The sequence below is a fragment of the Podarcis melisellensis genome, assembly GCF_964234715.1.
Source record: "Podarcis melisellensis genome assembly, chromosome: 5".
Taxonomy (NCBI): domain Eukaryota; kingdom Metazoa; phylum Chordata; class Lepidosauria; order Squamata; family Lacertidae; genus Podarcis; species Podarcis melisellensis.
The window spans coordinates 84,082,182-85,009,092 of NC_138537.1; the positions used below are offsets into that span (position 1 = coordinate 84,082,182).

At 43.5% G+C, this 926,911-nt stretch overlaps 12 protein-coding genes and 6 long non-coding RNA genes across 48 annotated transcripts; 10 read left to right on the forward strand and 8 right to left on the reverse strand.

Moving 5' to 3' along the window:
* Positions 1–276,685: 276,685 nt before the first annotated feature.
* On the reverse strand, positions 276,686–322,914 carry SAMD8 (sterile alpha motif domain containing 8). 4 transcript variants are annotated; one of them, XM_081913751.1, is made up of 7 exons: positions 322,774–322,914; positions 310,085–310,233; positions 289,660–290,246; positions 285,477–285,572; positions 284,592–284,709; positions 282,464–282,614; positions 276,686–280,082 (listed from the first exon to the last, which is right to left on the reverse strand). In XM_081913751.1, exons 3-7 carry the CDS (start codon positions 290,235–290,237, stop codon positions 279,778–279,780), a joined length of 1,248 nt encoding a protein of 415 aa, XP_081769877.1. In that variant the 5' UTR covers positions 290,238–290,246; positions 310,085–310,233; positions 322,774–322,914; the 3' UTR covers positions 276,686–279,777. The 4 variants fall into 4 exon arrangements, with proteins under 4 accessions (XP_081769877.1, XP_081769876.1, XP_081769875.1 ...); XM_081913750.1 differs by lacking the exon at positions 322,774–322,914 and adding an exon at positions 313,481–313,623; XM_081913749.1 differs by lacking the exons at positions 310,085–310,233; positions 322,774–322,914 and adding an exon at positions 298,390–298,519 and having other exon boundaries at positions 289,660–290,242.
* Positions 300,755–306,458, forward strand: LOC309371163 (dual specificity protein phosphatase 13A-like). The gene is made up of 3 exons (XM_081913840.1): positions 300,755–301,339; positions 303,128–303,345; positions 305,472–306,458. Exons 1-3 carry the CDS (start codon positions 301,179–301,181, stop codon positions 305,693–305,695), a joined length of 603 nt encoding a protein of 200 aa, XP_081769966.1. The 5' UTR covers positions 300,755–301,178; the 3' UTR covers positions 305,696–306,458.
* Positions 308,644–313,800, forward strand: LOC309371166 (dual specificity protein phosphatase 13A-like). Of its 2 annotated transcripts, XM_081913846.1 has the most exons (4): positions 308,918–309,053; positions 311,061–311,158; positions 311,380–311,597; positions 313,574–313,800. In XM_081913846.1, exons 2-4 carry the CDS (start codon positions 311,103–311,105, stop codon positions 313,759–313,761), a joined length of 462 nt encoding a protein of 153 aa, XP_081769972.1. In that variant the 5' UTR covers positions 308,918–309,053; positions 311,061–311,102; the 3' UTR covers positions 313,762–313,800. The 2 variants fall into 2 exon arrangements, with proteins under 2 accessions (XP_081769971.1, XP_081769972.1); XM_081913845.1 differs by lacking the exon at positions 311,061–311,158 and having other exon boundaries at positions 308,644–309,053.
* On the forward strand, positions 315,120–323,125 carry LOC309371162 (dual specificity protein phosphatase 13A-like; the record flags this gene model as incomplete). The annotated part of the gene is made up of 3 exons (XM_081913839.1): positions 315,120–315,298; positions 321,730–321,947; positions 322,712–323,125. 3 exons carry the CDS (start codon positions 315,120–315,122, stop codon positions 322,921–322,923), a joined length of 609 nt encoding a protein of 202 aa, XP_081769965.1. The 3' UTR covers positions 322,924–323,125.
* A 1,093-nt stretch (positions 323,126–324,218) lies between these two features.
* On the reverse strand, positions 324,219–348,584 carry LOC309371239. Its single transcript, XR_014168955.1, has 3 exons — positions 348,441–348,584; positions 346,969–347,095; positions 324,219–325,390 (listed from the first exon to the last, which is right to left on the reverse strand). It is a non-coding gene; the product is annotated as an uncharacterized lncRNA (long non-coding RNA).
* LOC309371164 (dual specificity protein phosphatase 13B-like) lies at positions 338,992–348,855 on the forward strand. 3 transcript variants are annotated; one of them, XM_081913842.1, is made up of 6 exons: positions 338,992–339,405; positions 340,988–341,248; positions 342,954–343,111; positions 343,229–343,434; positions 345,733–345,953; positions 348,565–348,855. In XM_081913842.1, the coding sequence occupies exons 4-6, from the start codon at positions 343,274–343,276 to the stop codon at positions 348,774–348,776; spliced, it is 594 nt and encodes a 197-aa protein (XP_081769968.1). In that variant the 5' UTR covers positions 338,992–339,405; positions 340,988–341,248; positions 342,954–343,111; positions 343,229–343,273; the 3' UTR covers positions 348,777–348,855. The 3 variants fall into 3 exon arrangements, with proteins under 3 accessions (XP_081769968.1, XP_081769969.1, XP_081769967.1); XM_081913843.1 differs by lacking the exons at positions 340,988–341,248; positions 342,954–343,111 and adding an exon at positions 340,800–340,955; XM_081913841.1 differs by lacking the exon at positions 342,954–343,111 and having other exon boundaries at positions 339,002–339,405.
* Positions 348,856–348,900: 45 nt separating this feature from the next.
* Positions 348,901–422,103, reverse strand: LOC309371197. Of its 8 annotated transcripts, XR_014168889.1 has the most exons (5): positions 421,963–422,103; positions 421,124–421,309; positions 407,658–407,770; positions 352,595–352,732; positions 348,901–350,861 (listed from the first exon to the last, which is right to left on the reverse strand). It is a non-coding gene; the product is annotated as an uncharacterized lncRNA (long non-coding RNA). The 8 variants fall into 8 exon arrangements; XR_014168893.1 differs by lacking the exons at positions 407,658–407,770; positions 421,124–421,309; positions 421,963–422,103 and adding exons at positions 354,640–354,716; positions 367,160–367,564; XR_014168894.1 differs by lacking the exons at positions 407,658–407,770; positions 421,124–421,309; positions 421,963–422,103 and adding exons at positions 365,359–365,498; positions 367,160–367,564.
* On the forward strand, positions 352,973–377,951 carry DUSP13B (dual specificity phosphatase 13B). 6 transcript variants are annotated; one of them, XM_081913808.1, is made up of 4 exons: positions 352,973–353,184; positions 372,441–372,632; positions 375,630–375,850; positions 377,535–377,951. In XM_081913808.1, exons 1-4 carry the CDS (start codon positions 352,988–352,990, stop codon positions 377,756–377,758), a joined length of 834 nt encoding a protein of 277 aa, XP_081769934.1. In that variant the 5' UTR covers positions 352,973–352,987; the 3' UTR covers positions 377,759–377,951. The 6 variants fall into 6 exon arrangements, with proteins under 6 accessions (XP_081769934.1, XP_081769936.1, XP_081769935.1 ...); XM_081913810.1 differs by lacking the exon at positions 352,973–353,184 and adding an exon at positions 367,652–367,680; XM_081913809.1 differs by lacking the exon at positions 352,973–353,184 and adding an exon at positions 368,396–368,460.
* LOC309371153 (dual specificity phosphatase 29) lies at positions 412,256–428,620 on the forward strand. 2 transcript variants are annotated; one of them, XM_081913825.1, is made up of 5 exons: positions 412,256–412,397; positions 416,225–416,341; positions 421,982–422,190; positions 425,788–426,008; positions 428,311–428,620. In XM_081913825.1, the coding sequence occupies exons 2-5, from the start codon at positions 416,306–416,308 to the stop codon at positions 428,559–428,561; spliced, it is 717 nt and encodes a 238-aa protein (XP_081769951.1). In that variant the 5' UTR covers positions 412,256–412,397; positions 416,225–416,305; the 3' UTR covers positions 428,562–428,620. The 2 variants fall into 2 exon arrangements, with proteins under 2 accessions (XP_081769951.1, XP_081769950.1); XM_081913824.1 differs by lacking the exons at positions 412,256–412,397; positions 416,225–416,341 and adding an exon at positions 420,888–421,012.
* A 1,394-nt stretch (positions 428,621–430,014) lies between these two features.
* Positions 430,015–435,519, forward strand: LOC309371310. Its single transcript, XR_014169037.1, has 2 exons — positions 430,015–430,609; positions 435,127–435,519. It is a non-coding gene; the product is annotated as an uncharacterized lncRNA (long non-coding RNA).
* LOC309371302 lies at positions 433,363–434,124 on the reverse strand. The gene is made up of 2 exons (XR_014169029.1): positions 433,568–434,124; positions 433,363–433,449 (listed from the first exon to the last, which is right to left on the reverse strand). It is a non-coding gene; the product is annotated as an uncharacterized lncRNA (long non-coding RNA).
* Positions 435,300–522,187, reverse strand: KAT6B (lysine acetyltransferase 6B). Of its 8 annotated transcripts, none has more exons than XM_081913440.1 (17): positions 522,066–522,187; positions 512,659–513,571; positions 491,961–492,069; positions 486,199–486,314; positions 485,908–485,989; positions 484,474–484,606; positions 480,366–480,421; positions 478,425–478,546; positions 477,867–477,982; positions 472,452–472,593; positions 471,234–471,395; positions 469,517–469,610; positions 449,163–449,394; positions 447,848–448,007; positions 445,660–445,965; positions 443,866–444,166; positions 435,300–439,192 (listed from the first exon to the last, which is right to left on the reverse strand). In XM_081913440.1, exons 2-17 carry the CDS (start codon positions 513,274–513,276, stop codon positions 436,710–436,712), a joined length of 5,232 nt encoding a protein of 1,743 aa, XP_081769566.1. In that variant the 5' UTR covers positions 513,277–513,571; positions 522,066–522,187; the 3' UTR covers positions 435,300–436,709. The 8 variants fall into 8 exon arrangements, with proteins under 8 accessions (XP_081769566.1, XP_081769564.1, XP_081769559.1 ...); XM_081913438.1 differs by having other exon boundaries at positions 480,033–480,421; XM_081913433.1 differs by having other exon boundaries at positions 479,490–480,421.
* Positions 456,125–506,989, forward strand: LOC309371311. The gene is made up of 3 exons (XR_014169038.1): positions 456,125–456,258; positions 504,595–504,695; positions 506,705–506,989. It is a non-coding gene; the product is annotated as an uncharacterized lncRNA (long non-coding RNA).
* A 23,261-nt stretch (positions 522,188–545,448) lies between the features above and the next one.
* On the reverse strand, positions 545,449–745,208 carry ADK (adenosine kinase). 2 transcript variants are annotated; one of them, XM_081913767.1, is made up of 11 exons: positions 745,050–745,208; positions 729,832–729,906; positions 714,555–714,608; positions 678,498–678,576; positions 657,199–657,371; positions 656,092–656,200; positions 615,842–616,012; positions 589,386–589,421; positions 584,047–584,161; positions 563,254–563,340; positions 545,449–546,524 (listed from the first exon to the last, which is right to left on the reverse strand). In XM_081913767.1, the coding sequence occupies exons 1-11, from the start codon at positions 745,109–745,111 to the stop codon at positions 546,400–546,402; spliced, it is 1,086 nt and encodes a 361-aa protein (XP_081769893.1). In that variant the 5' UTR covers positions 745,112–745,208; the 3' UTR covers positions 545,449–546,399. The 2 variants fall into 2 exon arrangements, with proteins under 2 accessions (XP_081769893.1, XP_081769894.1); XM_081913768.1 differs by lacking the exon at positions 745,050–745,208 and adding an exon at positions 734,999–735,173.
* LOC309371295 lies at positions 739,961–743,033 on the forward strand. Its single transcript, XR_014169023.1, has 2 exons — positions 739,961–740,364; positions 742,870–743,033. It is a non-coding gene; the product is annotated as an uncharacterized lncRNA (long non-coding RNA).
* A 400-nt stretch (positions 745,209–745,608) lies between the features above and the next one.
* On the forward strand, positions 745,609–761,222 carry AP3M1 (adaptor related protein complex 3 subunit mu 1). Its single transcript, XM_081913748.1, has 9 exons — positions 745,609–745,748; positions 749,392–749,667; positions 750,955–751,126; positions 752,012–752,149; positions 752,906–752,991; positions 754,460–754,593; positions 756,784–756,991; positions 758,448–758,592; positions 760,320–761,222. The coding sequence occupies exons 2-9, from the start codon at positions 749,395–749,397 to the stop codon at positions 760,418–760,420; spliced, it is 1,257 nt and encodes a 418-aa protein (XP_081769874.1). The 5' UTR covers positions 745,609–745,748; positions 749,392–749,394; the 3' UTR covers positions 760,421–761,222.
* A 559-nt stretch (positions 761,223–761,781) lies between these two features.
* On the reverse strand, positions 761,782–845,928 carry VCL (vinculin). Of its 4 annotated transcripts, none has more exons than XM_081913495.1 (22): positions 845,381–845,928; positions 818,140–818,210; positions 811,851–812,001; positions 809,614–809,722; positions 804,827–804,949; positions 802,417–802,577; positions 794,260–794,353; positions 791,984–792,131; positions 789,191–789,344; positions 787,785–787,960; positions 786,274–786,464; positions 784,834–785,033; positions 783,087–783,215; positions 781,642–781,791; positions 779,020–779,128; positions 777,851–778,153; positions 777,635–777,759; positions 775,952–776,137; positions 770,880–771,107; positions 767,439–767,642; positions 765,701–765,805; positions 761,782–764,068 (listed from the first exon to the last, which is right to left on the reverse strand). In XM_081913495.1, exons 1-22 carry the CDS (start codon positions 845,546–845,548, stop codon positions 763,922–763,924), a joined length of 3,432 nt encoding a protein of 1,143 aa, XP_081769621.1. In that variant the 5' UTR covers positions 845,549–845,928; the 3' UTR covers positions 761,782–763,921. The 4 variants fall into 4 exon arrangements, with proteins under 4 accessions (XP_081769621.1, XP_081769622.1, XP_081769623.1 ...); XM_081913496.1 differs by having other exon boundaries at positions 794,260–794,350; positions 845,381–845,926; XM_081913497.1 differs by lacking the exon at positions 770,880–771,107 and having other exon boundaries at positions 845,381–845,921.
* A 55,767-nt stretch (positions 845,929–901,695) lies between these two features.
* On the reverse strand, positions 901,696–918,612 carry PLAU (plasminogen activator, urokinase). The gene is made up of 11 exons (XM_081912896.1): positions 918,487–918,612; positions 913,891–914,014; positions 913,030–913,087; positions 912,163–912,267; positions 910,691–910,865; positions 909,628–909,719; positions 908,707–908,899; positions 906,746–906,891; positions 905,274–905,411; positions 904,629–904,771; positions 901,696–903,733 (listed from the first exon to the last, which is right to left on the reverse strand). Exons 2-11 carry the CDS (start codon positions 913,948–913,950, stop codon positions 903,545–903,547), a joined length of 1,299 nt encoding a protein of 432 aa, XP_081769022.1. The 5' UTR covers positions 913,951–914,014; positions 918,487–918,612; the 3' UTR covers positions 901,696–903,544.
* Between the last annotated feature and the right edge of the window lie 8,299 nt (positions 918,613–926,911).

The following is a 926,911-nucleotide window of genomic DNA, read 5'->3' on the forward strand; positions in this document are numbered from 1 at the left end:
ATTCCCAAAAGTCAGATTTTTGATGAAATTGTGACCCCGGGGCTTAGGGATTTTTTCAAAAAAATTGTTTCAGCCAGTGAAGTTGTTGGGGCCTGATTTCTTCTCCTATGATAAAAAGCCTTCTGTTTCGAAGGTCAAACCTTTCAGGGGAACATTTGCAACCGTCTGGACCATTTTTGAGTGAATTCCCAAAAGTCCCATTTTTGATGAAATTGTGACCCCGGGGCTTAGGGATTTTTTCAAAAAAATTTGTTTCAGCCAGTGAAGTTGTTGGGGGCTGATTTCTTCTCCTATGATAAAAACCCTTCTGTTTCGACCGCCAAATATCTCAGGGGAGCATTTGCAACCGTCTGGACCATTTTTGAGTGAATTCCCAAAAGTCCCATTTTTGATGAAATTGTGACCTCGGGCCTTAGGGATTTTTTTTAAAAAAAAAATTCTGCCGGTGAAGTTATCAGGGGCTGATTTCTTGTCCTGTGATAAAAAGCCTTCTATTTCGACCGCCAAACCTCTCAGGGGAGCATTTGCAACCGTCTGGCACCATTTTTGAGTGAATTCCCAAAAGTCCCATTTTTGATGAAATTGTGACCCCGGGCCTTAGGGATTTTTTTAAAAAAAACTTTTTCAGCCGGTGAAGTTGTTGGGGGCTTATTTCTTGTCCTGTGATAAAAAGCCTTCTGTTTCGACCGCCAAACCTCTCAGGGGAGCTTTTGCAACCGTCTGGACCATTTTTGAGTGAATTCCCCAAAGTCCCATTTTTGATGAAATTGTGACCCCGGGGCTTAGGGATTTTTTCAAAAATATTTGTTTCAGCCGTTGAAGTTGTCGGGGGCTGATTTCTTGTCCTGTGATAAAAAGCCTTCTGTTTCGACCGCCAAACCTCTCAGGGGAGCATTTGCAACCGTCTGACAGCATTTTTGAGTGAATTCCCAAAAGTGAGATTATTGATGAAATTGTGACCCCGGGGCTTAGGGATTTTTTCAAAAATATTTGTTTCAGCCGGTGAAGTTGTCGGGGGCTGATTTCATGTTCTGTGATAAAAAGCCTTCTGTTTCGAAGGCCAAACCTCTCAGGGGAGCATTTGCAACCGTCTGGCACCACTTTTGAGTGAATTCCCAAAAGTCAGATTTTTGATGAAATTGTGACCCCGGGGCTTAGGGATTTTTTCAAAAAAAGAATTTTCTGCCGGTGAAGTTGTCGGGGGCTGATTTCTTGTCCTGTGATAAAAAGCCTTCTGTTTCGACCGCGAAACCTCTCAGGGGAGCATTTGCAACCGTCTGGCACCATTTTTGAGTGAATTCCCAAAAGTCAGATTTTTGATGAAATTGTGACCCCGGGGCTTAGGGATTTTTTCAAAAAAATTTGTTTCAGCCAGTGAAGTTGTTGGGGGCTGATTTCTTCTCCTATGATAAAAAGCCTTCTGTTTCGAAGGTCAAACCTTTCAGGGGAGCATTTGCCACCGTCTGGACCATTTTTGAGTGAATTCCCAAAAGTCCCATTTTTGATGAAATTGTGACCCCGGGACTTAGGGATTTAAAAAAAAAAAAATTCTGCCGGTGAAGTTATCAGGGGCTGATTTCTTGTCCTGTGATAAAAAGCCTTCTGTTTCGACCGCCAAACCTCTCAGGGGAGCATTTGCAACCGTCTGGACCATTTTTGAGTGAATTCCCCAAAGTCCCATTTTTGATGAAATTGTGACCCCGGGGCTGAGGGATTTTTTCAAAAATATTTGTTTCAGCCGGTGAAGTTGTCGGGGGCTAATTTCTTGTCCTGTGATAAAAAGCCTTCTGTTTCGACCGCCAAACCTCTCAGGGGAGCATTTGCAACCGTCTGGCACCATTTTTGTGTGAATTCCCAAAAGTGAGATTTTTGATGAAATTGTGACCCCGGGGCTTAGGGATTTTTTCAAAAAAATCATTTTCTGCCGGTGAAGTTGTCGAGGGCTGATTTCTTGTCCTGTGATAAAAAGCCTTCTGTTTCGACCGCCACACCTCTCAGGGCAGCATTTGAAACCGTCTGGCACCATTTTTGAGTGAATTCCCAAAAGTCCCATTTTTGATGAAATTGTGACCCCGGGGCTTAGGGATTTTTTTAAAAAAAAAAATTTCTGCCGGTGAAGTTGTCGAGGTCTGATTTCCTGTCCTGTGATAAAAAGCCTTCTGTTTCAAAGGTCAAACGTTTCAGGGGAGCATTTGCAACCGTCTGGCACCATTTTTGAGTAAATTCCCAAAAGTCATATTTTTGATGAAATTGTGACCCCGGGGCTTAGGGATTTTTTTTTTAAAAAAAAATTCTGCCGGTGAAGTTGTCGGGGGCTGATTTCTTGTCCTGTGATAAAAAGCCTTCTGTTTCGACCGCCAAACCTCTCAGGGGAGCATTTGCAACCGTCTGGCACCATTTTTGAGTGAATTCCCAAAAGTCAGATTTTTGATGAAATTGTGACCCCGGGGCTTAGGGATTTTTTCAAAAAAATTTGTTTCAGCCAGTGAAGTTGTTGGGGGCTGATTTCTTCTCCTATGATAAAAAGCCTTCTGTTTCGAAGGTCAAAACTTTCAGGGGAGCATTTGCAACCGTCTGGACCATTTTTGAGTGAATTCCCAAAAGTCCCATTTTTGATGAAATTGTGACCCCGGGGCTTAGGGATTTTTTCAAAAAAAACTTTTTCAGCCGGTGAAGTTGTTGGGGGCTGATTTCTTGTCCTGTGATAAAAAGCCTTCTGTTTCGACCGCCAAACCTCTCAGGGGAGCATTTGCAACCGTGTGGCACCATTTTTGTGTGAATTCCCAAAAGTCAGATTTTTGATGAAATTGTGACCCCGGGGCTTAGGGATTTTTTCAAAAAAATCATTTTCTGTCGGTGAAGTTGTCGAGGGCTCATTTCTTGTCCTGTGATAAAAAGCCTTCTGTTTCGACCGCCACACCTCTCAGGGCAGCATTTGAAACCGTCTGGCACCATTTTTGAGTGAATTCCCAAAAGTCCCATTTTTGATGAAATTGTGACCCCGGGGCTTAGGGATTTTTTCAAAAAAAACTTTTTCAGCCGGTGAATTTGTTGGGGGCTGATTTCTTGTCCTGTGATAAAAAGCCTTCTGTTTCGACCGCCAAACCTCTCAGGGGAGCATTTGCAACCGTCTGGCACCATTATTGAGTGAATTCCCAAAAGTCAGATTTTTGATGAAATTGTGACCCCGGGGCTTAGGGATTTTTTCAAAAATATTTGTTTCAGCCGGTGAAGTTGTCGGGGGCTGATTTCACGTCCTGTGATAAAAAGCCTTCTGTTTCGACCGCCAAACCTCTCAGGGGAGCATTTGCAACCGTCTGACACCATTTTTGAGTGAATTCCCAAAAGTCCCATTTTTGATGAAATTGTGACCCCGGGGCTTAGGGATTTTTTTTAAAAAAAAATGTTCTGCCGGTGAAGTTGTCGAGGTCTGATTTCTTGTCCTGTGATAAAAAGCCTTCTGTTTCGAAGGTCAAACCTTTCAGGGGAGCATTTGCAACCGTCTGGCACCATTTTTGAGTAAATTCCCAAAAGTCAGATTTTTGATGAAATTGTGACGCCGGGGCTTAGGGATTTTTTCAAAAAAAAAATTTCTGCCGGTGAAGTTGTCGGGGGCTGATTTCTTGTCCTGTGATAAAAAACCTTCTGTTTCGACCGCCAAACCTCTCAGGGGAGCATTTGCAACCGTCTGGCACCACTTTTGAGTGAATTCCCAAAAGTCCCATTTTTGATGAAATTGTGACCCCGGGGCTTAGGGATTTTTTCAAAAAAAACTTTTTCAGCCGGTGAATTTGTGGGGGGCTGATTTCTTGTCCTGTGATAAAAAGCCTTCTGTTTCGACCGCCAAACCTCTCAGGGGAGCATTTGCAACCGTCTGGCACCATTATTGAGTGAATTCCCAAAAGTCAGATTTTTGATGAAATTGTGACCCCGGGGCTTAGGGATTTTTTCAAAAATATTTGTTTCAGCCGGTGAAGTTGTCGGGGGCTGATTTCACGTCCTGTGATAAAAATCCTTCTGTTTCGACCGCCAAACCTCTCAGGGGAGCATTTGCAACCGTCTGACACCATTTTTGAGTGAATTCCCAAAAGTCCCATTTTTGATGAAATTGTGACCCCGGGGCTTAGGGATTTTTTTTTTTAAAAAAATTTCTGCCGGTGAAGTTGTCGAGGTCTGATTTCTTGTCCTGTGATAAAAAGCCTTCTGTTTCGAAGGTCAAACCTTTCAGGGGAGCATTTGCAACCGTCTGGCACCATTTTTGAGTAAATTCCCAAAAGTCAGATTTTTGATGAAATTGTGACGCCGGGGCTTAGGGATTTTTTCAAAAAAAAAATTTCTGCCGGTGAAGTTGTCGGGGGCTGATTTCTTGTCCTGTGATAAAAAACCTTCTGTTTCGACCGCCAAACCTCTCAGGGGAGCATTTGCAACCGTCTGGCACCACTTTTGAGTGAATTCCCAAAAGTCCCATTTTTGATGAAATTGTGACCCCGGGGCTTAGGGATTTTTTCAAAAAAAACTTTTTCAGCCGGTGAATTTGTGGGGGGCTGATTTCTTGTCCTGTGATAAAAAGCCTTCTGTTTCGACCGCCAAACCTCTCAGGGGAGCATTTGCAACCGTCTGGCACCATTATTGAGTGAATTCCCAAAAGTCAGATTTTTGATGAAATTGTGACCCCGGGGCTTAGGGATTTTTTCAAAAATATTTGTTTCAGCCGGTGAAGTTGTCGGGGGCTGATTTCACGTCCTGTGATAAAAATCCTTCTGTTTCGACCGCCAAACCTCTCAGGGGAGCATTTGCAACCGTCTGACACCATTTTTGAGTGAATTCCCAAAAGTCCCATTTTTGATGAAATTGTGACCCCGGGGCTTAGGGATTTTTTTTTTAAAAAAAATTTCTGCCGGTGAAGTTGTCGAGGTCTGATTTCTTGTCCTGTGATAAAAAGCCTTCTGTTTCGAAGGTCAAACCTTTCAGGGGAGCATTTGCAACCGTCTGGCACCATTTTTGAGTAAATTCCCAAAAGTCAGATTTTTGATGAAATTGTGACGCCGGGGCTTAGGGATTTTTTCAAAAAAAAAATTTCTGCCGGTGAAGTTGTCGGGGGCTGATTTCTTGTCCTGTGATAAAAAACCTTCTGTTTCGACCGCCAAACCTCTCAGGGGAGCATTTGCAACCGTCTGGCACCACTTTTGAGTGAATTCCCAAAAGTCAGATTTTTGATGAAATTGTGACCCCGGGCCTTAGGGATTTTTTCAAAAAAAATTGTTTCAGCCAGTGAAGTTGTTGGGGGCTGATTTCTTCTCCTATGATAAAAAGCCTTCTGTTTCGAAGGTCAAAACTTTCAGGGGAGCATTTGCAACCGTCTGGACCATTTTTGAGTGAATTCCCAAAAGTCCCATTTTTGATGAAATTGTGACCCCGGGGCTTAGGGATTTTTTCAAAAAAATTTGTTTCAGTCAGTGAAGTTGTCGGGGGCTGATTTCTTGTCCTGTGATAAAAAGCCTTCTGTTTCAACCGCCAAACCTCTCAGGGGAGCATTTGCAACTGTCTGGACAATTTTTGAGTGAATTCCCAAAAGTCCCATTTTTGATGAAATTGTGACCCCGGGGCTTAGGGATTTTTTCAAAAAAAATTGTTTCAGCCAGTGAAGTTGTTGGGGGCTGATTTCTTCTCCTATGATAAAAAGCCTTCTGTTTCGACCGCCAAACCTCTCAGGAGAGCATTTGCAACCGTCTGGACCATTTTTGAGTGAATTCCCAAAAGTCCCATTTTTGATGAAATTGTGACCCCGGGCCTTAGGGATTTTTTCAAAAAAAAAAATAATTCTGCCGGTGAAGTTGTCGGGGGCTGATTTCTTGTCCTGTGATAAAAAGCCTTCTGTTTCGACCGCCAAACCTCTCAGGGGAGCATTTGCAACCGTCTGACACAATTTTGTGTGAATTCCCAAAAGTCAGATTTTTGATGAAATTGTGACCCCGTGGCTTAGGGATTTTTTCAAAAAAAGAATTTTCTGCCGGTGAAGTTGTCGGGGGCTGATTTCTTGTCCTGTGATAAAAAGCCTTCTGTTTCGACCGCGAAACCTCTCAGGGGAGCATTTGCAACCGTCTGGACCATTTTTGAGTGAATTCCCAAAAGTCCCATTTTTGATGAAATTGTGACCCAGGGCCTTGAGGATTTTTTCAAAAAAAGAATTTTCTGCCGGTGAAGTTGTCGGGGGCTGATTTCTTGTCCTGTGAGAAAAAGCCTTCTGTTTCGACTGCGAAACCTCTCAGGGGAGCATTTGCAACCGTCTGGCACCATTTTTGAGTGAATTCCCAAAAGTCAGATTTTTGATGAAATTGTGACCCAGGGGCTTAGGGATTTTTTCAAAAAAATTTGTTTCAGCCAGTGAAGTTGTTGGGGGCTGATTTCTTCTCCTATGATAAAAAGCCTTCTGTTTCGAAGGTCAAACCTTTCAGGGGAGCATTTGCAACCGTCTGGACCATTTTTGAGTGAATTCCCAAAAGTCCCATTTTTGATGAAATTGTGACCCCAGGGCTTAGGGATTTTTTCAAAAAAAATTGTTTCAGCCAGTGAAGTTGTCGGGGGCTGATTTCTTGTCCTGTGATAAAAAGCCTTCTGTTTCGACCGCCAAACCTCTCAGGGGAGCATTTGCAACCGTCTGGAAAATTTTTGAGTGAATTCCCAAAAGTGAGATTTTTGATGAAATTGTGACCCCGGGGCTTAGGGATTTTTTCAAAAAAATCATTTTCTGCCGGATAAGTTGTCGAGGGCTGATTTCTTGTCCTGTGATAAAAAGCCTTCTGCTTCGACCACCACACCTCTCAGGGCAGCATTTGAAACCGTCTGGCACCATTTTTGAGTGAATTCCCAAAAGTCCCATTTTAGATGAAATTGTGACCCCGGGGCTTAGGGATTTTTTCAAAAAAAACTTTTTCAGCCGGTGAAGTTGTTGGGGGCTGATTTCTTGTCCTGTGATAAAAAGCCTTCTGTTTCGACCGCCAAACCTCTCAGGGGAGCATTTATAACCGTATGGCACCATTTTTGAGTGAATTCCCAAAAGTCCCATTTTTGATGAAATTGTGACCCCGGGGCTTAGGGATTTTTTCAAAAAAATCTTTTTCTGCCGGTGAAGTTGTCGAGGTCTGATTTCTTGTCCTGTGATAAAAAGCCTTGTTTCGAGAGCCAAACCTCTCAGGGGAGCATTTGCAACCGTCTGGCACCACTTTTCAGTGAATTCCCAAAAGTCCCATTTTTGATGAAATTGTGACCCCGGGCCTTAGGGATTTTTTTTCAAAAAAAAAATTTCTGCCGGTGAAGTTGTCGGGGGCTGATTTCTTGTCCTGTGATAAAAAGCCTTCTGTTTCGACCGCCAAACCTCTCAGGGGAGCATTTGCAACCGTCTGACACCATTTTTGAGTGAATTCCCAAAAGTGAGATTTTTGATGAAATTGTGACCCCGGGGCTTAGGAATTTTTTCAAAAAAATCATTTTCTGCCGGGGGAGTTGTCGAGGGCTGATTTCTTGTCCTGTAATAAAAAGCCTTCTGTTTCGACCGCCAAACCTCTCAGGGCAGCATTTGCAACCGTCTGGCACCATTTTTGAGTGAATTCCCAAAAGTCCCATTTTAGATGAAATTGTGACCCCGGGGCTTAGGGATTTTTTCAAAAAAAACTTTTTCAGCCGGTGAAGTTGTCGGGGGCTGATTTCTTGTCCTGTGATAAAAAGCCTTCTGTTTCGACCGCCACACCTCTCAGGGCAGCATTTGAAACCGTATGGCACCATTTTTGAGTGAATTCCCAAAAGTCCCATTTTTGATGAAATTGTGACCCCGGGGCTTAGGGATTTTTTCAAAAAAAACTTTTTCAGCCGGTGAAGTTGTCGGGGGCTGATTTCTTGTCCAGTGATAAAAAGCCTTCTGTTTCGACCGCCAAACCTCTCAGGGGAGCATTTGCAACCGTCTGGACCATTTTTGAGTGAATTCCCAAAAGTCCCATTTTTGATGAAATTGTGACCCCGGGGCTTGGGGATTTTTTCAAAAAAATCTTTTTCTGCCGGTGAAGTTGTCGAGGTCTGATTTCTTGTCCTGTGATAAAAAGCCTTCTGTTTCGAGAGCCAAACCTCTCAGGGGAGCATTTGCAACCGTCTGGCACCACTTTTGATTGAATTCCCAAAAGTCCCATTTTTGATGAAATTGTGACCCCGGGCCTTAGGGATTTTTTTTTTTTAAAAAAAATTCTGCCGGTGAAGTTGTCGGGGGCTGATTTCTTGTCCTGTGATAAAAAGCCTTCTGTTTCGACCGCCAAACCTCTCAGGGGAGCATTTGCAACCGTCTGACACCATTTTTGAGTGAATCCCCAAAAGTGAGATTTTTGATGAAATTGTGACCCCAGGGCTTAGGGATTTTTTCAAAAAAATCATTTTCTGCCGGGGGAGTTGTCGAGGGCTGATTTCTTGTCCTGTGATAAAAAGCTTTCTGTTTCGACCGCCAAACCTCTCAGGGCAGCATTTGCAACCGTCTGGCACCACTTTTGAGTGAATTCCCAAAAGTCCCATTTTTGATGAAATTGTGACCCCGGGGCTTAGGGATTTTTTCAAAAAAATCTTTTTCTTCCGGTGAAGTTGTTGGGGGCCGATTTCTTGTCTTGTAATAAAAAGCCTTCTGTTTCGACCGCCAAACCTCTCAGGGGAGCATTTGCAACGGTCTGGCAACATTTTTGAGTGAATTCCCAAAAGTCCCATTTTTGATGAAATTGTGACCCCGGGGCTTAGGGATTTTTTCAAAAAAATTTGTTTCAGCCGGTGAAGTTGTCGGGGGCTGATTTCTTGTCCTGTGATAAAAAGCCTTCTGTTTCGACCGCCAAACCTCTCAGGAGAGCATTTGCAACCGTCTGGCACCATTTTTGTGTCAATTCCCAAAAGTGAGATTTTTGATGAAATTGTGACCCCGGGGCTTAGGGATTTTTTCAAAAAAATCATTTTCTGCCGGTCAAGTTGTCGAGGGCTGATTTCTTGTCCTGTGATAAAAAGCCTTCTGTTTCGACCGCCAAACCTTTCAGGGGAGCATTTGCAACCGTCTAGCACCACTTTTGAGTAAATTCCCAAAAATCCCATTTTTGATGAAATTGTGACCCCGGGTTAGGGATTTTTTCAAAAAAATCATTTTCTGCCGCTGAAGTTTTCGAAGGCTTATTTCTTGTCCTGTGATAAAAAGCCTTCTGTTTCGACCGCCAAACCTCTCAGGGCAGCATTTGCAACCGTCTGGCACCATTTTTGAGTGAATTCCCAAAAGTCCCATTTTTGATGAAATTGTGACCCCGGGGCTTAGGGATTTTTTCAAAAAAATCTTTTTCTGCCGGTGAAGTTGTTGGGGGCTGATTTCTTGTCCTGTGATAAAAAGCCTTCTGTTTCGACCGCCAAACCTCTCAGGGGAGCATTTGCAACGGTCTGCCAACATTTTTGAGTGAATTCCCAAAAGTCCCATTTTTGATGAAATTGTGACCCCGGGGCTTAGGGATTTTTTCAAAAATATTTGTTTCAGCCGGTGAAGTTGTCGGGGGCTGATTTCTTGTCCTGTGATAAAAAGCCTTCTGTTTCGACCGCCAAACCTCTCAGGGGAGCATTTGCAACGGTCTGGCACCATTTTTGAGTGAATACCCAAAAGTCCCATTTTTGATGAAATTGTGACCCCGGGGCTTAGGGATTTTTTCAAAAATATTTCTTTCAGCCGGTGAAGTTGTCGGGGGCTGATTTCTTGTCCTGTGATAAAAAGCCTTCTGTTTCGACCGCCAAACCTCTCAGGGGAGCATTTGCAACCGTCTGGACAATTTTTGAGTGAATTCCCAAAAGTGAGATTTTTGATGAAATTGTGACCCCGGGGCTTAGGGATTTTTTCAAAAAAATCATTTTCTGCCGGTGAAGTTGTCGAGGGCTGATTTCTTGTCCTGTGATAAAAAGCCTTCTGTTTCGACCGCCACACCTCTCAGGGCAGCATTTGAAACCGTCTGGCACCATTTTTGAGTGAATTCCCAAAAGTCCCATTTTTGATGAAATTGTGACCCCGGGGCTTAGGGATTTTTTCAAAAAAATCTTTTTCTGCCGGTGAAGTTGTTGGGGGCTGATTTCTTGTCCTGTGATAAAAAGCCTTCTGTTTCGACCGCCAAAACTCTCAGGGGAGTATTTGCAACCGTCTGACACCATTATTGAGTGAATTCCCAAAAGTCAGATTTTTAATGAAATTGTGACCCCGGGGCTTAGGGATTTTTTCAAAAAAATCATTTTCTGCCGGTGAAGTTGTCGAGGGTTTATTTCTTGTCCTGTGATAAAAAGCCTTCTGTTTCGACCGCCAAACCTCTCAGGGCAGCATTTGCAACCGTCTGGCACCATTTTTGAGTGAATTCCCAAAAGTCCCAATTTTGATGAAATTGTGACCCCGGGGCTTAGGGATTTTTTCAAAAAATAACTTTTTCAGCCGGTGAAGTTGTTGGGGGCTGATTTCTTCTCCTGTGATAAAAAGCCTTCTGTTTCGACCGCCAAACCTCTCAGGGGAGCATTTGCAACCGTCTGGCACCACTTTTGAGTGAATTCCCAAAAGTCCCATTTTTGATGAAATTGTGACCCCGGGGCTTAGGGATTTTTTCAAAAAAATCTTTTTCTGCCGGTGAAGTTGTCGAGGTCTGATTTCTTGTCCTGTGATAAAAAGCCTTCTGTTTTGACTGCCAAACCTCTCAGGGGAGCATTTGCAACCGTCTGGCACCATTTTTGAGTGAATTCCCAAAAGTCCCATTTTTGATTAAACTGTTAAACCGGGGCTTAGGGATTTTTTCAAAAAAATCTTTTTCTGCCGGTGAAGTTGTTGGGGGCTGATTTCTTGTCCTGTGATAAAAAGCCTTCTGTTTCGACCGCCAAACCTCTCAGGGGAGCATTTGCAACCGTCTGGCACCATTTTTGTGTGAATTCCCAAAAGTGAGATTTTTGATGAAATTGTGACCCCGGGGCTTAGGGATTTTTTCAAAAAAATCATTTTCTGCCGGTGAAGTTGTCGAGGGCTGATTTCTTGTCCTGTGATAAAAAGCCTTCTGTTTCGACCTCCACACCTCTCAGGGCAGCATTTGAAACCGTCTGGCACCATTTTTGAGTGAATTCCCAAAAGTCCTATTTTTGATGAAATTGTGACCCCGGGGCTTAGGGATTTTTTCAAAAAAAACTTTTTCAGCCGGTGAAGTTGTTGGGGGCTGATTTCTTGTCCTGTGATAAAAAGCCTTCTGTTTCGACCGCCTAACCTCTCAGGGGAGCATTTGCAACCGTCTGGCACCATTATTGAGTGAATTCCCAAAAGTCAGATTTTTGATGAAATTGTGACCCCGGGGCTTAGGGATTTTTTCAAAAATATTTGTTTCAGCCGGTGAAGTTGTCGGGGGCTGATTTCTTGTCCTGTGATAAAAAGCCTTCTGTTTTGACCGCCAAACCTCTCAGGGGAGCATTTGCAACCGTCTGACACCATTTTTGAGTGAATTCCCAAAAGTGAGATTTTTGATGATATTGTGACCCCGGGCCTTAGGGATTTTTTCAAAAAAATCATTTTCTGCCGGTGAAGTTGTCGAGGGCTGATTTCTTGTCCTGTGATAAAAAGCCTTCTGTTTCGACCGCCAAACCACTCAGGGCAGCATTTGCAGCCGTCTGGCACCATTTTTGAGTGAATTCCCAAAAGTCCCATTTTTGATGAAATTGTGACCCCGGGGCTTAGGGATTTTTTCAAAAAAATCTTTTTCTGCCGGTGAAGTTGTTGGGGGCTGATTTCTTGTCCTGTGATAAAAAGCCTTCTGTTTCGACCGCCAAACCTCTCAGGGAAGCATTTGAAACCGTCTGGCACCATTTTTGAGTGAATACCCAAAAGTCCCATTTTTGATGAAATTGTGACCCCGGGCTTGGGGATTTTTTCAAAAATATTTCTTTCAGCCGGTGAAGTTGTTGGGGGCTGATTTCTTGTCCTGTGATAAAAAGCCTTCTGTTTCGACCGCCAAAACTCTCAGGGGAGTATTTGCAACCGTCTGACACCATTATTGAGTGAATTCCCAAAAGTCCCATTTTTGATGAAATTGTGACCCCGGGGCTTAGGGATTTTTTCAAAAAAATCATTTTCTGCCGGTGAAGTTGTCGAGGGTTTATTTCTTGTCCTGTGATAAAAAGCCTTCTGTTTCGACCGCCAAACCTCTCAGGGCAGCATTTGCAACCGTCTGGCACCATTTTTGAGTGAATTCCCAAAAGTCCCAATTTTGATGAAATTGTGACCCCGGGGCTTAGGGATTTTTTCAAAAAATAACTTTTTCAGCCGGTGAAGTTGTTGGGGGCTGATTTCTTCTCCTGTGATAAAAAGCCTTCTGTTTCGACCGCCAAACCTCTCAGGGGAGCATTTATAACCGTCTGGCACTATTTTTGAGTGAATTCCCAAAAGTCCCATTTTTGATGAAATTGTGACCACGGGGCTTAGGGATTATTTCAAAAAAAAAATTTCTGCCAGTGAAGTTGTTGAGGGCTGATTTCTTGTCCTGTAATAAAAAGCCTTCTGTTTCGACCGCCAAACCTCTCAGGGGAGCATTTGCAACCGTCTGGCACCACTTTTGAGTGAATTCCCAAAAGTCCCATTTTTGATGAAATTGTGACCCCGGGGCTTGGGGATTTTTTCAAAAAAATCTTTTTCTGCCGGTGAAGTTGTCGAGGTCTGATTTCTTGTCCTGTGATAAAAAGCCTTCTGTTTTGACTGCCAAACCTCTCAGGGGAGCATTTGCAACCGTCTGGCACCATTTTTGAGTGAATTCCCAAAAGTCCCATTTTTGATTAAACTGTTAAACCGGGGCTTAGGGATTTTTTCAAAAAAATCTTTTTCTGCCGGTGAAGTTGTTGGGGGCTGATTTCTTGTCCTGTGATAAAAAGCCTTCTGTTTCGACCGCCAAACCTCTCAGGGGAGCATTTGCAACCGTCTGGCACCATTTTTGTGTGAATTCCCAAAAGTGAGATTTTTGATGAAATTGTGACCCCGGGGCTTAGGGATTTTTTCAAAAAAATCATTTTCTGCCGGTGAAGTTGTCGAGGGCTGATTTCTTGTCCTGTGATAAAAAGCCTTCTGTTTCGACCTCCACACCTCTCAGGGCAGCATTTGAAACCGTCTGGCACCATTTTTGAGTGAATTCCCAAAAGTCCTATTTTTGATGAAATTGTGACCCCGGGGCTTAGGGATTTTTTCAAAAAAAACTTTTTCAGCCGGTGAAGTTGTTGGGGGCTGATTTCTTGTCCTGTGATAAAAAGCCTTCTGTTTCGACCGCCTAACCTCTCAGGGGAGCATTTGCAACCGTCTGGCACCATTATTGAGTGAATTCCCAAAAGTCAGATTTTTGATGAAATTGTGACCCCGGGGCTTAGGGATTTTTTCAAAAATATTTGTTTCAGCCGGTGAAGTTGTCGGGGGCTGATTTCTTGTCCTGTGATAAAAAGCCTTCTGTTTTGACCGCCAAACCTCTCAGGGGAGCATTTGCAACCGTCTGACACCATTTTTGAGTGAATTCCCAAAAGTGAGATTTTTGATGATATTGTGACCCCGGGCCTTAGGGATTTTTTCAAAAAAATCATTTTCTGCCGGTGAAGTTGTCGAGGGCTGATTTCTTGTCCTGTGATAAAAAGCCTTCTGTTTCGACCGCCAAACCACTCAGGGCAGCATTTGCAGCCGTCTGGCACCATTTTTGAGTGAATTCCCAAAAGTCCCATTTTTGATGAAATTGTGACCCCGGGGCTTAGGGATTTTTTCAAAAAAATCTTTTTCTGCCGGTGAAGTTGTTGGGGGCTGATTTCTTGTCCTGTGATAAAAAGCCTTCTGTTTCGACCGCCAAACCTCTCAGGGGAGCATTTGAAACCGTCTGGCACCATTTTTGAGTGAATACCCAAAAGTCCCATTTTTGATGAAATTGTGACCCCGGGCTTGGGGATTTTTTCAAAAATATTTCTTTCAGCCGGTGAAGTTGTTGGGGGCTGAGTTCTTGTCCTCTGATAAAAAGCCTTCTGTCTCGACCGCCTAACCTCTCAGGGGAGCATTTGCAACCGTCTGGCACCACTTTTGAGTGAATTCCCAAAAGTCAGATTTTTGATGAAATTGTGACCCTGGGGCTTAGGGATTTTTTCAAAAAAAAAAAATTTCTGCCGGTGAAGTTGTCGGGGGCTGATTTCTTGTCCTGTGATAAAAAGCCTTCTGTTTCGACCGCCAAACCTCTCAGGGCAGCATGTGCAACCGTCTGGCACCATTTTTGAGTGAATTCCCAAAAGTCCCATTTTTGATGAAATTGTGACCCCGGGGCTTAGGGATTTTTTCAAAAAAAACTTTTTCAGCCGGTGAAGTTGTCGGGGGCTGATTTCTTGTCCTGTGATAAAAAGCCTTCTCTTTCGACCGCCAAACCTCTCAGGGGAGCATTTATAACCGTCTGGCACCATTTTTGAGTGAATTCCCAAAAGTCCAATTTTTGATGAAATTGTGACCCCGGGGCTTAGGGATTTTTTCAAAAAAATCATTTTCTGCCGGTGAAGTTGTCGAGGGCTGATTTCTTGTCCTGTGATAAAAAGCCTTCTGTTTCGACCGCCAAAACTCTCAGGGGAGTATTTGCAACCGTCTGACACCATTATTGAGTGAATTCCCAAAAGTCCCATTTTTGATGAAATTGTGACCCCGGGGCTTAGGGATTTTTTCCAAAAAATCATTTTCTGCCGGTGAAGTTGTCGAGGGTTTATTTCTTGTCCTGTGATAAAAAGCCTTCTGTTTCGACCGCCAAACCTCTCAGGGCAGCATTTGCAACCGTCTGGCACCATTTTTGAGTGAATTCCCAAAAGTCAGTTTTTTGATGAAATTGTGACCCCGGGGCTTAGGGATTTTTTCAAAAAAATCATTTTCTGCCGGTGAAGTTGTCGAGGGCTGATTTCTTGTCCTGTGATAAAAAGCCTTCTCTTTCGACCGCCAAACCTCTCAGGGGAGCATTTATAACCGTCTGGCACCATTTTCGAGTGAATTCCCAAAAGTCCCATTTTTGATGAAATTGTGACCCCGGGGCTTAGGGATTTTTTCAAAAAAAAAATTTCTGCCGGTGAAGTTGTTGAGGGCTGATTTCTTGTCCTGTAATAAAAAGCCTTCTGTTTCGACCGCCAAACCTCTCAGGGGAGCATTTGCAACCGTCTGGCACCATTTTTGTGTGAATTCCCAAAAGTGAGATTTTTGATGAAATTGTGACCCCGGGGCTTAGGGATTTTTTCAAAAATATTTGTTTCAGCCGGTGAAGTTGTTGGGGGCTGATTTCTTGTCCTGTGATAAAAAGCCTTCTGTTTCGACCGCCAAACCTCTCAGGGGAGCATTTATAACCGTCTGGCACCATTTTTGAGTGAATTCCCAAAAGTGAGATTTTTGATGAAATTGTGACCCCGGGGCTTAGGGATTTTTTTAAAAAAAACTTTTTCAGCCGGTGAAGTTGTCGGGGGCTGATTTCTTGTCCTGTGATAAAAAGCCTTCTCTTTCGACCGCCAAACCTCTCAGGGGAGCATTTATAACCGTCTGGCACCATTTTTGAGTGAACTCCCAAAAGTCCCATTTTTGATGAAATTGTGACCCCGGGGCTTAGGGATTTTTTCAAAAAAATCTTTTTCTGCCGCTGAAGTTGTTGGGGGCTGATTTCTTGTCCTGTGATAAAAAGCCTTCTGTTTCGACCGCCAAACCTCTCAGGGGAGCATTTGCAACGGTCTGGCAACATTTTTGAGTGAATTCCCAAAAGTCCCATTTTTGATGAAATTGTGACCCCGGGGCTTAGGGATTTTTTCAAAAATATTTGTTTCAGCCGGTGAAGTTGTCGGGGGCTGATTTCTTGTCCTGTGATAAAAAGCCTTCCGTTTCGACCGCCAAACCTCTCAGGGGAGCATTTGCAACCGTCTGGCACCATTTTTGTGTGAATTCCCAAAAGTGAGATTTTTGATGAAATTGTGACCCCGGGGCTTAGGGATTTTTTCAAAAAAATCATTTTCTGCCGGTGAAGTTGTCGAGGGCTGATTTCTTGTCCTGTGATAAAAAGCCTTCTGTTTCGACCGCCACACCTCTCAGGGCAGCATTTGAAACCGTCTGGCACCATTTTTGAGTGAATTCCCAAAAGTCCTATTTTTGATGAAATTGTGACCCCGGGGCTTAGGGATTTTTTCAAAAAAACCTTTTTCAGCCGGTGAAGTTGTTGGGGGCTGATTTCTTGTCCTGTGATAAAAAGCCTTCTGTTTCGACCGCCAAGCCTCTCAGTGGAGCATTTGCAACCGTCTGGCACCATTATTGAGTGAATTCCCAAAAGTCAGATTTTTGATGAAATTGTGACCCCGGGGCTTAGGGATTTTTTCAAAAATATTTGTTTCAGCCGGTGAAGTTGTCGGCTGCTGATTTCTTGTCCTGTGATAAAAAGCCTTCTGTTTCGACCGCCAAACCTCTAAGGGGAGCATTTGCAACCGTCTGACACCATTTTTGAGTGAATTCCCAAAAGTGAGATTTTTGATGAAATTGTGACCCCGGGCCTTAGGGATTTTTTCAAAAAAATCATTTTCTGCCGGTGAAGTTGTCGAGGGCTGATTTCTTGTCCTGTGATAAAAAGCCTTCTGTTTCGACCGCCAAACCTCTCAGGGCAGCATTTGCAACCGTCTGGCACCATTTTTGAGTGAATTCCCAAAAGTCCCATTTTTGATGAAATTGTGACCCCGGGGCTTAGGGATTTTTTCAAAAAAATCTTTTTCTGCCGGTGAAGTTGTTGGGGGCTGATTTCTTGTCCTGTGATAAAAAGCCTTCTGTTTCGACCGCCAAACCTCTCAGGGGAGCATTTGCAACGGTCTGGCACCATTTTTGAGTGAATACCCAAAAGTCCCATTTTTGATGAAATTGTGACCCCGGGGCTTAGGGATTTTTTCAAAAATATTTCTTTCAGCCGGTGAAGTTGTCGGGGGCTGATTTCTTGTCCTGTGATAAAAAGCCTTCTGTTTCGACCGCCAAACCTCTCAGGGGAGCATTTGCAACCGTCTGGACCATTTTTGAGTGAATTCCCAAAAGTCCCATTTTTGATGAAATTGTGACCCCGGGGCTTGGGGATTTTTTCAAAAAAATCTTTTTTGCCGGTGAAGTTGTCGAGGGCTGATTTCTTGTCCTGTGATAAAAAGCCTTCTGTTTCGACCGCCAAACCTCTCAGGGGAGCATTTGCAACCGTCTGACACCATTTTTGAGTGAATTCCCAAAAGTCCCATTTTTGATGAAATTGTGACCCCGGGGCTTGGGGATTTTTTCAAAAAAATCTTTTTCTGCTGGTGAAGTTGTCGAGGTCTGATTTCTAGTCCTGTGATAAAAAGCCTTCTGTTTCGAAGGCCAAACCTCTCAGGGGAGCATTTGCAACCGTCTGGCACCACTTTTGAGTGAATTCCCAAAAGTCAGATTTTTGATGAAATTGTGACCCCGGGGCTTAGGGATTTTTTTTAAAAAAAAATTTCTGCCGGTGAAGTTGTCGGGGGCTGATTTCTTGTCCTGTGATAAAAAGCCTTCTGTTTCGACCGCCAAACCTCTCAGGGGAGCATTTGCAACCGTCTGACACCATTTTTGAGTGAATTCCCAAAAGTGAGATTTTTGATGAAATTGTGACCCCGGGGCTTAGGGATTTTTTCAAAAAAATCATTTTCTGCCGGTGAAGTTGTTGAGGGCTGATTTCTTGTCCTGTGATAAAAAGCCTTCTGTTTCGACCGCCACACCTCTCAGGGCAGCATTTGAAACCGTCAGGCACCATTTTTGAGTGAATTCCCAAAAGTCCTATTTTTGATGAAATTGTGACCCCGGGGCTTAGGGATTTTTTCAAAAAAACCTTTTTCAGCCGGTGAAGTTGTTGGGGGCTGATTTCTTGTCCTGTGATAAAAAGCCTTCTGTTTCGACCGCCAAGCCTCTCAGTGGAGCATTTGCAACCGTCTGGCACCATTATTGAGTGAATTCCCAAAAGTCAGATTTTTGATGAAATTGTGACCCCGGGGCTTAGGGATTTTTTCAAAAATATTTGTTTCAGCCGGTGAAGTTGTCGGCTGCTGATTTCTTGTCCTGTGATAAAAAGCCTTCTGTTTCGACCGCCAAACCTCTAAGGGGAGCATTTGCAACCGTCTGACACCATTTTTGAGTGAATTCCCAAAAGTGAGATTTTTGATGAAATTGTGACCCCGGGCCTTAGGGATTTTTTCAAAAAAATCATTTTCTGCCGGTGAAGTTGTCGAGGGCTGATTTCTTGTCCTGTGATAAAAAGCCTTCTGTTTCGACCGCCAAACCTCTCAGGGCAGCATTTGCAACCGTCTGGCACCATTTTTGAGTGAATTCCCAAAAGTCCCATTTTTGATGAAATTGTGACCCCGGGGCTTAGGGATTTTTTCAAAAAAATCTTTTTCTGCCGGTGAAGTTGTTGGGGGCTGATTTCTTGTCCTGTGATAAAAAGCCTTCTGTTTCGACCGCCAAACCTCTCAGGGGAGCATTTGCAACGGTCTGGCACCATTTTTGAGTGAATACCCAAAAGTCCCATTTTTGATGAAATTGTGACCCCGGGGCTTAGGGATTTTTTCAAAAATATTTCTTTCAGCCGGTGAAGTTGTCGGGGGCTGATTTCTTGTCCTGTGATAAAAAGCCTTCTGTTTCGACCGCCAAACCTCTCAGGGGAGCATTTGCAACCGTCTGGACCATTTTTGAGTGAATTCCCAAAAGTCCCATTTTTGATGAAATTGTGACCCCGGGGCTTGGGGATTTTTTCAAAAAAATCTTTTTCTGCCGGTGAAGTTGTTGGGGGCTGATTTCTTGTCCTGTGATAAAAAGCCTTCTGTTTCGACCGCCAAACCTCTCAGGGGAGCATTTGCAACGGTCTGGCACCATTTTTGAGTGAATACCCAAAAGTCCCATTTTTGATGAAATTGTGACCCCGGGGCTTAGGGATTTTTTCAAAAATATTTCTTTCAGCCGGTGAAGTTGTCGGGGGCTGATTTCTTGTCCTGTGATAAAAAGCCTTCTGTTTCGACCGCCAAACCTCTCAGGGGAGCATTTGCAACCGTCTGGACCATTTTTGAGTGAATTCCCAAAAGTCCCATTTTTGATGAAATTGTGACCCCGGGGCTTGGGGATTTTTTCAAAAAAATCTTTTTCTGCCGGTGAAGTTGTTGAGGTCTGATTTCTTGTCCTGTGATAAAAAGCCTTCTGTTTCGAAGGCCAAACCTCTCAGGGGAGCATTTGCAACCGTCTGGCACCACTTTTGAGTGAATTCCCAAAAGTCAGATTTTTGATGAAATTGTGACCCCGGGCCTTAGGGATTTTTTTTTAAAAAAAATTTCTGCCGGTGAAGTTGTCGGGGGCTGATTTCTTGTCCTGTGATAAAAAGCCTTCTGTTTCGACCGCCAAACCTCTCAGGGGAGCATTTGCAACCGTCTGACACCATTTTTGAGTGAATTCCCAAAAGTGAGATTTTTGATGAAATTGTGACCCCGGGGCTTAGGGATTTTTTCAAAAAAATCATTTTCTGCCGGTGAAGTTGTTGAGGGCTGATTTCTTGTCCTGTGATAAAAAGCCTTCTGTTTCGACCGCCAAACCTCTCAGGGCAGCATGTGCAACCGTCTGGCACCACTTTTGAGTGAATTCCCAAAAGTCCCATTTTTGATGAAATTGTGACCCCGGGGCTTAGGGATTTTTTCAAAAAAATCATTTTCTGCCGGTGAAGTTGTCGAGGGCTGATTTCTTGTCCTGTGATAAAAAGCCTTCTGTTTCGACCGCCAAACCTCTCAGGGGAGCATTTGCAACCGTCTGACACCATTTTTGAGTGAATTCCCAAAAGTCCCATTTTTGATGAAATTGTGACCCCGGGGCTTGGGGATTTTTTCAAAAAAATCTTTTTCTGCCGGTGAAGTTGTCGAGGTCTGATTTCTTGTCCTGTGATAAAAAGCCTTCTGTTTCGAAGGCCAAACCTCTCAGGGGAGCATTTGCAACCGTCTGGCACCACTTTTGAGTGAATTCCCAAAAGTCAGATTTTTGATGAAATTGTGACCCCGGGGCTTAGGGATTTTTTTTAAAAAAAAATTTCTGCCGGTGAAGTTGTCGGGGGCTGATTTCTTGTCCTGTGATAAAAAGCCTTCTGTTTCGACCGCCAAACCTCTCAGGGGAGCATTTGCAACCGTCTGACACCATTTTTGAGTGAATTCCCAAAAGTGAGATTTTTGATGAAATTGTGACCCCGGGGCTTAGGGATTTTTTCAAAAAAATCATTTTCTGCCGGTGAAGTTGTCGAGGGCTGATTTCTTGTCCTGTGATAAAAAGCCTTCTGTTTCGACCGCCAAAACTCTCAGGGGAGTATTTGCAACCGTCTGACACCATTATTGAGTGAATTCCCAAAAGTCCCATTTTTGATGAAATTGTGACCCCGGGGCTTAGGGATTTTTTCCAAAAAATCATTTTCTGCCGGTGAAGTTGTCGAGGGTTTATTTCTTGTCCTGTGATAAAAAGCCTTCTGTTTCGACCGCCAAACCTCTCAGGGCAGCATTTGCAACCGTCTGGCACCATTTTTGAGTGAATTCCCAAAAGTCAGTTTTTTGATGAAATTGTGACCCCGGGGCTTAGGGATTTTTTCAAAAAAAACTTTTTCAGCCGGTGAAGTTGTCGGGGGCTGATTTCTTGTCCTGTGATAAAAAGCCTTCTCTTTCGACCGCCAAACCTCTCAGGGGAGCATTTATAACCGTCTGGCACCATTTTTGAGTGAATTCCCAAAAGTCCCATTTTTGATGAAATTGTGACCCCGGGGCTTAGGGATTTTTTCAAAAAAAAAATTTCTGCCGGTGAAGTTGTTGAGGGCTGATTTCTTGTCCTGTAATAAAAAGCCTTCTGTTTCGACCGCCAAACCTCTCAGGGGAGCATTTGCAACCGTCTGGCACCATTTTTGTGTGAATTCCCAAAAGTGAGATTTTTGATGAAATTGTGACCCCGGGGCTTGGGGATTTTTTCAAAAAAATCATTTTCTGCCGGTGAAGTTGTCGAGGGCTGATTTCTTGTCCTGTGATAAAAAGCCTTCTGTTTCGACCTCCACACCTCTCAGGGCAGCATTTGAAACCGTCTGGCACCATTTTCGAGTGAATTCCCAAAAGTCCTATTTTTGATGAAATTGTGACCCCCCGCGGGGCTTAGGGATTTTTTTCAAAAAAAACTTTTTCAGCCGGTGAAGTTGTTGGGGGCTGATTTATTGTCCTGTGATAAAAAGCCTTCTGTTTCGACCGCCTAACCTCTCAGGGGAGCATTTGCAACCGTCTGGCACCATTATTGAGTGAATTCCCAAAAGTCAGTTTTTTGATGAAATTGTGACCCCGGGGCTTAGGGATTTTTTCAAAAATATTTGTTTCAGCCGGTGAAGTTGTTGGGGGCTGATTTCTTGTCCTGTGATAAAAAGCCTTCTGTTTCGACCGCCAAACCTCTCAGGGGAGCATTTATAACCGTCTGGCACCATTTTTGAGTGAATTCCCAAAAGTGAGATTTTTGATGAAATTGTGACCACGGGGCTTAGGGATTTTTTTAAAAAAAACTTTTTCAGCCGGTGAAGTTGTCGGGGGCTGATTTCTTGTCCTGTGATAAAAAGCCTTCTCTTTCGACCGCCAAACCTATCAGGGGAGCATTTATAACCGTCTGGCACCATTTTTGAGTGAACTCCCAAAAGTCCCATTTTTGATGAAATTGTGACCCCGGGGCTTAGGGATTTTTTCAAAAAAATCTTTTTCTGCCGCTGAAGTTGTTGGGGGCTGATTTCTTGTCCTGTGATAAAAAGCCTTCTGTTTCGACCGCCAAACCTCTCAGGGGAGCATTTGCAACGGTCTGGCAACATTTTTGAGTGAATTCCCAAAAGTCCCATTTTTGATGAAATTGTGACCCCGGGGCTTAGGGATTTTTTCAAAAATATTTGTTTCAGCCGGTGAAGTTGTCGGGGGCTGATTTCTTGTCCTGTGATAAAAAGCCTTCCGTTTCGACCGCCAAACCTCTCAGGGGAGCATTTGCAACCGTCTGGCACCATTTTTGTGTGAATTCCCAAAAGTGAGATTTTTGATGAAATTGTGACCCCGGGGCTTAGGGATTTTTTCAAAAAAATCATTTTCTGCCGGTGAAGTTGTCGAGGGCTGATTTCTTGTCCTGTGATAAAAAGCCTTCTGTTTCGACCGCCACACCTCTCAGGGCAGCATTTGAAACCGTCTGGCACCATTTTTGAGTGAATTCCCAAAAGTCCTATTTTTGATGAAATTGTGACCCCGGGGCTTAGGGATTTTTTCAAAAAAACCTTTTTCAGCCGGTGAAGTTGTTGGGGGCTGATTTCTTGTCCTGTGATAAAAAGCCTTCTGTTTCGACCGCCAAGCCTCTCAGTGGAGCATTTGCAACCGTCTGGCACCATTATTGAGTGAATTCCCAAAAGTCAGATTTTTGATGAAATTGTGACCCCGGGGCTTAGGGATTTTTTCAAAAATATTTGTTTCAGCCGGTGAAGTTGTCGGCTGCTGATTTCTTGTCCTGTGATAAAAAGCCTTCTGTTTCGACCGCCAAACCTCTAAGGGGAGCATTTGCAACCGTCTGACACCATTTTTGAGTGAATTCCCAAAAGTGAGATTTTTGATGAAATTGTGACCCCGGGCCTTAGGGATTTTTTCAAAAAAATCATTTTCTGCCGGTGAAGTTGTCGAGGGCTGATTTCTTGTCCTGTGATAAAAAGCCTTCTGTTTCGACCGCCAAACCTCTCAGGGCAGCATTTGCAACCGTCTGGCACCATTTTTGAGTGAATTCCCAAAAGTCCCATTTTTGATGAAATTGTGACCCCGGGGCTTAGGGATTTTTTCAAAAAAATCTTTTTCTGCCGGTGAAGTTGTTGGGGGCTGATTTCTTGTCCTGTGATAAAAAGCCTTCTGTTTCGACCGCCAAACCTCTCAGGGGAGCATTTGCAACGGTCTGGCACCATTTTTGAGTGAATACCCAAAAGTCCCATTTTTGATGAAATTGTGACCCCGGGGCTTAGGGATTTTTTCAAAAATATTTCTTTCAGCCGGTGAAGTTGTCGGGGGCTGATTTCTTGTCCTGTGATAAAAAGCCTTCTGTTTCGACCGCCAAACCTCTCAGGGGAGCATTTGCAACCGTCTGGACCATTTTTGAGTGAATTCCCAAAAGTCCCATTTTTGATGAAATTGTGACCCCGGGGCTTGGGGATTTTTTCAAAAAAATCTTTTTCTGCCGGTGAAGTTGTTGGGGGCTGATTTCTTGTCCTGTGATAAAAAGCCTTCTGTTTCGACCGCCAAACCTCTCAGGGGAGCATTTGCAACCGTCTGGCACCATTTTTGAGTGAATACCCAAAAGTCCCATTTTTGATGAAATTGTGACCCCGGGGCTTAGGGATTTTTTCAAAAATATTTCTTTCAGCCGGTGAAGTTGTCGGGGGCTGATTTCTTGTCCTGTGATAAAAAGCCTTCTGTTTCGACCGCCAAACCTCTCAGGGGAGCATTTGCAACCGTCTGGACCATTTTTGAGTGAATTCCCAAAAGTCCCATTTTTGATGAAATTGTGACCCCGGGGCTTGGGGATTTTTTCAAAAAAATCTTTTTCTGCCGGTGAAGTTGTTGAGGTCTGATTTCTTGTCCTGTGATAAAAAGCCTTCTGTTTCGAAGGCCAAACCTCTCAGGGGAGCATTTGCAACCGTCTGGCACCACTTTTGAGTGAATTCCCAAAAGTCAGATTTTTGATGAAATTGTGACCCCGGGCCTTAGGGATTTTTTTTTAAAAAAAATTTCTGCCGGTGAAGTTGTCGGGGGCTGATTTCTTGTCCTGTGATAAAAAGCCTTCTGTTTCGACCGCCAAACCTCTCAGGGGAGCATTTGCAACCGTCTGACACCATTTTTGAGTGAATTCCCAAAAGTGAGATTTTTGATGAAATTGTGACCCCGGGGCTTAGGGATTTTTTCAAAAAAATCATTTTCTGCCGGTGAAGTTGTTGAGGGCTGATTTCTTGTCCTGTGATAAAAAGCCTTCTGTTTCGACCGCCAAACCTCTCAGGGCAGCATGTGCAACCGTCTGGCACCACTTTTGAGTGAATTCCCAAAAGTCCCATTTTTGATGAAATTGTGACCCCGGGGCTTAGGGATTTTTTCAAAAAAATCATTTTCTGCCGGTGAAGTTGTCGAGGGCTGATTTCTTGTCCTGTGATAAAAAGCCTTCTGTTTCGACCGCCAAACCTCTCAGGGGAGCATTTGCAACCGTCTGACACCATTTTTGAGTGAATTCCCAAAAGTCCCATTTTTGATGAAATTGTGACCCCGGGGCTTGGGGATTTTTTCAAAAAAATCTTTTTCTGCCGGTGAAGTTGTCGAGGTCTGATTTCTTGTCCTGTGATAAAAAGCCTTCTGTTTCGAAGGCCAAACCTCTCAGGGGAGCATTTGCAACCGTCTGGCACCACTTTTGAGTGAATTCCCAAAAGTCAGATTTTTGATGAAATTGTGACCCCGGGGCTTAGGGATTTTTTTAAAAAAAAAATTTCTGCCGGTGAAGTTGTCGGGGGCTGATTTCTTGTCCTGTGATAAAAAGCCTTCTGTTTCGACCGCCAAACCTCTCAGGGGAGCATTTGCAACCGTCTGACACCATTTTTGAGTGAATTCCCAAAAGTGAGATTTTTGATGAAATTGTGACCCCGGGGCTTAGGGATTTTTTCAAAAAAATCATTTTCTGCCGGTGAAGTTGTTGAGGGCTGATTTCTTGTCCTGTGATAAAAAGCCTTCTGTTTCGACCGCCAAACCTCTCAGGGCAGCATGTGCAACCGTCTGGCACCATTTTTGAGTGAATTCCCAAAAGTGAGATTTTTGATGAAATTGTGACCCCGGGGCTTAGGGATTTTTTCAAAAAAATCATTTTCTGCCGGTGAAGTTGTTGAGGGCTGATTTCTTGTCCTGTGATAAAAAGCCTTCTGTTTCGACCGCCAAACCTCTCAGGGCAGCATGTGCAACCGTCTGGCACCATTTTTGAGTGAATTCCCAAAAGTCCCATTTTTGATGAAATTGTGACCCCGGGGCTTAGGGATTTTTTCAAAAAAAACTTTTTCAGCCGGTGAAGTTGTTGGGGGCTGATTTCTTGTCCTGTGATAAAAAGCCTTCTGTTTCGACCGCCAAACCTCTCAGGGGAGCATTTATAACCGTCTGGCACCATTTTTGAGTGAATTCCCAAAAGTCCCATTTTTGATGAAATTGTGACCCCGGGGCTTAGGGGTTTTTTCAAAAAAATCATTTTCTGCCGGTGAAGTTGTCGAGGGCTGATTTCTTGTCCTGTGATAAAAAGCCTTCTGTTTCGACCGCCACACCTCTCAGGGGAGCATTTGAAACCGTCTGGCACCATTTTTGAGTGAATTCCCAAAAGTCCTATTTTTGATGAAATTGTGACCCCGGGGCTTAGGGATTTTTTCAAAAAAAACTTTTTCAGCCGGTGAAGTTGTTGGGGGCTGATTTCTTGTCCTGTGATAAAAAGCCTTCTGTTTCGACCGCCAAACCTCTCAGGGGAGCATTTGCAACCGTCTGGCACCATTATTGAGTGAATTCCCAAAAGTCAGATTTTTGATGAAATTGTGACCCCGGGGCTTAGGGATTTTTTCAGAAATATTTGTTTCAGCCGGTGAAGTTGTCGGGGGCTGATTTCTTGTCCTGTGATAAAAAGCCTTCTGTTTCGACCGCCAAACCTCTCAGGGGAGCATTTGCAACCGTCTGGCACCATTATTGAGTGAATTCCCAAAAGTCAGATTTTTGATGAAATTGTGACCCCGGGGCTTAGGGATTTTTTCAGAAATATTTGTTTCAGCCGGTGAAGTTGTCGAGGGCTGATTTCTTGTCCTGTGATAAAAAGCCTTCTGTTTCGACCGCCAAACCTCTCAGGGCAGCATTTGCAACCATCTGGCACGATTTTTGAGTGAATTCCCAAAAGTCCCATTTTTGATGAAACTGTGACCCCGGGGCTTAGGGATTTTTTCAAAAAAATCTTTTTCTGCCGGTGAAGTTGTTGGGGGCTGATTTCTTGTCCTGTGATAAAAAGCCTTCTGTTTCGACCGCCAAACCTCTCAGGGGAGCATTTGCAACGGTCTGGCACCATTTTTGAGTGAATACCCAAAAGTCCCATTTTTGATGAAATTGTGACCCCGGGGCTTAGGGATTTTTTCAAAAATATTTCTTTCTGCCGGTGAAGTTGTCGGGGGCTGATTTCTTGTCCTGTGATAAAAAGCCTTCTGTTTCGACCGCCACACCTCTCAGGGCAGCATTTGAAACCGTCTGGCACCATTTTTGAGTGAATTCCCAAAAGTCCCATTTTTGATGAAATTGTGACCCCGGGGCTTAGGGATTTTTTCAAAAAAATCCATTTCTGCCAGTAAAGTTGTTGAGGGCTGATTTCTTGTCCTGTGATAAAAAGCCTTCTGTTTCGACCGCCAAACCTCTCAGGGGAGCATTTGCAACCGTCTGGACCATTTTTCAGTGAATTCCCAAAAGTCCCATTTTTGATGAAATTGTGACCCCGGGGCTTGGGGATTTTTTCAAAAAAATCCATTTCTGCCAGTAAAGTTGTTGAGGGCTGATTTCTTGTCCTGTGATAAAAAGCCTTCTGTTTCGAAGGCCAAACCTCTCAGGGGAGCATTTATAACCGTCTGGCACCATTTTTGAGTCAATTCCAAAAAGTCCCATTTTTGATGAAATTGTGACCCCGGGGCTTAGGGATTTTTTCAAAAATATTTCTTTCAGCCGGTGAAGTTGTCGGGGGCTGATTTCTTGTCCTGTGATAAAAAGCCTTCTGTTTCGACCGCCAAACCTCTCAGGGGAGCATTTGCAACCGTCTGGACCATTTTTGAGTGAATACCCAAAAGTCCCATTTTTGATGAAATTGTGACCCCGGGGCTTAGGGATTTTTTCAAAAATATTTCTTTCAGCCGGTGAAGTTGTCGGGGGCTGATTTCTTGTCCTGTGATAAAAAGCCTTCTGTTTCGAAGGCCAAACCTCTCAGGGGAGCATTTGCAACCGTCTGGCACCACTTTTGAGTGAATTCCCAAATGTCAGATTTTTGATGAAATTGTGACCCCGGGCCTTAGGGATTTTTTTTAAAAAAAATTTTCTGCCGGTGAAGTTGTCGGGGGCTGATTTCTTGTCCTGTGATAAAAAGCCTTCTGTTTCGACCGCCAAACCTCTCAGGGGAGCATTTGCAACCGGCTGGCACCATTTTTGAGTGAATTCCCAAAAGTCCCATTTTTGATGAAATTGTGACCCCGGGGCTTAGGGATTTTTTCAAAAAAAACTTTTTCAGCCGGTGAAGTTGTTGGGGGCTGATTTCTTGTCCTGTGATAAAAAGCCTTCTGTTTCGACCGCCAAACCTCTCAGGGGAGCATTTATAACCGTCTGGCACCATTTTTGAGTGAATTCCAAAAAGTCCCATTTTTGATGAAATTGTGACCCCGGGGCTTAGGGGTTTTTTCAAAAAAATCATTTTCTGCCGGTGAAGTTGTCGAGGGCTGATTTCTTGTCCTGTGATAAAAAGCCTTCTGTTTCGACCGCCACACCTCTCAGGGCAGCATTTTAAACCGTCTGGCACCATTTTTGAGTGAATTCCCAAAAGTCCTATTTTTCATGAAATTGTGACCCCGGGCCTTAGGGATTTTTTCAAAAAAATCATTTTCTGCCGGTGAAGTTGTCGAGGGCTGATTTCTTGTCCTGTGATAAAAAGCCTTCTATTTCGAAGGTCAAACCTTTCAGGGGAGCATTTGCAACCGTCTGGACCATTTTTGAGTGAATACCCAAAAGTCCCATTTTTGATGAAATTGTGACCCCGGGGCTTAGGGATTTTTTCAAAAATATTTCTTTCAGCCGGTGAAGTTGTCGGGGGCTGATTTCTTGTCCTGTGATAAAAAGCCTTCTGTTTCGAAGGCCAAACCTCTCAGGGGAGCATTTGCAACCGTCTGGCACCACTTTTGAGTGAATTCCCAAATGTCAGATTTTTGATGAAATTGTGACCCCGGGCCTTAGGGATTTTTTTTAAAAAAAATTTTCTGCCGGTGAAGTTGTCGGGGGCTGATTTCTTGTCCTGTGATAAAAAGCCTTCTGTTTCGACCGCCAAACCTCTCAGGGGAGCATTTGCAACCGTCTGGCAGCACTTTTGAGTGAATTCCCAAAAGTCAGATTTTTGATGAAATTGTGACCCCGGGGCTTAGGGGTTTTTTCAAAAAAATCATTTTCTGCCGGTGAAGTTGTCGAGGGCTGATTTCTTGTCCTGTGATAAAAAGCCTTCTGTTTCGACCGCCACACCTCTCAGGGCAGCATTTGAAACCGTCTGGCACCATTTTTGAGTGAATTCCCAAAAGTCCTATTTTTGATGAAATTGTGACCCCGGGCCTTAGGGATTTTTTCAAAAAAATCATTTTCTGCCGGTGAAGTTGTCGAGGGCTGATTTCTTGTCCTGTGATAAAAAGCCTTCTGTTTCGACCGCCAAACCTCTCAGGGCAGCATTTGAAACCATCTGGCACGATTTTTGAGTGAATTCCCAAAAGTCCCATTTTTGATGAAATTGTGACCCCGGGGCTTAGGGATTTTTTCAAAAAAAACTTTTTCTGCCGGTGAAGTTGTCAAGGGTTGATTTCTTGTCCTGTGATAAAAAGCCTTCTGTTTCGAAGGCCAAACCTCTCAGGGGAGCATTTGCAACCGTCTGGCACCACTTTCGAGTGAATTCCCAAAAGTCAGATTTTTGATGAAATTGTGACCCCGGGGCTTAGGGATTTTTTCAAAAATATTTCTTTCAGCCGGTGAAGTTGTCGGGGGCTGATTTCCTGTCCTGTGATAAAAAGCCTTCTGTTTCGACCACCAAACCTCTCAGGGGAGCATTTGCAACCGTCTGACACCATTTTTGAGTGAATTCCCAAAAGTGAGATTTTTGATGAAATTGTGACCCCGGGGCTTAGGGATTTTTTCAAAAAAATCATTTTCTGCCGGTGAAGTTGTTGAGGGCTGATTTCTTGTCCTGTGATAAAAAGCCTTCTGTTTCGACCGCAAAACCTCTCAGGGCAGCATGTGCAACCGTCTGGCACCATTTTTGAGTGAATTCCCAAAAGTCCCATTTTTGATGAAATTGTGACCCCGGGGCTTAGGGATTTTTTCAAAAAAATCATTTTCTGCCGGTGAAGTTGTCGAGGGCTGATTTCTTGTCCTGTGATAAAAAGCCTTCTGTTTCGACCACCACACCTCTCAGGGCAGCATTTGAAACCGTCTGGCACCATTTTTGAGTGAATTCCCAAAAGTCCCATTTTTGATGAAATTGTGACCCCGGGGCTTGGGGATTTTTTCAAAAAAATCCATTTCTGCCAGTGAAGTTGTTGAGGGCTGATTTCTTGTCCTGTGATAAAAAGCCTTCTGTTTCGAAGGCCAAACCTCTCAGGGGAGCATTTGCAACCGTCTGACACCATTTTTGAGTGAATTCCCAAAAGTGAGATTTTTGATGAAATTGTGACCCCGGGGCTTAGGGATTTTTTCAAAAAAATCATTTTCTGCCGGTGAAGTTGTTGAGGGCTGATTTCTTGTCCTGTGATAAAAAGCCTTCTGTTTCGACCGCCAAACCTCTCAGGGCAGCATGTGCAACCGTCTGGCACCATTTTTGAGTGAATTCCCAAAAGTCCCATTTTTGATGAAATTGTGACCCCGGGGCTTAAAGGTTTTTTTCAAAAAAAACTTTTTCAGCCGGTGAAGTTGTTGGGGGCTGATGTCTTGTCCTGTGATCAAAAGCCTTCTGTTTCGACCGCCAAACCTCTCAGGGGAGCATTTGCAACCGTCTGGCACCATTATTTAGTGAATTCCCAAAAGTCAGATTTTTGATGAAATTGTGACCCCGGGGCTTAGGGATTTTTTCAAAAATATTTGTTTCAGCCGGTGAAGTTGTCAGGGGCTGATTTCTTGTCCTGTGATAAAAAGCCTTCTGTTTCGACCGCCAAACCTCTCAGGGGAGCATTTGCAACCGTCTGACACCATTTTTGAGTGAATTCCCAAAAGTGAGATTTTTGATGAAATTGTGACCCCGGGCCTTAGGGATTTTTTCAAAAAAATCATTTTCTGCCGGTGAAGTTGTTGAGGGCGGATTTCTTGTCCTGTGATAAAAAGCCTTCTGTTTCGACCGCCAAACCTCTCAGGGCAGCATTTGCAACCATCTGGCACGATTTTTGAGTGAATTCCCAAAAGTCCCATTTTTGATGAAATTGTGACCCCGGGGCTTAGGGATTTTTTCAAAAAAAACTTTTTCAGCCGGTGAAGTTGTTGGGGGCTGATTTCTTGTCCTGTGATAAAAAGCCTTCTGTTTCGACCGCCAAACCTCTCAGGGGAGCATTTATAACCGTCTGGCACCATTTTTGAGTGAATACCCAAAAGTCCCATTTTTGATGAAATTGTGACCCCGGGGCTTAGGGGTTTTTTCAAAAAAATCATTTTCTGCCGGTGAAGTTGTCGAGGGCTGATTTCTTGTCCTGTGATAAAAAGCCTTCTGTTTCGACCGCCAAACCTCTCAGGGCAGCATTTGCAACCATCTGGCACCATTTTTGAGTGAATTCCCAAAAGTACCATTTTTGATGAAATTGTGACCCCGGGGCTTAGGGATTTTTTCAAAAAAATCTTTTTCTACCGGTGAAGTTGTTGGGGGCTGATTTCTTGTCCTGTGATAAAAAGCCTTCTGTTTCGACCGCCAAACCTCTCAGGGGAGCATTTGCAACGGTTCGGCACCATTTTTGAGTGAATACCCAAAAGACCCATTTTTGATGAAATTGTGACCCCGGGGCTTAGGGATTTTTTCAAAAATATTTCTTTCAGCCGGTGAAGTTGTCGGGGGCTGATTTCTTGTCCTGTGATAAAAAGCCTTCTGTTTCGACCGCCAAACCTCTCAGGGGATCATTTGCAACCGTCTGGACCATTTTTGAGTGAATTCCCAAAAGTCCCATTTTTGATGAAATTGTGACCCCGGGGCTTGGGGATTTTTTCAAAAAAATCTTTTTCTGCTGGTGAAGTTGTCGAGGTCTGATTTCTTGTCCTGTGATAAAAAGCCTTCTGTTTCGAAGGCCAAACCTCTCAGGGGAGCATTTGCAACCGTCTGGCACCACTTTTGAGTGAATTCCCAAAAGTCAGATTTTTGATGAAATTGTGACCCCGGGCCTTAGGGATTTTTTTTTTTAAAAAAATTTCTGCCGGTGAAGTTGTCGGGGGCTGATTTCTTGTCCTGTGATAAAAAGCCTTCTGTTTCGACCGCCAAACCTCTCAGGGGAGCATTTGCAACCGTCTGACACCATTTTTGAGTGAATTCCCAAAAGTGAGATTTTTGATGAAATTGTGACCCCGGGGCTTAGGGATTTTTTCAAAAAAATCATTTTCTGCCGGTGAAGTTGTTGAGGGCTGATTTCTTGTCCTGTGATAAAAAGCCTTCTGTTTCGACCGCCAAACCTCTCAGGGCAGCATGTGCAACCGTCTGGCACCATTTTTGAGTGAATTCCCAAAAGTCCCATTTTTGATGAAATTGTGACCCCGGGGCTTAGGGATTTTTTCAAAAAAATCATTTTCTGCCGGTGAAGTTGTCGAGGGCTGATTTCTTGTCCTGTGATAAAAAGCCTTCTGTTTCGACCGCCAAACCTCTCAGGGCAGCATTTGCAACCATCTGGCACCATTTTTGAGTGAATTCCCAAAAGTACCATTTTTGATGAAATTGTGACCCCGGGGCTTAGGGATTTTTTCAAAAAAATCTTTTTCTACCGGTGAAGTTGTTGGGGGCTGATTTCTTGTCCTGTGATAAAAAGCCTTCTGTTTCGACCGCCAAACCTCTCAGGGGAGCATTTGCAACGGTCCGGCACCATTTTTGAGCGAATACCCAAAAGACCCATTTTTGATGAAATTGTGACCCCGGGGCTTAGGGATTTTTTCAAAAATATTTCTTTCAGCCGGTGAAGTTGTCGGGGGCTGATTTCTTGTCCTGTGATAAAAAGCCTTCTGTTTCGACCGCCAAACCTCTCAGGGGAGCATTTGCAACCGTCTGGACCATTTTTGAGTGAATTCCCAAAAGTCCCATTTTTGATGAAATTGTGACCCCGGGGCTTGGGGATTTTTTCAAAAAAATCTTTTTCTGCTGGTGAAGTTGTCGAGGTCTGATTTCTTGTCCTGTGATAAAAAGCCTTCTGTTTCGAAGGCCAAACCTCTCAGGGGAGCATTTGCAACCGTCTGGCACCACTTTTGAGTGAATTCCCAAAAGTCAGATTTTTGATGAAATTGTGACCCCGGGCCTTAGGGATTTTTTTTAAAAAAAAAATTTCTGCCGGTGAAGTTGTCGGGGGCTGATTTCTTGTCCTGTGATAAAAAGCCTTCTGTTTCGACCGCCAAACCTCTCAGGGGAGCATTTGCAACCGTCTGACACCATTTTTGAGTGAATTCCCAAAAGTGAGATTTTTGATGAAATTGTGACCCCGGGGCTTAGGGATTTTTTCAAAAAAATCATTTTCTGCCGGTGAAGTTGTTGAGGGCTGATTTCTTGTCCTGTGATAAAAAGCCTTCTGTTTCGACCGCCAAACCTCTCAGGGCAGCATGTGCAACCGTCTGGCACCATTTTTGAGTGAATTCCCAAAAGTCCCATTTTTGATGAAATTGTGACCCCGGGGCTTAGGGATTTTTTCAAAAAAATCATTTTCTGCCGGTGAAGTTGTCGAGGGCTGATTTCTTGTCCTGTGATAAAAAGCCTTCTGTTTCGACCGCCAAACCTCTCAGGGCAGCATTTGCAACCATCTGGCACCATTTTTGAGTGAATTCCCAAAAGTACCATTTTTGATGAAATTGTGACCCCGGGGCTTAGGGATTTTTTCAAAAAAATCTTTTTCTACCGGTGAAGTTGTTGGGGGCTGATTTCTTGTCCTGTGATAAAAAGCCTTCTGTTTCGACCGCCAAACCTCTCAGGGGAGCATTTGCAACGGTCCGGCACCATTTTTGAGCGAATACCCAAAAGACCCATTTTTGATGAAATTGTGACCCCGGGGCTTAGGGATTTTTTCAAAAATATTTCTTTCAGCCGGTGAAGTTGTCGGGGGCTGATTTCTTGTCCTGTGATAAAAAGCCTTCTGTTTCGACCGCCAAACCTCTCAGGGGAGCATTTGCAACCGTCTGGACCATTTTTGAGTGAATTCCCAAAAGTCCCATTTTTGATGAAATTGTGACCCCGGGGCTTGGGGATTTTTTCAAAAAAATCTTTTTCTGCTGGTGAAGTTGTCGAGGTCTGATTTCTTGTCCTGTGATAAAAAGCCTTCTGTTTCGAAGGCCAAACCTCTCAGGGGAGCATTTGCAACCGTCTGGCACCACTTTTGAGTGAATTCCCAAAAGTCAGATTTTTGATGAAATTGTGACCCCGGGCCTTAGGGATTTTTTTTTTAAAAAAAATTTCTGCCGGTGAAGTTGTCGGGGGCTGATTTCTTGTCCTGTGATAAAAAGCCTTCTGTTTCGACCGCCAAACCTCTCAGGGGAGCATTTGCAACCGTCTGACACCATTTTTGAGTGAATTCCCAAAAGTGAGATTTTTGATGAAATTGTGACCCCGGGGCTTAGGGATTTTTTCAAAAAAATCATTTTCTGCCGGTGAAGTTGTTGAGGGCTGATTTCTTGTCCTGTGATAAAAAGCCTTCTGTTTCGACCGCCAAACCTCTCAGGGCAGCATGTGCAACCGTCTGGCACCATTTTTGAGTGAATTCCCAAAAGTCCCATTTTTGATGAAATTGTGACCCCGGGGCTTAGGGATTTTTTCAAAAAAATCATTTTCTGCCGGTGAAGTTGTCGAGGGCTGATTTCTTGTCCTGTGATAAAAAGCCTTCTGTTTCGACCGCCACACCTCTCAGGGCAGCATTTGAAACCGTCTGGCACCATTTTTGAGTGAATTCCCAAAAGTCCCATTTTTGATGAAATTGTGACCCCGGGGCTTAGGGATTTTTTCAAAAAAAACTTTTTCAGCCGGTGAAGTTGTTGGGGGCTGATTTCTTGTCCTGTGATAAAAAGCCTTCTGTTTCGACCGCCAAACCTCTCAGGGGAGCATTTGCAACCGTCTGGCACCATTTTTGTGTGAATTCCCAAAAGTGAGATTTTTGATGAAATTGTGACCCCGGGGCTTAGGGATTTTTTCAAAAAAATCTTTTTCTGCCGGTGAAGTTGTCGAGGGCTGATTTCTTGTCCTGTGATAAAAAGCCTTCTGTTTCGAAGGCCAAACCTCTCAGGGGAGCATTTGCAACCGTCTGGACCATTTTTCAGTGAATTCCCAAAAGTCCCATTTTTGATGAAATTGTGACCCCGGGGCTTAGGGATTTTTTCAAAAAAAACTTTTTCAGCCGGTGAAGTTGTCGGGGGCTGATTTCTTGTCCTGTGATAAAAAGCCTTCTCTTTCGACCGCCAAACCTCTCAGGGGAGCATTTATAACCGTCTGGCACCATTTTTGTGTGAATTCCCAAAAGTGAGATTTTTGATGAAATTGTGACCCCGGGGCTTAGGGATTTTTTCAAAAAAATCATTTTCTGCCGGTGAAGTTGTCGAGGGCTGATTTCTTGTCCTGTGATAAAAAGCCTTCTGTTTCGACCGCCAAACCTCTCAGGGGAGCATTTGCAACCGTCTGGACCATTTTTCAGTGAATTCCCAAAAGTCCCATTTTTGATGAAATTGTGACCCCGGGGCTTAGGGATTTTTTCAAAAATATTTGTTTCAGCCGGTGAAGTTTTCGGGGGCTGATTTCTTGTCCTGTGATAAAAACCCTTCTGTTTCGAACGCCAAACCTCTCAGGGGAGCATTTGCAACCGTCTGGACAATTTTTGAGTGAATTCCCAAAAGTGAGATTTTTGATGAAATTGTGACCCCGGGGCTTAGGGATTTTTTCAAAAATATTTGTTTCAGCCGGTGAAGTTGTCGGGGGCTGATTTCTTGTCCTGTGATAAAAAGCCTTCTGTTTCGACCGCCAAACCTCTCAGGGGAGCATTTGCAACCGTCTGACACCATTTTTGAGTGAATTCCCAAAAGTGAGATTTTTGATGAAATTGTGACCCCGGGCCTTAGGGATTTTTTCAAAAAAATCATTTTCTGCCGGTGAAGTTGTCGAGGGCTGATTTCTTGTCCTGTGATAAAAAGCCTTCTGTTTCGACCGCCAAACCTCTCAGGGCAGCATTTGCAACCATCTGGCACCATTTTTGAGTGAATTCCCAAAAGTGAGATTTTTGATGAAATTGTGACCCCGGGCCTTAGGGATTTTTTCAAAAAAATCATTTTCTGCCGGTGAAGTTGTTGAGGGCGGATTTCTTGTCCTGTGATAAAAAGCCTTCTGTTTCGACCGCCAAACCTCTCAGGGCAGCATTTGCAACCATCTGGCACGATTTTTGAGTGAATTCCCAAAAGTCCCATTTTTGATGAAATTGTGACCCCGGGGCTTAGGGATTTTTTCAAAAAAAACTTTTTCAGCCGGTGAAGTTGTTGGGGGCTGATTTCTTGTCCTGTGATAAAAAGCCTTCTGTTTCGACCGCCAAACCTCTCAGGGGAGCATTTATAACCGTCTGGCACCATTTTTGAGTGAATACCCAAAAGTCCCATTTTTGATGAAATTGTGACCCCGGGGCTTAGGGGTTTTTTCAAAAAAATCATTTTCTGCCGGTGAAGTTGTCGAGGGCTGATTTCTTGTCCTGTGATAAAAAGCCTTCTGTTTCGACCGCCAAACCTCTCAGGGCAGCATTTGCAACCATCTGGCACCATTTTTGAGTGAATTCCCAAAAGTACCATTTTTGATGAAATTGTGACCCCGGGGCTTAGGGATTTTTTCAAAAAAATCTTTTTCTACCGGTGAAGTTGTTGGGGGCTGATTTCTTGTCCTGTGATAAAAAGCCTTCTGTTTCGACCGCCAAACCTCTCAGGGGAGCATTTGCAACGGTCCGGCACCATTTTTGAGTGAATACCCAAAAGACCCATTTTTGATGAAATTGTGACCCCGGGGCTTAGGGATTTTTTCAAAAATATTTCTTTCAGCCGGTGAAGTTGTCGGGGGCTGATTTCTTGTCCTGTGATAAAAAGCCTTCTGTTTCGACCGCCAAACCTCTCAGGGGAGCATTTGCAACCGTCTGGACCATTTTTGAGTGAATTCCCAAAAGTCCCATTTTTGATGAAATTGTGACCCCGGGGCTTGGGGATTTTTTCAAAAAAATCTTTTTCTGCTGGTGAAGTTGTCGAGGTCTGATTTCTTGTCCTGTGATAAAAAGCCTTCTGTTTCGAAGGCCAAACCTCTCAGGGGAGCATTTGCAACCGTCTGGCACCACTTTTGAGTGAATTCCCAAAAGTCAGATTTTTGATGAAATTGTGACCCCGGGCCTTAGGGATTTTTTTTTTAAAAAAAATTTCTGCCGGTGAAGTTGTCGGGGGCTGATTTCTTGTCCTGTGATAAAAAGCCTTCTGTTTCGACCGCCAAACCTCTCAGGGGAGCATTTGCAACCGTCTGACACCATTTTTGAGTGAATTCCCAAAAGTGAGATTTTTGATGAAATTGTGACCCCGGGGCTTAGGGATTTTTTCAAAAAAATCATTTTCTGCCGGTGAAGTTGTTGAGGGCTGATTTCTTGTCCTGTGATAAAAAGCCTTCTGTTTCGACCGCCAAACCTCTCAGGGCAGCATGTGCAACCGTCTGGCACCATTTTTGAGTGAATTCCCAAAAGTCCCATTTTTGATGAAATTGTGACCCCGGGGCTTAGGGATTTTTTCAAAAAAATCATTTTCTGCCGGTGAAGTTGTCGAGGGCTGATTTCTTGTCCTGTGATAAAAAGCCTTCTGTTTCGACCGCCAAACCTCTCAGGGCAGCATTTGCAACCATCTGGCACCATTTTTGAGTGAATTCCCAAAAGTACCATTTTTGATGAAATTGTGACCCCGGGGCTTAGGGATTTTTTCAAAAAAATCTTTTTCTACCGGTGAAGTTGTTGGGGGCTGATTTCTTGTCCTGTGATAAAAAGCCTTCTGTTTCGACCGCCAAACCTCTCAGGGGAGCATTTGCAACGGTCCGGCACCATTTTTGAGTGAATACCCAAAAGACCCATTTTTGATGAAATTGTGACCCCGGGGCTTAGGGATTTTTTCAAAAATATTTCTTTCAGCCGGTGAAGTTGTCGGGGGCTGATTTCTTGTCCTGTGATAAAAAGCCTTCTGTTTCGACCGCCAAACCTCTCAGGGGAGCATTTGCAACCGTCTGGACCATTTTTGAGTGAATTCCCAAAAGTCCCATTTTTGATGAAATTGTGACCCCGGGGCTTGGGGATTTTTTCAAAAAAATCTTTTTCTGCTGGTGAAGTTGTCGAGGTCTGATTTCTTGTCCTGTGATAAAAAGCCTTCTGTTTCGAAGGCCAAACCTCTCAGGGGAGCATTTGCAACCGTCTGGCACCACTTTTGAGTGAATTCCCAAAAGTCAGATTTTTGATGAAATTGTGACCCCGGGCCTTAGGGATTTTTTTTTTAAAAAAAATTTCTGCCGGTGAAGTTGTCGGGGGCTGATTTCTTGTCCTGTGATAAAAAGCCTTCTGTTTCGACCGCCAAACCTCTCAGGGGAGCATTTGCAACCGTCTGACACCATTTTTGAGTGAATTCCCAAAAGTGAGATTTTTGATGAAATTGTGACCCCGGGGCTTAGGGATTTTTTCAAAAAAATCATTTTCTGCCGGTGAAGTTGTTGAGGGCTGATTTCTTGTCCTGTGATAAAAAGCCTTCTGTTTCGACCGCCAAACCTCTCAGGGCAGCATGTGCAACCGTCTGGCACCATTTTTGAGTGAATTCCCAAAAGTCCCATTTTTGATGAAATTGTGACCCCGGGGCTTAGGGATTTTTTCAAAAAAATCATTTTCTGCCGGTGAAGTTGTCGAGGGCTGATTTCTTGTCCTGTGATAAAAAGCCTTCTGTTTCGACCGCCACACCTCTCAGGGCAGCATTTGAAACCGTCTGGCACCATTTTTGAGTGAATTCCCAAAAGTCCCATTTTTGATGAAATTGTGACCCCGGGGCTTAGGGATTTTTTCAAAAAAAACTTTTTCAGCCGGTGAAGTTGTTGGGGGCTGATTTCTTGTCCTGTGATAAAAAGCCTTCTGTTTCGACCGCCAAACCTCTCAGGGGAGCATTTGCAACCGTCTGGCACCATTTTTGTGTGAATTCCCAAAAGTGAGATTTTTGATGAAATTGTGACCCCGGGGCTTAGGGATTTTTTCAAAAAAATAATTTTCTGCCGGTGAAGTTGTCGAGGGCTGATTTCTTGTCCTGTGATAAAAAGCCTTCTGTTTCGAAGGCCAAACCTCTCAGGGGAGCATTTGCAACCGTCTGGACCATTTTTCAGTGAATTCCCAAAAGTCCCATTTTTGATGAAATTGTGACCCCGGGGCTTAGGGATTTTTTCAAAAAAAACTTTTTCAGCCGGTGAAGTTGTCGGGGGCTGATTTCTTGTCCTGTGATAAAAAGCCTTCTCTTTCGACCGCCAAACCTCTCAGGGGAGCATTTATAACCGTCTGGCACCATTTTTGTGTGAATTCCCAAAAGTGAGATTTTTGATGAAATTGTGACCCCGGGGCTTAGGGATTTTTTCAAAAAAATCATTTTCTGCCGGTGAAGTTGTCGAGGGCTGATTTCTTGTCCTGTGATAAAAAGCCTTCTGTTTCGACCGCCAAACCTCTCAGGGGAGCATTTGCAACCGTCTGGACCATTTTTCAGTGAATTCCCAAAAGTCCCATTTTTGATGAAATTGTGACCCCGGGGCTTAGGGATTTTTTCAAAAATATTTGTTTCAGCCGGTGAAGTTTTCGGGGGCTGATTTCTTGTCCTGTGATAAAAACCCTTCTGTTTCGACCGCCAAACCTCTCAGGGGAGCATTTGCAACCGTCTGGACAATTTTTGAGTGAATTCCCAAAAGTGAGATTTTTGATGAAATTGTGACCCCGGGGCTTAGGGATTTTTTCAAAAATATTTGTTTCAGCCGGTGAAGTTGTCGGGGGCTGATTTCTTGTCCTGTGATAAAAAGCCTTCTGTTTCGACCGCCAAACCTCTCAGGGGAGCATTTGCAACCGTCTGACACCATTTTTGAGTGAATTCCCAAAAGTGAGATTTTTGATGAAATTGTGACCCCGGGCCTTAGGGATTTTTTCAAAAAAATCATTTTCTGCCGGTGAAGTTGTCGAGGGCTGATTTCTTGTCCTGTGATAAAAAGCCTTCTGTTTCGACCGCCAAACCTCTCAGGGCAGCATTTGCAACCATCTGGCACCATTTTTGAGTGAATTCCCAAAAGTCCCATTTTTGATGAAATTGTGACCCCGGGGCTTAGGGATTTTTTCAAAAAAATCTTTTTCTGCCGGTGAAGTTGTTGGGGGCTGATTTCTTGTCCTGTGATAAAAAGCCTTCTGTTTCGACCGCCAAACCTCTCAGGGGAGCATTTGCAACGGTCTGGCACCATTTTTGAGTGAATAGCCAAAAGTCCCATTTTTGATGAAATTGTGACCCCGGGGCTTAGGGATTTTTTCAAAAATATTTCTTTCAGCCGGTGAAGTTGTCGGGGGCTGATTTCTTGTCCTGTGATAAAAAGCCTTCTGTTTCGACCGCCAAACCTCTCAGGGGAGCATTTGCAACCGTCTGGACCATTTTTGAGTGAATTCCCAAAAGTCCCATTTTTGATGAAATTGTGACCCCGGGGCTTGGGGATTTTTTCAAAAAAATCTTTTTCTGCCGGTGAAGTTGTCGAGGTCTGATTTCTTGTCCTGTGATAAAAAGCCTTCTGTTTCGACCGCCAAACCTCTCAGGGCAGCATTTGCAATCGTCTGACACCATTTTTGTGTGAATTCCCAAAACTCAGATTTTTGATGAAATTGTGACCCCGGGCCTTAGGGATTTTTTTTTTAAAAAAATTTCTGCCGGTGAAGTTGTCGGGGGCTGATTTCTTGTCCTGTGATAAAAAGCCTTCTGTTTCGACCGCCAAACCTCTCAGGGGAGCATTTGCAACCGTCTGACACCATTTTTGAGTGAATTCCCAAAAGTGAGATTTTTGATGAAATTGTGACCCCGGGGCTTAGGGATTTTTTCAAAAAAATCATTTTCTGCCGGTGAAGTTGTTGAGGGCGGATTTCTTGTCCTGTGATAAAAAGCCTTCTGTTTCGACCGCCAAACCTCTCAGGGCAGCATGTGCAACCGTCTGGCACCATTTTTGAGTGAATTCCCAAAAGACCCATTTTTGATGAAATTGTGACCCCGGGGCTTAGGGATTTTTTCAAAAAAATCATTTTCTGCCGGTGAAGTTGTCGAGGGCTGATTTCTTGTCCTGTGATAAAAAGCCTTCTGTTTCGACCGCCAAACCTCTCAGGGGAGCATTTGCAACCGTCTGGACCATTTTTCAGTGAATTCCCAAAAGTCCCATTTTTGATGAAATTGTGACCCAGGGGCTTGGGGATTTTTTCAAAAAAATCTTTTTCTGCCGGTGAAGTTGTTGGGGGCTAATTTCTTGTCCTGTGATAAAAAGCCTTCTGTTTCGAAGGCCAAACCTCTCAGGGGAGCATTTGCAACCGTCTGACACCATTTTTTAGTGAATTCCCAAAAGTGAGATTTTTTATGAAATTGTGACCCCGGGGCTTAGGGATTTTTTCAAAAAAATCATTTTCTGCCGGTGAAGTTGTTGGGGGCTGATTTCTTGTCCTGTGATAAAAAGCCTTCTGTTTCGACCGCCAAACCTCTCAGGGGAGCATTTGCAACGGTCTGGCAACATTTTTGAGTGAATTCCCAAAAGTCCCATTTTTGATGAAATTGTGACCCCAGGGCTTAGGGATTTTTTCAAAAATATTTGTTTCAGCCGGTGAAGTTGTCGGGGGCTGATTTCTTGTCCTGTGATAAAAAGCCTTCTGTTTCGACCGCCAAACCTCTCAGGGCAGCATTTGCAACCGTCTGGCACCATTATTGAGTGAATTCCCAAAAGTCAGATTTTTGATGAAATTGTGACCCCGGGGCTTAGGGATTTTTTCAAAAAAATCATTTTCTGCCGGTGAAGTTGTCGAGGGCTGATTTCTTGTCCTGTGATAAAAAGCCTTCTGTTTCGACCGCCAAACCTCTCAGGGGAGCATTTATAACCGTCTGGCAACATTTTTGAGTGAATTCCCAAAAGTGAGATTTTTGATGAAATTGTGACCCCGGGGCTTAGGGATTTTTTCAAAAAAAACTTTTTCAGCCGGTGAAGTTGTTGGGGGCTAATTTCTTGTCCTGTGATAAAAAGCCTTCTGTTTCGACCGCCAAACCTCTCAGGGGAGCATTTATAACCGTCTGGACCATTTTTGAGTGAATTCCCAAAAGTCCCATTTTTGATGAAATTGTGACCCCGGGGCTTAGGGATTTTTTCAAAAAAATCTTTTTCTGCCGGTGAAGTTGTTGGGGGCTAATTTCTTGTCCTGTGATAAAAAGCCTTCTGTTTCGACCGCCAAACCTCTCAGGGGAGCATTTTCAACGGTCTGGCAACATTTTTGAGTGAATTCCAAAAAATTCCCATTTTTGATGAAATTGTGACCCCGGGGCTTAGGGATTTTTTCAAAAATATTTGTTTCAGCCGGTGAAGTTGTCGGGGGCTGATTTCTTGTCCTGTGATAAAAAGCCTTCTGTTTCGACCGCCAAACCTCTCAGGGGAGCATTTGCAACCGTCTGGCACCATTTTTGTGTGAATTCCCAAAAGTGAGATTTTTGATGAAATTGTGACCCCGGGGCTTAGGGATTTTTTCAAAAAAATCATTTTCTGCCGGTGAAGTTGTCGAGGGCTGATTTCTTGTCCTGTGATAAAAAGCCTTCTGTTTCGACCGCCAAACCTCTCAGGGGAGCATTTGCAACCGTCTGGACCATTTTTGAGTGAATTCCCAAAAGTCCCATTTTTGATGAAATTGTGACCCCGGGGCTTAGGGATTTTTTCAAAAAAAACATTTTCAGCCGGTGAAGTTGTCGGGGGCTGATTTCTTGTCCTGTGATAAAAAGCCTTCTGTTTCGACCGCCAAACCTCTCAGGGGAGCATTTATAACCGTCTGGCACCATTTTTGAGTGAATTCCCAAAAGTCAGATTTTTGATGAAATTGTGACCCCGGGGCTTAGGGATTTTTTCAAAAATATTTGTTTCAGCCGGTGAAGTTGTCGGGGGCTGATTTCTTGTCCTGTGATAAAAAGCCTTCTGTTTCGACCGCCACACCTCTCAGGGCAGCATTTGAAACCGTCTGGCACCATTTTTGAGTGAATTCCCAAAAGTCCCATTTTTGATGAAATTGTGACCCCGGGGCTTAGGGATTTTTTCAAAAAAAACTTTTTCAGCCGGTGAAGTTGTTGGGGGCTGATTTCTTGTCCTGTGATAAAAAGCCTTCTGTTTCGACCGCCAAGCCTCTCAGGGGAGCATTTGCAACCGTCTGGCACCATTATTGAGTGAATTCCCAAAAGTCAGATTTTTGATGAAATTGTGACCCCGGGGCTTAGGGATTTTTTCAAAAAAATCATTTTCTGCCAGTGAAGTTGTCGGGGGCTGATTTCTTGTCCTGTGATAAAAAGCCTTCTGTTTCGACCGCCAAACCTCTAAGGGGAGCATTTGCAACCGTCTGGCACCATTTTTGAGTGAATTCCCAAAAGTCCCATTTTTGATGAAATTGTGACCCCGGGGCTTAGGGATTTTTTCAAAAAAATCTTTTTCTGCCGGTGAAGTTGTCGGGGGCTGATTTCTTGTCCTGTGATAAAAAGCCTTCTGTTTCGACCGACAAACCTCTCAGGGGAGCATTTGCAACCGTCTGGCACCATTTTTGAGTGAATACCCAAAAGTCCCATTTTTGATGAAATTGTGACCCCGGGGCTTAGGGATTTTTTCAAAAATATTTCTTTCAGCCGGTGAAGTTGTCGGGGGCTGATTTCTTGTCCTGTGATAAAAAGCCTTCTGTTTCGACCGCCAAACCTCTCAGGGGAGCATTTGCAACCGTCTGGACCATTTTTGAGTGAATTCCCAAAAGTCAGATTTTTGATGAAATTGTGACCCCGGGGCTTAGGGATTTTTTCAAAAAAAACTTTTTCAGCCGGTGAAGTTGTTGAGGGCTGATTTCTTGTCCTGTGATAAAAAGCCTTCAGTTTCGACCGCCAACCCTCTCAGGGCTGCATGTGCAACCGTCTGGCACCATTTTTGAGTGAATACCCAAAAGTCCCATTTTTGATGAAGTTGTGACCCCGGGGCTTAGGGATTTTTTCAAAAATATTTCTTTCAGCCGGTGAAGTTGTCGGGGGCTGATGTATTGTCCTGTGATAAAAAGCCTTCTGTTTCGACCGCCAAACCTCTCAGGGCAGCATTTGAAACCGTCTGGCACCATTTTTGAGTGAATTCCCAAAAGTCCCATTTTTGATGAAATTGTGACCCCGGGGCTTAGGGATTTTTTCAAAAAAAACTTTTTCAGCCGGTGAAGTTGTTGGGGGCTGATTTCTTGTCCTGTGATAAAAAGCCTTCTGTTTCGACCGCCAAGCCTCTCAGGGGAGCATTTGCAACCGTCTGGCACCATTATTGAGTGAATTCCCAAAAGTCAGATTTTTGATGAAATTGTGACCCCGGGGCTTAGGGATTTTTTCAAAAAAATCATTTTCTGCCGGTGAAGTTGTCGGGGGCTGATTTCTTGTCCTGTGATAAAAAGCCTTCTGTTTCGACCGCCAAACCTCTAAGGGGAGCATTTGCAACCGTCTGGCACCATTTTTGAGTGAATTCCCAAAAGTCCCATTTTTGATGAAATTGTGACCCCGGGGCTTAGGGATTTTTTCAAAAAAATCTTTTTCTGCCGGTGAAGTTGTCGGGGGCTGATTTCTTGTCCTGTGATAAAAAGCCTTCTGTTTCTACCGCCAAACCTCTCAGGGGAGCATTTGCAACCGTCTGACACCATTTTTGAGTGAATTCCCAAAAGTGAGATTTTTGATGAAATTGTGACCCCGGGGCTTAGGGATTTTTTCAAAAAAATCATTTTCTGCCGGTGAAGTTGTTGAGGGCTGATTTCTTGTCCTGTGATAAAAAGCCTTCAGTTTCGACCGCCAACCCTCTCAGGGCTGCATGTGCAACCGTCTGGCACCATTTTTGAGTGAATACCCAAAAGTCCCATTTTTGATGAAGTTGTGACCCCGGGGCTTAGGGATTTTTTCAAAAATATTTCTTTCAGCCGGTGAAGTTGTCGGGGGCTGATTTATTGTCCTGTGATAAAAAGCCTTCTGTTTCGACCGCCAAACCTCTCAGGGCAGCATTTGAAACCGTCTGGCACCATTTTTGAGTGAATTCCCAAAAGTCCCATTTTTGATGAAATTGTGACCCCGGGGCTTAGGGATTTTTTCAAAAAAAACTTTTTCAGCCGGTGAAGTTGTTGGGGGCTGATTTCTTGTCCTGTGATAAAAAGCCTTCTGTTTCGACCGCCAAGCCTCTCAGGGGAGCATTTGCAACCGTCTGGCACCATTATTGAGTGAATTCCCAAAAGTCAGATTTTTGATGAAATTGTGACCCCGGGGCTTAGGGATTTTTTCAAAAAAATCATTTTCTGCCGGTGAAGTTGTCGGGGGCTGATTTCTTGTCCTGTGATAAAAAGCCTTCTGTTTCGACCGCCAAACCTCTAAGGGGAGCATTTGCAACCGTCTGGCACCATTTTTGAGTGAATTCCCAAAAGTCCCATTTTTGATGAAATTGTGACCCCGGGGCTTAGGGATTTTTTCAAAAAAATCTTTTTCTGCCGGTGAAGTTGTCGGGGGCTGATTTCTTGTCCTGTGATAAAAAGCCTTCTGTTTCGACCGCCAAACCTCTCAGGGGAGCATTTGCAACCGTCTGGCACCATTTTTGAGTGAATACCCAAAAGTCCCATTTTTGATGAAATTGTGACCCCGGGGCTTAGGGATTTTTTCAAAAATATTTCTTTCAGCCGGTGAAGTTGTCGGGGGCTGATTTCTTGTCCTGTGATAAAAAGCCTTCTGTTTCGACCGCCAAACCTCTCAGGGGAGCATTTGCAACCGTCTGGACCATTTTTGAGTGAATTCCCAAAAGTCAGATTTTTGATGAAATTGTGACCCCGGGCCTTAGGGATTTTTTCAAAAAAAACTTTTTCAGCCGGTGAAGTTGTTGGGGGCTGATTTCTTGTCCTGTGATAAAAAGCCTTCAGTTTCGACCGCCAAACCTCTCAGGGCAGCATGTGCAACCGTCTGGCACCATTTTTGAGTGAATTCCAAAAAGTCCCATTTTTGATGAAATTGTGACCCCGGGCCTTAGGGATTTTTTCAAAAAAATCATTTTCTGCCGGTGAAGTTGTTGAGGGCTGATTTCTTGTCCTGTGATAAAAAGCCTTCAGTTTCGACCGCCAAACCTCTCAGGGCTGCATGTGCAACCGTCTGGCACCATTTTTGAGTGAATACCCAAAAGTCCCATTTTTGATGAAATTGTGACCCCGGGGCTTAGGGATTTTTTCAAAAATATTTCTTTCAGCCGGTGAAGTTGTCGGGGGCTGATTTCTTGTCCTGTGATAAAAAGCCTTCTGTTTCGACCGCCAAACCTCTAAGGGGAGCATTTGCAACCGTCTGGCACCATTTTTGAGTGAATTCCCAAAAGTCAGATTTTTGATGAAATTGTGACCCCGGGGCTTAGGGATTTTTTCAAAAAAATCTTTTTCTGCCGGTGAAGTTGTTGGGGGCTGATTTCTTGTCCTGTGATAAAAAGCCTTCTGTTTCGACCGCCAAACCTCTCAGGGGAGCATTTGCAACGGTCTGGCACCATTTTTGAGTGAATACCCAAAAGTTCCATTTTTGATGAAATTGTGACCCCGGGGCTTAGGGATTTTTTCAAAAATATTTCTTTCAGCCGGTGAAGTTGTCGGGGGCTGATTTATTGTCCTGTGATAAAAAGCCTTCTGTTTCGACCGCCAAACCTCTCAGGGGAGCATTTGCAACCGTCTGGACCATTTTTGAGTGAATTCCCAAAAGTCCCATTTTTGATGAAATTGTGACCCCGGGGCTTAGGGATTTTTTCAAAAAAATCTTTTTCTGCCGGTGAAGTTGTTGGGGGCTAATTTCTTGTCCTGTGATAAAAAGCCTTCTGTTTCGACCGCCAAACCTCTCAGGGGAGCATTTGCAACGGTCTGGCAACATTTTTGAGTGAATTCCCAAAAGTCCCATTTTTGATGAAATTGTGACCCCGGGGCTTAGGGATTTTTTCAAAAATATTTGTTTCAGCCGGTGAAGTTGTCAGGGGCTGATTTCTTGTCCTGTGATAAAAAGCCTTCTGTTTCGACCGCCAAACCTCTCAGGGGAGCATTTGCAACCGTCTGGCACCATTTTTGTGTGAATTCCCAAAAGTGAGATTTTTGATGAAATTGTGACCCCGGGGCTTAGGGATTTTTTCAAAAAAAACATTTTCAGCCGGTGAAGTTGTCGGGGGCTGATTTCTTGTCCTGTGATAAAAAGCCTTCTGTTTCGACCGCCAAACCTCTCAGGGGAGCATTTATAACCGTCTGGCACCATTTTTGAGTGAATTCCCAAAAGTCCCATTTTTGATGAAATTGTGACCCCGGGGCTTAGGGATTTTTTCAAAAATATTTCTTTCAGCCGGTGAAGTTGTCGAGGGCTGATTTCTTGTCCTGTGATAAAAAGCCTTCTGTTTCGACCGCCACACCTCTCAGGGCAGCATTTGAAACCGTCTGGCACCATTTTTGAGTGAATTCCCAAAAGTCCTATTTTTGATGAAATTGTGACCCCGGGGCTTAGGGATTTTTTCAAAAAAAACTTTTTCAGCCGGTGAAGTTGTCGGGGGCTGATTTCTTGTCCTGTGATAAAAAGCCTTCTGTTTCGACCGCCAAACCTCTCAGGGCAGCATTTGCAACCATCTGGCACCATTTTTGAGTGAATTCCCAAAAGTCCCATTTTTGATGGAATTGTGACCCCGGGGCTTAGGGATTTTTTCAAAAATATTTGTTTCAGCCGGTGAAGTTGTCAGGGGCTGATTTATTGTCCTGTGATAAAAAGCCTTCTGTTTCGACCGCCAAACCTCTCAGGGGAGCATTTGCAACCGTCTGGCGCCATTTTTGTGTGAATTCCCAAAAGTGAGATTTTTGATGAAATTGTGACCCCGGGGCTTAGGGATTTTTTCAAAAAAATCATTTTCTGCCGGTGAAGTTGTCGAGGGCTGATTTCTTGTCCTGTGATAAAAAGCCTTCTGTTTCGACCGCCACACCTCTCAGGGCAGCATTTGAAACCGTCTGGCACCATTTTTGAGTGAATTCCCAAAAGTCCTATTTTTGATGAAATTGTGACCCCGGGGCTTAGGGATTTTTTCAAAAAAAACTTTTTCAGCCGGTGAAGTTGTTGGGGGCTGATTTCTTTTCCTGTGATAAAAAGCCTTCTGTTTCGACCGCCAAGCCTCTCAGGGGAGCATTTGCAACCGTCTGGCACCATTATTGAGTGAATTCCCAAAAGTCAGATTTTTGATGAAATTGTGACCCCGGGGCTTAGGGATTTTTTCAAAAATATTTGTTTCAGCCGATGAAGTTGTCGGGGGCTGATTTCTTGTCCTGTGATAAAAAGCCTTCTGTTTCGACCGCCAAACCTCTAAGGGGAGCATTTGCAACCGTCTGACACCATTTTTGAGTGAATTCCCAAAAGTCAGATTTTTGATGAAATTGTGACCCCGGGGCTTAGGGATTTTTTCAAAAAAATCATTTTCTGCCAGTGAAGTTGTTGAGGGCTGATTTCTTGTCCTGTGATAAAAAGCCTTCTGTTTCGACCGCCAAACCTCTCAGGGCAGCATTTGCAACCGTCTGGCACCATTTTTGAGTGAATTCCCAAAAGTCCCATTTTTGATGGAATTGTGACCCCGGGGCTTAGGGATTTTTTCAAAAAAATCTTTTTCTGCCGGTGAAGTTGTTGGGGGCTGATTTCTTGTCCTGTGATAAAAAGCCTTCTGTTTCGACCGCCAAACCTCTCAGGGGAGCATTTGCAACGGTCTGGCACCATTTTTGAGTGAATACCCAAAAGTCCCATTTTTGATGAAATTGTGACCCCGGGGCTTAGGGATTTTTTCAAAAATATTTCTTTCAGCCGGTGAAGTTGTCGGGGGCTGATTTCTTGTCCTGTGATAAAAAGACTTCTGTTTCGACCGCCAAACCTCTCAGGGGAGCATTTGCAACCGTCTGGACCATTTTTGAGTGAATTCCCAAAAGTCCCATTTTTGATGAAATTGTCACCCCGGGGCTTGGGGATTTTTTCAAAAAAATCTTTTTCTGCCGGTGAAGTTGTCGAGGTCTGATTTCTTGTCCTGTGATAAAAAGCCTTCTGTTTCGAAGGCCAAACCTCTCAGGGGAGCATTTGCAACCGTCTGGCACCACTTTTGAGTGAATTCCCAAAAGTCAGATTTTTGATGAAATTGTGACCCCGGGCCTTAGGGATTTTTTTTTAAAAAAAATTTCTGCCGGTGAAGTTCTTGGGGGCTGATTTCTTGTCCTGTGATAAAAAGCCTTCTGTTTCGACCGCCAAACCTCTCAGGGGAGCATTTGCAACCGTCTGACACCATTTTTGAGTGAATTCCCAAAAGTGAGATTTTTGATGAAATTGTGACCCCGGGGCTTAGGGATTTTTTCAAAAAAATCATTTTCTGCCGGTGAAGTTGTTGAGGGCTGATTTCTTGTCCTGTGATAAAAAGCCTTCTGTTTCGACCGCCAAACCTCTCAGGGCAGCATGTGCAACCGTCTGGCACCATTTTTGAGTGAATTCCCAAAAGTCCCATTTTTGATGAAATTGTGACCCCGGTGCTTAGGGATTTTTTCAAACAAATCTTTTTCTGCCGGTGAAGTTGTTGGGGGCTGATTTCTTGTCCTGTGATAAAAAGCCTTCTGTTTCGACCGCCAAACCTCTCAGGGGAGCATTTATAACCGTCTGGCACCATTTTTGTGTGAATTCCCAAAAGTGAGATTTTTGATGAAATTGTGACCCCGGGGCTTAGGGATTTTTTCAAAAAAAAATATTTTTCTGCCGGTGAAGTTGTCGAGGGCTGATTTCTTGTCCTGTGATAAAAAGCCTTCTGTTTCGACCGCCACACCTCTCAGGGGAGCATTTATAACCGTCTGGCACCATTTTTGTGTGAATTCCCAAAAGTGAGATTTTTGATGAAATTGTGACCCCGGGGCTTAGGGATTTTTTTTTAAAAAAAATATTTTTCTGCCGGTGAAGTTGTCGAGGGCTGATTTCTTGTCCTGTGATAAAAAGCCTTCTGTTTCGACCGCCAAACCTCTCAGGGGAGCATTTATAACCGTCTGGCACCATTTTTGTGTGAATTCCCAAAAGTGAGATTTTTGATGAAATTGTGACCCCGGGGCTTAGGGATTTTTTCAAAAAAATCTTTTTCTGCCGGTGAAGTTGTCGAGGTCTGATTTCTTGTCCTGTGATAAAAAGCCTTCTGTTTCGAAGGCCAAACCTCTCAGGGGAGCATTTGCAACCGTCTGGCACCACTTTTGAGTGAATTCCCAAAAGTCAGATTTTTGATGAAATTGTGACCCCGGGGCTTAGGGATTTTTTCAAAAAAAACTTTTTCAGCCGGTGAAGTTGTTGGGGGCTGATTTCTTGTCCTGTGATAAAAAGCCTTCTGTTTCGACCGCCAAAGCTCTCAGGGGAGCATTTATAACCGTCTGGCACCATTTTTGAGTGAATTCCCAAAAGTGAGATTTTTGATGAAATTGTGACCCCGGGGCTTAGGGATTTTTTCAAAAAAATCTTTTTCTGCCGGTGAAGTTGTTGGGGGCTGATTTCTTGTCCTGTGATAAAAAGCCTTCTGTTTCGACCGCCACACCTCTCAGGGCAGCATTTGAAACCGTCTGGACCATTTTTGAGTGAATTCCCAAAAGTCCCATTTTTGATGAAATTGTGACCCCGGGGCTTGGGGATTTTTTCAAAAAAATCTTTTTCTGCCAGTGAAGTTGTTGGGGGCTGATTTCTTGTCCTGTGATAAAAAGCCTTCTGTTTCGAAGGCCAAACCTCTCAGGGGAGCATTTGCAACCGTCTGGCACCATTTTTGAGTGAATTCCCAAAAGTCCCATTTTTGATGAAATTGTGACCCCGGGGCTTAGGGATTTTTTCAAAAATATTTGTTTCAGCCGGTGAAGTTGTTGGGGGCTGATTTCTTGTCCTGTGATAAAAAGCCTTCTGTTTCGACCGCCAAACCTCTCAGGGGAGCACTTGCAAACGTCTGGCACCATTTTTGAGTGAATTCCCAAAAGTCAGATTTTTGATGAAATTGTGACCCCGGGGCTTAGGGATTTTTTCAAAAAAAGAATTTTCTGCCGGTGAAGTTGTCGGGGGCTGATTTCTTGTCCTGTGATAAAAAGCCTTCTGTTTCGACCGCGAAACCTCTCAGGGGAGCATTTGCAACTGTCCGGCACCACTTTTGAGTGAATTCCCAAAAGTCCCATTTTTGATGAAATTGTGACCCCGGGGCTTAGGGATTTTTTCAAAAAAATCTTTTTCTGCCGGTGAAGTTGTTGGGGGCTGATTTCTTGTCCTGTGATAAAAAGCCTTCTGTTTCGACCGCCCAACCTCTCAGGGGAGCATTTGCAACGGTCTGGCACCATTTTTCAGTGAATTCCCAAAAGTCCCATTTTTGATGAAATTATGACCCCGGGGCTTAGGGATTTTTTCAAATATATTTGTTTCAGCTGGTGAAGTTGTTGGGAGCTGATTTCTTGTCCTGTGATAAAAAGCCTTCTGTTTCAACCGCCAAACCTCTAAGGGGAGCATTTGCAACCGTCTGACACCATTTTTGAGTGAATTCCCAAAAGTGAGATTATTGATGAAATTGTGACCCCGGGCCTAAGGGATTTTTTCAAAAAAATCATTTTCTGCCGGTGAAGTTGTCGAGGGCTGATTTCTTGTCCTGTCATAAAAAGCCTTCTGTTTCGACCGCCAAACCTCTCAGGGCAGCATTTGCAACCGTCTGGCACCATTTTTGAGTGAATTCCCAAAAGTCCCATTTTTGATGAAATTGTGACCCCGGGGCTTAGGGATTTTTTCAAAAAAATCATTTTCTGCCGGTGAAGTTGTCGAGGGCTGATTTCTTGTCCTGTGATAAAAAGCCTTCTGTTTCGACCGCCAAACCTCTCAGGGGAGCATTTGCAACGGTCTGGCACCATTTTTGAGTGAATACCCAAAAGTCCCATTTTTGATGAAATTGTGACCCCGGGGCTTAGGGATTTTTTCAAAAATATTTCTTTCAGCCGGTGAAGTTGTCGGGGGCTGATTTCTTGTCCTGTGATAAAAAGCCTTCTGTTTCGACCGCCAAACCTCTCAGGGGAGCATTTGCAACCGTCTGGACCATTTTTGAGTGAATTCCCAAAAGTCCCATTTTTGATGAAATTGTGACCCCGGGGCTTAGGGATTTTTTCAAAAAAAGAATTTTCTGCCGGTGAAGTTGTCGGGGGCTGATTTCTTGTCCTGTGATAAAAAGCCTTCTGTTTCGACCGCGAAACCTCTCAGGGGAGCATGTGCAACTGTCCGGCACCACTTTTGAGTGAATTCCCAAAAGTCCCATTTTTGATGAAATTGTGACCCCGGGGCTTAGGGATTTTTTCAAAAAAATCTTTTTCTGCCGGTGAAGTTGTTGGGGGCTGATTTCTTGTCCTGTGATAAAAAGCCTTCTGTTTCGACCGCCAAACCTCTCAGGGGAGCATTTGCAACGGTCTGGCACCATTTTTCAGTGAATTCCCAAAAGTCCCATTTTTGATGAAATTATGACCCCGGGGCTTAGGGATTTTTTCAAATATATTTGTTTCAGCTGGTGAAGTTGTTGGGAGCTGATTTCTTGTCCTGTGATAAAAAGCCTTCTGTTTCAACCGCCAAACCTCTGAGGGGAGCATTTGCAACCGTCTGACACCATTTTTGAGTGAATTCCCAAAAGTGAGATTATTGATGAAATTGTGACCCCGGGCCTTAGGGATTTTTTCAAAAAAATCATTTTCTGCCGGTGAAGTTGTCGAGGGCTGATTTCTTGTCCTGTCATAAAAAGCCTTCTGTTTCGACCGCCAAACCTCTCAGGGCAGCATTTGCAACCGTCTGGCACCATTTTTGAGTGAATTCCCAAAAGTCCCATTTTTGATGAAATTGTGACCCCGGGGCTTAGGGATTTTTTCAAAAAAATCTTTTTCTGCCGGTGAAGTTGTCGAGGGCTGATTTCTTGTCCTGTGATAAAAAGCCTTCTGTTTCGACCGCCAAACCTCTCAGGGGAGCATTTGCAACGGTCTGGCACCATTTTTGAGTGAATACCCAAAAGTCCCATTTTTGATGAAATTGTGACCCCGGGGCTTAGGGATTTTTTCAAAAATATTTCTTTCAGCCGGTGAAGTTGTCGGGGGCTGATTTCTTGTCCTGTGATAAAAAGCCTTCTGTTTCGACCGCCAAACCTCTCAGGGGAGCATTTGCAACCGTCTGGACCATTTTTGAGTGAATTCCCAAAAGTCCCATTTTTGATGAAATTGTGACCCCGGGGCTTGGGGATTTTTTCAAAAAAATCTTTTTCTGCCGGTGAAGTTGTCGAGGTCTGATTTCTTGTCCTGTGATAAAAAGCCTTCTGTTTCGAAGGCCAAACCTCTCAGGGGAGCATTTGCAACCGCCTGGCACCACTTTTGAGTGAATTCCCAAAAGTCAGATTTTTGATGAAATTGTGACCCCGGGGCTTGGGGATTTTTTCAAAAATATTTGTTTCTGCCGGTGAAGTTGTCGAGGGCTGATTTCTTGTCCTGTGATAAAAAGCCTTCTGTTTCGACCGCCAAACCTCTCAGGGCAGCATGTGCAACCCTTTGGCACCATTTTTGAGTGAATTCCCAAAAGTGAGATTTTTGATGAAATTGTGACCCCGGGGCTTAGGGATTTTTTCAAAAAAATCATTTTCTGCCGGTGAAGTTGTCGAGGGCTGATTTCTTGTCCTGTGATAAAAAGCCTTCTGTTTCGACCGCCACACCACTCAGGGCAGCATTTGAAACCGTCTGGCACCATTTTTGAGTGAATTCCCAAAAGTCCCATTTTTGATGAAATTGTGACCCCGGGGCATAGGGATTTTTTCAAAAAAATCTTTTTCTGCCGGTGAAGTTTTCGGGGGCTGATTTCTTGTCCTGTGATAAAAAGCCTTCTGTTTCGACCGCGAAAGCTCTCAGGGGAGCATTTGCAACCATCTGACACCATTTTTGAGTGAATTCCCAAAAGTCCCATTTTTGATGAAATTGTGACCCCGGGGCTTAGGGATTTTTTCAAAAAAAGAATTTTCTGCCGGTGAAGTTGTCTGGGGCTGATTTCTTGTCCTGTGATAAAAAGCCTTCTGTTTCGACCGCCAAACCTCTCAGGGGAGCATTTGCAACCGTCTGGCACCATTTTTGAGTGAATTCCCAAAAGTCCCATTTTTGATGAAATTATGACCCCGGGGCTTAGGGATTTTTTCAAATATATGTGTTTCAGCTGGTGAAGTTGTCGGGGGCTGATTTCTTGTCCTGTGATAAAAAGCCTTCTGTTTCAACCGCCAAACCTCTAAGGGGAGCATTTGGAACCGTCTGACACCACTTTTGAGTGAATTCCCAAAAGTCAGATTTTTGATGAAATTGTGACCCCGGGCCTTAGGGATTTTAAAAAAAAAAAAATTCTGCCGGTGAAGTTGTTGGGGGCTGATTTCTTGTCCTGTGATAAAAAGCCTTCTGTTTCGAGCGCCAAACCTCTCAGGGGAGCATTTGCAACGGTTTGGCACCATTTTTGAGTCAATTCCCAAAAGTCCCATTTTTGATGAAATTATGACCCCGGGGCTTAGGGATTTTTTCAAAAAAATCTTTTTCTGCCGGTGAAGTTGTCGAGGGCTGATTTCTTGTCCTGTGATAAAAAGCCTTCTGTTTCGACCGCCAAACCTCTCAGGGCAGCATTTGCAACCGTCTGGCACCATTTTTGAGTGAATTCCCCAAAGTCCCATTTTTGATTAAACTGTTAAACCGGGGCTTAGGGATTTTTTCAAAAAAATCTTTTTCTGCCGGTGAAGTTGTCGAGGGCTGATTTCTTGTCCTGTGATAAAAAGCCTTCTGTTTCGACCCCCAAACCTCTCAGGGGAGCATTTATAACCGTCTGACACCATTTTTGAGTGAATTCCCAAAAGTCCCATTTTTGATGAAATTGTGACCCCGGGGCTTAGGGATTTTTTCAAAAAAATTTGTTTCAGCCAGTGAAGTTGTTGGGGGCTGATTTCTTGTCCTGTGATAAAAAGCCTTCTGTTTCGACCGCCAAACCTCTCAGGGGAGCACTTGCAAACGTCTGGCACCATTTTTGAGTGAATTCCCAAAAGTCAGATTTTTGATGAAATTGTGACCCCGGGGCTTAGGGATTTTTTCAAAAAAAGAATTTTCTGCCGGTGAAGTTGTCGGGGGCTGATTTCTTGTCCTGTGATAAAAAGCCTTCTGTTTCGACCGCGAAACCTCTCAGGGGAGCATTTGCAACCGTCCGGCACCATTTTTGAGTGAATTCCCAAAAGTCCCATTTTTGATGAAATTGTGACCCCGGGGCTTAGGGATTTTTTCAAAAAAATCTTTTTCTGCGGGTGAAGTTGTTGGGGGCTGATTTCTTGTCCTGTGATAAAAAGCCTTCTGTTTCGACCGCCAAACCTCTCAGGGGAGCATTTGCAACGGTCTGGCACCATTTTTGAGTGAATTCCCAAAAGTCCCATTTTTGATGAAATTATGACCCCGGGGCTTAGGGATTTTTTCAAAAATATTTCTTTCAGCCGGTGAAGTTGTCGGGGGCTGATTTCTTGTCCTGTGATAAAAAGCCTTCTGTTTCGACCGCCAAACCTCTCAGGGGAGCATTTGCAACCGTCTGGACCATTTTTGAGTGAATTCCCAAAAGTCCCATTTTTGATGAAATTGTGACCCCGGGGCTTAGGGATTTTTTCAAAAAAAGAATTTTCTGCCGGTGAAGTTGTCGGGGGCTGATTTCTTGTCCTGTGATAAAAAGCCTTCTGTTTCGACCGCGAAACCTCTCAGGGGAGCATGTGCAACTGTCCGGCACCACTTTTGAGTGAATTCCCAAAAGTCCCATTTTTGATGAAATTGTGACCCCGGGGCTTAGGGATTTTTTCAAAAAAATCTTTTTCTGCCGGTGAAGTTGTTGGGGGCTGATTTCTTGTCCTGTGATAAAAAGCCTTCTGTTTCGACCGCCAAACCTCTCAGGGGAGCATTTGCAACGGTCTGGCACCATTTTTCAGTGAATTCCCAAAAGTCCCATTTTTGATGAAATTATGACCCCGGGGCTTAGGGATTTTTTCAAATATATTTGTTTCAGCTGGTGAAGTTGTTGGGAGCTGATTTCTTGTCCTGTGATAAAAAGCCTTCTGTTTCAACCGCCAAACCTCTGAGGGGAGCATTTGCAACCGTCTGACACCATTTTTGAGTGAATTCCCAAAAGTGAGATTATTGATGAAATTGTGACCCCGGGCCTTAGGGATTTTTTCAAAAAAATCATTTTCTGCCGGTGAAGTTGTCGAGGGCTGATTTCTTGTCCTGTCATAAAAAGCCTTCTGTTTCGACCGCCAAACCTCTCAGGGCAGCATTTGCAACCGTCTGGCACCATTTTTGAGTGAATTCCCAAAAGTCCCATTTTTGATGAAATTGTGACCCCGGGGCTTAGGGATTTTTTCAAAAAAATCTTTTTCTGCCGGTGAAGTTGTCGAGGGCTGATTTCTTGTCCTGTGATAAAAAGCCTTCTGTTTCGACCGCCAAACCTCTCAGGGGAGCATTTGCAACGGTCTGGCACCATTTTTGAGTGAATACCCAAAAGTCCCATTTTTGATGAAATTGTGACCCCGGGGCTTAGGGATTTTTTCAAAAATATTTCTTTCAGCCGGTGAAGTTGTCGGGGGCTGATTTCTTGTCCTGTGATAAAAAGCCTTCTGTTTCGACCGCCAAACCTCTCAGGGGAGCATTTGCAACCGTCTGGACCATTTTTGAGTGAATTCCCAAAAGTCCCATTTTTGATGAAATTGTGACCCCGGGGCTTGGGGATTTTTTCAAAAAAATCTTTTTCTGCCGGTGAAGTTGTCGAGGTCTGATTTCTTGTCCTGTGATAAAAAGCCTTCTGTTTCGAAGGCCAAACCTCTCAGGGGAGCATTTGCAACCGCCTGGCACCACTTTTGAGTGAATTCCCAAAAGTCAGATTTTTGATGAAATTGTGACCCCGGGGCTTGGGGATTTTTTCAAAAATATTTGTTTCTGCCGGTGAAGTTGTCGAGGGCTGATTTCTTGTCCTGTGATAAAAAGCCTTCTGTTTCGACCGCCAAACCTCTCAGGGCAGCATGTGCAACCCTTTGGCACCATTTTTGAGTGAATTCCCAAAAGTGAGATTTTTGATGAAATTGTGACCCCGGGGCTTAGGGATTTTTTCAAAAAAATCATTTTCTGCCGGTGAAGTTGTCGAGGGCTGATTTCTTGTCCTGTGATAAAAAGCCTTCTGTTTCGACCGCCACACCACTCAGGGCAGCATTTGAAACCGTCTGGCACCATTTTTGAGTGAATTCCCAAAAGTCCCATTTTTGATGAAATTGTGACCCCGGGGCATAGGGATTTTTTCAAAAAAATCTTTTTCTGCCGGTGAAGTTTTCGGGGGCTGATTTCTTGTCCTGTGATAAAAAGCCTTCTGTTTCGACCGCGAAAGCTCTCAGGGGAGCATTTGCAACCATCTGACACCATTTTTGAGTGAATTCCCAAAAGTCCCATTTTTGATGAAATTGTGACCCCGGGGCTTAGGGATTTTTTCAAAAAAATCTTTTTCTGCCGGTGAAGTTGTCGGGGGCTGATTTCTTGTCCTGTGATAAAAAGCCTTCTGTTTCGACCGCCAAACCTCTCAGGGGAGCATTTGCAACCGTCTGGCACCATTTTTGAGTGAATTCCCAAAAGTCCCATTTTTGATGAAATTGTGACCCCGGGGCTTAGGGATTTTTTCAAAAAAAGAATTTTCTGCCGGTGAAGTTGTCTGGGGCTGATTTCTTGTCCTGTGATAAAAAGCCTTCTGTTTCGACCGCCAAACCTCTCAGGGGAGCATTTGCAACGGTCTGGCACCATTTTTGAGTGAATTCCCAAAAGTCCCATTTTTGATGAAATTATGACCCCGGGGCTTAGGGATTTTTTCAAATATATGTGTTTCAGCTGGTGAAGTTGTCGGGGGCTGATTTCTTGTCCTGTGATAAAAAGCCTTCTGTTTCAACCGCCAAACCTCTAAGGGGAGCATTTGGAACCGTCTGACACCACTTTTGAGTGAATTCCCAAAAGTCAGATTTTTGATGAAATTGTGACCCCGGGCCTTAGGGATTTTAAAAAAAAAAAAATTCTGCCGGTGAAGTTGTTGGGGGCTGATTTCTTGTCCTGTGATAAAAAGCCTTCTGTTTCGAGCGCCAAACCTCTCAGGGGAGCATTTGCAACGGTTTGGCACCATTTTTGAGTCAATTCCCAAAAGTCCCATTTTTGATGAAATTATGACCCCGGGGCTTAGGGATTTTTTCAAAAAAATCTTTTTCTGCCGGTGAAGTTGTCGAGGGCTGATTTCTTGTCCTGTGATAAAAAGCCTTCTGTTTCGACCGCCAAACCTCTCAGGGCAGCATTTGCAACCGTCTGGCACCATTTTTGAGTGAATTCCCCAAAGTCCCATTTTTGATTAAACTGTTAAACCGGGGCTTAGGGATTTTTTCAAAAAAATCTTTTTCTGCCGGTGAAGTTGTCGAGGGCTGATTTCTTGTCCTGTGATAAAAAGCCTTCTGTTTCGACCCCCAAACCTCTCAGGGGAGCATTTATAACCGTCTGACACCATTTTTGAGTGAATTCCCAAAAGTCCCATTTTTGATGAAATTGTGACCCCGGGGCTTAGGGATTTTTTCAAAAAAATTTGTTTCAGCCAGTGAAGTTGTTGGGGGCTGATTTCTTGTCCTGTGATAAAAAGCCTTCTGTTTCGACCGCCAAACCTCTCAGGGGAGCACTTGCAAACGTCTGGCACCATTTTTGAGTGAATTCCCAAAAGTCAGATTTTTGATGAAATTGTGACCCCGGGGCTTAGGGATTTTTTCAAAAAAAGAATTTTCTGCCGGTGAAGTTGTCGGGGGCTGATTTCTTGTCCTGTGATAAAAAGCCTTCTGTTTCGACCGCGAAACCTCTCAGGGGAGCATTTGCAACCGTCCGGCACCATTTTTGAGTGAATTCCCAAAAGTCCCATTTTTGATGAAATTGTGACCCCGGGGCTTAGGGATTTTTTCAAAAAAATCTTTTTCTGCGGGTGAAGTTGTTGGGGGCTGATTTCTTGTCCTGTGATAAAAAGCCTTCTGTTTCGACCGCCAAACCTCTCAGGGGAGCATTTGCAACGGTCTGGCACCATTTTTGAGTGAATTCCCAAAAGTCCCATTTTTGATGAAATTATGACCCCGGGTCTTAGGGATTTTTTCAAATATATTTGTTTCAGCTGGTGAAGTTGTCGAGGGCTGATTTCTTGTCCTGTGATAAAAAGCCTTCTGTTTCGACCGCCAAACCTCTAAGGGGAGCATTTGCAACCGTCTGACACCATTTTTGAGTGAATTCCCAAAAGTGAGATTTTTGATGAAATGGTGACCCCGGGCCTTAGGGATTTTTTCAAAAAAATCATTTTCTGCCGGTGAAGTTGTCGAGGGCTGATTTCTTGTCCTGTGATAAAAAGCCTTCTTTTTCGACCGCCAAATCTCTCAGGGCAGCATTTGCAACCGTCTGGCACCATTTTTGAGTGAATTCCCAAAAGTCCCATTTTTGATGAAATTGTGACCCCGGGGCTTAGGGATTTTTTCAAAAAAATCTTTTTCTGCCGGTGAAGTTGTTGGGGGCTGATTTCTTGTCCTGTGATAAAAAGCCTTCTGTTTCGACCGCCAAACCTCTCAGGGGAGCATTTGCAACGGTCTGGCACCATTTTTGAGTGAATACCCAAAAGTCCCATTTTTGATGAAATTGTGACCCCGGGGCTTAGGGATTTTTTCAAAAATATTTCTTTCAGCCGGTGAAGTTGTCGGGGGCTGATTTCCTGTCCTGTGATAAAAAGCCTTCTGTTTCGACCGCCAAACCTCTCAGGGGAGCATTTGCAACCGTCTGGACCATTTTTGAGTGAATTCCCAAAAGTCCCATTTTTGATGAAATTGTGACCCCGGGGCTTGGGGATTTTTTCAAAAAAATCTTTTTCTGCCGGTGAAGTTGTCGAGGTCTGATTTCTGGTCCTGTGACAAAAAGCCTTCTGTTTCGAAGGCGAAATCTCTCAGGGGAGCATTTGCAACCGTCTGGCACCACTTTTGAGTGAATTCCCAAAAGTCAGATTTTTGATGAAATTGTGACCCCGGGCCTTAGGGATTTTTTTTTTAAAAAAAATTCTACCGGTGAAGTTGTCGGGGGCTGATTTCTTGTCCTGTGATAAAAAGCCTTCTGTTTCGAGCGCCAAACCTCTCAGGGGAGCATTTGCAACCGTCTGGACAATTTTTGAGTGAATTCCCAAAAGTGAGATTTTTGATGAAATTGTGACCCCGGGGCTTAGGGATTTTTTCAAAAAAATCTTTTTCTGCCGGTGAAGTTGTTGAGGGCTGATTTCTTGTCCTGTGATAAAAAGCCTTCTTTTTCGACCGCCAAACCTCTCAGGGCAGCATTTGCAACCGTCTGGCACCATTTTTGAGTGAATTCCCAAAAGTCCCATTTTTGATGAAATTGTGACCCCGGGGCTTAGGGATTTTTTCAAAAAAATCTTTTTCTGCCGGTGAAGTTGTTGGGGGCTGATTTCTTGTCCTGTGATAAAAAGCCTTCTGTTTCGACCGCCAAACCTCTCAGGGGAGCATTTGCAACGGTCTGGCACCATTTTTGAGTGAATTCCCAAAAGTCCCATTTTTGATGAAATTGTGACCCCGGGGCTTAGGGATTTTTTCAAAAATATTTCTTTCAGCCGGTGAAGTTGTCGGGGGCTGATTTCCTGTCCTGTGATAAAAAGCCTTCTGTTTCGACCGCCAAACCTCTCAGGGGAGCATTTGCAACCGTCTGGACCATTTTTGAGTGAATTCCCAAAAGTCCCATTTTTGATGAAATTGTGACCCCGGGGCTTGGGGATTTTTTCAAAAAAATCTTTTTCTGCCGGTGAAGTTGTCGAGGTCTGATTTCTGGTCCTGTGACAAAAAGCCTTCTGTTTCGAAGGCGAAATCTCTCAGGGGAGCATTTGCAACCGTCTGGCACCACTTTTGAGTGAATTCCCAAAAGTCAGATTTTTGATGAAATTGTGACCCCGGGCCTTAGGGATTTTTTTTTTAAAAAAAATTCTACCGGTGAAGTTGTCGGGGGCTGATTTCTGGTCCTGTGATAAAAAGCCTTCTGTTTCGAGCGCCAAACCTCTCAGGGGAGCATTTGCAACCGTCTGGACAATTTTTGAGTGAATTCCCAAAAGTGAGATTTTTGATGAAATTGTGACCCCGGGGCTTAGGGATTTTTTCAAAAAAATCTTTTTCTGCCGGTGAAGTTGTTGAGGGCTGATTTCTTGTCCTGTGATAAAAAGCCTTCTGTTTCGACCGCCACACCTCTCAGGGCAGCATTTGAAACCGTCTGGCACCATTTTTGAGTGAATTCCCAAAAGTCCCATTTTTGATGAAATTGTGACCCCGGGGCTTAGGGATTTTTTCAAAAAAAACTTTTTCAGCCGGTGAAGTTGTCGAGGGCTGATTTCTTGTCCTGTGATAAAAAGCCTTCTGTTTCGGCCGCCAAACCTCTCAGGGGAGCATTTATAACCGTCTGGCACCATTTTTGAGTGAATTCCAAAAAGTCCCATTTTTGATGAAATTGTGACCCCGGGGCTTAGGGATTTTTTCAAAAAAATCTTTTTCTGCCGGTGAAGTTGTTGGGGGCTGATTTCTTGTCCTGTGATAAAAAGCCTTCTGTTTCGAGCGCCAAACCTCTCAGGGGAGCATTTGCAACGGTTTGGCACCATTTTTGAGTCAATTCCCAAAAGTCCCATTTTTGATGAAATTATGACCCCGGGGCTTAGGGATTTTTTCAAAAAAATCTTTTTCTGCCGGTGAAGTTGTCGAGGGCTGATTTCTTGTCCTGTGATAAAAAGCCTTCTGTTTCGACCGCCAAACCTCTCAGGGCAGCATTTGCAACCGTCTGACACCATTTTTGAGTGAATTCCGAAAAGTCCCATTTTTGATGAAATTGTGACCCCGGGGCTTAGAGATTTTTTCAAAAAAAGAATTTTCTGCCGGTGAAGTTGTTGGGGGCTGATTTCTTGTCCTGTGATAAAAAGCCTTCTGTTTCGACCGCCAAACCTCTCAGGGGAGCATTTGCAACCGTCTGGCACCATTTTTGAGTGAATTCCCAAAAGTCCCATTTTTGATGAAATTGTGACCCCGGGGCTTAGGGATTTTTTCAAAAAAATTTGTTTCAGCCAGTGAAGTTGTTGGGGGCTGATTTCTTGTCCTGTGATAAAAAGCCTTCTGTTTCGACCGCCAAACCTCTCAGGGGAGCACTTGCAAACGTCTGGCACCATTTTTGAGTGAATTCCCAAAAGTCAGATTTTTGATGAAATTGTGACCCCGGGGCTTAGGGATTTTTTCAAAAAAAGAATTTTCTGCCGGTGAAGTTGTCGGGGGCTGATTTCTTGTCCTGTGATAAAAAGCCTTCTGTTTCGACCGCGAAACCTCTCAGGGGAGCATTTGCAACCGTCCGGCACCATTTTTGAGTGAATTCCCAAAAGTCCCATTTTTGATGAAATTGTGACCCCGGGGCTTAGGGATTTTTTCAAAAAAATCTTTTTCTGCGGGTGAAGTTGTTGGGGGCTGATTTCTTGTCCTGTGATAAAAAGCCTTCTGTTTCGACCGCCAAACCTCTCAGGGGAGCATTTGCAACGGTCTGGCACCATTTTTGAGTGAATTCCCAAAAGTCCCATTTTTGATGAAATTATGACCCCGGGGCTTAGGGATTTTTTCAAATATATTTGTTTCAGCTGGTGAAGTTGTCGGGGGCTGATTTCTTGTCCTGTGATAAAAAGCCTTCTGTTTCGACCGCCAAACCTCTAAGGGGAGCATTTGCAACCGTCTGACACCATTTTTGAGTGAATTCCCAAAAGTGAGATTTTTGATGAAATGGTGACCCTGGGCCTTAGGGATTTTTTCAAAAAAATCATTTTCTGCCGGTGAAGTTGTCGAGGGCTGATTTCTTGTCCTGTGATAAAAAGCCTTCTTTTTCGACCGCCAAACCTCTCAGGGCAGCATTTGCAACCGTCTGGCACCATTTTTGAGTGAATTCCCAAAAGTCCCATTTTTGATGAAATTGTGACCCCGGGGCTTAGGGATTTTTTCAAAAAAATCTTTTTCTGCCGGTGAAGTTGTTGGGGGCTGATTTCTTGTCCTGTGATAAAAAGCCTTCTGTTTCGACCGCCAAACCTCTCAGGGGAGCATTTGCAACGGTCTGGCACCATTTTTGAGTGAATACCCAAAAGTCCCATTTTTGATGAAATTGTGACCCCGGGGCTTAGGGATTTTTTCAAAAATATTTCTTTCAGCCGGTGAAGTTGTCGGGGGCTGATTTCCTGTCCTGTGATAAAAAGCCTTCTGTTTCGACCGCCAAACCTCTCAGGGGAGCATTTGCAACCGTCTGGACCATTTTTGAGTGAATTCCCAAAAGTCCCATTTTTGATGAAATTGTGACCCCGGGGCTTGGGGATTTTTTCAAAAAAATCTTTTTCTGCCGGTGAAGTTGTCGAGGTCTGATTTCTGGTCCTGTGACAAAAAGCCTTCTGTTTCGAAGGCGAAACCTCTCAGGGGAGCATTTGCAACCGTCTGGCACCACTTTTGAGTGAATTCCCAAAAGTCAGATTTTTGATGAAATTGTGACCCCGGGCCTTAGGGATTTTTTTTTTTAAAAAAATTCTACCGGTGAAGTTGTCGGGGGCTGATTTCTTGTCCTGTGATAAAAAGCCTTCTGTTTCGAGCGCCAAACCTCTCAGGGGAGCATTTGCAACCGTCTGGACAATTTTTGAGTGAATTCCCAAAAGTGAGATTTTTGATGAAATTGTGACCCCGGGGCTTAGGGATTTTTTCAAAAAAATCTTTTTCTGCCGGTGAAGTTGTTGAGGGCTGATTTCTTGTCCTGTGATAAAAAGCCTTCTGTTTCGACCGCCACACCTCTCAGGGCAGCATTTGAAACCGTCTGGCACCATTTTTGAGTGAATTCCCAAAAGTCCCATTTTTGATGAAATTGTGACCCCGGGGCTTAGGGATTTTTTCAAAAAAAACTTTTTCAGCCGGTGAAGTTGTCGAGGGCTGATTTCTTGTCCTGTGATAAAAAGCCTTCTGTTTCGACCGCCAAACCTCTCAGGGGAGCATTTGCAACCGTCTGGCACCATTTTTGAGTGAATTCCCAAAAGTCAGATTTTTGATGAAATTGTGACCCCGGGGCTTCGGGATTTTTTCAAAAAAAGAATTTTCTGCCGGTGAAGTTGTAGGGGCCTCATTTCTTGTCCTGTGATAAAAAGCCTTCTGTTTCGACCGCCAAACCTCTCAGGGGAGCATTTGCAACCGTCTGGCACCATTTTTGAGTGAATTCCCAAAAGTCCCATTTTTGATGAAATTGTGACCCCGGGGCTTAGGGATTTTTTCAAAAAAATCTTTTTCTGCCGGTGAAGTTGTTGGGGGCTGATTTCTTGTCCTGTGATAAAAAACCTTCTGTTTCGACCGCCAAACCTCTCAGGGGAGCATTTGCAACAGTCTGGCACTATTTTTGAGTGAATTCCCAAAAGTCCCATTTTTGATGAAATTGTGACCCCGGGGCTTAGGGATTTTTTCAAAAAAAGAATTTTCTGCCGGTGAAGTTGTCGGGGGCTGATTTCTTGTCCTGTGATAAAAAGCCTTCTGTTTCGACCGCGAAACCTCTCAGGGGAGCATTTGCAACCGTCCGTGACCATTTTTGAGTGAATTCCCAAAAGTCCCATTTTTGATGAAATTGTGACCCCGGGGCTTAGGGATTTTTACAAAAAAAATTGTTTCAGCCAGTGAAGTTGTTGGGGGCTGATTTCTTGTCCTATGATAAAAAGCCTTCTGTTTCGACTGCCAAACCATCCAGGGGAGCATTTGCAACCGTCTGGACCATTTTTGAGTGAATTCCCAAAAGTCCCATTTTTGATGAAATTGTGACCCCGGGGCTTAGGGATTTTTTCAAAAAAAACTTTTTCAGCCGGTGAAGTTGTTGGGGGCTGATTTCTTGTCCTGTGATAAAAAGCCTTCTGTTTCGACCGCCAAACCTCTCAGGGGAGCATTTATAGCCGTCTGACACCATTTTTGAGTGAATTCCCAAAAGTCCCATTTTTGATGAAATTGTGACCCCGGGCCTTAGGGATTTTTTTTTAAAAAAAAATTCTGCCGGTGAAGTTGTCGGGGGCTGACTTCTTGTCCTGTGATAAAAAGCCTTCTGTTTCGACCGCCAAACCTCTCAGGGGAGCATGTGCAACCGAATGGACAATTTTTGAGTGAATTCCCAAAAGTCCCATTTTTGATGAAATTGTGACCCCGGGGCTTAGGGATTTTTCAAAAAAAGAATTTTCTGCTGGTGAAGTTGTCGGGGGCTGATTTCTTGTCCTGTGATAAAAAGCCTTCTGTTTCGACCGCCAAACCTCTAAGGGGAGCATTTGCAACCGTCTGACACCATTTTTGAGTGAATTCCCAAAAGTGAGATTTTTGATGAAATGGTGACCCCGGGCCTTAGGGATTTTTTCAAAAAAATCATTTTCTGCCGGTGAAGTTGTCGAGGGCTGATTTCTTGTCCTGTGATAAAAAGCCTTCTGTTTCGACCGCCAAACCTCTCAGGGCAGCATTTGCAACCGTCTGGCACCATTTTTGAGTGAATTCCCAAAAGTCCCATTTTTGATGAAATTGTGACCCCGGGGCTTAGGGATTTTTTCAAAAAAAAAAATTTCTGCCGGTGAATTTGTCGGGGGCTGATTTCTTGTCCTGTGATAAAAAGCCTTCTGTTTCGACCGCCAAACCTCTCAGGGGAGCATTTGCAACCGTCTGGCACCATTTTTGAGTGAATTCCCAAAAGTCCCATTTTTGATGAAATTGTGACCCCGGGGCTTAGGGATTTTTCAAAAAAAGAATTTTCTGCCGGTGAAGTTGTCGGGGGCTGATTTCTTGTCCTGTGATAAAAAGCCTTCTGTTTCGACCGCCAAACCTCTCAGGGGAGCATTTGCAACCGTCTGGACCATTTTTGAGTGAATTCCCAAAAGTCCCATTTTTGATGAAATTGTGACCCCGGGGCTTGGGGATTTTTTCAAAAAAATCTTTTTCTGCCGGTGAAGTTGTCGTGGTCTGATTTCTTGTCCTGTGATAAAAAGCCTTCTGTTTCGAAGGCCAAACCTCTCAGGGGAGCATTTGCAACCGTCTGGCACCACTTTTGAGTGAATTCCCAAAAGTCAGATTTTTGATGAAATTGTGACCCCGGGCCTTAAGGATTTTTTTTTTTTAAAAAAATTCTGCCGGTGAAGTTGTCGGGGGCTGATTTGTTGTCCTGTGATAAAAAGCCTTCTGTTTCGACCGCCAAACCTCTCAGGGGAGCATTTGCAACCGTCTGACACCATTTTTGAGCGAATTCCCAAAAGTGAGATTTTTGATGAAATTGTGACCCCAGGGCTTAGGGATTTTTTCAAAAAAATCATTTTCTGCCGGTGAAGTTGTTGAGGGCTGATTTCTTGTCCTGTGATAAAAAGCCTGCTGTTTCGACCGCCAAACCTCTCAGGGCAGCATGTGCAACCGTCTGGCACCATTTTTGAGTGAATTCTCAAAAGTCCCATTTTTGATGAAATTGTGACCCCGGGGCTTAGGGATTTTTTCAAAAAAAACTTTTTCTGCCGGTGAAGTTGTCGGGGGCTGATTTCTTGTCCTGTGATAAAAAGCCTTCTGTTTCGACCGCCAAACCTCTCAGGGCAGCATGTGCAACCGTCTGGCACCACTTTTGAGTGAATTCCCAAAAGTCAGATTTTTGATGAAATTGTGACCCCGGGCCTTAAGGATTTTTTTTTTTTTAAAAAAATTCTGCCGGTGAAGTTGTCGGGGGCTGATTTGTTGTCCTGTGATAAAAAGCCTTCTGTTTCGACCGCCAAACCTCTCAGGGGAGCATTTGCAACCGTCTGACACCATTTTTGAGCGAATTCCCAAAAGTGAGATTTTTGATGAAATTGTGACCCCAGGGCTTAGGGATTTTTTCAAAAAAATCATTTTCTGCCGGTGAAGTTGTTGAGGGCTGATTTCTTGTCCTGTGATAAAAAGCCTGCTGTTTCGACCGCCAAACCTCTCAGGGCAGCATGTGCAACCGTCTGGCACCATTTTTGAGTGAATTCTCAAAAGTCCCATTTTTGATGAAATTGTGACCCCGGGGCTTAGGGATTTTTTCAAAAAAAACTTTTTCTGCCGGTGAAGTTGTCGGGGGCTGATTTCTTGTCCTGTGATAAAAAGCCTTCTGTTTCGACCGCCAAACCTCTCAGGGGAGCATTTGCAACCGTCTGGACAATTTTTGAGTGAATTCCCAAAAGTGAGATTTTTGATGAAATTGTGACCCCGGGGCTTGGGGATTTTTTCAAAAAAATCTTTTTCTGCCGGTGAAGTTGTCGAGGTCTGATTTCTTGTCCTGTGATAAAAAGCCTTCTGTTTCGAAGGCCAAACCTCTCAGGGGAGCATTTGCAACCGTCTGGCACCACTTTTGAGTGAATACCCAAAAGTCCCATTTTTGATGAAATTGTGACCCCGGGGCTTAGGGATTTTTTAAAAAAAAAAAAATTCTGCCGGTGAATTTGTCGGGGGCTGATTTCTTGTCCTGTGATAAAAAGCCTTCTGTTTCGACCGCCAAACCTCTCAGGGGAGCATTTGCAACCGTCTGGACCATTTTTGAGTGAATTCCCAAAAGTCCCATTTTTGATGAAATTGTGACCCCGGGGCTTGGGGATTTTTTCAAAAAAATCTTTTTCTGCCGGTGAAGTTGTCGAGGTCTGATTTCTTGTCCTGTGATAAAAAGCCTTCTGTTTCGAAGGCCAAACCTCTCAGGGGAGCATTTGCAACCGTCTGGAACCACTTTTGAGTGAATTCCCAAAAGTCAGATCTTTGATGAAATTTTGACCCCGGGTCCTAGGGATTTAAAAAAAAAAAAAAATTCTGCCGGTGAAGTTGTCGGGGGCTGATTTCTTGTCCTGTGATAAAAAGCCTTCTGTTTCGACCGCCAAACCTCTCAGGGGAGCATTTGCAACCGTCTGGCACCATTTTTGAGTGAATTCCCAAAAGTCCCATTTTTGATGAAATTGTGACCCCGGGGATTAGGGATTTTTCAAAAAAAGAATTTTCTGCCGGTGAAGTTGTCGGGGGCTGATTTGTTGTCCTGTGATAAAAAGCCTTCTGTTTCGAAGGCCAAACCTCTCAGGGGAGCATTTGCAACCGTCTGGCACCACTTTTGAGTGAATTCCCAAAAGTCAGATTTTTGATGAAATTGTGACCCCGGGCCTTAGGGATTTTTTTTTTTAAAAAAAATTCTGCCGGTGAAGTTGTCGGGGGCTGATTTGTTGTCCTGTGATAAAAAGCCTTCTGTTTCGACCGCCAAACCTCTCAGGGGAGCATTTGCAACCGTCTGACACAATTTTTGAGCGAATTCCCAAAAGTGAGATTTTTGATGAAATTGTGACCCCGGGGCATAGGGATTTTTTCAAAAAAAATCTTTTTCTGCCGGTGAAGTTGTCGGGGGCTGATTTCTTGTCCTGTGATAAAAAGCCTTCTGTTTCGACCGCGAAACCTCTCAGGGGAGCATTTGCAACCGTCTGACACCATTTTTGAGTGAATTCCCAAAAGTCCCATTTTTGATGAAATTGTGACCCCGGGCCTTAGGGATTTTTTCAAAAAAAAAAAATTCTGCCGGTGAAGCTGTCGGGGGCTGATTTCTTGTCCTGTGATAAAAAGCCTTCTGTTTCGACCGCCAAACCTCTCAGGGGAGCATTTGCAACCGTCTGGACCATTTTTGAGTGAATTCCCAAAAGTCCCATTTTTGATGAAATTGTGACCCCGGGGCATAGGGATTTTTTCAAAAAAATCTTTTTCTGCCGGTGAAGTTGTCGAGGTCTGATTTCTTGTCCTGTGATAAAAAGCCTTCTGTTTCGAAGGCCAAACCTCTCAGGGGAGCATTTGCAACCGTCTGGAACCACTTTTGAGTGAATTCCCAAAAGTCAGATTTTTGATGAAATTTTGACCCCGGGCCCTAGGGATTTAAAAAAAAAAAAATTTCTGCCGGTGAAGTTGTCGGGGGCTGATTTCTTGTCCTGTGATAAAAAGCCTTCTGTTTCGACCGCCAAACCTCTCAGGGGAGCATTTGCAACCGTCTGGCACCATTTTTGAGTGAATTCCCAAAAGTCCCATTTTTGATGAAATTGTGACCCCGGGGATTAGGGATTTTTCAAAAAAAGAATTTTCTGCCGGTGAAGTTGTCGGGGGCTGATTTGTTGTCCTGTGATAAAAAGCCTTCTGTTTCGACCGCCAAACCTCTCAGGGGAGCATTTGCAACCGTCTGACACCATTTTTGAGCGAATTCCCAAAAGTGAGATTTTTGATGAAATTGTGACCCCGGGGCATAGGGATTTTTTCAAAAAAATCTTTTTCTGCCGGTGAAGTTGTCGGGGGCTGATTTCTTGTCCTGTGATAAAAAGCCTTCTGTTTCGACCGCGAAACCTCTCAGGGGAGCATTTGCAACCGTCTGACACCATTTTTGAGTGAATTCCCAAAAGTCCCATTTTTGATGAAATTGTGACCCCGGGGCTTAAGGATTTTTTCAAAAAAATCTTTTTCTGCCGGTGAAGTTGTCGGGGGCTGATTTCTTGTCCTGTGATAAAAAGCCTTCTGTTTCGACCGCCAAACCTCTCAGGGGAGCATTTGCAACCGTCTGGCACCATTTTTGAGTGAATTCCCAAAAGTCCCATTTTTGATGAAATTGTGACCCCGGGGCTTAGGGATTTTTTCAAAAAAAAAATTTTCTGCCGGTGAAGTTGTCGGGGGCTGATTTCTTGTCCTGTGATAAAAAGCCTTCTGTTTCGACCGCCAAACCTCTCAGGGTAGCATTTGCAACGGTCTGGCACCATTTTTGAGTGAATTCCCAAAAGTCCCATTTTTGATGAAATTATGACCCCGGGGCTTAGGGATTTTTTCAAATATATGTGTTTCAGCTGGTGAAGTTGTCGGGGGCTGATTTCTTGTCCTGTGATAAAAAGCCCTCTGTTTCAACCGCCAAACCTCTAAGGGGAGCATTTGCAACCGTCTGACACCATTTTTGAGTGAATTCCCAAAAGTGAGATTTTTGATGAAATTGTGACCCCGGGCCTTAGGGATTTTTTCAAAAAAATCATTTTCTGCCGGTGAAGTTGTCGAGGGCTGATTTCTTGTCCTATTAAAAAGCCTTCTGTTTCGACCGCCAAACCTCTCAGGGCAGCATTTGCAACCGTCTGGACCATTTTTGAGTGAATTCCCAAAAGTCCCATTTTTGATGAAATTCTGACCCCGGGGCTTGGGGATTTTTTCAAAAAAATCTTTTTCTGCCGGTGAAGTTGTCGAGGTCTGATTTCTTGTCCTGTGATAAAAAGCCTTCTGTTTCGAAGGCCAAACCTCTCAGGGGAGCATTTGCAACCGTCTGGCACCACTTTTGAGTGAATTCCCAAAAGTCAGATTTTTGATGAAATTGTGACCCCGGGGCTTGGGGATTTTTTCAAAAATATTTGTTTCTGCCGGTGAAGTTGTCGAGGGCTGATTTCTTGTCCTGTGATAAAAAGCCTTCTGTTTCGATCGCCAAACCTCTCAGGGGAGCATTTGCAACCGTCTGACACCATTTTTGAGTGAATTCCCAAAAGTCAGATTTTTGATGAAATTGTGACCCCGGGGCTTAGGGATTTTTTCAAAAAAATCATTTTCTGCCGGTGAAGTTGTTGAGGGCTGATTTCTTGTCCTGTGATAAAAAGCCTTCTGGTTCGACCGCCAAACCTCTCAGGGCAGCATGTGCAACCATCTGGCACCATTTTGAGTGAATTCCCAAAAGTGAGATTTTTGATGAAATTGTGACCCCGGGGCTTAGGGATTTTTTTAAAAAAAACTTTTTCAGCCGGTGAAGTTGTTGGGGGCTGATTTCTTGTCCTGTGATAAAAAGCCTTCTGTTTCGACCGCCAAACCTCTCAGGGGAGCATTTGCAACCGTCTGGACCATTTTTGAGTGAATTCCCAAAAGTCCCATTTTTGATGAAATTGTGACCCCGGGGCTTAGAGATTTTTTCAAAAAAATCTTTTTCTCCCGGTGAAGTTGTCGGGCGCTGATTTCTTGTCCTGTGATAAAAAGCCTTCTGTTTCGACCGCCAAACCTCTCAGGGGAGCATTTGCAACTGTCTGGACCATTTTTGAGTGAATTCCCAAAAGTCCCATTTTTGATGAAATTGTGACCCCGGGGCTTGGGGATTTTTTCAAAAAAATCTTTTTCTGCCGGTGAAGTTGTCGAGGTCTGATTTCTTGTCCTGTGATAAAAAGCCTTCTGTTTCGAAGGCCAAACCTCTCAGGGGAGCATTTGCAACCGTCTGGCACCACTTTTGAGTGAATTCCCAAAAGTCAGATTTTTGATGAAATTGTGACCCCGGGACTTAGGGATTTAAAAAAAAAAAAATTCTGCCGGTGAAGTTGTCGGGGGCTGATTTCTTGTCCTGTGATAAAAAGCCTTCTGTTTCGACCGCCAAACCTCTCAGGGGAGCATTTGCAACGGTCTGGCACCATTTTTGAGTGAATTCCCAAAAGTCCCATTTTTGATGAAATTATGACCCCGGGGCTTAGGGATTTTTTCAAATATATGTGTTTCAGCTGGTGAAGTTGTCGGGGGCTGATTTCTTGTCCTGTAATACAAAGCCCTCTGTTTCAACCGCCAAACCTCTAAGGGGAGCATTTGCAACCGTCTGACACCATTTTTGAGTGAATTCCCAAAAGTGAGATTTTTGATGAAATTGTGACCCCGGGCCTTAGGGATTTTTTCAAAAAAATCATTTTCTGCCGGTGAAGTTGTCGAGGGCTGATTTCTTGTCCTATTAAAAAGCCTTCTGTTTCGACCGCCAAACCTCTCAGGGCAGCATTTGCAACCGTCTGGACCATTTTTGAGTGAATTCCCAAAAGTCCCATTTTTGATGAAATTCTGACCCCGGGGCTTGGGGATTTTTTCAAAAAAATCTTTTTCTGCCGGTGAAGTTGTCGAGGTCTGATTTCTTGTCCTGTGATAAAAAGCCTTCTGTTTCGAAGGCCAAACCTCTCAGGGGAGCATTTGCAACCGTCTGACACCATTTTTGAGTGAATTCCCAAAAGTCAGATTTTTGATGAAATTGTGACCCCGGGGCTTAGGGATTTTTTCAAAAAAATCATTTTCTGCCGGTGAAGTTGTTGAGGGCTGATTTCTTGTCCTGTGATAAAAAGCCTTCTGTTTCGACCGCCAAACCTATCAGGGGAGCATGTGCAACCGTCTGGCACCATTTTGAGTGAATTCCCAAAAGTGAGATTTTTGATGAAATTGCGACCCCGGGGCTTAGGGATTTTTTTTAAAAAAACTTTTTCAGCCGGTGAAGTTGTTGGGGGCTGATTTCTTGTCCTGTGATAAAAAGCCTTCTGTTTCGACCGCCAAACCTCTCAGGGGAGCATTTGCAACGGTCTGGCACCATTTTTGAGTGAATACCCAAAAGTCCCATTTTTGATGAAATTGTGACCCCGGGGCTTAGGGATTTTTTCAAAAATATTTCTTTCAGCCGGTGAAGTTGTCGGGGGCTGATTTCCTGTCCTGTGATAAAAAGCCTTCTGTTTCGACCGCCAAACCTCTCAGGGGAGCATTTGCAACCGTCTGGACCATTTTTGAGTGAATTCCCAAAAGTCCCATTTTTGATGAAATTGTGACCCCGGGGCTTGGGGATTTTTTCAAAAAAATCTTTTTCTGCCGGTGAAGTTGTCGAGGTCTGATTTCTGGTCCTGTGACAAAAAGCCTTCTGTTTCGAAGGCGAAACCTCTCAGGGGAGCATTTGCAACCGTCTGGCACCACTTTTGAGTGAATTCCCAAAAGTCAGATTTTTGATGAAATTGTGACCCCGGGCCTTAGGGATTTTTTCAAAAAAATCTTTTTCTGCCGGTGAAGTTGTTGAGGGCTGATTTCTTGTCCTGTGATAAAAAGCCTTCTGTTTCGACCGCCACACCTCTCAGGGCAGCATTTGAAACCGTCTGGCACCATTTTTGAGTGAATTCCCAAAAGTCCCATTTTTGATGAAATTGTGACCCCGGGGCTTGGGGATTTTTTCAAAAAAATCTTTTTCTGCCGGTGAAGTTGTCGAGGTCTGATTTCTGGTCCTGTGACAAAAAGCCTTCTGTTTCGAAGGCGAAACCTCTCAGGGGAGCATTTGCAACCGTCTGGCACCACTTTTGAGTGAATTCCCAAAAGTCAGATTTTTGATGAAATTGTGACCCCGGGCCTTAGGGATTTTTTCAAAAAAAACTTTTTCAGCCGGTGAAGTTGTCGAGGGCTGATTTCTTGTCCTGTGATAAAAAGCCTTCTGTTTCGACCGCCAAACCTCTCAGGGGAGCATTTGCAACCGTCTGGCACCATTTTTGAGTGAATTCCCAAAAGTCAGATTTTTTATGAAATTGTGACCCCGGGGCTTCGGGATTTTTTCAAAAAAAGAATTTTCTGCCGGTGAAGTTGTCGGGGGCTCATTTCTTGTCCTGTGATAAAAAGCCTTCTGTTTCGACCGCCAAACCTCTCAGGGGAGCATTTGCAACCGTCTGGCACCATTTTTGAGTGAATTCCCAAAAGTCCCATTTTTGATGAAATTGTGACCCCGGGGCTTAGGGATTTTTTCAAAAAAAGAATTTTCTGCCGGTGAAGTTGTCGGGGGCTGATTTCTTGTCCTGTGATAAAAAGCCTTCTGTTTCGACCGCGAAACCTCTCAGGGGAGCATTTGCAACCGTCCGTGACCATTTTTGAGTGAATTCCCAAAAGTCCCATTTTTGATGAAATTGTGACCCCGGGGCTTAGGGATTTTTTCAAAAAAATTTGTTTCAGCCAGTGAAGTTGTTGGGGGCTGATTTCTTGTCCTATGATAAAAAGCCTTCTGTTTCGACTGCCAAACCATCCAGGGGAGCATTTGCAACCGTCTGGACCATTTTTGAGTGAATTCCCAAAAGTCCCATTTTTGATGAAATTGTGACCCCGGGGCTTAGGGATTTTTTCAAAAAAAACTTTTTCAGCCGGTGAAGTTGTTGGGGGCTGATTTCTTGTCCTGTGATAAAAAGCCTTCTGTTTCGACCGCCAAACCTCTCAGGGGAGCATTTATAGCCGTCTGACACCATTTTTGAGTGAATTCCCAAAAGTCCCATTTTTGATGAAATTGTGACCCCGTGGCTTAGAGATTTTTTCAAAAAAATCTTTTTCTGCCGGTGAAGTTGTTGGGAGCTGATTTCTTGTCCTGTGATAAAAAGCCTTCTGTTTCGACCGCCAAACCTCTCAGGGGAGCATTTGCAACCGTCTGGCACCATTTTTGAGTGAATTCCCAAAAGTCCCATTTTTGATGAAATTGTGACCCCGGGGCTTAGGGATTTTTTCAAAAAAAATTGTTTCAGCCAGTGAAGTTGTTGGGGGCTGATTTCTTGTCCTATGATAAAAAGCCTTCTGTTTCGACCGCCAAACCTCTCAGGGGAGCATTTGCAACCGTCTGGACCATTTTTGAGTGAATTCCCAAAAGTCCCATTTTTGATGAAATTGTGACCCCGGGCCTTAGGGATTTTTTCAAAAAAAAAATTTCTGCCGGTGAAGTTGTCGGGGGCTGATTTCTTGTCCTGTGATAAAAAGCCTTCTGTTTCGACCGCCAAACCTCTCAGGGGAGCATTTGCAACCGTCTGGACCATTTTTGAGTGAATTCCCAAAAGTCCCATTTTTGATGAAATTGTGACCCCGGGGCTTGGGGATTTTTTCAAAAAAATCTTTTTCTGCCGGTGAAGTTGTCGAGGTCTGATTTCTTGTCCTGTGATAAAAAGCCTTCTGTTTCGAAGGCCAAACCTCTCAGGGGAGCATTTGCAACCGTCTGGAACCACTTTTGAGTGAATTCCCAAAAGTCAGATTTTTGATGAAATTTTGACCCCGGGCCCTAGGGATTTAAAAAAAAAAAAATTTCTGCCGGTGAAGTTGTCGGGGGCTGATTTCTTGTCCTGTGATAAAAAGCCTTCTGTTTCGACCGCCAAACCTCTCAGGGGAGCATTTGCAACCGTCTGGCACCATTTTTGAGTGAATTCCCAAAAGTCCCATTTTTGATGAAATTGTGACCCCGGGGCTTAGGGATTTTTCAAAAAAAGAATTTTCTGCTGGTGAAGTTGTCGGGGGCTGATTTCTTGTCCTGTGATAAAAAGCCTTCTGTTTCGACCGCCAAACCTCTCAGGGGAGCATTTGCAACCGTCTGGACCATTTTTGAGTGAATTCCCAAAAGTCCCATTTTTGATGAAATTGTGACCCCGGGGCTTGGGGATTTTTTCAAAAAAATCTTTTTCTGCCGGTGAAGTTGTCGTGGTCTGATTTCTTGTCCTGTGATAAAAAGCCTTCTGTTTCGAAGGCCAAACCTCTCAGGGGAGCATTTGCAACCGTCTGGCACCACTTTTGAGTGAATTCCCAAAAGTCAGATTTTTGATGAAATTGTGACCCCGGGCCTTAGGGATTTTTTTTTTTAAAAAAAAATTCTGCCGGTGAAGTTGTCGGGGGCTGATTTGTTGTCCTGTGATAAAAAGCCTTCTGTTTCGACCGCCAAACCTCTCAGGGGAGCATTTGCAACCGTCTGACACCATTTTTGAGCGAATTCCCAAAAGTGAGATTTTTGATGAAATTGTGACCCCGGGGCTTAGGGATTTTTTCAAAAAAATCATTTTCTGCCGGTGAAGTTGTTGAGGGCTGATTTCTTGTCCTGTGATAAAAAGACTTCTGTTTCGACCGCCAAACCTCTCAGGGCAGCATGTGCAACCGTCTGGCACCATTTTTGAGTGAATTCTCAAAAGTCCCATTTTTGATGAAATTGTGACCCCGGGGCTTAGGGATTTTTTCAAAAAAATCTTTTTCTGCCGGTGAAGTTGTCGGGGGCTGATTTCTTGTCCTGTGATAAAAAGCCTTCTGTTTCGACCGCCAAACCTCTCAGGGGAGCATTTGCAACCGTCTGGACAATTTTTGAGTGAATTCCCAAAAGTGAGATTTTTGATGAAATTGTGACCCCGGGGCTTGGGGATTTTTTCAAAAAAATATTTTTCTGCCGGTGAAGTTGTCGAGGTCTGATTTCTTGTACTGTGATAAAAAGCCTTCTGTTTCGAAGGCCAAACCTCTCAGGGGAGCATTTGCAACCGTCTGGCACCACTTTTGAGTGAATTCCCAAAAGTCCCATTTTTGATGAAATTGTGACCCCGGGGCTTAGGGATTTTTTCAAAAAAAAAAATTCTGCCGGTGAATTTGTCGGGGGCTGATTTCTTGTCCTGTGATAAAAAGCCTTCTGTTTCGACCGCGAAACCTCTCAGGGGAGCATTTGCAACCGTCCGTGACCATTTTTGAGTGAATTCCCAAAAGTCCCATTTTTGATGAAATTGTGACCCCGGGGCTTAGGGATTTCTTCAAAAAAATTTGTTTCAGCCAGTGAAGTTGTTGGGGGCTGATTTCTTGTCCTATGATAAAAAGCCTTCTGTTTCGACTGCCAAACCATCCAGGGGAGCATTTGCAACCGTCTGGACCATTTTTGAGTGAATTCCCAAAAGTCCCATTTTTGATGAAATTGTGACCCCGGGGCTTAGGGATTTTTTCAAAAAAAACTTTTTCAGCCGGTGAAGTTGTTGGGGGCTGATTTCTTGTCCTGTGATAAAAAGCCTTCTGTTTCGACCGCCAAACCTCTCAGGGGAGCATTTATAGCCGTCTGACACCATTTTTGAGTGAATTCCCAAAAGTCCCATTTTTGATGAAATTGTGACCCCGTGGCTTAGAGATTTTTTCAAAAAAATCTTTTTCTGCCGGTGAAGTTGTTGGGAGCTGATTTCTTGTCCTGTGATAAAAAGCCTTCTGTTTCGACCGCCAAACCTCTCAGGGGAGCATTTGCAACCGTCTGGCACCATTTTTGAGTGAATTCCCAAAAGTCCCATTTTTGATGAAATTGTGACCCCGGGGCTTAGGGATTTTTTCAAAAAAAATTGTTTCAGCCAGTGAAGTTGTTGGGGGCTGATTTCTTGTCCTATGATAAAAAGCCTTCTGTTTCGACCGCCAAACCTCTCAGGGGAGCATTTGCAACCGTCTGGACCATTTTTGAGTGAATTCCCAAAAGTCCCATTTTTGATGAAATTGTGACCCCGGGCCTTAGGGATTTTTTCAAAAAAAAAATTTCTGCCGGTGAAGTTGTCGGGGGCTGATTTCTTGTCCTGTGATAAAAAGCCTTCTGTTTCGACCGCCAAACCTCTCAGGGGAGCATTTGCAACCGTCTGGACCATTTTTGAGTGAATTCCCAAAAGTCCCATTTTTGATGAAATTGTGACCCCGGGGCTTGGGGATTTTTTCAAAAAAATCTTTTTCTGCCGGTGAAGTTGTCGAGGTCTGATTTCTTGTCCTGTGATAAAAAGCCTTCTGTTTCGAAGGCCAAACCTCTCAGGGGAGCATTTGCAACCGTCTGGAACCACTTTTGAGTGAATTCCCAAAAGTCAGATTTTTGATGAAATTTTGACCCCGGGCCCTAGGGATTTAAAAAAAAAAAAATTTCTGCCGGTGAAGTTGTCGGGGGCTGATTTCTTGTCCTGTGATAAAAAGCCTTCTGTTTCGACCGCCAAACCTCTCAGGGGAGCATTTGCAACCGTCTGGCACCATTTTTGAGTGAATTCCCAAAAGTCCCATTTTTGATGAAATTGTGACCCCGGGGCTTAGGGATTTTTCAAAAAAAGAATTTTCTGCTGGTGAAGTTGTCGGGGGCTGATTTCTTGTCCTGTGATAAAAAGCCTTCTGTTTCGACCGCCAAACCTCTCAGGGGAGCATTTGCAACCGTCTGGACCATTTTTGAGTGAATTCCCAAAAGTCCCATTTTTGATGAAATTGTGACCCCGGGGCTTGGGGATTTTTTCAAAAAAATCTTTTTCTGCCGGTGAAGTTGTCGGGGGCTGATTTCTTGTCCTGTGATAAAAAGCCTTCTGTTTCGACCGCCAAACCTCTCAGGGGAGCATTTGCAACCGTCTGGACAATTTTTGAGTGAATTCCCAAAAGTGAGATTTTTGATGAAATTGTGACCCCGGGGCTTGGGGATTTTTTCAAAAAAATATTTTTCTGCCGGTGAAGTTGTCGAGGTCTGATTTCTTGTACTGTGATAAAAAGCCTTCTGTTTCGAAGGCCAAACCTCTCAGGGGAGCATTTGCAACCGTCTGGCACCACTTTTGAGTGAATTCCCAAAAGTCCCATTTTTGATGAAATTGTGACCCCGGGGCTTAGGGATTTTTTCAAAAAAAAAAATTCTGCCGGTGAATTTGTCGGGGGCTGATTTCTTGTCCTGTGATAAAAAGCCTTCTGTTTCGACCGCCAAACCTCTCAGGGGAGCATTTGCAACCGTCTGGACCATTTTTGAGTGAATTCCCAAAAGTCCCATTTTTGATGAAATTGTGACCCCGGGGCTTGGGGATTTTTTCAAAAAAATCTTTTTCTGCCGGTGAAGTTGTCGAGGTCTGATTTCTTGTCCTGTGATAAAAAGCCTTCTGTTTCGAAGGCCAAACCTCTCAGGGGAGCATTTGCAACCGTCTGGCACCACTTTTGAGTGAATTCCCAAAAGTCAGATTTTTGATGAAATTGTGACCCCGGGCCTTAGGGATTTAAAAAAAAAAAAAATTCTGCCGGTGAAGTTGTCGGGGGCTGATTTCTTGTCCTGTGATAAAAAGCCTTCTGTTTCGACCGCCAAACCTCTCAGGGGAGCATTTGCAACCGTCTGACACCATTTTTGAGTGAATTCCCAAAAGTGAGATTTTTGATGAAATTGTGACCCCGGGGCTTAGGGATTTTTTCAAAAAAAACTTTTTCAGCCGGTGAAGTTGTTGGGGGCTGATTTCTTGTCCTGTGATAAAAAGCCTTCTGTTTCGACCGCCAAACCTCTCAGGGGAGCATTTATAACCGTCTGGCACCATTTTTGAGTGAATTCCAAAAAGTCCCATTTTTGATGAAATTGTGACCCCGGGGCTTAGGGATTTTTTCAAAAAAATCTTTTTCTTCCGGTGAAGTTGTTGGGGGCTGATTTCTTGTCCTGTGATAAAAAGCCTTCTGTTTCGACCGCCAAACCTCTCAGGGGAGCATTTGCAACCTTCTGGACAATTTTTGAGTGAATTCCCAAAAGTGAGATTTTTGATGAAATTGTGACCCCGGGGCTTAGGGATTTTTTCTAAAAAATCTTTTTCTGCCGGAGAAGTTGTCGAGGGCTGATTTCTTGTCCTGTGATAAAAAGCCTTCTGTTTCGACCGCCACACCTCTCAGGGCAGCATTTGAAACTGTCTGGCACCATTTTTGAGTGAATTCCCAAAAGTCCCATTTTTGATGAAATTGTGACCCCGGGGCTTAGGGATTTTTTCAAAAAAAAACTTTTTCAGCCGATGAAGTTGTCGGGGGCTGATTTCTTGTCCTGTGATAAAAAGCCTTCTGTTTCGACCGCCAAACCTCCCAGGGGAGCATTTGCAACCGTCTGGCACCATTTTTGAGTGAATTCCCAAAAGTCCCATTTTTGATCAAATTGTGACCCCGGGCCTTGGGGATTTTTTCAAAAAAATCTTTTTCTGCCGGTGAAGTTGTCGAGGTCTGATTTCTTGTCCTGTGATAAAAAGCCTTCTGTTTCGAAGGCCAAACCTCTCAGGGGAGCATTTGCAACCGTCTGGAACCACTTTTGAGTGAATTCCCAAAAGTCAGATTTTTGATGAAATTTTGACCCCGGGCCCTAGGGATTTAAAAAAAAAAAAATTTCTGCCGGTGAAGTTGTCGGGGGCTGATTTCTTGTCCTGTGATAAAAAGCCTTCTGTTTCGACCGCCAAACCTCTCAGGGGAGCATTTGCAACCGTCTGGCACCATTTTTGAGTGAATTCCCAAAAGTCCCATTTTTGATGAAATTGTGACCCCGGGGCTTAGGGATTTTTCAAAAAAAGAATTTTCTGCTGGTGAAGTTGTCGGGGGCTGATTTCTTGTCCTGTGATAAAAAGCCTTCTGTTTCGACCGCCAAACCTCTCAGGGGAGCATTTGCAACCGTCTGGACCATTTTTGAGTGAATTCCCAAAAGTCCCATTTTTGATGAAATTGTGACCCCGGGGCTTGGGGATTTTTTCAAAAAAATCTTTTTCTGCCGGTGAAGTTGTCGTGGTCTGATTTCTTGTCCTGTGATAAAAAGCCTTCTGTTTCGAAGGCCAAACCTCTCAGGGGAGCATTTGCAACCGTCTGGCACCACTTTTGAGTGAATTCCCAAAAGTCAGATTTTTGATGAAATTGTGACCCCGGGCCTTAGGGATTTTTTTTTTAAAAAAAAAATTCTGCCGGTGAAGTTGTCGGGGGCTGATTTGTTGTCCTGTGATAAAAAGCCTTCTGTTTCGACCGCCAAACCTCTCAGGGGAGCATTTGCAACCGTCTGACACCATTTTTGAGCGAATTCCCAAAAGTGAGATTTTTGATGAAATTGTGACCCCGGGGCTTAGGGATTTTTTCAAAAAAATCATTTTCTGCCGGTGAAGTTGTTGAGGGCTGATTTCTTGTCCTGTGATAAAAAGACTTCTGTTTCGACCGCCAAACCTCTCAGGGCAGCATGTGCAACCGTCTGGCACCATTTTTGAGTGAATTCTCAAAAGTCCCATTTTTGATGAAATTGTGACCCCGGGGCTTAGGGATTTTTTCAAAAAAATCTTTTTCTGCCGGTGAAGTTGTCGGGGGCTGATTTCTTGTCCTGTGATAAAAAGCCTTCTGTTTCGACCGCCAAACCTCTCAGGGGAGCATTTGCAACCGTCTGGACAATTTTTGAGTGAATTCCCAAAAGTGAGATTTTTGATGAAATTGTGACCCCGGGGCTTGGGGATTTTTTCAAAAAAATATTTTTCTGCCGGTGAAGTTGTCGAGGTCTGATTTCTTGTACTGTGATAAAAAGCCTTCTGTTTCGAAGGCCAAACCTCTCAGGGGAGCATTTGCAACCGTCTGGCACCACTTTTGAGTGAATTCCCAAAAGTCCCAATTTTAATGAAATTGTGACCCCGGGGCTTAGGGATTTTTTCAAAAAAAAAAATTCTGCCGGTGAATTTGTCGGGGGCTGATTTCTTGTCCTGTGATAAAAAGCCTTCTGTTTCGACCGCCAAACCTCTCAGGGGAGCATTTGCAACCGTCTGGACCATTTTTGAGTGAATTCCCAAAAGTCCCATTTTTGATGAAATTGTGACCCCAGGGCTTGGGGATTTTTTCAAAAAAATCTTTTTCTGCCGGTGAAGTTGTCGAGGTCTGATTTCTTGTCCTGTGATAAAAAGCCTTCTGTTTCGAAGGCCAAACCTCTCAGGGGAGCATTTGCAACCGTCTGGCACCACTTTTGAGTGAATTCCCAAAAGTCAGATTTTTGATGAAATTGTGACCCCGGGCCTTAGGGATTTAAAAAAAAAAAAAATTCTGCCGGTGAAGTTGTCGGGGGCTGATTTCTTGTCCTGTGATAAAAAGCCTTCTGTTTCGACCGCCAAACCTCTCAGGGGAGCATTTGCAACCGTCTGACACCATTTTTGAGTGAATTCCCAAAAGTGAGATTTTTGATGAAATTGTGACCCCGGGGCTTAGGGATTTTTTCAAAAAAAACTTTTTCAGCCGGTGAAGTTGTTGGGGGCTGATTTCTTGTCCTGTGATAAAAAGCCTTCTGTTTCGACCGCCAAACCTCTCAGGGGAGCATTTATAACCGTCTGGCACCATTTTTGAGTGAATTCCAAAAAGTCCCATTTTTGATGAAATTGTGACCCCGGGGCTTAGGGATTTTTTCAAAAAAATCTTTTTCTTCCGGTGAAGTTGTTGGGGGCTGATTTCTTGTCCTGTGATAAAAAGCCTTCTGTTTCGACCGCCAAACCTCTCAGGGGAGCATTTGCAACCGTCTGGACAATTTTTGAGTGAATTCCCAAAAGTGAGATTTTTGATGAAATTGTGACCCCGGGGCTTAGGGATTTTTTCTAAAAAATCTTTTTCTGCCGGAGAAGTTGTCGAGGGCTGATTTCTTGTCCTGTGATAAAAAGCCTTCTGTTTCGACCGCCACACCTCTCAGGGCAGCATTTGAAACTGTCTGGCACCATTTTTGAGTGAATTCCCAAAAGTCCCATTTTTGATGAAATTGTGACCCCGGGGCTTAGGGATTTTTTCAAAAAAAAACTTTTTCAGCCGATGAAGTTGTCGGGGGCTGATTTCTTGTCCTGTGATAAAAAGCCTTCTGTTTCGACCGCCAAACCTCCCAGGGGAGCATTTGCAACCGTCTGGCACCATTTTTGAGTGAATTCCCAAAAGTCAGATTTTTGATGAAATTGTGACCCCGGGGCTTAGGGATTTTTTCAAAAAAAGAATTTTCTGCCGGTGAAGTTGTCGGGGGCTGATTTCTTGTCATGTGATAAAAAGCCTTCTGTTTCGACCGCCAAACCTCTCAGGGGAGCATTTGCAACCGTCTGGCACCATTTTTGAGTGAATTCCCAAAAGTCCCATTTTTGATGAAATTGTGACCCCGGGGCTTAGGGATTTTTTCAAAAATATTTGTTTCAGCCGGTGAAGTTGTCGGGGGCTGATTTCTTGTCCTGTGATAAAAAGCCTTCTGTTTCGACCGCCAAACCTCTCAGGGGCGCATTTGCAACCGTCTAGCACCACTTTTGAGTAAATTCCCAAAAGTCCCATTTTTGATGAAATTGTGACCCCGGGGCTTAGGGATTTTTTCAAAAAAATCTTTTTCTGCCGGTGAAGTTGTTGGGGGCTGATTTCTTGTCCTGTGATAAAAAGCCTTCTGTTTCGAACGCCAAACCTCTCAGGGGAGCATTTGCAACGGTCTGGCAGCATTTTTGAGTGAATTCCCAAAAGTCCCATTTTTGATGAAATTGTGACCCCGGGGCTTAGGGATTTTTTCAAATATATTTGTTTCAGCTGGTGAAGTTGTCGGGGGCTGATTTCTTGTCCTGTGATAAAAAGCCTTCTATTTCGACCGCCAAACCTCTCAGGGGAGCATTTGCAACCGTCTGGCACCATTTTTGAGTGAATTCTCAAAAGTCAGATTTTTGATGAAATTGTGACCCCGGGGCTTAGGGATTTTTTCAAAAAAATTTGTTTCAGCCAGTGAAGTTGTTGGGGGCTGATTTCTTGTCCTATGATAAAAAGCCTTCTGTTTCGACCGCCAAACCTCTCAGGGGAGCATTTGCAACCGTCTGGACCATTTTTGAGTGAATTCCCAAAAGTCCCATTTTTGATGAAATTGTGACCCCGGGGCTTAGGGTTTTTTTTAAAAAAAAAATTCTGCCGGTGAAGTTGTCGAGGTCTGATTTCTTGTCCTGTGATAAAAAGCCTTCTGTTTCGAAGGTCAAACCTTTCAGGGGAGCATTTGCAACCGTCTGGCAACATTTTTGAGTGAATTCCCAAAAGTCAGATTTTTGATGAAATTGTGACCCCGGGGCTTAGGGATATTTTCAAAAAAAAAATTTCTGCCGGTGAAGTTGTCGGGGGCTGACTTCTTGTCCTGTGATAAAAAGCCTTCTGTTTCGACCGCCAAACCTCTGAGGGGAGCATTTGCAACCGTCTGGCACCATTTTTGAGTGGAATGCCAAAAGTCAGATTTTTGATGAAATTGTGACCCTGGGGCTTAGGGATTTTGTGAAAAAAAAAAATTTCAGCCGGTGAAGTTGTCGGGGGCTGATTTCTTGTCCTGTGATAAAAAGCCTTCTGTTTGGACCGTCAAACTTCTCAGGGGAGCATTTGCAACCGGCTGGCACCACTTTTGAGTGAATTTCCAAAAGTCAGATTTTTGATGAAATTGTGACCCCAGGGCTTAGGGATATTTTCAAACAAATCTTTTTCTGCCAGTGAAGATGTCGAGGGCTGATTTCCTGTCCTGTGATAAAAAGCCTTCTGTTTTGACCGCCAAACCTCTCAGGGGAGCATTTGCAACCGTCTGACACCATTTTTGAGTGAATTCCCAAAAGTCCCATTTTTGATGATATTGTGACCCCGGGCCTTGGGGATATTTTCAAAAAAATCTTTTTCTGCCGGTGAAGTTGTCGAGGTCTGATTTCTTCTCCTGTGATAAAAAGCCTTCTGTTTCGACTGCCAAACCTCTCAGGGGAGCATTTGGAACCGTCTGGCACCATTTTTGAGTGAATTCCCAAAAGTCCCATTTTTGATTAAACTGTTAAACCGGGGCTTAGGGGTTTTTTCAAAAAAATCTTTTTCTGCCGGTGAAGTTGTCGAGGGCTGATTTCTTGTCCTGTGATAAAAAGCCTTCTGTTTCGACCGCCAAACCTCTCAGGGGAGCATTTGCAACCATCTGGCACCACTTTTGAGTGAATTCCCAAAAGTCAGATTTTTGATGAAATTGTGACCCCGGGGCTTAGGGATTTTTTCAAAAAAATCTTTTTCTGCCGGTGAAGTTGTCGAGGGCTGATTTCTTGTCCTGTGATAAAAAGCCTTCTGTTTCGACCGCCAAACCTCTCAGGGTAGCATTTGCAACCGTCTAGCACCACTTTTGAGTAAATTCCCAAAAGTCCCATTTTTGATGAAATTGTGACCCCGGGGCTTAGGGATTTTTTCAAAAAAATCTTTTTCTGCCGGTGAAGTTGTCGAGGGCTGATTTCTTGTCCTGTGATAAAAAGCCTTCTGTTTCGACCGCCAAACCTCTCAGGGGAGCATTTGCAACCGTCTGGCACCACTTTTGAGTGAATTCCCAAAAGTCAGATTTTTGATGAAATTGTGACCCCGGGGCTTAGGGATTATTTCAAAAAAATCTTTATCTGCCGGTGAAGTTGTCGAGGTCTTATTTCTTGTCCTGTGATAAAAAGCCTTCTGTTTCGACTGCCAAACCTCTCAGGGGAGCATTTGCAACCGTCTGGCACCATTTTTGAGTGAATTCCCAAAAGTCCCATTTTTGATTAAACTGTTAAACCGGGGCTTAGGGATTTTTTCAAAAAAATCTTTTTCTGCCGGTGAAGTTGTCGAGGGCTGATTTCTTGTACTGTGATAAAAAGCCTTCTGTTTCGACCGCCAAACCTCTCAGGGGAGCATTTGCAACCGTCTGGCACCACTTTTGAGTAAATTACCAAAAGTCCCATTTTTGATGAAATTGTGACCCCGGGGCTTAGGGATTTTTTCAAAAAAAAATTTTCTGCCGGTGAAGTTGTTGAGGGCTGATTTCTTGTCCTGTAATAAAAAGCCTTCTGTTTCGACCGCCAAACCTCTCAGGGGAGCATTTGCAACCGTCTGGCACCATTTTTGAGTGAATTCCCAAAAGTCCCATTTTTGATGAAATTGTGACCCCGGGGCTTAGGGATTTTTTCAAAAAAAATCTTTTTCTGCCGGTGAAGTTGTCGAGGTCTGATTTCTTGTCCTGTGATAAAAAGCCTTCTGTTTCGAAGGTCAAACCTTTCAGGGGAGCATTTGCAACCGTCTGGCACCACTTTTGAGTGAATTCCCAAAAGTCCCATTTTTGATGATATTGTGACCCCGGGCCTTGGGGATATTTCCAAAGAAATCTTTTTCTGCCGGTGAAGTTGTCGAGGTCTGATTTCTTGTCCTGTCATAAAAAGCCTTCTGTTTCGACTGCCAAACCTCTCAGGGGAGCATTTGCAACCGTCTGGCACCACTTTTGAGTGAATTCCCAAAAGTCCCATTTTTGATTAAACTGTTAAACCGGGGCTTAGGGATTTTTTCAAAAAAATCTTTTTCTGCCGGTGAAGTTGTCGAGGGCTGATTTCTTGTCCTGTGATAAAAAGCCTTCTGTTTCGACCGCCAAACCTCTCAGGGGAGCATTTGCAACCGTCTGGCACCACTTTTGAGTGAATTCCCAAAAGTCAGATTTTTGATGAAATTGTGACCCCGGGGCTTAGGGATTTTTTCAAAAAAATCTTTTTCTGCCGGTGAAGTTGTCGAGGGCTGATTTCTTGTCCTGTGATAAAAAGCCTTCTGTTTCGACCGCCAAACCTCTCAGGGGAGCATTTGCAACCGTCTAGCACCACTTTTGAGTAAATTCCCAAAAATCCCATTTTTGATGACATTGTGACCCCGGCGCTGAGGGATTTTTTCAAAAAAATCTTTTTCTGCCGGTGAAGTTGTCGAGGGCTGATTTCTTGTCCTGTGATAAAAAGCCTTCTGTTTCGACCGCCAAACCTCTCAGGGGAGCATTTGCAACCGTCTGGCACCACTTTTGAGTGAATTCCCAAAAGTCCCATTTTTGATGAAATTGTGACCCCGGGGCTTAGGGATTTTTTCAAAAAAATCTTTTTCTGCCGGTGAAGTTGTCGAGGGCTGATTTCTTGTCCTGTGATAAAAAGCCTTCTGTTTCGACCGCCAAACCTCTCAGGGTAGCATTTGCAACCGTCTAGCACCACTTTTGAGTAAATTCCCAAAAGTCCCATTTTTGATGAAATTGTGACCCCGGGGCTTAGGGATTTTTTCAAAAAAATCTTTTTCTGCCGGTGAAGTTGTCGAGGGCTGATTTCTTGTCCTGTGATAAAAAGCCTTCTGTTTCGACCGCCAAACCTCTCAGGGGAGCATTTGCAACCGTCTGGCACCACTTTTGAGTGAATTCCCAAAAGTCAGATTTTTGATGAAATTGTGACCCCGGGGCTTAGGGATTATTTCAAAAAAATCTTTATCTGCCGGTGAAGTTGTCGAGGTCTTATTTCTTGTCCTGTGATAAAAAGCCTTCTGTTTCGACTGCCAAACCTCTCAGGGGAGCATTTGCAACCGTCTGGCACCATTTTTGAGTGAATTCCCAAAAGTCCCATTTTTGATTAAACTGTTAAACCGGGGCTTAGGGATTTTTTCAAAAAAATCTTTTTCTGCCGGTGAAGTTGTCGAGGGCTGATTTCTTGTACTGTGATAAAAAGCCTTCTGTTTCGACCGCCAAACCTCTCAGGGGAGCATTTGCAACCGTCTGGCACCACTTTTGAGTAAATTACCAAAAGTCCCATTTTTGATGAAATTGTGACCCCGGGGCTTAGGGATTTTTTCAAAAAAAAATTTTCTGCCGGTGAAGTTGTTGAGGGCTGATTTCTTGTCCTGTAATAAAAAGCCTTCTGTTTCGACCGCCAAACCTCTCAGGGGAGCATTTGCAACCGTCTGGCACCATTTTTGAGTGAATTCCCAAAAGTCCCATTTTTGATGAAATTGTGACCCCGGGGCTTAGGGATTTTTTCAAAAAAAATCTTTTTCTGCCGGTGAAGTTGTCGAGGTCTGATTTCTTGTCCTGTGATAAAAAGCCTTCTGTTTCGAAGGTCAAACCTTTCAGGGGAGCATTTGCAACCGTCTGGCACCACTTTTGAGTGAATTCCCAAAAGTCCCATTTTTGATGATATTGTGACCCCGGGCCTTGGGGATATTTCCAAAGAAATCTTTTTCTGCCGGTGAAGTTGTCGAGGTCTGATTTCTTGTCCTGTCATAAAAAGCCTTCTGTTTCGACTGCCAAACCTCTCAGGGGAGCATTTGCAACCGTCTGGCACCACTTTTGAGTGAATTCCCAAAAGTCCCATTTTTGATTAAACTGTTAAACCGGGGCTTAGGGATTTTTTCAAAAAAATCTTTTTCTGCCGGTGAAGTTGTCGAGGGCTGATTTCTTGTCCTGTGATAAAAAGCCTTCTGTTTCGACCGCCAAACCTCTCAGGGGAGCATTTGCAACCGTCTGGCACCACTTTTGAGTGAATTCCCAAAAGTCAGATTTTTGATGAAATTGTGACCCCGGGGCTTAGGGATTTTTTCAAAAAAATCTTTTTCTGCCGGTGAAGTTGTCGAGGGCTGATTTCTTGTCCTGTGATAAAAAGCCTTCTGTTTCGACCGCCAAACCTCTCAGGGGAGCATTTGCAACCGTCTAGCACCACTTTTGAGTAAATTCCCAAAAATCCCATTTTTGATGACATTGTGACCCCGGCGCTTAGGGATTTTTTCAAAAAAATCTTTTTCTGCCGGTGAAGTTGTCGAGGGCTGATTTCTTGTCCTGTGATAAAAAGCCTTCTGTTTCGACCGCCAAACCTCTCAGGGGAGCATTTGCAACCGTCTGGCACCACTTTTGAGTGAATTCCCAAAAGTCCCATTTTTGATGAAATTGTGACCCCGGGGCTTAGGGATTTTTTCAAAAAAATCTTTTTCTGCCGGTGAAGTTGTTGAGGGCTGATTTCTTGTCCTGTAATATAAAGCCTTCTGTTTCGACCGCCAAACCTCTCAGGGGAGCATTTGCAACCGTCTGGCACCATTTTTGAGTGAATTCCCAAAAGTCCCATTTTTGATTAAACTGTTAAACCTTGGCTTAGGGATTTTTTCAAAAAAATCTTTTTCTGCCGGTGAAGTTGTCGAGGGCTGATTTCTTGTCCTGTGATAAAAAGCCTTCTGTTTCGACCGCCAAACCTCTCAGGGGAGCATTTGCAACCGTCTGGCACCACTTTTGAGTGAATTCCCAAAAGTCAGATTTTTGATGAAATTGTGACCCCGGGGCTTAGGGATTTTTTCAAAAAAATCTTTTTCTGCCGGTGAAGTTGTCGAGGGCTGATTTCTTGTCCTGTGATAAAAAGCCTTCTGTTTCGACCGCCAAACCTCTCAGGGGAGCATTTGCAACCGTCTAGCACCACTTTTGAGTAAATTCCCAAAAATCCCATTTTTGATGACATTGTGACCCCGGGGCTTAGGGATTTTTTCAAAAAAATCTTTTTCTGCCGGTGAAGTTGTCGAGGGCTGATTTCTTGTCCTGTGATAAAAAGCCTTCTGTTTCGACCGCCAAACCTCTCAGGGGAGCATTTGCAACCGTCTGGCACCACTTTTGAGTGAATTCCCAAAAGTCCCATTTTTGATGAAATTGTGACCCCGGGGCTTAGGGATTTTTTCAAAAAAATCTTTTTCTGCCGGTGAAGTTGTTGAGGGCTGATTTCTTGTCCTGTAATATAAAGCCTTCTGTTTCGACCGCCAAACCTCTCAGGGGAGCATTTGCAACCGTCTGGCACCATTTTTGAGTGAATTCCCAAAAGTCCCATTTTTGATTAAACTGTTAAACCGGGGCTTAGGGATTTTTTCAAAAAAATCTTTTTCTGCCGGTGAAGTTGTCGAGGGCTGATTTCTTGTCCTGTGATAAAAAGCCTTCTGTTTCGACCGCCAAACCTCTCAGGGGAGCATTTGCAACCGTCTGGCACCACTTTTGAGTGAATTCCCAAAAGTCAGATTTTTGATGAAATTGTGACCCCGGGGCTTAGGGATTTTTTCAAAAAAATCTTTTTCTGCCGGTGAAGTTGTCGAGGGCTGATTTCTTGTCCTGTGATAAAAAGCCTTCTGTTTCGACCGCCAAACCTCTCAGGGGAGCATTTGCAACCGTCTAGCACCACTTTTGAGTAAATTCCCAAAAATCCCATTTTTGATGACATTGTGACCCCGGGGCTTAGGGATTTTTTCAAAAAAATCTTTTTTTGCCGGTGAAGTTGTCGAGGGCTGATTTCTTGTCCTGTGATAAAAAGCCTTCTGTTTCGACCGCCAAACCTCTCAGGGGAGCATTTGCAACCGTCTGGCACCACTTTTGAGTGAATTCCCAAAAGTCCCATTTTTGATGAAATTGTGACCCCGGGGCTTAGGGATTTTTTCAAAAAAATCTTTTTCTGCCGGTGAAGTTGTTGAGGGCTGATTTCTTGTCCTGTAATATAAAGCCTTCTGTTTCGACCGCCAAACCTCTCAGGGGAGCATTTGCAACCGTCTGGCACCATTTTTGAGTGAATTCCCAAAAGTCCCATTTTTGATGAAATTGTGACCCCGGGGCTTAGGGATTTTTTCAAAAAAATCTTTTTCTGCCGGTGAAGTTGTCGAGGGCTGATTTCTTGTCCTGTGATAAAAAGCCTTCTGTTTCGACCGCCAAACCTATCAGGGGAGCATTTGCAACCGTCTGGCACCACTTTTGAGTGAATTCCCAAAAGTCAGATTTTTGATGAAATTGTGACCCCGGGGCTTAGGGATTTTTTCAAAAAAAAATGTTTCAGCCGGTGAAGTTGTTGGGGCCTGATTTCTTGTCCTGTGATAAAAAGCCTTCTGTTTCAACCGCCGAACCTCTCAGGGGAGCATTTGCAACCGTCTGGCACCACTTTTGAGTGAATTCCCAAAAGTCCCATTTTTGATGAAATTGTGACCCCGGGGCTTAGGGATTTTTTCAAAAAAATCTTTTTCTGCCGGTGAAGTTGTTGAGGGCTGATTTCTTGTCCTGTGATAAAAAGCCTTCTGTTTTGACCGCCAAACCTCTCAGGGGAGCATTTGCAACCGTCTGGCACCATTTTTGAGTGAATTCCCAAAAGTCCCATTTTTGATGAAATTGTGACCCCGGGCCTTGGGAATTTTTACAAAAAAATCTTTTTCTGCCGGTGAAGTTGTCGAGGGCTGATTTCTTGTCCTGTGATAAAAAGCCTTCTGTTTTGACCGCCAAACCTCTCAGGGGAGCATTTGCAACCGTCTGACACCATTTTTGAGTGAATTCCCAAAAGTCCCATTTTTGATGATATTGTGACCCCGGGCCTTGGGGATATTTTCAAAAAAATCTTTTTCTGCCGGTGAAGTTGTCGAGGTCTGATTTCTTCTCCTGTGATAAAAAGCCTTCTGTTTCGACTGCCAAACCTCTCAGGGGAGCATTTGCAACCGTCTGGCACCATTTTTGAGTGAATTCCCAAAAGTCCCATTTTTGATTAAACTGTTAAACCGGGGCTTAGGGATTTTTTCAAAAAAATCTTTTTCTGCCGGTGAAGTTGTCGAGGGCTGATTTCTTGTCCTGTGATAAAAAGCCTTCTGTTTCGACCGCCAAACCTATCAGGGGAGCATTTGCAACCGTCTGGCACCACTTTTGAGTGAATTCCCAAAAGTCAGATTTTTGATGAAATTGTGACCCCGGGGCTTAGGGATTTTTTCAAAAAAATCTTTTTCTGCCGGTGAAGTTGTCGAGGGCTGATTTCTTGTCCTGTGATAAAAAGCCTTCTGTTTCGACCGCCAAACCTCTCAGGGCAGCATTTGCAACCGTCTAGCACCACTTTTGAGTAAATTCCCAAAAATCCCAATTTTGATGAAATTGTGACCCCGGGGCTTAGGGATTTTTTCAAAAAAATCTTTTTCTGCCGGTGAAGTTGTTGAGGGCTGATTTCTTGTCCTGTGATAAAAAGCCTTCTGTTTCGACCGCCAAACCTCTCAGGGGAGCATTTGCAACCGTCTGGCACCATTTTTGAGTGAATTCCCAAAAGTCCCATTTTTGATGAAATTGTGACCCCGGGGCTTAGGGATTTTTTCAAAAAAATCTTTTTCTGCCGGTGAAGTTGTCGAGGGCTGATTTCTTGTCCTGTGATAAAAAGCCTTCTGTTTCGACCGCCAAACCTCTCAGGGGAGCATTTGCAACCGTCTGGCACCACTTTTGAGTGAATTCCCAAAAGTCCCATTTTTGATGAAATTGTGACCCCGGGGCTTAGGGATTTTTTCAAAAAAAATTGTTTCAGCCGGTGAAGTTGTTGGGGCCTGATTTCTTGTCCTGTGATAAAAAGCCTTCTGTTTCAACCGCCAAACCTCTCAGGGGAGCATTTGCAACCGTCTGGCACCACTTTTGAGTGAATTCCCAAAAGTCAGATTTTTGATGAAATTGTGACCCCGGGGCTTAGGGATTTTTTCAAAAAAATCTTTTTCTGCCGGTGAAGTTGTCAGGGGCTGATTTCTTGTCCTGTGATAAAAAGCCTTCTGTTTCGACCGCCAAACCTCTCAGGGGAGCATTTGCAACCGTCTGGCACCACTTTTGAGTGAATTCCCAAAAGTCAGATTTTTGTTGAAATTGTGACCCCGGGGCTTAGGGATTTTTTCAAAAAAAATTGTTTCAGCCGGTGAAGTTGTTGGGGCCTGAGTTCTTGTCCTGTGATAAAAAGCCTTCTGTTTCGACCGCCAAACCTCTCAGCGGAGCATTTGCAACCGTCTGGCACCACTTTTGAGTGAATTCCCAAAAGTCCCATTTTTGATGAAATTGTCACCCCGGGGCTTAGGGATTTTTTCAAAAAAATCTTTTTCTGCCGGTGTAGTTGTCGAGGTCTGATTTCTTGTCCTGTGATAAAAAGCCTTCTGTTTTGACCGCCAAACCTCTCAGGGGAGCATTTGCAACCGTCTGGCACCATTTTTGAGTGAATTCCCAAAAGTCCCATTTTTGATGAAATTGTGACCCCGGGCCTTGGGGATTTTTTCAAAAAAATCTTTTTCTGCCGGTGAAGTTGTCGAGGGCTGATTTCTTGTCCTGTGATAAAAAGCCTTCTGTTTCGACCGCCAAACCTCTCAGGGGAACATTTGCAACCGTCTGGCACCACTTTTGAGTGAATTCCCAAAAGTCAGATTTTTGATGAAATTGTTAAACCGGGGCTTAGGGATTTTTTCAAAAAAATCTTTTTCTGCCGGTGAAGTTGTCGAGGGCTGATTTCTTGTCCTGTGATAAAAAGCCTTCTGTTTCGACCGCCAAACCTCTCAGGGGAGCATTTGCAACCGTCTGGCACCACTTTTGAGTGAATTCCCAAAAGTCAGATTTTTGATGAAATTGTGACCCCGGGGCTTAGGGATTTTTTCAAAAAAAAAATTTCTGCCGGTGAAGTTGCTGAGGGCTGATTTCTTGTCCTGTAATAAAAAGCCTTCTGTTTCGACCGCCAAACCTCTCAGGGGAGCATTTGCAACCGTCTGGCACCATTTTTGAGTGAATTCCCAAAAGTCCCATTTTTGATGAAATTGTGACCCCGGGGCTTAGGGATTTTTTCAAAAAAATCTTTTTCTGCCGGTGAAGTTGTCGAGGGCTGATTTCTTGTCCTGTGATAAAAAGCCTTCTGTTTCGACCGCCAAACCTCTCAGGGGAGCATTTGCAACCGTCTGGCACCACTTTTGAGTGAATTCCCAAAAGTCCCATTTTTGATGATATTGTGACCCCGGGCCTTGGGGATATTTCAAAAGAAATCTTTTTCTGCCGGTGAAGTTGTCGAGGTCTGATTTCTTGTCCTGTCATAAAAAGCCTTCTGTTTCGACTGCCAAACCTCTCAGGGGAGCATTTGCAACCGTCTGGCACCATTTTTGAGTGAATTCCCAAAAGTCCCATTTTTGATTAAACTGTTAAACCGGGGCTTAGGGATTTTTTCAAAAAAATCTTTTTCTGCCGGTGAAGTTGTCGAGGGCTGATTTCTTGTCCTGTGATAAAAAGCCTTCTGTTTCGACCGCCAAACCTCTCAGGGGAGCATTTGCAACCGTCTGGCACCACTTTTGAGTGAATTCCCAAAAGTCAGATTTTTGATGAAATTGTGACCCCGGGGCTTAGGGATTTTTTCAAAAAAATCTTTTTCTGCCGGTGAAGTTGTCGAGGGCTGATTTCTTGTCCTGTGATAAAAAGCCTTCTGTTTCGACCGCCAAACCTCTCAGGGAAGCATTTGCAACCGTCTGACACCATTTTTGAGTGAATTCCCAAAAGTCCCATTTTTGATGATATTGAGACCCCGGGCCTTGGGGATTTTTTCAAAAAAAATCTTTTTCTGCCGGTGAAGTTTTCGAGGTCTGATTTCTTGTCCTGTGATAAAAAGCCTTCTGTTTCGACTGCCAAACCTCTCAGGGGAGCATTTGCAACCGTCTGGCACCATTTTTGAGTGAATTCCCAAAAGTCCCATTTTTGATTAAACTGTTAAACCGGGGTTTAGGGATTTTTTCAAAAAAATCTTTTTCTGCCGGTGAAGTTGTCGAGGGCTGATTTCTTGTCCTGTGATAAAAAGCCTTCTGTTTCGACCGCCAAACCTCTCAGGGGAGCATTTGCAACCGTCTGGCACCATTTTTGAGTGAATTCCCAAAAGTCAGATTTTTGATGAAATTGTGACCCCGGGGCTTAGGGATTATTTCAAAAAAATCTTTATCTGCCGGTGAAGTTGTCGAGGGCTGATTTCTTGTCCTGTGATAAAAAGCCTTCTGTTTCGACCGCCAAACCTCTCAGGGGAGCATTTGCAACCGTCTGGCACCACTTTTGAGTGAATTCCCAAAAGTCCCATTTTTGATGATATTGTGACCCCGGGCCTTGGGGATATTTCCAAAGAAATCTTTTTCTGCCGGTGAAGTTGTCGAGGTCTGATTTCTTGTCCTGTCATAAAAAGCCTTCTGTTTCGACTGCCAAACCTCTCAGGGGAGCATTTGCAACCGTCTGGCACCATTTTTGAGTGAATTCCCAAAAGTCCCATTTTTGATTAAACTGTTAAACCGGGGCTTAGGGATTTTTTCAAAAAAATCTTTTTCTGCCGGTGAAGTTGTCGAGGGCTGATTTCTTGTCCTGTGATAAAAAGCCTTCTGTTTCGACCGCCAAACCTCTCAGGGGAGCATTTGCAACCGTCTGGCACCACTTTTGAGTGAATTCCCAAAAGTCAGATTTTTGATGACATTGTGACCCCGGGGCTTAGGGATTTTTTCAAAAAAATCTTTTTCTGCCGGTGAAGTTGTCGAGGGCTGATTTCTTGTCCTGTGATAAAAAGCCTTCTGTTTCGACCGCCAAACCTATCAGGGGAGCATTTGCAACCGTCTGGCACCACTTTTGAGTGAATTCCCAAAAGTCAGATTTTTGATGAAATTGTGACCCCGGGGCTTAGGGATTTTTTCAAAAAAAATTGTTTCAGCCGGTGAAGTTGTTGGGGCCTGATTTCTTGTCCTGTGATAAAAAGCCTTCTGTTTCGACCGCCAAACCTCTCAGGGGAGCATTTGCAACCGTCTAGCACCACTTTTGAGTAAATTCCCAAAAGTCCCATTTTTGATGAAATTGTGACCCCGGGGCTTAGGGATTTTTTCAAAAAAAAAATTTCTGCCGGTGAAGTTGTTGAGGGCTGATTTCTTGTCCTGTAATAAAAAGCCTTCTGTTTCGACCGCCAAACCTCTCAGGGGAGCATTTGCAACCGTCTGGCACCATTTTTGAGTGAATTCCCAAAAGTCCCATTTTTGATGAAATTGTGACCCCGGGGCTTAGGGATTTTTTCAAAAAAATCTTTATCTGCCGGTGAAGTTGTCGAGGGCTGATTTCTTGTCCTGTGATAAAAAGCCTTCTGTTTCGACCGCCAAACCTCTCAGGGGAGCATTTGCAACCGTCTGGCACCACTTTTGAGTGAATTCCCAAAAGTCCCATTTTTGATTAAACTGTTAAACCGGGGCTTAGGGATTTTTTCAAAAAAATCTTTTTCTGCCGGTGAAGTTGTCGAGGGCTGATTTCTTGTCCTGTGATAAAAAGCCTTCTGTTTCGACCGCCAAACCTCTCAGGGGAGCATTTGCAACCGTCTGGCACCACTTTTGAGTGAATTCCCAAAAGTCAGATTTTTGATGAAATTGTGACCCCGGGCCTTGGGGATTTTTTCAAAAAAATCTTTTTCTGCCGGTGAAGTTGTCGAGGGCTGATTTCTTGTCCTGTGATAAAAAGCCTTCTGTTTCGACCGCCAAACCTCTCAGGGGAGCATTTGCAACTGTCTGGCACCATTTTTGAGTGAATTCCCAAAAGTCCCATTTTTGATGAAATTGTGACCCCGGGCCTTGGGGATTTTTTCAAAAAAATCTTTTTCTGCCGGTGTAGTTGTCGAGGTCTGATTTCTTGTCCTGTGATAAAAAGCCTTCTGTTTCGACCGCCAAACCTCTCAGGGGAGCATTTGCAACCGTCTGGCACCACTTTTGAGTGAATTCCCAAAAGTCCCATTTTTGATGAAATTGTCACCCCGGGGCTTAGGGATTTTTTTAAAAAAATCTTTTTCTGCCGGTGAAGTTGTTGAGGGCTGATTTCTTGTCCTGTAATAAAAAGCCTTCTGTTTCGACCGCCAAACGTCACAGGGGAGCATTTGCAACCTTCTGGCACCATTTTTGAGTGAATTCCCAAAAGTCCCATTTTTGATGAAATTGTGACCCTGGGCCTTGGGGATTTTTTCAAAAAAAACTTTTTCTGCCGGTGAAGTTGTCAAGGGCTGATTTCTTGTCCTGTGATAAAAAGCCTTCTGTTTCGACCGCCAAACATCTCAGGGGAGCATTTGCAACCGTCTGACACCATTTTTGAGTGAATTTCCAAAAGTCAGATTTTTGATGAAATTGTGACCCCAGGGCTTAGGGATATTTTCAAAAAAAATCTTTTTCTGCCAGTGAAGATGTCGAGGGCAGATTTCCTGTCCTGTGATAAAAAGCCTTCTGTTTCGACTGCCAAACCTCTCAGGGGAGCATTTGCAACCGTCTGGCACCATTTTTGAGTGAAATCCCAAAAGTCCCATTTTTGATGAAATTGTGACCCCGGGGCTTAGGGATTTTTTCAAAAAAATCTTTTTCTGCCGGTGAAGTTGTCGAGGGCTGATTTCTTGTCCTGTGATAAAAAGCCTTCTGTTTCGACCAACAAACCTCTCAGGGGAGCATTTGCAACCGTCTGGCACCACTTTTGAGTGAATTCCCAAAAGTCAGATTTTTGTTGAAATTGTGACCCCGGGGCTTAGGGATTTTTTCAAAAAAATCTTTTTCTGCCGGTGAAGTTGTTGAGGGCTGATTTCTTGTCCTGTGATAAAAAGCCTTCTGTTTTGACCGCCAAACCTATCAGGGGAGCATTTGCAACCGTCTGGCACCATTTTTGAGTGAATTCCGAAAAGTCCCATTTTTGATGAAATTGTGACCCCGGGCCTTGGGGATTTTTTCAAAAAAATCTTTTTCTGCCGGTGAAGTTGTCGAGGTCTGATTTCTTGTCCTGTGATAAAAAGCCTTCTGTCTCGACTGCCAAACCTCTCAGGGGAGCATTTGCAACCGTCTGGCATCATTTTTGAGTGAATTCCCAAAAGTCCCATTTTTGATTAAACTGTTAAACCGGGCCTTGGGGATTTTTTCAAAAAAATCTTTTTCTGCCGGTGATGTTGTTGAGGGCTGATTTCTTGTCCTGTGATAAAAAGCCTTCTGTTTTGACCGCCAAACCTATCAGGGGAGCATTTGCAACCGCCTGGCACCATTTTTGAGTGAATTCCGAAAAGTCCCATTTTTGATGAAATTGTGACCCCGGGCCTTGGGGATTTTTTCAAAAAAATCTTTTTCTGCCGGTGAAGTTGTCGAGGTCTGATTTCTTGTCCTGTGATAAAAAGCCTTCTGTTTCGACTGCCAAACCTCTCAGGGGAGCATTTGCAACCGTCTGGCATCATTTTTGAGTGAATTCCCAAAAGTCCCATTTTTGATTAAACTGTTAAACCGGGGCTTAGGGATTTTTTCAAAAAAATCTTTTTCTGCCGGTGAAGTTGTCGAGGGCTGATTTCTTGTCCTGTGATAAAAAGCATTCTGTTTCGACCGCCAAACCTCTCAGGGGAGCATTTGCAACCGTCTGGCACCACTTTTGAGTGAATTCCCAAAAGTCCCATTTTTGATGATATTGTGACCCCGGGCCTTGGGGATTTTTTCAAAAAAATCTTTTTCTGCCGGTGAAGTTGTTGAGGGCTGATTTCTTGTCCTGTAATAAAAAGCCTTCTGTTTCGACCGCCAAACCTCTCAGGGGAGCATTTGCAACCGTCTGGCACCATTTTTGAGTGAATTCCCAAAAGTCCCATTTTTGATGAAATGTGACCCCGGGGCTTAGGGATTTTTTCAAAAAAATCTTTTTCTGCCGGTGAAGTTGTCGAGGGCTGATTTCTTGTCCTGTGATAAAAAGCCTTCTGTTTCGACCGCCAAACCTCTCAGGGGAGCATTTGCAACCGTCTGGCACCACTTTTGAGTGAATTCCCAAAAGTCAGATTTTTGATGAAATTGTGACCCCGGGGCTTAGGGATTTTTTCAAAAAAATCTTTTTCTGCCGGTGAAGTTGTCGAGGGCTGATTTCTTGTCCTGTGATAAAAATCCTTCTGTTTCGACTGCCAAACCTCTCAGGGGAGCATTTGCAACCGTCTAGCACCACTTTTGAGTAAATTCCCAAAAGTCCCATTTTTGATGAAATTGTGACCCCGGGGCTTAGGGATTTTTTCACAAAAATCTTTTTCTGCCGGTGAAGTTGTCGAGGGCTGATTTCTTCTCCTGTGATAAAAAGCCTTCTGTTTCGACCGCCAAACCTCTCAGGGGAGCATTTGCAACCGTCTGGCACCACTTTTGAGTGAATTCCCAAAAGTCCCATTTTTGATGAAATTGTGACCCCGGGGCTTAGGGATTTTTTCAAAAAAATCTTTTTCTGCCGGTGAAGTTGTCGAGGGCTGATTTCTTGTCCTGTGATAAAAAGCCTTCTGTTTCAACCGCCAAACCTCTCAGGGGAGCATTTGCAACCGTCTGGCACCACTTTTGAGTGAATTCCCAAAAGTCAGATTTTTGATGAAATTGTGACCCCGGGGCTTAGGGATTTTTTTCAAAAAAATCTTTTTCTGCCGGTGAAGTTGTTGAGGGCTGATTTCTTGTCCTGTGATAAAAAGCCTTCTGTTTTGACCGCCAAACCTCTCAGGGGAGCATTTGCAACCGTCTGGCACCATTTTTGAGTGAATTCCCAAAAGTCCCATTTTTGATCAAATTGTGACCCCGGGCCTTGGGGATTTTTTCAAAAAAATCTTTTTCTGCCGGTGAAGTTGTCGAGGGCTGATTTCTTGTCCTGTGATAAAAAGCCTTCTGTTTCGACTGCCAAACCTCTCAGGGGAGCATTTGCAACCGTCTGGCATCATTTTTGAGTGAATTCCCAAAAGTCCCATTTTTGATTAAACTGTTAAACCGGGGCTTAGGGATTTTTTCAAAAAAATCTTTTTCTGCCGGTGAAGTTGTCGAGGGCTGATTTCTTGTCCTGTGATAAAAAGCATTCTGTTTCGACCGCCAAACCTCTCAGGGGAGCATTTGCAACCGTCTGGCACCACTTTTGAGTGAATTCCCAAAAGTCAGATTTTTGATGAAATTGTGACCCCGGGGCTTAGGGATTTTTTTCAAAAAAATCTTTTTCTGCCGGTGAAGTTGTTGAGGGCTGATTTCTTGTCCTGTGATAAAAAGCCTTCTGTTTTGACCGCCAAACCTCTCAGGGGAGCATTTGCAACCGTCTGGCACCATTTTTGAGTGAATTCCCAAAAGTCCCATTTTTGATTAAATTGTGACCCCGGGCCTTGGGGATTTTTTCAAAAAAATCTTTTTCTGCCGGTGAAGTTGTCGAGGGCTGATTTCTTGTCCTGTGATAAAAAGCCTTCTGTTTTGACCGCCAAACCTCTCAGGGGAGCATTTGCAACCGTCTGACACCATTTTTGAGTGAATTCCCAAAAGTCCCATTTTTGATGATATTGTGACCCCGGGCCTTGGGGATTTTTTCAAAAAAATCTTTTTCTGCCGGTGAAGTTATCGAGGTCTGATTTCTTGTCCTGTGATAAAAAGCCTTCTGTTTCGACTGCCAAACCTCTCAGGGGAGCATTTGCAACCGTCTGGCATCATTTTTGAGTGAATTCCCAAAAGTCCCATTTTTGATTAAACTGTTAAACCGGGGCTTAGGGATTTTTTCAAAAAAATCTTTTTCTGCCGGTGAAGTTGTCGAGGGCTGATTTCTTGTCCTGTGATAAAAAGCATTCTGTTTCGACCGCCAAACCTCTCAGGGGAGCATTTGCAACCGTCTGGCACCACTTTTGAGTGAATTCCCAAAAGTCCCATTTTTGATGAAATTGTGACCCCGGGGCTTAGGGATTTTTTCAAAAAAATCTTTTTCTGCCGGTGAAGTTGTTGAGGGCTGATTTCTTGTCCTGTGATAAAAAGCCTTCTGTTTCGACTGCCAAACCTCTCAGGGGAGCATTTGCAACCGTCTAGCACCACTTTTGAGTAAATTCCCAAAAGTCCCATTTTTGATGAAATTGTGACCCCGGGGCTTAGGGATTTTTTCAAAAAAATCTTTTTCTGCCGGTGAAGTTGTCGAGGGCTGATTTCTTGTCCTGTGATAAAAAGCCTTCTGTTTCGACCGCCAAACCTCTCAGGGGAGCATTTGCAACCGTCTGGCACCACTTTTGAGTGAATTCCCAAAAGTCCCATTTTTGATGAAATTGTGACCCCGGGGCTTAGGGATTTTTTCAAAAAAATCTTTTTCTGCCGGTGAAGTTGTTGAGGGCTGATTTCTTGTCCTGTAATAAAAAGCCTTCTGTTTCGACCGCCAAACCTCTCAGGGGAGCATTTGCAACCGTCTGGCACCATTTTTGAGTGAATTCCCAAAAGTCCCATTTTTGATGAAATGTGACCCCGGGGCTTAGGGATTTTTTCAAAAAAATCTTTTTCTGCCGGTGAAGTTGTCGAGGGCTGATTTCTTGTCCTGTGATAAAAAGCCTTCTGTTTCGACCGCCAAACCTCTCAGGGGAGCATTTGCAACCGTCTGGCACCACTTTTGAGTGAATTCCCAAAAGTCAGATTTTTGATGAAATTGTGACCCCGGGGCTTAGGGATTTTTTCAAAAAAATCTTTTTCTGCCGGTGAAGTTGTCGAGGGCTGATTTCTTGTCCTGTGATAAAAATCCTTCTGTTTCGACTGCCAAACCTCTCAGGGGAGCATTTGCAACCGTCTAGCACCACTTTTGAGTAAATTCCCAAAAGTCCCATTTTTGATGAAATTGTGACCCCGGGGCTTAGGGATTTTTTCACAAAAATCTTTTTCTGCCGGTGAAGTTGTCGAGGGCTGATTTCTTCTCCTGTGATAAAAAGCCTTCTGTTTCGACCGCCAAACCTCTCAGGGGAGCATTTGCAACCGTCTGGCACCACTTTTGAGTGAATTCCCAAAAGTCCCATTTTTGATGAAATTGTGACCCCGGGCCTTGGGGATTTTTTCAAAAAAATCTTTTTCTGCCGGTGAAGTTGTCGAGGGCTGATTTCTTGTCCTGTGATAAAAAGCCTTCTGTTTCGACCGCCAAACCTCTCAGGGGAGCATTTGCAACCGTCTGGCACCATTTTTGAGTGAATTCCCAAAAGTCAGATTTTTGATGAAATTGTGACCCCGGGGCTTAGGGATTTTTTCAAAAAAATCTTTATCTGCCGGTGAAGTTGTCGAGGGCTGATTTCTTGTCCTGTGATAAAAAGCCTTCTGTTTCGACCGCCAAACCTCTCAGGGGAGCATTTGCAACCGTCTGGCACCACTTTTGAGTGAATTCCCAAAAGTCCCATTTTTGATGATATTGTGACCCCGGGCCTTGGGGATATTTCCAAAGAAATCTTTTTCTGCCGGTGAAGTTGTCGAGGTCTGATTTCTTGTCCTGTCATAAAAAGCCTTCTGTTTCGACTGCCAAACCTCTCAGGGGAGCATTTGCAACCGTCTGGCACCATTTTTGAGTGAATTCCCAAAAGTCCCATTTTTGATTAAACTGTTAAACCGGGGCTTAGGGATTTTTTCAAAAAAATCTTTTTCTGCCGGTGAAGTTGTCGAGGGCTGATTTCTTGTCCTGTGATAAAAAGCCTTCTGTTTCGACCGCCAAACCTCTCAGGGGAGCATTTGCAACCGTCTGGCACCACTTTTGAGTGAATTCCCAAAAGTCAGATTTTTGATGAAATTGTGACCCCGGGGCTTAGGGATTTTTTCACAAAAATCTTTTTCTGCCGGTGAAGTTGTCGAGGGCTGATTTCTTGTCCTGTGATAAAAAGCCTTCTGTTTCGACCGCCAAACCTCTCAGGGGAGCATTTGCAACCGTCTAGCACCACTTTTGAGTAAATTCCCAAAAATCCCATTTTTGATGACATTGTGACCCCGGGGCTTAGGGATTTTTTCAAAAAAATCTTTTTCTGCCGGTGAAGTTGTCGAGGGCTGATTTCTTGTCCTGTAATAAAAAGCCTTCTGTTTCGACCGCCAAACCTCTCAGGGGAGCATTTGCAACCGTCTGGCACCATTTTTGAGTGAATTCCCAAAAGTCCCATTTTTGATGAAATTGTGACCCCGGGGCTTAGGGATTTTTTCAAAAAAATCTTTTTCTGCCGGTGAAGTTGTCGAGGGCTGATTTCTTGTCCTGTGATAAAAAGCCTTCTGTTTCGACCGCCAAACCTCTCAGGGGAGCATTTGCAACCGTCTGGCACCACTTTTGAGTGAATTCCCAAAAGTCCCATTTTTGATGATATTGTGACCCCGGGCCTTGGGGATATTTCCAAAGAAATCTTTTTCTGCCGGTGAAGTTGTCGAGGTCTGATTTCTTGTCCTGTCATAAAAAGCCTTCTGTTTCGACTGCCAAACCTCTCAGGGGAGCATTTGCAACCGTCTGGCACCATTTTTGAGTGAATTCCCAAAAGTCCCATTTTTGATTAAACTGTTAAACCGGGGCTTAGGGATTTTTTCAAAAAAATCTTTTTCTGCCGGTGAAGTTGTCGAGGGCTGATTTCTTGTCCTGTGATAAAAAGCCTTCTGTTTCGACCGCCAAACCTCTCAGGGGAGCATTTGCAACCGTCTGGCACCACTTTTGAGTGAATTCCCAAAAGTCCCATTTTTGATGAAATTGTGACCCCGGGGCTTAGGGATTTTTTCAAAAAAATCTTTTTCTGCCGGTGAAGTTGTCGAGGGCTGATTTCTTGTCCTGTGATAAAAAGCCTTCTGTTTCGACCGCCAAACCTCTCAGGGGAGCATTTGCAACCGTCTAGCACCACTTTTGAGTAAATTCCCAAAAATCCCATTTTTGATGACATTGTGACCCCGGGGCTTAGGGATTTTTTCAAAAAAATCTTTTTCTGCCGGTGAAGTTGTCGAGGGCTGATTTCTTGTCCTGTGATAAAAAGGCTTCTGTTTCGACCGCCAAACCTCTCAGGGGAGCATTTGCAACCGTCTGGCACCACTTTTGAGTGAATTCCCAAAAGTCCCATTTTTGATTAAACTGTTAAACCGGGGCTTAGGGATTTTTTCAAAAAAATCATTTTCTGCCGGTGAAGTTGTCGAGGGCTGATTTCTTGTCCTGTGATAAAAAGCCTTCTGTTTCGACCGCCAAACCTATCAGGGGAGCATTTGCAACCGTCTGGCACCACTTTTGAGTGAATTCCCAAAAGTCAGATTTTTGATGAAATTGTGACCCCGGGGCTTAGGGATTTTTTCAAAAAAAATTGTTTCAGCCGGTGAAGTTGTTGGGGCCTGATTTCTTGTCCTGTGATAAAAAGCCTTCTGTTTCAACCGCCGAACCTCTCAGGGGAGCATTTGCAACCGTCTGGCACCACTTTTGAGTGAATTCCCAAAAGTCCCATTTTTGATGAAATTGTGACCCCGGGGCTTAGGGATTTTTTCAAAAAAATCTTTTTCTGCCGGTGAAGTTGTCGAGGGCTGATTTCTTGTCCTGTGATAAAAAGCCTTCTGTTTCGACCGCCAAACCTCTCAGGGGAGCATTTGCAACCGTCTGGCACCACTTTTGAGTGAATTCCCAAAAGTCCCATTTTTGATGATATTGTGACCCCGGGCCTTCGGGATATTTCCAAAGAAATCTTTTTCTGCCGGTGAAGTTGTCGAGGTCTGATTTCTTGTCCTGTCATAAAAAGCCTTCTGTTTCGAATGCCAAACCTCTCAGGGGAGCATTTGCAACCGTCTGGCACCATTTTTGAGTGAATTCCCAAAAGTCCCATTTTTGATTAAACTGTTAAACCGGGGCTTAGGGATTTTTTCAAAAAAATCTTTTTCTGCCGGTGAAGTTGTCGAGGGCTGATTTCTTGTCCTGTGATAAAAAGCCTTCTGTTTCGACCGCCAAACCTCTCAGGGGAGCATTTGCAACCGTCTGGCACCACTTTTGAGTGAATTCCCAAAAGTCCCATTTTTGATGAAATTGTGACCCCGGGGCTTAGGGATTTTTTCAAAAAAAATTGTTTCAGCCGGTGAAGTTGTTGGGGCCTGATTTCTTGTCCTGTGATAAAAAGCCTTCTGTTTCAACCGCCGAACCTCTCAGGGGAGCATTTGCAACCGTCTGGCACCATTTTTGAGTGAATTCCCAAAAGTCCCATTTTTGATGAAATTGTGACCCCGGGGCTTAAGGATTTTTTCAAAAAAATCTTTTTCTGCCGGTGAAGTTGTCGAGGGCTGATTTCTTGTCCTGTAATAAAAAGCCTTCTGTTTCGACTGCCAAACCTCTCAGGGGAGCATTTGCAACCGTCTGGCACCATTTTTGAGTGAATTCCCAAAAGTCCCATTTTTGATTAAACTGTTAAACCGGGGCTTAGGGATTTTTTCAAAAAAATCTTTTTCTGCCGGTGAAGTTGTCGAGGGCTGATTTCTTGTCCTGTGATAAAAAGCCTTCTGTTTCGACCGCCAAACCTCTCAGGGGAGCATTTGCAACCGTCTGGCACCACTTTTGAGTGAATTCCCAAAAGTCAGATTTTTGATGAAATTGTGACCCCGGGGCTTAGGGATTTTTTCACAAAAATCTTTTTCTGCCGGTGAAGTTGTCGAGGGCTGATTTCTTGTCCTGTGATAAAAAGCCTTCTGTTTCGACCGCCAAACCTCTCAGGGGAGCATTTGCAACCGTCTAGCACCACTTTTGAGTAAATTCCCAAAAATCCCATTTTTGATGACATTGTGACCCCGGGGCTTAGGGATTTTTTCAAAAAAATCTTTTTCTGCCGGTGAAGTTGTCGAGGGCTGATTTCTTGTCCTGTAATAAAAAGCCTTCTGTTTCGACCGCCAAACCTCTCAGGGGAGCATTTGCAACCGTCTGGCACCATTTTTGAGTGAATTCCCAAAAGTCCCATTTTTGATGAAATTGTGACCCCGGGGCTTAGGGATTTTTTCAAAAAAATCTTTTTCTGCCGGTGAAGTTGTCGAGGGCTGATTTCTTGTCCTGTGATAAAAAGCCTTCTGTTTCGACCGCCAAACCTCTCAGGGGAGCATTTGCAACCGTCTGGCACCACTTTTGAGTGAATTCCCAAAAGTCCCATTTTTGATGATATTGTGACCCCGGGCCTTGGGGATATTTCCAAAGAAATCTTTTTCTGCCGGTGAAGTTGTCGAGGTCTGATTTCTTGTCCTGTCATAAAAAGCCTTCTGTTTCGACTGCCAAACCTCTCAGGGGAGCATTTGCAACCGTCTGGCACCATTTTTGAGTGAATTCCCAAAAGTCCCATTTTTGATTAAACTGTTAAACCGGGGCTTAGGGATTTTTTCAAAAAAATCTTTTTCTGCCGGTGAAGTTGTCGAGGGCTGATTTCTTGTCCTGTGATAAAAAGCCTTCTGTTTCGACCGCCAAACCTCTCAGGGGAGCATTTGCAACCGTCTGGCACCACTTTTGAGTGAATTCCCAAAAGTCCCATTTTTGATGAAATTGTGACCCCGGGGCTTAGGGATTTTTTCAAAAAAATCTTTTTCTGCCGGTGAAGTTGTCGAGGGCTGATTTCTTGTCCTGTGATAAAAAGCCTTCTGTTTCGACCGCCAAACCTCTCAGGGGAGCATTTGCAACCGTCTAGCACCACTTTTGAGTAAATTCCCAAAAATCCCATTTTTGATGACATTGTGACCCCGGGGCTTAGGGATTTTTTCAAAAAAATCTTTTTCTGCCGGTGAAGTTGTCGAGGGCTGATTTCTTGTCCTGTGATAAAAAGGCTTCTGTTTCGACCGCCAAACCTCTCAGGGGAGCATTTGCAACCGTCTGGCACCACTTTTGAGTGAATTCCCAAAAGTCCCATTTTTGATGAAATTGTGACCCCGGGGCTTAGGGATTTTTTCAAAAAAATCTTTTTCTGCCGGTGAAGTTGTCGAGGGCTGATTTCTTGTCCTGTGATAAAAAGCCTTCTGTTTCGACCGCCAAACCTATCAGGGGAGCATTTGCAACCGTCTGGCACCACTTTTGAGTGAATTCCCAAAAGTCAGATTTTTGATGAAATTGTGACCCCGGGGCTTAGGGATTTTTTCAAAAAAAATTGTTTCAGCCGGTGAAGTTGTTGGGGCCTGATTTCTTGTCCTGTGATAAAAAGCCTTCTGTTTCAACCGCCGAACCTCTCAGGGGAGCATTTGCAACCGTCTGGCACCACTTTTGAGTGAATTCCCAAAAGTCCCATTTTTGATGAAATTGTGACCCCGGGGCTTAGGGATTTTTTCAAAAAAATCTTTTTCTGCCGGTGAAGTTGTCGAGGGCTGATTTCTTGTCCTGTGATAAAAAGCCTTCTGTTTCGACCGCCAAACCTCTCAGGGGAGCATTTGCAACCGTCTGGCACCACTTTTGAGTGAATTCCCAAAAGTCCCATTTTTGATGATATTGTGACCCCGGGCCTTCGGGATATTTCCAAAGAAATCTTTTTCTGCCGGTGAAATTGTCGAGGTCTGATTTCTTCTCCTGTCATAAAAAGCCTTCTGTTTCGAATGCCAAACCTCTCAGGGGAGCATTTGCAACCGTCTGGCACCATTTTTGAGTGAATTCCCAAAAGTCCCATTTTTGATTAAACTGTTAAACCGGGGCTTAGGGATTTTTTCAAAAAAATCTTTTTCTGCCGGTGAAGTTGTCGAGGGCTGATTTCTTGTCCTGTGATAAAAAGCCTTCTGTTTCGACCGCCAAACCTCTCAGGGGAGCATTTGCAACCGTCTGGCACCACTTTTGAGTGAATTCCCAAAAGTCCCATTTTTGATGAAATTGTGACCCCGGGGCTTAGGGATTTTTTCAAAAAAAATTGTTTCAGCCGGTGAAGTTGTTGGGGCCTGATTTCTTGTCCTGTGATAAAAAGCCTTCTGTTTCAACCGCCGAACCTCTCAGGGGAGCATTTGCAACCGTCTGGCACCATTTTTGAGTGAATTCCCAAAAGTCCCATTTTTGATGAAATTGTGACCCCGGGGCTTAAGGATTTTTTCAAAAAAATCTTTTTCTGCCGGTGAAGTTGTCGAGGGCTGATTTCTTGTCCTGTAATAAAAAGCCTTCTGTTTCGACCGCCAAACCTCTCAGGGGAGCATTTGCAACCGTCTGGCACCATTTTTGAGTGAATTCCCAAAAGTCCCATTTTTGATGAAATTGTGACCCCGGGGCTTAGGGATTTTTTCAAAAAAAATTGTTTCAGCCGGTGAAGTTGTTGGGGCCTGATTTCTTGTCCTGTGATAAAAAGCCTTCTGTTTCAACCGCCAAACCTCTCAGGGGAGCATTTGCAACCGTCTGGCACCATTTTTGAGTGAATTCCCAAAAGTCCCATTTTTGATGAAATTGTGACCCCGGGGCTTAGGGATTTTTTCAAAAAAATCTTTTTCTGCCGGTGAAGTTGTCGAGGTCTGATTTCTTGTCCTGTGATAAAAAGCCTTCTGTTTCGACCGCCAAACCTATCAGGGGAGCATTTGCAACCGTCTGGCACCACTTTTGAGTGAATTCCCAAAAGTCAGATTTTTGATGAAATTGTGACCCCGGGGCTTAGGGATTTTTTCAAAAAAAATTGTTTCAGCCGGTGAAGTTGTCGAGGTCTGATTTCTTGTCCTGTGATAAAAAGCCTTCTGTTTCGACCGCCAAACCTCTCAGGGGAGCATTTGCAACCGTCTAGCACCACTTTTGAGTAAATTCCCAAAAGTCCCATTTTTGATGAAATTGTGACCCCGGGGCTTAGGGATTTTTTCAAAAAAAAAATTTCTGCCGGTGAAGTTGTCGAGGGCTGATTTCTTGTCCTGTAATAAAAAGCCTTCTGTTTCGACCGCCAAACCTCTCAGGGGAGCATTTGCAACCGTCTGGCACCACTTTTGAGTGAATTCCCAAAAGTCCCATTTTTGATGAAATTGTGACCCCGGGGCTTAGTGATTTTTTCAAAAAAATCTTTTTCTGCCGGTGAAGTTGTCGAGGGCTGATTTCTTGTCCTGTGATAAAAAGCCTTCTGTTTCGACCGCCAAACCTCTCAGGGGAGCATTTGCAACCGTCTGGCACCACTTTTGAGTGAATTCCCAAAAGTCCCATTTTTGATGAAATTGTGACCCCGGGGCTTAGGGATTTTTTCAAAAAAATCTTTTTCTGCCGGTGAAGTTGTCGAGGGCTGATTTCTTGTCCTGTGATAAAAAGCCTTCTGTTTCGACCGCCAAACCTATCAGGGGAGCATTTGCAACCGTCTGGCACCACTTTTGAGTGAATTCCCAAAAGTCAGATTTTTGATGAAATTGTGACCCCGGGGCTTAGGGATTTTTTCAAAAAAAATTGTTTCAGCCGGTGAAGTTGTTGGGGCCTGATTTCTTGTCCTGTGATAAAAAGCCTTCTGTTTCAACCGCCGAACCTCTCAGGGGAGCATTTGCAACCGTCTGGCACCATTTTTGAGTGAATTCCCAAAAGTCCCATTTTTGATGAAATTGTGACCCCGGGGCTTAAGGATTTTTTCAAAAAAATCTTTTTCTGCCGGTGAAGTTGTCGAGGGCTGATTTCTTGTCCTGTAATAAAAAGCCTTCTGTTTCGACCGCCAAACCTCTCAGGGGAGCATTTGCAACCGTCTGGCACCATTTTTGAGTGAATTCCCAAAAGTCCCATTTTTGATGAAATTGTGACCCCGGGGCTTAGGGATTTTTTCAAAAAAAATTGTTTCAGCCGGTGAAGTTGTTGGGGCCTGATTTCTTGTCCTGTGATAAAAAGCCTTCTGTTTCAACCGCCAAACCTCTCAGGGGAGCATTTGCAACCGTCTGGCACCATTTTTGAGTGAATTCCCAAAAGTCCCATTTTTGATGAAATTGTGACCCCGGGGCTTAGGGATTTTTTCAAAAAAATCTTTTTCTGCCGGTGAAGTTGTCGAGGTCTGATTTCTTGTCCTGTGATAAAAAGCCTTCTGTTTCGACCGCCAAACCTATCAGGGGAGCATTTGCAACCGTCTGGCACCACTTTTGAGTGAATTCCCAAAAGTCAGATTTTTGATGAAATTGTGACCCCGGGGCTTAGGGATTTTTTCAAAAAAAATTGTTTCAGCCGGTGAAGTTGTCGAGGTCTGATTTCTTGTCCTGTGATAAAAAGCCTTCTGTTTCGACCGCCAAACCTCTCAGGGGAGCATTTGCAACCGTCTAGCACCACTTTTGAGTAAATTCCCAAAAGTCCCATTTTTGATGAAATTGTGACCCCGGGGCTTAGGGATTTTTTCAAAAAAAAAATTTCTGCCGGTGAAGTTGTCGAGGGCTGATTTCTTGTCCTGTAATAAAAAGCCTTCTGTTTCGACCGCCAAACCTCTCAGGGGAGCATTTGCAACCGTCTGGCACCACTTTTGAGTGAATTCCCAAAAGTCCCATTTTTGATGAAATTGTGACCCCGGGGCTTAGTGATTTTTTCAAAAAAATCTTTTTCTGCCGGTGAAGTTGTCGAGGGCTGATTTCTTGTCCTGTGATAAAAAGCCTTCTGTTTCGACCGCCAAACCTCTCAGGGGAGCATTTGCAACCGTCTGGCACCACTTTTGAGTGAATTCCCAAAAGTCCCATTTTTGATGAAATTGTGACCCCGGGGCTTAGGGATTTTTTCAAAAAAATCTTTTTCTGCCGGTGAAGTTGTCGAGGGCTGATTTCTTGTCCTGTGATAAAAAGCCTTCTGTTTCGACCGCCAAACCTATCAGGGGAGCATTTGCAACCGTCTGGCACCACTTTTGAGTGAATTCCCAAAAGTCAGATTTTTGATGAAATTGTGACCCCGGGGCTTAGGGATTTTTTCAAAAAAAATTGTTTCAGCCGGTGAAGTTGTTGGGGCCTGATTTCTTGTCCTGTGATAAAAAGCCTTCTGTTTCAACCGCCGAACCTCTCAGGGGAGCATTTGCAACCGTCTGGCACCACTTTTGAGTGAATTCCCAAAAGTCCCATTTTTGATGAAATTGTGACCCCGGGGCTTAGGGATTTTTTCAAAAAAATCTTTTTCTGCCGGTGAAGTTGTCGAGGGCTGATTTCTTGTCCTGTGATAAAAAGCCTTCTGTTTCGACCGCCAAACCTCTCAGGGGAGCATTTGCAACCGTCTGGCACCACTTTTGAGTGAATTCCCAAAAGTCCCATTTTTGATGATATTGTGACCCCGGGCCTTCGGGATATTTCCAAAGAAATCTTTTTCTGCCGGTGAAGTTGTCGAGGTCTGATTTCTTGTCCTGTCATAAAAAGCCTTCTGTTTCGAATGCCAAACCTCTCAGGGGAGCATTTGCAACCGTCTGGCACCATTTTTGAGTGAATTCCCAAAAGTCCCATTTTTGATTAAACTGTTAAACCGGGGCTTAGGGATTTTTTCAAAAAAATCTTTTTCTGCCGGTGAAGTTGTCGAGGGCTGATTTCTTGTCCTGTGATAAAAAGCCTTCTGTTTCGACCGCCAAACCTCTCAGGGGAGCATTTGCAACCGTCTGGCACCATTTTTGAGTGAATTCCCAAAAGTCCCATTTTTGATGAAATTGTGACCCCGGGGCTTAGGGATTTTTTCAAAAAAAATTGTTTCAGCCGGTGAAGTTGTTGGGGCCTGATTTCTTGTCCTGTGATAAAAAGCCTTCTGTTTCAACCGCCAAACCTCTCAGGGGAGCATTTACAACCGTCTGGCACCACTTTTGAGTGAATTCCCAAAAGTCAGATTTTTGATGAAATTGTGACCCCGGGGCTTAGGGATTTTTTCAAAAAAATCTTTTTCTGCCGGTGAAGTTGTTGAGGGCTGATTTCTTGTCCTGTGATAAAAAGCCTTCTGTTTTGACCGCCAAACCTCTCAGGGGAGCATTTGCAACCGTCTGGCACCACTTTTGAGTGAATTCCCAAAAGTCAGATTTTTGATGAAATTGTGACCCCGGGGCTTAGGGATTTTTTCAAAAAAATCTTTTTCTGCCGGTGAAGTTGTTGAGGGCTGATTTCTTGTCCTGTGATAAAAAGCCTTCTGTTTTGACCGCCAAACCTCTCAGGGGAGCATTTGCAACCGTCTGGCACCATTTTTGAGTGAATTCCCAAAAGTCCCATTTTTGATGAAATTGTGACCCCGGGCCTTGGGGATTTTTTCAAAAAAATCTTTTTCTGCCGGTGAAGTTGTCGAGGGCTGATTTCTTGTCCTGTGATAAAAAGCCTTCTGTTTCGACCGCCAAACCTCTCAGGGGAGCATTTGCAACTGTCTGGCACCATTTTTGAGTGAATTCCCAAAAGTCCCATTTTTGATTAAACTGTTAAACCGGGGCTTAGGGATTTTTTCAAAAAAATCTTTTTCTGCCGGTGAAGTTGTCGAGGGCTGATTTCTTGTCCTGTGATAAAAAGCCTTCTGTTTCGACCGCCAAACCTCTCAGGGGAGCATTTGCAACCGTCTGGCACCACTTTTGAGTGAATTCCCAAAAGTCCCATTTTTGATGAAATTGTGACCCCGGGGCTTAGGGATTTTTTCAAAAAAATCTTTTTCTGCCGGTGAAGTTGTCGAGGGCTGATTTCTTGTCCTGTGATAAAAAGCCTTCTGTTTCGACCGCCAAACGTCTCAGGGGAGCATTTGCAACCGTCTAGCACCACTTTTGAGTAAATTCCCAAAAATCCCATTTTTGATGACATTGTGACCCCGGGGCTTAGGGATTTTTTCAAAAAAATCTTTTTCTGCCGGTGAAGTTGTCGAGGGCTGATTTCTTGTCCTGTGATAAAAAGGCTTCTGTTTCGACCGCCAAACCTCTCAGGGGAGCATTTGCAACCGTCTGGCACCACTTTTGAGTGAATTCCCAAAAGTCCCATTTTTGATGAAATTGTGACCCCGGGGCTTAGGGATTTTTTCAAAAAAATCTTTTTCTGCCGGTGAAGTTGTCGAGGGCTGATTTCTTGTCCTGTGATAAAAAGCCTTCTGTTTCGACCGCCAAACCTATCAGGGGAGCATTTGCAACCGTCTGGCACCACTTTTGAGTGAATTCCCAAAAGTCAGATTTTTGATGAAATTGTGACCCCGGGGCTTAGGGATTTTTTCAAAAAAAATTGTTTCAGCCGGTGAAGTTGTTGGGGCCTGATTTCTTGTCCTGTGATAAAAAGCCTTCTGTTTCAACCGCCGAACCTCTCAGGGGAGCATTTGCAACCGTCTGGCACCACTTTTGAGTGAATTCCCAAAAGTCCCATTTTTGATGAAATTGTGACCCCGGGGCTTAGGGATTTTTTCAAAAAAATCTTTTTCTGCCGGTGAAGTTGTCGAGGGCTGATTTCTTGTCCTGTGATAAAAAGCCTTCTGTTTCGACCGCCAAACCTCTCAGGGGAGCATTTGCAACCGTCTGGCACCACTTTTGAGTGAATTCCCAAAAGTCCCATTTTTGATGATATTGTGACCCCGGGCCTTCGGGATATTTCCAAAGAAATCTTTTTCTGCCGGTGAAGTTGTCGAGGTCTGATTTCTTGTCCTGTCATAAAAAGCCTTCTGTTTCGAATGCCAAACCTCTCAGGGGAGCATTTGCAACCGTCTGGCACCATTTTTGAGTGAATTCCCAAAAGTCCCATTTTTGATTAAACTGTTAAACCGGGGCTTAGGGAATTTTTCAAAAAAATCTTTTTCTGCCGGTGAAGTTGTCGAGGGCTGATTTCTTGTCCTGTGATAAAAAGCCTTCTGTTTCGACCGCCAAACCTCTCAGGGGAGCATTTGCAACCGTCTGGCACCACTTTTGAGTGAATTCCCAAAAGTCCCATTTTTGATGAAATTGTGACCCCGGGGCTTAGGGATTTTTTCAAAAAAAATTGTTTCAGCCGGTGAAGTTGTTGGGGCCTGATTTCTTGTCCTGTGATAAAAAGCCTTCTGTTTCAACCGCCGAACCTCTCAGGGGAGCATTTGCAACCGTCTGGCACCATTTTTGAGTGAATTCCCAAAAGTCCCATTTTTGATGAAATTGTGACCCCGGGGCTTAGGGATTTTTTCAAAAAAATCTTTTTCTGCCGGTGAAGTTGTCGAGGGCTGATTTCTTGTCCTGTAATAAAAAGCCTTCTGTTTCGACCGCCAAACCTCTCAGGGGAGCATTTGCAACCGTCTGGCACCATTTTTGAGTGAATTCCCAAAAGTCCCAATTTTGATGAAATTGTGACCCCGGGGCTTAGGGATTTTTTCAAAAAAATCTTTTTCTGCCGGTGAAGTTGTTGAGGGCTGATTTCTTGTCCTGTAATAAAAAGCCTTCTGTTTCGACCGCCAAACCTCTCAGGGGAGCATTTGCAACCGTCTGGCACCATTTTTGAGTGAATTCCCAAAAGTCCCATTTTTGATGAAATTGTGACCCCGGGGCTTAGGGATTTTTTCAAAAAAAATTGTTTCAGCCGGTGAAGTTGTTGGGGCCTGATTTCTTGTCCTGTGATAAAAAGCCTTCTGTTTCAACCGCCAAACCTCTCAGGGGAACATTTACAACCGTCTGGCACCACTTTTGAGTGAATTCCCAAAAGTCAGATTTTTGATAAAATTGTGACCCCGGGGCTTAGGGATTTTTTCAAAAAAATCTTTTTCTGCCGGTGAAGTTGTTGAGGGCTGATTTCTTGTCCTGTGATAAAAAGCCTTCTGTTTTGACCGCCAAACCTCTCAGGGGAGCATTTGCAACCGTCTGGCACCATTTTTGAGTGAATTCCCAAAAGTCCCATTTTTGATGAAATTGTGACCCCGGGCCTTGGGGATTTTTTCAAAAAAATCTTTTTCTGCCGGTGAAGTTGTCGAGGGCTGATTTCTTGTCCTGTGATAAAAAGCCTTCTGTTTCGACCGCCAAACCTCTCAGGGGAGCATTTGCAACTGTCTGGCACCATTTTTGAGTGAATTCCCAAAAGTCCCATTTTTGATGAAATTGTGACCCCGGGCCTTGGGGATTTTTTCAAAAAAATCTTTTTCTGCCGGTGTAGTTGTCGAGGTCTGATTTCTTGTCCTGTGATAAAAAGCCTTCTGTTTCGACCGCCAAACCTCTCAGGGGAGCATTTGCAACCGTCTGGCACCACTTTTGAGTGAATTCCCAAAAGTCCCATTTTTGATGAAATTGTCACTCCGGGGCTTAGGGATTTTTTTAAAAAAATCTTTTTCTGCCGGTGAAGTTGTTGAGGGCTGATTTCTTGTCCTGTAATAAAAAGCCTTCTGTTTCGACCGCCAAACCTCTCAGGGGAGCATTTGCAACCGTCTGGCACCATTTTTGAGTGAATTCCCAAAAGTCCCATTTTTGATGAAATTGTGACCCTGGGCCTTGGGGATTTTTTCAAAAAAAACTTTTTCTGCCGGTGAAGTTGTCAAGGGCTGATTTCTTGTCCTGTGATAAAAAGCCTTCTGTTTCGACCGCCAAACATCTCAGGGGAGCATTTGCAACCGTCTGACACCATTTTTGAGTGAATTTCCAAAAGTCAGATTTTTGATGAAATTGTGACCCCAGGGCTTAGGGATATTTTCAAAAAAAATCTTTTTCTGCCAGTGAAGATGTCGAGGGCAGATTTCCTGTCCTGTGATAAAAAGCCTTCTGTTTCGACTGCCAAACCTCTCAGGGGAGCATTTGCAACCGTCTGGCACCATTTTTGAGTGAATTCCCAAAAGTCCCATTTTTGATGAAATTGTGACCCCGGGGCTTAGGGATTTTTTCAAAAAAATCTTTTTCTGCCGGTGAAGTTGTCGAGGGCTGATTTCTTGTCCTGTGATAAAAAGCCTTCTGTTTCGACCAACAAACCTCTCAGGGGAGCATTTGCAACCGTCTGGCACCACTTTTGAGTGAATTCCCAAAAGTCAGATTTTTGATGAAATTGTGACCCCGGGGCTTAGGGATTTTTTCAAAAAAATCTTTTTCTGCCGGTGAAGTTGTCGAGGGCTGATTTATTGTCCTGTGATAAAAATCCTTCTGTTTCGACTGCCAAACCTCTCAGGGGAGCATTTGCAACCGTCTAGCACCACTTTTGAGTAAATTCCCAAAAGTCCCATTTTTGATGAAATTGTGACCCCGGGGCTTAGGGATTTTTTCACAAAAATCTTTTTCTGCCGGTGAAGTTGTCGAGGGCTGATTTCTTCTCCTGTGATAAAAAGCCTTCTGTTTCGACCGCCAAACCTCTCAGGGGAGCATTTGCAACCGTCTGGCACCACTTTTGAGTGAATTCCCAAAAGTCCCATTTTTGATGAAATTGTGACCCCGGGGCTTAGGGATTTTTTCAAAAAAATCTTTTTCTGCCGGTGAAGTTGTCGAGGGCTGATTTCTTGTCCTGTGATAAAAAGCCTTCTGTTTCAACCGCCAAACCTCTCAGCGGAGCATTTGCAACCGTCTGGCACCACTTTTGAGTGAATTCCCAAAAGTCAGATTTTTGATGAAATTGTGACCCCGGGGCTTAGGGATTTTTTCAAAAAAATCTTTTTCTGCCGGTGAAGTTGTTGAGGGCTGATTTCTTGTCCTGTGATAAAAAGCCTTCTGTTTTGACCGCCAAACCTCTCAGGGGAGCATTTGCAACCGTCTGGCACCATTTTTGAGTGAATTCCCAAAAGTCCCATTTTTGATCAAATTGTGACCCCGGGCCTTGGGGATTTTTTCAAAAAAATCTTTTTCTGCCGGTGAAGTTGTCGAGGGCTGATTTCTTGTCCTGTGATAAAAAGCCTTCTGTTTTGACCGCCAAACCTCTCAGGGGAGCATTTGCAACCGTCTGGCACCATTTTTGAGTGAATTCCCAAAAGTCCCATTTTTGATGATATTGTGACCCCGGGCCTTGGGGATTTTTTCAAAAAAATCTTTTTCTGCCGGTGAAGTTGTCGAGGTCTGATTTCTTGTCCTGTGATAAAAAGCCTTCTGTTTCGACTGCCAAACCTCTCAGGGGAGCATTTGCAACCGTCTGGCATCATTTTTGAGTGAATTCCCAAAAGTCCCATTTTTGATTAAACTGTTAAACCGGGGCTTAGGGATTTTTTCAAAAAAATCTTTTTCTGCCGGTGAAGTTGTCGAGGGCTGATTTCTTGTCCTGTGATAAAAAGCATTCTGTTTCGACCGCCAAACCTCTCAGGGGAGCATTTGCAACCGTCTGGCACCACTTTTGAGTGAATTCCCAAAAGTCCCATTTTTGATGAAATTGTGACCCCGGGGCTTAGGGATGTTTTCAAAAAAATCTTTTTCTGCCGGTGAAGTTGTTGAGGGCTGATTTCTTGTCCTGTGATAAAAAGCCTTCTGTTTCGACCGCCAAACCTCTCAGGGGAGCATTTGCAACCGTCTGGCACCACTTTTGAGTGAATTCCCAAAAGTCCCATTTTTGATGAAATTGTGACCCCGGGGCTTAGGGATTTTTTCAAAAAAATCTTTTTCTGCCGGTGAAGTTGTCGAGGGCTGATTTCTTGTCCTGTGATAAAAAGCCTTCTGTTTCGACCGCCAAACCTCTCAGGGGAGCATTTGCAACCGTCTAGCACCACTTTTGAGTAAATTCCCAAAAATCCCATTTTTGATGACATTGTGACCCCGGGGCTTAGGGATTTTTTCAAAAAAATCTTTTTCTGCTGGTGAAGTTGTCGAGGGCTGATTTCTTGTCCTGTGATAAAAAGCCTTCTGTTTCGACCGCCAAACCTCTCAGGGGAGCATTTGCAACCGTCTGGCACCACTTTTGAGTGAATTCCCAAAAGTCCCATTTTTGATGAAATTGTGACCCCGGGGCTTAGGGATTTTTTCAAAAAAATCTTTTTCTGCCGGTGAAGTTGTTGAGGGCTGATTTCTTGTCCTGTAATATAAAGCCTTCTGTTTCGACCGCCAAACCTCTCAGGGGAGCATTTGCAACCGTCTGGCACCATTTTTGAGTGAATTCCCAAAAGTCCCATTTTTGATGAAATTGTGACCCCGGGGCTTAGGGATTTTTTCAAAAAAATCTTTTTCTGCCGGTGAAGTTGTCGAGGGCTGATTTCTTGTCCTGTGATAAAAAGCCTTCTGTTTCGACCGCCAAACCTATCAGGGGAGCATTTGCAACCGTCTGGCACCACTTTTGAGTGAATTCCCAAAAGTCAGATTTTTGATGAAATTGTGACCCCGGGGCTTAGGGATTTTTTCAAAAAAATCTTTTTCTGCCGGTGAAGTTGTCGAGGGCTGATTTCTTGTCCTGTGATAAAAAGCCTTCTGTTTCGACCGCCAAACCTCTCAGGGGAGCATTTGCAACCGTCTGGCACCACTTTTGAGTGAATTCCCAAAAGTCCCATTTTTGATGATATTGTGACCCCGGGCCTTGGGGATATTTCCAAAGAAATCTTTTTCTGCCGGTGAAGTTGTCGAGGTCTGATTTCTTGTCCTGTCATAAAAAGCCTTCTGTTTCGACTGCCAAACCTCTCAGGGGAGCATTTGCAACCGTCTGGCACCATTTTTGAGTGAATTCCCAAAAGTCCCATTTTTGATTAAACTGTTAAACCGGGGCTTAGGGATTTTTTCAAAAAAATCTTTTTCTGCCGGTGAAGTTGTCGAGGGCTGATTTCTTGTCCTGTGATAAAAAGCCTTCTGTTTCGACCGCCAAACCTCTCAGGGGAGCATTTGCAACCGTCTGGCACCACTTTTGAGTGAATTCCCAAAAGTCAGATTTTTGATGAAATTGTGACCCCGGGGCTTAGGGATTTTTTCAAAAAAATCTTTTTCTGCCGGTGAAGTTGTCGAGGGCTGATTTCTTGTCCTGTGATAAAAAGCCTTCTGTTTCGACCGCCAAACCTCTCAGGGGAGCATTTGCAACCGTCTAGCACCACTTTTGAGTAAATTCCCAAAAATCCCATTTTTGATGACATTGTGACCCCGGGGCTTAGGCATTTTTTCAAAAAAATCTTTTTCTGCCAGTGAAGTTGTCGAGGGCTGATTTCTTGTCCTGTGATAAAAAGCCTTCTGTTTCGACCGCCAAACCTCTCAGGGGAGCATTTGCAACCGTCTGGCACCACTTTTGAGTGAATTCCCAAAAGTCCCATTTTTGATGAAATTGTGACCCCGGGGCTTAGGGATTTTTTCAAAAAAATCTTTTTCTGCCGGTGAAGTTGTCGAGGGCTGATTTCTTGTCCTGTGATAAAAAGCCTTCTGTTTCGACCGCCAAACCTATCAGGGGAGCATTTGCAACCGTCTGGCACCACTTTTGAGTGAATTCCCAAAAGTCAGATTTTTGATGAAATTGTGACCCCGGGGCTTAGGGATTTTTTCAAAAAAAATTGTTTCAGCCGGTGAAGTTGTTGGGGCCTGATTTCTTGTCCTGTGATAAAAAGCCTTCTGTTTCAACCGCCGAACCTCTCAGGGGAGCATTTGCAACCGTCTGGCACCATTTTTGAGTGAATTCCCAAAAGTCCCATTTTTGATGAAATTGTGACCCCGGGGCTTAGGGATTTTTTCAAAAAAATCTTTTTCTGCCGGTGAAGTTGTCGAGGGCTGATTTCTTGTCCTGTGATAAAAAGCCTTCTGTTTCGACCGCCAAACCTCTCAGGGGAGCATTTGCAACCGTCTGGCACCACTTTTGAGTGAATTCCCAAAAGTCCCATTTTTGATGATATTGTGACCCCGGGCCTTCGGGATATTTCCAAAGAAATCTTTTTCTGCCGGTGAAGTTGTCGAGGTCTGATTTCTTGTCCTGTCATAAAAAGCCTTCTGTTTCGAATGCCAAACCTCTCAGGGGAGCATTTGCAACCGTCTGGCACCATTTTTGAGTGAATTCCCAAAAGTCCCATTTTTGATTAAACTGTTAAACCGGGGCTTAGGGATTTTTTCAAAAAAATCTTTTTCTGCCGGTGAAGTTGTCGAGGGCTGATTTCTTGTCCTGTGATAAAAAGCCTTCTGTTTCGACCGCCAAACCTCTCAGGGGAGCATTTGCAACCGTCTGGCACCACTTTTGAGTGAATTCCCAAAAGTCCCATTTTTGATGAAATTGTGACCCCGGGGCTTAGGGATTTTTTCAAAAAAAATTGTTTCAGCCGGTGAAGTTGTTGGGGCCTGATTTCTTGTCCTGTGATAAAAAGCCTTCTGTTTCAACCGCCGAACCTCTCAGGGGAGCATTTGCAACCGTCTGGCACCATTTTTGAGTGAATTCCCAAAAGTCCCATTTTTGATGAAATTGTGACCCCGGGGCTTAGGGATTTTTTCAAAAAAATCTTTTTCTGCCGGTGAAGTTGTCGAGGGCTGATTTCTTGTCCTGTAATAAAAAGCCTTCTGTTTCGACCGCCAAACCTCTCAGGGGAGCATTTGCAACCGTCTGGCACCATTTTTGAGTGAATTCCCAAAAGTCCCATTTTTGATGAAATTGTGACCCCGGGGCTTAGGGATTTTTTCAAAAAAATCTTTTTCTGCCGGTGAAGTTGTTGAGGGCTGATTTCTTGTCCTGTAATAAAAAGCCTTCTGTTTCGACCGCCAAACCTCTCAGGGGAGCATTTGCAACCGTCTGGCACCATTTTTGAGTGAATTCCCAAAAGTCCCATTTTTGATGAAATTGTGACCCCGGGGCTTAGGGATTTTTTCAAAAAAAATTGTTTCAGCCGGTGAAGTTGTTGGGGCCTGATTTCTTGTCCTGTGATAAAAAGCCTTCTGTTTCAACCGCCAAACCTCTCAGGGGAGCATTTACAACCGTCTGGCACCACTTTTGAGTGAATTCCCAAAAGTCAGATTTTTGATGAAATTGTGACCCCGGGGCTTAGGGATTTTTTCAAAAAAATCTTTTTCTGCCGGTGAAGTTGTTGAGGGCTGATTTCTTGTCCTGTGATAAAAAGCCTTCTGTTTTGACCGCCAAACCTCTCAGGGGAGCATTTGCAACCGTCTGGCACCATTTTTGAGTGAATTCCCAAAAGTCCCATTTTTGATGAAATTGTGACCCCGGGCCTTGGGGATTTTTTCAAAAAAATCTTTTTCTGCCGGTGAAGTTGTTGAGGGCTGATTTCTTGTCCTGTGATAAAAAGCCTTCTGTTTCGACCGCCAAACCTCTCAGGGGAGCATTTGCAACTGTCTGGCACCATTTTTGAGTGAATTCCCAAAAGTCCCATTTTTGATGAAATTGTGACCCCGGGCCTTGGGGATTTTTTCAAAAAAATCTTTTTCTGCCGGTGTAGTTGTCGAGGTCTGATTTCTTGTCCTGTGATAAAAAGCCTTCTGTTTCGACCGCCAAACCTCTCAGGGGAGCATTTGCAACCGTCTGGCACCACTTTTGAGTGAATTCCCAAAAGTCCCATTTTTGATGAAATTGTCACTCCGGGGCTTAGGGATTTTTTTAAAAAAATCTTTTTCTGCCGGTGAAGTTGTTGAGGGCTGATTTCTTGTCCTGTAATAAAAAGCCTTCTGTTTCGACCGCCAAACCTCTCAGGGGAGCATTTGCAACCGTCTGGCACCATTTTTGAGTGAATTCCCAAAAGTCCCATTTTTGATGAAATTGTGACCCTGGGCCTTGGGGATTTTTTCAAAAAAAACTTTTTCTGCCGGTGAAGTTGTCAAGGGCTGATTTCTTGTCCTGTGATAAAAAGCCTTCTGTTTCGACCGCCAAACATCTCAGGGGAGCATTTGCAACCGTCTGACACCATTTTTGAGTGAATTTCCAAAAGTCAGATTTTTGATGAAATTGTGACCCCAGGGCTTAGGGATATTTTCAAAAAAAATCTTTTTCTGCCAGTGAAGATGTCGAGGGCAGATTTCCTGTCCTGTGATAAAAAGCCTTCTGTTTCGACTGCCAAACCTCTCAGGGGAGCATTTGCAACCGTCTGGCACCATTTTTGAGTGAATTCCCAAAAGTCCCATTTTTGATGAAATTGTGACCCCGGGGCTTAGGGATTTTTTCAAAAAAATCTTTTTCTGCCGGTGAAGTTGTTGAGGGCTGATTTCTTGTCCTGTGATAAAAAGCCTTCTGTTTCGACCAACAAACCTCTCAGGGGAGCATTTGCAACCGTCTGGCACCACTTTTGAGTGAATTCCCAAAAGTCAGATTTTTGTTGAAATTGTGACCCCGGGGCTTATGGATTTTTTCAAAAAAATCTTTTTCTGCCGGTGAAGTTGTTGAGGGCTGATTTCTTGTCCTGTGATAAAAAGCCTTCTGTTTTGACCGCCAAACCTATCAGGGGAGCATTTGCAACCGTCTGGCACCATTTTTGAGTGAATTCCGAAAAGTCCCATTTTTGATGAAATTGTGACCCCGGGCCTTGGGGATTTTTTCAAAAAAATCTTTTTCTGCCGGTGAAGTTGTCGAGGTCTGATTTCTTGTCCTGTGATAAAAAGCCTTCTGTCTCGACTGCCAAACCTCTCAGGGGAGCATTTGCAACCGTCTGGCATCATTTTTGAGTGAATTCCCAAAAGTCCCATTTTTGATTAAACTGTTAAACCGGGCCTTGGGGATTTTTTCAAAAAAATCTTTTTCTGCCGGTGATGTTGTTGAGGGCTGATTTCTTGTCCTGTGATAAAAAGCCTTCTGTTTTGACCGCCAAACCTATGAGGGGAGCATTTGCAACCGTCTGGCACCATTTTTGAGTGAATTCCGAAAAGTCCCATTTTTGATGAAATTGTGACCCCGGGCCTTGGGGATTTTTTCAAAAAAATCTTTTTCTGCCGGTGAAGTTGTCGAGGTCTGATTTCTTGTCCTGTGATAAAAAGCCTTCTGTTTCGACTGCCAAACCTCTCAGGGGAGCATTTGCAACCGTCTGGCATCATTTTTGAGTGAATTCCCAAAAGTCCCATTTTTGATTAAACTGTTAAACCGGGGCTTAGGGATTTTTTCAAAAAAATCTTTTTCTGCCGGTGAAGTTGTCGAGGGCTGATTTCTTGTCCTGTGATAAAAAGCATTCTGTTTCGACCGCCAAACCTCTCAGGGGAGCATTTGCAACCGTCTGGCACCACTTTTGAGTGAATTCCCAAAAGTGCCATTTTTGATGAAATTGTGACCCCGGGGCTTAGGGATTTTTTCAAAAAAATCTTTTTCTGCCGGTGAAGTTGTTGAGGGCTGATTTCTTGTCCTGTGATAAAAAGCCTTCTGTTTCGACTGCCAAACCTCTCAGGGGAGCATTTGCAACCGTCTAGCACCACTTTTGAGTAAATTCCCAAAAGTCCCATTTTTGATGAAATTGTGACCCCGGGGCTTAGGGATTTTTTCAAAAAAATCTTTTTCTGCCGGTGAAGTTGTCGAGGGCTGATTTCTTGTCCTGTGATAAAAAGCCTTCTGTTTCGACCGCCAAACCTCTCAGGGGAGCATTTGCAACCGTCTGGCACCACTTTTGAGTGAATTCCCAAAAGTCCCATTTTTGATGAAATTGTGACCCCGGGGCTTAGGGATTTTTTCAAAAAAATCTTTTTCTGGCGGTGAAGTTGTTGAGGGCTGATTTCTTGTCCTGTAATAAAAAGCCTTCTGTTTCGACCGCCAAACCTCTCAGGGGAGCATTTGCAACCGTCTGGCACCATTTTTGAGTGAATTCCCAAAAGTCCCATTTTTGATGAAATGTGACCCCGGGGCTTAGGGATTTTTTCAAAAAAATCTTTTTCTGCCGGTGAAGTTGTCGAGGGCTGATTTCTTGTCCTGTGATAAAAAGCCTTCTGTTTCGACCGCCAAACCTCTCAGGGGAGCATTTGCAACCGTCTGGCACCACTTTTGAGTGAATTCCCAAAAGTCAGATTTTTGATGAAATTGTGACCCCGGGGCTTAGGGATTTTTTCAAAAAAATCTTTTTCTGCCGGTGAAGTTGTCGGGGGCTGATTTCTTGTCCTGTCATAAAAAGCCTTCTGTTTCGACCGCCAAACCTCTCAGGGGAGCATTTGCAACCGTCTGACACCATTTTTGAGTGAATTCCCAAAAGTCAGATTTTTGATGAAATTGTGACCCCGGGGGTTTGGGATTTTTTGAAAGAAAAAAAAACTCAGGCGGTGAAGTTATCGGGGGCTGATTTCTTGTCCTGCGATAAAAAGCCTTCTGTTTCGAACGTCAAACCTCTCAGGGGAGCATTTGCAACCGTCTGGCACCACTTTTGAGTGAATTCCCAAAAGTCAGATTTTTGATGAAATTGTGACCCCGGGGGTTTGGGATTTTTTGAAAGAAAAAAAAACTCAGGCGGTGAAGTTATCGGGGGCTGATTTCTTGTCCTGGGATAAAAAGCCTTCTGTTTCGAACGTCAAACCTCTCAGGGGAGCATTTGCAACCGTCTGGCACCACTTTTGAGTGAATTCCCAAAAGTCCCATTTTTGATGAAATTGTGACACCGGGGCTTAGGGATTTTTTCAAAAAAATCTTTTCCTCCGGTGAAGTTGTCGGGGGCTGATTTCTTGTCCTGTGATAAAAAGCCTTCTGTTTCGACCGCCAAACCTCTCAGGGGAGCATTTGTAAACGTCTGGCACCATTTTTCAGTGCATTCCCAAAAGTCAGATTTTTGATGAAATTGTGACCCCGGGGCTTAGGGATTTTTTCAAAAAAATCTTTTTCTGCCGGTGAAGTTGTCGGGAGCTGATTTCTTCTCCTGTGATAAAAAGCCTTCTGTTTCGACCGCCAAACCTCTCAGGGGAGCATTTACAAGCGTCTGGCACCATTTTTGAGTGAATTACCAAAAGTCCCATTTTTGATGAAATTGTGACCCCGGGGCTTAGGGATTTTTGGGGGGTGGAAAATTAAGGCGGTGAAGTTATCAGGGGCTGATTTCTTGTCCTGTGATAAAAAGCCTTCTGTTTCGACCGCCAAACCTCTCAGGGGAGCATTTGCAACCGTCTGACACCATTTTTGAGTGAATTCCCAAAAGTCCCATTTTTGATGAAATTGTGACCCCGGGCTTGGGGATTTTTTCAAAAAAATCTTTTTCTGCCGGTGAAGTTGTCCGGGGCTGATTTCTTGTCGTGTGATTAAAAGCCTTATGTTTCGACCGCCAAACCTCTCAGGGGAGCATTTGCAACCGTCTGGCACCATTTTTAAGTGAATTCCCAAAAGTCCCATTTTTTATGAAATTGTGACCCGGGGCTTAGGGATTTTTTGAAAAAAATCTTTTTCTGCCGGTGAAGTTGTCGGGAGCTGATTTCTTGTCCTGTGATAAAAAGCCTTCTGTTTCGACCGCCAAACCTCTCAGGGGAGCATTTACAAGCGTCTGGCACCATTTTTGAGTGAATTCCGAAAAGTCCCATTTTTGATGAAATTGTGACCCCGGGCCTTAGGGATTTTTTCAAAAAAATCTTTTTCTGCCGGTGAAGTTGTTGAGGGCTGATTTCTTGTCCTGTGATAAAAAGCCTTCTGTTTTGACTGCCAAACCTCTCAGGGGAGCATTTGCAACCGTCTAGCACCACTTTTGAGTAAATTCCCAAAAGTCCCATTTTTGATGAAATTGTGACCCCGGGGCTTAGGGATTTTTTCACAAAAATCTTTTTCTGCCGGTGAAGTTGTCGAGGGCTGATTTCTTCTCCTGTGATAAAAAGCCTTCTGTTTCGACCGCCAAACCTCTCAGGGGAGCATTTGCAACCGTCTGGCACCACTTTTGAGTGAATTCCCAAAAGTCCCATTTTTGATGAAATTGTGACCCCGGGGCTTAGGGATTTTTTCAAAAAAATGTTTTTCTGCCGGTGAAGTTGTCGAGGGCTGATTTCTTGTCCTGTGATAAAAAGCCTTCTGTTTCAACCGCCAAACCTCTCAGGGGAGCATTTGCAACCGTCTGGCACCACTTTTGAGTGAATTCCCAAAAGTCAGATTTTTGATGAAATTGTGACCCCGGGGCTTAGGGATTTTTTCAAAAAAATCTTTTTCTGCCGGTGAAGTTGTTGAGGGCTGATTTCTTGTCCTGTGATAAAAAGCCTTCTGTTTTGACCGCCAAACCTCTCAGGGGAGCATTTGCAACCGTCTGGCACCATTTTTGAGTGAATTCCCAAAAGTCCCATTTTTGATCAAATTGTGACCCCGGGCCTTGGGGATTTTTTCAAAAAAATCTTTTTCTGCCGGTGAAGTTGTCGAGGTCTGATTTCTTGTCCTGTGATAAAAAGCCTTTTGTTTCGACCGCCAAACCTCTCAGGGGAGCATTTGCAACTGTCTGACACCATTTTTGAGTGAATTCCCAAAAGTCAGATTTTTGATGAAATTGTGACCCCGGGCCTTGGGGATTTTTTCAAAAAAATCTTTTTCTGCCGGTGTAGTTGTCGAGGTCTGATTTCTTGTCCTGTGATAAAAAGCCTTCTGTTTCGACCGCCAAACCTCTCAGGGGAGCATTTGCAACCGTCTGGCACCACTTTTGAGTGAATTCCCAAAAGTCCCATTTTTGTTGAAATTGTGACCCCGGGCCTTGGGGATTTTTTCAAAAAAATCTTTTTCTGCCGGTGAAGTTGTCGAGGGCTGATTTCTTGTCCTGTGATAAAAAGCCTTCTGTTTCGACCGCCAAACCTCTCAGGGGAGCATTTGCAACCGTCTGGCACCACTTTTGAGTAAATTCCCAAAAGTCCCATTTTTGATGAAATTGTGACCCCGGGGCTTAGGGATTTTTTCAAAAAAATCTTTTTCTGCCGGTGAAGTTGTTGAGGGCTGATTTCTTGTCCTGTAATAAAAAGCCTTCTGTTTCGACCGCCAAACCTCTCAGGGGAGCATTTGCAACCGTCTGGCACCATTTTTGAGTGAATTCCCAAAAGTCCCATTTTTGATGAAATGTGACCCCGGGGCTTAGGGATTTTTTCAAAAAAATCTTTTTCTGCCGGTGAAGTTGTCGAGGGCTGATTTCTTGTCCTGTGATAAAAAGCCTTCTGTTTCGACCGCCAAACCTCTCAGGGGAGCATTTGCAACCGTCTGGCACCACTTTTGAGTGAATTCCCAAAAGTCAGATTTTTGATGAAATTGTGACCCCGGGGCTTAGGGATTTTTTCAAAAAAATCTTTTTCTGCCGGTGAAGTTGTCGAGGGCTGATTTCTTGTCCTGTGATAAAAAGCCTTCTGTTTCGACTGCCAAACCTCTCAGGGGAGCATTTGCAACCGTCTAGCACCACTTTTGAGTAAATTCCCAAAAGTCCCATTTTTGATGAAATTGTGACCCCGGGGCTTAGGGATTTTTTCACAAAAATCTTTTTCTGCCGGTGAAGTTGTCGAGGGCTGATTTCTTGTCCTGTGATAAAAAGCCTTCTGTTTCGACCGCCAAACCTCTCAGGGGAGCATTTACAAGCGTCTGGCACCATTTTTGAGTGAATTACCAAAAGTCCCAATTTTGATGAAATTGTGACCCCGGGGCTTAGGGATTTTTTTTGGGGGGGGGAAATTCAGGCGGTGAAGTTATCAGGGGCTGATTTCTTGTCCTGCGATAAAAAACCTTCTCTTTCGAACGCCAAACCTCTCAGGGGAGCATTTGCAACCGTCTGGCACCACTTTTGAGTGAATTCCCAAAAGTCCCATTTTTGATGAAATTGTGACCCCGGGCTTGGGGATTTTTTCAAAAAAATCTTTTTCTGCCGGTGAAGTTATCGGGGGCTGATTTCTTGTCCTGTGATAAAAAGCCTTCTGTTTCGACCGCCAAACCTCTCAGGGGAGCATTTGCAACCGTCTGGCACCATTTTTAAGTGAATTCCCAAAAGTCCCATTTTTGATGAAATTGTGACCCCGGGGCTTAGGGATTTTTTCAAAAAAATCTTTTTCTGCCCGTGAAGTTGTCGGGAGCTGATTTCTTGTCCTGTGATAAAAAGCCTTCTGTTTCGACCGCCAAACCTCTCAGGGGAGCATTTACAAGCGTCTGGCACCATTTTTGAGTGAATTACCAAAAGACCCATTTTTGATGAAATTGTGACCCCGGGGCTTAGGGATTTTTTGGGGGGTGGAAAATTCAGGCGGTGAAGATATCAGGGGCTGATTTCTTGTCCTGTGATAAAAAGCCTTTTGTTTCGACCGCCAAACCTCTCAGGGGAGCATTTGCAACTGTCTGACACCATTTTTGAGTGAATTCCCAAAAGTCAGATTTTTGATGAAATTGTGACCCCGGGCCTTGGGGATTTTTTCAAAAAAATCTTTTTCTGCCGGTGTAGTTGTCGAGATCTGATTTCTTGTCCTGTGATAAAAAGCCTTCTGTTTCGACCGCCAAACCTCTCAGGGCAGCATTTGCAACCGTCTGGCACCACTTTTGAGTCAATTCCCAAAAGTCCCATTTTTGATGAAATTGTGACCCCGGGGCTTAGGGATTTTTCCAAGAAAAAAAAATTTCTGCCGGTGAAGTTGTCGGGGACTGATTTCTTGTCCTGTGATAAAAAGCCTTCTGTTTTGACCGCCAAACCTCTCAGGGGAGCATAGGCAACCGTCTGGCACCATTTTTGAGTGAATTCCCAAAAGTCAGATTTTTGATGAAATTGTGACCCCGGGGCTTAGGGATTTTTTGAAAGAAAAAAAAATTCAGGCGGTGAAGTTATCGGGGTTGATTTCTTGTCCTGCGATAAAAAGCCTTCTGTTTCGACCGCCAAACCTCTCAGGGGAACATTTGCAACCGTCTGGCACCACTTTTGAGTGAATTCCCAAAAGTCCCATTTTTTATGAAATTGTGACCCCTGGGCTTAGGGATTTTTTCAAAAAAATCTTTTTCTGCCGGTGAAGTTGTTGAGGTCTGATTTCTTGTCCTGTCATAAAAAGCCTTCTGTTTCGACCGCCAAACCTCTCAGGGGAGCATTTGCAACCGTCTGACACCATTTTTGAGTGAATTCCCAAAAGTCAGATTTTTGATAAAATTGTGACCCCGGGGCTTAGGGATTTTTTTACAAAAATCTTTTTCTGCCGGTGAAGTTGTCGAGGGCTGATTTCTTGTCCTGTGATAAAAAGCCTTCTGTTTCGACCGCCAAACCTCTCAGGGGAGCATTTGCAACCGTCTGGCACCACTTTTGAGTGAATTCCCAAAAGTCCCATTTTTGATGAAATTGTGACCCCGGGGCTTAGGGATTTTTTCAAAAAAATCTTTTTCTGCCGGTGAAGTTGTTGAGGGCTGATTTCTTGTCCTGTAATAAAAAGCCTTCTGTTTCAACTGCCAAACCTCTCAGGGGAGCATTTGCAACCGTCTGGCACCACTTTTGAGTGAATTCCCAAAAGTCAGATTTTTGATGAAATTGTGACCCCGGGGCTTAGGGAATTTTTTCAAAAAAATCTTTTTCTGCCGGTGAAGTTGTTGAGGGCTGATTTCTTGTCCTGTGATAAAAAGCCTTCTGTTTTGACCGCCAAACCTCTCAGGGGAGCATTTGCAACCGTCTGGCACCATTTTTGAGTGAATTCCCAAAAGTCCCATTTTTGATCAAATTGTGACCCCGGGCCTTGGGGATTTTTTCAAAAAAATCTTTTTCTGCCGGTGAAGTTGTCGAGGGCTGATTTCTTGTCCTGTGATAAAAAGCCTTCTGTTTCGAAGGCCAAACCTCTCAGGGGAGCATTTGCAACCGTCTGGCACCACTTTTGAGTGAATTCCCAAAAGTCAGATTTTTGATGAAATTGTGACCCCGGGGCTTAGGGATTTTTTCAAAAAAAATTGTTTCAGCCGGTGAAGTTGTTGGGGCCTGATTTCTTGTCCTGTGATAAAAAGCCTTCTGTTTCGACTGCCAAACCTCTCAGGGGAGCATTTGCAACCGTCTAGCACCACTTTTGAGTAAATTCCCAAAAGTCCCATTTTTGATGAAATTGTGACCCCGGGCCTTGGGGATTTCTTCAAAAAAATCTTTTTCTGCCGGTGAAGTTGTTGAGGTCTGATTTCTTGTCCTGTGATAAAAAGCCTTCTGTTTCGACTGCCAAACCTCTCAGGGGAGCATTTGCAACCGTCTGGCATCATTTTTGAGTGAATTCCCAAAAGTCCCATTTTTGATTAAACTGTTAAACCGGGGCTTAGGGATTTTTTCAAAAAAATCTTTTTCTGCCGGTGAAGTTGTCGAGGGCTGATTTCTTGTCCTGTGATAAAAAGCGTTCTGTTTCGACCGCCAAACCTCTCAGGGGAGCATTTGCAACCGTCTGGCACCACTTTTGAGTGAATTCCCAAAAGTCAGATTTTTGATGAAATTGTGACCCCGGGGCTTAGGGATTTTTTCAAAAAAATCTTTTTCTGCCGGTGAAGTTGTCGAGGGCTGATTTCTTGTCCTGTGATAAAAAGCCTTCTGTTTCGACCGCCAAACCTCTCAGGGGAGCATTTGCAACCGTCTAGCACCACTTTTGAGTAAATTCCCAAAAGTCCCATTTTTGATGAAATTGTGACCCCGGGGCTTAGGGATTTTTTCACAAAAATCTTTTTCTGCCGGTGAAGTTGTCGAGGGCTGATTTCTTGTCCTGTGATAAAAAGCCTTCTGTTTCGACCGCCAAACCTCTCAGGGGAGCATTTGCAACCGTCTGGCACCACTTTTGAGTGAATTCCCAAAAGTCCCATTTTTGATGAAATTGTGACCCCTGGGCTTAGGGATTTTTTCAAAAAAATCTTTTTCTGCCGGTGAAGTTGTCGAGGGCTGATTTCTTGTCCTGTGATAAAAAGCCTTCTGTTTCGACTGCCAAACCTCTCAGGGGAGCATTTGCAACCGTCTAGCACCACTTTTGAGTAAATTCCCAAAAGTCCCATTTTTGATGAAATTGTGACCCCGGGGCTTAGGGATTTTTTCACAAAAATCTTTTTCTGCCGGTGAAGTTGTCGAGGGCTGATTTCTTGTCCTGTGATAAAAAGCCTTCTGTTTCGACCGCCAAACCTCTCAGGGGAGCATTTGCAACCGTCTGGCACCACTTTTGATTGAATTCCCAAAAGTCCCATTTTTGATGAAATTGTGACCCCGGGGCTTAGGGATTTTTTCAAAAAAATCTTTTTCTGCCGGTGAAGTTGTTGAGGGCTGATTTCTTGTCCTGTAATAAAAAGCCTTCTGTTTCGACCGCCAAACCTCTCAGGGGAGCATTTGCAACCGTCTGGCACCACTTTTGAGTGAATTCCCAAAAGTCAGATTTTTGATGAAATTGTGACCCCGGGGCTTAGGGATTTTTTCACAAAAATCTTTTTCTGCCGGTGAAGTTGTCGAGGGCTGATTTCTTGTCCTGTGATAAAAAGCCTTCTGTTTCGACCGCCAAACCTCTCAGGGGAGCATTTGCAACCGTCTGGCACCACTTTTGATTGAATTCCCAAAAGTCCAATTTTTGATGAAATTGTGACCCCGGGGCTTAGGGATTTTTTCAAAAAAATCTTTTTCTGCCGGTGAAGTTGTTGAGGGCTGATTTCTTGTCCTGTAATAAAAAGCCTTCTGTTTCGACCGCCAAACCTCTCAGGGGAGCATTTGCAACCGTCTGGCACCACTTTTGAGTGAATTCCCAAAAGTCAGATTTTTGATGAAATTGTGACCCCGGGGCTTAGGGATTTTTTCAAAAAAATCTTTTTCTGCCGGTGAAGTTGTCGAGGGCTGATTTCTTGTCCTGTGATAAAAAGCCTTCTGTTTCGACTGCCAAACCTCTCAGGGGAGCATTTGCAACCGTCTAGCACCACTTTTGAGTAAATTCCCAAAAGTCCCATTTTTGATGAAATTGTGACCCCGGGGCTTAGGGATTTTTTCACAAAAATCTTTTTCTGCCGGTGAAGTTGTCGAGGGCTGATTTCTTGTCCTGTGATAAAAAGCCTTCTGTTTCGACCGCCAAACCTCTCAGGGGAGCATTTGCAACCGTCTGGCACCACTTTTGATTGAATTCCCAAAAGTCCCATTTTTGATGAAATTGTGACCCCGGGGCTTAGGGATTTTTTCAAAAAAATCTTTTTCTGCCGGTGAAGTTGTTGAGGGCTGATTTCTTGTCCTGTAATAAAAAGCCTTCTGTTTCGACCGCCAAACCTCTCAGGGGAGCATTTGCAACCGTCTGGCACCACTTTTGAGTGAATTCCCAAAAGTCAGATTTTTGATGAAATTGTGACCCCGGGGCTTAGGGATTTTTTCACAAAAATCTTTTTCTGCCGGTGAAGTTGTCGAGGGCTGATTTCTTGTCCTGTGATAAAAAGCCTTCTGTTTCGACCGCCAAACCTCTCAGGGGAGCATTTGCAACCGTCTGGCACCACTTTTGATTGAATTCCCAAAAGTCCAATTTTTGATGAAATTGTGACCCCGGGGCTTAGGGATTTTTTCAAAAAAATCTTTTTCTGCCGGTGAAGTTGTTGAGGGCTGATTTCTTGTCCTGTAATAAAAAGCCTTCTGTTTCGACCGCCAAACCTCTCAGGGGAGCATTTGCAACCGTCTGGCACCACTTTTGAGTGAATTCCCAAAAGTCAGATTTTTGATGAAATTGTGACCCCGGGGCTTAGGGATTTTTTCAAAAAAATCTTTTTCTGCCGGTGAAGTTGTCGAGGGCTGATTTCTTGTCCTGTGATAAAAAGCCTTCTGTTTCGACTGCCAAACCTCTCAGGGGAGCATTTGCAACCGTCTAGCACCACTTTTGAGTAAATTCCCAAAAGTCCCATTTTTGATGAAATTGTGACCCCGGGGCTTAGGGATTTTTTCACAAAAATCTTTTTCTGCCGGTGAAGTTGTCGAGGGCTGATTTCTTGTCCTGTGATAAAAAGCCTTCTGTTTCGACCGCCAAACCTCTCAGGGGAGCATTTGCAACCGTCTGGCACCACTTTTGAGTGAATTCCCAAAAGTCCCATTTTTGATGAAATTGTGACCCCGGGGCTTAGGGATTTTTTCAAAAAAATCTTTTTCTGCCGGTGAAGTTGTTGAGGGCTGATTTCTTCTCCTGTAATAAAAAGCCTTCTGTTTCGACCGCCAAACCTCTCAGGGGAGCATTTGCAACCGTCTGGCACCATTTTTGAGTGAATTCCCAAAAGTCCCATTTTTGATGAAATTGTGACCTCGGGCCTTGGGGATTTTTTCAAAAAAATCTTTTTCTGCCGGTGAAGTTGTCGAGGTCTGATTTCTTGTCCTGTGATAAAAAGCCTTCTGTTTCGACTGCCAAACCTCTCAGGGGAGCATTTGCAACCGTCTGGCATCATTTTTGAGTGAATTCCCAAAAGTCCCATTTTTGATTAAACTGTTAAACCGGGGCTTAGGGATTTTTTCAAAAAAATCTTTTTCTGCCGGTGAAGTTGTCGAGGGCTGATTTCTTGTCCTGTGATAAAAAGCGTTCTGTTTCGACCGCCAAACCTCTCAGGGGAGCATTTGCAACCGTCTGGCACCACTTTTGAGTGAATTCCCAAAAGTCAGATTTTTGATGAAATTGTGACCCCGGGGCTTAGGGATTTTTTCAAAAAAATCTTTTTCTGCCGGTGAAGTTGTCGAGGGCTGATTTCTTGTCCTGTGATAAAAAGCCTTCTGTTTCGACTGCCAAACCTCTCAGGGGAGCATTTGCAACCGTCTAGCACCACTTTTGAGTAAATTCCCAAAAGTCCCATTTTTGATGAAATTGTGACCCCGGGGCTTAGGGATTTTTTCACAAAAATCTTTTTCTGCCGGTGAAGTTGTCGAGGGCTGATTTCTTGTCCTGTGATAAAAAGCCTTCTGTTTCGACCGCCAAACCTCTCAGGGGAGCATTTGCAACCGTCTGGCACCACTTTTGAGTGAATTCCCAAAAGTCAGATTTTTGATGAAATTGTGACCCCGGGGCTTAGGGATTTTTTCAAAAAAATCTTTTTCTGCCGGTGAAGTTGTCGAGGGCTGATTTCTTGTCCTGTGATAAAAAGCCTTCTGTTTCGACCGCCAAACCTCTCAGGGGAGCATTTGCAACCGTCTGGCACCATTTTTGAGTGAATTCCCAAAAGTCCCATTTTTGATGAAATTGTGACCCCGGGCCTTGGGAATTTTTCCAAAAAAATCTTTTTCTGCCGGTGAAGTTGTCGAGGTCTGATTTCTTGTCCTGTGATAAAAAGCCTTCTGTTTCGACTGCCAAACCTCTCAGGGGAGCATTTGCAACCGTCTGGCACCACTTTTGAGTGAATTCCCAAAAGTCCCATTTTTGATGAAATTGTGACCCCGGGGCTTAGGGATTTTTTCAAAAAAATCTTTTTCTGCCGGTGAAGTTGTTGAGGGCTGATTTCTTGTCCTGTAATAAAAAGCCTTCTGTTTCGACCGCCAAACCTCTCAGGGGAGCATTTGCAACCGTCTGGCACCACTTTTGAGTGAATTCCCAAAAGTCAGATTTTTGATGAAATTGTGACCCCGGGGCTTAGGGATTTTTTCACAAAAATCTTTTTCTGCCGGTGAAGTTGTCGAGGGCTGATTTCTTGTCCTGTGATAAAAAGCCTTCTGTTTCGACCGCCAAACCTCTCAGGGGAGCATTTGCAACCGTCTGGCACCACTTTTGATTGAATTCCCAAAAGTCCAATTTTTGATGAAATTGTGACCCCGGGGCTTAGGGATTTTTTCAAAAAAATCTTTTTCTGCCGGTGAAGTTGTTGAGGGCTGATTTCTTGTCCTGTAATAAAAAGCCTTCTGTTTCGACCGCCAAACCTCTCAGGGGAGCATTTGCAACCGTCTGGCACCACTTTTGAGTGAATTCCCAAAAGTCAGATTTTTGATGAAATTGTGACCCCGGGGCTTAGGGATTTTTTCAAAAAAATCTTTTTCTGCCGGTGAAGTTGTCGAGGGCTGATTTCTTGTCCTGTGATAAAAAGCCTTCTGTTTCGACTGCCAAACCTCTCAGGGGAGCATTTGCAACCGTCTAGCACCACTTTTGAGTAAATTCCCAAAAGTCCCATTTTTGATGAAATTGTGACCCCGGGGCTTAGGGATTTTTTCACAAAAATCTTTTTCTGCCGGTGAAGTTGTCGAGGGCTGATTTCTTGTCCTGTGATAAAAAGCCTTCTGTTTCGACCGCCAAACCTCTCAGGGGAGCATTTGCAACCGTCTGGCACCACTTTTGAGTGAATTCCCAAAAGTCCCATTTTTGATGAAATTGTGACCCCGGGGCTTAGGGATTTTTTCAAAAAAATCTTTTTCTGCCGGTGAAGTTGTTGAGGGCTGATTTCTTCTCCTGTAATAAAAAGCCTTCTGTTTCGACCGCCAAACCTCTCAGGGGAGCATTTGCAACCGTCTGGCACCATTTTTGAGTGAATTCCCAAAAGTCCCATTTTTGATGAAATTGTGACCTCGGGCCTTGGGGATTTTTTCAAAAAAATCTTTTTCTGCCGGTGAAGTTGTCGAGGTCTGATTTCTTGTCCTGTGATAAAAAGCCTTCTGTTTCGACTGCCAAACCTCTCAGGGGAGCATTTGCAACCGTCTGGCATCATTTTTGAGTGAATTCCCAAAAGTCCCATTTTTGATTAAACTGTTAAACCGGGGCTTAGGGATTTTTTCAAAAAAATCTTTTTCTGCCGGTGAAGTTGTCGAGGGCTGATTTCTTGTCCTGTGATAAAAAGCGTTCTGTTTCGACCGCCAAACCTCTCAGGGGAGCATTTGCAACCGTCTGGCACCACTTTTGAGTGAATTCCCAAAAGTCAGATTTTTGATGAAATTGTGACCCCGGGGCTTAGGGATTTTTTCAAAAAAATCTTTTTCTGCCGGTGAAGTTGTCGAGGGCTGATTTCTTGTCCTGTGATAAAAAGCCTTCTGTTTCGACTGCCAAACCTCTCAGGGGAGCATTTGCAACCGTCTAGCACCACTTTTGAGTAAATTCCCAAAAGTCCCATTTTTGATGAAATTGTGACCCCGGGGCTTAGGGATTTTTTCACAAAAATCTTTTTCTGCCGGTGAAGTTGTCGAGGGCTGATTTCTTGTCCTGTGATAAAAAGCCTTCTGTTTCGACCGCCAAACCTCTCAGGGGAGCATTTGCAACCGTCTGGCACCACTTTTGAGTGAATTCCCAAAAGTCAGATTTTTGATGAAATTGTGACCCCGGGGCTTAGGGATTTTTTCAAAAAAATCTTTTTCTGCCGGTGAAGTTGTCGAGGGCTGATTTCTTGTCCTGTGATAAAAAGCCTTCTGTTTCGACCGCCAAACCTCTCAGGGGAGCATTTGCAACCGTCTGGCACCATTTTTGAGTGAATTCCCAAAAGTCCCATTTTTGATGAAATTGTGACCCCGGGCCTTGGGAATTTTTCCAAAAAAATCTTTTTCTGCCGGTGAAGTTGTCGAGGTCTGATTTCTTGTCCTGTGATAAAAAGCCTTCTGTTTCGACTGCCAAACCTCTCAGGGGAGCATTTGCAACCGTCTGGCATCATTTTTGAGTGAATTCCCAAAAGTCCCATTTTTGATTAAACTGTTAAACCGGGGCTTAGGGATTTTTTCAAAAAAATCTTTTTCTGCCGGTGAAGTTGTCGAGGGCTGATTTCTTGTCCTGTGATAAAAAGCGTTCTGTTTCGACCGCCAAACCTCTCAGGGGAGCATTTGCAACCGTCTGGCACCACTTTTGAGTGAATTCCCAAAAGTCCCATTTTTGATGAAATTGTGACCCCGGGGCTTAGGGATTTTTTCAAAAAAATCTTTTTCTGCCGGTGAAGTTGTCGAGGGCTGATTTCTTGTCCTGTGATAAAAAGCCTTCTGTTTCGACTGCCAAACCTCTCAGGGGAGCATTTGCAACCGTCTAGCACCACTTTTGAGTAAATTCCCAAAAGTCCCATTTTTGATGAAATTGTGACCCCGGGGCTTAGGGATTTTTTCACAAAAATCTTTTTCTGCCGGTGAAGTTGTCGAGGGCTGATTTCTTGTCCTGTGATAAAAAGCCTTCTGTTTCGACCGCCAAACCTCTCAGGGGAGCATTTGCAACCGTCTGGCACCACTTTTGAGTGAATTCCCAAAAGTCCCATTTTTGATGAAATTGTGACCCCGGGGCTTAGGGATTTTTTCAAAAAAATCTTTTTCTGCCGGTGAAGTTGTTGAGGGCTGATTTCTTCTCCTGTAATAAAAAGCCTTCTGTTTCGACCGCCAAACCTCTCAGGGGAGCATTTGCAACCGTCTGGCACCATTTTTGAGTGAATTCCCAAAAGTCCCATTTTTGATGAAATTGTGACCTCGGGCCTTGGGGATTTTTTCAAAAAAATCTTTTTCTGCCGGTGAAGTTGTCGAGGTCTGATTTCTTGTCCTGTGATAAAAAGCCTTCTGTTTCGACTGCCAAACCTCTCAGGGGAGCATTTGCAACCGTCTGGCACCATTTTTGAGTGAATTCCCAAAAGTCCCATTTTTGATGAAATTGTGACCCCGGGCCTTGGGGATTTTTTCAAAAAAATCTTTTTCTGCCGGTGAAGTTGTCGAGGTCTGATTTCTTGTCCTGTGATAAAAAGCCTTCTGTTTCGACTGCCAAACCTCTCAGGGGAGCATTTGCAACCGTCTGGCATCATTTTTGAGTGAATTCCCAAAAGTCCCATTTTTGATTAAACTGTTAAACCGGGGCTTAGGGATTTTTTCAAAAAAATCTTTTTCTGCCGGTGAAGTTGTCGAGGGCTGATTTCTTGTCCTGTGATAAAAAGCGTTCTGTTTCGACCGCCAAACCTCTCAGGGGAGCATTTGCAACCGTCTGGCACCACTTTTGAGTGAATTCCCAAAAGTCCCATTTTTGATGAAATTGTGACCCCGGGGCTTAGGGATTTTTTCAAAAAAATCTTTTTCTGCCGGTGAAGTTGTCGAGGGCTGATTTCTTGTCCTGTGATAAAAAGCCTTCTGTTTCGACTGCCAAACCTCTCAGGGGAGCATTTGCAACCGTCTAGCACCACTTTTGAGTAAATTCCCAAAAGTCCCATTTTTGATGAAATTGTGACCCCGGGGCTTAGGGATTTTTTCACAAAAATCTTTTTCTGCCGGTGAAGTTGTCGAGGGCTGATTTCTTGTCCTGTGATAAAAAGCCTTCTGTTTCGACCGCCAAACCTCTCAGGGGAGCATTTGCAACCGTCTGGCACCACTTTTGAGTGAATTCCCAAAAGTCCCATTTTTGATGAAATTGTGACCCCGGGGCTTAGGGATTTTTTCAAAAAAATCTTTTTCTGCCGGTGAAGTTGTCGAGGGCTGATTTCTTGTCCTGTGATAAAAAGCCTTCTGTTTCGACTGCCAAACCTCTCAGGGGAGCATTTGCAACCGTCTAGCACCACTTTTGAGTAAATTCCCAAAAGTCCCATTTTTGATGAAATTGTGACCCCGGGGCTTACGGATTTTTTCACAAAAATCTTTTTCTGCCGGTGAAGTTGTCGAGGGCTGATTTCTTGTCCTGTGATAAAAAGCCTTCTGTTTCGACCGCCAAACCTCTCAGGGGAGCATTTGCAACCGTCTGGCACCACTTTTGAGTGAATTCCCAAAAGTCAGATTTTTGATGAAATTGTGACCCCGGGGCTTAGGGATTTTTTCAAAAAAATCTTTTTCTGCCGGTGAAGTTGTCGAGGGCTGATTTCTTGTCCTGTGATAAAAAGCCTTCTGTTTCGACTGCCAAACCTCTCAGGGGAGCATTTGCAACCGTCTGGCACCACTTTTGAGTGAATTCCCAAAAGTCCCATTTTTGATGAAATTGTGACCCCGGGGCTTAGGGATTTTTTCAAAAAAATCTTTTTCTGCCGGTGAAGTTGTTGAGGGCTGATTTCTTCTCCTGTAATAAAAAGCCTTCTGTTTCGACTGCCAAACCTCTCAGGGGAGCATTTGCAACCGTCTGGCACCATTTTTGAGTGAATTCCCAAAAGTCCCATTTTTGATGAAATTGTGACCCCGGGCCTTGGGGATTTTTTCAAAAAAATCTTTTTCTGCCGGTGAAGTTGTCGAGGTCTGATTTCTTGTCCTGTGATAAAAAGCCTTCTGTTTCGACTGCCAAACCTCTCAGGGGAGCATTTGCAACCGTCTGGCATCATTTTTGAGTGAATTCCCAAAAGTCCCATTTTTGATTAAACTGTTAAACCGGGGCTTAGGGATTTTTTCAAAAAAATCTTTTTCTGCCGGTGAAGTTGTCGAGGGCTGATTTCTTGTCCTGTGATAAAAAGCGTTCTGTTTCGACCGCCAAACCTCTCAGGGGAGCATTTGCAACCGTCTGGCACCACTTTTGAGTGAATTCCCAAAAGTCCCATTTTTGATGAAATTGTGACCCCGGGGCTTAGGGATTTTTTCAAAAAAATCTTTTTCTGCCGGTGAAGTTGTCGAGGGCTGATTTCTTGTCCTGTGATAAAAAGCCTTCTGTTTCGACTGCCAAACCTCTCAGGGGAGCATTTGCAACCGTCTAGCACCACTTTTGAGTAAATTCCCAAAAGTCCCATTTTTGATGAAATTGTGACCCCGGGGCTTAGGGATTTTTTCACAAAAATCTTTTTCTGCCGGTGAAGTTGTCGAGGGCTGATTTCTTGTCCTGTGATAAAAAGCCTTCTGTTTCGACCGCCAAACCTCTCAGGGGAGCATTTGCAACCGTCTGGCACCACTTTTGAGTAAATTCCCAAAAGTCCCATTTTTGATGAAATTGTGACCCCGGGGCTTAGGGATTTTTTCAAAAAAATCTTTTTCTGCCGGTGAAGTTGTCGAGGGCTGATTTCTTGTCCTGTGATAAAAAGCCTTCTGTTTCGACTGCCAAACCTCTCAGGGGAGCATTTGCAACCGTCTAGCACCACTTTTGAGTAAATTCCCAAAAGTCCCATTTTTGATGAAATTGTGACCCCGGGGCTTAGGGATTTTTTCACAAAAATCTTTTTCTGCCGGTGAAGTTGTCGAGGGCTGATTTCTTGTCCTGTGATAAAAAGCCTTCTGTTTCGACCGCCAAACCTCTCAGGGGAGCATTTGCAACCGTCTGGCACCACTTTTGAGTGAATTCCCAAAAGTCCCATTTTTGATGAAATTGTGACCCCGGGGCTTAGGGATTTTTTCAAAAAAATCTTTTTCTGCCGGTGAAGTTGTTGAGGGCTGATTTCTTCTCCTGTAATAAAAAGCCTTCTGTTTCGACCGCCAAACCTCTCAGGGGAGCATTTGCAACCGTCTGGCACCATTTTTGAGTGAATTCCCAAAAGTCCCATTTTTGATGAAATTGTGACCTCGGGCCTTGGGGATTTTTTCAAAAAAATCTTTTTCTGCCGGTGAAGTTGTCGAGGTCTGATTTCTTGTCCTGTGATAAAAAGCCTTCTGTTTCGACTGCCAAACCTCTCAGGGGAGCATTTGCAACCGTCTGGCACCATTTTTGAGTGAATTCCCAAAAGTCCCATTTTTGATGAAATTGTGACCCCGGGCCTTGGGGATTTTTTCAAAAAAATCTTTTTCTGCCGGTGAAGTTGTCGAGGTCTGATTTCTTGTCCTGTGATAAAAAGCCTTCTGTTTCGACTGCCAAACCTCTCAGGGGAGCATTTGCAACCGTCTGGCATCATTTTTGAGTGAATTCCCAAAAGTCCCATTTTTGATTAAACTGTTAAACCGGGGCTTAGGGATTTTTTCAAAAAAATCTTTTTCTGCCGGTGAAGTTGTCGAGGGCTGATTTCTTGTCCTGTGATAAAAAGCGTTCTGTTTCGACCGCCAAACCTCTCAGGGGAGCATTTGCAACCGTCTGGCACCACTTTTGAGTGAATTCCCAAAAGTCCCATTTTTGATGAAATTGTGACCCCGGGGCTTAGGGATTTTTTCAAAAAAATCTTTTTCTGCCGGTGAAGTTGTCGAGGGCTGATTTCTTGTCCTGTGATAAAAAGCCTTCTGTTTCGACTGCCAAACCTCTCAGGGGAGCATTTGCAACCGTCTAGCACCACTTTTGAGTAAATTCCCAAAAGTCCCATTTTTGATGAAATTGTGACCCCGGGGCTTAGGGATTTTTTCACAAAAATCTTTTTCTGCCGGTGAAGTTGTCGAGGGCTGATTTCTTGTCCTGTGATAAAAAGCCTTCTGTTTCGACCGCCAAACCTCTCAGGGGAGCATTTGCAACCGTCTGGCACCACTTTTGAGTGAATTCCCAAAAGTCCCATTTTTGATGAAATTGTGACCCCGGGGCTTAGGGATTTTTTCAAAAAAATCTTTTTCTGCCGGTGAAGTTGTCGAGGGCTGATTTCTTGTCCTGTGATAAAAAGCCTTCTGTTTCGACTGCCAAACCTCTCAGGGGAGCATTTGCAACCGTCTAGCACCACTTTTGAGTAAATTCCCAAAAGTCCCATTTTTGATGAAATTGTGACCCCGGGGCTTAGGGATTTTTTCAAAAAAATCTTTTTCTGCCGGTGAAGTTGTCGAGGGCTGATTTCTTGTCCTGTGATAAAAAGCCTTCTGTTTCGACCGCCAAACCTCTCAGGGGAGCATTTGCAACCGTCTGGCACCACTTTTGAGTGAATTCCCAAAAGTCCCATTTTTGATGAAATTGTGACCCCGGGGCTTAGGGATTTTTTCAAAAAAATCTTTTTCTGCCGGTGAAGTTGTTGAGGGCTGATTTCTTCTCCTGTAATAAAAAGCCTTCTGTTTCGACCGCCAAACCTCTCAGGGGAGCATTTGCAACCGTCTGGCACCATTTTTGAGTGAATTCCCAAAAGTCCCATTTTTGATGAAATTGTGACCTCGGGCCTTGGGGATTTTTTCAAAAAAATCTTTTTCTGCCGGTGAAGTTGTCGAGGTCTGATTTCTTGTCCTGTGATAAAAAGCCTTCTGTTTCGACTGCCAAACCTCTCAGGGGAGCATTTGCAACCGTCTGGCACCATTTTTGAGTGAATTCCCAAAAGTCCCATTTTTGATGAAATTGTGACCCCGGGCCTTGGGGATTTTTTCAAAAAAATCTTTTTCTGCCGGTGAAGTTGTCGAGGTCTGATTTCTTGTCCTGTGATAAAAAGCCTTCTGTTTCGACTGCCAAACCTCTCAGGGGAGCATTTGCAACCGTCTAGCACCACTTTTGAGTAAATTCCCAAAAGTCCCATTTTTGATGAAATTGTGACCCCGGGGCTTAGGGATTTTTTCACAAAAATCTTTTTCTGCCGGTGAAGTTGTCGAGGGCTGATTTCTTGTCCTGTGATAAAAAGCCTTCTGTTTCGACCGCCAAACCTCTCAGGGGAGCATTTGCAACCGTCTGGCACCACTTTTGAGTGAATTCCCAAAAGTCCCATTTTTGATGAAATTGTGACCCCGGGGCTTAGGGATTTTTTCAAAAAAATCTTTTTCTGCCGGTGAAGTTGTCGAGGGCTGATTTCTTGTCCTGTGATAAAAAGCCTTCTGTTTCGACTGCCAAACCTCTCAGGGGAGCATTTGCAACCGTCTAGCACCACTTTTGAGTAAATTCCCAAAAGTCCCATTTTTGATGAAATTGTGACCCCGGGGCTTAGGGATTTTTTCACAAAAATCTTTTTCTGCCGGTGAAGTTGTCGAGGGCTGATTTCTTGTCCTGTGATAAAAAGCCTTCTGTTTCGACCGCCAAACCTCTCAGGGGAGCATTTGCAACCGTCTGGCACCACTTTTGAGTGAATTCCCAAAAGTCAGATTTTTGATGAAATTGTGACCCCGGGGCTTAGGGATTTTTTCACAAAAATCTTTTTCTGCCGGTGAAGTTGTCGAGGGCTGATTTCTTGTCCTGTGATAAAAAGCCTTCTGTTTCGACCGCCAAACCTCTCAGGGGAGCATTTGCAACCGTCTGGCACCACTTTTGAGTGAATTCCCAAAAGTCCCATTTTTGATGAAATTGTGACCCCGGGGCTTAGGGATTTTTTCAAAAAAATCTTTTTCTGCCGGTGAAGTTGTTGAGGGCTGATTTCTTCTCCTGTAATAAAAAGCCTTCTGTTTCGACTGCCAAACCTCTCAGGGGAGCATTTGCAACCGTCTGGCACCATTTTTGAGTGAATTCCCAAAAGTCCCATTTTTGATGAAATTGTGACCCCGGGCCTTGGGGATTTTTTCAAAAAAATCTTTTTCTGCCGGTGAAGTTGTCGAGGTCTGATTTCTTGTCCTGTGATAAAAAGCCTTCTGTTTCGACTGCCAAACCTCTCAGGGGAGCATTTGCAACCGTCTGGCATCATTTTTGAGTGAATTCCCAAAAGTCCCATTTTTGATTAAACTGTTAAACCGGGGCTTAGGGATTTTTTCAAAAAAATCTTTTTCTGCCGGTGAAGTTGTCGAGGGCTGATTTCTTGTCCTGTGATAAAAAGCGTTCTGTTTCGACCGCCAAACCTCTCAGGGGAGCATTTGCAACCGTCTGGCACCACTTTTGAGTGAATTCCCAAAAGTCCCATTTTTGATGAAATTGTGACCCCGGGGCTTAGGGATTTTTTCAAAAAAATCTTTTTCTGCCGGTGAAGTTGTCGAGGGCTGATTTCTTGTCCTGTGATAAAAAGCCTTCTGTTTCGACTGCCAAACCTCTCAGGGGAGCATTTGCAACCGTCTAGCACCACTTTTGAGTAAATTCCCAAAAGTCCCATTTTTGATGAAATTGTGACCCCGGGGCTTAGGGATTTTTTCACAAAAATCTTTTTCTGCCGGTGAAGTTGTCGAGGGCTGATTTCTTGTCCTGTGATAAAAAGCCTTCTGTTTCGACTGCCAAACCTCTCAGGGGAGCATTTGCAACCGTCTGGCACCACTTTTGAGTGAATTCCCAAAAGTCCCATTTTTGATGAAATTGTGACCCCGGGGCTTAGGGATTTTTTCAAAAAAATCTTTTTCTGCCGGTGAAGTTGTCGAGGGCTGATTTCTTGTCCTGTGATAAAAAGCCTTCTGTTTCGACTGCCAAACCTCTCAGGGGAGCATTTGCAACCGTCTAGCACCACTTTTGAGTAAATTCCCAAAAGTCCCATTTTTGATGAAATTGTGACCCCGGGGCTTAGGGATTTTTTCACAAAAATCTTTTTCTGCCGGTGAAGTTGTCGAGGGCTGATTTCTTGTCCTGTGATAAAAAGCCTTCTGTTTCGACCGCCAAACCTCTCAGGGGAGCATTTGCAACCGTCTGGCACCACTTTTGAGTGAATTCCCAAAAGTCCCATTTTTGATGAAATTGTGACCCCGGGGCTTAGGGATTTTTTCAAAAAAATCTTTTTCTGCCGGTGAAGTTGTTGAGGGCTGATTTCTTCTCCTGTAATAAAAAGCCTTCTGTTTCGACCGCCAAACCTCTCAGGGGAGCATTTGCAACCGTCTGGCACCATTTTTGAGTGAATTCCCAAAAGTCCCATTTTTGATGAAATTGTGACCTCGGGCCTTGGGGATTTTTTCAAAAAAATCTTTTTCTGCCGGTGAAGTTGTCGAGGTCTGATTTCTTGTCCTGTGATAAAAAGCCTTCTGTTTCGACTGCCAAACCTCTCAGGGGAGCATTTGCAACCGTCTGGCACCATTTTTGAGTGAATTCCCAAAAGTCCCATTTTTGATGAAATTGTGACCCCGGGCCTTGGGGATTTTTTCAAAAAAATCTTTTTCTGCCGGTGAAGTTGTCGAGGTCTGATTTCTTGTCCTGTGATAAAAAGCCTTCTGTTTCGACTGCCAAACCTCTCAGGGGAGCATTTGCAACCGTCTGGCATCATTTTTGAGTGAATTCCCAAAAGTCCCATTTTTGATTAAACTGTTAAACCGGGGCTTAGGGATTTTTTCAAAAAAATCTTTTTCTGCCGGTGAAGTTGTCGAGGGCTGATTTCTTGTCCTGTGATAAAAAGCGTTCTGTTTCGACCGCCAAACCTCTCAGGGGAGCATTTGCAACCGTCTGGCACCACTTTTGAGTGAATTCCCAAAAGTCCCATTTTTGATGAAATTGTGACCCCGGGGCTTAGGGATTTTTTCACAAAAATCTTTTTCTGCCGGTGAAGTTGTCGAGGGCTGATTTCTTGTCCTGTGATAAAAAGCCTTCTGTTTCGACTGCCAAACCTCTCAGGGGAGCATTTGCAACCGTCTAGCACCACTTTTGAGTAAATTCCCAAAAGTCCCATTTTTGATGAAATTGTGACCCCGGGGCTTAGGGATTTTTTCACAAAAATCTTTTTCTGCCGGTGAAGTTGTCGAGGGCTGATTTCTTGTCCTGTGATAAAAAGCCTTCTGTTTCGACCGCCAAACCTCTCAGGGGAGCATTTGCAACCGTCTGGCACCACTTTTGAGTGAATTCCCAAAAGTCCCATTTTTGATGAAATTGTGACCCCGGGGCTTAGGGATTTTTTCAAAAAAATCTTTTTCTGCCGGTGAAGTTGTCGAGGGCTGATTTCTTGTCCTGTGATAAAAAGCCTTCTGTTTCGACTGCCAAACCTCTCAGGGGAGCATTTGCAACCGTCTAGCACCACTTTTGAGTAAATTCCCAAAAGTCCCATTTTTGATGAAATTGTGACCCCGGGGCTTAGGGATTTTTTCACAAAAATCTTTTTCTGCCGGTGAAGTTGTCGAGGGCTGATTTCTTGTCCTGTGATAAAAAGCCTTCTGTTTCGACCGCCAAACCTCTCAGGGGAGCATTTGCAACCGTCTGGCACCACTTTTGAGTGAATTCCCAAAAGTCAGATTTTTGATGAAATTGTGACCCCGGGGCTTAGGGATTTTTTCAAAAAAATCTTTTTCTGCCGGTGAAGTTGTCGAGGGCTGATTTCTTGTCCTGTGATAAAAAGCCTTCTGTTTCGACTGCCAAACCTCTCAGGGGAGCATTTGCAACCGTCTGGCACCACTTTTGAGTGAATTCCCAAAAGTCCCATTTTTGATGAAATTGTGACCCCGGGGCTTAGGGATTTTTTCAAAAAAATCTTTTTCTGCCGGTGAAGTTGTTGAGGGCTGATTTCTTCTCCTGTAATAAAAAGCCTTCTGTTTCGACTGCCAAACCTCTCAGGGGAGCATTTGCAACCGTCTGGCACCATTTTTGAGTGAATTCCCAAAAGTCCCATTTTTGATGAAATTGTGACCCCGGGCCTTGGGGATTTTTTCAAAAAAATCTTTTTCTGCCGGTGAAGTTGTCGAGGTCTGATTTCTTGTCCTGTGATAAAAAGCCTTCTGTTTCAACCGCCAAACCTCTCAGGGGAGCATTTGCAACCGTCTGGCACCACTTTTGAGTGAATTCCCAAAAGTCAGATTTTTGATGAAATTGTGACCCCGGGGCTTAGGGATTTTTTCAAAAAAATCTTTTTCTGCCGGTGAAGTTGTTGAGGGCTGATTTCTTGTCCTGTGATAAAAAGCCTTCTGTTTTGACCGCCAAACCTCTCAGGGGAGCATTTGCAACCGTCTGGCAGCACTTTTGAGTGAATTCCCAAAAGTCCCATTTTTGATCAAATTGTGACCCCGGGCCTTGGGGATTTTTTCAAAAAAATCTTTTTCTGCCGGTGAAGTTGTCGAGGGCTGATTTCTTGTCCTGTGATAAAAAGCCTTCTGTTTTGACCGCCAAACCTCTCAGGGGAGCATTTGCAACCGTCTGACACCATTTTTGAGTGAATTCCCAAAAGTCCCATTTTTGATGATATTGTGACCCCGGGCCTTGGGGATTTTTTCAAAAAAATCTTTTTCTGCCGGTGAAGTTGTCGAGGGCTGATTTCTTCTCCTGTGATAAAAAGCCTTCTGTTTCGACCGCCAAACCTCTCAGGGGAGCATTTGCAACTGTCTGGCACCATTTTTGAGTGAATTCCCAAAAGTCCCATTTTTGATGAAATTGTGACCCCGGGCCTTGGGGATTTTTTCAAAAAAATCTTTTTCTGCCGGTGAAGTTGTCGAGGTCTGATTTCTTGTCCTGTGATAAAAAGCCTTTTGTTTCGACCGCCAAACCTCTCAGGGGAGCATTTGCAACTGTCTGACAACATTTTTGAGTGAATTCCCAAAAGTCAGATTTTTGATGAAATTGTGACCCCGGGCCTTGGGGATTTTTTCAAAAAAATCTTTTTCTGCCGGTGTAGTTGTCGAGGTCTGATTTCTTGTCCTGTGATAAAAAGCCTTCTGTTTCGACCGCCAAACCTCTCAGGGGAGCATTTGCAACCGTCTGGCACCACTTTTGAGTGAATTCCCAAAAGTCCCATTTTTGATGAAATTGTTACCCCGGGCCTTGGGGATTTTTTCAAAAAACTCTTTTTCTGCCGGTGAAGTTGTCAAGGGCTGATTTCTTGTCCTGTGATAAAAAGCCTTCTGTTTCGACCGCCAAACCTCTCAGGGGAGCATTTGCAAGCGTCTGGCACCACTTTTGAGTGAATTCCCAAAAGTCAGATTTTTGATGAAATTGTGACCCCGGGGCTTAGGGATTTTTTCAAAAAAATCTTTTTCTGCCGGTGAAGTTGTCGAGGGCTGATTTCTTGTCCTGTGATAAAAAGCCTTCTGTTTCGACCGCCAAACCTCTCAGGGGAGCATTTGCAACCGTCTGGCACCATTTTTGAGTGAATTCCCAAAAGTCCCATTTTTGATGAAATTGTGACCCCGGGCCTTGGGGATTTTTTCAAAAAAATCTTTTTCTGCCGGTGAAGTTGTCGAGGTCTGATTTCTTGTCCTGTGATAAAAAGCCTTCTGTTTCGACTGCCAAACCTCTCAGGGGAGCATTTGCAACCGTCTGGCATCATTTTTGAGTGAATTCCCAAAAGTCCCATTTTTGATTAAACTGTTAAACCGGGGCTTAGGGATTTTTTCAAAAAAATCTTTTTCTGCCGGTGAAGTTGTCGAGGGCTGATTTCTTGTCCTGTGATAAAAAGCGTTCTGTTTCGACCGCCAAACCTCTCAGGGGAGCATTTGCAACCGTCTGGCACCACTTTTGAGTGAATTCCCAAAAGTCCCATTTTTGATGAAATTGTGACCCCGGGGCTTAGGGATTTTTTCAAAAAAATCTTTTTCTGCCGGTGAAGTTGTCGAGGGCTGATTTCTTGTCCTGTGATAAAAAGCCTTCTGTTTCGACTGCCAAACCTCTCAGGGGAGCATTTGCAACCGTCTAGCACCACTTTTGAGTAAATTCCCAAAAGTCCCATTTTTGATGAAATTGTGACCCCGGGGCTTAGGGATTTTTTCACAAAAATCTTTTTCTGCCGGTGAAGTTGTCGAGGGCTGATTTCTTGTCCTGTGATAAAAAGCCTTCTGTTTCGACCGCCAAACCTCTCAGGGGAGCATTTGCAACCGTCTGGCACCACTTTTGAGTGAATTCCCAAAAGTCCCATTTTTGATGAAATTGTGACCCCGGGGCTTAGGGATTTTTTCAAAAAAATCTTTTTCTGCCGGTGAAGTTGTCGAGGGCTGATTTCTTGTCCTGTGATAAAAAGCCTTCTGTTTCGACTGCCAAACCTCTCAGGGGAGCATTTGCAACCGTCTAGCACCACTTTTGAGTAAATTCCCAAAAGTCCCATTTTTGATGAAATTGTGACCCCGGGGCTTAGGGATTTTTTCACAAAAATCTTTTTCTGCCGGTGAAGTTGTCGAGGGCTGATTTCTTGTCCTGTGATAAAAAGCCTTCTGTTTCGACCGCCAAACCTCTCAGGGGAGCATTTGCAACCGTCTGGCACCACTTTTGAGTGAATTCCCAAAAGTCAGATTTTTGATGAAATTGTGACCCCGGGGCTTAGGGATTTTTTCAAAAAAATCTTTTTCTGCCGGTGAAGTTGTCGAGGGCTGATTTCTTGTCCTGTGATAAAAAGCCTTCTGTTTCGACTGCCAAACCTCTCAGGGGAGCATTTGCAACCGTCTGGCACCACTTTTGAGTGAATTCCCAAAAGTCCCATTTTTGATGAAATTGTGACCCCGGGGCTTAGGGATTTTTTCAAAAAAATCTTTTTCTGCCGGTGAAGTTGTTGAGGGCTGATTTCTTCTCCTGTAATAAAAAGCCTTCTGTTTCGACTGCCAAACCTCTCAGGGGAGCATTTGCAACCGTCTGGCACCATTTTTGAGTGAATTCCCAAAAGTCCCATTTTTGATGAAATTGTGACCCCGGGCCTTGGGGATTTTTTCAAAAAAATCTTTTTCTGCCGGTGAAGTTGTCGAGGTCTGATTTCTTGTCCTGTGATAAAAAGCCTTCTGTTTCAACCGCCAAACCTCTCAGGGGAGCATTTGCAACCGTCTGGCACCACTTTTGAGTGAATTCCCAAAAGTCAGATTTTTGATGAAATTGTGACCCCGGGGCTTAGGGATTTTTTCAAAAAAATCTTTTTCTGCCGGTGAAGTTGTTGAGGGCTGATTTCTTGTCCTGTGATAAAAAGCCTTCTGTTTTGACCGCCAAACCTCTCAGGGGAGCATTTGCAACCGTCTGGCAGCACTTTTGAGTGAATTCCCAAAAGTCCCATTTTTGATCAAATTGTGACCCCGGGCCTTGGGGATTTTTTCAAAAAAATCTTTTTCTGCCGGTGAAGTTGTCGAGGGCTGATTTCTTGTCCTGTGATAAAAAGCCTTCTGTTTTGACCGCCAAACCTCTCAGGGGAGCATTTGCAACCGTCTGACACCATTTTTGAGTGAATTCCCAAAAGTCCCATTTTTGATGATATTGTGACCCCGGGCCTTGGGGATTTTTTCAAAAAAATCTTTTTCTGCCGGTGAAGTTGTCGAGGGCTGATTTCTTCTCCTGTGATAAAAAGCCTTCTGTTTCGACCGCCAAACCTCTCAGGGGAGCATTTGCAACTGTCTGGAACCATTTTTGAGTGAATTCCCAAAAGTCCCATTTTTGATGAAATTGTGACCCCGGGCCTTGGGGATTTTTTCAAAAAAATCTTTTTCTGCCGGTGAAGTTGTCGAGGTCTGATTTCTTGTCCTGTGATAAAAAGCCTTTTGTTTCGACCGCCAAACCTCTCAGGGGAGCATTTGCAACTGTCTGACAACATTTTTGAGTGAATTCCCAAAAGTCAGATTTTTGATGAAATTGTGACCCCGGGCCTTGGGGATTTTTTCAAAAAAATCTTTTTCTGCCGGTGTAGTTGTCGAGGTCTGATTTCTTGTCCTGTGATAAAAAGCCTTCTGTTTCGACCGCGAAACCTCTCAGGGGAGCATTTGCAACCGTCTGGCACCACTTTTGAGTGAATTCCCAAAAGTCCCATTTTTGATGAAATTGTTACCCCGGGCCTTGGGGATTTTTTCAAAAAACTCTTTTTCTGCCGGTGAAGTTGTCAAGGGCTGATTTCTTGTCCTGTGATAAAAAGCCTTCTGTTTCGACCGCCAAACCTCTCAGGGGAGCATTTGCAAGCGTCTGGCACCACTTTTGAGTGAATTCCCAAAAGTCAGATTTTTGATGAAATTGTGACCCCGGGGCTTAGGGATTTTTTCAAAAAAATCTTTTTCTGCCGGTGAAGTTGTCGAGGGCTGATTTCTTGTCCTGTGATAAAAAGCCTTCTGTTTCGACCGCCAAACCTCTCAGGGGAGCATTTGCAACCGTCTGGCACCATTTTTGAGTGAATTCCCAAAAGTCCCATTTTTGATGAAATTGTGACCCCGGGCCTTGGGGATTTTTTCAAAAAAATCTTTTTCTGCCGGTGAAGTTGTCGAGGTCTGATTTCTTGTCCTGTGATAAAAAGCCTTCTGTTTCGACTGCCAAACCTCTCAGGGGAGCATTTGCAACCGTCTGGCACCACTTTTGAGTGAATTCCCAAAAGTCAGATTTTTGATGAAATTGTGACCCCGGGGCTTAGGGATTTTTTCAAAAAAATCTTTTTCTGCCGGTGAAGTTGTCGAGGGCTGATTTCTTGTCCTGTGATAAAAAGCGTTCTGTTTCGACCGCCAAACCTCTCAGGGGAGCATTTGCAACCGTCTGGCACCACTTTTGAGTGAATTCCCAAAAGTCCCATTTTTGATGAAATTGTGACCCCGGGGCTTAGGGATTTTTTCAAAAAAATCTTTTTCTGCCGGTGAAGTTGTCGAGGGCTGATTTCTTGTCCTGTGATAAAAAGCCTTCTGTTTCGACTGCCAAACCTCTCAGGGGAGCATTTGCAACCGTCTAGCACCACTTTTGAGTAAATTCCCAAAAGTCCCATTTTTGATGAAATTGTGACCCCGGGGCTTAGGGATTTTTTCACAAAAATCTTTTTCTGCCGGTGAAGTTGTCGAGGGCTGATTTCTTGTCCTGTGATAAAAAGCCTTCTGTTTCGACCGCCAAACCTCTCAGGGGAGCATTTGCAACCGTCTGGCACCACTTTTGAGTGAATTCCCAAAAGTCCCATTTTTGATGAAATTGTGACCCCGGGGCTTAGGGATTTTTTCAAAAAAATCTTTTTCTGCCGGTGAAGTTGTTGAGGGCTGATTTCTTGTCCTGTAATAAAAAGCCTTCTGTTTCGACCGCCAAACCTCTCAGGGGAGCATTTGCAACCGTCTGGCACCATTTTTGAGTGAATTCCCAAAAGTCCCATTTTTGATGAAATTGTGACCCCGGGCCTTGGGGATTTTTTCAAAAAAATCTTTTTCTGCCGGTGAAGTTGTCGAGGTCTGATTTCTTGTCCTGTGATAAAAAGCCTTCTGTTTCGACTGCCAAACCTCTCAGGGGAGCATTTGCAACCGTCTGGCATCATTTTTGAGTGAATTCCCAAAAGTCCCATTTTTGATTAAACTGTTAAACCGGGGCTTAGGGATTTTTTCAAAAAAATCTTTTTCTGCCGGTGAAGTTGTCGAGGGCTGATTTCTTGTCCTGTGATAAAAAGCGTTCTGTTTCGACCGCCAAACCTCTCAGGGGAGCATTTGCAACCGTCTGGCACCACTTTTGAGTGAATTCCCAAAAGTCAGATTTTTGATGAAATTGTGACCCCGGGGCTTAGGGATTTTTTCACAAAAATCTTTTTCTGCCGGTGAAGTTGTCGAGGGCTGATTTCTTGTCCTGTGATAAAAAGCCTTCTGTTTCGACCGCCAAACCTCTCAGGGGAGCATTTGCAACCGTCTGGCACCACTTTTGAGTGAATTCCCAAAAGTCCCATTTTTGATGAAATTGTGACCCCGGGGCTTAGGGATTTTTTCAAAAAAATCTTTTTCTGCCGGTGAAGTTCTTGAGGGCTGATTTCTTGTCCTGTAATAAAAAGCCTTCTGTTTCGACCGCCAAACCTCTCAGGGGAGCATTTGCAACCGTCTGGCACCATTTTTGAGTGAATTCCCAAAAGTCCCATTTTTGATGAAATGTGACCCCGGGGCTTAGGGATTTTTTCAAAAAAAATCTTTTTCTGCCGGTGAAGTTGTCGAGGGCTGATTTCTTGTCCTGTGATAAAAAGCCTTCTGTTTCGACCGCCAAACCTCTCAGGGGAGCATTTGCAACCGTCTGGCACCACTTTTGAGTGAATTCCCAAAAGTCAGATTTTTGATGAAATTGTGACCCCGGGGCTTAGGGATTTTTTCAAAAAAATCTTTTTCTGCCGGTGAAGTTGTCGAGGGCTGATTTCTTGTCCTGTGATAAAAAGCCTTCTGTTTCGACTGCCAAACCTCTCAGGGGAGCATTTGCAACCGTCTAGCACCACTTTTGAGTAAATTCCCCAAAGTCCCATTTTTGATGAAATTGTGACCCCGGGGCTTAGGGATTTTTTTACAAAAATCTTTTTCTGCCGGTGAAGTTGTCGAGGGCTGATTTCTTGTCCTGTAATAAAAAGCCTTCTGTTTCAACCGCCAAACCTCTCAGGGGAGCATTTGCAACCGTCTGGCACCACTTTTGAGTGAATTCCCAAAAGTCAGATTTTTGATGAAATTGTGACCCCGGGGCTTAGGGATTTTTTCAAAAAAATCTTTTTCTGCCGGTGAAGTTGTTGAGGGCTGATTTCTTGTCCTGTGATAAAAAGCCTTCTGTTTCGAAGGCCAAACCTCTCAGGGGAGCATTTGCAACCCTCTGGCACCACTTTTGAGTGAATTCCCAAAAGTCAGATTTTTGATGAAATTGTGACCCCGGGGCTAAGGGATTTTTTCAAAAAAAATTGTTTCAGCCGGTGAAGTTGTTGGGGCCTGATTTCTTGTCCTGTGATAAAAAGCCTTCTGTTTCAACCGCCAAACCTCTCAGGGGAGCATTTGCAACCGTCTGGCACCACTTTTGAGTGAATTCCCAAAAGTCAGATTTTTGATGAAATTGTGACCCCGGGGCTTAGGGATTTTTTCAAAAAAATCTTTTTCTGCCGGTGAAGTTGTTGAGGGCTGATTTCTTATCCTGTGATAAAAAGCCTTCTGTTTTGACCGCCAAACCTCTCAGGGGAGCATTTGCAACCGTCTGGCAGCACTTTTGAGTGAATTCCCAAAAGTCCCATTTTTGATCAAATTGTGACCCCGGGCCTTGGGGATTTTTTCAAAAAAATCTTTTTCTGCCGGTGAAGTTGTCGAGGGCTGATTTCTTGTCCTGTGATAAAAAGCCTTCTGTTTTGACCGCCAAACCTCTCAGGGGAGCATTTGCAACCGTCTGACAACATTTTTGAGTGAATTCCCAAAAGTCCCATTTTTGATGATATTGTGACCCCGGGCCTTGGGGATTTTTTCAAAAAAATCTTTTTCTGCCGGTGAAGTTGTCGAGGGCTGATTTCTTCTCCTGTGATAAAAAGCCTTCTGTTTCGACCGCCAAACCTCTCAGGGGAGCATTTGCAACCGTCTGGCACCACTTTTGAGTGAATTCCCAAAAGTCCCATTTTTGATGAAATTGTGACCCCGGGCCTTGGGGATTTTTTCAAAAAAATCTTTTTCTGCCGGTGAAGTTGTCAAGGGCTGATTTCTTGTCCTGTGATAAAAAGCCTTCTGTTTCGACCGCCAAACCTCTCAGGGGAGCATTTGCAAGCGTCTGGCACCACTTTTGAGTGAATTCCCAAAAGTCAGATTTTTGATGAAATTGTGACCCCGGGGCTTAGGGATTTTTTCAAAAAAATCTTTTTCTGCCGGTGAAGTTGTCGAGGGCTGATTTCTTGTCCTGTGATAAAAAGCCTTCTGTTTCGACTGCCAAACCTCTCAGGGGAGCATTTGCAACCGTCTAGCACCACTTTTGAGTAAATTCCCAAAAGTCCCATTTTTGATGAAATTGTGACCCCGGGGCTTAGGGATTTTTTCACAAAAATCTTTTTCTGCCGGTGAAGTTGTCGAGGGCTGATTTCTTGTCCTGTGATAAAAAGCCTTCTGTTTCGACCGCCAAACCTCTCAGGGGAGCATTTGCAACCGTCTGGCACCACTTTTGAGTGAATTCCCAAAAGTCAGATTTTTGATGAAATTGTGACCCCGGGGCTTAGGGATTTTTTCAAAAAAATCTTTTTCTGCCGGTGAAGTTGTTGAGGGCTGATTTCTTCTCCTGTAATAAAAAGCCTTCTGTTTCGACCGCCAAACCTCTCAGGGGAGCATTTGCAACCGTCTGGCACCATTTTTGAGTGAATTCCCAAAAGTCCCATTTTTGATGAAATTGTGACCCCGGGCCTTGGGGATTTTTTCAAAAAAATCTTTTTCTGCCGGTGAAGTTGTCGAGGTCTGATTTCTTGTCCTGTGATAAAAAGCCTTCTGTTTCGACTGCCAAACCTCTCAGGGGAGCATTTGCAACCGTCTGGCATCATTTTTGAGTGAATTCCCAAAAGTCCCATTTTTGATTAAACTGTTAAACCGGGGCTTAGGGATTTTTTCAAAAAAATCTTTTTCTGCCGGTGAAGTTGTCGAGGGCTGATTTCTTGTCCTGTGATAAAAAGCGTTCTGTTTCGACCGCCAAACCTCTCAGGGGAGCATTTGCAATCGTCTGGCACCACTTTTGAGTGAATTCCCAAAAGTCCCATTTTTGATGAAATTGTGACCCCGGGGCTTAGGGATTTTTTCAAAAAAATCTTTTTCTGCCGGTGAAGTTGTCGAGGGCTGATTTCTTGTCCTGTGATAAAAAGCCTTCTGTTTCGACTGCCAAACCTCTCAGGGGAGCATTTGCAACCGTCTAGCACCACTTTTGAGTAAATTCCCAAAAGTCCCATTTTTGATGAAATTGTGACCCCGGGGCTTAGGGATTTTTTCACAAAAATCTTTTTCTGCCGGTGAAGTTGTCGAGGGCTGATTTCTTGTCCTGTAATAAAAAGCCTTCTGTTTCGACCGCCAAACCTCTCAGGGGAGCATTTGCAACCGTCTGGCACCATTTTTGAGTGAATTCCCAAAAGTCCCATTTTTGATGAAATTGTGACCCCGGGCCTTGGGGATTTTTTCAAAAAAATCTTTTTCTGCCGGTGAAGTTGTCGAGGTCTGATTTCTTGTCCTGTGATAAAAAGCCTTCTGTTTCGACTGCCAAACCTCTCAGGGGAGCATTTGCAACCGTCTGGCATCATTTTTGAGTGAATTCCCAAAAGTCCCATTTTTGATTAAACTGTTAAACCGGGGCTTAGGGATTTTTTCAAAAAAATCTTTTTCTGCCGGTGAAGTTGTCGAGGGCTGATTTCTTGTCCTGTGATAAAAAGCGTTCTGTTTCGACCGCCAAACCTCTCAGGGGAGCATTTGCAACCGTCTGGCACCACTTTTGAGTGAATTCCCAAAAGTCAGATTTTTGATGAAATTGTGACCCCGGGGCTTAGGGATTTTTTCACAAAAATCTTTTTCTGCCGGTGAAGTTGTCGAGGGCTGATTTCTTGTCCTGTGATAAAAAGCCTTCTGTTTCGACCGCCAAACATCTCAGGGGAGCATTTGCAACCGTCTGGCACCACTTTTGAGTGAATTCCCAAAAGTCCCATTTTTGATGAAATTGTGACCCCGGGGCTTAGGGATTTTTTCAAAAAAATCTTTTTCTGCCGGTGAAGTTCTTGAGGGCTGATTTCTTGTCCTGTAATAAAAAGCCTTCTGTTTCGACCGCCAAACCTCTCAGGGGAGCATTTGCAACCGTCTGGCACCATTTTTGAGTGAATTCCCAAAAGTCCCATTTTTGATGAAATGTGACCCCGGGGCTTAGGGATTTTTTCAAAAAAAATCTTTTTCTGCCGGTGAAGTTGTCGAGGGCTGATTTCTTGTCCTGTGATAAAAAGCCTTCTGTTTCGACCGCCAAACCTCTCAGGGGAGCATTTGCAACCGTCTGGCACCACTTTTGAGTGAATTCCCAAAAGTCAGATTTTTGATGAAATTGTGACCCCGGGGCTTAGGGATTTTTTCAAAAACATCTTTTTCTGCCGGTGAAGTTGTCGAGGGCTGATTTCTTGTCCTGTGATAAAAAGCCTTCTGTTTCGACTGCCAAACCTCTCAGGGGAGCATTTGCAACCGTCTAGCACCACTTTTGAGTAAATTCCCAAAAGTCCCATTTTTGATGAAATTGTGACCCCGGGGCTTAGGGATTTTTTTACAAAAATCTTTTTCTGCCGGTGAAGTTGTCGAGGGCTGATTTCTTGTCCTGTGATAAAAAGCCTTCTGTTTCGACCGCCAAACCTCTCAGGGGAGCATTTGCAACCGTCTGGCACCACTTTTGAGTGAATTCCCAAAAGTCCCATTTTTGATGAAATTGTGACCCCGGGGCTTAGGGATTTTTTCAAAAAAATCTTTTTCTGCCGGTGAAGTTGTTGAGGGCTGATTTCTTGTCCTGTAATAAAAAGCCTTCTGTTTCAACCGCCAAACCTCTCAGGGGAGCATTTGCAACCGTCTGGCACCACTTTTGAGTGAATTCCCAAAAGTCAGATTTTTGATGAAATTGTGACCCCGGGGCTTAGGGATTTTTTCAAAAAAATCTTTTTCTGCCGGTGAAGTTGTTGAGGGCTGATTTCTTGTCCTGTGATAAAAAGCCTTCTGTTTTGACCGCCAAACCTCTCAGGGGAGCATTTGCAACCGTCTGGCACCATTTTTGAGTGAATTCCGAAAAGTCCCATTTTTGATCAAATTGTGACCCCGGGCCTTGGGGATTTTTTCAAAAAAATCTTTTTCTGCCGGTGAAGTTGTCGAGGGCTGATTTCTTGTCCTGTGATAAAAAGCCTTCTGTTTCGAAGGCCAAACCTCTCAGGGGAGCATTTGCAACCGTCTGGCACCACTTTTGAGTGAATTCCCAAAAGTCAGATTTTTGATGAAATTGTGACCCCGGGGCTTAGGGATTTTTTCAAAAAAAATTGTTTCAGCCGGTGAAGTTGTTGGGGCCTGATTTCTTGTCCTGTGATAAAAAGCCTTCTGTTTCAACCGCCAAACCTCTCAGGGGAGCATTTGCAACCGTCTGGCACCACTTTTGAGTGAATTCCCAAAAGTCAGATTTTTGATGAAATTGTGACCCCGGGGCTTAGGGATTTTTTCAAAAAAATCTTTTTCTGCCGGTGAAGTTGTTGAGGGCTGATTTCTTGTCCTGTGATAAAAAGCCTTCTGTTTTGACCGCCAAACCTCTCAGGGGAGCATTTGCAACCGTCTGGCAGCACTTTTGAGTGAATTCCCAAAAGTCCCATTTTTGATCAAATTGTGACCCCGGGCCTTGGGGATTTTTTCAAAAAAATCTTTTTCTGCCGGTGAAGTTGTCGAGGGCTGATTTCTTGTCCTGTGATAAAAAGCCTTCTGTTTTGACCGCCAAACCTCTCAGGGGAGCATTTGCAACCGTCTGACACCATTTTTGAGTGAATTCCCAAAAGTCCCATTTTTGATGATATTGTGACCCCGGGCCTTGGGGATTTTTTCAAAAAAATCTTTTTCTGCCGGTGAAGTTGTCGAGGGCTGATTTCTTCTCCTGTGATAAAAAGCCTTCTGTTTCGACCGCCAAACCTCTCAGGGGAGCATTGGCAACTGTCTGGCACCATTTTTGAGTGAATTCCCAAAAGTCCCATTTTTGATGAAATTGTGACCCCGGGCCTTGGGGATTTTTTCAAAAAAATCTTTTTCTGCCGGTGAAGTTGTCGAGGTCTGATTTCTTGTCCTGTGATAAAAAGCCTTTTGTTTCGACCGCCAAACCTCTCAGGGGAGCATTTGCAACTGTCTGACAACATTTTTGAGTGAATTCCCAAAAGTCAGATTTTTGATGAAATTGTGACCCCGGGCCTTGGGGATTTTTTCAAAAAAATCTTTTTCTGCCGGTGTAGTTGTCGAGGTCTGATTTCTTGTCCTGTGATAAAAAGCCTTCTGTTTCGACCGCCAAACCTCTCAGGGGAGCATTTGCAACCGTCTGGCACCACTTTTGAGTGAATTCCCAAAAGTCCCATTTTTGATGAAATTGTTACCCCGGGCCTTGGGGATTTTTTCAAAAAACTCTTTTTCTGCCGGTGAAGTTGTCAAGGGCTGATTTCTTGTCCTGTGATAAAAAGCCTTCTGTTTCGACCGCCAAACCTCTCAGGGGAGCATTTGCAAGCGTCTGGCACCACTTTTGAGTGAATTCCCAAAAGTCAGATTTTTGATGAAATTGTGACCCCGGGGCTTAGGGATTTTTTCAAAAAAATCTTTTTCTGCCGGTGAAGTTGTCGAGGGCTGATTTCTTGTCCTGTGATAAAAAGCCTTCTGTTTCGACCGCCAAACCTCTCAGGGGAGCATTTGCAACCGTCTGGCACCACTTTTGAGTGAATTCCCAAAAGTCCCATTTTTGATGAAATTGTGACCCCGGGGCTTAGGGATTTTTTCAAAAAAATCTTTTTCTGCCGGTGAAGTTGTTGAGGGCTGATTTCTTGTCCTGTAATAAAAAGCCTTCTGTTTTGACCGCCAAACCTCTCAGGGGAGCATTTGCAACCGTCTGGCACCATTTTTGAGTGAATTCCCAAAAGTCCCATTTTTGATGAAATTGTGACCCCGGGCCTTGGGGATTTTTTCAAAAAAATCTTTTTCTGCCGGTGAAGTTGTCGAGGGCTGATTTCTTGTCCTGTGATAAAAAGCCTTCTGTTTCGAACGCCAAACCTCTCAGGGGAGCATTTGCAACCGTCTGGCACCACTTTTGAGTGAATTCCCAAAAGTCAGATTTTTGATGAAATTGTGACCCCGGGGCTTAGGGATTTTTTCAAAAAAATCTTTTTCTGCCGGTGAAGTTGTCGAGGGCTGATTTCTTGTCCTGTGATAAAAAGCCTTCTGTTTCGACCGCCAAACCTCTCAGGGGAGCATTTGCAACTGTCTGGCACCATTTTTGAGTGAATTCCCAAAAGTCCCATTTTTGATGAAATTGTGACCCCGGGGCTTAGGGATTTTTTCAAAAAAATCTTTTTCTGCCGGTGAAGTTGTTGAGGGTTGATTTCTTGTCCTGTGATAAAAAGCCTTCTGTTTTGACCGCCAAACCTCTCAGGGGAGCATTTGCAACCGTCTGGCACCATTTTTGAGTGAATTCCCAAAAGTCCCATTTTTGATGAAATTGTGACCCCGGGGCTTAGGGATTTTTTCAAAAAAAATTGTTTCAGCCGGTGAAGTTGTTGGGGCCTGATTTCTTGTCCTGTGATAAAAAGCCTTCTGTTTCGACCGCCAAACCTCTCAGGGGAGCATTTGCAACCGTCTGGCACCACTTTTGAGTGAATTCCCAAAAGTCCCATTTTTGATGAAATGTGACCCCGGGGCTTAGGGATTTTTTCAAAAAAATCTTTTTCTGCCGGTGAAGTTGTCGAGGGCTGATTTCTTGTCCTGTGATAAAAAGCCTTCTGTTTCGACCGCCAAACCTCTCAGGGGAGCATTTGCAACCGTCTGGCACCACTTTTGAGTGAATTCCCAAAAGTCAGATTTTTGATGAAATTGTGACCCCGGGGCTTAGGGATTTTTTCAAAAAAATCTTTTTCTGCCGGTGAAGTTGTCGAGGGCTGATTTCTTGTCCTGTGATAAAAAGCCTTCTGTTTCGACTGCCAAACCTCTCAGGGGAGCATTTGCAACCGTCTAGCACCACTTTTGAGTAAATTCCCAAAAGTCCCATTTTTGATGAAATTGTGACCCCGGGGCTTAGGGATTTTTTTACAAAAATCTTTTTCTGCCGGTGAAGTTGTCGAGGGCTGATTTCTTGTCCTGTGATAAAAAGCCTTCTGTTTCGACTGCCAAACCTCTCAGGGGAGCATTTGCAACCGTCTGGCACCACTTTTGAGTGAATTCCCAAAAGTCCCATTTTTGATGAAATTGTGACCCCGGGGCTTAGGGATTTTTTCAAAAAAATCTTTTTCTGCCGGTGAAGTTGTTGAGGGCTGATTTCTTGTCCTGTAATAAAAAGCCTTCTGTTTCGACCGCCAAACCTCTCAGGGGAGCATTTGCAACCGTCTGGCACCATTTTTGAGTGAATTCCCAAAAGTCCCATTTTTGATCAAATTGTGACCCCGGGCCTTGGGGATTTTTTCAAAAAAATCTTTTTCTGCCGGTGAAGTTGTCGAGGGCTGATTTCTTGTCCTGTGATAAAAAACCTTCTGTTTCGACCGCCAAACCTCTCAGGGGAGCATTTGCAACCGTCTGGCACCACTTTTGAGTGAATTCCCAAAAGTCAGATTTTTGATGAAATTGTGACCCCGGGGCTTAGGGATTTTTTCAAAAAAAATTGTTTCAGCCGGTGAAGTTGTTGGGGCCTGATTTCTTGTCCTGTGATAAAAAGCCTTCTGTTTCAACCGCCAAACCTCTCAGGGGAGCATTTGCAACCGTCTGGCACCACTTTTGAGTGAATTCCCAAAAGTCAGATTTTTGATGAAATTGTGACCCCGGGGCTTAGGGATTTTTTCAAAAAAATCTTTTTCTGCCGGTGAAGTTGTTGAGGGCTGATTTCTTGTCCTGTGATAAAAAGCCTTCTGTTTTGACCGCCAAACCTCTCAGGGGAGCATTTGCAACCGTCTGGCAGCACTTTTGAGTGAATTCCCAAAAGTCCCATTTTTGATCAAATTGTGACCCCGGGCCTTGGGGATTTTTTCAAAAAAATCTTTTTCTGCCGGTGAAGTTGTCGAGGGCTGATTTCTTGTCCTGTGATAAAAAGCCTTCTGTTTTGACCGCCAAACCTCTCAGGGGAGCATTTGCAACCGTCTGACACCATTTTTGAGTGAATTCCCAAAAGTCCCATTTTTGATGATATTGTGACGCCGGGCCTTGGGGATTTTTTCAAAAAAATCTTTTTCTGCCGGTGAAGTTGTCGAGGGCTGATTTCTTCTCCTGTGATAAAAAGCCTTCTGTTTCGACCGCCAAACCTCTCAGGGGAGCATTTGCAACTGTCTGGCACCATTTTTGAGTGAATTCCCAAAAGTCCCATTTTTGATGAAATTGTGACCCCGGGCCTTGGGGATTTTTTCAAAAAAATCTTTTTCTGCCGGTGATGTTGTCGAGGTCTGATTTCTTGTCCTGTCATAAAAAGCCTTTTGTTTCGACCGCCAAACCTCTCAGGGGAGCATTTGCAACTGTCTGACACCATTTTTGAGTGAATTCCCAAAAGTCAGATTTTTGATGAAATTGTGACCCCGGGCCTTGGGGATTTTTTCAAAAAAATCTTTTTCTGCCGGTGTAGTTGTCGAGGTCTGATTTATTGTCCTGTGATAAAAAGCCTTCTGTTTCGACCGCCAAACCTCTCAGGGGAGCATTTGCAACCGTCTGGCACCACTTTTGAGTGAATTCCCAAAAGCCCCATTTTTGATGAAATTGTTACCCCGGGCCTTGGGGATTTTTTCAAAAAAATCTTTTTCTGCCGGTGAAGTTGTCAAGGGCTGATTTCTTGTCCTGTGATAAAAAGCCTTCTGTTTCGACCGCCAAACCTCTCAGGGGAGCATTTGCAAGCGTCTGGCACCACTTTTGAGTGAATTCCCAAAAGTCAGATTTTTGATGAAATTGTGACCCCGGGGCTTAGGGATTTTTTCAAAAAAATCTTTTTCTGCCGGTGAAGTTGTTGAGGGCTGATTTCTTGTCCTGTAATAAAAAGCCTTCTGTTTCGACCGCCAAACCTCTCAGGGGAGCATTTACAACCGTCTGGCACCATTTTTGAGTGAATTCCCAAAAGTCCCATTTTTGATGAAATTGTGACCCCGGGGCTTAGGGATTTTTTCAAAAAAATCTTTTTTGCCGGTGAAGTTGTCGAGGGCTGATTTCTTGTCCTGTGATAAAAAGCCTTCTGTTTCGAACGCCAAACCTCTCAGGGGAGCATTTGCAACCGTCTGGCACCACTTTTGAGTGAATTCCCAAAAGTCAGATTTTTGATGAAATTGTGACCCCGGGGCTTAGGGATTTTTTCAAAAAAATCTTTTTCTGCCGGTGAAGTTGTCGAGGGCTGATTTCTTCTCCTGTGATAAAAAGCCTTCTGTTTTGACCGCCAAACCTCTCAGGGGAGCATTTGCAACCGTCTGGCACCATTTTTGAGTGAATTCCCAAAAGTCCCATTTTTGATGAAATTGTGACCCCGGGCCTTGGGGATTTTTTCAAAAAAATCTTTTTCTGCCGGTGAAGTTGTTGAGGGCTGATTTCTTGTCCTGTGATAAAAAGCCTTCTGTTTTGACCGCCAAACCTCTCAGGGGAGCATTTGCAACCGTCTGGCAGCACTTTTGAGTGAATTCCCAAAAGTCCCATTTTTGATCAAATTGTGACCCCGGGCCTTGGGGATTTTTTCAAAAAAATCTTTTTCTGCCGGTGAAGTTGTCGAGGGCTGATTTCTTGTCCTGTGATAAAAAGCCTTCTGTTTTGACCGCCAAACCTCTCAGGGGAGCATTTGCAACCGTCTGACACCATTTTTGAGTGAATTCCCAAAAGTCCCATTTTTGATGATATTGTGACGCCGGGCCTTGGGGATTTTTTCAAAAAAATCTTTTTCTGCCGGTGAAGTTGTCGAGGGCTGATTTCTTCTCCTGTGATAAAAAGCCTTCTGTTTCGACCGCCAAACCTCTCAGGGGAGCATTTGCAACTGTCTGGCACCATTTTTGAGTGAATTCCCAAAAGTCCCATTTTTGATGAAATTGTGACCCCGGGCCTTGGGGATTTTTTCAAAAAAATCTTTTTCTGCCGGTGAAGTTGTCGAGGTCTGATTTCTTGTCCTGTCATAAAAAGCCTTTTGTTTCGACCGCCAAACCTCTCAGGGGAGCATTTGCAACTGTCTGACACCATTTTTGAGTGAATTCCCAAAAGTCAGATTTTTGATGAAATTGTGACCCCGGGCCTTGGGGATTTTTTCAAAAAAATCTTTTTCTGCCGGTGTAGTTGTCGAGGTCTGATTTCTTGTCCTGTGATAAAAAGCCTTCTGTTTCGACCGCCAAACCTCTCAGGGGAGCATTTGCAACCGTCTGGCACCACTTTTGAGTGAATTCCCAAAAGCCCCATTTTTGATGAAATTGTTACCCCGGGCCTTGGGGATTTTTTCAAAAAAATCTTTTTCTGCCGGTGAAGTTGTCAAGGGCTGATTTCTTGTCCTGTGATAAAAAGCCTTCTGTTTCGACCGCCAAACCTCTCAGGGGAGCATTTGCAAGCGTCTGGCACCACTTTTGAGTGAATTCCCAAAAGTCAGATTTTTGATGAAATTTTGTCCCCGGGGCTTAGGGATTTTTTCAAAAAAATCTTTTTCTGCCGGTGAAGTTGTTGAGGGCTGATTTCTTGTCCTGTAATAAAAAGCCTTCTGTTTCGACCGCCAAACCTCTCAGGGGAGCATTTACAACCGTCTGGCACCATTTTTGAGTGAATTCCCAAAAGTCCCATTTTTGATGAAATTGTGACCCCGGGGCTTAGGGATTTTTTCAAAAAAATCTTTTTTGCCGGTGAAGTTGTCGAGGGCTGATTTCTTGTCCTGTGATAAAAAGCCTTCTGTTTCGAACGCCAAACCTCTCAGGGGAGCATTTGCAACCGTCTGGCACCACTTTTGAGTGAATTCCCAAAAGTCAGATTTTTGATGAAATTGTGACCCCGGGGCTTAGGGATTTTTTCAAAAAAATCTTTTTCTGCCGGTGAAGTTGTCGAGGGCTGATTTCTTCTCCTGTGATAAAAAGCCTTCTGTTTTGACCGCCAAACCTCTCAGGGGAGCATTTGCAACCGTCTGGCACCATTTTTGAGTGAATTCCCAAAAGTCCCATTTTTGATGAAATTGTGACCCCGGGCCTTGGGGATTTTTTCAAAAAAATCTTTTTCTGCCGGTGAAGTTGTCGAGGGCTGATTTCTTGTCCTGTGATAAAAAGCCTTCTGTTTCGAACGCCAAACCTCTCAGGGGAGCATTTGCAACCGTCTGGCACCACTTTTGAGTGAATTCCCAAAAGTCAGATTTTTGATGAAATTGTGACCCCGGGGCTTAGGGATTTTTTCAAAAAAATCTTTTTCTGCCGGTGAAGTTGTCGAGGGCTGATTTCTTCTCCTGTGATAAAAAGCCTTCTGTTTCGACCGCCAAACCTCTCAGGGGAGCATTTGCAACTGTCTGGCACCATTTTTGAGTGAATTCCCAAAAGTCCCATTTTTGATGAAATTGTGACCCCGGGGCTTAGGGATTTTTTCAAAAAAATCTTTTTCTGCCGGTGAAGTTGTTGAGGGCTGATTTCTTGTCCTGTAATAAAAAGCCTTCTGTTTCGACCGCCAAACCTCTCAGGGGAGCATTTACAACCGTCTGGCACCATTTTTGAGTGAATTCCCAAAAGTCCCATTTTTGATGAAATTGTGACCCCGGGGCTTAGGGATTTTTTCAAAAAAATCTTTTTTGCCGGTGAAGTTGTCGAGGGCTGATTTCTTGTCCTGTGATAAAAAGCCTTCTGTTTCGAACGCCAAACCTCTCAGGGGAGCATTTGCAACCGTCTGGCACCACTTTTGAGTGAATTCCCAAAAGTCAGATTTTTGATGAAATTGTGACCCCGGGGCTTAGGGATTTTTTCAAAAAAATCTTTTTCTGCCGGTGAAGTTGTCGAGGGCTGATTTCTTCTCCTGTGATAAAAAGCCTTCTGTTTCGACCGCCAAACCTCTCAGGGGAGCATTTGCAACTGTCTGGCACCATTTTTGAGTGAATTCCCAAAAGTCCCATTTTTGATGAAATTGTGACCCCGGGCCTTGGGGATTTTTTCAAAAAAATCTTTTTCTGCCGGTGAAGTTGTCGAGGGCTGATTTCTTGTCCTGTGATAAAAAGCCTTCTGTTTCGAACGCCAAACCTCTCAGGGGAGCATTTGCAACCGTCTGGCACCACTTTTGAGTGAATTCCCAAAAGTCAGATTTTTGATGAAATTGTGACCCCGGGGCTTAGGGATTTTTTCAAAAAAATCTTTTTCTGCCGGTGAAGTTGTCGAGGGCTGATTTCTTCTCCTGTGATAAAAAGCCTTCTGTTTCGACCGCCAAACCTCTCAGGGGAGCATTTGCAACTGTCTGGCACCATTTTTGAGTGAATTCCCAAAAGTCCCATTTTTGATGAAATTGTGACCCCGGGCCTTGGGGATTTTTTCAAAAAAATCTTTTTTTGCCGGTGAAGTTGTTGAGGGCTGATTTCTTGTCCTGTGATAAAAAGCCTTCTGTTTTGACCGCCAAACCTCTCAGGGGAGCATTTGCAACCGTCTGGCACCATTTTTGAGTGAATTCCCAAAAGTCCCATTTTTGATGAAATTGTGACCCCGGGCCTTGGGGATTTTTTCAAAAAAATCTTTTTCTACCGGTGAAGTTGTCGAGGGCTGATTTCTTGTCCTGTGATAAAAAGCCTTCTGTTTCGAACGCCAAACCTCTCAGGGGAGCATTTGCAACCGTCTGGCACCACTTTTGAGTGAATTCCCAAAAGTCAGATTTTTGATGAAATTGTGACCCCGGGGCTTAGGGATTTTTTCAAAAAAATCTTTTTCTGCCGGTGAAGTTGTCGAGGGCTGATTTCTTCTCCTGTGATAAAAAGCCTTCTGTTTCGACCGCCAAACCTCTCAGGGGAGCATTTGCAACTGTCTGGCACCATTTTTGAGTGAATTCCCAAAAGTCCCATTTTTGATGAAATTGTGACCCCGGGGCTTAGGGATTTTTTCAAAAAAATCTTTTTCTGCCGGTGAAGTTGTTGAGGGCTGATTTCTTGTCCTGTAATAAAAAGCCTTCTGTTTCGACCGCCAAACCTCTCAGGGGAGCATTTACAACCGTCTGGCACCATTTTTGAGTGAATTCCCAAAAGTCCCATTTTTGATGAAATTGTGACCCCGGGGCTTAGGGATTTTTTCAAAAAAATCTTTTTTGCCGGTGAAGTTGTCGAGGGCTGATTTCTTGTCCTGTGATAAAAAGCCTTCTGTTTCGAACGCCAAACCTCTCAGGGGAGCATTTGCAACCGTCTGGCACCACTTTTGAGTGAATTCCCAAAAGTCAGATTTTTGATGAAATTGTGACCCCGGGGCTTAGGGATTTTTTCAAAAAAATCTTTTTCTGCCGGTGAAGTTGTCGAGGGCTGATTTCTTCTCCTGTGATAAAAAGCCTTCTGTTTCGACCGCCAAACCTCTCAGGGGAGCATTTGCAACCGTCTAGCACCACTTTTGAGTAAATTCCCAAAAGTCCCATTTTTGATGAAATTGTGACCCCGGGGCTTAGGGATTTTTTCAAAAAAATCTTTTTCTGCCGGTGAAGTTGTCGAGGGCTGATTTCTTGTCCTGTGATAAAAAGCCTTCTGTTTCGAACGCCAAACCTCTCAGGGGAGCATTTGCAACTGTCTGGCACCATTTTTGAGTGAATTCCCAAAAGTCCCATTTTTGATGAAATTGTGACCCCGGGCCTTGGGGATTTTTTCAAAAAAATCTTTTTCTGCCGGTGAAGTTGTCGAGGGCTGATTTCTTGTCCTGTGATAAAAAGCCTTCTGTTTCGAACGCCAAACCTCTCAGGGGAGCATTTGCAACCGTCTGGCACCACTTTTGAGTGAATTCCCAAAAGTCAGATTTTTGATGAAATTGTGACCCCGGGGCTTAGGGATTTTTTCAAAAAAATCTTTTTCTGCCGGTGAAGTTGTCGAGGGCTGATTTCTTCTCCTGTGATAAAAAGCCTTCTGTTTCGACCGCCAAACCTCTCAGGGGAGCATTTGCAACTGTCTGGCACCATTTTTGAGTGAATTCCCAAAAGTCCCATTTTTGATGAAATTGTGACCCCGGGGCTTAGGGATTTTTTCAAAAAAATCTTTTTTTGCCGGTGAAGTTGTTGAGGGCTGATTTCTTGTCCTGTGATAAAAAGCCTTCTGTTTTGACCGCCAAACCTCTCGGGAGCATTTGCAACCGTCTGGCACCATTTTTGAGTGAATTCCCAAAAGTCCCATTTTTGATGAAATTGTGACCCCGGGCCTTGGGGATTTTTTCAAAAAAATCTTTTTCTGCCGGTGAAGTTGTCGAGGGCTGATTTCTTGTCCTGTGATAAAAAGCCTTCTGTTTCGAACGCCAAACCTCTCAGGGGAGCATTTGCAACCGTCTGGCACCACTTTTGAGTGAATTCCCAAAAGTCAGATTTTTGATGAAATTGTGACCCCGGGGCTTAGGGATTTTTTCAAAAAAATCTTTTTCTGCCGGTGAAGTTGTCGAGGGCTGATTTCTTCTCCTGTGATAAAAAGCCTTCTGTTTCGACCGCCAAACCTCTCAGGGGAGCATTTGCAACCGTCTAGCACCACTTTTGAGTAAATTCCCAAAAGTCCCATTTTTGATGAAATTGTGACCCCGGGGCTTAGGGATTTTTTCAAAAAAATCTTTTTCTGCCGGTGAAGTTGTCGAGGGCTGATTTCTTGTCCTGTGATAAAAAGCCTTCTGTTTCGAACGCCAAACCTCTCAGGGGAGCATTTGCAACCGTCTGGCACCACTTTTGAGTGAATTCCCAAAAGTCAGATTTTTGATGAAATTGTGACCCCGGGGCTTAGGGATTTTTTCAAAAAAATCTTTTTCTGCCGGTGAAGTTGTCGAGGGCTGATTTCTTCTCCTGTGATAAAAAGCCTTCTGTTTCGACCGCCAAACCTCTCAGGGGAGCATTTGCAACTGTCTGGCACCATTTTTGAGTGAATTCCCAAAAGTCCCATTTTTGATGAAATTGTGACCCCGGGCCTTGGGGATTTTTTCAAAAAAATCTTTTTCTGCCGGTGAAGTTGTCGAGGGCTGATTTCTTGTCCTGTGATAAAAAGCCTTCTGTTTCGAACGCCAAACCTCTCAGGGGAGCATTTGCAACCGTCTGGCACCACTTTTGAGTGAATTCCCAAAAGTCAGATTTTTGATTAAATTGTGACCCCGGGGCTTAGGGATTTTTTCAAAAAAATCTTTTTCTGCCGGTGAAGTTGTCGAGGGCTGATTTCTTCTCCTGTGATAAAAAGCCTTCTGTTTCGACCGCCAAACCTCTCAGGGGAGCATTTGCAACTGTCTGGCACCATTTTTGAGTGAATTCCCAAAAGTCCCATTTTTGATGAAATTGTGACCCCGGGGCTTAGGGATTTTTTCAAAAAAATCTTTTTTTGCCGGTGAAGTTGTTGAGGGCTGATTTCTTGTCCTGTGATAAAAAGCCTTCTGTTTTGACCGCCAAACCTCTCAGGGGAGCATTTGCAACCGTCTGGCACCATTTTTGAGTGAATTCCCAAAAGTCCCATTTTTGATGAAATTGTGACCCCGGGCCTTGGGGATTTTTTCAAAAAAATCTTTTTCTGCCGGTGAAGTTGTCGAGGGCTGATTTCTTGTCCTGTGATAAAAAGCCTTCTGTTTTGACCGCCAAACCTCTCAGGGGAGCATTTGCAACCGTCTGACACCATTTTTGAGTGAATTCCCAAAAGTCCCATTTTTGATGATATTGTGACCCCGGGCCTTGGGGATTTTTTCAAAAAAATCTTTTTCTGCCGGTGAAGTTGTCGAGGGCTGATTTCTTCTCCTGTGATAAAAAGCCTTCTGTTTCGACCGCCAAACCTCTCAGGGGAGCATTTGCAACTGTCTGGCACCATTTTTGAGTGAATTCCCAAAAGTCCCATTTTTGATGAAATTGTGACCCTGGGCCTTGGGTATTTTTTCAAAAAAATCTTTTTCTGCCGGTGAAGTTGTCGAGGTCTGATTTCTTGTCCTGTGATAAAAAGCCTTTTGTTTCGACCGCCAAACCTCTCAGGGTAGCATTTGCAACTGTCTGACACCATTTTTGAGTGAATTCCCAAAAGTCAGATTTTTGATGAAATTGTGACCCCGGGCCTTGGGGATTTTTTCAAAAAAATCTTTTTCTGCCGGTGTAGTTGTCGAGGTCTGATTTCTTGTCCTGTGATAAAAAGCCTTCTGTTTCGACCGCCAAACCTCTCAGGGGAGCATTTGCAACCGTCTGGCACCACTTTTGAGTGAATTCCCAAAAGTCCCATTCTTGATGAAATTGTTACCCCGGGCCTTGGGGATTTTTTCAAAAAAATCTTTTTCTGCCGGTGAAGTTGTCAAGGGCTGATTTCTTGTCCTGTGATAAAAAGCCTTCTGTTTCAACCGCCAAACCTCTCAGGGGAGCATTTGCAACCGTCTGGCACCACTTTTGAGTGAATTCCCAAAAGTCAGATTTTTGATGAAATTGTGACCCCGGGGCTTAGGGATTTTTTCAAAAAAATCTTTTTCTGCCGGTGAAGTTGTCGAGGGCTGATTTCTTGTCCTGTGATAAAAAGCCTTCTGTTTCGACCGCCAAACCTCTCAGGGGAGCATTTGCAACCGTCTGACACCATTTTTGAGTGAATTCCCAAAAGTCCCATTTTTGATGAAATTGTGACCCCGGGGCTTAGGGATTTTCTCAAAAAAATCTTTTTCTGCCGGTGAAGTTGTCGGGGGCTGATTTCTTGTCCTGTCATAAAAAGCCTTCTGTTTTGACTGCCAAACCTCTCAGGGGAGCATTTGCAACCGTCTGACACCATTTTTGAGTGAATTCCCAAAAGTCCCATTTTTGATGATATTGTGACCCCGGGCCTTGGGGATTTTTTCAAAAAAATCTTTTTCTGCCGGTGAAGTTGTCGAGGGCTGATTTCTTCTCCTGTGATAAAAAGCCTTCTGTTTCGACCGCCAAACCTCTCAGGGGAGCATTTGCAACTGTCTGGCACCATTTTTGAGTGAATTCCCAAAAGTCCCATTTTTGATGAAATTGTGACCCTGGGCCTTGGGTATTTTTTCAAAAAAATCTTTTTCTGCCGGTGAAGTTGTCGAGGTCTGATTTCTTGTCCTGTGATAAAAAGCCTTTTGTTTCGACCGCCAAACCTCTCAGGGGAGCATTTGCAACTGTCTGACACCATTTTTGAGTGAATTCCCAAAAGTCAGATTTTTGATGAAATTGTGACCCCGGGCCTTGGGGATTTTTTCAAAAAAATCTTTTTCTGCCGGTGTAGTTGTCGAGGTCTGATTTCTTGTCCTGTGATAAAAAGCCTTCTGTTTCGACCGCCAAAACTCTCAGGGGAGCATTTGCAACCGTCTGGCACCACTTTTGAGTGAATTCCCAAAAGTCCCATTTTTGATGATATTGTGACGCCGGGCCTTGGGGATTTTTTCAAAAAAATCTTTTTCTGCCGGTGAAGTTGTCAAGGGCTGATTTCTTGTCCTGTGATAAAAAGCCTTCTGTTTCGACCGCCAAACCTCTCAGGGGAGCATTTGCAACCGTCTGGCACCACTTTTGAGTGAATTCCCAAAAGTCAGATTTTTGATGAAATTGTGACCCCGGGGCTTAGGGATTTTCTCAAAAAAATCTTTTTCTGCCGGTGAAGTTGTCGGGGGCTGATTTCTTGTCCTGTCATAAAAAGCCTTCTGTTTTGACTGCCAAACCTCTCAGGGGAGCATTTGCAACCGTCTGACACCATTTTTGAGTGAATTCCCAAAAGTCCCATTTTTGATGATATTGTGACCCCGGGCCTTGGGGATTTTTTCAAAAAAATCTTTTTCTGCCGGTGAAGTTGTCGAGGGCTGATTTCTTCTCCTGTGATAAAAAGCCTTCTGTTTCGACCGCCAAACCTCTCAGGGGAGCATTTGCAACTGTCTGGCACCATTTTTGAGTGAATTCCCAAAAGTCCCATTTTTGATGAAATTGTGACCCTGGGCCTTGGGTATTTTTTCAAAAAAATCTTTTTCTGCCGGTGAAGTTGTCGAGGTCTGATTTCTTGTCCTGTGATAAAAAGCCTTTTGTTTCGACCGCCAAACCTCTCAGGGGAGCATTTGCAACTGTCTGACACCATTTTTGAGTGAATTCCCAAAAGTCAGATTTTTGATGAAATTGTGACCCCGGGCCTTGGGGATTTTTTCAAAAAAATCTTTTTCTGCCGGTGTAGTTGTCGAGGTCTGATTTCTTGTCCTGTGATAAAAAGCCTTCTGTTTCGACCGCCAAAACTCTCAGGGGAGCATTTGCAACCGTCTGGCACCACTTTTGAGTGAATTCCCAAAAGTCCCATTTTTGATGATATTGTGACGCCGGGCCTTGGGGATTTTTTCAAAAAAATCTTTTTCTGCCGGTGAAGTTGTCAAGGGCTGATTTCTTGTCCTGTGATAAAAAGCCTTCTGTTTCGACCGCCAAACCTCTCAGGGGAGCATTTGCAACCGTCTGGCACCACTTTTGAGTGAATTCCCAAAAGTCAGATTTTTGATGAAATTGTGACCCCGGGGCTTAGGGATTTTTTCAAAAAAATCTTTTTCTGCCGGTGAAGTTGTTGAGGGCTGATTTCTTGTCTTGTGATAAAAAGCCTTCTGTTTCGACCGCCAAACCTCTCAGGGGAGCATTTGCAACCGTCTGGCACCACTTTTGAGTGAATTCCCAAAAGTCCCATTTTTGATGAAATTGTGACCCCGGGGCTTAGGGATTTTTTCAAAAAAATCTTTTTCTGCCGGTGAAGTTGTTGAGGGCTGATTTCTTGTCCTGTAATAAAAAGCCTTCTGTTTCGACCGCCAAACCTCTCAGGGGAGCATTTACAACCGTCTGGCACCATTTTTGAGTGAATTCCCAAAAGTCCCATTTTTGATGAAATTGTGACCCCGGGGCTTAGGGATTTTTTCAAAAAAATCTTTTTTGCCGGTGAAGTTGTCGAGGGCTGATTTCTTGTCCTGTGATAAAAAGCCTTCTGTTTCGAACGCCAAACCTCTCAGGGGAGCATTTGCAACCGTCTGGCACCACTTTTGAGTGAATTCCCAAAAGTCAGATTTTTGATGAAATTGTGACCCCGGGGCTTAGGGATTTTTTCAAAAAAATCTTTTTCTGCCGGTGAAGTTGTCGAGGGCTGATTTCTTCTCCTGTGATAAAAAGCCTTCTGTTTCGACCGCCAAACCTCTCAGGGGAGCATTTGCAACTGTCTGGCACCATTTTTGAGTGAATTCCCAAAAGTCCCATTTTTGATGAAATTGTGACCCCGGGGCTTAGGGATTTTTTCAAAAAAATCTTTTTCTGCCGGTGAAGTTGTTGAGGGTTGATTTCTTGTCCTGTGATAAAAAGCCTTCTGTTTTGACCGCCAAACCTCTCAGGGGAGCATTTGCAACCGTCTGGCACCATTTTTGAGTGAATTCCCTAAAGTCCCATTTTTGATGAAATTGTGACCCCGGGGCTTAGGGATTTTTTCAAAAAAAATTGTTTCAGCCGGTGAAGTTGTTGGGGCCTGATTTCTTGTCCTGTGATAAAAAGCCTTCTGTTTCGACCGCCAAACCTCTCAGGGGAGCATTTGCAACCGTCTGGCACCACTTTTGAGTGAATTCCCAAAAGTCCCATTTTTGATGAAATTGTGACCCCCGGGGCTTAGGGATTTTTTCAAAAAAATCTTTTTCTGCCGGTGAAGTTGTCGAGGGCTGATTTCTTGTCCTGTGATAAAAAGCCTTCTGTTTTGACCGCCAAACCTCTCAGGGGAGCATTTGCAACCGTCTGACACCATTTTTGAGTGAATTCCCAAAAGTCCCATTTTTGATGATATTGTGACCCCGGGCCTTGGGGATTTTTTCAAAAAAATCTTTTTCTGCCGGTGAAGTTGTCGAGGGCTGATTTCTTCTCCTGTGATAAAAAGCCTTCTGTTTCGACCGCCAAACCTCTCAGGGGAGCATTTGCAACTGTCTGGCACCATTTTTGAGTGAATTCCCAAAAGTCCCATTTTTGATGAAATTGTGACCCTGGGCCTTGGGTATTTTTTCAAAAAAATCTTTTTCTGCCGGTGAAGTTGTCGAGGTCTGATTTCTTGTCCTGTGATAAAAAGCCTTTTGTTTCGACCGCCAAACCTCTCAGGGGAGCATTTGCAACTGTCTGACACCATTTTTGAGTGAATTCCCAAAAGTCAGATTTTTGATGAAATTGTGACCCCGGGCCTTGGGGATTTTTTCAAAAAAATCTTTTTCTGCCGGTGTAGTTGTCGAGGTCTGATTTCTTGTCCTGTGATAAAAAGCCTTCTGTTTCGACCGCCAAACCTCTCAGGGGAGCATTTGCAACCGTCTGGCACCACTTTTGAGTGAATTCCCAAAAGTCCCATTCTTGATGAAATTGTTACCCCGGGCCTTGGGGATTTTTTCAAAAAAATCTTTTTCTGCCGGTGAAGTTGTCAAGGGCTGATTTCTTGTCCTGTGATAAAAAGCCTTCTGTTTCAACCGCCAAACCTCTCAGGGGAGCATTTGCAACCGTCTGGCACCACTTTTGAGTGAATTCCCAAAAGTCAGATTTTTGATGAAATTGTGACCCCGGGGCTTAGGGATTTTTTCAAAAAAAATTGTTTCAGCCGGTGAAGTTGTTGGGGCCTGATTTCTTGTCCTGTGATAAAAAGCCTTCTGTTTCGACCGCCAAACCTCTCAGGGGAGCATTTGCAACCGTCTGGCACCACTTTTGAGTGAATTCCCAAAAGTCCCATTTTTGATGAAATTGTGACCCCCGGGGCTTAGGGATTTTTTCAAAAAAATCTTTTTCTGCCGGTGAAGTTGTCGAGGGCTGATTTCTTGTCCTGTGATAAAAAGCCTTCTGTTTTGACCGCCAAACCTCTCAGGGGAGCATTTGCAACCGTCTGACACCATTTTTGAGTGAATTCCCAAAAGTCCCATTTTTGATGATATTGTGACCCCGGGCCTTGGGGATTTTTTCAAAAAAATCTTTTTCTGCCGGTGAAGTTGTCGAGGGCTGGTTTCTTCTCCTGTGATAAAAAGCCTTCTGTTTCGACCGCCAAACCTCTCAGGGGAGCATTTGCAACTGTCTGGCACCATTTTTGAGTGAATTCCCAAAAGTCCCATTTTTGATGAAATTGTGACCCTGGGCCTTGGGTATTTTTTCAAAAAAATCTTTTTCTGCCGGTGAAGTTGTCGAGGTCTGATTTCTTGTCCTGTGATAAAAAGCCTTTTGTTTCGACCGCCAAACCTCTCAGGGGAGCATTTGCAACTGTCTGACACCATTTTTGAGTGAATTCCCAAAAGTCAGATTTTTGATGAAATTGTGACCCCGGGCCTTGGGGATTTTTTCAAAAAAATCTTTTTCTGCCGGTGTAGTTGTCGAGGTCTGATTTCTTGTCCTGTGATAAAAAGCCTTCTGTTTCGACCGCCAAACCTCTCAGGGGAGCATTTGCAACCGTCTGGCACCACTTTTGAGTGAATTCCCAAAAGTCCCATTCTTGATGAAATTGTTACCCCGGGCCTTGGGGATTTTTTCAAAAAAATCTTTTTCTGCCGGTGAAGTTGTCAAGGGCTGATTTCTTGTCCTGTGATAAAAAGCCTTCTGTTTCAACCGCCAAACCTCTCAGGGGAGCATTTGCAACCGTCTGGCACCACTTTTGAGTGAATTCCCAAAAGTCAGATTTTTGATGAAATTGTGACCCCGGGGCTTAGGGATTTTTTCAAAAAAATCTTTTTCTGCCGGTGAAGTTGTCGAGGGCTGATTTCTTGTCCTGTGATAAAAAGCCTTTTGTTTCGACCGCCAAACCTCTCAGGGGAGCATTTGCAACTGTCTGACACCATTTTTGAGTGAATTCCCAAAAGTCAGATTTTTGATGAAATTGTGACCCCGGGCCTTGGGGATTTTTTCAAAAAAATCTTTTTCTGCCGGTGTAGTTGTCGAGGTCTGATTTCTTGTCCTGTGATAAAAAGCCTTCTGTTTCGACCGCCAAACCTCTCAGGGGAGCATTTGCAACCGTCTGGCACCACTTTTGAGTGAATTCCCAAAAGTCCCATTCTTGATGAAATTGTTACCCCGGGCCTTGGGGATTTTTTCAAAAAAATCTTTTTCTGCCGGTGAAGTTGTCAAGGGCTGATTTCTTGTCCTGTGATAAAAAGCCTTCTGTTTCGACCGCCAAACCTCTCAGGGGAGCATTTGCAACCGTCTGGCACCACTTTTGAGTGAATTCCCAAAAGTCAGATTTTTGATGAAATTGTGACCCCGGGGCTTAGGGATTTTTTCAAAAAAATCTTTTTCTGCCGGTGAAGTTGTTGAGGGCTGATTTCTTGTCCTGTGATAAAAAGCCTTCTGTTTCGACCGCCAAACCTCTCAGGGGAGCATTTGCAACCGTCTGGCACCACTTTTGAGTGAATTCCCAAAAGTCCCATTTTTGATGAAATTGTGACCCCGGGGCTTAGGGATTTTTTCAAAAAAATCTTTTTCTGCCGGTGAAGTTGTTGAGGGCTGATTTCTTGTCCTGTAATAAAAAGCCTTCTGTTTCGACCGCCAAACCTCTCAGGGGAGCATTTACAACCGTCTGGCACCATTTTTGAGTGAATTCCCAAAAGTCCCATTTTTGATGAAATTGTGACCCCGGGGCTTAGGGATTTTTTCAAAAAAATCTTTTTTGCCGGTGAAGTTGTCGAGGGCTGATTTCTTGTCCTGTGATAAAAAGCCTTCTGTTTCGAACGCCAAACCTCTCAGGGGAGCATTTGCAACCGTCTGGCACCACTTTTGAGTGAATTCCCAAAAGTCAGATTTTTGATGAAATTGTGACCCCGGGGCTTAGGGATTTTTTCAAAAAAATCTTTTTCTGCCGGTGAAGTTGTCGAGGGCTGATTTCTTCTCCTGTGATAAAAAGCCTTCTGTTTCGACCGCCAAACCTCTCAGGGGAGCATTTGCAACCGTCTGGCACCATTTTTGAGTGAATTCCCAAAAGTCCCATTTTTGATGAAATTGTGACCCCGGGGCTTAGGGATTTTTTCAAAAAAATCTTTTTCTGCCGGTGAAGTTGTTGAGGGCTGATTTCTTGTCCTGTGATAAATAGCCTTCTGTTTTGACCGCCAAACCTCTCAGGGGAGCATTTGCAACCGTCTGGCACCATTTTTGAGTGAATTCCCAAAAGTCCCATTTTTGATGAAATTGTGACCCCGGGCCTTGGGGATTTTTTCAAAAAAATCTTTTTCTGCCGGTGAAGTTGTTGAGGGCTGATTTCTTGTCCTGTGATAAAAAGCCTTTTGTTTCGAACGCCAAACCTCTCAGGGGAGCATTTGCAACCGTCTGGCACCACTTTTGAGTGAATTCCCAAAAGTCCCACTTTTGATGAAATTGTGATCCTGGGCCTTGGGGATTTTTTCAAAAAAATCTTTTTCTGCCGGTGGAGTTGTCAAGGGCTGATTTCTTCTCCTGTGATAAAAAGCCTTCTGTTTCGACCGCCAAACCTCTCAGGGGAGCATTTGCAACCGTCTGACACCATTTTTGAGTGAATTTCCAAAAGTCAGATTTTTGATGAAATTGTGACCCCAGGGCTTATGGATTTTTTCAAAAAAATCTTTTTCTGCCGGTGAAGTTGTCAAGGTCTGATTTCCTGTCCTGTGATAAAAAGCCTTCTGTTTCGACCGCCAAACCTCTCAGGGGAGCATTTGCAACTGTCTGACACCATTTTTGAGTGAATTCCCAAAAGTCAGATTTTTGATGAAATTGTGACCCCGGGGCTTAGGGATTTTTTCAAAAAAAATTGTTTCAGCCGGTGAAGTTGTTGGGGCCTGATTTCTTGTCCTGTGATAAAAAGCCTTCTGTTTCGACCGCCAAACCTCTCAGGGGAGCATTTGCAACCGTCTGGCACCATTTTTGAGTGAATTCCCAAAAGTCCCATTTTTTATTAAACTGTTAAACCGGGGCTTAGGGATTTTTTCAAAAAAGTCTTTTTCTGCCGGTGAAGTTGTCGGGGGCTGATTTCTTGTCCTGTGATAAAAAGCCTTCTGTTTCGACTGCCAAACCTCTCAGGGGAGCATTTGCAACCGTCTGGCACCACTTTTGAGTGAATTCCCAAAAGTCAGATTTTTTATGAAATTGTGACCCCGGGGCTTAGGGATTTTTTCAAAAAAATCTTTTTCTGCCGGTGAAGTTGTCAAGGGCTGATTTCTTGTCCTGTGATAAAAAGCCTTCTGTTTCGACCGCCAAACCTCTCAGGGGAGCATTTGCAACCGTCTGGCACCACTTTTGAGTGAATTCCCAAAAGTCAGATTTTTGATGAAATTGTGACCCCGGGGCTTAGGGATTTTTTCAAAAAAATCTTTTTCTGCCGGTGAAGTTGTTGAGGGCTGATTTCTTGTCCTGTGATAAAAAGCCTTCTGTTTCGACCGCCAAACCTCTCAGGGGAGCATTTGCAACCGTCTGGCACCACTTTTGAGTGAATTCCCAAAAGTCCCATTTTTGATGAAATTGTGACCCCGGGGCTTAGGGATTTTTTCAAAAAAATCTTTTTCTGCCGGTGAAGTTGTTGAGGGCTGATTTCTTGTCCTGTAATAAAAAGCCTTCTGTTTCGACCGCCAAACCTCTCAGGGGAGCATTTACAACCGTCTGGCACCATTTTTGAGTGAATTCCCAAAAGTCCCATTTTTGATGAAATTGTGACCCCGGGGCTTAGGGATTTTTTCAAAAAAATCTTTTTTGCCGGTGAAGTTGTCGAGGGCTGATTTCTTGTCCTGTGATAAAAAGCCTTCTGTTTTGAACGCCAAACCTCTCAGGGGAGCATTTGCAACCGTCTGGCACCACTTTTGAGTGAATTCCCAAAAGTCAGATTTTTGATGAAATTGTGACCCCGGGGCTTAGGGATTTTTTCAAAAAAATCTTTTTCTGCCGGTGAAGTTGTTGAGGGCTGATTTCTTGTCCTGTGATAAAAAGCCTTTTGTTTCGAACGCCAAACCTCTCAGGGGAGCATTTGCAACCGTCTGGCACCACTTTTGAGTGAATTCCCAAAAGTCCCACTTTTGATGAAATTGTGATCCTGGGCCTTGGGGATTTTTTCAAAAAAATCTTTTTCTGCCGGTGGAGTTGTCAAGGGCTGATTTCTTCTCCTGTGATAAAAAGCCTTCTGTTTCGACCGCCAAACCTCTCAGGGGAGCATTTGCAACCGTCTGACACCATTTTTGAGTGAATTTCCAAAAGTCAGATTTTTGATGAAATTGTGACCCCAGGGCTTATGGATTTTTTCAAAAAAATCTTTTTCTGCCGGTGAAGTTGTCAAGGTCTGATTTCCTGTCCTGTGATAAAAAGCCTTCTGTTTCGACCGCCAAACCTCTCAGGGGAGCATTTGCAACTGTCTGACACCATTTTTGAGTGAATTCCCAAAAGTCAGATTTTTGATGAAATTGTGACCCCGGGGCTTAGGGATTTTTTCAAAAAAAATTGTTTCAGCCAGTGAAGTTGTTGGGGCCTGATTTCTTGTCCTGTGATAAAAAGCCTTCTGTTTCGACTGCCAAACCTCTCAGGGGAGCATTTGCAACCGTCTGGCACCATTTTTGAGTGAATTCCCAAAAGTCCCATTTTTTATTAAACTGTTAAACCGGGGCTTAGGGATTTTTTTAAAAAAAGTCTTTTTCTGCCGGTGAAGTTGTCGAGGGCTGATTTCTTGTCCTGTGATAAAAAGCCTTCTGTTTCGACCGCCAAACCTCTCAGGGGAGCATTTGCAACCGTCTGGCACCACTTTTGAGTGAATTCCCAAAAGTCCCATTTTTGATGAAATTGTGACCCCGGGGCATAGGGATTTTTTCAAAAAAATCTTTTTCTGCCGGTGAAGTTGTTGAGGGCTGATTTCTTGTCCTGTAATAAAAAGCCTTCTGTTTCGACCGCCAAACCTCTCAGGGGAGCATTTGCAACCGTCTGGCACCATTTTTGAGTGAATTCCCAAAAGTCAGATTTTTGATGAAATTGTGACCCCGGGGCTTAGGGATTTTTTCAAAAAAATCTTTTTCTGCCGGTGAAGTTGTTGAGGGCTGATTTCTTGTCCTGTGATAAAAAGCCTTCTGTTTCGACCGCCAAACCTCTCACGGGAGCATTTGCAACCGTCTGGCACCACTTTTGAGTGAATTCCCAAAAGTCAGATTTTTGATGAAATTGTGACCCCGGGGCTTAGGGATTTTTTCAAAAAAATCTTTTTCTGCCGGTGAAGTTGTTGAGGGCTGATTTCTTGTCCTGTGATAAAAAGCCTTCTGTTTTGACCGCCAAACCTCTCAGGGGAGCATTTGCAACCGTCTGGCACCATTTTTGAGTGAATTCCCAAAAGTCCCATTTTTGATGAAATTGTGACCCCGGGCCTTGGGGATTTTTTCAAAAAAATCTTTTTCTGCCGGTGAAGTTGTCGAGGACTGATTTCTTGTCCTGTGATAAAAAGCCTTCTGTTTTGACCGCCAAACCTCTCAGGGGAGCATTTGCAACCGTCTGACACCATTTTTGAGTGAATTCCCAAAAGTCCCATTTTTGATGATATTGTGACCCCGGGCCTTGGGGATTTTTTCAAAAAAATCTTTTTCTACCGGTGAAGTTGTCGAGGTCTGATTTCCTGTCCTGTGATAAAAAGCCTTCTGTTTCGACTGCCAAACCTCTCAGGGGAGCATTTGCAACCGTCTGGCACCATTTTTGAGTGAATTCCCAAAAGTCCCATTTTTTATTAAACTGTTAAACCGGGGCTTAGGGATTTTTTCAAAAAAGTCTTTTTCTGCCGGTGAAGTTGTCGGGGGCTGATTTCTTGTCCTGTGATAAAAAGCCTTCTGTTTCGACTGCCAAACCTCTCAGGGGAGCATTTGCAACCGTCTGGCACCACTTTTGAGTGAATTCCCAAAAGTCAGATTTTTTATGAAATTGTGACCCCGGGGCTTAGGGATTTTTTCAAAAAAATCTTTTTCTGCCGGTGAAGTTGTCGAGGGCTGATTTCTTGTCCTGTGATAAAAAGCCTTCTGTTTCGACCGCCAAACCTCTCAGGGGAGCATTTGCAACCGTCTGGCACCACTTTTGAGTGAATTCCCAAAAGTCCCATTTTTGATGAAATTGTGACCCCGGGGCTTAGGGATTTTTTCAAAAAAATCTTTTTCTGCTGGTGAAGTTGTCGAGGGCTGATTTCTTGTCCTGTGATAAAAAGCCTTTTGTTTCGAACGCCAAACCTCTCAGGGGAGCATTTGCAACCGTCTGGCACCACTTTTGAGTGAATTCCCAAAAGTCCCACTTTTGATGAAATTGTGATCCTGGGCCTTGGGGATTTTTTCAAAAAAATCTTTTTCTGCCGGTGGAGTTGTCAAGGGCTGATTTCTTCTCCTGTGATAAAAAGCCTTCTGTTTCGACCGCCAAACCTCTCAGGGGAGCATTTGCAACCGTCTGACACCATTTTTGAGTGAATTTCCAAAAGTCAGATTTTTGATGAAATTGTGACCCCAGGGCTTATGGATTTTTTCAAAAAAATCTTTTTCTGCCGGTGAAGTTGTCAAGGTCTGATTTCCTGTCCTGTGATAAAAAGCCTTCTGTTTCGACCGCCAAACCTCTCAGGGGAGCATTTGCAACTGTCTGACACCATTTTTGAGTGAATTCCCAAAAGTCAGATTTTTGATGAAATTGTGACCCCGGGGCTTAGGGATTTTTTCAAAAAAAATTGTTTCAGCCAGTGAAGTTGTTGGGGCCTGATTTCTTGTCCTGTGATAAAAAGCCTTCTGTTTCGACTGCCAAACCTCTCAGGGGAGCATTTGCAACCGTCTGGCACCATTTTTGAGTGAATTCCCAAAAGTCCCATTTTTTATTAAACTGTTAAACCGGGGCTTAGGGATTTTTTCAAAAAAGTCTTTTTCTGCCGGTGAAGTTGTCGGGGGCTGATTTCTTGTCCTGTGATAAAAAGCCTTCTGTTTCGACTGCCAAACCTCTCAGGGGAGCATTTGCAACCGTCTGGCACCACTTTTGAGTGAATTCCCAAAAGTCAGATTTTTTATGAAATTGTGACCCCGGGGCTTAGGGATTTTTTCAAAAAAATCTTTTTCTGCCGGTGAAGTTGTCGAGGGGTGATTTCTTGTCCTGTGATAAAAAGCCTTCTGTTTCGACCGCCAAACCTCTCAGGGGAGCATTTGCAACCGTCTGGCACCACTTTTGAGTGAATTCCCAAAAGTCCCATTTTTGATGAAATTGTGACCCCGGGGCTTAGGGATTTTTTCAAAAAAATCTTTTTCTGCTGGTGAAGTTGTCGAGGGCTGATTTCTTGTCCTGTGATAAAAAGCCTTCTGTTTTGACCGCCAAACCTCTCAGGGGAGCATTTGCAACCGTCTGGCACCATTTTTGAGTGAATTCCAAAAAGTCCCATTTTTGATGAAATTGTGACCCCGGGCCTTGGGGATTTTTTCAAAAAAATCTTTTTCTGCCGGTGAAGTTGTCGAGGTCTGATTTCTTGTCCTGTGATAAAAAGCCTTCTGTTTCGACTGCCAAACCTCTCAGGGGAGCATTTGCAACCGTCTGGCACCATTTTTGAGTGAATTCCCAAAAGTCCCATTTTTGATTAAACTGTTAAACCGGGGCTTAGGGATTTTTTCAAAAAAATCTTTTTCTGCCGGTGAAGTTGTCGAGGGCTGATTTCTTGTCCTGTGATAAAAAGCGTTCTGTTTCGACCGCCAAACCTCTCAGGGGAGCATTTGCAACCGTCTGGCACCACTTTTGAGTGAATTCCCAAAAGTCAGATTTTTGATGAAATTGTGACCCCGGGGCTTAGGGATTTTTTCAAAAAAATCTTTTTCTGCCGGTGAAGTTGTCGAGGGCTGATTTCTTGTCCTGTGATAAAAAGCCTTCTGTTTCGACCGCCAAACCTCTCAGGGGAGCATTTGCAACCGTCTAGCACCACTTTTGAGTAAATTCCCAAAAGTCCCATTTTTGATGAAATTGTGACCCCGGGGCTTAGGGATTTTTTTAAAAAAAGTCTTTTTCTGCCGGTGAAGTTGTCGAGGGCTGATTTCTTGTCCTGTGATAAAAAGCCTTCTGTTTCGACCGCCAAACCTCTCAGGGGAGCATTTGCAACCGTCTGGCACCACTTTTGAGTGAATTCCCAAAAGTCCCATTTTTGATGAAATTGTGACCCCGGGGCATAGGGATTTTTTCAAAAAAATCTTTTTCTGCCGGTGAAGTTGTTGAGGGCTGATTTCTTGTCCTGTAATAAAAAGCCTTCTGTTTCGACCGCCAAACCTCTCAGGGGAGCATTTGCAACCGTCTGGCACCATTTTTGAGTGAATTCCCAAAAGTCAGATTTTTGATGAAATTGTGACCCCGGGGCTTAGGGATTTTTTCAAAAAAATCTTTTTCTGCCGGTGAAGTTGTTGAGGGCTGATTTCTTGTCCTGTGATAAAAAGCCTTCTGTTTCGACCGCCAAACCTCTCAGGGGAGCATTTGCAACCGTCTGGCACCACTTTTGAGTGAATTCCCAAAAGTCAGATTTTTGATGAAATTGTGACCCCGGGGCTTAGGGATTTTTTCAAAAAAATCTTTTTCTGCCGGTGAAGTTGTTGAGGGCTGATTTCTTGTCCTGTGATAAAAAGCCTTCTGTTTTGACCGCCAAACCTCTCAGGGGAGCATTTGCAACCGTCTGGCACCATTTTTGAGTGAATTCCCAAAAGTCCCATTTTTGATGAAATTGTGACCCCGGGCCTTGGGGATTTTTTCAAAAAAATCTTTTTCTGCCGGTGAAGTTGTCGAGGGCTGATTTCTTGTCCTGTGATAAAAAGCCTTCTGTTTTGACCGCCAAACCTCTCAGGGGAGCATTTGCAACCGTCTGACACCATTTTTGAGTGAATTCCCAAAAGTCCCATTTTTGATGATATTGTGACCCCGGGCCTTGGGGATTTTTTCAAAAAAATCTTTTTCTACCGGTGAAGTTGTCGAGGTCTGATTTCCTGTCCTGTGATAAAAAGCCTTCTGTTTCGACCGCCAAACCTCTCAGGGGAGCATTTGCAACTGTCTGGCACCATTTTTGAGTGAATTCCCAAAAGTCCCATTTTTGATGAAATTGTGACCCCGGGCCTTGGGGATTTTTTCAAAAAAATCTTTTTCTGCCGGTGAAGTTGTCGAGGTCTGATTTCTTGTCCTGTGATAAAAAGCCTTCTGTTTCGACCGCCAAACCTCTCAGGGGAGCATTTGCAACCGTCTGGCACCACTTTTGAGTGAATTCCCAAAAGTCCCATTTTTGATGAAATTGTGACCCCGGGGCTTAGGGATTTTTTCAAAAAAATCTTTTTCTGCCGGTGAAGTTCTTGAGGGCTGATTTCTTGTCCTGTAATAAAAAGCCTTCTGTTTCGACCGCCAAACCTCTCAGGGGAGCATTTGCAACCGTCTGGCACCATTTTTGAGTGAATTCCCAAAAGTCCCATTTTTGATGAAATTGTTACCCCGGGCCTTGGGGATATTTTCAAAAAAATCTTTTTCTGCCGGTGAAGTTGTCAAGGGCTGATTTCTTGTCCTGTGATAAAAAGCCTTCTGTTTCGACCACCAAACCTCTCAGGGGAGCATTTGCAACCGTCTGACACCATTTTTGAGTGAATTTCCAAAAGTCAGATTTTCGATGAAATTGTGACCCCAGGGCTTAGGGATATTTTCAAAAAAAATCTTTTTCTGCCAGTGAAGATGTCGAGGGCAGATTTCCTGTCCTGTGATAAAAAGCCTTCTGTTTCGACCGCCAAACCTCTCAGGGGAGCATTTGCAACCGTCTGGCACCATTTTTGAGTGAATTCCCAAAAGTCCCATTTTTGATTAAATTGTGACCCCGGGCATAGGGATTTTTTCAAAAAAATCTTTTTCTGCCGGTGAAGTTGTCGAGGTCTGATTTCCTGTCCTGTCATGTGATAAAAAGCCTGCTGTTTCGACCGCCAAACCTCTCAGAGGAGCATTTGCAACTGTCTGACACCATTTTTGAGTGAATTCCCAAAAGTCAGATTTTTGATGAAATTGTGACCCCGGGGCTTAGGGATTTTTTCAAAAAAAATTGTTTCAGCCGGTGAAATTGTTGGGGCCTGATTTCTTGTCCTGTGATAAAAAGCCTTCTGTTTCGACTGCCAAACCTCTCAGGGGAGCATTTGCAACCGTCTGGCACCATTTTTGAGTGAATTCCCAAAAGTCCCATTTTTGATTAAACTGTTAAACCAGGGCTTAGGGATTTTTTCAAAAAAATCTTTTTCTGCCGGTGAAGTTGTCGAGGGCTGATTTCTTGTCCTGTGATAAAAAGCCTTCTGTTTCGACCGCCAAACCTCTCAGGGGAGCATTTGCAACCGTCTGGCACCACTTTTGAGTGAATTCCCAAAAGTCAGATTTTTGATGAAATTGTGACCCCGGGGTTTAGGGATTTTTTCAAAAAAATCTTTTTCTGCCGGTGAAGTTGTCGAGGGCTGATTTCTTGTCCTGTGATAAAAAGCCTTCTGTTTCGACCGCCAAACCTCTCAGGGGAGCATTTGCAACCGTCTAGCACCACTTTTGAGTAAATTCCCAAAAGTCCCATTTTTGATGAAATTGTGACCCCGGGGCTTAGGGATTTTTTCAAAAAAATCTTTTTCTGCCGGTGAAGTTGTCGAGGGCTGATTTCTTGTCCTGTGATAAAAAGCCTTCTGTTTCGAACGCCAAACCTCTCAGGGGAGCATTTGCAACCGTCTGGCGCCACTTTTGAGTGAATTCCCAAAAGTCCCATTTTTGATGAAATTGTGACACCGGGCCATGGGGATATTTTCAAAAAAATCTTTTTCTGCCGGTGAAGTTGTCAAGGGCTGATTTCTTGTCCTGTGATAAAAAGCCTTCTGTTTCGACCACCAAACCTCTCAGGGGAGCATTTGCAACCGTCTGGCACCATTTTTGAGTGAATTCCCAAAAGTCCCATTTTTGATGAAATTGTGACCCCGGGGCTTAGGGATTTTTTCAAAAAAATCTTTTTCTGCCGGTGAAGTTGTCGAGGGCTGATTTCTTGTCCTGTGATAAAAAGCCTTCTGTTTCGACCGCCAAACCTCTCAGGGGAGCATTTGCAACCGTCTGGCACCACTTTTGAGTGAATTCCCAAAAGTCAGATTTTTGATGAAATTGTGACCCCAGGGCTTAGGGATTTTTTCAAAATAATCTTTTTCTGCCGGTGAAGTTGTCGAGGTCTGATTTCTTGTCCTGTGATAAAAAGCCTTTTGTTTCGACCGCCAAACCTCTCAGGGGAGCATTTGCAACTGTCTGACACCATTTTTGAGTGAATTCCCAAAAGTCAGATTTTTGATGAAATTGTGACCCCGGGCCTTGGGGATTTTTTCAAAAAAATCTTTTTCTGCCGGTGTAGTTGTCGAGGTCTGATTTCTTGTCCTGTGATAAAAAGCCTTCTGTTTCGACCGCCAAACCTCTCAGGGCAGCATTTGCAACCGTCTGGCACCACTTTTGAGTCAATTCCCAAAAGTCCCATTTTTGATGAAATTGTGACCCCGGGGCTTAGGGATTTTTCCAAGAAAAAAAAATTTCTGCCGGTGAAGTTGTCGGGGGCTGATTTCTTGTCCTGTGATAAAAAGCCTTCTGTTTTGACCGCCAAACCTCTCAGGGGAGCATAGGCAACCGTCTGGCACCATTTTTGAGTGAATTCCCAAAAGTCAGATTTTTGATGAAATTGTGACCCCGGGGCTTAGGGATTTTTTGAAAGAAAAAAAAATTCAGGCGGTGAAGTTATCGGGGGCTGATTTCTTGTCCTGCGATAAAAAGCCTTCTGTTTCGAACGTCAAACCTCTCAGGGGAACATTTGCAACCGTCTGGCACCACTTTTGAGTGAATTCCCAAAAGTCCCATTTTTGATGAAATTGTGACCCCTGGGCTTAGGGATTATTTCAAAAAAATCTTTTTCTGCCGGTGAAGTTGTCGGGGGCTGATTTCTTGTCCTGTGATAAAAAGCCTTCTGTTTCGACCGCCAAACCACTCAGGGGAGCATTTGCAACCGTCTGACACCATTTTTGAGTGAATTCCCAAAAGTCCCATTTTTGATGAAATTGTGACCCCGGGGCTTAGGGATTTTCTCAAAAAAATCTTTTTCTGACGGTAAAGTTGTCGGGGGCTGATTTCTTGTCCTGTCATAAAAAGCCTTCTGTTTCGACCGCCAAACCTCTCAGGGGAGCATTTGCAACCGTCTGACACCATTTTTGAGTGAATTCCCAAAAGTCAGATTTTTGATAAAATTGTGACCCCGGGGCTTAGGGATTTTTTGAAAGAAAAAAAAACTCAGGCGGTGAAGTTATCGGGGGCTGATTTCTTGTCCTGCGATAAAAAGCCTTCTGTTTCGAACGTCAAACCTCTCAGGGGAGCATTTGCAACCGTCTGGCACCACTTTTGAGTGAATTCCCAAAAGTCCCATTTTTTAAGAAATTGTGACCCCGGGGCTTAGGGATTTTTTCAAAAAAATCTTTTCCTCCGGTGAAGTTGTCGGGGGCTGATTTCTTGTCCTGTGATAAAAAGCCTTCTGTTTCGACCGCCAAACCTCTCAGGGGAGCATTTGTAAACGTCTGGCACCATTTTTCAGTGCATTCCCAAAAGTCAGATTTTTGATGAAATTGTGACCCCGGGGCTTAGGGATTTTTTCAAAAAAATCTTTTTCTGCCGGTGAAGTTGTCGGGAGCTGATTTCTTCTCCTGTGATAAAAAGCCTTCTGTTTCAACCGCCAAACCTCTCAGGGGAGCATTTACAAGCGTCTGGCACCATTTTTGAGTGAATTACCAAAAGTCCCATTTTTGATGAAATTGTGACCCCGGGGCTTAGGGATTTTTGGGGGGTGGAAAATTAAGGCGGTGAAGTTATCAGGGGCTGATTTCTTGTCCTGTGATAAAAAGCCTTCTGTTTCGACCGCCAAACCTCTCAGGGGAGCATTTGCAACCGTCTGGCACCATTTTTGAGTGGATTCCCAAAAGTCCCATTTTTTATGAAATTGTGACCCCGGGCTTGGGGATTTTTTCAAAAAAATCTTTTTCTGCCGGTGAAGTTATCAGGGGCTGATTTCTTGTCCTGTGATAAAAAGCCTTCTGTTTCGACCGCCAACCCTCTCAGGGGAGCATTTACAAGCGTCTGGCACCATTTTTGAGTGAATTCCCAAAAGTCCCATTTTTGATGAAATTGTGACCCCGGGCTTGGGGATTTTTTTCAAAAAAATCTTTTTCTGCCGGTGAAGTTATCGGGGGCTGATTTCTTGTCCTGTGATAAAAAGCCTTCTGTTTCGACCGCCAAACCTCTCAGGGGAGCATTTGCAACCGTCTGGCACCATTTTTAAGTGAATTCCCAAAAGTCCCATTTTTGATGAAATTGTGACCCCGGGGCTTAGGGATATTTTCAAAAAATCTTTCTCTGCCGGTGAAGTTGTCGAGGGCTGATTTCTTGTCCTGTGATAAAAAGTCTTCTGTTTCGACCGCCAAACCTCTCAGGGGAGCATTTGCAACCGTCTGACACCATTTTTGAGTGAATTCCCAAAAGTCCCATTTTTGATGAAATTGTGACCCCGGGCTTGGGGATTTTTTCAAAAAAATCTTTTTCTGCCGGTGAAGTTGTCCGGGGCTGATTTCTTGTCGTGTGATTAAAAGCCTTATGTTTCGACCGCCAAACCTCTCAGGGGAGCATTTGCAACCGTCTGGCACCATTTTTAAGTGAATTCCCAAAAGTCCCATTTTTTATGAAATTGTGACCCGGGGCTTAGGGATTTTTTGAAAAAAATCTTTTTCTGCCGGTGAAGTTGTCGGGAGCTGATTTCTTCTCCTGTGATAAAAAGCCTTCTGTTTCGACCGCCAAACCTCTCAGGGGAGCATTTACAAGCGTCTGGCACCATTTTTGAGTGAATTCCGAAAAGTCCCATTTTTGATGAAATTGTGACCCCGGGCCTTGGGGATTTTTTCAAAAAAATCTTTTTCTGCCGGTGAAGTTGTCGAGGTCTGATTTCTTGTCCTGTGATAAAAAGCCTTCTGTTTCGACTGCCAAACCTCTCAGGGGAGCATTTGCAACCGTCTGGCATCATTTTTGAGTGAATTCCCAAAAGTCCCATTTTTGATTAAACTGTTAAACCGGGGCTTAGGGATTTTTTCAAAAAAATCTTTTTCTGCCGGTGAAGTTGTCGAGGGCTGATTTCTTGTCCTGTGATAAAAAGCATTCTGTTTCGACCGCCAAACCTCTCAGGGGAGCATTTGCAACCGTCTGGCACCACTTTTGAGTGAATTCCCAAAAGTCCCATTTTGGATGAAATTGTGACCCCGGGGCTTAGGGATTTTTTCAAAAAAATCTTTTTCTGCCGGTGAAGTTGTTGAGGGCTGATTTCTTGTCCTGTGATAAAAAGCCTTCTGTTTCGACTGCCAAACCTCTCAGGGGAGCATTTGCAACCGTCTAGCACCACTTTTGAGTAAATTCCCAAAAGTCCCATTTTTGATGAAATTGTGACCCCGGGGCTTAGGGATTTTTTCAAAAAAATCTTTTTCTGCCGGTGAAGTTGTCGAGGGCTGATTTCTTGTCCTGTGATAAAAAGCCTTCTGTTTCGACCGCCAAACCTCTCAGGGGAGCATTTGCAACCGTCTGGCACCACTTTTGAGTGAATTCCCAAAAGTCCCATTTTTGATGAAATTGTGACCCCGGGGCTTAGGGATTTTTTCAAAAAAATCTTTTTCTGCCGGTGAAGTTGTTGAGGGCTGATTTCTTGTCCTGTAATAAAAAGCCTTCTGTTTCGACCGCCAAACCTCTCAGGGGAGCATTTGCAACCGTCTGGCACCATTTTTGAGTGAATTCCCAAAAGTCCCATTTTTGATGAAATGTGACCCCGGGGCTTAGGGATTTTTTCAAAAAAATCTTTTTCTGCCGGTGAAGTTGTCGAGGGCTGATTTCTTGTCCTGTGATAAAAAGCCTTCTGTTTCGACCGCCAAACCTCTCAGGGGAGCATTTGCAACCGTCTGGCACCACTTTTGAGTGAATTCCCAAAAGTCAGATTTTTGATGAAATTGTGACCCCGGGGCTTAGGGATTTTTTCAAAAAAATCTTTTTCTGCCGGTGAAGTTGTCGAGGGCTGATTTCTTGTCCTGTGATAAAAATCCTTCTGTTTCGACTGCCAAACCTCTCAGGGGAGCATTTGCAACCGTCTAGCACCACTTTTGAGTAAATTCCCAAAAGTCCCATTTTTGATGAAATTGTGACCCCGGGGCTTAGGGATTTTTTCACAAAAATCTTTTTCTGCCGGTGAAGTTGTCGAGGGCTGATTTCTTCTCCTGTGATAAAAAGCCTTCTGTTTCGACTGCCAAACCTCTCAGGGGAGCATTTGCAACCGTCTGGCACCACTTTTGAGTGAATTCCCAAAAGTCCCATTTTTGATGAAATTGTGACCCCAGGGCTTAGGGATTTTTTCAAAAAAATCTTTTTCTGCCGGTGAAGTTGTCGAGGGCTGATTTCTTGTCCTGTGATAAAAAGCCTTCTGTTTCAACCGCCAAACCTCTCAGGGGAGCATTTGCAACCGTCTGGCACCACTTTTGAGTGAATTCCCAAAAGTCAGATTTTTGATGAAATTGTGACCCCGGGGCTTAGGGATTTTTTCAAAAAAATCTTTTTCTGCCGGTGAAGTTGTTGAGGGCTGATTTCTTGTCCTGTGATAAAAAGCCTTCTGTTTTGACCGCCAAACCTCTCAGGGGAGCATTTGCAACCGTCTGGCACCATTTTTGAGTGAATTCCCAAAAGTCCCATTTTTGATCAAATTGTGACCCCGGGCCTTGGGGATTTTTTCAAAAAAATCTTTTTCTGCCGGTGAAGTTGTCGAGGGCTGATTTCTTGTCCTGTGATAAAAAGCCTTCTGTTTTGACCGCCAAACCTCTCAGGGGAGCATTTGCAACCGTCTGGCACCATTTTTGAGTGAATTCCCAAAAGTCCCATTTTTGATCAAATTGTGACCCCGGGCCTTGGGGATTTTTTCAAAAAAATCTTTTTCTGCCGGTGAAGTTGTCGAGGGCTGATTTCTTGTCCTGTGATAAAAAGCCTTCTGTTTCGACCGCCAAACCTCTCAGGGGAGCATTTGCAACCGTCTGGCACCACTTTTGAGTGAATTCCCAAAAGTCCCATTTTTGATGAAATTGTGACCCCGGGGCTTAGGGATTTTTTCAAAAAAATCTTTTTCTGCCGGTGAAGTTGTTGAGGGCTGATTTCTTGTCCTGTAATAAAAAGCCTTCTGTTTCGACCGCCAAACCTCTCAGGGGAGCATTTGCAACCGTCTGGCACCATTTTTGAGTGAATTCCCAAAAGTCCCATTTTTGATGAAATGTGACCCCGGGGCTTAGGGATTTTTTCAAAAAAATCTTTTTCTGCCGGTGAAGTTGTCGAGGGCTGATTTCTTGTCCTGTGATAAAAAGCCTTCTGTTTCGACCGCCAAACCTCTCAGGGGAGCATTTGCAACCGTCTGGCACCACTTTTGAGTGAATTCCCAAAAGTCAGATTTTTGATGAAATTGTGACCCCGGGGCTTAGGGATTTTTTCAAAAAAATCTTTTTCTGCCGGTGAAGTTGTCGAGGGCTGATTTCTTGTCCTGTGATAAAAATCCTTCTGTTTCGACTGCCAAACCTCTCAGGGGAGCATTTGCAACCGTCTAGCACCACTTTTGAGTAAATTCCCAAAAGTCCCATTTTTGATGAAATTGTGACCCCGGGGCTTAGGGATTTTTTCACAAAAATCTTTTTCTGCCGGTGAAGTTGTCGAGGGCTGATTTCTTCTCCTGTGATAAAAAGCCTTCTGTTTCGACCGCCAAACCTCTCAGGGGAGCATTTGCAACCGTCTGGCACCACTTTTGAGTGAATTCCCAAAAGTCCCATTTTTGATGAAATTGTGACCCCGGGGCTTAGGGATTTTTTCAAAAAAATCTTTTTCTGCCGGTGAAGTTGTCGAGGGCTGATTTCTTGTCCTGTGATAAAAAGCCTTCTGTTTCAACCGCCAAACCTCTCAGGGGAGCATTTGTAAACGTCTGGCACCATTTTTCAGTGCATTCCCAAAAGTCAGATTTTTGATGAAATTGTGACCCCGGGGCTTAGGGATTTTTTCAAAAAAATCTTTTTCTGCCGGTGAAGTTGTCGGGAGCTGATTTCTTCTCCTGTGATAAAAAGCCTTCTGTTTCAACCGCCAAACCTCTCAGGGGAGCATTTACAAGCGTCTGGCACCATTTTTGAGTGAATTACCAAAAGTCCCATTTTTGATGAAATTGTGACCCCGGGGCTTAGGGATTTTTGGGGGGTGGAAAATTAAGGCGGTGAAGTTATCAGGGGCTGATTTCTTGTCCTGTGATAAAAAGCCTTCTGTTTCGACCGCCAAACCTCTCAGGGGAGCATTTGCAACCGTCTGGCACCATTTTTGAGTGGATTCCCAAAAGTCCCATTTTTTATGAAATTGTGACCCCGGGCTTGGGGATTTTTTCAAAAAAATCTTTTTCTGCCGGTGAAGTTATCAGGGGCTGATTTCTTGTCCTGTGATAAAAAGCCTTCTGTTTCGACCGCCAACCCTCTCAGGGGAGCATTTACAAGCGTCTGGCACCATTTTTGAGTGAATTCCCAAAAGTCCCATTTTTGATGAAATTGTGACCCCGGGCTTGGGGATTTTTTTCAAAAAAATCTTTTTCTGCCGGTGAAGTTATCGGGGGCTGATTTCTTGTCCTGTGATAAAAAGCCTTCTGTTTCGACCGCCAAACCTCTCAGGGGAGCATTTGCAACCGTCTGGCACCATTTTTAAGTGAATTCCCAAAAGTCCCATTTTTGATGAAATTGTGACCCCGGGGCTTAGGGATATTTTCAAAAAATCTTTCTCTGCCGGTGAAGTTGTCGAGGGCTGATTTCTTGTCCTGTGATAAAAAGCCTTCTGTTTCGACCGCCAAACCTCTCAGGGGAGCATTTGCAACCGTCTGGCACCACTTTTGAGTGAATTCCCAAAAGTCCCATTTTTGATGAAATTGTGACCCCGGGGCTTAGGGATTTTTTCAAAAAAATCTTTTTCTGCCGGTGAAGTTGTTGAGGGCTGATTTCTTGTCCTGTAATAAAAAGCCTTCTGTTTCGACCGCCAAACCTCTCAGGGGAGCATTTGCAACCGTCTGGCACCATTTTTGAGTGAATTCCCAAAAGTCCCATTTTTGATGAAATGTGACCCCGGGGCTTAGGGATTTTTTCAAAAAAATCTTTTTCTGCCGGTGAAGTTGTCGAGGGCTGATTTCTTGTCCTGTGATAAAAAGCCTTCTGTTTCGACCGCCAAACCTCTCAGGGGAGCATTTGCAACCGTCTGGCACCACTTTTGAGTGAATTCCCAAAAGTCAGATTTTTGATGAAATTGTGACCCCGGGGCTTAGGGATTTTTTCAAAAAAATCTTTTTCTGCCGGTGAAGTTGTCGAGGGCTGATTTCTTGTCCTGTGATAAAAATCCTTCTGTTTCGACTGCCAAACCTCTCAGGGGAGCATTTGCAACCGTCTAGCACCACTTTTGAGTAAATTCCCAAAAGTCCCATTTTTGATGAAATTGTGACCCCGGGGCTTAGGGATTTTTTCACAAAAATCTTTTTCTGCCGGTGAAGTTGTCGAGGGCTGATTTCTTCTCCTGTGATAAAAAGCCTTCTGTTTCGACCGCCAAACCTCTCAGGGGAGCATTTGCAACCGTCTGGCACCACTTTTGAGTGAATTCCCAAAAGTCCCATTTTTGATGAAATTGTGACCCCGGGGCTTAGGGATTTTTTCAAAAAAATCTTTTTCTGCCGGTGAAGTTGTCGAGGGCTGATTTCTTGTCCTGTGATAAAAAGCCTTCTGTTTCAACCGCCAAACCTCTCAGGGGAGCATTTGTAAACGTCTGGCACCATTTTTCAGTGCATTCCCAAAAGTCAGATTTTTGATGAAATTGTGACCCCGGGGCTTAGGGATTTTTTCAAAAAAATCTTTTTCTGCCGGTGAAGTTGTCGGGAGCTGATTTCTTCTCCTGTGATAAAAAGCCTTCTGTTTCAACCGCCAAACCTCTCAGGGGAGCATTTACAAGCGTCTGGCACCATTTTTGAGTGAATTACCAAAAGTCCCATTTTTGATGAAATTGTGACCCCGGGGCTTAGGGATTTTTGGGGGGTGGAAAATTAAGGCGGTGAAGTTATCAGGGGCTGATTTCTTGTCCTGTGATAAAAAGCCTTCTGTTTCGACCGCCAAACCTCTCAGGGGAGCATTTGCAACCGTCTGGCACCATTTTTGAGTGGATTCCCAAAAGTCCCATTTTTTATGAAATTGTGACCCCGGGCTTGGGGATTTTTTCAAAAAAATCTTTTTCTGCCGGTGAAGTTATCAGGGGCTGATTTCTTGTCCTGTGATAAAAAGCCTTCTGTTTCGACCGCCAACCCTCTCAGGGGAGCATTTACAAGCGTCTGGCACCATTTTTGAGTGAATTCCCAAAAGTCCCATTTTTGATGAAATTGTGACCCCGGGCTTGGGGATTTTTTTCAAAAAAATCTTTTTCTGCCGGTGAAGTTATCGGGGGCTGATTTCTTGTCCTGTGATAAAAAGCCTTCTGTTTCGACCGCCAAACCTCTCAGGGGAGCATTTGCAACCGTCTGGCACCATTTTTAAGTGAATTCCCAAAAGTCCCATTTTTGATGAAATTGTGACCCCGGGGCTTAGGGATATTTTCAAAAAATCTTTCTCTGCCGGTGAAGTTGTCGAGGGCTGATTTCTTGTCCTGTGATAAAAAGTCTTCTGTTTCGACCGCCAAACCTCTCAGGGGAGCATTTGCAACCGTCTGACACCATTTTTGAGTGAATTCCCAAAAGTCCCATTTTTGATGAAATTGTGACCCCGGGGCTTAGGGATATTTTCAAAAAATCTTTCTCTGCCGGTGAAGTTGTCGGGAGCTGATTTCTTCTCCTGTGATAAAAAGCCTTCTGTTTCGACCGCCAAACCTCTCAGGGGAGCATTTACAAGCGTCTGGCACCATTTTTGAGTGAATTCCGAAAAGTCCCATTTTTGATGAAATTGTGACCCCGGGCCTTGGGGATTTTTTCAAAAAAATCTTTTTCTGCCGGTGAAGTTGTCGAGGTCTGATTTCTTGTCCTGTGATAAAAAGCCTTCTGTTTCGACTGCCAAACCTCTCAGGGGAGCATTTGCAACCGTCTGGCATCATTTTTGAGTGAATTCCCAAAAGTCCCATTTTTGATTAAACTGTTAAACCGGGGCTTAGGGATTTTTTCAAAAAAATCTTTTTCTGCCGGTGAAGTTGTCGAGGGCTGATTTCTTGTCCTGTGATAAAAAGCATTCTGTTTCGACCGCCAAACCTCTCAGGGGAGCATTTGCAACCGTCTGGCACCACTTTTGAGTGAATTCCCAAAAGTCCCATTTTGGATGAAATTGTGACCCCGGGGCTTAGGGATTTTTTCAAAAAAATCTTTTTCTGCCGGTGAAGTTGTTGAGGGCTGATTTCTTGTCCTGTAATAAAAAGCCTTCTGTTTCGACCGCCAAACCTCTCAGGGGAGCATTTGCAACCATCTGGCACCATTTTTGAGTGAATTCCCAAAAGTCCCATTTTTGATGAAATGTGACCCCGGGGCTTAGGGATTTTTTCAAAAAAATCTTTTTCTGCCGGTGAAGTTGTCGAGGGCTGATTTCTTGTCCTGTGATAAAAAGCCTTCTGTTTCGACCGCCAAACCTCTCAGGGGAGCATTTGCAACCGTCTGGCACCACTTTTGAGTGAATTCCCAAAAGTCAGATTTTTGATGAAATTGTGACCCCGGGGCTTAGGGATTTTTTCAAAAAAATCTTTTTCTGCCGGTGAAGTTGTCGAGGGCTGATTTCTTGTCCTGTGATAAAAATCCTTCTGTTTCGACTGCCAAACCTCTCAGGGGAGCATTTGCAACCGTCTAGCACCACTTTTGAGTAAATTCCCAAAAGTCCCATTTTTGATGAAATTGTGACCCCGGGGCTTAGGGATTTTTTCACAAAAATCTTTTTCTGCCGGTGAAGTTGTCGAGGGCTGATTTCTTCTCCTGTGATAAAAAGCCTTCTGTTTCGACCGCCAAACCTCTCAGGGGAGCATTTGCAACCGTCTGGCACCACTTTTGAGTGAATTCCCAAAAGTCCCATTTTTGATGAAATTGTGACCCCGGGGCTTAGGGATTTTTTCAAAAAAATCTTTTTCTGCCGGTGAAGTTGTCGAGGGCTGATTTCTTGTCCTGTGATAAAAAGCCTTCTGTTTCAACCGCCAAACCTCTCAGGGGAGCATTTGCAACCGTCTTGGCACCACTTTTGAGTGAATTCCCAAAAGTCAGATTTTTGATGAAATTGTGACCCCGGGGCTTAGGGATTTTTTCAAAAAAATCTTTTTCTGCCGGTGAAGTTGTTGAGGGCTGATTTCTTGTCCTGTGATAAAAAGCCTTCTGTTTTGACCGCCAAACCTCTCAGGGGAGCATTTGCAACCGTCTGGCACCATTTTTGAGTGAATTCCCAAAAGTCCCATTTTTGATCAAATTGTGACCCCGGGCCTTGGGGATTTTTTCAAAAAAATCTTTTTCTGCCGGTGAAGTTGTCGAGGGCTGATTTCTTGTCCTGTGATAAAAAGCCTTCTGTTTTGACCGCCAAACCTCTCAGGGGAGCATTTGCAACCGTCTGGCACCATTTTTGAGTGAATTCCCAAAAGTCCCATTTTTGATGAAATTGTGACCCCGGGCTTGGGGATTTTTTCAAAAAAATCTTTTTCTGCCGGTGAAGTTGTCCGGGGCTGATTTCTTGTCCTGTGATAAAAAGCCTTCTGTTTCGACCGCCAAACCTCTCAGGGGAGCATTTGCAACCGTCTGGCACCACTTTTGAGTGAATTCCCAAAAGTCCCATTTTTGATGAAATTGTGACCCCGGGGCTTAGGGATTTTTTCAAAAAAATCTTTTTCTGCCGGTGAAGTTGTTGAGGGCTGATTTCTTGTCCTGTAATAAAAAGCCTTCTGTTTCGACCGCCAAACCTCTCAGGGGAGCATTTGCAACCGTCTGGCACCATTTTTGAGTGAATTCCCAAAAGTCCCATTTTTGATGAAATGTGACCCCGGGGCTTAGGGATTTTTTCAAAAAAATCTTTTTCTGCCGGTGAAGTTGTCGAGGGCTGATTTCTTGTCCTGTGATAAAAAGCCTTCTGTTTCGACCGCCAAACCTCTCAGGGGAGCATTTGCAACCGTCTGGCACCACTTTTGAGTGAATTCCCAAAAGTCAGATTTTTGATGAAATTGTGACCCCGGGGCTTAGGGATTTTTTCAAAAAAATCTTTTTCTGCCGGTGAAGTTGTCGAGGGCTGATTTCTTGTCCTGTGATAAAAATCCTTCTGTTTCGACTGCCAAACCTCTCAGGGGAGCATTTGCAACCGTCTAGCACCACTTTTGAGTAAATTCCCAAAAGTCCCATTTTTGATGAAATTGTGACCCCGGGGCTTAGGGATTTTTTCACAAAAATCTTTTTCTGCCGGTGAAGTTGTCGAGGGCTGATTTCTTCTCCTGTGATAAAAAGCCTTCTGTTTCGACCGCCAAACCTCTCAGGGGAGCATTTGCAACCGTCTGGCACCACTTTTGAGTGAATTCCCAAAAGTCCCATTTTTGATGAAATTGTGACCCCGGGGCTTAGGGATTTTTTCAAAAAAATCTTTTTCTGCCGGTGAAGTTGTCGAGGGCTGATTTCTTGTCCTGTGATAAAAAGCCTTCTGTTTCAACCGCCAAACCTCTCAGGGGAGCATTTGCAACCGTGTGGCACCACTTTTGAGTAAATTCCCAAAAGTCCCATTTTTGATGAAATTGTGACCCCGGGGCTTAGGGATTTTTTCAAAAAAATCTTTTTCTGCCGGTGAAGTTGTTGAGGGCTGATTTCTTGTCCTGTGATAAAAAGCCTTCTGTTTTGACCGCCAAACCTCTCAGGGGAGCATTTGCAACCGTCTGGCACCATTTTTGAGTGAATTCCCAAAAGTCCCATTTTTGATCAAATTGTGACCCCGGGCCTTGGGGATTTTTTCAAAAAAATCTTTTTCTGCCGGTGAAGTTGTCGAGGGCTGATTTCTTGTCCTGTGATAAAAAGCCTTCTGTTTTGACCGCCAAACCTCTCAGGGGAGCATTTGCAACCGTCTGACACCATTTTTGAGTGAATTCCCAAAAGTCCCATTTTTGATGATATTGTGACCCCGGGCCTTGGGGATTTTTTCAAAAAAATCTTTCTCTGCCAGTGAAGTTGTCGAGGTCTGATTTCTTGTCCTGTGATAAAAAGCCTTCTGTTTCGACTGCCAAACCTCTCAGGGGAGCATTTGCAACCGTCTGGCATCATTTTTGAGTGAATTCCCAAAAGTCCCATTTTTGATTAAACTGTTAAACCGGGGCTTAGGGATTTTTTCAAAAAAATCTTTTTCTGCCGGTGAAGTTGTCGAGGGCTGATTTCTTGTCCTGTGATAAAAAGCATTCTGTTTCGACCGCCAAACCTCTCAGGGGAGCATTTGCAACCGTCTGGCACCACTTTTGAGTGAATTCCCAAAAGTCCCATTTTTGATGAAATTGTGACCCCGGGGCTTAGGGATTTTTTCAAAAAAATCTTTTTCTGCCGGTGAAGTTGTTGAGGGCTGATTTCTTGTCCTGTGATAAAAAGCCTTCTGTTTCGACTGCCAAACCTCTCAGGGGAGCATTTGCAACCGTCTAGCACCACTTTTGAGTAAATTCCCAAGAGTCCCATTTTTGATGAAATTGTGACCCCGGGGCTTAGGGATTTTTTCAAAAAAATCTTTTTCTGCCGGTGAAGTTGTCGAGGGCTGATTTCTTGTCCTGTGATAAAAAGCCTTCTGTTTCGACCGCCAAACCTCTCAGGGGAGCATTTGCAACCGTCTGGCACCACTTTTGAGTGAATTCCCAAAAGTCCCATTTTTGATGAAATTGTGACCCCGGGGCTTAGGGATTTTTTCAAAAAAATCTTTTTCTGCCGGTGAAGTTGTTGAGGGCTGATTTCTTGTCCTGTAATAAAAAGCCTTCTGTTTCGACCGCCAAACCTCTCAGGGGAGCATTTGCAACCGTCTGGCACCATTTTTGAGTGAATTCCCAAAAGTCCCATTTTTGATGAAATGTGACCCCGGGGCTTAGGGATTTTTTCAAAAAAATCTTTTTCTGCCGGTGAAGTTGTCGAGGGCTGATTTCTTGTCCTGTGATAAAAAGCCTTCTGTTTCGACCGCCAAACCTCTCAGGGGAGCATTTGCAACCGTCTGGCACCACTTTTGAGTGAATTCCCAAAAGTCAGATTTTTGATGAAATTGTGACCCCGGGGCTTAGGGATTTTTTCAAAAAAATCTTTTTCTGCCGGTGAAGTTGTCGAGGGCTGATTTCTTGTCCTGTGATAAAAATCCTTCTGTTTCGACTGCCAAACCTCTCAGGGGAGCATTTGCAACCGTCTAGCACCACTTTTGAGTAAATTCCCAAAAGTCCCATTTTTGATGAAATTGTGACCCCGGGGCTTACGGATTTTTTCACAAAAATCTTTTTCTGCCGGTGAAGTTGTCGAGGGCTGATTTCTTCTCCTGTGATAAAAAGCCTTCTGTTTCGACCGCCAAACCTCTCAGGGGAGCATTTGCAACCGTCTGGCACCACTTTTGAGTGAATTCCCAAAAGTCCCATTTTTGATGAAATTGTGACCCCGGGGCTTAGGGATTTTTTCAAAAAAATGTTTTTCTGCCGGTGAAGTTGTCGAGGTCTGATTTCTTGTCCTGTGATAAAAAGCCTTTTGTTTCGACCGCCAAACCTCTCAGGGGAGCATTTGCAACTGTCTGACACCATTTTTGAGTGAATTCCCAAAAGTCAGATTTTTGATGAAATTGTGACCCCGGGCCTTGGGGATTTTTTCAAAAAAATCTTTTTCTGCCGGTGTAGTTGTCGAGGTCTGATTTCTTGTCCTGTGATAAAAAGCCTTCTGTTTCGACCGCCAAACCTCTCAGGGGAGCATTTGCAACCGTCTGGCACCACTTTTGAGTGAATTCCCAAAAGTCCCATTTTTGTTGAAATTGTGACCCCGGGCCTTGGGGATTTTTTCAAAAAAATCTTTTTCTGCCGGTGAAGTTGTCGAGGGCTGATTTCTTGTCCTGTGATAAAAAGCCTTCTGTTTCGACCGCCAAACCTCTCAGGGGAGCATTTGCAACCGTCTGGCACCACTTTTGAGTAAATTCCCAAAAGTCCCATTTTTGATGAAATTGTGACCCCGGGGCTTAGGGATTTTTTCAAAAAAATCTTTTTCTGCCGGTGAAGTTGTTGAGGGCTGATTTCTTGTCCTGTAATAAAAAGCCTTCTGTTTCGACCGCCAAACCTCTCAGGGGAGCATTTGCAACCGTCTGGCACCATTTTTGAGTGAATTCCCAAAAGTCCCATTTTTGATGAAATGTGACCCCGGGGCTTAGGGATTTTTTCAAAAAAATCTTTTTCTGCCGGTGAAGTTGTCGAGGGCTGATTTCTTGTCCTGTGATAAAAAGCCTTCTGTTTCGACCGCCAAACCTCTCAGGGGAGCATTTGCAACCGTCTGGCACCACTTTTGAGTGAATTCCCAAAAGTCAGATTTTTGATGAAATTGTGACCCCGGGGCTTAGGGATTTTTTCAAAAAAATCTTTTTCTGCCGGTGAAGTTGTCGAGGGCTGATTTCTTGTCCTGTGATAAAAAGCCTTCTGTTTCGACCGCCAAACCTCTCAGGGGAGCATTTGCAACCGTCTAGCACCACTTTTGAGTAAATTCCCAAAAGTCCCATTTTTGATGAAATTGTGACCCCGGGGCTTAGGGATTTTTTGACAAAAATCTTTTTCTGCCGGTGAAGTTGTCGAGGGCTGATTTCTTGTCCTGTGATAAAAAGCCTTCTGTTTCGACCGCCAAACCTCTCAGGGGAGCATTTGCAACCGTCTGGCACCACTTTTGAGTGAATTCCCAAAAGTCCCATTTTTGATGAAATTGTGACCCCGGGGCTTAGGGATTTTTTCAAAAAAATCTTTTTCTGCCGGTGAAGTTGTTGAGGTCTGATTTCTTGTCCTGTGATAAAAAGCCTTCTGTTTCGACCGCCAAACCTCTCAGGGGAGCATTTGCAACCGTCTGGCACCATTTTTGAGTGAATTCCCAAAAGTCCCATTTTTGATGAAATTGTGACCCCGGGCCTTGGGGATTTCTTCAAAAAAATCTTTTTCTGCCGGTGAAGTTGTTGAGGTCTGATTTCTTGTCCTGTGATAAAAAGCCTTCTGTTTCGACTGCCAAACCTCTCAGGGGAGCATTTGCAACCGTCTGGCATCATTTTTGAGTGAATTCCCAAAAGTCCCATTTTTGATTAAACTGTTAAACCGGGGCTTAGGGATTTTTTCAAAAAAATCTTTTTCTGCCGGTGAAGTTGTCGAGGGCTGATTTCTTGTCCTGTGATAAAAAGCGTTCTGTTTCGACCGCCAAACCTCTCAGGGGAGCATTTGCAACCGTCTGGCACCACTTTTGAGTGAATTCCCAAAAGTCAGATTTTTGATGAAATTGTGACCCCGGGGCTTAGGGATTTTTTCAAAAAAATCTTTTTCTGCCGGTGAAGTTGTCGAGGGCTGATTTCTTGTCCTGTGATAAAAAGCCTTCTGTTTCGACCGCCAAACCTCTCAGGGGAGCATTTGCAACCGTCTAGCACCACTTTTGAGTAAATTCCCAAAAGTCCCATTTTTGATGAAATTGTGACCCCGGGGCTTAGGGATTTTTTCACAAAAATCTTTTTCTGCCGGTGAAGTTGTCGAGGGCTGATTTCTTGTCCTGTGATAAAAAGCCTTCTGTTTCGACCGCCAAACCTCTCAGGGGAGCATTTGCAACCGTCTGGCACCACTTTTGAGTGAATTCCCAAAAGTCCCATTTTTGATGAAATTGTGACCCCGGGCCTTGGGGATTTTTTCAAAAAAATCTTTTTCTGCCGGTGAAGTTGTCGAGGGCTGATTTCTTGTCCTGTGATAAAAAGCCTTCTGTTTTGACCGCCAAACCTCTCAGGGGAGCATTTGCAACCGTCTGACACCATTTTTGAGTGAATTCCCAAAAGTCCCATTTTTGATGATATTGTGACCCCGGGCCTTGGGGATTTTTTCAAAAAAATCTTTCTCTGCCAGTGAAGTTGTCGAGGTCTGATTTCTTGTCCTGTGATAAAAAGCCTTCTGTTTCGACTGCCAAACCTCTCAGGGGAGCATTTGCAACCGTCTGGCATCATTTTTGAGTGAATTCCCAAAAGTCCCATTTTTGATTAAACTGTTAAACCGGGGCTTAGGGATTTTTTCAAAAAAATCTTTTTCTGCCGGTGAAGTTGTCGAGGGCTGATTTCTTGTCCTGTGATAAAAAGCATTCTGTTTCGACCGCCAAACCTCTCAGGGGAGCATTTGCAACCGTCTGGCACCACTTTTGAGTGAATTCCCAAAAGTCCCATTTTTGATGAAATTGTGACCCCGGGGCTTAGGGATTTTTTCAAAAAAATCTTTTTCTGCCGGTGAAGTTGTTGAGGGCTGATTTCTTGTCCTGTGATAAAAAGCCTTCTGTTTCGACTGCCAAACCTCTCAGGGGAGCATTTGCAACCGTCTAGCACCACTTTTGAGTAAATTCCCAAAAGTCCCATTTTTGATGAAATTGTGACCCCGGGGCTTAGGGATTTTTTCAAAAAAATCTTTTTCTGCCGGTGAAGTTGTCGAGGGCTGATTTCTTGTCCTGTGATAAAAAGCCTTCTGTTTCGACCGCCAAACCTCTCAGGGGAGCATTTGCAACCGTCTGGCACCACTTTTGAGTGAATTCCCAAAAGTCCCATTTTTGATGAAATTGTGACCCCGGGACTTAGGGATTTTTTCAAAAAAATCTTTTTCTGCCGGTGAAGTTGTTGAGGGCTGATTTCTTGTCCTGTAATAAAAAGCCTTCTGTTTCGACCGCCAAACCTCTCAGGGGAGCATTTGCAACCGTCTGGCACCATTTTTGAGTGAATTCCCAAAAGTCCCATTTTTGATGAAATGTGACCCCGGGGCTTAGGGATTTTTTCAAAAAAATCTTTTTCTGCCGGTGAAGTTGTCGAGGGCTGATTTCTTGTCCTGTGATAAAAAGCCTTCTGTTTCGACCGCCAAACCTCTCAGGGGAGCATTTGCAACCGTCTGGCACCACTTTTGAGTGAATTCCCAAAAGTCAGATTTTTGATGAAATTGTGACCCCGGGGCTTAGGGATTTTTTCAAAAAAATCTTTTTCTGCCGGTGAAGTTGTCGAGGGCTGATTTCTTGTCCTGTGATAAAAATCCTTCTGTTTCGACTGCCAAACCTCTCAGGGGAGCATTTGCAACCGTCTAGCACCACTTTTGAGTAAATTCCCAAAAGTCCCATTTTTGATGAAATTGTGACCCCGGGGCTTAGGGATTTTTTCACAAAAATCTTTTTCTGCCGGTGAAGTTGTCGAGGGCTGATTTCTTCTCCTGTGATAAAAAGCCTTCTGTTTCGACCGCCAAACCTCTCAGGGGAGCATTTGCAACCGTCTGGCACCACTTTTGAGTGAATTCCCAAAAGTCCCATTTTTGATGAAATTGTGACCCCGGGGCTTAGGGATTTTTTCAAAAAAATGTTTTTCTGCCGGTGAAGTTGTCGAGGGCTGATTTCTTGTCCTGTGATAAAAAGCCTTCTGTTTCAACCGCCAAACCTCTCAGGGGAGCATTTGCAACCGTCTGGCACCACTTTTGAGTGAATTCCCAAAAGTCAGATTTTTGATGAAATTGTGACCCCGGGGCTTAGGGATTTTTTCAAAAAAATCTTTTTCTGCCGGTGAAGTTGTCGAGGTCTGATTTCTTGTCCTGTGATAAAAAGCCTTTTGTTTCGACCGCCAAACCTCTCAGGGGAGCATTTGCAACTGTCTGACACCATTTTTGAGTGAATTCCCAAAAGTCAGATTTTTGAAGAAATTGTGACCCCGGGCCTTGGGGATTTTTTCAAAAAAATCTTTTTCTGCCGGTGTAGTTGTCGAGGTCTGATTTCTTGTCCTGTGATAAAAAGCCTTCTGTTTCGACCGCCAAACCTCTCAGGGGAGCATTTGCAACCGTCTGGCACCACTTTTGAGTGAATTCCCAAAAGTCCCATTTTTGTTGAAATTGTGACCCCGGGCCTTGGGGATTTTTTCAAAAAAATCTTTTTCTGCCGGTGAAGTTGTCGAGGGCTGATTTCTTGTCCTGTGATAAAAAGCCTTCTGTTTCGACCGCCAAACCTCTCAGGGGAGCATTTGCAACCGTGTGGCACCACTTTTGAGTAAATTCCCAAAAGTCCCATTTTTGATGAAATTGTGACCCCGGGGCTTAGGGATTTTTTCAAAAAAATCTTTTTCTGCCGGTGAAGTTGTCGAGGGCTGATTTCTTGTCCTGTGATAAAAAGCCTTCTGTTTTGACCGCCAAACCTCTCAGGGGAGCATTTGCAACCGTCTGACACCATTTTTGAGTGAATTCCCAAAAGTCCCATTTTTGATGATATTGTGACCCCGGGCCTTGGGGATTTTTTCAAAAAAATCTTTCTCTGCCAGTGAAGTTGTCGAGGTCTGATTTCTTGTCCTGTGATAAAAAGCCTTCTGTTTCGACTGCCAAACCTCTCAGGGGAGCATTTGCAACCGTCTGGCATCATTTTTGAGTGAATTCCCAAAAGTCCCATTTTTGATTAAACTGTTAAACCGGGGCTTAGGGATTTTTTCAAAAAAATCTTTTTCTGCCGGTGAAGTTGTCGAGGGCTGATTTCTTGTCCTGTGATAAAAAGCATTCTGTTTCGACCGCCAAACCTCTCAGGGGAGCATTTGCAACCGTCTGGCACCACTTTTGAGTGAATTCCCAAAAGTCCCATTTTTGATGAAATTGTGACCCCGGGGCTTAGGGATTTTTTCAAAAAAATCTTTTTCTGCCGGTGAAGTTGTTGAGGGCTGATTTCTTGTCCTGTGATAAAAAGCCTTCTGTTTCGACTGCCAAACCTCTCAGGGGAGCATTTGCAACCGTCTAGCACCACTTTTGAGTAAATTCCCAAAAGTCCCATTTTTGATGAAATTGTGACCCCGGGGCTTAGGGATTTTTTCAAAAAAATCTTTTTCTGCCGGTGAAGTTGTCGAGGGCTGATTTCTTGTCCTGTGATAAAAAGCCTTCTGTTTCGACCGCCAAACCTCTCAGGGGAGCATTTGCAACCGTCTGGCACCACTTTTGAGTGAATTCCCAAAAGTCCCATTTTTGATGAAATTGTGACCCCGGGACTTAGGGATTTTTTCAAAAAAATCTTTTTCTGCCGGTGAAGTTGTTGAGGGCTGATTTCTTGTCCTGTAATAAAAAGCCTTCTGTTTCGACCGCCAAACCTCTCAGGGGAGCATTTGCAACCGTCTGGCACCATTTTTGAGTGAATTCCCAAAAGTCCCATTTTTGATGAAATGTGACCCCGGGGCTTAGGGATTTTTTCAAAAAAATCTTTTTCTGCCGGTGAAGTTGTCGAGGGCTGATTTCTTGTCCTGTGATAAAAAGCCTTCTGTTTCGACCGCCAAACCTCTCAGGGGAGCATTTGCAACCGTCTGGCACCACTTTTGAGTGAATTCCCAAAAGTCAGATTTTTGATGAAATTGTGACCCCGGGGCTTAGGGATTTTTTCAAAAAAATCTTTTTCTGCCGGTGAAGTTGTCGAGGGCTGATTTCTTGTCCTGTGATAAAAATCCTTCTGTTTCGACTGCCAAACCTCTCAGGGGAGCATTTGCAACCGTCTAGCACCACTTTTGAGTAAATTCCCAAAAGTCCCATTTTTGATGAAATTGTGACCCCGGGGCTTAGGGATTTTTTCACAAAAATCTTTTTCTGCCGGTGAAGTTGTCGAGGGCTGATTTCTTCTCCTGTGATAAAAAGCCTTCTGTTTCGACCGCCAAACCTCTCAGGGGAGCATTTGCAACCGTCTGGCACCACTTTTGAGTGAATTCCCAAAAGTCCCATTTTTGATGAAATTGTGACCCCGGGGCTTAGGGATTTTTTCAAAAAAATGTTTTTCTGCCGGTGAAGTTGTCGAGGGCTGATTTCTTGTCCTGTGATAAAAAGCCTTCTGTTTCAACCGCCAAACCTCTCAGGGGAGCATTTGCAACTGTCTGGCACCACTTTTGAGTGAATTCCCAAAAGTCAGATTTTTGATGAAATTGTGACCCCGGGGCTTAGGGATTTTTTCAAAAAAATCTTTTTCTGCCGGTGAAGTTGTCGAGGTCTGATTTCTTGTCCTGTGATAAAAAGCCTTTTGTTTCGACCGCCAAACCTCTCAGGGGAGCATTTGCAACTGTCTGACACCATTTTTGAGTGAATTCCCAAAAGTCAGATTTTTGAAGAAATTGTGACCCCGGGCCTTGGGGATTTTTTCAAAAAAATCTTTTTCTCCGGTGTAGTTGTCGAGGTCTGATTTCTTGTCCTGTGATAAAAAGCCTTCTGTTTCGACCGCCAAACCTCTCAGGGGAGCATTTGCAACCGTCTGGCACCACTTTTGAGTGAATTCCCAAAAGTCCCATTTTTGTTGAAATTGTGACCCCGGGCCTTGGGGATTTTTTCAAAAAAATCTTTTTCTGCCGGTGAAGTTGTCGAGGGCTGATTTCTTGTCCTGTGATAAAAAGCCTTCTGTTTCGACCGCCAAACCTCTCAGGGGAGCATTTGCAACCGTGTGGCACCACTTTTGAGTAAATTCCCAAAAGTCCCATTTTTGATGAAATTGTGACCCCGGGGCTTAGGGATTTTTTCAAAAAAATCTTTTTCTGCCGGTGAAGTTGTTGAGGGCTGATTTCTTGTCCTGTAATAAAAAGCCTTCTGTTTCGACCGCCAAACCTCTCAGGGGAGCATTTGCAACCGTCTGGCACCATTTTTGAGTGAATTCCCAAAAGTCCCATTTTTGATGAAATGTGACCCCGGGGCTTAGGGATTTTTTCAAAAAAATCTTTTTCTGCCGGTGAAGTTGTCGAGGGCTGATTTCTTGTCCTGTGATAAAAAGCCTTCTGTTTCGACCGCCAAACCTCTCAGGGGAGCATTTGCAACCGTCTGGCACCACTTTTGAGTGAATTCCCAAAAGTCAGATTTTTGATGAAATTGTGACCCCGGGGCTTAGGGATTTTTTCAAAAAAATCTTTTTCTGCCGGTGAAGTTGTCGAGGGCTGATTTCTTGTCCTGTGATAAAAAGCCTTCTGTTTCGACCGCCAAACCTCTCAGGGGAGCATTTGCAACCGTCTAGCACCACTTTTGAGTAAATTCCCAAAAGTCCCATTTTTGATGAAATTGTGACCCCGGGGCTTAGGGATTTTTTCACAAAAATCTTTTTCTGCCGGTGAAGTTGTCGAGGGCTGATTTCTTGTCCTGTGATAAAAAGCCTTCTGTTTCGACCGCCAAACCTCTCAGGGGAGCATTTGCAACCGTCTGGCACCACTTTTGAGTGAATTCCCAAAAGTCCCATTTTTGATGAAATTGTGACCCCGGGGCTTAGGGATTTTTTCAAAAAAATCTTTTTCTGCCGGTGAAGTTGTTGAGGTCTGATTTCTTGTCCTGTGATAAAAAGCCTTCTGTTTCGACCGCCAAACCTCTCAGGGGAGCATTTGCAACCGTCTGGCACCATTTTTGAGTGAATTCCCAAAAGTCCCATTTTTGATGAAATTGTGACCCCGGGCCTTGGGGATTTCTTCAAAAAAATCTTTTTCTGCCGGTGAAGTTGTTGAGGTCTGATTTCTTGTCCTGTGATAAAAAGCCTTCTGTTTCGACTGCCAAACCTCTCAGGGGAGCATTTGCAACCGTCTGGCATCATTTTTGAGTGAATTCCCAAAAGTCCCATTTTTGATTAAACTGTTAAACCGGGGCTTAGGGATTTTTTCAAAAAAATCTTTTTCTGCCGGTGAAGTTGTCGAGGGCTGATTTCTTGTCCTGTGATAAAAAGCGTTCTGTTTCGACCGCCAAACCTCTCAGGGGAGCATTTGCAACCGTCTGGCACCACTTTTGAGTGAATTCCCAAAAGTCAGATTTTTGATGAAATTGTGACCCCGGGGCTTAGGGATTTTTTCAAAAAAATCTTTTTCTGCCGGTGAAGTTGTCGAGGGCTGATTTCTTGTCCTGTGATAAAAAGCCTTCTGTTTCGACCGCCAAACCTCTCAGGGGAGCATTTGCAACCGTCTAGCACCACTTTTGAGTAAATTCCCAAAAGTCCCATTTTTGATGAAATTGTGACCCCGGGGCTTAGGGATTTTTTCAAAAAAATCTTTTTCTGCCGGTGAAGTTGTCGAGGGCTGATTTCTTGTCCTGTGATAAAAAGCCTTCTGTTTCGACCGCCAAACCTCTCAGGGGAGCATTTGCAACCGTCTGGCACCACTTTTGAGTGAATTCCCAAAAGTCCCATTTTTGATGAAATTGTGACCCCTGGGCTTAGGGATTTTTTCAAAAAAATCTTTTTCTGCCGGTGAAGTTGTCGAGGGCTGATTTCTTGTCCTGTGATAAAAAGCCTTCTGTTTCGACTGCCAAACCTCTCAGGGGAGCATTTGCAACCGTCTAGCACCACTTTTGAGTAAATTCCCAAAAGTCCCATTTTTGATGAAATTGTGACCCCGGGGCTTAGGGATTTTTTCACAAAAATCTTTTTCTGCCGGTGAAGTTGTCGAGGGCTGATTTCTTGTCCTGTGATAAAAAGCCTTCTGTTTCGACCGCCAAACCTCTCAGGGGAGCATTTGCAACCGTCTGGCACCACTTTTGATTGAATTCCCAAAAGTCCCATTTTTGATGAAATTGTGACCCCGGGGCTTAGGGATTTTTTCAAAAAAATCTTTTTCTGCCGGTGAAGTTGTTGAGGGCTGATTTCTTGTCCTGTAATAAAAAGCCTTCTGTTTCGACCGCCAAACCTCTCAGGGGAGCATTTGCAACCGTCTGGCACCACTTTTGAGTAAATTCCCAAAAGTCAGATTTTTGATGAAATTGTGACCCCGGGGCTTAGGGATTTTTTCAAAAAAATCTTTTTCTGCCGGTGAAGTTGTCGAGGGCTGATTTCTTGTCCTGTGATAAAAAGCCTTCTGTTTCGACTGCCAAACCTCTCAGGGGAGCATTTGCAACCGTCTAGCACCACTTTTGAGTAAATTCCCAAAAGTCCCATTTTTGATGAAATTGTGACCCCGGGGCTTAGGGATTTTTTCACAAAAATCTTTTTCTGCCGGTGAAGTTGTCGAGGGCTGATTTCTTGTCCTGTGATAAAAAGCCTTCTGTTTCGACCGCCAAACCTCTCAGGGGAGCATTTGCAACCGTCTGGCACCACTTTTGAGTGAATTCCCAAAAGTCCCATTTTTGATGAAATTGTGACCCCTGGGCTTAGGGATTTTTTCAAAAAAATCTTTTTCTGCCGGTGAAGTTGTCGAGGGCTGATTTCTTGTCCTGTGATAAAAAGCCTTCTGTTTTGACCGCCAAACCTCTCAGGGGAGCATTTGCAACCGTCTAGCACCACTTTTGAGTAAATTCCCAAAAGTCCCATTTTTGATGAAATTGTGACCCCGGGGCTTAGGGATTTTTTCAAAAAAATCTTTTTCTGCCGGTGAAGTTGTTGAGGGCTGATTTCTTCTCCTGTAATAAAAAGCCTTCTGTTTCGACCGCCAAACCTCTCAGGGGAGCATTTGCAACCGTCTGGCACCATTTTTGAGTGAATTCCCAAAAGTCCCATTTTTGATGAAATTGTGACCTCGGGCCTTGGGGATTTTTTCAAAAAAATCTTTTTCTGCCGGTGAAGTTGTCGAGGTCTGATTTCTTGTCCTGTGATAAAAAGCCTTCTGTTTCGACTGCCAAACCTCTCAGGGGAGCATTTGCAACCGTCTGGCATCATTTTTGAGTGAATTCCCAAAAGTCCCATTTTTGATTAAACTGTTAAACCGGGGCTTAGGGATTTTTTCAAAAAAATCTTTTTCTGCCGGTGAAGTTGTCGAGGGCTGATTTCTTGTCCTGTGATAAAAAGCGTTCTGTTTCGACCGCCAAACCTCTCAGGGGAGCATTTGCAACCGTCTGGCACCACTTTTGAGTGAATTCCCAAAAGTCAGATTTTTGATGAAATTGTGACCCCGGGGCTTAGGGATTTTTTCAAAAAAATCTTTTTCTGCCGGTGAAGTTGTCGAGGGCTAATTTCTTGTCCTGTGATAAAAAGCCTTCTGTTTCGACTGCCAAACCTCTCAGGGGAGCATTTGCAACCGTCTAGCACCACTTTTGAGTAAATTCCCAAAAGTCCCATTTTTGATGAAATTGTGACCCCGGGGCTTAGGGATTTTTTCACAAAAATCTTTTTCTGCCGGTGAAGTTGTCGAGGGCTGATTTCTTGTCCTGTGATAAAAAGCCTTCTGTTTCGACCGCCAAACCTCTCAGGGGAGCATTTGCAACCGTCTGGCACCACTTTTGAGTGAATTCCCAAAAGTCAGATTTTTGATGAAATTGTGACCCCGGGGCTTAGGGATTTTTTCAAAAAAATCTTTTTCTGCCGGTGAAGTTGTCGAGGGCTAATTTCTTGTCCTGTGATAAAAAGCCTTCTGTTTCGACTGCCAAACCTCTCAGGGGAGCATTTGCAACCGTCTGGCACCACTTTTGAGTGAATTCCCAAAAGTCCCATTTTTGATGAAATTGTGACCCCGGGGCTTAGGGATTTTTTCAAAAAAATCTTTTTCTGCCGGTGAAGTTGTTGAGGGCTGATTTCTTCTCCTGTAATAAAAAGCCTTCTGTTTCGACCGCCAAACCTCTCAGGGGAGCATTTGCAACCGTCTGGCACCACTTTTGAGTGAATTCCCAAAAGTCCCATTTTTGATGAAATTGTGACCCCGGGGCTTAGGGATTTTTTCAAAAAAATCTTTTTCTGCCGGTGAAGTTGTCGAGGGCTGATTTCTTGTCCTGTGATAAAAAGCCTTCTGTTTCGACTGCCAAACCTCTCAGGGGAGCATTTGCAACCGTCTAGCACCACTTTTGAGTAAATTCCCAAAAGTCCCATTTTTGATGAAATTGTGACCCCGGGGCTTAGGGATTTTTTCACAAAAATCTTTTTCTGCCGGTGAAGTTGTCGAGGGCTGATTTCTTGTCCTGTGATAAAAAGCCTTCTGTTTCGACCGCCAAACCTCTCAGGGGAGCATTTGCAACCGTCTGGCACCACTTTTGAGTGAATTCCCAAAAGTCCCATTTTTGATGAAATTGTGACCCCGGGGCTTAGGGATTTTTTCAAAAAAATCTTTTTCTGCCGGTGAAGTTGTTGAGGGCTGATTTCTTGTCCTGTAATAAAAAGCCTTCTGTTTCGACCGCCAAACCTCTCAGGGGAGCATTTGCAACCGTCTGGCACGATTTTTGAGTAAATTCCCAAAAGTCCCTTTTTTGATGAAATTGTGACCCCGGGCCTTGGGGATTTTTTCAAAAAAATCTTTTTCTGCCGGTGAAGTTGTCGAGGTCTGATTTCTTGTCCTGTGATAAAAAGCCTTCTGTTTCGACTGCCAAACCTCTCAGGGGAGCATTTGCAACCGTCTGGCATCATTTTTGAGTGAATTCCCAAAAGTCCCATTTTTGATTAAACTGTTAAACCGGGGCTTAGGGATTTTTTCAAAAAAATCTTTTTCTGCCGGTGAAGTTGTCGAGGGCTGATTTCTTGTCCTGTGATAAAAAGCGTTCTGTTTCGACCGCCAAACCTCTCAGGGGAGCATTTGCAACCGTCTGGCACCACTTTTGAGTGAATTCCCAAAAGTCAGATTTTTGATGAAATTGTGACCCCGGGGCTTAGGGATTTTTTCACAAAAATCTTTTTCTGCCGGTGAAGTTGTCGAGGGCTGATTTCTTGTCCTGTGATAAAAAGCCTTCTGTTTCGACCGCCAAACCTCTCAGGGGAGCATTTGCAACCGTCTGGCACCACTTTTGAGTGAATTCCCAAAAGTCCCATTTTTGATGAAATTGTGACCCCGGGGCTTAGGGATTTTTTCAAAAAAATCTTTTTCTGCCGGTGAAGTTCTTGAGGGCTGATTTCTTGTCCTGTAATAAAAAGCCTTCTGTTTCGACCGCCAAACCTCTCAGGGGAGCATTTGCAACCGTCTGGCACCATTTTTGAGTGAATTCCCAAAAGTCCCATTTTTGATGAAATGTGACCCCGGGGCTTAGGGATTTTTTCAAAAAAAATCTTTTTCTGCCGGTGAAGTTGTCGAGGGCTGATTTCTTGTCCTGTGATAAAAAGCCTTCTGTTTCGACCGCCAAACCTCTCAGGGGAGCATTTGCAACCGTCTGGCACCACTTTTGAGTGAATTCCCAAAAGTCAGATTTTTGATGAAATTGTGACCCCGGGGCTTAGGGATTTTTTCAAAAAAATCTTTTTCTGCCGGTGAAGTTGTCGAGGGCTGATTTCTTGTCCTGTGATAAAAAGCCTTCTGTTTCGACTGCCAAACCTCTCAGGGGAGCATTTGCAACCGTCTAGCACCACTTTTGAGTAAATTCCCAAAAGTCCCATTTTTGATGAAATTGTGACCCCGGGGCTTAGGGATTTTTTTACAAAAATCTTTTTCTGCCGGTGAAGTTGTCGAGGGCTGATTTCTTGTCCTGTGATAAAAAGCCTTCTGTTTCGACCGCCAAACCTCTCAGGGGAGCATTTGCAACCGTCTGGCACCACTTTTGAGTGAATTCCCAAAAGTCCCATTTTTGATGAAATTGTGACCCCGGGGCTTAGGGATTTTTTCAAAAAAATCTTTTTCTGCCGGTGAAGTTGTTGAGGGCTGATTTCTTGTCCTGTAATAAAAAGCCTTCTGTTTCAACCGCCAAACCTCTCAGGGGAGCATTTGCAACCGTCTGGCACCACTTTTGAGTGAATTCCCAAAAGTCAGATTTTTGATGAAATTGTGACCCCGGGGCTTAGGGATTTTTTCAAAAAAATCTTTTTGTGCCGGTGAAGTTGTTGAGGGCTGATTTCTTGTCCTGTGATAAAAAGCCTTCTGTTTTGACCGCCAAACCTCTCAGGGGAGCATTTGCAACCGTCTGGCACCATTTTTGAGTGAATTCCCAAAAGTCCCATTTTTGATCAAATTGTGACCCCGGGCCTTGGGGATTTTTTCAAAAAAATCTTTTTCTGCCGGTGAAGTTGTCGAGGGCTGATTTCTTGTCCTGTGATAAAAAGCCTTCTGTTTCGAAGGCCAAACCTCTCAGGGGAGCATTTGCAACCGTCTGGCACCACTTTTGAGTGAATTCCCAAAAGTCAGATTTTTGATGAAATTGTGACCCCGGGGCTTAGGGATTTTTTCAAAAAAAATCTTTTTCTGCCGGTGAAGTTGTCGAGGGCTGATTTCTTGTCCTGTGATAAAAAGCCTTCTGTTTCGACCGCCAAACCTCTCAGGGGAGCATTTGCAACCGTCTGGCACCACTTTTGAGTGAATTCCCAAAAGTCAGATTTTTGATGAAATTGTGACCCCGGGGCTTAGGGATTTTTTCAAAAAAAATCTTTTTCTGCCGGTGAAGTTGTCGAGGGCTGATTTCTTCTCCTGTGATAAAAAGCCTTCTGTTTCGACCGCCAAACCTCTCAGGGGAGCATTTGCAACTGTCTGGCACCATTTTTGAGTGAATTCCCAAAAGTCCCATTTTTGATGAAATTGTGACCCCAGGCCTTGGGGATTTTTTCAAAAAAATCTTTTTCTGCCGGTGAAGTTGTCGAGGTCTGATTTCTTGTCCTGTGATAAAAAGCATTTTGTTTCGACCGCCAAACCTCTCAGGGGAGCATTTGCAACTGTCTGACAACATTTTTGAGTGAATTCCCAAAAGTCAGATTTTTGATGAAATTGTGACCCCGGGCCTTGGGGATTTTTTCAAAAAAATCTTTTTCTGCCGGTGTAGTTGTCGAGGTCTGATTTCTTGTCCTGTGATAAAAAGCCTTCTGTTTCGACCGCCAAACCTCTCAGGGGAGCATTTGCAACCGTCTGGCACCACTTTTGAGTGAATTCCCAAAAGTCCCATTTTTGATGAAATTGTTACCCCGGGCCTTGGGGATTTTTTCAAAAAACTCTTTTTCTGCCGGTGAAGTTGTCAAGGGCTGATTTCTTGTCCTGTGATAAAAAGCCTTCTGTTTCGACCGCCAAACCTCTCAGGGGAGCATTTGCAAGCGTCTGGCACCACTTTTGAGTGAATTCCCAAAAGTCAGATTTTTGATGAAATTGTGACCCCGGGGCTTAGGGATTTTTTCAAAAAAATCTTTTTCTGCCGGTGAAGTTGTCGAGGGCTGATTTCTTGTCCTGTGATAAAAAGCCTTCTGTTTCGACCGCCAAACCTCTCAGGGGAGCATTTGCAACCGTCTGGCACCACTTTTGAGTGAATTCCCAAAAGTCCCATTTTTGTTGAAATTGTGACCCCGGGGCTTAGGGATTTTTTCAAAAAAATCTTTTTCTGCCGGTGAAGTTGTTGAGGGCTGATTTCTTGTCCTGTAATAAAAAGCCTTCTGTTTTGACCGCCAAACCTCTCAGGGGAGCATTTGCAACCGTCTGGCACCATTTTTGAGTGAATTCCCAAAAGTCCCATTTTCGATTAAATTGTGACCCCGGGCCTTGGGGATTTTTTCAAAAAAATCTTTTTCTGCCGGTGAAGTTGTCGAGGGCTGATTTCTTGTCCTGTGATAAAAAGCCTTCTGTTTCGACCGCCAAACCTCTCAGGGGAGCATTTGCAACCGTCTGGCACCACTTTTGAGTGAATTCCCAAAAGTCAGATTTTTGATGAAATTGTGACCCCGGGGCTTAGGGATTTTTTCAAAAAAATCTTTTTCTGCCGGTGAAGTTGTCGAGGGCTGATTTCTTCTCCTGTGATAAAAAGCCTTCTGTTTCGACCGCCAAACCTCTCAGGGGAGCATTTGCAACTGTCTGGCACCATTTTTGAGTGAATTCCCAAAAGTCCCATTTTTGATGAAATTGTGACCCCGGGGCTTAGGGATTTTTTCAAAAAAATCTTTTTCTGCCGGTGAAGTTGTTGAGGGTTGATTTCTTGTCCTGTGATAAAAAGCCTTCTGTTTTGACCGCCAAACCTCTCAGGGGAGCATTTGCAACCGTCTGGCACCATTTTTGAGTGAATTCCCAAAAGTCCCATTTTTGATGAAATTGTGACCCCGGGGCTTAGGGATTTTTTCAAAAAAAATTGTTTCAGCCGGTGAAGTTGTTGGGGCCTGATTTCTTGTCCTGTGATAAAAAGCCTTCTGTTTCGACCGCCAAACCTCTCAGGGGAGCATTTGCAACCGTCTGGCACCACTTTTGAGTGAATTCCCAAAAGTCCCATTTTTGATGAAATGTGACCCCGGGGCTTAGGGATTTTTTCAAAAAAATCTTTTTCTGCCGGTGAAGTTGTCGAGGGCTGATTTCTTCTCCTGTGATAAAAAGCCTTCTGTTTCGACCGCCAAACCTCTCAGGGGAGCATTTGCAACCGTCTGGCACCACTTTTGAGTGAATTCCCAAAAGTCAGATTTTTGATGAAATTGTGACCCCGGGGCTTAGGGATTTTTTCAAAAAAATCTTTTTCTGCCGGTGAAGTTGTCGAGGGCTGATTTCTTGTCCTGTGATAAAAAGCCTTCTGTTTCGACTGCCAAACCTCTCAGGGGAGCATTTGCAACCGTCTAGCACCACTTTTGAGTAAATTCCCAAAAGTCCCATTTTTGATGAAATTGTGACCCCGGGGCTTAGGGATTTTTTTACAAAAATCTTTTTCTGCCGGTGAAGTTGTCGAGGGCTGATTTCTTGTCCTGTGATAAAAAGCCTTCTGTTTCGACTGCCAAACCTCTCAGGGGAGCATTTGCAACCGTCTGGCACCACTTTTGAGTGAATTCCCAAAAGTCCCATTTTTGATGAAATTGTGACCCCGGGGCTTAGGGATTTTTTCAAAAAAATCTTTTTCTGCCGGTGAAGTTGTTGAGGGCTGATTTCTTGTCCTGTAATAAAAAGCCTTCTGTTTCGACCGCCAAACCTCTCAGGGGAGCATTTGCAACCGTCTGGCACCATTTTTGAGTGAATTCCCAAAAGTCCCATTTTTGATCAAATTGTGACCCCGGGCCTTGGGGATTTTTTCAAAAAAATCTTTTTCTGCCGGTGAAGTTGTCGAGGGCTGATTTCTTGTCCTGTGATAAAAAAACTTCTGTTTCGACCGCCAAACCTCTCAGGGGAGCATTTGCAACCGTCTGGCACCACTTTTGAGTGAATTCCCAAAAGTCAGATTTTTGATGAAATTGTGACCCCGGGGCTTAGGGATTTTTTCAAAAAAAATTGTTTCAGCCGGTGAAGTTGTTGGGGCCTGATTTCTTGTCCTGTGATAAAAAGCTTTCTGTTTCAACCGCCAAACCTCTCAGGGGAGCATTTGCAACCGTCTGGCACCACTTTTGAGTGAATTCCCAAAAGTCAGATTTTTGATGAAATTGTGACCCCGGGGCTTAGGGATTTTTTCAAAAAAATCTTTTTCTGCCGGTGAAGTTGTTGAGGGCTGATTTCTTGTCCTGTGATAAAAAGCCTTCTGTTTTGACCGCCAAACCTCTCAGGGGAGCATTTGCAACCGTCTGGCAGCACTTTTGAGTGAATTCCCAAAAGTCCCATTTTTGATCAAATTGTGACCCCGGGCCTTGGGGATTTTTTCAAAAAAATCTTTTTCTGCCGGTGAAGTTGTCGAGGGCTGATTTCTTGTCCTGTGATAAAAAGCCTTCTGTTTTGACCGCCAAACCTCTCAGGGGAGCATTTGCAACCGTCTGACAACATTTTTGAGTGAATTCCCAAAAGTCCCATTTTTGATGATATTGTGACGCCGGGCCTTGGGGATTTTTTCAAAAAAATCTTTTTCTGCCGGTGAAGTTGTCGAGGGCTGATTTCTTCTCCTGTGATAAAAAGCCTTCTGTTTCGACCGCCAAACCTCTCAGGGGAGCATTTGCAACTGTCTGGCACCATTTTTGAGTGAATTCCCAAAAGTCCCATTTTTGATGAAATTGTGACCCCGGGCCTTGGGGATTTTTTCAAAAAAATCTTTTTCTGCCGGTGAAGTTGTCGAGGTCTGATTTCTTGTCCTGTGATAAAAAGCCTTTTGTTTCGACCGCCAAACCTCTCAGGGGAGCATTTGCAACTGTCTGACACCATTTTTGAGTGAATTCCCAAAAGTCAGATTTTTGATGAAATTGTGACCCCGGGCCTTGGGGATTTTTTCAAAAAAATCTTTTTCTGCCGGTGTAGTTGTCGAGGTCTGATTTCTTGTCCTGTGATAAAAAGCCTTCTGTTTCGACCGCCAAACCTCTCAGGGGAGCATTTGCAACCGTCTGGCACCACTTTTGAGTGAATTCCCAAAAGCCCCATTTTTGATGAAATTGTTACCCCGGGCCTTGGGGATTTTTTCAAAAAAATCTTTTTCTGCCGGTGAAGTTGTCAAGGGCTGATTTCTTGTCCTGTGATAAAAAGCCTTCTGTTTCGACCGCCAAACCTCTCAGGGGAGCATTTGCAAGCGTCTGGCACCACTTTTGAGTGAATTCCCAAAAGTCAGATTTTTGATGAAATTGTGACCCCGGGGCTTAGGGATTTTTTCAAAAAAATCTTTTTCTGCCGGTGAAGTTGTCGAGGGCTGATTTCTTGTCCTGTGATAAAAAGCCTTCTGTTTCGACCGCCAAACCTCTCAGGGGAGCATTTGCAACCGTCTGGCACCACTTTTGAGTGAATTCCCAAAAGTCCCATTTTTGTTGAAATTGTGACCCCGGGGCTTAGGGATTTTTTCAAAAAAATCTTTTTCTGCCGGTGAAGTTGTTGAGGGCTGATTTCTTGTCCTGTAATAAAAAGCCTTCTGTTTCGACCGCCAAACCTCTCAGGGGAGCATTTACAACCGTCTGGCACAATTTTTGAGTGAATTCCCAAAAGTCCCATTTTTGATGAAATTGTGACCCCGGGGCTTAGGGATTTTTTCAAAAAAATCTTTTTCTGCCGGTGAAGTTCTTGAGGGCTGATTTCTTGTCCTGTAATAAAAAGCCTTCTGTTTCGACCGCCAAACCTCTCAGGGGAGCATTTGCAACCGTCTGGCACCATTTTTGAGTGAATTCCCAAAAGTCCCATTTTTGATGAAATGTGACCCCGGGGCTTAGGGATTTTTTCAAAAAAAATCTTTTTCTGCCGGTGAAGTTGTCGAGGGCTGATTTCTTGTCCTGTGATAAAAAGCCTTCTGTTTCGACCGCCAAACCTCTCAGGGGAGCATTTGCAACCGTCTGGCACCACTTTTGAGTGAATTCCCAAAAGTCAGATTTTTGATGAAATTGTGACCCCGGGGCTTAGGGATTTTTTCAAAAAAATCTTTTTCTGCCGGTGAAGTTGTCGAGGGCTGATTTCTTGTCCTGTGATAAAAAGCCTTCTGTTTCGACTGCCAAACCTCTCAGGGGAGCATTTGCAACCGTCTAGCACCACTTTTGAGTAAATTCCCAAAAGTCCCATTTTTGATGAAATTGTGACCCCGGGGCTTAGGGATTTTTTTACAAAAATCTTTTTCTGCCGGTGAAGTTGTCGAGGGCTGATTTCTTGTCCTGTGATAAAAAGCCTTCTGTTTCGACCGCCAAACCTCTCAGGGGAGCATTTGCAACCGTCTGGCACCACTTTTGAGTGAATTCCCAAAAGTCCCATTTTTGATGAAATTGTGACCCCGGGGCTTAGGGATTTTTTCAAAAAAATCTTTTTCTGCCGGTGAAGTTGTTGAGGGCTGATTTCTTGTCCTGTAATAAAAAGCCTTCTGTTTCAACCGCCAAACCTCTCAGGGGAGCATTTGCAACCGTCTGGCACCACTTTTGAGTGAATTCCCAAAAGTCAGATTTTTGATGAAATTGTGACCCCGGGGCTTAGGGATTTTTTCAAAAAAATCTTTTTGTGCCGGTGAAGTTGTTGAGGGCTGATTTCTTGTCCTGTGATAAAAAGCCTTCTGTTTTGACCGCCAAACCTCTCAGGGGAGCATTTGCAACCGTCTGGCACCATTTTTGAGTGAATTCCCAAAAGTCCCATTTTTGATCAAATTGTGACCCCGGGCCTTGGGGATTTTTTCAAAAAAATCTTTTTCTGCCGGTGAAGTTGTCGAGGGCTGATTTCTTGTCCTGTGATAAAAAGCCTTCTGTTTCGAAGGCCAAACCTCTCAGGGGAGCATTTGCAACCGTCTGGCACCACTTTTGAGTGAATTCCCAAAAGTCAGATTTTTGATGAAATTGTGACCCCGGGGCTTAGGGATTTTTTCAAAAAAAATTGTTTCAGCCGGTGAAGTTGTTGGGGCCTGATTTCTTGTCCTGTGATAAAAAGCCTTCTGTTTCAACCGCCAAACCTCTCAGGGGAGCATTTGCAACCGTCTGGCACCACTTTTGAGTGAATTCCCAAAAGTCAGATTTTTGATGAAATTGTGACCCCGGGGCTTATGGATTTTTTCAAAAAAATCTTTTTCTGCCGGTGAAGTTGTTGAGGGCTGATTTCTTGTCCTGTGATAAAAAGCCTTCTGTTTTGACCGCCAAACCTCTCAGGGGAGCATTTGCAACCGTCTGGCAGCACTTTTGAGTGAATTCCCAAAAGTCCCATTTTTGATCAAATTGTGACCCCGGGCCTTGGGGATTTTTTCAAAAAAATCTTTTTCTGCCGGTGAAGTTGTCGAGGGCTGATTTCTTGTCCTGTGATAAAAAGCCTTCTGTTTTGACCGCCAAACCTCTCAGGGGAGCATTTGCAACCGTCTGACACCATTTTTGAGTGAATTCCCAAAAGTCCCATTTTTGATGATATTGTGACCCCGGGCCTTGGGGATTTTTTCAAAAAAATCTTTTTCTGCCGGTGAAGTTGTCGAGGGCTGATTTCTTCTCCTGTGATAAAAAGCCTTCTGTTTTGACCGCCAAACCTCTCAGGGGAGCATTTGCAACTGTCTGGCACCATTTTTGAGTGAATTCCCAAAAGTCCCATTTTTGATGAAATTGTGACCCCAGGCCTTGGGGATTTTTTCAAAAAAATCTTTTTCTGCCGGTGAAGTTGTCGAGGTCTGATTTCTTGTCCTGTGATAAAAAGCCTTTTGTTTCGACCGCCAAACCTCTCAGGGGAGCATTTGCAACTGTCTGACAACATTTTTGAGTGAATTCCCAAAAGTCAGATTTTTGATGAAATTGTGACCCCGGGCCTTGGGGATTTTTTCAAAAAAATCTTTTTCTGCCGGTGTAGTTGTCGAGGTCTGATTTCTTGTCCTGTGATAAAAAGCCTTCTGTTTCGACCGCCAAACCTCTCAGGGGAGCATTTGCAACCGTCTGGCACCACTTTTGAGTGAATTCCCAAAAGTCCCATTTTTGATGAAATTGTTACCCCGGGCCTTGGGGATTTTTTCAAAAAACTCTTTTTCTGCCGGTGAAGTTGTCAAGGGCTGATTTCTTGTCCTGTGATAAAAAGCCTTCTGTTTCGACCGCCAAACCTCTCAGGGGAGCATTTGCAAGCGTCTGGCACCACTTTTGAGTGAATTCCCAAAAGTCAGATTTTTGATGAAATTGTGACCCCGGGGCTTAGGGATTTTTTCAAAAAAATCTTTTTCTGCCGGTGAAGTTGTCGAGGGCTGATTTCTTGTCCTGTGATAAAAAGCCTTCTGTTTCGACCGCCAAACCTCTCAGGGGAGCATTTGCAACCGTCTGGCACCACTTTTGAGTGAATTCCCAAAAGTCCCATTTTTGTTGAAATTGTGACCCCGGGGCTTAGGGATTTTTTCAAAAAAATCTTTTTCTGCCGGTGAAGTTGTTGAGGGCTGATTTCTTGTCCTGTAATAAAAAGCCTTCTGTTTTGACCGCCAAACCTCTCAGGGGAGCATTTGCAACCGTCTGGCACCATTTTTGAGTGAATTCCCAAAAGTCCCATTTTCGATTAAATTGTGACCCCGGGCCTTGGGGATTTTTTCAAAAAAATCTTTTTCTGCCGGTGAAGTTGTCGAGGGCTGATTTCTTGTCCTGTGATAAAAAGCCTTCTGTTTCGACCGCCAAACCTCTCAGGGGAGCATTTGCAACCGTCTGGCACCACTTTTGAGTGAATTCCCAAAAGTCAGATTTTTGATGAAATTGTGACCCCGGGGCTTAGGGATTTTTTCAAAAAAATCTTTTTCTGCCGGTGAAGTTGTCGAGGGCTGATTTCTTCTCCTGTGATAAAAAGCCTTCTGTTTCGACCGCCAAACCTCTCAGGGGAGCATTTGCAACTGTCTGGCACCATTTTTGAGTGAATTCCCAAAAGTCCCATTTTTGATGAAATTGTGACCCCGGGGCTTAGGGATTTTTTCAAAAAAATCTTTTTCTGCCGGTGAAGTTGTTGAGGGTTGATTTCTTGTCCTGTGATAAAAAGCCTTCTGTTTTGACCGCCAAACCTCTCAGGGGAGCATTTGCAACCGTCTGGCACCATTTTTGAGTGAATTCCCAAAAGTCCCATTTTTGATGAAATTGTGACCCCGGGGCTTAGGGATTTTTTCAAAAAAAATTGTTTCAGCCGGTGAAGTTGTTGGGGCCTGATTTCTTGTCCTGTGATAAAAAGCCTTCTGTTTCGACCGCCAAACCTCTCAGGGGAGCATTTGCAACCGTCTGGCACCACTTTTGAGTGAATTCCCAAAAGTCCCATTTTTGATGAAATGTGACCCCGGGGCTTAGGGATTTTTTCAAAAAAATCTTTTTCTGCCGGTGAAGTTGTCGAGGGCTGATTTCTTCTCCTGTGATAAAAAGCCTTCTGTTTCGACCGCCAAACCTCTCAGGGGAGCATTTGCAACCGTCTGGCACCACTTTTGAGTGAATTCCCAAAAGTCAGATTTTTGATGAAATTGTGACCCCGGGGCTTAGGGATTTTTTCAAAAAAATCTTTTTCTGCCGGTGAAGTTGTCGAGGGCTGATTTCTTGTCCTGTGATAAAAAGCCTTCTGTTTCGACTGCCAAACCTCTCAGGGGAGCATTTGCAACCGTCTAGCACCACTTTTGAGTAAATTCCCAAAAGTCCCATTTTTGATGAAATTGTGACCCCGGGGCTTAGGGATTTTTTTACAAAAATCTTTTTCTGCCGGTGAAGTTGTCGAGGGCTGATTTCTTGTCCTGTGATAAAAAGCCTTCTGTTTCGACTGCCAAACCTCTCAGGGGAGCATTTGCAACCGTCTGGCACCACTTTTGAGTGAATTCCCAAAAGTCCCATTTTTGATGAAATTGTGACCCCGGGGCTTAGGGATTTTTTCAAAAAAATCTTTTTCTGCCGGTGAAGTTGTTGAGGGCTGATTTCTTGTCCTGTAATAAAAAGCCTTCTGTTTCGACCGCCAAACCTCTCAGGGGAGCATTTGCAACCGTCTGGCACCATTTTTGAGTGAATTCCCAAAAGTCCCATTTTTGATCAAATTGTGACCCCGGGCCTTGGGGATTTTTTCAAAAAAATCTTTTTCTGCCGGTGAAGTTGTCGAGGGCTGATTTCTTGTCCTGTGATAAAAAAACTTCTGTTTCGACCGCCAAACCTCTCAGGGGAGCATTTGCAACCGTCTGGCACCACTTTTGAGTGAATTCCCAAAAGTCAGATTTTTGATGAAATTGTGACCCCGGGGCTTAGGGATTTTTTCAAAAAAAATTGTTTCAGCCGGTGAAGTTGTTGGGGCCTGATTTCTTGTCCTGTGATAAAAAGCTTTCTGTTTCAACCGCCAAACCTCTCAGGGGAGCATTTGCAACCGTCTGGCACCACTTTTGAGTGAATTCCCAAAAGTCAGATTTTTGATGAAATTGTGACCCCGGGGCTTAGGGATTTTTTCAAAAAAATCTTTTTCTGCCGGTGAAGTTGTTGAGGGCTGATTTCTTGTCCTGTGATAAAAAGCCTTCTGTTTTGACCGCCAAACCTCTCAGGGGAGCATTTGCAACCGTCTGGCAGCACTTTTGAGTGAATTCCCAAAAGTCCCATTTTTGATCAAATTGTGACCCCGGGCCTTGGGGATTTTTTCAAAAAAATCTTTTTCTGCCGGTGAAGTTGTCGAGGGCTGATTTCTTGTCCTGTGATAAAAAGCCTTCTGTTTTGACCGCCAAACCTCTCAGGGGAGCATTTGCAACCGTCTGACAACATTTTTGAGTGAATTCCCAAAAGTCCCATTTTTGATGATATTGTGACGCCGGGCCTTGGGGATTTTTTCAAAAAAATCTTTTTCTGCCGGTGAAGTTGTCGAGGGCTGATTTCTTCTCCTGTGATAAAAAGCCTTCTGTTTCGACCGCCAAACCTCTCAGGGGAGCATTTGCAACTGTCTGGCACCATTTTTGAGTGAATTCCCAAAAGTCCCATTTTTGATGAAATTGTGACCCCGGGCCTTGGGGATTTTTTCAAAAAAATCTTTTTCTGCCGGTGAAGTTGTCGAGGTCTGATTTCTTGTCCTGTGATAAAAAGCCTTTTGTTTCGACCGCCAAACCTCTCAGGGGAGCATTTGCAACTGTCTGACACCATTTTTGAGTGAATTCCCAAAAGTCAGATTTTTGATGAAATTGTGACCCCGGGCCTTGGGGATTTTTTCAAAAAAATCTTTTTCTGCCGGTGTAGTTGTCGAGGTCTGATTTCTTGTCCTGTGATAAAAAGCCTTCTGTTTCGACCGCCAAACCTCTCAGGGGAGCATTTGCAACCGTCTGGCACCACTTTTGAGTGAATTCCCAAAAGCCCCATTTTTGATGAAATTGTTACCCCGGGCCTTGGGGATTTTTTCAAAAAAATCTTTTTCTGCCGGTGAAGTTGTCAAGGGCTGATTTCTTGTCCTGTGATAAAAAGCCTTCTGTTTCGACCGCCAAACCTCTCAGGGGAGCATTTGCAAGCGTCTGGCACCACTTTTGAGTGAATTCCCAAAAGTCAGATTTTTGATGAAATTGTGACCCCGGGGCTTAGGGATTTTTTCAAAAAAATCTTTTTCTGCCGGTGAAGTTGTCGAGGGCTGATTTCTTGTCCTGTGATAAAAAGCCTTCTGTTTCGACCGCCAAACCTCTCAGGGGAGCATTTGCAACCGTCTGGCACCACTTTTGAGTGAATTCCCAAAAGTCCCATTTTTGTTGAAATTGTGACCCCGGGGCTTAGGGATTTTTTCAAAAAAATCTTTTTCTGCCGGTGAAGTTGTTGAGGGCTGATTTCTTGTCCTGTAATAAAAAGCCTTCTGTTTCGACCGCCAAACCTCTCAGGGGAGCATTTACAACCGTCTGGCACAATTTTTGAGTGAATTCCCAAAAGTCCCATTTTTGATGAAATTGTGACCCCGGGGCTTAGGGATTTTTTCAAAAAAATCTTTTTTGCCGGTGAAGTTGTCGAGGGCTGATTTCTTGTCCTGTGATAAAAAGCCTTCTGTTTCGAACGCCAAACCTCTCAGGGGAGCATTTGCAACCGTCTGGCACCACTTTTGAGTGAATTCCCAAAAGTCAGATTTTTGATGAAATTGTGACCCCGGGGCTTAGGGATTTTTTCAAAAAAATCTTTTTCTGCCGGTGAAGTTGTCGAGGGCTGATTTCTTGTCCTGTGATAAAAAGCCTTCTGTTTCGAACGCCAAACCTCTCAGGGGAGCATTTGCAACCGTCTGGCACCACTTTTGAGTGAATTCCCAAAAGTCAGATTTTTGATGAAATTGTGACCCCGGGGCTTAGGGATTTTTTCAAAAAAATCTTTTTCTGCCGGTGAAGTTGTCAAGGGCTGATTTCTTCTCCTGTGATAAAAAGCCTTCTGTTTCGACCGCCAAACCTCTCAGGGGAGCATTTGCAACTGTCTGGCACCATTTTTGAGTGAATTCCCAAAAGTCCCATTTTTGATGAAATTGTGACCCCGGGGCTTAGGGATTTTTTCAAAAAAATCTTTTTCTGCCGGTGAAGTTGTTGAGGGCTGATTTCTTGTCCTGTAATAAAAAGCCTTCTGTTTCGACCGCCAAACCTCTCAGGGGAGCATTTACAACCGTCTGGCACCATTTTTGAGTGAATTCCCAAAAGTCCCATTTTTGATGAAATTGTGACCCCGGGGCTTAGGGATTTTTTCAAAAAAATCTTTTTTGCCGGTGAAGTTGTCGAGGGCTGATTTCTTGTCCTGTGATAAAAAGCCTTCTGTTTCGAACGCCAAACCTCTCAGGGGAGCATTTGCAACCGTCTGGCACCACTTTTGAGTGAATTCCCAAAAGTCAGATTTTTGATGAAATTGTGACCCCGGGGCTTAGGGATTTTTTCAAAAAAATCTTTTTCTGCCGGTGAAGTTGTCGAGGGCTGATTTCTTCTCCTGTGATAAAAAGCCTTCTGTTTCGACCGCCAAACCTCTCAGGGGAGCATTTGCAACTGTCTGGCACCATTTTTGAGTGAATTCCCAAAAGTCCCATTTTTGATGAAATTGTGACCCCGGGCCTTGGGGATTTTTTCAAAAAAATCTTTTTCTGCCGGTGAAGTTGTCGAGGGCTGATTTCTTGTCCTGTGATAAAAAGCCTTCTGTTTCGAACGCCAAACCTCTCAGGGGAGCATTTGCAACCGTCTGGCACCACTTTTGAGTGAATTCCCAAAAGTCAGATTTTTGATGAAATTGTGACCCCGGGGCTTAGGGATTTTTTCAAAAAAATCTTTTTCTGCCGGTGAAGTTGTCGAGGGCTGATTTCTTCTCCTGTGATAAAAAGCCTTCTGTTTCGACCGCCAAACCTCTCAGGGGAGCATTTGCAACTGTCTGGCACCATTTTTGAGTGAATTCCCAAAAGTCCCATTTTTGATGAAATTGTGACCCCGGGGCTTAGGGATTTTTTCAAAAAAATCTTTTTTTGCCGGTGAAGTTGTTGAGGGCTGATTTCTTGTCCTGTGATAAAAAGCCTTCTGTTTTGACCGCCAAACCTCTCAGGGGAGCATTTGCAACCGTCTGGCACCATTTTTGAGTGAATTCCCAAAAGTCCCATTTTTGATGAAATTGTTACCCCGGGCCTTGGGGATTTTTTCAAAAAACTCTTTTTCTGCCGGTGAAGTTGTCAAGGGCTGATTTCTTGTCCTGTGATAAAAAGCCTTCTGTTTCGACCGCCAAACCTCTCAGGGGAGCATTTGCAAGCGTCTGGCACCACTTTTGAGTGAATTCCCAAAAGTCAGATTTTTGATGAAATTGTGACCCCGGGGCTTAGGGATTTTTTCAAAAAAATCTTTTTCTGCCGGTGAAGTTGTCGAGGGCTGATTTCTTGTCCTGTGATAAAAAGCCTTCTGTTTCGACCGCCAAACCTCTCAGGGGAGCATTTGCAACCGTCTGGCACCACTTTTGAGTGAATTCCCAAAAGTCCCATTTTTGTTGAAATTGTGACCCCGGGGCTTAGGGATTTTTTCAAAAAAATCTTTTTCTGCCGGTGAAGTTGTTGAGGGCTGATTTCTTGTCCTGTAATAAAAAGCCTTCTGTTTTGACCGCCAAACCTCTCAGGGGAGCATTTGCAACCGTCTGGCACCATTTTTGAGTGAATTCCCAAAAGTCCCATTTTCGATTAAATTGTGACCCCGGGCCTTGGGGATTTTTTCAAAAAAATCTTTTTCTGCCGGTGAAGTTGTCGAGGGCTGATTTCTTGTCCTGTGATAAAAAGCCTTCTGTTTCGACCGCCAAACCTCTCAGGGGAGCATTTGCAACCGTCTGGCACCACTTTTGAGTGAATTCCCAAAAGTCAGATTTTTGATGAAATTGTGACCCCGGGGCTTAGGGATTTTTTCAAAAAAATCTTTTTCTGCCGGTGAAGTTGTCGAGGGCTGATTTCTTCTCCTGTGATAAAAAGCCTTCTGTTTCGACCGCCAAACCTCTCAGGGGAGCATTTGCAACTGTCTGGCACCATTTTTGAGTGAATTCCCAAAAGTCCCATTTTTGATGAAATTGTGACCCCGGGGCTTAGGGATTTTTTCAAAAAAATCTTTTTCTGCCGGTGAAGTTGTTGAGGGTTGATTTCTTGTCCTGTGATAAAAAGCCTTCTGTTTTGACCGCCAAACCTCTCAGGGGAGCATTTGCAACCGTCTGGCACCATTTTTGAGTGAATTCCCAAAAGTCCCATTTTTGATGAAATTGTGACCCCGGGGCTTAGGGATTTTTTCAAAAAAAATTGTTTCAGCCGGTGAAGTTGTTGGGGCCTGATTTCTTGTCCTGTGATAAAAAGCCTTCTGTTTCGACCGCCAAACCTCTCAGGGGAGCATTTGCAACCGTCTGGCACCACTTTTGAGTGAATTCCCAAAAGTCCCATTTTTGATGAAATGTGACCCCGGGGCTTAGGGATTTTTTCAAAAAAATCTTTTTCTGCCGGTGAAGTTGTCGAGGGCTGATTTCTTGTCCTGTGATAAAAAGCCTTCTGTTTCGACCGCCAAACCTCTCAGGGGAGCATTTGCAACCGTCTGGCACCACTTTTGAGTGAATTCCCAAAAGTCAGATTTTTGATGAAATTGTGACCCCGGGGCTTAGGGATTTTTTCAAAAAAATCTTTTTCTGCCGGTGAAGTTGTCGAGGGCTGATTTCTTGTCCTGTGATAAAAAGCCTTCTGTTTCGACTGCCAAACCTCTCAGGGGAGCATTTGCAACCGTCTAGCACCACTTTTGAGTAAATTCCCAAAAGTCCCATTTTTGATGAAATTGTGACCCCGGGGCTTAGGGATTTTTTTACAAAAATCTTTTTCTGCCGGTGAAGTTGTCGAGGGCTGATTTCTTGTCCTGTGATAAAAAGCCTTCTGTTTCGACTGCCAAACCTCTCAGGGGAGCATTTGCAACCGTCTGGCACCACTTTTGAGTGAATTCCCAAAAGTCCCATTTTTGATGAAATTGTGACCCCGGGGCTTAGGGATTTTTTCAAAAAAATCTTTTTCTGCCGGTGAAGTTGTTGAGGGCTGATTTCTTGTCCTGTAATAAAAAGCCTTCTGTTTCGACCGCCAAACCTCTCAGGGGAGCATTTGCAACCGTCTGGCACCATTTTTGAGTGAATTCCCAAAAGTCCCATTTTTGATCAAATTGTGACCCCGGGCCTTGGGGATTTTTTCAAAAAAATCTTTTTCTGCCGGTGAAGTTGTCGAGGGCTGATTTCTTGTCCTGTGATAAAAAACCTTCTGTTTCGACCGCCAAACCTCTCAGGGGAGCATTTGCAACCGTCTGGCACCACTTTTGAGTGAATTCCCAAAAGTCAGATTTTTGATGAAATTGTGACCCCGGGGCTTAGGGATTTTTTCAAAAAAAATTGTTTCAGCCGGTGAAGTTGTTGGGGCCTGATTTCTTGTCCTGTGATAAAAAGCCTTCTGTTTCAACCGCCAAACCTCTCAGGGGAGCATTTGCAACCGTCTGGCACCACTTTTGAGTGAATTCCCAAAAGTCAGATTTTTGATGAAATTGTGACCCCGGGGCTTAGGGATTTTTTCAAAAAAATCTTTTTCTGCCGGTGAAGTTGTTGAGGGCTGATTTCTTGTCCTGTGATAAAAAGCCTTCTGTTTTGACCGCCAAACCTCTCAGGGGAGCATTTGCAACCGTCTGGCAGCACTTTTGAGTGAATTCCCAAAAGTCCCATTTTTGATCAAATTGTGACCCCGGGCCTTGGGGATTTTTTCAAAAAAATCTTTTTCTGCCGGTGAAGTTGTCGAGGGCTGATTTCTTGTCCTGTGATAAAAAGCCTTCTGTTTTGACCGCCAAACCTCTCAGGGGAGCATTTGCAACCGTCTGACAACATTTTTGAGTGAATTCCCAAAAGTCCCATTTTTGATGATATTGTGACGCCGGGCCTTGGGGATTTTTTCAAAAAAATCTTTTTCTGCCGGTGAAGTTGTCGAGGGCTGATTTCTTCTCCTGTGATAAAAAGCCTTCTGTTTCGACCGCCAAACCTCTCAGGGGAGCATTTGCAACTGTCTGGCACCATTTTTGAGTGAATTCCCAAAAGTCCCATTTTTGATGAAATTGTGACCCCGGGCCTTGGGGATTTTTTCAAAAAAATCTTTTTCTGCCGGTGAAGTTGTCGAGGTCTGATTTCTTGTCCTGTGATAAAAAGCCTTTTGTTTCGACCGCCAAACCTCTCAGGGGAGCATTTGCAACTGTCTGACACCATTTTTGAGTGAATTCCCAAAAGTCAGATTTTTGATGAAATTGTGACCCCGGGCCTTGGGGATTTTTTCAAAAAAATCTTTTTCTGCCGGTGTAGTTGTCGAGGTCTGATTTCTTGTCCTGTGATAAAAAGCCTTCTGTTTCGACCGCCAAACCTCTCAGGGGAGCATTTGCAACCGTCTGGCACCACTTTTGAGTGAATTCCCAAAAGCCCCATTTTTGATGAAATTGTTACCCCGGGCCTTGGGGATTTTTTCAAAAAAATCTTTTTCTGCCGGTGAAGTTGTCGAGGGCTGATTTCTTGTCCTGTGATAAAAAGCCTTCTGTTTCGACCGCCAAACCTCTCAGGGGAGCATTTGCAACCGTCTGGCACCACTTTTGAGTGAATTCCCAAAAGTCCCATTTTTGTTGAAATTGTGACCCCGGGGCTTAGGGATTTTTTCAAAAAAATCTTTTTCTGCCGGTGAAGTTGTTGAGGGCTGATTTCTTGTCCTGTAATAAAAAGCCTTCTGTTTCGACCGCCAAACCTCTCAGGGGAGCATTTACAACCGTCTGGCACAATTTTTGAGTGAATTCCCAAAAGTCCCATTTTTGATGAAATTGTGACCCCGGGGCTTAGGGATTTTTTCAAAAAAATCTTTTTTGCCGGTGAAGTTGTCGAGGGCTGATTTCTTGTCCTGTGATAAAAAGCCTTCTGTTTCGAACGCCAAACCTCTCAGGGGAGCATTTGCAACCGTCTGGCACCACTTTTGAGTGAATTCCCAAAAGTCAGATTTTTGATGAAATTGTGACCCCGGGGCTTAGGGATTTTTTCAAAAAAATCTTTTTCTGCCGGTGAAGTTGTCGAGGGCTGATTTCTTCTCCTGTGATAAAAAGCCTTCTGTTTTGACCGCCAAACCTCTCAGGGGAGCATTTGCAACCGTCTGGCACCATTTTTGAGTGAATTCCCAAAAGTCCCATTTTTGATGAAATTGTGACCCCGGGCCTTGGGGATTTTTTCAAAAAAATCTTTTTCTGCCGGTGAAGTTGTCGAGGGCTGATTTCTTGTCCTGTGATAAAAAGCCTTCTGTTTCGAACGCCAAACCTCTCAGGGGAGCATTTGCAACCGTCTGGCACCACTTTTGAGTGAATTCCCAAAAGTCAGATTTTTGATGAAATTGTGACCCCGGGGCTTAGGGATTTTTTCAAAAAAATCTTTTTCTGCCGGTGAAGTTGTCGAGGGCTGATTTCTTCTCCTGTGATAAAAAGCCTTCTGTTTCGACCGCCAAACCTCTCAGGGGAGCATTTGCAACTGTCTGGCACCATTTTTGAGTGAATTCCCAAAAGTCCCATTTTTGATGAAATTGTGACCCCGGGGCTTAGGGATTTTTTCAAAAAAATCTTTTTCTGCCGGTGAAGTTGTTGAGGGCTGATTTCTTGTCCTGTAATAAAAAGCCTTCTGTTTCGACCGCCAAACCTCTCAGGGGAGCATTTACAACCGTCTGGCACCATTTTTGAGTGAATTCCCAAAAGTCCCATTTTTGATGAAATTGTGACCCCGGGGCTTAGGGATTTTTTCAAAAAAATCTTTTTTGCCGGTGAAGTTGTCGAGGGCTGATTTCTTGTCCTGTGATAAAAAGCCTTCTGTTTCGAACGCCAAACCTCTCAGGGGAGCATTTGCAACCGTCTGGCACCACTTTTGAGTGAATTCCCAAAAGTCAGATTTTTGATGAAATTGTGACCCCGGGGCTTAGGGATTTTTTCAAAAAAATCTTTTTCTGCCGGTGAAGTTGTCGAGGGCTGATTTCTTCTCCTGTGATAAAAAGCCTTCTGTTTCGACCGCCAAACCTCTCAGGGGAGCATTTGCAACTGTCTGGCACCATTTTTGAGTGAATTCCCAAAAGTCCCATTTTTGATGAAATTGTGACCCCGGGCCTTGGGGATTTTTTCAAAAAAATCTTTTTCTGCCGGTGAAGTTGTCGAGGGCTGATTTCTTGTCCTGTGATAAAAAGCCTTCTGTTTCGAACGCCAAACCTCTCAGGGGAGCATTTGCAACCGTCTGGCACCACTTTTGAGTGAATTCCCAAAAGTCAGATTTTTGATGAAATTGTGACCCCGGGGCTTAGGGATTTTTTCAAAAAAATCTTTTTCTGCCGGTGAAGTTGTCGAGGGCTGATTTCTTCTCCTGTGATAAAAAGCCTTCTGTTTCGACCGCCAAACCTCTCAGGGGAGCATTTGCAACTGTCTGGCACCATTTTTGAGTGAATTCCCAAAAGTCCCATTTTTGATGAAATTGTGACCCCGGGGCTTAGGGATTTTTTCAAAAAAATCTTTTTTTGCCGGTGAAGTTGTTGAGGGCTGATTTCTTGTCCTGTGATAAAAAGCCTTCTGTTTTGACCGCCAAACCTCTCAGGGGAGCATTTGCAACCGTCTGGCACCATTTTTGAGTGAATTCCCAAAAGTCCCATTTTTGATGAAATTGTGACCCCGGGGCTTAGGGATTTTTTCAAAAAAAATTGTTTCAGCCGGTGAAGTTGTTGGGGCCTGATTTCTTGTTCTGTGATAAAAAGCCTTCTGTTTCGACCGCCAAACCTCTCAGGGGAGCATTTGCAACCGTCTGGCATCACTTTTGAGTGAATTCCCAAAAGTCCCATTTTTGATGAAATTGTGACCCCCGGGGCTTAGGGATTTTTTCAAAAAAATCTTTTTCTGCCGGTGAAGTTGTTGAGGGCTGATTTCTTGTCCTGTGATAAAAAGCCTTCTGTTTTGACCGCCAAACCTCTCAGGGGAGCATTTGCAACCGTCTGACACCATTTTTGAGTGAATTCCCAAAAGTCCCATTTTTGATGAAATTGTGACCCCGGGGCTTAGGGATTTTCTCAAAAAAATCTTTTTCTGCCGGTGAAGTTGTCGAGGGCTGATTTCTTGTCCTGTCATAAAAAGCCTTCTGTTTCGACCGCCAAACCTCTCAGGGGAGCATTTGCAACCGTCTGGCACCACTTTTGAGTGAATTCCCAAAAGTCAGATTTTTGATGAAATTGTGACCCCGGGGCTTAGGGATTTTTTCACAAAAATCTTTTTCTGCCGGTGAAGTTGTCGAGGGCTGATTTCTTGTCCTGTGATAAAAAGCCTTCTGTTTCGACCGCCAAACCTCTCAGGGGAGCATTTGCAACCGTCTGGCACCACTTTTGAGTGAATTCCCAAAAGTCCCATTTTTGATGAAATTGTGACCCCGGGGCTTAGGGATTTTTTCAAAAAAATCTTTTTCTGCCGGTGAAGTTCTTGAGGGCTGATTTCTTGTCCTGTAATAAAAAGCCTACTGTTTCGACCGCCAAACCTCTCAGGGGAGCATTTGCAACCGTCTGGCACCATTTTTGAGTGAATTCCCAAAAGTCCCATTTTTGATGAAATGTGACCCCGGGGCTTAGGGATTTTTTCAAAAAAAATCTTTTTCTGCCGGTGAAGTTGTCGAGGGCTGATTTCTTGTCCTGTGATAAAAAGCCTTCTGTTTCGACCGCCAAACCTCTCAGGGGAGCATTTGCAACCGTCTGGCACCACTTTTGAGTGAATTCCCAAAAGTCAGATTTTTGATGAAATTGTGACCCCGGGGCTTAGGGATTTTTTCAAAAAAATCTTTTTCTGCCGGTGAAGTTGTCGAGGGCTGATTTCTTGTCCTGTGATAAAAAGCCTTCTGTTTCGACTGCCAAACCTCTCAGGGGAGCATTTGCAACCGTCTAGCACCACTTTTGAGTAAATTCCCAAAAGTCCCATTTTTGATGAAATTGTGACCCCGGGGCTTAGGGATTTTTTTACAAAAATCTTTTTCTGCCGGTGAAGTTGTCGAGGGCTGATTTCTTGTCCTGTGATAAAAAGCCTTCTGTTTCGACCGCCAAACCTCTCAGGGGAGCATTTGCAACCGTCTGGCACCACTTTTGAGTGAATTCCCAAAAGTCCCATTTTTGATGAAATTGTGACCCCGGGGCTTAGGGATTTTTTCAAAAAAATCTTTTTCTGCCGGTGAAGTTGTTGAGGGCTGATTTCTTGTCCTGTGATAAAAAGCCTTCTGTTTCGACCGCCAAACCTCTCAGGGGAGCATTTGCAACCGTCTGGCACCACTTTTGAGTGAATTCCCAAAAGTCCCATTTTTGTTGAAATTGTGACCCCGGGGCTTAGGGATTTTTTCAAAAAAATCTTTTTCTGCCGGTGAAGTTGTTGAGGGCTGATTTCTTGTCCTGTAATAAAAAGCCTTCTGTTTTGACCGCCAAACCTCTCAGGGGAGCATTTGCAACCGTCTGGCACCATTTTTGAGTGAATTCCCAAAAGTCCCATTTTCGATTAAATTGTGACCCCGGGCCTTGGGGATTTTTTCAAAAAAATCTTTTTCTGCCGGTGAAGTTGTCGAGGGCTGATTTCTTGTCCTGTGATAAAAAGCCTTCTGTTTCGACCGCCAAACCTCTCAGGGGAGCATTTGCAACCGTCTGGCACCACTTTTGAGTGAATTCCCAAAAGTCAGATTTTTGATGAAATTGTGACCCCGGGGCTTAGGGATTTTTTCAAAAAAATCTTTTTCTGCCGGTGAAGTTGTCGAGGGCTGATTTCTTCTCCTGTGATAAAAAGCCTTCTGTTTCGACCGCCAAACCTCTCAGGGGAGCATTTGCAACTGTCTGGCACCATTTTTGAGTGAATTCCCAAAAGTCCCATTTTTGATGAAATTGTGACCCCGGGGCTTAGGGATTTTTTCAAAAAAATCTTTTTCTGCCGGTGAAGTTGTTGAGGGTTGATTTCTTGTCCTGTGATAAAAAGCCTTCTGTTTTGACCGCCAAACCTCTCAGGGGAGCATTTGCAACCGTCTGGCACCATTTTTGAGTGAATTCCCAAAAGTCCCATTTTTTATGAAATTGTGACCCCGGGGCTTAGGGATTTTTTCAAAAAAAATTGTTTCAGCCGGTGAAGTTGTTGGGGCCTGATTTCTTGTCCTGTGATAAAAAGCCTTCTGTTTCGACCGCCAAACCTCTCAGGGGAGCATTTGCAACCGTCTGGCACCACTTTTGAGTGAATTCCCAAAAGTCCCATTTTTGATGAAATGTGACCCCGGGGCTTAGGGATTTTTTCAAAAAAATCTTTTTCTGCCGGTGAAGTTGTCGAGGGCTGATTTCTTGTCCTGTGATAAAAAGCCTTCTGTTTCGACCGCCAAACCTCTCAGGGGAGCATTTGCAACCGTCTGGCACCACTTTTGAGTGAATTCCCAAAAGTCAGATTTTTGATGAAATTGTGACCCCGGGGCTTAGGGATTTTTTCAAAAAAATCTTTTTCTGCCGGTGAAGTTGTCGAGGGCTGATTTCTTGTCCTGTGATAAAAAGCCTTCTGTTTCGACTGCCAAACCTCTCAGGGGAGCATTTGCAACCGTCTAGCACCACTTATGAGTAAATTCCCAAAAGTCCCATTTTTGATGAAATTGTGACCCCGGGGCTTAGGGATTTTTTTACAAAAATCTTTTTCTGCCGGTGAAGTTGTCGAGGGCTGATTTCTTGTCCTGTGATAAAAAGCCTTCTGTTTCGACTGCCAAACCTCTCAGGGGAGCATTTGCAACCGTCTGGCACCACTTTTGAGTGAATTCCCAAAAGTCCCATTTTTGATGAAATTGTGACCCCGGGGCTTAGGGATTTTTTCAAAAAAATCTTTTTCTGCCGGTGAAGTTGTTGAGGGCTGATTTCTTGTCCTGTAATAAAAAGCCTTCTGTTTCGACCGCCAAACCTCTCAGGGGAGCATTTGCAACCGTCTGGCACCATTTTTGAGTGAATTCCCAAAAGTCCCATTTTTGATCAAATTGTGACCCCGGGCCTTGGGGATTTTTTCAAAAAAATCTTTTTCTGCCGGTGAAGTTGTCGAGGGCTGATTTCTTGTCCTGTGATAAAAAACCTTCTGTTTCGACCGCCAAACCTCTCAGGGGAGCATTTGCAACCGTCTGGCACCACTTTTGAGTGAATTCCCAAAAGTCAGATTTTTGATGAAATTGTGACCCCGGGGCTTAGGGATTTTTTCAAAAAAAATTGTTTCAGCCGGTGAAGTTGTTGGGGCCTGATTTCTTGTCCTGTGATAAAAAGCCTTCTGTTTCAACCGCCAAACCTCTCAGGGGAGCATTTGCAACCGTCTGGCACCACTTTTGAGTGAATTCCCAAAAGTCAGATTTTTGATGAAATTGTGACCCCGGGGCTTAGGGATTTTTTCAAAAAAATCTTTTTCTGCCGGTGAAGTTGTTGAGGGCTGATTTCTTGTCCTGTGATAAAAAGCCTTCTGTTTTGACCGCCAAACCTCTCAGGGGAGCATTTGCAACCGTCTGGCAGCACTTTTGAGTGAATTCCCAAAAGTCCCATTTTTGATCAAATTGTGACCCCGGGCCTTGGGGATTTTTTCAAAAAAATCTTTTTCTGCCGGTGAAGTTGTCGAGGGCTGATTTCTTGTCCTGTGATAAAAAGCCTTCTGTTTTGACCGCCAAACCTCTCAGGGGAGCATTTGCAACCGTCTGACAACATTTTTGAGTGAATTCCCAAAAGTCCCATTTTTGATGATATTGTGACGCCGGGCCTTGGGGATTTTTTCAAAAAAATCTTTTTCTGCCGGTGAAGTTGTCGAGGGCTGATTTCTTCTCCTGTGATAAAAAGCCTTCTGTTTCGACCGCCAAACCTCTCAGGGGAGCATTTGCAACTGTCTGGCACCATTTTTGAGTGAATTCCCAAAAGTCCCATTTTTGATGAAATTGTGACCCCGGGGCTTAGGGATTTTTTCAAAAAAATCTTTTTTTGCCGGTGAAGTTGTTGAGGGCTGATTTCTTGTCCTGTGATAAAAAGCCTTCTGTTTTGACCGCCAAACCTCTCAGGGGAGCATTTGCAACCGTCTGGCACCATTTTTGAGTGAATTCCCAAAAGTCCCATTTTTGATGAAATTGTGACCCCAGGGCTTAGGGATTTTTTCAAAAAAAATTGTTTCAGCCGGTGAAGTTGTTGGGGCCTGATTTCTTGTCCTGTGATAAAAAGCCTTCTGTTTCGACCGCCAAACCTCTCAGGGGAGCATTTGCAACCGTCTGGCATCACTTTTGAGTGAATTCCCAAAAGTCCCATTTTTGATGAAATTGTGACCCCCGGGGCTTAGGGATTTTTTCAAAAAAATCTTTTTCTGCCGGTGAAGTTGTCGAGGGCTGATTTCTTGTCCTGTGATAAAAAGCCTTCTGTTTTGACCGCCAAACCTCTCAGGGGAGCATTTGCAACCGTCTGACACCATTTTTGAGTGAATTCCCAAAAGTCCCATTTTTGATGATATTGTGACCCCGGGCCTTGGGGATTTTTTCAAAAAAATCTTTTTCTGCCGGTGAAGTTGTCGAGGGCTGATTTCTTCTCCTGTGATAAAAAGCCTTCTGTTTCGACCGCCAAACCTCTCAGGGGAGCATTTGCAACTGTCTGGCACCATTTTTGAGTGAATTCCCAAAAGTCCCATTTTTGATGAAATTGTGACCCTGGGCCTTGGGTATTTTTTCAAAAAAATCTTTTTCTGCCGGTGAAGTTGTCGAGGTCTGATTTCTTGTCCTGTGATAAAAAGCCTTTTGTTTCGACCGCCAAACCTCTCAGGGGAGCATTTGCAACTGTCTGACACCATTTTTGAGTGAATTCCCAAAAGTCAGATTTTTGATGAAATTGTGACCCCGGGCCTTGGGGATTTTTTCAAAAAAATCTTTTTCTGCCGGTGTAGTTGTCGAGGTCTGATTTCTTGTCCTGTGATAAAAAGCCTTCTGTTTCGACCGCCAAACCTCTCAGGGGAGCATTTGCAACCGTCTGGCACCACTTTTGAGTGAATTCCCAAAAGTCCCATTCTTGATGAAATTGTTACCCCGGGCCTTGGGGATTTTTTCAAAAAAATCTTTTTCTGCCGGTGAAGTTGTCAAGGGCTGATTTCTTGTCCTGTGATAAAAAGCCTTCTGTTTCAACCGCCAAACCTCTCAGGGGAGCATTTGCAACCGTCTGGCACCACTTTTGAGTGAATTCCCAAAAGTCAGATTTTTGATGAAATTGTGACCCCGGGGCTTAGGGATTTTTTCAAAAAAATCTTTTTCTGCCGGTGAAGTTGTCGAGGGCTGATTTCTTGTCCTGTGATAAAAAGCCTTCTGTTTCGACCGCCAAACCTCTCAGGGGAGCATTTGCAACCGTCTGACACCATTTTTGAGTGAATTCCCAAAAGTCCCATTTTTGATGAAATTGTGACCCCGGGGCTTAGGGATTTTCTCAAAAAAATCTTTTTCTGCCGGTGAAGTTGTCGAGGGCTGATTTCTTGTCCTGTCATAAAAAGCCTTCTGTTTCGACCGCCAAACCTCTCAGGGGAGCATTTGCAACCGTCTGGCACCACTTTTGAGTGAATTCCCAAAAGTCAGATTTTTGATGAAATTGTGACCCCGGGGCTTAGGGATTTTTTCACAAAAATCTTTTTCTGCCGGTGAAGTTGTCGAGGGCTGATTTCTTGTCCTGTGATAAAAAGCCTTCTGTTTCGACCGCCAAACCTCTCAGGGGAGCATTTGCAACCGTCTGGCACCACTTTTGAGTGAATTCCCAAAAGTCCCATTTTTGATGAAATTGTGACCCCGGGGCTTAGGGATTTTTTCAAAAAAATCTTTTTCTGCCGGTGAAGTTCTTGAGGGCTGATTTCTTGTCCTGTAATAAAAAGCCTACTGTTTCGACCGCCAAACCTCTCAGGGGAGCATTTGCAACCGTCTGGCACCATTTTTGAGTGAATTCCCAAAAGTCCCATTTTTGATGAAATGTGACCCCGGGGCTTAGGGATTTTTTCAAAAAAAATCTTTTTCTGCCGGTGAAGTTGTCGAGGGCTGATTTCTTGTCCTGTGATAAAAAGCCTTCTGTTTCGACCGCCAAACCTCTCAGGGGAGCATTTGCAACCGTCTGGCACCACTTTTGAGTGAATTCCCAAAAGTCAGATTTTTGATGAAATTGTGACCCCGGGGCTTAGGGATTTTTTCAAAAAAATCTTTTTCTGCCGGTGAAGTTGTCGAGGGCTGATTTCTTGTCCTGTGATAAAAAGCCTTCTGTTTCGACTGCCAAACCTCTCAGGGGAGCATTTGCAACCGTCTAGCACCACTTTTGAGTAAATTCCCAAAAGTCCCATTTTTGATGAAATTGTGACCCCGGGGCTTAGGGATTTTTTTACAAAAATCTTTTTCTGCCGGTGAAGTTGTCGAGGGCTGATTTCTTGTCCTGTGATAAAAAGCCTTCTGTTTCGACCGCCAAACCTCTCAGGGGAGCATTTGCAACCGTCTGGCACCACTTTTGAGTGAATTCCCAAAAGTCCCATTTTTGATGAAATTGTGACCCCGGGGCTTAGGGATTTTTTCAAAAAAATCTTTTTCTGCCGGTGAAGTTGTTGAGGGCTGATTTCTTGTCCTGTAATAAAAAGCCTTCTGTTTCAACCGCCAAACCTCTCAGGGGAGCATTTGCAACCGTCTGGCACCACTTTTGAGTGAATTCCCAAAAGTCAGATTTTTGATGAAATTGTGACCCCGGGGCTTAGGGATTTTTTCAAAATAATCTTTTTCTGCCGGTGAAGTTGTTGAGGGCTGATTTCTTGTCCTGTGATAAAAAGCCTTCTGTTTTGACCGCCAAACCTCTCAGGGGAGCATTTGCAACCGTCTGGCACCATTTTTGAGTGAATTCCCAAAAGTCCCATTTTTGATCAAATTGTGACCCCGGGCCTTGGGGATTTTTTCAAAAAAATCTTTTTCTGCCGGTGAAGTTGTCGAGGGCTGATTTCTTGTCCTGTGATAAAAAGCCTTCTGTTTCGAAGGCCAAACCTCTCAGGGGAGCATTTGCAACCGTCTGGCACCACTTTTGAGTGAATTCCCAAAAGTCAGATTTTTGATGAAATTGTGACCCCGGGGCTTAGGGATTTTTTCAAAAAAAATTGTTTCAGCCGGTGAAGTTGTTGGGGCCTGATTTCTTGTCCTGTGATAAAAAGCCTTCTGTTTCAACCGCCAAACCTCTCAGGGGAGCATTTGCAACCGTCTGGCACCACTTTTGAGTGAATTCCCAAAAGTCAGATTTTTGATGAAATTGTGACCCCGGGGCTTAGGGATTTTTTCAAAAAAATCTTTTTCTGCCGGTGAAGTTGTTGAGGGCTGATTTCTTGTCCTGTGATAAAAAGCCTTCTGTTTTGACCGCCAAACCTCTCAGGGGAGCATTTGCAACCGTCTGGCAGCACTTTTGAGTGAATTCTCAAAAGTCCCATTTTTGATCAAATTGTGACCCCGGGCCTTGGGGATTTTTTCAAAAAAATCTTTTTCTGCCGGTGAAGTTGTCGAGGGCTGATTTCTTGTCCTGTGATAAAAAGCCTTCTGTTTTGACCGCCAAACCTCTCAGGGGAGCATTTGCAACCGTCTGACACCATTTTTGAGTGAATTCCCAAAAGTCCCATTTTTGATGATATTGTGACCCCGGGCCTTGGGGATTTTTTCAAAAAAATCTTTTTCTGCCGGTGAAGTTGTCGAGGGCTGATTTCTTCTCCTGTGATAAAAAGCCTTCTGTTTCGACCGCCAAACCTCTCAGGGGAGCATTTGCAACTGTCTGGCACCATTTTTGAGTGAATTCCCAAAAGTCCCATTTTTGATGAAATTGTGACCCCGGGCCTTCGGGATTTTTTCAAAAAAATCTTTTTCTGCCGGTGAAGTTGTCGAGGTCTGATTTCTTGTCCTGTGATAAAAAGCCTTTTGTTTCGACCGCCAAACCTCTCAGGGGAGCATTTGCAACTGTCTGACAACATTTTTGAGTGAATTCCCAAAAGTCAGATTTTTGATGAAATTGTGACCCCGGGCCTTGGGGATTTTTTCAAAAAAATCTTTTTCTGCCGGTGTAGTTGTCGAGGTCTGATTTCTTGTCCTGTGATAAAAAGCCTTCTGTTTCGACCGCCAAACCTCTCAGGGGAGCATTTGCAACCGTCTGGCACCACTTTTGAGTGAATTCCCAAAAGTCCCATTTTTGATGAAATTGTTACCCCGGGCCTTGGGGATTTTTTCAAAAAACTCTTTTTCTGCCGGTGAAGTTGTCAAGGGCTGATTTCTTGTCCTGTGATAAAAAGCCTTCTGTTTCGACCGCCAAACCTCTCAGGGGAGCATTTGCAAGCGTCTGGCACCACTTTTGAGTGAATTCCCAAAAGTCAGATTTTTGATGAAATTGTGACCCCGGGGCTTAGGGATTTTTTCAAAAAAATCTTTTTCTGCCGGTGAAGTTGTCGAGGGCTGATTTCTTGTCCTGTGATAAAAAGCCTTCTGTTTCGACCGCCAAACCTCTCAGGGGAGCATTTGCAACCGTCTGGCACCACTTTTGAGTGAATTCCCAAAAGTCCCATTTTTGTTGAAATTGTGACCCCGGGGCTTAGGGATTTTTTCAAAAAAATCTTTTTCTGCCGGTGAAGTTGTTGAGGGCTGATTTCTTGTCCTGTAATAAAAAGCCTTCTGTTTTGACCGCCAAACCTCTCAGGGGAGCATTTGCAACCGTCTGGCACCATTTTTGAGTGAATTCCCAAAAGTCCCATTTTTGATGAAATTGTGACCCCGGGCCTTGGGGATTTTTTCAAAAAAATCTTTTTCTGCCGGTGAAGTTGTCGAGGGCTGATTTCTTGTCCTGTGATAAAAAGCCTTCTGTTTCGAACGCCAAACCTCTCAGGGGAGCATTTGCAACCGTCTGGCACCACTTTTGAGTGAATTCCCAAAAGTCAGATTTTTGATGAAATTGTGACCCCGGGGCTTAGGGATTTTTTCAAAAAAATCTTTTTCTGCCGGTGAAGTTGTCGAGGGCTGATTTCTTCTCCTGTGATAAAAAGCCTTCTGTTTCGACCGCCAAACCTCTCAGGGGAGCATTTGCAACTGTCTGGCACCATTTTTGAGTGAATTCCCAAAAGTCCCATTTTTGATGAAATTGTGACCCCGGGGCTTAGGGATTTTTTCAAAAAAAATTGTTTCAGCCGGTGAAGTTGTTGGGGCCTGATTTCTTGTCCTGTGATAAAAAGCCTTCTGTTTCGACCGCCAAACCTCTCAGGGGAGCATTTGCAACCGTCTGGCACCACTTTTGAGTGAATTCCCAAAAGTCCCATTTTTGATGAAATGTGACCCCGGGGCTTAGGGATTTTTTCAAAAAAATCTTTTTCTGCCGGTGAAGTTGTCGAGGGCTGATTTCTTGTCCTGTGATAAAAAGCCTTCTGTTTCGACCGCCAAACCTCTCAGGGGAGCATTTGCAACCGTCTGGCACCACTTTTGAGTGAATTCCCAAAAGTCAGATTTTTGATGAAATTGTGACCCCGGGGCTTAGGGATTTTTTCAAAAAAATCTTTTTCTGCCGGTGAAGTTGTCGAGGGCTGATTTCTTGTCCTGTGATAAAAAGCCTTCTGTTTCGACTGCCAAACCTCTCAGGGGAGCATTTGCAACCGTCTAGCACCACTTTTGAGTAAATTCCCAAAAGTCCCATTTTTGATGAAATTGTGACCCCGGGGCTTAGGGATTTTTTTACAAAAATCTTTTTCTGCCGGTGAAGTTGTCGAGGGCTGATTTCTTGTCCTGTGATAAAAAGCCTTCTGTTTCGACTGCCAAACCTCTCAGGGGAGCATTTGCAACCGTCTGGCACCACTTTTGAGTGAATTCCCAAAAGTCCCATTTTTGATGAAATTGTGACCGCGGGGCTTAGGGATTTTTTCAAAAAAATCTTTTTCTGCCGGTGAAGTTGTTGAGGGCTGATTTCTTGTCCTGTAATAAAAAGCCTTCTGTTTCGACCGCCAAACCTCTCAGTGGAGCATTTGCAACTGTCTGGCACCATTTTTGAGTGAATTCCCAAAAGTCCCATTTTTGATCAAATTGTGACCCCGGGCCTTGGGGATTTTTTCAAAAAAATCTTTTTCTGCCGGTGAAGTTGTCGAGGGCTGATTTCTTGTCCTGTGATAAAAAAACCTTCTGTTTCGACCGCCAAACCTCTCAGGGGAGCATTTGCAACCGTCTGGCACCACTTTTGAGTGAATTCCCAAAAGTCAGATTTTTGATGAAATTGTGACCCCGGGGCTTAGGGATTTTTTCAAAAAAAATTGTTTCAGCCGGTGAAGTTGTTGGGGCCTGATTTCTTGTCCTGTGATAAAAAGCCTTCTGTTTCAACCGCCAAACCTCTCAGGGGAGCATTTGCAACCGTCTGGCACCACTTTTGAGTGAATTCCCAAAAGTCAGATTTTTGATGAAATTGTGACCCCGGGGCTTAGGGATTTTTTCAAAAAAATCTTTTTCTGCCGGTGAAGTTGTTGAGGGCTGATTTCTTGTCCTGTGATAAAAAGCCTTCTGTTTTGACCGCCAAACCTCTCAGGGAAGCATTTGCAACCGTCTGGCAGCACTTTTGAGTGAATTCCCAAAAGTCCCATTTTTGATCAAATTGTGACCCCGGGCCTTGGGGATTTTTTCAAAAAAATCTTTTTCTGCCGGTGAAGTTGTCGAGGGCTGATTTCTTGTCCTGTGATAAAAAGCCTTCTGTTTTGACCGCCAAACCTCTCAGGGGAGCATTTGCAACCGTCTGACACCATTTTTGAGTGAATTCCCAAAAGTCCCATTTTTGATGATATTGTGACGCCGGGCCTTGGGGATTTTTTCAAAAAAATCTTTTTCTGCCGGTGAAGTTGTCGAGGGCTGATTTCTTCTCCTGTGATAAAAAGCCTTCTGTTTCGACCGCCAAACCTCTCAGGGGAGCATTTGCAACTGTCTGGCACCATTTTTGAGTGAATTCCCAAAAGTCCCATTTTTGATGAAATTGTGACCCCGGGCCTTGGGGATTTTTTCAAAAAAATCTTTTTCTGCCGGTGAAGTTGTCGAGGTCTGATTTCTTGTCCTGTGATAAAAAGCCTTTTGTTTCGACCGCCAAACCTCTCAGGGGAGCATTTGCAACTGTCTAACACCATTTTTGAGTGAATTCCCAAAAGTCAGATTTTTGATGAAATTGTGACCCCGGGCCTTGGGGATTTTTTCAAAAAAATCTTTTTCTGCCGGTGTAGTTGTCGAGGTCTGATTTCTTGTCCTGTGATAAAAAGCCTTCTGTTTCGACCGCCAAACCTCTCAGGGGAGCATTTGCAACCGTCTGGCACCACTTTTGAGTGAATTCCCAAAAGCCCCATTTTTGATGAAATTGTTACCCCGGGCCTTGGGGATTTTTTCAAAAAAATCTTTTTCTGCCGGTGAAGTTGTCAAGGGCTGATTTCTTGTCCTGTGATAAAAAGCCTTCTGTTTCGACCGCCAAACCTCTCAGGGGAGCATTTGCAAGCGTCTGGCACCACTTTTGAGTGAATTCCCAAAAGTCAGATTTTTGATGAAATTGTGACCCCGGGGCTTAGGGATTTTTTCAAAAAAATCTTTTTCTGCCGGTGAAGTTGTCGAGGGCTGATTTCTTGTCCTGTGATAAAAAGCCTTCTGTTTCGACCGCCAAACCTCTCAGGGGAGCATTTGCAACCGTCTGGCACCACTTTTGAGTGAATTCCCAAAAGTCCCATTTTTGTTGAAATTGTGACCCCGGGGCTTAGGGATTTTTTCAAAAAAATCTTTTTCTGCCGGTGAAGTTGTTGAGGGCTGATTTCTTGTCCTGTAATAAAAAGCCTTCTGTTTCGACCGCCAAACCTCTCAGGGGAGCATTTACAACCGTCTGGCACCATTTTTGAGTGAATTCCCAAAAGTCCCATTTTTGATGAAATTGTGACCCCGGGGCTTAGGGATTTTTTCAAAAAAATCTTTTTTGCCGGTGAAGTTGTCGAGGGCTGATTTCTTGTCCTGTGATAAAAAGCCTTCTGTTTCGAACGCCAAACCTCTCAGGGGAGCATTTGCAACCGTCTGGCACCACTTTTGAGTGAATTCCCAAAAGTCAGATTTTTGATGAAATTGTGACCCCGGGGCTTAGGGATTTTTTCAAAAAAATCTTTTTCTGCCGGTGAAGTTGTCGAGGGCTGATTTCTTCTCCTGTGATAAAAAGCCTTCTGTTTTGACCGCCAAACCTCTCAGGGGAGCATTTGCAACCGTCTGGCACCATTTTTGAGTGAATTCCCAAAAGTCCCATTTTTGATGAAATTGTGACCCCGGGCCTTGGGGATTTTTTCAAAAAAATCTTTTTCTGCTGGTGAAGTTGTCGAGGGCTGATTTCTTGTCCTGTGATAAAAAGCCTTCTGTTTCGAACGCCAAACCTCTCAGGGGAGCATTTGCAACCGTCTGGCACCACTTTTGAGTGAATTCCCAAAAGTCAGATTTTTGATGAAATTGTGACCCCGGGGCTTAGGGATTTTTTCAAAAAAATCTTTTTCTGCCGGTGAAGTTGTCGAGGGCTGATTTCTTCTCCTGTGATAAAAAGCCTTCTGTTTCGACCGCCAAACCTCTCAGGGGAGCATTTGCAACTGTCTGGCACCATTTTTGAGTGAATTCCCAAAAGTCCCATTTTTGATGAAATTGTGACCCCGGGGCTTAGGGATTTTTTCAAAAAAATCTTTTTCTGCCGGTGAAGTTGTTGAGGGCTGATTTCTTGTCCTGTGATAAAAAGCCTTCTGTTTTGACCGCCAAACCTCTCAGGGGAGCATTTACAACCGTCTGGCACCATTTTTGAGTGAATTCCCAAAAGTCCCATTTTTGATGAAATTGTGACCCCGGGGCTTAGGGATTTTTTCAAAAAAATCTTTTTTGCCGGTGAAGTTGTCGAGGGCTGATTTCTTGTCCTGTGATAAAAAGCCTTCTGTTTCGAACGCCAAACCTCTCAGGGGAGCATTTGCAACCGTCTGGCACCACTTTTGAGTGAATTCCCAAAAGTCAGATTTTTGATGAAATTGTGACCCCGGGGCTTAGGGATTTTTTCAAAAAAATCTTTTTCTGCCGGTGAAGTTGTCGAGGGCTGATTTCTTCTCCTGTGATAAAAAGCCTTCTGTTTCGACCGCCAAACCTCTCAGGGGAGCATTTGCAACTGTCTGGCACCATTTTTGAGTGAATTCCCAAAAGTCCCATTTTTGATGAAATTGTGACCCCGGGCCTTGGGGATTTTTTCAAAAAAATCTTTTTCTGCCGGTGAAGTTGTCGAGGGCTGATTTCTTGTCCTGTGATAAAAAGCCTTCTGTTTCGAACGCCAAACCTCTCAGGGGAGCATTTGCAACCGTCTGGCACCACTTTTGAGTGAATTCCCAAAAGTCAGATTTTTGATGAAATTGTGACCCCGGGGCTTAGGGATTTTTTCAAAAAAATCTTTTTCTGCCGGTGAAGTTGTCGAGGGCTGATTTCTTCTCCTGTGATAAAAAGCCTTCTGTTTCGACCGCCAAACCTCTCAGGGGAGCATTTGCAACTGTCTGGCACCATTTTTGAGTGAATTCCCAAAAGTCCCATTTTTGATGAAATTGTGACCCCGGGGCTTAGGGATTTTTTCAAAAAAATCTTTTTTTGCCGGTGAAGTTGTTGAGGGCTGATTTCTTGTCCTGTGATAAAAAGCCTTCTGTTTTGACCGCCAAACCTCTCAGGGGAGCATTTGCAACCGTCTGGCACCATTTTTGAGTGAATTCCCAAAAGTCCCATTTTTGATGAAATTGTGACCCCGGGCCTTGGGGATTTTTTCAAAAAAATCTTTTTCTGCCGGTGAAGTTGTCGAGGGCTGATTTCTTGTCCTGTGATAAAAAGCCTTCTGTTTCGAACGCCAAACCTCTCAGGGGAGCATTTGCAACCGTCTGGCACCACTTTTGAGTGAATTCCCAAAAGTCAGATTTTTGATGAAATTGTGACCCCGGGGCTTAGGGATTTTTTCAAAAAAATCTTTTTCTGCCGGTGAAGTTGTCGAGGGCTGATTTCTTCTCCTGTGATAAAAAGCCTTCTGTTTCGACCGCCAAACCTCTCAGGGGAGCATTTGCAACTGTCTGGCACCATTTTTGAGTGAATTCCCAAAAGTCCCATTTTTGATGAAATTGTGACCCCGGGGCTTAGGGATTTTTTCAAAAAAAATTGTTAAAGCCGGTGAAGTTGTTGGGGCCTGATTTCTTGTCCTGTGATAAAAAGCCTTCTGTTTCGACCGCCAAACCTCTCAGGGGAGCATTTGCAACCGTCTGGCACCACTTTTGAGTGAATTCCCAAAAGTCCCATTTTTGATGAAATGTGACCCCGGGGCTTAGGGATTTTTTCAAAAAAATCTTTTTCTGCCGGTGAAGTTGTCGAGGGCTGATTTCTTGTCCTGTGATAAAAAGCCTTCTGTTTCGACCGCCAAACCTCTCAGGGGAGCATTTGCAACCGTCTGGCACCACTTTTGAGTGAATTCCCAAAAGTCAGATTTTTGATGAAATTGTGACCCCGGGGCTTAGGGATTTTTTCAAAAAAATCTTTTTCTGCCGGTGAAGTTGTCGAGGGCTGATTTCTTGTCCTGTGATAAAAAGCCTTCTGTTTCGACTGCCAAACCTCTCAGGGGAGCATTTGCAACCGTCTAGCACCACTTTTGAGTAAATTCCCAAAAGTCCCATTTTTGATGAAATTGTGACCCCGGGGCTTAGGGATTTTTTTACAAAAATCTTTTTCTGCCGGTGAAGTTGTCGAGGGCTGATTTCTTGTCCTGTGATAAAAAGCCTTCTGTTTCGACTGCCAAACCTCTCAGGGGAGCATTTGCAACCGTCTGGCACCACTTTTGAGTGAATTCCCAAAAGTCCCATTTTTGATGAAATTGTGACCGCGGGGCTTAGGGATTTTTTCAAAAAAATCTTTTTCTGCCGGTGAAGTTGTTGAGGGCTGATTTCTTGTCCTGTAATAAAAAGCCTTCTGTTTCGACCGCCAAACCTCTCAGTGGAGCATTTGCAACTGTCTGGCACCATTTTTGAGTGAATTCCCAAAAGTCCCATTTTTGATCAAATTGTGACCCCGGGCCTTGGGGATTTTTTCAAAAAAATCTTTTTCTGCCGGTGAAGTTGTCGAGGGCTGATTTCTTGTCCTGTGATAAAAAAACCTTCTGTTTCGACCGCCAAACCTCTCAGGGGAGCATTTGCAACCGTCTGGCACCACTTTTGAGTGAATTCCCAAAAGTCAGATTTTTGATGAAATTGTGACCCCGGGGCTTAGGGATTTTTTCAAAAAAAATTGTTTCAGCCGGTGAAGTTGTTGGGGCCTGATTTCTTGTCCTGTGATAAAAAGCCTTCTGTTTCAACCGCCAAACCTCTCAGGGGAGCATTTGCAACCGTCTGGCACCACTTTTGAGTGAATTCCCAAAAGTCAGATTTTTGATGAAATTGTGACCCCGGGGCTTAGGGATTTTTTCAAAAAAATCTTTTTCTGCCGGTGAAGTTGTTGAGGGCTGATTTCTTGTCCTGTGATAAAAAGCCTTCTGTTTTGACCGCCAAACCTCTCAGGGAAGCATTTGCAACCGTCTGGCAGCACTTTTGAGTGAATTCCCAAAAGTCCCATTTTTGATCAAATTGTGACCCCGGGCCTTGGGGATTTTTTCAAAAAAATCTTTTTCTGCCGGTGAAGTTGTCGAGGGCTGATTTCTTGTCCTGTGATAAAAAGCCTTCTGTTTTGACCGCCAAACCTCTCAGGGGAGCATTTGCAACCGTCTGACACCATTTTTGAGTGAATTCCCAAAAGTCCCATTTTTGATGATATTGTGACGCCGGGCCTTGGGGATTTTTTCAAAAAAATCTTTTTCTGCCGGTGAAGTTGTCGAGGGCTGATTTCTTCTCCTGTGATAAAAAGCCTTCTGTTTCGACCGCCAAACCTCTCAGGGGAGCATTTGCAACTGTCTGGCACCATTTTTGAGTGAATTCCCAAAAGTCCCATTTTTGATGAAATTGTGACCCCGGGCCTTGGGGATTTTTTCAAAAAAATCTTTTTCTGCCGGTGAAGTTGTCGAGGTCTGATTTCTTGTCCTGTGATAAAAAGCCTTTTGTTTCGACCGCCAAACCTCTCAGGGGAGCATTTGCAACTGTCTAACACCATTTTTGAGTGAATTCCCAAAAGTCAGATTTTTGATGAAATTGTGACCCCGGGCCTTGGGGATTTTTTCAAAAAAATCTTTTTCTGCCGGTGTAGTTGTCGAGGTCTGATTTCTTGTCCTGTGATAAAAAGCCTTCTGTTTCGACCGCCAAACCTCTCAGGGGAGCATTTGCAACCGTCTGGCACCACTTTTGAGTGAATTCCCAAAAGCCCCATTTTTGATGAAATTGTTACCCCGGGCCTTGGGGATTTTTTCAAAAAAATCTTTTTCTGCCGGTGAAGTTGTCAAGGGCTGATTTCTTGTCCTGTGATAAAAAGCCTTCTGTTTCGACCGCCAAACCTCTCAGGGGAGCATTTGCAAGCGTCTGGCACCACTTTTGAGTGAATTCCCAAAAGTCAGATTTTTGATGAAATTGTGACCCCGGGGCTTAGGGATTTTTTCAAAAAAATCTTTTTCTGCCGGTGAAGTTGTCGAGGGCTGATTTCTTGTCCTGTGATAAAAAGCCTTCTGTTTCGACCGCCAAACCTCTCAGGGGAGCATTTGCAACCGTCTGGCACCACTTTTGAGTGAATTCCCAAAAGTCCCATTTTTGTTGAAATTGTGACCCCGGGGCTTAGGGATTTTTTCAAAAAAATCTTTTTCTGCCGGTGAAGTTGTTGAGGGCTGATTTCTTGTCCTGTAATAAAAAGCCTTCTGTTTCGACCGCCAAACCTCTCAGGGGAGCATTTACAACCGTCTGGCACCATTTTTGAGTGAATTCCCAAAAGTCCCATTTTTGATGAAATTGTGACCCCGGGGCTTAGGGATTTTTTCAAAAAAATCTTTTTTGCCGGTGAAGTTGTCGAGGGCTGATTTCTTGTCCTGTGATAAAAAGCCTTCTGTTTCGAACGCCAAACCTCTCAGGGGAGCATTTGCAACCGTCTGGCACCACTTTTGAGTGAATTCCCAAAAGTCAGATTTTTGATGAAATTGTGACCCCGGGGCTTAGGGATTTTTTCAAAAAAATCTTTTTCTGCCGGTGAAGTTGTCGAGGGCTGATTTCTTCTCCTGTGATAAAAAGCCTTCTGTTTTGACCGCCAAACCTCTCAGGGGAGCATTTGCAACCGTCTGGCACCATTTTTGAGTGAATTCCCAAAAGTCCCATTTTTGATGAAATTGTGACCCCGGGCCTTGGGGATTTTTTCAAAAAAATCTTTTTCTGCCGGTGAAGTTGTCGAGGGCTGATTTCTTGTCCTGTGATAAAAAGCCTTCTGTTTCGAACGCCAAACCTCTCAGGGGAGCATTTGCAACCGTCTGGCACCACTTTTGAGTGAATTCCCAAAAGTCAGATTTTTGATGAAATTGTGACCCCGGGGCTTAGGGATTTTTTCAAAAAAATCTTTTTCTGCCGGTGAAGTTGTCGAGGGCTGATTTCTTCTCCTGTGATAAAAAGCCTTCTGTTTCGACCGCCAAACCTCTCAGGGGAGCATTTGCAACTGTCTGGCACCATTTTTGAGTGAATTCCCAAAAGTCCCATTTTTGATGAAATTGTGACCCCGGGGCTTAGGGATTTTTTCAAAAAAATCTTTTTCTGCCGGTGAAGTTGTTGAGGGCTGATTTCTTGTCCTGTGATAAAAAGCCTTCTGTTTTGACCGCCAAACCTCTCAGGGGAGCATTTACAACCGTCTGGCACCATTTTTGAGTGAATTCCCAAAAGTCCCATTTTTGATGAAATTGTGACCCCGGGGCTTAGGGATTTTTTCAAAAAAATCTTTTTTGCCGGTGAAGTTGTCGAGGGCTGATTTCTTGTCCTGTGATAAAAAGCCTTCTGTTTCGAACGCCAAACCTCTCAGGGGAGCATTTGCAACCGTCTGGCACCACTTTTGAGTGAATTCCCAAAAGTCAGATTTTTGATGAAATTGTGACCCCGGGGCTTAGGGATTTTTTCAAAAAAATCTTTTTCTGCCGGTGAAGTTGTCGAGGGCTGATTTCTTCTCCTGTGATAAAAAGCCTTCTGTTTCGACCGCCAAACCTCTCAGGGGAGCATTTGCAACTGTCTGGCACCATTTTTGAGTGAATTCCCAAAAGTCCCATTTTTGATGAAATTGTGACCCCGGGCCTTGGGGATTTTTTCAAAAAAATCTTTTTCTGCCGGTGAAGTTGTCGAGGGCTGATTTCTTGTCCTGTGATAAAAAGCCTTCTGTTTCGAACGCCAAACCTCTCAGGGGAGCATTTGCAACCGTCTGGCACCACTTTTGAGTGAATTCCCAAAAGTCAGATTTTTGATGAAATTGTGACCCCGGGGCTTAGGGATTTTTTCAAAAAAATCTTTTTCTGCCGGTGAAGTTGTCGAGGGCTGATTTCTTCTCCTGTGATAAAAAGCCTTCTGTTTCGACCGCCAAACCTCTCAGGGGAGCATTTGCAACTGTCTGGCACCATTTTTGAGTGAATTCCCAAAAGTCCCATTTTTGATGAAATTGTGACCCCGGGGCTTAGGGATTTTTTCAAAAAAATCTTTTTTTGCCGGTGAAGTTGTTGAGGGCTGATTTCTTGTCCTGTGATAAAAAGCCTTCTGTTTTGACCGCCAAACCTCTCAGGGGAGCATTTGCAACCGTCTGGCACCATTTTTGAGTGAATTCCCAAAAGTCCCATTTTTGATGAAATTGTGACCCCGGGCCTTGGGGATTTTTTCAAAAAAATCTTTTTCTGCCGGTGAAGTTGTCGAGGGCTGATTTCTTGTCCTGTGATAAAAAGCCTTCTGTTTCGAACGCCAAACCTCTCAGGGGAGCATTTGCAACCGTCTGGCACCACTTTTGAGTGAATTCCCAAAAGTCAGATTTTTGATGAAATTGTGACCCCGGGGCTTAGGGATTTTTTCAAAAAAATCTTTTTCTGCCGGTGAAGTTGTCGAGGGCTGATTTCTTCTCCTGTGATAAAAAGCCTTCTGTTTCGACCGCCAAACCTCTCAGGGGAGCATTTGCAACTGTCTGGCACCATTTTTGAGTGAATTCCCAAAAGTCCCATTTTTGATGAAATTGTGACCCCGGGCCTTAGGGATTTTTTCAAAAAAATCTTTTTCTGCCGGTGAAGTTGTTGAGGGTTGATTTCTTGTCCTGTGATAAAAAGCCTTCTGTTTCGACCGCCAAACCTCTCAGGGGAGCATTTGCAACCGTCTGGCACCACTTTTGAGTGAATTCCCAAAAGTCCCATTCTTGATGAAATTGTTACCCCGGGCCTTGGGGATTTTTTCAAAAAAATCTTTTTCTGCCGGTGAAGTTGTCAAGGGCTGATTTCTTGTCCTGTGATAAAAAGCCTTCTGTTTCGACCGCCAAACCTCTCAGGGGAGCATTTGCAACCGTCTGACACCATTTTTGAGTGAATTCCCAAAAGTCCCATTTTTGATGAAATTGTGACCCCGGGGCTTAGGGATTTTCTCAAAAAAATCTTTTTCTGCCGGTGAAGTTGTCGGGGGCTGATTTCTTGTCCTGTCATAAAAAGCCTTCTGTTTCGACCGCCAAACCTCTCAGGGGAGCATTTGCAACCGTCTGGCACCACTTTTGAGTGAATTCCCAAAAGTCAGATTTTTGATGAAATTGTGACCCCGGGGCTTAGGGATTTTTTCAAAAAAATCTTTTTCTGCCGGTGAAGTTGTTGAGGGCTGATTTCTTGTCCTGTGATAAAAAGCCTTCTGTTTTGACCGCCAAACCTCTCAGGGGAGCATTTGCAACCGTCTGGCACCATTTTTGAGTGAATTCCCAAAAGTCCCATTTTTGATCAAATTGTGACCCCGGGCCTTGGGGATTTTTTCAAAAAAATCTTTTTCTGCCGGTGAAGTTGTCGAGGGCTGATTTCTTGTCCTGTGATAAAAAGCCTTCTGTTTTGACTGCCAAACCTCTCAGGGGAGCATTTGCAACCGTCTGACACCATTTTTGAGTGAATTCCCAAAAGTCCCATTTTTGATGATATTGTGACCCCGGGCCTTGGGGATTTTTTCAAAAAAATCTTTTTCTGCCGGTGAAGTTGTTGAGGGCTGATTTCTTGTCCTGTAATAAAAAGCCTTCTGTTTCGACCGCCAAACCTCTCAGGGAAGCATTTACAACCGTCTGGCACCATTTTTGAGTGAATTCCCAAAAGTCCCATTTTTGATGAAATTGTGACCCCGGGGCTTAGGGATTTTTTCAAAAAAATCTTTTTTGCCGGTGAAGTTGTCGAGGGCTGATTTCTTGTCCTGTGATAAAAAGCCTTCTGTTTCGAACGCCAAACCTCTCAGGGGAGCATTTGCAACCGTCTGGCACCACTTTTGAGTGAATTCCCAAAAGTCAGATTTTTGATGAAATTGTGACCCCGGGGCTTAGGGATTTTTTCAAAAAAATCTTTTTCTGCCGGTGAAGTTGTCGAGGGCTGATTTCTTCTCCTGTGATAAAAAGCCTTCTGTTTCGACCGCGAAACCTCTCAGGGGAGCATTTGCAACTGTCTGGCACCATTTTTGAGTGAATTCCCAAAAGTCCCATTTTTGATGAAATTGTGACCCCGGGGCTTAGGGATTTTTTCAAAAAAATCTTTTTCTGCCGGTGAAGTTGTTGAGGGTTGATTTCTTGTCCTGTGATAAAAAGCCTTCTGTTTTGACCGCCAAACCTCTCAGGGGAGCATTTGCAACCGTCTGGCACCATTTTTGAGTGAATTCCCTAAAGTCCCATTTTTGATGAAATTGTGACCCCGGGGCTTAGGGATTTTTTCAAAAAAAATTGTTTCAGCCGGTGAAGTTGTTGGGGCCTGATTTCTTGTCCTGTGATAAAAAGCCTTCTGTTTCGACCGCCAAACCTCTCAGGGGAGCATTTGCAACCGTCTGGCACCACTTTTGAGTGAATTCCCAAAAGTCCCATTTTTGATGAAATTGTGACCCCCGGGGCTTAGGGATTTTTTCAAAAAAATCTTTTTCTGCCGGTGAAGTTGTCGAGGGCTGATTTCTTGTCCTGTGATAAAAAGCCTTCTGTTTTGACCGCCAAACCTCTCAGGGGAGCATTTGCAACCGTCTGACACCATTTTTGAGTGAATTCCCAAAAGTCCCATTTTTGATGATATTGTGACCCCGGGCCTTGGGGATTTTTTCAAAAAAATCTTTTTCTGCCGGTGAAGTTGTCGAGGGCTGATTTCTTCTCCTGTGATAAAAAGCCTTCTGTTTCGACCGCCAAACCTCTCAGGGGAGCATTTGCAACTGTCTGGCACCATTTTTGAGTGAATTCCCAAAAGTCCCATTTTTGATGAAATTGTGACCCTGGGCCTTGGGTATTTTTTCAAAAAAATCTTTTTCTGCCGGTGAAGTTGTCGAGGTCTGATTTCTTGTCCTGTGATAAAAAGCCTTTTGTTTCGACCGCCAAACCTCTCAGGGGAGCATTTGCAACTGTCTGACACCATTTTTGAGTGAATTCCCAAAAGTCAGATTTTTGATGAAATTGTGACCCCGGGCCTTGGGGATTTTTTCAAAAAAATCTTTTTCTGCCGGTGTAGTTGTCGAGGTCTGATTTCTTGTCCTGTGATAAAAAGCCTTCTGTTTCGACCGCCAAACCTCTCAGGGGAGCATTTGCAACCGTCTGGCACCACTTTTGAGTGAATTCCCAAAAGTCGCATTCTTGATGAAATTGTTACCCCGGGCCTTGGGGATTTTTTCAAAAAAATCTTTTTCTGCCGGTGAAGTTGTCAAGGGCTGATTTCTTGTCCTGTGATAAAAAGCCTTCTGTTTCAACCGCCAAACCTCTCAGGGGAGCATTTGCAACCGTCTGGCACCACTTTTGAGTGAATTCCCAAAAGTCAGATTTTTGATGAAATTGTGACCCCGGGGCTTAGGGATTTTTTCAAAAAAATCTTTTTCTGCCGGTGAAGTTGTCGAGGGCTGATTTCTTGTCCTGTGATAAAAAGCCTTCTGTTTCGACCGCCAAACCTCTCAGGGGAGCATTTGCAACCGTCTGACACCATTTTTGAGTGAATTCCCAAAAGTCCCATTTTTGATGAAATTGTGACCCCGGGGCTTAGGGATTTTCTCAAAAAAATCTTTTTCTGCCGGTGAAGTTGTCGGGGGCTGATTTCTTGTCCTGTCATAAAAAGCCTTCTGTTTCGACCGCCAAACCTCTCAGGGGAGCATTTGCAACCGTCTGGCACCACTTTTGAGTGAATTCCCAAAAGTCAGATTTTTGATGAAATTGTGACCCCGGGGCTTAGGGATTTTTTCAAAAAAATCTTTTTCTGCCGGTGAAGTTGTTGAGGGCTGATTTCTTGTCCTGTGATAAAAAGCCTTCTGTTTTGACCGCCAAACCTCTCAGGGGAGCATTTGCAACCGTCTGGCACCATTTTTGAGTGAATTCCCAAAAGTCCCATTTTTGATGAAATTGTGACCCCGGGGCTTAGGGATTTTTTCAAAAAAATCTTTTTCTGCCGGTGAAGTTGTTGAGGGTTGATTTCTTGTCCTGTGATAAAAAGCCTTCTGTTTTGACCGCCAAACCTCTCAGGGGAGCATTTGCAACCGTCTGGCACCATTTTTGAGTGAATTCCCTAAAGTCCCATTTTTGATGAAATTGTGACCCCGGGGCTTAGGGATTTTTTCAAAAAAAATTGTTTCAGCCGGTGAAGTTGTTGGGGCCTGATTTCTTGTCCTGTGATAAAAAGCCTTCTGTTTCGACCGCCAAACCTCTCAGGGGAGCATTTGCAACCGTCTGGCACCACTTTTGAGTGAATTCCCAAAAGTCCCATTTTTGATGAAATTGTGACCCCCGGGGCTTAGGGATTTTTTCAAAAAAATCTTTTTCTGCCGGTGAAGTTGTCGAGGGCTGATTTCTTGTCCTGTGATAAAAAGCCTTCTGTTTTGACCGCCAAACCTCTCAGGGGAGCATTTGCAACCGTCTGACACCATTTTTGAGTGAATTCCCAAAAGTCCCATTTTTGATGATATTGTGACCCCGGGCCTTGGGGATTTTTTCAAAAAAATCTTTTTCTGCCGGTGAAGTTGTCGAGGGCTGATTTCTTCTCCTGTGATAAAAAGCCTTCTGTTTCGACCGCCAAACCTCTCAGGGGAGCATTTGCAACTGTCTGGCACCATTTTTGAGTGAATTCCCAAAAGTCCCATTTTTGATGAAATTGTGACCCTGGGCCTTGGGTATTTTTTCAAAAAAATCTTTTTCTGCCGGTGAAGTTGTCGAGGTCTGATTTCTTGTCCTGTGATAAAAAGCCTTTTGTTTCGACCGCCAAACCTCTCAGGGGAGCATTTGCAACTGTCTGACACCATTTTTGAGTGAATTCCCAAAAGTCAGATTTTTGATGAAATTGTGACCCCGGGCCTTGGGGATTTTTTCAAAAAAATCTTTTTCTGCCGGTGTAGTTGTCGAGGTCTGATTTCTTGTCCTGTGATAAAAAGCCTTCTGTTTCGACCGCCAAACCTCTCAGGGGAGCATTTGCAACCGTATGGCACCACTTTTGAGTGAATTCCCAAAAGTCCCATTCTTGATGAAATTGTTACCCCGGGCCTTGGGGATTTTTTCAAAAAAATCTTTTTCTGCCGGTGAAGTTGTCAAGGGCTGATTTCTTGTCCTGTGATAAAAAGCCTTCTGTTTCGACCGCCAAACCTCTCAGGGGAGCATTTGCAACCGTCTGGCACCACTTTTGAGTGAATTCCCAAAAGTCAGATTTTTGATGAAATTGTGACCCCGGGGCTTAGGGATTTTTTCAAAAAAATCTTTTTCTGCCGGTGAAGTTGTTGAGGGCTGATTTCTTGTCCTGTGATAAAAAGCCTTCTGTTTCGACCGCCAAACCTCTCAGGGGAGCATTTGCAACCGTCTGGCACCACTTTTGAGTGAATTCCCAAAAGTCCCATTTTTGATGAAATTGTGACCCCGGGGCTTAGGGATTTTTTCAAAAAAATCTTTTTCTGCCGGTGAAGTTGTTGAGGGCTGATTTCTTGTCCTGTAATAAAAAGCCTTCTGTTTCGACCGCCAAACCTCTCAGGGGAGCATTTGCAACCGTCTGGCACCACTTTTGAGTGAATTCCCAAAAGTCCCATTTTTGATGAAATTGTGACCCCCGGGGCTTAGGGATTTTTTCAAAAAAATCTTTTTCTGCCGGTGAAGTTGTCGAGGGCTGATTTCTTGTCCTGTGATAAAAAGCCTTCTGTTTTGACCGCCAAACCTCTCAGGGGAGCATTTGCAACCGTCTGACACCATTTTTGAGTGAATTCCCAAAAGTCCCATTTTTGATGATATTGTGACCCCGGGCCTTGGGGATTTTTTCAAAAAAATCTTTTTCTGCCGGTGAAGTTGTCGAGGGCTGATTTCTTCTCCTGTGATAAAAAGCCTTCTGTTTCGACCGCCAAACCTCTCAGGGGAGCATTTGCAACTGTCTGGCACCATTTTTGAGTGAATTCCCAAAAGTCCCATTTTTGATGAAATTGTGACCCTGGGCCTTGGGTATTTTTTCAAAAAAATCTTTTTCTGCCGGTGAAGTTGTCGAGGTCTGATTTCTTGTCCTGCGATAAAAAGCCTTTTGTTTCGACCGCCAAACCTCTCAGGGGAGCATTTGCAACTGTCTGACACCATTTTTGAGTGAATTCCCAAAAGTCAGATTTTTGATGAAATTGTGACGCCGGGCCTTGGGGATTTTTTCAAAAAAATCTTTTTCTGCCGGTGTAGTTGTCGAGGTCTGATTTCTTGTCCTGTGATAAAAAGCCTTCTGTTTCGACCGCCAAACCTCTCAGGGGAGCATTTGCAACCGTCTGGCACCACTTTTGAGTGAATTCCCAAAAGTCGCATTCTTGATGAAATTGTTACCCCGGGCCTTGGGGATTTTTTCAAAAAAATCTTTTTCTGCCGGTGAAGTTGTCAAGGGCTGATTTCTTGTCCTGTGATAAAAAGCCTTCTGTTTCAACCGCCAAACCTCTCAGGGGAGCATTTGCAACCGTCTGGCACCACTTTTGAGTGAATTCCCAAAAGTCAGATTTTTGATGAAATTGTGACCCCGGGGCTTAGGGATTTTTTCAAAAAAATCTTTTTCTGCCGGTGAAGTTGTCGAGGGCTGATTTCTTGTCCTGTGATAAAAAGCCTTCTGTTTCGACCGCCAAACCTCTCAGGGGAGCATTTGCAACCGTCTGACACCATTTTTGAGTGAATTCCCAAAAGTCCCATTTTTGATGAAATTGTGACCCCGGGGCTTAGGGATTTTCTCAAAAAAATCTTTTTCTGCCGGTGAAGTTGTCGAGGGCTGATTTCTTGTCCTGTCATAAAAAGCCTTCTGTTTCGACCGCCAAACCTCTCAGGGGAGCATTTGCAACCGTCTGGCACCACTTTTGAGTGAATTCCCAAAAGTCAGATTTTTGATGAAATTGTGACCCCGGGGCTTAGGGATTTTTTCAAAAAAATCTTTTTCTGCCGGTGAAGTTGTTGAGGGCTGATTTCTTGTCCTGTGATAAAAAGCCTTCTGTTTTGACCGCCAAACCTCTCAGGGGAGCATTTGCAACCGTCTGGCACCATTTTTGAGTGAATTCCCAAAAGTCCCATTTTTGATCAAATTGTGACCCCGGGCCTTGGGGATTTTTTCAAAAAAATCTTTTTCTGCCGGTGAAGTTGTCGAGGGCTGATTTCTTGTCCTGTGATAAAAAGCCTTCTGTTTTGACCGCCAAACCTCTCAGGGGAGCATTTGCAACCGTCTGACACCATTTTTGAGTGAATTCCCAAAAGTCCCATTTTTGATGATATTGTGACCCCGGGCCTTGGGGATTTTTTCAAAAAAATCTTTTTCTGCCGGTGAAGTTGTCGAGGGCTGATTTCTTCTCCTGTGATAAAAAGCCTTCTGTTTCGACCGCCAAACCTCTCAGGGGAGCATTTGCAACCGTCTGGCACCATTTTTGAGTGAATTCCCAAAAGTCCCATTTTTTATTAAACTGTTAAACCGGGGCTTAGGGATTTTTTCAAAAAAGTCTTTTTCTGCCGGTGAAGTTGTCGGGGGCTGATTTCTTGTCCTGTGATAAAAAGCCTTCTGTTTCGACTGCCAAACCTCTCAGGGGAGCATTTGCAACCGTATGGCACCACTTTTGAGTGAATTCCCAAAAGTCCCATTCTTGATGAAATTGTGACCCCGGGCCTTGGGGATTTTTTCAAAAAAATCTTTTTCTGCCGGTGAAGTTGTCAAGGGCTGATTTCTTGTCCTGTGATAAAAAGCCTTCTGTTTCGACCGCCAAACCTCTCAGGGGAGCATTTGCAACCGTCTGGCACCACTTTTGAGTGAATTCCCAAAAGTCAGATTTTTGATGAAATTGTGACCCCGGGGCTTAGGGATTTTTTCAAAAAAATCTTTTTCTGCCGGTGAAGTTGTCGAGGGCTGATTTCTTGTCCTGTGATAAAAAGCCTTCTGTTTCGACCGCCAAACCTCTCAGGGGAGCATTTGCAACCGTCTGGCACCACTTTTGAGTGAATTCCCAAAAGTCAGATTTTTTATGAAATTGTGACCCCGGGGCTTAGGGATTTTTTCAAAAAAATCTTTTTCTGCCGGTGAAGTTGTCGAGGGCTGATTTCTTGTCCTGTGATAAAAAGCCTTCTGTTTCGACCGCCAAACCTCTCAGGGGAGCATTTGCAACCGTCTGGCACCACTTTTGAGTGAATTCCCAAAAGTCAGATTTTTGTTGAAATTGTGACCCCGGGGCTTAGGGATTTTTTCAAAAAAAATTGTTTCAGCCGGTGAAGTTGTTGGGGCCTGATTTCTTGTCCTGTGATAAAAAGCCTTCTGTTTCGACCGCCAAACCTCTCAGGGGAGCATTTGCAACCGTCTGGCACCACTTTTGAGTGAATTCCCAAAAGTCCCATTTTTGATGAAATTGTGACCCCGGGGCTTAGGGATTTTTTCAAAAAAATCTTTTTCTGCTGGTGAAGTTGTCGAGGGCTGATTTCTTGTCCTGTGATAAAAAGCCTTCTGTTTTGACCGCCAAACCTCTCAGGGGAGCATTTGCAACCGTCTGGCACCATTTTTGAGTGAATTCCAAAAAGTCCCATTTTTGATGAAATTGTGACCCCGGGCCTTGGGGATTTTTTCAAAAAAATCTTTTTCTGCCGGTGAAGTTGTCGAGGTCTGATTTCTTGTCCTGTGATAAAAAGCCTTCTGTTTCGACTGCCAAACCTCTCAGGGGAGCATTTGCAACCGTCTGGCACCACTTTTGAGTGAATTCCCAAAAGTCAGATTTTTGATGAAATTGTGACCCCGGGGCTTAGGGATTTTTTCAAAAAAATCTTTTTCTGCCGGTGAAGTTGTCGAGGGCTGATTTCTTGTCCTGTGATAAAAAGCCTTCTGTTTCGACCGCCAAACCTCTCAGGGGAGCATTTGCAACCGTCTAGCACCACTTTTGAGTAAATTCCCAAAAGTCCCATTTTTGATGAAATTGTGACCCCGGGGCTTAGGGATTTTTTTTAAAAAAGTCTTTTTCTGCCGGTGAAGTTGTCGAGGGCTGATTTCTTGTCCTGTGATAAAAAGCCTTCTGTTTCGACCGCCAAACCTCTCAGGGGAGCATTTGCAACCGTCTGGCACCACTTTTGAGTGAATTCCCAAAAGTCCCATTTTTGATGAAATTGTGACCCCGGGGCATAGGGATTTTTTCAAAAAAATCTTTTTCTGCCGGTGAAGTTGTTGAGGGCTGATTTCTTGTCCTGTGATAAAAAGCCTTCTGTTTCGACCGCCAAACCTCTCAGGGGAGCATTTGCAACCGTCTGGCACCACTTTTGAGTGAATTCCCAAAAGTCAGATTTTTGATGAAATTGTGACCCCGGGGCTTAGGGATTTTTTCAAAAAAATCTTTTTCTGCCGGTGAAGTTGTTGAGGGCTGATTTCTTGTCCTGTGATAAAAAGCCTTCTGTTTTGACCGCCAAACCTCTCAGGGGAGCATTTGCAACCGTCTGGCACCATTTTTGAGTGAATTCCCAAAAGTCCCATTTTTGATGAAATTGTGACCCCGGGCCTTGGGGATTTTTTCAAAAAAATCTTTTTCTGCCGGTGAAGTTGTCGAGGGCTGATTTCTTGTCCTGTGATAAAAAGCCTTCTGTTTTGACCGCCAAACCTCTCAGGGGAGCATTTGCAACCGTCTGACACCATTTTTGAGTGAATTCCCAAAAGTCCCATTTTTGATGATATTGTGACCCCGGGCCTTGGGGATTTTTTCAAAAAAATCTTTTTCTACCGGTGAAGTTGTCGAGGTCTGATTTCCTGTCCTGTGATAAAAACCCTTCTGTTTCGACCGCCAAACCTCTCAGGGGAGCATTTGCAACTGTCTGGCACCATTTTTGAGTGAATTCCCAAAAGTCCCATTTTTGATGAAATTGTGACCCCGGGCCTTGGGGATTTTTTCAAAAAAATCTTTTTCTGCCGGTGAAGTTGTCGAGGTCTGATTTCTTGTCCTGTGATAAAAAGCCTTCTGTTTCGACCGCCAAACCTCTCAGGGGAGCATTTGCAACCGTCTGGCACCACTTTTGAGTGAATTCCCAAAAGTCCCATTTTTGATGAAATTGTGACCCCGGGGCTTAGGGATTTTTTCAAAAAAATCTTTTTCTGCCGATGAAGTTCTTGAGGGCTGATTTCTTGTCCTGTAATAAAAAGCCTTCTGTTTCGACCGCCAAACCTCTCAGGGGAGCATTTGCAACCGTCTGGCACCATTTTTGAGTGAATTCCCAAAAGTCCCATTTTTGATGAAATTGTTACCCCGGGCCTTGGGGATATTTTCAAAAAAATCTTTTTCTGCCGGTGAAGTTGTCAAGGGCTGATTTCTTGTCCTGTGATAAAAAGCCTTCTGTTTCGACCACCAAACCTCTCAGGGGAGCATTTGCAACCGTCTGACACCATTTTTGAGTGAATTTCCAAAAGTCAGATTTTCGATGAAATTGTGACCCCAGGGCTTAGGGATATTTTCAAAAAAAATCTTTTTCTGCCAGTGAAGATGTCGAGGGCAGATTTCCTGTCCTGTGATAAAAAGCCTTCTGTTTCGACCGCCAAACCTCTCAGGGGAGCATTTGCAACCGTCTGGCACCATTTTTGAGTGAATTCCCAAAAGTCCCATTTTTGATTAAATTGTGACCCCGGGCATAGGGATTTTTTCAAAAAAATCTTTTTCTGCCGGTGAAGTTGTCGAGGTCTGATTTCCTGTCCTGTCCTGTGATAAAAAGCCTTCTGTTTCGAACGCCAAACCTCTCAGGGGAGCATTTGCAACTGTCTGACACCATTTTTGAGTGAATTCCCAAAAGTCAGATTTTTGATGAAATTGTGACCCCGGGGCTTAGGGATTTTTTCAAAAAAAATTGTTTCAGCCGGTGAAATTGTTGGGGCCTGATTTCTTGTCCTGTGATAAAAAGCCTTCTGTTTCGACTGCCAAACCTCTCAGGGGAGCATTTGCAACCGTCTGGCACCATTTTTGAGTGAATTCCCAAAAGTCCCATTTTTGATTAAACTGTTAAACCAGGGCTTAGGGATTTTTTCAAAAAAATCTTTTTCTGCCGGTGAAGTTGTCGAGGGCTGATTTCTTGTCCTGTGATAAAAAGCCTTCTGTTTCGACCGCCAAACCTCTCAGGGGAGCATTTGCAACCGTCTGGCACCACTTTTGAGTGAATTCCCAAAAGTCAGATTTTTGATGAAATTGTGACCCCGGGGTTTAGGGATTTTTTCAAAAAAATCTTTTTCTGCCGGTGAAGTTGTCGAGGGCTGATTTCTTGTCCTGTGATAAAAAGCCTTCTGTTTCGACCACCAAACCTCTCAGGGGAGCATTTGCAAGCGTCTAGCACCACTTTTGAGTAAATTCCCAAAAGTCCCATTTTTGATGAAATTGTGACCCCGGGGCTTAGGGATTTTTTCAAAAAAATCTTTTTCTGCCGGTGAAGTTGTCGAGGGCTGATTTCTTGTCCTGTGATAAAAAGCCTTCTGTTTCGAACGCCAAACCTCTCAGGGGAGCATTTGCAACCGTCTGGCGCCACTTTTGAGTGAATTCCCAAAAGTCCCATTTTTGATGAAATTGTGACCCCGGGCCATGGGGATATTTTCAAAAAAATCTTTTTCTGCCGGTGAAGTTGTCAAGGGCTGATTTCTTGTCCTGTGATAAAAAGCCTTCTGTTTCGACCACCAAACCTCTCAGGGGAGCATTTGCAACCGTCTGGCACCATTTTTGAGTGAATTCCCAAAAGTCCCATTTTTGATGAAATTGTGACCCCGGGGCTTAGGGATTTTTTCAAAAAAATCTTTTTCTGCCGGTGAAGTTGTCGAGGGCTGATTTCTTGTCCTGTGATAAAAAGCCTTCTGTTTCGACCGCCAAACCTCTCAGGGGAGCATTTGCAACCGTCTGGCACCACTTTTGAGTGAATTCCCAAAAGTCAGATTTTTGATGAAATTGTGACCCCAGGGCTTAGGGATTTTTTCAAAATAATCTTTTTCTGCCGGTGAAGTTGTCGAGGTCTGATTTCTTGTCCTGTGATAAAAAGCCTTTTGTTTCGACCGCCAAACCTCTCAGGGGAGCATTTGCAACTGTCTGACACCATTTTTGAGTGAATTCCCAAAAGTCAGATTTTTGATGAAATTGTGACCCCGGGCCTTGGGGATTTTTTCAAAAAAATCTTTTTCTGCCGGTGTAGTTGTCGAGGTCTGATTTCTTGTCCTGTGATAAAAAGCCTTCTGTTTCGACCGCCAAACCTCTCAGGGCAGCATTTGCAACCGTCTGGCACCACTTTTGAGTCAATTCCCAAAAGTCCCATTTTTGATGAAATTGTGACCCCGGGGCTTAGGGATTTTTCCAAGAAAAAAAAATTTCTGCCGGTGAAGTTGTCGGGGGCTGATTTCTTGTCCTGTGATAAAAAGCCTTCTGTTTTGACCGCCAAACCTCTCAGGGGAGCATAGGCAACCGTCTGGCACCATTTTTGAGTGAATTCCCAAAAGTCAGATTTTTGATGAAATTGTGACCCCGGGGCTTAGGGATTTTTTGAAAGAAAAAAAAATTCAGGCGGTGAAGTTATCGGGGGCTGATTTCTTGTCCTGCGATAAAAAGCCTTCTGTTTCGAACGTCAAACCTCTCAGGGGAACATTTGCAACCGTCTGGCACCACTTTTGAGTGAATTCCCAAAAGTCCCATTTTTGATGAAATTGTGACCCCTGGGCTTAGGGATTATTTCAAAAAAATCTTTTTCTGCCGGTGAAGTTGTCGGGGGCTGATTTCTTGTCCTGTGATAAAAAGCCTTCTGTTTCGACCGCCAAACCTCTCAGGGGAGCATTTGCAACCGTCTGACACCATTTTTGAGTGAATTCCCAAAAGTCCCATTTTTGATGAAATTGTGACCCCGGGGCTTAGGGATTTTCTCAAAAAAATCTTTTTCTGACGGTAAAGTTGTCGGGGGCTGATTTCTTGTCCTGTCATAAAAAGCCTTCTGTTTCGACCGCCAAACCTCTCAGGGGAGCATTTGCAACCGTCTGACACCATTTTTGAGTGAATTCCCAAAAGTCAGATTTTTGATAAAATTGTGACCCCGGGGCTTAGGGATTTTTTGAAAGAAAAAAAAACTCAGGCGGTGAAGTTATCGGGGGCTGATTTCTTGTCCTGCGATAAAAAGCCTTCTGTTTCGAACGTCAAACCTCTCAGGGGAGCATTTGCAACCGTCTGGCACCACTTTTGAGTGAATTCCCAAAAGTCCCATTTTTTATGAAATTGTGACCCCGGGGCTTAGGGATTTTTTCAAAAAAATCTTTTCCTCCGGTGAAGTTGTCGGGGGCTGATTTCTTGTCCTGTGATAAAAAGCCTTCTGTTTCGACCGCCAAACCTCTCAGGGGAGCATTTGCAACTGTCTGACACCATTTTTGAGTGAATTCCCAAAAGTCAGATTTTTGATGAAATTGTGACCCCTGGGCTTAGGGATTATTTCAAAAAAATCTTTTTCTGCCGGTGAAGTTGTCGAGGGCTGATTTCTTGTCCTGTGATAAAAAGCCTTCTGTTTCGAACGCCAAACCTCTCAGTTCAGCATTTGCAACCGTCTGGCACCACATTTGAGTGAATTCCCAAAAGTCCCATTTTTGATGAAATTGTGACCCCGGGGCTTAGGGATTTTCTCAAAAAAATCTTTTTCTGCCGGTGAAGTTGTCGGGGGCTGATTTCTTGTCCTGTCATAAAAAGCCTTCTGTTTCGACCGCCAAACCTCTCAGGGGAGCATTTGCAACCGTCTGACACCATTTTTGAGTGAATTCCCAAAAGTCAGATTTTTGATGAAATTGTGACCCCGGGGGTTTGGGATTTTTTGAAAGAAAAAAAAACTCAGGCGGTGAAGTTATCGGGGGCTGATTTCTTGTCCTGCGATAAAAAGCCTTCTGTTTCGAACGTCAAACCTCTCAGGGGAGCATTTGCAACCGTCTGGCACCACTTTTGAGTGAATTCCCAAAAGTCCCATTTTTGATGAAATTGTGACACCGGGGCTTAGGGATTTTTTCAAAAAAATCTTTTCCTCCGGTGAAGTTGTCGGGGGCTGATTTCTTGTCCTGTGATAAAAAGCCTTCTGTTTCGACCGCCAAACCTCTCAGGGGAGCATTTGTAAACGTCTGGCACCATTTTTCAGTGCATTCCCAAAAGTCAGATTTTTGATGAAATTGTGACCCCGGGGCTTAGGGATTTTTTCAAAAAAATCTTTTTCTGCCGGTGAAGTTGTCGGGAGCTGATTTCTTCTCCTGTGATAAAAAGCCTTCTGTTTCGACCGCCAAACCTCTCAGGGGAGCATTTACAAGCGTCTGGCACCATTTTTGAGTGAATTACCAAATGTCCCATTTTTGATGAAATTGTGACCCCGGGGCTTAGGGATTTTTGGGGGGTGGAAAATTAAGGCGGTGAAGTTATCAGGGGCTGATTTCTTGTCCTGTGATAAAAAGCCTTCTGTTTCGACCGCCAAACCTCTCAGGGGAGCATTTGCAACCGTCTGGCACCATTTTTGAGTGGATTCCCAAAAGTCCCATTTTTTATGAAATTGTGACCCCGGGCTTGGGGATTTTTTCAAAAAAATCTTTTTCTGCCGGTGAAGTTATCAGGGGCTGATTTCTTGTCCTGTGATAAAAAGCCTTCTGTTTCGACCGCCAACCCTCTCAGGGGAGCATTTACAAGCGTCTGGCACCATTTTTGAGTGAATTCCCAAAAGTCCCATTTTTGATGAAATTGTGACCCCGGGCTTGGGGATTTTTTTCAAAAAAATCTTTTTCTGCCGGTGAAGTTATCGGGGGCTGATTTCTTGTCCTGTGATAAAAAGCCTTCTGTTTCGACCGCCAAACCTCTCAGGGGAGCATTTACAAGCGTCTGGCACCATTTTTGAGTGAATTACCAAAAGACCCATTTTTGATGAAATTGTGACCCCGGGGCTTGGGGATTTTTTGGGGGGTGGAAAATTCAGGCGGTGAAGATATCAGGGGCTGATTTCTTGTCCTGTGATAAAAAGCCTTTTGTTTCGACCGCCAAACCTCTCAGGGGAGCATTTGCAACTGTCTGACACCATTTTTGAGTGAATTCCCAAAAGTCAGATTTTTGATGAAATTGTGACCCCGGGCCTTGGGGATTTTTTCAAAAAAATCTTTTTCTGCCGGTGTAGTTGTCGAGGTCTGATTTCTTGTCCTGTGATAAAAAGCCTTCTGTTTCGACCGCCAAACCTCTCAGGGCAGCATTTGCAACCGTCTGGCACCACTTTTGAGTCAATTCCCAAAAGTCCCATTTTTGATGAAATTGTGACCCCGGGGCTTAGGGATTTTTCCAAGAAAAAAAAATTTCTGCCGGTGAAGTTGTCGGGGACTGATTTCTTGTCCTGTGATAAAAAGCCTTCTGTTTTGACCGCCAAACCTCTCAGGGGAGCATAGGCAACCGTCTGGCACCATTTTTGAGTGAATTCCCAAAAGTCAGATTTTTGATGAAATTGTGACCCCGGGGCTTAGGGATTTTTTGAAAGAAAAAAAAATTCAGGCGGTGAAGTTATCGGGGGCTGATTTCTTGTCCTGCGATAAAAAGCCTTCTGTTTCGAACGTCAAACCTCTCAGGGGAACATTTGCAACCGTCTGGCACCACTTTTGAGTGAATTCCCCAAAGTCCCATTTTTTATGAAATTGTGACCCCTGGGCTTAGGGATTATTTCAAAAAAATCTTTTTCTGCCGGTGAAGTTGTCGGGGGCTGATTTCTTGTCCTGTGATAAAAAGCCTTCTGTTTCGACCGCCAAACCTCTCAGGGGAGCATTTGCAACCGTCTGACACCATTTTTGAGTGAATTCCCAAAAGTCCCATTTTTGATGAAATTGTGACCCCGGGGCTTAGGGATTTTCTCAAAAAAATCTTTTTCTGCCCGTGAAGTTGTCGGGGGCTGATTTCTTGTCCTGTCATAAAAAGCCTTCTGTTTCGACCGCCAAACCTCTCAGGGGAGCATTTGCAACCGTCTGACACCATTTTTGAGTGAATTCCCAAAAGTCAGATTTTTGATAAAATTGTGACCCCGGGGCTTAGGGATTTTTTGAAAGAAAAAAAAACTCAGGCGGTGAAGTTATCGGGGGCTGATTTCTTGTCCTGCGATAAAAAACCTTCTGTTTCGAACGTCAAACCTCTCAGGGGAGCATTTGCAACCGTCTGGCACCACTTTTGAGTGAATTCCCAAAAGTCCCATTTTTTATGAAATTGTGACCCCGGGGCTTAGGGATTTTTTCAAAAAAATCTTTTCCTCCGGTGAAGTTGTCGGGGGCTGATTTCTTGTCCTGTGATAAAAAGCCTTCTGTTTCGACCGCCAAACCTCTCAGGGGAGCATTTGCAACTGTCTGACACCATTTTTGAGTGAATTCCCAAAAGTCAGATTTTTGATGAAATTGTGACCCCTGGGCTTAGGGATTATTTCAAAAAAATCTTTTTCTGCCGGTGAAGTTGTCGAGGGCTGATTTCTTGTCCTGTGATAAAAAGCCTTCTGTTTCGAACGCCAAACCTCTCAGTTCAGCATTTGCAACCGTCTGGCACCACATTTGAGTGAATTCCCAAAAGTCCCATTTTTGATGAAATTGTGACCCCGGGGCTTAGGGATTTTCTCAAAAAAATCTTTTTCTGCCGGTGAAGTTGTCGGGGGCTGATTTCTTGTCCTGTCATAAAAAGCCTTCTGTTTCGACCGCCAAACCTCTCAGGGGAGCATTTGCAACCGTCTGACACCATTTTTGAGTGAATTCCCAAAAGTCAGATTTTTGATGAAATTGTGACCCCGGGGGTTTGGGATTTTTTGAAAGAAAAAAAAACTCAGGCGGTGAAGTTATCGGGGGCTGATTTCTTGTCCTGCGATAAAAAGCCTTCTGTTTCGAACGTCAAACCTCTCAGGGGAGCATTTGCAACCGTCTGGCACCACTTTTGAGTGAATTCCCAAAAGTCCCATTTTTGATGAAATTGTGACACCGGGGCTTAGGGATTTTTTCAAAAAAATCTTTTCCTCCGGTGAAGTTGTCGGGGGCTGATTTCTTGTCCTGTGATAAAAAGCCTTCTGTTTCGACCGCCAAACCTCTCAGGGGAGCATTTGTAAACGTCTGGCACCATTTTTCAGTGCACTCCCAAAAGTCAGATTTTTGATGAAATTGTGACCCCGGGGCTTAGGGATTTTTTCAAAAAAATCTTTTTCTGCCGGTGAAGTTGTCGGGAGCTGATTTCTTCTCCTGTGATAAAAAGCCTTCTGTTTCGACCGCCAAACCTCTCAGGGGAGCATTTACAAGCGTCTGGCACCATTTTTGAGTGAATTACCAAAAGTCCCATTTTTGATGAAATTGTGACCCCGGGGCTTAGGGATTTTTGGGGGGTGGAAAGTTAAGGCGGTGAAGTTATCAGGGGCTGATTTCTTGTCCTGCGATAAAAAACCTTCTCTTTCGAACGCCAAACCTCTCAGGGGAGCATTTACAACCGTCTGGCACCACTTTTGAGTGAATTCCCAAAAGTCCCATTTTTGATGAAATTGTGACCCCGGGCTTGGGGATTTTTTCAAAAAAATCTTTTTCTGCCGGTGAAGTTATCGGGGGCTGATTTCTTGTCCTGTGATAAAAAGCCTTCTGTTTCGACCGCCAAACCTCTCAGGGGAGCATTTGCAACCGTCTGGCACCATTTTTAAGTGAATTCCCAAAAGTCCCATTTTTGATGAAATTGTGACCCCGGGGCTTAGGGATTTTTTCAAAAAAATCTTTTTCTGCCGGTGAAGTTGTCGGGAGCTGATTTCTTGTCCTGTGATAAAAAGCCTTCTGTTTCGACCGCCAAACCTCTCAGGGGAGCATTTTCAAGCGTCTGGCACCATTTTTGAGTGAATTACCAAAAGACCCATTTTTGATGAAATTGTGACCCCGGGGCTTAGGGATTTTTTGGGGGTGGAAAATTCAGGCGGTGAAGATATCAGGGGCTGATTTCTTGTCCTGCGATAAAAAGCCTCCTGTTTCGAACGCCAAACCTCTCAGGGGAGCATTTGCAACCGTCTGGCACCACTTTTGAGTGAATTCCCAAAAGTCCCATTTTTGATGAAATTGTGACCCCGGGCTTGGGGATTTTTTCAAAAAATCTTTTTCTGCCGGTGAAGTTGTTGAGGGCTGATTTCTTGTCCTGTGATAAAAAGCCTTCTGTTTCGACCGCCAAACCTCTCAGGGGAGCATTTGCAACTGTCTGACACCATTTTTGAGTGAATTCCCAAAAGTCCCATTTTTTATGAAATTGTGACCCCGGGGCTTAGGGATTTTTTCAAAAAAATCTTTTTCTGCCGGTGAAGTTGTCGGGGGCTGATTTCTTGTCCTGTGATAAAAAACCTTCTGTTTCGACCGCCAACCCTCTCAGGGGAGCATTTACAAGCGTCTGGCACCATTTTTGAGTGAATTACCAAAAGTCCCATTTTTGATGAAATTGTGACCCCGGGGCTTAGGGATTTTTTTGGGGGGGGAAATTCAGGCGGTGAAGATATCAGGGGCTGATTTCTTGTCCTGCGATAAAAAGCCTTCTGTTTCGAACGCCAAACCTGTCAGGGGAGCATTTGCAACCGTCTGGCACCACTTTTGAGTGAATTCCCAAAAGTCCCATTTTTGATGAAATTGTGACCCCGGGCTTGGGGATTTTTTTAAAAAAATCTTTTTCTGCCAGTGAAGTTGTCAGGGGCTGATTTCTTGTCCTGTGATAAAAAGCCTTCAGTTTCGACCGCCAAATCTCTCAGGGGAGCATTTGCAACCGTCTGGCACCATTTTTGAGTGGATTCCCAAAAGTCAGATTTTTGATGAAATTGTGACCCCGGGGCCTAGGGATTTTTTCAAAAAATCTTTTTCTGCCGGTGAAGTTGTTGAGGGCTGATTTCTTGTCCTGTGATAAAAAGCCTTCTGTTTCGACCGCCAAACCTCTCAGGGGAGCATTTGCAACTGTCTGACACCATTTTTGAGTGAATTCCCAAAAGTCCCATTTTTTATGAAATTGTGACCCCGGGGCTTAGGGATTTTTTTGGGGGAAAAAATTCAGGCGGTGAAGTTATCAGGGGCTGATTTCTTGTCCTGTGATAAAAAGCCTTCTGTTTCGAACGCCAAACCTCTCAGGCGAGCATTTGCAACCGTCTGGCACCATTTTTAAGTGAATTCCCAAAAGTCCCATTTTTGATGAAATTGTGACCCCGGGGCTTAGGGATTTTTTCAAAAAAATCTTTTTCTGCCGGTGAAGTTGTCGGGGGCTGATTTCTTGTCCTGTGATAAAAAGCCTTCTGTTTCAACCGCCAAACCTCTCAGGGGAGCATTTGCAACCGTCTGGCACCATTTTTAAGTGAATTCCCAAAAGTCCCATTTTTGATGAAATTGTGACCCCGGGGCTTAGGGATTTTTTCAAAAAAATCTTTTTCTGCCGGTGAAGTTGTCGAGGGCTTATTTCTTGTTCTGTCATAAAAAGCCTTCTGTTTCGACCGCCAACCCTCTCAGGGGAGCATTTACAAGCGTCTGGCACCATTTTTGAGTGAATTCCCAAAAGTCCCATTTTTGATGAAATTGCGCCCCCGGGGCTTAGGGATTTTTTTTGGGGGGGGGGAATTCAGGCGGTGAAGTTATCAGGGGCTGATTTCTTGTCCTGCGATAAAAAGCCTTCTGTTTCGAACGCCAAAACTCTCAGGGGAGCATTTGCAACCGTCTGGCACCACTTTTGAGTGAATTCCCAAAAGTCCCATTTTTGATGAAATTGTGACCCCGGGCTTGGGGATTTTTTCAAAAAAATCTTTTTCTGCCGGTGAAGTTGTCGGGGGCTGATTTCTTGTCCTGTGATAAAAAGCCTTCTGTTTCGACCGCCAAACCTCTCAGGGGAGCATTTGCAACCGTCTGGCACCATTTTTGAGTGAATTCCCAAAAGTCAGATTTTTGATGAAATTGTGACCCCGGGGCTTAGGGATTTTTTCAAAAAAATCTTTTTCTGCCGGTGAAGTTGTCGGGGGCTGATTTCTTGTCCTGTGATAAAAAGCCTTCTGTTTCGAACGCCAAACTTCTGAGGGGAGCATTTGCAACCGTTTGGCACATTTTCTGAGTGAATTGGAGAAAGTCATATTTTTGATGAAATTGTGACCCCGGGGCTTAGGGATTTTTTCAAAAAAATCTTTTTCTGCCGGTGAAGTTGTCGAGGGCTCATTTCTTGTCCTGTGATAAAAAGCCTTCTGAGAACGTCAGATTTTTGCTGAAGTCTGGTTCAAACCAGTCTGAACCAGTTCCAACCACTCTAGACTGCTTCCAACCAGTGTAGACCGATTCAAAGCGGCTTCAACCAGTTCAAACCCTTCTGGATCGGTTCCAACCGGTGCAGACCGATTCAAATTGGCTTCAGTCAGTTCAAACCAGTCTGGATCGGTTCCAACCAGTTTGGACCGGTTCTAACCGGACTAGACTGGTTCCAACCAGTCAAAACTGGTACAACCAGTCAAAACTGGTACAAACCGGCTTCAACCGATTCAAACTGGCCTCAACCCGTCGCAACTGGTCTGAACCAGTTCCAACAGGTCTATACTGATTCTAACCAGCTTGGACCGGTTCCAAACGGACTAGATCGATTCCAACTAGCTTGGACTGGTTCCAACCGGTCTAGATGCGTTCCAACAAGGTTGGAACGGTTCCAACCAGTCTAGACCGGTTCCAACCAGCTTGGACTGCTTCAAACCAGCTTCAACTGGTTCCAACCGGTCTGAACCAGTTCCAACTGGTCTAGACCGTTTCCAACCAGCTTGGACCTGTTCCAACCGGTCTAGACCGGTTCCAAGCAGCTTGGACCGGTTCTAACCAGTCTAGACTGGTTCTAACAAGCTTGGACCGGTTCCAAACTGTCAAAACCAGTACAAACCAGCTTCAACTGGTTCAAACCGGTCTAGACTGGTTCCAAACAGTGTAGACTGATTCAAACCGGCTTCAACCGGTTCAAACCTGTCTGGATCAGTTCCAACCAGCTTGGACCGGTTCCAACCGGTCTAGACCGGTTCCAACCAGGTTGACCGGTTCTAGTCGGTGAAGACTGGTCCCAACAAGCTTGGACCAATTCAAGCCATTCTGAACCAGTTCCAACCAATCTAGACCGGTTCCAACCCGCTTGGACCGGTTCCAACCCGTCTAAACTAGTACAAACCAGCTACAACTGTTTCATACCGAACTAGATTGGTTCCATCCGGTCTAGACTGGTTACAACCAGCTTGGACTGCTTCAAACCAGCTTCAACTGGTTCCAACTGGTCTAGACTGTTCCCAACAAGCTTGTACCGGTTCAAACCGTCTTTGACCGGTTCAAACCGGTCTGAACCAGTTCCAACCTGTCTAGACCGGTTCCAACCAGCTTGGACCGGTTCCAACCGGCCTAGACTGGTTCCTACCAGCTTTGACCGGTTCTAACCGGTCTAGACTGGTCCCAAAAAGCTTGGACCAGTGCTGACCGGATTCGACCGGTTCAAACCTGTCTGAACCAGTTCCAACCAGTCTAGACCAGTTCCAACAAGCTTGGACAAGTTCCAACCGGTCAAAACCGGTACAAACCGGCTTCAACCGGTCGCAACTGGTCTGAACCAGTTCCAACCGGTCTAGACCGGTTCCAAACAGCTTGGACCTGTTCCAACCCGTCTAGACTTGTATAAACGAACCGGTCAGAACCGGTACAAACAGACTTCAACCAATTCAAACCGGCTTCAACCGGTCGCAACTGGTCTGAACCAGTACCAACCAGTCTAGACCAATTCCAACCAGCTTGGAATGGTTCCAACTGGTCTAGACCAGTTCCAACCAGCTTGGACCGGTTCTAACCGGACTAGACTGGTTCCAACCGGTCTAGACCAGTTCCAACCAGCTTGGACCGGTTCAAACAGGCTTTGACCGGTTCAAACCGGTCTGAACCAGTTCCAACAAGTCTAGACCAGTTCCAACCAGCTTGGACCGCTTCAAATCGGCTTTAACCGGTTCAAACCGGACTAGACTGGTTCCAACCAGTCTAGACCGGTTACATCCAGCTTGGACCACTTCAAACCGGCTTTAACTGGTTCCAACTGGTCAGAACCAGTTCCAACTGGTCTAGACTGATTCAAACCGGCTTCAACCAGTTCAAACCGGTCTAGACCAGTACTGACCAACATGGTCCTTTTTCTAGTAGTCTCAACCTGTTCCAACTGGCTTCGACCGGTTCCAACCAGCTTGGACCGGTTCCAACTAGTCTAGACCAGTTCCAACTAATTTAGACTGGTTCCAACCTGCTTGGACCGTTTCAAACCAGCATCAAGCAGTTCCAATCGGTCTAGACTGGTTCCAACCAACTCGGACAGGTTCCAACCAGCTTGAACCAGTTCCAACCAGTCTAGACGGCTTCCAAACAGCTTGGACCGGTCTAAACTGGTTCAGTTTAGCAGGCCTTCTGATACTGTGCCTGCTGATTGCAGCATCTGGGCTTGATGAGGCAGGTGACCCTCACCTGCATTAAGCTTCCCCAGCCGAAGAATCCCTTGCCTCCTTCCCCACCTGGCCAGCTAGTGAATTGGGCTGCAGGCCCCGGCCTGATTCTACTTCCTGGAGTGCCCAGCCTGCTGTTCCCTACATCTCAGGACCCTCCGTGTTCGTGGGGACGGGGCCTCTCTGGCTCTGGCGAGGGGTTGCTCCGCTCGACTTCCTCTGCACTGGCACCTGTCCCTTCATCAACCTCTGTCACCCCGTGAGTACTGCCTACCCCAACCCCACTTTCCCCATCCCCATCTTGCCCCCGTGTGTCACATTCGGGAGTTCCCCTCTCCCTTCTTTTACCTCACCGACAAGTGCAGTTGATTTAGTGTCTCTTTCTTCCAATTTCATGTTACAAGCACACACAGGCAACTCCTTGCAAGGATGGCAGTTGCTCACTCATGACTCCTCCAGCTTCTCCTTTGTTCTCTCACATGCTCTTACATTGGAGTTGGGGGGAGGGAGTGTGCTGGTCCTGGGGGGGTTACCGTGCGGTGTGGTCTAAGTCCAGTCCTAGGTTGAGGGTAAGGAGGCTGTCCATCAGGGGCGAAGCGAGGTCCAAAGCGAGGAGTCAGGCATGGACAGGAACTCAGGAGAGCAGGTCTGGGTGCTGGCAGAAACAGGTTTCCAATGTCGTTGCTCCTGCAACCTGGGACTGGGCTGGCTGGCCTTTATCTCCTCTGAGGCCTAGGGCGGTCCCGGCACCCAGGTGACTCGCCTCTCCTGGGCTTAAGGCGAGCACTCCTCCTGAGAGAACGTAGTTCCCTCTGTTGGAAATTCAAGCCCTTCTCACGAGAAGCTGGCAGCAGTCCAGGCACCCGGCTTGATTCCCTGTTGACCTCCCTGGCTGCATTCCCCAGCAGACGCAGGCAAGGTCTCGATCGGCGATTCTTCTCAAACGTGAGAAGAACACACCCCTCTTTCCTGCCTCCCCCAGGCAGGGGAAAGAGATAGACAGAAACGTATTTACATGCTTTTATTTCTGTCTTTGCAGCATTACAAAAAACATGACTGCTCTCTTCAAATTCCAGCAGTGTCGTGACTAAAACTTCCTGTACATCCTGTACAGTTCATATTATACTGTGAGGTAATTCCGGTGCTGCACACTGTGAAATGACTGCCCCTCTGTTCCCACAGCAGTCCCAACATTCGCATCATGTTTACACTTCAAGCTAGGACTTTGCAGCTGCATTGCTTCATTATCGTAACACCCTCCACCTCTCTGCCCTGAGACTCTGTAGCTCAGAAGAGGCTAGAGGGTTACTGGACCCAGGTTAACCTCACCTTTCCCTGACAGGGCTGGGAGAGGAGCACCTGCAGGCAATGGGTCCTCAATCACCCCTGGAGCCAGAGTGGATTCATCTGGTGTCTGCTCCTGAGGATCCGGAACAGGTGAGGGCCCTTCAGATTCAAGCCCCTGCCCCGGCCCAGCCGGCCCTGTGCAGGCTGGGATTCCTCAGGTTCAGCCTCTGAATCAGATTCCCAGGCCATCACAGGGAGGGAGTTCCCTCCATTCTCAATTGATGTACAGTGGTACCTTGGTTCTCAAACTTAATCCGTTCCAGAGGTCTGTTCCAAAACCAGTTTTCCAAAACCAAGGCGCGCTTTCCCATAGAAAGTAATGCAAAATGGATTAATCTGTTTTGATACATGGTCCGTTTTGATACATGGTCGTTGCAGAGCCCCAATGAGCTCCAGTTACCTTTCGACATTGGACAGGGAGAAGCAGGTGGGCATCTTGAGGGATGTCCCCTTTTCGTCCCCCCTGTGGTTAAAACGGTGGATCATCAGAGGTGCTGATGGAAGTCGAAGAAGATTGTATAAGAGATAAGTTTTGTGGTACGTTTTATAATTTATATGTTAAAATTAATAAAAAATATTATATAAAAAAGAAGAAATGCTTTCTTTTTCTTTTTCTTATAATCTAAAATTATAAATAACAATAAGGAATATTCACCATAGACACAAGGGGAGGAGAGAGCAATATAGAGCAATGAGCCTAGGAAAAGTGAGAGGGGATGTGGTAGCAAGAAGGCACAACTGCAGCCTTAGATTGTTAGATTTCCCGTGTATAAGACGCCCCCTATTTTGGGGGATTCAAATTTAAGAAAATGGGGGGAGGTGGATCAGAGTTGTTGAGCTTCATGAGGGGGCTGCACAGCATTGTTGAGCCTTTTTTAGGGGGTATTGCTTCATGAGGGAGCTGCACAGCATTGTTGAGCCTTTTTTAGGGGGTATTGCCAAAAATCGCTCACCAGCACGCGGCACAAAACCCGCATCTCGTCTGTCCCCTCGCCGGCAGAAGCTGCCAATCGCTGGCCTCAGCCTTAGCCAATCCACACCAGCCCTTGACGCGGCAACCAATAAGACGCCCAATAGCTGCCGACAGCTGCGGAAGCAACCAATCGAACGTCCACCCTATGCACTACCCATGTATAAGACGACCCCTCCCACTTTTTAGCATAATTTTTAAAGAAGAAAAAACTAGTTTTATACACAGAAAAGTACAGTAATTGCATAAAAAGGGATCAGGAGCAAGTCCCAACAGTTCAATGAGACTTGCTTCCAGGAACGGTTATGTATGGGACTGTAGACTAAGCAGCAGCCCTTACTGTAATAGTGGAGAACCAGGAGTCGAATCCAGAGCCCAGACCATACATGTATGTTAACGCTATGTTTGAGGAAACAACAATTTAGCATTGATAAGCGCATGAGCAGACAATGGGAAACCAAGTCAGGGTTATAATAACCCGATTTGAGTTTCCATGACGAGGAAATGAATTCTGGCATGCTTCATGTAAAAACCCCGGAACATCTGGAATATGTGTTGCAGTTTATATCCGCTGCAAAAATACAAATCGGCTTTCAAATTTCATCACAACTGAGCTTTAAAATAATCAAATAGATGCACTTCACATGCTTCACCCAAATGTCCATCTGCAGTCGTCCGTTGAGAATCTCAATCTAATGAGCAGTATTGATTTCGACTCCTTAAGCCAACATTGTAATTAGGCTTAGACAAAATGCTCTTAGTAGGGGTTTTTCTTCTTATTATTGTGCACTTATAAGATTGGCAATTTATAAAGAGTGACATATCCGTTAAGATCTATATAGCTTGGCAAGTATATTAGCCAGTTAACAAGTTCAAAACTGCCACTAAAGGAACATGCAGAAATGGCGAAACTTAGCAGAAGAATAAGAAATCAAGATGGCAATTTTTGTTATAAAAGAATGGAAACAGTTTGTTGAATATTTACAGATGAATTATAAACAGATGAAAACATTGGAAGGATTATTGTAATAACCTGTGGTTTTATATTTAAAGATGAGGAGTAAATGAGCAAATTAAGTTAATTTGGGTATGCAGAAGATATTAAAAACTAATTTAAGGAAAGAAAGAGGGAGTCAAGTTCTGAAATGTGAAAATGATTGTAAAATTAGTGAAATGTATGTATAAATAATTTTTTCTAGTAGGGCTGTTTCCCATACTATTTGGTACCATTGGTCCATGCTTAATCCTGACAGGTCTCTCCAGTGTCTGGTTATGATGTTTATGGCTGCTGAAAGTAGGTGGGTTATGAGTTCTTTGTGGTATAAATGGGCATTGTTGTCTCGGAAGATGTTTAGTAGGGCCAATTCTGGGGTGATGTCTAATACTTGCTTAGTTATTTTACATATTTCTCGTATGGCTGTTGTTCAGAATAGTTGGATTTTGGGACACTCCCACCACATGTGGAGGTATGTGCCTGTGGAGGTGCACCCTCTCCAGCATTTTGGTGAGGTTAAACTGAAACTGACACAGAGACAAACAGAAGAAGATGCCTTTACCCCAGTATGGCTCCCCTTTATCACATACACAGCCCAACAAGACAATGACAATAATCCACCAACAGCATACAAAACAATATGGCTAACCTGATACAAAACACCCGCCCACCCCACTCACACACGAAAACAAAGATCACCACAGCCAATCACAAACAAACAACCACACCCTAGGCCAACCCCAACTTCTCTCACCACCAAAGGAACACAAGTGAACAGCACAAGCAACGCTGACACCAAACCCTACATACATTAAGCATAATAGAAACATCGCCACCCGTCTCCACCCCCACCCATCTTCCTTCCCTCCACCCTTTTTTCTTTTCTTTTTCTTCTCCCCCTAATGTCTCAACAAATGAAACGGATTTGTAAAAATGTTACATGGAAAAAATATGAGGCTTTACACTTACTTCTGTAAAACAAGAAAATCTTTAATAAAAAAATTAAAAAGTATAAATAAATAAATTCAAACAGCAAAAAAAGCTCAAAACTGCCAGCCATAGGCAGTTCTGATATTTAAGATTCTACCAGGGTTCAAGTGGAAGTGCAAGCTAAAGACAACTTTTAAACAGAGGGCTTCTTTTCAGCAGAGACCTGTTTTTAATGTTACAAACCGTGAAATGCAAATTCAGGGCGTCTCGGCAGTCCTAGTTCATCATCTTACTGTAAGATCCAGTCATTAGTAGCAACACAAATTTTTGGACATTCCTGCGTGTACCTGCTTTGTCTCTTCATTAGAAATCACCAAATGACTGCTGTAGACATGCAGAATTAACCCAACCCCATTGAAAAAGGTGGGGCAGCCTGCTCTGTATAAGAGTACTGTTGGCTCACAGGAGACACTCCTTTGTGGCATGTAGTTTATGAATGACCAGTCTAGATCCTGAAAATTTTACAATGTAAAAGCTGGACTCCAGGGTACTGGTCTGTAGCAAGCTTGGTCTGCAGTAGATGACTTCAGTTAAAAGCTGTCTCTGGCATATTGTGTTTAAAAATAACTTCTACAGTGGTGCCTCGCAAGACGAAATTAATTCGTTCCGCAAGTCTCTTCGTCTTGCGAGTTTTTCGTCTTGCGATGCACGGTTTTCCATAGGAATGCATTGAAAATCAATTAATGCGTTCCTATGGAAAACGCCTTCCCCCGACCTCTTCTGGCGGGCGGCATTTTAAAATCACCCGGGACAGCGGAGGACTTCTCCGCTGTCCGGGGCGATTTAAAAGCCCCTGGGAAGGCAGGCAGGGGGGACAAAGGCTTTCTTGCCCGGCCGCCCGGCTTCGGGACATCGTTCCGATGCCGGGCGGCTGGGGGAGGCGTTCCTGCCCCACCGCCCGGCATCGGGACGATGCCCCGAAGCCGGGCGGCGAGGGGAGGCTTTCCCGCCCCGTCGCCCGGCATCGGGACATGGTTCCGATGCCAGGCGGCGGGGGGAGGCTTTCTCGCCCCGTCGCCCGGCATCGGGACGATGCCCCGAAGCCGGGCGGCGAGGGGAGGCTTTCCCGCCCCGTCGCCCGGCATCGGGACATGGTTCCGATGCCGGGCGGCGGGGGGAGGCTTTCTCGCCCCGTCGCCCGGCATCGGGACGATGCCCCGAAGCCGGGCGGCGGGGGGAGGAGTTCCTGCCCGGCCGCCCTGCATCGGGACGATGCCCCGATGCCGGGCGGCGGGGGGAGGCTTCAAAAGCCGTCCGGGGGCTTTTAAATCGCCCCGGACAGTCCCGGGGCGATTTAAAAGCCCCCGGTTAGGCAGGCAGGGGGGGCAAAGACTTTTGCCCCCCGCCCGCCTTGGGAAGAGGTCCAGGACCTCTTCCCAAGGCGGGCGGGGGGGCAAAAGTCTTTGCCCCCCCTGCCTGCCTTCAAAAGCCGCCCGGGATAGCGGGAAGCGCTTCCCTGCTATCCCGGACCGCTTTTAAAATGCTGGCGGTGGGGAGCAAAGCCTTTCGCCCCCGCCGGCCTTCCTGGACCTCTTCTGAAGTCCGGAGGGGGGAAAAAGGCTTTGCTCCCCACCGCCAGCATTTAAAAAAAGGTCCCCGAGATTTCCCTATGGGCTTTCGTCTTGCGATGCAAGCCCATAGGGAAAATCGTCTAGCGAAGCGTCGCAAAACCCGAAAAACCCTTTCGTCTTGCGGGTTTTTCGTCTTGCGAGGCATTCGTCTTGCGGGGCACCACTGTATATTTAATGCTTAAATTGTCCTATTAAACCTACATATAAAGGGGAGGGGGGAGTTAAAATATGTGTAACACACAGGACCCAGTCATTTAAACGTTTTAACTCATCTTAGATTTTATTTAATGTTTCAATAGCTTAATACAACAAATACAAAATATAAATTAAATCAGGTTTCAAATTTGAGCAAAATCCGCCTTTATTTACACACCTGTGCTTCAAACATTTCTGTAGTAGGAATATTCAAGCCTTCAAATAACACTATGTTTTCTTGGGGCAAGAAAGAGATCCAAAGGAATGAGTCTGTGCCAAGCACCAAGTCAAGAACGTTCAACCAGCCTTTGTTCTCCTCGTTCCCTGGTTACACTGTGCATTTACTGTATGACAGAAATAGGACTGTAGAACTAAACCCTTTTTAAACGGAATCTCAAGCCATGTCGGGTCTCTTGGAAGACAAGCAGAGGCCTCCACTACAATGGAAATGAATTCCTTGATATTAGGTCATCTTGGTATACCCAGAAAGGCTTAAAGATGTCTAGGGACATCTCCAGACTGTGCTCTGCAATCTACTCTGAAGTTCAGATTTGCCAGTTTAGGACTTCACCAACAAAACAAAACCATGCAAAGATGTCCCCAGTCCCTAAACAAAAAAATGCATTATTATTATTATTATTTTACACATCCCAATTTCATCACAGTGTCTTTAGGCACGACACTGTTATATAAGTCAACACTTATTCCTCTGATTCCTTTGCATTAATACTTTGTGCTTTCCTTTCCTGTACACTGAGTTATTCCCAGTAAGTGATTTGAAGGATAGCTGGGTATATAAATATACTGATTTCTGCAAATAAAAATTTAAAATTAGCACACTACAGATTGAGTAATGAATTCTATACTGGGGGTGGGAAAGTTTGAGTATAGTACTGGTTTATCCATTTCACAGTTAAGTATCAGGGAAATAAACCAAAATTTATTTGAGGGGGGGGACCCTTCATCAAGTTACAATTTATAGTGTTAAGGATAACTCTTATCAACCGCCTGTATCAAGTCACAGCATTTCAAGATGGGCATCATTTGGTACCAAAGGCAGGTAGACGTATCTCACTTGGTATAGACCACAAAACTACAAACCAAAAAGTGGGCAAAGCAAGTTATTGCTTGGAATCTTTCAGATGCCTTGCTCTGAATTTTGTCTCCTTTACCACCACCATTCCATACACTAATACACTAAACAAAAAAACCCCACCCCAGTGCCACTTTGTAGTCTGACATAAATGACAAGTGCAAAATGCTTTTCAAGAGGTTTTGTTTTTTTAAAAAAAAGAAAAAGAAAAAGCACATTCAAAACAGAAATGATAAGAATTCCATACCTTATAACTCTCCATAATGGGAACATTTTGGGAGGGTTGATGTGACGCATCTCCCCATGGAAAATACATGTGGAATTAAACCAAGGAAGGTATACCAGGTATTATATCACTATTTTAAGTACAATAACCCCTAGGATGGCTAGTTTGGAAGTGCAAATGTAGTCCACAAAACGACTTCTAGGAAGATTTATTTTGAGGGGAAGGAATGTATTTCATACTAAATACTATTCAAGTAAATGGGTTACTTACTACATCAAGAGCCAAGGTGTTCTGGTTAATATTCTGCTCACCTCTTATCTGAATCATCGTGTGAAGTACATCTATCTAATCTGCGTCACAACTGACTGCAATTCTACGCATATTTCCAAGTAAGTCCCACTGAACCCAGGCCTTGCTCTAAGGGAGGTTGTAAACTAGCAGGACAGGGAAAAGGGTTCTAATAGCCTCCCCTTCCTGACGTTCTGGTTGTCTGTGTGGGTTTAAAAATAAAAAAACGGGGCAATCTTTCAGTCAGCCTTAGGTGTCATGGCCCAAGTGCACCACCTCTGTTAGAATGAAGAACATTGATCCAAGTAAACAGGCGTAGAATGACGCTGCGTGTCAAGTCCTACAGGAAGCAGCGGCTCTTAACAATAACCGGATGGAAACCATTGTTTTCCCTTGAACAGACAGTTTAATATTGTACAACCTGCAATGTAATGTAGACCTGAACTGTAAACTTTTCAAACACACTGTTGCGGATGTGCCCTTTTCCTTTCCAAAAGGAATCTGTAAACCTAGGGAGAGGCTGTCTCTGTCGTGAGTTCCCAGTTGCATTTTGAGAGCTGCTTTAAGCAACCAACCGTACGTGCTTTCAAAGGATGCTACAATTCCCCTTTCCCCATGCAGCAAAGACTGGGGGCGTGGTGGGAAGAACGGGACGGTTTGCCACTGCAGTTGGTAGAAGCACCTCAGAGTCTGCCTCTATATTGGTGACAAAAAGATGACCATAGTGCATTTATTATGTATACTTCTGGACTACCTGCTGCCCAGATCTTCAGACACCTGTCAGTGCATACTAGCAATTCTGAACATATCCTGTGCACCTTAAAAGCCAAAGCAAAAAGGAACGTTTCTGCAAAATGCATTCAGCTGAATTACTGACTCTGCAATAATGTGCAGTTTGTGAATAATAAGGCATGCTCCGAGATAACAATGGTTTTTTTTCCCTTTTCAAGTGGCACGTAAAGATACTGGAGTGGTCATTTAAGTGTATAAATATTGTAATACTGTGACGAGATCAAGTAAAGCCAGAAGCTGTACAACAGCAGTTCTATAATTGCAGCTACTTCTAATTTGCAGATTTGCAAATTTAACTACACTTATTTCTAATTCATCACATTGGCCCATGCATTTCTGCATATAAGTATTAATCCATGTGCAGCAGTGTTTTACAGAGAACCAGAAAGGAATGTTTACACCATCTATTATCGCGCTCTTAAACAAAGGCAATAAACCTGACAGCTTTTACTTCTCTCTTTAGAGCTAACCTAGTAGTAGCTCTCGGCTAGAAGAGCAATATATACTTTGTAGGTCTGGTTCACTTGAGTTACCAGGAAGAGGCACTGGGGAAAGGACATAACTGGCTGCCAGTGACAACACTGCATCATATAACTTCTACCTGAAAATTCAGTGTAATTATTCAAAAGATTTCCAGCAAACAAGATAGCTGCTGATCTTCTGTGTTGTAGACACTTAAGTGTATTGAATGGAAATGTTCCAATGAATTCCTGCGATAGTCTGGAAAAGCTTACATGGCCATTTGAAAAAGCAATGTCAGCATCAACACAAACTACCTACTCTGAAATTATGTATTTCAAACTCATTCTTGAATCCATGTGCTAAATCACAATTACCGTTTTAAACTAAGGTGGCCTTTTTTGAGCATTTACAAAAGATGGCTTAGGTGGTTAAATGCAAACCTGAGCAACTTATCCAAGTTATATTTCACAGAAAAATGTTGTGTGTTCATGACTGCCAAGTGCTACACTTTCAGGACTCCTAATACTTTAAGCTCCAGCTCTCTTCACGACCATAAGAACACTCTCTGAAGAAAGTGATATCTACCACAAAGGTTAAGCTGATTAAGGTAGTTTAACTTGCAAGAACTAAGAATACGAAGAAAACATTCAATGAATACACTATCCAACATTTCTCAGCTAACCAATGAAATTTCAACATCTGCCAACGCTACATGGAGCCTTATGATCACTGTGGTAATGGGCAAAGAAAAATGATTTGTATGTACTTTCTCAGAGCCACTGTTCAAAACCTTGTCATTTGCCCAAACAAAATACAAACACCACCACACTTTTCAATTGTCTCATGGGACACCGTCTGCTACTTGCCCAATTTTATGGTATTCTTCTTCTAAGAGCAGTGTTTTAAAAGCATGCAGAGATTTTTGTTAGTGTTTAATACTGTGTTCAGAAGAAAGAGTTGTGGCACTAAAGCTAAGTCAACCTCATTTCAAAAAAGATAAGGTGTTTATTTCTCACCGATTTACTGAAATGTAAACAAGGAAAACCTCGGGATGGTACAATAGCATGAAGTCATGTGCTCCAAGTCAATGAAGCTCTGTTCACGGTTGTCGTTTGGGTACCAAGACAGAAACTTTGTGTCACACGGCACAATTTCTTTTACTAAAGGCCTTGGGGCCTTTTTTCGTCAGGGTGTGTTTCCCTCTCATGATTTCCCCTCCCAAAATGCACCCTATTCTCATTAGGCAAACAATTATTTTAAAGGTATGACACGTGTTAGTTTTTGTTTGAGACAGCTAAATAGGTTGCACTTGATATTATATAGATCCATTGTCTTTCCTTCATCCAAAGACAGCTCAAAATTCTCCAGACGTTAAAGAATGCCGAAGAACAAGTAGTGACTTAACTCTGCTGCGTTTCGACCGGTGCCTTGTAACCTTGCTGCACGTGAATAACATACCCTTTTTGTGCAGCTGTTCCTGTAGAAAGTTAATCGAAAAGACTTCACACAGATGTGAATTCAAACCAGTCCTCTTTAGCCAATTAACCTTTTCAATATTGATGGCTTTGCGAAGGGCCAGCAATACTCATTTGGAACGGTGCCATTTACGTTGCATTCAAAAAAAGAGAACATAGGAAACCAGATCCTGGCCCTCCTACTCTGTTGATAGGCTCTTGTATTCGCCAGCGTGTGGTAGTACAAAAATAGTCTCGTGGTGATGTAGAAGGCAATGAAGACATCTATGGAGTAATGTTCATGGGCTGCCAAAATGAAGAAAATCCCAAAGAGATTCAGCACCCAGGACAGTGTGTGCAAGAAATTCCAGCTTCTTGGCGTATCTAGGGAAGAGAGAAGAGCATTCAGCCAATCACAATTTATCAGGTTTTGTTATCAAATGACAAAGGGGTGCCCTGGACTGACCGCCAACTAGGAGCAATCAGGAAGGTTAGCTATCGTCTTCTGCTACTGTCAGCTTCCACATGGCTGCAGAGGGTAAGGGAAGAATGCCAGACACCAGCCAGAGGACCAAGGACTGCTTCAAGGTTCTTCCTATTTCCTTCCATAAAGGGAACGACAGCATGGCCCTTGCTAGGGCTGGGCATTATCTGGTTTTCAACATTGTGATACATCCCCAGCGAAACATCACGATATACTGATGTATCACAATGTCTGAAATAAGGATGGAGCTATGCAGAGGAGTTGGCTGGCTTCCCGGTGTCCCCCACACTGGGATTTTTGCATAGCAAACACACACACACACACGATTCACAATATATAGACAGGTCAAAAATTATGAAACCAATATCACAATATGGATTTCAAACCGGTTTTGGACAATTTATTGCCCAGCCCTAGCCTTCACTGAGCTGAAAAGGCCATTTAATAACTTGCCTTCTTGTTACTTTGTTACTTTGCATTCTTTAAGACAGTGTTTCCCAACCTTTTTTGGGCAAAGGCACACTTGTTTCATGAAAAAAATCTCGAGGCACACCACCATTAGAAAATGTTTAAAAAATTAACTCTGTGCCTATATTGACTATATATAAAGTAACTCTCTTTAATAGGAATCAAATAAACACAAAGAAAGTATTTTATAATTACTTTATTATGAAATAGTAAGTAAACAGAAATATGAAAAATTATAAAATACTTTATTCAGTGCGCAACCTGGGCCACAGCCCCCCCTTCCTCCCGACCCAAAAATTGTCTCTGTCGGGAAGCACTTTAAAATGACTGGCTGATTCCAAAAAGCCTCCCCCCTTCCCGCCAACAGCAAGCAGATGGGAAATTCCTGGGCCCCCGAAAGCAAGATCGTCCTTCAAACTACACCCCGCCCCGCAATCACCTTGGGTGCAACTTCCGTAATGCTTGTGCAAACCTCCTTTTCCTGGCCGTTTTGCCCATCTAAACGGCGCGCCTCTCCCCCTCCCGCGTCAGTGACACCAGTGACAAAACGGCAGCCCCTGGAAGCTGGCAGTCATCACACACGCACGCACGGCGGAGGGAGGCAGGCGGGCGGGCGGCTGCCCCCTTTGGCTCCGAGGCGGCTAAGCGCCACCGTCCATCCCCCCACCCCGTCCGTTCCCGTGATCGGAGCCCAAGCGTGCGCACGGGGGGGAAGGAGGGCGCGGGGTGGGTGGAGGCGCTTCCCTGCTTCTCTCTCTCTCTCTCGCTCGCTCTGCTGCTCCCGCCGCCCGGGAAGGAATAGGTAACCTTCTGCCCATGAATTATGCACCGCGCGCAGAGATTCCTGCGGGTGGGCGCCGCGATCCACAGACACTCCCCCGCCCAGCTTAAGAACGAGCATGTCCCCCCCCATATTCTTTTTTTGTTTTCTAAGCGTCCGTGCAGATTGCGTTCTCCTCCTCCTCCTCCTCGCGCGGATCCAGAGGGCTCCTCCGCTTCCCAGCCCAGCCTCTTCTCTCCTTTGCAGTTCGACGGGGGGGGGGGGGAGATGGCGCCGTGTCCTACTTCGGAGTGAGTGTGCGTGGCCAGCGCCAGCGAGGAGACCCAAGTTAGGCAGAGGCTTTCCGCGGGGCGGAGGCAGAGAGAGAGAGACACCGAGGAGTGCGCTCTTCCGACGGAGCTCCCGACCCACAAGCAAGGCGGCTCCGGCGTCCCCACGAGCGCACACACAAAACACGCCCGCGGCCAGAGACGTGTCTGCCCGCACAAGCCTTAGTGACTCCCACGGCACACCAGGCAACGTCTCGCGGCACACTAGTGTGCCGCGGAACACCGGTTGGGAAACACTGCTTTAAGACATCTGCCCCGCAACACTTTCTTCCTCCACTCCTCTTTCCTGGTGTCTTTTAGATTCTAATATGGCCTTGTGTCTTTTCTTTGACTAGCTTACTTATTTGCTAGACGCCAACTAAGCACTGAACGCAGAAAGTAAAAAATCTCCATCATCCTTTGTAACGATAAAACATTATTTTAATGCAACATCAGTACACGGATCATGAAGTCTGGTGAAACTGAAATTTGCTTTGCTTTCACTTTCTAAACAGGAATGACAGATCTCTGAGCATTCATAGCCACAATAACCCAGTCAATCACAAAGCCCACTGCCAGTTAGGCAGCTTTTGTCCCCCACAAATGCCTGTCTTCCCTTCACTGAAGCCTTCACCTGCTATGTTGGAAAATATTTCACAACATCAAGATGCAAAAAAAGGAGTGACATACTAGATTCATGATGCCATTTCAACGCTGTACTTACATTCAGTGACAAAGAAGTTGAGCATGGTTAGGACAACCGTATGGCCGCTGAACATGTAGTCTCCACAGGTATGTACTCCTGTTAGCGTCATGCCAAACCCACTCCAGATTGCAAAGGCTCGCTGAAGTTTTGCCCACACGTTGCCATACAACTAGAAACAGGAGCGTGCAAAACAAATAAATGAATAAGGAACACATCAAGAATACTTGAAACGATCTACCAACTTTAGAACAGCACTGAATTTGCCCCTAGTTCACATAGAATGGCTTCCATAGGTAACTGAAACACAGTTCATTTTGTTTGTTTGTACATTTGGTCTATTTACATCTACACTTAAAAATACACACCAAACATCAAGTCTCCAGGATTTTCCCTACTTCCCACAAGGAAAGCACCAGGTTTTGACCTCCTTAGAGATATTCAGCCTAAAAATACATGTTCACATTTTGCCCCTGAATGCATCATGCTCTAAACACACACTTATATAATATATCTTCAGAGTAACATATACTCAGGTTAGAAAGGATGTACTTTCAAAGACCTTGCTCTTTCAAACACTCTGTTCTATTTTCAAAATGAATACAGCTTTATCAATATTGAACGACTTAGCATTTACCTAAGCATTTTAAAGTGCTCCATATACATTCTCTCAGTATTCTGTGCAACACCCTGTAGGGTAGGTTAGTATTATCTCTCACCCTCTCCTTAGCTTGCTAAGAGCACTGAGTGAGCTTGTGGCTGAGAAGAGATTTATGATTGTGTGAGACCTTTGCAGAATACCACAAAACAGAATTGATTCAAGGCTGGAGTAGATAGCGTGGGATCAGTTCATTTCTCTACTTCCGTTAGTCCAGGAGGCAGGATGAGCTATCTAGCTTACTCTGTGTCTTTATGATGTAGTCATCCCACTCAACTTATGCTACACAGTATTTCAGACTTCCCAAACCTGGTGTCTTCAAGACTGCAACTCCCATAAACCCCTGCTAGGATGGCCCATTGACAAGAATGACAGGAGTTGCAGTCCAACACTATGTGGATGGTACCAGGCCGAGGCTACACTAGAATTTGTTGCCTTAACATGTAAATATTGAGAGTATTCCAGAGAACTCGTGTTGCCTAAATTGGCTAAAGAGAAAGGCACATTCTGGTACTTTATCAGGCTACTGCAGCAAGTTCAACAACCTGCTTTCAACATGTTGTTGTTGTTTAGTCATTTAGTCGTGTCCAACTCTTCGTGACCCCACGAACCAGAGCACGCCACGCACTTCTGTCTTCCACTGCCTCCCACAGTTTGGTCAAACTCATGCTAGTAGCTTCGAGAACACTATCCAACCATCTTGTCCTCTGTCGTCCCCTTCTCCTTGTGCCCTCCATCTTTCCCAACATCAGGGTCTTTTCCAGGGAGTCTTCTCTTCTCATGAGGTGGCCAAAGTAATGGAGCCTCAGCTTCACGATCTGTCCTTCCAGTGAGCACTCAGGGTTGATTTCCTTCAGTATGGAGAGGTTTGATCTTCTTGCAGTCCATGGGACTCTCAAGAGTCTCCTCCAGCACCATAATTCAAAAGCATCAATTCTTCGGTGATCAGCCTTCTTTATGGTCCAGTTCTCACTTCCATACATCACTACTGGGAAAACCATAGCTTTAACTATACGGACCTTTGTTGCCAAGGTGATGTCTCTACTTTTTAAGGTGCTGTCTAGGTTTGTCATTGCTTTTCTCCCAAGAAATAGGTGTCTTTTAATTTCGTAGCTGCTGTCACCATCTACAGTGATCATGGAGCCCAAGTAAGTAAAATCTCTCACTGCCTCCATTTCTTCCCCTTCTATTTCAACATAGCAGGGCTGAATTTTGGGGAGGGACCCTAGTTTAGTGGTAGAGCACATGTCTTGCCTGCACGAGACCCCACATTCAATCCATGCCAGCTCAATTAAAGGCATCACGTAGCAGCCAATGTGAAAGACCTTTGCTCAAGACCCTCTGCCTGTCAGTGGACAATATCAGGTTAGATGGACAAGTAGCTACCATTTGGCATTTCTAATTTGTTTGTCCTAAGTTTACTTCTGTCTCAATGCTGTGGCCAATGCAGAAATAAACCTCAGAATTTGGGATGGGCAAGTGGTTGCTTACCTTTCCAGAACACTGCAGATGTTGGCCTGGCACAGATAATGAGGTCACAAACATTGTAATGCAACGCAACAAGAACACTGTCCCCATAAGACTGCATAACCGTCGCAGAAGGATCGACCTAGAAAAAAGCAGAAAAAGACTGAGTTGTTTAATGGAGGGCTTGGATGCAAAGATGCTAACTTAAGGAAGTTCTGGGATGGAAAGTTTTCAGGTCCTTCCTCTGTCTCAGCAGCCCACCCAAAACATGCTCAGGAATCCCCTCCCCTGCAATGACCCTCTAGAGAGATTTTTCAGAGATACAAATGGCTGCAATGAGGAGGATAAAACAGTAACCTTTACTTCAGGAAGCTTCCTTAGCTTTTCTTAGGATTCAAGCTTTTGTATTGACATGGCTCACATGTTACATTAAACCATGGCTTTAAAACATAAAATTTAATTGAAATGTGCTGGTTCATGCTACTGAAAAGTTCTCACCCCACTTAAAAACAAGCTGTGATTTAATGTGAGTGAGCAGTGTGCTAGCAAACACAGTTTTTTTTGGGGGGGGGGGTCTCGCTCTGCCATCTCTCTGCACAGCAATGCTAAGCACTACCAAAATAGTGGGAATAAGCAACGTGCTACACCATTTTCTCATACCACCAAACCACTTGCTCAAGTGATGGAACCACCATCCCCATTGTTGCACATCAACCTCTTAACATGTGGAGTAGCAGCCATGGATTCAACCTGCTACTTGTTTGCATGGTGTGGACTTTAGTATTCCCTCTTAATGAGGAATCAAGTCTCTTTCTATTTTTCTCCGGAACTGCAGCACACGACAGATACACACAAGATCTTCAAACAAGGTTGTCTGCAATTTCCAAAATAAAGGCAACTGAACTATACCTGTGTCTGTGAAGTAGAAGAACGAGCAGCCAGATGTAGCAGAGAACCACACCACATACTTCAGTCATGGCAAAAGCCCACGGTATCCTAGGAACACTAAAAATGGAGGAAAGAAAAATCAAGATGCTATGTGCCACTTTGACATGTGCAATTTCTGGGCAAAATAAATGCAGATGACCTTACCCCAAAAAAACCCCACCAAACCCATTTGATTTAAAACTGAAACTATTGTTTATGTACCTAAACACTCAGCATAATTTCTAGCTGATTGGTTTCAAACCAACTTGGCATTTGCCGGAAAGCTCACGTTTTTCTGCAGTTTAGTATCTTACCCTTCTTAAGCTTTGCTTTACTGCTCTAAAACTGGGGAAAGTGAAGCAGCAAGAAGCAAAACAGCAGAACCATTTACTGAAACTTCTGCAGCCTTAAAATCAATGGGTTAAATTTGCTCTGTTGAAACAAACAATTTTTTGGAATTTGATCACAAGACAAAGCAGAGGCTTGTTCTAGTAATCTTAAAAGTGCAAAGGCACCCTTGTTCTATCCTACCCAAGAGGGGGCCCCGCCTTGGGAGACAGCCGGCCTCCGCAGCGCTGGGGAAGGGGAAGAAAGGGAGGGAGAAACCTCGCCTGACACCATAAATTCACACCACGTATCTACAAAAAGAGAAAGTCTGCAAGTAATATCTGACAGTTCCAATTTCCATGTCTGCATCCTAAGCATAATCACTCTCTTCAACAGGAGAGGAACAGTAAATGCCAGGTAATTCGATTCAATGCTCTTTTGCCAAATTACAAAATCAAAATTTCCATACATTTTAATGGAGCAGCTACCTAAGCTTGCCTGCTCCTCAAAGCTATGTTTTCCGCAGTTATATCTGAACACTGTTTACTAGGGCTAAAGATGCTTTATCACACAATCAAATCAGCTGTCTTTTCTGAACTTCAGTGCTTTCCTGCAAGATCTTTTCTTCTCTAAGCTGAGTATACATTTTCCTTTTACTATTATGGCCCATTTCGTCTGCACATTTACTTCTCTACATGCTCCCTTCTTGTCCTTCACATTTTGTCCACCATTTAATGAATGTATTTCATGCCTGTTACTTCATTTAACAGCAGTTCAACGCTTTACCATCACCAGCTCATTCTACCACTCAATCATCCTCTTATTTTACAAATTGATAACCTTCCCTTTCAATGCACATACTTGCAGGGAGGCTAAGAATGCATACAACTAATAAGAAAATCAAGAGGACAAGTACCTAAAAAGAGCTGAATAGTAATGTGGATTTTCCAAGGAGGATGAATATTATGCTGATGTGAACAAGGTAATTTACATTGGAAAATGTTCCATTCACACCAGAATTTTTTTGATGCCCTAGAAAGTGATCCAATCCAACATACAGTATTTTACTTCCATTCAGAAAAAAAGCCAAGCTTTGAAACAGCTAAGCTTGTTCAATATTGTATTTGTCATTGACATTCATTCATTTTTATGAATATATTTATGAAATGGAACATCACTGGGTCCAACTAACAGGACCACTAAGAACAGAAAGTCACTGGCAGCACAAAACTAGAATCAAGTTCTGAACTCTGAGAAATCAAGGAAGTATTTGCCTGGTATCAGAAGGCGATAAATAGCACCAGGCAAAGCTCCCGGAGAGAACACTCCACAAGCGGGGTGCCAAAACTGAGGAGGCTCTGCCCTCAGATACCACCTCCTTACCACCCACGGCTAGGGCATCCAGACAAGAGCAGCCAAACTTGACATCTGCATGGGCAGACACACACAGAAACAAGTAACCCTTCAAATATCCGGATCCCAAGCCATGTCAAAGATAAGCACGAGCACTCTGAATTGTGTGCAGAAACAGAACAGGAGCCAGTGAAGCACCATTGTTCCACTTTAAGCAGCCAATTCCAATTGGCAGTTTCCAATCAGCCTTCAAAGGAAGCCCCGCATGTAATGTGTTATGGCAGCTTACTCTGGAGGTCACCAGAGCATGGATAACTTTGGCCAGGCTCTGGAGAAGTGTGCGTGACACAAAGTGGGGAGGGGGCTCACTCAACCTTTTCGGCAGTGCGGTGCTCCCCCCACTTCTCCCAGTTCCTTCCTCTCAAGCTTTCTGCCTTCTGCTAGCAGGATGAAATCAAATAAAGAGTGCAGCTTATTGTCCTTCAGCCACATAGGACTTAGGAAGAGCAGGTACAACTACTTACCTAGATAAAATCTTCAGCCTTTCAATACTGGTAAATTGACAACAAAAAGGTTTTTTTAAGACAACACCCAGATAGGGACTGTGCATTCTAGAAAAGCTTTAAGATAAAACCCAAGCAATGTGGTGACTGTGGGCTGTAAAAGAACACTTAATTTTTCAAACACTGCCGGTAAACAGCCGTAAGCATTTCAAAATGCTCTTTCCGTAAAGATTGTTTTTAAAAAGCACAGAATGGAACAGATACCAATGTATCACTCAAAACATCCTCTAATCACAAAAAGGAACATTGCAAAGGAATGAGAGCCAAGAGATAAGTTTAACAGCTAAAATCAGAGCTACTGATGACCTAATCTGCAATAATAGCTCCTCTTCTATTCAGCCACTTGCCCTCTTGTTATCCCATCTACTATTCAGCAAATGGTAATCATGGGAAAGTTTAGGCTTTTTTGCTGGCCCATGAAGTCTATGTATTAACCTTCTATTTTTTTTTTTATAAAAATTTTTATTAAGATTTTTTACAGATACATATTTAACAAACAGAATAGGTTTCATAACATCCTTTCATTCTATTGTGGACTCCCTCACGTCTCCCGCTTCCACTTTCATCATTAAAAACGAATTTTTCCAAGCAAATTATCATCTTGTTTATTAACCTTCTAGCCTTGTTTTCAAGTGCTTTTGGAATCACTGCCCACAACCCATACTTCTTGGAGGCAGAATATGTGCACTCTAACACCACAACAATATGCAATTGCTTCAGTCGAAGCTATTCTGCAGTCACATGCCTTTGCTGCTAAAAGGGTAATACAAAGGCCAGTCACTGAGATGACTATTGTAATCTTCTGACCTTGTTTTCCTGATTACTGTCTCTACTCTGAATCCTTCCTTGGTGCCCTGATGACAGTAATTCTATTCTAAAACAATATCTAGCATTCAATAGTTTCTCTTTTTGCTCCCTGCAGGGATTTTTTTTAAAAGCAGTTCTTAAAACAAATAATGCCTGCATTTAGTATCAAATTTTGTAAATGTTACATTTCTTGACCGAAAGTCAATAATAATGCGCTGTGTATATAGAAAGGACAATTTCACCCCAGCCACCAGTTAAGAGGACCAAGGGCTCTTGCTGACAGATTACATTCTTCCCTCCCAGCAGGAAAATGCATAAGATTTCCCAGCAGCTCTTGAGATCACTGCTGTAGGGCAGCTCAGTGTTTTGGAGGCATTTATAAAATGGTTTTGGAAAACTCCACTTTCTTCTTCTTGCGGTGTAATCTTAAAATGGACGGTGGTTTATTTGTTTCAGACAAGCCACGCATGATAAGACAGAAATAAAGCAAGGGCAAACTTTGGTTTATTTGTTGCTTACCTTTCATGGCTTCTCTGAAACAAGCCAACAAACCATGCTATGGGTTCAGGTGAAACAATAAACCATTAACAGCTTCAGTGACTGGGTCTGAGTCTGGAGGGTGTTGTGGGTGCATTTAATTAAACCATTCTTTTAAGACGAACTGTGGCTTATCATGACGTGCAAATCAGGCCACAGACAGTTACGTCATGCATCATGGCTAGCCAAAGAACTGGGGACAAGTGCACTATGAGCCTCTGAATCCAGGGAGAGGAAAAGCAGTGCAGATGTTGTGATCTAGCCATTTCCCATATTTCATGGATTTGCGTAGACCTTGAGGTATTTTCACAAAAAAGTGGGAAAGAGCTGGTCAATGAATTCCCCAAAGGTAGTGGGGGTTGCCGGTAAAGTTGCTTACAGCACATACTTTCATGAAAAAGGGGGGGAAAGTAGGGGAATAATTTTATAAATTCTTATTTTGTGAAATAAAAATATATTTTTAAAAAAATTAAGAATGGGAGAAGCAACGCCAAATTCTGCAAAACACCTAGTTTGGCCTCAAGAGTTTAGCAATTCTGATTTTTAGCACTTTTTCCTAAGCAGATTAAAGCACTTACCTGTCTAGGAATATGTCTGGTAGTGGTGGGTACGTCTGCATGTCAGGAACTCTCTCGTGCACGATAACCATGACAAATGATGTGAAGCCAAACACAATAAAAACATATATACAACTCAAAGCTGTCTTCCAATACTCTGGGTTCAGTCTTCGCGTAGGATGTTTGTTTTTTCCATTTGCATACTGATCAGCGTTCAAATCGGCAACAGGCTCACAGTCATCACAATCCCGTTGAACCTCGCCATTACAAAACCAGTCTGTTCCTTGAAGGGAGCCAATCACAGGCGACAGGGAACCAATGGGGCTATCACTGTTATAACCAAGCTCTTCCAAAACTTCAATGTGGTGCTTCTGCAACTTGCGAATTGACAACATGAGCCGTTTGATATCACCTAGAACCTTGATTTCCAGAGGAGGAGACCTCAAGTCGTATTCAGTCAGCGTCAGTAATGTAATTCCATCTAATCTGTGCTTGTCACACAAAATGTCCACATACTCACAGAAGCCTTCTTCCTTCAGCCATTTGGCTACATGCCTGGTAGACCAACGCTGAATGCAAAGCTGGCTGTTGCCTTCCATCTTCTCTACCTGCCAAAAATCAGATGTTTTAAAGACCGAGAAGACAGTGCCCACATCATTATAGCACCAAGTTCTCAATGTTCTGGGATATAGCTTTAAAATGTACTTCCGACAGACTTTCCTATGAAGTAACAAAATTACATTGTATTCAGCTGCTCCTGAATACCCTTTTCAGATTTAATTTTTACAGCCCAGAGCCCAACTGGTGACCAGACTGTCTGCTTGGGAAGGACAAACTGTATTCCAAATCAATTTACTCGCCTACAAAAGCATTTTTTCTGGCCTGTCCAGCCACCCACACCTTTCTTAAACAATGGGTGGCATACTGATGACGTGGAAGAACTGTACTCCCCTGACCCCCACTTGAAAGGAACTTTCCCGGCCAATTAGTCACAGGACAATTGTTACTCATCTTGAGCAAGTAGTTATTTCTGAACCAGATATATTACGTAAAAGTGTCAAACCCAACTCATTCTGATCCCTGACTTCACTGAGGAAGTTGACCATGTGAGGCAATGCAGGCCATTAAAAAGAGATGTGCCCTTTCCTCACTATGGAGGAACGGCACATCTCCAACTAGGAGGTCCTCTGCTGTGCCGTGTTTTGCCTTTCCAGACAGCATCTCCTCCTTTCTTTTCTACCCACCCCATCTCTAATAGTTCTGCAGTATTACTATTGCTATTATTAGTAATTAGAAAATTTGTATACCACGCTTCATCTGAAGATCACAGGATGGGTCACAACAGAAAAATAGAAAATGAGAACACAAAATACATAAGAAAAAAGAAAAGTCAAGAAAAAGCGTCAAAAGAATTGGAAAGCCATGGTGGTAGGACAGAAAACTAAGCGCATTTCTGAGATAGCATAAGCCTGTGTATACCCCGATTCTGGTTTCAGTGTCTGTTAACTTTTAGAAAAATACATGCCATTTTTACAATAATGTCTCCAAGTCAGTGTTAGAAATTTAGATATGAAAGCTAGGAGCTAAATGGCACCTTGAACCTAGATTATGGGAGCAACAACGGAATGTGCAGGCGCACTTTTTTTAATAACAAGAATAAAATGAAAAAGCTGAAAATGAATGAACTGCATCAAAAATATTATGTTCATTTTTCACAAGGTCTAGTCCTACCCCTGCCCACCCCCCTAATATTCTTAAGAGGTTCTCTTCTCCAGTCTTCAGAAAGTAGCTGGAAGTGGGGAGGCAGAAAAAAGGGTCCTCCTTTCCTTCCACTCTGCAGTTTTAATCTGAAATCATTGGCGCAGTACTGTGCCCAGAGCTCAGAAACTGCTCACTCTAATGAAATTCACTGTTGCAAAATGCACCTAGGACAATGGGTGTTTTGAACACTGCTCTAAGTTCAAGAGAATGAACTTTCATGGGCAGCACCAGAGTAAGGTCTTTCTTTTTTAGTGTGGATGATCTGCATGTGGAAACTAACTGCCATGAAACTGCCATGAAAACTTAGATGGTGCTAAGGGCAGGACAGAAATCTGTAGATTCTTACTTAAGAAACTTACTTACTTACTTAAAATAACAATTACAACAAAACAAAAACTCCACAATCTCAAGCCTTCAGAAGATCACTTGCACATTCATGTAAAGGTAAAAAAAAGTCAAAGGACCCCTGGACAGTTAAGTCCAGTCAAAGGTGACTATGGGTTTGCAGCGCTCATCTTGCTTCAGGCCGAGGTAGCTGGCGTTTGTCCGCAGACAGCTTTCCGGGTCATGTGGCCAGCATGACTAAACTGCTTCTGGCGCAACAGGACACCGTGACGAGTGCCAGAGCTCACGGAAACACTGTTTACCTTCCCACCGCAGCTGTACCTATTTATCTACTCGCGCTGGTATGCTTTCGAAATACTAGGTTGGCAGGAGCTGGGACATAGCAACAGGAGCTCACTCCATCCAGCGGATTCGATACATTCATGTTTCACTTAACCAAGAATCTATTTGTCATTTTCTGCTGACATTGCAAACTGAGTTTCAACATTTTCTTGCCTGAACACAGAAAAAACTGATTGTAAAAATACAGTGGTACCTCAGGTTACAAACACTTTGGGTTACAAACTCGGCTAACCCGGAAGTAGTACCTTAGGTTACGAACTTTTCCCCGGGATGAGAACAGAAATTGCGTGGCGGCGGCAGCAGGAAGCCCCGTTAGTGAAAGTACACTTCAGGTTAAGAATGGTTTCAGGTTAAGAACACACCTCCAGAACCAATTACGTTTGTAACCCGAGGTACCACTGTATCCTAATCCTTAAGTCAACCAAAGCAGACAAACGTTTGAAGAAAAATAAAATACAGACTCACCAGATGATTATTCTCAAGATTTTTCAGAAAAAATCAGAAGACAGATACCTAAAGGGTTGACCAAACAAATGCTCTTGATGCACAAATGCTTGAATTAGGACTCCTTTAGAAGAGATGTCAGACAACAGATTCTTTGCTTGGCAAAGCAGGAAAAGGAGCACCATCCTTCAATTTTCACACAGTAAGAGTCACTCACAATGCTGATCAAGCATACATATGCTCATACATCAAAGGTCACATGTGATAAGTCTTGTACTTGGGAGTAAGTCCACAGTGAATTCCAAACATTGGAAAGGTGGGAGGGTCAAATGACTGAAGAAATCATGCTCTCTCAATGGACTTCCCAGATAATTTTTTTATCAGTAGCTCTATACCAGGGCTTTGCTGTTTAATTTATACCCTACATTTCTACAAGAACATGCACTCAAAGCATATTACAAATCTTGTTTAAGGAACGGTTAACAAATATTTCCTACTGTTCCAGAGGAAACAAACACAACAGTAAAAAAATAGTTGATGTCAATCTGTACTGTAAACCAGAGACATTACAATAAACGAGGGAAACTCCTGCTCTTAGGCCCATGAGCAGTTGCAGTGTTAGAAACTGAGATATGAAAGCTAGGAGCTAAATGGCACCTTAAATCTAGGTTATGGGCGCAGAAATAGAATGTCTAGGCATGCTTTTTTAATAAGAATACAAAGCTGAAAATGAATGAACAGCAGCTAAAATATTATGTTCATTTTTCACATGGTCTAGTCCTTCCCCTGCCCACCCCCCTAATATTCTTAAGAGGGTCTCTTCTCCAGTCTTCAGAGTGTAGCTGGAAGTGGGGAGGCAGAAAAAAGTACTCCTTTCCTTCCACTCTGCAGTTTTAATTAGAAATCATAGGCGCAGTACTGCGCCCAGAGTTCAGAAACTGCTCACGCTAGTGAAATTCCCCGTCACAAAATGCACCAAAACAAGGGGAGCTTTGAACACTGGTTGCAAACCAGAGAAACATGGGAAATACATGTGACCAAGCCTACACCATAGCCTGCTCTACTGACTGCAACAGAATGCTTCTTCTAAGCCTAATTTCAGTGAGGGAAAAGGACTCTGTGGATGCCAGGGAAGCACTCTGCAGGTAGGTGTGGACCTGGTGAAACCATGTTGGTGACACCTGCAAACAAGTTTTACCTGCTGGGTTCTACAAAGGGTTAAGCCAGTACCTCAAAGTAGAACCAACTACATCTAGACAGACATCAGAAGATACACTGTGGTATTCATGTTGGCTACTTGGGTAAATACCACGGCTTGCTCTTTCAAATAAATTTTCTGGGGAGTAGGCATCCTGCCCTGCTATTTCAAGCAATACATGGCCCACCTTTCCCAAGATGATATTCATAACTACACTTGAAACAAAGACACAGGAGCAAAGAGACAAATCAAAAGAAAAAAAGCCAAAGGAGGACAGGCACAAATGTTTTCTACTTATCATGTATTGTGAGTTTTAGCTCCCATAAAGGTTTGTGATCCCCCAGCTCTCAGATAGAAGAAACTGCAAACAGTTCCAAAGAATTTCTATCTAGTTTTGGTTTCTAATAATTAAAACTGGATTACAGTATCAGAGACGGTATCTATCAAGCTTAGTCATCATTTGGGACTAGTCACATCTAGCAGTAAGGCTACCAATTATAATCATTTCAAATATACAGTAGACATGTAACAGCTACAACCTGGGAAAGGTTCCGAATTTTATTTTATGGCAGCCAAAACATCCAGATTTTGAATTTATTTGAATTCCTATGAGATCTGTGGAGGGTTTAGGCTAAACATCCTCTATTTAGGGATTTTCTTTGATGGAGATTCCATATGCCCAACTATTTTATTTTAAAACTATTTCTAGGCTGCCATTCTGAGCAGAGCAATAGTAAGAATTCAAGATATTAGCAATATTAAAATATTAAAGCCATCAAATCCACCTCACCTCCCTCCAATAAAAAATTAGAGACCTACATGGATATTTCCTTCCAAAATGCTGTAATAACTGCACTGATATATGTCGGTGGCAACCTATGGCTTTTAACCTTATTCAGCAGGGTCCAGGCCATTTGCAATGGGTACATGACTGCTGCTTTGGGTGTTTTGCTTGTCTACTTATTTAAATTGCTTTTATTAACAGTGATGTTACAAGGCAAGCTAATAAAATAGATATAAATGACACAAGTTATACCTGAATTTTCAGGTCAGTTAAAAGGTACATTCTGTGCTATAAAACTGGATTGTGTGTCTTCACTGGTTGGTTACACTGATCATTCTTTTATATTTAGTTACCAAGATATCCAATCTGACATGGCTTTCAAGAGAAAGAAGATATTGAGCTTCCTGCAGAGGGAGAGCTTGCCAATATACTGTAGAAAGAGAGCACGTTCACACCCGAAGCTATCTAAGTTTCAAAACTTTTCACATCCAGCTGATAAAAAAGGGGGAATGCTGCACAATACACAGAAATCCTTGGCAGGGAAACAAAGCTCGATCCCTCCAATTTCTCAAAGTTAATGATACCATTTGATTTCTCACACCTGTTTGAAGCAATAATATGCCAACTCTAGATAGCTGAATTACTCCCATGACCTTATATTAACAGAGGACCACCATTTAACAAGCAAAATAACAGCAAGCAAGTTGAAGGATTAAGAAACATTAAGGGACAGGTCAAACAAAAGACACAACAAGTTAATGTCCACAACAAATGTCTACTTGGGTATACAGTATATGAAAAGCCACTTGTCCAAATGTACATAAATGTTTGTGCGTTTCATAGAGTATGTCATTTTTATGCAGTTCACTAACCAATGCTACTCCAAGGGCTAAGTATGTGGAAGCTTCCACACTTCTTTGCCTTCCTGGTCCTCATGACAAGTGCCAATGTGTTTACTTACTCCAGGAAGAAACACTAGCGTAGGCACACATATTTCAATGAAAATTGATCTTAGGACTGCTGACTGTTGTAATGACAATCTAAGTTTACATTCTAAATGTTAAATGCTTTACGAGTGTGAATGAGTGGCATAATGCAATCAATACATTACCAAAGAATTTGATACTGATAAGCAGCAACATCAATACATTCCCCTACTCTACAAAGGGGAAAAAACAAAAAACCAACTTTTATGTAATAGCTGTGCTTTAATCATCAGCATCCTACAGGTCTACTGAATAATATATGGCAATGATTCGCAGGCTGAATCAGCTCAACAGCAAGGCAGATATACACTAGACTAGAGCAAGCAGAACTGCATGGTCTTTCCTCATTTCACACAACAGGAAAAAGCTGAGAATGCCTCCTCGATTCTCTGCTAAGAAAGCTGCCAGACGTTTTCCTTACATTGGCACCACGCTTGCAGGAAATCTGAAGAGAGGAATAAAGCTTAACTCGGCAAACCTGAAGAACAAACAACGACAACAGTTCCAAGTAATGCAAAAGGCATCTAAAGGAAATTTATAGTAACCCAAAGCTTCTGTCAGGGACGCAGGTGGCGCTGTGGGTTAAACCACAGAGCCTAGAAGGTCGGCAGTTCGAATCCTGTGACGGGGTGAGCTCCTGTTGCTCGGTCCCTGCTCCTGCCAACCTAGCAGTTTGAAAGCACGTCAAAGTGCAAGTAGATAAATAGGTACCACTCTGGCAGGAAGGTAAACGGCGTTTCCGTGCGCTGCTCTGGTTCACCAGAAGCGGCTTAGTCATGCTGGCCACATGACCCGGAAGCTGTACGCCGGCTCCCTCGGCCAATAAAGCGAGATGAGTGCTGCAACCCCAGAGTCGGCCACGACTGGACCTAATGGTCAGGGGTCCCTTTACCTTTAAAGCTTCTGTCACCTGTTTGGTAGACACACAACAACGTTACTTGGAAAAATACATGCTTACTTTTCAAGTAATTCTAGAGTGTTCCCCAGCACATAAAAGTATACAAACACAGAAAGCTAACAAAGTTATTGGAAAGGCATTTACTAGTATTGCTACTAAAACAATTACTAGGCATCAATAAAAACAAAAAAGCAGATGTGACAACAACTAAAGCAGTATGGATATGATCTTGCAATTTGATCTCTCCTGCAGGAATAAGATATGAAGAATGAGGGGGAAATGGTTTCCCCCTGTTTTTTCAATGGGGAAAAATAGAAACACTTTTACACAATACTTTATCTCTCTTAAAGAAAATTGGAATATTTGCAAGATCAACTTGTGCAGTGAAGTATAATGCACATATTGTTCATAAACCCTCACGTTAGTTAGGAGTTGTCCCAGGACACAGCAAGACTTGCTTACAGAGAAGATTGCAGGACTCACCTGCAGCCCTGTTATTCTAATTATTTTAAAGCCCTTTCACCACCTCCCTTTACAGCAGCCTGAGAACACAGAACAAAAGCTTTTACAGCTTATGAAAATACTCCAGTAAGATACAATATTGATTGCTGGCACTACTAGCAGCTCTCCTCCCATGCCAAATAGTAGCTGGAAGGCAATTTTCCTCTAGAGCCTGGTTTAAAGCAAAAGGGTAAAACCCCTTCATATTCTCTGCCACCCCAATTCTGAATGCCTCTGCAACTGCAAACAGCAGTTTAAAAGATTCCTGCAACACTTGTTTAACAGCTTCATGCAACATGAAGTTTGTCCCAAACCTACTGAACTTCCAATGCCAATACAGTACAGGCTGTTGTAGAGTACAAAATGCAACAGTCAGAGCACATGTTGTGAAACAGCATGTTGAACATTTAAGTTTGGGTAGAAGATCACATCATCCTTGCAGCCCTGGAAAGGCTGCTTCCCAGAGAAGACGGTGCTCTTCAGCGAGCAATTTAAAGCTACGCATTCTGCAAAAAAATATATATATGTATGAAAAACAACCCTGCTGGATTAGACTTTTAAAGCTTGGGATGGTGTGTTTTTTTTGGGGGGGGGTGTTATTGGGTTATTGTTGTTTTTCTTCTGATTATGCATTTTGTGGTTTTATATTCTGATTTTATTGTGTGAGCCGCCCCAAGACCTCAGAGTATAGGGCGGTATATAAATTCAACAAATGAAAATAAATAAATAAAAATAATAAAGTGTCATCCAGCCTACCTGTCTAAGCTCAGAAGCAAGGCAGAGATAACCACCCCCACCAAGTGCTGGAGCAGGGCTGTTTTGCACCCCTACATTAGCCTTTTTTGCAGCCTTAGACCAGGCTGTTTTGCACCCTTAGACAATGTTATTTTGATTGATTCTACTTCAAGGCCACTTTTTATTCAAATCAACCCCAAAGCGGCTTACAAACAAAAGATAAAAATAAACTAATGGAACTTTACGAATACTGTACAGCATAAATGGTATAGAATACTTAACAAATCATCGGTAAAACAACCCCAAACCCCAAAGAAAACAATTACCATCCATGTTAACAATATTAACAAAACAACTAAAAAAGTAAGCTAGCAGGCTACTTTGCACCCTTAAGCAAGGCTACCTATTTGTACTCCCCCAATAAATAAATTTCTAACTTCATTTTTCAAAATCAGAAATCTTGCAGGAACGACAGCAACCTTCAAAATATAAAATCCTTCGAAACGGGAAAGCCCGCGCCCCGATCGCTAGAACCCGCCACCCCTTTTCTTCGGCTCCCTCTGGAGAAGCAGCAGCTGAGCCTGCGAAGGGTAGACTGCTCCCGGCTGTGGAAGCTCCCTTCGGCTCCACACAGCAGCCGTGGCTAAAGGCAGAGCGAACGAAACCCGCCTCCGCCGCCTCCCCTTCACACACCCCTCAGAAGCCGAAACTCCCCTCGCAAGCGCCTTGGCGCCGGCGAGGCCGAGCCAGCCGGAACCTACCAACTCCCTCCTCGCCGGGCGACGCGGCCCCGCTACGTGTCGGCAGGCAGAGGCCGAGGGCTTCGCTGCTGCTGCTTCTTCTGCCGCCGCCGGTGCGCCTTCGCCATCGCACGGAGGGGTCGCCGCTGGGACTGAGGCGGCTGGGAGGCTGCGGCGGCAGCGACGGCGGAGCAGCTCGACCCTGCCAGGCAACCGGCCCACCCACTCACCAACCGGGCGCGGCCACGTAGCGGAAAAGGCGGGGCCAGGCACTGACGCAGCTTCCGCAAGAAAAAAACAAACAAACAAGGGGACGAGACGGCAAGGGGGAGTGGGCGGGGCCGGCGGGAGCCACGCCCACGTCACCAACCCGCGGAGGATTCGCGTGCAGCCTGTAATTATACAGTATTAAATATGCTTGGCTTAAAGCAAATAAACAGCAGTCTGGTGCAATACATCTATTTTGGTATTTGTTTTCCTTATTGACAAAGTAATAATTATAAATACATAAGAATAAAAATGTGACCATTCCATTGTAACTATCCAACCTCCCAAAATTTCAACACCTCGCGATGGTTTTACCTGCTTTCCGTTTTAACAGTACAAATTCGACAAACACCCTCCATATCTCCTCCATATCATTTCTCCTGCATATTCCCCGTCTTACCTTAAGGGCACATGTATTATTATTATTTTTAATTCCTTTTCCCAGCACCATCTACCACCCCTCGCCCCACCTTTGTGTTAGACTTCCAATCTACTCAATTGCAATTTCTTTCCACTTCTATTACTTTCTCTCACACACCTTTAACCTAATTTCATGCTTCTTTTTCTATTACACATTGTTATCCATCTTATTTAGTATTTCAGTATTTAAAACGGAACTTGTTTATTCTAATAGAAGTTCTGATTTTTCAATATGGTTTTGCAAGTATCCTTTAAACACCTTCCAGTCCCTGTCTATCTTTTCTTTCAAGATCCTTCCAGTTTATCCCATTATTTTGGATATATTGTGGTACTCCAATAATTTGGCAAGCCACTCTATTTTTGTCAGTATACTACCACTTTTCCAATTTTTCGCAATCAATAGCCTTGAGGCTACTGTTGCATACAAATATAATGTCTTGTCTTCTTCCTTCAGACTTTCTGGTATTATTCCCAATAGAAAACCTTCTGGTGTTTTCCTAAAATAATATCTAAACATTTTTTTCATTTCGTTATATATTGTTTCCCAAAATTGCTGGATGTTTAAACAATTCCACCATATATATATATCATAGTACCTTTTCCAGTGCTGCATGTCAATTTATCATTAATAGCTGTATCCCACACCTCTTTATAGAATTTTTCCATTTTATATTCTGCTTGCCCCTTTTTTATTTGTTTTCTTTTTATTATTATTTTATTTTGACAAAGTAATAATCATAAAAAATTGAGAATAAAAATGTGCCCCCCGCCCCCGAGACCATTCTGTTGTAACCATCCAGCCTCCCAAAATTTCAACACCTCTTGTGGTGGTTTTACCCCCTTTCCGTTTTAACAGTACAAATTCTACAAACACCTTCCAGATCTCCTCAAAATCATTTCTCCTGCATATTCCCCAGCTTACCTTAATGACACGTGTTAATTTATCATTAATAGCTACTGTATGTCCTGCACCTCTTTATCCCATTCTTCCATTTTATATTCTGCTTGCTCCTTCCACTCCCCAGCTGTCATAATTCGTGTGATGCAATGCATATTTTTGAAGATCTTAGCATTAAATCTCAGCAAGGGATACCCAAGGCATGATGGAGAACAGCAACGACCAGGAAAAGGTAGAGATGACATTTTACAAGGACAGGAAGAAACACCTGGGACACAATTAATTGCCCCACACAGGAAGAACGAGGATATAGTTTGAATGCCTCGCTTGTAGTTCTATAAATCATTTAATGTGTCAAGACAAACGGAAGTTATTACTATTGCAGTTTAAGGGTATTATGATGATGACCAGAATGTAATGGAAATTAGTAAGATTTTGGAATGCAGAAAATAAAATCAACCATCAATTCTCGCATGTGGGTGGCCACCTAAGTGATATAATTTAGTATTTGAATGATTGGTTTTATTATAAGTTGGTATTGTTATAATGAGGCTATTAGTGGAATATAATTGAAAACTAATAAAAATTATTATCAAAAAAATAATCTCAGGACAGGGTGTTGGATTAGATGGGCCCCTGGCTTATTCCAGCAAGCTCTTCTTAGGTTCTGAATATTCCTTCCTTCTCCTCCTCCTCCTCTTCTTCTGGATATCGCCCTTTGCAAAAAAAAAAAAAGCTCCATCTTATCCTAAGCCCACCTAAGACTTGCAACATCTTTTCTCACGCTGCTGCTCAACTTGGCAGCCAGGGGTCCAGAGAAAAAACCCTAAAAATAAAAATGCCTGTCCAGTATATGGCAATAATGTCTGAATGAAGAGTGCTTGCTTGAGAGGGAATTAGTAGCTCCTGTGCAAGAGAACGCATGAGACTGGAGAGATCATCTCTGGCAGAAATCATGCTCCTGTGTATTTCCTCTTCTGTTCAGCAAACTTTGCCTTTCAGTTACAATGACCATTGCTGAATGCCTGTTTCCCTTCAGGGTGTGCAAAAATGGCACCTCCTATCCAAGCTTTGATTTAACATGTTGCATGCTTTGCTACTGCCCAGCACCTGTCCAATAAATTTAAAATGACAAGCAAGCAGCCTGAGAGAGCGCATTAAACAAGCAAGCCTGGACCACTTTCTCAGGTTTCAGAGGGAACAGTTGCTACTTTAATAAGGATGGCTGAAGAGTGTGTCTCACTGCCCAAAGACCCTGAGTGTTCTGGAACATCCACAGCTGAGACCCCCACTCTTAAAGATCTAGAACAGCTCCTGAATACTGGGAGGTCTTCCTGCAACCATGTTGATGAAGTATGGCCTAACCTTTTCTTAGGAGACCAGTAAGTATATCTCTGTGGAACAGCTCAGCATTTTTTTGGCAGTGCTTAAGAGCTCCTCCAATGCAACTACTGCAGCCAAGTCAATGCTCCTTCCAAGGAATGCATCGTTCTGTGATCTGGTTGGGTCCGGAACCTTGTTATGCATGACTGTACCTCATTTAAACCAATGGGGCATTCTGACACATAACCGGTGGTAGGATTGCACATAATCGTGGCTTCTTTGAGAAGATAGTCTTGCAATTAATTGTTACGTAGCCGTAAGCAATTTATGTATTTTATTTCATGTGCATTCAGAATGCCACACAGAATCTGGAACAAAATGTTGGATTCTTCAGTGCATCACCTTTCTTCCCACCACCTATTCCTTTTTTTTTTTTAAAGAAATTTCTAGCCCTCACAGTTGCGGTGACACATGGCTGAAGGCCATGCAGTTGGTATATGAAAAAGGCGAAAGAGTTCAGCCAGTGTGGCTTCCATCCCCTTCAGAGTGACCTAGTCGTCCCTCGTGACTTCTCATTACCTTTGCCTGACTGTTTCGGTTGCTTTAATTGTCTAGCTCTGATTCCAGTGTAAACACACATCTAGACTTGTTTATTCATTCCCAGTAACCAATTATCGGTCTCATTTCCAGTGAGGCTGAGCCCAAGATCACCCATTGGGTTTAATGCTGAGTGGAGATTTGAACCATGGTCTCCCAGGTCTTAGCCGGGAACCATAACCATGACACCACAGTTGCTCCGAATCCATGGATGTGCTGAACTGATTCAGTGCCTAACGTAGGATTGGAATATCACTTGTAGTTTAATGGTGAATTTTGGACACAATGGAGAGGTAAACAAACTTGGACTATCATAAAAGATGCAGGAGGAATGATTAATAACAGGATCCACAAAGCAGAGGACAGAGGTCCAAGAGATTCCTTGGAATCTTGTTTTTATGTTGTATGTGGGACTGTACAATTTTAATCTGGAAAAAAAAAGATGCAGTTCCTAACACCACAACATGGGGGTTTCCAACAAAGCTAAATGTTCAAATATCGAGGACAGGCAAAATAAAGCCCTTCGCCACACAGTACAAAGTTAAATTTTGGAATCTGCGCTAATAGAGGCAATGACGGCATCCAACTCGAATGGCTTAAGAAGATGATCAGACAAATTCATGGAGGAGAAGGCTATCAATGGCTACTGTGTTGTGCCATCAGTCTGAGAAAGCATGATTCTGAACACCAATTGCTGGAAACCACAGGAGGGGAGAATGAAGTTGAGCTCAGATCCTGCTTCATGCTTCCCATAGACATCTAAGAGGCCATTGTGAGAACAGCATGTTGGACTAGATGGGCCAAAGGCTTATTCCAGCAGGCTCTTCTTATGTTCTGAATATTCATTCATTAAATCTTACTGAAATCTTTGTTCCTCAACGTGGGCTATTTTCTTCATAGAATGTGAGAGGACCCAGACCACAAGTTAGAGGGGAAAGGAGGAGGAGTTTGGATTTGATATCCCGCTTTATCACTACCCGAAGGAGTCTCAAAGCGGCTATCATTCTCCTTTCCCTTCCTCCCCCATAACAAACACTCTGTGAGGTGAGTGGGGCTGAGAGACTTCAGAGAAGTGTGACTAGCCCAAGGTCACCCAGCAGCTGCATGTGGAGGAGTGGGGAATCAAACCCGGTTCACCAGATTACGAGTCTACCACTCTTAACCACTACACCACACTGGCTCTCTGAAAGGAAAACAGGACTCTTCTTGTATCTGTCTGCCTCTCACTTTCTGTTTTGTCTTTTCTTCAGTGTTACAGCGCACAGCAGATTTGGTTTATGGAAAATGGGCATTAGCCATGTTTTAAATGCTGCACATGGCAAAATATTTTGCCACGAACCCCATGATTTTTACGGCACAACGATTGAATACTATGGTGTACCGGCCGATGACCTTCCTGATTTTGATATGACTCCATATTTTTATCCCGCGGCAGAATTTATACACAAAGCCTTGACCACACCAGGAGGTAGGGAAGCAACATTCATCACAAATGTTAATATTATGTTGTGTTATGTTGGCAATTTGGTACTTCTCTGATATTTCTTTCTGGAGAGCTGGAAGTTAGGGGAGGATTGGCAGCTCTGGTGTTGCTGTTGGGTTTGTACTTTATAGTCTCATGGACTTAAATAGCAGATATATAAGGTCATATTTAACTCTCCCAGAGCAATAAATAGAATACAATAATAATAATAACAATAATAATATTTATATCCTGCCCATCTGGTTGGGTTTCCCCAGCCACTCTGGGTGGCTTCCAACAAAATATTAAAAATACTGTACAATAAAACATCAGACATTAAAAACATCCCTAAAGAGGGCTGCCTTCAGATGTCTTCCAATAGTCAGATAGTTGTTTATTTCCTTGACATCTGATGGGAGGGCATTCCACAGGGCAGTCACCACTACTGAGAAGGCCCTCTGCCTGGTTCCCCATAACTTCGCTTCTCGCAGTGAGGGAACTGCCAGAAGGCCCTCGGAGCTGGACCTCATTGTCTGGGCTGAACAATGGGGGTGGAGATACTCCTTCAGGTAAACTGGACCAAGGCCATTTAGGGCTTTAAAGGTCAGCAGCAACACTTTGAATTGTGCTCGGAAACATACTGGGAGCCAATGTAGGTCTTTCAGGACCAGTGTTATGTGGTCTCAACGGCCACTCCCAGTCACCAGTCTAGCTGCCACATTCTGGATTAGTTGTAGTTTCTGAGTCACCTTCAAAGGTAGTCCCACATAGAGCACATTGCAGTAGTCCAAGCGGGAGATAACCAGAGCATGCACCACTCTGGCGAGACAGTCCACAGGCAGGCAGGGTCTCAGTTTGCATACCAGATGGAGCTGGTAGACAGCTGCCCTGGTCACAGAATTGACCTGCACCTCCATGGACAGCTGTAAGTCCAAAATGACTCCCAAGCTGTGCACCTGGTCCTTCAGGGGCACAGTTACCCCATTCAAGACCAAGGAGTCCCCCATACCCACCCGTCTCCCCAAAACAGTACTTCTGTCTTGACAGGATTCAAACTCAATGTATTTGTGCCTGACTTTGGCAGTTCTTACTAAGCTGCAACAGATAGCATCCCTCTCCTGTTTCTTCATTTCATCAATTGCAATATCCAACTAGGACTCCCAAATGAGATTATGGCTACAGTGCTGGGAGGAGGCAGCCTGGGCTCCAATCCTAACCAATTTTACCCAGTAGTAACTAAGTGAATTCAATTCTGGTTATGCCCAGGAAAGTGGGGTAATGATTGGAACCTTTACCCCATGCCAGTTTTGGGGTTTTTTAATAAAAAAATATTGAACAAGAAAAACAAACAATACACACAGAGAAAACAAACAAACAGTAACAGGCTAATAAAAGTTTGACACAAGGAGCTTTTGATAATAAAGTCAAAAGAAACATAACAAATCAGGGAGCGAATGAAATGGGTACAATGATAAAATTATAAATGGGGTATAAAACACAGTTTGCATTGTGCAATAAAAGAGAGAAAAAAGAAGGAGGTTTTGCCTATTTATAGACACCACCAAACAAAACCATATTTTGAAGGAATTCACCCGTGTTTTACCTTGTGTGTTTGTTTTGCGAGTGTAGATTAAGCCCAAGCAGATCTCAATTAACCAAAACTTCACACAAGCTGTGTAGAGTAGAGCCCCACAATTTAGGTATAAATGAGAATAAGCTCCCCATTTGGAGACTAAACTTATTCAGTATTACCATAGCTGTTGGGATTAGAGGCAACAATTGTTAAAAGTACTTACAGTGGTACCTCAGGTTACATACACTTCAGGTTACATATGCTTCAGGTTACAGACTCTGCTAACCAGAAATAGTGCTTCAGGTTAAGAACTTTGCTTCAGGATGAGAACAGAAATCGTGCTCCAGCGGCGTGGTGGCAGCGGGAGGCCTCATTAGCTAAAGTGGTGCTTCAGGTTAAGAACAGTTTCAGGTTAAGAACGGACCTCCAGAACGAATTATGTACTTAACCTGAGGTACCACTGTATTTAGGAAACATTTGAATTCTCTTCCTTTGGTAGTTTAAAATGCCACCTTTAAAGATGCTTTAAAAAACAACAACACGCTTTCTTCATTTGCAGCTAAAATCTTCGTGCACTGCGCAGTGGGGATAAGCAGGTCGTCTTCGTTGGTGCTGGCATACCTCATGATTTACCATCGCTTCTCTTTGGTTAAAGCCATTCAGGCAGTGAAAGAACATCGGTGGATTTTCCCCAATCAAGGGTTTCTGAAGCAACTGAGAAATTTGGACCTTCAGCTAAACAAAAAAAGCACTAAGCAAGAAAGCAAGGAAACAAATGCCTGATGATCAGGAAAGCAGGTTATTTTTAAGCCTCAGTGTCATGGAATGTTTTCATTAAAGTGTGTTCTTCATTGTCTTTTTCTATCATCATCGAAATATCAGTCTGTGCTCTCTCCTTTCGGCTTCGTTCTTAGTTTTTTTAAAAAAATATCAGATTTTCTATGGTATGATGAAATAAAAATATGCGCAGAGAGAGGGAGGGGTAAAGGACCTCTGGACAGTTATGTCCAGTCAAAGGCGACTATGGGGTTGCTGGGAGACAATGTAGGTCTTTCAGGACTGGTATTAAATGGTCTCGGCATCCGCTCCCAGTTACCAGTCTACCTGCCGCATTCTGGATTAATTGTAGTTTCTGGGTCACCTTCAAAGGTAGCCCCATGTAGAGTGCATTGCAGTAGTCCAATCAGCTGACTGGTGCTGGGAGCTTACCTTCAAATGCACCTATCAGTGGTTCTAAGTCAGCATCCTGTTTTGAACAGTGGTCAGCCTAATGCTTCTGGGAAGTACAGAACTGGCCCTGAAGGGAACAGCCTTCTCCCACTTGCGGAATCCAACAACTAGTCTTCAGAAGTAAACTTTACCTGTGGGGATTCCACTAAGCTATCGCGGCTTAGAGGTATTGATAGACCTGTGCGAGCTGTCGCATATTTAGGCAGCATGGGAATGGGTTATTACCCCTTTTATTTCAGAGTATGTGACATTACATCCTTGGTTCTGCAACTTGATCAGCCATCGTGCTGAAGCCACAAGTTCATCAGTTTAAAAATGATGACCGCTCCCCGCATAAAACGGGGGGCGACCTTTGTGTGGATGCGTGCAGCCCCAAGATCTGGAGCGGCTCCATCAGCATAGGCTTGGCTTCACCTTCCCTCAAGTGGGATACCTGGAGGTCTCCGCCTACCCCAGTCAGCTGTCCAATCCCACCTGGGGGAAGCGTTGCCAAGGAGATCAGGCCAGGTAGGGGAGGGATTACCTGCCCACACAATAGAGGGAGGATCTTACCTGGGGAATCCTCACTTGGCTCCAGAGCTTCTCCCACCCTACCCACCCTCAGTTAATGCATTATTTTGCAGGTTAACTTTTCTTCTTAGGTTTTGCAGGTTAACTTTTCTTCACAGGTATGCGGGCGCTGCAACGTTAAGGTCGCTGTCAAAGGGCCGGAAAGGAATTTCCCTGCATTGGCAGGTTTCGCCTTTCCCGTAGCAAAAGTCACAACTTTGGCGGTATCAGGCCTTGGGCAGAATCCTTTTGTCCATCTTCCTCTTCGCAGCGGCGATACCAGGGTTCCCCGTTAAAGGGGTTTCTGAAGGGAGGCTTTGACCATACGCCGAAAGATCGTCATTGCTTTCCCCTGCGGTGGCAGCGTAACGGGGGCAGCTATCTCTGCTTGGACATATGTTCTCCAGAGCCGGCCCATCCCCCACACAAACACTGGATAACCCTGATGCTCCCTAGGTCCCCGGCTGGGGACTGGGGAGGGAGAACGCCCAATGCCTGAGCCAAGGTCTACCCACATTTGAAATTTAATAAAGTTGTGGCCAATTTAATCCCATAGCACGTTGTCTTGAGTCGTTATTCTACATGACGGGGGGACCGCTCGGGATCTGGGGACTCCGCCTGTCCACGCAAAGAAATATACAGTATCTGAGGGAGACATTTGTATTGAAAGTGTTGCTGTACTGAGCTATTTGGTTTTTTAAAAAAAACAACAACAGCAAATGCTCTTAAAACATTTTGCTTTTCTGCAACTTAACCTTGAATGTTTCCAAGTGTCAACCACACATTTGGACCTTGTTGAAATCTTGCTCTCTTTTGAAATCAAATTCCCCCAACCTGCTCTAAAATATGAAATAGTGCATCAGCGTTTTAAATTGTCGGCTCAGGTGGATTCACTGTTGAGCAATATAATATCGGCAAGCACAGCAGGCGTGTAGAACCTTTAATAAATAACAGTTTTGCTGCTTGTGTTGCTCAAAATCCATAAGCCGGCTAGGAGAAGAAGTGATCTTCGGAAGCATCATAATCCACTTACTGTTCTGCCTCGCCATGTCTTTCAGAATCTCCTGGTCCATATGTCAAGACTTAGCTCTCCAATCTGGAATCAGACTTTACTTTTTGGGATTAACAGGTTTGTCTTTGTGCATAAGACATATAAAACTCATTGCACCCTGGGCGTTCTTCCTAATCCACGATCCTTGCGTTGCTCAGCTTGGCAGCCAAGGGGCCAGAGAAAAAACCCCCTCAAAAAAATGCCTGTCCAGTCCATGGCAATAATGTCTGAATGAAGAGTGCTTGATTGAGAGGCAGTTAAGAGTTCCTGTGCAAGAGAATGCATGAGACTGGAGATACCATCTCTCATATATATATATATATATATATATATATATATATATATATATATATATATATATATATTCTGTTTTATAGTTTAAAATACTCATTTTACATCCTTAAGATATCAGTGACTTCCCTTCTTCTCTTTCATTTTACATATCATAAATCCCTGCATACAGTGGTACCTTGGACCACGACAGATTGACTCCACCCACTCGGAGAGGGGTGAGCCCAAAGGGGGTTTATTCACCAGAAGGTGGAGCCTGTTGATGCTAATACAACTATAAGCTCCCCCCCCCCGATATCACCGAGGGTCGTGCCATGCCAGATTCCTTTAACGGAATACCCAAATTTGAAGGGGTAGGCGATGGCCACACCTAGCCCTTCCACACACCATCAACACATTCCAATGCCTAACCACCACCCGAGCCCGATGAGAAGACGGAAAATGAGGCAGAATGGCTGGCACAGCAGTAGGTTAAACTGCAAACCACGCCCCCTCCAAGCCGCCTGGTTGGGCGCTTACCTGTGGACGTGGTGCGCCAGCCAGATGCGTGATGCAGAAATCGCGTCCCGCCCACAACACCTCCCCTCTTGGATGAGGAGAGGCTATATCATCTCTGGCAGAAATCATGCTCCTGTGTGTGCGACAGTGGCCGTTGCTAAATGGCTGTTTGCCTTCAGGGTGTGCAAAAATGGCACCTCCTTTCCAAGCTTTGATTTAACATGTTGCATGCTTTGCTGCGGCCCAGCACCTGTCCAATAAATTCAAAATGACAAGCACACAGCCTGAGAGAGCGCATTAAACAAGCAAGCCTGGACCACTTTCTCAGGTTTCAGAGGAAACAGTTGCTAGTTTAATAAGGATGGCTGAAGAGTGTGTCTCACTGCCCAAAGACCCTGAGTGTTCTGGAACATCCACAGCTGAGACCCCCACTCTTAAAGATCTAGAACAGCTCCTGAATACTGGGAGGCCTTCCTGCAACCATGTTGATGAAGTATGGCCTAACCTTTTCTTAGGAGATCTGTAAGTATACGTCCGTGGAACGGCTCAGCATTTTTTGGGCAGCCCTCAAGAGCTCCCCCAACGTAACTACTGCAGCCAAGTCAATGCTCCTTCCAAGGAATGCGTCATTCTGTGATCTGGTTGGGTCCAGTACCTTGCTATGCATGACTGTACCTCATTTAAAGCAATGGGGCTTTCTGACACATGACTGGAGGAAATTGCACCTTAACACGTTATCTGATTTTTGCAATACTGTCTTGAAATTAATTGTTAAGGAGCCTGAAGCAGTTTTTATTTTTTATTTTGTGCATTCAGAATGCCACACAGAATCTGGAACAAAATGTTGGATTCTTGGATATATCATCTTATTTTTTATCCCAAAAAGCCATTTCTAGCCCCCACAAGTTGTGAAGACACATGGCTGAAGGCTAAAGAGATTAAAGAGTTCCATCAGCGTGGTTACCATACCCTTTAGAGCAGCGCTTTTTTCTGGGGGGATGCAGGGGGACGTAAACCCCTAAACATTTTGTGAATCTAAGTTTGGCCTCTTTGAGGGGCAGTATTTCAATATGAGTAGGAAAATGAGAGTACCCCTAAATATATTTTTTTTAGAAAAAATAAAGCACTGCTTCAGAGAGACCTAGTCCTCCCTTGTAGCTTCTCATTGCCTTTCTCTGGCTCTTTGGGTCATTTCAATTGCCTCGCTCTGGTGGCGCTGTGGGTTAAACCACAGAGCCTAGGACTTGCCGATCAGAAGGTCGGCAGTTCGAATCCCTGCAACGGGGTGAGCTCCCGTTGCTCAGTCCCTGCTCCTGCCAACCTAGCAGTTTGAAAGCACGTCAAGTGCAAGTAGATAAATAGGTACCGCTCTGGCGGGAAGGTAAATGGCGTTTCTGTGCGCTGCTCTGGTTCGCCAGAAGCGGCTTAGTCATGCTGGCCACATGACCCGGAAGCTGTACGCTGGCTCCCTCGGCCAGTAACACGAGATGAGCACCACAACCCCAGAGTCGGTCACAACTGGACCTAATGGTCAGGGGTCCCTTTATCTTTACCTTTAACTCCAGCGTAAAGCCATGTCTTTATAGATCTGTCCAGTTCTGGTGAGGCTGAGCCCACAGATGTTTTGGCCAGTGAGCATTCCCATGCTGATGGTATCCAGGCAGGGATGACAGTGTTTCTGTCAAAGGTCAGGAACCATGAACTGGCAAACAAGGGCAAAAGACATGGAGAGATCACTGGGAGCAAACCAGGTATTCCAATGGATTCCTTGGTCCTTTTTTAATCCATGGACCTGCCTACATCCCCCTGGCTCCACCCGCTTCCCAAGGACCATAGCAGTTTAAAGGGACTGTCCTTCAGCCTGGAATCTAGCATGCCGCCATCTCGCTTCTATTTTCTGGCTCGGTGCATTGTCCGTTGTTGTGATCGGGTATTGGAGAGTAGGAGGCCCTTGGTGGTGGTGGCAGTGGTGCCCTGAGGGTTATTTGGGCTACCATCTCAAGGGAAAGTGGCTCAGGGGATTCTGTACTAGGGTCTTATATAAATATTTCATTTATACCTTTCTTCTCTTCCAAGGGGCTCAAGATGGCCTACACGATTCTTCCCACTCCCCATTTTATCCTCCCAATAACCCAGTGGGGCATGTTAAGGTTGAGAATTGGTGAATGGCCAAAGTCACCCAGTGGGCTACATGGCTAAGTGGGGATTTGAACCCTGGTCTCCCAGGTCCTAGCCTGGCCCCCTAACCACTAGACCACACTGGCTCCCAAGTCCATTGATGTGCTTAACAGATTTAGTGCCTAACCCCAAAATTCAGGGACATTCAAGGATGCCAGATGATGGAAGATTCAGGACAAAGTACTTCTTCACATAATAAGACATTAAATTATGGGATCTGCTCCCACAAATAGCAGTGATAGCCACACCCTTGGATAGCTTTAACAGAGAATTGGGCAAATTCATGGAGGACAAGGCTATCAATGGCTGCTAACCCTAATGGCTATGTTCTGCCATCCCTGTCTGAGGCAGTATAATTCTGAATACCAGTTGCTGGAAACCACAGAGGGGAGAATGAAGTTGAGCTCAGATCCTGCTTCGTGCTTCCCAGAGACATGTAAGTGGCCAATGTGAGAACAGCATGTTGGACCAGATGGACCATTGGCTTATTCCAGAATGTTCATTCATTACATCATAACTGAATTTTCTGTTCCTTAACGTGGGAGATTTTCTCCATACCATAAGTGGATCTGAGCCACAAATGAGAGGGAGAAGCCTGAAAGCAAAACAGGATTCTTCTCCTACCTGTTAAGTTTGTCTCTCACTTTCTGTTTCATTTTTCTCTCTCCAGTGTTATGGCCCACAACAGATTTGGTTTGTGGAAAATGGGCATCAGCCATGTTTTAAATGCTGCACATGGCAAAATATTTTGCCAAGGATCCCATGAGTTTTATGGCACAACGATTGAATACTATGGTGTACCAGCCTTTGACCTTCCTGATTTTGATATGACTCCATATTTTTACCCCGCGGCAGAATTCATACACAAAGCCTTGAACACACCAGGAGGTAGGGAAGCAACGTGCGTCACAAATGTTCATATTATGTTGTGCTGTGCTGGCAATTTGGCACTTCACTGCCATTTCTTTTGGAGAGCTGCAGATTAGGGGAAGATTTTCAGCTCTCATTGCTTTTGGGTTTACTTGATGGCTGCCCTGTGGGGATTGCTGAGCAGCTTTTGCCCTTTGCCTCTTCCCCGACCTTCTCTTTGTTTCCAGGCAGAGATTCTTGGCTTCTTAAATTCTCTGCCTACCTCCTGCTTCCATTTCTCTACTCATATGTACAGTGGTACCTCGGGTTACATACGCTTCAGGTTACAGACTCCGTTAACCCAGAAATAGTGCTTCAGGTTAAGAACAGAAATTGTGCTCCGGCAGCGCGGCAGCAGCAGGAGGCCCCATTAGCTAAAGTGGTGCTTCAGGTTAAGAACAGTTTCAGGTTAAGTACGGACCTCTGGAATGAATTAAGTAATTAACCCAAGGTACCACAGTATGCTCATCTAGTTCCCATTTCCTTATTATTTGTACATAGCTATAACATATTGAGGTTCCAGGTGTCTCCAATGCCCGTGTCTCATTATCTACCCTCCTCTCACATTATATATCAACACTGGAGTTCCTGATCACCTTGATGTCACTTTGCCATGACACATTGGAAACCATGTTTAAATCTTCTGTCCTTTGTCACATTTCTTTTTCTGGACATGGGTGGCATTGTGGTCTAAACCACAGAGCCTCCTGGACTCACCAATCAGAAGATTGGCAGTTCTAATCTGCGGCGACAGGGTGAGCTCCCATTGCTCTGTCCCAGCTCCTGCCAATCTAGCAGTTCGAAAACACACCAGTGCAAGTAGATAAATAGGTACTGCTGCAGCAGGAAGGTAAATGGTGTTTCTGTATGCTCTGGTTTCCATCATGGTGTCCTGTTGTGCCAGAAGTGGTTTAGCCTTGCTGGCCACACAACCTGGAAATCTGTCTGTGGACAAACGCTAGCTCCCTCGGCCTGAAAGCAAGATGAGTGCCGCAACCCCATAGTTGCCTTTGACTGGACTTAACCATCCAGGGGTCCTTTACCATTTACTGTTCTTTTATGCCCAGGTGGCAAAAGAGCTGCGAGTTTTTATCACTGCTTGAGAAAAAACAATATAAGAATCCCTGTTGCCAAAAACAACTAGATTCACTGTTCTTTCGATCTTGTCCTAAGTACATTTTGAAACTGCAGTTTATCCCAGCACTGAAAATTCATCAGAATCCAACAAAGAAAACTGTTAAATGTGCGCACACACAAATACATACATACATTGCTTTTTTCAGGGGGGGGGAATGCAGGGGTAAACATACCCCTAAATATTTTGTGAATCTAACGGGAGAAGAAACTAAAAATTTAAAAAAATTGGGTTGCTTCTCTAGCATGGTGAATCGTCAGTTCTGTTGCTACCCTTGATGGCGGCTAAATTTGCTTTCCCGGTGTTTCCTGAGTCTCAGATGGAAGCAAGCATTTAATGTGTGGAATGTAGATGTGTGGTGTTTTACTGATGAAAGTTTGGCCTCATTGAGGGGCAGAATTTCAACATGAGCAATGCATGTTCTTTGTACTTTTGTCCATTTACTGTATATTTATTTTTCCCAATTTGAACTATAAAATGGTGATCTTCTTGAGTCAAAAGAAAAAGATCACTACACACACACATATATACTGAAAATCTGAACAATTATTAATTTCTGCCAAACATTGATTTTAGCTAAACTGTGAAGTAAGCCCAAGAAGATTTCCATTAACATTACACAAACGATGTACTGTAGGGCCCCACATTTAGGCATAAATGAAGATAATATCAGAATTGGGGACTAAATTTATCCAGTATTAATGTAACTGCAGAAAGTTAAACGTACCTGTTTCAGAAATGGTTGAATTCTGTCTTCTCTGTAGTTTAAAAATGCCATCTTTTAAGATGATAAAAAAAATGTGGTTTACTTCATTTTCAGGCAAAATCTTAGTGCACTGCGCAGTGGGGATAAGCCGGTCGTCTTCGTTGGTGCTGGCATATCTCATGATCTACCATCGCTTCTCTTTGGTTAAAGCCATTCAGGCAGTGAAAGAACGTCGGTGGATTTTCCCCAACCGAGGGTTTCTGAAGCAACTGAGAAATTTGGACCTTCAGCTCAGCAAATAAAGCACTAAGCAAGCACCCCGGAACGCAAGTTATTTTCAAGCCTCCCCGCCCTGGAATGTTTTCATTAAAATGTGTTCATGGTAGTATTTTTCTAATAGTAGCCATGCTCTCAGAAACAATGGGTATTTTGAGGGGTGTTAGCAGGGTCCACCCATGAGGTAAGCTGAGCCCCCAACACCCACCAAAAGCAACTTCTACAGCGACCTCTCGGCAAACCAATGAACCCCTCTCCTCCATTAGGAAGGACTTTCTTACAAATAAGCAGTTCAATAGTGGGGAAGCTTGTCTTGGAAAGAAATGGACTCCCCTTCTTTAGAGGTTTTTAAACAGAGTCTGGATTGCCACTTATCAGGAATGCTGCAGCAATGGGTTTCCTACATTAGCATGGGATTGAACTACAGTGGTACCTTGGTTCTCAAACGCCTTCGTACTCAAACGCCTTGGTTCTCAAATGCTGGAAATCTGGAAGCAAGAGTTCCAGTTTTTGAACGTTTTTCGGAAGCCAAACGTCCGATGCGGCTGTCATCTATTGTTTCCAGGGCACCTGCACCAATCAGAAGCTACGCCATGGTTTTCAAACACTTTGGAAGTCAAACGGACTTCCGGAATGGATTAAGTTTGGGCTTTTGTTTTTGCTATTTATTTTGCGTTTTTGTGGCTTTTTTTGGTTGATTTGTTTTTGTGACTATGTGGAACCCAGTTCAGCTACTGACTGATTGTGTGACTGCAGAAATGAATAATAACCTCCCATCCAAACAATGACTATCATCAGTGCAGATAAGGGAAAAAATGTAATTTTAATTTTTATCATCTACAATACTGTCTTATTTATTTTATAGTACAGTACATTGAGTATTGCTTTCATTTTATGTATGGATCAATGGTCTCGCTAGGTAGTGAAATCCATGTTAAATTGCTGTTTTAGGAGTTTTTAAAAGTCTGGAACGGATTAATTCGTTTTGCATGACTTTCTATGGAAAAGCACGCCTTGGTTTTGGAACGCTTTGGTTTTGGAACGGACTTCTGTAACTGAGTAAGTTTGAGAACCAAGGTACCACTTTTGATCACTTTCCAGCACCCTTCAAACTTCTACGATCTTCCATAACGATCTTCAGAGGAGTACATAATAATATAATTCAACTCAAAACAACTATTTTTTCCCTTTTAGAGGAAAAATAGGATGTTGATCTCCACTCATGCTTATTGCATTTTGGGCTGCCGTGTCAGCAAAGGCTGTTCCCACATTAGGCATGGGGGTGGGCAGGGGACGAAAAGGGGACATCTCTCAAGAGGCGCACCTGCTTCTCCCTGTCAAACGTCGAGAGGTAACTGGAGCTCATTGGGGCTCTGCAACGACCATGTATCATTGCATGACAGTGGATGATCCATTTCCAAAGACGACCGCCTCCTTCTGCAAAATGAACAGCCGCAGATCCGCCTCACCCTCCGTCCAAGAGTTGGAGCATGTGATGGACAGCTGCAGGATGGAATTAAATGAGATAGATGAAGTGTGGCCCAATCTTTATATAGGCAACATGTAAGTGTGACCCGGAATGAAGCCGCGGCTTGAGCGTGGGGTAAAAGGAAGGTACTGTACAGCAGTGTAATGTTATAACCAATGAATTCACATTGCTAACGGAGGAAAGATCTGTGTACGCTGAAGTTAAAGTCTGAAAAGAGTTTCCCTTGTTTTTCTCTGACGTTCAACAGGGGTGGGGATTCCTGGACAACCTTCCTAACAGAAAGCACATTACTAAAATCTGTATATTACTGGGGCAGGAACAGCACAGATAGTACTATCACAGAGACAAGATTATATTATGTGCTAAAACTAAAAATCTAAATTCTAGCAAAGGAACCCACTTTCTTTGCCCAGAATACCTGTCCTATCTACACCCTCTGCATTTGGGGTGCCCAGTATGTCCTGTGTTAGATACAGATTTTTTAAAAAAATAATTTACAGTTGGGTGAGAACAAGGTGTGATATCCAGACAAGTGGAGAAAGATGCAAGGAATGTAGACAAGGTATTCAAACTGAGAAATCTGCGGACGAGTGAGGTAGCCTAGCAGAGTACAGAAATTCCAGTGGCTACTGAAACCTTATACTGGCAAATTTAAAATGCACGTCTTCAAGAAACATGAGCGGTGATGGACTTTCTAAATTGAAGGTTGAGTTTCTCAGGAACCCTAGCTGTGGGCCTGGTTAGATTGTATGTCTGAATATTCTATTGATTAGTTATGTGTTTACGCACCGAGAATTCACTGCTCTATGCATATGCCATTTACAAATACAACCCATATTGTTTTATCCTGCTCTGTATTTTGAAGGTATAATCCTCTGGAGTGATTATCTGCATTTTACATTGGCAAATATACGGTGGATTAATTATACAGTTAGCATGCGCTTGTCAACCTCTGATGCATAAAAAGATCTGAACCCTGAGGTAGGAAATGGCATAGAGTATAATGTGCTCACCTGATCCCAACCCCTGCTCTTGAAAGGGATACGCAACCACTAGACTGAGCCTCTGTTTTCAAGGAAAGATGCTAGAGAGTTAAATATTTAGGTATCTGCAAGAAGTCACATGGTTGAAGGCAAAAGTTCTGAGAAGCAAACACACTAGAGTCCGGTCCCGTCATGGCAACTGGCCCATGTCATAATGTATCATCCTAAATTCCGGTGCAGATGGATTTCTCACTGATATTTCAGTTGACCTGAAGCCTACAGAAACTAAAGGGTAACTAAAAAAATAACATTCCGTGTTCTTGCAAATTGGATACGGTGTCATGTGACCGTAAGTTCTCCAAGTTACATTATCCCCTACCAAATTGTCTGGGTTGAGCAATCCTATACACGCCGTTATCACAGAAATGCCACTGTTGCATGCCCGTCTTCTCTGACGCCCACTCAACCCAGGATGGGAAGCCAGAGTCACCAGTCAGGGGCAGAGGCAGCCACATGGTGAGCCAAAATGCAAGCAGCAAATGACTTTGGGATGATCAGAGCACTTCCCCAACAGCCCCGTCCAACACTGCAAAACATAGGACGCACCCGACCATAGGACGCACCTTGTTTTAGAGGGGGAGAACAAGAATTTTTTCCCCTCCACTTCTCTGCTCGGCGCCCCTTCAGCGAAGCGGCAGGAGAAATGGAGCCCCTTCCATTTCTCCTCCCGCTTGGCTGAAGGGGCGCTGCGCAGCTCTCCCTCTCTGCTGAGGCCAGGAGAGTCTTGCTCTCCTGGCTTCAGCAAAAGGAACCCCAAGCTATTCCTGAAGCCTTCGGAGCACAGCGCAAGTTCCCACTGTGCTCCAGAGGCTTCAGGTTCCTTTCGCTGAAGCCTGGAAAGTCTTGCTCTCCCGGCTTTCAGCGAAAGCAACGCGAAGCTCCGGAGTGCGGAGGGAGCGCTCCCTCTGCGCTTCAGAGACTTTGTGTTGCTATCGCTGAGGCCAAGGAACCTGCATTCACTCCATAAGACGCACACACATTTCCCTTTGATTTTTGGAGGGGGAAAAGTGTGTCCTATAGAGCGAAAAATACGGTACTCAATGATACTACCAAGCCCCCACTCCATCAGCTAGTATAGTACTCGACGGGACATAGAGCTGGGAAGCTAGAGACAATATTTCAAGCTCTAACAGTGGAAGGAAGAACTGTTAGGGCCCAAAACGGGGGAACACCTGGCACTCAAACCTCTGCTGCAGATGCCACAGAGGAGCTCCCTTATCACTCAACCGCAGCAACAAACACATATGGCCATGGCGCATTAGTTCCCTATGCCCCAGTCCCATAGAATCGCAAACGTTGGAAGTTGGAAGGCACCCGAGGGTCATCTAGTCCAACCCGCAGGAATCCTGCCCACATCATTTGGCTCCATTGTCGGTCACTTCCTGTAACTAGCTGCTAACAGCATATTTTGTATAAAGCTGTGCTATTTAAGATGTCAATGCAGCGCCTGCCATTGGTCAAAATGTCTCATGAGTGAGCAGCAATAATTCATTAGGATCACATGTTCCAAGCTTGCTAAATAAATCATCCAGGTTCCTCCGATATTTGCCGCCTCAGCCTCTTATCGGAAAGAAGAGTTATACCCTGTCACCGAACCTTTCCCTCTGCAAGCTCCTAGACTATTTAATTCATCTGACCATTTAAAAGCTAGTGTTGGCCAGCATTCAGACAAATCCACTGTTAATAGAATTAAGTAGATCTGACCACACTGAAGTCTACCCTATGGAATAGAAAATATTACATTATAAAAAGTTTTTTTAAAAAAGAAGTTTCCAGCAAGAAGCTACTGAGATAGACTCCATTAGTCTAGCAACTAAAGGAACTCAGACTTGGTAGAGATCTGGAGTAATTGTCCCATTTTCGGGAGTTTATACTATTTTTGCTATACTCGTTTACAATCAGGTGCGGCCAGTTGCAGAAGAATCACACCCATTCTCTTTGGATCTCGTATTCATATGTATTTTGCATCTGCTACTATCTGTATCTTTCCTTGGCCTTTTGTCATTGTAAAGGGTTTTTCTTGCTGCATTTTCTTGTTGTATATCTTAATCTAATTTGTGTAACTTCCGTTTGCCTCACTGCTTCCCTGTAGTTTACAACTGACTTGGACCAAACACAGACCCTCCAAGTGTCCCTATTTTCCAGGGACAGTCATGGATTTACAGAATCTGTCCCAGTTTCTGATTTATAGAAATGTAGACTATAGAAATACTTTATTGTCACTGTACCACTTGTTTACAGTGAGATTAAATGAGCCCCCCCCCCAATCTCTCAGTCCTTGTTACACTCTGTATGCTGTCATATGACCACCAACTCCAAACATCAGCTGCAATGTTGCTGTCTTCCATTCAGCAGCCTCACGGCCCACAGGTAGAAACTGTTCTTTAACCTGTTGGTGTGGCTTATCATGCGTCTATATCTCCTGCCCGAGGGCAGGAGATTAAAAAGGTGCTGGCCAGGGCGTGAATCATCCCTGAGAATGTTCCTCGCTCTCCTGTGATAACAACTAGCGGACTCAGGGGACAGCCCATGATATCGTGTGCTGTCTTCACCACCCTCTGTAGGGACTTTCTGTCAAACGAGTGTACCACACCATAATACAGTATGAGAGAACACTTTCTATTGTGGACCAATAGAAGGAAATCATCAGTTGATTTGATCCCGGAATGTCCTGCTTTTCCTTAGGACCTCCCTATTTTCATCAGAGAAATGCTGGAGGGTATGTAAACAGCAATTGTGTTTTCCGTGAAATTCTGTTCGTTCCAATTCAGCAGTAAAAAGTGTGTTTTCCAGGAGAAATCAGCAGAACAATTGCAAAACTGCTCAGCCCACATCTAGAAAGGATGGGACAAAGGGGAAACTGTTATCTAAGACCAACCATTTTCAGCATCTGAAAAAAGAACCTCTAACTACAAATGCTTCTGTCTCAATAAATCTTATTATCAATAGGACGGAAAGAGATGCTGTAAGCACAACCCTTTCGGATCAGTGGCAATCATTTTGAAATAAGTATCGGATGAGATCCTGCCAGGGGAAGCTTACGCAATCCACTGGATTGTCGTAACATCAGGACCGTACCCTGTCCATATGTTCAAGGAGCCACAAATGAAAGGAAGCCTTCCCTGTTATGGAAATAAAATAACAAATCCAAACAGCGATTCTGTTAGTGCAGCCTGTCTTCATTCTGAAGACGTAAACCTAGTATAAAATCGGCACATTTCACATGCAACATCTGTTTCAAAAGGAAGGATGGTGACTTTCTGTGTGTGTGCCCTTCCTGTCCAGATGAAATTATGATTACATCTATATGAAAACATTATCCACAGCCCTCGGCTCAGAAAACCGTTCATCTGTGCCAAGTGCAGCTCGGCAGCAGTTCACGGCAGGACACAGAGAATGCCCTGTGCTAATGATGCCACATGGTGATATCTGTGCCCTTCGAATGTGATTGTCCATACTGGAGGAGGTTTATCCAGATAAGCGGTTCAAAGTGTGCCCTCTTTTGCATCAGCCTTTACAGGAAAATCCTGCAAATCTCGATTAAGAGACCATTGTGCTATATACAAAAGATCAGTCACAGGCTTCCAAAGAAGTTGAAGCCCAGATATCTTAACATGGTTTTCTTGCCCTTTATGATTTCAGAGGGGGAAAGTCCAGTCACAGTTTCTCAGCCTAACCTACCTCACAGGGTTGTTGTGAGGAGTCAAAGGCGACTATGGGGTGCGGCGCTCATCTCGCTTCAGGCTGAGGGAGCCGGTGTTTGTCCAAAGACAGCTTTCCGGCTCATGTGGCCAGCATGACTAAACCACTTCTGGTGCAACGGGACACTATGATGGAAACCAGAGTGCACGGAAATGCCGTTTACCTTTCTGCCACAGTGGTACCTATTTATCTACTCGCACTAGTGTGCTTGCAAGCCCAAGAGGCTCAGTGGTTTAGACCACAGCACCACCCACGTCCCATGTGAGGATAACATGTATGGAAGAACCACATACGCCACACTTAGAATGTGGGACCAAAACATCAGGAGAAGCACTTAGAAAAAATGTTGGTTGGGGGCAAGGAATTCATGTTTCAGAGGCGTATCTAAATAGCAGTTTTCTAAACAGGTATCTGAAAGTAGGCAGGGATGATTCTTACCAAGCCTCTGCTGGCAGGCAGTTCCACAGGACAGGGCCTGCCACAGGAAAGACTTAGCCCACCAGACCTCAGAAAAAATGAAGATGTAGCTTTGGGTCTGGGAGCTGTGGCAATAATGATAATGATAATGATATTTTTCTAGGAATTTGAAGTGGGATTAGCAGCTGCGTTGCCTGCAGAAAGAAATGCATATGCACTCACTATGCTCTTCTTACATATTTGTTTAAATAAATAAATCAATAATCAATATCCAACACTTCCTCATTCATCGGAAACTAAGCCCTGTATCACTGTTTGCACCATGATAAGATGAGCCAGTGTGGCAAAATGGACAGAGTGTTTTTGGTTTTATAATTTTTGTTAAATTCCTGCTTTACATTTTAGAATATTCACTTAAACAACCTTAAAATATCAATGACTTCCCTTCCTCTCTTTCCATGGTTCATTTTGCACCACATAAATGCTTGCAAATTTTACATAAACCATTCAGTATTCCATTATTGCATCCACCAAAACTTATTTACACTGTTGAATTTATCTTAAAGCTGCCAGAGTTTTCAAATAGACACAATTTCCCCCCATATATTCAATAAACATTCCCCAATCTTCTCTAAACGTATGTTCTTCTTGCTCTCTTATTCTATATGTTAGATCTGCAAGCTGTGCATATTCCATCAGTTTAAGTTGCCTTCTTCTTGTAATGGTGAGAGTGTTGGACCTGGGAGATGAGGGTTCAAATCCCCACTCAGCCATGTAGCCCACTGGGCGACCTTGGGCCAGTCACCATCTCTTAGCTTAACCTCACAGGGTTGTTGTGAGGGTGAATCGGGGGGGACGAGAACCCTGTAAGTCACCTTGAGATGCTTGGACGATAAAGATGGTATAAAGGTAAAGGGACCCCTGACCATTCGGCCCAGTCATGACCCACTCTGGGGTTGCGGCGTTCATCTCGCTTTATTGGCCGAGGGAGCCAGTGTACAGCTTCCGGGTCATGTGGCAAGCATGACTGAGCCGCTTCTGGCGAACCAGAGCAGCGCACGGAAACACCATTTACCTTCCCGCCGGACTGGTACCTATTTATCTACTTGCACGTTGACGTGCTTTCGAACTGCTAGGTTGGCAGGGGCAGGGACCGAGCAACGGGAGCTCATCCAGTCACAGGGATTCAAACCACCGACCTTCTGATCAGCAAGTCCCAGGCTCTGTGGTTTAACCCACAGTGCCACCCGCGTCCCAAAGATGGTATATAAATGTAATAAATAAATAAGGACACAGGATTCATTTCTGCTCACCTGCCCACTTTCATATCTGTTTCCCGGCAGCACGGCGGCACACAACAAGGAAGAGCTAAGGAAACGGGGTATCACTCACATACTGAATGCGGCACACACTGCCTGGGGAAGCAAAGGAAACCAAACGTTCTACGGACCAGAGTTCCATTACTATGGAATAGCAGCAGAAGATTCCCCAGACTTTGACCTCAGCGTACATTTCCGCCCTGCCTCCGAATTCATCACCAAAGCCCTAAGTGTACCAAATGGTGAGTGCCTTGGGATGGAGCAATAGAGAAGTTTCTGAAACAACAATAGGATATTAGCTCTGCCCAAGGCATGATGGAGAACAGCAACAACTAGGAAAAGGTAGACAGAACATTTTACAAGGACAGGAAGAAACACCATGGTCAGAATAATTGCCACACACAGGAAGAACAAGGATATAGCTTGAGCGCCTCCCTTGTAGTTTTATAAATCATTTAATGTGTCAACACAAATAGAAGTTATTAATATTGCCGTTGTTGTATAAGGGATTATTATTTTGACCAGAATGTAATTGAAATTAATAAGACTTTGGAACGCAGAAGTAATCATCAAACCACCCATTCTAGCATGCGGGGGGCCACCTAAATTATATAATTTGGTATTTGAACGATTGGTATTCATAATTGTATTATAAATTGGCATTGTTATAATTAAGCTATTATTGGACTGTAATTGAAAACTAATAAAAATATTATTATCAAACGGTGAGTGCCTGCCCTAGTGGAACTGCTGCACTGATGTTTTAGGTATTAGCAGCAGCATAGCATGGGATGCTGGTGTCCGGGGCAGACAAGCAACCATTTTGAGATAGGTCAGACTGAGAGACAGAGTGAATGAGTGGCCCAAAGTCAATCAGTGAGCTTCAGAGCCACTTGACAATTTGGATTGCTTTAATACAAATTAGGAACCCCAAAAATCCCCTACTGGAGGAGCTCAAAGGAGTTCCCAGTTGCTCTCTTCTTAAACCATTTCATCTCCGTTCCAGGAAAGATCTTGGTCCACTGCATTCTAGGCAGAAGCAGATCAGCAGCCCTGGTTCTGGCTTACCTCATGATCTGTCAGAATTTCTCCCTGGCTGACGCCGTCGGAAAGGTCCTGCAGAATCGAGCCATCTCCCCAAACCGAGGGTTCCTGAAACAGCTGCAAGACTTAGATCTGGAGCTACGGTACAAGATCAGGCTATGTCAGCTTGTGTAATGTGAAGAAGAAAGCAAAACGACAAAGTGACAACATCTGACAGAGAACTTGGTTTCCGCTGCCGATCTCAGTAATTAAGCCTGAGGCTGTGTTATTTATCTTGACAGGAATTTTGAATGCTTAGTTTGGAGCGGACCTTGACATGTAGAACATCTAGATGCTGGTTAGGCGCTTGAATCTTCTTTAAGGGAGATTGAATTTGAAGCTTATAAGATTGAGAAGGGCCCATAGAGCATCTCACATGCCGCTTTCAGATTTTTCAGAGTGCTCACATATAGCATCTCACTAATCCCGGCTTATAAGGGACGCGGGTGGCGCTGTGGGTAAAACCTCAGCGCCTAGGACTTGCCGATCGCATGGTCAGCGATTCGAATCCCCTCGGCAGGGTGAGCTCCCGTCTTTCGGTCCCAGCTCCTGCCCACCTAGCAGTTCGAAAGCACCCTTAAGTGCAAGTAGATAAATAGGGACCGCTTTCTAGCGGGAAGGTAAGCGGCGTTTCCGTGTGCTGCTCTGGTGCCGGCTCGCCAGAGCAGCTTCGTCACGCTGGCCACGTGACCTGGAAGTGTCTCCAGACGACGCTGGCTCCCGGCCTCTTAAGTGAGATGAGCGCACAACCCTAGAGTCGGACACGACTGGCCTGTACGGGCAGGGGTACCTTTACCTTTACCTAATCCCGGCTTAGAACAACTTTGCAAAGATAAGTCATTATATTTAGATAGAAATGTATAAGATTCAGGTGGTGGTCGTGTTGGTCTGAAGCAGTCGAAACACACACACACACACACACACACACACATATATATATATATATGCAGGTTTTGGTGTCCTCGGGTGTCTTCCCGTGTAAAAGTTGGGGTGTCTAGGCGACGTTTCGACGAGGTCTCACTCGTCATCTTCAGGCTGGTGCTTTCGGCTTCTTGTTACTGGAACAGAGCAGGATCTCAGTGTTTGAGTTCCTATAAATACTGTTGAGGGGGTGTGGTGTATAGCCTCCAATGTTCTGGGCAGAGAGGAAGTTCCCAGGCTCTGCCCAGAACATTGGAGGCTATACACCACACCCCCTCAACAGTATTTATAGGAACTCAAACACTGAGATCCTGCTCTGTTCCAGTAACAAGAAGCCGAAAGCACCAGCCTGAAGATGACGAGTGAGACCTCGTCGAAACGTCGCCTAGACACCCCAACTTTTACACGGGAAGACACCCGAGGACACCAAAACCTGCATTCCTGTACCCGTGAAAATCTACGAAAGCAAATATATATATATATATATATATATATATATATATATATATATATATATATATAATTGTCCAGTAGCACCTTAGAGACCAACTAAGTTTGTTCTTGGTATAAGCTTTCATGTTGCTACTGGACAATTTTTTTTATGTATAAGATTGTAAGGAGCTTTCTGAACCCTAACCATACTACTGGAAACCCCTTTGAGCTGAATTAATAGTTATCTTAAAAACGGGAATGCATCTAGATCTCAAATTGTAATGTGTTACTGGGGATGGATTTTTTTTTTTAATGCACAACATTATAATCATAAATAAATAACAGTAAAAATGTGCACCCCACCACCGAGACCATTCCATTGTAACTATCCAACCTCCCAAAATTTCAACACCTCTTGCGGTGGTTTTACCGCCTTTCAGTTTTAACAGTACAAATTCTACAAACACCTTCCATACCTCCTCAAAATCATTTGAGGATTCCCCATCTTAGCTTAATGGCACATGTTAATTTATCATTAATAGCAATATCCCACACCTCTTTATACCATTCTTCCATTTTATATTTTCCTTGCCCCTTCCACTTTCTAGCTAAAGCAATTCGTGCAGCGGTCAATAAATCTGTGAGCAAGTTCTTCACCTTCCACCCCATCGTAAATTGATAAGAATGCTACCTCTGGACTTTCGCCCAGCTTTCACCCAGTGATTTCTGTTATCTCCTTAAACACTTTTTGCAAAAAATAAAATAAAAAATGTACATATTCACACCCCCACCACACGTGAACATAATTCCTGGTTTCCTGGCATCCCCTCCAACATAACACCGAATATTCCTTGTTTATATGATTTAATCTGACTGGTGTTAAATACCGGAGAAATACAGGACTGGCCTTTCCATGAGGTAGTGAGGTGGCCACCTCAGGTGGCATCACTAAGATGACAGAGCTGTGGGGGTTGGGCAGCCTGCGTTGTGCCACCAAAGGCTAGGCACACATTCGTGGCTTAAAAGGCAGCGAGTTCATTTCCCCCTACTGCATATCAAGTTGCATTTGCCCTTGCTGCAAACACACAAAAGAGCGGACAGGAAAGTCTTCATCCAAGGCACATTACCTGCCTGGTTTCGCTGTGCCTGGCACTGTCCCCTGTCCCAGTTGCTCCAGGAACATATCTCCTGGGAAGAAATGGCTGCTTTGGATGCCGTCCTTTTCTGGCGCATCGAAAGGGAACTCCTTCTGGATCAAGATAAGGGAATGTCAGGGACCGTGCTGAGGAGGGCTGCACTGAGGAGGAATGATGGGAACCTCCCCCTGCTCCTGGCTCCTGGATTTTCCCAGGAGCAAAAGGACAGTATAGCTTTGGAACAGTGGTTTGCAGAGGGGCATAGTTCAGAAGGCAGAAGCTGGGAAATACTGGATGGGGAACAGCTAGGAGAAGAAACACTGGGAAAGAGAGGGTTAACAGATTCACTGTCTCCGTACAGCATTCCTTCGCTCTCCCCAAGGTCAAGAAGAGCTGAGAAAGTGGCAGGACAGAAAGCACAGAAAGCACAGAGGGTACAAGCTCAGATTTCAACATGTAAAAGTGACATGGATTAATAGGGACTTAAGGGGGTGTGATCCTTAACTGGGAGCACCGCCACACTAGGAGATGGGTTCTTTGTTCTCTCGCTGTGATTATTAAAGTTTCTAACTGGTAAGAAGACTCCTTTTCCTTTGTTCTGCTTATCTACTGCCACGGGGGGGAGGAAGCTGATTCCCTGAAGCCTGACAGGGAATATGTGATGGCAAATTTTGGATAGGGATTTCTGGTTTGCAGGAGAAAGGAGCCTAAAGCGCGGTGGCAGAAAGTTCTTCGCCCTATTGATCAAACACAGCTCCAATTCATTCCAGTAGGCTTTGCTCCAGAGAACTTCCCACTGGATTTGGCCGTAAATCTTTGGATTTTTTTGAATTATCAGTAGGCATATAGGTGCCCTGCACCCATTGCACAGTGCAGTCAGATGCACAGCACAACTGATGGTTGGCATTGTAAATATCTCTGCTCTGTATCACTGTGGCCCAGAGCAGCTAGAACATTTCAAAACCACTACAGAATTAGTAGTACCCTGGCATCCTCCTTTTACTACTGGCGCGAATAGCCATTGCCTAGGGAGAAGTTATCCTTTTTACTTTCAAGGCTAAAGGATCGTTTAACATTCATCAAAACCCCAGACGCTATTGTGAGATGCTTCGTCTTGTCTGTCAGAGACTTTTCCCTGCCTGGATTTTTTCAGGCTGGGAAACTTTATTAACAACTTTAATATTTAGTAAGCAGCGTTTATATGGCACCCAGAAACAGTGTTCTCCAGCTGGCTAACACTGATGAAACATTAAGATATTGTATAATAATAATCGCAGAACAATAAAAGCAATAAACAAGTCCCATCATGAGCAAAACAACAAATAGACATATACTGTATTTTTCCATCTATAAAACACCCTCATGTATAAGATGCCCCCTACTTGGGGGGACTCAGATTTAAGGAAATGGCCTCGGCACTACCCGTGTATAAGGCGCTCCCTAATTTGACATAATCTAGTAGGAAAAAACCTAGTCTTAGACACGGAAAAATATGGTATATTTGAGTCTTTTGTTGTTCTTATGAATTGGACTTTTCCAGCTTTGGGAGACTTTATAATCCAAAAAGGATTTTGACAATGTCTGCCAGATCACCCCTGCCCTACAACCTAGCTGGCACTACTCAAAGAACTCTGTAAAAAGCAACAACAACGCCCTGTTTATTGTTCATTTACAAGCACTAGAGAACTCTTAAAAGATTTGCAAGAAGATAAGGGCAAATGACTTTGCTGCAGTGACATTTCTTGCCTGCTCTTTTGAAAATACTTGTATTAAAAAAACTCACAACGTTAAAGACCTGCTTTCTTAATAAGGTTTGTACAGAGGCCCCGGTCGTCTCATGGACTACAGTGGTACCTCGGGTTAAGTACTTAATTCGTTCCAGAGGTCAGTACTTAACCTGAAACTGTTAACCTGAAGCACCACTTTAGCTAATGGGGCCTCCTGCTGCTGCCGCGCCGCCAGAGCACGATCTCTGTTCTCATCCTGAAGCAAACTTCTTAACCTGAAGCACTATTTCTGGGTTAGCGGAGTCTGTAACCTGAAGCGTATGTAACCTGAAGCGTATGTAACCCGAGGTACCACTGTATTGACCACTAATCTGCTACCACCAACCAGGTCTTCCCCGGTAAATCACTTAGTCTCAGTCAGGTTCTCACATTAACAAAGAAGAGTGTACAGTGGTACCTCGGGTTGCATATGCTTCAGGTTAAGAACTTTGCTTCAGGATGAGAACAAAAATCGTGCTCCGGCGGTGCAGCAGCAGCAAGAGGCCCCATTAGCTAAAGTGGTGCCTCAGGTTAAGAACAGTTTCAGGTTAAGTACGGACCTCCGGAACGAATTAATGACTTAACCTGAGGTACAACTGTAGTTTATTTCAGACACAAATTAACTTTAACTGCTTTCCAAACATTGTTACTCTTTACCTTCTTAGTCTTAGTCTTTCTCTATCTCTTCTACCTCCCCTCACACAAGAACCCACTGCCCTAACTGTCTCTCTATTTCCAAGTGCCTGCCAACGGCATTTCCAACAGCCTTTCCCAACCAACCAACCCAGTAAAACCAACAACTCTAACAAACCTCAAGCTAAGCTCTTTTATAAACAAGTAGGCTCCGCCTTCGGCTTGAAATTTGTCTACATTTTTAACCCTTTCTCTCTCCCCTGTTCAAACATTTTCACATGAACGGGCAAACGCCACAGCCTTCTTGTGGCATCTGAATATAGACTGCATTTTTAATCAAGACTTATATTGGCTTATATCTTGATCAGGTTCCTAAATTAAATGGGCTTAGATTTTCAAAATGTTTCATGCCAGGCAGAAAAAACCTTGGCAAGAGGTTTTCTCCTAAGACAAGAGGGCCCCATTGATTTATGGTAGAAAAAACAATTCTCAAAGTCATAAAAAGGGAGAATTACATATGCTGCCCCAAGGCTGAAAAAACACTATTAAGAATGGGTAAATAAGTAAAATGATACCAATGGGCCTCACGTTAAACCTTGAGCTGAATTCTCTAAGGCCAGAAGCAAATGGGAAAAACATTTAGCTGACAGAAAAAAGAGAACATTTTTAGGAAATCTTCTAAAGCTGTTTCTTTCTCAAACTGAGAGAGTTAAAAAGGGCAATAAAATGTTGGGGAAAGGCAACTGGCTTGGCTGGAGAAGAAGCTTCTTTCTACTTTATTTTTAGGCTGGAAAGGGGGGTGAAAGGAGGAGTGTAAACTAAAGAGGCTTCTTTTAAAAGCTGTTTTTTACTGAGTTCCTTCCTTTTTACTTTGAGAAGCTTTATTCTTTTAAGAGGCTACCTATGATAATGTATGAAATATATTAGCTTAAATATATTGGCTTAAATGTAATTATGCAAAGGATTTAAGGAATGCTAGATTCTTATTTCATATGGTTGTAAGAGTTGTATTTATCCTGAAATTAAGTCAGCCACCAGCCTAGCCCCCCTGCCAGACAGAAGACGCCATCCAAGCACTCTTGATATATAGTTGTCAGGCATTTGTTTAGAAACCTTAAATGAAGGAAATCTTTCAATGTTGATGTGAACTCAAGATCCTTGACATCTGTTGAACATAAAAATGTAAGATTAAACATTTGTTTTAGAAGGCAATAGGGCAAGAGGTGAGCTGGTAATTAAGATTCCATGTAAGATATATTATTACTTATATGTCATATATATAGCTCTTTGTCTCCCTTATAAGGGCAAGGAAATGGGTGTATCTTTTGTGGGTGTATCTTTTGTGATTGGTTCTACCAAACAGCCAATAGGAATTCCAACCAGGCTGATTGGACAGAGGCAGCCACAGGAGGAGCAAAGGGGGCTGGATTAAGGGAATATAAGTGCTGGCCAGAATGGCAGGAGGCCAGGCCAGAGCTTGGTAACCATATACCACTGTGCCTCTCATTTATTTGTCTGACAAATAAATTAATATTTTAATTTCTCTATTGCTGCGTTGAATATTTCATTCCAGCTAAGCGTTAACCACAAGCAGAGGTGCTACATTTTATGGTGCCCTGTGACTCGGATAAGTGGTCTGCTGGAACGCAGCCCCTTCGCCCTACTGGGCAGGGTACAAGAGAGAGGACAACTGCTTACCCAAAGCGCGCACTGGTAAATTTTTCCAGGGGGAACGCAGAAGACTCGTCTGTCTGATACCCTGCTCACTGGCGGCGACGGAACCGGGGGAAACAGGGAACCAACCAAGGGTAAGTGCACAAAGGGATTTTTGGCCCTCCAATTAATTAGGAGGAAGAGAAGTCTTGATCAAACTTCTGCGTCTCAGTAAGGGGAAACTGAGTACGCTAGGTGGTTGGGTACATCAGATGGTGGTCTGGTGGAGGAAAAGGGAAAATTGGGAGGTAGAGTGTGGTGAAGTATCCAGCGCATTGTATGTGTGAGAAAGTACAGAGCAATCTGTAGCTGACCTGAGTGTGGAGTGGGCAGTACTTCGGTTCCTAGTAAGGCGACTTCACTAGGCAAGGAAACCCACAAAGCGTGTCTGTGAGTGACTGAGTGGATACTTCACAGGGCCATACAATGGGAGTTGGGGGTTCAAAGGGGGAAAATACACCTCTTGAGTGTATGTTAAATAATTTTAAGAAAGCCTTCTCAGGGGCATATGGAGTCAAAATGACGCCAGAGCGCTTGAGAACGTTATGTGAACTAGAATGGCCAAAACAAAATACTGAATGGCCATCCCAGGGAACCTTTGATATAAATTTAGTAAGCAAACTTTGGTCTGATATCGCCAAAGAAACTGGAGGGTGCCCAGAACAATTTCCATATATAGATTCCTGGCTGAGCACATTAAATAAAAATCCTCCATGGATAAGGGAATGCAAAGTCCAACGATGCAAATTATTGGCTGTAAAAGCTGAAGCTAGGAAAGGAATCTTGCCAAATAAACTTAAACCCATTTTTGAGGGACCAGAGGAAGAGGTGCTTCCACCTCCCCCCTATGCTCCACATCGAAGGGAGCCTAATCCAAACACTCCACCAGTTGTAACCCCGAGGCAAGAAAGTGGAATGAATAATGGGGGTGGAGTCACAGAGCTTGATTCCTTGATAGATTATGATAAATATCTTCAGGAGGCATTGGAGTCCTATAATAAAGCCCAAGCAGAAGTGGTTATTCCACCTGTGACTCCTAATAGACCTGCATCTAAAGTCTCCTTTAGTGGAACAACTGATTGCCCACCCCAAACCCCTGTACATCCAAGTCCCAGAGAAATATTACAGAAGTTACAGGGAGACCTTAATCGGTCAGCAAGCAATACAGCCAGGCGTATAAAGCTGCTAAAAGAACGCCTTGGAACAGATACCATCCCTTATGATTTGAGGCCCCTAGAGCAAAGTGAAGAGAAAGGTCACGTAGTAGCCCCTCTTAGAAGAGTATTTGATGCACTTGAGGAGCCTGCGCTGGTTAACGGGCAACCCGGACCACGGCCACCTCGAACTTCGACCCTGCAGTACATTCCATTCACAACTACAGATCTGATGAATTGGAAAACACACACCCCATCTTTTGCAGAAAAACCTCAGGCTATGATGGACTTGGTGACTTCAATAGTAAATACTCATAGCCCTACTTGGACAGATTGTCGCCAGCTCCTAAATACTCTTTTCACCACTGAGGAAAGGAGAGACATAATTGAAAAGGCACAGATATATTTGCGTGAGCAGGCCAGAGTGGGAAATATTTTTAATATTGACCGTCATCTCCAAGACAACTTTCCCTTGGAAGATCCTAATTGGGATCCAAACAATGCAATTCACCTGGCCAGACTTACCACCTACCGCCAGACGCTTGTGCAAGGTATCCGCAGGGCATGCCAGAAGCCCACTAATATGTCTAAAGTTTCAGAAGTAGAACAGAAACCAAATGAGAGTCCGGGAGACTTTTTAGAGAGGCTGCAGGAAGCCTATCGTATATGGACACCTTTTGACCCTGAAGCCCCTGAAAACAGTAGAATGATTACTGCTACATTTGTGGCCCAGTGCGCTTCTGATATTCGTAAGAAAATTCAGAAATCAGAAGGATGGGAAGGGATGCTGATGAGCCAAATTATGGCCATTGCACGCCGAGTTTATCGGAATAGGGATGAGGCTGAGAAACAAGAGAAGAAGAAGTGGCAGAAGGAAAAGATGGTGATGCTAGCCACAGCAGTGAAGCAAGACCACCGCCCCTTAAATGGAGGGAGAGGGCGAGGAAGGAATCCACCATTGGGAAGGAATCAATGTGCAAATTGCAAGAAGGAGGGTCACTGGAAGCGGGAGTGTCCTGAACCCTTGAGGTTGGAAGAAGTACGCCCAGGCCCAGGCCCAGGCCCAGGCTCCGGCCCAAGAAACCAGGGACGGGGACGGGGAATGATCCGAGATGGAAGATATCAGAGACCAGGACAGGGACGGAGTAGAGACAATTTCATTGGACTGGCAGAAGAGGATTTTACCCAAGACTAGGAACGACCGGACTCCATAAAGTTAGGCTTCCAGGAGCCCACGGTCACGATTCAATTAGGGAGCCATTTAATAGACTTTATGATTGATACTGGGGCTGAATACTCAGTACTCCCAGAACTATTGCAGAAAAAGGCATCCAAAAGTGTAGTCATTAAAAGTGCCACTGGACAGTCAGCTAAGAGGTCTTTCCTCCAACCTTTGGAATGCCAGATTGGGGGACATCGTTTAACCCATCAGTTTTTGTATATACCTGAGTGTCCAATACCTCTCTTAGGCAGAGATATGCTGTCCAAATTGCAGGCCCAAATCACCTTCACTCCTCGAGGTCCAGAAATGAAACTGCCATCAAAAGCAGCAGGAATAATTACCCTCTCAGTACCTAAGGAACAATCATGGCGCCTAATGTCAGCCTTGCAAGTCCAACCCACATTGGATACAGAATTAAACAAGCTCCTCCGAACTCTACAGGTGCCACCAGGAGTATGGGCCGAAAATAGCCCACCAGGAATGGCTAAGAATATAGCTCCAATTGTAGTAACCCTAAAACCTATGGCTACCCCTGTATCTGTAAAGCAATATCCCTTACCCCGGCGAGCAGCAGAGGGCATCCAGAAACATTTGGACCGCCTATTAAAATATGGTCTGCTTAAGCCTTGCCAATCAGAATGGAACACACCCCTTTTGCCTGTTCGAAAACCTGGGACAGATGAATACAGGCCAGTGCAGGACTTGAGGCTCGTAAACCAGGCTATCGAGACCTTGCACCCAAATGTACCAAACCCATATACCTTGCTGAGTTTGATCCCACCAGAAGCAACATTTTTTACTGTATTGGACTTGAAAGATGCATTCTTCTGTTGCCGGCTGGCACCACAGAGCCAACCTATATTTGCCTTCCAGTGGGAAGACCCTTTAACAGGAACAAAAGGCCAGCTAACCTGGACAAGATTGCCCCAAGGATTCAAAAATTCCCCAACTTTATTTGGCACTGCCTTGGCGAGGGATCTAACAAGTTACCCCTCAATACCGGGAGAAAAGGTGGTTCTGCAATATGTAGATGACCTTATATTAGCGGCAAAGGATTTTGATACCTGTAAAGAAGGGACAGAGGAACTGCTCCACTTGCTCTGGGAAGCTGGCTACCGAGTTTCCCAGAAAAAGGCACAGTTATGTTTAGAAAAGGTCAAATATTTGGGCTTTGACATCTCACACCAACAACGAGCATTGAGACCAGAGAGGAAAGAAGCTATTTGCCTTATCAAGGAACCTACCACAAGAAAACAACTTAGAGGATTCCTGGGAACAGCAGGGTTTTGTAGACTATGGATACCTGATTTCAGCAGTCTGGCCAAGCCCTTACATGAAAGCACTCGAGGTGCAGAAAAGGACCCATTCGTATGGGGACCTGAGCAGAAACAAGCCTTTTTAGTTATCAAACAACGACTTATGGAGGCACCAGCCCTTGGATTGCCTAATTCGGAAAAACCCTTTCAGCTGTATGTACATGAACAGAATGGGATTGCAGCGGCAGTCCTGACCCAGAGACTAGGAAGTTGGAACCGTCCAGTAGCTTATTTGTCTAAACAATTGGACTCAGTAGCAAAAGGATGGCCTCCATGCCTAAGGGCAGTAGCGGCCACTGCAAGCCTTGTCAAAGAAGCTGATAAATTTACCTTTGGCCAGACGATGTATGTGAATGTACCTCATGCTGTTCTGACACTCATGGAATATAAGGGTAGTTATTGGCTAACGAACCCAAGGATGGCTAGATACCAAGGCCTATTGTGTGAAAATCCCAGGATTCATCTACGAGTAGTGAATATGCTCAATCCAGCGACTCTGCTGCCCCTACCAGAGGTAGATGATGAAGAATCACATGATTGTCTCCAAATAATGGATGAAGTTTATTCCAGTAGACCTGATCTGAAAGATGAGCCATTGAAAAATCCAGATGTTGTATATTATACGGATGGTAGCAGTTACCTGCATGAAGGTGCCAGACGAGCAGGATATGCTGTGGTCACCAATGAGGAAGTTGTGGAAGCTGAAGCTTTGCCTGCTGGCACCTCAGCACAAAAAGCTGAACTTATAGGCTTAACTAGAGCTCTGCAGTTGGCAGCTGGATGTAAGGCAAACATCTATACTGATTCTAAATATGCCTTCTTAACCCTGCATGCACATGGAGCTCTATGGAAAGAAAGAGGTCTAATAGGAGCCCACGGGAAGGCCTTGAAATATGGACCTGAAGTAGAAATCCTGTTAGAAGCAGTATGGGCTCCAGAACAGATTGCTGTAATGCACTGCAAAGGTCATGGACGAGGAAGGGATCCAATAACCAGAGGAAATCATGCTGCTGACAAAGCAGCCCGAGAGGCAGCCCAAAAGCCTGTGGGAGGATTTATAGCAGCCCTCATACCAGAGGTAGTTCCAGAAGAAGTTAAACCTCACTATACCCCAGAAGAGAGGAAGTGGGCTGAACAGGAAGGAGCGGTTGTGAAGGACGGTTGGATGATCCTGCCGGACAATAGGATTTATGTACCTCATCATCTAGCAGGCACAATTGTAAGAAATTATCATGAATCTACTCACCTTGGCGGTACTGCAACCAGAGAGAGTCTCAGTCGGAAGTTGTATATTATTAATCTATCACAATTAGCAACTTGCATTTCACAGAAATGTGTTCTTTGTGCTAAAAACAATCCCAGGCAGGGACCGGTACAACCTCCTGGAATTCAGCATGTGGGATACGTCCCCATGGAAAGCCTAATTGTGGACTTCACAGAGCTGGTCCCTTCTAAGGGATTCAAGTATCTCCTTGTGTTTGTAGATACTCTTACCGGATGGGTTGAAGCTTTTCCCACCCGAACTGAAAAAGCACGAGAGGTAACTAAGAGACTCCTCACTGAATTGATCCCAAGGTTTGGATTACCTAGATGCATTGGAAGTGATAATGGGCCAGCGTTCATTGATCAAGTAGTACAAGAAGTATGTCGAGTCCTACAAGTAAAATGGAGACTGCATGCAGCATATAGGCCTCAGAGTTCAGGGAAAACTGAAAGAATGAATCGGACTCTGAAAACCCAATTGGCAAAATTAACCCAGGAAACGGGATTGGGATGGGTAGATGTGTTACCCATAACACTGTTTCGTGTTCGGTGTGCACCCACAAAAAGACTTAAGTTGTCACCTTTTGAGCTCCTGTATGGGAGACCGCCCTCCTTTGTTCAGGATATTCCAGCTGACCTTAAACAAATAGGAGACCATGTGACACAGGGACAAGTGCAATCTCTCTCCCGTGTTTTTGTTTCTCTTAACAGGTGGGCCCTCGAACGCACGCCGTGCAGCATTGCCGAGCCGATTCATCAGTTCCAGGCTGGCGATAGCGTATGGGTGAAAGAGTGGAAACGCGATCCACTTGCACCTAAATGGCGTGGACCTTACACCGTCTTGCTCTCTACTCCAACAGCGGTGAAGGTAGCTGAGGTGACCCCCTGGATTCATCACTCTCGTTTGAAGAAGTCTGAAGGCAGTTGGACATGCAAAGGTGACCCCTCTAATCCTTTAAAACTGACTCTCTCCAAAACCCCCTGTATCTAGCCCTACCGGGAACGGGCTAGGTCACGGGCAACATTTGACGACCGGCCTGCTGCAGCCACTACCTGGAAGCTGGCTGACCTGCGCACGCCTGAAGCTTGAGGAGCGTCTGAACCAGCGACTGTGAACGGGAAGATTCTCTTATACAATCGATTGACTGCCCCCTTGTGGAACAATTATAAGTGATATTACTCATTGGGGATCCTCGGGATATATGTTTTGGTCTTGGTGGTACCCCATTTCTGTCACTGGGGGAATTATATTGGGGCTAATAATTATTTGCTATCACAATAAGGTAATCTTTTGTGGAAGGAATGCATATGCTAGACATCAACATGATTTCATTATTAATCCTGATCCCTTGGGAAGGGGAAGGGTCCATGAATCTGACCAAATTTGCTAAATATGGATTCCGCCATGACCACAATATGTGGGTAGGCTTAGCTGAGATGGTAGCCAATGTTGCAAATAGGACTAATTGCCTTGTTTGCTCTCTTGGGCCAGATGATTCAGAGGGAGGTATGCCCTTATTACCAATACCATTAAGTGCCATTGGTATGGTAAGCGAAATGCCACACCAAACAGAAGTACAGAATTTCCCCGGATGGAACTCAACTAAACCAATACGAGTTATACCTGTGCAAGGGGAAATCTGTGTGCATAAATCATCAGATGCAGCTGATCCTACCATGATAGGCTCTTCTCATTGTCACTATACTTGGGATTATATTAAGAATAGTCAAACCTGGGCAAACGGTACTACGTATCGAACTCGGAATACCTTGCCCTGTGCACCTCCTTTTATTCATGCATGGAAAGTGGTGTGGAACATAACTGTGACAGAAAAAGGCAATCTAACATACTGCACTGTGAACTCTCTACCCCTTTTGATATTTCGCCTTATGCACTCCACGTACCAAAAACCTCAGACCCGATGGTTGTGGTGGATATGTGGAGAATGGGCATACAAGAAACTCCCTTCCAAATGGAGTGGGACTTGTTTCTTGGGTTGGGTATTACCACCAATGTGGATTATGCCCACTAGTTCGGCCAAGCGTACACGAAGAAACGCTGATATTTCTCATATAGCAGGAGGAAGTACCCAAAGTTGGAGCGGTACTGATGATTGGCCGCCAGAGCGCATTATAGCCTATTATGATCCTGCCTCCTGGAATCCTGGTGAGCTCATACAAGGGGCACGGGATCCTATTTATAATCTAAATAGAATAATTCGATTGCAAGCAGTAGTGGAACTTGTAACCAATGCAACGGCCCAGAGTTTGAGACTTATTGCACAACAGTTGGATGAAAGTAGAGCCGCCATTTTGCAGCTGAAAATGGGAATGGATTATGTACTTGCCAGGCAGGGAGGCTTATGTGGAGTCTTGAACTTGACAGGGAATGCCTGTTGCTTTAACATTTCAGATAATGGTGAGGCAATCCGTGTGTTGGCTACAAAGATGGAGAATATAGCACATGTCCCAGTACAAACATGGGAAGGATGGGATATGGGATGGCTCACCAATTGGTTACCTAATGTCACAGGACTTAAAGGGATACTATTGTCTTGCTTGTTTTTCTTGACAGTAGTGGTAATGGTTTTATGTATGATGCCATGTATCATTTCATGTTTTAGAAGTACAATTAGCAAGATGGTTTCAAATGAAACTCTACCTCATATCATGGCCCTATACAGAGCTTTACCTCAGGAATATGATGAAGGTCAAGCTATCAAGGACACTTGGGATGAAGGTCCTTGAGCTTGAAAGGGGGGAATGTGGCATCTGAATATAGACTGCATTTTTAATCAAGACTTATATTGGCTTATATCTTGATCAGGTTCCTAAATTAAATGGGCTTAGATTTTCAAAATGTTTCATGCCAGGCAGAAAAAACCTTGGCAAGAGGTTTTCTCCTAAGACAAGAGGGCCCCATTGATTTATGGTAGAAAAAACAATTCTCAAAGTCATAAAAAGGGAGAATTACATATGCTGCCCCAAGGCTGAAAAAACACTATTAAGAATGGGTAAATAAGTAAAATGATACCAATGGGCCTCACGTTAAACCTTGAGCTGAATTCTCTAAGGCCAGAAGCAAATGGGAAAAACATTTAGCTGACAGAAAAAAGAGAACATTTTTAGGAAATCTTCTAAAGCTGTTTCTTTCTCAAACTGAGAGAGTTAAAAAGGGCAATAAAATGTTGGGGAAAGGCAACTGGCTTGGCTGGAGAAGAAGCTTCTTTCTACTTTATTTTTAGGCTGGAAAGGGGGGTGAAAGGAGGAGTGTAAACTAAAGAGGCTTCTTTTAAAAGCTGTTTTTTACTGAGTTCCTTCCTTTTTACTTTGAGAAGCTTTATTCTTTTAAGAGGCTACCTATGATAATGTATGAAATATATTAGCTTAAATATATTGGCTTAAATGTAATTATGCAAAGGATTTAAGGAATGCTAGATTCTTATTTCATATGGTTGTAAGAGTTGTATTTATCCTGAAATTAAGTCAGCCACCAGCCTAGCCCCCCTGCCAGACAGAAGACGCCATCCAAGCACTCTTGATATATAGTTGTCAGGCATTTGTTTAGAAACCTTAAATGAAGGAAATCTTTCAATGTTGATGTGAACTCAAGATCCTTGACATCTGTTGAACATAAAAATGTAAGATTAAACATTTGTTTTAGAAGGCAATAGGGCAAGAGGTGAGCTGGTAATTAAGATTCCATGTAAGATATATTATTACTTATATGTCATATATATAGCTCTTTGTCTCCCTTATAAGGGCAAGGAAATGGGTGTATCTTTTGTGGGTGTATCTTTTGTGATTGGTTCTACCAAACAGCCAATAGGAATTCCAACCAGGCTGATTGGACAGAGGCAGCCACAGGAGGAGCAAAGGGGGCTGGATTAAGGGAATATAAGTGCTGGCCAGAATGGCAGGAGGCCAGGCCAGAGCTTGGTAACCATATACCACTGTGCCTCTCATTTATTTGTCTGACAAATAAATTAATATTTTAATTTCTCTATTGCTGCGTTGAATATTTCATTCCAGCTAAGCATTAACCACAAGCAGAGGTGCTACATTCTCACTGATTAAAAAGTTTTAAAATCAAGCCATTTGCTCAAAATAGCATTGCACTAAAAAAGAGAGAAAAGCGAATGAACAAAGAGTATGATGAGAACCCATGGCTTTTAAAGCTGCCTGCCAATTCTGTTTCTGAGTCATGCTTTCTCTGCCCATGAACTGTTCCCTGTTTCCCTGCCACACCACCCAAGCCATGCTCTCCCTCCACCACACCCATGTATTTGCCAGCTCAGTGGTGGCCTCCAAGCAAACACGATACGCCAGTTTCCAGTTCGGCCATCTGAGTCATTTGCAGTGCCTGCCATTAGTCACCTTTAGATAGACATGGGTGGGGATGCAGTCATTCAGCACACATAGGGCGCAGCAAAAGAAAGAGTAAAGTCTAGGAAATAGCAGGGGGGTTAGGGTGGATCTGGCACCCATCTTAACACCCTAAATTCATGACATGACAGTGTTAAGGATAGGAAACACACAGAGAGAGATACAGAAAAATAAACTGAAGACATATTTCTTTTAGTCCATACGGTTAAACAGTAAATGCAGTTTTATAGTGGTCCAATTAAATCTACGAATCCACAGAATGGGCTTCACAGCAAATGAAAGTTCAAGAATGACCAGGACCCACAGAATTCTATCTTACGTCGGGTACTGTAATTCTAATTTTCAGAACTCTGTTGATCTTACCTACATATTAACAATGAACAGGGACACCCAACAAGGAAGGCCATGCTATCAGTGTTGAAATTGGGGAATTATTGTTGTATGCGAGAGCAGCCATTTCGGTTATTGCTTCCTCTCATTTCTTATGCGGTTGCAGAGCAACATCTAGTGGCCAAAATGCAATCTCTAGCATCTGTTCTCCACGGCTGCCTTGTAAAGCGAAATATTTTTAGGCAATGACAAGGCACTGGCAAAGACTTATGGGATGGGGGGAGGGGGCAGAGAGAAGAGGCCGTCAAATTTGAGATGGTCTCGAAGAGCTCAGCGCATGACGCAGTAAGTCTGTCTCCTTTAAGAGTGTGGACTGGGGAAACCTGGTTTAAATCTCTAGTCAATTAGGCAATATTTAGGGAAAGCCACTCTCTCCCTGCCTCAGCCCCTCTTCGGCAGCATGGGGATATTCGTATTGGCCTAATTTACCATTCTGATAAGTACCCTTACCATATGCTTTTGATAAGTCCAGGCCAAGTAGTTCGACTTCACGGTGCTCAACCATAAGTGACTTGCCAGGAGAACATGGGTCGAGATGGCCGCATGCAGGAGGAAAAATTTATCACTGAAGACCAGGGGTTGGCTTGTTAAGGATTCACACTCTTCAGACATTGGGTGATGCTTAGGAAGACTAGACTGGCAAGCTGCTTCCTTGAAGCTCACTCGAGTGACAACTTTCCTCAAGGGACGCGGGTGGCGCTGTGGGTTAAACCACAGAGCCTAGGACTTGCTGATCAGAAGGTTGGCGGTTCAAATCCCCGCGACGGGGTGAGCTCCTGTTGCTCAGTCCCTGCTCCTGCCAACCTAGCAGTTCAAAAGCACGTCAAAGTGCAAGTAGATAAATAGGTATCGCTCCGGCAGGAAGGTAAACGGCATTTCCATGCGCTGCTCTGGTTTGCTGGAAGCAGCTTAGTCATGCTGGCCACATGAACCGGAAGCTGTACACCGGGTCCCTCGGCCAATAAAGCGGGATGAGCGCTGCAACCCCAGAGTCAGTCACGACTGTACCTAATGGTCAGGGGTCCCTTTACCTTTACTTTTACTAGTTAAGTTTTTTTTATAAAAAAGGTAAAGGACCCCCTGGATGGTTAAGTCCAGTCCAAGGCGACTATGGGGTGAGGCGTTCATCTCGCTTTCAGGCCAAGGGAGCCGGCGTTTGTCCACAGACAGCTTTCCGGGACATGTGGCCAGCATGACTAAATTGCTTCTGACACAACGGGACACCGTGACGGACAGCAGAGTGCACAGAAATGCTGTTTACTTTCCTGCCTCAACAGTACCTATTTATCTACTTGCACTGGCATGCTTTCAAACTGCTAGGTTGGCAGGAGCTGGGACAGAACAACGGGAGCTCACCCCGTTGCAGGGATTCGAACCGCCAACCTTCCAATCGGCAAGCCCAAGAGGCTCAGTGGTTTAGACCACAGCGCCACCAGCATCCTACATGTTATGGGTGGATCACAACATTTGGTAGATACGCGCGCTTGAGACAAGACACGCAAACGCATGCATAAAAACCATACTGCAAAAGGTAATCTGGCGTCAGCGATCCACTTTTTCTGTTAATAGCCTTTGTATTTTAGTAGCAGTGCAGAAGGCCATTTTGCAAGGAGCTCTCTTTTAACCTTCTGCAATGCCACGAAATACTTGCTGAAATTATTTTGTTAACTCAACGATAGGATGCTGAGAGGCTGGCCCAATCCTGCTCTGTCTACGGATAGGAAGCCCTGGGGAGCACCTCTGCCACAAGGCTCATCCCGGCTTGAATTTTCATAATCTTCAGTCGCCTGCAGCTGGTGTAATCTCACCCTGAAACTCCTGCAGTTACCCAGAAGGTATTCTTTCCCTCTTTCTCCTCCAATTACAGGATGCAAAGCGGCCCACGCTGCTTGAAGCGAGGCTTAAAACTGCAAGCACTTAAAATAACAGAGTATCAGCAACTTAATCCACAAGCTCGCAGAGAAGGCGCGCTGTTTATCCCCGTGTTGGACGTCGGCGACTAAGAAAAGAAACAGAGCGAGGAGGAGGAGGAAGGCCGGGAACACATCACTCACAGTGAACACAAGGAAGCCCAGAAGAGAGTCCAAGGAACTTGCAGAAAGAAGACAGAATAAGTCGTCACAAAGAGGTACAACGGTAACAAGAAGGGAGTTATGCCCACCACCTTGAAAGAGGCAGTGGTATACTCCCTCTCAAAGAGGTCCTCTCTGGACCCAGAGGTTTTGGGAAACTAATGTCCAGTCTCTAATATTGCTTTCATGGTTGTAGAAAATCAGCTGCAGGTATGCTTGGAGAGAATTAGGTCTCTTCCAGTCTGGTATCAGGCCCAGTAATGGCCTTGGTCTCCCGGATTGATAATCTCTATAGGGAGAGAGACAGGGGTGTGTGTGATCTTGTTGATTCTTCTTGCCCTCTCAAGAAGACACCCCATTGACCATGGTGTTCCACTGGAGCGACTGGAGGAATTGGTAGTCATTGGCGCTTATTAAAACGGTTCTGCTCCTACCTGCATCGTCACTCTCAGGGGGTCATTGCTTGGCTCACGGCTTTTGGGCTGTGGGGTCCCACAAAGGTCCACTCTGTTTCCTATGCTCTTTAATGTCTGTATCAAAGTGTTGGGAGCTGCCATCTGGGGATTTGAAGCATGGTGTCATCAGCATGCTGTCGATACGCAGGTCTATCTCTCCATTCCACTGGAAACAGAAGAGGCCGTGAAGCTGTTGCACAGGTGCCTTGGGCAGTGATGGAATGAACGGAGGGTTCAATAAACGGAGGCTGAACCCAGATAGGGCAGAAGTGCTGTGAGTGGGTGGTTCATGTGTCTGAGAATTTAGGTGCACATCCAGAAATGACTGGCAGAATCCGAGACCAGGGAGAAGAGTCGGCGGAAGAAGACTGGAAGAAATTTAAAGACTATTTACAGAAATATTGCAAAATTAATGAATGTTAGAATGATGTTGGATAGAAATTAAGTGGTTTCCAGCTGTAATGCTTTAATAGAATATGGGGAAAAAGGTTTAAAAAGGTTAAAAAAAAGGTTAGAAACAGGTTAAAATTTATTGATAAGGATTTGCTGAACTAACAATTTGAACTGGAATACAAAAAAGGGAGGTATGAGGAGGTCTGGGAAATAAGTTAATGAAAATAAACATTGGAAACCTTATGTGTTTTTAAAATATTTTTATTTTTGTATTTTTGTTATTTTGTATTTTTATTTTTTATTTTTATTGTATTATTATTGTAAACTTTAATAAATATTCTTTTTTAAAAAAAGAGAATTTAGGTGCACATCCTACTCTGAGAGAGGTTATGCTCCCCTCGAAGAATCCAGTTCATAATCTGGGAGCACACCTGGATTCAAACTTTTCACTTTTCTGTAATAGGAGTGCTTCATGGCCAACTTACGCCAGTTGCGTTCCTGTTGAGGATATTCAGCAAGCCAGCAGTGAAATGGGATTGAGGATTGGAGTGATCATTCTGTGATAATTATGGCAGTGGACAAAGCTGTATTGTAACTTTTGAATATATTATTATTATTATTATTATTATTATTATTATTATTATTATTACAGTGGTCCCTCGGGTTACATACGCTTCAGGTTACATACACTTCAGGTTACATACTCCGCTAACCCAGAAATATTACCTCAGGTTAAGAACTTTGCTTCAGGATGAGAACAGAAATTGGGCTTTGGCGGCGCAGCAGCAGCAGGAGGCTCCATTAGCTAAAGTGGTGCTTCAGGTTAAGAACAGTTTCAGGCTAAGAACGGACCTCCGGAACAAATTAAGTACTTAACCCGAGGTACCACTGTATTATTATTATTAAAAAATAGGCTAGTTGACCAACCACAGCCATTTCTGAACCAGGTTGCCTGACCTCAGATGTCCATGCTCTTTTCCTGCTTGGACTACTGGAATACACTCTACCGGGGACTGCCCTTGAAGACAGGCTCCTATGCACGTGGAGGAAGCCTAAAAGGCCATTAACTTGGTATAAACAAGCTTCCAAATTGCCCCCCTTAAAAATAAACGCACGCGCACACACCCCGTGGGAACCTTGGTTTTAAACAAAGTTTTTAACCCCCCGTCTCTCTCTCATTTCCCAAAGGCCATTTTAGTTACATCTGAAGCTCATGAAAGCACAAAAGCAGGTATGAGCCATGCTGGAAACGGCTCCTCCAAGAATCAAAACTCGGAAAGTCGAAGCCGTTATGAGACCCCAGCACTTTCTGAATTGCAGAGGCTAGTTTGGAGCAGAGGAGGATCCGACAACCATGTGGATCAAGTGTGGCCAAACCTCTACCTTGGAGACGCGTAAGGAAACGGAAGGATTGCATCTTGTTACTTACCAGTCATAAGGAGAGCAGAAGATTAAAAATCCTATAAAATAGCAGCAAACAAATTGGGATCTCAACATCCAAATCCCACAAAATAGACTAGTATAAACTGGTTCTGTAAACCAACTTTCTATCAGAAATATGGACAAATTAAAACCGATATAACCTTTAAATGCTCATTTGAAAAGGGAAAAACACAGATGATGATAATAATAATAATAATAATAATAATAATAATAATAATAATAATAATAATAATAATAATTTATTATTTGTACCCCGCCCATCTGGTTGGGTTTCCCCAGCCACTCTGGGCGGCTTCCAACAAAGATAAAAGATACACTGAAATGTCACATATTAAAAACTTCCCTGAACAGGGCTGCCTTCAGATGTCTTCTGAATGTCAGGTAGATGTTTATCGCTTTGACATCTGATGGGAGGGCGTTCCACAGGGCGGGCGCCACTACCGAGAAGGCCCTCTGCCTGGTTCCCTGTAACTTGGCCTCTCGCAGTGAGGGAACCGCCAGAAGGCCCTCGGAGCTGGACCTCAGTGTCCGGGCAGAACAATGGGGGAGGAGACGCTCCTTCAGCCTAAGTACAACTAAAATATAATATTACAATCAAATACAATTAAAATATACAGTGGTGCCTCTGGTTATGAACTTAATCCGTTCCGGAGGTCCGTTCTTAACCTGAAACGGTTCTTAACCTGAGGTACCACTTTAGCTAATGGGGCCTCCCGCTGCCACTGCACGATTTCTGTTCTCATCCTGAGGTAAAGTTCTTAACTCAAGGTCCTACTTCCAGGTTAGCGGAGTCTGTAACCCAAAGTGTTTGTAACCCAAGGTGTTTGCAACCCGAGGTACCACTGTAAAATTACTTTACATAAAACTATTACATTTTGTGGAATTTAAATGTTCAGATCCCAATTTGTTTGCACACACATACATAGTCCCTCCACTGCCAAGGAAAACCTCTCTGTCGCAGACACATACATGTCCTTTGGGAAGCAAGTGAGAGGACTCTAGGACCCTGTCTGAACCCTCATGCCTCCTTCCCCAAATCCAGCAAACTCAGTGCCTGAGCACCCTTTGTGCACCCCTAAAACTGCCCCTGTTGGCCTCAAATATTTTACTATATTAGGGGGGCTGTAGGGACCTGGGCGCCTCAGAGTTGGCGCCTATGCCTTGCCTCATGGGTGGGGTGGCCCTGGGTGAAAAGGGAAAGTAGCCCTCCCAAGTGTCCCTATTTTCCAGGGACAGTCCCGGATTTACAGAAGCCACCCCGGTTTCTGATTTGACCCTGGAATGTTTCACTTTTCCTTAGGACGTCCCTATTTTCAATGGATAAATGTTGGAGCGTATGAGGCGAGTAAGGGCAATGTAATAGTAATAGTAACAGTAGTAGTAATAATAATATATTTATACCCCACTCAGTTTCCCCAGTCAATCTGGCCCAATTTTACCAATTGGGCCAAGGGCTACATTGTATAGAAACCATCAATTTCAGATGTGCAAAGACTTTATTAAATACTTGGGTATAATGATTTCATCAGATATAGACCAAATTGTAAAATTAAATTTGAATCAAATTATAAATGAGATTTCTTTTGCTATTGAAAGGTGGGGACCTCTAAACCTTTCCCTTTTGGGGAAAGGTTAATGTCCTCAAAATGAATATTGTTCCAAAGCTTTTATACATTCTTAGAGGATTACCAATACATATTCCCAAATCTTACTTCTAAAAAATAAATCAACTATTTAGATCGTGCCTATGGGCCACCAAAAATATCACTACATAAAATGCAACTTCCAACTAAGGAAGGTGGCTTTGGTCTCCCAAATCTGGAATTATACTTCTTGCAGTGAGGGAACTGCCAGAAGGCCCTCAGAGCTGGACCTCAGTGTCTGGCCTGAACGATAGGGGTGGAGACGCTCCTTCAGGTATACTGGGCCAAGACCATTTAGGGCTTTAAAGTTCAGCACCAACACTTTGAATTGTGAACGTAACACAGAGAGACCTGTAGTCCAAAAGAAAGAGGGAGAACAGAAATTATTGGCAAGGGAGGGAAGCCCTAAAACTGATTCTGCCTGACGGAGCAGGTTGTAAGGAGCCATGGTCCGGTAAACAGAGACTGTGCTATGAATTAGAGATGAGACGCAGGTGCTCATTGCTTCTTGCTTCCTTGAGGCTCAAGAGGCCTCTTAAATAAACCCATGTCAACACGGAACAGGAGCAGCCACAGCCGCAGCAACCCTTTATCATCTTTTGACAGATGGGCAGCTCGAAGCAAAGCCATTCTGCAGAGCCTCGGCATCACCCACATCCTCAACGCAGCAGATGGGCCATACAACATCAACACAGGCGCTCGATATTACAGAGACCTGCCAATCGAGTACTACGGGGTGCAGGCGTTTGACGACACCTCGTTTGATATCAGCGTCTTCTTCCAGGATGCTGCGAATTTCATCCACAATGCCTTGAAGGCTACAGGAGGTAAGAGGGAGAAGGAGGGAGGAGAAACGGCCTTCGAGATGCGAGAGGCACTCGGTTGCCAGCTGCGTGGGTCCAAAGCTGCTGCTGTTCCCTTTAATCTTGCCGCATTTAGCAAAGGGCTTAAAGCTACTTAAGGATGCTTTGCTTAATTGGTCTTTCTTGCTCAGGCTTCCCCATACTAGATCTCCAGGAAAGGAGGAGGAGTGGCACATGTGGGGTTGTCACTCTTTGAGGAACCTCTTCCTATGTGTTTGATGGCAGCTTAGCACTGGAGCAGGTGAAACTTTTCCTAGGGTAGTGATAGTGGCATGGAAAGCGTTGCTTGATTAATTTCTCCATGTCTGGCTGAAGTTGAAGATGCAGAAGCAGGGCTAGTTTGGAAAAAAGCAGGAAGTTATTCCCATCTCCCAAATCCTATATAAAAAGTTATTGGGCTATATCAATCAGTCTGATAATTTTTAAAGTTGATTAACCACCTATCTTCTCATTGGCCAAAGTTGTACATAAACATGCATAACTCAAGCATCTCATTGTAGGGATGCAGGTGGCGCTGTGGTCTAAACCACTGAGCCTCTTGGGCTTGCCGATCAGAAGGTTAGCAGTTCAAATCCACAGGATAGGGTGAGCTCCCATTGCTCTGTCCCAGCAGTTCGAAAGCACGCCAGTGCAAGTAGATAAATACGCACCGCTGTGGCGAGAAGGTAAACAGCGTTTCCATGCGCTCTGGTTTCCGTCACAGTGTTCCGTTGCACCAGAAGCAGTTTAGTCATGCTGGCCACATGACCGAGAAAACTAACTGTTGACAAATGCCGGCTCCCTCGGCCTGAAGCAAGATGAGCACCGCAACCCATAGTCACCTTTGACTGGACTTTGACTGGACTTAACCGTCCAGGCATCCTTTACCTTGATCTTTACCTTCTCATTGGCCAATGCTGACTTTACATAAACATGTGTAACTCGTGTCTCATTGTAGATGTCTTTTTATGATAACCCCATGCAGGGCTTTTAAGCTCACCACCAGTACACAGAATTAGCAGAAGGAACTGCATCTCATCATTGGCCCTGGGTGTTGTATAGAGTCTCATTCTGCCTCCGCCATGGACTCTTCAATGGTTTTCCAGGGTATCTTCAGACGGGTGTACCTTCAGGGAGAGAAATCCTCCCCACAGTTACTATTGCATGTCAAGGCCTTGAGGCCTCCCCCTTTATGTTGAATAATTGCATGTGGACACCATATTCTGTATTAGGTTAATGGGCAAAATTTAGACCACAACTTTATTGGTTACAGAATGTGAGTGGTATTGGCTTAGGCATCGGAATTGAACCGACTATATCTGCCCACCATGCAGGAAGTCTCACAAGGGTTAAACCACAAGTAGGGGGAGCCCTGTTGATGCACACCAACTTGGAGCTCCCCCAGGGTCACTGGAAGGTCATGCCATGGCCCTAGCCTCCACCCGGGCTTTGGACAGGAACCACGACCCCCGGATTCCTTTAACGGAATACTCTTTAAAATGGAGGGGCAGGTGATGGGCACATCTCCCCTCCCCCAAACCAGGCTTTACCAATGCCTAACCACCAAACCTTACAAAAGTTGTGACGATTGCTATGAGGTAGGCGAAAACCAAATGGCCCGTGCCAATTTGCCAAGTGGAAAAATTCCTACCAGGCCCCTTAACGGCGACCAACCGAAATCCATAGCAAGGCCAATGTGATGAACACATGAAAAGAGGGCGAACCAGAATGGAGATCCCCCGTGTGAGAGTAAGGCTGTGCCTGTGCTGAGGCACACCTCGCACCCGGCATGCCACAGCGTGCCAAGGAGCCTTGCACCCATGCTCCACAAACTTGTGGCCTCTTGGCTAGCAAATAGGGTTTTCCCCCTGACCATTTGTCCTCTCACAGATTTGGTTACTAGACATAACGCTTGGCTGGAGCATGACCAGGGACACAGATGAAATCAAGTACTGGGGAACATTTTAGGGAAACACCTGCTAACACGTCTATTTGATAACGCTGGAAATGTGCTTAGATGGAACTACGTCATGTTCAGAGTGGTTTCACTGCTGTTTCTAATTGTTGAGTTCTGTTAATAAAAGGAGCCTCTGCACAGCTAGGCGGCAGCATGCTTGGAGCATGCTTGCCAGCTTGCTCTTGCACCGCTCACCTGCAGCCAACCTCCTGTCATCCTCTGTTATTCCTACACCCTGGCTGCACAGCTGCTTAAAAAGGGGTAAGCCACACACCCCAGCTGACCGGATTGGCCGGCCGGGGGTCGTGATGCGGCCGGGGCCTCCCTGATGAGACAGGGGCCTGGCCCAACCTCTGCTGTGTGTGGAGGCCATGTGGCCTGTCCGCAGTATTGGACCAAATTTTGGGAGCCATGAAGCTTGAATGTCTTAAACAATGCTATTTTTCTAGAAAAAGAGGTGCTAGAACTCACAATGAACACCTTCCTTGTTCTCTTATAATGGCAATGGCACTCACCTGAGAGGAGCCGGAACTGAGTTGCAATGAGTTCCGGCTGGGGTGGGGTGGGGAGGGAAGCGCTGGTCTTAACCTTCTATGTTCCACATCAGTTAAATGCTGCTCTTTTGTTATTTCTCTGCAGGCAAGGTATTTGTCCATTGTGCCATGGGGTTAAGCCGCTCAGCCACTTTAGTGCTGGCTTATTTGATGATCCATGAAAACATGACACTCGTGGAGGCCTTAAAATCGGTGGATTCAAACCGAGGGATCTGCCCAAACACAGGGTTCCTCATCCAGCTACGAGCCCTGGACATCAGATTAAATAATGAGAAGAGAGGTGCCTTGGCACTCTGAGGAAAACATAGTGATAAAGACAGGCAATGCTGCAGCGCCAGTGCTCAATTTGGAATAATTTGGAAGCTTTTACTTCAATCCCACACAACACGCTAGATGGCCAGTGTCCTCCACTTCTAGTGAGGGAGCAGGTGCATTCTACAATGTCCCTTCAAAAAATACAAAAACAAGGACATGGTCCTTTCCTGCATCATGCAAAATTCACACAGTATGTCTCTGTTTTGCACTTGGCTGTCTATTACTGCATATGCAACACAAAAAGTAGTCTGTTCCCACCCCACCCCTGGACATTTTGGTAAACTCAAAAAATCCATCCGAAGAGAAATTTTACCTCTGAAAAGGAAGACGTCCTGAAAAAAAAGGACGTACGGCAACCCTAATTTGTATACCACCCTTCATCCGAAGATCACTGGGTGGTTCACAACAGAAAAATACAAAATGAGATCATAAGCTACATAATCCAAGCAAAAGCAAACCAATAACTGTCCCCGTTCCGCACACCTTTAAAAGGCCATAGAATGGTTATGCCATCATCATTGTCTTTTTGATAGAGGGAGAAGCAGAAAAAGAGGGAGAAAGGCAATAAAAACAGGTCATGTGTTGCAGTTAAATATAGGCTGCAGAATGGAGAACTCCAGGATTTGTTACATAAATATCTTAGGCTTCTTCAGGGGAGCACAAGGTGATTTTGCTGTTCTGTTTTTGCAACTACTCTGGGGGGTTGGTGATGACCCACCGAGCCTTGTGGCTGAAAAAGGAATTTTAACCTAGGTCTACCCAGACCGTTTCCAGCATATTTGCTCCCTGAATGAGGCTAATTCCTTAGCCTCCATCCAAACATGTGGTCAAATATGCACAGGTATTGATGTGCTGCAGGTCCTGCCCACATTTTGTCTCCCACCAAATTTGCAAGTTGATGCTGCATCCTGCAAGCATGATACAACTTTGCCCACAATTGTGGTCACCTGTGCTGTGGCTTCATTGCCCTGGCATCTACCCATGTCCAACTTGGTGCCAATATTCTGCATGACCTGCAGCTAAGGATCTCAGCTATGTGCTGTGTGAAGCACTCCTGCACATCTGTCCTGACTCTCCTGGCATTCGGCATCATTGGATAAGCACCGACCCCAGTATTATCACAGATAAATCTAGCATCGCCTGGGCTCTGTGAGTGCAGCTTTCTCTCGACTGAAGTGCAGAGGACATTCGCAGGGAAACCAAAATGTTTGTTTACAAAGCTATTCTACTACCAACCTTACTGTATGCTTGTGAAATGTGGACCAGTTATAAATGCCATCTCCTCGAAAGATTCCATCAATGGTTTCTCTGAAAATTTTTACACATCACTTAGGAAGACAGGCGAACTAATGCCAGTGTACTGGAAGAAGCAAAGATCACCAGTGTTGAAGCAATGATTCTTCAACATCAACTTCGTTGGACCGATCATGTTGTACGGATGCCTGATTATCGTCTTCCAAAGCAACTGCTCTATTGCAAACTTAAAAATGGAAAGCGTAATGCTGGTGGTCAACAAAGGAGGTTTACAGACTCTCAAGGGAAATCTTTAAAAATTAGTATAAACACTGACAACTGGGAAACGCTGGCCTGTGAGCGCTCCAATGGGAGAACAGCCTTTACCAAAGGTGTCATGGACTTTGAAGAAGCTTGAACTCAGCACAAAAGGGAGAAATGTGCTAAGAGGAAGGCATGCTTGGCACACCCTCACTGTGATCAACTCCCACCTGGAAACCTATGTCCCCACTGTGGAAGGACGTGTGGATCCAGAACTGGCCTCGACAGTCACTTACGGACTCACTGTTAAAACCGTGTTCCTGGAAGACAAACTTACTTTGCTACGTGTGATCGTCAAAGAAGATTATCAGAGAGGGAGAAGAAACTTTTTCGACAGAAGCACACAAGGAGCATCTCCCAAGGCCCAAACTCCAGCTTGACAAGCCCTGGAGCTCCCCGGCTCTGCTTTCCTCCTCCTCCTCACTGTTTACTGCTTGTTTACCTGCTCTCTCCAAGCAAAAGCAGCAGTTGTTGCAGATGAAGAGCTTCCTCTCTTCCCCAGATCTTATCACCCTGGACAGGGATACAGATGAAGGGGCTCAGATTGTGTTTTGCAAACTGGTCAAGCAAAGGTCCAGATCCAACTCATTCAACAGATTCACATGCTAGATATCTGGTTTTCATCCATGCTCATTTTGTTTGAAAAATGTTCAAGTAGGGGAGGGTACTTTTATTTCAATAAAAATAGAAAGCTGGACAGATAGGAAATTTTCTGTTTGTTTTTGATATGCAGTTTGTAAAGGGATCACAAACTATTCTATCCTCTAAAGAAGTTTCCTGTAATGGAGAAGTGGCCATTAAGAAAACACACCATTTAACCATTAAAACAAAATCAAATGAGCCAAAGCCAGGCAAGTGAAGGCATATTATGGATGAGATGAGAATGGAATTTGCTTTTAAAGGGTTTTTGTACATGCTTTTGTATAAAACAATGTTTGTGTAGTGCTTCATGAACACTGTATAGTAATTTCTACAACCACTTAGAGGTCTTAAGTTTGAGCAAGCAGTATTTAAAATGCAAAATAATATATAAACAAATAAATGTAAAAATAAACAAGTCCTTTCCTGCAAACTCATCTTTTAATGCTGCAGTTGCAAATGTTGCTAGACTACAGATTCCATCATCCCAATTGGCCATGCAGGCTGAGACTGATGGGTATTGGAGTCCAACAACATTTGGACGGCTACACATACCCCATTCTTGATCTAATAACTTAATCCAGGCTTCCTCAAACTCGGTCTCCAGATGTTTTGAGACTGCAATCCCCATCATCCTTGACCACTGGTCCTGCTACCTAGGGATCATGGGAGTTGTAGGCCAAAAACATCTGGAGGGCTTGACTTAATCTGTTTTACAGTGTCATGTTTTTAGATAAATTATTCCCACCCTGAACCTATGACAGAGAGGATTGGTAATAAGAAATATATATATAATACAGTGAGAGTTTAGTTTAGTGCAATTTGAAATTAATCCACAATCCTAAATGAGATTTTGGCATGCGCTTAGATTCTCACACAAGAAATAAGGTAGCTTTAAAAGTATAGATACCTTCTCTTGATCCTGAAGTGCTTTCACCCCAGAAATTAGGGTCTGATTCTGAACAATCACTTGTTTAGAGTGCCACTTTGTTAGGCTGGAAATAATCCAGCTAAAATCCATTAGGGATAAACAATCATTTGGTGGATAGGGTGGGAAAACAGAAGTGTTATGGTTCTCTGTACCAGCAGATGTCAGTATAAATCCAGCGATTTATAAAAATGAAAGCCCATAGATGACCTATAAAAGATCTCATTAATTATATTAACAGCTGTAGGCATTATTTACTTATTTCAAGGTGATCCCTCACTGGTTGGGCTGGCAACAGTTATGATTTTCATTGTGACATGAGCGAGCTACTCCAAATGACCCCCTTACCCCCAAAAATTATTTAATGGCCATTTCAGCTTTGATGGTCACTGCACCGGCGCCCTTCTCTGACATAGTATGACACACATTTCCCATCTGCATCTGACTTCATAAAGGATTTGTGAGGTCATATCCTTGGCATAAAACATGGCGTAGCAAGGAGCCCACAGTAATCTCACAGTTACGGAGCTGTCTCCTCTTTCGAAGCATTCGTGGCTTTGTTCTTAAGCAAATATACGACAGCAGACAGAGCATCTCTCTTTACCATCCCAGTTTCTGCTGGCATAAAAAATATGCAAGCCTTGCTATCTGTTCAATTGCTTTCCCCACATCCTCTCACCTGGGTAGCAAGAGCGGAACCCTCAAATAGCCTAGGATGCCCTGATGACGCTAATTGATAGCTGAGAATCTGTTCAGATCTGGGCTGCTCTCCATCGCTGCCCCAGCTGCTTGATACTCCGAAATGTTTGGGAGTCCGCTGGAAGAACACAGATCATGGTTTATAATTAACACAATTAAAAATAGCATTTGAATAAACTGAATGCAGCAGGACAAGGGGAGCTGTTGTGTAACCAGCAGCCTGGGAGGAAACACCAGAAGAGTTGTCATCATCTAAAACAGTCAAGTGCAGTCAGCGGACCTGAACACCCCCCCCCAAAAAAAGGCAAGTACTTTTAAGCTTGTTGACAAACAGCTACTCGCAAATTCAGTGCATGCATTGCGGGGTAACACAATGCTTTCAGCACAGGAGCAATCGGACAACCGCAGCTGTGCGCCATGCCGTGTTGTTTGTTGTGAAGGGCATTCAGATAGAGAGTTGGTTGTGGAGTTGCCACTTCTTCGCAATTTGGACCGCGCAACATGCTTCGGTGCAAATATGTGGCAACCTGTCTGTGCAGAAGGGGAAACCCAGTGCAGGCTGTTTCAAGGGTATCTTTTAAATTCATATATGAAGAGAGACAAGCTTTAGCCAGGCTGATTTTTGCCCCCCCCCCCCCCAAGGCATGACCTTCTAGATACGTATCTGGAATCAGTGTTAGAAACCGAGATATGAGAGCTAGGACCTAAATGGCACCTTAAAACCTAGGCTATGGGTGCAACAACAGAATGTCTAGATGCACTTTTTACATATATAACAAGAATACAAAGCTGAAAATGAATGAACTACAGCTAAAATATTATGTTCATTTTTCACATGGTCTAGTTCTGCCCACCCCCACCCCCCAATATTCTTAAGAGGGTCTCTTCTCCAGTCTTCAGAGAGTAGCTGGAAGTGGGGAGGCAGAAAAAGGTCCCCCTTTCCTTCCACTCTGCAGTTTTAATCTGAAATCTTAGGAGCAGTACTGCGCCCAGAGCTCAGAAACTGCTCACGCTAATGAAATTCCCCATCGCAAAATGCGCCTGGAATAATGGGAGTTTTGAACGCCCATTATTCCGAGTGAAAAATCTGAGTGAAACATGTGCCTCCTTCCAAACTTCAAACCCCTAATTTCAGCAGTGAGGGCACCTGGCAAATTGCTGCATACCTCGTTTATAGTTTCGTAACAGCAAGAGGGTTTCAAAACACTGTGCGAGAGCAGAGCGGGAACAGATTTTGTGGGACTTCTAATGGCGCCTTTGGCAGTGACCGGCTGAGCTGCTCTAAAGTCAAAGAGGGGCAGGGCAGGCAGTCATTGGCTGAGCAGCTCAGATCCCAAAGATGGGCGGAGAAGGAATAAAAGTCTATGGAAAGGGGCGCATAGGAGGCTAGGAAAAGTGGAGACAGGGGATATATATAACCAGCAGGACGTGATAAGTTGGGAGGTTACTGAGAAAAGAAAGTTGCAGTAGGTGATGGTCTGGAAGAATAAGGACAGAGGCGAAAGCTTGAGTGAAGAGTTTGAGAAAGGAAGGAAATCTGGGGTGGGGTGGTAGTGAAGAAATAAGAGAAATCCATGATGTTGCAGAGATACAGGGAGCTGGAGTTCACATGTTGATCTGAAACAAGACCCATATTGGGCTTGTATTCCTTGAGTAGGATGCAAATTTCAGACGCAACCGTTTTGTCTTTTAAATGCACTGTTTGTGTTTGAGCATATTCCTAAATCTGGCAATTCACTTGGAATTTTAAAATATCACATGTTGACATCCTGTTTTTCCATCTTAACTCTGAGATGTTTAGCAACAGATTGCTTGCCTGAAAAGCTGACATTTAAGAGCCGGAAAGATCCTTCCCCAACAAATTTGCTTTAACTCACGGGGATTTTGTGTATTTGTGTTTGAGAGGGTGAGAATATCTGATGGGCAGTGTCATATAGTGAATGTTCTCAAGCAAAATGGGATTTGCAGCATTCAGTGATTTGCAACTTAGAAGGAAGCCCCACTTATGAATTCAATTAGACTTACTCGCAGGTGTTATTTGATTGCATTTGTTTGCATCTTTACAAACGTTCTCCTAGTGAGGAAATGGGCTATCCGTAAGTCTATTTAAACAGGAAAGATGTTAAGATATGGTATGTAAACTAAGCAAGATCATGAAACTCAAACTAATTTCTAGTAATTGTCAGCATGATGTTCACGCTTATGCAAGCATTTCACATTCTTTGCTCAAGCTATCAAAGGGTTTATTTTTAGCAAGACATATTGGGGGTTGCATGCTCACTCTGTACTTGACGTTCCCTGCCTCCTAAAAAGACGGCTTTGCACTTCCCACTTCTTCAAATTGCTGAAAGTTTTAAGGGCCAGCTTTTACAGGATTCTGTGGATGACTTATGTTGCCATTTCTAATACAGTGGTACTTCAGGTTACATATGCTTCAGGTTACATACGCTTCAGGTTACAGACTCCGCTCACCCAGAAACAGTAACTCGGGTTAAGAACTTTGCTTCAGAATGAGAACAGAAATTGTGCTCCGGCGGCATGGCAGCAGCAGGAGGACCCATTAGCTACAGTGGTGCTTCAGGTTAAGAACAGTTTCAGGTTAAGAACAGACCTCCGGAACAAATTAAGTACGTAACCAGAGGTACCACTGTACCCTATTTCTTTACAAAGATACACTGGCCAGGAGTTAGCAGGCAGACTCCGAGAGTGATCGTACTCATCTTTAAAACAGCTGCTGTTGTCCCCCAATAATAAAACACAGAGCTCCTGTGGCTACTTTCCCCCCCAGGTAGCTGCATGGAACCCAATATTGTTTGTTTGCCTATTTAAGGTATAGTCTTACTACAAAATTATTTCGCTTGGCTCCTGCCGAAGCAGAGAGGAGCCCTGTTCATGGATTGGAGCTCAATGATAAGAACACATGGTGTCTCCAGGTAAGGACTGAGAAAAAAGCCAAACAGACAACATATGAATGGAGTACACTAGTATGTTTACCTGGACTGTGCTTTTGTCCTGCCTCTGAGGTCAAACCTCCTTCCTCAAGCAGCTACAGGTTGTCTGCAGTTGCCTGAAGAGAAACCCCAGTTCAGACGCATGTGTACAGCCTCCACACAATTAGGATGCCTGCAGATAAAAAGGTAAAGGACCCCTGGACGGTTAAGTCCAGTCAAAGGCGACTATGGGGTTGTGGCGCTCATCTCGCTTTCAGGCCAAGGGAGCCAGCGATTGTCCACAGACAGCTTTCCGGGTTATGTGGCCAGCATGACTGAACTGTTTCTGGCACAATGGAACACCGTAATGGAAACCAGAGTGCACAGAAATGCCGTTGACCTTCCTGCCACAGCAGTACCTATTTATCTACTTGTACTGGTGTGTTTTCGAACTGCTAGGTTGCTGCTACATGGGGCTGCCCTTGAAGTTGTCCCAGAAACTCCAGTGGGTGCAGAATGCCGCGGTGAGGCTCCTTACGGGGTCCTCGCCGCAGGACCACATTCACCCAGTGCTTTTCCAGCTGCACTGCCTCTGGTGGAGTACAGGGTCTGGTTTAAGGTGCTGGGTTTGACCTTTAAAGCCCTTTGCAGCCTAGGACCCTCGTACCTACGGGACCGCCTCTCCTGGTATGTCCCGCAGAGGACATTAAATAGCAAAAATAGCAACACTCTAGAGGTCCTGGGCCCTAAGGAAGTCAGATTAGCCTCAGCCAGGGCCAGGGCCATTTCAACACTGGCCCCAGCCTGGTGGAACGCTCTGTCTCATGAGACCAGGGCCCTGCAGGATTTGATTTCTTTCCACAGGGCCTGTAAGACAGAGTTGTTCCTCCTGCCTTTGGCTTCGAATCAGCCTGATCCCCTCCCCATCTTTCCTTTTCCTTCTGTGATGGAACCCCTATTTGGGGACTTCCCTGGCTTTTTTCTGGCCCATGTAGGACCAGTCTGGATAGTTGGCCTTAGTGACGATTTGACGTTTTCTCCCCTTAAACAGTTTTTGATCTGGGCTTCCACTGAAATGAGGCTGCATTTTAAGTTGTACTTTAATCCTGTTTTTAAGTTGTTTTTATACCTGATGTTAGCCACCCTGAGCCCAGTCTTAGCTGAGGAGGGCGGGGTATAAATAAAATTTATTATTATTATTATTATTATTATTATTATTATTATTATTAGGTTGGCAGGAGCTGGGACAGAGCAATGGGAGCTCACCCCATCCTGTGGATTTGAACTGCCGACCTTCTGATCGGCAAGCCCAAGAGGCTCAGTGGTTTAGACCACAGCGCCATCCGCATTCTACATCTGCACAACTGTGTGTCCCAATCACACAGAGCTTGTGCATTGGAGTTTTTCTTCAAATAACTGCAGGCAACTTGTTGTTCTTTGAAACAGGAGATCTAACATCAGGGTGGGTTTAAAAGTGCACTCCACTACAAGCAAACACAGTAATGCCCAACGTGTGAGAACTGGGCTTGTGTGTCTCAAAGGCAGCAGTTCGACATTACCCAGCATCCCCGCATACAAAGACTACTAAATTAGCATGGTTATATAGGAAACTTGTTTTAAAAACAACAGCAGCAACTCTTAGGCAAAGGTAATTTTGCAAATTGCCTGTGAAAAAAAAGCATGAATTGCAAATAAGCAGACCTTCCAAGTGTCCCTATTATCCAGGGACCATCTTGAATTTACAGAAGCTGTCTCGGTTTCTGATTTGATCCCAGAATGTCCTGCTTTCCCTTAAAAAGTTACCTTTACTTTTTAGTAACCCCTGACCATTAGGTCCAGTCGTGGCCGACTCTGGGGTTGCAGCGCTCATCTCGCTTTATTGACCGAGGGATCCAGCGTACAGATTCTGGGTCATGTGGCCAGCATGACTAAGCCTCTTCTGGCGAACCAGAGCAGTGCACTGAAACACCGTTTACCTTCCCGCCGGAGCGGTACCTATTTATCTACTTGCACTTTGACATGCTTTCGAACTGCTAGGTTGGCAGGAGCATGGACTGAGCAACGGGAGCTCACCCCGTTATGGGGATTCGAACCACCGACCTTCTGATCGGCAAGTCCTAGGCTCTGTGGTTTAACCCACAGCGCCACCCGCATCCCCGCTTTTCCTTAGGAGGTCCCTATTTTCATCAGAGAAATGTTGGAGGGTATGGAGTTATGTCACTCCCCAATACAGGAGATAAGTAATTATACAACCTTTAGAAGACATCTGAAGGCAGCCCTGTATAGGGAAGTTTTTAATGTTTAATGTTTTGTTATGTTTTTATATATTTTGGAAGCTGCCCAGAGTTGTTGGGGCAACCCAAGCAGATAGGTGGGGTATTTATTATTATTATTATTATTATTATTATTATTATTATTATTATTATTGAATAGGACATCCCTATTTTCAGCCAAGAAACATTGGAGGGTATGAAATAAGGCTGAGCCAAAAAGGCACGGTTCTTTTGCAACCCATATTTGGTAGCTTCAAAAAGCACTGCCCCATTCAGTGTTATTTGGGAACTTGACATGAAAGGGTGGGCAGAAGCATTTGCCCATTTGGTGATTTCAGAGTGAGGGCGGTTAGCTGCTGTGGCCCAAACCTCAAGCTTGGAGGTGGAGGAGGAGCTGGCTGAGTCTGGGGCTGCTGTACCACTTGCTGAGGTATCTGAAGAAGTGTGCATGCACACGAAAGCTCATACCAAGAACTAACTTAGTTGGTCTTTAAGGTGCTACTGGAAGAAAAAAAAAATTGTTTTGACTATGGCAGACCAACACGGCTACCTATCTGTAACTTGCTGAGGAGCCAGACTGGGTTCCTGATACTGGGAACCTGGTGGTCAGGAACATGCAGCTCCCAAGCCAGGGCCTCCAAGAGATCCTGAGCCCTGAGCCCAAACTCTCTGAGGAGCAAAGTACTTTCCACTCCACCTTGCTTGCCCACAGGAAAGAGAAGTGCTTTCCTTCTGGTTAGATAGGGGCTAGCCCTTTAAGGATGTACACTCTTCAGGCAGAGGGGTGGAGCTTAGGAGAGGGACTAGTGAGACATCAATTCACCTCTGGACTTTCTTGGAGTTAGTTGCTCCTTTGGAGCTCTCCGTGGTGCTGCGACCATCAGCTTGCCTTTCAGAGAGAGACCTGCTGTAGGCAGAGAGGACATCTGTGCCTTGCTTGGCTAGGATTGCCCATGTTGCCGCATAAGCCAGATGTGATTGGCTACATAGTATCATTATGTCATCACATTCGCTATAGGATCCCCGAGCGGTCGGGATCACATAGCAAAGGAGAAAGAAGGCTGGCTAAGAGGAGGAAAGCTTGTCAAAGTAGCAGGAGCCTGAAAGCAGATACTAAATCAGTGTTTCCCAAACTTGGGCCTCCAGCTGTTTTTGGACTACAATTCCCATCATCCTCAATCACTGGTCCTGCTATCTGGGGATGATGGGAGTTGTAGTCCAAAAGCGGCTGGAGACCTAAGTTTGGGAAACCCCGTCCTAAATGAAGGCAAACTTTTACATTATTCGAGACATGTTGGGTTGCAAAATGTAGACACTGCACACGCTGTAGAAATTAACCTTAAATAATAACAATGCCCAGTGTTCGTGTGGCATATTTAAAATGCCAACAGCACTTCACATTTTCTCAGTACTCCTTACAAGAATCCCAAAAGGTAGGGTAGTGTTATTATCCCGCCCCCATTGCAGATGGGAAGTTGAGACACTTAGCAAAGATCACCTAGCGAGTTCAAGTGAGATTCCAGGGACTTCTGGGCTCCCACCCATAGCCTCTACACCTGCCAGAGTCCTGAATTGCACATTGGCAAACCACCTTGAGCATTTATCACAGCTCTAGCCAAGACAAAAGGTAAAGCTCTTCTTTATGATGGATTTGCAGGGTTTTATGTTGTCCCTTCAGCTAGCTGCAGAAGCCTCCTCCCTCTATCCTTAGCGATCCTCTGTTGCCTTTTGATATCTCCCGTCAGCTCTGCCACTTGCGTTTCAGTACTTACCACCAACTCTGCCTTGCTTCTGCTTTTTGTTACATCTTTACCCTGCTGTTTCACTGTCTGTGTGATGCAGGAAGCAGAAGTCGCAAGTCTCAGAGCTGCCTTTTGAGATGCAGGTAATTATTATGTGCATCTGTTATTATGATCTTGGCTTCGCTAGGTGGAAAGCATGTTGCTGCCGCTGTGATAAATTTGCAGCCCTGCTTTCCTGAATTCCCTTTCCCTTGATACCGAGCGCAGACTGCTTCTAATTCCATCTTCTTTTTTAAAAATCACACACAGTCTTAATTGCTGCCACACAAGGCCTCCTACTAAATATATTTCACAGGATTGAAATATAAAGGATTGGAGCGATTATTCAGAGAAAGCAAATTGCAAGTGGGGAGGAAGAAATCAAATGGCACTTCTGTTTCCTCCCACATTCCCTGTGAGTCTAAAGAGACAGACTGCTCAGGTTTTTTAGATTTACAGCAGAGAATTGCTTAACCCCAACGATGGAAACCAAACCAAGAATATTTATAATCTAGCACAGTCTCTCTGTACTACTCCCATAATTCAAGTATTCACAAGTCCAGGAGGTATTACACACCCTCCATCATTTCTCCAATCAAAATAGGGACGTCCTATTCCATAATCATCATCATCATCATCATCATCATCATCCTCCACCCATCTGACTGGATTACTCCAGCCACTCTGGGCAGCTTCCAACATATATAAAAACATAATAAAACTATACAGGGCTGCCTTCAGATGTCTTCTAAAGGTTATATACTCACTCATGTGACACACACCCCAGAGCCAAAGAGATAAAGAGATAACATATTTCCTTCCAAAAATTCTCGTTTTCTAATTATATTGTATCAAATATTCAGAGAATATTCCATTACCAGTAATTTGGATAAATGTTGGCGAGTATGGAGTTATGTGAACCCGAGCCAAGGAGATAACTCCATACCCTCCAACGTTTCTCCAAATTACTGGTACTGGAATATTCTCTGAATATTTGATACTTAACAATATAATTAGAAAATGAGAATTTTTGGAAACAAATGCATTTTGGTTCTAGAATCTATTTGACCCCTCCATAGTTTCCATCTCTAAGATGCCTCTGTCCACATCCATATAGTTTTGCGGCGTTTCAGGATAACCAGGAACTTTCAATTTCTGCCATACAAACTGGCCCCTTCCGCTCTTCCCCCTTCCCTTGCAAGAGCCTCAGATATTCCTTTTCCCTGCCACATTGCTTGGACTAAACTCTCTTGCGGCCACATTTTCTTCCTTGCATCTCAGGGCTTGGTAATGAATTATGTCTCTGGGAAGAGGCAGGTGGAGATTCCATCTATTTCACCGCATCGTTTAGCTTGCACTGCAAGGATGAACTAGCTGATCCCCGGTCCCTCTGGGCTGGCTTGACCTTTGTGCTAATTTGATTTATTATTTTTAGTGCATTATGCTACACTCAGCCTTCTCGACTGTAGCAGGGGCTGTATGCTAATGATTTATGGGAGACATCTGGGATTCCACGGGCTAGCATACAGATTGTGTCACTGCTATCCGAGAAGCTTCCATTGATCCATCCCAAAAACCCAGCAAAGCAACAGAGTGTCAAATTCCAATCAGCTTCAGTTCACAAACCCTAATTGAACAGGTGGCTACGACTGTTCTGGAGCTGACCGTATCCCATCTTTTAAGAATAAAATCAGAAACAGACGAAATGCTTTCGTCCTCATTTCCCACCAAAAGATGATCTCCATATTCTCTGCCTAACTAACAGCAGCAGGGAGGAAAGTAATCTTTGCCACCTGCTCCAAAGAGGTGGAGAAGTCTGAGTGCCTTGATTTGGAGATAAGATGCTTGCCATAAAATATTTGTCCAGGGGTGGGTCTAAACACAGGGGGAAACCGCTAGAAATAAGTCAGATATTAGATCATTTTAACAGAAGGAAAAAAATCTCTATGGAAAAATCACGCTTGGAAATTTCCTGCTCTCTGGTGCCATCTGGTGTTGCATGTATATAGCACATTCAAATCAATGTTTCTTTACTAATGTTAGCTGAGTCCCAGGCCCCATGTGGCTGACATAAGTTAGTGCTGCCACAGTCAATCAAAATTTTCATATTTGATTGCCTCCCCCCCACCTTGTTTGGCTAGGATGGTCCATGTGAAGAGTCCAGGAAGCCCCACCCTCCCTCTCAGCTGGAGTTTCATGTTGCCACATAAGCCAGATGTGATTGGCTACACAGTATCATGTTGTCATCACATTCGCTATAGGATCCCTGAGTGTTTGGGATCACACAGCAAAGGAGAAAGAAGGCCGGCTAAGGGGGGGAAAGCTTGCCAAAGTAGCAGGAGCACAGCCTGAAATGAGATACTAAATCAGTGTTTCCCAAACTTGGATCTCCGACAGTTTTGGGGCTACAATTCCTATCATCCCTGACCACTGGTCCTGGTAGCTAGGGATGATGGGAGTTGTAGTCCAACAACAGCTGGGGACCCAAGTTTGAGAAACACTTGAGTCTAGTCCTTACTACTTCCTCCATCAACACATTGGAAAGACTGTTGCTCGCTGTCCGGACACAGAAATAGGTTACGGCTGAGAGAGATACTGGGTAGTCTTGCATCAACCAGTGAGCTTCATAACTGAGTTTGAACCCAGGTTCCACTGGCCTGAGTCTAACACACTTCCACATTGCCACATTGTCCTCCCCAGACCTTTTTGATACACCCCATTGTGACCTTTGCAAAGAGACCATTGTTCTCCTGTCGAGGCTTGTTGTCGTTTAGTCGTTTAGTCGTGTCCGACTCTTCGTGACCCCACGGACCAGAGCATGCCAGGCACTTCTGTCTTCCACTGCCTCCCGCAGCTTGGTCAAACTCATGCTGGTAGCTTCGAGAACACTGTCCAACCATCTCGTCCTCTGTGGTCCCCTTCTCCTTGTGCCCTCCATCTTTCCCAACATCAGGGTCTTTTCCAGGGAGTCTTCTCTTCTCATGAGGTGGCCAAAGTATTGGAGCCTCAGCTTCACAATCTGTCCTTCCAGTGAGCACTCAGGGCTGATTTCCTTCAGTATGGATAGGTTTGATCTTCTTGCAGTCCATGGGACTCTCAAGAGGCTTAGCCTTTTTCAATTGCATCCAAAGGAATGGCAGCAGCTCAACTCAATCTGCCCCAGGCTGCCCTCCAAAGGCACATGAACCGAGAAAGGCATTTATACGTTGTTCTCACTGTTAGCCTCTGTAATTTCATTTGACCTGAACTTGCTGTCAGATCAGCTAGCAGGCACTGTGGTAAGTTGGGCAATAAAATAAATAAATAGCATGCTGGGGGATAGGGCAGTAAAAAGATTACTCAGTGTAGGGACAAATGAGGTCAACAGAAATGAGGTTGTCGTGGATATATATGCAACAGGAGTTGGCTTTAACCTTGATAGAATAGTCAGAAAGTCTCTTAAAAGACCATATTTCCTAGGGCAGCAGTAGAGAATCATTGGGACTCCAAATCCCATCAGTCCCGGCCAGCATAGCCAATAGTCAAGGATGATGGGAATGGTAGCTCAGCAACACTGAGAGTGGCTGCAAGTTCCCCACTGCTGCCCTGGGGACTCATAAACAACTACAGTGGTACCTTGGTACCTTCTCAAACTTAATCCGTTCCAAAAGTCCGTTCCAAAACCAAAGCGTTCCAAAACCAAGGCGTGCTTTCCCATAGAAAATAATGCAAAATGGATTGATCCCTTCCAGACTTTTAAAAACAACCCCTAAGACAGCAATGTAACATGAATTTTACCATCTAATGAGACCATTGATCCATAAAATGAAAGCAATAAACAATGTACTGCAGTCACACAACCAGTCAGTCAGTCAGTCAGTCAATCAATCAATCAATCAGTAGCTGAACTGGGTTCCACACAGTCACAAAAACAAAACAAAAAAGCCGCAAAAACAAAAACCCAAAATAAATAGCAAAAACAGACAGAATTCAGCTTAACACTCAAAACAGAAGCATGGCACTCAAAATGGAGCACGTTTGGCTTCCAAAAAATGTTCACAAACTGGAACACTAACTTCTGGGTTTGCAGTGTTTGGGTTCCAAGCTGTTTGAGTACCAAGGCGTTTGAGAACCAAGGTACCACTGTAGACCCCAAGACTGATGCCTCATTTAAGAGGGTGGTTTTGCTGGAAAATCTATTTCATTGTCCCAAGTATAGACAGAAAGAATCCCCCCGTGTCTTGCAAGAAACACAAATTGTTGACACGGTATTTTACAAGCATATTCAGAATCCTCGTGGGGAACAGAGTAGCCATAATACCTTGCTCCACACTGGAAGGGATGGGACAAGATGGAGAGAGAAAAATTACTCGTTGCTAATAATATGCAATGGATAATTTAAAGCTGCGGTGCAGATAGATATGCCCTCAGAACGGCCAACTCTAGTTGGAAATGTGACCTTAAAGCAAACAGATGTAATTTCTCGAGCGTTCCTGCTTACTTTGGCCCTTGGGTTCACTATAAAACTTGGATCCAAATTATGTCTGAGCATACTGCAGCAGGCATCTAGCCAAAAATATCTTGTTTGACTGGAAGTCAGTTAGAAACAGAGGCATTTTCACAAATTGTATTGAAGCTAGTCCAAATACTTTTGCAAGCCTTTGCCCAACTTTCCTGGAACCCTGCTTCAACCAGTTTTGAACCACAATGGTTGTAGGAGCATAAGTCTGAGAGATCAAGAGACAAAGAATAAGTTAAAAGTTGGCCTAAAATACCAGGCATATTAGAAGAAGTGTGCGTATACATTTTTGGGCAGACCTCATTAACAAACTGGTACAGCAGACCAATTTAAAAGACGAGAATAAGAAGAAACTAAGAGAACCCAAAATTGGCAGATTCATCCAGAGAATTTATGATCAGCTCATATTTGGAAGAATCGCCTCAATCCAGGGACCATTTCTTCAAGAGAAAACCTACAGCTCCCTCTTCAAGTGCTTCGCTAAGGAAAATGAAAAGTCCTAGTGAGATATTTACCACTTTCTGCACCCAACCAATCACACCCCACTCAGCTACTTAGTTATACAGCAGTCAAAAGTCAAGTTCATACTCTAGGTGGCTGAATGTACTGTTCCAAGCACACTGCCAACATCCTCTGACTGCAATAAACTAATCTAGGCTGAAGCAACCAGAAGGGTCTAAGATATTATATCATTGTTCTCCATCCAATATAGCAATAATAATAATAATAATAATAATAATAATAATAATAATAATAATAATAATAATTTATTTATACCCCACCCATCTGGCTGGGTTTCCCCAGTCACTCTGAGCGGCTCCCAACAGAATATGAAAAACACGATAAAACATCCAACATTAAAAATGTCCCTAAACAGGGCTGCCTTCAGATGTCTTCTAAAAGTCAGATAGTTGTTTATTTCCTTGACATCTTATGGGAGGGCGTTCCACAGGGCATGTGCCACCACTGAGAAGGCCCTCAGCCTGGTTCCCTGTAACCGCACTTCTTGCAGTGAGGGAACCGCCAGAAGGCCCTCAGAGCTGGACCTCCATGTCCAGGCTGAACGATGGGGGTGGAGATGCTCCTTCAGGTGTACTGGGCTGAGGCCATTTAGGGCTTTAAAGGTCAGCAGCACCAACACTTTGAATTGTGCTCAGAAACGTACTGGGATCCAAGTCGGAATGGACGCATGGAAGTGATTTTCTCCTCAAAGTGCTTTGCAAATATGTTTCAGCATAGTCCTGAGAGTTCAGGTAAATTACCTTGCAGGAGGCCATAAGGAGGAGACAAGTTGAAAGAGTTCTGCTGGTTGCCACTCTGAAGATGCAGTGGTGGCAGAGAAGGAACCTGAATTTGCTGCCATCCCTATCGCAGATTGCACCAGTCAGGAAGCACAGGCAAGCTGAGGAGGTGAAATACAGATGGGAATGACATAATTGCCATCAGTGTGTTTTGCTGTATGTGGAAATAGATTTCTTTCCTCTACTTTCCATGGCAGTAGTGTAACTACGGTGGAAAAATAGGGACACCCATCCTGGAAGCTACCTGGGCAGGTATTCAACCTGGGCAACAACCTATTCTGATAGTTCATATAATGCACTGAAAGTTATTAAAATAAGTTTACATCATGTTCCCATTTCAATATAGAATAATCAGACATGTTTTTCACAAAGGCAGGTGACGGCTTGGTCAGAGGGTTAGGGAGTGTTGACGAAATAAAACAAACCCATCCACTGAATATTGCTGGCAATGAAGGAACAAACTTGGAATTTCTTGATCATCACCATCATAATTACCAACATAACAAAAGTCATAAACAATAAATAAAACACATCTGAAAGTACACAACCAAATGGAAAACAGTTTCCACATAACTCATAAAATCTACGTGAGATCTCCAGGCTGATAGTAGACTAAGACTGATGGACATTTGTTGGGGATTGAAACCGGGAAAGGGGAGGGGTGGGGTTTGGGAATCCAAAGGGTGTATAATTATAATATGTTTTTTCTTTTTTCTTTTTGTCATGTTATTAGTATGAAAATTGGGGAATTCGTGGAAGGGAATTTGGGTCGACTTTAGAAAAAAGCTTTAAGATTGAGAATTGAGATTTGATAAGATTTAAGATTGAGAATTGAGAATTGATGTATAAATATTGATGCTTATAAGGTAAAATTGGCTTTTTAAAATGAACTAAATATAAAAAGGTCAAAAATTGGGGATAAGAACTTGTTGAATTAACAAATTTGAAATGGAATATAAGAAGGGGAGGTGTGGGGAAGTCAGGGAAATATGTTATAGGAAAATAAGGATTGTAAATTCTATGTGTTTTTTAAATTTTTCTTTTTTTGTTTTTTGTCTTTCTTTTTTGATTTTTTAATGTTAAAGTGGAAAATTTCAATAAATATTTTTTTTAAAAAAAACCTCATAAAATCTAAAACTAAGAACACAGCATTAATATCAATCACAATTTAAAATGACATAGATAAAAAATAAAAACAATTTTTAAAACAAAACAAAAACAAAAACAGCACTCCTGTATGGAGCCTGTCAGGCCCTGCCCCAAGCCAGGTGGAGAGAAGCCGGGCAGGCCCCTTCAGGCTCCCAGCAGGTCAGTCCTGATAAGTTCACACACTTGCTCCAGATTTTACCCAGCACTCCCTGCAAAGGTCCCTCCAGGGGTCACTCCTTTTCCTTTTAGACTGCCTGCACTCTTGTATCCATTTACCCAAGAGCAAATTCCGTTTAACTCAATGAAACTCATTTCCAAGCAAACTTGCATAAGATTGCACAGCCTACATCTTTCCACCTATTACATATAATCCTTTGAAATTGTGTTGTGCCTTGTTGGGAGGGGGGGCAGAGAAGTGTGTGCAGTCGGGAACTTGCCCAAAGCGTAGGAATGACAAGTTTTGGGACTATTCGATGCTCACTCTAATCCTGTAATTCCAGGGTGCCTCGGGAATAGCTCCTCCTCCTAGAGGCTTATGTGACAGGGGAGCACTGCCATGGTTGCAATCATTTCCCTTCCATTCAGACTGAGTGACAGGGACTGTCATTCCTACTATTGTGTTGCTGAGACAGGATTATGGCCGCGTGCCCTGCTCAGAGCTGCTACCCACAGGGACAATTTGGGAGCTCAAGTTGATACGCAGCATCAGCTGCCTCCTCTGATTCAGGCTGGGTTGCTAAGGGCACATCTCACCAGTATCAGACACTGGTTCGAAGCTCTCTTTTCATCGGCCCCAACCAATGACTTTTGTGTGTGTGTTGTGATCTCACAAACCATGTCCTATGTAGTGACATCACAATAAAGGCAGCGTACTGCGTGATGCGATAGTAACTCACCATGACAGCAGCCTCTCCAGAGAAAAGAAACGAGCAGTAAAAAAAAAACACACACAAATGTCCACACCAAAATACACATAAAACAAGCAGCAAAAATAGCCATTTGGTTTACAGATTGCCAGGGATGTGGGAAGGCTCCCTGAGAACGTTCACATCTTATCCGAGTTGTGTATTGTTGCTGTTTTTAAGCTCCCCTGAAAGCTCCCAGATGCTTCACTTGAAAAATGAATCTTGCAATGTGGGTTGAGTTTCATTTTAACATGCACTTGAGACGCTTGCTCCTTGTTTTACATGAGGCTGCCCTTTTCAGATCTGAGTTCAACGGACACAGGGACTATCACATTTAGTTTGTCTCACAATCTCAGTTCTCGAGACTCCAGATGCTGGTTTGTTCATCGTTTTGTGCATTTATGCCCCACCTTTTCCCAGGGAGATAAAGATGGGGCACATGCCTCCTGCCCCCAAAAAACCCCATAATATCCTCACATCAACCCTGTGAGGTATGGCTAGGGCTAAGAGACAATGTCTGGCCCAAGATTGCCCAGTGAACTTCACAGCTGAGCAGGACTTTGAGCCCTAGTCTCCTGGGTCCCAGTTAGACTGGCTAACCACGACACTACACTGGCTCTTAGCTGTAGCTGGAAAGTGATTCGATAGAAGTTTCTATTTAAATATAACAACCCCCGAAACTTTCCTAAAATTAGGGCTTACCTAAACTTTCAGCAGTAATTCAACAGCACTTTCTAAATGGATGGAAGCCAAAATAACGTTCAGCAGACAGTTTTGCAGCCGCTTTAGTTACAGGGTCCCATCTTGCAGTCGTTGCCCTGCCAAATATTTCACCCTCTTCAAAGGAAATACGGGCTGGAGGAGGAGAATGGATTGCAATGCCTGGCCGCCAGTCGTTTCTTTGCCTCTCCTGCCAAAAAACCAAAAGCAGGCTGTGGGGATCTCTCTTTCTCCAGATGATGACTTCAGCAACACCTAGAGCTAGGCAAGGACACAATTCCCAGAGCAGGTTTGAAATGTTTGTGTTTCCTCGCAAATGCCGGTGACATCATCGGCACCAGAGGACTTGAACTTCACTTTTGGCACGGGAAAGCCCTCCGGGTGATTTTTACACCAGGCGTTCCTGCTCTTGATGGATATTGATGTAACAACGCCTGTAATTAAAGGATTGTATATATAAAGGATTGTAGATATAACACATGCAGATGTAGTTAAATGCATCTGTGTTAAAAGAGCACAGAACATTTTTAACTGGGCAAGGAAATGTGCAACCAGCGACACAATGTTTCAGAGCTTTCAGCAACACAAAAGCAAGGGAAATTAGGCGCTTGTCCCTGGATTTGTCAGAGTGCAAGCTCAAAACAACATTAGCATGGGATTTGCTGGGGTACTCTATGCCGTCACATGGGCATTGCATCTCTATATCTTCTTCTTCTTTGGCGATCACTTGTAGCCTAGTAAGATTGTCTTCCATGAACACGGTCTTAACAGTGAGTCCGTAAGTGACTGTGGAGGCCAATTCTGGATCCACACGTCCTTCCACTGTGGGGACACAGGTTTCCAGGCAGGAGTTGATCACAGCGAGTGTTTGTCAAGCATGCCTTCCTCTTAGCACGTTTCTCCCTTTCATCTTGAGTTTGAGCATCTTCAAAGTTCATGACACCTTTGGTAAAGGCTGTTCTCCAACTGGAGTGCTCACAGGCCAGCGTTTCCCAGTTATCACTGTTTATATTACATTTTTAAAGATTTGCCTTGAGAGAGTCTTTAAACCTCTTTTGTTGACCACCAGCATTACGCTTTCCATTTTAAAGTTCGGAATAGAGTAGTTGCTTTGGAAGACGATAATCAGGCATCCGCACAACACGACCAGTCTGACGAAGTTGATGTTGAAGAATTGTTGCTTCGACACTGGTGATCTTTGCTTCTTCCAGTACACTGGCATTAGTTCACCTGTCTTCCCAAGTGATGTGTAAAAATTGATGGAATCTTTCGAGGAGCTGGAGGTGGCATTTATAAGTGGTCCATGTTTCCATTGCTTCTTTATATACAGCACACTGGCTCAGTGAGGCAAAGTATGGAGAGTGAATTGAACTACCCTGAGTATCCTTTGGGTGGCAAAGCTGCATGGAAATGGGGAAAGGGTGGGGGGATATTTATTTTTTGTTCCTTTAAAAAGAGCAACAGAACTCTGGCACCAGCCACCTACATTTCACTGCAATAGGTTCAGGGGTAACAAAAGCAAATATTTATTCCCACTATGCAATTAAGCTACGGAATTGGCTACTACAGATAGCTGGGTTTGGTGTGTTTTTTTAAGGGGAGACAAATTTCTGGAGGATAGGCCTGCTCATCTGTGTACAAAGAGGATGGAGACAAAGAGCAGGGTGAGGCCATCAACGATGTGCTTCCATAGGGATCTTCTGGCTAAGCTAAAGTTGGGAGCAGAATGCCAGACATCACCGTCTGAATCAGCAAGACCACTTTAATGTAGGCGCAAGTACTGGCTAAATGGAGCAAAGTGTGAGCAGTGGTAGGGAGACCAGCAATGAGAAGTTGGAGTTTTATAGACCATTCCACAACACGATCAATAAAATTAGCTTGATGTGCAGCTGATGGCCAACTTTCTGTCCACTGTGGGAAATTCATCAGACCTTGGTCTCCGTTGTGCAGAATTTTAACCCTGTTAGCCAATGGGCTTTGAAATGGCAGGCGTAAGCCCAATGGTCTCGCAAGGTCACCCTGAGAAAAAGTGGGAACAAGGAACCTCTCCGTGGAGAGTGTTCAGGACCCTCAACAAATTACAGTCCCCCAAGGTTCTTTGCATGAAGCTGTGAGAGTTCAGCTCTCATAAAACCGATATGTTTGAAAGATCAGACATGCTCCACAGGGAATATTTCTCTGCACAGACACTACAGACACATAGCCACCGAATACCAGGGGACCCAAATTAATTCTGGCTCTGCACCCCATTGCATCTGGTCACCTTATACCAATCGTGTAAGTGGAATGAAAGCTGCTTTTCGAAGAGCCCTCTCCTAAATCGGGAGACGCTATTTGGATTCCAGCTGCTGGGGAGATTCTCTTACAAACAGTTGGCTGCTCAAATACTTCTGCATCCCAAGAAACCACCGGTGGCTCGGCTTTCAAAGCCAGCCAGCCCTACTCCAGTCATCGCTGTGGGCTGAGTCATTTTGCTTACATCTCCGCAGCACTCCCAACAAGCAATAAATTATGGCTGCAGGGAGGCAGTCGGGTTAAGCAGTCAGTGACTAGCCCCAATAATGGCCACAAGATGTGAAGTTTGTGGAAAGGAGCCATAATGGAAAGAGAGAGCTTTTCTTGGAATGGATAGTGTCAGTCTGGGCCTCGGGGGCAGGGGGGGTGGAATCTCCCTGAAGCCTATTTCCTGCAAAAGGCCTAGTTCTTCTGAGGCATTAAACTTTAGGATGTGTCCCTTAATAGGGGCTCCCACAACTGACTATTCCTCCATACCAAAGTTTCCACTGTACAAAGAAACTAAATACTGCGGCAAATATCCTGGCTTTTAAACCATAACCTTTCATTTTCCTATGTGTAGGGAATTGTTTTATAATTAAATTCCTACCCTGTGGGAAAATGGGGTTTAAATGTTTTAAAGAACAATAAACTCGGAAACATTGCTAATCAGTGAAGCTAGCAAGGAGTTGGCATGATGTGGTTTGCTTTGCTGGTTCCAGATAGTAATCCAAGTTTCTAGACGATTTACAGGTCAGGCTCAAACAAGAGAGCGTTGCAATAATCTAACCTGGAGCTGACCACAGTGGAAGCAGAAATGGAATCAGCAGCAACCCCAAACTGCAAGCCTATTGGTCTAGGGGATTGAGAAGAAAGTTAAATATTTAGGAGTATGGATAACAGTTAAGAATACAGTATAAATATTTTTAAGGACACCTATACAAGAACTTGGAGAGAAAGAAAGAAAAACTTAGAGGTGTTGGGAAGGAGGAATTCATTGCTATTGGGAAGGATACTAGTAATTAAAATGAATGCATTGCCAAAATTTTAATTTTTATTTCAATCAATACTTTTGATCAGCAATGTGGGATACTTCAAAGAATGACAAAAACATATTACTAGATTTATCTGGCAGGGGAAGAAGCCAAGAATAAAATATAAATTGTTGGCAGATTCTAAAGACAGAGGTGGATTCTCTCTACCGGATTCTAGATTATATTATGAGGCATCCTGTCTATGCTGGCTAAGGGAATGGATATTATTTTTTAAAATCGATGTTTTAGAGCTTGAAGGTCATGATAACAGGAATGGTTGGCATGCATATTTGTGGTATGAGAAGGTTAAAGTACATAGAGCTTTCTTAAATCATGTCATAAGAAAATTTGTGTACAAGGTATGCGAAAAAATATAAAAATTTACTTGAATCCATTTCTAAAAGACCTCCAACCATGGGGTCAAAACTGCTACCGCCTCCCTGACACTAGATGGCAGAAATGAGATTCTGTCTAATCAGAATCCCCAAATATGGCCTGGATTTGAATGCTCCCCCTATCCCCAATTCATAGAATTGGAAGGGACACCAAGGGTCATCTAATCTAATCCCCTGCAATCCAGGAATCTCAACTAAAGCATCCATGACAGATGGCCATCCAGCTTCTGCTTAAAAACCTCCAAGGCAGGAGATGTTTGTAGCAACTCCTACTCTTAAGTACAATCTTTAATTTGTATGTAACTGCTTTGAAGCACTGGTTAAAAGTGGGAACAACAAGAACAGTAAGACATAGAAGATACCCAACAGTATACCATGATTTCTTTGACTGTAGGAACTTCAGGGTGGTGGACATGATTGGGCTGACAGGGAAAGACTGGTCCATGGTTATTCCATGAGATTTACGGCTAAGTAAGGATTTGGATCCAAGGTCTGCCCAGTCTAACTCTCAGGCCACAGGCTACCATAAGGTCAAATGAGGAAAGTCTCTCTTCCTTGTCTTTCAGAATGTCTTGGAATTCACTAAATGGGGATGACTTGCGGCGCCCCAATATACGAAGAACTTCGAGCCTCACTTCCAGTAGCCAGGGGAGCTATGAAACACCAGAAATGGGGGAACTCCAACGTATGTTGTGGACGCCCATTCCCTGCCGCGGCAACGTCAACGAAGTCTGGCCTAACCTCTACATTGGAGATTTGTAAGTAAACGGGCTTAAAGGGATGCCATAGAACAACAGAAATTGTGCTCCAGCGGCGCAGCGGCAGTGGGAGGCCCCATTAGCTAAAGTGGTGCTTCAGGTTAGAAACAGTTTCAGGTTAAGTACGGACCTCCGGAACAAATTAAGCACTTAACCCGAGGTACCACTGTAACCAAATCCATCCATTTCAATAGGTCTGCTCCAAAGATGGATTCACTGGCTATCGCCCAATATTTTTTTTTAATGCTTTTGTGCTTCTGGTGTTTTCACAACTTCATTATATTCCAATGCGAGAACATTTGGTTGAGAAGCAAATTGGAGCCTTCCAATAAATAAATTAAATGCCAGCATCACTGTTGGGGAAATCCCAGACATCCAGGCACCATACTGAGTGGTTGCTTAAAAGCTTGGTTCCTGCTACTAGGATGGGGGTTTGTTTTGGTTTTTTGCAATTAAAAATGGGACAATGGCATCTCAGCTATTTGAAAGCATTTCCCAACACTGAAGAGTAACATCTCTCTTCCCAACTCTGCTTTTCCACTCCAATACATAAAACCATGCAGCAAAAACCATATGAATAAGTTAAAAACAGACATCAATTAACCGTGATGGAAATATGTATTCTTAATTGCCTGCATAGGCCCGGAGGAACAAAAAAGTTTTCAGGAGGCATTTAAAAACTGAAACAGAAGGTGCTTGCTGAATGTTGGCAGAATATGAGTCGATAACACAATAACTTGTTGTTATGAAGTGAGCCTCACCAGCTTGAGGAACAATGCTCCCGTAGATGATTAAGGTGGGATATAAGGGTTCAGGAGATCCCCTGGACCTAAGTTGTTCAGGGCTTTGTAAATTAATGCAAGGAATTTGAACCTGGCTTGACCTTGCACAAGACATGTGGTTTAGTCAGACAAAAGGCCTCATTGCACACCAGACTTCTGGTCAAACAGGTTTGTTGTTGTTGTTTAGTCGTTTATTCATGTCCGACTCTTCGTGACCCCATGGACCAGAGCACGCCAGGCACTTCTGTCCTCCACTGCCTCCCACAGTTTGGTCAGACTCATGCTAGTAGCTTCGAGAACACTATCCAACCATCTCGTCCTCTTTCGTCCCCTTCTCCTTGTGCCCTCCATCTTTCCCAACATCAGGGAGTCTTTTCTTCTCATGAGGTGGCCAAAGTATTGGAGCCTCAGCTTCACAATCTGTCCTTCCAGTGAGCACTCAGGGCTGATTTCCTTCAGAATGGAGAGGTTTGATCTTCTTGCAGTCCATGGGACTCTCAAGAGTCTCCTCCAGCACCATAATTCAAAAGCATCAATTCTTCGGCGATCAGCCTTCTGGTCTAGCTCTCACTTCCATACATCACTACTGGGAAAACCATAGCTTTTACTATACGGACCTTTGTTGGCCAGGCGATGTCTCTACTTTTTAAGATGCTGTCTAGGTTTAGTAGATTCTAAATCTAAAAGCACAACTCTGAAACCTACCAAACCTATGTGTGGTGGGTTGTTGCGCATGCTCAGCATGGGAAACAAGACTGTTGATGCTTCACATTCGACAATCTTCCAAAAAAACTCCAAATACATACCAAGGCTGCATGGACTTGGTATGTTTACGCTTCCCTTAATGGTTAATTTCCATATTGTATTTGAGCTTTCACACCATGTAAAAGCCACTTCCAGAACTATCGTGAATACAGTGCAACTATAGTGCAAATTAAAGAAACTTTTAAGGAGGGTGAAAGAGGAGAGTGCAAAATATGGTCTGAAGCTCAACATCAACAAAACTAAGATCATGGCCACTGGGCCCATCACCTCCTGGCAAATAGAAAGGGAAGAAATGGAGGCAGTGAGAGATTTTACTTTCTTGGGCTCCATGATCACTGCAGATGGTGACAGCAGTGACGAAATTAAAAGACGCCTGCTACTTGGGAGAAAAGCGATGACAAACCTAGACAGCATCTTTAAAATCAGAGACATCACCTTGCCAACAAAGGCCCGTATAGCTAAAGCTATGGTTTTCCCAGTAGTGATGTATGGAAGTGAGAGCTGGACTATAAAGAAGGCTAATCGCCAAAGAATTTATGCTTTTGAATTATGGTGCTGGAGGAGTCCCATGGACCTCAAGAAGATCAAATCTATCCATTCTGAAGGAAATCAGCCCTGAGTGCTCACTGGAAGGACAGATCGTGAAGCTGAGGCTCCAATACTTTGGCCACCTCATGAGAAGAGAGGACTCCCTGGAAAAGACCCTGATGTTGGGAAAGATGGAGGACACAAGGAGAAGGGGACGACAGAGGACGAGATGGTTGGACAGTGTTCTCGAAGCTACCGGTATGAGTTTGACCAAACTGTGGGAGGCAGTGGAAGACAGGAGTGCCTGGCATGCTCTAGTCCATGGGGGTCATGAAGAGTAGGACATGACTAAACGACTAAACAAACAAACAAACAGCACTCCTCCCCATATTATTTGCAAAGGGGTTTTCCCCCCCTGGAAGCAAGAAACATGGAAATTAGCACTAAAGCTTTACCTTGTTCTGCTATACTTGCAGAAGAGGTATCTGCATGGTGCAAAAGCTCAATACAATGTGGAAGTTAATAGTTAGGGGAAAGTCATGAAAATGGAATAAAGCACCATGTGGATGCAGGCTGCCTGGTTTTCTACAGTGGCGTTTCCTAAACTTGGGTCTCCAGCTGCTTGTGGACTACAATTCCCATCATCCCTGACCACTGGTCTTGCTAGCTAGGGATGATGGGAGTTGTGGTCCACAAGCAGCTGGAGACCTGAGTTTGGGAGCTATGGGTCCCCAAACCAGCAAGAATATTAAATCTAGCATGGTCTAGAAAGTTAGCAGTTAATACGCTAGTTCATAGACACCATATTAGCGCTGGATGTGGGGAACCTGCCTGGCTAGAGATTCGTTGTGTGGTCCTTTAAGGGCGAGGAAGGATGGATGTGACTAGCTCAAATCTAAGCCAAATACTCTTTCCCCCACAGATATATAGCCCGTGACATAGAACAGCTTCGCCGAATGGGTATCACCCACATAGTAAATGCCGCTGCTGGAAGGTTCCATATTGACACGGGGGCCAAATTCTACAAAGACCTGTCCGTGGATTACTACGGAGTTGAAGCAGACGATGATCCAAAGTTTGATCTCAGCATTTACTTCCACCCGGCTGCTAAGTATATAAGAGCAGCACTGAGCTCTCCCAGAGGTAAATATAACAGGCAGGGCATTCTATGTCATCTCTGGGGTCCTGGCAGCCTTACTGCATTCAAAGCGCAGGTACGAAGCGAGTGGCTAAAGGACTGGCCCCGGTCCAGGAAGACCTGGGTTCAAATCACTTCTTAGCCATGGAGTTCGCTGGGATGCCTTGGGCAAATCCTTATCCCACAGCATCCCTAGTGAGGTGAGATGATAAAAGGTCTGGAAGCCAAACCTTATGAGGAATAAATAGCTGAGGGAATTGTGTATGTTTTAGCCAGGTATAGCAGAGTCTGAGATGAGATATAATAGCCATCTTCAAATATCTAAAGGGCTGTCCCTTGGAGGGTGGAGCAAACTTGATTTCTCCTGCTCCCGGAGGCTAGGACTGAAACCAGTGCATTCAAGCTACAAGGAAGGAGGTTCCAGTAAACTTCAGGAAGAACATTCTGACAGCAAAAGCCTCCCCACAAGAGGTGGGGAACTCTACTTCCTTGGAGGGCTTTAAGCAGAGGTTCGATGGCCACCTGTCATGTATGATCTAGTGGAGATTCCTGCATCGCTGGGGGTTGGACTTGTTGATCCTCAGGGTTCTTTCCGGCTCTAAAATTCTAAAATTGGAGGTCTTTAAGCAGAGGCTTGATAACCATATGTCAGGAGTGCTCTGATGGTGTTTCCTGCTTGGCAGGGGGTTGGACTCGATGGCCCTTGTGGTCTCTTCCAACTCTATGATTCTATACTCAAATGGTCCAAGTGTCCATGAGAAATGCAACAATCATTTCCTCATTTAATCCTGATTTACCTCTTTCAATGGAAAATCCATTCAAAATAACAACTCCTCTGTGAAAATGGTAAATCTGAATGAATTTGGGTGAGGAATTTGGGACAGAATTCTGATGAGGACAATATTGTGCGGACACTATCTTTGCTATGCTCTATGCTGTATAGCGGCATTCAAACGAAAACCGAAGGTTTCCAATCTATATTTTTTGTGCTTTCCTTGTTTGAAGCTCACATTGCAACAGAGAAGCACACAAACCTAGATTCTTCAACATGCCAAGTCAACGTTTGACATTTCAAAATCACAGAGAGACGCCGAATCGTTTTGAAATCTAAAACACCAAATTCAGATAATTGAACCCTCAGAAGGAATACCCAGCTAGACGTCTCTATTTGTCCCTTCTTATACAGCTATATTAGGGATGGGACTCTGGTTTCTTCTCATGTCACTGAAGGGAAATAGCCCCAGGAGAATTAATCCTCCTTTGACATAGCTAACTAGGAACTCTCCCTTTAATTGGTGTGGCAGGAAATAGTAGCTGCATTGCAAAAGAAATAGGACAGAATTGGGGCTGAGCTCCTCTGCATTTTACCATCCGTACAATAAGACCCACTTTTCATGAGGCAGCTGGATGAACTGGTAGGTCTTAAGATTTTAACAGGACAAGGGGAAATGACGGAAAGTTCTGATATTTACTGGTAAGAGTCAGAAAAGGCATTGAATCAACATCCATATATCATAATTTGCTGTGAAGGGCCCACACCAGGATTATGACACAAAGATTTCTGACATTCCCCACTGAGTTTCACAAGTCTTGACCTACTGGCAAGTCTCAATATATACCATACCAAGAAACCTGGGGTTTTCGTACCCTGACATATATGCAATGCTCTTGTCTTCTCTTCTCTTGCAGGCAAAGTACTAGTTCACTGTGCCATGGGTATAAGCCGCTCTGCCACCCTTGTGCTTGCCTTCTTGATGATCTGCGAAAACAAGACCCTCGTGGATGCCCTAAAGTCTGTGCGAGAACACAGAGGGGTCTGCCCAAACTCTGGTTTCCTCAGCCAGCTCCGAGATCTTGACATCCGGTTAAACAGCGAAAGGGGAAGGTCAAGAGGTGATGCCTTGAAACTTTAGCTGAAGGGTGCCCTGCGCTGTGGCTCAAGACGAAGCGGAAAGTCAGGGACACAAAAGGAGGCAGGCCTCAGAAATACCTGAACTCTGAGTCTGTGCTAGAAGAGGTGTCTGGGCAGTGAAATGAAAATAGTGAAGTATTTCTTTGATGTTAGAAACTAAGTCGAGATTAAAGGCACGCCAGACATTTGGCATACATGTTTTTGATTGATGCATGGACAGGTGAGGACACTGGTGAAAGGGGCCAGAACTGCAACAGAAGAATTAAATATACAAAGGGAAAGAAGGCAAGGCTAGGTTGTGGCAGAGTCAAAACAGGAGAGGTTTCTAGAGGAGAGCAAAGTGATCATAAATCAATAGTGTTATTCGGTGAAACAAAAGGCTTGAGCAAAGTTATTCTGTTGTTTCCAAATCTGGCAAGAACATTGCCAGTTGAGCATTTCACATTTCAGTAAGCTGGACACAGCCAGCGGGAGAAATTCAAAGGAATCCATGCACAGAAAAGCATGAAATAAGTACATTTATTTAATCTGGAGCACACTGGTGGGCTGGGACCCACAACTGAGAGGTGCCCCAACCTAAGGTGGGGTTGAATTACTGGCACCACTGAATTTGTCTTACTCTAAGAATTGTTCTACAGCAAGGGTAGCCATTGTTGGACTACAGCTCCCATCATCCATAGTGGACATGGCCAATGGTTAGGGATGATGGGAGTTAATTTTGTTTTGTTTTCTTTATTAAATTTCTACACTGCCCTTCATCTGAGCATTACAGGGCAGTTGACGATAAGAGAGACACTAAAATACGTACCATAGTAACCAACAAAAACAGCTCCTCCATACACTGTTTAAAAGACCATTGATAGTCTAATTAGCCAAAGGCCTGGGAGAAGAGGCATATTTTTTGCCTGGCACCTAAAGGTATGTAGCGAAGGTGCCAGGCGAGACTCCATGGGGAGAGCATTCCATAAGTGAGGAAACACCGCAGAAAAAGTCTGCTCTCATGTTGCCACCCACCGGACCTCTCGCAGAGGAGGCGCACAAGTTGTCAACTAACAACATGTGGAGGGCTCCACATTGACAGCAGTGACAGCTGTCTTTTTAAATCCCCCATGGAGCTAAAAGCAGCAAGGAGGTGGCAATATTCATTCTTGCCCTTTCCACGAGGAGCCCATGTTCTCCCTTGCTATTTTCAGATTAATCTTGTAAAGATCAGGCTGGGTGTGGGTGGGTGTTGTGACAATCTCAGTGGCAAGAGGGAATCGAAACATACGCCTAGAATATCAACATCCAAACAGGAAGGGCGCATTAAGAAAGAGATGGTAAAAGGTAAAGGACCCCTGGATGGTTAAGTCCAGTCCAAGGCGACTATGGGGTTGTGGCACTCATCTCGCTTTCAGGCCAAGGCAGCTGGCCTTTGTCCACGAACAGGTTTCCGGGTCATGTGGCCAGCATGATTAAACCGCTTCTGGTGCAACGGAACACCGTGACGGAAACCAGAGCTCATGGAAATGCTGTTTCCTTCCCACCACAGTGGTACCTATTTATCTACTTGCACTGGCGTGCTTTCAAACTGCTAGGTTGGCAGAAGCTGGGACAGAGCAATGGGAGCTCACCCCATCACATGGATTCAAACTGCCGATCAGCAAGCCCAAGAGCAGGGGTCCCCAAACTAAGGCCCGCCAGCCGGATAAGGCCAGAAGGACTCTTTTATCCAGCCTGCGGCGACCACTGCCGCCCGCTGCCGCCGCCCACTCTCACTGGTGCTGCACGGCTGCCCACTTCCACGGCGGAGGAGCACTGGAAATAGCTTGTGCGCATGCACGTTATTTGAGCATGCACAAGCGTTATTTCCGGTGCACATTGGGGTCAGAGGAGGCCCGTGCACATCACACAAGCTATTTCTGGTGCTCCTCCGACCCGGAAGTGCACCAGAAATAGCATGTCTGCATGTGTATGGGCACGCGCTCCCCCGCCCTCCGGCCCGCCATGTGATCAGCGCTGGAGACACCGGCCCGAGGCACGGTAAGTTGTCTGACCCCTGCCCAAGAGGCTCAGTGTTTAGACCACAGCACCACCTGCTGACCCTCTTCCGGGGTGTGACCTAACTCACTCAGGGGGCTGCTATTCACTAAAACAAAGACCATGGAAGAGAAACACCCCCCTTCTGTTTGGCCCTTGGCCAACTGGGCCTTTCAGCACCAACCACAGGAGCAATTGGAGACCACTTTGGCTATTAGTTCTACCCACCCGCAAACCCCCACTACTGAAAGCCCTAACCCTGCCCCAGGACCAGCATTTCCAAATCAAAAGTTGGCAGCCACCGCGAGTGTCTTGCTCCTTCCTGCTCCCTCCTTCCTTCCTGGCTCGACTCTTTCCTCTCCATCTGGGTTTAGTGAGTTAAGTAACTTATTTGGCTCTGCTTTCTCCCTCCTTGGCTCTTCAGTTGACTGATTTATTACCTCACTTTCCTTCTGCAAATAAAGCCCCGTGTGCAAAAGCCAGGAGGATAAATAATACAGCACAGACCTTTAAAACACCACAGATTCTAAACAAAAAACAGGAGACCTGCTTCATCTTAAGGTCATAAACTCCCACTGCAATTTTCATCTTACGGGAACCCTTCTCCCAACGCACACACATGAAGAAGAGGAAAAAGCAAGAAAAGTCTTTCCCCTTCCAGAGAGCTCAGCCTTATTTTAGCTCACGGGTTGCAAATTCTTATTTTGATTTGATCTCTAGATTCTGCCAAGGAAGGTTATTGCAAAGTGACTGCCTGGAAGGACAATCTAAACAATTCTCATCTGCACAATGTTAGCTAATTTAAATGTTTGCAGTTTTTTTTTTTTAAAAAAATGCCAATTGCCCAAACACTGGTGCCACCCTGTATGGAAAACACAACCCAAGACTTGGCAAAAAGAAATAAAACTCATTAGTTTCATACTGACCTGAAGGTGATTTTGTTGACTGACAGCCTATCACTCTCCCTTAGTTCTGCCCTCTCACAACAGGCAACTTTTAACACCTGGACAGCACTAGTATCAGCCTATATTGAATCACTGTTAACTTTGGATTCTGGATATAAGGAAGTCCCCAGAGCTGAGGAAGAGTCATAGCTTAGTGCTAGAGCATCTGTTTTGCATGCAGAAGATCCCTGGCAGGTAGGGTTGGGATGGAACACTGTCTGCAGTCCCGGAGCTCTCCATGGTGCTGTGACAACCAACCTACTTTGTTCCCCCCTATGTGTTCCTCAGAAACAAAACAGGAAACAAACCACAGCAACATTGCCCCGGCTCTTACCAAACCAGAGAGCAGTGGAAGATGGGAAAGGGTGGGGAAATCAGAGGAGCCAGGATTAGGGAGGCACACCGCCAATAAAGTACCCTTTTGGTTGTCACAGAACCACCTCCGTACCTTCAGTGTCAAACCTTCATGTCTTCTGGGAGAGGAAAAACACTCTTTAACATCAGCTACAGCTGTCTAAGTAGCATTGGCAACGGGTTGGGATTGGCTTGGGGCACATAAGGAATTTCCAGTTCCTGTGAGACAATCTACCACATATATCAGGCAGGGCATGCGGCACACAAATGCACTTTCCTGAGTGCGGGGCGGGGGGGTACAAACATGGCCAAGGGTTGTGTCTGCATCACACTTGTATGTACAATCAAGATCTATGCCAAGAAAAGGTGGGTTCTGCAACTAGAAATGCATTCTACAAACTGCACAAATTTGCATGACATCTCATACGGTGCATTTTTAAAACTCTCTTGGGTAAAGTATTTGGGCTACTGCTGATCTTGGAGAAGAAAGGCACCGAAACCCCTCAAATTCTGGGGGTTCGGAGGTTTCAGCAGTTATGAACCACATACTTCCAAAAGTATCAAAATAAGGACCAGAAACATATATAATCTGAATCTGAGAGTTTCAGAAATGAGAATTCTTCATCTGGTTATGCATTCGACACGTTTTCTGCATTCCTGAAATACTCCATCAAAGGGGAGTTTGCTAAAGAACAGGTATTTATTTATTTGTTTGCTTTTATATGCAAATAATTTCTCGCCTGCTGTTCATGATATAATCCCATGGTGGGGTTACAGTACCACACAACAATAAAATGTCATTACAGTGAAGCCAACGCAAGACGGCTTATAAAAACAATGACGTGGAATGAGAAGTGGTCGTGGAACAAATCATTCAGAAATCAAATCTTAGGATACTGGGCTAGGCAGTGTGTTTGACAGACCTGCCACATGTCATAGGTGTCATGACCAAGATACCCATTGAATGTGGTACAGTCATTGCTCTGAGGGATGAGAGTAGCAAACGCTACAAAATCATTTCCCAACACTCTGAAAACTATCAAACCCCCCTAGTTTGTGAAAACCTACTGACAAGGGTGTTTTTCTCCCATTTTGTGTCTCACTGAGAAATCATCCCAGAACTTAACAGACAAATCTTCTATCCCTATATAGAGAAAATGTAAAGGCAAAAATATAACTTCAATCCCATTCCCGTGCAACCTCCAATGATACGACTCGTTGGTAAAGGTAAAGGACCCTTGGATGGTTAAGTCCAGTCCAAGGCGACTATAAGGTTGTGGCGCTCGGCCGTGGACATGGAGACTCGGCTGGCACCGTTAGCGCCATCCCGGCTCGTGAAGAGCCTTTTTAAAGGCTACGGATCGGGCGCCGGGGAGAAGCGTGGTGCTTTGAGTTCTCTGCTATCCCTGCCGAGCGCAGCCGCAAGCCATCCGGCGGAGAGCGCTGGCTTCTTCTATTGAAAATCTGGACCTAAAAGAACCCGTGAGTAATTGGACTATGGATTAAAAAAAAGAGGGATAAATTTTTAAAAATCTGGAGCGAACGGGGGAGGTGGAAAAAAGGAAGTCAGCCTACCCCTCAATTGTAGAAGAGCTAAAACAAAGGATTTAACGACTAAGATCGAGCGTATCTTTATCTTCAGGAATTGGCAACTTTGCGAGGGAAAATTATAAGACTGTGCTGGAGGAGAAAAGTGGAATTTGTATCAAAAAAAACAACCCCCCCCCCCGAATCCCTGGAGCGATCCGTGAAACTACCTGGGAAAGAGCATCGGGAGTTTTGACAGCTGTCAAAGGCTGTCAAAATGGAAGAATAAAGCAGAGACTTCGTTTTGAGGACTTTGCCGGTTAAATTGTATATAAATTGTTTCAAATAAGGATTTATAAACTAGTTGGACTAATGGATTTGATTTGGAAGGGAACTCAGTTACTGCGATCCACCTAGAGGAGCTGAGCGACACTGCATGTGTTTTTTTCAGGAAACCTGAACAGTTGTAACTTTTAATCTCCTGGGAACTGCAGAAATGGAACATTGTTTTGTCTACAGAGGGCTACAAACTACAGGAAACAATGGACTTTTCAGTTGGAAAACGAAAGGGACATGACGCTTTGCTTCTGAACAACAAGCCTCTGCAGAAAATAAGAAGGTCATGGAAAAAGAACATTTTTGCGGGAAAATAGGGAAATAGAAGGAAGAGAGAGAATGACAAGAATATGGAAACATCATGAACTGGACAGAGTTGGGAACATTTGGGACATCCAGATTTGACAAGCTTATGGAAATTAAATGGGAGTTTTTTACTCCTGGATAGAAAAATCTGGAGAGAAAAAATGGGCCCCTTTTTGAGACAGACTCCTTCCAAGATTGGACATTTGTAATTAAATATGACTGGCAAACTAATAGAGGGATATGGATGAAGCGGGTAGGCACCTCAGGAAGACACTAGGAGGAAGGGATAGAAGGAACACAACAGGGAAAGGGGGGAGGGAAATTTGGAATCCAAAGGTTGTAAAATTATTTTCTATCTTTATATCTTTTTTTCTTTCTTTATAAAATTTTGAAAGGGGGAACTCGTGGAAGGGAAAAAATCGATCTTAGGGGATGGGAATTTGGAAAAATTGGGTTATTGATGCTAAGTGAGTTATGGGATAAAAACTTGTTGAACTTAATTGCTTATTCGGAAGATTTGGAACACAACTGGGGGCGGGAAGGGGAAGTCCTGGCTTTGGTTTTGGAAGAAAGTGTATGAATTGGATCTAATTTGTTTTTAATTTGGAAAACCTTAATAAAAATTATATTAAAAAAAATAATATATAAGGTTGTGGCGCTCATCTCGCTCTCAGGCCGAGGGAGCCGGTGTTTGTCCACAAACAACTTTCCAGGTCATGTGGCCAGCAAGACTAAACCGCTTCTGGCACAACAGAGACCCATGATGGAAACCAGAGTGCATCGAAATGCCATTTACCCCCCCCCCTGCCGCAGAGGTACTTATTTATCTACTTGCACTGGCATGCTTTCGAACTGCTAGGTTGGCAGGAGCTGGGACAGAGCAAAGGGAGCTCACACCATCGCGGGAATTCGAACCGCCGACCTTCTGATCGGCAAGCCCAAGAGGCTCAGCCCATATACCTTATGAGTCACAGGTACACTTATCTCTTTCCTATTCATATTTATGTTACGTGGCCATGATGCTCTTGACATTCCTAGTGGTCCTTCACTTCCACCTTCCCCACATTTTCCACCCATGTACAATCACCTGCCCCCCGAAGGACTGCAGAGCATATCAAAGCCCCCTTGTCCACCGGTGCTAATGTGCTCCTGTTGTTGCTTTTCATTCCATGTGTTCCAGGGATAGCTCTGCTTTTGAGGCACGTCCAGCAGCACCATGCCTTGCTATTAAGAGGAGCTCATGTGCAGAATAGCTTTATGCTTTACAACATCACTTGCGATGTCCTACAGCCGAGGAATGTACAGGCATTATTGGGAAGCGTGTCAGCCAAAGGTCTTGGATCCCAAAAGTTTGGTCAAGTAAAAAAAAAATTAAAAATGCCCAGTGCATTTACAAAACACAATGCTGAGTAACAGAAACTGGGTTTGGGGCACTGAAGTCATCAAGCCATCCTGGGTCCCCTATAGACTGACGGTATTTGCGGGTGTATTCTGCAACATGTTACTGATGCAATAATAGTGCATTAATGGTGGATTCATATGGGAGCATCCACGCATTATTCTACTTTAATAGTTATTTAGCAATGCTTCACTAATGCTTCCACATTTCTGCATTCTGGAGGTAAGGTAAAGGTAAAGGACCCCTAGACGGTTAAGTCCAGTCCAAGGCGACTCTGGGGTTGTGGCGCTCATCTCGCTTTCAGGCTGAGGGAGCCGGCGTTTGTCCACAGACAGTTTTCTGGGTCATGTGGCCAGCATGACTAAGCCACTACTGGCGCACAGAGGGCTGTGACAAGTGCCAGAGCACAGAAACACAATTTACCTTCCTGCCACAGCAGTACCGATTTATCTATTTGCACTGGTGTGCTTTCGAACTGCTAGGTTGGCAGGAGCAACGGGAGCTCACCCCATCATGGGGATTCAAACCGCCGACCTTCCGATCGGCAAGCCCAAGAGGCTCAGTGGTTTAGACCACAGCGCCACCTGTGTCCCTATTCTGGAGGGGCACTCATGCACAACAGCATAACAAAAATGGGACAAAAAGTTACAGGATGTCAGCAGGAAGTTACAGGTCATGCAACCAATGGAAATGGAGCAGTCTGTCCATTCTGAACACTATTAAAAACAGGGCTGTAAATAAGCACCCTAATGCCATCATAACCAGAAATCTGTGGCAATTATACTTTGTAAAGTATAATTGCCACAGATTTGTGGTTACCCCGAGCCCCTTGACGCTTTTTAATAGTTCTCTTCCCCCACCGCCCTAGAAGAACCAGACAACACTTGCATTTTAAAGTTCCAAAACAGAATATTACTTTTACTTGTGGTACTTTATCCTGTCAGATTGAATGTACAAGTGAGGTAGGTAATATTTACTGTATGTCACTGAAACGTATTGTACATGAATTTGTATCTGAGACTGACTGGTATTTTCTGACTGGCTCTGAGGAAAGCAGCAGCATAAAACAACACACTTGCTGCTCTCACTGTTAAAAGTCAAACAACAGTTGATAACTGACTAATTGGGGGGTGGGGAACTACCTCAGTATATATAGCATCACAATATTCTATGCTACAGAATTAACCCTTCCATACATCACTACTGGGAAAACCATAGGTTTAACGATACGCACCATTCCCACATAACCATTGCGAATGCACAAATTAACAAGGGTGTCTGCAGAAGCCCTTTGTTGCCACAAAATCTGTCTCCTTCGAATCAAGGCTCAGCGTGTTTCTAATGATCATCTAGATCGAGGAAACAGATCAAGGAAACCACACGGTTTCATGGGTTTTCGAACCTTCCCAGGCATCGCACAAAGCGTGCTCACGCCGGTGTCCTCTCATAGCTAAGAGCGAGCTGGAAATTTCCTGGTTGGTATCGCCTGAGTCATAAATTCAGCAGGCAGCCTTAAGCCAGCCACTCTCTGTACACATTGCAAAGCAGCCACATGTAAGCCACATGGAGGGCTGAGAATTCCGAAGGCTTCCCTCAAAGACAGACAGAGGCAGCTGGAGAAGAAGCAGAATCGCTGGTCAGCTTTCTCCATCCCCCATTACTTACCTCTGCTTGTCTCTTTAGCATGCTGTGCTCCTCCCACCCCATCCCCGAGGGAAAACGGGTCATGAAATGAGGGATAAGGCAAGCAGCAGGCAAGAAAAAATGTGGCCAAGGGCTATACGATCCAGCAGCCTCAGATTTCTTTACCTGCCTGGCTCTGCACAGAGAATTTTTAAAAAATGCTATAAATAAGTCATAAATTAGATTGTTATCTCAAACGAAAAGAAAAACCCTACGTAAAATTGCACAAAGTTTTTTGCTCTACAGTGCCCTCTGGTGTCTCATCATTGTTGTTGTTTAGTCTTGTCCGACTCTTCGTGACCCCATGGACCAGAGCACGCCAGGCACTCCTCTCTTCCACTGCCTCCCGCAGTTTGGTCAAACTCATGCTGGTAGCTTCGAGAACACTGTCCAACCATCTCGTCCGCTGTCGTCCCCTTCTCCTTGTGCCCTCCATCTTTCCCAACATCAGGGTCTTTTCCAGAGAGTCTTCTCTTCTCATGAGGTGGCCAAAGTAATGGAGCCTCAGCTTCACGATCTGTCCTTCCAGTGAGCAATCAATCGTGGCTAGGAGCTAGGTGGAGTCATAAATCTTTTTAAAAGTTTAGAGTCGTGACATAGACTATGAGATTAACCCCACTCAATGGACCAGAATGTGGTCTAAACCCCCCTTTATATCCATATCAACGAAAAGAAAAGAACTCACTCTGAAACTCACCTACAGGTGGTACCTAACACCAAGAAAACTAGTGCTAATATGCCCAGGAACCTCACCAAAATACTGGAGAAGGTGCACCTCCACAGGCACATACCTCCACATGTGGTGGGAGTGCCTCAAAATCCAACTATTCTTGACAACAGCCAGCTGAGAAATATGTAAAATAACTAAGCAAGTATTAGACATCACCCCAGAATTGGCCCTACTAAACATCTTCCAAGACAACAATGCCCATTTACACCACAAAGAACTCATAACCCACCTACTTTCAGCATCCAGAAACACCATAACCAGACACTGGCGAGACCTGTCAGGAGTAAGCATGGACCAATGGTACCCAATAGTATGGGAAACAGCTCTACTAGAAAAATTAACCAATAAACTGAAATTGACACAGGGACAAACAGAAGAAGACACCTTCACCCGGTATGGCTCCCCTTTATCACGTACACAGCCCAACAAGACAATGACAATAATCCATCAACAGCATACAAATCAATATGGCTAACCAGATCCAAAACACCCACCCACCCCACTCACACACGAAAACAAAGATCACCACAGCCAATCACAAACAAACAACCACACCCTAGGCCAACCCCAACCTCTCTCACCAGCAAAGGAACACAAATGAACAGCACGAGCAATTCTTACTGTTGTCTGCACACAGATGCAAAATTACCTGTGTGCCCACACAGACTGGGAAAGGGTAGTGGAAAGGGAGGAAAAGGCCGGAAACACACAGCCCTGCCAAGTTCTGCTCACCAGCAGGGATGGCAGACAAAAGAGGAGCAATTGCTGAAGTAGCAGGAATGTCAAGAAGCTAACTTTCCAAACACGCACTGAGAAAAATCGGAATGACCCCTGTGATATAAGGCTCCAGTCTGAAGGCGTCAGTTCTTTTGCATCAGTTGCATCTGTTATGATGAAAGGAGACAGCTTTTGGCATTCTGCCTCCTGGCTTTGCGAAGATATACATTCGTAGCACTGGGTGCAGCACTAATAAAAGTGCCTCTTATCACGGTTTCAGATGCATCCCACCTTATTAGCCATAATGCGCCCCCCACGATCTACTGAGGAGGGGGGCAGCCTTTGACTTCTGATGACTGGCTGTTATCATCACGTTCTGAAATCCACACTGAAATCTCTCCGGCTTTCCTTGCCGTCTCTGACCTATCTGCAATTGACACTGTTCCCAGATTTTGGATGAGCTGACCGATAGATTAGACACTACCATTTGTATAACACCGTCAATATGCAGGCCACCTTATCAGCAAAACAAACAAACAAACAAACAAACCCAGAGCCCTGCTCCCAAGGAGCTTAGAATCTAAAATTCAGCAGTAGAGAAAAGGACATGAGAGACAAACAACAAGGCAGGTCATTGGGAAACTGGAGCAACAGAAGAAAATCAGCCCTCAAATACATGCTGTGTGTAATAAAATTAATAATAATAATAATAATAATAATAATAATAATAATAATAATAGTTTATTTGTACTCCATCTGGCTGGGCTTCCCCAGCCATTCTGGGCGGCTCCCAATAGAATATTTAAAACACGATAAGACATCAAACATTAAAAACTTCCCTATACAGGGTTGTCTTCAGATGTCTTCTGAAAATTGCATAGTTCTTTTATCTCCTTGACATCTGACAGGAGGGCGTTCCACAGGGTGGGCGCCACTACTGAGAAGGCCCTCCCCCTTCACATCTCACAGTGAAGGAACCACCAGAAAGCCCTCGGAGCTGGACCTCAATGTGTGGGCTGAAAGATGGGGGTGGAGACGCTTCTTCAGGTATACTAGGCTGAGGCCTTTTAGGGCTTTAAATGTCAGCACCAACACTTTGAATTGTGCTCAGAAACGTACTGGGAGCCAATGTAGGTCTTTCATGACCGGTGTTATGTGGTCTCGGCGGCCGCCCCCAGTCACCAGTCTAGCTGCCGCATTTTGGATTAGTTGTAGTTTCCGGGTCACCTTCAAAGGGAGTCCCACATAGAGCGCATTGCAGTAGTCCAAGCGGGAGATAACCAGAGCATGCACCACTCTGGCGAGACAGTCCACAGGCAGGTAGGGTCTCCACCTGCATACCAGATGGAGCTGGTAGACACCTGCCCTGGACACAGAATTGACCTGTGCCTCCATGGACAGCTGCGAGTCCAAAATAACTCAGGGGCACAGTTACCCCATTCAGGACCAGGGAGTCTTCCACACCTGCCCACCCCGTCCCCCCAAAACAGTACTTCTGTCTTGTCAGGATTCCACCTCAATCTGTTAGCTGCCATCCATCCTCTAACTGCCTCCAGGCACTGAACAGCACTGAACAATTTTCATTTCCCACCAATTGTTCTTGCATGCCCTATTCCAAACTTGTGGAGACCTACATGTGAGCTCAGGTGCAGGACCCAATATCTGCATATGAAGACTATTTAATAAAAAGGGCTGCTTCCAGAAGCCTGTCCTCTTGTTTTCTACCAGTTTTGCTTGACCTCAGCTTGTAATCGAGAATCCAATTTAAAACCCCAAACTGGAAAGGTTTTGTCTCGTTCAAGATCCATTAGAATGTTAAAGAAGTTCTCAAGAACCATTGTGGTTTAAATTGAGTATACAGTGGCACCTCGGGTTAAGTACTTAATTCGTTCTGGAGGTCTGTTCTTAACCTGAAGCACCACTTTAGCTAATGGGGCCTCCTGCTGCTGCCGCGCCGCCGGAGTCCGATTTCTGTTCTTATCCTGAGAACAGTTCTTAACCTGAAGCACTATTTCTGGGTTAGCAGAGTCTGTAACCTGAAGCGTATGTAACCTGAAGCGCATGTAACCCAAGGTACCACTGTATAACGTATGCATTGTAAAACGAGCCTTCCTTTTGTATTACGTTTAGCTGCGGTGACTTCATTGTTGTTACAGATTTTTTTCTGAGGGGGGGACCCCTCCCCCTAAAACCTAGAAATTAATAAATGGTAGGATTTTGATTATTTGGGATGTGAAGGGAGAAATGCAAGCTTCAGAGGAATTCTTGGGCTAGCCTATGCAAAACTCTCTGGCCAAGCTAGGGCCATTAAGAAATAAGACAGGCTCATTGAAAGCCATTGGCAATGCAAGAGAACTGTACTTCCCCCTTGCCCTGAGGTGTGAACAGAGCCTGAGGATTTGGACAGTTGTCCGAGTGGCTGGGTGTGAGGTGACAGCAAAAGAGTTTTGCACAAGGGTTGCTGGGAAGAAAAAGAAGGAAGTTTGGAATCCATGTTGGGCAGGCTGGCTGAAGGTTGGCTGGAAGAGATGCCTTGGTACTTTGGGCAATAGATATTGGTCATAATATAGACATGGCAGCAGGGGGAAGATTGTGGGATATGCATATAAAATTTACAGCATCTTATGATCTAAGAGAAAATTATATGAAAATGATATATCGATGGTATCTAACACTGAGTAAATTGGCAAAAATGTATAAATCTAAATCAAATAAGTTTTGGAAATGTAAAAAGAAAGAAGGTTGTTTTATCATATGTTGTGGTCTTGTAGTAAGCTTAAAGCTTACTGGGAAATGATATATAATGAATTGAAAAGGATGCTTAAAATAACGTTTGTAAAAAAAAAAAAAAAAACACCCAGAAGCTCTTCTTTTGGGAATTATAGGGACAGAACTACCAAAACTATATAGAAATGTATTCATGTACGCTACTACAGTGGCAAAAATGTTACTTGCCCCAAAATGGAAAGGAGCAGAAGTCCCAGCAAAGGAAGAATGGATGCAAAAACTTATGGAATATGCAGAAATGGCAAAGCTTACTGGAAGAATAAGAAATCAAGATAACAAACTTTTTATAAAAGAATGGAAATGGTTTATGGAATATTTACAGATAAATTGTAAACAGATAAGAACATTGGCAGGATTCATAAGACTTTTGTGCAGTTTCATAAGAGTATATATTTAAAGCAAATGAATAAATGAGCAGATTAAGTTAATTTGGATATGCAGAAAATATTAAAACTAAATTTAAGGAACCACAAAAAGAGGGGGGAGGAATTCAAGTTTTGAAATGTTAAAATGATTGTAAAATTAATGAAAAGTACTACTGTGGGCAAGAATCCCGTAAAAGAAATGGAGTGGCCCTCATAGTCAACAAAAGAGTGGTGAAAGCTGTACTAGGATGCAATCTCAAAAATGAGAGAATGATCTTTATACGAATCCAAGGCAGACCTTTTAACATCACAGTAATCCAAGTTTATACACCAACCACTGGTGCTGAAGAAACTGAAATTGACCAGTTCTATTAAGACTTACAACACCTTCTAGAAATGACACCAAAGAAGGATGTTCTTCTCATTATAGGGGATTGGAATGCTAAAGTGGGGAGTCAAGAGATAAAAGGAACTGCTGGCAAGTTTGGTCTTGGAGTTCAAAATGAAGCAGGGCAAAGGCTAATAGAGTTCTGTCAAGAGAACAAGCTGGTCATCACAAACACTCTTTTCCAACAACACGAGAGACCACTCTACACATAGACATCACCAGAGGGGCAGCATTGAAATCAGATTGATTATATTCTCTGCAGCCAAAGATGGAGAAGCTCCATACAGTCAGCAAAAACAAGACCTGAAGCTGACTGTGGCTCAGATCACCAGCTTCTTATAGCAAAATTCCAGCTTAGACTGAAGGCTGATCGCCGAAGAATTGATGCTTTTGAATTCTGGTGCTGGAGGAGACTCTTGAGAGTCCCATGGACTGCAAGAAGATCAACCCTCTCCATTCTGAAGTAAATCAGCCCTGATTGCTCACTGGAAGGGCAGATCATGAAGCTGAGGCTCCAATACTTTGGCCACCTCATGAGAAGAGAAGACTCCCTGGAAAAGACCCTGATGTTGGGAAAGATTGAGGGTGCAAGGAGAATTAAAGAACCAGCCCAATTGTCAGATCCTGTTTCCCACCCCAAGCACACACTGGCTAGCATAGTAAACCTTTCAGACATCTTTGTAGCCCCTCTTCTGTGCAAATACTTATATGGTAATATAAATACTTGGCCAAAAAAAAAAAATTCTTCTTCAAAACTGACAACTTTTAATGATTTTCAAAATGGGCTTCTTTCCAGCGGGGAAAAAGCTCTTTTCATTTAACATGATCCGACCATCCTTAGCTAGGAATTACTTGTTCAGGCAACTGGCTGTTACTTGATAATTCTGACAGAGTTTTCCAGGCAACATCTGTTTCCACTTGGACTCTTTCAGCTTTCAGATGTGAACAACAAAAGTGCATTTTCATTCCATGTTCCGCAACTGGCATCTGCATGCAACGGCAAAGTTATTGTTATGCTGGACATTCCGGTCATCACTTAATACTTTTGAATCATAGCTATTTTTAGAGCCTTATTAACCATTCTTGGACCACCCCTTATCAATCCTTGAGGCATCTGCAGCACAGCTAAACAGTTCCTTCTGGAGCCAACATCAGAAGAAGAAAAGAAGTAAACCACATCCCTCCACTTAACAGAGTAAGAATATTACTTGTGCATCTTTTTTGTTTCTCCATCTGCTCTTTGTTGGAACCATCTCTATGCTCCACCCAAGTTTTGTTGTTCCATCAAGTACTTTCTAGTTTGCTTGCAAGATTTGGATTCTCACTCCATCCAGAACAATTATTAGGACTACGAATGTCATTCCCATTAACACCAATGTTACTTCTCAACGACGCAGGATTTCTCAGCACTCACCCTTCTGTATCTCAATTAGCCCATGCCTTGCAGCTGCTATAAGAGATTTCCACTTTTACCTTCTCCTGCAGCTTTGCTCTCTGCTTTCAAGCAGAGAAGGACTCCAACACTCCATTCAACTTAGCAGTGTTCACAGTGGATTCTAAAACACAGCCATCATGCTTCAAATAAAATGGAGTCTCACCATCACTAGATGCCTCCCATGTGACCAATGTTAGCCAATCACATGAGATCCACTAGAGAACTCTCTAGAATCCAGTTACCAACCAATCATATTTAAACACATAGTAACACATACAAGCAATTACAATTTCGGTGAATTAAATTACTATACTTAACATGAACCAGGGGCAATTGCAGTGTTGCTCTTAACGGAATAATCTGAGGTTTGATGACACTGTTCGTTTCACACATGGATTGGTTAGTGAAATATACTCAGAGTCGCAAAGTGATTTCATGCTCTTCATTCAGCTCATAGTGGTGAGGAGGAATGAATGAATGTCCCCTCAAAGTATCTCCTTTATATACATTATTTACACAATGGGCTGCCCGTGATTGGCTAATTCCGGAATTCTACTGTAAGCCAATCAGGTTATGGATTCACTTCTATCTGGAGCATGATTGGGTGGTTCCTGCCAACCAATCATACTGCTGCATTCTGAATCCTATTGGACCAATCAGACTGCTGCATTTTGGATCCTATTGTTCGAGGACCAATCAGACTGCTGCAGTTTGGATCCTATTCAACTCAGTACATAACAGTTAGGGGAGCCACAAGTTACAAAAGGTGTTGCACAAAACTAATATGAGGTATTAGATTACGGAGGATGCTGCCTAATGACAAAGCCAGAGTATCATGCTCCTCAAAGGGTTTATGTTCAGATTAGCCATGCTAATCTGTTGCAGCTGAAAACAACAGAGTTTTGTGTCACTTTAAAGACTAGCTGGTACATTTTAGCAGGAGCTTTTTTCCAGAGACAGGAGTGTTAGAGACCATGGTTTCACATTCCATTACAGGTGTCTGTTAACACAGCAAAACTGGGATTCTTACATTATATTCAATTACTTCTTTTGTGAACCATCATTTTGCTTATCGTAAGGTTCACACAGAATTGTCAGGGACCTCGGTTTCCATTTCATTGCCATTTGATCCAATTCTTTTCTGACCCTGTGACAATTCATCTAATGAAGTAGACTTAAGTCCACTGAAGCTTATGTACAATACGTTTGTTACATTTTACGGTACCACAAGGCTCTTCATAGATTTGATTACATCTCCTGTCCCAATAGTGGGCATAAACTGAAACATTTTTTTTGTTACAATTTCTCCTTTACTCAGTGTTACTTAAATTTCTCGGTATTTTCCTAGCCATTCCCAAACATTTCTTACTCTGTACATAATTGTCTCCCCCTTGTTATCAATTAAACAATTTTAGGATAAAGGCCGTGGGGCCATAAGACTTCAGGGTAAGTCTCATTGAACTGAGTGGGATTTTTATTTTCCTGAGTAAAAGTGCAAATGGTTCAGGCTTCAAGGTACAGACGTCCAATATATGGTCCAGCAAGATAATGCTTTGGAGATTTCAGTTCATCATGAGAAAAGCTCTCCATTTCATTTGGATCCTAACCAAGTACCCTCTTCTGAGATTAAAAAGAAAACCGCTCTACAACCCGGCTTCCGTTCTGATTTGATTTCCCCAAAACCAAAAGGCAAGTGCAATTTTGCTCAAGGTTTTTCCAGAAAGATTTGCAATAATCACTTGCAGACAGAGTAGATATTCAATTGTTCGCCCCTTCTGTACAGAGAGAAACGTACTTCACTTGCTCGTCCTCAATTTTACCCTCATATTTTTTGCTTCTAATCTCTTTAAGCAAATGACGAGCTGGGACCTTTGATGTGTGTGCCAGCCAAAGTAACTCATTCCTTGCTCGCTGGTGGAGCTGTGAGCATCTCCCATCTTTATGCGTGTGGATGATAATTACTACTTCAAAGCCCCCGCAGCGATGTTGAGCTCTTTGAAATTCCCGTGCTGAGCATGTGCTCTGTGGGCCAACTCTGCTAAGATGTATTAACAGCTGCATTTGAATGCTATCTCTTCTCACAGTTTTGCTGTCTTTCACAATAAAACCATTTCTTTCGCACTTCCAGGATTTATTATATTCAACAGCAACCCAAGATAAGGAGGGGGATAACCCATTGCCCACCCCCAGATGCCATAAAACCACCAGACCTGTGGTCTGCTTTTAAATGTTTTTAGATGTTTGAAATGTGCTTAGATGGTCTTTTAATTGTTTTGAAACACTTCTGGTTGGTTTTTAAATGTTTTAAATATGTGCCATTCCCCCCCCCATCTGTAATGTTTTAACTTTCTGATGTTTGCTGTCCGGGGCTCCTTTGGGGACAGGGGGACAGCACAGAAATCTAACTTTAAAAAAATTACAATAGGGATTTCATCAGAATTTGAATATAAATGGCACAGACGTGAACTTATCCAACTTATGTGTCTGCCTGTATTCCAAGGTGAGCTTGTTACCCCAGAAATGTTCTTCTGCCTGAAATTTAAGTTGAGAATATTGTGAATGCATGCTCCGATTCGGTTTCGGTGCAGAATGCATTCCTAAGGGACACACTGCATGGAATGTTGACTTTGTAGTTGGGCCTTGAGAGCCAACTTACCAAAATATTTTCCAGAATTGGAGCTCCCAATTCTGATCAGGAGCATGGCATAGGGGATGGGATGGCTTTAACCCTTTGCTCCCTGCTATGTTCCCAGTTAGATAGCACACACCCCACCACACACCCCTGCAATCTGCGCAGTCAAAATTGTTCAGTATAGTAATTTAATTCACTGAAATTGTAAATGCTTGAATGCATTCCTATGTATTTAAAATTGATTTGTTGGTGACTGAATTCTAAAGAGTTCTCTAGCAATTCTCATGTGACTGGCTAGTACTGATGACATGAGAGGTATCTAGTGAAGGAGAGACTCCATTTATGTGAAGCAAGATGACTGTGTTTTAGAGTCCACTGTGAACACTGCTAAGTTGAATAGAGTGTTGGAGTGCTTTTTCTCTGCTTGAAATAAAAAGAGCAAAGCTGCAGGAAAAGGCAAAAGTGGAAATCTCTCCTAGCAGCTGCGAGGCATGGCCTAACTGAGATACAGAAGGCTGAATGCTGAGCTCTGGAAAGAGAGGAAAATACAGCTGTCTGAAAGTTAGAAGAAGAGACTGCAAGCCCATGTTTAGATATGCATGTGACTGTAAATACTATGTTTTAATTCATCTATACAAGTAAAGTTTTTGAATGTTGAAGTGCGAACATTGGTTTAAATTCCAAAGAAGGGTATCAGTCATATGTATGATTTGAGCTTCTTAGCTGTAATTTTGCTACTCTTACTTCAACAAAAATGCAGCCAGTGACTTAGAGACCCTAGAATAAATATTTCATCTTATACCATGCTAGTAGCTGCAACAAGGGGGGAAAGATGGGATCAGTCCAGATCAAGACTATGGTGTGGAAGGGGAGAGTTAATTTCCCCCTCAGCACTGAGCTCCAACCCAAACTGCCTTTCCTCAAGGCTTCTTTTATTGTGTGTGTGTGTGTGTGTGTGTTATTATATTTTCTGTTTTACAAATTAAAATACTTATTTTATATCCTTAAGATATCAATGACTTCCCTTCTTCTCTTTTCATGGTTCATTTTACATATCATAAATCCCTGCATATTTTACAGAAACCAAACCATTCAGTATTCCATGATTGCATCCAACAAAACTTATTTACACTGTTGAATTTATCATAATGCTGCCAGTGTTTTCAGCTGTGTACAGTTTATCTCCCATATAGTCAATAAACGTTTTCCAGTCTTCTCTAAATGTATGTTCTTCTCATTCTCTTATTCTATATGTTAAGTCTGCAAGTTGTGCATATCCTGTCAACTTAAGTTGCCATTCTTCTTTAGTTGGGACCTCGCTTGTTTTCCATTTTTGGGCCAACAAAACACGGGCCGCAGTAGTAGCATACATAAATAACCTTTTTTGACACCTGGGAATTTCAGTCTGAATCATCCCCAACAGAAAGGACTCTGTGGTTTTTGGGGGGGAAAGTACTTTAAAACATTTTTTTTCCCAGTTCATTATGGATTATTTCCCAATACTCTTTTACAAGTCCACCACACACAATTATTCCCCATATAGTCAACCTCAAGTCTTCTTTTATTTAACAAAGAAAAAATTGTCAGGATATCTGGTCACAGCTCACCAATACTATTTCTGAGTGACTCATTCAGAATCATAGGGCGCAGTTCATCCGAGAGTGATCCAGAACACACCCTTTTAGATGCAAGAGTGAAGTGTGCCTTCAATTTTATTTGAGACACACACAAAAACAGCCTCACAGCTCTCAGATGCGAGGATAACATTGCTTTGGACGATGCAATTAAATTCTAGAATCCTCGGTTCACTAAGGCAGAACTTCAAGGGGGATGTTACTGGGTGTGGAGAGCAATGAACATCTTCCAGATGGAAAGCTGTGAGTAACTTGTAAAATGGGGCTCTTTGAAAACCAATACTCTTGCTCTTGGGTTCATCTGCAATAATCCAGGAAAGTTATAGCAGTGCTAGAGTAACATGACGAGTCTGAAGCCAGCATGTCTGCGCTGGAAATGCATATGGATTTACTTTACGTTTAACCTGACCGTCGTTCAGCAGAAGATAAGGAAGTTCATGTATATATATGCTTTTCAGGCTAATGGCTTTGGCATGCTATCTGCACTGCCATGCCACTATAAACATCCATTAAGATAAGCTTATGTGATTCTAGTTGTAAAACTTCCTATACAGTTGTGCAGGGGGGTGGTTCCCCCACAAATAACAGCATATTTTGCAATAAAAAAAGGGAAATCTGCCAGCTAGAGAAAAATAATCTTTACAATCAGAACTTCACTCGGAGGCCTTGGGTGCATCCAGATGTTCATTGCAGAGGTTCATTCGCCACATTTTGTTTTGATTCATTAAATGTTCTCTCCAGAGTCTGGTGCATGGAAAACCAGTTCTGCCAGTTTGAGGCATTAGCCAGGCTGTGCCAAGTGCCAATTGGCTGGTACTCGTTTCATTCGCAGGGAAACCAAAATGCTTGTTTACAAAGCTATTGTACTACCAAGCTTACTGTATGCTTGTGGAACACGGACCACTTATAAATGCCATCTCCAACTCCTCAAAAGATTCCATCAATGGTGTCTCAAAAAAATTTTTACACATCACTTGGGAAGACAGGCGAACTAATGCCAGTGTATTGGAAGAAGCAAAGATCACCAGTGTCAAAGCAATTTCTTCAACATCAACTTCGTTGGACTGGTCATGTTCTTCAGATGCCTGATTATTGTCTTCTAACGCAACTGCTCTATTCCAAACTTAAAAATGGAAAGAGTAGTGCTGGTGGTCAATAAAAGAGGTTTAAAGACTCTCTGAAGGCAAATATAAAAAATGTAGTATAAATACTGACAACTGGGAAACACTGGCCTGCGAGCGCCCAAATTGGAGAACAGCCTTTACCAAAGGTGTCATGGGCTTTGAAGATGCTCAAACTCAGGAAGAAAGGGAGAAACATGCTAAGAGTAAGGCGCGCTTGGCAAACCCCCACCATGATCAACTCCTGCCCAGAAACCTATGTCCCTACTGTGGGACACACTGTTAAAGCCGTGTTTATGGAAGACAATCAGCTACAAGTGATCGCCAAAAAAGAATAAGAAAAAGAAGAACTTGTTACATCAAAGGTCCACCTGCCCCCTCCTCAGTTTGCGAGAGCAGCTTGTTGTGGTTATTTATTTATTTATTTTAAATGGGGGTGGGGTGGGGTGGGGGGTGCATGTGTAGGAATGGAGAGAAATCTAAGTGGGTTATCACTGAAAGGTGAACTAACCTAGTCTGCACCTAGTCTAAAACAATGCAACATCAGAAACACAGGCATCTTTTCCAAAGCTCACTCTTTTCTGAATTTTGTAATGCAGTTCTCCAGTCAACGTGTACAAAAATCCACATGGTGGGGTAAGTTGTGCGTAAAAATGCATACGATAGTGAAGGCGACAAATTCATTATATTAGGGGGAATTGCTTGAGAATATTTACATACATATCAGGAGAAATTTGTGCTACAATACCGGTTCGTTTCTATGAGATGGGTCAATGTTCTGATCCCATACAAGACAGCTTCCGCTATCCCACACTACAAAAATGGGGTCCGTCATTCAGTGGGAAAGCATATACCTCTGTGCTGAATGTCATAAGTTATCTCCAGTTCAAAGGTTGCTACTGTTGGGATACTGCCAGGGAGACAAAGGCATCAGGCAGCCTACACGTCGTCTCCAGACGATCTCCGATCTCCCGTGGAAACAGCATCTGTCAATTAGTGACACGAGCCTCAGACGCATTCCAAGACTCATGAACCCCCTTTTCGCAGAGTTTCCACAACAGAAGATGCACCCACAAGAGCATATTTACAGCTTTATTCTACGTTGGTCAGAACAAAGTTTAAACATGACTGCTTGCTTCCATGTCGAGGGAACAGCCAGAAACAAAAGCTATATACAAAACGGAATCTCCCTGTGAGCAGGAAGTACACAGGCATGTGACACACAACACCTGTTCCCTTTTAAGGAGGAATGGAAATATCCTAACAGCCACATGTTTGAGACATTGGAGAGCCTCTGCCAGTCAAAAAAGACAATCCTGAGGCAGACAGACCAATAGCCTGGCTCTGCATAAAACATCTACAGATGCTCGGGACGATGGCTATGAACTATTCCTGGGATGCTACTCAATTTCCAAAGTTTGACATCTATTTTATATACACAACTTTGTTTTCCAAAGTGTTCTGTCGCTGTAGCTGACTTAGGCTTTTGTCCTGAGTCTAGGACAACCCTGGAAAGTAGAGCAGGCTCAGGGCTTGCCCAAAACATTTTGCCATTGACTGACACACTTCCCCACACTTGACAGCAGCAAGCTACCTTAAAGAGACACAGGACGGGCCTGTGCATGCCTTCCAAAACCCGCTGTGCTGGTCCCGGGGAGTTACCGTGCGGCATGGTCTGAGTCCAGTCCGAGGTCGAGGATGTGGTATGGAGGCTGTCCGTCAAGGCTGAAGCGGGGTCCAAGGCAAGGAGTCAGGTGAGGTCAGGAACTCTGGCAGAAGAGCAGGTTACCAACAATGTTGCTCCCACAACCTGGGACTGGGCTGGCTGGCTTTTATCTGCCCCAAAGCATAGGGTGGCCCCGGTCTCTCCTGGTGACTCGCCTCTCCTGGCCTGGAGGCAAGCACTCCTCCTGCGAGAACTTAGTTCCCTCTGCCCTGAGCCTCTGCAGCTCAGGAGAGGCTGGAGGGTTACTGGACCCAGAGGCAACCTCACCTTCCCCTGACGGGTCTGAGAGTAGAGCACCTGCAGGCAATGGGTCCTCAATCACCTCCAGAGCCAGAGCAGATTCAGCTGGTGTCTGCTCCTAAGGATCCGGCACAGGTGAGGGCCCTTCAGGTTCAAGCCCCGGCCCCGGCTCAGCCGGTCCTGGAGGCAGCAACTCCTGTGCAGGCTGGGATTCCTCAGGTTCAGCCTCTGAATACGATTCCCAGGCCATCACACCCGCTCTCTGCATTATTCTGATAGCAATATTGACGGCGAACAGTTCTGGTTTGGCCTCACGGCTGAAGGAAACCATCATCCACCACAGGGTAGGCCTAAAGATGTTCAAATGAGAATCATGCGACTATGGGCAAGCTGCCATCTCAACCTCAGTCAACCAGGGCTTAGAGACGAATAAATGTGAAGGAACTGCCAAATTAGTCACTATGTCCTTCTTCTTTTTTTAATTGAATTATGCTGCATACATAAACAAAATTACAGTCGTCCAACAGATTAAGTAAATAAAAAAGAATCAAAAGTTAATAAGGAAAAGTAAAATTATAGAAGAAGAAGAAAAGAAGTATGAAAGAGAAGAAAAGGAGAAAAAAAGAAAACGAAAATATATATACAGTGGTACCTTGGGTTACATACGCTTCAGGTTACAGACTCCGCTAACCCAGAAATAGTACCTCAGGTTAAGAACTTTGCTTCAGCATGAGAACAGAAATCGTGCTCCGGCGGCGCAGTAGCAGCAGCAGGAGGCCCCATTAGCTAAAGTGGTGCTTCAGGTTAAGAACAGTTTCAGGTTAAGAACTGACCTCCGGAATGAATTAAGTACTTAATACCAGGTACCACTGTATATGTGTACACACAGACACACACACACACACACACAATATAAATATTGTATATACTCGAGCATAAGCAGACCTTTTCAGCACATTTTTAATACTGAAAAAGCCCCCCTTGGCTTATACTCGAGTGAGGTGGGCGGCAGCAGCGGCAGAGGAATGAGTGGCCCAAAAGAAACCCTTTCTCACCACTGGTCCCGCAGCCGCCGCCCGCCTCTTGCAAGGGCAGGCACAGGAACCGCGGTTGGGAGAGACGCTGCGCTGTGCCTCTCCCAACTGCGCCTCCTATGCCTGCTCTTGTGAGTGGCAGAGGCAGCACTGGAGGGATGAGCGGCCCAAAAGGAGCCTTTTTGGGCTGCTCCTTCCTCCTCCACCTTTGCTGCTGTTGGCGGTGGCAGAACAAGCAGCCTGAAAGCAGCCCTTTTGGGCTGCTTGTTCTTCCTCCACCGCTGCCGCCACCACCAGGTTTGTGGTGTGGTGAACCAGCTTATACTTGAGTCAATAAGTTTCCCCAGTTTTTTGTGCTAAAATTAGGTCCCTTGGCTTATATTCGGGTTGGCTTATACTTGAGTGAGTGAGTGTGTGTGTGTGTGTGTGTGTATACACATATATACATACATACACACATCTGTGGGACACAGGTGGCACTGTGGTCTAAACCACTGAGCCTTGGGCTTCCAGATCAAAAGGTCGGCAGTTCAAATCCCCACGACAAGGTGAGCTCCCATTGCTCGGCCCCAGCTCCTGCCAACCTAGCAGTTCGAAAGCACCCCCCAAAAAAGTGCAAGTAGATTAATAGGTAACGCTCCGGCGGGAAGGTAAATGGCGTTTCCATGCACTGCTCTGGTTTCGGTGTTCCGTTGCACCAGAAGTGGCTTAGTCATGGTGGCCACATGACCTGGAAAAACTGTCTGAGGAGCGGACAAACGCCGGCTTCCTTGGCCTGTAAAGCGAGATGAGCGCCGCAACCCCAGAGTCATTCACGACTGGACTTAACTGTCAGGGGTCCCTTTACCTTTACCTTTATATACAACTAGGAAAACAGTAAATCATTCATTGTTAGACTAATATTTTACAGATTCTTAAATTTAAACACAGAGAACTACATACAAAGCTACCTACAAAACAACATATAAAGACTTCCGCCAATACCACAACAGTTCATTATTCTTAATAAAGATACTTACCTGTATTTCAATTGGTTCCTCATCTTGGTATCAGGACACTATTGCTTTTGCAGTGTTATTCTAGGCACAACCAGATCTTAGGTGCTGAACCTTGATTCATCAAGTAGTTGTTTAAATGATCCCAATCGTTCTTAACTATTGTATCAGAGTTGTGTCTTAATTCATCTGTTAGCTTCGCAAGTTTCAAGTCGGTCAGCTTGCATAACCATTCTTCTTTGGTGGGTATATGATTTTCTTTCCAATATTTAGCCACCAAGACCCTTGCCACCGATGTCACATAAAGAAATAATCTTATTTTATCTTTAGGGATATTAATTGTCATGATACCCAAAAGGAATGATTCCGATTTTTTGCTGAATGTGATTTTCAGTAACTTTTTTATTTCCTCGTAAGTCACGTCCCAGAATTTTTTTATCTCTGGGCACGACCACCACATGTGATAAAAAGTTCCCATTTGGTTTTTACCTCTCCAACAATTATTGTTGTGAGATTTATTTATTTAGTTTAGCCAACTTAACAGGGGTTAGATACCGCCTATATTTCATTTTCATGAAATTTTCCCTTATTAAGTAGCAGGCCGTAAAATTTAAGTGTTTTTGTCCAGAGCTCTTTCCATTTGTCCAATTCAATCGTATAACCTAGGCCTTGCTCCCATTTTCTCATAACCTCTTTAATTTCCTCATTCCTCAACTTCCAGTTTATCAACAGCTTATAAACTTTGGAAAGAGTCTTTTGGTTATTATACAGAATGTCCTCCTCCAAATTTGTTATTTTATTGTCAAAACCCTTCATTCTTTTGTCTTTCTCAAAAACGGCATTTAATTGATGAATTTCTAGCCAATTTAATCCCATGTTTTCTTCAAAATTCCTTTGGATAGTTACTTATCTCTTCTACCAACTCCCTATAGGTTAACCAATCAGTATTCATATTTTTCCTGTGAATTGCTGTTGATTCAATGGGAGAAGGCCACCAAGGAGTTCTTGATAGCATTATCGGTTTATTACTCTCCCAAGCATCATATAAAGCCTTCCCCACAATGTGGTCAAGAAATCCTTTATGTGCTTCTACTTTGTCGTGATCTAGATACCCGTGCCATCCAAACACATTGTTCCAGCCTTCTAGATCCAGCACTTCAGTATTTTTTTGTTATCTAGTCTTTGATCCAGGTCAAAATTGCCACTTCATAATATGATTGGAGGCCTGGGACTGCGAACCTAGTCACTGTTCTAATTAAGACACTCGGGCCTGCTTCTTGGTGGAGGTAGAAAATCTTTGCCTAAGGCTTATCCCGTCAAACTGAACTTTCCTTTAAACAAAGTATAATCTTTCTTGTAGTGATTACAAATATGAATACTTTATGCACGATGACTGAAATAATCGAACATCTGGATTATTCCACTAGCTTTAGCAATACTCTGTTGCCTCAAAAACTGGTAAACTCCGAGTACATTGGCCAACAATTGACTAAGAGTAAATCACTGTAAAACAATTACCGTATTTTTCGCTCTATAACACTCACCACACCATAACAGGCACGTAGTTTTTAGAGGAGGAAAACAAGAAGAAGAAAAATATTCTAAATGAAATAGTGGATATATGATTTTTGTGATTCATGCTGTGGCCACAGACATGTGATCTGACAGTGAGTTTGGAGTAGCCCAATGCAAAAATCCTGAGGATCCATGTGGATCCATGCTTTGTAACCACGGAGGAGGGAAGGATGGGGAACCATGGATCCTCTGCTCACGTCTGCAGCAGATCCCCCCCGCCATCCGCAGGCATTCGCTCCATAACACACACAGACATTTCCCCTTACTTTCTAGGAGGAAAAAAGTGAGTGTTATGGTGCAAAAAAATACGGTAAACTTCTTTCATGGAATGTAACAGGGTGGCCGAACAAGACCCAAGACAGTGATTTCTGTTCCTATCTACAAACATCTTTCTTCAAGAAACCTGGGCAAAAGAGGGCACCATGGTTGAATTACAGGGTTTTACAAGTTACACTCAACCAGCTCTTAACACTGTAAAGTATGGAAGGCCTAGCGGGGGGCTGGCGGTGCTGGTGTCAACCACTCTTATCAATTCAACAGTGTCCCTCGCTGACCACCCCAGCCTGGTTTGCAAAAGTCAGCCCAGGAATTCCTTGTCTGGCACAGTTGTGCAGCTTCTCCTTTCATGGATATCCCAATTAATCAAAATTCTACTGTTTATGAATTTCTGGAGGGTTTTTTGAGGGGGAGTCTCTTGCAAATGTTTAACAGTATTTTTCCTGCACTGATTTTAATGCCTCTATTGTTGTGAACTGATGCATGATTTTAAAGCTAGTAAAGCTTATTTTTAAAGTTCCCCATATATATATATATATATATATGCAGGTTTTGGTGTCCTCGGGTGTCTTCCCGTGTAAAAGTTGGGGTGTCTAGGCGACGTTTCGACGAGGTCTCACTCGTCATCTTCAGGCTGGTGCTTTCGGCTTCTTGTTACTGGAACAGAGCAGGATCTCAGTGTTTGAGTTCCTATAAATACTGTTGAGGGGGTGTGGTGTATAGCCTCCAATGTTCTGGGCAGAGAGGAAGTTCCCAGGCTAGTGTGCCTTTTCTTCTTTTGTTCCTTAATTACTTGAGGGATATCTTGAGTGATTTCTTGAGTGATATCCTGAGTACCACTTAGGTGGGTCATTAGGTGTGGATTAGTTGCTAAAGTCTTTGTGTCTTGACCTCTTGAACTTTGTGAAGAGTTTTTCTGAGAAGATGGCTGTACTGCACTTAGTTGTGCTCTGGCTTGGCTTCGTGTATAGGGGCGAGCTGTGGTTTTGTGGCCTGTATATAATCTTTCTTGTCAACCACATATCTCTTCTTCCTATTTATTTATTGAATTCATATACTGCCCTATACCCGGAGGTCTCAGGGCGGTTCACAGAACAAAATCAAAACATAAAACCACAAAATACATAATCAAAATAAAAACAAAAGCAACCTCCCCCCAACACATTTTAAAAGGGTATTGGATGTCAGTCAGCCCAAGATCTTGTTAAAGATGAAGTTTTTGCCTGGCACCTAAAGGTGTATAATGAAGGCGCCAGACGAACTTCCCTGGGGAGAGCATTCCACAAACGGGGTGCAGTACTGAATTGGTGGCGCATGCCCTTCTGGCTTGCAATCTTTATAAAGACTTGAGGAATGAGATTATCACGCCAAGGGCTACATTGTATAGAAACCATCAATTTTGGGTGTGGAAAGACTTTATTAAATACTTGGGTATAATGATTTCATCAGATATAGACCAAATTGTAAAATTAAATTTGAATCAAATTATAACTGAGATTTCTTTTGATATTGAAAGGCGAGGACCTCTAAACCTTTCCCTTTCAGGAAAGGTTAATGTCCTCAAAATGAATGTTGTTCCAAAGGTTTTATACATTCTTAGAGGATTACCAATACATATTCCCAAATTTTACTTCCAAAAAATAAATCAACTCTTTAGATCGTGCCTGTGGGGTACAAAGCCACCAAAAATATCACTACATAAAATACAACTTCCAGCTAAGGAAGGTGGCTTTGGTCTCCCAAATCTGGAATTATATCACCAGGCCTACCTGCTGAGTAAGACTAATGATTGGAGAGTTGGCAGGAATCCCAATGGGGCTACTCTCGAATATAGTTTCTTGAACCTCTTGTAGGGTAGACTAAACTCGGCTCCAATTTTATGAAATATCCTATTATCCTGGAGACTATTAAAGCACACCTATAAAAATTTGGATGAATAAAAATAAAAATAATAAGGATGACCCCTATCCGCGTGAGAAATTAACAATATGGGCCAACCCAAAATTAAAAATTGGAAATCAAGTAATAATCTAGCAAAATTGGATGCAAAAGGGTATTTTGACACTGAATCAATTAATTGATGAAAATTACAATTTGTGGAATATAAGACTTTGCAAGTAAAGTATGGAATAACCAATGAAACACAATGTCAACACATCCAATTGAAACATAAGGCAGTTTGGAAAGGCAGTTTGGCCCTGACGCTATAGCAGCATCGGAAACACCCCTGCTGCTACAAGATTTAATCTCTGCAACAAAAACAAAAAACTCTACACTTGCCCTATATAAAACCCTACTCAACAGGAAGAAATATGATTTAGAATATGATAGTACATATGATGATTAACTGCCCAATGATAAGATCATTTTGGTGTGAGGTGAGGATAGTTATAGCAAGAGTAATAAAAAGAAATTGTTATTTAGGGGAATTGAATTGAATTCTAAATTATATTCCGGAAATGTGGGAGATTACAAGGGGTCAAAAGAAATGGATGTACCGTGCCATATTAGAAGTAAAAAAACTAGTTTTGATGAATTGGAAAAGCCGCAAAAAGATTCAATTGAGCACATGGATTGACAATATGGACAGACTAGCTACAAACGAACAAATTGCATGTTGACGCAAATTAAGAATGGATAAATATGAAGAAATCTGGAAGGTATATTTAAGCGATAAGGCGGACAGTGGTGGGAAGTAGAGGGAGGAGAGGTGGGGAAATATTGTTAAAAAGGTGTAGTCATAGGTATATCAGTATTCAAATTTGAATTGTCAAATTGTGTTAGCAGTGTTATTATGGTTTTTGTTGTATGTGTCTTTTGCGGTTGTTGTTTGTATTGAAAAAATGACTATTATTTTTTTTTAAAGGAAAGAGATTATTACCCCTTTTTTATTGCCCATTCTGGGTTGCCCAACCACTGCCACAGCGTCCTTTCTATTGGAAGATGAGCAGGTGATAGCAAAGGTTGCAAGGTTTTTAGCTGGGGCAAATAGAATAAGATCCACTATTTGACTATTGATTCAAAGCCCTAAAATGAATTTTATATACAGTGGACGCTCAGGTTGTGAACGTGATCCGTGAAGGAAACACATTTGCAACCTGCAGCGTCCGCAACCCGTCTGTGCATGCGCGGGTTGCGATTCAGTGCCTCTGCGCATGCGCAAAGTGTGATTTAGCACTTTGCGCATGCGCAAGTGCCAAAACCCGGAAGTAACCCATTCTGGTACTTCTGGGTTCAGCGCAGTGCACAACCCGAAATTGCGCTACCTGCAGCATCTGTAACCCAAGGTATGATTGTAATTGACTTTTTATTTCTATTCTTTGTATATTATATTGTTGTTTTATTGCTATGGCTGATGGCTGACGCAAATAAAAAATCATTCATTCAATGGGGAGCCACTCCAGAGAAGGCCTGTTCTTGTTTTGCTACCCTCTGAACCTCTTGAGGAGGAGGCACATGAAGGAAGGCCTCAGAAGATGTTCTCAGGGTCCGGGTAGGTTCATATGGAAAGAGGCGGTCCTTGAGGTATTGCGGTCCTGAGCCGTTCTTGTAAACCACTTAAGAGGTTTACAAGCAGTATAAAAATTAAAATAATAAAACAACAAAACAATAAAGTCTACTGCCTTTCTTAGTATTTATGTAATTATAGATGGGTACTCAGTCATGTGCATCCTGACCTGGAGTCTGAAGAGGAACAATCAAGGCTCATCTTTGGCACCTCGGGTAGCTAGGCCAGAATGCCTCAGTTGCTGGCGTCCAACTTCAGAAAGTGTAGATCTGAGAGCATTTCCTGACAAAGCAGGAGAAAATGGGAGACACATGGTATAACATAGTCGCTTGACCAGCTTGGCTTCTAAATTGTTCATATTTTCAAGGCAGCAACAGGAGAGGTGGAGAGAGAAAGAGTTCACTGTAATAAACAGTATTGTCTCCGAAGCAGAATGCTTATCCCTAGGAGCCAAGACTGACTCGGAAACATTTGCTTTAATTCTAGAGAGGCAAAAGGAGCATGCATTGTTTTGACAGCAAGGGATAAACAAGAGTATCCATTTCAGTTTAATATTCCAGACACTCAAGAAGGTATCAGTAACAAAAAGCCACAATCTAGTCATGCTCATACAATCCAACTGGCTTCCAAAAGCAAGATTTATACTGCAATTCTGAAAATGGGAACATGTCATCGTTCACATAAATAAAACCACAGGGCCACAGGTACCTAAAGAACATCAAGTCTGACTCTCAGATTAAGAGGCCTGATTCTGAATATACTAAGTGGCAAAGAGTTAGGATGTTAGCTGAATTTTGCTTTGGTCACCCTGTTGGAATAACCAGCGCTCGACTTTAATATATATATTACAGAGAGCAGCAGCAGCAGCTTTGAAAAAGTAGCAAAGTTAGTAAAAATATTTAAGCTAAATGTGGTTGCTACGTTAAGACAATGATTTAACAACAGCAACAATTTGAAAACAAGGACAAACCCTTCTGTAATTGATGCCAATCATTAATAAAAATAGACCATACTTTATATTTTGTTTGTTTGAAGCATTTCTGCACTGCTCTTCAGTCTCCCACATCTATTCTAATTCTTCCATTGCAAAATTTGCCTTTTCGGTGATTTTCCTACACCAGTTTTGCAACTTGCTAGACTACACCACTTGCTGGTTACTAAAATCTGGGCAACTCTTCAAAATGTTTTTATCTTAATTCGAATTGTGGTTTACTTAATATGTCATTTAAATGTCATAACAAAGGGCTGTCGATAGAGAGGGAAATACAGCGAATTTCATAAACACTCAACTTATGAACGCATTAAGGTGCCTTACACCAACTGAGACTCAGTTGGTTCATTTAGCCCAGGGGTCAGCAAACTTTTTCACTGTCCCTCAGACCTTGTGAGGAGCTGGACTATATTTTGAAAAAGAAAGAACGAACGAATTCCTATGCCCCACAAATAACCCAGAGATGCATTTTAAATAAAAGGACACATTCTATTCATGTAAAAACATGCCGATTCCTGGACCGTTCGCTGGCCGGATTTAGAAGGTGATTGGGCCGGATCCAGCCCCCAGGCCTTAGTTTGCCTACCCATGATTTAGCCTGTATTAGCTGCTCTATTTGCCAGGGCCTTCCAAATCTGGGTTTCTCTTTATACAGAGCACGTCCTCTTCCACTGAGCTATAGACCCTCCTATGTTTTGGCAGTCATGTCGTTTGTGGAGGACATCAGCTTTGTAATAGCCACCATTTTTTGCTTGCATTTTTTTTGTAGTAAAGAAGGTAAAAGGTAAAGGACCCCTGGACAGTTAAGTCCAGTCAAAGGCGACTATGGGGTTGCAGCGCTCATCTCACTTTCAGGCTGAGGCATTCAGCATTTGCCCACAGACAGCTTTCCTGGTCATGTGGCCAGCAGGACTAAACCGCTTCTGACGCAACGGGACACCATGACAGAAACCAGAGCGCAGGAAACACCATATACCTTCCCACCGCAGTGGTACCTATTTATCTCCTTGTACTGGTGTGCTTTCAAACTGCTAGGCTGGCAGGAGCTGGGACACAGCAACAGGAGCTCACTCCATTGTGGGGATTCAAACTGTTGACTTTCTGATCAGCAAGCCCAAGAAGCTCAGTGGTTTACTGCGTGCAGAGTTAAATGAATGCTGCTTTCAAATTTCAGGTTGCCTTGAAGTAATAATAGCTGACCAGAGTCTTGGGCTTAACAAAAGAAGACTAATAGCTTGGGCTGTTCTTGTGATGTGTATCTGCTGGGAGTCAGAGAGCAGTTCTGAACAGACACACACAGTTAATGCTGAATTTGGGCTTTGCCAGCATTTTTGGGATGCTGGCTGCCTTGGATGTGGGAAACACTGGACTTTGGAGTGTTAAGGTGTCCCTCCACCTATGCTCAGCCTATATATTTGTACATAAATTCAAAAGCCTCCAGTGACCAGTAAAAAAAAAAAAAGGAACTCAGGTAAGCACTGAAACTTCTCACTGGTTGAGCCAGTTTACTTGACATTAGCCTTGGCGTATTCGGCACTGGCTTCTGAACGAAGATCGGCTAATAAACCAACCATAAGTTACCCAAGAACATCTAATCAAACTTTAAAATTCCACCCTGGACCTGGCTGTGCTTTTTGAAAAGCCACAGTTCAAAACCACATTCAGCAATGTTTATTTCCTGGAGGGGAAAGAGGCTACAAGGATGGAGCAGAACGGAGAGGAAAATAGTACATTTTTTGTGGGTGCGTTTGTTCAATCATATTTGATCTGAAATAAACAACTATCTGACTTTTAGAAGACATGTGAAGGCATGTTTGAAGGTGTGAAGATTTTTATGTTTGATGTTTTATCCTATTTTTAATATTCTGTTGGGAGCCGCCCAGAGTGGCTGGGGAAACCAGTCAGATGGGTGGGGTATGTATGTATATTATTATTATTATTATTATTATTATTATTGTCAAAACACCAGGTCTAAATTCTAGAGTGGGGATTGCTAACCCTTTTAGGACCACGGACACATATTTTTTGAGTGCCACCCCTCTTTTGCTCCTCTCTTCCCTCTCCCAAATCAGAACACCCCCTCTCCAAAAGACAGAAAGAGAGGATGTACACACTTCAGTTTTCCAAAGAAGCGGAACAACAGATTCCTTGTCAAGGAGAGGCAGGGAAAGTAATTCCCCTGGAGAAGAGTGTGGAAGATCTCGGAGGTTTTCCAGACAGTAGGGGAAGGCCCCAAGAGCACCATCACACCTACAATCAATATATTGGGCAAGCCTTTGAACCTGTGTTCACTCCAGTTCCCCCCCCCCCCCACCATTTAAAAAGGATCAAGCTCCATTGGCCCAGAGATGGAAAGAAGACAAAGTCCCTACCAGAGAAGAATGGCAGATTAAGCTGATGGATTATGCTGAAATGGCAAAAATGACCAGAAGAATCAGAAATCAGGAAAACCAAAATTTTAATAAGGAATGGGGAAAATTTATAATTTACCTTGAAAACCATTGTAAACACTTAAAATTGTTAGTAGGATTGGAATAACACTTGTAGTTTAATGGTGAATTTTGGATATACAGTGGTACCTCTGGATGCGAACAGGATCCATTCCGGAGCCCCATTCACATCCAGAAGCGAACGCAACCCATATCCGCGCATGCGTGGATTGCAATTCGCTGCTTCTGTGCATGCGTGTGACATCATTTTGACCGTCTGCGCATGCAGAAGTGGCAAAACCCAGAAGTAACGCACTCCGTTACTTCCGGGTCGCCGCAGCGCGCAACCCAAAAATACTTACAGTGATGCCTCGCAAGACGAAATTAATTCGTTCCGCAAGTTTTTTCTTCTTGCGAGTTTTTCGTCTTGCGAAGAACGGTTTCCCATAGGAATGCATTAAAAATCAATTAATGCGTTCCTATGGAGATTGCGGGGCTGGCAATGGGGAGAAGCGATCTTCTCCCCGCCGCCCCTTGCTTCAAAAGAAGTCCGGGGACAGCGGGGAAGACGCGCTGCGCTTCCCCGCTATCCCCGGAGCTTGCGGGGCAAGCTTCGTTTTGCGAAGCAAGCCCATAGGGAAATGTGTCTTGTGAAGCGGCTAAGAAAACAAAAAACTCCTTCGTCTAGCGAGTTTTTCGTCTTCCGAGGCATTTGTCTTGCGGGGTACCACTGTATCCCGAAGCTACTTCAACCCGAGGTATGACTGTAATGGAGATGTAAAAGATTTGGATTGTCATAAAAGATGCAGGAGGAAATGATTAACAATAAGACCCAGAAAGAGGAGGAGGGAAGACCAGGAGATTCTTTGGAATCTTGTTTTTATGTTGTACGCGTGATTGTAAAACTTTAATCTGAAAAACCAAATAAATATAAAAAAATTAAAAAGAATCAAGCTCTGGGGTTGGGTAGGACCGCTGGCGAGAAACCCTGGATAACTGCTGCAGTTTTAGTAGACAATACTGGGCCAGCTGGTATAAGGACTCTTACAACAGATAAATAATAAAGACTTATAGCGTTAGGAGGCACAGAGCAGCCCTGGCAGCTCCGATGAGTTACATACTGTTGGTACTGTGAAAGGGATAGCTGGTATGGCCTCTGACCTGAGGCTACCATGGGTCCAAATATGCCTTTTTGCACACGACTGGAGCCTGCACGACACGCACACGAGCCTCTCTGACTTGAACCCTGATCTGCTCCAGCAGCCTGGAGTTGCTGAACGGCCGAGGCCACCGGTTTCAGGTCACATTAGGGAGTAGTTTTAGTAGCAGATGTAAAGATTCTCTCCTTTGAGTGGGTATCACACAAGGTCAGTCAGCAAATCCTGCTCTAAAAATAGATGCCAGTTTCAAAGTTGGCAAAGATTTCCTTTGCCGTCCCTGTCACACTCCGAAGACCCACGCTACCTACAGCTCCTGGATAAAGTCACAGGTAAGGCAAGATGAGAGAATGCTGAACTCTCTTTTCTCCCTTTCCCTTAAAAAATTCTGGGAGAGGACAACCAGGCAAGGGGGGAAACTGAATGTTTAGCTGTATTTTCAAAGGAGCTGTGGGCTTCTTAAAACCATTTCAGGGCAGAGGCATTAGAGATTCATTCATTTGGGGATACAGTGAGGTCATTCAGCATTCCAAAATATTATACAATGAGCTGCACTTTTTTCTTTCCTATTGGACGAACCTTTTTATCGTTTATGCTAAACTGAGATCTGTTTTGGGAGATTTTAAAATCTACTCTGGGAATCTTTTAGATGCTCTCCCCTCCCTTCTTCTCTGCTCCGCGGCTCTTTATTTTCTTTCAATTCCCCTTCCCTTCCATCGAATTCTGTTGCCCTGCTTCTACTATAGATGGCTTGTGTCTGTCATTCAGGAAATTTTAATGCCTTATGTCAGCCAACCCAGCTGAACTGGCTTCATGTTAACCACATGTGTTGGCAGTGAAGACCAAGTGCGAAAACGATTTTAAAAAAGAAATTGCTGGCCTGGAGAATATACGAGTGAGTAGAGAAGAGATGCAGACAGAGGGTAAAGGAATAGTGGCATAAAAGAGATTATACTCAAACTCGTTTTAAACTACAACTGCACGAGACACACACAGAAAAACCTCTTCACAATTTCCCCTCCCCCTAAAGAAACAACCACCAAAAACAATATCTGAGAAATTCCAATGATAAGGATTAAATTAACTTTTTGTTTTGTTTTGTTTTAAGAAAGTTAGAGGGGATTCTTTTCAAAGAAGCTATTGCCATTAAATCAACCCAAAATCAATTCGGCAGGATTCTTAGCAGCATATTTTCAGACATCAATCTTCCATTCATTTTTAGTTGCTGTTGTTTTAGTGGGAGATCTGAAGTAAAGTCATCCCTGCGCCATGAAAACTACATTGTTTGCAAATATTGCATCTTTGATCAGATAAGCATATTGAAATCCAGGGCCTGCCTTCTCTCCTAATAAGTGACAGGTACATAGTGAGCCACGAGGCTCCTTTGGGTGGTTGCTAGGATTTGCAAAATATCATGTAACCAGAGTAGCACTTTAAGGTCTCCACAGCAGGAGTGCCATTTTGAGAGGGCAGTGGGGTTGTTGCACCTGCTCCTATTTCTCCTGCCATGCCTCTGGTTCCGCTTTGATACAGAAATTGGGTAACTGATCTGGGTTGGCAAAATGTTGCTATAGTTATTATGAGCTAGAAACAAAAAGTAAATAAATACTCCGAAAATGCATTGCTTCAGCATTATCCATTTAAAACTCAAATATATCCAAGAGATGGCCCTTGAACCTTAACTGAGAATCTTGCTCTCCCACCCCATTCATCATGCCTTGCAAGCGTCCCAGAAAAAAACGGGACAGGACATCCAGTTTTCTCATGCAAGAGCATGGTGGCCATTGGGGGTACTGTGATCTCAAAAGATTTCGTGTTGAAATCTCACCCCCAAAAATGCACTTTTTGGGGGGAGATGCAATTATGCAACCCTGTGCAGTGCTCCAAAATGCACAAGCACGTCCCCCCCAAAAAGCACGTCTTTTGGACTCCATCATCTCATACAGATCACAGACGCACATCCTGGTTTGGGGACCCAAGAGGTTGCAGAATATACATTCAAACACACAGTCTCTCTCCATAGCCTACCAATATCTGATCTGCTGTGCTACGCATGGGCAGCTTGATCCACAGAATTCTTTTGGCACAGACAGATCCTATGGCGGTGCTCAGTCCTGCCTCAACAGAAGGGTCAGCAGCTAACATGCATTCTGATCTGTACTTGGGGCACGGAAGCAGACACAACAGACCCCTGTGTTGGCTCCTGCCTTCTACCTTGCGCTAGTAGTGTAGGACTAGTGCAAAGAGCTAGACTTTTATGAGTCAATGCTGCTGAAGAAAAAGAGGTGTGAAGTCAGCTTTACAGGTACTTAGGGAATCAAAGAATTGCAGAGTTGGAAGGGACCCAGAGTCCAGCCCCCTACAATGCAGGAATATGCAGCTGTCCCAGACAGGGATTGAACCTGCAACTTTGGCATCATCACACTCTACCCAACAGAGCTATCCAAGCTGATTATCTTGTGGAGCAAGTTCAGAGTAAACCATCCCTCCTGGTGCTTTACACCAGCCTCCCCAAGCCTGGTGACTTCCAGTTGTTGTTGGACTAAACTCCTTCTTCCTAACCATGGACCATGCTAGCTGGAGACGGGTGGTAGCTGGAAACCTAACAACTCCTGGAAGATACCAGGCTGGAGAAGGTTGCTTTTACAAAATCCATCCTGCCAATGCATTTTGTAACAGTAGCCATCTTTCTGCCTGGAAAGTCAAGGGTGCGATGAAACAGGAGGTTTGGCATAAGAGAGCAGGTGGCATAAGATTCGGTCTGAACCCGACTAAACGTGGCCATTGTGGCATCGCTCTGGCTCCCTTAGAAGCCTGCTGTGACAACTCTGCAAGGCACTTTAGGGACAAAATCGCTCAACGCCACAGCTAGAGCAAGTGCAGTGGTGGTGTTTAGAGCATGGTTTGTTCAATCTATACTGGATCAGTTTAGATTATTGCAACCTGGGGGTGGGGAGGGCAAGCTGCTTGAAGTATAGCTGGCCACCTGGCTCCTTGACCCTTGTCCATTTTTTGCTTCTTAGAGCCAGCCATAGGGGGCTGACTGGATGGGTCTAGGAAGTGATTAAGGCTTCATTGGAGAAGGGGGAGATACAATCTGCCTTGATGAAGGTGGTTGAACAACTACCAAGAGTCAAATATCCCCTTTGGGGGGCAAAGTGGTGGTGGTTCAACTTCAGGCATGCTTGGAAGAAGCTGATGACCTGGATCCATTTCAGTCTGGCTTCATGCCTGGTCATGGCACTGAAAATGCACCCATCACCTTGGTTGATTGCTTTGACCAGGAGAGAGATGGAGCAACATGGCACAGTTTGTTCTCCTCACTCTTTCAGCTGCTTTCGATATTGCTAACTACAATATCCTTCTAGAGCGGCACAGGGAGGTGGTTGTTGGGAGCACTGTGCTTCAGTGGTGGATGTGAGAGAGGGAGGGAGGGAATCAAATTGGCTCCAAGCCAAAGGCCAGGTGGAACAACTCTGTCTTACAGGCCCTGCGGAAAGAAATCAGATCCTGCAGGGCCCTGGTCTCATGAGGCAGAGCGTTCCACCAGCCTGGAGCCAGAGTTGAAAAGGCCCTGGCTCTGGTTGAAGCCAATCTAACTTCCTTAAGGCCTGGGACCACTAGGGTGTTGTTATTTATGGACCTTGAGGCTCTCCGTGGGGCATACCGGGAGAGGCGGTCCCGTAGGTATGAGGGTCCTAGGCCGTGAAGGGCTTTAAAGGTCAAAAGCAGCACCTTAAATCTGACCCTGTACTCCACCGGGAGCCAGTGTAGCTTGAAAAGCACTGGGTGAATATGCTCCCATGGCAGAGACCCCGTGAGGAGCCTCGCTGCAGCATTCTGTACCCGCTGGAGTTTCTGGGACAGCTTCAAGGGCAGCCCTGCGTAGAGCGAATTACAGTAGTCATGGGACCTCTGTCTTTGACTGGACCGAGGCCATTGAGGTGTTAGACCATTGTTTGGAGGTGATGGGCTGGGCATGGGCCAGTAAGCTGAATCCTGAAAGACCACCTTCATCCCTACAGACCCTCTCAAGTGCTGAAATCAGCAGAGCGGGCCTTCTTGTTTATTCCACTATGCTCAGAAGATCGTGGGGTGGTGGCCTGGGAGAGGACATTTTCTGTGGCATCCCCTAAGTTGTGGCTCTCCGTCCCCACAGGGGTGTACCTGGCCTCTTCATTAGACAGCTTTCGGGGAATGTTGAAGACACACCTCTTTTCCCAGGCCCTTGACCCCTGAGATGTGCATTTTTAGGACCCACCTTATTTCTGTGATTGTAAGTTGTTTTGAACTGTTTTTCATACTGTGTTTTAATTGTTCTAACCCACCCTGGTATCTTAGGGTGAAGGGTGGGTAATTAATACAACAGCAACTTCCTAGCAAACAGATCAGGATGAATGCCCAATTAACAGGCTGCCTGGAAGCAATGTATCTGTAAATAAGTTTATAGGAAGCATGATGACTTCTAAAAACAGACAGCAAATCCCCAGAAAATAGCACCCTCCCCAACAGAATACCCCCAGTTTCAACTATCTCTGGAAATAAACCCTCGGCTCTCACTCTTTCTAAAACTGCTGGGTTTTGTCTCCTGATGGGTCTCTAATAACTTGAGAAATTATGGGCCACCAGGAGACCATCACTGGTCAATAGCTTGTATTGGGGCTCATCCACACGTCTGCTTGTACCATTGCTTTTCCCCGGACAAACCTGGTCTCTACTGCTGAATCAGAGCAAATATCAGCAGGGTTTTCTGCGGATTGATGCTTGTTATGATTAAGCAGTAAAGAGCAGCTTTTCCCAGGGAAAGTGGCAGGGAAAATGCTAGAAAGTGCCTTGAAAGCACAGAACAAGTGGAAAACTGCTCAGACCCATGCTTTCTAGGTGTAGGACAAGCAAAGTGTGGACGAGTCCTTGATGAAGCATCAACCACCGTCCTGGAAAACAAAGCTATCAATCCACAAATGATCAGACAGTACCTACACACCAATGCACTCCACATTTAATGCAAATTGGCTGGTGAGTGATCTGGGCTTTGTGCATTTGGATTATGGTGGTGGAAAGTGGTCAGGCTTCTTTTGCCCTGAGCCAGAGAAGGAAACAGATCATCTTCCCATGTCCTCTGAATTGACTCAAGACCACCAAGCACTGAAAGCAGACAGCAACAGGGAAGAAGGAGTACCATAACTGTGCACCTGGTGAACAGCTAACCTTAGATCATGGCCCTCCTAGTTAAAATCCGAGGTGGAAGCCGTAGTCCTGCAACAGCTGGAGAGATGCTTGTTCCCCAACCCAGCTCTAGATAGTAAAAGTTACATGGAAATGAAATCTGTTCTAATAGTTACCTTGCAAAGACATTCAATATTCCCATGCAATTTCTGCAAACCAGCCAGCCACTGGATAACCAAGTATCATGGAATTGAGTTTCCAAGGTATGAAAAACCTACCCCCGGAGACCACCAGCCAAACCATGTATTTATTTAACTTTAATTTGTCCATTAAATTTGTTTAAAACGTCATCCTTTATCACACCTCTGTTTGACAGTTATTTTTGTGAACTCCTGAAAAGCAATGGCTTAGGTGCTGGCCTCTCCCAAATATCTTCCGCAGTGAAGATTGAGACAGATTTTTTTGCATGTATTCAGTTTCCGCATCTTCCTTTAGTATTTCTTTCATACCTTATTCTTCAAAAAGTCCAACTCTCTTAACTGTGGCATTCTTACGGAGCCCCCAGTCATCTCACGGGCTATTGACCCGTACACCACTAATTTGCTACCACCAACCAGGTCCTCCCCAGTAAATCACTTAGTCTCAGTCAGGTTCTCACGTTAACAAAGAAGAGTGTAGTTTACTGCAGACACAAACAAACTTTAACTGCATTCCAAACATTGTTACTCTTTACCTTCTTAGTCTTATTTTATCCTGTCTCTATCTCTTCTACCTCCCCTCACACAAGAACCCACTGCACTGTCTCTCTATTTCCAACTGCCTGCCAACTGCATTTCCAACCAACCAACTCACTAAAACTAACCAACTAACCACACCCAAACCTCGGGCTAAGCCCTTTTATAAACAGGTAGGCTCCGCCTCTGGCTTTCCTATTGGTCTGCATTTTAACCCTTTCTCTCCCCCTGTACAGACATTTTCAAACGAATGGGGAAACGCCACAGCTGGTTTCCTGTCTTTTTAATGTACAGTACCACCTCTGGTTACATACCGTATTTTTCGCTCTATAACGCGCACCCGACCATAACACGCATGTTGTTTTTAGAGGAGGAAAATCCGTAGGCATGCCACCTGTAGGCATTCCCTCCATAACACGCACAGACATTTCCCCTTACTTTTTAGGAGGAAAAAAGTGAGTGTTATGGTGCAAAAAATACGGTACTTAATTCGTTCCGGAGGTCCGTTCTTAACCTGAAACTGTTCTTAACCTGAAGCACCACTTTAACTAATGGGGCCTTCTGCTGCTGCCATGCCACCACCACGCGATTTCTATTCTGATCCTGAAGCAAAGTTCTTAACCCGAGGTACTATTTCTGGGTTAGCGGAGTCTGTAACCTGAAGCGTATGTAACCTGAGGTATCACTGTATTTAAATATATGCTTTGCCAGAGTCGCCTTGAACACTACGCTAAATATAGCACCTGTGACTTAGCTCTCTCCCCCCCCCAAATAATATTTATTATTTTCAGTAGATAAACATAATAAAAAAGAAGAGATTAACAATAATAAAGACAAACAAAAAATAGGAGAAAAAGAGAAAAGAGAAAAAAGATACATACAACATATTACCACTTAATTAATTAAAATTAAGTATCATCCATCTTCATAAACATAGTATTTGACTTAGCTCTCTTTTGACTAGATCCAGATTTGATTCCAGATCTGAAAAAAAAATCCTCTTCTGAAATTAACTGAGTGTATGAAATTTTCTGAACAATTTCCTATCCACATACCTTTTAAATCTGGGAGCATTCAAGTCATTGTTCCCAAGTGATTTGAGGTCTTTCACGAGATCCTAGGCATTGCTCACACAAATGTGTCTCTTGACCACAAACTAAATTTGCATTTATGCAATCAATTTGATGAGTGTGGAAGTCATTCTCGTAAGATCTCCTTTAGCTGCTTCTCTGATTTTTTTTTATGTCTGTAAATCACCATCAGAACTTGGTTTAGGGGAGTATTACTATTTTCCTGTTTCGGCCTGATTCTTCTACACATAATGATTCTACAGCTAAATCTGTTTCTTGTACAAGTTCTGATTTATGGCCCTCTGTGCTTTCTTTGACATATATATCAATGCAACTCCCAACCCAATACAACTTTACTCTGCCCTTTTCATTGATTTTAAATCTAGAGATAAGCATCTTTTTGTTCTGCTAGTGTTCTCTGATAAGCCCAGAGAAGCCTTATTTTTTCCTGTAAGCAAATGTCAGACACTCTGCTTCCCCCAACTTGGCTCAATCTTCTAGCATTAGCACAGAAACACATACATCATGTGATCCTTCTTGAAATGTTTTCATTGTGCGTCATTTTCCCAGTGACACTGCAGCCTATTTTATTGTCAGCCATTAGTTTCCATGTGCTCACTGTCAACTTCTATCCTCTCTTCATTGATTTATTGCCTGTCTGTAAATATACCACTTTCCTGCCAAGGCACTCAAAGCAATTAGGGCCCTAATGGCAGCTCAGAATGTTTTAGATCATCTTCCCCCAGCGGATGAGTCATCTTGAATGGGATGCCATTCGGCTTTTCTCTGGAAGTCAGCTGAAAAGCTGCTCCATTATTGTAATACGATTATAATTATCATATTATCATCACACCAGAAATCTGGTTCCATTACAGGAGTCAAGGGCACAACATTACCAGGAAGTTGCCCTATTCCATCCCCGCCAAAATTAATGGAAGCTCAACAAGACAGCGAGGGGAGAGACAATGGACAAGCCTGGCTTTCACCAGCCAACAGGCTTTCTTACTTGTTGTTTAGTCGTTTAGTCGTGTCCGACTCTTCGTGACCCCATGGACCAGAGCACACCAGGCACTCCTGTCTTCCACTGCCTCTCACAGTTTGGTCAAACTCATGCTGGTAGCTTTGAGAACACTGTCCAACCATCTGGTCCTCTGTCGTCCCCTTCTCCTTGTGCCCTCCATCTTTCCCAACATCAGGGTCTTTTCCAGGGAGTCTTCTCTTCTCATGAGGTGGCCAAAGTATTGGAGCCTCAGCTTCACGATCTGTCCTTCCAGTGAGCACTCAGGGCTGATTTCCTTAAGAATGGATAGGTTTGATCTTCTTGCAGTCCATGGGACTCTCAAGAGTCTCATCCAGCACCATAATTCAAAAGCATCAATTCTTACAAAGCCCTTAAAATCCAGCCATTGCTTCTAAATTGGAGTTCTGAAACCTCAACACAACACTCTGCCTGCCCCTGCCTGCCTGAGGGGAAACCCTATTTGTTCAGTCCTACCTATTGGCAGACACAGCCAAAATTCCATGTTTGTAGATGCGCATTATTGTGAGGGGAGAAGGTTCGCCATACAAGTCCAGCCACCGAGAGCTTGTCTGACATTGTTTGGGTCCATAAAGAAAGGTAAGCTGGCGTCTTAGCTTTACCTCATCAGCAGCCTTGCTGTAGGTCATATTATTCTGTTTGCTGTGGAAATGACCAGTTTAACTGCCTCACGATGAGCATTCTAAGCCCTAAGCCATTAGGCTCTCTTGGAGGAAGCCATATTTTACATATGGAGATTGACTAACTTCTGGCCCAGGAGGTTACTTCAGAAACAGGTACAATCCTAGACAGCTCTTGAAATGAGTGCTTTCTCCTCTCCCCCACCCTAATTAAAATGTCACCCTAGACAGGGCCGAGTGCAAATAATGGGGCTGGGATCAGATTTCTTTTTAAGTACTTTGTCAAGATTGGCAAATACAACCCCCGATTACTCCACGGTATGTGTGGTGCTGTTTTTTATAAAAAAAGGTTTCGAATACAGCCAGGTACCTCAAACCTTCAGAAACACAAAAACGTTTTGGATGTTAGGTCCTCAGTATTTGACTAACCTTTCTCACAATACCACTGCTTCGGCTTTTTCATTCCAGAGACGAGAGGTTGAGTTGGCCAATATTTTAAATTTTTCATTATAAGCTCCTCCAGAGTCAAAGCAGAAACATATGTTCTGCCTGAGGGCAGAGTGAAGCTGAGATGCCTCTCATCCATAATCTCCAGTTTAAATTACCCCCTCTGTGCTGCAAAAAAAAAAGAAAAAGAAAAAAAGTGCCACCCAGAGAGGTGCTTTTCATCAGTCATAAATTGTCATATAAATAGCCTTAGCCCCCCCTTTAAAAAAACAGTCCTAATAGGCCTGTTGTAAGGTACAACAGGTGGGACGTGGCTGGCGCTGTGGGTTAAACCACAGAGCCTAGGACTTGCCGATCAGAAGGTCGGCAGTTCGAATCCCCGCGGCGGGGTGAGCTCCTGTTGCTCAGTCCCTGCTCCTGCCAACCTAGCAGTTCGAAAGCACGTCAAAGTGCAAGTAGATAAATAGGTACCACTCTGGCGGGAAGGTAAACGGTGTTTCCGTGTGCTGCTCTGGTTCGCCAGAAGCGGTTTAGTCAAGCTGTACGCCGGCTCCCTTGGCCAATAAAGCGAGATGAACGCCACAACCCCATATTCAGTCACGACTGGACCTAATGGTCAGGGGTCCCTTTACCTTTACCTAAGGTACAATGCCAATATAATCTCTAGGGAAGCCCCCCAGAGTGGCTGGGGAGACCCAGCCAGATGGACGGGGTACAAATAATAAATAATTATTATTATTATTATTATTATTATTATTATTATTATTATTATTATTATTGGGAGAACTGTGTTCACTTGGGTCTCTTAACAGCAACCTCACCTTCTGCTTGGTGTTGCAGGTTTTTGGATTTTGTTTCCTCCGTCATCCATCAAGCTCTTCAATGGCCCTGAAATCTGGCAAGATCAGTGCTTACGCAGCCGTTAAAGTAGACCCCAATGGGGACTACTGCACCCCTGGAGCGTTTGACCTAGAGAGGCTCTTCTGGAAAGGCAGCCCAAAGTACACCCACGTCAACGAAGTCTGGCCCAACCTCTACATAGGAGATGAGTAAGTTATGCCAAGGAACATGGCCTCCAGTAGTCATGGAGAGCATTATGCCTGTAATGACTGGATCACAGTGGAAATGTGGCTGTGACATCCTCTCTGGGCTATGCTGTGCACCTGCAAGTGTAGATTCTGTGTAGGATAACTGAAAGGTATTGCTAGGGCAGGAGGTAAATAAAGGGGTTTAGAGGTTTGGGAAAAAGGTAAAGGTAAAGGTACCCCTGCCCATACGGGCCAGTCTAGACAGACTCTAGGGTTGTGCGCTCATCTCACTCTATAGGCCGGGAGCCAGCGCTGTCCGCAGACACTTCTGGGTCACACGGCCAGTGTGACAAGCTGCATCTGGCGAGCCAGCGCAGCACACAGAACGTCGTTTACCTTCCTGCTTGTAAGCGGTCCCTATTTATCTACTTGCACCCGGGGGTGCTTTCGAACTGCTAGGTTGGCAGGCGCTGGGACCGAACGACGGGAGCGCACCCTGCCGCGGGGATTCGAACCGCCGACCATGCGATCGGCAAGTCCTAGGCGCTGAGGTTTTACCCACAGCGCCACCCTAGAGGTTTGGTAGGTGGCCTTAAAATGACCCATCAGAGAATTTAATAATAATAATAATAATAATTAATAATAATTAATAATAATAATAATTAATAATAATAATAATAATAATTTTATTTATACCCCGCCCTTCCCAGTTCAAAAGCCGGGCTCAGGGTGGCTAACAACAAATTTAAAACACTTAATTATAAAAGCAGCATAAAACACCGTATAAAAGCATGACTAACAATAAAATTCAAAAATCAATTAGATAATCCCCAGGGCTAGCTGGCTCAAATTGGTCCTACTTGGGCCAGCGAGGAGGCCAGGGGAGAATTAGCTGTGGGGTCTCAGAGCGAATGATCTTCATAAAAGGGGAGGGGGAGGGAAGGGAAATAAAAGATCAGGCTGAATTCAAATTAAAAACCAGGCGGAATAGATCTGTCTTACAGGCCTGACAGAAGGAGGTTCAATCCTGAAGGGCCCTAGTCTCATGGGACAGAGCATTCCACCAGGTTGGAGCCATCACTGAAAAGGCTCTGGCCCTGGCCCTGGTGGAGGATAGTTTGACTTCCTTAGGGCCTGGGACTCTAAACTATGGTTATTCATGGACCTTAAGGTCCTCTGCGGGGCATACCAGGGGAGGCGGTCCCATAAATACGAGGGCCCTAATTTGTCCCTTCTTCACAATTCTAACCACTCCCTGCCTGTTTTATGTCAGCATTTGTTTGAAATTTCTACACATACTGATCCCCTGAAGAGCTGTGTATGGAGAAAATCAGCTTGGGCGAGAGATGATTTTGAGTGAGAGAGCATTGGTGGGAAAGACACCCCCAAGTCTTCCCTCCCCACAGCCGCAATGCTGTGTCTCTGCTCCAAATCAAAGCCTCCCCAAAGCTGCTTTACATTAAAAAGAGAAGAAGAAACCCACCAAAAACTTGCATGCATTTTGGTGCAACATCTAATTTGCCCTTCATTCCTTTTGTAATAGAATGCTGTTGTAGACACTGCCCAGAAGGAATGAAACTTTTACAAGCTCTTTCAGACATGTAATAAACAAAGCTTCGAGTTTCATGGGATGCTACCCTTTCCAAAGTCTTTTACTGGGGAGCTACAAGAATGTAATGCCAGGAATTGGACACTTTTGTGAAAAAGCAGATATTGAAAAATAGGTGGTGCAGGGCTCCTTCTTTTCGGAACCAATACTCATATTGAACTTGTACAGAAATGTTTGAAAACTGTTTTATATTTAAAAGTGGGTGTCCTATCATGCAAAACTTTTTTTAAAATGTATTTTTAAAAGAACACATGGATTTCACTGTGTGGCACCTTAATTAAAGGCCAGAGCCAGAAAGCATCAATTCAGACACAATATATGTATCAAACATCTTTTTGGGGGGTGGGGTGGGGCAGAGATAGTTCTATGAGGAACCCCTAACAACAAGGAAGTCCAAAAATGGGATTACCAGGAGGCTATTGTGACTGTTACCTAATTTAGTGGTTTTCATGGGAAAGTACTTTTGCAGCTACAGTTGATACAAAAGGGACTTCTCTCCCTGGCACTGCCTTTTATACAGCGAGAGTGTGCGAACAGAAAGTCTGCTATTGCAGACCCTCCAAGTGTCCCTATTTTCCAGGGACAGTCCTAGATTTACAGAAGCCATCCCAGTTTCTGATTTGATCCCAGAATGTCCCAGTTTTCCTTAATTTTAAGTTAAGTTTAATCACCTTCCTATGCCCTTATTAATCTGTTTTAGTTAATAAATGTTTGCCCCCCTGCCTAACTCACTGTGATGCTTTGTCAGCTGGGGCAGGGGCACTTGGCCCGACGGGGCTCCCTCTAACTTGTGGAGTGAGTGCCCTTGCTAGCTAGTCAGGCGTTCCTGAACGGGCAATTTCACGGTCCAGCCACTTGACGGGAACAGTTTCCACTGAAAAGTGTAAGTCATCCCATCCAATACAAAAAGGATGTACACACTGTTGGAATGTTCAGGGATGCAGGAGAGGATATATTGTGAGATTATATCCTTATCCAACTTGTGCTAACAAGTTCCCAAAATATCAGCAGAGTTAAAGACATTCCCCTTTTAAGTTCGCAACGGAAGTTTACCTGCTGGCTGGACAGACATCCCTCCCCATGTCTTAACATGTACACTCTAGGAATGTTGTAATTGACTGCTCCCGTATTTTACATCCCCCACACACGTTACATTCAATGTGTGTGCCATCCAGGTACCTGCCTACGCCATAGCTGAGCTGTGAAAAGCATCGAGTGGGCACTCTTTCACACAAACAGTTGTAGAAATAGATCATGGTTGCGCTCAGCGTACCATTGAGGTGGGGAAGAGAGAAAGTGATGAATCATAGAATCAAGAGAGCTCTGGTGTTGTTCCAGCGACAGCCGCCCTTCGGCTCAGCCTTAGAAAGGAGCAGCACAGAATAACAGAATCAAAGAGCTGTAGAGTTCACGCAGCTACCAGCATGAGTTTGACCAAACTGTAGGCATTGGAAGAGAGGAGTGCCTGGCGTGCTCTGATCCATGGGGTCACGAAGAGTTGGACACGACTAAACAACTAAACAACAACCAGAGTTGGAAAGCACCACGAGGGTCATCTAGTGCAACCCCCTGCAATGCTGGAATCTTTTGCCCAACGTCGGTCTCAAAGCCATGAAGGAGTGTCTCCACCCCTATCGTTCAGCCCAGACACTGAGGTCCAGCTCCGAGGGCCTTCTGGCGGTTCCCTCACTGCGAGAAGTGAGGTTACAGGGAACCAGGCAGAGGGCCTTCTCGGTAGTGGCACCCACTCACTATCTTTTAGTAAACATCTGAAGGCAACCCTGTTTAGAGAAGTTTTTAATGTTTGATGTTTTATTGAGTTTTTAATATTATGTCGGGAGCCACCCAGAGTGGCTGGGGAAACCCAGCCAGATGGGCAGGGTGTAAATAAATCATATTATTATTAATATATTATTATTATACTACTTTGAGATTCTCATGCCATGCCAACTGAACTATGCCGTAACCGCAGTGCCCTTGCCTAACAGCCTCTGATTGCTTTGACCCAGGAAAACAGCCCTTGATCGCTACAGCCTTGAGAAAGCCGGCTTCACCCACATTCTCAACGCAGCCCATGGCCGGTGGAACGTCGATACGGGACCAGAATACTACAGGGACATGGACATTGAGTACCACGGGGTGGAGGCAGATGATCTGCCCACCTTCAATCTTAGCCAGTTCTTTTACTCTGCTGCTGAATTCATTGATAGAGCACTCCGGAATGAAACAAGTAAGGAAAATGGGCTTCCGTCCGGGCGTTATCTGCAATGGCCTAACTGGCATGGTGTGTGAGCCTGCCGAACCTAAGACTATGACCAGGCATGGGTGTTTTCTCTAACCCTGTGATCCTGTGTGCGTATGGGTGGGAGGAGGTAATCTCTTGCAGCTACGACAGATGCTGCATCCCCATCTGCCCCCATTTAAATCACACCCATTCAGCACCGTTCCTTCCCATGTGCGGCTATGCTTTTAAAAAAAAAGACACATAAATTAGAACAAGCAATCAAAGAACCTCTGAGTATATGCAGAAGGCAGAGCATAAACTGCCTGCTCCCAAACACTGAGAGTTCCTTCTGAAGCAGGCAACAAATTGAGCACCTCTTTTTAAAAAGCTAACTATTTGAGTCAGCTGCCTTAATGCAGGACCTGAAAATAGCATAAGCTCATGGCAAGCGCTCCAATCCTGCCAGAACGCTTTGCCCACTCCCTTTCATGGGCAGAGGTGGAAGCGACAGTGGTCAAGGGACAGAACTGTTTCACCTACTGGAGCTCCGCACCACATGTAGACATGGCGAACTGGATACACGCATTTGTCACATGTTACAGTGCGCCCCTTTAAGAGATTCTAGTTCTCCCAAAAATGAATGGAGTCTGGGACAGTCTCCATAAGACTAGATCCACTTTGAAACCTTGCAAGCACCAGTTGCTCACTAGGAGCTGTCTGTGGTGCTACAACAGCCAACCTGCCTTTCTCCGAGGGCTCCTCCACAGGACCAGAATAAGACAAGAGTACTTTGAAATTCTTGGGACGTGGGTGGTGCTGTGGGTTAAACCACAGAGCCTAGGACTTGCCGATCAGAAGGTCAGTGGTTGGAATCCCCATGACGGGGTGAGCTCCCGTTGCTCGGCCCCTGCTCCTGCCCTCCTAGCAGTTCAAAAGCAGGTCAAAGTGCAAGTAGATAAGTAGGTACCGCTCCGGCAGGAAGGTAAAAAGCGTTTCCGTGCGTTGCTCTGGTTCGCCAGAAGCAGCTTAGTCATGCTGGCCACATGGCCCAGATGTATGCCGGCTCCCTTGGCCAGTAAAGCAAGATGAGCGCCGCAACCCCAGAGTCGGTCACGACTAGACCTAATGACCAGGGGTCCCTTTACCTTTACTCCTTTACTTTGAAATCCATGTACCTGAGCTGCTTATCTAGGACAGTTCTTGACTCTGCATGGGCTTTTCAAAATCAATCATCCCTACCACACATTCACGATCCGGGGGGGGGGGAGGTGCCCTCCTTTCCTCCTTTAGTTGCAGTGCTTATGAGCCTGGCAGAGTGCTTAAAGGGTTAAGAATGGGGGTTAAGGTCTGGAGACCAGATCCTCTCTAGTCAAACTGCAAGATAAAGAGAACAGTGGCATACCAGAATAATTCATGTCATAAAGCATAAGCCAATCTAAATACGAGAAATAACTCGGATATTTCTGACCCAATCCAAATTGTTCGTCCTTCCCTTCCACCCACCTCCAATCTCCCAAACCCCCTCTTCCTTGTTAAACCATTAACCCCCATGTCCCAGACCAAGCAAAGGCCTGATCTAGCTTTTTTCTCTCCCCCTCTTCCAAGAACCCAAGTGGCAGTAAAAGGGGGGGGGGAATTAAGTAGGTGTGTTGCTGAGTTGGGTGGCCCAAACAGCCTGATGAGGACGCAAACTGCCCCTCCTCAGCCATCATTTGATAAGTGGGGAAGGGGGTGATAACATTATCCTCTGACGATTTGCATGGATCACCTGGGGGCCCTTGTGCACGTGTGTTGTGCCTGCATACAAGACTGTGGGGTATCCACACCCACCACTCACATATGACCGTGTGTAAATATAAAAGTAAAGGTAAAGGACCCCTGGACGGTTAAGCCCGGTCAAAGGCGACTATGGGGTTGCAGTGCTCATCTTGCTTTCAGGCCAAGGGAGCCGGCGTTTGTCCACAAGACAGCTTTCCAAGTCATGTGGCCAGCATGACTAAACCGCTTCTGGCACAATGGAACACCAGAGCGCACGGAAATGCCGTTTACCTTCCCGCCACAACAGTACCTATTTATCTACTTGCACAGGTGTGCTTTCAAACTGCTAGGTTGGCAGGAGCTGGGACAAAGCAACTGGAGCTCACTCTGTTGCGCGGATTCGAACCGCCGGCCATCCGATCAGCAAGCCCATGAGGCTCAGTGGTTTAGACCACCCGCTCCCCTGGATTTGCCCAACACCAATGGCAAATGGAGAAGTGCCAGTGGCAAAGAATCTGAATGGACTCTCTCTTTTTCTTCACTTCCACAGGCAAGATTTTGGTCCACTGTGCCATGGGTCGGAGCCGCTCAGCTGCCTTGGTCTTGGCGTATCTGATGATTTACAAGAACATGACTGTGGTTGATGCCATTGATCAAGTGCTCAAGCACCGGTGCATTCTCCCAAACCGTGGCTTCCTGAAACAGCTCAGAGAACTGGACATAAAGCTGGCCCTGGAGAGGAGCAAAGCCACAAACGGGATGGAGTGTAACCAAGAGGCCAGCACAGAGACGGAGATCTAACATTCCCTGTTTTCTAGAAAAGAATTGGTTTTAAAAAGAAATGGGAAACTTGAAAACAATTAGGCAAAGGGAGTCATTTGTTACCAAGTAAAGCTGGGGAAGTAGGGGCGGGGAAGAGACTCAGTAGCACTTCAAATGCCTTAAGCATATTTTCAGCTTGAAAATGCACTAACATGGTAGGAGGTCTTCATAGAAACTTGAAATACACAGAGAAGGCTTCCTTCATGCTGTTTTTCAGAGCTTTCTTTTACAGAGGGGGCTTGGGAAGAAACCTGATAACCCAGTCACCCAAAGAGTCAATCAACAGTGCATAAGAAGAAAGGACCCAACGGGATTTACAAAGAGTCACTGCTGGAAACTGACTGTCACTTGTTTTAACTTTGTGGGTCAGGAGGCCTGCAATTGCTCTAGCGTATGGTCAGAAAAGGGCATCTCTGTATTTCACACACACACACAATATTGTTAGGGTTGGTAGATAGACCTTGTTGGGTCATCTGTCTCCTGGATGGACTTCTTTCAAATCTCACCCTCAAAAACAGTATAAGAGTCTATTTTCTTATTTGCATAAACTCCAATGAGCATGTGTAAATGGTCAGCGACCACCTTTTCCATTGTGGGAAAAGGCAGCGACTCTTAAAAGCCTATTGGCAAATCGCTTAGCATTCATCTTATCATCAAGCCAGGAACATAGTGGGCTGTGTTGTCTGCCATCATCTGTATGGAAAGACAATGGGAATGAAATGTTCAGAGACTATGCCTATCCTGGTCAGGGTAAAGCTACGTTGCAGGGGCCAATAAGGTCATTAGCAGAGGGACCGAAGTCACTGGATAAAGCCCAGCACAAATTTGACAGCAGCTGTCCACACACATCTTTACCCTAACTGGTCCTCCACCCCAACAGGGATACAGGAAGGTGCAAACTCTCATTTCAGGTACTAGGAGCACAATAATGATGTCTCCACAATGCCCTCTTTGGAGGACAAGTTTAGAGCCCATTGCAAAAGTTGTACATCCATTGTGTTTCCTTCCCAGTACCAGTTTTGATAGGTGCATAGTTGTAGAAACCTAGGCAGCCTAAATCTAGGGACGCGGGTGGCGCTGTGGGTTAAAGCCTCAGGGCCTAGGGCTTGCCGATCGAAAGGTCGGCGGTTCGAATCCCCGCGGCGGGGTGCGCTCCCGTTGTTCGGTCCCAGCGCCTGCCAACCTAGCAGTTCGAAAGCACCCCTAAGTGCAAGTAGATAAATAGGGGCCACTTTCTAGCGGGAAGGTAAACGGCGTTTCCGTGTGCAGCTCTGGCTCGCCAGAGCAGCGATGTAACGCTGGCCACGTGACCCGGAAGTGTCTTCGGACAGCGCTGGCCCCTGGCCTCTTGAGTGAGATGGGCGCACAACCCCAGAGTCTGGCAAGACTGGCCCGTACGGGCAGGGGTACCTTTACCTTTACCTTTAGGCAGCCTAAATATGTGTGTTGGACTCACATCCACAACTGTTGGAGTGACTTCAACCCTGCACATGGCTGCTGGTAACACTAACAGAACCTTTTATCTTCCAGTCCTGAAGCACACATTCCACAATGGAACACAATATATGCCCAAGCATAGTTTACAATTCCAACCACTTCTCCTGGCTTCAGCCTTCAACGAAGCTACAACATATCTGGATTGGGGCACCTAATGTAGTGTCCTCCAGATGATGGTAGATGTTAATCAATCAGCCCCAGCCAACATGACCACTGGTCAGGGATGATGAGAGTTGCAGTCAAACAATATCCAGAGAATACCATGTTGACCAGCTCAGATTTAAACAAACCTATCTGAGCAACCACTACTCCAGAGGTCTTCTCTAACCAGCTGTCCAGCATCTGCAAGGCTGGTAGCTTCAAATTAAATCCAGAACATCTCCCAGAAAACAGCTTCTTATAAAACCAAGCTTAACATCCTCTGAAGGGTTTGCAAGATCTACGGTAAAACTCAAGTCTCCTTCACTTTTATTCCACATCTTCATGAAGAGTTCTCCACGTTACACCACGGCCCTCTCTCCATACAAAAGGTATTGCCTTCTGTCTACTATGACCTTCACTTAGTCACTGATCCTCCTACCATTCTAATTTAGTGTAACTTCCTTTAAAATATGATTTATATGCACCATGTATTCTGGCCTGACAATGCTCAAAGGGTAGGAACATGGCTACTGATACCATGCATCACTTTTGACTGGTACTATCAGAGAGACAGAGAGATCAGTAATTGCTGCTGATGTTTGAAGCATTGTTAGGTCCTAACAGTGAATTTCATAATCCTGAAGGATGGGGAAGGCAGCCGAGCTGGTCACAGAGAGGTCCTCTAGGAGCCACACTTAAAAAAAACCACCAAAAAAACAAGTTACGTAGCAAAAAGTATGGTATATGTGAACCTAGTCTCTGTTTCTTCCAATGTGTGTATAACTCTCCCTGCACACCAAGCAATTAAGGCTCTCTTTAACAGCTGTTTATGTCATTTACAGGTCTTTTGGTTCTTATATATCAGTTAATCAAAAAAGAACTACAGTGCTAAAGTGTTATTCACCTGTTAGCAGGCAGGGCGATTTGTTTCAAGTACTAAGTGCTCTGTGAAGGAGGTCTCTCCCCCCCCACCCCAGCAAAGGTAGAGAAATGAGGGACCTTGGCAGGGAAAGCTCTATAACTCTTATCAGCATGAGAGCTGAAATACTAAAAGCTGTGATGAACACAGCCAGCACCTCCATCCATGATGTTCCATGCTTCCCAGTGACCTTTCATTCTGGGAAAGAACAATTGCACTTTAGTGTAAGTTAAGTCCAGCCAATGATTAAGGACCAATCTGTGCCATATAACGGTCTGATGCTTCTAGCAATGTGAACAACACAAGGTACTAGGGAGGCTCACGTCTAGGTCATGGGGTAGAGCCAATAAAATGGGATAATAATAATAATAATAATCCAAGTTTCTAGATCCCCCTTATTGAAATGCATCTCTTAGTGACCAGGGTCCAAGAATGATGAAACGAGAATCTAAAACTTTTGCCAAGCATTGTTAATACAGGCAAGGTCTTTACATTTCAGCATTAATTACACATACATTTCTCCCCCACCTATTTTCCCTATTAACAAGAGCTCTTTGAACTTTATGCCTCGGTTTTCTCTAGCAATTTTCCTGCAACAAAAACTTTCACCTGCTCATTTTGCCTCTGACGGCTGATGTAACTTTGCAAAAGAGGCTGACTTCAAGTAATGATTCAGCAGAATCTTGCAAGGCATTCATCAACTATGAGGCGATAACCAAAGGATCCTTTCATACATTAAAGTATATTTTTACAGCTGTGAAGTGTAAATGCACCAAAAGCATGCGCTTGGAAATATTATCTTACAGGTACCCTGATAGAGGAGCTATGACTGGCCATGTTGCAGGTAGACTTAAACATTGGGTTGCCTCTGTATGATGTGATACCACAGGAGTGTGAAATGGCCAGGGGGCGTTTCTGCAGTGGAATTTCCTGAACCCAAAGTCAGGCTGCAACACTCAAGCTGATCTTTGATTCCTGTGTTCAGAACCGCAAACCTTTACCAAAGAAATCTTGGTTGAAAGATGAGATAATTGCTAAGACCCTTTGAACAAATAAATACTGACCACAGTTTAGCAGAGAGCTAGAAAAATGTCTCCTAAACGGTAGAGGAATTTTCCATTCATAATAGGGTTCAAGACAAAGTATCTGGTATTTTAAGTCCCCCCCCCCCACACACCTTAAGAGAAAAAGGCATTTTTCTTTCAGCTGCAAAGAATGATTTCTATTCAACACTGTAAACTATATTCCTGCTCGGCTCCCATTCATTTATAGAACTCATGCAAGAGTTTGCCACCAAAGTGTACCCAGAGCTTCAAATAACACACATCTATTGTAGAAACACAAGAGAATCCAAAATTGCAGTGTTTGTTTGTTTTTTAAAAAAACCAGCCTAATTTTGATTTATTAGGAATATGTTTCTTGGGCTCTGCTTGCTGCGCAAGACAATGGCAGACCACATTGACGCTTTGTCTGGGACTTGTAGCACTTCAACACAGAATATCAGGATCCAACACTCAAAATAGATATGCATGTTTTCTTGCTGCTGCATAAATTTGCTTGATGTGTACTGCTAAGCAATAGTACATATTTTCCCCACATCTAGCAGTCCCATCAGTCACAGCTGCTTCAAAAGGAAAATACGGTACTCCATTTTATATTTGCATTCGGAGACTGCAGGCATGCAAAAACACACTCTACGTAGGGCCATTCTGAAAGCAAAGAGTGTTTGTGTACGGCTTCAACACAAGATTGGGAGAAGGGGGAATCCCTAACTTTACAACAAGCGACACCCACCAAAATCAGCTTTATTACATTTTGCAATAAACATTTAAGCATATCAATAATCCATTCCATTGCCTGTAGGCTTTTCTCTTCTTTTTAAAGTCAAAACCAAGTTGCAAAGTGTCAGAGCAAGTGCTATAAAAAAGAAATCTTTCTGATATTTTATTACAAATACATCTCTGCAAGAATTTGAAGTAGCATTTCCAATTAATTACATTCCCCCCCCCAACAGCAAAATTGTTAAACCCAACATAAGTGCCAACCCAACTATTCCCCTTCCCTCAGCCACAGCACTCATTTGGAATTTGGAAAAAATCAACAGTGGTTAAAGTTCCCTAACTTAAGAGCTGCCTATCAAAATGTGTATTGCCGTGAGCTATGTACCTACAACTTCTTCCTGTTGCCACCATCAGTCCAGCCCAGAACTTCCTTCCCTGGTGATTTTTATTTGTATACTCCCATTGATTTTCCCATTCTTTTATTCTCAAATCCCTAATTAGTCTTCTGGCTGCATTTAATTCTCAGTTCCTAGGGTTTGCCCCTTCCCCCACTGGTTACATTAATGTTCAGTTGCCCTCCCCGCCCCGCCCCTCTTCCAAAACTCTCAGGTTTAGCAAATGGTTGGAACAAGGGAGACGGGGAGAACAAAGGCGCTGCTATCTTGAGACAATTCTCTGGAAGCTGCATAAACCAGCTGTGGCCTACTTGCTCTGTGTATCCTGCAGTTACCACAACTAGACACAGGTCCCACGAAACTGCTGAGCCACAAAGGAAAGGAAGACAAAACCATTTCACTTACTTGACACGGCTGCCAGTTCTGTTGGGCTTTTCAAGTCATGTTTAAAATCTTTGTAAGCATCGATTCAATTTTTAACAATCAGGAGACACAACACCACTCAAGGCTAGTGTGATGGCCTGGGAATTGGATTCAGAGGCTGAACCTGAGGAATCCCAGCCTGCACAGGAGTCCCCACCTCCAGGACTGGCTGAGCTGGGGCCGGGGCTTGAACCTGAAGGGCCCTCACCTGTGCCAGATCCTCAGGAGCAGACACCAGCTGAATCTGCTCTGGCTCTGGAGGTGATTGAGGACCCATTGCCTGCAGGTGCTCTACTCTCAGACCCGTCAGGGGAAGGTGAGGTTGCCTCTGGGACCAGTAACCCTCCATCCTCTCCTGAGATGCAGAGTTCTCGAAGGGGGGATGCTGCCCTATGCCTCAGGGCAGACAAAAGCCAGCCAGCCCAGTCCCAGGTTGCGGGAGCAACATTGTTGGTAACCTGTTCCTGCCGGCATCCTGTCCTGCTCTTCTGCCAGAGTTCCTGACCTCACCTGACTCCTTGCCTTGGACCCCACTTCAGCCTTGACTGATAGCCTCCATACCACACCCTCGCCCTCGGAGTGGACTCGGACCACACCGCACGGTAACCCCCTGGGACCAGCACAGCTAGCTTGCATTCTGTCATAGCATTGGCTACAAACGAAGTGGACAGGGCATGGTTGAAAGCAGTGTGGAGGTACCAACACCAGGGTTGAGAAGCAGAGAAGAAGCAGAGGAGGGCAGGCCTGGGTTCCATTATCAGCAGAGATACTGTCAGGTCCACAGAGGAACAATACACTTCACCATTAGAAGGGCACACATAACCTTAACCTGTTGGGATTGCAGTCAATCCGGTGGACTAAGTAACCATCCATGTAAACCATCTGGGAAAAGTTCATAGCTGTTATGGAGCAATCTATGATGACGGATGCACTGGGATTTTGACATGTGAGGCTGGTTCCCCATGGATCTGCAGATCAGACTTCGGCCTGCTAGGGTACCGTGTTCCAGACTCCTTACCGGACATTGTCAGATACACTTAAGAAAGGTGCATTATTTTTTAAATCACTCTTTCTCTTGTAAGGCAATATGCCTGCAAAAGCAGATGAGTATTTCTAGCCGAATGAGGGAATGCATAAATGGAAAGATGCATGCACATTTCCCAACTGATCCAGGAGTAGAATTTACAATTGAACCAATTATATGTGGGAGGTTTTTTTGGGGGGGGAGAAGAGGAGGGGGAGACTGAATCCTCCACTTCTCCTTCCCCTCCACTAACACATGATCAGCACAACTGTTGACAATCACTCAAGCTTTCTACTGCAATCTATGATGTTTAATAAAATATTTTGGTCAATTCAGATTTTAAAACTCTCAACTTTCCTTGCAGTGGGCCACATTAGGCATTGAGAGATATACCGACAAAGCAACAGAAGGCTCCCAAAAACAAGGATGCTTGAAGGATTCCCCTGTCTTGTGAGCCGCACCCTGCAACCAAGAAGAATTGACAATGTGGCTCATCAGTCTCTCTGCACGTCAGATAAGAGCACAAGAGGCTAAAAATGGCTCATCATAATTTATTTTATGTTAAAATGTACAGCTTGTCTTTGCTTTATTTAAGTGACTGGCTAAAAAGGTAACATAAATAGTGTCACTGGGTCTAGTTTTATACATGAATCAAGCCACTTTTTGGCCCTTACAGTCACTCTGTACAGGTACAAAGGCTACAAAAAAAGGAAGCCATATAAACAGACACAAATACCTTCTGGTGTTTTTTTTTTTTATACATGCGCTCTTGAAGCTTCATTTGTTCTATTCACACGCTACTGCTCTATTTACTTTTCTTAAAAAATAACTCCAATATTTTATAAAGATAGAAAAATCTACAGATGGAATGAAAATGTAAAGTTAGAGGCATTTCCATAAAATAGCAACTTTACACCAAATTCACTTTTTTTTTAATCCTGCCAAGTATCTGGACATATATGAAAATGTTTCAAAAACTTGATAAACACTGATATGCTTTAATCAATAAGGTTTGTATTAAAAAAAACAAAACAGTAAGCTGCCTTTTCCCCCTACTCCAGAGGGGATCCGCCACCAGAACAAAAACAGGGCTCACTTTTACATCAAATATTTACCAATCAAGGATGCAATCCATCAGGGCACTCTCTCCTGTGCCAGACCCATAGAAATTAACCATATTTGTGCAAGAGCACAGCTGACACGCGAGAATTTCCCAGTGAGTTGCACTTAAAATGTTTGACTCAATACTGGAATAACTTTCACAGCTTTTTTAAAACAAGATTTAAAAAATATAATTAACAAAAATATAATTTTTTAAACCCCTTAAACTGGGGTAACCTAATCAAGGGGGGGGGGAGATCACAAATTAAGAAATGGCTTACTGTTAAGCACAACACTTGTACAGTACTACGAAACGCACTGTCACTAACAAAGACATTAGCGGCATGCGAAAGTGTCACCTTGAGGAACAAAATAGTCCATGAATGCAATGCAAAAAGGCATTTACATGGTGGACGAGATGGGGAGGGGAAGGACAGAACAGGAGGAAAGCTCACAGGCCAGCACGACATCAGATATACTCCAAAACTATGATCCACATTTCAAATGGGAGCAGGCACATAAAACATGGCTGTGAACCATCAGCTTGTTTCGCGTGTTTGCAGTACAATGACGAAGTTCTTCATCATCACAGAACTTCAGTTACGCAAAAAAAAAAAAAAGAGCAAACAAAGCAAAATTACAAAACAAATAAAACGAGAACACATTTATATAAGGCCTTTCGCTGCATACAGTTTTTTTTTTATGGTGCCTACAAATGTTTTTGCATTCACACCAATTGCTGGTTTTGAAATCGTATTCTCCAAAAGGACATCTTTTTGTGCCGGTCAAATCCTAGCGTGCCAGTTTGGTACACCAACCGTCTCCCCTCCCCGCTCCCCCCAGATCCTACCTACGCATGTAAGAGCTATTCAGAGACTGTTTAGACATGCCGCTATTCATGTAACCATGATGTGCTGGCGGGGTATACATCATGTTGCTGTGGGGGTTAGTCTGCATTGACTGCTGGGCATATGGCTGGCTTCCCATCATTCCCATTTGCATCTGCATTGGGTACTGGGCTGTTTGATTCATATAACCATGGTTTGCATGATAGGCTCCATTCATCATCGGTTGGGACATACTAAACCCATTCATAGCGTTAAGGGGGTTCATGTTCATGTTTACGGAACTGACATTGTAAGCCGGAGCTGGCATCAAGTTCACACTCATGTTCATGCCACGCTGCATGGTTAAGGTGCGTGCAGGCCCTTGCATGGTCACTGTCTGCGAGGTTCGCCCATAAATCTGCGGCTGGTGAGCTGCTGCCGCTGCAGCCGACGGCAAAGCGGCCGACTTAGTCCTAACCGAAACATGGCCCTTGCCAGGCATCTGCGTTTGCAGTCTTTGGGCATGGGACAGGCCAATATTGGATGTGGCCATGTTGCGCTGCAAGAGGGGTGGCGGCAAATTCATGGGAGGCGGAGTGAGGTTGGGGGGCGGAGTCATCGTGGTCTGGACCTGGCCTCCCCCTGGAACTGGATGAGGAGACTGAGAAAGCTGAACGAGTCCTGTGCTACTGAGAGAAGTAGACAAAGAGGCACTATTTGCATAGGAAGTGACAGCAGCTGAGTGGCTGTAAGGCAACGAATGGTCCATAAGTGTGTTGGTTAACTGTTGCAATTTGGCAAGGCTGAAGGTGGCCGACGGTTGTGGGTAATGCCCTGCTGCAAACTCACTCTGGCCCATTCTTTCATACAAGCCAAGGTTGGCATTGCCAGTCTCTGCGATTTCATTTAACTGCATAGGTGGGCTGAAGTTAGCAGCCATGCTGCACTGCGGAAGCTGCTGGTTGCTGCTCGGGGGCCTTTCAACAACGCAGCCTTGAGGCGACTTCACATTGCAAGGAGGGGGAGAGTTGATGCTAGCGTTCTGCATCATGCTACAGCTTCCATTCACGTTAGACATCTGTTGGGTCACCGCACAACTACTCTGAGTCATGTTGCTAGACGTGAGGTTGCTGTACGAACAGCTGTTTTGCGAGTTGTTGTTTCCACAGATGCTGTTGCCCATTGTAGAGTCATAGCTGCTTGGGTTTTCATAGTTTTCGGTTGTGCTCTCAATGCTACCCAGGTCGCTAAATCCACTATCGACGACTTGTTGCGAATGGTCGGAAACAGAAGGAACGTCCATCATGGGACTGGTTTCCATGTTCTGCAAAGAGGGCACAGAGATCGCACTTTGATCGGGGCTGATTTGAGCATAACTGGTTTCTAATGGAGGCACATTTGGACTATTAACAGAACGAACTGACTGGCTGGGATGGGACTGGACGGATGAGACAGGGCTGCTGTGATCAGACTGCTGGCAGTCCTCCAGTGTGGTCATCTGTGGGCTTTGGTCAGTATTGGCGTAAGTCTGTAGGCTTCGACATGCCTCTTGAGTCTCTACACAATCCTGGAATGCATCTTCCTGTTCAGTTGTTTCCTGTGTTAGAGACTTCACTGCCTCCACTGTCTCAGAGTCTATCTCCATGGTTTCAGCGTTTGTGTCCTTGAATGCAGAATTCAGTTCATTACGGTCAGTTTGGTTTTTATTTTCTGTATTTTCATTACCTGACTCAGGCACAGGCTCTGGAATAGCAGGAAGTTCTTTGTGCTCGCTGTCACATTCGGCTACAAGGTCAACGCCACAGTCCATTAAGTCTTCCTGGTTCGATTTACCACTCTGTTCACTTGGCTCTAAAAAAGGCTCCTGATTCCCAAGTACATCTTTGAGAGCTTCTGCTGGTACTTCCTCCTGAGTTTCCACTTCCGTTGGACCCATGTGACTCTCATCCTCATCATCAGCATCATGATCCTCATTGCGAGATTGTTCCTCCTCCTCCTCTTCCTCCTCCTCCTCCTCCTGCTCTTCTAAATGCTCAGGCTCATCTTTATCCATTTCCGTTTCCTCTTGCAGGTCTTTATCTTGATTATCCACACTTTCCATTTCTTCTACTATGTTGTTGTTTTCTTCTACTTCTGCTAAATCGTTTTCTGCTTGTTCTGTCTTGGGTAGCTCCAGATACTCAGATACCGCATCTCTCACTTCGTCCTCTTGTGGAAGAATGGTTTCAGTGTTCTTAACCTCCTCCGTAACAGCAGATGCCTGGCATGCGTTGTTTTCAGCTATCTCTTTCAATTCCTCTCCCAAGGCCTGATAGTCAGGCTCCATAGGAGTCTCAGGTGGAGTGTACAAATTAAGTTTAAAACCTGGTTTTCTCTCTTTGTTTTGTCTCCATTTGGATGGACATTGCTTCACGCCTTTAGGCCATCCTTGTTTACACAGCACAGGTTCAGGATTGTCTTTATCATCATCTTCCAGGACGGCTACATCCTCTTCTGCATTAGCTGTGGGATAGGGAGAAATGGGGACGGGGTGTGGGGGGGGGGGAGAGAGAAGACAGTAAGTTTATCACGTTATTAACTGCTTTACAAAACCCTAGTCAAAGAAAATATATACCACTAACCATCTTATTCTATCTCTGACAGCAACATGTTTGCACACCACCCACTTTTGGTTATTATTTAAACAGAAAAGCAGGGCACGAACATTACTATTAGGTTAAAAAAAAAGGTAAATGTTTACCTTTATTACTATTAACTAAGCATGGAAATATATGTTGCTTTTATTGATGCATGCACACACAGGGATAGCTAAGGAACATTTATCCCATTCTAGACTCTTGCACTACAGTCAGTTGATGTAAGTGCACGTTGCTGGTGAAGGGCATATAATTCATTTGCTACTTGTACAAATGCACATTTGATCCACCTCTATCCAATTTTGGTTTTCTTGGTTTTAGAAATTTTACACTGAAACAGATGAAATTTTTTAAAAGGGAAGCTACAATGGAAGAGAGGTTCAGATTACAAAAACAGAGGAGGTATTTTTTAATGTAGGCTTAGTGGTCTCATTTATGCAAAGTCACATTTGTTATCCTGTATAGTGATCAAATCCAGCCAAATAATTTTATATTGCAAGGAAGATCACATGAAGATTGCTTTGTGCTGTTTCTTACAGATGTAATAAACTAGGACTATTTTATTTGGCAAGTGTCTGTTTTTCATCACTGAATGCACATTCTTAAGACATTTAAAACATGAATATCATTTATACTTGTAATTGGTCAGATGTATTTCTGACCTACATATCTGGCCAACCAACTCCTTTGAAGTTTATGAAGTACATGTCTGCCCTAATCCTAGTCAAGTTTGAATATTCCTAAACTGCAAGGATAATGAACACCCTCCTTGACATTTGTCTTAAGAAAGCAGTCAGAAATGAAAACGTGAGAAGCAGACCTGAATTGCCATCTTCAAATATAGTGAAAAACTGCTGTAAAATATCTCTAAGCAGGTAGCTCAATGTATGTATGTATGTATGTATGTATGCATGCATGCATGCATGTCACGCCAGCTCAGCAGAGGAGGAAGAGCACAGATCTGAGTGTGGCGCTGGTGGCCAGCTCCTTCTCCTTCTTCCGCAAGGGGGAAGGAGGGGGGAAGGAGCATCCTGCTGGTGGCAGAAACAGGAGGAGGCAGAGGAGGAGACGCTGGCCATTGAAGCTGCGTGGTCACCACATTCGGCTCCGCCCCAGCTCCTCCTGACATCAGGACATTGTGCCATGCACGACACTGTCCCCCCAATCACCCTCACAAGATGGCACCTCTTTGTGACATAGAGTCACATTCTACTTTTGAGCACAGAATACATGTTGGAAAATGGAAGATAAAGAAACATCATCATTGGAAGAATTCCTTGTTTAGAAGCCTGTACCATCCATTGAATGTAATTTATATAAATAAGTTAACTGTTTCTTGAAAGATTTCTACCTCCTGACACATATTTTGCTTCACCAAGTTTGTTCTGTAAAATGAAATCATTTTCTCTGCTTTCCCTCCTAAATATCTTAAGTACCAGAGTTTAACCAAAAATTGAGAAGTAGTTACCTTATTGGCCCGAATATAAGCTGCACCTTTAAAATTCGGTAGCTTGGGGGAGGCTTAGGAGTGGCGGGCAGGCTGGGGGCAGCTTTCCTGGGGGGGGGGGGAGCCACGCCTCTTGGCTGGCAGCGTAACGTCGCGAATATAAGCCACACTTTTCACGGTTTGAATTTGGGGGGGAAGTGCGGCTTATATTCGGAACAATACGGTAGTTAAGGGGGGGTTCCACCACACTCAGCTGAAGTGCTTTCTAAATGCCAGCAAATTGTAACAACCATGCAATATAGAACAAACCCCAGCGTCTTCTTATTAGATCCAACATTCAGAGGACAAACTAAACTAGGAATTAAACTGTACAACACCTCAGTTTAAACCTTTCACTTTAATCTATGCTAGCAGTAGACATATCTGCATGCACTTGACAAACACAAGGAAGGAGAATGGATCATTTTGCAAAAATTCACAAAGCTGCCTGGTTTTAGGAAAAAAACATGTATTTGTTTCTTAGAAACATCTTTTTTTAAAAGATACATCTAAATCACTTGACATTTTATCATCCAAAGCTAAGCAATGTTATTCAGCTGAAGTTGACCTATGAGCTTTGAACAGGAACCCTTCAACAAATTTGAGTGCAGAAACCAAGGGCTATAGAACTAAATATTGGCACATCCATCACCAAGTCATAGAACCCAAAGGTTTCTTCATGTGTGACATTTTTCTTTTTTAAATACAATTTCCCTATGGGGAAAATAATGAACAGCACTGCATTATTAAGTGAGGTGTGGAAGTTTGCTTTGCCATGAGTACACAGATCAGGCATCAGAGCATGGGATGCCTGTCCGTCATACACGCCCTTGCTTGTTTCTACGCATAGTTTATCTCAATGGGGAAAACATCCAATATGTTGTAGCCCTGGTAAGTTGGAGCAGCCTTCTCTGACTTGGCATCCTCCAGTTGTTCTGGGTGGAAGCTCCCATTGGCCCCAGCCAATGTAAACTTAAGCTGCTGGAAGGTATCAGGCATTTGTGCTTATACCGTACAGTGAACAAAACTTTGCCACATTGTAAAAATGTTCTTTATTTTGATTACCTAAACACTGCAATTGAGAGGCAGCACCCCAACATTTGGTACTGCAGTTCAACAAGTATTTCTTAAGCAGTTTCCCAATGCTTGGTAAGCTGTTCCTGCTAGCATATATATTATTTATATAACATTGTCTTATTGTTTCCCATCTGGAGTATTTAATCGAGCTAATTTGGAGCATAATGCAATTCTTTTACCAGTAATTACATTGACTTCTCTAAATATTCTGTCTCAAAATATATGTGCTGCTGGAAAAGTCCACAACATATGAATGTAAGAACAGAATCTTTGGGAACTTGTTCTTGTTATATGTTGCTTTTTGAGGGTTAGTATTCCATCTATGTACTATCAATAGCATTCTGCCTCATATATGCTAAAATAGACTTCAAGAAAAAGGACAGCTCTCAAATCTGTAGCTGAAGGCAGAGAGGATAAGCCTGAGCTTGAAGTAGAAATAATGTGTTGCTATGGGTAGCCTCCCCCCACAAACTACAGACCGCAGGCTGAAATGGGCTCCTGAAAGGAGAGGCTCATATCCATGATGATCTGCTGGGAACTGAAAAGCTTAATCTATGGCAAGATGATGCTACCTGATTCACCAATCAAGGCATTCACATGTGCAGAGAGAGACAAACATGTAGAATAAAAGTGAGCCTCTGAATGTTGCTGGACTCCAACTCCCATCAGCCCCAGCCAGTATGGCCTGTAGTCAGGGACGATGGGAGTCCAGTAGACCGGGTTCCCCACTCCAGTTGTAGAAGCACATGAGGTCCTCCCTGGCGGGACTACAGGAGCTACTGTAAAGGTCTGGAGTGGAATAGGGGCCCAGGGAACGCACTCTATTACACAACCATTTAACTTAACAATATCCTAGGGACATCTATGCATTGAGAGATCTCTGTGCCTGCATTGCAACCTGCATGATCTTTGGCTGCCTGTACTTGGGGAAGGAGCAGCTTCTCTAGGTGACTCCAACTGCCTATGACTATAAGGAACTGGGAAGACACTCTACTGGCTAGGAAACTGCAGTACCAGAGGGTCAAGTCATTTGAGCACACTCGAGACACCCTAGAATCAAGAGGAAGACTGCCAGTTACCGACTTGTGGGGGCCCTCTACAGGAAGTCCTTCAGAATGGCTGCACCGCATTCCTCCGACTCAACGTAGCCCTCTGTTGATGTTTCTGGCCCATTTAATTCTATGTGAGCCAATTTGCATGCTTGCTGCATCCCGATTTCCCAGTCCTTTTACCTGATTCAGAGCAAATTGCTGGCATGTGGCTGCTTCTCTCTGTGCTAGCTTTGTAGCTTCTGCTCCCCTGCACATTGGTCTCCCTCCTTCCCTGCCAACTAATAGGTCTGGGGAAAATAAGGAACGGGAAGGCCAAAAAGAGAGCCGAAGAAAGCAGCCCACTCCACTGTTGTGCTGAAGAGAGGATTGGAGCAAGAACACAAGAGACAAGCCCTCCTAGTGAACATTGGGATAACTGGAAGATGATATAAATTATGGTCGGCCAGCCCTACCCAGTGGAGGAGAGAATATTCCAACCTCTCATCCACTGAAGGAAAACTGTTTTATTCTACAGTGGCAGGACCAAGCATTCTTCAATTTGAAAGAAATTTCAAAGGCTTGGTTACAGAATATGAAAAGGAACCTTACAGATTAAAATGGCTAAATTGCAGTTTAAGGAAAGCGGAGAAAGAAAATTTAAGAAGCTATCCATCATTTCAATAAAAGCAAGACACAGGACCAAGTGTCACTTGTCAAAAGGGCTTCACAGTTTAAATAAGAAGCTGCAAAGTATATGTTAACAAATGGTACCAAAGCTATCGCAAGTCTGATTCCTTTGAACTGATGTGAAAACAGCCTGCGAAAGACAATTGGAAGACTCAATCCTATGCATGTTTATTCAGAAGCAAGTCCCACTGAATTCATTGGGGTTTGCTTCCAGTTCTATGTATACAGAACTGCAGACAAAATCTATTTTACACTCACCTCTGCATGGAGTATCATTTTGGTAACAGTGATTGTCTTTCTCCTGCTCCTCCTCTTCCAGCTCATTTTCTTCCTTCTCCTCAGACTGACACTGGAACGCTTCTTGAATCCCAGGTTTAGATTCATCGTCTTCCCCATCTATCTCACAAGTGGGCTCCAGCTGTGTCATGGGCTGCTCTTCTTCCAAGTTATCAAAGGGCTCATCCAAAACTTCTGTGGTTTCAGAAATTGTCTCCGTTGTAACACTGCTATTAATCTTTCTGCGTTTACGACCCCTTTTCTTTTTCAAGATGAAAGGTCTCTAAAAATAATGTTAAAAATGTGAAAGTTGGGCAAAGAACCAACATCCTTTCTGCTAAACCAAACAAGTTTTGTGATGTATACTCACGGCAGTCCAGCCTACATGACAGTTCAAACGTCACTGGCTCTGTTCCAGCTAAGTCTTCTACATACATTCCTCTTCACCACATTTAAATCTCAATCTCTGTTATTCACTCAAAAACAGCTCTAATGTGCTTGGGAGCTGCTGTGAAATGCTAACATCTCCACCAAACACTTTACTGAATAAGAACAGCAATACCAGCATATACCACAGTGAAGAACAATGTGGACTAAGGCAACACCACCTACTGGTGCCAAAACAATACCAGTTGCTTCAATGCTTATTTATAATCTATTTAACTCTAGCTGCACATACAATTTAGATTACACGGAAATGTAACCTGAATATTCACAGTGAAGTTTCTCTAAATACTGTAAATATTGAAAGCCAACTAAAGCTATGCTAAAGACAGTTATTTTGCTATTTCAAAGTTTATAGTTTAGTGGATACTGAATTAATTTAGGATTATAAACTATTACTGTGTGAGAGCAAGAGACCAAAGGGTAGTTATATTTGTGTTAATGCCCAATGCAAAAGGTGTGACTATGCACGTCGATGTTTTAGCTAGCAAGAAAAAGAGGGAACATGGCCAAGACTAGAAGGTACTTCTTCAGACAGGGCTGAGACACATAAGAAGCATCCTAATGCTAATACCTAACCTTGTATTTTTGTGCTCCTGAATTCTACTATGCCGTAGAATAGCAAACTGAACCTTGAAAAAAACAAATATACGGTATTTGAATGGCAATAATTACAATTAACACTGCAGGCAACCAGCAGAGGGCAATATTTTTATACAGCTCTTGATTTTATTGGTAAAAGTCGAAGTGGAAATTATTAAGACAACATACAGGAAAGGCAGGCATGTAAGACAGATAGGGAAATGTAAATGCTTCCACCCCCAAAATTAGATCTGAAAGACCTCAGGTGGAGCTCAATGTTACACTATTATGATTGCTTAATTAGTGCAAGCACGTCTGCTTGTCAGATGGAACGATCTCCTCTCCTCCAGCCCTCGTAAGTGGATTTAGGGGGTGCTCAGGCTGCATGCAGGAGGGAAGCCCCATTGTGCTAACAGGACTCCTTGAACCGGCCCCTCTAGTAGAGAAAGGAATTTAGGGCTGATTTGGAGAAATTAATCAGCTCGGCTTCTGTGAAATGGGTATTCAGAATCAGATTACAGAATAAAAATGTTGGATCAAAAGAATGGTCAGACTACATTTCTGTTTTGTCCTCAACTCAAGCTGTTGGGTGTGCTTTGTCTTCTGTGAAATAGATTATTGCAAAGAGATTTAGTTACTTGTTTAAAACATATGCATCCCTATGAAGTCCATACCGTGCAAAGTCTTGTTAAGAGTTTTTGGACTGTCATTGTAACAGTGGAGTCTACCCCAATTTAAAAAACAACTGACCTTTCTCTTCACAGCAAGCATCTGAGGCTTTGCCAGCCTTGGAGGAGAATTTTGACGATGCTCATCCACATCCTCCTCTTCTTCCTCCTCCTCCTCTTCTTCCTCCTCCTCCTCTTCCTCCCCACTGCTTTCTTTTGGTAGATCAGTGGACTGCCCTCGCTCTGCTAATACTGTTATATTCTCTGGAGGTCGCAGATACTTGTTTTTAGATTGCACTTTTGCAGGCAATTGCCTATTAGCTCTCGTGGAGAACAGCTCTTGCTCTTCCTTTTCCCAGCAGCTTGCCTGTTCCATCAGTCGCTCAGCCTGAGGGGCAGAGAGGTTAAAATAATGGGTCACCAAAACAGTGCTTAGCTGTTATTCTTTTCGTTCAGCTTTTTAAAAAAAGTTACAATAAGTCAACCCTGATTAGTGCTGAAAGCTACCCAAGCAACAGCATCTAGGCCAATGCATCCTAGTGGTTTTTCTAAAACTGGATAATAAATCCCCAAAGACTGCATTTCATGGGATATTTAGCACTATTAATGAAGCAACAAATTGATTTTAGTTCTTCTAGCACTACATTACAAGCCCTCTGACATGGATCACGTTGAACAACTTCATAAACATAAAATAATTGATTGACACAATAAGCCTTTGAGCACTGTACCCAACTGGCTCCAGTCCATGAATGTAACAACACTTTAGAAGGGGGTAGGGGGCAGAATAAAAACTATTCCACATTGATCTTTCAGGTTTTTCAGGCTTTATACCCACATTCCAAATTCCAAGGTTTACAAAGTCTCTCTCTCAAGCATTTTCCCCCAAACAAATAGATAGTACTGGAGTCCACTAGCTTATACTATTTTACTTCTTGAAATGTGCTATTTTTATAGTTCAGCACCATTTGTGAAACAAGGAACAGAGTACTGAGTTTAATTTTGATTATTCCCCTTCCTTTGCTGCTCATATCATGTGTGTCAGAGCCATTCCCCTTCACACCAGATAATATAGTAATGAAAATTCAACACACTTTTCCTCTGTCCTATTGGCTATAATTCTGGGATATACCTTGGCCACTTCATGCCTTGACTACAGCACCCTCCCTCCTCCTGGCCCTTCCTTATCGCATTCCAAACAGCTCACCGTTATCCACAACTCTTCTGATAAATCTTTCGCCACTCTCTTATTATTCAGACTATTAAGACAAGCTTCCCATTCTTTCCCACACCCAGCACTAAATCCTCATCCTTCTCTTCCTGACCCTTAGTTTTCTCTCTTAAAACAAAACTGCCAATTCTTTGTCCTGCTCCTTCCTGCCTAGAACTCTTTCTTAGAAGATTCACAATGCTAATTCTACATGGTATCGTTCCTCTATCACTCTTTACTCAAGACCCATCTCAAAACTCCCTCCCTCCATGAGGTTTTTGGCTTAACCCTTAAGGCCTCCTTCCCAATTGAAATAAAGCCTCATAATGTGCAATGGCATTTGCTCGTATTCATCTCCACAGTTCATTTCCACTGTCTCTGCCTCACTTCCTCACCGTTGTCTAAATTTAGATCTTAAGCTCCTTGGAGTAAAAACTTGTCATTTCCTTATGCTACTATGTAGCACTATCTAGATCAATGGAGCTATATACCGTATTTTTCGTCCCATAGGGCGCACCGGCCCATAGGACGCACATAGTTTTTTTGGGGTGAAATAAAGGGGGGGAAATTTTCCTTTATTTCCCCCCCAAAAAACAGGTTGGGGAATCCAAACCAGGTCGGGGAACAGTGGGATGGCGGCGCTCCACCTCCCCGCTGTCCCCCAAGCTTGTGGGCTGCAGGCTGCTGCCCGCAAGCCTTGCGAGCCCGGCAGGAGTTCCCATCGGGCTCCCAAGGCTTGTGGATAGTTTCCTGAAGCCTGAAGAGCGAGAGGGGTCGGTGTGCACCGACCCCTCTCGCTCTCCAGGCTTCAGCGAAAGCTTTCATTCACCCCATAGGACGCACACACATTTCCCCTTCATTTCTGGAGGGGAAAAAGTGTGTTCTATAGGGCGAAAAATACGGTAAATAAACCCAAGAGCATGCTGTGCCATTGCCCAGCTTGCCGTATGACCAGCTACGACATCTCCTATCACTTAATATGCTACACTAGTTGTCTTAGACATATCCACTTAAACGTTTAGGATGTACATTAGAAGACTTAGTGTGTGTCCCCTATTACCTCTTTTTCAGCTTCTCTCTCTTCCTCTGAAACTGCTGCATTAGGAACCAAAAGAGGAGTCCACCTCAAGCTTTCTGGATCTACTTCATTCATGCGCGGGTTGGTTTTCAGTTTCTCCATGTGGTTTGAAATCAGTTTCTCCCTTCTAATTACTATAAATCTACAATTGAAACACATCAGATATTCAGAAATATAAAAATGTACACAAAGCAGATGGAAGCATATGTTTAGTTGTTAACAAGTTTCGATTTGGGAGCTTGCTTATTAATTAAATGCACATCCACCTTTCCATGAGAGTGTGCTCAAGGCAGCTTATGGAAAAGAAGCCATTTATGCCAGTCTATTACTCCCATTAATATAACAGCCTGATGTCCACAGACAATTAAGATAGCCACAGAATCAAGCATCATAGCATAACTATGCTAGGAAGACAGAATAGGTCAAAACAGGTTACAACAGGTTACTTAGTACAAACAAGCATGAGGTTTGATGAAACACCAATAGAAAAATGAGAAGATGGGGGGTGGGAGGATAGATGAATTGGCAAGATCAGTTCATTCTTTATATATCCACACTGAAAATGGTGGGAAGGAGAAGGAAGGAAGGAAGGAAGGAAGGAAGGAAGGAAGGAAGGAAGGAAGGACAGATAGTTGAACTTTCCAGTAAATCTTGTTTCTTTATCTAGAAAACAAGTCTCTCCTTGGGAATGAGGGGCATGTGTGTGCGTGCTGGGAGACAGGGAAACAACTCGTGGATGTCCTACTTTGTTCTGGATTGAAAGATTCTGCATACCTCTTCTCTCAAAGGTGGTTTCCAATGAAGGTCTACTTTGTAATACCTGCTCCATGTAAGGAGGCATGTCCAGATTGGTGCCTGACATATATACAGCTGGGAGGTAAAGACTCTTTCCCAGAAGACGGTGGCAAGCGCTATCCTCTCACTACGTGGGATTGTTATAGGGCACAGATTCCCAAGAAAGAACAGGCTGTGGAAATATATTCCTGCAGTCACCTGACTGCACTGACACTTTTTCGTTTTTGAAAGTCACAATGGCTGAAAGAAACACTATGCTTATGAACAGGCTTTATCTTACTGATGCTGTACTCTCTGTCTATGCAGTTCCAATGAAGGAGCCTCTCTGAATCCAGAATGCCCTCCACAGGCACAATTGTGACTGTAAACCCTCATCATAGGGGCTTCTCATATGCAAAAGGGAGATCAAAAGCTAGCAAAATGTATAATACGGAAGAAGGCAACATGGTTGGCAAATGCAATTCAGAAGGTAGCTATTCAAGCAACAATAATGTTTACTGACTTTTCTTCTTTTCTGTCTATCATGCTGTGGTGCTGCAGGGTGGTGGCAATGTCATGGGGACACATTCCCGTTGCTCGGCTCATGCCCTTGATGCTGATCTGTTTCTCATGATGGCAATAGAGATACTCCAAGACGACACTTTTCCAATAGGCTAAGTAGGAGACACGGCCTAGATCAGAGAGTGGCTTTTCAGGAGATCCTGCTTGTCCCTCTCTTCTAGAAAGTAAGTAACCTAGCAGAAGAGGTGGAGGCAAACATCACAAATATGTCACCAATGCAATCAGCCACAAGTGTTTAGAACCCATCCTTTAAAAAAATAGTCATTCAAAGCAACAGTAAAATGAGTATTCCACAGCAAACACCAACATAAAATACCATTGGAGAATATTTTTCTCAAGTTTCTCATACCAAAGTACAGTGGAACCTCGGTTTTCGAACGTAATCCATTCCGCAAGACTGTTTGGCTTCCAAAACATTTGAAAACTGAGGATCAATGGCTGGCTGCAAAGTCAATGGGGGGGGGGGAGGAATGAAAAACGCACCTCGAAAGGTGTTCGATTTCCAAGGCACATTCAAAAACGTAAGCAATTACTTCCAGGTTTTGACATTCGGGTTCCGAATTGTTCAGCTTCTGAGATGCTTGAAAGCCGAGGTTCCACTGTACTGACGAGCGAACTCTTCTTGGCTTGCCTCAAAACTCATTTTTCCCTCAAGCTTTTTTTAAAAAAGCTTATTTAAGAAATGGATGAAGCTCACACATACCCCTTCCTCTGCTACTCCCCATACATGTTCTCAAGCAAAACAGAAGAACACAACCCCTTCACTTTGAGAAAAGGAGTGTAACTGGTCACTGGGACAACTCGCTGAAGATTACACACTGGTCTATTTCTAAACGAACGCTATTGCTTTCAAGCATGCTCAGAAATATTGTTTCCTGCCAGGGAGAATGGGATTTGGTCAGTGGCAGTAAGCTTCTGAATACCAGTTGATGGAATCTGCAGGAAGGGTGAATTCTCTTGTACTCAGCTTCTGCTTGTAAGTTTCCCACAGGTATCTGGTTGGTCACTGTGAAAACAGGGCTGTGGACTAGATGGGTCATTTGTCTAATCCAGTAGGATCATCTTAAATTCTCTTCCTTCCAAATTGAATTGGGAAAGCAGAGGAAACTGCAAATCCCACGCTCCCTTCCAAAACATGCCTAGGAAGCCCACATCACCAACAGGCACTCATCTCTCTTTTCAGAGCTAAGTTTTTCCTTGGAAAGTAACAGTTGAACTGGTAGAGAAGGCTGGCTTAGCAGTAGAGTGGAACCTCACTTCAAGCCAGATTAAAATTCAATGGGACCTGGACCAAGATAAAAACGGGATGAGACTTTCTGAATTGGAGGAATTTGTATTTTGAACTCTCCCAACTGGAAATTAGCATCATCATTACACAAAATAGACACATAGGAGGATGTGCTGAACATTCACATCTGAATTTTTATTTTTGACCAGACGGAAAAATAATTTTAGGGAGGGAATTCAACACACACAAAAAAACCTTTTTGGTTTACTTCACATGAACCCTGAAGCTTGCAAGCAGGGCGTCAACAGGGAATCCAAGATAATCCTATTGATCTCTCTGTCCTACATGCTCTTTCTAATGAAATGTAACAAGCAACTCAGAGGTATTAAAATGTATCCATAGCTACAACTATAAAAAACCTGTTTGTTTGTTTACAAAAACATACCTTTACCATCATTTAGTTTCTAAAATCCAAATAAATGATTTATCAAAACAAGGAAGCAGTAATCACAAGTATTTCTCTGAATGTTAATGTCAATATACCTGTTAAAATCTTCAGAATATGAAGAAGCTTAAGGATAAAAACAGAGCAAAGATAATGACATACACACAACACTAACAGTATATTTCTCAAATGAACTCTGCTATTAGCACTAACACCAGGCAAGTGTTTTTTTTCTATGCAACCATGTTGGAGTATCCAATGAAAGAGCTAATAAATAATTACAGCTTCCTAGTATTTTAAAGTCTTCATCATGGTGTAGATTAAATCTCTGTACAATTTAGGCATCAAGGTTCTCTTCCTTGTCAACTTCTAATATTGTCACTTGACTTTTTGAACTAGGAACTCTTTCTGTAGGCACAACGAACATATGTATATACGCAAGGTAAAGCTCAGTTTGTGAACCCATATAGACAGACCCCTTCTCCTGACAAACAGATTTTATTTCAATTTATCAAACAAATCTGATGTTTGAACATGAGTTTGACATCTCTCAGAATGCTGGCTTGTAACACTCAACATTTACATAGCACTTCACATGAATGATTGTGCTGTAATTCTTATAAGCCTGTAAGATAAATCAGCATTATTTCCCCCATATTACAGATGTTGGAATGAGGCAGAGATAGTGGGTTGACTAGGGCAACCAAATGAGACTCAAATAAAAGATTCCCAAATCAGAGATTCCCTCCATCACTTTAGCCACCAAGCTACACTAACTTTCAGCAACATGAAAATATCTACTACTGGAGATACAGCATCATACAGACAACTGATGTGTTCTATATATTTATGGGCTCAAGTGCCTGACTTCTATACAACAAAAATTCAAAGAGCTAATACTTTCAAGACCTATTATAGTTTTCTAACATGAGCAACAGCTTGCTAACAGGAGCGTTTATTAAAAATGACACACCGAATGGCAAACTGTTCAAGCTGTTTTCTGGGGAGTCCTGGGGTTCCTTGGAACTTTTGGGGTTCTTCAAAGAAACATTATTTTCAGTAAGAAAGCAAGATATGCCCCCTGCTCCCAATCTTCCCTTCTAGTGCACAGCTCCAGGAAAGCTGGGAGAGTTTGAGGGCACACCCAATTCAGATGAGCCAAACGGTGAGGCCCAAGAGGCTTGGTCAGCGCCCTATAATAATAATAATTTATTATTTGTACCCCGCCCATCTGGCTGGGTTTCCCCAGCCACTCTGGGCGGCTTCCACAGAGACAAAAAATACACTAAAATATCACACATTAAAAACTTCCCTGAACAGGGCTGGCTTAAGATGTCTTCTGAATGTCAGGTAGTTGTTTATCGCTTTAACATCTCTCGGAATCCTCTGCAATGTACAAGGGGTGTGTTGCAGAAAAGCCAATGTAGAAATTGTTCCCTGAAGGTGTAAAGTTTGAACTTTACTGCTTAAAGGATATATAACCTGCTTCAAAACTCTGAAATTCTGTAGACTATAAACTGCTACCCAAATTTGCACTCTGGCCTGTAGGATTGTTTTGAACAAAATTCACCACCTTCCTACTTTGGGGCTTGGAGAATTACTATGGACCTATAAAGGAAGGTAGGAGTAGTCTTTCTGAAGCTCACAGTGCAACAAAGTACCACAACACTTTGTGACTTTCTGCTCTTACAGAGGAAGGCAGCTTCTTCTCTGGCACTTGCGACTTCACAAATGTCAACCTAAGTACGCGGAAAGCAACAACACATTAACTACAAGGCTCAATTTACTTACAGCATACATTAGTTAATTGGTTGTGTGATTTAAGGTACATCCATTAAGTTAAACTTACCAAAAAGATTCCAAATAATTGATCTAAGTTGCAGGTAAATAAAAAACATTGATCTTGGATGCTCGTGTATTTATCCTGAAGTATCTGAAATAAGTACAACATGTCCCTGTTAAATAGATCACTCCAATGCTGCAATATCCATCTTGTCTAAGCAGTGGATATCCTTAATCCTATAGGATTCCTTGAGAATCTATAGCCTAATTGGAGAATAGCCAAGCCGGCTGTGTTTTAATGAGCACAGTATTATGTCTGCAGCAGACAACTGTTAGATACCAATTGCTTGTTACAAGACAAAATGAAGCTGGTGCCTTCTCTTCAAAGGAATATATGGCATTAGACCAAGACTGCCAGGTCTATGTATTTTTAAAGTCTGTAATCAAGCTGTTAGCCAGAGGAACAAACATTTAGCAATCTAGCCCGATCACCTATCTTAATTAGAAAGCTCAATCCAGATCGCCATGGAATTCCTAGTTTTGTCATACTAATCTAGCATATGTAAAGGAATTTAATCAAACCAATAGATCAATTAAGCTCTGTACTATCAAAGCTGACAGACCGGGGTGGAGAAGGGAGCTGTGGATCTCAATTTCAGCCCTCCGGGATCTCAGACAAAGGCTTCAACCTGTTCTGTCATCCAGAATGTTTCAATAGTGCAAGAATAAGATCTAGGGCTTCCATGCTCACAAAGCATGCAGTGAACTCCATACCCTCCCATATACTGCATTTCATTTCATTCATCATGTGGATTAGTCAATTAGAAAAGCAGCACTATGGCTAGAATGGAACAAAATTGAAGAAAACTCATTAATGCAACTATTGTGGACAGCTCAATTTACTATCATTAACTTTTTAATCTGCGATAAAATCCTTCTACCTAAGCAGATAAACAATGCAGACTTTCTGCAAAATACTAACTTCAAAATGATATATGACATCCAGTTTATTACACTTCAAAACTAGCTAGATATACCCTGCTCTGGCCCATTTCTATTCCCAGGGCTAAAACTATCAAAATATTTGCATACAGCTGTTAAAATTCCCCACATTTCACACAAAAAACCCTGTATGGAAAAATCAAGTCTCTGGGGGAAATTGCCTAACAGCCCCCATCAGCAGAAGCCCTGGACACAGACATCTGTTTGCACAATGGATCATCTACCCCCCCCCCAAAAAAAAATTTGGTTCAGGGGGGGGAGCTAGGAGAACCCCTCAGAATAACACAGGGATGGGAAAGGGAGGGGGAATCATCCTCTCTGGCAAGCTGCAATGTTTGTGGGCCATTAGCACCCATTCAATGGGAAAAGCCTCCCTTTATCCAGCATCTGACACATAAACACAACATAACTCTTGATTTCAGTAAGAAACTATTTCCCAGGATCAACCACTAAGATCCTCATTTCTGTTTCCTGTCTTGGAGTAGGGCCAGGAAAGCGGTAGAAGCACAGATAGGCATGTAGGGAAAATGGCTGCATATTTTTAACCGTAAAACACAAAAATAGTAGGCCGGTCATTACCTTAAGATTTATAATTGGTGGCAGACAACAGCAATTCCAAAAGCATGGCTTCTTTCTTCTCACGTGACAGCCCAACCAGAATAGATAGAAACCTTTGTTGGTTCTGTAACTGCCGACTATCCGGATGAACCAATTAGCCATGTATCTTTAAGAATGACATTCACAGCCCAGTTGGTTCATCAAGGCAATTGTACACTATTCACAAATATCAGCCACCCATGACTGGAAAGTGATTGGCTGCCCTAATGAAACAACTGGATTCAATGTTGTCTTTAAAAAGCAACAAGTTCTTTAAGACCTACATGACAAGGGGTGCCACTGGATCTAAATGTGTTTTGACAACTGCAAAGTTTTATATAAAAACTGAAAAAGTTCTTTAGAAGGGGTGTATATGAATGTTCAGTGTTCATATTGGCTTTTGCAGTACTTTACAAGAAATTGAGACGCCTATTCATCAAGCGTAAGAAAGTATGTCTCCTATTATATTAGGACAATATTTATGATATACATTTTGTAATAAAACAACACATACAACACTCAAGTACAGATCCATGGAAGTGATTTTATTTCTGTGATTAATGAGCTAAGCCATAGTCTGAACATGGACAAATGAGTTGTAAGCCTTGGTTACAGCTCGTGTTTTGTCTGGAAAGAGCTAAAGGGGATCAAACAAATAGAGTAGTGTATTGATTCTGAATGAAACTTGCATGTTCTTGAGCTTTATTTATATCTATAAACTGCCAACTCCTAAGAAAAGTATTGTGGTGGAGTTACCAAGGACAATAAAATCATAAAATACAGCACCAAATGACAAACAATGAACTGAATCAATTCTCTAAAAATGCTTGATGAAAGCAAAAATGTTTTTAACAGATGACAAAAGATCAGAATTGCTAGTGCTCATCTAATCTCAATAGGAAGAAGCGGTCCAAAATACTGCTGAAAGACTTGACTCAAGCACAAGATAAACGAACATGTGGCTCCCACAGGATGGTCAAGAGGGCTTCTTTAGATGCCCACAGTGGTCTGGTATAAGGGGCAAGATAGTCGCTGAGTGAGTCCTGAAAGACCTCCTGTGGCGTTCGTACAGAGCTCCAGTTGTCTCACGGACTACTGACCTGTCCACCACTAATCCGCTGCCACCAACCAGGTCTTCCCAGGTAAATCACTTAGTCTCAGTTAGGTTCTTAAGTTAACAAAGAAGAGTGTAGTTTATTGCAAACACAAATAAACTTGAACTGCATTCAAAATGTTGTTACTCTTTACCTTCTAAGTCTTATTTTATTCTGTCCCTACCTCTTCTACCTAACCTTGAAGGGACAGGTTACACAAACCTGCAGGGCCCCAAACTTCCCAAATTCTTTCTTTGAAGACCCATTAGCTAAAAATGCATTAGCTTGAGCTGTATGACACAAACCTGCTGAATAAACAAAGCCTTCTCCTTTATCAGTCCATGAAGGCGTAATAAATGGCCCTGTCAGTCCCGAGTAGAGATGGGATGGCGCATCCAACTTATGTTACCAGTTGTAACTATCCTGACCGCGCTGACGCACAGACCCCAGGAATGGCACCAGGAGTGCCAAGAGTACAGAAACAGTTTCTACTCGTGCATGCTCAAGGATGCAAACTTACATGCACTAACTCATGAGGCTGGGTTCCTGGGGGAGAGGGGACTTGAAGGGAATATAGGTTGTATGTTTCTGCTCTTTAGCGTGCTTGCTGTGAACTGATCACACAGTGCCTTTCTGCTGCTCTGGAAAGCAGAAATAAAAAACTCTTCTCTGAACCAACCTCAGTGTCTGTTTGGCTCCTCCCGGGAGCAATGCAGACCCAACCAATGGGAAAGGTCTGAAAGGCTACACCCTCATACAAGAACCAACTGCACTAACTGTCTCTCTAGTTCCATCGGTCTGCCAACTGCTTTCCCAACTGCCTTTCCCAACCAACCAACCAACTAAAACCAACCTACTCAAACCTCAGGCTAAGCCCTTTTATGAGCAGGTAGGCTCCGCCTCTGGCTTTTCTGTTGGTCTACATGTTAACCCTTTCTCTCCCCCTGTACAGACATTTTCAAACGAATGGGCAAACGCCACACCGCCTTTGCAGGCCTTTCCCAATCCAGCCTGGGATAGTGGGCCCTTGACTGACTCCAGCAACAAACACTGAGGCAGCTCAACAGAATCTTGGGTTGGGGCATAGTTTGGGTTTTGTCGCTGTATTTTTTTTTTTAATGGTATCTTTATTTTTAGATCTTGCTATGATTTGGCTGTGTACTATTTATGGGTTTGATTTATTATTTGTGACAATTTTTGTTTTATCTGTAACTATGTACAGTGGTACCTCGCAAGGCGAAATTAATTCGTTCTGCGAGTTTTTTCGTCTTGCAAATTTTTCGTCTTGTGAAGCACCGATTCCCATAGGAATGAAAAAGGAAAACAAAAGGAAACAAACTTGCAAGACGTTTTCGTCTTGCGAAGCAAGCCCACAGGGAAATTCTTCTTGTGAAGCAACTCAAAAAACGAAAAACTTTTTCGTCTTGCGAGTTTTTCGTCTTACGAGGCATTCGTCTTGCGAGGTACCACTGTAATTTTGTCCATGTTGTAAGCTGTCTTGAGCCTGGTTTTAACTATGGGGAGGCGGTATACAAATAAAATGATGTATGTGGAGGCAGCCTGTTCTTCATACACTATTCATGCATTTCATACACAGGGCTTCATACACTAAGAGCAATTTATCTTGAACTTAGCTCAGTAATATACGGGCAGCCAGTGCAGAGCTTTCAGAACCAATGTGTGATGGCTTGTGAACGCTCTCCGCAAGAAATGCCTCTGCTCACTCAGAGATACATGTATACAGTCTTTATTTTACATATGTACAAGCAGTACGTTACAATCATGCATCCGAATCCTCCGGCTCAGATTCTTGGAGTGCCTTATGCCCGCCCCTTCTCCAACAGAAAAGACGTGGAATTTTCATGTGATGTCTCTGTCCCCTCCTCTTTAACACTCTCCTTTCCTTGGCAGACGGAACAGGCATTGTTTCACTGTCTGTGCCAGAACTTCCTGTGCGGTGTTGAGGCTCTGGTCCAACATCTGTGAGCCACCCCTCCTCCTGGCTTTCCCTTCTTTCCTCCACCGCCACTTCCTGCCCCCTTCCTCTGTCTGTCTCTCCTTCTCTCCTTCATTCTCCATCAATACCATGACACAGTGTAATATGCTTTCCCCCCCCCAATATTTTTTATTAATTTTCCAAATTTATAACAAATATAACATACTAAAAAGAAAAAAGAGAAGAGGATTAAAAAATCCTTCTAAGATCCAATTTAGTTTTCATTGTTAACTGACTTCCTCAAATCCCACCTAACTGAATTTCATTGTATCCCCTTGTAACAGTTTTCCAATATTTTCTTTCTAAGAAAATTAACTCCTTCCAATTACTATCTTTACTTCTTTTCATACTTTTTAGGTCCATAATGTTTTACAGTTTAATCATACTCTATTCCTAACCCTAATTGGTACTTTCAAGTAGCTTCTACTTGTCTTATATTACAATATTTAGCTAAATATCTTTAAATTTCTTCCATTGTTCTTGGTGTTCCTCTTCTTTCTGATCGCGGATTCTCCCAGTCAGGTCTGCCAGCTCCAAAAAGTCCAACACCTTCATCTGCCATTCTTCTATTGTTGGTATTTCTTGCGTTTTCCAATTTTTGGCTAATAAAATTCTTGCTGCAGTTGTGGCATAGAAAAACAATCTAACATCCTTTTTGGGCAATTCCAGTCCTATTACTCCAAGTAGAAAGGCTTCTGGTTTTTTTAATAAATGTATATTTCGACATTTTTTTCAATTCATCATAAAGTCTTTCACCTTAGGACATGTCCACCACATATGATAAAGGGTACCTTCTTTTTCTGTACATTTCCAACATAAACTATCACTCGTATGATAAATCTTTGCTAATTTTACTGGGGTTAAGTACCATCTGTACATCATTTTCATAATATTTTCCTTTAATACAGTGTAGGCAGTAAACTTAACCCCTTTCTTCCACAACCTTTCCCAATCTTCCATCATTATATTGTGTCCAAAATCTCTTGCCCAATCTATCACCACAGATTTCACTTGTTCATCCTTTGTATGCCAATCCAACAATAAGTTATACATCTTAGATAGATTTTTAACATTGGTATCTAGCAACTCCGTTTCCAATTTGGTTTTTTCCATTGCAAAACCATTTTTCTTATCAAGCTTATATCATTGATCTGATAATATTGTAGTCAATCCAATTTATCTTTAACATGATCAAATGATCTTAATTTAAATCCTTCATTATCCTCCAACAATAAATCAGAATATCTCAGCCATTTACTCTCCATACTTAACATTTTCTGGGCCTTTGCTTCTATTGGTGAAAGCCATCTGGGTGTTTTTCTTTCTAGGAGATCTTTATATCTTATCCAAACATTATATACTGATTTTCTAATTACATGGTTTTTGAAACATTTATGGGCCTTTATCTTATCATACCATAAATATGCATGCCAACCAAATACATTATCAAATCCCTCTAAATCTAAGACATCAACATTGTCTAGTTGAATCCACTCCTTAATCCAACAAAAAGCTGCTGCTTCAAAGTATATCTTCAGGTCTGGCAGGGAAAATCCCCCTCTTTCTTTTGAATCTGTAAGTAATTTATATTTAATTCTGGATTTTTTTCCCCTGCCAGATAAATTTTAACAATGCTTTCTGCCATTCTTTAAAACATTTAACATTATCAATAACTGGTAAGACTTGAAATAAAAACATCTTTGGCATTACATTCACCTTAACCACCGATATTCGGCCCATTAATGACAATTTTAAATTTGACCAAATCTCCAGATCTCTCTTAATTTATTTCCATAATTTCTCATAATTATCTCTATATAAAATTTTCACCGATAAATTAACCCCCAAGTACTTCACTTTTTTTTACAAAAACTAGGCCAGTCTTTTCTTGAAGGATATTTCTCTCCTCAATATCTATTCCCCCCCCCCCATTACTTTGGTTTTGCTCTTGTTTAACTTAAATCCTGCTACTTGCCCGAACTCTTGCTTTTACTGCACTGGAGTCTGGATCTTGTAATGTTAGCACTAAATTGTCCACAAAGGCTTTTAACTTATATTGTTTAGATCCTACTGTTATACATTTAACTTCTTCCTCCTTCTTTAGCATACTTAGTAAAACCTCCAGCACCGTTATAAAAAGCAGAGGGGGAAGTGGGCATCCTTGCCTGGTTCCTTTTTCAATTCTAATTTCTTCTGAAACCACATTATTAACTATAATTTTTGCTTTTTATTCAAAATTGTTTAGTTGTGTCCAACTCTTCGTGACCCCATGGACCAGAGCACGCCAGGCACTCCTGTCCTCCACTGCCTCTCGCAGCCCAGTCAGACTCATGTTTGTAGCTTCGAGAACACTGTCCAACCATCTTGTCCTCTGTCGTCCCCTTCTCCTTATTCAAAATAGATTGCATTAATACCATTTATAAAGTCTTGTCCAACCCCAATACTTTCTAAATTCTTTTTCATGAAACTCCAGGACACATTATCGAAGGCCTTCTCTGCATCAATGAACATTAACATCGCTTTACAGTTTTTGTTAACTTCCAATCCTTCCAGTACATCAATTATATTCCTAATATTATCTTTCATATGCCTTCCAGGCAGGAATCCTGCCTGGTCCTTATGGATGTAATCTGTTAATACCTTCTTCAACCTGTTGGCCAAAATATTAGCAAAAATTTTGTAATCCGCATTAAGTAATGAGATTGGTCTATAGTTTTTTTACACTTGATCTATCTTGATCTTGTTTTGGTATCAGAGTTATGAAAGCTTCCTTCCAGGTTTCAGGCAGCACCAGTATATGCTGATGTGGAGTTGTTCAAGTCAAAGGTTGGGTTGCAGCATTTACCACTTTCATCAAGGACAGCTCTATGTAGAGTTCATTGCGTTAGTTCATTCTAAAGGTTAACAAGGCCTGCACCACTGGGGCAAGCTATTCTTGTACAGGAACTGCTGTAGCTGGTGTACCAGCCCAAACTTGGAGAAAACACTCCTGGCCACTGTGGTCAATCTAGGAGTACTCCCAAGCTACATACCTGCTCCTTCAGGGAAAGTGCAACCCCATCAAGGACAGACAACTGGCCTATTTCCTGAACTTGGGAAGAACCGCTCATCCACAGGGCTTCCATCTTGCCTGGATTCAGCTTCAGTTTAATGGCCCTCATCCAGCCCATCACTGACTCCAGACACTGATCCAGGAGCGCCCGGCCTCACCTGATTCGGGTGTTAGAGAAATAGAGCTGAGTCATCGGCATACTTGCTCCAAATCTCCTAATGACGGCTCCCAAGTAGATGTTAAAAAGCATCACAGAAGATAGCACTCTTATGTGCTTCCATAGTGAAAATGCCAGGTGAGCAACGCCGGTCACCCAATGCCACTCTCTGTAAACAGGCCTGTAGACAGGAATGCAGCCACTGAAGTACTGTGTCCATACCACAAAGCTGGTCCAGGAAGATACCATGGCTGATGGAATCAAAAACTGCTGAGAGATTAAGTAAGAGTAACAAGGTCATACACCCCCTTGTCCCTCCCCTGATAAAAGGTAATCCAAGACTGATTTGTTTCTGAAACTAGACCTGTAAGCAGCCTGAAATGGATCAAGACAGTGATCTGACTAGTCACAGGTGGGAGTTCTGATCCGGCAAATCACTCCACATGTTCCCATCTGTTCTGATACAGAGCATGCCCCATCACTAAGACAGACCTGAAGCAATTATGACCTAAGCACAAAACTGATGACACTGGTTGGAGACACTCAGACTCTCAAATCGAGTTGGAGACTCTATTGTTACAGGTGGAATCCTACTGTATCAACTTCACCAGTGACTATATTTGACAAACTAGAGGCTGTATCTAAATTTGAAACGTGTGAGCAATGTTTGCCCCCTGTACAAATATGCAGTTAAATACCAATCGCTCAACAGGATATCTGTATCCCTCTTTCATTAGTGCTTCTGCTGTTGGAACGTTAAAAAATTAGTGATAAAGTGGGTGCTGGGAAGGTGGGGAAGGGTTTTTAGCAGCCAGCTGTATTCCATTAGGTAACAAATGCAGAACAAACTTTTGAAAAACTAGAGTATGTTGTAATTAGTAAAGTGCTTCCCATCATCCTTCAAAAGATTTTAGCCTCTCATTAACGTATTTGATCGCAAAGTGTTCAAGGTGCTGCATCACACACTTTTACCATTCTGAAGAGATGCATTGGTATGAAATACTTTATTTCAATAGTGTCTGCACTCTAACCTGGGGTATTCCACTTCTGTGCATTGGTATGTCCACTCTAATTCTGGATTGTGCTAGTTAATTTTGAGAGATGCGCTTTTCATGGTGAAATAGAAGTTCACAAATAAAAGACAGATCTGGAAACATGACACATAGTGGAAAGGCTTGAGATAAATCCCAATGAATGCAAGTGATTATCCCCAGAAGGGGTCCTTTCTCCATGTTGAAAAGCAATGAAATAAATAATGATGGCTTCTTGTCTACAACTTAGAGGTAGCTGCTCCTACTCCCTCCCAAGCACTGAAGAAATCAACTTTTAAAATATTTATCATCCCAAAACAAACAAAATGAATTTCAACAGGGACAAACGTAAGGTCTACATTTAGCTGCACAAATGTAAGATGGAGGACACCTGGATTGCCAATAGTACATGTGAAAAGGATCTAGGGGTCTTAGTAGACCACAAGTTAATCACTTCCCTGGCTCAGACAGTTGTCCCCTCCCTGCTAGCTTTTAATCAGCCATGAGGGGCAAGGCTCCACAGCACAAGAAGTCACACTGACGGATTCAAGCACCTTGTCCTGCATCCTTGAGCCTTACCAACTGAAACTCATCCAACACAACAGGACTAGACTGTGTTCTGGATGCCCCTAGTGATTCATCTGCTGTAACAGCGTAGTCAAGATCCCTGTGGATGCAATTTTAACCTCAAAACAAATCACAGCAAGCTGCCGTTCATCCTGCCACCTCTTTTGGGCCAGACTGCAACAGGCTCAGCACTACCCAGAAAAGCTGTGCTGGGTGGCACAATGAGGATGAAGGGGGGCAGCAAAGGAAGCCTTCTTTTCAGCCTTCACTGCCACTAGGTAGGCTTGATAATGAGCCCTCACCAGGATTTTCCTTTGCTTATGTTTGAGTCATCTCCCAGCTTGTTTCCTTGCCCTAAGTTCTAGGTGTATCAGGGAACCAAACGGGCTTTACAAAGCGGGAGAGGGCGCTCAGGGGCTATATTGTCACAGCCCAAGCCATTCAATGTTCCAGTTGTTGGCCAGGGCTTCAACAGGAGCACCAGTAATATCAGCCTGGAAATCCTCCAGAGCTGTCTGGAAACCCACCTAGGGTGGATCATTCTACCTTGGAGGTTTTTTAAGCAGAGATTGGATGGCTACCTGTCAGGAATGCTTTAGCTGAGATTTCTGCACTGCAGGGGGTTGGACTAGATGACCCTCTGTGTCCCTTCCAACTCTGCAATTCTGTGATTCTATCATTTGTTTGTACGTAGCTGCTTCTAATGAATAGTTATTGTTAACTCCTCCTTTCATTCACTGAAACGCCACAAGGTACTTTTACCAATTTGATCCAGGTTTCAAGCCTCCTCCTTTCCCCATCCCTTCCAAATTTCTATGCTACTATAAAGAGCATGTTCAGAAAGTATTGTCTGAGTATTTATTGCTTTCCTTGGAACATTTCCATTTATATATTCACAAGATGGACACAAGAGTGCCATGTTAACCACAGTATATTTGATTTCTATGGTTTTGCCCCAGTAAATTCATTTTGATGTTCTAACATTATGCTTTTTATTCTGAATCCAAAGTCTAATATCACACTATAATAAGGCAATGTATCATATATATTTTTACAATTGGCAACTTGCTTCTCTCCGTTTGTGCTTTACCGACTCACTGCATGGCACACAGCACCAGCAGAATGAACACTGGTATATCACAATCACGTCACAAAAAATGGGTAGTGTCCCAAGTTAATGTCATTGGGAGTTTTAATGAACATGGTGTCAGCCATAGATACGGCATATAAGACATCTACATTCTGAGAGAACAATCCATTAAAAAATGGTTTTTCTGCCAGTCATCCAAACTGTTGTGTAGATTCCTGTTCATATTCTTTTAAAAGAAGACAGATGTCACAGAATGAGAAAGTGTATTTGAAGGTTGCTTCAACATAATGAGCAGGAGTAAGAAAGATGATTAGTCATCAGGCATCAGTCTGCTTGGGTCTGACTCGGAGCAGTTGTGGGAAAGTATGACATGCCATGGTTTTGTTTTCAAAATCTAGTAACTATTTTTACATTTCCTGTGCTTTTATCAAAACCAATAAAATCTAAGCATGAAGAGTAACAAAGCAGAAAACAAATATACTTTCAGAGCCTTCAACAACAACAATAAGAAGCAGCAGCAGCACCGGGCAAATGATTGTACAAAGAAAGTTGACTCATTATGTGCACTGAGCATCTCAATGCCCAGTTTGCATTCAGAATCGAAAGAATCATATGTACTGAGTGGAAGGTCCTATCCGCACCATCTAAAGCTCAAATCTCAAAAAAATACAACAAATTGTACCTTTGCATGAAGGAACAGCCAGCTGCTTTTGATTCATTGTTGTTTTCCTTTGTCTACTATACAACAATACAAATGGCATTTTGAGCAAGTAGGACCAAACCAAGCAGGTTGCAAAGGCACGAGTGAGCTAAAAAAACCCAGAGGCAATCACCTCCTGCTTTATGCTGCCCCCTAAAAGTAACCATTCATTCTTTTCATCATCTTAGAGACTGCACATTTCTTCTCCCTACCTTTGGTGGGATGCTAAGGATGGTCCCAATCTTTGGCAGCTCATCATTCTATTTGGGAACTGTGTTTATTAGCTCAAGCTAGAGCCACTTAGTTTTTCTCCTAGATAGCATGCCCCGGCACAAGACAGAACCTGACTTGTAGGTCTGACTTGCTTTTATAGGGTAGGAAAGCCTATTCAATCTTCTGCTTGCACTTCAGTACAAAAGTCATTTTTAATACTTCAATATCTCTAAATAAGAGGGAAAGTTAAAATGGCCCTCTTTGGCAAAATATTTGTGGCTCAATGCCCAGTGCATCAAGCTTTAAGCCATGATTTAGCCAGTGTGAGGAGAAAGGAGCTTGACTGCAGTGCATAAAACCTTACCCCAAAACTAATAAATAAATGAAGTCGGATACATTTCCTGCCCCTACAGAAAGATATGGAGCAAAGCAGGAACATGGGACATTAGGAAGAGGATTGCTTTGCTGCTCAGACCAGAAAACTAGTCTGTCCTGGAAGCTTCAACGGGGTCAGGGATGGTCACAGGGATTGCCTACTGTAGTTGAAGAGGCTCTTAGCTGGCATGGCTCATTATCCTGTAAAGGTAAAGGTACCCCTGACCGTTAGGTCCAGTCCCGGATGACTCTGGGGTTGTGACGCTCATCTCTCTTTACTGGCCGAGGGAGGCAGCGTACAGCTTCCAGGTCATGTGGCCAGCATGACTAAGTGAATGCTTCTGGTGAATCAGAGCAGCACCCGGAAACGCCGTTTACCTTCCCGCCAGAGCGGTACCTATTTATCTACTTGCACTTTAACATGCTTTCAAACTGCAAGGTGGGCAGGAGCTGGGACCAAACAATGGGAGCTCACCCCGTCGCAGGGATTCGAACCGCCAACCTTCTGATTGACAAGCCCTAGGCTCTGTGGGTTAACCCACAGCGCCAGCCAAATCCCTATAGTTTCCTATTTAAGCCTGAACTTGATCATGGAGCACAACCAAATCTTTACCAGATGCTCATTAAACCACAATTTCAGGATAGGCTGTGGGCTTTTAAGGAAATGACAACAACAACAATTTACTATTTATACCCTGCCCTTTTAGCTGGGTTTCCCCAGCCACTCGGGGCAGCTTCCAGCAAAATATTAAAAATATTAAAAACATCAGATATTAAAAACTTCCCTAAACAGGGCTGCCTTCAGATGTCTTCTAAAAGTCAGATTGGTTTTTTATTTCCTTGACATCTGATGGGAGGGCGTTCCACAGGGCGGGCCCCACTACCGAGAAGGCTCTCTGCCTGGTTCTCTGTAGCCTCACTTCTCACATTGAGGGAACCACCAAAAGGCCCTCGGAGCTGGACCTCAGTGTCTGGGGCTGAATGAGGGGGGTGGAGATACTCCTTCATTTACTTGGATAATATATTTAAATCAGAAAAGGAAAGCAAAATTGTTGAGTTTAATTTTTTTAAATATTTTTATTAAAAAATGAAGTTTAACATGCTGTTCTTGCTAGCTTGCAAATGACTTTTTTAAAATAGTTGCCTTTGGGTATTTCCAACTTACAACAGTATCTTAAGGTGCATTCATCGTTTACTTATTTGTCTTCCTCTAAAGTATCAGTCAATGGCCACCGTTCTAGACCCAGGACTTTTCTCAATTGTCCATACATACTGAAAGCTGTTTGCATACCTTGATTAGGCAGAATTTCATTCCAGCTGATCACATGTCCAGGACTGTGAAGAGTAACATATGGAGCTCAATTTGGTAGTCAATTAATGAGCATAGTTAGAAATTGAGCTATTAGTGCAACATATGCAAACCACGATGAGGACTGCCATGCTGGTTTTCTTCGCTTCATTATACAACCTAATGACATGCATTGATGTCCTACAGCGTTCAGTCGGTGTGCCACTAAAGTTGAAAGTCCACAAAATGGAAAGTGGAAGCTGCAGTCTCATGTTTCTGAGATGTGGAGCAAGAACAGCCATTAGAAAACACAAGTAGGCAGGATAATTGTGAGGGGAAATGGAACCAAATCAAGGGGGGGGGGGACTGATTACTGAAAATGATTACTGACTTACGAAAATGCCTGTTCTTACATTATTTGGCCACCCAAATTCTGGCTGTGGCAACATGAACAGTGGGCGCGTCAGGTTCTCAGGTTTGATTCCTGCTGCAGTCCTCGTTGGTAGAAGTTAAGAGTGGAAGATCTCATATGTATCTCCCTAACCCAGAAACAACTGCTAGAGCAACAGGGATATCTGTAAGCCTGGTGTATGTGGCCAATCTCATCTTCAGGGCCAAAGGATCATCTGAACTGCCTACAGTATGAAATAATTCACACAACACTCGCACGTATGAACATAATTTTCTGTTATTTGAATAGATTGCTGCACATGTCATCAGAATATCGTTAATTCCTGTATCTAAAGAGACTGAAGGACTATAAGTATCAACACACCAACCAGAACGTCTACCCTTCACACAGCACTGCATTACCGAAGCCAAAGAAACATAGTGAAGTGCTACAGTAGCTTTTTATTAACCATTTACTGTATCTATATTTTGCATTTCTGCTAGGGCCATCCAGGAAGTTTACAGTTGCAAGTACAGTGGTACCTCGGGTACAGTTGCAAGTACAGTGGTACCTTGTACTACAATTTGATGAAATCAGTCAGTATTGCCACACAGCACACCAGAGGCCTCCATGGATATTCTGCAAAGCCTAAAAAGTGCAACATAGATGCTCACTATTAAAGCCTTGCAGCATAACCCAGAGAAGCCTCCACTACATTACAATTTTGATGATTTTACTGATGCCACCCCTCATTAGAAGCCTCTGCTCATGAAGAACAAAGCCCACCATAGCTTATACCCATAGATTTGGAACCCTCCCCCGCCCCCCCCAAAATATGCAAAAAGTCATGTTGTTCCACTAAACCATGGGTAGGCAAACTAAGGCCCAGGGGCTGGATCCGGCCCAATCGCCTTCTAAATCTGGCCCACAGACGGTCCGGGAATCAGCATGTTTTTACATGAGTAGAATTTGTCCCTTTATTTAAAATGCCTCTTTGGGTTATTTGTGGGGCCTACTTGGTGTTTTTACATGAGTAAAATGTGTGCTTTTATTTCAAATGCATCTCTGGGTTATTTGTGGGGCATAGGAATTCGTTCACCCCCCCCCCCATATAGTCTGGCCCCCCACAAGGTCTGAGGGACCGTGGACCGGCCCCCTGCTGGAAAAAGGTGGGGCAAATTAAAAAAAAAAAAACAGCATAAAACTTTGATTAGAACTCAAGATGTGCTTAAATATCCCCCTACCTCAATTACATTCTCAATTCATTCTTCACAATAGAAATTTTAAAGTAATTTTTCAGGTGGAGCAAGTAAATTTAAACAAATTTCATCTAAGCCTTTTCAATATGATGCAGATTACTGCTTTTCTTCTTTTATCTTTCTGGCCTTATCCCCCCCTACCACAATTCAATGGCTGAAACCAACGGGGGGGGGGAGAGCAACCATCATCCCACGACAAGGATGTCACTATGAACAACATTTTGTCATAATGCATTGTCCCCATTGTGTTCTGTCACAGGAATGCAATGCTGCACAGCAGGGAGCCAATGTCTTAGCAAAGCTCTTTGGGAGAAGTTTGGGAAACCCTTTGCTGTTTCGTATTTGAAACAAGTATGATACAATGCATTTAAATTCACCTGCACCCCATATTAATATAACTGTGGCCTTTTAACCCCAAGCCTCCTTCAGCTTCATTTTAAAAAAACAAAACAAAAAAAACCCAGCTGAAAATCACAAAATGCTGAGCTACCTTTCGAGTTTCGCAGAACTCTCTCTCAGGTTGGATGTAAAAGAAGAAGTGGGAGGAGAGAAAGGAAAATTATGTTGTTGGTAAAAGGTTGGAAACCCTGCCTGCAATATATAGTAGGTCCTAGTGAGTCTGGAACCTTCTTCCCTTCCCAAACGTAGCTTGTGCCTTGGGCTGCACCAAAGCAAGCTGGGGCAAAATATGTAGTTGTTCAGATCTCTGTGAATATCCCTTGTGAGAGAGAAGGGGGGGGGGAATGCTGAAGTCTTTATACCAATATGGCTGAAAACAACCCCAGGGAGTTCTAGGAAGGCAACATTATGGGAATCCTTCACATTCTGGGTGAAGAATTCACTGGACATCTAGATTTAAATAGATGCAGACACCTTGTCCTTCCAGTCAAGTGAAGCCAGAAAGATGCAAATTTCAGGAACCAGAAAAGCCTTGGAGAAGCTTGTCCTTCCGTGTCCCTTAAATGGGGGATCAGCGGGTGAGTTTGCTGAGGACACACATCTCCCCGAAAATGGATGCCTGCTGTGACAACAATCTGCCAATACTTGCTGTGGCAGAAGATGCAGAGTGCTTGAAGGGATGGGACAACCTGCTTCTATCACAAGCAGGAAGCATAACACATTAAGTATGAAGCATCACCAGCAATAATTCATGATGGGCAACTGCCAAGTAAGAAACCCTGTTGGCTGCTACCACCCATCTTAAGATTTATATTTGATCTGCATCTTAATCACCTTGTATGTTCCTCCACCGAAGAAGCTTTAAAAATAATTGGGTACACTAACACATGGCTTCAAAAACCTGGCTTTCATAGCCTTTCTCCAAACTATAATTCAAAGTTCAGTTCAAAAAGTCAATGAAATCATTGAGCTGTGGCGCTTGCCTATTGAATTTTACTATTTGTTTTATCAAATTGTTTTTTACTGATACTGAAATATTATGAATAGCTCCAACATTTTTAAAATTATGTCAGATGGGCAACTGTATGATGAAGAATACAAGATATAAACCCTGAATACCAATTTATACATTGTGCAGCAAATAGTAGCTTTTACTTCAGAAGTGAGTTAATGACATTCTTTTAAAAAAGGAATAATAAATTGAAACATTACGCGCTCTCATCATAAGCATTGTTCAGCTAAAATGTACTCCATGTTAATAGACTGGGAAACTAGAGAATGCCTTGGACTAACACCTTCCTTTGCTTTAATCACAAATAATTGCTTCTCTTTGTACTAATGAGTAGCACAAAATGAATGCAATTTAGACAATTCATTCAGCGTAATAGCTCTGAGAGTTAATATTACTGCAGAGAGACACATTCTCAATTTCCTGCAGTACAACAGAGGCACTGGATTTTTCACTTGAGGGAGCTTTTCTGCCACTACGCAAATAGAAATAGAAAGCCCATTATCTAGTGATAAAAAGACGAACAACAAAACAGGTTAAATAAAGTTTTTATGTAGCTGTATCCTCATAACCACCATCAGCTCTCAGGGTTATGACTGTAAACAAAGCCGTTCACTTACTGAAATCAATGAGAAATCTTCCAAATCCTTGCCTTTGGTACTGGGGCATGATCATTATGCAGGAGACATTGTACTTCTGCTGGCAGAGCTTTTCCTGGGGGAAGGAGAAACAGATCAAGTATGTCAAAACACTGCTGAAGTGGGCAATTCCATGCACCTGCCTCTGCCTTTGTAAAATAGCCCAGTAAGGTAAACAGGCAGCAGGTCAATACGAAAATAGAGTAAGCCCCTAGAAAGTAATGTCGCTGGTGAAGTATAACAGCAAATCAAATGTATCTTCCAAAAAGATTTATTTTACGAGATGGCACCTCAGAAATTAACAACAGAAAAATCCAAAAAGGAACTGCACGAGTGAATTTCAAATCCAGGGAGTGGAAAGAAGGTATTTTTTCTCATGCAGCCCTGACTTTTGTGTCAGGAATGTACAAAAGGGAGAATGATACCTACACGTTTGCTGAAGACAGCAGTTTGGATCATAAGTAATGGCCACATTAAGATAACTTACTGCTTTTCGCCAGCATTTCATCTGTCTCTCAGCAAATACCTCTAACTGACAGAACTGTTTATCTAAAGTAATATTTGAAGCACATGCAGCTTTCACACAGTCAGGTGCATCCACCTTTGAATACCAAGTAAATTTCCATCAGAATATGGCACAGACCAGAAAGAAATATAATTTGATGTCTACAAAAACAGCAGAAGGAAAAATTAAACCGGCTGCTGAAAACAAAGGCAAACCCAGTAAGATGCTAGTGTAGTGGGATCTTCAGGGCAGTTATGTCTATCATGCAGGGTGCCTGGAGGGGTGCAGGAAGGTAAGAAGGAGGAGTCACGCTGGCAAAGACACCCCAGAACTCTCCTTGAAATCCAGACCGCATGTATGGGGAGACTAACAGGGATAACTCAAAATCTCAGGGCCTCTGCGCCAATAACCACTATGCCTCAACGGCTGCCAAAAGCCAAGACAGCTGCTTCTTTACAGGGAAATCCTCAAGATAAACTCCAGTGTAACTTAACTAAACCTCCTAGACTGTCTCACTTATTCAAGCTGTCTTTATATGCACCTTCTATCTTGTCTCCTCCTTTGCCATTCCTACACTAGGCAGGGCTGTGGCACTGGGACCACTTGAAACTGGCCCAAGGCTCAGTGACAGGTCCATTCCACAGTTTGAGAAACATTTAGAATAAACAACCAGATACAAGACAGACTGGAATTAAAAATTGGGCGGGGGGGCACTTGCTGTCAAAACTACAAACTATTATTCAAAGATGAACATAGAGCAAATTATATATACATGACAATGTAGACACCGAGTATACAGGGGGTGGAATCTCAAGAGAAAATCTTCAGACTAAAGACCTTAAATTTTCACTAAACAACAATAAGAGAAAAATTGTCATAAAAGGCATGATGAGATGCTATGCTACCTGAGTAACAAAACAAATAATAACTACAACTACAAAACTGGAAGTGCCACACGAAACAGGAGATTTGTCACACCCGATGGAAACATTCTAAAGTGAAAAAATATAGCAGAATGATAAATAAAGCCCAAAAGAGAATACTTGAAATCTTTAAAATGATACTGGCATTGTATTTGTTTGTAATCAGAAAACAGTGTTTTCTTCCGGTTGATATTATGCATTCCAAATCAGCAGTGTTACTGCTTTGGCACAAAAGCAAGATATTCTCATGATGTTAAGATCAAACTTTTACCTTGGAGAAGTACCCAACTAAGTGGCATCCTTTCTCATCATTCTTTGTGAGAACATAGAAAAGGAATGGCTCAACATCGTAATATAAGGTTTTGTGGTCCAGAAAGAGCTTTGCTAACAAGCAAAGATTTTGGCAATAAATTTTGCTCACATTCCCATCAACCTATGGAGGAGAAAATTTCCCATATTAATATTTAAGTATGGAAGTGGATCACTGCACATAATATTTAAAGTGAACAAAAGCAGATTTTTCTCAGAATCTCACTATTATATTAAATATTAGACCATCAATATATATTTTTACAAGTAACTTGTAAAACTTGTAAAATATAATTTTGATTTATGGCATTTCAAAAGTTTATTTCCCTCTAATTAAAGATACAAAGTTGTGAACATATCATTAAAGATATGCTAAGCTGCAGGTTTTTGAAGGCGTTGTACCAGATGGAGGATAAAGCAAGTAACATTATTCTAAGTTTCTGAAGTGTTAGGTCTGCAAAGAGGAAGTTACTTTGGCATTATATACATACAGAAGTTGTTAGATACAAAAACAAATAATATTTTCAGTGAAAAAAATGTTTCCAAGATCAGTTGAAAATAGTGTCACTTTCAGATTAAATCTTCACAAGTTACATTTCTTTGATCCTAAATGCATGGACAGAAAGATCAAAGGATGTAAAATAGCTGCTGCTCTTTACTTTGTGGAGGGAAGGTCGATACTTCCTTGTGTTCTTTCATAAGCATGCTTCTACATTCAATGAATATCCTTCTTCCTCAATTTATCTTACTTGCTTTCCATCATTTACTTTGTATCTTACCATATAGTCTGATCCGTACAGCAATAGATTACACAATACAGAATTTCTTTTTACACCACAATTCTTCTAAACTATAGAATTTCTGTTGGGGTTAAAACAGATTTCGAATAACAGTGGTCTTCCAGTGTTCTAACATAGTGGGACAGGTTTACTTGGGAAAACAGGAATCTTTTAGGAGAAGATGGAAAATCACACTAAAATCAAAAGTGTTCCTCCTTGAGCAACAAATAACTCATGGGAAATGGGCATCCTCTGGGGCCAAGCACAATGTGTGGGTGGGTGGGTGGGATCAGGAGCACCCACATTACAGATAGCTGTGGGTGGGGAGATTAATACATTTACTACATTCGTATTCTTCAACTAGCCTGCAGTACTACTAACGCAAATAAAATGCTTCCTACCTCAAACACTGAAAGGTCCTTCCTCCTGTAGATTTCATTGGCTGGAGGATGAAACCAGCCACACTTCTTTGCGTGCCTTAGCAAAATATTTTTACTTTTCATATATTTAAGACAGAATTCACACAGGAAAAGCTTTGATAGTCTGTCAAGTTTAAAAATCAGAGCAGTTAGTATACAATTCTTTTTATTTTAAAATGCCAACATTCTTAGTCAACCAGGGCACTATATGTATTAAACAAGCAAATAAAAAAAAAACAAGCTTAAAGCATATCATACTTCATAACAAGCTGTTTATTAAGAGGCTGGAGTCATAACAATTCTGTTGAAGTATTTCCAATACTTTGGGAGCAAATTTAATAATAATAATAATAATAATAATAATAATAATAATAATAATAATAATAATACCAGCTGTGAAGTCAAATCCCATCATAATATTGGAACATTATTATATGCATTGTGTAAACACATCAATGTGTTCTGAATGAAGTTATCTACAGTATTCATAATTCAGCCTTTATCTAAATTAAGAAACACCTGAATTGTTTTAAAAAATAAAACCTGCAATTAATACCCCCCACATTCCAACTTTTTAAATGACTTTTTAATAAGGTTTTCCATAATACAGTTGCATTTACAAAAGATACCAAAAAAGAAGGTAAACAGAAAAAAAGAAAGAAGGGGACAACTAAGATAAAGAGAAGTCAGAAAAAGAGAGAAATAAAATAAGCAAAGCAACATCTGCCAGTCACATAAAAGAGAATATGATTATTTAAAAACTTTGGTCAATGCAAACATCTACCACTTTCTGTTAAACAATATTTCCTACCAGTTAAGGTGTCTCAGAATCATTTATTTCCTTTTCTCACAGAAAGTCCAAGACTAATTGTCATTCTTAATAACCATATTTTTCCCTTTAATTTAACTTCTATTAATTCTCACCACCACTACTCCTTATTGAATAATATCATTCTTCCTGTCCATGTCCATATTAAAGTCTCTCCATTGTGCTCACACACTGAGCCAATATTCCATTTTTTCCTTGTTGTATATCCACTTGTTCATGTCCAATTCCATATGCTCAGTTCCCTTTCTTGTTATAGCCCATTTCCTGTTGTATTATTCCATTTTTGTTTCTCATTAGTTTGTGTCCAGTTCCATGTACAGTGGTACCTCGGGTTAAGTACTTAATTCGTTCTGGAGGTCTGTTCTTAACCTGAAGCTGTTCTTAACCTGAAGCACCACTTTAGCTAGCCGCGCTACTGGAGCACGATTTCTGTTCTCATCATGAAGCCAAGTTCTTAACCCGAGGTACTATTTCTGGGTTAGCGGAGTCTGTAACCTGAAGCGTATGTAACCTGAAGCGTATGTAACCTGAGGTACCACTGTATTCAGTTCCATTTCCTGCTGTATTCTATTTCCTGTTGTGTTTACAATGGTATTCCGATCTCCTCTAGGACCTTCCATTTTTTGTTTTTTTCTAGTCTTTTTCCAGAGGCAATACCATAACTTTAATATCACCATTCTTTGAATTCATGCCAAATCTGCTAAAACTAAAGAAAGGCCAGGAGTGAAATCCCAAAGCTTTTTTTGCCTCTCAGCTCCATGAACACTATGTCCAGATATTTCTCTAAATCACCATTTGTAATCTTATCTTCTACTTGTCCAAATTCTTGTATGGAGGTCATCTCCATTTTCATACAATGATGATTCCTTCAGTATGATTTCTTGATCCAGTCCTGCCAACTTTTCATCAGTTTAATCTGGAGCCTCTGCATATTCCCCTACCTTATATTCCTCTGGCTCACTTATTCCATTATTGTCTGACTTACTTTCTTGTTCTTCAACATTCATCTGATCATTCTTAATTGTTCAACCATCAACTACTGAACAATACCAACAGTCACTGGTTGGTGGCGGTTCCAAGAAGGCGACGGCTTAGCAAGCTGGCTTCGGAGCTCCGCAGATAACAGGAATGTAATTAGTGTCAATTGCTACCCAGGGAAGTAAATTTTCCTCTTTTTTAAATTTTCTACTTTTAAACTTACCAACCTACTGAGATTCTATCATCTTCTTATCTATGTTATGAGAAACGCCTTGGGCAAGTTCTGTGAAGTATCCTGGGCAGGCCGCCAGCTGCTAGCTATTAACCGCCAGCTCCCTTTTATACTTTGTTCCTGGAAGTCACCACACAGAGAAACTCTTAAATTGAACAAACTGAGCACTTTCTATTTTTTCTCTTTTCTTTGGTTAAGGAAACCTCTCCTAGTTTACTCCCCACTGCAATACTATGCCTGCTAGTAAACGCAACAGGGACCCAGAAGAGGCAGTTCTCTCACCGGCTCCCAAGCAATCTAAAATGGAGGACTTATTAAAACAAATCTGCTTTAACAGTTCCAACAAAAAACCAGTTTTCCTCCCCTTAAAGATGATTGTGAAAATGAGGAGGATACTCAAGGTGAGAGTGCAGAACTGGATTCAACACTGGGGCAAGTTGACCCTGTGCCTCTAAGAGAGGAGGAATAACAAGTAGGGAGAGCACCCAATTAACTCTAATTGCAAGAACGGTTGAGCATATCGTCCAACAAATTAGAGGTATTGCCTCTCAAATAACCCAGTTATCCAAAGAGGTCCACAGTTTATCAGTTAATAGCAAGCAGGCACTAACAGAACACCAAAGCACCAAAGTGAAATGGCACAAGAGCAGACCCCTAAGCTTGACATAGAATGCGCAGAGGCTCTTAAAACAAACTCTTCTTATTTAAGAGTCTTCCAACCAAAAAAGATCTGCATGACAATTTGTGGAAGACCAGATCAAACTCCTAACTGGAAAGGTGTCCAGCGTTCCAAATAACATTTATCAGACTTACTTGGTATTGGACTTGCAGAGACTTAGTTGGGACTGAACCCTTGAATACCAAAAATCAAATCCAAAAATTATGTTAACTTTTTCCTCTACTAGACTGCCCTCACTGATTCACAAGCTGAAATTGTCAAGCAGAGGAGTTTTTCCAACCTGGGTATTTCACAATTCTATTGTTGCACCCTTATGTAAGATGAAGACTGGTGCTACAGAGGGGCCCACAAACTAAGGCCTGGATCCCCAATGGAAGTAATGACATCGCAAAAAAAACTCGACAGGAGGGGAGGAAACAGACATGCCCAAGTTGAATTCGCAGAATCATGCCCAACATCAAAATAACCAGGTGAGCCAAAAGGAACAGCCAATTCCCCTAGACAATCATCTTCAGGAATCTGAGCACTCTGTAAATCCTTTGGAAGAGGATTTTCTCAGCTCATATAGGAACCTCCTTCAGGAAGAGCAACAAACAGTCATCAAGAGGCTTGATCTTATGAGCCAGACACTGAAAAAGATTAAAGAATCGGAGGTAGAGACTGACAATAGACCCAATGGCCACAACAGAACGATAACTATAGAACCACCAGAGTACTGGACAAAGATGAGATACTTAGATGAGGAGTCAGGAACTACGCCCAAGGAATCCCCGCTGATGAGCAATTTGCAAATAAAAGGCCCAGTGAACACAAATGTGAGTACTTTATGTACAACGACTGAAATAATCAAACATCTGGATCATTCCACTAGCATCCATGTTGCCTCAAAAACTGGTAAACTCCAAATGTACATTGGCCAGCAATTGACTAAGAGTAAATCACTGTAAAACAATTAAACTTCTCTCATGGAATGTAACAGGGTGGCCGAACAAGACCCAAGGCAGTGATTTCTGTTCCTATCTACAAACACATGATATCATCTTTCTTCAAGAAACTTGGGCAAAAGAGGGCACTATGGTTGAATTACAGGGTTTTACAAGTTACACTCAACCAGCTCTTAAAACTGTAAAGTATGGAAGGCCTAGCAGGGGTCTGGCAGTGCTGGTGTCAACATCTCTTAATGTATCAATTCAACAGTGTCCCTTGCTGACCACCCCTAATTTTTTTAGTGTTGTCCCTTTCTGATAGTTTCCGGAGAAATACTTACTGTATCTGCATGTACATACCTCCAGTAAAGTCTTGTGGGGAACTGAGCTCATATTGGGGAAAACTTGACCAACTACTCGAAAGTATAGACTCTCTGTCTCCTAACCCTCGGCTTGTCTTGGGAGGCGACTTCAATGCCGGATCAGCCTTGTTTCCCCACAAAATACAATATTATCTGGACTAAACTGGGAGGACGAACCCCAAATCTGTCAGAGGGCAGCAATGGAGACCACCTCTAACCGCGCAGGGGAAATATCTCTGTGAACATATAATTAAGCATAACCTTTTGTTATGCAATGGGCACGGTCAAGGGGATCAAGAGGGTTATTTTACTTTTATCTCCCCCAGAGGATTTGCTAGCACCATAGATTATATCCTAACATCCAATAATGTGCCAATTAACCAAGACACCTTTAGGGTAATTCCCAGAGCTGAAAGTGACCACTTTCCACTTGAGTTATCTCTGACGTCATTCGTTTCTCCTGCATTCCCTAAATTATTGGATGAAACGGAATATCTGATACTTGGAAATAGAAGGTTAAAATGGAATGCACAAGTCCAAGAAAAAATGCTAGGCTGTAAGAGCACCACTGTGAGAAAGGTTTTTTTAAAAGAAAAGGAGGTGGTGGTAGAAGTCTGCCGATTTTCAGGTAAATCTCTTCGCCCCTCCAATTTTGTTTAACTTTTTCTCTTGACCCCTTCAAAAATGGATGAAAATATAGACCATTCTTTGAACACTGAGGAACTGGGGCCCAATTACAGGCAAAAGTAGAGCATACACGATGGTGAGCACATTGATGGCAAGTGCTTGAGCCATCCCTTGACACAATATTGTGAAACAGGAAGCTAGTTATTATCAACATTACTGTTTGCAGGGCTTGTCATATTCTATCCATGGCAAAATAGTCTCAAAATGTTGAAGTATGAAGATTAAAATTTTGGCACCAAGAAAAATAACAAATTACATTTTACTAATATGTGGATTTTCTAACTGCGGACACTTTGAACACTGCTGAACTCTTAATTATTTATGATTATTTTTGATGTTTTAAGAGAACTATCTCAAGCTCCATGTAGAAAGGAAGGGACATGCATGAAGTAATTTGGGGGCTAGCCTTTTTTTCCTTAGCCACAAAAGGGTGTGTATGAGGCATTCTGTAGCTAAACAGGCTTATCTGCAGCCAATATATATATTTAATCTTTGATTTTTTTGGCAGTGCCAAGCTGATTTTACAGCAACGTTCAATGATAATATGCAAGCTAGGAAAGAAAGAGAAGGGAAGTTATAAAGTTGTGGTTTCACTGCATGTCTGAATTTGAGAAGCTTTGCAAATAAGTTGTAAAAGTAATCTTTTTTTTGGAGCTATGAGATGGTGTTTGTCATAAAACAGTTTAGAGGTTCATTCTCCTTACCTTGCATATTCTTGTGGGTAAGGCGAGGAGTACCATGTTTGGATCTCATATTTCCCAAATTCTATCACTGAAGGGTAGCGTCCATTTGTTTCTCCACCATTTTTACAACCAATTTTCTATTAATCACAATTAAAGAACAAAAGTTTTGAAAGCGCAATAGAATCCTCCCCCCCATCACATTTCACTAGTAAGGCTATTTTGGGGGTATTACACTATTTTAGGTGTTAGGTGGAGAGACATCTGTTTACAGAGGAATGAAAAGTAGCACAAACTATCCACATCCTTAAAAATAAGGACTTCTATCAAGTCACCCAAGTGCTGTGAAACATATTCACTCTGCACCATGCCTGAAGCTATATAGAGAACTTCCCATTCAAGTTTACTTTTACCCTAATGAGATACTTGGGTTCCAGATTAGATGTATACCTTTATATACAAACTAGCCTTAATAAAAGGGGCATTAAGCAGAACTAAGCAGTCAGCACAATTTTCTCCTCATATCAAGCAACAAATTACCGTATCAGTACTGTTCACCTAGCTGGCACCTGTAAACCTTACCTCCATTGCAAGTTCCTGGGCCTGCTTAAACATTTCCAAATCTTCTTCTGTAATAATATCCTTGCTTCCCACCAGAAACAGATCTGAGTTTTCTTGTTTGATGCTTATTTTGATTTCTGTACCTGTTGTTTAAAACCAGCAGAGAGTTTATTCACCACCATGATGCAACAAACACCTTTTGCAATCAAAATGTAGCTCCCAGTCCATTTTCTGAGTGACTAATGCTTTAAAATCCTGCTTCCCACTGATCTTTCCAGTTGACGTAGCAAATCTTTATTATTATAGTATCTACTAAAACATTTGCAGATTTATTTTAAATAAACACGGCCAGGACAAACAGCAGCATTTCCTTTCATGCCCTAACTCAGAATTTACACTCTACTCCTACCCAATTAAAAAAAAAGACATTTTGAATACAAAACTATATCAAACAACTGAGACAGCGGCATAGATTTCGCATATCCTAACCATATATCTGAGCCTCTAAGAAAAAGAAAACAAGCTTTCAACACTAAAACAATCTTAGGCAAAACTATTTGAAACAGATTAGAAGAAACTAAGGCAAGGAATACAGACTTGTTTCTTCAAGAAAAAAAAGGAAAGATTTATTTAAAAACCGGGAAGAGTAAATTTCACAGCAGTACAAATCCAGTGTTGTGTAGCAGATGGAATGTGTCATGGAAAAGCGATGGAGGAGAGGGAAATGAAGAGTTGAAATGGTCATCCTAATAAATGCCATCAGCACTATGGCCAGAGAAAGGGCAAGGGACAGCATGGAGTGGCTACCAATACGCTACTACAAAAGGCATAAAAGCAACATTATGAAGACATTGGGGTGGGGGTGTGCTAGTGCCACTACATATGCAAAAACTGACAAACAAGGCGGTACAGCATTAGTTGGAAAAACAATTTGGAGATTTAGTCAGCATTAGTTACAAGGTCAAAGTTCATTGCTTTTGTATGAGAGTGAAGTCAGAAGAGAAGTAGCTGAGACCTGTGTGACAAAATAAGAATTTGGATTTGGACGGGACGCAGGTTTGGTTGGCGCTTTGACCTGTTGCTTACCATCATCCTGATCAGGTTTAATCCTTCCGTCTGCCAAGTTCCCCTTCCCTGGTGAGGGGGTCCCCATCTGAGGGGTCACTTTATACTTTAATCTGCCTAGAATCCTGCGCTTTTTAAGGAAGGTGGTTTGCTTGAAGTGACCAATTGCTTTAAAAGCACGTCCTCTAGACATAACCCATCCAGAGGCGGAGGCGTGAGAAATAAACCTACTTCTAATCTCTTTCTTTCCATAGAAAGCAGTTTTAGACTTGGATGTGGAAGAAAATGCTGCTTTACGACGCAAACGCTTGGGCGGTGCATAACTCGGGTGCCCCTTTTTTCGAGAGTGTCCCTGAGTGGAATAAATATGAGAAAGTCCATCAAAGAGTCCCTTTAGCTGACTGTTATTAGGAAGGCTGCTAAAGGAGGGTGCGCTTGACTGACTGGAGGAGCTTTGGGGAGAGTTAGAAGAGATGGAAGTGCTGGATTTTTGTGAACTGGGGCTCTGACCAGAGATGGGGGTTGGGGGTGGAAGTGAAGAAGGTTTTAGCTTTTGTGTGGTACCTGTAGCCAACACATGAGAAGTACATGATTGTTTCTGAGAGGCCATTTTCCTTGGACGATAATGCTTTGAAAAGTCTATTATTTCACCTCGTGATCTGCGACCATCGGGTGACGGTGTAAAAAACTTAGTAAGGCCATCAATAAGCCCTTTGGTTTTCTTGTTAACGTTAAGTGTAGAGGCAGGTATGTAGGTGGAGGTGGTGGTGGTGATTTTGGTGGCGGTGGCACCAGGCCGGGTGGGGTCTGTAACAGCCAATCTGCTGCTTGAATCCTTCACAGATGCAGCATGACCAGATGAAGGTGTGGTACAGACTTTAGTCTTTTGACCCCTACCAGGTGACCCCCTTCCTCTGAATGCATTCATGGATCCTTCATCGCTGGTTACAGACCTAGCAAAAAATATGGAAAATTTTAAGAAGCAGTCAGCATTAACAAACCATAAAAATAAACGATAGCAACACTGCTTATGAATTACTCGTGCTACTCTGCTTAAAATCTAAGCAACATCCTAACAGCTAAATACTGCTGGTGAAGCCTCATCAAATATAGATAGATATACATATTAGTTCAAAACCATCAGAATTATATGACAGTGGCAAGACTAAATGATGGTCGTCAGAGTGGTCTGGGGGTTAAAAGCTTTAACTAAGGCTTGTATTCAAACCAACTAAGCCATCAACTTACTGGATGTTTTGGGGCAAGCCACATTCTCAATATTTGTCATAAAACAGTAAATATAATCAGCAGCTCCACAGAGTTATTCTGAGGACAAGAAGCACAAAGACTGTAAAGGACTCTGTCTATTAAATAAGAACTATAATAAGTGCAATTAACCAGTGCAGTTGCAACAACTGTGCTCAAACAGAAATACACATCTCCCCCGCATCTCCTCTCCTTCTTTAACTACAGTTAAAGAGACTGGTCAGCCTTAGGATTAAGAACTGTAAAGGCAGACTGTTAAGGTCACTCATCACAGCCCTCTCTCACATGAGTTCAGTTGCTGGAAACATTCTAAAGCTCCAGCCAAGGAAACTGGTGTTGCTCCACTAATCTTATATGGAACAACTAGGAGCTGCCACCACAACTTTTACTTGCTCCATTCGCTAACCACCCACCATTTTGCCACTCATCAACCACCTGACCAAACACCTCCCCCACAGCTTGCCCCAAAGCTCACCCCAAAACCCCATCCCCTTCTCCCGGAGCTCATCCAAACAGCTCTAGTCTCACAGCTTATTAAATGTTTAATGGAGGAGGGTCCAAACTACTCTCTGAAGCACCTCTTTTAAATGTCACTCCTTCAGCAGCTCACCTGGGCTCCATCATTTAATGGAGAATGGGGATGTTTCAGACAAATGACTCCCCGAAGCATCCCCACCCTCCTTAAAAGTCATTGGAGGATGGTGGAAAGTGCTTCAGAGAACAGTTTGGCAAATTGCTCTCTGAGGCTCCCTCGTCCCATTCAATGTTGCTTCTTCCTCAGCAGCTTGCCTGGGCTGCTCACCATTTGCAACACTTGCTTCCTTGCCTGCCCGCCATACTCTTGTCACGCTGCAGTTGATGTGGCTATTTATTGTCAGCTATGTGAACTACAGTGGGACCTTTACAGAAGTATTCACATAAAGCTCTAAAAGAGGAAAAGCGGGGAGGTACAACAGCAATGGCTGAACCTTGCAGAAAACAAAAACTCCAGAGAGAGAAAGCTCCCTGAAATACTGCCCGTGCTTTTTTTTCCTTTCAAAAAAATGTTTAGGTGTACTCTCATTTTCCTACTCATATTGAAATACTTAAATTCACAAAATGTTTAAGGGCATGCGTACCCCCTGAAAAAAGCACTGGATACTGCATTTGGTATCGGTTATTCATCCCTCCCTTCAAGGCATTTGCAGATAGCCAAAATCTTCTGTGAGCAAAAGTGAATGAGTTCCTAGATTAAATATTCCTGAATATTTTTGCACAGATTGTAGAACCGATATGTGACACTGCACAGATGACCATGCAGTAGAACATTTCCAAAATGCAGCTGTCCTGTTAAGACAGGGTCTAAATGGGTCAAAGTGTGTTTCAGGTTTTGGTCAAAGAAATCCCTACAGAAAGGGAATATGCATTCCTTAGGCTCAATATACAATTAATGGACTTTAGCCTCACTAATTTCAATGGTCTCCTTGACTATATGCTGCACTGCATCGCAACAGTAAAGCTTCTGCCTTTTGAAGGCTGTTACAACTATAACATGATCCCAGGAGATCCAAGCCTTATGCTACAAAAGCTTCAAGATACTTGACTGCTTCAAAGCCAGCAACTGTAAAAATGACATTCCAATAATGCGGAGGAAGATAACACCCTAAATCCGGTATAATAGGCTTTTGTGGGCATGCTTCATTACAAAAGGGCTACATTCATATTAATTAAAAAATACACTTAAAGTAATGGAATTCTTAAAGAAAGATGCATTTCTGCGCAGCATTAACGACAACCTACACAAGCACTAACGTGTTATTTTAGTTAAGAAAAAAAGCGTAAGTCCAACTAAGAACCATGCAGAAGGTATAAATAAAACATGATAAAAGGAAAGCAAGAACTGGGAAAGGCTTGACATGAAAGATACCGAGAAGCAGTACTGAGTTTTACTGGGAAAGTGCATCTAGCTTGATTAAGGAAGTGCTGATTTAGCTAAAGGCTAATGCAGAAACGTAAAGAGATGCTGAGGAACAGTCAAGAGATGCCAAACCAAATCTCCTATATTTGTGATAAATGCAAGCAACCAGGAAAGTTTATCAAACTAAAACCCACACAATGCTGCATAATTATTTCACATCAATTGTATTTTCTTCTCATTTCCGTCATCTTATTGTTAAGCATTATATATTTTGTTTCAATAGTGGTGAAACTGAAGTAATGAATATAAACAGATTTGAGAGGGAGCAGCCTGGGGCAACCATCTGGTTTGCTGATCTTCAATAGCCAACCAACCCTCCATTTGGCCCCGAATGCATTCCCCACTCCAACCCATTACTGAGAATGGCTAGCAGTTAACAGTCACAATCCAGTTAAAATCTTCTAAGCCTTGCCCACATGTTGTTTGAATATTTCAATGCCAGAAGTTCAGCTCTGTTACCATAAAGCCTATCACTTGGTGCCATATATGCTAATAACCATCTGCCTACAGAGGTTAACAAGCTCCTGGTGCTATATGATTTCACATTGCTGTTCAATGCCACAATAAAGGTCCATTAAGCAGTGCCACTGCACTGACAACTCTTTTATGATGAAGCACATAATGATTCAGCAATGTACAATATTTGTGTCATTTAGTTAGGTACATTTCATTAAGCAAAATGACATACACCTTTAAACACCCACTCACACCTCCCACAGCAGAATTTATTCTGGAATGGATTCAACAAGCTATGAATTGACACTCTAGAGGTTCAATATTAATTTCAATCTCTATTTCTATGTTAAATATACGCACCATCATACTGGTACCACGTCATCTTCCCAATGTTTTACAGTTTCATAAAAGATGAAGGGTAACAGATCTACTCTTATTTCTAAAGAAGACAGCAGTAAGTTATTTCTGTAACTCTGCATCACCAACTACGGCAAGCGCTGACCTTCACTGTTCCAACAATTCAAATAGCATAATTCAGTGGTCTCATAACATGATGACCGAATGTTCAACACAAAAACTGACAAACCACTAGGTAATTTTGCACGTGTCTGCTCATCTGCTGCCATCAAGTGATCAATCAAATAACAAACATTCTCATGCAATAGGGGCACACACAGGTTCCACAACTTTTGCTACTAGATGGCAGCCAGTGGCAAGGGCCAGAGCAGAGGCCACAGCAGCTGCCACTGCCACCTGACTGGTTATTTATATGGCTCTGTCAAATAATATGAGAACTCTGTTGCCTTAACTCCATCATCCAGAAGTGCTTTAATGCACTTAAAAAAGAAGCATGAACTGAAACATCTGTATCTTTCTATTTAGGTTAAAACCAGGTACTTACTTACTTACTTACTAAATAAATAAGTAAATAAATAAATAAAATGTTATTGTTATTATACTCTGCCCATCTGGTTCAGCCAATCTAGGCAGCTCCCAACAGAATATTAAACAGAATAAAACATCAAACATTAAAAACTTCCCTAAACAGGGCTGCCTTCAGATGTCTTCTAAAAGCCAGACAGTTGTTTATTTCCTTGACATCTGAGAGGGCGTTCCACAGAGCAGGTGCCACCACCAAGAAGGCCCTCTGCCTGGTTCCCTGTAACCTCACTTCTTGAAGTGAGGGAACTGCCAGAGGTTTAGTAGCAGGAAGATGTACTAACTTGGAACAACCCAGCAGTGAAACCATTGCTCATCATAAGAATCTGCCTGTTAAGTGCAACACCACCCAAATGTAGAAGACAAGCCAAACCCAAAAACACTTACAACATTCGTTGCTTTAGTTTATTTTTTGGTCGCCCAATAGGTTTTGTGTATCGCCGCCTTATCTGTGATGCTCTCTCTTGAAGTAACTTCCTTCCTTTTTTCTTTGGTCTGCAGACCTGGCAAATCCACATCCCTACATTAATGATTAAAAAAAGATTTTGTTCAGGTGAAAGTGCATGAGCATCAGGTCCTAGCCATTAATTCTAGAAATTTCCCAATGAACAACAGAGTGATGATGGAACATCCAACGATAGGAAGGAGGTTTGTAGACTCTTGGGTCTGTTACCAGAAACACGAAGTCACGAGACAGCAGCAGATAAAGCAATCTCACCTACTGAAGAATTTCAACACCTTAATTGTCAATTTTTATTGTATTTTAAATATATTGTAAGCCATGCCAAGAACTCTTGTTAGTAGGTAGGGTACAAATATTCCAATAGCACAGTGCAGTTGTAGAACCCATCTGTATGACTGTTCATGGGCCACAAAAAAAGATTTTGCAACTGTGACTCAGGTCCTGGCAACATCTAGTCTAGGCACAACTGATGTCCTATGACTTTTAGGAATGGCTATTATTTCTAAGGTTGAGAGGGACTGCTGGCTTACAAAACAGCAAGACTGCAACTTGTCTATTTTGCTAGCATGCTGAAGTGGAGAAGGCAAGCTGGTATTTTAAGGCTACTTTTAACTTTTAAAAGCTTTAAATTAAATATTCTAAGTATTAGAATAGAATACAGATGACTTTGAGGATACAAAAGATCATTTCCTTGCAGTAACAATAAACTGATTGCCTGAATCAGAATGCTGTAACCAGCATTATCAGTACCAAAAGGTTTTAGTGGCTTGAACTATAAACGACAATAATAAGAACCACATTTTGATCAGCCGACAATATTGACAGGTTACTATCACCTTCCATTTTAACATTACAGGTAACAATGTGAGCACATTTTCTTGCATTCATGTGATAAAGAAGGTGAGCTATATTTACGGACTTCTTAAAAACTGCAAAAAGGAATGCCAAGTCCTATTATTTGAAAGGTAATTTGGTAGAAAATTAAACTTAGATGAGGGAAATCTGAGCTGATGGTCCATGCTCTGCCACAAATTTATACTGTGACAAATCCTTAGCTCTCCAGCTACAGAAGCTGCTACAAAAAGACACGAACAACAAAAAAGAACCTGAACAGCCCTCTTACAATTCAAATGTACTATATTATGGAAGCTATAAAGAACACATAGAAAAAAGAGGGGCTATTTCAGAATGCTCCATCACAAACACATCAATGTATCCAAGAATGAATAGCTTATACATAAATAATTCACTGAATCAATTCATAATATTGAACTGAAAATCAAGATCTACATGGAATGTACAAAAACATACATACATACAATCAAGCCATATACACTGAAAGCATTTTCAGAGATCACCTTTTGGCATTCGGGAAAGAGGTGGGTCACAGCACTCCATGTGGAAACCTCTATCGCAAGAATCACAGAAAAGCATATTATCCTGAAATTGAAATGGAGAGAGGGAAAACAAAAGTAATCTTACAAAAATATATTTTCATGGAGAAACTAGCAAAAGACAAAAACAAACAAACCATCATCCTTTGGCATCATTTTCACCCCATTCCTTCTAGGCTGTAAATTTGGTTCAACTAGACCTAAATAATTAGACCAAACATTATATATTATTTGTAATAAGGGATTAAAACTTACTGCATTTTTGCCTTGGATTCTACAGGCACTGCACGTCTTGCATTCAATACACTGCCATCTTAAGGCTTTTACATTTGTCGTCAACTCCAGACAAAATTTCAAACAGGATGGATGTCCTACAAAAAGGCAGTATTCATACATGAGGATTATTTATGTTCCAGATCACCTAAAACTCTATGACATCTTCTCCAAGTACTATTTCATCAGTACTGGCTACTTTCAGAATTCATGTCTTCTCTCTCATGGACAGAAAGAGGCGCAGCTGCTATTACAAGACTGCCCAGAAAACCTCAATTATTTGGTGTCTAACAAACGTTAACAAATAAAATAACAAATAAAAAAGTTATATCCCTTACTTGTACTACTCAGAGTAGACCTGTTTAAATGAATGGACCCAAGTCAGTCATGTCCATTCATTTCAATGGGTCTTCTCTGTGTAGAAGCAGTGTTAGAAACTGGGGGGAAATAGCTAGGAGCCAAATGGCTCCCAGGACCTGGGGTCGGCAACACTTTAGTTGCAATTCACGTAAGAGACACATTGCTGAATCCACATTTTTATCAGAAATTGTTAATACATGTTTAATTTGGTGTTGACAATAAAAATATTGGTACCATACTTCTGTTTTCAAAACACCCTACTCGTTATTGTTAAACTCCTTAACATATTGTATATCCTTAATGTATACTATGAGGCTTCAAAGCACATACATTTCAGTAATCCTTGCGTGTTCAACTACTACTATGGTGAGCTTAAAAAAATGTATCTTATGTGCATTTTCATTGTATTTCTATTCTTTTCTCTACTATATAGAGAGAAATACTTGCCAGTTAGTATTACGTAGGACTTTTTATTTGTGGCTATGCACATATATGTCTGGATGTAGTAATTCAAAATTATTCCTGCTTCCAGTTATTTTTATTTTCTAGCTCTAATTTACAGCCACACACAAGCACCAGACATGCCTTAAGTGTCTTTTTTACAAGGTGCCCATTCAGCTTCAAGTATGTTTGGAAGAAGCCAATTATCTAGAACTATTTCAAACTAGCTTCAGGCTTGGTTTTGGCACTGAAACAGCTTTGGTCACTTTTATTGAGGACGTGCATCAAAAAAGAGACAGAAGGCGTATGACCCTGTTTGTTCCCTTTGTTCTCTCTGTGGCTTTTGAAGCCATTGAGCAAGTTATCTGTTGGGTTTGCTCCCTTTGGGACTTATTTTCTGGGTTCCGGGGTGCTGGACAATGAGCATGATGAAGGATTTAAGGCAGAGCTTTCCAAACTTTTCATGTTGGTGACACACTTTTTAGACATGCATCATTTTGGGACATGGTGACACAATTTTACTAGCAGACCAGAGGCTAAACTAACCCCTTTCCAGCCCTGGGAGGAGTGTGGGGTGTATTCGTGCAACACACCTACACACTATAGCCAACACATTAGCGTGTTACAACACAAGAGTTTGGAAAGCTCTGATTTAAGGGGTCATTCTTATTACCATCATAGAAGCTTTTGAGATACACATAGTGATGGGCCTTTTATCTTCCTTTGAAGATGGGCATCTTCACAATATTACGTATTATGGGTATCTGACTGCTAGTCAAGAGAATCCTGGTTGCTCCTTGAATTAATTAAAAACAAGAAAAAAGGATAGGCTTTGCATCTTGGAAGCTGTCCTGTCTGGGCTGGAACATCACATAATTTTTGGTTAACTGGAATGAGGCTTTGAGAAGCAAACAAAATTGGGCTAAGAAAATAGTAAACTGCAGGTTAATTCTTTGTTTTCAATTTGATTCACACTTCTAGGTGTGAATGGGTCTTTGTAGCAGCTTAAATTGCCTTTGCGATGAATGACAGGTCTCCATCTGAGAAATGAGGTGAGCTTTGGTTTTTAAGTATCTCTTTGATTCTGGAACATTGCGCTCACTGGGTGCCTTTCATCTGAGGTAGTGAGTTTTTCCACAGATGGCACTACATATGGTGGCAAAGTCCCTTATGAAGATTTAATGAGAAGGAAATTATTTAGGGGATGAAACTGGAGGAGAACCAGTGTCTGGCTGGAGATTAAAAATAAGAAGGATTTCGTATTAGAGAAACACACAAAGAAAGTTGGTTCCCCCCAAATCCTACTGTAACAATTTTTAGTGTACATCGTTTTCTCTCCATGAATCATTCTGTCCCACTCCTACCATCTTTCTGGGATACTGAAAGCACGGTGGCTTGGTTTTCTTGATAGATAGACAGGAGGCCTTGCTTTTGGCTTCGCCTTAAGTCATTTTGGGAATATTTTTTTTTCTGCTGTTACCAAGAGGAAACTTGTATTCTTAGCCCAACAGAGATTATTTTTTCTAGATGCTCTTTCTTTTATTTTTTTGTTTTCCTTAATCTCTATGGACTATTAATTATTTTTTTCAGGAATCTTCTAACTGGAAAAAGTAAATTGCTTCACAACAAACTTGGTAGATACAAGCTTTTTGCCTATCTTATAATTTAGGCAGTTATTAACTAGTTTTGGCTCCAGTGATTGCCTATTTCATCAATGAGTTCCAGTGTTCTTAGCGATTTGCTCCTCTGCAATCAACAGTCACTTAGTTTCCGCTCTGTGTGAGAACTAAAGGGCTCCCCTTTCTCAGCAAGCTGCAAGGAAGCTCCACCCACATTAGTCATATGCCCCAGCTCTGACCACTTTCCCTGAGCGAATTAAGCCTCCTCCCTCATGCCCTATGACTGCTTTAACCATGTGTTTTAAGACAAGGTTTTAGTCACAGAAATATATAGCATTATTATGCTTATGCCTAATACTCTGCAACATTAAATAAAGGTCATGTATATATACATATATAATATATTAAAAAATACAAAAAATACTCTACTACAAGACACATTTCTGCACCTAAACAGTGCTTCCATCTTCAAAAGAGGCAATAAACACCTTCATGTTGTTATGAACTGCTGCTTGCCTCTGATCTAATTTGGGTCTGCTGTCCTTCTGACCTGGCCCCTCTCTTGTGTTCAACATATTCATCTCTCCCCTCAAACAACTGTGACACAGGCACCCTTATGCATGTCTACTCAAAAGTAAGTCCAGTCCAGTCCAGTATGATTATAGTCTAAGACAGTGGTTCCCAATTGGCAAGCCTGTGAACCCCAGGGGGTCTGTGTAACAGCATACCTAAGCCCAAAGTCATTTTTATGAAAAACCTCTGAACAGCATGAAGATTGGTTTAAAAAAAAAATGATGTCACCTGCAGTTAAGGTTTAGCCATCTGGCAATTTGACTGCCAATCTCAATGTCTCATATTGTATAGCTAAATAATGGTAAGTAACTAATTAAACATAATTTACCTTTAATGAGGCAAAGAGAATGCATCAGTGTTAATTCAAACTGAAGCTGAACCATGAAAGTTGGGCGCTTCCAATTCTGCTGTTCCTTAGAACTGTCAGTGAATTGTTATAATGCAAAAAAGCTGATTACATTATGCACTGATTAATGAAATGTTGTATTTGCAGACAGTCAGAGCATAATGAAAAGCCATATTTGCAGACAGCCAGAGTGTAATAACCAATCTCCAAAGAGCACCTTATACACATTTAATAGATACCAAATTAAATTGTATTTTCATAAGTGAATTGTGAAGCCAATAGATTTTTTTTTCAGACATATGCAAGAACAAAAAACTACATCATTTGGGGGGGGGGGGCTCTTGGCAAATGTATTCCTCATCTATAAAATAGTATCATATCATCTTAAAATGACATTTATTTATGGTGGCATCCAGATGCAAAGCTAAGCTATAAACTGCAGTTAAGCACATTAGTCTGTACACAAGCAGCCTGCTCATAGACACAACTTGAATTCTCCTACTTTTCTCCTTTCCTCCAGCAGGGATCCTCCAGCAGGGAAATGCTCAGCTTGTCACTCTGTGGTTTGATTCCCCACTGGAGAAAGGGAGAAGAAAAGTGCGTGTGCTTAAGCTGTGTGCACTAGCTCATGTACAGACTAATTTGCTCAACCGTGGTTTATGTTATACTGTTGCATTACACACACACCCCACCCTGCTAAATTCTTAAGTCTTAAGCTGTAAGGCTTGCAAACGCAATTCAATCCCAACGTTTAGGGCCACTATACAAGACCAGCGTTTACTTATGTGATACACGAAGCACATGTAGGCACTGGGTTATAGTCAATTCAATTTGACTCAGAAGACCCACTGAAATTAATACGCCCAAGTTAGTCATAGTCATTCATTTCAATGAGTCTAGTTTGAGTAAAAGTTACAGCCCATAAAATTTAAATACACATGAAGGGGGGAAAGTAACCCTTAAAAGTTATTCTACAAAACGGACAGGTTTTGACAACTCAGTTCTTTAAAACTTGAAATGAAGACAACCATCTCCGCTGCTAAGACAGCAACCAGGAGAAGTATGTATTTTACAACTAAAGAACAAGCCAGCAAACCAACCCCATGATATGGATATATCGCATAGTAAACTATAAAGTCAAAATGGTTTTCTCTTCTCCATGAGATAAAGGCCTTTTTGGCGACCAAAATATCACATTCTTCAGTTGTATCTCACTGACTTGTATGCCATTTTTGCATATATCATGGCAGAACTTCTATCATAATGTCTTTCAATTCTTTCAGAAGTATGGCACTAAACTATTGTGAAACGTAAGGACTACAGCATTGAACCTTCTGTACCTGAATTAGATGCTCAGAAAACAAAATTCTGACCTCCTTCCAGGGTTAGAACGTGTCACTTTCCATTTAGCTTTGAAAGCTGGTTACTGTACCCACCCACATCAGCAAAAGTCAGGCAAGAATAGATAGATATTTCAGGACCAAAGCAGGAGATCCACAAGTTTAAAATGATAAAAGAAAAAAGAAAAGCAAGCAAGGGTTGATTTGAAAAGGAATGCTTTCAAGTTCACATAGGAGGAATTTACTTTATTCATAGGCATAACAGACTATCCTAACATCTCTTGATGCTTTTCATAAAACAAAATAAGTGTAAGTGCTAGGAAGGAAAAGGTGACAGTAGTAATAATTAAGGAACACATTTTTAGAGTTCACTTTTGGTCTCATCCAAAATACATAAGCTAAAAAGAAAGTTAACAAAGAAAGTCAGAGAACTATACAAGAATCTTATCAAGCGCAAAAGCGCAGGAATGGCAATAAACATTTCATTTTTATATACCATTTTAATGGCTGGGGATGGAAAATGCACATTTTGAACCTCATAGGGGAGAAATGTGACTTCAATGGGGGGATACAACAGGTCTAACTAAGCACACCAAATTTCTCTGTCCCAAAGATACTTTTCTTGTTATGTGTCTTTGTGAGTAACTGGCAGTTATTCGGACAGTTTCCAAAAGCTCGCAGAGTGAAACTGATTAGAAGTCACATAGTTGTTGACTTAACATATATTTGTGGTGCTGAATGATGTATAAACATTAAAATCTCAATTTCTTCCAGCAGATATGGCTATAAAGCACGTTAAATTATTTTGAATATATATATTTTTTTAAAGTTAACTAGAACTCTGAACACAACAAAAGCATAATTGGGGGGGGGGGGCTTTAGCTAACATTTTCACTTTGTGAATGGAAGGTGCATCTGTTCCCCAAAAAAGAAAGCTGCACTCATAGAGGGAACACTTCAGCTCACAGAAATGATGTGCCACACCCTCAAAGAACCACTGGCTTGCAAAAACACTTGTAAAAGACCGCAAAAAGCTCTGTCTAATTTGGTCAGTGAAAGACTTACCACTACTGCCACAGTCAGCACACGAAAGGAGTTCTTCTGGCTTTTTCTCACGATTTGATTCTTTTGTCCCCAAACAGAAGCTACATATTGGAATGGGATCTGCTCGTGGCTAGGGAAAGAAAGTGTTGAATCAATTATTGGTTCTCTTGCATACAGAATCTTGTTTCCTGTTTTTGTGACCTCAAAATGTTATTCTCTTTTATTAAAACATGATAGGCTTTTGTTTGGCAATGCAGAATTAAAATATCCTTAATTTAGCCTCAGTTTACCAATACTAGATATTAATACCAGTTTGGTGCTTTTTCTTAGAATACTGAAAAAACTTCAATGTAAAAATCATCTGTCAACATTTGGTTCTTCTTTAATAAACACACAGTTTTGAATACCAAGAAATAGCTGTGGAGACTGAAATTAAGAAACAAGTTCATGAACAGAAAAAGCTGCTTATAATAACTCTTTCCTTACATGAAAACCAGACGATATTCCCCTCATCCAGAAAGAGATCAGTATCTGTCATTCTTAAATTACACATGAAATATTTTCACATGTATGGGTTCATTAATTATGTAACTGTGGAACCACCACAGAGTAGCTCCCTTCCTTCTATCTGGTAGAGCCCCCTGTGCCACAGCCCACCCAGTTTAGCAGAGTCCCACAACCCTCAAAAGAGGTCTTTTCAGGGGGGCCACTGGGTGAGAGGAGAGAGCGGCAAAGTCATATTCTGCTGAACTACAGATTTCTCTAGATCCAACCCAGTATCAAGAGAAAAATTAAAAAAGAGAGAGAAAAGCCATTTTTAATAATTCCTTAAAACGAGGAAGCTGACTATTTAAGGGGAGAAGTAAATAGATAAGGAGTCATGAGCACACAAGCATGGAGATTGGTGTGGTGCTTTAATAAAATTGGTGTTTGAGAAGAGGCAAAACCAACGAAGAACAGATAGCATGCAATGAAATGAGTACAAAACCATGAAAAGAAATGCTATAATAGTAGAGGAAGACATGGAAGGAAAACAGGTATACTATGATTTTTCTGTGAACAAGCAGAAGAATCGTGATCAGACTGTACATTTTAACTCAGAGACAGGAAGACCTATCAACAAATCAAAGATTTATTGCAGTAAAAAAAGTATAAAAAAACCCCACTTAAGCCAGAATTTCAAATATTAAATCAATGTTTTCCAAATCATAATCCCATTGTATTTAGAAAACTTTTATTAAAAAGTCCCTCAATCTATTAATTGCAGAAATAAAAGATCCAATTGAGTCAAATATTTCCTTAACTCCAACAACGATTTCAATGAGAGATCTTCATAAAACAGACAATATATTAAAGCATGTGTAACAGAAATTACCTACCATCAGCTAAAGGGCACTGGCTGCCTATATGCTACCAGGACAAGGTTAAGGTCTTACTTTTATAAACACCTTAGGGCCAAGTTATCTTCAAGATCGCCTCACCTCTATGCCCTGGACCAATCTGTGTGTTCAGCACATGGGTGCCTGCTTGAAAACACATCTGGTTACAACACCTAGTGATTTTTTTCAGTAGATTTTTGAGGTGTATTCAAATTCTGAGAAAGCACAGCACTCTTCTGAAGAACCAATTCAACTTATCTTCACACAGCCAGTCAGTCACCTATGTGACTATAGTTACCTTATTTTGGAAAATACATCTCATGCATGACAGAGTAAATCTCTGGATACAAAAGATGCTGTCCTGAAATAGAAACCCCTTAGGCAGAAGGAATTGTGCTGGTGTACCAGATGTCAGAGCATTTCAAATTACTTCACTGACCAGATAAAATCTGAACTATGACAACTAGGATACAACTATAAAGCAAGTTTAATACAACATCAATAAATGATTGGTTAAAACTCAAACGGCAATACAGAAGCTAAGCCAACTAATCCAGTATCCACAATTTATGAACTAATGTCAATATAATTCAAATTACATTAGTTTGAACATACTGAAGGCTGTGTTCCAAAGACCAGTAAGAAAAACAGTTTTAACAAGAAAGCCTAAAGTAACTAGATCCAGGCTGAAAGCCTTAGTCTGCTGCTGAGCACATAAAAAGTATGACCCAATTATTCAGCACACAAAAACACATTTTATGATAACCTAATTAATCATAAACACAAAGTTTCAGACATTACATAATTTTACAGACTTGTTTTCCATCCTCTGCCAAACATAGCAATTTATAAGAGACATAAATCTATACCTGAAAAGTAATATCAACAAAGTATAGGAGAGGGGAGAGACTACTACTATTATTTTTAAAAGTACCAAACGAACTTTTACTATGCAGGGCATTTTATAAGGATTTCAAATGTTGAGGTTGATGTTATAACCAGGGGTGGATTTCCCATCATCCTGACCATTGACCACACTGATGGGGGCTCAAAGGTGTTGGGAACAACCGCTGAAGGGACCATAGTTTAGCCACTTCAGCCTATTAAAAAGGGGGGCAGGGACACCAGTATTTCAAAATTCACCAGCCACAAGCACACTTGTCATCCACCTGACATTATATTTCATGCAATAGTATCTTTTGGGATAGTTTCTCAGCTACCATACAGAAACTATAGTCTAGCAACTGATCCATCACAGGACAGAGGTTAATCAACACCTGCTTAATATCAGATACAAAACCTTAGAGACAAATCCCTGAGAATATCAGTTGTAACGTGTGAATGAAGTTTGCAACCCTGGAAAAAAGAGCTGGAATAATCTAACAGTAAAAGTTGTGTTAAGTAATAAGCCAAGGAATGTGAACACAGAAACATCAAGGTCTCTCTTCATCACTGCTGCCTCATCTGGCTGCGGTCTGGGCATTTACTATGGCCCTGTGATTGTGTTAAGAAATTAGCCAGGCATGTTTTGCAACTGGCACAGGTCCAATTGGGACCACACAGAGATCTTTGGATGCCAGGCTGGCGAGTGACACCTCTATCTGGCTGGCCCCTCTAGCTTTCTTAAGCGGGTAAGCAGAAGAGCTTATTGCATTTATATCCCATCCTTTTCTCCAAGTACCGTATTTTTCGCTCTATAAGACGCACCAGACCATAAGACGCACCTAGTTTTTGGAGGAGGAAAACAAGAAAAAAAATATTCTGAATCTCAGAAGCCAGAACAGCAAGAGGGATCGCTGCGCAGTGAAAGCAGCAATCCCTCTTGCTGTTCTGGCTTCTGTGATAGCTGTGCAGCCTGCATTCGCTCCATAAGACGCACACACATTTTCCCTTACTTTTGAGGAGGGAAAAGGTGAGTCTTATAGAGCAAAAAATACGGTATATGTTTCACCCCCTCCTCAGTTAATCCCCACAACGATGACCCTGTGAGGTAGGTTAAGAGGCTGTGACTTGCCGAAGGTCACCCAGTGAGTTCTACCAAAGTCACTGCTAGGCCATCATTTAGTTTAGCAAATTATTAATTTTAAAAATGGCCAAATTTTTTAAAGGAGTGAGGAAATTAGTATGTAAAATATAGAATGATTCAGAATCATTATAGATACATATTCCGGGTGACCAATTTGGACTAGATTTACTATGCAAGCTCTTAAAGGGTTGTGACTCCCACTGTTCAAAGACATAATATATACTTCTCTAAATTTTCATACAGCTGAGTTTAAAGGATAGATCAATGTGTTTTCACTTGACCAAGCAGCCCAATCAATAGTAACAAGGACATTCTGCTGTCAAATGCAAGATACTGTTGATACCATCAGCTCACACAGCAGCTCCCCACAGGGGTTTTGTGTCACAGAACCATATTAGCTAGATCCTACCCATCCATGCTCTGAATAACACTTAAGATTAGTTTATTCGATTTCTTCTATGTCTTTTTCTTAAAAAGACCCAAGGCATCTTACAACAATAGACAGAGGCCACAATAAAGAATATTCCCATCAGGCTACATCATGCTAATTGTCTAAATTCTGGTAGAGGGAGACCATTCGTTTAATCAGCGTTTACAGATGTTATCTGTATTGCCTACCACAGCAGGAAAAATACATCGAGTAATGTTTTAACACATTTCACATGTGTTCGTAAGCAAGCACCCAGTTGGGATTTCTTCTCACAACAGCTGGAACCATTAGAAGCAAATTCCAAAGTCATGATTGATCAATAATCAGCATAAAAGACACTTATAAAAATTAAATTTGAGCTAATGAAGATTGCATCTTACTTCAATAGGTTTTACTCAGATATATTTTAAACATGCTGTTTCAAGTAACTGTTTTAAGTAAACTTGGGTATTTCACTGTAAGCCACTTTAGCTGAAAGGAGAAGCAATACCCAGATGTGTAATACTACTCACCAAAGTAGTGAGACTGTAGGAGTGATAAAACAGCGAAATATTAGGAAATGCAAGTCAAAGAATGCCAAAATACAGATGTCTTACATCTGGGTCAACAAATTCACACTGAAGGAAACTATAATATGGAGCCAACAGTTCTACCAAGCTCTAGAGAACCGCAGAAGCAAAGCACACCTGGCATTTCTACATTGTACACTTTTCAATCCCCTTTACAACTGTGCCAAGTAATTTTATTTCAACAGGTTTGATATAAACAGAGAGGGTTTAAGATACAGAAACAACTGGAACTATTCAATTGATTTTAAAAGGCCAGCCGAAAGTAGAGAGATTCTAGAAAAAGCTTAACTACTCATTTAACCTGGAGAAGTAACCACACAGAAGGATTAAATTATACTTAATGCCAACAAACCTTTTCCCTTAAATGGCAGAAAACTACCTTGAGAAAGAGAGCTCAGACACAACCTGACATAGCTAATGATGGACAAACTTCCCTTTGGCTCATTTCAGTCATTTCCCTCAAAACATTTCTGGAAAATGCAAAAAGAAAAAGCCAAAACCTTTAGGTTTTTCATGAAAAATCAGAATGCAGATGAGTGGAGCATCATTTCCAATTAAGGAGAGGATAGCAAAGCATCTTCTGTTTCCAGTAAGCGTTCCCACTCCCAAGTCTTCCTTCCCCTTCAGAAATATGATGGGGATTTGGTTTAGGACAGTGAAACAGGCAGGGAAGGGTTCCTAAGAGCAGCAGGGGCAAGGCCTCAGAATAGCAGTGCAGATAAAGGAGAGAACAAAACAAAAACTATGGAACACGTTCCAACAATATTAGAAACAAAATATGAAAAAATACAAGTGGAAAGGCTTCCTACAGAAATATAGCTTAAATCCTCAAGTACCGTATTTTTCGCACCATAGGGCGCACCGGACCATAGGGCGCACCCAGTTTTTTGGGGGGGAAATAAAGGGGGAAAAATTATTTCCCCCCCAGGTGCGGGGCTGGGGCGGGGGAAGCTAGAGCTTCCCCCGACCCCAGCCCTCAAACAGGCAGTTCTCCGCAAGCAGCGGGAGCACTCCCGCTGCTTGCGGAGAGGTCCGCGAAGCCTGGACGCGCTGAGCTCAGCGCGCCCAGGCTTCGGCATGCAGGCACCTCTCCGCAAGCAGCGGGAACGCTCCCGCTGCTTGCGGAGAGGTCCGCGAAGCCTGGACGCGCTGAGCTCAGCGCGCCCAGGCTTCGGCATGCAGGCACCTCTCCGCAAGCAGCGGGAACGCTCCCGCTGCTTGCGGAGAGGTCCGCGAAGCCTGGACGCGCTGAGCTCAGCGCGCCCAGGCTTTGGCATGCAGGCACCTCTCCGCAAGCAGCGGGAACGCTCCTGCTGCTTGCGGAGAGGTCCGCGAAGCCTGGACGCGCTGAGCTCAGCGCGCCCAGGCTTCGGCATGCAGGCACCTCTCCACAAGCAGCAGGAGCCCAGCGCTGGGCTCCTGCTGCTTGCGGAGAGGTGTGCGAAGCCTGGAGAGCATGAGGGGTTGGTGCGCACCGACCCCTCTCACTCTCCAGGCTTCAGCGAAAGCCTGCATTCGCACCATAGGACGCACACACATTTCCCCTTCATTTTTGGAGGGGAAAAAGTGCGTCCTATGGTGCGAAAAATACGGTACTTCTAACGGAAGAGCTGAGAAGCAAAAAGAATGATCACAGCCAATGCTGTATGTATGTTGCCTCCTGAGGAAAGGAGGAATGAGAATCATGTTCCTGGCTAAAGCTCTAGAATGTTCCTGAAACTGGCTCTGTGTAGGCATCAATTCCATGTGTGTAACTCAGGAATGAGGAAACTGTGGCCCAACCGGTGTTGTTGTATCACGACTCTCTCCCATTGGAGGTTTTCAAGTAGAGGTTGAATGTCCATCTGCCATGGATGCTCCAGTTGAGATTCCTGCACTGCAAAGGGTTGGACTAGATGACCCTCAGGGTCCCTTCCAACTCTACAATTCTATGAAGTGTCACTAGCTCCAACTATCATGGTGAACGGCACGGAAGACAGATGCTGCAGTAAAATAACATCTGGAGGTCCGCAAGCTCTCCATTTCTGGTGTTAGTTGCCGCGAGATCAAGAACTTAACTTTGGAGCCACTTTATCACTCTACAACTCTTCCATTAAATAAATAGATAGATAGATAGATAGATAGATAGATAGATAGATAGATAGATAGATAGATAGAAAGAAAGAATACTACCTTTCAGATGATAAACTTTAAAAAGAGGCATGCAGCAAATTGTTCCTTTCAAAGGCAAGCAAATCCTGCCAAAGAACAGTTCTCATTACCCATGATACTTCCACAAAGAAGTATCAGGCTTATTAAATTACAACTATTTGAACAAGGTCAAGTACTCAGCATTTAATTTGAAGAATTTCCAGGTATAACACTGTCAGGTCAGCTTAAACAAGCCAACAGAGGCCTAGAGCCTAATTAAATATTAAAACAGAATCATTCACATCTGTTTTTATCTGAGAGTGAAGTTACTGTACATCACTTGGAAGTAGTGCTCATTAATATACTCTACACATATCTCTCAAAGGTTACAGGAATACCAATGTTTTCAGAGGGATCTGTCATGAAACCTGCACAACATAACTAGAGGAGAGGACACTGTTTCTTTCCGCAATATATCAATAGTTCTTTAATAACAAAAGAGACAATCAAACTTGGCTATATTTTAAGTTAAAAGGGATAGAATCTCCAGTGAAAATAAACCAGTTACTTTTCATAGGAACCCTTTTATCACTCATCTTATTTCCTTAGGTAAATCACTTGATAACAAGCATTCAGGAAGATGGTTTTGATCCAGGAGTAATTAAAATGAACAGCTGTCATGTTCAATTAAAGATCCATCACGCTTTTTGTTTTCATCTGCAAGGCAGTTTTTAATTGGTCTTAGGACCATATATTTAAAACACCAGGCATTTTAAATGAAGTTCCATGCCACAACAATGGAAAGACTAAAAGTAATCTGAATTCGGTATGCACTGCCTTAAAAGTCATGTTTTTATTTGCATAGTGTTTCCGTCCCTAAGTGGCTTGTAATCTAAACTGGGGTAGGGACAGAGAGATAACAGCCCTTCCCAACCTGGTGCCCTCAAGATATTTTGGATTGCAACTCCCATTTCAAGCAGTACCAGAGGGCAGCTGGAAATACAGAGGACCACCATACTTTTAAAAAAAGGGGGGGGAGAAAAAAAACAGCCTCATCCACCTCTTAAGGTTAAGGTAAGGGAAGACAGAAAATCTCTTTAAAAATCTGGGAAACTGCCTACCCTGCCCCCAGTCTTTTGAACAAACTTCTTTTTCTTTTTGGCACTACCCCTCCCCCCCCCCGCACACACAAATTGCCTGGCACTGGAAGCAGTCGAGCAGTAGGTTATATCTGTGGGTTCTGTGGGAAATTTGAGGTATAATACTGAAGTACTTTTTTCTTGAAGCTGCTTCCTCCCGCCACCCAGTAGTTCAGAATCCATACGTTGCTATACCCACAAGTGCTATGGACGGCAGAAGGGAGGGCATTCAAAATGGTCACCTTGTCCAGAATATTGACAACATCTCCTTGGTTTATGATTTTACAGCAACCATTCATGACTCAAATTAACCATAATGGTATGCTCTAAGGGTGGTATACAACACTCCCGGTTCCACTAGCGCAGGAGTCTTGTGCTGGAAGAATGAAATTTCCTCCTGCAGCCCTGCAAGCTCTCAAAATCCACTGCAAGGGGTTGAGGGATCCTCCAGAAAAGATTGGGAGAAGAGAAGCATTGGAAATGTCACTGCACCGGTGGAATGTTGCACTACATTTGAATCAATATTAACAGTTGTAAAGATGCTAAATGCAAAACACTGGGTGGAAATCCATGCTTTTACAGCCTCAACTGTGGCCTTCATCAAACTTTGGCAAGAAAAACCATGTGAGCATGAACCCCTGTAAGACAAAAATATCAGTGAATATGAGGTGTTTGTTTGATGTGTGTCCTTTGGAAATCTATTACTAAAGCAAAGATTTGAGTGTTCATGGGATCCATAGAAGTAAAGAGAATGCTCCACCAGAGGTGTATTCATTCTTTAGATGGCTTGTTTGTGGTGGGGTGGAAAGCATGTTATCGGAAAGAAATGAAGTAAGCAGCCATGAGCATATCACAACTGCATATTGCCATGATGTTCAAGCATGAAATTACCAAAAAATCTGCAGTCTACATGTGTCCTGCTGCAGCAGGTAGCTGTAGGATTGTCACTTCACCAAACTACAAGGAAAAGGAAGGCTGTTGAGCTACCCCATGGGTACCATCTAATATAAATGTCTTCATCAATATGAAACACAAATAGTTGAGGCCCATTATGTGTGGCACTACCAACGACCAAGGTATATATGTGCCTACAAATGTTGTAAAGGAGAGCTATCTCTTACTTGCAATTGGCAAGGTGGGTTTTATGGAGGACTTACAAAATCAAAAATTAAAAAGCATAATCATTACTCAGTGAAGGATTGTCTAAATAAAAATAAGTGAGAAACAAGTGTTGGTCCATGGTATGTATTAGAAGGAAATGTGACCAAATACAGCTGTATGAGATAAAGTGGTCTGTCAAATAACCAGGTCCTAAGTTGTTTAGGGCTTTATATATTAACAATAAAACCTTGAACCTTTGCCCAGTAGCAAATTGGCAGTCAGTGCAGATCCTTTATTGCAAATTTTCCTGCACAATTATGCTAGGTATTACTTAATTGCCCAGAGCCAATATCAGATTAGTCCAAGTACTAGAATTTCCTCAGCCCGTCCAAGCACAACCCACATTTTTGCATGAATAGCTGTTACATGACCTTGCAAGAGGAATCCTTGCTCCCTGTACTAGCTTAAAGCAACAAGCTTCAGCTTCATGATGATCAGAGAAGCGAAGCTTACATTCAAGATCTTTGAGGCACAGACCATAATGAAACATTTTAGTTCACTCCACAGGCAAACACAAAACTAATACATTAATTGGCAAAATAGTCCTTGGTACTTTGAAACTGTTAGTTAAAGTATGCCTTGTATATTTTGTTTCAAAATTTGCTTTTCAAAATGGTAATTGTTTCATGATAGTATATGAACTCTCTCAATGTCCTTTACAACAGTTATGCTTGGCATAGATTCTGATTATGTTAATATTGTTACTGTAACAAAGTTAGGACTTGAAAGAAAGAGGCAGGTGCTGATTAGAAATGTCTTGTTGGGGGAACATAAAAAGGCAAGTTGCTGATATTAATTTCAGAGTTTTAATGTTGAAAACTCTTTCATTGTGTGATATAGGTCTAGTAAGACGCAACTATTTTATAACCCTTGCTGTTAAAAATATCTGTTATGGTGATGTATATTTTTTTATTAACCTCATATTTAAGTTTTTATTCTGCAATAAATGGACACCAGGAGGTGATACTGCACATGGTGTTTCGTTAGTTTGAAAATTTTATACATGGAAAACATACAATTCAGATTCTTTCACATGATGCAGAAATTTGGAGAAGGTGGTATTTGAGAGCTGCATAGCTATAGAAATTGCAATTACAGTCGTACCTTGGAAGTTGAACGGATTCCGTTCCGGAAGTCCATTCGACTTCCATAATGTTTGAAAACCAAAGTGCAGCTTCTGATTGGCTGTAGGAAGCTCCTGCAGCCAATCAGAAGCTGTGGAAGTCCCATCAGACGTTTGGGTTCCAAAAGAACATTTGCAAACCAGAACAATCACTTCTGGATTTGCGGCGTTCGGGAGTCAAAATGTCCGAGTGTTTGGGATCCAAGGTACGACTGTACTCAATATAGTAATTGGGTTACCCAGATACTACAAACTGAAAACAATATTTTAAAACATTGCCTTAAATCATTTTAATTCTCCTAAAAGAGGAAGTGTTTCATAAAAGGTTCTCTCACTTTCCACTGGAAAAAGGGGAAAATTCTGGAGGGAGGTTGAAACACCTACATAAACCCCCATTGTTCCTCTCAAGGACCTTGGCCTTCACTTTCTTCCAAGTATAGAAAATTAGTTTCACAAAATCTTTGCAAAGAATTCCTGTGACATCAGAGAGTAATGAAATACACTCCCATTTTCTTATGAGAGAATGTTATTGCCTTTCAAAGCAATCTATTTCGTTTCATTATTCTTTAAAATACAGTATACCAAGTGCTCTAGAATCACAGTAATCACTCTTAAAACAATCTACATAATGTACACCAGTGAGTCTAAGTGAGTCCTGACAAGGCTCAAAATGCTTTGCCCTGCAGCCAACATAAACTTGATTTCAAAAGCACTGTACAGTAATTGGATTTAAGCAACAGAATTACTTAGAGAAACACATTGAGTGGTACAGTTTTTACAGTAAAAGATTAGGCTAAAGAGCAGCATGAGATTCATTTACCTTCAAGTACCATAGATTAATATATTTAGCCCCTGTGATTGTAGTCTATACGAACACACTTATCAATCTTGCAGGTCTACGAGTGACAAGTAATTGCTGAAACCAACTTATACAGGGTTTTAAAAGTTTTTTATTTTATTTTAAAGTTGTTAGACATGTTAACCTATAAGAAAGGTTTCAATATCTTTATCAGGACAATACATTTAGGCAAAACATAATGTCACAAAATAGTAAAGATGCTGTTAAGTTTTCCAGACGTTTCCCATCAGACTAGATAGGAAAAAATGCAGAAGAGCCAAGGAGAAAAACAACAACAACAACACAAACATGAGGCTGTGTTGCACTCTCTCTGAATGAGCAGATGCATTGTATGGAAGTTCTTGTGGATGTCACTGGAGGTTTAAGTGTTTTCAGTTGCTAGGAGTACCGTTTACCAGCTTGGGCTACTAAGACAGCTATCACCATTCCTGGATCAGGAACGTTTAACAGCAGTTGTCCATGCACTTATAACCTCAACCTTACTGCAATGTGCTCTGTTTGAGGTTACTGTTGAATTTGGTTAACAGAATGCAGCAGCTTCACTGCTTGTGGGGTCAAACAACCACCAGCATCTAACTCCTTCCTTGCGGGATTTGAACTGGCTGCCAATCTGCTACCAGGCCAAATTCAGGGTTTTGATATAAGGCCCTGTACAACTCAGGACCAGGTTACTTGAAATACCTTCTTATCCTTCATATAAGTCAGTAGGTCACTGCAGTCTGCAGAAGAGCGTCTACTTCACATTTCAAAGATATAAGAAACCTACTCTATGGTAACTCAGAGCTTTCAGTATGACTGCCCTTGTTCTATGGAACAGTATTCCCGTCAATTTACGACAGGCGCCCAATATCTGCACTTTCTGGAAACAACTGAATATATTTCCTCCCCACAAGCTTTCTCAACTGGATGAATAGGTCTCTGCCATGGGTGTGTATTTTGAATTGTTTTTAAATCCACCTTGTTATTTTTGTGGTGTTTTTAACTAGTTTTAATTTTTATTATATTGCACACACCGCCCTTGAGATATATATGCATGGAAGGTGAATGATAATAAACAATAAATAGATAACCTATCTTGGGTTTTATACACAGAAATCTGTATCCTTGGATAGAGAACAGAAGGGCAGTCATTAGCTAAAAGTGTTTTGCCAAGAGCAACAATATCCCTGCCAACTAGGATGAAAAGTACATCAATCCACACCACTGTACTGTTAAAGATTATGGCATTCACTTTACTAGTTAACTTAAGAAATAGGAAGAAATCCCCTTCCAGCACTTCCTAAAGATGAAAAGGATTTTTTTAAAAGCTGCTTTGATAATTGTTAAAAGGCAGGAAGAGTTCATAGGTGGAAGTGTTCATATGAAGATATTAAACTGCCTTCTCCATTGTTTCAGATAGACAGTCCTGTGCTAGACTTGCTATCTTCTCTGAAAGTGACTCTCTGGGGCCTCAGATATTTTTCCTAGCTCTGCTACCTTTCATTGGAAATGCCAAGAGCTGAATCAGGGATCTTGTTCATGCAAAACATGCACTCCACCACTGAGCTGAAGTCCCTACAGACACTGATATCCAAATCAATCAAATTTGCTACTTTCCATGAAATTTCCTTTCTGCAAATTACTTGCATTCCAAGTATCTCTATGAGAAGGAAGTGTTCCTATCAGGGTGGATAAAAAAAAATGGGTTGTTTTTTTTAAAAAAAGTAAAGGTATATGCATATTTCAGTTATAAATACCTTCTCATAAAACTAACAGGGTTTCAAAAGAATTCTGAATATATTAATTTACTAAAACTGAAATTGTTTCCTTATTTTAAAAAAGCTGCATTTCTTTATATAGAAAAAGCTGTGGGGAAAGCATGCGTGGTACAGCAGTTGATGTCCCCACTTTAGAGCTTAATGCTGGGGCCAGCGGCGAACAAACTATGACAGTATATCCAGGTAATGTCCTGCATCTCACAAGGATCATCCACTGAGCCCATGTGAATGATTTTTTTACTCCTAGTTTATTGCCAAACTACCTGCAATTGACGAAAGATAGCACACAGTGACTTTCATCTCATGAAGAAGGTTTAAGGTTTATTAAATTTGTATATTATTTTCCACTTAAAAGTCCCAAAGCTATTTTGGAGCAAGTAAAAAAATAAAATAAAATTTAACAAATGTTATTTATGGACAGTGTGTGACACCTTTTGGAGCCCAACCTTATGCAAATTTCCTCAGCAGTAACTTCCACTTTATTCAGTGGGGCTTGTTTCTAATCACCTGAGGCCTTTCTTTGTGTGCCTCCTCCAGGAGAGGTCTGTAGGGTGGCAACACAAGAACGGGTCTCCCCAAGGAAATTAATTAAAGGTGCACATGGAATGGAATCTTAAGACTTTAAGCAGTAAGCAGTCTTGGTATCCTGCATGTATGCATGCCTTGTTTATGAGCAAGACATGATTCTACAGTACAAAAGGCATGAGAGCTGCAAGATTAAAGGTTCTGAAATATACATTTCGGTTAGAAATCAATGGGCTGGATCCAGACACACATATAGGTCCAGTTAACCCATTCATCTGAACAAGTCTGAGTATGACTAAGTCTGGATCCAACCCAATATGTTTTAATTTGAATGCATGCTTGCTCAGGAAAATTGGAAAACTGAGTTATACTGCCTTGTTTTAAATCAACCCACCCTGATTCCTGCAAAATGTTTGCACCACAAAACACTAATATCAGTGTACATAATGCTTCAGTGTACATTACTGACGGCAAAGTCCAAACATATATCTTTTTTAAAAGCACATAAAGAACAATTTGTCAGAGCTGAGAGGGAATACTTAGATCTTCTAATTTCCAGGATATGTTTAATCTGATCTCCAACATTGTTACCTGTATGGCACCTGTATGGCAGGGCAGGGGTGGAGCACCTTTGGTCCTCCAGATGTTGCTCCCAACAGCTCCAGCAATCATGGCTAATGGCCAGAGATTATGAGAGTTTCAGTTCAGCAATATCTGGAGGGCCAAAGATTCCCCACCTCTGCTATATGGCACAGAGAGTCAGAATACAACAAAGTGCCAGTTCATCCTGTTTGCAAAGACTCCACAGAATTTGCAACCAGCACAGGCAAGCACATGCAAGCTCTCATGACTGCCAATAAGTCCCAACTGCAATGTGTTGGCCCAAGCTTCTGCAAAGTCCTGCAGAGCAGACACTATTATTCTCTGATCTGGGGAGGGGGAGGCTTGGCAAACAATTAAAGGAGCTTTTAAGACACTGTGTTCTCACTCTCACATACATTTCTGGCACAGCCAACTCTCCAGTATTTGGCGGGCCGGGGGGGGGGGAGAGGAGCAAATGCTTATTGCATGCCCAGACTTGATTCAGCCAGTCCTGGCATCTTTTTGCCTAGCTTAAGACATCTGCTCCACCATTCCTCGAAGTATTGATGGCTCACGCCAACAGCTTTGTGGACAGCTGGCAAAAGTACCAGGGGAGTGGGACTGGCAACTAAAATTGCTGACAAGCTCTGTCTGCCCTTGATTATTCCGCTTCAAGGTACTTGGGTGGGGGGGAGGTTAAAATAATAATTTTAAAAGGTAAAGGTCCAGAAGTCTGCTTAGGTTGCAATCCGTCACACCCTTAGCCCTAGTAGGCTCCAAAAGACGAGGGCATACCTTGAGTAAATGCACTAATGTGTAATGGATGGGCAATCAGTACTTCGATGTGGCTATGAAGCATCTTTACCTAGTCCTTATTTTATAAAAACTTAAGTGTGTGATAAAAGACACATTTGCTCAGTTTCACTTGAAAGGAAAGAAGCAGCAAGTCACCAAATAAATCTTAGTCAATCTGAAAGTTGATGGGGATTTTAGGAAGCACATCCATTTGTAAGCTCCTGCACCCCACACTGGCCCAGGTTTATGTTTTTACACCATCTGAATAACTATGAAGGCTTTCTTTTCAGGCATGCCAGCTTTATTACAAAACCTGACAGCTTGATTTCCTCAAGTCCGGGATATACAGGCTTCATAAAGAATACAGAAGTTGGAAATGCTACTTTATTGTTCAGCACTCATAAGACTAAAGTGTGGTTCTTCCAGACCTCAAGAATGCATACCATGCAACAATACATAACACACTAGTATTGAATTCTTCATTTTCATCTGATATGTACTGCACTCTTTTGCAGAGTTAGTTCTAAATAGTAGCACTGGTTCTGTTCAATATGAGGAGTCAAATATATACAGAAAAACAGACAGTCCAGCTGGAACCAATAAATTGCAAAATCAGAGAACTTCAGCAGCATAAAGCCACATAAATAAGGGAAAGGTCAGCCTTCCATCTTTCTATTAAAAAACATTTACTTTGGATAAAGACATTCAGTATACTTGGCTTGCAAATTCTTTTGAGGAAGAGCTATCTATCATTCAGCCAAATATAGGACCCTGCAAATCATTTTTACTAATCATACACAGTAGTGTTAAAAGGAGTTTTATTTTGTGAACGGCTGAATACCTGGCACCAGCCTGGACACTCTTTAGCATAATCATTGCATACAAAGGGGGGAGGATGTTGGGTGAGAGACCCTAGAGCAGCTGTTCGGTGCCTGAGCTGAGGACCTCGATGAATGACAAAAGGTTACCTTAATTCAATGAGATAATCAGCACACATCCACCCACTATGAAGAGAGTTTCTACCATCTGCAAAGCGACAGGCCTAACTGCTTCTAAAACAATTGGAAGCATGCTGACATGCCCTCATGTCAGCATACATTTGTCTCTTAGCAACAGCTTTTTTAAAAGGCTGAACTCTGCAGAAATTTTAAGAAGCATCCTTAGCCAATGACTTGGTAAGCGGCTTTGATTACTCCCGTTTGCTGAACAGATGCCCAGTCTCACTGCTAAAAACTACACAGAGCAAACTTTTATACTTAAAGAGAGACAAGGGAAACACTATAGCTGTGCCATCTACCCTTTGTACACAATGACCTTATCAACATAAGAATTTCCAAGGCAAAATTCTCTTTAAAAATTAGTAATGAATAAAATGATTTATTTAAGTCTTGTAAGTCAGCTTAACATAATAAGCTTCACATTAAACATAAGAAGCTCCCACCTCTACCATTTTTCTTTAATTTTATTATCTGAAACATTTCAAAAACCTTTCAAAAATGTTTCCTCCTCCAGTACTTTTTAAGTAAAAATAATCGGGTTAAGTCTATCTTTGTATTATTACCTCTAAAAATGCTCTTGCTATTCAAAAATGATGGAAGTAAGACAGTCAGAATTCCAGTATGTACTCTAAACAAATTCCAACTTACCACAGGTTAAATATAAATATCATCTAATCATAACAACCATGAACGAAAAGTTAAATAAGGTTAGACACCCGTATTTCATTGTCTACGGTCCAAATTACCTGTGCTTATAGTTTATAAAAGCTGCTGCACCAGAGATCAGAATTTGGATCACGGTGTTGAGAGAGGATGGTAAAGCTGTGGACAAGATTCCCCCCCCCCCCAAAAAAATCTGCTGTTTGGCACAGAATGAATAACTTGCAGGATTTAAGTTTTTAAAACTTGTTTGAAGTCTTCACCTTCATGGCTAATAACTACTGGTGCTGGGATTTGTTTCAGGGATGCTACAAAAGCCCTGATCAACTCCAGCTACAGCTACTTTCATAAAAATAAATTTGAAAGCTGCAACTCAACATGCAGTAGAAGAAGAAGCAGAAGAAGAAGAAGAAGAAGAGGAGGAGGAGGAGGAGGAGGAGGAGTTTGGATTTGATATCCCACCTTTCATTCCCTTTAAGGAGTCTCAAAGCGACTAACACTCTCCTTTCCCTTCCTCCCCCACAACAAACACTCTGTGAGGTGAGTGGGGCTGAGAGACTTCAGAGAAGTGTGACTGGCCCAAGGTCACCCAGCAGCTGCAAGTGGAGGAGCGGAGACGCGAACCCGGTTCCCCAGATTAGGAGACTACCGCTCTTAACCACTACACCACAGTATGGCCCTAAATGATAGCTTTACTTCTTTTTAAAAAGCCACGAAGTTATATCTATTGGGCTTATATCTATTTGGTCGCAGGTCATGCCAGACAAAACTCATTTATATTTTTGATAAGAGTTACAAACTTGGTGGGTCAGGGGAATGCTGTGGATGTAGTATATCTTTTGATGAAGTCCCCCATGATATTCTTACGGAGAAGCTGGTAAAATGTGGATCGGGTGAGAAAACTGTTAGGTGGATTTGTAGTTAGTTGACTGACAGAACCTAAATAGTGTTCACTAAGAGTTCCTTGTCATCCTGGAAGAAAGTAACAAGTGGGTTGCCACAAGGTTCTGTCCTGGGCCCATTGTGGTTCAACATCTTTATAAATGATGGATGAAGGAATTTAGGGGATGCTCATCAAATCTGCAGATGACGCCAAACTGGGAGGGGTAGCCAATGCCACTGAAAACAGAATTGGGATTCAATATGACCTTAATAGATTGGAGAACTGGGGCAAAACTAATTTCAATAGGGACAAAGAAAGTTCTACATTTAGGAAGAACCAGCTGCACAAATGTAAGATAGGGGTCACCTAGCTTGCTAGTAGTACATGTGAAAAAGATCTAGGAGTCTTAGTAGACCACAAGCTTAATAAAGTGGTACCTCGGGTTAAGAACGTAATTCATTCTGGAGGTCTGTTCTTAACCTGAAACTGTTCTTAACCTAAAGCACTTTAGCTAATGGGGCCTCCTGCTGCCGCTGCTGCACGATTTCTGTTCTCATCCTGAAGCAAAGTTCTTAACCCGAGGTAATATTTCTGGCTTAGCGAAGTCTGTAACCTGAAGGTACCACTGTATGAGTCAACAGTGTGATGCAGCAAAAAAACCTAATACTATTTTAGGCTGTATCAACAGAAGTATAGTGTCTAGATCACAGACCACACCTGAAGTACTGTGTCCAGTTCTGGGCACAATTTAAGAAGGAGATTGACAAGCTGGGACGTGTGCAAATGATAAAGGGTCTGGAAACCAAGCTGCATGAGGAACAGTTGAGGGAACTGGGTATGTTTGGCATGGTAAAGAGCAGACTGAGAGGAGATAGAATAGCCAACACCAAATAGGGCTGTTACATGAAGGATGGAGCAAATTTGTTTTCTCCTGCTCTGGAGGCTAGAACCTGAAGTAATGAAGTTACAAAAAAGGAGATTCCGACCAAACATCAGTTAGAATTTTCTGACAGTAAGAGCTGTTCAACAGCGGAACAGACTTACATAAGAGGTAGTGGGCTTTCCTCCCTTGATGGTTTTAAAGCAAGGAGTTAGATGGTCATCTGTCATGTATGATCTAGCTGGGATTCCTACATTGGCAGGGTCCCTACCGCAGTTGGACTAGAGGACCCTCAGGATCCCTTCCAATTCTACAATTCTGTGATTCTATGAAATCTAGAAAGAAGAATGATCATTTACTGTAAGGTAAAAAAGGTTCATGGATTTATGAAGTGCTTTTGAGTTAACATGGAAAAAATACACAATAAAATTGGAATGTGTGCAAAGCGATATTCACTTAAGTCCATACCATCCATTAATATATAAAATTATATGCTGTGCTTTGGCAGCTGCAAAAGTTGGCTTTAAGCCAAGTTCCTGTATAACACATGTGTATAACATGTAAGTGCAAGCTGTATAAATATGCCAAACCACACTATTTCATCTGCTAGCTAAATTCTACATGCTCTTAAAGCAGTATAGCTAAGGTGCAAAAAGAAAGTAGGTATGGGATATTTCATTTCTTCCTTGGGACTTCAAGAATGTCCACATACATTTTACATTCTGACATGGGAGTCAGTGTCATAACTGCTCAAGGGAACATAGCACTTCCCATTATTGTTGCAGCCACTTCCTCTGTAGGATTTTGAACTGTACCCTCTCTGAACAATATTTACATGTGGACACCCTGAGCATAATATTGCTTTGTTAAAAAAGAAAAGAAACTGACATGTGTGTGTATACACACACACACATATACACAAACATGGGGAGAAGGTGAACTAATGGAAGTGCAAAACTACAATACACAGACTATGATTAAAATACACCATATGCAAATTTGTATTTTTAAAACTCCTGAATCCAACATTCTTTGCAAAAATCCCAGCAATCAGCAGGAATCACACGGTCCAACCAAAATTGCAAGTGGTCCTCCATTTATCCACTATTGTATTAAATGAACCGGCAAGAATAAAACTTAACAGTTAAAGTAAGAAGCCTCATAGTACTACAAGACACATATTGTGGATTTTCAGTAAAAATGTGTTTCCTTGCCAAGTATAACAATACATAGAAAGTGTGTGAAATGATCGTGTTTTTACCATATTGGGCTTCATAATTAAACAGTGAAATTTGTTTTTATAATAGCTTTTCTAACTTGGCTTTATAAAAGATGGGCTTGAATTTAAGCTCATACCACATTCCACCTTATCATAGATTGTTTTGTAAAGCAAAGGGAACTTCAAGGTACCATCTGTGGTAGAGGGAGCTTTTGGTCAATAGGTTCAAAGCCTGCCTGGGTATAAACTAGTTATGCTATTCTTTGGTTCCTGGCTATGGTCCACCAAGGATCCCTGCCAAACTCGTAGAGCACAATCAACTAGTGAGGCAGAGGTAATCCTAGGGAAGGGGTGGGGAACTGGATCCGGCCGGCCAGATCCTTAACCCCCCCCCCAACTTGGCTGATGGCACCTGTCAATCACCTGATGTCATTATTACATTAGCTAATTGACACTGACAGTAAGTCCTGCTTGCAAAGGAACCATCACAAGTTCACCCTAAGGTCCCAATTGTTCCTTAACCAGTCACCCGCCCCACACCTGATGTTATATATGATTAGGCCAGCAACAACTGTCAACTCCTGGTAGGGAGGTATCTTAACCCTTCTGCCACAGCTCCAACCCAGACATTGCCATTCTGGAGTTTCGATTCCCAGCAGACAGGAAAACATATAGGCATAAGAACTGTGCATGTTTCCCCTTCCAATGCCAAAAGATGAAATAATTCTAAGGTTCCTTTGCTTCCACTACAGCAAGGGGAAGGGAACCCAATTAGGGCCTGCCCTAACCTAACCATGCCTGCCAAGCCTCTGCATGTGCTTATAAGGCTGCTTTGGCTAAGTCATGCCCACAGGCCCTACACCTAAGCATATATGACATCAGGTGTGAAGCAGGTAGATAGGTAAAAGGTAAAGGACCCCTGGACGGTTAAGTCCAGTCAAATATCACAGAGAGAAACCATCAGCATTAAAGGATTCAGTATTCTATTAGATTCCTCAGCTGGAATGAAGTGTAACATAACAAACAGAAATGGATGCTCTAGAACAGACAGAAAATGAGAATATAGGAAGAATCTTCAAGGTGTCAAAAGCTAAAAAGGGTTATTTCCTCTTACACTTAAGATACACACACAAATTCCAAAATCCTTGCCCATCACGCCACATCCCGCAGTGCAAGTAGCAATGACATCACATAAGTAGCAGCAATTTCTGCACAATTAAGAATTAAATTTCAATCACTGAAGAGCCCATAGTTTATCTACAAAGCTACACATTTTTAATGTGGGGTGATTACACATGTAGAAGACTATGGTTCTTCAGATTTCCAAACTTTATACATTTGCTTCAATTGGCACAAATCTTGAAGAGCAGCAGAGCCTAATAGCTCTCCAAGACACTTATTTTCTCAAATAGAACTACTGCCCACCTAAAAATACTAATTAAAAAATCTTAAAACATTAAGGAAAACCTCTCTAAATGAGGCAATAAAGCTTACTAATAATAGAAAAGTGAAACTTCCTCAAATATAAGCAACACATATTAATAGTTTCCTGTGAAACCCCCCAAATGAACATGCCTGCATTGATATAATCTTTTCACACTTACCTGGTCTTTTTCATGAGGCAAAAGACTGACAGGTGGGAGAGACATTGGAAAAGAACTGTACTTAGATGTTCCTTTGCCTTCCAGGCTACCATAGTTCACCCTATACTGAGGTCCTTCTTTCAATAATCTCCCATTATTTACAGCGCGTTTGGCCCCCAATCGTAATCTCCGTTGAAACACAGGGTTGTTGAAAATACCTGCAAGATCATGTTGACTTCTCAGGTATTTTTCTATGTTTCTGAGTGATGAGCCATTTGGTTCCTGGAGCCCTTCAATTCCTCTGCGCAGAAGTTTATTCCAATCCACATTCCGAAGCTCATTACAAGCTCCCCTAGATCCTTTAGCAGGCTTAGAAAGCTCACCCAGTTTAACAGATGAGAAACGCCCAGGGTTATCTGGGTCCTTGTAGGAAGCAAGGCCTTTGTTGGTAACTTTGAGAATAGAACCATCTTGGACACTTAGCTCCAGCTGTTCTGAAACAGTCTTCTTATCTAATCCATGGGATGCGCACACAGCATGACAAATTCTCTCTTCAGATGGTCTCTGTTTTTGCCTTTTAACTTTTTGTATAGCTTCAAGAATCCACTCTGTGTAAAGTGGGTTGGCAAGTTTTACCATGGTTGACCAGTAATTTCTCGAGAGCAAGTGTTACCCATAGAGTTCCTCTCTAATCCTATTAGTGAGCATTCCAATAAGTATTCAACACAGGAAGACCTCTTCATGCACTGTAACACCAACTCAAGAATCCATCCTTAGGATATCATAAAAAAGAGGTGATGCAAATGTTTCTTTAAAATCCTTAACCAACATGAAAAGTTGGAATTGTTCTGCTATACCAGATGGAATACATCTCTGCAATTTGATGGACTTTTCTTTCTTGGCAATTCAAGTATCTCCGAGTCTTCACAAAAGCCTAAAGTGATTTTAAAAAGATGCATGTAGTTAGTCTCTTTAAAACAAAAGTCCAACGCTCAACAAGAATGCAGATGTATACAATTTTATTTTTAAAATTCCACCTCTACAGGTCATGCATACGTTGAAGCTACTAAAATTTGTGAAGGCATGCTGCACGGGAACAGGCATGCTGCCCAGGCATGCTACACATTCCTCCCTTAAATTTACACTCCAGACCTGGTATCAAGAAGCAGTTGAAAATCCATTAGAAGATAGATCTTCTAACTTACCTAGCTAAAATAGTGTGTACTTGTCTGCAAAGAGTATCTACTTTCCCAAGAAACCAGTCAGAATCATGTTTTCTCAAAAGGAAATCCCACTAGGTTTTATACACACTTACTCTCAGGTCCCATTAGATTTGCAGCCTTCATGCAATTTGTAAATCCTAGGCTGCATACTTATGCATACTGACTCACATTGCCGGCACCAACACTGATCTTGGATTCTACAAAAACTCCAGAGGCAAAGCCTACCACTCTGATCCAGCTTGTAAACAACAAGGCATTACTGCAAAGCACTCTTCCTTATCTCATCAGAACATGGACCATAATTTCTACAGTAACATTTTCAACATCAACACTAATGATGCTGAATGTAAACTTCTCTTCCATTCTCCAGGTTGAAATCTATTCATGCCCATCAACCTAGCATGGCAATTTTCAAGATTTATACCTTCTGAGAACCTTTTCCACATCAATTTACCTTTGGAGTAACCCCTGAGTCTTGCTGAGGAGTCTGGGGAATGTTCTAAGATTTCATACTCAATTTACGCGGGGCACAGAAAGGCCCAGGAGACCTGGCAATTGTTCACAACTCTTCACTATACAGACCTATTGACAAAACAGTGGTTGTTAAACAAGCTGTCTTTCAGGGAATCTTGTCCGCCATTACTGAACTTCTAATTGCGAAACCTTTCAATGAACCCTGAGTTATCCTAAACATATGTAGAAAACCTCAGCTACGGTCCACAATGCTGTCAGTCGAAGGTAAAGGACCCCTGGACAGTTAAGTCAAAGGCGACCATGGGGTGCAGCGCTCATCTCACTTCAGGCCGAGGGAGCCGCCGTTTGTCTGCAAACAGCTTTCCGGGTCATGTGGCCACCATGACTAAACCACTTCTGGCACAACGGGACACATGCCGGTCTACATGTACCCACACTTGAAATCCTCAACCAAATGGACTAGGAACTATGAAAAGAAGCCAAGAACTCTACTGGTAACTAGATCTCTGAATTCAGCAAGGATAGACATTTCACCTTCCTCTGCAATACAGCTAACAGAATATGCAAATTCTACCCAAGACAAGTTCAGTTTTAATTATAGAACCTTGCTGCTCTAGTCAATTAGAGAATCAATTTTATAAATAAGTTTCAGTTTTGAGGCAATTTAAACTCTGTGAGAAGTCTGAGCAATAAAAAAAAATGCCCTCCATAACTCCCGCAGTGCAATCTAAACACAATTACTCAGAAGTAAGTTATATTGAGTTCAATCAGACTTACTCCATAATAAGTGTACTTAAGAGTAAACTGCTAATCAAAAACAGCAAGTCTGATAGTATTACAGCTGGGGCAAGAGAGATAAAAAAGTTATCCATCCACTGAAGGCAACCATAGCTGTAAAGTCATTTGTAAGTTTATATTACTGCACTATTTTCACATAAACAGCGTCACTGTTGCCAATAAATTCCTCAATACATATAGCAGGGTCTTTGCAGTCCAGTCAGAGTACTGATTCAGGTTACAACACACAGTGATGGACTCTATGAAGTCAATAAATTTGTGTTGATCCATCATCATTGCACATTGGGGTCAATGGACCACATGATATGAGATCTACTGAAGCAGTGTGGGGTTTTTTGGAGGGGGCTGGATGAATAGCACCATGTTGTTCTCCATTGGCACCACTGCAATTGCTCCCTTTTGTAAGAACCTGACAATAAGCAAGCATGCTTGTTACAAATTATTATAAGGCAGTAAGAATTCTCACTCTCAACATCAGGGAGACTTTTCAGAGGTAAAAGCATCTACAGATTAAATCCAGGTTAAGTCACACATTATAGGTACAGCAGTTGATGGCAGGCACCTAAAGGTGTAGAGTAGGTCATTCTACATAGCTTTTATTTTGCAATTCATAAACTCACACTCAAAAAACATATAAAAATAATTTTCTAAGGCTAATTAGTTATTATAATAATAATAATAATAATAATAATAATAATAATAATAATAATAATAATTTATTATTTATACCCCGCCCATCTGGCTGGGTTTCCCCAGGCACTCTGGGCAGCTTCCAACAAAATATTAAAATACAATAGTCTATTAATCATTAAAAGCTTCCCTAAACAGTGCTGCCTTCAGTTACACACCAGTCGCTCATGGGACTCATCTTTTCTAACTTTTGAAAATCAAAATTGAAGTGGTTAAAGGTGATAGTAAACAGCTGCAAAATTGAGTGGTGGCTTTCATATATGAATGAACCACTACAAAGACTCCCATCCAAGCAACTCAAAGACAAGGCTTTTCAATGGAGTTAGTTCACATCAAGGTTCAGTTTAGTACCTCTGGCTGGGAGGTGGGTAAACACACAGCAGGAGAGCAAATAGGAACACACATCAGTCAACCAGAGAGGGAGTTTTGATGTGCATGGACTCCAATTCTCAAAAATCCTTTCCTCCTGAAAGTGGAACATAGGGAGGATATCATGCTTCCATGTGCAACGCTCACAGGACACAGTGAGAGTATTGGGAAAACCTCTACTGTATGTTGGAGACCTCTAACGAGAAGAGTGATCAGTTGGTTAGAAACTGTAGCTGCCTTTATTCTTTACTTACATGAAGGGGCATCAAATGATTTTTAAGGAGGCTGTGGGGCCCCACGCCCCCACCCCTTGACAACACTTGCAATTCTCTGGGTCCTACTGCTCCCACCAAAGCATTAGCATGGATACCTGAGGCAGGGAAACCGACAGGCATTCATCCGTGCATTAGCAGGCAGGTTCAGGGGAGCCTATACACCCCTTTAATCACACAGTGCCCTTTCACATAAGTAGCCTGTGAAAAGGAGTCATGGCTGAAACATCGGGTGATTCATTTCACATGTGGGTGAGCTAAAACAGAATTCCCATGCCACTTCACATGTTCCAACCAAGGAAAGATTTGCTCTGCAGGAATTCTCTCTCACAGTCACACACAAACTGTTATTAGCTTTACAGGGAAAAGCTCCCATCCTGCCAATGGAAGCTTTTTTTTCTAGGACTGACAGGAAGATCTTTGTCAGAACTGAGGCTGGAGAAGGAAAGGGTTAAACTCTTCCCTCTCCTGTGCCGCAATCCTAACAAAAACCACCCCAGAACCTATTATACATATATCCTATCACAAGGCACTTCCAGACTCCAACTATTTTCGGGTGGGAATCAGTAAGATATCAGCTACTTCAGGTTGCACAATTAACACAGATCTGATGCTCTCGTGCTACAAGCATGCTTCCCCACTCAAAGGACTTTTAGCGATAAGGAAAGTGACAAGATAAATCCAGTGAGAAGTGTGGGATAGCAACTGCTTGGCATGCCATCTACCTTCCCCATAAATAAATCATGCTCGATAAACAGACAACATTGTCTAACCTCTCCACAAACTTTCTGCAAACAGATCGGGATAACACCAACACCCAATGGTTTAGTAACAGTGTTAACACCAAAGTTATCTTTACTTTCAACCTTCATTTTTAATGATTTTAAAACCCAGTGTTAATTGGATAAGCAACTATATATAATAATATATACGGAAGCTTTAAGTAACTGACACTGCAAAACACTTAATGAAATTCTTCAAATGGGTCCAATGGCGTAATGTTTCAATAAAGAAACAATATAGATGAAAATACTGTATAAGAAGGAATAACATGGCAAGTGTAGTAAGAACTTTTGAGGGTATCATTAAAAGAAAGGCTTGAATAGGTTTTTAATCCATGATCTATGTCTTATTGGATAACCTGTGAATTCACAACTTGGCACAGGTTTTCAGGGGGGAGGGGGGAGTTGATAAAATAATTGGTAGAAAAATCTCTGAATGAGAGCTGAGGGGAAAATTATATCAAGAACCAAAATTATCTCTATGTGTACACATAAGAGAAAACCATTATAAATTATTCTATCAATGGTACATGATTCCACAGACCAAATACCATGCAGTGTAGAGTGCTTGGAGGCATGGAGCCTCAAAGGCAGATGTGAAGCATTTGGGTGGAGTTGCCAATCAATTAAAATGTGAGGTTTGGGGGGGTTGTATCAGTCATGACATCTCATAGTCCTAATAATATCATTAGGGATCTGTCTGTATAAACAGGTCAAGCACTAGGACTTAATAAAGTATTTAATAGCTGTGACTCTTCTGGTTTTGCAAAAATGGAAAAACAGGTCACCGCCAACAGTGAAAGAATGGCTGGTAAACTAACAAACAAAAATGGAGGGCAGAAGTACTGTATAAACTTACGAAATTATCAATATTGAATTATACCAAACAATACAGATTTTTTATAATAAATAAATGGAATTCTCTAATTGAATTCATGGAGATTATTTACAATATAAATATTGAGGAGTTTTTTGTATGTGGTAAATCTGCATTTTCTAATTTTTGGATAATGTTTACAATACTGATATTTACAGTCGGGCTTAGAAAATAGATAGACACACACACACACACACACATATGGCATATTTTTGTTACATCATTGCAATCATCATAGGTTCTAAATTAAGTTATGAATAATAATGACCATACACCTGCTATGTTTTGACGGGAGCCAATGAGGGAAGACAGCAGGGCTTGCCATGTAATCTCAGACAAGTCCCCTTAGGGATGCTTCAAGCCCTCTTGCTGAACTTTCAGCTTTCATTTTTCTAAAATTAAAACCCCCAGAGCCCTCCTTCTCCACCTCCCAATTCCTGCCCTCCTCCTCCAAGCGCCATTTACGGGGCTACCGACTGACAAACTGACTTCACTCATATACCACTTTCCATGCCAAAGTGGCTTGCGAACGAAACGTCCAGCACCTCACAATCCTACACAAGTGAAAAACGCAAAATAGCAAAATGCGGAGCACATCAGTCAACGTAAACAACAAACAAAGGCCAAGTATGACAATATTTGGAGCGCATTTACACAACTATGGCGGGTTAAAAATAAACCTTTAACAGCAAACCTTAGGTAATAGATAATATGCCGTATTTACTCGAACCTAATGTGCCATTGAACCTAATGCGTATCTCCGTTTTTGGAATCTTGAAACATCCCTCCAAAAAAAGGTATTTATGCCAGCGAACGTGCCACCAAATCAACCATCATTTGGCCCCAAAAGGTGAGCATCAGAGTAAATATGGCAAATACGTTAATTTGTATATGCAGAAGACATTTAAAATATATTTAAGGAACTGCAGAAAGAGGGGGAAGGAAGTGAAGTTTGGAAATTTAAAGATGATTGTAAAATTAGTGAAAAGTATAAATCTGAAAAGTATAAATATTTTTTAAAATAAATAAATAAAGCAAATACGGTATATACAGAATCGGGATCGTCGACCCTAATAATGATATACTGTATACCTTTCTCTTTTGACATCCTTGTTCAATTAAACTCTTCTTTTTTAAAAAAAAGAAAGGGGGGAGCACAAGGATTGAGTCCAATATTACCACAAAACCCCCACACGAATCAAGACAAAGTATGTCTAGTGAGCTGAAGAAAAACGCATTTTAATAATAATGATGATGATGATGATGGTGATAATAATAATATGTTTGATATTCACTTTATATCCAGCCCAATTAGTTAACTTCAGACTCTTACAATGATATATACCTTTCCCATTTGATGTCCTTGTTCAATTAAACTCTTATTTATTTTAAAAAGGGAGGGGGAAGCACAAGGTAAGCAATTCCATACTGAGTCCAATATCACCGCAAAAACAAAAAACAACCCACACGAGTCAAGGCAAAGTATGGCTGGCAAGCCGAAGAAAAACGCACTTTAATTAATTAAAATAAATAATAACAACAACAATAATAAGGTGGTTGACATTCACTTCATAGGCAGCCCAGTGAGTTAACTTTCAGACGCCTCCCCTGCTTGTTTCCTCCTTTGGGTCCCCCGCCCGCCTTCTCTCCCTCGGGCGCCCCGGCGGATCCTCCCCTCAGCCCCGCGGGGCGAAGGCCGGCCGCCTCACTCCCGCCACTCACCTCACCGGCGGCGGGCAGCCCTCGCGACCCGCCCCCGCGGCTTGGGAAGCGGCCCACGAGGGAGGAGCCACGGCCGGGAGCTGCCGCAGCTGCGCCCCCTGCTGCCGGCGCCCTCGACAACAGCGAGCTTCCCTCCGCGCCGCCGCTCTCGCCTTTTCAAGCCGCCGCCATTTTGTCTCGCAATCAACGCGGCGCATCCCTACCTTGCCGTCCCCCGCCTCCTCGAGAAGGCTGGGGTAAAGCCCCGCCTCACCAGGGGTAAGCAGCCGCCTTCATTGGCGACGCAGCCCTGTCCATCATCTCCGCCTTACTCCCCCCCCTCTCACATCTTTCTCCGACGCGTCCGCAGCGATTGGAGGGCGCGAGACGTCAATCACGCCTCTTAAGGGAGAGGGTGGGGAACGCACTTCTGTGGCAAAGGCTCCTCGGAACGCGGAGCGCCGCCTTGTCCTCGGTTCTCATTGGAGAACGGTTACGAATGGGAAGGTGGAAGAGGAAACGAGACGGCACAGATAGGCTTCTTATAGGCCGCGGCGGCTGTCCATCAAGCCACTTCTCCTCCACACACACACACACACACCCCGCTGAAGTTTAAAGCGGCAGAGGCGCCTTATCGCGGGAAGGGAGGGCGAGAAGAACGCTTAAGCGTGCCTGGAGCGGACGGGCGCGCGACACACACTAATAAGCGCCCGCTTAAGTCTTTGAGTTTCACGCCACGTGCCGCCGGAGCCTTTTGCCATCCACCCGGTCGGGCGAGACTTAAAAAACAAACATGTCCTCATCGCGATTCGGAAACCCGCCTCCCCTTAAGGTGCCTGGCACCGGCGGCATCAGCAGCAACCCTTCGCACGACCGCGGCGTAGCGGACAATTGATTCCCAGCTACACGACCATATGCAAGTCCACCGCCACCGATATACATGCATGCATGCATGCATGCACACGCAAACCTCCCAGCTATATTGCAATGCACCCGGGACTCCCCCGAACCCGCCCATTTTCTGCAGAAAACAATCGCTGCCTAGAAAGACACACGGGGGGGGGATGCAACACGCACGCACACACCAGATTGCTTTCGGCAACCGCCCCGCCGCTCTCCCAGCCCAGCCTGCTGCTGCTGCCGCCGCCGCGACTTGTCCACCCCCCCCCGCCCCCTCCGCCCTCGAAATGCAAAGGGCCACTACAATACAATCGCGCGGAGCCGGCAGAAGTGCCTGTAAACACGTGCACGGGCCTCTCCGGCTCGTAGAAAGCTTTGCAAAAGTCCCCGCACGGATCGTCAACAAACCCCTTCCCGCGGAGCTCGGAAAAGCAGAAAGGGGAGCAGGGGGGGGGACAAATAGACATTGTTGCAGGACGTTGCAACCTTGCCATGCAGCTCCCGAACGCGATCCAACACCCATAATATATACATATAAGCGCTCCTGCACCTCTATAACCTCATTGCTGCAGGCTCTCTGCCCCCCGTCCCTCCCCAACCTTTGCAGCTTGCAAATCGACCTTTTTCCTTTTCTCTCTGCTCGGGGATGTTTCTGCAGAAGCGGTTCGGGCGGAATGCTGCCTCTGCTGCTGCCGCTGCTCCTCCAGAAAAGGCGATCGCGGCGGCGGCAGCTCCTCGCTGCCTTTTCCCTCCGAGCCAGGAGCACAACCACCCTCGCGAGCCCTTTCCCCCTCTCCGCCACCCCCTTTTTTCCCCAAATAAACGGAGAAGCCAGAAGGAAATTGGGAAAGGGGTGGGGTGCGGGGGGCGAGAGAGAGACAGAGAGTGCGGGAGGAATCCCGATGTAGCGGATTTGGGATGTTTCCCCCCATAATTTTTATTTATTTATTTTTTTGCAATCAAAGCTTTCCCTCTTTTCTTTTTTGCGCCCCACCAAATCGCACGCAACGACATTACGAGGAAAAATTAATACCTTTTTGTCCCCTCCTCCTCCTCCTCTCGCCTTTGCGAAGCCTCTCTTCTTATTCTCCCCACCCCCCCCAAAAGGGAGGGGAAATCACAGAGACGTGCGGAAACATAGATATATAGAAATATATTCCCCCCCCCCCCCAAAAAAAAAGGTTGCAAGCAAACAATCAGGTCGTGGATTGGGATTTGGGGAGTGAGGTTTCAGTACATATTCAAACACAGGGACGCGGAATTAGGATTGTTCATGCCCTCCCCGTTCCCGCAGCTCTGCCTCCCCCCTTAAAAAAAATTTAATAAAAAAAAATCCTCAAACCTTTCTTGATGCTAAATGGCCGCAGATCGCAAGGACTGGTTCTAAAACACAGGACTTGATAACAGCTAATTGAAAGGTTAATCTACATAGGCTCTGACAGACGAGGTCCCTCCCCGTTTCTGTTTTTTTTTTTAATCTGCTACTGGCAAGTGGGAAATTGAGCTTCTTAGGAACAGGGGGGGTTGATGGAGGGTTTGTTTCTGAGCCCCAGCACCACGCCAGCCGGGTTCACACGTTAGGTGGCTAGATGAACCTGGAATTGTTGTTTTGATTGAGGCGACGTTTTAAATGTCCCCAGCCTAGTCTTAATGCACAGTTTACTCAGAAGTGAGCCCCTCTGATTTTATGGAGGCTTGCAGCATAGCCTACTCAGAAGTAAATCCCCAGTGTGTTCAGCTTCCTCATAGGTAAACATTTGTAGGATCGCATCCTTTCTTCCAAAGGTGCATAGAACTGCGACTGCTCGATTAAATAAAAAGGCAGCGAGTACATAATGAGGCAGAATCAACACCCTGTTTAAAGTTTCCCGTTATTAATCTTATTGAAGGAATTAGGACTTAATATGAACCAGTCAGCAGAGCAGGTGACGTGAGATGACATTGATCTGAATGCCTTTTACAGTGGTACCTCGGTTTAAGAACAGTCCTGTTTACAAACAATTCGGTTTACGAACTCCGCAAAACCGGAAGTAGCGTCTCGGTTTGCAAACTTTACCTTGGTCTAAGAACGGAATCTGAACGGTGGAAGGGCACTGGCGGCGGGAGGCCACATTAAAGAAAGTGTGCCTCGGTTTAAGAACGGACTTCCAGAATGGATTAGGTTCGTAAATCGAGGTACCACTGTACTGAGTCAGGCCCTATTGGGCTCTTCAACTTGGAACTATGCACTCCAGTACTCACCAATCTGTGTTTCGACTACAACTCCCATCATGCTGTGCTGGCTGAAATTGATGGGAGTTGTAGTCCAAAAACACAGGGTCTCAGCAAAGGCTGATATCCTCCGGCTGTCAGTGGTTCTCTTGGGGCCTCAAGCAGCAGCTGTTTAGATCCCTTTTAATGTGAAATACCAGGGGTTGCACCTGGAGCCCTTAGATGCAAATAAGGTCCTCTATAAAAATGTGGATATTTTTGTTTCTCTTAGTAGAGCAATCTTTTATCCATGTATAGACACATTTTCCAGACATTCACCCTACACAGGTGTTTGACGCATTCGTTCCCACCAGGGGAAGATTTTGCCATCGAGTTTGTGGAGCCAGGTTCATTTTCACAGTGAGAAGAATCTGACGGAACAGATTTGCTGCTTAACGAGTGTATTTTGAGACACTGCAATTTTCCTGGGGTGAGGATGGAGCCAGTGTCACTCAGGCAATAAGTGGACTCCAGCAGGCCCTTCTGCAGTTGGCCACCACACAGCTGAAACCTCATGTAGCATTTGCTACACCTTTGAAGCGTATTTTGCCCCCTCAAAGAATTCTGGGCCCTGTACTTTACCCCTCACAGAATTTGAAAGCAGAATGGACATGTTGGTTCAAGGGGAAAAAATATAGCTTTAAAATTAGAATTCCTGGATGCCAAGATCCAGGTTTGGGGCAAGTACTCTGGTGAAAGAACCCCAGCACAGCTTTAAAATCACAAAATATACAGCAAAGCAAAGTGTGAAAATATGGGCTGTTAGACCTTTAAAATACCCCCTTGTGAGTTCCAAAACTTCCGTCTTCCCCCAGCAAAGGAAAAGACCACAGGTTTAGTAAGTTAAAAATTGGTTTACTTACATTTCCTCCCCCCAAAGGTCAGGTTCATGTGGTTTTCCATACACCAGTCAGAAAAGACACACAGGCAGTAAAACTTGGCTTAGTTCCAAAGTGGTGACAATTCCTAAATTATTGGTCTAGGAACACAACAATGGCTTGTGAAAGCCATGCGTTCTGAGCTGCAGCAACTAGCTCAGACCTCCTCACATGCTGAGCTTCTCCGGTAGACTGGAAAGGAACAAAGTTTTGATTATGTAGTCCTTCCCAAGGTGAGCTAAGCCTGGCAAGGACAGCTTTCTCTATGGCCTTAAAACCTTCATGCATTCATTAGACTTAAGCATGTTGGTTATATGAGGCTTTTTAACCCACAGGATTCTGTGATAGAAAGGATATATAATTAGGGGGGCAGCATCCTGGAGGGAACAGAATGACACATGTAGGGGTTAGATGAGGACAAGAGGGTAGTCAATTCATCAAGTGAAACAGGGTGGGTGAAAGAGGACCGCTAAGGAAAGCTCAGGAGGAGAGAAAGCTGGAAGTGGGAAGGGGAGAATGTGAGAGAGGAAGAGAGACCAGAGTAGGCGGGTGAAATGGAGGAAACACAGTATTGAGCAGAGCCCTGAGATCGACAGCTGAAGGGTGGTATACAATTATTACAGTGGTACCTTGGCTCTCGAACTTAATCCGTTCTGGAAGTCCGTTCCAAAACCAAAGTGCGCTTTCCCATAGAAAGTAATGCAAAATGGATTAATCTGTTCCAGGCTTTTAAAAACAACCCCTAAAACAGCAATTTAATGTGAATTTTACTATCTAACGAGACCACTGATCCATAAAACGAAAGCAATAAACAATGTACTGCAGTCACACAACCAATCTATGGGTAGCTGAACTGGGTTCCACACAGTCACACCAAAAAGAGCCACAAAACCGCAAAATAAATAGCAAAAGCAGACAGACCTCAGTGTAATACTCAAAACGGAAGTGTGGAACTCAAACTGGAAGCATAACACTCAAAGTGGAGTACCTTTGACTTCTGAAAAAAAGTCTGCAAACCAGAACACTTGCTTCTGAGTTTGCAGTGTTTGGGTTCCAAGTTGTCTGAGTACCAAGGCGTTTGAGAACCAAGGTACCACATTATTATTATTATTATTATTATTATTATTATTATTATTATTACTATTATTATTACTTTGTTGCCCAAAACAAGAGACAAAGTGGCGGCGGCGGCACCAGCACCACAGCCACCAATTCCATGTACAGAATTCAACCCAATTGGCAGCTGAATCTTACTTCAACATAGATGAAGGGATGGTTTTCCCTGCTGCATTTGAGGAAAACAGACTACCTAAACAAATTAGGAAAGGCTGGAAGGCATGTTCAGCTCTGTCCTCTAATATTTCACCACTGCTCAGCTCCTGCCTAAGGCAGCCACCCCGCTCTGTCTAATGGTAGGGCCGCTCCTGAAAAGTGGAGAAGAATCCTTGGAGATTCCTAGAATTCGTGTCAATCAGACAGGTGTCATTGTTTGGCCACATAGATTGGGTTAAAGGGAGGGTGGGTGAAATTAGTCGGCTTGTTTATTTCTTTCCGATGTGGTGAGCGACAGGAGAACATGCACAGAGATATCAAATGGAAGGAAGGACCTGGGGCTAGTCGGGTGAGAGGGGCAAATTGTTGTTTAGGAGAGTGGGGTGGACATATCAAAGAGCTGAGGACAGGAATAAGTCACAGAGAATTCAATGCAGAGTCTAAAAAGCAGGCGGGCGCAAATTAAATGCTTCCCCGAAAGCCACTGGGTCGAGTGACTGCAGGTTCTGGGAGGAAAACAAGCATGGAGGGAGATGTGATCAAGAAGAGAGAATCGCAAAGCAGAGAGAAGAGGGACAGAGCAGTTCTTGGCGAAGACGAGATCGAGAGATTGCCCAAGCAGTGTGGGGGGAGTAACTCCAAGCCAGAAATTGAAGGAGACTATTGGGGATAGAATGAGTTAAACCACAAAGCCTAGGACTTGCCGATCAGAAGGTCGGCAGTTCGAATCCGCGTGACGGGGTGAGCTCCCGTTGCTGGGTCCCTGCTCCTGCCAACCTAGCAGTTCGAAAGCACGTCAAAGTGCAAGTAAATAAATAGGTACCGCTCTGGCGGGAAGGTAAACGGCGTTTCCATGCGCTGCTCTGGTTCGCCAGAAGCGGCTTGGCCATGCTGGCCACATGACCCGGAAGCTGTACGCCGGCTCCCTCGGCCAATAAAGCGAGATGAGCGCCGCAACCCCAGAGTCGTCCGTGACTGGACCTAATGGTCAGGGGTCCATTTACCTTTACTTATTGGGGATAGAAGATAGGAGGCAGAGGAACTGAGATCACCAAATAGCAAAATTGGCGGGGTATGTGTATGCCGTTGTCAGAGGAAGAAGACGAGGCAGGCACCACCATCTGAAATGCAAGTGTGTGGAGGGGGGTGGGAGCCAGCCAGGGGTGCAGAGGCCAGGGAAAGCGCCCCCAAAATGGACTTTAAAAAGTGGGTTTGGAAGACAGCCAGTAGCACCCCCGAGAGCAACATAGTTCCGCCCTGAACAATTATACGTACGTTGAATAAACCTACCTGCCAAAGGCACAGATCCCTTTGGATTTCATATATTAAATGGGGGTGTCCTGTACTGGTTAAAATGGCTACAGTTATTATGAAGTATAACACACAACTAATATTATAATATTTAGGTGGTATAGCATTTTTATTCCACTTCATTGTTACATGATCAATTCAAGCACCGCCTCCTCTTGACTTGAATCATAATTGGGTCACAAATTGCAAGCATTATTCTTGAGCACTCAGGGTTTCCTATACTGCTATTTGCATAAAGCTCATCGGTCTCCTGCACACACACCTCCTTCGAGTGAACAGGGGATGCCAAAGAGCACAGGTTACCATGAAGATACAGCAGCAAACAAGAGCCAGCCTAATAAAAATAGAAGGTCAAATGAGACAATCCCATGCAGCCGACGTTATGTCCAAATGTGAGCTTTCTGCTTCTTTATTAATTTTGTTTCTTCCGTTTCTTTCTTCACTTTTTCACCAAATGTTGCTCAAAACAGCAATAGCATGTGAAGCAATTCAAGAGATGGCGATTTCCAGCGGAGAAGGGGCAGGGGAAAGTTTTAAGTACCATATTTTTTTGCTCTATAAGACTCACTTTTTCCCTCCTAAAAAGTAAGGGGAAATGTGTGTGCGTCTTATGGAGCAAATGCAGGCTGCGCAGCTATCCCAGAAGCCAGAACAGCAAGAGGGATTGCTGCTTTCACTGCGCAGCGATCCCTCTCGCTGTTCTGGCTTCTGAGATTCAGAATATTTTTTTCTTGTTTTCCTCCTCCAAAAACTAGGTGCGTCTTGTGGTCTGGTGCGTCTTATAGAGCGAAAAATACGGTGCCTCCGTCCCGCTGCTTCTCTGTTGAAAATCACTTCCTCTGGAAGCTGGTCCTCCAGCAAAGAAGCAGCCATTGGGGTTGACATAAATGCATTTGCATCTAACACTGGTGGTGGCTGGTACCCACTGAATTTGGCTGGGGACAAACTGAGGTGAGTGGGGCAGAGTCCCATTTGCCCCCGAGGACCAACCTCCACCATTAACACAAAGTTTGGTGCAAAGCATCCAGAAACAATACACCACACTTGCACATGTCTATTCAGCTCTACTGACTTCAGCCAGACTTACTCTCGGGTAAGTAGGTACAGTGGTACCTCTGGTTACATACTTAATTCGTTCCAGAGGTCCGTACTTAACCTGAAACTGTTCTTAACCTGAAGCACCACTTTAGCTAATGTGGCCTCCCGCTGCCGCCTGGAGCACAATTTCTGTTCTCATTCTGAAGCAAAGTTCTTAACCTGAAGCACTATTTCTGGGTTAGCAGAGTGTGTAACCTGAAGCGTGTGTAACCTGAAGCGTATGTAACTTGAGGTACCACTGTACAGCTCAATCATACGGCGGACGGAACAATCTTAAATGGGTCTGGGGATCAGCAGATCAGAGTGGAGTGGCGGAGTCATAACCACACCCAAAACCTTGCCACTCACATTTGCCAAAGAAGGTGGTGGGTGGTGGTGGGGTCCAGGGATGGAGCAGAGGGGCTCAAGTCAAGCCACTTTCAGGGGAGTGGAACAGCTTTGGATCCAGTGGATCCATGGTTCAGTGGTGTAGCATGGGTTGCCAACTCCCGGGGCCACGCAGTGAATCCATGGTTCAGTGGTGTAGCGTGGGTTGCCAGAGCCCAGGGCCTAACAGAGCACGGGGAGCCACAGAGATAAGAAAAGAACTTGTCCTGTTGTCGTTTGTGTGGAGAAGCTGTTTTCAAAAGAGCCGAGAAATGCAAGCGCGCAGCACTGGGTGTTGAAATTTTGCACCCCTCATAATTTTGCACTCGGGGCAACCACCCCTGCGCCCCCCACACTACATTGTCTCTGCTCATGTAGCACTCTATTTCAGGCTCCTGTGCTGGTTACAACCAGCGGGAACATTGGTGGCTGTAGTTGCTCAGCCAGCCACAGTTTTTGGGAAGCAGAGCAGTGGGACACCTTTGCCAAATCCTACCTTCTCAAGCATTGCTTACCATGGGGTTAGGATTGTGTTGTTAAAAAGCCCATAAATGGGGTTGCTGAACTCTTTCCCTGCTTGCTAACCTTCTGCCGCAGCTCCCCCGCCCCTCCACACTCAAAGCAGTCTTCCTACAGTGTAAAATTGTGTGGGCTACTTACATAAATATATTGGGAATCAAATACCTCCTAAATGCAGATTCTTCCTCCACCCCCCACACGTGTTTCATCTCTGCAAAAGCAATAAAAACTATGAGCATGCAGGGTATTGTATCAAAATCTTGGAGGATTGCAGCAACACTCATTCACATTATTTGCCGGAGTAGCATTATAATTTATTGAAAATCAGTACATTGAAGCTTGACATGAGTCACAACACAGCTTGGGAGAGTCAGTAATTGCTATTTTCTGTCCCAGAGAGAATAAACACATTTCTCCCAACATAATAATTCAATGCCTCTGACCTTTTCTCTCTCTATATGTTACAGAGAATGTTTTGATATTTGACTATCCGAGATGAATTCTGCAAACGGACAAAAAGCTCAGCGATCGCCCCAGTGATTGGGGTAGCCAACGTTCAGATGCTGTTGTCCTAAAGCTGCCGTGTGGTCAAGGGTGATGGGCGGCTGAGTCCAACAATATCCAGAGAGCATGAGATCATCCACCCTTGATAGTTGCCTCAATATGGTTGTCAGTATTCCCTGATGTACACCTGGGAGCAGGGGACAGATATATAGATATATTGGGTCATTCACAAAGTTTGTCAGGGTTCTGTCCTCTCCCCCATGCTTTTTAACATCTATATGAAGTCGCTGGGAGAGATCATCGGGGGTTTGGGCTGGGTGTTCATCCGTATGCAGATGACACCCAGCTCTACCTCTCTTTCAAATCAAAACCAGTGAAGGCGGTGAACATCCTGTGTGAGCGCCTGGAGACGGTTGGAGAATGGATGGCGGCTAATGGGTTGGAGTTGAATCCTGACAAGTTTTGAGGGGACAGGGGGCGAGCAGGTATAGGGAACTCCCTGGTCTTCAAAGGGGTAACTGTGCCCCTGAAGGACCAGGTGTGCAGCCTGGGAGTCATTTTGGACTCACAGCTGTCCATGGAGGTGCAGGTCAATTCTGTGTCCAGGGCAGTCGTCTACCAGCTCCACCTGGTACGCAGGCTGAGACCCTACCTGCCCTCAGGCTGTCTCACCAGAGTGGTGCATGCTCTGGTTATCTCCCGCTTGGACTACTGCAATGCGCTCTATGTGGGACTACCTTTGAAGGTGACCAGGAAACTGCAACTAATCCAGATTGTGGCAGCTAGACTGGTGACTGGGAGTGGCCTCCGAGAGCACATAACACCGGTCCTGAAAGACCTACATTGGCTCCCAGTACGTTTCCGAGCACAATTCAAAGTGTTGGTGCTGACCTTTAAAGCCCTAAATGGCCTTGGCTCTGTATACCTGAAGGAGAGTCTCCACCCCCATCATTCAGCCCAGACACTGATATCCAGTGCCGAGGGCCTTCTGGCAGTTCCCTCACTGAGAAGTGAAGCTACAGGGAACCAGGCAGTGGGCCTTCTCGGTAGTGGCACCTGTCTTGTGGAACGCGCTTCCATCAGATGTCAAGGAAATAAACAACTATCTGACTTTTAGAAGACATCTGAAGGCAGACCTGTTTAGGGAAGTTTTTTAATGTTTAAAGTTTTATTCTGTTTAATATTCTTGTGGGAGGCTTCCGGTTGATCACAGAGCTGAAACAAGCACGATTCAGCCCTTGGGGGGGGGCATTTGCATAGGCGCTGCAAGCCCCCCAAAACCTCATTAGGGCATAGATTCAAATCTCTGTTCAGCCAAAGTACACTTAGGATCGGCTCCAGATTTAGTCATGCTTATAGAGTACAACAGACCTGCTCTAAGCATGACTAAGTCTGGATCCAACTCGTTGAGTTAGCGTGGGCAAGTTAAGAAAAAGATTAATCTGCATTTTCGTGACAGGGCCAATCAATTTCTATTTTCATCAGACTAGTGCAAGTTGCACACATTGTCTTTGTATACTTGGAATGCGAGGAGGAGCACTTTGTCCTAAACCCATGAGAAGAAAGAAAGAAAGAAAGAAAGAAAGAAAGAAAGAAAGAAAGAGTTAAAATAGATACAAAATGAAATTAAACAGGCAAGAAAGCCAATGCATTTTGAGCTACAGTAAGTGCTTCTGATTGCTGAAGAATTGATGCTTTTGAATTATGGTGCTGGAGGAGACTCTTGAGAGTCCCATGGACTGCAAGAAGATCAAACCTCTCCATTCTGAAGGAAATCAGCCCTGAGTGCTCACTGGAAGGACAGATCCTGAAGCTGAGGCTCCAATACTTTGGCCACCTCATGAGAAGAGAAGACTCCCTGGAAAAGACCCTGATGTTGGGAAAGATGGAGGGCACAAGGAGAAAGGGACGACAGAGGACGAGATGGTTGGATAGTGTTCTCAAAGCTATGAACAAACTGCGGGAGGCAGTGGAAGACAGGAGTGCCTGGCATGCTCTGGTCCATGGGGTCACAAAGAGTCGGACACGACTAAACGACTAAACAACAACAACAAGTACTTCTACAGGAGGAAAGCTCATTTTAAAAACAATAATGATTACAAGATTTATGCAAACATAGGGCACTATTCTGCATGTGGCTTATTGTCTCTTATTGAACCCGGAAAGCTCAGTTGGTTAGTGTGGTGCTGAAAGTGCCAAGGTTGCAGGTTTGATCCCCGTATGGGACAGCTGCATATTCCTCATAGCAGGGGGTTGAACTAGATGACCCTCGTGGTCTCTCCCAACTCTACAATTCTATGAAACTGATGGGCTTCAAAGTGTTTAACTCTGGCCAGTTGGCTCCCATATACTTGGTGGGGCTTCACGCATGACCCAGAAGGTGCACACCCTCTTTTGGAGATGTGCAGCAAGAGATCTCGCCTGCTGCTCCCATGGGAAGATCACATTAAGGAAAATACTCTAACCTAATTAAGATAGGAAAAGGGGGCATTTATAAACCCCCAAGCTTCTGTCACCTTCTAACAGAACTAAGTAAAACTAACAATATTAAACATGGGGTTTTTTTGCAGCCGAACTGGTGGATTTACATAACCATAAGGACACTTAATATGACCCTGAATACACAGGGGGGTCTAGATGTTTGAGGCTGGAATTTTCCTTGCTCCCAAGAGGGTCTTCCAGCAGTACCTTTCAAGATCAAAAGCATACATTTATTACGCCTATAGAAAGAAGTTGTAGGGTCCAATTCGCCCTACCCTGTGAATTGTCTTGTTTCCCCTGCATTGTGTCTCTTCTTAAGAAACTCTCCTCCAACCACTAAAGGCAAGGACAATTAGGTGAAAACAGTTTCCCACTTCCCAAAGAAGCAGACGTTGTGCTCACAGAGGACAAGGCACCCATCAAATGCCAATTTCAGCTCTAGGACCGGAAAACTAACTGGATTTGAAAGAGTGGCCCAAAACATCAATTAGGAAAGGAAGCAAACATGTTGCAGGGATGGGTGCTGGGCTGCATGAAGAATGTAAGGGAACGTCGTCACATGGCAGCAGCAGAAACCTGAACTAGAAATCCCCAAACGCAGCAGGAAAATACTGAACTGACCTCACCCTACTTGGCTACAAGGATGCCTGCAGGAGCGTCACTGTTCAATCAATGTCTTCAAAACATGCTGTGGTTTGGTCTTCAGTGATGTGCTGGTGGGCTTTTTCACAAACGCAAGCTCCATCATTCTGTTCCTTCTTTGCCACTGCTTCACATCGCTGGCTAGCAGGGCTGGTGAATTACACACTGTTTGTGGCAGCAGCCCCTTAACTCTTCCGGGTCAGGGGTCTGAAAATGGGTTTGTAGTTACCATTGGGGTGTGTGGAGATGAATGAAGTTGCCTTTTCTGATAGCCTACGACCCCAGTAAGATAGCCATATTAGCAATGGGACATTAGTAGCTTTCACAGATAAATGCCTTAATCATATTTGTACATTATAACCCAATAGCTTTTGCTCTGTTGGCGTCCTAATTGTTCAGAAAAGGTCTATAAAGTATTGGAATAATTTTGCAAGCATCAATGAAAAAGTGCACACACAAGCTGTAAACAATGCCCGGAAATAGGGGACAGGGGAATCTTAATTTTTCAGATTTCACTTTTGGGTAAACTTGTTTGCAGTTGTGGCCAAGTTGTGGTCTTTCTCCTGCCTATTAGACATCAAAATTCTTCTAATTTAACCCATCTGACCCTGATCATTTTCTTTACTGAGATAACATTCCTAGTGAATAACACCACTCTGGCTTTTTGTTTGGTGATGTAGGATTAATCCAGATACTAGTTGTTTTATATAGCCCATAATCCTAGTAAAATTATTAGTTGTGATGGCTGCCAGTAATGAGTACCTTTCGCTGGATAAAAGGAAAAGAGACCTTAATTGTGTAAAAAAAAAAGTAATACAAAAATAAGAGCAACAAAATGACAATGCAATTTGACAAATGCAACATATTCTGTGTGAAATAAAAGTTAGAGGAAGACGTAAATAAAATAGATACCATGACACTCCTTTATAGTATGCCGCTCGCTGCATTGCTACCTTAGCTTCACATTTCTCACTGGAAGCTGCTCCTGTTGGAAGAAACAGGAACATACAGAAGGGAAGATCTAGGAAATGCCTCACATTCTTTCCTGCTGGTTGCTGAAGAATAGTGATTAAGTGACTAAGCAGCACCTCAGTATTTGCCTAATAAGCCTTGGACCATGGCCTCCATGTTTTCCTTTCTAACTTCCTTTATAAATACCCAATTCACTCGCTTTTTTTTAAATGAAAGCTAAATGAATGCACTCCTGCCAACCTAGCAGTTCGAAAGCACGTCAAAATGCAAGTAGTTAAATAGGTACCGCTCCAGCGGGAAAGTAAACAGCGTTTCCGTGCGCTGCTCTGGTTCGCCAGAAGCGGCTTAGTCATGCTAGCCACATGACCCGGAAGCTGTATGCTGGCTCCCTCGGCCAATAAAGTGAAATGAGCGCTGCAACTCCAGAGTCAGTCATGACTGGACCTAATGGTCAGGGGCCCCTTTACCTTTTAAATGAAATCATCCAAAGTCTGAACCCAAAATGAAATTAGTTCATCCTAGTTCACCTGGCAATTATAGGAACTAGCTCCAGGTGTTGTTCAGATATTTTTGAACCAGTTTCATGATCCCCATTCAACTGAGTGAAGCCCTGATGAAAAGGACACCCTGAATTGTGTCTCAAAGAAGCCAGTGCAGGCAGGGAGATGCGCCAAGTGACCCCACTCTGTCAGGAATCACGTTCACATTGTCTAGAAGCTCCAGGGGATACAAGCATCAAGAGCAAGCGCACTGCAGCAGGTAATGTAGTTTACATTTCCCATAAATATTTTGTTTCTCTCTTTTTTTAAAAAAAATTCTAATAAATCAATGTCTGCCTTTGGGAAAACGTTGTTGTAGTTGTTGTTGTTGTTGTTAAGTAATGGGTCTTGGCAAACCATTGCCAAGCACATTGCAATCTCTTTATTTCCAACTTAAAGAACAGAAAGCAACATGAACCGTCGAGAACAAAAGCACCTTGCTTGTAAAATATACACTTCAAAACCCTTGCCAGCCTGCTAGTTTTGTAGCAATAAGGCCCTTTCAAGTCAAAGGAAGTTACTCACCTAGGCCAAGCAGGAGATGAGAGCTGCTCTGGGGCTCCAAAGGTGTTTGAATTCTGGGAAACAAAGCAGGAGAAATCAAATAAAGGTTTTCTGCTCCTCAGGTGCCTTCCTTATCTGTGGCACCTCAAAGGCCTCTGTGCAAAGCATAAGCAAATCAGTTTTGCCAAACAAAAAGACAACGTCGTTCGCCTTGAGCTTTTCCCATTGATTCTTGGTTTCTTTGTACTAAGTACTCAGATTGCTTGAGACATTTCCCCTCGAGTGCCTGAAAAACATTAGAAATATATCTGGCTTGCAGACAACATACTCTTTTTTGTAGAAGGGGAAACCAAGGGACCCTCCATGACATAGAGGTATGCAGCATGAAGCCAGGACCTCACTATATGTGGGAAAACCTCATGTTGTGACTCCCACCCGGAATCCCCCCTTCTAGAAACTGATGTAATGCTCGCATGGGGAGAAAGAACCACAGCACCACTTCAAGGACAACCTCAAGGTGCACATTGCCTTCTAAAAAGAAGAAGAAGAAAAAGAAGAGGAGGAGGAGGAGTTTGGACTTTATATCCCGCCTTTCACTCCCTTTAAGGAGTCTCAAAGCGGCTAACAATCTCCTTTCCCTTCCTCCCCCACAACAAACACTCTGTGAGGTGAGCGGGGCTGAGAGACTTCAGAGAAGTGTGACTGGCCCAAGGTCACCCAGCAGCTGCATGTGGAGGAGTGGGGAATCGAACCCAGTTCACCAGATTACAATTCTACCATTCTTAACCACTATACCATGATGGCTCTCTTAGCTGATGGTGGGTTGATTTGGCAAATGTACCTGGTTCCTTGATGTGAACTAGCCACCACCTCAAGCTCGGATGCCAGCAACCTCTTCACTACCTGACCCTTGTCCTGTGAAAAATGTTCAGGAATTCCACCTGAGAAGCTAGGCCAAGTCTCCACATGCAGAATAATGTTATAGGCTCAGCCCAGCATACCTGAAGGAGGGTCTTCACCACCATCGTTCAGCCCGGACACTGAGGTCCAGCTCTGAGGGCCTTCTGGCGGTTCCCTCCCTGCAAGAAGCGAAGTTACAGGGAACCAGGCAGAGGGCCTTCTCAGTAGTGGCACCCTCCCTGTGGAACGCCCTCTGTTCTGATGTCAAGGAGATAAAGAACTATGCAACTTTCAGAAGACATCAACAGGCAGCCCTGTATTGGGAAGATTTTAATGTTTGATGTTTTATTATGTTATATGTGTTGGAAGCCACCCAGCCAGATGGGAGGGATAAAATAATAATAATAAATATAATAATAATAATAATAATAATAATAATAATAATAATGTATTACTTCACACCACAAGTGGGAAATACTACTTTTGAACGCTCCCCCACATTTTTAAAAGAACCCCCAAAGATTTAATAACCACCTTGTAAATAGGAAAATAGCACATCTAGTCCTGCCTTTGGTATGCTGGTTTTCTTTTAGCAGTGATCTATCTACCCCACCATAATAATGGCCTGCCATTTTGTTCTGCCAAGTCAAGAGAAGTCAAGAGTCAAGCTGTCCCATAATCGTACAAAGAGAGTCAACATAATCTGTCAGAAGCCAAACAGACCTAAAGCTAAGAGTGGGCAGTGATGGCCAACCAAACCCAAACTTTTAAAATAGTACAGTGCACCGTCAAGACAACAGAGAACACAAAACCACCGTCTTCTGCACATTTGAACTACAAATATGGAGCTGTGTACAAAATCAATCTCTATTTAAACATGCCATTTCTTCTATTATCCCAGTATATATTTCTACAATGGCTGATGGGTAGCTGGTGATCCTGAGTTTATGCTGTTTCTGTTATTAAATGAAATGAAACGGTACCATGTCTTAATTTTTTTTAAAAAGTAACCAATTTCTGATGTACTGGGGACAACATGCAGTGGTTCTTACGGGTATCATGGTCCGGTTCACAGGCGATCGAAGTCCTAGCAGGGGACATCAGGACTGGGGGCAAGATGGCTGGGTGGGAGCAGGAACGGGGGTCCAGAAGCCAGGAGTCAGGAAGCCAAGAGTCCAAGGGACAGAGAGCCGGGAGTAAAGAAGCCAAGGGTCCGAGGATCAAGAAGCAAGGAGTCCTGAAGTCAAGGGTCCGAGGATCAAGAAGCAAGGAGTCCTGAAGTCAAGGGTCCGAGGATCAAGAAGGAGGGAGTCAAGAAGCCCAAGGCAGGAAGCGTGTTGCTGTGGCAAAGAGCCGAAAGGAAATGCGGACCTTATATCCCTTCCCAGCTCTTGCCACCAGGTGCTGTGAGTTACCAATTGGCCTCACCTGTGCTGCCGCACCTTGCCTCTCCAGAACAAACTTAGGAAGGCCCCAGTCCTACAAAGTCCTGTTGGTCACAGGGCCTGGCTCCTGCACGCACTCCTGACAACGGTTTTTTCTCTCTCTCTGAAAGTGCAATTGTATTCCACCAGTAAAACATGCTTTACCAATGGTTTATGGGCAGCATTCGTGGGGGCTAAAGTAGCTCTGGTCCGAAACATTGTGCTGCCTGAAACAGAGGACAAAGAGCAGGTACTTCCCCTGCCTCCATGAAGCCCTAGGCTAGCATTTAGGTAAAGGAAAGGGACCCCTGACCATTAGGTCCAGTCATGGCCGACCCTGGGGTTGCGGTGCTCATCTCGCTTTATTGGCTGAGGGAGCCGGCGTACAGCTTCCGGGTCATGTGGCCAGCATGACAAAACCGCTTCTGGCGAACTAGAGCAGCACACGGAAACGCCGTTTACCTTCCCGCCGGAGTGGTACCTATTTATCTACTTGCACTTTAACATGCTTTCGAACTGCTAGATTGGCAGGAGCAGGGACTGAGCAATGGGAGCTCACCCCATCACGGGGATTCGAACTGCTGACCTTCTGATCGGCAAGCCCTAGGCTCTGTGGTTTAACCCACAGCGCCACCCGTGTCCCTGGGCTAGCATTTACCATGACCCAAAACTGTTGCCCCATTCAATATCAGCTCCTACCATGACCTGTGCTCCCTCAATGGCGCTACCTAAAGAAGGCCACTTCACTGCAGGGTCAACCCTGGGCTCAAGCCAGGAGCTCCCAACTCTGGATACAGTGTTTGGGATGGGCAGGTTACATGTAAAGTACAGTAGTATCTGGGTTACATATGCTTCAGGTTACAGCCTCTGCTAACCCAGAAATAGTGCTTCAGGTTAAGAACTTTGCTTCAGTATAAGAACAGAAATCGTGCTCTGGCGGTGTGGCGGCAGCAGGAGGCCCCATTAGCTAAAGTGGTACTCCAGGTTAAGAACAGCTTCAGGTTAATAACGGACCTCCGGAACAAATTAAGTACTTAACCCGAGGTGCCACTGTACCTGTTTGCTTCTAGACAGTCCCAGGTTTGATCCCTTGCAAGATTCCTGCCCAAAGGCCCCTGGGTGCTTTTGCCAGCCAGTGTCGACAATCCAGAACTTGATAGGCCGAAGATCTGACTCAGGATTGACTCAGCATCCTGCACAGATGTCAGAGAGCACACTTACCACCCGATTTCAGGGGGGGAAGTGACCGTAAACAACATTTCATTTAACAGAAAGGGGAAACAAATGCTTTCTCATAAGGGAAGCTGCAGGGAAACGATATTACGCCTCTCTCTTTTTTTGTTATTTCACGGGATACAAAACGAGGAGGTGGGGATCAATCAGAGCAGGAGCGGAAATCCCCCCCCAATACAAACAGGAGCACCAGCTGCATCCTTCAAGCCACTAAATTAGCCAGTCTGTTGATGATGTTGTGTTTTTTTATTATTTTAATTTTTGTGCGAATTCGATAATAGGTCGCAGATCTCCTGGCAACTCATGAATGAGGCTCTTTATGGAAGAATTCACCTTGCAGCGGAGCTGCTGGCAGATGCACTGGGCTCTTTCCATTAATTAAGCAATAGGGGAGAAAAACGTTTCTCTCTCCCCCCACCCATAACCCTCTTCCCCATTCTCTGGAGTAATCGGAGCCTGAGCTGTTCCTTGCTACCCTCAGTTGCGCTTGGACTAGTCAGGCCACCCCCTTAATCATTAGCAACTTGTGGGGAAGGGAGGGAACAAAGCAGAGGGGAGGCCACAAGATGTTTTAGTTTCTTAGCTTAGAAAAAATATATAGGTGGGTAAGTGGCAGGGGGAAGCACGGCTGTGATGCATTTGATGACATAGGAGAAAGGAACAGGCAGAAGTTTCTCTTCCTCTCTGTCATAATATGAAAACTCAGGACATACACTGGGAAATTTGGCACAGATATAGGTAAAGACGGGGCACGAAGAATGGGATACGGTCATTACAGCAGTGGTTCTCCAAGGGGGTGGCAGGAGAGGAGGGCAAGTGTGGTGGGGAAATTCAAGGACAATCAATATATTTTGGGAATGATTTGTATTATATATATATATATATATATATATATATATATATATATATATATATATATATTGTTGTTGTTGTTGTTGTTTAGTCGTTTACTTGTGTCTGACTCTTTGTGACCTCCTGGACCAGAGCACGCCAGGCACTCCTGTCCTCCACTGCCTCCCACAGTTTGGTCAAACTCATGCTGGTAGTTTGAGAATACTGTCCAACCATCTTGTCCTCTGTCGTCCCCTTCTCCTTGTGCCCTCCATCTTTCCAAACATCAGGGTCTTTTCCAGGGAGTCTTCCCTTCTCATGAGGTGGCCAAAGTATTGGAGCCTCAGCTTCAGGATCTGTCCTTCCAGTGAGCACTCAGGGCTGATTTCCTTAAGAATGGATAGGTTTGATCTTCTTGCAGTCCATGGGACTCTCAAGAGTCTCCTCCAGCACCATAATTCAAAAGCATCAATTCTTTGGCGATCAGCATTCTTTATGGTCCAGCTCTCACTTCCATACATCACTACTGGGAATACACACACACACACACACACACACAGACACACACACATATGCATGAAAGTGATACAGAGAAAAAAAGAGGGAAGTGAGGGGGGAGAACAAAGATGTGTATCATCATCATCATCATCTGTCATTGCTTTGTGACAATTTGGTTAGCCATAATCTGATTTTTCAAAATAAAAGTGACAGCACAACACTCAGCTATGCATACTAACATGACTTACCTCTTCCTCTGCATTAACTTATTTGGTCCAGGTCTATCTGCCCATCACTTCTCAGCGGATGGACCTGATGTCGACCATTTGCTAATCTGGGGGCCAAACCCACATGGCTGCTTGTTCTTCAAAGGAAGCAGGAGAGAGCAAAAAGTGTGGGGCGGGGAGAAGCAAAGGCTGCTGGGAGCCTGCTAAGCCACACCCACTGGCAACTTGAGCTCAGGGCTCAGGTTAACGCTTTCATGCATGAGAGTCCGTAACTGTATATTACAACACCACAGAGAAGGAGATGTCTAGATACACAGCAAGCCAAGCAACCTATTTAATTGCTGTGCAATGGGTCTTCTACATCTGGAAAAAGTGGGCAGTGGTTTCATTATGTTAAAAGGAAAGGTAGGATTTTCCGAGCTCTGGGGTGAAAAGTGGGACGCCAAACAGGAAAAACATGAGGAGGAAATAAATTCAGTCTGAAAGGAGTAGCGGTTGAAAGTCACATCTCTAAACGGCTCCATTGGCCGATCATTTGGTGTAACCAGATGAGCTGGTTCCAACAAGTTTTCACACTTCAGTGAACCTGAGCTCGAATCTTTCTGACTGTGCAGCAGAAGGCGATCCTGTAATAAATGCTTCATCTTTCCCCAATCATCCCAAATTATTCACATGAAAGATCCTGTTCCCTCTCTTGGACTCTAATGAAGCTCCCGTTGAACCAATTATTCACTTGCTATTCATGTATTGTCTCACAAGGAAATCTCTGAAGCGGCATCATTAGGAATAAGAGATGATTGGCTTGAGGTGCCCCCCCCCCGGACAACTTCCTATTTTTGCTCCAAAAGTCATTGCTTTGAGCTAGCAATTTAAAGTGTGATAATCTGATGGAAAGCGATAAAATGCACCCAACTGCAGCATTGAAAATGGCCATATAATTATGCTTCTCATGACATGTATTTTTTTTTTTTAATGATAAAAGCAAAACAAAAAAACCCCACCTGTGCTGGAGTTGGGGAAATGCTGACAAACAACACTTTGACTTCAGTGGGATATTTATTTAATCCAATTTAAGCACCTTAAAGACCAACCAAGTTAGTTCTTGGTATCGTGTGCATGCACACTTCTTCAGAAGAAGTGTATCTGAAGAAGTGTGTATCTGAAGAAGTGTGCATGCACACAAAAGCTCATACCAAGAACTAACTTAGTTGGTCTTTAAGGTGCTACTGGAAGGAATTTTTTTTGTTTTGACCAACACGGCTACCTATCTGTTATTTAATCCAGCAATTCAACTTCTTTTGCATTCTGCATTTGTCTTCCAGAGCACAACCATGTATGTGAAATGTGTGTTTGGTGCATGCAAATGGGGCATGGCTGATGGGAATTGTAGTCTCAAGCATCCAGAGGGTACCAGATTAAGGACGGCTTGCTTTCGGTATGTCAGCATGTATCAGGGCTGCAGCCAGCCTTGAACAGAAAGTAGCCTTACTACAACTGTCCTGGGCTTGCAGGGGAGATGGCTGAAGAGGAAAACAGCTTCTAGCATTTTAGGTAAAGGTAAAGGGAACCCTGACCATTAGGTCCAGTTGTGGCCGACTCTGGGGTTGTGGCGCTCATCTCGCTTTATTGGCTGAGGGAGCCGGCGTACAGCTTCCGGGTCATGTGGCCAGCATGACTAAGCCGCTTCTGGCGAACCAGAGCAGCGCACGGAAACGCCGTTTACCTTCCCGCTGGAGCGGTACCTATTTATCCACTTGCACTTTGAGGTGCTTTTGAACTGCTAGGTTGGCAGGAGCAGGGACCGAGCAACGGGAGCTCACCCCGTCACAGGGATTCGAACCACCAACCTTCTGATAGGCAAGCCCTAGGCTCTGTGGTTTAACCCACAGCACCACCTGCGTCCCATCTAGCGTTTTAGGGGACCCATTAAATATTTTAAGATGACTCGTCGAAGTGACAGCTTTCGTAGGCATGTTTTGGCTCTTTTATTCTATGCTGCTTAAAACAGCACTGTGAAGTGACCTTCAATACCTTCGCTTGTCTTATTCTCTTCCACGTTAGTGGTTGAGCGTGTAGACTAGCCGAGTCAAGGGACAACGTCCCTTTGCATTTTACAGGCCACCAGTGGCACTGCAATGCGCAGGGGTTTGGCTCCTTCTTGCTACAACACAGAACCGCCACCTCCCAGCTTGCGACTTACATGTGCGCAGGCAAGAGCGGTAAAGTACACAAACCTGAATACAATACACAATACGCCAGCCTCAAGCCTCAGTCAATAGCTTCTGTTTTGAAAGGCAGCTCAGGTCAGCCACATTGTGATCGCGGGAGATGACCTGCCGAGCGGCAGCGCTTTATGATTTGTGGGTTTCTAGACTGACTTGGCTCCATTTTTACTACTCATTTTCCCCCTAAGGAACTAGGCTGTTCAGCAGCTTTGGCAGCTGACGGCTATTAACTGTCACACTCCAGTAACCAGGGGATAGTTAGAGCGGCATTAAATATTTGCACGGTGCAGAGAGGCTGCACTTCATCTTGGAAATCCCTGGGCTGCAGAGCACTTGAAGGAGACCCACCTTATTGCTATTCTGATCGCTCTCCTTTTCATTAGACGTGTGAAATCTGTCAGCTCCATGGGCACAACCAAAAACTTGTCCTTTATGCCCGCCCGGCCACACACGAATAACCAAGGCCTGCAAGCCTTTATTTGGGCTGCTTTCTTGGGGCACTGGCTTTAATTGCTTCCCCCAAACACTACACTTGCAAGGGATCTTTGTGAAACAGTGTTCCTTTTCCATTACAAAACTGAAATCCTGAGGCTGTTTTATAGACGTAGTTCCCGGGGTGCTTGACGAACCCTAGTAGTCCGATGTGCAAAAGGGGTGCATAGTGTGCGGGCGGGCAGTGCCAGTTTGGAAGAAAGCCCAGCTGCAAGTACAATGCCAGATCAGAGTATAAAGGTAAAGGGACCCCTGACCATTAGGTCCAGTCGTGACCGATTCTGGGGTTGCGGCGCTCATCTCGCTTTATTGGCCGAGGGAGCCAGCGTACAGCTTCTGGGTCATGTAGCCAGCATGACTAAGCCGCTTCTGGTGAACCAGAGCAGCGCACGGAAACCCCGTTTACCTTCCAGCCGGAGCAGTACCTATTTATCTACTTGCACTTGACGTGCTTTCGAACTGCTAGGTTGGCAGGAGCAGGGACCGAGCAACGGGAGCTGACCCCGTTGTGGGATTCAAACCGCCGACCTTTTGATCAGCAAGTCCTAGGCTCTGTGGTTTAACCCACAGTGCCACCCACGTCCTGAGATCAGAGTATACAAGGATCATAAATAGGGCTTTGTGTACTTCGTGCTTCATTGCTTTTTAAAAATGCTCGAGTCATCCAAAATCTGCAACTTTTAAGCATTATAGAAACGGGAAAAGCTTTTTCCATCATTTCTCTTGTAGAATCCGTTCGGCCATTTGTTTCCTATTACACATCCTTCCTCTTAGTTTTGATCATCACGGCGAGAAGCAGGATTTTCTCGTCCTGGGTAGAAGAGCAGAACCTGCATGGCGGGTGGCGGTGTCTGATTTTCAGAAGGTGGAGGCTCAGCAAATATAGTTCTCGAACCCGTTGCTTAGCATATTAAAGAAAAACCAAAGGCCTGTTTTTTAAAAACTGTTAAAGAAACCAGGAATGCAATCAGGGCAATATACCTGGTTAGTGGGTTTCATAGCTGGTTTCTGTGCAAGACTCAGAATGTCAGAACTGGCTTGGATATAGGTTATGATCCACTTGATGAGAGCGGTGTTTCTATTCTGGCTTCCTCCTAAGCACATTCTCCTTGCCCCCTGGCTCCGCATCAAATCAGTCTTTCAGAATCCATACTTCCGACACCTTCCGTTTTTGTTATTACATCTCCGCAAAAGTGGAACCAGACCCTCAGCTTTTCAGAGAACAAGCTTCCTTGGCTTCTTCAGAAAATACATTTTTCCTCCTTTTCTTCTCAAATGTTTGATGCAACGGCCAATTCAGGCTTCTAACATATTAGGAATATGGTTCATAAAAAAATCCTCTTGCAGGGAATAATGAGGAAAGGAAAAAAATTGGGGGGGGGGAGAAAATTTTTGCAACCGTTTGGGATGCTTAAGTGCTCACAATAAGGCATGACTATCTGAAAATGATTAGTGTCACTGGCCCAGTCCTGTGGAACACCCTGCCAATAGAGATTTAGTGCCAATTTTTAAATACCTGCTGAAATCTTTCCTATTCTGCCAGGCCTATGAGGGCAATTAAGAGTACACCTTCCCTCCCAATGGTCTGTGGGTGTTTGCTTCCCATGTCTTTTTGCCTTTAATTTTCTATGATTTTATTGTTTGGTTTTATGTTTTTATATTGTTGTAAACTGCTGTGCTGTATATCTTTATGATACAGCAGGGTTGAAACGTATTTTGTAAAATAAATAAAATAAAAAGACCTTAAGGGCACGCCTATTTTCTCCAGGCTGTAAGCAGACTTCTTCGAAATGGGAATCACCCTAATGCATGCCCTCTACCCAGCAGGCGCTCATTATTTGTTTAATCCACTGAGATGCTCATATAGTAGCAGTCAGTGCCTGAAATTAAGACTCCCTCTTTGATCTTTTTGTCAGGCTAATGATTTGTATAATCTCCAAAACCTCACAAACCCTGCAAGCTCAGGAGGAACACTCTTACCTTTCGAGTACCTGTCCTGTGTTTCCTAAACAGGAGCTATATTTAACTACAAGCCAATCACATGATCACCGAACAGGAACAGCACGGACACACGTCGGCTTAATGCTCCTGAGCTTTGCCTGCCATCAGTTCTTTGCAAGGTGATTTCTTTCAAAACTCCAACATAGTACCATGGCTTAGTCGAAGATTTCCTCATGCAAAAGGTGCAATCCTTTTCTCTCACCATCCAGCTGCCATTTTTCAAGCACTTACTCCCACCTATTGCCGATTTTGTCCTGACAGTTTTATTTCTTTCCATTTTGGCCTTCCCCCACCTGAAGTTAAGAATTTTTATTGTTCAGTGTGGGGGAGCGCTCTGGGACCCCCCACGACGATATAATCAGCAGAAGCAGAGTTAGGCAAAAATTGAGGAATGAATCAAGCAAACGAGAGAGAGAAGGGGAAAGCATGCATATTATTTAAACGACGCAAATTTATGCAGGTTGCAGAATTCAGCTATGCTTAGTATCATTTTGGTTTTTGCTTTGTTTTAGCGCATAGCCGCACAGCCCCGGATATAAATCACATCCCATGTAAAAGGATGAAGAGCTTGCACATTGCCGGATCAAATTTATGACAGTTGCTCAAAAGGAAAAGACATCAGAATAAGACACTGAATGAATGATACCACTTTTTGTGGCAGCCCAGAATTTAAAGAACCAAGCTCAATGTTGACTGTCCTGGCTGTTGCTTTCGTAGCCAAAACAGAACCACCCACACTCAAGGGGGAGGTATTAGCACGGTTGGAAAGCCCTGAAGTTTGCAGAAATACAAAAGAACATTAGGGGGGGGGGATCTTTTGAGTGGGGGGGCACACCAACCTCATGAGGACTGAATGTGGTCGGTGGATGCTCAGTGGCCACAGATGGCTAACAGATGCAGGTAGAGTTGGAAACAGAAAATTTGGTGGGAGCACTGAATAGATGGTGCAGCCCCCCCCTTATTTATATATCCAATTTTGAAGTTATTTTTCTCTCTGTGCTCACATTTTTAACATAGAATTTTGGTATAAATGGAGGTAGAGACAAGGGGGAAAGCTAGATTTCTTTGTAGTGTGTGAATGAAGCTGTTTGGGTAACTGTAAATATACCTCAGATTTGCACTTTTCAAGAGCTGTTTCTTAAATGTACCCTTTTGACTCTGCCACTAAGAGTTTTTGCCACTGAATAATATTCTACATCCTCTAGCAGGACTCTGTGTGCCTTTGGCGAGGGAATTGAAAGAGACAGACCTCACCATATGGTCCTGGCTTAAAAATATAATCCATTATAAAGCCACTAAGACCTTTAGTTTTGTACTCCAGGGACAACCCTGAGATATGAATTATTTTACTGATATAGTCCCTGTATTTGCTGGGGGTGTTTTCCATTGGAAAGTTTGTAGTTCTTGATAAATAATGCCCAACCTCTTCCCCCCTCCTTTCTAAATGATGAGTCTGTTCTCAGCATCAAAGGGACACTCACAGAAATTAAAAAACATTTGATATGCTGACTCACTCTACTTTCTGTCATAAGGTCACACAAATGAAAAGCCAGAGAACAACTGTATCACAATTGTTTTATTTATCAGTATCAAATTACATAGTAATGAATGACATTTTTAGAACATCTCTCTTGAATACTGTCATACATACAAATAAAGATCTCTCAATTATTTGAAGTACATTATTTGTCTTAAAACTGTGCGTTGAAATAAAAAGATTCCGTTTTGGCATATCCTGATGAGAAAACCTGCATGAATATTTCTGTACTTCACTTTCACCAATGTATAATATATCTGCTTTGAGATGCATCCTTCAGCTCGCAACAGGAGAATATCCTGTTATGGGCTTTTATTTATATCATAAGAACACCCTGATCTTGCCCTGGAAGAAATGAGCCCCCTGCCCCCAAATCTACAAGATCCTGCACTAAATTAGGAGCCTACTCCTAAACCTCTTAAAGTCAGCAAGATTGCTGTGGACCACACAGCCTTGGGTAAGCTCCCTGGAACACGGGCAAATTCCTATGTAATGCAGTGGAAGCAGGAAGGAGCCCTGTGTGTGTGAATATAGCACACATAGGAGCAAACAGTGCAATTCCTCGCACGAGTACATTGCTGTTAATTCAGTCTTCGGCCAATTAAAGTGTTTGAGGGTTTCTCACCTGCTCAAGCTGAGCAGGATCGGTCAGGGTAGAATATATCAGACGACTATATTAGAAGAGCTTACATCACAGCTAAACAGTGGCGGGTGCTTTCGTACAGAGTTGCTCCTAGGGACTGTACGAAGGGAGTACACAAGTGTCAAGCTGAAGAGAGGCCTGGCCCCTCAATGTAAAACGTGCAAGACACCGTTGTGTTGGAGACAGGGAAAGGGCACTCAGACAGAGGTGTGCGAAAGGTCAAAGTGAATCCAAAGTACAGAAGACTCAGTGCAGGGCAGCTGGGGAAAGGGGTCAATGGAGGGAAGGTAGGCAGCGTCTCCTCTTGATCCTCGGAGGTTGCCCAAGTATCAGTGGAAGTCGGGCTTCTCTGGGAAGGTGCAGCCAGAACGCTTTATGATCACGCTGGCGGCGTAGTGTCCTGCGCGGATGCACTCAGTCAGTGGCCGGTCGTAGACAAGCTGCGAGAGGAAGCCTGCAGGAGAAGAGGGAAAGGAGGTGTTATGGAGAAAGTGTTGGGAACCACCTGGGAACGTGCTGGGAGGCGGTGGTTGCAAGGCAACCGTTCTTAAGCCTGACACTCACATCAACATGTGTTTTGGAGTCGGAGGCATCTACATGCTTTGGTAGCTAACTACAGCTAGACTAGCGCTTCGTCCGTCCTCTGAATGCCAGGCCACGTGGTTTGGGGCTCTTCAGCAGACACTCTTCCAAAGACCCAGGAAGAGGGAAGACCAGTGGCGTCAGCTGAAACATCTGACTTCCTGCTTTGGGACCTTGAAGGCATCGGTGAAACTGGTTCCTCGGTTTCGTTGTTTGCACCTTAACATTTATAGCCTATTCTATCCTGTGTGGGTTTAGAGACTCCGACCCCCTCCGTAACTTCTCCACGACAAGTAAATGGAATAAGGGATAGAAGAGGAATGCGCTCAGTCCACATTTTAAATTTGAACCAGCCTACTTCACCAGTCCCAGACTTTTACGCAGACTGGAATATGCAGCTATGAATTGGGGTGGGTACCATTTTGAATTTTGCTGTGCCATTTTGATTTTAAAAAAGACCCACACAAAAATACCTGTTTTGCAAACAAAAAAACCCCACCCCACAAGATGTATTTTAGAGGAAAATGCATTGAAAAGCTATTTTTTAAAAAAAGAATTTTTGTGCATCTTTAAAAACACAGTGAGTCTGCAACTTACGCACATTTAACTTGTGTGCATTTACACATGTGGCAATAAGTAAAATAAAATAAAATAGGGAGGAAAGGGGGTGGGTTCCAGGAAAAATGACTTTGGTAATCCCACCCACCATTGAACCTATTGGGTTTTTGACTATACACCATTATGGCTTTAGGTACAATTCCTGGACTATAACCCCCACAAAAGTTGTGGGCTTATTGTATGGGAAAGGAAAAAAGGTCAAAAAGGACATATGCATCAATGCATGGGAAACTGACACAGAAGAATGACTGGCTGATCCATTCATCCATCGCTAGCTAGAGACAGCTACACAAAATAAAAACCACATACGAATTATTTAAAGAAAGGGGAGAAAAGAGTCTCAAGTATGTGGGTGATAGAGAGCTGTCATATGAGCAAGTCATGGACTCATGCATTCCTTCCTTCACATGCTCCAATTCACATCGTTTGCACTGAATAGGAAGAAAATATTGTTTGCTATTACATCCAAACAGTGTTCACTTGTCCTCCTAATCGGAACTGGTTTCTAAATCATAGTTTCCAAATCTGCTTTGGAAAGCAACCAGAAACCGTAGCTTGCAGGTTTGGTTCTAACAGCAAATGATGGTTTGTTCTATATAGGAAGTACAGAAGTTGGAGTGACTGAAGAATGGAATTATAGAGGAAGTGGAAGTGAGGGAGCACATGAGCCTTGGGCTCACTCATGCAATCTCAGACCATGTGCGGATAAACCCATGGTCTCTGCAACACTACAGAATATTTAATAAGATTTCACTCCCAGGTCCCAGAATAGACCTCCTCTCCACCTCCAACTGTTCACGGCTGTCAGAAAAGGTGCTGTAGAGTGTGATGGGCTGTGGGGAGGCCAGAACTCTTTAACGACCACTTAGACTTATGACAAAACCTGATTTTATGAAGACTATAGGATGCAACACGGTGGCTGACCACCAATGTACATCCCAACGATGGCACAGTCTCTTTTCATATATACTCTCCCCTCAACCTCCATCAACGGCATAGTTTGATCAAAGAGAGGCAAGACCCTAAGAAGGGAAGACCCAGCCTAAGTTGGATGACTTCCCCTCAGCGTTTCCAGGAATCCTTCATATTCCCATAAAACTTGTGCTCAGGAAATGCTTTCACTAAGCCAGGGCTCATCCTACTTTTGGTGATACTCTCTAAAATTAAGAGTCTATAGATTCTGGCCTACTAATTGGTTCCTTTTTTCTAATGTTCCCAAATTGCCCAGGAACCAGGCTTTTCCATTGCTCATTCCCCCTACAGCATCTCCTCAAAAATGCCAGTCATAGTGACACTCGTGACATCTGTTTCCTATTATGACACCACTAAGTGGGGAGTTCTCAGCCCAGACCTCCCCCATGAGTTTCCAAGTGTCTGGGCACACTGTGTGTGTCACCTTAACCCATGTCATATGGATGCCTTTCTCATTCGGTTTCTCCCTTTCATTACATGCTTATGTGAGGTTGAGATTTACAACATGGCAAAAGCCATTTAACCCAGATGCTGCCCTTTGAGCAAAATATCAGCATGTGATATTATAAAAATGTAAACATAAACCAAAGTGCAGCAAAGACGAGGGTAGACCGCCAATACGCCGTGAAATGTGGTAGTGCTTGACAAAATAGGCTTGCCCCAGCCACAACTAATGTGGAAAAACCCTGTAACTACACACAGATGGACGGCTCTCACGGACACTTGATCTTCCATTCACACATTTTAAATCTATCCTCGTTCACACATTTAGTATACGAGAGGAAGGCAAAGGGTCAACTAAGTAGGTGCTCTAGTGGCAGTCAGCACAGTGAATCCCACCAACGCAGTGTTTCTCAAACTTGGATCCCCAGCTGTTGTTGGACTACAACTCCCATCGTCCCTAGCGAGCAGGACCAGTGGCCAGGGATGATGGGAGTTGTAGTCCAACAATTGGATAGCCAAGTACGAGAAACACGGCTCTAGCGCAATGGGGCTTCCCCACTCTCCTCCCAAATTGGTTCAGGGCGGGTGGGGTCCGGAGAGCCCCCCAGAGAGAGCATTCTGTTATGCCGGCGGAAATGCTTGCACTAACAGAACAAGGGAGCACAATGCTGAATTCCTCCCAGAGATTTCCTCTTAAGTGTTTGTGTTTATGAACTTGGAATTCTGAGAACTACCATGGATCGGCTGGTCGGCGTTAGCCTTGAAAGACTTGCATTCTAGGTCTTACGCAACTGTGAGGCGGATGTTGGATATCACCATTCGGACAACCAGAAGACGGGAATGTTCGCTTAATGCAGACAAAGGGGTTCAATCTTGGGTACGCACCCTAAGGACGCCTAGAAATTGTAGTGCTTAATTTTGGGGGGTGGGGTGATTGGGAGGTATGTCAGGACTCAAGTTTGTTCAGTAATACCACCACTCTCCATTACAACCCCTTCCTCTGATCATTCATAGATAGATAGATAGATTCTCTGTAGTCAATAGGTAAAGGTAAAGGGACCCCATGACCGACTCAGGGGTTGTGGCGCTCATCTCGCTTTATTGGCCGAGGGAGCTGGCATACAGCTTCCAGGTCATGTGGCCAGCATGACTAAGCCACTTCTGGCGAACCAGAGCAGCGCACGGAAACGCCGTTTACCTTCCCGCTGGAGCGGGACCTATTTATCTACTTGCACTTTGTCGTGCTTTTGAACTGCTAGGCTGGCAGGAGCAGGGACCGAGCAACGGGAGCTCACCCCGTCGCAGGGATTCGAACCGCCGACCTTCTGATCGGCAAGTCCTAGGCGCTGTGGTTTAACCCACAGCGCCACCCGCATCCCTAAGTAGTTAATAGTGTCAGGAAAAAACCTCTGCTCAGTGTATTTTTGCCTATTCTTGCTTCATATAGTCCAGGGTTGAAACCTGGCATTGAATGTAGATGTTGCAGCCAAAGTAGGAATTAAGCGCTGCAGAAATATTAGGAAACCTGTTGTTAAGAGAAGCTTCTGGTTTCTATTAATTATTGAGTATTAAGCAGTCATGAGAAGCACAACGGTAAGAAAATAGGAAACGTCCGTCCCCTCCCCAATTTGAGCCAGTCATAGGGCAGACTGAAAACAGGTTTGTTTTGACAACGTTCTTCTAGACAACAACGGAGATTGCGATGAATGCAGATCAGAGGGCCTAGTAAAGGCTGCTGCCATCATTGGGAAGAGAATCAAGTACAGTATTCCCAGGACAGGAGGAGAATACTTTGGGTTGAGTGTAAAGACCACAGGAATCTCAATGATGACCATCTCCCACCTAAGGTTGCCAGACACCTCCTAGTGTTGGCAAGCCATTCTCCCTACCAAGTGCGGCTACACGGACAACGTCGGAGCAGCGTGTCTGGACAAAATCAGATGGTTTCTGAGTAGCACAATGAAAACAATCTGCTGTCCGTTAACTTAACATGCATTCTTACAGGACAAATCACTGGAGAGAGAGAGAGAGAGAGAGAGCGAGAGAGAGAGAGAGCGAGAGAGAGAGAGAGAGAGCGCGCGCGTCAGGCACGGAAACCCAACTGTCTGGAAGGCCTGAAGCTTGCCAGCAAGTTTCTAGGTGGTTAAAGCTCAAAAGCTAGTGGTGCCTTGCATGTATATAAAAATTAGGCAGATAAAAACAGCAATGTGTCTAGAATGCATTAGGCAGGTTGCCAAACGCACACAGACACAGAAAACAGGGTTTGGCAAAGAGCAGGAGGAGTTCTGCTCTCCCCTCTCCCTCAAAGATGAAAAGTAAGTGTGTGTTTGTGTGTCCCATTTTGGCCGGTGCTCAAGAACACATACAAAAATAGCAAAGGGTTGGGAAGGATCTTACAGACTGAAAACACAACAGCCATTCCTCACGACATCTAGAAGTAAGACTCTTCCAGCCCACAACTCTTTAATGAATAGCCCGCCCCAGCAATCTGAGGTCTGCTTGCATAGGTGCTCACCTTTTCCGGGAATCTCTTCAAACTGTAGTGCTGTGAGAGGTGCAGTGTGTGTGTGTGTGTGTGTGTGTGTGTGTGTGTGTGTGTGTATTAGGGATCTTTAACGAATAATTCTCCATATTTTAACCCATTTCCAATAATAATAATAATAATAATAATAATAATAATAATAATAATTTATTATTTATACCCCACCCATCTGGCTGGGCCCCCCCAGCCACTCTGGGCAGCTTCCAAAAAAATATTAAAATACTGTAATACATCAAGCATTAAAAGCTTCCCTAAACAGGGCTGCCTTCAGATGTCTTCTAAAAGTCTGATAGTTGTTTTTCTCTTTGACATCTGATGGGAGGGCGTTCCACAGGGCAGGTGCCACTACCGAGAAGGCCCTCTGCCTGGTTCCCTGTAACTTGGCTTCTCGCAGCGAGGGAACCGCCAGAAGGCCCTCGGCACTGGACCTCAGTGTCCGGGCAGAACAATGGGGGTGGAGATGCTCCTTCAGAGATATGGAACCGAGGCCGTTTAGGGCTTTAAAGGTCAGCACCAACACTTTGAATTGTGCTTGGAAACATACTGGGAGCCAATGTAGGTCTTTCAAGACCGGTGTTATATGGTATTGGCGGCCGCTCCCAAGATTCTGATTTCAACTTCAGCTCCTTTTGCCTGTCCCAATAGGTTTCCAAGCTTGCTAGGAACAGTGGGAAGACAAAGATGGCCACCCCTCCAAGGTGTTGCATATGGAAGAGGTGTTATAATTCTATTCATATCTGTGTGGGTGAAGATCCTGGGCAAGAGCCTGGGCTCTGGTGTTTAGCTGCTGGCTCTGTAGGGTGTTACACATAAGGGGCCTGAACTTTTGCAGCTGGGCTCTTATTTTCAAGGTTCTCAATCACACAGGGAGCCTCCCTGTTGAGGAAGTTCAGCCCCCAGTACATGCTTTTAAATAAAAAAGCAAATTATAAACAAGAATTTTTACGGTGGGTTTTTTTGTTTGTTTTTTACATTAAATGCGAAAGCTCAGATGGTTCAAATTATGAGACCCAACAGTTAAAAATCAAATAAAAAGCCTGGAGTTCTGGCAAGACTGTTTGGCTGAAAAATGTTTTGCCGTTGCTGTCAAAAGATGTTTACTTTTAGGCCAAAAGAGGAATAGAAAAAATATTTTTATAAAGGAAGACCCTAAGCCAAATGAACCCGGCTTCGATAAAGAAAGCTGCTGGTTTTTGTCAATTTGTAATAAATCTTTTCCACCAATTGCGTACAGTTTAATGTGTTTCTGCACCCCTGTTTCTGCTTCCTTAAATACTTTAAAAAGAAGAAGCAGTAAAGAAACATTCATGCCAGCCCATGAAATGGGGCTTTAGCCTTGTTTACATGACAGATCTTTGAAAAGTTCAAGCTGCAAAAGACTCAAACATTTTCTTTTTGCTGTTAAAAAGACAATGCACTAAATATGAAACCATTGCCACCATGTTTGAATGCTCTCCCTGGCATTTTGCATCACATTTGGTGGAAACAGCTGCTCACCCCAGCCAGCCATGTGTTATTTACGAAGGTGCTGCTGTGATATTCAATCATCCCCCAGCTCTTTGCTAATAGCGCTCTGATTTCTGGAAGACTTTCAGAGTCGCTGGCATGGATGATGGGCTGCCCACGAGGCAGGTCAATTGCAGTTAGGTGGTCAGGCACTCAGAGCTTCACGCAGACGATTTGCCATCTTAATCAGCGAACAAACCAACTAACACCAACACGGTGCGATGTCGACGATTTAATTGTGTGGCAGATGGCGGCCGTGGCAGCCAAAAAGTATGGTCGATTTGCCTTTATCAGACCCAGGCCCGGCTACTCTGAATGAAAACTTGCTTTCTTTTTAGTGTTCTAAAAGATGCAATTTGGCATCTAATTTCATGCCACTAGGAATGGCAAACAACTTTAAACATTAATCATTCCGGATTAGCCCTGCTTAAGTAAATTGGAGCATGTTTTGGGTAGGACTTGCGGTTTGCCACATATTTGGAAATTTGGCCCATGGATTTTCAAAGAGTTGGAATGGATCTTATGCAAGGACAACTATTTCTTAAAGGGTCGTCTCTCTTCTCCAAAAGGTGGAATACAAACCTGTGCTTCCCTCCAATTACTTTAATAAGAATGGCTGTGAGTGACTTTGGACTAAAGGCGCCCCCAGAGTTTGCATGTTTGTATGAGTGACGTCTGAATTCTCTGCTCATGGTTACTAAAAAGGGGAAACTCCAATGGACCCTTGGGCAAAATGTGCACCTGAAAAATACATATGGAGCTCATTTCATTTTGCTGTCATTCACTCATCCTCTGTCCGTGATTTGTCGTAAAGCTCAAGGTTGCCTCCTGCTGATTTGACAAGTGTCTCCAAATGTTAACTTGGCATGGTACCCAGCAAATATTTTCAGCTGCCATTGATCTCTATGCTGATGTACTTCGTGTGACATCAAAGATCCCAAACCCACATCCCTCTTTGCAAATAACTTAATCCCAAAGAACATTTTGTTGTTGGACAAAATAAAGACTGGGGAGAAGTCCCCCATGATATTCTTGCTGAGAAGTTGGTAAAATGTGGTCTGGACAAGGTAACTGTCAGGTGGATTTGAAGCTGGTTGACTGACTGAATCCAAGACATAAGTGGAAACCACTGCAAACTATCCCTTCCCTCACCAGCCCCAACTCAGAGCCATGTAGTTAGCAGATTTTACAGCTTAAGGATTCTATCAATGCTGGCGGTCAACAAAAGAGGTTGAAAGACTCTCTCAAATCTAAAAGAATGCAGTATAAACACCGACAACTGGGAAACACTGGCCTGCGAGCACTCCAATTGGAGAACAGCCTTTACCAAAGGTGTCATGGACTTTGAAGACACTCAAACTCAGGATGAAAGGGAGAAACGTGCCAAGAGGAAGGCATGCTTGGCAAACCCTCATCATGATCAACTCCTGCCCAGAAACCTATGTCCCCACTGTGGAAGGACGTGTGGATCCTGAATTGGCCTCCACAGTCACTTACGGACTCACTGCTAAAACCCTGTTTTGGAAGACCATCTTACTTGGCTATGAGGGATCGCCAAAGAAGAAAGAAGCAGGAAAAAAGCAGTTCCACTAGCTCAACAGAACTTTCTCTTTCTCTCATCTTCTCCCCCTGCCTTCCACAACCTTAAAATCTGCTCTGCATAGTTGCAGGACCAACTGGAGCAGATTTTGAGGGCACGTGGGGAGGAGAGAGGAAGGGGAAGTCTGGTTGCAGAAGCAGAAGTCCATGCATGCAGTGTTGGATTTGACCTTAAATTTCTGGCAATTCTAACTTATCCCCTTGCAGCTTCACTTAGGTTCCACATCCATGACAGACAACAATGAAAAACTGCAGTTCGGCTCATCCGCCCTGACACCATGCTAAGGACTTGCTTCCCCCTCACCAAGTAAAATCAATACCATGTTTGAGCAAACACACTTACAGCTTTATTAGGATGTCTTGCTTGTTCTGTAACAGCTACTTGAAGCTGTGGTGGCAAATCGACTCAGCTCAGTTAAACCTAGAGAGCTGGGTAAAGAGGCCCATCAATAAGGTTGTTATAAAATACTCTGCAGGAGTCCAGAAAGCTGGAACAAACAGCCTGCGACGTGTCAATATTTTTACTCAATATCAATATTTTTCATCTCCAAGAATGAAAAAAAAAAGCACAATGAGATCATTGCTTATCAAATGGACCACATGCTAAGCAGTAAATGCTTCTTTCCTAGCCAAGTTTGACCCAAACACAACATTTTAAATGATTTCCCCCACATTTTGCTATCCGTTACTTACACAAGGAGAGCAGAAAATATAAAATTTGATGTAGCTGTGGCAACAGAACAAAGTCAAATAGGAAAGGAATGCTCACATGGCTCTATTGCTGGCTTCCTCAACCTCGGCCCTCCAGATGTTTTTGGCCTACAACTCCCATGATCCCTAGCTAGAAGGACCAGTGGTCAGGGATGATGGGAATTGTAGTCTCAAAACATCTGGAGGGCCGAGTTTGAGGAAGCCTGCTCTATTGCATCTACTTAGTCTTAGTTTGGGATGGGGATGGAGGTTAAAGGGTGTTAGGGAGAAGTTTAAAGGAAGAGAGAGGCGGCCTGCACGTAGGTGTTGCAGAATGCAGTTCCATGCATAAGGTCAGCGTGGGAGAAAAGGTGGAGTCATTAAGGGGGCAGGAGACCTCTGGGCAGATGACAGTGATGGAGCTGGATGGGCAACAGTCTGTATCAGAATAAAGGAAGGGAAAGGGTATAAAGGGCTTTGCAGGTAAGGACAAGGAGTCTGGGTCAGACCAGGAAGCTGACAGGAACCCCATGTACAGATTTAAGGAGTGGGGTGTCACACTGTCCAAACAAAATGAAAAAGGTGACTGGCTTTGGACATCATAAGTTTGGCATCAGGAGCAAAGGAGCGAAGAAGAAGAAGAAGAAGAAGAAGAAGAAGAAGAAGAAGAAGAAGAAGAAGAAGAAGAAGAAGAAGAAGAAGAATAGTAGTTTGGATTTGATATCCCGCTTTATCACTACCCGAAGGAGTCTCAAAGCGGCTATCATTCTCCTTTCCCTTCCTCCCCCATAACAAACACTCTGTGAGGTGAGTGGGGCTGAGAGACTTCAAAGAAGTGTGACTGGCTCAAGGTCACCCAGCAGCTGCATGTGGAGGAGTGGAGACGTGAACCCGGTTCCCCAGATTACGAGACTAACGCTCTTAACCACTACACCACACTGGCCCACCACAAGGTGGGCTTGTGACAATGGAAGGGCACATACAGAACGGAGAGGAGAGCAAGAGGTGTGTGGGGATGTTGTCCTCGTACAGGTCTCTGCTGAAATCTGAAAGACCGAAGTCCACCCCTGATGGGAAGGGTGGGACGGCCAGAGCTGAAATGATGGGGAGGCAAGCACAGTGATTTTTAAAATAATTATATGCAGCCCGCCCCCCTCCCTTGCTTGAATCCTATTTGGGACAACCGTTGTGAGTTTCTTTGGGCAATGCTTGAGCAAAAGCTTTTCCAGGGACTCCTGCATTGACTCATAATGTGCTGGTGAATTCTAGCACAGCTGCTTGAGGACAGTAGTTGGGAGGATGGATGAGAAGGCAGCCGCGTGCTTCCAAACCAAAGATGCAGTGCTCTTAACACCCAGAGGAGTGGCTGGCATGCAGGAGGAGGCGAGGAAGGTTTAAGCTGGACAGTAACTTGGAGGGCTTTAAAAGAGGATTAGACGAATTCACAAAGGATAAGGCTACCAGTGGCTACTAGCCGTGATAGCTATATTTTGCCCCCACTGTCGGGGGGAGCATGCCTCTAAATATCAGTTTCTGGGAACGGCTGTTGCACATGGATCCTGTCCGGTTACTGTGAAAACAGGATGTTGGGCTATGCTGGGCATTTGGCCTGATCCATCAGGGCTCTTATTACCGTATTTTTCGCTCTATAAGATGCACCAGACCACAAGACGCACCTAGTTTTTGGAGAAGGAAAACAAGAAAAAAAATATTCTGAATCCCAGAAGCCAGAACAACAAGAGGGATCGCTGTGCAGTGAAAGCAGCGATCCTTCTTGCTGTTCTGGCTTCTGGGATAGCTGCGCAGCCAGCATTCGCTCCATAAGACGCACACACATTTCCCTTTACTTTTTAGGAGGGAAAAAGTGAGTCTTAAGGAGTAAAAAATACGGTAACTGCTATCCTGGAGCAGGCACCCTGTTATAGCAGCATACAGTTCTCCCATTCATTTGGAAACAGAATCAGATTCTGCAATTCTCATTTCTGGGTGGAAGTATTTGGTGATTCCAGATTTAGGACTGGGAAGCCTCTGCCGCCAACAAAGGGGATGCCAGGACGAGACTACAATGCGGCTATCCGGAACGAAGGAGTTTGTCATCAAAATCACAGTAGACCGAGATGTTATAGGAGGAAGGAACAAGGGCATCCTTCCCAGACTCCCCCCACCCCCAACAGAGCAATAAAGTGCTTACAGAGCACAGCATAGGAAGGCTGTGGGGTGGGAAGCAAAAAGGTGTTATTTATGCCTTTCCCAGCTCCCGAAACTACAATGCTGTCTGGAGCCCACAGCAGGAAGTGATCTCCTCCTCCTCCTCCTGTGTGTGAGGTCCCACTTGCTAATATCTTTAAATGTGGCTGGAATCTTTAAAAGGAGAGGCAGTTTCTAAATGGCGATAACTGGATTAGAAAATCCATAGCGCTGTACAGCCAAAACATTTATCAAAATAATAAGGATCTTTCAAATATGACAGAGAAAAATACACCGAAAGCATATAATTTGGCAATATTTAGTTTATGGAAGGCCAGTTACAGAGACCAAGAGGCCTCGGAGAAGCCTGGCTCGAGCTACGGCATTTATCTTGGTGGGTTAAGAATGACACAAATTGCCAAGCACGGCCATAAGCGGGTAGCTGGAATGACAGCCAGCCCTTTCCAAGTCAAGACAGATGCTTCATCAGAAAGTTCAGCTATTATACCAGGGGAAACAGGCTGTCAGTCAAAAGGCTGAATTTTATTTTCAACGCTTTATACAGCTGCAATAAGAGGATCCTCAGAGTCAAATCAGACGCCAGTGTTGAGCTAATCTCTTTCGCACTTTATCTTCACTTGGAAGGAAAGAAACCATCCTTTGGTCTCCGCTTCCCCTCCAACCCTGCCATGCTTCATTCATGAAGATCTTTAGAACAGAAAAAGCTATATATATTTAATGAATGACACAAAGCTAGCTAGCAGCTGATAAATAATGAAGTTCCTCAGAGCAACGCAAACATTTAAGGGATGTATTTCAGGGCTCTGACATGATATCCAAGGGGGGAAAAACCCTTTTATAAATAATATTTGAAAGGGCTGCTGAAAAACAGAAGAAGCATAAGGACACTGTAGAGAAGTTGTGTTAACAACAACAGACCCACTAGAAGCAGCAGATATTATAAGCTTGACCAAGATGTATTTCTGAAGCACCATCAGTGGCAATGCGTTTTAGTAATGTATCTCTCTGGCACACCAAATGTGTTTTTCTACAGCGTGCAAACTCCAACCTAGAGAACGTGGCAGAAAATGAAGATCTTGCTGGAAAAGCTCAAAGCACACTTTAAGGCTTCGATGCACACCTTAAAAGATCTCCCAACATGGGTTCAACATACTTTGCCAGCTGAATAATAGCTGCTGGATAGTGTAGCTTCCCTGGACAAAGAAAGCAAAAGCTTTTATTCAGTCAGTACAGAAAGAAGAGCCATCCCACTGATCTGGGCAGGATGTGGAGCTCATACCCAGAATCAGGAAACCAAATTATGGCAGAAATATAGGAACTAATAAGAGGGAAGGTTTGAGCAGTTTAAGACAGGCAACCAAAAGGCACATGCTTCTGAACTGTGCAAAATGCTGGATTTTGCTGAAGCTAGGGTTTAGCCCTTAAACCTTAAAAGGGCACCGTCACGCTGAGGTGAACTTGGGAGAACTTTTATAATTAAGCTATGCTACAAAAGTTCTGTAAACAAACAAAAACAAAGAAGGAAAAATATTTCCCTTCCAGTTTAAAGTGTGCTTGCCATGAGACACCAGAACAAAACTGACCCCAACTACAGATGACCGATGGTCCACATAGTTTGACAGCTTCAGTTGGTCCCGATAGGACCTAAAGTCTTCCTCAGTTCATACAGCGATGGAAAACAAATGCTAAAGGGCAATGGTAGAGAAGATGCTGAAAGCTGCTCCTAACCCTGGCACTGGGAATCCATGCCTGCTCCGTCCCAGGTAGCAGGGATGTGATATGCCCCAAATGGCCTCGGTCCTGTATACCTGAAGGAGCGTCTTCACCCCCATCATTCAGCCCGGACACTGTAATCCAGCTCCGAGGGCCTTCTGGCAGTTCCCTCACTGCAAGAAGTTACAGGGAACCAGGTAGAGGGCCTACTTGGTAGTGGCGCCCTCCCTGTGGAACACCCTTCCATCAGATGTCAAAGAAATAAACAACTACCTGACTTTTTAAAAACATCTGAAGGCAACCCTGTTTAGGGAAGTTTTTAATATTTGATTATTTATTGTGTTTTTAAGATTTTTTCGGGAGCTGCCCAGAGTGTGTGGGGTATTAATAATGATGATGATGATGATGATGCATTTTTGCAATTGTCATGGGTCTATGTAATGTACAGAGTCCCTCCATCACAAACAGAGTCAGTTGCTGCCACTCCTGTTATTTCCCCCTTCTTCCACGCTACTTCTTGTACCTGGAAGAACAGCAATGGTCCCTGCTCATCAAGGCAACTCTATTTTCACTTCCAAGACCTCACTCAAAATACTGCCCTATGTCACCATAGCCAGTTTTGAATTATTCACAACCAATTGTTTTTTATTTGATCCAGCCAGTTCCTCCTGCTGTCCCTCTCTTTTTCTGTTCATCTTCCTTAGTCCAAAAGACTTCCAAACAGAAGCTTTGTGTTGCTTCCAGTGCTCAGCAGACATTTGGATGCTCTTGCAAACTAAGGGGTTGGTACATGCACAGAAACATAATGTTTACAGTTACCAACGTATTTAGTTTGTCTTGATAAAAAGGAAATGTCATCTGCCATACAGCTGAGTTAAAGCTGCTCAAGAAAGTCACTGAAGACATTCGGAGTTTTGCCTTTTCCTGCATACTGGTGTGTTTATGAGGATCAGTCAGATATCTTAATTCTGCACTCAATCAAGATTTTTGCCATTAAATGTTTCTGTGCTTTTGAACTACAGTGGTACCTTGGGTTACATACGCTTCAGGTTACATACGCTTCAGGTTACCGACTCTGCTAATCCAGAAATACTACCTCGGGTTAAGAACTTTGCTTCAGGATAAGAACAGAAATCGTGCTCCGGCGGCGCAGCGGCAGCTGGAGGCCCCATTAGCTAAAGTGGTGCTTCAGGTTAAGAACAGTTTCAGGTTAAGAATGGACCTCTGGAATGAATTAAGTACTTAACCCGAGGTACCACTTTACCAGGTTATCAGTGACAAAGAACAGCATTTCTAGGCTGTAAAATAAGGGGCATATTTCCAGGTGAGGCAGCCTTTTCTCTGTACCCTCTCTATCGCCCTCACTCATGATGCCCCTCTAGGGCTGTCAAAGAATCATAGAGTTGGAAGGGACCCTGACGATCATCTAGTCCAGTCTCCTGCAATGCAGTAATATGCAACTGTTCCATACATGAGAATTTGCATTCTTTGTCCCCACTTTACAAACAGACAGTGCTCACAAGTCCTTATTCAGTGGATGCCCCCATTAAACAGCAACAACTCATTGCTTTCAATACTTTCCTGAAGGAAAGGCTATAAATGTTTTAGTCCAAGTACAGTTGTACCTTGGTTTTCAAACAGATTAGTTCCCAAAGGTTTTGGCTCCTGGACATCGGAAACCCGGAAGTGACTGTTCTGGTTTGTGAACTAGTTTTGGAAGCCGAACGTCCGACAGGGCTTCTGCGGCTTCTGTTTGGCTGCAGGAGCTTCTTGAAGCAGATCAGAAGCCGTGATTTGGTTTTTGAATGTTTTGGATTTGGTTTTTGAACGTTTTGGAAGTCGAATGGACTTCCGGAATGGATCCTGTTCGACTTCCAAGGTACGACTGTAATAATAATAATAATAATAATAATTTATTATTTATACCCCGCCCATCTGGCTGAGTTTCCCCAGCCACTCTGGGCGGCTCCCAATCAGTGTTAAAAACAGTACAGCATTACATATTAAAAACTTCCCTGAACAGGGCTGCCTTAAGATGTTTTCTGAATGTCAGGTAATTCTTTATCTCTTTGACATCTGATGGGAGGGCGTTCCACAGGGCGGGCGCCACTACCGAGAAGGCCCTCTGTCTGGTTCCCTGTAGCCTCACTTCTCGCAATGACGGAACCGCCAGAAGGCCCTTGGCACTGGATCTCAGTGTCCGGGCTGAACGATGGGGGTGGAGACGCTCCTTCAGGTATACAGGACCGAGGCCGTTTAGGGCTTTAAAGGTCAGCACCAACACTTTGAATCGTGCTCGGAAACGTACTGGGAGCCAGTGCAGATCTCTCAGAACCGGTGTTATGTGGTCCCGGCGGCCACTCCCAGTCACCAGTCTAGCTGCCGCATTCTGGATTAATTGCAGTTTCCGGGTCACCTTCAAAGGTAGCCCCACGTAGAGCGCGTTGCAGTAGTCCAAGCGTGAGATAACTAGAGCATGCACCACTCTGGCGAGACAGTCCGCGGGGAGGTAGGGTCTTAGCCTGCGTACCAGGTGGAGCTGGTAGACAGCTGCCCTGGACACAGAGTTAACCTGCGCCTCCATGGACAGCTGTGAGTCCAAAATGACTCCCAGGCTGCGCACCTGGTCCTTCAGGGGCACAGTTACCCCATTCAGGACCAGGGAATCCTCCACACCTGCCCGCCTCCTGTCCCCCCAAAACAGTACTTCTGTCTTGTCAGGATTCAACCTCAATCTGTTAGCCGCCATCCAACCTCCAACCGCCTCCAGGCACTCACACAGGACCTTCACCGCCTTCACTGGTTCTGATTTAAAGGAGAGGTAGAGCTGGGTGTCATCTGTATTGCAAATAATCCTCCCAGGTTAAAATGTGCCTTGTATGAAAGTGATTGATAGGTGTGACATAACATGGAATTGGGCCTCATAGGGCTTGCTCTAGAAATCAATTCTTTGGGTGGTGTTTTTGAAATAAAAAGTTGTCAGGTTCCCCGAGTCTAAAATGTGTGTGCCATAGATCATGCAAAGGATAGAGCCTGGCTGGGCCCAACGGCTTAGGGTAGAGACTGATGATGGGGCAGAGTTAATAAGCAAAAGTTCTCAGTCCGAGCAGAAGATTCTCTGTCCCTTTACCCTGAGATGCTAGTCCTTCCCCCACAAGTACTAAACTTCTGAATCTTCAGGTCAAACCCTGAGACTCCGTAAGTCTATTTGGAGAGAAGCTAAGATCCGATATGATGCCTTGAAGCTCACTGTAGTAAGTAAAGGTAAAGGGAACCCTGACCATTAGGTTCAGTCGTGGCTGACTTTGGGGTTGCGGTGCTCATCTCGCTTTATTGGCCGAGGGAGCCAGCGTACAGCTTCCGGGTCATGTGGCCAGCATGACTAAGCCACTTCTGGCGAACCAGAGCAGTGCACGGAAATGCCATTTACCTTCCCTGCTGGAGCGGTACCTATTTATCTACTTGCACTTTGCTTTCGAACTGCTAGGTTGGCAGGAGCTGGGACTGAGCAACGGGAGCTCACCCCGTCGCGGGATTCGAACCGCCGACCTTCTGATTGGCAAGTCCTAGGCTCTGTGGTTTAACCCACAGCGCCACCCGTGTCCCTCACTATAGTGAAAGCCTTCAAAAAACATATTGCAAGACACAGAGATTGCAGTAACCAAGAGAACTTGTTAGGGCTTATGTTGAGATATTTTGAACCACAACAGCTACAAAAATATAGATGTAACACTCCAATGCCAAAAAATATTATGGTTGCAAATGGATATAAAAGTAGCAGCAGATGTTACTTTGCTTCTGACTTTTAGCCTTTGTTTTTTAACTCTTTGTAGTCTTTTTGTATTCGCACATCAACTGCCTAGGAACCAGACGCACAGAAGAGGGGAGAAAAAATTGTTCAAATGCTACACTCGATTATTTACATACTCTTTAATATTCACCACAACTTGTTTAAAAGGACAGCAATGTGCTAAAATTTTAAAGCCACGAGGGATTCTGAGTACGCTGCATAACATATTTGATGCAGCTTGTTTATGCAACATTCTGACAGATACAATTAATCTCGTGAAAACAATGTGGATGTTGCATAGGAGCACATTATCTTTAAAGCCACAAAACACATTTTTCCCTGGGAGAATTAGCAGTCTATTAAAACACAATCTTCGGGGGAAAATGGAAGCTTGAAAAGAACAATCTGACATTCTGTACTTCAGGAAAGGAACACCCTGCCACCACCTGCCCATGTTCTCGAATAAAGGATGGAGGGGGGGCACTTCCAAATAAAAGGGATCATGCAAATGGCACGTACCTCCCACGAAGGCATCGCCAGCTCCGTTTGTGTCCACGATCTCGCTCTGGTCACTAATTAAGACCGGGAAGGCTCTCACTTCATTTTCTACAAGGGAAGGGGGGAAAGAAAGTAAAAGATGCCTGGTTGATACCATCCAGAATTATTACGCTGCAAAGAAGGAATGATCGCTACATAACAACCGATAACCAATAACATTGCTTCGCAAAGCACCTCGGTTTGAGCATGGATTAGATCAGAGCTTCTGAAAGCCAATGGATGCAATAAAAGATGCCTTGAAACAACCTTGGCCATGCGAAGAAGCAGTAAAGAGCATGGCCTTCGTGCCTTTCTAGACGAAACACGCTGGAACAACATCTGTTTTGAAGAAAAGTGACCCTAGGTGTTTGGTTTGGTTTTACGGTCTTAATGGAAACACTTCCTAGTCTTGGTCCCCCTCCCCCGGTATTACAGTTCTACTAGCCGACTGTTTCAAGTGATTTAAAAATTGTGTACTTGAATGTACCGTTCTCCATGTAACTTGTAATGTGTGGGTACAATAATTTTGGAGTGTCGGGGTCACAGATTAAATACGTACTACTAATTAATCAGCTAGGGCTTTCCAAGGGGTAATGTCATAAGGATGTGATAAAAACATAATTACCACCTTGTTAATGTGTAAATTACCAGAGTCATAGAAGGCTATACAAGTTCTGTCTCACAGTCATTGAAGGAATACACTGAATGTGCTTTGGGAGGCAGATGAGATGGGGAAAAACAAGCAACTCCTCTCCCAGGAGACCACAGGAGCTTTCCTTGGTGGGTTTGTTTGTTTTTAAAAAATGTGCATAGGTACCACTATAAGGAACGTGGCAGCGTGATGCAGCACACTAGACAGTTGTCAAAATGTTTAGGATGATCGAGAGCAATCATGCAAAACAGTTCAAGCAAGGAAGCTGGATAGAGCCTTGTACAACTCCTTTTGGTAACTCCTGCACCCAAGCTGGTGTCAAAGTGCTCTGCTTTCCTTTGGACCACATCCGTGAAAGCTGAGCAGCCTAGGACCTCTGTACACAATGCCCAGGCTTATGCCCCAGGGAGGTCACTCTGGTGCTAACACAGCAGTTTGACTTCACCCAAGGAGGCACACTCCACTGTCTCTTGAGACAGACAGCTGCCAACAAAAATAACCCCCTGCAGATTGCAGCAGGTACCTGTTTACTGAATCTAATCTAATAAATCAATTAAAGGTAACCCAGCTTTATACACATGGTAGTCTGCTGGCTGGGGTAGATATCCTTCCATTTGCAGTGCATTCATTCTGAACGATTGCCATTAAAGCAGGGGAGGCCACAAGCGTCACACACCTAAGAAGCGTGGGCCAATGTATAAAAGCGGCCAAGCCTTCTGCATATTTTTAATTGAACAGCAATAGAAAAGAATAAAATCGACCCGCAATGGCAAGCATCAGCAATGAGTTCCAATGAATTAATGCCGTTTATTACGCACACACGCACACAGTTCAGGTCTCTCACCCAGAAATTTGCAAACTGATGGTTAGCTCACCAAGTTACGCTTGTTTAAGTAATGCGGGTGGAAGTGAGTTGTCAGTAAGGGGCGGGGGGGGGGGGATGAATGGAGGCAATCTCAGCTGAGCACTGTCAGGATACTCTACAGTGTTCTGGAACTGGTGATTACAAGAGTCATGAGAAAGGAAGGACGCAGCAGGGAGACTGCAGAGACCTCCGTGAACATCACAAACAACAACGAAAACAGTCCGGAAGCGCCCCTAAGTGCTACAGCACTGTGTTTCCTCTCCCAGCCGAGTGCTGGGAGTGCTATAACAGAGAGTGCATGGTTTTCCTCCGGAGCCCAAGTGAGGAGCAAATTCACACAATGAGAAGTGTGTGCCTGCAAGAGATGGGTTAGCCAGGGCGTGGGGCTGAGCTGGGTTGATGCACGAGGCAGAGTGGTCCTGAGCAGGCTGGTGCCCCGGTCAGCCTCAGCAGCAACACAAGGGCCACCTGGCTCTTCTCTCTGTTGGCAAAGAATCAGCATAGCAACAAAGACTTGGATCTCCTCCTCACTTCACACCGCACCCTGATGCAAATGGGGCAGGGTGTCTCTATACCTGCTCTCTGCAACATAAAAAGACCCCAGGAGCTCCAATCATGGAATGCCCATGTTACATAATAATAATAATAATAATAATAATAGTAATAGTAATAATAATAATAATAATTTATTTATATCCCGCCCTCCCCAGCCGAAGCCGGGCTCAGGGCAGATAACAACAATCAAATAATCAAACAGTCAGATAATCACACATTCTAAAAATATTTCATTATAAAAATTAATTAAAATCAAATTGATGGCAACCGATTAAGCAAAATTCTGTGCAGGTTGCCAGAGGAGGGAGTCAGGCTGCGCCCTGACCAAAGGCCTGGTGGAACAACTCTGCCTTGCAGGTCCTGCGGAAAGATGTCAGGTCCCGCAGGGCCCTAGTCTCTTGTGACAGAGCGTTCCACCAGATTGGAGCCGCAGCCGAGAAGGGTCCATGTAGTTGGACCCTTAGGATAAAGGAGCAGAAACACATAACACGGTTCAAAAGGTGAATTTCAGCCCTGGTATCCTGCTCTATAGAAATTAAGGGCCAGCTACTCTCTTCCTTGCACAAAGCAAGCCATCCCCAAAGGGTTGAAGCTTAAAAAGGCACTGAAACAAAACATAAGGCCAAATTTTATTCATTTACTTTGTATGCTGCCCTTAATCTAAAGATCACACAGCGGTTCACGACATAAAAATCCAAAGTGAGAACACAAAACCCCCTCCCACAAACACATTTAAAAGGCCACAGGACGTTAATTAGCTAAAGGCCTGGTTATTGTTGTTTAGTCGTTTAGTCGTGTCCGACTCTTCGTGACCCCATGGACCAGAGCTCACCAGGCACTTCTGTCTTCCACTGCCTCCCGCAGCTTGGTCAAACTCATGCTGGTAGCTTCGAGAACACTATCCAACCATCTCGTCCTCTGTCGTCCCCTTCTCCTTGTGCCCTCCATCTTTCCCAACATCAGGGTCTTTTCCAGGGAGTCTTCTCTTCTCATGAGGTGGCCAAAGTATTGGAGCCTCAGCTTCACGATCTGTCCTTCCAGTGAGGACTCAGGGCTGATTTCCTTGCGAATGGATCGGTTTGATCTTCTTGCAGTCCATGGGACTCTCAAGAGTCTCCTCCAGCACCATAATTCAAAAGCATAAATTCTTCGGCGATCAGCCTTCTTTATGGTCCAGCTCTCACTTCCATACATCACTACTGGGAAAACCATAGCTTTAAAGGCCTGGTTATAGAGAAATGCTTTTGCCTGGAGCCTTCATTACATATCTTTAGGCGCCAGGCGAGCCTCCCTGGGGAGAGCATTCCACAAGAGGGGAGCCACCACAGGGAAGGCCCAAGCTCATGTTGCTACCCTCTGGACCTCTCGTGGAGGAGGCACACAAAGACGGGCCTCAGATGATGGTTGCAGGGTCTGGATCAGTTCATATGGGGAGAAGCATCCTTGAGGTACTGCAGTCCTGAGCCGTTTAAGGCTTTATGGGTAAAAAACAACACTCTGAATTGGGCCCAGAAATCAAACAATATAGGCAGCATCACACAGGCTCATCTCCTCCCCTGCCCCAAGGCTTAATTTTTGTGAGAGTTCCACCCCAGAATCTGTTTCATCTGAGCCCTAAAACATGCAACATACCAATAAAGCAAAATGTCCATTAAACTGTGTGGAGTATATTTCCTTCCTTTCTGAAATTATCACAGGAAGGGTGACAGTACAGAAGGCAACAACATACTTGCATTGCCGTCTTTTGCTCTCCGTTCAGCAGTGCCCAAGGAATGCCCAAGATGATCAAATGCTTCTCCCACTGTCTTCAATGGGATCCAACCAAGCTTGAAAACATCTCCACCTTTTGATACACATTTTCCAAAGCTTACATTTAGCACTTTCTTTGTTTGGTCCCATCTTGCTTACATTAGGATATAAATTCAGGATATGAACCAGTCAAAGGCATGATATTGCATGCCACACATGCTGCCAGACACTTTGAGATTTGTGCAGGAAAAAGATATTGTGAAATTTAGATAGATTTCACAGACAGATTTTCCTACAGGAAAAAGCACAGCCCACCAAATGTCTTGCTCTAGGATAAAACCGTATGGTTACTGGTGTAGCTCACGTGAGTCTTCTTTTATGCCCCACAACATCTCTCAACCCTTACGGGAATTAACTACTTTTGACACATGAACACATTTCAGACAAACAGGAAAAAAAACCCACCCAGATTCATAGCTGTCAAGTGTCCCTTATTTGAAGGGACAGTCCCTTATTCCAGTGCCATGTCCCGCTGCTGTCCCTTATTGCTGGATGTCCCTTAAATGTCCCTTAAATGGTGTCCCTTAAATTTCAAAGGAAGCAGCTCCTCTCCCTCCCTCCCTGCAGGCCAGGGAGGAGGGAGGCTCCAACTGTGTTGCTTGGCTGTGTTGCTCACCCAATAAGAAGTCTAAGAATGACTGGGGGGTGGAGTTTGCATGCCTTGTGTGTGGCTAGTTAATGCAAGTTGAGGGGTTTTTTGAATGCTGGATGCCATTTTGTTGCACGTGCTGCTGCAAACTTTGCAGTGCAAAGCCAGGCCGGGGAGTCATCTTAAGTTGAGGCTGCATAGGCCTTGTGGTGCATGTGATTCAGATTCTATTCAGTTGAACCTCTGTTTACAAAGTTGGTTGGACAGTGTTCTCGAAGCTACCAGCATGAGTTTGACCAGACTGCAGGAGGACAGGAAGACTGCAGTGCCTGGAACAGGTGAGACTGCAGGTCCCTTATTTCGACGGCTGGTCCCTTATTTTCAAATCTGTAAGCTGACAGCTATGCCCAGATTTCACTGTGCCTTTGGAATTTGCTCTACTTGTCAGGCTGATTTTTAGATTAAAATAGAAAAAGCCCCCCCCCCCAGCTTTTTATAGGGTTTGTTGCTATTGGCACTACCAAATTGCAATTAGTTCCTGTTTTTATGTTTTAATTTCTGTTGTGGTTTTACAGTGATGTCTGCTTACCTCCTACTGTTAGCCACTTTGAAAATTCATTTAAAAGGAGGGATATAAATGTTTTAAATACAGGTAGTTAAGTTAGCTGATAGCTGTTGATAAGGCTACCACCTAACAACAGAGCAACTTCCCTCCCCGCCCGCAAAAGCCATATAAAATAGATGCAACGTGAGTTAATCACGCACTGTGTGAGGTGTAGCGGTTAGAGTGTCTAACTAGGACCTGGGAGATCTGTGTTCAAATCCTCACCTGGTCATGAAGCTCATTAGGTGGGGCCTTCAGACAGTTACTGCCTCTCAGTCTAACCTACCTCACAGGGTTGTTGTGCGGGATTATGCATGATGGGCTGACAGCAAAATAGACACAGGGCTATTCTGCGCTCCCTAGGTGAGTACAGAACTTCCAACCCAAAACTTGTATATCCTTGAAGTAAGTTTGTAATTGTCGTTTTAGGCTCGACTGAAAAATCCACAGAGGATAGGAGACAAGTTTCGTAAACTTGCATGCGTGTGCAAGTTGCTTGATCTTATTTTGTTGCCATGTGTCACAACATTTTAAAAGAGCAACAGTTAATATAGATTGGAAAAGTCCATCTTTGCCCACTAGGTTTGCTTTTAATAGGAGTTGGAACTGTTCCACTGAACTGCCAAAACACACCACTTCTCCATGCTATCGACACGGCCGCTCAAGTCAAAAGTCAGAACTACAAGTTTCTGTTTATTTGGTCTACCGTTCATCAGCATCAAATACAATGTAAGGTTATCAAGACAGCCGCAGCAGAGAGAGAGGAAAAAAAAGACAAAATACCTGCACATATATTATGCCTTTTGAAATGAGAATATAACGAAATCCACAAACAATCAGAAATAGTTTAAAATGCAGGCAATTCTGACTTGTAACTCAGCTCCCCTTTAACCATGAAGACCTAGATAATTCATGATGAATAAATTTATTTCATATGGAGGAGGGTCAGATCCTCCTCTAGTTTCTAATGCCACTTTTTCAGAATCAGTTCCACCAAGATCAGTGTGGTTTTCTGTGATCTGAGGTTCATAGCTGTCAACGTTTCCCTTTTTAAAAGGGAAATTCCTTTATTCCGAATAGGATTCCTCGCAAGAAAAGGGAAAAGTTGACAGCTATGCTGAGGCTTAGAATTTGCTCATTAAGATGAAGGCAAAGAATTCATCTGAGGTCTCTGGACGTAAAGTTGGATGGTATATCCCTATAAAAATTACAGCACAGCAGAATGTGGGCTAATGTATAAAGTTACTTTTGTAAGGGCAAATCTCAAGTGCCAACACATCCCAGTTTCTCATTTGGATGCCATGGAAATCTGTGGTTAAGTGGCTTCCTGACTTGTTTGAAGAGACAAATGAAGCAGGCAAATGCTACAGGTAGGTGAACAGAGCTTCTGGAAATATTGGGTTTTTAAGTCAGGATTTGATTGTCTGAACACGGCTGCTGTCATGCCCTACTACAGGTACACATTTAAACCCTTATTTCTGATTTTATCACTGATGCGTTTAGTAAAATTACAGGGTTATAATCTTCTTTTGGTTCCACCAATTCCTCCCTCAGGCTTTGTAAACTCTTGTTTCCTTTAATTAAGATCTCCGCAGACTACTGATTTTTTTCCTGCTTCTAAGAACAGAGGTTTGCTTACTAAGTGGCTTTTCTCAAGACTCATGTAGCTTTTATATCTATATGAAGGAGAAGATGATGCTTGTACAATGAGATTTGAAATTTCTGCTAATCCCTAAGGGTTAGATTCAGCTCCCAACTGCATCAAAACATGGAGTAAATCACACTGATCTCAGTGGGATTAATTCTGAAAGAGTGGCATTAGCAACCAGTGAAGGATCTGACCCTCCAAATGAAATAAATTTATTCATCCTAAATGAGTTGTTGATTGTTCCTTTGATAATTAAGTACACAAGTCTATGATCCTTTTAGGATCACCTAATTAGTATCCAAATGATTTCACTTAATTGCTGCTGTAATTGGAATGTATAGGATTTACCTCCCTTCAAAATAATTATATGCACATTTTAGTATAAATTATGCAACAGTTTATTTAGTTTATAGATTATTTCCCACATATGGAACACAACTCATTAGGATGCTAGTTATCATAATCACAGTTTTGACAGGCGTTTTCTAGCAAGAGCTCCTGAATCGTGCGTTTGCACAGCAAACCTTTAAAAACATAGCTCTGGGATAAAGCTACTCATAAAAGAAACAGAATGTGGCTTAGTAAGATACTCCCATCCCCCAACAATTTACAGTAAAACTATAAAAATACCCATCATGTTGCTCAATATGAACTCAACAGCCAACTAGGCTAGAAGGCATAAATTAAAAATATCCCTCTTTCACTTTTCAAGAACGTAGTCAAGTTTATGACATAGCTTGTCATTTTAAATTACCCTTATTTTAAAACGTTGCTTTACAGCACTATTATCTAACTGCATTTTGGTTTTAGGTTTTCCTTTTTGACCCATTAATCTATTTTTTATTTTTTTTAAAATACCCCCCCTCCAAATTTAAGCAAGCTTATGTGGAAAATAGCACGTTGGGAACATTCTGGCAAAAGGACAAAAACTAAATACTTTGTCAAATCTGTGGACATTTTTCTCCTTGGAGGTACTAATTATTATGAATGAAGAGCAAAGGGAGGAAAATAGAAATTGATTTACTGTACAGATAAGGGGCTACATTATCTGTGTTCGCTCATGCAGCAGGGATCGGCTGAAATCAATTGAGCTGTATCCTTTCATTTACTGTTCCTGTGTATTTGGCCTAATGTTCTGTGTTACTCAAATTATCAAGTCAACAAGCTATTGAGTTACAATAAGGGTTGATATGTTTTGCCAGTGATAGGCAAAACGTTTGTGGGAAAACCTACTGCCCAGCCCGACAAAGTCCTCTAATGCATTGCCTGCAATTTCTGAAATCACAGAGATGATAGGACACAAACATGGGGAATTCTGACCTCCCCCATCAGCAGTGGTTCATTGGCATGAACCCTCTTGTTAATTTTTGCTGAAAGTAATTTTCTGTAGTACACTTGTGACTTACAGAGAGTTTTCTGTGGTGCTATCTGAGAGCCAGCCAGAGGCAGATGATTAAAACGGCACTCCCTCCTTGCAGTAAATTGGATAGCTGAGAAATTCCGCATCATTGCAATGTTTCTCAAACTTGGGTCTCCAGCTGTTGTTGGACTACAACTCCCATCATCCCTTGCTAGCATGACCAGTGGTCAGGGATGGTGGGAGTTGTAGTCCAACAAGAGCTGGAGACCCAAGTTTGAGAAACAGGGTAGGCGAGGATGGGAACCTGTGGCCTTCCAGTTGTCCAACTCCAACTCCTTCTAGGTCTTTGATTCCTTCTAGGCCCTTCTAGGTCTTTGATTCTGGTTTCTGTTCGCAATAATAATAGTAATAATAATAGGGACGCGGGTGGCGCTGTGGGTTAAACCACAGAGCCCAGGACTTGATGATCAGAAGGTCGGTGGTTTGAATCCCCATGACGGGGTGAGCTCCCGTTGCTCGGTCCCTGCTCCTGCCAACCTAGCAGTGTGAAAGCACGTCAAAGTGCAAGTAGATAAATAGGTACCACTCCAGCGGGAAGGTAAACGGCATTTCCGTGCACTGCTCTGGTTCGCCAGAAGCAGCTTAGTCATGCTGGCCACATGACCCGGAAGCTGTACGTGTGCTCCCTCGGCCAATAAAGCGAGATGAGCGCTGCAACCCCAGAGTCGGTCACGACTGGACCTAATGGTCAGGGATCCCCTTACAACAACAACAACAACAACAACAACAACAATAATAATAATAATAATAATAATAATAATAATAATAATTTATTATTTATACCCCGCCCATCTGGCTGCGTTTCCCCAGCCACTCTGGGCGGCTTCCAATGAAAATCTAGCTGGAGAGATAAAGATAACACAGTCTTACAGGTGAGACTAACTGGAATTACCTTTCGCCAATTGCCTTTAATTTCTTTATTTGCAATTTCACAGCTGTACTTGAAAGTGAATTTTCTAAAACAACTAATGACACGACCCTGAACTCTAACAGAGATTCTTCTTGCTATGTATTTTTTTGAAGGCAGGATGTCCTTTCTGATATGGAGATGAAGCAACACGGTGCCACATGTACAAAGCGCCACATTTATACTGGCACCTGTTTCCCCCCACAGGTGTTTATCATCTTTTGGCTCACCTTGTTCTGTCAACATTCTTTTATCCCTCGGCTTTGTTGCCATTTTATTCCTGCTGACTGCCGAGACAGCTACTTGGGTAAGCTCGGCGTTCATCAGCACGTTCCACATGCAGCTGAACACTGTTGTGTTTTTCAAAAAGTGCACATCTTGAATCTTTCTGCCAAGATGGAAGCGCTGAAGGCTTTTCACACAAAAAAACAAATGCCGGCAAAGCCAGATCAAGCAGTCTGTTATTCTGTGTTAGCAACCTTGGTGCTGCAACCAAGACATTAATTGATGAACCAGCTTCTTCAGAGAAGAGCAGGGGGTCAATGAAGTTGTTAGTTCTCTTCCTTGGCATTGTTGCATTAACTTTACATCTCCATTTACAATTGATCCAGCTATGATTATGACTATCTGAATTTATATACCGCCCTATACCCGGAGATCTCAGGGCGGTTCACAGAACAAAATAAAAAAACCACAAAATATATAATCAAAATTTTAAAAACCAATAACCCCCCCTTCAAAAACCCCCACATATTTTAAAAGGGCATAGGCGACTTTCTATTCATAAATTAGCCAAATGTACAATTCTCTTTCCCTGCCTTAAAGGGTGCTGAATTGTCACTTATTAGCCAAACATTCATCACTATGAATAGGAAGGAAGGGATTTTTTGCTGCAAGGACCCTAGGGCAGGAATTCTCTGTACGCTCCACATAATGTCATGCATGGAACCTCCTTTTGGGATTCTTGTCAGCGATGGCCATGCAATTCACTGTCGTGGTAGAAGACACATTCTGGTTTCAGTAATCCACTGGAAGATGGATTACTGCTATGCATTGTTTGTGGGGTTGCCTTTTAAAGAGGACCAGAAAACGGCTGAAGGATAACTAACCAGAACAAAACATTTGAACATATTAAGGCAGCACTTCATCATCTAAAGTGGCTTCCAGGCCCAATTCAAAGTGCTGGTTGGGGCATTTAAAAGCCTTTAACAATTAGGGACCAGGCTACATGACAAAAAACACCTCCCAAGTTTCTATGTGGCTTAGTACGTAGAATGAAGGAATAGTTTGCTTTGAGGGACAAGCATTCCTTCTCTAGAGTTCCAGTTCAAGACTGTTACAAACAGCAGTCTAGGGAGTAACTATACCACTCCCAGTTCCTTTCTGATTAACATCCTGCCAGATGAAAAGTTCTAGAGAGCTGGACATAGAGGTTGTTGTTTAGTCGTTTAGTCGTGTCCGACTCTTCGTGACCCCATGGACCAGAGCACACCAGGCACTCCTGTCTTCCACTGCCTCCCGCAGTTTGGTCAAACTCATGTTCATAGCTTCGAGAACACTGTCCAACCATCTCGTCCTCTGTCATCCCCTTCTCCTTGTGCCCTCAATCTTTCCCAACATCAGGTTCTTTTCCAGGGAGTCTTGTCTTCTCAGACATAGAGGTAGCGAGCTCATTTGGAGCCCCAACGTAGGTTCTGGCAAGACACTTCCTCTGGTCCCAGAATACAGACTGGGAGACCAAAGAAAAGGAGACTGCAAAGCCACAGCAGGAATTCTAGGGTAGGAAAAGGTTTGTTAGAAATCAAGAGATCATTCCTAGTCTACATGGCTTCTTCAATGGCATAACTGGAACGCTATTGGTGGAACTCATCTAAGGCACTGGAAAGCCTGAGGTGGGCAGATAGTGCAAACTGCCCTCCCTCCTACTGCAAGTCTGGGAGACGATAACAATGGATATAAAGAGCATCTTATGTTTCAAGGGTACAAATAAATTTTGAATCTGGAAGAAAGTAACTAACCATTTGCAAGCAAGTGAACAGCATCACATAGATTTTACCCTGAAGATCAGAGCACCTAACTCTGATTTTGTTCCAGCTATGTCAGTTACCTACCTGTTTACTGGGCTCAAAGTAAAGTGCTAATGTTGGCTTTAATGTTGACAGTGAGAGATTTTACTTTCTTGGGCTCCATGATCACTGCAGATGGTGACAGCAGTCACGAAATTAAAAGACGCCTGCTTCTTGGGAGAAAAAGTGATGGCAAACCTAGGCAGCATCTTAAAAAGCAGAGACACCACCTTGCCAACAAAGCTACGTATAGTTAAAGCTATGGTTTTCCCAGTACTGATGTATGGAAGTGAGAGCTGAACCATAAAGAAGGCTGATCGCCAAAGAATTGATGCTTTTGAATTATGGTGCTGGAGGAGACTCTTGAGACTCCCATGGACTGCAAGAAGATCAAACTGATCCATTCTGAAGGAAATCAGCCCTGAGTGCTCACTGGAAGGACAAATCCTGAAGCTGAGGAGCAAATGGCTACCTCATGAGAAGAGAAGACTCCCTGGAAAAGACCCTGATGCTGGGAGAGATTGAGGGCACAAGGAGAAGGGGACAACAGAGGACGAGATGGTTGGGCAGTGTTCTCAAAGCTCCTAACATGAATTTGACCAAACTGTGGGAGGCAGTGGAAGACAGGAGTGCCTGGCGTGCTCTGGTCCATGGGGTCACAAAGAGTAGGACACGACTAAACAACAACAAATGTTGGCTTTTAAAGCTGGCTCATTAATCAGGTTACCTAAGGAATCAACTTCCCCAACACTTAATTAGGATCAGTTTCAGAAGTCTTGTTCTATGTTCTACTCATACATGGAATTAGACAGCAAGCACAAGACAATGGGACTTATTGGTAGTGGCATGGAGGTGGGATTCCAGGAAAAACAACTTTGGCGATAGCAACCACCACTAGACCCAATGAGTTTTAGCTATACACCATTTTGGCTTTAGGTGCAATCCCCAGAAAGAAACCCCTCTGTAAGTTGCGGGCCTACTTTATACTGAATATCTTTTTAATTCAAAAAGCTTTCAGTATTGAGTCAGATGCTTCTTGCTTTGCTTTTAATTGAAACAATATCTTCATGCTGCCACTTTATTATTCCAGTTATAGTTTTGTAGTTTTATTCTGCATTTTTTATTGTACTGTACTGTTTTATGTTTGGTAACACACACTTTGAATGTATGCTACCCATTTTCTTTCCAGATTTCTAGCTCAATTACATACGCTAATCTTGTGCTATCGAAAGCCTCAGGTAAAGTTTCTAATGATTCTGAAACTTTTAAACCGTTCTGAGCAAGTAAGACAAAATCCTCTGGCAAGAGCCACAAACTAGTCACAGTAAAAAGCAAGCAAATATCCCCACCTGTCAATGCAAGGAGCAGTAAAAAGGAATATCATTAGTAGTTACTGCTTGCTGAAGTGCTTGCAGATGGAACTTCAAGAGATCTGTACAGAAACCAAGTGAGTGCAATAGGTACTGTAATCTAGCTGACTATAATTACACAATTATTGGTGAATTTGCTGTTGATAAACAATGCAAGCATTAGGATATTGTGGGTTCGTGGGGTTTTTTGGGTTTTTTTTACAATGAAGTGATTAAGAAAGCTGTTTATCCCCTTCCCACTATATCCTGTTAATAAAATCGGTGTTGCAGATGTTCATGTATGCGGCATTGATGTTTAATGGTGCGTGATGCTCTAGGTGGTTCCCATAACCTCGCTTTGTCTGGTATGAGCTTACTCAATTGATATGATAATAGAGAAAAGAAGGCTGAAACAAGCTGGGCTGTCCTAGCACCATTTGCATAGCTTTTAAATTTGCCACTATTTGATAGCCAACTGCTTATAGAATTCTTGCTCAGTTGTCACTGACAACAATATATTGTGCAAACAACACTATGGAACTCCCTGAGCAGGTGGCAATGAGAAGCGAGAGAGCAGAGAATAACCAGCTTATGGCAGTTTTTATATCTGTTATCCAAATTGAATTCTGCTACTTTTTTTGTGAATAACTTCTAACAGCCACCACATTTGGCCCAGGGCTTATTAGGGTTTAACATGCAAATATTGGAGCTGGATTTGGAATACTATGATTCACTAAAATATTCACTCTAGTTCCTCCCTCCCCCACCCCATGTCAATTTATTTTGTTTGTTTGTTTAATCTGCATGCCACCCTTCATCCGAAGATCACGGGGGGGGGGTGTGGTGGTTTCACAACATAAGAATACAAAACAAGCTCACAAAATGCATAATAAAAGACAAGCAAAAATAAACCAACAACCCCCTCCAACAAACACATATAAAAAGTCATAGAATGCAACCGAAGTCTTAAAATTAACAAAACATGAGTCAATGTATTAATTCAGAGGGAATTAATACAAAGGCACTTGACTTCCACCCATTTTATAGACAGGAACTTCTGCATTTTCATGCTTGCGCATGAGCAACCACATTTCTTCCCCCCCAAAAAAACCTGACACATGTGAAGCTGCCGAAATGTCACATGCAACTGTGTGACTTGGGTCTGGGAGAGCCAAACTTCGATTTGGCTGTATTTATCCCAGGCCAGAGCTTGAAATGGAGGCTTTGAAAAAGTCTACCCAAGAAAACACGACCAAGGTGCTAAGTCAGCCCACAAGCTCATCTGCAGGATCCCCGGTAACTTTTGTTAAAAATACCGTATTTTTCGTCCCATAGGACGCTCCGTCCCATAGGACGCACCTAGGTTTTTTTTTTGGGGGGGGGGGAATAAAGGAATTTTTTCCCCCTTTATTTCCCCCCCAAAAGCAGGTTGGGGAAACCGAACCAGGTCGAGGAACAGCAGGATGGCGGCGCTGCACCTCCCTGCTGTCCCCCGAGCTTGTGGGGTTGGCCGATGTCTGCCCAGCGTGAAGGGCGCTCTGCTTCAGGGCGTCCCACCCGCCAGGCTGCTATCTGCAGCATGGGGAGCCCTGCGGGGAGCTGCGGGTGTCTGTCCGGCGTGCGGGGCGCTCTGCTTCAGGGCGCTCTGCCCGCCGGGCGGCAGGCTGCTATCCACAGCATGGGGAGCCCTGCGGGGAATTCCCGCAGGGCTCCCCGCGCTGCGGATGTGTTCCCGGAGTGTCGGGTGCCCTGAAAGCAGAGCGCCCGACGCTCCGGGAAGCAGGCTGCTATCCGCAGCCTAGACATCCCTGCGGGACCTCCCGCAGGGCTGCCTAGGCTGCGGATGTCTTCCTGAAGCCTGGAGAGCGAGAGGGGTCGGTGCGCACCGGCCTCTCTCGCTCTCCAAGCTTCGGTGAAAGCCTGCATTCGCCCCATAGGACGCACCCAGATTTCCCCTTCATTTTTGGAGGGGAAAAAGTGTGTCCTATAGGGCAAAAAATACGGTAATCAAAGGCTCGTATAGTGATCGTATAGTGGTTAGTACTCTGCGTTGTGAAGACAGCCTCCTGGATCCACTACAGACATATAAAATACCACCAGCCAGGCCTCTGCTGCCTTCTGGAACGCAAACATCTGCTTATATTGGACAACTTTCCTGCTTCTAGCCCTTCAGATTCTTGGCTGCCACTTTTAGACTTGAGCTGTGCCTCCCCTGGATCACAACATTGCCTCTGCCGGGTCCTTCTTATAAGCCCTGTTTCCGCAAGAATTCAAGGATTCCCACAATTCTGTTTCAACTCCAGTCACAAGATGAGGGCTACAGCAACAAATTAAAAATGGAAATTAACCCAAGTTATCAAGTAATTTTTCTAAGCAGATGAAGACTATGCAGTACAGTCATACCTCGGGTTACAATAGCTTCGGGTTGAGCATTTTTGGGTTGCGCTCTGCGACGACCCGGAAGTAACGGAATGGGTTACTTCCGGGTTTCGCTGCTCGCGTATGCGCAGACGCTCAAAATGACATCACGCCCATGCGCAGACGCGGCGAATCATGACCTGCGCACGCCCAGACACGGGCTGTGTTCTGCTCTGGATGCAAACGGGGCTCCGGAATGGATCCTATTTGCATCCAGAGGTACCACTGTATAGTGGTACCTTGGGTTACATATGCTTCAGGTTACAAACTCTGCTAACCCAGAAATAGCACCTTGCGTTAAGAACTTTGCTTCAGGATGAGAACAGAAATCTTGCTCCGGCGGCGTGGCGGCAGCAGGAGGCCCCATTAGCTAAAGTGGTGCTTCAGGTTAAGAACAGTTTCAGGATAAGAACGGACCTCCGGAACGAATTAAGTACTTAACCCGAGGTACCACTGTATTTGAAACCTATACAGTGGTACCTCAGGTTACATACGCTTCAGGTTACAGACTCCGCTAAGCCAGAAATAGTGCTTCAGGTTAAGAACTTTGCTTCAGGATGAGAACAGAAATTGTGCTCCGGCGGTGCAGCGGCAGCAGGAGGCCCCATTAGCTAAAGTGGTGCTTCAGGTTAAGAACAGTTTCAGGTTAAGTACAGACCTCCGGAATGAATTAAGCACTTAACCTGAGGTACCACTGTATGAGGGTCACCGAGGGATCAAGCCCCTCCGCCTCCAAACTTCAGCACCTTCTGTACAAAGGCCAGCAAAGAGAATATCCCAAGATGAAGACAGTTAAGAACCATTCCATACACAACGTTCTCATTTTGTTTTCATGAGACTGTAAAAGGGCTATTAGGAAGTGTAATCATTGTCATCATCAAACACGGAAAATGTATGACTCCGGTGGCATCAGCCGTAACTAAATATTAAATTATTTAATGTAAACTCACAAGGACCTGAACCAATGGCCACTTTGTCTAATTGGATGACTATGATGTGAGCGATCAAATCCCAAAGGCGGTAAAGCAATTTCTGTGTGAATGTTTGTGTGGAGCAATAATAGCAAGCTGCATAAATATTTCACATTAAGGCTTCAAAGCATGGATCTTTTGCTTGACAGAATTGTTAACTGCGGCCAAAGTATGTTAACCATATATCTCAAATCTATAAAAAACAAAGCAGCAAAACATCATCAACCAGAGGTTGTTTGAAAAATACTGAGGCAATCGAAACGTGGGGGGGGCACGTGCTACAGTCCTCTTGAGACTGTATCCCTTTAAAATGTAGGGGGAAGAATCAGCCAGATGTTTGGCAGGAGGCTGAGCACATTCAGAAATGATATGGTCTCAATAGCATTGTTCCACACCCCTTTCTGAACATCTGCACTAGCTCTCAATAGAGAGAGCATCAGTAATAGTTTGTTGCATTACTAACAAGAACATTATTGCTTAATAAAGAGACTTATTTGTAAATTACCCTTTCCAAAATGCTTAAAACACACATGCACATTTGAGCTTAAATAATACCAGAACTGTATTCAAATGCTAATGTCTTCTACAAGGTAAGGCATGCCAGCAGATTTAATCACTGTTAACTAGAGGTTTAAATTCAAACCAGCCTCAACCTTGGGCAGTATGACATTATCAGAAAACCATTAATGGTCTGAAACAAAGGAGATGCACATTAATAAAAGCAAAAGCGTACAAAGGTAAAAAAAGGGAAGTTTTATTAAAAGTATTGATCATGACCTAAGGCACCACAGACATTGATCTTTCTGCATCCTGCAAGAAAAAAAATGTTAACAGCAACATATTATTGATCTATCATTAAGCTGGCTACAGAAGTCAGCTTTTAAATCTGAGTCTGTTATTACTGCAGAAGAAGGAAACTTGATAAATTTATGATATGGTAAATTCATGATATGTCTGCTTTAATTTCAGTGCTCAAATTTACAGGCAATCCCACTTTAAAGTAAATGGCAGGGGCTGACTAATTTCATCACATCTGGATTTTCCCTTTATTACTCTCTCTGTATTTGATTCTGCATTGTCTTCTGGTACAATGAATGTCAACCATTACTATGAATATCTGAGTTGAAGAAAGGGGAGAAGTCTGGGTCCTTTTCCAAGGATTTGCTATAAGAAGTTAAGTAGAGCCCTTCCCTTGGGAGCAACTATACAGAATATATGTATTTTAGGAAACAATACAAATGTAATATAAATACACATGTTTTCTGTGAGTGTGCTTCAATTGGGCTGTAAGATTTCACCCTACCCATAACTAATGGTGGAGTATCACTACAAGTGATTTTTATTTTTATTTTTTGGAGGAAATTAACTCCAGTGCAGTAAACAGTGATGTGGAACACCATCAGAGAATTCTGCCCTGATATGTACATTCACAGGAGACCAAAGATGCCACACTGAGGTGGGAAAATTGACACAAATTCCTCTCCCACACAGGTAATTTCGATGAGATAGAGAGGCTTGCACCGCTCTTGAAATGTGCTATTAAAGTACTAGGGCCCTGTGCATGAAAGAACAAGGACTATATTTGGATTCAAATAGTTTTAGGCGGAAGGTCTTTTTGGGGGGAGGGGAAGCCCCCTAAGACCACAACTTTTCCACACAATTGTCTGCTGCCCCAGAATAATTATACATCCGTTGAGTTGACACATCTTTGCCCAAGACAGCACTTTCAGCATGTTTTTTCGGTACCTTTGAAAACCTTGTTAAAAAGCAAACCACCTACCGTTTTGACACACTGACCAGTGGGTACCATTTTTAAACACATTAGCAAGCTATCTCTTTCTAATGCCTCGTGTGTCAGTGAACAACTTAACCTTGGCCTCATCCAAAATCAAAGCAGTGCACGTTGTACAGTGAGGGGGGAAAGTATTTGATCCCCTGCTAAATTTGCCCGTTTGTCCTCTGACGAAGAAATGACCGGTCCATAATTTTAATGGTAGGTTTATTGTAGCTGTGAGAGACAGAATAACAACAGGAAAACACCCAGGAACCCAGAAGACAAAAGTCAGCGATTGATGTGCATTATAATGAGTAAAATAAGTATTTGATCCCCTGTCAACCAGCCAGATGTCAGGCTACCTGGTATCTTCACTGTATGTAAGGAGCTGAGATTAGAAGCACCTGGTCATTTCTTCATCAGAGGGCAAACGGGCAAATTTAGCAGGGGATCAAATACTTCCCCCCCTCACTGTATATGGTGTCTTAGCTAATCTATCTGTAGAGCACGTTAATGTCAACCTAGTCAGAATGAGTTCCTTCCTCTCCTGGATGAAATACAATTGCCTCTGGTCTATTTCTGGGGAATCCTGCAACGTGTTTAAGTTTTTATTCTGCTAACTATACATTGGAATCTGCTCCGGATCAATATTGAGTAGAATTTCAATGACAGTTTTATCCCCCCAAAGTCAAACATTCACTGTTATCTAAGTTGCTTGAGCCACAGGACAAAGGCTAGATTATGAAGGCAACTCGTCTGCTGTTAAGGAGTAGAAAATTCTCTCAACTGGGTGGCTTAAAGCACACACCTTCATGAGCATGCTAGTAGTGCCCATTGCATTAGCCCATCTCTCATAAACCATTTTATAATGTACAGTTTGCGGGGCTGGAGGAGGCTGATCCATATTCAAGAGGAGGGGAAGGGTGTACGAGTGTGTATGGAGGAAATAATAACAAATTGGTATATCTTTGGAGAATTGCCCCACAGGCCATGCATTTTTATGTTCTTAATCATTATTAAACGACTTCATGTCACACACTGCCTGGTGAATGGCTGCGTCCTGACACAAGAACGAATTACAAATGAAATGGAAGATCAAGCCGTATTAGAGGGACTGCCTCTGGGAAATGAAAATCTTTAATTCTCTTTTATTATTGACATTTATTTGGCTGCCACGAATAACAACACGGCAAAGAGATTCGGCTACGCTTGTGTGCTGAACAGCTTATCCCTGGGCTCAAAACTGACTTAACATTTATCATGTTTGCTTATGGAGCTGACACTGTGGCATACACTTCTCTATCCATCTTGAATTTATTAGGCATATTTAGCTTTTTTTAAAAAAGAGGAAGGGCATCCCCTCTTTTGACTTGATTTTCATGAGGAACAAACAGCACGGTTTAGAAAACATAGGTCCTCAAATACACTTCTAATTACAAAAAAGAGAGAGTATTTTAGAGTGGATTAATGGATATGCTATCACTTCCAGCTCGAAGAATGAAACAAATGCTTAGTGACAGAAGCTACTAACATGTATGCATAAATGGCCCTTATTATCATCTTGGTTCAGCCAGCCATAGAAGGCAGGGAGGTTTGTTTAAATTCTGAAGTTGTCCCAGAAGGAATGGTCATAAATTAATTTGGGAGGGAGTGGACTGCTCTCATACTGAGTTTTTAAAAGCTGGTTTAAGACAAAGCTGACTCAGAAGCAATATAGGAAGTCCCATGGCAGCAAAAATGAACACTGTGTATCGATAAGCTGCGGGGTTCTGACGCAAGTGTCTGCCATGATTAAAATTCATTGTGTGGATAGCTCCCGTATAACCTCTATGACCTATGAAATATCCAACAAAACTCTTGCCACTGGAGTAGATGTTTTAGCAGTAGTAGCGGTAAGGTTAGGGTTATGAAGCTCATCACCACAGATGAAGCAATAGAGTACTGAACTGTATGTAAATACATTTTGCTGCACAGAAACGAATGACAAACAGCATTTCCTGCTGCATAGGTTAGCAAGCTACAGCACTGTTTAATAAACAAGCACGGGCAATCTAAATTAAAAAGAAGATGTAAAGCCCCCCAGACAGTCATGTTTGTAATGCTTAAATTGGAATATCACATATCACATATCATCATTCCTTCCTCACCAAAGCACCTCCTGCCCACTTTCAGAAGATGGGGAAATTGCCAACTGGGAAACCCTTAGAGTGGGATTTTCAAATAAAAGCAACTGGAAATTCACTTCACAGTACACACTTTCATTTCCATTGACGCCTCTTAAAAGAATTAACTGTTTGAGCAGCTGTTGTATGGTGAACTCATGCTCGTGGCCGACATAATTCAGTAGCTAATGCTCAGTGTATAAAACCAGAATAAAAATCATTTGAATCAATATTTTCAACCTGCTTTATAAGAAGCAACTCACATGACAATATACATCACTGATCTTAAAATACATGGACACACACACACAATCAACAAGCAGGTCTTGTGTCAGGTGTGTACAGGCAACGATGATTAAAATTCCAAGCAGTGTTGGATTGTGGCCATTAGTACAATAAATTGTATGCAACATTTTGGAGAAGCAAAATATATATCCAGTGGTATTCCCTCCAATGATGGGGAGCATCTGTCGGTGGAATGGGGTGGAAGGCAATTTATGGTGATTCTTCCCCCACACCCCAGCCTCCCTAAAACTTGTTCTGAAGGCTTCCCCTATCAGCAGAGGAAACACCATTGGATACTAACCAGAGCATATTAGTATTAAGATTCATATTGTTATTGGTAATTATATCATCATAGTTTTCAAGAAACTCCTGAAGTACTAGTTCTGTCCTACAAAAGCGGGATTCCCCTGGATTTAAGCCATGGCTAACATACGCTCAAACGTTCAGCCAATCTTCTCTTTGTTTCCCAGAACAGCTGTTCTGATGCTTCTTTGCCTGTCCGCCCCCACCTTCTTTTTCAAGTGCACTTCATGCTCAGGCACCATATCTTCCAAATCTTGAATCAACTTTGTTCCTTGCTTGGAACACTTTCATTTGTCCGCATCCTTTCTGAAACGTGGCGGCCCACTGAGACCCAACCAATGCTGAATGGAGTGCTATTCCCTTATATACCTTGGATATAATGCTTAGAAACTACGTACCTGTGGCCATAATAGTGTCTTCCTTCCCTTGGGTGAATACGACAACCCGCTGTCTTTTCAGGTTCGCTTTGGGCAAGGCTTGTGCTTTACGGGCTATCTCCTTAATGTCCTCAGTCTGGAGACACAAAAAAGAAAAACAAAAGATGTATTGTACGTAGTACAAAACAGCACACTTGAGATTATAACTTTATTTGAATAATGTCAGGAAATTACTTTAGATATGAAAATGGACTTTTCCATTCGGGTTAAAACTGTGGTTTGGGAACCTTGTTTGGTTTAACTAAATGGGGTTGGATTCAGTTTGTCTTAAGATGAATGTGGAAACATCCACTCCACTTAGAAACAGGAGAGAGTGAAAAAAATGTTAAGAAAAGGCGGCATAGGGCACATGCCTACACCAACAAGGGTCAGTGAAACAGAAAGCACTACTTTCCTGATCTCTCTTGCATTTCTAACATGCACAGATTAACATTTTCCAAAGTTGTATCACTTCACTCTTTACAGTAAACTTCATGTGCATTAGTGTTGCCCACATTTTTTCTAGAATTACAGTGTTTCCCTGTAACTTCATAATAATACAATTTTTCTGCAAGGAATTTGGTGTCATTGCCGTTTGGCTGCCATTAATTCTTACCCAAAAAGAGAGAAGTTTGTCTCCTAGAGTGATTGGAAAATCTCACTGTTCTCCCCAAAGTGAACATACGTGGTTTTCTTCACTTTGTTCGTTGATCCACAAATGAACAGCTGCATTTATGTCTACTAAGCATTTTAGGCAGCTTGCAGCACAAGGCGGGTGGATGGGTGGGTTATGGGTTTCTAGCCCAACCCTTGCTTTAGCCCTTACCCCTTCAAATGGCTTTCTGTTCACTGTCAGCCATCATCCTCATTGGCAGAGAAGAACAAAAGGGGCATCATGGAGTGACTGGAAACAAAGATCTGTACCAAGGTGATATTGGACAGGAGTAAATCCCTCAAGCTAACAGAAGTGTTTTCTGTCCCTGCCGTATGAGGCCTTAGGCTACCTACAGATAAGCCCAGCCTCCAAATTGTTCCTTTATTTTAGCTAAAAAGATGGAACACCCATCAGTGGTGCCTGATCTCTCCACCTTGGACAATAAGAACAAATAAAGAATGAGAGCACAGTACTTGCGGAATACAGGGAGAGCACCAGTAAAACCAGGTCCCTTTCAAGGAAGGTACAAGAAATGAACTGCCACTCTAAGGGAGGGACAACTCAAAGATCTTCTGGGAGTGATGACTTTCCCCCCCTGCCTTCAAGGGATTGGAGGATGACAAGCCACTTGGTGGTATCCCGGTGCCCACTTGAGAAAATGAAAAACTGAGTCTGAAGAATTTGACGCTACAGATGCTAGTGAACCTAGGCTCTTTGGCAGTGCAGAATATGGGGTGAAAATCCTCCAGACAGCTCTGCTCCACTCGTGCAGCACTGTGGGGATGGGAGGAAAAACCATGGAGGCTGAAGAAATTACATGGAAGAAAAGGTTAACGTCGCCCAGAATTATTGTTCTAATCAAATTTTGTGCCTCCTGCGCCTGATTAAACAAATAAAACATACAGGAGATCCAATCAAAGATTACCCTCATCATGTGTAAGTTGGCCCTCCTTTGGTACATTCGTTTACAACCTGTCAGTGTTGATACAGATAAATCCAATCTATACTAAGAAATCCAAAACTTTCGGATGATCGTACAAATCAGTCTGACTCTATGACATACAAATTCTTGCACCACATATCGTAAGCTGTTATCTGTTTAGCACGATCCTCTTATATTTCAAGTGGTTTTAATTAATTGTGTCCAGAATCCCACTAGAACCAATTTCTTGCAATACTACACAAAGTACAAAAGGCTCTTCATTTTAAATCCTTAGCAGGGACATCTTTTAAGACATGTACTGGCAATTCCCATCAGCTAGTTTGCTTTTTTGCTTTGCCCTACTCTGGCCTGGTTTGCGTATCCCAGTAAGCCACACAAATATATGGGCTCCTGAAGAAGAGCTCTCAGTTGCCTTGCTTCTTCCCAGTCTTTTTTTCACCCCCCATGAAGCATTAAGATAAGGCAAGGTTTGGCTTAGCATGTCATCTGATCCTGGACTTAAGCTCTCTCCTCGGTAACCACAAGCTGTAGCCAGGAACAAGCCTTAGTTACAGCTCGTGGTTAGGGAGGAGAGACCTTAACCACAAGGTTGGGTTCAGATAACTTGCCAAGCCAAATCTTGGCTTGTGGCTCAGCGCACTGCGGAGTGGGAGTAAAACAGACCAGGAAGGAGAAAACAGTTACAAGCTCCTCTCCCAGAGCCTGCATAGTCCCAGGAAACCATAGATCATCTTACAGGAGGTTATGTTGCTTATCTCATCAGCATGCAAACTGCCTTTTCTCACTGCATATTTCTGAACCCTTTTTCTTGCCTGAAATTTCAACCCCCCTTTTGATTTTTTTGTTAAAATATATATTATCCAAAACGTAGTGCCAGGTGTAACTGACCTTAACCAGGAAATAAAACCATGGTTACAGTATTTGTCTCCAAAGTTTATGGCAGACTAATTTAAAAAGGCATACAGATCATTTTATTAGAAGTTACCACAGAAAGGAGGAAATGTAGAGCTGTTTTTGGTGGCAGTCATGCCTCTCCCATAATGTTTAGTAGTAGCCTTAATCAGTCAAAGTACAAAGCTGCAGGTTTTTACAAAATTTCTCTGTGCAGTACAAACGGTTATGGCATTCTTTTATTGCATCTTCTTTTGAGTTATACAAGTAGCAGTGGAACAAAGCTTGCCAGGCACAACAAATACCTAAAAAGCACTCTCTGCTCCCAGAGGAAACTGCCCAGTCATTAAGTACTTCTACGCAGGTCTTTGCCCCCAGAGGCACATTGGGTAATACTTTGGGACAGGACCTTTCCTGTGGTGACACCCCAGTTGTGAAATTCCCCCCAGGTGCTAGTTTTGGGTGCCATGTGAAAATGGTTCTCTTTGTCTCTACTTACAGTTGATTGCAAAGTTTGTTGTTTTTGCTACCATGGAATCTTACTGCTCTGCAGTTTTATGCTAATTCTTTATTTTAATCCAGTTTTAGATAGCTTTTTGCTCAGCATACCACTTTAGAGTGAAGGTGGGGAGAGTGGATTTTCCCTCCAAATGGAAAGCCTCCCTGCACTTAAAGAACTAGCACTAGCTTATGCTCTCCAGGATGCATTCGTTTTCTAAGTGGATGTAACCCCCTACATTAATAATGTGGCTCCCTCACCCATCTCCAAAGTGGTTCAGTCCATCATCAAATATTACCAGAACTCAGACCTGTAGTTCTCATGTAGATTTGGGACTCTGGCCTGAATCAGAAGCACAATTTATACTAAGAGAGGACGGTCTTAGTATATAGGTTGTGCTAAGGAAGAAAAGGTGCTTATTTAGTATTTCTTATGCTATAGGTCCTAAGGGCAACTGTGTATACTGGACCTCCAGGCAGCTTCTCATAATGTTCTCAAACAGCAGTCAATTAGAGCCCTTACTCTACTATAATTTTCCCTTTAATTTTCATGATTCTAAAAAGATCTAATGGTGAACCATTTTCATTGCTCCTTTTTCGCTGTGAGGTTTGGGGAAATGTTAAAGTTACAGAATAAAAACCCTCAATGGACACATTATCAAACATCATACATCACCATTGGCAGATCTGATATGTCACTTGCTGCCAAGCAAAGGGGGCAATATGGGATAAGATCACAATCTCTGTGCACTTTGCTAATGCAGTGAAATCAGACGTGGCAGATTTAGGATGTTCAGCAGAAACTGTGCTAGGAAGTATAAGAAAGTGCTAATGGAAAGGTTAATAAAAAGGTGTTTGGCAGACATTTGCAAAAGCATTTTGTCACTCGGTGTTAATTTAAACCAGGCATGCCCCAGGTTTTCAGCTTAAGGAAGAAATGAAAACATAAAAAGGGCAAGGCTAATACATAACTTCCATTCTTTGCTGTTCTACTATACCATGCTATAGATTTCAAATAAATTGTGCTAAATCGTGAAGACCTAAAACACTGTTTTATTTGACAAATCCTGTTTATTCTAATAGAGATTGTAAAAAACAAACCAACACCTTTCAATTTGCATACTCTTCATTTCTATAAAAGCAGCCACCACAAAATAAAACTGCAAAGCATATTGCGTTAACATTATAAAGATGGTGCAGATGTGTGTTGCTTTTGAGTTATCTTGAAGCAATCCAAATTGGACATACACACAAAGACACACCACACATGTGCTTCTCTTTCTCTTCCTTTGTACTTGCCGAGACCCAAAGGAAAGTCTCAGATCAGCGTATGGTCCCCTAACTGTGTGGGTCTGATAATGCAAATGGGAACTGAACAGCCCAAGCATCAGCTTTCCTGATGTATTTGCCTGATGAACAAAACACTTGAGGGGTTAAGGCAGATGCACATGTACAGAAAAAGGCTTCATGCACATTGGACTGCAAGGATCACTTAATATCAAACACATTGGTTGTCACATTATATAGTGTCTGGTGAACGCTAGGAAACAGTCCCCACGTCCTATAGGTGGTAGTTCTCCTGATCAGGCTATTGGGAAAATGGTATACTGATAAACCCTCCAGAATCTGAAGCATTTGCAAATAAAAATACTAAAGTCAAGAGTAGACCCTCTAAAAATGATGCACATTAGACTAAACAAAAGACAGAGACTGTGTGTGGCTGTTAGGAGATTGCACATTTATACAAACCCAGATGGAAAATACCACTTGTGCCTGCTAACAAAAGAACAGCCCACTTCTCCAAAAGAGACTGAGTGTAAAAGGCAGGGTTTACGTTAATCAGCTCTTAACAATTCCACATACCACCTTACTAAAATTCATTTGCATGACGATAATCCACATATGGCAGAGTTTAAGATATTTAAAATGGTGTTATATTTCAGTATTTAGTCCTGCCTCACCAATGCTTTAGCACTGGATCTTTATGGAGTGTAATTCAGCTAATGAGGTGGCTTTTTAACTGAGCAAACTGACAGGCCCCATATCTGCAGCGGCAGCTTGAAGCCGTGCCCAACCTCTCAGCTTCCCAAGAGGCTTTTCAAAATTCAATAAATAACATCTGTAGGCGATGTTGGGTGCAGACCTAGCAGAGTGCGTCATAACACTGAGCTGGCAGAACAAAGAAACCATGACGACTGCCAAGTTTCTATGGCAACTGCTGCGAGGCTTGGAGAGTATAATAGCACATCAATCACTGTCCAAAAGAACTTCATTATCAGCAAAGGGGAAAAAACCCTTTAGAATCTGTTTAGCGTGCAACATAGGTTAACTCACCTCAAAGCCTTGCGCTCTAGCAAAAGTGGCAGCTTCCTGAAATAATAATAAAAAGGGAACAGTTAATTATAAAGTGCTAGATAATAAAGAAATAACACATTTGGAAGCTCATTCAGGCAGTCTCCTTTTACATAATTATCTCAATATGCCCACATGCAGTTGTTCAGTTACTTGCGATGAAAAGGCTGCTTCTTCCCCTGACAAGATAGCAATGAAGTGTCAACACACTTCAGAGAGATGGAAGGGAAATGTGTGCTCTCCTCCCCACTGGCAAAGTAACTTTGGACTAATGGCCTTTAACAGGAAAGGGTACAGTTAACCACAGGACTTTTCACTATTCATCATTTCTACCACACTTCCCAAAGGCCACAGCAGTGAGGCTGGAGAGCCAAATTTACAAACAGCACCCTCACCTTTCCCCAATAACGTTTAGGATCGCTTACCCCGTGTTGTGACTACACCGCTGGTAAGGAAATTAGCATGTGATGATGCTACAAATCAGGGTAAATGACCCTTGGCTGTTTCAGAGGAGAGCAGAATAAAAATACAGGGGTGCCATTTCCAGCATCAGTTTGGGATAATATGAAACATGCAGTTTCCTGCTCAACCTAACACTGAATTTTAACTCAGAACTGCTCAAAAGATCTGTCTACTTTATAGGTTTACAACCTTTTTGAGTCCACGGCTCCCTTAAGCAACTAATTTTTTTCTGCAGCACCCCTGTGGGGCTCAGGAGGCCAGATATGTCACCCCTGGCCTGCAGAGCTGGCAGCTTCTCACCCCTTTTTGAACGCCCTCCCTTGGAGAGTGTTCCCTCAGTCTCCTCTCCCCTCTTCTTGGGAGTCTTTTGGGCAGCCGCAGCTGCACCCCCTGGTCTCTGAGCTGCCCCCCCTGCCCCAAAGAGAAGGGGCTCCTCACCCTGCCCCACAGGGGCCTGGGGAACACCCTCTGGCCAGCTTCAGAGGCACCATTCACCTGGGGAGCTTGTAGCCAGGGCTGCTGCAGCAAACAGCTGTGCAAGCCTTGGGGAGGCAGAGATGTGAGAGGGCATCAGAGGAGGGAGGGAAGGAAAGAGGGACAGAGGCCAGTGTTGCCCGCGACACCCCTGACCATCATTCAAGGCACCCTAGGGTGCCACGGCACACTGGCTGAAAACCACTGGTCAACTTGAAGGTTTTTCAGTAGAGGTTGGATGGCCATCAGTCATGGATGCTTTAGTTGAGATTCCTGCATTGCAGGGGGTTGGACTAGATGACTCTAGGGGTCCCTTCCAACTCTACTTCCAATTCTGTGAGTCTATGATTCTATGACCACACCTTTTCATCACATTTGCAGGCTTCCTGTAGACACCTGGTTGAAAACTGTGAGAACAGAGTGCTCAGCTAGGTGGGTTTTTCGGCTGATGCAGCAGGACTCCTCTGATATTTTTAAATCATACGGTTTGATTACAGCTTTATGTAATAGTTATAAGCTTTAAAATATAATTTCAATCAACAACATTCATGGTGTCATTGAAGGATTAGCCTGGTGCTTAGCTGCAAACATATTGAAAGCTATTTGTCATTGATTTCACATTAAAGAACCCCAAGTGTTTCAAATAAAACAACACATCCAACCATTAATGAGAGAATCCCTTAAAACAGTTTGATGTCTTATTCACAGCTTTAGGCAACTGAACTCTTCTTCATCCCTCAAATAGGACTTGAGCACCAGAAGGTCGTTATTTCATATTTATATCAAACATTAATGGCTCCACTTTGAATGTGTGATTTTAAATACAAGCACAGAACAGGGGAGAAAGCAGTAATGCTATTTCCTAATTGGTTCTAATAGGAAGACATCACTGAATATAATTTACATATACTGGGTGATATCCAGTGCTGCACAAGTGGATTTCCTTTCCTTTCCTTGCCTCTGCTGCCTCCACACACCTCCAGATCTGACCCAGAGGGTCCTCTAGTGTTCCAAAGCAGATTTGGTGGCTGCGTGGAGGTGGCAGTGCAGAATATAGTAGAGGAAGTCTACCTGTGCAAGCAGAAGACCGTTCCTCTAGCAGACCTTCAGATATCCCTCCCTGAAAACATACCATTTGAAAAGATTAGAAGACATAAAATGAATACGTAACGCCAGACCATGGCTACGCATGAATGCACTAGTGTGCTAGTACTCAGAAGAAAAACTGTGGCCATTTCGCTCCTTCTCCACATGCCCTGCTGCAGAAATAAGACATGGTTTGGCTCAGCATCATGGCTAAGCCTCATAGTTTGTCTTGGCCCAGACAAACCACAAGTTATAGGGCTTGCTGCTTGTAACAAATCATGAACACAGATCTGCATGTAGCACTAGCACCAGGTACTGTGGCGGCGTCAGCGTCTGGAGAGCAGCAAAGCAGCTGTGATTTTTTTCTGTAAGTACCGTATTTTTTGCTCTATAAGACTCACTTTTTCCCTCCTAGAAAGTAAGAGGAAATGTGTGTGCGTCTTATGGAGTGAATGCAGGCTGCGCAGCTATCCCAGAAGCAAGAACAGCAAGATCCCTCTTGATGTTCTGGTTTCTGAGATTCAGAATATTTTTTTCTTGTTTTCCTCCTCCAAAAACTAGGTGCGTCTTGTGGTCAGGTGCGTCTTATAGAGCGAGAAATACAGTACCTGCACACAAGCATGTTCACACCACATGTCAACTGGGCCAACATACGAAACATTAACGTATATCTATGTACGGAGCCCTGTTTGTAATAAAGCTTTTACCTATTTTCCAAAGTATCTTAATCATTCCCCCCCGTTACTCACATTTCACTTCACAACAGGAGGTAACTATTGGCCAATCTCACTATCACTTGTTCAGTTTACATTATCGCCGGTGCCTTTTTACTGTTCCATTTTGCAGGGGAATAACATCAGCGGAGAAATAGTGATCTTTGCAGACTACTAAACATAAGCAATGCAAGTATAATTGGCTGAGGAAGAGGACTGCTGATGAGATAAATGGAGCACTGCAAAAGAAGTGATCTTACAATGCTCCCACGCATTTCAGCGGGGCCTGCGTAGGTAGGAGAATTTTCTGGTGGATTGCGCCGCAAATAAGTCAAGGAAGTATTTAATGTGCACGTGTTTCTCAGGCACCGGTGACAAGGCATTCTGGTGGACGTTCTAAGAAGCTGAAGTGGGGACAAACAATTACTGCAGCAGGAAGCTGAAGTTAATAAAACCTGATAAGCTGAGAAAGCACACTTCCTCAGGCTGATCACTGAAGAAGCAGAAGGCCAGCCAGGTTAGCCTGAACTGAGTTTGACAGAAAAACTGAATCACAGCCTTAACAATTGGGTTCCAGCAAGGTTAGCCACATTGGCAATTTACTTACAAAAGATTTCCCCCCTTCTCACACTTCCCCGTTGTCAGTGGCATTTGCTAGCCCAGCTGTCAAGGCAAAGTGTAAGGTTCAAAGGTATCACGCAGTGTATTCTTAGAGCGGCATGCAATTAACAAAGCCAAGGCATACATGGAGTGGGGGGGTGGGGAGGGAAAGAGCCTGAAAGCCTCCAAGATAAAGAAATGCACTTCTAATGAACTACAATAAAATCCAGAAAGGCTTAGGTGGGACTGGGACACAGACAATGGCAAAAAAAGGGGGGGGGAGAAGAGTAGTAATGGAAGCCATAAGTCCACAGAAAATAGGAACAAAAACTAAACAAGATGTATTGGAGCCAGATGATATTTGTAACCTCAAGTTTTTAGTCATGCAATTGAAATAGGAAGTTAGAAGTCTATTCTGAGGTGAGAGGGGGGGGGGAAGACATTAACATCTGTGCCAAACTTTTATTTGGCCAGGAATCTCTGATACTGCTTTGTGCCTATCTGTGAATCAATCTGTAGAGTGCAAGTTATTTCCAGTTATTTAAAATACTTTCTATCTTTTTGCTTGGAAGATGGAGTTTTTTTGCTGCTTTAGGGCTATTGCAAGCACTACAGTCAATCCAGGCCCAATCCTGAGCCATACCTGTAAGACTGACTTGGTTATTATAAACATCTGTTTGTGGTACTCACGCTTTACGTTTGTGGTTGTACGCTTTAAAATTTGAAGTGCTATGGTGCCAGACAAGAAACTCTGGTACTGGAAATCAGAAGTGAACGAGGACTGCCCAAATGCTGTTAGGGTGCCATGCAACAAGCGCAGTTGGTCCAGCTCCCTCCCCACCTCCAAACCTTCTCAATATGAGAGCAGCTATGTCTGGTTTTCCCAGGAGTGATGTATGGAAGTGAGAGCTGAACCATAAAGAAGGCTGATCGCCAAAGAATTGATGCTTTTGAATTATGGTGCTGGAGGAGACTCTTGAGACTCCCATGGACTGCAAGAAGATCAAACCTCTCCATTCTGAAGGAAATCAGCCCCGAGTGCTCACTGGAAGGACAGATCCTGAAGCTGAGGCTCCAATACTTTGGCCACCTCATGAGAAGAGAAGCCTCCCTTGAAAAGACCCTGATGTTGGGAAAGATGGAGGGCACAAGGAGAAGGGGACGACAGAGGACGAGATGGTTGGATAGTGTTCTTGAAGCTACCAGCATGAGTTTGACCAAGCTGCGGGAGGCAGTAGAAGACAGGAGTGCCTGGTGTGCTCTTGTCCATGGGGTCACGAAGGGTCGGATACGACTAAAACAACAACATGTCTGGATCAGACCAAAAGTCTCATGGGTAGGAAAACTAAGGCCCAGGGGCCGGATCCGGCCCAATTGCCTTCTAAATCAGTGTGATTTTACATGAGTAGGATGTGTCCTTTTATTTAAAAGGCATCTCTGGGTTATTTGTGGGGCATAGGAATTCGTTGATTTTAAAAAAATAATTCCCCCACAAGGTCTGAGGGAAAGGGGACCGGCCCCCTGCTGAAAAAGTTTGCTGACCCCTGGTATATCTAGTCTAGCATCCCATTTCCCAAATCGGTCAATCAGATACCTTTGGGAAGCCCACAAGGAGGATATGAATGCAATGATTTTCTCCTCTGGTTGCTCTCAGAAAGTGGGATAGGGTGATATGCTGCCTCTGTAACTGAAGATCATGATGGCTTGTAGCCATTGATAGATTTATCCTCCACGCCTTTGTCCAATTCCCTTTAAAATCCATCTAAGATGACATCACAATATTCCATGGCAACAGGCAGGTGAAACGTTTGCAGCATGCCATACTTTCTTCAGAATAGCTGTGACGATTTTTCTTACTGTACGAACAAACATGGAAGGTCAGGTCACAAGGCTGGAGCAAGAAGACAAGGGTGTCCCTTTTGAGAAATGACACATTCTGCCACGCAGGAAAGCAGTAAGGCCGGGCACTTAATCTTTACCCTGTTCTGTAGCCAACTCCAAATATGTCTTCTTGCTACCCAGTTTATACCAAACCACATTTTCAGTCCAAGGGGGCAGAAAAAAACACCAATCTAAACACAGAGGAAAAACGACTGGGCTTCCCTTGACCTCAGCAAAACTACCAATGACAAAATTGCCCATAAATAAATAAGAGTCTATCTCAGTACTCAATTCCCAAAGAAACACCAGAAGTTGGGGACATAATTATGTTCCTTCAAGTAGCATTCCAATGCCCCATACCCCATCCTTTGCTCTTGCCTCAGAACTCATATCTGCTCTGCTTCATATATTTCTTTCTACCATTCCTACTTCTGTGACATTTTCCAAGGTGCTTATTACATGTGAAGAGCACTCCCCCCAGCTTGCTGTAGTGTGTGATGACAAGAGCTGTAAGATCAGTCCTTCTGCCAAACAGTTTCTCTTGCCTCCTTTAAATCCCTCCTGCAGAATTTCCTCTTGCTGTCCCTCAGAAGGCTGCTTGGCTGCAGCAGAACATGGGCTTCTTCCATTTGTTCCAGCTTAAAAGCACCTGCACTTTTGTGTGAATTTTATTATACCGTATTTTTCGTCCTACAGGACACACTTTTTCCCCTCCAAAAATGAAGGGGAAATGTGTGCGCGTCCTATGGGGCAAATGCAGGCTTTTGCTGGGGCGCACTCAGATATCCACAAGCCTGGGGAGACTTCCCACCGGGCTCCCTAGGCTTGCGGATAGCAGCCTGTTCTGGGGGCTGGGGTCGGGGGAAGCTCGGGCTTCCCCCGCCCCAGCCCCGTGCCTGGGAGGGAAATAAATTTTCCCCCTTTATTTCCCCCCCAAAAAACTAGGTGCGCCCTATGGGGCAAAAAATACGGTAGCTGGTTTCCTGGTATTTCTTAAGCACAACGACCTGTACTCCAGGAGGAGGTTAAATTTGCTACATCCTAGTCAGATTTCCCATCTCTTCTTTCTCTGAGAGCTGCACTCAGTGCTTTTAGGAATCATGTTTGCTTTACGGTTTTCGGCTCGGGGTTCACGCCTTTGCAGCAACTGCTGCTAATAATGATATTTGGCATGTCCCAAATAGCTCAGAAAGTTCAAAATGAAAGGACGCCTTTCAGCATTGATTGACCATAAGTGCAAGATAATGAAAGAAGCAGTGGCCCATCTGTGCTACCCCCCAAAGGCACCTCATATGGGAGAAGGTAGTCAGGTTAAAATCTAACCTCAGAGAGGCAGCAACATATGGCGATTGCTAGGGTAACAACAGGCACCGAGGGCACTCCCTAGTGCAGGTGATAATAAGGGTGATAATATCTATATTAAAGGCTTTCCATTTTCTATCTGACATCAGGATTCACAAAGGAGAAGGGATTAAGGAAATAAACAATCTTCACAGAAGCTTTACAGCTCCCGGGAGAATGCAGCATTTTCATTCATGCATGGCGTGTGACAACAGCAGAGCAAAGCAAAAGAACGAAACACAAAGCCATAACTGCCCCACCCCAACACCAAAACATACAACCAGTAACATAATCTATTCTTTTTTCAGGGGGGAAGACAGGATTTGAACAGCAGTTGTTCTTCAGCATTGATAAACTTTCTCTGTTATCCAGACACACAAGCAGCGCACACTGCTTCCATCCTATTGCTTTAGCAGATTGGGTTTCAACAGGAGACTTACACATTGGTACCTTTTCCTGAAGGCCCTACTCTGTGCCCCACTTCAGATCGCGGCACCGATTTATAATCAGTCGCATTTTAAAATGCAGTAGCAAACCCTAACAATCTAACTTGTTTAGCAATAATGAACATTTAAATGCACTGCAAAGTTATTGTTTTTAAAGCATTTTTTTAAAACCAAATAGCACACAGAATTTCACACTGCATAGAAACAGTGTGCAGAGGAGCTGTTGAAATACGTTCTGTCGCTTAAAGTTAACTCTCACCCTTTATTTTCAGCAGAACAGCAGCCATTTATGCAGGAAACTGGAGATAAAACTCAAGAGATAGCAATAAAAAAAGGTAACTGCTATTTGTGGCAGGACCTTGTGGTAGGCTTCACTTTCATGTTGTTTCTAGTTTTCTTAGGTCAGTAACAATTTACCTTATTTTTTGTTGTAGCTTAAAAGCACTTATACTTTTGCACAGATTTTACCGTGGCTGACTCTTTGGTATTTATTATGTGGGACTATCTATGCTCCAGAGAAGTGAAGTGGCTGGAATGAGGCTTGTTAAAACTGATCAATGCTCAGTTTATAACCAGATGAATCCTGTTTAGGGCCACATTCCTAAACACACTTAAAATGAACGGGACTTGCTTCTAAGTTAACATAGGACTGATACACCAGACACAACAAAGATATGAGAAGTCAAAACTTCCAGGAGCAGAACAGTTGTGTCTTAGCGTACTTCTAGGTCCGAATGCCATATACTATAAAATTAAAAGCCAAAGTTCTTGGTCTAGAAGAAGCCCAGATGATGATGCTCTGTGAATCAATGCCAACAATTCTTCAAGAGTTGGCCTTGAATTGGTATATTTGTGAAACTATTTTGGTTTTGCTGTACTGCTACAGTTAATTTATCCTTATCCCCCTATTTGATTTTTAAAAACTTAAATTTAGGTAGTTTCCCCCCCTTTTAACATTAGTGATAGCCTTTCTTTATTACAGGGCAAGTTTTTGCAAGAGAAACCGCTCCTTTCCTCCACAATCTTCAAAAGGGTACCTTTACTGAGGTTTTGCAACATGTCAGGATAATTAAATGTAGTAATATAAGTAGGTAAATACTAGAGAGTTATTAAAAAAAACAACACATCATATAACAAAGTTTATCAGATATAAGAGTCATGGGACACCCAGTGCATTGCTCCCAAACTGAGGAGGAAGGAGCAGTGGTGGACTTGGGGCTCTTAAATTTCAGTGGCGCCCCGTGTGATGCTAAAATTGGGCACCCCCTGCCTCTCACACTCTGTTCTACAGCATTGCTGTGGGACCCCCTGCAGCGCATCACCCAAACCAAGCTGCTACTCTCCCCCAGCCAGTGCAATAAGAATGGTGGCATCCCTCCTCTCTCACTCTGCAAAGGCTTGGTTATCATGCTTCAATCCCATTTTTAAAAAATAGTTCTCCTTATTTCTTCTAATTTACACCTCTCATATAATGTATGGTATAAGGTTTCCTAATCATAAAGGAAAAAAGCACTCGTGAGACTTGCTTGGCCTGCGGGAACGTTGGCATTGCAAACATGCGCTCCTTGGGAGTGAGTGGATACATTTCCAACTGCGAAGGTAGCATTTGGATCTTAGCAACAGGACTGCATCCCACTGTTTGGGCTCCTGCTCTGGCTCCCCTCTTAGCTGCCACAACCCTCCCAACCCTCCACCCAAGGCTCTCCGCTCTGCAGCAAAGTCAGGGGGGAATCCCTGGTTCCCCTTTCCAAGCGACTGAAGTATAGTTCCCTTCAACTCAGGGTTCCACCATTCAGCCCCCCCCCCCCCGTTTCTTCCTCCTCTGGACTAGTCAAGGTCCTTTCCAGCTCTATTCAATTCTATGATGGCAACTGATGAAATGTAGAATATCCAGCATCTAAAAGAAAACATTAAGACCCTGCTATGAAGCTTTCCCTACTTGGCAGAATCTCAGCTATCAAAATGAACCTATTACCCAGGCTGCTGTTTTTATTTCAATCAATATCAATTGTTAGTAACTCAGGCTGATTCAAAGAATGGAAGAGGGGCATTTCTAAATTTATTGGCGGGAGAAAAGCCAAGAGTTAAACATAAAATTATGACAGATACAAAAGAAAGAGGAGGCTTTGCCCTGCCAGATCTGCAAATTTATTATGAGGCAGCCTGTCTGTGTTGGTTAAGAGAATGGATTACGTTGGTTAATGCAGACATCCTGGGTCATGATTTATTATTCAGCTGGCATGCATGTCTTTGGTATGGGAGATTTAATAATTACATAATGCTCCTCAACATGCTTGTGGGACTCCTACCTATAAAGGGCTTCAGGAGCACAAATAAACACAGATGAACCAGCCTCAGAATCAAACAAACAAAACAAAACAAAACAAACACCTTTAAAATTATTTTCTGGTGCTTAGAAGGCAGGTAGATCATCATGAAGAAGCAAGGAATATTATTATCTCCATGAAAAGAAAAAGTTAGATTAGAAAGACATCAATTCTGAAGTTTGACACTCTCTAGCAGTGCCAGTCTGTGCTCTTATTATGGATGTGCTGATTTGTATTAAAAAAATACAAATTATTTTAGGAAACCAGGAAAATAACTAAGTTGATCATATTGCATGGAGTCTAAGCTGCTTCTTCAGGTTCCCAGCGGCAAAATTTAAAAGTTCCAAGGTTTTTGCTATCATTATTTAGCTGCATGCTATTACTATTGTCTCATTAATAATTATTTCCTTACTTAATAGCCTCACAGTTACCTGCCAGAAGATCACAGCTGAAAAGAAATCACTTAGAGCTAAATTGCCACTGTATCCATCTGTAATAAGCTGCAACAGCTCTATGCATCTGAGCCATATTGAAATTCCGCTACAAATAATAACTATTATCTAGACCTGTATTTTGTATCCCCAAACTGTAAAACCTACGCTACCAGCACTTCCTCCCTAGTCCAACATCTCTCATATGTTTTTGTCATACAGTCTATTATAATCTATAAACATCTATATAAATAGGACTGTTTTAAAAATCAAGGCACTGCACAAAGAAAAAGGAATCTTGCTCTTTATGAGATTCCACACTTCAAAAAATATTGAAATGAAAACTGGTGAAGGATGATTAGAATCAAAAATACTACAGACTGAAAAGAAATTAGCACCATGTGAGCTACCATTAAATCTAATCTAAAAGGACTTTAATGAGCGATAGATGTTTGAAAGAAAGTAGAAGACTGCAAAAAGACTCAAGGCTTATTACTGGAAGGAGTAATAAAATTAGGACTAAAATCCTAGGGTTAAGAGGCCTTGTTTCCTTGAAAGAACACAGGTGAATCATATCACATTTTTCAGAGCATCTTTTTTTCTTTCTTTACACAAATGTAACGGGTTTTGACTGCTTGCAATGAATGTGTTTTCCATCTTACTTCCTCTCTTGAAAATGCATGCATGAACAGGGCCCATTTTCAGACTTGCAACATAAAATTATATCCCAAACACGCTCAAAAGAAAAACCTCACAACAAATTAATAAATGAGCCCCCAACGAAGTGGTGACTTCTGATGAAACAATGAAAACTGCAATCAAAAGCGTAAAAGAGATATTAAATTAATGTGGATACACAAATCTCTGGAAGATCATTACAGAATTTATGTTTACACTTAGATATCTAAGTGTATCATGGGAATGGAAATATTAATATTTAATGCAACAAAAAAACCTTATAGGAGAAATTCAATGCATTCCCCAAGCCACAGAAAAAAGTTTCGTAAGATTTTAAAAATTAATGATCAGTGTACACAGAAGCAAGTTCCTTTAAATGTCCAGAAATGCCGCTTCTTTCATCTACTGCGGATAAAGAAATTGAGATAATTATTTTTTTCTAATTTGAAGGTATGGGTCAACTTGGCAAGTAAGATCTAAGAGAATGCTGAAAACTTTTGTGTTTGTTTTCAAAGGGACCTAGAGAAGCCCTAGATGGATAATAGTCTGAAGCTATGGGTGATCAAAAGTTTCTTAGAGGTCCGGGAGAAATTATCAGGTTTGTACAGTGGTAACTTGGGTTACATATGCTTCAGGTTACATACGCTTCAGGTTACAGACTCCGCTAACCCAGAAATAGTACCTCAGGTTAAGAACTTTGCTTCAGGATAAGAACAGAAATCAGGCTTCTGCGGCGTGGCAGCAGCAGGAGGCCCCATTAGCTAAAGTGGTGCTTCAGGTTAAGAACAGTTTCAGGTTAAGAAACGGACATCCGGAACGAATTAAGTACTTAACCCAAGGTACCACTGTACTCCTCTGTCCATCTCCTGACAAAGGCCATTGGCTTGAGTGACCAATGCAGTTTCAGTTCCAAAACCAAGGCAGGAACAAGATTCGGACTCCAGAATTCAGCTGACCTAGCCATTCTGTTTTTGTGTCTACCATCCATATAAGTTCAAACCACCTGCTTTGGTCAATAAACACCAAAACAAGATAACAAAAATTGGTAAAACATAGTAAATAATGAAATCATCTTTGCTGTGAGTCCTGGAGGACCTCCACCCTTACATGCAAGACTTTTTCTGCCTGACCTGGAAGGAGAAGGCCCCAACTGACTCCAACTACAGGAGCTGGGGCTGCTGAGGAGGCCAAAGACCATCTCATCTGTCTCATAGTGAAGGCCCAAGTCACTGAGCCCGAGCTTCCACAGCCGCCCGCCATGAACCACCATTGGCAGGATTGGCAGCATCGGTAGCAGATGTTCTGTGCTTAATATTTTATTCTCTTGTTAATTATGCTGTTTTAAATGTGCATTTTATATCTGACTTCCTTTAGCAATGCTTTGTTTTGAAATATTTAAGATAATATTTTAGTTTCCTGTTAACTGTGTTGCTTTGAATGCCTACTTTATAACTGACTTTCTTCAGTAATGTTTTATTCAATTTTTTTTGATGTTTTAATTAATGTGATGTAAACTGCTATGAGATTTTTCTTAAAAATGTAAAGTGGTATAGAAAACAACATCAACCAATCTCAATGATGCTTGTTAAGCAAAATGTTATGTGTGATAATAATAATAACCATAATAATAATAATAATATATACCCTGCCCATCTGGCTGGGTTTCTCCAGCCACTCTGACACATATAAAAACATAATAAAACATCAAACAGTAGCAATCTGATCCAATATAAAAAGTCACAATAACTTTAAAATAAACAACATTCAACAATCCATCAGAATCTAATAGTAAACAGTAAAATTATACATCAGCAAATAATAAACAGTTTGTACTTCTCAGTCACAATGAAGAATTACCAATCTATAATCAATAAAAATAACAGCAAATCACAACGCATAAAATACCACAAAACATACAAAACCATGTAAAAGGATCAAATTGAGAAACAAGGACGCACAACTTCTAAAATTATTTAAAATATATCCCTGAATGCCTCTCTTCCGAGCTGCTTCTGCTGTTCTGAAAGTCATGTATTCAAGGTTAAAAAAAATAAAATCCTTTTCTTTTCGTTGATATGGATTTAAAGGGGGGTTTAGACCACATTCTGGTCCATTGAGTGGGGTTAATCTCATAGCCTATGTCATTCTCCCATTGTTTTTTTATTGTGCCTAGGGGGGTTGAAGAACTCATAACCCACCTACTTTCAGCAGCCAGAAACACCATAACCAGACACTGGAGAGACCTGTCCGGAGTAAGCATGGACCAATGGTACCAAATAGTATGGGAAACAGCCCTACTAGAAAAATTAACCAATAAACTGAAACTGACAAACAAAAGAAGACGCCCCCTTTATCACATATCACAGCCCAACAAGACAATGACAATAATCCACCAACACCATACAAATCAATATGGCTAACCTGATCCAAAACACCCACCCACCCCACTCACACACGAAAACAAAGATCACCACAGCCAATCACAAACAAACAACCACACCCTAGGCCGAGCCCAACCTCTCTCACCACCAAAGGGACACAAGTGAACAGCACAAGCAACGCTGACACCAAACCCTACATACATTAAGCATAATAGAAACATCTCCCCCCCCCCATGTCTCAACAAATGAAACTGATTTTTAAAAATGTTCCATGGAAAAAATACGAGAGACATTACACATACTTCTGTAAAACAAGAAAATCTTTAATAATAATAATAATAATAAAAATCCTTAAATTCAATCTCTGGTATTTCCAGATAAACAGTTCCCAAAATGGGGTAAGGCAGTGCAATCTAGTCATCATGTGTAATATTTACTTTTATGTCAAGAACCAGTAGTGATGTTGTGATGACTTTATTATTTATAACCCGCCCATCTGGCTGAGTTTCCCCAGCCACTCTGGGCGGCTCCCTATCAAGTATTAAAAACAATACAGCGTTAAATATTAAAAACTTCCCTAAACAGGGCTGCCTTCAGATGTCTTTTAAAAATAGGATAGCTACTTATTTTCTTCACATCTGAAGGGAGGGTGTTCCACAGGGTAGGCACCACTACCGAGAAGGCCCTCTGTCTGGTTCCCTGTAACCTCACTTCTCGCAATGAGGGAACCGCCAGAAGGCCCTCGGCACTGGGTCTCAGTGTCCAGGCTGAACAATGGAGGTGGAGACGCTCCTTCAGGTGTACAGGACCGAGGCCGTTTAAAAGATCCTTTGCACAAAGAATAAAAGCAGCAACACAATGGGTCTCATACAGGCTCACTCCTGCCACCCCCAGCTTCTGGGGCTTTGGGCTGAGCCTCTTTTTGAAAGAGACCTTCTGGGGCCTGGCCTTAAAGCAACATTTCCAACACACTACAAATGTCTTAAAAGTTTCTATTAACTCTGTCCACATCTGGACAAAAGGGAACGCTGAGCTGCTCCGTATCATATTACCAATTAATGTTTAAATAGCCCTTCCAATTATATGATTTAATTTTACAACCATTTTACAAATTGGCTTAGGTACAAAGATAATGTAAATTCTGCCAGTAGGCTTTATTTATATACCCTTAAAGGCAGGAAAAAAATGAAATATTCCCGGAGTCGATGGGAGAAGTGGGGCTCTGCACTCCTCAGCAGAAAAGGAAATTAGAGGGCCCCTTTCCCCACTATTTTCAAATACTTTGCTCTTTCCAAGAAAAACAAGTTGTAAATGGCTGGGGCAAAAGCTCCGAATTCCAGCTTCTAGAAAAAACACAGTTGCTAATTAACTGAATTTTGTTTCTAATGTAAAGGAGAGTGCTGTTAAAAATTCTGCATCAGCAAATATGGGATTTATACATATTACATGATATAATAAATTCAGATGCCAATAAACCGTGTGCCAATTATCAAGGGGAGTGATTGCATGACCAACACAGGGAATCTAAAACACACTACATGCGTGGAACACTCCAGATTTATACTCTGCTATTCTGGATATAAAGCCCCCACAATTTTACTTTTGTGTTGACTTTCTCGAAGAACTAACATTTCATTGCTTTACATAAACAAAGAGGACTAAAAGGAATCTTGAAAGTTTAGAACAGAACTTTACTTGTTTTTAAATGCCCATGCTCACTAGGAAATTCTAACTGGTTGAGTCAGCACATCATTGGAACTATGTTCTTATGGCGCAAATCCAATAATAACTGAATAACGAAATACATCATTATGACCAGAGCTTGCTCAAGACATTATGCTACCTAAGATAAAGGAGAAATTGGTGCACCCTCATTCCATGTTCAGAAACGAAATGGATTTGTAATTGAATCTTACTTCAACTGGTAACAGGATCGTGTTCCTCCAATGCACCTGATGGCAGCAGGCTAATTTAGGAGATACTGTATATGAAAAGGCCTGTGGTACACTAAGCTCTGACCTCCAACATATGGGAATGGCGGGGTGGGGATCAATGTCTGAGGTGCGCTGGTGCTGACCTTCAACATCTGCAATTGCCTCACTCTGCCTAAAGGTAGGGCCAGCCCTGATGGAGACCACCAATAATTATTCTGCAAATCAGAAACAACGTAATTCACAGCAGGCCATGTCTATTCTGTTGTATGGCTCCAACAATAGCTACAGCTAGAATAGACCGGCAGTTGTAACTGAACAATAGTTAAGAAAACAGTTGCACTCCCAGCAATCGTGGGATCATGATAGTTTTGGAACATCTGCTGGCAGCTTTTAGCACATGAATTGTAGTATTGGTTACTTGGGAGACCAGATACCTATTTATGCTATTCACTTTTTGCCATTTTTTTTTTAAAGACAACTGGGTTTGTTTATTATTCAGCAATGTATGCAACAACTTCAAGCTCAATATTGTGTGGAAAACAATAATAGTTTAGTTAACGTGGATTTTTTTCTAGATCAGCACAATCATGGTTATGGTAACTATTATTTCATCATGAACACCGAAGTAAATAGGCTTATAAAACATGAGCAAGCTAGGCGACCATGGAAGAAGCTATTGTCTTAGAACTGGCACAAGTACATCTTCCTTTGAAGTCCAAAAATCCAGAAATAAACATTTGGTGTGTCCTATCAGTTTATTCCAGCAAATGTGGTAAGGTGATATTTTACCTGCTCTTGAAAACCTTCTCGGACAGTACATTACTACTGAAGCAGCCCATTAAGAGAATTTACAACTAACTGAAAGGCTGTGATTAGCAATGTTATGGGGTACTTTATGCTAATACCTTTTTAACATTCTTGATCAGTATTCCTAGGAGTATGCCTGCAGATCAGCCCTATGAAGGAAGTTACAGTGCAGAGCAGACTTGGAGCTTTGTCTATGGGCTGTTTGTACTTGGCTATAGCCCCTATGCATGCATGAGGGCACTGCAAAGTTTGCAGTCAGACAGCGCTCAGGTGCCATTTGTGTGAACCAGTGTCTCTGCGTGGAGGCTGCATTCATGGTCTTTGAAATAGCCACAGCACTTTGGAAAAGGACTGCCGCTGTTGTGGAAATCAAAGGGGCCATTTCTAGAGCTCCCATATGGAAGTCCTGGTTCAACCCACATGGTATCTTCATGGGAAAGCTGCCTGGTGATGGGTTTAGTGGCAAGCTTGTGCATTCTCAAGGTACCCGTGTCATGTTTTAACATAATGGTCTATGGCTCTTAAAGTTAACACATGAAGAATTCACATTCACCAACGCAATCTATCCAACTTGTTGAAAATCTGTTAGCAGCTAGAGTTGAAGAAGGCCTCAAAATGGAAGTATAAACACATTCCATCAATGAAATAGTGAACTGATCAATTATGGAATACTACAAACTTTGTTGTGGGACGCGGGTGGTGCTGTGGGTTAAACCACAGAGCTTAGGGTTTGCCGATCAGAAGGTTGGTGGTTCGAATCCCCGTGACGGGGTGAGCTCCCGTTGCTCAGTCCCTGCTCCTGCCAACCTAGCAGTTCAAAAGCACATCAAAGTGCAAGTAGATCAATAGGTACCTCTCCAGAGGGAAGGTAAACGGCGTTTCCGTGCGCTGCTCTGGTTCGCCAGAAGCGGCTTAGTCATGCCGGCCACATGACCCGGAAGCTGTACGCCGGCTCCCTCAGCCAATAAAGCGAGATGAGCGCCGCAACCCCAGAGTCGGCCACGACTGGACCTAATGGTCAGGGGTCCCTTTACCTTTACCAACTTTGTTACATTAACCTTTGTTCATGCCAGAAAAAAATCCAGAAAGTAATCATAATCATAATCAATTACTGGAATTATTATATCAGATACTGGACTACTTCTCATACATTAAGTATTTCTGAGTTGTTGGCATCTGTCTGTCTCGGGAGACAATGCAAGAGTGTGCCTTTGAGGGTGAAGTCAAACTGTTGGAGAGTTACAGCTCCTGCTGTGGTTGTAGATACCAATATGGGAGACATGTTTTGTTGAAGCTGGGGAAGATGAAGACATCTGGTTGTGCTGATGCAGATGTACTATGATGCTTCTCCTTTCTGTGCTCCTCACAGTGGTCATTCCTCCTCTAGTAACTGCTGTGGCTACACAATTTGACTGTCTCCAGGCACTGTGGTTGTTTGCAAGGGATTCCCACATGGCGGGGTTGATGTTGCCAGCCTTCATGTTTTGTTTGCAGACATCTTTGTTGTTGTTTTTTTATAAATATTTATTAAGGTTTTTACAGAAAAGAAAAAAAAACATCCAATAACAATAAACAGTATTACTTTGTTTAACAAAATTTCATATCCTCTTTGAGCTTCCTCACGCCTCCCACTCCCATTTGCATCATTAATGAATTTTGTCCAGCAAATTATCATCTTATTTCCAAATTTTATAACCGCTTATTTAATTACAATAAAATAGTTCTCCTGCAAATTTGTTTTTCTTAATCTCTCTTGTCATCAATTCCTGATCTATTTTAGTGATGGCCAATTATTTATAACTAAGCATCTTTCTTAACATTCCAATAAATCATAATATTTTTGTAAGTAAGTCTTAAATTTCTTCCAATCTTCTTCCATCCTTTCTTCTCCCAAGTCTCGGATTCTGCCAGTCATCTCCGCCAGTTGCATATAGTCCATCAGTTGCATCTGCCTGTTTGCAGACATCTTTGTAGCGTAAAGTTGGTGTGCCAATGGGCCTGGTGCCTAAAACACATCCTTGGGGATCCTGCCATCTTGTTCTGTGGAATGACCAAGCTGGTGGAGATGTTGTTGAGACAGGAATGCAAAAATGCTGGGAGGATGTGGGCTTGGGAGAGCACATATTTGTTTGAGACCCTCTCCTGCCATGTGATGCCCAAAATCTTCCTGATGCAGTGCATATGGAATGTGTTGAGGCATCGCTCCTGGTGGATGTAAGTTGCCCACTTCTCACTACCCTAAGACTCACCACACAATCTTGGTAGAGCTTCATCTTGATGTTCATTGTTAGCCTCACCTTCTCCCATACCCTTTTGGAGAGAGGAGCCATTGCCATAGCTGCCTTGCCAATACGCTTGTCTAGATTAAAGTCAAGTGGAGTTGCTGGTTTTGTTGCAGAAGTGGAAGTCTGCTTCATGAGCAGAACAGCAGCATTGGCCACAACCCTGTCTTTTCCTTCATTGAAATTTTTCATTTTTCTCTTGAACACATTTATCCTACTTTAGATGCAGTTGTTGCACTTATTGTATGTATTTGAATATATTAATATAATTATTTCATTTACATCCTGCTGTTTAAACAAATTGTACTCAAGGTGGAAAAGTCAACCACAAAAATGAGCTACTTTAAAACACAATAGAAATACCTTCTATGAACGAAACATAGCAAAAAGCATTTAAAAAGCACAAAGAAGCCCCAATAAAATAGCAAAAAAATAAACTAAGAGAGTTTACACTTTTCTAAAAGCCTGTCCAAACAAATATGCTTCCCATCTGTGGGGTGAAAAAAAACTTTCAAAACCCATCATATTACTTAGCATCTACATTGGGCTTGGTTTTATAGCTATCTGTAGCCCGTCAAATATAGAATTAAATGCTCTGATCTATTAGATTAACTGTCTTAGATTTAGGCCTCTGGCTTATCAAGGAAAAACATAAACAAACTAAAACCCTAAATCCTATCCCATATATTTGTGCTTTGATAAATTATGCCATCTCAGACACAGTGAAAATGATTCATGTTGATGGTGTTATGAAGCTAATGCCAATTTGATTCACATGTTTTGATGCTGCCCAGAAGTTGTACAATTTTGGCAAAATGTTGGAGCTAGGTTTAATTTTTGCTTTCCACATCTAATTTTACTTGAAAATATTAATCCTGAGATGTTGATTTATTTATCTTAAGAACATAAGAAAAGCCTGCTTGCTGCCAGATCAGGCCAAGTCTAGCATCCTGATCTCACAGTGGCTGAACGGTTTGCCTGTGGGAAACCAGCAAGCAGGATTTGAGCCCAAGGGCACCCTTCTGTCCTGTGCTTTCCAGCAACTGGCATTCAGAAGCATTGCTGCTTTCAGTTTTGGAGGCAGAACATAGCCACCTTCTTCCATTTGTGCCCTGCCCTTCATTCATAATGGAATCCAAGGAAGTGAGAATGTGGTTTCTAAGCAATCATCCATCCAGGCACTGACTAGACCTAGACCTGCTTAGCTTCAGCAAGTGGTGGCCTCCTGCGCCTTCAGACCATCTCCTGTGACCTGTCCTTTGCAAAGCCCCTACACATCAGGCGCTTTAGATTCATAGTACTGCTTTGATGAGGGACGTGGGTGGCGCTGTGGTGTAAACCACTGAGTCTCTTGGGCTTGCCGATCCAAAGGTTGGTGGTTTGAATCCTCGCGATGGAGTGAGCTCCCATTGCTCTGTTCCAGCTCCTGCCAACCTAGCAGTTCGAAAGCATGCCAGTGCAAGTAGATAAATAGGTACCACTGCGGCGGGAAGGTAAATGCCGTTTCCGTGTGCTCTGTTTTCCGTCACTGGGTTCCATTGTGCCAGAAGCGGTTCAGTCATGCTGGCCACATGACCCAGAAAGCTGTTTGTGAACAAATGCCGGCTCCCTCGGCCTCAGTGAGATGAGCACTACAACCCCATAGTCGCCTTTGACTGGACTTGACCGTCCAATGGTCCTCTACCTTTTTACTGCTTTGATGGCCAAAGGGATTGTCTTGCAACTTCTAAAGTCCTATATTCCTCCGTTGGCAAGTAATCTGCCACTTTTAAATATGTGTCTAGATGTTCTTCTTTACCCCTCTCCTCTGCTCAGTTTCCTTTTTTCTCTCTCCTTCTATATTCAACCTTTTATTCTTTCTCGTCTGCTGTTTGCTCTCACAGCCTATTGACTTAATTTTTTATGCCCATTTTCCTCCATTGGGTGAGCTAGGGAAGGGAAGGTGTAAGTGTGGGTCGTGTGGGCTTTCTCATCATTATGTGCTTGTGTCTATTATTATTTATCCAGACTACAGGTGGGTTGTGCACTCTCAGCCAGGGGGGAGAAGAGAGACAAGATGGGAGGATCTGAGACGAGATGCTCCTCAGAGTCTGCCTTCAGGTACAGGGCTGTTTGAAACCCCTATTACAAAACTTGGAGGAAATGAAAGCTCCCCATAAACGTTACAGATGATACAAAAGCTTGGACAATTTGACATTAAATAAAAGGGAATAATAGTCAAAATGGTATTAATAATCAGGATTACTAGAATGTAGCACAGTTACATTTTAGAAAGAGGAAAACGAGAAACTCATAAAAATGAGAAACAGCAATGCGTTTCTTTCGCCAGAAAGGCAAATGCCATTTTGGTTTCTATGACAGGCAGAGCAGTTTGCAACACCTTTCATATGGTATCAAGTCCAGTTTTGGCCACTACTATTTGAGGAGGATACAAAACACAGAAAGACTGCACAGATCAACCAACATGGAAATGGATTCGGAATGGCATATCGGAGGAACAGGCTGGGGTCCTGAGTATTGATATACTGAAAATAATAAAACTAAGAGGCTCGTTAAAATATACCGTAATAATAATAATAATAATAATAATAATAAATTTTATTATATCCCGCCCTCCCCAGCTGAAGCCGGGCTCAGGGCGGCTAACAACACTAAAATAGTGCAACATTCTAAAAACATTATAAAAATTAATTAAAATCAAAATTGATGGCAAACATAAACTAAAGTTCTGTAAAGATTGCCAAAGGAGGGAGTCAGGCTGCGCCCTGACCAAAGGCCTGGTGGAACAGCTCTGTCTTGCAGGCCCTGCGGAAAGATGTCAAGTCCTGCAGGGCCCTAGTCTGTTGTGACAGAGCATTCCACCAGATTGAAGCCGCAGCCGAAAAAGCCCTGTCTCTAGTTGATCTAAATGGCAATTCTAATGGTGAATGGGTATATTTCTTTTTCTTTTGGAAACCTATAACAACAAAAGTCAGGTGAGCCCCATTTTTTTTACTCCAGTTGAAAAAGGCTTTGCCTCAATACAATTACCACTGAGGTGGCAAACTTGTGTGCTTCTTTGTGCAGTTTTAGCAATTGTGTCAATTTTCCAGAAGCGCCACCTCAAAGACACTGTAAACTTTTAACAGCCAAATATTATTCTTACTTCCGAAAAATGCTAGTGCACAGCAGAATATTCTCGCAATATGACACTTCATGGAGCTTAACATTTTTATTTTAACATTCCTTATCTAAGAAGCACCTAAGAAGGATCAACATGCTTCTCCTTTAACAGAGAGCAGCCATTGGAAAGCATCTTTATTATTAAGAAGAAAAGCTTGCTCTATACCACCGCTCACCTCTCTCCAGTACATTTTTCATGGTGGAAACATCAGTTTTTAAGAAAGGTGGCATAATTTCTAAATTAATAGAACAGCTCAAAAGGTGTGTGGTTGAAAGCAGCATTAAAGTATCTTAAATACCTGAGCTGCAGCTTCTCCTTTCACCTACAGCATACTAGGTATATGCTAGAATACCTATTGCACCTGAATTTATACTGGAGCAATCGAGGAAACAATGCTAAATAGAAAGATTAATTGAAACAGGTGAGTCACAAAGAAATGTGCTGTTATATTTAGGATGATTAATTCCAAAGTGATTCAGATCGTTTCCAGTAACAGGGCTTTTATCAATGGCGGCTGTAAGGCGAAGCTATGATTTTTAAGTATTTCATCTTTGTAAAGCTGCTGCAGCTAGCAGAAAGGAGGGGCGCAGAAAGAAGAGATTTGCTCCGTAGCTGAAATAGCCCAGGGCTGCTTCAGAATCCTTCCCACAGCACATCTTTACAGCATGCCATTGACATTACGAACCTCCCCAGTACTGTAGAGTAGCTCATTTTCCAGCCAGAGACAATTTATCAGATACTTAGACTGTGTGGAAGAAGAAGATCCCTGTTAATTTAGCAGGAATGATAATGATGCCACAGCCTTTTGATAATTGAAAATTCAGTATCTTCCACAGAAAACAATGGATAAAATGATGTAAAGGATCCAAACTAGGTTAAAAAATAATAATCAAACCTCTAATGAAAGCAGCCTTCTTTGGGTGCTGTCCACTCTTCTCTATATTACAGGTCACTGCATCAAGTTACTATTTGCTTATGGTGCATTGAAAAGCAAACTAGACATCAGAATCAACGAGCTTGTCTTAAATGTCAGTATCGGGTTTTTTTTAATTTATTTTATAACCTGCACTTCCCAAGGAGCCCAGGTTAGAGTAATTAGCTTAGAAGATGACTTCTTACACACATATTTCTATTATTAATTAGAATATGGAATTGGCTGCCAAAGCTTACAAAATGTCTTTAATGAATACAGTATTGGCATTATAAGGGACTCTGACAGAGGGGAGAAAAAAATGCCTATTATTATTATTATTAACACTTTTACTACTATAAAATTATGAAAATGTACTTAGTAGAAATAAGAAAATGTTGTCCTCAGTGGAGCTCATGCAAATAAATATACATGAACAACTAAGCATCTAGATGAATAATGTGTTTGACACACTAATATTTGGCAAGCCTAATATTTCCAAACATTGCTTTTTGTAAGATTCCCCGCCCCATTTTAATATGAGGACTCTGGGCGTGTTATCTGAAAACTGTTTCACGACTACATAAATTATTTGCGAGAGGAAATTGTTTCATTGACAGCTTGATCTTTGACTTTTATGTGTGGGTAGGGCTTTGCAGCTGGATTCTGGCATAATGTCAAAATGGCATTAATGAGCAATGCTTTGAGTATGTATTCTTGCAACTGTGCCAGGTTTTCATTATTTTAATTTGGGGAGCCTGAAAAAAACAACCTACTGCCTATGGAAGGTGCGTGTTCAAAACCAGGCTGTCTTGGAAACACCAAGACACTTATTTATTTAAAACATTTCTACCCCACCTTTCATCCAATGGATTCAAGGGCAGTGCTTCTAAGACATAAAAACAATTCAAATATACAAATACAATAACCAATAACATCTTTCATAGAGACTGAGAAGTGGCAGAAGATTTTGGAAACTAAAAGCTGATGGAGACAATATAACCCTTTAAAAGGTCAGAGGAAATAAACATGTTTCAACCTGGTGCCAAAAACGTACCGTATTTTTTCACTCTATAAGACGCTCCAGACCCTAAGACGCACCTAGTTTTTGGAGGAGGAAAACAAGAAAAAAATATTCTGAATCCCAAAAGCCAGAACAGCAAGAGGGATCATTGCGCAGCGAAAGCAGCAATCCCTCTCACTGTTCTGGCTTCTGGGATAGCTCAGCAGCCTGCATTCGCTCCATAAGATGCGCACACATTTCCCCTTACTTTTTAGGAGGGAAAAAGTAAGTCTTATAGAGCAAAAAATACAGTACTTTCTGCAACAATTGGACCTCTTTGGGGAGAGCAGTCCACAGGGAGCAATGACAGAAAAGGTCCCCAGTGCATAGCTAACTCAACTCCACAATAGAAACCAATGGATTTAGTCACCCTCCTCCAGCCTTACTGGTCTTCTTTGGTACAGAATGGGGACAGGAACCAGCCCCAAACCAACAGTGTGAGGCAGAACAAGCAAGAGTTCTTACCTCCCGTAGCCACAAGAAATAAGAGTGCCTTACAAACCAAAACCAATACAACCTGCACTTTGACCTCATGGCAAATAACCACAGATAGAATTATCCATCACGGCTTTATCCTTTCAAAAGAAACATCCAAGCTGGCTGCCTTCACAAAGTTCATGTCCAACAACCCCCTTGTTGTCAGGCAGTAGTTTTGCCTTTAATAAACTGAGCTGAAAAGGCTGGCAGAAATACAAGCCAGACTGTGCCATTGTGGGCTTTTCTGTTTCTGTCGAGCCAGGGAGGTTTCATCATGCAGCCCTCAAGCCCCTTTTTTGGCAGTTCTTGGCAACATTTGACATCCCCACTCCACCCCGCAGCCCTCATGCTGCCTTGCCAAAGCCAGGTAAGGAGGCGCTGGATTTGGGGAAGTAGGCATGAGGGCTTTGACAGGTCCTGGAGTCCTCTTGCCTCCTTTCCAAAGCCTAGTTACCACTTTCCCAGCTTTGGCAGTCCCTGGCAACTTTCCTACCCGTACTCAACAAAGCAGTGTGCGGCCTTCATGGTCGGTGTCAAAGTACTCTTGCGGCCCACTTGGTATGAAAAGTTGGGCCGCCCTGGTTTAGACATACTACAACTCCTTGGCTACCATGAGTTGGACACCCACGACTTCTACCATGTTCGCAACAATCCACTTTCTGATACTCATACTCCTTCCTGCTTACAAAGGCAGTAGCATTTTGCTCATCAAGCACACGGCGTTTGGACATAATATTTAAAGTTTATGTCCTCTGACAACTTAAATAGCTCTGATTAGTACTGAAAGTTAGCTTGGGTTGCAAAATGTCTATTGGAGGTGAGTAGATTTGCAGATGAATTAAGCAGCAACTTGTGACAAAGCTGTTACCATCAGGAGATAATTGACCTTATTTGACTGTTAAGCATCCTGAGGCAAAGTTGAGTGTGCTTAAATCCTGGCAGGTTAATTATCTAGTGATTACAGTAGGCTTGGAAGGTATTATGCCTAAGAACCATTTGCAAAACGACACTATCAGAAAACTAAATTTAATAATAATTAAAAGAAATGACAATAATCAAGGTCGCCAGTCATGTATTGCTGCATAATGAGCACTGAATAGCCATAATTGGATAGCAGCAATAATTACTTTTATACCAAATAGCCCACGTTTAAATTTATTATGTGAAGCCTAGTTAATAAATATCAATGAGCTAAAATTGCAAAGAAGTGATCAAGGCATCAGTTCAAATGTTCTAACTGATCTACTCCACTGAGCTGTTGAAGTGGGTTTAAAAGCACCCGTGCAGCTCAGAAAATATGGACATTTATATCTGAATAAATCATCAATGTAATTCATATACAGTTGGGTATTCAAAATTAAAATGCGGTATTTAAAACTAGTTTGTTCATTGCTTTCAGGTTATAAATGACGACAGATTTTCAGTTTGCTGCTTTGAACTGTAATTTCTCTGCATCTCAAACCTTAGCCAGCATCTTATTTTTTCTCTCTAAAGGGGCATTCTGTGAGTTAGGCACAGCTAATCGTTCCCACTGTGCTTCTCCCTTCCCCAATCCAGGAGCAACAAACTATGAGCCCTGGCTTAGCGTAACATGCAAACCATTGTTTAAGGTTTGCTTCTCCCAAACAAGCAACGATTGCTAAGTCAAAAACAAACCTTGGGCTAATATCATGGTTTGTTTAGAGGAAAATAAAACGTGTGCAGATTTGCATGTCACGTTAAGCCAAGGCTCGTGGTTTGTTGCTCCTCATGTTAGTGAAAAAGGAGTGATTCAGCAGTGTGCACTAGGACACTAATTAACAGTGACTCTGATATGCGCAAGTGGCCAGTAAAAATATTATGTGCAATCCACAGAATCAAAACTACACTGCAGAAGAACACTGAAGGAAGGGTAAGCAGGTAACAGATCTGCACTGGGTGATCACACAGGTACTGCGGTGGCGGCCCAAAGGGCCACAATAAATGTGATAATGTGCACCCCTGGAAATCCTTGAGTGAGCTTCTAATAGAGAAGTTATGGTGACCTGTTGCTTTATGAAAGTGATGATTTTGCAAGTTGCCGCCCCCCCTCCATTGGGGCAGAAATACAGCTAATATGTGAATCACAAAGATACAGCTCAAAGCTGGAACATAAGTTGCTACATGGTGCAAATGGCTACACGTAACACAGGCTCCCAACATGCATACTAACACAATGTAACAGAACACGGTGGGAATCAAAACTTAAAGAAAGAATCCCCCCCCCCTCCAAAGAGCAAAGAAGCCAAGACAGCCAGTGGGATCCATCCCGCTGACTGTCTTGGCTTCCTCTTTAGCCATGCACAACCTCTCCAGCCGGGAGAAGCTGTGCGCGGCTTTGGCAGAAGCCAAGACAGCGAGTGGGGTGGATCCCGCTTGCTGTCCTGGCTTCATTTTTAGCCGCGGGGCTGGGGCGGGGGAAGCCCAAGCTTCCCCCGACCCCAGCCCCCAGAACAGGTCCGGGAGCAGTGGCAAGAGTAATAAAAAGAAATTGTTATTTAGGCAAATTGAATTTAATTCTAAATTATATTCCGGAAACGTGGGAGATTACAAGGGGTCAAAAAAAAAATGGATGTACCGTGCCATTTTAGAAGCAAAAAAACTTGTTTTGATGAATTGGAAGAGCCGCAAAAAGATTCCATTGAGCACATGGATTGCTAATATGGACAGACTAGCCACATACGAACGAATTGCATGTCGACGCAAATTAAGAATGGATAAATATGAAGAAATCTGGAAGGAATATTTAAGCGATAAGGCGGACAGTGGTGGGAAGTAGGGGGAGGAGAGGTGGGGAAATATTGTTAAAAAGGTGCAGTCATAGGTATATCAGTATCCAAATTCGAATTGTTAAATTGTGTTAGTAGTGTTATTATGGTTTTTGTTGTGTCTTCTGTGGTTGTTGTTTGTATTGAAAAAATGATTAAATATTATTATTTTTTTAAAAAGGCCAACAACACTCACCGTCTCATTCCCAAACAGGACGTCAACGTAAGGTAGAACTTTCATCATGGGCTCCTTGTAGAACTGGCTAATAAATGGTGCAGAAAGGTTCAGAGTGAAGATCTTGTTGTTTGCAGAAGCCTGAGATGCCACTTTCAGTATAGATTCCGGCGAGACCGTCAAAAAGAAACCCTGCAAGCAAATGCAGAATAAATTGCTATTCAAATATTTTTTTAAAAAAATTAGTATTTCTGTTGTGGAGGTGGAAAGAAGCACACCCAGAAATAAGATGCCACAGTACCACCAAATTCCCATTTCCTGGAGCCGGTCCACGAGGATACCATGGTCAACTGTTTCAATAGTCAACAAAAGATCAAGAACTAGAAGGGAGGTCACTTTCGCCCTGTCCCCATTCCCTGCAAAGGTCAACCAAGGCTGATTACGGAACAAATTACAGAACAATATGCCTAAAGAAGCCAGAAGTTTTGATCCTGCCTTGGTCACATCTGGTGAGTTGGGCTTGTGTTCTCTTTAAGCAAAAACCATGTTGTTTTATTTTTAATGGGGGGGGATACTGTTTTTATTGATGGGATGTGGGTGGCACTGTGGGTTAAACCACAGAGCCTAGGACTTGCTGATCAGAAGGTCGGCGGTTCGAATCCCCACGACGGGGTGAGCTCCCGTTGCTCGGTCCCTGCTCCTGCCAACCTAGCAGTTCAAAAGCATGTCAAAGTGCAAGTAGATAAATAGGTACCGCTCCAGAGGGAAGGTAAACAGCGTTTCCGTGTGTTGCTCTGGTTCGCCAGAAGCGGCTTAGTCATGCTGGCCACATGACCCGGAAGCTGTACAATAAAGCGAGATGAGCACCGCAACCCCAGAGTCGGTCATGACTGGACCTAATGGTCAGGGGTCTCTTTACCTTTACCTTACTGTTTTTATTATTCATTTCTTACTTTTCACTTCCTGAAAAGGCAGCATAAACAAAGAAATAAAACACTTTACTTTTTCTGATAACAAAATAAAGGGGAAACCATTTCCAGAACTTAACGTCCAACACAAAACTCAAGTTGAAAAGCGAAGGCACAATCCTGCGCATGCCGCCTCAGCCATAATTCCCACTGAGTGCAGTGAGACTTATACCCAAGGAAGCATGTACAGGATTGCAATCTTTAAGGGGGGGGGCTTGTTTTGCCCAAGAAGCAGAGTAAAAATACCTAGAAAAATCCCAAAAGGTTTCTGGATCACAAGAGGTATCACATAGGAGTTAAATTTTTGTCTGCTTGATTTGTGCATGCAGCTTCTGCCTAAGTTGCTTCAAGCCTTTCTTATATAAAATAATTACAAGCTGCTGTGAATTATTTACAGCATGGTCACATTTCACATGTAATACCTGGTAAGTTATGTTGGCACTTGCAAGCTTGTGTGTTGAATTTGGATGTTCGTATAATTACGACCACCTCTGATGACTGTATAATTATGGACAACATTTACATAATGCATGCAAGCAACATTTTAAAAGCGGAGTGCCTCACCCCTCTTTTAAAAGAAAAATGGCACAGCCTGAGTTGGCTTAATTTATTATAAACTACTGATTATGGAGCATAAATCTATGGAAGCTTGTACTATATTGCAGAGAGAGTGAATTGTGAAAGAGTTGTTGCATTAAGAAAACACAAAACATAAGAAGCTATCAGGCAACCTCAGCACATATAATCCTGAAACGTGCGATGATTAAGGCTGAGTGTGCCAAATACTGCTCTTTCAAAATGTGCTACTAAACGTATACGGTAATTAGCCAGCTTTCCAGGCCCACAAGGTGCTACAACACCTTTGAGCCACAAGGTTGCAACTGTGATAGGAAATAAATGAGAACAAAGTGATGCCTTAAATAATTTAGATGAACACACAAGTAACCGGTCTTTTATTTTTTAAACTAATTTTAGAAATTTGGGTAATGCAACCAAAAATATATTTTAGATTCCAACAGGAAGTAAGGTAAAGGTAAAGGGACCCCTGACCGTTAGGACAACTCTGGGGTTGTGGCACTCATCTTGCTTTACTGGCTGAGGGAGCCAGCGTACAGCTTCAGGGTCATGTGGCCAGCATGACTAAGCCGCTTCTGGAGAACCGGAGCAGCGCACGGAAACGCCATTAACATTCCCACTGGAGTGGTACCTATTTATCTACTTGCACTTTGACATGCTTTTGAACTGCTAGGTTGGCAGGAGCAGGGACCGAGCAACGGGAGCTCACCCCGTCACAGGGATTCGAACCGCCGACCTTCCGTGTCTCTGTAAATAGCAAGAAGAATGACTTTAAAAAGTGGAAATCTTTCCCAAATGGGAACAAAATGGGAATAACTGTATACAAATACAGTTTGTATTACTTTAATCATAACAAAGCCGCATTCTGTCATCGCCAATTCAGACCTCACCACTGGAAAACCTGGAAAATATTTATTCATTATTGCCACCTTCAGAATTTTCTCCTCAATGGGATGGAATAATTCAGCAAAACAATTTTGGAAGTTTTTGGTCTACAATAGGTTCTCAGGAACCGCCCCGCTCCTGCTGAAAAACTAAAGAATCCCAAATTATGGCACAATCTAACTAGAGGATCTTAAATTATGATACAACCTATTTCCAAAACCTTCCAGTTTTGCAGCTGCATTCTAACCACATGGCTGATGCAACAATGGCAGAAGTGTGACATACTGGATAGATGAGCATTTAGTTTTGAAGAGAGTTGATATTGTTACCACTTAATTTCTCTCATTAGGTTCGGTAAATCATTGCTAGTGGCAAAAGCAGAAATCATGGCTGAGTTATCACAAGGCCCCTTTTACCATCTTAGTTTTCTTGGTGTCATCAGAATTGATTGCATCTCTGGATGTACTCAGTGATGTTTTTTTAAAAGCTCTTTGGCTGAGGTTGGGAGCACTTCTATTTTTCTCTACCCAATTTTTGTTAACCTTTAGAACAGTGTTTCCCAAAGTGGGCAATATTGCCGCGGGGGGGGGGGGGGCGCTGGAAGGATCCAGGGGTGCAATTGGGGGGCGTTGAATAAAAAATTTGAAAAACTGTACACGTTTCATCTGTTGTGCAATGATGCTTACCGATGTAACATAGTTGTATTTATTTATTTCCAAACAAACACACAAAATGCAAGGGTTATAACAAATGCATAAAAAAACACAAATTTGTCACTGCATCTTTCTGTTTGTTCACTTAAAGAATATAGATTTCCATGGGATATGGGGGACTGAGCATTTTTGTTTCTGAAAAGGGGGTGGTAGGCCAAATAAGTTTGGGAACCTCTGCTTTAGAAGCTAAATGAACTTTGAGAAAAGTAAAATACAATGACTTGGCGGAGATAGCCTGGGACACAAGCATCCACAGCCATGCTTAAACATTGCTTCCTCCTCCTGTGGATTTAAACACACTGTGCTTAAAAGAACCACTTTCAAGTGTCCCATTACCAAAAATGAAACACCACTTAGTACCCTTAGAGGTTAAAGTTAACGAAGCTCAGGGTCACATCAGAAATTTATCATGAACCTCGCTTCCAAACATCAAAGTCACTGGCAACCAGGGTGGGGGACTCTGAGTGGTGCTCTAATAGGAAATTCCCTTGAACGGCAATGTAGACGCAGCCAGGATTCTTCATGTTTATTACATTTTAAACCCAGATTTTATCTAGTACTTTCAGCAAAAAGAAATTGCTGGTTGATTCTTTGATTTTCACTGATTTGATCCAGAATGCAGTTGTTTTAAATTGGACCGAGTACGGATGGCACGAAAGCAAAAATTTCTCTGAGTAATGATTTTGGCTTGCTGCAGTTTGCATTGTTTATTTTAATGGAAGCATGGCTTCATAAGTGGAAAATGACGAAGGTTTTAGCTATTGTTTTATTTCAAGCAGGCAGTGTTCCCATTTCTGATGAAAGCTGAATTTCAAACACTTTTCTGTACTAAAGTAAAAAGCTGAACTGTCAGTATGTGTGCTTATATTGACCCTGACATTTTCTTTTAAATAAGTGCCAACATGTCAAAAAGAGAGGGCTGCTTTAAGGCTGGAACAGTTTCATTAATGCTAAAGCAAACTCTTAATTGTTGCCACATTGCTATTTATCATTACAACAGCTGCGCTGCAAGTTCTTGAGATATAGCAGCGAACATTAAGAGCATCAAACTTTTATCTTATACATCCCTAAGATGATGCTTTAGAGATGCACATCCATTTCTAATTAAATTCTATGGCCACAGCCCAGGCAATGGCTTCAACATACACTCAATGGGAAAAGTTCCTCCCTTCTTTGTCAACAGCAACTCTCCAAGCAATATCATACACCACTTTTGAAATTATTTGGGAGCTCGCTAAGTTTTCTGTCCAAAGCGCTATTGGCATATGGAAACCCAGGGATGCTTCCACAGCTACCTGTCCTTCTCCTTAGGCTGCCATGGAAAGTTTGCATTAATATAACCCAAGATGTCCGGGACGTTAGCCCACAGAGAATTCATGGTACAATGCATTCCGTATTTCAAACTATCCCTGGGTAAGTTGTACAATGCACTGAACCGCTTCTGCAATCCTAACAGCCTAAGAAGAGCCTGCTGTTGGAAATTCCCAGGTGTCAAAAAAAAGCCTATTTATGTATGCCACCACTGCGGCCCATGTTTTGTTAGCCCCCAAATGGAAAACGAGCGAGGTCCCAACTAAAGAAGAACGGCAACTTAAACTGATGGAATATGTGCAGCTTGCGGACCTAACTTATAGAATAAGAGAACAAGAAGAACATATGTTTAAAGACTGGAAAAAGTTTATTGAATATATGGGGGGGAACTGTGTACACTTGAAAACGTTGGCAACGTTAAGATAAATTCAACAATGTAAACAAGTTTTGATGGATATATTAATGGAATACTGAATGGTTTAGTTTATGTAAAATATGCAGGGATATATGATATGCAAATTGAACCATGGAACGAGAAGACATTTTAAGGTGGTTTAATGAATATTTTACATTGTAAAATAGAAAATTTAATAAAAATTACCGTATTTTTCACTCTATAGGATGCACCAGACGATAAAACACACCTAGTTTGTTGTTGTTGTTTTTTTTTGGGGGGGGGAGGAAACAAGAAAAAAAAAATCTGAATCCCAGAAGCCAGAACAGCAAGAGGGATCTGGCTTCTGGGATAGCCTCTTGCTGTTCTGGCTTCTGGGATAGCTGCTGAAGCCTCTCCTGGGCAGCGTGATGAAGGCTCCCCTGCCTGGATGAGGCTGCGCGTGGGTAAGCTGCCCTCTGTACCTTCCCCCATCTCCCTCAAGAACCGCACGCTGTTTAAATGAAGCGCGGTTCTTGGGGGCTTTTCTGGGAGGTGGGTGATGGGACAGAGCCGCGTGCTCTGTCCCTTCCCCCCACTTCCCGCAAGAGTCGTGCGAAGCCTTCGTCCTGCTGCCCTACGGAGGCTTCGCGGGGGCTATCCAAAAGCCAGAATAGCTAGAGGGAGCACTGCGCAGCGCTCCCTCTAGCTGTTCTAGCTTCGTGCGAAGCCTCCGCAGGACACGGGGAGCCTTCATCCCCGTGTCCTGCGGAGGCTTCTGGGACAGCCCATGAAGCCTCCGGAGGGCAGCGGGATGAAGGCACCTTGCTGTCCTGTGGAGGCTTTGCGCACCTAAGCCCCAAGCTAGAACAGCGAGACGGAGCGCTCCCTCTCCCTGTTCTGGCTTAGCCGCGCAGCCTGCATTCGCTCCATAAGATGCACACACATTTTCCCTTACTTTTTAGGAGGGGAAAAGTGTGTCTTGTAGAGCGAAAAATACGGTATAAACAAAGAAGAAGAAGAAGAGACTGCATCAGGCCAGTAGCCCACCAAGATCCTGTTCCCACAGTGGTCTACCATATCCCTATGGGAAGCAGGGAAGCAGGTTCCTTCCCCTCCTGCAGTTTCCACCCAGCTGGCTTACAGAAGAATACTGTCTTCAACACTGCTGTTACAACTTGACCCTCTTTGTGAACATCGCCTTTCATTATATCCTGCCTTCTTCGTAGCAGCTCAGGGAAGTGAATACACAAGCAATTTCCTTTTAAAATAAAAATAAAAATCAGAACAACCCTGTAAGGTAGGTTGACCTGAGAAACAGTAAATGTCATTAGCTGGCATCTGAACCTGTGTTTAACAGGCTGGGACAAGATTTAGCAGGTTGGGAACATTATATGTCAAAAAGGGCCCACTCTCTCTCTCTCAGTTTATTTTAGTTGCTAGGTTACCGGCTGAAAAAGGAATTGTTCCTAACAGATTTGCAAGAGGCTAATTTGGATTTTCATCATCCCCAGCTTGCTCTTATTACTGGTTAATCCAGCCTTGAAAGCACATAATTATTGCTATCGGTGCAAGTATTATCTTACAGTAAAGAAGCACAGGCTAAAAATATTCCCGCCGTGTGAAATCAGACTTTGTTGCCCTGAAGATGTCCAGAGGAACACTACACAACCCTTCACCATATTTACAAGAAGCTCCACACAGCCTATAGGAGTCCTGAGAACACTGCTTTCTGAATATACTTTGGCCTACCTCTCACTGAGATGGCAAACACATACTGTACTACATAAGATTGTAGGTGAGGACTAGCATAGTTGAAAGCTTCTGCCTACACAATAAAACTAGAGACGAGGGGATGTATTTCCATGCTAGTTTCTCTATACAGTGGTACCTCGGGATGCGAACGGGATCCGTTCCGGAGCCCCGTTCGCATCCCGAAGCGAATGTAACCCGTGTCCACGCGTCTGCGTGTGTCACGTTTTGGCGCTTCTGCGCATGACGTCATTTTGACGGTCTGTGCATGTGCACGTGGCGAAACCCGGAAGTAACGCACTCCGTTACTTCTGGGTCACCGCGGAGCGCAACCCGAATTTGCCTAACCCGAAGCGTATTCATCCTGAGGTATGACTGTACACAGGAATATCTAGTATTTTTCACGGAGCGGCATTAAATCACATGAACGCTTGCCTGCAGTCTGAACTGAAGTGTTATGATCCCAATACTGGATTGTTGAACCAATTATCTATGTGATTCCACCCCCTCCAATATCTGCCTAAGTCCAAACCTGTTAAGGAAATGCTTGATAATGGTACTGTATCGGAACACCACACCAAATTTATTATTTTTTATTATTAGATTTATATCCTACCCTTCGTCAAAAGATCTCAGGATCAAAAGATGCCAGCATGGCAAGGCAGACAAAAAAATTGAGACCCACCAAAGCAGTCAGTTCTCCTAGTAAAAAAAAAAAAAAAAAGAAATCCTTTGCAGTCCCTTCCAATAATGCCCAGCCTTCGCCGAGAGCAATTCCTGCACAATACAACCAGACATTTATTGGGGCTGGTGGTGGGTGGGGAAATGCAGGGACTGTGGATTTTCCTTTGAACAGCCCAAGAAGAGACTACAGGAATGCAGTTCTCATTCACACCCACTCCTCCTTATTCCCATCCGAACAACACAGAAGGATGCTTCTGATTTCCCTCTTTTGATAAGACTCCTTTTCTCATGATGCGATCTTTATTATAGCGAGATAATATGCTCTCTCTTTGGGGCTCTTGAAATTTATTCTGAAGAGGGTGACAATGGTTTTGACTAATATTTTTCCATGTTTTGTGCTGCTGTTACAGCATGAAAGCGATCAGCGTTTGAGATAACATGTGTAATTATCTCTGTGCACACACTATCAAGATTACTCTTTAGGAAATAATGAATGATTACTTGAAGATTGCAACTGGCGTGTGCAACGGAAACAGAGTTAAATATACTTTACACTAAGCAGAAATTCACTGAAAGCAGCTCAGAAAGCCAAAAAGTTACAAGAAAGTGATTAAAGGGGGTTAATTTTAAAAAGTGACCTTGCCCCCCCCCAATTTCTTATAGCAATTGCTTTAAAAAAAAAAAGCAATGATTTGGTTTTAGTGTTTCAGTAGGCTGGCATATTGGACAGGAGTCACTTCTGAGATTCTGAAGCTGAATTGGACAGGTATGGGAAAGAGGGATCAGATAGAATCATAGAACTGGAAGGGACTTTGAGGATCATCGGGTCCGACCCCCTGCAATGCAAGAATATGCAGCTGTCCCATATGGGGATTGGAGGGCTGATTCCTCTCCCAGTCCTCCTTTAAGCTGAGCAGCTGGGGTGACTCTGGTTATAATGCCAACATGTCAGGAAGTCTGACAAGTGCTGCTGCACAATGTCAGGTCAAAGCGTGGGGGGAAACAGGCATAGTCCAAGACTGGGTCCTAGATCTGACCTGGGTGGATGAGCTGGGAAGAGTTGCTTTAACCCAGCTTTATCCAGCTGGGCTTTTGATGTAGCACCACCACAGACTTGATGATCAAGCAGGTAGTGCTGCCTTGGGGTTTATAGTGATTCCAACTTGAGGTCTTGGTCATGTTCTGGCTTTCAGTGTCTGCATCTAGAGGCAGATTTGGGTCAACCCCATTACCAAATAGTCACCCTGGTTGAGTTGGGGGACAGGCGATGTTGAGAACTTCAGAAGGCTTGTGCTAGAGGTCTACAACCACCATCCTGCAAAGGTATGGCATTTATAATAAACACACAGTCTCTAAATAATGGCTGTAGAAGCATTTACTATAAATTGCAATCAGATAATAACTACAATGATAGATTCCTTAAATATTAGATTGCTGAATTCTTAATTTTCATGATGCAACAATTACCATTTCATAAGTTGTAATGCTTGGATTATAATGGGTGGGGAGGTAGGAAGTCCCTCCAATGTTAGCCAAATCATGCCCCCCCAACTTCTGAAAACACAAGGCTAAGGTGTTTCTGCCCCAAAGAGGCTAGGGAGCTAATTTGAGAATGAATCAGAAAATCAAACCATGGTTTCGTCCAGGCTTGTTCTTACTAACCATAGTTTAAACGACCTATAATTCCCTGTGTCTGGACATCATGTTTAAAACTGGAAACAGATGTTTCTGAGCTCCTCCTCAGTCACACAAGAGAGAAAAATAAGGGAGAAGGGATCCTAAAGCTTGTTGCAGCTCATTCATGTAGCAGGAAATGATGGTTTCCTGTTATGTCTGAAACCAAACCTCATGCTTTGCCAGATTTCTGCAGATTAAGGAATCACTACTGCAAATGCATATTGGAATCAAAGCGTGAAAATGGAAACACTTGAGATCTCATACCACATACTTCAAAATGTCTGAATTATGAATGGATTTGATATTAAGGCTTTTAAAATTATGTAGCTATTATTAAACTGTTTTGAATTATCTTCTATACAGATATACTACAGATAACACAATAGATGCATTTATATTTTTGTTTGGTGTTTTCTCATGCTCTGTTGTGTCCCCTTTGAGTTTAACGAATACTGAGAAGAAATACACGAAATAAAGTGACCATGACTGTGAACAGATCTTTATCTTACAAAGAGGGCAAACAGGAATGTTTTCCTATTACTCTTGTAAGGTAGTAATGATGGAGACAGAAGCACCTTGCTAGGGACAGCATTCTATACAGAACCACCAGTGAAAAGGCCCTGCCATGCATCAGTGCCAACCGAGCAGCCCCCAGCAGCAGCAGCAGCAGCAGCAGCAGCAGCACCAACTAGGTCTCATCTGCTGATCATAGGATTCGAGACAGCTGATATTGGGAAAAGCACTCTTTTAGGTACTTGGGTCCCAAGCCGTTGGAGGGCTTAGTACTAACACCTTGTATTGAGCTTGGTAGCTCACTGTCTGTCAGTGCCGAGCTTTAAGTCCAGTGACACCTGCTCCTGTCAGGCTGCCCCGCTTACCAAGCCAGCAGCTGCATTCTGCACTGACTGTAGCCTCAAGACTGACTTCAAGGGCAGCCCCACATAAAATGCATTACAGTAGTCCACATGAGAGCTATCAGAGCATGGACAACTAAAACCAGACTATGCTAGTCCAGAAACATCTGTGGCTGATGAATCAGCTAATCAGAATTATGCCTAAACTGGGCATTAGGAATCCAAGCCACAGAAGCCACTTGATACTCAAGTGATAAGTGGGAATCCAGGAGTACCCCCATACTACTAACATCGTCCTACTCCCTCCCAGAACAAGTCATACACCTAACTGCTGGATATGGGAACCACCCACTCACAACACCCACTCCATCTTTCCATTTATTGGTCCCCGTCTTGTCCACCGCTGCATCTAGATACCTGTCTCAACACCTTCACAGCCTCTCTTGATTCCGATGGAATGGAAAGAGAGATCTGTGTGTCATCAGCATACTGAAGACACCATGCTCCAAATCCCTGGATGACAGCTTCCAATGGTTTCATGTAGATGTTAAATGACACAAGAGACTGAATAAACCCTTGTGGAACCCCACAGCCCCAAAGCCATGGAGCTGACCAACAGTCTCCTAGAAGAAGAAGAAGAAGAAGAAGAAGAAGAAGAAGAAGAAGAAGAAGAAGAAGAAGTAGTAGTAGTAGTTTGGATTTGATATCCCGCTTTATCACTACCCAAAGGAGTCTCAAAGTGGCTAACATTCTCCTTTCCCTTCCTCCCCCACAACAAACACTCTGTGAGGTAAGTGGGGCTGAGAGACTTCAAAGAAGTGTGACTAGCCCAAGGTCACCCAGCAGCTGCATGTGGAGGAGCAGAGACGCGAACCCGGTTCCCCAGATTACGAATCTACCGTTCTTAACCACTACACCACACTGGCTCCTAGAACTACTTTGCAGGTAGGAGCAGAACCATTGAAACACAGTACCTGCAATTCCCACCTTCATGAATCACTCCAGGAGAACATGATGGCTAAAAGGGTAAAAAAATGCAGAGAGGCAAGCAGAACCAAAAAGGTTGTATTCCCCCATCTCACTTCCCAAAATCAAACAGGGCTGCTGAGACTGTTTGGGCACCCAAAAATGGCCTGAAACCAGACTGGAATGGTTCTGGAAGCTGTGGTGTGGAATGTAAGAGACACTAAAGTGGCAGAGATTGCTAGGGACAGAATTTCCCTAGAAATTTTGCCACCCAAAACATACTCCTGCTGCAGCTTGGCAGATTCCATAATCTCCTACCTGTAATTCTACAGAAAGCAAAATGCAGTTGTTGTGCAGCAGTTAAACTGTTAGAATTGACGTGACTTTAAAACAAAGATTCTTCAGTAAATGCCACCCTCCCTCCAATCTCCACTAAAAGTGTCATATGTAATTATAAATTTTCACCAAAGATGTCAAATTCTTACGCTAATCTTCATGCAGTCTGACACTGCCATTCTTCAACCTTTACAGATGCGAACAGTTATCACTTTGTTTGTATGTCACCACAGACAACATAATCAACAGTTTTCATATCTTACTGTTCATACATTTTGTTACAGTGGATTTTGCGCATGCTGTCTACTTTTGTTCGAGTATGAAACTTGCTAATTCTTGAACAGGGAACAGTTATCTAGTCTACGTTAAACATTTTAATACAAGATAAAGCAAAAGACAAGTTCAAGTTGTTGTTGTTGTTTTTTTAAATCTCCATTATTAGATGCTCTGTCCTTATCAAATATCAATCCAAACCTATACAAATGCAACACAATAGGAGACTTTGTTTGGCGTTAGTGTCTTAATTTGAGGTAAAACTTCCATTTCCCTTTTCTTATACAGGTTAAGTACTTAATTCATTCCGGAGGTCTGTTCTTAACCTGAATCTGTTCTTAACCTGAAGCACCACTTTAGCTAATGGGGCCTCCCACTGCTGCCGCGCCACCAAAGCCCGATTTCTGTTCTTATCCTGAAGCAAAGTTCTTAACCTGAAGCACTATTTCTGGGTTAGCGGAGTGTGTAACCTGAAGCGTATGTAACCCGAGGTACCACTGTAGAAGGATAAGGAGTAAAGGCAAATTTTATGCCTGAACTCTTAATGGAGAAAGGAATTAAATTTTGAAAAAGCCTGATAAGGCAGCTATGATTTCCCCTTTTAACATCTTAGTAAGATTTAATCACTCTCTGGCCGAACTGCACTGAAATCAGTGAAAGTCAAATAATAATATAATAGCACTCTTGCAAAGTTCTTAATAACTGCATGTGGCTTGCACAGGAGAATTTCCTGGGACCCATTTTAACAGTTGGACTGGGACGTTCCCTATAGGGTCACGCGCATATCATGTGCTTTGAGGCTAGTTTGATCCCCATGGGAATTTCTATAGTGATGGTGGCCTTTGTCCATTGCCTGCAAGTGACGTCCCTAAACAAGACAATCCTCTTTCTACCAGTGCGTATCTTTTACTCTGGATGCAATCCCAATGCAAATTTCGTAGTGGTTTCTCACAGAGACCTGCTGAGGCTGAAGGAGCGCTACTCCTTTGACACCAACTTCACACAGATGACCAAGATGATAAGCTGAGCTACCAACCAACCTTCAGATGCTTTGAGCCAGCTCTGCACTTTAACGCCAAGGTCCTTGGGCAAAAAAAATGAGAGGCACAAATACAAGATGGGTGACACCTGGCTTGAGAGCAGTACATGTGAAAAGGATCTAGGAGTCTTGGTTGACCACAAACTTGACATGAGCCAACAGTGTGACGCGGCAGCTAAAAAAGCCAATGCAATTCTGGGCTGCATCAATAGGAGTATAGCATCTAGATCAAGGGAAGTAATAGTGCCACTGTATTCTGCTCTGGTGAGACCTCACCTGGAGTACTGTGTCCAGTTCTGGGCACCACAGTTCAAGAAGGACACTGACAAACTGGAACGTGTCCAGAGGAGGGCAACCAAAATGGTCAAAGGCCTGGAAACGATGCCTTATGAGGAACGGCTAAGGGAGCTGGGCATGTTTAGCCTGGAGAAGAGAAGGTTAAGGGGTGATATGATAGCCATGTTCAAATATATAAATGAATGTCACATAGAGGAGGGAGAAAGGTTGTTTTCTGCTGCTCCAGAGAAGCGGACACGGAGCAATGGTTCCAAACTACAAGAAAGAAGATTCCACCTAAACATTAGGAAAAACTTCCTGACAGTAAGAGCTGTTCAACAGTGGAATTTGCTGCCAAGGAGTGTGGTGGAGTCTCCTTCTTTGGAGGTCTTTAAGCAGAGGCTTGACAACCATATGTCAGGAGTGCTCTGATGGTGTTTCCTGCTTGGCAGGGGGTTGGACTCGATGGCCCTTGTGGTCTCTTCCAACTCTATGATTCCTAAACCTTCAAGATTCACTACAGCAAAACAGATGTGCAACCTAGGTCAGATTCTTAGCAAGGACAAGCACAGCAGCCACAATTTACCAGTACTTCCATATTTCCTCCTCCCTTGCTGAAAACCAAGACAGGAGGAGGAAGTGTGCATAATTCTTCCTCACCGTCTGAAGACTGACTGTCCAATCACAAATAAGAAACAAACAAGTTGAGCTAATGCAGCTAAACTCATTCCTTTTCGGAGCCTCTCTTCCACCAGCTGCAGACCACAGAAGGCCCAGAGCTCCCTAACCATCTCTCTCTTGAGGCAGAAACATAAAAAAAAGCATTAGCAACTTACAATATTTTAAACAACCACCTACATACATTAAAATAGCTAGCAAAAAACTAGATTAAAGCATCTTGCCCATGCAAAAAGGCCATAGATAATTAAAAGTCAAGTGTCAGATGAAAAAGGATTTTTTTTTGGCCTGGTACCTAAAAATAGGTGTAAGTATGTAGACAAAGAATACTGGGTCATCTTGTGCAACTTTGCATTCAAAAGAAGCTGTACTTAGTTTTTTTAAAATTCACACTAGTGGCAATTTTTTCTTGACACTTATTTATATCAGCCACTAGCCTACCTACAAGCTGCAGCCATTTTTACTCAATGAGCCTGCGGATAATGAGCACCATTTCAACCATGGGTTGCTGGCAAAGATGGCTATTTAGAACACAGTGCCAAAACACAGTAAATAATACCAAATGAAGAGAGCATTCCAGTGAACAGGAAAGCCTGCAAGATACCAAACACAGGCACCAATCTGCATCTCACTAAAATCAATGGCAATGCTCCAACAGATTTTAGGGTTCCAGATTGCACCCACATTTCTCAACATAAAATCATAATTACATCACAAAAGGACCATGAATCCTGAGTAACAAACATATATATATGAAAAGTACTCAAGAAGTGTGATATTAATTAAATTATTGCATTTCTCCTATAACCCCATTTTAATGAAGACTATAAATTTCAGTTTCCCCTTGCTGAAAATCTTACTTATATGCATAATAGTTTGCTGGAGAAATAATAAATATACGTAATAAAAGTTTTTGGTTTTTTTTAAAAAAAGGCCTTTTAAGTTGGTAAAACCCAGCAAATTTAATTATCTGCTTTCTTTGCCTTTTAAACACAGCCTTAAGAGAGTGTTCTGTGCCATAAATTTGATCTCAAAAGGCCTGCTGCAGTTCTCATTTTCCGCTGTTTTTCCATTGGGCATTTATAGGGTTTTTTTGTGTTACAGGGGACCAGTAAAATGTAGAAGTAATCCTGCAGTTCCTGTGTATGAAATCAAGCTATTCCCTATTAGGTTATTACTTGTGTCCAAGACATTTTTTTAAAAAAGCAAATGAAGCACAGGCTTAATACCATAGGTGTGATATTTCCCCCCCCCACACTCCCACTTTTTTTTTTTTTGGTAACACTAACCAGATCTAGACATTCAAGTGCTGAAACAAAACAATTATTTTGCTGAGCCTGTTAAGGTGGCTGGGTGTACATCTGCACTAATTGAAATCACAGCATGGCTTTTCAGGATGGGAACTGCATCAAAAGCACACAGAGGATGTGGAGATCTCAGATGTGTGTCTGCATTCTCTGAAGCACAAAGGAAACCAGATGCTATTGTTTATGCTCCATCCTGATGCTTCACTAAACCAATGACATAATGCGGAACGCTGTAATCTAAGTGTCCCCATCTCTTAATGAAAAGAAGGAAAATCATAAATTAAGGCAGTGTTAGAAACTGAGATACGAAAGCTAGGAGCTAAAGGGCACCTTAAACCTAGGTCATGGGCGCAACAATTGAATGTCTAGGTGCACCTTTTTTAGAACAAGAATACGAAGCTGGAAATGAATGAACTGCAGCTTAAATATTGTGCTCATTTTTTCACAAGGTCTAGTTCCTCCCCTGCCCACCCCCCTAGGATTCTTAAGAGGGTCTCTTCTCCTGTCTTCAGAGAGTAACTGGAAGGTAAAGGTAAAGGTAAAGGGACCCCTGACCATTAGGTCCAGTCGTGGCCGACTCTGGGGTTGCGGTGCTCATCTCAATTTATTGGCCGAGGGAGCCGGCGTACAGCTTCCGGGTCATGTGGCCAGAATGACAAAGCCGCTTCTGGCGAACCAGAGCAGTGCACGGAAACACCGTTTACCTTCCTGCCGGAGCAGTACCTATTTATCTACTTGCACTTTGACGTGCTTTTGAACTGCTAGGTTGGCAGGAGAACTGGAAGTAGGGATGCAGAAAAAAGGCCCTCCATTCCTTCTGCAGTTTTAATCTGAAATCTTAGGCGCAGTACTTCACCCAGAGCTCATTCACACTAATGAAATACCCAGCACCTAGAACAATGGGAGTTTTGAGTTTTGGGAGGGGGATCATTTTGATCATGGCTATTTTGTCTGAGAGAGTGAAGTTGGTATTGTACAAGCATCACATTTTATAAAAACAGGTCATTCTTTGAAGATAATCTAGAAAAGGAGGGAACCAGATTTACAGAGAAATACGTTACATGTCAAACCACCAATGAAGTCACTAAATCAAAGCACCAATACTATTTTAAGCTTTTCCCCCTTACTTTTTGTAAGGATAAAAATAATGAAGGGCCAAGGGGAAGTGAGAGAGGGGAATAAGTTATGTCCTCCATTCTTCATAAAGGATCAGAGGACATAGGTGCTGGTAATGGCAATCTGAGTGTCACTGTTGGTGTCCATAAGGCGTTGGTGAATAAAACAGCTGGTCCATACAAGGATAATGCATTTCATTCTCCCATTCAGGCAGTTTTTTCTTTCTAATATTGTAGCACCGACAGTTTGGCCGCAAGAACAATGTGGAACATCTATTTTTGACAAGGTGAAAGGTCCCTGGCAAGCAGGAGGCAGCCAATCACGCATATCTAGAGATGCTTCTAGCACTAACTTTACAGTTACACAGAGCTCCGCTCAAAATGTTCAGGCATTCCCAAATTAGATAAGAGAGCCTACAGTACATTCCCACCTCTCAAAATTTGGAGAAGAGATGATGTTTATGGAAAGGTCTCAAGGGTGCCCAGGAAATCCCCCCCAAAAAAGAAAAAAAGAAAAAGAAAGCTTTTGCTGGTTTAGGAACCATTTTAAAAGTCTTGCGTGAAGATCTTAATGAATGCAAGGGTTGTCTTCCACTGAATTGGCTTCATGGGTCAACTCCTCTTATTGGTTAGACACATCCAAATGGCTCAGGACTGGCTCTCTCCATATGAACCTAGGTAAAGGTAAAGGGTAAACAGACCCCTGACCATTAGGTCCAGTCGTGACTGACTCTGGGGTTGCAGCGCTTATCTCGCTTTACAGGCCAAAGGAGCTGGTGTATACCTTCCGGGTCATGTGACCAGCATGACTAAGCCGCTTCTGACGAACCAGAGCAGCGCACGGAAACACCGTTTACCTTCCCGTTGGAGCGGTACCTATTTATCTACTGGCACTTTGACGTGCTTTTGAACTGCTAGGTTGGCAGGAGCAGGGACTGAGCAACGGGAGCTCACCACATCGCGGGGATTCAAACCGCCGACCTTCTGATCAGCAAGTCCTAGGCTCTGTGGTTTAACCCACAGTGCCACCCACGTCGCTCCATATGAACTTACTTGGACCCTAAAGCCATCCTCTGAGATCCTTCTTTGTGTGCATCCTTCATGGGAGGTCCAGAGGGTAGCAACACGAGAATGGGACTTTTCTACAGTGGCTCCCTGCTTGTGGAATGCTCTCCCTAAGGAGGCTCGCCTGGCACCTTCATTATAAACGTTCCTCTTCAACCAGGCTTTTGCTGATTGACATACGATGCCCTTTTAAATCGATTGGGGAGGGTGGATTATTGCTTTCTTTTTGTTCTCATTTTTATTATGTATTTTGTGAATTTATGTTGTGAACCGCCCTGAGATCTACGGGTGGAGGGCAGTATACAAATCTAAAAAATAATAAAAATAATGAACTATTTTAACTCTCTAAGGAAAGCAAGTGAATGACAGAAGAATAGGCTGCAATCAAGTGGACTACAAAACCAAAGAATGTGGTAGGTATGCACTGGAGTTGCATGTATCATCAACTGAGCTGGGTCAAAGAGCTCCTACGAGTTTGTAGAGATCAACACTCACTCAACCATCATGGAAGCTTTACCTGAGATTCCTGCATTGCAGAGGGCTGGATTAGATGACCATTAGGGTCCCTTCTAAGTCTACAATTCTATGATTTGGCACCTTTCAGTGTGGGATTTATTATGTTTCTCCTGCAAAACACATCCTTACTGAGGTCACTCTAAACATGCCGCTATAATGGAGAAAGGAGTGAGTGGCTGAAATAAGCTAAATGTGCATGGCAGGTGCATAGGTTCTGTTGCATTCTGTTGTAAATATGATCAGCTTTGCACAAATCTCATGCCCTACAAATAAAATAAATGACACATTTTACACAAACCAGGCCAAGGCCAAGAGAGAATAAGCCATTAGAGGGAGGGCTTTGGAGAATGAGTGATTGCGTGATTCCAGTTTATCCCTGGAGGGTCAGTTTGATTTTTATTTCTACTACAGCTATTTTGTATAAGAGCAGTTTTGTACAAAGCTACTGTTTTAAAAATAAAAGGATGTACATACCACTAACAAGCCTTTAGCAACAATCGGTGGAAAGAGGCACAACACATCATTTTCCGTTGGGCCGATGGAAACAAAATGGCTAGCTTGTGCTCAGACAAGCAGCAAATAGATTTAGGTGGTGTGACAACAGAGCAGGGGTAGGCAACCTAAGGCCCATGGGCTGGATGCGGCCCAATCGCCTTCTCAATCTGGCCCACAGACGGTCTGGGAATCAGCATGTTTTTACGAGAGTAGAATGTGTCCTTTTATTTAAAATGCGTCTCTGGGTTATTTGTGGGGTCTGCCTGGTGTTTTTCCATGAGTAGAAGGTGTGCTTTTATTTAAAATGCATCTCTGGGTTATTTGTGGGGCATAGGAATTCGTTCATTTCCCCCCTCTCCCAAACATAGTCCGGCCCACCACATGGTCTGAGGGACGGTGGACCGGCCCACGGCTGAAAAAGGCTGCTGACCCCGTAACAGACCATCCAGAGAAACCTCACCACATATGGTTTTTAAAAACACTCCCACAATGTGATCTCAGTATGGCCACAGTTGGATAACGTGATTTTTTAATTTTATTTTTTGTTCCCTTATTAGATGTGGTTTGGGAAAATCTGACCTAATTCTGGGTGAAATATGGGTTACCAGTTTGTGTGGGTGCCATCAAAAACCTGAGATACAAGAAGCTTCAAATCCACATTAAATTGTTGTGTGGACGAGCCCACATTGAATTTCTTTACTGGGGTAACTTTGCATAATTTTGGAAAGATTTCTCAAATAAAGCTGAAAGCCACCCAAACTATCAAATGTTTTAAAAAATGCTTCAAAAGTGCATGTAAATTTTGCCTTAGGGGGACTGAGGTGCCAACTGCTAGGTTTAATAATATAAATCTCCTTCAGTTTTGACTCTGCATTCTTTGCTTTGTGAAACAAGTTGAAAGATATGGTCACAAAGTTAAAGCAAAAGGGTGTTTATCTAATTAGAAAATAAACCTAAACACACACGTCAAAGCAATGGTTTGGATCTCCTCTTGTCTTGGCATTGTGGTATTACATATGTCCTGGATAAGATTACAGACTACCTTACAAAACTAGGAGGAATTTGTGAGATTCAAAACAGAACTGGCCTTTAAAGTTGAGAACCCTCAGTGCTATGGCTAATCTGCACAATAATTCAACCGCAAAAGTTCCAATTACTAACAGATACCATATGCAACTTTTAATGAAAACGGCATCAAGTTATCTCTGTCCATGGGATAACACTATTTACTACTTAACATTTCAATCTGACTCGAAATTAGCAAACTATTTGGAGGTGAATGAAAGTAAGGCCATCACGTTGTACAAGGTCTGAAATGAAGCTGCTTATCTTGACAAAACACATTTATTTTGGAGGGTAAAATAGATCATCTTAATATACCTGAGGTGCAACAGGATTATTACATATAAAATAATCTAATCCCAGGACATGTTTTTAAAAGTTTTGTTCCTGAAAGGAAAGCGGAAAGGCAGACACACAAACACACAGAGGGAAACATATGGCCTTCAAGCTCTGGTCAAATAATGCCGGTATGTAGAGAATACCCACACCACCTGCCTCTCCCAGGTAAAAGAAGAAACAATTTGTCCAGCAGCACTTTTGACTCATACTTGCGAAGAACATACCCCAGGAGAGTAATTCAAGGGCAAGGCAGCAAACCCATTTATGGAGAAGGTAAAAACATACAGAAGCATTTAACAGACAATTCTTCTTTTCACCTGTAGGTAGCAGCGAGAATGCCAAACTTGCTTCAGCAATGGTAAGACAGAAAAGTGAGAGGGAAACCCTCTTTACTGGGGTCTAAGCATACCGTTGTGCCAGGAATGTCCCTCACTGGTTAAATCTGGGTGCGTACAGCCCATTTACAGCCCCAATAGCTTTAAAAAAACCCTGAGAGTTAACACCCATTGTCACTTGTTTCTAAAAAGATGTATCGTGGGGTTTTCTTGTTTTGCATAACCATTGCTGGTAATAATATTAATAATAATAATAATAATAATAATAATAATAATAATAATAATTTATTTATACCCCGCCCATCTGGCTGGGCTTCCCCAGCCACTCTGGGCAGCTTCCAAAAAAATATTAAAATACTGTAATACATCAAACATTAAAAGCTTCCCTAAACAGGGCTGCCTTCAAATGTCTTCTAAAAGTCTGGTAGTTGTTGTTCTCTTTGACATCTGGTGGGTGGGCGTTCCACAGGGAGGGCTCCACTACCGAGAAGGCCCTCTGCCTGGTTCCCTGTAACTTGGCTTCTCACAGTGAAGGAACTGCCAGAAGGCCCTTGGTGCTGGACCTCAGTGTCCAGGTAGAGCGATGGGGGTGGAGACGCTCCTTCAGATATACTGGACCGAGGCCGTTTAGGGCTTTAAAGGTCAGCACCAACACTTTGAATTGTGCTCGGAAACATACTGGGAGCCAATGTAGGTCTTTCAAGACCGGTGTTATATGGTCTCGGCGGCCGCTCCCAGTCACCAGTCTAGCTGCCGCATTCTGGATTAGTTGTAGTTTCCGGGTCACTTTCAAAGGTAGCCCCATGTAGAGTGCATTGCAGTAGTCCAAGCGGGAGATAACCAGAGCACACATCACTTTGGTGAGGCAGTCCGCAGGCAGATAGGGTCTCAGCCTAAGTACCAGATGGAGCTGGTAAACAGCTGCCCTGGACACAGATTTGACCTGTGCCTCCATGGACAGCTGTGAGTCCAAAATGACTCCCAGGCTGCGCACCTGGTCCTTCAGGGGCACAGTTACCCCATTCAGGACCAGGAAATCCTGGTTTCATCATAGAACTGTAGTGGTGGAAGGGACCCTGAGGATCATCTAGTTCAGGGGTCACCAACCTAAGGCCCATGAGCCGTAAGCGGCCCACAAGAGGTATTTTGACCAGCCCACGAGCCGCTCCTGAACAGAGCTGCCCACTCGTGCGCTGCGCTATACCAGAGCAGCGCGGTGCAGGGACTCGCTTCCGCGGTGCTGGAAATAGCGTCTCTGCGTACGCAGACGCCAAAAATCGTGCGCGCACACATGATCCGGCCCACAGAGGGATCTCCATAGGAGCGATCCAGCCCAGGCAAGATAAACCTTGCTGACCCCTGATCTAGTTCAACCCCCTGCAATGCAGGAATATGGTGTTGTCCCCTATGGGGAATGAAAATGCAACCTTGACGTTATCAGCACTACGCTCAGTCTAACCCAGGGGTCAGCAAACTTTTTCAGCAAGGGGCCGGTCCACTATCCCTCAGACCATGTGGGGGGCCGGACTATATTTTGAAAAAAAATATATGAACGAATTCCTATGCCCACAAATAACCCAGAGATGCATTTTAAATAAAAGCACACATTCTACTCATGTAAAAACACCAGGCAGGCCCCACAAATAATACAGAGATGCATTTTAAATAAAAGGACACATTCTACTCATGTAAAAACACCATGATTCCCGGACTGTCTGCGGGCCGGATTGAGAAGGCGATTGGGCCGGATCTGGCCCCCGGGCCTTAGTTTGCCTACCCATGCTCTAACCAACTGAGCTATCCATGTTAACCAACTGAGCTATCCATGTGTATATCTTTGCTACTTTAACAATCCTATTTCAAACTCTTCATATGTACTTTTCATCACCTATCATTCCTCTCCCACCCCCAGAAGTAGTTTAATAAAACATTTGAAACTTGTAACATCTTTGACACAGAACAGCAGATGCTGTTACCACCCTTACCTTCTGAAAAGGTTTTATAAAACCAGAGGGTGTGAGGGAAAGATCATAAAGTGATAGAAGCAATTTTTAAAAGCAGAATTATTGAACTATGATAATTACATTAGATGAAATGCTTTATAAAGGCTTTTAATTGCCTTAAATTTGTGGATAAATCTACCCAGGAGATCACACTCACATCAATGAACTGCATTATACCAGCAAGAGGAACCTTGGACCAAAGCCAGAAAGAGCAAATACAATGGACCTCACTTGGCTGCAAATTACCAAAAAGCAAAAAGAGAGAGAGAGAAAGTGACAGAGCTAAAGTGACACGTTTGCATTGTGGGGAAAAGATCAAATATTGATCAACCAAGCTGAGGTAATTAGAACGGTCGTCAAGGAGATGAGATGTACATTCTTACTTCCACTCAAATGCATCTTTGTTTTACACTGAATTTGCTATCTGCTTGGAAGCATTTCAAGGATTTTTGCATTGTCAATTAGCTGCACATGTGTTATGCTCATCGTTTGTTTCAAAGACATAAATATATACGTATTCAGATTATATTACAGGGTTTTAATTTGAACATTTCTGGGCATACTGATTGCGAAATGGGGCTGCCACCAAACTTCCAGTCACTATTGGGTAAGACTTAAATTGAATATCAAGAACAAAATGGGTGACACTAAACTGTGACGTAAGGCCGGATTTTAAAAGTGGCACTGAACATAATATCTGTGTGCACAGGCCAAGCTTTACCCACATTTAAATGTATCTGCCAGTCACCATGTGTGCAGTTAGCATGCTAGGAATCCTGTGTAGAAACTGTTGAGCCAATCTGAACATGTTCTGAGCATGTGAAATGCCACAGAAACATTTTAATAAATAATAATAATAATAATAATGATAATAATAATAAATACATGTTCTCCCTTTAAAATCAGTTCAAAGCTGGTTAGAATCATGCGAAGCTGCAAGCATGATAGAAACCTGTTTCAGCAGAGGTCTGCATTCCTTCAAGGGCATCCTTCCAGGGGTAGAATCACAGAATTATAAAGTTGGAAGAGACCCCAAGGGTCATCTAGTCCAACCCCTTGAAATGCAGGAATCTCAACTAAAGCATCCATGACAGATGGCCATCCAACTGCTGCTTTAAAACCTCAAATGAATGAGATTCCACAGCCTCCTGAGGGAGTCCACTCCACTGTTGAACGGCTCTTATGTCATAAATTTCTTTTCCTGATGTTTAGTTCAGAATCTGAATTTAGACTTGAATCTATTGGCTTGAGTCCTACCCTCTCTGGAGAAGGAAAAAAAGCTTGCTCCATCTTCCATGCGACAGCCCTTCAGATATTTGAAGACAGCAATCATATCTCTCAGTCTCCTCTTTTCCAGGTTAACATACCCATCTCCCTCAAACGTTCCCCATAAGGCTTGGTTTTCAGACCCTTGATCATCTTGGTTGCCCTACTCTGGACACATTCCAGTTTGTCAATAAACTTCTAAAACTGCAGTGCCCAGAAGTGGACACAGTATTCCAGGTGTGGTCTGACCAAGGCAGAACAGAGTGATACTATTAGCATACTTCCCTTGATCTGGACACTATCCCTTTGTTGATGCAGCCTAGAATGGCATTCATTTGGTTTTTTGTTTTGTTTGGCTGTTGCATCACACAGTTGACTTATGTTAAGACCCCTAGATCCTTTTCACATGTACTACTGGCAAGCCAGATGTCCCATATCTTATGTGCAGCTGGTTTTTCCTGCCTAAGTGTAGAGCCTGACATTTGTCCCTATTGAATTGTATTCCGTTAGTTTGGGCCCAGTTCACCAATCTGTTACGGTAATATCGAATCCCAATTCTGTCTTCTGTGGCATTAGCTGCCCCTCCCAGTTTGGCGTCCTCAGCAATTTTCATGAGCAACCCCTCAATTCCTTCTTCCAAGTTGTTTATAAAGATGTTGAACAACAGCAGACCAATGGATGTGACTTTGATCATTGTACAACTGCCTTCATTCAAGCCTCACAAAAGTCAGACATTTCTGTGTGCGCACAAACACACATGCCCATCTGTGAAAGCTAGAGACATTATCAACGGCACATTCAAACCAGGTAAACACACTTGAAAAGGGCATAGAGCAGGGTTGATGAGGGGAGTCCTGGGAGGCAGATAGTGAGGGTTGGAGGATCACGTTCAGTCTCTGCACCCCTACTTAGTGGGGAAATACCGTATTTTTTGCTCTATAGGACGTACCTGACCATAGGATGCACCTTGTTTTAGAGGGGGAGAACCGGGGGGGGGAATCTCCCCCTCTCTGCTCAGCGCCCCTTCAGCGAAGCAGCGGGAGAAACAGAGCCCCTTCCATTTCTCCGCCCGCTTCGCTGAAGGGGTACTGCGCAGAGAGGGAAAACTGTGCAGCGCCTCTCCAGCGAAGCAAAGCCTGGAGAGCAAGAGGGATTGGTGTGCACCGACCCCTCTCGCTCTCCAGGCTTCAGTGAAGGCAACCCAAAGCCTCAGGATCGCAGTGGGAGTTCCCACTGCGCTCCGAAGGCTTCAGTGAAAGCAACGCACAGCCTCCGGAGTGCGGAGGGAGCACTCCCTCTGCGCTTCGGAGGCTTCGTGTTGCTATTGCTGAAGCCAAGGAGCCTGCATTTGCTCCATAGGACGCACACACATTTCCCCTTAATTTTTGGAGGGGGAAAAGTGCGTCCTATAGAGCGAAAAATACAGTAGTTTTTGAAACAAAAAAAATTCCTTCCAGTAGCACCTTAAAGACCAACTAAGTTAGTTCTTGGTATGAGCTTTTGTGTGCATGCACACTTCTTCAGATACTAGTAGTTTTTGAATTCCCCATGCTGGCATGTCCCAAAGCAACCTGCACCCAAATACACCAACATTCTACCTTCGCCTATTATAAGACCATTCTTCCCATGGGTTAACTAACATCTGAAAACAGGCCTGGGTCATGGAAAGTTTTGCCTGAAAACACGGACAGACTGATTTACTGAACAATTGCTAAACTCAATCTCTTTCAAATGCACACGCAATACGAAAGCTGCTCTCCAATCAAAGAATTGCAAAAGCGGAGCAGAACTTTATTGTGACAAAGGATTACAGACTCCAGTTTCACAACAGCCGCAATCAAAACACAGTCTTTAGGAAAGATGAATGGGTAAGTGCGTTACAGCCACGCTTTTTCCATAGAAGAATGGGATATTGGCACAGTTAATACGCGAACAGCACACAATTCAGAGAAAGAAAATAGGAATCGCCGTGCTGAGCCAGATCAATGGTCCGCAGTATTCTGTACGTCAACAGCAACCAGCAGGAAGATCCCTAGCAGGATATGATGCTACCATTATCTATCCCCTGTTGCTAATTCTCACAGCAATATTGGCCAAGATCCAAAGAACTAGCTAGAGGGGGCTTTGAACTTTTGTGCTTTCAACAACTGTCCCTGTGCCACATGGCAAAGAACTCTGAAAATGGAGCGAGACTCGAAATCAATGTCTGATAATAAACTGGAGGTCAGCTGTTCAAAGAAAAGCAGTCAAAAACCTGACTCGGGGCACACAGCCCCAAGTAGCTCTTTGGATTCCAACCAGCATTTCTGAATATGGAGACGACACACCCGCACTCACACACCACAGCAACTTGGCTTTATTCGGATTCATCTTAAATCTGCAGCCCAGAAGGAAGGTTTCAGTTCCTGGGTCAAGAATAAGGAGCCCAACTATCAACTGGACCATGTGAAAATACTATTCTTCCCTACAAAATTGTTCTAGCCCTTAAAAAAAAGGTGGGGGATTCCAAAGGTTTGAAGCTGCAAGATTCAATGCAAGACTATTAGACATGAAGTTAGCAATACAGTGGTACGTCTGGTTACGTAGTTAATTTGTTCTGGAGGTCCGTTCTTAACCTGAAACTGTTCTAAACCTGAAGCACCACTTTAGCTAATGGGGCCTCCCGCTGCTGCCGCGCGATTTCTGCTCTCATCCTGAAGCAAAGTTCTTAACCCAAGGTATTATTTCTGGGTTAGCAGAGTCTGTAACCTGAAGCATATGTAACCTGAAGCACATGTAACCCGAGGTACCACTGTACATTATGTTGGCCTGGAACAGGCTGATTACTATGTATGCTGCACTCTTTGGATTTTATACTAGTTCATGTTTTGTTTCATTTATTATGTATTTTTTTAATTATCTGTGCACTGTTTCAAGATTTTCTAAACAGTCAAGTGGTACACATATGCCCTCCTTTTCCTCCCCCTTTCTTTCTCTTCTTTTCCATTATCAGAGACCATCAGTTGTTGAGGGGCTGAGGCTGAATAACACCTGGAGGGCCACAGGTTCACCCCTCCCCTGTTTGAGAGCAGCTCAAGCTCAAAGTCCTTTTGGGCAAATGGACCTAGTTGTGTGGTTCCTTGGATGGTGATTTTACTTGTGTTTGGACTCTGCTATGACGCCAGCAGTAGAGCATTCTGAGAGAACACTGTTGAAAACAGTGAGACTTGAAAGGCTCAACAGAGAGCTCCTGCAGTATATTCACACCTAACAAATGCTTTTGGGTCATCTTTGCCAACAGAAGCTTTACACTTCGCTACTTGCTATCAATGAAGGAAGGGGAGCAGAAAGCACACAAGCTTGAAGTTTGCCACAGTATGACCTTCCAACAGAAACCATAGGTGTCTGAACTGGGTCGTGTTGCATTTAAGAACCGAAGGAACCAAAGGAATCCATTAATACCATTTTCAGCTGAAAGGAGAATATCTTCTGCTGGGAAAACTGATCAATGCTTTGGTGTCCAACCTAAGCTTCTTCATCATGATAACACAGAGCAATGGGCTGCTTTTCCAGACCCCATTATCTGTTTTACAGATCGGGGGGGGGGGGAAACCAGCTCTATTTTCATGGAATTAGATTAATGTTCCAACAGGAAATACTTCTGAGGTTAACCTTGCTCTGTGCTTTTAAAAGCTGGCTGTAAACTTAAAAGATAAGATGGGAGAGAGAGAGAGAGAGAGAGAGAGAGAGAGAGAGAGAGAGAGAGAGAGAACTGACAGGTCTGTCGAAATATACTGTTTCCTGGAAAAGCTGTCAAACAACATTTGCTTTAAAGGGCACTGTGCACCAGATACCCAAGTCTGGTTTTGTCAAACATGAGGATTTCAGGGACACCAGTTTGTTCCATAATTTCATAGCGCCTTTGGGCTAGCCCTTTCCCCCTGCAGTTTTATGGTGCCCCCAACCCCCCAACATTCCCTTAGTTGTACACCAGTTGATTGTGCCTCAGATTAACCATAAACTACCAGACCTGCATTGGAGCACATTGACACTATCAGTGATGCAGTAATTTTTTCTGAGAAAGACTTTTGAACCTTGTTGTCAATGAGTACTAAAATATCAAAAGGCAAAAACGGGAAAGTTGTGATAGAGGCATCATGAAGAAGAGTGAGCAGAAGTTAACGTCTCATCTGAAAAGAACGTTTTTGTGGCATGCCTGATTTGGAGATTCTTCGGTTAAGTACCTGGGGGTAAATCTGACATCAAAAAATGTGAACCTATTTAAAGACAACTATGAAAAATGTTGGACAGAAGTTAAGAAAGATTTAGACATATGGTCTAGGCTGAAACTTTCCTTGTTAGGCCGAATTGCTGTTATCAAGATGAATGTATTGCCAAGAATGTTGTTTTTATTTCAGACGTTACAAATTCTAGACAAAATGGACTGTTTCAAGAGGTGGCAGAAAGATATATCTAAATTTGTCTGGCAGGGCAAAAAGCCCAGAATAAAATTTAAGATCTTAACCGATGCAAAAGATAGAGGGGGCTTTGCCCTGCCAGACTTAAGACTTTATTATGAATCAGCAGCCTTCTGCTGGTTGAAGCAATGGCTACTTCTTGAAGACACAGACATTCTTGATCTGGAAGGATATGACAATAGTTTTGGTTGGCATGCATATTTGTGGTATGACAAGGTAAAGGTGTATAAAAGTTTTAAGAACCATATTGTCAGGAAAGCATTGTATAATGTTTGGAATAGATATAAGGATTTATTGGAAAGTAAAACCCCTAGGTGGTTGTCACCAATGGAAGCGAAAGCAGTGAAAAAAATTAACATGGACTCTAATTGGCCTAAGTATTGTGAAATTTTAGAATATGATGGCGAAAGATTGAAGCTACAAAGTTTTGAGAAGCTAAAGCATAAAGTTCGAGACTGGTTACACTACCGTCAGATAAATGAGATGTTTAAGCAGGACAGGAAACTTGGTTTTCAGAAGGAGAGGTCAAAGTTAGAAACAGAACTGTTAGAATCCAATACTAAAAACTTATCTAAAATGTATAATTTGCTGCTGAAATGGAATACACAGGATGAAACAGTGAAATCAGCTATGATTAAATGGGCACAGGATATTGGTCATGACATTATGTTTGACGACTGGGAACAGTTATGGACCACCGGTGTTAAATTTACGGCATGTAATGCCCTGAAAGAGAATATAATGAAAATGATCTATAGGTGGTACATGACCCCAGTCAAACTTGCAAAGATTTACCATCTGCCCAATAACAAATGTTGGAAATGTAATGAGGCTGAAGGTACCTTTTACCATCTTTGGTGGACCTGCCCAAAGATTAAGGCCTACTGGGAAATGATCTATAATGAAATTAAGAAAGTCCTTAAGTGGACATTTGTAAAGAAACCGGAGGCTTTTCTCTTGGGCATGGTCGGCCAATTGGTATCAAAGAAGGATAAGACATTCTTTATGTATGCAACCACGGCAGCAAGAATCCTGTTGGCAAAGTATTGGAAGATGCAAGAATTACCTACTCTGGAAGAATGGCAATCGAAGGTGATGGAATATATGGGACTGGCAGAGATGACCGGCAGAATCTGTGACCAGAGGAAAGAGACAGTGGAAGAGGACTGGGGGAAATTTAAAACATATCTAAAAAATTACTGTAAAATTGTGGACTGATAAGATGTTAAGGGGTAGGAAACAAAGAACTACAGCTGTAAATCTTAAACTTTAAGGAAATTCAAAAGGGACTTAACTAAAGACTGATTGATGAGTTGCTCGAAAAATGGTAAAACAAGGATGTGGCGAAGGGAAGGCATGGGGAAGTCAATTTTTGTTGTTTGTTTTTTGATGTTTGTGTTTGTCTTGTATTGTCATTAATATGTGTAAAAACTAATAAAAATATTAAAAAAAAAAAAAAAGATTTGGAGATTCTTCATTAAGAACCTGAAATGACCAACAGATGAATTTGATAGTAAAATAATCTCCACAATAGAATCAACCGTAGAGTTATTGAGTAATGTTTAGGATAATTTAAAGGCCAGAATACAAGGAAGTACAGATTTTAAGCAATAGCCAAAACGGTAACTGCAACTCTACTGTGGCATGAGCTAGTAAAAGGATTCCAAATGTCTGCAAAATTGCAGATAATTGTGTAGAAATATTTGTTGTGGAAACATGAAAATGCAGTGCAATTACTAAACAAAACTAAAATGTATGCAAAGTGTTTACATATGGGAATCCAAGTCATTTTATATATTTAAAAAACAATGCTTTTATTTGTAAAACTTCAAGGTGGTAAATAATGTGTAGTTCATGAGGCAGATCAGAGAACCTTCTGTTCCATTTGCTACTTGGTGTTAGTTAAGTTTACTGTAATAGCCACTGAAAGCTATAATTGCTAAGTTTTGTCATCTGCCGTTTATTTGTGGTTTGCAAGTGGTAAGAAAGCAACTCATTTCACCTTCAGAAGCACTTGCTTACATTTGTGCAAAAACTAATAGCTTGGTATTTCACACAGGAAGACGTATACACAGATCTTGTTACTGTCATAGAAATGCAAAAGGGATAATAGAGTATTTTCAGGCATGTCCTTGAACTAAGGGTAATTTGAATTGCTTAGTAAGGAAACTAATGGATTTAAAGCAATTACATTACTAAAAGGTATGCTTTAAAATGTGACTCAGTTGTTTCATTGTTCCTCAAATAATAATTTTTAGAGCAATTTACATTTCTTTTGTGAAAATTGGATCCACTGCTGAACAAACATTTCAGCATTGTCAAAAGCTTGCAAGAAATGGGTTAAGTAAAGATGTCTGTTTAGGTTATTTGAGTGCATGTGTACACAGTCCTATCATTTAAGAACTGCGATTTTGTGATTCACAAATAAGCTCAGCACAGATTCCTATTCACTTAGCTTTATTCATTCCAACATAAACAAGAATCCAAGGGACATTATTTTCAAATGAATATCTAATGCTAATGAACAAAACCATTTCAACTGAACCTTTTAGTCAAACAATATTATTGCAGGGCTGTATACCTTAGTCTGCTATTCAGTTTTTCAGAAAATTATTTGATACTCCGACTTTGTTTCTACTGAATACAGATGAGCATTAAAGCTCTAGAATGTATTTCCTACACAAATGCAATTTTTCTCCAATATGTCAAGATTAAATTCACTGCAGATATGTCTGGTTTAAACCTGGCTAGATTACTTTTACACCAAACTTGGATTCACTTCTAACATCATTAATGCTTTTGTGTTGATTCAACACAGCAAACGCTAATGTCAACCTCTGAAGAGCTAAAATTCCCATATTCACACAAAATCTCGTTTTGCAATTTCATCCTACATTTTTCATAAAAAGGCATGTCAGTACATTGTGGCAGATATCCAGTTTTTATCTGCTGGTTGATGCACTAAGGACCATTTAAAACAAAGCAATTAGTTGCAAGTGTGGTTAGTTTAACAAGATAATATCATCATAATCCATGGTTTGAGGCTGACTTCTTAAGAAATTCTCTAGAGTTTGTTCTAAACTAGAATCCCTTGTCCAAATGGAATGTTAGCTGGTGAAAACGAAATTAAACTCTCATGAAGTCAATCCCCCAGCTGCATGAAAGAATAAGGGATGTGGGGTTAAGAAAGCACAATGCTTCACTCAGGGTTTTAGGGGGCCATTCATCTAGTGCTAAACCATGATTTACCATTATGTGTGGATGAAACAATTACCCTCAACTTTATAGAAGCTGCATCATTGACAAAGACTGATCTTCCCAATATTATTTGCAAGAATTTCCCTCATTTATAACAACATCAATAACACCAAGCTATTTAGCTGAGTTTTAAATCAAAATGAATAATGGACAGATGTACCAAACTTTGTTTGAGATTTTAATTTATACTGTACTTACCATGGGTGTGAAACAAATTATTAAACAGCAAGAGAAAATGACTAAAAGGGAAAATTCAAATCTGACTAATTCCTTAGTAATTTTCCTCAAATGAGTAAAGACAGGCTTAGACTTTTAAAAATAAGCAACCAGGATAGGAATACAAAGGCAAGGGTTTCACAGAGTAATGTTTGCAAAAAGTAAACTTTAGAAGACAACTGAAGACAGCCCTGTACAGGGAAGCTTTTTAAGGTTTAAGGTTTTGTCGTGTTTTTAAACATGTTGGAAGCTGGGTTGATTTCAAAAAATTCCACTGGAAAAACGGAGATGGCAGTATTGAGTCAGTGCATAGCTGTCAACTTACAGATTTGAAAATAAGGGACCAGTAGCCTCGAATATAAGGGATCCACAGCCAAAATGGATTTTCCGAACACAGGTATGTTCAACTTCTGAGCCCCTCCCAGCCAAAAGCAGAAAACCCAGCCAGCAGCCAAATGAAGCCTCAAGCGGTGGTTCCCACAGCGCAGCAACCCGGCAAAGGGGATGCAGCAAGGAAAACCACCGTCACCTCTTCGCTGGGAAGCGCTGAGCAAAGGCGAGTCCCCAGGCAACGTGGCCGATTTGATCGGCACAAGGCATGCAAGCTCCACCCCCCAGTCGTTCTTAGACTCCTTATTGGGTGAGCAACGCAGCCAAGCAACACAGTTGGAGCCTCCCTCCTCCCTGGCCGGCAGGGAGGGGGGGAGAGAAGCTGCTTCCTTTGAAACCCGGGAAATTTAAGGGACATCATCAATAAGGGACAGCAGCGGGACACAGCGCTGGGATAAGGGACTTTCCCGTCAAATAAGGGACAGTTGACAGCTATGAGCCAGTGGCTCATGTGCTTCTGGCTTGCACCCTTTATAAAGATTTGAGGAGTGAGGTTATTACCCCTCTATTATTGTCGCTCAACCATTGCTACTGTGTCCTTCCTTTTAGCAGATCAAGATGATCAGGTGACAGCAAAAACTGCAAGGTTTTTAGCGGGGGCAATCAGAATAAGATCTATTACTTGATTATTGATGTAAATGAATTTTGTATAGTTAAGTTTTTACCTCTACCTTCAGTACATTGTATTTTATTGCTATGGCTAGTGGCTGATGCAGATAAAGATTCTTCTGATACTATCTTGGAAGCTGCCCAGAGTGGCTGGGGCAACCCAGTCAGGGCAGGGTACAAATAAAATGATAACAACAACAACAACAAGTAACGTAAGAAATGTAAATGTGTTGTCACTGTCTTCTGGTGTTACTCATTCTAAGAAGTTAGGTATGGAATAATGTATCTACTTCCCATGTCAACTTTTCATGTATGTTCTTTAATGCTTTTAAGTCAAGTTTCCAAGTTTAAATTTTATGCCTTTTCGTTATAAACTGCCTTCAGATTTTTAGAATATTGTCCTGAAATGTTTGCCAGTCTTTAAATGCCCTCAACGTATTATGAATCGGTTGTGAAAGGTATGCGTAAGGAAAGGGCGTTTAGCCTAGAAAATAACACTCTGCTGGTAGAAAATAAGCATCAGGTAATATTAGCTACGTCACAAAGTTTGGTATTCCAACACTTCCAAAATAAAACTGGCCAAAGACTCCCGAGATGTCTAATTTCCATGAAACTATAAGAAAAAGGGCTTAGCTAGGCCCCTGGGCGACCTCAATCACAAACAAAAAAACACTATAGGGCACTTCAAGCATTTTTTTCAAAATTCACTCAACATGAAATCACTTGACAATAAGCTTTTCTGTGTTCCCTAACTTATATAGCCATTCTGCCAAATGAAATTATGATTCTGCAACTAAGTAAATAACTATTAGAATATTGCTCTTGCTTGCTAAAAAAAAGCAATGGGTTACCACCATTCTTTTAATACTAGCTGTTAAGTTAACTAGGAAACATATAAAATTAACTGCACATTGTGATCTAATTCAGGAATTTGTATCAAATTTTCCAGTACTTTAACAAATTAGCTTAAGGCTAAATAAAAAGCTAGAATACATTATTTAAAATGTTAATATTTATATCAGTGTTTGGTTTGTACCTGTAAACTGTTTCTCACTGCAGAGTCCTTTTACCATTTCTTTTTTAAAAAAACTAGTTTTTATTAAAGATTGTTTTTGTTACAAAACAAACAGAAAAACAGGAAAAAGTACACCTATTGTCTCCATTTTGCATTCATAAGTCTTTTTCACAGTTCGTTTGCCTTTAGTGAAATACATTTTTGTCATAGACATCTTGCGGTTAAGGGGGAAAGGGAGCGAGGGAGAGATTTTTCTTTCATTCTGTTGTCTAGTCCTAGTGTAGGGCTTTGTGTCAGCATCATGTAGGTAGGACAAGGACCTGATGTTGATGAAATCCACATTATGGTGCTTATCTAGGTGAATTGGCTGGATATGTCATTTGATGATATATTACTGTGTACAACTAATGTGATTCTTGCATTGCAGGGGGTTGGGCTAGATGACCCTTGGGACCCCTTCCAACTCTACCTTTTACCATTTCTAATGGTGCTCCTCAAACATAGACAAGGCACGAAATGCATTAAGTCCAGTCATGTGATTTTTACTCATGTCCAGAAATGACGGTGCAATTAGGCAGATAAGGATCTACAGCACTTTGCTGAATCTGTTTGCAGCCCAGATTTCTAGTTTACAGAAGCACTTAGGGACATGATTACTTCTACGAAATGGACACTTACTACAGTTTTATTGGTGTCCAACAGGAATTTCCTTTCTAATCATCAAAAGCCAACTAATCTTACCATATCAATTAATGTTTCCAATTACTTCTCAGTCTATAAGTCTTCTTTCGTAATGGTTCAACGCCCAAAGGTTTATTTACACAATCAAATACCACATCTATGGGCTTTATGTAATTTATGTAATTGTCAAAAACTTGGTGAATGTTGACAGTTACAGAAAATTCTCAAGATTTTATCAAGTGTGGTAAGAAATGTCAGAAATACTTACATTGTGAGATTTTTTCATCAATAATATGGAAAAAAAGCAGAGCAAACAAGAATAATATACATGTCTTCCTTCAGAAACATGCCCAGTGAAGATGTTTTTAGTTATATATGGCCTCTATATGGCCAAGAAGCTCATGCTGCCAATGTTTTATAGCCATCCTACTGAAATCAAAGAGGGCTGCAATGAACTCACATTTTGGTCAATATTTTAGCTCCCACTAGTGAGAAAATTGATTCCAATGATAGAACAAATATTGCATGAACCAAGATGATCAGCTGAAGTACTTATCTCATAATCATGCTGGACTCCAACACCACTACTGTGAAATTACATTTCTTTCTCATTATTAGATATCCAAAAGGTTTGCAAAATAGCTCTATCAACTCTGCTCTGTTTCAGATTAATTTGACACAAAAAACTTCAATGGAGATTACTGATAAGAGACATGTCTTTAAGCAAGTGTTACAATGCAACTGATAACATAATGGAGTACAGTGAAGTGCAAGAATTCCAGAGTACACCTACTGCAATTGCATGAATAAATGAAACACTCATTCAATACAGCAAGGCCCGGATTGCTTTCTGCTTTGAGGTTATCATTGTTCCGTTCGGCAGCTATGCTATTGGAAACTTGGTCAATCTCATTGTAATCTAATCCTTTGCTTGAACTGGAGAACCATATGATTAATTGGTTTTTCAGTCTATGTCACTGTTGTTCTGAATGTTCCCTTTTGTTGGACAACTTTCGATGCAGGGTATTGGTGGTAGCGTTTTAAGAAAACAATATTTCTGTTCAACTGTCTTCATGTCCTGAGGTGGAAAATGCTGACCAACTGCTGTTGGATAAATCAGGATGGCACCGGAAGCCATCCTGTCTTATGTTTATTACTTCAGTCTGTTCTGATCAAAAGGTTTTTTCACTTTGCCATATAATGCTTCATCAAAATATACGACTATGTGCTACTGTAGACACCACATGATGTCAGCACAAATAGTGTTAGATGTTCGGACAGATTATGCAGAAAATACTTACTGACTGAGGAGATCTAGCATTCAGATTAAAAAGTATTTCCCCAGTTTCTTTAATACCAAACTTTTTTCAAAGAGGGCCAGATTTGATGAAGCGAGCATGAGCTTTTTTTAGGATTGAAGTTGTTGAGCTTTTTTACAATTTTTTAAAGGATTTAACCCCAAAGTTAAATTGGGCCCGCAAAACGACCTTTGGACATGCCTGGGGATAAGGGAGTAGAATGTAGGGTAGAGACTATGAAACCCAGATCTTCTCTCCTGTTTTCACCCAAGGGAAAATCCTGCAAATGAAGCGATGCTTGAATACAGCCAATGTTCTGCTACAATACAATTTGAACTGGAGACTTCTGGAGTCTATGTCTCCATTATCCCCAAACCATTTCTCCTTTAAATAAGACTAGAAAGCAGATAACCTTAATAACATGTCAAGAGTTCATAAAAAACCCATGAATAGGAATCAACAAAAGATGAGCAGCTTTGGCTGTATGAACCAAGAAATCTGGTGTGGACGCATCTCTCCTTTTTCATATGATTGACACTTAATTAAGTTTGACTAGTAGAAGAGCAACAGCGGCAACTTTCTTCAAAGTTGACTCTCTCATCCCCATTCCCTTCTAAATGTACAAAGATTTATTTTTAAAATTTACATTAAAATTAGAGTGATACATCAGATCAGGTTTTTAAAATGCAACTTTAGATTTCTTGCCTTACAGACTTCATTACCCAAGAAAAGTATTCTTACGAAATATGGAAGGACAGTCTGCATCAACATGGATCTATGTATTGAAGTTTCCCTGCCTAGCAGGACTGTTTTTAGTCACCCAGTGTTATGCAGTTAAAGCAGCTCATTACCAATAGATCTGAGTTTCAGCATCTTCCTAATGAAATAAAGACTAGCCTTTTGCCTCTCCCATGTGCATGGAATGCATTTATGTATCTATAGAATTGGGGTGGGGGCTTGATAGATAAAGAAACATTATGCCAATAAAGATGACATGCTGCGTTCATCTCTGTAGGTATCTGTCAAATGCAAAACCGTACACAACTATCCTCAGAGTAATAATGATGTTTTATCATTTTAATTATAAACACTTTGGAAAAAAAATCCCCCAAAGTATATGTGTTGGGGTGGTCTAAATTAACTGTAGTTTGATAGCCCAAGGGTAGCAGAAATAGATTGAGCTAGCAAATTTCATAGTAGTTATAGCAGCTGTCTTCTTGCCTCGGGGAATCTGGGTATTTAACAAAGCAGACAGCTTGGCACAGGCATCTGATTAGCAACATGCCAATATGGCTGGACAGAATTTGCAGAGGCTCTATTGTTCCAGTATTTGATTAAACATCTGGAGAATTCTACTATTATATATTTCCCCCATATATTCACTCACAATAATTTTGCACAGGTTGTCATGTCTTCCTTAATACTAGTAACAGGGCGTGGAGTCGCCCGCGGTGCAGCAGTAAAAATGAATGATGATGCGCCGCAAATGAAGTTGTTTAAAAAAAAGGGAGAAAGGGCAGAACGTGAGAGTAAGTATGTTTCTAAATCACAGATCCATAAAAGCATTTAAGAAATAAATTCCAAGACGTTCTATGAACAGAGATGTGAAAGTGAGGGCATATGTTGCAAGAGGAGTTTTATAACAGTTAATACAAAAATAAAGAATTTGTGCAACTGTTTGAAAAGCTAATAACTGAGCTTCCAAAACATATTTGGCATACTGTCTTTGAAAATCTTACTACTCCTTGGGCAGTTTCTGAACAGCAAACTTTCAACAAAGAATCACACATACTCTCTCTCTCTCTCTCTCTCTCTCTCTCTCTCTCTCTCTCTCTCTCTCTCCTTGTCTCTCATGCTTTATGCATACACCACAAATTATTGGGGCTTGTCGGCAGAGTTCAAAGCACCAGAGTCTCTGCAAACTGCCTTCTTCATCTAGAAGTACATTCTTTTACTCTATCAAATCCATCTGAGGTAATAAGACTTGATGTTTTATTCAACAGAGCTGAGGAAAATTGTTGCACAATAGGTTAATTCAAAATGGCAGCATAGAAAATGCATCTGTCAGTGGGGATCAAATTACAGGGCAAGCTCCTTGCGATGCTTAGAAAAACAAGCCTGCAGTTTTACGGATTATGTGCACGCATGTGTTTAAAGGGGTGGGAAAGGAGCTAAATATCTGCACTAACCTCCAATTAAAGTCAATCATAAAAACAGCCTATTTAATGAGTGCAGACTTCTTTGGGTAATTATAACACCAACCAGTCCCCCCCCCTCTTTTAAATCTGTAATTCTGCCTTCTTGTTATTGCTTGCTTTGTCATTAATCGCCTCAGGACCTTGATTTCCTAGCAACAGACTCTGCCACCAAACATTTGGCTCTTGTTCAACATTTTCTTTGTGAAAAATGGCACTGCTGTTGTTGCTGGGCTGCTGCAGCTAGACTGTCTCTGTAAGTGCTCTAATAATGCATTCTTTTATTTAAAAAAATCACACGAGAAAAGGACAAATGCCCGTGCCTCCCTAGATAGCGAGCAAAAGCAAGTTTACCGGCAATTTAAAGTTTGCAGCAGCCGCAGGAAAATAATCTGATAATTTCTCATGAATACTATGATAGCACTTAAATATAAAAAAGGTCCACTGTCTGCCGCATGTTGAGGAAAATGAGGAGCAACACCTGCCAAATGTTATGTATCAGATTTCTTTTCCACCCAAGGGGACAAAATGGCTGGCTTGGCTCCAGTGGGGCTTTTCTGCCTCTTCCTTCCCACTGCAGTCTCAGGCACCTCCCTCCCCACCAAAGAGCAGCTCCCAAAAGGGAGGTCCCTTCAGAACAGCATGGACTGTGGCTCACACAAGGTGCTCCCCACAAGTCCCCTCCAATTCTCTTCTCCCATTAACAACTCCATGCTATTTCCAACACAACTCAGAAGCCTCCGCCCCACAATGATCGCTCCCCACATTAAATGGGGGGTGCCTTTGCGTGGTCGCGCGCAGCCCCCTGGACCCTATACGGCACCATTAACACAGGCTTGGCTTCGCCTTCCCCAGGTGGGATACCTGGAGGTCTCTGCCTACCTCAGCCAGTTACCCAATCCCGGCCTGGGGAGGTGTTGCCAAGGTGATCAGCCCAGGTAGGGGGAGGGATTACCTGCCCACACAACATGGGGAGGATCTACCAAGGTCTACCCACATCTGATCTACCAAGGTCTACCCACATCTGAAACATAATAAAGTTGTGGCCAATTTTAATCCCATAGCACATTGTCTTTAGTCATTATTCCACATGGGGGCAGCCCAGGGTTTGGGGGACTCTGCCTGTCCACGCAAATATTTTTCAGGAGGTGGACGGGGCTGCGATGGGAAGGATGATACAGGAAAGATCTGTTGTGTTCTACAATCCAAGTGTTTATGTGGGACCCAGTTCCACCATACCTGGGTCCACCCCGCTGTGCCACAGACCTCTGTTTAGCAGGGGGCTGTACAGAAAGAAAGGTTAGCACGCTCCAGCGGTACCTGTATGGAGGTGCAGTAAGATTCAGCTGGTTCCTGATGAACAGTTATGCCTACCATTCCTCTCTCCCTCCCACCCATTCTTCTTCTTCATTTCAAAACTTTCTAGTCTTCTTACAGTTTTTAGCTCATTGCATTCAGTCCCAAGCGTGCCATTCAGAACAGACCAAGATACAGTAATTTTGAAATGAGAAAACAGGCCGGCAGGAGGGGGAAGAGCATAAATTAAAAATGAACAGGCTACTGTGGAAATATATATTCTGAAAAGATGTCTCGAGCATATGGCAGAAGCGGTTGATGTTCTGTGCTGCGTATGATCTTTGCAGGATAAGCATTTGCTTTACAATTATTGATGGAGCTTTGGCCATATGAAAGAATCAACAACCACCACCATGGAAAATCTAGAGCGCTGCACAATAACAGGCTGCAGGAGACATTAACACTAACTGAAGGAAATAACTTTTTTAAAAAAATGAATTTGTTTCTCCCGGATAATCCATTTTCTACACTTCTCACCAGCTGTTCCCACATGGCTCAGGTAACAGGATGGCAGCAGCTGTCATACAGAATCCATATATTATACGCACATTACGTTCTTTAATCTGCCATAGCTGCCTCCTATACTTGTTAATTGTGATCAGCATTAACAACATCACAGCAAGGGAAACACAAATCTGCAATTTATAGCACACCAGAATGCAAGTCTACATAAATATGTGAATTGGGTTTCCGTCTATCTTGGGCGAGAGTAAAATATCCGTAGAATGAATTCTGAGCATTTCCTCCTCGGTTTCACTAGAACAGTGTTTCTAACATGTGGGTCACGACCTCAATTGGGTTGCAAAGCCTGTGCAAGAGGGTCGTGGCTTTGAAAGTTAACTCTAAACAATTATTGCTCTTAATCCTTAGTTGGTATGATAAATGCCTTTAACAACTTTTTGTTTTGCTGGCGCATTGTAATGCTGTGTAGACAATTGCAACCAAGTGTCAGAAAGGCTAGAGTCTTATATTTTTGGCAGCGAGCTTATTCAAATTTTGGCTTCATGTTACCAACTCAGTTATCATTGAGTACCCTGAGCCTGCTGATGAAGCACTATCTATGCTGCTATTTGGTAGCACCTATCTTTGCATGCTAGGTTTTTCCCTACTGACTTGTATGATTTTATTCTGTGAACTGCCCTGAGACCTCTGGGTATAGGATGATATAATAATAATAATAATAATAATAATAATAATAATAATAATAATAATGACAAAATACTGCAGCAGGCTATATACCTCAATAATGATCTGTGGCTATGTGAGACAATCATCAAACACCACATTGACCTACTTGTTTAGCTATCCCACTGATACTTGCCCAAATGGACTTTATTGTGAATAAAGCTATTAAAAATATTATAGCTAACACAGCTTTTATAAGTGTATGCATTAAAGTAAAATGTTAATGGCTTATGAAGTAATAACCTGTGATCAGATGGCAGCTATTCTTACATTCCCATTAAGAAAACGACAACCCTAAATAAGTTTATAAGTATTATAAAAATGAATTCCACATTAATAGAAGCATTAAGTAATTTTTTGCTTTCTGATCATTGTCCAAAGCTCCTGTGATGATACTAAATAAATTTGGACTTGTGCGTCGCAATACCAAAAAGGTTGAGAACCACAGTGCTAGAAGATGGCAGGTCTTGGCATCCCTGCAGATTCCAAGAAACTGCTCAAAAGTAAGGCATACATAAAAATGTAAATGCGATGCAGTTAAGAGCTCAAATGCTGAATTTGATTCAAAATGGCTTCCTGAGTTCCACTTAAGTGAATTAAAGTAAGTCAACATTCATGTCAATTAATCAAGACCCAGTGCAACGCAAGAGTCACTTTTAGCACCCACAAACTATATCCTGTACTTGGTGCAACTTGTATGTAAATGGTCAAAGTGTTGAACGCAGGTGCAAAATTAAGCAAACCTACCGCAATATAATAAACTTGAGCTTTTTCCACCAAGTTCCAGTTCTTTTCTATGTCAAGATGCTTTTCCTTTTTATAACAGTTAGCAGCAGCCAGGTTAGCAACAAGAGACCTAAAATGACAAAAAGCAGTCAACATGATCAGATGGAACAACTGATCCACAATCTCTTCATTCCTTTCGCTCCTGCAAACTAATAATAATACTTAGAATTTATTTAGCAAGCTCCTTCAGATGCTGTTCCTTCTTGCAACCCTTACAACAACCTGTGATGTAGGTCAGTTTTATTCCCATATGGCTGATGGGAGGGGGCACTGGGGCTGAGAGGCTTCTCTGACTAAGGCCATCTGTCCAGTTTATGTGCAGGAGAGGGAAGAGGTTCAAACTGGGGACTTGTGGATTTGTACCTCAGTCTCCTAGCCACTTATGCCAGCTTTCCAAAAACCTCCTACAGATATGGGAGTGGAAGTTTCAAGAGAACTTTCAAGTAATGCTAATTGGGAAGAATCAGGGAAGCAAGGTGCTGCTTTTGATGCTGTTGGTTGATTAAAATGTAAAGGGACCCCTGACCATTAGGTCCAGTCGTGACCAACTCTGGGGTTGCGGCGCTCATCTCGCTTTATTGGCGGAGGGAGCCAGCGTACAGCTTCCGGGTCATATGGCCAGCATGACTAAGCTGCTTCTAGTGAACCAGAGCAGCGCATGGAAACGCCTTTTACCTTCCCGCTGGAGTGGTACCTATTTATCTACTTGCACTGCGTGCTTTCGAACTGCTAGGTTGGAAGGAGCAGGGACCGAGCAACGGGAGCTCACTCCGTCACGGGGTTTCAAACCACCGACCTTCTCATCGGCAAGTCCTAGGCTCTGTGGTTTAACCCACAGCGCCACCCACGTCAATCACGTTGGTTGATTACACAGAGGCCAATTTGTAAAGATGGGGAAGAGTAGCAAGAAGAAGAGATCGCCAACAGCACAAATGGAGAGGAGAAGGGACTTGAAGTCACAAGCACCTCAATTTGGCTTACAAATGCAGCTGCAGACATCTGCCATATTCCATAGGAATTTTGACCTGAAATATGGCAGAGGTTTTGTATCCCAAGGTGATATATGACCTGTTGTCACTTGTGATGCAGGCAGCACAGGTTCCAGTTGGCTCTTCACTCTGCTCATAATAATGGGCATCCACATGAGCTTCTTCCGCTTTCTTCTTCAAAATTGCACCAAACTTATCCGTTCCGATGCACCCAAAAAACGTTGCAGCTTTATAAGGGCTCTGGATCATCCACTGCAGTCAGAGACAAAGAAGGAAAAACCAATTCACTTCAATTGCTTGGAATCAAATTGTTGTTATATGTACGTACTGCACTTTGCATTAAATTGAGAAGTCCAATAATACCTTTGAATTCCTTCAAATCCAGATGGACTTTAAATCGTTTAAGTTCAACCTCCCTCAGCCTGGGAACCTCCTGATATTGTTGGACTCCAGCTCCTATCAGTCCAGTTGTAGTCCAATTTAAGGCTAAGTTAAACTGCAATTCTAACCACACTTACCTGGGAGGAAGCCCAGCTGAATGTAACAAAACTTATTTCTGAGTATGCATGGCTAAGATTGTAGCTTTAGTCTATCAAAACTTTGTTTTGAGGGTTTATTTTATCAAAGTTTTTAGGGTTTGTTTTATTTTATTTTATTACATTCAAGCGGTATATAAATTTTATGAAATAGAGTAAAATAGAAATACTGATGTAACTTAGGAAAATACAAATAAAATATTACCGATTATATGCAAAATCAATAGATCATTAGCAAACATACATTTGTGGACCTATACTCCCAAAATGCAGAACCAGTAGTTCAGCTACTCTGAAATAACTGCTAAACAAAACTGCAAAACAATCCCAACCACCCCACCCTAAAGTTCACTCAAGATACATAAGCTGAAGCTGCTGAAGAATCCAGAGACCATCTTGTTTGTCTCTTAGAGCAGACCCAGGTCATCAAGCCTGAGCTTCCACAGCCGCTGCCTGCCATGAACCATCATTGGCAGGATTGGTGGTGGTGGCGGCGGCAGCAGATTATTTTAACAAGTCAAAAAGGTCCACTGGATTCACCTGAAGGAGTGGCATTCTGGCCCTAGGTGGGACTAACTTTGTAAAGAAAAAGGAACTGAAGGTATGGTGTGGGCAATGGATCATCCTGAACTTTTAGGCGTTCACATTTGAACCACACAACAGCCTTTGGTCCAGGACACACAACAGCCTTTGGTCCAGGAAGCCAGTATTGAGACACACCCTTCAGATGAGTCCAGTGAACAGAAGATACTCCTGTGCTGGACTCAGGTGGGATGTTCACAAGTTGATCTGCTGATCCAACAGCTGGATGCCTAAGATGGATGAAGCACACAGTGAAGTGCTCCCCATCCAAAAGTCACTTTGGCTGAAGCACCAAGGACCAAATGCTCTGTACCACCTTTCCTAAATGGCCTTGGCCCTGCATACCTAAAGAGCGTCTTCACTCCCATCATTCAGCCTTGACACTGAGATCGAAATGGCTGCTCATGCTGAAAATTGCTACCTTTCTAAACATGCTTTGGTTTGGAATTCATGTAACCTCAAATACTTCTTCTTCCCCCCCACCCTGGCCTTTCCTGACCATCAAGGTTAGGTTTTTTGTTTTAAGTTTGTACCTCTTCTGATATATTTCACTGTTTACATTTTATGGTATATTAAATGATTTTATAACATGTTCTTGTGTTTAATTATTTAATTTGTCATGTTTTTATTTATATTGTATACTACTTAGACACTGTTTAACATCAAGCTATCTAGAAATTTTGTAAATAAAATAAATAAAATCCATGTTCTGAATATTAGTAGTGACTAGGTATTAAGAGATTAGGAATGAATAACAATAGATCTTAGTATGTATTTCATAGTACTATAAATACATGCTTTAAAGTTTCAGAGCATCTTACATTGTAGGTTCTAATCAGTTCTGCTGCTTCATACACACACGATCAAGTCTGTTTCTCCACCCCAGCTATAAGCTGTTCATTCAAATTTCATGCATATCAACATCTGAATAGCAGCTAAAGACTACGGTTGGAGATCTCTCTTATCTGTTGGGTAAAATTTCAAACGCTAAACATATGCCTATCAGCTTATATCTACAACAGTATCTAAAACAGGTGATAAAGGTTAAGTGAAAGTTTATTGACAATGATGAACTCTGACAGCCTCTATTCAATTACTTTTTCCTTCAAGGTGTCTGTGATCAAAGCAAGAAAGTCCCCCACCCCCCCCCCCGAATCACAAGCTGTTTGTTCGGATTGAAACATCTGGTCAATATTCCCTAATGCTGCAATTTTCATGCGGTGTTAGCAATAGGGTAAGTTTCCTCTCCTTTAAGTCCCATAAGTGAGACACATATGGCTGATCATTTGATCCAGAAAAGATTCAGTTCACAGCACCATGTACAACTCTCTCTGCACTTTATGGTATTTTAAGGCTGCTCTGTCATTGCACTCCATCAAAACTGCAGTCTGTTACAGGCTTTTGCTATAAAAGCCTGCAAACATGACAGAGCTTAACAGCATTTGACTATGGGAGACAGAAAGCATGTAAGGAAAGGCTGTCTTTAAAATGGCAGATCTTCAACTCCTGCTAAGCGTTCCCAAAGTGTGGCAAACTAGTAAACAATATAAAGACCCAGTAATATCTGTTTAAAAAGTCACTCATTATTGTCATTCTAACATTTTCCATTCTGTATGTCTGAACTAATAGACCATCTTCTTTTGCCTACCTAAGCCATTATACGATTCATAAACATTTAACATCATTTACATTTAATTTAGAAAGGTCTTACTAACCAATTACTGTTTTGCATGTTAATGGCACTTCACCCTCCCTCCAAACAGTGAATGCAATGGGGCTAATTCCCAAGGAAATTTACACACTGCAACCTCAGTGTTTGAGGCAATCTTACAGAAAACTTTGCAATCTAGAACAATTTTTACTGAATTGCCTGCCTACATGTAGATATGTCCATCATTTATGGCATAGAAAAGTAAGTAAAATATCAAAACATCCTAGGGGCGCTTCTTATCTGCCACAGGAAGCCATGTAAGAGTGCTTCAACTCTCAGTGATTTTTGCATCTATATAGTTATCATTTATTAGTAGAAGTCAGTATCAGGTATCAGTGGAGATCTTCCATATAGAAATAGGTGTTTGATCCTTGTGATCTGATAGCAGCAGAAGGTAAGTCCTCAAAGCTTCTTGCAAAAGTTAATTGAAACTGAAATTTTGCCTGTTACGTTTCAATCTTTACTTTGTGTTTTACTGTCGTTAGCTGCCTTGAATGCCAACTGGTGGAAAGGTGGGATAAAAAATTAATGTACAAAAAGTGACATCAGAGATGTCGACAATTTCTGTCACAATATCAATCTAATTGAAAAACTGCAGCTTCACCCATGGTGGAATAAGGCATATATATATATATATATATATATATATATATATATATATATATATATATATATATATGCAGGTTTTGGTGTCCTCGGGTGTCTTCCCGTGTAAAAGTTGGGGTGTCTAGGCGACGTTTCGACGAGGTCTCACTCGTCATCTTCAGGCTGGTGCTTTCGGCTTCTTGTTACTGGAACAGAGCAGGATCTCAATATCATTAACATATTAGTAGAGTAGTTAGCAAAGAAATTACATAGTGTATTGTTTCTCTGTTAACTACTGGAGAAACAATGAATTTTCGTAAACAGTGACAGCATTTCTTGATGAGCTGCTTAACTTTAAAGTTTGGTATGTTGTTGCATTTTTCTAATAATGACTTTGAATGCAGATTTGCATTAATTGCATCTTTTATTGATTGTATTCTTCTCTGGATGAAACTGTAAAAATACTACCTAGGATCAGCACAACAGTGGTGATCAATGTCCACAGAATTTTGGCAAATGTATCTGCTGATGTCACAGTGGCTCTGATGATGCAGATATGTTAAAGCAATCCATCTTGCATCACATCATAATGGGCAACCCATTGTTCCATGTAGCTTTAGCATACTGTAAGCTGAGCCTTTTTACAGCCCATGTGAAATTGAAACAACTATTAGTACACTTACAGGACAAGCTTTTCGATACAGCCACCTGTACTTATACATTCAATGTGTTGATACAGATGCCCTCCCATTCCTCTGTAGCTGTTTGTAAGTTAAAAAGCAAGGAAAAGCATTATTAGATCGTGAGTATCTTGAATATGCTCCATGTTGTTTGCCTGTTGTCTGTTCAGGATGAATGTGCTGAGTTACACCTGTGTTAGAGTACAGAAGAAGATGAGTCTCGTTGTTCTGGTAGAGGTTTTTTAATTTCCTTGTTATTTGCATTGTATAAATGACTCACTATTATGGGGAAATCTGGTCCTTATGCTATAGATGACTAGATCTGGAGGGACCTAGGATTCCCACTCCCCCCTCCCTACTTTTTTAAAAAAATCTTTGTTTCCTGAAGAGACTTCACTTTTTGAAAGCTGTTTTGTATCGTACATATTCCTGTATTTGAAGTTGTTGGAACTGGGGAAGGGGAGGGTCTAACAACTCTGGAAACTTGTTACTCACAGCATACATGTGTGGAGACTTCCTTCACTGTGCCACATTGCATGAATGGTCCAAATTGGACTGGGAGGCATCCATACATCTGTAGTGCAGCAGGGGTGCCAGCTTGGCCTCAGGACTGTGGGTGCCCATTGCCTCCATGCAGATGTGCAGCATCACACGCACTACATGCAGCTGTGTTCATGTCACATGTCTGCCTGGAGGTAGCAGCAGCTTCTCTTCCTCCAACTCTGCAGCCAGCGAGGCACCGTTTCTGGGCAGGGGGGGGGGAGGCCTTGGACGTGGAGGCAGAGTCTATCCACACCCAAGGCTCCTACTCCTGGAAAAGGGTGTCTCGCTGGCTGGCTGCAGTGGTTGGAGCTGAACTGTTTCTCTTTCGGAGGCAGCACCACAGAGGCTGGCTGGCTGCCCCTCTCCGGCTTTGCTGATTGACTTTGTGGGTGCCCAGCCCCCACAGGTATATTATTGTGGGTGCCCAAGCATCCATGCCCCCTGAAGTTGGCTATGCATTGGAGCCTATCAGGTTACAAAACATATATATATATATATATATATATATATATATATATATATATATATATATATATATATTTGCTTTCGTAGATTTTCACGGGTACAGGAATGCAGGTTTTGGTGTCCTCGGGTGTCTTCCCGTGTAAAAGTTGGGGTGTCTAGGCGACGTTTCGACGAGGTCTCACTCGTCATCTTCAGGCTGGTGCTTTCGGCTTCTTGTTACTGGAACAGAGCAGGATCTCAGTGTTTGAGTTCCTATAAATACTGTTGAGGGGGTGTGGTGTATAGCCTCCAATGTTCTGGGCAGAGAGGAAGTTCCCAGGCTAGTGTGCCTTTTCTTCTTTTGTTCCTTAATTACTTGAGGGATATCCTGAGTGATTTCTTGAGTGATATCCTGAGTACCACTTAGGTGGGTCATTAGGTGTGGATTAGTTGCTAAAGTCTTTGTGTCTTGACCTCTTGAACTTTGTGAAGAGTTTTTCTGAGAAGATGGCTGTACTGCACTTAGTTGTGCTCTGGCTTGGCTTCGTGTATAGGGGCGAGCTGTGGTTTTGTGGCTTGTGTCAGCCAGATCTGTGTAGGGATTGCAGGGGGGTGCAGCATCCGGAGGTGCCACCATGGTTTGGCTACTGGATGGTGTCTGTAATTTATCTGTGGAGAGGGTCTGGGTTTGGGTCTGGTGTGGTTGATTGGTGATGGCGTTCTGTGTGCCTCTGGATCTGGTGTCAGTTTTTGTGGGGAGGGCTAATTTCCAGATGTCTGGCAAGCGGGATGTGTCGTCACGCTTGTTCATGTTGTGAGGGTGTTTCTCTATCTCGATGGCTTCCATGATTATTCTCTTGTGGTGATGTTCCATGTTAAAGAGCAATTTGGAATCTGCAAAATTAATTTCGTGTCCTGTTTCTTTCATGTGTTGGAAAAGAGAGGAAGTTTTTTCTTCTTTTTTGACGGCATTCTTGTGTTCTGCGATACGTGCATTTATTCGTCTGTTTGTTTGTCCAATGTACGTGGCTGGGCAGACTTTGCAGGGTATTTCATAGACCCCTTGGTTTTCCAACCAAGGATAAAATCCAGTTCCAACCAAGGATAAAATCCAGACCCAAACCCAGACCCTCTCCACAGATAAATTACAGACACCATCCAGTAGCCAAACCATGGTGGCACCTCCGGATGCTGCACCCCCCTGCAATCCCTACACAGATCTGGCTGACACAAGCCACAAAACCACAGCTCGCCCCTATACACGAAGCCAAGCCAGAGCACAACTAAGTGCAGTACAGCCATCTTCTCAGAAAAACTCTTCACAAAGTTCAAGAGGTCAAGACACAAAGACTTTAGCAACTAATCCACACCTAATGACCCACCTAAGTGGTACTCAGGATATCACTCAAGAAATCACTCAGGATATCCCTCAAGTAATTAAGGAACAAAAGAAGAAAAGGCACACTAGCCTGGGAACTTCCTCTCTGCCCAGAACATTGGAGGCTATACACCACACCCCCTCAACAGTATTTATAGGAACTCAAACACTGAGATCCTGCTCTGTTCCAGTAACAAGAAGCCGAAAGCACCAGCCTGAAGATGACGAGTGAGACCTCGTCGAAACGTCGCCTAGACACCCCAACTTTTACACGGGAAGACACCCGAGGACACCAAAACCTGCATTCCTGTACCCGTGAAAATCTACGAAAGCAAATATATATATATATATATATATATATATATATATATATATATATATATATATATATATATATATATGTTTTGTAACCTGATAGGCTCCAATGCATAGCCAACTTCAGGGGGCATGGATGCTTGGGCACCCACAATAATATACCTGTGGGGGCTGGGCACCCACAAAGTCAATCAGCAAAGCCGGAGAGGGGCAGCCAGCCAGCCTCTGTGGTGCTGCCTCCGAAAGAGAAACAGTTCAGCTCCAACCACTGCAGCCAGCCAGCGAGACACCCTTTTCCAGGAGTAGGAGCCTTGGGTGTGGATAGACTCTGCCTCCACGTCCAAGGCCTCCCCCCCCCCTGCCCAGAAACGGTGCCTCGCTGGCTGCAGAGTTGGAGGAAGAGAAGCTGCTGCTACCTCCAGGCAGACATGTGACATGAACACAGCTGCATGTAGTGCGTGTGATGCTGCACATCTGCATGGAGGCAATGGGCACCCACAGTCCTGAGGCCAAGCTGGCACCCCTGCTGCACTACAGATGTATGGATGCCTCCCAGTCCAATTTGGACCATTCATGCAATGTGGCACAGTGAAGGAAGTCTCCACACATGTATGCTGTGAGTAACAAGTTTCCAGAGTTGTTAGACCCTCCCCTTCCCCAGTTCCAACAACTTCAAATACAGGAATATGTACGATACAAAACAGCTTTCAAAAAGTGAAGTCTCTTCAGGAAACAAAGATTTTTTTAAAAAAGTAGGGAGGGGGGAGTGGGAATCCTAGGTCCCTCCAGATCTAGTCATCTATAGCATAAGGACCAGATTTCCCCATAATAGTGAGTCATTTATACAATGCAAATAACAAGGAAATTAAAAAACCTCTACCAGAACAACGAGACTCATCTTCTTCTGTACTCTAACACAGGTGTAACTCAGCACATTCATCCTGAACAGACAACAGGCAAACAACATGGAGCATATTCAAGATACTCGCGATCTAATAATGCTTTTCCTTGCTTTTTAACTTACAAACAGCTACAGAGGAATGGGAGGGCATCTGTATCAACACATTGAATGTATAAGTACAGGTGGCTGTATCGAAAAGCTTGTCCTGTAAGTGTACTAATAGTTGTTTCAATTTCACATGGGCTGTAAAAAGGCTCAGCTTACAGTATGCTAAAGCTACATGGAACAATGGGTTGCCCATTATGATGTGATGCAAGATGGATTGCTTTAACATATCTGCATCATCAGAGCCACTGTGACATCAGCAGATACATTTGCCAAAATTCTGTGGACATTGATCACCACTGTTGTGCTGATCCTAGGTAGTATTTTTACAGTTTCATCCAGAGAAGAATACAATCAATAAAAGATGCAATTAATGCAAATCTGCATTCAAAGTCATTATTAGAAAAATGCAACAACATACCAAACTTTAAAGTTAAGCAGCTCATCAAGAAATGCTGTCACTGTTTACGAAAATTCATTGTTTCTCCAGTAGTTAACAGAGAAACAATACACTATGTAATTTCTTTGCTAACTACTCTACTAATATGTTAATGATATCATTACATGATTTCACAAGTACAACATGTAATTTCATTTATTTATTCTCCATAGAGGCAGTGGGAAGGTGCAGATTAAGAGGCTGTCAAAATGGTAAAGTGACAGCTCATGCAAATTTATTTTTGCAATATAGCATGTAAGGAATGCAAATGCTAGTTAAAACAAAGTAGCTTCAGGCACTCAAGGTGTGCTTCAGGCATTGCATAAATGGATGAAAAATGCTAACAAATTAGAATGTCAAAAGCAAAGTGGGGAGGGGGAGGAAATTGAGGGTTCTATTTAAATGGCATTAAAACGATAACCTGACGGTAAATCAAGGCAAATATAAACACACGTGGGGTACTTTACCATCCCCAAACACTGTCGGAATTACCTGAGCTGGCACAGAACCAGGACAAGGAACAACTATAATGAATTTGGATTTGATTGAAAAATTAACTGCAATGAATAAAGGTGAGGATTGCTAGTCAAGTTATTGTGTGTAAGGAATCTCAATTCTCTGTGTTAGCAACTTTCATCTTTGCCTCCTCATTTTGTTCTGGGCCACTTTCATAATGTGCTTGTTCCCTATCAGCTGAAAGCTTTGCAAAATAATCACTTTGGGACATGATGCATATTAAGATACAGATGCACATTTGAAATATGCTAAATGGAGGGGGGGAGAGCTGCTGGGTGGGACAATTAGGAGTGTAGAAAGAGAAAGATTAAGAACCTGTTTCCCCTGTCACTTCTCAGTTCTTATCTGCCTCTCGAAGCAGCTTTCATGCTTAAAGCAGTGCTTCTATGTAGTTGCATGCAACATAGTTTCTGCCTTAGTATTCAGGCAGCAACAATAAATTGTGTGTGTCTCCCCCGAATTTGAAAACTTGACATATTTTTGTGACTTTGGGGTTGATTCTAATGAAGGTCTTATTCATCTGTAAATGTGGCCTTTTTTTCTTACAGACCACCACAACTACCTTTGCTTTTTATGTGCTTTGGAAAATACAAAATCTAGCTGTTCAGGTTAGAGTCTACAACCATAAGGAGATAATTTACCCCCTGAAGACGTACAGCAGTCTGAGGGTTACATCCCATCCAAACCTTTGACAATACTATACTATTAAGCTTCCACTGGCTCTTTTACTTAGTACATAATCCATAATCAAACCCTGGCTTTGCTAGAATAAAGACTGCCCAGGAACCACTGTCTTTCATTTAAGGTTCAGGACAGATCTGGGTTACAAACCAAATTTCCATTTCCCTCAAATAACGGGGGAAACAGCCATCCCAGGTGTGCAACCAGGTATTTCTAGCACCTGGGAGGGACTTAGCTGGCATTCTCCATCTTGGAACGGAGTCTACAAATTGCAACTTCTAGCACACTTTCATCTTTGCAACCTGTCTCCCTCATCCCATCCCACCCGTACTTTGTTAATATGCTTGATGGATGAAGAATTCCAGAGTTTGTCATATTTTTGTGACTTTTTGGCTGGTCCTAATGAAGTTCTCACTCAAGGGGGTTCTTTGGAGCTTTTCCTTCTTTGGAATGCAGTGGTGTCACCCGACTCTCTTTGGGTAACTATGGATTTCGAGAGCAATCTTTCCCAACATGGAACTTTCCAGGTGATGTTGGACTTTCTTTTGTCTGATGGAGATGCTGAAAAGCTTAGCACTATTGGAAGAAGCAAGAAACCAGCCAGGAAGGTGGTTAGACCATGAGATGGAGAGGGAGCAAAAAGGAGGAGAAAAAGACAGCAGAATAAGAGCTAAACAAATGCTTTTATAGTGGTTGTCACTGCAAAAGATGTTGGACAGGTCCTCATCGCCAAGCCACTTTTCAGGCAGAGCATCTAGAAAGCTACGTTAAATGGAGGTGACAAGAGATGAAGTTGTAGGCCTCATTGGCAAATTAAAAATTAACAAGCCACCAGGTGTGGATGGCATATTAAATATTTCAAATGTGATGGCTGATCTTCTAACGTTAAATGCAAAGTCACTATAATTGGCTTTTATTAAAGGACTGAAATGAAGCCAACATAACACCAATGTTCAAAAATGCTCTGTGGTTTAGTTTAATAACCCAAGTTGATTACTTTGGGGCTCTTCTGATGTAACCTTTTCCTCCAAAAGAGTGCTTTTAAAAATATCCCTTTGGAGGGAATACACATGGAAGACATTATAATGTAATCAAAAATCGTGTGGATTTCCCCAGAAAATGTCTGAGCAGGATAGCAGATTCTTCCTGCATCTTGCTTTCATGGGTTTGGGAATGGGAGTCCACATGAATTTAAAAGTTCCATGTTTTCCACATGCATTGCATAGGTTGATGGGAATTATTCCATGTGGAGAAAAAAGAGTGTGTTAAGATCGGATCCATTTTACTTTGAGACAAGCATGTTGTCAAGACACCTAAATTTGATTGTCACTTCTTACTATTTCCTTACTGCAAATCTCAGGGGTAGGAGCATATCAAGTGACCCACTTCAGCATTCCAAGACACTGACATCGGTACATCAATAAAATTTCATCCCTTAACAGCAATCGTTCTGTGTAATGACTGATCTACTGAGCCAGCACCATGGCAAGAGACCTTACCTTTTTCTTGTATCCAAGACAAAGAAAATATTTGGCCTTCCAAAACATATTTGTTAAAATTCCTGTTCTGAAGCGGGATTCTATTTTTTTTCTTCAGAAAACTGTGACACATGTAGGAAAACAATCTGGTTCTAGTCACTGTTGCAATTAAATACGACTTGCAATATGATAACTTCAGTTTTTAAATGTTTCCCTTCACTGAAAGCCAAAAGTAGCAATCCTTAATCCAAGAAAGGTATCTAGTTTCCTTTTTAATCTATTATCCGTTGTAATAATGTCTGGGGCTTTAATGAATGATAGCAGTACTAAAACCTTTGTAGAAACATAAATACTTTGGTAGAAATAGCTTAATCTATTTCTAAAATAGCTACATTAAAAAAGACACCCCCTTTTTTTACACTGCATATTTAAGGCAGGTATCCATATGGAAGGTATTAATCCCTAAAATGTTTAAAGCCATTTTAAGTCGCAAAGATTATGTGACCTTTAAAAGTTATTCGGGTTTCAGAACAGTAAAGCTTTGAAGATGGCAATTTTTCAGTTTAATTGGGGAAGCAAATAGAACACAATCTTAAAGTGAGTTATACATTAAGAATTAATGGTATACAAGAGGACGTATGTATTACAAACCAGAAGTAAACCAAAGTTAAGGAAAAATTCCCCAGCAGTTGCATCCCAACATACCTAAAACAAAAAAACTAACATTTCCGCTAATGAGACAGATTGGTATTTTATTCTGTCAACTGATGGCTTAAGGTAGCATAGTGTTGACGACTCAGCCAACTGACTGTTTGGATATAGTCAACTGACTGCCAACTATTTGCACAGAATCAACTATTTCAAAAATTCCCAGAGGGTGGGGAATCCCCAACATAGAACTATACTACGTCGCCAACCAAGTGCACCACATAATCCCATATATTCTAGAAGATGAAACAAAACAGTGGGTACACCTGCAGAGACATAATTGAAAATACCCCCACCACGGCATACACTTTCCTCTCAAACAAACTAAGGAAAATCCCCACAACACTAAACAGGTCAACACAGACCATTCTTAAAGCATGGAAGGAAGAAGCAGGCAAACTGCCCCAAACCCCATCCTCACTAATCCCCCGGGAACACCACCCACTATTCCATCTGTGGCGTTTGCCCATTCGTTTGAAAATGTCTTTACAGGGGGAGAGAAAGGGTTAATATGTAGACCAATAGGAAAGCTGGAGGCAGAGCCTACCTGTTTATAAAAGGGCTTAGCCCAAGGTTTGGGGGTGGGTAGTTGTTGGTTTTAGTGGGTTTGTTGGTTGGGAGGCTGGGAAAGGGAGTTGGAAAAGCAGTTGGCAGGCAGTTGGACTTAGAGAGACAGTTAGTGCAGTTGGGTCTTGTGTGAGGGGAGGTAGAAGAGTTAGAGGTAGGATAAAAATAAGACTAAGAAGGTAAAGAGTAAGAACGTTTTGAATGCAGTTAGAGAGCCAATGTGGTGTAGTGGTTAAGAGCGGCAGACTCATAATCTGGTGAACCGGGTTTGCGTCTCCGCTCCTCCACATGCAGCTGCTGGGTGACCTTGGGCCAGTCACACTTCTCTGAAGTCTCTCAGCCCCACTCACCTCACAGAGTGTTTGTTGTGGGGGAGGAAGGGAAAGGAGAATGTTAGCCGCTTTGAGACTCCTTAGGGTAGTGATAAAGCGGGATATCAAATCCAAACTCTTCTTCTTTTTCTAAAGATTATTTGTGTCTGCAATAAACTACACTCTTCTTTATTAACTTAAGAACCTGACTGAGACTAAGTGATTTACCGGGGAGGACCTGGCTGGTGGCAGTAGATTAGTGGTGTACGGGTCAATAGTCCGTGAGATGACCGGGGGCTCCATACGAACGCCACACCATCATGCAGCACAAAACTTCCAGATGAAAACTTGGGAGTGACAGGAGGCGACGGCAGTAGCAGCATCCTGCGAGGCCTTACAGCAGCAATGGGAGATGGCAGCAATAGCAGCGGCAGCCCGCGAGGCCTCGTGGGGGCACAAGCAGTGGGGCTTGCAAGTCCTCGTGGCGGTGGCAGAAGCTGTGGCAGCCTGCCTCAGCAAGGCTTGTAGGCCACCTCTGCTTCTGCCACTGTCTCCTGCTGCCGCTGCATGGCCTTGCAGGCTGCCACTACTGCCACCACCATGAACAAGGCCTTGCAGGCCAGCGCTGCTTCTGCCACCCCTGCCCACTGCTGTGGCGAGGCTTCACAGGCTTATTGTGCCCCTGCTGCCAAGCTGCTGCTGCTTCTGCCCTCTAATTGTTGATTCTGCCACTGCCAGGCTGCTGCCGCTTCTGTGCCTGACAGGCCAGCTGGCAGTCCCAGATTATTTGTATTCACTATACATACTTTGGATCGTCCTGAATACCACCATTTGGTAGCCAAGCCCCAAACCAAAAGTCTCATTAGGATGCATTTTGGCTTGCCTGCTGCTGAAAATGACCATGAAGTGATTGGTAGAATCATCATTTATCATTTTAGACCCTTAGGTAGTAGCAGGACATTGTCCTGTTTGCCTCTGTGTAGTTCCTTATTTCATACATTGTAATATATTGATATATCACAATGTTTAGCATTTTGGCTTGCCTGCTGATGAAACTGAGGGTGTGATGATTGATAATATTGTCATTTATCTGTTTTAGTCCCCTAAGTATTAGCAGTTGCTAGGACATTGTCCTGTTCACCTCTGTACAGTTCCATCCTTATTTCAGACACTGTAGTAGATTGCAATGTTTAGCTGGTAATAACACGTTTTGGACGATATATTGATGTATCACCCAGCCCTACTGCCTGGTGCAGAGGTAGACAACCTGGTGCCCTCCTGAATTGTTGAGCTATAACTCCCTTCATCCCTGAGCACTGACCACATTGGCTGGGGCTGATGGGAGTCATAGTCCAGGACCAGGAAGATCCAGAATCAAATCTTCATTCCGAATGAAGGTTATTGGCAGAAAGGTGGCTCTTCAGTGAAACACAACATATTTTAAACAGCAAATGTCTTAACAAGTGGATAATTGCGGTTGCAATTCAATTCAATTCTATTCTATATATTACCCATCAGTTTTTTAAGTATAGGTACATGGTCCTCACAGGGACAAGGATCCAGGAGTTACCGTCTGATCTCTAACAAGGATCAACCTTCTGAGTGCACCTGGGTAATCCTGCATTTCTATTTTATGCCTTCTATTTTTACACCTTTAAGCTCTGTAACATGTTTAGTTCTCAGATTCTGAATATTTATAAATTTACTCAGTGCTTTTTTTCTTAAATAAATGTTTTAGGGGTACTCTCATTTTCCTACTCATATTGAGATACTGCCCTTCAATGAGGCCAAACTTAGATTCACAAAATGTTTAGGGGTATGTGTACCCCTGCGTCCCCCCAGAAAAAAGCACTGAATTTAATAATCGAATGGGGGCAACATTTATAACCTTGTGGCAAAACACTGTGCAGCTTACTAAAAACCAGCCCTTCAAGGGAAGTGCTAGAAACCCAACCTCCAAGTAAGTGATCCTGCTTATTATTTCTGTACAAAGAAAAGCAGTACAGTATGATTGCATCTTACACAGGGGTTCAGCTCGAAAGGTTCCATGTATACGAAAAAAATGTGCCTATTCAAACCACCTCCTTGGAACCATCCCTGCATGAGCATTCCTAGACTTTGAAGCCCCCATGCCTGGCAAAGCAAGGAAGAGAGCTTAAAATCTCTTTTCACACTGGGAAAATCCAGTGTAAAAATCACTTTTAAGTTTTCTGCCTTATTTGCTCTTAACTTGCAGAATTTCAATCAGTCAGTACCAGGTATGGTTGAAATCATGCAAATTAAAGGCACATAAGATGCAATCGTACTGTAATCAATTATTTTAACAAATTCTTTTTCAAGGTTATAGTTCCAAAAGCCACAAAAGAGTGTTGGCTCCATGATCAAAATTATTAGTTTATTAAGCTTTTATTTAGTTGAAAAACAATGTTCCAATTGGAGTAACCAATTACTTTGCACAATTGCTTGGAAGGGGGATTAATTATAAAATGATAAACTTGAATTAAAGCAATCAAATGAATTTGCAAGGCAGTGAGTAGAAGTAGAATTAGAAACTTCTTCCACAGAATTTAGTTTACAAGATGTTATCACAACTTTCTTAACCATTTTCCTCTTAATGTGGCAGCTTCAGAAATCCTGAACACTAATCTTTGTAACTGGAGTATATTTGGATTAATAAATACTGGTTTGAAATGACAATTGTTTTATATAAAACTGTGAGTATTAAGAAGCCTGATGAAAGCTTCCCTATGTCTACTGGGTAATAAAATTTAAATCACTCTTGAGTAACCTTCTAAGATAATTCCTCAATAGGTTGTTAACACTAGGTCATAAAACAAGTTATTGTTTTGAATGAGTAAAAGGAAAATTCCTACATTGGCTCCCAGTACGTTTCCGAGCACAATTCAAAGTGTTGGCCCTGACCTTTAAAGCCCTAAACTGCCTCTGTCTACTATACCTAAAGGAGCGTCTCCACCCCCATCATTCTGCCAGAACACTGAGATCGAGTGCTGAGGGCCTTCTGGCGGTTCCGTTGCTGCGAGAAGCCAAGTTACAGGGAACCTGGCTGAGGGCCTTCTTGGTAGTGGCACCCACCCTGTGGAACACCCTCCTACCAGATGTCAAAGAGAAAAAAACTCACCAGACTTTTAGAAGGCATGTGAAGGCAGCCCTGTTTAGGGAAGCTTTTAATGTTTAACAGATTATTGTATTTTAATCTTTTGTTGGGAGCCACCCAGAGTGGCTGGGGAAACCCAGCCAGATGGGTGGGGTATAAATAATAAATTGTTATATTATTATTTTTATTCATTTTCCAATGGTAGTTTCACAGAATGTAACCTCCAAGTCAGACTGAGACATGCTGGCAAAAATTAATTTATGCTTTGCTTTAACTTTACAGACCTCAGCATTATACAGAACTCTGAAGAGAAGAAATGTATGTTTCAAAACACATTAAGCAGCAAAGAAACTGCGTCTCATAAAAAATATACAGTGGTTTTCAGACAATAGTTAACAACGCAATCCTATATATGTCTACTCAGAAGTAAATCTCATTTCGTTACTTAGCATTACTCCAGGGCACATGAACATAGGATAGAAGCATAAGGTATGTTTAGTAGCGCTGGGCAATATATTGATATATTGTCCAAAACCGGTTGAAGTCCATATTGTGATATCGGTTCCTTAATTTTTGACCTGGCAATATATCGCGAATCATGATGTTAGTGTGTGTGATATGCAAAAATCAGGATGTGGGGAAAACCTTGAATTTACAAAAGCAACCACTTGTGCTACAGTTGTGAAAATGGACATAGTACACATGACAGCAAAGCATGTTTCATGTTGACTTATTAGAAATACAAGGCAGCATTACCGACATATTTCAAAAAGTAATTTAATATATAACACTGGCTCACAACACCACTGTATTTTACTATTTATATTTTTTCCAGCCATTCATAGGAAATGAGAGCTGTAAAATGCTTTGATTACTTTACTTCCCAGAGGCACAACCAATGAGGCCTGTGTAGCAATGGGACACGGTGAGGACTTGTCCTGATTGAAGTGCATAAATCATTCTATGATTCCAAGGGAAAATAATTACAATGTTGCCTAGCTATGCCAACCTAATACACAAAGGAATTTTTTGCCAATACTTATTCATCAATGACAATTTATAAAATAAAATTCCATCATGTGTATTAATTCTTTGTCGCTCTCAGCTGCGGCTAACGACATGGCATTGCTCCATGTCCATTTCAAACTGAGAAAACACAGAGATTAAGAGTGCTACAAAAGCTTACTACAAAATGCCTGCAAGAAAAAAATCTTATGGAGGGGTAAGGCAAATAATAAAATAAAATAAAATAAAATAAAAATTTCTAACCTTAGCCTCTCCTCACACACACACAAAAACATATGTGTTCACTGAGCAGAAGAGTCAGCACACATTGTCAATTTAAGATGGACTAATTAATAATCCTTATGACAACTGTGTATGCATCCTATTAATATGCTACCTTGTTTATAAACAGGCACAACACCAAGATCACACATCTATCATCTATAAAGATCATCTGTGCCAGAAGTCCCCACTTAGAGAGATATCACACTCTAAGTGGAAGCCTAGTATAGATGATTACTTCAACTTGAATTCAGGGGCAGGGATCTATTATAATACAAGACTTATGGTATAAACTATATATACTGTGTGTGTGTGTGTGTGTGTGTGTATATATATATATAGTATAATACAAGACTTACGGTAAACTTAGAATCAATGCTTTCGAAGAATTCTATTCAGACTTTTATAACTGGAGCTATTATTTTTATTAAGTTATGCTTATGTTTCCAATAAGTATCTCTGCTTCCAGCAAACATTGGCTTTATAATAACCACTGATGTTGCAGAAAAGAAAAGAAAAACAAAATGGATTGTATCCAACGCTTCAGTTGCATGTGGGGAGCAGACTTCAGCTTGCACACTGGGCCTTTCCATTCCTCTCCTCGCCCCTGTAGTCTGGGTGCACTCAAAATGTGTTATAGGATGGGGGGGCTTCTTTGGAGCAGAGTCTAGGGTTGTGTGGGGCACTCAAGGCAGAGGAGAGAAAAGGAAAGTACCACTGGACACAACCCTAAGGCCGCAATCGTACATACACCTTAAATACCAGCAATGTCAATGGGACATGTTACTCTATGCATCTTTTCTTGGAAGAAGGTAAAGGTAAAGGGACCCCTGACCATTAGGTCCAGTTGTGACCGACTCTGGGGTTGAGGCGCTCATCTCGCTTTATTCGGCGTACAGCTTCTGGGTCATGTGGCCAGCATGACTAAGCCGCTTCTGGCGAACCAGAGCAGCACACGGAAATGCCGTTTACCTTCCTGCCGGAGCAGTACCTATTTATCTACTTGCACGTTGATGTGCTTTCGAACTGCTAGGTTGGCAGGAGCAGGGACCGAACAATGGGAGCTCACACCATCGTGGGGATTCAAACTGCCGACCTTCTGATCGGCAAGTCCTAGGCTCTATGGTTTAACCCACAGTGCCACCCGCGTCCCTTTCTTGGAAGAAAGGCTCACTAAATTCAGTGAAGTTTGCTCCTTGGAATTTGCATACACAACCTACTTGCACAAAGAATTGCAGCCGAAAGGAGAAGCAACATTCTGGCATAGCAAACCTGTGTTAGATTTTTGAAGCTTCGTGCAGTGTACTGCCATGATAACACAACAGGGAAATGGGATGGGATGGAATATACAAAACAGTAAGTATATAAAATTGACCTTTTACATTTAAGTTTAACTGCAAATAATATGCTGGTAAATGAGGCATGATCTCTTTACATTATGTCGAGAATTGGATGACATTTAATTTTGAACGTAGTAGGTGATAACGTTTCAGACATTCATCTGTGCTATTATCTTAACACCACTGAAGCCATTGCTATCAGCATTTTTTTTTCCATTTCTGTGATTGTCCTTCAGTGGATTCTCAAGAATTTCTAATAAAAGTGAATTATTGTACTAATTAGTAAATCACTAATAAAAAAACAAGCTTTCAGTATACTGTAATTTATCCTGGATAATATTACTTTATCATCCAAACGTTAATACATCATAAGGATGAATTATACTGGTTCTCGGAGTTTTTACACACAAAGATGTAACTGACAATGAAGCTCACACACCTTTAAAGATCAGTTTTACCTGCAAAAATAAAGCCAGGACAAGTGGTTGCCTTTAATTAGCTTAGCTGTACTATATCAGAGAGAATTGGAAAACTAGAGTAGCTGCTACTTTCAGATACAGCAGAATTCAAATAATTTCCCCTCCTCCCTCTTTGAAAATACTCTGATTATCTTACTTGCTTCAGTGCAACTAAGTTGCAATTTTGTGTGGCTTTATAAAAAGCTTCCATTAAACGAACAATCTCTTCCAAAAATTGTTCTATGGTATTTTAACATTTTTCTTCCATAAAAAAATAAAAAATCCTAATTAATACGTAAGGGCAGTGGTTTTCAGCCAATGTGTGATAGAACCCTGGGGTGCCTTGAATGATGGTCTGGCTGCCGCGGGCAACACTGGCCTCTGTCCCTCTCACATCTCTGCCTCCCAAAGGCTTGCACAGCTGTTTATTGCAGCAACCCTGGCTACAAGCTCTCCAGGCAAATGGTGCCTCTGGGGCTGGCCAGGGGGTGCTTCCCAGGCCCCTGTGGGGCAATGTGAGGAGGCACCTCTCTTTGGGGCAGGGAGGAGCAGCTCAGAGACCAGAGTGGCAGTAGTGGCTGCCGGAGGATTCCCAAGGAGAGGGAAGAGGGAAGAGGAAAGGAGGCTGAGGGAACCCTCCACAAGGGAGAGTGTTTGAAAAAGGGTGAGAAGATGTCAGTTCTGCAGGCCAGGGGTGACATAACTGGGCTCCTGAGCCCCACAGGGGTGCCGCCAAAAGAATTTAGTTGGTCAAGGGAGACATGGACTCAAAAAGGCATTAGGGTTTAGGATGGGTGAAGAAAAAATCACTTCGTTTCCTATACAGTGGTGCCCCGCAAGACGAATGCCTCGCAAGACGAAAAACCCGCAAGACGAAAGGGTTTTTCGGTTTTTGCGATGCTTCGCTAGACAATTTTCCCTATGGGCTTGCTTCGCAAGACGAAAGCCCATAGGGAAATCTCCGGGGACCTCTTTTAAATGCTGGCGGTGGGGAGCAAAGCCTTCCCCCCCCCCCTCCGGACTTCAGAAGAGGTCCAGGAAGGCCGGCGGGGCAAAAGGCTTTGCTCCCCACCGCCAGCATTTTAAAAGCGGTCCGGGATGGCAGGGAAGCGCTTCCCGCTATCCCGGACGGCTTTTGAAGGCAGGCGGGGGGGGAGCAAAGACTTTTGCCCCCCGCCAGCCTTCAGAAGAGATCCAGGACCTCTTCCGAAGGCGGGCGGGGGGCAAAAGTCTTTGTCCCCCCTGCCTGCCTAACCGGGGGCTTTTAAATCGTCCCGGGACTGTCCCGGGGCGATTTAAAAGCCCCCGGACGGCTTTTGAAGGCAGGCGGGGGGAGCAAAGACTTTTGCCCCCCGCCAGCCTTCAGAAGAGGTCGGGGGACAGACTGTCCCCGGACCTGGTCTGAAGGCGGTTTCCATAGGAACACATTAATTGATTTTTAATGCATTCCTATGGGAAACCGTGCTTCGCAAGACGAAAAACTCGCAAGACGAAAAGACTTGCGGAACGAATTAATTTCGTCCTGCGAGGCACCACTGTACCTGAAGGAGCGTCTCCACCCCCCTCGTTCTGCCCGGACGCTGAGGTCCAGCGCCAAGGGCCTTCTGGCGGTTCCCTCATTGCGAGAAGCAAAGCTACAGGGAACCAGGCAGAGGGCCTTCTCAGTAGTGGCGCCCGCCCTGTGGAACGCCCTCCCATCAGATGTCAAAGCGATAAATAACTACCTGACATTCAGAAGACATCTTAAGGCAGCCCTGTTCAGGGAAGTTTTTAATCTGTGATATTTTAGTGTATTTTTGGTTTCTATGGAAGCCGCCCAGAGTGGCTGGGGAAGCCCAGCCAGATCGGCGGGGTACAAATATTATTATTATTATTATTATTATTATTATTATTATTATTATTATTATTATTATTATTTGTAGCTGCTGAGGATACACTTCACAGTATGGTTGTATAAATTCTACTAACAATGAAGAGCTCTTTGCTCAAAAAGTTTCAGTGAGGTCCAATTTAGGTCTTAGAGCGTCTTACAAGGAAAAAATACTTGAGTGGAATTCAACTATTATTAAGTTGCATCGGCTAAAATGAGAATAAAAGTTCATCGTGACTAACTTTTCACAATTATTTCAACTGGGCTCCATGACCCTGACCTCTCTCAAAGCTGTTTTGACTTCTATCCCTAACTGCAAATAAGCATATATGTATATATTCCAGATTTCAGACCTAAGCAACTTCTTGATTTTAGCTCCCAATGCATCAGGTAAGCGCAACTGCTATGATCACTATAGCTACAGAGCATGTAAACTAGGCAGAGCAACAAAATGTAGCACGAATAACCAGGCACTACTTAGAAACTATAATTATTTCCCTATTATTTCCTGCAGTCACAACATATCCCACTTTGTATCTTGCTAGATCCCAACACAACCCCCTCTTCCTCACTGCTTGCTGAAGGACAAGGTAAGAGTCCTGTTTTGTTTAGCCAGAAATCTAAAACAAATAATAAACAGTGTGTGTAAAAGGAAGGCAAAAAAATGTGTCTAAATTTAAGATGACCAGTCATCTTATATTGTACACTATTGTTGGCAACTACATAGCAGTGTTATGTTCCTATGCTCTAAGATAAACAAGGTTATGAGGAAAAGTTTTAAAAACAACTACCTTTTTCAAATTTAATTTAATCTGAGGGATTACAAACCTGGGCCACTTTAACAGAATTCTGAGTCGATCCACCAGCATGGTACTCTACTTTGAACTTTTTCACAAGTTCTTCAAATCTGTAAGAAATGACAGGAAGAGAAGAGAAAAAAGGAAGTTACTTTTTTATTTTCCACACTTTAGAACTTCACACTACAAAACTATTTGAGCTAAATGAAATTCAAGTTACTAGCTGGGGGTTTTTTTCTTACAAGGGGGGCTCTTAATAAACACGCAAACACACACACTTCACCAATTCTGGCACTATTTGAGAATCCTTGCTTAAAAGAAAAAAACAGCATACACTGAGAGCACAGGCCTCTCTATCAAGCAAGATACTGAATATACGGTATATGTATTGTTTCTTACATCCATGTTTTTCTTTCAGCAATTTTTCTGGCTGAAAATATGGAGGTAAATCCATATTCTCAAACAAATACAGTGGTACCTCGGGTTAAGTACTTAATTAGTTCAGGAGGTTCTTAACCTGAAACTGTTCTTAACCTGAAGCACCACTTTAGGTAATGGGGCTTCCCGCTGCCGTTGCACCGCCAGAGCACAGTTTCTGTTCTCATCCTGAAGCAAAGTTCTTAACCTGAAGCACTATTTCTGGGTTAGCGGAGTCTGTAACCTGAAGCGTATGTAACCTGAGGTACCACTGTATATGCAAAGTTCTGGCACACACACAAGAATGAAAAAAGTTGTTTCTCTTCGTTTTCTTTTCCAACGTAAATGAGGTATTTCTCTGAATGATCTTGTTTTAATCCAGCTTGAATCTGAACATATACCCAAACAATTAATTTCTCATATGCTGCTATATTAAGCCGTACTTCAGCTGATTATGCACATTTTAAGTTCTTTTTATATTAAGTCCCACAACTTTACTGGAATTGAATCTTATGCTCGACCCATTTAACTCGTGCACAAATTTATTGCCTATGTCACCCAAGCAGATGTGGATGGAGTCAGAGCAGACACCATGGGGCCAAAATAATAAGGACATGAGGATGGAAAGAAAAGGTCTCCCACCTGAATATGTATTTATGGTGCCAAACTTTATTGTTTAATAGCTATTTTACCTTTCAGTACAACATTAAGAATTATGGGTGAAACCAATGCTCCCGAACTGTTTAAGGAATGGTGTTTAATCAGGTGGAGGCAGCCCCCATGGCAAACCCACGCACCATGCTGTTCTGGATAGTCCCCTAAACCTATGGTTCAGGGGCACATGGGAAAGGCAGGGGGAACTGGAGGAACAAACCAACTTTCAAATCTTAGTTTATTATGCTGGCATATTTCCACCACCTGTAGTTAAGGTTAGCCACAACTTGAGATTTATTATATTGAAAATCACAGCTAGCAATTCTTCAGTGAAGTAAGTAAATACAAGGATTTAGGTGCAATGTTAAACTGCAGTTAAACTAAAGCTGATTTTTCATAGCCTCCTCATGACTGTGGAGGAGGGAGGAGGGGTGCATACACATGACACTGGGCCACTGTGTGGCTTTTCCATGGTGCATATTGCGACTAAGCTGCATTCACAGTTATGGATATATCAGAGCAGTCATAATGATCACAGGTTGCACTGGGGGGAAAATAAATGTTTCTGTTGATTAGAGCTGTACTAGAAGAGAACGCATATGCAATAATTGATTTCTCAGAATGTTTTTATAGTACAACGAATTCAATTTATCTGGCTGATGAAAAGATTGAGAAGCTTATTGGGTGGCAGCTTTCGGTAATAGAAATACAGTACCGATTAGAGCTTCCATTGTGATACAGACTGAATTCCCAAAGAAAAATAATTTTCTGAGCTCTCAAGGGTCTTTAGAAACTACAAGCAGACGTATAGCTATTCCCAGTTCTGTGTTATTACAATAATATCTACAAAAATGTTTCCCACCTTTCTACTGCAATCGCACCGAAAGTGGCTCATAATTCAGAAATGAAACAAAATTACAAACGAAGCAAACAGCAAATGATTAAAATAGCAGTAGTTTCACATAGCATAAATGAGATATTAAAACGGGAAGAGCACAGTCTTCATAGCCCAACAAAAAGCAGGCAGTGATGTATCAGATGTATCTCCCTAAGGCGGCTGTTGAACAATCCAGATGTTTTATCTGAGAAAGTCCTGTGTCTCATGCATGTTTGCAGCACTTCAGATGGAAATAGGACTTGGAAGATAGTCTCCAAAGAAGTATAGCGTTCTTTGGCAGGCAGAGGTTCCAGATATAAGAGAGGACTTTGAAAGTTTCACTCTCTCTAAATGCAGTATGTTTACATACTGAGAAGCACTACTACATTCAGAATGTCTCCTGGATGTTTTAGTGACAGCCAGGAGTGTCTTTAACCATATTCACCTGGTAAATCAGCTGTGCTCAAACTAAATATATCAGACCAGACTTCAGCCATTTAGGCTCTAATCACTGCCAAACTGAATGAATGCAAATTGCTCTAAATCTACTCATAAAGATAATTTAGAAACTTCAGGTGGCTACTCATAAAGATAATTTAGAAGCTTCAGGATAAAGCCGCCAAAGTTCTGGCTGGGCTCGGGAGATCAGAACACACTACTCTGAACCTTTACCTAACTTTGCTGATTTATCAGTTTGTTTCTGGGCTCAATTTAAGGGGCTCACGTCATCAGCTTTCTCCAACCAACTGTAACTCCATCTTGTCTTAAGCTGCAGGCTGTTCACTCCAACCAATCCAAAACTGCCCCCAAACACCAGCTCAGAATTTCTTCTACACCCTAAAAATAGACCACGGAAAAGTAGCCGAGTGCCAAATGTAAACTGATGACATCAAAGTTAAAATCTCTGGGTGATCTTACCCAATTGCTACATGTAAATGTTAAACAGTATTGGAGACAAGATGGGACTCTTCAGTACTATTCCACAAGAAAAGAAGAACTCCTCCTGCATCTTCTAGTGATGTGAAACCCTTATTGTCCTATTTAGGACCCACTTGTTGAACGGCTAAATAAGGTACAGTGGTACCTCGGGTTACAAACACCTTGGGTTACAGACTCCACTAACCTGGAAGTAGTATCTCGGGTTAAGAACTTTGCCCCAGGATAAGTACAGAAATCGCCAGCGGCAGCTGTGGAAGGCCCCATTAGCTGAAGTGGTACCTCATGTTAAGAATGGTTTCAGGTTAAGAACGGACCTCCAGAACGAATTAAGTTTGTAACCAGAGGTACCACTGTATTCTCTAAATCACACAGAAAATAAAGGTAGCAATGTTTGCCCTTAATAAAAATTCCAAAATCTGTATTGTGGCAGTATGTGTATGACTTGGAGAACACTGCTATTTACTTGTTCAACAGTTAGATTCTAATCTGGAGGACAAGGATTCTATACCACTTGAAAACTTCATTTTCTGGGGGAACATTCCCTCCAACTGCATTCTATTGACTTTTTGTCTGGCACAACTCCTAAAATTAATCTCCACCATTGCTAACATAAAGACTGCCTAGTTCCTTTTGATTCCTGTTTTTTACCTCCTAGGGAACCAGTGCATTTTAACTAAAAGGTAGAGACAGATCTGTGTAACAGGTTAGCCTAATAAAGGTATTTTAAAAAGGTAAAAGACCCCTGACAGTTAAGTCCAGTCACGAATGACTCTGGGGTTGCGGTGCTATCTCATTTTAAAGGCCAAGGGTGCTGTCTGTTCCAAAGACAGTTTTTCTGGGTCATGTGGCCAACATGACTACGCCGCTTCTGGCACAATAGAACACTGAAACCAGAGCAGCGCATAGAAACCTCATTTACCTTCCCACCAGAGTGGTACCTATTTATCTACTTGCACTTTTTGGGGTGCTTTCAAACTGCTAGGTTGGCAGGAGCTGGGACTGAGTAATGGGAGCTCACCCCGTGGCGGGGATTCGAACCGCCAACCTCCTGATCGGCAAAGCCCAAGAGGCTCAGTGGTTTATACCAGAGCACCACCCACGTTGTATTGCCCTAACACAATTTTTTGATTTTTTTCCCCCTTATGGGCCAAAATAGCTGTTTTTACTTCTTTTGTGATTGAGAAAAATAAAGAAATTGAAGACGATTGTTGTTATTATCTAGGAAGTCATGTAGCACTGACAAATTTATGTGCATGCTTCTATTTGCAACGTTTATCTATTATTTTTAACATGTCATAATCTCTAAAATAAATTTTATTCAGTGTTCAACAGCATTTCAGAGCTTCATACATGGGAATTCTCAAAGATGAAGAGCAAAGCAGGGAGAGACTTTCAGGTAATAGCAAAAATAAAATGCAGCTTTTTTCAGTTTAGGGCTTTTCACAAAACACATGGTTAAAGGTGGCTGACTTTACTGAAAAGAAAAAAGTCTTTAAATCACAATCCTTAAGAGCTAATGTTTTAACCTTACTTTTGTATCGATGTTACTTTTTCCATCTTGTTCCAATAATGTTTAAATGCAACCATATGTGGAAAATGTTCTTTTGGCGTCCATCAAACTGACATTTAAGTGCATTTTTTCAACCTCTAATGTTTGTGGTAAAGTATTTCAAAGCTATGAACCTTCGAAAATGCACAGGCAAATTGTCTCTTTCATATATTAACATTTGGTCTTCATAACATGGAACCTGTTTGGAATTACTGACTTCTGATTTAGTTGCTATTTGTTTGGATGAGGTGGTTTTGGAAAATATAGTACTTGTTTGAGGTAATGCTAGTTTGCAGTAATAAATACTTCCAAGAGGAGTTGCAGTTTTCAGAAGCGTTCTGCAGAAAAGTATAATCAGCTGTTTTAACTAGCAGTATATGCAGAGTCCTAAATGCAATCGCCTTCTTAATGCAGTTAGTTGCAAACCATGGTAATTTTCTCTTTTAGTAAAAGGGTTTTCTTTCATTCCTAGTCATTTCACCAGGAAATAAAGAAACTGAGTGCAATCCTATACAAGTTGTCTCAGAAGTTCCATAGGGCTTATTTGCAGGCAGGTATGTATGGGATTGAAGATTTAGGGTGGCAACAGTTATAGGGAAGAGACTTTTAGTAGATGTTTACCTATCAACAGCCATTCATCTTTGCCTTTCTTCTTCTTTTTTATGTTGTCACTTTTCTCTGTGAATGACTAACTGGGTTGCAAGTGTCTTACCCAAAGCCAAATGTCCCTAACATGAATAGTCTTATCATTTAGAGCAAAAGATGATAACATCAATGCGTAAACTAGGTATGTTCAAATAAATGTGATTTGATATCTTTACTCGGCATTCCTCTTTCTCAATAACATTTCAGCAAATACCTGGTCCCAGAGAAGGATAAAGACTGAACTGTTCAGCATAACTTTCCCCAACTTTTGGGGGGTTGTGGTTTTGTTTTTTTAATGAAAAACTTCCACAAAAGGCTGCAATTCTGAGTGGAAAACGGGTGCATCTGTTGGGGGTACTTAATCTTTCACTCTTCAGCTGTTTTACCCTCATTCCAAATGTCCTGTTATTGGCCTTCTGATATTGGGATGTATAGAAAGGAAAGGCAGCAAGAGTATTGAATCAGCATGGCCCCAAAACACATTGAAAGGCTTAAGCATGCATGTAGAAAACAGGGGTGGCTAAGCTTTTTTAGCTGGAGGGCTATATTTGCTGTTGACCAAACCTCTCCCAAGGGCTATCTGTGGCAAGTGTGGCCAATGCAAAAGTGAATGTTGCAAAAGTAGGTGTTGCCCCCCCCCCCATTCTCTTTCGCACCCAGCACACAAATACTATCCACACTTAACAGAATTTTCCTCCCCATCAAGCCCTCTCTGCCCTAGGAAGGAGCGATGGGGAGAAAAATCATCCACTCTCCACGTGAGAGAGAGACAAGGGAAAACCATGGAGAAAAAGCCAAACCATGTAGCAGAACCAACTCTTGACCTCGCTCCTCCTTTTCCTCTCCTCTCCATGTGTCAGTTGCCTGTTGCAAAGGAACGCCACTGAGAGCAGTGATGGCTACTGATCTGGCAGTACCAAACTACCCGCCAGCCTTGACAGCGTATCAGAGCACTCCAGAAACAGGAAAATACTCTCTGATCTGTTCCGGTGTTTCACCAGGAAACACTGGGGCAAGGTGGAGTAGGCCTTCCTGTTTTCAGAGTGTTCTAATCTGCTCTCAGTGGCAGCTGGGGTTTCAGTAAATTTGGCCAAGGGGATGGAGCGGGCTTTTGAAAAGGGCTTGGGCCAGGCAAATCAGGTCCATGGACCCCTCAGTCACTCCTAACCTAGAATATTTTACAACGCAATACCACTTTAACATTTATGCAATCCAAAGAACCTTTTAAAGAACATTGTTTCAAAGCCTGAATAATTCATTCAGGTGATTCCATGTTCTCAGATGGTTACAAGCTCACATCACTTTACACAGGGTTGCTTTTGAAGACTGCGAGTTCAGTATCCTTGCAGACAACACAGCCTCCTGAGGAATGTGAACCTATTACCCAATTGCCTCAAAGTCTTAATTGTCTTTTGAGAGTTTGTGTTACAGTTTGTTCTTTGTGCAGAACTAAATTTGCTGCTTTGAACACATCCTGCTCCAATTGGCCCAACTGTGAATCAGAGCCCAATTTGGATTTCATGGGGGAGCCAGCAAGGCAAGACTTGAAGGTTCACAGTGCATTTGTCTGTGCCTGTGAAGCTGACAATCCCTCCTGCATTTGCAAATACAGTAACATCTGCATCAGCACTGCTGCTACAAAATTTAGAATTCGAAATTCGTCTCTCCAAGTCCTGTCAGTTTAGATGAAAGTGCTGGGTGCTATATAATGACATTGGGGATTCTTGTAATCCAGTACAATTGAGCACATTTGATTCGACGCAGAGTGAAAAATTTAGAACATCATTCAACTTTTAAGCTAGAAATGCAAATTGCTTCTCAGTTAACGTGTTTGTTATTTCAGGTCTGCTACCAGAGCTGTATGGCAAGGGAAGCTGAATTGCAGGGGGCAGGGGAATAAACACCCAGAAAATGTAGAATTAATAACCATAATCCAAATTATGCAATGCATCAGGTGAAACTTAATTTCCCATTTCCTCTCCGGAAGAGTAGATGCTGACTGACACTGCAGTTTCATCTACTTACTCAGTCCAATCACTGTGGAAATGTGTTTCAGTAACAAAAACACTTAATATTAGACTCAAAGAACAGAATTAGCAAGAGCCAAGTTTGAGCTCTTTTCATATCCAGGACAGGTTCGCTTAGATTGTTGCTTATTTTAAGATTATGTACGATCAGATTCCATATGCCTCATCCCATTCCTATCATCAGCAGTTGCCCCTGCTCCTATTTTGTCTTTGGAGATGCCTTCTAAACATTTTAGCTGGGATCCAGGGAACGTGAGTAGAACACAGCTTGCACAGGGGAGCTTCCTCCTCCCCTCCCCAATGCAACTTCCAGTACTGAGGGTTTAGGGTCCTTCTGGAATGGCATAAGAAGAAATTGGGCAAAGGCAAGCCAATACAGATTGTACATCTTATGGACCATTTCCCCTGGGAAGTCTGTACCTTCCCCCTGGGAGGTGCTGAGCTGCCCAGACAACACGATACCCCTCCCTGCCCCCTGGATTTGCTGATGTGGTCCAAATGAAAACAGAACAATATGTTTGGCACCAGCTTGGCTGAAGTAGTTGCCAGAAGAAAATATAAGGGACGCCACCTTAGGGACTCCACTCCAGACTTGTGTGGGGTTTATTCCTTAGCCTTTTCTTCTCTAGAAAATATCCCAGAAGCTTAGGATCAGAGTCTTCCTTCTCCTAGATGAGCTCCCTTCCCAGGTTGCTGAGCCCCATCTGCTCCTTTGCTTTCCTCTACAGCACATGCAGAAACCGCCTTCCTGACCATTACAACTACAGTGGTACCTCTGGTTGCAGACGGGATCTGTTCCAGAGCTCCAGTCAGATCCTGAGGTTTTCGCAACCGGAGGTGCTTGCTTGCTCTGCGCATGCACATGGCGCGGTAGAGCGCTTCTGCGCATGCAGTGAAACCTGGAAAAATACTTCGGGGTTTGCCACGTGTGTATTCCGGAGGGTGCGTAACGAGAGGTGCACGTAACTATTGGTCTCATCCACTCAATCTGCCAGAGCCTGTCTTCACATGCAAGGGAAGTCCCTAGCTCTCCGAGGGTCTGAGACCCTCACTTGGTTTAGTCAAAGCCGTTCCTGGGGTGTGGTAACTGTTGAATCCTGACAGCTTCTAGGAGCCGCAGTTGAGAGCTGTGGGGACCAAAGGCGGACAAACAACCCCAGGAGGAGTATAAAGTGTCCCCCACCAGAGGTGATCCCCGTCCCCTAACACTCCATGATTACTATTGATGAATTGAACACCACTTTTCAGCCCTCTAGCTCCTGCCCCAATATAAGTAATTAGACCATTGGACAGAAGATAGGGATGAGGCAGCAGCACGGGGCATTTTGTGAGCATCGTCAGAGCTCTTTGCAAGCATTCAAAAAGAAAACTTGCAAAAGACTTGACCCCTTTTGGGACAAGAAGCACGGTGCTCACACATCTCCAGAGAGCACACAACCAAGCAGGATTAAGTACAATTCTTTCATAAAAAGATTGAATATCAAATTTGTCACTATTCTGTGATAAATATAAATAAAAGATTATCCCCCACCCCTTCATCTCCATTAACACTAGTAATTGATGATCCAAAGCATCAGATAGATGCATAAATGTGTACACCGCATTTTGTCTTTAACTGATATTAATACCATTCAATCATATTCTAGATGAAAACAAATTAAAGATATAAATCCTTCGTGGTTGAAGTAGTTTCAGATCGGTTCCTACTTAGATAAGAGGAAATACTTAACAACAACTACAACAACAACTTAACAAGCTTGGAACAAGAGCAAGTGAAGAATTTACTTTGATACGTATTAATTTCGTTTATAAACACTTATTTTTTGGGACTGAAATTAGCCTTGTAACAGGCACATGCTGATCTTATACAATTTCAAGTTAAATTTGGATTGTGGCTAAACCAAACAATTTTTTTACTAATTTAGATCCTTCACTATGAAGCTGCAGTAATTATTCTAAAGCCTGCCAAATCAAAACATGCAAACATACAAATGCAAGCTGCTTCTCCATTTCATTAACATGTCAGCAAAGTGACTAGAGTTTGTGTACCAGTGCTGGGTGAATTATGCTGCTAAAATTTCCAATGTGTTTTGAGTTTAACTCCAGGAATATTATGATGCAGTTTCCAATGTCTAAGCTAAACCCGGTCTTGTCTTAATTTGCAAGGGCTAAACAACTCTAAATGTTGAACTGTGTCCTACTACAAGAAAAGCTCATAAGGTATTAATTTCTGTCTTCATCTGAGTCAAGTTTAATTTTATGTGAAATATTAAAAGTAAGTTTTGAAAAACTTGCCATATATAGCTCTATAAAATGTGCTTTACATTCAGTAAGATGTTCTAATTAAAATCATGTAAGAGTACATTATCAATTATAACAGAAAATGCAAATGGTGTTCAAGATCCTATTTTATTTGCAGAACAATCTATAAAAATGTTTAAAGTCCAAAACACAAAATGAAGCGGGCATACCACCAAGTAACATCTGATATTAAAGAGTGAGATTTCATTCAATATTGATATTCTTCCATATAAGAATCCTTAAGAAGGTACAAAAGAGTTTCCTTGGTTAAAAAACAGCAACAGAATTTTCAAACCGTATTCATACCTGATACTGGAAAAAGCACAAGGTTGAATGGAAGATATTTTTCAATGTTTTTTTTGTATGGTACATATGATCTTGCTATATTTTTATGAAATTGTGTGTGTGTGTGTGTGTATTGCATGCAGACCTACAGTGCAGCCACGCTTAGGATGCCATGGACAATTTTGGATACCCCATTTGAAAAATCTACCAATCTTAGAAAGGGTACAGAAACAGTCAGTGAAACTGACCAAGGGCTTGGAGCACCTTCCATATGAAACCATACAAGGTTTAGGGGAGGAAACACAACAGAAGAAGATCTTAATCTTATTTTATTTTTGTAGCCTAGAATCCCAGTGATGATAAAGATTAGTTCTCAATCAGAGATTTTCCAAGGAAATTCCTTGGAAGTTTTGAATCTGTCAGATGGTGTAGTCCAGGATGGTGAAACTGAAATATCAGAGAACAATCTAAAGCAGAGATGGGAAGACCTGTAGCCCACCAGAAGTTGCTGGATGTTGCTCCCATCACTCCAGCTTTGACTTCACTAATATCACCACCCACACTTCTGTCTAACTGGTAACAATAAAACACACACAATGGTTTGGTGCAAGACACATCAACCATGAAACCTGTAGCAATTCAAAACACAATGTTCCCAGTCTCTCAAACTCGTTTATTTCTTTGCGTTGTGTGCTCTTCAATCCTCAGATCAGCTGAAACAGACCAGTTTAAATACTGTACATAGCTTTTTTTTTTTACACAATAATAAATCTAGATTTATTAACTTACCTTCCATAAACTATCATTTGCCAATTTCCCCCACCCATGTTAGCTTGCTTTCATTGGTCTTTGGCATAACAATATCAGGCCCTTTTAGTGTAAAATGTGATCTCTCTCTGACAGAGAGATGCAGCACTCAAATACTACACGCCATCCCTGACTCATTAGATCACTTGACAAATTTAGCCATAAAAAGAAATACGATGTGGTAATTCAACTTCTCTCTGTGAATAAAAAAAGCAAAACACAACTGACATTCTCTAAGCTGATTTGTGGTTTTGAAAGATAAAGGATGTCTGAAGTCAACCTCAACCTGATGTTCAGCCAAAACCTGAGGTCTCATACACTATGAAATAGCTGAAGTTCTGAAAGCCACCAGTGAATCTAAGCAGGATCATAGGTAGACTGCTTTCAGTACCATAGCCAATAAGCCAAAATGCTTAAATCGATTGAAAAATGTACAGATCAAATTTTGCTTTATACAATACACTTTGCAGGGATACATCCAACAGTTCCACATGCACAGTGGAACTTCCCCTTGCCTCAGAAAGTTGGGGGGGGGGCTTCAGAGTAGATTTGGGTGGGTTGGGGGGAGTGAGGCATTTCTTGCGGCCCTGGATTCAACCCTAAAATTAAAAATTTAATACAGGAAGATTAAAGTTGTGAAAGGTTTTCAGTTTGGAAATATATATTGAAGGGATTCAAATTATGTTTAAAGATGTGTGATAAAATGTATGCAGCTATGATTAACAATACATTTTACACACTTACACACACACAAACACACGGTGTGGAAGATCCTTTGATGGAAAAGGGAACAAGGTGATTTTTGCCAATTCCCCGTTCCTCCTGTGCCACCTTCCTGATATAATTACACGTTTGCTGACACTGAACCCATTCTCCACCCTCTACGCAAAAGTTCAAACAGGGAAGCGGTTGAACTCATGCAGACTCTTCTTGAAAGTAAGATCCCTGGTAGTTTACACGAGTAACATGTTATGGAAGCGACAAACACTGATTCCGAAGTGTTATCAATCAAACAAGCAGGTAAATGTTAGAGGCAAACCATCTCAGTGGACTAATGGGAAAGGTTACTTCAAAGTGCAGGAGCAGCAACAGCAACAGGCAGATCCTTAAAGTTCTGGCCTTCAAATACTTTGTCTATTACTGTCTATTTTATTCTCATATCATTACATTCAAGAATATAAACTTAAAAGGCTCACAGTCACCCAGTATAGGTTTCCCAATCTTGAAGCCACTCGTTTCTCTTTCCAGAGAAGCAATCAACAATTTTATTGACTGTTGTTTTATCTGCTATATTTCTTTCATTCTCTCCGGAAAGATAAAGCACTTTTTCTCTCAAAGAAATAATTCATCACTGCAGTGTACGGCTCTCTTTTAAAAGCAATTTGTTTTCCCTTACACATATTAATTACAGAAATACCGTTTCAAGTAAATCTGAAAGAGCATGACAGGGGGGAAAATAGCTCTGGTAAGATCACAGGAATGATGTATCAGTCATTTTTGGCAACAGGGGAGGCAATCAATACAAAATGGTGATAATGTAAGATCCTTATCACAAAATGAGGTTTTTTTCAACACTTAGTAGGTAAGAAACACAGGTGCTGCAAACCTATCCACACTTACCTGGAACAGAGGGACTTATTTCTAAGAAAACATGCATATACGACAATACATTATACCAAATTAGTTAGACAGAGAACGGTGGTAATGAAGGAAACTTTCCAAACCCCACTTTACTTCCCTCCCCCAGTTCTTTTATTTCGATTACCATACATCCTGGCCAGAAACACAGGGCAAAGTTTAGAGCAATGGAAAAGGGGGAAAGTGCCACCCGCAACATTAAGTTGATGGACCATATTATTATTATCAATCTTTTAAATAGCATTTCTAGCACACTTTTAGTATTGAGCCTTCTTTGTACAGTGGTACCTCGGGTTAAGAACTTAATTTGTTCTGGAGGTCCATTCTTAACCTGAAACTGTTCTTAACCTGCGGTACCACTTTAGCTAATGGGGCCTCCGGCTGCCACCGCCGCACGATTTCTGCTCTCATCCTGAAGCAAAGTTCTTAACCCGAGGTACTATTTCTGGGTTAGTGGAGTCTGTAACCTGAAGCATATGTAACCTGAAGCATCTGTAACCCGAGGTACCACTGTACTGACAAAAATGAGAGGCTGACGCCCCATATGCACAACCCAACAGCAGCAGTGGCAAAGGAATAGCACTGGGTGGCATTTGGGGGAGGGAATGATTACCATAGAACAGTTTTTATACAAATTATGCACACAGTCCAGGTTATCAACTTGTTCAAATGCTCCCTTTGTGACACTAAAGTCTAGTAACAAATGTCTCTTCTAGCCGTTCTATACCGTTAAATGCTCTACCAACTCTGAACATAAGACAACACACTTTTAAAGCATTATACCAAAAGACAGAATAGGGAGGTGAGTTCAGACCCCAGACTCCCAAGTCAATACATATTTTGACTTAAAAGTTCCTTTCTTGAAAGAAAAGTAGACTTTTTCCAGTTGTGCATTACAAAAACACAGAAGCCAAGCTCTGCTTCTCCCTTAAAGGCTAGAAAAAGACACATAGAAAACTATTCAGAAAACAACACACTTTGCAGCACAAAATGTGTCAGCCTGCTTTTAAGAAGAAAACACAACTTCCTTTAGCACTTTTGATTATATTTCCTCTTCTTTTTTTCCACTATTGAGGCACAACAATGAATAATGACTGCAAAGATGCCGCATAGGTCACCTTACTGAACAGAACCTGCCTCTCAGTTATCCATCTGTTTCTTTCTACAATTTATGAGGTTCAGTAAATGGGAGGTCTTGACTATGGGGCTTTAAATACTGCAGAAAATAAGCTTGATGCAGACGAATGCCCCACCTCAAGGTTATTATAAAAATGATGGCTCTCGCAGCAGCAAATGCCAACATAAAGAACTGAGAGATCATTAGAAACAGCAGTGAGTATCCTGATTTCATTGACGCAAAGTGAGATTTCATTCAAATACAAAATGTTAGTAAACATAAAACTATATATAGCAAGGAACTTTATATTTATCATCAAACGGTATCATGCTGTCCAGGACATATCACAACGGTAGAAACAATAAAATTAAAACAATGCTAAAAAGTGGAGAGCAGATATAAAACGTCTTTTTCTTTTTCTTTTACACTATTTTAAGAAAATCAGTAAACCCTTGCTGCCTTTGTATTTTTATGGGATTTTTTTTTACTTATTTTTTATGAATATGATTGGTTTTTTTTATTATGTGCTTCAGTAGGTCTCCTTGAGCACCTGGGAGGTGGAAAGGCATAGTATAAATACTATAAGAAGTCAAATACAGCCAAAGCCACCCTTGTGTCACCTTTGAAAAGTGTCCCTGCAGTTTTATGAGCTGCCATTGCTTTGTAAGGTCCATGCATTTTGGCTCACTATCCAACCCAATGGCCAGGTTCAGACACATGGTCAGGTAAGCCAGCCTCCTCTCAAGTTCACATCTTCCAACCTCTCCGTCTTGCTGGACGGTAGGAAAAGTTCTCAAGCTTTAACTTTACGGCAGCTTGTCACATCATCCCAAGTGGGAACTTTTGCTAGAGCTGCAACATTTAGTTGGAGATGTCAAAAGAAACTTGCAAAATGTAACTGTTGAAGGATGTGCGGCATTAGGACATCATCGTGCCCCGAGGGAATAAGGTTTTAGCTATGATGCCAAGAAAGATAGCATGGCTATTAATAACATATGTTTTTCCACAATATGGAATGGCTCAAGATCCATAGTGTCAGGGCCTGTTACCTTCAAGTACTGACTCCCCCATACTTAGGAAGAATATCTGGGGAACTTATTTCAAGCAATGAAATCCACATACCTTAAAGACAGATATACAAATACTTTGCTGCAGAAGCAAAAAAGCAGTTTTGGATGGCACCAAACTGAAAATATAGCACTCATTACTTACTATTTCCCCCATTAGATGTGGAACCAAAGGGGGGGAAATGCTATATTTGCTGTTTCTATTCACGGAGGTTCAATTTTGTGATCATGACTAAATGTTGACAGATGCATCATCCATGAATTTGACTGATCCTCTTAAAAACTGTCTAAGCTGGTGGTCATTGTCACATCTTGTAGCAGTGCATGATGGAACTTAATTATGTGTCATGGGGGGATTTGAAAGGCTTGGATCCATACTCATCTACAGAAAGGTGTCAAACACATATGAGAAATGCATCCCAGCATTCTACGCATGGAACCAAATTCGGATTACACAATTAGTCATTATCTGAGAGATGTTACATATCAATACCAGACAACCTCCCCCCCCAAAAAATAAATAAACCCAAAATGCATTGAGAGTGTGTACAGTTCATTCACAGGCTTGCCATCAATTAATCAAAAACCTAGGTCCTGGTGCATAAACCCTGGGCAGCACTATCATCTAGTGCTACCTTGGTAGTAATATAATCCTAATACAAGAGCAAGACAGACGACTCACAACTAGGTTCAGGGTTTGCACGTAAAGCAGAAATAATGTGTAGACCGAACAGCCCTGGAATTGTCCCCACAAGACTTTCGAAGCCAATGAGTCAAGTGGGCCAATGAGTCAAGATCTCACGACAGCCTGCCAGAGCAAGACCTCCCCAATGTGTGTGTTTAATTTGTGTGATTTCAGCTGGCTGTCTACCCAGTGCATAAGGCTGCCATCACACAAGTTAAACGCATGCAAGTTGCGAGTCAGCTATACAGCAGCTCCCTCATTCAGTTCACACTGTTGTCCCCCATTCCCTCCCACGCTCCTAAATCTATTACTACACATTTCCCTTTCACATGCAAACTTCCTTTTAGAAGTGAACAGTACTGCTATGCTGTGCCTTGGGATGTATTAGTAGGATTTGCTTTGCCATCAAGCCTCTGTTGGGCTTTGATACCCTCACACCAGTGATGCAACTGTACAAAAAATGTTGAGACACTTCAAAAAACGGTTCGATAATCTTTGAGTTGGAAGAGTAGCAGCAGAAATCAAATAGACTGTTTACTCTGACATACAATTTCCTTCCCATTTCATTTGAATTCCTCAAAGCAGGTGTTGTCAATATACTCCCCCCACAACAACAACAAAACACCTCAGCAACGAGAACGTTGGTAGCCAGTCACTGGAAAGGAAATTATATCCCAACAAAAGGGGAATGGTTAAGTAAACTATGTGAGTACCTGGAATTAGCAAAACTGACAGATTTAATAAGGCATAAATCAAAAATTGTAATTCAGAAACAACGGGAATGCTTAAATGAATATTTATACAAGCAGGGCTCAAAGTTTGGTTGTGCCTAGACTAACCTTGTGAAGAATATAGAGAACATAAAGATTTGACTGATTATGAAAGAATCTAAGGAAGGGAAATGATTGAAGAACAGATGTAAAGGCGAGTAAGATAACTAAGAGACGTGCGGTGAATGCGGTGGAAGTCTTTTATAATATTTTAACTAAGATTTATATATTGTAATGTTTGAAGCATGAATTTGGTGGTGTTATTGCTTATGAAAAGTATTTTCTTTTTTAGTTTGCATTTTGGAAAACATGTATATAAATGTGTTTACAGTGTTATGTATTGTTTTTTGTTTCTTTTCCTTTTCTTTTTTTGTAAAATTCAAAAAAAAATATTTTTTTTTAAAGAACACAAAAAAACACACCTACCTCACTGAAAGCTTTAATGGATAACCATTGACTGAGCAGGATACTTTTAGGCTGGATCTAGGCACATTAAAGAAGCGTTCCCGTTTAAAGTATTGTAAATTTAAACAGGGAAAACAGGTAGAGAAAAACGGGACTCCATGCCGCCATCTGGTGGCACAATGTTATACTGCACATAAAATGCATATAAATAACTTTGTCTTGGTTTTTTTAGTACTGTTTTTAGTCAGTTTGCCAATATGTTGGCAAATAATTTATAATCATTATTTAATAGTGAATACATGACCCATTTTTATGATTCTGTACCCCCACTATCAGCTCACTAGCTACCCCAGCAAGGTTCCACACCTTTAATGAGACAGTTGTCATTCATTTTTTTTCAAACCCAGGGCTCACCTTTAACCCAAACATGCATTTGGGGGTGCACTTCTTAACTTTTGACCAAGTAATTGTATGATGGCTGAGCTGCTGTTGTGACCTACCTTAGGTCAGCCTGAAACCCCGTAGTGGGACCCACCTGTTGGAAGACCACTACAATGAACTATGTCGGCTTGTCTGTGAAGAACAGTAACTTCTGTGAGCTGCCGCTTACTATTGCTAGTTCAGTTTTTAAGAGAGTGAATCTGTTTACAGTCCTAAATTTAATGATGCATTAGGACATGGAACAAGAACCATTATTTGAGCATATTGTTTCAATTGCTTCTGATCACAGTTCTAATTTTCCCCAAGAATTAAGAAGTGTCACTCATACTTTTAAGATGAAGGATGAAACCTATTAATAAAGCACACACTTGAATATTGTCTTATGCGGTCTTCTCAGTATTACAAGTATCTTTATTTTTCTCGTTATTTGAATGTCCCAAACCAGTTAATGTGCTAAATCTGTTATCCAAGTCTGAACCTGATTAATGATGCACTGTAGCTAAGTGGAATTAAATTAGTGTATAATTGATTAGTACGTAATTGGAACAGTGTTGTAGATTTACCAACTTTAATTAGGATAGCTTATTACAGATAATTTATGTTAGAATATAAAACAAATTAGAAACAAAGTGGTGAATCAGAAGCTTAACTTTAGCTAAGGTGAACACTCTTATAGATTTGAAACACTCTATATACTTAAGGCTTGCCAAGTTCTTCAAGACAAGTAAATCATATCAGGCTAAGCTATTAAAATGCCAAATTGCTGATTAACCTTTTACCCTGGATTTTCTAAACAATCAGCACTGTTTATACTAAATTAGTATAAAACAGTCTCGCAGAAATAAGTGCACTTGCATAAATCCAAACCTGTTCAGTCTGAACACAAATAGCAGGTCAAGCACACTGACAATAGACACACATACTAAAGTCTTTTATAAAACCAGTTTTAGTTGTAATCATAAATTTATTGATAGAACTAGTTTTCTTTTAAAAGGATGCAGCAAAAAAAGCAACGGTTTAGTGGTAAAAAGATACTGACAATACAAGAACTCAAACAAGACTGTTGGACATGAATTGCTATTAATTACCATGAGAAGAACAGTCACAATTATATTCATTATCTTGCATACTAATTTCACTGATAATGCCTGAGATAATATGCATACTGGCAGGTCACGTTTCTAAAAACCTTTACACATTACAAATTGCAAAGCTTTTTCAATGTTACCCCTGCTTAAACCAATGTGGGCTATTTAGGTTAGAATAATCTCATCTATCTAATCTTCTTCACCAATAATGGAATTAGCTGTATGCTGTGCCAGTAATTTACAAAGAAAGCAAAAAGGTTATTACACAGTAGGCCAGCTGAAGCCATAATGTTTAACCAAGGTGAAAAAACTGTAACACAAAACTCAGATTCATATATTTTTTTCTGAGACCTGTTCACATATTCAGTTCTCATATTTCCATAAGGTCAGAAAATAAGGTGATAAGGTATCACGAAATGTATTTCAACAGAAGCAGAAGCACACAGCTTGAAAGTGGTGATGTAAGTGAATTGGACCGAAGAGTCAGGTACAAGTTTACTAGTGGAAATCAGTACTCATATGAGCAGTGTAATAGCAGAGCTTGTACAACATTAAAACTCCACTTCGATGTGCAGCGAAAATCACTGCAACTTTCTACTTCAGGTGAGTTCATGGCTACATCATTGCACTGCTCACCTAAGTAGGGAGTGCACATGACCAGTGGTGATTTGCATAAGTGAGCCGGCAGCTCAGTGTGGGAACTGACTCAGTGGATGCATATAGTCAAGTATCATCTGGTGTGCATTTGGCTCAACACAGGCTAGGAGAGAGCTACTTAAAAATTAGTAGATTGCTGGGATAGTGAATGAACATGACCATTTCAAGAAGCAGCAACAGCCTTGCTATTTCACATTCCAAAAACTCCAAATGACTACATCTTACCTGCTCATTTGGTTTGGTAAGACACAATGCAACGATACGCTGAAGACAAACTCCAAGACATTATGACACATCAATCAGCAGTCTTGGCTTCAATCTTCTTCCATTTCAATAATTGTCTTTTGCTGTACTTACAAGCATTTAGGTTAGCAAATTTTAAAATGACTACATTTAAAATTGTTTCCTGAAGGAAAACTGCTATAATTTGTCTTGCAGCCTACACACATTACTTGATTCGCAGAGACAACACACATCGCTGAGTTTCAAAGTCACAGAGAACTCTGTTTTGCATGACATTACTAAAATGTTTGCCATTTGACAGAGCTGGGTTTTTTGTCTTCTTCGTTAAGGAACCAAATTGCATCTGCATAGGTAAGCAAGTCCTTTTCATCCTTGAAAATATTGTGTTTATATGTGGTGGGGTTATGGAAAATGGGGCAATGGAGAAGGAGGACTGCTGAATAATGCATACCATAAGTGGGACCTGCAACAAAATATACAATGTGGAGTGCTCCTGTTTTGGCTAGCTGTGTTATCTTCAAAGATACTCTATGCCACTCTACTCTACCCCACCCGAGGTTCTCCCTCCTATAGCCAGTCAGTATTCTGTGCTCAGGGAGAATGCTTAGTCTAAACAGAATCATTTTTTTATTCCCCTGCCTTCTCCCCCAGCTTGTCACAATATTTTACATCCCTCTTGGACACGGTGCTACATAAGGTTCCATATTCTAATGAGTTAGACATTAGTATAAAGAAGTTTACTGGGTTGCACTCTTTACCTTGTCAGTAAGATCTGCCTGGCAAACTAGCTTCAGGCCATTGCTTTCGTTACCAAGCATATTCATCATGAATCCATACATGTCTGTCATAGCTTAGTACAGCTTACCATTGTCAAGGTGTCTATGCACAGCCTCAGAAAGCTCATCTATCAGTAAATAAAGGAAGCCCTTCTTCGCTTACTGGTTAATTCAATTTTCAAGCAATTGCTTCTTCCAGAAAAAGTGACTGCTATTCCTTTCTAAAGCAGGAAAGTATTAAGAGCTCCCTCCATCCTCAGGCTTCTCAGCCATGTTGCCTGACTGTAAAACAAATTCAAAACTTTACTCAGAAATTATTTTTACTGGAACATTTGCATATATTTTAAGGCATGAAAACTCAGCACATACACTTCTTACATTATTTTAATTAAGAAAATGGAAAATTGTCCACACGCTAACTTCAGCATGCCTGAAATAAGTGCCCCCTAGGGATAGTGACCAGAAAAAAGGCAATTACATGTTTGATGTTTATGTTTGCGTAGTCTTCTGTCAATTCCAGTTGTCCAAAATGCCTTGTTTTGTGTTCATTCATTGTGTTACTAATAGTTTTCTACAACTTGATTTACAATAAAAACATTTTTGGTAGAGAGAGTTGCAAAATTTCAGTAGTGTCAGAATTGATCTCTACAGAACACAAAACAAGGTGGTAGACTAAGGGTCTGTAGGAGGAGATCATATATAGGGCTGGCCTCTGAAGTTGGTTCAGAAACTTCAGCTGGTGCAGAATTCAACGGCCAGGTTGCCCGACTGCATGGGCAGCCAATTGGTTTCTGGTTCCAATTCTGAGTGCTGGTTTTGACCTATAAAGCCTTAAACAACTCAGGACCACAATACCTCAAGGACCATCTCTCTCCATATCAACCTACCCAGACTCTGCAATCATCATCTGAGGCTCTTCTTCATGTTCTTCCTCCACGGGAGGTCCAGAGGGTGGCAACATAAGAATGGGTCTTTCCTGCAATGGTTCTGTTTGTGGAATGCTCTCCCCAGGGAGGTTCATCTAGTGCAGCCTTTCTCAGCCTTGGGTCCCCAGATGTTGTTGAACTACAACTCCCATCACCCCTAGCTAGCAAGGCCAGAGCTCAGGGATGATGGGAGTTGTATTCCAACAACATCTGGGGACTCACAGGTTGAGAACCACTGATCTAGTGCCTTCATTATATACTTTTAGGCACCCAGGTAAAATAATTCCTCTTCAAGCAGGTTTATACCCTTTTGAATGTGTTTGTGGGGGTTACTGGTATATGGGTTTTGTTTTATTATCTATTTTGTGTTTTCATCTTGTATTTTTATGTTGTGAACCACCCAGAGATCTACGGATAAAGAGCTGTATACAAATTTAATAATAATAGTAATTTTGAATACCAATCCCGAAGCTGCTGCATATAGCATGTCAGAGGTAAATATTTAGCATGCCCCTTTCCCTGACATTCACTGCACGCAAGGAGCTTTTCTTGGTGGAGCATTCAAAAGTGCATGCCTGTCCCCAGCCTTCAATCTGAAGCAGTGTAATTCAAAATGCTACCACCTTATTCAGTATATAAAGATGAGCTCTCATGTCCAATTTGCACAAAACAGCTTGCCAAAACTCATCACATGAGACGCTGATACTTATGGCCAAAAGCTGAGGTTCCATATCATGGACAGTAAATCTTCAGGAACTTCTCAAACGTCCATTTCATCAGTCTATTGTCAAAATAAAAACTGCTGGAATTAGATACTTGTTATTTGTACCCAATCAAACCATCATTGGGAAATTAAGAGGGTCAGTAACATTCACTCCACATGACACTTTACCCAAAGGTCACGAACATACAAGAATGGAAATTCATGACAGATGGGGAGAACAGGTAAACAAGGAGGAGTTATTCCTGAATTGAGAATATTTAAAAAAACAATATTTTTCAGGACCCTGGACAGGTCCCACTGAGCAGACTTGTTCCTGTGCATGCTTGCTTTCAATTTACATACTCTCTGGGAGGATCTACCTCTCATGCGCTCTGACCCTGCAGAATGAAGAGTCTCAAAGGCACCATCATCTCTGGTTTTCTTACTTGAGTGGGTTGCCTGGACCTGTGAACAAGACCTGAAGTCCTAGTTCTCAAGGTCCTCAGGGGTTATGATGACCACGCCTGCGGAAAGCCAGCCTTGAGGCTTATGGCTTGGAGGGTTCTTTGTGACTGGGTTCCACTACAGCATCAAGCCCACAGCAACGTAGTAGAACAGAAGACCTCAAATGCAACCCCTATATCTTCCGTTTGAAATGGCTGCAAAATAACTCCGCTTGAGGCTCTGGGAGTGCTCATGTTACAGCAGGCAGAACTGGGCCAGAGGAACCAATAGTCTGGCTCAATACAAGGCAATTTTATATCTATATGTTATGTATTTTCATTCCGTAATTTTATTGCAACTGTACTTTCTCCTGTTCTAGTAACAGCTCCAGCTCCACAATTTACTTTCCCATCCAAGTACTCCTGTAGACCACTTGAGCTAAATAAATTATCTCTAAGTATGAGGAACCAGTTTCTATTATTCAATTATTAAATTTAGATAAATTTTCTAGCAGTTTGAATCAATGCCACTAATAGACCACTTTCAAGTCAATTTGATGCATGCAATTTACTATAAGCATGTCTCACTATTACAAGGCCAATCAAATTGGTTTATCAATGACCTCAACACTATTATAAGCTCAAAACTGAAACCAAGGGAATCTTAAGTCCACTGATGCTTTATCGTCAGACACGCTGATACACAGAGACGCATTTACTAAAGTTTAAATACTTCAAACTGATTTCTTACTCTTGTTTAATGAAGATAAACATAGTAGCACTCCAACAAATTCCAAAGACTTCCAAATCCTCACTAACTTCATTTTTACCTTTCAGTCTATTTAACTTTTAGTTCCAACAACCTACAGTATTTTTCCAGTCATTAAATGGTGGGAACCCACTGAAGCAAAAAATATGGCCACAAACACACAGTGTTGGATTAAAAAAATGCCCTCCACAAGTAGAAGACTTCTTAGGCTCATGGAAAGTCTTGTACCTTGATCTACAGCACTGTATGAAAGAAATGAAAACTCTATCAGAAGATGCTCTTCTGCAAGAAGAACAAGAAGAACTGCTAAACAATCTACCTATTATAGCACAGGATGAGCCCTTGCACAAGTCTTTATGGAACATCACTAATAGCTGTTTTCTATCCACAGTTATTTGAGCTTATCTAAATGGGCTTCTTTCCACTACAATTTTAGCATGTTTGATCTTTTGCTTCTTTTTGATGCTTCTCCAGTCCACAACATCATCAGAAGCTGTTGTGGGTCACACCTCTCCACTGCACACTTTGTCAAGATTTACTGTTGATCAGGTCAGCCCCCAGTGTCCTGCAAAACCTGCAAAAGACACATCTGGAATTTGAGCAGTGCTACTGGAAACCGAGTTTGAACCATTCAGCTTGCACCACTTTGAAAAGGAGCAAATGTATATCTCCAAGTGGAAACAGAAACCCCACATTAACCCTAGACTCTACCATTATTATGCAGTCTATGTTGTGCCCTTCGTTCATTTTCTTTGGCTCCCCTTGTTATCCTGCATGATATAAAAGGCAACTGAATTGCATCCTGTTTTATGGAGTAAATGATACTCTCTTTTATCCCACTGCATAGGCAACCAATGTGAGCTTGAGTAAGAAAGGAGTAAACATCTGCTCAAGGAATGGTCCTATGGCATTTGCCATGGCAAAAAAAATAAACACACACATGTAGTATTGTACATATATGTACTCATCACAACCAAATTTCACAGAAGATTTAGGAGAGATGAATATGGAGCAAGTCAATAAAGGTAATAGTACAACATAAAAAGCTTTCGGCATTAAAGGTTTATTTGAAAAAGAGAAGAATCAGTATTTGGAAAGCATCAGGACTTCCATGGCACACAAGATGTGCCAAAAAAGGAAATTAGACAAAATCCCTGGTAGATAAAGTTTTCAATGACAGCTTGTTATGATACCAATACAATATGATTGAAACGTATGCACATTTAATCTGCATGATTTCAACTTTACGCAGATGAAGGCCGGCCAGGTGAAACCACACAAATTACATGCACAGAGGGTGGAGAGCTTAAAAACACTTTTTGCAGAGGGCTTTTTCAGTGCGGAAAGAGCTATTAAGCTCTCTGCCTCGCTGACCGGGTACTGGGCTGATCTCGTAAGATCTTGGGAAACTCAGATGGCCCCACAAGATCTCATGAGAGCATCCCAGAGCCTTTTAAGCTCTTTGCCTTGCTTTGCGTGGAAGGCCCACTTGGCACATAGCTCTGGAAAGATAGGGTACTCATGTGGGGGTGGTTTGCGTATACATGTTCTTGCATATATATTTTTGCATATAAGTGTGCCATCCCCATATGTGTGTCATCCCCAGAACATAACCCCTGTGCAAGACATGATCCTACTGCAATCCTCAGAATACTTGTTGCTGAGAAACAATGGGTTATCATGCTCATGTCGTACTTGCAAATTTTGTGTAGGCATCTGGTTGGTTGCTCTGGGGAAAAGGGCATTGAACAAGCTAACCCTGCATAATTACAAACTTCAAAGGGCGTAGCTCGGGCTGACCCATCAAGGCACCTAATCCCCAGAACTTTCTTTAACATAACTATTGGACTGAACCACAGTTGATAATTCAGTGTGTGATTCAGAACTCCAGCTGAATACCCAATATACGAAGTGCTGGTTTGTAACAGAAAATCAATTCAATGCCTCCCAAATAAAGCTTGCAAGTGGAACAAAAGACTGGCACAAGCATGAGGTGGCTGAGCCATTTTCCCTCTCCATTGTCTTCAATAAACAAAAAATACCCTCTTAAACCAAACAGGAAATGTATTTCCTTTTTGTGGTGGTCACATTATGTGTGATGACTGACTACAGCAGCCTTTGTTCTTCTTCCAATTTTGCCATAAAAGTGTGGTTTGTGGAGTCTTTAGTTTTTCATTCAAGGCATTCAAAATGGATCCCATACAAGAGAAAAGACAAGACACTTTGCAATATATTCTAACCATCAAAATCAGACAGTTGAGCACTTAAAAATAAAATGTAAACTAATCAAAATAAAAGAGAATAAAAAGGACTCTAAATCATAATATTAGCAAGCTTCAGCTTCTGTGGGAAGTGAAGTACATTTCAGTTTTTCCCATATTGTATTCCAAAAGATATACAATTCTGCTTCTCAATCCCTACCCTATTATTAAACTGCAGCCTTCAGATGGAAGCACACCTTTTCATATAATTGCTTACGTCTTGAAATGCAAATTTATATTGAGAACACATCTTTCTCTCTTACTTTAAAAAGTGAAGGGCTTTCAAAGCCTATTTACCTTCTCATCTGTATGGTGCAGTGCATTATATTTGCATAAAGGAGTCAAAACTTTTTACCAAAAAATGTAATAGGTAGATAATGATGCACTCCCTGCTGTTTTAAAAGACAGCATCCTTGTTAGAAAGGCATTCCAAGTGACAATTTCAATAACAATATCTCTTTGAGGATAATTAGACATCATATGAATATGCAGATGTTACAGAGCTGACTGGGTGCGTGTCCCTTTTTCCAGGCATGCCATCACTATTAAAGTGACTATGTTGTAGAATGGCAGGCTTCCTGCCAAGCTTATTTTAAAGATCTGTTTTATGATCCTTATTTGAGCTCTGCAGATTGTGTAACCCGAACAGATTGAATGGGGGTAGCAATGAATTATTTTCCCCGTGGTTTAGTGCTGCAATATCATCAGGTTTCCTTTTAGCAGGTCTCGTGTTACACAGCTTTTTCAATTTAATTTCATGGTGACCACATTAAACAAATCACATAACAGCAGCACCATCAAGTGGCGGTCTATTCACATTCATTCAAAGTGACTGCATCCTATTTTTCACTGGCGACTTAGCAACTGCATCGTCCTAAAAGAGTTGAGATAAACTAAAGGGATTTATGTTAAGTACAGGGATCCAGGTGAAACATAGCTCAAAGCTGATGAGCTTTTGTACAAGGAGCCAACACGTTATTAATTAATTGAAGTGGTTTCAATGAGTATGTTGCACATCTACAGAAACATTGTATGCTTACTTATGTCTCTGTTAGGCAGTCCACTGTTGCTGCAGACTGGTCATTTTAGGTTAGAGCAGTGTTTCCCAACTTTGGGTCTCCAGCTGTTTTTGGACTGCAACTCTTATCATCCTTGGCTAGCAAGCCAGTGGTCAAGGAGTTGTAGTCTGAAAACAGCTGGAGGCCCAAGGATGGAAAACACTGGGCTAGAGGACAGTCTGGAAGAAAGGACAACCCTGATTCTCAAAGCCTGCAAGAGAAAAAATATCATCTAGGCTGGCTTGTGGACTGCCAATATGCTGAAATAGTTTTAGCTGTATCCTGCACCTAACAGTAAGCAACTCCTGGGTACCAGGTTTGGTCTTTTTGGCTAGGTTTGGTCTTTTTTACCTTCTTCACTTCTTTGTGTGCATACTATAGTTTTTTTTTTAATGCCCCATGAAATTCTTCAGGTGAGAGTCCCTGTCCAAGAGAAGTGGAACAGATTCCTCATAAGGGGAATGTTTTTTGGCCAAGGGTGTTTTAGTTATAAAAAGAGGGAGGCTGTAACCATACAATTCTAGTAACAGGGACCCTCCAGATCTCCTTTCTACTGTGCACTCATTATTACATGCGCTCAGGATGGTATATGAATGATTACAACCAATCTTGCTTTCAATACTATTTGTGCCTGCAAAGGTTTCAAGGTGGTCAGACTGCTTTGCTCCCAATCAGTGCATGTCCTGTAGCTTTGTTCTGAAATGCTATAGCTTCTTATACCACAGATGTTCAGGGTGAGGGGGGGGTTCCCCACTTTTGTTGCAGTATAGTGCAAGACAGCTCTTCCGGATGGCAATAATGCAGTAACACTGGGAAAGCATCGCAGAACAACTAATAGAGTGGAATGGTGTTTGGACAGTCCATTATAAACCCACCACTAATGCATTATTATTGAACCAATGACGTAGAAGCATAGAGTCGTCATCATCAACAACCTTTTATTCGACCGTCAGTCAGAAAAAAGTACATTTGTCAATACACAGTTAAACATCCAGGAAGATTTTGGAGCTTAGCCAACACTAAAAAGGGCTAAACAGATAGCCCCATAGCATAGAGTCGTAGAGTTGGAAGTGGGTCCCACAGTCATTCGTTCAATCCCTTGCAATGCAGGAATCATGGCTAAAGAATCCCTGACAGAAAGCTATCCAAACTTCTTTTAAAAACCTCCATCTTGCAAAATACAAACAAATGCCAGCCTAGTGGGTAGACAACTATTGCACTGACGGTCCTGTCATTTTAGAATGGGAGCATTATAGGATGGGGAAAACCACCATAAACTAGTGCTGAAACATGGAAACCATATGCAAATTCCAAGTGCACATTTGTACAGAGAATACAGTTGGAAAAAATGGAAAAAATAGTCACTTGAATACTGGCCCAGAAAGAAACAAAGCAGACCATTGCAGCTCAGAATGTTGAGAGGTGTGTGGTTGCTAAATAGGTGGAAAGCATTTAAATCCTGAATGGTGGCAGAACAGGGAGGAGGACCAAGGAGGAACAACAGAACTGGTGATGGAGACCAAAGCGAGAAGATGGAGACAAAGAAAGGAAGAGGAGGGCTGGTAAAGCTGGAGAACATTAGCGGAGAAGGCCAGAGTGATGGAAGAGAATAATCTTAGAATTTGGCTTGTACCTTGCCGCTAGGTGATACAGGAATGTGCTTTGCCTAGTCGTGCAGAGTAAACAGAGGCAGTGGTGTCATCAGTGACTGCAATACAGTGTGCTTCTTTCTTCAGCAAGTAATAAATCTCTCTCTCGCTGTTTGGGGTTAAGAAATGAGCAAGAGAAAACAGGTCTGGGCAGGATTCCTGGGTTGTTGTAGGAACTTGATCCTGGTCGTAGCCATGAGTAGGTGCTTTCCCAGATGTGCAACTGTCACTCCTGGCATCACAGGCAAATACTTTTTTTTTTCTGACCATGATGAACATTCTCAATTTTACAGCTCAAGAAACACTGCTACTAGCTGAAATTTTTCTTTGGCCGTTTTGTTTGAGGTAACAGAGCACAAAAGACAATTGAGACATTCTGCATGGGAGTAGTTTTAACGCAGGGCAAGAAGACAGGCTGCAGTTTTCAACAAATACTACAGAGGGAGCCAACCCCCACATAAATTAGGCCTTGTTTGTGGATGTTAAGCTCAAATTAAGTATAATTGTTTCCCCTCAGCCAAACATGTCATTCATACATAAAAACATTTTCTTATAATGCTGCCCATCTTTCCACTGCTTTACAGAAACATCACAAAGACCTGTTTCCTCTGAGACACAAAATAAGTGTGGCAATATCTGCATCAAAATCTGAATGCTCCTATGCTAACAGCTGTTGGCTCCAAATTTATTAGTCCCCAGTGTCCAATGCAACCATAGCTGTCTACACTTTTTTTAACTACGTCAGCTTCCTAAGTGTAGCAACTTGCCATTTAACCATGAAAGCAAACATCCAATTAAACCATGGGTCTTCTGGTTTTGTTTAGTTTTGTAAAACGTTCTGATTTACTTTTTCTGGAGAAAAATGGCAAGGTAAACTCTGAGGTGGTGTCCTGAACATACAGAAATCACAACACTACAGTGATGCTGTACTTGATTGTAACTAGAGCTGGGCGATAGCAGCATTTCAACATTGCAATGTATCACCAGCCAAACACTGCCATATAGTGAGTGATACATCAAGATGTTGATAAACGGAGAAAAGAACAAGCTGCATTGGGCCTGTCCCAGCGATGTGCTGGGGAAATATTTTTGAAAACAGTACTTTATCCAAATGAATGTATGAAATTATATTTTTCATAATGCCTCTGGCAAAAGTCTTCACAGTCAGAATGCTTGGGGTCTAATTAGGTGCATACTTCCAGTGCATCTTGAAGCCTTTCTCTTCTGTTGTTTTTATTAAAAAAGGAACCTTGCCAGGGGAGAAGGAAGGAACAAAATAGGATGAGTTTCTACAGTTATGTAAAGCCACAAACCATGTCACAAATGTTACCATAGTAATCTGTATATTAACCCTGTAAGATAGGTCACTGTTATCCCCATATTGCAGATGTACGACTGGTAGAGATATTTATTTCTTACTTATTAAATTTGTATTCTGTCATTCATCCAAAGATCACAGTGGAGGGCACAACATAAAATTTTAAAACTACAACACAAAAAACATACAAAAAGGCAAACAAAAGCAAACAAATAAGCCCCCTCCCACAAACACATTTAAAATACCATAGATTGTTTAATCAGCCAAAGACCTGGTTATAGAAAAACATTTTCGTCTGGCACCTAAAGGTATGTAACGAAGGAATCAGGCAAGCCTCCCTGGGGAGAACATTCCACAAACTAGAAGCTACTGCAGAAAAGGCCTGTTTTCATATTGTCACCCTCTGACCTCTTGCGGAGGGGGCACATGAAGAATAATAAAATGTAAAGTTGGAAGGGACACCAGGGGTCATCTAGTCCAAACCCCTGCAATGCAGGAATCTTTTGCCCAACGTGGGGCTCAAACCCATCACTCTGAGACTAAGAGTCTCATGAACCACCCTGAGACCTCCAAGTATAGGGTGGTGCAGTATATAAATTCAATAAATAATAATACTGCTCTACCAACTGAGCTACCCCAGGTATTTAAAGACAAAGCGCCTCTGGCGATTGCAGGTTTGGGGTTGGTTTATATTGGTGAGGTGGACCTTGAGGTATTATGGTCCTGAGCCATTTTTGGCTTTATAGGTTGAAGCTAGCACTTTGAATTGGGCCCAGAAACTAATTGTCATCCAGTGCAGTCAGGCCAGAATCGGTGTAATATGCTCAAACCGTCTTGCTCCAGTATGCAAGCTGCACCACTTGAAGTTTCCAAACAGTCTTCAGAGGCAGATCAACACAGAACACATTGCAGTAATCTAACCTACGAGCTGAACTAAAATCGTATAGTGAATTCATGGCAGTGGTAAAGTTTGAAGCTTCAACTTCCCAATTCACAGCTCAGTGCTAAAGCAGCTCTGACCTTTCGGGTTTCCTTTTTTGGAGAAACAGACTTGAACTGAACTACCAATCCAAGGTTATGTAACCCTTGCACTTTTATTCTAACAAGCCAGGATCTTGTCCAGTACGAAGCAGACAAGTTTACAATTGCACACTTTTGAAATAAACCGTAAACAAAAAGGAAACGAAAAGGCAGCTTTCAGTCATCATTTTCCAAACTAAAGTGCAATGGATCGAGCCTGGGAATATATGCACTATATGGTGTATATTGGGTGGGGTGGGGTGGGGGTGCTAGCTGATGTGAAATATTCAAGTGGGCAGAAGGTCACAGTGCAGTATCCTGCCTCCCAGTTGAAAAGCATACACAAATCAACTCCACTTCAAATGTACATCATGACCTCTAGTGGCATCATCTATGTACTGTAGTTTATTAGTTTCAAAATAAACTACACTGCAATTTCATAAGTCTAACTTGTGCATTTGCATCATCAGCACAGCAAGATTTGATTAAAAGAAATGAACCAGAATAATATGCGTCTCTTTTTCAGCAGCTCAGGCACTGCAAAAGTGCATGGGTAGGGGAAACCCTACAGTTAGCAGCAAGATGAATAAGCCAATCATAGCTGCAGGAAACTTCAGTTTCATTCATAGGTTAATTCAATCCAGGAATTAAAAGTCCAGAATGTAAGACATATATTAAGAGCTTTTGTCCTCCATTGCCAACAGGCAGAAATCTCTCAGTTCCTGCCAATGCTTTTGCCAGAACCCCCTTTGCGTAGGATAGAATCTACCTGTGCAAAGATATGCTGCTGGGAAGGGGGGGAGACACATAGCTGCTACACCAAAATAGGTACAGAATGCATTTTGGATGTGTACCTTCCTTCACTACATTGAGTGAAGTACCATTCAATATATTTCTCATAACAACACTATCTGCTTATAAACAGAGCTGTGCACATTTTGTAATAAAGAACTAAATCCAAATTTAACATCAAAAGGTGGCTCAAGTTTTGCCATTTGAACAAAGTAGTTGTAACAAACCTGTGTAATCTCTTTCTGATACCCACAAGGAAAAATTATTCAGAGTGCTGAAGCACCACCTCTGACCACCAGAAATCTACCGTACCTCAGCTCCACACCACACTGCTCTGAATCTGAGATTTCATGAGAAACTGTGTGTTTTCAAGCTTATTTTCACATGCTATTAGCTACACCAACCTTTCCTAATCTGTTGCCCTCCAGATGTTTTTAACCACAACTCCAATTGTGCTGACTGTGGTTGATGAGAATTATAGAAAAGAATAAAATCTGGAAGGCATACTTGCTATAAAAAAAACAAAAAAAAGTAACACCCACCCACACCTGTTAATTTTTTCAGTGGAAATATAAAGCTACACCATTGGCAATCCAATTCTATACAAAGTTTAAAAAGGTAAAGGTAAAGGACCCCTGACAGTGAAGTCCAGTCGCAGATGACTCTGGGGTTGTGGTGCTCATCTCACTTTACAGGCCGAGGGAGCCGGCGTTTGTCCGCCGACAGTTTTTCCGGGTCATGCGGCCAGATGTGACTAAGCCACATCTGGCAAAACCAGAGCAGCGCATAGAAACGCCATTTACCTTCCCGCCAGAGAGGTACCTATTTTTCTACTTGCACTTTTGGGTGTGCTTTCAAACTGCTAGGTTGGCAGGATATGGGACCGAGCAACAGGAGTTCACCCCGTGGCGGGGTTTCGAACCGCCAATCTTCTGATCGGCCAGCCCAAGAAGCTCAGTGGTTTAGACCACAGCGCCGCCCGCATCCCTTATACAAAGTTAGGCTTAGCCAAAACAATTTGTTAGAATCAGGCTGCAAGATACACTCTTTATAAGCACTACTCTCCATGTACTCCACAATTATTATTTTTACTGAAATTGTGACTGGTTTTTTGCTGTTATTCTCAAAACAGTATTTTCATTTCCTCTCCACTAATGTCCACTTTCATAACCTACAATTTACCAAGACAGGCTGTTGAAAACCACCTAGAAAATTTATCATATCCACAGCCTAAATTTGTAGCAAGCGTCCACACCAGCCCCATGGCTGCCAATACATGCAGAGCTGGCACGGAGAGATTATTTGGCTCACAAATGGTATGATCCCCATGCAGAAAGTCACAGCATGCAAACATTTGACAGCCTTTGCACATGGGCTGTAACATACTAAGCTGCAAGTATGCTTTATCAAGTACAAGTACTTCCAGAAAGCTTTTCAAAAGCCGTGACAGCTTTGCAGTTCTTGTTTTACATCATTAAGACAGTAAAATCAACATGCTAAGCATTGAAACTGTTTTAAACATTTGCTATCTGCTATGTGTGCTCTGCAGAATTCAAAGGATGACATATCTGGTTTCTTGGTGCTGTTCCATGGCTTGGCAACCTGACACAGTGAGCTGACAGTACATTGCAAGTGTAAGATCAATTAGAAATCAATTGTGGAGGGATTCAAGAATTCCAAGTATCCTCTACAGGGGAGGCTTTCACTTCCACTAGTGTTGAGTCATGAACAACATATTGGCATACCAACACTTCAGCGTGTATTTTGAAGTGTTTAGGACTGGCAGGAATCTGATAAGGTTCCTGGCCAGCAATATCAGTTGAAAAGAATTGGTTGGGTTTACACTTTCACATGCGAGTAGCTAGGGGAAATTCCCTCTTCTGCTAAAAGATAAAAATGTATTTTTTTGTTTTTCTTCTCTCTAGATCCTCTGCTACCACAAGGAGGGATGGAGAAAGAATGTCATCTATTTAGCAAGCAACTGACCTCCCGCACAGGTCTTTTACTGAAGTCTCAAGAGCTTAGTGGAAGTTTTTGCTTTAAAATCCAAAAGCTTTTCTACCCTCTTTCTGGTGGTACTATCCTCACTCACTCACATTTGGGTTTCACACAAGACAGTAAACATTTTTAAGCAGTAAAGATAAAGGGACCCCTGAGAGTTAAGTCTAGTCACAAATGACTCTGGGGTTGCAGCGCTCATCTCACTTTACAGGCTGAGGGAGCTGGTGTTTGTCCACTTCTGCAGACAGTTTTCCGGGTCATGTGGCCAGCATGACTAAGCCACTTCTGGCGAAGCCAGAGCAGCGCACAGAAACGCCATTTACCTTCCTGCCGGAGTGGCACCTATTTATCAACTTGCAAAGTGTGCTTTTGAACTGCTAGGTTGGCAGGAGCTGGGACCGAACAATGGGAGCTCACCCCATCGTGGGGCCTCAAACCGCCAACCTCCCAATCGGCAAGTCCAAGCAGCACAGTGGTTTAAACCACAGTGCCACCCACGTCCCTGTGTTTTTAAGCAATATGGAACAACAAAATCTATAAAGGGATGCCTGCAGATTAAGTGGGCTGTGTTGTTCTTAAGAAGCACTCACTAGTGCTTCTGTAAACTCTTTGACTCTGAGGTGCTGATGTTGAGCTACTGCAACTCAGTCACATCTGTGCCAAGCTGACGTACTAAAAAGAGACATTTCAGAAATCCATCCTCAGTTATAAACTGAGCTTTATGGGGAACAAACCAGACTATTATCTCATTTAGTCATGAGTCAATCACATGGCAGCCCAAGAACCGCATCCCAGGCACGTTCCAGCTATAACAGGCAATTTTGTAGGCATTCTGAAAACCCTATAAAAAAATTATCTACTCTAAATGCTTTTTCTTTAAATTTCAAAGATCATGACACTATAGAAACTCTTTGGGCCACCTAGCAAGCCATGGCAAAGTGCAAATTAGTTATATGTACTCCTAAATGCTTCCAGAACACCACATGAAGGGATGAACTAACACTTCTTTATGGAGAGATACCCAAGCCTCATTGCTCATGCATCTGCCTGGTGAAATTGTGTGTGTGTGTGTGAGAGAGAGAGAGAGAGAGAAAGAAAGAGAGAGAGAGAAGGAGCGAGGGAGGGAATTACAACCCCTGACAGAGTATTGCTCATGTAAGCACATTCTGTCTTTGCCCAAGGCATATTTTTGTGTACCCATGTTTTAAAAATGACACAAGCATGTAGGCTGCATTACTACAAACATTTTCCTGGAAGTAAGTCCTTCTGAACTCTATGAAGCTTATTATATAGACATTCATAGGAATGACCCTCACATACTCTAAAAGTGCCCCCTAAAACCCCCCCAGCTATGCACAAAATTGGTGTGGGGGTGTCACTGCAGTCCAGACTTGGATATATAGGTTAACCCAGGGGTGTGGGTCACATAATACAGCAAGTTACCAATTGTCTGTGACATAGTCCTCTCTAAGTTGGCAAAAGCTTCATTTACACAATTATTGCTTGCTGTGAACCAGGTATCAAAAAGGCACAGAAATAAGCTGGGAACTTTAGCCTTTTGCTTTAAAGAAGATAATTCTTCATTGAACAGGAAATCAAGAATTAACCACATCCCTCTGAAATGGGGGGGGGGGGACATCACAATATGGAGGAGGAAAGGATCTCCCCATCACTTCTGCACTTTCACTCACACCCTTCCATAACCTTTTAATAAAAAGGGCTAAAAAGCTGTTAATTTTTCAATATTATTATAGAGGAAGGGTGCTCAACCTCAAAGGCACTTTGTTCACAAATAGAAGTGCTTATTTTATTACAGAAACAGGAGGTCAGATCCGCAATAACAAAAACTCAGCATGAAACAGAAAGTTTGGTCACTTTCAAATGGACAGATATTCCACAGACACATGCACAATACTTTATATGTGTCCAAAATAAGAACTGCAGGTAGGGGGGATAAATTATCTTCTTTCAGCTGCGTTTTTTTATATATATTGCTGCAACAGAACAAATTTTAGAACTGAAGTCCTTAAATATGCAACTCAAGTTCACTTCAAATATTCTCAGGAAAAAGATGTAACAGAGATTCAGCAACATTTGTGGGGTTGCTGTTGCTTTAAAAAAAGTATAAATCATTCTATGGTGTAAAACTGTACTTCTTGATAGAAGTACAGTGGTACCTCGGGTTACATACGCTTCAGGTTACAGACTCCGCTAACCCAGAAATAGTGCTTCAGATTAAGAACTTTGCTTCAGGACGAGAACAGAAATCGTGCTCCGGCGGTGGAGCAGCGGCAGGAGGCCCCATTAGCTAAAGTGGTGCTTCAGGTTAAGAACAGTTTCAGGTTAAGTACGGACCTCCGGAATGAATTAAATACTTAATCCAAGGTACCACTGTATAAAGAGTATTTTCACCAAACAACTGATGAGCTCAAGTAAGACATTTATATTTACCATCATCATGTTTAAGAATCTTCATTGAATTATTACGTTCAGTGGAAGAGAAGCCACCAGAATGGGCAGCTAAAGAAAGAGTGGTGAAGCCTGTATTAAAGAAGGGATTCTTGCAAATAGGAATGGAAAAAAATGTTCAAGGAATCAGTCAGAGGCTTTTCCTCCCACATTACGGAAAGGATAAACAGCACTTGGAAACAAACATAATTTTATGTGAGTATTTTTAAAACCAGACAGACACAGGTCATCCTCCACACTCCAAAACAAATAAAAGCTGGAGTACAGTTCTCCTTTTACCAGTTTCCTCATAACATGCACCATTTAAGATGACTGCAGCCAACAGTACTTTTATTTTTAGTCTGCCCCCTTCATGTAAGTCAACGTGTCAGTGCTATTGTAATAGCAGCGGCACATTTAGCAGTTGAGAGTAGTCGAACTGTAGAAAGATACAATGCTAACATTTTATCTAAGATTTGAAATATCTTTCAGACCTTGCTATTTCCCATTGTGCAGAGCAAGGTCCAGATCAAACAGCACATCAAAGCTTTGTTAAGAAAGGAAGCCAACTAGAATCAGAAATGACGAGTTTGACATCATGCCAAACCATGGTTTGCAAACAGGAACAAGCTTATGGCAGGAATGAGTTTATGAAGCTAAGAGGAAGGCAGGCAAAAGAGCACAACCATGGTTTGAGCCAATGCTATTTTAAGTTTAAGAACAGAAGCTGCTAGATACTGATTATCTGACTTTGCAAAATATCTTTTTATTGATGTCAATAGTATTTAAAGGGTACCTCTAACATGATAACTAATAGCCACTGTGAGAACAGGATTCAGGATTAGGTGGGCTTAGTTTTCAGGACTTCGTTTTCTAGCAAAACCATACTTACAAGCACAAAGGAAGGTAACAGTTGCAAAAGCTGTGTACACTTAGTGCGTTTTTGCTGGAACTTGCTGTCATCCAATATTTCTGCCCTCCCAACCAGAATGTTTTAGAGTTCTTCATCAGAAGTTATTAGCTTGCTGATTTGATCTTAATTCATTATCTAACTCATTGTCTGTGAGCACATTTCAAATGTCATCTTTTAGAAAGCAATAACATCTCCCCCCCCTCTCTCTCTCTCTCTCTCACACACACACACACGACAGCATTCAAACATACAACTGAAACAGCCAAGAGAGCAAAGCAGTTTTCACCATGACCACATCTTTCTGAAATAGTTTTAAAAGAGCAACTTTCCCAGCTAAAAAAGGAGAAGCATATACTTCTAAAACCACAATTTTAAGAAATAACTTATTTAATATCTTACAGCTCTTTGTGTTTCTCCTCTGCCAAGATCTGGTCATTTGGTTTCAACCCATATCTGAAAATAGAGAGGGGAAGAGAGTTACTGAAATCAGAAATTTACTCAAATCCATTTTCAGTTTTAGAGCCTGGAAGTGAAAATATGACTGACTTCTTTATTATATACTGGACACTCTAACGTATGTTTATAATAACAAAAACCAACATTACTAGTATTGTTTATTAACCTTCTTCCACATATGTGATGTACAAAATTTAATAAAAACAGCTTTAAGACAGTTGCAAAGCAGCACAAAAAAATTAACAGAATATGATTTTAAGAAAAAACAGAAAATGTACACCTATGGGAGAAAGACTTTCTCATCCACCTGGAAAATCGTATCATGATACTTCTTTTTTTCCTTTCTTTCACAGCAACATCTACGTGTGCACATTTTTTCTGTCTCTATCTAAGCCTCTACTTTTAAGACAGACAAAAAAACATTTAATACATTTGGACTTCTAATTCATGGATCCATGTCACGTAAAGTGCTCATTTTACAAAATAAAGAAGGGGCTTAGATTCTTCAGTCTTTCACATATATATTTTTTCTTCTTGCTGTTGTGTACTATGAATGGGAGCTACTCTTCAAGAAGGAAGGCACTACAGTTTGGATGTACAAATTCTGAGAAGGATAAGAAGTCTCTATGCATCCTCCATAACATAATGCCATTTCCCTCCTTCGCATGCTAAGGAAGTACAAACAAAACAAGCAGAAGTAAAAAGTCCATAAGGCTTGCAACCAAACTACACCAGCACAAACCACCAACAAAGATCAATTGTCAAAAAGAAATAAGGTGGCTCCCCTCCCCCATAAAACACATGTCAATACAAATAACCCCCCCCCCCAGCCACAAAAATACTGAGCAGCAAGTGGTTGGGGTTCCCTGCAGAAGAGTTCATCAAGAAAAGGAAATTGTCATAAAAACTGTCTCTTTCAATTTCATCTCTAACCACTCAGCAATGCTGTGTTAGTTTTTCAGCAAGCACTGTTTTCCAGACTCTACCAAGCCAATTTTGCCTAATTAATTGACAATCTCTCTTCCACAGAAAATTAAGCTCCATAAGAACAGCCACAAGGTGGTGAACCATCAATGGTTTGAATAGTATGTTTTTTATTAATTCCCTTAAATAGTGGCAGTAAAGGCAACTCAGCATCTTTAACCACTGTGAAATTTAAAAAGTTCGAAATTGTGTAGGAAACATCACCCCAAAACTTACTAACAACCTGGCACTCTCACCACATATGAAGATAGGTACCATGGGTAGAGCAAACTCTCCAACAAAGAGGGGATAGCGAACCACAAATCTGTTGCAAATGCTCTGGTTTCAGTGACTGCTCCTTCAATAGCTGAGATTGGTGGGTGCCCTCCTTTAAGTCAAAGAGTTCTCCAATCTCCTTCAAATATTCTCCCCTCAGTATACTTGTATGTTTCTCAAATTTCTCACAGTCCTCCCTTGTCACAATATTGGTGGTCTAGAAAAAGCCGGTAAAAGGCTGACGCTTCACCGATCACCTGACCTGGGTCAGTATGGCACAAATTTTTGAAAACAGTGAGGGACCTCAGAGCATCCCATTTTCTAAAAGGTAAGTAAGTAGCTGCTAAAGACAGCACTTGCATCTTTTGCAAGCACAAAGCATGTACAAGTTCCAACAGGTTCGCTAGCTGCTAAATAGTAAGAGGTTTTTCCTTTGTGCAGTAGCCTACTAGAGTGATTTACGGTAATGACCCATTTTCTGAACCTGGGTGTGTGCCCTTGTATTTGTCTGTAAGTAAGCCCATGGGGAAAATCGTCTAGCGAAGCGTCACAAAAACCGAAAAACCCTTTCGTCTTGCGGGTTTTTCGTCTTGCGAGGCATTTGTCTTGCGGGGCACCACTGTACAGAGCTTGAACCTAAATTGAAGGTCAAATTTCCAGAACAACAGCCAGCTTTGGCCCAATACTCATCACTTACCTACCCACTCACAAAACTTATTGGAAATTAGGTTTCCAATAAATGGATGTGTGTGCATTTGAAAAACAAGGTGTATATGAATCCTTTTAACTGGTTAAGCATTTTTAAGTTTTATGGTAGCCACCTACTTATGAAATACTTCCTTCATTTTCCCTGCCTTCCAGTGAAACTGTTTAACTTACTATCCTTTGATCCAAGGCTCACATTCACAGATAAGCAGCTTTTAAACCAGGCCTATCCAACCTATTAGTCATGATATCCTACTGCCTCCATGAACATAGCTTCCAAACTTAAAAAAATCAGTTCAGGTCATTAAAAATTAATGGACATTTTCAATGCACATTTTGAGTCTATTTATTTCTGAACCAATTCCATGTTGATGTATAAGGTGCCCCTCAGATCTTAACTACCGTATTTTTCGCTCTATAGGATGCACTTTTTCCCCTTCAAAAATGAAGGGGAAATGTGTGTGCGTCCTATGGAGTGAAGACGCCATAGCCCCACAACCCTCTCCCGGCTGGAGAGGTGACGCAGGAGCCTATATAGCCGCGCGCCACCTCTCCAGCTGGGAGAGCGTGTGCGGGGCTAAAGAAGCCATAGCCCCGCGACCCTCTCCCAGCTGGAGAGGTGACGTGCGACTATGGCAGCAGCCTCTCCGCTGCGCGCCTTTCCCCTGCTCCCCGACCTGCTCTTTGGGGTTGGTGGTGGGCTTCCCCCCACCAGCCCCAAAAAGCCGGTCGAAAGGTACCTGAAGCCTGGAGAGCGCACCGACCCCTCTTGCTCTCCAGCCTTCCAAGGTAGCCGCCTGAAGGCGACTGAACACACCTTAAACCGCACCTTGTTTTAGAGGGGGAAAACAAGAGGGGGGAAATTCTCCCCCTCTCTGAGCAGCGCCTCCTGCCGCTTCACTGGAGGGGCGCTGGGCAGAGAGGGGGATATATTTTTTTTCTTGTTCTCCCCCTCTAAAACAAGGTGCGTCCTATTGTCCAGTGCGTCCTATGGTGCGAAAAATACGGTCCTTTACACTAAAGCAGTCATAACAAACACTTTCTTTTTTTCTCATTTCAGAATGATCATGCATGACTGTTAGAAACTTCAAGATTCTAAGCTGGACAATGAGCAAATTATAAGCAAGCAGCTGTAGCCAAATGAAATATTATGGTACTTCAGCTCCTTTCCAAGCACTTAAGAGACACTTTGGAAACTAATGATCCTTGACTGAAGTTAGCATTTGGAAGATAAGACCTTTAATGGAGGAAATGGCTTAGATACATAGCACAATTAGAAGCAAGCCACATCATATTAAGCCCATCCCTTGACAAACATAAAATGTGGATATTAGAAAATAAAGCCTGAGATACATCCAACTCAGACGCTATTAATGAAATCCCAACAGGCCCAAAGCCCAAGGCATACCAAGGATAGTTCAGACAGCCAAAAAAGGAGAATTTAACAAAAGATGAGAACATCATATCCATTAACTTATTGCTAACAAGGTTGAACGTTCTAATCAACTAGTTTTGTTTGTAAATAGCACCCAACAGCAAGTCATGCGATATGCCAGAGATATAATAGCAGCTGCAAAACACACTTCCCTGATTGACTGACTGATTGATTGATTGATTGATTACCACTTACATGCCAAAGTGACTTCTAAGCACTTTACAAGTATAAAATCAATTATAAAATATCCACACATAATTAAAATACACAATAAAACAATTCCATCAAAAGGTTTTTTTAAAAAAATCCATAATTAAGATACACAACAACAAAAATTTGTTTAAAAGCAGCCCAGCCCCATCACATTTCACCAAGTTATGAAGCTCCAGTCGTTACAATGCACACTAGAAACGAATGGTGATGTTGTGAGTAGTTCTGATGTTATCAAGGCAATCCCATATAATTCATATAATATAATTCAAGCGTCCGTATGCCACTGAGGTCCCTGCTCCTGCCAACCTAGCAGTTCGAACACTGATGGAGCCAGATCACAGGGCAAGCTGCATAGCATCTAGCAATTTCTGTGTGCAGTGACATGGTTGCTGACCAAGCAGCAAAGTTTGCTCTGGCCGCCATAGGAACATTTATCCAATTGCTGAGTGTAACTTTTCTTTGGGTGTTAGTGTATGGAGTTTCAGCTGAATGATGATAATTTTAACTCAAACAAAGGCAGAAATATATACTGCATGCAGCACAATGATGTAGTCAATACAGTATCTCCATTTTCTTTCTCATAGCATTTAGGATCAGTTACTTCGTTTTGTGGCATCATTGTGTTATGTGCTTTCCTGCCCTTGTCAGGGGCAATTAATGATGCTACATGAGAAAATGCACAATGGGAGGATGCTACAACATGTGATGAGCAATCTTCCTAGTTATGCTGGAGAACTCAGCACAAAATGACAATTTCTGACAGCATCCCCGTTGTATTTTTAGGTTGTGAACCACCCTGAGATCTATGGATGGAGGGCAGCCGGTATACAAATTTAACAAATAAAATTTAAAGGGAGCCGGTGTAATTCTGCTACTAATCAAATTTGCCCTGTGGCAGTCCTGGCACTAAAGGAGTTCCTTCAGGTACAAATATCAATATCTTGTAGCCAATGAGCCATCATTTCAGCTGCTTTTTTAAAATAAATAAATGTTTTCCAAAGAGCTGCCTTTTATCAAGTCAGTGGAAGTCTGAATGCGCTATTGGCTTCACAATTAAAGAGTTCAATGTAAATTACAATACAGCTTCTTGTTACATATACCGGTACATCTTACTAGTCACTAGCCCTTCACCCCATTCCTGAGATATTCACTTCCTTTTATTAACCACATTATGTGGCCTAAAATGTCAGTATTGCTTTATGTAGTTGCGTTTTATAACATATAATTATTTCTGTATAGCTAAAGTTTTGAAACTGCCCATTCTATCAGGCAGGCTCACTCTTATCATGCATTTGGACAACAAGATTATAAGCTGCAATCAATACTGTATAAGGTTTAAAGAGCTTTTGAACTTAACACCAAAATAATAGGTTTAAATGATTAAAAATGGATTGAGAAAGCAAGGAAAGCCTAAAGCTTGTTAATCATTGCACTGTGGCCAACTATAGTGCATTTATTACATTCAGACAGGCCTTCATCACTCTGGATTGAAATACAACACAATTCTGAGCCTTAAAATAAATTATGATTGCCCAATGGAACCAGAGGATTAGGAATTCAAGGCAAGAGACACAAAGGGGGCTTAAGCATCTCCATGTGTGGATGCAAATACTACAATCCAATATCACAATTATTTTTTACGAGAGGTGGCAAAAAGAAATAGGAGCTATGCCCCCTTGTATTCTTTGTAGTTTATGAAAAACTTTATCTTGCCTGCCCTGCTGGCCTCATTGAAAAGCAGAAAGATGAAAAGTCTTGTAATAGTCTCGCAACAGCTGTTCAAATGCTTCATGCGGTGACTGTAAAGATATATAGAGAGAACAGTTTGCAAACTCCCAGCATTAAGCTAGTGTTACCACCCTTTGAAGGCCACATAGAAACACTGGGGATTGGAAGTGAGGAAGAGTCCCAAGATTTCCATGCAATCACCTCACCAACAGGTTGAAAAGGGTGAAGACATAAAAAAGCGTAAAATGGAAACCGACCTGTACAAATTTTGAGGATGGACCAGGTCCATTTTAACCTGGTACCCCGTAGGGGTATACAGCAGAGCTTCCTCTTTCCATAAAACATGTTGTATTTATATCAATGTACAACTGCCTCAGAAATTAGGAAGTTAAACTTAGGAAATCTGCCCAGAAGCATAAAATTTTCTAAATGGCCAAAAGGGGGAAGTTAAAAATAAAGCATTTCAAAACACAAGTCTCAACCAATTATATCACATCTGCTCAAGGAGTATTTATCCTCAAGCCACAAAGTCTTACGCCGAAAGCCACACATATGAAAGGGTACCAAAAATAGACAGTGCTGCCTTACTTCTTCTCAAAATGGCAAGTTCTGCTACAACATAAAAGAGAGGCTATTTTGATTTAAAAAAAAAATAGCAAGAAAAATTATTTCCAAGCTAGGGCAATGTTAATGTTGAATTTTAAATTTGCTTTTCTTTTAGAAGCTGAAATTAAAAGTAACTGACAAATTACATTGCTGAAAAAATATTAAGTAGAATATTTTTCTTATGTAAGAACCACTTATCCTTCTTAAAGGTAAAGGTAAAGGGACCCCTGATCATTAGGTCCAGTCGTGACTGACTTTGGGGTTGCAGCACTCATCTCGCTTTATTGCCCGAGAGAGCCGGCGTGCAGCTTCCAGTTCATGTGGCCAGCATGACTAAGCCGCTTCTGGTGAACCAGAGCAGCGCACGGAAACACCGTTTACCTTCCTATCGGAGCGGTACCTATTTTTCTACTTGCACTTTGACGTGCTTTCAAACTGCTAGGTTGGCAGGAGCAGGGACCGAGCAACAGTAGCTCACCCTGTCGCAGGGATTCGAACCGCCGACCTTCTGATTGGCAAGTCCTAGGCTCTGTGGGTTAACCCACAGCGCCACCTGCGTCCCTATCCTTCTTACTACTCCGCTGTTATGTGCCCTGTTACGGACCATTAGCAAGGTCACATAGTATAGCCGGTTAGTGCATAGTGCTGGTAACACCAAGATTGCAGGTTCGAATACCGCACGGGACAGCTACATATTCCTGCATTGTAGGGGGTTGACCTAGATCAGGCATCCCCAAACTCAGCCCTCCAGATGTTTTGGGACTACAGTTCCCATCATCCTTGACCACTGGTCCTGTTAGCTAGGGATGATGTGAGCTGTAGTCCCAAAACATCTGGAGGGCTGAGTTTCGGGATGCCTGACGTAGATGATCCTCAGGGTCCCTTCCAATTCTACAATTCTATGATTCTATATGTATAAGAATAACTGGGAAAGTGGGGAAGGAGGGGAAGAACATTGAAAGTTAAGTTATTAGCCACGGAAAGTGTTGAGTCTGAAAGCATTCCTGTGTCAAAATACAGTGGTGCCTCGCAAGACGAAATAAATTCGTTCCGCAAGTCTTTTCGTCTTGCGAGTTTTTAGTCTTGCGAAGCAGGGTTTCCCATAGGAATGCATTAAAAATCAATTAATGCGTTCCTATGGAAACCGCCTTCAGACCAGGTCCGGGGACAGTCTGTCCCCCGACCTCTTCTGAAGGCTGGCGGGGGGCGAAAGTCTTTGCTTTCCCCCCCGCCTGCCTTCCCGGGACAGCGGAGACTTTTCCGCTGTCCCGGGGCGATCTTAAAATGCGGCGGGCGGCGATTTAAAAGCCCCCGGGAAGGCAGGCAGGGGGGACAAAGACTTTTGCCGCCCGCCCGCCTTCAGAAGAGGTCCAGGACCTCTTCTGAAGGCGGGCGGGGGGGCAAAAGTCTTTGCTCCCCCCCCCCCGCCTTCAAAAGCCGTCCGGGGGCTTTTAAATCGCCCCGGGCCAGCCCCGGGGCGATTTAAAAGCCCCCGGGAAGGCAGGCAGGGGGGACAAAGACTTTTGCCCCCCGCCCGCCTTCAGAAGAGGTCCTGGACCTCTTCTGAAGGCGGGCGGGGGGCAAAAGTTTTTGCTCCCCCCGCCTGCCTTCAAAAGCCATCCGGGATAGCGGGAAGCGCTTCCCTGCTATCCTGGACCGCTTTTAAAATGCTGGCGGTGGGGAGCAAAGCCTTTTGGCCCCCGCCGGCCTTCCTGGACCTCTTCTGAAGGCCGGAGGGGGGGGAAGGCTTTGCTCCCCACCGCTAGCATTTAAAAGAGATCCCCGGAGATTTCCCTATGGGCTTTCTTCTTGCGAAGCAAGCCCATAGGGAAATTCGTCTTGCGAAGCGCCTCCAAAACGGAAAACCCTTTCGTCTAGCGGGTTTTTCGTCTTGCGAGGCGTTCGTCTTGCGGGGCACCACTGTAATCTTGCTCTGTTATTTTCCTTATTTTAAAAGAGTTGGTCACTGCAAGTTGCTAAGTTGTCCATGAGATCGGATTCCTTACTGAGCCTGTGCTTCAGCTGTGTCTAGCATGAGACCTATTCATAATGCGGTTGCATTACAGTTTACCTACCTATGGTTTCAAAGCAAGGCATACAAAAACTAAAGTGAAAGGCAGAAACTCATAAGGGGAATGCAAGCTTCTTTTTAATACCCTGCATCTCCAAGGAGAACCTTCACCCTTTGAAGATTCTGGTTTTAGAGGAGCTCAAATTCAGCATATAATTCTCAGTTGAGAATCTAAGGTCATATTTTGCTCCCCATCTCATTTTCTATAGCAGGACAGAAGCACTTACAGTATTGCAGAGTGAATAATATAAGACTGGCAAAGCTAGGGTTGGCAGCCAGTCAACTGACCAGCCAAGCATTGTTCCAAGAATGTCATTGTGTAGATTGCAGTTTACTTTTAAAATTTTCATTATGGTGTTATTTGTTAAGTGGAGCAGGAGTGAGGGCAGATCACCCTAACCCTATCATTCAGGTGCAAGCCTAGCAGACTAACAAACCTTCTCCCATGGCAAAAACTGGAACACAAGCAGTCATCAGCATCAAAGGCCCAGGGGAATGTCAGATTAGAAACAGATACACCAGGGTTCAAATTCTCACCCAGCCATAACATTTCATTAGACAGCATTGGGTCAATCATCACAGTGCTGCTCTGGAGATAAATCAAGGGTGGGGAAGGAAGCTATGGGTGGTATTCAATTAGGTTTTATTCAGAGTAGACCCGGTGAAATTAATGGACATGACAAACTGAAAAGGAAAACTCTGGTGCTAAACCTCTGCTGCCTTCTGGGACCTCTGGAGATGGGGGGTTTATTTTTTAAATGAATGCCATTGTTTCACAGATGTTACTTTTAATAATTAGCCTAAGTATCAAACCTGCTCATATGATTCTGTTTGTCTTCATAGCACTAATTCTTGGGGCTAGAGCCACCTAACTAACTTTGCACAAGGGCTTCTACTTACAGAAAGGGGTTTACCCTTCTACACCACCTAAAATTGGCTTGGTGTGTGTGTGTGTGTGTGTGTGTGTGTGTGTGTGTGTGTGTCATGACATCCCCCCCCAACAGTGTACAGGGAGAAGGGAGGGGGTTGTTCCATCTGGCAAGCTGATATGCTTGCTCAGACAGAATGTTCAATGTAGCGCAACACTGAATTCCACCCTTGATCATTATTTAACCAGATTTTTTTTTGACAAGTCAAATGTCCAACCCCAAGAATGTCTATCCTAATTAATTTTATACTGTACTCTACTATCATCCACCATGGAAGAACTGGATATGGAACAACTGATTGGTTCAAAATTGGGAAAGGAGTACAGCAAGGCTGTATATTGTCTCCCTGCTCATTTAACTTATATGCAGAATTCATCATGCGAAAGGCTGGGCTGGATGAATCCCAAGCCGGAATTAAGATTGCCAGAAGAAATATCAACCACCTCAGATATGCAGATGACACAACATTGATGGCAGAAAGTGAGGAGGAATTAAAGAACCTTTTAATGAGGGTGAAAGAGGAGAGCGCAAAATATGGTCTGAAGCTCAACATCAAAAAAACGAAGATCATGGCCACTGGGCCCATCTGTGGGATGTAAAACACAGGAGCAGTCAATGACAACATTCCTAGAGTGTACATGTTAGAACATGGGGAGGGATGTCTGTCCAGCAAGCAGGTAAACTTCCTGGGGACGGACTTCTTCCGCATGTGACCAGAGGTGGGTGTGGCCTCACCTGTGCAGGTAAATGATAAAAGCACAGGGCAGGCAGCCATTCTCTCTCTGCCATCTTCCTTTGATGAGGAAACATCTAAGGATGCTCTCTTGGCTCCCAGCCAAGAGAGAAGATAAGGACTATCTTGCTATAAGATAGATTCTAAATGTATTTTACCTTTTTAAAGCTGTGTGCCTTCTGGGATCATATTGTGAACAGAACGTGAGTAAACTCTTTTATACTTTTATAAAGACTGTGTCGTGTCTTGTATTTTAAGAGGGAACAAAGGGGAAATTACCAGAGTAATTATTATAGAGGTTCTAGCGAACCTGTGCACGCGTTACCGTTGCGTACTTAAAGGGAAATGTCTATAAACTCTGCTGATATTTTGGGAACTTGTTAGCACAAGTTGGATAAGGATATAATTAGTCAATATATCCTCTCCTGCACCCCAGAACATTCCCACACCATCACCTCCTGGCAAATAGAAGTGGAAGAAATGGAGGCAGTAAGAGATTTTACTTTCTTGGGCTCCATGATCACTGCAGATTGTGACAGCAGTCACAAAATTAAAAGACGCCTGCTCCTTGGGAGAAAGGCGATGGCAAACCTAGACAACATCTTAAAAACCAGAGACATCACCTTGCCAACAAAGGTCCATATAGTTAAAGCCATGGTTTTCCCAGTAGTGATGTATGGAAGTGAGAGCTGGACCATAAAGAAGGCTGATCACCGAAGAATTGATGCTTTTGAACTGTGGTGCTGGAGGAGACTCTTGAGAGTCCCATGGACTGCAAAAAGATCAAACGTATCCATTCTTAAGGAAATCAGCCCTGAGTGCTCACTGGAAGGACAGATCATGAAGCTGAGGCTCCAATACTTTGGCCACCTCATGAGAAGAGAAAACTCCCTGGAAAAGACCCTGATGTTGGGAAAGATTGAGGGCACAAGAAGAAGGGGACGACAGAGGACAAGATGGCTAGACAGCGTTCTCGAAGCTACAAACATGAGTCTGACCAAACTGCGGGAGGCAGTGGAAGACAGGAGTGCCTGGCGTGTTCTGGTCCATGGGGTCACAAAGAGTCGGACACGACTAAACAACTAAACAACAAATCATCCACCATCGTACCTGAAAAGGACAAAATACCCATCACATATTAAATGCACTGCAATACATAAATGGCAAAAAAAGAGCAGCTCTTCTGCATTCGGCTTGCGTCTCCACTGTTGTGAGTCACAGCACTTCAAGAGTGGAACCAGACCTTTGGACTCCTCTCATCTGGTTCCTTCAGTTTGCCATTAATACAGTACACGGAAATTTAATTATGACTAATGGAACATCCCTACAACCTGTTTTTCCTTTTTCCTTTCCAAAATCAAAGGAAACCCAAGTTATTAGTCATGTACTTCATTCCCCCCCACCCACTCATCAACTCCACAGAGTTTTTTCTGACTATGTCAGGGTTCCCTCACCCCAAACGTGTTTGATTCAAGAACTTCATTTGAAGACAGAAAATTAAATAAGCAGCCACTTCAAACATATGCATCCTTAAATTAAGAAGCTATTTACACATGACCTTTGCTTTTTTTATTGTTAGCCTTGAGGCAGGATTGTTTGTATTTTTCAAATATGCTTTGCATAGCATTTGTCGAGTTTAAGAGCTTAATGAATAATTATAACCCTGCCTGTATGATGGTTAACTAAGCTCAGTTTCTATTTCCAAGTCTAAATAACATCAGAACATCTGCTCACCGGATGGAGCGGGTTGGGGTGGGGGATATCAGTGTAGAACCACTGCAAGTATCCATTCAAAGAAAAGCAGGTGATCAATCCTCTGCCGCCACTATGCGCCACAGGAGCATGATGTCATTTCCATTCCACCCAAATTGGCACACCAGTTTACATCTCATGTCACTGGCAGCGAAGAACCCGTGTTGATATTTGAATTTATTTTGTTTTTGAACCACTTCCCATTTTTAAAACTCTGTAGCAATTTAGCAATGAAAGCATCAACAATAAAGACACTTTCAAGTCCAGTACACTGTAGATAGGGATTAAAAGTTTACAAGGCTTGTTGTAAAAGAAAAGTCTTCAATGGGTGCAACAAAGTAAGAGAGATGCCACCTGCCTGTTATATACTTTGTTGCTGAAGCTACTGTTTCGAGAGCAAACACACTCCAAGTTTCAAAGCGCTATGGGTGGGATTCAGTCCCACGCTACTGCAAATGTTCTGTCTGCGCAAGCATATCAGCCCTGCCATAAGCCTGGGTCCTGCTTACATTATAAGCATTAACTCTAATCAGGGTACCTAAAATAGGCCACTCTCGCATTAAGCAATAAGCAGCAGCATAATTTCAATTTGTAGTTCTCTATTCCATTAGTCATCCCCCCCAAACTCTCGCTGAAAATCATTATTAGATTTCTATTCCCAAGAGGAAAACACAAGTTGCTTGTTACATATAAACTAGAAATGTTTCTTTGATTTCCTAAATGCCAATGGTTTTGTTTTAAATGTGTTTTGAGTTTGCATGTTTTCTAAAATGGAATAATCACAAATTCTGTTTCTTTTTTGGGGGGGAGGGGGACAAATGCAATTTAGAAAAACTGGATTGGGTGCAAACTTAATCATGTTTCAAGAACGCTGCTTCCATTTAACTGGATGGGGCAGGGACAGGTCAACATTATATAAATCCAAGGCAGTCAACAGTGCACCCACCAGAGAAACCAACCAAGATCTGATTACTCCACCAGATCTCTATGTATGTGTGGACCCAAGAGCGCAGACAATTACAGAGGTGAGCTGAAACAGTCTGCAGAGGAGCTTGTTACTATTCCTACCACACTTTTATGAAAATCACAGTACCGTACCTAGAAATCTCAAACGGTTGAATACTTGTATCTGTCATCAATGGAGCATAACAGGCCCTGCTTCATTCTGTATGTATTTGGGGCACACAGGCTAGGTAGAAAGATTTGTCTCTGGCTCCGACACTGATGATGATTAAGCACTGGCAATCAAATACAGCCAACACAGCAGCAGCAAACATTAAGACTGCAATCCAAAGCCCACTTATCTTGAGTAACTTTCATTCTTAGGGTGAAAGTAAGCTGCCCCTTGTGACACAGACTAGTATGTAGTCCCTAGAACATAAGGTAAGATAATAATCACCTTCAAGCAACCCTGAACAGCAAAGATTCATGAGAGTTGGTTCTTTTGCCTTGTGGGCTTCAAAAAGTAAATACAGACACAGTAGGGTTGGGTAGTTGCTTTTGCAGACTTATCTGCATGGTCACTGTAATAATAATCCCACTGACTGACGCAGCATGGAACTCTCCCAACACACACATATGCGAGACAGGAAAACAAAACCCAAAAAGACTGAGTCAGAACTGTTTTTCCATGCAAGGAAAAAACCTCCACTATAGTCAATAAATGGAAAACTCCACTCCAGTCAGACTCTGAATGAACGAGTGCTTCAACAAAATATGATCTACAAAAGTATATTAGAATGCCTGGAACATAATAAGTGAAGTACATAATTAATGGCCTCCTTGTACTCTAATACAATTTTATTCAAACATATTGGAGGGAACAACTGATATTATAGGGGGAGAACTACCTAAACAGTATAGAAATTTATTCACGTATGTGACTACAGCGGCAAGAATGTCATTTGCCCAAAAATGTAGTCACAGAAGGAAGAAGTCCCGACGAAAGAAGATTGGATACAAAAATTCATGGATTATGCAGAAATGGCAAAACTTACCAGAAGAGTAAGAAATCAAGACAACAAACTTTTTAGAAAGGAATGGAAGTGGTTTACTGAGTATTTACAAACAAACTATAAACAGATTAAGACATTGGCAGGATTATTGTAAAAACTTGCAGTTTCATAACAGTAAATAATTAAAGTAGATGAACAGTAAATAATTAAAGTAGATGAATAAAAGAATAAGTTAATTTATAATATGCAGGAAATGATAAATATAAATTTAAGGAACCGCAGAAAGAGGAGGAAGGAAGTCTTGTTTTGAAATGTTAAAATGACTGTAAAACTATTGAAATGTATATAACTGAAAATCACAAATAAAAAATTATTCTCACAGGGTGATCTTGAACTAGTCACACTCACTCAGCCTAACCTGATACGGTTGCTGCAATACTCAGAATGTATAACCTCCATGTACTCCACCTGACTACAACATTGCACCAAACGATCAGAAGTACCAAACTGCAACTCTGCCTTTCAGTCGTACAGATGGAAATAAAGGCCAGCTGCCTTATATTCAGCATGCAAATAGAAACAAAACTGCACCCAACAATCAATGGATTGATGTTTCAGTGTGGCAAAAATAATGGATATGATTAGCTTTACCCTGAGGCCACATCTGTTCTCTTATTCTCAAGCCCCCACTAGCCCCACACAAGTTTATTGTGAAACAGAAAATGAATCAGAATGATAGCCAGAAAGGCTATCAATTCATGTTCTGTCGGAAGCAGAAAAAGGTTGGGGGGGGGGATCTGAAATAAAGAGCAGTTGCTCCTGAAAATTAAGTTCCACCTGTACCAAATAAACAAGGAACACAGGCTTTGCTGTCCCTGTGCTTGTAGCTGAGTGGTAGGATACATGCTTTGCAAGCAAAAGGTAACAGGTTCAGTCCCTGGAATCTCTAGGCAGGATGGGAAAGACTCCTATTTGAAACCCTGGAGCCACTGCCAGTCAGCACCATCAATAATGGGTTAGATGGACCTATGGTCTGACTCAGTATAGAGGCTTCCAATGCTGAACAAGCATTTTTTTGAGTCAAGTGAAGGCCCATTGCACAAGACTGGTTTATTGGAGAATTAACATGCATGGCACTGACAGCATGGACTTCAAGACTGTCGCACCTTGGCTGGGGAGATCTGCAGCATTTCCCCAAAGTCTTCCAATATTTTATTGGGACTGGCTTTTCATTTCTGTTGCTAGAGTCCATCTGACTGATTTGAAAGAGAATCTCTTTCCTTTAAAAAAAGAAAAGGATTCATGTCTAGTTCTAATGCTATTTAGACTTTAAGGGTGCATTCAAAAGCATAATTTTCTAGATAAGCTGCTCATGAAGTTGGTAGCCTTTACCATATCCAGTTATCTATCCATCATTATTGCTATTGTACTTCCTTGGAGCTTTGGAGTGAACTGTTTTATCCTCAAAACATCTTTCCCCCCACAATTACTATGGAGGGGAATTTCATGCTGTTCCTTCTTTTGGTCATGGTCCAATCCAACCTTATTAGATCCAACCTACCCAACCCTGCCTTTCTCAATTGTGAATTTTGATCCTTGTACCCATTCACTCAGGACTGAGGCAATTTCTTTTAGTGGAAAGCTAAGCTGGCTATTTTCCCATCCTGCTTTAAGATATGCTTTTTGGCACGCTGAACTGAAGGCATAATGCAATTTTGCAAGCTCACAGTTATGGAAGGTGAGTTTAAGAAACTCGCCTAGAATTTGAAGAGAAAGATGTACTGTGAGATGTCCCCACAAGCTCCACATTTAACTTTGCGAATGCATTAAACATGGAAAAGGTTTAAGACTTACTTGTCAAGGAAGTCCTTGTCCACAACCGCACAGATATCCAGAAGAGGATTTCCCATTCCAAAAAGCACATTTTCACTGAAAGATAAAGTTGTCAGAGTTAATTCAGTTCAAACAATTGCAGCATACTGGTAAAACAATTTTAAGATCACAAAGTCACCGCTGCCACCCGTGAACTGATAACGATTATTAACTGATTAACGAAAAACAAACAGCACATAGCTTTGGGGAGGGTGGGGAAAGAAGAGATAATGGGCCTAAGCAAAGAAACCAAACAGTATTACACTTTTACAATGATGGGGGGTCGGGTGAGGGAGCTTGATTTAATCTGAGGGCAGCATTCCACCACAGGGAACAGGGGGTTTGCAAACGCAAATCCCAAAGTGGCCACACCCTTTTCCTCCTCCGTGGCAACTGGATGAAATTAGGCTGAGAGTCTCATGTTGCAGTCCTGCTTTAAAAAGTCTTCCCTGCACTACTCAAGACACCAGAACATGTCTGCATCTACCCACACCACTGTACTGTCTAAAGCAGTTTGCTTCACAGCGTAGCATGGAGAAGCCAGCCTTGTGCCCTCAGTTCAAGATGAAGGTGTTATTATAAAGAGAGGACACTTCCCACTGAAACGATTATGTCTGCTTATCATATGAACCGGGGGAGGGACGACCAAATTTAGCCAAAAAATGGAGGGGGGGAGAGTATGTTTCTGATTTAATAGTAATTTACACAATCAAAAAGATCAAGTAATCACAGGGTATTCCTATAATCTTTCTAGTTTCATGGTCAGAGGACTAAGAGCAACTAAATCGTACAGAGCCAAGTCCTGAGCTCATATTCAAAAGACAGTTTTAAGGTAGCAGCCGATAAGTTTAGAGCAGTTGTTTAAGAAACACATCACAACAAATGATCCTGAATTCAGGCCCTTAACAGAGCCCCACCGACTTCAGAAAAAGCTGTTTCCATGCTGTAAATTTAGGATTATTTAGTAATGTAAGCTAGTTCACAGTTTGTAAAACAGTGTTAACATAGCAAAGCCAGTATTAATGATTTGCCAGCTTTTATTGGCTGCCACGTCACTTAAGGACAACTCTGCTACCAGCATAAGGTTGTTAGAAATAGAAAATAAAATTAATGATAGATTATGCACATTTTAAACAATTTCAAGGGGTTCGCCTCATGGAGTAACGAAGTAGAGCTATGTAAATGTTCTATCAGTGCAAGGATTTCTGCTTGTGCAACAGAATGCTCTCCTGTTGTGCAAGTGGGAATCCTTGTGTTAATGGGAAATGTTAGTTGAATACGGCCCACAAACTCAGAACTCCGTTGCAACCATCATAGTATAAGCTTTTTCTCTATTTACCTGAATGTCTTTGACACATATACTCTAGTCTTGGGCTCATGATTTGTGTGCCAGAATCCAAGTCAGCAATCAATGTTATACACGCTCTCATCTCTCTTTTTGTAACAAGTGAGCCCACACTGTGTCATACAAACAGAAGCAGAGATTAAACAGAGTGCTGAGCTAGGATTGGGGAGACATTGGTTCAAATCAATACTCAACCATGAACCTTACAGGGTAATGTTGGGCAAGTCACTCAACTAACCACAATAGAAATGTTGTGAATAAAGTGCTCTAGACCACCTGTTAGCTGCTCTGAGGCTCCTGTATCAATAAGCGATCAGGAGCAGATGATCATCTTTGGAATTTTTGCTTATGAACATCTGAAGTTGCAAAAACATAGACAATATCTGAAGATATTTCTTTGCTGTGCCTGCAAGATTATATTACTAAAATTTCTTTGGCTAATAAGTTATTATTGTTCTCCTCAGCTTCTCATGAGATCTTTAGAGACTGCCCAGAAGAAGTTTCTGCTGTGTGCGTCCATCGGTCACATACTTCCACGTAAAAAAGCTGAGGGAATGAAATGGGAGTTTTAGGTAAGCATGTGTCAGTATTGAGGTTAGCACCCTGGTCCTATTAAGAAAGTCCCAAATGAATTAAATGGGGTCTGTTCTTGGGCAGGTACATCTAAGACTTCAATTTTAATGCAAGTGTTTTATAGTGGATGGACTTAATTTGCTTTCTTCCTGCAACCCTTCATCCTACAAGTCAGGAACAGAGACGAGGAAGCAATTTTCCTCAAGTCACTGTGTGAGTTGCATAACTGATCCCCCCATGATATGATAATGTTGCACATCACTTGTGGGGCATAGTCTTGCAAAAAGAGTCAAATACACACACTCAGCACTTCAGCTGCCAGCTTCTTTAAAAGCAAGGACTACAGACATTAAATCAATCAGAACGAAAGCTGTTCTATTCCTAGAGACATCTCAAAGCATGTTGGCTCAGTGTAATCTGGTCGTTGAACTGAATCATGTTTTCAGAGGGACACTGGTCCGTGCTGCTCAACTAGAGGCAAAGAGATATCTGATACACCAGATACTGCTGGTGCAAAGAAGAGTATCACAGAGATATCCTTAACAGATAAGGAAATTCTGGAGTTGCAACTTTATACTAGTGTACATGTTCCAATTTGTCCCATGGTGCCTGACAAGCTATGAAGACACCAGCTAATTTGGTGACTATTTGCACAATGGAAATTACTTAGGAGGATTCTTTTCTTTTCGAGAAACCACAGGGAAGCAATCTGCACAAGAAAGCTTGAACCATTTACAAAGTGTACCACTTGGGGCCGGAACCATTTGCTCCTAATAGCATTAAGCCTGTGATGGAGGGAGGAGGAGGTTATTTTTGCCAATTCTTTCTCCTCTCTATTCTCCCTGAAAATCTGCTCTGGAGGAGGTGGGTGAGCTCTGGAGCAGCATGAGGTGATGTGCATGGTTGCAAGAAAATTGGTGAGTATCAGCTCTTGCGTTCCTCCAGCATGGAATCACCACTAGATCTTGGTCACTTCCATGAATGGAAGCACACCTACCATTCACAGAACTGACATCACTTGAATCCAACTACTGGAATCTCCAAGAGCTGCTTCAGTATCAAACTTCTTAGCTGATACACACTGCAGCCCTGGATTATGTACATACTAAAACTCAAATTTTAAAAGCTGATATACTTTTGCCAAATTTAAGTGCCTGGAAGGAAAGGGAAGGAAGCTGCCATTGATTATCATCATACAGGAGACAAATGTTAACTCTTCAGATGCAGCCACATGTCAGGGTGATGGTCAGAAACTTCATTGCGTTTAAAACAGAATTAGCCAAATTTGTGGAGTATAAGTCTCTCAATGGGTATTAACCATAGTAGCTAAACGGAGCCTGTGTTCAGAAGCAGTACCTTTGTCCCCTAGAAACTGGGAGATGTTGAAATTGACTAGCAGAAAGTCAGACTAGAATTCACTGTTTCCCAAACATGGGTCACCAGCTGTTTTTGGACTACTACTCCCACCATACCTAGCTAGCAAGACCAGTGGTCAGGGATGATGGAAATTATAATCCAAAAGCAAGTTTGGGAAACACTGGACTTGATGGGCCTTTGGTCAATTGAGCTCTCATCACAACTTTATTCTTCCTTGAGGAGGCCCTCAGAGTAGTATTTTACTCATCAGCCAAATCCAGATTTTAATGTACTTGTATCCAAACTGTTTTCAGCAAAACACTGGTGTCCACAAGAAAAACAATGTTTTCTAGTTTCCTTGAAGAGAAGATTTGTAAATGGTCTGAAATACAGCTTGTGTACCATTACTGGTTTTTCCCTGCAACACACAGCTTCAGAATGCCTTCCAGGGGGCACTTTCAGTTTGCACAAAGATGGCTAGTATCATTGGACCCAGAATGAACTGAATGTGCTTCCTGGAATTTTCTGCAAGGTTCTCTGCAATACATTCTCCAAGCACGCACTTTTATATCAGCAACAAACACCTATATTTTGGGGACAAGATACTGACAAAGCAGGAAGACAGCAGAATGCCAGAACGCTTTGCTCACACTACTGCTGATGCAAGAGGTTCTTCTGAGCTACGGAGAACCGGTTGTAACTCGCAAGCTTGCACATACTCCTTTGCCCAAAGAAGCCAATCTTTGAAAACATCTGGGCCGAGAGATCTAGAAATTCAGGACAAGAGTAGCAAGCGTTGAAGAGTTGACTCTTCACTTTTTTCTTAATTGGGAAGCCAAATAAATTAACCGACTCCACTCCACCCCAGAATGGCAGGAGCCTGCCTTTGGGAAGAAGCAATGGCAAGTTCATTAAGTCGGTAATCTGATGCATAGGCATTTGGAAGTCAATGCCGGTTAATTAAGTTGAATTCTTTTTAGAAGAAAAGTGCTTCTGGCTTGCACTCTTTATAATGATTTGAGAAGTGAGGTTATTACCCCCTCTATCATTGTCCATCCCGGGTCACTCAGCCATTGCTTTTAGCAGATCAAGATGATCAGGTGACAGCAAAAACTGCAAGGCTTTTAGAAATTAGAATAAGATCTATTATTTGATTGTTGATGTAAACCCCCAGAATGTATTTTCTATAGTTTAGTTTGTACCTCTATCTTCAGTACATTTCATTTTATTTATTATTCCCTGTTTTGGGAAGTTTTTAAATGTTTGATGTTTTATCGTGTTTTTAATATTCTGTTGGGAGTTGCCCAGAGTGGCTGGGGAAACCCAGCCAGATGGGTGGGATATAAATAATAAATTTATTATTGTTGTTGTTGTTGTTGTTGTTGTTATTATTATTATTATTATTATTATTACTATGGCTAGTGGCTGGTGCAAATAAAGATTATTTTTCTTCTAAGCACGTGGGCATCCTGAAGCTTTTCGCAGCTGCTGCTTCTTCTCAATTACATTTTTTAAAAATGTATTTTTGCTGTGAACCGCCCTGCAGTCTTCGGAAGAAGGGCGGCATACACATTTAAAACATCGCCACCATAGGAAGAATAACCGCGACACGGATATGAAGGCATTTCAAGGTGGGGAAAGGGAGCGAGAGGAACCAGGAGGGCGGCGGAGAGGATGCCAAGCCACCACCCCGCCAAAAGAAGATCGCGGTTATCCCCCCCCCGCCGACCCGCGTTCCTGCATACACACGTACACGCGCATACACGCAACCCCCAACCCAATGCAAAGCGCCTCAGAGCCGGTTCAGGTGAAAGGGCGGCGGCGGCGGCGGCGGCTCCCTTGTCCCGGGGGAAGCCTCTCTGGCAACGGAGGTACCTCAGAGTGGGCATGGCGGTGCTGTCGCTCGGGGGGATCCTCCGGGGCTCGAACCTGACAGGCGGCGGGCAGCAGGGACTTCCAAGCGAGCGCCGTCCTCCGTCTCCTCGACACGCGACGCCCAACCGCTCCGCCTCTCTCTCCCTCTCCCCACAGCGGCTCGACTGACGGACTGAGCCGCCTCAAGCTGAGGAGGAGGCGGCCCCGCCACCTGCCAATCCCCGCCTCCCGCCGCCGCCATTGGCTGACACGCGGTGGGCATGAGCAGAAGGGGAAAAGCGCGGGCCGGCGGCCACTGGGAGCCACAGCGCGCTTCAAGGCGGCCGCCGTTCGGGCGGCCTCGAAACCGCCGGCCCCGGCAAAGGGGTCGCGCCGTAGTGGCATTCGCGGGTCGGGGGGAGGCGCGGGGTCCGCCATGCCGGGTGCTGGCGGAGGCGGAGGGCGCCATCTTTGCTGTGGGCAACTGACAGGCGCGTCTAATACCATACAGCCTCTGTCCTCCTCACCACACACACGCTTTCTCCGCCCGTCGTGGCGGCTTTCCTTCTTATTAAAATTAAAAAAGAGAGTGAAAGGGGGATTTTCTTGGCTGCTGGGTTCAGCCAGGCCTCCCTTCACGTGGCGAAACAAGCAGGAGGGATGGGCCTCCCTGACAGAGCCACGCCACGCGTTGCATAACCGGAGTTATCGATTTAAGTTTCTGGGCACCAGAAAATGCTGAACCAGCTTGATTGGGGCACCAGAAATGCTGGCTGACGCAGTTTAGACGACAAAAAAAGATATTTTTGGGTGGGGAAAACGTAGCACAAGTCTGCACAATAGGTCTACAAAGCCTTCTTTGCACACAGGTTGCGGAATAATCCTCTCTACCCATCCAATGTCAACAGTTTGAAGGCTAATGGCGAAAAACGGGGACTTGGGATTTTAAATTCCCTTCCTGGACAAAGAGCAAGACCTCAAATGCAATCTTCGGCACCCTTGCTTCACTAAATGAAGCTGCTCAGATCTGTCCCATCTGCACACTAACTATGGTTGAAAGTGCTTGTGCAGAACATGGTTTTTCATCATTGGACACCTGCCTGAGGTGGCACCTTGCGGTATCGGTGAGGAGTTGCGACGGAGGCGGTTTTGCACAAGAAGTTTCCGAAAGCAAGACTCCTTCCCTGGCTGACGCTTGGTTGTTTCCTCTGCTGGCTTCCTTCTATGGGCTCATCATTTTAGCTAACTTGCCAAGCCTCAGAAGGAGGCTACAGGGATTTCTATAAACAAGATGTGCAGTATTCGTACGTACGGTCCAGTCAGTATGTGGACTGCCCCTCTGAAAATCGGCTGCCCAGATAAATTTGTGAGCATCCTTCAGCTCCTCCATGATAATATGACAGCAACAATCGCAGATAATGGCTCTCAAAGTGAACCATTCACAGTGGGATCAGGTGTTAAAACAGGGTTATGTTATCGCCCCAGCTATATTCATTATTTTCACTGCCATGATCCTACACTTTGTCGAAGGGAAACTCCCCACCGGAGTAGAAATCATGTATTGAACAGAAGGAAAGCTCTTTAATCTGAGCAGGCTGAAAGCAAAGAGTAAGGTTACCATAAATTCTGTCATAGAGCTTCAGTATGCTGATGACAACGTAGTGTGTGCACACTCAAAGAGGATGACCTCCAAACCATCCTAAATAATTTCACAGAAGCTTACGAAAAGCTTGGCCTATCACTCGCCATCCAAAAAACCAAAGCGCTGCACCAACAAGCACAAAACAACCACTCTGCAGTGCCACAAAACTCAATGGTGCAACACTGGAAAGTGTTGATCACTTCTACCTGGGCAGTTATCTTTCCACAAGGGGCGACATTTAGGCTGAAATCCAGCATTGCCTGAGTTCTGCGAGTGCAGCTTTCTCCCGACTGAAGTACAGTTTGAGGACCGGGACATTTGCAAGCAAACCAAAGTGCTTATTTACAAAGCTATTGCACTACCAACCTTACTGTATGCTTGTGAAACATGGACCGCTTATAAACACCATCTCCAACTCCTCGAAAGATTCAAGCAACGGTGCCTCCAAAAAGTTTTACATATCACTTGGGAAGACAGGCGAACTAATGCCAGTGTACTGGAAGAAGCAAAGATCACCAGTGTCAAAGCAATGATTCTTCAACATCAACTTTGTTGGGCTGGTCATGTTCAGATGCCTGATTATCATCTGCCAAAGCAATTACTCTATTCCGAACTTAATAATGGAAAGCGTAATGCTAGTGGTCAACAAAAGAGGTTTAAAGACTCTCTCACGGCAAGTCTTTAAAAATGTAGTATAAACACCAACAATTGGGAAATACTGGCCTGCGAGAGCTCCGATTGGAGAACAGCCTTTACCAAAGGTGTCATGGACTTTGAAGACGCTCAAACTCAGGAAGAAGGGAGAAATGAGCTAAGAGGATGGCACATTTGGCAAACCCTCACCGTGATCAACTCCCGTCTGAAAACCTATGTCTCCACTGTGGAAGGATGCAGAATTGGCCTCCACAGTCACTTATGGACTCACCTTACTCGACTATGAGTGATCGCCAAAGAAGAAGAAGAATTTGTACATCTGTTTGTGGTTGCCTATCTCCAAAGAGTAAACATACCAGTAGTTTGGTCCAGCAGAAGACAGCATCCACATGAAAGTAGGAGTGCAGTACTGTTTTGCAGAGAGTTAGATCCCTAAATTATTGCAGAAAAAAGTGAGTACAATAGGCTTTACTAACCTCTTCTGCATTTTTAAAAAATGCTGTTGTGTAAAGGTATGATTGGGCTATTTGTTTTGAGATACACAAACTAATTTATTATTCTAACAGATAATATCAGTACAAATAATAATATATGCAGCAAAACTAGCCTGACTAGAAAACAAGTGGTTTGAAAGTCCCTTGTAATATCTTTACTTCCGGGGGGGGGGGGGAACCACAAAGAACCTAGGTAAAGTTAAGGGACCCCTGACCATTAGGTCCAGTCACAGACGACTCTGGGGTTGAGGCACTCATCTCGCTTTACTGGCCGAGGGAGCCGGTGTACAGCTTCCGGGTCATGTGGCCAACACGACTAAGCCACTTCTGGCGAACCAGAGCTGCGCACGGAAACACTGTTTACCTTCCCGCCAGAGCAGTACCTATTTATCTACTTGCACTTTGACATGATTTCGAACTGCTAGGTTGGCAGGAGCAGGGACCGAACAATGGGAGCTCACCCCGACACGGGGATTTGAATCGCCGACCATCTGATTGGCAAGCCCTAGGCTCTGTGGTTTAACCGACAGTGCCACCTACCAAGGGACCTACCAAGCCTATTTGTATAGCTGGCCAGGAAGGATTTAAAGGAAAACAAATTTAGGAGCTGGGTTTGCAAGGGGGTATTGATGTTAGTCTGCTGAAAAAACAAACCCAAGAGTCTTGCTGTTGCTTATAAACTAATTTTGCTATGGCCTAGAGTGCCCCATCAGAAGTACAAGGTTGAATCTGTGAACTTGGGCCTTTGATCTGGTTGACTGCAAAGCTAAAAGCAAATGATTCTGACCTTATTTGCTTCAGTCTGGAAAGCTACAATTCCATACTGTAGATGCAGTAAAAAAGAAAAAAGGAGATTACTTTTTAAAGGGATATATCTCTTTGTTATATGACAAATGCTTGGCTTTAGGAAAGTAATCTGAGATTTAAGTTAGATGTGCATTTTCTGTTCCACAAAAACTAATAGCCATTGTAGTCTGGGTTTTTTCTTTTTCCCTCTGCCTCCTCCTTACAATGAAAGGTTAAGTAATTTGATATCTGCAGTGCAAAGGAGCTTTGCCCTTTTCAAACTAATTTAACAACTTTGAAGTTGTGAGAAATGCTGTCCTAAATTCCCTAAAGAAAATATTCAAGTAGAGAAAGAGGAATCTAAAAAATCAAGCTTGTTCGGTATTTTGCAATAAAATAAGGATGTTTATTCGCTAGCTACAAACTTCTAGGGGGGTAAATGTTAGTCTGCTGCAGCAAAAACACCATAGAGTTCAGTAGCACCTTAAAGAGATTAATACATGTATTATGGCATAACATTTCAGGAGCTAGAATTGAATCTGTGCTCAGAGTATCACAGCCTATCCTGGCCCTTTAAAGCAGTACTGTTCTAAGTCTGCACTCCACTTTACCCAGGAGAAATTGAAGCATCTCAGATAATGCTGCTGGTAGAGTTGCCAGCTTCCAACCTAGATGTATTGCCTCCTTATGGACATCAGGGTGGGAGATTTATAAATTCAAGAGAGAGAGAGAGAGAGAGAGAGAGAGAGAGAGAGAGAGAGAGAGAGAGAGAGAGAAGAGTGATGGGATAAAAAGCATAGATCTCAGAGAACTACAGAAGCCTGAAAGAAAGAGGGGGTTTGGTGGCCATAATAAATTAAGAACAGACCAATTTTAAAGTTGTGGTGGCGGGGAGTGGGGTGGGGAGGCTCACAGAGGTGGGGTTGCCAACTGCCTAGAACAAAAGTAACTTATTGGCTTGTTCTTTTGCCTTTAAAAACAACTTGCACTGCCTGATTAAGCAGGTGATTTTTTTTTTCTCAGCATGGAACAAACATAATCACCTATTAATCAGTGTGCATCAAAAGGTTTAAAGGCACATATTTTTTAAAGCCACTTTTAAAAGTTGGCAACCTAACACACAACACCAGAAGAAACTGTTGGCAGCAGGAAGGCAGTGTCTTGTAAAGCTATGGAAAATTGTAGTACCTGACAAAACCGTTCACTATGAAGCTACCCAGACCCAGCCATTGGTAGAGATCATTTTATGCGCTGGTTTAGCCAGGGACCCTGGAAGTATTTTTAAAGCTGGCAGGGAGAGGACTCAAGGCACAATATTAAATATTAAATTAAGAAGAGCTCATGGCTGTTCTGGAATGATTACAATTCACGAACAATTCAGAATATTAGAAGAACTAGAAACTCACTGTTCAGGTCTTGTTTCTTCACTCTTGCCCTCAACTTTTCTCCTCTTTCTACGGATTAGCGCTCAGCTCAGTTTGGCTCCTCCCACCATAGCAGAGCAAAGCTCGCCAGGCATAGACAGGAAGTAGTGTTAGAAATTCACGCATCCAAATAGCTCCTTAAACCAAGGTTACAGTCGCCAAAACAGAATGTCTGGTTGCCATTAGGGGACTGGACGGCTCTAAAGTTCTAAAGCTCTAAACTGTGACTATCAGTTAAACATCTGGCTAGTTCTGGTGAGAACCTTAAGCTAGGTTAAGAACTTTGAGAACTTAAAGAAGAAAAGTCACTTGATCCGAGGACCGTCCACAAATATATTGGCCCATTCCTACTTCTTTTTCTTAATGGTGACATGGACCATTCATAAGGTATACTCTTCACAACTGTGAGCAGGGCCGTTCACTGCTCAGGCTGCAAAGAAAAAGCATTTTGGTTCCTAAAATCCATTCTGATTCTGCAGATATAGTGTAACTGATAGAATTCTGCAGGTTGTGGTATGAGTGTGTGAAAACACTCAAGATCCAATGATTCCCAGGCATGCACTTTCAGATGGTGCAGATGTTAGGTGTCATTCTGGCACCAAGTCACCTTCATTTGGTCGCAAATGGCCAATAGGCAGGTGCAAAATGCGCCTGGCAAATTTTGAACACTGAGAGGAAGATGCCGGTTGCTGTCTGGACAGGTGCAGGTAATGGCAGTGCCCAGGAGTGTTTTCCACAAGTTCAGGTTTCCCCATCAGCTGCAGCCCTATCTAGAGCAGCCATATCTGATCATGCTCACCCATGTTATATTACCTGCAACCAGGACTACTGTAATGAGCTTTCTGTAGGGCTGCCTTTGTTGAAGATGGTCTGGAAGTCAAAGTGAATGCAAAATTCAGCAATATGGATGCCATTAAATCTGAAGGCATAGTACCATTTGTGGACTAGTTACATTAGCCACCAGTACTTTCAAATCAAAATACTGGGCTGAACCTGTCAAGCCATAGACAACTTGAGATCAGTTGTCTGTTCCTTCATCCACACAGTCCTGCCTGTGCACTGAAATCTGCTTCAGGGGCGCATTTACACTGGTTAAATTCTAGGCAGCTGCAATTTACCCTTACCAGCACAGCAAGTTTTACCATCTCCCCCATCTATGCACTGTTCTGAGAAGAACTCGATGGTGTTCATGTAACGCAGCTTTCGTCCTAGGGGCTTCAAAGCCTATATGGGGAAAGCCTATATGTTGTAGAGTTGTAAAACAGCTAAGATAAACTACTGACCTGACAGTAAGCTGTTCTGTATCTCCTTAATCCAGCCTTTCAACTAAGCATGCAAAAAGTCCCAACCCTTGCAATTATGACAGATAAGATGCTAGGGGGCGGGGCGGGGGGGGGGGAGAACAAACTCTACCAGTTTACAGACATTCTTACTTGCCACAGATAATCAGCCATGTTGCTAATGAGTCAACAGTGTGATGCAGCAGCAAAAAAAGGCTAATGCTACTCTAGGCTGCATCAAGAGAAGTATATTTATAACAAAAGTATAATGACAAGAGAAGCAATTCTCTATTCTGCCTTGGTCAGCCCATATCCCGAGTCCTGTGTCCTGTTCTGGATCCCACAGTTTAAGAAGGATATTGACAAGCTGGGATGTGTGCAGAGGAGGGCAACCAAGATGATCAAGCGTCTGGAAAACAAACCTTATGAGGAGCGGTTCAGGGAGTTGGGTATGCTTAGCCCAGTGATGAGAAGACTGAGAGGAGAAATGATAGCGATCTTTAAATATCAAAAGAGCTGCCACCTGGAAGAGAGAGCAAGTTTGTTTTCTCCTGCTCCAGAGGCTAGGACTCAAACCAATGGCTTCAAGTTGCAAGAAAGGAGATTCCAACTCAACAACAGGAAAAACTTTCTGACTGTAAGAGCTGTTTGACAGTGGAACAGACTTCCATGAGAGGTATTGGACTCTCCTTCCTTGGAGGTTTTCAAGCAGAGGTTGGGTGGCCATCTGTCCTGGATGATCTAGTGGAGATTCCTGCATTCCAGGGGGGTGGACTGGATGACCCTCGGGGTCCCTTCCACCTTTATAATGTTATGATTCTATGATGATGACATGTTTGCTATAAACCCAGTTTTACTGGAAGCCTTAGTTCCATGTATACAAGAGGGCTCAGCCTCCACATGTATAAGGAACACACATATGGAGGGCGGTAGCAAGCCATACATACATCATACGGATATTTTAAGGCACATCTGCAATATTCCTAAATATATAGGCAGTGCTCTTCATGATGAGGAACCCAAGGGCCTGCATATGCATATATGTATGGACATAGGCATATGTCCACAAATGTGCATACAGCAGTTTGGGGGGGTTGGGTGGCAGAGCCCCTGCCTCCTGCCGTAATTGCTTTATTGTTCACACAGAAGCAATTCCTGTTGTGCGATTACTGAGTTGAAGATTAACAACAAAACCCTGTGCAAATTTATTCGGAAGCAAATCCCATTTTTGTTCAGTGCAGCTGACTCCCAAACAAGCAATCAAAGGTTTCGAGTATAAGCTCACCTTAAAGACCTGTTAAAAATTCGTCTTTTTAAATTATTTTAGATGTGAATCATTGCACTGATTAGAAATGAAGCCACAAATTGGATCAATCTCCTTTCAGCACTAATCTCCTCAGATTTGACAAAATCCCTTACATTGTTTCTGCCCATTTGGTCTCCTCTAATTGTAAAGCTGCCCTGGCCGTCAAATTATAATAGTGTACAAAGTTCACAGTTCTGACATTCATTCCTCTGCGCCCCACCAACTCCTCCAGCCAACATTCTTAAGAGGGCACCTTTTCCTTCAGAAACTTGCCAAACTACTTTTTCTAACCTTCCCCCATTCTAGGCCTGTCCCTAATCTCAATTGGTCTGACATAGACTTTCTGAGAGCCACAAAGAGTATGTGTGGTATAGTGGCTAGAGTGTTGCATTAGGCCATGAAGCTTACTGCATCACCTTGGGCCACAGCCTGACCTGCCACACAGTAGATTAAATGAAGACATTACCTTGAGCATCATGGAGGAAAAAGTGGGCTATAATTGCAATTAAAAAATGAATAAATAATTTACACCTAAGATGGATGTGCACAGTGGGAAAGGTCTGTATATAAACATGAGCACACAAGTGCATTTGCCAGGCAACCCTTGCCAGAGCATCCAGTTGGCTACTGTGAGACTAGATGGGCTTTGGTCTGACCCAGTGGTGGTGTTCTTCTGTTCTTAACCCAGAGCTTTATCACAAGTTTGGGTAGGCTTCGCCAATCTGGTGCCCACCAGCTGTTTTGGACTACAACTCCCATCAATCCCAACCAGCACATGGGAGCAGAGCAGGTGACAGCTGTAGTCCAGTTAGACTGAGTGGAGACACCAGGTTGGCGAAGCCTTTGCTAGAAAGACAAAGATGTAGGTTTGCTACCAGTGTTCGAAATTAGCCAGGCGCCAGGAGCTTTTTGCACCTGGCTATTGGCCACTTGCAACCAAATGAAGATGTATTGGGGCCAGGATGGCGCCTGACATCACCACCTGGAGGTACATGCCTGGGGATTATTGGATCTCAACTGTTTTCACACACCAGTACCACACACTGTAGAATTCTAGCAGTTATATTTTACCTGTACAATCAGAATGAATTTCAGGAGCCAATTTGCTTTTTCTGTACAGCCTGAGTAGGAGCAGGAAATGTTATAGTTAATTGTTGTAGTTTGTCTTCCCTTACCCCACCCCACTGCTCTGCTCACAGTTGTTGAAGAATATTATGACGTTATGAATGGTCCATGTTGCCATTAAGAAAAAGAGGTAGGAATAGGCCAATATATTTGTGGATCAAGTGAATTTATTCTGTAAATTCTCAAAGTTCTTAATCTTGCTCAGGGTTGTCACCTGAACTAGTCAGATGTTTAACTGAGAATCAGTCAGACCATCATTTGAAAAATAAGACTTTAGAGCTGGATTGCCTTAAAATGGCAACTAGGCATTCCTTTTTGGCACCTGAAACCTTGGTTTAAGGAGCTATAAGATGCCTAGCTTATACATCTGAGTTTCTAACACTGTTTGCTGCCAAATGTATATTTTACAGGAAGCTGCAGGCAGTTGGGACCCAGGCTAACAACCCTGTCTGATTAACACACACATTTGCAAACACTTGTTTATTACCACCAAACTTCACTTTGCCCTTTCTGCCTTTACAGTATATTCCGTGCACGAACCGTAACGTCTAAAGTAGCCCCGGAGGGGAAACTTGTGGAGCGAACCCTTGATGCTGCCCTGTGAAATGACCTCTCTCAAGCCTGAACTTCCCCTGCTCTCCTCTTGCTAACGCTTCTTCCTCTTTGGTCACAGCTGCAAGAAGTTCACCAGAGCAGACATCCAGGCGTGCGCGATTAGGCCACGTGGAGCGAGCGAGTCGCTACACGCCTACCGCATAACTGTCACCAAAAAACAATTCAAATGGCACACACCACGAACGCAGCCTCCGATTTCCCAGCCATTAGTCTTGTATGAACAATAGAACATTTCCCCTCCTGATTTCATTGCGCCGTCAAACGTTCCAGAATAATGGCAGGGAGAGTTAGGAGGAAACAAACAGCCCGAATAACCTATTCTGGCATCCAAATAAATCACCCTAGCCGGCGTGCAAGAGGAAGAATGGCCCTCGGCTCCCTGGTCGCTTTCAGGGCAATGCGGACCGTGCTCAGGGCAGACTGCTCAGGGCAATGTAGACTCCTGCCAAATAAACCCAACCTTTGCTTCCAGGACGAGGTCACTAAAAAACATGCCAGCGGGTAAGCGCTCGTGGTGCAGTCGGGGCCCCGTGCCATCTATGGGACTTATGGCACCGAAATGCCCCTTCCTTGCCCATCCGGCAACGCTGGCCGACCTTGCCAGGCGCTTCCCACCACCCTACTACTCTCTGAGCCTCGAGGGTGGGCTGCGTGGGAGCGTGATCGGCATCTCGTTTGATCCAGGTTTCTCTAACTTACGGTCGATACGACCCCATCCCCCTCTCCTCCGTCTTTTCTCTCTTTACCTAAGCTGAATGGGCTCCAGCTTTTGCTTCTTGGCTTGGGGCGCCTCTTCTGCCATCTTCATGCTCGTCCAGCGGCCGCCTGCAAGCTGCTCCCAGCTCCTATTATTTATTTATTTTGCAGACGAATTTACCCAGTTCCTTTCTGGGAAGCCGGCAGGGGAGGAGGAGGAGGAGGAGCAAGAGGAGGCGGGGAGAGATTTACGCACGAAAGCGCGCAGGGTAGGCTGGGCGGAATGCCTGATCCAGCAACGGAGGGGATGCGAGGGCATTGGGCTTAAAAATAAAAAAGGCGGAAGGACTTGGCCCCAGATTTTCAGGTAGGACCGGCGATAATGCAACTCCCAGTTCTGCGCCTGGGTGAATTGTTAGCAAAAAAATTGCAGCCAAGGATGAAAAGGCGCCCAGCGAAGTTCGCTGCTCTCCAAAACTCCGGAGCGAGGATGCATCGTTCCTTTTGGACTAGGAGCGCAATGGAGATGGCAGGGACATTTCTAGCAAGGCAGGCGCCCGGGCCTCTTCCAACCGCGGCTTGCATTTCAGTGCAGGCAGTTTGCAAGGGCGCCCTGCCGGGGTGTGGTTAGCGATGGGGCTGGCCCCATCGGAGGGCTTCGCAGCCATCTTTTTGCCAGCGCTGCTGCTGCTGTGTGGCTTGGCTTGTGCCGGATCCTGCTGCTCTAGAGTCAGTTTTCCGCTTGGAGGGTGAGTTGGTGGAAGGTTCGTGCGTAAAGGCACTTAGTTGCGCGTAGTTACGTTTCAGTTGGAGGTTAAGACTGAACTGGCTGCTTAGTTCCTGACCCCCGCTCCTACTTTCCTGGAGAAAGCCCCGCTGCATGCAATAGGGTTTACTTCTGAGTAGACATGCTGAGGCTTGCGCTGTTGGTGACTCTTTGGGTGGTACCAGCTGGTTAGAAAACTAACAGATATTTCTCGAGTCCAGGCTGCTTGTAAAAAGAAATGCGATTCCTGGAAATGCTAGAAATCTTGCTGCTACTTCTGTAATCCTTTGCTGAACTAATTTGGAGGTATTTTCAACTGTTGCGGGTTTGTTTTGGGTGGGGAAATGAGACGTGAGAAATACAGCTGGTCCCGAGGGTTGCATGCACGTTCACCGCTGAGCTAGTGGCAGCAATATAACTTAAATTACATGAGGGCTGAGGTTCTAGGTGAAGGAAATATAACTGGGCTGTTTCCTTGTAATTTGGAAGATGCTTGTTTGTCCTTTAGGCGTGGCAAGATTTAAAAAGCAAAAGACAAACAAAAAACAACCAAACACCCATATACTACATCTCCTCCTCCAGCAGTACCATAAAATAAACTTAACTGTTGTTACACAAACCGGCCTGCAGACTTTCAAATATTGGTTGGTGTTGGCTAAGCCTCCGGAGTTTGGGTGCAGGCAGATCTGAATGGTCCATATCAGACTTCACACCAGGCAGTGGTTAAGGATCTTAATTACATGTTTGTGTGGCGGCCATTGGCAATTTATAGTTTGCAGCTGGCTAGCAATCCAGAACTGGAAACCCTAGCTTGAAATGGATATGCAAACAATGGTTTGTGCTATTGGATAATTGACAAACCAGAACAGCTGATGGACTATAGAGATAGGAAAGAAAGGAGGGTGATCCAGAGTGTTGTCAACACCTTCCCTTCCACATCTGAAGCTCTTTTTAGGAATTAAGGGTGCTCTTGTCTGTATGGATGCTGCACAAAGCACCCAATGAAATATTTCATTATTAGGCTGGGTTATAGCAATTGAAGTCAAAAGTAGCTTCTGCTTTGGGGGTGGTGTTGTGTTTAAAGCACAAGGTTCTCATTCTGTTGGCACTGGAATGCACTGGGAAGGTGTTTCCATAATTATTTCACTACCTCTATACAGCTGTCTGCTGAATTTCTTTGCCTTTAGTGTAACTAGGAGAGGAGCAATGGAGCGCCTGCTTTGGGCAGATCCTAGTAAGGAGTGCAAAATAGGCATCCAATATGTTGACAGTTGTTAAATTAATCCTGGATTATATCATATTTCCTTTTCAGTATAAGCTAATGTTCAGGACGGTAGTTGAAAAGGCAAGTTCTGCTGACTCAGAGGGTTAGTTGGGGCAGTGGTCCTGTTGCAGCATTTTTTTTGCTGCCATGCTATGTCATGAATCAGATTAGTTTTCAACTTTGCAATCTTTCAAAACAAACAAAAGGCCTCTACGCATTCCATTGGTACAAGCTGGCCAATAGCTTTTATATCTCAGTTTCTATCCTAGTGAAGGACAGTCATAACCATATGACACCTAGCCAGCTTTTGGCAGATCAATTTGGGAGCAAGAAAAATCACTGAGATGTGAAAAATTGAAAATTCATTGGTAGCATCCTTAAAAGCCCATGAACATTTTCATCAGTGCTACTGGCAGAAAAGGAAGCTCTCTGTGATTGCGTTGCAAATTGCAAAGATCTTCCAAAGACATTAATGGTTGTGTAATGTATTGATAGCTATTAAAAAGACATTAATCATGTAGAATTTTCTGTTCAGCCTAGAACAATAGGGCATGTTTTTGGGATGATACTGACTTGCCCTGAGGCTTACACAGTCTTGAGGTGAAGAACTTGCCTCAAGCCCTCCAGATGTTGTTGAACTCTGTTTCCCAGCAACCCCCAAAAAGCTAGGCACCAAATGGCTCCTTAAACCAGGGTTACAGTTGCCAAAACGGAATGCCTAGTTGCCATTTTGGGGCCAGATGGCTCAAAAGTCGTATTTTTCACTACAGCTTTTTGGTTCCTGAAATTCATTCTGATTGTACAGATATAATATAACTGAATTCTACAGTGGTGTTATTAGTGTGTGAAAACAGTCAAGATCCAAGGATTCCCAGGCATGCACCTCCAGATGATGGAGACATCAGATACCATCCTGGTGCATAGGCATTTTCATACGCTCACAAGTGGCCAATAGCCAGGCCTGGAAAATTTCAAACGCTGCTTGCAGATATTGTTGTACTGCAGTTCCCATAATCACTGACCATTGGCCCTGCTGGCTGGTGCTAAAGGGAGTTGGAGTCATAGAATTAAAGCACTGTAGAGTTGGAAGGGACATCAAGGGTCAACTGGTCCAACTAGATCATAACTAGGGATCTTAACTAGATCATACAAGACAGATAACTATCCAACCTCTGCTTAAAAACCTCCAAGGAAGGAGCATCCACAACCTTCCAAGGGAGTCTGTTCCACTGTCAAACAGCTCTTACAGTCAGAACGTTCTTCCTGATGTTGAATAACATCTGGAGGGGCAGAGGTCCCCCACTCCAGATCTACTCCATCACTCTCTGAACTATCCCTCTTGAACTTCCTTGGTCCTCCTTTTGAAGCTCTGTAAGTTAGTAGTATTAACTGCAACTTGTGCTACTGCTACTGAAATTTGTTATCTCTTGAAGATTTACTTGCAGAGACTAATTCTGATTTGATACACAAATAAAATCTAAAGGCTATGCCTGGCTAGCTATTACTATTTCCTCCTCCAGCTAAGTTCCATTGAAGTTTCACAGAAGACTGTATCAATGAAAGTCTGTGCAAAAACGGGGTTTGTCGACTTAGCAGACAAAGAATACGACTTGCTACTTTCCCCAAGGCTGAGATTTTCTAACTGGTGTGTTCCTTTAGTCCTGTTAGGTTCCTGGAAAATCTCGTCAAGGAGCTTTAAAACATGTGGTTTTTACTGATGCTAGAAAAACCTTTCATAAACCGGCTGTGTATATAGTAGTAGCAAATTTATTAAACCAGGTAGCACACTTTTTAGTATTTAAGTAACGCCTTTTACAGTGGCATATTGAAGATAATAATGCATTAGGAAATAAATGGGGCACTTCAAAATGGCTGCTACCATTACTCTTGATTTGTTTATCTTTGTTTAAAAGCAGCTGGCAGTAGAACCCATATGACCCTCATAAACCAGTAAAAATTGCTATATTGAGAAACTACTTAGGTATTTTGTAAACTTAAAAGTAAAATAAAAACCTCTGGTGAGTTTAATGTAGGACTTTCCATATGTTGACTCCAGCCAAGTGGTATTTAGCTAGTCTGCAAATTGTTTCAGATGCAGCTCTGCAGGCAAATTTTCCTGACTGCTAACTTGGATTACCCTTCAGAAAATTCTGAGTTTCGTAGGCTGGGCTTCAAAGGATGGGTTCTTCCACTGACCCTCTTCCAGACAGCACACAGCAGTTATGTTTATATGTAGCCTGAGCTACCTCTTCTAGTGTATATGGTTCCCCAAAAGGGGAGGGGGAGGGGGAGGGAGGGAGCAGATCAACAGCCCAAAATAATTGTTTATTTGCATTAATGTGTGTGAATATGTCTCCAACAGAAAATGATCCACAGTCTGTTTCTTATAAACTGTTCTGGTGATATATTCTTGGAGAAGCACTGGAAGAGCGTTGTCAGCCAATCTGTGTGTGATTATTTCTTTGAAGCTCAGGAGAGAGCGGCCGATGTTGAAAATGTGCCTCCTGTCATCTCCACGCCTCACCACTACCTCATCAGCATCTATCGGGATAAAATATTTTTTGTGTCTGTCATACAGACAGAAGTGCCACCACTCTTTGTCATTGAATTCCTTCACCGTGTAGCAGACACTTTTCAGGTTAGTCTGTGGAGCAATTGTAGGGTTTCAGAGGGGAAACGAAGGTCTAATTCCTACGAGTTGCAGGCCTTGGGGAAGTTCTTAGCCAAGCATAGGCAAACTCTGCCCTCCAGATGTTTTGGGATTACAATTCCCATCATCCCTGACCACTGGTCCTGTTAGCTAGGGATGATGGGAGTTGTAGTCCCATGGCCTGTTCTTGGCCATGTAAGCATTCCACAGGGTGCTCAGTTCCATTTAAATGTACTTGTCACATGCTCTGGCCTGTTTGCCTGGAGCAGGCTTCCTCAAACTCGGCCCTCCAGATGTTTTTGGCCTACATCTCCCTGATCTCAGTGGTCAGGGATGATGGGAATTGTAGTCTCAAAACATCTGGAGGAAGCCTGGCCTGGAGGATTTCTCGCCCACTTTTATATACAACAAGCATTTAACTTTTAGAAATGCTTTGTTTGTACAGTTACCGGTAACTAGTAATGTAATGAATTAGCACAGAGTGGGTGAAATTGGGTAACTAGAATAGAAATAATTTTAGTCAAATACAAAAACAAAGTGGTAGTTAGCTTTTTTGTTGAGAGGGTTAAACCACAGAGCCTACGGCTTGCTGATCAGAAGGTCGGCGGTTCGAATCCCTGCGATGGGGTGAGCTCCCGTTGCTCGGTCCCTGCTCCTGCAAACCTAGCAGTTCAAAAGCACATCAAAGTGCAAGTAGATAAATAGGTACCGCTCTGGCGGGAAGGTAAACGTTGTTTCCGTGCGCTGCTCTGGTTCGCCAGAAGCCGCTTAGTCATGCTGGCCACATGTACGCTGGCTCCCTCGGCCAATAGCGCAAGATGAGCGCCGCAACCTCAGAGTCAGCCACGACTGGACCTATGGTCAGGGGTCCCCTTTACCTTTTTTATCGCTAAGAGGAGCATCTGTCTATATTAGGGGTGGCAGACTTTGACAGGTGATAAAGGCAGCTCACCTGAGAATTATAGGCACCACTCTAATGTCACAGGTGGGTTGCCCTGCCCACCTGTCAAAATTCTTTGCAGTCCCATCTGAGCATGGGAGAGCAGGGAGAGCTGGACATCAGCTCTGGCAAGGACTGCTCCATTGCATTGCAATGGAGAAAAAAATATCAGGTCTGCTTGCTTTTGCTGCACTCAGCAGTTCATCTTAAGTGTGGTTCAGAAAGCTTGCAGAGCGTTAGGCTGTGGCAGTTGCTGAATATAACATGGTTTTTAGGTGAAGGAAAAGCTTTTAACTGGAATAAATCTCCTCCTTTGCATCCTCTGCTTGGTTTAGGATTACTTTGGAGAGTGCTCAGAGACTGCAATTAAAGACAATGTTGTTATTGTCTATGAGCTTCTTGAAGAAATGCTGGACAATGGCTTTCCTCTGGCAACAGAATCCAACATCCTGAAAGAGCTCATTAAACCTCCCACGATCCTGCGCTCCGTTGTCAACTCCATCACAGGTACCACGACAGCTTCCAAACGCAACTCATTCTTGAAATCAAAGGCTTGACCACTTTGTGCTTCTCCAAAAAAGTTGGTTTGTGCAAATTCAGGAAGAGAAACCTTTGAATGTTTCTTAAGTTCCTGAGCTATGAGAGCAGGATCAGATAACATGCCCTCCGCCTTTGAGAAACTGGCTAGGGCTGATGAGATTTGCATCAGCCCTGTTGACTGCTCCTGCAAAAGAGGGCCAGACCTCTTATCCCGTGACTGCTAAATTTATCCATCATCATCATTTGCTTTGCAGGGGCTCTGTCAAAGAACTATGTAGTATTTACCAGACCAGCCTATCCACTTGCTTGTTGACACTCTCAAATCACTCCAGAAGGCACTGAGGCTAGGGCTGGGCGATATATATATATATATATATATATATCGACCTGGCAATATATCATGATTCATGATGTATGTGCGTGCTATGCAAAAATCACAAAGTGGGAAACACCATGAAGCCAGCCAATGCTCTACATAGCTCCATCCTTGATACATCAAGATGTTTAGCTGGTTATATATCGCAGTGTTGAAAACCAGATATCGCCTGAAGCAAGATTTTCCTTGTTGATTCTTCTGCAAAGATTATTCGTCCATATACACGTTGGGGAAATTGGTGCACAGTGCCTTTAAAGATAATGTATGCTTGGTACCAGTTTACCTCAGACAGATGTTAAGCTAATCGGCATGTAGTTTCCTGAGTCCCTTGTTAAAAATCAGCATTACGTTGCCTACTTTCCAGTCATTCAGTAGGGAAGGTGGTGTTTTGTGTGTGTGTGTGTGACAGGTTTTTTTTGTTTTCTTAGGATATTGATTTCTTACTGGTTTCTTTTGGCTATTCTTGTCTTTCCAAGGCAGCAGCAATGTGGGTGATACTCTTCCAACCGGGCAGCTGTCAAACATTCCCTGGAGAAGAGCAGGAGTAAAGTACACCAACAATGAAGCTTACTTCGATGTGATTGAAGAAATAGATGCCATTATAGACAAATCTGGTACGAGGCTTTCAAATGTGTGTTCTTATCCTTGGCAGAGTGAAATGGAAGAGTTAGAGCTGGGGTAGTGCTTCACAAATAGTCTTCAGTAATATCTTTTATATCGTAGCTTGGATTTCGAAGTGCTCAGTGAAATTTGATATTTTAGTAAGCCTACTTTACAGGGTTGTTGTAATGTCAATATTAACTACTCACATGTTGTAGATAAGGGGCCAAGGCTGAACCTGAATGACTTTCTTAAGACCGCTTAATGAGGTCATGGGAGGAACAAGATTTGGAAATGGCACAGCTTGTTCTTCTAGCAGCTGTGCCACAGTTGCTAAAAAACATCTTCAGTTGTTGTGGCAATTCAAAAACATAGCCCCAGGGCAAATAATGTCCAATGAACTGAAGTCTGGCTGAAGCACATTAAATTACCGTATTTTTTGCTCTATAAAAAGTAAGGAGAAATGTGTCTGTGTCTTCTGGAGCGAACGCAGGCTGTGCAGCTATCACAGAAGCCAGAACAGCAAGAGGGATTGCTGCTTTCACTGCACAGCGATCCCTCTTGCTGTTCTGGCTTCTGAGATTCAGAATTTTTTTTTTCTTGCTTTCCTCCTCCAAAAACTATGTGCGTCTTGTGCTCTGGTGCATCTTATAGAGCGAAAAATATGGTAGTTTATTCACTTGCATGGTGCAAATGACTCCTTAAGGTGTGACCTGCTGATAATCCTCTTTTAAGAGATCGCTCTGTGATTTTTCCTTCCTCACTGCCAGGCTCCACAGTCTTTGCAGAAATTCAAGGGGTCATTGATGCCTGCATCAAACTCTCGGGGATGCCTGATCTTTCACTTTCTTTTATGGTAAGTCGAGTTTTCGTTTATACTGTGTGTGCATATTTGTTCTAAATAGTAGTAGAGGTCTGCATTCACCTGAACGCAAATAGAACCCTCCGTACAATCGTGGATCCTCAAGCAGCTGATTGGTGCTGTCAGCGAGTTCCGCTTGGAAAAAAACAGTCAAGATCTCACTTTGGTTCCTGATTGGTCTTTTGTAGCCATGTAGGTATATGATATCAGGTGTGGGAGCAGATGGGCATGGTTTGTGGGGAAACTACCCAAATTACTATGAGTAATTTCTATACTTCATCCAGTGATGACAGGTTGGTTTGCAATATAAATTGAGGCCCAGCTGGGCTTAATCAGGCTTATGGGCCAAAGATCCCCCCATCCCTGCCTTAAATAACAGTGAATGAGAGGAATTAAAGTAATTGTGCAGGAGAGGGATCCACTATCCCAGCACTAACTGTGTTGGACAGACTCCCAGCAGTGTGTCCTTTGCCTTGTTACTGTTGCTTCTGGTCGCGCTGGCCAGCCTAAATCTGGCTGAGTGAAGTACCCATGATCTAGATTATTCAACCCATGAGAAGGGTTGCCGTCTAAGCTCCCAGTCTGCCCCACTCAAGCATCAGCCTGCCTTTCCCTCTACCTCCTGTTAACTTAAAACCGGTACTGTATTTCAAGCTGTCAGGGCAGCGTGGAGGGAGCCCTGTCCCTGTCCCAGAGAATCCTGCTGTGCCTCAAATTCTAAATGCAGTAAGTTCATTAAAGAAGGGGAAATATATGAAAGGCAGTGAGTATTTATTATTCATTTATTTAAGCACCAACGTGCACAGTTGTGTACAGAGAGTCACTTTGGGGCTCCATGAAGTGCCCAGAAAATAAGGAGAAAATAGGAAGGAAATGAGTAACAGCCTAGGGGTGATCCACCGGCAAAGGCTAACTGACCACTTGCAAGCTGCATGTAGGGAATGAGTCTATTATAAGCGCCAGGAATCACCTTGAAGGTGAGGAGGAGGCAAATATGTGTATTATGTGACACAGAGGGACTCAGGTCTATCACAGTTTGTGTGTGTGTTCTATACACAAATGAACAGGGGATAGATGTTGGCTCTTGAGAGTTGAAGCATAGCACTCATCCAAAAGCATTAAACATTAACTAGTGCAATCCTATTCATGTTGACTCAAAAGAAAGTCCCACTTAACCCTAAATTAGTTTGCATAGGCTTGCAGCTATTGTCTCCTCCTATCTTCCAAAAACCTTACTAGTTGGCACATGACAGTGACTTGCCAAATACCAAGGCAGTGAGTTTAACTGGGCCAGGTTTTGAAAATCTCTAGATTTGCCAAGATCAATGTATTCTAATGAATATGTGAGAAAAACATTGTGATGCTCCGGGATGAATAATGAAATCCTAAAACTGTATAGTTGGTCATCTAGTCAATAATTAGTATGACTGAGAAAGTGTTTATCTTGATTCACCTTCTATAGAATCCAAGACTCCTAGATGATGTGAGCTTTCACCCCTGTATTCGATTCAAGCGCTGGGAGTCGGAAAGAGTGCTCTCCTTCATTCCCCCAGATGGAAACTTCAGATTGATTTCCTATCGAGTCAGCTCACAAAAGTAAGTCTGAAGATGAGGGGCTGTGTATATACACAGCAGTTGTCTTTGCTGTCATCCACGATCCTGCTAAACTCTAATCTTTTCGTTGGTGCTGTATGCATGCTGATACCTTTCTGTAACCTGCATAGTTTCTAAGACAGGTCTTAGAAACACAGGCTAATATTGCTTATTATTTCTGTGCCTAACAAAAACTGAGCATCTCTGTGTGCAAAAAATTAGGCAAATCCCTACCCACAGACTCAGAAGTGGTTTTGTTATGAGGATCCCATAGTTTGCTGAAAGCCAGTTTACACTGTTGATGAAAGCCAGTGTGGTGTAGTGGTTAAGAGCAGTGGACTCGTAATCTGGTGAACTGGGTTCGATTCCCCGCTCCTCCACCTGCAGCTGCTGGGTGACCTTGGGCTAGTCACACTTCTCTGAAGTCTCTCAGCCCCACTTACCTCACAGAATGTTTGTTGGAAGGGAGGAAGGGAAAGAAGATTGTGAGCAGACTCCTTAGGGTAGTGATAAAGCAGGATATCAAATCCAAAGAAAATGACACGCTCTCTCCAGTTCACATACCCATTCACCTGTTGTCAAATGAGGGTGGGTGACATTTTGGTGGGTTTCCCCCCCTAATTTAGGTGTAAATTATTTTTAAAGGTTAGGATTTTTTCCACCAGTGGTGGGAGTGGCTGGCTTTTTCTCGTAACAGTAATGGAGGTTCATTTGGTGACTGCCATTGCCACCCTCCATGGCATGTATGTGGGTTACTCAGGGAGGTGAATGGCAGTCCCTGAGACAAACTCCTTTTGTTGTAATTTTTAAAAGCAGGGAAATCTGTTAGTAAGCCAACACCAGCTATGCGGAACAGTTCTATGGCAGAACATTTCCAAGATTCAAAGCCATTTGTCTAGGAGTTTGTCTAGTAGTAGTCTTGCGGCAATCTCTCATGTCCATTTAGTATAACTGTAAATTGTGTTTCTTATTATTAGTTTCAACTGTTTTATTGATTTATTGCATAGTTGTATAGCATACTCTGTTCTGAAGGGGAGAGGGCCATGGCTGCCTGGGAGTGGGCCCCAGCCAGCAGAATGGCTGGGACAGATTCCACAGTGGGGGATGCACTGGGACACCTGGTCTTAGTGATCACAGGTAGGAGGAGGAGTTACGCTAGGACCAGACCATGTCATTGCTGAGGAGGCAGGTTTAGTCGTTGTTTGAAGACTATCCCGGCCTCCAGGTCTGGCCTTGACCAGAAGGATACTGGAATCAACAAGGGAGACCTACATGACCCTAAGGTGCTGCTGTGCAATGCCAGGTCAATGATTCACAAGACCACCGTCATCCACAACTTGATCGTGGATGGAGGACTTGACCTGGCATGTGTAACAGAGACTTGTTTGGATGAGGCAGATGGACCTGTTCTTGCTGCTGCTTGTCCACCAGGTTTCTCTTATGCACAGCAACCCAGGTCATATGGGTGGGGAGGGGGGTTGCAGTGGGTTTTAGGAAGTCATTAGTTTGCATCAGGTGTCCTATTGGGAAGACCCAGTTTTCTGAGTGCATGTTCTTGAAGTTTGGCAATTGGGGCAATATGAGATTCCTTTTGGTGTACTGACCTCCCCGCTGCACCAACGATTCTCTCCCTGAGCTGCTTCAGGTGGTGACAGATGTTCTGCTGGAGACACCTAGTTTGGTTGTCCTAGGGAATTCTAACATCCATGCCAACACAACCTTGCAAGGGGCTGCTTGGGACTTCGTGGAAAGTGTGGCTTCCATGGAGCTGTCCCTGAATAAGTTTGGCCCAACTCATAGCTGCAGACATGCCTTAGATCTGGGTGGGAAAGAGAGTGGAGGGGCTGTAAGGCAAACTAGATTTGGGCTTGATTTATAATGCAGGGAGAGAGAATCATAGAATTGTAGAGTTGGAAGGGATCCTGAGGATCATCTAGTCCAACCCCGTACAATGCAGGAATATGCCGCTGTCTCTTATGGAGGATCGAACTGGTAACCTTGGCATTATCAGCACCATGATCTAACCAACTGAGCTATCTAGGGAATGGAAGCAGAACCAGGAGTTCACTGTTCTGACCACTTGCCTTCATTCATTTACAAGCCTCCACTTCCCAGTGTGTAAAACAGCATCTCATATTTGATATGCGCCCACACGGCTAATGACTGCATTTAATCTCCTTTTTGAATGTATAGTTTGGTGGCCATCCCAGTATACGTGAAGCATGCGATTGGCTTCAAGGACAACTCGTCTTCGGGAAGATTCGATGTCACAATTGGGCCCAAACAGAACATGGGGAAGACGGTGGAAGGAGTCCTCATGACCGTTCACATGCCAAAAGCGGTGCTCAACGTGAACCTTACAGCCACACAAGGCAACCACACGTTTGATCCTGTCACCAAAGTAAGTCCTGTTGTCCTCTGTGGGTTCTGTAACCCATCTTTTGTATAATTTAGAGGGGCTTGCTCCAATGAAATGAAAAGAGGGGTGATGCTGCCATGTGTAACAGAGCATTGGACCAATTCATATGGCCGCTTGACCTTCTCTAATCTACTTAAGTGTGCTCACCTTTGACTGCCTTATGGGAGGCTGGGAACACGTGACAAGACACCTTTGGGTTGTATTCAGCACTGGGCAAGCAGCATTCTGCTTATGCAACAGGACCCCCACTTCCTCCCTTCTCCCTGTGCATCCCCCAAAATCTCCATCCAGGGAGTGCATGGGGGCAGGCTTCAGAGGAGAGGAGATAAGGGAGAAGTTCCATTGCGCAAGTGGAAATCGGCAGCCTAGGATACAAGCTCACGCCTCATACTTGAGCTTTCCTTGCTGTTTCACACAACTGCTTTACTTGAATACAGCCTTGCCAGTGTGAGCTAAATGCCCTGTCATCACACACACACTTACCTAACACGGGGATGTTGCAAGTGTAGCCCTGGCTCATGATTCTTGAGCAAATGATTAGAAATAGCCAGGTTAATGACACTCGAGAATTGCACAGAATTTGGAGTCCTGTAAATCTTTCACTCGAAAGGGTAAGGCCTCGTGACCATCGTCTTCCCTGTACATCCCACTGACTCCTCATTTTTCTGCTGATTTCTTTGCCTGCCAGAAACATTGCAAAAACAGCTGGGTGCAGAATAAAACCCAAAGATTGCTTATTGTGCACGAATGTCCTCAAATGGATATTAATTAGGGTAGTTATTTTGCATTCCATTTGCCTCGACTGAAACAAATGTTTCTGGCCAGCTTTTCTCCCTCAGCTTCTCAGCTTGTCCTGTTAAGGTTACAGTCCCAAGTACCCGATTTAGCAGTAAATCCAACTGAACTGTGAGGCTTACTTCTGAGTAAACGTGGATAGGATTAGGGTGTGAGGCTGCATTCATGCACATGAGCCCTTGTAAATCCTGCTCAAACAAACAAAGAATTCCTTCCAAGCAAACAGGGTTAGGGGGTGAGGATCAGGCTCATTCTTGGAAAGAGCCCCAGTGGAAGAATATTCTGTTGCTTTCTTTCCCTTGTTTCTGTTGCTTTTTGGTTTAGAAATGTAGGTTAAGAGCTTGGTGGCAGCAACAAAGCCGTTTCCTTCAGGATCCTCAGCCAGGCCTTTAGCGTGTATCCTGTCCAGCTTTTGCGAAACAGTTTTCTCTGTTTTTACCCTGCTTGAAAGAGCAGCTGCTGCATCGCGAGAAAGCCACAAGCCAGTTCAAAACTTCCTGGAAGTGGGACAGGGTGCCTTAGCCAGTTATTTAAATCTCATCTTCAGCACATGCACACTATAATATGCAGGTGACAATGTTGACTTTGTTCACAGGAAAAGCAGTTTGGAAAGGCACTGTTACCACTACTGTTTGTTCTTTAGGTGTTAACATGGGATGTTGGCAAAATCACCCCTCAGAAGCTGCCCAGCCTTAAAGGGGTGGTGAATTTGCAGTCTGGAGCGCCCAAGCCAGAAGAAAACCCCAACCTGAATGTTCAGTTCAAGATACAGCAGCTGGCTATTTCAGGTAAGGTGCTTATCTTCTATTGGCCTGGAGCAGGACTTAGCATTGAATTTCTCTCCCAAACGTCAGGGATCACGCAGCAGGTTGGGGTGAACTTAAGACTTCAGTAGCATATTTCAGTTCTTGAAGGCAACATGCTTAGAGAGATTGGCCAGTTCCTGAGTTTCAACTCACAAGCACAGGCAAGAAGCAGGAGAGGGGCTAGCTTTCTCACCATGCGAAGGGGACAAACAGAAGGGGCAGCAAACTGCAAGGAAGTTGAGCAAACTGCAAAACAGATGTAGCTCTCACCAGCTTCCCCCCCCCCCGCCACTTTCTCTCATACAAGAGAGATTGTACTGTATGATGACGAAAAATGTGTTTTACGGAGGAAAAATTACTTTTATAAGGAGATAATGTTTGCGTGAAGTTTGGGTTTAATTCTGAAACCACTGGGCTGACTGTTTTTGAGAAACCTGCTGCAGCTGGAGCTTTTCTTAATAAAAATAAAAATCTGATTTAAATCAGTATCTAAAAGTATCTACCCTATCTCCTGCAATAAAGGCCGCCCCCTCTACCTCTTATCTGCCACAGCATTTCAGTACCTCTTATCTGCCAGCATTTCAGTAGTCTGTAGTATAGAAGGTGGGACCGGCAAAAATACTGCAGTTTGTCCACCAGGAGGAATGTTCCTTTTCAAGGCACCAGCCACTCCTTCTCCAGAATATAAGAGCTGCATAGTTAGGAAAGGGGTGGTACAGAGGGTGGCCTATTTGGCACTTCCCATCTCCCAAAGGTCAGTGAGCACACTCAGTCTTCATTGGGCTCTTCTTGGGTGGGGTTTGCCCCCTTTTGAACTTTAAATAAGTTTTGCATTTCTGCATACTGCAGAGTTCATCTGAACACATTGACCCGGCCTCCTTGTTCCTTAGCAGTCCATTTTGGCTCCAGTCCTGTCGATAATCAGTCACCCAAGTTTGCTATTAGAGAAAGGAGCTGTCTGTTTTGCTGACTGCAGAACTGGGCTTTGGGGCACAATCTTGGCATCCACCATAAAGAGTGTATTTTCCCCTTATAGCTATGAAGATAGCAAATGTCTGATGCCTGCTGAAATCTTAAAAGTCTCAGAAGTGGCTGAAGATTGCCACTGCCTAAAGGGCTGTGTGTGGCCTCAGAGCCCTGCTTAACGTTCTACCATGTTCATATTTTAGTGGGGTGGTTCAGAATTTGACCTTCTATAATATTGCAAGATGAGCACTTATAGACAACATTTTCTCTATGTGATGTTTTGAATTCTGCATGTTTTAGTAACTAAGTTACAGTGTGGCATTTTTTATAGCAAGTGACAACTGCAATGAATAATAGCATCTTTCTCCATGACTAGCAAAAGGGGGCTAATTTGAACAAATTCAGCTGTTCATGGTGCAGAATTGTAACCTGAAATTGACACATACCCAGTTGACCTTTCCCACGCTGATGCTCTCTAGTTATTTTGGACAACAATGCCCATTATCTTTTACCGCCGATTATGGCTGATGGGTATTCAACAACTGGAGGGCACCAGCTTGGGGAAATAAAGCTCATTCCAAGTTATATCTCCTATAAATTGGGAAACTGGCTACTCTGAAGGACTGATTTGCTGTCAGTAGTTGTGCTGAACAGATTTTTTTCATGAGGGGGTTCCTCCGTTGTAAGAGTTGGACTCTGTTTAAAGATTGTGTCCCTAAAACCTATCTTCTTCCTTATTTCAGGGTTAAAAGTAAACCGCCTTGACATGTACGGAGAAAAGTACAAACCGTTTAAAGGTGTGAAGTACATCACGAAAGCAGGGAAATTCCAAGTGCGAACATGAGACTCGAGATCCCTGCTTTCTTGGCAGATCAACGTTGGGTTTTCTTGGGATTCCCCCACCCCAGTTGAGGGGAGACTCGGTGACTCCAGTTACACTAGATGCCAGTTTTAACAGTTCCTCTTGATTAGACTCATTCCCATGCACTACACCTCTTCAAATTAAATCATAGTTTAAATAGGTCTTTATATATGGCTTTGAAATTAACTTTCTGTAACAGTTCCCTTTTGTGGGCTGATTGGTTAAATGACTTATGATTGCAACTGAGGACTTTCTGCAGAGCCAGCTAATACGGTACACTGCCAAGCAAGCTACCAAAGCACAAGAGGAATGCAGGAACTTCTGGAAACCCACACCCACTTTTGGACATCGCTGAAGGTAACTGACATTCTTCTTATAGCCTGTTGGAAAGGGTATTAGGGCATGTCACTTTCTAAGTCCTGTTCAGAAACAAAAGGGAGGGGGGCAAAGGGCACAGTCCTCTGGCCAGAGGGATCTTCAGTGGTACGAACAAGGCTTTCCCTGCAATGTTTACAACATGCTGCCTTTCAAACCTAAACTGTTTTTTGCCTTACAAGCTTGTGCATTCAGCAGACAATCTGTAGCCAATTCTGGATTTTTTACAACTTGCTTTACTTTGAAGGTGAAAAATGTATGGTAGTGGAGTCTTTGCATTGTCCAATAGGTGCCACCACTTTGGAAAGTTTTTTCCCCCTCTACGCAATTTGTTTGTGCCATGCAAAAATCAAGAGCAGCTTAACAAGGTTGTACTATTTGTAATGAAATAAAAGGGAATTCAGATGTACTTGTCATTCGGTTAATTGAGTTACTGAAATGTGTACACAATGAGCTTTCATTAAATGGTTGTGTATTTAGTGCTGGCACTACTGTGCCAAACAGTCTACAGTGGTGCCTCGCAAGATGAAATTAATTCGTTCCGCAAGTTTTTTCTTCTTGCGAAGCACGGTTTCCCATAGGAATGCATTGAAAATCAATCAATGCGTTCCTATGGAGACCGTCCGGGGACGCCGCGCACCTTCCCCTCTGTCTCCGGACCTGTTTAAAGCAAGGGGCGGTGGGGAGAAGATTGCTTCTCCCCGTTGCCTGCCCCACAATCCCCGGGGACAGAGGGGAAGGCACGCGCGCTGCGCTTCCCCGCTATCCCCGGAGCTTGCGGGGCAAGCTTCGTTTTGCGAAGCAAGCCCATAGGGAAATGCGTCTTGCGAAGCGGCTAAGAAAACGAAAAACTCCTTCGTCTAGTGAGTTTTTCGTCTTCCGAGGCGTTCGTCTTGCGGGGTACCACTGTATATTCAATGAGCAAAGTTGTTTCCCCTTCAAACCTGAAAATACTGACCTAAGTGGACTTTTTATACAAATGCATTTTATTTTGTTTGAACAGAACAAAGAAGGTTGAAAATATTAGCATATACAACAAAATTCTGGTTTATAAACAAAGGTATTTAGTGGCAAAATGCTCCTAACGGACATTCAAGTTTGCTTCATCTTAGGTCTGATGAACAAGTGTTCAGGAAAGCATAAATTGCATAAAGTGTGGAGGATATTAACTTCTATAAAAGACTTTAGAACTTAGTAAAACATTCTGAAGAAATATCCAAGGCAAATATGAGTCAGAGCTTTCCTTCAAACATTCCTTAACAAAAAGCAGTCTTTGGTATAAACCGTCATGTAATTAAAGGCATTAGTAATATTGCATTAATACAAAGTCAAGCTATTAAATGGTGGTGATTTTAAAAGCTCGTGATGAAAAGGCTGGACTATATGTTGGTAAAAGACATTCAGAGTCTCCTCTTCCTGCTGAGTTCATGCAAACCAAGCAAAGGCAACAAGGCATCCAGACTAAGGCTGTAATGTTCCCTTTCATCTTCTGGTTGTGGCTACTTATTGCCAGAAACCTATCTGACAATTTTGAGTACCGCACAGTCACTAAGGAAAATGTGGGCAAGCAAATTCCCTTGCTCTAGGCAGTTGTAAAGAAGTCATTAAAAGGTCATTTCTGGTTTTTTTAAAAAAATTCCCTTTTAAATTGCACCAGAAAGAGGGGGCACAGAACTTAAGTTTAAAGAAACTTTTAGCAGGTAAACAAGTGCCGCCTCTTCGCACTTCTATAGGTCTCCTGAGCATGAACTTCTGTTGCGTGACAGCATAGGGGCACTGCGGCATCAGTACATAATTTATTTGCAAATACACAAGCAATTCAGAAGTAGGACTTAGTGATTTGCGCAGGAACATCGCCCTGCAAAAGACAAGAGGTGCTCTTTCATTAGTGTCAGTGGCGCTCCTGCGAGAGGTATCTCTGATGCACGGGGCCCTCAATTATCTGCTCTGTGCAACTGCAGAAGACAACGGTGTGTAGATCAGTACGAAAATCAAGTCATACTACTTCAGCACTAAGCATCCTAAGTTTCCCTACCGTGGTTGAAAGAGAACATTCCATTTGCCAGCCGATTTGACTGATGAGCACTGGATTTGAGGAGGGTTTCACTGTGTAAAAGCCCAAAGTGATCATTATTTGTGTTACCTCATAGGAGACGTTCTGCTTTCGTACCTTCTCCAACACATCCCAATGCTGATTGGCTAGAACAGAGAAAGAACTGTTCCGCTGCTAAAGCAAGCAGGATAATCAAAACAAAACCTGATATAAACACACATTTTTGTCCTATGGGTACAATTAAAAAAAAAAAAGGACAGGGAGGACAAGCAAGACATAGCCTCATGCCAGTGGGAACAGGCTGAAATATAATTTAAAACTCTCCCAGCTGTTTTGTTCCTGACCAAAGAGTAAGGGAAGCTGCATAATCTCTCCCTGCTCCCTCTCAATTAAATGCTCATAGCAGTTATTAGTGGTCATTTTCATCACCAATAAGGTGTTGAACTGACTAATGGCAGCTACTCCCAGATTTTGATGGCTTTGAGATCACTATTGGGCAGAATGACAATCAGCAGCAGCTTTTGAACACAGCACCTCTTCCCTTACAGCAAGGGGAAACTTTTGAAAGAAATGAAACAAACTCAGTAACACACTGGTTCTAAAAAAGTTAGAGGAAAGGGAGCAGAAAACGGAAGTGCTGGACTGTTCTGTCTTCTGATTGTCCCTCACAATAAACAGCTAAGCAAACCAGCTTCCCAGAGTTTTCATCCATGCTAAAGTGAAATCTGCATATACTGCCTCTTCTAGAAAACCACTGGAATATATGCTGCAGAACAGGGAGGGGGAACTGAGGTTACAGAGTTCATGAAAACGGGAGATATAAAAAACCCTCAAAAGCAAAGAGAGAAAAGCTTGTCGTTGTGAAAGCTAATTGTGGTGAGGTTAGATACCAAAGGTAGCTCAGCACACTTATGAAAGCCCTTAAGAGAGGGAGTTCCAGGGGAGGGGGCTAGTTTTAATAGCTCAAGCACCTTTTGGCTGTTTACAGAATTCTCTTTGCTCCAACAAGGGGGTTTTCTATAAAAAAAAAATATGCTTAGGGGAAAGGCAGCGCTCTATTGGTACCAAGGAGTTTTCCTGACCCAGCGTAGAGTGAATCCAGCATCTGTTCTTATTTTAATGGAGGCGGCCTCAGCTTCCCGAACTGTTTCCTTGACAGATTGCATAAGGTTCTGGGCGTTGTGAACCAACATCTCCGTGGCCTGCAGAAGAGAAGAGCTGTTTGAAAGCACTTTAAAAACAACATAAAAACCACACAGGCATTTTCAGATGACAACCTGAGAGGCATGGCTCATTTTTAGAATAAAGAGCATCAACAAAAGAGACTGAACTGGCAGCAAGCCCATTCCAGTATGTGGGCATCTAACAAGGTCTCAAGAACTTCATGCTAATATTTAAAATCTGGCTTTTCATCAAGGGTGGGGGAGCATCTGAATACAAGCTGTGTGCTTTAACAGTGTCAATCCAATGTCCAACCTGAAAATCATGATTCTAAAGCACCACACACAGCCCAAATGACACCAAGTATGCAAACATCTGACAGAGATGTTTTTATTTTAGTGGAATTTTCCACTCAGCCTCCCTGTGCTCCCTAATAGGAGCTGGAGTGCAGCAACATCGGGGGGGGGGGGGAGACCACATCAAATACCTTGCCATAGACTATTCTGGAAAATGCCAGCTGTAGGCTCCAACTGTTTTGCCCTATATGTGCCAATACAGCTCTTAGCTGCACATAGTGAGCTCCGACTGCGCTGGCAGTGATTGGGACATTCACATCCAACAGAGTTAAAAGAGTGCTGAGGGACAAGTTCATGGGATGTACATTCAGCTTCTGCTCTAACCCCTCTGCAACTAGCTTTGCAAAAGTATTTCATAGAATTGTAGAGTTGGAAGGGACCCCGAGGGTCATTCCAGTCCAACCCCCTGCAATGCAACAATCTCAGCAAAAGCATCCACGAGAGATAGATGCTCATTCACCTGCCTTACTTTTAAAAAAAGAACAACATACATCTGTAAGAAGAGCCCTGGGAGGGTCTGGGAAAGGCCCATCTTCTCCAGCTTCCAGCACCCAGGCAGAGAAGCCCATAGGTGAGGCGTGAAGAAACAGTCCCAATCTCCGTTGAAGCCTGCATCCCACCCCAAGAATTTAGAGGTACATTGCCTATGAAAATGGAGTCCCTTTATCTTAACACAGCTAGCAGCCGTGAGGATCAGTCCTTCGGGCATTTGTCTAACCCCCTTTTAAAACCACCAAAGCTAGTGGCCACATTTTTCTAACGGAAAGCAAAACCTGACAGTCACTGGGAAGGTTTGGGATAATTGTCCCCAACAGCAAAACAACATCTGCGTTGGATATTGATAAAATCTGGTGGCTTACGGCAGCATTCAGGCAAGCCAAAGAACCATTCATTTATATCCACCAGAGGGTGCTAGTTAATAACTATTTAAACAGGCTGTGGGAAATTTTATTAAGCAAGAAAACCAGGGCTACCTTTGGATTATGAATTATATTTTGTTGCAGGACACGAACACAGCAAAAACAAGTTTGCCACTTAGTGTACCTGACAAAAAAGCACATCCTAGTTTTCTAATGAGGGTCAGTTCGTCATAGTCATACTTGTTTTGAATCTACAAAGCGTCACGCACGTAGAAATAAGCATACCTTTAGCCACACCTTTCAGTTACTCTAGCAAGAAAACTTAGAAGAGCAAAAGGATAGCAAGGGAGGCCCTGCTGGCAGCTGACATCATTTCACCAATCGTGCAAAGCCTGATGTAGTGGACAATTCCAAGCTTGCAACACACATACCCCCTTGTGGCCGGTGTGAGAATTACCTGCTCAGACTCCTCGTCGCTGATGTTAGTGCGTCCCAACATGGTGGCTTTGACAGTGGAGAGGATTTTGAGTTGTGTGCTGATGGTTGGGATTCGCTCGCAGACCTGTATGGAAACAGAATTGCACGGCTGAGAAACTGTCTATATAAAATTATACCACTCTTCTCATGTGTGTTTCCCCCCCCCCAAAAAAAAGCAGTGGCAAGCATAAATGTTCATTTTCCTTGGTTATTTCCCACTCCTCTTCAAGCCACCCATGTTTTTCTCAAGAAACACAGCAAGCTGCTTCAGTGGTAGGGAACTAAGGTATCATCTAAGTTGTCTTATTTCCTCAAGGACTTGTGGGCAACTTGGGGGTCACTTTCCATCATCATCATCATCATCATCATCATCATCATCATCATCATTATTGATATATTACCCTTATATCAGGGTGGTTCACAAGATAAAAATGCAAGATAAATACACAAATAACTAGTTAAAAACAACAAAACAATAGCTCCCCCCACCCACTCCCACAAACACATTTAAAAGGCTGCAGAATATCATTGCTTTCTTTGCCACAAGCCCTAGAGATTCAGAGGACCAGTTATCTATTCGAAGGCTGGCACCTGCCCACCCTGCTCTGCACAAGGGGCTGTTCCTTGCAGGCCCCTTTGCATTCAGCTGCACTGTGCTGTGCTCGTGGCAGCGAAGCCTCAGGCTGAGGTGGTACAGGGCCACAGAAAGCGCAGCTGCTCAGGAAATTAGATAGTCCGCAGTCCGATGTCTGTGAGACCCTAAACTTGTCTGGCCAGGATTACATTGTTGTGCAGGAGAAGATAGGAGTGCTGTTGAGACCAGTCAAGAAACAAGCAGGCTAAAACAAAGCTGTTGCCGCGATGAAAGACCTTGGCAGGATAGTTCTGCCATCTGTGGCACCTACAGTTACTGCCGCATTGTGACCTGGCAATCTTAAAGTAGGCCACGGGTCCAAAAGAACAAGGAGGGCAAATTTGAGCAAGCCAGCCCACTGTCTGGGCTCTCAAGCAGCCCCCCTGCTCCAAAACAAACCCATCTCTCAGTGGCGTGCGGTGAAATAGGGGTACAGTTAGGGCCAGAGGCAACCAGCCTGTGAGGACGACCAGGACACTGCATGTGTGACGTCGCAATGATGTGCAGGTGAGTATCACACCTCCCTCCCTGAACTGGACAGAAGCTTCCTGGGCTTTGGGAAGGAGACGTCAGGTGAACATTTAGGAGACTAGCCTAGTAAGGGGGGGGGGAGGTAAAGGACACCTGGGCGGTTAAGTCCAGTCAAAGGTGACTACAGGGTTGGGGCGCTCATCTCGTTTTCAAGCCGAGGCAGCTGGCGTTTATCCACAGACAGCTTTCTGGGTCATGTGGCCAGCATGACTAAACCGCTTTTGGTGCAAGGGAACACCGTGATGAAAGCCAGAGTGCACGGAAAGGCCATTTACCTTCCCGCCACAGTGGTACCTATTTATCTACTTGCACTGGTATGCTTTCGAACTGCTAGGTTGGCAGGAGCTGGTACACAGCAATGGGGGCTCACTCTGTTGTGCAGATTCGAACTGCCAACATTCTGATCAGCAAGCCCAAGAGGCTCGGTGGTTTAGACCACAGTGCCATCCACGTCCCTGCCACTAGCCTAGTCCCCTGACCACATGCCATCTCTGTTACCAACGCCAGCTCTCACCGCTTCCCTGCCTTCTTCAGGCAGTGGCTGATGACCCACCTGCAAAAGGTTTGTCCTGATGCGCTTGTCAGTGCACTGCTTCGCGACCTCCTTGGCCAGCCTGGTGACTTCGTCGGAAGCTTTCGCGATATCCTTGGCACACTGGATGAGAGCCCTCTTGTTCCCGCTGCCGCCTCTGACCAAGCGCGACATCTCGGCCATGAGGAGGGCCATCCGCTTGGCGGCGGCGATGATGTCGTTGCCCTGGAAAAGAGCAAGGGCAGCCATGAAAGCTTGGGAGCCAGACATCGGCCCGCGCCGTCACCCCCGTCCTGTAAGCAAGCCCTCGCTCTGGAAGGGCAAGGAAGAGACGTCCTGTGCGGTGCAGAGGCCGCTCCACAAAGAGCACTGGAAAAGAGCTTTGCCCCAAAGGCCAGTTGCAAAATACTTTCTCTCCCCCAAAAAGTGAAAAAAAAGCTTTGGCCCGTAAAAAAATAAAAATACGTTGTGGACACGCAGTGTTAGTTTGTTGCTGAAGTGAAAGCGGCTAAGTTCAGACAGTTTTACCAGTTAAACATCTATCCTTTTAATAAGGGTGCAAGAAGATTGCCTTAAGTTTAAAGCATCCAGTGTTATGAAGGTGAATATTCTTAATATCAACATACAAATGGACATGGCACATCCCAATTTGGCACTCTACAGTCACAGATGACAACTAACTTTTCTGAGGGGGACACAGCTGAGGGAGAAGTCAGAGCGTCAGTTAATCCTTTTGATTAGCTGTGTATGTAAAAAGGCATGCTTAGATGGTAGCAATTGTTTTTTAAATTGTAAATTATTTTTAATAAACCACCAGTTATTCCACGTAAAAGGAAGCGGCGCTTCTAAGATGATGCCTGCGGCAAGGTTTGTGCGCATCATCTGAAACCTCAAAAGAGAAAAATCTTCAGGACTTAGTCATTTGCAAACATAAGCTATTATTTCTCAACTGGCAAACTCTCCTGTCGTGAAAACCAACTACCACTTAATTCATCAAGTTGACAGCCGCGGTGTAAGAATTGCCACGTTTCCTCCACTTAGGACAATCTCATCTTCCTTCAGTGGAGAAGAAAGGCATTGGGCTGCACTTGGACATCACGCTCAACTATAGGTTATGCAGCTGGCTTAGCAATGCAGTCTTACCTTGGAAGTTGAACAGAATCCATTCCAGAAGTCCGTTCAACTTCCAACGGTTCGGAAACCAAAGCGCGGCTTCAGATTGGCTGCAGGAAGCTCCTGCAGCCAACAAGAAGCCCCATCGGACGTTTGGCTTCCAAAAATAGTTCACAAACCAGAACAGTCACTTCTGGGTTTGCGGCGTTCAGGAGCCAAAACGTTCGAGAACTAAGCTGTTCGAAAACCAAGGTATGACTGTAGTTTGTTGGGGGTGAATGAAATTGACAAGCTACAGTTAATCGAAAGTAGTATCAAAAGTTTCTTCACTCCTGCCCTACTCATGGCCACACCAGAGCGGATGTGGAAGAGTTTGCAAACTTGAGGTTGAACCGCAACCATTCAGTTCAACTTGTAATACAACTTTTTAACAGCCACTGTTTTGAGAGGGGGTTCTTTATTTTTTGAGGGAAAATATAAATAACTGGTGTTTGAAATAACATTTCTCGATATTAAGTATTCAAGATCAATGTAATTAATTCATTTAAAAATAAATAAATCTGTGCAGTGTTTTTGTGAAGAGTGCTTAGTTAACATGACATACTGACCAACAGCAGTGAAGAATATAGGAAAAAGTGCCTGGACTGTAATCTTTCGCATGCAGGAAAGTGGCTGTTAGGCATTAGGACTACCGGGAGAAAAGTGTTTGTAACAACAGCAACAACAAAAGGCAAACAGTGTGATGATAGCTGTGGAAGGGGACGGGGTCCTTAAGGACATATTTCCACTATGCAGTGCAAAAAAACCAGCATGTTGTACACATTACAAAAGGCTGCTGAGTTGCAAAAGTCTGAAGAGTCATATCCTTGTTCAAGAGTCTCTTCACACATTTGTTTTTAACCAGTGCACTGAAAATACTGTGTGTGTGTATTTGTACAAATGAAAAATGCATGTGCAAACATGCATGTTCCACCACACAAATTGCGTATCACCATCGCAGGAGCAATGAGCCAGGGTGCTAAACATGTGCTTGCCCTTAACCTGATGAGTAACGGTTAAGGGTGGACTTCCAGCCCCCTTGAGCAATGAAGGCCATGCATCTTCTCGGCTGGTTTCTGAAGAGCAGAAGGCAAAGCAGAGTGTAAAATGAGAGAGGCCTTCGCACCATGAGGCAAGCGGTGGCAATGGCAGGTTCCAGGTACCATTTAAGGGAGAGAGAGATCTAACCCACAAAGCACAATGCAGCAACTTGTTCTCATGCACATCTCACTTAAAATGAATGGGAGGCTTCTCCATTCATTTCAAGGAGATTTGCAAAGGAGAAAAGGTGTGCTAAATTGTGCCCCACATGTGAATTTTGCGCACAGGCACCAAAAGATCACCATTACTGACTGAAAAGACAATGAAAGAAAGACTCAATTTTTTTAAAAAAAGGGGGTTTCCACACATACATACCTAAATTTTAGTAACTGCACAGCCACACACTTAACTCCTTGCAGCATGCTAGTCCCAAAAGCGAAAAAGTGACCCGACAGCTCCCAAAACATTTGTTTGCGATTAGTGCCAGCAAGCTCAGGACTAAGATCGCTCCCAGCCACGGACCGAGGCTCTCTATCAACATCATGGGTTGTGTATTTTTTTTAGAAAACCCAACGAAGTCTGAACTTAGCAACCAACACATTCAGCATAGCTTGTTGACCAAAGTCCTCTCACCATGGGCCAGCCTTTTTACATTACAGCCAAGTGCACACCAGCAGGTCCAACTCCTGGGCAACGCCGCCATACCAAGCCATTCCTGGTCTGTCCAACGTTTTAGTGGAAGCCATTGATAAGAGGCGGAAAAGCACAATGATGCGTGTTAAATGACTTCGGGAATGACAACGACGACTCCCTCACAATCTGGAAGTCACTGAGAGACTGTCAACCATGGCTTCACAGGTAGTCGGCTGGTTTGTACGTATGTTTGTTTGGTTTGTTTGTTTTTCTCTTCCCTTTCGAAAAAAAGAACCACTGCCGTGAAGAGACAGGTAAGGCAGAGAGCAACGACAGGGAAAGGAAGCCTTGATTAAGAAGGAGAGTAAAACGAAGGAAGTTGTGAGCCGAATGAAGCTTTTTGAGCCCGGCCATCATCACCAGCAGGCCTGTCAAAAACATGTGAAGCCACTCTCAATCCTCAACAATGAAGTGCAGACAAACTCGAATTTCATTCCAATTCAGAAAAAGGAAAAAGAAAGAAAGAAAACGAAAATGGGACCCGGCAAGGATCAAGAGTGAATGCAAATGTGTCAACGTTCCAAAATGGCTGGATGCAACGCGGGTCAGTCGCCAGGGGGGAAATGGAGGAAGTACCTTACTAGACCACTTGGTGGCTTCCCGGTGCAGAGACTGAGCAGCGGCCAGAATGGGCTGGTTAACGGGCTGGTTGGTTGGCATTAACAGCAGCTCAGGCTCGTAATCATCTTCAATGTCAGAGGGGAGAGTGAATTCAACATCTGCTTCCTCCTCCTCCTCCTCCTCCTCCTGATCTACATCTACATCAGCCTCAGGGGCTTCCTTAACCTCATCAGTCACATCAGGCTTCGCAGGTTGGGCGGGGGGGGGGGCAGGGATGCGGAAGGGAGGGGATGAAGAAACAGGGATAGTTAGTATAAAGAAGCAGGATCTGGTCAAAGAGCAAGAACTGAGCTGGTTTTAGTAAATCCCTTTATTCTGGAAGGCAACGGAAGGAGGGGCAGGGAGGATGGGACGCAATTCCAAGGGAACACTTGACCTGAGAATCTACAAAGGCTTCAAGGAGAGAAACAACAAGAGTTTAGAGAAAGCACACCAAGAATCATCATCGTTTTTCACTCAAGGTCCTCTCTAAAGTGTCTTCTATTTCACCACAACATTCTTTTCTGGCAAGACAATGGCGCCACGGAGACAGGAAAGGAAACGAGAAACAAAAGCAAGTGCAACACTTAAAGATTACTAAGGGGGTGCAAGAGGAAAGTTTCAACGATGAGGCTTGAGTGCTGAGGAAAAACCGCCAGGGAGCAGAGACGCCAGGGGCTGCTTTCTGTGCCCAAAAGAGATGGGAGAGGCCTTGCCCTAAGACAATCGAGGCAGGCACCCCAAGCAAGTTTTGGGTGCTATTAAGGGTGGGGAAGTGGCAGACCTGACCCTACGGAGCCTCACGGATATGAATGGAAGTTGCTCTAGGGCTTTGGTGTGTGTCCTTGTTGAAAAGAGCTCCTATTCATTTCAGCAAGGTTTGCACAGGAGAATTTGCAAGCAAATCGTGCTCCCTGTCCATTATTTTGTGGCAGGAATGTGGGGGTGGGGGAATTGGGACAAAGATGCCATATGGATTCTGCAGGCACCATCACGTCTTGGTCCAGGCCATGGAAAAGGAGGTTATTGTGAAAGCAAAACACAATGCAGGAAGGACGTCAGGACAGAAAGCCAAGGGATTGTGGAAGAAACAGGAGAGACTGCTCATTAGAAGGACATGATCAGTGTGTTAATTGTTAGCAGACAGAAAGGGATGTTAGCAGCACACACAAACAAAGCCAGTCGGAAATGTTTCTGTTAGCAGAAGGTTAATGAGATGGTGCCAGATTGTTTTGCCACAATGTTGTTCTACAAAAAATCCAAATGAGGATTTTCAAATCGTTTGTCAGTGTATCCTGAATCACATCCTGTGGGAAGGATGTCTCTTAAAAAAAAACCAGAACAGCTCGGTATCATCGCAGCCAATCTTCAGGGTACCAATCCATTACAGAAAGAGAAGACCAAAAGGGGCAAACACTGCCTTTTCAAGTGCAACCAGACCCACACACAATTATCACATTTTATTTCAGTTTGTCCCCCCTCCAGCCCCCACATCCTTCACGAACCCTCCCCCCCCCCGTGTTTTTGCATGTTCACACTTCCTTCTTCAAGAATAGCGGCTTTCAGTATTAAACTTTCTCTCCCCCCCCTCCAATTACCCAGTTTATGCGATTATATGCTCCCAAATAAATTAAATGCAGCTTAAGTGTGGGATTTCATCTCTTTTTGCTTTCTGGGCAAACCCAGAGGTTAAATGCCGTGCGTTGAGTATGGGCCATTTCTTTTAATGAGGACCAAGTGGTGAAGTCTTTCTGCTGGGCAACCTGAAACATCTGCTTAAGAGATAGCAAGCACTTATGGACAAAAGCAACTTGTTGCCTTCTGGGGAATTATTGATCCCAATGTGACCACCTCCCTTCTCCGTCCTGATCCTACAACTCAAAATGAGGGGACGGGACAGCGAGCTGTGTGGGGAGTGCCTGAAAGTTAAGGTGTGTGTGTTTACTAAATATGAAGGACATGTCAGTTTAAAAAATATTAGGTGGTATCCAACCAAATAAATCCACTCTTCTGGCTGTTGAATGGAACTTTCCCTCCCTCTCCTCTCCCGCCTCCAGAATATGCTCCAGAGGGTTAGGGGAAAACCCAGAACATATTAGGGGGACTTGCAGGGAGAGGAAGGGAAGAGGAAGTTCCACTGCTTGTGCAAATTGGACTGTTTAGTTGGATACTGCACCTTAATTCTAGGGTCATTCATGCTGTCCATAACCCAAAGTGGTTCAAAGCATTAGGCAATTAAACCACACACACTTGCCACTAAAGGGATTTGCATTAACAACCCATCTTAGGGGCTCTCTTTCAAATTTATTTTTCCATGTTGCTGAGTGAAAGATTCTGTGGGACTCTGTGCGCTTTCATAGAGGACATGGAACTAATAAATATCCCCCTCTTTCTGTCTCACCGCGTTTGAGTAGCACAACAGCCAACAAAAATAGGGTGTATATCCTAGCAAATGTTCAAGTAACGCTGGGAAGGAGGAGAGAGGGCAAGGCAAGAAATTTATTGTCCAGAAAGAAGGAAAAATTAAATTGGCAGAGCATGAAGAGAAAAGGGGGGAAAGTTAATTTGCTACGCAGTCGGAATAAACAAGTAATGCACAACTGAAACTATTTTTCACAGCCAGCTCAAAGCAATCTGCTCGGTTTTTGCGCCTCCCCTCAGAGCCAGTGGCTTCTACACACAATCTCTTCTGCTGGAAGAGTGGCTCAGACTGTAGCCATTTATTCTCCACCTACTTTTGAAGACCCATAAACCCACAATGTGCGGGGGGGGGGAACCCCACATTGCAGCCACCTTGGGACAGGGCACTGCAGATAATGTTCTCCTGAATGGAATTACCAAGATACAGCAGTTAGGTATCAGCTTCTCTCAAAAGCTGGGTTTATTTATTGATCCCACACACACCCCAGTGACCTTAAATTGAAAAGCTCAGAAGGCACCAAATCTCAACTACAATGTCTACCGGGACAGGTTTTAAATGATATTTTAAAACTACATTTTAAAGTGAAGCAAGTATGGTGTAGTGGAAAGTGTCAGACTTTAGATCTAGGGTTCAAAATCCACACTCAGCCACGAAGCTCGCTGGGTGAATTTGAGTTTCTCAGCCTAACCTACCTCACAGGGTGGTTTTGGGGATTACATGACGAAAGAGGAGAACGACGTATGACTCCATGATCGCCTTGGTAAAAAGGTGGAATATAAATTAAATAATATTGTTTTTCTCAAGCATGCTACTAAAATCAGCGAGAAAATGTTTGTGTATGTGTATGTATGTATATATATTCATTGTTGCTTTGCTTGGAAAATTCATTTTGGACTGTTTGCTTCTCTGTTATCCCTTCCAAAAATAAAAACCGCCAAGGTCAAAATGATACTTGTTTTGTGATGAGATGCAAATAAAAAAAACAACCCCCAAAAAACTCATTTGCAAGGGTTGGCATTGTTGTTGCAGCAATCTTAAACGAATCTGCCAAACACGGCAAGACGTTTGGCACCCATGTTACAGCCCCCATTCAGAGGTAAGCGTGGCTATTCTGCATAGCCCTTCTACACTGACCTCTGGGACTTCTTGCGGCAGTCTGGTGGGGCAGGGGAGAAAGATTGCGGAGGAGAGAAAGGGCAAAAGGCAGATGCTTTGTGCTTGATTCCCCAACTCAAGCAAAAGGTCCCGAATGCTGGCATAAATTCTTAAGGCTCATTTCAGCTAAAGGCTCAAGTCCGGTGAGGTTTCCCTTCCCCTTCTTGCTACCGCTAAAGTTCTACATACGCCAAGGCGTGGTTATGAAATCTGTGCACAATAAGAGTCTTGGGAACGATTCTACGGTTTTAATGAAATGATGGGATGTGAAAAGTCCCATGCTTATATCAATAATTTGCAAAGCTTTAAAAATAGCCTTGGAGCTGCTTCTGAAAAAGCCCACTTCTGGGTAGACATGTGAAAAGGAGAGAGAGTGCACAAAATATTGTGGATATTGTTGGGAGATTACACACCACCTTTCCAAAGTCTTGTAGCAAGATGGGGAAACGTGCAGCCCTGCAGATGGACTCCCGACTCCCATCGGTCCCAGGCAGCATGGCCAATGGACAGGGATGATGGGAGTTGGAGTCCAGCATCTTCTAAAGGACCACAGGTTTCCCCATTCCTGCACTACAGAGTCAGCACAAGATAAAGGTTTTCATGGCTTCATGGGGAGAAGCAACTCTGGATGCAACAGGAGAAAGTCAATTTTAGATTGCCTCTTTCCTAACTCCTACAGCACTATCAGTGTCCTACAGAGCACACTGGAAACCTTTGTGGAGTTTCTCACTTCATTTGGGTGAGACGGATTGGTTTTCTCCCTCATCTGTTGGATTTGACCCCCAATTCCAACTCACCCAGGGCATAAAATTTCCGGGCAACCTGAGGAAGGTTTTAAAGCGAGGTCTTTGCACAGCAGTGATAAGAGCAGTCAACGTAAGGGTGAGGATTCGTAATCAGCAATTCATTCTCTACAAAGGGCCCAACCTCTGAAGATCAATACCAGGGGTCGGTAAGGTTTACCGGCCATGGGCCGGATCACTCCCACGGAGATTGTCTGTGGGCCGGACTGGCGCAGCGTGACACCAAAAATCGTGTCTGCGCATGTCCGTGGCGCCGGAAATCGCTTCTGTGCATGCCCAGACACTGAAAATCACGCCTGCACAGAAGCGATTTTCGGCATCTGGACATGCGCAGAAGTGATTTCCGGTATCTGCGCATGCACAGACGCAATTTCCGGCACCGCTCGGTGAGTACCCACACCAGACTGTGCTACTTTAGGGCAGCACGCAGGGGACTCACTGAGCGGGCGGCTCGTGGGTCGGTAAAACAGTCTTTGTGGGCCGCATCCAGCCCATGTGCCACACATTACCGACCCCTGATCTATACAAACAGATCTGCCTACAACACTGGGGTATACCCGAGTGACATCAATGCAATACCCACGAAACACACCGGTCTGCAATTTCTTTGGGTTAAACGGAGAAGCAGCAGTTAAGCAAGAACACAGGGATGCACTGGCCGTTCTTACCTTGCTGGACCACTTTCTGGCTTCATCGTGGAGCTGCCTGGCAGCCATCATCATGGGCTGGTTGAGCACCTCCCCAGCCTTCACCTCTGGGAACTCTTCATCCTTCTCTTCAGGAGGAGGGGGCCTGGGGGGAGGAACCTCGCCCTCTGGCAGCGGCGGCTTGGGAGGAGCAAGTTCATCTGTAAGCTAATGAAGAAAGGAAATGGGTTGCAGTAACCCAATGCAGAGATCCAAATGCTAAATGGCCAAATCTATAGCAATCCACAGAATGGGGAATCTTCTTTTATTTTTTCAGCTTTTGCTATCTATTATAAATCCATAGTATCCAAAGACTGTGTTATTTTACAAGTGTTATTGTATTCCCGCTGGTGTTTTCAACTGTTTACAGTGGTCTCTAAGGTATGTTATAAAATTATTCTAGTCCTTAATAAAAATTTGGTCAAACTTTCCAAACTCAAATTCACCTCTTTTGCCAAGCTGAGAATAATGAAAATTAAGACACCTACCCAAGAATATGATTTACATACTTCCTGGAGGGTTGGCCCAAGCATGAATGTGGCTCTCAGCCCTGATTTACATCATCTTAAAATCCATTATGGTAGACTTTACAAAATGATCTCTTAAGTTAGCAACTGTTAGCAAAAGCGTCCTTCATCCCTCTCACTTGGTTTCCTGATATGCTAACCAGCAGGAAAATGTAGAAAGGGTGAGGGACAATAACTCACTTCAGATGTCCTTCTATAGAAAAGGCAACTGAAGTTGTCTGGCGCTGTGGGTTAAACCACACAGCCTAGGGCTTGCCGATCAGAAGGTCGGCAGTTCAAATCCCCGTGACGGGGTGAGCTCCCGTTGCTCGGTCCCTGCTCCTGCCAACCTAGCAGTTCAAAAGCATGTCAAGTGCAAGTAGATAAATAGGTATCACTCCGACGGGAAGGTAAAAGGCGTTTCTGTGCACTGCTCTGGTTCGCCAGAAGCGGCTTAGTCATGCTGGCCGCATGACCCGGAAGCTGTACGCCGGCTCCCTCGGCCAGTAAAGCGAGATGAGCGCCGAAACCCCAGAGTCGTCCGCGACTGGACCTAATGGTCAGGGGTCCCTTTACCTTTACTAATATGCTATCATATTATATATTCAACTCCTGGATTCAAATGCCCATGTTTCCAAAAGAGCTTTCAAAGGCACGGACAGTGTTTTCTGAAATCTCAAAAACGTGCACCTACCCACCTTTAAGTTCTTCCTATTAATGGATGTGTTCACAACAACACTTCCCCAAGTTCAAAGTTTATACATAATCACAGATGGCCTGAAAGGCACACACTTGGCTTTAAACTGCTGCTTTTCTCAGCAAAATACACAGACCCAGGACTCTCTTCTTTTCTTGCCACTTCTGTGTTTTTTGGTTGGATTACCTTCATACAGAGGGCATTGTACTCCACTCTCAAGGGCCCCAAGTCCAAATCTGGAATGGCAAGATGCTAAAGAAACAAAACTTGGGGACGCAATCTTGTGTGTATGCCAGCGTGTGTTATATAAGAACACTGTGTGACTGGAATCAGATTTCAGCATTAAGCGAGTCCACCCACACAAGGAAACCGCAGCCATTTAAATAATTGAAAGTGGCTCAACCAAATGGTTGCAGATTACCTCTGTCCTTCCAGAGCAATTCTCCGTAACACGGCACTTACGTGAAGTTGCTCGAGATCAGGAGGCGGAGGGGGGAAGTCGGGTTCCTGGGGCTGGAAAGCCTCTCGGACTTTGGCCACAGCTCCCAGGATCCTGTAGCCGGAATCAAGGAAATTCTTCTGCAAACCTAGGAGAGAGAGCTTAATATTTAGTTTTGAAAATTCAGTGACAAGGCACTTTGAAGAGTTGGAGAAAACACACCTTTGTCTAACGCTTACCGGGATCTGAAATGTTTCCTGCCACAGCTTTCGCATCGATCACCATTGGCGAAATGGTTTTGCTCAGGTCATCCGAGGCAGCTTTCACAGCTTCCCGAAACTTGGGATCCTCTGAGTTTTCCACCTCCTTCTTTGCCACTAACAAAATCCGGTTTGCTCGCCGGGCAATGCTGGTGGCCCCAGCGACAAGCATCTGCGGCTGAATGTTGGCCATCGCGACTTTGCACTTGTCCAGGTCTTTCTTAATGGCCTCCTCGGAAGCATCCAACAGAGACTTGGTATCGATTGCTTCATCCACCATCCCTAGGGTAAGAGGTTTACAGATTTACCTCCCTTCATGTACACGGCAAGGGGAAATGACGCTGGAGGGGAAGATCATCCTTAAATACAGGATGGAGTTCTGCTACCTTGGCCAGGTGAATTTGTCAGGGTGCTGATTTGGCACAATCCTGATTATGAGCATTTAAATTCTTATCACCCTTCTCACTTGGCTCTTGCCACCAAAGGGCCTCCAAATTCTATCAAATCCTCAAACATGAATGGGTTTCATTTGCATAACTGGGGATGAGTACATTTTTGTACTGCGGATAGTGGAAAACAAGCTAGATCAATGTTTCGCAAACTTGGGTCTCCTGCTGTTTTTGGACTACAATTCCCATCATCCCTGTCCACTGGGTCCTGCTAGCTATGGATTATGGGAGTAGTCCAAAAACAGCTGCAGACCCAAGTTTGCGAAACCCTGTGCTAAATTTACAGAAAGGGAACTCAGTGGGACAAGGGAACTTGGATGGAACTTCAATATGTAAAAATGGATGTCAGATTTCTTCTTTAACAGCATCTGTGTGTGAACGCAAAACACATCCAAATCTATATGCAATTTTGCCGTAATGAACAAGGGATTGAAATAGAGTTGCATGACAATAATTTATCCAAAAGTTGTGTTTGTAGGCTGCCAGTGATCAGGCAAGACATATTCCAAACAAAAGTATGGCGCAATGTTTTCCTTGAGTCCACTGTGACTTTTTTTGGGTGGGGGGGATGACTTGTCCCTTTCTGTCACATGCTTAAGTCAACTGCATCAAGGAATTGCTCTTCCCTTTCTAGTTTCCTTCCAATTATATCTCAGGCTCATCATCAGTGATTTGAGGCCACAAGCTCCTCCATTTTACCTGTCATTTTTTCCACATTATCAATCCACTGGTTCTTCATGGTCTCAAAGTGCTCATAAGCAGCTTGATTTCCAGGATTCCTTAGAAGGATGCGAGCAGCAGATACTACCTGCCAATGCAAAAACAGCCAAATATGATGGCAGTAATGATGCACAGGAACAGAAAGTAAGTGCACTGGGATTTATTTTGCAGTGTAGGTAATCTGAAAGTTAAGCATCTCTCATCTGAAATGGGTCCCAGTTTGGGGAGTTTCACAAGAAGTCTCCAACTGAAAGATGGATTTATACCACTCAAGAACACGCTGAGGTGCAGTCATGCCTTGGTTGATGAACGCCTTGTGAGTCAAACGTTTTGGTCCCCGAATGCCCCAAACCCAAAAGTGAGTGTTTGCGAACGTTCTTTGGAACCCGAACATCTGATGCGGCTTCTGATTGGCTACAGGAGCTTCCTGCAGCCAACCGAAGCCATCTGAACGTTATGGAAGTCGAACGGACTTCCAGAACGGTTTCCGTTCGACTTCTGAGGTATGACTGTACTGAGAATTTCCAAAGAGCAGAATTCCCAATCATGACATGGGAACTGCACAGATTTATTATTTTTTAATTACGGCCTTTATTTAGAAGAAAACAACAACAACAAAATAAAGCCAAGAAATTATGAAGTCTCTAGTGCAAATAGTAATTGTTAAAATACTTTCATCACATGAACGTAAGTAGACTATTACACAATAGCTTGTAAAAATTACTTTTTCTATACAGGAAATCCTTCAGATTTATTCCTACTCGAGGTACATGCTCCCAAAGTAGGAAACAGATGCACAAAGGATCTGCTTATCCAGAGACCCAAGTGTGAAGACTGACCAGAGAGAGAACATATTCCACTGGTCAGTGAAAGATTCGCCATACACCATAAAAAGCTGTCAGGTCCTTCTTTCCTTAGGAGAATACAGTGGAAGATTATGGTGCTCTCTAGTTTTCAACTGAGCCTCAGAGGAATTTTAAGCTGCTACTGAAAAACGCAAAAGGGGCAGGCATGATCCCAATGATGCTATGAGCCAGTCTCATGGAGGCCGTCAGAGGGAAGGAAGTTAATGCCAGACATCCCTCTGTTATGCCCGGATCCAGCTCCCACTGAAATTCCCTCCTCTTGCAGCTTTTTAGATTGTAGCTTAACTTCTAAAAGGTCTTTTTGGCTGGGATGAAGCTATAAAATAAATGCAATGTTCACCTGAAAGCAGTGGCGTAGCGTGGGGGGTGCAGAGGGGGCCGGCCGCACCGGGCGCAACATCTGGGGGTTAGGGTTAGGGGGCGCAAATCCACGGGTTAGGGGGCGCAAATCCATGGGTTAGGGGGCACAAATTACTTGCCTTGCCCCGGGTGCTGACAACCCACGCTACGCCACTGCCTGAAAGTGTTCATGAATTTCAATGGGACTTAGAAAGTAAGTCCTTAAGACTGTAGTCAAAGCGAGCCTCTGCTTCTGTAGGTTAAGCCAACCTATGCATACATTGTTATGAGATTTTATAGGTTTTGATTTTTTTTACAGTCTCCTAAAAATAGCCCACAATTTAAGGAAGTTACCCTCTCTCAACCCCTTGATTTGTGTGCTGTCTCTCACACAAAGAATCATCTCATCCTAATATTTAAATGCTCATGTTTATAGGCAAGAAATGGAAAACACAAGAATTACCAACTGTGGAAGAATGGCAGATGAAAATGATGGGACTATATGGAGTTGGCTGACCTTACTGGAAGAATCCGTGACCAGAAAGAACAGGAATACCAAGAAGAGTGGAAGAAATTTAAAGACTATTTGAATAAATATTGTAATATTGAAAATTAGAAATTACTTGAAAGTACCAAATAGGCCTAGGATTAAATTAGGAGTTAGTTAAATAAATGAGATCTAGAACTTTAGGAAAAGTTAAGAAATTTGATTTTAATTGGAATATTGTGTTTTAATAATGATATTAGAAAACTGCTAAACTCAAATACAAGGAAATTCAGATGGGAGGGCCCAGAGAAAGTCAAAAACATGTTTATGAGGTTAGAAGTTTAAATAACCAATTAATTTGTGTTGTTTAGGTGTTTGTTGTTATGCTTTTTATTTTATTTTTTGCTTATATTTGTGGTTTTGTTTCTTTTTTCTTTGTTGTAGTATGTGTTATAATTGTAAGAAACTTAATTAAAAATATTATTATTTTTTAAAATGCTCATGTTTTATTCTTCGACTCCTTCTCTCATTCAATTTATTTCACTTCAGTTTCAGATACTGGCATCTCCAACCCCACTACATGATTATTGGAGATGAACTCTCTGGATAGAAACTGAACAACTGAATTTTCCATCCAGGTGAAGTTTTGGGTGGCTGCAAACTGAGCAAACTGGGGAACGTTCAAACAGAAGTGTGCAGATCTTTGGGCGTTCTGCAGTAGATCGGTGAGGATTTTTGACTTCCAATTGTTTTAACAATAACAGCAGCAAAATGACCCCCATTCCGTGGCATAAATTATACCAAGAAAATGAAGAAAGACTGGGGTAACTGAGGTGGGTTGTTGTCATTGTCAAACGAATGTGAGCTCCAATCAAAACCGGAGCTTCTGACAGTGAGAGGCAGAGATACCTGAGGGGTGAGCTCCCTTGCGGACTTCACAGTTGCTTGTATGCCTTCAACAGTACTTTTGTTGGCTGTTCCAACTGCAGCTGCCTTTTCTGCAGTAGCTCCAAGCCTGGCAGCATGGTTTTCAAAATTGGCTGCCCTGTCATCAAACACCTGAAAGTTGAAATACATCAACAACCACAGATTAAAACATGCAGCCAGTTCAGAGTTTTATACCAAGCCAGGGGCCCATAGCAACTCACAGTAACCCATTCAATTACAGACTAGGTGCTTCAATTAAAGTTGGTTTAATCAATGATGAATTTACAATTCTTTGGTGATTTATTAGAAAACTAAAACTGTTCAGCAGAGATACCGAGCTGCTAATCTTTCAGGGCTCTTTTTCTTTTTTTTGCTGCAACCAACTAGCTACCCCTCTGAAAGATGAACAGAGTAACACACACATTTCTTATGGACAGAACTCTTTTTGGCAATTCTAAGCCCTGGGGTTTCTCCTGCCCACCTAGCAGTTAAAAAGCACGTCTAAGTGCAAGTAGATAAATAGGTACCACTCCGGCGGGAAGGTAAACGGTGTTTCCATGCACTGTTCTGGTCCACCAGAAGCAGCTTAGTCATGCTGACCACATGACCCGGAAGCTATACGCCAGCTGCCTCGGCCAGTAAAGCGAGATGAGCACTGCAACCCCAGAGTCGGTCATGACTGGACCTAATGGTCAGGGGTCTCTTTACCTTTACCTTTAGGCCCTGGTTTACACACACAAGGCTACAATGATAATGGGCGTGAATGCGCCATGATAGATATGAGTACCAAAGACAGAGCTTTCCTCAGATCACCTTAAAAGCGCAATTCTTTTCAAGGAAGATGGTTCAAACAGTCAGCTGTCACCAACTTGGTGCCCCCAGACTCTGAGCTTCCATTAAAAAAATAAAAGTAAGCTCTTCTAGAAAGAAAGACGTGACAAAATGTAAAGGTACCCTTCCAAGTGATTTCTGTGGAATGTGAGCGGCATGTCTGCCTTGTATATTTTTTCTGGTACTGAGGAATACTCCCTGTTGTCATTAGATAGCAATAACATCTGTGTGTGATCTCCACTGTAAGGACCAGAAGGACACGAATGACTTCCTGTGATAAGCATAAGGTTGTTGGGGTGGCTGTCTCTCTCATTTTGTGTTAAGTCACACAACCCAAGGCTGCCATTTTGTGACTGGCACCCGCAGAACACTCAAGACTCAGAATGTACCCCTACTCCAAAACATTTGGCTACACCTGGATTAAGTTATAGTAATGTTTCAAACTGTGGACACCAATTGCATTCCTTTTCCTCAAGGGTGGTGGGGCGAAACCATTCAAGTATAAAAAGTCTAACATCTGACTGTTACTTTGGCCTATGCAGAATTATATTGCTCACTGTAACTTAAAGACTGGTGCATGCTGGGAACAGACTCACCTCGTCCCTGTTGGGGGCGTCTGGAGGAGCAGTGGCCGCTACTGCCAACAGTTTAATTGGTGTTGTCGTGTCGCTGAACACATCAGATACTTCCTGGGTCATGGCTTCTTGCATCCTTGATTTCAGATCCTTAAGAGGAATGCAAAGGCTCCGCGTCAAAACACAGAAATGGGTTTGCCATGATGAAGTGTGGTGCAAAAGTAAAACACTGGATCTGAATATGGACAGCCTAGGTTCAAACAAGGCCATAAAGCTGAAGTTACAAACAGATAGGTGTCAGGGAACTGCCATCGGAGCCAGAGGCGGAGGGAAGGCTCCAGAGGGATGCCAGAGAGGGTCCCAGTAGGGAGAGAGGCAGCCCATCTGCTGGGGAAGGAAATCAGAGTAACACCATTGGAGAAAGGGGGCAGATGGGGGAATCGGAGAGAGGGCTCCAGGACTCCTCGCCGGAGACCAGCGGGGAGAGCACGGGTACTCCGCTGCCCACACCCTCCCTGCGCAGAAGACTTCCGCGCAGGGAGAGTAGGAGGAGACTTGGCGTCAAATAACTTCTTTGCTGGAAGAAGTTCAAGAAACGCCCACTGACGGATTCTGCCAGCAATTGAGACAGCCACGGGTGAGAGGCTGTCCAGACAGAAAGGGTTCAACCAGGTAACCTAGCCAGGAGTGGCGACAACTTACGCACGAGAAACCCCTAGAACCATTACAATAGGAGACTTTCAAAGATGGACTGTGAGAAGGACCGTGACAGTAGGGCCCCTGACGCCCCACTCCCAATTCACCATCTAGCTAGATTTTTAGTCTATACCCCTAACCCAGAACACTAAAAAAGCAAAGCTAGGAAAGAAGGGAGGTTGCTATTAAGAATGTGAAGTGGCTGACATGGAGCAAGACCAACATGGCTCCACACTAGTGCTGTGGTCTAAACCACTGAGCCTCATGGCCAGGTTTCCTCGAACTTGGCCCTCCAGATGTTTTTGGCCTACAACTCCCAAGATCCCTAGCTAACAGGACCAGTGGTCAGGGATGATGGGAACTGCAGTCTCAAAACATCTGGAGGGCCAAGTTTGAGGAAGCCTGCTCTTGGGCTTGCTGATCAGAAAGTCGGTAGTTCGAATCCCACGATGGAGTGAGCTCCCATTGCTCTGTTCCAGCTCCTGCCAACCTAGCAGTTCGAAAGCACGCCAGTGCAAGTGAATAGGCAAAGCTGTGGCGGGAAGGTAAACAGCATTTCTGTGCACTCTGGTTTCCATCACGGTGTCCTGTTGCACCAGAAGCGGTTTAGTCATGCTGGCCACATTACCTGAAAAGCTGTCTGTGGGCAAATGCCGGCTCCCTTGGCCTTAAATCGAGATGTGTGCCATAACCCCATAGTCGCCTTTGAATGAACTTAACTGTCCAGGGATCCTTTAGCTTTTATTGAGCAAGAACTGGGCCCAATCCACAAGAGTTCTGTGAGGAGCTCTATGCCCCAAACTGCCAAACGTCACTTCCTTCAGGAAATGGCCAGCAGTGGGTGGCAGGGGTAATTGGAAGTGGAATTAATTGGAATTAAGTTAAATTAATGAAGGATGCACAGCAGCAAAAGAATGTAGATTGTGTCCAAAGCGTTTATGTCTATAATTTATGTTGCAAAGACCAGTAGCTTGAACAGGAAGATTCTCTGGCTTTGTTAATGCATATAGACTGGCAACACACTGTCCGACATGAGCTCTTCCTTCTCTTTTCAAATACTGTTTTTATTTACCTTCAATGAGTCCTGCAGCTGGGCAGCAATTGCCTTGGCTTGAGGAGATTCCCCTTCGCCTCGTGCTGCCAGGTCAGCTAACTGGGCAGCCAGCTGTTCCACACGGTCACATTTGGCGAGCAGGTCCTGGCGATAAGGTCCCAGCATGACATTGGCAAGACGGCGACCTTCGGCCACAAGACCCCGGATGGCAGCCTGACCTGCATTGAAAGTGAGTCATCTTGCTTAATTTATGGAGCAAGAGAAATTAGAACAGTAGTTCCACCACTGTCAGAGACTAGGCTGAGGAGTACTGCTTTGATGAGAAATGGTGGGAGCCTCCCCCTGCTCCTGACCAGGCTCCTGAAGCTGCCCAGGAGCAGTGAAGCAGTATAGATTTGGAACAGTGGTTTGCAGAGGGGCACAGTTCTAAAGACAAAAGTTGGGTTGAACAGCAAAGTGAAGAAGAACTGAAAGAAAGAGAGCGCTAACAGACTCTCTCTCGCTGGAGAGTGTCCAGCCTATCAGTCTAAGGTCATGTAGAGCAGATAAGGTGGCTACACAAAAAGCACAGTGGTTGTGAGATCAAGGTTGCAAGGCACAGAAGTGACTAGGAGGGAAGTGGGTGGAAACCTTAACTGGGAACACCATCATTCCGAGAATGGCTGCTTTGTTCTTTTGCTGTGATCATTAAAATCTCTTTAAATGGTAAGCGACTCTTTTCGCTTTGTCCTGCTTATCTATGGCCAAAGGGGGGGCGGGAACCGAGTCCCCGAAGCCTGACAACCACTCTCGAAAGTAAAGCAGAGTTGCCATTGTTAAGCTTTAGTGCCAGCATAATCACTACCTTCCCCTAGGTACTCTGAAACGCTACCATGCTGCAACACGTCCTCCCTAATAACTAGGCAGCCCTATTTTCTCTGTAGTTTTCCGGGCTTATATGAGTCAGCTTTGGGATGTCCCACCTGAAGTCATCACAGAGAAAAGACCACTTGTGAAGGGTATTTCTGTGCAGGTTAAAAAAAAGATGGCCTCATGGTGCTACTCATTCTCCAGTTTGCCTGAGATTCCCCATCATTTATTTGTTATCTTATGTTTAGCAGAGGCTGTTCTTTGTTATTTTGTTGGCTTCTGCTCTCCTCTCTCCTGGATTTTCCTTCTTTGAGATTCCTGCATTGTAGAAATATAATATTTCCCCAGCCACTGTGGGCGGCTCCCAACAGATTATTAATAATAAAGAGATAAAACATCAAACATTAAAGCTTCCCTTGTGGTCCCTCTTCCAACTTGATAATTCTCTGGTTCTTTGGCTTCCCATAATAGAGAGCTGCCGGTTCCAAAGGAGAGGGAGGGATTGTTGGAAATGATTGTTGGAGCAGCGATTTTGCATTGGGCCACTAGGTGGACCTCAATTCCCACCTGAGTTCATGTTCACACACACAGAAAAATTAAAACACTCACCTACTCCACGGTCATCAACTGTAGGGTTGTCTATCCATCTCTGAGCTTGCTCAATCTTCCCTTCTAGGTGGACAGCAGCCTTGGCAGGTCTGCTGTTTGCAACAGCCCTGTTGGTTTTAGATTGCAAATTCTGCAGCGATGTCGCTATCTGCTTTGCTAATGCACGGGCTTCGGGAGAATCCCCCTTTCCACTGCAGAGAAGAAGAAAAATCTGTTAAGGAAACTTCATTAAAATCAGTTCAAAAAAAATAAGGTTGGTTTCTGTTAATAAGACGTTTATGTATCGTAGCTGTGAATATGCTATTTACTACGCTTAACTGCATTCAACAAAGCACTGTGGTCTGCATTTTCACAAAGGATGAGGCAATCTTTAAAAAAGGAAAGCAAGTAGCTTAATGAATGAAAGCAATTCCAGCAAGGAAAGTTCATCTAACAACACCAAGTGAAATTCTTCATTGAAGACCCTTTCCGACACATTTAAAAATACTGGGGCCCTAGCAACACTACAAATGCATGTCACTTAAAGGTAAAGGGACCCCTGACCATTAGGCCCAGTCGTGGCCAACTCTGGGGTTGCGGTGCTCATCTCGCTTTATTGGCCGAGGGAGCCGGTGTACTGCTTCCGGGTCATGTGGCCAGCATGACTAAGCCGCTTCTGGTGAACCAGAGCAGCACACGGAAACACCATTTACCTTCCCACCAGAGCGGTACCTATTTATCTACTAGCACTTTGACGTGCTTTCGAACTGCTGGGTTGACAGGAGCAGGAACCGAAAAACGGGAGCTCACCCCGTTGCGCGGATTCAAACCGCCAACCTTCTGATCAGTAAGTCCTAGGCTCTGTGGTTTAACCCACAGCGCCACCCGCCAAGGCTTCTTCCAAATATTCCTGGGACATGGTAGCTGGGCAAAGTGCAGAGAATTCTGTTGAGAGATCCATTGCACACACATCCTAAACCGAGCTGGACACTACGATCATCATTTGAGGGCGCTTTTCATGCACCTCCTATGCTAGAAGTCTGGAGGGCAGCAACACAGGAACAAGCCTTTTCTGTGGTGGCCCCCACTTGTGGAATGCTCTCCCCAGGGAGACTTGCCTGGCACCTTTGCTACATCTCTTTAGGCAAAAACATTCCTCTTCCCCCAGGCCTTTGACTAATTGAACAATCTCTGGCAGGTGTTGTTTTTGTTATGGTATGTATTCTATCTGTTTTATTGCAAATTGCCCTGTGATCTTCGAATGAAGGGCGGTATAGAAATGTAATAAATCATAGCTACAAAAACAATGATTCCCATAGTTGTGTGGGAAGAGGAAATGGCCACTGAACTAGTTCCAGTCTCTGGTGTGGACATGCCAAGAGAACGCTTTCCTCCGCCAACAGAAGCTAATGGGATAGCCATACAGCCATACGGCTAGCCAGTCATAAATGCACAAGGCAAACTACAGAGTACATAAGACTTAATACCAATGGAACTTACATGGAAGCAGCCATGCCCATGTCAATACTTACTGTTTCCGGAGGTCCGACAACTTAGCAGTAAGCGCCGAGATTTCTCCGAGGGACCGCAAAATGTCGTCTCGCTCTTTGGGGTCCTCGCAGAGCTCTGCAATTTTCCTGGCTTCAGCCATAATGCCTCGAATGTGTTCCTCTCCTTCGCTTCCCCCATGAGGATCTGCCAGCCAGCTCTTGATGTAAAAAGAACATGTTGATGCACAAAGATCCGCTTACAGTATCTGAACCTTCTGTGGTGCAATAGTCTGAAATGCTATCCTACACCTCAAATTTAGCTAGGTTGAAATAAAGATATTGATGTTCTTTTTCTTTTTAAAAAAGTAAGTAAGATTTTGTTTGCGTTTTTAAAAAATATGGGAGGACAAGATTAACAAAGCTGAAAGATGGCCTCAGTCCAGTATACCTGAAGGAGTGTCTCCACCCCCATCATTCAGCCCAGACACTGAGGTCCAGCTCCGAGGGCCTTCTGGCAGTTCCCTCACTGCGAGAAGTGAGGTTACAGGGAAACAGGCAGAGGGCCTTCTTGGTAGTGGCACCCTCCCATCAGATGTCAAGGAAATAAGCAACTATCTTATTTTTAGAAGATATCTGAGGGAAGTTTTTAATGTTTGATCATGTTTTTACTATTCTGTTGGGAGCAGCCCAGAGTGGCTGAGGAAACCCAGCCAGATGGGCAAGGCATAAATAATGAAATTATTATTATTATTATTTCTAAAACAGAAGTGCATCCTTGAAAGTCACACCTTTGCAGGAAGAGACCTTAAAAATGTCATGCTAGAACACTCCCCTTTTCTCTCTTCCACCTTGACATGTGAACGTCAGAACAGGAGTCTCGCTCCGCAAACAGCTACTCTTCAAGGAAGATGAAAGGTATGACTTGCAAGAATGTGCCCAAGCCTTTCAAAGTACTGCAAGAGGAAGCCCTTATCTGAGAGCCATTGGTGGACAGTCTTTAAAGCAGGTATGAGGAACACATTGCACTGCTGAAGATGTTGGACTACAAAGCCCCATCGGCTCCTCACCACTGGCCATGGGGCTAGCTGGGTCTGATGGGAGCTGATTTCCTGTCCTCCTTTTAAAGTCAAATAACTGCAATGGCTGAAACAAAATAGGATGCCCTGGCTAGAAGAAATCCAAATTATATTATTAATATTGATTCGCTTCCTATGAAGCATCACAAAACAGTACAAGATGCATATAAATCTGCTACCAGTGCAGAATGCATAGAAAACAACTGCGTATTTAAAAATGATTAAGGCAAAGCAATTTGAAACCAATTCCAGAGACTGACTGGCGTGAAACAAATGAAGGAGGACCCGATGTAAGAACTAACTTGTGTGCTAGTTTACCAGGACCCATTGCGGTTCAGCGGAACTGAGAGGGATCATTTGCACTGCAATTACCTGAGCGGCATCAATTTTCTTTGCAATTGCCTGCTTAGAGTTGGTCATAGCCTCCAGCTTGCGAGCTGCATTTTCCACTTTTGCTGTGAGTAAATCCAAGCCCTGGGACACTTGCTGAGCCTTCTGCAAGGCGAGCGGTGTAGCACCTTGTCCTCTATTCAAGGGGAAAGAAAGGCATGTAAAACCCAACACACTCTTGCAGTTATAGACTACTGACTTAACTAATCCCATATAATAGCTCAGTAAAGTTAAAGGACCCCTGACAGTTAAGTCCAGTCGCAGACACTGGGGTTGCAGCACTCATCTCACTTTACAGGCCAAGGGAGCCAGTGTTTGTCCGCAGACAGTTTTTCCGGGTCATGTGGCCAGCATGACTAAGCCGCTTCTGGCAAAACCAGAGCAGCGCATGGAAACACTGTTTACCTTCCTGCCAGAGCAGTACCTATTTATCTACTTGCATTTTTTGCATGCTTTCGAACTGCTAGGTTGGCAGGAGCTGGGAGAGAGCAACGGGAGCTCACCTTGTCACAAGGATTCGAACCACTGACCTTCTGATTGGCAAGCCCAAGAGGCTCAGTGGTTTAGACCACAGCGCCACCCGCATCCAAATAGCTCAGTAGCTGCTGCTAATTTATAGAAGTATTTATATATAATATTGTAGGATGCAAGCAACAACTGCAAAGATGGGGGGAAGTTGTCTCTACCCCCGAAAGCTGGGACTCAATGCCCGGGGCAGGGAATTGGTGTTACTCCTGCCTGAACCACCTTTCTGACTACAATCCATTCATTTCAGACTGCACTTTGTTCTCTTTTCCTTGCTGCAATGAAACATACTTGGTGTGCTGTCACAATGCTGATTAATAAACCACTCAGTGAAAGCTGTCCATTTGCTGCCAATAAAGCTAAAATTCAAAGGAAGCAGTTCATGCATGTTGAACTGTTAAAATTACTTTGGCTTAATTGGAAAGCAAGTTTTGAAGACACCGGGATCCATTCTCCAATCCAGATGTGAAAGCATAAGCGTATTTTTTTCTAGACAGTACAATCAGGCCTCCACAAATCCACTCATCAGTTCATCAACGACAAGTCCCCCTGAAAGGTTCTCAGCGTGACATTAAATGAGCATAGTGCTCATGCCGCTTCTGCCAGCTTCAAGTCGCATAATAATTGAAATCCCCCTGCTCTTTCCTGAGTTCTCTGGCAGACACAGTACACCAGGTGGAGGAGAGGGTTCAGTGGCAACCAGAAACGACAGAAGGCTAGCAAGTCATGTGAAAATTCATGTATCCCAGAGTGTAGTTAAGATCAGAACTATAATGCAAATGTGAAATCAAAACAGAAAGGCCCTTAAATGAGGAACTAAATAAGCATTAAGGGCCAGAATTTAAAAGGGGGTACCTGCACAATTCAGCCACTTCTCCCCAACACAAAGCAGTCTTTATTTTTAAATGGAAGAATGTGCACATAAACACTTCCCTTTAAAATTGGGAAAGGTCTACGCTCCTTTAAATAAACGGGAGACAATGCACACCCTAGTCAACACTAGCAAACATGAGATCTTCCAAATAACCAAAAGGGATGTTGACGTGATAATGCATCTTATCACATTATTTAAAAGAAGAACAAAACAACAACTGCTCAGTATTTTAATACACAGAAGGTTGTAATCAACAGAGCAATGTAGCCCCACTGAAGTCAAATAGGTTTCAATTTGTTACATCCAATGATTTCTACAACTGAATATGCCTTAGGTGGATTCAACCCACAATCACTTGGGCATTTGGGTTTCCTGAACGAGTGGAGGAAGAAATAGCACAAAAGGAACAGAAAGCTTTGGCAAGACATGAAGATGATGTACAGATGGTACACAACACCAGTGCAATTAGGGAAAATGTACAAAACTAGTTCAAATATATGTTGGAAGTGTAAGGAAAAGGAGGGAACATTTTACCATATGTGGTGGGATTGTAAGGTAATTTAAAAAAATTTGGGAAATGATATACAACGAATTGAAGAAAATGTTCCATTTAACATTTGTTAAAAAACCCGATTGTAGGGAAAGAACTGCCAAAAAAGTTGAAAAACATCTTCATGTATGCAACAACAGCCATGAGAGTTCTGGTAGCACAAGGATGGAAGACTGAAGAAACCCCAACTAAAGAATCATGGCAAGAAAAATTGATGGACTATGCAGAACTGGCAAAATTGACATATAAGCTACAGGACAACGATAACTGTGACTTTAAGAATGAATGGGAACCTTTTACAAAGTATCTGAAGATGCAACAAAGTGAACTGGACTCCCTGGCAGGTTTTGAATAAACATTCACATTTTTTTTTTTACTGATAATAGGATCTATACAACTTTGTAACAGGCAGAAAACAGCACTATTAGAGAAACCAAAGACTGGAACTGAGGGAAGTTGGGGGTGGGGTGGGGGTGGGTTCTGTGTGGGAGGGGGGAGGGAGGAAAAATGGAGGGGAATAAGGATGATATGTTTTTGGATAATATGTCTTGTTATAATTTTGAATAAAAAAAGTAATATAAAAAAGCTTTGGCAAGACAAAACTGTGCATGAACTGAATTACAGGAATCCTCCATGAAAATTATGGAGGCAGGTGGGGTAGAATGCAGGGCAGAGACAACGCACAGAAACATGATGTCCACCACTATTAGTACATTGACAAAATAAAGACATTTAATTTATCATTTGTGTTGCTTTCTTAGAACGGCAGGATTGCTATTTCATAGTCCCAGGGTTAAACGTATTTAGTTAGCGAGAAGATGTTTACCTAGCTCGAAGATCAGCCACTTGGTCAGTCAACTGGCCAAGCATTTTACAGGTTCCTAGAATCTCTCTGCGTTCTTTGCCTGCACAGAGCTCTCCAACTTTCCCTGCTTCATCCAGGATCTGCCTTATGGCTTGCTCGCCAGAGTCTCCTAGGAAGCAAGAATGTGGGAATACAGACAATGAAGACTCATGCATTATTTACACCAGAGAAAATTACTGAATGTGTTGTACAAGAAATATAATCCATCGTAACATAACAGCGTACTTGCAGCAGGGTAACGTTGTTCTAGAAACAGGCATATCATTTCATCAGATTAGGTATAATGCACGCCACTAGAACCCAATTAATTTCGATGCTAAGACTAAAGTGGGAGTTGTTTTTCTCCTGCATAATTTTAGAGAAAGAATGACACATACACTTTTCAAAAATTTCCATATATTTCTGTTCTTCGGCATGTACAGCAATCTTTACAACTGTGATAGCGCCATCTCCTGGAGGTCCTCCAGATGTTGTTGGACTACAGCTCCCAGCATCCCTGACTGTCAGCCACAGGTGTGGTGCTACCATTGGGGAGATAGCAGTGGTGTGGCATTGGAGAACACAGCTGTGTATGCCACGTACCCTGCCTTAGGTTTTCCTGCTGCCTCCCAGTTTTGTGAAATATGCTGTTCCATTGCCTGTCTTGGACGTACAAGTCTACCAGTCTGATGAGCTTTGGTACATGCCACGGGACTGGGGCACCATGCCATCCTTTGCTTTGGGTAGCAAAATGTCTTGGGCCAACCTTGATTGGTCCTGCTAGCTAGAGCTGATGGGAGCTGAAGTCCAACAGCATCCTGAAGGCCACAGGTAAGCTACCTTTGCTTTAAAGCAGGGTCTCCAGCTGTTTTTGGACTACAACTCCCATCATCCCTGACTTGGCTATCTAGGGATGATGGGAGTTGTAGTCCAAAAACAGCTGGAGGCCCAAGCTGGGGAAACACTGGTTCAGAGCATGTGAAATGTACCCGGGCCATAAAGTATACATGGTATAAGCAAACTTCCAGTTTAGTTTGATCTCCTGTCCAAAGCAACTTCTTTACTTTATATGTGGAAAGGAAAATAAACAAGATTCTTCACAATCCAAATCCAGCAACGTTTCATGAAGTTAACTCATGACGGCATGACATATACATTGCACTTTTATAGGCTTTTCTTACGGGTTCCAGTGAATAAAATACAGATGCAAAATCTGATCAATGCTCTCGAGAGCCAACATAACCAAGTCAAGATGCAGAGGCAGCATTAAATTTTATCAGTTACAGTGTTCCATTCTTGTATGCTTATTTTAATGTAGGACACATTTCGGAACAGCAGAGCTCTGCTAGTACGGTAATAAATATGCGACATCTTTCCAAGAAGAGCAGCTGTACCAGAATACTAATTTGGGAAGGGTTCCGAACTAAATAATTTGGATGGTAAGATAAGCAAAGCTTTCCAAACCACTTAGCAGAGAATCAATTTGTTTTGCATTAATATTTGAAAGAACAGTGTCTTAAGAGCTTCCATTTGGAGTACCACAGTAATGCTGTAACTGAGTTATCACATCACAGACTAGCTTACAGCTTGTTGTTCAGAATCCCAAGAATCTCAGCTTTCATTTTAATGATAATAACTGTTAAGTTGTGGGTGAACATATCAGACAACACGGCGATTCTTCAAACAGCTCTTGTTTATTCACAGGCTAGAACAGAACTGAACTGAAGGGTTCAGCCAGCCTGCTTATATAGAGCTCCACTACAACGCAACTGTAACACTTTCTGTAACTATCCAATCACTGAACGTCACTGTCAATCCCTTATTTGCATATGTGGACCTGAGTGAAAACTATCTACAGTATACCCCCTGCTGGCCCAGGGTGAGAACTTCAGTACATAACGATAACAGTGCTAAGAGTGCTAGATGTTTTAAAGGGTGACACACAGGACTTCAAATTCAGGCTTGAGAGTGTGTAGGTCATGCTAGTTACTCAAAGGCTGGGGAGAGGACAGAGCTAAGGATGGGATGGCTCGTCCGCGTCCTGGATAGCTCTTTGCCCTTTCCAACTATTTACAAGAGCAAAATATGTTATGGAAAAATAAAAATAAGCTTGGTGTATACTGGATGGGGGGGGAAGGGCTTGATTTATACAGGTTACATATTCTGGGTACAGAATTGTCCTTAGTACAGGATTTTTGGCCTTCCCATTCTAAGCGTGAGTCCAATTTTGATCAAAAGCAGCGAGGACTTAATGTTACCTGCTGGAGCGTTGGGGTCTCTAAGCCAGCCCTTGGCTTGGTTCATCTTGGAATCTATTAAGGCCAATGCTCTCTTCATAGCTTCTGTATCCTTTTAGAAAGAGGGGAGGAAAGGCAGATTATCTTAATCATGTCCCACAAAATGCAGGTATGGGTGCAACGGCAGAAACACAAAGTGAAGCACAACTCGCGGAAGAACCAACGGCTTAATGTTAAGTATCAGACACATTCCTATCACTCAAAATGCAGAAAGTCTCAGCATGCATTGTTTTAAGGTTTTATTTCCCAAGAGAACAGCAACTCCAGAATGAGGCATGGGCTTTTCAGAACTACCCTAAATGTTAAATATTTAATCTTAAAAAAAGAATAATGAAACCACCACACAATTCTCTGCATGCATTCTCCATTTTTCAACGCCCGCTAGGAGAGTGGAATAGCTCCAGTTTGCTGTAATCTAACACAGGTGTCATGGATGCAACCCAGGTTCAGAGGAAAGCACAGGTGTCAAGGCCATGGTACCAGGTGTGTTTTTTAAAAAAAGGATTTATTAATTCATCCATTCAAGCACTCTCAGTCGTACACATTCACATATGCTCTGCAGAGATAATAGTTATATGGCTGTTCGGTCTAACCAGATGGCCAGCCAAGTAGCACAGATGGGTGGGTGGAGATGGGGAAGTGGTGGAAGATTCTTACTGCTCCCACGGGTGCAGCAGAAGTTTTTGCCCCCAAATACTTCTGTCCCCAGAGTTCTCATATTCCACTCCCTCTGTCTCTTGATATATGACAAGTAGACCGACATCACGATTACAGATGTGACCACATGTCATCATCTTTCAGAGTTATCAGGGTACGTCTAGGTAAATGGGCACCTCTGACCTGAAATATGAGATATCTTCCAAGGAGATATTTTTTGAAGCCTGATGTTTTGCTTAAAGTCCTATTTTTTCCCCCTTTTTTCTGTTTTTTGCAATCTCATCAAGCCCACCTTTATTTCCAGCTTCCATTCATCCTTCTAATTCATGCGGTTCATACTGATTACATTTAAAATCCCCTAAAATACATGAATAAATTTACAAAAATCTTCAGAGGTTCATTTTGCAGAATCATAACTAACTGATTACTTATGAACTGCAGCGTCACATTATAAGCTTTCCGAAAAAACCCAAATCTTCTGCTTCTTACTATACAGTGGTACCTCGGGTTAAGTACTTAATTCGTTATGGAGGTCCGTACTTAACCTGAAACTGTTCTTAACCTGAAGCACCGCTTTATCTAATGGGGCCTCCTACTGCTGCCGCGCCGCCGGAGCCCAATTTCTGTTCTTATCCTGAAGCAAAGTTCTTAACCTGAAGCACTATTTCTGGGTTAGCAGAGTGTATAACCTGAAGCGTATGTAATCTGAAGTGTATGTAACCTGAGGTACCACTGTATTATCTCTCAGTTAGTTACAGTGTCGTAGCATGGTTTGCCAACACCCCGGGCCACACAGAGGTGGAGGTGGGTGGGAGAGAAATGGACGGAGTACGTATGCGCATTCAACTACCTAACAATATCACCCAGGAGATCGCAGCCACAGAGATAAGAAGAGTCCTTCTGTTGTCACTTCCTGGTCTGTGCCCCCTCCCCCAATGCCACTGGTTAGTTAGTTGCTTTATCTTGCCCAAGGCAACTCAAAGTGACAAGCAAACAATTCACAGAGAGACTCATGCCTGGGCAAGATCAGCAATATGATATGTACCGCAAGCAACAATAGCAAGAAATGCAGCTTTAACATACTTGTTTCACAGGAAAAGAGCCTTCTGAAGTAGGTAGTACGTTCAAAGGATGAATGTAAAAGATTGATTGGTTTCTAATTGCTTAGAAAATGCAACTTTTCCTCTAAGGAATAAGCAACTGGCTGACCAGGGGTTCACTCTGTTTCCCAGGCTGGTCCTCATCTAAACCCAAGGACACGGACCCCTCTTACAATGCACCTCAGGTGCTTTCTACTACAAGAGCCAAGATGCAGGTGAAGGTGATTCTCCATCAACACCTCCGCAGCAACAGAAGCTGTATCTGGAACTTATGCTCCATAGGTGCTTGGCGGTGTGTCGCTTGTCGTCCGCAGGTATTAGAGATGCTTCAGGAATTCTTAGCCGATGTCGGAGGGGAAGCGGCCTAATCTGAAAGGTCTGCCCAAGTTTGTGTTGGTTCATGGTGAGGAGGAAGGAGTTTGCTCTCACTTGATGCAAAATAATATGGCCCCTTTATACAGATGACTTGCCAGCCAGGCTCTAATATCTATGAAGTGATATAGTCTGGAGAGCCTGAGCCGTATCTACATTACCAAAAAAGGCAACGCTCGAAGGAACACACCAAGCCCAACTTTCTGACACAAGTGCTAAGTTAGTCACCACGTAAAGGCTCTCCAACGTCTCTTGGTACCAGAATCTTTGGAGAGCAAACAGCCAATTAGAGCGGAACACTTTCTAGGAATCTAATTCACATACTGCAGACTAAAATGGGAGGCAGGGGTAAACCCATGTAGTCACTACACAGCATCTAGATGGTTACAGGTTAAAATCAAAAGGGCAACAAGGATTCATCTGAAGAAGGTATTCCATTTGCAGCTTGGGGATTTTCTCTCTGGGAACTAATCAGAATAGAATCACACAGAGAGAAAAAGCACAGTATCGTTCCCCTGTCTTCAAAATTCAAATTACACCCCCCCCCGCAAGACAAAAGGAACACAAACTAACTAATTAATAAATAATAATAATAATAATAATAATAATTATATATAAAGGTAAAGGGACCCCTGACCATTAGGTCCAGTCATGACCGACTCTGGGGTTGTGGCGCTCATCTTGCTTTATTGGCCGAGGGAGCCGGCATACAGCTTCCAGGTCATGTGGCCAGCATGACTAAGCCACTTCTGGCGAACCAGAGCAACGCACGGAAACGCCGTTTACCTTCCCGCCAGAGCGGTACCTATTTACCTACATGCACTTTGACGTGCTTTTGAACTGCTAGGTTGGCAGGAGCAGGGACCGAGCAACGGGAGCTCACCCCACCACGGGGATTCGAACCGCCAACCTTCTGATCGGCAAGTCCGAGGTTCTGTGGTTTAACCCACAGCGCCACCCGCATCCCCTATTATTGAATAGGGTGTCCTTATTTCCATTGGAAATTTTTTGGAGGGTATGGGTTTATGTGACATGGGAGAACATTTCAACGTACACCCACCTGCATTCTGCAATAGTACAATCTTAGCAATACAATCGTACCTTGGTTCTCGTACGCCTTGGTACTCATACATTTTGGCTCCCGAATACCGCAAACCCTGAAGTAAGTGTTCCGGTTTGCAAATGTTTTTTGGAAGCCAAATGTCAGACGTGGCTTCCGCAGCTACTGATTGAGTACAGGAAGCTCCTGCAGCCAATCGAAAGCCGTGCCTTGGTTTTTGAACGTTTTTGGAATTTGAATGGACTTCCGGAACGGATTATGTTTGAGAATCAAGGTACGACCATATGTGCTTTTGGCTTTGACTGCAAGTAGAAAACTTCAAGTAGAATTCCTTTCAAATGGTCAGACTTAAAATGATCGCATAACCATGCAAAAGAAAATCTGTTAGTTGTCTTACAGTGCAATCATATACTTGACTGTGCAGAGGCAAGTCCCGTTGAGTTTACAGTCTTAGGTGTGGATAGGGGAAAAGGAAGGCAATGAGAGGATAAACAACAACCTTCTGAGTCTGCTCTCTGACAGATCAAGAAATTACATCACTGACAGGTAATCTATAGCAGCAAAGCTTAGCAACAGGATATAAGAACGCCGATTAAATATTATAACCCTGCACAGAGAAATATTGGCTGCAGTCAGATACGTGCAGTAGAAGCCCCACTGCTGCCCTATGGGGGATGTTGGTCCATGAATACAAGCCATTCAATGGCAGACAAGACAAGGGAAAACTCCATACTGAGCTCCTGGTTTGCAGCTTAATAGTTGGAAGGTGTGGGTGGATTTTTCAGGCTAGTTATACCTTCTAAAAAGGTATAAAGCCCAGGAACAGATTCCTTTGTTCTCCACATCAGCTCTCAGTGCAGAGTACTAAAGCTCTCATTCTGAAAGATCTATCGGTTGAGTTAGTATCTTGGCAGTTCAGCGATAAATATATATCAGAATGAATTCTAAATGCCAGCAGGTATTTGGGGTGGGGGGCTGGGGGAGCTTACTAAACAGGAAAGGGGAGCTACAGTCAGGATTGTTCTTGAGCATCTTTCCATCTGAAAGCCTTTTCATTTCAGAAGATGCCCCCATTTCACAGGTGCTTCTTACACAATATCCTCTCTTTGAACCCATTCTGATACCGCTGGATGAGCTGTTCCCCTCTTTTAGAAACCACATCCACTCCAAATGCCTAAATAGGTAGGTTTCCCCTAACAGGACTATTTGTAATACCCAAATATGGACAATGGGGGTGGGTTGGTAGAAAGCCGTTCAGCAGAAAAATACCAGCCATTTTTAATGCAAGGCAGGATTTTTCAAATGCCGTGGGAAACCCGGACAAGCTCCTAGGGGCTTGGGGTGTGGCTGTATCAGATTCTGCACTGAACAATTTTTGTTGCTGCAGCCAGCCATCTAGAAAAAACCCCTGTAAGAATACATATGATATCCAGCACACACACAGCTGCTTTCCTCGGTTCACAACAATCAGCAGTCGAATAATAAATACTAATCTCCCTGTGATAATAGTAGTAGTGGTACTTTTCGGAGAAAAATAAAACCCAGCTGTTTCCAGTTACATGGCAGTCCCACTATAGTGTTCACAAACAGCCACCTCCCTTTCACAAAACTGAAATTGTCGCTAAAGCATTTCCTGATTTATTTATTTTTATTTTTACTTTGCTTGGGGAAAGCAGAGTCAATGCAAACACTTACTCTGAGATATCATGATGGTTATATGTTTCAGAAGCAAGAATCCCAGAGGCAGATTTCGCATCCACCAGGAAGCCTGTCATCATTAAATCCACATTAGCACGCCTTGAGATAGTATGGGGTGGCTGTCACCACCTCATAAACAACTCCATACCTCACAGCCTAGCTGGCAATGCTTTAAGTGAATCTTAATACTTTAGGAGTGAGTACAGTGTCACAACCAGCACACAGGAAAATGCACAGCACACAGTCTGCACACGGCACGACAACAACTCATGACCATGCTCTTCTGTTTTAGTACGAAAGGTAGAGGTTGTGGGTTGCGGAAGAGGGTCTTACCTTCTAAAAGGCGAGAAAAGAATAATAGAAACGGAGGAAAGAAACAGAAAAACAAAAGGAGTCATGAAAGGTAGACGAAGTATTGCTTCACAATAAAAGAGTGATGGATATAAAGTTAAACTAATGAGCTGTGAAAGTTGTAGTTCTCAGGCCACAACAGCCTCTTTTTGGAAACAATGGATTTGATCCCCAACACGTTGCTAAATGGTTCCTTAGGGGTTTGCCTCCACAGCTATCAACAACAACAAAAGTCAGGAGTGTCAGTCAATGTAATTTCCAAAGGAAGAAAAAGAAGGACCACAAGTCTTTTCTGATTAAAATTCAAGTGGGTTTCAGACTTAACTTGGGTTTAGGAATCATGGAAAGGCAACAGGCACAGACATGCAAGCAACCTGCTCTGCACTGTTATCTTTGAAAAGTCAAATAAGATAGCTATTCCTCAACCACCAGTGGGGTAGAAGACAGGAGAATCCTCAGGCTCCCCACTTTGATTTCAAAATGCTTGAACAGGGGGAAGGGGCCATAGACCAGTGGTCCTGCACATGGTCACAGGTTCAATCCCTGACATCTCCATGAAAGACTGGAGAGGAAACCAGAGAGACTTTCTGTCAGCCAGAACAGACCTAATGAGCTGGAGGGACCGATGGTCTAACTCAATGTAAGGCTATCAAGCAGAGGACGCTACCATTTACATTCCTTCAGACCCCCAGTTTACACTTCCATAAGAGGAGGACTAAACATCATTCCGTCTTTTAGGTTTCCTAACTAACTTGGCCTTCTAGCTAAAGGATCCGCAGTTGGGGGGGTGGAGTCCACCCTCCACTTTCAATTTCATTGTCACTGTGTCCCATTTACAAATGTTTCAGGGTTCTCATCCTCCAGCAAAATTAGTTAAATGCATCCAATCAGTGGAATGTAGAATTCTGCATCTTCAGCTGCTCTGGCTCCTTCGGTGCTTTTTAAAATGATATTGAGAAAACCGCAAGAATGGGAATTCTTAGTCTACATTTTACAAGGAGGTATATACGCTTCTGAAAACAGTACTATCCCCTTCTCCCCACTTGCGCTGACTCTCTTAATCAATTATCTTTACCAATGGTCAGGGGCAAGCTTGGGTCCCCAGATGTTGTTGGACTACAACTCCCATCATCCTTAGCTGGCAGCACCAGTGGTCAGGCATGATGGGAGTTGTAGTACACAAATAGCCAGGGACTACAAGTTTGGGAAACACGGGCTAAGGAGATGCAGAAATTTAGTCTGCGTTCATTCAGTGGTGCAGCTGGTGTAGGACCTTGCGGCCAAAGCCCATGGCCCCTACAGGCCAACCCCCTCCCAAATAACCACTCGGAGGGTGGGAGAAGCAAGCAGGCCCTGTTGTCCACACATGGGTCAGACAATGCTGACCATCGCAGCATCTTCTCCTCGGACTTCTATTGCATTTCATAGCAGGTGGGCAGATGTGTGGACAAGTGCATGTTTAAAGACGCTCATTTTATTACTTCTTATTATAAATATATTCATAGCTGTCAACTTTTCCCTTTTCTTGTGAGGAATCCTATTCGGAATAAGGGGATTTCCCTTTAAAAAAAGGGAAATGTTGACAGCTATGAATATATTTTCCCTTTCAACCACAAAATGGTGCTAGTTCTCCCGTTAGCATGCTGCAGCAAAAGCAAACTCTGTTTATTCCTGCAGTCGTGGTGATTTAAGTGAGTTTAAAAGGTGAAGCAGCACATTCTCAGGGTATTCCTCTCTCTCTCTCTCTCTTTTATCAGGGCTCATAAGCTGATTTTTTGTTTTCGTCTTTTGCTCTAATACACGAGTGATGTAGAAGCAGGTATAAAGAAAAGAATGACAGTGAGGATGGGAAGAAGAGAAATGTGAACATCCGCATGGCTATCTAAGGAGCCCCCCTCTACCATTAAGTCCAGGAACTATAATTTCCTATTTGCACCTCCACCTACATTCCAAGGTCACTGAACCAGTTATCTTTTGGGGTCCTTCAGTACACAAGTAATTCTGGTGCTTTTTGTGTGCAATTCAAGAACTGATCTTCCTACAAAATGAGAAAAAGGAACTGTTTTTTCATATCATTTACTTGTATCAAGCATATCCAAGTTCATACCATATACAAAGTAAGTTCCATTTATTTCAAAGGAACTTGATCTTAATTGAGTCAAGTCACTTGGGAGTAAGCGCTACTGAAAATCAATGGGCTGCTACAAAAACTGGAGTGCCTCCATTTGGGTTATGAACAAGCCACAGGCTTACAGGACCCCCTCTTTCATTCCAGTTCAGTTCTAACTAGACTTTGCCATGGCATCCACACTGGCAAACTATGGCTAGAACTTTCCAAACAATAATTTTAAAAATATACTGGTATATCAGAGTCTGAAGTGGAGGTTCCAGTTCTGGTTTGCAGGGCGAGTGCTAAGCATACGTCGATTCGGACATTAGAGCAAATTATGATTACATAATCCACAGGAAACGAAGAGGGAATCTGCACCCAAAGGGGCAGGGAGCAGAGCACAATCAAGCCCATAGTTCAATTTCTATCCTCCAAACCATGGCTTGGAGTATCACACAATTTGAGGTATCTACTTTGTTCTCCTAATGGGATGCCAATTTTTAAAATAATAATAATAATAATTAAAATACAAATACAATTCGCTTGTATGAAGGAGGCATAGCGATGCTGTAATATTCTTAATATAGCTAACTTACTTGTTACTAACAAAGTATTTATTAAACACCATCTTAGAGAAGGTATTTTACACCAAATCAGCCAGCATCACCTTGAGACTTGTTACAAGTAAGGATTATGTTTTCTTGAAACCAGTTACGGTAACTGGGACTGGAGAATTCTAAAATTGTTCCGAAACTGGACAAAAAACCCACCTTGCTAGCCCAAGCATCTTCATCCCAGGACGTGAGTTGCAGAACACGGATGATTTCATTTATTTCACCACTCATCTTCTCCACTGTAAAGTTGCGATTTTTCAAGGCCTCCTCTATCCCTTGGCTTTTGGAATTTTTCGTTGTTACAAAAATCTTCATAGCTGCGAAGATTACACAGAAAAGCCTATCAGGAGGTTATTATGCAATATGCTGTACAAAACGCCTCTTTGGCTAAAAGCAGGAAGAATAATTAAGTTATGATCACAGCAGATAAGGGATGGGCAGAAGCCAGATAAGAGATACAGAGGTGGATCTCTGGGTGATTTGCAGTGGATCATCAAAGCTTCCTGATGCCAAACTATTTGACAAGAGCAACAACAAAGCAACTTCTTTCCGGCTAAAATCTGGCTGCTAAAATGAAGGAAGAATAGATTTTTGAGCGAAAGTACTGTGAGATGAGTTCAGTTCTGATAACAAATTCTTAAGCTCACAGCGTGCACGGGGGAACCCTGTCCTTTAGTTCTAATATTGTGGCATTTGCCCATGGTTCTGGTTGGTAGAGGCCTTGTCAATCTGACCAATATATATATATATGGATCAAACAAGCCTGGTTTGAGCCACACACAGGAAGAACAAGGATATAGTCTGAGTTCCTCACTTGCAGTTTTATAAATCATTTAATGTGTCAACATGAATAAAAGTTATTAATATCACAGTTGTTGTAGAAGGGATTATGATGATGACCGGAATGTAATGGGAATTAGTAAGATTTTGGAATGCAGAAATAAAGCGAATAACCAAGCCATCAGTTCTAGCACCTTTTCTAAATTATATAATTTGGTATTTGAACTATTGGTATTAATAATTGTACTAACAATAACAATAAGAAGTGGTATTGTTATAATGAGTCTATTATTGGATTGAAAACTAATAAAAATTATTATGGAAAACAAGCCTGGCTTGTGCACCTCTGCAGTAGATGATCATCTCCCATTATGTTTGGCGCACTTAACAAGGATGCATGTTTAAGTTTGACAAACTTGAATTGTTTGTGACGTCCATCATAGCCATCAATGCATGCAATTCAGTACCAAGATGCTTCTGCTGCAGCCTCACTCAAACTGCCCAGTTCATGCACGGAATACTGAGTTAAACTCAGTGCAGGACCAACTGAATGCATGGCTAGCCAAAGTACTGGCCCTACACAAGAGGCATGTCCTCCTTGATCCTATGCAGTATTATGGGATACCGGGGTACAACCTTCAGATCACCAACGTCTTGAATTGCACCCCAGCATCCTCTGTGGCCTTGGAAAGAAGTCATGGGGTACATATGTCAGATCACATGTACCAGTTTGGTTGCTTGCGAAATTAGGCTGGTCCTGGCTTTATATCTCAAGAGCTGTGCTAAAAACTAGGGGGAATTCACTGCGGAAGATAACCTGCCAGACCCTCTTTTGCCTCTCTGAGACAGTCAACGGAAACTTTAGCTACTGTCCAAGGTTTCAAGGGCTGAGAAGCATAGACTTAAAGTCAGTTTTGGTTGCCGTGTCTTTCTTATAGGATGTTTTGCTTCTATTCGGTTTCCTTTCAGGCGCGTCAGCTAAACGTAATTGCATTTTGATAAATTTGTCACTTTGTAAGCCTGATAGCGGAAAAGGAGGGTGGGTTGCACAGAATAGATAATTACTGTTCAAATTAAATCCGTGGCGTTCTGGCAAGCAAAGATTTGAAGCTGATTAAAGTTACTATGACATCCAGTTTAATTTCAGGCCTTTTCAATTCAACAAGAAACAGAAAGTGCTCGATTGTTATTTATTTTTCAAGCTAAACAGGCCTCTTCCCACCAACATCAACTGTAATGCTTGTAAGGAAGGTTTCGGGGATAGAGGAGGGCTATAGCCCATGTAATTTAAATACAAAATGGCAGCAGCACCTATGGTTTCCTACCCTATGGCAGAGCAGGACGTATTATTGCATATATCCTTTTCTCCTTAGTTCTCATTAAATGAGGGAACCAATCTGTCTACCTCAATGAGAATCAGGTCGTAAATAAAGTGCTCAGTTACAGAGAAGCATCACAGATATAATTGCATATAAATAGCCCATCAGTTCACATGTCACAGTGAGATCAGCTCTGAGAGCTTAAATAGGAGACACACAGGATATGCAAGCCAGAATTTGTGAGGCACAACCTTCTCTTCCAAGACAGCCACAAATAAAACCACTCGCTTAACTTACCCATAGTTGGTTTACAAGGCACGTTGAAAGCTTCCGTTTCCAAAAGCCTTTCAGTGTGCATTTACCTGAGTAGCTTTATTCCCATGTGGTTTTATGAAGTGGGCACAAACACAACCCAATGCATTTGAGAGCACTTTTTAATCTTGTGGAAAAGCAAAAAATAATAATACCAGAAATAAGAACCGGCAGTAGCTCCTTCACGGTGTTCATGGAGTTCACCAACATGACTCTGTGTTCCTGGTGAGTCAACTCTTGCTGCCGCTCATCAATCATTTTGGCCATCTTGGTCATCCCTATGTGAAGGAAGTCAAGGAAGTCATGAAGCGATACAGTACTTCCCTTACGGTTTTGCAATTTCAAGCAGGAGAAGATTACGCCAAACGGCAATTTTAAATGTTACGTTTCCGCAGTTGCAAAGATGCTGTACAACTATTCATTCAAATAGTATATCCCCAGTGTTCAAGGGATGCTATTTTCTAAGGCAACTTGCATTTTTAAAACACAAAAAGCCAATACTAAATCAAGAGATCAGATCAACAATTTGTGGCCCTTTGGACATTTCATTAAATGTCTGCTTAACAAAACACACAGAGCATGCCATTAGCTTAGCTCAGGCATAGGCAAACTCGGCCCTCCAGATGTTTTGGTACTACAACTCCCATCATTCCTGACCTTTGGTCCTATTAGCTAGGGATAATGGGAGTTGTAGTCCCAAAACATCTGGAGGGCAGAGTTTGCCTATGCCTGGCTTAGTTTATGTCAGAAACATACATCAAGGGTAGCCTAATCTGGGACCCAAACTTCTTATAATAATAGGAGTCAAATGGGCCACAGAGAGGTTATGCTGGCCTCAACCAAAGCTAGGGCTTTTTCGGCTATGGCTCCGAACGCTCTGTCACAAGAGACTAGGGCCCTGCGGGACTTGACATCTTTCCTCAGGGCCTGCAAGACAGAGCTGTTCCACCAGGCCTTTAGCCAAGGCACAGCCTGACCCCCTCCTTTGGTAATTTTTCACAGAACTCTAGCCCAATGGTTGCCATCAATTTGATTTGAACTGATTTTATAATGAATTGATTTTAGAATGTTGTATTATTTTACTATTGTTGGCCGCTCTGAGCCTGGCTTTGGCTGGGGAGGGCGGGATATAAATAAAATTTTGATGATGATGCCACATATCCATGTATTAGAGCTGGCATACTACTGTGCTAAGATGCTGAACTATGGATCCAAGTGTTCCTGGTTAAAATTCACCTCTGCTATGAACTAACTAGGCGGTCTCAGGCAAGCCAATCTCTCTCTCAGCCTCTGCTCATATCTGCAATAAAGACACAATAATACCGATCTACCTCACAAGGTTGTTGCAAGCATCACGACAAAGAAAGAATTTATATACCGCACTTCCAAGTGTGATTAGTGATTAGGTTCTACACATCATACAGAAATAAACATTAGATTACTAGGCTACAGCATTTCATACTGCATATAAGACTTAAGATGTGGGATAGGCTAAACCCCTCTCCCTTGGGTACTAGCAAATTAGGGAAAGAGGTTCCCTCAGCCCGTCCCCCCCGATGAGCTAGTCATGCAAGATGCTTCTTACAAGAGGGAATCTTCAAAAATATGAACGACACGCAAGAAATCTGAAGGGACCTATCCATTCACTATGTGGAGTGGCTGACAGACTTAAATTCAACCTGCCTATCAGAACAGCAATTCCATACACACTATATTGGTTAGCGGGGAGAGAGAGAGAAACTCCTGCATGTGATGCTATTCTAGGCTTTAAATGAACTTTCCAGAGCAGGGACTTTAGGCTGCTTTATATATGAGGTGACCCCACAAGTTTGTCCTAGGAGGACATGTCACTCCTCTCAAGCTCCATTCTGGTGCTGTCACCATCTCATATAGCTTACCCACATGCAGATTTGTGGAAGAGGAGTCTTCTATGTAAAAGTAAAAAGGAAAGGGCCACTGGACCCTTAAGTCCAGTCAAAGGCGACTATGGGGTTGGGGCACTCATCTCGCTTTCAGGCCAAGAGAGCCAGCGTTTGTCCACAGGCAGCTTTCCGGGTCATGTGGCCAGCAGGACTAAACCGCTTCTGGCGCAACGGAACACCGTGACGGAAACCAGAGTGCACGGAAATGCTGTTTACCTTCCCGCTGCAGTGGTACCTATATATCTATATATCAAGTCCCGCAGGGCCCTGGTCTCTTGTGACAGAGCGTTCCACCAGATTGGAGCCACAACCGAAAAAGCCCTGGCTCTGGTTGAGGCCAGCCTAACCTCTCTGTGGCCTGGGACCTCCAAGATGTTTTTTTGAAGACTGTAAGGTCCTCCTTGGGACATACCAGGAGAGGCGGTCCTCCTAGGCCGTATAGGGCTTTAATGCTACTAGTCTTAATATGTTCCCAACTTAGCACATCGATTATATTTATTCTCTGAACTATCGTCTGCACATCTCTTGGGAGACAGTGATCCAAATATTATGAGCATACCAGACAAGGTCATGCCCAAAAAGGTGGCAGCAATAGGAAGGAGATGACTGCGGCCGCAGCCAGCAGACCTAGATAGCCATTGAAAAATAAACAACCACAGCAAAACTACTAGAGCAACTGAGCAAAACAAAACACGGAAAACAAAAAGGACAGGAAACGTTTCTAAAACAGAAACATGGAAATTATTTCCCTTAATTTTTATGCTTCTGTTTTAAAAAACCGCTTCCTTTCATTTTCATGCCATCTTGTTTCTGTGAAATAGAAACGCAGGTCGGCATATCCAACGTTAATGATGCGTTTAATTAGGAAGGGAATAACAAAACAAAACAAAAAAGATGAAGAGTTATCTGATGCAACTGGGCAGCCTATGGGATTGCAAGAGCAGAGGCAGATATTGGAACAGCATCCCATAATTTGGGCAAGTTTGAAGTAGAATTGGAAGCCCAAATCTATTTGTCCCACAAACTAACTCTTCAGGCCACACTACATTCAAAAAGTGAGAAGAGAGTGTAACGAAAGCAAGGCCTGCCAGCAAAAGGCAGACAGAACTCCCAGAATAGAAGACACATTGACAAGAGTAAGTGTTATCTAAACAGAGGCCTCCACCAGGATAAAATATATATTCCGAGCCTTGAATTCATCCAGTGCCTTGGCTAGAAAGGCCTTCAGCGAGAAAACTCCACTTCCTACAAAGTCCCAGAAAATTACAAAGTCAGGTGATAAAAAAGGGTGGAAACCTCATTGCCCTCCAAGTTGAGAGCAAAGCACTCACTTAAAGCAACTTTTGATAGGCTGATGTATTAAATATCTGAAACAGCTGCTGTGGGCAATGCTTTACATTGTCTTTGGCTGCAAGGAACACGGTCTCACCCCATTTTTGTCCTTCATCTGCTCTTAAAAATTCAGTGTTTCTGCGTACCTCTCTTGAACACAGAGACATGCTTGCTTCTTTCCCTACCTCCATTGTTTTTATCGATATTGGAGAATCCCTTGATTTTCTGCTCCATGTAGAGGCAAAGAGGTTCCAGCAGCTTTGAGCTGGCTGGGGAATGTCTGTCTGCTCATCCTGCTTCTGAATTCCTTTCTGACTCCCTTTCTGGCTCTTCATTCCTCTTGGCCATTGCTCATTGTCAAAGTGGATGTGACAGAGACATTTGTGTATTTGCCTGCCTGCCCCATTCATATTTAAGGGGAGAGTGGGAGAGGTCTAGAGGGGCTAAGTCTAACATCAGTAGGGGCATGCCAGAATAAAAGAGCTCCTGAACTGAGTCAGGCTGGAAGGAAAAGTACCTGAAGCAATGGGACCCAGGGAGATAGGGCAGGGAAGGATCCAACTCCTCTCTTTAGAAGTTAAGGATTTCGTGATCCCATCCCATCCCCCGCTCTCCGCTGCCAATTTATATGTGGATGATGCAGGCGCATAAATTAAAAACAGGGCTGTCACTGTCATAACCCACAAATAGTGACTGTTTGCTGGCTTTGGCAGACTGGTTAGAGGGGAAAAAGAAGATTAAGTGTCTCTCTATGCTGCTACCACTTCAGGGTCAATGGTTCACAAAGTATGAAGGGGATGGCACAAATCACAAAGGTTTTATTCATATAGCACCTCCAGAGAGGTAACACTTCTCACACTTCAAGAAACCACATAGGTGAAATATTACAATCAGCGTTAGAAACTCAGCTATATAAGCTAGGCGCCAAATGGCTCCTTAAACAAGGGCTACTATGCTCTTTTAAAATGTGGGGTTTTGAGGGGGGGTTATTGGGTTCTTTTTATTGTGATTATAGATTTTGCAGTTTTATATTTTGATTTTATTCTGTAAACCGCAGATGATGATGATGACGACGACAGTGGTTGCCAAAACAGAATGGCTCAAAAGCCGTATTTTGCAATACAGCTTTTTGGTTCCTGAAATTCATTCTGATTGTGTAGATAACATTTTAATTGACAGAATTCCACAGGATGTGGTATTAGTATGTGAAAACAGTCACGATCCAAGGATCTGCAGGCACGCACCTCCAGATGGTGGACACATCAGGCACTATCCTGGCGACGGGGAACCTTCATTTGGTCGCAAGCGGCTGATAGCCAGGGGCAAAACGTGCCTGGCGAATTTCGAATGCTGATTGTAAACACATGGACCCCACAGAGACTCTAAAGTTTGCAATGCCCCATTTCAAGCCAATGAGTTCTAGCTCTATTTACTCTCACAAGGGAGGTTTCTTCATTTGCAGTGGCCTTGCACCCAGTACTGGGCATGGATTGGCAGCGACAAGGCTTCCGATAGAGCCTCTTGGTGTGAACCTGGAACCTTTGGCATGCAAGACATGAGCTTAGCCACTAAGCGATGCTGCCTCCCATAGCTCAGGAGAGAGAAAGAGAGAAAATCTCCACATTATTAAAGGTGCCGGGTAAAAACATTGCTGGAATGCACTAAGAGGAATACTGGGAATGTCTAACCTGGTCCTAGGTTCTTTGTGTAGGTGACCAAGTCCTCCATAGTTTCCACCACCTCTGCCACTGTTAGGTATTCCAGAATTCCTTTGCAGACACGAATGATTTTACGGACCTTAAATAATAATAATAAAGGTAATCATTAGTGTTTTTTTCCTTTTATCACAACGGGCCAACATGGCCAAAGGCACTGTTTCTGGTCAAAAGCAGAGCATGTACAACATCAGTGACAATACAGAGAGACACGCAACAGCATGGTGGAAGCGATTTGAACAAACATCCGGTGCTTTCCAGCATACAGTGGTACCTTGGTTCTCGAACCTAATCCATTTCAGGAGTCAGTTCGACTCCCGGAACCATTCAAAAACCAAGGCACAGCTTCCAATTAGCTGCAGGAGCCTCCTGCACTCAATCGGAAGCCGCGTCAGATGTTCGGCTTCTGAAAAACATTCGCAAACCGGAACTCTTACTTCTGGGTTTGCAGTGTTCGGGAGCCGATTTGTTCGACAATTAAGCCGTTCCGAGAACCAAGGTACCACTGTATTTATTTTCAGGGCAACAAACGTGTGTTGTTCCACATACTTTGCAATAGGTCTGTTTTCCCTCACAATAAAATACCACGTTTAGTCGCTCTGGGATGAATGTCTGGTAGATGCAATGCGCTACCCATTACCCATCAATAGAAAAAGCTGCCTGCAGAGTTGCACATGACTGCCTTCAAGGGCGCTTTTTTCCCCATCATGTTCTTTCAAGTACAGTGGACCCTTGGGTTGCGCACCTCTCTGGATACGCAACCTTCAGGTTATGTTCTGCATGCTGTGTGCATGCACAGAAGTGCTCTATCGTGCTGCGCAGAAGCACTCTATCACACCACACACGTGCGCAGAAGCAGCGCCTCTGGTTACGGATTTTTTGGAGTGCGCACAGACCCCTGGAATGAATTAAATTTGTATCCAGAGGGTCCACTGTAATGTTCTCTGTGCAGCGATGAATACAAAATCCCTTGAAAGAAAATGTATGCCTTCTATATTTAGATGCTATATGAGCACTGTTGAATGTGTGAAATTAAGTGCAGCACGGGAGAGAATGTTCCATTTTAAAGCTTCAGCCAAATGTTGCATTATATTATCGTTTCTTTAATATTTCCAGCGTGACAATGCAAGTTTGAGAACACGCTATCAAGATCACAAAGATGGGGAAAGGGCGAGCACTTTCCAGAAATCAGCTTCCCTGAAGGCAAATTAACTACTCCACAATTTCAAGAGCTATTCTCTCCAATGGTATCAATAAGAAATGGGAGAGTAATTGTTAATAAATCAGATGCCAAGGATATTCATAGCATGGCTGATAAGCTTCGCTTTAATGCACCTCTCCTAAAGCCTCCACAGTACTAACTAAAAAGCACTGAAAAAATACACAGTCATTGTGTCTGCTAAGGAACATCTTGCATTTATTCTCAATGCCAGAGCCTCATGCTGTAATGTTAATTCAAAACATGCAGAAATAAACTTCATAAAGACTACTGGTGAGAAAAATCTTACTTTAAAAAACACGTACAGCCGTACCATTCGACTTCCAAAACATTCGGAAACCAAAGTGCGGCTTCTGATTGGCTGCAGGAAGCTCCTGCAGCCAATCAGAAGCCACAGAAGCCTCGTCGGATGTTTGGCTTCCAAAAGTAGTTCGCAAACCAGAACAGTCACTTCTGGGTTTCCGGCGTTCGGGAGCCAAAACGTTCAAGAACTAAGTTGTTCGAAAACCAAGGTATGACTGTAATACCATCGTGACAAGTTGATGCATTTCAGACTTTTCAATGCTGCGGTTCAGACAACTGTTGGGGGCTTTATAAACCGTGTTTTATGAAGCCGGGAGTGTGATTGGCACTTCTGCTCTCCCTTTTCCTTCCCACTCTCTTGTGAAATGCAGATTTTAGCCAGAGTCACTCTACCTTACTTTCCTAGCTTTTTAACAACATTAAGCCAGAGCTCAGAGCCACAGTTTGGACACAACAGGGAACTCTGGCTTAATACAAGCCAGGTTCTGTGCACAGAAGCCAGGAATTTGCACATGGTGTGCAACTCACTGAGGGCAAGGGAAAGCCCTCCCCAGCCCCGATACTTAGTCCTGGTTTTATGAATCATACTTTTATAAACCACTAATGTAGAAAACAATATTCAGGCAGGTGCTCTAAATTTGCAGCCAGGTACTGCGTGGGTGTTGCTGACTGGCATTAGAAAGCTCACCTCGGCCTCATCGAATGTCAGAAGCAAGTCCGATGTCCCAGAAAGGATGCCTCTTGATCCGTCAATGAGGTAATCACGAGCAGGTACTGAGTAAGGGTCCGTTTGGAGCATCTGCGCGGCCTGTACAAGCTTTGTGCAAGCATTTTCCACCCTAGGAGGAACCATTGTGAGAGAGAAATTAGTGTCAGTCCCGCTACCTGTAGGGGACAGACGGGAGCCAACTCTGGAGCAGTATGACTACAGACCAGTGCTTCCCAAACGCTCCAGCTGTTTTTTGGACTCCAACTCCCATCGTCCCTAACTAGCAAGACCAGTGGTCAGGGATGATGGGAACTGTAGTCCAAAAACAGCTGCAGACCCAAGTTGGGGAAACACTGTAATAGATCATCTTCCTTTGCATTGTACACAGATTATTTAACATACTCCTACAAGGGACACGGGTGGCGCTGTGGGTTAAACCACAGAGCCTAGGACTTGCCAATCAGAAGGTCGGTGGTTCGAATCCCCGCCATGGGGTGAGCTCCTGTTGCTCAGTCCCTGCTCCTGCCAACCTAGCAGTTTGAAAGCACGTCAAAAGTGCAAGTAGAGAAATAGGTAAACGGCGTTTCCATGCGCTGCTCTGGTTTGCCAGAAGTGGCTTAGTCCTCCTGGCCACATGACCTGGAAGCTGTATGCCGGCTCCCTTGGCCAGTAAAGCGAGATGAGCGCCGCAACCCCAGAGTCATCCACGACTGGACCTAATGGTCAGGGGTCCCTTTACCTTTACCTCTACTCCCATGCCAGGGTGCATTTTCTAGTTAAAATGTAAAACACAGAATCAGAAGATCGGCCCATCTAGCTCTTAGTACCCTTAAGCCTGGCTGGAGGCACTTCTCCATGCTTTTAGACAGGAATGATTCCCAGCTACTGGGATTAAGTCTGAGACCTGCTGGAGGCAAAGTATGCACTCTGCCCGTGAGCAATGGTCCTTCCTCTTGCATAAAGCTGGTTTCCTTTGAAGCATTTATGACGTATGTTGAAAAGGCCAGTGTTTGGGGGAAACTACACATTACATGCCAACGTGCATTTAAAAACTATTAACCGATGGCCCATTTTGGTTTAAAAGCCGCTTGCTGGAGACAGAGAGGTAGGACCCAGCTTTGTCACCGAGAACCAGACACCACCTTCGTAGGTGGAACTATGCAGCAATAGGGCACGTTGAATTTTTCAACTTTCATATTCCAAAAATGAGGGGTCCTAAAAAGTTGTAACATGATTGGGGATTCAAAATATATTTCAGTTAAATTAATATAATTTAGTCTTGCTTGGCGAGTAAACTGTGTGCATCACTCGAGTAAACTGCATCGAAATCATTAAAAATGATTGCCCAATATTATTATTATTATTATTATTATTATTAGGCATCACCTGACATTTTCAGAAGGCAACATTAAAATTATTTGGTTTTCCGAAAGTAGACTTGCGAAGCTAACTGCTGCCCAATCTCAAAAATTGTTGTTGTTTAGCCGTTTAGTCATGTCCGACTCTTCGTGTCCCCATGGACCAGAGCACGCCAGGCACTCCTGTCTTCTACTGCCTCCCGCAGTCTGGTCAGATTCATGTTTGTAGCTTTGAGAACACTGTCTAACCATCTCGTCCTCTGTCATCCCCTTCACCTTGTGCCCTCCATCTTTCCCAACATCAGGGTATTTTCCAGGGAGACTTCTCTTCTCATGAGGTGGCCAAAGTATTGGAGCCTCAGCTTCAGGATCTGTCCTTCCAGTGAGCACTCAGGCCTGATTTCCTTAAGAATGGATGTGTTTGATCTTCTCGCAGTTCATGGGACTCTCAAGAGTCTCCTCCAGCACCATAATTCAAAAGCATCAATTCTTCGGCGATCAGCCTTCTTTATGGTCCAGCTCTCACTTCCATACATCACTACTGGGAAAACCATGGCTTTAACTATACGGACCTTTGTTGGCAAGGTGATGACTCTGCTTTTTAAGTTGCTGTCTAGGTTTGCCATCGCCTTTCTCCCAAGGAGCAGGCGTCTCTTAATTTTGTGACTGCTGTCACAATCTGCAGTGATCAGGGAGCCCAAGACAGTAAAATCTCTCACTGCCTCCATTTCTTCCCCTTCTATTTGCCAGGAGGTGATGGGACCAGTAGCCATGATCTTCGTGTGTTTTTTGATGTTGAGCTTCAGACCATATTTTGCGCTCTCCTCTTTCACCCTCATTAAAAGGTTCTTTAATTCTTCCTCACTTTCTGCCATCAAGGTTGTGTCATCTGCATATCTGAGGTTGTTAATATTTCTTCCGGCTATCTCAAAAATAGCAGAAGCCTATTCATACTCAGAAGCCTATTTTTAAGAACCCTCACTGAAGAAATTTGCAAAATTAAGTTTCACTCCCTAAAACTGCATGCCTTAATGCAGCGAGTCTTGGGAGATCACCCCACCTCTTCTTTCAAAGATTGGCAGGAGGGGGAGGTCACTTGTTGGGACATCTCCATAGCTTCCATTTGTCAATTAACCTCTTGCCTTGCTCATGTACCTCCCCCTCCCCCCAACTATCACCCCAGGGCTATTTGAAGGACCATCTTGCCCTGAGGGGAGGGGAGAAGAAGGAAGCTTGAGGAACTGTTACCAGCCTGCTATCACTCAGTTCTGTTCTGACTGGAATACAAAAATCTGTGCATGACTCATACAGGTTTGGCATTCAGAGGTTGTTGGGTTGTTGTTTTTAAATTATGCTTTAACCAGGAAAATGACTCCTGATAGTCTAGACCATTTGACTATCAGCTAGGGCAGGCTGACATTATTTGCTGGCTTGAAATATCATTAAAACAAGCCATTACCTTATATGAAGAATTCTAAGCCCAAAATTATTAAAATGCCATTTGTGAAACGGTTACATTCCTTTTATTCACAGTGAGCTTTCTAAAGCGTCAAGTCTGAAATCAGACAATATGCTCTTGCAATGTTCACAATAATCTAATTTCCTGGAGTACTAATCTGAGCACTTTTGGTAGCTCAGGGACTCGGAGCTGCAACATAGTTCTCACCTACAGTAATTTTTTGATCAGCATAATGCAAGATAATGCTGGAGCCACGACCAACTTGTTGATAAAATCTGCGGATTTTGTCGAGTTCAATACACAAAATGATGTGTTGCACTGACAGCAAGCTACTGGACGTGCGAACTAAGCTGTAACACAGATGAGAGAGTAACATCCTATTTACAAGCCAAATTTAGCAAAAGATTAAATATAATTCACTTGGCTGGTTTTAGATAGCAGCCAAGTATCTTGTAAATGCCACTAGAGCTGTGTGTGCTAAAACATCTACGTCCTTTCCAGATAGAAACACAGCACTATTTATTTTTTTTAAGGTAGAACTTCAGTGTCTAAAAATAAAATACTATTATTTCTGCAGGAGTGAACGTATGTATCATTCTCTTGCCTATTTTGCACCATTTCCTTCAAGTCCTCCTATTTGTGCCTGTACAGGTCCTGACTTTGGTTAACAACTTCTTATTCTTATGGCTAATCTGATTTTACAACTGGCAGCGAGGTTTGACTGCATATAAACCGTAGTTATTAATCTTGAGGTGCTAAGAGCGCTTGGGACTTTTGCAATGAAGGCAAACAATTCCCACGGAGATGGTAGAGCCATTTTGGAGCTATATATTACAGATAGTTCACATCGCTGAACCCGTTCCCCATATGCAATTAACCCCTTCCATACAAGAAGGGTTCAGCCTAGTCTTCTCCCTAACAAACAAGCTTGCTCAGTCAAATTTTTTTCCATGGAGGAACATTCATTAAGGCAAGCCCTCACCTGCAGTCTTCAGTGTTACAGCCCCAAAATATATTTATTACCTCAGTGTAAATATAGCCAGCAACACTGGGAACGCAACATAGGTTCGGATCCAACACAACGGGCCAGGTGGTTTGGGGGGGGGGACTTTGAACAGCTGACTCCCATGTCATAACACAGGGGTCCCTAATGTGGTACCCACAGCCTTAAAGCAGCCAGGCCATTTCCCCAATTTAAAACTTACCTCCCTTCCCTCTCAACCACCAAAACAACTGGTATTAGCTGGGGGGAGAGACAGGGAGAGAGAGAAGGATGCAATGTGGGTCCCTATTTCCCTTCACAGCTGCTTTGAAAGGTGGTTTAAATCAAATAAAGACTGTAGGGGGAGGGATAAGGGTTAACCACCCTAGAAAAACAGTCAAGCAAAAAGAGACCTGATCATGGATCGCCCATGTCACAACTTTTTGCGTCCACCAAAAGTTGCTGTTGTGTCCAATGGCATTTTCAAACCCTAGGCCCTATCTGTGCTGTCCGTTTAAAGCAGTATCATGCCATTTCCAACAGTGATGGCTTTCCCCAAAGCTAAGGTTACCAGACAGTCCCCGGATTTACAAATCAGTCCCCATACAAAATCCATTGAAGTTAAAAAGTGACCCCAGATTCATTGGAAAAAATCTGGTAACCTTACCCAAAGCATCCTGGTAACTGCAGCTTGTTAAGGAGAACCCTGTTCATCTCACTTAAATGCAGTAATACCAGAGCCTCCATGTGTCCCTATTTTCAGATCAACAAAAGCCATCCCGGTTTCTGATTTGATCCCAGAATGTCCCGTTTTTTCTTTGTTGTTGTTGTTTAGTCATTTAGTCATGTCCATCTCTTCGTGACCCCATGGACCAGAGCACGCCAGGCACTACTGTCTTCCACTGGCTCCCGCAGTTTGGTCAAACTCATGCTGGTAGCTTCAAGAACACTGTCCACCCATCTGGTCCTCTGTCGTCCCCTTCTCCTTGTGCCCTCCATCTTTCCCAACATCAGGGTCTTCTCCAGGGAGTCTTCTCTTCTCGTGAGGTGGCCAAAGTATTGGGGCCTCAGCTTCAGGATCTGTCCTTCCAGTGAGCACTCAGGGCTGATTTCCTTCAGAATGGATCGGTTTGATCTTCTTGGAGTCCATGGGACTCTCAAGAATCTCCTCCAGCACCATAATTCAAAAGCATCAATTCTTCAGTGATCAGCCTTCTTTATGGTCCAGCTCTCACTTCCAAACATCACTACTGGGAAAATCATTAGGCTATCCCTATTTTCATTGGAGAAATGTTGGATGGTAGGGAGTTATGTGACCCCCTAAGCCAAGGAGATAAGTAACTATACAACCTTTAGAAGACATCTGGGATTTTTTTTTTAGTGTTTGTGTTTTCTATATATGTTGGAAGCTGCCCAGAGCGGCTGAGGCAACCCAGGCAGAAAAGTGGTATATAAATAATAAAATTATCATTGTTATTGTTATGAAATAGGATGTCCTTATTTTCATGGGAGAAGTGTTGACAGCTGTGTAATGCAGCATATTATACTCTCTCATTCACACTATGAAATCCCAAGACATAATTAGATCTTCCTATGCTTTAGAGAAAAAGTTGGATGTAATCATAAGTGCAGTATATCTGATATTTAAAGCAGGCAGAGAAGCTACTAAGCAAATATTCAAAATAATCCACAATGCAGCTAGATCTTCACACAATTTTCCATTTAGCTTTTTCACTGCCCCAGATTTCCCACCTCCTGGCAAAGGCATTCATGTGCTTGAGGCAACATCTTTCTGCCCCACATCATGGGATGCTCGCACCCCCAACAATTTAGCAAAACCTTCATCTGTCTTAACTAATAAAGAACACACACTATTCAGAAGCTGGCCAGAAACAGCCTTTTTCAATAAGGAATTTGTATTTGACATTGTCAAGGAAATTGGCTTAATGATAACGAAAGTGATTATTACGCCTTCAAAACCTCCAGGAAGAAAATCATTATATCTTTTGCGCCGATGCATGAAGTTAATTACGAGTGCCAGTCAATTAGCTTTCAGGTATCAAACAAAATCTGAGCCAGACCAAGGGCACACAGAGAGAAAAGCAGACACGCTACCCCTTGACACTGTCATCCAAACTAAAAGGGACTTTTATCTTGGGGAGAAAAATATTATTTGTGCAGCTAGTTGTTGGAGAACTCTGTACTGAAGAAGCGGGATATTGGAACAGCTAAGACCACATTACAAAGTCCAGTCCAAATTAACCCAAATCTCTGATGAATAACAAGTCTAATCTTGTTCCTGATGTATTAGTTTGCTATGTGCAGGGATTTTTGCTTGCTTGTTTGTTTACTGAGAAGCATTCAGTCAAGGGAGGTCTCACTTGCACTCCAAAATAGTACGGCACTGATACAAGGTTAGCGAGGCTTTTATAAAACCACTACCAAGACTTGCCATGTTTATTTACTTACTTAATGAATGCAGGAGGCATGTCTCTCTTCAAAATCTGGTCTTCAGTTGTCTGCACGGTTTCTTTTCCAACCTGCAGCAGGAGCAAAAAAAGTTGTTTTTTAAAATCACCAGCTACAGAATTTCAATGTAAATTTCTTAATAAAGTCAAAATATGAACAACAGCTTTTCCTGTTCCCATGGTTCACTACTTACCCGGCACTCGGAAGCAGTGCTAGAAACTCAGATATACAGTGCTACCTCGGGTTACATACGCTTCAGGTTACAGACTCCGCTAACCCAAAAATAGTACCTAGGGTTAAGAACTTTGCTTCAGGATGAGAACAGAAATCGTGCTCTGGCGGCGTGGCGGCAGCAGGAGGCCCCATTAGCTAAAGTGGTGCTTCAGGTTAAGAACAGTTTCAGGTTAAGTACGGACCTCCGGAACGAATTAAGTACTTAACCTGAGGTACCACTGTATAAGCTAGATGCCAAATGGCTCCTTAAAGAAAGGTTACAGTCACCAAAATGGAATGTCGAGTTGCCATTTTGGGGCAAGACAGCTCTAAAGTCTTATAGTGGTACCTCAGTTTATGAACTTAATTCGTTCCAGAGGTCCGTTCTTAACCCAAAACCATTCTTAACCTGAGGCGCGCTTTTGCCAATGGGGCCTCCTGCTGCTGCCAGTGCACAATTTCCGTTCTCATCCTGGGGCAAAGTTCTCAACCCAAGGCACTACGTCCGGGTTAACAGAGTTTGAAATAAGGATGGAGCTATCTTAGAGGCACTGGCTGGTTTCACATTTTTTTCTGCATTGGGTGTGCGTGCGCGCGCACAAGATGCAAAAATCACATCATGATTCACGATATATTGCCAGGTCAAAAATTATGAAACAGACATCACAATATGGACTTTGAACTGCTTTCGGAAGTTATGTCAATGTATCACCCAGCCCTAGTGCCTTACTGCACACAGTGCCAAGGAGAAACTGTGCACTCCCTGGCCCAATGACCACAATAAATACAAGGAAGCCAATACTTGGCATCTTGCACCATAACTGGTGACTCAGAAGTCATCCCTGAAGCTCCCAAAGATATGAAACTCAAGGGTTCCTTGAGTCAGGGGGCAAGGAGTTCTTTTTCCTCCTTCATGTTCCTCATAAAAACCCACTTCCAGTTATTTACACAGAGCTATGGGGACGCAGGTGGTGCTGTGGTCTAAACCACAGAGCCGGGCTTGCTGATCAGAAGGTCAGCGGTTAAAATCCCCGCAACGGGGTGAGCTCCTGTTGCTCAGTCCCTGCTTTTGCCCACCTAGCAGTTCAAAAGCACATCAAAGTGAAGTAGATAAATAGGTACCACTCCGGCAGGAAGGTAAACGGCATTTCCGTGTGCTGCTCTGGTTCGCCAGAAGCAGCTTAGTCATGCTGGCCACATGACCCGGAAGCTGTATGCCGGCTCCCTCAGCCTATAGAGCAAGATGAGTGCCACAACCCCAGAGTCATCCGCGACTGGACCTAACGGTCAGGTGTACATTTACCTTTTTATGATCAAAGGGAGGAATTCAACATTGCACCCCTCTGATCGTTTTGCCAGAGCAAGCAAATCCCATTTCGTCTTCCCCCATCTACTGCTCTGGGGGGGGGTGTCTCCTGACCCTTGAGAGCAGATTTGGGGAACAGGGGGGAGAAAACACCACTGCAGTAGTGGGAGCCCTTGCACTAACTTCTGCTAGCACACCAGCTTACTTGAACCCAAGCCACTGCAACATAAACAAGAATTCAGGTTCCTGGTGGTCAATGCAGCTTACAGTCAAAATTTCAATATGGGGGCCCACAAGAAAGGAAAGGGAAGAAGTGGTGAATATGAGCAAATGAAACAGTTTCATACTTGGGTTCATTTTTGGCTGGGGATAAGGACTCGGCAACTAAGCCACAGGCTAGTTTTAAAAGGGAGTTGAGGAAGTTGGCATTCCTCACTCAGAGAAGCAAGTACTTCCAGTTAGTGCCACAAACTACAAGGAAACAGTACTATGAAATCTCTGCAAGCCAAGCAAAATACTTCCAGCCCACAAAAGGAAGAGAGGTGTATTTTAGGAGCGCTGATGCACTGAAATTACTATTTACAGCTCTACCAACACAACACCTCCCCACCCCCATTTTCTGCAGGTTATTATATAAATACATCTGGACATTCTCTTCTTGCACAGTATGGATCCCAGAACGTGTTGAAACAAAAGGTAAGAATACAGAAGGACACATGGGCTAACATGAACATTTCTCTCTCTCTCTCTGCAGGCTTGCATGGCAGAAATGCTTCCCCATTTTGGACAGTGTGGGAAAGGGTTTTATATGGATAGCAATTTATGATAAAGTTCGTCCATGCAGGGAGGGACTCTGGTCTGACGGGGCCCCTCCCCACATAAAAGAACTCTGCAAAGTAGTTCTACATAGAATCGTAGAATCACAACATCTCAGAGCTGGGAAGGATCCCGGGGGTCATCTAGTCTGTTATAAGAATTTTAAGCTCTCAGATATAGAATAAATATTCATAAATGCACACATATCTAAATATATGAACCATGTGTCTGAAATAGTACGGGAGAGCAATCCTGAAGCCATTTTGACTCTCCCAGTGACCTCAAATATTCCTCACTCTGCAGTAAGGGAGGCAAATGGGGAAATCCTTCCCATCGCCTTTTTGCATACAAATCCTGTCTTAAGGGCGCATTTGTGTATGACTAGGGTGAGCCTGTGACCTGGATTCAAGAACTAAAGTATTAACCATCACAAAAGAATGGCCAGACATCCGAGGTAATGCAATCAGTCATTTCTGCTGCAGACCACCTCCCTCTGTGATGTATGTATGAAGTTTTTTGGGGGTGGTCTTGGGCTACAGGGTGGGCAGTTTCAAAAGTCTATACAGTAGTACCTCAGGTTACAGACGCTTCGGGTTACAAACCCCACTAACCAGGAAGTGGTTGTTCCAGGTTAAGAACCTTGCCCCAGGATAAGAACAGAAATCGTGCACCAGCGGCAGCAGGAGGCCCCATTAGCGAAAGCATGCTTCAGGTTAAGAACGGACCTCTGGAACGAATTAAGTTCTTAACCAGAGGTACCACTGTATAAGGGCTTGTGCACCATTGTTCAGGGTTCTCCTCCCTCTTGCGCTTGGTTAGTGGGGACCCTGTTGCAACAGTTCCTTGAATAAAGATCAGGCTTACTAGCCACTTTGCTTCTCAATATACTCTGGTTGGCCTCTGTTATTTTCTCCTACTGATAGGGAACCCACCTAAGGACTCTGTACGGGCTCTGGAATACCGCATAATGGAAAGGGAGCAGTTTTTCTTCTAACAAGTCCCACCCCCTGCAATGAAGGAATCTGAACTAGTCCAGTTGGTCATACCACCTCGGCTTAGAAACCTCCAAGGAAGAAGAATCTGCTACCTCTCGTGGGAGTCCGTTCCAATGTTGAAGTCCTAGTTATTCTGGGACTTGTGGACTGTTGAAGACATGGAGGAAAACAATTCCAGAGGGCTCATTTAAGCTGAGCATCAAGACAAGAACTGCTCTCTTTCCTGCTCCTTTGCATTTGGAGGAGGCGAGAATAAACTTTTGCCTAATCGGAGCTTTCTCAAATTCCCAATTGTTCCCATTGTTTTTTTGGGGACCAGCCCTTTCTCCTTTCCCAAGGGGAAGAAAAATAATATCCATGGCGAGGTCAGTTGAAGACAGGAAAACGAAAAGTCTAACGTTCTAATTTTCAATTCGCCTTGAATAGGTTTTCAGCGCTGCTGCCGTTCTGACAATCAAACAGCGGGAGGCAGGGAGAGCCACGGGAACAGAACAACCCTTTTCCAGATTTGCTCAGTCACACTTGACATTTCAGACATGCAAATACTATGCCAAGTGTTATAATGTACAAAGGAGAGCTGTTTGGGTTGTTTTTGTTTTTCAGCAGTGATCAGCACTGTCTTTCAGCAGTGATCACATTAGTATCTATGTAATCTGATACCCGCCCCCAATCTGTTGCCAATTGCTAAATTGATTGGGGGGGGAGGATTCCTCCCAGGAAAGTCTTCCAATAATTCTATCGAATAAATCAGGGGTAGGAAAACTAAGGCCTGGGGGCCGGATGCGGCCCAATCGCCTTCTCAATCCGGCCCGCGGATGGTCCAGGAATCAGCGTGTTTTTACAAGAGTAGAATGTGCCCTTTTATTTAAAATGCATCTCTGGCTTCTTTGTGGGGCCTGCCTGGTGTTTTTACATGAGTAGAAGGTGTGCTTTTATTTAAAATGCATCTCTGGTTTATTTGTGGGGCATAGGAATTCGTTCGTTTCCCCCCCAAAAAATATAGTCCGGTCCCCCCACATGGTCTGAGGGATGGTGGACCGGCACACGGCTGAAAAAGGTTGCTGACCCTTGGAATAGATGCATCTTTATAACACACCACCATTTAACTGAAGAGAATGGCCAGGTCATTACTATTATTATATTATTTTGCATTTCAAGATAAATATAGACGGAAACCTTATAGAGAAGTGTCCGTGACAGCTTGGTGCAGATGTGTGACTTGTTCAGTTTCCAGGCATATGGCCAACCCAAAAAGAATACCATCTTCTGTCCTCAACTGAGAGGCAGTTCGTGAGAGGTGTTTCCTTACTGCAGCATTTGCTGCTACAAACTTTATACAAGCAATGCTGCACTGGGGGTATGTAAAAATAAATAGGCACTTAACGGGATGCGGGTGGTGCTGTGGGTTAAACCACAGAGCCTAGGACTTGCCAATCAGAAGATTGGCGGTTCGAATCCCCGCAACAGGGTGAGCTCCCTTTGCTCGGTCCCTGCTCCTGCTAACCTAGCAGTTCGAAAGCACGTAAAAGTGCAAGTAGATAAATAGGTACCACTCCAGCGGAAAGGTAAGCGGCGTTTCCGTGCGCTGCTCTGGTTCGCCAGAAGCTGCTTTGTCATGCTGGCCACATGACCCGGAAGTTGTACGCCAGCTCCCTCAGCCAATAAAGCGAGATGAGCACCGCAACCCCAGACCTAATGGTCTGGGGTCCCTTTACCTTTAACACTCTGAAACCTTAACTACAACTAAATTTAAATTGCTATTATTTACCCTTAGCGCATTTATGTGGCCTCTGCCCACCAATACACTCAATTCCAGGTTTTCATATTCTGCTGGGATTCTCCTGAACTACCTTATTCTATACAAACACGCATAGAACATTATAGCTCCTACCCTTTGTGCTGTTACCAGCAGATGAAAAATGAATTCATGTTTAATTGACTTGTTATTTAGCTAGCATCAGCATCAGATATTTATCTATTATTTAATCTGTTTAATCTGTTCTTTAATTCTGAAGACAGCTGGGGAGCCCCAATGATAACACACTCTATAAATCATTTGTTTACCGCCAGCTTGTCAATGCTGCGTCTTAAAATCAGAACGAACATGAGTAAATATTTGGTTTCCAGGCTTGATAATGCTTTTGTGTTTGGCTGGCTGTTTTTACAACTGCCTTTAAAAGATAAGCATGCAAAACTACACAACCTCTGCCCCCCCCCCCAAATAACCAACCTGCTTAATATCCACATGATAAACAAGAACTGGTCAGAGAGAACCAATTGTAATGTATTGCAGAGAGCTTTTTAATGATCATGGTGAGACTATAAACCACCAAAATTCAGAATATGAATATGAAAGTATGTAAAATCAGGGGGAGGGGGAGACAACACACGTTTTCCATTTCAGAATACAAGGAGCCAGAGACTACTACTGTGGGCTACATCGTAATCTAACAAAATGAACGAACAGCTCACACTGGCCCAATAAAGAACAAGCCTTTAGCTACACAGATACAAATTTACAGAACATGCAAAATTTGCTACAGATTTTGTCATTTTCCCCCCTGAAACTTCACGTTTCTAGGTCCCCTGGCTACTGCAGATTCTAAATTATATAAAACTGCCTTCGCTACCTTTGCTGAGGAAAGGAAAAGACGATGTTAGGCGAACAACACAGAGCAAGCGGCTGGTTTTCCTATCAACTGACGGGAGTCACTCACACAATGCCTCAGGGCAAGCAACTGCCTAAGTGTGTTGTCAGTATCAGGAAAAAATATGGGAGGAGGACACTCCTCAAAGGGTCGAGGATGTGAACCATGAAACTGCCATTTGTTAAGAAACTTGGCTGAAATCCTAAAACAAATTTAACTGGGAGTAAGTTCCACAGAACTCAGTTGCTGAGGCATGCTGAGACCTGTGTTATAGGTTCATCTGCTGCATCTAAGAACTATGACGATGCTACTGGGCATAGGCAGGTGGGAGAGAGAGAATCATGGAATTGTACAGTTGGAAGGGACCCCGAGGGTCATCTAGTCCAACCCGCTGCAACGCAGGAATATGCAAACGACCCATACAGGGATCGAACCTGCAACCTTGGCGTTATCAGCACCACACTGTGGTTGATTTAAGGTATTAAGAATTCCCGCCCCCAATTTTCTAGGTCACAATTTTCTGGGAAACCAGTGTCACTGCCTAGCATCTCTTGCCAGTTCACAGCTCTCTCTCTCTCTCTCTCTCTCTCTCTCTCTCTCTCTCTCTCTCTCTCTCTGTGTGTGTGTGTGTGTGTGAAGCTTTGAACTAAACCACCTGCCAACTTTACCTTCCTGCAAAGAAGCAGGATCACAGACTGTTTTATTCCTTAAGCAACCAAAAACTCCTAGCAACCACAGTCCAGACCATGGGTAGGTAAACTAAGGCCCGGGGGCCGGATCCGGCCCAATCGCCTTCTAAATCCGAGTCACGGATGGTCTGGGAATCAGCATGTTTTTACATGAGTAGAATGTGTGCTTTTATTTAAAATGCATCTCTGGGTTATTTGTGGGGCATAGGAATTTGTTCATTTCCCCCACAAAAATACAGTCCAGCCCCCAACAAGGTCTGAGGGACAGTGGACCGGCCCACTGCTGAAAAAGTTTACTGACCCCTGGTCTAGACAGTCAGTGTGTGAGCCACATTGTCACATGCACAACACAATATAAATATTTTTAACAGTGTTACTCGTGTGCCCATTTCACAGGTTCAAAAACAGCTAAATCAGAATGTAGCTATATTTTTCCCCTGTCAACTCAAACTACTAGCAGGAATTTACACAGAGTTCCTTAGCGCATCCATGATCTGGTAATGCAATACTCCAACCTCAAACCCATCAGCAGAATTTGGGCCACATAGTGATCTGCAACATTACAGGACTCGATGCTTAATAAAGGCAGACGCCTGCTAATAATTCTCACCCTTTCTAGTTTTGATAGCCTTTAGGAATTGTGTGCTAGTAAACTTCCTAGCTTTACCCAATAAGGAACATTAAATAGTTCCTAACTGGGGACCCCCCCCCCCCACAGCAGCACACAGAAGTTGCAACACAAAGGAAGTGGAAGGCAGGGAAATTGGAAAAAAAACAAAAAAACAGAATTTCTGCCCTAGCCCTGCACTCTGATGCCTCTTCTCCACTGGCAAACCATTAGCTCAAGGTGACATTCCGATACTGTTAATATAAAAACAGATTAATTATTGTGTCAAAAAGCAAAGCATCTCCCCACATACTGGTTTAATTACATTCTCTCCCCCCCCCCTGGCATTTTTACGGCCCATCTGTCACTTAGATTTATTATGTGACTGTCAACAACCTTACCTAGACTGTCAAAAATACTGGGTTATATCAGTCCCCACTCAGTAGCTGAAACTAAGCCCTGTGTGTGTGTGTGTGTGTGTGTGTGTGTGTGTGTGCGAGGGGGGGGGCTTATTCCCATCAGATCCTTACAAGGAAATTGTCCTCAATGGATGCCTGGCTCTTTCAAGTGTCTCCATCAGTTTCTCCTCCATCCTGCCAAGACTGCTAGCCCAGAGAACAAAGATTTACACTGTTGGCAGAGCAGAGTTGAACTGAACCACTTTGTAGCAGGCAGGCAGGCAGGCAGGCAGACAACTCTGGATTCCCCCATCAAAATTTACTGCAGCCTATTCATCAGGACAAGAGAGAAGATCTGGCCCTGAGAAGCAAATGGACAGTGAAGCGAGAGAACAGCTGCAGTGTCTCCAGACAGCCTCAATCTATTCAGCGCTTAAGATGAAGGAGGAAAAACCTACAGAGGAGCCAGACTGAGAATCCAAGAGCCAAACCACGCACAAAAAGCGAGGCCTGTGGCTGAATCCCATGTCTTTTTCCTTAATGCAAAGTGGCACTGTGGGGTGGGTGTGTATTAATTTGATTGGAGAAGAGATGTTGGGGAATGGGGCTTTTAATTCTCTTCACTGCCCCACATGAGATCAACATTTCATGTACCGTATTTTTCTTTCCATAAGATGCACCTGACCATAAGACGCACCTAGTTTTTTTAGAGGAGGAAAACAAGAAAAAAAATATTCTGAACGAAACAATGGATGTATGATTTTTGTGGTTCATGCTGTGGCCACAGACATGGGATCTGATGGTGAATTTGGGATGACCCAATGTAAAAATCCTGAGGATCCATGGGCTTTTACCTCCCCTCTCCCAGGCAGCCTCCACTAGCCTTCGTTATCTCTCTTCCAATCCCACCGATCAGCTGTTTCCTTTCAACACTCCCTTCCCTCTTGTTTGCCTTGGTGTCTTTTCCTTAGCTGAAGCAGCTTTTTGCTCCTCCTTTTTCTCTAATTTCTCTCCTTATTGCTTTAGTCTTCCTGTTTCCCCCCTTTGCAAGTTTGCTGTCTTTACCTCCCCTCTCCCAGGCAGCCTCCTTTATCTCTAGCGTCCCTTATCTCTCTCCCCGATTGGCAAACAATCAGCGGCTTTGCTTCAATACCCACTTCCTTCTTTAAAAAAAAAAAAGCATGATCTGCTTTTCGCCCCTGGGCAATTCGACTCCAGGGACCATGCATTCACTCCATAAGATGCACAGACATTTCCCCTTACTTTTTAGGAAGAAAAAAGTGCATCTTATGGAGTGAAAAATACGGTAACTTGCAGATTTTTCTGATTTTACCTGGTATGCAACTTTTAAAGTGCAGAAGACCAGCAGGATTGACAGCAGCTGCAGCATACCTATCCCAGAAAGCATTTTTTTCTGAAACAGAAAGTCGATTTCTGGAATAGGAAGTCAGTAAGATTTGCTGGACTGCTTGCACCTGGTCCACCAGGCCGCCACATTGAGATCTGCGTCGGAGGCCCTCCTAAGTATGCCCACTTCCTAGGGAGACGCAGGTCAATTCTGTGCCCAGGGCAGCTGTCTAGCAGCTCCATCTGCTACGCAGGCTGGGACCCCACCTGCCCACGGACTGTCTCGCCAGAGTGGTGCATGCTCTGGTTGTCTCCTGCTTCAGAGACTACTGCAATGTGCTCTACGTGGGACTACCTTTGAAGGTGACCCGGAAACTACAATTAATCCAGAATGCAGCAGCTAGATTGGTAACTGGGAGTGGATGCTGAGATAACATAACACTGCTCCTGAAAGACCTACATTGGCTCCAGGTATGTTTCTGAGTGCAATTCAAAGTGTCGGTGCTGCTGACCTTTAAAGCCCTAAACGACCTCGGCCCACTATACCTGAAGGAGCGCCTCCACCCATATTGTTCTGCCCAGACACTGAGGTCCAGCTCTGAGGGCTTTCTGGTGGTTCCCTTCCTGCGAGAAGGGAGGTTACAGGGAACCAGGCAGAGGGCCTTGTCGGTAGTGGCGCCCGCCCTGTGAAACGCCCTCCCATCAGATATCAAGGAAATAAACAACTATCTGACTTATAGAAGGCAGCCCTGTTTAGGGAAGTTTTTAATGTCTGCTGTTTTATTGTATTTTTAATATTTTGTTGGGAGCTGCCCAGAGTGCCTGGGGAAACCCAGCCAGATGGGCGGGGTATAAATAATAAATTGTTGTTGAATTGTAGAGTAGGAAGGGACCTCAAGGGTCATCAAGTCCAACCCCTGAAATGCAGGAATCCTGCCCACAGCTGCCCCTGGTTGGGCTCGAACTACCAACCTTCTGGTTAACAGCAAAACACACTGACCCACTGTGCCACAGAGATGTAATGTTGCTGGTCAGGAGGGACAGGAACTTTGGCATGGTGGCCTCACAGCTTTGACAAAAAAAATTTCTTCCAGTAGCACCTTAAAGACCAACTAAGTTAGTTCTTGGTATGAGCTTTCGTGTGCATGCACACTTCTTCAGATACACTGAAACAGAAGTTTCCAGACCCTTCTATATAGTGAGAAGGTGGGGAGGGGTATTACTCAGAAGGGTGGTGGGAATGGGTTTGAAGCACACTTCCTGTAGACCTCTGATGAGTGACAACATTGCAAGGTTTTTGGAAGGTCTTGAATTGAAGGCTCATTTCTCAGAGCAATGTTTTCAGCTTGGTCGGATATTATGCCTAAATAAGTTTCATTCTTGTTATTCTTGAAGTCACAACCCTGAAACAAACTATCTCTATATTCATTTTCGCATTTGTAGCTCAAGGAACGGGAAATGTTTGCCAGGTTGGTGGCAAACAGCTGCCACAATGTAATCTGCAACTTGTTATCTACAGCTTAACTCTGAAGTACAGCTAGTTTCTGCACATTTTCCAGGAAAGGACACCTTCCTCCCCAACTCTGGAAGTTGAAAATGAACAAGTTCAAGATGAATATTTTCACAACATCTAAATTAGCTCTGTGCACTTTGCACCCTACAGTTAAGATCTGGAAAAAAGTAGCATCTTTTTAAAATAAACTGTCAGGAATCAACAAATGAACTCACTCGCCATAGATGATGTAGCATCTACCTTTCCCAACTCTGGCCAATTTTACTTCCCTCCTCTCTGGCAGGAGCAAAAGAGATGATCATGATGAAGCTCTGGAAGACCTTAATGTGTATCATTGTTTGGATCATCAGGACAAATTTATAAAAATGGGAGATGGAGGAAGCAGCAGTTCTCAAATGCCCCACCAGAAAACTGTGGACAGGGGACACACACAACAGACGACTTAATAAACCTTTAGTTGTTGTTCTACAAATCATAACTCAATAATAACTGCAGCCCTGCCTTTGTCAGAGAATCATGGCGGAACTGGATTTCACCATTGCCTAGCAGAAAATCGCCAGCTACCAAGGCCAGCCAGAATTTGTGAATCCCACAGGAGGCTTACAACACTCGACAACCTCCATCACAAACAAGGATTGGCCCACAAAGTTCTATGCAACACTAATACATGTGTCACAGCTAGTGATGCAAACGCCTAGATTTTGCAACAAGCCAACATGAGCTCTGCGAATGAAGGAACTTCCTCACAGAAGTAGCCTAGCTGTGGGGGGGACGGGACTGCTAGCTCAACTATACAGATACTTGCAGAGATTAATTGTCTCTGAAGAAGAACACGCTATTAACCACTAATGCCACAAATAAACCTTCCCACCCTCCAGTGTGCAGCCTTCCCATGACGGGCTTTTGCAAAATCAGCAAATGCAATTACATCCTATCACGAAGCCACTATGAATGGGGGAAAACACATGTTTAAGTGCACTATGCAGGTAAGGTAACCCACAGGTATGTTAACTGACTGTTTTAAGGTGGAAGGGAAGCCACATTCTGTGGCTAATGTGTTCCTTCCCTCTGGTTTTAAAACCACAAGTGCTGCTTAGGGGGCTTGTGCGCAATACCACACAAGTATTAGGGTGCAAGACTAAGCAAGAATCCCAGCTGGCCCAGAATGAATGCCACAATATCCCCTCACAGAAATAATGATTTTTACATATTGTTTTCTTTCTGCAGCAAATAATCTTGGGTACAGTTAACTACCAGTAACAATACTTATTGGGGCAAAAGCAACAGATTGTACCTTTTGACATAAATGCAGTCCATTGCATTTAGTTACCAATTCACAGAAACTATTCTCCTAGAACATTTGAGTGGTTTGTGGAATAATCAAATGCCTCATCCTTTGCCTCATGATCTCCATTAATTTATTTTTTAATTTTTTTAACAGTATTTCCCTCCCATGACAACCATGCTTCAAAAAAGGTCTGTATTAAGGAGTTCTCCACTATTCTAGCTACAAGAAGTTTAGCTGCAAGTGTAGACCCCCATTAATGACTTTACTTCACAAATTCAAAACACATGAACCCATAATTGAGACATTTTTTTGAGTCTATCAACCAATCAGCTCATTTGCCAGGCATTTCCGGAATATAACAACAACCAGACAGACTTGCATAAACTTTGCTTTCAGCCATGTTAAGAATGTCCTAGCATGGATGCAAAGGTTATTTTCCCACAGCAGGAACCACGGTCAAGATTCACAATTACTAAAATAGTAAGCCAGAAGGAGTGTCGATGACAGCCTTACAGAGAAACAAAAGGAGTTTAAAGACCGAAGCATTACTAAATTGTTCAGCTGAACTCGCATAGCAAAGAGTTTGGAGTGAGCTTGCAGTATAGCATTGGCTTCTGCTTCCACAAAGCCCAGTTCCACGTAGAGCAGGGGTAGCCAACCTAAAGCCCGTGGGCTGGATGCAGCCCAATCACCTTCTCAATCTGGCCCGCAGATGGTCCGGGAATCAGCGTGTTTTTACATGAGTAGAACATGTCCTTTTATTTAAAATGTATCTCTGTGTTATTTGTGGGGCCTGCCTGGTGTTTTTACATGAGTAGAATGTGTGATTTTATTTAAAATGCATCTCTGAGTTATTTTGGGGGCATAGGAATTCGCTCATTTCCCCCCAAAAAATATACCGTATTTTTCGCTCTATTGGACGCACCGGACCACAGGACGCACCTAGTTTTTAGAGGGGGAAATCAAGGAAAAAAATATTATCCCCCCCAGCCCCAAAGAGCAACGGACAGGCTGCACGCAGCCTGTCCACTTCTCCCAGAGCTCCTCGGGGCTGCGGGGGAAGCCCGGGTCCCCCCCCCCAGCCCCAAAGAGCAAAGAAGCCAAGACAGCGCGCGGGATCCATAGCCGCGCAACTTCTCCAGCCAGGAGCTAAACCTCTCCAGTGCAGCTAAAGAAGAAGACAAGGCAGCAAGTGCGATCCATCCCTGCCTTGGCTTCTTCTTTAGCCTTGCGCAGCATCTTTAGTCTTGCGCAATGGGATGGATTGCGCCCGCTGTCCACCGGGGCTGGACTAGATGACTCCTGGGGTTCCCTTCCAACCCTGCAATGACCTTGGAAGGTGTTTGGGGTCTCCACCACTGGAGGCTTTTAAGCAGCGGTTGGGGGACCATCTGCCTGGCGTTCTTTAGCTGTGATTCCTACATTGTGAGGGGGCTGGGCTAGATGACCCTTGGGTGGCCCTCCCAACTCTATACAGTCCTACAGTTCTGCGGCAGGAAATCCACAGCCACTTCACACAATGCTCACTCCCAATTTTCATCTAAGAGACATGTGGCTTCAGTGTCTAGGTAGGTACCCCCCTACCTTCCACACTTCCCCCACCCCACTTAAGCTGAGGGAATTCCTGCCCAGAGAAGCTCCCAGCAATCACGGAGGAGGAATCCGCTGCAGCCTTGAGCAGCGGAGGATCCATGGTCCCCTTCCTTCTCTCCTCTGTAGTTGCTTTGAAGGAGGAAAGTGGGAGAGGAGCTGCTTACACGAGTGTAAGCTGCTCCCCTCCCACTTTGCTGCTTCAAAGGGAGCCCAGGACGAGGGAATCTGCTGCAGCCTGAAGAGGATCCATGGGTCCCCTCCTTCCCTCCTCCGTGGTTGCTTTGAAGCAGGAAAGTGGGAGAGGAGCTGCTTACACGAGTGTAAACTGCCCCCCTCCCACTTTCCTTCAAAGCAATTACGGAGGAGGAATCCGCTGCAGCCTCGAGCAGCGGAGGATCCATGGTCCTCTTCCTTCCCTCCTCCGTAGTTGCTTTGAAGGAGGAAAGTGGGAGAGGAGCTGCTTACACGAGTGTAAGCTGCTCGCCTCCCACTTTCCTGCTTCAAAGCAATCACGGAGGGGGGAATCTGCTGAAGCCTCCAGCAGAGGAGGATCCATGGTCCTCTTCCTTCTCTCCTCCGTAGTTGCTTTGAAGGAGGAAAGTGGGAGAGGAGCTGCTTACACGAGTGTAAGCTGCTCCCCTCCCACTTTGCTGCTTCAAAGGGAGCCCGGGACGAGGGAATCTGCTGCAGCCTCCAGCAGCGAAGAGGATCCATGGGTCCCCTCCTTCCCTCCTCCGTGGTTGCTTTGAAGCAGGAAAGTGGGAGAGGAGCTGCTTACACGAGTGTAAACTGCCCCCCTCCCGCTTTCCTGCTTCAAAGCAATTACGGAGGAGGAATCCGCTGCAGCCTCGAGCAGCGGAGGATCCATGGTCCTCTTCCTTTCCTCCTCTGTAGTTGCTTTGAAGGAGGAAAGTGGGAGAGGAGCTGCTTACACGAGTGTAAGCTGCTCCCCTCCCACTTTCCTGCTTCAAAGCAATCACGAAGGGGGGAATCTGCTGAAGCCTCCAGCAGAGGAGGATCCATGGTCCTCTTCCTTCTCTCCTCCGTAGTTGCTTTGAAGGAGGAAAGTGGGAGAGGAGCTGCTTACACGAGTGTAAGCTGCTCCCCTCCCACTTTGCTGCTTCAAAGGGAGCCCGGGACGAGGGAATCTGCTGCAGCCTCGAGCAGCGAAGAGGATCCATGGGTCCCCTCCTTCCCTCCTCCGTGGTTGCTTTGAAGCAGGAAAGTGGGAGAGGAGCTGCTTACACGAGTGTAAACTGCCCCCCTCCCGCTTTCCTGCTTCAAAGCAATTACGGAGGAGGAATCCGCTGCAGCCTCGAGCAGCGGAGGATCCATGGTCCTCTTCCTTCCCTCCTCCGTAGTTGCTTTGAAGGAGGAAAGTGGGAGAGGAGCTGCTTACACGAGTGTAAGCTGCTCCCCTCCCACATTGCCGCTTCAAAGGGAGCCCGGGAGGAGGGAATCTGCTGCAGCTTCCCCCACCTCCCGCAGAAGCCGAACGCTCTTTAAAGGGGCTGTGCGGCTTCTCCTGGCTTTTCTGGGAGGTGGGGGGATTCCCCCACCTCGTAGAAAAGCCCGCAGGAGCCGCGCAGCCTTTAAAAAGGGTGCCGCTCTTGGGGACTTTTCCCCCAGGAGGGAGAAGGGACTGCTGCAGCCAGTCAGTCCCTTCTCCCTCCTGGAGAAAAGCCTGCAAGAGCGCACGAAGCTTGTGTGCGGCTCTTGAGGGCTTTTCCCGCCTGCCTCCCCCCTGCATTCGCTCCATAGGACGCACACACATTTTCCCTTGCTTTTTAGGAGGGAAAAAGTGCGTCCTATGGTGCGAAAAATACGGTAGTCCGGCCCACCACATGCTCTGAGCGACGGTGGACCGGCCCACGGCTGAAAAAGGCTGCTGACCTCTGACGTAGAACAAATCCTTTACGACTCAACAGATGCAGAGCAATTGCAATTTCCTTACTTGTTTCATTAACTCTCAACAAGATTTAGCCTCAAACTAGGACTGATAACCAGAAATAGACTGCGTAAAATTCGTAAAGCCCAAGGGTGTGGACAGACCCCATGAATGTCTGAGGTCACCCAGCTGGGCATTTGACATTTGACCTCACTGACTTGCTCAAAACAGCCGGAAGAGACTTGGCCAAGAGGGCTGAAAAAGCGCAGAACGTTTCCTCGACATAATACATTGTACCAAGGAGTCTGAAGGAAGCCATTGTTAAGATCTTCAGTGAATTAGCCCTCTCTAAATTGCACGGTACTGGAAGATTTCAAGCCAGCCCCCAAAATTCCCTTTCTAGGCAAGGTGGTGAACCAATTCCAGGGATTGCTTATACTACTTTATATTTTAAAGAGAACACCCCAAAGCGGTTTATACCACATTGAAACATCAAATAAAACAATCCAGAATAAAGCGAATTCAAGCTTCAAGGAAAATATTTCAGATCCTTCTCTAAGAGACAATTTGCTTTCTCCATATTTATTTACCTACATAATTCATACAGCTGCCCGATAGCAGAAGTACTCTAGGAAGCCAGGGTGGTGTAGTGGTTAGCAGGGGTCAACAAACCTTTTCAGCAGGGGGCTGGTCCACTGTCCCTCAGACCTTGTGGGGGGCTGGACTATATTTTTTTGGGGGGGGGGGAATGAACGAATTCCTATGCCCCACAAATAACCCAGAGATGCATTTTAAATAAAAGCACACATTCTACTTATGTAAAAACACGCTGATTCCCAGACCACCCGTGAGTCGGATTTAGAAGGTGATTGGGCCGGATCTGGCCCCCGGGCCTTAGTTTGCCTACCCATGGGTTAGAGCAGGGGTCAGCAAACTTTTTCAGCAGGGGGCCAGTCCACTGTCCCTCAGATTTGGGGGGGGCATACTATATTTTTTTTGGGGGGGGAATATATGAACGAATTCCTATTCCCCACAAATAAAAGCACACATTCTACTCATGTAAAAACACGCTGATTCCCAGACCGTCTGCTGGCCGGATTTAGAAGGCGACTGGGCCGGTTCCAGCCCCTGGGCCTTAGTTTGCCTACACATAGAACAGAGTGTCACACTAGGACCTGGGAGATCAGGGTTCAAGTCCTCACTCAGTCATGAAGCTCACTGGGTGACCTTGGGTCAGTGACTGCCTTGTAACCTACCTCACAGGGTTGCTGTAGGGGTAGGGTGAACCATATATAAATGCCATAAATAACCTGCTTAAGAAAGCTGGAAAGGCTAGCCAGATGGAGCCATCAGGTTGACCAAGCTGGCATCCAGAGATCTCCACATGGTCGCAAATGGACCCGCACCAGTCGCAAAACGCACCTGGCGCCTGGCTAATTTCTAACACTGACTAGAACCAATAGTTAGTTACGAATCACACTAATGAAAGTTCTGTGTTAACAAGGCCTTAAGAACTAGTTAGCAAGCCCTGGTTAAGATGGAATCAGGGTTAATGTTAATCAGAGTTAAGTTTGCTAACCACAGTTAAGGTCTGCCTCAGGAAGTCACACTTCAGAGAGGAGGAAGCCCCAAATCATGCTTTGATTCCTTTAACATGGCCAAGGGCCACTCTATAATAGCACCCACACCCTTTACATCAGAGCAAATAGATAAGATCAGTATGGCAACATTAATCATCTGCCTTACTTTTAATAACTACTAGAAACATGTACTCACACGGTCCTTGGACAGCTATAATTATAAATCCGAAAGATCATGACCAGACCCTTCTCAACATTATCAGGCTTATTTTTAGATTACTTCCTGATAACAGCTACTTTTTCAGAGAAGTGTTAGACTCAGTGAAACAGTGATCTGAGTTGAAGAGTACACACATCTCTTTTAAGAGTTGGCGCTTTGGCGCAGAATATTTCTCAAAGCAATTAAAAGGCAGGTAGACAAGAGTGCATGAGCCTGTATGGCGCTCATGTGCTCCCAACTGGGAACATTATAGTATGAAATGAAATGAAATAAAATAAAATAAAATAAAATAAAAATAATTTATTATTTATAGCCCACCCATCTGGCTGGGTTTCCCCAGCCACTGTGGGTGGCTCCCAACAGAATTAATGATACTAATAATAAAAAAGCAATAAAACAGCAGACATTAAAAACTTCCCTAAACAGGGTTGCCTTCAGATGTCTTCTAAAAGTCAGGTAGCTGTTTATTTCCTTGACATCTGATGGGAGGGCATTCCACAGGGCAGGTGCCACTACCAAGAAGGCTCTCTGCCTGGTTCCCTGTAACCTCACTTCTCACACGGAGGGAACCACCAGAAGGCCCTCATAGCTGGACCTCAGTGTCCAGGCTGAACGATGGGGGTGGAGACGCTCCTTCAGGTATATTGGGCTGAAGCCCAGTACTGCCGTGAAATCCAGCAACGCCCAAAGTTTCCCTTGACAGAATGGTCTAAAATTTAAAATATTGCAGCAGCATGGTGGCAAAGTCTCTGAGAGCCAAACTAGAAACGATAGGGGTAGCTCCATTTATTAGCCCTGCATCTGAGATTCCTGCATCACAGGGCGCTGGGCTAGATGAACCTCAGGATCCCTTCCCTTCTGTGATTCTATGTATGAAGCAGTGCGGGCGAGGAGCTCCAAACTCTCCCCCACCAGCCTGTTTTGTCTCTGTGTGGTTCCAATATAAGAAGTGTACCAAACTGGTGAGTGGAGTACCAGTGACAACAGAACGTTCTGAAATTAAGGGGTTGTTAGCTGTAATTATTATCTAAATATGAAAAGAAAGCTTAAAAATTTAATAGAAACTAAGGGAAGGATTTGTTGAAGAGAATTAATTAGAGAATGGAATGCAGTAAGGAGAGGTACGAGGAGGTCGGGAAAGTAAGGTTCATGAACAGAAGGGAATGAAGTTATACATGTGGTTTTTTGCTTTTTTGTATCCATTTTTTTCTTTTTGTGTGTGTCTTTTGTGATTTTTATGTTTTATAAAATTTGTGAAAATGACAATAAATATCTTTTCAAAAAAAAAAAAAACAGAACGCAGGAATGCAAGGCAGGGGAAAGTTCAGCTCCCCTCGCCTCCCTGCCCTTATTGATGTAAAAATTAGAAGCCACCCCTTCCTTTAATCCAGAACATGGAAAACATATGATTCAACAAGCATGGATACTGGTGTCATGTCAGCTTTGGTCCTCTGGGGAAGGGGGAAGAAGAGGAAGAGATCACTGCTTCTGGAGGAGTTTGGCGACAGAGCTACATCTATGTTATTGGTGGTGGAGCAACAAGTGCTATAGCTCCAGAAGGCCTTTGTCCTGGGAGCAGAATTTCCCTCTTGACTGCTAAAGGAGAGAGACTTCTCCCTCTCCCTCCAGAGGCTGTATTATTCCAGCTGCCACAAAGAGACAATTAGGGTAAGTAATTAAATTTTCTTCCACTTGTTTATGATCAAGGACTTGCCGAGGGAAACACTAATTTACTAGAACCTTCTCCCTCTGATAGAAGCCACATTCAGCAGAAAAGGCTTCTGTTTGCCTCTAAAGCAGCTGCTTGCTCAAGAAATTTCTTCCCTCCTCAAGAACAGGACCACTGCTCTGAACAGCTTAAGAAGAGTCTCTGAAGTAAGGCTGTCTGAAGTGGTTTAGAAATTGGACGCACCCCAAAACAGTACAATCTTTTGTTGACTTCTGGATACACAGGCAGAGAGGTCAATCCCAATGCAAGCTCTTCAAAACGGTGACATAATCAATAAGGTTAACACTGCCAGCCAATCACTAATTCCAGAAGATTTAAAGAGCAGTATCAAATCTACGGGACGCGGGTGGCGCTGTGGGTTAAACCACAGAGCCTAGGACTTGCCAATCAGAAGGTCAGCAGTTCGAATCCCCGTGACGGGGTGAACTCCCGTTGCTCTGTCCCTGCTCCTGCCCACCTAGCAGTTCAAAAGCACGTCAAAGTACAAGTAGATAAATAGGTACCACTCTGGCGGGAAGGTAAACGGCGTTTCCGTGCACTGCTCTGGTTCGCCAGAAGCGGCTTAGTCATGCTGGCCACATGACCCGGAAGCTGTACGCCGGCTCCCTCGGCCAATAAAGCGAGATGAGCGCCACAACCCCAGAGTCGGTCACAACTTAATGGTCACTGGACTTAATGGTCAGGGGACCTTATTTTCAAATCTACAGAGCCCAGACAGGTTATATATATTGTTGCTGGGAGCAACACACACCCGGCCCGACCCGACCCGACCCTCCCATGCATGAATGGAAAGCAGTTCCTTGCAGACACAGAGGAGGGAAGAGAATACTTCCTTCCAACAACATCCTCAGGGGGTGGGGGCAAGCTTGCAGGACTGCTGGGGTTCAGAAGGTATATGGAATTACTTCTGGTAAAAGGAAATTGACGAGTCCATGTGTGCAAACAAATACTGCTTAGAATCTCATCCAGCCTGCCAATTATAATTTATGAACGGAGTACAACCAATTTTTAAAGAGAGATCTAGTGCTGACCACTTAAAGGGAGTAAGCTCCATTAAATGCAATGGGACTTGTAGTGTATAGGATTACACAGTTGGTGGCTGTATGGTATTTCCTCACTAAATCTGACTAGCATAGCCAACGTGCCCCAAACCTTTTAATAAGTGCAACTATCCCATACGACACAAGAATGCACACCAGATTACTGTGTTCATTTCATACAGGATTTCAGGTTCCGGACCTCTAAAATTAAGATTCAAGTCAAAGTGAGTTATAGTCCAACAACATTGTCTAAGGGGAAAAAGAATGAAACCCATTCATGACTCCCACCATCTTCGTGCTAAACAAAGGTAAAGGTACCCCTGACCGTTAGGCCCAGTTGCAGACAACTCTGAGGTTGCACGTTCATCTGGCTCTATAGGCCAAGGGAGCTGGCGTTTGTCCGCAGACAGCTTCTGGGTCATGTGGCCAGCATGACTAAGTTGCTTCTGGCGAAAACAGAGCAGCGCACAGAAACACTGTTCACCTTCCCACTGTAGTGGTACCTATTTATCTACTTGCACTTTGACGTGCTTTCGAACTGCTAGGTTGGCAGTAGCAGGGACCGAGCAACGGGAGCTCACCCCATCGCAGGGATTAGAACCACCGACCTTCTGATTGGCAAGCCCAAGAGGCTCAGTCATTTAGACCACAGCACCACCTGCGTCCCTTCGTGCTAAATAATCAGACCTAAATGAAAAGAGTAATAGTTTGGAACTTGGTTTTTCGTTTTAAAATCGAGATGTACTACATTTGGCAGAACACCCATATCAGAAGTTCAAAACTGAATTTAAACAACATGTGATGTGTCGCAAAAGTTGTATGTTCCAGTTTTTATTGTCGTTCTCTTAGGTTTAATTTCCTAACTCAACTTCATCCCCCTTCAAATGAAATTCCACATCTCAGATTTCAGTCATCTTAAATAATAAATGCTACTTTATGCCCTGAAGCACTACCACAAGGGAAACTCCACACTTAGCAAACGTTGGAGTACTGTAAATGCTGAAAACACACCTACCATCAAGAAAAGAAAGATAAAGAAGTTAATTTTACATCGGTTTGCACATACATGTGCATATGTCTTTGACCTTAGTTCAGATTAAAACATGATATATTTATTTGTTTTAAAGGGGGGGGTGCCAAGTTCAATGTTGCAATTAAACAACATTTATCTATCATTGACATATCCTCCCCTCCCTCCCAAAACCCCCTCAAAGCAATTCTTCGAATAGCCTTGCACATCTTTTCCCAACCTGGTGCCATACGGATGTTGTTGGACTACAACTCCCATCAACCCAAGCCAGCATGGCCAGTGGTCAGAGATCATGGAAGTCCAACAACTGTTGGAGGGCAATAGTTTAAAGGTGGCTGTACTTGTATAATAGAATACTGTCATGTAACAAGAGTGTTTGCAAATACAGTGGTACCTTGGTTTACATCCATAATCCGTTCCAGAGGTACGTTTGTAAACCAAGACAGGTTGTAACCCAAGGCGCACTTTTGCCAATGGGACCTCCCAAAACAATTTGTTCGTAATCCCCCCCAAAAATGGGTTGTAATCCAAAAAAAGGTTGCAAACCGGGACACACACTTCCAGGTTTGACGTGTTTGTAATCCAAAACGTATGCAAACCAAGACATAAGCAAACCAAGGTACCACTGTATTGGTTTGCTTTGGCCCTTAGCAAAATCATGGCTGGTGTGAGTTTTGAACTTACACTCAGATTACATTCTTTATAAGTGAAATCCTAAAATGAGAGGAAGTAAGGCCCACTGAGCTCAGTGCAATTTACACGTGAGTAAACACACTTAGGATAGCTCTGTTAGCACTATCCTAAATCAGCTCCTGATGCACATCAAAGGAATGAAGTGTTTTTAGCCGGTTAATCCAATCCTACCCTGCACACATCCTAATCATACACACACACTTCAGCAAGAATAACACAAGCAGAAGTTTTCAACACAAGAGCTAAAGCATTATCCTACCCCTTACTAAAATTGTGCAGTGAAGCACAGAATTAATTTCAATTAACAAACAGCCCCCAGCCCAGATATCCAAAGTCCAGAGACCTCATTAAATTTGTATGTCTGAAAGCAGAAAACGAAAGGGTTAAAAAGTGACAAGAGCTCTTCTTCCCAGACTTGAATTCATGAAAAGTGATCCAACCTGTTTATCCCCCACTTGCAATTTAAAAAGTTGGCTTCCGAAAGAAATTGGTTCAGTATGGCTCCCTCAAGAGATTAGCACTGGTTGCTGAACATCAACAATACTGAGCTATGATACAGTGGCGGAACACATCGTGGTAAAACGTAACCTCAGCATCCGTTCAGAAATAAATGCTGCTAACATGCCAACAACATTGCAATCCAGCCTCACACAAGCTATAAACCTTGCAGGTCAAAGAAAGCTGGTGGTTTGTTTCCCCTGCACCGACAGATGCAACAAACCAACCACATGCAAGAGAAAAGCGCATGTAAGAAAATCAGTTCTAACCACTTCACTGCTAAGGTGGGAACAAGCTCCACCCACCACTTGCTATTACAGAAACATAGAAAATATGCGTAATATTCAGAATTGGAATCCACAAACTGTGCCATATTGCTGGCATTTAGATACCGACAAGATGAAATAAGAACATAAGAAGAGTTTGCTGGATCAGGCCAATCCAATCCAGCATCTTGGTCTCACAGTGGCCGACCAGATGCCTACGGGAAACCAGGGAACAGAACATTTTCACAAGACCCCTCTCCCCTTCCATGATTTCCAGCAACTGGTATTTTTGAACACTGCTGCCTCCCAAGTGTGGAGGCAAAGCATAGGCTAGTAGCCACCGATAGCCCTCTCCTCCAGGAATTTGTCTGATCCTCTTTTAAAGCCATCCAAGTTGGTGGCCAGTACGTTTCCGAGCACAATTCAAAGTGTTGGTGTTGACCTTTAAAGCCCTAAACGGCCTCGGCCCAGTAAACCTGAAGGAGTGTCTCCACCTCCATCGTTCTGCCCGGACACTGAGGTCCAGCGCTGAGGGCCTTCTGGCAGTTCCCTCACTGCGAGAAGTGAAGCTACAGGGAACCAGGCAGAGGACCTTCTCGGTAGTGGCGCCTGGTGGAATGCCTTCCCATCAGATGTCAAGGAAATAAACAACTATCTGACTTTGAGAAGACATCTGAAGGCAGCCCTGTTCAGGGAAGTTTTTAATCTTTGACATTTTAATGTATTTTTAATCATTGTTGGAAGCCACCCAGAGTGGCTGGGGAAACCCAGCCAGATGGGTGGGGTATAAATAAATAAATAAATAAATAAATAGAAATATTCCAAAACGAATTCCAGTGTCATGAGGTTGTAAGCAACTGTTGCATTTGGGGCTGTTGAACTATCCATCTAATTAACAGCACACACAAAAACCAATCGATATGAAAGGATTTACAACTCTGCAGAAGACACAGATGGTGTGGGCTTGAACTGAAAATATGCACCAAGCATCGTTGGGCTTTTTAAATGTGAAAAGCTTTTAAATGCAAAAGAATGCACAGAGAGAATGTGTGTCAAATATGTAGCATGATGAAGTGAGCAGGGGCAGTATATGAATGGGAAACAAGAGTTCTCAATGGGCAACAATAGAGGGGCGGGGGGAGAATCCTGCATGAACTCCATGGAGAAAAAGTGGAGAAAGAACAATACAATACACAGGACTCAGCTATACAGTTGCAAATAAAACGTTTTTAAGTGTGTTTTAAGTGCAATACACAATGTGACACTAGATGGCAGTGGTGAGCCTTATGGAAAATTCAATGTATTTTTTAAAACACATTTTTTTAAAAAAAAAAATTCATATGTGTGTAGATCCCACCACAGTCTACCTGAAGAAAACGGGAGAACTGAAGAACGCACAAGCACTATATTACCTACCAACCCTGGTGGTTGGCGACTGTCCAATACAATATTTTGGGATTCGGGGATGTTTTCTGCAGCTGTTCCACTTGCCATTCGCTTCTATCTGCCTGGAAGGGGACTGTGGGAAAAGCTGGAGAGTGGGGAATGCGTGCCAAGATCAGAAGTCGCAGAGCCTGAAGCTTCAAAGGAACAGTAGCTCAAGTAAGCATCATAGAACGAATGTCATGGATCCATAACAGCGTCGCCTATTCTCACTCGCAAGGGAAAGGTGTAATAAGGACAGGGAAGGACTTGTCAATGAAAGGGCAGGAATGCAAAGGGGGAACCCTACACCCAGCCACCCACAGTGAAACTGATCTAACACAGGAAAACAGTTTGTAAACTGGAATCTTCCGTTTGCTGCCACCGCTAACTGGCTGCGGAAAATTAATTGGTTGGGTATTATCTCTGGCCGTTGAGTTTCCTAAATCTTTTTAAAGATGCAGTAAGGGGAAAGGCACTGTTTGGACCTGAAAGGATAGAAACTTTATCAAAACAAAGTGGTGATTCAGAGTATCTAAGGCAGGGGTCAGCAAACTTTTTCAGCAGGGGGCCGGTCCACTGTCCCTCAGACCTTGTGGGGGGCCGGACTATATTTCGAAGAAAAAATGAACGAATTCCTATGCCCCACAAATAAACCAGAGATGCATTTTAAATGAAAGGACACATTCTACTCATGTAAAAACACCAGTCAGGCCCCACAAATAACCCAGAGATGAATTTTAAATAAAAGCACATATTCTACTCATGTAAAAGCACGCCGATTCCCAGACTGTCCGTGGACTGGATTTAGAAGGTGATTGGGCCAGATCCGGCCCCTGGGCATTAGTTTGTCTAAGTTTGTCTAAGGCCTAAGGAAGGGGAAAGGGGTAGAACAGTCAGGCTGAGGGCTGGTCAAGGCGGATTTGAAGGGAACAACACTGTTACTGCAGGAGCAGACGTAAATATGAGGTACAACAACACTAGAAGAAGTCCAAGGGCTTCCTTTGGGACCAGGACAACGATTTAGAGGCGATGGAAAGTTGGAAAGTTGAGGGCAATGCGGGGAAGGGGAATAAATGGGAGGAGGGGCAGCTGTGCAGTCTGTTCCTTGTTTCCAGATTCCTCAGCACCACAGAGCATGCTCTCAAAGAAAATGACCCCCAGCCCAGCATTCGCAACAGTTTTAGAAGTCTGGCCTGGTATCAAGTAACAGGTAAAAAGGTAAAGGACCCCTGGAAGGTTAAGTCCAATCAAAGGCGGCTATGGGGTTGTGGCACTCATCTAGCTTTCAGGCGTTTGACCACAGACAGCTTTCCGGGTCATGGGGGCAGCATGAGTAAACCGCTTCTGGCGCAACGGGACACCCTGACAGGTGCCAGAGCGCACGGAAATGCCGTTTACCTTCCTGCCACAGTGGTACCTATTTATCTACTTGCAGTGGCGTGCTTTCGAACTGCTAGGTTGGCAGGAGCTGGGACAGAGCAATGGGAGCTCACCCCATTGCAGGGATTCGAGCCGCCAACCTTCTGATCGGCAAGCCCAAGAGGCTCAGTGGTTTAGACCACAGCGCCACCCGACTGCCCCCATCAAGTAACAATGCTAAGGGGCAAAGGGGGTGGGGTGGGAACAGCGAGAGAGTGATGCTGCCCCTCTGTTATTTTACTTTTTTTAAAACCCTCCTTCACAGTAACACAATAAAACATTATCCCAATAATACATTTCCACTGTCATAGCTGGCGAAGACCGTGCAGGAAAGAGGTGGGTCAGGGAACCGGGGCATCACCATTCAGAGGCAGCATCAGAAAATGGTGCCGTCCACGACACAGCAGTTGGTAAAGCACAAGGCTCTAAATGTCAGGGTTGTGGATTCAAGTCCCACGTGGGGGCAAAAGATTCCTGCCTTGCTCGGGGTTTGGCTAGATCACCCCTGGTGTCCCTTCCAACTCTACAATTCTATGATACTATAAAAAGCAAGCCTTGCCAGAAAGCCGGAGTGGGGGCACACAGTGGAAAGGGTCATAGTTCAGCGGCAGAGCATCTGCCCATGTGCAGAAGGTTTGACTTCCCACCCCACCCCAACATCTCCAAGTAGGGCCGGGAGAGGTCAACGTCTTAAACCCTGGATTCAGTGTAAGGGAATACTAAGCTATGTAGGTTAAGGATACAACTCAGCATAACAGTAGCTTCCGACATTCCTAAGAGGAGGAAGTAAGAGAGCCAGGAGGAGAATGCAAGATGGCATGTGGAGCATTCTCGCTTTGCAGAAGAGGAGGAAAATGTAGAGTTTGAGAAGAAGAAGAACACACACCCAGGACTGGGACGTATTCAGATCCTATCTACCTTCAGCAAGGAATTCACAGAAATAACTTTGAACAATACCTGTTGGGCTTACTTTTAAGCGTTTCGTAAAACATGGAGATCTATAAATGAAACTATTCTGGTCTGCCAAGTTATGGGAAACAGCTCTTTAAGGAAAAATTAACTCATAAGTTACTGGTCTTGAGAGGCCAACACAAAGAGGACAAATTTATTTCTATCTGGTTAGTGTATTATCACTAACCAAGAACATGAACAATGACCTCCTCCAGCTTTCAAATGGATTTGGCTGCTTTAATTGGCTAGTCACTCTTTGAGGCGGCGCCTTTACGGTTATCCAGGGATAGTTTTAGGTTATATTCTGAGAGTTATGATTAACACACCCCGTTAAGGTCCTGTTGAGGTATTTATATCCCTGGCTTCTTCTGCTATCAAAAATACGGTTATTACTCTGTATTCTTTTGATTCCGTAAGCTCTGTGAATCATATTCTGAATCACCCGGCCTGCTGCCCTACGATCCCTGTTCGACTTTAAACTCAACTAAAATTAACTTCAAACAAACAAACTATTGCTTTTTTGTTGTTTGAAAGAGGGGCAAAGCAAGTTTGGGTGTGTCAAGCGACTAAACGGGGAGTTTGATAAGGAGGAGGAAGGCAGAAGGGGGAACTTGTCAGGAAGCCTTGGAAGGAATTTTTCCTCCCTCCTTCCTTTTTTGCTGGGTGGAGGGAAGAGAAGACCTTTTAACCTGGAAAGTCAACATGGGACAGCTCAGCCATTTCCCAGCCAGTGAGGCAAGACCAGGAACACACCAAGGGGATTAATCAAGACTCCTCCTGCAGTGACAACTTCGTGGCTGCCAGAACTTTTTCTTGCATTCCCTAAACACTCTTTTTTTTTTTGCGGGGGAGGGGGACTTAAGGTAGGGCCCGATTGAAGTTTGCTGGGACACACACACACAGACAAACACTCCGCCATCAAACAGACAGCCAAGCTCCCTAATGCAGTTTTTGCATTAGGGAGCTTTGGGAGAGCAAGAGGCTTGGGTGTGTATTTTCATTTCGCGTTTCTTCCGCAATGAAATTAAGAATACCGAGTCTCCCAGGCAGGCAGGCAAGCAAGCAAGCTAGCTCTCTCTCTCAACTCACCCGGACCAGGTTGCTCACGGCGGATTGCACGGCGGCCACGGGAGCGGTGAGATCCGGGATGGCCTTGCCGTCCACCTCGCCCTCTTCGTGCATGATGACCAGGTGGGAGATCTGCTGCGCCACCGGCTCCAGGATACTCTCGATCGTGCGGGTGTGGAAGACAGGCATGGTTGCTCAGGTTCCCACGACGGTGCAGAGGAGAAGCAATAGATTTATGTAACTTCTGCGAGTGAAAAGCGGGCAGTTCCCCCCAGGTTTGGAACAAAACTGGCTGAAAATATATATATAGGTGTATCTCCTCCTTTTTCTCCACCCCACCCAGCTCCCTTGAAGAAGTCTCCGCGGACGCCCAGCCTCTCCCGCAGCGCCTACCCAACTCCTCGCCCGGCAGCGCTGACTGACGCCCCTTCTGCAGGCAGGCGGCGCTTTTCAGCCGGCGCAGCCTAACCAGTTCCCTGCCCTTCCCTTGCATTCCTCCTGCAACTCTGGGCAGAAGGGGACCGTCTGTCCCCGCCTCCTCCCCGCCTCGGCCAATGATGGAAGGCCAATCCTCCTTTCATTGGAGGAGCGCCCGCGTCGATCTGCATTCCGACTCCACCCCCTGGGTCCTCCCTGCCCTCGGCTTCTCCTTCCCCCTCCCTCCCTCCACCTTTTCTCTTTCCAGCTCTCCTGCCCAAAGGAGGTTTGGTTGCTCCGACACTGGTTTTCCCAGCGTTGGAGGTGACGTCAGACATTCTGGAGTCCATATAAGGAGATGGTGAAAGCCAGGGCGTTTGTGGGGGGAGAGGAGGATTCCACAGCGGGGGACGACCCCTCCCCTCCTCCCCCTCCCCCGCGCGCATCCCTATCCCTACTTAAGCCTCCTTCACAGAAGCATATAGCTTACTTGTAGCCTCAGAGGCTGGTTCCATGTGCGTATACTTGGAAAGATGAGTTTCCAACTACTTTTGATGGACCAAGTTAAGTGTGCAAGAGGATTCCAGCCTTCTGTGCAGGGGAAACATTTATTGGGAGTAATATGGAGCACAGAGAGTGTGGCAGAACCAGGGCAGATCATGTTCTTGCCAGTACCAACACTACTCCCAATAAGTCAAAAATTTAAGTTTATTTGTTGTGGCGACCATATTGAAACTTATTTGTGGGGGGGGGGGTCCTACATTTTAACATACAGTGGTACCTCAGGTTACATACTTAATTCGTTCCGGAGGTCCGTACTTAACCTGAAACTGTTCTTAACCTGAAGCACCACTTTCGCTAATGGGGCCTCCTGCTGCTGCCGCCGCGCCGCCGGAGCACGATTTCCGTTCTCATCCTGAGGCAAAGTTCTTAACCTGAAGCACTATTTCTGGGTTAGCGGAGTCTGTAACCTGAAGTGTATATAACCCAAGGTACCACTGTACGTGTGTATCACATTGTATTTCAACAGTGGATCTCTGCATATTTTGCACAACGTGCACAGAATACTTTTATTTCCTTTTTGGATGAAATGACCAGGATGGTTGCAAAAACAAATAAAGTCAGACTTTGTATAATAAGCACGGGTATTGTGCAAGTCGGCCTGCCTGGTGGTAAAGGGGGCCGGCAATAATGAGGGGAGTTAGGGTGCCAACTCTCTTGACAGGTTGCGCTGGCACGTGGTCGGTGCATTTATTGATGCACAGGAACTGGGCAAATGGGCAAATGCTTTACCCATAGCAACCGCTGTAGCTATTTTGGTCATTATCGCTGAGTAAATACGTGCTAGATTGGGCTGGACAGCAGCAATCTTCAGCTGTTAAAGCCATCCCACATACTTTAAATCTGTTTGCTCTGAAAATGTGTTGTGGGTTTGCCCCCCTTTTATAGACTCACAGAATCGTAGAATTGGAAGGTACCCTGAAAGTCATTTAGTCCAACCCACTGCAATGCAGGGATCTCAACTAAAGTAAAAAGTCGATATTGGCTGTTAAACTGGACCCGAGTGCGCATGATTCCAAGGAAAGGGTTTCCTTAATGTCTGTAATTAGTCTTGCACTGGGAAATGGAATTCTATTCACTTAGTCTGTTTTAGCTGGGCCGGCCAAGCTGTCTTCTCAATAGGCCAAAGCTACTCTTTTGGACTTGAACGGGAACTCGACAGTATCAGTATCTCTTAAAACTAAGTGCTACCCATCTTCCTGTCAGTTTTTTTATAAAACCGCACATGCCATAGCCGGAAGGGAGGGGCTGTAAAACCACTTCCCTCTTTGCTGGATGCCTTTGAAGAAATGACTTGCAGTAATATTTACATTAATGTGGCACGGGTAACTCTGATGTGCCACCTTTTACAACAAATTTATGCCAAGGAGTTGCACAGACCCAAGGATCTTTCTTTGATGCGTGGATGACTGTTATGCCATAACAGAATTTCTGTGTCTGGCAGAATAACTGCTGTAGCCTGTATTTCCCCTTCTGTACCCCAGCTAAATCCTGGCCTTCATTAATTTTGAACATTCACCAACTGCCTAGAATTATGAGCACCTTTGCACCCCCAGACTCTGGTACCCTGGATCGACAACAATATGGCAGGGAGTTGCCCCAGGCTAGCCAAAGGAGGACAGTAGGCAAGTTGCTGCTTATGAATCGTACAGAGTAGATTTATACTCACATTGCAATCGAAGATATCGGCTGCGTGCCTGCCATATCCAGTGTGTGCTCAGCCTGGAAGTGGAGGGGGGGGAACATACAGCCAAACATTAAAGAGCATCCCAGGACCCATCAACGAGGGACTGTGCCATCAGCAAAGCCCATATGCCACTAACACATAAAGTAGACAATGAACTTGTGAGAATGAGACACACCCAGCACAAAGCCGTATGAAAGCAGCTGTGTGCACGCAGGTGTACACGAGGGTCTGTGGGTTGGTGTGATGGGGTTTAAAGGAATCTTAGAAGTGCTACCCCATTCCCCAGCTGGGTAGCACTGACACTGATCCTAGGGCCAGCCCTGTGACTAGGCAGAGAGAGGCAGCTGCCTCAGGCAACAGATGCTGCTGGAGGACACACAGCCTATCTACTGCATCCGCCTAAACTAACCATTGGCCATCAGGTGCAAAAGGAGTGTACAGTCCATGGACAGTGTGTGGAGAAAGGTTCAGTTGCCAGGGCCGTCAGCTCCTGTATCCAGAATTGGTACGTATGTGTGGAATCTTGCTGTTCATCTTAAGCAGCCAATGTCTTTGACCAGCCCTGCTCTCGGGTGTGTGACAGCATGACAAGCCTGAGGCAAAGGAGACCAGAATACCTCAAGGACCACTTCTCCCCCATATGAACTGACAGCCTGAAGTCACCCTTCTTTATGTGCCTCCTCCACGTGAGGTCTGGAAGGTGGCAACACAAGAACAGGCCTTTTCCGTCGTGGCTCTCTGTTTGTGGAGTGCTCTCCCCAGTGAGCCTCGCCTGGCACCTTCATTATGAACCTTTAGGAGCCAGGTTAAAACATTCCTTTTCAACCAGGCCTTTGGCTGATTGACATTCGATGCCCTTTTAAAAGAGGTGGGGGAGGTTATTGGTTTTGTTCTGTTCTTATTTTTTATTATACCTTTTGTGTTCTTTATGTTGTGACCCGCACTGAGATCTACGGATGTAGGGCAGATACAAATTTAATAAATAAGATAGCATAGCATCCTATCCAAATTCCACATACATAAACCAATTGGACTGACAATTGAATCTTCAGTGTTGCCTACCCTACAACATTTCTCTGATGAAAATAGGGATGTCCTATACAACAACAACAACAACAACAACAACATACCCTGTCCATCTGTCTAGGTTGCCCCAGCCACTCTGGGCAGCTTCCAACATATATAAAAATATAATAAAACATTAAACATTGTTAAAACTGCCTTCAGATGTATTTGAGAGGTTGCCTTCCGATGTATTTGAGAGGTTGCCTTCAAGATGTATTTGAGAGGTTGCCTTCAGATGTATTTGAGAGGTTGTATAGTTACTGATCTCCTTGGCTCAGGGATCGCATAACTCCGTACCTTTCAATATTTCTCTGATGAAAATAGGAATGCTCTAAGGAAAAGCAGGACATTCCAGGATCCAATCAGAAATCAGGATGGCTTTTGTCAATCTGGGACTGTCCCTGGAAAATAGGGACACTGGTGTTTGTGTCCCCACCAGACCTGAGGAAGCAGGGAAGATTTGGGGCAAGGGGCAAAGGAAAGGTGACCGTAGCAGAATAGCTGAGGCCGTAGGAAGAATATTCAGGGGCTACTTATGAGTCTGTGCTGCTTGACATGGTTGCTTCACTCCAATGTGTGATGTTCACACCCCTCCTTGACCCCTTGAGGGAAGAGAACCTTGCAGTTTCTACCGTTCCGTGATTCTATGATTTTATTTTGTTACAGCAAAGTTATTCCAAAGTTATTCCCCTTTTGTTTCATTAATTGGTTATACAGTCTCTGGCAAATGGGAGTTTGTAATTGGATAGAAGCTCTTTTGTGAAGAAATATACCAGAGGCTTCGTAAAAAAATCTGGAGGGATAATTAAAACATCCTCCAAAAAGGCCTTTTCATGATCATACTGGACAATGTAACCCCGCTGCCTATTTCAGTCTCATCATTCACTATTAATGGCTGTGAGTTTAAGCAGCCTTTGCTGTTCTAAATCACAAATGGGAATTATATATCCGATTTTCATCATGCCAGACGTTGCATCCATTATTACTATTTTGCATTCAAAGTAATTACTCATTTACTCAGTATGGATTGCAGATAATAAGCACGCAACAGTGGATAACACTGGAATATAGTCACTTCATTTATGTGACCTAATCATCCATTACATGCCATGATAGGGAAATAAGCAACCTTTGGTGTAAAGAGATCACCCCAGGCTTTTGAAACTTAAAAAAAAGAGGAACAAAAACCGCAAGCAAAAGACCCCCTGCTTTTAATTTTAAAGAACACACACCGGTTTATTCATTCAGAGTTCAATGCTGTGATCATATAGGTTCCGCTGATAGAAAACAGATGCTCTTGGGCTTTATAAACAGCTACTTTATATGGAATACAGCTTCTTCTGCTACTGTATGTATAAAAATACACAGCTATAGACCTGTGAACATGTTTCATGGGTTGTGCAGTGGTGCACATCCAAATGCACATTGGAGTTAGTGGAAATTCTGCCTCTTGTTTTACTTCACAAACAAAGCATTGACATTCATTTACAAGGACTCCCAGAGGTGAGCAGGAAAAGCAAACCCATTATGTGGTAGTCAAAATCCTATTAAACATTCTCACTGCAATTAATCCAGAATGCAGCAGCTAGACTGGTGACTGGGAGTGGCTGCCGAGACCACATAACATCACTCTTGAAAGACCTACATTGGCTCCCAGTACGTTTCTGAGCACAATTCAAAGTGTTGGTGCTGACCTTTAATGCCCTAAATGGCCTTGGCCCAGTATACCTGAAGGAGCATCTCCACCTCCATCGTCCAGCCCAGACACTGAGGTCCAGCTCCAAGGGCCTTCTGGCAGTTCCCTCATTGCGAGAAGTGAGGTTACAGGGAACCAGGCAGAGGGCCTTCTCGGTAGTGGCGCCCTCCCATCAAATGTCAAGGAAATAAACAACTATCTGACTTTTGGAAGACATTTGAAGGCAGCCCTGTTTAGGGAAGTTTTTAATGTCTGGTGTTTTATTGTAATTTAAATATTTTGTTGGAAGCCACCCAGAGTGTCTGGGGAAACCCAGCCAGATGGGTTGGGTATAAACAGTGGCAGAGCTTCATGCTCCGGCACTGGGGGGCAGAGAGCAGACAGGAGCGGGGCTGGCGCGCACCCAGGGGCATGGGCGTGTCCTGGAGGTGGGGCACACCGCCTGCAGGGGCGTGGTGCCCAGCGCGGGTGGGAGGACAGCCGCGATGGCAGCCCACCGGGATCACGCTGCAGGATGGTGCGCTCTCCCCGTACTCCTCTTCCTCCGCCAGTGGGTATAAATTAATTTAGTAGTAGTAGTAGTAGTAGTAGTATTAAGCTAGCTGGTTTGGGGTGGGTGGACAAGCAGGGTCAGGAGGGGTTGTGGGTGGGGGTGGGCTTTAATTATTTCCCTCTGCTGCCAACCTGTTTAGAATCAGAGACCCCAAAGCCTACTATTCAAAATGGGAGGAAAACTCCAGGAAGCACAAATGGAAGATTTGTACCCACTGGAAGTAGCAGGCATGGAGGATTCCCAGTTCTGACTGGGACACAGTGGGGCCAAAAAATTTAAAGAAGTGCACCCCTCATTTCCTAGTTCCAGTGGTGTGAGGTGGAAATTGTGAGATCCTGACATTGCGCATGTGAGCATTGTAGCTCCCTAAGCCAGACAGAAGCTTCCCTGCATCAGGTATCAGGATTTTGGACCCATCAGAGCATCGCATTTCCTTGCCTAAGCTGGGCAGAAGCTGGGCTTTGTGAAGGAGGCAGCAGGGAACATTTAGGGGCTAGCCTAGTCCCCTGAGTCCAGTGACCGCACACCACTGTTTGTGTCTGAAATATACTTGGAGTCGAGAGTGGATTTCATGCTCTTTATTCAGCTCATAGTGGCGAAGAGGAATGAATGTTCCCCCAAAGTATCTGCTTTATATACATTATTTACACAATGAGCTGCAAGTGATTGGCTAATTCCGGAATTCTCCTGTAGGCCAATCAGGTTGTGGATTCACTTCCATCTGGAACTGGGTTGGGTGGCTCCTGCAGACCAATCATACTGCTGCATTGTTCTAGGACCAATCAGACTGCTGCATTCTGGATCCTATTGTTCTAGGACCAATCAGACGGCTGCATTTTGGATCCTATTGTTCTAGGACCAATCAGACTGCTGCATTTTGGATCCTATTCAACTCAGTACATAACAGTGTACATTGCAAACAGCAGGCATGGAGTACCAACTCTGATTGGAACACAGTGGGGGTGAAAATTTAAACCTCATTCCCTGGTTCTGATCCAGATTGCTGCCGCAGGCAACCTATACAATTGACACACCAGGGCTAACCATACGACAAATGTTGCATCTAGTTTGGTCCTTATATAGCTGTCTCATAATTCAGCGTAAGGGGTATACTAATATAGCATTCAGCAAGCGGAGAAAAGCAGTTTGTAACAGGAGGAGGGAGGCAGAAGCACCGGGGGAGTGATGTTGAGTGCAAGAAAAGGACTGTTATAAGTAAACAAGAGTGTCCCTACTCTCAGCCACGAAATGTTGGAGGGTGCCTAGTAATTCCAAAAAGAAACCACAAGCTTAGTATGCCTTTCTGGCCTCTCCCTTTGAGTGCCAACTGCTCTGGAATACAAAACATTTTATTAACCGTACTGCATTCTAAGTGGTTTATCTTGAAACACCATGGAATGAAGCAACAACGATAGCAGCATGAGTATGGATTGGAAGAATGTCTGAAGGACAGAAAGCAGGTGTTGTAAGGAAATAAAGTAAATCCACATGAGGCCAAATATAAACTCTTGGCTTGATTATATTTGAAAGTTAAGACAGCGCTTGCCTTGTCTAATGACACAAAACAAGTCTACCCTATCTCGTTTTATATAGCATGACACAGCAACAATGCTGTTAAAAATACACAGAATTGTAGCTCGTGGCTTTTCTAAACCCATCTTTTTCTGTGATCAATATGCTGGTGTCTCCACTTTCTATAAGGGCTGCTCCTTTTGGAGGTTAATGTGTCTGAATTTTTCCATTTGTGGTGCACAGTCCACACATACTTTGCCAGGTGGTTTTTGTTTTTCCTGAGTGGTGTCAAAAAAAGGAAAAAAAATTGTACTCTGAAACAAGTCTCATTGAATTCAGTAAGGCTCACTCTCTAAGCAAATACAGTCGTACCTTGGATCCCGAACGTCTTTGGTACTTAGCCATTTTGGCTCCTGAATGCCGCAAACCCGGAAATTAGTGTTCTGGTTTGCGAACATTATTTGGAACCCGAATGTCCGATGGGGCTTCCGTAACTTGCGATTGGCTGCAGGAGCTTCCTTCAGCCAATCAGAAGCCACGCTTTGGTTTCCAAACATTTTGGAAGTTGAACGGACTTTTGGAACAGATTCGACTTCCAAGGTACAACTGTGTGCACAGGACTGCAGCATTAAGAAATTAGCTTGGTCTAGTCTAAGCCGGGATGGGGGGTTTCTGCCCGAAACAGAGCTCAAATGCTCCCCTACGAGAGCCAAAAATTCAAAAAAAGTCTTGGTGCACTATTCGTTTCCTGCTTTCACATACTCCATCCGCCCATGGTATCACCTGGAGCAGGTACTTCACCTTGTCACATGGCAGGCCCGGTTCTTTTTGGGCTGTCTGTGGGCTGTATCTAGAACAAAGATGACAAGATGAGACCAGGCTCATTCTCGTTTTCTCCTCTCAATGGAGGTCACCTCTCAGAAGGCAAAGCATCTACCACAACGGCAAAGCAAAACCTGGCTGATACCTACCATTCAAACTCCTTCCTCAGCCCCTGAGTTCTTATGTACTCCTTAAAATATAAATGTAACCAGACTACAAATGACTACAAAACAGCTGACGCCCAACTAACCAAGCAGGAGCAAGCCAAAGAGTTATTCAAAGGAGCACAAATATAAATAAGTACAGCGGTACCTGGGGTTACATACGCTTCAGGTTACATACGCTTCAGGTTACAGACTCCGCTAACCCAGAAATAGTGCTTCAGGTAAAGAACTTTGCTTCAGGATGAGAACAGAAATCGTGCTCCGGCGGTGCAGCGGCAGCAGGAGGCCCCATTAGCAAAAGTGGTGCTTCAGGTTAAGAACATTTTCAGGTTAAGAACGGACCCTCGAGAACGAATTAAGTACTTAACCCGAGGTACCACTGTATTTAGGGACGCAGGTGGCGCTGTGGGTTAAAGCCTCAGCGCCTAGGACTTGCCGATCGAAAGGTCGGCGGTTCGAATCCCTGCAGCGGGGTGCGCTCCCGCTGCTTGGTCCCAGCGCCTGCCAACCTAGCAGTTCGAAAGCACCTCCAGGTGCAAGTAGATAAATAGGTACCGCTCTGGCGGGAAGGTAAACGGCGTTTCCGTGTGCGGCTCTGGCTCGCCAGAGCAGCGATGTCACGCTGGCCACGTGACCCGGAAGTGTCTCCGGACAGCGCTGGCCCCTGGCCTCTTGAGTGAGATGGGCGCACAACCCCAGAGTCTGTCAAGACTGGCCCGTACGGGCAGGGGTACCATTACCATTACCATTACCACTGTATTTACTTGGCATATAAAAGCTGGTGAAAGTCACTCTCCCTGGGGACATGACACCACAACAGGGAAATTGCTATATCTTAGCTTCCTTATTTCCTGGGACCTCTTCCTACTTAGCTATCCAAGCCACGGTCTGTCCCACATAGCTGTTATCACATCTGGACTCTCTCACTCTGTCGGGTTTTAATCCCAGCCAAACTGGCCTTTGCCTTCCCTTCAAACTGTTTGTACACGTTCAGGTGCCAACATCAATTCCCTGAGCAGTTGGAATGTTCATGAATATTCCATGGCATCGCCAAGCACTACCACAAATGTGCTTCTTTTCCAGTGAGGGCTGTTCTGACAGAGTTAGAGGTCACATAATTGAACTAGGCTAATCCACCACCATTCTTTAGTTAAATATGCACTCCAGAGCTTTATGAATCCACAAAGCTTTTTATTTGCCAAACCACACAAGAACAACTACCCAAATAATAGTCCGACGAGACTGTGCACATTTTTCTTTATGCAACATGGAACTAGGAATGTTGGAGAATTCTGGCTAAAAAGGAAATGGGAGTAGAAATTGCCAATGTTTACTTATCGTTTCATTTCCATATTAGTATTTCTTCTTGTTGTTTTCCAACTGCAAATGGTATATATGATACGCAATTGGTAATGGCCCCCGTTTGCATTGTTTCCTTTGCACCAAAATGAATAGTGTGGAAAAAACATAATGATGATGTAATTGTCTAATTAATTCTATAAAAATTTGCCAGCACAGACAGAAAGCTGAGCAACATAGTTTTTGTCAGAAGCCGAACTGCAGTAGAATGGAAACAGTGTTGCATGCGACAAATGCAGGGCGGAATGTAAATAAATATCTTCTTACATTCCTACATGGAACAGAGAAAGTCAACATAGGTAAAGGTAAAGGGACCCCTGACCATTAAGTCTAGTTGTGGCCGACTCTGGGGTTGCAGGACTCATCTCACTTTACTGGCCGAGGGAGCCGGAGTACAGCTTCTGGGTCATGTGGCCAGCATGACTGAGCCGCTTCTGGCAAAGCAGAGCAGCGCACGGAAGTGCCGTTTACCTTCCAGCCAGAGCAGTACCTATTTATCTACTTGCACTTTGACGTGCTTTTGAACTGCTAGGTTGGCAGGAGCAGGGACTGAGCAACGGGAGCTCACCCCATTGCGGGGATTCGAACCACTGACCTTTTGATCGGCAAGTCTTAGGCTCTGTAGTTTAACCCACAGCGCCACCCGCATATGGAGGCAAATGAAAGCTCAATAAGATATTCTCAGCCTTCACAATACACACCTAATGGATAATTCTGGAGGTTAATCTCTGGCTGCTTTTTATAAAGAGAGCTACATCTTTGTGTCCCTTTTACTTTACTGCTATCCAAGAACTGAGCAATGACAATACAGAATCTTATTACACCCATAGGTTTTCCAAGATGTTTCAGTAGTAGATTGAAGTTGGAGGAATGCATCTCAAGGTCAAATGAGAGTGAGGCCCTCCCTACATTTTTAGCTGCCTTCTTGCAATACTCCCATCCGAGGCCACTGGAGTGGAGGAGTCGGGTTGAGTCCCAGTGGGGGGGGATTGGGGCCCCCAGCAAGGTGGACTGGTTAAAAATCTTTGCACGGGATATAAAATAAAGTTGTGATCTCATTTTTATGTTAATAATAACCATGATAATGACATATTTAAAAAATTAGCATCCACACCATTGTTGCTTAACTAACCATGCGCTTTAGACTTGTATGTGTAATACAACACAATGTGCATCACACACCAGCTTTGCTGTACTGTATTTGCATGGTGTTAACTTAAAAAACATGCAATTGCGACTGCGAATGGTAAGATTAGACTGCGCTGTTACACCATCAAAGCACAGAAGCGAATGTATAGAGTTGGAAATACTGGGAAATGCAGATACAGTGGTACCTTGGAAGTCAAACGGAATCCGTTCCGGAAGTCCGTTGGACTACTAAACCTTTTGGAAACCAAAGCACAGCTTTTGATTGGAAGCTCCTGTAGCCAATCAGAAGCCCCGTCGGATGTTCGGGTCCCAAAGAACGTTAGCAAACCGGAACACTCACTTCTGGGTTTGCGGCATTCAGGAGCCAAAACGTTCGACTCGCAAGACGTTCGGAATCCAAGGTACGACTGTATTGGGAAGATCACAGAGAAGACAGGGTGACTCAGTAGGTCATGTGCAGAACAGAACCACAGTATCATAGTACGTAGAGTTGGAAGAGACCCCCGAGGTTCATCTAGTCCAACCCCCTGCAATGCAGGGATCACAACACATGGGTCCCCATCCAATCTGAAACTGTACCAGACCCTACTTAGCTTTGCAACTGTGCCAACAGTTTTAGTGCTGCATCACTAGGAGGTGAAGCAATGGGGAAGAAGGCCCAAAGCGGAGGGGAGCAGGGTGTCCCGTAGCGGTGGGACTTCAGGGAAAATTTTTTTAATGAAAATATTATGTGCAGTAAAAGGCTAGATTTGTGACTAATCCATCCCCAACTGCCCTTGTTGTTGTCTTAACGACATGCAATGTGGCCAACCTACCCACAAGCACCCATGTTGTCGCTCGTAATATAAGCATGCCGCAAACCAAAGATAAAGCAGGATGAATTACAAAATGTGCCTTCCAGAGCAATTACTAGGGAAATTCCATGTTCAAAGCAACCCCTGAGATAGCAACGCTTAGCACCTGAATTACGCAAAGCTTTTAATCTTCGCAGCATTCTATAAACAGGAGCCAAACCATGTGAGGCATTGGGGAATTGGAGGAAGCATGCAGTTTGCAAACAGAGAGCAGCTAAAAGGTTTCTCTTACATGCCTATACAGAGAGGATATTGATGCCGGTTATCCCAATGTCTGGGTCAGAGGGGATATTGATACAATTTCCAGGAAAGTGCAACAGCATCTTTGCTGCTCTTGTTGTTGTTATTTGCATGTTCAGACCCAGAAACCTGCCCCCTAAATAAAGTCACACTTGACTCAAAATTTAGGCCACAACTTTTTTGATTACAGAAAGTGACTGGTTGCATAGACTCTGGTTCGACTAGCTCCCTGCCATACAGGTAGTGCTGACCCAGGGCGCCAGCATAGGTCAGCCAAGGGTGAACACCTGGATAAGTGGAAAGCTGGGCACAGGCTATCTCCGCCACCCAAATGTCCCCCTGGACTCAGGCACGGGCACAACCCCCTCACAGGGGTTGACCAAACCATCGAGTCCCTGGATTCCTTTAACGGAATACCCTTCACATAGGGATGGCGAGAGTGTTCTCCCATCCCTATCACCTGAACCAGAGCCTATCCTCAACCTTACAAGTTGTGACGATTTGCTACGAGGCAAGCGAAACCCAAATGACAACAACCAATCAGCCAAGTGGGGAAAATTCCTGCCGTGCCCCTGTCTCAACGACGGACGACACACGATGGCATAGCAAGGTCAAACGCAACAGGCCCTAAAAGTAGGGAGAGGTGGGCAGGTGTTCTGAATGCAAGCGCTGAAAGAGAAAGCTCTGGGTCACATGCATGGGCATAAATAGGCCCCTCAAACTGTTTAGACTGTGTCCCATTAGCCAGATTGTACCCAGCTTCGAGGGACCTGCCAATCATGTGTTGTGGCTCACCAATTGTACCCACCCACAACACAGGGTGTCGGTTGTCCAGGTCTCACCGCAATACGTGCCCTCTTTAAGGGAGGACCCGATTTATTAAATTTCTGCATACACACCTCTTCAGCCATGTTTTACATGGTAAAAATGCAAAAATACAGAACACAGTAACAAATGAAAACAATACCTCCAGTTTGAAAGACCATAAATTGTTTAATTAGCCAATGGCCTGAGAGAAGAGGAATGTTTTTGCCTAAAGGTATGTAACGAAGGTGCCAGGTGAGCCTCCCTGGGGAGAGCATCTCACAAACGGAGCCATGGTGGAAAAGTTCACATTCAAACAAAAGGCAGCCCTATGGGTTTTCATTCACAAGAATCTCTCATATCCTACCAGCTACTCTCTGTGACTGGTATAGCTAGCCTAATATCAGCCAGTTCAGTAGCCATGATCTCATTTGTGTCTGAAAACGTATTTTAAGAGATGTTGTAAGGGTTTTTGTTGTTGTTTAGTCGTTTAGTAGTGTCCGACTCTTTGTGACCCCATGGACCAGAGCACGCCAGGCACTCCTGTCTTCCACTGCCTCCCGCAGTTTGGTCCCGCAGTCGGTTGGTCAAACTCATGCTGGGAGCTTTGAGAACACTATCCAAACATCTTGTCCTCTGTCGTCCCCTTCTCCTTGTGCCCTCAATCTTTCCCAACATCAGGGTCTTTTCCAGGGAGTCTTCTCTTCTCTTGAGGTGGCCAAAGTGTTGGAGTCTCAGCTTCAGGATCTGTCCTTCCAGTGAGCACTCAGGGCTGATTTCCTTAAGAATGGATGTGTTTGATCTTCTTGCAGTCCATGGGACTCTCAAGAGTCTCTTCCAGCACCAGAATTCAAAAACATCAATTCTTCGGCAATAAGCCTTCTTTATGGTCCAGCTCTCACTTCCATACATCACTACTGGGAAAACCATAGCTTTAACTATACGGACCTTTGTTGGCAAGGTGATGTCTCTGCTTTTTAAAATGCTTTTTAAAATGCTTTTTAAGTTGTAAGAGTACAGGAAGACAGAGGGCTGGTTTTTATCATGTATGGACCACTTTGGGCTACAGGTGGAAGCTTGCACAACTGAATGTTTCTCAAAACCAAACATTCCTGCCACAGAGAGAACGAGAGATTGTGGAGCAAGTTTCTAATTTTGCCTTCTCTGGCAGGCTTGTTTTTCTGGGTACAGGGGTTTTTTATCTACACATTTACACTCTAAGCACAGATGGTGCCTTGCCCTTCACTTTGCTCTCGTAGTCTAAGCCATCGTCAAGGTACCCTGCAAGAATGCTACAGAACCAGAATAGTGGGTTTGGTATCCACACGGAGTGAATTTGGGCCGAATCTAGACATATGTAAAAAAAATGCTGTGGAAATGCTTTATTAAAAAAATGTTTTAAAACATATATTGAATTGCCCATAAGCTCACCATCGCCATCTAGTGTCACATTTGTATAATGCACTTTAAAAGCACTTAAAACGTTATAGCTGCAGCTGTATAGAGGAGTTGCTGGTGGCTGTGAAACTTTGGACTATGTCCGTTGTTGCAGAACTCGACAGTGCTCAGAGGTTTTCCAGGACCCACCTTTCCTGGTTCCCAGATACATGGTAGGAGTATTCTAGCTGAAAGTAAAGCTGTGTTTACTTTATCCAGTATGAACCCAGTCAGCCATCTGGACTTCCTTCTTTCCAATTGGCCTCCTACAAGTGCGGATGATTATTGAATCTCTGCATCATGTGATTGGGTCATTCAGTTACTCTGGGTTTCTCATGTCATCAAGACTGGTATTTCCAGGCTTGGAAATACAAGTCTGAGGGCTGTTCATATTGCTGACCTCAAATATGAGGCAATTGTTATTGCCCTTACATTTTTCTGTCCAGCTCAGAAATGTGGGGTAGGCAGCTGCTGGCACTTGCCACATCTGAAAGTGGCAAGTCAGAAGACAGTTAAGGAACTTGTAGTGCATGAAAAGGACACCCATTCTGGACCAGGGTCGCAGATGGCCAAAAAAATAAATTTAAAAAAATCACCAAACTTCCTGTTCTGCTTTTGCATCTGCAACTGAAATTCTATCTGCAGAAATGAGCAGAAGCTTTTTCCTGGCATTCAGATTGACATTAAGGGTGGTCAAATAAACATACAGTATTTTTTGCTCTATAAGATTCACTTTTTCCCTCCTAAAAAGTAAGGGGAAATGTGTGTGCGTCTTATGGAGCGAATGCAGGCTGTGCAGCTATCCCAGAAGCCAGAACAGTGAGAGGGATTGCTGCTTTCGCTGTGCAATGATCCCTCTTGCTGTTCTGGCTTCTGAGATTCAGAATATTTTTTTTCTTGTTTTCCTCCTCCAAAAAGACTCTTGTGGTCTGGTGTGTCTTATAGAGCGAAAAATACGGTACTTTGTGTGTTGATGTAAAGAATGGGGTCACTCCAGCTGCCACACACACACACACACACACACAAACCGTTACCCACTGTGCGCACCGGTGAAACATCTCAACAGCCACATTTTTAGCTAGTATGTGGAGGGGCTTCCTTCTTCATTTACCTGAGGCATGCACAGGGAGGAAAAAGCATGGGTACCTAACTGAGGGGAGGGTTTCCTTGTGGACAGCAGGATCTAGAATCAATCTAGATGGAAAGCAGTGAGTTGAGGATGAGCATCCAGATTGAGAAAATCTACATTTTTATGCTACAAACAAGTTAACGTGTACACAGCCCGAGTCTGAGAGAAGTGCACTTTGAGGTGGGGTCTGGAAAACCCACAAGTTAGATTGGCACAGAGCCTACATTGCAAGAGTGAGCAGGAATGTCTATTGCGGCAGAGTTGGGAAAGTGAGGGTTTTCAACCACTGCAAAATGAGCAGAAGCAAAGCAGGACTGTGTGCACAAACACACACACACACCCAAGTGCAGACAGCTTTCCTCCTGAGGGAGTTAGTGAAGTTTCTGCTCCCTGGCTTTTCTCTTTGTATTGTGCTTGATTTACACAACTTGAGTGTAACAGCGACTCTGGAATTTAAACAGGAACCCGCAAGGGATTTCTCAGCCATCGGCCAACTTCCAAATATGGGAGAATGGAGGCAGCAGCGGTGCAGGAAATCAGGCTCAGCATGACAGACAGAATTCAGAGCTTGCCAAAGCTTCCACCATATGGGCCCCTTTAGCATTTCTCCCGAAAGGTGCTGTAATGCTTTTGTCAGACCAAGAGGGATCACATAAATATGCTGGAAAGCAAAATACCACACCAGCTTAATCACATTTTGAGATCAACCCTAAACCGGCAGCAGTTTAAAAACCGGGGCTCGAATATCTGTTTATTTAGACCCTATGTGACTTCATTCTCTAAACTTTCCTCAATCTTTCCTGGTCTCCCCTCCCCTCCCCAAATTAATATAAATTCTTTAGACAAATACGGAACCCGCAAAACCTTATAGCGACGGAACATAAGCTTCCTGACCTTGCTTGCTTTTGTCCTTATGATCTCATCCAGTGGGGGTGAGGCGGGACCTGAAGTTTCAGGGACTTAACCACCGCAGAGGCTGCAACCCCAGTGGAAGAAACAAACTCCTCTAGGGCGAGGAGTGAGAAGCAAAGGGGGAAGCTGTTTTCTGCTTGGCTTGCAATCTTTTTTTTCTGCTCACACAGCCAAGATGTCCCTGTCAAAGCTGGTCAATGGACGATGGTATGAAGTGAGCTAGGAAGTTGAGACCAAACGTAAATCAGGACCAGAGGTAGAATCGGGAGTCAGGTCGTCAGAATCGGAAATACAGTGGTACCTCAGGTTACTTACGCTTCTGGTGACATATGCTTCAGGTTACAGACTCCGCTAATCCAGAAATAGTGCTTCAGGTTAAGAACTTTGCTGCAGGATGAGAACAGAAATCGTGCTCCAGCGGCGCGGCAACAGGAGGCCCCATTAGCTAAAGTGGTGCTTCAGGTTAATACAGTTTCAGGTTAAGACCAGACCTCCGGAATGAATTAAGTACTTAACCCGAGGTACCACTGTACAAATTAAGACCTTGATACTCAATCCAAGTGCCTATGAGGCAGGAAGACCTCTTATATACCTAGGTGGAGCCAGTCTGGACAGAGGCAAGGGTCCTCACTAGAGGTTGCAGGGACACTGCTCACCACACCAAGCAGTGGTAAGCAGTTAATGTCCAGGCCTTCCTGACCTCCCCAACTTCAACCTCTGCATCTGGGTATCTGAGCTACAGGCTTGGCAACCTACAGTTGCCTTTGTATATGTCAGAATTGAAGCACATTGTTGCTGGTGCAGTAGAAGCTAGTGTACGAAACAAAAACATTATTTTGTCAAGTCTTTGCTTCAGTGGTTGCATAAAGGTAAAGGTAAAGGGACCCCTGACCATTAGGTCCAGTCATGACTGATTCTGGGGTTGCGGCGCTCATCTCGCTTTATTGGCCGAGGGAACCAGCGTACAGCTTCCGGGTCATGTGGCCAGCATGACTAAGCCACTTCTGGCGAACCAGAGCAGCGCACGGAAACACCGTTTACCTTCCCGCCAGTGTGGTACCTATTTATCTACTTGCACTCTGACGTGCTTTCAAACTGCTAGGTTGGCAGGAGCAGGGACCGAGCAACGGGAGCTCACCCCATCGCACGGATTTGAACCGCCAACCTTCTGATCAGCAAGCCCTAGGCTTTGTGGTTTAACCCACAGCGCCACCTGCATGATATGTGACTATTCCTTGAAATCACATCTTCTTAGCCGATAACTGGGTTCAGGGGTTGGGGAGCGGTAGGGTCGTGAGATCAGGCTACAGACGATTCTTAGGACTGTGGCCCAGAGACAATTATTTCACGTCAGTTCTGTCCCTGAAATGGACTTCCATAGGAACGTTATTGCTGCAGGCAACTTCCACTGGGATGACATAGAAGAGTAAGAAGACACAGGGGCATAGAATGGGGAGAGCCAGGGGTGGGGGGGGAGCGCATGGTTCTGAGTGCGAGCCAGGACCCGATGTCACTGAGAAGACACAGGTTTGAATAGGTTGGCATAAATACAGGCTGCCATAAGTCTGTGGAAGTCATTTTCCAAAACAGCTGCTGGCCATCCTTCTACAATACAAATCTTTCCAGCCAGGGCACCTATATCATGTAGACGGAAAGGACAAAAGCCACACACTGCCGAGAACTACAGATCCGAGAAGCAGAAGCTCATCTATTGATTTCAAATAACCAGCCAAACCTTCAGCTGCAACCCATTTAATAAATACAGGCCACTCGCGACCTTTAAAAGGTAATCGATGGCTGCTGTTAATAGAAATAATGTGTCCCTTTTAGGATATCAATTAGTTTTAAAACATCCTTTTGGCAAGGGTGCTAACTAGGTGTCAAGCTTTGACCGGGAGATTCGGGTTTGAGCTACCATATTCTCGCAGATGAGCACACAAGAGTTTTAGGGCGGTTGCATGGGTGGGGAAACCAAAAAGATCATTAGTATTGGGTGAAACATCCCCTCTGACATGTGCAAATGTGGCTTGAAACACAGAAGGGTGTGTGTGTGTGACTTCACTGCATTCCAATATACTAATGTGAACATACCCTCAGTAAATGAAAATAAAAGGCAGGCAGACTAATAACATTCAGCTATTTATCTTGCTGTTGGGAGGCTCTTCCAAAGTGGATTAGAAAATCACTGTGCGACTATTTCTTGCCTTTATTCCTTAACACAATAATATCAGCCTTGCATAAGCCTGCAAGCACTACTAATCATATATATATGGTAGCACATCTGCCCATATACGTATATATTAGTAATTTGTGACCTTGTTCCCTTTGCTTCTCCCATTTCTGTTGTTTGTTGCTCTCGCATCCTTCATCGCTGTTGAAATTTAAATGGTGCATGTTAAGTTGTGGGTGAACATATCAGACGACACAGCGATTCTTCAAACAGCTCTTGTTTATTCACAGGCCAGAACTTAACTGAACTGAAGGGTTCAGTCAGCCTGCTTATATAGAGCTCCAGTACAACGTAACTGTAACAATTTTCTAAAACTATCCAATCACTGAACGTCACTTTTGATCCCTTATTTGCATAACTATCTACAGTATCTCCCTGCTGGCCCAGGGTGAGAACTTCAGTACATAACAGTGCAATCCGCGTGTTTTTGGTTTGCGATGGACCCTGTGCACTGAGAGCTCCATAAAAACTCTCTTCCTCCTCCTCTGTATGCTAATAAAAACAAACAATTTCTGCAGCCTTGGTTACCTGGCGATTCTTGCTCACCACAAGCAGAAGGTGTGGCAATTTACAATCAGACCACAATGTTACAGGCGGGATTCGTGAAACCAGCTCTGTCAGCAGAAGCCCGGTGAACGCACTTTCACTTCCACCCCACACTGCCCCCACTCTGCATGCCCCCAAAATTTGCTATGGGGGGGGGGAAGCTTTTGAGAGAACCCCCAGAAAACTGCATGGGGAAAGGAGAGGGGGGGTTCTTCCACCTAGCAAGCTGCAATGCTTACAGAGGCAGAGCGACTGGGAAAGCATGCTGGGGAATCTCTCCCTATTTATCATTTATTTCATAAAATTTATATACTGCTTGGTTGTATGAAAAACCTCAAAGTGGTACCTGATATTGGTAGCTGATAAACACTCTTCTTGTTCACTAGATCATTCAGAGAAACAACTACCAGATGCACAGTCAGACAGTCCTATGGCTTGGATAGTGGCGTATGAATGTGCCCTCAAACAGTGTGACAAGTATGTGGACTACCTACTGGAATTTTGGTCATTGCATTTCTAAAAGGATATTGCAGAGCTGGAATAGGTGCAGAAGAGGGCAACCAAACTGATTGGGGATAAGGCCCCTCTGAGGAAAAGATTGTGATATTTGGGGGGTTGGTGAGTTTAGAACAGGGGTCAGCAAACTTTTTCAGCAGGGGGCCGGTCCACTGTCCCTCAGACCTTGTGGGGGGCTGGACTATATTTTTTTGGGGGGGGGGGAAATGAACGAATTCCTATGCCCCACAAATAACCCACAGATGCATTTTAAATAAAAGGACACATTCTATTCATGTAAAAACACACTGATTCCTGGACCGTCCGCGGGCCAGATTTAGAAGGCGGATGGGCCAGATCCGGCCCCTGGGCCTTAGTTTGCCTACCCATGGTTTAGAAGAAAGGTGAATACGGGGAAACAGAATTGTAGAGCTGGAAAGGACCCCGAGGGTCATCTAATCCAACCCCCTGCAATGCAGGAATCTCAACTAAAGTAAAAAGTCAATATTGGCTCTTAAACTGGACCTGAGTGCGCTTTATCCTCTGCTTAAAAACCTCCAAGGAAGGAGAGTCCGCCACCTTCTGAGGGAGTCCGCCCCACTGTTAAACATCTCAGAAATTTATTCCTAGTGTTTAGTCGGAATCTCCTTTCTTGTAACTTGAAGTCCTTGGTTCGAGTGCTGCCCTCCAGAGCCAGAGAAAACAAGCTTGCTCCATCTTCCATGTAACAGCCCTTGAGATATTTGAAGATGGCTATCTTATCTCCTCTTTTCCAGGCTAAACATACCCAACTCCCTCAACCGTTCCTCATTAGGCTCAGTTTACAAAATTATGCATGTTGGTAGGAAAAGTGGATAGAGAGAAGATTCTGCTTCATAACACCAGAATTTGGGGGCATCCAATGAATGTTGGGAAATCCAGGGCAGACAAAAGAATGTACTCCACACATCAAATAGTTATACTATGGTGTTTGCTGCCACTTACAACGAATAGTAGGGAAATGTTTGGTGATTTTAAATTGGTTCAGATTTCTACATCCAGGTTGGATTAAATAACTTTTACAACCTCAGGCTTTAGAAGAAGGTTCATCTATCCATAGAATTTCTTCAGCCCTGTGATGAAAAAACTGGCGGCAGAATACCAAAGCCACCTGCTGCATTCAAAAGTAGTTTCACTAAATGTTTCTTCATGGTTGATTTATCAACAGCAAGAAGCATTGCTTCATTTAATGGTGCGAGATCCTTTGGGCACATTTCTATATACTTGTGGGGAGTTAAGAGCTTGCTTTGCTTATCAACCAGAATACTGTCATTTTGGTAATTGGTTGTGATCAGTACCTGGAAGGTTGTGATCCAGGCGAAGCGTTTTTCTAAGTTTTGTCTTAGCTTTGATGCAGATTTGAGCCTAAACTTTGGCAGAGATTGTGCAAAATCTCCCTTTTCATCTGGGGGCCTCCCAAGTAGAATGCCAGCCCAGCTGCTCTTTGGGTGGAATGAAATGCTTGTCCAATCCAGGATTCTTGGTCTTTGGTCATACTTTTTACTGAGAACCAGAACTATAGAAACCACAGAGTATTTACCAATCTAACTGGTGTCGCTGGTCTTCACTGTTTTAGCTGGTGATTCTAGAGTCATATTGCGTTGTGAAAACCTATTCATACTATCTGCAGGCTTTGAATTATTTGAGTAAGTTCTGCCTTGGACGTGTCATTGAGAAGGCAATCAGTCCCAGCAGCTTTGACTAAAACCAGCCGTGCCCAACCTGATGCCCTCCAGATATTTTAGACTACAGCTCCAATTAGCCATAGCTGGACCATAAAGAAGGCTGATCGCCGAAGAATCGATGCTTTTGAATTATGGTGCTGGAGGAGACTCTTAAGAGTCCCATGGACTGCAAGAAGATCAAACCGATCCATTCTGAAGGAAATCAGCCCTGAGTGCTCACTGGAAGGACAGATCCTGAAGCTGAGGCTCCAATACTTTGGCCACCTCATGAGAAGAGAAGACTCCCTGGAAAAGACCCTGATGTTGGGAAAGATGGAGGGCACAAGGAGAAGGGGACGACAGAGGACGAGATGGTTGGACGGTGTTCTCGAAGCTACCAGCATGAGTTTGACCAAACTGCGGGAGGCAGTGGAAGACAGGAGTGCCTGGCATGCTCTGGTCCATGGGGTCATGAAGAGTCCGAAACGACTAAACAACTAAACAACAACAACAACAGCACATCTGGAAAGAAAGGTTGGGGAAAGCTGTCCTAAATGCACATGTTTTTGAGATGGGCGTGCAAAAAGACATGACAGTCATAAATACAAATTCAGGGCCCTAAATATCCTACTTACTATGGCATGTGATTCTTAGGGCACCAGTCTCCCTCCTGACCAGTCACTTTGGTCAGAGAATTGCTTGTAGCATTCCCTCTTTGCTATGTTGGTACAGCATGAGATTTTTTAACCTCAGGTTCGTGGGTTCGAGCCACATGTTGGGCAAAAGATTCCTGGATTGCACAGAGTTGGTCTAGTTTACCCTCCTGGTCCCTTCCAAATCTACAATTCTTTAATTCTATGATACTTCAAACTATTGTGCTCTTGCTACATTTTGGCTGCAGAGGTTTGGGGAAAAGGCTGAAATGCTCTTATGACATAAAGTAAAGGTAAAGGTAACCCTGTTCATAAGGTCCAGGCGTGGATGACTCTGGGGTTGCGCGCTCATCTCGTTCTATAGGCCAAAGGAGCCGACGATTGCCCACATACAGCTTCTGGGACATGTGGCCAGCATGACTAAGCCACTTCTGGCGAACCAGAGCAGCGCACGGAAACGCCGTTTACCTTCCCGCCGGAGTGGTACCTATTTATCTACTTGCACTTTGACGTGCTTTTGAACTGCTAGGTTGGCAGGAGCAGGGACCAAGCAACGGGAGCGCACCCCGCCGCGGGGATTCGAACCGCCAACCTTCTGATCGACAAGCCCTAGACTCTGTGGTTTAGACCACAGTGCTATACTGGCCACCAAATCACACCAATGAGCTAACTCCAGACCTAATTCCTACTGGCTGACATTTATATGTCTCTTGTTAGCATCTGACTAACACCAAGTACTTTTACACAAATTTATACAAAACAGGGCAATCTGGGTCACACTGTGCTCAGTGAGGACCATTTATACAGCATTCCTCAGCCCAGTCAGTCTGTTCTCTCGACTGGCGGTGGCTGATTTGGTCAGCTCCAAGGAATCTGAGTAGGATCATCTTGCCAGAAACAATAAAGGTATTTATCCCTGCAGTTTCACTATTTGCTGTGAGGTTAATCCAATACCCTTTCAGCATTGTTCATCTTCACAGCAAACAATATTCACCCACAGAATTGTGCATATTCTGTCCTTCCAATTTATTTTAACTACTTTATGATCCTCAGAACACTAAATTTACTTTCAAGTTTAGGATCGTCACAGAAGGAATTGTGGCTTACAATACGGAAACCGTCCTATTGGGAGAGATTTTGTCACATGATCTCCACTTCCCTTAATAGTAAGATAGCCAAGGTCAATGCTACAGCATTTGATTTCCTTTCAGTGAGACAGCACAGGTAATATTTGTTTTATCTACAAACAAATAAGCAAGCAGAGCATACTGGAGACAAACAGCTGCTTTTACACATCACTAAACCTGCATCAGATCCTCAGACAGAGTCCTTGCGTCCTGAAATGCTTCGCTGAGTGCAAAATCTCTGCCTGCAAACATTATCTCTTTATGCACACTGACTCTATACCATTTCTCTGCCCTTTCCAAAAGCTGGAAAGTATCACTTTGATGCACAAAATTTTAAGAGATTCCCAGCTCATAGGAGACCGACCATCTGTCCTTAATTCCTACAGATAAAACAATAAAACTATCTTCCTTGACTACCAGAAAGCCATCAGTGGAAACAATCATTGACAGCATCATTAAAATCACCCAAGACAGAGACCGATCCTTGTAGAAAAGAAATCTGACCACCACTGAAGATTTGGCCCAAATTTTGGTATCTGGGATAGCTCTCTGCTTGAGAACCCTGGCTAGCAGGCAAATAAGACAATGTTGGACTAGATAGATCAATGTTTTGACTCAGTGTAAGTTAGCTTCACATATTTTCAAATCAAGTTTGGCTTATAGGAGAGCAGACAGTGCTAGTCTTTTGAAAAGGGAAAAATCCACTGTGGATCAGTGACGGTCTGTGTGAGGAACAGGCCCGGCCCAACCATGAGACAAAGTGAAGCAGCTGCCTCAGGTGGCAGAAGCTTCTGAGGCAGCACTGCCACAGGTGCCCCACCCACCTTGAAAAGCAGCAATATGGGGCACACAGCTGCTGGTGGGGCAAACCATACAGCTCTTGGTGTGGGAGGAATGCTTCACTGATCAAATCCTCCTATTTTCACACTGGACCCACAATACAGCTACTACAATAAAATAAATTCCGGTTCTAGTTTGGCAACTGTTGGATGTGCCCTAATAGAGTTCTGAACGCTTTGCTTGCCTCCCAAAGCAATGAAACGAAAACCGGAAGCGTGTCAAATAGATTCCGTTTAAATAATAGCTTGTTTAAATTTAGCAGGACCTAGAGAAGCAACGCAGCAGCAGCCCTGCCTCCGTATAATCATTACTCTCCTTCTGCGTCTGGGTGCATCCAGCCACACGGTGAATGATCTGAAAATGATGATAATGGACTAAGGCTGTATGGAATTCTGTCGCAAAATATTTGAACACCTATTGAATGATTGCTCCTTGGTTCTGTAATTGTGCTTGAATGCATTGGCAGTGTACAAGTCCTTCAGGGAATTAAACACAGGGCTATTGGCACAGGGCTAATGGAGCTACTAAATTTCTCTGAATGGATTGATATGAAACATTAGTTTTGATGTTTAACCATATTCCTTAAAGAGAAAGGGAGAGAATGTTGCACCTTTAAGAGATCTTTCCTCTTAGTTGCTCAGCCTCAGTTACCATTAGGCATTTGTGTGGAAGCAGAGAAGCACTGCAGAAAGTGACTACAGTGGTACCTCGGGTTAAGTACTTAATTCGTTCCAGAGGTCTGTTCTTAACCTGAAACTGTTCTTAACCTGAAGCACCACTTTAGCTAATGGGCCCTCCTGCTGCCGCCGTGCCGCCGGAGCACGATTTCTGTTCTCATCCTGTAGTAAAGTTCTCAACACAAGGTACTATTTCTGGGTTAGCGGAGTCTGTAACCTGAAGCGTATGTAACCTGAAGCTTATGTAACCCGAGGCACCACTGTATTAACATATGTTCCCAGGCACACAGAGATTAAGGCTGCAATCCCAAATGCAGTTACAGGGAGTAAGCCTAATTCAATTTAGTGGGGCTTATTTTTAAGTAGACATGCATAGGGTTGTACTGTAAAGCTGCAGTCTTATACACACTTAAAAAGGTAAAGGTAAAGGACCCCTGACGGTTAAGTCCAGTTGCAGATGACTCTGGGGTTGCGGCACTCATCTTGCTCTATAGGGCGAGGGAGCTGGCATTTGTCCGCAGACAGTTTTTCCAGGTCATGTGGCCAGCATGACTAAGCCACTTCTGGCGAAACCAGAGGAGCGCATGGAAACGCTGTTTACCTTCCCGCCAGAGCAGTACCTATTTATCTACTTGCAGTGGCATGCTTTCGATCTGCAAGGTTGACAGGAGCTGGGACTGAGCAACGGGAGCTCACCCTGTCGCGGGGATTCGAACCGCCGACCTTCTGATCGGCAAGTCCTAGGCTCTGTGGTTTAGACCACAGCGCCACCTGCGTTGTGTTATTTGGGGGTAAAACTCCAACCCGATGGGACTTTGCAATTGAATTCAGGGTGCCTGCTGACTGTCACCATTTTGTCAGAGAGATTCTAGCACATACTATAAATTTAGGTTTGCGCAATTAAGTGGATCAAAGCACTCTGTTTCCCTGGCACAACAAAGGCACTTTTAAAAAGAATTGGACTTTTTGCGGATTTGGACATGATGGTGAAATACGTTGAAAAGTGTGGGGTGAACAAATTACTAAGAGGCAGAAGGAAAATCGTGGCAGATCAGGATGAATGAAGGGCCAGTGCTGATTGTAGTATAACTGCTCCCTAAACGAGTCTGCATAAATGCTCAATAAAGACTGGATTCCATTTAACCTCTGTGTAAGTTTCAATAAACAAGTTGTCTGGAGAAGTCCTCAGAATTCAAGTGCATGGCAGTCATCCTATCTCCATTGCATAACTGAATGCCCTGTCATTAAAAATAATGCAAATTACCCCCAAGGAAACATTATTGTGCTGCTTTGTTAGAATACAAAGATGATTTATTTGGAAGGAATTTAACAAAGAAGTATTCAGACTTTTGAGTTACACAGAATACTTTCTTCTGCTGGGTGTTAAAGAGAGACAAAGATGCTTTCTAGCGAAGGGTGTGGGGTTCAGCCCTATCTGCACTTTGTCCCAGTTCTGTAGGGTGATCCTAAGCATTAGTTGCTCAGAAGAAAGGCCTATCAAGTTCAATGCCTTAAAGTGTTCCCTGAGAAAATGCCTGCAAGGCTTAATTAGATGAGAACTGTGCAAAAGATCTCAAGTTACAGAGAGGGCTGCTGGGCAGAGAAACAAACAGTGACTCTCATCAACAGTTATTGTAGCACCCTGCTTGTGGTTAACGCTTAGCTGGAATGAAATATTCAACGCAGCAATAGAGAAATTAAAATAATAATTTGTCAGACAAATAAATGATAAGCACAGTGGTATATGGTTACCAAAGCTCTGCCTATGCTCCAGCCCTGATGGCCAGAACTTATATTTCCTCAGCCCAGCCCCCTTGCTCCTCCTTTGGCTGCCTCTGTCCAATCAGCCTGGTTGAAATTCCTATTGGCTGTTTGCTAGAACCAATCATAAAAGATACACTCATTTCCTATTACCTTTTATGGGAAACAAAGAGCTATATTTCCTTCTATCCATAAATGGCAAACAAGTAGCCATATATCTTACATTTGCCTCAACAAGGCACCTTAATTACCAGATCACCTTTTGCCCTTGCTGCCCCTCTATTCCAAAATAGATGGCTAAAACAGATGCTCATTCTGTCTTACATTTTGTCTTAAACAGAGATCTTGGGTTTACATTCTCACACACCATCAATGAAATAAGAATCTAACATAAGAATCTAACATTTCTTACTTTCTAAATCCTTTGCATAATTATATTTAAGCCAACAAATCTTATACATTAACATAGATCCTTTTTAGAAGAAAAGACATTTTCAAAGTAAAACTTCTTCAATTTACACCCCCCTTTCCTGGCCAGCTGCTTTTCCCATTAGCTCTTGCCCTTTAACCTTAGGAAAATATGGGTAAAGTCTCTAATGGGAGGCACATGGTATTATTTTCTGTTAAACAATAAATCCTACTATTTACTAACTCTTAATTAGTGTTTTTGCAGCTTGATTGTATTCTGTAATATGTGGGGTCAGTGTAACCTTTTTGCTCCCAGCCTATAATTCCCTTTTACAACTTTGAGAATTTTGGCTCCTGCTATAAATCAGGGGGGCCCTTGTCCAGGAGGATAAACATCTGCCAAAGTCCTTAGCCAGCTGGTTTTCTGCCTGGCATAAAAACATTTGCAAATATATCTTTAAGCCCATTTTAAAATACAGGCCTTGATCAGATGCCTCATTATCAGAGTCGGTCTACACAGCACTGATCAGAACACATTGGTCACTTTTAAGTCAAACAACAGAAACAAAGAAAGGTGGAGTTTCATTGGAGACAATGCACCAGCTGCAATTTTAAATTTAGTAGTTTAAAGGGCTAATTCACTACACAATATGAAATCACTTCGGGTAGAAAAGGTTTGTATAGTATATTCTTAACTGTCTTCTTCCTCTAGTAACTAAAGGCTAGTTTAGAATTTCCACTCTGCCCATTTTTGCAACATACACACTGTCCCAAGGGCAATGTTAGAGGGTAGTCAGACAGTCCAAAAGGCCCATGAAGACTCAGGAAATATTTAGAGATCAAAGACATCATTTTTACAAACTTGACTGTGAACCAATGAGATGAAGGCTTCACCAGTCCTCCATCTTTCCTCCACTAGAACACACATGCTCTCTCTCTCCTAAGTAAAACTGCATACCCTCCAACATTTCTCCAGTGAAGATAGGGACGTCCCATTCCACACTGCTAATTTTACTATTTATACCACCACACATCTTACTGGGTTGCCCCAGCCACTCTGGGTGGCTTCCAACACATATAAGAACATAATAAAACATTAAACATTTTTTCCCCTATACAGGATTGCCTTCAGAGATGGCTCAGGGGTCAGATAACTCCATACCTTCCAACATTTCTCCAAGGAAAATAGGGACATCCTAAGAAAAAGTGGGACATTCAGGAATCAAATTAGAAATTCTCTAAATCAGGGCTGTCCCTGGAAAATAGGGACACTTGGAGGGTCTGTAATTGTTAGAGCTAAGCTGCTGCTTACTTAAAAATGCAGCATTCTGAACCTTATTTCAGCAAACAAGATTGGAAAATAATGTGATGGGCTTCCTGTCAGATTTCTGTGAGTAACAGAGTGATCCCTGTAAGGCAGTAGCTGGTCAGAGCCTCTTGAGAAAAAAGGGACTGCTAATAGCTCTGCAATGTGTTTCCATGTTTCCATGGGGACTAAATTAGACAATTTCCCCTAAGTATCTCTCTCGTCCTCTGCTCAGCTCATTTGGCAGATTGTTCTTTTATTTCTTTGGTTGCCTGCCTGCCTGCCTGTTGAGACAATAAACTGATTTATTTGGCATGCAAAAGACTGGCAAATTGTGTTCTGGCCTAACCCTGAACTATAAGAGCTCTTAACTTCCTTCTCTGGATCTTTTAAGAAAATAAGTTGCGACCAAGGGTAAGGACCCATAAGTAAGGGGGCACATTTATTTTCCATAGGGCCCATTCCAAGGTTTCTCCCCATTCTGTTTAACCATGTCCTGTCCCTTCCTTGCTCACCCACCTTTCGCTATAAGTTCCCTGGGCAGGTTTCAATAATATAAAAATGCAAAATTAAGATCAGTTAGAACAATTTACCATCGGAAGAACAGATGTTCCAGGCCAGGACAAAGAGGTGCTTCTTCTACATATGATGGAAGCCATACAATGAACGCTCCAGATGTACCTCTGGGGTGAGGGATTTTCGTATATTAGGGGCTGACACAAATAGTGCCCTCTCCCCGGACACACACACCCTCCAACCTCTGAGGGTGGTAGAACTACCAAAATGGCTCCCTTTGCTGATCTCAACACCCGAGATTATAGCTATTATAGCAACACAAACCAGATTCCCAAATTGTATTATTACAATTCTCCATAAAAATAGCTCAAAAACGACTGTGTGTGTGTGTGTGTGTGTTTGCCCCCCCCCCCAAAAAAGAAGCTCAATAACTTTTCTGTCAGGATTTTCACTGTTTGAAATATGGCAACCCTAGCCACAATCCATTTTTCGCTTTTAGACACAGTTTTTCCTCAATCCAGCTTCCAGGCTATTCCAAAACAGAAGCCATGATTCTGTTGTGGCACAAACAGTTCAGACAGCTTTTGCCCACATGCGTGTGCAGGAAAAAGCTTCACTCAATTACAGTTTGGTGGGGTGGCGGGTGGCGGGTGGGGAATAATCAGGTGAAGACATCCACCCCACCCCACGCCCCGATGTGAACAGGAGCAGAAGGAAGTGACTTGGAAATGTAGCAGAAGATGAAGTAAGAACGACCTTGCTTCTAATATGAACATACTCTAAGACAGTAGGGAAAACAAGAAGTTCCAAAAACTGAAAATTGTCCCTTCTTGCTGGTACATATAGACCCAGGAATGTTGTGCTTTCTGAGCAGAGTACGCTGGCCCAACTGCTCCTAGGGGTTTCTGCTGCCAAAGTGAAACAGTTTCTTCCAGTTCAGTCACATGAGGTGCCAAGGCTTTCTGGGCTTTCCTCATTTAAAGACAGTACGTAACACCTCAGTGTTGTAATATACAGTTACTGACACACACTGGCATGCATGAAAGGGTTAACTGGAGCCCGGTGCTCAAGTTGCCAGTGGGTGTGGCTTAGCAGGTCCCCAGCAGACTCCACCTTCCTCACTTCTCTCTCCGCATTCAGTGATTATGACTGAAGGAAAACCATGTGAAAAATCTCTCTAAAAGGATATTTTTTACAGCTTGCATCTTTGCTAACCCAAAGAATACATGATCGTTTTTGCATTGAAACCAAGTGACCTCACTGTGTTTGATGCTGCAAATTGTGTACATAGCTTTAGCTTCTTGCTCTTTCTGTGAGGGGAGAGTAAGGGGGGTAGGTGCAATTTAGGTATAAAAAATCTATTTAGAAAACACAGGGGGAAGCGGGCAATAATTCTCCACTGGAAACAAGATAGTAGAAGTTCAAGGCCATTCTCATTTTAAACACTAAATGCCTCCTATTGCCCCTACCCTGAGATAGGCATCACTTCTGAGCTTCTAGACTCCACCTTCTGAGCCTCAAGGTCTGAGTTTCAGGATACCAGGCAACCCTAACCATTGATGATAATGATAATTAACATTACCACAGAGAGACATTTTATTTTTCTCACCTTGCAAACAGCAAAACGGCCATATTAAGTAATTTAAAGTGCCCTCATTTAGCATACTTTCAGGAACACCATCTGAATGAAACTAATTTTTAGAATAACTGCCCATGTTTCATTGGCAATCCTTTCAGGGTAGCCTTTGGGGAACGAGGTGTTGGGGGTTTTGAGATCAGGGAAAGCAAGCCAAATTCATCTCCTTTTGCAGTAGGATTGCCATACAGTGGTACCTCAGGTTACATACGCTTCAGGTTACAGACTCCGCTAACCCAGAAATAGTGCTTCAGGTTAAGAACTTTGCTTCAGGATGAGAACAGAAATTGGGGTCCGGCAGCAGCTGGAGGCCCCATTAGCTAAAGTGGTGCTTCAGGTTAAGAACAGTTTCAGGTTAAGTACGGACCTCTGGAACGAATTAAGTACTTAACCCGAGGTACCACTGTATTTTTTAAAAAAAGTGTTGAGCTGTTTTTAGCCGCCTTTCAGAAATTCCTTCCAGACGTCAATTCCGCCTTTGAAATCCCAGTAACGTCCGGGAAAATCCAGACATATTAGGAGCCCTATTTTGCAGGTCAATCCTGAGCAAGCTACTGGGAAGGAAGTCCTACTTAGTTGAATGAGTCTTAGTTGAAATTAAATGTGTTTATGATTACAACTTTGGACCGTCAAACATTAACAAGTACAGTGTTATTTCCTGTTGCCCTGCCAGTGCTCAGTAGCTATGAGGCTGAATTAATGCCGCTGAACTGAGCATCACTTTTTCGCTAATTCCAACCCCCCCCCCTCCATCATTTAGAAGGAAGAGTCCTTGTGAAACCCTGAGTTTGTGGTTAATTCAGGCCTCAATTACCGACCTTTATGAGAAGGTCTTTTACTCAGCCCAGCCATTCTGAAAATGGAGAAGGAAGCTGCTGGGGAGAATGCATTAAAAACCTTACAAAGAAGTGCCTGTTTTACTTGTCCATAGAAAATAGGAATGAACTCGTTTGAGAGTGAAGTCAGTCTTTCAAACGCTCCCTTTTATACCAGCTGAGTGCACTTTTAAAAGTCAAGTTATTCTTTTGTTGGCATTCGGCATTTTGCACTGGTACAGAAGTTACCACATGTTGCACTGTATGTGGCAACAGGATGTATGCAGTTATTGTACATTCCTAGATGTTTTGCAAGATCTGTCACAAGTAAATTTGAGCTTGTCTAGTTTCAAATATATTTGATACATGCAGCGAAGAGGTTGGCCTAGTGTACATAGAAGGAAGTACAGTGGTACCTCGGGTTACATACGCTTCAGGTTACATACGCTTCAGGTTACAGACTCCGCTAACCCAGAAATAGTGCTTCAGGTTAAGAACTTTGCTTCAGGATGAAAACAGAAACCATGCTCTGGCGGCGGCAGCAGGAGGCCCCATTAGCTAAAGTGGTGCTTCAGGTTAAGAACAGTTTCAGGTTAAGTACAGACCTCCGGAATGAATTAAGTACTTAACCCAAGGTACCACTGTATTAAAATATTTTTTTCGCTGCAGAGTCTTGGGCTTGCCAACCTTTTTTGGACCAGTGAGGGCTATGGGCACCAGTCACAAAATGGCTGCCATGAGGGCATCATATTACACAAAATGGCTGGTGCGAGGGGCATGGAATAACATAACATTAGAAAGAGTACACGGTGAAGCTTTCCCAATAATTATATTTCCATACCAGAAAAGGCTTAACCTGTTGAATTTCTTTCTCCGTTGCAGTAGTTAAAGTTACGAGAACCCTGTTTTCTCCCAGTGCCAACCCTGAACCAAAGCCTAGGCTACCCCATTAAACACAAAGAGACATACATTGAAGTGGATATGTATACTACTGCACTGTAATTTCAGTATACAGTGGATTATTAATAAGTACCATGTATTTTAGCTCCTATGCAGCAGAAGACATGTCTAAGGCTCTTTACAAAATTTTCACATTTGCTTTTGTGTGTGTGTGCGTGGAGAGGGAGATAGTCTTCAAAATCCATCCACATTTATTGCATAGTAGTATTCGCAGAAAATAATTTATAGGGACTACCTGATCTCAGACCAGACCACCATGGGAAAGATGCAACTTGGCTGCTAGGGGGAAAGGAAGGGCAAACTATGGAGATTAAAAGGACTAGAATATAAGACAGAAGCAGGAAAGGTAAATTGTTCAGAAGGGTACCTGCACATTTTGTTTTGTAACTTTCTTTCTAGGAGGGCTAGAGGCTTATTTATTTTAAAAAACAAAAGCTTGGAATCTAAGGACCTTGCTTGGAAACACCAGTGAAAGTGCCTGAGGGTGCTTAGTTGGCAACTAGCCATTGTGTTCTCACCTTAAACTCTCAGATGAGCAGAGTTTCCCTCCGCACTGCAGATTCTAGGGATGGACAGGATGAAGAGAAGATGCTCATCTCTATTCCTCCATCAATTCCATTGGACCCCACTCCTTCCCAAGATGCTGAGGACTGGAATCCTGATTACTCCAGCAAGCTCTGCAAGCAAAGGGAGGAATGTGGCAGACCAGGTACATTTACATCCTCCCCTGCAGCCTAGTAACCTTGAAAGCCGGGCGGAGAGGGGGACATCCTTTTTATGTCCTGCAATGCTCTGGGGCATTGAGGAAAATTTAAATGGCAGCTAGGTCCAGCTGTCTGATGCTGCTGGACTACTGGGCTGGAAAAGAATGAAAGGGGGATGTCAGCGGTGAGCCCTGGCAGCTGCCCAGAGATGTCAGGTGCTGGTGCCAGCTCTGATCTTCATTTTACAAAACTGTAGATGGGATATTTGGAATGTGGCTCAGCTGCCAACAGAGGGGTGTGCCTGAAGAACTCCTAATCTATCTCCTGATAACTATAGCATCTGTGAGGATGAACAAGGAGGGTTGTCAAATGTTCTGGAGGGGGCTGAGACTCTTTGCAGGTGGAGTTTGCAAGTGATACTGACAGCAAACTACCTGCAGAGAGAAGACAACAGGGGTGAGATAAGTCAAGTACCGTATTTTTTGCTTTATAAGACTCACTTTTTCCCTCCTAAAAAGTAAGGGGAAATGTGTGTGCGTCTTATGGAGCAAATGCAGGCTGCGCAGCTATCACAGAAGCCAGAACAGCAAGAGGGATTGCTGCTTTCACTGCACAGCGATCCCACTCGCTGTTCTGGCTTCTGAGATTCAGAATATTTTTTTTTCTTGTTTTCCTCCTCCAAAAACTAGGTGCGTCTTGTGGTCTGGTGCGTCTTATAGAGCAAAAAATATGGTGGTATTCTCTTTTTTTAAAAAAAAATATATTTATTTGTTTTTCCAAAAAAAAACCAAAAAGAATAAAACATCACATCAATACAAAACACCCAAAGCCATTACCAATATACATCAAGGAAAAGGAAAAATAGAAAAAAGAAAAAATTCAAAAAACAAAAACTCCAGTTTTTAAGTTCGTGTTTACAAAACTTTCTTTCCTGACTTCCTCACACCTCCCTTTTTTGTGTTCCTCTTTATCTAATCAAATACAGCAAATCCTTATCCTCCTTCAAAAACTCATTTCAAATTATTATAATCACTTATATTATGTCTCCGATCTTTCCTTCTTGTAATTAATCACCTTTAACATGTTGTTTACTTTTAACATAATATAACCTTATTCTTTCACCCTTTTTCAAATTACATTTTTGCATACTTTTTTAACAGTATATCACTAATGCCATATTATTTTCATATCCAACAAATATGATGGTATTCTCTATTTCTGCTGAGCTAAAGAACAAACTGAAATCCTAATACTGCTGTGCTTTTAAAGCTCCACATTGTAACCCCGGGCTATGAAGCACATTCTAGATTGGCTGTCCTACTACTATGAGAAGTACCCAAATGAAATTTTTTAAAAGTAAACTTTAAAAAGCAGAAATGTAAAAAATAGTTGCAAGCCCTGGCTTGCTGCAGCTGTCCCCTAGCAATAAACATCACAGACACATCTGGGAGGAAAGAAATTGTTCCAATAGTACTTACGTTCTTTCCCTTTGACTAATATGTATATGTTTGATAGGATAGCTCCTGGGGTATAAGTGGTCTGGCAGGTTCTTCAGTCAGAATTGCTTCCCAGGTTTTTCTAGGTGGTGGGTCTGGTAAAGAAGGAAAAAAGAAACCCTGTTATGAACCCATTAGTAGTGGAATAATGTGTGCATTTGTCTACAGTGGTACCACGGGTTACAGATGTATATATATATATATATAACTGTTAAGACATTGAGATGTATGTAATGAATGAAAAAGAAAAATGAATAAAATTTAAAACAAAACAAAACAACACCTCAGGTTACAGACACGCCAGTTTACAGACTCTGCTAACCCAGAAATAGTACCTCAGGTTGAGAACTTTGCTTCAGGATGAGAACAGAAATCGCACGGCGGCAGCACAGCAGAAGCGGGAGGCCCTATTAGCTAAAGTGGTACCTCAGGTTAAGAACAGTTTCAGGTTAAGAACGGACCTGCAGAACGAATTAAGTTCTTAACCTGAGGTACCACTGTATTAGCAAAATTTATAGGACACCCTTCATTACAGAGTAATCACAGGACATCTGCCAGCATAGTATCTAACAGCATTATCATTCTGATTACCATATTGTTTGGGTCACATACTAGAATTTGTTTGGTTTCAGAGCGACTCATAATACAAATTAAAATGAATCAAAAATAAATATTATTAACTAAAAGTGCTCATTCTTCAGTAACAAAGAAAGGGTCTGTCCTAACCCTGTTTGGGGAAGTTTTTAATGTTTGATGTTTTATCGCTTTATTATTAATATTAATATTCTGTTGGGAGACACCCAGAGTGGCTGGGGAAACCCAGCCAGATGGGTGGGGTATAAATAAATTATTATTATTATTATTATTATTATTATTATTATTATTATTATTAAAATGAACATCAATTAACATCAAAATGCTCAGATGAATAGGAACACATTCACATGTCGTAGTAAGTTGAACAGGGACGGCAATTAAAGGTGAACGGCAATAGATCCGATAGATTAAGGCATGACACCAGTCAAAACTAAAATAAATAGCTCCAAAGGCCTGAGAGAGCATGCATATTTTAACTAGGCATTCATAAAGATGTAGCCATCCATACTTCCAGAAGAGTGAGCTGCACAGCGGGGCCTCTGCCCCAAAACCAGCACATCGCATGACAAACACCCTGGTGGGACAGTGAGCTGAGCCTCTATGGTACCCAATGTAATACAACATATATATTATGACCAACAGCCTATAACAAGATGCATGAGCCCAAATAAGGACAGACTTTCTTTCTGGACTCAAAACGAAGCAATCACACTTCGGAACTTTCTGTATCCATAAATAGTCATTCCAAAATACCTGGAGTTTGGCTGATACTTCTGGGCCAAGTGAAAGCACTAAGTGCTGGGGATTTCTGAAGCCTGTCTTTGTTTCATGGGCTTTGGACAAACAGTCTAGATTAGCAGTGACTTAATAATAATAATAATAGTAATAAACCAACAGCTAAAAAAATAACATTATAGTTTCTTTTGGATCCGAGAGCACCGGAGACTCGTAGTATAGCAGTAATAATTGTTTTGCTTGCAAATAGAGAAGAAGAGCATTTTGGAAGTAAGCTGGAACTCCTAGACCAGGTAGCAAATTACCCAATCCTGAAGTAGATTCTCCAAATAATGTTCATGTAATGATCATGAAACTAACAATAATTCTTTCAAAGCATTAATTCTGTCATGCAACAGCAAGCTATCGCTCTGCTTTGGAACATGTTTCTTAAAAGAAAAGCCTGACTGGCTTTTCAGATACCTTTTAATTGCAAAACTTTCTAAAGAAATGCCTGAAGTAACTGATATAATCATTTGTTTCTTCTGTTATTTTACTCCAAGAAGACCCATTTATCCTAAATAGAACCCAATAAGGCAGACACGTATGTACAAAATATTCCCATGTGATCCCATTGAGATCCCAAGATGAAATCTTGCAGATAGATCTTACAAATATTAAATAATCAATACAATTTTTGAAATTTTTAAATCATATTTTTATCACTTTTTAAAATTTAAAATTTTGCAACTTAGTTTAAACTTTAAGTCCAACTTGTGACATATCATATTAAAGCCCATGACGTTCTGAAGAAATCAGTGTTTTTAGTTTTGGCATATGTCAATGCTGGATTGAGCTTTTAAGGTTTTTGTGTAGTGCGACAAGGCCAAAATTGTCAATTCGTTGAAACTTCAAACGCTCATAACTCAAAAATGGGATGAGATAAAAAAACTATTAAAAAAATCATTTAAACTTAGGTTTGATCATTCAACAAGTGTAGAAAATATTAAGAAAATTGGATAATGAGTTTAAAAAGTTAGATCGCTTGATATGGCATCTGCACACCAAGGTAAACTTAACCTTCAGCCAAGTCACAAGTCTAAAATTACCAACCAGCAAGGCTGGGGGTGAGAAAGGGATGCACTGGCCTGGGATCCACTGGATCCTGAGCCAGCTCCACCGCTACCACATGATGGGATCAGGTCTGACTCTGGATTGTACCTGATAGTTGTGTGGATGTGGTGGTCAGCCTGCCAAGGGACTAAGGTGGGGTTTGGATTACAGGCCCGACTCTGGACTTTTTTATCTCCTTGCTATCCGTGCTCATTTCCCAGTCCCTTGCAAATAACTGACAGTTCTTCATTCCATTATTTCTTCCCCCACATTTCCTCCAAGGACACCAGGGTGGCAAACATGAAGTTATCCCATTTTATCAGCCCTTAAGAGCATTTATTCGGTTAACAGAAAGATTTTGGATACAAAGAATTTGACACAATCAGTTAATGACATTTCAGCAAAGCAACATACAGGTATCATTTTACTTTGCTAGCTGTTGGAATGTGCTGTGGAATTAAAATAAAGATTTGAAAAGGAGAGTCAAGTTATTCCATAATGTTTCCCCCCTGCTATTCTGTTCATTCCTGAAGGCATGAGATGGCTTTCGGTTATCAAAGAATCTCTTGTTTAAACAACCTAGAAATCCTATCCCCCCCCCTTTCCATATTTCCTGAGGGGCTCTGTTAAACATTTACAGCTTTCCTGCACTGGACACTCCCTCAGAGAGCCTTGGAATCCAGATTGACAATGCAGAATGTCCAATTGGTTCCAGGTGTTTTATGGCTAGAAGATTCAGCAGCAGGCTAGTCTGCGTGGAATATTCTGCGCAGTAGATATCTTTCCTGGCACTGAACAGAAAGAAAGATACATAATTGTTTCCGATTATGACTGGATGCTGAAAATTCAGAAGCAGAGCAGAGTACAAACAGCTTCCTCTCTCTCCCACGCCCTCGGTATACTGATGTGCAAGGTTACCAACTGACAGAAAATTCCCAACCATCTTGCTCTTGTGGCTGGAGTAACAGCAGTTTAATCCATAGATTCCAACGTATGTAGCTTTCTGAGGGTGAAAGAGGAGAGCGAAAAATATGGTCTGAAGCTCAACATCATCAAATGAAGATCATGGCCACTCAGCCCATCACCTACTGGCAAACAGAAGGGGAAGAAATGGAGGCAGTGAGAGATTTTACTTTCTTGGGCTCCATGATCACTTCAGATGGTGATAACAGTCACGAAATTAAAAGACGGCTGCTTCTTGGGAGAAAAGCAATGACAAACCTGGACAGCATCTTAAAAAGCAGAGACATCACCTTGCCAACAAAGGTCCGTATAGTTAAAGCTATGGTTTTCCCAGTAGTGATGTATGGAAGTGAGAGCTGGACCATAAAGAAGGCTGATCGCCAAAGAATTTATGCTTTTGAACTATGGTGCTGGAGGAGACTCTTGAGAGTCCCATGGACTGCAAGAAGATCAAACCTCTCCATTCTGAAGGAAATCAGCCCTGAGTGCTCATTGGAAGGACAGATCGTGAAGCTGAGGCTCCAATACTTTGGCCACCTCATGAGAAGAGAAGACTCCCTGGAAAAGACCCTGATGCTGGGAAAAATGGAGGGCACAAGGTGAAGGAGACGACAGAGGACAAGATGGTTGGATAGTGTTCTCAAAGCTACCAGCATGAGTTTGACCAAACTGCGGGAGGCAGTGGAAGACAGGAGTGCCTGGTGTGCTCTGGTCCATGGGGTCACAAAGAGTCGAACACGACTAAACAACTAAACAACAACAACAAATGGCGTAGGGAGAAGCATCCTCACCTAATCACGCCTGTATAGCCCAGGGAGCTGAAAGCAACCCACTGTCTAGCTCTGAGAACTCTCTCTAGGCCACAGTCCTTCTTCAAACTCCAAACATTTTTGCCTCATCTGGAATGACAAGAACTCTTGTTTGTCCATATGAACAATAGAGGGAGGACTTTTTTTCAGCCGGAACTTACCGGAACTCAGTTCCAGTACCTCAGAGGGGCACCACTGCCATTCTAAGAGGTTGAGGGAGGTGGTCAGTTCCTTCACCTCTTTTTTTTTAAAATAGAAAAAACAGCACTGAATAGAAGTGTGTGTGTGTGCACAGAAAACCTGCCTACTGCACGAAGGTAATGTTTACATTTGTCTGGCTGCTTTCGCTGCTGAGCCTGCCCACCTCTTCCATGCGGCCCTCGGGAGGTTGCGCATAAGTGAATACGGCCCTCAGCTTCTCCCCCTTTGTGTTAAAGATTGAGGAGCAAGAGTTGTTTGGCAAAACAAAAACAGCAATACGATACGATAATCTTTCTTGTCATTGTCCCCTACAGAAAAATGAAATTGAAAAAATCTACATCAGACATTCAAAAACCAACAATCCCAACTATCCCAGCCTGGTTAGCCCCTAAAAACTCTGATACCCCATAATCAAATACAATATACTCCCATAGAGACTACCTTACACTGCGTTTAAAACCAAAACTGCATTTGGGTAGAAACTGTTTCTCAGGCAGCTAGTCCTAGTCTTTATAACCCTGTACCGTCTTCCAGAAGGCAGAAGCTGAAAAAGATCATTTCCGGGGTGCGCACTATCCTGCACTATCTCTGCAGCTTTCTTATGGCACCTGGAAGCATAGATTTGATCCAAGGTGGGAAGAGTGCACCTAATTATTCTCTCCGCCGTCTTTACAACCTTGGACAGCATTGTTTTTTCCCTGACCATGCAGCTCCCAAACCACACACACAGACCATACGTTAATACACTCTCAACAGTACAATGGGAAAATGCCATCAACAGGTCCTTTGAGAGATTATTTTTCCAGAGGATTCTCAGAATATATAACCTCTGCTGTGCTCTCTTCATCAGGTCTTTGCTGTTTTCTCCCAGGTTAGGTTATCTCTCAACTCCATTCCCAGAAATTGAAACACCGAGACCTGTTCTACACACTTCCCCCAATAATAAGTGGCTGAATATTCAATTTATATTTCCTAAAGTCCACAATAATCTCTTTTGGGATTTCAGCAGGAAGCAATGGGCCACACACCGATTACTAATGATGCCATGCAGTGCTTTTTTTCTTTAAAAAAAAAAAAAGTTTATTGGATACTCTCATTTTCCTACTCGTATTGAAATACTACCCCTCAATGAGGCCAAACTTACATTCAAAAAATGTTTAGGGGTATGCGTCCCCCCAGAAAAAAAGCACTGACGCCATGAGACCAGCTCACAGGTTTTGAGATTGTAAATTATCTTGAATGCAGGAGTGGATATGACACCCCAATAGTTAAGAGACCAAATCATCCTAAATTCACATTTTAAAAAGCCCGTTTGCAGGTGCCCTCGGTCTCTTAGTCACTGTCCTGCACCAGCTATAGTTTAATCTGCTGCTTTCTTCCCCACCAACACACATCATAATTTTTTAATCTTTGCTTTTTGAAAAAGGCCATTGTCAGAACACTTCAGGAACCATCAGATTTGCAGATGCACTATAAACCAGAGATTTGAAGCGACAAATATTCCCTTCGTTCTTAGTCTCGATTGCTTGGGTCTGAGTTTCCCAGCAGCAGAAACACTTTAGTACTGTTAATCCAGAAATATACAAACTGATCTGAGCATCAGTGCAACTAGGAAATTGTGTTTTTTGTGTGTACGTAGTTTTCCCCTCTAGGAATGTAATAAGAAGGTGGGGCTAAGAGACAAAATGCGCAATAAGATAAGGCATGCAGCAGAGCCTTTGCAGATATTACAGTTGAGGAAGAGGGAAAATGAAAACCAGCCCAGTAAAGCTTACCAGAATTAGGAATGAAGCTTTGCAAAACAACTGGTCAGCAAATGAGCACAAATACCTGACCGCAAACTTGTTCTTGATTCCACAACTTCTGTTTTCTGTGGCCTGGGAATTTTGAAACGCTGGACATGTCCCACTGGGGAGTTTTGCTGTAAGCACGCCATTGAAACGAATGGGAGCTGCTCAAGCTGCTGTGCAACACCCATTCATCTTAAGGGGACTGGTGCTACTGAGCATCCCAGTGCGGTTATGCATGCTTAACAGCAGTAGGATGCTCCTACTTGCTTCACTCACCAACCTTCTTTGACCCACTCCAACCCCTTCCCTTTACACCTTGCCAACCTGCCAGCTCAGGACACTGTAGTTTGTAGTGCCACCTGTCTGTGGCAATGCAAACTGCAGCAATACAACATCCATACAATTTTATATACCAGAGCTGATCTATTCAAAGAATTCCCTGGCTTCTTGGCAAAATTATAAATACACATCCCTCTAAGGAATATTTCCTTTTTTTCTTCCCTCCTCTTTTTATGGTTTTTTTAAAAGTGAAAAATAAAATATTATGCATATTCTATAATAGCACATTGCTGTATATTTTCTGCAGTACAGTGGTACCTCGAGTTACAAACACCTTGGGTTACTATTATATTATACGTGTGTGTGTGTGTGTGTGTGTGTGTGTAATAACTGTTAAGAAATTGAGATGTATGTAATGAATGAAAAATAAAAATGAATATATTTTTTTAAAAAAACAAAAACAACACCTCGGGTTACAAACACTTCAGGTTACAGACTCCGCTAACCCGGAAGTAGTACCTCAGGCTAAGAACTTTACCTCAGGATGAGAACAGAAATCACATGGAAGTGGTGCGGTGGCAGCGGGAAGCCCCATTAGCTAAAGTGGTACCTCAGGTTAAGAACGGTTTCAGGTTAAGAATGGACCTCTGGAACGAATTAAGTTCGTAACCAGAGGTACCACTGTACAGTGTATCTTCCACAACATAGTATTTTTCTGTTGTATATGTGCAAAACCTATCTAGAAGGATGAAAAAGTAATGTATTTATTTTATTATTGATTTCTAATTTTAAGAGAGAGAAATTGGAATGAAGTATCTTGCCAGCTTTTTTTTTCTTTTTAAAAAACCCCTCATTTTTGTTTTTCTAGTTGCTTGTGTACCAATCCCAAATTAATCCACTGCTTTCTGTCATATTTGTTCTGCTTAAACCCTAGCCTGGTTTTCCATAGTGGAAGCTCCAAAATGTGGGCCAATTTAAGTCCGGAATATAAATGTGACCTAATTTTCGGATCATTTCACCAGGGATCTTTGTCATAATGATTCTTAAGTACAAGTTTACATCTCCCAAATGTCAAACCATTAAGTTATAGTGCATGTTAACAAGCATGGCATGATGGGAGATTTGGGGAGTCAAACATGCCATTATCCGAGACTCCTGAACCAAAGCTGGAACTGCACAGCAATTACTCTGACCACATTACAACATAATTTCCAAGTTGTCTTGAGGATTTGTAATTTGTAATTTATCATCAGAGCCGGATAGCCTACTTGGGATAAATTTGAATTGACTTTGAGGAGCTGACTGGCATAACATAACAAAACATTCGGCTACATATTCTAGTGGCGCAAGGCCTGGGAGTTGGTTGGTTGGGTTTTACATACAGGCAAACGTGCGTGTAGGGCAGGCATAGGCAAACTTGGCCCTCCAGAAGTTTTGGGACTACAATTCCCATCATCCCTGACCACTGGTCCTGTTAGCTAGGGGTGATGGGAGTTGCAGTCCCAAAAACATCTGGAGGGCCAAGTTTGCCTTTCCTGGTATAGGGCCCTTAGAAACGAATCTCAGTGTGTTGGGTTTTGGTGAACATGTATGCGAAACAAAAACAGGGAAGGTAACTTGGTCGGCATCCGGCTGCCTCAGAAGATGATTGAGGTGTGCACCTTTGGGAGTGAAGTCAAACTGTTGGAAAGTTACAGCGCCTGGTGTGAACGGAGTCTGTTATGGGAGAGACATGTTTTATTGCAGCTGGGCAGGTGAAAGCGTCCGGATGTGCTGCAGATGCACCATGGAGTTTATTTTCTCTGTACTCCTCCCAGCAGCCGTCCCTCCTCTGGTCACTGCTATAGATACACGACCTGACTGTCTCCAGGCGTTGCGGTCGTCTGCAAAGGATTCCCACACGTACAGCAATAAGTGGTCAGAGTTGATAGAAATTGTAGTTTCAAATCTCTGCATGGCACCAGATTGGGGAAAGCTAGCTTACTATGTTGCTTGCGACTGTCACAGATGGGAACAGGGGTGTAAGGCATCCATCCCTGAAATTGGAAGCTGAAGCCTCTGGATTGGCTAGAGTTGTTATGTTTACAGAGAGCCTGGCCTTCTGCCTTTTCCTGAGTGGTCAATAGATTAGTATTTTCTGTTTATTGCATTTCCCGCCTTCAGGTGCTCACTTCCAGTTTCCAGCTCCAGCAACTAACATCTTACACACTTTCTCCCTGATCCCTTCCATCCCTAGGCTGAGGTAATTCCGTCCACAGCAGAATGATTTCAGATCTCACTGTTCTGTTTAGATGACTTAATTGGGACCAATTCCAAAGCTGTCAGTAATTTTGCAATAGCAGGAGTGACTTGTGGCCTCTTTGAAGACTCTGCTAAAATAGGCAGTCTGCACCCAGTTTTACCTTGCTGAGGAAAATTCGAGACAGGTTGAAATCTCAAGGTAGTAGATTAAAAAAAATAAAAATGCATGAATGAACGCAACCCTGAATTTCCACTTTTCCCCTCTGTCCCCCCGCCGCAGACAAAAGGTATGCATTTCCCAGCTGCTCCTACCAGATGTCATCTGAGAAACTGCTGGATAAGCCATTTTAAAAACATTTTAAGCTGTTCTGGAAGCCTTCAGGCAGAGTAGCAGCCTACTCGATCCTGGTAATAAATAGTAATAAATTAATATAGCTTCAGGCGCACTCTCCACCTGCTTGAGTTGGAACTGAAGCCGGAAACAGTTTGGCAGCTTGAATGTAGCTGGAGAAGGAGGAGGAGGTCTGAGTTTTTTGCAGCTGGATGGTAAAGGAAAGATCTGAGGTGGGGGATCCAAGCATAGGCGGCTGCTTTCGAGGAACCGATGCTCTTTTAAAGGCTAGTAAAGGGACGTGGGTGGCGCTGTGGTCTAAACCACTGAGCCTAGGGCTTGCCAATCAGAAGGTTGACGGTTCAAATCCCCGCGACGGGGTGAGCTCCCGTTGCTCTGTCCCTGCTTCTGCCAACCTAGCAGTTCAAAAGCACGTCAAAGTGCAAGTAGAGAAATAGGTACTGCTCTGACGGGAAGGTAAACGGCACTTCTGTGCGCTGCTCTGGTTTGCCAGAAGCGGCTCAGTCATGCTGGCCACATGACCCAGAAGCTGTACTCCGGCTCCCTTGGCCACTAAAGCGAGATGAGCGCCACAACCCCAGAGTCATCCGTGACTGGACCTAATGGTTAGGGGTACCTTTACCTTTACAGTGTGTATGTGCTTGCTTTCTCCCTCCTGAACAGGTTGTGTACTGGTAAATATGAAACAGAGATTAGAAAAGGCACCATAAGTCTCAAGTACTCCTCAAGGAATTGGACCTTGTAAAAGGCTGTCCTGGGACTTCGGTTTGCTTCTTTTTGTCACTGAATTCCCTTTTCTAAACCAGCTGTGATTCTGGACAATGCATCCTTTTCAGGCAGTATTTGTGGAAACGATGTATTTTCTTCAGCTTGCAAACCGCCTTGTGTATAGCAATACAGAATGGCGGTATGTAAATTAAAAGTGAAAATGAAATAAAATGCTACTGGTAGCAGCAGCAGCAGCAGCAAGAATAATAATAATCCACTCTTCTCCTAAAAGTATCCTCAGCAGAATAAAAAAACTATATCTACTTAGCTAATTTCAGTCTCCATTGCTCACTGTGTTTCAGCGCTGCCAGACTGTTTCTTCTCAGCCATCACTAAAGCGCGTGCAGTGTATTAATAATGAGGAGCTATCAGTCATAAAAAAACACATTAAAGAAACAATTTCAATATTAGTTATTCAACAGCCTAAGAACCTAGTTACGCAACACAATATCATCCCCTTCAGATGAGACTTCCCATAAGTCAAAAGACATCCTGGTGCTGCTGGCCTATATGTGAGTCAGGGCTAAATGCCTTGTGCTTTTCATCGCTGAAGTGATTTTTGTAAGCACTCCCATGAAACAGAGCAACAACTCCAGGGAAGTATCAATAAATACAATCCCATGGTGCGAGCTGGGAGAAATGTCAGTGATTAGTTTCAAGCTGCACTATAAAGCCTGAGATATTAACAGCATCAAAAAGGCAATGAACAGCAGAAAACGACCCTCAGATTCTGGAGTTTTAATCGAAATAAGAGCGTAGGGAAGATTAAAAGCCTATTGAGCAGAGGCAGGGGCTGCTGTGCCCTGAATTCAGTACAGATTAGCTGGCGTTCTCATTTACATGACTGGCAAATTCTGTCAGAAAAGCAAAGGACAGCTTTGGTTTGGTCCATATGAATGCACACTTACTAATCCAGGCCACGAAGATTTGTTTTCAGTGACTTCCAATTAGCCACGGGTGAATGTGTCCGCTTCAGTTTACCCAAGGACTCAAGTGCCCTGGAAAATACATTTCCCAGGTCCCTGGCATCTGGTAGCATGTTCAAAGCAGGAATCTGGAGACTTTTGGCAAGGAGGATTAGAAGTCCTGAGGGAGAGCCCCTTAAGCCGGCCACACTCTCCGTTATGTCATTGGGAGTGTGACTAGCTCTGACATCAAGGAAAATTCCAGTGTGTTTTAGGAAAACAGCTGGGTCCCAGATTCGAACCGAGCCGAGGTGAGTTTCCCCATCGCTAGGAATTTCCAGTCTATTGTATGGAAGATTAATTTTTTGGAGGAGTAATCAGGAAAGCACATGGTCTGCTGGCCGAATACAGAAAAGTTGCTGCCTGAGCTGTAACCAGTGTGTTTATTGAATCAGGTGCTGACACCCGCATGATGAGGAGGAGAATTATTCAGAGCACATTGCTATTCAGGCTGGCAGCGTGAAAAGGGAGACTGCTAGAAGGCGGGAGGGAAACAGGGAAAGTGGGATGGCGCACAAAGCCACTGCCTGCTCTGTTTTTTGCCTGTGCATGAGCTTCTTTGATACTGGTGGATGGCTTGTTAGTACAGTGAACCATAGGTGTTGTTGATCTTCCTACCCATCTCCCTCCTGCCCTGCTTGTGTCAGCACCCCTTGTGTATAACCAAGCATAGCCTTAAACATTTATCTGATGAAAATAGGGATGTCCTGATGCGGCTAAACCACAGAGCCTAGGACTTGCCGATCAGAAGGTCGGCGGTTCGAATCCCCGCAACGGGATGAGCTCCCGTTGCTCGGTCCCTGCTCCTGCCAACCTAGCAGTTCGAAAGCACGTCAAAGTACAAGTAGATAAATAAGTACCGCTCTGACGGAAAGGTAAATGGTGTTTCCGTCCGCTGCTCTGGTTTGCCAGAAGCGGCTTAGTCATGCTGGCCACATGACCCGGAAGCTGTACGCCGGCTCCCTCAGCCAATAAAGCAAGATGAGCGCCGCAACCCCAGAGTCAGTCACGACCGGACCTAATGGTCAGGGGTCCCTTTACCCTTACTATTTAAGTAATTTATTATCAATAATGTTATATTTATACCCCACCCATCTGGCTGGTTTACCCCAGCCACTCTGTGAGTCTTCCAAAATACATAAAAACTTAATAAAACATTAAACGTTTGTTTTTTTAAATGTCCCTATACAGGGCCGCCTTCCAATTTCTTCTAAAGGTTGGATAGGCTTGAGAGTCACATAACTCCATACTCCTCCAACATTTCTCTGATGAAATTAGGGACGTCCTAAGGAAAAGCGGGGCATTCCGGGATCAAATCTCTTTCCTCCCCATCTATAGACATCTTTATTGGTTTTTCTATTAGTTTACACTCATCCTTTTCATACATGGCAATATTCACAATAAACAATTGGACAGGATGAGCATTCCAACGTTTAACATGTATGCATAAACTAAAGAGAAAGTAAATATGTTATTTATCTACTTATTTTGTTGTTACTTTGTTTGCGCTGGACTTCCTTCCACCTCTTACTTGGGTCCATGGAATTCTATGTAATATGCCTTTCCAAATGTATCTAATGTTCTATTTACAATCTTTTCCATTGTTTCCACTAGTTGTCCTTACAAGAGTCATTCTAGCTCAGTCAAAAAATTTAAATTGCCGCAGTAGTCTCCCATATATTTTTTGAATTTACTCCAATTGTTGTTGAATTTTTGGTACTCTTCGTAAGAGACTGCCCTGTCAGCATGTCCATCTCTGTGTATTCCACCAACTTCAGTTGCCAGTCCCTCTTCGTTAGAATTTGTCTCCTTTCCAGTTTTGTGCTAACGACACTCTCGCTGCTGTGGTGGCGTACATAAAAAACTTCTTCAGATCTTTGGGAATCTCATCCCCCAATGATTCCTGAAAGGAAAGCTTCTGGCTTTTTGGGAAATGATAATTTACACATCTTTTTTAAACTCATTGTAAATTACTGTATACCCATTCCGGGATCAAATCTGAAACCGGGGTGGCTTCTGTAAATCCGGGACTGTTCCTGGAAAATAGGGACACTTGGAGAGTCTTTGAGTGCCTGTTCCAGAACACTGAAAAGAACTATTATAATCTATGGTGGCCATTGTGTGCATGAAAAGAGAACCAGCTAGGCATGGCAGCTGTGATTAATCTTGAATTGTTCTGTAGAAAGATGAAAGAGGACACTGGAAGACTTTTCATGAACAGGAAAATTGGTCAAAAGTCTTAATAAGGAAAAATGGTTGTATGTAATCACATGATATTATGACAAGGGCTGATCTGAAGAGCCAAATTATTTTGATTGGTTGAGGGTGATGGCATTGGATTGCAACTGTTAAGATTGCTGTGGTCCTTCAATTGGTGAAATGAAATGACATGTGCAATCTGGAAGTGTATTTAAAAACATTGCTTTGGATGTGGTTCTTTGCACATTTGTATTTCAATAAATCTTTTTCACTTGCAGCTTGCATCCTGTTCTTTTGGTTTTCTGGGATGGCAACCTCCAGCCTAGGAACCCCCTTTTAAAATTTCTGCAACAGATATGCTGGATCCAGCCCCATTTCTGCTACCATCACCCTTCATGAGCTGGAGGATCAGCTTCTGAGGACTCAGCTACAGTGGTACCTCAGGTTACATACGCTTCAGGTTACAGACTCCACTAACCCAGAAATTGTGCTTCAGGTTAAGAACTTTGCTTCAGGATGAGAACAGAAATTGTGCTCTGGCGGCGCGGCGGCAGCAGGAGGCCCCATTAGCTAAAGTGGTGCTTCAGGTTAAGAACAGTTTCAGGTTAAGTACGGACCTCCGGAACGAATTAAGTACTTAACCTGAGGTACCACTGTATACAGCTGCAAATAAAACGTTTTAAGTGTGTTGTAAAGTGCATTATACAAATGTGACACTAGATGGCAGTGGTGAGCTATGGCAAAATCAATATATATTTTCCAAAACATTTTTTTTTAGAAAAGCATTTTCGCAACGTTTTTTATATGTCTAGATCCCCCCCCCCTGAAGTGAGGATCCTCCTGTACTTGTGGGTGTTGCATTTTAGAAGTCTGGAAAATCAGGAACTGAAAAATGTAGGGGCTGATATCCACCCTCCAGTGTACAGAGGGCGATGGCAGGAAAAGCAATGGGTACGTGGGTGGGTGGAAGTAGCACATTCAGTCTCACTGCAGCATCCAGTGTGTACTTAACTTGGAAGATGAGCACACTGAAGATTTCTATGCGTATGATCCTGGGAAGGGGTGGGTGGGAACTGTGTAGGCTATGCCAACATTAAAGGTAAAGGTAAAGGGACCTCTGACCATTAGGTCCAGTCATGACCAACTCTGGGGTTGCACGCTTATCTCGCTCTATAAGCCGAGGGAGCTGGCCTTTGTCCGCAGACAGCTTCCGGGTCATGTGGCCAGCATGACTAAGCCACTTCTGGCGAACCAGAGCAGCACACGGAAACGCCGTTTACCTTCCCGCCGGAGCGGTACCTATTTATCTACTTGCACTTTGACGTGCTTTCGAACTGCTCGGTGGGCAGGAGCAGGGACTGAGCAACAGGAGCTCACCCCTTCGCGGGGATTCGAACTGCCAACCTTCTGATCGGCAAGTCCTAGGCTCTGTGGTTTAACCTACAGCGCCACCCGCGTCCCATGCCAACATTATTAGCCCCTTAATCCAGAGACTGAGGGAGAGTGGCTTGCTTAAAGCCACCTGGCAAAGTCTTAGAAGAGGCGAGGCTTGAAGAAGGAGCTTTCAGATGCTTAACTTACTCTCTGAGCTAACACACTACACCCCTTTCCCTATATCTTTCTGCTGGGAGCAGTTAAAATGGTTCAGAAGCGGTCACAGTTCAGATTCTGCACTCCCGAGAAATCTGCATTTGGCAGTGCACCCCCACATTCTGTCTCTCCTGTGAAATATTGACAGGCAGATAAACAGATGTTGTTGCCATAGTGACCATAGCAGTAAGGCTGAAAATGGGATCAGGAAGAGGGTGAGTTAAACCAAGGGAATCTAATCCTCTCCTGTTTGCAACAAGAAACCGACAGAACTCTTCGACAATTTGTTTCTGCCAGTTCTCGCAAAACATGTAGGAAGCATCATTAGCTCAAAGTATCCATAGAGGTTTATCTTGTAAACCTCTAGTGGCGTTCAGTCATGACTCCAGCACAATCAATCACTTCTGAAAGGGTGGGCCAAGAAAGGATGGTACAATCCTTTAAGATTTTGCAGGTGTTGCTCCTTTCCCCCCATAATCAAATATTTAGTTGAATATCACCCTATGGATTTCTTTAGTGTAAAATTGTTCAGATTTATCTGTTCCATTTTCTCAGATGTATGGTAACAGAACGGTTGCCTGCAAACCGTTAGTGAGTCAGATCTGCTAGAGTTAATGTGGGGTGGGGAACCTCTGGCCCTCCAGATTTTGCTAAGACTACAACTCCCATCATCCCTGACCACGGGCCATGCTTGTCTGGGGCTGATAGATGCTGGAGGCCAACTATATACGGAGGGACACAGGTTCCCCATCTCTCACATCCTATTGTTATCTCCCGCTTGGACTACTGCAATGCACTCTACGTGGGACTACCTTTGAAGGTGACCCGGAAACTGCAATTAATCCAGAATGCGGCAGCTAGACTGGTGACTGGGAGTGGCCACCAAAACCACATAACACCGGTCCTGAGAGATCTGCATTGGCTCCCAGTACGTTTCCGAGCACAATTCAAAGTGTTGGTGCTGACCTTTAAAGCCCTAAATGGCCTCGGTCCTGTATACCTGAAGGAACTGAGGTGATTTCACCCCTCCCATTGCAAGAATCTGCTGATTTTCCAGAGAGGAGGGGCAGATTGTCCTTGCTACTTATTCCGCTCCAGCCTCACTTCAAAGGGGGAGACTGAGTGTTATCTCTGTGTAGATAAGGTCGCTGCAGAAAGCAGCTGTAACACTCAATGCAGTCCAGCGTCTCCATTTGTATATAGTTTGTATAGTGCAGTAGCTGTTAGTGAATAAAAGAAGACATTCTTCAGTGCTGTCGTCCGAGTGATTTATGCTCTGCTGTACTCTGCTGTCTTCTGGAAGTGAGTTCGGTGCTCACAGCTCTGAGTTGTGAGTCCACAGCACTTAGACCTGTTCCTGCAGAAGAAGGTCTCTGGAAGTGCTACCCCAGCTCGCCTGGCCCAGTCGGGGCTGAAGTGGTTGAGCCCAGTCGGTGGCACTGGCTCAGAGGCGAAGCTGACAGGAACGTCTCCACCCCCATCGTTCTGCCCGGATACTGAGATCCAGCGCCGAGGGCCTTCTGGCGGTTCCCTCATTGCGAGAAGTGAGGCTACAGGGAACCAGACAGAGGGCCTTCTTGGTAGTGGTGCCCACCTTGTGGACCACCCTCCCATCAGATGTCAAGGAAATAAGCAGCTATCTTATTTTTATAAGACATCTGAAGACAGCCCTGTTTAGGAAAGTTTTTAATATTTAATGCTGCATTGTTTTTAACACTCGATTGTGAGCCGCCCAGAGTGGCTGGGGAAACTCAGCCAGATGGGTGGGGTGTAAATAATAAATTATTATTATTATTATTATTATTATTATTATTATTATTATTATTATTATTATTATGAGCTGCTTCTTAATGGGGCTTATTGCATGAATAAAATGGTGAGGATCATAAGTGGATGTAACGCTGAGCCTTTTAATGGTGCCAATTATTCCTGGGAATCCTAATGTTCTATCTAAGGCAGCAGTTGTTTTATTTTTATTCAATGGTCTATGCATTTCCCTTCCTTTTGCTACACACGTACACAATATTTAGGTTGAGCTGGGGCAATATGTTTTTTTTTTTACCAGTGTACACAGTATTATCAAATAAGCATATTTATTGCTAGTTCATTTCTATGAGAACTGCAATACACACCGAGGCACTCAGTTGATACAGGAGCGAAACACCCGAACTCTGCAGTTACGTTGCTGCTTACCCTGAATTAATGCCACCCACATTTTACAGATCTTTCCAAATGATTTCATCGTACCTTAAAATCCATTCAAATGCATTGCCTTGAATTTTTATTTCGGGCAAAAGTCTTTCGCAAATATCACCTGCATTGAATACTGAAACGATCTCTTAGCTGTGAATTATGTTGCATCTCCCCCAAGTGGATGGCTGCAAGCGGTGCAGTTCTGTAGATCTAGTTACCACTGCAGTGATGCTTGAAAAGTGTCATTACAAGAAATGATAGATACTGTGGAGTGGTGGTGGTTATAATCAGTGGCGTAGCGTGGGTTATCAGCACCCGGGGCAAGGCAAGTAATTTGCGCCCCCTAACCCATGGATTTGCGCCCCCTAACCTGTGGATTTCCCTAACCCCCAGATGTTGCGGCCGGTGTGGCCGGCCCCCCCTGCACCCCCCACGCTACGCCACTGGTTATAATCCTTATAAACCATCTCTTCTTCAAACTATGCTATTTCCAAACTATGCTAAAACTGAGTGTCAGCCTTATATAACCATAACAGCACATTATGGCCACCGCAAGAGAGAAGTATCTATAGACTTTGAGTAAACCAGAGATTTGCAACAGCAACAGCAAAAACAAAAACTCTTTGGGTTTACCTGATATGGTGATAATCTGGTAAACTGGGGAAAGTGGGCTCTATCTGCAGATTATTTGTTTTGGTGCTTTTTCCTTTTGGACGGGTGGATTTTCTGCTACTCCTCTTTCCTCAGGCACAACTTCCTCAGTGTTCTCATGCCATTTCTGGTTATGTATGTAACTATTTTCAGCACACTCCTGCTGAATGGAGGAGTATGGATAGCTAGCTACCTAGCTCACTATTTCTTTTGATTTCCACAAAACCAGAAAACTGCAGAAGTGTGTGCTGAGAATCTGCAATTGTGTGATTTGGTACACTTTCTGGGCAGAAAAGAAACTTTCCATTTAAAACAACCAGTGGCGTAGCGTGGGGGGTGCAGGGGGGGCCGGCCGCACCGGGCGCAACATCTGGGGCCCCTAATCTGGGTTAGGGGGCGCAAATCCACAGGTTAGGGGGTACAAATCCACGGGTTAGGGGGTGCAAATTACTTGCCTTGCCCCGGGTGCTGACAACCCACGCTACGCCACTGAAAACAACAACAGCAGCAACAACAACAACAAGAACCAAGCTGTAGGTGTAACTAGCACACACCTAGCCTGATACTTAATAGACATAACGGAATCAATAAATTAGCACAAAAGGGAACGCCTACTGGATCAAAGTTTTCCCTCATATACAGTACTGCCACAAACTGGTAAGACTCTGGGGAGGAGAAAGAGGATGCCGGCCAGGGGTGCAGCTGGGACTGGGTCACACAGGGGCAAGATGGGGATGGGGAAAGAGGGGTTGGGGTGGGTAATACTCACAGGGTGACAGAGGTGCCAGTGCAGAGGAAGTTGAGCAGGGCGACCCCTTGCCAGAGCCAGAGAAGCCCCGTCCCCACGAACACGGAGGGTGCTGAGATGTAGGGAACAGCAGGCTGGGCATACCAGGAAGTAGAGTCAGGCCGCGGCCTGCAGCCCAATTCACTAGCTGGCCAGGTGGGGAAGGAAGCAAGTGATTCTTCAGCTGGGGAAGCTGAAAGCAGGTGAGGGTCACCTGTCTCATCAAGCCCAGATTCTGCAATCAGCAGGCACAGTATCAGAAGGCAACAGAGCTGACGTGTTGTGTCTCCTCAGCTGCCCATGTTGAAATTCTGCTCAGTATTGATCCAGTCAACAATGTCTAGGCAACACAATGACCATATATATATATACATGTCATAGACAATCTTTATAGAATTCCTTCAAATCATAAAAAGGTCAAAATGAAATCTTTAGCCTCAAAGTCTCTGAAAATCTTTAAATGAGGCGAGGTACCAAACGTAGTACGGTGGAAGACAAGCTGTGAAGCTTTGTGTGTTCAACAATGATGCCCAACACTGAACAGTAATTCTGGATATTGACTACTGTTTCGTAGAAGTCTTCATCAGCGTGGTGGGTGGATAGAGAATGCTTCATAAACCCATCTTATTTCGAATGAATGTATATAAATGGAAATCTCAAATGCTGTGGAACAGCAGTGACTACATTATTACATGAGGCAATTATATTTCATCCAGCACTGCTTTACTGCTACTGAAGGCAAATGAACATAATGGTCACAAATAAATATATTTGGTTGGCACTGTCCATAAGAAATCCAGTTGCAGCAGACTTAACTTATACTTATAATAAGCCTAAAACCTTAACACTAAGCGTGCTATGTACACCACACCAGAAGGAAAAGAAAAAGAAAAAGTGAAACCTAGGCTCTTTCTGGCCTCTTCTTATAGTCAGCATGACCTTGCCAGAAGAGAGAACCAGTTTAAACCAGCTTCTCAGAAGGAATAACCCAAACATCATGAACCTTCTGCTTGTTTCCTTCACACAGAGAAGCTTCCAGAAGCCTCTTGAATTAACTAGAATACGAAAGATCTCTACACATCAGATCAATACTTTCTGTACTAAGAAAGGCAAACTGACAGGACCTTGCCTTGGCCTTCAGCAGTTTCTACTTTGGGTGTGACACTGGGCTGCATCCTGACTTCAGACTTGGATCAACTCTGAACCTCGTTTCCTGACTTTTGGCCTTCAACGTTGGAGCTCAGACTGTGGACTTTGTGGATGCTGATCAACCCTCAGATTTTGGACTTGGTCTTGGCACACTGTCTGTCTGCCAGGGGGTCAGCACATATATTAATGATAATATGTGCCAATGCAGACTGTTTCTGTCCAATTTAAATGTGAGGAAAGTGGATGAACAGCTAAATAATGCCCAAATTTGGCTAGCATTAAAATGGCCGCTCACTGGGTCTGGCGGTGGGCGGCTTTTGTGGTTTGCCCATCTTCCTGAAGCCACACTGTTCCACAGTGGCCCCATACAGTGGTACCTCAGGTTAAGTACTTAATTCATTCCGGAGGTCCGTACTTAACCTGAAACTGTTCTTAACCTGAAGCACCACTTTAGCTAATGGGGCCTCCTGCTGCTGCCGCCGCGCCACCGGAGCACGATTTCTGTTCTCATCCTGAAGCAAAGTTCTTAACCTGAAGCACTATTTCTGGGTTAGCGGAGTGTGTAACCTGAAGCGTATGTAACCTGAGGTACCACTGTATTCCCTTTTGACCCTGACTTGCCTCAAACCCCCAGCAGGGGCCTGAGAGGGATACATGCCCAATGCCTATGCCAAAGTTTCCTGCATCTGAAATTCAATAAAGTTGTGGCCATTTTAATCCCAAAAGATGTTGTCTGACTGATCCCAAAGTCCAGCTCCCAGAAAGCGGGGGGGGGGGGGACGACGGTGCCTGGGTACACAATAATCTGCCCTGTTTAGCACTGCTGTTAAAGAGGAAACCGGCTTTCTCTAGAGAACGTGCTCAAAAACGTCATAAATACATCCATAGTGGGTAACTATAAAGCTAAAGGAGATCAAATGATAAAGCACAGATATGAACTCTTTATCTAGCTCTGATTTATGTCTGACTTCACAGTACAGTAAATTCTTTGTGGGCTGTTCACAACCACAAGAGACACACTAGCTCCATCTACTGGTATACAAAAATACAACAACTGATGGGTTTATAATTGTGGTCTGTTATTTAACCTCACTCCTGAATGTCACAGTCATCAGGCTATATGTTTCGTTTAGTGAAGACAGGGAGCGTCTGTACAGTAGCAGCAGCCATGGCCAGTTTGGACATGTGTCTCCCCGCCCCCAGGACACTTCCTTTTTCAAGGGTGAAATTTCTGTCCAGTTGAATTTTTAAACATTTGCCAAAATGTCCCTGGCTATGCTTTCCGGATGAGACAGAGGCATAACTAGTGGTTGAAGACTTGCTTTCCTCTTCTCTTCTCCTGCCCCCATCCTCAGCAATATATCACAGCTTCTATAGCCTACATATAGTAGGGGTATTTAAAACGAGTCTCATCATAGCGTCCTCTTTTTTGCTCCTCAAAATATGGCAACCTTACACCCACTTTTTCTCTTCAGGAGCTCAAGGTGGTGAACAACGTTCTCCTCACATTGGCCCTGGTGAGGTTGGTTGAGAGTCTGTGACTGGTATAAGGTCACCCATCAAGTTTCAGGGCTGTGTGAAGCTAAACTGGAAGCTTGGAAAAAGATGCATCAAAGATTTATTTGTGATGGTGAGGTTTCAGTGGCCATAGGCTGGGAGCGTCAACCCTGCTAGCCTTCTTGTTGTCCCTCTTTACAGCAGAGTTGGATGTCCAAGGCTGGTCGAAACTGAGCTCATTGTGGTTACAGATGTCTGTAAACTTAAAGAATGCAGTCAAGCAGGCCAGTGGAATCTATTCCAATCTGTTAACATGGCATAGCTGTCAACCGTCCCTTATTTGGCGGGAAAGTCCCTTATCCCAGCGTTGTGTCCCGCTGCTGCCCCTTATTGATGTCCCTTAAATTTCCTGGGTTTCAAAAGAAGCAGCTCCTCTCCCTCCCTCCCTGCCGGCCAGGGAGGAGGGAGGCTCCAACTGTGTTGCTTGGCTGTGTTGCTCACCCAATAAGGAGTCTAAGAATGACTGGGGGGTGGAGCTTGCATGCCTTGTGCCAATCAAATCGGCCGCGTTGCCTGGGGACTTGCCTTTGCTCAGGACTTCCCAGTAGAGAAGGTGATGGTGGTTTTCCTTCCTGCATCCCCTTTGCTGGGTTGTTGCGCTGTGGGAACCACCGCTTGAGGCTTCGTTTGGCTGCTGGCTGGGCTTTCTGCCTTTGGCTGGGAGGGGCTCAGAAGTTGAACATAGCTGTGCTCTGAAAATCCTTTATTTTGGCTGCTGATCCCTTATTTTCGAGGCTGCTGGTCCCTTATTTTCAAATCTGTAAATTGACAGCTATATAACATGGCTGTGTAATCGGCAGTACAGCTTGAAAAACAGGCATGGGGACCCAACTGTCAAGTGTTTGAGAAGTGCAGTGCAAAGTGCTTTGCAAGACCCGTGCTCAGCACATCTTAAGCACCTGGCAACCAGCTGGTTCCTAGGTGCTTGGGAAGCACTTCTCACAGGGGCTTTGCAGGCCCAGCTGATTGGTGGTGCTTGCAAAGCCCCTTTTGACCAACGCCCAAACACATGACATCATATTTGACATCAGATGGGCGTGGCTTGCCCAAAATGGCCTTGTGGGCCATATGGGAGGCCTGGTAGGGTGGATTCAGCCCGTGGGCCAAAGGCTCCCCAACCTTGTTGAAAAGGACCAGCTTATTGGTTTGCCACCCCCCCCGAAAGTAATATAAACAAAAGGAAGTCCACACAGCTGTAATATTTTATTGGTGTTTAAAATCCATGATTTATAAACAATAAGTTAAAGTAAGATTATTAAATAACAGTTGGGGTTCCAGCCCCAGCACATATATTACATATTCATTGAATAAAACATTCTTTCTTAATTATATAAAAAAGCTACTGCCAGGAGTCTTAGGAAAACAGGTAAAAATGGCAAGCAATATTTACAAATGTTCTTCATTATGAGGTACACCCTCATTTGCTGAAGCTTGACCCAGTTCAGGGTCTGTAAAATTCTGCAATGTCAAAAATGACCTCTCTGGTCTAGCTATGCTCTGAGTTTTGCCTTGTACGCACCATGTATTATACCACAACAGGGGTTTTTTGTTGTTTTTTAAGGTGCGTAACAGAATTTAGTCACCTTATCATTAAAAAAACTGGCAGCTGAAATACTGTCAGCAATCTACACAGAGAGTCAGACAAATATGGTAGAACCAGTTCTTTGGGCAGCAACCGGGAGTGCAAATGCCAACATAGAGGAAGGTACTGATGGTTTTTGTTGAAATAATATTCATTAGTGAACCCTGTTAAAAATGCAGCGCTCTTATCTCAACAGCACCTATGGAATGACAAGTCGTACGAAGCCAGAGACAGCTAAACCTTGGAATTAAAAATCAAAACGATTTTTTTGTTTCCATTCTGCTTCCTTTTGAAATACTTTCCCCATTGCTGTTTTTCAAAGTTGGTAGAAAATGCCAGAAATGGTTTATATTTTAACTCCCCACCCCTTCACCTTACATTTAATCCTGCCTTTCTTCCATCATGAAGCCCAAATTATGGCGGTACCTCATACATGAGTTTCTCACGCAGATACCCATCTAGGCACTATGCAGCCCCAGACCTCCTGAGCAAAGTGGTGGTGGCCTCATGGGCCTCCCTGCAAGCTACTTCTCAAGCAACAATCTGCTCTATGACTCAGCAAGGCATCATTGTGAGATCAACAGACATATGCTCAATTGCCTGCTCTTCTTAGTTGCTAAGCTGCCTTAAACAAACAGGATCAGCTTCATTGTAGAAGCAATCCAAATTGTGACAATATCTTAGGGACACCAAAGAAGCAGTTCTGGAATCTGCACATGATGCCCCCAGCAACCTTTGAGACATTGCAAACTTCTCAGATATTACGGCACATTCAGAGCCATTTGGGAATGGGAAAATATATTTGGCTGTTCCTGTGGACAACTCACTGTTTCTTGACCTGGGTGATGACACCCAGGAAGTCCCTGGGATTTTTGCTTGCCCTCAAACGGTTTCCAAATTCAGGTTATGACACAGGCTTGCATCTTAGACTTGTTTTTTTGTCTTCAAAAAAACAAACAAACCCTGACACTACACCCCACAGAGATCTAAACGCACATAATGAATCAATAGGGCAGCACAGTTGTCCTGAAATCTCATTCAATTAAATGAGTCTGAGTTGTTTTTCTGGATGGCACTAATATTATGTTAGTAGCCAATTTAAAAGCCTTACCAAAAAACCCCCGCACCTACTGACAAAGTGAAATACTGACTCCTGTAGATAAGGCCACATGTATTTTACATTGGCTGGCTAAAACACTCCTTATTTAAATGTTAAATATTGAAGAGCTTCCCCACTCCACCATGGGAGAATGTGTGTTGCTCAGTGATGGTTTCCGCTTCGGACATAGTGACACAAATGTTAACGAATTAACTTGATGTTAAGTCCAGTCAAGGTAGCCACCAAAGAACCGTCAATTCCAAAACAAGGCTTGCCGTTTCAATGGCCTGTAACGTTCCTTGGCTCAGTTTCCACGCTCCAGCTCCATGCTCCATGGAAAGCTGCCATATCTTCATTTAGGAAGGTAGGAACTTTTGAAATGGATGCCGTTCATGTGGGTTTCGATCCAGCGAAGGTAATTTGCGACTCTCGTGTAGACGCCCGGCCTCTCTTTGTCAGCACAGCCGTCGCCCCAGCTGACGATCCCATATAGCACCATCCTGTCACTGCTTGCACAAACCAGGGGACCACCGGAATCTCCCTGATGGAACGTAAGAATGATGGTGAGCATTTGAATAGAAGAAAGCTAGGGAAAAGCACATCTCAGGAATTCTGCTGCCACTGTGCTTGCACTAATGCCCTAGTTTACAGTAATGGGACACAAGGAAAGGAAGTGGCCATGGCAGCTTAAGCTCTAGCACAGCCGTTCTCAAACTTGGGTCCCTAGATGTTGTTGGACTACAACTCCTAGGTTTCAGGACCTGAGGTCAGGGGTGATGGGAGTTGTAGTCCAGCAACCTTTGGGGACCCAACTTTACGAAAAGCTGCTCTAGCATCAAGGAATCCTCCTTCGACAGATTCCAGATTACAAAGGAGCTGGCTTAGCCCAGCGGAATAAATAGGACTGTGTTCCTTGCTGCAAACATGCATTTTGCAAGATGTTTGGTATAGGTAAAGGTAAAGGGACCCCTGACCATTAGGACCAGTCGTGGCCGACTCTGGGGTTGCAGCGCTCATCTCAATTTATTGGCTGAGGGAGCCGGTGTACAGCTTCCGGGTCATGTGGCCAGCATGACTAAGCCGCTTCTGGCGAACCAGAGCAGCGCACGGAAACGCCGTTTACCTTCCCGCCGGAGCGGTACCTATTTATCTACTTGCACTTTGACATGCTTTCGAACTGCTAGGTGGGCAGCAGCAGGGACCGAGCAACGGGAGCTCACCCCGTCGCAGGGATTCGAACCACCGACTTTCTGATCGGCAAGTCCTAGGCTCTGTGGTTTAACCCACAGCGCCACCCGCGCTCCAATGTTTGGTATAGTGGGATATTAAATTCTAAAGCTTCAGATGTGCATTAGGCCTATTCTAGAGAAAGGGACTGCATTAGCCAGACCATTCGGTTGACATAAAATGTAGACATTGTGCACAAGGAAACTTACTTTGCATGAATCTGTCTGCCACGTTTGATCTCCAGCACAGAACATGTTGTCCGTCACCCTGTCCTTATAGTATTTCTTACACAAAGACTGGGGTATCAGGTTGACATTGGTTGATTTCAGGATCCTTGCGAAGTAAATGTCAGCTGCAAACCAGAAACACGACAGTTGGTTGGGTTATTTTTCTCAGCGAATTCTAAAGCGATCTTCTTCATTGCAAAAACAAAGCAATGTCAGAGCCTCCCTCACCGAATAGCCTCATACACGAAACCCAAATTCCTCTTCTTCAGTCTAGCGGATAACGGCGCACAAACTACATTATGCAAACCAAACACGGCACAAAGTCTTTTGTATGTAGAATATGAGTTTGTTTGCAGAACCAGAGCTGTAGTGGAGCTGGGTGCACAGAGCACATGCAACCTTAGCGACTGGCCTCTAGCAAGGCTCAAAAGCAAGGATGGGGAATTTGTGATACTCAAGGTGTTGTTGAATTCACAACTCCCAGCAGTCCCAGCCAGCATGACCAGCAGTCAGGAATGATGGAAGTTGTAGTCTAGCAGCTTCTGGAAGGCTAATGGTTCCTGATAGTGCCAGTAACACATGCCACACAACCTGCATTAGGAATGGGAAAGGTGTTTATCAACTTACTCTTGTTTTCTCTTCCATAGCCAGAAACTTCACACTGGAAATTGTCTGGAAACGAGTCTTGCGATGGCAAGCAGATGTTCTTCACAGTGTCTGACTCTTGTGCGCATTGGCCAGAAGATGATCGGATCCTCATTAGGGCTAAAGAAGGAATAAAGAATACATGTCATATTGGGAACCTTCTACCACTAAACTCATTAGAAACAGAATAATATATATTTAGAGCTATCCGTTCCAGCTGCTTTTCCAGACGACATATGATTGTACAGTGGTACCTCTGGTTACGTACTTAATTCGTTCCAGAGGTCCGTACTTAACCTGAAACTGTTCTTAACCTGAAGTACCACTTTAGCTAATGGGGCCTCCTGCTGCTGCCGCGCCGCCGGAGCATGATTTCTGTTCTCATCCTGAAGCAAAGTTCTTAACCCGAGATAATATTTCTGGGTTAGCGGAGTCTGTAACCTGAAGCGTATGTAACCTGACGCGTATGTAACCCGAGGTACCACTGTAGTCATGTTACTGCATTTACTTGTATGCATAATCCCTACCTCCCGCTGATAATTTAGATTGTGAAATCTGATAAAAATGTAGCTTAAAATGGACTCTTTTATTATGTTCAGTGATTAATAGAGTATTTTAATGACAATAATAAAAAGTAAATGTACTTTGTTAATGTGCATCTCCCCTCACCCCTTTTAATTTGCTATTATTTATATGGCTGGTATGGTTTACTTGTTTGTTTTCTTCCATAAATGTTACATTAATATTTCATATAACATATTATATGATTCCCCATTCCCCCCGCCTTATGTATTGTATATTTTTCTTTGCTGTAAGTCGCTTGAAGACCTTTGGTTGACAAGCGACTAATAAGTTTGATAAATGATAAATAAAAATAATTTGTTTAACCATAGAAACACATCGTAAGCATTTCCAGGACTGGCTAGAGATAGCGAAACATTGCCAACCCAGGGAAAATTAATCTCTTGACTGCCTCAGTGAGAGAAGAAATCATCTTCCCTGACTCTCAAAGTATTTTCCTTACAATGATCTGATAGAACACCCACCCCCAAATGTTTGGTGAAAGTAGATAGCTCATTCGTACCTGTATATTTTCCTAAGCTGTCATTTTTGTATCGTTTGCAAATATGGGGATGATGTCATGACAGTGAAATACAAGGTGTTTTGCTGTAGGGCTGTGTAACACACTATAATTTTAAGGCACATTCCTTCCGTGAAAGGATTCTGGGCACTGCACATAACTCTGTGAGAGGTAAACTACAATGACTAGAATTCTTTGACAAAAAGAACGGGCTTCAAATGTGCTTTAGAAGTACACAACCTACACCATTTCTCACTAAAATGAGCCCCTATTTTGCAGCAGTACTTGGGTGAAACATTTGTTCCTCAGTTTTTTTGCATGCTCAGGTGAAACATATCTATGATTCAGAAGGGAAGCTGGAGATGTCACTTACCAATATCATTATTATAATCCGTTCTCTGAAGTGTGTAGTCCTCATGAATGACAACCCTATCAACATTAAATTTTTGCTCCTTCGTATCATCAGTGTACAATTCAGACTTCCCGAGAATAACAGTCAACTTGGATAGGTCAGGAGTGCTGAAAAGCAATGAAAACATTGATTAGGGGAAAATTTATACAGGGGCATATCTCCCCACTCTAACTTTCACATTTGCTCAGTTTTCTGTCTCGGTCACAAGAGAACAGAAACATAATTTTGCAGTCCTCTTTCTTGTTTGAGCCTCATTGTTTTGCTAGGTGAATGGTGCGGCTTAAAATTTAACATGTCTCCTAGCACGTGCAGCTATTCTGTCTTAAAAATACAGACATTTGAGGACATCTCCTTTTGAACCAGCAAAACATGAGCATATATCAACACAAACCTTTTTTTATAGAAAAGGATTGCTTTTTACAACAGTTTCGCATTCCAAAAAGTTCTAAAGCACTTCTTCAAATATATTAATTTCATATATTTCTTGGTAAACAAAGATATAGCAGTAGCAATATCCTACAATTTAATAAATCACTTTCTAAACTTTGGTTGGTTTTTTAAATAGGTTTTCCAGTATTTAGGATGCAATCCTATAACAATTTATAGGACTCAATGGGTCTTCCTTTTGACTAACATGCACAGGCTGCCCCTAACCATGTCCACTCAGAAGTAAGTCCTATTGAATTCAATGGTGCTTACTCCTTGTGTATCATAAGCCTCAGTGTATCATATGGGTACATTCCCTCTGGTCTAGAACAACATTTGTGAATGTCAGTTAAAATGTGTTTGTATAGGATTGTGAAATTTAGCATACAGATGGGTTTTATTAACTGAGGAAAAAAAGTATTTGGTAACTGAAAAGGTCGCCAACTTTTTAAAAGCTAACCACACACAAGTACTTACAAGTACTGCACCAGCAGGCAAATATTATTTATAGCTATCAAGTGGCCGTCACAATATAAACACCAAAAGAAAATATATGTAAGTTCAGCAATTGATCTAGGAGAAAGATAACTTCTGCAAGTGCAGCTGAAACTTACACACTTACAGTGCAAACCAATGCAGAATTCAATAAGCTAAGTATGTGTACGACTACAACCATGCGCTGTAATACTAAACAAGGAACATTCACTGATTTTAATGAGACTTAACCCTCAACAATCCTAAGACTGGGCTATTTATCAATTTTGTCACTGAGGAAAAAGCTCTGGCACCTTCATTATATAATTTTAGGTGTCAGGTGAAAACATTCCTCTTCAACCAGGCCTTTGGCTGATTAATATTCTATAGCCTTTTAAATGTGTCTGTGGGAATGGGGGGGGGGGATTGTTTTGTTTTACTTATTTACAGTGGTACCTCGGGTTAAGTACTTAATTCATTCCGGAGGTCCATTCTTAACCTGAAGCTGTTCTTAACCTGAAGCACCACTTTAGCTAATGGGGCCTCTCGCTGCCGCCGGAGCACGATTTCTGTTCTCATCCTGAAGCAAAGTTCTTATCCCGAGGTAATATTTCTGGGTTAGCGGAGTCTGTAACCTGAAGCGTATGTAACCCGAGGTACCACTGTACTTGGTCCCCCCCCCCGTTTTTTATACAGTGAACTGCCCTGAGATCCTATGATGAAGGATAGTTTATAATCTAATAATGAAATAAAATGAAAAAACACAGGAAAGTTGCCTTATACTGCCAGACGACTGGCCCATCCAGTTCATTGGCCTGTTGCCAACATTGCCTAGCCATGGGACTTTTCCCCCAGCCCTACCTGCAGAAGGAGCATGAGACCTTTTGCACACAGAGCATATGCTGTACCAGGGAGCTAAAATCCCTCCCTTTCACAGTATGGGATGTTGACTAAGGGATCTCTTAACTAGAAAACTAGAAAACGGAGAATTAAAAGGAAAAAGTTGATTGTGAAGCACTTACTTGCTTCCGAAGCAGTGTGCCGCAGTCAGGACCCAACACGGATCTATGAGGCTACCGCCACAAAGAAACTGACTACCGCCTCTTTTATCGGTGTGGTAGATGGTTGCTATCCAAGGCTGAGACTCGATGGGTGCTTTGAAACCGCCCACAATCTTGAAGTACTTGCGGAAACTCCTCTGGCCACATGTGGCTTCTGTAAAAGGAAGAGAGAGCCTCAAGGACTTGCCCCAGTGAAGAACAAACATAGCTTTAGCTCTTTGCAATAAAGACTAGGTCCTCAGGGTAGCAAGATCCCCATGAAGATCTGCAAAGTTTGGCTGCCCCTCACAAATTTCTAGGCCGAGGTTAAGGTCTGATCAACACCTTCCGACCGATGATATGGAAACATCCTTCCAGAATTTGTACCACTAGGACTGGAGGTGAGGGGTCACATATAGAAGAAGAGTTTGGATTTGATATCCCACTTTATCACTACTCCGGGAGTCTCAAAGCGGCTAACATTCTCCTTTCCCTTCCTCCCCCACAACAAACACTCTGTGAGGTGAGTGGGGCTGAGATACTTCAGAGAAGTGTGACTAGCCCAAGGTCACCCAGCAGCTGCATGTGGAGGAGCGGGGAATCAAACGCGGTCCACCAGATTACGAGTCCACCGCTCTTAACCACTGCACCACTCTTAATGCTCCCTCTGCATAGAATGCTTGCACACTGGGGAACAGGCTAAGCGAAAATCCTTCTACTGAACATGCTAGCTGTCTACTGACAAATGATTTTTAGCTACTTAACTTGCCAAAGTTAGTATCTGGCCCAGAATAGGCATTTCTTCGGCTTGCAGTGCTTGGCTTCATTATGAACTGGTTTTTGTGTACCTTGCTTTGATTTTAAAAAGTTTATAAGCATCTGGCACCCTAAGTAATAACATACCTTTTCGGCATACGTCGATTTTGCAGGATGTTGAAGAGGTTCGATAACCATTCCTAACGTAACACCACGGCTTGGATCGGCCATCTGGATTTCTGAAAAACAATGGAATATTGCCTTCAAAAGAATGATCCTCAGTAATACCAACGCCAACCTGCAGGGGGCGGCAGAATGCCTCCACTTCATGTAGGTCATAGTACAGTATGCTGAAGTCATCCAGTTCGCCTATATTCTTAGTAATGCTAGTTAAATGTTCCTGCAGGGCACTAATCCTGCAAACTACCAAGTATAACTATTGACAACGTTGAACAGAACCCTTGAACCTGGCGAAGTTGCCTAAAAAAGGGATTTCAGTCGGTGGGGCAAGGTGCCCCAGGCAAAATAACTCTTTTGCTCAACTATTAGTTATACTTTGTCCTTGTCATCCAAAGAGAACCATACGGAATCCCTGTTTGCATCAACAAAGATAATGTGAATGAAATCCTAACCATTCTTAAAAGTACAAGTTATCTTATAGTAGAAGATCTAGTCATTCACCACAGCTGATGTTCTTTGTGGAATGCCAGCCAGATGATTTGATGCATTATTATTCAAAAGCATTATTATTGTGGGACATGGGTGGCACTGTGGGTTAAACCACTGAGGCTAGGACTTGCCAATCAGAAGGTCGGCGGCTTGAATCCCCGTGACGGGGTGAGCTCCCGTTGCTCGGTCCCTGCTCCTGCCAACCTAGCAGTTCAAAAGCACGTCAAAGTGCAAGTAGATAAATAGGTACCACTCCGGCGGGAAGGTAAACAGCGTTTACGTGCGCTGCTCTGGTTTGCCAGAAGTGACTTAGTCATGCTGGCCACATGACCCGGAAGCTGTACGCCGGCTCCCTTGGCCAATAAAGCGAGATGAGCGCCGCAACCCCAGAGTCGGTCACGACTGGACCTAATGCTCAGGGGTCCCTTTACCTTTTACCTATTCAAATGCACATGGCAACTGTGGAACTATGGGTTGGGAAAAAAATTAAAAAATAGGGCAGCTGGACCTATAGCAGTACATTCCGTTGCATTTCAGTTACCTGCAGAAGTTGTGCTTTCCTAACCCAAGTTTCATGGCGTTCTCCATGCCATCATGATAAGGCCATCTCTGCAGTGAAGGGGAGTCCCAGTCCAGGCACCTGTCACCTTTCTCATTCACAGACAAAGTCCCTCTGTAGTCCTCCCCGTTGTCTGTATAGCAGCGACTTTCAGCATCTGTCGAGAAAACAAGAGGATTGTCAGTGCTGGTGGAGAATTGGCAGCTGAGAGGTTCCATGGAATCCATTGAGACAAAGGATTTTTGTCATGTTAAATCTTGACTTGCCAGTGCCAGGATGTTATTGCCAACGTGTCTATACTTCTCTGCATTTCATTTCTCTCTGACTTTCTCGTTGTCAGTCCCACCCCACCAACCATATTTGTATAAACCTATAATTCAAGAAAGCGCCTCATACATTTCATGAAGTGGGCCCCATGAGATTCTGCTGTTTTGCTGCAACAGACTAACATGACCCTGTCTCTGGATTCTGGAACTATAGGGCCAAATCCAGCAAACCAATTCCACTAGTGGAAGCAGTGGCGTAGCGTGGGTTGTCAGCACCCGGGGCAAGGCAAGTAATTTGCGCCCCCTAACCCGTGGATTTGCGCCCCCTAACCCTAACCCCCAGATGTTGCGCCCGGTGCGGCCGGCCCCCCTGCACCCCCCCACGCTACGCCACTGAGTGGAAGCCAGCTTGACAGCTACCACTAGCACAACAGGGATTTTTCTGCTCTCCTCCCCCCTGCACCCCCCCCCCCGTGCTTCCTCCAAAACTGCTCTGGAAAGTTGGGAGAACCCACAAAACAGTGGACAGGAGTGAGGAGGGAGAGGGTCATCATTCCATCAAGCAAACAGAGATGATTGCACAGGTGGAACAATTACATTAGTGCTGCGCTGATTTTTACTCTATCTTTTCAGATACCCATTCTCAAAGTGGTTTACAGCTCAATAAGCCTCCTAACCCAGGGACGCAGGTGGTGCTGTGGGTTAAACCACAGAGCCTAGGACTTGCCGATCAGAAGGTTGGCGGTTCGAATCCCCGTGATGGGGTGAGCTCCCGTTGCTCAGTCCCTGCTCCTGCCAACCTACCAGTTCGAAAGCACATCAAAGTGCAAGTAGATAAATAGGTACCACTGTGGTGGGAAGGTAAATGGCATTTCTATGCGCTGCTCTGGTTTGCCAGAAGCAGCTTAGTCATGCTGGCCACATGACCTGGAAGCTGTACGCCAGCTCCCTCGGCCAATAAAGCGAGATGAGCACCACAACCCCAGAGTCGTCCACAACTGGACCTAATGGTCAGGGCTCCCTTTACCTTTAAGCCTCCCACCCAATCTCTTGTTTCTTTTTGGTGGGGAGTGTCCAGAGTGGCTTTGTCTGTTCCAAAAAACTGGAGGATTTATTGGCGTTCTTTAATTTCTAAAGGCCGTGAGTTGTTGAGTAAAAACGGAAACAAGTGTTGAAGTGACCACCTACCGATTTCACAGTGGTCCCCACTATATCCTTTGGGGCATAAGCAACGTCTCATTCCAGAAAAGAGGTAGTAGGAGACACAGGTTCCTCCATTCAGACAGGCGCAACCTGCAAACAAGACATTGCGGGGAAATTGTAGTATGCCACACTGTAGGCCAAACATCACATCACATCCAAATGCGTAGCAAAACTTCAGTGGGCCCCTTCTTCAAGGACAGCCTTCCTCATCCTATTGCCCTCTAGATATTTTATGCAACTCCCATCAGCCCCGCCCAGAAGACTGCTCTAAGAAAAAGAAGCTTTAGGAAGAAAGACAGATTCTCCATACATTGCCGTTCCTTCCATGGGAACCATAATGTTTCTTTGAGAGAGAGGAGGAGGAAGAAGAAGAAGAAGAAGAAGAAGAAGAAGAAGAAGAAGAAGAAGAAGAAGAAGAAGAAGAAGAAGAAGAAGAAGAAGAATTTGGATTTGATATCCCGCTTTATCACTACCCGAAGGAGTCTCAAAACGGCTAACATTCTCCTTTCCCTTCCTCCCCCACAACAAACACTCTGTGAGGTGAGTGGGGCTGAGAGACTTCAAAGAAGTGTGACTGGCCCAAGGTCACCCAGCAGCTGCATGTGGAGGAGCGGAGACGCGAACCCGGTTCCCCAGATTACGAGTCAACTGCTCTTAATCACTACACCACACTGGGAATCGCCAGGAGATATTGCAGCGAGAAAGCAGAGGGTATGAAAGGGTTAAGTGGTGCTATCTCAAAGAAGGGGCTATCAGAGGTTCATTACATGCGCAAAACAAGGAATTCGGCACTTTGTCAAAGAGCAGCAGCAGTTTTCAGATGTCAACAAAAAGCTGCAAAGATTTCTTTACCTTTATGTTCATATTTAGCTTTGCTTCCCAGCTTGCGATCTTTCTTCCAGTGGTGAAACTAAGAGGGAACAGAGACAGACACAAATTATTCTAAAGGAAAAAATAAGGAAGCATTATTTATATGAAGCTAATCCTAAATAACTCCCCCTCCCCTTATTTTCATTTCCCTCCTAACAACCCTGAGAGGTAGGGCAGTTTCTTACAGATGATTTCGCTAAGCTTTAGGGTGTAAAGCAGGTATGTGTTCCATGTATGTGTTCCATAATTCTGTATGTGTTCCATAATATGTATGTGTTCCATAATTCTTAAAAAACAATTTTGTGGAGAAGAGACTTTCTGCAGCTAAGTCACATATGGTGAGGCAGGCAGAATCATATCTAATCTTCTATTATGTAAGAGAGAAGCAGGCAGAAGGGTGAGGTGGAGGAGCAAGCAGAAGAACCAAGGGTTTGGGAAAGAACTAGACAGTTGCTTGAAAAAGCAAGGGGAGAAGGGATAGCTTTAAAGGGCAGGTTGGAAAAAGCAGTCCAGAAAAATGAGGAGTGGAGAGCAGAGGAAGAAGTCTAGTTTGTGTGTGTGTTGTACAGACTGGGACATGGAAAGGGCAGAGAGGTGATCAAAAGGAAGGGAACGTTGAGGTACACATATTGCTTTGAAATAAATATGTCAAAAAGTATTTATCAGGTTATACATCCCAGGGTACAACCTCCTGCACGTACCAGCAGTAACCAAAAAAGAAAGAAGTTTCTAAAAATAGGTTTGGGCCATGGGTGAAAGAGGAAGCTTTGCATTTATGGTCAAACATGGAAATAAGCACAAGTGCTTGTCAGTTGGAGTTCCTGCCACGGTTGCAAAACTTACTGATGCTATGTCTGTGACGAGAATGCTCAGCATTACAGAGATGGTGATGAGTAACTTCATGGCGTTGGGCAAGACTATTTCCACCAGTTTGGTTCACTTCCTGGGTCCTTCTTTACACAGGTTTCTGCAAGCAAAGGAATAAGCTCAGGTTTGTAATGTGGAACAAAGATGGGACCAAACTGGTTTTTTCTTTCCAACTTGAATAGCCTTTCGTTGGTGAAGGGATGTGTTAAGCTGCTTTTCTCTCTCCCTGTTCCAAACTCAGGTTGAAGCTGAGGATGTCTATCAAGGGAGAACCACCAGCTGGATGGTGTCTTCAGGTCCCACCTGCCTGGTCCTCCTTAACCCTTCGTGCTTCCTTCTCTCCAACACATGGTAGCAAATAGGGTGATCAACACACAAGGCTCTTCTAATCCACCACAGTGGCCCCAGCCCTGGTCCTAGCTCTGGAGGGAGATGCGAGTTTTTCCCGGAAAGTTGAAGGTATTGTTGCCTGTCATCCTACGATGCACCACTAGTAAACAGGTTTCACAGATTTCTGTAGTGTTCTGAAAACCTGCTCGGCCAGAAATTATAATGGAAATGTGTGTACACCGAGAGCAACAATATCAGTATCTTGTTGCCTTTGATTCTATCATCTGTTGCCAGCCTACTGTCTAATCACTAGAAATAAGCATAACAGGCAATTCGTGATGCTATTTCTCCCCTTTTCCACAAGACAAAATCCTGCTCTTTATACCTGGATTCCTCCCTCAGTTTTTGCATTTTGAGGAAATAGTGTTCCTCAAAAGCTCCTTTTTTGTTGGAATGATTAGAGAAGAGCTGCACTAATGCAATACCCCTGTTCCAAATACGTGATATGAAAATGCCCCGTTGATTTCTGTGAAACATACTCCTACACAAGTGGCATTTTGGATTATTACACTGCGAGGGTCTGTGTCAGTCTCAGGGAAAGCACTGATCATATTGCAGTCACACTTGCCTGGAAGTAAATCCTATGGTGGGAGTACTGTTTAGTTTGTTATTGTGTTATGTGTTTTGTGGCTTTATACTGTAAGTGGCCCTGGAATCCCCAGCTGAAGGGTGGTATATGCAGTGGAACCTCAGGTTAAGTACTTAATTCATTTCGGAGTTCTTAACCTGAAACTGTTCTTAACCTGAAGCACCACTTTAGCTAATGGGGCCTGCTGCTGCTGCTGCTGCCGCGCCGCTGGAGCACGATTTCTGTTCTCATCCTGAAGCAAAGTTCTTAACCTGAAGCACTATTTCTGGGTTAGCGGAGTCTGTAACCTGAAGCGTATGTAACCTGAAGCATATGTAACCTGAGGTACCACTGTAAATTTAATAAATAATAATAACTTGGTGAGACTTTCTTCCAAACAGACCAACATATGATTGTGCTGGGAATGAAGAAACACCTCAGTGCTCCCTTTTACCAATAATGACAACCATTTAGCAGGCTGTCGGTAATCAGCAATTTGTTAATTTGATTTCAAAGTGTAAGTGGTAGACTATAATTATTGAGCTTTAAATCAATCTGGCAGAGACTCTCCTCTCTCTTACAGAAAGTGTTTGCGCACATAGTAGGAGATCGCTCCATTAAAAGCTGGCGCCTTAAATTCACGAAGGGATGAACTCATTCTCAAAAAAGCCTGAGGGTATTTCATCTCTGCGTGTAGGGACAAAGCGCAATGTTTCAGGAAGGCGTTTGGAAATAAACGGGCGCATCTATTGCCAAATTTGGTGACAAACCACCACCTGCTTGATTCAGGCAGCCCTTCTGTTGAAACTGAGGATTAAGGGGTAAGCTGTGCAAAAAAGGCTGATAATGGAGACTTAAATATCAGTTTTAACTCGTTCACCTCCAGTTTGTAATTTTCGCGAAGTTAAAAACAGGAAAACAAAAATGCAGCGAAATAAAATCCCTTTGGACAAAAGTGGGACTTACTTCTGAGTAAGAAAGCGTAGGATCGGGCTGCATGGCCGCAATTCTATGCACACTCACTTAAGAGCAACCCTTGCTGAACTCATGATTTACAGTAGTGACGCGGGTGGCGCTGTGGGTTAAACCACAGAACCTAGGACTTGTCGATCAGAAGGTCAGCGGTTCAAATCCCCGTGCCGGGGTGAGCTCCTGTTGCTTGGTCCCTGCTCCTGCCCACCTAGCAGTTTGAAAGCACGTCAATGTGCAAGTAGATAAATAGGTACCGCTTTGGCGGGAAGGTAAACAGCGTTTCCGTGCACTGCTCTGGTTCGCCAGAAGTGGCTCAGTCATGCTGGCCACATGACCCAGAAGCTGTATGCCGGCTCCCTCGGCCAATAAAGCGAGATGAGCGCCACAACCCCAGAATCAGTCACGACTGGACCTAATGGTCAGGGGTCCCTTTACCTTTATCTTTTACTAGGCTGTAAAACAGTTGCATTAGGAGAACAGAAATTTCAAGGGATCTAAGCAACTTGCATAGGGATGTCCTGTTATGCTATATATTCTCAAGATTCAAGCAGCCTTCAGCTTTCCTAGTGATCGAAGTGCTGATCATTGCGCAGATTGTCACTTTCCCCCTCTGCTTTCCCTGGCTGACTTTCGCTCACTTGGCCACTGACACCCACGCAGACTTGACTCTCTGATTGGAACAATCCCTGACCTGCATGTTTATGAGATGAACATCCTGTGCTGGCATGTGACTCACACCAGCCCAAGCTATTGAGGGCTGGAATCCCGACAGGACCATCTCCTCAGAGACACCTTTCTTACTACAAGTAAGTAGCGTCTTTCCAGACCTTATCCAAGGCAGGGCACAGCTGCGCTGAAACCAAGCAAACCACGGCTGCCACCTGCTCAAATTAAAACGAAAACAAAGATCCCAGCCATTGCTCACTGGTAGAGGCAGATTGGCTGCATTATGTGCAAATTCAAACCTGCTCGATAAATGTTGCTGAGACTGAATCCTGCCTAGGAAGTACTCACTGGGCAGATATTAACCACCCAGTCCCTCTTAGGCATCAAGGTGTTGCCCTCTCCCTCTTCTGATGTAGCAGACCATTCAGGTGACCCTATTTTCCAGGGACAGTCCCGGATTTACAGAAGCCATCTTTGTTTCCGATTTGATCCTGGAATGTCCCGCTTTTCCTTTAGGATGTCTATTTTCACTGGAGAAATGTTGGAGGGTATGGAGTTGTGTGACCTCCGAGCCAAGAAGATAAGTAACAATACAGTACAGCCTTTAGAAGACATCTGAAAGCAGCCCCCGTATAGGGAAGTTTTTAAAATATTTTATTATGGGTTTGGAAGCTGCCCAGAGTGGCTGGGACAACCCGGTCAGATGGGATGGTATAAATATTATTATTATTATTATTATTATTATTATTATTATTAGACATCCCTATTTTCACCAGATAAATGTTGGAGGGTATAGATGCTGCCCTCTTCCTGTCCATTTTGTACATATACCCATCAAGCCCTCTATCATAGATACAGGGCAGGTATTTGCACACCATATATGTGAATGGGAAGTGTGACTATTGGCTTTGTCAATGGCAGCTTGCCCATTACTTTTACTACGGCCACGTCTGCCATGCTTATTTGCTGGCTCCTGTTCAAAGAGCACTGGCTTGCTGAGCAAGAATACTGCACACTCTGTTTCCCAGAAGGATCAGCCCAGCGCCTGAGCCTGCCTGCACTGCAGAGGGATCAAGGTGCGGGTTGGCAATAGCAGGGCACATGGAATCACATCGGAGCATCAGGGAGCTGCCTTTGCGCCTGCTCAGCCCCTGTCCAAATGGTCTGCAGGACCGAAGTTCTAAGCACAAGTTGAAAAAGCTGCACAATCCCAATGAAATCTAAAAGGCAGATCCAATCGCCTCAAAGTGCAAGATAGATGCATTTGACTCCCTTAACCAGATCATGCCGGACGGTCACAAAGGAACAGCAAGATGAGAGACGCTGAAAAAAATCGCTTGTGTGTCTTTCATCTGCAGCTAAAAATTGTAAAATTGGCAGATAGAAGACCACCCTATTCTTTTTAAAAGCACTCGGTGTAATTATATGAATGTAAATCCAAAGAGAAACCAAGCTACAAACAATGACAAAACTGCCTGGATGGAAACTGACATGTCAGAACACACTGAAATTGTGTTTCGCCTTTAGCCCCAAACGTTCACAGTTTCTTTGCAATCAGATATTGTCTCCTAAGATCTAATGCAGGTTCAAAACCAAAATAGACCATATTACAGCAGGAAAAGATTCAATAAGTGGTATTAAAACACAAGCAGACAAACATAACAAAGACATATTCGCGTTAAGTATAATCGCAGCATTCTATTCTTTTTAAATTGCCAATCTTGTTTGGAAAAACATATTCCAGACCTTGCAAGACTCTTCTGCATGTACAATCAAGCCTCTTGCAAAGAGGCGTTTATTGCTTTAAAAGGGAGCATCACAACAATAAAGCTTTGAGATGACTGAAAAGAGAATAAAGTCTCCGAGCATTAAAAAGTTGCAGCCATCATTCAACGGGGCTCTTTAAAACTTGTGTGTGGGCAATAGTTAATATAATTATATTTCATATAACTAAGATTTAAAGGTGTTGGACTTACCAGATGGAACAACAGTGGCAAAACTGTGCTGTGCTCTATGATGATATTGCTATAGCGGAAGGCTTAGCCTCTCAGTGTGCTCACTTTGACTGTTCTGCAGAGGAAACATAACTCTATATAAACCCTCACACAGAGCCCTGATTGGACAGCTCTGCCCTATGATGCATTCCAGCTTGATGACAAGAATGATATCATTCCACACTGCCTGGAGGTTTGCACCACTAGGGGGATTCAGTTGAAAAAAACAAAAAAAACCCCATACATTTAACTCTTTGCAAACAGAAGTCACAAGTGACTCAATGAGGGGATTTCTAAAGCGTTGTGAATTGCAGTTTCACTACAGAAAGGAGTATCATCCATAGTATTGTATCGTATGTGTCTGGAGCTAGATCTTCATCCAGACCCTCGCCGGCACACTTGATTAGTAATTAGTGTTCTTCATTACCTTGGAAAAGTAGAGAAAAATCCCTTGCTGGAAGAGGAAATGAATATTTAGTTTTTCATTTGCAACGTGCTCAGGGACAAAATTAGATGTGTTAACAGATTTTTTTTCTTTTCATGCCTACTTGAATTCCATATGCTTTATCACTCAGAAGTTAAATTTGCCGTGGAAGACTTCTAAGGAATGGTTTTATTTAATAAAAAGTAAGCATCCAAGAAATAGAACAGGGCACACTGAGTGGCCCTATCATTAGAGAGTATGAAACGGTTGCCCTCAGATGGCTAATTTTGGGCATCATAAAAGGACAGCAAATTGTTAGCTATTTAGTTTATTATTATTATATCGTTCCTGTTAGGAAGGGTGAGAAGCGGAATCTGTCTCAGATGCCAAAATAAGGCAACTGGCCCTTGGGTAATATGGGGGCATCAATTGCTGCTCTAGTTAAGGCAGTGGTTCTCCAAGGGTATAGCAGGAGAGGATGGCAAGCGTTGCCAGAAGATTAAAGGACAATCAAAGAAACACGGAAGCATTAAGTGTAGTGTAGTATAGTATAGTATAGTACAGTACAGTATAGTATAGTATAAATATATATATATATATATTTATATACAGCCAAGGGACGCGGGTGGTGCTGTGGTCTAAACCACTGAGCCTCTGGGGTTTGCCAATCAAAAGGTGGGTGGTTCGAATCCCCGCGACGGGGTGAGCTCCCATGGCTCGGTCCCAGCTCCTGCCAACCTAGCAGTTCGAAAGCACGCCCAAAAGTGCAAGTAGAAAAATAGGTACCACTCCAGCAGGAAGGTAAACGGCATTTCCGTGCGCTGCTCTGGTTTTGCCAGAAGCGGCTTAGTCATGGTGGCCACATGACCCGGAAAAACTTTCTGCGGACAAACGCCGGCTCCCTCGGACTGTAAAGCGAGGTGAGCGCCGCAACCCCAGAGTCGTCTGCGACTGGACTTAACTGTCAGGGGTCCTTTACCTTTACCTTTTTATCCACACCTTTCTTCAAAAGCACTGGCTATTTTTCTTCAGTAGTCCATGACATCCTGTTGTGAACAGGGATTGTCAACTCTGACAAATGTGAAATCAGAAAAGAGAAAGGCTTCTTTGGGTTGGTGAGAAGATTGGGTTTGTCTCAAATTAGATAAACGAGATTACCCAGCAAAAGTAAGCTCACACCTTGCATTAAATTTGTATGCATACTGAAGTATATGTGTAAAAGGCTCATTTATATTTTGGGAACGATTCACGTCATTATGTAGCTGAATTGTTTTATACTTTCTGGATATCCATTATTATATTATAATTTCTATGTTATAAATCAAGCACGGCTAGGAGCTGTTTCTTTCTGATTTCCAATGTATTTCTTATCCATAAAAAAAAATGGTGTGGCATGAGGAAATTTTTATTCTGAAAGTGTGGCCCAGGGGGAAAAAGTTTGTGAACCACTGAGCTTTTTTTGTTGTACGCATCCATTTATCTCATGGGACAATGGAGTCTGCCTCCAGGGGTGAAGTCAAACCACTGTGTTAGCAGCACCGAAGTGACTTACTGTGGCACAATCCTGGACAATCCTGTATGGATTTCCTGGGCTGCCCAGGTGCCAAGCACCCTCTCTTGGCCTCGCTGATGTGGTCCAAAGGAAAGCAGAACAGTGTTTGTCACCAGTTTGGCTGCAGGAGTTGCTGGAAGGAGGCATACAAGACACCACCCAAAGGTGGACAAACTATCCCAGAAGGAGCACAATGTGTCCTCCACGAGAGGTAATACCCCTCCCCTAAAGCAGAGACATCACCTTGCCAACAAAGGTCCGTATAGTTAAAGCTCTGGTTTTCCCAGTAGTGATGTATGGAAGTGAGAGCTGGACCATAAAGAAGGCTGATCACCGAAGAATTGATGCTTTTGGATTATGGTGCTGGAGGAGACTCTTGAGAGTCCCATGGACTGCAAGAAGATCAAACCTCTCCTTCTGAAGGAAATCAGCCCTGAGTGCTCACTGGAAGGACAAGATTCTGAAGCTGAGGCTCCAATACTTTGGCCACCTCATGAGAAGAGAAGACTCCCTGGAAAAGACCCTGATGTTAGGAAACTTTGAGGGCACAAGGAGAAGGGGACGACAGAGGACGAGATGGTTGGATAGTGTTCTCGAAGCTACCAGCATGAGTTTGACTAAACTGCGGGAGGCCATGGAAGACAGAAGTGCCTGGCGTGCTCTGGTCCAGGGGGTCACGAAGAGTCGGACACGACTAAACGACTAAACAACAACAACACCCCATTGAGCTAAGGTTACAAAATTATTTATGCCATCTTCAAGGGTGCATGAGCAGCCTATTCTTCAGATAATTCGTGGGATTTATTTGTTTTCTGAATAGTTGCACATTTATCCCTGTCTAGTTGAGGCGTTAGGGAATTTCTGGTCCCCCCTCCAGCTCCCATCAGCTCCAGCCAGCACGGCCAACGCTCAGGGAGTTGTAGCACAACTCCATACCCTCCAACATTTCTCCAGTGAAAATGGAGACAACCTAAGGAAAAGCAGGGCATTCCGGGATCAAATAAGAAACTGGGGTGGCTTCTGTAAATCTGGAACGTCCCTGGAAAATAGGGGCACTTGGAAGGTCTGGTATGGTGGAATTAGGACTCCTGGACTAGGACCTGGGCAAAACCTGGGTTCAAATCCTCACTCAGCCACGAAGCTCCCTGGGGGACCTTGGATCATTTGCATCATCTCAGCCAAGCCTACTTCATAGGGTTGCTGTGAGGATACGATTGAGGGCAGGAGGGGAATGATGTACGCCACTTTGAATTCCTTGGAAGAAAGGCGGGTTATCTGCTCAGCAAAGACTATGTCACATAAGCCCCCCTACCAGGAAGAAAGTGGCCGTATTAGCATTGTACAGTGAGCTCACACTGAGATTGATGGCAATTGAGTAATGCTTCCCCCGGAATGGGAGAACTCCCTGTGTGAAGGATGTGCTGCTCAGCATACATTCTTTGTGCCTGCTGCAGTCTTATCTCACCCCAGACTATCCTCTCCTCCAATTTCAGGTGTATCAGGCAGGAAGATGGGAGCTAAACAAAGAAACTCAGCAGCTGAAGGAAGTGGTTCTTGATGATTCAGTGAGTGACTTGTGCCTCCCCACACTAACTGCTTCCACTGCCTTCATAGTAATTCAGTACTCCAGAATGCAGAGAGAGAGCGCGCTGGATTAAATCAGAGGAACCTTAATCACCCTTTTTAATGATCCAAATAACAGCAGCCTCTTAAAGAATCTGGCATGGGAGGCAAGATGTGCTTGTGGACGAATGGCACCTATCATTTTGTACATAAATTCTGTTACTTCAAGCTCTTTGCTCAGCAATTTATTTGGCAACAGATCTCTCCTTGGATCAAAGCCCTGCAAGCACTACTTTCTGCAGGAGCTGAAAGATAAGCCCTGGTTTGTACCAGAAAGTAAGAGACTTGGCAGGGTTTGAGTAAACTTAATGTTTCTGCTGTGTGACTGCTGGTCTAAACCTGAAAACTTGTCAGGCAGAACCTCCAACAGTGGCCTTTCCCATGTTTCGCGTCCCAAATTAAGCATCTAGGTATATATAATTGCCTTGAATACAGGTTAAGTACTTAATTCGTTGCGGAGGTCTGTTCTTAACCTAAAACTGTTCTTAACCTGAAGCACCACTTTAGCTAATGGGGCCTCCTGCTGCCGCCGCACTGGCAGAGCACGATTTCTGTTCTCATCCTGAAGCAAAGTTCTTAACCTGAGGTACTATTTCTGGGTTAGCGGAGTCTGTAACCTGAAGCGTATGTAACCTGAAGCGTATGTAACCCAAGGTACAACTGTACCTTATTAAGAAAACAGCATTTCACTGAAAGCAATGGTAGACCGGCCCTTCAAGAGTCACTACAGGCCAGAGCTAATATTATTAGCTAATATTATTTAAAAATTAACATTTTCTCCTTTGGTGTCCACTGTGTAGTTTGTCTTCTAATCTGAGACAATCTTTTTTAAAGAAAGATCTGTGTTTGGAAGAGAGATCCAGGTTCATAAATGCAACACTCCAGTTACTGAAGAAAGAAAGAGTCCGTAAACTAAATCACTGTCACATATCATTTAATCTCCAACCAAAGACAACCAACCACACCCTAACCTAGGCCACCCCAACCTCTCTCACTACCAAGGAAATATAACAAGCGAATAGAAAGAGAAACTGCACAAGTGACGCTGACACAAAACCCCACACATACTCTAAGTAGAAGAACAGAAGCATTGCGACCCCACCCCACTCACCATTCCCCTTTCCCCCTCTTTTCTTCCCAACCTAATACTGCATGCAGAACAAATGAAACGGATCTGTAGAAAAACACGACTTGAAAAAAAAAGAGAGAACACACATATTTTTGTAAACTAAGAAATATTTAATAAAATTATTATTATTATTATTATTATTATTATTATTATTATTATTATTTTACAGATCTGGGGTAACAGAGTTTGTGGGGTGTCAGGGCACCCATAACTGCTAGAGATAGTGAATGTTAGAAATGAATAAAGCTTTAGAATTTAGCTGATTTTTAAAATTATTATTATGAAGGGAGGATGCCATGCCAGTGAAAAATACAGGATGAACCAGTTCTCCTGTTCAGGAAATAGCTGATAGCGAGGCCATTAAGAACACAAGGAAAACTCAGTGCCAGCCATTAAAGAGCAATTGACCATACAAGATGCTGTCCCCCCTCCCCACAAGCTGTGTGTTATGCATCCTTTTGAAATTTAGAGGTGGGGAAGAAGGGGGAAGACACCATAAGCTACTGTGAAGATTATTTTTCTTATCCAACACCAAACATTTCACTTTTTTTTTTACAAAGCACATTGGGGTTTTGCAGACTATTTGCACCCCAATAAAATTTTAACATGTAATATGGGGTTTGTTGATAATTGGTTTTCTCTTATTCGTGATCTACATTTGCATTGAATACTGCAAGAAAACATTTCAATAACGAAACAATGATAAGGATGCCAAAAACTAGAAGCAGCAAAGAGTGAACCTTAATACCATAGCAATTAAGTTAGCTTAAATGCTTAACAAAAGAGCCTTTTTTCTTTCTTTTTTTGGCTGCCATCTAAAACTGCATTGTGTCTGTGACTGGTTCCTCCCTGAGGGAGGGCATTCCACATCCTTGGTGCCACTGCCAAGATGTTCCCGCTCCTAATAGATGCCCGCTGCTCCTCATTTGGTAAACACACCTGGAGGTAAGGCCTCTGATGAAACAAATGTGAATCATTAAGTTTAATCTCAAGTGAAAATGACTTCGGAATTCCTGAATGCTGATCTCATGCCTCATCAGCAAAGGTCGCCTCTGATTGTTTCTTTAAAACTGGGCACCATCCAGCCACATACAAGCTCTTTTAAATTCTGCTCATTTAAAACGGAGAAATTAAGCTCATACTTAACCTTTTTAAATCAACGAGACATCAAAACCATTTAAATCAGCGACTGATTTTGAGTTTGAGTTTGGCTGGACCAGGCCCTGTGTATTATCTCTGATTCCACAGATGGTTCTCTTGAAAGCAAACATGATTGGGAATTTGGATACAGCAATCTTTTATCACTAAATAAAAAATTTAAATAGTGGTGTATGGAAGTGAGAGCTGGACCATAAAGAAGGCTGATCGCCGAAGAATTGATGCTTTTGAATTATGGTGCTGGAGGAGACTCTTGAGAGTCCCATGGACTGCAAGAAGAACAAACCTCTCCATTCTTAAAGAAATCAGCCCTGAGTGCTCATTGGAAGGACAGATCGTGAAGCTGAGGCTCCAATACTTTGGCCACCTCATGAGAAGAGAAGACAGAGGAGGAGATGGTTGGACAGTGTTCTTGAAGCTACAAACACGAGTTTGACCAAACTGCGGGAGGCAGTGGAAGACAGAAATGCCTGGCGTGCTCTGGTCCATGGGGTCACAACTAAACGACTAAACAACAACAACAACAACAAATTAAAAAAACCTCCTGTGTGGTGGAGACCTCTAAAATCTCTAAAGCACCATGCTGCAGCTGACTCAGCAGTTCCTTCCAGTGCATTGCTCAGAAAGAGAAAACCTACATAGCAAATTCCAAAACACAGCATTGGTAAACGCTGAACCTTTGCTTCAGCTGGAATTCTCAAAGGGAGCTGGCATAACTGAACGGCCACGTTATTTTGCAAAGGGGAGACCGGCAGCTGAAACCTTATGTAATGTGCTGATGTTTCCCGATGAAGTTTCAGTTCACCTTATTCCTGTTTGTTAATAACCCCAGAATGCTGCTTCTGGCTGAGATGGAAAGAAGAAGTGGGGACGGGGGTAAAAACATACAATCCCATGACAAAGAAACCAGCAGTCATATGCAAACTGTGTGAGTCCGTGGTCAAGTCTACACTGGAAGGACTCATAACACTTAAGTAATTATGGAGACTGCAGGGAACTGTGGTTTTCTAAGGTTGCTGGGAACTCGTTCTTTACTATGGGTGACAAGAGTTGTTAGGTGACCCCTATTCCCCTCACAAAGTTACACTTCTGAGAGCAGTTTTAACAATAGACCCCTTTTCCCAGGGAACTGTGGGAATTGTAGCTCTCTGAGGGGAATACGGGGTCTCCTGGCAACTCCTGGCAACTCTTAGAGTTTCCAGAATCCTAGGAAGCCATGACTGTGCTTTTATGCTTTAAAGGTATTGTGCAGATAGTGCCATAAGGAATACCTAGAAGCTGGAGACAGAGTCTGCTGCTGCAGTTTTGTTCCTTCGCTGCCGAGCATATCGGCAGTGCCGTTCATTCATTTTAGACTCAGGACTTAATGGTCTTTCAGGCTTAAGATGGCAAAGGGCATCACTCCAAAATGGAACAAGCAAGCCCTGCTTCATGTGGGGTGGTGGAGCTTCTGCTCATTCTGCTGAGCGGAGCCCTGGTCTTCTACCACAAAGTCCTGCCACTGCTCAGTACAACCATATCATCCATAGGAGTGGGGCTCCTTCCTCTGCTTTCCAACTGAAAAGGGGCATCTATCTCACGCACAGGGGTTGTTTTTTCGGCTGGAATGTGCCAGAAGAGTGTTCCGGCATTTCTCAGCTGGGCCCCAGAGGTGGGGCAGGGGGAGACCTGACCAGCCTCAGCAGAGCCCCACAGCGTCTCTGGCTCACAGTGACACCCTCTACGGGCTCTGGAGAGGGTCTCAGGACTGCAATAGCTCAAGGGCAGCCTCTTTCCATGTGAACCTACCCAGACCCTGAGATCATCTTCTGAGGCCCTCCTTGAGGTGGCAACATGAGAACAGGCCTTCTCTGCAGTGGCTCCCCGTCTGCTGAATGCTCTCTCTAGGGAAGTTCGCCTGGCGCCTTCATTCCACACCTTCAGGCGCCAGGCAAAAAATGTCCCTTTTTAGCCAGGCCTTTGGTTGATCTAGATTCAGGGAGGTAGCCGTGTTGGTCTGACGCACGCAGTCGAAATATATTAAAAAATAAAAATAAATAAGTGTCCAGTAGCACCTTAGAAACCAACTAAGTTTGTTCTTGGTATAAGCTTTCATGTGCTAGTGGACAATTTTTTGGTTGATCTGTTTGACATCCTATACCCTTTTAAAATGTGGCTCTTTTCTGTGCAGGGTGGTGTTATTGGGTTGTTGTTTTTATTCTGATTATATATGTCGTGATCTTTTCTGTGAACTGCCCTGAGATCTCCGGGTATAGGGCGGTATATAAACTCAGTAATTAAGTAAGTACTGTATTTTTCCGTGTATAACATGGCCCCATGTATAAGATGCCCCCTATTTTGGGGGACTCCAAATTAAGAAAATATTGCCCAGAGTTGCTGAGCTTTTCTTGGGGGTGTCACCCTTTTTTTAGGAGGGATTGCCGAAAACCGCTCACCCGCCTGACCTATGCTGCCACTCGCATGCACCGCAAAAGCCACCTATCGCCTGTCCACTCACTGGCAGAAGCTGCCAATCACCCGC

Excerpts from the sequence above, each read along its gene's own strand:
- AP3M1 (XM_081913748.1), top strand. The coding sequence starts at position 749,395 with ATGATCCACAGTCTGTTTCTTATAAACTGTTCTGGTGATATATTCTTG. Across the intron at positions 754,594-756,783 it reads TATCGAGTCAGCTCACAAAA|TTTGGTGGCCATCCCAGTAT; the intron begins GTAAGTCTGAAG and ends TTGAATGTATAG. Across the intron at positions 758,593-760,319 it reads ACAGCAGCTGGCTATTTCAG|GGTTAAAAGTAAACCGCCTT; the intron begins GTAAGGTGCTTA and ends TCCTTATTTCAG.
- VCL (XM_081913495.1), bottom strand. The coding sequence starts at position 845,548 with ATGCCTGTCTTCCACACCCGCACGATCGAGAGTATCCTGGAGCCGGTG. Across the intron at positions 786,465-787,784 it reads TTGTCGGACCTCCGGAAACA|TGGAAAGGGGGATTCTCCCG; the intron begins GTAAGTATTGAC and ends TCTTCTCTGCAG. Across the intron at positions 781,792-783,086 it reads ACGCCCCCAACAGGGACGAG|GTGTTTGATGACAGGGCAGC; the intron begins GTGAGTCTGTTC and ends TTCAACTTTCAG.
- DUSP13B (XM_081913808.1), top strand. The coding sequence starts at position 352,988 with ATGCTTTCAGCACAGGAGCAATCGGACAACCGCAGCTGTGCGCCATGC. Across the intron at positions 353,185-372,440 it reads CAGTGCAGGCTGTTTCAAGG|AATGTCTTGGAATTCACTAA; the intron begins GTATCTTTTAAA and ends CTTGTCTTTCAG. Across the intron at positions 372,633-375,629 it reads AACCTCTACATTGGAGATTT|ATATATAGCCCGTGACATAG; the intron begins GTAAGTAAACGG and ends TTTCCCCCACAG.
- LOC309371166 (XM_081913845.1), top strand. The coding sequence starts at position 308,893 with ATGGCTGAAGAGTGTGTCTCACTGCCCAAAGACCCTGAGTGTTCTGGA. Across the intron at positions 309,054-311,379 it reads AACCTTTTCTTAGGAGATCT|TGTTATGGCCCACAACAGAT; the intron begins GTAAGTATACGT and ends TTCTCTCTCCAG. Across the intron at positions 311,598-313,573 it reads AGCCTTGAACACACCAGGAG|GCAAAATCTTAGTGCACTGC; the intron begins GTAGGGAAGCAA and ends CTTCATTTTCAG.
- LOC309371153 (XM_081913824.1), top strand. The coding sequence starts at position 420,941 with ATGGGGCTGGGATCAGATTTCTTTTTAAGTACTTTGTCAAGATTGGCA. Across the intron at positions 421,013-421,981 it reads CAACCCCCGATTACTCCACG|GTTTTTGGATTTTGTTTCCT; the intron begins GTATGTGTGGTG and ends TTGGTGTTGCAG. Across the intron at positions 426,009-428,310 it reads AGCACTCCGGAATGAAACAA|GCAAGATTTTGGTCCACTGT; the intron begins GTAAGGAAAATG and ends TCACTTCCACAG.
- KAT6B (XM_081913433.1), bottom strand. The coding sequence starts at position 513,276 with ATGGTAAAACTTGCCAACCCACTTTACACAGAGTGGATTCTTGAAGCT. Across the intron at positions 492,070-512,658 it reads TGCCTCATGAAAAAGACCAG|CCACGAGCAGATCCCATTCC; the intron begins GTAAGTGTGAAA and ends TTCTTTCCCTAG. Across the intron at positions 478,547-479,489 it reads TAAACCTGATCAGGATGATG|GTACAGAAATCAAAATAAGC; the intron begins GTAAGCAACAGG and ends TTTAAACAACAG.
- SAMD8 (XM_081913751.1), bottom strand. The coding sequence starts at position 290,237 with ATGGAAGGCAACAGCCAGCTTTGCATTCAGCGTTGGTCTACCAGGCAT. Across the intron at positions 285,573-289,659 it reads CCAGACATATTCCTAGACAG|TGTTCCTAGGATACCGTGGG; the intron begins GTAAGTGCTTTA and ends CTCCATTTTTAG. Across the intron at positions 282,615-284,591 it reads ATCTGCAGTGTTCTGGAAAG|TTGTATGGCAACGTGTGGGC; the intron begins GTAAGCAACCAC and ends TCCTGTTTCTAG.
- LOC309371163 (XM_081913840.1), top strand. The coding sequence starts at position 301,179 with ATGGCTGAAGAGTGTGTCTCACTGCCCAAAGACCCTGAGTGTTCTGGA. Across the intron at positions 301,340-303,127 it reads AACCTTTTCTTAGGAGACCA|TGTTACAGCGCACAGCAGAT; the intron begins GTAAGTATATCT and ends TCTTTTCTTCAG. Across the intron at positions 303,346-305,471 it reads AGCCTTGACCACACCAGGAG|CTAAAATCTTCGTGCACTGC; the intron begins GTAGGGAAGCAA and ends CTTCATTTGCAG.
- ADK (XM_081913767.1), bottom strand. The coding sequence starts at position 745,111 with ATGAAGATGGCAGAAGAGGCGCCCCAAGCCAAGAAGCAAAAGCTGGAG. Across the intron at positions 714,609-729,831 it reads GACAAGGACTTCCTTGACAA|ATATGGGTTGAAACCAAATG; the intron begins GTAAGTCTTAAA and ends CTCTATTTTCAG. Across the intron at positions 657,372-678,497 it reads ATTCTGTTAAAGTGGCCCAG|TGGATGATCCAGAGCCCTTA; the intron begins GTTTGTAATCCC and ends CTCTGACTGCAG.
- PLAU (XM_081912896.1), bottom strand. The coding sequence starts at position 913,950 with ATGAAGTTACTCATCACCATCTCTGTAATGCTGAGCATTCTCGTCACA. Across the intron at positions 912,268-913,029 it reads AGCTAAATATGAACATAAAG|GTTGCGCCTGTCTGAATGGA; the intron begins GTAAAGAAATCT and ends TCTTGTTTGCAG. Across the intron at positions 910,866-912,162 it reads TGGGGACCACTGTGAAATCG|ATGCTGAAAGTCGCTGCTAT; the intron begins GTAGGTGGTCAC and ends TTTTCTCGACAG.
- LOC309371164 (XM_081913843.1), top strand. The coding sequence starts at position 343,274 with ATGAGCCATGCTGGAAACGGCTCCTCCAAGAATCAAAACTCGGAAAGT. Across the intron at positions 343,435-345,732 it reads AACCTCTACCTTGGAGACGC|ATGGGCAGCTCGAAGCAAAG; the intron begins GTAAGGAAACGG and ends ATCTTTTGACAG. Across the intron at positions 345,954-348,564 it reads TGCCTTGAAGGCTACAGGAG|GCAAGGTATTTGTCCATTGT; the intron begins GTAAGAGGGAGA and ends ATTTCTCTGCAG.